Source organism: Equus przewalskii, chromosome 31 (genome assembly GCF_037783145.1).
Source record: "Equus przewalskii isolate Varuska chromosome 31, EquPr2, whole genome shotgun sequence".
Classification (NCBI taxonomy): domain Eukaryota; kingdom Metazoa; phylum Chordata; class Mammalia; order Perissodactyla; family Equidae; genus Equus; species Equus przewalskii.
This window is the reverse complement of record NC_091861.1, coordinates 3,060,391-4,158,548: the sequence shown is the minus strand read 5'-3', so window position 1 is coordinate 4,158,548 and position 1,098,158 is coordinate 3,060,391. Positions and strand designations below refer to the sequence as shown.

The window sequence follows — 1,098,158 nt, the reverse complement described above, 5'->3', positions numbered from 1 at the left end:
AGAAAAATGTTCAGTCCTCATGGAACTTACATTCCAGTGAGGGCAACAAACAAAAAATTATGTAAAATAGCGTCAGATGCTATGATATTTTAAGGAGGGTGACCAAAAATTTATTCTTCAAACCAGAATATCTTTCAGAGAGAAAGTATTATGCCAGGAAAACCTCCATAAGCCGGTATCATCCCCGTGCAAATGCTGCTCACCCTATGTACATGTGCTATGTAAGCTTTAGGTGCTATGATGAAAAAAAGACAGGGAGAAGACCATGATATTGACTAGGTTTAGACTTTGTTACAAAAAATATGAAATAAATATGTTAAAATTTTCGGGATATTCTTTAAAAGAATAGAAATAATTTAAAAAGAGGGAATTTTTAAAAAGGATCAATTCAACTAAAGGCCAGAAAGGTAAGAAAAAACAAAGTATGGTAAAAAGAGAAATGATTGTGGATGGTAGACAGGAGGACTTGGGGAAGGAATTGTTGCTAACAGGCTCTAGAAACCCTGTGCAACCATTGCTCGTGTTACGCCAGCTTGTCATTATCATTTCCACTTCCCAGCCAATTAGTAAACTCAGACCTTTGGAGGTTGTATTTTTTGGGATTTGTTTCCCATGAAATATGTCTTCAATTATATAATCAAAAGCAATAGGAGGAAGTTTAATGTTTTAAAATGGTGTGATAAAGGGAGCATTTACCCCTTCTCCTCTCAGAAATCATCCCCAAGCAAAAGGGAGCAAAAATGCAAACTACATCTTTGATTAAAATTAGAGGTATCGAAAACCCAAACCACAAAATATATGGAAGATCTTCCAACTGTGTGGGTGTGGGAGGAGGCTGAGAGAGGATGCTCGTCGAGGCACATCTCAGAAAAAGCCAGCAAAGTTCATTCACTTCACCAAGGTGAGGTCATAGCCTTAGTTGTGACCTCCCAAAGCCTGCGTTTGCAATAATGGACCTCGGTACACCAATTGGTATTAGCAGCTTCCCCCTATGTGGTTTATTTTTTTAGAAGCAGGGAAGAGGCCTAAATGAGAAATTGAACAGACAAGTTGGATTTGCAAAAAGACGTCTATCCTCCAACTGCTAAAAATTCATTCAAGCAATTCAGCATCATTTTTGATGGAAAAAGTCTGAATGACATGAGTAGGTCCTTAAATGATGAAATACCTCAAGGCAAAGTCAGCCTGGAGCATAATGGGAGCATTAGAAATGTTCCCATTAACAATAGGGACAAGAGGAGCCGACCTGGTGGTGCAGCAGTTAAGTTCACACGTTCTGCTTCTCGGCAGGCCAGGGTTCGCCAGTTCGGATCCCGGGTGTGGACATGGCACCCCTTGGCAAAAGCTATGCTGTGGTAGGTGTCCCATGTATAAAGTAGAAGAAGATGGGCGTGGATGTTAGCTCAGGGCCAGACTTCCTCAGCAAAAAGAGGAGGACTGGCAGTAGTTAGCTCAGGGCTAATCTTCCTCAAAAAAAAAAAAAATAGGGACAAGACCAGGATGTCTACTTTCACCTTTGCTATTTATCACTCTTCTGACAGTGAAAGAAAAAAACCTAAAGATATAAAATTGAAAGAGAGGAGGTAAAATAATTTTTATTTGCTGTTTATTAGATTATATACCTGGAAAATAATCAAAAAATCACTAGCCGTGATAACAGAATGTGGTAAATTAACTAGGCAAAAGATTAACATACAGAAATCAAGAAATTTGATATGTACAAACAGTGTCGAAACGATACCACTTTAGGTAGTAACCAAAAAAGATGAAGCTTGGAATGAATACAGTAGGAAATGTGTAAGATCTATGTGAAAATAAGTGAGACACAAAAAATAGGCATATCACCTACAATGTCAGTACTCCCTAAATGAGTCTATAAGTTTAATGCAACGCAGATAGAAATACCAACAGAATAGGTGTTTTGGGGGTGTGCAGGGTGTGAGAACTGCAGAAGCTGACTTTAAAGTTAAAACATAAAAATAAACGAACAAGAACAGCCATGAACAGTTTGGGGACAAAAAGGGCTGTGAAAAGAGAAACTGGCCCAACTGTGTTTTAAATGTATTAGAAAGTGACAATAAGTATTTGTAATAGCAAAATGTTGGAAACTTCTGAATAATAAGGTCATATGCAGGCTTTTAAAAAGAAAGAATGCACTTTTAAAAAAAGAAAGCACTTTATGTACTGAGATAGAAGATGTACAACATTTTAAGGGGAAAAATCCGTTTAAAAGCTTATATCTTTGTCATTTTTGTGCGAACAAAATCAGGAAGCAAAACAATGTGTATAAGGCACTCCCCTTTATGTAAGAATGAGGATGATGTGATTACTGAATCCAGAAATTAATGTGCCTAGAATATCCCGAGACATTCACAAGAAACTGCTAGTATTAGTTGCTTCTGGAGAAGAGAAACTGGTGGGCCACGGGGTAGGTGAAAGAGAGATCTTTTTCACTGTTTTTTCCTTTGTTTCTTTGGGAGTTTGCACAATGTGAAAAATAAGTCAATATAGAAATATGCTATAATTAGCTTTTTCGAATGTATCACATTTTAAATATCAAATGACACCTGTCTGGTCAGTTCTGTTGAATCAAGGAGACAATAAGCTCTGGGAAGTTTATGATGTTTGCACATGACTGTAGCAACTCTATCAGATATCCTCGCCAAAGAAGATCAGGAAAATTCTCACACTCGACCACTATGGAGATTCGTTAGGCTGGGGAATCAACCCTGTTTGTCTATTGCAGGAAGGAAAAAAAAGTCAGGGTGGTCTGTAGACCACTGGGCACATTTTCTCCTATGGTGGTCTGATTGTTACAGTAACACTGGGCTTTTGATTTCACAATGGCCCATTTTAGTAATTTTATGCAAAACCCCCTTTCACCTCAATTTTGGAGTTACTTCATATTGCCCTCGTTGACTTTACGTTAATGTTTCTAATTTATGTCTATAATCTTATCATATAATGTAAAGTTTTCCAGAGATTAATATCATTTTTTAATCCATGCAGTGGATCACAGGACCAACCCACACCTTACAGGCTAATCAACAATGAGATTATTCTGTTGGGTTTAGACTTTTGGAGTCAGAAACTGGCAATATGCTTCTACTATGTTATAGTAAACCATATTATAATGGGATTCAATTAATCTAAGTTGGGCCCCATAATACTTGATATTTCATATCCATATATTTCATGATATAAATACTGTCTGTAACTTGTCCACATATCCTTAACTTAGGGAGCTCATTTTTTCAAAGAATGAGAATCAAGAATTTTAATATTTAGCTTACAGAATTCCAGGACACATCCAGAAATAGACCTCATCAACAGAGTGCCTTCTAGTTCGTGGAAAAATAGACGTGTGGTGCCTATCGTAATACAAGTTGTATATTTTTTGGCTCCTCAAATAAAACAAAAATTTTAAAAAATATATACCACCACAAAAACAAAAACAGAAAGCAAGAAACTACAGATGTAAATATTTAGATAACTCTCAAACCTTTTTGCTAGACTTTCAAACATAAAATTTAAAGTTTCCAGCCTTGATTAGACACCCAATTCATAATTTGGTATCCAGTATCTCCTCCCCACACATTAACGATTTCATCCTCTTACAGAGCTATGGTCTTGTTAGATGAAGAATGTCCCGGCAGCAGAATTTTAAAGATGGAGGTGGGGGTTAGGAAGACATTCTGTGTGCCTGGTTAGTAAACACACTCTGCTTCCCTTCAGGAATTGGAACTGGAGGTGCAGTTCAGGCCATCCGTGCTTCATCAGAAGTGGCACTGCTCAAAGAGTAGAGAGGCGCAGGAGGAGGGAAGTGTTAGGGGTATAACCACGGGCCCACTAGGACCAGTTCAACTGACCCCATCTTATCAACAGAGTAATTAAGAGTGGTTTTTCAGGATCTGAGAGTCCCCCCCTTGTCCAGCTCAGGCTGGTTGAGACCACCAACCCATCAACTAGACCTGCGCAAATGGCTGATAAGTGACCCTTTTGACATCAAAGGGCTGAGAACTCAACTCTCAGTTCATGCTAACGCCACCATTTTGTGAACATGCGTCCTATGAAGAGCCAAGAAGCTTGACTACACATGCACAGATCATCAGTTACCTCACTTCTCCTTACCTCCAATCATCCATCGTGTCCACGCTTTAGACCACTCTGCCCCTTTGTCCTATAAATTTTGCCCCAAGCCCTACATCAAGGAGACAGATCTAAGAGCATATGCCTCCTGTCTCCTTGCAGATTGATCTCACAATAAAGCTCTTTTCTTTTCCCAAAAGCTGACGCCATAATAATTGGGGTTTTTTATGCACATTGAGTAGGAGGACCTCATCTTTGTGAGGTAACAGAGGCACTGTGTAGGACAAGAGGGATGTCAATGAGATGAAGGATAATAAGGCCCCACTTTTTATGTCAGGCAATGAGCAGACATAGCCTAAAGAATGTGACTCGTTTCCTCTTCTTTCTCTTCTTTTTAAGGAGTATCACCTAAGGTTACTTTGCCCTCCATTCCCTCACTCGCTCTCTCTTGTTAGAAGTCTCATCTGTGTTCGTGGATTTGGTCATGATCTTTTTGCTTCTCTGTCAGATTCTCCAGGTCTAGCTTCTCACCAAATTCCAGTCCTATTTCTTCAAAGGGGACAGTTTTATTTAGATTACTTAACTATAACTGCAGACCCATATCTATAAAAGTCTACATCGTCACCTTCTAGTACCAGATCCTCATTTCGTTGGGCTCCCCATCTCTTACACTAACATGCTCCTCTTTAGTCCCCATTTCTGCAAATATTTCACATATTTGTCTCTTCCTTTCAGATCCAATTCTGTTACCTTGTCTGGCCCTAATCTTCAATCTAGGTTCTTGCAAGAGCCACTGAAGATCAGGAAAATTCTCACACTAGACCACTGTGTGGATATGGATTCTGTTCTCTCCAATCATCTTGCATAATGTGACTAGAATAATCCTCCATCAAATTTGTCAGCGATTTTCTATTTCTTATAAATCAAGTGGCTCATCCTTTGCCTTTCTTTCAAGGTCACCTCTATTCTTTACTCTGTCTCCTCCCTCCTCCCACACTCCACTTCCCCAACCCCTAATACACATGATAAGGTGACTATTATAGTGCTCTGCCCAAATACCCTCTTCAGGGCCAATGCACCCATCTCAGCGCACCTCCTGACCCAGCTGAAAATATCAGTTGCTGATGGCTCACAGCTTGGCCCCTCAGCAAGAGTTTCCCTTAGTGGAGGAAAATGCATGCCCCCTCCTGGGGATGGCCTGAAGCCAGTGGCTGGCTGATGTGGGAGACAAAGGCCTGTCCTCCTTGCTTCAGTTTGGGACAACTCTCCTACATCATCCCAGCTCCAGAACTCCCCATAGGATCAGATGAGGCCTCAAGTGCAACAAGTTTGCTTTTTCTGCTGCACCATCCTGTTTTCCTCACTTTCTTAAAAGTCTGTGTTCTGAGGTCACTCCCCAATAAACCTTCTGCATATAAGTCTTCGTCTCAGAGTTTGGGAAACCAATCTAAGATACGCAGTTCCAGGAGTGGTCCAAGGAAGTATACTCTAAAACAGGACTTGGAGATGGATCACTCACCGGCCAGTTGCCAAGGATGGCCCGTGGCATGCTGGAACAGTGCCCTGCTGATATTTTTCCCAGGGATAAACTGAGATGGGATGCTGGCGGGGGGGACTCCTGGCTGGTGCGATTCTTTGGTGCCTAAGAGTTATGAGGGACCACGTGACTATAAGGGCTTGGGAATTGGGTACCAACTTCCAGGTGGCATTGATTTGTTAAAGAGATTAAAAAAAGACTCAGAGTGATTGATGACCAATTCAGTCAGAATATGAATACCATAGGGTCTCTGGCAGTATTTAATTAAGCCCTAGACTCCTGCAGTCAGGCAGACCTCAATCATAGTAGTGCTGTTTCAGAGAAATTTGAATTCTTAGCTCCAGCAAGTCTTCTGTGACATGGTTAAGGTCCTAATGGAGAAAGAGTGAAACCCCTAAAATTGATATGTGAATATCTGGGGAGATGTAGTTGAGAATCTCAAACTTCCCAATCTCCCTGAACCTGACAGGCCTGTTGTTAAGCGCCCACCCCTACTGGGGATGTGCTGGGCCAGCCAACGAAGGAGGGTGAAGTTGCTGCAGGAGCCAGGAAAGTCAGCATGGGATTATGTCCTGAGGGTGCTGGATCAAGGAGGGGGAGCACAACGCTAAGTTGGATCTCCCCATGGGAGCGCTCTCCCAGGATTCAGGATTTAACATTGTGGCAAATCCCCCAAGGATGGGATAATAAGGTGCTGGCACGATTTGTGGAGGATCACAAAAGCTCTGATCCATGGTCAATGAAATAGAAATGCAGGAACTTCCCTGGTGGATGGTGGAGGAAAGGATCCATGGGCTCAGAGAAGTGGTTCACCAGCCAACAATAATCCCAGGAAAGTCTCTGTTTACCAAAGCGATCATGCATGTGCTTGTGATGGGGCAGCAGCGGTACTCAGAAGCTCAGCCACGACCATTGTCTGTAGCCCAGGGCTAACAGTAGGAGGAGATGGTGTTGCAAAACTAGGCTCCCTGATGGACTGAGAATAGCAAGATCTCAAAATAAGATAAGCCCGGCGCCAGTGCTTAGCTTTCAGAAGCAACGTGGGCACAACTGTTGCAAGAAGTGATGGGATTGGAGTAGCATCCAGAGGGTCCCAACTTGGAGATGTTTAATAGAACATAGTGTTCCTGGAGGCAAGATGCATGGGTTGCCAATAAAGGTACTGCTTAATTTATATAGTCAAAAGAGATGAATGATGGATGATAAGAGGCATAGGGTAGTATCTCATTAAAAATCACAATCCCTTGCTTGGTTTCCAGATTAGACTTGGAACCCATTTGCTGAAGGAGATGCTGATTCTTTATGAGTAAAGACCCTGTGATATGAGGGCAGATATATTCATTTGTTATTCCCCTAGTACTTAATCAAGGAACTTATGACTATTTATTCAGGTAAATGTGCTGTGGAGAAAAGAAGAATACTCAGAATTTGAGGATTATTGCTTTGGGTCTGAATTGATGCTGATATCTGGAGACCCAATAAACCATCATGACTTCTATTAAAGTGGAGTTATATGAAAGCCACTAGAGTCCTAGCCAAGGTCTGGCTCTCACAGGGCCCACTGGTCCATGGACCAAGCTGGTGTTCCTTTCCCTCATCACCAAATGCATAATTGAAAGGGAGACTCTTAGTAGTTTGAAGAAGCCTCACATTGATTCCTTGACTTCTTGAGTAAGAGCTATTGTAGTGGGGAAGGACAAGTAGAAGTTTCGGAAGCTTCCTAGTCCAGCAAAAAGAGTAAATCAAAAACAATGCTGAATTCCAGAGGGAATGGGGAAATTAGTGAAAATTTCAAAGACTTTAATATTTAGTATCCTCATGTATTTCACCAGGCCAGCCCCTCAGAAATCAAATGGAACATGGCAGGCAGTAGGGCAGTAGCCCTGGTGGCAGCTCCTGTGCTCAGTGTGGTTTCTTTGTTAGAGCAGATTAAAACAGCCTGCAGCACTTGATCTAGCAAATGTCTTTTCTGCCATACCTATCGAGAAGGAGAACCAGATGCCATTGGCTTTCCCATGGGATGAACAACGGTTACGTTCATTTTTTGGCCTTGCTCCCAAATCTATGTACGTCCTTACACCCTTTGTCAAAATATAATCTGAAGTGAACTGGTTCTTATGGACATTCCATAAAACATCATAATGGTCCACTATATGATTGACCTCGTGTAATAGGACCATATCAGAGATACGGGGCAAGTATGTTGGAGGGCTTGATTGGTATGCCATATATATACCAAACTCTAAGATTATATACTAGCAAATAGGTGATAAACCTTACAAAGATTCAGAAGACTTCTGATTCCAGACAAGATGGATTAGACACATTCTCCCTGTTCCTTCCACTGATGACTCTGAAATATATATATATCTCAAACATAAAAAGGCTCTAAAAGGTGGAGAAAAGGCAGACCAGGTCAGAAAACTTCAGGATTCAAGTAACGATATGGCAGTGAGTTCCCTGGCATTTTTTTCTTCTTTCATGTATCCTAGACTGATTACTAGAGAAGCCAGCAACACAGAAATGCCAATGGATACAAACAGCAACAAAAACTGCACGATTCCCCATATTTCTCTTTTGATAAAGGGCATCAGCTGCCTGCTGTGTTTGAGAAGTAGTGGCAGTGGGATTGGGTGAAGACGGTGGCAGGATGGGGAGTTAAGAAGAACTCAGAAGACAACCTGATCATCAACAAATTTTAATTCTACTATTTACGATTTGGTCTTATTGGTTATCTCCCATGCAGATATTAATAATCAGTGGTGATAGGTCAACCACCAAACGAGCTTTCTAAACTCTAAGTTGTTCATTGAATAGCAAAAATTCATTTTCACTGACTTTATAAACTAAAAATCAATCAGTCAACTTCAGAAACAAGTGAATTGGAATATCTTGGTCTCATTTAAGGGCAGTATTTATCTGTCCCACTTAATAAACTAAAATGAATTATTTATTATTAAGTTTAATCTCTTGGAAATCCATACAGTGAATCAACCATACGCAATTTATTAAGTTTTTATTTTTTATTGGTAATTGAGTTTCTTGAATGATAGATAAGTCAATTAGTGGAAAAATGGAGACACTGTGAAACTAAGAAGTATTTAAATTAAGAAATGTTGAAACTCGTGAAAAGTGAATGTGAAAATGGACAAAACTCAGGACAAATTCTGGCTTGTAGGATCAAGTGATGTACTGGCTGCTCCAGGGAAGACGAGATCTACAGCAAACGTCTCTTTGCAGCATTTTCTCAAGGTTTCCTCGTTCGATATCTCTCATTCAGAGAGCACAGTAAGAACAGGTTCAGAATTCTGTCTTCAGCCGCTGGGGGATCTGTTAAGACACTTGGAAACTCCCCAAGACCAGGATTGAGAGCCATCCCCACCACCTCTGCTCCTTGCGTGCCTGATTCTGATTCTCTTTGAAGATGCCAGGCCCCAAAGGAGATGGTGCAATGTAGGCTAGGGGTTGAACTCACCATGGCTGGACAAAAGCACTCTGAACGCACAATGCTCCTTCACTGCCCTCTGAAACAAGTTCAGAATTCCATTTTCATGGCACATCACACCAGGATCGCATATAATCCTAGAGTATCTTTATTTGTTCTATAATTTAATAGTACACCTATAAAATAATTACATTATACTTATAGCTTTTCTTCATTTATAAACAACAAAAAACAATTAAATACAATTTGAGCCATTATAAGGTAAACTTTGTACATACAAGAACCCCCAGAAGGAGCTTCACACTGCAGCATATCATATTGCTTCCACTGCTAAATCCACAGTTGGGTTCAAAGAGTGTGCTCATGTCTGTATTCTGTGAGCTCATAGCTTATTGCTTGCCTTATCTGCTCGGGTTCTGTGTTAATAAAACGACAGTGGTTGGCTTTGTGGTCAGCCAGATTCTACCTCTCTCTCCCCTCCTACTCCACTCCATTAGCCTCCATCACAATCACATGGCCCTACATTCTTCACAGCTTTTCTGCTGCCTGTCTTTCTACTGAGTCTGCCTTGAGGTTTTCCACTAATGCGAAAATCAATTCTGAACTTGGACACCCTTCCTGGTCTTTCTCTCCATCCGCACGTTCAAGCCCGCAAGGCTGTCTGTTGAGTTCTGCCACCTGATTTAGGGCTGTATAAACCCATTTCTGAAGCCAAGACCCTCTTTACAATAGCATATGCTTGCTCAGGTCTCCTGGTGTTACAGAAGTAACAGAAATGAAACCAGCTGTGCATGGGCAGAAAACGGATTCACCCATGTGCCACACCCCTCCCAAATCCTTGATGTCAGGTGACGCCCCGCACGCTGTCTAAGGTCAGGAAGCCTCAGTTCCCAGAGCAGCTTGAAGAGGGTCTCTCACATAACTAGAAAGCAGGCCTTTCGGAGTCCCCTTGGCAGGAGCACTTGAGACTGAGTGCTGAGGAATTACCAGCGAAAGGTTTTCAAAGTATGCTGTTTCCCACCAATGGCATCTCATTCACATTTATCAGATTCCGGAAACATTACTCACAGGGAAGCTTTTAGTGGGCAATTTAGCAAAGGGACTCAAAGTAGGTATAACTTTGCAGGGAAATAAAGTATGTCAACCTTGTGTCAAGAGACCACAACACGAAAACCTCAACATTTCAAATAAAAAATGAAAGGTGACTTAATGTTTTCTCATCTTTTTGAAGTCCGTTCTTTGAAAAGGAAGCCAGTTGCTTTCTGCAGGACAGTTCAACTAGATTTCTATTCTCTAGATTTTAGCCTTTACTTCCTCCTATACCACAAAGTGACCCAGCTCCTTATAATTTTAAATATTTCTTTCTTTTAACAGGAAATATTTCTTGCTTAGAGTCATGGCAGTGAAATAGTATACTTCTCACTCCATATATGCATACTAAATATTCTAGGGACTTTTGAGTTTTGGGTAACAACTTCCCAGTGCATCCCCTCCCTACACCCATCCCTTACACCCCCATTCCTACGTATGCCACAATGCTTTCGTGTCTTCAGTGAAATATGAGTTCAATGCAAAAATCGCAACTCCTCCCATCTCCCTGCGCAGTCTAGGAATAGGTGCATGACAGTGAACTGCTGACCACGCATTACTTCTGAGTAAAACACCTTCTGGGCAGGTCACCCACCTGCTCTGGTCCTTACTCAGAATGCTGCTTGCAAAGCCAGAGTGAAAACACGTGAAACAATACATGGAGAGGTCTAAAATACTTTTTACCAGCTCTTTACAATATAGGTCAATTATGAAACCAGCGTTAATATGGAGACCTTTGTGTGTAACAATATTCTAATTGCAGCGATAATAGCATGCACACCAGAGTTCATCTTTAGTCCACCGATGGGGAAAGTGAGGAAAAAGAGGCGCCGGTGGCTGGGGGTGGGGGAGACAGTGGCCTGCTGTGAGCAAGGTCCCCAGGGAAGCCCACTTGGTGATCCAAGTGGCTCAAGTGGTCTTCTTGGCATCAGCTTCCTTAGGAGAACCTCCCAGCAAAGGGACATCTTCTTTACAGACCTTGTCCAAGCCGCATCACAGCAGCGCAGAGGGCAGCCCTCGAGCCCCCAGAGCGAACCCTCCCAGCCAGCGGGCCGGGGACCAGCAGAGGCTGGAGGGGCTGCTCTGCGGACTGACGCATCCTTCGGTGCACGGGGAAGGGGCGAGCTGGAGTGTAGGGTCAGGCCAAGGCAATATTCGCTTTTCCACATGGTGGAAACATCCATGCCGGACTGACAGCGCGTCACCTGAAAGATCCTCTCCGACTGCTGCGTGGTGGGCGGTGATTTTCCAGCATCTTCCTTCGGGCCTGGTACACAGCCTGGTTTGGGAGGCTCAGGTGAGGCCCGGGGTCGGTCAGAAACACATCAGCGAAGCTCCACTTGCGGTCCGCGCTCGTGACAAGGACACCGTCAGCCCCCGGAGACGTGCTGCTGCTGCGGGGACGCCGGCAGCGTGTGGGTGGCTCGGAGGACAGGGACGGAGGCGGCGGCGGCCGGGCGCGCAGGGCGGGCAGCGTCCCGCCGCGCTCACTGCTTGTCCGAGTCGCTCAGGTTCACGGACATGCACCGGCACTGCTTCACCTTCTGGATCTTTTTGAGTCGGAAGGGAGGGTCCAGGCCGGGGCAGTCGAGCTCCACGAGGACGGAGGTGACGCGCTGCGGTTTGCAGAAGGCGCAGGACTGGAAGGACTCCTCCTCCTTCTTCACGTGCCGCGGGATGTAGAAGGAGTTGCACTGGCCGTAGCAGAAGCGGTTGAGGATGGTGCGGCTGCGGCAGCCCTCCTCGCTCACCGTCTGCCGCAGCGGCTGCGTCTTGCACCAGTCACTCTTGAGGTACTTGCGCTCGGTGACCACCAGGGCCTCCTGGCTGGAGGCCAGCACCTCCTTGATCTGGTGCTGCCATCTCTCCGAGGTGTTGCTGCTGCCGTCCTTGTAAGGCGAGGGGATGGCTCCCGCGGGCCGGTTCTTCCGGGCCTCCGCCACCTTCACCAGCACGGCCACCAGGAACAAGGACAGGGAAAGCTTCCAGAGCATCCTGCAACGACGAAACGAGAAAAGCGTTAGAGGGTTTGTTTGGGGCGGGTAATCGCACGCGGCACCGGCTTCCCGTGATTGCTTTATGGTTTTATGAGGAGGAGTGCAGGCAGGTGGGGCGAGGCTGGCTGCTGGATGCCCGGGGGCAGCTGGAGGTGAGAAATGGTTAAAGGGTACACTTACAGACAGCAAGGAAGATGTCCTGAATACTGCCCCGAAGGCAAGGAGGTGGACAGAATGGTCACTGAGTGATAATACAGTTAGAAAACACAACCACAGAATTGCAAAGCAAAGTCTGTCAAAATAGCTGAAGCCAGGTGGCCCAAGTACCAATGATAGTTAGTGCCCAATGTCAGCTCATGGTAGGATGTGCCCAGCGTGTCCTAAGTGCTGCACATGGATGTCTCATTTGATGCTCAAACAGCCCTATGTTGGAGGTGGCGCCATTTATCATCCCTACTTCATGGTGAAGGAACTGAGAACCGCAGAGGTTGAGGAATCTGCCCAGGGTCACACAATCTCTAAGTAAAGGCCCGGGATCCGGAGCCAGAGGTCTGCCTCTGGAGCCCTGAAAATTAACCGCTAGACATGGTTATGCTCAGGGAAATTAATAAAAACAGAAGGAAAGGTGGGCACGGTTCACAAGTTTCTTAAAAATGAATATGAAAGTTAGGAATGGACACAGATTAGGAAAAGTAATATTTGCACTTTGCCTCTCTGCTAATTGTTACAAATAATAACATTTAACATCTGCACAGAGATATTCAAACAATTCAAATAAGAGTCATGAATTAGATTCTCATAGTGGAAACCGCTTCCTAGTCGTGAATTAAGAAATTTCCAAGTCTGTGTGAACACTGCCTTAGAACAATGCGGTGGTGACCCACATGAGTGGACTGTCTCTTCAGTCTGTGTATTAGGGGACCATGACACAAGTCCAGCAGGGGTGGGGACTAGAGAGAAATTGTTTTTACTCTAAACCAGGTCTTGTAGGAAGCAAACCAAAGTCTGACTGAAAGACTTCTTCAGAAATTAATTCACAGTTTTTATTGTTATATTTTCATGAATACCCTCAGGGACAGCAACATCCCTCAATAGAGATGATTCTTGTCCGCTTTTACAACTGTAACTCTCATCTTCATGCTTGTCCTCATCCTTACCACTATCTTTACATTTATTCACTCTCTTTTGGCATAGTTTACCACTCATGGATCTGCATGAAACGCTCATTCCTTTAATATGTACACCCCAAAAAGTGGCATGTAAAAATTATATGGAAAGAACGTTATATAGTTATATAATGTATGTTAATTACAATATTATATATAGCAGGCATAAGCATATATAATGACTAAAATTTATCATATGTTAAGCTCTTTGAATTATTACGAATGTCAAATATATTCATGCTAATAATAATATTTATTAGTGCTCAAAACACATAAGACACTCTTACAGTTTCATGTATAAACATAATGCTCACTATTCTATGCAATAGGTCTTATTGCCCCCATTATATGGATGAAGAAACAGAGGCACTGAGAGGCTGTGTAACTTTCAAAGATCACACAGCCAGTATATTTGAATCCACACATCCTGGCTCCAAGTGAGTTTAGCAGCCTCTTTGTTAAAAATATGTGTTAAAATATCTAAGCTAGATAGATAGCTTGATAGAGAGGTGGTCAAAAGGTACAAACTTTCAGTTATAAGATAAATAAATTCTGGGGATGTAATGTACGACATAAAAAAATGTAAGCTAAAACATTTCTCTGTGTCACTGTTATTAGTCTAAGTCACAAGAGGTTGTGCATATCACCGAGCAGAAGATTCCTTCATTCGTCAAGTATTTATTATTTGTTCTGGAGCAAACACTGTGATAAGCATTGTGATTTCCAGGACCTCCCTCGGAGACAAAGACAAAGTTGTTCAGCGTCTGATGAGCCCTGACGAGCTCTGCTCCCCGCGTCCTTATCTCATGGGTCCTCTTCGCCTGCTCTTTCCTCCTTGCTCACTCTGCTCCAGCCACACTGACCACCTTTTTGTTTCTAGAATGTGCTCAGCATTCTTCTGCTCTAGAGCCTTTCCCCCAGAATTGTACGACCCCCCCACCCCCCATTTATGGCTTTCTCCCACACAGTCTCCAAGTCTGCTCAATTGTCACCTCCCGGTGAGGCCTTCGTGGGAACTTCACCGCAACTCTGGCTTTCACTGTCTACTTCTCAGCTTCATTTTTCTCTGTGGCACTTACCATTTTATAGATAGTGGTTAATGATCTTATTTCTTTTTGTATTGTCTGACTTCCTCCACTGGAATGTAAGGTCCAAGAGAGAAGCTGATTCGTCCTTGACTGCCCTGCACTCAGAACACTGCCTGGTATATAGTTGGCACTCAGTAAACATGAGTTGAATGAACTATGAATACCGTGTGTCTCATTGCCTTCAACATGCTGGCAATTAAGAAGATAGAGAAAGGTGTGCAAACTACAGTGCAACAGTTTCATAGGAACGATGGCACAGGCGCTCCTGGTAGTGATCTTAGGACCAACAACATCTGGATCACCTGGGATGCTTTAGACTGTAGATTCCTGAGCCCCACCCCCAAACATTCTGAATCAGTAAAGCCGGGGTGGAGCTTGAGATCCGTATTTTAAAGAATTGCTGCTGGTGATTTCCATGGGCACCAGTGGCGCCAGGGGATAGTAAGGGCACAGGGAAAGAGCATCATCCATTCTTCCTGGAGAGGAAACAGAAGATGCCTAGGAAGTAACAGCTAAACGAGTCTGTCAAAATCTGAATGGGATTCTTCCAGGTGATGACACTGCCAGAAGTGCAGGAGTTGGGTAAACTTAGATGACATGGGGTGAGGGAAGTAAAAACTTGAGAGCAAAGAGGCAAAAAGGGGAGTTTTTTTTTCTTTGTAAAAACATTTTGTCCAAGACAATGACTGAAATTTTGAGGCTGAGTTTTTAAGAGACTTTTCCCATGCCTGCTTAGCTCCACACATGAAGTGTCATATGAAAATGGCCACACTTCCAGCAGGCTCATGGCAAGCTTTGAATATTGGACTCACTCAGCTTACAAAGCTTATTATATTTGCAGAATGATTTGCGATCTCAATAGTCTCTTAAAAAGAAAGTATGTTGGTTCCATTTTAATAATTTCCGAAATTATTAACATTCTGAGTAAACACAACCAAAAGTTTGCAAGTCCTAGCCAGGAAAGATTTACAGAGTCAGCCTGGTCCCCCACTGCTAGTTCCAGTAACAGCTTCACATGCATCTCTGATGGGCTCAAAAATGTGTGCTTTCACTCAACAGGTCCTAGCTGTTGTCAGGAAGAACAGAGCTAAAACATGTTCAGATCAATTTGGGGCAAAAACTCATAGAGTCAACAGTATTAGATATGGTGATTAACAACATACATTCTTTGAAGGCTTTAAAACATTTTCAGAACATCTGGCAATCACCCTTAGAAGTTATGTCTCACAAGAACCTAAGAAGAAAAGCAAACCTTCCATTTTCAGGATGGGGAAACGAGGCTCATGAAAGCTCAATTACTGGGGCCAAGCCGGGCTCTTCTTTTCTTCCCAACCACTCGTTTCTTTTCTCCTTCACACACAGCAACAGTAGGAGTGCCAAGGACCTGGCGTCTCAGTGTCAGGACAGCTGAATAGGCAAGAGGTATTTTGCTGCGGTGACTGTTAGGTTGTATCCTCTTGACTTCAAGGGCATTAAGACAGTTGAGTCAGCTGTTGCTCACGGCACATACTCCATCAGCCCTTAGCTGTGTGGGGTTCACGGCGGGGAGAGAATGAGCATGGTCTTTCTTCGCTTCACTGACCATCGGTGCACACACGTTAGTGGCCCCACCAGGACCTGAAGTTAGCGTGCCGGAGTCCTACTCTGCCCTGAATCTCTTTCCTCCTCAGAGAAATCGTTGGCATCCAATTAACCTCTCAGGAATGCTGCCACAACTGCCAGTCCCGACAGCACGAGGACACTGCATTTTACCCTCACAGCTTGTGTTTGGCTTGTATCAGAAGAAACTCATAAATACATCCTGTTGGTTTTATTAACCACCCTTGTGGCCTGACGATGTTGTCAATTTGCAGAGGGTGCCAAGACTGTAAATGTTGATGGGTTAAGCAGACTGGGTTGGCCAAAGTGGGCTGTGCACAGGAGGAGGTAGTGGAAGCACTTTCCTCTTAAGTGAACGCCCTGGGGCCTGGCCTTGGTAGATGCCAGAACATGGGCTGCACAGGCTGAAGTAGTAACCAGGCAGCTAAAGAATAACTTTCCCCTTTTATCGAACCTTCTTAGAGGTGTCAAGGGGTTCTAAATAGGAGCTTGAGCAATAAAGCTTTCTAATTTCTAGGAAAGAATGTAGCAGTGCGGAATCATCCTTGCCAAAAGGTGTATGTAGGTGACCGAAGGCCAAGGGAGCAGCTAAGCTGAGAACTCACTCCAGAGTGACCTTGCTGAGTCTTCGAGATCAGCTCGAGGCAGTACTGGGCTGTGCGGGAGTGGCGAATGAGATGGGGCTCAAACACTTTCTGTGGCTTGAGAATTCTAGGGCGTGCTTGGGAGGCTGAAGGGAAGCATCCAGGACTGAGTATCGGCAAGCACGTCTGGGACAAACTTGCTCCCACAGCCCCGTGAAAACAGATTCAAAACCAAACAGAAAACTCCAGAAGAAAATCCCCAGTGATGTTAGACTTCTGAGATTATTTTTATGAGTTTTATTCGTTCTATGAGTACCACAGGTACTTCATCCATGACTTGGATTCTTAGGCTGGGAGAGTGGTGGTCTGGTTCCCAACTAATGCCCTAACTCTAGAGGCAGAGGTGGCTGTCCCCTGGCCCGGGGATCTTCCTCTACATCACCCTCTTAGCCTAAGATTGCTTGTCTGCTGAAGCCTCTTACCTCCAGCAGCTGTTATCTGAGGCAAGCTATGGCCCATTGGCCAAACCCAAAGCTGAGGTCTGTTTTGGTAAACAAAGTTGCATTGAGCACGGCCACGCCCATTCATTTACATTTTCTCTATGGCTGTCTTTTGTGCTAAAAGGACAGAGTGAGTAGTGGGGACAGAGACCACAGAGCCCACCAAGTCAAAACCATTTAGTATAGGTCTTTTACAGAAAAACGTTGCCAAATTCTACTCCAAACTTTTCCTATCCAATCCAGACATGGCGTTCCCTTCACCTTTAGGCACTTTTGCTGGAAAAGTAGCTTTGAATCTTAAAATTTCTAACCATGAAACATTTCAAGACAGAACATATAACAAATCCTATGTACCCACTACCAAGATGAAAATGATATTAATGTCTCCCATCTTTATTTTGCAATCTCTTTCTATTTTGAAAGAAAAAGAACAACATAGGTCAAGCTTCAGTATCGTCCTCCCATCCTCTCCCACCCTCATGGAGAGGACCAGTGTCCCGACGTCGGTGTATGTCATTACTATTGACGCTTTTCCCTTTTTACTGCTTATGTTTTGTGTATGAGGGTGTGTCTCTGTGTGCATATGTGATATTCACGTAAATAGTACCACACTCTTCTTTTGCAACTTTTTAATTCAAAGATAGGTGTTTGAGATTTCACACATGTGGGTATTTTCAGAAGGGGTCTATTCATCTCGATTGTTCAATAATAAAGCACAGTATACCAAACCTGACCGAGGGACAGTTGGGTTGCTTCTACTTTTTTCGCTGTAGCCAACAGCGCAGCACTGAACATTTTTACATGTGTTTATTTATGCCCATCTGTTAGTGTTTTTCTGGAGGAGACACCGAGAAGTGGAATTGCTGGGTCACAGGATATGTACAACTTGAACTTGACTAAGTTTTGCCAAGTTACTTTCCAAGCGCTTGTAGCAGTTTTCTCTCCCCTGGGTAATGCACCAGTCTCTCTGCTGGACATACTTGCTAACACTTGGTGTTGCCAGATTTACTGCTTTTTTTCTATCTGAAAAATTTGAAATGCCATCTTATTTCATTTTAATTTGCATCTCTCTGATTACAATGGAGTTGATCTCCAAACTCAAATGCAGTAGTGGCATGCTGAGAAGGAATGATTGCAACTGCTTGTAAGTTAGAGAGAGAGATTAAAATATTAGGAAAGGAAAAATAAGAAGTACTAACTATAAATCTTCCAACCTGTCATGAGAAGAATAGGAAGTGACTTGCAATTTCAAAGCAGAATGATTAGGGCATCCCTCATGACTCAGAAGTTTGAAATCCAAATGGATTCATTTACTTTCCCAAGTGACATTGCCTGAGTGGAACACTGACTATGGTTTTGTTCCAGGAGAAGTTTAATTTCATCTGGAAAAGTTATACTATGTTTTCAAAAAGGTTTTCAAGCAAAGAAGAAGTGATCCTATCATTACTTACTTTGACTTCTGGATGGCAAGTGTATCATTTGGGAATTTGTAATCAGAGTTTTTAATCTGGGAAGACATTGTTGGGATGAGCTCAGTCTGGGAAATGTAACACTGAGGCAAGATGGCAGCAAAGCATTGAGTTAATGAGAAAATGGTTGGGAAAGCTCTGGAAATGCTGTGCACTTATCCACACGTAGTGGCTGTTCTCTCGAGCAGGGCCACTTGGGAACGGGAGTGAGAACGAGGTTTCTGGGCTCAGAGCAGCTCATTTCGTGACTCTATGTGACTCACTCCCAGGCTTCTCCAGGTTCCCCTCTGTAAAATGGCGTTAATGGCACTTGCCAGCCCCCCACCTCCACCCCAGCCCTGTTCCATGTTGCTGTTATGAAGAATGTAGCACTGGGATCAAGTCATGCTCCAAGAACTCTCTGAGCTAAAGGGCCCATGAGTTTTATTTGAAAGGAAGGAAGAAATTATGAGCCATCCATTAAGAATTTGATAGCCAGTGACATTGTTCTCTGCAGCCACTGGGCAGAATCTTTTTTTTTTTTCCAGATGAAGGTTTTAGGTTGTTGCTCCAGGGATCGGTCATACTGCGGTGATTCTGCCCTCCTCAACCCCTCCTCATCGCCTCCCAGGAGAGCCTGCGTGTTCAGAGCAAGCTTCTAGCACAGCAGGCTTCCGCTTCCCTGAGAGCAGGGTATAGATTTTCTGTCTGTGTAGACATAAAAATCAGAGAGGCTCTCAAACACTTGGAGCAAAATCAAAAGCCTCCTGCCATGGACTCCATCCACGTCCCCCGTGCACTCTCTCCATCAAGCTCCTTCGTTTCACTTGTTGGACAGTAGTGCACAGGGATGGTGACGGAGCACACGGCGGAGCCTGGCCAAACTGTGGACCCCCTTTTTATTTCCTCTGGAATTCATGACAAAAGTCTTTTTCCTTCTTTCTCTTCAGTCTTTCCATCTCTTTTCTGGCTTCCTCTAAAAGGTTGGTTGGTGTTCCCCAAGGATTTTTCCCTAACCCTGTTTTCTTATTCCTCACATTCCTATGAAGAATTTCGCTTGTGCCAATGACTTCAACCGCCAGCTCTCTGCTCATGACTCCCAGACTCGAGCCCAACTACCTACTAAACATTCCCCGGATGTCCTGTAGGCACCCGAAATTCTGCATGTTCCAAGTCTCATCCTATTTTCTCACTTCCTCTTCTGACAGTTCCTATCTCAATGAACAGCACAATATTTATCCTTTCACCCAAACCAGAGAGCTGAGCATTAGGACAGACCCTGATAAAAACCTTGGTAAAGGTGTTAATTTACCATGTGAGAGCCAAAGTCCCCATTCTTTCTTGCTAAGAGAAGCACAATTTTGTTTGAGTATTGGAGTCCAAGTTCTTCATGGGCCTTCCTACATGCCATGGAGTTGGACTGGAAAGTTGGTTGGCCCAAGACTACTGGTTACTCTCCCCTTCTTATAAGTGATTGATTTAGGTATGGGCAAGGATGCAACCATGCCTATTAAGATGCAAGGAACAGCCTCCCAGGAAAAAGACATGCCAGGAGAAATTATTGTCTTGGTTTTTGGTTGTGATTATGCAAAGATCTGATGACTAAGTCTATGGCCACCATCATGGGTACAAGCATGGGATGAAAGACGAATTTTCACAGTACAGAGCACAAAATGGAAAGCAAGTGAATGCTTACTTAATGTTGTTAGGACATTGAATTAACCATATATTGAGGAAATATGTTCACATAAATAGATTGTAATAGAAATTTGTTTTTAATAGCAAAGAATATCTCCATTTCTTAAAATTTTTCATTTACATGTGAAAAATCACATAGTGATCATCAAAAAATTATTTTTGGTGCTATATCAGCTGACAATTTAATTAGATCCTCCTTCAATTTTGACTTAAAGCAAAGTATTGGAAACAGCCTGACTTGAAAAAGGATTTATTAGTCATCTACTTTTTAGTGAGCGCACCAATACAGAATTGTCCCTTTATTTGGTGCCTACCTAGAGCTTTGTTATACCTCAGGCGATACACCCCCATACGAGCAGGGTGGATGAGAGCCATAGCTTTCTTTTGACAAGTGGAAGAAGGCCATCCTGAAATAGCAGAAAAAGAGAACTTGCCTGTCCGGTCGTAGACGCTTTCTCCAGCAGATCTCTTAGAAGAGAAGGAACAAATGGAGGTTTAGGATTTGAATACTGATTCCTCTAAAACTACCCTTGGTCACAAACCCCTTCGGAAAGTCTTTCTGTAACTCCCAGGAATGTTCAGATGCCAGTTTGAAGACCATTTACCAAGGAGAGTTGCTGGAGCAAAGAGATGACAAAGAACATACTTCCTTAGTATATATTATATGCATAATTAATCATACGCACATGCACAGAAAATGTCTGCCAAATCTTGTCTCTTCCTGGAAATAAGGATTATTCGTTCATGAAAACATATAAAACAACAAATTTCCATCTATGGAGCATCTCTTAAAGACAAGTAAATAATTGAAATTTACCTTTGTGTATTTAATAATTATTTACTGAATTTGTAACATATTTATACTATTTTGATCAAATACTGTTCTTTACTCTAATGAGTAATCAATCCACAGGGATAATTTAAATAGTTAAAGCTTTATGACAACAGAATTGAAATGAAAATTTACGTGCATACTTTTGAAAAGAATGACAGCGTGAAAAATAAAGACTTTCAAACACAAACATTTTATTTTAGGAAAAATTCTGTGGGGAGAACCAGAGTGAAATATGAGTTCAAGAGAAAAAATAATGTAAAATTTTGTTTAAAGAAGTATTTCTACATGTATTTTTAAAAATGTATAATAGTGGGCAAAAACTAGCTATAGGATTTAGCTATTATGGTATTTGGATTCTTCTAGAGACGTTAAGAAGATTATTGAAAACAATGTATTTTAAAACATCAACTTTGCAATATTCTTTAAATGACATCCACTGCAAATTTTAGATGTCAATAAAAAAGTTTGTGAGAGGTTATATAGATTTAGAACTACAAATGTTTACAGAATAGCACACTAAGGCATATTAAAGTAGATTATCATATTATAGTATTATTTCTAAGAGTGCAAATTGTGTAATGATACTGGGCAAGAAGAATAATTCAACCTTGAATTCTTTGATAGGCAAAAATGTTATGTCCACATGTAAATGTTATGAAGAAAGAGTTCAGGCTTTGTTACTCTCCTATTCACGCACTCGAGTCTCTTGAATTCTGCAACTTCTCTTTCCTGACAGTTTTTCAAAACATTCTGTTGGCTAATGGGTCCATAGAGGCCTGGAAAGTCCCATATTAAGTAATTTAATTGAAACAAGAAGTCTGGATCAGCTGGTGTTAAGTCTTACGCACCCTGCCTTTTTCAGGTTCGTTCCTATTGACAACCGATGCTGAACTCAGACAAATTAGAGGGCAAATTCAAGGCTCTTGACCAAAGAAAACAAACATAACCAGAGAAAACCGGGAGACTTAAAACATGCCAATGGACAAGGAGTCATGGAAAAACTTAAAAAATAAACGTGTCGAAAACTTAGTAAAAGTGAATACCAATACCAAAACCAGTCTCCATTTCTGAGCCTATAATAGGCAACACTTTTACTAATGATGTAAGCATTAATTAGTTCATTCATTCATTCTCTATGTTCCATGCACTTTCCTAAGGGTCGGGATACAGAGCTGAATAAGACATCAACTTCATGTCAGGAACGAGATAAATAAACAAAAAGTGACATTAACCCTGGAAGCAGGAGAATAGTTAATCGGCTATTTAAGTCATTCATGAAAGAAAGGATGTGAGACTGAACTAGAGGGACAATGGGGATAGAACAAAAGGAAACATTTTAGGTATTTGGGCTTTAACATGTTGAAGTGGTTGAATGGATGTGTGGGGAAATCTCGGTATCTATCCATTCCCATGATAGAGACCGTGGGAGGAAGAGCTGGTTGGCAGGGGAGTCTCTATGGCACAAGGAAAGAAAGATGTCTGGTAGAAGATGGTCGTCCGAGGGTGGATCTGAAGTGATGCCCATTATATAGGAGTAGTAAGATCACTCAGTGTTAGAGCTAAGAGAAGAAGTAGGCTGAGGGCAGAGCTCTGGCGGCACAAGCTTTTCAACGGAGCAAGGAAAGGAAACCTACAAAGGTGGCCGAGGAAGGGCTGGAACAGCCTCGGCTGTAAGGTCTGGCGGGCAGACTGAAACGCTAACTGCATTATGAGGGTAATCATGGCTGGAGGAGCTTCAGAGATGTGGTGGGGGTGGGAGCAAGATTGCAGGGGAAGAAGTGAAGATAATGTACAATGGATCTTGTTTATTACACTCTGAAATTTTGCTGATAAACCATAACTCGTCTAGCCTTCCAAATATTTAAGGATTCACTCTGAGTGAGGTAAATGGAATAACTGGAGAGGGTAGGAATTAATTTCTGAACCACAACATCAACAACCCAAGCAATATCCCCCTGAAAAGCTAAAGAACATGAGGCAAGTGCCCAGCTGATGCCCCAGATTGAAGTTCCCTATACTTCTTCTGAGATGTCTCTTGTTTTTCAAATAATTCATCTTCCCAAACACCTAACTTACCAGCTCCCTACATTGGAAAACTCCATCAGAGGACAGACCGAGTCTGTTTGATCACCACCAAATCCCTGGAACTTAGCACAGGTCCCCATGCACAGTATATGATCAACAAATATTTATTGAATAGATGCATGCATATCTAATATTTTAGAGAAATTACAGATGTTGTATTTGCCGGTATCCAAACAGCCAGAATACAACTGATATTTGAGAAGGGGAAAGCCTGGGATGTTAAGGGAATCATGCCTTTGCCTTTTTAGGGGGGAAATAAAGCAAATTTAAGTATACCATTCATGCAGCAAATATTTACTGAGTGCACATGTGCTCATGATATGTTTGGTGTCCATTCTGCTTTTTATAACTCTCTGTTTAGGTCTTTCCTTGGATCAGCCTAATTATAAATAATGTAAATAAAAAGGCCTTCTACTGAACTTTTGAAGTATTCGTAGGGAATGTTTCTTGTTAACATCAAACAGAACTAGTTGTACCTTAAGCCAAGCTTATCAAATATTTTCTAATATACCATTTCCAAACACAAGTATTGGCACAGTTTTCCATACAGCAAGTTCTATTAACAATATCTGTTATTGTATTCAAAACAAATTCAATACAGGACACTTTTTCTTTAATAAGTGGTCCTCAAACTTCATTATCAATAAGACACACGTGGGAATTTGTTAAAAATGCAGATCCCAGGCCCACCTATTGCAGGAATTCTGATTCTCAAGATTTGGGCTGGAACCTGAAAAATGGCACTTTTAATAAGCACTCCATATTCTGAAAAACACGGGCTAAATTATTTGTCTAAAATATAATGATCTGGGCTCTGGTCCACTGCCCAGGGCAAACTTCATTAATTATATCCTCATTAATAAGGCCAGAGACTAATCCAGTTATACACAAAAATCAGTGTTGAAGTTAATTGAAATTTACATCTACGATGTCTTCTTTCTTTGAGCAATTTCCCCGTGTTTAGAGTAGAGGACTTCTTTAATGGTTTGTGACAGGAAGATGTGAAGGAGATGATTTGCACATAATTGGGATGTATGTTTCCACTTAGGATGCCTCTCTTCTCAAGCCTGTGTGCTGCGAATTCTGCAGCTCCACGGAGAGCGGTGTTGGGAGAGATCCCTGCGCAGGGCCCCCGGGGAAGGTTCAAACCAGGGACGTGGCCCACAGCAGCTCAGACGCGGTGAGGGTTGGCAGTCACGTACATGCAGAGACTGCACAGGAGCCAGCTCGCTGGATTCTGATGACCTGCCTGTCTCTTACTCCTTCCACTTCTCCATGAAGTTGGGGTCTCTTTCAGACAACACATGTTGAGTGAGAACTTAAAACGCTAAAGAGAATCCATAAGCAGGTATCTACTATAGTGAAAGGGGCCATATAAGGAACCCTGTGTATTTAATATGAAGAAGGTCATAGGTATTTGATGGCGGCACTGGCGACGGTGGTGGTGGGTGTTGAGGGAGAGTAATCCCCGAGAGTTGCAGTTGAAGGGCTGTCACGCAGAAGTCACAATTAAGCCCCTCCTTGTTACTCTGGAGCAGGCTGGGGGCAGTGAGCAGGTCAACCAGGGTGAATTATCCTTATTCAATATACATGTTTTTAAAAATAACAATCGTAGCTCTTTAAAAAGTGAATGGCATCCAGAACATGTAAATCCAGAGAGAGAGAGCACAGATTGGTCGTTTCCAGAGGCTGCGAGTGGAGGGGCAATGAGGAGCTACTTAATAGTTACAAAATTTCCTTTCGGGGTAATGAAAATGTTTTGGAAGTACAGAGAGCTGGTGATTGCACAACATCGTGTATCTACTAAATGCCGCTGAACTGCGCACTTTAAAACGGTTAATTCTATGTAATGTAAATTTCATCTCAATTCAAAAAAACAAGCAGAGGAATTAATACAAAACTATCTTATGGACAAAACTCAGTTTTTGGTTAAAATCTAAATCAATAAAAATTAAACATTGTACCCCCAAGCGAAAAAAGTACGTAAATCTGAGAAAAAATGCAGGTGAAGGTTTTGTGATTATTTTTCAGGGATGTCGTAAAAGAGCTATCTGTCTTGGTGAAAAGCGGCACTATGTGTAATGTAAGTTAATTTGCTTTTCTTTTGAAAAACTTAATCCTTTTGTCCTTAAAGTAATTTAATTTGGGTTACAAAAATTCTGTTTGCTATTTGTAGAAAATTTGGGAATCCAGAAACATTAAAGAGAAATACAAATAATTTTCAACGGCTATCTAATCTTCTAACACATGCGTGTGTTCAGTGTACTCAATTATTCTTCTGTTTAGGTTGCGTCCAATTTTCAACTTTATAGGTAATTCTATGAACCCCTGTGTATGTTAATTTTGGAGTATCATGCTAATACAGATCTCTGGAAACAGCATTACTTTTCACTAAGAGAACTCCGCACTCTTAAGATTTGATGGGTTTGAGTATTTGTTTAGGAAATCAAGTGTCTTTGGTCCAGGGATCAATGGATGAGGTGGCTGCTGCAGCCCCCGCTAAGAATGAATCTTCTGAGTTCACCGTCAAACCATTTTCATCGTGACTTTTGTTTGCTTTGGCAAATAATTTTAAATATAATAAGAGTTTTTTTGAAGACTCAGTTACTATTGCAATGCAGAAGAATAGTGAGGGGCAAAAATTATTTGGAAGAGATTCTTCTCTAAATAAACACAGGAGAATTTGCTGGTGAAGAATAAAGGAGATCCGTGAATAAGGCATCCGTATGAAAATGTCCACGAGTGTGTCTAATAAACACCTGGTAATAAGGAGAAGTTTTGACATAAAATGGGACAATATCCTTCCATCTTAATAGAAAGCATAAAATAATAAAAGAAAAAGTGAGTTATCTGGGTAACTTAGTAACAGACGAGCACAATAATTCTGGAAGATACGGCTAAAATTTCCTTCTATGTTCTTACGATTGGGGCCCTTTTCCTCTTTTCACAATTAATTGCAAATAATTTTGAGAAAAGTTTCTTAAAGTATGGTTCCCTGACTAGCAGCATCAAGGTCACCTGGGAATTTACCAGAAATGCAAATTTTGGCCCCCCACCTCCAACCCCTAGAGCTACTGAATCAGAAACTCTGGGAAGGAGATGGGGTGCTTTTGGGCCTAGCAATCTGTTTTTTAACAGCCTTCCAGATGATTCTGGTTTTTGTACATGAGCTTTCTGTTACATAAATTGTAGGAGGAGGGCTTTAATGATAAGAATTTTTAATAATTGAATGCCATGCTCTGCTTCTTGCTAATTGTAATACATTTCTTACTTCCCTGACACATTGATTTAACAAACAATACATCTGAGATCCTATTTGTTTTAGGCACTGTACATAAAGAAATGTCTTAAGAATCATTCCTTATAAAGTTTTCATGTAAAATGCTCACATTAATAGTTCATTTTGTTGATAGAATTTATTATAAATTTCTAAATTATTATTTGAAAAGTTAAGACCCTGATAAGATATTAGTAGACATTGAATATTCTTTATAATGCCAATTACTGTTCCTGAGCTCTCCATCAAAGTGCTCCACATCAGCATTTTCATTTAAACAGAAATTCATTCATTCTCAACGAATGTTTACTGTGAACCTCCTGTGTGCCAGGTACTGTTGTTGGCACCAGGAACTAGGGAGATAGTTGACACAGTTCCTCTTTTCCTGGAAGTTACATTCTAATGAGGAAACACAGATAATTAATTAGTAAGTAATACAAAGTTAAGATATTTTCAGATAGCAGGAAGAGCTATGAGGAACATAGACCAGGATGACAGGAGAGAGAATGACTTGGGTTGGGGTGTCGTTAGATTGAGTGGATTTGGCCATGTTAAGTGAGAAGTCTATTAGATATCCAAGCGGAAAGGGTAAGTTAGTAACATGAGTGTAAAGGTGAGAGTGAAATGGACACATTGGGGGAAGATGGTGTTTAAATCCAGGGACACGGATGAGTGCATTTAGACAGACACGAGACAAGAACAAGAGTTAAGAACACAGCTCTGGGGCTCTCCAGCCTTCAAAAGTCTTGCAGAGAAGGAGGAACCAGCAAAGAAGACTAAGAAGGAACAGCCAGAGGTGAATAAGGTAAATGAGGAGTGAGTCGTGGCACGTAAGTGGGAGAAGAAGGTGCTTCAAGAAGCAGAGGTGAACTCATTGGAATGCTATTGAGATCAAGTAGGTGATGGGAAAAAAATGGCCCATGGATTTGGCAACATGGAGATGACAGTCAACTTAACAAGAGCAATTTCAATGGAGATGTTTAAAAAGGAAGTCACATTTAGTAGAGACAAGAAGAGAATGAGAGATGAGGGAGTAGAAACAGTAACTATAGGCAACACTTTTTGGAAATGTTGCTGTGCGTAAGCACACAGGAAGGAGACGGTAGCTGGAATGCGGAGGAGGTGGATTGTGAGGTTACGGAAGGGCCATGGATCATTTCAGTGCCATGTGCAATGGTGCCATTAAGCTTGTTCCTCATTGAAACAACAAATGATTCCAATGAATCCTATAAATCCTCGAGACTCTTACAAGTCCAATCAATTGAATTTTCACTTTTCCTCCACTCATCGTTTTGGTTATTTATTAAATGCTTTTTATTCAATGGACCTTTTAGTCCAACTCCTTTTTGCCTCACTTTCCCTATCTGTAATTTAAAATATTAATCTCTCTTACTTCCCACCCATTTAACAGGTCAAAACACATTAGAATATGATAATATCTCAGAAGCCCTTTAAGTCTCTTGGTGGTACTCTCTATCAGCAAGGCTTTTATTATTTTTCCTCATTTACTCATTTCCTTTCTCTCTCTGGGAGGGCACTTTTGAGATTACATGAGGTTGGAATTTATGAGTTAAACAACACAAATACTTAACAACACAAGTACTAGCACTTAAAGAAAAGGGGATAGGGGTCATTGCAAAATATTGTAAATTTTGGGACTAACCATTTTGTTCTGTGGGTTTTCTTCCTGAGGCTGTGTTCCAGAGAGAGCAATAGAGGGTAGAACTCATTAGTGCATCATTATCTTTTGTCTGAAGGAAACAATGTGTGGTTTCTGGGCAGCCCACTTGGTGTTTGCATTTGTCCTGGATGTATTTCAAACCAACTATATTGTTTGAACAATTCCCCCTCTCAAACATGAAAAGGACCACCACTACACCACAGAGTTGATGCTAAATTACTAGGTGATGACTCTTCTGGCTCCTAAAGGTTTCTAGATCTCAGTCACTGAAATCAGGGATCTTTCTTCTAATGACAAAGATCTAAGCCTTTATGGTAGACCTCCCATGCAGGCTCCCCTACCCCTGCCCCCAGGATGCTCCACGGACTTCTGAGAAGTTTGATTTGGAAGCAAGGTCACTGAGTTCTCTCCAACCCTGACTCATAATACAATTCTTTAGAAACTGCAAAGTATTCCCAGATTAAATCTGCAAATTCAAGTTAGCAACAACTGTATAATTAATTGATATGTCTGATAATGAAAATCCAGTCCTTTTTTTCTTCATCGAAATGAGACATTAAATGGATATCGGTGACTTTATTTTTATTTTGTTGTTCTCTAAGCTTATTTACCTTCCTTAGGGATTTCATTAGACTTTTCCCCCCTTTTTTTGAACAGTGATATCAGAACTTAAAAATACATTTGGGGTCATCTGGGAAGAAAATATCTTTCATAGGGATTTCCATTAAGTAAAGAACTATATACTGTGTCTGCAGAAGAATATTATTTGTTTTGTGTAATTGTATGTATGTCTAGATTTAAATAATAATAAAAGACATTATCTCCTGGTTTATATTTTTTCCCAGTTCTGAGAAAGTTTCAAGGTTTTAATGTCAGAGACCTAAAAAACTATTGCTGCCAAAAGAGTCGTCATATGGTAAGTGAGCCTCGATTCTGTGCCTGAGTTGTGGGTTTTATTTTTGTTATTATGATTATCAAGAGCCCAGTACGATCCAATGATGTAACAGATATGAGAAGATGGTGGTTGAGTGGTGATTTGAGTCTGGACCCCAGAACTAGACTGCCTGGGCTCCAGGCCCATCTCCACCACTTGTTCCTGTGAAAACTTGAGCGAGCTTGAACACCTCGTCGTGCCACAGTTTCCTCATCTATGAACTAGGGAAAGAATACTACCAGCTCATAATGTTATGTGAGGATTAAATTCTTTAATAGATATAAAGCTTCCAGAGTAAGCAGATTTCTCAATATCTGTGAAGGAAGTGAATTTCCATCTTCCAGATAAGAAAGCTGAGCTTCCATCATTATGAAGAATCAGGATTCAAATTTATGTCTTTCTGACAAAAAGTTCCTTGCTTTTTCCAATATATCACAATGACTCAAAAATGAAAATTCTCTTTACCTTCTTATAGTTTAATAATGTGTCTTTCTAATTACATCATTTTAAGTATCCAAAGAAAACTATAAAATAATATTTAAAAATGAATACAATCTATTGTTGTGCCATCTTGAAATTCTCGGTAAATTTTTGTACAAGGAGCCCCATATCTTTGTTTTTTTCTGGATGTTCACACTTGGAGGCAAAGAATTCAGGCTCTGTCTGCTCCAGGCCTCTCCTGGCCATTCGGAATTTCTGAGGGGATTATTTCTGCACATTTATAATCTACTGGAGCCATCCACGTGCCCTGGCACATTGGTTAGCAACTCTTCTTCAAGAGAAATTTCTTGATTTTTTAAAAATATTTATGAATTTGTTGAAAAATTTTAAAAAATTCTGAAACATGACGTTATAGCTAGGGACATTCATAGTGCCAGCAGAAAATCGGAGCCGTAAAACATAGACACATGATGTAATCCCCCACCTTTCAAAAACTCAAATCCTATGTGGCATCAATCAAAGGCACTTCAGAGATGCCAAGATAGTGAAGGTAGCACCTTACGAAGCAGCAGGTTTTGTCATCGATGTTATTTCTATTCACTTTCACAGTAAGAACAAAATTTCATAGCTCTTGCAAATCATGCCTGTTAAAGTCCTTTCATTGAAGCCAAATAATTGGTTTTCACGTATCTAAAGATGTCAGTTTTTCCCAATTAATCCTGGCTGTAATCGACCTGCCTGTGCTTTGCAAAGGAATATATGTTCTTGGAAGGGCAAGGGGATAGACAGATGCTGGTGCAGAAGCAAATACTGCAGTTTTAGAATATTATCATCTATCAAGTTCTGCCAGGAGTTGGAGAGACAGGGCGAATTAAGTCATTTATAAAAGGCAAAATCAATAATTTTCTTGCTATATACATCCTTTTTTTTAAAGGATGAACAAAAATTCTGCACAGCCAATATACCCTTAGTGTATATTATGTGGAGAGAAGTGTGTTCTCCCTTTTATCACTTTTTGGCTATTAATTCTTCCCATGTCTGAAGGTTAGAGTTGACAATTGAAGCTTAAGTGTTTCTGGATTCGCTGTCCAGATGGATTCATAAGAAAATCTAACTCCATTTGAAAATTATGTTTTAATCAAAGAATTATATCTCATTTGGAAACAGCCACTTTAACAAAAAGAAACGTCTTTCTCTGTGGCAACAAATTTCTGATCCTGCCCCAGAATTTGTGCTTTTGGTCAGAAGAGGCTTTGGATAGAAAATCGCATGCATGGCTTGGCATCACTGAGCACTAATTGGCAAACAAAACTCTCAAAGTACAGATTGACGTTACTATTTTTTGTTTCTATTTCTAGCTGAATTTATTTCTTGATAGAATATGAGTTAATTCTGAAGACCAGTGCTCCTGTGGGTTTTCAGACTGCATTAAACTGCTGTTGTTGACGATGTTGTGTTGCCTTTTCAAGTTTCCTGAGTTTGGGGGAGGAACAAAGTTGATTGTCAGCTTCAAGAGATAATAGTCTTGGTGGAAGCCAAATTTTAGGAATTGATTCATTTAAAATGTATTAGGTTAAAAGCTTGTAACTACAGAAAAGAATCTTATAATGGGTTCTTTTAAAAAGCTGACATTGTTGGAAGTTGCAGAATCACCCTTACGTTTTCCAAATGTACATTTCACACATTAGTTTAAGGAAAAGTAACGGTTAGTGATGTGTGTGGGGCCATTTGCTCGTGCACTGAATGCTGGGTTGGGGGTAGAGCTCGAATTAGCATTTTTTTCTCTCCCTGCCCGTAATAATGGTTCTTTGCTAGCGTCCCTCTTTGAATTGATTCTTCTATCACGACTTTCTTCTAGCTTCTTCATTATTTTCTTTTCCTGCCTTCTTTTTCTTAGTTACCATCTTTATTTTCTCACACTTATTATTTTTCCTGGTAACAGGACTAGTTTTTATGACCACCACTTTCCAAAAATTAAAAGTGCTTTATTCTCATTGGTGAACCAGCCAATCCTACTAAGTTTCTGTATTTAGTTTTGGACCCCAGGTCAGGGTAAGCTGGGTTTTAGCATATATAGCATTCACTTAACACTCACTTTTTTAAAATCTGAAGCCATATTTGGCCTGATAGAGATTAAGTGTTCTTTCTTTCTCCATCTTTTTATTTCTCACGGTCTCCTGAAATTAGCCCTTAGTGTTTTTCTAGTATGTTCGGGGAACAGAGGGACACAATTCTTGTTCTAGATGATACAATCAATTTATTTCCATTTTCTGCAAAAGAAATTCAGAGCAAAATGAAAAAGACTTAAAGATGGTGTATAAAAAGGTCATCAACTTGTAGTCAGAAATTGCTTTCCCCAGTTATAAAACCCAGCTCAAACTCAGTTACTTCAGAAAATATTTTTTGTGTATATCCCAAGCTCATAGTTCTTCCTCTCTCTCTTTGGGGGGCCACTCATCACTGTCTTTGCATTTTCCTTAGGCTCAATTTCCCTCCTTCGCTCTCAAAGGCTTTGAGTATAGGAGTCACATCTTAGAGTTGCGATGGGCCCTAGTGGTCCTGTTGTCCCTTCCCCTTCAAACACAGGAACCCAAACTGCAGAATACAATGGGACAAATACCACCTTGACCTCTACTCTGTTTTCCCAAAATGGTGACAGCAGGATAAGATTCGGGGCAGAGTGGAGCGCAGACTGCTTTCAGATCAGCTGCTCTGAGGAACAGCTATAAAGCAGATGTTTCATGAGACTGTTTTTCCCCATCTAGATTGTAAATTCATTGAGAGCAGGAATTATACTTTTTCATATATGTTTATCTTTTCAAAGGTTTTTTTGCATTAGTAGACACAACAAAAGTCTTTTTTTTTTTTTTTGGGCCGTTAGCTTAGAACCAACAATCTGGTTCAGTATCCTGTCCTTCATATTTTTTGGAAAGCAGAAAAAGTAGAATAAAGGAGCAAAGTAAACTCTTACTATAAGTGTAGTTTGGGTCAGTTTTGCTTTCGATCCCATTACAGTCCCTCTCTGAGGCCCTTACTCTTTCTAGTTCCTTTGCTCTAAGTTACAAAGGCATCATATTTTCCTACTTCTGTCTTGGGAGTGACGGAAGCAGCTTATAAACGTCCACACACGAAGACATGAGTGTGCTCTTGTCTGTAGTTTCTTATTTTTATACATTTTAAGCAGAAAACAGGAAAAGGCAGTAAGTATCCCAAGGGAAGCCCAAATGGTGGGGATTGTGCTTAATATGGCCAACGCTTTCTACCTGTAGGGCCACCTATATTTAATACACATTGATGTTCAGGTATGTGATGTATTTTCTTCTGATGTGTGTTCTTTAAATAGATTTTAAACCTAAAACAATAACTGAAATGTCACCAAAAATCTTGAAGTGGGAGAGAGAGACTGAGAGTTTTGAAACTACAATGAATGAAAGAGTAAATATAGAGCAGAGACTCTTAGGCCTTTGTGGGGAAAGCCATGAGGAATCCTCCGGGCAGAGCCTTACCTGGATCACAGTGAATTTGACTCTGGCACATTCAAGGCTCTGCTGAATGTTTTATGTTGATAAAGCAGCCTTGGAACAGTGGTCATTAAGAAGGAGTGTAGAGATTTAGTGGTAAATACAACTTTACCACCTTGCTGTCAACATCTAGCGGCAACATGGAGCACGAGTGACTAATAATGAAAATTTACAGTAAATTTATAAAATGATTCCAGAGAAATCTGTTGAGATCCTTGAGCCTCTGAAGTCACCATTGTCAGGAGTTCTAATCAAAAGTCACCTCTGCGCTATCAGCTCCCCTACCAGGAATGTTTGTCCCTGACCCTGAGAAAACATTCTCTTACACATTCGTAACTTCCAGTAACTTAGGTTACACTTTCCTCTGCTGTTTGCTAAGACCAAAGCCTGTTTGGTCAGATACAATACATCATAATTTCATTCTCCTATTTTACTCTATTGTTTGGAGAACCTTTCCAGCAGAGAACGCCCCACCTGCACTGAAATAATCAATCTATACTATGTCCTTGAGCTTTTCAAAGGGACAGGGGCCACAAGGAAAGAAACAAAACGAAGGAGCAAAATTAAAGATTTTTCTTTATACCCTCCAAAGATTTTTTTTGCCTTTTCCTTTTTTTTTTCCTTCCTGAGGAAGATTAGCCCTGAGCTAACATATGCTGCCGATCCTCCTCTTTTTGCTGAGGAAGACTGGCCCTGAGCTAACATCTGTGCCCATCCTCCTCTACTTTATATGTGGGACGCCTACCACAGCATGGCTTGATAAGCGGTGTCATATCCACACCCGGGATCTGAACTGATGAACCTCGGGCCGCTGAAGCAAAACATGCGAGCCCAACTGCTGTTCCACCAGGCCGGCCCCTAAAGATTTTTTTTAGAAGATTCAACAATGACTTTTTTTTTTTAAAGAAAGTAAGACTATTTATTTTTGAATGAATAGTACATGTACCAGTAGGTACGTAATTCAACAATTACAAAATGGAACACAGTGAAAAGTTCCTATCCATCCCTGTCCCTTAGCCCAAGAGACATGTCATGTAATCAGATTCTGACCATTCGTCTACCGCAGGGTTTCACAACCTTGGCACTACTGACATTTTAGACTGGATAATTCTATGCTGTGGGGCCGTCCTGTATATTGTAGGATTTTTAGTAGCTTCTCTGGCTTCTACCCACTGGATACCAGTAGTAACCCTTCTCTTCCTCCAAGACATGACACAAAAAAATGTCCCCCAGACATTCCTAACTGTTCTTTGGGGAGACGTATAACAGCATATCTAGGGAAAACAGTACATAAAGAGAATTCTCACTATTTTGAGGAGCCACATCATAATTCATTAAATGTACACATTGTGAGAATTTACTTAACTGGTAACACTGATCTTCTTTTAGATTTTTTTGTTTCTGTATTATTTGCAGTTACAAGCAGAGTGGCAATGAAAAATCTCACACGTGTCATTTCCATATATGTGATTTTGCCTTTGATATACATTCCTAGAAGTAAATTGCTGGCTCAAAGGTTGTGTGTGTTTGTAATTTTGATAGGTATTTCTAAACAGTGCACTTTAGAGGCTATACCAATTTATATTCTCAGTAACAATATATTCTTGCCAGCAAAGTATGTTATTAACATTTGGATTTTTGCCAATCTCATAGTTAAAAATGGTGGCTCACTGTTCTATTGATTTTCATGCCCACACTAAGAAAGAGGTTAAGTAACTTTTCATTTGTTTAAATCTATTTATATATCCCCTTTTATGAAATGTCTGTTCATATCCTTTACTCATTTAATTGATTTTTAGAAGCTCTTTACATATTATGCCTTTGTGATATGTGTTGCAATTATTTTTTTTATCCAGTTCACTGTTTGTCGTTTGGTTGGCTTATGGGACAGAATAGGGAGTTTTAAAAAAGACTCAGATATATATGGATATTAAGGAAGTATTGTGGTGGCATTTTGAGTAAGGGAGGAATTATAGGTTATACAATAAATAGTGCTTAGACAACTGAAAAGTCATCTATAAAATGTAGAGTTGAGTCAATGGCTCATATTACACCACTATAAATTCCCATGGATCTAAGATGTAACAGGAAGGGAAAAGTATCAGAAGAAGCCATAGAAGAAGTATTTTTTTAATAATCTAGGTGTAGAGAAGGCCTTCTCAAGTATGACAAAAAACCAAAACCCATACTAAATTGAAATATGTTTACTTTTTGATGACCTTTCTTTTTCACATTTTTCCCTACAGTGGTTTTCTGAACTAGTTCCAAGACCAAGCAGCAGGGCCTCAGCCCCTCTGGCACAAGCCCAAACTGACCTCGTGATAATGATGTTGAAGCAGTGGGAGGAAACAGCTAACCCAGGAGCGGCCCAGAGTCGGGCAGAGCCCGTGGGCTTTGGCGTCAGTTGGGCTGGGTCTCACCTTGTGTGCAGCTCCTGAGAGACTATGACCTTGGGCGATTCTCACAGCTGCTCTGAGTCTTGGTTTTCTCCACTCTCAGAACCTCAGCTAAATCAGATGCCAGAAGGCAGGTGAGCCCCTAGTGGGCGTAGGCTCTAAGTGACTGGTTCCCGCCCCTCTTCTCCCTTCTCCCTGCAAGGAAGGATTATGTGCAAGTTTCCTCCTACTTCCCACACTGTCTCCAACACACACTTATTGGGCAGGAAACATTCTCGTGATTTCTCACCTTAAGGCTGCTGAGCTGCACCCTGGTGCTCAGTCTCCTTTCAGGGATGCTGCTGCAGGTGGGACAAGGCTCCTTGTCTTCTCTCTGGAGTCCTTCCTTTGAGACATGAGCAAGCCCCAAGCATGGCTCTTAAGGATCTCCTGGCTCTCAGCCTGGGGCCAAGAGGGACTTTTCTAGAATGAAGGCCCAGGGCAAGGGCTCTGCCTCTGAAACCTGTAATCTTCCTGTAGTCATTTTCTATTGCTGTCATAGCAAACTACCACAAATTTAGTGACTTGAATCAATACAAATTTATCTAATGGTTCTGGGGAAGACTAACACAGGCTTCAGCGGGCTGATCAAGGTGTCCACAGGGCTGTGTTCCTTGCTGCAGGCTTCAGGAGGCAATCCCTTTCCTTGCCCTTTCCAGCTTCTAGAGGCTGCCCACATTCACTGACTCATGGCTCTCTTTCTCCATCTTGAAATCCAGCAATGTTGCATCTCTCTGCCCACTATTTTGTACTCACATCTCCCTCTGACCTCAGCCAGGAACGATTCTCCTCCTGAAAAGACCCATGTGTTCATATCGGGCCCACCTGGATTATCCAGGAGAATCTCCCCATCTCAAGACCATTAACTTAATCACCACCGCAAAGTCCCTTTTGCCATGTAAGGTAACAAATTCGCAGGTCCTGGGGGTTGAGATATAGACATCGTGGGGAAGACTTCAATTCGTCTACCACACCTCTCAAACGTTGATTCCAGGATCTGGGTGGTGGGCCAATCATCCTTGAGACATTAGGAGTCATATTTTATAATCGTGTCATCACAATAAATACATTGAACAGTGGTTTGGGGTGACTATTTTGTCAAAATTAAGGCCCTTCTTATAACCAGTACATGAGTATAATATGCTGGTTTCTGCAGAAATCAAAGCAACTCAATCTCCCCTCTGCCTTTATCACTAATCCAGCAGGCATTTAAACCCGTGTTCTCCTTGGCTTACTCGGCCATCCAGGAGAGCAGTCCAAAGGGCCCTGGGTGCAGCTGCCGGAGCTAGCATCAGTGCCACGGCCTGGATCAGGTTACTCCGGCCTTCTTCTCCAACTTGGCTCTCTCCCAGGAAGTGCTTTGATTTAAATATTCTATTACTGATCTACCGGGCACTCTCTGACCCCCATCCATCTTTGAGGCAATTCCAAATCTCTGTGCTTATGTGGACGTGCCTTTAAGAGCATCCAACGGATAGGTGCACATTGTTATTTTCACTGCTTCAAAAAAGTCTAGACTCTAGTGAAAGTCTCTCAAAATTGACACACAGCAAAAAAAAAAAAAAAAAAAAAAAAATGGATCTGGATGTTGCCAGGTTAAAAACTGCATTTCTAAACTGCTTTTCTGGGCCTGTGAAGACATGGCCTAAGTGCACTGGCTGGAGAGAAACTTGAGCCCCTAGAATGGGGTCAGTTATCTTGTTACCTTTTAACCCTATTAGCTGATGTTTCACTAGCTAAGCAATACTTACTAATAGCAATCGTCAAAGCCCGGACTGGGGAGATGGAGAGACGGTTGGGAAGTCAAGGGAAGGAGACAGAAAGGGAGCTGGTGAACAGGAAGAAGTCTGCTTTGGGGAAAGGGGGCATCTCCAGTGTCACTCATTTGTACCCATGACATGTTGGTTAATCTTGTTCTAAGTCTGTTGGCATTTTTTTCTACTTGTCTCAGTAGCCCAGATAGGAAATGCCATTAATTTTTATTAAAGAAAGGGAAATTTAATCTTGGTAGGTTTAACAAGATGCACAGTTGTTTATCTTCATATAGCACTCCCTATTTGTAACTTGAAACCATTTATAGGTTTCACTGAGAGTCTTTAAAATAATACTGCATGAAGATAATTAGGGCTTTAATTTTAATTTTATATCATTAAAGCAGATTAGTATTAATTTTAGTGTCTTTGCTTTTGGACCAATGTCTTGGGGTGTACTCAGATTTTACAGGACAATCAAAGAGAACAAGGGAGAAAATAAAAATATTTTATAATGCCATTTCTCCTGTTGACAGTAGAAAGTGTTTTGAATGCGTGTGTTGATGGGTTTGTACGAGCTGTTTAGAAGGGGAGAGAAAAAGGAGGAAGGTGCAGAGAGGAGGGAGGGAGGGAGGAACGCAACTACACCAAATTATCCTTATTTCATGTCTACTCTGTAGCTTGGATAAAATGTTCACGATTGCTCATTCTCACCAGAGTCACGCAACTGCGATACTGTGATCCTTACCTGTAGAAGAGCAAACCAAGGCTTTAATTGCTTGGCTAAGATCACACAGCCACTAAAATGTGGAGACAACAGTCAAACCCCAAAGGGTGTGAATTCTAAGTCTTTGCCTATTCTAACACGCGATACGCAAAATTACTGAAATCACCCTTGGACTTGTGCTGATTTCTTAGCACCAGAGAAATATGAAATGATAGAAACAAAAAAAGTTAATGCAGAAAAGCCCAAAAATAATTTTCAGGGAGATGCAGAAAATTTAGGTAAAGAAAATGCACTTCTAATCTGTGATGCTCTGTGCATGGTCCGGTGCTAGCGTCCTTCACACATCGCTCATTGAGTCCTTACAGGGATGTTTCGAAGCGTAGAAAGCTTCTCATTCCTTTGTTATATTTGAGGAAAGAGGCTCACACAAGTCTGAACTCTATTGAAATATCTGTCTGAATACCAAATCTTACTCAGAGGGATACAGTTGCCTTTTAAATAGTGAGACTTCTTATGGGATTTTAAAATTTCTGGGATTGGATTTTGCTAGGGGAATTTAGTGAAGTAGAGGCCCAATAATACTTGTTCAATTAGTTCATTCTAAACCCCAAATGATTCCCACTAGCCACTCACTCTTTCTTTATTCACCTGTCTCCAATCCCTAATATTTCAAAAATATTGCTTTGGCCACAAGGAGAAAGTTGTATCTGGATTGAAAAGAAAATATTCTAGGAATAGCATGCACTGTGTTCTCCAGATAAATCTAAGAGCCACAAAATGACCACATCAAGTTAATTAAATAAATTAATTAAGTGATTAGTAGCGAGCCAATTCTCGGTACGTTCGGTGAGTTGCTGAGACAAGTCCAACTTGAAAACAGGTCTCCCTGGCCCCCTCCGTGCGTGTCCAAGTGTTCTGGCTCCTCCGTTCCCGCAGTACCCAGGGCCTTGCCAGGGGAATGAGCAACAGCCTGCCTGTTGGCGTTTTATGACTTTCTAGCTTTAGAACAACCCTTCAGATCCAAGTAGGGCTTAGGAGTTAGCATAAAGCTTTGCCAAAGCCACATCAGGGAGAATCCTTGAACCTGAATTGGTTTCCATCGCTGTCTCCTCCTCCCCAGTGAAAGGGCTCTTGGGGCTTTCTCAAAGGGGGCATTTGATGAAGCCATGTGTTCAGCAGCCAAAGTTGCCCTAAAGTGAAACAGGATCAAAACTGTTTGGATTCAGTTTCCTGTAATATCTGACCACTTCTGATGAAGATACGGAAGTTTTAGCTTTAGTTCTGTAGATGTGTGTGGGTGCTGGGGAGGAATTTTTCTGCAGGACTTTCTGGTGAGGTGAGGGAAGTCAAACGGATGGGTTCTTACAAGTCGTGTCCAGCGATGTCATGGTAAACCATCTCGTCCCTTCTTGATGGGCACATTTGAACCACTGGATGGACTTCTCTTTTGAAAAACCGCCTATGACTATGGTTTTTCTTACAAAGTTTGTTAATCTGGTGGTGGCATATTTATATCAAAGAATTTAGGAAATGACAACAAGGCATGGAAAGTCAGAAGCAGAATGAACATAGAAAAATGACAGCTCATTTAACAAAATAGCAGATCTCTCCCATATTGCTGTTCTCATGGAACCGACTAAAGGACTGTCTCATCTTGAAAGGACTTCCCAGCAGACTAATGGATGTGAGCTTCTGCCCTACAGCAAGCTAGTCTCAATACCTGCCTGCTGTGTCTATTATCCAAACAGTTAGAGAATAAATATATCAGATGAATAAAAAGCAAAACAAAACAAAAAAATAGAAACAACTTACATCTGCTCAAAACTCTGTTAATCATTAAATTCCAGGATTATCAGAAAGGCCTACAAATATATAGTAAACGATTGAGAAAAATGGTAGTGCGGTGAGTATATGAGTTCTACAGATTTCCCTAAGCTCTCAGAGAGTAGAGGCTTTGGCAATGCAGCTCCCAAGTGACAATTCCCAGTGTAACTAGGAATTCCTCTTAGGTTTGTCTTCCCCAGGTTTATCTGCACACACGCCAGGACACTGACACTGCTGCTGCTGCTTGGATGAAGACGATTTATTTAAAAAGCAAACACAGAGCCAGCCCTTACATTCACTGCTCAACGACTTTGACCATGCATTCGTGGGACACGGGTTATCCCTAAATGCTAGATCATGTTTCAGTTCCAGTGTTCTAGTTTTAGATACTAACTGACCATTTGACAACCTCGTGGGGTCCCAAGTTTCTCAAGCAAAAGGAATAGCTCAGTGTTTCCTAAAACGTGAATCTCTGAATGTCAGATCCATGGAATAATAGTGTTCTGTGACCAAATAAATTATGACAACCAGGGTTAACATAGCTATAGAGCTTCCTTTTCTGGGAGACTTAAATGTGACTAATGTGATATGTGAGTCTCTAAAAGAGAGTTATAGTGTGCAGGATTTCCTGACTTCTTGGACGATGGAAACTCTGGAGAAGTATCTTGCTGGACTAGTGTTACAAGCAAGGGACACACTCTGGGACCTTCCGGACAAGATGATTTCTAAGAGTCTTTCCTGCCCTAAATTCTCTGATAATCTTTGGTTCACACGAAAAACCAAGCTATTCTCCAGATACTTCCTATACGCCTAACTCTCAACATTCCTTTCTAAAATACATGACTCCTTTACGAGCGTAAGGATCAACAGGACCACATGTGGCTTCCATGAAAAGAAAGGTATCTTGAAATCGTAGTGCATAAAACACACACAATTCAAGGGCAACGTTACGCACAGTTTTAAATAATAGTTCTCATCACTAACCACGTTGACATGGAACAATCCCAAATGAAATCACTCTTTTAAAAATGAAAAGATCAGGGGTGCATAAGGCAATGCAATGAGAAGCTCTATGGAGAGCAGCTACCACCAGAAAGCCCAGAGATTCTGTTTACAGCAGCCATGTCCAAAGGACTCCAAGTCAAATGTGGTTTTCTGTTGCATTTTTCCTTGAATATAAACGATAAAAACTGAGCCTCAGTTTGACAGAATCATTTTGTAGCAATCAAATGCTTGTGAACAACAGTACAAAATGAACGGATGAACTGAATGGAAAAATATGATGCTTTCTAGAGCTAACTTTTGCTGTTTTAAAGAGATTTCAGAGCGAAAATAGACAATCCTATAAACTTTGAAGTGATGACAGACATCTAGGAGCCCATGTTATTAAGGGCTTTATTTTATTCTATTTAAGTCTTCAATCAGATTTGGTGACAAATAATTGGGATAATTGAACTTATTACCAAGAAACTCATGGAATTAGGAAACTCCCTTAACCAAGGAAGGCTCACTCAGAAGCTTCCATTTGGATTCCCAAGAGGAAGAAATATTCTCAGCCATATAGCAATTTTTTCCCTTTCTGGCATAAACTGATATTTTTCTTTTCTGTTGTCTCAGCTGTCTCCATCTCTATTTATAGAGATGTTCTTTCTTTACCCTTCCCTTCTGGAGTACCTCAAATCAATGGGTGATATAATTAAAATTTTGATTTTTCTGGAAGATATCTTAATAGGGGAAAGGCAGTGCAGTTAAGGCTAGACAGAAACAGTGAGATTAAACATGGTCAGAGCTGCATACCAGCCCTGGGAAATGTGTCCATCTCAACTTAGGGTTTACAGTCACTGTAATTTTAATCAGATTTGTATGTAATAGTATTTCATAATTTTCCACAGAGTTCTGTTTCCTTTCTTTGGAAAAGAAAAGCCTCCCAAACAAAGGAAATAAAGAAACAGAATAGTCTCGTTGCTGTGTGGTTATGTGACAAGGCCACTCCTCCACCCATCTGGGTCTTCCTTCTCCCTGACATGGACTTAAGTCTCTGGCTGCTCTCATTTTTCTTAAAATCTAATAGTCATGTGAATTTCATCAATCCAAGCACCTGGAAATGAGAGGCATTGATGGGTAGTTTGGTTCTCGTCCTGGATCGTCACTAACTAATCTCTAACAAGCTATATCTTCATCTTTTTAGACTTAATCTTTTTTGAGTTTTGAACTAAATGACCTTTGTCCTCCTTTCCATCTCTACACATCTATGAGTCTTGAACTTAATGGTGATTTTCAAAAATTAACCAGGGTTATACAATTGATTTTTATTCTTACAAGTATTTCTAATGAAAAGGCTAATCAATTGAAAAGTACAATTTAACACAATCTCCCCGAGTCAAGGTAGTAAAAATGGTAAGTGAGGTTTACTGAGGACCCATCCTATGTCAAGTACTGTAATAACCATGTTATATAAGTTATGTTAATTAATAAGCTATATTATTCTTGTGAGAACCACCTCAGGTAATCATCACCATCATCATCATTATCATCATTACTGCTTTACGGATAAGGAAGAAACGCTTAGAGAAGTTAAGTACCTGTCTAAATGTAGATAGGTAGTTAACAGAATAGCCAAGGTAGAATTGAAACCCAGGTTCTTTATCTTCCAAAGTCATGCTCAGAACCAGTGCAGCTTACTCCTCTAGCATTCTGCCCTGAAGTGTACGCTGGTTCCTTCACACTTTCTAAGTCGTTTAACTTTCCTGAACTTTATTTGGATTCATTCACTCATTCAACCAGCAGCAATCAAAGGCTTATGTACAGCAGGTATTATAATTGGTATTAAGATACAAAGGTGATTGTGACATAGAATCTAGCACAAAGAACTCAGTTTTATTAAGGAGCTAGGCAAAAAAGGCAGCACTTAGCAATACAATATAGCAGGCATTCTGAGGTGTACGAGACAGGTATGCATGGTGCATGCAGAAAGGGGACCTGGCCATAGAGATCAGGGAAATAAAACTCAGTTCCTTGGAGAACAATAAGAAGTACAAGAATATCTGAATCGACACTTCAAGAACGAATAGAAATGAGCTAGCTGAAAAGGTTGGGAAAGGAAAAGGAATTCCAGGCAAAGAGAACTGGTGAGTTGAGGGGTCTGTGAGGGCGTTGCATTTTCTGAGAAGTGAGAGTCAATCTCCATCGCAGAGTACGGGGTGCCAGATAAATACTGGGAGATGAATCTGGGAAACTATGAAATTGGGAAGACCTTGGTATCTCAAGCTTAAAGGGGTGGAACTCTGTCCTGAAGACATTAGGGAGTTCCTTTAGAATTTTAATCATAATGTATTTATGTAATAGGGAAGCCCCTCTGGAAGCAGTGAGGAGGTGCCACTGGGGTGGGGGGCGTATGTGGCCCTATCTAGAGGCAGGAAGAAGAGATTAGAATCTACTGCAGTATTTGCAGCCTCCACCCCACCATCTCCAAAGTCAAAGAAAGAATTAACTATTGGGCTATAGAGAAGCAGTTAGATTTGAGAGAGGTTTGGGGGATGGGGGGACAGGATAGAAAGGATTTTGATGGTTGAACAGATATCGGAGGTAGGAGAGTAGGAGAAACTATTGGCTGTGCCTCCATAGTTTCTGGCTTGGCTGACAAGGTGGATGGTAACTGGGTCCATTTTTGGGAAACTAATCCAGAGAAGGATGAAAGACTTTTCAAGAGATGCTCAGTTCAGTCTAGAGCATGTCATTCTTGAATTGCCTGTGAAGTTTCATTCAGAAAGATAAATATTCCTACTACACGCGAAATAAGACATGGTGCAACCCTGCGGTAATATATATTTTCTGGAAAGACAGATTTGTAAACAGATGACTTGAATGAAATGTGGAAAAGCCACCAAAATAGTTATGCATGAGTTAGTCCAGAAACTACGAGAAGCTGCAATTAGCTCAACCTTGAGGTGTTGAGTGCACCTCGGGAAGCAGGAGCAAACCCAAGCAGGATCTTCGAGAATGCATAGATGGACGGCAATTCAGGCAGAGAGGAGTGCGGCAACTCAGGCAGGGGCACAGCAGGAGCCAAGAGACAGGGTACAAGGAGAAGAAAACAATCAGTTTTCACTGAGACATGAAAGTGGAGACAGGGGCTGGCCCTGGAGAGAGCTACATATGCCTTGCTCAAGAGCTCGGATTCTATGCAAATTACGAGAAGCCACGGAAGGGTTTTGCTCTGGGAAGTGAGAACAGTACATTTTCAGTTAAGAGAGGCAGCAGTTTGAAAGATGAACTGGAAGGGGAAAACTAAAACGAAGGGGACCAATTAGGAGTCTCTCATAATCACCCAGGTGAGAGAAAATGAAGGCCTGAACAGGGCATTGGTACGTGTGTGGGAAGAAGGGACAGAAATGTGTTTAGAAAAGCAGAACCTTTGGGTTTGGAAACTTGGTGAAGCCAGATACATAGTTATCAACTGAGAAATGGAATGCCACAGGATGAGCAGGTCTTGAGAGGAAGGGAGCAATGACATGTCTGCTTCCGTACACTGTGTCTTTGAGGCGTGTCTGAGTAGAGCATCCAAAACTAGGACATGACTGAATCTCAGGGCAGAGGGCTGAAGACAGATTTTGGAGTCCGTAATACATAGGTATTAGTTAAAACTAGTTACAACGGCAATAATCTAAATATAACTGTAATTTTAAGCACTGACTCTGTGCAGGCATTGAGTCCTGTGTACTTCACATTAATGTGTACACGGTCTCCATTAAGACCCTGTAACAGCCTGAATAGAAACATCTCCCTGTTGCAGAGGTAACCACCAGGGTTATGGTGTTAGCAAGTGTGAGAACTGAGACTCGAACTCAGGTCTTCAAAACCCTTTTTTGTCTGTTTGGTTTTGTTTTCTAATCACAACACTTCTTTGAGTTTGTAAAGAAGGAAGATTACAAAAAGGAGAGCTCATAAGAAGAACAAAGGGCCAAGAATGACAACCTCATGGAACCAACGTTTAAAGGACAAATGTGAAGAAGCAGCATTTGGATCAAAAGATAGAAAGCAAAGCTCAGCCAAGGCTTTCATGGAAACCAAGAGAAAAAAAATATCAAGAAGTAGGGAGCCATCTATAGTGTCAGCTGTGGCCAGGAGGAGTCAGCTAAGGACTCAAGCGAGTCCTTTGAATTTGGAAATATGCGAGATCTGGGTGATCTTTGGCAGAGCAATTTCACTGTGGCAGGTGTCACAGGGGTCAAATTGCACCAGGCTGAAGATTGACAAGGAGGTGAGAAGCTGGCACCACAGTGCAGGCTATTCTTTCAAGAAAATTGATTAAGAAGGGAAGATAAAAGATCGAAGCTCAATGAGGGTGGTTAAAGAAAAGGCAGCTCCAATGGAGATAATTTATTATTTACTCATTTGTTTATGTGAGTGGGATATATGTAAGTGTATGTTTAAAGCTGAGGGAGAAAACTAGCAGAAAGTCTGACATTTAAATCACACAAGAAATATAATAAATTCTGGAGCAAGGTCTGTAGTGAAATGGGAAGGAAGCGGCATGCAGCCAAGTGCACTGGTGGATGTGCTGGCCTTCAATTGGCCAATGGTTAATTTGCCTTTGAGCCTTGAGAAAATGTATAAGGATGGAAGAGCAAATTGGTACATTGGTATGAAAGGGGTGAGAGGTTGATGCTTGCACCTGAGCACTTCAATTTTCTCACTGCAGGAGGGGGTATGGTAACTTTTCCCAGAATAGGGAGTAAGACAGGTTGAAAATATGAGTTTGGAGTTTAAGAGAAAGTTCCAGCTGGGCTGTAGATCTGGAAGTCATCTGTACTTATGTGCAAGAGGATAAGATCTCCCAGGAGTAAGGTGAGATTTAAAAGAGACTAACGCTGAACTTTGGAGAGAACTGATATTTGGGATGAGCAGAGGATAAAATTCCTTCAAAGGAGATGGAGAAATTTGGAAGGAGAAGCATCCAGAATCCAAGCAAGGGAAGGGTACCGAGGAGCTGAGGGCCGAGCAAAGTCTAACGCCACAGCATGTCGGAGCAGATGGGCTGGAAATGACCAATCACTTCCTGACAAATTAGTACCTCAGTGAAAGCAGTTTGGGTTATGTTGTGGGAGAGAAAATAGATACAGACTTTTTTCTCCCCAGAAACTAGAACAGGCTTTAGAAATTACAGCCTGCCTCCCTCCCTCCCTCGCTCCCTCCCTCCTGCCCACCTTCCGCCCCTCCCTTCCTTCTTCCTTCTTCCTTTCTTCCCTCCCTCCTTCCTTCCCTCTTTTTCTTTCTTTATCTTTTTAAATATCAAATTTAAAATGGAAGCTATTTGAATATATTTACAATTGAAAGCCAAAAATAGGGAGCTTGTGAAAATAAAGGAAAGAAAGAGCATGCTGGACAAGATTAGATATCTCGTTCTCTGAGATGGAAGTAAGGAGAAAAGAATACTTAGTTGTGGAGAGACAGAAGTTTTAAAGATGAGGGAATTCATGCCTGGGAGCCTCTCTCGTCTCTGAAGCTGTCTACCGAGAGAACATGGGCATGGAAATGGGATGAGGGCTTAGGAAGCGTGGTAAACCCAGGAGACAGCACTGTAGGAAGGGAAAAGCGAGCTAATGCCCAAGGAAATAACAAAGTTCAGTAACCTCCACAAAAAGTGAGGATGTATTACTCTATTATACAAATGAAAAAGCACAATATAAATCCTGCAAGATACCCATGATTTATGCAATAATTTCCATAATGTTCTCAAGAACTTTGCTTTAGACATTGAACCTTGAAATGATTGACAGAATCCATCCCCCCAATAAAAAGACTGAGTCCTGCTTTATTAAAAGTACAGAAACATTAAATCTCAATAGATTTCATATGTTTGAAACAATAGAATGCAAAACTAATAAAAGTCAATATGTGGAGAGAGGAACAAGTTGAAGTAGGCTTGTCTAGAAAGTAAAATTTCTTGGCCACATTGGCCTTAAATTTTGTTTCTCTTATTCCTATAAACTAACCTAAAAAGTTTAGAGGTTCAGGCTGTGTGCCCCCAAATGCTAAGGTCTGTGGCTCTGTCTTGACTCTCTTTTTTTTCCTCTTGAGAATGCTCTTCTTGGCTCTTTCTTGGTTTATTATTCCCCTAACAATGTCAACCTGTCCAAGAAGCAGTAACATAAAGTAGCTTCTTTGCTTCAGTTACCTGGGGGAAGGTTTACAAAAGCATGGAATCATCCAATCCTTCCCCCCACCCACGTTTGTATTAAGGACATGGAAAGACTTTAGAGTGGCGTTTGGTAGACAGCAGGTATTCAATTAATATTACCTATTTACGAAACATTAAATTGAGTGAAACACTGTGTGTATGTGTCCCTCCCAAAATGAATCTTCAAGTTGGCACACTGGCTAAAAATTCTATGGAGCACCTCTCAAATGAACAATTTTTAGATATTGCTTTTTAGAAATGAAATAACAGCATCAGATAATTGGCAGCAAAGTCATTTTCCCAAGTACCGATGCCAAGCACATGGCAGGCATCCATTATGGGTTGATGTAGATCAAAAGGGGCTGAGACACCATCTCATGCCTATAGAATTTCAGAATTAGAGACATTTGGAAGAGGAAAGTTAGCATCATTTGCCATGTTAAAGCCAAGCCATGTGCACTGAGCTGCTTTTCCTTACTAGCCAAGCCCCAGTCATTCCATCCTTATTTACCACCCGCTCTGGATTTCTTATAATAGCCTGATCAACGCCAAACTGGTCAAACCGAAATGCCTCACTCCAGTTACAAAGACTGACTTAGGGTCTTCCTGTCGGTGATGAGGCTCCTTTGTATGTGTCTGACCAGCCAGGATTTTGTCCCCTTTTCCACATCCATTCTCTGAGCTTGAGCATGAGTGAACCATCTAAAACTACTTAGTAAAAAGAGAAACAGATTTACCTACTTCTTCTAGAGGAGAGATGAGCCAAATCTCTCTCTTCTTTCCTGGATCCCCATTCAAGGCTCTAATTTTCTTCTCTTATTAGATCTCACCACATTCTCTGAGGCTTTAGAACACCAGCATCCTTAACAAAATGAACTTATGAATTGATACGTGGTTTTCAAATATGTGTGAGCACTTCCAAGACTTTGAAAGACCTTCTTGAAATCGTGTATTCAGACTCTGGGACACATAATCCATCCACACATGGGGAAGAATTGATGTGGAGCTAACAGCAGGCTTTGGAGAGTGGAAAGAGGAACAGGGCAATTGACTTGTCATGTTAAACTCTGTGTAACACGGATGAAGTGGAGATTTGAAACTGCAATGTTATTGTAAATTTTCCAGTAATCTAGATCTCTGAATTGCAAATACTGGAAACCGATTCTGCCTTCCTGCTTCACACTGACGGCGACACTGTTTGCCCACATCTAAGATCTTGTGGCTTTTTATTCATTCTGTTGTTGATGCTTCCTCTTCTGTTTTCTCAAAATGTAAATATTTGTTCTGTCTGCATTCTAATTGCTGGTCTTGGTGTCTTACTGAGTACAAGGCCTGTGGTAATTCAGATGCCTCGGGATCCCTTGCTATGTGCTGGAATTTCATGTCTTATGACATTAGCTTGGCAGAGCCGTCAGCCACCCTGTTCTGTGCCCCTGACTAAATTGCAGTTATGTCTCTAATTGAAACCTAGTATTATTTTATTCCTCTCTACAGAGAGGAAACCCAGAAGTATCATTCTGTACACACACCAAACCACAGGAGCCTGGGTAAGGGTCTGTAATGACAGGGCCTCCTACACAGCGCATTTGCAAGCTTTCTACTAATGAGCTTAATTTTCTTTGTCTAGACTAACTTATTGCATTGAAGAGCTCCTTTTCTAAAAGGGGGGAGGGAGGGGCATCGCGAGTCCTTCAATTCCTGCCAAGTGAAGAGGAGAGAAAAACATGAATAAAACCAAGAAAATAAACAAAACAGAACCAGAAGATTTGCCCTTGAATGGGCTGTTTCCTAGAGCACATGCTGGTTTAAAATTGATCGGGGAGGTGGTGTGTTAGCAAGACTGGAAATCATTGCCATTAACAGCAGAGGACACATTAAACAACAGAGAAACCCAAAGAAGAAAGGTACTTCTCGAGACAGTTGCTAGGAGGAAAATAGCTTATTCCCTGTAATACTAGCAGTAATGAGAATTCTGTTTGGGTCTTCTGCTTTTGTGGCATCTTCCCAGTTTGTCTTTTCAGGTTGAAAAAAAAATGGGCTTGTGTGGAATATCCTGTCTTCTCTTTGGCTCTTATTTGTGGCGAACGCAAAGAGGAATTGAGTATCTCAGCTGCAAGCCTTTTTGAAAACCTTCCTGGGATAAGAGGGTGGGATCAGCTCGAGGAACAGCAGGTTCATTTTCGCCATTTGTAAAAGCCTGAGATGAAAATGAATGTTGATATTCCGGTAGTACGGCCTAAGGCTAAGGAGAAGACCCCTAAATGTGCCCATAGATTGCCATGCTGGATTGAGAGACCATAGGGCCAGGCTGGCCCCTCCTGGGCAGGAGCTGAGACTTTGGTTGCCAACATACCAAGGCCTCAGAAACACTGGTCCTGGCCGGGAGCCCAAGAAGCTCTTCTCCTGTGGGACATTCTCTCTAGCCAATGTCTCAAGCCCCTACGGGTTAACTCACTTCCCACTTCTCCTCTGTTCAGTCCATCATATTTTGTCCTCCACTTGCCATATTCAAAAACTTTTCAGTTTCCTAGGATATATGATGGGTTTCATCTTACTGCTGTCTTGTGTCTCAATTACATTTCCCTTGCTTGATCTACTTTTGAGTTTCGTTGAACTAACTCTCAGTGGGTCAAAAACTCAAAGGTGTTTTATTTTTATTTTTTGCCTCTTTATAAATTGTGCACGATAAGGATATTTTTCTGGAATAAATATACTGATAAATCCTCAAACTGGGTGTGAATTGAAGAACTGATGCTCTATTCTTTCTAGCAGGACAAGGAAATAACGGGTTTCTGTTTCTAAATCTGTGGGAACCATTGAGGCGAAGGTGGTGAAGAGCCCAGAGTGTGTTTTGTATCACTGGTCCTAAGCTGGGTGCAGATAATCGAGGCTGGCATGTGCTCACTGAGAAGTGAGCAGTGCTGCCACTGTCTTCATCTCTCATTTCTCTGTATTGCTGCTCTGGGTCCCATTTCTGGGAGAGGAAATTATGTATTGATTGGATCAGTGGTTTTCAGTGAAGCATGACTTTGTCCCCCAGGGGACGTGTTGATGTTTGGAGTCATTTTTGGTTGTCACTACTGGGGGGTGGAGTGCTAGTGAAATCTAGAAGGTAGAGGTCAAGGATGTTGCGAAACATCCTCTGATACACAGGACAGTCCTCCACAACAAAGAATTATCTCATCCCTGATGTCAAGAGTGTCAAGACTGAGAAACCACGAATTAGACTAACTGGTTTGTTCCTCAGTCACATCTCGCCATATGATGAATTCAGAGCTACCTCTAGAGCAATTGAATCAACATTTTAATTTCTCAGGAGCTGATGCATTTTTCTTATAATGCAGGATAACTCTGGATTTTTTCACTCAGTTTTGACAGAACCGGAGTCATCAGATACTCGGGCATGAGAAGATTATGAACCAAGCTAATCTGCCATAAAACTTTGCTTATGCTTCTGATCTGGGACAAAGACATAACTTTTTGTGCTTAGTAGGTTTTTATCTTTCAAAATATATTTAAGCCTTCTAGTAAATTGAAGATTCTTGCAAAATTAGTCACCATTTCTGAGGAAGAAAGAGCTCCCTCCACTCTTACAAATTCTACAAGATTCCACTCCAAAATTCACCTTCTTTGTGAAGCCTCCTGCTTTCCTTCTTATACATTCTCTAGATCCCACTAATATATCAATTCCTCTCTGAAGGATTCTCCCACAATGTCCTAGGCTGGCTTTCCTTCCTGGGTTGCAAGGGCATTTTCTAAATCAGTAGATCGTGACTATTTGGCTATAATTTTACCTCCCCCATCACACTGTGAATGATCTAAGGGGCCAGGCTGCTTCACGTTAAGACTGCTCTGCAGCCCAGGAGAGTTAGCAGAGAATGTGTGCTGTAAAACATGTTGGATAATGTGTCCACCAGTTATCACAAATCAGTCCTGTCAGTTTTAGGGACTAAGTGAACCTTTAAAAAAATATTGGACAAAGACGCAAAATATGTCATCAAGGGTAACTTGCTATAATGTTAAATCTACCTTGACATTGATCTTCCATAGCAATAGGTAAATGATTACATTTCAGTAGGGATTGATATATAGGCCTAGCACTATTTCTGAAACTTGATAGTTGAAGAGAAATATCACTGATAATGTGAGATTATTATAATTTATCAAGGATATTATATGCTCTTCTATGGAAACAAGAACAGAACAAAAGGTGGTTCATATATTCAAAATGTTCCAACTATGACTTGAAAAACTCTTTATATCAATAAGTGCTATGTGGTTTCTACTATTATAAGAAAAATGATTCCATTCTTATATTTTTAAACATTTTTCAGGTTCGTCTAGACCCATTTGCACATCTCTTTCACTTCATTTTTGTGATCTTTGGAGTTTAGAAATATGTGTTTTTAGTATCCCAAACGCACCTTTTCTGTTCATTTGTCCTATCTATCTCTCTAGTGTTTTATGTAGGATTCGTGCATGTGTTGTAAAGAACTAAACTGTCAGAACTCTCTGGATCTTCTCATTCTTTCAACCTACGAAAAGTTATACAGTTCTCAAAATTCAAAACTAACATTACCCACATCAATGCAATTCATAAAGAGAAAATTAGATTGAATGTTATATATCACTAAAATATAGTGCAGCCACATGACTGTTTTGCATAAAACTAAACAAAAAAAATTGACAAAGTTGTTTAATTAACCAAGTAAAACTTATTAGTTTTTATTTTAAGCCTCAATAAATGATGGTTAAAACAGAACTAATTAATTGACAACTGTTAATTTTCTCCCCAATCCCTCCACAGACATCTTAAATTTCTCTGAGAAGAATTTATCAGTTAATTACTGGTACTGCCTACTATGTGCGTTTCTCTCAGCACCACTCGCTGCCCGCTCTAGAGGGTAGAAACATATGTACATGTCTTTACGTGTACATGTAACTTCCCAAGGGGAAGACTTTATCATATTTACCTCTGCCTTTCCTACAGTATCTACCATAGAGTTTTGCACATAATAAGCAATCAATAAGTTATTGTTACATTGAACTAAATTCAGTAAAGGAATAGACTACAGAGAAGCTTGCAAATGATACTTCTTGTATCTGCGTTTCAAAGGTGTACATCCTTTTCATAGATTTTTAAAACATACTGCAATATGTTGGCACTGTCCATGGTATCTCTCGGGAATGAGACAGAAAATAATATTTTGATTTGATTAAAAGAAGTAGTTGTCAATACCTAAGTATTAAACATCCACCTTGTCTGCTTAATGTTTGTCAGTACTATTAGATGTTGGTAACACAAACTTGTCCTTCGTGGGCTTATAATACAGTAAGGAAGAGATGAACACATGTATAAAAATGCATAGCGACGGGGGATAGCGTGTGGAGATTGCCGATGGAAGGAAGGGAATAGGCGATTATTTCCACAGGAGTTCAGACAAGAGAGAAACCCCAAAGACTGAGGTCTTGCAGATGACCCAACGAGGGATGTGGAAATTGGTCTGCCCTGAAAAGGAAACAAGGGATTTAAAGGGGAGGCTATGATGAAAGATGTTCTTGGCACGAGGTGTGAAGGAGTCATTTGGAAGCTGGAATGCACATAGCATGGTTACAAAACAAGGAGGAGATAGGAGAAGAGTATTTTGATGTAAAAGATGTGAAAGAAGATTAGAAAGGTGCACCTGAGGAGGGGAAGGGGTGAAAGTGGAGAATTCAGACTTTTGAGAACCTCAAATGCCAAAGAAAGGAATTTAGAGCTCATCTTGATAAATGAAAAACTATTTAGCAAAGCAGTGATGTGCCTGAAGAGGTGTTTTAAGAGGGTTAATATGGTAGTTAAGGGGAAAATATGGGAACAGAGAGATCTTTGGGAGAAAATTGTAATTGTCTACGTATTATGTGGAAGAACTTGGGCACCAGTATAGTAAATGTTGACTGACCAGTTTTTGAATAAACAAATAAATGGATGAGAGAATAAGAAATATGTTATCTGATAGGAGAAGAAAGAGAAAAGAAGGTAAGAAAGTTAAATCATTGAAAAGAAGGACTCAAAAAGATTTGGTGATAAATACTTGCTTTTTTATTTATTTTATTATTATTATTAAATTTTTTTGGAGAGGAAGATTGGCCCTGAGCTAACATCTGTGCCAGTCTTTCTCTATTTTGTATGTGGGACGTGGCCACAGCATGGCTTGATGAGTGGTGTGTATGTCCATACCCAGGATCAGAATCTGCGAACCCTGGGCTACTGAAGCAGAGCACGTGAACATAACCAGTACGCCACAGGGTTGGTCCCTAAATACTTGCTTTTTTAAAAAAGGAAGAGATTATATATGAATTTTTGCTTATGTTTATGTAAAAGAAATATGACATACCAATAGGATCTTGGCCCCTCGATCTTATAAAACATTTAATATTTTCTTCTGAAACTTCCGATTCTTCCCCAATTGCTCAGATTTAATTTCTTATTCATATTCCTTAGAACTTTGCATGTAGTTCTCTTAAAGTTCTTATATTCTGGCCTATGTTGTATTATTTTTGTATATTATTCGAAGCTTTAGGTTTGACTTGATAGGAAAATAATGTTTTCAATAACATACGAATAAAGAATTAACTGGGTTTGGCAAAATAAAAATGTGAATCTAATTTAACATATTGACAATTTGAAGTATTTGTAGAACTTTTGGTAAGAGGTATCTAGTTGATAGACAAAGATGAAGAAAGAGTTCAAAATTGAAGAGCTGGGAAAGGTGTCCTTTTAAGCCATGAGAATGGATGAGATTCCCAAGAGAAAGCAAAAGTTTGTGAAAAATGAACGCCCATGTTCAAGGAAGGAATGTGGGGAAGAAGTGAAACTAATGACTTTCATTTAAAAAGAATTTCACAGGTAAAACAAGAACCAGGTCCATGTGGAATCATAGAAACTAAATAAGGAAAGGGATTTTAGAACTAGATACAGAGTAATCTAGGAGAATAATGAAGGAAAGAATGATGTTTGGATTTGGTATTTAAGAGGTCATTGGTAACCACTGAAAAAAGATCCTGTCAAGGAAGCAACCACAGTCAGATCAGACTGTTAGGAACCAAAGCAAGAAGTGGGCAGATAGAAAATGGACACAGGGTGAAGATACCATTTTAAGTACTCAGTGAAACTAACAAGAGATAAATTACAACTGGGTGAAGGAAAGAGTTTGGGGCAGTGTGTGTGTTTCAGATAGAGGATCTGAGCTGATTTACAAGCTAAAGAATCAGGAGAGAGTGAAAGATTAAAGACAGAACAAAAAGTGGTGAGCATCAGAACATCAAAGTGTAAAATTCAAGAGAATATGGGGATTTACAGGACTGAGATAACTAGAAAGGGGACTAGTCTTGTGAAAGAGGAGTTGCATCTCCTTCTTGAGATAAGATGGAAGAATGAGAGATCCAGGAAGCTATGAATATGCGCTTTGAGACGGTGAGAAAGAAGTGGCTCTGAGTCACACAGAGGCGGCAAGGAGTAAAGAGGAAGGTAGGGTTCCACTTAGGAAGAGAAGTCAGGTCATCAGATGCGGTAGAATTGTGAGAACAAACCGTAGGCAAGATAAAACATGATTAAGGAACAAATTAAAACCATGAGGACCCAGATGAGCTTAAGTTGTAAAGAGGTTCATTGCACAATTTCCTGCCTTTCCCCAGCAATGCTCAAGACTGAGTGAATGTGGGTGTGACACAGGACTGGGAAGAGCATAGCTAAAGACCAAAGGATGAGATTTGGCGTGTGGCGGGTGAGGAATTAACGAGGAAATGGGGTAAGACAAAACATAATGTCAACTCAAAAGCTGGAAAGGATTGCTCTCTGTTAAAAATGAAAGTTGGAAATAGAACTCTATTAAATATCTTCAATACTCAGCTTATACTCTTTGATTTTCTTGCTTTATGGTGGTATTTCTTTTTCCATATTTACATTAGAGAGTGATCGGTTAGGTCAGGCTGCAAAGATTTTCATGATAGTTTTGCTAAATGCTGACTAATTCAAAATGGCTTTCATTGCATGTTGCGATGTTCTGAATGATCAAAAATGAATATTGCAGTGACATATGCAATAAAGGTACATTTTCAAGCATTCGCAGCCTGTATTCTTTAAACTATGTCCTTCATAGAGTATTTGGGCATATTGCAATTACCATAGCAAGATCATGGAGATCAATCAGAATGGAAATTTAGAATTTAAAAGGAATAATAACTTTGAAAAAAAAATTCTTCCATGGCCAAAAGGACGTACTAAAAATGTTCTATAATGAGCTAAATATTTTGGGACGTTCTTTAATTGATTTATTCTGTTGTATTCTGAAATTGGGCTGGTTTCTCATCTTCTCCATGCTTTCAGTGGAGCTGATCCCAGCACAGAGTCTTCTTTAACTCTGGAAAAGACTTTGCATCTGGATCTCCTCCACAAGGGCTCAGAGTTAGAGGAAACATTGGTTTTTGGGGGAGGAAATGACTGTGGATCTTAAATCCCTGACATCTGAAAAAAATCTGGTTGATTTGTGTGGAAGTCTGAGTTCAGTGAAGAATACGTATGTTGAATATTGGGGTCTAATGGTTACTAAACTTACTTTTTAAATGAGCAATTGATCCAGATGCACTTAAAGTTTAAGCACAAATAAGAAAAAAAAAAAGAAATAAGATCTTCTGCTTCTATTTCTTTTTTCCCCCCTCCTTATGCAGAGTCTGGTGTTAGCTAAGGCTATTGAAGGCACATATTTGTTGAATTAATGGAGACAGGAGGAAGAATTGCTTCAAAAAATCAGAGCTTCTTAGAGCCAGAAGGAATCCTAGAGATTATGCCACTCTTCCTTATGTATTTTGTAGATCAGGAGCTGTGACTTCAAAAATAACATGGTGTATCTAGGTTTACATACTTATTTAGTGAATAAACCAGAACTGTCACTTTAGTCAGCACCCTCCCTTCCACCATGCTGCCTCTCAGAAGTTTCTCTTAACTCACATAATTCATTAACTGGATAACTTCCACAGAGAACACAGATTTTTCTCATAGCAATAGCATTAGAATCCTAGGGTATAAGTAACTGTGTGATACCTAATTTAATTCTCTGCCTTCAGCAATCAACTACATTTACAGTATTCAACTAAAGGAATTTCCAGTAGTTATCTTGGAAAGTGATTCCAGTTTTTAGTAGCCTTTCTTTTTTTGTTTGTTTTTTGGTGAGAAGATTGGCCGTGAGCTAACACCTGTCACCAATCTTCCTCTTTTTGCTTGAGGAAGATTGTCCCTGAGCTAACATCTGTTCCAGTATTCTGCTATTCTCTGTATGTGGGATGTGGCCACAGCATGGCTTGATGTGTGATGTGTAGGTCACACCCTGGATCTGAACCTGTGAACACTGGGCTGCTGAAGCAGAGTGCATGAACTTAGCTCCTACACCACCAGGCTGGGCCCAGCCTTCCTTTTTTTAAAGACTTTTCTTTTTAGAGCAGTTTTAGGTTTACGAAAAGAATTGAGAGGAAGGTAAAGAGATTTCTCATATACCTCCTGCTTCCACACATGTATAACCTTCCTCATTATCAACGTCACTCACCAGAATGGTACACTTTTTTTTAACTAGAGGTGAACATACATTGACATATCATAATCACCCAAAGTCCGTAGTTTACCGCAAAGTTCACTCTTGGTTTTGTACATTCTATTGGTTTGGACAAATGTATAGTGACATATATCCATCATTATAATATCATGCAGAGTATTTTCACTGCCCTAAAAATCCTCTGTGCTCTGCCTATCCTCCAACCCCTGCCGGCAACTGCAGATCTTTTTATTGTCTTCACAGTTTTGCCTTTTCCAGAATGTCACATAAGTTGGATCTACAGTGTGTATCCAGCCTTTTCAGATTGGCTTCTTTCACTTCATAATATGCACTTAAGATTCCTCCATGTCTTCATGGTTTGATAGCTCATTTCTTTTTAACACTGCATAATGTTCTATCGTCAGGATGTAGCACAGTTTATTTATCCATCCACCTGCTGAAGGACATCTTGGTTGCTTCCAAGCTTTGGCAGTTATGAATAAAGCAGCTATAAACATCCTTGTGCAGGCTTTTGTGTGGACATAAATTTTCAACTCTTTTGGGTAAATACCAAGAAGTGTGATTGCTGGATCCTATGGTGAGAGTATGTTAAGTTTTTTAAGAAACTGGCAAACTCTTCCACAGCGGCCGTACCATTTTGCCTTCCCACCAGCAGTGAATGAGAGTTCCTGTTGCTCCACATCCTTGTCAGCATTTGATATCGTCAGTGTTCCAGATTTTGGCCGTTCTGATAGGTATCTCGCTGTTTTAATTTGCATTTCCTTGATGACATATGATATGGAGCATCTTTCATATGCTTATCTGCCATCGGTATATCTTCTTGGTGGTAGCCTTCATATTTAAAAAAAATGTATTTCCCTAGGTGGAAAGGCAGTGTTTGGGGGGCTTGAAGAGCCACAGGACAGGTGGCAGCAGAGTCAGTCTTGTTATGGCTCTGCTGTCTACAGGCTGTGTGAAACAGGACCCTGTCTTCCCAGACGTCACATAACCGGCTGTAAATGTGCAATGATAAAGTTCTTCTAGTCTACTTTGATGTGGGGGTGCATCTTATGAGATGTTATATTTGAAAGCTCTTGAAAAATGCATATGTAAGCTGATATAACGCTAACTAAAAGATCCTTTCCGAATTACTAAGCTCTTCTCTTGTGTAGTGTTCCATGGATATCAAGAGTCCTTGGTGACCACATTCTAAATATTTGAAGATTCTTAAGCTCATTTTAAGCATTTCTCCTCTATTTTTTGCATTTCTTGCCTAAATACAGGAAAATAGCTTATAAGAAAGAAATTCAGTGGTATTCTTGCAAGAGACTCTGCATTGGTTGTTGTATATGGCAACCTGAGCTCCGAATGCTTTGATGCCGAGGAGCTTTGCAAGTCTATGAGGAATCACAAAGACTTTGAAGCGTCTGTATCCTGACCTGAGCCAAGTGACCCCTGAATCAAAACCCTGCCATTTGTGACAACATGGCTGGACCTTGAGGGCATTGTGCTAAGTGAAATAAGTCAGATAGGGAAAGACAAATACTGTACAACTTCACTTATTGTGGAATCCAAAAAAACCAAACGCACAGAAGCAGAGATCAGATCTGTGGTTGCCAGAGGCAGAGGATGCAGGCAGGAGAGGGGAGGATGCAGGAATTGGGTGAAGGCAGTCAAAAGGCACAAACTTCCAGTTATCAGATAATTAAGTTCTGGGAGGTGAGGTAAAACATGAGGCTATAGTTAGTAACACTGTATTGTATATTTTAAAGTTGCTAAGAGAGTAGATCTTAAAAGTTCTCATCACAAGGAAAAAAACTGTAACTATGTGAAGTGATGGCTGTTAGCTAAACTTATTGTGGTGATCATTTTGCAATATATACGTATCAAGTCATGTTGTACACCTCAAACTTATAAATGTTATGTTTATATCTCAGACCAACTGGAAAATAAATAAATAAATAATAATAATAATAAAACCAAAAGTGAGACAACTGGTCTTTTCAGGCATCAGGTAAAGCTAGACAGATGTAATGGGTCTCAGTCAGCGGACAGCACAAATAGAGGTGGAGGTACTGTCCAGCTCGACTGTGACATTGCTTGAAAGGGGAGGCTAGCCCGAGTGTGCAAGCCTGAGCTACTCAATTCCCTTGCAAGTGGGATGTGTGCAGCTTTCAAGACCACAGGGCAAATGACACACGCAACTTTTACTTCCATTTCCCTCCTCCGTAGGAGTTAAGTTATACGATTTTTCTCTTGATATCCTCACGAGGGCCCCCTAGATAGCTGCCAACACGCCAGGTGAGTCCAGATCTCCTCAATTCAACATGCAATATGGATGTTGACACGGTCTCACAGGGCTCCATGTTTAATTAGGCACAAGGTCCCAATTAGCAATCAAAAAGGGGCTCATGCCCCTTCCAGAGTCCACACTATGTGTTTAGCACAGTGTGAGCCCTCAGGCTTGCCGCCCTTTGTGTCCACAGTGGATGCTTTTGAGACCAGCTGAAAGGAAATGTATACGGAGAAACATGTAGGAATCCAGTGCACGTGTTTATAAATAATCTAAAGCAGAATTGATATTCCTCAATGGGTAACATCTGAACTCTTAATCTTTACAGAGTTTGGTTTTTTAAATTCTCCTCATAAATTCAGTGGAAAATACCCCACAGATTTATGGAGAATGTGAATCTGGTTTGGAATACCCTGACCTATAACCTTTTTACATCCCTGTATTTATTTTTCTATTTTCCTGTCTTTAGGCAAGAAATGCAAAAAATGGAAGAGAAATGCTTAAAATGAGCTCAAGAAACTTCAAATATTTAGAATGTGGTCACCAAGGACTCTTGATATCCATGGAACACTACACAAGAGAAGAGCTTAGTAATTTGGAAAGGATCTTTTAGTTAATGTTGTATCAGCTTACATACGCATTTTTCAAGAACTTTCAAATATAACATCTCATAAGATGCATCCCCACATCAAAAATGAACTTAGAAGAAAAGAGTGAACATGAAAACCACATTCCAGGTATGGACGGATGAGTCAGCCCTGACTGGAGAGGGGCTTGCCAGTCAGTGTCCCCTGAGTCCAGAAAGTCCTCAGTTTCTGGGGTCGCTTGAATCATCAACTCCAGACTTGGATGCCAAATGCATTAATGTCTTGTCTTCCTCTTTGCATCATTTCTTTTCTCTCGATCTTGGAAGGAAGCAGTGATCTTCCTGGAAGTCTAACATTTTTGGTTTTTTGGTCCAGTCTCTAGACTCAGCGCCTCTTCCTCAAATACCGCTATGACTCCAGAAGGAAGCAGATGTTCTTTGTAACGAGCTGGGAATAGCTTCCGGAGCAGAGGGCTATCACTTCCTTGCACAAATGGGACAACTTTGTACCTCACATCCCCCTGTCCACAAGTTCAGGGAAGCCACAGAAGACAACAAAATGGAGTTGTGAATTGGAAGTTTTAAAATTCATTTAGTCTGTTTCAAATTAAAGGGAGAAAAAAGGACTGAGGTCACCTGATCCTCATTTTGCAAATGAGGAAGGTAAAGAATTTTTTTTCTTTTTAAATTTCTGCGAAACTGAGTCTTCAAAGACGCTTGATACATAAGGCAAAGGGTTAGGAGTAAACACAGAAATACGGGAACCATCTAAGGTAAAGTTACATCTTAGAGAAGCTGTCTTTTAGGTGTTTTCCTGTTTTCTCTTGAAGTCCCTGTCTGGACTCCTCCTTTCCAAAAAGTGGAGCTTATTGGCCACCTGGCGTTGCCCTCTGTAGTAATCCTTCTTGGAGCTTAAACGTTTGAAAACCAAACCGAAAATAAACCACCTCCTGAATGCCCATCTGATTCTGCTCTCAGCTTCCCTTGTTCACATGAAAACGAGCCTGCCCAGGTCCTGTTGGGTTAGATCATCCCTCTCTGCCAAGATTGTCCATCGATGAGTGTATTTCTCTTTCCTGGTACATGTTTAGATTTTTAACAACAATTAAAAACAAAAAAAAAACCACTAAGGAGAATTGAGTGACTCTGAAAGAGCTGTGAGGACGATACAGAAGATTGATTGGATTAATGAAAGAATGAATGAATTGGTTCATTCAAAAATATTTATTGCTCACCTTCTATGTGCAAAAATGGTGCCAGGCATTGGAATTACTGAAAACAGCAAAACTTCTGTGGTTCGTGACTTCACAGCACACAGGCCACAGAGGACAAAAAATGCCAGGAGAGGCAGACAACTTCTCTCCCTGACTAGCCCAAAGAAACCGGCATCTCCAGTCCCACAGAGATTCTCACACTGGACATCTCATTTACTGAGTCCCGTTAATAAGGCTGATTATCTTGTGCCTTTCATTATAGTGATTTATAAACATGTTTTAGCCCTTCTCCACTTGATTTTTCTTCCATTTGATTTTGGGTTCTTTTTAGAGCAGAAACTGGATCTGATTTGTCTTTATATCTCATAATAACTATCAAAATGTATTACAAATGGCTCCACTGGATATTTTTTAAAATGTGATAGTTTTTTTCTCGTTCAGAAAAGTGATCAAGAAGAAATAGAGGCAGAAAGGTTTTTCTTTTCACCTTTTTTCTTTCTTCCTCCCCTCCTTCCTACCTTCCTTCCTCTTCTCTCTCTCTCTCTTCTTTTTTTGTGTGTGAAAACGTGTACACTCTACTTTATTAGCAAATTTCAATCATATGATACAGTATTATCAACTATAGTCAGCACGTTATACATTAAATCCTCACATCTTATTCATCTTATAACTGAGAGCTTGAACCCTTTTACCAACCTTGCCCCATTTCCCCACTTCCCAGCCCCTAGCAACCACCGTTCTACTCTCTGTTTCTATGGGTTTGAATTTGTTTTTAGATTTCACAAATAAGTGATAGCACACAATACTTGTCTTTCTTTGTCTCACATTTCACTTGGCATAATGCCCTCCAGGTTCATCCATGTTCTTACAAATGACAGGATTTCCTTCTTTTTTCAGGTTGAATAATATTCCATTTTGTGTATCCAGATTTATATCTCATATTTTCTTTATCTGTCAACCAACCCGTAGGTTGAGATGATCATATGATTTTAATCCTTCATTTTGGTTGATCTGGTGTATCACATTTATTGATTTGTGTATAGTGAACCATTCTTGCATTTCAGAAATAACTCCCACTTGATCATGGCATATGATCCTTTTAATGTACTGTTAAATTTTGTTTGCTAATATTTTGTTGAAGATTTCTGCATCTATGTTCATTAAGGATATTGGCCAGTAATTTCTAGAAAAAGCTTATTTTTAATTTGGAAGTTTCCAGCAGCTAAACTTAAAATTCAGATTTTTAAAATCCTCAGTTAATTTCAAAAGAAAAGTGAGACTATAGGTAATCTCTCAATAAACTACGAGTTTTCATGCTCTATAATTTTCAGATATTACATACTTCCTGAGTTTTACTTATTTAACTCTGAGAGTTTTTTTGGTATAATTGTAAGAATTTTCAGTCTTCAGCCCAGGAATCCTAGGCAGATAAGCTGGTAAACAGACAAATGTTGGCTTAGTTCAGAGTACTGAAATTTATTCCAGAATGGTACCTCCAGGGACATGGGCACAGTGTGACAGATTTTTTTCATGGAGACTACATTATTTGGTTGCAGTAGTGGTAGCTCCCAACTGCAGCTGAATGTACCCAAGTAAACAATGATTTTCATGAGTAAATGTTGACATGGACCAACACATTTGCATAGGCAGAATACCAACAATTATTAAATTGTTATAAAAATTTCAATTTTCACATTGTCGCAAAAAAACAAAACTGGGATTTAAGTTTCACAGTTTGCACAGTGGTTTTCATGTATTCTTAGCAGTTTTATCTCCTTCCAGCATCACAGCATGTTTTCCTTTTGGGATTTGACTTGGAATATCTTGTCCCCTTCCTTCCACTTCCCCCAATTAGTTATGCAAATGTTAAGAAGCAATCATAATTTAAGAATTATGACCATATACTGGGAGGCCATATTTTGCAGTGTTGAAGAATGCAGGATTTGGGGGCAGACGGAACTGGCCTCAATTCCTGTCCTCTCTGTGCCTTGGCGTCACATCTGTCATAAAGGATTGAATTGGAACTGAAAATAGTTAATATATGCAAAACACTTTTCTCAGGGCCTGGCACAAAGTGCAAGGCTACAAAGCATTGGAATTAGGTATGGTTATTGGCAATGTGAAAATGAGTAAGCGTTGGTTTCTAAAGTGGTGTAAATAACTTAAGTATTTGCAAAAAATAAAAATGTTTAGGACCTACATAAATCAGAGTTGAATCATATAAGACGAAACTGTAGCTGTTTGGTGTGGTTTCCTACTGCCTCTGAGGATGGAAATGAAAGTTGTGCATGAACTGGAATTGAACGTGTACACCTGGGAATGTTGATGTCACCCATAGTTTGGATGTAGATCATATATTTAGGACAAATTCATCAGCAGATCAAGAGGTAAGTGTAAAATAGGCCTTCAATGATTTGAGAGTTTAAAAACTTTGTACTGGGAAGACATTTGAAGTGTGTTATTCATTAACTGCTCACCCAGCTATCCTTGGAGAACAGCATGATTTGAAACAGATGCAAAAACTGCAGTTAATTCATAATTCCCACAGAGTAGATAGATTTTAATTGCCAGGATATTTTAGTCACCTTCAATTTAATAGCCCTTGGCTCTTCTTTTCCCTGTCAAATTTATTTTTCAAAAGTATGACAAAAATTAAGCTTTGTGACATCTCTTGCAGTTTATAAGAGTTTCCAGTAAAGCATATCCTAATAGTGTATGTTTAATAAACACTTGTTGCAAATGATGAGAAATTGCCTTTAGCCATCATTTGTTAATGAACTTCAGTTTTCCCTGTCATTAGATTCCAATACCCATAGGTGGCTTTATATCATATATTCATTTAAGTTATGTTTGATGTTTGAAAATTAAATCAATCTTCAGTTAATGTTATAAATCAAATTAAATTTTAATAAAATTTTTGAAAATTTCCTTATTCTTTGCAAATTCTGAAATATGAAATCTCTGACAATTTCTGGAAATTTTGTCAAATGAAAAGGAATAAAAACCCATGAGCCTTTATTTAAAGACAACAAATTGAACGTATACAAAAACTGCCTCCCAAAAAGCCACTTAAATGACAGCTAAGATATTAAGAAAAGGAAGGGGGGTATTAGATTAAAAAAAGAGAGAGATGAACCAAAATGGATATAGATCCAAATAGGAGAACAGGCAAAAGCAACAAAATTTTGGAGGCTGCAAGAATGGGGGTTGGTAATTCTTCAAGGACCATAAGCCAGCAGGAAAGCAGTCAAAAAGAAATTAGGTGCAGAATGTATCCTGCCAATGAAGGTGAATTTGGGGCTAAAAACAAGGAGTTTGGTTGAAGGTCTGTTTAGGAAGAAATCCGAGTTCTAGCACCCCTACGTCTCTATTTAGAGATTGTCCTACTCTAGAGTGTGATACATATTTATTTTCTGAATACACACATGCACACAAGTACATCTGTATATTCATTCTTCAGAGATGGTCAAAGCAGAAGTTCTATCGATTATAGGATACCAATCAAAAGGGAGAACATTTGCTAAAAAGAGAATGACTGAGCGAAAGTTTGAATGGAAATCCCCAGACTTCTTCAGCTCAGCTCCCAGGGCTCTGGCCGCCAGGCTTGTACCCCCCAGCCAGGATCGGAGGAGCCTTCCCCAGGAAATGCGCTAACCCAGTGGAGATATAAAAGGCTAAAGATACTGGCTTTGGGGTCTCTCCAAATAAAGAACTAAAGTAGATCACCTGGCAGTGCATCACACAGTCCGCAGGCCTACTCACTGGTATTGTGCTGCAGATCAGGTTTTAGTGCTCTGGTTTTTAAAAGAAGCACAAACTGCCCGTCCTCTGTCAGCAGACACCTGAGGAAAACCTCTAACATTCAAGACAAGGCCCGAAACAAGCCAACCAACGGGCAAAAGCAATTCAACAATTCAGAGGAAACAGAAAACTATTCAGGGAGAAGAAAGGTCCTCAGGTAAGAAGTGTTGCACCTATGGGAAAAAAGAAGACACTACCAAGAATAAAAGAGAGCTCCTGGAAGTTAAAAAATACTATAGCAAAAACGTGAAAAAAAAATAAATAAAAATGGGAGAATAAAGTTGAGGAAATCTCTACAAACCAAAAGCAAAACGACAAGAGTTGGAAAACAGGAGAGAGATGATAAAAAAGAATTAAAGGGCCAGTCCAAGAAGTCCAAAATCTGAATAAAGGAAATTGCAGAAAGAGCAGAAGAGAGGAGATTGTCAACAAAATAATTGAAGAAAACGTTCAGGCACAGAAGAATCCACCAGTATCTAGCACAATGAACGAAAAATACATCCCTGAAGCACATTGTTAAGAATTTTCAAAAATGAGGCCAGGTGAAGATCCCAAATTCTTCCAGAAAGTAAAAACAAACAAAAAACAAAAATAGTTTTTATGCAAAGAACCAAGGGTGAAAATAACATTGGACTTCTCAATAGTGAAAGCAGAAGACAATGGAGCAAGGGATCAAATTCTCAGGCAAAATGATTTTCAAGCTGAAGTTCTCTTTCAAGTTAATAAATTTATTTTTATTTATTAATTTATCATTTATTGATACATATATTTTCAGTCATGCATGTTCTAGGAAATTTAATCTTCTCTCTACCTTTTCTGGGGAAACTACCAGAGTGTGCTGCATCAAACTAAGGAGAAAGTAAGAAAGAGAGAGACTGGAGACCAGGAACAGAGACAGAGTTTGGGGAGCACGCTGGTGGGGAAGGGCCCAAGGTGGTGGCCACAGAGCTGGCCCAGAGAGCAGCCGCGCAGGCTGGAGCCGGTCAGAGGGCTCCTCAGGAAGATGAAAATCAGGAAATAGCTAATGTGATTAAACCATCAACAGGAGATTGTGCAACGAATGGAAAGTTTGGGGCTGGAAAAGGAGTAAATAGAAAGAAAATGAAAATAAAGATGGTTATTAACCCAGGGAAAAGAAACACTTATACAGGAAAGAGAAATTAATCCTAGCGCACTACATAGCTCTGTTGTGAATTGTGCATACATATGTATAATGATGTAAGAAGGCAACATTTTGTCTAATCAAAATTTTGGTATTAAGAGGATCGGGGCAGGAGGAGTGCGTGTGTTTGGGGAGGTGGTTTGGGAGGCATGAGGCGGCAGAGAGCTCAAGTCTTGTCTTCCACAGTGGGGAGTCAGTAGATATTGCTAACAACTGAAAAATTAAGATTTCATAATATAAGCATGTCATATGGAGAGATGGAGGTAAATATCAGAAGATTTTGCTGGAAAAACTGGGAATAATTGCCTTTCGGGAGCTGGAAACTTTGGGGATGGGCTGGCAGCTGAGGGACCTCGGATGTCTTTATCAAGCTTTGTAGAAAAATTTGCCTCAAAACTATGCAACTTTGATGAAACAAAAAATAAACTTAAAAAGATAAACCCTGAGAAGCATATATAACATTCAAATTACATAAATAAAACTCTAATAATGGAAAGGAAATGTATAACGTGTTAATACAGACTGAGGAAGCTTAGCAAGCGCTGAATGATAATTGCAACTGTGACAATTAGTGAACTACTCTGATTTCTTTTATTTCTATGCTGATTCCTCTTCATTAACTGGGCAGGGGGGCAACTGGGAAGTGGGAAGCCTTCCCCGGACACTCCACAGCTGGCCAGACCAACGGTTCTTGAACTTGATCTCAGAACCCACTTCACTCTTAGAAACTTATTAAGGACCATGAAGAGCTTTTGTTTCTGTGAGTTAGATCTATCATATTTCATATATTAGAAATTAAAACTGGAGAAATTGAAATATAAATGTATTAATTCATTTACAAATAATTATCAACTCATTGCACATTTTATGAAAAAACTCTATTCCTTAAAAAAGAGTGAAAAGAATGGCATTCTTTTACATCTTTTGCAAATCTCTTTAATATATGGCTTAACAGAAAACAACTGAATTCTCATATTTGCTTCTGCATTCAAAGTGTTATGTTGTTTTGGTTGAAGTATATGAAGAAAAATCTGGCCTTAAAAAGATATGCAATTATGTGGCCTTTCTAGATAATTATCGTGGACGTTCTTCAGTAGTGTACCAAAACAGGACACGAACTAGTTTCTTAAATATCAATGAACTTTTGGAACTCTGTTACATTAAAATTCATCAGTCTACTGTTCATTTTGAATGGATCTTTTACTCAAGCATGATTTTATCAACATCATGCATTGGCTCACTGAATTGCACAGATCTTCAAAATGTTGACACATTTATTATCCAATATGAAAAAAAGTCAGCTATTATATCACCACCAATCTCATTGGGAAAGCCTTTGACAAGCTGTCAAGCTACTGGTGGTAGATAAAGTTTTCCAAAATTCTAATAGTTGCTTGAAAGCTCAAATTTTTTTATTGGCAATAAATATTGTCAGTTGCTTTCCTTGTAGTGACAGGCTCATTTTGTTAAATTTTGAGAAATTTTCTCCCAAATACTCATGTTGAACTAACACTCGTTTTTCTGGCAGTCTGTTTTTTGTAAGTACAAGTGGTGTTCCACAGCACATGGTGGTGAACAGTGCTCGGTGGTGTTCAACTCAAAGGGTTGCACAAGCGTTTCCTGTGTGCTTCTCATTTGCCACATAGAATATTAAAAAGACATCTACTCAAGGGTTGAGACTTAATAACATTAAGAATTTTTATCACTGTATATGAAACCGGCAATTTTTTTTTCTGTGATTGCATGGCAAAATGTGACTACCGGTACAGATCGCAGCCACTGCCCCGACTGGTGCTGAGACACGAGCAGTTTTACCCAGCACTGCTTTTGTACCTTCACTGCCAATGTCAACACAGTTAAAAAGACGAATAACGTCTTAATATTATTATGACCTTTTAGACTGCCAGAAACCGTCTCTGGGATCCTTCTGGCCTAAATCATAAGCTCCTGGAGCGTGGGGATTGATTCTTTCTCTTCTTTGTTTCTCTAGGACTGTGTTTAGCACATAATAGGTGGTCAAAAAGCATAACGAATTGGACTAAACTGAATGAAGAGGATAGTTAAATGAATTAGTTATTTATGTGGAAAAACAGTGAGTGAATTAACAGGAGAACATGACAAGAGGTGGACCCTTGAAAAACAAATTAAAATTTCTATATGATATTATTGTGCTTACTCTTCTCTTTAAAACTCAGCTTCCACTCCATCCACCACGCCCAACTGCCCTCCAGTTGGCACTATATTGGCCCAGGGAACAAAATAGCGTAAAGCCACGCCTTGCATTCCAGCCTTCCCCATGTAGTTTTAAAGCAATGTCTTTATCCATGGCTTCTCCTCCCTGATCCCAAATTAATCATCTGGCTCCTTTCAAAAAGCCGATGATTCAGTCCCCCTGTGGGTAATATCCTTTCACTATTCCTTAACTTCTCTATTTTTTTCCTTGTCTTTAATATCCAGCTAAAATCTAAACATTTCCATGATGTAGTTCCTGGCATCTTGGCTCTAGGGATAGACCCCATCCTGGATAACTATTTAGGAAGGTTTAGGTCGCATGACTTAAGATTTTATACGTAGGCGATCATCAATTTCTTACTAATTGATTTGTATGTATTAATCTTATCTCCCTAGATTTCAAGTTCCTGGAGTGTGGAAATCACCTCTTTCGTGGGGAGAAAAGAAAGAAGGAGTCAAGTTCTATGTGTGGCTTGTGAACATATAATGACTACGTAATCTATTATCACTTATTTTTCTTGCAGACCCCATAGTGTTTACTATGGCCCACTGTAGGTCTTCAGTACACACTTTTGCATGAATTGAATGCAGAAAGCAAGGGCTGTTATTTAGGAGAAAGATTCCCCACGAGAGAGTTAAAACACTTGAAGGATTGTATGTGGTAAGTTTGAACAGAATGAAGCCAAGTAAAATTTGCAGAATTCCAGTTTTCCAATTGATTTTCATTACATTGTATTTGTCCCCGTAATAAGCCCAGGCAAGAGTGGATAGGGAGTATGCAGTGAAAACGAATAAGAACTTTTGGTCCCCAAAATAAACGATTTCACATTAAACAGCTCTTTTAATAATAATAAAATAAAATTTCTTAAGAATCAATCCCTGATAAAAGGTTTTCACTGAAAGAATTCTTTGAGACACTTGCTGAAAACTGGGAAGATTTTCTCATCAATCACACAAAATAATGTTGCACTTAAAAAAAAAACTGCCATAGGAACTGTGAAATGGAAATATTTACCATGTTTTTAGTATTTGTCAGATACATGGATGTCACTTATTTAGTCCTCCCAGCAAGTCTTCAAAATAGATATTATTACCCTCAATTAGAGAAAACGTCACTGATACTTAGAATGAATAAGAAACTTGCCCACAACCACAGAATGTCTAAGTTGTGGGTTCAGCGCTGGGAACTATTATTGTCTGAGCCCCAAAGTCATGCTCTTTCCTTTCCATCATGTAAAGCGATTTCTTGTTTTAACAAGATGTCACATAGATGAAAAATTGGCTCATTAAATATATGACAAACAATTCTGAATATTAAATGCAACACTACGCTTCTTCTTGTGAATTCAAAGACACGGTCAGAAAGGACAGAAATGAAACCTCTTTTGGAGGAGGTGTGTGTTGGGGTGATGGTGGTTATTCAGAGGGGAGGTGATGCAATCGCCTGCTGTTGCTGACTCAGATGTGTAGAGCGATGGTAAATATAAACAGACAGTCCCAAAGCTCCATTCCTTTTGTGAACTAGATGACCCAGCTCAAGAAATCTATAGTAGTGGCACTGGGTGCCCTTTTACTACAGTCCTTTTACCTTGTCAGCGGACGAAATGACTGAAATTGAAAAATGACAGGGACACTTGTCAACTTCAGAAGCAGCTCTGCCTCTGAGACCCCGCCATTTTGTGTTCCCGGGGATTGTGGTTCCTATGCTAACAGGTGGTGTCAGAAAGCAAAACCTAATCCTCCAGAGACTGCCTTGGTGTTCCGTTTCGCCTTTCACTGTAGGTGTAATCCATGCCATTAGTTTAATATTTCTCTGTGGGAAAGACACCAAGAGACAAGATCCTGGAGAATGTCCTGAGATTTCCAATATCTCTAGAGGGAATTATTTATGTCTGACATAGGCTTTCCCTTTAAGATTTACTATACGTAGACACTTGGAGAACTACAGGGTTGTAATGTGTGTATGTGTGTGCAGAAGCATATTTGTTTTTAATTTAACATCTCTTTACACATTCATTGCAGTGTGCTAAAAAACACAAAGACTTGTGACTGGAGAGCACAATGCTCTTTGGGCTAAACTCGCAGTGGATGGACTTCTGTCTATTTGTTACTGCATACTAAAGGGTAAGAAGTAGGTTAGCGAAAATTGCTGTAGGAATACGTTCTCCAACATAACAGCATAACAAATTGATTTAGACAAGAACAGAATAGCTGAGGATGGAAAAAATGTTCTGTACCCAGCTATTAATCCAAGTATGGGATAAGATTGCTACCTTTTGTCTGAGTTTCCCAGGATGTTAGTCAAGGGGACCCATGTGAACCTTGGGCAGTCTCCATAGCAACTGCTGGGGTACTTGGTGACTGAGAGTCGGTGGATGGAGCTAGCATGACCAGGTAGATCTGGAATCCCAGGTCATTTTGTAAATCTCTGTGCTGGCAGGACCACATGTCTGGATGGCCTTGCCTATCCCACCTACCCATCTCTCACCCACTTATTTCCTTTAGCCTTCCTTCGTTTTTATGTTCTTGGCTAAATAAAATATACAGGCAGACATGTTCCCAGTGGCCTTTAAACTTGCAGTGTTTAGGGATATATTAGAGGCAAGATCCCCATGAGCACCCAATGTCGAGGTTTCTAAAATTGCTCGTTTGGAGAAAGGAGGAAGTGTGACAATTTTAAGCCATATCAGTCTGTACTTCCACTGTGTCCCCCACCCTTCCTTCCCTCAGAGGTGGATAAAACTAATGCAGTCTCACCTCAGGGCTCCTTAAGGACTAGTGATGTATTCACATGTAATCTTTGTTACCTTTGTAACATTTGCAACGGTAAGGTATATTAGCTGCAGCGGAGTAACACTGAATATCTTTCCATTGCAACTTGCCCCCCTGCATACTTTCCCTTGTGGCAGGTATGGCCTGACTTGCACAGCCATATGCACTTTTCATCTCTAGGTGAAGTGGAGTTGGAGACACACTCAGTTTGGGTCTGGTAGGATGTATTTGTGTGGTTCGCAGTCACTCCTGTACTTGGAGAATGAGCCTCCAATAGTGGAACACCTTCCAAAAATACTGTGTTGACTTCCTCGTTGTCAGAGTTATATATTTGTAACTTTGGATTTTGTTCCTTAAAGAAGTTCCCCAAATTAAGTTTTAGGCCCCATCAAACCTGAGTCTGCCCCTGACTTTGTCTGATATGTTTCTTGGTGTTTGCTTTATGTTAATATCATTCTGCACGGGTAGAGGATATCCTCTTGTTGAATGGAGGATTGTGGGATCCATATTACGCTTTTGTTGTTGTTAGCTCAGGATAAAGTTCTATTCAGGAGTTATGCACAGTTTCTATAGATCCTATTGTCACTTACTTATGGAATGGCAGCATCAAGTGAGCAATACGAATCATTAACATTGAATGCACCTTCAATTTGCACAAATTTGACTGAAATATTCTTTCATTGTACTTTATAAATGCATGTGAGGAAGTCTTGAGATATGAGTAACATTTTACAGATGGTTTTGTGGGCTATGTTTTTACCATGCAGAAAAGTGTCATCAATTAAAGCAATGTTTTAGGGAGTTCATATCTATTATTTTACCTGTTGGGTACAATCACTTCAAATAAGTATACTAGGAAGTTAGTCCTATTTATTATTTCCTCTAGGAACTTAATGTTACTGAATTATTTTATAGTTTAAGGGGTAGTCATCCTTAGCTAAGAGAAGAGACCTCTGCATGCTCATGTAAGTTTTTTTTGCGGTAGTTTGCATCAAAGCCACAGATGGGTACTAAATCATTTAATCTCTTTGAGCTTTTGTGTTTTTCTTTGAAACCAGGGGAACTTTTGCCTTTGATATTTTAGCATCAAGCTTTAAATTATTGGTTAAAGATGCTGAGAAATATAAATACATAACATCTTTCAAAAGAAAATGTAGACTAATTTTATAAGAGGTTACAAATTAAATTGAGGACCTTTTCTTCTGGCCAAGATGGAAGAAAAGAGGACTGAATTTATGCTCCTGCCTGACTCAACCAAAACCAAAACCAAACTAAAACAAAACAGACAAAATATTTGAAACCATGATTTTCAAGACACTGAACACAAGGAAACAAAAGACAGTGATCCTTGAACTGGAAAACAAACAAGGAGAACCTTATGATTGCTCCAGATTACTGCTTTGAGAGAGTTTCTAGGTTGCACTGCAGGGAGAGGGAACACAGCAGGAGGCAACGGACTTTCTGAATTGAGGAGAGAAAGCTGAGCATCTGGGGAGATCGAGGCAGCTAGAGTTCTCAAAACAGAACCTATGAGAAGAGAGAGCAGCACAGAGAGAGAGCTCCAGACATCTTCTGAGGGTCCTCTTCTAGTGTTTAGCTGAGTACCAATCAGAGAATTCATGAGAGGAAACTACCCAGGGCCAGGAAAAAGTCATCCAGATGGATTAGAGACTCAAAAGGATCAAACTGCTTCCCTGTAACTTAACTGCTGCCCAGAACAAAACTCGAGAATACGTAAAGGATTACAAAATTATCCAGTGCCCAACAAGGTAAAGTTCACAATGTCTGAATACAATCAAAGATGACCAGGCATGCAAAGTAGGAAAATATAAACCAAAATGAAGAGAAAAAGCAGTTAATTGAAACTTACTAAGAACTGACATAAATGGTAAAATTAGCAGAGAACTACATTAAAAAGTTATCATAACTGTACTCTATATATTCAAGAAGTTAAATAGGGACATGAAAAATATAAAAAGACCCAAAACCAAGCTTCTAGAAATGAACACTACAATATCTGAGATTAAAATTACACTGGATAGGGATTAATGGAATATTATATATTGCAAAATAAAAGATTAATGAGCTTGAAGACATAGCAAGAGAAGCTATACAAAGTGAAACACACAGAGAAAAAAAGAATTTAAATAGTGAAAAGCGCATCAGTGAGATGTGTGATAATTTCAATTAGTCTAATATGTGTATAATTGGAATCCTCAAAGAAGGAGGTGGGGCAGGAAAATATTTAAAAAAATAATAGACTAAATTTCCCAAATTTGGTGAAAACTGTAAACCAATTGATCTGAGGATTTCAGTAAACCCCAAGCACAGAACTATGACAAAGATTACATCAAGAAACCTCAAAATTGAATTGTTCAAAAGCAGTGAAAAAGAAAAAATCAAGAAAGCAGCAAGGTAAAAAAGACTCATCAGGTACAGAGAAACAAAGGTAAAGATGAGAGCAGGTTTCTCTCTGGAAAGAAGGCAAGTGAGAAGACAGTGGAGCAACATCTTTAAAGGACTGAAAGAAAAAAATCTGTCAATAGAGAATTCTATACCCAGCAAAATGATCTTTCAGAAATAAGGTAAAATAAAGATGTTTTTAGAAATACAAATATATAGCTGGAAGAATTCATCACCAGTAAACCCAAACTATAAGAAATGTTAAAGGAAATTCTTCACGTAGAAGGGAAATGACCCTAGGTGGCAATATGCATCTATATAAAAATGTAGAGCATGAGAAATGGTCACTAACTAAATATATAAGACGTTTTTATTATTATTTGAACCATTTTAAGAAATAAGTGATGGTTGAAACAAAGATAATGTAGTGTTTATGACATATGTGTAAGTACAATATAAGATAGCAATAGCATACAGACCAGAAGAGGAGAAATGAGTATACTATTTCAAGGCTCTGTGCCATACATGAAACTGTATACTATCACTTGAAGATAGGCTGTGATAAGTTAAAAATGTACGTTAGACATCGTAAGGCAAATACTAAAATATCAACAAAGAATTACAGCTATAAACCAACCAAGGAGATAAACTGGATTCATAAAAAATACTCCATCCAAGAGAAGGCAGTAAAAGAAGGAAAGGGGAATAAAGAAGAGATGGGACAAATACAAAATAAATTGTGAGATGAAAGACTTAAACTTAACCATATCAATAACTGCATTAACTGTGAATGGCTTAAACAACCCATTAAAAGAAAGATATTGTCAAATTAGATGAAAAAGCAGCTATATGCTGTCTAGAATAAAGACACTTTAAATATAAACACACAAATAGGTTAAATGTAAATGGATGAAAAGTGATATACCATGCTAACACTAATTGAAAGAAAGTTAGAGAGGTATCAAGATTGAAAGGAAGAGGTAGTATTGTCTTTATCCTCAAACGATGTACCTGTCTATGAAAAAAATTTGACGGAATCTACAAAAAGGTACTAGAACTAACAAATGAGTTTAACAAGGTTATAAGATACAAGATTGACACATAAACATCAATTGTACTTTTATATACTAGGAGCAAACATTTGCAAATTGAAATGTAAAAAGCAGTATCACTTGCGATAACAACAAAAAAATGAAATACTTAGGAGTAAACTGACAAAAGATGTGCAAATATGTACACTGAAAACTACAGAACATTGTTGAGATAAATTAAAGACTTAAATAAATGGAGGAACATGTCTTGTTCATAAGTTGAAATAATATTGTTAAGATGCCATTTCTCCTTAAGAGGGTCTATTGATTCGACTCAATTTCAATAAAAACCCCAGCAAGTTATTGGCTTTTTTGTTGATATTGTCAAGCTCTCTTAAATTCATATGGAAATGAAAAGAGCCTAGAATAGCCAAAACAATTTTGAAAAAGAAGGACAAAGTTGATGGGTGAACACTCTCTGATTTCAAAACTTCTTATGCAGGCACTGTAATCAAGATTGTGTGGCATTAGCATCAAGACAGACAAATTAATCGAAGAACAACAATAGATTGTCCATAAATAGAACCACACATGTGCAAACAACTGATTTTTGACAAGGGTGTAAGGCAATTCAGTGGAGAAAGGAGAGATCATGCAACAAATGGTGCTGGATCCATGAAAAAATGACCTTTGATCCATACCTCATACTATATGCAGAAATTTACTCATGATGGATTGAACTTTATCAAACATTAAAATGCCTGCCCTTCAAAAGAAACCGTGAAAGATGTTGTTAAGAGAATGAAAAGACAAGCCACGGATTAGGAGGAAATATTTGTTGAGCACGTATCAGATAAGGGAGTTGTACCCAGACTATATCCTGAAGTCTCAAAATTCAATAAGAAAACAATCCAATACATGGGGAAAAGATTTGAATCACCACTTCACTAAAGAAGATATATAGATGGCAAAAAAAGCACATGAAAAGATACTCAACATCATTAGTCATTAAACAAATGCGCATCAAGATGACCATGCTACAACTACATACCTATTAGAATGGCTGAAATTGAAAAGGCTGACTACGTCAAGTATCAGCAAGTATGTAGAGAAACTGGAACTGCTATTCATTGCCGATGGATATGTACAGCCATTTTGGAAAACTGTTTGGCAGTTAAAAAAGAAAACCCCAAAAATAGTTAAACCTGCACCTACCATATGATCCAGTCACTCTAGTCGTCCCAGGCGTTTAACCAAGAGAAAAGAAAGTAGGTATTCCTCTATCTAGACTTGTACAAAAATGTTTGTAGCAATTTCCTTGGTAACAACACAAATGTCCATCAACAGGTGAATGGATAACCAAACTGTGGTAGAGCCAAATCATGAACTACTACTCGGGAAAACAAAAAGGATTGAAATATTAATACACACAACAACATGGGTGACTATCCAAATAATCACCTTGCATTAAAGAAACCAGACCTATGGGTAATTCCATTTATACAAAACTCTAGAAAATGCACCAAGTATGGTGGAGGGATTCCAAAAGGATAAGAGGAAATTTCTGTGGGTGATGGGTAGGCTCACTATCTTGATTGTGGTGATATATGTCACAATCATACATTTTTAACTAAGCATAGATTATTGTATGTCAATTATACCTCCCTAAAGCTTATACAAAATGCATTTGAAAACTTGTGTCAGTTCTTTATGGGGCTGTTGCCTCCTGCTGGCTTCCTGGCTGTTATGTTGACTTCTGATCCACTATGTTCTTAAATTTGGTCGGAAATAAATGTTGCACGCTTCAAGGTGCAGAGGTACAAATGGAGATGCTTATTTGATTTTCATGGGCATGACAATGCTTTTACTGGAAACGTTGGTGGTGTTAGGTCCATGATATCGTCTTTTTGAAACTAAATTAATTAGGATATAAAGGCTTTGTGAACAAGTTTCAGAAAGTTGAGGAAACTCTAGCAAAGGACAGATATACCTCGTTTTTATAAAAGGCCTTAGTGTCTGCAGACAGCAATACTCCCTCGATGGACTTGTGTTCTGTATGGGGGTCTTCCAAGTGTCCTCCTGAAGGAGATAATTTGGTGCAGACAATTCTGTTTTGTAGTTTCACTTCTTCACTTATTACCCCAATAAAGTCATTCTAAAAATGATGGTGTCAGGTGATCTAAGTAATCATGGATTTGTAGGTCATGTCAAACATCCTTTTTCTTTCTTTTTAGCTTTTGAGCTTTATTTTTTTAATGCATTTTACCTGTTTTGAATTGGATAAATTTGACATGCAAATTGTGTAAATTTAAGGTGAATAGTGCCAAACTTCCTTTTCGAATGCATACACTAGTAAAACATACATAGATGTAATCATATGCATCCAATACGATTTTAAATTCCTTCCTCTCTTTTGATATTATTCATCTCTGAGCTCAGTGCTCCATGCCCTTTGGGCATGCAGTTAACCAAGGCGACTCTGTGATTTAGGCAGGAAACTGTGTGTACGGGAGACAACTGGCGTATCCAGCTTTCAACACCTACATATTACCAATTTCAATCATATACTATTTCCACATTTGGAACACATTAAAATTATTACCATTGATAAGGATGATTTTCATATAGAACCAGTAAATCTATAACAGAGCCATCAGACTCTTTTTTAAATATAACTTATGTGAGTATTTTTTCTACTTTGTGTAAAAAAAAATTCCAATTCTATTCCATGATATTCTAACTATATTCAACTTAGCAAGTGGCATTCCTTCTATGTAGGCAGAATTAAGTAGTAGAAAGAACATTGGAGAAGGAAGTCCTTCAATCTGGGTTCATATTCTAAAAGATTGTGTGATCTTGAGCAGGTTTTATACTCTGTAAAATCAGAGCTGTTTGAACTGGCTGATTTCTAAGTTTCCTTCCAGTGCTAAAATGTCTGATTTGAACTAATCCATAGAGAAAGATTCAGGTCAATTTCTTGTCCGGCATACGCGGTTAATTCCAGCCCTGAGATAAACTTTTCAGGGGTGCTAAATGGAGCCTCTACCAATCACTTCTCAGTTTTCAAATTGAAGAATTTGGATTATTGATTTTGTTTGAGCACCAAGGAAATAATGAAGCCAAATGCAAGTGTAGGGTCCACCACCAATTCTCTAGTTTCCGAGACAGTCTGACGGCCAGGACCAGGCATGTACGTCAGCATCGCCACTCGGAATTGGCTGATTCCAGAAAGGAGTCTGATTACACTCTCAGGGCCCCGTGAGGATTTTGGCACCTTTTGATCCAAGATGTAATTGATCCTGAACTAATGATAAATAAGCTTATTCTTCCCTTTCTCCTGTTGTCCTCTTTAGTTTTAATTTTAGCTGGAATCTTTCAATAGATTTATTAGGATCAAAGGAAACCCAGTGTTATTTTTTAAATTAAAAAAAAGATGTGTTTGCATTCTGAGGTATTCAGACAAACCCTTCACATTGCACATAGTTTGCAGAAGAATTTCAAGCAGTCGCTAAAGAGGGAATCAGGTTATCTCGCTGGTGCGTTGCCCTCATTTTAACTGTCTATGAAGCGATCCTGTGAATCTGCAGTACTAGAAGAATAATGCGAGTTAAGTACTTTCATTATTGTTCACGCTACTTGACAGATAAGACCCAGAATGACTTTTCAAAGCCTTCTTTTTCTGCATTCTATGTAATTAGACACACCACTGGTAACTCAAATTACCTTAAAGAGTACAAAGTCTTCCCCATCAGCTGACAAATTTTGTCTCTATGTCAACAAAGGAGAAACATGGCTGACATCCAGTCCAAGTTCTCCCCTGCTGGACTTCACCTTTGAACTAATGATTACAGAGAGTTAAAAATCAAACTTTTCTTTCAGTTGTGACGTAGTCATCTCCTGTAATTCTTGTTCTTACAGATATGGCCCTGGTTTTTTAAGTGGATTGGTTGTGTGGAAACCATTGAAGACATTGACTGAATCACCTAAACATGTCAGGCGAGCAGTTGACTGAAGTGGTTGGTTGGATAGAGTCATTGAATTAAGCATTTGTTTTGCCCACGTATCTAGACTGGCCCCACACAGGGAGGTATACACAGGGAAACCCTCTGAAAAAGGATTATCATTGCGAACACATGGCTGAAACTCATTCTCAACTTGTTTTACTGGTAAAACAAAATGTTTTCTTTACCTGAATCATGAACTCTTTAATCTCATATTAGAATTAGTCACTGGCCTTTGGAAGTGAAGCCATCAAAACAGTGCGACAGACAGGGACAGCTAGGACTTGCAGGAGGCAAGTGGGGCACTGCCTTTGACTCAAACTTAACTGGGAGCAAAATCCAGTAATTAAGGTAAATAATACTTTAGTAAAATATTTAAAAAACCCCAAAAACCAAACGAAATACTAAATCAGTGCAAAAAAAATCCATGATGAATAAAGACAAAAATTTTAAATAAAAATAGGATCGGTATTACTTAACTGATTTTTTTCCTTTGTATGTATAGCTCCACACAGTATCATTGTTGACAACATCTTTATTTAAAATTTCTACATTTTTTTCATCATGGATTTTTTGGCATTAATTTAGATTCTTTAAAATATTGCATTACAATCTTATTTACCATCATGACTTAGGTTTTTGACACCCTCTTAGATGTTGTGCCAGAGGCATTCTCCTCTTGCCCCCCTCCCAGCCCGGGCTTTCTTCTATCTCCATGCTTAAGGTGAGGCATAAAATTCCAGGGTCACACAGCTAATAAGTGGTGAAGTCCGGATTGAACAGAAGCCTCACTAGGCCTTCCTTGGAGGACTTGCTTTTACGCTTCCTGAGGTGGGTGTGGAGTTGACGACGTCTGGAGGAACTAGCTTTGTTTATTTCTAGCCTGGAAACTTCCACAGTGTGAGTAGAAGGTGGGAGATGGTAAATCTTGGGCTAGCGATCTCAGAGCTGAGATTAAACTTCAACAGGGATCCAGGAATGAGTTAAGGGCCACACGAGGACGAATATTTTAAAAAGTTTTTGGTTAGATAAGATTCAATACTACAGAGACAGAAAAAAAAACAAACAAACCTGGTAACGCAAATCAGTATCATCTAAGGAGTAAGTTCTCAGAGAAGAACCTATGCTTGTCTAGCTGACCGAGAGACCACTGACTTCTTTTACGTGGCACTGGTGCTTTTCTTATATTACCTTATCTCATTTATTCATGTGATGCAATCAAGAGTTCTGGGACACCAGTGCAGCCCTTGGGAGAGGAAGTGGTGCTTTTTCTCTGAGATAGGACAGAAAGAATCAATGGATAAAAATCAGAGGAAATGTTTACTTGCGGAAGAAAAGGGGAATATCAGTTATTTGCAGGTAGGACTGGTAAAGTTAAAGGGGCTCATGCCAGTTAGCTTAGAACTCAGTGAAGTCAGACCCTGGCACTACTGGGGGTCAGTGGGGGTAGCGAGGGTGTGGAAGGAGAGAGCAAAGATGATTGCACGGTTTTGGAAGTCTTTGTGGTAAGTGTGTCCTACAGTCAACAAGATACGGACACAGGCAGGAGTTCTCTAAAATACAACAAGATCTGTCGATATGAGTCCAAAATTGAAGTTCAATTTGGTCATTATGCACCTATCCAACTCCCCAGTCTGTTCCCTGACCTGTCTTCTTTGTTTCATTTAATTATAGCAACGTTCTCCCCTTTGCCTTAGCTAGCAGTCTCAGGGGCTATGTTCGTTCTGCCTTCTCCTTTTATCTTCCACAGCTAAAACTCAGCCACAAGTTTGGTTGGTTTTGTTTCTAAAACAGGGCCTTCAAAGCCAAATAGTTCCCCACCATAAGGCAGGGAGAGCTAAGCAGGCTGGGGTTACTGCAATGAGCTGGAAATCTGCAGGCCTCATTAGAGCTGGCATCACCACTGACTTCCAGGAGATGGGGAAAAGAGGGTCTAATTTTTCCAGATCTGCTGTTGGGTGGGGAATATTTCTGCTGGCTAAAGTATAATACCCAGAACCTCCCATGTTTATTCTATTTTTTTTCCACAAAAACTAAGGTCAAACTCTAATGAGAACAAATCTGAGATTGCATAGTAAAAATGAATGTGAACCTAGGATTTACTTAATAGAAATTTAGTTTTCAATAACTTTTACTGGGAATTTTCTGAAAGGTAACTCTTCCCTCACATTTAGTGTGTTGTTGCCTTTACATTATTGATATGTAGTTCATTCCAAATACCATCATAGCAAGATTGTTAATTTCTTTTAAAAAGCATGCATAGAAGGAGAATCAATAACATGAGACCTTGGGTGGTATGTGTTATGTTAGGAAAAAAGGAGGAACGTACAAAATCTTTTCTGTAAAATTATGGAACATTACCAGTGGTGAAAACCCAAGATAGAAAAGATGGCTGCCCAAAGTAAGAATGTTGGTCTGGTGATTAAGATCCGGTGCTCTCACTGTGTGGCCTGGGGTTGTTCCTGTCAGGGAACCACACCACTCATCTGGCGGTTTTCCTACTTTGGTGGCTGTGTGTTGCTGTGATGCTGAAAGCTAGGCTACTGGGATTTCAAATACTAGTAGGGTTTTCCATGGTGCACAGGTTTCAGGGAAGCTTTCAGACTAAAGACAGACTAGGAAGAAGGACCTGGCCACCCACTTCTGAAAAAAAATTGGCCATGAAAACCCTATGAATAGCAGTGGAGCATTGTCTGATATTATGCTGGAAGGGGAGAGGACAGCATGAAAAGACCAGGTAGGGTTGTCACTAGGAGTCAGAATTGACTTGACAGCACCAACAACAATGTAAGAAGATGAATCAAATTGCTATGTGTCTCATGGAAGTAATTTTTAAAACATTTCTTCCAACTTCCTCTTGTGGCAAATAACCACACACCTTGTAGAAATGAATTCTCTGGAGATTATAGGCAACAAAGAAAACCTATGAGCTCAATGATGTACACCGGCTAATTCACCAAGGTAGTATGAAATCTTAACCAGAAATTAGAATTCATGGATAACTCAGTTTGATTCCCTGGGTCCAGCAACAGAATTGGCTATGTGCTCTTTGTACCTTGGTTTGCCCCTCCACCTCCTTCCTCCCAAATGTTGTCCTTTACTAATCTTGTAAATGGATCTGCCTTGTCTTTTTTGACTGAGCTTCTTGGTTCCATTTGGGGAGCATAACGACAGGTGGTCACGTGACCCAGATCACTAGTCCATATTTCCTGTTCAGATTTCAGGCAAGCCACAAACCCTGGAGTATCATAGCTTTGGTTTGGTTTGGTTACAAAACTTTTTTTTAAGAAGCCATGAAACCACACAATGAGTCCACAGACCCAAAGGCTGCCAAGCATCCTTGTTTGACCTAGTAAGTACTGTAGTGGAAAATGGGGGAAGGGGAAGTCACAGAGTCTAGTCCTAATTAAAATATTCAGAAGACTTTAAAAAATTTTAAACTTATCTTTTTGTTTGAAGTAAAAACAACTAAATAGTTGGATCTGATAGAGAATATATCAGAAATTAAAACAATTTCTTCTATAAATTTCAGATACCCCAATTGGAATTAAATTAAACTCAGTGCGTTTAAACTCTATGAACTGAGGTTAATTCAGCTCTGCCAGTTCTTTTTACATTAGTTTGCAATGTTTTATTTTTAAAACATGTAATCAATATTGCAGAAAGCAATACATGATAAGAATTTACTTGGAAAGATTTTTTATTCTGTTTCTGATGTATGTGTCTTAGTAGAGTGCCACGTGGTCCTCCTTGCTCAGTTTCAGCACTTATCTAATAAGCAGATAAATGAGATTCATATTTGAAACATTTATACTAGTTTTCCAAATGCATTTTTCTCTGTTTCTCTTTACAGCAGGCACCAAAATAAGTCTTTGGTTTAGAGTGGATCTTTCTTATTTTCCTTTACAGAGTCATGCAAAGCCAGCATCTCGTCTTTAACTGTGCTTTAAAAACATTCCTGGCAGTGTCAATATCAAAATAAATAGAAGTTCCATTCCTGAAAACTAACATGGAATTGAGTCGGCTATAAAAGTGATGTTGTCACAACTTATTTCAACAAAGAGAAGTTCTAAAATTAAAAACATGTTTTTTCTCGTCATGTGTCATACAAGAAAAAAAATTGAGAAAAAAGGGAAATCTTAGTGTGTTCCTAATTTAGATTCTTCTTCTTCACTGTAAACATAACTTTCTCCAACAACGACACACGAAAACATGTCGTGCTACTCTCGAGCACTGAAGATATTTCTTTTTTCACTTTTGGTTTCCATCATTTGGACATTGCATTTAGAAAATGAAGTTTATATATGCATATATATGAGCAATGATGGGAAGTGGGTCTAACATTTATGTGGATGTTTCTTGAACAAAGTTTTGGTCCTAACTTGAAAACCAGAGCATCAAAAAACATATTTCTTTGAGCAATCACGGTTTGGGACTTGAGTCTTAATGTCAAGTTTGTAGATGTTTTGATCAAATCACAAGCTATTAAATTGCCTAGTTAAAATATTAGCAATTTTTAAATCATAAACTTACGATTACCTATGTGTATATTCTGTATAAAATATTTTATAATTTTACCCAGTAGATTTATGGAAATTCACAATGAAAACGAGCCAGGCGCAGACTAAATCTATGTGAGCAAATCTACATTTTCAGAGTAATTGAACTAAGTAAATAACTTAACTTTCTAAAGCAAAATATCCAAGAATTCAAGGTCATCATTTCCTGAGAGCAGCTCATGGGTCTTCGCAGGTATGTGGCATTAAGTTTAAAGATCAGGAAACTGAAGGTGTGTGGTCTGAGGATTGTTGGATGTGGGAGAGACGCGCTTACTCTTTTCTTTATGACTTCTTCACTCCATGACCTTTGGCAAGGCAATTCTCTTTCTTTTAGTTTGCTGATCTAAAAAATGGGTATAAAAGCACTTGCTACTCCACTGTTTAGCCTCATAAACGCTTTCTGAATAATGCTTCTGGTTAGTATGTCATATTTCCCAGTCAATTATTTTGTTTTGATTTGTTCCAACCTGCCTCCACTTAGGCTCTGAGACCTCAATTTCACTGATGGTAAAATAAATTAAATTGGAATTCTTAACAGATGCTACACCATAAATGCTTATGGGCTCCAGCCAAACGCATGGCAAGCTTTAAGACTGCTTATGAAGGCTAATAAGATAATCATCTATAAAAGGATTTTGGGAGGAAACAGCGGGATTAGAATGATCACATAAACAGCCCACATGCCAGACGCACAGACTCATTGTTTCTCGAATTGTGATCTACTCATCATCTTTATTAGAATCACCTGTGAGGTTATCTAAAATGCAGATTTCAAGACTCTTCAGTAGGCCCTAATGAATCAGAAGCCTTAAGGCAGAGATTGGGAATCTGCATTTTTAAACAAGCTCAAGATGAAGAGTGGTGAATCTCATTTGAGAATTTTATATATTAGACTTCCCAAATATAATGGGGCATGGAGAACAAGCTTGAGCCAAGAGTTTCAGAGCTGAAATAGGGGGCTGCTCTCATCACTCTTGCCCCACAGCTAGTTTACAGTTCTCAGTTGAGATATCCAACTAAAATTATTTTTATGGGATGGTAGGCAATTGATTACTGGGGTGATGCTGTCCAGAATAAAATAAATAGCATACATTCAGGCCCATGAGAGGGACTGGTATTGGAGTGGAAAAATTTTCACACTCAGATGAGGATTCATCTGCTACTTGGCACTTTCCTGACTAGAAAATTCTTCTCCTTCCCTTTCACATATCTACTGTCAGGGTGTTCCTCTTAAACCTTCAGGGGAGGGGAGATGAGTTCCCCAGGCCACAGCTGTCAGATTCTACATGGCAATTGCATCCCATACCCATTGTCCCTGCCACTGCTGTCTGTGGAGGAGCCTGGAGATTTGTAGAGAAGTCTAGAAGGTCACGGAGAAGCAATGGAAGGCTGTAACGACAACTTTGCAGTACGATCCCCTACTATCCCTGGAATTGATTAATTCAGTTTTCTAATTTGTCCATTTGTTTGACAAATGTTTGAGGATAGATGTGCGTTGGAAGGAGCACGGATTTGGAGTCAGAGTGACATCAAGCAAAACACTTTCTCAATCTTACTCTCAAATTCTTCACGTGTACCAAAGGAGTAATAATTATACCTTCTTCGCAGGGTAGATGTGAGGATGAAACGAGATTCATAGTGAAAGCACCTCATAAACCATAATGGCTGAGCAGGCATTCTTATTGTCATGAGCAAGACGCTGTGGTAGGAATTATGGGAATGCAAAGATGTTTAAGACATAGTTTCTTCCCTCCAAGAAACTGCAGTGTCATAAGGGTGTTGACACCTAAATGAGTAACTATAATATGAATGTCATGTGAGTGGATGAAACGCCACGGGAGTTCCAAAGGATTTCATCCGGGTCATCAGGAAAGGTTTGGCGCAGAGCATGACGGCATATCATTTGGGCTTTGAAGTGTGGTTAGGATCTCAAATGACAAGTAAAGCTAAAGCAAAAGGGCATTTCTGGGGAAGGGAAGGACATGAGGAGTAACATAGAGCTTAAAGGATGGACAATGTGCTTGGGAAATGATACCTAAGTCCCTTTGCCCCCTAGTCCATTGCTACCTTGGGACCATACCCTCACATGTGGCAGTGTGAGGGAGCAGCTATAGAAGCAGAGTAGCTCATGTCAACAGTACATGCTTGTTTACCCTCCATGATACTCAAATCCAAAGCCAGCAAACCTCTAGAAATATGGAGTTCTCTCCAGAATGCTGAAATCAGGACTACTTTAAAACATTATAAAAAGTTCATCAGTGCTAAAATATTTCATGGAAATATGTATACAAGGATGAAACATGAATAGACAAATTAGGATTTTGTTAAATTTCTCTTCTTAGCCTATTGAAAATAAAAATGGTTTGAATTCTCACAGGCTTTTCTCTTCATACCAATTGTCCACTAATATTTTCACTTGTTGGCATGCCTAATCAAGATAAAAGTTCTTGTTTAAATAATTGATGACTTGCTTGACAAAAAGTGTATGGAGACACTTACATACATCACTTTCTATGCAAAATTTAGTTGTAAAATAGTCCACATATTGTCTATCTTATATAAACGTTTGTATTTTAAAAATTGGAATAATGGAGGGTAGAGCCTGTTGGTTAAGAACATGAGCCGTGGAGTCAGAAAGCCTGGGTTTGTAACCCAGCTCTGCCATTCAGTTGCTGTGTGATCTCAAGCCAGTTACTTAACTATTCTGTTTCAGTTACCATCTGCAAAGTACAGCTGATAGTACCAGTCTCATATGGCTTCTGCGAAGATTAGCAGGGCCTGATACATAGTAAACTGAGTAGACTCAGCTATTAAGTCCAAACGTTTTAAGTCAAATTGACACCTACTAAAGGTTTAAAGAGGGTTTATAGCTTCATAACAATGTTATTAAAAATATACGGAAATGAATAACTTTTTAATTAAACTAAGTTGTACAATTAATGAAAACTAATTAGTTATTAAATTAGCAAATATAAAATATTTAGTAATAAATATATAGTAATAAATTAATGTACTATAACGTATATAATTATAAATATAAAAACTATAAATGAATAGAATAATATTATAATATATTATATATTATAACAAATATAGATAAATAGAAATACTATACTATAAATAATACTATATATGTAAAATATATATTATTTATATAATTATATTAATAATATATAATAAGTATTGTATTATAATAAATAATATTTATGTAATAAATAATTTTATTTATTAATTTTTTATTAAAAACAAATTATTTGTCTGAATTTTGTTGCTTTAGAATTCAGGAAGAATTTTTTAGATGAAATATTGCTTTATCTAAGAATTAAACTTTCTCAGTTCTTGGAATCAAGCTTTTGTATGCCTGTCAATTTACATATATAAATAGCTGTTTTCTGAATATGGGTTCTGACATCAAATTTTCAATGCAGAGATTTCTGCCTTTTTAAAAGAGATGTTAATTACAGAATACACCTATAGGAACAGGTATTTGATTTTGGTGATTCTCAAAAATAAAATATTTACATTAATAATTTAGTAAACTCTTCAACAGATTTCTGTTTGGAACCTACAAGGAGATTCTGTAACACGTGGCTCTCTGACTTCAGAATCCACGAAGGCTCATTAAAGCATCGATTGCTGGGCTCCACCAAGAGTCTGATTCAGGAGCTCTGGGCTGGGGGCTGAGAATTTGCTTTCTAACAAATGTTCAGATGCTGCTGCTGCTACTGGTCAGGAACCCACACTTTCAAAACCACTGCTATAATTCATTACAAGAATTAACAATATTGGATTCTTATTGTCTGAGTTGGATAAAACTTTATTATGAAATCTGTTATACATTTTTCTTCTCTTTGATCTAAGGCCCCCAATTTATTTTTAAGTATATAGCTCTTGAATTCCAAAGGGCACATGAAATCTAAGAGAATCTATTTCTCAGAAACCATTTCTGGATTCCAGTACTGATTTTGTTTCCACTTTAGATTTGCTCTTCTCAAACCTCTTGTATTTATTTCTCTTCCTCACCACCCCTTCTTAGTTTGCAGGTGATGCCAATCTTCCTTTATGGGATTTTAAGATTTTGTTTCCCTGGGTGAGTCCTAAAAGAGTTATTTCCTGTATCTACCTGCATGTTGCCTTGTAATCTATAATTACAACTTTGAATCACCATTTGAAAGTACAATTTCTGGAAGGTGACACTTTGGAAATAATCTTTCATTGCAGAAAATGTTGCTTATCCAGCATAGTAGGCGTTAATCTCATGCAGGAAAAGGTGCAGAAGAGAATGAGAATGTGTTTAGCCTGAGTAAACATCAGAAGTATCCAACCACACAAACATTATTTAGGAAAAATGAAAAGATGTGGCAAATAGCTACTGAGAAATTGCCAATTTCCCTATCTAAGCAGACCTTGCTGTGAAGCGCTTTCCCTGCACGTGCATGGAAATCAAACAGACCCGGAATCGGTGTCTTTGTCGAGGCGAGGGTGCCATGCATCCAGCGAGGCTTGAATTGCTTTCTCTAATTTGCTCTGATGGCCAAATATGTTCTGTATCAATTCTGGTTTCTAACCTACCTTCTTCTGCTTTCTCCTTTCATCTTGCTCATCTCCATTTGATTGTGTCATCTATTTCTGAAGCTGCCCTCTGCCTTTCGAATCCTTTAGAGATGTGGCTATTTGCTTCCCCACATGAGGCTGGAACAGGAATCAGCGATAACCACGGTATGCTTTGTCACTACTGCCATCCTGTCTTTCTATCCCCTCTCATTTCGACAGTTTCCCTTCCATTTGGAAAAAAGAGCATGGTTTAGTAGAAAGAGTGTGGCATTAAAACGAAGCTCTAGGTTCCCATCCATTTATTGCCTGCACGATCTTCATCTGAAAATTTAGGTTCCTTATCAATTGAAAGAGTCATCGTAATTGCTTGATTACACAAGGTTGCAGTGAGAATCAAGTCAGACAATCCAGGTAAAAGTTCTGTAACCTACATGTCAGGGCTGGGACTGGGGTGAAGCAAGTTTAGGGTGCAAAGCGTCAGGAGGTGCTCAACCTCAGGGCCCTGGGGTGCAGGGCGTGAGGGCCGCCTTCAATTGTTCACCCTTAACTGTTGTTGTCATCTGCAACTCAGCTGTGACCAAAGGGTTAAAATCTTAGTGCAAGTGACTGGCAGTAAACAGGTGAAATACTCTCCTTTCACCCGATAGAAATGTACTTAACAAAGACTGTGGTTTTGAGATTAAGGAAAAAGAAGTAAAGTTCCTGGCTGGTGGAGGACCCCTCAGAGATTTGTGACGGATACGTGGTGACCTCCTCCACCCAAGGATGAGGCCGGTCCTTGGTATGAACATGGAGCTGAGAGCACTAGTCGGGGAGGAAGCTCACACACGTCAAACGAATTCACATCCAGTGAGTTCCTTCTCGGAACAGGGTTCCCACTTGGACCCTCAAAATAAAATTTAAAAGAACTTTACTATATTTAATTCAGAACCCACATTAAAAACAAAACAAAACAAAAAACAGAAACCACACACAATTAGAGCGGGAAAGCCCTCTCTTTGACTTACCCTGGAAACTGTTATGCTTCACAAGCAGATTTAAGGAACATTTCTCTCTGCCTCCGCATAACGCTAAGACAAAGATAACCACATAGTGACAAAGCTAAATCGTCTCGGGAGGGTAGAGTTCCTTGCTCACTAATGATTATCATCTGCCAAGAACTAGCATGCTATTAATACTTGTAAAGCTCGCTGGACTAGAAATCCATTACTAGCAAAAGTACAAGTCCATTTTTATTCTAGGTAATTAATCTAATTTGACTTTCTCCTGAGCACTGCTTAGCAGAAATGGATCCTGACTGTCTTCGCTGCAAGGAACAAGTAGATCTGTGGAGACTTCTCACCGGGGTGACCTCAAAGCACAGGGCTCCCTCTTAATTATGCGTTCAGTGAATTCTCCAAGAGCAAAGTTGTCTAGGACTGTGTTTATTAGCAGAGAAGATACCCATGCTGGAAGCAGCCATCAGCAAGCAGGTGTAAGGAAGGGGGTGTGTAGGGAAGGAGGTGGGCGTGGGGAGAAGGGCCGAGGAGACCCATGAACCGGGCTCCCAACTCCAAAAGAAAATAACAAATAACCAAACTCTGCACGTTCACGGTGACTTTCCAGAGAACACAGAGTTGGGGTCAGTCAGCTTTCCCCCTCATGCCTCTGTTGCTTCCTTCAAAGAGAGCCGAAAGAATATTTCTCTTGCTATAAATAAGGTGGCTCTTGAAGAATGAAGTTCAAAAGTGTTGATTTCAGTTCTTTACCCAATCTCTACTTAGGATGCCTGTGGCAAAGACACTACGTGTTTAAAAATGCCTTTGCCGAGCTCTCATCAGTCCTATTCTTCTACTGAAAGTGAATTAAAGTGGAAAAATCAGAGAGTCCAGCAAAATGAGGGAACGATTTAATCTATATCAATTACCAAAGCAATCAGGGGAGAATTCTGGAAATATGTATGGCATATATTATAGATATTTCTGGATGAAACTGATTTTACTCTCTAGTATGATTATTTGACTGATCTTACTCTTGGATCTGATTATTTTTTTTCTATTCTGAAGTTAAGTCTTTCTAAGCAATACAGATCAATTAGAGGAAAATGGGAAAATATAGATAAGCAGAAAATTACAACCACCGAGAAACCTACCACCCCAAGATAACCTCTGTTAAAATTTACACCGTGTATATAAATATTTCCTTCCAGAATTTTATGTGTACTTATATATATATATACACCTTCTTTTTCAAAATTTTTATAACTTGTGTTTCCAGTTTCATAAGCATCTTTCCATATAAATGAATAATCTTTAGTACTTTATTCTCATTGGCTGCATTACGTTGCATTGTGCAGGCATAATTTATAGATGCTAAGTTTAGATTAGATTGAAATATACTATAATGAACGTCATCTTTATTAGTTCAGATAGACTGCAAAATGCTTAACTTTCTTTTTCTTAATTGTGAAAAATACCCTATCTGTGCTGGATACGATCTTTATTTGGAAGAGATCATACTTAGGTAATACAACCTCTAATCTTTGGCCTGTATGGAGATCTACTGGAGTAGAAGATATCAGAACTCCGCCATGTTCCCCAATCTCCTTACCATTTCTGTGCACTCGGATCTGGGTCTCAAGAGCTAGCACCTTCCTCTTTGATGGAACACTGCTGTCAAGCTGCCACATGGACCTCACTCTGCCTGCAAGCACAGGGAGCTGGAAGCACCTGAGATTTCATGCCCTCCCAGGGTGGGCATCCTTAACCCATGATTGACAGATGTGGGAGTATTAATGTCTCAGCTCTTTCACCTCTAAGCAGGGATGATTCTGAGGTGTGTGGTTTATACTGTTTTTCAGTGTTGCCCCACTGGATTAAGAGCCATTTGCCCGCTATGGTTTCTGGTTTAAAATGCACCCTTTATTGATTGCCCTCCTTTACCTGATCACTTCTTCTGTCACTTAGTCTTGTTCTTTGCACTTCCCAATACACTGTTTACAGTTGCATCCTGGGCTCAGTGTCTGCTTCTGGGGAGACTCAGCGAAGACACTTGTTATGGTCGCTTCCACAGCAGAGATTCTGGAGGCCTGGGCTCCAGCTGTTGCAGAGGTAATGTGGGAATTCTAGTTGTCACGTGGGAGTAGTCTTCATACTTCAATCAGTGTAACGTTTGGTGCTTTCACAGAGAAGCAGAGCAGTGAAGCCCATCTTTATTTTTCTCGTGGAAAAACTGTTGACCCTCTGAGGTTATAAATTTTGTACGAGATCGTGCAGCTAATTAGAAGACGAGCCAGTGCCAGACGTATGTTTTCTTACTAAACGATTGTACTTCCACAAAATAATGCTCATGTGTCAAAAGTGAGATGCACCTGGCATGAATATGTTGCCTCAATTAATTTTAAGAAGCCTAAACTTTGAAATATGGCATATTTGAAGCATTTTAAAAGCGTAGTTATTTGTTTAATAATTATATTTCATTCTTAACCCTCGTCTCTACCTTTTTCCTCTTTATATCGCTTTCCCAGCATCTCTTTCACGTTCTTTGTTACCTAAGGGTGAATTGTCTGTACTAGGCACCATAAGGGGTCATAAACTTATGATTGCCACTTAGCCGAACTTTAGTAGGTTGGACTCATGGGGGAGAGTGGCGTGCATAAATAGTTATAGTTCAAGGCAGTGTGTGCTAAGCACGCTAAGAGAGGTGGAGGGTCCTTTGGGAAGACAGAGGAAGGAAAGATAAACTCTGGCAGAGGGTGAAGGGAAGGCTTGACGGAACAGGTGGCCTTTAAGCTGGATCTGGAAGGATGGGTAGGATTTCAACCAGCGGATGTCAGGGTGGGGGTGGGGCAAGGGAAAGGAGCAGCATGAGCAAAGAAAAATGCAATATGGTGCAGGGAACGTTGAGAGGAGAGGGGTAACTGGCTCACAGAGCACAGGTGGGAGACGGAAGAGATGTGTTTAAGGTTACATGGTGGACGACCCTCCCCTCGGGGAGTTTTGATTTTATTTGGTGAATAATGGATCTCTGAGCAGGAAAATGTCATAATTACATTTGTATTTTAAGAATATTTATCTGAAGCTAATTTCTTTATTATTAGATGCTCTTCGTTGTGCCGCACTCAGTCATTCTTTTAATATCAAATAGAATTCCCATAGAATAACATCAGAGCTCTTTACCATGGCTATGTCACTGTATAGTATCTGCCCCCTGCCAGCTTTTTGACCTCAAATTGTGCCACTGTCATTTTCACACTAAGCTCTGAGAGTAATTGCCTCTAGAAGTTCCTAGAAAACACCTGGTCCAGCTCCTTCCTGGCTGAGGGAATTTGTACTTGCTCTTCTCCCGGTCTCCATTTAACTGACTTCTTCTTAACTGACATTTCCTCAAAGGAAATTTTCCTGCCCACCCAGTCTTAAGCACCCCCAGTGCTATTTTCTCCATAACGATTTATTTTCTCTCTATTTTTCTCCCTCTGCCTCTGGATCCTACAGTCATTGTTTTTCAAGGTATCCCCAGAGCTTGGCAGAGTGACTAACACATAGAAGATGCTCAGAATTACTTACTGAGTGAATAAATTGAATGAAGTGGAATTAATGTTGCTAGAAAACTGGAAAGATGAGCCATTGCTTTGAGGTATACCTAAACAAATTATTCAGCATCTAATTATGGAGCTTTGCATGGAGGAGTCTGGAGCATACTGGCTCATGTGTGTAGAGTATCTGACAACTTTGGCCTTCCTTCCTTCCTCGTGTGAGTTGATGCATCATTTCTAGGTGGAATTTCCTCTCAGTACATTTGTTCCTGTTTCCTCACATCTCCCACCTCCAACATTTTCTGGCCATTATTTCAACTAAGTGCTAGGCTTGGTCATTTTCCTAATGATCTGGAAATGGATTACTCTTTTGCAGATGGCCATGGATTGAGTTGCCCAAGACCCGGTCGTAAGTCAGGACTTGCTGAAAAGACAGGGAGTTTTTTGAAGTGGAAGGGGCCTTTGGAGGTCATCCAGCAGCTTTTGAAACAGCTCCAGCAGCCAAACTAGTAGGCCCAGTACCTTCCCGGGCAATCTGGTTTCCTGATTTACTACGAGCTATGGAGCTGTTTATGATGCTTTTGATAGAAAATAAATGACTCTTAATTCTATCCTACGATGAAGTTCATATTTGAAATGTTTGAATAGGTTTTTCAGAGCACGGTTCTACAATCGGCTATAAAATTTTACAGTCTTGTTCCAAGGATAGAAACGTCTGTGATTGGAGCCTCCACTCCTGGCTACAACTGGAAGAATGATAAAGGGTGAGGCTACAGCTGAGAGACACTCCTTCCTGGCTTTGGAACCAAAAATGCTAAAGAATCAAAGTGAAAAAGGTATGTAGGTTTGATTTGAGACTACTTCTAAAATGAAGTTTCTCCTGGAGGGCGAATGAAGTAATACTAATGAACACATCCCGTGATTTCTAGAGTGAAAGACAGTCTGACCTGGAAGACACGGTCACTAAGCCGAATCCACGTGGAAGGGGATTATTTGCTGCATAACTGTTTTTATTGTGCCGGTGGACACGAGACACCACCGTAACAGGGGCATTTTGGATATTCCGGGGGAAGTTCTGCCTTTGTTTATCATGTTGAACTTCCTCATTCTCAAAAATATTATTCCTTCCCATAGCTCCATAACATAATCAAATTCATTCTCATCGCTTCAAAGTTAGAATAACCCAATGAACACTTTTTTTTTTTTTTGCTGTCACAGGATCTATTTGCTCTTTATACAGATTTTCAACAAGTCCTCTGTTTGTTTTCTTTTTACCTTTCGATGCCTCCCATGACCTATTTCTCCCACCTCCCACCCTTTGCCTCTGACAACCAACAACCTGTTCTCTGTGTCTGTGAGCTTGGTGGTTTTCTTTTTTTTAGATTCCACATATAGGTGAGATCATATGGCATTTGTCTTTCTCTGTCTGACTTAGTTCAATTGGCATAATGCCCTCAAGGTCCATCCATGTTGCTACAAATGGCAAGATTTCCTTCTTTATTATGGCAGAATGATCTCCCATTGCATATCTGTAACACAATTTCTTCATCAATTCACCCGTCGATGGACTCTTAGGTTGTCTGGGGTTGGCAGAAAGACAGCATCCATGGTTCCGAATTGAAGTTAAAAGTTTGTATTTCTTAGTCTTGTGCCATTAAAGTTGCTCCTCCCATATCCAATCATCATACCTGACATCTTTGAACTCAGGCAAGATCTGGAAACCACGCCAAAACGATCTTTAAATAACTAAAACAGGCAGAGCAAATTCCGCACACAAAATCTCACCCATTTTTCTAGAAGGCCATCCTCCCCACAAGGCTGTGTGCTTTTATTTCATACTTAATTTTAGTAAGCTTAGTCACTTGGTGTGCCGTTGCTAATACAGCACATTCACAGGGTGATTGTGAGGAGAGAGGACGCCAGCCCTGCGGGGAGGGACAGGCAGTGCTGTCACATGGTTCAGCACCGAGCATACAGAGGCGAGCGCTCTCCACCACACGCGGGTTACACGGCTCAACTGCAAGGCATTTACAATGGTGCCTGGTGCAGAGCAAGCATTCCACCGATGCTTATTAAGTAAACGTAAATAAATTTGTATCTCTACAAAAAATGAAGGCCTAAAGGAGGGTACCTGATGTCACCCTGCATTCTCTAGGATGGCAATGCCTCGATGAAGGACAATTTCATCACCCTTAGTACACCATGTTTAACAGGGCAGGGAAATAAGTACCACTTTTTGAAAATATTTCCATAAAAAAAAAATCTAAACCAAAAAATGAGCAGTTAGAATGGTACATTTTAGTTATTTTCAAAATTCACTTAGGTGAAACTCCAACCTTTGATATCATCTGATAAATAGAGTTTTGTTGTAGTCTTTCTGTTTGTCATTTATTCTTTGATTTCCTGGTTAACATAGAGAATCTATAAAAATTCTGCAATGTGATGGAAAGTACTTCCTAGGGACAGCATTGTGTGTGGAGTCCATTTGTCGTGGGAGAGCAAGCTCAGGGCAGAGTGGGGGCTGAGGCTCTCATCCAGCTCTGGCCTTAACAGCGACCCTGACCCTAAAGCAAGGCTCTGCATACCTCATATACTTAGGTGCCTCCAAAATGCTGTCAGCTTGGGGCCCTCTCCCGCTCCCCACTGCAGAGACAGGCAGCTTTCAAGACACAGAGGCCACTGCCGCCCTTTACACTTCGGTGTTACGGGGGAGCAGATTGTACCGCAGCGGGAGGCTCAGCACTTTGCCTGGAATGTCTCCACCCCACCCCTCTGCTCCCTGATGACATTCTGAGTGTTCGTCAAGGCCCATCTCAAATGTCTCCTCCATCGTGAGGCTTTCCCTCCTCTTGCGCTCCCCATGCACCACTGGAAAGGACAAGAGCCTTCTTTGTGGCCCGCTATCACTTGGCTCCGCTCTCTTCCATGACATATGTAGCAGTGTCCTCTACAAGGAGGCAGCAAAGCATGGCGGCTGTGAGCTCCGGCTTTGAAACCTCACACTCTGAGGCCTGAATGCTCTTTCCACCAGTTCTGTGTGGCAAGACCTTGGATGTGTTTACCTTGCTGAGTCTCACCATCCTGATTTGAAAACCCAGCATTATACTGCCTACTTCATAAGATTAGGTGAAGATTAAATGAGATAATGAACAAAACTCAATCAGCAGAGTGCGTGTCATATGGAAAGTTCTCAGTGAATGTTCGTTAGCATTGTTACTATTACTGATGTAAATTATGTATGTGTCTTTTTTTAACCAAACTGTGAGCATCACTGATGAATCCCTAATAGTGCCTAGCCTCGTCCTGGCACACAGTAGGTCCTCACTGTTTGTAAATGAATATATGTGATTGTTCTCAATGTCAGTTAGATGACAGATGTGATTTGCAAGGACTATGATATCTTTAAGAGCTTATACTACCTTAGTGACCAGACTTCACTCTTTTTTCCATGCCTTTGTTTGCCCTGCAATGGCCCAGCTTTTGCCTGTTGTCCCGGTGTAATTATGGATTGCATCCTCTTTCACTCTGAGAAGCGGTCTGGTTTGGACAATACATTTCACGGTCACCTCAGTTTAGAGAGGAGCCACATCAGCTGTGTTCCCAGACATTCAGTTCCTCACGCACCACATCTGGCATCATGGGGAGCAATCAGCGGCTGCAAGGAGTTGGAATCCTTCACACAGAGGAAAGCTCAATAAATAGCTGATAGAAAAGAATAAGTGGATGGAAATTGGGTCATTCTTTATTCTCTCATTTTCTGGAAATAAAATAGGGAAGAATATTGGATCTGAATCTAAGAGAGTAGGAAAATTCAACTGAGAAACTCTTGCTGCCATTTAGAAGGAGAGATAGGATAACTACATGGGTAGAACATTAAAGAATTTAATGCTAAGTCCAAAATAAGATATAAGGGGAAGACTGAAGAAAAACTCCATAAGCTTACATATTCTCTGTGGCCTCACATGTACTTATAAATAATATTTTCAGAGACTCCTACAGTGAAATTTAAAGAAAGAACTTAGTTAGAGTCTTCTTCTTTTTTTAAATACTAGGCAATGTGGTACACTGACCTGGCCCTTAGCAAAAGAGGTGAAGTAGATGTTTTCTTCACTAACTCTCAGCCTCCTTTTCTTAATTTCTTTTGCTCTCTCAGTGTTGTACCCCATTCCCTCCCCGTATACCCTCTTTCCTTATGGCCCCTCCCCCTGTGCACCTGTAAACCAGCCTGGGCAACCCAGGGCTCTTTCGGTCAATCTTCAAATATCCCAGCAGTACTTTTTTTCCAAGTCATACTCCAAACTATGGAATGGAAGGTGTTATTCCCTATTAAGGGAATTTCAGGCACTAAAAAACCCATTGGGAGGGCAATCTGGGGATGAGGATAGTGTTCTGGAACATGTCTGGAGGCAGCGTATTGAGTGCATGGAAAGCATGGGTTTTGGAGTAGGGCTGAGTTGGGTCTGAATTCTGGCTCCATTTTGTTGGCAGTGTGGCCTTGGGTCTTCATTTATATCAAAGGGAGAATAATAAGACTTGACTCTAAGGGTTGCTTTGAAAATGAAATATGATTGTTTGTAAACACCCGATAATGCGGCCAGGTCATAATCTAGCATGAAGGTTTTGTGTTAGAGCTTTGGCGGTAGACAGACAGAGGGCCTAATTTTTGCTTAAGGGGAAATAACCTGACTCTCAGGCTTCTGGAAAACAGGATAACAATGCTCTTCTCAGGATTGCTGTTAAGGCTTAAATGCATGTAAAAGACTTACTCCAGTCTTTGGATTACAAGAAGTCCTAAATAAAAGTTGTGGCTACTATAATAACAGCTATAATTAGGTTGTCCTGCTATTGTATGGGCTCAATGAATGATAGAATTATTTTTGTTGTCATTTTTATTGCGTCATTAGCATCCCTGAATTCATTTGGGAGGTGGATATCTTCCTGATTTAAACATAAGGTAGAATTCTGAATCTAATCAATCATTTCCTATAATATTTCTTATATTGGGAAAACTTAGCCAATATTTGAGAGATCCTTATATTTTTCCAGGAAGAAGCTAAGGAACTGCAAAACCCTAGAGAAATTACTTAACTTTTTCTGTCCCCAATTATTACTGACCGTGGTCATTCGTGTGAACCCACCCAATATAAGAGGGTGATGGAATCTAGTTTTAATGCCCTCTCGGGCCGTGGAGAGCAGTGCAGCACCCTCCAGGTAAACTTGGGTTATGAAACAGGATTCCAATTCAGCTGCCTCCTGTCACGTAGATGGACCCAAACTTAGCCTCTGATAGAAAAACAAACATTTGGTTATCTCTTTGTGCATACTTAGGGGAGAGGGGAAAAAAAGAAAAATAGAAAAGGATCTGACCTTTTGATATTTCCTTTCTCCATCCTGCGTTCTGGCCGGTGCACAAGTAAATAAAGGCTGGAAACGACCAGCCTGCTCTGCGGTTCTTCCTCACGAACTAAAATTTTATGATCGTGGTTCCAATCCTTCTAGAAAAAGCCAGAAATGAGACCACTGTCTCTGGTGTGCAGCAAAACCAAGAAGCCAGAGTGCTCAGAGGGCAGAGTGCAAGAGGCAACTCCTCGGCCAGAGGCAGGCAAACAAGCAGGATATTTTAGATGCCGCAAACTATATACGTTTACTCATCCTTCAAGGAGCTAGGTGAAGGTTGCACAGATGATCGATTGTCCTGTCACAAGGACAGCAAAAAGACGGAGCTGCTAAAGAAATGATGTGTGAGAGTTGTCAACTGCCGAGCACAACAAGCCATTATCCCTTCCAGTACAATCCCTACCAAGCAAAACTAGAGACGCACGTTTTCCTTTTTGCCCTGTTCCCACTGCACTTTGCTGGGAGGTAGCCCTTGCTATTGAACATTGCTGGTGTTTGTTCACTCCCAGTGGACTGGAAGCTGCTGGAGGGCAGAACTATATCTCAGTCTTTTTTATATTCTCAGTGCCTGGCATATTGTCACACTCAATAGATGCCTGTTAAATATATATAAATCAGAACTCTGACAAAATTGGGCTAAAGTTCTAAGGTGATGGCCAATTTGTTGGCATTCTCTGTGACTTTGTTATATGTACAGGATTACAGATGCTTACTTTCAAATCCACGTGCTCTAAGTTGTTCATTTTTTCATGCACCCCAAGCATTTTCAATGCACTTACTTTATGCCAGCTACTGAAAGGGTTCCACAGATGGGAAAAAACCTTTTGCCCTCCTTTAGTGAGATTATTGAGTCTGTGTCATGAATCTCAGTCTATATATTCAGAAGCCGCCCTAATAAATAGTTTTGGGTTTATTTAATAGTTCTGGCTGTCATTTGAAACAGAAAATCAGTTCAACACCACAGCAGTTAGTATTGACTAAATAGCTCGAAACCTCAATTGGCCAACGTTTTAATCATATGGAGACAATCTGAATTTTACTGCCATCAGGAAACAACAGGAATATCTAATGTGAGAATTAGGAATGCATATCAATTTTCACAGTGCAGTTTGGTAATTATGAAAGCACACTTTCTTGTCGTCATTAAAGGGGCTTTTTGGTAGCCAAACTATTGTTCTGGTGTGCAGTGAGTCCAAAGCTTCCACTGGCCTCTCTACCTTTGATCTTTTGAGTTTCTGAAGTTGTAGGATTTTGCATGCTACACTGATAATCTGGGAAAATGTACAATCACTATAAAAGGAAATTTTTCTATTAGTCCAAGAATAATCGTTTATAGCAAAACCACCTGACAGAAACATGTGGGTGCATATCACCCTTGTGAAGACCAAAGATATTTTTACAACTGAGGATTATTTTCTTCCCTTTGCACAAATCCATATGGTGCCTATTCAAACATCAGTCATCAGCAATGCTGTCTTATTCAACCCTAGGAAAAGAGTTCACAATTTTTGCTCCAAATTTGGGTAAAAAGGACTTTTTATTAGAAGTTAGTTGTTTTATCTTCCACAGCCCAATTACACGAGGTCAATGGCATGTAAATTCAACTGGCGTAGGATGGCAAACAAATGACGTAGCCATGGAATATGGCTTTTCTGCTTTGGCCATATTCTGCTTGCTCTCTGCCCTGCTCCCTGCTGCTTTCTCTCCTGGACTCAAAAGTCTGCTTTACTCTGCAAGGGATAGTACTGCCCCCACAGTGAACAGTCCGTCTGTTGCTGACCCATGTAGTCATCTGGGGGCACCATGGGTAAGGACTCCTGCACCTCATTCGTTCATTTATTCATTCATTGAATAGAGAATAATGAGGGAGGTGCCTATTATTTACTGGGGAGTCTGTCCCAGGTGGATGTCTGGTTCCAAAATAAAAGGAGAGAGTAGGCAGAAGGAGCACTGTGCCAATGTGACCAGGCTCAGGAAGAGAAGGATGTTTTCCTCCAGAGAGTGAGAAACAGAAGGGGGAAAGTTCTGGATAGACTCTGACCCAAATTTCTTTCTTTCCTGAATCCTGTCCAGAGGATGCATTTATTGGTTAAAATCATTCCAAGTATGACCAAATAAACCAGTCCAAATGGGGCATTTGGACTAGAGAAGACACTAGTGTTGGGGATGGGGAAAACTTGACTGCATATATCCCATCCTTGCTCCAAGCAGAGGGAAGGAGAGTCATGTCTAACACTTCAGTAGGCCCAGATGCACCATAGCACCTGGGAACCTGGGAAGGAGAATCGAAGGCTCCTCTACTCCTCCTCCTACTTGATTCCATTTTCCATTTGTTCATCACTTGAGCTGAAGGCATTTCTGGGCTTCTAGAGACATTTGGGACTCTTTCAATGGGCCTTGGAGAATTTAAGCTCTGGGATTATTTAGCATTGCAGAGAGCAGGAGAAGAAAATCACCCAAATTAAACAACAACATCAACAACAGCAAATTCTACTGCAGTTACTCAAAGTCCTTCTACTGTCCCCAAAGCAAAATGATTCCTCCTCCACTTTGGCACATAGCCTGCAGGCTGCACCTTGGACCTTTGTGAAATCTGTCTTACGACACGTCAGGTACTGTTGATTTAGGCTCAGCCTAATAGTGAGGGTTCACTGGGGCGCATGGTGTAGGAGAGAGGGCAGTAGACGGGGGATGGGGAGCCTGGGTTCCAGTTCTACTTCTACAACAAACTAGCTTGCAGCCTCAAAATGCACACAGCTTTCTGGGCCATCAGTTCCTTATCTGCAAAATGAGGAGATTAAATAAGTTGTTTCTTTATATCTCTAAAACTCTATGAGTTAGAAGGCATTAAACATGTAACAGGCGTCATAGGTGGAGAAAACAGAAAGGAAATTATGAAAGTGGCACTGTGTGATCTGCCCAGGCCTTACTGGAGCATCAAGAATTCTTCGTTGGAAGCAACACCTCAGTCTCTAAGACCCACGACACCTTCTTCGTCCACATCTTTACCAATTCTATCCAGTTTTCACCTTGTGCTCTTATAATTGACATGCGTGTCTTGTCTTCCCCATTAGCCATAAGCTCCTTGAAAATATGGCCCATCATTTGACATTCTGCCTTGTCTAGCTCTGGTTCCATAAATATTTGTCAAATAAATCAGTGGTTCTGTGAAGAGTGTTTAATTCACTCTTCTTCCAAATAATTATTATTTCCATTTAAAAGATAAACTTAAGACCCAAAGACTGTTATTTTTTTTAATCTCAGTTCACAAAATTGGATGTGAACTCCCAGTTCCAAAGTATTCACAGCAATGAGCTGGTCTTTTAGCAAACATTCCCAGTTACTCATTCTGAAGACCTTTGCTTCTCAGCCCCAATCCACTAACGTCAAAAACCTGCAAAAACCAAAAAATAATAATAGTTGCATTTTTGTGCCTGGGCTGAAAACATTATCCTATGTAATTCTTAAAACAATCCTATACCATTTTAGATGAGGATTATTGATACCAAGTGAGTCCCACACAGATAAGAAGGAGGCAGGTTTATCTGACTCCAAAGGTCGTGCCCCAAGAGCAGTGGCGCACACGCTCTCTGTGTTTGATTGTCTGCCCACACAGCCTACCTGCACTCTTCTCTCCGAGTCTCTAGCATGAACCTGAATCAAAGCAAGGCGACAGAGCCAAATTACTGAAGGAGACAGCGGTGTTTTAGAGCTTTGTTGTGGTGAAAAGGCAGTGAATCTTATTTGGAGTTCTTAAGCTCTTGGGTTGCTGCGTACTTAGTCACTTCATGGCTGTGTGAAGTTAGGAAATTCCCTGAAGGTCAATGAGACTCAGTACTTTCTTGGTAAAATGTGGACAATAGCACTTACCCCAAGAAGCTGTTATAAAAACTCAGTGAGATGCTGTATGTTCAAATACCTAGAACAATACTAGAATGCATAGTATGTGCTCAAGAAATCCTTCTCTCCCAGTTGTCCTCTCCAGCCCGAGCAACGCCTCCAAACAATGCCCGTGACCACAATGGAGGCAGGCCACACTGGCAGGGACACCTTGGCATCCTCTAATAAAGAGAACTCCTCTTGTCCTCAACTTAAGTAAGTCCCAAATAAAATACTTTACCTCCCTAGAAATTACCAGAACCTGCCAAGGCCCCAGCAATCCTGAAAGCTATTTGCTGTCAACACTTCCAGTGAGTTGAATAGGGAGACGTTGCTCATTTTACCATTAACGGGAGACTTTTCTGTGGTTTTTATTTGGGTCCTCAGTGGCCCAGAACTTAACAGTATGACGTAGGAGTAACGTTTTCCCTGAGCCCATCTTGTGATGATACTTACATTGGGTAAAATCAGAAGTATTCTTTTTCAGATTTGTCTTCCCTAATTTATTCTTTAAAAAAAGGGGCCACTGATTTTGCAACAGTAGTGACCTCTATAGGGGCATTTATTCATTCATTCAGTTGCCAAACATTAAGCATCTTGTACCAGAGACACAAAGATGAAAATAATCATGGCCCCTTAAATATCTCAGAGTACAGCAGAGGAGAAAAGATCCTGCATTCCAGTGCAGGATGGAGCTATGGAGAGGAGCCCACACCAATAGGCTCTGACTCTTCCAGGCACCAGCCAGCCCCGATCATCCACTGTGGCCCTCAGCCATCCAACTCACACATCCAAGTAACTACTGATGTTGAAACCAACCCCGTTACAAACACAAAGATTCGCGGCATGAGGTATGCCCTCGGGGCCTCTTCCCTCCTTACAGAAGCTGGTTAACTGGCTCAAAGTGGTGCAAATTCAAGTAGACGAAAGAGATAGACTTTTCCTTGTCGCCTTGTCTTGACCATGTAGAGCGTGAGTGCTGGGTGGCAGCATCAAGGCCCAACTCTATATTTGATGCACGACTCCCCTTGACTGAATTCCACCCAGCACGCACCCCAACCCCTGCCAACACAAGCTTCCTTGGTTCACATGCTGGCCCATTTCATTTGGAGCAACTTCAGGTGTTAGAAAATTTGTTATCTAATAAACCAAATTTACTACGCTATAGACTTTACATTTTTTTCCCCATGGACCCCTTTTGAGTCTGATGAAGCCTAAGATCTCCCTCTCAGAATAACGTTTCTAGGTTCAGAAATATATAATATTACATAAGAAACTATATATATGAAACTATATATATGTATGTATGTAGATACATATACATGTACATGTATATATATCATGTACATATATTTATCAATATATTTTAAAAACTAAAGTGTGATATAGATTTATATGGTCTTTTTTATAAGTGTACTAATAATAAGATCTAGAAGCAGGTATAATAACTACCATAATTTTGAAGTACTGATATATGTGAGCGATATTTTGAGACATCTGTATCAACTGTAATGTGATATGAACATAGCTCTGATTTCTACTGGTGACAAAGCCACGGTTCTGCTGTACTACTGTGGTTTCTTGCTCACATTCATAACTAAAGGGAATGTGAAATTTCAGTTACAGGGTAGTCAAAATAAAGATGCAATTTTTTCCCATTCAAATCCACTGATTCGCCTGAATCCTTATAGATTCCTCCAAGGCAAAGAACTCCTATTAAAGAGATTTTTAAAAATCTGCCCTGTGCAACCACATAGAGCAAATTAGTCCTCTTGACCTCATCTGCTTTTTTTCTAAATTAAGTCTTCCAATCCAAAAATGACATTGTTTCTAGAATCTTCAGTAACTTTATGACTTTACTCTGCATGAGCGAGAGTTTGTTAATTCCTAAATTAAAGCACTGAGCCCAGAAGGTCAGTGAGCATGCCAGTATGGTACGACCAGCCCATGTAACCCCAGAGGCATGATGGATAAATTTGCAGGAACACCTTGGCATCCTCTAATAATGAAGTTTTCTTTCAGTTGGGAGAATAAAAAGCTGTTAAAAAGGTTGATTTAGTATTTTAAAGTCAAAGCAGTAAGGTCTTTTTCTACAGGAGAATTAATTTTTTTTTCCTGAGGAAGATTTGCCCTGAGCTAACATCTGCTGCCAATCTTCCTCTTTTTTTATGTGGGCCACCATCACAGCATGGCCACTGACAGATGAGTGGTATGACTCTGTGCCCAACAACTGAACCCCGGCTGCCAAAGTGGAGCACACCGAACATTGACCACTAGGCCATCGGGGCTAGCCTGAGAATTAATTGATTTTTAATGACAGTTTGATTTTCTTACTGAAATGATCATTTTAAATAGGTGTGTGTGACACAAGGGGTGAAAAACACAAGGCAAAAAGAGAAATTTTTTTCCAGGACAAATGACTGTGTTTGTCCCTTGTGTAGCCTACGCGAGATGTGTTTGTGTAAAGCCTTTGGAAGACTGGGCCCGTCAGCGGATAAGCAGGAGTGTCTGTTCCCAGCTGTAAATGAGATGTACCTGTATCTCAATGGAGATACAATTCATTAAGCACCAATTCTGTGCTGGGAGATTAAAAAAAAAGTTAGAAATGGCCTCTGTCCTCAAGGGAACTTACACAAGGGAGACGAAAGTCATGCTACCTGGCGGAAGGTGGGGGGAGTGGCGGGGGAGGGGGAGGTGGTATACCTGAAATGATGTAAAGTAAAGATTTGAGCTATTATAATGAATAGGCGTATATTGTCAAATGGCTTTGTTAATAAGGCAAAAATAATACCATGGATTTTCAGAGCATCCTGTGTTATAATACTCAGGAAACACCATTAAATTAGTAGGTTACTCTTGGTCTTTCCCACTACTTTTGAGCTCTTCACTATTATACCCTATAACCTTGCACAGCGCCTTGCACATAGTATCTTCTCAATGTAGATTTATGAATAAGTGACTGAAGGCACAGCACACTCTGGGAAATGTTGCGGGGAGGGGAGGTTGGTTTGAAACTCAGTTCTGCAACTTGCTTAGCTGTGTGACTTTTTGAAAGCTCTTAATTTCTCTATGCTTTAGTTATCTTGTCTGTACAATGGGTATGAAAATAATAATATTAGTTAGGATTTTTGTAATGATTAGATGATATCAATAAAGTCTTTAGCAAATAATCTTCCTTCAAGAAATGTCAGCTATTATCACAGAAGGAAATGTGTAGACCTGATGTTGAGGGCTGGAATGAGATCTTCCTTGTGGAGAGTGAACTGGAGAGACTGTAGGCTTTCCCAAAGGTCACACCTCAAGTGAGGAAGACAGGAACAGGGCCAACCCAAGGCTCCTAAGTTTCTCTGGTCAATAAATCTTAATAGCAACCAGATAACACTCTTCTAGGTCAAAGGAGTCTTAACATCGTTTCCGTCCGAAACAAAGCGAAGTTTCTTGTCTGCTTCTTCCAAAGTTTATATTCTCTGAGTTCACAGAAATGAGATATCTTAAGTATTTGTTCCATATTGTTGGTCAGGTTGAAGTCTTGGAAATGTATGCCTGACGCTCCACATCTCTGAATTGCTCCAAATATTTCATAAGGAACAATGAGGGGTGGTCTTTGTGGGCTAAGGGATGTGGCCCAAGACATGAGCACACTCTTAGCCGAGGGGTTAAACCAACACACATCTATTTTTCTCTCAAGCTGTAGGCTTGAGGGTGAATATTTTCATCCGCTTATGCTTGATCAAATGAGACCCTCCTATAGAAATGAACCTAAATCAATCAAGATTATTGTCATTTACGTAATTTCAGTTATTTAGCTAGTGCTATGGAAAGATGTTTGCTGTTTTTGTTTTTGTACTTGTGAATAACAGGCTTACACAGGAAGCAAATGCAACAGTGTGTGTGAAAATATAAGGGGTCACCCTGGTGATAATACCCATAATATTTTATTATTGTTATTGTTGTTGCCGCTGCTGTTGCTATTATTACACAAAGAAGCAGCTCAGTAGATATCTGTTGAATGCATGCTTATGTGAATGGTTATGCTCTCAGCTATCAAATGTTTTGGTTACAACCAATCATCTTAATCAATAAAATTTGCAGAAAATAAACCCTCAGGGGTGTTGTGAAGATCAAACTAGATAATCTGCACAAATATGTCTAGTCTAATCTGGCATATGTTAATCATTCAACAAATGTTAGATGAATCTTAATTGGTAAAATGATTAATAAGGGAAAATTAAAGGTCACTTGAAAATTTGATGAAATTTATATTCCCAGCAAAAGCAATTGGCAGGGAAACCTCATTATAGAGCTGCCAAATTTTTATTAACTATAAAAGTACAACATCACACATCTATCAACTTTCCCCAAATGCTGCTACTATAATTAGAAAATATAATGCATTATCCAGGGTTCGTGTTATAATTGCATAAAAGCAGAGCGAGGCGGCTAGTTTTCCGCAGATAAGATTAGCTTCCTTCCAGGCGTTGGAAGCGCAGCTGCAGTGCCAGGTTGAATAATATTTTTAACGCAGATGCTGTTTGTACTGGACAAAGTCAACTGAGCATTTCACATGAGCTGGTCGAGTGTCCCCTGCTTGACGTGTTCTCTTTTTTTCCCTTCTCTCATTGTTTAAATAAATTATAGGAGAGGAGAATTTCAGCTTGGAACGGCTACTAATCCGTACCATGAAAGTCATGCTTGGGAATCTTTGTGTTCTTGGCGTCACGTCCTTCAAAAACTTTCCTTCAAGAGGATTTTTCCATAAGTCATGTATTTCCTTTGTTTCTAATCCCCTTGCATTCATAATTCAGAAATGTTTTCTTAGGGAACAGACCCTCAAGTCTGTCTTGTTAGGAAGGATATTGTATCCTCGAGAAGCTTATGATCTTACGTGCCCTGCTTTCCCTCTCAATCAGGTAGGTGTCTTCAAAAAGACTTCCCCTCCAGCCGGAGATTGCTTTACAGGAAAATAATCTAGAAAAGGGAGATGGAACCCAGAGTTTCTTGACTTAAAGGAGCTGGGAAGAGCTACATTAAAAACTGAGAAACAACAGTGGAGATTCTTGGTCTTAGACTTGGGGTGATAAATCCTGCCATCCTCCCCGACTCCTCCCACCCCAGATTTATTTCTCCCTGTCTTCCTCGCTAATACCTGACTATTACAGCATCGTGTTTGGTTCCATGGCGACTCTGGATGAATCTTCTCCTTTCATCCAAGCTTTCTCAGCATTGGGGCACCACGTAGTAGTTCCAGACAGTAAGTGGGAGTACAGCAGAGGCTAATCTGGTTCAAAATGGGGGAGACACACAGTGACCTCCCTTTCCTCCCAGACACCAAGGAATCTTTACTTTGTCCTTGAAAAAACCCTTTGCTTTGATTCAAGGGCACACACCTCCTAGCAGAGTACAGTGGCACCAGAGAGAAGTAGTGATCAGAGCTTCCAAGTCCTCATTCATGCACACAAGCTCCTGGGGGGCCGGTCCCCCAGGCCCCCCAGGATCACCCCTCCAGAAACCTCAGAATCAGTCTTTCTTGACATAGATGTCATGGCTTCCCTCACCCCAGTGCACCCAGCCCCAGCCCCACATCCCTTCTGCCTTCTCCTCTCTCAGGAGTAACCTCTGCTTTTTCACCTAGAAGGCTTTTGGCCTGGGCCTCTCAGACATTGTTTTATTGCATTGATTTTTTTTTTTTTTTTTGAGGGAGATTAGCCCTGAGCTCACATCCACTGCCAATCCTCCTCTTTTTGCTGAGGAAGACTGGCCCTGCGCTAACATGCATGCCCATCTTCCTCTATTTTATATGTGGGATGCCTACCACAGCATGGCTTGACAAGCGTGCTAGGTCCGTGCCTAGGATCTGAACTTGCCAACCCCAGGCTGCCAAAGCAGAGCACCCAAACAGTAGCCAGTTATGTGGTGGCTGAATCCAAGATGGCAAAGAGACAAGGGTGTTCCTAAAGCTAAAATCACCAACCTAGCTAAATTAGGATTAATCACATAGAGATGATCACTGCCAGTCACAGGTGGCCCACTTTAAGAGTGATTATTTCTCTCTTCTATGCACATTTATAGTTTGTCCTTAGAATATGACTGATTTATGAACAGCACAAGGAAACAGCTTTTAGCTGTGAGTTTTAAAAAGTTTGGATTAGGTTTCATATGGACTACATTTGACTTCTCTGAGCTTCTAAGAGGCAGACACATAATTTTTATTTTTTAACACGTATCTTAGACTCTGGATCCCACTAAGAGAAGCTATTCCAGCTCTTCCATTTTGAAACCAAATTTGCTCAGCTTCTGGAGGTACGACTGATTGTCAGCGTACAAAATGTATCCTTGTGGGCCCGGACTTACATTTGAGACTTGCTTAAGGCCGGGTCTACTGACAAAGCAGCTCGGACACAGCTCCCCTGCAGAACCAGCTCAAGAAACCCCATTCTTTCTTTTCCTCTTTCCTTTGTATTCTGCTTCCCTTTCTCCCACCCATCTCCCGACAGAGTAAAGATAAAGACCCAAGAGCTTCAAAGAGTGAAGCTAATTAAAAAGAAAGGGAAATTGAGTTCTCTGTTAAAACCACTGCTTTCCTTGTTTTGCCAGAAGGAGGCAAAGATAGCAGCAAACTTTTCTGAATGGTGTATCCCTTTTTAAGACTCTAGATGCTGCTTTCCTAAAGGAGGAGGGTACACAACGTTAGGGGGACATTTTTTAGCCATTTGGGGATTGGAGTCACCCCCTGGTCAAGAGAAGGCATCTCTTTTCAGAGTTTGCATGCTGCCCTCTCCTGGTCTATATGTACAGGAGTGTTAGCAGCAATCACATGTATTTATTCTCATCCCATACCTATGTGTGAGGTACATGTGTACGCATGAGAGTTTGTTTAGCATATTTAGGAAATCTCACCAAAAGAGTATACTTGGGGCTAATTTGAGAAAATAAACTTATTATTTCTTGGGCTCCTGGGTTTATATTCAAGGATGCCCATCTTTCTACCCTCTCATTTCATTCCGTGTTTGCTTCGACACTCTCCCTGTTCATCCTGTTCTCCCACATGGCTCTGGGACTCTGCTCTGCAAATCAGTGCTCCACCCCGGGCTGGCTCCTATGGATGCACTAGCCAAGCAAAGACCTCCTCCCAACCAGAGGTGGTGGCAATGGGAAATATTCTGAAGTGGTCTGCATTTAGATGAATAGTTTGAGGACCATATTTTACCCTGCTGTGTGATCAAAACTAATTCTACACGTTATTAGAAAAAGAAACCTGTGGTAGTTCCAATCGATAGAAAAAGAGAACTCTGTGGTAGGAAGAGAAGCAGCACAGCAAACGGAGAGGTAGACGGCACCGGAGCCCTCACTTATAATTGCATACTTTCCCCTTCAAAACAATTTGTCTTATGTATTGGTTCTTTGTGGGACTTGTTTCAAGCTCGATACTTGGAACATTTCCCCTGGTTGAAATAATTTGTTACTTTTCTCCTAAATACTTAAAGGACCCTGATACTAAGAAAATGCCTGCCACCTGGCGTGATTGCTGTAGCAGGTCTGGAGGACAAACGTGACTTGTCTAATCAGCTGTGTGCCTGCGTCTGTTGTCTCTCCGTGTTCGTCCTTGACCCAGGCCGGCCAGTCCTCTCCCTATCAATAAGAACTCGGCGCCCAAACTCAGTCTAACTCCTCGCCTTTGCTTTAGAAGAAGAGGAGGGCTAAGGAAGAGGTGTTTACTTTCAAGAGATTTAAAGGCATGTACCTTGTTTAAACTTTACCAAACTTATACCTTAAGGGTATCTAGAGCTCTGGCTGGCTAAGATGCACGTGAATGAACTTTTGATTCTCTCTCTCAATGAAGGATGATAGCACAAAACAATGGGTAATCAAAGTATGGTTTATATATATCTTTGAAAAGCCATCAGTGTCTCAGTCCATACAAAGTGCATGTATATATTCAGTCTCACATCTACTGTCACTACCAACATGTCCAACATTGCTTTAGAGTTTGAATGATGAGATGGAAATTTATTTCAGATATTATATTCACAGAAGATTGACAAATGTTCATAGTGATACAAAACTACCCTTTTAAGAAGAGAATTTAGTTAGATCAGTTAACTTGTATTTATTTGAATAGGTAAATTCTTTACAATCAGGTTCCTCTGTGATGTAAAAAGAGAAAAATATTCATCTATGAAATAGAAACATTCTCTCCTAAATATAATATTCACCTGCCATGTCTATTCTTTGACACAATTTCAAAATTACCCTCTTAAATCATTCAAATCTGGCAATGGGCAAAAATATGGACAGTTTGCATGACTCCAAATTTCTCTTAATGACAAAAGAATATGTTCATCTGATAAAAAACAAAGTCAATGTAAATCCTCTATGGTGATATGTAAACCACATGCCTCTCTCACAAATTCTTTATCTTCCTTGATCAGGCACACATGTTGGGATCAGCATTGCCCTGAACACCAGGCATGACTGAGTGGGGAATTGATTGTGAGTTATCAATGGATGGTTTGGATATGATCCACTAAGAATCCACTGAGAAGCGTGCTAGTTAGACTTGAGATAACATATTCGATTGCTCCTGCACCTGCTGCAGCCTCCTTCTCTTGTTGAGCTAGAATTCCGACCTGTGTATGTTCTCCACTGCAGGGCAAGCCCTTTTCATAGGGATTAGGAGCAGTTGCACACTGATACTTGAGGATCGCCCAAAGCAAGACTCATCTTTTCACTGAGCCTTCGTTCAGTCCCCTCTGACTTTTCCAGGGAAAGACCGAGATCATTAAGTCATGTTAATTTAATCACAAGTAATCAACAGGGAAAAAAAGTTATATAACCATTTTCAAAATTCAAAATCAAACATGGTTAAATCCCAGGAGACAGATTTTTTTTTTTTTTTTTTTTTTTTTACAAAACTCATGTCTCAAAATAAAAGGAATAAAGAAAGAAAAAGAAAAAAATGGCCAGAAGTCTACCAATGTTAGGATCAAATAAAATTAAACCAAAAATTGACATTTCCTTACAAGTATTATATTTATGACACAGTTCCAACTCATGACTTTTCAACGTAGTACCTGAGGTCCTGGAACTCATCCTGCCTGTGGGTGCAGAATACAAATGCATTTGCGACACATAAGACGGTGTAAAAATGAATCAGGTACACAAGAAGAGTCACTGACAACCACATTTAAAAATACCTCTCTCCCTTCTCTCTTTTTTCTCCTTCCACTATAGAATAGTGATACACTGATTTTTCACTCATGAGATTAGTCCTCCTTGGCCACACGCTTTAAAAATCAAAACCATGCCCAAGTCCACTCTGGTTCCTATTCCTCTGGGGAAGATATTAACCTGATAGGTAGATGGGAATGTTCCCACTTTCTAACAATCAGATGGTGACTGACTTGCTATACATCATAATTATAATAAAGATCGCCAAGACATACAAATGGGCTGCATGACAACATGCAGGTATTGAAGTTATTTTAAAAAAGAGCTCACGGTCAAGTTTGAAGGTCCTTGCTTTACACCCACGGATAACTGAATAGGTGAATAAACCTTGTGGCCCCGGAACGCAGCTAACAGCTTTAATTATCACCGGTGAATCAGGCGAGAGGTTCGTTCAGTGCTTTCTATTCTGACCGGCAAGGGAACAAACAATGTCAATTACTTTTAAGTGCCTTGTGAAGATAGAAATCAGAAACCGTGTCTGTGTCCGATTACTCGTGACAAGCTGCATACCTGCAATGACGTGATGGAAGCCTCCTCCTCGGGTCCCTTCTCTCTTTCTCTGCGTTATAGAGTCCACTGCGGGGTTTAAGTTTGGTCTCCCGCTGCCGCGCTCAGCTGGACCGCAGCCGGCCGCCAGCAGACGCCCATAAGCAGCGCGGGCCGAGTGTGCAGCCCGGGCTGGCAGCCCTGCAGATGTGGAAGGAGCCCGGGGCTTAGCTCTGACTCCTCTCGGCGCTGCATGGGGATATTATCACAGTCTGGGATTTCTATTGGCTCTGAACACCAAACAAATCACACCAGCCACCCCCCTTCTCGCTTTCACTCAGCGCTTGTTTCTCATCTAAGCCACAAACATTGCAGCCACACACACTTCAGTCGCTTGCAATGTTTCTCTTTTCCTCCTTCCAGTCTGTGGATTTACAACCTTGTGGTCAGCTGTAACATTTTTTTTAGCAGACTTCCAATCCAAACCTTCTTGTTTATGTAGAGAAATTCTCCATCCCCTAAATCCGCAAAAACCACTCACTCCCCTCAGATCTTCTTCCTCCTTTTGTTGATGGGTTTGCAATGTGAAGAATGTACAAAGCCTGTGTGTGATACATCCGCATGCACACACACACACACACACACGCACACGCACACACACCCCCAGGCTCCTTTTGTTTTGCATAACTGAGGCCTCTGAAATTAAAAGCAAGCTGAGCCCAATAAGCTAAGTGAGAGCTCAAGTAATAAAATCTTGAATGAATTCAATGGAAAACACTCATTGAGTTGTTTTCTGTTCCAAATAGCGCTTTGGTCATTATTATCCCTATTTTTGTTTATTGAATGCAGAGGTTTCTAATGCAAATCAGACTCTTCTGCATCCAGAGAACTTGGGACTATGACGCAGACCACTCCTCGCGCTGCGTGGGCTCGGTGAGTTCTGTCAGAAGGCTCTCACGACGCCTGCGCGCTTCCTCTTATTATTATTTTTTGGTTTTTTCTCCACTGACAGTCTCAAGACCGAGTCTCCTTTAAGGTGATTCGCTAGCCAAAGAAGACCCGTCAGACTCTGCTGATAAAGTTTCCCGGATTAAAAATTTTAATCTGCGTATATCAATAGAGATAAATCTTAGTCCCCTCAGTAGAGAAAGAGCCCAAGAAAAATCTTCTGGGATCTTACAAACTTGGATGGAAAAATTAGGAATAAAATAAAGTTTCCCTGTGTTTTATAAAACAGACCTGGCCTTAGTCTTTCCCCCAAAATCATTTTCACTGGTGCTGATGGAAATTTTAATGACAGTTATTCTTGACAAGAAGCCATTGCTTCTGAAATCACTGAGCTCTATTTTGATTTTTGACTTAATTTTTTCTAATGCTATCCCTTTGTATACTATTTGGTATTTGATATTCTGGTTCCAGCCCAGATCGTAACGTATCTTTTTGCAAAATCACAGGCAACAATAGTTAGTTCTTGAAATTTATTATCACCAAGTAGACTACCTGCTTGCTTTTCCTATTTGGGCCCATTCCAGGAATTCTGAAATGAAGCCTTATTTTCAGAATGGGTCAACCTGAAATCAGCTGAAATTGACAAAATAAATACACAACAAAACCACATTTGGTTTTTGGTTTCTCCCAACCACAGCCCAACCTCAAATGGCATATCCGTATTACTTTCACAGCTCCAATCCATTCCCTTTCCTGAGGTAGGGAGTTAAAAAAAAATAACACTATCACAAATCTTTGAATGTGTAGAGTGCATTTCCTTTAAAGGTCTCCACAGTCTCAGGAAGAAAAGAGTCGTGGGTAAGACTTCCCAGATTTTCCAGGTGGAGAAATAGAGTCGGAGAATGATAAAATGATTCGCTTTGGGTTCTGAAGGTAGACAGCTAGCAGAGCTGGAGATTGGGTGACCGCCCTCCTTCTTATCCTTTGGAGATTACTTTTCTATACAAATTGTTCAACTCAAAGGAAAGTGAAATGTTAACAGACAGATTGTGATTCCTGCCCGCCTTTGCACAGAAGCACCAACAGTTCAGGAAATCATCTGACCAACTTGGTACCTAGTTATTTTACACATTTATTCTAGGATAGATCATGATATGTTCAGATAAGTTGCCAATAACTTGTCCTTTCTCAGAATTGTCGGTTTAGAAAAAAAAAGTGACTGATAAAGACAAACAGATTGTTATATTTTCTGCTTGTTACTTTTGAGGCTCATTATAGCTCTTTATATCACTGGAAAGACATTGTAACTAAAAGCATGGGTGACTGAAAGTTACAGATAAATGTTATACTTCATTTTAGGTAATAATTCAAGCCCTCTTTCCTTGTTAAGGAAGAGCGAGGCTGGATGATCAGGGAGATGACTCTTCTACCCAATTAGTTGTGTGATTAGGAGAAAATAAATTGTTTGCATTTATTCTTCTACATTTATCCTTTTGATCATTTTGCTATTTTTAAAAGATTTTTTTTTAAAGACATTTCTCAAATGCTGCAGTTCAGTTAGCCCCTTATAAATGACCTAGATGGTAGCAATTATTAAAGCTCTCACATCTCAGCGTGCACAATAGTGGACTGCCAGGCAGATCAATGGCAGCACAATCCTATTTTATTTCCCACTCATTCAGCCGCATCAGGATCGCCCTGTTTCGTTCAGTGTGGCACTTTCTACGAGAGACATTCCCAAATTGGCATGTATCCAGAGGCGTCGATAAGACAATGATTCTAGATATTATAATTTATAAGAGATGATGGAGAGAATTGGACAATTTATCTTGGAGAAGGGACTTGGGATGAAGGGGATAACAATTTTCAAATAATAAATGGGGAAGAGGAAATACGTTTACTATTCATGTATGCTTTAAATGTATTGTCATTTTCACAAATATTTTCTTACTTGAATCTTCAAACAATCCTATGGGGAATATAGGGTAAATATTATTAGCCTAATTTCATAGATAAAGTTTGTATGGTAAGGTAATGCGATTCAGTTATGGTCATGGTACTAAAGGGTGGAAATAACTTGAAATGAATTTCAAGCCCAGCGATCTTCTGAGAAGAAGTTAAGGGAGGTGGACAAAATTCAGGATGGGGAAGGACTCCTCAAATTAGATTTCCTGGCAAATTGATGATTTCCCAGTCACTGAGGTGGACAAGGAAAGGGCTCTGATCATCTAAAGAGATTATAAAAGCATTGCTGAAAAAGGTCACGCTGGATGATCCAGGGTTTATTTAGTTTGACAGCATCTTTGATTTTCTTATGGACTTTTGAAATATTATAAAAGAATTTGTAGTTTCATTGATGGATCTTCATGATATGTTATTAAGTAAAAAAAGGTTATGATTGTGATCTAAGTCTATTTCTGGACTAAAGATGATTATAGATGGTCTTTTAACCATTTTTGGACATGTTCAATGATGAATATGTATCATTTTTAATAAAAATCTTTTTAAAAATAGAAGAAAAACAAAAGAGGTTGCATTCTTTCTCTACTGTTTAAAGATATGCGATTTCCACAAAACTAGTATACTAAAGACTGATGACATTTCTAGTGTTATAAGCATCACATTCTTGATCTTTTCTATATCTACTCATTTATTTTCTTTCCAAGCTAGGTTGGGTGCTGTTTTATTGCTGATATTTTTTCCCCAGTTATCTGCGTATTCATCTGACTAACTTTCTTTTAACCTATCAATTTGTTGATAAATTCATAAATACTGGTTTAGTCCTTTTATAGCTGTAATCATTTTCCTTAGATTATCACATTTAATTTTTAAATTATTAAAAGGATTGTGATCCATGAAAACATAAAATTCTTCAATTTAAATATGTATTCTCCCATCAGATGAAAGTCTTTGTTTTATAAAAAAACAGAAACTCTGTTTATTAATGCCGTATACTTACCTCAAAATCTCCAAATGAAATATTTATTTATGATTCACTGATATATATGAATCTATACTCTTACTGTCCACAAATTTCTATTGTTTACATGTATGGAGTAGCATTTATCTTTCTTGTGTCACAATATTCCTGCCCCAAATGCATGATTTATTTATAAGAGTTTTATAGCAAAAAATATAGCCCTGACTGTGTTGCAGAATCAACTCCTTGGGCATGAGAGCACCATCTGTCATGTTTGTGTCACCCCAGTGGAGCAGAGAGCACAACCCACAGAGGAGCTTGGGAAATTAATAGGAAAGGGAATGACCACATATTCAGCTCAAGCCCTATATTTTCCCTTAAGACCCAGGGAGCAGGTGGCTGTGGGTTTTTTGATTCATTAGTTCATGCTTATTAGATGTCAGCAAGGCCTCTGCACTGTACTCTTCGTTCTGAGATATGAATGGGAAGAGGTGAAGAGGGCAGAGTCAGAGTGAAGGGAAGACAGAACCACCTTTGACCTAATGTGCTTAGGACATAGGATAGACAGTGAATATAAAAGATGGCTAAAATAGAAGACAGCTGAGGTAGTAGCCAGGACAGTCCCATCATGGTGCCTGCCACTGCCACAGCTCCTGCCCCTGACCTCATAGACCAGCATAGGAAGCAGCCTTAGATAGTTCCATCGGTGGGCGTGGATGCATCATACTCACCTGCCCCTGTGACTACAGATACCAGACTAGACTGGACTCAGAGGCAGCCAATCTGCCACCCATGCAGAGATAATGGTGGTTGGTGGTCAATCAGGTTTCCTTTTCTAAGGATCTTAAACTAGGGCAGTCTATCTATCATCTGTCTATGTACGTATGAATGTATGTATGTATCAATCATCCATCTACCTACCTATCTGTCTGTCTATCTATCTAATCTATCCACCTACCTATCTATCTATCTGTCTATCTATCTAATCTATCTACCTACCTATCTATCTATCTATCCTCATCTATCTACAGTTGGCAGTTGATAGCAATAGTATAAGCTTAAATAGTCAGAAAATCAGAGAAAAGAGAATATTTTAGTTATGGTCATGCTTAAAGTGGTCATCTCTCAAGTTCTAATGTAAGACAAGATGAGGTTCAGTTGTTCAATCTTTCTTAGCTTCCATGGGCTCCACTTATATTTCCATTGTTTCTGTGCTCCTTCCTACACTAAATATCCTGGTGCTTGGGGTAAGTTGTGTGAATTTCTCCTCCTTGGAAAGCAGTCTATGTGAAGAAAAGATCCCAGCGGAATACGGGAGCAGCTCCCATAATCTGAGAAGTTAGAAGATTAACTTCAGGCTAAGTTTTAGATGATGAACGTTATTGCGCTGTTATTTGGTGCATGGACTTCAATGTCAACACTGGGTTTGAATCCTGAATCACTTACTGTTTGAGTATTTCTGCTTTTTTTCTTGGGTTTCAGTTTTCCTATATATGTAAAATAGGGTTAAAAATACATACAGTGTAGAGTTCCAGGAGGATTAAATTAGATTTTTCTTCAGAGGGTTTACTTAGTGCCTGGTCCACAGAAAATTCTTAATAAGATAAGGAGTCCAAGCTCAATAGAGCAGGCGAACCCAATGCTGTGGTTAGAGAGGCTCCGGAAGTTCATGAATCAGCCTTTGAATGAAGAGGGAGGAGTTGAAGCTGCTCAAGACAGACGGAGGAGTGTGTGCTCTGGGATTGCTTTCGGCACCTACGCTGGAGTCTACTGATTTGATTTTAGAAATAATCCCAAATCGTTCGGAGCCATGCCTTATGGGGAGAGACTAAGGTGGCTCTTTCCATTTTTGAACAGATTAAGGCCATGTGTGAATATGACAAGTCTCTGGGCTCCGTAAGGGCAGGGATTGTGTCTCATTTGACTTTCTGCATCCAGTACCTACCACTATGCCTGGTCCATTGCTCCACCCAGTAATGGGCAGTTGAATAACTTATTTTATAAATGAATTTATGAAAAAATTAACTGACTGAATAGTTTGTTAATGGAAAGGTGATGTCCTTATGTAGATTGTAAACTGGCTTGGAATATAATTCCAAACAAGGGATTCCAATCTGTTTTGTTTGATAGGAATACTGTTTAAATTAAGTGGTTGAAGGTGGTTATTTGTATTATTGTTCAAAATATTCACTTCCTGGCCCTGGAGGACCCATCCCGAAGAGAGGATTATATACTCCCCCTCTCTCCTGACCAAGGCTTGGCAATTTGTCTTACGCTGGCCATTAGAATATGTCCAAAAGTCACATGTGCACTTCCAAAACAAAGCTTTAAGAGCCTTGCACAGTCCAGCACTTCCTCTCTTTTCTCTTCCAGGAGACAAGCGAGGTCCTTGGGTCCCTGAATAAGGATGGCATGAAGCAGAGACACAGCTGCTCTGAGACAGACCTCAGGGTGAGAGAGAAACCTTAGTCATCATCAGCCACTGAGATGTTGCCACTGAGATGTTGTGGTCGTTTAGCGACTCCAGCATAACAGAAACCAAGCTGACTGATACTACACGTTTCTCAGGTCACTTTTGACAGACCAGAACTCTTTTGCATGGATGAGATCCAGCACGTTGTTAGTAGACAAACGTCAACTGATCTTACTTACACTGGATATTATACTATTGTGAGTGTGATGTAATGAAATTCCCATCAAAAAAGAATGTTTCCGGTTCCATGCTCAGTCCTCTCTTCCAAGCTCCATTTTTCTTCACTCTAGTGCCATGTTCTTTCTGGATCTAAGTTTCATATGCACCTGGGACTCACTTGGTGAATGTTGCTGAAGCTCATTTCCCATCGTGTGGCCATAGAGGACACATTGGGTTGACAAGCTGGGAGGTGTGGAGCAGTGGAAGGAGCCGAGGACTGACCGAACATTCAGACTTATGGACCCTCTGGGTCTGTCTTGCTTCCCCCCTTTCCTTCTTTATTCGGGTTCTCCAAATAGTCTTATGCCCCCTAAGAGGGACAAGAGCAAATCGAGGCTCTAATTCTTATCAGCCTTAATAACTTATCAGCTTTCTTCCATAAGTCAGTTTCCACATCTGTGAAATGGGAATACTAATCTTTACCATCTAACTTTGTGTAAGAACAAGTTGTAATATAAGCAAAACGTTGAGCAGTGGTACACACAGTTATGTATGCCTCCATAGTTTCCCACAGGCAATTGTTTTTTTCTGAAATACTTCTCCAGCTTGAAAATTTATGCCATTGCTTCTAGACTCAGCCTGATGCCACCTTCTCCTTCACTTTTTGCTGTCCATAGTGGATCAGGCATTCTCCCTTTCTACAGTCCTCACTATAGAAAGTCTCTCTTTATCTTGCTGTTCTCGGTAAACATATTCCCTTGCGCCCACTTGGTTGTAAGCTCCCTGGAAAACAGTGTTGGTACCACAATAGGAGATAGATTAGTTTCATAATTAAGGCAAAGGATTCTGGAATCAGATGGCTCAGGTTCAAACCTAGCTCCATCAGTGCTTAACCTCTTTCAGTCCCAGTTTCCTCATCTGTAAAATTGGGATAGCAATGACTCTTCCTCCTGCAGATGTTTGAACAGGGCATTTTTGAATGACACCCCTGTGGTACCCAGCAGAATTCTTTGTAGTGGATGTAAAACAAGCTTTCTTAAATGAACAAAAGGGTGCTAGTGCCATTGCAGTAAGGAACGCTGCTCCTCTCCATCTTCTAGTATATTCGGTTTAATAGACGTGTTGCCTGACTGCTGCAGAACGTCCGTTGATTGCATCTCAAAGCAGTTCCTGGAGAAGCAGGCAGAATTTAAATACTCTGAAGAGATTATTTCTACCAGCTGTGCTTATAAATAATAGGAGGTATTCATTTGTAATTAATTTCTGTTAAGAAGGGCAATATACAATGCTATTACTTCTTAAACTCTGGTCCAGGTTATTTGCAGAGGAGATGGGGTCACCCCTCTCCAGTTCAGAGCCAGAATGAAAATAGAACAGTCCTCACGTTGCTTCCGTTCCCCTCTGCACACGTTCCTGCACCTGGAAGGACCCGAAGCACACGCTCCTGATATATTGGGAAGGGAACAGAAGCACAGAACAGCATTTGACTCCCATCTTGTATTCATGTGAATCTTAGGCTGCCCTACACGAACTTCTGAAAGTGACATATTTCCCTGCAGGATCAGTGACAGGAAGACAGCTGGCCAGCCTCAGAGCAAGCTCAGCCCCAGAAGGACTGCAGGGCTGTCCCGGGAGAACAGCTAGGGCGAGGGCTCCTCCCCAGCTGGTGCCCTGCTAGGGACTTTCTCATCAAGGGTCATTACATAGCCAGGGTCGTGGAGTCACAGATCTACGGGGAATGGGTAACAATCGGGTTATGTGAATTCAGAAATTCATGAATATAGAAAAAATGCATGTGGCTCACCATAAGAAAATATTGATTAAAATTCTGTACCCCAGTGTCAGCATGCTAGCAGTTGATAAAGTGAATGAAATTGATAGGTAACATTGATTTCTAACTCAGGCAGCAGAATTAAACCCTGGGTGGGTGAAGAAATCAAAATGAATAGAAGCACTCTGTGTCCTTGCCACGAGCTCTTGAGTCAGAGTCCATTCTTTGCCTTCATATTATCAAGAAGATTCTTTAATTTGAGTTAATATTTATGCCTGGGTATATGTATGTGTGCATTGCAGTCACCCCTAGAGAGGCAGTAAGACAGAGCTCAGCTTAGTCTAAGACTCCAAGGCATTCATATAAATCCATTATGAGCCTGAGCACCTTGGTCCTCTGCTGTCTTCTTGAAGGGCTTCATTATCAAATAACTCCTCCTCGCATCTCCACTTGAATTGGGATAAATTAAAAGAACCAACATCTCTTAAGGGTCTATTGAAACTTACAATGCTCTAATTTAGATATCATTTTTCTCATTTTTCAGGTAAAGAAATAGATGGTTCTTCCACCAGTAAATCAAGGATCTAGAATATGAATTAGAATCCTCCATATTCCAGAATTCATGCTTTCTATTTTACAATAAACATTTTCACATAAGCAAGGTAATGGATTCTTACTGTAAAGCACTTTACAGTGTGGAAATATACAGTTAAAAGAATGGATATCTTTCATAATCTCACCCTAACTTTTTAGTATTCTCTTTTCTTCCTGCTCCTTTTTTGCTTAATTGAGATCATACTATATATTAAATTTCCATATTGCTTTTTAATTTAATATTATATCTGAACATTTTAATGAAATCAGATTATTTGTAAATCATTTAGGGGTTATATGACATTCTAGACTATAGATACATTTAATCAATTGTTCTTATTGTGTATTTAAATTATTTTCAGAGAATTGCTATTATAAATAAATTTCTAAAAATTTCACTATGTAAAAATATCTGTATATCCTGGATATTTTACAAGGTGAATTATGAGAAGTGATCCTGGATTTTTGTACATTCAACTTTTAAAGAACATTAACTTTGACTTGTTGACACCCTTAGCCACCTGCTACAAGCTAAATTTGGAGTTTCATACATCAACTACTTCAAGCTCTTCAGTTCTGGCAGTATCTTCTTTAATTTAACACTTATTTATTTGTTTGTACACTTATTTATTGGTAATCAATACCCCTCAGAGAGAATTCTAATCAGAGCTGAGCTCAGTGAGAAAGCCCAGGTTATTCGTATAAATCGCCTTATAAGCCTGAGTTCCTTGGTCCTCTCCCATCCTGAGGTTGCCCACTCTGCATCTTCTTTGCCCAGAAAGAAAATTCCAGCTATTTTCCAGTCCCCAGCACATTTCTGTTGAAACTTTCATTGTTTCTATGACAGGAAGTGTTTGCAAATAATTTAAATATTTTATACTACTTCTACTTATTTTTACAAGAGATGCATGGAAAATGAGAAAATGAATACTGATATGGGAGATAGAAAACGGAAATTTTTAGATAGAGCCAAAGTGACAAATTTTTGCCCTCATTTTGTGACCTCACCATCCTTCAGTTATTTGACTGTGTATTCAATAAGGAAAACAAAAAATTAAGACGTATAAAATGTTGAAAATAAATTGTAAAAGATAGTGTCTAAAGAGGGAGGTGAAATTAAGGATATTGCAATGGTTTTAGAAATTTGGTGATAGAAACTCCCCCTGAGAACTATTTCTTAATATGTGGCCTGTGAACTTTCTGCGTCAGAATAACCCAGGGTACTTTACAAGAGTATCAATTCCTCCGTCTCGACCAGGACCGAGAGCTCAAACTAGAAGTGACATTTAAATGAATTCCTCAGGAGAATCTTGGCCACTTGAAAATTGGGGAACAATTGTCTTTGAAACTTATTTTTCTGCTGGTCAGCTTTCCCATGTTTGGCGTTCAAGTGGGTTTTCAGCAGCATGTGATAAATTCAAGGAATGTCTGTAGTACACAATACTGTTAGAGGTGCTTCATACACGCCAAATTGCCTGAAAACTTCTTTCCTCACACTGTCATTCAATAATGTATGAGATGACCAGTTTCTTTTTAGCCGTGTCATTCACTGAAATAGTTTTTCTCATTTGTCCAAGTTGGAATTTGTTGTTTGTTTGTTTGTTATTGTTTCCTGTTTTTAATAGGAATGACAAGACAATGAAGTGGGCGTGTGTTCTAAATTATCAAAGTGTGTTACCAATTCATTTGCTTACAGTTACCTCTGCCATCCAAGAGGCAGTAGGGTATGGTGGCCAAGTGGGAGCGTGGGTGTGAGGTCAGACAGCCTGGGCTCAGAAGCACCCTCTGACGCCCACCAACGGGAAGACCCTGGGGAAGGCACCCCACTCGAGGTGCTGTTTTCACCAGCGTGGTAGGAGCCTTTTCTCTAGTGTGTGTTATAGCCATCTGTGTTTGCTGTTCTGTGAACTCTGCATTTGTATACACCCTATTCCTTTAACTTTTAAGATCTTGGTATTCTTCCTGAATCCATGCAGTAGCTCCTTACGTAGTAATGATATTCACCCTTTGCCAGGTTTATCATAAATGTTTTCCCAGTATATTGCCTCCCTGTACACTTACCTGCGCTGCTTTGGAAATATAGCATACAAGCTTTAAAGTGTATGTTGTCGATATATCAATATATTTCTCTGTTATTTCTTTCATTGTTTTGCAATTTGAAACCTATTTCCCATCCGGGCATGAAGTCAATTTTTGCCTATATTCTCTTCTATTTATTATTTGAGTTGTAAAATTTAGCACTTTAAGAATAATTTATTAATATATAATAATTTTAAGTAACATTCAGGGGCTGGCCCGGTGGCGCAGCGGTTAAGTTCGCATGTTCTGCATCTCAGCGGCCTGGGGTTCGCCGGTTTGGATCCCGTGTGCGGACATGGCACTGCTTGGCACGCCATGCTGTGGTAGGCGTCCCACATATAAAGTAGAGGAAGATGGGCATGGATGTGAGCTCAGGGCCAGGCTTCCTCAGCAAAAAGAGAAGGATTGGCAGTAGTTAGCTCAGGGCTAATCTTCCTCAAAAAAAAAAGAGAAAAAAAAGTAACATTCAGTACATTTAATTTGAGTGAAATGTATTTCTTTACAGCATGTAAGACTGATGATACTGTTAGTGAATAACTAATAATTCTACCTCTGATTTATATTAGACTAGCTTTTTGTTTATATGTTGGATTATATATGTTTTGTACATAAATTACATTTTAGATCACTGATTTCCCTATCTCCCTGCTTTAATCAACCTGAACTAACAGAATGCTGGTCCCTGATCCTATTGGCTGTGGGGCTTTCACAGTAGCACTGACGTTAGTCAACAGACTTGGTTATTTTCCTTCTGATTTTAGCGGTAATGAGTAGAAGTTCAGGTGTCTCCCCATTGAGTATAGAGTGGGCGATGGGTTTGATGTAGACGTTTGTTAATCGTGATAGTCGTTCTTCTGCGGTAAGAGAGTATTTTGAAAACGCAGCCAGGGGCTCTCCTCTGTACGCTCATTCTGCGTGAGCCACCATGCTTTCGAGCAGGGTTGTAACGGGAGGAAGACAGAAAGGATTTGTTCAATGCTCAGCCTTTGAGTTTCAAAACAGAACTTCAGTCTTCTAAACCGGGACACTTTGATTGTGGCAGGAGGCACTATTCACTACACTGGGACCACAGCTGTAAACCTGTACTGTCCTGCATAAACGGAGAGACTTAACAGTCATCCTAGCTGCAAACAATAGAATGGAATAACGCATGCAAACGTAAGAGGACGTTTTTCCTGCTGAAGAAGAGGAAAAGTCTGAGAGCTAGGGAGAGAGGGCGGTCAGAGGAGAAGCAGTGGGGTTAGGAGTTGTTCAATGTCTCTCAGAACGAATCCTGAGCAGATACCCCAACTCCCTTCCAGGCCCGAATCCTCTGATGAGTCCTCTGAATCCTCTAGGTCAGACCTTTTTTCTATAGTTTATGCACTTTTGAAATGATTTTCTTTCTGCCACTCCTCTCTCCCATTTCAGTAGTTCTTAATCTTCTGGTAGGCCGTGGGCCACTTTCAGAGTCAATTAAATTGTACAGACCTGCACTGTCCAGTATAATAGCCATTAGCCACGCGCGGCTATAGGGAGCTTGAACCGTGGCTAGTCCAAATCTAGATGTGCTGTAAGTGTAAGATACACACCTGATTTCAAAGATTTCATAGGAAAAAAAGATGTAAAATATATCATTAGTCATATTTTATATTGTTTAAGTGTTGAAATAATAATATTTTGGATATACTGGGTTAAATAAATTATTAAATTTTTTATTGAAATTAATTTCACTTCTTTCCTTTTTTTTTAATGTGGTCACCAGAAAATTTAAAATTACATATGTGGCTCACAGTACGTTTTTATTGGGCAGTGTCAGTATAGACACTTTCTTTGAAAAAATGCACGTAGTTACACGCATAATTTAAATCCATATTTAATTGTTGGTGTCCATGACCCTATTCAGGGTTGGTGGAATGCAGGTAGGAAAGCATAAATCCAGTCTGCTCTTCAGAATGCTCTCTGAGGGATCTTTCAAAAAACAAACATAAAAATGGCATGGCTGTGGCTTAAGATATTGAATAGATCCCTCATTGCCTATAAGGTGAGGTATGAATTTCTGCAATATTATACTCAAGGCTCTTCTCAAAATGCCCCGATTTTGCTTTTCCGGCCCTCTTTCTACATCCTGACCAAACACATGCATGCTCTCTTCCAGCTCCTCCCAGCAATTTGAGCTCCTCACAAGCAGGCATGCACACGGCTTCTGCCCTTCCCTCATCCTCTTTCCTCAGCCTATGTATGCCATCCTTCCAATTCTTCCCCTGTCTAAATCCTCCTCATTCAACAAGACCCGTTCAAGTATCACTTCCTCTGTTAATCCTTTTCTGTCATCAAAGTTTGAGTTAGTTACTGCTCTTAGAGTCTAACCCATTGCAGGGTGCTCACCTCACTGTTATGTCAATTTACTTCATGTTTCACATATACATATACACACAAATGAGGGCATTACACACAGATGCGCATATCTGTCTTTCTTACTGCAATACGAACTCTTTGTAGGCTATGACCTTATATAGTCAATTTTTTCTTCTCCAGTGCCTTGCATATGGTAGGCACACCATGAAAGTTTGCCCAATGAATGAAAACAGAATTCTAGAGGAAGAATAGCACATTAGGTTCTGGATAAGTTCATAAACATCTAAACCATGTCAATAGAATTGTAGAAATAGAAAAGAGGAGAAATAAAGGAGATCTATCTCATGGTTTGGATAGAGGAAATAAGAGACACAGGGGACCAAAGAGCATTTTGAGTGCACATGATGGCAACGAATGGTGATGCTATTACTGGAAATGGTTGAGGCGGAGCAGGGAAAAGCTGGGTGCTGAGTTCAGCTGAGTCTCAGGTGACAGCAGGGTGTATATGAGGAGGTTCCAGCAGTTACAAAACATTTGACTCTGGAGCTGGGGTGACACTTGAAAACTCTCTAGTTAAAAGTTATAGATGAAGCCATGGGAGAAAATGTGATCAAGGGAGAGTACGTGTGGAGAAAAAGAGAATCAAGGCCAGAGTCTTGGGTGATAACACTTAAGATTTGGAAGTAAAAAGTGAACCCAACAAATGAGATAAAGACAAAGAAATCAGAGACAGAGAAAGGAGCTGGGAGAATGTTGTGCCAGAAAAAAATGAAACAACATAAAATATACCAAAAACTGGGAAGAGTAAGTGCTAAGATGATGATGAGGTCATGTGTGCTAAAGGCTACAGAAATCAAGATGATGAGGACAGAGAAGAATATGCTGGATTCTCTGAGTAAGATTTCACTGCATGGAACAGAAATTGTTTAGGTATGTCAAGCAGAATTTATTCCAGGGGATTATGTGCTTGTGAAATTGTTGAGGGGGAAAGAAGAGTGAACATCAAGGGCTGGACCATTGGTTTCAAATTCACATGACCCTAGTGGACATCCAGTGGTGAGCACCATTCTGCTCCTATTCCTGCTGTTGCCACCACACCCCTCCACCCACAGAGCTGGACTGGAACTGCTTGCACCGCATTTGTCCGCTTCAGCAGGAAGATGGCAATCTGCCTCACCTCAGCCTTCTGAATCTTGCGACAGAGTATCTCACTGGCAGAACCTAAATCACACCTAGAACTCCTACTGCAATGGAGTCTGGGCATTGTAGTTTTTATCATTTCATCTCTTTGAGTACAGAGTTGGGGGGATGTAGAAGGGGGAAAAGAAGGGATACCAAACACCAATGGACCTTATCCAACATTTGGGATTAAGAGATGACGTTTGACCTTCCAGAGAGCATTTTAGTCAGGTGGTGAGATCCAGAAGCAGGTTGCATAGTTAAGAAATGAAGAATAAGGAGGGAGAGTCGTGGTGGAAGCAGACTGTCCTCTTGAGATGGTGGCGCTCCTTTCTTGTAGGTTCTAGAGGACCTCCTGTTGGCTGGGAGCGCAGCCTCTGGACTCAGATCCTGGTGAAACCGCTCTCTAGTTCTGAGACTCTGAGCAAGTGCCACAAGCTCTTTGATTATCTGTTTTCTTATTTGTACCATAACAAAGTACCACAGAATGGGTGGCTTAAACAAAAGAATTTCATTTTCTCACAGTTCTGGAGGTTGGAAGCCCAAGACGAAAGTGTCAGCAGGGTTGGTTTCTCCCAAGGCCTTTCTCCTTGGCTTGGAGATGGGCATTGTTTTGCTGTGTCTTCATGTGATTTTTCCTGGGTCTTAATCTCTTGTTTTAAGGACACCAGTCAGATTGAATTAGGTCCCGCCCTAATGACCTTATTTGATCTTAATAACCTCTTTAAAGACCCTATCTTAAATAAAGTCATTTTCTAAGTTACTAGGGGTTAAGACTTCAACATATGAATTTTTTTTTTTTTTTTTGCAGGGGGAAGGGAGACACAATTTAGCCCATAGTAGATATATTTGACTGAAAAACTGTTTATATTATATTCTTTACGGAGGCAAATTTTGAGTCATGTTAAAGGACTGAGTCAGAGAAAATGTCCTGTCAGAGGACGGCCTCAGAAACTCAGAGTCGAGAACTGGTTTGCTTGAGTTCACACGGCTAATGAGTGGAAAGAATTCCACCAGTTCTAACCCGATGTTCTTGTACGTTTGACCCTCCTCTCTTCCTCAGCGCCTCTTTACGTCTTCTAAGCCTGAATGCCTCTTTATACACAAGCCCAATTCTTACAGCTCCTGGTATTTGGATATTGGATTGAATCGTGCTGTTATTTCATTAGGGTAGAAAGGCAGACAAGTAGGTGGTTTTACAATAGAGATTGAATAATAAAAACGCAAAAGGACGGGGCTGTCCCAAGAGGACAACTTGCTACTGTGTGCCTGCATCAAATCTCCACCAACTCCTTGTAAAGCCTGGGGCTGGAATCTTCCGGCCTGGGCCCCGCCACTGCTATTATGGGCGCCTGCACCGCACACGTGCCTGACTGATGTGGCGAGGGGGCCATATGTGGCTTATTAATCAACTCTCTCTGTCTTGCAGATTGCCTAGAAGATGCCAGGTCTCTCCAAGTACTCTGCTCAACTCTCGCTCATCAAGTCTCGAGTAGCTGTTAATACAGCCAGCTCTGTCCTGCTCCTTAATGACCGGGGTGAAAGATTCCAGTGGTGTAATATACTCATTCTGAACAGGTGACCTGTTCCAGTCAGGGATTACATTAAACGGCGTAACACTTCTCTCATCACTGTCTTCTGTGAGGCAGGAGAGTTCGGAGGTTAAGGGAATAGACTTGACTTTGATTCCTGGCTCTATCTGTCCCTTATTGGGTTTGTAACTTGGTGCCAGTTGCCTAACCTTCTAACCCATTTTCCTTGTCTGTAGAGAGGGGATAGCAGCAGTATCTTCCCTTAAAGGTTGTTGTGCGGATTAAGTGAGAAAACGCAGGAAACAATAGTCTGTTGTATATAATATGTACTCAATAAATATTAGCTATTATTAACATTATAGTCTTGGAGGAGGATGACAATAAATGTGAGGAAAAGAGCTGAGGAATAAGCTTTTGGCTCACATAAAGCAACTGGGGTTTGAGTCTTAAGTTTTCAACTTTATACGTTGCATGTAAAATTCTTTTTCAGATGTCTCATCGCTCTTTCATAGCTCATTCTTATTATATAAATGTGTTTGATATTTCTTTCCCATTTTGGCCAATCATTTTTGGTTGTTAGGAAACAATTCTGGCATATGAAAAGTATGGCGAATAATACAATGAGTAAGCTTGTACCCACAACCCACGTGACCTCACACATTACAAAGCACCGTTAAAGCCCATTGTATATTTCTTTTTTTTTTTTTTTCATTTTTAGGGTCACATTGGTTTATCTGGATTTTTCTATATATAATCCTCTAAACTTCTCTCTCTCTCTCTCTCTCACTTAATCTAAAATCTATAATCCTATATACCTTTGTTCCACCTTAAAATGACAATTCTAGCTGGAGCTCACCATGTGGGCAAAACTTCCTTCAAATGATATTTCTGTCTGATAGCTAGTGAAGAAAGAAGTCAATGAACAGGAGACAGAAACTTTTACAGCTGGGCCCCAGACCCTGAAAACTGGGTGTTCTCAATTAGCATCAACCTATTCATTAGCACAGAGAGAAAACTGCTCTCACCGCATTTCTTGAGTCCGCTGTATTCAGAGCTAGGTTTTTCAAATTGTACACCTTGACTCGTTAGTGAGTCATGAATTCAATTTAGTGGGTTGTGACGAGCATGATTAAAAATGATGAAATAGGACAAATAGAAGAGAAAAGAGAATTGAAGAGAAAATAAAGCCTACGTAGTAACATTTTCTCACATGAAACTTTCGTTTCAGATTTGTATCTGATTAATAAAGTTATTCTGTAGTAGTTGTGTTGTGAAGCACTGAGCAGAATATATGTCCGTAATCTATATATTTCTCTCTCTCTATCCTTCTGTCTCCTATTTATATGTCTAGTTTGGTGCTTGGTATAGAATAGCCGCTCAAAAGTGTTTCCATTTATTAAATGTAATAATAATTTTGAATTAGTAGACATAAACTAGAGTAGTTTTAGTGTAAAAGCAGATCCTTTTGAACATAACATTTCATCAAATCAAAAGCTGTAATATTATTAGTTGAATGTATCTGCACATGTGGAATCTAGCTCTTTTGGCATAATCATGCAAAGAAAGAATGATAAGAGTGGTTTATATTTGTTGGCATTCCAGATAAAATATAGAATGCCCAATTACACTTGAATTTCAAATAAACAACAAAAATTTTGAGTATAAGTATGTCCCAAATATTGCATGAGACATACTTAGACTAAAAAAAATTATTTTCCTGCAATTCAAATATAACTGAGTATCCTATACTTTTTTTTTTTTTGCTATGTCTGATATCTTAATGTGGTAGGCAGAACTCTAAAAATGGTCCCACATCCTGATCTTTGGAACCTGTGGATATGATGAGCCCCCACTCCCATAATTATGGCATGTTATACACAGTTGTGTAGGACACAGCTGACCTTAAGATAGGAAGGGTTTCCAGTGGGCCTGATCTAAGCAAATCTGCCTTTAAAAGCAGAGAGCTTTCTCTGGCTGATAGCAGAAGAGGAAATGAGAGAGATTCCGGGTGGGAGGACTGACACTGCACAGCTGACTTTGAAGATGGAGGGGGCCACATGACAAGAAACGTGGGCAGCTTCGAAGAACTAAGGATGGTCCTTAGCTGACAGCCATCAAGGAAACAGGGACTTCTCCTTGAAAATTGCAAGGGCCTGATCTGCCAAAATCTGAATGAGCTTGGAAATGGATTCTTTCCCAGAACCTCCAGATAGGAACCCAGCCCAGCCTCCACCTTGATGTGGCCTCGTGACGTCAGCACACAGTACCTGGCTGAGCCCATCTGGACTGTGGACCTCAGAATGGTGAGCTAATGTTATGGGCGTTGTATTCAGCTGCTGCTTCTGGTACTTACGCAGCAGGAGAAAACAAATACACCTAGTATTTATATGCATTTTTTTTCAAAGCACTTCACATACATTTTTTTTACTTGATTTTCAAATGTGAGAGAGACAGGATGGGTCTTATGCAAATTTTCAGATATATCCATTGATATTCAGACAAATTAAATGATTTCTCTAAGGTCCCCTGGCTTTGGAACCACAAATAGAAACCAGGATGTCAGTAAGTTTTTGGTTTTTTTTTAAACAACGAATGCTGAAGTGAAATATCTGAAATGAGGCATGGATGTTCGTGAAAACCTAGCAGATTTTATTTTTGCTCTTTACTTCCTTGTCTCCACTCATTTTCTGGATGGGAAGCCATCCTTTTGGAGAGGGTTTCGCTTGCTTGGTCCCACGGAAGCGTTTTTAAAAGACGAGAGCTTTAACAGGGGATTGAAAACTACAAGGAGAGCCAGCGTGGAGGCTCAAAGTCGAAGCGGTCTAGGGGATTAAGGGTCTATGTGCAAGATACCAGGAGAATATTTCCAAAATCGTTCTGCCGCTTTCCTGATAGAGAGAATCCAAGGCTTTGTGTGTGTTCTGCAGAGCCTTCTAAGTATCAAGTTCAAAGGCAGCCTGCCCCCTTCTTCCCTCCACCTCTGTGCGCGGCTGAGGAAGAGGATTAGGAGGAGGTGAGCTGTGCCTAATGCCCTGGCCTGTGGGGCTTTGAGAACGTGATCCATGTTTCCACAAAGAAAAGACTGACAAAGAAGGCAGTGTGGAGCCGGCCTGCTCTGGCCTAAGGACTCAGCGCTGAAAGACGGGTGTCCTGAGCCACACCAGCTGCTTATCGTAAGGGCCACCCCAAGTGGCTCCTCAAAAGGGTGTTCCCACCATTTATGCTGTCCCAACTTCCTCTGCTTCTGTGAGCAAATCCCCCCTCACTTCCGTAATCCAGAGTCAATAGCTGCTTTTTCTCTGTGTTCCCTTTGACCTCGGAGTTACAATCATCAGCCCTACAAGCTGATCAACTTGGGCTCGAATCCTGGATCTAGAATGAACTGTCCCCGTGACTTTCAACAAGTTGATTAACTTTCCAACCCTCAGTTTCTGCCTCTGTGAATTTGGAATAGCAATGAGCAAACTCCCAGGGTGTTGTAAGGATTAAATAACGTATAAGTGAGTTTAGCACTATGCCTGGCTTGTGTTAGATTTTTAATAATTGCTACCCACTCTCTTTACTGATATTATTACTATTCTGTTGTATTGTAATTAACTGTTCATTTATGTCCCTTTTCTATCGGATTCTGAGCAAGTTTGGAGAGCGGAGGACATGTATCATTTCTACTAATTTCCCTGAGCGTGTACCATGCTGTCTGACAAATAATAGGTGCTCCATAAGTGTTTCGCTGAATGAACAGATTGATGAGTCAGCCACTACTTTAAAGTGTCCCTGTGGGAAGATGTGTTTGGCCACTTTTTAATAAAGGGAAAGTATGCGATGAGTTTGGGGTAGGGCCAGAGGTTTTTCTTTTATGCAGGTCTGGGACAACACATTTTCAGCATCCCTGTGACCTCGGAGAGAGAGACTTGGACAGCATACATTCCAGATATTAAGTGACAGAAGGCCAGCTATGCTCCAGTCTTATCCCCATGTCCTTTTTCTTATTGACCAGCTGTGGCGACTGCCCTATCCAATACCTTTCTTTCTCTCTGCCCCGGTCTGTTTTCCTAATTTTATCCCCACCATCTAAGCAAAAAAGTGCTCCCAAACTCATGGCCATGTGGACGTGCTATCATGGTATTAGCTCATACTTTGCCTGAGGTGTTAGAGCCACATGGATGCACTCGAACAACAGGAAAGCCAAGACAATTCCCAGAGGATTCCAGAAATTACTTTTGGAAGCACATTTAAAATTACCCAAATGGATATGCCTGGAGTAAGACAAGCCTGCAAGCATGTATGTCCACCTTCAATTGCATGCTTGTGGGTTTGTTGTCTCTAAGTGTCTGGTCAGATGCCCTAAACGATCACATAAATATGTGTATGATCACATATATCTATATGTTGAAGCGCAATTTTCTGTCTAAATATGTTTCACAATTTTTTCCGTGGAAATACTCTTCACTGGGTCAGCAACCTACATCATTATCCTTGGAAAGGAAGTATATTTGTGTGCCTGTGCACATGTGTGTATGCATGTGCGTGTGTGTGAGGTTGGGAAGGTAGGGCTTATGGTTGAATTTCCAAAAGATTTCACTGATTTTTTTTTCATTCCTACAAATAGGTCATTTTTCATAGGATATATTCATGCTGGAAAGATTCATTTGGTTCCGGAAAAGCCAATCTCTTATGCCTGTTGGGGTACTTGTGCAGCAAACATTCATTGAGCTGCAGTACACAGGATTCTGATAAGAATTCTGGAAAATGTAAAGGAATACAATGAAACTCTGGATAAATGAGAGTCCAGCTGTGTATAATTACCCAAAATGCAAGCAAAAGCAGAAATGATACAAGCTATGGGGTCCAACCAAGAGTGATTATTACTGGCTCATCAGGTGGAAAGGCTTTGGAGGAGGTGAACTTAATCTTGAAGTAGGGGCAGGATTTGGTCAGTGGCATAGAAGAGGTAAGATGGAAGAACATTCTCAGAAGGTAAGTCAACAGACAGGACTGGCAGACTGTAAGGAGGGCTCAAGGATCCATGCGGCGTGCTTATTCAGAGTAGAGCTTTGACGCTGGAAGGAACAGGAGGAGAATTTACAAAGTAGACATGGGTCACTACGAAAGGTCAAGGAAGGCAATTGTATTGATTAGGATTCGGTAGTTTGTAAGTGGAAATGTTAATTAATGACTTAGAACCTTTCAGGAAAACAAAAAACACAACAAAAACTCCAAGTTTCAGGAAAATAATGGGAAGGGGGATTCATTCAGCTTGGAAACACCTGTGGCACTTCAAAGACTCAAGAGGAGGGTGTATAACGAGGATTCAGTGGCTCTAGGACCCCAAATCCCCATCCCTTGTTTTCATTTTCTTCCCTTTCTTTAGTTGTATTCTCTTCTATTATGTGAGTCTTTGCAGATTAGAGTTGAAAACAATGGCGAACTGTAGCCCCAACTTCCTATTCCTCTATTATCGTGCTGTCCGAATCGAGGTTGCCTCTTCTCCAGCTCTAAATCCAGAAACAGAGGGACTGGGCTCTCATTTTCTTGGCTTCAGTCATGTGACCACCCTCTCCAATCACATGACAATGGGAGTAGGTGCTGTGATTGGCCAGGCCTGTGTCTCATGCCCACCCTGTCAGGCTGTGAGAAATGAGGAAGCTTTCTGGATGGACAAGTGCAACAACAGCCACAATTTGTCACACCAGGCTGAGTTTTAGTCTTTCATGAATTATTTCAGTTATTCATGTATTCATTTCTTTGATTTTCATCATTAGACAAGGAGAATCATTTAAGGCTTTTTATATAGTAAGTAATCCAGTCAAAGCAGAGATTGTTGTGCTCTCCGGGATGCACTGGAATGGAGAGGAGACAGCTACGTGACCATCATGCAGACAGTGACAAAGCCCGAGCCAAGGTGGGAGCATGTGAATGAGGGGAAAGGAAGCAACTAATTGGGTAATTAAGAGGTGGCTCATCATAGAAGGGCTAAGAAGACTGAGACTGAAAATATGAGGAATATGGGAGTCAAAGATGACTGTGCTTACCAGCCAGAGTAAGGGGAAGGTTAGGACAATAGTAACTGAAATTGGAAAGTCAGAATGAAAATTAGATGGGATGAAAAAATTATGTTGGAAGTGACAGTGAGTCATTTAGGTGATATTTCTTTCAGGCAATTTTGAAGTGCTCTGGAGGGAAGTTGAGCTGAAGGTTCACCTGGGCATCATCTGAATAAAGATTCAGTTGAGGTTATGGGAGGGGAACAAAATTCCAATAGAAAGAGAAAAACCAAGGAAGAACATAAGACAATGGGGCAGGAGGAAGAAATATTTAACCAGTGATGACCCTTGTTATGAGTTAAATCCTTTGCCCCGAAAAGATATTTTGAAGTTCTAAGCCTGGGTACCTGTGAATGTGATCTTATTTGGGAATAGGTGTTTTTGTTTGTTTTTCTTTTTTTTTTTTTTGGTGAGGAAGATTGGCCCTGAGCTAACATCTGTGCCAATCTTCTTCTATTTTTTGTACATGGGAAGGCTGGCACAGCATGGCTTAATGAGTGGTATGTAGGTCCATGCCCAGGATCTGAACCCATGACCCCTGGGCCTCCAAAGCGGAGCGCAGGAATTTAACCACTGCACCACCAGGCCAGCTCCATGGAAATAGGGTCTTTACAGCTGAAATCCAATTAAGATGAGGTCTTTAAGGTGGGACCTTAATCCAACATGACTAACGTCCTTATAAGAAGAGGGACATTTGGACACAGATATAGACACAGGGAATTCAGCTATGTGAAAATTAAGTCAGAGATTGAAGTTCTGCCACAAGCCAAGCAAGGCCTGGCACCACCAGAATCTGGAAAAGACAGAGAAGGAGCCCCCCGGGAGGCTTCCAAGGGAGCATGGCCCTGCCAACACCTAGACTTTGGACTTGTGTACTCCAGAACTGTGAGAGAATAAATTTCTGCTTTCAGCCACCTCATTTGTGGAATTCATTATGGCAGCCCTGGGAAACTATGCGATCTGTTTCCTAAAATGTTAGTCTATCTTCACCTTTCAAAGTTCTTCCTGTTCTTCAGAGAGGTAGAGGAGGAGAAAGAACTATCTCCAGAGAGTGAACCCTGCTCCTTGAGTCAACTTCTTGCCAGCACTAAGCAATCGGTTCCTGGAGCTGTAAAGAGGAGTCCGGATCTCTGCAGGTTTCTATTTTCCAACACAAAAGTTAAAGGTAAGAAATGCTTTCTGCTGCCCTTTCCCTTCCAGACTCAGAAATGGAGTTTCTGAGAACAACCTGTTTGTTCTGGAGATGTTCCTTATCTGCATAATATTATAAATTGTGTTACTTCCGTGCTAATGCGTGAAGTCCACATGATACTAGGCTTGAAGGCCCATTCACTCGAGATGGGCATGGTTACCAGCAGCAGCTTCGTTAACTCCTTTCACCTGGTACCAAATGCAAGTAAATTGGGGACTAATCTGGGTGCCTTCCCAGGCCCTCTCCACGTTTTGAAAACGGGCACACAGATCCTATTGTTGAGAGATTGGAACCCCCGAGTTCTGGAGTGAGTTTGCATCCACTCTATCCAAGAACGGTTTGTGCTGCAGACTCTTCTATAGCTGAGGCGGAAGGGGAGTCTTCAGGTTGGTGGGAAACATCACGGCACTGCCACGTATGCAGAGGTCGTTAAACTGCAAATGGAAGTGAAGGCCTGATTGAGGAGAATGTCCTGGTGTCCCATCTCTAGAGCCGTGAACACTACTGGCTAATCTCATAGGCAAAATCAGGGGAGGGAAGACATCTGAAACGAGAGGATGTGTGTTTGGGCCTTTGCAAAATACAAGTTTCCTAAATTTTATCATTATTTTGAAATTTCCTTTAGGCCCATGGGTTCTCCATATTTAAAAACTAGGGAATTGATGTAGCCACTGCCCCATCCAGTGGAGAGATTAACCCACATTCTTGTGAGAAGCTTGAACTAAGAGATCTGTCAGCTGCATAATGAGCTAGTCCTCTGACACGAGGGCCGTACGTAGTTTCACCAACATCTGTGTGTTCGTGAAATGACCCAACAGCTTTTTGGTCAGGGGAGACCCGAAGCATTGCTTCAATTACTGCAGACTTTCCCTGACTTCAAAAACTTGACCCCTGTACTAAGTTGTTTTAGGGCCCAAAATATTATATAGCAAGGAACCAATAGTGTTTTATAACAAATCGTTAAAAAAAATGTCTGTAAATGTCCAATGGACTGATACAGATGCAACAAATGTCAGACCTGTTAGCCGGAACACCCATCCCAGCTCCCTGTGCCAGGAACAGGCTCAGTCCTGCTTGGCACTGAGCTGAAATTCACCACCCTCAGGATGACCACCATTAGGGGTTTTACTTGAGATGAGGCCAATATGGTGGCTGAATCAGAAGGTTTCCTCTCAGATAGATGTGTTTCCTTTATGAATGAAGAAATTCTTCTATGGTTCAAGGCTTAGGAAGGTAGGTACTCTGCCTGTGAAGTGTTTTTCTTCAGTTTTTGTTCAAGTTGTTTAGGAACTTCATGATAGGGAAGTGAAAGCTTTCTCCTGAGTTTTCTGCAGGAAGGAAAGGTTTTGCTACCCTTTGGAATGAAAAGCATTCTTCTCATTTAGGAAATTTCGGTTAAAGTGCCCCTGAATATATTAGCTATGTGACTCTGGGCAAGTCACATTGCTATCCAGGCCACAAGTTCCTCATCTGCAAAATGAGGACTAGATAATTTCTGAGCAGGTTGATGGTACAATTTACTTTCTAGAGTGGAAGGGGGATGATGGCACCAGGACAACAGGCACAACTGGGACTGTCTTGGGGGAACTAGGACATATGGTCATCCCTCTCTAAGGAGTTTTGTAACTCGGTAACTGTATGGTGCTTAAGTTCACCGTCTGCACCCAAATCTAATCACTGGGATGGTCTTTATGTCATAAATTTCCCTCTGAGTGAGATATGTCCATGCTGCTTTGGAGAATGGCTCAGCTTAATGGAAGTGTTCATGTGTCTCTTTGGTGCAGCAGAAGTAAATGCTCAGACTTGGGTGGCTGCTGGAGAATAGTCAGCTCGGTTACCTCTTATCCGAGCAAACCCCAACTCCAGACATGCTCTTCTTCGACACGGGTTGATATCCAGGTCTCAAGAAAAAATGTTTTTTTCTTGTAACCTGAGATCTGGGTAACCAGGAGCCAGTTGTAGTACTTTGCTGTTCTGAAAGCGATGTTAAAAATCATTGCAGTGAAAAATCAAAACTATGCTAAGATAGCACCTTACACTCATTAGAATGACAAAAATAACCAAAACAAATAGTAACAAATGTTGGAGAGGTTGTGGAGAAAAAGGAACCCTCATGCACTGTTGGTGGGAATGCAAACTGGTGCAGCCACTGTGGAAAATAGTATGCAGATTCCTCAAAAAATTAAAAATAGAACTACCATATGATCCAGCTATCCCACTACTGGGTATCTATCCAAAGAGCTTGAAGTCAGCAATTCCAAAAGTCCCATGCACCCCAGTGTTCATTGCAGCATTATTTACAATAGCCAAGATGTGGAAGCAACCTAAGTGCCCATCAACTGATGATTGGGTAAAGAAGATGTGGTATATATACAAAATGGAATACTACTCAGCCATAAGAAAGAACAAAATCTTTCCATTTGCAACAACATGGATGGACCTTGAGAGAATTATGTTAAGTGAAATAAGCCAGATAGAGAAGGACAATCTCTGTATGACTCCACTCATTTGAGGAATTTAAAAATGCAGACAAAGAGAACAGATTAGTGGCTATGGGGGGAAAGGTGGGATGGGGGGTGGGCACAAAGGGTAAAGGGGTGCACCTACAACACGACTGACAAACAATAATGTACAACTGAAATTTCACAAGATTGTAACCTATCATTAACTCAAGAAAAATTTTTAAAAACTCATTGCAGTGAAGACTGTGTGCGTATATCATTGCCTTTTGCTTGTGGTGATAGCCATGATTCTTGATCTCGTGTGCTCCTCATGGAGGAAGCACTGGATCTAAAGGAATCTAGGAGCAGCTGCCTCTTGATCGCCTGCAGATTGGAGGCCAGAGTTGTAATTTTCAGTCTAGAGCAAACCTACTTCATCTACTTATTAATTCAATAATTCAGCAAATGCCTAATAATTACAACTATGAACCAAACATTGTATAGGAGACCCAGTATGGGCTGGGAAACAGACAAGGGAAATAAATGGTAAATTGACAATTACAATACAACATGGTAGTTGATGGGATAGAAGTCTCAACAAAACGTTAAACACCACAGTCTGTGAGGTGGTTCTTATTTCCATCCTTAACACGCTAATCCTATCTACATTATTTAGGTTACTTCAATTCACTAAAACTCAGGGATTTAGTTAACTCTCTTGTCATCCAGCTCTATTACCCTTCACAGCCCAGAGGAGTTATGTTGGATTAAGAATGACTTTCTTGTTGGCGGCATTGAACTGACATCCAATGTAGTTACACTAAAGTGACATCATATATATACAAATTCTCTCTTGCTGGAAAGAATCTCAATCTCATCCATATTTTTTCACTCCTCTCATTTTTTCTCATTTATTTTCCTTCTCTGTTCTTTCACGCAGACTCTTAGTTGTACATATGGTGCCTCTCTGTGACACGTACTCATCCTTGCCTTGTTCACTCTCACACGCTCACTGTCCTGGGCACACACACATCCCTATCACTCATCCTGTCAAAGTCTCTTACACACTGAGTTTCTCACTCTTAAATACACATGATCTCAAGTCTGTAATTTCCTACAGATGCTCTCTGTCCCTGGAGACACATTCTCTCTCCTTTGAGCGCACGGCGGTGTTTCTCCAACAGCCTTGCTCTCATACACACACAGCCACATCTGCAGGCACTCACGCTTTTGTCGCTGGCCACTCCCACACCTCAGGCTTCTCACTGGTGATCAGAGTAGGGACAAGAGACAGGAAGGGTGGAGGAGGTACGAGTAAGTCATCTGCTCTCCACTCACATTTTCTTTTTAATTTGTTTTCTTCAACTTTTTTCTTCCTTTCTGGTAGGCAGAGCGAGAGAACTTTCTGGGCACGTAGTACAGTGGGAGCTTTCCAAGCTTAGCTGTGGGGTTAAGGATGAATGAAGGTGAGAAGGCATTCAAAGGACCCTCGAGTGATGTCATTGAGGGCGACAGGGAAACATTTCACTGTCCCCGAGAGAAAGACATATCTCACTAAGCAGCTACTCTCCTAAGAATTCTTACCACTGGGAGTATTTCGCTGAACTAGGGCACTGTGTCTCTACAAAAAAAATTGGAATTCTAGGAGAGACAGCACACCAAATTATTAGAAGTCATTATGGGATATTGATCTATATCAATATTCCATATCTATATCAGGGATTGGTCAACTTTTTATGTAGTAAAGGGCCAGATGGTAAACATTTTAGGCTTTTAGGCTGCAACTATTCAACTTCGCCGTCACAGAGTGAAGGCAGCGATAGACGATAGGTAAGTGAATGTATGTGGCTGCGTTGCAATAAAACTTTATAAAAACAGGCAGTGGGCTGAATCTGAACCATTGTCCTTAGTTTGCAGACTCCTTATCTATATAAATAACATCATGTTTAGCTATATCTTTTTTTTTTCCTTTCTTCTTTTTCTTTTGGTTCCCATTTAACTTGAAAATGCCTAAATGAAATTTTTGACAAATTTGGAAGATTTATTTAGGATAGTCGGACATAAAAAATCAACTTTGTACTTTGTGAAAAATTCTCTTTTGGTGGCCCTAGAGTCATGCTAAAGAGATAAGAGATCATTTTCTAAAGTAGTGACTATAGATAACTGCTTCTTTTATAAAAAAATTATTTTCTTGAGCCCATATTGGCTTATAACATTGTGTAAATTTCAGGTTTACATTACTATATTTCAATTTCTGTATAGGCTGCATTGTGTTCACTGCTAATAGTCTAGTTTTTGTCAATCACCACACATATGTGCCCTTTTACCCCTTTTGCCCTTCCTCCACCCTCTTCCCCTCTGGTAACCACCGATCTATTCTCCTTATCTATGTATCTGTTTGCTTATCTTCGATACATGAGTGAGATCACACAGTATTTGCCTTTCTTTGTCTCACTTATTTTGCTTAGCATAATATGCTCAAGGTCCATCCATGTTGCCGTAAATGGCACGATTCTACCATGAGCCCCAGCTGGATTTTTATCAGAATCAGGCTGCTGCTTCTTACGTAGGCAGCTCCTGGTGTCTAAGGTGACAGTGTGCTGTGGAAGGAGCCCCAGGACAGAGAAGTTGGAACATTGGAAAAGGGCGAGACCTTGCTAGTGAGCACACCTAGGAGGGGCACACGCCCACAAGGGGAATTAGGGAATGAGGGCTGACATGAGGAACACAGTCCATCAGGGTGGGAGTGCAAAGAAAGGGGGCACCAAAAGCCAGATTGAGGCACACCTCGGGGACTAGTCGACTCCAGCGATTGGCAGTCCAATTAAGGTTTTTAATTTTTTTCTCCTCTAGTAAAATTTCTTCTGAAAGTTTCTGGTTCTTGAGCCAACCAACTATGGAGTAGATTCAGATCTGCATGCTCCACTCTTTATTAGTTTTCCTTTGCTCTTGAAATGCTATTTAAATTTGGCAACCTTTTATGGATAATGGAATACAAAGAATTTGGTAGAAATGTGTGTGTTGACATGTTTACACAATATCTTGTTATATGAAAGAAAAAAGCAGATTTCGAGGAAGACCTTGTAGGAAAATCTCATGTTTTGTGTGTGTGTGTGTATACATACATAGACACACACACGCTTGCCTAGAAAAAAGTTCATATAAACATGTACCAATTTTAAAGAGTGATCGTTTCTGAGCAGTATGGGACTACTAAGGTACCATACTTTGTCCTTACCCATTTCTGTCTCTTTTGGTCTCTGTTTTTTTCTCTGTCTCTATCTCTTCCTTTACATGACCAAGGATTAGACTCATAATTCAAGAGGGCAGTGAGGATATTTCCATTTAGAATATTTTTGAACAGTTTGATAGCCATGATGCAGTTCTTAAAGCAGGGCTTATTCATGTGTTAGACTAGGAGGGGAGACAGCCTTACCCTCACTGGCCCTGCCAGGCCTTCTCTGCCTTTTCCACACAGTTGTTGGAGCACAGCTCCCTGCAATCCTGATGCAAGGATGTGTTTTATCAAATGAAAGGATAACCTTGACCTTGAGATTAACATTTTCTATGGGTCAACAGCTGACTTGCTATATTAAGGGGAAAAAAAAGGATTTTGGAAGCAGTGTCTTTTACAATTTTAAGCAAATTACTTAACTTCTCCAAACGCTGCTTGCTCATTTCTACAGAAGGATTAATAACACGCACCTTACAAGTGGATGAGGATTAAATGACAATATCCGGAAAACGCCTAGTACAGCCCGACCTATGGTAAGTGCTAAAAAAAGTGTACATTCTTTCCCTTTCTCCTGTTTCCTTTCTCCTACAGCCACAGCTTTCCCAAATGAGAAGAGAAAGAACTGGGTTATACTGCCATCTTTAATAAGGCCCGCTGAATGGTCTTCCCCAAATCCCACGCCGTTTGCTTTCTTTCTCTCTCTGGGAAAGCAAATACCAAGCCGGCAAGAATACACTGGAGGAGGAAACAGACGGCAGTCCAGTCTGTGCTTTGAGTGGCCAATATAATTTTATTTTAAAATGAAACTCTAGAAACAACATTTGAAATAATCCAATTACTCCTGATAATATCATGTTTGAAAAATAAATGTGATTCAGGCAGGTTTTATTCTAAAGCAGAGATTTGGCTTCCTGCATGTAATGTCATTTGTCCCTTATTCCCCAGTTCCTCACTGAATCTCCAGTCCCTGGCCCTGCCTCCTTATGCCCAAAAGACTGCCAGGATTTACGTAAGGTCCAATTCTTCCTATTAATGGAAGATTGTCATTCCAATGTATGCATATTTCCTGATTTTCAGTGCTCCACACATCACTGCCTCACGGTGTGGACTGGTGTGTCATAGCTTTCCATTAAGAATGTTGGCATTTGGGGGCTGGCCCTGTGGCCGAGTAGTTAGGTTCGCACGCCACACTGCGGCAGCCCAGGGTTTTGCAGGTTCGGATCCTGGGCGTGGACATGGCACTGCTCGTCAGGTCATGCTGAGGTGGCGTCCCACGTAGCACAACTAGAAGGACCCACAACGAAAATGTATACAACTATGTACTGGGGGGATTTGGGGAGAAAAAGCAGAGGAAAAAGAAGAATGTTGGGATTTTAATTGTAGACAAAGGTATTGAGACTGCTTATGTATTTTTCTTGTAAAGGGGAAGCAGCTGCAACCTCAATGTATCCCAGGCTGAACCCATCAACTTCCCCTACAATCTTCTTCTGCTGCATGCATTTTCTCTTTTAGTGGCATTGCATTTCATCACATCACCCAGTTATGAGGGTGACATTGTCCTTTGCTCCTCTTTGCTTTTCTCCCAGCAATCACCCAGTCCGCCTCTCCATCCCTGCCACTAATGCTGAATTCAGACCCCCGTGAAGCCTTATCTGACAATGGCAAGACCAGCTTCCTAACTAGTGTACTTGCTCCCAACCCCTCTGTTGTCAAAACTATCCTCCAACTATACTGTTGCCAAATGTAAATGTGGTGGTGACTTTTGTCTACAAGTACTCATTGGTCCTCAAGACCTATGGGATAAACTCCACATTTTCTACTATAGCGTTCAGGACCCTTTGTAATCTTGTAATCCCTCACCAGATATATCTCTTGCCATTTTCTGCTTCCAATGTTCCATCCCGGTGGCATAAAACGGATTCCAATCCCTGCGTGCACCGTGCTATCTCATGAATTCTGCTTTTGGCTCAGGTCTGCTCCTTCCTTGGAATGCATTTTCTTTCAAGTGGAACAATTTTTACTTGTTCTTTAAGACACAATTCAAGTATCACAATTCTATGAAGCTTTACCAAACTCTCCCGGCTAATTAAGCCCCTCTTTTTGTGTGCATTCTCATGTAACTTTGTTGTTGCACTCATCAACTTGGATTAAATTAGTTGTGAATCTGCATTCCAAGTGATTCTGTTATCTCCTTGATGGCAGATACCCTGTTTTATTAGTCTCAAGTGCATATTTAGGAATTGAAAGACTGTAGATGTGTACAGATACCAGTTAATTAAATGAATTAATAGATGGGTAGTATATTGGTTATCTGTTGCTTCATAATGAATTACCTCAGGAGTTAAAGGCTTAAAACAACAAACATTTATTATCTCCTATCGATTCTGAGCCAGGAATCCAGGAGTGGCCCAGCTGTAACTTAGTAAAGGGCTCATTCTGTTCACTGCAACCTTGAAGCCAGTCAATTGAAAGATGAGTCAGTGGTTGAGAAAGGGATTTATTCGATTAGCCAGCAAAATCAGAAGATGGTAGACACATGTCCCAAAGACCATCTTAAACAAGCACATAATCTTGAGGTAGTTATACAGGGACCTGCGGGCTGTGAAGAAGGGTCTCAGGAATGTTGACCATCTGGCATCAGCGACTGGAGATGCCACACCGGGTCTTTCAGTTGTCATCAATGATAGATGCCAGCACAGATGTTCTTCTCTGAGGAGGTTATCATATTCCTAAGAAACTCAAGCGAACAAAGTTATCATCTATCACCATAGGGAGGTACATGCATCAGCCAAGATTATAAAATCGACAGAGCATGTATGTTTTCCAGAGGATAGCTATTTATCTCCTAGACTATGTGCAAGGTAAAAAACACATAGTGTGGGTGGGTTACTCAGCAGTCACTCTGAGTTACAATATGGCTTCCCTCATGTCAACCTTGTCCTAGGCTAGTGTTGGTAAACTGAGGGCTTGGAAGTGACCTCTTTCAAGGTCACTCATGTGGCTGTTGGCTAGAGGCCTTAGTTCCTCTCCACATGGTCCTCTCCAGAGGGGTCCTCATGACATGGCAGCTGGCTTCCCCCAGAGTGAGTGATCTGAGAGAGAAAGAGGGGGCACACTCTAGATGAAGTCATGGTGTGTCTTTTATAACTTAATTTTGGAAGTGCCATACCATTACTTCTGCTGTATTCTGTGGGACACACAGACCAACCTAGTACAACGGGGAAGGGTGTGGATATCAGGAGGCGGGATCATTGGTTCGTCTTGGAGGCTGGCTACCAGAGGCAGCAAGTATTTGCCGTGTTCCTAAAATCTCCTAAGAAGATATTCTCTCTTCTTCCTACTTATAAGGACATTTCTGGACACTGAAATCATTCAAAGAGTGAATCATACAGGATCTGGGTAAAGCCTTTGTAATTTCTGGAAACTGTTTATTTTGTAATTAATGAGAGAGAGATTCTTTTGGAAGAGATACAAATTTCTATTGATACTGATTCAGCAGCACTGGCCAAGTTCATTAGCTCAACAATAAGGTATTTATTATTACTAGTTCTAAAGATTCACTCGATGTTAATGTATTTTCCTCCAATTTATACTCACGAGACATATAATCCAAGGACAGACATTTAAGAAATGATGCACTGGAATTGGGTTGACTATGACAGGCAGGAGGCAGGACAAGCAACAGGAAGGAGAACAAAGCAACAATAGTCTAGTGGGCTCCTAAATAAATGATGCTCAGCTCAGGGCCAAAGGGGGGTCAGTCAAGAACACAGCCAGTGGAAGGCATTTTGTAACGTGCTCTCTAGACAATGGCTAACCAAGCTCTTTAGGACTTTTGTTTGCTTGTTTAAAATATGAATTTACCTAATTCATATATAACTGTAAGGCAGAAGGGAGGAGTGGTTCCCTAAGGAAAGACGTATTCACTCTGACAACTTTGTTTTGAAAAGGCAAAATGGCGTCGAGCCCTGCCCTGGAGAGTGTGGCTTCCTGTTTCAGGTCAGAGCCCGAGCCTTCCTTCCTCCCCTAACTGTCTTCCTCTAGTCTCACTTTCCCTTTCAGGCTTATCTTTATCTTTCCAATTCCTTCCTTAATAGCTCTCCATGCAATATTGTAGGAAGAGAGTAAATGCCTTCAGTTAGATATGGGTGCACATTCCCACATCTGAAAGTTTGTGTCTCAACTTGTCTTACTTTTCCTAACAATCTAGATTTGGAAGAAAAAGCTCACTTCATGCTGTCAAGCAGTTTCCCCTGAACTCAAAAACCTCTGTTATTTTGGAGAAAATGGAATTCACTTATTTGTCTAATTAATTTACATATTTAGTGACCTAGAGTTTTTTGATCCGTGTTATCTGATAACAACTCAAGAAAAATTTTAAAGAATATGTGATAATGGATGATTCTTTTTGGTAGACGTAAATAATTGCTTTATAAGTGCCTTGTTCTCTTCCTTCATACATTAATTTACAAACGGTATCTACCAAGACACTGTTTCAGGTAGGACCTAGGAAGCAGAGATAAATGAGGCATGATTTTTGTTTTTAATTATGTGAAATCTTTTTCCTTTTCTTTCTTTTTCCATGACCATTTAAATATGCATTTCTCATCATTCGCTCACAAGGCCTATCTGAAAAAAATGTACCAGAACAAATATCATTTAAGATAATTAGTTTTAAAATCTAACACATTTCTGATGCCCGGGATAGCCACAATCTTCCCTCTGCCCTCCACCAGGTTAATTCCTATATATCTTCCAGGGTCAGGCGGCTTCCTACCTGGCTGGATGCTCAGTTCCCATGCCTCCCATTTCTAACAAGGGGTAGAGCTCTCCCCTCCCAGGAGGGAATGGTGTTTTCCATGCAGTTGTCTTCCATATTCCTTATTAGCTTCCCTCCACTGGAGGAGTAACTTACCCGGCTGGAAACTTTGGGGAAAGGGTGACTGAACGAGCAGCTCTCTGTCTCGTTGGCTTTCTTTAGTATTTCTGACCACCCATTGACCACACCTGTTCTTCTCAATTTCTTCTTTCTTCAGGCAAAAAGGCCAGCACAGGGAGCACTAATTATTCAGCGTCTCTGTTTCCACCAAGTGGGTAAATGCAATTTGTGATGAGCAGCAGTTGGAAGTCCATTTTGCCTTTGGGTCCAAGCCACTGTCTCTGAGCCATCTTAACTAGCAATAGAGCTGATATGTTGGAACCTGTCTGGTTTCTATGTCTGTCCCTCACTTGGTTCCAACACTCTGGAGAAGCCCAGGTTCGGTTAGGTTTCCCATTTATCCACTCTCATCACACCCTAATTCTTCATGGCACACTCCACACTGCTCCTTCTTTTGCTATGTCTCTTTCCCTCTTTAGACAGACAGGTAGTGTACGATAGAGTTGTGAGAGAGAGCATGAGAGTCAGGCTTCTGGGTTTAAATTTCAGCTGTGCCATTTACTACCTATATGAACTTTGGCAAGTTACTTTACCCTTAAAAAAATTCATTTACAGAAAAATTGAACTGAAAATACATAGAGTTCCCATATACTCCTTGTCTCCGTTACCAGTTTCCCCTGTTCCTAACATCTTGCATTGGAGTGGCACATTTTTTTACAGTGATCATCCAATATCGATCCATTATTACTAACTAAAGTCCATAGTTTCATTTAGGGTTCACTCTTTGTGTTGCGCAGTCCTCTGGGTTTTGTCAAGTGCATTGTGTTGTGCATCCACCATTACAGTATCATATGGAATAGTTGCATTGCCCTAAAAAATCCCCTGTGTTCAACCTATTCATTCTCTCCTGCTCCCCTACCCCCATGAGATCAATTAAGAATAAGAAAAATAAAAGATTTGATTTTTCCTTCATTTATTCCTTTTCTAATGTTCTTTCTTTCATTATGTAGGTCCATGTTTCTGACATATATCAATTTCCTTCTCTCTGAAGAACTTTTAACACTTATGGCAAGGCAAGTCTACTGACAACACGTTTCCTCAATTTTTATTTGTCTAAGTGTTTATTTTTGCTTCATTTTTGCAGGATGATTTTACTGGGTACAGAATTCTATGTTGGTGATTTTTCCCCTCAATATCTTAAATATTTCACTCCACTCTCTTCTTGATTGCACGGTTTCTAAAGAGAAATCCAATGTACTTCTTATACTTATTTCTCTGTAAGTAAGGTGTTTATTTTCCTCTGGCTTCTTTCATGATTTCAATTTTTCTTTGATTTTCTGCAGTTTAGATATAATATAATCTGCCTATGTGTAGATTTTTAGGTATTTCACTTGCTTGGTGCTCTTTGAGCTAGTTGGATCTGTGAATTGATGTCTGTTATTAACTTAAAAAAATTCCCAGCCATTATTACTTCACATATTTCCTCTGATCCTTTCTCTTTTTCTTCTCCTGTATTCCCATTATGTGCATGTTGTATCTTTTGTAATTGTCCCATAGTTCTTCGATATTCTGTTCCTTTTTTTTTTTTTTAAAAGATTGGCACCTGAGCTAACATTTGTTGCCAATCTTCCTTTGTTTTGTTTTTCTACTTCTTCTCCCCAAAGCCCCCTAGTACATAGTTGTATATTCTAGTTATAGTTCCTTCTGGTTGTGCTATGTGGGACACCGCCTCAGCATGGCCTGATGAGTGGTGTCATATCCAGGCCCACGACGTAAACTGGCGAAACTCTGCGCCGCCAAAGTAGAGTGCACGAACTTTGCCACTCGGCCATGAGGCTGGCCCCCTGTTCTATTTTTAAAATTAATTTTCGTTTTTTTACATTACATCCCCAGGACTTATTTCTCTTATAATTGGACGCTTGTACCTTTTGACTACCTTCGCCCATTTTGCCCACCTCCGATCCTCTGCCTCTGGCAACCACCAATCTGTTCTCTATATCTATGAGTTTGATGTTTTTTAGACTCCATATATGAGATCATACAGTACTTGTCTTTCTCTGGCTGACTTATTTCACTTAGTTTAATTCCCTCAAGATCCATCCACATTGTTGCAAATGGCAGGATTTCCTTCTTTTTTATGGCTGAATGATATTCTATCGTGTGTGCGTGTGTGTGCACATAGATATATGCACCACATCTTCTTTATCCATCCATCCATCCATCCATCCATCAATGGACACATAAGTTGTTTCTATATTACAACTATAGTAAATACTGCTGCAATAAGCACAGGGGTGCATATATCTTTTTGAGTTAGTGATTTTTTTTTCCTTTGGATAAATACCCAGAAATGGAATGACTGGATTATATGGTAGTTTATTTTTAATTTTTTGAGGAACCTCTATACTGTTTTCTATAGTGGCTGCACCAATTTACATTGCCACCAACAATGCACAAGTGTTCCCCCGTTTTCTTCACAGCCTTGCCGAAATTTGTTATCTCTTGTCTTTTTGGTGATAACTATTCTAACAGATGCGAGGTGACAGCTCATTATGGTTTTGATTTGCATTTCCCTGATGGTTATTGGTGTTGAGCACCTCTTCACGTGCCCTTGGCATTTGTATATTTTCTTTGGAAAAATGTTTATTCAGATCCTCTGCCCATTTTTTAATTGGAGTATGTGGGGTTTTGTTGTTGTTGTTGTTATTGAGTTGTATGAGTTCTTTGGCTATCAGACATATGATTTGCAAATATATTCTCCTTTTCTGTAGGTTGCTTTTTCATTTTGTTGATGGTTTCCTTTGCTGTGCAGAAGCTTTTTAGTTTGATGTTGTCCCACTTGTTTATTTTTGCTTTTGTTGCCTTTGCTTTTGATGTCAAATCCAAAAAATCATTGCCAAGATCAATGTCAAGGAGCTTACTTCGTATGTTTTCTTCTATTTCCTCTGTTCCTTCTCTTTCTGGAATTCCCATCATGTGCATATTGTGTCTTTTGTAATTGTCCCATAGTTCTTGGATATTTTTTTCCATTATTTTTGTCTTTGCAATTTTTTGCACTTCATTTTTGGAAGTTCCTATTCACAAAGTTTTAAGCTCACTAATTTCTTTCTCATCTGCATCTAGTCTACTGACGAGCCCTCAAATACATTCTTCATCTCTTTTACAGGTTTTCGACTTCTAGCACATCTTTTTGATTCTTTGATAGAGTTTCCATCTCTCTGGTTACATTACACATCTGTTCTTGCATGTTGTCTATTTTTTCTATTAGAGCCTTTAACATATTAATCATAGTTGTTCTAAATTCCCAGCATGATAATTCTAAAATCTGTGCCATATCTAAGTTTGGCTCTGATGCTTGCTTTGTCTTTAGAGACTGCGTTTTTTGCTTTTTAGCATGCCTTGTAATTTTTTTGTTGAAAGCTGGATGTAATATGTCTGGTAAAAGGAACAGTGGTAGATAGGCCTTTAGTGTGAGGTTTTATGTTTTTCTGGCTAGGAGTTAGCCTGTGTTTGTTGTTTGCTGTAGCTCCAGTGTCAGAGGCTAAAATTTCTTCTACTGTCATTGTTTTTGTCCCCCATTGGCTATGGATATTCCTAGAGACTGTTTGAATAGGGTCTGACACTTGCAGTTGCTTTAGCTGTAATCCTCTGTTATTATACTGACGCCCTATTGAAGTGTGGGTAATACACATTGAAGTGTGGTGGAGGGAAAATGTTCTAGAGTCCTATAATTGTTTCCATCTTTTAGTGAGTCTAAATCGGCTATTTGTCCTCCCCCAAATGGAAGGCCAGAGGGGACTGGAGTTGGATATTTCCATTTTGCTAGATTGTTTAAGCTTTGGTAAGAACCCCAATTACTTAGGCTCTGGTAAAACAGCTTCCCTTGAGGGTAGCCTCTTTTTAAGGAGAACAGAGGACTCTGGTCATCTTTCGAAGTGGCTACTTGTCCTCTCCTGGAAGTAGAAGAGGATTTTTCTCAGATCTTCACAGTGAGAGCTTGGTGGGGCTCCTGGAGGTAAAACTCACAGAAGTGTGGGGGCCGCAAGCTTGGGCCCCCTGGTGTTTTATCCCTCGAGCTAGTCTACACTGAGCATTCAGCGAGTCGTCAATTACAGTTTTAGTGCTCCTCCTGATACCGGCTCCAGGCGGGGGGTTTTCCTCCTGGACTCCGCTCTTCTGGAGTTGTGCTTCTCTGTGCCTATCTATCTGTCTCTCCAGTTTTCAGGGCAGTAGTTTGCCCTGTTGCCTCAATTATCTGATGGATCTAAGACTAGATATCAATGCTTAGTTTGTTTAGCTTTGTTTTCTTGTTAGGAGGATGGGAGTGATGACGTCCAAGCTTCTTACATTTGGAACAGAAACTGGAACTCCTAATTGCTTTACTTTCTCCCTCTATAACATGAGGATAATAATGGCTATCTGATAGGATTGATGTGAGGTTTAAATGAATAAAGGGATAAATAGTGATTGGAACAAAGTCTGGCATATAATAAATTCGCAATAAGTATTATTATTAAAGGGCATGAAGACAGGGACCAGATCTGTCTTGTTCACTGCTGCTCCCCAGGGCTTGGCACATAGTAGGTCATAAATATTTGTTGACTAAATGACCTCAAAGCCTGACTAAAACATTAGTAATTTCTATCATATCATATATGTTCTCTAGGTTCTAGAATCACAGAACCACACTCATGTCTGTGGCTTTTTACTCTGGATCACAGCCAAGTGAGGCAGATGCCACATGAGATGGGGGAGGGCATTGTAGCTACTTCCCATATCCATTCATTAGAAATGAGGGACTAACAATGATGGAAGAGACTCACATTGTAATACCATTTTATATTTTTCACGAATCCAGTAGAGTATATGATACAGGTCTGAATCAATTGTCAACCACGGCATAGAATAATGGCTTCCATCATCATCTCTGTCACCAAATCCCTATGGCATCTTGAATTTGTCCTTTTATCTTGCTGAGTCCTTTCTGTCGCCTGTAAAACAGGGAACATCCCATCCTTCTTACACGAATGTCCTGTCAGTCTAGGAAATTATGAACCTGACGGAGAACACATCCAGAATTCTCAGCAGAATGAATTTCACCATGTCAGTGAGAGCACTTTATAGGTAATGGGATGTTCTCACCATTTCAATACCAAGCATATATTTTTGGCTTTACTCCATCTAGTGGTAAAAATCAGAAGTATTTCACTCGGGTGTTTTTCCTTTCTTGCTGCCCTATCTTGTTCTAATTCCTTTCAACATTTATTTTCTTTTAGTCTTTTTTTGTCCAGACTCTTCCATCCTTTCTGCCTTCTATAAATGGTAAGAGTTGTCTAAAGTTATAGATCTTTGATTTTTACAATTTTTGGCCTTTTGTTAGGGTGTTTTCAAAATGGCAGACATAAAATAAATGAACAAGTACAATTTATGATTTTTTTTTAAAGATAGATTTTGCTTCTGTCACTTTTCTTTTAAAAGTTCTATCCATTGAGGGGAGTAGGAAAAGTAGGCTAGAAGAAAAAGGAAGAAAAGCACCTATCCCCAGCATTTTGTTCCATCTCTTAATCATACTGTTATTTGTTCAAGAAAAGATTCAAGGTAGTTTACAAAGACGTATAAAGGTTGGGAATATTTCATGCAATAAATAGAGTAAAAAGAGGAAAAAGAAAATTGGCAAGGGTGTACCGCGGAAGCTCAGACAAAAGGATAATCAATAAAGACCCATGCACTTGCCATGAGGGCCACAAATTGCCTCTGAAGTTCTCAGTAGCAACTCCTGAAAGGGAAGCCTGGTTAGTCATAACCTTCATAATGATCTGTCATGGTAAAACAAACCAAATACTCTGACTAAGCACAATCGTTGCAAACATTCTTAAGAATGAAACATCTGCCCAGAATTAACATAAAGATTGTCCAGTGTGATACTGTGAATCATGCCTTCCACAGCATTCTTTTAACATCAATCCAATACTGCGGGCCACAGGGCTGTCTTTTATGACACACCTCACTCTCCTCAGTGGTATCACACAAAAATGAAATCCGGGAGGATGTGACAGGAGGTCAAGGTGATATAGTTCAGAATCACAGCTTCTGGCTGGTCTGCCTCCATAAAGGAGCAAATTTTATAGCAACCAGAGAAATGATTAAGTGTACTGTCTTAAAACCATCTATCTACCCTATAAATTGTCTCTACAGTTGTTCTCAATGTTGGGTGGCAATGAGCTCAAATCAGTGATGCAGTAGCTAATGATGGTGACAGTGTAGTGATTTCTGTATTCCTCTCTGCATGAGCACTTCCCTGACACCGTCCCAGTTCGGACCCGCCACTTCGCACCTATTCCATTCACATTGGCTTTCTTGTAGGTATCTCTGCCAACAACCTATCTCACATATTCCCCCAGGCTAATCTTTCAAAACTTGCCTCTCATCACACCACTCCCTGTTTATAAAGCTTGACTGGTTTCCCCATGGTTTGAATCCTAGAACTCAACTCTTATCTTAGTATTTAAGACCTCTCATAAGCTCGCCATTACAAACTGATCTGTCACCTCTCCCTGCACAAATGTTTGAATCATATGTGACCACAAGCCATTTTTGAAAGTTCTTTTGTCATTGCAGTCTTATTCGCAGCCTCTTACATCACCGTCAGGCCTACAGAAGATGTATCATTTCCTCAAACCTCATTTTGAACACCAGTTCCTCCACGATGTCCTCTAGCTCTTGCTTCCTTCTTCTTTCTCTGCGTTCTGGGGTTGTTTGCACCTCTCAGGGTGTGATCTGGCCTCCTTTCAAGCAACCTTCGCAGGCTCTTGGTGCTCCAGCAGCACTGGCTTCCCTTCAGGCTCCAGGGCCACCATGCTCTCTCCTGCCTCAGGGCCTTTGCCCATGCTCTCTTGTCCGCAGGGTGTGTGTGGTCATTGATACTTGCCATGGCGGAGCTGTCTCAATTCTTGGATATCTCTCCTATAGGTCTTCCTTAATCAAGCTCCTGTAAGTAGAGGTCTCTCTTTATTTTCCATTTTACCTATATGACACTTTTTCCAAGATGTAATTATAGCTGTATTTATTTGTTTGCCTATTAATTATCTGTCTTCCTCCACTAGATTGTGAATGTTGAATGGTAGGCTTGTCATGAAGTTTTGTTCAGTAAATGAATAACATATATCATGCATACTATTATATTGAAAGATTGAAATTTTGTTTTACTAAACATCACCACTCCTTTGTGCCTCGTACAGTATTGATAACAGAAGATGATTGATAAATAAAGATGATTGTTGCATTCAGTTGAAAGTATGGCTTATACTCACTCCTTCATGTTTTGTGAGACTTTTGAAGCCAGTGACGGCATTCCTATATAGCACCACTTCTCACAAAATATTACACATTACAGTGCTTATTATTTTTATTGAATCAATGGATAGAGCATTGGATTATGGAAAACACTTAGCTTTTATTTCTTCCAGGAAACTAGTATATTAAGTATGTGTAATTGAAATTAAGATATTTTAGGATAGATTGTCATAGTGACTCATTATTCTATCCACATAATCAAAGCAATAAATTATAATGCATGTACAAATAGCAGGCATGGTTATATAATACTGTACTTTTTTTTGGGCAATAACTTCATTTATGAAGTTGTCAGGCCACTCATCCTTGCTTTCTTCTAAAAGAAGCATGTTCTCATTTCTAGTCTCTCTTTTTCAGGACCAATGAGTATTACAATCACTGACTATAATCACTGACTATATGTATCTCACCTACAAAAGGTGTCTACACAAAAAAGGCATTATTTTATTATTTTCATTCTCACAAGGTCTAAATCTGAACATCAGCATGCTTAGTGGATTGGAAAAATAATGTAGTAGGAAGAGCTTTGGGTTTGAGCATATGTTTAAAGTAGTTTTAAATTGTGGCTCTACAATAGCCAAATTTGACCCCAAGAAAATCACCTGTCTCTTTCAACCATAGTTTCTTTCTCCCTCTTTCTGAGGCTTGTACGTGATAGGGCGTCTTGTATATTGCCTGACATGCAGTAAGTGTTCATTAAATATTATTTTCCTAATAATAAATAAATAGGAGAATTTCAAAATAAGAAAATAAATGATCATTTCCTAATAATTTTCCTAATAATCAGAAAATAGCCAATTTATGTGGCTCAAGAAATAACTACACTTTATGTATGTTGATTTCTTGCCTGAAGACATACTAATTATCTGGTTTGGGTTTTTCTCTCGAACTTTGTCTCTGGGAATATTCTTTAGCATAATTACTCTAATTTTAAAAGCAAATTGTTAGAGTATTAGATGTACATATACAAAAAGCCATCAACACCTCTGTTCTCATATCGAGTGGAATCCATTCTGAGCCCATCAGTTGCACATGGAGCAAGAGTTTGATCTGCAAACTGAAAAGTACACTTGATTTTCAAAAATAGCTCTTCCTGATGTGATCGATTATTCAGAATGGCCTGAAAATGTCAGATGTGTGGTCCCAGCTCTGGTCAAATGAAGGGAGTAATTTTCAGTCAGTTGTCCAGTGGTTGAGCCAAGCAAATAGTAAATATTTATAGACTTATCCTGGGGTGCTGGCTAAAAGTGCCTGGACTGCTGCTGAGAGCAAATAAACAAGAAGCCCTACAGTATTTCAACGTGTCCACTCTTTCTCAGCCAGCTTCTCTTCCCTCTTCACAGTGATTATGTACCACTTGTTTCCAACCACATTTGGATTGTCATGGTGCCGAGATGTGAGAAGTATTTTAGAGACGACAAGCGTTGTTTTCCTTTTCTTTGACCACATGTTTAGATTATATGAGCCATTGTGTTTACTCCATTTTTCACTCCTTAGTTGGCTTATCCCATCTCAATAGGCCACCACAATATTTGCTTTTGCTCACTAAGCTTTTTGAACATCACGCAAAGCATTACCACAGAAAAGTATTTAGAGTATATAAACTGATCAAGTAATTTCATCGAAAATCGAATGTCTAACTTTCAAGAGACTTGAAGTTGAGGAACAACTGATTTAATGAGATCCTGAGAATTTGCAGTTTAATTTCCTATTTAAATATTTCATTGATTATGTTAATAAAATCATATCTATTGCAAGGATTTTTCTAACCACGTGACTCTGTTATTCTTTCTTTTAAACTTTATATGTGAATCTTTGTGACTAGTCCTAGACTTTTACAGCTGAGAGTGATCTTAGAATTCATCCATTGAGTCCAAAGTCCTCATTTTACAAATAAGACAACTGACGTCCTGGGAGGTTATTAAGGGACTGTGGGGGACTGGAATTGGCCACGCCAAGATATGTCTCTTTGGCATGAGGATTATTTGGGGCTGGTTACTTTTAATAAACTGCAGACAGGAAAGGAGCTCTGAAAAGCAGAGTTGACTTACCCTTTGTTAAGAATCATTTACGTTGTAAGGGAAATCTCCATCTGCAAAGGTGTCTCCCTCTCTGTACCAGAAAGAAGGAGGATGACCTTATCTCTAGAAACTCTTAATCAATGCCAAACGCAAGGACTTAAATCTGCATTTGTTTACTGTACTTGTGTGGTAATTTCCCATGATTGACTCACCCTCCACCCGCAACATCTTCCTTTGTCGTTACCTGAAGATGATATTTAAGGTGGTGCCTTCAGCCATTTTGGCGAGTTGCTCAGGTTGCCTGAGCCTCTCCCATGTATACATGTTATAAAGCTTTGTTTAATTTTCTGCTGTTATTCTGTCTCATGTGAATTTAATTCCTTGTCTGGCCAGAAGAACCCATAGTGGGTAGAGGAAATGTCTTCCTCCCCTACAGGACACATCCCAGGACCCAGAGATTGTGAGTGATAATATGGTATGCTTTTCAAGCTGAGCTTCTTAGCCTTCCCAATAACATTTTAATTGTTATTTCATGAGCACCATGTTCATCATTTCAAAATAGGAAAAAATAAAACCCCAAAACACCGAAAAACCTTGCTATCAAAATATTTTTTTAAAAAGCCCCTAGAGATGTTTTTTAACCTTCTTTTGATCTGAAATCCCTTTGGGAATCTGCTGAAAACTCTAGGCCCTCTTGACAGGAAAACTCACACACACATAGAAATTCACATCCTGTTTCACGGAATCTTTAGATGCCTGGAACCTTAATTCTAGATTCACTTATTTATTTATTAACAAATATTTATCAGAACAAAGGTGGCCTAATTAGATTTCTACATTTGAATCAATTTAGATATTAAGTGCTATTTGAAGTAATATGATGGTTATTCATTAAGTGATAGTTATTATTACTAATAAAAGTAAAATTAATACACTCAACAAAAAAATGTTTTTGATTCACATGACCACACTGTCAAATAATCCAACTATTTCCTGTTAATTTCAACTCAAGCAAGTAAACAGGTTTTGTTTGACGTGATGCGATGCTTTATAGACAACACAGAATAAAGATTCTGGAGATTTCATGACACATGTCTAAGAGATATAAATAACAAATGCTGTTGATCCACATTTCGGAATGGGGAGGGACTGTACTCATAGCAATGTGTGTTATCTGGTATTCAACGGCCAGATTATGAGGAGATTTCTTTTGGCATGGGAGGCTGGCCTGAATCATTCATGGCAAGGCTGGTTACATCATCTCCATTTTGCATTGCTCAAAGATTCATGCTTCGGATCTCAGCCATGACATTGTCATGGCTATGAGGGAAGAGGTTCACACTTACAGACACGAAGAGGCCTTAGGTTACAAGGACACCCTGTTGGCAGCTTCCAATCCAGCCTCTCTTAAAGAACGTCTTACCAAGATACCAAAGAAGACAGGAAAATCAGCATATGAAAATCTATAAATAGGGATGGAATTTCCGCTACCTGAAAAGTCAACTAATTTCAATTAATTAAAAAATGCCTAATAATAAAAATGCAGGTACCAGTGTTATCCCACCGAACGAAGCAAGATTGCTTGCCTGAAATTAGATGGGGAAACGCTTCATCCTTCCCCCACTGTTTACCCCCTGATTCAAGTAAACAAATCTACACAGACTGGAAAACTAGACAACTGCCTGTATTTTGCAAAGGTGCTGTTCTTGAAGGCAGGGTCGTACTTTCCAGTGCCTTCTCTCAGTCCTTTTCCTGCACCCAATTAGATACTAACTCCAGAAATGGGGTGACTAGAAGAGAAAGGGAGAGGAGGCAGTCGTGTATTGTTTCCTTAGAGGGGAAATGCTCACAGAAAAGCTCAAAATGTGGATGGAGGAAAAGGCTGACAGACAGACACACTTGCTGAGAACTATGGCCGTCAAGAATATAGTTAACTCTCAAGTCACCAGGTAGTCAGATGGAAGATCTTGCCCAGTGTCACCTGAGTGATACTGGATGAAAGAAAGGCCTCCAGACTTTGGCATTGGTTGAGAAGCTTTGCACATCAACTCTCCTTCCCTCCATAAAAGGAAAAGTGGATTCAGCCCAAGGCAGCACGAATACAATGAGCCAAGAGTCACCCAGGCTGGCTGTTGATTGTGAGGTGGTAAGATCTTCTGTCACTCCAGGATGAAGAAAAAAAAGATGACTGTGATAACATACCTCAGGGCAAGGGAACAGAACTATCAGCATCTTAAAGAATTCCAATAAGAGCAGACTTCTGAATGTGACTTACTCCAGGTCCAGGAGAAGTTTCCAGAAAATAGCTGAACAGTTTGGCAAGAGGTGAGAAGGCACGGCCTGTAACAGGAGCAGAAAACCCTTGGAGAGAGTGTTTGGAAATGAACAGATGCTGGATAAGATTAAAAAGTAGGCCAGGTGAGGGAAGGGAGGCAAGAAACTAAAGATCCAATACTGGATTGATTACAACTCACATTGGAGATCTACAGATGGAAATAAGACTCCAGACAAATCAGTGACGTGGAGGACAACCTTTTCCCGTTCCAAGAGGCAGAGAAAAATAAAATATATTAAAACAATGAGTGAGAAGAGTGCTGAGGCAGAGAACAGGAGCATAATCTGGGATTGTGCATATCCCTGAGAAAAATGCCAAAAACGTTGTAAGCAATATGCAAAAACATACTTGAGGAAAACACCTGACCTGATTGAAAATCTGTATATGTAGACTGAAACACTGATAACATTTTTAGGAAAAAAAAAATAGATGATAAGAGAAACACACTAGACAAATTGAGGCAAATTGTTTGAAAACAATAATGATAAAGAAAAAATTTACGAGTATTTATGTAGAGAGAATAAAACATTTGCCTTGAAAGGTGCATGCATCAGACTGACCTCAATCTTCTCCATTCAGTAGGAGGGACTTATAAATGTTTGATTAAAAAATGCTATCATTTAGAATTTCTGTACAAACTAAACTGACTTTTATGAGGGAGTGAATCAAAAATATGGTCTCAAATATACTACGAGTATATTTGAAGAATACTTGACAACAATGAAGAAGTCAAAACATAGAAATATCATGGTTTGAAAGTTTTTGGACTATGTACTGAAAACAAATAAGTCTAAATGATTATTACTTATTATTATTGTATATTTACTTACAAAGTGAATTATAAGTATTTTTTAAAGAAAGTAGCTTGTTAAAATAATAATTTTAAAAATGATCTGCCCTCCGTGCCTTCAGGATTATTATGAATAGAATTTGTGGACAAGAGAAAACAAAAACCAAAAATGGTGTTTGTTGCAAAAGACACACAGATAAAGGAAACAACAGGAAAACAGTAAAAATGGCAAATATTGAATCACATATTAATGTGTTCATGATATGATGTTAAGTGTAAAAAGCTAGGCACAAATCCTTATATACATGAAGAATTCAATTTTATTTTAAAATTATATACACAGGTACATATCCAAATAAATACCCAGATACTTAGATGGTAAAATTACAGATTATTTTTAGTTTCATTATAGTTTTCTATATATTTTCCACAATAAACATGTATTGTTTTCATATCCAGAAGACAAAAAAAGTTTTTAGAAAATTAGTAAGAAAGAATATTAAGGAATTGACTGAGATGAAGAAATGTCATCTTCCGCCCTGTTTCAGATCTTCAGTCTAAAGACAAGGGTGAGAAGACTTCATCTTACAGTATTTGACATTTTACCTTTTATTGTAGTGTGTTTGGACCACAGGGCGAATATATTAGTGATTTATTTTTTCTGGGTTCTTAGTAATAACTGGTTAAAAATTCACTTTCAAATTACTATTCGTTATTTTATAACAAAAAGTTTTTAAACAAATTGATAATTTATTGAATGTGTTTAGCTATTTCCAACCAACCAACCAACAGTCCCACGTAGGCCTGTATTTTATCGTTTGAATGTTTTTCGTTAAGTCCGCTGCATTAGGATTCCCGTGGGCCTCTGTTTTGCATGTGAAACCCCGTGCTTTGGCAAAAGCATTAGATTCCTTTGAGGAATATTGAGGCTATTGTCAGCAATAATCTTTCTCAGAGATTCTGGGATCCGCACACTTTGCTTTTGAATGGAGATTGTTGTGGTATTTGTGGTACCATTCAGTCTTCCAATTCAAAGGACCTGCTAGTGATAATGTGACTTTTTTTTTTCACATAAACAGATCCATGTACCGTGGTTTCTTTGGCTTATAGGCAGTTTTGTATTTGCACTTATTAGAAACAATTGGATGTTTCAAGATAAGTCAGGCAATTCTCAGACACGATATAAGCCATGAGAATATATCCAGATTTCTGGTTTGCATTTTTGCAGACCCATGGGCTAAGGTTGGGCTTATGTTAACGTAACTAATCTCTATGCATGTGGAATAACAATTTTCATGCCATTTTAGAACAATAACTATTCTCATCAGATCTAAAAGTTAGCAACACTAAAGATCGTCTTGCTGGACTTGTCTCATTTATCTTCTAACTGTTGTTTAGGACTAACAAATCTTGTACATTGAACCCAACTCTCTCTCGTCACTGAGAAAAAAGTGATAAAACCATCTGTGTTAGCTTATATGTGGAATCTAAAAAAATTGAACTTGTAAAAACAGAGAGTAGAATGGTGGTCACCAGGGGCCGAGGGGAGGGGGAATTGGGGAGATAATATTTAAGAGTACAAACTTACAACTGGTAGACCTATAAGTTCCAGAGATCTACTGCTCAACATAGTGATTCTAGTCAACGATATTGCATTATAAAGTCCAAAACTGCCAAGGGACGAAAGCTTAACTGTCCTCAACGCAAAAAGGAAATGATAAATATGTGAGATGATAAAGGTGTCAGCTAACACAACTGTAGCAATCATATTGTAATATATAAATGTAGCAAACCAACACGTGGTACACTTTAAACTTACACAATATTATATGTCAATTACTTCTCAATTAAAAAAATACATCTGTGTTAGTATCTGTGTCTTTGGAATCCATGCTGCCAAAGAATAACTAATGCTTTCTAGTACTGAGAGGGAGAGAAAATTAAACTATGTATGGAGTTGTCAGACTTGCATGTACCTTGGTCCCACTGTCCCACTTTCAAGCGTGATAGCTTGTTCACAGGAAGCTGATTCTGCTATAGGTAGGAGGGAAGGAAATTATAAACTCCTTAAAGGAAAGTCACTATGTATCAGTTAGTATTTTGGTGTCACCAAAATAATGCTACATAACATGCATCCCCAAATCAATGTCTTAACAACCACGATAATTTATTCTCAAGGATATGCTCACTGGCTAGGATGGCTCTGCTGTTTGTAGCTGAGCTCATTGATGAGTCTGTGGGGTGGCTTGGATTTCTTGATCTAACTGAGGCACAGCTGGGCAGCTCTGCATTTAGCAGCAGGTGTGTGCGTTGGCCAGGAAGCTCAGCTCCACATGCTTCTCATCCTCCTTGGAGCAGCAGGCCAACTAGGCAATTCTTCTGATGGCATGGCAGAGGACTGCGAGGGCTTTCTGAGCCAAGCAAATACATCTAAAGCCTCTGTTTGCATCATGTCTGAATACCCAATAGGCAGAGAAAGTCACAAGGCCAAGTGGAAGGGAAGCATCCTTCTTCCAAAGTTGTTAGCAGGGAGAGTGGAAGTTTTTGAACAATAATTCAACCTATCACACTTTGGTGAGTTAAAATGCTGGTTGAAGAAACCTACTTCTGATCATGATGAAGTAGCTTCTATCAGACTAATTCTCTCACTGGGCACTACTATAAAAGCTGGATAAGATACAAAAGCAACTACTTGAAGACAGGAAGTAGCTAAGGTAGCCAGGACTTGAGAGGCTAAAATCCCAGAGACAAGAGAAGCACATTGGGCTGAGCACCACATTCGTCTTTCCCTTTTCTGTTTGGAGCATCTGTCCTTCTGTAGCACGTGAACCAGAGGCCAAATGCAGAGCAGTGTCTGGGGCTTGCCTCAGCCTCTCTGGGTTGGAGGGACGGAGATGAGAGATTAACACTTCCAAGGCATCCACTTCTTATGAAATCAGATCCCAGAGAGAAGGAAATGGAAACTTGGAGACTTGAGCCTAAAATTCTGTATGAACTGTTTTCTCAGGTTTTTTGTTGGTGTTTAGTATGTACATAGATGGACAAGAAGCTCCTGTGGGTTAAAGGGCTGGGTAGAGATGTTGGCTGTCTTGCAGCGCTGGAAAGATAGAGGTAGGCGTTTAGGGTGGCCAGGGAGGAGGAGCTTCAGTAAATACTCAAAGTCATGAGCTGATTCTTCTGTTAGAAAATCCATAAGGGTTTGACAGCAGGCAAGACATTTCTCAGTGACCCACAGGTTGATGATGATGTCAAAATAGGAATTAGAACATCAGTAAATAAGAAAATATTCCAAAATGAATGACAATGAAAAATAATATATAACTTGTGGAATTCTGCTAAAGCAGGGCCTAAGAGGGAACTGTAAATGCATGTGTTAGAATAGAAGAAATGCTAAAAAGAGTTCATTGAAGTATTCATCAAATAAGCGAGGAAAAGGATAGTGAATTAAACTCAAAGAAAGAGGAAGAAATGAAATAAAAAGACTATTGGCAGATATCAGTGAAACAGCAAACATAATTTAGAGAAAATCAATAAAGCCAAAAGTTAGTTCTTTGAAAAACTTAATAAGATAGACAAACTACTAGGAAGATAGAGATCATAAAAAGATAAAAACACGGATTGCCAGTACAACTGTAGATCCCACAGATATTAAAGAGGTTAATAAAAGGATATAATGATCAAGTTGTACCAAAATTTGGACAGTTATAGTCACTGGACAAAATTCTTCAAACAAAAAGGACAATTTATGAAAACCAAAATAACAAGAAATAGCAGTTCTGAATAGTCTATTACCTATTAAAAAATTGAATCTGTAATTATAAATCTTTCTATGACAAAAACCAAAACCCAAAATATTCCAGGCCCAGATGTCCTCATTGGTAAATTCTTCTAACATTTAAGGAAGAAATAATGTCAATGCCTCAAAAACTCTTCCAGAGCATTGAAAATGTGGGAACACTTCCAAACTCATTTTCGGAGACCAGCATAACCTTATCACCCAAACCTGAAAGGGATGTTTCAAGAAAAGAAAGTGAAAGCCAGTCTTTCCCATGAACAAGATGAAAACATCCTCAACGAAGCTGTAGTAAGTCCTTTCCAGAAGCCAATATTCAACTGGATAATAGTTTATGAGCAAGTTGAGTTATTCCAGGAGCGCAAGGTTACTAAATATTCAGAAAATAATGCAATTCACCTCATTAAAAGAAAAAAAGAGAGAAAAAAATACCATCATCTCAACAGATTCCATAAAGCATTTAGTAAATTTAACGTCTCTTAGCAAACCTGAAATAAAATGGAAGATAAATGAGTCTTCTTCATGAAAAATTATGAAACATTACTTAGAGAAATTTTAAAAGACCTAAGTAAATGGAGGGATAAATCATTTCTATGTTGCAAAGCTATAAATTGGCCCCAAATTGGTTTATAAACTGAATACAATTTACATAAGATTCCTGCACATTTGTTTTGCATGTACAAAAAATGACAAACTGACTTTAAATTTCATATTAAATGAAAAAGCCAAGGAAAAAGTCAGTTTTAAAGGAAAAATCCACAATCGAAGGACTTGTACCAACAGACGTCAAGAATTATTTCAAAACTATAGTAATGAAAACAGTGTGGTATTGAAGCTGGGAACCTGAGGGCTACTATAGATAATAAACCAATTTGCTGTTTTTCCTGTGTAACTGGAGGGGTGACTCAGGGGTCTTGAGGATTTGTGAGCCTGTTTTCCAGGGGATTTGTGAGCTTGTTTGGCAGCAGAAAGAATGCCTTCCAGGAGGCTGCGATCTGGCCCTCAGCAGCCCCTGAGCCCAGAAGTCAGATTGCCCAGGGGCTTATCAGGAGTGACCCCTGTGTTTCCCTGAAGCCTAGGCTCCTACCTACTCATTTTGGCCAACTCAAATAAACCTTTCTCCATCTCCAAGCACCAATGTCTCAGTGTTTGGCTTGCTGGGCATCAGGCACACGAACTTGAGATTGAGAGGTTCTGTGTCAGTATTGGTAGAAGTAGAGATAAGGAGACAGATGCCGCAGTATATAGAGCCCAGAAACAGATGTACTCATGTAAAGTCAGCTAATTTACAAAAACGGCTACCGCACAGCAGGAAGGAAGAATGGTCTTTTTAATACTTGCAGCTGGACAAATCAGATATCTGTTTTATGACTGTCTCACACAAGATAACAATCAAATCCAAGTGGATCAAAGACGTAAACTTTGGCAATAGACAAAGATTTGTTAAATATCAGTAATGATAAAAGAAAAGATTGATAGATTGGACTTTATTAAAATTAAAAACTTCTGTTCATCAACAGATATCATTGAGAAAGTCTAAAAGTAAAGCCACAGTATGGGAGAAGATATTTGTAATACATATAAAGGATTCATATACAGACTATATAATGAACTTTTACAAAGAAATAAGAAAAAGACAGACACTTCACCAAAGAGGATATCCATATAGGCAATTTTGAAAACGTTCTTTACATTATTACTCATCAGAGAAAGGCAAATGGAAGCCACAATTGTAATTCCACTACAGACCCACAACAATGGCTAAAATGAGAAGGCTGACACCACCCGTTGCCGGAATGTGGAGCAACTGGAAATGTCACGCCTGCCCCAGAGAATATGCATTGGTCTGGTCACTTCAGAAAATGCTTTGACAGTATCCACTAAGGCTGGACATATGTATATGCCATGACACAATAATTCCACTCATAGAAACAAAAATGTTCATTGTAAGTTTATTTTGAATTGTTTAAAACTAGAATGAAAACAAAGAACCTAGTGAAAGAGCTAAATAAATTGTGTTATACTCATACAATGAAATACAGTAATGAAAAAGAATGTATTACTTTCACACACAAGATTGTCAGATTTACAGTCATGAATATTAAGTGAAAGAACGAATCCACTTATATGAAGTTTTAAAACAGGCAAAACTAATCTATGAAGATAGGAATAAAATAGGTGTTCGCTTCTTCCGTTGGGTGATAATGATGGATGGTCCTGAGGGAAGTTTCTGGGCTGCTGGTAATATTGTCTCTTGATCTGGGTGGTAGTTTCACAAGTGTATTCACTTTGTAAAATTAATTGAGCTGTACACTTTACTTAACATCTGTGCACTTTGTGTGTCTTATATCTCTATAAAAACTTTCATCAAAATACGAGTCGTGTGGTGATAAAATTATATATGTATATAATTATATGTCAAATTGTATCACATATATAATTATATATATATATATGTAAAACTGTTCTTATGTGGAATAACGAGTGACATTTTCTCTCTTATGCTACTTCATATGGTGTGATTTTTATTCCTTAATATGACAGCACAGCTAATTAAAGGCCTATGCCTTAATTAAAAACACAATTGTGGGGTCGGTTCCATTGCTGAGTGGTTAAGTTTGTGTACTCTGCTTGGGCTGCCCCGGGTTCGCCGGTTCAGATCCTGGGCATGGACCTACACATCGCTCATCCAGCCACGCTCTGGTGGCGTCCCACATTGAAGAACTAGAAGGACTTGCAACTAGGATACACAATTATGTACTGGGGCTGTGGGGAGGGGGAAAAAAAAGCACAATTCTTCCTTTAACCATTACATAATATGATTAATACCATACCTTTATAGTATTCTCTAGAAATATTTCTTAATTATAGTCTGAATACTAAAATTTCATCCTATCTTCCTAGAGATAATTAAAATTGGTGATGACTGTGGGTGCTAATTTGCTCTCCTACGTAATCTCTCCTCACATGCAGATCAACTCGGGTGTTGGTAATGACTATGGTGTGGAAATGACGTCTGAGATAAGTGCCGGTAACAATGAATGCATGGCATTGTATCAAAAAACAAGTTGTTCATGCTTACAGCTTTACTAGAAGACAAAAGAATTTGAAGAATTGTCTTTTATCATTAAACATATCCCTCCCCTTTGAAATCAAGGGTAGGGGGCCGGCCCGGTGGTGCAGCGGTTAAGTTCGCATATTCTGCTTCGGCAGCCTGGGGTTTGCTGGTCTGGATCCCGGGTGCAGACATGGCTCTGCTTGGCAAGCCATGCTGTGGCAGGCATCCCACATATAAAGTAGAGGAAGATGGGCACGGATGTTAGCTCAGGGGCCACTCTTCCACAGCAAAAAGAGGAGGATTGGCAGCAGATGTTAGCTTAGGGCTAATCTTCCTCAAAAAAAAAAAAAACTGGAATAAAGGGCATTATTTGTTGATACCTGAATAGTTCATTCCCCTTTAAAAAAAAAGCAGGTCACATTTTCATTGCAGTTTTGACATGCAACTTGGGACACAGTTTCCTGAGAGCACGTGTGTGCTCTCTAGATAAGGCAGGGCAAGCAGGCCTCTCGAACACACGAAGGACCTTCAGGGCTAAAAGGATGCCCTTGTTAGACTGTGGAATGAAACAAGATGGAAAGAAGTCTCGGTTTGGTGGTACAGACATTTGGAATTCAGATCAAGTGCCTTGCCCTTGAGCCATTTATACCTCTTACAATAGATTGAATTCTTTACAACTTCCAATCTCTCATAATGTTTAGCTGGTGTGAGGAGGAATGACCGAGAACTACCTCGACTGGCAGGCGGAACAGGTATCTGACTTGATCTGAAGGCCAGGCTTTCTTTAACTTCCAGGCAAACAAAAGAGGGTTTTTTGTGGGTTTTTTTATTTTTTTTTTTGCAAGTCATATCACATATGAGCATCCAGACCCACCGTGCTGTCCTGTAATTAACTTCTGTTCTTGTTTTCAATTCGATAAAGTGTCAAGGAAACCGACACAACTCTTTTGGTCTTAGTTTCAACATGAAATCTGTGCCCACAAACATCCCATTCTCACTTAAATTTGTTCTGTTAGTTGTTCTGAGTCTATTCATCCACCTACAAATGGTATACCTTCAGACCTAGTTTCCTTTCTTGTGTCAAACAGCCGCATTTGGCCAGAGTGAGGAAGGGAGAGGGTAGGATCATGGAGCCGTGTTTCCACCTGACCTTGTTATGTAGCCATTTAGGGTAAAGAAACTTGGAGAATGGAACTGCTGATGTGAAATTGGCGAAGCAGGTCATCTTGGGGATTTCCCTCCGCTCTTCACTGAGGAGCCTGATCTGCCAGGAGGAAGTCTCTTACTAAGAGAGATGAGGCTTCAGCTTCTTTACGCTTTCAAGGCTTTGGAGGCTGATGTCAGTCCCCGCCAGGCCACTGCCTTTTTGTTCTGAGGTCTTGACTGAGGTATGTGTTCTAACTTTAAATGAGGTCATGTCCTAGCAGGAAACCAGAAGAGTGATGCTGAGCATGAAGTCAGTTACAAGCTAAGTGGTTCTTGGGTTTTTGCTGCATTGCCATGAAATTTGCATCTAGGAAAAACTGGATTTGTGCTCTAGGCACCACATATGGTTCATATTTGCCAAATAAAGTTTCTGAACTTTTGTCTCCTGTTCACCAATTTCCTGTCTGTGATGTGCATCTCTCCCTTTTTCTCTGAACAACAGTGGTAAGTCAGTGTGCTCCTTCCCTTCAGATTAGTCTTCGAATGGCTGGAGCTCACTGGCTTCGGAAGGGCTCTTTTTCTTTTCCTCCTGCCTCTGGAACATGATCAGACAACTAGACCCCTCCCACTGCAAACTGTGCTTGAGAAAATAATACCTCAGAGTCTGAGACACACTGTTTCATGCCATGGCAGGTGACTGTCTCAGGTAAAAGACACAAGAGTGACACAACCATGTAATGCCTTTCCAAGATCTTAAAGATTCCAACGAATGCTCCCAATATATAGAGACAGAAGAAAAATGCCCATGTGCTTAACTAAGTGCCAGGCCACACTGAAGAGCGTTTGGAATTCACAGCTTCTTGGTATGCCATTGGCTTCTCTGGTTTATTTCCTGAGTTTTCCTTTGAGTCAGGGTGTGAGGAAATGATCCACCACTGACATTTCTGTAGGACATGGCTCATCACTGTCCCTCACTGATGTTCTTGCCTCATTCTACCTTCTCAAGGATTTGCAAAACTCATTCCCAAAAAAGGACTCTGCTCTGAAGGAGTTATTAACCTGTTCATAGGCAAAAGAATTATATTGTCAGTGAAATTTCATGAACTGAATGCAAAATCATGTATAGATGCCTACGTTGATACTCCTGGAAGAGGATGAATCTCTTTCTTCAGACTCTCGGAGCAATCCCAGCTCCCAAAAGGTTAACAGCTGCTGTGATTGGAGTTGCTTCTTTCCTCATACACACTCAGTCTCTGGGTTTTATATAAAGTATTGAAGTTTTGGGCCTCTCCTACTTGCTTAAGCGACCATCATTTCATTTCTTTTTCCTGAATTATTCGGAGTAAAGGGGCCATATTGTTCTACATTTTTGTTTTTTAGTTTATTCTTGTCTATGTCTGGGTGACTTTCAGAAATGCAGAAATCTGTGTTTGCCTTCTCATCTTACCCTTTTAGAGCTGGCAGAACAGAGACTGCCCACCATAGTTGTTACAGGATTTTTTTCTTGTTATTGTTAAATTTTATCTGTTTCTGGGAAGCTTTTAAAATATTCATCTTTTCCTCTTTTCTCTCAAATATCTTCAGCTTCCCTAGCTCAGAGGAATTCATATAAATCGTATGTTCTCTACAGATTTTTATGCTGGTAGATTCTAGAAAGTCCTTCTCTGCTTTTATCCTTCCATTCTCATACACAATGATGGTTTCAGGCTTATCTTAAGGGATATTTTACTTCTATAATTCGCTTCAATGAAACTTCCAAATGTGTAGAGAATTTGCTCCCTGGCTCCAGAGAGGTGTTTAAGATGTCTGAAAGTGGAATTGCTATATTCCGTTTACCAGTTTACTAAAGAAAGATGTGGTCCCTTCATCTATCCCTCAACTCTGCTGACATCACAGACCGCAAAGCCAGCAGGGTAGCCTACAACCTGGCAATGGCCACCAAGTTCATACTTGATTCAGACAAAGATATCAGCCCAGGGCTTTCCCAGCAGGTCCCCTGGGGGAGATGACTTGTCAATAGTTGGGCCAGAGGACAATGGACTGGGATAAAATTCAAAGTCTGAAAGTCAGTGTCTTCAAAGTGCTTTTAAAACAGTTTGAAAGACTATTAGGGAACATCTCATTTTTTTTTTTCTTTTTTGTTAGTAGGGTCACGTGTTGGAACTGGCAAAATCGATATAATGAGTATTATTTCATAATTTGTGTATTAGGATAGAGGGAAGTCGATCGTTTGGCTAAGACTATTCACCTTCCTAATCAGTTAATGTTTACTGGAGGGAAACCAGACAGAGACTTAGCCAAACAGCTCATCCTGCTGATGAGGCAGGGCAGGAAGACTGCTTAGAGAAACTTCTCTCACTCCAGCTTTTGCTCAAACTTCAAGTGACTGTGAATGCCTTAACTTTGCTTTGCTTGAAAATGTCTTTGAGACTGTTGTCCTCAAAACCACTTATTCTCTATTCAGTGTTTCTTCCATGAGCACCATATTTGGAAATCGCAGGCTGGGTTTTTGACAAAATGGTTGCCTTGTCTCTGAGAAGGGTTGGCCAAGGATAGTCAAGGCTAATTGCATGCCGGAGTCTGAACTCCAAGTCAATGACCCAGCAAGAGGCAAGCCACGTTACAAATGCAGTTCAGTAATGAAGTTATTTTCAAAATCTTGAACTGGGGAAGTTAAAGTGTTGGACCCATAATCCTAATTTCTTACAGGGCTGATCTCACGAAAAAGTTCTCTTTAGAGAACACAACTCTGTAACAGCTGATCACAAAACTAATGATCAGGATAAGTACGTACTTGCTGGTTATGAAAAATAAACCAGGCTGTTACATTACGGAAAGCACAAAAGAACAAATTTACCTTCTAGATTTTAGTACAAAGAAGAAAGGATCCAAGTTATCTAGTAATCCCAAGGATAAGAGCAACTGTCTCATCTGGCACCCTGTGTTCCTGTTGGTCACTTGAGACCCAAAGCTGAGCAAGTCCCCAAATCCCAACATCACTGATGGGGCTTACAGCTGACTTCAACACGGATAAATGGCCCCGTTAATGTCAGGGCAGTTTTGTTGGTCTGTCTGAAGAATATACATCTGTATTTTAAATTGCATTATCCAGTTTATCCACGGGATAAGAGATGTTTACCTTCACAAATTCCAGGCTTCTGAGCTGAACCAAACAGGGCAAGTTTAAAGGCAAGGGCTTAGAGCAGTTCAGAGCCTTTTGACAGCTCTGCTGTGGTCTGCCAAGGCTGAATTAATAAAATCCAGGCTTATCTCTCGGCTTCTGGGCTGAGTGCAGTGGGCTCTCAGGTCTTTCCTGCTACCTGCAGCTCCAGCGAACTCCTTGCAAAGCTGCTAATTGCAAACCTGATGGAATAATGCTGCAAAGTATTGCTTCAAATGGAATTGGCATTCACAGATGTGGGTCCAAGGAATTGCACAACAGTCCATGGAGGCCAAGGGAGATCGGCCACGACATCAGTGCCACGCCTCGCTAGGTCACCTCAGGCTCAAGTCCAGTTCAGTCTGTACAGCCAAGCCCAAGCTTTTCTCTCATCCTCTTGTTGCTGTGCTTCTGTGAAATGAGGTACTTCTTTGTCACTGAGACAGGCAGAAAGGTGGAGCTGCGTAGGAGATGGTGAACACAGGACTCTAACAGATCAACGCCACTATTCAATCAGGCTTGCGCGGGCTTGGAAATGAATTGCTGCCCAAGGTTTGGAAAGTGCAGCAGCTACTTGCTGCCATCTGCTGTACTCACTGTTGCTAGCAAGCACCCGATCATGGAAGGAATGGAAAAAGTGGGAGAAGCAAGGGATGGAGAGCATCCTCACCACCCAAGAAATCCCCACAATCCTGTAGCTATGGGTTCATGTCACAAAAGCAGCCACCTTTTCCATTGCAGATGAACCACGGTGTTTTTTCAGGACTTAGAATATATTTTCCTTTACACTAAAATGTGGTTCTTTCTTCCATATTATGACTGTGGAGGAGAAAGAAAGTGTATGTGCAAATAAATATAGATTAGGTCCAATGGAATTTAAGATGTCTTATATTGTTTACAATAGAACCCATTGATCGTTATTAAAAGTCTGCCCACTTGAACTTCTTCTCAATAAACATTGAATTAAAATATAGGGTAAAGAGTTACTTGTGAGTAAGATTCTAGGAGTAAGTCTAGAAGATACATATCAAAAGATGATCAAGACTTTTCCTCCTGAAGAAGTCATTGCATCATTCTTCCTCCCTTCCAACAGCCCAATCTCTTGACTTTCTCTCTGAGCCAGACTCCTTAAACGATCCCATTTCCTTCTGTTGAACTACCTTCCAGATGCCCACTGCAACGTACCAGCTCCCAAGCAAAACACATAAAATGAAGTTTTATCTGAAGTCACGGGGGGTCTACCCAGTTCCTGATGCGGAAATGACTCTTCTTGGCTTACTCCAAATCCAGTTTCCTCAACATGGTTTGCTGCTGGTCTCTAGAAAATTCTGATTTCTCCCTTATTTCCTGTGATGACCTCTTCACTTCTTTTTTTCCACCGTCTACTAATTTTGGAAATTCAAAGGGAGCGCTAAATTTTGTGTACTCTAATTGTTGGCAATGGGAATGGATCTGAGCTTGGGCGTGAATAGGTTGCTTTTCCAACTCTGAACTTTTCTTTTTTCCATGCATTTATTGTTTCAATAATGATGAGCTTGTTAATGACATATAGAAAATCTCAATTTTGCCCTCCTCAGTGTTGGGTTTTTCATTTCCTAACACTATTCATGAGATAAAGAATAGTTTTGTCTCATAATGTTTATAGCACAAACCGTACAAATTCTATAATAAAGACCACAGAGTAAATTGAAGAGAGTAACAATGCAGTGGTAGCATTGGGCCCTTGAGAAATTATGATTCATACGATTTTTATTGTTGGGTTAATATCCTCTGACTATCCAGTATTTAGTGGTACACCTTCATGAAGTGTCATCACTCTTCACAGAATCACACCATCTCTACATATTTCATTGATAGCAAGGAAGATATTTTTCCATTCTCACTCACAGGGTGGTGAAAAATATTTCTTTCACTGCATGTTGCTAATAGAGATCTATCTTCTAAAAGTTTATTTGGTAGCTTGTCAATATTAAGCAAATTGAGGACAAGGTACCAGTGAGATGGTGAGCAATTGATCCCTTTGTGAAATCTAATACACAGTGTTACGGAGTGGAAATGAGAAACCGTGCTGTGATTGGCAGGTTCCTGTGATGTGTGTATCTACTGATGAGAAGGCTTGCGCATGTGCAATGAACCACATATCCAAATGTATCCAACAGTGTATATCTTTAAAGGCCATCTTTTGGAAGTGCCTATTGAGTGTTCACTTATATTAAAAGTGTCATTAAATGTTTTCACCATAAAGGAGAAATGGTAATTACATGATGTGATGGAGGTGTTAGCTATGGTGACAATCATTTTGCAATATACAATTTGTCAAATCAACACACTGTATACTTTAAACTTACACAATGTTATGTGTCAATTATATCTCAATAAAGCTGCGGAAAAAAGTGTCAAACACTGTAACAGGCACTGCTGTTGGAAAAGAATGATGAAATAAAAGAAATGTTTACCTCCTTTGTGAAACTTTTACTTACCACTGCCATCTTATAGTACAAACAGTCTCAGTCTTTTGTGCTTTGATTGTCCTCCCTGCAGACTTCTATTGTGAATCATAACCCTTGTTGAACTTTTTGTTTATTTCTGTCTCTCACAATTATACTGTAATCTTATGGAAAAGAGAGACTGTGCTTTAATTACCGTGAATTTCCAGGTTCTATTGCCTTGCACATAGTAGATGTTTAATAAGTATTTATTGAATAAATGAATGGAGTTTCTGATCTCAAACTAGACGGGCAGAAAAGATTCAAACACATGAATTGCAAAAGAGGACGGCAAAGGTCTGTGGCAAATCCTCATGCAGATGGTTCGTGTCAAGACTAGAACCTGAAAGCAATTACTACTGTATTTTTATCTTTTGTTTTAGAGTCACAGAATCTTTAAGTAAGAAAGAATAATGTGATCAAATATCTTTATTTTGCAGAGAGGGCAAGAAAGACTTATAAAGGTTAAAAGCCTTATCCAAGATAAACAGATGCTTCATCTGTTTAGAAATAGCACTAAAGTTTCCTCATGCCCAGAAATTCAATGTATTTTTCCTGTTGCTAGTTGTGTGTTTGCAATGTGATATTTATTATAGCTCTGTCTTGGTTTATCCTTTAAGTACGCACTTATGAGAAGTGCAAATGCATGTGATCATTCATTATAAATTATAGTTTTTATTGAATAAAATTGAATTAAAAGTAATAAAAATTATTACTATGTCATTCATTATCTATGAAAATGTAAAATTAATAATAATAGCAACTTATCTTTATTAAGGGCTTACGTATCACCGTGTGCCAAGCACTCTTTTAAGTGTTATACATATGTTATTTATTCATCCTTTTAACAACCACTCAGGTATATCCAGATGAGGCAGGAGGAACAGAGGTTATGGGCGTTGGCCAATATCTCAATCTAGTAAATGACAGAGAAAGATCTGAACCAAGCCTTATCCTAGAACCCCAAGAGTTGACTTCTGGGATATACTCTCCTTCAAATCAGACATCGTCCTCACCATCAAAATAGGTATGTAAACACGTGAACATAGCACAAGGCAACAAGCCCTAAAATTTAGATATTTGGGGATTCAGAAGAAGGAATGCACAGACAATATTCATTAGGCTTTTAAAGGTGGCCGTCAACCAGAATGGAGCTACAAAAACATTGCCATCTGTAAACCTCTTATAGTGATGGGACCCGTCACTTAACCCCTCTTACTGGAAGCCCACTCTGTCTCCCTCCATCTCCTCTTCTATTTCACCAGGCTTGGTGTTGAATAAATGTGTCACTGGATCCTGAGTGAAGTGTCACTCACGTGTGGATGCCTTTTACTAACTCTCTGACATGCAGAATCACGTTTGCCGGTGGGCAACGCTGGCTCTTGGAAACAAGTAAGAAGAAATTTGGCTAGTTCCATTTCTCCCTGGATGTCTCTATTTATGTGTTTCTTTATCCTTTATCTTGCGCTTTTCGAAGCTGCCAACATACTGTTTTTATTAAGAGGTCTTCTTGGCAGAAGATCAATCGATATTTATAAGATTTAGATTTAGTGTTTAGTGAGTTTATCATCCATGCTAATGTATTCAAACACATATCAGAATTGCTCTGTAATATAATTGAGGTCCTGGTGACATATTTACCATGAGGTCGCTTTGAAATGTGTCCCTGAATTCTCCCATCAGGTGATGTCAATTTCTCCTTCATTTAAATTTGCCCATTGGATATGATAATTCCCCTGAAATCTTAAAATACATTATTGACACTACTTTACATGACATACTTTTGTCTGTGTATAGTAAAGACAGAATATGGAAGAAAGCATTATTTACTTGCTTGTTTTTCTGCTGTTCTCTATCCATTCCTGAGTGGAACACTGCCAGTAACATAGTTGAGGTAAATGGACTGGGTTTGCAAAAGTTGGGTTAAGTGTGTTCTAGGTTAATGAACTAAACCAACAGGTGAAATGGATGAAAGAGATCAAGGCATCTCATGCAGACACAGTTTGCTGATTTTAAACAACATGGCGCTTAATTAAACAATCAGATGAATTGAATTTACACCTCTAATTTTGCATTTTATATTACTATAGCATGATGGAGACGGTGAAATGGCCATTTAAATCTTTCTTAGCTCTGCCACCAAGAGGCTATATGACTTTGAATACATTACTTAGCCTGATTGTACATTATTTTCTTTTCTGTCAACCCAGCGGGTTGGTAATAGATAATTTCTGAGGATTCTATTAACTCTAAGATTCTGTATCAAATGACATGGAGTATTTAACAAGGCTCTTAAGGTGTAAAAGTACTTTTCAAGAGTGCAACTTTGAGTCAAACAAATCTGAGATTAAGCCCAGCTTTGCCACTTCCTAACTATGTGATCTCGGGTAACTTCCTTAAAATTTCTGGGCTACAGATTCTTCATCTATAAATCAGAGTAAATCCCTTACTCAACTCTATTGCTGTGTATATTAAATAAGGAAATGTACATAATCTGATGTATAATCAATTCCAAATAAATGATGGTTTCTCCTTTCCCATAAGCCCTAAGACAGGTTATTCCTCTCAAAAATCTAGCCAATTATAGAGCCATATCAACCAAGAGTGAATACCATTAAGATTTATTTCTGTTGACTAGAAAATGTATTCTCAAGGTTTAGCCATCCATAACTTTTGGTTAAACAATTTCATGGCATCTGAACCAAGACATAATCAGCAGAGAACAGAAAACTGCTGCTGATAATCGAATGTATCACGTTGATTATTTTGACTAGAAGTTGATTTTTTATATTTTATTATAAAAAATTTAAATAGAGTTGTTCAAATGCTCGTATGACAAATACTCACGTACCCACCACCTATACGCCGCATGAAACATTTAAGGTATTAGCTTTATCTCATTTCTATATCCATTTCTCTCCTATCCACTTGATTGGGATTTATTGCTAAATTAAAGTAAGCTAACTTCATTAAAATCCTTAGAATAGGGGCCGGCCCAGTGGCATAGTGACTGGTTTGCATGCTCTGCTTTGGTGGCCTGAGGTTCGCGGGTTCAGATCCCAGGCGTGGACCTACACACTGCTCGTCAAGCTATGCTGCAGTAGTGTCCCACATATAAAATAGAGGAAGACTGGCACAGATGTTAGCTTGGCAACAATCTTTCTCAAGCAAAAAGAGGGAGATTGGCAACAGATGTTAGCTCAGGGCCAGTTGTCCTGACACACACACAAATCCTGAGAATAAAATGAAGAACTAGAAATATGCTTCTCCCTGGAACCAGACCAAAATAAATGGCAAGGTTTCAAACTCCTAAAAATAATGAAATGCTCCATGTTTCCTAAAATGAATAATCTAAAATTTTTCTTACCTCTTTGACAGGTACAATATTTATTAGAACTATCTTTAAAAGTGAGAATATTTAGAATTGTGGAACTGAATTATATTGCAAAATTAGCTTGTTTAGCCATCACAGCAGAAGACACATATGTGCCTTATTGCTCTAACTTGGGAATAAATCTAAGTTTTACATATTCTGTAAAATTTCTATAAAATTACCATTTCTATAAAAATTACCTCCAAAAAGTATTTTTGTATGAACTGAAAATATCATCTTCCAAATGACATGTTTTGACAGTTATGCAAGTCAAATATTGGGTGAACTGATCTGGCAGAGCCTTTCTCTGCCAAGTTCAAATCCAAAAGGAATCTTTCTGTTTAATTGTCCTGTTATAACACTTTGAAATGAGCTCTGTTAATGAAAATCCCAATGGCTACTCTAAGATGCACAGTTGACCATGGCACTCTCCACATTTCAGTTCGTTATATCAAAACGAACGTAGTATTGTGATACTCCCTTTGGAAAGCAAATATCCAAGGGCATTGTTCTATTAGTTAAAACCATCTTTGTGTACACACTATTTCTAAACAGTATTGCTATGCAAGCTCTGCCCATCTAAAGTAAAATACTCTTGGGTCTTATTTCTTTTTCCAGCCAGTCTCAATTTCATGGAACCCTTTTTTCTTTCCCTCATTGCAGCACCTCTGGGACCATTCCTTGCTTTCTTGCTACCTTGATCCCTCAGACAGCTCTATCATAGGAAAGAGCAGCCTGTGTTTCTCCATAAAATGCCCATCTGACGTTTTGTCTCTTGATTGTCTGCAGTGAGGAGATAGTCTGGTGCAGTGGAAATAGCACAGGCTCTTGAGTCAGTTCTTCTAAGAATATTCGCCATGTGCCTGCAGTGTAACAGCGCACCATTCAAGGTGCTGGAGTTACAGTGGAGGAAGATGTCTCTCCCCTGTGCTTATGGTGCTTACTTTCACTCAAATGAGAGAGACAAAAAGAGTGTAACAATGGCGAGGATAAGTTCCGGTCCTGGTGAGTGCTATGAAGAACATAAAGCAATGTGATGGTGGGTGACGGGGGAGCTCTTTACGGTAGCAAGAAGACCTCTCTGAGTAGCTAACATTTGAATTTTTAGCTAAGTGATGAGAAAAATATGGTTGTGGACACGTCTGAGAAAAGCACTTCTCCAGCAGTTGAGGAGGGGTAACTGGAGGCACACAGGCCTCAGGTGGCTGAGGAGGGAGCCAGGACTCAAGGGAGAGCTGCCTTAGGCACGAGCAGGGATGCTACTCCACTGAAACAGGAGGAAGGGTAGGGCACTGACTCTGGGGGGTGTGACGGGAAAGGAGTTCCGGATGAAACACGAGGTGCAGTCAACGTCTCATAGTAAGAGGAGTTGAGGTACTGGAGATTTGAGAAGACGGAGAAAGAGAAGTGACTGGGGCAGCTCAGAAGCACTGCAGGACTGTGTTGAATGCCTGTTTCCTATTTGTGGTCTTAAATTTGAGCTGTATCCAGTGTTCGTGGTTGTGTGGTTTTTTAAAGACTATTTCAGCTGTGCTGCAGGAGGTGATATGGAGTAAGTAGATGTTTGGAAATTCCAGGCAAATGTGATTGTGGAAAGAGGATGACAGAGAAAAGGATGTTTGTGAGGGAGTGGTTATTGAGTTGGACTATGGAAGCTGAGCTTAGTAAGGAGGGAGGAAGGGCATGCACGGAGCAATAAATAGTTGAAAATGGTAGAATGAATGAACCGGAGGCCTTAATGTGGGTGGAGATTTGTTATACGGTGAGAACTGGAGTAAGTTAGCTAAAATGAGTGGACAGTGATGTTCAGATACGGGATATTTCAAGTGGAGATGTTATAGGTGGTAACAATCATAATAATAGTCACTGTTATTGCTTGCTTACAATGTGCCAGGCAAAATACTAGGTGGTTTGTGGTCATGAGCTCATTCAAATTGCACAACAGTTCTCTGAGTGAGAAATCACAGATATACCCATTTTACAGAAGAAACTGCACAACACAACATTAAGTAACTTGTTCAGTTTACATAGGTAGAAAGCAGCTGGATTGTGTTAAAAAATGATAGCCCTGTCTAGGGTGTGACAATGTGAGTGGGTGGCTAAGGTGCAGTGAGAGAAAAGAATACTGGAGCAAAGGAGGATGTGGACAGAAAAACCAGGGTAGAAGATAAATCATCTGGACGGGCTTTAAAGACAACAAGAATTATGAGAGGTGGAAAGGAAGATAGTCACGTACTAAAATTCGTCAGTACTGAGGACAAGTAACCAAGAGATTGACAAATGGTGGCACCAAGAAGAGTAACGGGTGGAAACTTCTAATCACCTTTGTCTCTAGGCATCTGGAGGCTTTGAGGAATGAAAGAGAGATGGTTAGAAGCAACAATGAGGAGCAAGGAAAGCCGAGCGCCCTTCTAGGACTTGAAGTATTTGGGAGTGTGTATATTAACTATATTTTCTGTATTCTTTTTTTTTTTTGAGGCAATATCGGTTTATAACATTATACAAATTTCATGTGTACATCATTATAGTTTGACTTCTGTATATACTACATCATGTTCACCACCAAAAGTCTAGCCGCCATCCGTCACCGTGCAGAGGTCCCCCTTTACCCCTTTCACCCTCCTCTCACCCAATTCCCCTCTGGTAACCACCAACCTATTCTCTGTATCTATGTGTTTGTTTATTGTTGATGTTTTGTCTTCCACAAATGAGTGAAATCATATGGTATCTGGCTTCCTCTGTCTGACTTACTTTGCTTAACATAATACCCTCAAGGTCCATCCTTGTGCAAATGGCAAGATTTCACTTTTTCATGGCTGAGTAGTATTCCATTGTATACATATGCCGCGTCTTCTTTATCTGTTCATCCCCTAGTGGGCACTTAGGTTGCTTCCAAGTTTTGGCTATTGTGATTAATGCTGCAATGAACATAGGGGTATAAGCACCCCTATTTTCTGTATTTTTGGTGTGATTATTCAAACCAGCCAATCCTAAGCCTGCTTACCCTCCCTCGCTTGTTCTTTCATGTGGAAACCTCAATAAAGTCTCTTGCCATGTTTTCCTCCCACTTCCCTCTGCCTCCTGACTGATCCTGGTGTTTCTGAGTGTCCCCCCTCCCGGTAGTGTGGTGTGCCCCCTCCTTTTGGGAACTGTGAGTAACAAACTACCTTTCCAACGGCAGTCATATCCTGATCGGTTGGCCTCACCGTACTTGAATAATAACAAAACCTACCTTTTAAAACAGTGTGGGAGCAAAAACAGCTTTCTCTTGAAAAGGCCATGGAGGAAGCAGGGACCTCAGGGGACAGTAAGGTTTTGGTTAGTATAAGAAAGGGAAGAGAAGAGTTTGAGTTTGTAGAAGAATTTGAGAGTAGGAGAACAGGAATAGCGAGTGGAGTTCCTGTGAGAAGATAGTACGGCTGTTCTCAGGGGTGGGGAGCCCAGCAAATAGATCTAAGAAAGCCCTTAGTCCAGAATCAGAGGGAGCAATATCAAAAAGATAGAAGAAGCATGCATGCACCAAACGCGTGGCTTCTGGCACGTGATGCTGAAGCCATGATCAGCAGAGACGTTAAGAAAGAGCCGCCAGAACACCTGCAGCACTGAAAGGACGAGCTCTACTCACAGTGACTGTCGTCTCCCTGCTCCACGTCCCCTCTGACGAGCACGGAGGAGATGCAGGCACAGGTTGGCTTGAAAGGGGGCCCTCAGCCTTCTGCGCCGTTGTTCCTCTCCCACACGCACGCGCTTATGTTCATACCATCAATTATAAGTCAAAGAAGAAGCAATTTGCCTTCAAGAGGTTGTCGATACTGCTGTTAATATTTATTTAGTATTTTCACTTACGCAAAGCATTTCCTCATATATTACCCGGATAAGCATTAAGCACGAAGCTGATAACAGTAGAAGCAACAGTAACAGAGGTAGAAAGATACTTGGACTTAAGGGCAGAATCCCACAGTTTCGATTCTGGCTTTGCCACTTAGGAGAGTGTTGTTCTTGGGAACCTTCTTTAAACCCCCATGTGCTCCGGTTTCTGTGAGGAGGATGACTACATACTTCAAGGCCTGTTGTAAATATTAACAAAGATGACGGCTAAGAGGAAATCCATAAATATCCTAGCTGTTTGAGAGCGTTTATTATTTACGCGTGCGTAGATAGATGTATGACTGTATGTCATACTGAAACACAAATTGTTGAATGAGAAAATGAACCAGCGATCACTGGTCACTGAAGCTCAGTGACTTCTAGGCAGCCTTGAATGCTGTCAGAGTGGATATTTTCTCTTTCAGAGGTACAGCTCTCAGCTTATTTGAATATATAAAGTAATGTAGAGGACAGGGGTAAAAAAATGAGAAAACATATGTATGTGCCAAAAAAGCAAAAGCAAAAAAATAAGTCAGTATGAAAGATATGCAAATGGAGGTCTAAAAACCCAGAAAATAAAGAAAGAAAGAAATAGGGAAAAATCAGAGTCCTGGGAAAATTCATGAATAAAACCCCCAAATATTTATGGCAAAAGAAAGAAGGAAGGAAATGCACAGTGCAGAAGGGCAAGACCACAAAGCAGCTTGGCACTATGAGAGGAGGAAGCATGTCTAAGAGAAATGGAAAAAAGCCAGTGAAAATGGGACGCATGAAAGAAAATCTACTGGAATAGAATAACTGGGTAGGAATACAAAAACCAGTGAAAGCCAGTTTAGAAAAAGAATTAGAGGTAAAAACAATTTTTTTCACATTGGATATTAACATAATAAACTGCCTTAAAAGTGGAAATTAAAAGATTAAAAAAATCTTGGATTGTCAAATGCTCTCTCTTCCTTTTTTCGGAAATTATCTAGAGCCTCTAAGGTAACTGAATGTACCGAGATGAAAATTTGGGCATAGTGTTGTCATCAACAAACACTGTCACAGTTTGATGACTCTCTTGAGGTTAGAGTTTCATCAATTTTTAAATTTTAGTTTGATAATTTAGATGTAATTAGGGTACAGTGAATTCGTTTAGACAAAGTTTGCATGTCTGTTTTAAGCATGGTTGCCAATGACTTCAAAAGTCCTTGACTGCCAAGATGAGATGCCAGCACATTTTCCCTGGTTTGGCCTTTCCTGAATTTATCCATCTTTGTAGACATAAGGCTGGGATAGAGCCAAGCTTTTTAGATATTTGCATCCCTTTGCTCTCTCCATGCAATGTTTAATCACTGGACTTGGTTAAATCACTAGATGAACTTATTGTGGCCAAGATGCAGAGATGGATGGCTGCTCCAAAGGGAAATTCTTTGAAGCTGTTTCTTACGTGATGTCAGAAGATGGTTGACTAATTGTGTATTCTTAGGAGGTTGTTCATTCTGAACTCTTTATAGCTCTTTACCTTATTCTCGCTCATCTGTCAAGGCTAAGTATCACTCTATCCAGGATGGTCATAAGTTAAGACCACCCACTTCATGCTTCCTTAGCACCCTGATTCCTTAGGAATACGTATCATTTTTATAATGACTTCTACAGTGAAGAACTTCCAAGCCCAATTATAAGATTCTATGACTTGTTCGATGCTGAAACCCCAGCACCTCACACATCAGCCTGGACGATGGTCAGCCCTTCCTAAGCACTAGTTTAATGTATGAATTAGTAAATGAATGAGTAAGTAAAAGATAGAATCTGAAGAAAAAAATTGACAGTGGTATGAATCACAAGACAATTTTCCCATGTTCTTTAATCATTGCATGTGTCTAGCAGTGCTGTGAGGCCACGAGGCGGGCAATATTATGTCAATATTACACACAGGGACATGGTTAAGTCACCCCACTTCTATGTGATCAGACTTCCTACCTTTGTGACAAGGAAATTGTTTATCTCACGGAATTCTTTTGAGTTCACTTGAACATATTATGATTGTAAAGCTACCCACAGGCAACTTTACTTGACTTACAACCTAAGCAAATTTCTTATCAGCTCCTCATAATTGGTTTATCACTTTCTAAATTTAGCTTGAGGTCAGGTCTGGTATGTTGCCTTCCAACCAACACACTAAAGAAGAGAAGGTCGGACTTTCAGAAACTCTGAAGAATCCTGAGGAAATTTAACCTTGATACAAAGGACCAAGTTGGATAAAAACCAGAGTTTATTCAATGAAGCTTCTTTGAACTTGAATGGTGAAGAAAGTTGAAGGGATGGACAACAGCCGTTGTTACTAGTCAAAACAGGCAGCCCTTTGCATTGCCTGTAAATCTTGGCAGATGCTGGAATTTTCAGTCACAAAAAACCTTTGAATATCTGGTTGAAGTCATCTAATGGTTCCCTCACTGCTTGTGGAACAAAGTTCTCAGCACCATATACAAGGTCTTTCCCAGTCTCCCTGGAACTCCCCTTCCCATTCTCATAATCAGCCCATCCCTTCCCAGCTTCTGGCACTCTGATCTTGGCAGATCAAGATAACGTGCACTTCTCCATCCTGAGTCTTTGCAAGAGCTTTTCATGCTTCCTACAAGTTTCTTCTTGTAACACTGCTTTTACTAGTCTGCTCAGGCTGCCATACGGAATATCACAGATCGGGTGGCTTGAAAAACAGGAATCTATTTTCTCACACTTTTGGAGGCTAGAAATCCAAGATCAAGGTGCCGTCAGGGTTGGTTTCTGGTGAGACCTCTCCTCTCAGCCTGCAGAAGGAAACTTCTCTCTCTGTCTTCACAAGACTTTTTCTCTGTGCACGTGTGTAGGGAAAGAAATCTCTGGAATCCCTTCCTCTTGTAAGGACGCCAGTCCTGTCAGATTAGGTCCCCACCCTTTGACCTCATTTAACCTTAATTACCTCCCTAAAGACCCTACGCCCAACTACAGTCACATTGGGAGTTAGGGCTTTGACATAGGAATTTGGGGGTGGGGGGACACGATTCTGTCCATAACATTGCTCTCCAGAGAGACTCTCATTCATCCTTTAAGATAAAGGATGTGACACATTGTCTGAGAGAAGAGAAGGCACTTCAGAGGGATAATCAATAAAGCAATGAGACAAGTACCAATAAGTACCATGAAGGAAAAGGAGAGAGACTGTAGCAGAGGGGTAGCAGTTGAGGGAATGCTCAACTAAAGAGGCATTTTGGCTTATTAGCCAGAATTCTTAACAATCAGAGAAAATGTAAAAGACTAAACCCACCAGGGAATGACATATCCTAAATATAGACCTTTCTTGGCATCTGAGCATTGGTTAGCAAAGTCTTGAGGAACCTGACAGCACCAGAGCTGATGGACTTTCAGTGAAGAAAATCGCACCCTTATTCCCTAGAAAGTCAATTGCCACTTGGATGGCAATTGTCTAGGCAATTGTCTAGGATGGAGAAAATTACTAATAACACTAAATCACCAAGCACATACAAATTTCTGGATTTAAATCTAAAGATGCTAGATCACCTCTTGGAAATACATAGCATCAAGTTCCAAGAAGAGATGCGTGAGACCTACACACCCTACTCCCCTCTGCCTGGCCAGTTGCACAAAAATCCTATTTCATCTCCTTTGTGGATTCAGGAGTCCCGTTCAGGATCAGCCCTGTGGAGTGAAAGTCTTTGGTGAAAGCTCGACTGAAGGAAGTTGACATCTGGCATGGACCGTTAGTTGTCGTCTACCGAGCAGCAGACCCCCATCTCCAAGGCTAAAATGAATAAGATAATTCACGGGATTAGAAAAATCCTCTGAGTGAACTAGAAATTTCCAGAAGGAAGAAGTTACTTTGGAGAAGCTGTTTCTTCTTTTCTTGGAAGATTTTCTATCCCTAGAACAGACATAGAAGAAAAGTTTCCCTTGATGGTGACTTGAACAAAATGAACAAAAAGCAGAGATAACTTTTAAAGGCAAGATTTTCATTCCATTTCTTTCCAGACAGGCTTTTACTAAAAACATTGATCATGAAGGCACCAGCCTTAGTTTTCTAAACTTCAGGATTTCAAATAAACAGCTCTTAGTCTCTTCTCTGTCTCTGTTTTTACCCTTCCTACGGAGGAAAGTCAAATGGCACATTCTTTCCCACTAAACCAGAAGAAACATAACACAGAAATTTTACTGACAGTTTTAAAATGAATGACTGGATACAAAAATAACAATAATAGTCCCACCGTGTGGCCAACCAATCAGATGTTTTGCATGCTTAGAATTCAGGCACGGCCAAATCCCAGATTTAAAAGAAATAATATTTAGATGCTATTAGAATTTCCATTTTGTAAAGTCAATCCAGTGTGCTAGCTGCTATCTTCAGCAACTGAAGATTTCTCTACAGCTATTACTACACATTTGCATAATGCAGGGTCAGGCTCTCTTCATTTCGTGCCTAGATTGCTGACTTTTCATTCCATTCTGGAGTCTTGCCTCCCACCTTCCTTCGCTTCCAGTCTTAATCGGATTAATAATGCTGAACAATGGCATCAAGTCTGGCGGTAAAGACTCTTCATACTCCCCTTCCATGCCATCAGGCACCTTCACCCATGCTCTCCAGTCCCTCCACCAGGTCTTGCACATATCCAAGGCACACTCGCCTGCACACTCCTGTCCAGGCCTTTTCCTGAACCACAGCGCCGAAAGGCTCTGCTCAGCTCAGCTCTGCCCAGAAGCCCTGCCTAAGAAACAGAGCTGGTTCTGACGGCTTCTTTCTCTTACGTCCCCTGTGATTGCTGTTTATCCTATTCTCCTATATTTTACTCATTGTCAATACTTGTTTCTCTCTTCCAGTCATTTTATGCTTACATGTTTGTTATCCTTAGGTTTTAAGGGGCCTGTTGATTTCAAAATGTTTTTCTCTCCAGTACTAAATATGTAGTCTACATTGTAAATGTCACTTGGCTGATGGACTCTGGTTCAGCAGAGATCTCCACAGCCCTTGTTTTCCTCTATTCTCAAACTTCACTGAGCAATAGCAAATAATACAGACTAATCGAATTTTTCTCACCTCCCTTTTCCTATCTTTCTCCAGAACAAGTCTTAATAAGACAAATCAACTGAAAGGAAGGCACAAAAGTGCACAACAGGAACACTGAGGAGAAGATGAACCCTGCCTTCAATGTCCTGGGATAAATTAATTCGCGAGTGCCGAGACAGAGCCAGAGATCTTAGTCACCAGGGCTTTTTCCACACTGTCATCTTTTGGGGTAGACATCCCCCCTCCAACAGCTCTGAGGTGGTTTCTGTGATTACACCCCCTCGCGCCACCCTCTCTCCCTGCTGTGTTCCTTCCTCTCGCTTTCCACCCTGCACCCCTCCCTCCTGACCCCTGCTCTGTAGACTTCTGCCACACGTGATGCTCTTTGCTGCTTGTTCAGGGGCTCTGCATTCTGTGACCCCTCAGGGTCAGAGGAATCACAGAAATGTATCCTCACACAAAAGGTGGGCATAGGGGCTTTTGAGGGACTGTTTTCGCCGTAGGAAAAAGTCAAGCACGGTTGCCAACAGACACTGTGCTAAGTATCTCTACACAGACAACTTTGCTAATTTTGAGAAAGGGGAATCTGTTGGATCTAGATTTTCCAACCCAACTCTGGATAACTTGGATGACATCATAAAATTGTGTCAACATCAATTTGACTTTGGCTGAAGTCACAGCATTATCTTGTATACAGAGAGATTGTAGTCTAGCGTAAATGTCACTGCCCTTCTCCAAATCACATTAATTCATCAATCCATTTGCAGTCTATACTACTTAATCTATGTGCCAGTATCCTCTTGAAGTCATCATGATTTCCCACCCTTCCCACTAGCTTCTTACTTCTTCTGGAGAACTAAAGGAAGAGACAGCATCTTCCGTGAGAAAAGGCCTCTTTCACATACTCTCCCTGGGCCTCCAAAACCCCCGCTAGTGGCCTTCTGTACAAGCTGCACTGTAACCATGCTTCTCCCGTTCCAAGCTGACTTTATCTCTTCCTTTTATCTCCCAAACAGCTTCTGAATCCAAACCTTCTCCGGGAAATTTTCAGGTTAAATAAAGATAAGTGCTCACTTACTCTCGTGCAATCTGGTATGGACTGACTGTTTGGGTCCTCCGAGATGCGTGTGTTGAAACCGAACCCCCAATATGATGGCATTTGGAGGTGGGGCCTTTGGGAGGTGATTAGTTCATGAGGGCTGAGCCCTCATGAGTGTGATTAGTGTCCTTATAAAAGAAATTCCAGTAAGCTCCCTTGCCCTTTCTGCCGTGTGAGGACACAGAAAAGACAGCCATCTATGAACTAGGAAAGAGATCCTCACCAGACACTGAATCTGTTGGCTTCTTAATCTTGGACTTCCAAGCGTCCAGAACTGCGAGAAATAAATTTCTGTTGTTGAACCCCCCAGGCTGTGGCATCTGTTATAGCAGCCCAAATGGGCTAAGACACCGTCTCACTCTCCATGTTTGTTAGCCTTTCTTCTTTTTCTCTTTCCATAAAATGCTCTCTTACTTAGATTTAATTTCAGGGTAGCATTTATTTATTTTGCTTAGTGATCTGTTTGTAGAGCTTACAGAGATCTCCTTTGTGTCAATATCTGCGCCCTGTCTTAAGTTATTGCCAGCTCCATGGCACGAAGGGGTGCTGCAGCATATCTGGAAAACCCGAGTGCCAGGCGCCGTGCTAGCTGCTTCTACAGGCATTGTTACCTCGATCTCCACTGAATGGGACTCTATTCATTTCTCTTTACGCTGTACAATGTCCAGTAAATCACCATGGACAGACATGTACGCAGCCATCGCGTGGAGTGGAAAAGGATGAGGTAGTTGGGATGATGATACAATCGTTTATTAAGTCAAAACTACTAACGACAGCAGCCAAAACACAGAACAGATGAAATCACCTCTCTGGAAATATCCTGCCTCCTAGAATGGAGAAAGTGTCTTCCCAGAGGGAAAAAAAAAAAGCCTTTTTAACTAACTTAGGTCTGTGAATGTCCTCAGGGCACGTTGTTTCTTTGTGACACAATGCAGCTGACAGAAGCCCTGGGCCCTCACGGTGTTCTGGACTCCTCACCGCCTTGAGGGAAAGACTGGAGGGAGAATAAGCAGGGCAATAGGCCTTAACTGGAAGGCTCTGGGCACCCTCCGAGCCCCCTGCCAGTGTGTTTCAAGGTTAACGGAAAATACGTCCCCCCAGGGCCTTCCTAAACAGAGCTATTTCTGCCTTTTTCACCTTTCAATGTGTCTTTCTCCCCTTTGCCTCTGCCTCCTCCCCCACTCTCCTATTCACCCCTGGCTCTGGAGTTGGCTATAAAAGACTTTGCATCTCGGTTTAGGGTTGGAGTCACATCAATTCCAAACACAGCAGGCAGGCTCCAAGCCTGTCTATTTCCAAGGGGAGCCTGTCAGGAGCCAGGCTGCCTCTGTGTAGGAGACCAGTGCTCAAGGGGAAGCCACATATTTCAGACCCGGAGGGGGAAGAGAGCTGGCTCCACTGTGACGGATGACGAGATTCCACAGCCTGCTAAACAACCCGGAGCCGGGGGGGAGCTCGCACCCTGCTGCTTGGAGATGGCCCTTTGCACATGTTGGCTGGACTTTGGTTCTCCCCTTCTGTAGACACCAAAGCCAGTGATTAATGGTGGGCCCCAGGGATTTGAAAGTTGTGCAAGTGCTCTGTGGTCTCCAGGGAAACTGGTGCCGAGTCAGTGATTCAGCAAAAGCCATTACGTGATATTGAGCCTGTGTTAGGCACCTGTAACTGAGCTAGGTATTTTGGGAGAGAGAAAACAAAAGAAGCAAATGATGTCATCTCTAACTCTCAGGATTGCTGTGCATATTAGAGACAGTATATTTAAATTTCATGCTATGAAGCAGGCGCTCAGTAAAAGAGAGCTTTGAGAATCTGAATGGTATATAGACGTCAACTGGGCTTATTCACTCTAGGTACGGGTGGAAATATTGCCACATGCTCTGCAAAATGTGTAGGTAGAAAAAGAGATAAAGGGTAGGAAATAAGTTTCGCTTGGAAAGCATGGTGTGTGGGATCATATGTTCCTTTAAAAAAACCCTTATTCTAGATAACCCAGTGGGGTAGATAACAGACAGATTGGGTAGGAGGCATTATAGAATTGCTTGCAGCCAGCTGGAAGAGTTGGGATTCTCAGCTTGGAAATTAAACAGAACTTACTTCCGAACTGTGTCTAAGTTACATCTCTTCTCTGAGGCTCAGTTTCTTCATCTGTGAAGGAAGAAATAACAGTACCTCATAATGCTGTGACGAGAATCTAAATGAGAGGGAGGCTGCCGGGGTGGCACACTGTCTGCCTCGTGGAGATTCCTCTGGCACTAACAGCCCAAGGTCGAGCCAGGTGGGAGAGGAGAGGCCAGTTGAAGATGTAGTAAGTAGAGAAATATAGAGACCTGTGTTCAAGAGCTCAGTAGGCCACCAGTTCACTGGGTGACCTTGGACAGCTGACATCACGCCTCGGGGTGTCACTTTTTCCTTCTGAAAACATGGGATTAGACCAATGTTAGTGTCCCTTTCAGCTCCAGTATTCTGGGCTTCTTCGTGTTGTCATGTTCCCCAGAATTCTCCCCCCCGGCCAGGTGTAGATAGAGGTACTGGGAAATTAATCGGAAAGGTTCATCTTTCACTCATTTCTTGACTCTGATGAGGAGTTAGTCTGTTTTCCTGAGAGGAAGAAAAGGCTAGAATCTTTCCTAATCTCACATTCTGTTGTGTGACCAGGCATGTATTATTATTATTCTTTGCTGTCTCTGTTTGTTATTAAATAGATGCCAAATTCAACTTGGCATTTCAAAAGAGAGTTTCAGAAATGCAGACTGCTTTGGGATGTGAGATTTTTATGCAAATTTAAAACACTAATACATTTCAAAACTTAGAGCACTTCAGTCTCCAGGAGAGAAAGGAACTTATTTTTAGATGCTCAATTCAGCGCTTACTTACTAGGTATTTAATAGCTATGAGGCAAAATCTTTAACCCCTCCCTTTCTATGTAAGAGGAGGAAGCTAGGTACCAACTCTGAAACAGTCTTCCTGAGATCTGGGGCTGAATGAGGATAGAATTAGCTTTTCCACCACTTTGTTGAGGAGCGGGCTTCCATTTAATGGCCCCAAGGTAAAACCAATTATGAAGTGTGGACGACGAGGCCCCTAAGATCTGGGGTCTACCTGTTACCATGGTAACTATATATAGTCTTCTTTTCTTCTTCCTCATCAACTCTATGGAACAACTTTCTGATTTATGTCACCAAACTAACCCCCAGAAATGTAGCAATTTGCCTTCCCAAAGGTAGGCGAACACAGGGCCATAAACCTGAAGAAAATCATTTTTTCCCTTTTCCTTTTCCTCAAGGAAAAAGAAATCACTTTTTCCCTTGAGGTAGGGAGGAGGAATGGAGCAAAAATTAAATTGAGAGAAAATAGGAAATTTCTCATGCTCTCTGAGACACCTTCCCCCACCCCGCCAAAAGACTGATGCTCACCACTGATGCATGCAGCTTGACCCAGTGTGTGTGTGTGTGTGTACTTATACAGAGGTATGTGGGGAGGTTTGCATAAACTCTGAAAATTTACTTTGGCTTTAAATTAAGTTCAAATAAAAATGTACCTTGGAGGAACTGGTAATCAGGGATTGGTGTTCTCACGTAACACAGTTTACTTTTAAATAATGTTTATTAATATATTTAACTCCTTTAAATACTAATATGTATTCATTATAGAAAGTTTAGATAAAATAGAGAAGACAAAGACACCGAGCAACCCCATATCTTGAAATAACATTTTTTGTTGATGAACTTCTGATGTAATATATGCATATATTTCAGAATATAGTTAAATGGAATGCATATATTATATTTACATTTGCATTATACTTTTTCTATTTTGTATTCTGCTTTAACAAATTTAATAATAAATTACGAACATTTACCTGGCCACCCAATATTCTACCGTGCCATAGTCAGCAAACTTTTTCTGTGAATGCACACAGAGTAAATGTTTTTGTCTTTCTGAGCCACCAGGTCTCTGCCACAACTACTCAAGTCTGATGTTGAGAGAAAACGACCACAGACAGTATGCAAATGAGTGAGCTTGGCTGTGTTCCAATAAAACTTTATTTACCAAAACAGGCATCACGCTAGGTTGAACCCCTCTATTAGAACATCATTTTGAGTGACAGCATATTTTATTCTGTGGATGTGCTCAAATGAAAACAAAATACACAATTGCCTATTGTGGAGCGCTAGACTTACTCAGCATAGTGGCGATGTATATTTTTTTAAGTAAATATTTTCGTTTGTCCATAAGATTCTTTCCTTAGAAAGAGGTTTTTGGACAAGAGCTGTGTAAAATTCCCTGTGATACACGCTGATACAGCACTCTTCAGGAAGGTTATGACAATTTCTTATCAGAAGAGAGAACAAGCTGTGTAGATGTCCAGGAGTGACAGAGTGTGAAGCACTTTCGAGAAGAAAGAGCTTTACTATGTCTAGATCCCGGAGTTCAAGAAAGGAAATGGCAATGAAAGTCAACAGCTGTCATTTTTGCCGCAAATGTTTATTTTTGTTTTTTTTCCTACACAAGAAGCTTGAAAGTTTTATTTAGCTAAATCCATGAGTCTTTTCTTTCATTGATTCACGTTAAGAAAGTTTTTCAGCCCTCAATAAAAAAAAGATTCTTTAATTTTCATTTTTATATTGAAAACATTTATGCATTTGCAGTTTACTTCGTGGTTGGTGGTAAAGCCAACCTTTTTCTTTCTTCCTCTCTCCCTCTCTCTTTCATTTCTTCTTTCTTTCTTCCCTCTTCTTTCTCCCTCTTTTTCTTTCTTTCTCTCCTTCTCTCTTTCTTTCTTTTTGCTTGCTTTCTTCCTTCCTTCCAATAGTTAGCCAATAATTACACACTAATTATTGAGTAATCGATAATTTTTCTACTCACTAGAAATGTCATCTTTGCCATTTCACATAATGTTAAATATACATGGGCTTGTTTCTGAGATGTCCATGCTATTCCATTAATTTCTGCCTGTACCTGGATCAGTGCAATATTGAATACTGTTTGGATAATTATGGCTTTATTATGTCTCTTAATACACACCAATTTTCCTTTTTAAAATGGTCTTCATTCTCTTCAGTGATTTGTTCGTCTAGAGCTTTCTGAAAATTAAGTTTAAAAGATGATCAGAATTTTATAGTAATTGTGTGAATTTACAGATTGATTAGGGAAGAACCAACACATTTCCAGTGTGAATTCATCCCATCTAATGCATAGTGTGTTTCTTAATTTATTAGAATCATCTTTTAGTCCCATGGTAATGTTTTATATTTTATTTCTAAAAGTTGTATATATTTTTTATTAAATTTATTCAAAAGAATTTTGCATGTTTTGGTAGTGTTGTGAATTGCATTATCTTCTCTTATATATTCTATTTTTAAAATTGTAGCAGATATGAAGATAAGCATTGAGGTTTTTGTATATTTTTTGTAATTAGCCAGCTTACTGAACTCTCTCCTATTTGTTTTAATAGTTTTTCAACTGATTTTCTTGAGTGTTCTGTTACATTTCATCTCCTTTTATATATGAATATTTTCATTTTTTTCTCATTGTATTGTAGTGTGCTTTCAGAAAAATGTTAAAGTAGTAATAGCAAAAATTGTTATTTCCTTCCTTATATATTTAGATCAATTCTATTGTCTTTCACATTTAGTATGTGGAAGCATGTTAAATTAATTGCCTATTATTGGGTGCAGATATGCTCTATCATGTTAAGAGAATATCCTTCTGCTCATAGTTTATGGAGAAATATTTTTAAGTTATAAGGTGATGTTGAATTTTATCAAAAGAACTTTTGCCAACTTTCAAAGTGAACATATGGTTTGTCTGCTTTGATCTATTGAAGTGATGAAAAATAGTAATATATGAACTAATATTGAACCATCATTGCATTTTTTATTAAATTATACTTGCACTGTTCTTTTATTATAGTATTTAATTCAGATGTTTCCATCTATATTCATAAATAATGTATAATTCTTGAAAGCTGGAATGAAGTTAAAAAGTCTTTTGCTCCTGCTATATTAAGCGAAAGAAAAGCAAGTTACCCTATTTTCATTGTCAAAAAACTCTATGCATGAACAGATTTGCATAAATATAGAAAAAATGTGGAAGGATGCTTATGAAACCACCAGTTCTGCTTACTTGAGGGGTAAGAGAGAAGAATTAGGAATTAGAAAAGAGAGTCTCTTAGGGGTACTTTGTATACTTCTAGATGGTTTGAATTGAAATGAATATGTGACATTGTGTACTCCTTATGTAATAAGAGAGCACAATATATTTCTTTACGAAGGATAAAATTAAATAAAATCCTCATGACAGCTTCATTTCTCTCCAGTAAAGTCCCCCGAATCCATTATACTCAGGCTCTTCCTACCAAGTAAACATTTGAGATAGAACTCCTTTTCCTTTAATCCAAACCTCTGGGAAATGCAGTATTTTCTCCATTTTATAAGTGAAAAAAATGAATTGTGCCCTGTATCTCCACAAATAGGTGTGACTGCTGGCATTTGCATCCAGGGTTTTCCCACTCCAAACCTACTTTCTGCCATCTCACATCACCTAGATGCTTCTGCTGGGCTTCCCTCTGCCATGTGCAAGCCAGGTTGTCTTTTCAACCTTCTCTGTCTATTCTGGGTCCTCCTATTCTATATATCTCTACACAGTGGTCTGGTGGTTTTCAACCAAACCATCACATCAAGCACTACTTTATAGATAGGAGACTGAGAGTGGATCATCTTGCCTTCAGAACACATAGAGAAGGATATGTACCCACATAATAATAAAAAATTGTAAAAGTTTTTCATATTTCTTCTCCGTTAGCTATTCCTCTTTGCCAAGTCAAGACGCGTAACTCCCAAATATGAGGGATTCCCGTTCTTTGCCCTCCCCCCATGCTCTGCCCTGCCCCACGACGGGCAAGCCCTTCAGTGTGACCCTCATTAATTGTTCTGACCTCACAACAGCCCTCATTTTCCCCCAGAGGATAGCTTAGATCTGTAGATCACTTTGATTACTTCCACATCTGGGTTTCGTCACACGCTTGTGTTAACCATGACCATGTGCAGACTTACGCAGCAGGATTTAGGAGACACTCGGTCAGAAAAATCATCCCTACTAAGAACGACATCTGGAGAAAATTAAGAGAAGATATTTCCCATTGAGAATTCTTTGGAAATGTATTTATGATGTAGAGATAGACAGACACAAGCACACAGGCAGAAGCGGATGCTGCCCCTTCTCTCCTGAGGGCTAAGGAAGAGCGCTCCTTCTTCAGAAGATTCCCAAATTAACTGTGCATCATAAATGCAAATACATGGCAAGGTCACGAATAAACAAGGGATTTTCTCACAAAGTCTTGTTTAGAGCCAGGCGTCGTCTCCAATAGAAATGTCTCCATGGACTTTTCTGATACCATGTGTGTGAACAAATAAAGATCTTATAAAAGGGAGAGGGGAAGTGGGCCACATTTTCCTGAGTTGGATCATTGAACATCTCCAACTATTTTTCCAAAGCTTTGGGGTTGGCAAAAGCCAAAATTGGCTTTGCCGAGCATTTTTTCCTTAATTTTTAAATCCGTGTGCATTAAGGGAAATTTAATCCGTATGTTTCTGATTCATTTACACTTAACTCATCAAAATATTGTTTTGTAAGAATCATTTGGCCCTCAGCAGGACTTAGGAGCCCTCTTAGCAGGATACAAATACGCACTCACACACACTTGGGATCACGAGAGGACCCAAACACATATCCTTGGTTGTCTAGAACCAAGAGTCATTGTCTCTCCTTGAACCTCCATCCAAATGGCTTTGTCTGGGTAAATCATGGGCATTTAATTGTGTTTTAGGCTGCAGAAAGACCTACTTTCTACTCTTCTGAGTGTATGTGTGATGAACCAGTTCAGGAGTCCATAGGTGCTTATCTGGGCTCTGATGAGCGGCTCCTTTAAGGAGCAGTTAGGCAGTTTGGACTTTCCTATGTTCCTTCACTACAACACACAATAAAATGTTGCATTAATTTTTAAAAAGTGGCTTACAATCAGTTCAGAGGTGATCAGTGACGATGACGGAGATTTAGGGTAAGGTGGACATGAGCACCTCCGTGGAGATTGGGGATGAACAAAGCCAAGTAACTTACATAAAGGTGCAGAATTTGAGGAGACTGGGCTAAGGTTTTGTATTTGTCTTCCCAACGCCTGATCATGAAGAAACGATGTACTTGCCGTCCCGGATCATGGGAAACGTTTCAGAGCGTTCACGATGACCCAACAATATGGCTCAAAGCAGTAGGAAGAATTCCAGGACATGAAACCCTCACCTGAGATGTATTTTTAAGAAGCCCTATTCTCCTACAGGACAGATGGGGATTTGGGGTGGTAGTTAAGGAGGCAGAAGAGGGCTCAGCCGGTTTGCTGGGTGATGGAGTGACCTCTATTTCTTTTCCCAAGGTGACCGCTAGAGATTCGATGAGCTCAGTTGTCACGTTTTGCAAATCTACACTAGAAGAAACAGGCTATTTGCAAAAACATTTCTGTAGCTGGTGACAGCATCTTTTACAAAGGCATCTGTCTATCCTGTGTTAACATGACATCATTTGTTTTTCCTCACTTCTTCACAACTAAACTTTTTCTCTCCTCAGGGAAACATCTATTGTCTAATTGTCCTTTTCTGGTTTGACAGAAGGTAGCTCTTCTTCCTTCAGAACCTGCCGCCTTACGATGGGCAATTTTGTCAGACTGTAACAGATTTTACTTTTTTTGAATGTTTGTAAGTTTTCCTAAGTATTGATTTCCAAATGAAATTATGTTTGTTTAATTTTGCTTAGGATTAAATACTATGTATATTTCTCTTCCAAAGCTTTGAAACAGAGTACCACATAAAGGGTTTTATAAAAGGAATACCTTTAATAGCCAATTAGATGAACTATCAAATCTGTTTCAGGAAAAAAAAAAATCTGGTAATGGTTTGATTTCACCAAACTACTTTGTATATTCTTGTCTTCTAAAAAAATTCCTATTTCCTGAAGCTTAAGTTCTTCAAGTTTTTTTTCCTCACTTAATTGAAACCACGATTTTCAAGGGAAATGGAATTAAAGAAAGATATTTTCTCACTCAGTAGAAGCTTGTGTCATGTGAACAACACAGAGTCTTCACTGACATAATTTGACACTTATTTTGTGTGTGTGTGAATTGTTTTAACCATAGCATTCCAGAAATCCTACATTTCTTAAAGCAAAGACAATAAAAAATTCAAAACATTCAGGCTCTTTTCTGATCTCCTACTTTCACTCAGCCCCAAACCTGGGAGTTATTTTCCCTGTGTCTGTACACCCCACGTCTCCAGGCAGCGTGGTGAGCATCCTGAACCTGGACTGGTTTGAAAGGTCACACAACGTGTTCTTTTCTGACCTTTCGGAACAATTCACTTGTTCTCTGATCCTGAGCAACCATCACATTAGCGACCATTGACCGGGGCCTCGGCAGGTACCCGCTCTTTCTGTGGCTGATAAGGTTAGTGCTTACCCTCTAAGGGGCAAACCCTACATGTTTGTTGAATAAATTAAAAATAGAATTATTTGTGTCTGGGTCTGTTTACCTACCAAATGTTCATTGTGTTAAATATCAATATAAAAGTTACAGTAATGAAGCTGGAAGGATAATAACTTAGCTAAGTTATTAGCCAAAACTTAGCCAAGACCAGGGCAGGTTGATCCAACGTCACATATCTACAGTATAAATTCTATAAACATTCATTCTGCTGTGGTTTCAGTGAAGAAATGATTCACATTTTTCGTGGCTCAGCCAATCATTCAGTAACTATTAGTTGAGTATCTACTACGTGCCACTGTTTTGGGTCCTGGAGATACAGGAGAGAACAGAGCAGAAAAATTCTTTGGCCTCATGGGTCTTACATTCTATTGAAAGAGTCAGACAATAAATACTTAAACAATAAGTAAATCCTCCGTCAGATGATAGAGATCCTGTGGAGAAAAATAAGACAAAGGCAAAGCAATGCAAGGGGCCGCGGACAGGGGCTTGCTGTGGAGTGAAGAAGGAAGACCTGGCTGGCAGGGAGGTGTTTGAGCAGAAGCGGGAACGGAGTGGAGGGCTGGGCCGTGCTAGTGTCTGAGCGCGAGTGCTCCAGGCAGAGGGCACTGCAGCACAGCAGTTCTGAAGTGGAAACACCTGCTGAGGAGCAGGAAAAAGGGCGAGGAGCTAGAGACTGGAGTGTGGGGGGACTGGGGGAAGACGAGACCAGAGAAGACTGGGCCAAGGGAGACTCTTGGGTGCCGGGTGGGAAGGTGGAGGGTTCTGAACAGGGCAGAATGGCTCTGACTTACGTTTTAAGAGGAACATCCTAGCTGCTCTGTGGAGGAGACTGAAGAGGCACAGGGAGCAAACAGGCGGACCCCGCAGGAGGCCAGCGCAACAGTTGTGGTGAGAGGAGCTGATGCTGCACTGGTTGTGTTGGCGATGAGAAACGCTCAGGTGCTGGCTATGCTTTGCAATTTGAGCCGATAGAATCCAGGATATCTAGGAACGTGGAGTGCAAGAGAAAGAGAGGAAGCAAAGATGAGTCCAAACTTTTGGGCTTGGGAAACATGACTGTTGGTGCCGCAATTTCCTGAGGTAGAGAAGATTGATGAGGAAAGAAGCAGGTTGGGGTGGGGTGGGAATTGCCAAGGTCACAAAACACAAGCCAAGCCAGGGCCAAAGCTTTGATTCGACTGATCCTACTGGTAAAGACACACTTTTAAATTTTGACATTTTGTTAGTTACATAGGTAGTGAACAGAAGAGCAGGTCAAAGGGTCAGCTGCCTGTGATCCTTGTTCCACACAGCTAAATGATGCCTCGAAACAAAAGGGGCCAGAGGATTGTGCTTCAGTGTAGGACAGCTCATTGCTGAGGAGCCAAATCTTGACTGAAACAAAGTGGTTTGATAGTCTGCAGCTCTATTCTCAGGGTGGCTGGGCAGAAGACTCCTATCTCATCAGAACCCTGGAGGTGATGAGAAACTGTCTCATGGCAGCCTCCCAGGGGAGAGGGGGTGGCCTTGCAGCCGCAACTTATGGGCCTCCCAACCTCTTGTGTTCTAAGGGCATCATAAGGTGTTCTGCCAAGACTCAGATCAGCTGTGGTTCAAGCCTTTGCCTACATGGCCCATTTGGACACATACAAGGTTGCCATTGGGTCGTGGTACAGCCCTTGCTGTATGAGAATCAAGAGTTTGGGTTTTGGAAATGTTCGACATCTGCATGGATGTTTGAGACTGGGTTTTGGGGTGGTACGGGGGCCTGGGGGGCTAGAGTTTGGCTAGAAGATGATATATTTGGGTGGTGTTGGCATATACAACGGAGTGAATGAAAACCAGCCAACTTGATGAGATCATCTAGAAATGAAAGAAGGGACAAGGTGAAGTCTACATTCAGTATAAGCTTACTCACTAATTTGCATGGATTCAATTATGTATTTATTTTCCTTACCAAAGTGTATAAAACACTTAGAATTAAGATTCAAACTACCTCAATTCTCCATGTTTTAAACACGAAATAGCAAAAATAAGGAACTGAAAGAACTTAGAATTTATGAAAAGAACCACGATGAAAGAGAAATGAAGTGAAGAAGTAAGTGTTATGGCCCTTTGTCAACAGACAAGGAGGCTGGGCAGGAGCAGGGGGACAGCAGACAGCCGTCCGCAGAGACCCAGACATCTCATTTACAGCTTACTGTCAGCGTAAGCAAAATCCAGATTACAACGCAGACGAACTTTTCATTTTATCTTCTTTTTTCAACAGTTAGGGCACAGGCCAGGGTCAGAAGTGCCTACTTCAAGAATAAAGATAGAGCCCTGGTACTTTGAAAGAATAAAAACCAGTTTAAAAAATAACACCAAGGAAGACAAATACAGCTAGAGAAATATATTTTATATTTCTACCCTTAAAATTTATGTTATTAGAGTGAAAATCTTCAGGCCCTGGGGTTTAATTCCTACTGCTCCCCATGGTTGGAAGTTAAATGGTAATTGGAATTGAAGGCATCTTCTTAGTTGTAGCTCTTTTGAGTGAGAGCCTGAACCCAGAAAGCTCAGAGAAGTGGTACAGCAAAGCAATTGATGATTTTTAATGGGCACCCAGTGGAGTTCTAACTATAATCCTGCTTCACTTACTTTAGGCATAACATGAAGCTGCACCTATTTGTATATTCAAATTAAATGTATCTCAACTGCTATCCTGTTGTGAGAATGCCTTTCTTCCTCTTAAGAGCCCCACCTTGCTGTGATCATCAAAAGCCTCATGGATGTTTCTCACATCGAGGCGTCAGTCTTAGATATTACCCATTTCATCAGAACAATGTCAGCGTTTATTACTGTTGTAGCTGTTGCTGCCCCAGGGTCTTGCTATTGAAACCATCTCTGGCAGCCAGGTGCAGCCATTGTCCCCTGGGTTAGCCTGCCGGTGACCTAACCATAATGCCACCAAAATTTGGCATGGCAGCAGTGCAGAGGTCCCACCACAGCTGGAAGCAGTGGGTCTGGACCACGACTGATGGTCAGCAATCCTTTCTCAGCGTGTAGGGGGATCAAGACGCCCCGCCCCTTTGATATTAAACTTAGCCGTCGTTGCTCGCTGACCACGGGCTGGACTTCCACACTCGGAGCTTCTAGTTACACAGCTCTGTGAGCATCCAGCCTTCAGAGTCATTGTCCGCCAGGCACCACCTCAAGAATCAGGCTTTTTTTTTTCTTCAATTGGATTGTTTTTCTTTGATATTGAGTTGTATGCTTCTTTATGTATTTTGGATATTAACACCTTACAGGATATATGATTTGCAAATATCTTCTCCCATTTGTTAGGTTGTCTTTTTGTATTGTTGACGGTTTACTTCACTGTGCGAAAGCTTTTTAGTTTGATGTAGTCCCATCTGTTTAGTTGTGCTTTTGCTGCCCTTCCCCGAGGAGACAGATCCAAAAATGTATTCCTAAGACTGACGTCAAAGAGCTTACTGCCTGTGTTTTCTTGTAGGAGTTCTATGATTTCAGGTCTTACATTTAACTCTTTAATCCATTTTGAGTTTATTTTTGTATATGGTATAAGAAAGTGGCCCAGTGTCACTCTTTTGCACGTGGCTGTCCAGTTTTCCTAGCACCATTTATTGAAGAGACTTTTTCCCATTGTGTATTCTTGCCTCCTTTGTCGTAGATTAATTGACCATATAAGAGTGTATTTATTTCTGGGTTCTCTATTCTGTTCCATTGATCTATGTGGAATGTAAATTGGTGCGGTCATTATGGAAAACAGTATGGAGGTTCCTAAAGAAATTAAAAGTAGAACTACCATACAATTTAGCCATTCCACTTCTGAATATTTATCCAAAGAAAAAGGAAACACTAATTCAAAAAGATATATGCACACTGTGTTCATTACAGCATTATTTATAATAGCCACAACGTACACAAGTTATACGTACATACAATGGACTATTAGCCACAAAAAAGAATGAAATCTTGCCATTTGCAACAACATGAATGAATCTAGAGACTATTATGCTAAGTGAAATGTCAGACAGAGAAAGACAAATACTGTCTAATTTCTCTTACATGTAGAACCTAAAAAACAAAACGAATGAACACACAAAACAAAACAGAGACATACTCGTAGATACAGAGAACAAACTGGGGTTGCAAGAGAGAAGGGGGTTGAGGGGTAAGCCAGATAGGAGAGGGGATTAAGAGGTACAAACTTCCAGTTACAAAACAAATAAGCCATAAGGATGTCATGTACAGCATGGGGAATTCAGTCAGCAATCTTGTAATAACTTTGTATGATGCAGATGGCTACTGGTCGTATCAGGGGCATCACTTTGTAAAGTACATAAATGTCGAATCACTGTGTTGTACACCTGATGCTAACATAATATTGCACGTCAACTACACGTGAATTAAAAAAAAATTAACAATAAATAAAGCAGTGATTAAGGAAAAATAAAAAAAGAGTCAGGCAGCTGGCCACGCCCAGAGTCATCCTGTCTTGTGAAGCAACAACCTGGCCTGAGACAAGAGAGAAAATTTCTCCCTGTTCTGACCCTGGGCCTGCTGATTTCCTGCCCTGACACTTCTGTCCACTGCAGGCAGCTCATCCTTAGAGAACCAATGACTCGTAAACAGTGACGGTGCCACAGCTCAATGAGTTTCTGGGCGCCCACCCCTGGGACCCTCTTGCACATCACTTCCCACCCCTCCCTTGTATCACTCTTGTGAAAACGTTCTAGGTCTTTCTGGATCATGTTGGCCCTAGGAGCCTCACACCGACTCAGTTAGAGTAGGGATTTCTGACTCGGACAAGCGATCTGAGAGAACCCTGTCGGAGGTTCTCAGACGTTGTGAGGATTCAGAGCAGTTCTCCCAGAAATTATGAGCTACAAACAGACCGATATCATAGGTCTTTTAGAGTGACTCAAAATTCAGCCTGCAAAGCATTTTAAGGCCCAGTGTGCTTACTGCCTGGGCTCCATAATCTTTCAGCTTAAAATCTTAGAGAAGTCACCAGGCTTCCTGGGGCCTGGCCTTAGGTCACGAGAATGCCTGGAGCACCGGCCTGTGTGGCAACGGTCCAGCACAGCAAGCAGCCACCCACAGGCTCTAAGGAGGGAAGCGCCAATTGACAAGCAATCCCCGTCTTGCTGGAATTCGCTCTCTCGTCAGAAAAACGGGCATGTGGCGGGAGTAAGGATTTCTTTGATTGTCCTTTGTATTCTAGCATAGTGTCCAGCTGGAAATTATGAAATCCTAAAGGAAAAAACTAACAGGATAAAAGAGAGAGTCTAATATAATTCTCACATGTTTGTCAATTGAATAGCACATACAACCAAGAACTCCATTTTAAGGCAGAGATGTTTTTAATTTTCCTTTTAGCTGTCTTCAATTTACAGATAGATGATCCTGTAATAACTTATCAATTCAGAGGGGACAATTGCTCTCACTCCCTCCCTCTGCCCTTTGGGGCACGCTGCGCTAGCATTGCCCAGCTGGAAAGTACAGGATTTAGGAGGAGCCATTTGGCTCTACTAAATTTTGTTCTGAGAATTTGGGCAACTCAGCAAGTCACAGCCTCACAATTTCATCAGCTGTAGGTGTTATAATACTTATTTTTCAAGGTTGCTGGGAAGACGGTGATGTTCGATGCGTTTAGGATAGGACTTGTCATTAGTATCACGTAAAGTAGTTATTATTGTGGTGGTGATTATTAACAAACACACACTACCCTGTGCACATTCTCCTCTCTCTGTCCCTCTCTTGTGAAGTCACTGCCTGGGACTCATGTCTTTGAGTCCCCCATCACTCAGGTGATCTGATCATAGACAGATGTCACAAATATGTGGGTGGCTTTCATAATTTTCTGTGCTTCACCTTTTCACCAGTCGCATTGACTGTGTCCGTCAGAGCCACGCTCACAACATTCATCCAACACTTCCATCCAATGAACCGGAGCAGACCTGTCTCCTCTGCTACCTGAGAAATACCAGATGACCACTAGATGTCAGGCTTGTTAAGTAGTTAAGAAGACACTACGTTTTTCACCCCTGGGACTTGGAAATGATGCTTATCTTTTCCCCTTTTTAAGAAGGAATTTTCAGTGACTTTGACCACTGCTTCATGAGGGTGATGTTTCTACTGGCTTAGAATGTTCCAATATGTGGACCAATTTTATCTGAGTTTGTGAGTCTATGATTCACGCCAGTATAATTTGTTTTGTCCAAAGATGAAAACTTAAGGTCAGATTCCGTGTCTTTGCACCCCACGTGATGGAGCAACTGACACACACCCATCCATGGACCCAAGTTATATGGAGAAATAAAGACATCTGCAAAACCCTAAGGAAATCAAAGGGTGATGAAAGATCAGGCTCAAAGAGTGGTCTGATGACAGTGACAATCAGAGGCTCCACGTAAAAGAAAACATCTATCATGATAAAAAAAAGGAAAAGGTCACCAAACTCTATGTCTTAAACAACAAGGCTCTTGGGATAAAAAGTCTCTCCTTCTCCTTGAATTGCACTGGGGCCCTAAAGCTGGCCAGTGGGCATGTGGGCTTGGAATCATGAAGGGGCCGGTTAAAGAACCAGCTCGGAGAGAGCCTACATAAGTGCCTTTGCTTAGCAACTTTAGTGTCTGGTTCAAAAAGTCATCGAAATGTTGTCTGAACATAATGATGGAAATAAGCTAAAACAGGATCGAGGAAAGAGTAAAAGAAGAAGAATGAATGACAGCAGAGAGACCTCTGGGGCAAGAATAAAGCTGCCAAGGCACACAGGAAGAGGAACATTATGTTTTATAAATTATGTAGCTTCCTAGGGTCTAAAAGTGTGCATACCTAGAAAGCAAATAAATTTGATGAGAAAATTATTCATTTTACTTCATTTTTCTTCCTTACATACATTTATAAGCTGTGAATTAAAAATACACCTTACTCTGGTTTTTGGACAGTCATATGCAAACTCAGAGTGCATTTGAGAGTCCAGAGCTAACATCACACTGTGGAAGCGCACAGAGCACATTTCAATGCCCTTATAAGGTTGTCCCACAAAAGGCAGGATTGTTCTGATGGTTCTCTCTTTGTATTTCACCCTAGTTCTCAAAACTCCAGAAAGTCACCCTCGGAAACACTTTTTTGGTGTTTCTGATGTTCTTGTAGGGGAAGGAATCTTAGAGAGTATCTGTTCCAATTACCTACATATTCAGGAGAAGGAAATATATCCCTGGAGTTCATAAATTAACTGCTCCAGATGCTACTTCTAGAGATAATTTCTGGGATGCCTTTATGTCTTATAAACAATTTGATTAGTCATACAAGACAAGCACTTTTCAATGTTTTGCAGAGCCAACAGGAGAGGATGACTTCCCAGGTGTGATAGGGCCCGGTGACAGCGGCTGGGGGCACCGCATACTAGGAGTCCTCAGGATTTAGGAACAGTTAGCAGACTCAGTTCCTCAAGACCACGCACTCACTCAAAGGTTAATTCCTTTACTGGTGACATGGTGGGCGGTCTTAATTTTATAGCTGGAGAACCTTCTCAAAGTGACTCAAGCAGAACTTTGTAGGTTGTGGGGTGAACACAGGTGTAAAGGATCGAAGTGGGTGGGGCTTTCAGGGAAGCTGGGGGCCTCCCACTAAACACCTGTGGGCTGCCTCCAACCCCCACATGGCTCCCTCTAAAGGTCTGGGAGCCGCCCTCCTGTGGATGCCATCGTAATTCTTACTGGTCCCACTTCTATTCTTCCTTGGGGAGGCGGCAATATTAGGATTCCTATTTGGCATCTTCCTGATGTCAGTGATAGATTGCAGGGTCCTTTCCCTCCGCCCTCTCCTCCCCTTCTCTCCCCTGTCCTCTCCCCTCTGCCTTCTCCTCTTCACCTCTTTCCTTTCCTCTCTGGCTCTTCCCTTCCCTTCGCTCATCCCCTTTTCATTTTTTTCTTCTCTCTCTCTGTCTCTCTCTTTTAAAGTTTGATTTACTTATGACCGATGAAAATAGCAAACACTGGGGAAAGTTTACCGGATCAAAAGTCCTCAAATTAACTGTCCATGACTTCTTGAACTAGCTGTCCTGGTGATATATTGGACTATAAAGTGGGTTCATCCTCTTCCCCATCTCTTTGTAAAAGGCCCTTGGGAGATCTGTTTTGCCTATTGGTGGGTAAAAAGTTCATCTCCAAAATGCTTCAAACTGGTGTGAAATTGCATGGTTTACACAGATTTTTATTTTTTGTTCACTAAGCACTAGTTACTCAAAATCCACTAGATTTAGATAATCATATTGCTAGAGTTGAGAGGTTTTGCTGACACATAACGCCTGGCAATGTTGCAAACCTCCACTTCGCAATGCACCATTTCCTAGGTGATCCATGCAATGTTTAGGGCAGAGATACCATTATCAGTGTCCCAGACAGTTTTGGCTTATTAATTTTCATAAATTTTATGATTACTAATTTAATTTCATCATTATTAATTTAGTTTAGAATTTGTTTTATTAACCGTATGCATAATAATGCACATTTAGATCTATACAACATTTCTGGTCCCTACTGGTCTAATAAATAAACTTTAAACTGGTACGCACGGCAGTTCAAAAAGAAACTGTCCATAATATATCCAAATACTAGCCTGTTGAGATTCCCATCCCGCTCTTCATTTGCTTAAACAATAATCTTTTTTAAAATTGAAGTGTAATTGACACACAGTATTATACTAGTTTCAGGTGTACAACACAGTGATTTGACATTTATATACACTACAAAGTGATCACCATGATAAGACTAGTAGCCACCTGCCTCCATACAAAGTTATTACAATGTTATTGACTATATTCCCTATGCTGTACATTACATCACCATGACTTATTCATTTTATGACTGGAAGTTTATATGTCTTAATCCCCTTCACCTGTTTCGCCCAACCCGCTGCCCTCTGGTGACCACCAGTTTGTTCTCTGTATCTATGAGTCTGTTCCTGTTTTATTTGTTTGTTTATTTGTTTTGATTTTTAGATTCCACATATAAGTGAAATTGTACGGTATTTGTCTTTCTCTGTCTGTCTTATTTCACTTAGCATAACATCCTCTTGATCCATCCACGTTGTCCCGAATGGCAAGATTTTGTTCTTTTTACAGCTGAGTAATTGTCTATATTCTATGTGATATACACCTGTACCACGTCTTCTTTATCCGTTCATCTGTCGGCTGACATGTAGGTTGCTTCCATATCTTAGTTATGGTAAATAATGCTGCAATGAACATAGGGGTGCATATATATCTATTTGAATTAATGTTTTCGTTTTCTTAAGGTAAGTACCCAGAAGTGGAATTGCTGGATCATGTGGTAGTTCTATTTTTAATTTTTTGAGGAACCTCTAAACTGTTTCCATAGTGGCTGTGCCAATTTACATTCCCACCAAAAGTGCACTAGGGTTCCCTTTTCCCCACATCCTTACCAACGCTTGTTATTTTTTGTCTTTTTGATCATAGCCATTCTGACAGGTGTGAAGTGATACCTCACTGTGGTTTTGATTTGCATTTCCCTGATTTCATTATCAAAGTACATTTAAATTGTGCTTCCTCAGGTTAGAAAGCAAAAACCTAAAAAGTCTGTATCATCTTGTGAAGAGATGTACCGTTAACATGGACACGTACTGATAATAATATAATTACCCACTCCCTACAACACATTTTAACCAAAATATCCCGATATTCTGGCACGTGTTGTTGTTAGTACCATTGAATCGATTCTGACCCCTAGTGACCCTGTGGGCTGCAGAGCAGAACCCGCCTGGTCTTTCTGCACCATCCTCTCTCCTTCCAGCGCTCTATCAGACAATGCTCCCCTGCTATTCTTAGGGTTTTCATGGCCCGTTTTTTGAGAAGTGGGTGGCCAGGTCCTTCTTCCTAGTCTGTCTAGTCTGGAAGCTCCACTGAAATCTGTCCACCATAGGTGACCCTGCTGGCATTTGAAATCCTGGTGGCATAGCTTTCAGCATCACAGCAAACATTCCGCCACCACAGTATGACAACTGATAGATGAGTGGTGTGGTTCCCTGACCGGGAAATGAACCCACAGCAGCAAGAGGGCCAGATGTTAACCTTTAGGTCACCAGGGCTGACACTAGTCTAGTGTAAAAAGGGACAGAAAGCATTCCTACATTCTAACTTTTTAATATTTCGTAATGGACTGTATTCTAACATTCAAGTGGATGAGATTAGGATGTACTTTTAGAGATGGAACTATTTGTTCTAGTGCAATGTTCTGCTAAGATACTTTTTGAGTTCTTAGCTCTTTTTGGTTGGAAGAGTGACAAGGTGGGTCTCATCTCATGTATGCAAGTTCATTTCTCATGCCTGGGAGTCACATAGACAATCTTTGTAATGATGAGTAAAGCAATGCAGACCAACATAAAAGCATAGTAGTTCCTTCAAATATTATATTTTTGCCTAGTATGGTGATTTCAAAAGCGTTCACTCGATACGCATTGAATAACTCTACACGTAGAGTAAGATAAATGTTATCATTATTCTCCCTGTAATACAAATGAGGAAGCTCAGATTCAAAGATATGAATAATAATTATACCTAATATTTGCTGAACAACCACTGGGTGTCTGGAATTAATTTCTCAGAACAATATCTTCAATAACTATGTATTTCCACATGCTCACTTGACAGATGGGGAAATTGAATCTGCAGAACGTTCAATACTTTGCCCAAGCTTCCACAGCTAATGAGCCACAGGATCGGCATTCCAGTGTAGCTCTCTTCTCACTCCAAATCCTGGGCTCTAAACATTTTTCATCTGTTGCCCATGATGACACAAATAGCAAGTGGCAGACCAAAGGACTCTAAGATATACGTTTTCTTGCACATTTTACTTCTCTGAAGTTGGGATGTATCTTGCAATCAACAGCCTCTTGCAATCACTGTCTCATGTCTTAGCTGTCACTGCCGGTGTATGCAGCCTTTGGTTGCAATTCCTGGTGTAGGACTGGACAACCGCAGCCTTCAATGCTTCGGCCAACATACTGTTTAAAGATCACTTGAGGAAGGAATGAAAGACTTGGCTGTTGTCTGAAAAACCTTCCACTGCCACTCTCTGGTTAGATTAGGAAAAGGCCAGCATGGCTGTCAGTGCCCAGTGACACTACTGTGGCCCTCCCCTAAGAAGTGCCACACCACCACGTTCTTGATGACATAGATGAAAACGCCTTGTGGAACGATGAGGACATCAATGACTCCAGGTTGCAAAGCCATTCTGAAGAAGCAAATTCTGAATGAGAAGAAACTTTTGGAATCTTTTAACAATTTCTTTCTTTTTTCCTTTTTATGTATATACAAGAGGGATATATGACTGAATATTTATCTGACTAAGTTCTAGAAAAGCTCTTTCATTAAGTTTAAAATAAAATTTCTTAGTGATACAAAAGCATTGTGTTGGTTTAATTGACAGTGGTTTGTGGGCTACTTTTTCCCCTTTTATAGCAGTACGGAACATAATTGTTCATCTTACAGTTGATACATCTGTGAAACGAGATAAAATACAGCAGTGTTCCAACAAGTTGATCTACTTTTCACCATACCCAACTGCTGGGTACTATTTTTGTATATTTGTATTTTTTTGTTTTGTATTTTCTTTGCCTCGTAAGGAAGTTGGGGATTAGAATACAAGATCCAGATTAACATGTTAAACAAATGACTATTTAGAGTATATATTATGAACCCATGAACAAGTAATCTTAGACATTTAAATGCAGACCAAGATTGCTTAGAGTTTTTTCACTTGTTGGTTTCATTTAACATTGGATACTAACTGGTATATAATCATGAATATGTGTTAGATAGCACATAAGCATATTGTTTCCCTTAAATGTAAGCTGAGGCCAATTTATTAAGTCAGTTGTTCTCTAGACATCAATCAAAAGCTCAATCTGATTAATGTGAAGCTGCTGTTGATTTCATGAAGTTTAAATGCCTAGACAATGCTTTCTTTCCCATTTGATGCAGTTCTTGAAATTTTGGGTCTTCCGGGAAGTCTACACAATATTTTAAAAAAGTGATAATTCTCCAAGCCTGATCTGCCCTCTAGGATCTGATCGAGTTCCGAACATGCCTTTCCAAACTATGCTACTCTGGCATATTGGCTATTTTGAGCTAAAGGCACTGAAAAACAGCAAATACAAGAAAAACACTATGACCTTCCTTCTTTTGCTTAGAAGCAGGATATGAAATTCCCAGAATAAAGATGTCCTCCCTGTACCAGAAGAAAAGTAACACTTGACGTCAAGGACAAAGAAATTGAGATGGAGAGAACTCTACATAAACAGACCTTGTTAAAATAATTCCTCTCTTCCTTTACTGCCCCACGGAGTTCAGTCACTTTTCCACAATTGTCTCTCTTTGTTCAACCCCATATAAAAGCAACGAGGTTTCGCCATTTCTTTGGGTCTTCATTCCTTATGCAGGCTCCTGTGTCACGCAAAACTTGTACTAAATACACGTGTCTGCTTTTCTCCTGTTGATTTGTCTTAAGTCAATTTAATTCCCATGCCCAGTTAAAAAGAGCCCTAAGAGGGTAAGGGTAAAATTTTGCCTCCTCTATAGATCTGACTCCTGGAATGCCTCAATTTATTGTATTCTATACATTTTTCTTTCTGGACCAACAAGTGAAAGTTATCATCTGCCTCTATTTTCTCTCAATATTTATTATTTAATGATCTGTATAGTTTCTAGTGGTGCTGCTTTAGTCATATGCATACAATGAGTTCCGTCCTACTTAATCTGCTATCATTCTTGCAACAATTACCTATTCAGCATGTGCCATGGGCCAGGTATAGTGTTAAGTGCTATGTGAGGGGACCTGTCTGAACATGGTGAAGAACATGGGCTTCAGAGTCAGACACACTTGAGCTTGAATCCCAGCTTCCAGCTGTGAAGGTGGCTTTATCAAATAGTTAATAACGCTAATAGTATTTTCCCCAAATCTGTGACTTATCTTTCCATTTTCGTAACAGTCTCTTTTGAAGAGCAGAAGTTTTAAATTTTGATGAAAATTCAGTTTATTAATTTGTCCTTTTATGGATCATGCTTTTGTTGTCGTACATAAGAAATCTTTGACCAACCCAATGTCACAAAGAAATTCTCCTATGTTTAGTTATAGAAGTTTTATTGTCTTAGTTTTATATTTAGGTCTATGACTCACTTTTAGTCAATTTTTGTGTATGGATTGAAGTTCCATTTTTTTTGCATATGACTAATTGTTCCAGCATCATTTGTTGAAAAGACCATCCTTTCTCCACTGAATTGCCTTTGCACCTTTCAAAAGTCAATTGTCAATATATGTGAGTCTATTTTTTTCCAACCCATGAACAGAGTGTATCTCACCATTAAATTAGGTCTTCCTTAATCTCCTTCAGTAATGTTTGAAGTTTTCCACATACAAATCCTTCACATATTTTGTTAAACTTATTCCTAATTATTTCATATTTTTGATCTCATTGCAAATAACATTTTTTAAGTTTCAATTTCTAATTGTTGCTACTGTATAGAAATACAGTTGATGTTTTATTATAACTTTATTGAGATATAATTCACACATCATAACATTTATCCTTTTAAGTTGTATAATTTAGTGGTTTTTGAGTATAGTCAAGGTTGTACAACCATCACCACTATCTAATTTTTTTGTTGTTGTTGCTGAGGAAGATTTGCCCTGAGCTAGCTAACATCTGTGCCAATCTTCCTTTATTTTTTAGTATGTAGGCTGCCAGCACAGCCTGGCTGCTAACAGAGCGGTGTAGGTCCACGCCTGGGAACTGAACCCTGGCAGCCAAAGTGGAGTGTGCTGAACTTAACCACTAGGCTGTCGGGGCTGACTCTGACCGCTATCTAATTTTAAAATATTTTTTATCACCCGGAAGAGAAACTCACTACCAATCACTCAATATTCCTTCCTTTCCCAGCCCCTAGCAACCAATAATCTAATTTCTGTCTTTATGTATTTGCCTATTTTCGATATTTCATTCTCTGTTTGGTGAGATATTATTCTCATATTTTCCTTTAATTGTCTTGACACGGTTTCCTTTAGTTGTTGGCCATATTTATAACAGCTAATTTAAAATCTTATTTGGTAAGTTCAACATCTGGGCTTCTTCAGGGACGGTTTCTATTGATTGCTTTGTTCCCTTGTGTGTGGGCTGTACTTTCCTATCTGTGTGCATGTCTTGTAATTTTTGGTGAAAACTGCACATTTTAGATAATATAATATCACCACTTTGGAAATCAGATTTGCTGCCCCCCAGGGTTTGTTGTTGTTTGGTCTTGTCATTGTTTTTGCTGTTTGTTGGTTTTGTGATTTCTGGACTAATTCTGTCAAATCTGCATTCTTTGTCATGTGCAGCCACTTAAGTCTCTGCTCAGTCAGCTCAGTTAGTGAAAAATTGGATAAAGATCTCCTTAAATGCCTTGAATCAATAAATTTCCAAGCATTTTCTGAGAGGTTCTGTTTTTGTATTGGGCATGCTTTCAATGCTCCAGCAGGTGGTTTACCATCCTGCCTTAACCTTCCATTCCTGCTTTCACAGAGGCTCACGGTTAGTCAGAGGTAAGATTAGGGCCTTCTCAAGTTTTTCTGGGTCCCGTGTTGAGCTCTGCACCTGTGTGCGATCTTCTAGATTCCTACGGAGATGTCAAAGCTTTTCAGATTTCCTGATGGACATCTTGTTCTTCAGTTCTTCCTTTTATGTTTCTTGGTTAGCCTCCTCTGAGCCCCAATCAGTCTCATTGCCTCAGGCAGCTTTGATGTTAAGCAATTACCACGGATTGATTTTAGCCAACACCCTGGTGATAGGGCTGTTCTCAAAGAACAAGCTCTGAATCAAGTCAGATAAAGAGCAGCCCTGAAAATAGAGCCTTTCAGGGAGCTGCTGACAGGTCCAAAAGTGACAGATCTTTTGGGGTAGGGCCATTGAGGAGGTCCAAACTCATTCTTCCCCTTCCACTGACTATGAGGCTGCTGATTTCGCTGTAGATGTGAGGCTTTTGATTTTCAAGGTTACTGTGGAGCTGGGGAAAGGTGGATGGAAATAGGACAAGTTAAAACACCAAAAGCTCACTGTTCTTACCAAAATTCAACTGGCTTTCTCAAATAAATGTTCTTCCAATTGTTGCAACCCTTTGGTTAATTTCCAGAGTTCTGAAAAAATTGATTTTGATAATTTTTGCCAGAGTTCTCCTTGCTTTTATGGAGGGGTCAGACTTTCAGAGGTCTTTGCCAGTCTCAAAGTGCTTCCAATACAACTGGTCTTACATATACATCTCTCATCATACAATCTTGCCAAACTCATTTATTCATACCAGTACCTTTTTTATGGATTCAATTAGTCCAAAATGTGGACCAATGAATTTTGTCCTCTGACGGGTCTCGTTAGCCTCTTTTCATCCTCTGGGAAGACAAGAGTCAGAGTAAACAGAGAGACTGTAAGTCTTGGCAGAGGTTACATTGGCTCAAAAGCACGGACCAGGGCTCATCCTCTGCGTTCTGTCCATCTGTGATCAGCTCATATGGGCATAGCCTCCTCTCAGGGAACAAGAACTCCATCGTTTCTGTTTTATCTGCCTGTGGTTGTGGGACACAATCTGAGGTCTCAGAGCCTGACTAGAAAAGAAAACTCAGCGTCTGCCTCACAAACCCAAGTCTCTCTATAGACGTGTGAATTACGTAAGTCCAATGGTTTGTTTTGGACTTAGAATGTCCGCACACTAGCCTAGGAAATAGCCATTTTCTCCAATCTATTGTTCCTCTGAAACTCCTGATTCTAGAGAGTCAGTAGGGGCTCTTCCTGATTAATTTATTCGTCATTAATTTTTTAATAGAAAACATTTGCTTTCCACTTACATATATACGTTCTTTGCACTTATCTATTTCTTTTGTTTTTTTTTTTAAATTTCTTTGGAGGGGAGAATGAGTGAGTCTTGTGATGAGACTGCTGTGGGAGCTTTCCTAAGCTAAAAAAAAAAAAACCTGTTTACTAAAATTTCTTTGAGTCAATAGCGTAATTTTAACCCTACAATGACCTGAATGTCAGAGAGGCATGTGGTCAAGTTTTGAACTTATGATACCCTCATGTGTTATCACCGAAGAAAACTTCGGACCCAGCAGTTAAAAACAGAACTTTCACTTCACTTTTAAATCCTAGGGCCTTTGCAGTGGTACTTGCTTCACTTCAAAACCTCGAAAGAACCTATGTGATGAGAGCTGTTGGTGAGCTTGAGTCTGGAATAGGCGTCTCTGAGGACAGGTGAGAGAGACAAAGTAAGCCACAGACTCGTGAGTGGCCTTTACGGATGGCGCTGCTTGTCTCTCTCCTCGAGACGTCTTTGACAGAGGAGACGATGGATAAGGCTTCAAATCTTGAAGTGATTTTAAAAGCAGCAAACTGATGAAGCACCAAACTGATCTGTTTATGCACTGAACTTGCTACAATTCATGTGCATCAGGTCATTTAACGCTCCTGGTTTCCTGGCAAGATTAGAAAACTTGTTCTTCAAACAGATGGCGGGTATTGACGACACACAGAGGGTGAAAATGAAGTCTGTCTAAATACGATACAGAAAGAATACATATTTTTCTTCCCTATAGATTTCGTATTAGTAAGACCTGCCTGAGAAGCCCGTAAGGTCGATGCTCGCCAGCACGTATTCTCCCAACGAGTATCACATCTTCTAGTCTCTGCTCAATTTATTTGGTTGCCTGAATATCATACATCACAGTAAAGGCAAGTAAAAGTGTCAGATAATTTCCTCTCTTTACTTGGGGATCAAGACCCTTGGTTCATGACTGGTTTGTGGTCATGTAGTAAATGCTTCTCAGACACACTGGCCACAGGCGGTATTTTCAGTCCTTGGAGCCCAAGTCCTCACACGCAGCAGTGGGGCTTTACGTCTTTGGGATATTGTTTCCTGAGGGAACTCAGATTTCAAAGCTTTAGGCTTCAAATCTCAGCAAAAACTCTACAGACTGAAAAGGCTGTAGATTACTCTCAACAGCCATGATATCCTGGAAGCTAGTCCGCGCTTGGCTGCACCGAGCCCAGCAAAGCCTGTGAGGAACCTCTCTCTCCCCCTCCCCAGTCCTCCTGCAAATACCACACTTTCTTCTTGCAGAAGACGATGAATTACATTTATTAGTAATAACAAGAATTCTGTCTTTTCATTCTTATAACTCATCTGGAATGCCACATATTTGAGCACTTTAACACGCACGCTTAAATTGACTTCTTCAGTGGAAACATGCCAGGGAAGAAAGGTTCAAGGTAAATGGAACCTCTTGGTAATTCAGACTTTCTATTTAGGGCAGAACTTAGAGATTTTTTAATCTCTCAGGGCATGAAAGAATTTATAAAATTATTTGAAACCAATGAATAGTAGTAATTATGTATTTTCAAACTGAGCAAGTTCACTTTTCCTGGAATAGAAAAAAGAGAATACATGTTGAAGTCAGACAAGAAAACTCATTCACCCGCCCACAAGTGGGAATTAGCCAGTGTTAGCTTTTTGGTATATTTGCTTCTGGTCTTTTTTTCTCAAGTTTTAAAAAAGTACACAATGAACATATGATCATTTCTTTAAAAATTAGAACATTTAGAAACAAAATCCCATCTTGACCTTGACCTCTATCATGATCCATATTGACTCAACCTTCAAGCAGATGCAATCATCATTACGAGAGTTCTTTTATGTGCCCTTACACACACACACATAACACACACACACGGAAAACATTATTTTCCTGACTTTTTTAACATGAAATAGTTGTACACATTATTTAACAGCTTACTTTTTTATTCAACATTATTTTTGAGGACTATCTATATTAATAAATACAGACATAATTCATTCTCACAACAACTGAATAATAATCCTTGGTGTTTCCTTATTCTTCTATTGCATTGTGTGGTTACTATCTTTCATTTTCTTTTCTATGATAAAGCATGTGCAATACTCACCTTTGTATCTGTCTCCTTCTCCATATGTATTTTGTGTGTGTGTGTGTGTGTGTGAGAGACTAAGATCTGTGCCAATCTTCTTCTACTTTGCAAGTGAGATGCTGCCACAGCATGGCTTGACGAGCGGTGTGTAGGTCTGTGCCCGGGATCCGAACCTGTAAACCCTGGGTCAGAGCATGCAAACTTAACCACTACACCATTGGGGCAGCCCCCATAGTTAGTTGTTTTAACCCAGAGACTTGAAAGTAGAATTGCTGAGAAATCAGGTATGTACATTTAATAGATACAACCCAATTGTCTTCTAGAATGTTGTAATAATTTTTACTCCCACCAGTGATGTGTCTGAGAACTTGATTTTTTCATACCCTTATCAGTATTTAATACTGTTAGATCTTAAAATGTTGGCTTATGTGATGGATAAAAAATAGTATATCATTATTTTGATTTACACTTTCCTGGTTATAGGTGACTTTTATCATCTTTTCATGTGTTCATTGGCTTTTTGGATTCTGCGAATTGCCTGTTGATACGTTTTGCACAAGTTTTCTTTTGTTTGTCTTTGTCTTCTTGAATTTTGGGAGTTCTCTTGGTATCAAATCTTTAAAAATAATTCTTCGTTATATGTGTTCTTCTAGCTATCTATTGTTTGTCTTATCTTTGCATATGCTATTTCTGATTAAGTAGAACTTTTGAATTCTGATATAGCTACTTTTGTTAATGTTTTCTTCTTTTATTTTTCTTATTTTGGACTAATTTAAGTAATATATTTCTAAGCAAAGTTCATAAAGTTAGTCTTTTTTTGACTCAAATAGTTCATTTTTTTCATATTTATGTTTTTGATTCATCTGGACTTATTTTTTATTTCACGACTTAATTTTTCCATAGTGATAGCTAATTGTTTCAACAACGTATGTTTAATAGTCCAAATGCTCCCCCTGCCGACTCATAATGCTTCCCAATTGTGCATACATACTTCCGTCTATAAATCGCCTCTTTTCTGGTGCATTTATCTATTTATCCGTTCCTGGGACAATTTTGTTTCTCGAAAGTTCCTATAGCTTTATAAAGCTTTTTGCTAAATCATAGAATAAGTGGGCTTATCTTGTTTATTTCATTTTTTTGTCCAATTTATTCTTGTACATTTATGCTTCCACGTAAATTTAGAACCCATTTGAAAAGGTCCACAAATAATTTCATTTAGATTTTGATTGAGATTGCATTAGATTTATAAATTAGTTTGCAAAGGATTGATGTGAGTATAATATTGAAAATTCCCATTTACTGTTTATTTAGGTGTCTTATGTCCTTCAACAACATTTATTATTTTCTTAATGAGATTCATTCACTTTTGCTAATACTATTTTTAATTACTTTGTAATTTTAAAACTATTTTGAATGAAATATTTTACCTCTCTTTTTCTATTGAACACTGCTGTTATTTAATTCAGAGTTGAGTTTGAGTTCATATGTGGCTCCTTCATCAGCAATGTATCTGAGATATATGTGAGATACTTGCTGAACTCTCTTAGGAGTCCTAATAGTTTGTTCATTGGCTCTTTTGAATTCTTTTATGCTTATAGTCCTTCCCTATTTTGTGTTTCCATGTTTTTTTTCTCTGAGGATACTCTACCCTCTTGTAAACTCATTCATGCTTTTAAAATAATTTTTAAAAAATGTCACCAGCATTTCTAGATGTTCCACTCTAGGAGAGTTCAGATTTACGTGATCTACCTGAATGCTGTAAATTATGCTTTAGAAATTTATCCATTTCACCCAGGTATTGGAGTAAAGTTATTCAGGCACTCCCCTTATTTAAAAGAAAAACCAATCAAAAATAAAAAAACTCAAAATGTATTTATCCCTATTTGAAACGATTATATATGTTTTAAATTTTTATTTTTGAAACAGTTTCAAACTGTTGTAAGTAAGTACAAACAAATCTTTTGGGGGGGGGTGGTCGGGCCGTCCCTGTGGCCGAGTGGTTAAGTTCACGCACTCCGCTTCGCCACTGAAGCAGCCCAGGGTTTCGCAGGTTCAAATCCTGGGTGCAGACATGACACCACTCGTCAGGCCATGGTGAGGCGGCGTCCCACATGCTACAACTAGAAGGACCCACAGCTGAAATATACAACTATGTACCAGGGGCATTTGGGGAGAAAAAGAAAAAAAAAGAAGAAGATTGGCAACAGTTGTTAGCTCAGGAGCCAATCTTTAAAAAAAAAAAAAAGTTTTTTCCCTGAGAATCATTTGAGAGTAAGTTGCTGACATGTTGCCTCGTCATCCCCAAATATTTTGGTATATATTTCTTACAAACAAGAACACTTTTTTACAGACCAAAAATCCAATCTTCAACATTAGGAGATTATCATTGATTGTTTACTGTAGTCTATTCCACAAGGCCGGTTCAAGCTCTGCCAACTGCCTGTAAATGTGCTTTATAGCGGAAGGATCCGGTCCAGAACCATGCATTGCATTAAGCTGTATGGCTTCAGTCTCCTTCAATTTGGAATAGTTCCTCAGTATTTCCTTGATTTATTTGACCCTGACAACTTTGAGCATTACAAGCCAATAATTTGTAGCATGTCCCTCAATTAGAGTTTGATGATTGCACATGATTAGATTCAGGTTATGCATCTTTGGCAGGAATATCACTGAAGGGATGCTGTATCTTTCTCATTGCATCCTGGAAGGTGGGGACTTCATCTTGATTTGTCCTATTACTGGGACTTGATTAAAGCGGTATCTGCCAGGCTTCTCCATTACAAAGTTACTCATTTCCTTTTTTTGTAATTAACATGATTTTATGGGGAGTTATTCTGAAACTATGTAAATATGCCATCCTCATCAAACTTTCCATTCATTTATTTGTTCCTTTGTATCAACTTAGACTCAGTATTTTATTCACTAGATTACTGTTGATTCATTAGGTAATCTGTTATCATTACTTATTTTGAATCTCAAATTGGCCAGGTGGAACTCCTTCAAGCTGACTCGCACTTCCCTTTTGACATCTCTCCATCATTCTGTGCATTTCCTTACTTTCTGGTACCAACCAGATGGTCTATCCTCATCTTTCATTTTCCCTGCCCCAGCCCTGGAATTTTTTGTATTCTCCAAGAAGCCCTGGTGGCTTTTGGTGAGGAGCAGCACTTAGAAGGCATAATTTGGGAGCTTGGAGAGTTCATTGCCATTGGGATGGGCTGCTCTCAGGCTCTCTCAGTGGACATGGTTAGGGAATTTCTTTGACTTACGTGTATGTATGTACATATTATATCTATATTTATTTCTATGTCCATCTCTACATATTGAAAACAAGTTCATAGGATAGCTCTAATTCTAATCAAGTGTCCCAACGTTCTTTCTAATTCTCCCTCCTTTCATATTTTAAATCTCCTTTCTAACAGTGAGAAGGCTGGTTGCCATTACTCTTTACATATTTATTTATTTAATCCTGTATGAAACTCTCTTCACTGCCTTTGCTCCTCTGCCCTCTTCTCCTTCCCTCTGACCTGATACTGTGGAAGGATGCCTTCGTTGTTTTTTTTTTTTTTTTTGCTCCAACACCCCACGTATCCTTTCCTATCCCCATGAATGCCCTACTCACCCTCTTGGGCTGAGCTGTTCCTTGGATAGTAGCCCTCATCCCCCTGCTTGGACTCCCACGTCTCATACGAGTCCCCTCATTGAGTGGGCACTACTTTAACATCCTCAGGCCTCTAGAGACCATGCTGGGCCTTCCTCCTAGATAAACACCCTCCTCGATTTTCACTGCCTCTGACAGAGCACACCCTCCTTACTCTGCTTAGGCTCCAATATCCTTCTGTTGGCTGCTGCTGACGCTGTTCCCTTCCCACAAGAATTCCCTCTGCAGCCCATGGCGGCTCTAGCATCCCATGACTCTAGGCCAACTCCCTTCCACCCCCAGGTGGATGCCCTCTGACATCCTGTGGACTCTCCTCCAAGATGCCCCCTTGTATGGAGGCCCACTTTCCTCTGCTCAGTCTCCAAAAACCTATACCTAAGTCTCTGGTGACGCCCTCCCCACTCGACTTGATTTTTGACACCCTGGCTATGCCTGGGCTGTAGCTGCTGGTGCCCTCCTTGTGGAACTCTCTTTACCCTCTCCAGACTGCCAAGGCCATATCAGGCTGCCCTCTTGTGGGGACTTCCTTCTCACCTTCTTGGTCTCTGACACCTTATGCTGAGCCTCTGTGGCTCTGAGCCGACACCCACACTGCATACGCGCCCATTATGCCAAACCTCACCTAACGGTATGTGCCTTGAATTGTTGGAGAAGGAAAGGAAAAGGAGGAGGAAGAAGAAAAAAACAACAAAAAGTTCTTTAATTTGAATATTATTTTTTTGCTACATCTCTCGTTTTCATGACTAATCTTGAGATCTTATTTTGTCTTTTTAGAGTAACAGTTTTGGTTTGTTGATGAGATAACATGATGATAGATCTCAGTATGTTGATGAGATCCCAATATGATTATTTTGATTTCCATTTTGACCCATGAACAATTTGCTTTTCACATTCTACTTATGTTGGAGAAAGGTCACCTACTTATCTTTTTATTGCTTATTTCTATTTTTATTGTGTTTTGGCAAAAAAGATAATCTGTATGACATTGGTCTTCATAATTTATTGAGTCTATTTTACATACAGTATCTGGTCAGTATTTCTAAACGTTTGTCAGTGTTTGAAAACAAAGTCTATTCTTTCTCTGTTGTGTGTGTCTGTGTGTGCAAATGCATGTGTGTGTATACATATCTTGTTAATTGTGCTATGCAAAACTCTATATCTTTAATAAGCTTTGCTATTAGTTTTTGAAAGTGGTATTTCCGTTTCCCACTATAATTATGTATTTGTCAAATTTGGCAGCTTTCTTTATATTTTAAGGTTGTATTATTAGGTGAACATAGGTTTATGATTGTTTTAAATTCTTGATGGATTTCCGTCATTTTATCCATATAAATGTCTCTCTTGACTTCAGTTAATGTTTTTCATATTGAATTGTTTTTTTGGATAGATATGCAAACTTTATTTTGGTCAGTGTTTGTTTTTTGTATCTTTTCTTAAGTTTTTTAAGTTCCATTTTTTGGGGTGGTATTGTTTTAGGTGTCTCTTATAAAGTATATCCAGATGCGTTTTTAGTCTAATCTGAGAATTTTTTAAGAGGTGATTTAAAATTGTTACCTCTATTTTAATTCTAATATATTTGAATTTATTTCTTCCATATTATTTAATATTTTCCATTTAATACAATCTTTGTTTCCCTCTCCTTTCTTATTTCAATATTTATATTCTATATTGTATAAATATATAGCTAATGAAAATTTAAAATGTGCTTTTTCTCTAGTTAAATAGAAAGTTAATCTGTACTTCAACCAGCCCTAGAGGTCTGGTGGTTAAGATTTGGCCCTCTCACCTCCATGGCCCGTGTTCAGTTCCGGGTCGGAGAACCACACCGCCCATCTGTCAGTGTCATGCTGTGGGGCTGCATGTTGCTGTGGTGCTGAAAGCTATGCCACCAGAATTTCAAACACCAGCAGGGTCACTCGTAGTTTCAGTGGAGCTTCCAGACTAAGACAGACTAGGAAAAAGGACCTGGCCACCCACTTCCAAAAAAATTGGCCACCAAAACCCTGTGAATAGCAGCGGAGCATCATCTGATACAGCACCAGAAGGGGAGAGGATGGCACAGCAAGACCGGGCAGGGTTCCCTCAGCTGTCCACAGTCCACTCCATGGCGCTAACAACAGCAAAATACTTCAATTCTCCACACAGGTAAAACAAAAGAGTTGAAATAATTTATTTCCTTCTACTCTCTCATTCCTTCCAACTTCCAAGTTTATTTCCCAGCTTACAACTGAAAATAATATTTTGTAATTATTTTTTATAGAGAATACACATTTAGAAATTTTTTTTTTTTTTTACTGATTTCTTTGCTTATCATTAATTCTTCTGTCCTCACATAGTCTTTAGACTTCTCTTTTTTCTCTTGATAGAGTTCATTCTTTGCTGGTTCTGTCAATGAAAATCTGAGGCAAACTGTCTAAAATATGGCCTGTCTGAAGTTATTAGTAATTGCCACTTACACTTGGATGATTCTTTAGTTGGATATAGAATTCGAAAATCAGAGTTTCCCTCTATTGACTTCTGACATTCCACATTTGCAAAGATAAATATAATGTCAAGCAGACTTATGTTTCTTTTCTCTTGGTAACTTCTGGCATATTCTCTCTCTTCTCTATCATTAATGTTCTGAAGTTTCACTATGTACATGGAAGTGCAAATTTAAAAAAAATTGTCCTGCCTCTTGTTTCATGTTTACATACCTTATTGCTTTAAGGATTTAAAAATACTTACTTTGAGATACTTTTCAGATCGATCTTGTCTATTTCCTTTGGTGTAAACTCTTCCATTTGCTGTGTCATTCACAATGTTTATCTTCTTAAGCATTTTTAAGACTCTTGTTTGTAAGCTCACATTCCACAAATTTCTCCCATGTTTTTCTCTCATGGAAAACCACAGCCTGTTTCACAGCTCCAGGCCAGGATGTGTTTTATGCTGGAGGATGCTCCTGCACGAATGATACATTTCCTGCCCTGTACATGCTGATGGCATGACACTGAAACCGGCAAACAGCCATTGATGATTAAGTATCTAGGTACTAAAATTTTTTCCTTTTTGCAATTACTGATTACAGCTTTTAGCTGTTTAACCCACCCATTGTTAACCGTGCTGCTTAGGCAATATGCCAGCTGACTCCCACTAGGTTCCTACAGATAACACCTCCCGGAGCCTGGATCACTGTGGTAATGGGTGTGTGAGCTGTTTTTTGGGAATTAGAACTCTTTGTCCACTTCAGGCCGGTTGAGACGACCAACTCATCAACTGGGCCTGTGCAGATGTCCGATAGGCGACCTTTTGATGTCAAGAGGCTAAAAACTCCACCCTCAGATCATGCTAACACCACCATTTTGTGAACATGGGTCCTATGAAGAGGCATGAAGTCTGACCGCACTTGCGCAGATCAGCAATGACCTCACCTCTCCTCACCTCCAATCGCCTCTCTCCACATTTCAGACTACCTTGCCCCCATCCCATAAATATGCCTGAGTCCCTATTTTCGGGGAAGCGAATTTGAGGCTCGTGTTCTCGCTTCCTCACTCTGCTGCAATCTCGTCGTCTCAGTGTTTGGCTGTCTGGGCGGTGGACAAAAATGACCTGGTTCAGTAACAACACCACTCACCCTTCATGTATGAGGGATGATACTAGAAACCATGGTCACTGGGAAAGGCTTAGTTCTCTAGTAACCTTGGGAAGTGTGCAAGGCTGTCCCAATCTCTCTTCACGGGAGTGTTGTGTTTCACACTCTGAGCTCCTGAAGGGAGTGTTAATTTGGTCTTTAGCCTTGAAGGTCTGAGCGATCCTTGCTCCTGCTCCTGTCCTTTCTGCTTAAATCTATGCCCAGCTCTCCAGCACCAAGTGGCACCAAGCGGTTTTAGTCTCTGAAAATTACCAAATATTCCCTTCGGTTATTTTTGTGTAGTAAACGATTCCCTTTCTTGTTTTCATAAGTAGCTAGCTGTGTGTTAATTTTGACACTTTTAAGACCATTTCCATTTGGAGTGAGTGGAGATTTCAGAATGTGTTTAATCTGCCTTGATAAATATTAGCTCTTCCTTAGCCTGGAGGAAGCTAAGACACTTTCCAGTCAATCTCATGCTGGGCTGTTAAGGCTCACCATGAAAAAGAAGTAGAAAGAGGGCTTTTGGACCTGAACACTTGAAGAGAGTTGGGAAGGATAAAGGCTGGAAGACGTGTGGGGGAAAGGGATGGGGAATGAGCAGTGCAAGTTGCAGTATGTATCATCCCAAAGTTAGTCCCATAATATGTCTGCAGTCCAGAAAGTGCCAGGGTATACAGACGGGGATCAGATCTGCTACGAGGAAGGTATTTGTGTGCTTAGTTGCTGTGTCACCACACAGAGCCAGTTCAAATTCTGTGGCCTGTAGACGACTATTCTGGGTAAAATTCCCCTACCACAAACTGAACCTCCCTCAGCCTGTGTATTGCAATCTCACCTGCCAAATGCCCAGCTACTACCTGAGGGGGACTATCACTCAGCCTGGACTTGACTGCTCACCTGGCAAACACCCCAGCCACTGTATCACGGAATCAAGAGGTTACAGGGTCTCCAAGCTCTCCCGTGACAAATGATTCAGTCTTCCTACACTCAATACCGACCTCCCTGTGCTAGTCCAGGAGACCTCTGGAAATTTAGTGTGTGTGGGAGGAGTTCCCATACTTGTATTTGGGGGCCAGGTAAAGATACCTTTGGATACTCTGAACTGGGAAAGATGGGTGATTTCACCCTGCTACATTATTACTGCCATCTACTCTCCCCTTCACCTCCAGCTCCTATTGGATACGTTCCCACAAGAGTTTCTGACAGACATACAGGTGAGGCTACAGATGCTCTCTAAAAAGCCCTACTTCTATTTTCCAAAGCTGCAGTTTCCAGAATCCACTTGTTCAGGACACAGTCTCCTTGACTTAGCTCACTTTCACTTTTTGGTCAACCTTTAGGTCTTGATGCTTTATTGACTCTATCTGGTTGGTTCTAAACCTACCATCACAACTGACTGCTCTCCAGGTCTTTCTCCGTGTCTGGTACCCTGATCCCTCACTCTGCTTTGGCTTCCCGAACTTTGTTCCTGATTCCACCCCAGCTAGGAGGGGGGTTTAGACATGTTTTTTATCTTTTTACAAAGATAAGCTTTTGGAGGAAAGCAAAGGGAAGAGGGTCAGGTAAACATTATTTCTTGACTACCAATTATGTACCAACTACTGTGCTTGAAGATTTAGGTAAATTTTTTTAATCCTTTCAACCAATATTGGAGTCAGATGTTATTAACCTTTAAAAAGATATCAAACACACTCCAGTTTATTTGATTTCCAAACAAAGGTGAAATGATCAAGGTCCTATAACCTAATAAAGACATCAAGATTTATTAACCAATTTATGAACCCAAAGTACTCATGTCTAACCAGCATCTAATGACCTTTTTGAAAATGAATTTACAAATGCATCACATTTCAGCTCCAGGGAAGCTCCCCCAGGCCTTCAAAGGCGTATACAACCATTTCTGTTTCAATCTTATTTTTAAGTAACAATATCTTATGTTTTATATGTCATTCGGTGTCTTTTTAAAGGTTAATTTGGAGTACAAAATTCTCAAGAAAAAGATACAATTACACAGTCGTACAAGAAAATATACGAGACACCTGTGTGTGATACATGAGTTTAATTCTCTCTCCATCTTTTACGTTCATCAAATTCTTTACTACCTCCCACAGTTTCTTAAAATGGCTTAGAAGGTGGATTGGTACCTTTGGTTATGTCCTGTTGACATTTTAGAGGTGTTAGAATATGTAGAGATAGTCACGAGTAACAGCAAAACCATTGGATATTTCAATGTGCTCTTTCAAGCACGTATTTAAGGGCACAAAAATCCTATGTTAGAGATAATCAGTGCATGTAGCTGGACTAAATTCATGCTAGTAACCAAGACATACCTTTCCCTATAGACCAAAATTATTTATAAACCATCATATATCTATAAAGAGAAGTGAGCACCCAACCAGGAGAGTGGAGGACACATCTGGAGGTCCTGAGTAGCAAGATCAACCCACATGCTCGTCAGAATGAAGAGGGAGAGTTTCTGCCTTCATTTACTTTTCTGGCATCTGACAGGAGACGGCTTAGGTGAGGTTGCTGACTACATTTCTGTGACCCTGATTCAAGCAGAAAATCCTTTGTAGATCCACAGAAAACATTGCCGTAACTCCGCAAATGGAAGAAGTGGTCAATGCAATTTAGAGGATGAATTAAATGGCTTTGCAATGGAAGTGTAGAGACTCTGGGCCACTGCTTTCGTGGATAACTTTTAGATCGTTTCAAGGTAGAAAGACACTTCTTAAAAACCATTTTATCCATCAGAAGCGTGAGAGATTTTTATTCTATGCCTTATAGATCAAATTGTCCCGAGGTTGGGCAAGAGAGAGTTGCCGCATGCTTATTTAACTGCAAGAAACTCCAAAACTTTTCTGTGTGCTTCTCTTAAAACACCACTGTTCTATATCCTGAGTCTTGTCTAAACCACATCAAATGGAATCTTTAGGCCATTTAAAGCTTCTGTGGACTTGAACCCAGAAACGGACTAACGTTTTTACTAGGAGCTCCCAACTTGGGGATACTTGCCTGAGGGTTTCTCTTCTCTGCTTTCTGTCACCATTCTTATGCCTTTCATTTCTGTATAAGTCCGTGATTAGGAATTATCACTAAGGACTGACAATTTATGAAAGATAGCCTCCAAAATAACCAATCATATGTGTGCAAGGCTCATTGTTTATGCATTCTTCTAATAGGGTTATTGTTTTCTTTCAAATAACCTTTCTATTAACTAGGGTTTCAGTCTAGCTTCAGTGTCAGCTGCTCAAGGTTGCCTTGAATTAAGAATTTGACGGAAGAACATCTATCAACTTAAATTTATTTGCATTTTATGCATGCTTTAAAAAGACCATATAGGCATATAATTAAATCTTTCTTAAACTGTTTACAGTGTTTGGATTCTAGCCTATATACAAGTTTCTCCTAAAGTCTCTTCCATTTTGTGGTAGTTAGATAAACCAGCTAAGCCTCCACTGCTGATTTCTCACCAATATTGGTAAACTTTTTCAGAATTTAAATCCACCTAAAGTAATCAATAGACATTAATAACTATCCTTTCTTTTAAATACCAGGGTCTACAATGCCTTGGTGGATGCAAAAGCAGAGAGGTCAGATCCATCTCCTGGCTGGGCGACATTTTGCGTCACTGATCCAACCCTTAAAGGGAGCCAGCTGTCTTACCTGGGATCCATGGATGAGTTTCACAGGGTATTCTGTGAATGTCCTAAAATTCAGTGCAAGTGTTTCCTATGTGAGAGTGTATATGGATTTTCACTTAAATTTTACCAAAAGAAGTCCCTTGGGTTCTGCAGGCAGAGTGCTTGAATTTATATCCCAATTCACCACTTGGCTGCATGACTTTGAACAAATTACTTAACCTCTCTCAGCTTCAATATTCTCAAAATTGCAGGAATGATCTTACAGGGCTGCTGTGAAAATTAAACGTGAGGATTTTATGGGCATGTGAGGCGCCCTGTAATGCAGCGGCAGGCACTTAGTAAACACTTGCTAAATGTTAGTAATTACCATCATGTTCTCAAAGGAATTTGCAACCACCAAAATTTAAGAGCCACTGACCTAAGGCACTTTTAGAATTATACTTTAAAGAAAAAAAATCGGTTCTTGAGTTGAGAAGTCACACTCAAACCTAATTCTAACAGAATATCCATTAGCAAAACATAGAGCTGCATACTCATAATGAGGGAGATAGGCCTGGTAAATGGCTCTGAGAATGTGGAAGGCCAATTTGTGGTGTTCTTCCATGGGAGAAAAAGGATCTACCTTGTCCTGGGTTAGCCCCCAAATGAAACACTGTCAGTCTGCACTGGACTGCTGTACCATCCAAGTTCCTCTTGAAACTTTGAAACAAACTTTCAAGGCCAACAGCTTAAATTGCAACTCTGCATTTGCGGATGCTCTCTCTGCACTGTCTTCTTTAATTAGCGTGGAAGTCAAAGTTACAAAAGCATCGAGATTCTGCATATCTTTTAATGAAAGATAAAACAACAATATAAACATACACAAATTTACAGAGAAGGGATCAACTTTAATACATTTGGAGTAAAATGTGTTTCTTATTTAAATATGGTATAAAAATAAATGCAAGAAACATTAACCGAGAGTGTATAGACAGCAGAGAAAGACAGGAGGTTGTTTCTGACTGTGAATACATCGGTGAAATGAAAACTTCTCTGCTAATTTATCGTTTAATAAATGTGAAGCCATATGTATACTTATTGATATATGCTTTTTTCTTTTACACTTCTTCCAGGTTGTGACGGACTGAATTTTCAGTGCACAGTGTCTAGCAGAAGCTTTAAGAGAAAGAGAGAGGGGGTGGGGGTGGGGAAAGGTCTACTTCACTTGAACTTATTAAAAAGGAAAAGACACAGATCCAGCTTAGTACAAGGAGGAAGTAAGCAGACAACATTTTGAAATGGAGGCATTGAGATGGTAGAGTTCCTTGGAGATGACAATCCCTTAATGCACACAAAGAAAGAACAATTCAGGTCCTTTGCTCATGCAACATCTTGGTCTAATGTCCTTTGCTCCGGGTAACAACATAGAGCTACAAAGTATATGCAATGACTCCAGTCTGCTTCCATGCTACAAGATGATCCTTTTAGTAAGACTGAACAAGGCTTGTTAACCTCTTTGATGTGAGAGATTTCCCCTGAGGAAAAAATATAAAACAAGGAAAGAATAAAGAAAACAGAGTCTGATCACTGAAAACCTGCTTACAAGTAGCATCTATTTATTGCAGCGGATTTTTGCACAAGGGTCAACACAGAACCCTTTAGGTATACCTTAATTCAAACTTCATCACCAACTTCCCTCCCTCCCTCCGCCAACACATCAAACAAAATGATCCTCCCTCCTTCCACCCTCCCACCCATCCCACCCACTTCCTCCCCACTGCAAACAGACTGATGGGTTCACAGCACAGATTAGCAAATCATAAAACATGTCCATAAACGTTCCATCGAAGCTTAGCAAGGATGCAACACCTAGGTTCGTGACTGGTTATAAACATGTTACAACAAACCTTAGTAAACCGCTCTGAAAGGTAGCAATGTGAGTGCATTCTTGTTCAATTGCTGGAATTAGAGCTGCATTTATAAACAGCTAGGTATGCAGCGGGTATGATTTAATTAAGTAAAATGCATTTTGAAGGTGTGATTGGTGGAAACTCAAGACTGAGTTTTCACATCCCATATAATCATGGAGAAAAAGGCGCCAATTTTACATCTAGAGATAAAAGTCTCTTTGCTCCCTACTTCAAATTGTAGACATCTCTGTCCTTTCCCATCTGATTTCCTCCAACCCCAGCCCCAGAAAATCCTATATTTTCTGATTTTACAAATTGTATTAATACCTGGAGTACATATTCATTTTTTGGAAATCTTGAAAGCTAACACTGTCTCTATTAATACAAGTACCCTAGAGAGATAAGAACTTTTAAATTTCTTACAGGAATAGCAGATTGTCAATTGCTAATTTCTGTTTCATCTCTCATTTTATATGTTCTAGTATAAAAATAAGATAGTCTACTTATTGAATGAAATTTGTATTTCTCAGAGGATAAAATAATAAAGGAAAATCAAAAGATCTTTTGAGAAACACAATGTGTTAGTAATAAATTAATCACAGCAATAGTGTTGATTTGCTACCTGATGTGGCTCAGAGTTTGATGAAAGGGTGGTGTCCTGTGGGCCACACTAAGAATCATCATCTGTGGCCACACTTTGGGAAAAGGACAATATGTTTAAGATGTGATTAATAATTTCAAAATCAAGCTTTCTTTACACAGTGTACAGTAACTTACAAGGGCCCTTTTGCTGACCTGAATAGCAGCAATGAAAACCAAGCATCATTTCCCGTTAATTGCGGAAAAGCATTCAAGACTTAGCTCTCAGCAACTGACAGTAGAAGATGCAAAGTCTAGCAAAGGTCTTTCTCACTTGGCTATGCTTTGGTCACTTTATGGGAGGAAAAATAATAAAAGAAAAAGCAGTTTGTTAACAAGACACCCTACTTTACATTATATACAAAATATCTTTTGCTTCTTCTTGTCATCACTTCTGTGCCTGTTTCATAATCCATAAAATGAGGATAATAATAGTGCCACCTTTAAGAGGCTTTTCTGAAGAATAATGCAAGTACATTTCTTAAAACTACCCTTGGAACACTTGACGTATCCAGCGTATGTTGGCTATTACCTTACTATATTATTACCATTATTATTATTGTTATATGCTTTTATCAGGACACTGAGATTCAAAGTCACTATACTGACTGCGGAGGGCAGGAAATTGCTTATGAATTGGAAGCTGAAATTATACTGCTTTTCCACCGCAAACCTGGGCAATAGGTTGATCAAATAATGTTGGAATCAAAAAACTACTTTTCTATATTTGAAGACTATGCAATTTCCTATATTTATTACTGTGTTCTTGTGTGCTGTTAATGTAAATGTATATATGTGAGCACATATATTTCTTCCGAGGCTGAATAATGTATTTTTAAAAAGTGCGTACTGTTTTTAATGACATTTGTGGGACAGAGAGAACTACATATCGGCTGAGGCATAAGAGTAAGTTCTCATATAGTAGAGGAGGAGGGGAAAGATGCTAACATAAAACTATTTTTTTAACTACAGATTAATGTGATTTAGTAGAAACTATTGGGAAGGAGAACGAAATGGTTACATTGAAACAGGAAGCCGTTTGAAACTTAGATGTAATTACTTTTGTTTGGACTGTGAAACTGTCATCTTTGTAAATGCAATAAATAGCAACATGGTTCTCTTTCTACTTTTTTTTTTCTTCCAAATATCCTGGAAGCTCTCAGTACTTGGGCTTCATTAAAAACAGGGTGAGGGGGCCAGCCCAGAGGTGCAGCAGTTAGGTTCGCAGGTTCTGCTTCGGCCTCCCAGGGTACGCTGGTTCAGATCCCGGTTGTGGACTTAGGCACTGTTTGTCAAGCCATGCTGTGGCGGGCATCCCACATATGAAGTACAGGAAGATGGGCATGGATGTGAGCTCAGGGCCATTCTCTCTCAAAAAACAAAAACAAAACAAAATGGGGTGAGGTACAAGTTTAGCTTGACAGGCTGTTGTCCCAAGAGAGAATTCAAAAACACTCATTCATGGAAATCCCTAGAAAAACACAGGCCTACAGTAAACCTGTGGGTTTGTGATAATAGAAAAACAGATGAACAGAAATGGGAAAATGTATGCATACATCTTAATATAATCACACAATGAAACACTTTGTGTGATATAGACATCAAATACGTAACAGGAATACTCTGCGTATTGAGACAATGAAAAGGCTTTTTGGTTACAACTAACAGTAAGCAGAACTTAAGTGTCCCACTTTGGGGTCAAAGCAAACAGCACAGATGCCCAACCAGTCATCTAGATCTGAAGATCTAATCACTTGGATCATATCTGCAGATAGATCCTGTGCAAATGCTGCTTTGCTCATAAACCGGAAAGAAAAATACGTAGGATCTATTCTAGTGCACAAAGAAATATTGGTTGTTCCTTCTATTGGAAATTCCGAGATTAAAACGAACACTGATCTTTTCTCATCATAGGAAAGGACATATTTGTGTGTCAGTCATTTTGGAACCATCTCTCTCAGGGCAGCTCCTTGCAGGCTGTATGGGATCAGCCTCTGCCAATTATCTTTTCATAATTTTTCCAAGTTGAAGAATCTGAGATATTTTTATAGCTAAGTTGTAAAATCTTAATTCTGGAAACTAAAGGGCTCAAAAAAACACTTACCAATAGCAATTTTTACCAAAATGCTTACAATTGAATTCTGTATGAATGATACTTATTTTTAACCAAACAACTACATATGTGTTATGTGCTTTATATCCATTCTTGTCAGATTCTGAAAGGAAATAGATTACATTGGAAACAGGAAGCCGTAGAGAAAGGCAAAGACAGAAACTCAGAAGAAAATGAAACAAACTCAAGATCCTAAGAGATTTTATAGTATCTAGTTAACGGACAATACGCTAGAAAAAGAAGCACATAATCATTTTCAGGACAAAATAAACCTCAGACTTTAGCTGGTACCTAAGCAAACACAGAGCATCTACCTAATCTATAATATAGTTATCCTGTCAACAAGGAGAGCTTTCTAGTGTCTCACAACAAGACTTCTCCTCCGCCAAACTAGTTCCTTCCCGTCTTAAATGCTGTGAAGAGATTTTGCTATAATTAGGAAAATAAACCCCCCAAACAACCTAGTGTTTGTTCTTTGCTTTTCCAAGTTAACTGTCGATAGTTATGAATTTTGCCTGATTTTTAAAACCGTTCTTGGTCTTCAAGTCGTCACACGAAGTTGACAATAAGGAGCCGAGCGTCAGTGGAAATGGACAGGACGGCCAGGCTCTGGGCTCCAGTCTGAGCCCTGGGGCATTAGGGAGAGGGGCAAATTCCACATTCCTGCAGACACGAGTCTATAGAGGACAAGAGAGGAGCTATGCTCGCTTGGCTAAGCCCACTTGCTCTATTACTGCTGTAAAATCACGCAGCAGTCTTTCCCGTTCCATGGGACACTAAACAGACCGAGGAGAAATGAAGGGGTCGAATTTTAGAAGATAGGCATGAAAGAGCTTCAAGAGAAGAGTGGAGGGCTATCCACATTTTTAGACTCAAAAAAAAGAAGTTAACCTCTTAACTCTCGCTATTCCCTTACAGATCCTACTTGTCTGTTCCCTGTCGTTCCCTCCTAGTCTCTCCCAAAAGTCGCTGTAGACTCAGAAGTACATTCTAGAATGCTTCATAGGCTCCAGAGGCCATGGTGAGGGACTGGGAACAAGAAAGAGCAAATCTTGTCATTGCCTTTCCACTGGTGTGTGTGAACCAGTCGTCTGACCAGATGCCCAGCTCCACAGCTATGTAACTGCAAAGAGCTGACGGTGTGTGGTAATGAGATGCTGCTGGACCAGAGAGAGGGTATGCTCTTAGGAGAGGCTAAAGGCTAAAATGTCCCGATTTCATTTATAAATAAAAATACCCTTGCCAGGATTTCAAAATCCTTCATAACCTGGCTTCCCTGGCCTTTCAAAGTCCTCACTGTCTGGGGCCGGCCCTGTGGCCGAGTGGTCAGGTTTGTGTGCTCCACTTCTGGGCCCCAGGCTTCACTGGTTCTGACCCTGGGTGCGGACATAGCACCGCTCATCAGACGACGCTGAGGTGGCATCCCACATAGCACAATCAGAAGACACACAACTAAGATATACAACTATGTACTAGGGGGCTTTGGGGAGAAGAAGAAAAAAAAAAAAGAGGAAGATTGGCAACAAATGTTAGCTCAGGTGCCAATCTTTTAAAAAAAAAAAACCAAACAAAAAATCCCCACAAAGTGCCTACTGTCCTCCGCACCATGGTTCTTTGGCTGGCCTTTGCACCTGCGCTCTCAGTTTGGCTCACCCATCCAGGCATCTACGGTTGGATCCTACTCATTCTTCACAGATGAACTTCCCACCCACGTCATTGTTGAAACCTTCTAACTGCCCCCTAGACTCCGCTGCCGCTTCCCTCTCTGGATGCTGGGTGGAATCAGCACTCTCGCAGTGACGTGCCGTCTTGTGTTGCTCTCTCAGTCACCTGGCTTGGTGAAGCAATTGATAGCTGTTGAAACAACTTAATAACATAGAAGTCCCCAAACACACACTTGATTCTTTGCGTGAGTGGAATTCCTCGGCTGGAGATCACATTTTAACAATAAATTTCTAGAGATCAGGATAATAAGATTCGAATGTCTTGGGATAGGTAACTTTTACCTTGGGGGAGGGGAGGCACCTTGGGTGAGGAATGGGGACACGGGTCATACCCTAAATATTATCGAATTAACTGGCTGGAATCTGGGTCTTTTTACTTCTTATTTGGCCCCGGTTGTTTCTATCAAGAAAACTAACTGGGAAGGTGCTAAGAAGGTGCTAGGCTGAGTTTGGAAAACGAAGTCAGCTCTCTAGACAAACTTGCAGGTGAGTTTACTGAAACCCAGCGAATAATTTTAGCAAAATTGTGGAGAGTGTGAGTTTCTGGAAAGTTAACGATAAGCACAAATTGTTGGGATTTAAGTAAGAAACAATGAAAGAAAGAAGGAAGGAAGGAAGGCGGCTATGTAGCAGGTTTGGGAGCCAGTGTATTTAATGTTGAACACTGAAAAAAGTCTATTATTATGTACTAAAAAGAAATGGTTTACGATCATATTTAATTTAAGTACTCATTGCTAGCTTCCTGTGTGATTGAGAAAGAACAACTACAGCCAAATACTTTCAGTTTCTTAGTTAAAAATATTTTTCTAAAATAAAATTAGTGTATGTCCATTAGAGAAAATGAGGACAACATAGAAAAATGTAAAGAAATAAACATTACGTGCAATATAGTTATTTACATACTAATAAATCTTTCTACTTTTACTACAAATTATACTTTTTTAAATTTGATTTTTTTACAAAAAAATTTTACTGTGTATAATATTATAGCTTATTATGAGTAACATGTTTATTGAAATGATTATATACTGACCAATTACCCATGTTACGTACATTTCTTCTAATGTTTTGTTCAATTCATCACATTAGTGGGTAAGGAAATCAATTTAGAAAGACACTACTAACATTAAGAAAAAAATTAAATGTTATAGAACAGATCAGAACATATCAGAGTGTGTTGCACACACATAATAACAAAATGTATTTTTCTGAAGTGTAACTTTTTATAGAAAATAAAAATACACATATAAATATACAAGTATAGACAAGCACAGTTTACATAATCACATAACGTATACACATGCACACAAAAACATATGTATTACTGTGTCAAATGTGAGTGGCAATAAAAATAAAGATGAAAGCCACTGCTCTGTAATTTAATTTTTAATAGCTGCATAATATTCCATCAGGTAGATATACCTTGAGGTATTTAAGAAATTCACAAATGTACGTTCAGATTTCCTTATGTTTGGCAGTTATACGATGCAATGAATATTCTTGTATGTGTGTGAACATCTGGGTTCTCTTAGGATTAAGTTATTAGAAGCTCAACTACTGATTGGAAGTGAAAGAAGATTTTAAAGCTTTTGATACATTCTGTAAAGTTCTGAGAAAAGTGATTAGCAATTTATACTTCTTTAATGTATAGAATCACCAATTTTCTAATCCCTTTTCCAACACTAGATATTATCATTTAAAAAATTACCTAGCCTATTTGGAAGAAAAATGTATTTTGTTGCTTCCTGAATTATACTTGGTTATTAATAAAATAACTTTCTTTTTGTTTTCTCATATATTTATCGACTATTTGCATTTCGTCTGTCAGAATGGTTGGAGCTCATTTAAAAAATTTTCAAGTTAAAATCTTGCTTGTTTTTCTAATGGCTTACTGCTCTTCTGATTGTTTGCAAAGAACTCCTCGTATAAGCTATATAAGATCCTTGTCACGTGCATGCTCATTTACTCCCTTGTAAAAATTGTTTGCCAGACTTGAGGACGGGAGGTGCCTTAAACAAACGTTCTTGGACTAAGTAAGGGTCCAGCAGTCTTTCATAGTATCTCTGTGGACAAGACAGGGAACGGTGAGGCTGCTAACCAAATCAACAAGGATCTTCCAGGTGTGCTGATTATGAGAGCAGTGGAGCTCTTCTTCCCTGCTCTGTTTGATGTTTTAATCCATAATTTGCATGATTCAACTGAGGGAATTGTGATAAAATGCATGCCTGATGCAAATCTGATAATCTTGATAAAAGACTGGGTAACAAAGAGAGACTCTAAAAAATGATGTAAAGCTATAACTCACAAAATAAAACTCAATAGAAAGAAGGATAAAGAACCAAACTCACACTAAAATGAATAAACCAACAATAAACCAAAAGCCTAGCAGGAAAAGACAAGATGAGGGAGATGTAATCTGAGCTCATGAGAAAAAAAATCTAGTTTTTAAACAATTTTAAGCCCAAAATGACTCTCCATTTTGACATGGCTGCTGTGCTGGGAACTGGGATGGGGAAGCTGATGGAATTTTCAGGCTGGATTGCCAACGTTACATGATCTGTGCTTTCTTTCCTGTTGGGAAGATGCTATTCCCAATCCATGCTGGTTGGGTCACATCTCAAGTATTGCGTTCAGTTACCGTTATGGAGGACTATTCATGAACTGGAGCAAATACAGGCAGAGAGCAGCAAAAACAGTGAAAGAAGATGAGACTATTAAGTGAGAGAACATTACGTGCCCACTTTCCTAGTGTATATCTCACTCAGATTTAATTTGATAGCAATTTTTAAGACCTCTTTACTTTTTCAAGTCTTTTTAAGTGTTCAGCTTAATTTTCATAGACGCTTCTTTTTCTTTTCATATTCAAATTTCAGCAGCTTATATAATATTTAAACAAATGTGTAATTGCTATCAATTCAAATGTGATAAACAGCTATGAGAGCCAATGCAATTGACTCTTAACCATATAATTCAGCTGGTGGTTGCGAAACCTGTGGACATAACTGGAGAGTAGCTTTCAGCTGTGACATTCAGTGTGCCCTTGGCATCTATCCAGGGACAGAGTGGGGAGAATTGGTTAGTCTAGAGCAGTGGTTTGCAAGTTGCGGTCTCAAAGCCAGCAGCATCAGCATCACCTGAGAATTGGTTTAAAATAAAAATTCTCAGACCTTACCAGAAAATTACTTAATTAGACTTTCTGAGAGGTGAAGTCCAGCAATCTGTGTTATAAGGAGCCCTCCAGGTGATTCTGCGGCTAAAGTGAGAACCACTGATCTTTCGTAAGGAGGCTCAGGTAGGAACGCCTCTACCTGGATCATGGTTCTTAAACTCTGCTGTTCTGAGGTGCTTGTAACCAATGCAAGTGATGGGAGAGGGGCAGAGAGAATGATTCTAACTCAGTTTATCTGAGATGAGGTCATGGAATCTGCATTTTCCAAGTCCCTGGTGATTTTGAGATATGAGACATGGGTGGTTGAACCTCGCAGAAAAACAGTCAACTAGAAATTTTGACTAAAGGAAATAAAAAGAAAACATGAGAAGAGTTGATGTAATCACTCCAATTAATTCGATCTTGTCTCGATCTAAAGGAATGTTTGTGTTATTCTGCCTGGCTCCAGGAGGCAGGACTACGATCGATACTTGGAAGTTACAGAAAAGTAGATTATGCTGAAAATAAGGAATACATTTCTAAAAGATAGAATGGACTGGCTCTGCAGTCTAAGGGCACCAGATCTCTGAAACTTATGAGCCGGCAAATGCTGGATGCCCAGTTGTCTTTGAGTCTACAGGAGAGACTCATGCAATGAGGTGGAGACTAGACTGGGGGATTGAGGCCTCTGAGTTCCTTTTCAATTCTGAGGCTCCAAAAAATTCATCACTCTCAATATCACCCAGAAGTACCTTGAGGACTTAACTTTTAAAATTAGAAAAGATAAAGACTTCCCAATAGTCTTTTCTTTCAGGTATTAGAACTATGATCCTCCTAGATATTAATATGTATAGTTCTGTGAACAGTCTTGATATTACAATAACACTGCTTGTTACTCCCCTTGGTAACTCAGCCTTGTCTATTGAGTAATTTTTCTATTGCTGCTGAAGTACATGGGAAAAAAAGATGTTTAATATCAAAGTAAGTAAATCAGAATGATGTGACAAACTGAAAAACCAATAGCTGAGCTTTTCTTCTCCAGAAACTACAGTCAGTGCAGTTTAGAGATGGTGTTTGAAATTTCTCATAACTGCCACAAGCCTATTTTAATAACTCTCTACTAGTTGAAATTACAGGTATAATTATTATAGTTAAGATCGTCCGATGTTTGCTCCTGTTACCCTTAGATGCTGGCCATTGGAAAACAACAACGGCAGAAACAGCCATCAAAATATGATGCTCAAGGCGGGGATTTTGCCCAATCTGAGCCTGCTGCACGCTACCTGCCAAATGCCTAAGAAACGCAGCAAGGTGACTGTAGATACACACGTAACACATTTATGTCTATAAACATGTATGCTAAATTGCATCATCTAAATTGATGACGTCTACTGCCTAGCTATTTTAAATTGTCTATTTTAGTTTTACTGCCTCTAAGTACTTGCGTAAATTATGGAAAAGTAAAAATTGCCCTCATGGCTATCATCGGTATATAAATGGCTTTCTTTTCTGAAAAATGTTTCATAAAGGAAGGCTGATGAACACATATGATGTACATGTGGCTTCAGAATGGGTAAGAGAAAATGAGAAGTAGACGGTTCCGTGATAACATAGGGCTGCCTAGTAAGTGACCTCATATCTAGAAATAATTAACATATGAATTTACTTTTAGTGGAAATTAAATTTGGACATCATAATATAAGCCCAATCTTTATCAATTTAAGTTTCATTCATATTTTTCCTAGCAAAATGTAAAACAATTATAAAAGACTATGAAAATGTTTTGCCCTTAGACTGTTGATAAAATTCTATTTAACTCTAAATCTATTCAATCCTATTTAACTCAATGAGGTAATGAAGTAATTGCAATTGATGCTGAGACTAAGAGCTGACTGTTGGCAAGTTACTTTGCCAAACATTGTAGCGCGACATACATAAGCCCACACAGACATTTCCATACCTTCTTGCTTTACTCACCTACGAATTTGTACCCTGATACAAGATTCAGATCGTATTTGAGTAATACTTCAATTCACATATCTTCAAATAAAATCAAAGTGGTAGTGTACAATAGTGTATTAGCTATTATATAATGCCTACAATTCCTAACCGAGGCACTGGAAGTTTATTCTTCTATTATCAACTCTTCCAGCAAACTTGGTTCAAACTTGGCTCTAGCCTATATGTAAATTTGTTGTGTTGTGTCACTCTTCTTCACTTCCTCTATTTCACTGCCCAAGTTCTTGTCCTTATTATCTATCGTGAATCAATACAGTAGCCCCTGATCCTGGAAACATGTCTTTCTATCTCCAGGTTCTCCTAACTTGCCCTCCACCCTCATCTTGGGCATAGGTGATGAGAGCCTATTGTGTAAATCTAGAATACAAGCTATCTCCTTGATTACCTTCTTCTTCTTTTTTTTGGTGAGGAAGATTGGCCCTGAGCTAACATATGTTGCCAATCTTCCTCTTTTTTCTTGAGGAAGATTGTCGCTGAGCTAACATCTATGCCAATATTCCTCTATTTTTTATGTGGGACACTGCCACAGCATGGCTTGATAAGTGGTGTGTGGGTCTACACCTGGGATCTGAACCTGCAAACCCTGGGCCGCTGAAGTGGAGTGTGCGAACTTAACCACTACATCACCGGGCCGGCCCCTTGATGATCTTCTTCTGTACTACACGCCTCTAACCAGAAACCTCCATGGGACTCCCTGCCTGGAACACAACTGAATTTGTCAAACCCTCGGACCCTCTTTCTGGTTCTATCTTTGTTCTTTCTCTCTCTCAGGGCTGGGTGCCCCAGCTATTTAGTAGACAGGTCTTTTCCGTGGGCCCTAACTCTTCTCCCTGCCTACTCTGTGCTGCTTTTAGAAAAACCATCATGACTTACATGAAGTAAGCTGGTGGGAAGTAAGTTCTGTTCACTGAACAAGTAACTTTTATGAGAAGATTGAGCCAACTTAGATGCACACATTAGTGGCACCCCCAACGTAGTTATTTCCGGTTACCTCTGTCCTCTCATAAGCTATAAGCTTCCTAAGAGTAGAGGCTATGTCTTATGACCTACATATTCTCAGATAGGGAGCAAAGTGCCCAACCCATAGTAGGCACTCAATAACCATTTTTTCTTGCATAAAACAATCTGGCAGTGCTGGGATTCATAGGTACTATTGGGTTAGAAACTTGTTACATGGAGCCCGCAAGATGGTCTCCAGCTGCACAGTCATCCAGGGCCTCATAGCCACTGGTGTAAACCCAATGTCTCGGGTACATCAGAACAGTATTTTGGAAAATGCTGTTGAAACTTCCACCCCTGGCATATGTGTCGGCAAGGGGAAGTTTCCCCTGGGGGAGGTCCACTCAGCAACCTCAAAACCTTCCATAGGAGCCCCTGGGGTTGTACTGGATGCTCTCTGGCCAACAACAACTATACAGTTCACAGCTTAGAGAACTCAAGTGGCAACTTAAGAACTAATGATGCTACTAGGAGAAATAGAGATGTATTGTCCAAACTAAATAGACTACATGGTCTGATACATTTCACACCATCGATTTACATCATGCTGCAGGGAACCTAAAATTGCTTTCTCAGGCGAGTTATCCCCACAAGCAGTTTCAATAAAACAAGATGGATAGCCTTATACGCCAACAACAAAATGATAAATGAGATGAGTTTCAGGTCCAGAAGAGAAGAAAGAGGAGAAAATAGTTCATCCTTGACCAGACTCACTTTATGTGTTTACTGGTAATATCCATGGTGAGGAGACCCAATGGCCTCTTCTAACATAGTTTCTCCACATAAATATACCTGTAATCTCAAGCAGTAAAATTACAGTACTCAGCCAGAAAAGAGCACGCAGAGTTCTCCTTAAGGTAAATTCACAGGTGCACACATACAAAATCAAAACCTTCGAACAATCTAGGAACTAGTGAAAACAATGATAAAAATGTAGCATATGAGTGGATCCTAGATCGCCAGGTCAATTTTCTCTACTGGCAGTATTCATGGTGCACAAACCCAGTGGCCAGTTTGTCAATTTTCTTTTTAGGTGCTCCAGGATCCTTTGCAATATAGCTTGTCTATGCTAATGTGCCTGTAAGCCCAAACAGCACAGTTTAAAGTGCTCAGCTCAATCCTAAGGAGAAATGATGTCCGGCCCAAAGGGGCACTCGAGGGATCTGCGTGAGCAGAATTGACACCACACTGCCCTGCTCCCAGCGTTGCTCCATGGCGGGTCTGGGACTGTGCTTCCCAAATCTGGAATCTGTATTGCACACAGGGTTACACTGGGTGGAGAGGGTGGCCTCAGTGTACAATCTTGGTGGTTGTCAGGGTATGTAAAGGAAATTTCATGTTAGATTTCACATTTAATTAAAACCAAGCTAAAAAATCATTTGACCAGGGACTAGAAACAATCCATAGCATCTTTCACGCGTCTTAAAACAGCATAAGTCTCCAAAAAAGTAACTACAATTCTTTAAAGATTGAGGAGCACTTGGTAGAGGAGGCCCGCCAGTCACGTGTATCACAGTGGTTCTGCTAACCAGGAATCACAGTCTGATCCCCGCCGTCTGTGATGAGTTATCTTACACTCTAGAATATGCTTTTGTGTTAGGGAAAAAGTAAAGGTAAGAAAGAGAGAAATAGACACATGGACCCCTCTTCTTTCATAATATTGCATTCTGTTTAACCAAGCAATTCAATTTTTTATGAATATGTAGTGAGAAAAAAGTCAACATTTAATTTGAAGGATGTTTATCGCACTTTGATCTATAATGGCAATGAATGAATAAATAAATAAATAGGGGAAAACCTAAATGTCCATCAATAGAGGATTGGAAAAACACATTATGGGTGTATCCATTGAGAGGAATTTTGTGTAGTCAGTAAGTAAAATCATGCATTTAGAAGAATATGAAATGACCTGGAAGATATTTATGATGCCATTTAAGTACATCAAGCATGTTTGAAAAGCATGTTTAAGGTATAATCCCATTTTTAAAATATTTTATATATTTGTGCAAAGTGCTCATTGGAGCTACTTCTGGTTGAGATTATAGATGAAGAAACTGATGGTCAGTGGCTTAACTGATTTCTAAAAATTCAGATGGAAAGAAAGTGTGGGACTAGGTTTAAAATCTAAATATTAACATGCCAAGCTCCCAGGCCTGGGCTCTTTTTACCACATTTTGCTGCTTATGTAAAATCTGCATGAGATATATTAACTGGCAACATCATAATGGGCTTAGACAAAGAATTTAATTAGATTTAACCAAAAAGAACATTCTAAAAGAATTAAATATTGTATCTTTCTCATTTTTGACACTCAAATTATAGGATTTACATTTACCTTTGTTCTTACCAATATTTATTCTAATAAGTTACAGAGCTAACTACAAGATTGGTCAACTGATTTCAGAGCCAACACAGTCCTTCTGTTCAAATTTTCTCATAGAGTTTTCAAAACTTCTCCTGCAATTTGTTGCAGTTTCCAGAGCTTCCTCACAAGCCCAATGCACTAGCATAACTACCCCAGAGCAGAGGGGATGGGTCAGAGCAGAGGCGATGGGTCATCATATCATTTCTGTTGATTCTGTTAAAGCTCTGCAGAGAATTGTCTTCACCGAAATAGGGTAAACTTTTCTCCAAAGAAGTTAGATTAGGTGAGTTCCCGGGAGTTCAACATTAACATTTTCTAATTTTATTTCTGCGTTTCTAGCCCAGAGCCAGGCTGATTTAATTTCCATGACACACAAATTAAGGAGAGGAGGTGAGTAACGCAGATGGCACTTGATTTATGAATTTTGATGGAAGGCATGGATGATCAACCCTCCTACCCTGTTTTTCCCCTTATTTCCTATCTGTCCTTCCTTAAGGTTTGTGTGGCAGGCAGGCGCTATGATAATTTAATTGTTGGAGAAATGGTGTCAGATAGGTGTCCATGGTGAGGAAAACGACTGTCTCAATTAGTACGGCATATGAACTTTGTCAAACAAGAATGAAGTCAATAAGAATAACACTTACAGGTGTGAGAGGACATAGCAACCCTTGAAAGACCTTAGGAGACTTCTCTGATGGCAAGAAAAATAAAGTAACAAAAGAGGAAATCACAGGAAATGAGATTTCTTAAGACAACAAGCCAAGGTGAAGGTATTACACAAATGTGAGTTATTCTTATCCCTCCAATGTTGGGCGTGATGGAAAGAAAATGAGTAATCTATAGACTAATGAATTTAAAGTCAGAAGACTTGGCTTCCAGTCCTGGCTCTAACACTCAACAACTGATGACAGTGGTGAAGTGGACTTGCCTCACTGTTTCCTCAATTTGCTCACTCTTAAAAGGGGGGTAACACCTGCCCACCTGCCTCCCAAGATTGTGAAGTACGTAAAACAACAGAACAAAATAAACAGAAAAGAATGGGTGTTCTTGGAACACTGTACAATGCCATGCAACTGTTAGCTGTTTATTCTAATTATTCTCTGAAGGACCTGCAAGAGTTTATTTAGTCTCAGTAACCAATGGAAGTTCCAACAGTGTTGGGAAGAGCTGTCTGGCAAAACACGCTTGACTCTTGTGTGAAACAAAGCAGCAATGCCATTTTTATAAGCCAGGTTGTAAAACTAACTTTGCTGGGACATGTAAATAAACTTCCCCAAATAGACACTAATTGGAAATGGACTTAGACCCCAGAGGATGAGAGCATCCAGGGGCCAGGTTTATCTCGTACCAGTTGGAAGAATATCAAGAAGCAAGGTGATCAGTGGTGAGAGAAAGAACTTTTTGCGAACAAAATACATTTTGGGTTAGTGCCAGCTCCTTAACTAACTGTGTGACTCTAGGAAGATTATGTACACCCTCAGACCCTTCAGTTTTCTCACCTGTAAAATGGGTAAAATAATGGGTATAATAATACCACCTTGGAGGGGTGGCTTAAATTAACTTAGATAATATGAAGTGCCCAGTGCAGAGCCTGTACATGGCAGACACTCGATGAATGTGAGTCCTTATCATCTCACTTTTCCCAGTTCCTTTCCCAGTTTACATACTTGTTTACCTATATTTTTCCTCTTCCACTTTTTTCTTGAATACTCTCTTGTAGCCTCCCTATATTCACCAGAACAACCTGCACATAGGACTCCTTTAAAATGTTTATTTAAACTCCATCTTTTCTCCATTCTGTCTTTCTGCTTATAATAAAAGCATCCATTTTTTACCTTGTGTTAAAATTATTTTATTTATCCTGTAAAGATATCCCATAAAATTTATTATGTAAGTACTTAAAATGCCTAACACAACCACTGACCCTAAAAGTAACCGTGACCTGGAGAAAGGCTGAACCAAGGGGAAATAAAAAAGAAACGAGAAAAGAAAGTTGAAGGGAACTTTAAATAGAAACAAACCATCCTAAGATTTAATGATGTATGGTATATTAATTTTGATTTTTGTATATAAGTAAATTTCAGGGTGGAAATTTACTTCTCAGGACAAATAAATAAATGTATCACTTGTAATCTATTGAGCTCTCTGATCTCAATTTCCTTACTCCATTTCTTTACAGTACTATCAAAACAAAGCATTCAATGAAAAATATTGCTTTTCATTATCCTGGATGGGAAAGGATTAACCCTAACCAGTTGTGTCTGAAGGTTATCGGAAATATATTAGTATGTTGTGTGTATATATCTGTGCACGTATGAATGATACTCAGCTTCTTCAGTAACTCTAGGCTTTTTCCCCCTTCTCCTTAAAATGATGGTTGCCTTTCTTGGCCTAGAGTAATCCTATTTACCCAACTAAATGTAACTTCCTCTGGGAATTCTCACCTTACCCATGTGATAGGTATTCCTCTGGAAATTCTCACTTTACCCTCCCTACCCTAACACCAAGTAGAAATAGTTTATCCTTTTCCTGTGCATTATAACACTTTGTTGACACCATTAGGTACCTTAGCAATTAAGGTCTATACCTTCTACATGTTCCTGAGACATAGCGCGATCTCTGGAATATAGTTGGTACTTGAGGTACGAATTTTGATTGGAGGTACAGATGATTAATCCTCTCTTCCCCTTATTTCCTATTGATCTTTCCTTAAAGTTGACAGTGTGCGTCAACGTGGGGCTATTTTAAGAGTTGGGCAAGTTGGTCAGATTTGGGGATGGTGTTGGAGGAAAGACAATGATTTTGCTTCCCCTTTCCATCTTCCTTAAGTTGCATTATTATTTTTAACCATATCACAGAAGTTTCCACTCCAATTTCAAGAATAATATTTTGTCAGCATTGTGTTAGAAAGGGTTGAGTTTGAAACAATTCTTAAACAGTGCACAGAGCACTGTGCAATATCCTATGGCCATTTTCTCCAGTAAAATCTTGGAGCATTTCTTTGACATTGTCATGACCGTGGTGACTTATGAGGCATGTTTAGGAAAATTTCATATTAAAGTTCAGAGATTCCAATAGAGGCAGCCAAAATTTTGTGGAGTTTATAGTGTGATTAATTCCTGGAGTCTTTCATTTTCCAGCTCTTTAATTTGTGCAATCACATTGAACATTCAAAGTATATACTGCTTTTGAAAGTCTTTCAAATACTCTGCGCACAGTCACAACTGGCAATTCATAAATAGAACTGATTAACATTCCCCACCACAAGGATCCTTGAAGGAAACTAAAACCAAAAACCATATCTTCGTTGAATCCAATTTGCTTACATTTCAACACACATAACTCCACTTAACTGGCCATCACAGCAAAAGCCACAACATACACACACACACAGCAGCATGGAGCTAACCACACAACTCAACAGACAATGCAGACAAACTTGAGTATAAACCAAGATTTTTCTACCTCTTTTCATAACAGGTTAGTGCTGGCCCTCAGTGTTGGTGTACAGTTTTTATGGCATGGGAAAATAGGGATGTTTCTGCCCTATAAAATAAATGTGTTGAAGTCTTTAGTTTGAGCTTATGCAATGTCAGAAAGTTCCAAAGGCACTGCCACAATACAGAAAAATAAAAGAATTCCACAAACAGATATATCACCAAAATACATGGCAAGATACTAAGAAAACAGCGGTAGGTAAACTACTGTTTCCCCAGATGGGAATAGTTTTTCAACACCTTCCTGAAAAATAAAGAAGAGAGGCATGCTAGTGGGTCTGTGGTGGGGCACAGCTTCTCACCGACCACCATTCATACCAAGTCTTTGTCTTTAAACTGCTCAATAGGTCAGTGTCACCCTGCAGAAGCAGAAAGCACAGAACCCCCATTGTTCCGAATCTTCTAAGCCTTAGGAAGAGCTAAGGGAAAGAGCATAGAAACGCATGCACTATCTTTAATAAAGAAAGGGATACAGAGAATAAAAATGAAAATATAAAAAATAATTTCTTCATTTTATATATCGTAATATACACTTCTTTCCAAACTTTAGTTTGATACATGTAGTTTTTCACGTATAACATCTTTTTTATCTACTCTATAAAAGGCGGGGACAAAAAGATAAGTAGGAAGCACGAAGTTCTGAATTTGAATAAAGGCAGTACCTTCGCTGTTACGTCAAAGGATGCAAGGTGGGCTATGGGGCTAGAAACTGGGAAAATTTCCCAGTTGGACTTAATGATTCCTAATTCCTCAGAAAGTAAAACTTACCACATTCTGTGCAAATTTCTCAAGAGATGTTCTGCGATCCATTGAGTGTCCCGACTTACATGTGTGGGGTGGGGTCAGACAAAGGGAAATAGGGAACATTAAAAAAAAAAAAAAGAAAGCGAGGAAAACAGAGCAGAGAAAGAAAAAGACAGGATGATGAAATGATGCAACACAAATCCATGTTCTGCATCATGGGGACCACGAAGGCAGGAGAGTCCCAGGGAAGGCTCCTGGCACAGGACATGGGCTCTGTTTTCATTAGTGCTTTTATTTTTATTTTATTTTACTTTTTGAGGAAGATCAGCCCTGAGCTAACATCTGCTGCTAATTCTCCTCTTTTTGCTGAGGAAGACTGGCCCTGAGCTAACATCCGTGCCCATCTTCCTCTACTTTATATATGGGACACCTATTACAGCATGGCTTGTCAAACGGTGCCACGTCCACACCCAGGATCCGAACCGGTGAACCCTGGGCCGCCCAAGTGGAACTTGTGCACTTAACTGCTGCGCCACCGGGTCGGCCCCTAGTGCTTTTATTCTTAACACTAAAAACTCTCCTTGTGCAAACAAAATGATGTGATTTCAAGCAAAATCAAATTATACTAAAATGAAGTAGACGTGAAGTTTCATGCTGACATTTGCAATGGCTAAATATTTGAAAATCTAGTGGCAAATCTTCAGAATTTCCTCATAATTTTCTAGCAAGATTAGATTTCTGTTGATAACATCATTAATTCTGTAGAGCATTGCTGTCCAATAGAAGTTTCTGAAAGAATGGAAATTTCATTCCATGCTGTCTGATATTTCAGAAGCCTTTAGCTGTGGCAACTGAGCAGGTGAAATTTGGCTAGAATTTTATGTAATCTTAATGAATTTAAATTTAAACAACTCCGTGTGGCTAGTGGCTGCTGCGTTGGACTTTGCAACTGCAGAATAGCCGTTTCTGGTCGCAAAGGCAAAGAACTTTGAAAAATGCCAGTAGCCTAAAGGATGATCAGGAATTACAAAAAATTACAATTTCATCTCAGAATTTCAAGTAGCTATGGACTATTTTAGCATTAGAAAATAACGAATGATGTTGATGTTGATATCAAGATTTCCATACGGTTATATTGATTACATTGATGTTATTGATGGTGAGACTTTGATTATAAATATTAATTGAATAATGAGGTCTACTTTGACTCTTCCAAATGTGTTTGGCTGCCATCTTAGGTGCGTAAAATTCATTGTGGGGATACTCAGTGATGCAGGATAAATGCCAAATGAAAATATTCAGAAGAAAACATTGCTATATTTTGGCAACTTATCATTAAAAAAATGAGTCTATTTTTAGTTATGGGGTAGGTGGCGCAAATCATACATTCTAACTTCCTGGACAAAGCCAATCCCCATCAAGGTTTTGACCTAATGACATTTTCTTCTCCTTTTTTTATTGTAATTTTTGATTTCCTTAATCTAGGCATACAGAAGACTAACATGAAACATGAAAACAGCTTCTAGGAAACTTAGTAACCCATGAACATCTGCAGAAACAAACAAACAGAAAATAAGCAACCAACAAACAGAAACAAAAACAACTTAAATGGCCTTTATACAATGCGAAGGTTCAGGGGGAGGATCGTGGAGTGCGTTCACTTACCATTTGTCCAATACCCTGGGCCCAGCACAGGTAACTACTCCAAATAATTACAACTGAGAAGTAGGTGAAAAAAGGTATAAAGCACCAATACCTTTTTCTTTGCCTGTAGAAGCTCCTGATAGGCACTGGATCTTATAAAACGTGGGTATGAGTCACTTTTCATCAATTTGTAAATGTGCTCCTAAAAAGAAATAATGGTTGAGGTGCTTCTTTATTATTTCTCAGGAAAAATCAAATACTATGATGAGAATATAACACATCGTTCCAAAACAAATCTGGAAGCAGTAAAAAATAATAATGCTGATGGTAATGAGGATATGGTATGTTTACAGAACATTTAGCTCTCCAAATTTATTATTTCATTCATGGATCAATGTCTAAACTGGTTTGGGAACCATGGAGCATGGAAACCACATCTAGTCTTAAAAAAAAATGGGATTTGGTCGACAGCATGTCATGAGGGGATTTTAAATCAAGTTGTTGATTTATACAGATCATTTGAGAATATGAAAAATCTGCTATCTCTTAAAATTACTCCAGACCAAAAGTGAGTGATGTGACGTCAAGATTGAGTAATCATCCAGATACCTTTGGCATCTACATGTACTTGGAGGGTGCAGACTGCCCAGATGAGTCATCTCTTTGGTGCAAATTATATGGAAAATTGTCATCCACATCGCTTTGGGCCAGAGCACAAGCCCAAAATTAAATTTTGTGACATTTAATGGCTAACTCTCCCAAATTGTGTGCTTCTTTTTTTGACTCGTTCAGAGACAGAATAGGTAAATGCTTAACAATTCAATCCTAATCAGTCTGCAATGTTCTATTTTGATGATGAATATTGGTAGACAAAGAAGTAAAAAAAAAAAACCAAAGTATTCATCCAATTCAGTGCTGTTGACCCAATCCAGAGAGATTCTGCTCTGGCCTACTGCATCTCAAGGGAAAGGAAACACTCCTTGGTCTTTCTAGTCCAGTGAAATATAAGTTAAATGTAGAATTTTGAAGTATTTGAGAGTGTCCTGGATTTCCCAATCTGTTCTAGTTTGGAGAAAATATTTATTTTAAGAAATGACTCAGTTTCCCTGAGACTCTAAGAGTTCTTCTCGGTGCATCTCCAAGAGTACGGTGCCTCTGGAACTGTGTCAGAATTTGTGGGTGGGAAAGCAGAGCAATGTCTTGTTTTGGAATCAAGCATTTTGGGAATTCAGATCCAATCTTGCTCAAGATCTCCCACTTACAAACATGTAAATTTAGACCAGTTTATTCATCTCTCTGAGTCTAAATCTTCTCATCTATAAAAGAGAGTTGTTGTGAGGATTAAAGAAATGATAAATGTTCAGCAAAGTGCAGAGGTGTGCATAACAGGAGCTCAAACATACTTGAGTATATGCCAGGTACCCTTCGAAGTGCTTGCTTGTATTAGTTGATTTAAGCCTCCCCAAACCTCAACGAGGTTGGTGACCATTATTATATCCATTTTTAAATGAGAAGAAACTGAGGCACAGAGAAGTGAAGTACTTGCAAGAGGTCACAGAGCAGAGCTCAGACTAGAACCCAGGCCATCTGGCTCCAGAATCTGTTTTCTTTACCAATACATAACGTCTTTTCTCAGACAACGGCAGGAATTTCTATTCTTATATATATATATATATATATATATATTTTTTTTTTTTTTTTGAGGAAGATTAGCCCTGAGCTAACTACTGCCAGTCCTCCTCTTTTCTGCTGAGGAAGCCTGGCCCTGAGCTAACATCTATGCCCACCTTCCTCTACTTTATACGTGGGACGCCTTCCACAGCATGGCGTGCCACGTGGTGCCATGTCCACATCACACCCGGGATCTGAACCGGCGAACATCGGGCCGCTGAGAAGTGGAACTTGCGAACTTAAGCGCTGTGCCACTGGGCGGGCCCCTCTATTCTTATATTTTTGAAGACAGGGTTAAAAAACCTACAAAAAACTGGAGTTAAGTATCTGAGCTTAATTGAAAAAGAAACCTATGGTCAGGTGGTAATGTTTTCCATAGAATATTTTTCAGTGACATAGATAACAAGGAAATGTTCTTTTTGAGACTTCAGGAAGATCATTGAAAACATTTTACATTGCCAGCTCTAGAAACATGTTTGAAATTTTATCTTGAAATGAAAGACAGATAAATCAGCAGAGAAGTAAGGCATAGTGCCAGAATTTTCATACTGTCCTCTCTCATGTGCCCCACAGGATGTAAGTATTTCCACACGGAAGACCAGGGACGAGCCGGGGAGAAAGGGTATCTGTTAGCTGTTTTAAGCTGCGTTAGTTTTCTACACGGTGGCTCGTTTCTTCAAACCCAAACCAAGGAGGAATGTATTTTCCACCAAGAATGAAAATAAGGAAGGATGTTTGTGTACTTCATTCTTCATCTTCTATATTTTACTTTAGTAACCTTGTTATTTAAAAAACAAGATACTTTCTGGAACTAATATTTTTCTCTAAAAGAGATTTAAGAAATTATGAAGTATGCATGTTCTGATTTAAAAGCCAGTTTCAACACACCAGTAGGACATAATATCCTCTCATTGTAAGTTTATTTTTCTTCCTGAGCACAATATTTTTTTTTAGAGAAAGTGGAAATTCAAATTGTTTCTATGGAGGCAATTATGTCCAGTGTGAGGAAAACAGCACTTAAAAATTTGTCTTAGGAAGTTAGTATCTTAAGAATTTCCCTTTTTTTTCTTTTCGTAAACTAAAAAAGTAACCTGGAAAGCTAACAAATGCCTGAATCTACGATTTCATTTTATCCTCAGAGACAAAACTGGTTTCGATTGACATCACTTTAAACTAATCTAGTTTAGTTCTGACTATTTGTAATAACGAGTAATTTACTGTGTCAGAATCTTAGAATCTCCATATTGGAAGACACCTTAAAGGTTTCAAATATGTGTTACCGAGGTGAGGCCATCCTTGGATAAGTGTTTGCTCACATACTGGGTGACAAGCATAGTAGAAAATGAAGTAGAAGTTTTCAAATATTTCAAATATTCCCCTTCAAGAAATTTCCATGTAAAAACATTCAGATTTACACAACATTCCCATGCTTTCAACACTGCTCACTTTCAAGTGTCTCTGTTCTCTTCTAGGGCAGAGTTATTTTACATATGGTTACCTACACCGAAAACATTAGGCACAGCTGCAATTGCAATCAAAAGAAAACGAAAGCATCTCAAACGGCAACTTCCTAGGAGCACATTTGTGACAGTGCAAGGCCCACCTCTGTACCAACCTGCGCATCTTCGAATGTGTATCGTCCGGGCTCCTTCACATTCTGCGTGGTTTTGTCATAGCTCTTAGAATCCAAGTTAATGGCACTGGGGGCACCTGGCGCCAGAAATTCTTGCCATATTTCCTGAACTCGGGAGGGAACCTCTCTGATAGGTCTTTTCTTCAGGTCCTCCACTGCCAGCCAGAATCTATGCAAAACGTGACACCACGAGTTTACTCCGATGCCTCATAATCTGAAAATTCTTATAAGATTCACTGATTGTAAAACTCACGGTGATGAATGATAACAAACCCACTTTCTCTAAGGGCTTCCAAGACCAGGCCTTTGCTAATTTCTTCATTAGTTGTATTCAAAGATATAAAATCTTTCAGAAGGTAATATCAAAAACAGTCTCTTTTAAGTGGTTGCTGTTAAAAGCATATCTGCCAGAACCCCGATTCTATACAACCCTTATCTCTCCTGAAGCCAAGCAGAACTGCTGAAGAAGCGTCTCTCAGAAAAGACGTTTCAGGGCAATGAGGGTGAGTGACACAAAGCATCTGATCAGGGGGATAAAGGAGCACATTATACTGTATTCTTTCGATCTTTTGTCCATTTGAGCTATGAGTGTTAGTATGGAGAGGATTTTCTGCTCTCCCTGACAAGAGGATTACAGCGAAGCTTTACTGGAATGAAAGAGGCCTGGATACAAGATCAGAAAAGGCCTGAGCTGGAGAAATCAGGGCACGTAACTAATTTTAGGCTATTTAATTTGGTTATGGAATGACAGAAGCAGCAAGCTTTCACATGCAACTCTTTGAAAGGCTTAAATTTGCAGAGGCATCATAGAAATTCAGAAGCTCTGGAAAAAATACCCTGGCTTACTTCTAAATATATAAACATATTTTATACACTTCTGTATAGAGCATATATGCTAAGAGGAAGGAACACCAGAACCTGATACCAGCAAATAGCAAAGTCTAATCGTAAGGGGCCACGTAGCATTTATGGGTTTCATTTCTTTCAATCTCACTCTATTATACCTTTTTGGTTAGACCTAGAAATAATGTGGAAAAGATAAATATGTATATCATAATAGTTTGTTAAAACAAAAAATACTTTAAAAGGAACTACTGGGTCTACGTTGTCCTCATCAGGGACTGTTATCACTCTAATGGTAGATGTGACCAAGGAATGGAGAAGATGACCACAGAGACGAAGATGCTAGAGAGTCTTAAGAGATGTACAAGGTGATAAGCTGTACCTTCATAACTATTAAGCTCTAGCTTGGGCATTAATGACAGGTCAGAAATAAGTAATGAAGCATTTGAACTAGAATAAGAATATCAAACACAACTCAGTCTAGCGATTTCCCGGTTTCTAGATGTCATTCTCCTGTAGATATATGTAAGAGTGGATAATCCAATTTGGACAACGCTTTAAACATGAAATTACCATTATGGCTTTCAGAAGGGAAGGCTAAGACCATTTTCTCCTAAAATACAGATTTCAACACTGTGCAATCTAAAAGGAATGCCATGTGCAATCTGAGGGAGCCTAAGTGTTGTAATTAATGCTCATTCAATTTCATCCCAGTACGCTTCCACACTTCAATCAAAAGAATGGCTCTGCTCTCAAAGAACTGGTAGAAAAAGTGATACACCATTCAAATGGTCACAATACAAGGAAGCACGTGAGGGACTCAAGAAATAGCACAAACTGGACAGTCTGGAAATGCAGAGTAGGATAGAGCCCTTCTGCTGGGGCTCTGGGCTGGAAAAGGGAGTCTAGGAAAGCTGTTACAGATGCAGTGACATCTTAAGTGGACTTGGAAATACAGATAAAATATGAAAGGCTTGAGGAGGCCATAGTAACACCTACACTGATACGTAAGTGCAGGCACTGTTCTAAGCGATTTGTTTATATTAACTCACGGAGTCCCTTCAACTGTATAGAGTATGTGCTATTATTTCCTCCATTTTAGAGAAGAGGAGCCTGGGGATACGAAGATTAAGTTACTTAAGGTGGCCCACTATAAGTGGCAATACTGGGGTTTGCCCCGGATGATTTGCAGCAGACAACATGCTCATAACCACGCCCTCAAATGCCTCCCTAAGAGCATCGGTGCCTTTCTTAACCTCAGCATTGTAATAACCGTTGTAATAGCTTAGCAGAATGGAAAGGGCCACCCCACTTATTATGTGGGAATATATATTATATTATATTTGGAAGTGTCTTCATGTCTCTGAACCTCAATTTCTTCATCAGTAAAATGGGATGATAATGTCTATCTCACTGGGTTTCCATTAGACTAAATGAGATAAATTACGCAACGGGAACTTTGGAAGTGTCTGACATTTTTAGGCACTCAACCATAAAAATCATGTTATTACATTTACTTAGTCCTCACATTAAGCTATGTGCTTTACCTGAAAAAGGAGGGAGCAAAAACATAGCAATGGAGAGCGGGGGCTCTATTTGAGGCATAAATACTTTTCAATAGCAGTATTTCTTGACTTTTTTTCCTGTCTTAACACTTGAAGAAAATGCTCATGCGAGCGCGGCACTTCCATCAGCAGCAGGTGCTTAGAGGGCTGATGTTTAGACTAGATGTCTGGAGACTTACTTAAGAGCAGTTAGCTGTCAGCTAACTGGACCATCTTGTCTCCCTCAGTCTGTGTCACTAGGTACCTAGGCAGAAGCAGGCAGGCGCAGATTTGGGGAGGAGTGGACAGTAGCTTGGTATCGGTTTAATAGAAAGCCTAGGATGCTGATTATTACCAATCTGACTTGGACAAGATGCTTAATTTCTCCAAGACATATTTTGTTTCTCTGTAAAGTGGGGCAAGAATATTTACACATTTCTGTTGTGATAATTAGATGTGTGATAACCAGAAAAATGAATACAAAATATAACGCAGCATACTTACAAAAGTAGTGGATATAAAGCATATTATGGCATATAGTAGGTGTTCGAGAATTATATCTATATCTTTCTATCTATCTATCTATCTGTCTATCTATCTACCTGTCTATCTATCTGTCTATCTGTCTACCTATCATCTATCTATCTACCTATCTCTGTATCTATCTTTCTATCCTCTATGTACTATCTATCTATCTATCTATCTATCTTTTAGGGAAACATATAATAGGCATGTGGTAGATACTCAAGAACTGTATATATGTGTATATACATGAAATCTGTACTATTTATTATACGTAATTACTTAGCAGGGAAACTAGTGTGGCACAGCGTTATCGAGATAAGAAACGGCTGAGGCTTGATCTAGTAAGGCAGCAGTGATTCAATTTATTCATGAAACAGAGCTTGCACATGCTCTTCCCTCTGACCGGAAGCTTCTTCCCTCTTCCTTTTCCGCCTGTTGTCTCCTTGTCACCCAGGTCTCAGGCCAGAAGCCATTTCCCCCAGGATGCCTTTGCTGATCTCCAGCTCCGGGTTGGCCAACCCTCTGTACTTCTCTGATGCAAACACCCGTCATTTTGTGTTGTGATCTGTTTTCTTCTCTGTATTTACCACTAGACGTAATTTTAATGAGATGGGAACCATTTTTATTTGGTTGGGTGATACTGGTGAGGCTCATTACTTGTTTATTTCTTCATCATGATACCCATGATATTAGCATTTTTTCAAAAACTTAGAAAATTAGAGGGAACTCTACCTCTGCATCCACTAAAAGGCTAAAAAATCCTTTATCTCTGCTTTTAAAAATGCATTCTTGTACTCAATAACTGATGAGGGGTCCTCAATATAGGAAATGTTATTTAACAGGCCCAATAAAAATGTTTAGCAGCTGTGGATCTTGTGAAAGCCCTGTCGAGAAGGGTTCCCATAAGCTTGAGAGAATAGGGAGCTCCATCCCAATAAGCCATGATAAGCACACATAGATAATTCACTTCTTCCAGGTTCTGTCTGTGGTCATCTTGCTTAATCCATGGGACATCTGCCAAAGTTCTACATATTTCCAAATGGTTTGGTATGTGACACTACTTGGCACTGCTTAGTTCCAATGAAAATAAACGAATGCCGAGACCTTTCCGGAGATGAATTTCACAGGACTGCCTAAGTCTTGGGAAAGCAAATTAGGGTATCGTGTTTCAGAAGAATAATGAATGAAAGAGCTCATGGAAAAACAGTTTTATGTAGTGGAAAGTTATCACTCATTTCAATGATCTTAAATAGAGTCATTAAAATCTATTCCAGTGTCACACATTTAAAAATTCAATTTCCAGGTGCCTCAAGTTAGAAAAATTTCAAAAATATGTTAGGATGATGTTTACAACAGATGGGCAGACAGTGCACCCCTCCCTTACTAACAGCTCAATGCTGCGCTGCTCTCGGATGCCCTGAGGCTGCGTTTAAATGTGCAAAGTCAATGAGCTACTCCCATGGTTTTGTCCAAGTTATTTGACATGAGCATCCAATCTCTTTTTCTAGATCTTACTTGAGAAGTGATATGCAAAAACCAATATTGGTAAATAGGTGATATTTTAATTTAACTGCATAAACATAATTGGCTATTCCCACTCTGCCAAACCTGAGTCTAAGTATTACATTACACTTCTTTATGGAGTCCTTTTCAAATGCACCAAATTTATTTGGTTAAAAGATCAAGAGACAGTGTAAAAATATTCCCTTATAAGGAATTGATAATGTTGGACAGGCTTTGCCTCGGTTACCTTTCTCTCCTCCACCAAGTGGCAGAAATTCAGTGGGTTCAGATCATCATTGTGATGTTGGGGGAGAGTAATTGGTCTATTAAGTCCAAAGTAACCAGACACATCACAGGTAGGTCTCCTGGTTTACAGTGTAAGAGCTGAACAACACGTCTTACCTTAAGTTTTCTGAGCTGAATTCTGACTCTAGAAATTTAAGGAACTGTTCTCTCCCAACTGGGTCTTTCAATGCTTCATCCATGCCAAAACCCCATCGTTTTACCCTCTGCTGGCTTGGTTCTTTGCTATAGGAGATAGAACAAAGTCAGATACATTCCTTTCATTACAAGTCCCATTTTCTGCTATTACATTTCCCCTCAAAATTATATATGCCTTGAAATTCCCATCTTTAACTTATCTTTCAGGAAAAAAACCATTCTGATTAATGGCTTCACATGAAATTGTAGTAAGGTATAAGTTAGGCATTGATAATAAAGTGCAACGTTTCTTGAACATTAGGTGCTATGTGCTCTAGACGGGTTCGCACTTTTAGTTTTTTCTGCCACTTTATGAGATAGATGCTGTATAATTCTCATTTTATGGATGAAGAAATCAAGGTGTAAGGAAGGTTATAACTTGCCACTGTCAGACAGGTAATGAAGGGCAATGTTCCAGACATTCTGACCCCAGAACCCAATCTCTTAATCACCACACAATGCAATCTTGTGCTGTGTCATAGTGGGGGAAAACGCATTGGGAACCAAAAGGCCTAATCCTAGTTTATGACTCTGCCATTGATTAAATGTGTGACGTAATCCTGGCTGACTCACAACATTTGGGGGTTCCAGCTTCCTCATCTATAAAATCTAGAACTTAAGGATGAGCGGTTCTGCACTTGTCAAGCATTTACGAACCACTGGATGGATGTAAAAGAAAGAAAAGGTCACGAATGCAGTCTAGAGAAGGGCTAAAGAATACCAACCTCTCACTCTGTGAAGTGATATGCAGTGATCTTTTTATGAATCTGACAACGCTGATGATCTAATTTTTCACTTTTATAGCTCATGGAAGAAATCAGGGAGGCTTAAACTGTGCTTTGGTTTTCTTAAGAAGTCAGTCTCTTGTCTGTTTTTCTTAGGGTGTTTATAATAAGTCCACTCTGTTAAAATTGAGTTTATAAAGGCATACCTGTATTGGGCTTAAGTAAGTATGAATTTAGCATTCGTTTTACTTGAATACATGGATCTTTGTGGCTATTTGGATTTTCAAGGAAGCTAAAAACAATGAACTAAATTTCAAGAACTGAAGTTCTCAACTCCGATTAGTCTTCCAAGAAACATTTCACCTCCAATTTTGTGCCAGTCCTTCTGGAAATGCAAATCTTAATACAAATGCAAATACCTACATTTCAAAAACCATTACCCTGAGCAAGGAATTTATATCATGGGCTAATGTAGGTACAGAGTAAAATCACCTTTAAAATGACAATTAATCAGGTATAGGATTCTTCTTCTTTCACCTGGACTCTGAAATAGGTGAAATATTTGGAAGGAAAAGAAAATGTCACTTACCTTGCTTCAAGTTCCCAGAAGGTAGTATCATCGGACAGCCATGGGTTAGAAGGGTCAGGTGGCACAAGAAATGGGTCATATTCTAAATACTGTTCCGTGTAACTTAGCAGACTAGAGAGAAAAAACATTTTCATTTTCCTTAGTTTTCTGGCTGACGTTATACCCAGTCCAAGGTAGGGGACAGAATCTAAAAAGGTCTGGCCAAAGAGTGGTTTCTTGTTTATAGAATGAAATCCAATGGCAGCTTGCAAGTTTCAATAACTTACATGCATCAGCTTATTGTGTTTCTTGGCAGACAGATGTGGCTGAGGATTCCATCTCTCTCCATGCCTAAGCTATATGAGTCAATATCCCTCCGTTAAAATGAAGCAAAATGTAAGAGGTCAGTGTGTGAAGGGCAGTGCTAAGGGTCAGTTCCAATCCTTGGTCAACCTGTCCACCCACAGCTGAACTGATTTAAGCCAACTTGGAGAATAGATTAAAAGGGAACTTTTAACAAAAGTATTTACAGAAATAAGAGAAAAGAGGAATCACTGACAAAGGTTTTTGTTGTTGTTGTTAGGAAGATTGTCCCTGAGCTAAAATCTGTGTCAGTCTTCCTCTATTTTGTATGTGGGATGCTGCCACAGCATGGCTTGATGAACGGTGTGTAGATCCATGCCCAGGATGTGAACCCATAAACCCCGGGTGACTGAAGCGGAGCACACAAGCTTAACCACTACACCACTGGACCAGCCCTGACAAAAATATATATTTTTTAAAAAAAAGAGAGAGGAGAGGAAAGAAGTTGAGGGTTAGGATTTGGCAATGCCCCAAAGTGAAGAACAAGAATGCCATTAAGAACAGATTTAAATGAAGAAAAGGAAAATATGTAAAATCTCAATTTAATTCAAATTCTGAAGTCATGCAGTAGCTGAGTAATGTGAATGTTAAGATGAATTTGCAGAGGCTCTAAGTTGCCAAAAGGGAATCTGGTAAGCTAAAAGTTTCATTTCTCCCAGCAGGAGCGAAAAGATTCAACTCCTCAGAATGGTCTTCTGTATCTGATTCTGGTGGCACAAGGATTGGACCACTAGAGATTTAAGACAATAATGATCATTGTGTCATTTAAGCTACAACACAAGAGGTCTTTGAAAGTTTTCTATGTACAGAAAACAAAAACAAAATATTTCTTATGAGGTTCCAATTATTTATCTTAGCTCCCCTCCCAACAGGTCTCTTACCATTTTTAACACATTTGTCATAAAATATTTTTCATTTATATAGACATCTTGAAATACTTACCTATCAGCAACTTTTGACATTTTTAACCGATGTCTATCTAACTGTATTTGCCAATATTTTATCTGAAAAGAGAGGTAAAGAAGAAGTTACATAAGCAATGACATTCTCACAGTTTTCTACTCTAAATTCTGATAGACTGGGCAATTCTAAACAAGAATATGTTGTAAGTCAGTAAAATTCAAAAATTTCAAAATCTATAAAAAAATCAAACCAGAGGGATCTGAAAGAGTCAACAAAAAATTAAGATCTGTTTGAATGTAAACATAAGGAATATCACTTTAGAACAGCAATGAACTCGAACATTCTGTGTGGTTTAATAAAATGTAACTTTAAAGTATTATAGAGATTTTAAACATTTATTCATGGTGAATAACCAAATCAGAATCACATTTACCTCTCAAATATTGAATTCAGAAAATAAATTTATTCACTATTTGTTACCGTAATTTCAAAATAAACCCTGCTTCCTAATAATATCCCAACAAGGCATCAATGCTATATGTTTTGAGAATAATTTTATCAACATTTCAGGACAAATACTCACATGGACATAATCACAAATGGAAAACTTTAATTTAAAACTCTCTAACTACTTTTCCTTCATGGTGATTATAAGTATACTAGAAAAGTATGTATTACACTATCGATAAACTATTTTCCTATAAAATATTAGGGGAAAAGAATGGGAAAAGACTCATGACTGAACCAACCAAGATTTTTAACTATTATTTGATATGAGACTAGTGTTTTCTTTGAAATATTACTTGAAGACAAAACTATTGTTCAATTGGTGAAGAAAAGAAGTGATATCGATCAATTGGCGAAAAAAGAAGTAATATATACCATGACTGTATACCACTATTGATAACGGCAAACTTCGAGAGACTTCTAGAGATCAGTGCAGTCATACCTTGCTTAATGACGGGGATATGTTCTGAGAAATACATTGTTCGGTGCTTTTGCCCTTGTGAGAACATCATAGAGTGTACCGAAGGGGAACAAAATGTGCCACCCCAGAATGTGTCTCTTTAACATGAGGATTATTTTAGGCTGATTATTTTTAAGAAACCAAAGACCCGGAAAGTTTTTCTTGTTACCTCTTCCTTAACTGCCTAAAAGAATTCAGTTAAAAAAACCTGTCTGAGAAAGTGAGCTGTCGCATTAGCATAACATGAACTAGGTGGTGGACAGGGAGGAACCTAACATAGCCTGTGGGTTGGGCTCCTCTCTGTGTTCTTCTGTTTCTGTGGCCAAACACTTGTTTTCCAAACGTTTGCACCTTTTCACTTCCCTGTGAATTGCCTTCCTTCCCTTTGAAGTCCTTGACCCTCCCTACCACAAATATCTTTCATCTTTAGCTGAAGATGATATTTAAGGTGAAGGCTTTGGCCATTTTGGTGAGTTATGTGGTATTCCTGGATTTCTCCCACGTATATATGTTATTGAACTTTTGTTTATTTTTGTCTTGTTAATGTCTCATGTCACTTTAATTCTTGGACCAGCTGGAAGAACCTAGAAGGGTGGTGGAAAATTTCTTCCTCCCCTGCAGTACTTACAGAAACCTAGACAGTATAGCCTACGACACACCTAGGCTATATGCTACTAATCTTATGGCACCGCTGTCGTCCATGCGGTCCATTGTTAACAGAAACGTCATTATATGGCACATGACTGTACTATAGAAACAAGGATAAGAACTCTTTTGTGAAGATCACGTCAGATTGTTGGGTATGGAAAACATGTGACTCAATGTCACTGAGCTCTTGTCTTTTCATTTTTTAAGACAGAGTTCTGGTGTACAAAATAACTCTTGATATTGGAGGCATTTATAAATCAGTGTATGTGACTTTTAAAAATTGGTTAGGAGGAAAAGGATTGGAGGAATTAAAGAATGAAGAGTTTTGAAAACCATCTCCATATATTGATACATTTTCAAGTGACTACATATCTTAACATTAGACAATTACATTACCTTTTAATTGTAAATCTCCTATATGAGAAAGCCAACCATACAAATAATTTTTAAAAATACCTGCTATCAACATTCACCATCTGGTCTTCATCGCTACTTCTCTGCGAACCACTAACTGTTCATTTTATAGGTTGACCCACCTGTTGTTGTAACTCATCTTCTGTGGGAGCTTTAGTTTCTGGCGTGGGTGTGTGGGTAGGACTGTGACTTCTAATATCATTTTGTAAACCATAGACAGACTACAGAAAAATAAAAAAGAAATATGTTACAATGAACATCATATGCAGTCACAGACTTCCTAAAAGGTAATTTTGTGTTATATGGTCAATAAGGTAACTCAAAGCTTTGCGGCATATTTGATTAAGCTTCTTATCAAAATTCAAAAGGCACTGCTATCATAAATATCGTATGAATGTAAAATAGAAGCACTGCTCTTTGAAAAAAATATGTGGTTAGATTATTAATGTTGACAGAATCATTGATTATACGGAGAGAACACTGTAAGTGTGATAATAAAATCTGGGGATGGGCTGACCGTATGAAGCTGGGGAATGACAACACCAGTTGTCATCATTTAATGACATCACTTAAATCAACACTTAATGAGTATTGATTTCAGAATAAAAAGAGGTAGATACAGAATACAATAAAAACTTAATAAACTGAAAGAAGATAAAAGTAACCTGATCCTTACATAGGAAAGGAACGGAGTACTGAGGAGAGAGACTAGGTTAAGAATTCCATTGCTGTTTGGTCTCCGATGGTGTGACCAAGGACACCTCAGAGTGCTCCTACTTTCCCATCTCAGCGTGGTCTGTTTACCGCACAATACCAGCCTTGCTGTTGGTGCCATTCGCGAACATCAGCGAGCCCAAAGATTTCACGTATCTTTGGAATTCTTGATGCCCCATTGTTTCTTTACTATTTTGTCAAAAGATCAAACCTACTATTTAGGAACACTCTTTTTGAGAAGGCTCATTGCTTAGTAAGTATAAATAAAGATCTTGGAACTTAATGAGACAAAAAACCCATCCCCAACTGAGGCTGAGACATCCAACATGTCAACTCAGAGGAGAGGCCAAATTGCTTTCTCTTTAATATCAAAGTATTATTACTTTAAAATAAAGATTTTAACATGTGCTATTGAGCGCTTTTTCTTTGGACATGAGGATGAAGGATGAGGATGTAACAGAAGTGCATGAGCTCACAAAATTAAAGTTACCAGGTAGGTTTGGAAAGAAACTTTTGAAATCAGAAGAGGGGAGGTCCTGATGCTTAAAGGAGCCAAGTTTCAGGCCCATCACCAACCTTACCAGTATCTCTAAATTCAAACGTGTTTTGTTCCTGACCTATTTTCACTTGGGCCCTATCTCTGCTTAATGTCAACCTTTTGGCTCTATGCCTGGGCTCTTTGGACTCAGTTTTCCCCCCTCGAGTCTCCCCATTAATTGATTCTTAGCCTTTCCTTAACAGATTTTGACTTGGGTTTAACCTATCTGAACCATCCAATTCAGACTGTCTTTGGTAGGTCCTTCAATTTCCCCTCACTTGCCCCAGCTCCAACCTCTTGGAACTCAGTTCCCGTCACTGGGCTTCCATCTGACCCAGGAGTGGCACATACGCTATGCATTAATTATTAACAGGACTAAAATGAGGGGCTTGAACTTTCTCTTTTCTATCTTTCACAGATTCAACATGTATTGAACACCTACGATATGCTGGATATTGTGTTAAGAATTAGGGATACAGTAGTAAACAACGACAGACATGCTCCCCCTCCATTGGAACTCGCAACCTAGTGGAAGGGAAACACATTACACAAACAACCACACAAATAAATATGTGATTAAAACTGTCATAAATATTAGGAAAGAAAAAAATAGCAAGAGCAGAGGGCCTGGAGTATATAAATTAAGGAGACAATTTCCATTGAAGGAACAGAAATATCCTATATGGACTCCTACTCCTAACATTTGAACTTCATTAAATGAAATAACCTTCTGAACTGTGACATGCCAGTGGAGGTTGCTTTTCAAAAATTAGGCAAGTGAAATATGACCAATTACGCCCAAATTGTACTTTTCCATGTCTGCTATTTTTTCAGTTGTATCATACTAATTTTTGATAAAGAAAATAAAAAGACTCTAAAGCTCGAACTTTCCATTTACACTTACTTTTCTTTAAGTACTTAAAGTTCTTTAATAAGAATCTATAGTTCATGTAATAAATGCTTATAAGACAAGATAGATGACAGTTTTAACAGTAAGTCTTTTGGTTAAGATTAAAAAGAATTAACAAGATTGCTAGAAAAATACCACAGATTATGGTGTCATAGAGGTAAGATGATCCGTAAGTTACCGTCTATCTCTAGATTGCTAGATTGAACATTCGTGCATTCACATGGGCTTCAGGAAGTGCTATGTAAGTCCCAAATTCCTGGGGGCATCGTGTCAGGTGGCCTCCAGCAGCCTGGCTCTGGGCTCTGAGGGGGCTGTGGAGTTCCCATTTTTTGTCTTACACGCAAATAAACATCGGGAGTTCTCTCTTCCACCGGTCAGGAGCTGTGCATTTCCTGAGGACCGCTGATAGCTTTTAACTTTGATTCCTGGCTAGAGTGAAAATAGCCATGAATAATGCAATTTTATGTCCAGAGCTCATTTTATGGACAAAGCAGGTAAGGAAATCGAACCAATTTTGGCATACAAGTTATGAGGATGATTTGCAATGTAAAAAGCTTTGCAGTCTTTAGAAAAAGGAAATGTATTAAAATATTGGCACAAGGTGGGTGGAATAGAGCTGGCAACAGGGAGGACGAGAGAGGAAGAGGAATGAAATTATCTGAATGTCTTAAGATTTGCAGCTGGGGAAAAAATCAAGTTAACTAATTTGGATCCATTTTGAATTTTAATAACAAAACTAATTACTAAATCAAGATGCTGTGACTTGATTAATGCATTCTTTTATTCCCCATGGTGCCTAGATCAGCACTTTTCATACACAGTATCATCCAAACAAATACTGGACAGGCTACTCATTAAATAAAACGGACTTGACTTTCTACATAAATCTGTTACCGTGTGATTTTCCTTCATATTTTAGAAGTGATCTAAGGAAAATTCTCTCATATTTTGTTTTGGCAGGGGGAGGGGGCTTTAAAATGGAAACTTTCTATCTCTGGAATTTTTCTGACTGGGATGGTGGGGAATATTTCTCTTTCCTCTGGATCGCTCAGCTCAACCAGAGAATAGATTGTGACCGTGTCTGGTGCCACGTGGAGGAGCCAGTACAGAGAGAGACCACAGAGACTGGCGGGGGACTGACAGAGCTGCGACGGTGTTCAAGCCCCTGGCTGTAGTCAGACCCAGGGCCAGCTCTGCCCCTGCCTATTTCCAAGGTTTCACGATATTCTCCTGTTTATTCAATCTGGTTCGAGCAGAGTTCCTGTTGCCTGCGACTCTACTGTACTCCTTAGTTCAAACACTCATGTTACTCTAGCATATGAGTAGTTCACCCTGTTATGTAACACAATTAAAACTTAAATTTACACATTTTGCCTATGGAAATGCCAATCTTTTTATGTATAAACAGCTATAGCCACTGCATTACTACCAGGAAAAATAGCCATCTAATCATGAATTTGCCAACTGTTTTTCCAGGATAGGCACATTTGCTGCTTAAAATATTAAGTGCGATAGTGTGCACATGAAGGTGACAGAGGACAGAGAGAGAGACGGGAAACAGTCCACTGTCGTTCTGAAACAGGGGTTCTGAGGTGACAGGAAACAGTGCAAAGCAGGAGTTCAGTTGCATTTGCACATATGTGTTTGTCAGATTCCTCAGGTCTGCGTTGTGTTAGGATCCCCCCACTGTTCTCACGTAGAGGGGTCCAACCTGAGATCGTTAATTCTATGTGTCGACTTGGTTGGGCCACAGTGCTCAGATATTTGATGAAACATTATTCCGGGTGCTTCTATGAGGATGTTTTTGATGAGATTAACATGTAAATCAGTGGACTTTGAGTAAAGCAGATTGCTCTCCATAATGTGGGTGGGCCTCATCCAATCAGTTGAAGGTCTGAATGGAGCAAAAAGACAGACTTCCTCCAAGCAAGGGGGTATTCTGTCAGCAGATGGCAGTTAATCCCTGGGGCTCCAGCCTGCTGGCCTACCCCATCAGATTTTGGTCTTGCCAAGCCTCTGCAATCATGGGAGCCAATTCCTTAGAATAAATCTCTCTCTCTCTCTCCATCCTGTTGGCTCTGTTTCTCTACAGAACCCTGGATAGTACACGGCCTGACCCATTATGGTTAACATTTTGGAAACGGACTGAAGAAAGTAAGGCACTCAGTGTCCCTTACTTTTTGCCAAGATTCGGCCGATTTCTTTCTGGCTCTGTTACATTATCATCTCTCATAGGGACTGGAGGCAATACAGATTGCTTATTATTTTTTGTACTTTAGTAAAGACAGATTTTAAAAGATTTAAAAATTGACTCATCCAAAATTCTTAAAAATATTTCAAATCAGATAGACTTCTAAGCTTTCTCTTCACATATTTGGTAAACGTTTGAAATTCAACAATTAAATATAACATTCCAATGCCCGATATTCTTCAGGTATATATGCTTGTTTATTGAGTCAGGAGTTTAGTGGTCCGTTGTTCTTGTTATGATATAATATTACAAGAAATATCATTACTGCTGAATCCCAAAGAGATGAACAGCAGCTCTCTAGCTAAGGGCAGTATCTGTTTTCAAAGATGAAGCAGGGGCCAGGGGCTCTGCCCCCTTACCAGCAGCAGTGTAAGACAGAAGGGGATCACACAGCTAAGAGAAGGAGCAACGGGCGCGGCCCAGCTCACAGCAGAAGGCAAAGGCAGTTTCCAGAGGTGGTCGGCTGGCCTGGCCATTTTTGTCTGGGGCTTGCCATCCCACAGACTGCCTGTCCCACAGGGACAGAGCTGTGAAACTCAGAGAATGACAGAACAGTTTACCGCTTGTCGTCAAGGAATTCACTGAAACACGATGTGGCAATTTAGAAGCTCAAACCACTTAACGTCCCTTAAAAACATGTTATGAACCGAGTCGCGTTCCTTCAAAACTCGTGTGTTGAAGCTCTAACCTCCAGTGTGATGGCACTTGGAGATGGGGTCTAGAAAGAGGGAGTAAAGGTTAAGTGAGGTCATGGAGTGGGACCCTAATCCTATGGAGCGGGAAGTGACAGCAGAGCAAGCTCTGTGCCCTGTGAGGACACAAGAAGGTGGCAGCCTACAAGCCAGCAAGAGAGCTCCCCCCAGGAACTGAATTTGCCAGCACTTGGATCTTGGACTTCTAGTCTCCAGAGCTGTGAGAAAATAAATTCCTACTGCTTAACCCACCCAGTCTGTGGTATTTTGTTTTGGTAGCTGGAGCAGGCTAATATATAACACTTAACAAAATGAGGTAATTATTTATATGTGTGGATACTTGTTTGCGTGTTCAATGTGCGCATTCTCATTAGACCGTGAGTGTGGGAGCCAGTTCGCGCTTGTCCCACTTACTGCTGAAGACCTGAAGGCCAGGACATGCCTGGCGTGAAGCAGGGACTTGCTAAATCTGCTGATTGAACGGATCGTCCCAGTTCCTAACCAAATATGAGCCAAAGTAGCAGTGGAAATCATTCTAAAAGATAAGCCAGGATGTGGCTTAGAGTCCCATAACCTTCTATGTAAAATAATGTTAACTGTGATGATTCTAGCAAATTTAACACTTCTGACTATGAGAAGCTATATTTATCCACAGGTGAGAAAATCAGTGTTCTCCAATTCCTGAAAACAAGGGCCTGCAGGCTATGGCTGCGCGTTCTTCAGGACTCCCGCCGTTCTCTTCTTAGCGCTAAATAGCTCGGCTGTTAGACCCTGTGCTTCCACCACTATTGACTCCCAGGAAATTAGGGAGCAACCTAGACAGACAGAGCTCAGTGATGCCACCTCTCCACAGCTTTCACCTTCTATGCCTCACGTGTTCCCATCGTTAAATGAGGGCTCACGGTACGTGAAGAGCAACACTGCCAACTAACGCTCGTCAAACTCCTAATGAGAACAATGCCATGTGAAGCATGGGCAAGATATCAATCCTGAGCACAGTGTTAAAAAGAGAGTGTAAAGGACACTCTATCATCTTTAAGTTCTCTCTCGATAATTCATACTTTCTCTTCTGAATCGGAGCATATCTCAGTCGGTGTCTGCTGGGGAAACTTGACACAAATTAAGGTATTACGAAGAGTAATTATTCAAAATGCAGAAAGTATGAGAGGTGACAATGTACTTTTTGGACAGCTGACCGCATTTTTGAATCTTCTTCCAGAAAGCTAGGCCCTGGTGCGGTCAAGATGTGCCGCGTGAGCAGAGGATGAAGGGAACTGAGTAGGATCTGTCACTGGAGACAGGCTTGCTTTGGTCTGGCTGTGCCTCTTTCTCTCAGAGAGTTCCTGGGGACAGAAGCTTTCGAGCACTGCATCTGAGTGGGGTTTCTGGCACTTCTCCTGTGGTTTCTTTACCCTAACATCAAGGTAAACTGCCTTCAAAGAAAGAAAAGTTACTCAGACCATATTTGGGTCTTTGAACATGATGCTGATGTTTTCAGGACTGGAAGAAAAAGATAACAGAAAATAAGACTACAAAAAAATGTTTAGTGCCTACTACAGGGACACATACCCTGGAAAATGCTGTCACTACATGAAGAAAAAGGCATCGAATAGAAGATCTTGAACTTTGTGCAATGTTTTAATCCAGTGGTGCCAACCTTGGGCTGTGTCCTCAGAGGGGTGCTACAGGCCAGGAATTCTTATGTATATCAAGCATCTTTATGGAAAGAATAAAAATGCCTTTTTTGTGTACGTGCTACTTTAAAAAATATGTAGGTACTACTGCTAAATGTTTGCAAAAGATTATTTAAAATGCCACTGAATTCTGTATAGCTTTTTTGGGTTATGTATTCCCCCACATAACAGACACTGATCATAAACCCCTATCTTACGGTTGTGTCACAAAATTCTGATGTTAAAGGGGGTCCTTATACAATATCTGTAGTTAAACATCTTTACATTGTCCATTTTTCCTTAGACTTTTCTCTAAAAATGGCTTTCTCTCATCAGTATCACTTTTTCTCAGATATCTCCAACCACTGTTCCGCATCCTCTGGGCTCTGAAAGGGATGCCTTTCTCTGCTGATGACTCCTCTTCTCTCTGATGGAGAGAAGAGGAGTCCTCAGCATCCTCACCCCTCTCCTGTCAGAACTGGTCCGGTCACAGCTACCTGCGCGCCTTGGGACCTGGGCGTGCTGGAGGATCAGGATGGGACTATTTCCTCAGGAGAGAGGGACTGACAGGAGAGCAGAGCGTGATTTTCTTCCAGTCAAGTGACAAAGAGGAACAGGGAAGATACTAGAAGATACCCCATGAAACAGGAGAAAGTATTTCATGACTGACATCGTCTAAACAGTGCAAGTCGTTACCAAGATCAGCACAACAAACGTCAATGTTACCTTCCGTGTTTTGTGTGGGTTTCTCATTCTGGAGGACTTCTTAATGTCCACTTCAGTGGTATTTACACATCCAGGCTGGAAATGGAAAAAGAGAGAGACAGAGGAATCTTTGGGTGTGAAGTTTTGGATCAGTGCATTTTGCTCCCAGAACCTGAGCGTGTGCTGTGATTGCACAGGTCACTGAAAGCTCTTTCTAAATGGCCACAGCCACTCTCTCAGCAATAGCCAGTCATAAAATACATCACACTCTTCTTCTTCACACACGAAAGCCTTCACATACCATGCTCCAGTAACTTCCAGAGAAACGGGAAAAGAAATGCACGGGCTTCACATGTGAAAGTGAGTGTTGATATTATAGTGTGCAACTGGCCAGGGATCCAGACCTTGTTGCACGCCCTAGTAGTAAAGGGCACAGAGGTTCCCAGAAGATTAGTAGGTGGATGGGAGCTTGGGACAAAGGCCACAGTGTGCAGGGATTTTACGCTGGGAGCAAATGTCTAGAACACAAATGCCAGCAGTGAGTGCCCAGAAATTGTGTCGACCATTGAAGGCACAAAGCTGAAGGATTTTTTTCCCTCTCATAGGGATGTATCTGATTGCAGTCCCAAAGAGAATTAGAATTTTCACCCTCAAAGTTAAAAGAGTATGACTTTTTAATCTTCATTAATGAGCCATTAGCAGACATCTAAAGTTCTACTTAAACCAATTATTAACACTATTAATCAGCAAATTAATAAGAAGGTATTGATCCTAAAAGTAAACATTATTAGAGACTGAACCCTAAGACAATGTTCCATAACTCTGCTCCCATCCCAGGCAAATAAAATCGGCCAGTTCAAAATTTGTTCCTAACGGCTAAATGGTTAAATACTAAACTGGCCCTGGGATGCACGTCTCAGCAGCCTCCAGTTTCCTTTCATTTAAAAGAACCTCTTAGGACAGCTAATGGTTAAGCAGATCTCTGATAGCTAACTTAAAGGGCGAATTCTTTTTTTTTTTTTTTTTGAGGAAGATTAGCCCAGAGCTAATCTTCTGCCGCCAATCCTCCTCTTTTTGCTGAGGAAGGCTGGCCCTGAGCTCACATCCATGCCCATCTTTCTCTAGTTTATATGTGGGACACCTGCCACAGCATGGCTTGCCGAGCGGTGCCATGTCCACACCTGGAATCCGAACCAGCAAACCCCAGGCAGCCGAAGTGGAACGTGTGAATTTAACTGCTACACCACCAGGCAGGTCCGAAGAGTGGATTCTTGAAGATTAAAAAAGGTTAGATGTTGGGCCAGCCCTGGCGGCCTCATGGCTAAGTTCAGTGTGCTCCACTTCAGTGGCCCAGGTTCAGTTCCTGGGTGCAGACCTACAGCACTTGTCTGTTTGTGGCCATGCTGTGGTGGCGGCTCACATACAAAAAGAGGAGGATTGGCAGTGGACGTTAGCTCAGGGCAAGTCTTCCTTAGCAAAAAAAAAAAAAAAAAAAAGCTTAGATGCTCAAAGTTGTCTGCTATATTTCTGGATAATTAAAGTCGTGACCTAGTTTTTGATAACCCATGAAATAACTGTATTCAGAAATCAGGCACTGTGGTGAATGAAATACAGCAATACTTTTTCAAATTTTTTATTTATTTCTGCATCTAATTGTCAGATCTTGCAATAAATGGTGAGATACAGAAACAAAGGCATGATCCATACCTCAATGATCTCCTAATATACTCAGGATGACAGACATGTGAATCATCACCCTGTAGGAGCACAGGGCTGAGTAGAAGTTGGCACAGGGCGTTACACCGCAACAAAGCATTTCATACGTCCATTCTGATGTACATTCTGTTGGTTCTCACCAACACGGCAGATATTTAAAAAAAATTTTTTTAAGCAATTTTGATCTCAATAAGACCATCTTGTCCTTGGTTAGTTAAAGAAGTCAGTTATATTTTGAAACATGTATAATATGGACCACTAGCTGGCACCACATCCACGTGAAATATTAGGCATAAATTGGTTTTCTGTACTACCAAACATATCTTCCCAATAAGATATAATTAACGTTACCATTACCAAGTAGGCATTCAGTAAAAATGTTCAAATATGTGCTGTTTTCCAGGTATAATAAGTACTAAGTATTAGTGGATTTAAGGAATAATAAAGTGGTATTTACATTGGCCTAGAAAAGAATCATAAGTTATTTCTAGTGATTCAAAGTCGAATCTATGTTCAACAAAACTAAGCTGTGTTGTAACATTACCATCATACCATTTATTAAAAAGTAGAATTTAACGCCTTGAAATCCATTCTTGAAGGAGCAAAAGAAGCATAGGCTTGAGAAATATCACTGCCATAGTGTTCATCTAAGTGTCTTAATGAGTTGCAAAACTGGAGCTGAAATACTTGGTTTCATTATTGATATTTAAAAGAATTTAACGCCATTTAGTCCCTTGCATGGCACAATGCATTTTCATTAGTTGTAGCAGAAGGCACGCTTGTGCTCAGGACGACCTGGGAGAATGCAAGCGCTCTTGGGCCAGAGCGGCACTAGGACACGGTCATGGGCAACAGCTCCCTCTACACTCAGTCCCCACGGCTGGCGTGGAACCGGGCACAACAATCCCCGAGACGACGAACGAACGGAGATGTAGGAATGAGGTGGCACACAGAGCGCATGGGAAGAGAGATGCATACTCCTGGAAGATTTTATAAAAGACACGATTCTAGGAGAATCAAAGGTTTGAATATATGTAATTATTCGTTCAAATACAATTAAATTACTGGAAAAAACTTGTCCTCTTGTAACACAGTACAAGTTTTAAAAATTCAATTTGTAATATATTGTACCTCAATTAAAATGATTCCTTGCCCTTGCGTGAAGTGACTATAGATTTTAAAGTGTCCAATCTCAGGATATATTTTTTTAAAGATCCAATTAAAGCTTTCCTTTCCGTTCTTGGGCACTTGCCAATTGATTTAGCCTTGATCCTCTCAGCCCTGCTGACCCCTGCACTTACTAAGTGCTGCAAACTAAGGAAGCTGTCTGAGGCAATTACTCTGGAATTCTTCTCATTCACCCTTCTCCATAATATTCACTCATTCAGTCCTACTCAGTCTTATTTGCTGGCTACAGATCCTTGCCGGTTATGTAATCCTGCTTCAATGGATGCTATGAACGACTTCTGAACGTCAGGAGGCAGAAGGGAGGGCACTGCAGCAGAGGGGAGGGAAACGCCCTGTGACAGTTCAGAGCCACAGAAAATGGAAAGTGGTTAGGTTAGGTGGAAGTGGTGGACCCTGGTAAGGACTTTGGTTTCATTCTAAACATGAGTGGAAGTCACTGGAAGGCTTTAAACAGGGAAGTGACTTGGCATGATTTCTATTTTAAAAATTCACTATGCCCCTCACAAAAATTAACTCAAAATGGATCAGAGACCTAAACGTGAAATGCTAAACTATAAAACTCCTGGAAGATAGCATAGGAGAAAATCTAGGTGACTTTGAGTTTGCTGATGGCTTTTTCGATACAACACGAAAGGCATAATCTGTGAAAGAGACCATTGATAACTTGGACTTCATTAAAATTAAAAACTTCTGTTCTATGAAAGACACTGTGAAGAGATTGAGAAGACAAGCTATAGGCTGGGAAAAAACATTTGCAAAGGACATATCTGATAAGGACTGTTATCCAAAATATACAAAGAACTCTTAAAACTCAACAATAACAAAATAAACAACCCTATTAGAAAAGATGGGTAAAAGATCTGAATAGACACCTCACTGAAGAAGATCTACAGATGGCAAATGAGTATACGAAAAGATGTCTGCATCATATGTCATTAGAGAATTGCAAATTAAAATAACAATGAAATACACTACACACTTATTAGAATAGCCAAAATCTGGACCATTGACAACACCAGATGCTAGAGGGCATGTGGAGCGACAAGGACTCTCATTCATTGTTGGTAAGAATGCAAAATGGTACAGCCACTTTGGAAGACAGTTTGGCAGTTTCTTACAAAACTAAACATACTCTTAGCATGTGATCCAGCAATTGTACTCCTTAGTATTTATCCAGAAGAGTTGAAAGTTATGTCTTCAAAAAAACCTGCACATGGATATTTATTGCAGCTTTATTAAAACTGACAAAACTTCATGTTCTTCAGTAGGTAAATGGATAAATACACTGTGGAACATCAAGACAATGGAATATTATTCAGTACTAAAAAGAAATGAGCTATTAAGCTCATAGAGGAACCTTAAACACATATTGCTAAGTGAAAGAAGCCAACCTGAAAAGTCTACACATTGTAGGGTTCCAACTAGACAACGTTCTGGAAAAGGCAAAACTGTGGAGACAGTAAAAAGGTCAGTGGTTGCCAGGGGTTGGGGAGAGGGAGAGATGAATAGGTGGAGCCCAGAGGATTTTTAGGGCAGTGAAACTATTCAGGATGATACTATGATTGTAGATAGATGTTGTCATACATTTGTTCAAGCCTGTAGAATGTACACCACCAAGAGTGAACCCTAATGTAAACTATGGACTCAAGGTGACAATGATGTGTCAATGTAGGTTCATCAATTGCAACAAAGGCACCACTCTGGTGAGTGATGCTGATAGTGGGAGAGTCTGTGTGTGTCTGGAGGCAGGGGGTACATGGGAACTACGTGTACTTTCTGAGCAGTTTTGCTGTGAACCTAAAAGTGCTCTAAAAAATAAAGTCTATTGACAGAAAGCTCACTCAGGAGTATAAGTACCTTAGGAGTGAGTTATCACGGTGGGGTCAGGGCAAAGGCGGAAGCAAGGAGATCAGTTAGTAGGTTATTGCAATAATCTAGGCAAGAGATGATGGTGATGGAATCTGCATGTCGGCATTGGAGGTGGTGAGAAGTGTTGCATTGGGGATACATTTTGAAGCTAGAATCAATCAAACTTGCTGATGGATTGGGTCAAGGAGCATGCGGAGGGAAAGAGAATAGTCAACAATGACGTCTAGTTAGGGCAACAGGAGGAGGTGTGTCATTTACTGAGATGAGAAAGCCTGGGAGAGAAACAAACAAAAACAAAGAGAAGAATCAAAGATGGCTCCTGGACTGTATTTACATACAATTTTAGCATGTACTGAATTCTCCAACCAGAATGCAGCTCTTAACGCGGTGGCTGTCACGATTCATGACTCAGAAAATTTCCAACATAAATGCTTATACCATAATCTATCCCCGGCCCATTCTTTTGTGTCTTCGCCCTTTTGCATCATCATCGGCAATATGAGCATCTTACTGAATGTGCAACATTAATATCTGACGGTCAATTGCCGAGAACCTGGTGGAGTACCCTCCCGTTTCTCGGAGCCTCTGCTACACTTCCATAAATTCTTCCTCCCTGAGTCCCACCACATTCTCCTAATCTACTCGGGTTGAAGTCAGACCACTTCCACTTAACATCTAGGAACTGACTGGACATCCTTCCATGATATTCCACTTTTAGAGGCTAGCAGTTATCACGCAGGCACAAGTACAAACAGACCATCACAGTTCTCAACAAGCTCCCAAGGCGACGTTAACAAGTAAGTGTGCCTGTAGGCTCTTTGTGATCACTGGCATGGCTCGTGTTTCATGTTCAGCTTTAAAATACTTAAAATATTTCCAGCTATAGTTGCTTTGGAATAAAAAGAAAATCACTGGGTAGACGCTGCATTGTCATACTTACCTTGAGGATGAGACAAAGGCCTGGGGCAGATATGCGTGGACACTTCTCTAATACACCCGCCTGCCGTGCCCATGAGGGACTGACCTCCCTCTCTTTCTATGATTCCGTTTTTACTTTACAAAACGCTGGTTGCAATTTGAGGACATGCAAAGATTTTCAACCAGGGGATGAAAAAAACCCCTCTTAGATTTAACACACGTGCTCCAACTTGCCGTGCACGGGGGAGTCCTGGGTTGGCATTTGGGGCGCTTATCATGACCACTGGTGATGTGGCATTTTGGTTCACTTTATGTTGTTGTTCCTCTGGGTCTCATTCATGGGAGAGTGAGCAGCAACACAGAATTTTGGGATTCCTGGTCCATGGGCTTAATACCATGAAACACCTTAAAAATTTTGACTGTAATTCTGAAGGTGTTTGTCAAATGTAGGAATGAAGGAATAAAACCTAGACTAGGTTTCTGATGGCAATGCAGATTCCCCAGAATAAATGTTAAGAGTAAAAAAGCAGGAGAATGGATCAGTTACTGAATTGATGAAAACGATTTTCAATTTTGTAGATATTACTGTTGTTGGTACTGGTGATTTAATGATATGCTGTAAAGGATGAAGAGAACCAAACAAAATTCCTAATAGTATAAATAACTTACAGTAAGTTCAAACAGCTTACAGTAATTGTTATAATGGATAACAACAGGACAACTAGAAAATGACAAGTAAGGTCATGAAAATCATCGTATATTGGAATTGACCTTGAATTACAAAAATTGCAGCCTTGAATTCAACAGCCTTGAATTACAGAGGATGTGGAATTCTCCTGTCATATGTTCCCAAATGGAAAAGAATTGTACTGCCCTTTACAAGCCAGACAGAGAAAGGCTGCCTGTAAGACACACCTCAGCTTAGCAAGACCGCTATAAAGATGAATTTCACGGGGCCGGCCCTGTGGCCAAGTGGTTGGGTTCATGTGCTCCGTTTTGGCAGCCCAGGGTTTCGCCGGTTCGGATCCTGGGTGCGGAGGTAGCACCACTCATCAGGCCACTCTGAGGTGGCGCCCTACATGCCACATCGAGAAGGACCCACAACTAAAAATATACAACTATGTACCAGGGGGCTTTGGAGAGAAAAAGGAAAACTAAAATTAAAAAAAAAAAAGATGAATTTCAGAGACACACTCTGTTGCATTAAACAAAAAGTTAGAAAAAGTTAAGTATTTTAATTCTCCAGTGGTGTCAGAAAAGAGGGATTCACACAAAGTTATTTTCCAGATTACCTATTTATTGCTAAGAGCCAAAACTTTATTTTATTTTCACCACTAGGAAAAAGAGCTAAAATAATTCCCACACATCCCGGCATTCTCACACAGTTACATACAAAGCAATGCAATTTTTCCTGTTGATTCAAGGTCATTATTGGGAACAACACTCATTTTGCTGTTCTTAAGACTATAATGCCCATGAGGCTAGATGGCCCTCACTCTTACTTAATGATTTTTGAGCTTTTATATCATTTTATGCCATTTTTAGAGTGCCTTGCCTTCTCACTGTAAGTTGCCACTTTTTGCTGCTCTATCCTCCAATTTGTTACTTGGCTTCTGACAGCAGTCAGGAAACCACACAAAAATTACTTTCACACAGTGTCTTACATTTTAGCAAATGAACCCATCGAAGCATATAGAGTGTGGGAGTTTTAACGATTATTTGGTTAAGACTTTTGGAGTTTATTTCTTGGCTGAGTTTTGAATGGAATTATGTTTTCGGATATGGGAGGTAGGAAGTATGAAAACTGTGACACATGAAATGTAGACAAGTTGTCATGATACCTTTTGGAGAACTTATCAGGTCATAAATATTATACAAGCTAATTAAGTGGATCAGAGTAGATGACATCAAACCTTTATCTGGAGTTCTAAGACGGGATGACATAAAGAATGGGAGCTGGAAATTCATTCTGTGCTCTGTGGGCTGGGAAGCAAAGCTAACGGAAACGAGTGACTGGGCCGCATTTGAAGCAGTACCTCCCTCCAGTCCTGAAAGTGAATAATGATGTGCTCGCTCGACACCCAGCCTCTTGTGGAAAGCCTTCTGAGCCCAGGACCAGTTTTAGCTCAGTTTCGGAAAAAGAGTAAACAATGTCCACACCAGAACTCTTAATTTCTCTCACCTTCAAGCTACCCCTTTCTCAGTTGTCCTCCTTTCCGTAAATGCCATCACCATCCACCAAGATATTCAAGCCATGAGCTGGGAGTCCTCACTGACTCCTCTCTTTCCCTTACTTCCCACCTCTGATTCATCAGCAAGTCTTGGGAACTTTACCTCCAAAACACATCCTAACTTTATCTGCTTCTTTCCATCCTCACTGCTACCAGTCTGGTCCAAACTGCCATTATCTCCCACCTGGACGATCACAGCTGCCTGCTGATTTATCTTCATCATTCCTGCCTTGCTTTCCCCACTCTATCCCCAATTGATTCTCTGCACAGCAAACAGAGTGACCTTTCAAAACTATAGCCATAACATCACTCTCCTCTTCAAACCTCTGTACACTTCTTATCACACATGGGATAAAAGGCAAACCCTTTGCCATCTTCTACAAGGTGCGATGTAAACAACCTCTATCAGCCTTTCCAGCCCTACGTGGTACCTCTTGGCCCTTGGTCACCTCACTCCAACCCCACTGGCCTCTTTCTGTTCCTTGTATGTCCCAGCTTCTTTCCTTTGTATGAGCTGCCACCTCTTGCTCAGGAATGGTATAGCTGCCCCTTGCCATTCGGGTCTCAGCAATGCCTTACTTGACTACTTGGCCTAAAATAGCCCCCAGTCCCTTTCAATCATGTCGCCTTGTTTGCATTTTTATCATAGCACTTACCTCCACCTGGAATGTTCTTGCTATCATATTTGTTTGTTTACTCTGCCTTTCTCCACCAGGAGATAAGTTCCTCAAATATAGGGACTTTGCCTGTCCTGTTTAATATCTGTCGCCAGAGACTGAAATTTCCTGGTACTTAGTAGGTGCAAAACGAATGTTTACTGAATGAATAAATGAATGAATGAGACAAATCACACATTTTAGAAAACTATTTTTTTTTTTTCTGAACATGACTCATGTTAAAGATACAAAATGAGTGTTATTTACTGTTTTTTGGTATGTTGCTTGAGAATAGTGGTACCTATAACTTAACTTCCAGGCCAATTGGTTATCAGCTATCAATATTATCATACATTTATTAAACAGAAAATGCATGATCTAATTCTTCAGTTTGGCTTAAAAGACATTTCTGGTACAGGAAAGTTTAGTTCATATGTTTCCCCCCTTGCAATATAATTAGTCCATCGGTTGACAAGTATAAATGACTGGTAGCAGATTGCTTCTAGATTTTATAGGGGTTGAGTGCTTAAAAAGCAGGAGACTGGGAATTTGCAAAGGTCAACTTCAGAGAAGGCAAGATGAGGACAGAGCAAGCTCCTCCCACATGCATTTGTAATTTTGTTTCAAACTGTCTCCATTTTGACCTACAAACATCCAAGGACAAATGAAAGCTGTGCTCCTGTGCATTTTCCCCACCAGGATGTGCATGGGCACGCCAGAGTTAAGATCAAACAATGGAGCCATATGACACAACAGCGCATCTCATGAACCAGTTTTGGGTTTTCAAAAAACATATGGGTTTTAACAATCCTAAGTCATTCTATACATGAACATGGGATGTCTTTGCATTTGCTTGCGTCTTGTTTAATTTCTTTCATCAGTATTTTGTCATTTTTAATATACTAGTCTTTCATATTCCTAAGTATTTTGTTCTTTTCTTTGTGCTGTTGTAAATGCTATTGTTTTCCCACTTTCCTTTTCAGATAGTTCGTTGTTAGAGATTGGAACCCTTGCACGCTGTTGGTGGGAATGCAAAATGGTGCAGCCATTATGGAAAACAGTATGAAGGTTCCTCAAAAGATTGAAAATAGAACAAGCATAAGACCCAGCAATCCCACGTCTGGGTATTTCTCTAAAAGAACTGAAATCAGAATCTTGAAGAGATATTAGCATTCTCATGTTCACTGCAGCACCATTCACAGTAGTCAAGATGTGGAAAAAACCTAAATGTCCAGTGACAAAAGAATGGATAAAAAAATTGTGGTAAATAGATACAATGGAATACTATTCATCCTTACAAAAGAAGGAAATTTTGCAATATGTGACAATGTGGATGAACCTTGAGGACATTATGCTAAGTGAAATAAGCCAGTGACAGATAGACAAATACTTCATGATCCACTTTGATGAGGTATCTGAAATAGTCAAATTCACAGGATCAAAGAGTGGAATGGTGGTTGCCACGGGGTGGCGGGAAGGGGAAATAGGGAGTTGCTAGTCAGCGGACATAACATTTGAGTTAAGGAAGATGAACAAGCTCTAGAGATTTGATCTCATGTTAAGTATTCTTATGATAACAACAGCAAACAAACATATAGATGTCGAGATGAGATTGGTGGTTACCAGAGGGCAAGGGGGGAGGGAAGAGGGCAAAAGGGGTAAAAGATACATGTGTGTGGTGATGGATAATTAGACTTTGGGTGGTGAACATGATGTAGTCTACACAGAAACTGAAATATAATGATGTGCACCTGAACTCTATATAATGTTATAAACCAATGTTACCACCCCCAAATTAAATTAAACCAAAATGTGAGTTGTAGATATAGAATAAAAGAACTTAATTGCCAAAGGACTCATTGTGGTATCACTGTTCTCCATTGCTCTGTATGTGGAACTGAAGATTAACTCCCTATGAAAAAAATCTGCATTCAAGATGTAAAGCGATAAAAAATAAAGATGATAATAATAGCTCTTATATTGTGGAGTGCTTTGTTGTTTTCCAGCCACAGCCATTACCTAATTATATTTTCATAAACATTTTATCAACTCTACAGGTCAGCCACCATGAGCCTAGTTTTTAGTGAGGCGTGATATCAAAGACTTGCACCCTGGAAGAAGGCATCATCGGGTCAAACCGGGCAGCAATTCATGATTTCTTCTGACAACTTATATGACAAGAGTCATTCAACCTTAGCTTGAATGCATGGCACAATGGGCAGCACACTTTCCTTTGAAATAACTCCATCTGAGGCACATTTCGAATGTATAGAATCTTTGAATAAGTCACTTATTTAAAGGGTTATGCCACTTTAAAAAATGTTACTCAAATATAAAAGAACAAAACATCATGACTACAAAATAGTTAAGATGCTGGGCAGGACATTCTTGGAAAAGCGAAGGGAGCTTTCTAAGCCTCGGTGTCTCCTCCCACACAGTGAAGGTGGGAGTAATAGTACCAAACCCGTTGTTGGACGAAGCACTGTGCGTAGGGGTTAGCACCATTCCTGACATGCAGGGAACACTAAGCACAAGTCAGCTGCTCTCACTCCCAGGGGTATAACCTGAGGTAAAGAGGGATTGGCTCTCTCTTCCATGCTCTCAGATCATCAGGATTTGAGGAAGTTGCTAATTAAAAACAAACAAGTGGAATTATACTGAATAGAAGAAATGCAAAAAATAAGCAGATGTTAGCACCTTAAGGTCAGTTACCATAGCGAATAAATAAATGAGTAAGTACCCTTGTGGAACCAATTACACGAGGGAGGTGGAGGAAAGGGTGCAGAACTCAGCTCGGTTCAGAATTCTTCAGATGCGTCAGGTCAGGCACCACATGACTCTACCTGAGTGTCAGTCCTCAACGGCAGTTGCAGAGTTTCCCCTCTCAAAGGGCTAACTGCTGTCACTTGAAAATATGCAATGACTATTGTATATATTGTATATTGTATATTGTATTTTGTATATTGTATATTGTAGATGTCTATGCTGGAGTTTCTGATAATGAAATGTAATTTGTTCGGACAAATCCAGTTTTTGATTGGGAGGAGGTACATAAAATTGTTGAGAGTTGGGGCCAGCCTGGTGATGGTTAAGCCTGGTTAAGTCCCTTTACTCCATTTTGGCAGCCAGGGTTGGTGGGTTCGGATCCTGGGCGCGAACCTACACACTGCTCATCAAGCCATACTGTGACGGGCAACCCGCATACAAAATAGAGGAACCCTGGCACAGAGGTTAGCTCAGGGACAATCTTCCTCACCAAAGGAAAAAAAAAATTTTGCGAGCATAATAGCAGAGCAAAGAAGAAATTTTCTAGTGCTTTCTGGGTTTGAGGGATTTACTTTTTTTCTTATTAATTTAGATGGGTTTTAATTTCAATTTAATTATTTTTCTCACGAAGTTCATTTGGAACAGATAAGAGAACAAATCCTTCTTCTTTTTTTTCAATACGATTTGTGTATCTGGGGAAAAACAAATAATTCAAAAAACCCCAAAAAACCCAGAGCCCAAATAATAACTGCTCCCCATGAAATCAGAGTTCATGCTGGTCCTGTCAGAGGACTGGCAGATTGAGCCCATTTTTATTTGCTCAGTCACCCCCTTTCAGGCTATGTGCACTTGTGTGTGTGTTGTGTGTGTGTGTGTGTATGTGCGCACACATATTTTTAACTTTTTACTTTGATGCGATTTCAAACCTACAGAAAGAATTGCAAGAATGGTTCAAAGGTCTCCTACTCTCTTTTTCCAGGTTCTTCAATTGTCAACATTTTGCATCACTTACTCTCTTTCTCTGCCTGCATTTAAGAGATTATCTACTGACCCTTTCTCCTGGCAAGTAGAACTTCACTTCAGCTGCAGCAGGAAAGGTCTAAGAGGCTGGCTTCTCAGTAGCACATCGCAGCGCGAAGCCATCCTTCCCTCCTTGGCGCTCACCCAGTCCCCCGAGGTGGCTACAAGATACCATCAGACCCTGAGATCAACCCTCTCCTCTATCCACCTCCCTGAGAGCTGGCTGTTGGCCCTGGGGGCCTCACTCTCAGCATCAGCCCAACCACTACCCACATCCTCACGATTTTAATAGAAACAGGGCAGAAATCTGGGTGCATCATTTTGAAAAGCTGCCAACCCATAGGCCATAGAAGCACCAAGTTAATAATAGAGAAAGCAGTTTTTATTCTCACTCTCCCCGTGGCTGACATAAATAGCATCAGATATTACATAACAACAGGACACTGTATCTCTAAATCTTTTGTAAGATAGAAAGAGCAGACAGAGGATAAAAGATGCAGCCAGGGAGCGAAAAAGAACAGCTTTCCTCACAGAGGCTCCCGATAGCCACGTTGTCAAAATATTTTTCAACTCAAAGGAACAGATCAGAATAACAGACAGAAATGCTATTCTCTTTTCATAACACAAAAGAAAGATTTAAATTTGGATGAACACATTTTGGATGTTCTCAAACAGTTAAAGGGATGAGTAAGGAGATGATGGACCATTGATAGAGAAGGCAGCACTGCCAGCATGGGCAGATTTGACGGGAAGGACAGAAATATGCATCACTCCTAGTGACTTCAGCCTAATTAGCTTCTCCGGACACCACATAGCTGACAATGCCAAAAGGTACAACAGGAAGACCACTGAGCCCTTTCAAGGGAGATACTAGAAAATATATTCAAGTTCCGCTACTGTTGAAGTTCCAAATGAACACATAAAATTACGCATGCAAATTATACATGCAGGGCAAAATTAAAGGTCCCCCTACCCCCCATCTGAAGACTACTACGCCTGCTGGTTCAAGCCCAGAATCTGCCCTGGGGATTTCTAGGTTTTACCTGCTGCACTTACACAGCACATTCCACGCTGTGACTCTTTCTCAGTAGCCAAGCATGGCTGGTAATGTTTAGTCGCCTCTCAGAGATGCTGTGACAATGCACATATACTGTCTTTTGCCCCCGAATGTGTGAATCCGGCCCTGATGCAGTAATGTATCCTGATGTGCATTATGAACTGGCAAAGAAAGGTGGTGGACTATTTAATGAGAGCCGCATGGGATTGTGGTGCAAATGCCAGGCTTTCAGTCAAAAGTAAGGAAGTCTTAGCTACATGATAGTCAACCAAACTCAACTCCTCAGGCTTGCCTCTCTTGTTTGTAAACTGAGGACAATCATCCCTCCCACAAGGTCTCTGTAAAGAATAAGTGGCCTCATGACTGTAAAAAGCTTTCTAACCAGAAACTGCTATAAACGTTCTAACCAGTGCCCTTATTGTCATTGGTAGTAGTCCGCATATACTGCTGTTCTCCTGCGCTGTGTAGAGAGGAGTCCACGTGGCATGTGTTCCACGTGTCTTGCAGTGGAATAATGTCCATCTGAACAGAGGCACAGCAGGAACAGCTAAGTATCTGGAGTGCATGGACAATGCCAGAAATCAAGGAGTTTTGCAACAGCTGTTGCTTGGAGCTGGCCACTGATGCCCTGGTTGGTTCAAATATCAGAGCCCTGTGACAGAAACACTGGTGTGCTTTTTAGACTAAGTCACTGTATTTAGTGTCATCCAAAGGGGCTGTGTGCAGGGGAGGGGATAGCAGGTGTTAATTCACTCATGAATTCAAAATACATCCATCGAGCATCCACTGTGTGCCCGGCACTGGGTTGTGGAATCAGAGGACATGAGACATGGTCTCTGTCCTCTTACAGGGGACAGCTGCTATCTCACCCATGTCATCTCATTCCCAGTAATAAAAATCATTTCTATAAGGCACTCTCATCTTCAGCTTTAAAATTCTGCTTTGCACCATATTGTGAGAGGGATCATTAGCTTTGTTTTAAAAATGTGAGCGTTAAAGTTGAGAAAATTTAAATAACTTGTCTAAATGCTAATATGGGTAGTGAGAGTCATTCTCTCATTTAGGGATTAGTCCTTCATGTTCTTGCTCTGGGTTTTTGGCAAGGAAACCACCAGCACAGTTGGGAGAAGTGTGTAGGGTCAGGCCTCCCCCACTGACCTTGAGCTCTGTGTCTCTGCCTCCTGCTAAGCGGTTGCTGTCAGGTGGCCCCATCAGCATGTGCATGGTCTCCCATGGCAATGACAGAAATTTTATTCATGCTGAAGTCTGACCTGGTTTCTTCTTTTCCACCCAATTTCCAAATTCTTTCCATTGCCCCATTTCTACTGTGGTAGTCACCATCCATGGTCCTGAATGATCCCCTGCTGGTAGTCACACCCCTGTGTAGTCCCACACTGGGCCAGAGTTAGTCTATGTGAACAATAGACTATGACAGGAGTGATGGTATGACCCTTTTGAGATCCTTCTGCTGTGAAGGACTGCAGTTTCTGCCTTGGGCCCCTCTTTGATCTTGGAGTGTCACGGAGGAAGCCACGTCTTGAGCATCCTTATGTAGAGGTCTACGTGGTCAGGAACTGAAGCCTCCTCCCAACCGCTATGTGGGCGAAGTAGATTCTCCAGCCCCTTTGGATGACTGCATCCCGGGCCAACAGCTTGACTGCAGTCTCATAAGAGATCTTGAGCCAGAACCACCCAGGAAAGCAACTCCCAGATTCCTCACCCTCAGAAGCTGTGTAAAATAATAAACGTTTGTTGTTTTACGCTGCTAAATTTGGGGGTAATTTCTTATGGAGCAATAGTTACTATACATTTACTCAAGCTTCAGACTTCACACCTGGCTCTTCTGACTCCCAAATGTCTTCCTTGACTGTACCAGGTCAAAGCACTCTGCCAGCCTTTCTGCACTCCCTTGCCCCTGCATTCTTGTCTCCCTTCGAAAGCACGATTGCTAAAATAACTTTACCTATTATTGAGCAGTGACTATGTGCCAGGCACACCTAAGTGATTTCCATATGTTATCTCAATGGACCTATGAGGTGGGTGTTATTATGCACATTTAACAAATGGCAGGCCTGAGACTTCAGACATTTAGCAAAATCACACACCTTGGCAGTAAGCTGGTATTTGAGCCAAGTCTTTTTAGCTGAAGTTGCTCTCTTGATGCACCACTTCCAACTGTTCGCCCCCAGCCCTTAGCATTTCAGAGAGGAAAGCATAAATGGAAAGACGCCGCTGAGTGCGGAGCTGATGCCTGGCGAGAGGAGTGGGCATAGGAGTGAGAGGCACAATGTTCCCCTCTGTCAAGCTTTATGAAATCCATCATTTGGGCATTGAGCTCACGATGAATGTCGCTCTACCCTACCTCTCATCATATATTAGAGAAATAGCATAATTCTGCATGAAGCTTTCTGAATCATGGAAAAGTATGCCGCAAATTAATACCATTGCCATCCTTCACAACAAAGATTTTGTTACACAAATCGAAAGTAAATCCAGTACTAAGCAATCTTACATTTGAATATCCGTGCCAAGATACTCAATATATAAAAACAAACAAAATCCAATATCACATTAAGAAAACAACACATCATGACCAGGTGAGGCTTATTCTGGGATTTCAAGAATTATCCATCATTAGGAAGTTCATTAATAGAACCTATGTATTATTATTATCATCTTTATTTTATTTATTTATTTATTTTTGAGGAAGATTAGCCCTGAGCTAACTACTGCCAATCCTTCTCTTTTTGTTGACGAAGGCTGGCCCTGAGCTAACATCTATGCCCATGTTCCTCTATTTTATACGTGGGACGCCTATCACAGCATGGCTTGCCACGCGGTGCCATGTCTGTACCCGGGATCCGAACCAGTGAACCCTGGGCTGCTGAGAAGTGGAATGTGCGAACTCAACCACTGCGCCACGGGCTGGCCCCAAAGAATCTATGTATTATTAATAGATGTAAGGAGAAAAAGTGTAAAAGGCTTTGGAAAAAATTCATCAATCATTCCTACTTAAAACAAACAAACAAACAACAGCAACACTCTACGCTAGCAGTTCTCTTTCAAGGGTTCTGCAAGATCAAAATTATTTTTATTAAAGACAACAAAACTGTCTTTTTCACTGTCATTCTCAGCAGGGTTTCCCAGAGCTAGTATGACATGTGATATAGCAACGGACGGAGGGGAGAAGTCCACTTGAGAATGCAGATGTCTTCCGCTGAGCTCAAGATTAAAGTGACCTGCAAGAGTATAAGACAGAGCCATTCTTCTCACTAATTTTCATTTGGTATTCAAAATATGCCTATTTTTCCTTAAAATTGTACAAATTCATTTATTATGTAATTGGCCTCATTGTTATTTTAAATAAATCAAGAAATATTTTAAAAATCTATCAGTTTTAATTTTTAATAGGGTAAATGTCAATAGATAAAACTCATAAACAAAAACTCTTTGGGATACACAAGAATTTCTAGGAGTGAAAAGGAGTATTAAGACCAAAATGTTTGAAAGTTGAACCTATATAAGACATCAGTTATGTCCACTTGCTTAATTATACACAGTTTTTTTTTCAAAAGATACAATAGAAAAGAAACACTCATTTACAAGATTTTTTTTTAAAAAAGAAAAGAAACCTAACAAGAAGTGTGCAGAAGCTGCCTGAGGAAAATTTAAGATGCTCCTGAAAGACACAAAGTAGATGTGAACAGATGGATAGGATGATTCAACTTCATAGAGAAGTCAATTCTCTGAAGCTTTATACAAATTTAACAAATCCAATTAAAATGCCAGAAAGTGTGTTTTTTTCCTGATGCTGGACAATTGGTTCCAAAGTGCATATGGTGAAATAACTGGGAAAACCTAAAATGAAGAGCCATGAGTGAGACGTGAAGTGGGGTGAGGGAGTTTAGCCTTCTCAGACATGAAAACACACGAAAATCAGACATGGTGGTGCCGAAGGTGAGCCCTCCAACCTGGACGACGCCTTCGTCCCATTTTGTTACCTGTGTTCGATCATCATCCATTCCCTCACTGTGCCGAGACCCTCCAGGATCCAGTGATAATATCCTTGTTTTCTCTCTTTTCCTTCACCTTACATTTTTCCAGTATAATTTCTACTCTGTGGTGTGAAATTTCTAGCTGGCATATCTCTTAAAAAAGACTTATTCTATATGTTACCTTTAATTAAGCTTGTTTCTTTGAACAAGTCCTATCTTTCCTTTTCCGTGGTTGATTCCAAGTCCTTGCTCCGGCATCCTAATGCTCTCCTTCAGGAAATGTCATGCTAACCGCAGGGCCTGGCTTTGAGCGGCAGCTGAGTTAGGGAAGGGAGCACCGGGCTACAGTTCAGAAGATTAGGGCCCATTCTTGGCTCCTAAAGGAGGATGTCCTCGAGGAAAACAGAACAAAACTCAGCATCTCTGAACTTCAATTTCCTTACCCGTGGAATGGAGTAAAATTCACGCCACCCAACAGAGTGAAGCGTAGCAGAACGGGCCACCCCAAAACACTCGGCTTTGGTACATTGATAATTTTGAGCTGTAGGCACTTAAAAACCAGCTTCCTCTGGAACTCCCCTCACCTGCCTAAAGACAGATCCGCCAAAAGAAACTCAGCTGCCGTCAATCCCTCCCCGGGAGTGTCATCACCCAGGTAAGACGGACTCATCACAGGAGAGGGGACTAGAGTCGCCACACCCAGACCAGCGTCACAAACTATCACACCTCTCACCTATTCTTCCAAAGACCCATTCATCATTCCTAAAAATCATTTACTTGCTCCCAAGAAGCCTACATCCCTCTCCCCTTTCCCAATTAAGATGACATTTCGTTCCGAACTCTAAGCTGCCTCAGGGCGTTGCTCACTTTTTCCTGGGTATCTCTCATGTATGCATGAAGTGTAATGTTCATAGACTTCTGTTTCTTTTCTCTTGTTAATCTGTCCTTTATTACAGAGGTCTCAGCTCAGGACTCAGAATAGCAGAGGGAAAATCATTTTTCCTCCCCTACAAGAGTAACGTGAGAATTCAAAAGAAAATTTTAAGCCATCCCATTCCATGGCAATGCCAGCTTTATAGAGAGGCCTAGAGGTGTCATGAGGAGCCTGGGCCAGGACCAGACCACCTGTGTTCAATACCAGCTCCCCACTCCCCACTTGTGGGGCCTTGTGCAAATTAAGCGCCGTGTGCCTGAGATTCCTCATCTGTAAAGAGGAGAAGACAGCAGTACTGCCTAGGCTCGTTGTGAGGGCTGAGTGAGAGAATTTGTAGAAAGTGCTAAGAGCAGTGCCTGGCACCGGGCAGACCCTCACTCGGGAGCTGTACTTATCTACCGCTCATCTTCCTCCCCAGCGCTGGGAAGACAGAGGGGCTGGTCCTCCCACGGCTTCCTCTGCTCTGGGGGTGGGGGCTGAGGGGGCCCAGGGATGCACGACATCACTCTCCTGTCTCACAGTCAGAGGAAACTAAGAACCAACGAGACCGAAAGCAAACCATCATTACAAGCGTCACCCTTCCTGTCTCTAAGACCATAAACAGCCGTTCAGTCTCAGAGGTCCCTGGGGATTTTTGTTAAGTCCCACTTTTCAGAAACTTAAGATTTGAGGAAGGAAAAGACCAACTTTAGGTTATCTGGATTACAAGTACCATTATCTGTAATTCCCCTTGTCAATGTGGTGAAGTAATGTGTGTAGCATTAATGGGGTTGCTAAGGGTAACCACACAATCACATGAGTCTTTTTTAGCGCATTTTTAAGTATTTTTAAAACAAAGAGATAAAATGTAGGACATCACATGGATAAATAAGATAACTATTTGCAGGTTTCAAAAGGTTTCTAGACCTGGTTTTCTCAGAAAAAGACGCTAAATATATTTTCTCCTGAAGAAAATGTTACCTGTCTTGGAGAATGTACCCAAGTTGTGATCACTTCTCTTAAAGTAGTAAAGAAAGACTAGTCATCAGAAGTTACTATGGTGGAATAGAGATATTTATAGTGGAATGTTTTTTCCTCAAGATAAACATGTTATCAACATGAAATAATTACAACATAAGTTGTATTATCTTTATGATGATAACACTGTCTCAAACATAAGATTCAACTTCTTGGTACAGATTAACACAAAAATTGTCAACATTCCCAATATTTGAGTTAATGAAACCAAAGATGGGAATTGTTTGAAAGTTGGGCACCACTCCTCACAATTACACCAGCCAGAAAAACAGACAGGACAACTTGCAAAAATTGATTCCGTCTTTGGACTGATAAGAAAAGGGGGCAGTCATAACGTACACTAAATTTCAAAGCATGTTATCTATTTCAGAAATGGGGAATATGGGAAAATCCATGCTCATTGTGAAACATATTAAAAAGAATCGGTCATGTTCTCTGTGGGAATGCGTCTAGCCTTCTTTCTGGAGTTACTTCAGAGAAATGTCACGTCTCTGTCTTTCAGGCTGAATGGGACAGAGACAATTTAGATGATTGCTTTCACATGTGTGAAAATCATACCCTAGTCTTACGAAATACCACATCATTGGCTAAAAGAGAGTCAGATAGTAATTTCTCATGCAAAATAATAGTCTTTGGTCATGGGAAAAATGTGCAATCAAGGAGCAACCTTCACTGTTGACAATATAACAACAAGAATTAACACCTCAAATTCTTTTTTTTCTCTCTTGCTCCTTTATTCCTAGTGAGCTTGCTGTCATATATAATCTGTAATATACTGAATTTAAAATGTGAATTGGTAAAAAGGCATTATGTGTCATCTCTTTTGATTGAGTTGGTTGGACTATGATGCTCTCAAATGTCAGCCTGAAGTCCTTTAATCACTAACTCTCAAGCTGCACCTTCTCCCAGTGAGAAACACTGAATCTGAGCCTTGGAGAGAGGTCCAAGAAATGACCCAGGGGAGGCAACCCTTGGGCAGCAACCCCTGGGCTTTTCAGATGACAGAGATGTTCTGTGATGCCATCCACTGGATAATTAAGAGGACGAAAACATTCTTCATTCAGACAAAATCTGCCTCCTTGTATCCAAAGCAAAGAAGGACAATTCTATGCCTCTTTCCAACGACAGCTGCTCAAATATTTTAAAACAGATGAGTAATAGCCTCTAGCCTCTGTGTTTTAGCTTAGTTTCTCAGACTCCCTCACTTATTCTCTATATCTATCACTCCTCTCCACCCACCTACCCTTGCTATTCTGCTCACTCTGCTCAAAAGATGGCCAGCCTTTCTACATCTTACCCCCTGAGAATGCAGAGCATGGGATGGGAGGCCATGCTCCAGGGGTGTTCTGACCATTTCAGAGCATGGCAGAAACCTGCCTTGTCTTGGCCTGGATGTTATGGGTCCGTTAAATAGGTCCAAGAATATTTTATCATGCATAATTTTTCAGAGTGCAAATGTGACACATGCTCTTTGTAGAAAATTAAAATTACCTCTGATATCAAATACCCTAGAATAACTACAATCAACATTTGGCATCTTCTCTCCTAATTGTTTCTCTAGGCATCTTTCTTTTTTTCTTTTACCAAATTGGGATCATATTACATATAACTTTATAGGTACAGAATTTCATTTCATATTTCAGCATAGGTTTTCTCCACATCTTTAAAATTCTTGGGAATTCTCATTTTGAATGGTTATATAATATCTTGTGGGTATATTTTATTTAACCACCTGTTATTGCTGAATATTTATGCTAGTTCAGATTTTCAGCTACCCTTATATGTTGTTATCCACTCTACTTTCTTTGCATAGCTTTGGGTAAGGTAACTTACTCATGCACAAGATTCTATCTTTTTTTATTCATATTGTTGAATTATTTTTCAAAAGGGTAACACCAGTGCACACACCTACCTTAGCATTTAGGGGCACTCATCTTCCTGCTACTTTGCCAGGACTACATATGATTTATTTAAAATTTGTTAAGTGAAATAAATTGAAGGAAATTGGCATCTCTGTTTCAATTTGCTTTTTTATGACTAGAAAAGTTAAACATTTTTTTCTAATTTTTAACAGCCAATTATAGTTTTCTTTTATAAATAATCAGCTTAAGCCTTTTTTTCTGCTTTTTAAGATAATCACAATATTTTTCTTTCTGAATTGTGTAGTTATTTTATTTTATTTTTTCCTGAGGAAGATTCTCCCTGAGCTAACGTCTGTGCCAGTCTTCCTCTATTTTGTATGTGGGATGCTGCCACAGCATGGCTGATGAGTGGTGTATGTCCATGACCGGGATACAAACCTGCGAACCTGGGATACTGAACCCAACACTATGCCATGGGGCCGGCCCATGTACATTAAGAATACTTATAGTTATTTACCATACTTGCTCCAAATATTTTTCAAAGATTGCCCACTTTCCTTTGAATTATATTTTTAATCATAACCAATTTTTATGTTAAATTTATTTGCCACTTATCTTTGTGATTTCTTCTGCTGTCTTTATCCACTAAAAGCTTCCCCTATCCTAACAACAATAGCTAAACGTAAACTTCAATTTTTAAATAGAATTTTCTCCTTTTCTCTTTAGATTTCTTCTCTTTTTCTTCCTTCCTTCTTCTTTGTTTCTTTTTATTTCCTTTCTAAAAAAGATTTGCCTTTTTAACCAATTTTCAATGTGTTCTTATGTGGAGAATAAGATGAGAAATTATTTTCTCTTTCAAATGACTTCTTTTGAGAATATTGATTGACTAATTTATCTCGTCTTCATTAATGTATAATGTTTTATTACATACCAAGGGCTTCTATATACTTATGTTCACTTCAGAGTTACCTGTCCTACCACTATTAGAAGCTCCTATTTACTGTATATTTAAAATAAATATTTAAATTATTTCCATGTTTACCACCAATCTTTTGGATCATGACTTCCCTATATTTTAATTATTAATTGTGTTTACCTTTGGTCAGTTGGACTGTTTTCAAGTTAGGCGTTTTTTTCCCCCAAGAAAGTCACTTGGGTAATATAGTAATATAATTTCATTTATACCCAAGAATTTCTATATTTCCATTGTACAAGAAAGGCAAGTTGCCTAAGTATAATCTTTACTCCTGTGACTTATATACATGTTTCATTGTGTTGTGGCATAGATTAAATTTTGATTGCAAGTAGCAAACCATTTTTTTCCCTACCTGGATAGTACACATAATATAAAGCATTTTTTTTGCATTTATAGAATATAGCTATAGTTTATTTTTTTAATTTACAGAATTAACAAAAGCAACATTTTAACTTGATATAAATGAATAGATATGCTCCCAGTAACTTCCAAATGTAGCAGGAGTTTGAGAATGGAAGTTTCAGCTAAGGCTTAATTTAAGCAAAGTAGTAGAAAGTGTCAAATAGAAGGCCAAGGACCAGACAATCCTTAACTCTCTTGCTCATCTATATATGCGTTCAGCCAACATTGTACTTAATGGTGGAACAATAAACCCTTTTTCCCTAAGAACGCATAGAAGGCAAGAATGTCTGCCCTCATCAGTTCTATCAACATTGGAGGGCAGGTACTAAGTAGTGCAACAGACAATTCTTAAATCTCTATTAACTTTGGGGACGGGTGGGCAGAATGAATCGATCAGGAGGCAGAGATTAGGAGGAAATTCTAGGAAAGAGCTCTTCTGTAAGTCTGGCCTTGTCTCTGCCAAAACCAGGAGGAAAGGGCTTCAAGTGGACTCCTGCGAGACTTTAGCACGTATTCCCTATAGTGTGAGGGACACAGCAGATTGGTGATGGCACCATCTTGAGACAACTAGCCAAGAGGCTGCTGAATCTGCCACAAAACAGAGGGTTGAAGTTTGGGAAGTGAGTGCACTCTTAGGGTTTCACTGAGACAGAGAATGTGTCTTCCAGAGGGCCAGTTGTAGCCCAGATGAGAGAGAGCTGGCACGGGTTTTCTCAAGTTCCTGTCCAAGACGGTTTCCTGGAGGTGTGAAGAGACAGCAAAGAAAAGAGTAGATATTGCTGGATTCCTAGGGGCTGAGGAAGAATTATGTAACTAGACAATTCAGAGATCCTTTCTCTCTAATCTAAGACAGCTGCAAGAGAGGCATTCTCAGAGATGGGGGTGGGGCGGTCAGTAAAGAGTCTAGGAAAGCACCTGCAAGATAAAGGTGGCTTCACACACCTGCCAAACCCAGGGAATACCAAAGCTAAAGCATCATAGTAGTCAGGTCAGTTCAGAAGACTGCTGCTCCCAACTTCTCCAGCCCCTTCCACTCCATCCCTGGAGATGTCAGAAACCATGGTTAGTGAGATGGGAATAAGGAGTAAAGATGCTAGATGGGAAAGGACAGAAGAAACCAACAACTGGTCCTTCCCCACCTGTAGGACCCAGGGAAAAAGAAGCCTCAGTTTTAAATTAGGTCTGTGGTTTGATTATGTCTTGAAACTGTATATTTAATTACTACTACATTTGGGACTATGGAACATATCACCAGAGTGACCAGAGAAATCATGGGGCCCATACAAGTTTTTGACCAGCTCTAAGAGAACTAACATCACAGAGCATATTTAAAGGAGAAAGTGGGAGCCTAAAATAAAATGACTTTACCCTCACCGGCATATAGCATACCATTTTCATTCAGCATGTTTGAATCATACCCTCCCTATACTTGATAGCCTTTTGTATATAAGAAAAAGGTCTCTGTTCCCTTAAGAATTTTTTTCCTTCGGATAATAACCCATTATTTCAGTCATTTCTGTACTTTCCAGAGCACTATATTCACAGCTCTATTCTAGATCTCATCATAGCATTGGCATGATAATTATCTGTCTAAGTGTCCATCCCACTCAACCTGGGACTAGAATTTCTCAATCACAAGGACAGTGTCTATTCACCTTTGCATCTTTAGCCTGTAGTGCAGCAAGCTTTCTATAAATGTTGGTTGGAAGATAAGCTAAATGAGTCAATAAACGAACACATCAATTTTTTAGTGAAAATCAAAGAAATTTAATGCTTTGACTTTATTCCATTTTTTTTCTTGCCAAGCAATTCTCCTATTAATAGTATATTTAGAAAAGTGTATTCCACGGTGGCAATGACGTACTTGTTTATTTATGACGCACACAATATATGATCATGCCTGAAAATATCATGTGAGGTGTACACGTTATGTTGGTACCACTGATCTTTAAGAAACAGAATTTTGAATAGTTCTCATTATCTGAAGAGGTATTTTGAATGTATTTATTCGCATCTAAGAGAAACCACTGGCAGGATTTCCCCACACAATATTTATGGGGAGAAAAATATTTCTCCTGCAGAGCATTAGCTTGACCCTTCAAAGAGATTGAAAAAAGGCCGCAAGTCATTTCTGTGGGACTCTGCTTTTTACCTCTCCGATTGTATATGTCAAAATGCATCTACCATATAAGGCAAATAAAACCAAGCACACGGAATAAAACAGAAAACCAATAAATAGGCCTCATTATATCCTATTTCAAGGTCATGACTATACAGTGAAAAAAGACACACAATGAAAGAACCAGCAGATTTTCTGCAAGGGTGGACCGACATTATGCAGATAAAATTCATTTTTATCTGCTAATATCATATGATACTGGTGTGTCCTTGTAATCAGAGATTTTGTCAGGATCATTACTCCTATGACATGCCTTCTGTTTCACTTTAAAAAAAAATTTTTATCCAAGCTTTAAAAAAAAAATTTGCAGACTTTATTTTTTGAGCGGTTTTAAGTTTATAGAAAAATGTAGCAGAAAGTCCAAAGAATTCCCATATGCTCTCTGGCCCCAACCCCAGTTTTCCTGATATTAACATCTTACATTAGTGTAACCTTTGTTACGATTGACGAGCCAATATTGATAAATTATTAACTAAAGTTCATAGTTAACATTAGGGCTCATTCTTTGTGTTGTAATTTCTTTGAGTTTTGACAAGTGTATGGTGACGTGTATTGACCACTAGGGTATGCTACAGAATAGTTTCACTGCTTCCCAAATTTCCCATACTCCACCTATGCATCACTTCCTGCTTCTCCCTCAACCTCTAAAAATCACTGATATTTTTCCTCTCTCTATAGTTTTACCTAGTCCAGAAGGTCATAGAGTTGGAATCATACAGTCCACCACCTTCGCAGATTGGCGTCCTTTGCTTTGCGCTACGCATTTACTATTCCTCCACGTCTTTTTGTGGCTTGACAGCTCATTTCTTTTTATTGCTGAAAAATATTCCAATGTACCACAGTTTGCCGTTGAAAAACATCTTGATTGCTTATAAGTTTTGACAATTACTAATCAAGCTTTTATAAGCACTCATGTGCAGGTTTTTGTGTGGGCATAAGGTTATAACTCATTTGGGTAAATATCAAGGAGTGTGAATGCTGGATGATATGGTAAGAGTATGTTTAGTTTAGTAGGAAGCTGCCAAACTGTCTTCCAAAGTGCCTGTACCATTTTGCATTCCCACCAGCAATGAGTGAGACTTCCTGTTGCCCCACATTCTCACCAGCATTTGGTGTTGTCAGTGTTTTGGATTTTGGCCATTCTAATAGGTGTGTTGTGGTATCTCACTGTTTTACTTTGAAATGTCCTAACGACATATGATGTTGAGCATCTTTTCAAATACTTATCTGTGTAACTTCATCACCTTCTTTGGTGAGATGTCTCTTCAGAGTCTTTGGCCATTCTTAATTGGTTGTTGGTTTCTCCTTGTTGAGTTTTACAAGTTCTTTGTATATTTTGGATACCAGTCCCTTATCAGTTATTTGTTTTGATATTGTTCTCTCAGGCTGTGGTTTGTGTTCTTATTCTCTTAACAGTATTTTTCACAGAGAAAAAGGTTTTAATTTGAATAAACTAACACAAATTTTTTCTTTCATGGATTATGCTTTTGGTGTTGTACCTAAAGAGCTATCACTAAACCTCAGGTCATCTAGATTTTCTCCTATGTTATCTTCTAGGAGTTTTATAGTTTTGCCTTTTACACTTAGGCCAATGATCCATTTTGAGGTAACTTTTTAAAAAGGGTGTAAGGTCTGTGTCTAGATTCATTTTTTTTTTTTTGCATGTGAATGTCCAGTTGTTCCAGCATCATTTGTTGGAAAGACTACCCTTTCACCATTGAATTGACTTTGCTCCTTTGTCAAAGTTCAGCTAACTATATTTGTGTGTGCCCGTTTCTGGGCTCTCTATTCTATGCCATTGACGTATTTGTTTATTCTCTCAACAGTACTATACTGTCTTTATTACTGTAGTTTTATAGTAAGACTTAAAATCAGGTAGTGTTAGGGGCCAGCCCAGTGGCACAGTGGTTAAGTGCACACATTCTGCTTCTCGGTGGCCCGGGGGTTGCCAGTTCGGATCCTGGGTGCGGACATAGCACCGCTTGGCAAAAGCCATGCTGTGGTAGGCGTCCCACATATAAAGTAATGGAAGATGGGCATGGATGTTAGCTCAGGGCCAGTCTTCCTCAGCAAAAAGAGGAGGATTGGCAGTAGTTAGCTCATGGCTAATCTTCCTCAAAAAAAAAAAAAAATTTAAAAAAAATCAGTTAGTGTTAGTCCTCTGACTTTGTTCTTCTCTTTCAATATTGTGTTGGTTATTCTGTGTCTTTTGCTTTTCTACATAAACTTGAGAATCAGTTTGTCAATATCCACAAAATAATTTGTTGGAATTTTGATTAGGATTGTGTTAAATCTATACATCAAGTATCGAAGAACCAACATCTTGACAATATTTAGTCTTCATATCAACATACATGGACTATCTCTCTGTTTATTTAGATCTTTTATGATTTCTTTCAGCAGAGTTTTGTATTTTTCTTATGTAAATCTCATACATATTTTGTTAGATTATACCTAAATTTAATTTTTGGTGCTAGTGTAAGTCCTATTGTGTTTTTAATTTCAAGTTCTAACTGTTCATTTTTGCTACTATATAAGAAATAATTGACTTTTGTGTATTAACCTTATATCCTGTAACTTTGTTATAGTTGCTTATTAGCTCCAGGAGTTTTGTTGTTGTTGCCAATTCTTTGGGATTTTCTACATACACAACAATGTCATCTGCAAACAAAGATAGTTTTCCTCCTTCCAATCTGCCTAAGTTTAATTTCCTTTTCTTGTCTTATTGCATTAGCTAAGACTTTCAGTAAGATACTGAATAGGAGTGATAAGAGGGGACATCTTGCCTTGTTCCTGATCTTATAGCCTTTCACCATGAAGTATGATGTTAGATGTGAGCTTTTTGTAATTGCTGTTTATCAAGTTGAGGAAGTTCTTTATTCTTAGTTTGTTGAGAGTTTTTTTTTTTTTTTTAAAGATTTTATTTTTTCCTTTTTCTCCCCAAAGCCCCCCGGTACATAGTTGTGTATTCTTCATTGTGGGTTCTTCTAGTTGTGGCATGTGGGACGCTGCCTCAGTGTGGTCTGATGAGCAGTGCCATGTCCGCGCCCTGGATTCGAACTAACGAAACACTGGGCCGCCTGATACTGAGTGCGCGAACTTAACCACTCGGCCATGGGGCCAGCCCCTGTTGAGAGTTTTTATCTTCGAGTAGGTGTTAGATTTTGTCAAATGCTTTTCCTGCATCTATTGATATGAGCATATGATTTTTCTTTTTAGTCTGTTGATTTTGGAATTTTGAACTAGCCTTGCATACCTGGAATAAGTCCCACTTGGTTGTGGTGTTCAATTTTTTTCGCACATTTTTAATTGTGATCTGCTAATACTTTATTGAGAATTTGTGCATCTATGTTCATTAGAGATATTAGTCTGTAGTTTTGTCTTCTTGAAATGGCTTTGTCTGATTTGGTTATTAGGGTAATGCTGGCCTCATAGATTGAATTAGGAAGTAGTCTCTGGTTTCCCGGAAAAGACTGTAAAGAATTGGTATAATTTATCCTTTAAATGATGGCTAGAAGTCACCAGTGGCTGTTGCTTTCTATTTTGGAAAGTTATTAATTATAGATTCTATTTCTTTAATTGAATAGATTATTTAATCTTTAATAACAGATATAGGCCTATTCATTATTACATGCAGGTCTATTCATATTATCAATTTTCTTGATGAGTTTTGATAGATTGTGCCTTTCAAAAATTGGTCCATTTCAGGTAGGTTTTCATATTTGTGGGCATAGAGTTTTTTTTAGAATATTCCCTTCTTATCCTTTTAATGTTCATGGGATCAGTAGTGATGATCACTCTTTTATTTCTAATATTAGTAATTTATGTCTTCTCTATTTTTTCTTGGTTAACCTGGCTATAGGTCTATCAACTTTATTGATTTTTTCAAACAATGAGCTTTTGTTGTCATTGCATTTCTCTATTGGTTGTCTGTTTTCAATTTCGTTGATTTCTGCTCTAATTTTTATCATTTCTCTTCTGCTTACTTTGGATGTAATTTGCCCCTCTTTTTCCAGTTTCCTAATGTGAAAGTTTATATTGACTGATTTTAGATCTTTCTTTTTTCTGATATATGCATTCAGTTCTATAAATTTCCCTCTAAGCACAGCTTTCACTGCATCCACAAATTTTGATAATGTGTATTTTCATTTAGTTTGAAATATTTTTAAATTATCCTTGAGATTTCTTTAATCCATATGTTATTTAGAAGTGTGTTGCTTAACTCTAAGCATTTGCAGTTTTCCGTTTGTTTTTCTGTTATTGATTTCTAGTTTAATTCCATTGTGGTCTGGAAACATACTTTGTATGATTTCTATGAAAATTCTTTTAAATTTATTAAGGTGTTTTTTATGGCTCAGAATATGGTCTCGCTTGGTGAACGTTCCGTGAAACTTGAGAAGAATGTGTATTCTGCTGTTGTTGGAAGAAGTAGCTATGATGTCAATTACATCCAGTTGATTGATGGTGCTGTTTAGCTCAACTATGTCCTGACTGATTTTCCGCCTGCTGGATCTGCCAATTACTGACAGAGGACTGTTGGAGTCTCCAACTACAATAGTGTATTCATCTATTTCTCATTGCAGTTCTATCAGTTTTTGTCTCATATTTTGATGCTCTGTTGTGCATATACATTAAGGATTGTTATGTCTTCATGAATAATTGACCTCTTCATCATTATGTAATGTTTCTCTTTACTTCTGATAATTTTCCTTGCTCTGAAGTTGGCTTTCACTGAAATTAATATAGCTACTCCAGCTGTCTTTTGGCTAGTGTTAGCATCCCCTTACTTTCTCCATTCCTTTACTTTCAGTCTGTCTCTGTCTTGATACTTAAGGTGAGTTTCTTAATACAGTGGGGGTCTTGTTTTTTTATTCACTTCGACAATCTGTCTTTGGTTGGTGTATTTAGACCATTGGTGCTTAAAACAATTATTGATATAGTTGGATTAATATCTACTGTAGGGGTCAGCCTGGTGGTGCAGCAGTTAAGTGCACATGTTCTGCTTCGGCAGCCCAGGGTTCGCCAGTTCAGATCCCGGGTGTGGATGGCACCACTTGGCAAGCCATGCTGTGGTAGGCGTCCCACATATAAAGTAGAGGAAGATGGGCATGGATGTTAGCTCAGGGCCAGTCTTCCTGAGCAAAAAAAGAGGAGGATTGGTGGCAGATGTTAGGTCAGGACTAATCTTATTCAAAAAATAAAATAAAAAAAATCTACTGTATTTTTTTTTTTACTGTTTTCTATTTGTTGCCATTGTTATTTGTTTCTTTTACTTTTTTGTCTTCCACTCTTTTTCTGCTCTCTGATTCCAATTGAGAATTTTATGTGGTTCCATATTTTCCCCATCTCTTAGCATGTCAATTCTACTTCACTTAAGACTTCTTAGTGGTTGCCCTTGGGTTTGAAGTACACATTTACATCTAATACAAGTCCTCTTTCAAATAAGACTACACCGCAGGTAGTTCAAGTATCTTATAATAAGTTATTCCCAATTACTCTTTCCTTCTGTACATTATAACATTCATTCCACTTATCCTTAAGGTATAATCACAGAATATACTGTTGCTATTATAATTTTGAACAAAACATTATTCATTAAGAATATGAAAAATAAAATAGTCTACTTGACCTTCATTTATTCCTTTTCTAATGCTCTTCCTTTTCTTAAAATGTAGATCTGAGTTTCTGACCTATATCATTTTTCTTCTTTCTGAAGAATTTCTTGCAATAAAAGTCTACTAGTGACAAATAACCTCAATTTTTATTGGACTGAGAAAATTTTTATTTCTCTTTCACTTAAAAAGGATAATTTTGCTGGATACAGAATTCTAGGTTGGTGAGTTTTTTTCTTCTGATGAGTATGTTACTTCACTCTCTTGCTTGCTTAATTTCTGAAGAGAAGTCCAACGTAGTTGTTATTCTTGTTCCTCTATGGATAAGGTGTTTTTTTCCTCTGGATTATTTCAAGATTTTCTCTTTGTCTTGATTCTCTGCAGTTTGAATGTGATATGCCTCTGTTTAGACTTTTTGGTATTTACTCTGTCCGATGTTCTCTAAACTTCCCAGTTCTGTGGTTTGGTATTAAAATTTGGAAATTATCAGTCATTATTGCTTCAAATAATTCCTCTCTTCCTTTCTCTCTTCCTTCTTTTTCTGGTATTCTCATTACATGTATATTACACTTTTTAATAATTATTCCACAGTCTTGGATATTCTGTTCTTTTTTCTCCCCATTCTCTTTTTTTCTCTTTGCACTTCAGTTTTGGAGGTTTTTATTGACATTTCTTCAAGCTCACTGATTTTTCCCTTGGCCACATCTAGTCTATTGATGAGCCTATCAAACGCATTCTTCATTTCTGTTACATTATTTTTATTTTTTTTTTAAAGATTTTATTTTTTTCCTTTTTCTCCCCAAAGCCCCCCGCCATTACGTAGTTGTATATTCTTTGTTGTGGGTCCACCTAGTTGTGGCATGTGGGATGCTGCCTCAGCATGGTTTGATGAGCAGTGCCATGTCCGTGCCCAGGATTCGAACCAACGAAACACTGGGCCGCCTGCAGCGGAGTGCGTGAACTTAACCACTTGGCCACGGGGCCAGCCCTGTTACATTATTTTTTATCAAGTACTTCTTTTGATTCCTTATTAAAGTTTTCATATCTCTGCTTATATTATACCTCTGTTTTTTTTTATATTGTCCACTTTGCCCGTTAGAGCCTTAGCATATTGATCACACTTGTTTCAAATTCCTGGTCTGATAATTTCAACATCTCTGCCATATTTATGTCTGATTGTAATGCTTGATTTGTCTCTTCAAACTGTTTTTTAAAATCTTTTACCATATCTGAAATTTTTGTTGGAAACCTGACAGGATGTACTGGGAGAAAGGAACTGAGGTAAATAGGCATTTTTTGTGTGGTTTTATGTTTATCTGGATAGGGGCTAGACTGTGTTTACTGTTTTCTGTTGCTGTAATTATCAAAGGCTAAAATTTTCTCTAGCATCTTTGTTTTTATCTCCCCAGTTGTCTTTGGGTTTCCCTGAAGAGTCTTGAATAAGGCCTGAAATGCAGTTCTTTCCATTGTAATCCGCTATAGTTATTTAGGAGGCACACTGATGCAGTGGTGAGGTGTAGGGGGAGGAGAGCATCTTATAACCCTACGATTAGGTCTCAGTCTTTTAGTGTGTCTGCATCCCCTGTGCTGTAACCTTGACAAGTTTTTCTCAGTTATTTTATTTTCCCTCTCTTGGGTGAGACAGCAAGTCTAGAGGTATGCTGGAGTTGGGTATTTTCCCTTCCCTTGTATTGGTCAAGCTTGCGTGCAACTGCAACTGGTTTGGCTCTGTTGAAACAGTTTCTCTTGAAGGCAAGGCTGGTCATGAAGAAGAGAATGTTCTGGCCTTATTTCAAAATAGTTCCTTTTCCATTTCCCCTGCAAGACGGAGGAGGGGATTTTTCTCAGGTCTTCATTCTGTGACTCTGGTAGAGCTCCTGGAGGTAAAACTCTCAAAAGCGTGGGGCCTCTCCCTGAGACTGGGCTCCCATGAAGTTTTAATTCCCAAGTTTGTGTACACTGAGCCTCCAGCAATTTGTCAGTTACAGTGTAGGTTTTCTTACCCAAGCACTGGTTCCTGGGGAGGTTTCTGCTCCCGGGCTTCTGCTCTGGTAAGTTGTGCTTCCCTGTGTCCACCTGTCTGTCTCTCCAATTTTGGGGTTTGCCCTGAGACATCAGTCTTTGATGGATCTAAGAACAGCTTTTGATTTTCAGGGTTTTTCAGCTTTTTCTTCTTGTGAGAACAGGAGCGGCAGCTTCCAAACTCTTTATATGCTGGACTGGAAGTCTTGATTCACTTTTTAAAACTATTATTGATTTTTCTTACCACATATAAACATTCACTAATTTCTAATTTTAATACAGATGAGCAAAGGGATAATAAAGTTAAGAGAATTTCAATACTCAGAGAAAACTATTGCTAATATTTGTGTATATATACTTTAAGTCCTTTTCCCATGCTTGTCTGTCTGTCTGTCCCTCAGTCTTATCTATCTATCTATCCATCCATCTATCCAAATACCTAGCTACCTATTTACTTCCTCCTTCCGCAACAACCAAAGAACTAACCTTTGGACCTAAGATGGCAAGATTGTATATACATGTATGGTTATAGTATTACCTTTTAAAAAACCTTTGCAAACTTGGTAGGTAAAAATGTAAACATTTTCCATTATATATTTTTATTTCTTTGGCTTTTTCTCATTGATTTATGAGTTCTGTACATATTAAAAGGTTCCTCCTTTGCCATACATAATACCATATAAGAGAATATAATCTACCTTGTTTTTCGATTTTATTTGTGGTCTGCATCACTTGTGAATCTAAACATTAAAGAGATTGAGTTGATGGTTTTGTGCGATAAATAAAAGTCTGAAATAACTTAAGATGAATCATGAATATAACAAGTTAGTGAAAGTGATAAATTGAATATCAAAACTCTGCATGAGATAATGGAGAATTAACAATGTGGAGGGTAATTTAACATCAGTATATAATGAAGTCCCCTGCTTTCACATGATGGAATGCTATGGTGATGAGGATAAACAAATCACAACTACATGAAATAATATGAGAAAATCTCATAAGAAGATGTTGAATGCAAAAGAGTGCATATTGATGATTCCATTTGCATAAAGATTATAAGTAAACTTATCTATAATACAAGAAGTTACCACTGGCAAAGTGCCAGTGCCTGGAATGGTCACTAGTAGGGTTCTGGGATCCTGGTAATGTTCTACTTTTTTTTTTCTTTTAATCTGGATGTTTGTTTTTATCTGGATGTATATGTTCATTGTGAAATGAACTATGGTTGTGTCCAGTTTGTGAAAATTCATTGAGCACTTGAGCCTTATGCAATTTTCTGCATGCTTCTTACATTTTAATAAAAGTTTAAAATATACTTGTGCCTCGACCTCATGCCAGGTGCCCCCACTGCTTCCCCAGCAAAAATGTGCCAAGTTGGTGTCTCTGATAACACATCTGCAGAAATATTTGTATTGGGGTCTTGTGCTTTATAGTTTGTGGTACAAGTAATATTCCCCTATGGTGCTGTCTCAAAGTATAACCTTAGAGCTCCCACGAGGCCACTGTGGATTTTCAAGGAGCGTGGACAGGTGACTCATCGTATATGGTCAACTCCATCCCAGAGCACACATCTGAACGTGCTCAGAATTACATTGGCCTAGCCTCCTTACATCACAGCTCTTGGATTAACTCTCAAAGTCAGTGTTAATTAACTCAGTGGAGGATTGAATACGTCTATCAAATCATCATGTTGTACACTTTAAATATCTTACAATTTTTGTTGTCAATTATACCTCAATAAAGCTGAAAAATGTAAAAACAAATGAATAAAACAAAACCGAACAAAGACAAAGTCAGTGTCAAGGATATAAGCTGACTCCACAGTGGGGCTGTGGTGGGCCAGTTTGGTTGACTTTCACCTCTTGAACCCAGAAAATAAGCACCTTTCTATTTTGAAGAGCCATCCACTGGACTTGTTTTTTTCCTCCATGATGATTTTATTTCAAGAACCTCATTGATCCTTTCTATTATTGAGTCTTAGTTAGAATTACTCAGCTCCAACCCAGTAGGTCTTAGCAACTTTGAATCTTACAGAACTTCTTAAACTTCTTATGCAAATCTACCACCTCTTCCCCAGACACCTTTAAACTCAACATTTTAATTGAGTTTTACACCCACACACATACAAACACTTGCTTCACCAGACCACTCCATACTGATTTATTTGAAGAAAAAAAGATGTATAGGGTGTTTAAACAATTTTTCTGGAGTTATGAATTACATGCAAAGAAGAAGAGTGATAAGAGATCTTCCAAATGGAAAACCCATCCTCATTGATCCCCATACTGTCCTCTGACAAACTGATCCTGCTTCAGGGCTTCCATTGTCATCTTTAACTTAATGATTTCAAAATTAAAAATTCTAGGGTGAGCCCTGGTGGCCTAGTGGTTAAGTTCGGCGCACCCCACTTCAGTGCCCAGGTTCGGTTTCTGGGCATGGACCTACACCACCTGCCTGTCAGTGGCCATGCTGTGGTGGTGGCTCACATACAAAAAAAAAAAAAAAAGAGAAAGATTGGCAGCAGATGTTAACTCAGGGTGAATCTTCCTCAGAGGAAAAAAAAAATTCTATGGCCCCAAAACATCCCTCCAACTTTGGTCTCATATCTACAACTATTGACACAATTTCTATCTGGATGTCATGTTGTCATGCTCAGCATGCCTTAAAACAAACTCACTATTCCAAATCTGCAACTAGCTTGTAGCAAAAATATCTGCAAATTCTATATTTCCAGGACTTTCTCAAACTCAAAATTTTGCAGTAAGTTGTATCCCACAAAATGCTACACTTAGGATAGGGAATTTAAGACAGGCTCTCTGCTCTTCAAAAGTCCATGGTCTGATAAATATTAAAACAAGGCCTCTGAAGTTAGTGTCAATAAAGCCACTATAAAATGCTAATATATAACTGAAAGTCCTAGCCAGAGCGTCAGGCAGAAAAAAGAAATATAAGGCATCCAAATCAGGAAGGAAGACATAAAATTGTCTCTGTTTGCAGGTGACATAATTTTACTTATAGAAAATCACAAAGACTCCACCAAAAAACTGTTAGATCTAATCAACAAATTCAGTAAAGTTTTAGGATAAAAAATCAGCAGTGTTTCTATACGCTAAGAACAAATTATCTGGAAAAGAAATGAAAACAATTCCATTTACAATAGCATCAAAAACAATAAAATACTCAGGAATAAATTTGATCAAGGAGGTAAATGATATGTACATTGAAAACTATAAGATATTGATGAAAGAAACTGAAGAGGACACAAACAAATGGAGAGATTATCTCATATTCAGGGATTGGAAGAATTAATATTGTTAATGGTACATTCTACCCAAAGCCATCTATAGATTCAATGCAATCCGTATTGAGAGTCCAATGCCATTTTTTACAGAAATAGAAAAAACAATCTTAAAATTTGTATGGAACCACAAAAGACCCCAAATAACCAAAGCAATCTTGAGAAAAATCAAAGTTGGAGGCATAACACTCCTGATTTCATGCTATATTACAAAGCTATAGTAATCCAAACAGTATGGTACCAGAATAAAAACAGACACATAGATCAATGGAACAGAATCAAGAACCTAGAAATAAACCCATGCATAGATGGTCAACTAGTATTTGAAAAGGGAGCCAAGAATACTCAGTGGAGAAAAGACAGTCTTGTCAATAAACGGTGCTGGGATAATGGGATATTCATGTGCAAAAGAATGAAAGTAGACCTCTATCTTTTACAGCTCAAAAAAATTAACTCAAAATGAATTAAAGGCTTCAACATAAGACCATAAAACTCTTAGAAGAAAACACAGGGAAAAAGCTCCTTGACATTGATTTTGGCAATTAATTTTTGGATATGACACCTAAAGCACAAGCAACAAAAGCAAAAATAAACAAATAGAGCTACATCAAACTAAAAAGCTTCTGCACAGCAAAGGAAGCAATAACAAAATGAAGAGGCAACCTACAGAATGGGAGAAAATATTTGCAATCAGATATCTGAGAAGGGGTTAATATCCAAAATATATAAGGAACTTATACAACTCAATAGAAAAAAACAAGTAATCCAAATAAAAAATGGGCAAAGAACTTGAGTAGACATTTTTCTAAAGAAGATATTCATATGGCCAACAGGTATGTGAAAAGTTGCTCAACATCATTAATCATCAGGGAAATGCAAATCAAAACCACGATGAGATATCACCCCACACCTGTAAGGGTGGCTATTATCAAAAATGCAAGAGATAACAAATGCTGGTGAGCATGTGTAGAAAAGGGAACCTTTGTACACTGTTTGTGAGAGTGCAAACTGGTATAGCCAGTAGGAAAAACAGTATGGAGGTTTCCCAAGAAATTAAACACAGAACTACCATATGATCCCGCAATTCCACTTCTGGGTATTTATCCAAAGGAAATGAAATCGCTATCTCAAAGAGTGACCTGCCCCCTCATGTTCATTTGCAGCACCATTTACAATAGCCAAGACATGGAAACAACCAAAGAAAATGTATTCAACATATATTGGAATATTTATTCAATATATATTGGAATATTATTCAGCTATAAAAAGAAAGAAATCCTGCCATTTGTGACAACATATATGAAACTTGAAGGCATTATGCTAAGTGAAACAAGTCAGACAGAGAAAGGCTAATACTGCATTATTTTACTTATATGTGGAATCTAAAAAAACCGAAATCAGAAACAGAGAACAGATTGGTGGTTGCAAGAGGCAGGGGATGGACGAGGCGGGAAATGGGTGAAGGTGGTCAAAAGGTATGAACTTCCAGTGACAAGATGAATAAGTTCTGGGATGTAGTGTGCAGTATGGTGACTACAGATAACAGTTTGTTGTTAGTGCAGTTGAGTGGATTCTGACTCCTAGCAACCTTGAGTCCAGCAAAGCAGAATCCTGCCTGGTCTTTGTGTGCCATCCTCTCCCCTTCTGGTGCTCTATCAGACAATGCTCCGCTGCTATTCACAGGGTTTTCACGGCCAATTTTTTCAGAAGTGGGTGGCCACGTCCTCCTTCCTAGTCTGTCTTAATCTGGAAGCTCCACTGAAACCTGCCACCATGGGTGACCCTGTTGGTATTTGAAATCCTGGTGGCATAGCTTTCAGCATCATAGCAAACATTCCGCCATGACAGTATGACAACTGATAGATGAGTGGTGTGGTTCCCTCTCTGGGAAATGAACCTGGGCCACGGCTGTGAGAGCCATGCGGTTTTTGGATGGAATGCTCTGTATATATCTTAATCACCAGACCACCAGGGCTGACTGCATATTTAACAATACTGTATCGTATATTTGAAAGTTACTAAGACAGTAGATCTTAAAAGTTCTTGTTACAGAAAAAATCTGTGAAGTGATGGATGTTGACTAAGTGTGGTAATCATTTTGCAATATATACATATATCAAGTCATTGTGTTGTACATCTTAAATTTATACAATGTTATGTCAATTATATCTCAACAACCTGAAAAAATAATTTAAAAATGCTAATATAAATAATAATAAGGCATTCTAGGTGAAGATACAAGTAAATATTAACTACTAAAGTAAATCATAAGTATTTTCTCTATTTTGTGTTTAGGATTTGCTTAATTTGAAATAAGGAAGAATTCAAAGATGATTATTTTTATTTTGAACATTCTAACGAAGTACATTTCCATTTCTCTACTTAAGTATTTTCATTCATGAAGTCTTTGTTGAAATGCCTGGCATGTGTCAACCCTAAACTAACAAAGTTGGGCAGCAAAGAAGTTGATCTAATTCTTGTTGCTTCAGTGCCAGAAGGACCTCTAAAAATTACTAATCTCACTCTCTATCCAATGACCACCTTTCCTCCACCATGTTTCTGGCTAATGACTTCCAGTCCACACTTGAATTAACCATTTCATCATCTAAGGTTGGCAATGATCTTTGGATAGTTCTGAGTATTAGGTAGTTTTTATATTGAGATCAGACTTTCCGGTCATTTTCACCTTGGTCCTGCAGAATCCAACACGAGGAGGAAGAATGAGCTTCATTGCCACTCTACCTCATAACATTTCCAAAATATGGGGACGTCTCACTGGGTCCTCTCATTCTCAGGGTTACTAATCTCCTTAATAATTTCACAAATTGTTGCTGTTATTGTTGCTTTTTCTGGTGAGGAAGGTTGGCCCAGAGCTAACATCTGTGGCCAATCTTCTTCTTTTTGCTTGAGGAGGATTGTTGCTGAGCTAACATCTGTGCCAGTCTTCCTCTGTTTTATGTGGGATGCCGTCACAGCGTGGCTTGACTGGAGGTGCTAGGTCCACACCTGGGATCCAAACCTGCCAACCCCAGACCTTCAAAGCGGAGGTTGTGAACTTAACCACTACACCACTGGGCTGGTCCCCTGTTGTTCTTGTTTTTGACTTTGTCCCTTGACCATTTACCTCTTCACTCAAGTTCAGCCATATTTTTTAAAAGTATGGTTTCTAGAACTGAGCACAAAACTCCAAAATTGAGTCCTTTCAGCACTGTGATGAGCTGAATTTTTATTTCAATTTAATTAGTTGTTAAAATTCTATTAATACCAACTCAGAATGTGTTAGCCATTGAAGGGGCTTCACAAAAATATTTAAACATTAAATACTCAAATCAACCCAAATCCCAAATTACTTTAGACATTTACTACAATCTAGAGTATTTCTCTCACTATCTTCTCAAATAGTTAGTTTTTGGCAATTCTATCTGGAGTCCTTGACACCTAAGGAGTCCTTCTCAATGTCATAAGCTTTTTTTTCTGGAGTAAACATGGACATGCTTAGAGAAGTTAAATTTATTTCATGAAGGTATGAAATGCAATAGGATGATTCTACTGTGATAAGTGACTTCATGGTTTTTTAAGAAGTAAAATCATATTCAATATATTTTCTACATCTCTAAATATAAATTCATGTAACATAATATTTTACACTAATTTTTTTTAAAGTATACTTTAAAGATTCTGACCTGCTTTTCAAGCTTTCCTTTTCCCCACTACACTTCTGGCTAATGGCTTCCAACCCACTTTTGATTAAATAAATGCCAGAGTCAAACCAGATCAAATCAAAGCAAACCAAACAAAATGCAATGCAGCCATTCACCTTTCCTCGAATTAATAGAAGCTTTATAAGGATTAACTGTTCTCTGTGATATTTTTTATTGAAAGGTTTAATAATGGGATTGCGTAAGTGAAAATAAAATGAAAAAAATTTCAACAAATAATACTGTTAGGATAACTCCATTTCTGGCTTTTGAAAACAAAGATGCTTTATATATTGGTGAAGCTAAATTGATCCAGGAAAATATAATTACATAACTCAGAAGTCTTTCAATGAAATTGTGCTATAAATCTGAGTAGAGAGCTTTGCATGCTAATGGGAATATCCATCTCTAGACTTTTAAAACTTGCAGTGGTTAGTTCATATTTTTATAATTAGTCTTTTTCAAAAGGAAAATAAAAATAAGGGCATTCTTTGTGATCTCTTTCATGTACTAGATATATTTGTATCTTTATAAAAATTTTAGATCATTCATGAAATAAGGTAGTCTATGGGTTGCACAAGATTATTCTATCTAAATACAGGAGATAGTACTTATCGGGGCCACACTGTTGGCCGTGGCCCTTCAGTGTGCGTGCTGGCTAACCATCCTGAGAGGGGCTCTCTACACGGGATTTGGGTTCCCCTAGATCAGGGATGTGTGGCCTACAATGTCTAAAAGATGCCCTGAACTCTGAGCTATGGAAAACAGCAAAAGGAACGAAAAAAGAATATCCAAAAACCGAGAGTAGAATGTTCCTCTAACAAGTTTTCTATAAAGAGGGCTCTGTCACATGTGGAACATTGCTACCTACCTAGTCATCCTTTCTTTGTGCAGGATGGATGCATACAGTGAGGCCCTAACTCTCACTACAGCTGCTTCCTTGCACTGCAGCCTCCCCACTCGCCTTTGTTCCCTTCTTGTGTGAATCAGACTACGGAGTCAGAGATGCACTGGTTCTAGGCCTGGCTGTGTCACTACCAGCTGTGTGTACACGGCAAGTCACGTAAGTACCATGACCATCTGTGTTTCTCCCAGAAAACAAATGTGCCGCCTCACCTACCTTGTTGGATTAGTGACTACGTTCAGAAAATGCTTTCACTGGATGTGAGTTTCAGGAATCAAGGACTATATTTTAATCAACATTTTACGCTTGGCCCTAGTACAATATCTGGCACACATTGACACTGATTCAATGGTATTAGTACATGTTCTTGCACGTTGTAGCAAGAGTGACATGTTGAGGCATGCCCTGTTTCATGAGGTTCAGATATAGCTTTTGAAGGAAGCAGTGATTAGTCATTGTATTGGCAGATGGCTCTAGGACAAACAGACTTAAATAAAAATGTTGGGACAAAGGCTACTCCCCAGACAGTTCAAATAATTCCACGAGTGGGTAGGAAATAATTCCTTTGAAGAGGAGAATCAACACCATCAGCCTCATTCCAAGTACACTGGTGGATAAACACCAAGGAAGGTCACGTTGTGATAATTCTCATATTGTCTAGACCTAGGAGACAGAGTCCGAGCTCCAGAATAAAGGCCTAAATAAAAGGGAAAGTGTAGGGGAAACAAAGAGTTCAAAAATAAAAGAGAGACACCAAGAGACAGATCCTACAGGTTAGCTGCCTCAACATCAGCAACTGTTGTCAGGGATCAGCAGCCGCCATGTGGACCAGTGCTGAGGAAAATGCGCCCACTGCGGAAAGTGAGAAGCAGGCAAGGCCATGACAACAACCTCAGCATTACGTAAAGGTCTGTCCATCTCATGCAAGGTATATGCAAATGAATGATGAGGCCAAAGGGACAGGGAGACTACTGAGGGAGTGGTCTCAGAAATTGTTCTGGTTGGGGCCTTGGAAGTAAAAAGGAAGGCTCTGATTCTCCTTGATTGTATCCTGCTGGATGGGTAGACATTGGTGAAACCGACAATGTGTAGGTGTCACCCTCACATGACCTGTTGTTACGTTCAGTTTTGCCTGTGCTATCCTTTTTCATGTTCCTCTCTACCTCTCTCCACAAAGGAAATCGAACAATTATTGTTTCCAAATGCCCAGTGATATGCCAGCTGTCTTTACACCTATGATCTCATTCAATGTTCACATCAACACTGCCAGCTTGGCATATTTCCACTTTATAAATGGGGCTTCTAAGTCTCAGAAAGGGTAAATAATTGTCCTAGTAGATGATGGACTCTGGTCTGCCAGCCTCCAAAGCCCACGGTCTTCCCACTCTGCCACTCATCTCCCCGTTCCCTTTGGCCCCTGGTCACTGGCCGACATGACTAAAACTGGAAGAGTACATAATGGACAGTCTCCCAGATACTGAAATATCTTCTTGTGAGGTACCATGTGCAATGGGAGGCCCCGCACATCCCAGATAAACCTCTGGACTGTCAGAGATCTTGTCTGATATTCTCCTACGCTTATTGTTAAGAGTCTAGGTTACTCAGGTGAAAATAATTTGGCGCCCGTATGGAAAACCTGGCTTCACTGATTCCGTTCGGAAGACATTTAAACTTTACAAGGTGACACTCCCACAGAGGAGAAAGAGTCTTTCCTCACCACCACAGTCAGAACAGGCTGCAAAGCAGAAGCTCAGCCACAGAAATAGCTATTAAACTTTAAGTATGAGCTACAAGACTTCAGCTCTAAATATATTGATTTAGAGTTCATTACTCTAAATCAGCAGCTGCAGAATTAATTTCTAGGGCTAAGCACAGAAGCGTAGGCATCCTCAGAAACTATGACAACGTTGCTGCTTCTCTATATCACTTTTTTTTAAGGGATAGTTATCTTAGAAAACTTTCCTTGTCATTGCTTAGTTAACACTACAGCCAATGAGTAGAGATAGAGCTTATGTATTTGGCTGAGGAAACAACCATTAAAAGCTCCTGTGGGGGTATCTTGCTGCTTATGTCCCTGCCAGCATCATCTTTATCAATTAACCCTCCCTAAGGGCCCAGAACTCTAAACACAAGACAGAAGGCGGCAGATACAGCCTCCAGATGAGTGGCAGCACTTCACACACATCTGAAACCACTTCAACACATTTAAGTTTTTTTAAAAAAGGCCAATGAGACACGAAGTTGTACTGCAAGAAAAAGAAATAGTTGGAGGTAGAGCTGGATGAAGTGAGTGCCATTTGCAGAGGCACACAGATAACCTGAAGCTCTATTTTTTTTCCTCTAGAGAATAAGCAATGACCAAGTATTGCATAACATGCTCATTTCAAGCAATGTCAAGCCCCTCACAAGCATCCACAAGTTGAATACGGGAGGTGGAGCCAATGGCTCCAGGGTGGTTTCTGCCTCCAGATGTTCCTTGGGATGACTTTCTAGTCGGAAGCCTAGTGAGACGTGCAGCAGGGGGCCCCCCTGAGAATACTCATATGTGCTCCTCGCTGTGGGGAGACACAGAAGACCAGAGCCTGACTCACACTAGATAGAGCAAAAAACAACTGAGAACAGGTTCTGCCTCCAGCAGGGCACACAGAGGACAGGGGCCCGGCTGAGTAATTCTCAGGCGATGCAGCTGGGGAGTGTGTTGAGGTGGGATCAGTTTACACACTCTGACAGCATGAGCCTTTGCCATGGAATGGACATGGGCAGTGCAGGGGAGCCACGTGGAGGGAGTCCTTTTGGGTGGCCAAGAGGATGCAGACCATCCAAGCTGAAGGAGGCTGGAGATGGGTCACCAGACGTCCATGGGCATAAAGTGGATAAACACGGGAACATAATGTATTGACCAGCTTTGAGACATTGCTTAACACAAACAAACAAGCAAGCAAGCAAAAATCCTAATTCTTATCCTTGCAATACTTATGCACCTGACCTCATAATCCTTTTTCACCATGAGCAATAAAACTCAAGCTGAATTTTGAGTAGGAAAGCCAGTTAAGACTCAATTCTAATCTTTTGTGAATTCAAAAGAGTGAAAAATTCAATAAAGAATTGAACAATTGCATTGCTATCTGAAACTGAAATATACATATGTAAACGGACCTTTGGAAAACAGATCTATTTTGGTCTGATCCTGAAGGCAATGGAGAGGAAAATTTTAAGGTATTCTCATCAGTTTTGATTTGTCTCATGCTGTGAACCTATTTATTCTAATAATAGTTATGTGAATATTATTTCCTAATGCATTGTCTATATTTAAAGAAATACATAGAAGACAAACACAGCATCAAAATAGAAAGAAATAGACGAGATCAGACGTCTTTCCTTATAGATGCTCGTAATCATTGTTTAATTTCTTACCCAAACTTTTCTGGTATTAACCAAGGACATTCGTTATTTGTTACTGTGAGTCACATGATTTAACATTACGATGTAAGAAAACCAGCTAAGTCATTGTATGAGGATCCAATGACCAGTCACATCTTTAAAAGTATGAGCTGATTTGAATCTGAACCATCTAAAATGTTTGTCAGTGAAAGTTGACATCCAAAGCAGGTTATTAATAGGTTTTAAAAAAAATTAGGGGAAGAACAACATTATGACTTCCACTTTTACTATAAATCTGGAAAAAGGTAAATAGTAAGCCATGCAAAACTGCTTTGTCACCATCTTCTTTCTTCCAAGGGTAAAAAAGCATCAAGCACCTCAAACGCTGAGAGTGAGCAAGCAAGTGACATCATGGTGGAAAAATGCATAGTTTTTTTAATTAAATGTTACATTATGGAACTCTGGTCATCTTACACAAAGGGGCAATCTTTTCTTAACTAATTCACCAAGACTTTGGGAAAAGCAATGGGGTTCCCACGTTCTTCCCTCACTTTCTAGGGCGTCCCTCACCTTCCAAAGGCTGAGGTTATGAACTGGAGACAACGCTGGTTTGCTTACCACAGGTCTGTGCACGTCCCAGAATGCTCTCTCTTGGCTATCGAGGATCTTCCTTTCGATTTTGTCTCTCTTCTTGTCCACTCTGTCAACATCGTAACAATAAATAATAAGTAGCGCCTCTTACTATATAAGTACTAATTGTAGTCTCTGGACAAAAGGCCACAACTTGAGCAAATCTTCCAAAAGACTCACAAGGACTCACTTTGCTTGTGCTTCTGCTTGCATGAAAATGAACTCCCACTTCCGGGCGAAGGCCCTCTGCAGCCTGGCCAGGCTCTCCTGAAAAAGACACCCCAGCACAGGGGAAGGCTTTCCAGCGCGCATCCTCTCCGCTCCCTTCTAGTTTATCCACCGCACATACATACTCATCAAGAAAACAAGTATGAAATTCTAAAGCAGTAAGTAAACTCTGGTTCTGAATGATAAGTCGTGCTCACTGAATGCAGCTAATCCTCATATTAACAGTCATAGGGGAAACAGAGAAACCTATGATAAATATGAATTTTTATGAATAACTGACTTTAGAGAACACAACTAAAATTCCAAAGTACTAAGATTACCTTGCATAAAAAAAGGGCTCAAGACTAATCTGTTGGATTTTTCTGTGCTCATTTTACTGAGGAACAGGAAAGACATACCTTCTACTACTGATCCAGTCTATCCAGCTCTTGACGGTAATGTAAACTTTTGGCAGCCCACCCCCCATTTCTAGACAGTGCTTCAAATTGAGTCAATCATGGCAGCACAGCCATCTGAACAAACCACATCAAATTAATTCTATCTGCTGATGGTGACCAACCTGAGAGTTTTGCAAAAACCATTTTCCCAGTGTAAATGCTCTTTAATTCTCTACGTTTGGATATCTTCACTCTACATACTATAGATCTAAAGATTTTATACTTGTCAATTTTAGCAAATAAGGTATGTTTCCTCCTTCTACTCTGAGTTTGTGTGTTTAGAATTTCACCACGCTCAATGTGAGTGATTTGAGGAAGCAAGCAAGTCACACATTTATCAGGTCATTATGCTGCCTGATCCCTGGAAATCTGATCCTTAAAATCTATGAATGTAGAAAGTTAACAGGGTCCCCAGAAATGAGCACAGGTCTTATTCCTGCTCATTTTACGACTTTCTTTGCCAGAAAGGCAGTGGTACTCACAGCTTCGTAGTCTGCCAGCTCCAGCCGCGCCTTATTCTGCATTGTTCTCTTGCAGAGGTAAACCGCTGCAAGGAAAAATATCAATCATTTCTCACATGTTTGTTAACCCGAAGGCACTAAAAATAAAAATGTATTATTACAAATCAAGACATATTGGTCTTTGCCACTTTTTTCCCCGTTGTAATTTTCTATTTTTTTGACAAAAATAAATAATGTGTAATGTTATTACTGAAATTTAAACATAGTCATATTTATCGTGTTATAGGAAAATAGACATGTTTAGAAACTTGGTAATCATTTCTTTATTTTTATTAAATAGTTGTCATAATTTTATATATAATATATTTTCACTCCCTTCTGTCTTCCTAATTCTTTTAGTGACTAGAATTTATTGTATGCTCTTTTATAGTCTTAAAAAATTAATTAGTTTAAAAAATAAGGGCAAAAAATAAAAGCCTTTTAAATAAGACATCAAATGAGCTTAAAAATCTAGATATACAAATGACATCATTTTGTAAATAGGAAAGGAATTGCTTGAAAAGGGAATCATTATTGCCACATTCAATTATTCTTCTGTCAATGGAAAGATTCTCTTAACGTAAACTGAAGAATTTTTGGCACCTTCTTTGAGTCGTTTCACAAGGACCCATCATCAATCAACTATTTCTTACTAAGAGAGTCAAGAGTACAACATCTTACCTAACTGTAATAGGACTACCTTTTAATTCCATTTTCCCGAGGACTCAGTCTCCTTGGCTTCCAGGGAGAGTCCATCTGGGTGGCAGGTTTATGGGATGGGTGACAGAAGGAGAGAGGATGGCGACAGCAGCATTGCCATGTAGTCAAATTTCTTCAGTTATTTCAGGAATATAGCGAATATTATCTTACAATAATATCAAGACATTCAGAGCCCTCTCGTACAGTCTCAAATTCCAGAATATTTTTTGTCATTTTTCCATAATATATGATATTTGAGTCATAATATTAAAGATAAACTATATGTTCTAGATGCTGAATAAATCCACTGGATGAGGACTATCATATATTACTTTTTGTAAGGCCAGCTCTGGGAGATGCCTTATAAATTCCACCTTTGCCTTAAGCTGGACCACCCTCAGTTTTTGATAATGAAGTCTAGTTGGCATCACTGAGGAAATACCTTACACGGAAAATCTGAGACCACTGCCTCCACTGATGCTATTTATTCAATTTCTGCCTTCTAAGGTTTCCTGCATTGAAGGTCAAGGCAAAGGTGAGAGCTGACCGTGGGATGATGCTAACATTACTGCAAACTCTAAGGACCAAGAATATAATTTCACAACACATCTTTCTACAACCTGTGAGGGTGATTCTGTTTTTCTACTATATCAGTAATTTTCAAACTTAGCAATCTTCAAAATTACTGATTTTCCAAATTATTAAAAGTTAAACTTCCAAAACAAAAATGATGTGATGTGTTAATTTCCTAATTGGCTGTAGTTGGGCCTCGCTCCTGAAGAAACTCTACTCTAGAGGCCACTGGGTTTGTCACAAAATATCTAAAATGTACTCAGCAGTTGGTAAAAAGAGATCATAGTGTATGTGCAACACCCCTGAGGGTGTCTCTTCATGAAAGAAAGATCGAATCTTTTAAAAATATCTAATTAAAGGGGGCCGGCCCCGTGGCGCAGCGGTTAAGTGCGCGCATTCCGCTTCTCGGCGGCCCGGAGTTCACCGGTTCGGATCCCGGGTGCGGACATGGCACTGCTTGGCACGCCATGCTGTGGTAGGCGTCCCACATATAAAGTGGAGGAAGATGGGCACGGATGTTAGCTCAGGGCCAGGCTTCCTCAGCAAAAAAAAGAGGAGGACTGGCAGTAGTTAGCTCAGGGCTAATCTTCCTCAAAAAAAAAATCTAATTAAATAATTTCAGCTTTCCTGTAGAATTACTTTTAATCAAATTTCAAGCCCCAGCTAAGCACTCCATCAGTCGGTCCTCCTCCAAGTCCCCTCCTGCAGCAGCCTTTACTTGTGTCATTGATTCTGGTCATCTAATCTTTGTTCTTTTCAAAATCAGACCTCCTCTGGGAAACATGCTTCTAATCTCATTAGGTGAACTAAGGAATAAGCAGGAGCAGGGAGATTTGTTCTTAGATGGCCGTTCACTAGGAAGTTACACATCCTTTAACATAGGCATCCTAGAATGCCATTTCCTTTACTTCTTTAGGAAACAGAAATGAAGGTGTGGATAGGCAGCACCCGGTAGAGAGCAGCTGTTTCACAGGTATTTGTTGAATGAATGAAAGAATAAATGAATGAGTGAGATATTTTTAGAAGGAGCTATTTAAAAGTCAAATCAACTCAATGATTTCTCCTAGTCTCTTTGGTAAAAAGAAAGAAGACAAAACGCTGGGATAGCAGAGTAAAGAGCACTCTGGATCCTGCCGAAAGTAGAGCCAATATGGTCGTGCCTGGAAGGGCCTGACCGTCACCAGTGAAGTCTAGACGGTACAGTATGCTGACAGGTACAGAGGATACTTCCATTCTTTATCAGCACAGAGTATCAGCATTGGGCCGGATGTCGACGAGGAAGGAGGTTCAAGTAGATGAAAGAAGGTTTCAATTCCAAAAAGTTTCCCAATTTATCAAAGATTGAAAAACATGAGAGTAGTTAGGCAGAGTCAAAACTACTGCTCAGGCCAAGGGTCTCTGTGCCAATCCCTAAGGATTTAGGCACCAAAAGTGCTCTCTGGAGTGTTATGTATGGACCGAGGCCCAGGGACAAAGGGTCAGCTGCGTTTAACATGAACCTTGAATTTTTTCTGCACTCCCCACATTTTGGAAATATCAATTAAAAAAGCCATTTCTGGAGTTCCACTTAAGATGTTTTCCATGATCGAGGGTTTAATTTCAATTTCAAGTGCAATAGTAGTTTTGTGGGAGACCATAATGAGACAATTCTAAGGACGTAGAGGGTCACACAAAAACGAAACTTAACAGGCTGCCACACCACTGAGTGCAAGGAAGTTTGAGAAGGCCTAGCGCTGCTCCGGCTCAAAGAGCTGTGTTGTAAAGGCCTGGAATTTGGCCTGAACACAACTTAGAATTTAGATGGAAAAGTCAAAGCTTCTGGTTCACGTGACTAACTGAATAGAAAGTGAATGCTAGTATTTGTTGTTTCCATTTTATTTCTTCAAGCTCTGCAGGATGGGTTAGTCTGTTGGGCAAACACTCATGTCCATGACAAAACTGCACACAGTTGTACCACGGAGGTCAGCAAGAAGATCACTAAGGTCCCAATATCTGAATATCGATGTAAATGCAATTCCTAACGACTCGAGATACAACTGCCAAATAAATATTTGAAAAATATCCAATTTACAACCAAAGTAATACAAATTTAAGACAGATTGTCATGATGCAACCCTATTTTTTACCTTTCAAAGTTTACTTTGTGGGCCACTTCTTCCCCTGTCCTTGAGTAGAAACTCAAGCAGCTTCCACAGTCTTACTTGTCACTCTTGGGCAATTCAAAGAGTCCTAATTTATTAACCAGAATTTCCATCCCAAGTCATAGTTGAAACTCCAAGCTTGGTTTGAAGTCTTGAGCTCTTCCCCTTTTCCCCAGCTTCTGTGAGTGGCTTTGTTCTCTGCCTTGTTCTTCTGTGCCCCCCACCAAGTACTGCTAAACAAGGCTTCCAGTCCTTCTGGGGCTGGAGCATGGGGAGGAAGGAAAGAATAGGGGAGCGCTGCCGTTCTTACTTGACTGATCCCGCTGGGGTGAGGTAGCAGTGTTCTCTGGACTTGGCAGTGGCTTAAAGCTCACTGTGTTTCTCGTGGTATTTTGTGGATGCTTTGGAGAACCTCTCCCTCCCCATCGCTGGGGATCTCTTACCCGCAGAGCTGTCGTTGGGGCTGATCAATGCCATAGCCCTTGGGCCATACCTCTAGCCTCTCTCTATAACGCTGCTTGCCCCTCCAGGCTGCCTGCTAGGGCAGGACTGTGTCACACATGGCTCAGATCATGACTAATAGAAACATTCACGCACTCTCTGCCCTGAAAGAAGGCCACAGAACAAAGCCACCTGTCTTCAACTCCTCCCTCCTTACCTAGACAACCTGTCTCTTGCCCTTTGTAATTCTGAAGGCTGGAAGTTCATAGTCCTTTGTGTCTCTAGGCGTAGGTGACTCCTGTCAAGTGCTCTCAGAAGCCCCTTGAGGTCTCTCTCCAGCGGCTTGAGGTGAGGGGCGCCCCTGCTCTGCCCACTCCTCTCGCTCATGGCTGGTGGAGGTAATGACTCCCATCATCCTAACAGCTACAAAAGCAGTCTTCAAGCCGACATCTTACCCATTAATACCCTCAATGTGAGCTGATGGCAACTACTGTGATAATGTGCGTGTCAGTCTAGCACAGTACTTTCACACCTGGTTTTGACCCACTTAACACTTTGGCTGTATTTCCATTTTAACACCCAGTTACAAAAATTGCTTTCCACTCATCAAAACAGAAAAGATGTTATGGAGTAAGTGTAACCTATTTGGCAATAGAAGAGTAAACTAGCGCTGCTGATGGGCATGTAAACAGGGGCTATCTTCTGAGAAAGGGTTTGACAATGAGTAATAAAGCTTAAAACATTCATACCCATTGTTCCCGTCTTGTTTTTCTGAGACTATAACCCAAGGAAATAGTATGAAGGGCACAGAGGATTGGAATACAGGAACATGACAGTGACTACAGGAACCCAGTGGGGAATGGGAAAGAAATCACGAATGTTCGTTCAATGAGATAGTACATCGCCATTCAAAACGGTGAATACAAATTGTTCAACCTCAAAGTTGAAATAATTTAATTTTTAAAACCCTTAATCCTTCATTATAAAACTTCAGACAATACTGAAAAAATATGAATATTAAAGTAAAAAATTATTATAATCTTATTTCTGTCATTATTTTGGTGTGTATTCTGAATTTTTCCTTTCTGTATACATCTACTAACATCCACGTGAATATTTGCATTCTTTTTCTTTTTTGAGGAAATTTAGCCCTGAGCTGACATCTGCTACCAATCCTCCTCTTTTTGCTGAGGAAGATTGGCCCTGAGCTAACATCTGTGCCCATCTTCCTCTATTTTATGTGGGATGCCTGCCACAGCGTGGCTTGACAAGGGGTGCCATGTCCACATCCAGGATCCACCTGGCGAACCCTGGGTAACAGAACTGTAATGTGCAAACTTTGCTGCACCACCGGGCCAGAGCCTGAATACTTGTATTGTTATCAAAAAATCTATTTGCATACATTTCTTTAAAATATACTCAAACTGAGGTCCCCGTCGGTGGTGCAGCAGTTAAGTTCGCACCTTCTGCTTCAGCAGCCTGGGGTTTGCCAGTTTGAATCCTGGGTGCGGACCTATGCACTGCTCGTCAAGCCAGGCTGTGGTGGTGTCCCACATAGAAAGTAGAGGAAGATTGGCAGCAGATGTTAGCTGAGGGCTAATCTTCCTCAAAAATAAAGTACTCAAACTGTACCACATCTGCTGTCTTATAAACTTTTTTCTTTAATATTACATTGTGGCTAATTTTTCATATAAATCGGTGCTGTTCTGTAGTAATCAAAAATTATTTCATGATAATCTAGTGCCAAGATATATGGTAATTTATTTAAATAAGCCCTTATTGTGGGACACAGCTAAGTCCATTGTTTCAGTATTACATACTAATACTTCTTCAAACATAGGTGCATGTATGTACTCATGTATGTATGTATGTGTGTCTTTATTTTTTAGAAATTTTTTATTTCTGCAAAGTGCTATCGCTGAGTCAGAGAGTATGTACCTGTTAAGCCTTTGGATCCTTATAACCAAACTCCGTAAAGTTTAGATACTAGTGGTCCACTTCTGGAGGGTCTATTTTCAGCAAAGCAATGAGTTACTATGTTGAAACCTAGTAGGGTTTCGGAGGGTCACTGCATTCAGACTCTCCATTTTTCCCAACCGCTTCCTGTCTCCGCTCACTCTGGGTGAAAGCCGAGACTTCGTATCCCGGTGAGGGGCCGTCACCCTCCGACCTGTTTCCTACCCGGTTAAGACACACACCGGACGCCCGCACACCTCGGCTCCTCTCCCTCTTTCTGGAAAGCTCCGGCCCCGCTCCCCAGGCGGAATTAATATTCTCTCAGTGACGTCTCCCTCCCGCCCCCGGCAGCCTTTTCCCATTTTTGTTCGCGCCACTTTTTAGCTCCTAACATACAAGGTCCGTGTCCATTTCTGTGGTTAGCTGATCAGCTTCGTTTCTGCTCCCGCCCGCCCCGGCTACATCGTCAGCTCCGTAAGGGCGGGACGTTTGCCCATTTCCTTCACCCCTGTAGCCTCGTGCCTAGAAGACTATCTGCCACAGGGTAGATGCTCAAAACGTCTTTGTTGAGTGAAAACATCCATACCTGTTTATTTATCATTGGAATATTATTTTCTTCTGTGAATTAGCTACCCATGACTTAACTTTTCTACTGGGTGATTTGACTTTTTCTTATTAGACTTAAAACCTATTTATATATCAGAGATAGCTAATATTAGATATATATGTAGGAAGGCTTTTGGGGAGAAGCTTAATAAATGATCCAGATACATTGAGTAACTTCAGCAAACTTTGATTTAGTTTGAAATCATATATATACATAGTTACAGTTTCAAATTATTTATACACTTATTATATGTATATATGACATCCACACTACACATTCTGCAGCCTGCTTTTTCTACTCCACATAACATTGAGATTCAACCAGGCAGTTTTCTATAGTTTGTTTCTCTTAACTGCTGTAGTCTATCCTATGAATGAAGCACATATTGTCTAACCATACACTTATTATTAAACACTTAGGTTGTTTCTGGTTTTTTTTCTTTCTAGTTATATTGAGACATCATTGACACATAGCACTGTGTAAGTTTAAGGTGCACAGCATAATGACTTGACTTATATTTATTGTGAAATAATTCCAGGATAAGTTTAGTTAACATCCATCATCTCGCATAAATACAAAAAAAATTTTTTTTTCCATGTGATGAGAACTTTTAGGATTTACTCTCTTAGCAACTTTGAAATATACCACACAGCACACTAGAGTCACCATGTACATTACACCCCAGGACTTATTGATCTTATAACTGGAAGTTCCTACCTTTTGACCACTTTCCTCCAATTCCCCACCCCACCTCTGCCTCTGATCTCTTTTTCTATGAGTTTCTTTGTTTTTTTTAGATTTCGCATATAAGTGAGATCATATCTATATATTTTTTAGTCATTACAAATAATGATTCTGTGAAGGTTTCAGTTAACAAAGATTCTTGGAATTGGGGCTGGGGGTTTGTGTGACAGGCACAGTTTGAATTTTATATGACACTGCCAAATTTCTACCCAGCAATGTGTGAATATCCTCACCTTAATGCCAGACTAGGTCTTCTGCCACTCTGGCTGAGAGAGGTGTTTTAGTGTCCCAGTCTTTCATTCTGTTTCTGTTTTCTTCTATTTCCAACCATGTTCATATCACAGATTTGAATGTAAAAGATTTCTATGGAACGTCCGCTTCACTAATTTGGCTCCATTGAATACTCAGAACCTTGCATTAGTTTTCACTGGGTCTATACTGCACCCCCTGGTTTCATTTTCTGCTTGTTTGACCTGGTGTATCTTTGCGTCACCTTTCATTTTAACTGCAACAGTCAGTTGGTTTTACTTATCTTTCCTGCAGACAGATATTACTGGATTTTATTTATGACCTAACCAAAAGATACAAGTTCTTTTAATAGACAAACAAATATTTACATTCATTCTTATATCACTTATGTTTGTTATTACTTTTCTTATGTCCATCTCTCCCTCCCTCCTTCTCGTTCTCTCTGATCGTAATTTCTTTGTTTTCTACCTTTTGGTACATGGAGTGAGTTTTCTTTAATTCCTGCTTTAATAATTTAGAAGTAATAAAACTTTTTACTGTTTCATTAGTGAACATTCTTATATGTTTAAATAAATGTTTGAATATATATTTCTTAAATTGTAACCTCAGAAATTAACTGCTTCCCAATGCTTCCCTCCATAAATGAAGGATCTTCACTCCCTCCTGTCTTCCTATATTTTTAGCAACTAGAATTTATTATATGCTCTGTTATAGGTTTTTAAAATTAGTTATAGTATTCACATTTCATTTGGAAACTATTTCTGTCACAATAATTTACATCCTGGAGGGCATGTAGAGAAAGCTGTTGTCTTAGAAAATTAAAGTGAGAAAACCTTGTCTTTGCACAATTTTTTAAAATCTAAATTTGCTGAAACTTTGTTATCACAGCCCAGCTCCTCCAAAAAGGAGAGATAGCACCCTTTGTGGCTTCCCTTCTTATTGCTGCTTTCCTCTGCGTTTGCTCACTTGTTTTGGAGTGAGGCCACTGCATTGGGGAAGTTGAGCTAGAAAAAGATGCTGATAATCCTGGGTTTTCTGTTCCAGCTGTTGGCCTGCAGGAGCAACAATCCTTCAAGGAGACTCTGTTGTGCTTCTCCTATTTCTCTCCTCTGCTCTTAAGCTTGCTGGGCAAATATCTGAGACAGCCTGTGCTGCTCTGTGAACTCTAGCTGAGGGACCAAGCTTCAGGCGAGGCATGCGCCTATGTCTTCCCATGCTAGGTTTAAGCCCAAGAGGCCTGGAGGCAAGATGGGGCAAACCTTTCTCTGCCCTCCTGAGATTTACTCATATCTCCAGCCCTCATGTATTGATATGGGGGATCATTAATGGGGTTGATCAAATTTCATCCAATTCTGGAAAGCTATCCTAAGGCCTTGAGAAAAAAGTTATAAGTCCAATGTCACCATCTTTTCATTTGGCTAAATTGTATTGATTCCAGAAAAAATACATCTTTCAAGTCAGTGTTATGTAGCATTTCCGTACTGTCCTAATGATTCATTCTATTCTTTTTTTGGTGACGAAGATTGGCCCTGAGCTAACATCCTCTTTTTCTTGAGGAAGATTGTTGCTGAGCCAACATCTGTGCCAATCTTCCTCTATTTTACATGTGGGATGCCACCACAACATGGCTTGATGAGTGGTGTGTAGGTCTGTGCCCAGGATCTGAACCCATGAACCTCAGGCCGCTGAAGCAGAGCATGCAAACTTAACCACTATGCCACTGGGCTGGCCCCTGATGTCTTTTCTTTGTATTTCATGTAGGGGCAGGGGGAGCAATTTTGGAACATTTCCGGGAAGTAAGGTGTGTAAACCGGTTCTTGCTTCTTACATCTACCCCAAGATGCAAATATATTTTGTAACGATATGTATGCTAAATGGACATATATTTAGGACCTCAGTCGTTTTTGGATTTTTTAAAAAGCATAAACTGAAATTATCCTTTAGTTTCATTCTAAAGAAAAGAAGCTATTATCTTCTTTAAAAACAGAATTTCCAAAATAATTCTTTGAGGATATTTCAAATTTAATGTTAATACAGTACTATAAAATCTAATATTCATTTAATAATTTTGCCATTAGGAACCCATTTATAGGATTGAAAAAGTAAGGAATAACAATAATTTAAGGAATTTTACTTTTTAAAATTTATGACTCAGCAACTCAAACATTACTTAGCTTCAAGATAAGTTAACTCTTAGCAGAAAAATAACTATAGAATACATTATAAAAATGATTTTTAAATAATTTAATTTTCTGCTATGTGTTAATAATGAAGGCTGTGTTACTATAAAGTAGGAGTAGGAATTCATTATTGTGTGGGATCAAATACCTCATCAGAGATTTCTCAGGGTAAGAGAGACCTACTATGCTAATGGAACACCTGGGCTGTGCAAATCACTCTTCACACACGTGCCTCAAAGGCCTAGTATTAAGGAGAAAAACTTCCAGGCATCTCTGGAATAACAGGCAAGAAACTATAAGTATGAAAAGAATTAGGGCTGTGGATTCTGTCTCCTTCAGGAAAAGGAAATGTCACCTAATGATTCTACCATGAGCCCTGCTTCACCTTGATGTGTTTACATGAATTATGTTATCCGGACTTTTAAATCAACTACCTCAGAGAGAAGGTATTGTTATCTTTATTTAATTGATGGTAACAGTGACACCGGAGAACCTGAGTCCACTCCCAAGTGGGCGACCAGAGGGCTCACACAGCAGACGCTCATCACACACAGTGGCAGCGGCCACGGAGCGGGCTAAGGACTCAGGGTGGAAGAAGCCTTTGTTCTTTGTGTCTTGTTTCCTACCTGGATCCATTTTGCTTAATTTCTGAGAATGTTGCTCATTGTGAATCTTCACTTACTTTAAATTCAGGTCTCTGTGAATTTATCCATAAATTACATTACAGATTGTATATCTGTTACCCTTACTCCAACCACTTCAACTGCTGAAGAAATGAAACAGAGCCATTTAATCTATCTTCCTTTGTAAATATAGGACATGGCTCCTAGAAGGGTTTCTAAGGCTCATGAGTTTTGGCAATTTGTAATTCCTTATGTTGCTGTAGATTTTTTATTCTTCCCAAATTTACATTATCTCCCTTAAAAATTATGGTTAACCCTCATCATTTGCTGATTCCATTTCTGCAGATTTCCCTATTGCTGACATTTATTTGTAGCCCCCACATCAATACTCATGGCGCTTTCATGGTCATTCACAACCAGTGACAAGCGGCAAACATTTGAGTTGCCTCACACGATGGTTCACAGCTCAGGCAGAACGAGGCGACGCTCTGCCTTCCTATTTCAATCTCATACTGTGAACAATGCCTTTTTTGTTTTCTATTTATTACTGCAGTTTTTGTGTTTGTATGCTTTTATTTGATGGTTTTTCTGTTTAAAAATGCCCCGAGGCACAGTGCTGCAGTGCTGTTCAGGCCCCCCAAGTCCAGAAGGCTGTGATATGCCCATGTGCCTTTTGGAGAAGACACATGTATTAGATAAACTTCCTTCATGCACTACTTATGGTTTGAGTTCAGTGTTAATCAAAAATATATATGAAATAAATGTCTTTCAACAGAAACACACATAAAACAAGGATATGTGTTGATCAGTTGGCAAAAATGTTCTGACCAGAGGCTGGCAGGAACCTAATCTTCTATTTGCCCCAGGAGCAAGGGTTCAGTATTCACCAACTCAGTATTTGCGGCAACTTTCTAGAACATAACCGCCATGAACAACAGGGATCGACAGGTTGTGATTGCGTCTTACTCCGTCTGTTGGAGAGCCGTGATTAAAATGAGTGTTTTCTATGATAACTAAGATGCCTACAGAAGTCTCAGGGCTCTGCCCGTCATTTGCAGTCACTCCTGACTGTCCATTCTTTCATAGATAGCATGATTATCTCTTTTGCTTATAACATTTAGTAGATTTTAAAATCAATATATATCTATTTTTCAAATGTAGCACAACAAGAAACACCATACTTTAACTTTTATCATGACATTTCTGAACCACTGTTTTAATTAAAATATTAGCTTTCAAGTAAATTTCCCATAATACTGAGTCAAGAGTTCTTAATTTCTCCTTCTCCTATTTAAATTTATCAAGCAAAGCAATAGGTTCTGACAATCAGCACCTTTTCCAAGAGTACCTCAGTAAATCCTCCAGTAGGAATATGAAACCTAATAGATAATTCCAAAGGGCTGTGGAACTTTCCAATGAATGACTAATCCGTGGCCTTTGAATCTGGACTAAAATCATCATGAATGGTACTTTTGGATACCTGAACTCAATTCCTCTCCACTCTATTTTCTTGGTTTTTCTCAGATAAAAAGAGAGACATATAGGCAGAATATTATAAAATAATAGTATAGCCAGAAGGATGAGATTGACATCCTAAATTAGGAGCCGAACCTCTCAGGACATTAGACTCATGCTCTGCCCATTGTCTGATCCCCTGACCATCGATGTGGAAAGACCAATTCACAGAGGTCCTAGGAGAGGCCGGGGGTGTAGTAGGAAAAGCAATGGTGTATGAGTTCTGAGATCTGGGGCTGGCAGCCCTCGTTAACTGTGATTTTGGCCGAGTCACTTAACCTCCCTGAGACCTCAATTGCTCAGCTACATAATGACAATAGAAATACCTGGCGTGTCTATTCCACAGGTTAGGATGGTAGGAGATGATATACAGGAGAGTGCTGTGTTAACTACAAAGGGAGAGTAATGTATGGAATTACTCGATATATTGTCCTGTAAGTTCACTGGAAAAGTTTCCACTTAAAAGGAAATCATAGTGAGTACTTTTACAAGTGAAATCTCCTTTCAAAAGCCTTATTGGGTATGGATTTTTATATGAAGTTACTGTTCCTTTTCAAGTGAGACACTACAAAGAGGACCCTTGTTTGAGTTTTTTTAGTGTCTCATTTGTGAGGCCTCTCCTCTTCTAGAACTGTCATAAATTAGCACTAAGAAGAATTTTAAATAATAAAAATTAAGCACGTATGTCTTGTTGCATCTGGAGTACACGGCCCAATGACTTTGTAATCTTTTTCAAATTTTATCTAGAAATGTATCTCAATTTTAAACATGTGGCTAGTTTTGACAGACAACTTCATGATTAAATTATATTTTTACTTCTCAATTTTGTTTTCCACTCTTTTCATTCTCTCATTCTTTTTATGCTTATGATCTTTTATCATCGCAATACTGAAACCCTGTGTATAACTAAGCAAGTGATCAATATTCTCTATTGATAGCTGCCCCCAATTTTCTGGGCCATTTGGGAGAGAAAGAGACAGCCTTTCTTTTTTATTCATTTATTTATTCATTTAACAAATAGTTACTAAATGCCTACTGTGTACCAGGCTCTGATCTAGGTGATGCGGGTACAGCTGTGAACAAAACAGTCAGGAGCCCTGTCCTCAATGAGGTTACCCTCTAGGGAAATTCACAGCAGGGATGGCCCAGAGCCGGCACAGAAGACAGGGCTGCCACTGGCCCTGCACAGCGCACTGGGGGCGGAGCCTGGAGCTGGGCTGCTGTAATCCTGCACTCTACCGATAGAGGGCGACACCGTGCCAATTACTCTCTGGTCTCGTCCTGCGACACGAAAAGATGGTAGTTTTACAAGGGTTTTAGGAATCCTAAGGGGATGAGAGGGTCTATGCGGAGTAATTGCATGAAGCTCCAAATTATCTTTAGTTCTTGGAGAAGAACAGACTCTCTGCCTTTAAGAGGAAAAAACAGAAGAAGAAGGAAAAGTGAGACAGGTGTGTGGATCTCGGATGCATTCATTGGTTCGCCCAGCAAATGTTCATTGAGTGCTTACGGTGGGCCAGGCTTTTCCCATGTCCTGGGGACGCGGTGGTGGACCCAGAGGACCCTCACTGCTCTTAATTTACATAGTGCCGGTCCAGAGTGTGACAGACAATACGTAGTACTATAAATAACGTCGTAACAACGCCCGGTGTTTATCGAATCCTTTACATGTGCCAGGAATTAGAGGAGCCTTTCATGTACATTATGTTGTTTAAGTCTCATGGCCGCACTAACAAGCACGTGCTATTAATTTTCCCATTTCGCAGATGAGGCAGTGTAGGTAGGATGAGATCAAGTCATTCCTGGTTGAGGCAAGAGTCAGAGTCAGGCGTTGGACACCAGAACCCACACAGTTAATCACCAGGGAAGGTGGAGAGCATCGATCGGATAAGAGGGAGGTGGGGACAGGCAGAGAGGTTTTGGAAGGGGGATGGTAGGATCCGCAAAGGCCTCTCTGAGACGTATCGTTTGTGTTGTGACCTAAATTGGGAGAAGGAACCAGTTCTAGAAGGATCTGAGGGCAGAGGGCACCCGTCAGAGTACAGCAAGGAGCACGGCCAGGCGGTAGCACACAGGGTGTGTTCAAGGAAGAGGCCAGGGTGGGGAGCAGCAGGGTGCCTGGAGCCTGGAGGGGAGGGCAGTGCTGGTGGGGTGCGGGGCTGGACTGGGAGCTCCGCACCGGCTGAGGTGTGGGTCCCCGGGTAATGGGAACTCCTGGGGGTGGTAAGTGCAAGGAGCGATTCCACGTGACTCACATGTAAAAAATTCCTCAAGCTTATATGAAGCAAATGGACTGTAAAAGAAGGAGAGTGGATAGCACAATTTTTAGCAATAATAATAACAATAATGATGCAGTCGAAAAACAACACAACATAGTTGCTGTCTTAATGATGGTTGAAATACACTCTTGTTTTGTTCTATGATAACCCACCTGGTTTCTGTTATTTATCTAAATAGAGAGCAATCTCATATGACTCATGTGGTGATTTTGAAACTTGAGCACAGAACATCCCTAGACGATGGGAGATCTGAAAATAGCCCCGGGTGGTTTTATGGTAACCCCTCCCGACGTGCACTGGGGGTTGAGGGTGGCTCAGGGAAGCGGCCAATAGGGTAGAAAAAGCTGATTTTAAAAGCAGCTTGGCTAACCTCTGTGCAATTCCCTCTGGAAGTTTCCATCTCTTCTTTCTTCACTCCTCCTATTTGCCAAAACCAAAACTGGGTTGCAGAATCTTGGCTCCCCCGCCCCGCTGCGCTCCCTTCCTCCGTCCCGCGTAAGGTGTCCTTAACAAAACGGAGCAGTCTGTTTCCTGGCTGACAGAACGACCATGGCCTCTGAGCTCTCTTCTTTTCAGAAGAGAATGATAATACTAATAATAGCTTGAAGATAATAATAAGGATAATGCAAATGAGCATTATAATATAGTAGTTGCTATGTGGCGGCACTGTTTTAATGCTTTGTCAATGAACCAGTTAATCCTCGAAACAACCCCACCAAGTGCGAGTATTATTGTTACCTCTGTATTACAGATGAGGAAATGGAGGCACGGGGGGTTATATAGCTTATTCGAGGACACAGCTAGTAAGTGGCTGAGTTGGAATTTGAACCCAGTAGGAAAGGAGCATCCTCATTGAAGAAAAAAAATATTTAGGACAAACTCTGAGTGGAGGCTGAATCCTAAAATGTAAAGTAACTTGGAGAGCAGTTTCATACATTTTCCTGCTGAAATGAGGGCAGAGGATATTCCGGACAGTACAAGGAAAGCATGTTAAAGTAGCCTGATGATGCAGAAGAAAAGGATCAGGATGAGACAGAACTTTGCAAAACCATTTAAGGCCCTGTTGTGATAACTTTTAAGAAGTTGAACTTTAATTTTTACCCTTAAACGTTGTACCCATTTATTGTGTTCCTTTCCTTCTCTTTGGAACGTCTACTAGGCTCTTTCCATTGGAACTTCTCCAGAGGTGTCAAGCATGACTTCTCGATTGCTTAAAGGATATTAAGGAATGATTTGTGACCAGAGCAGCATTTCAGATCTGCAGATGGCTCAGAATTATTCTGGTTAAGATTACAAAGAAATAAGTGAACCAAATTTTTCCACAAACCCAAGAAAAACATACAATGGGTAAGAGCTTTCACAGAGGTACAGATAAGGAAGCATTTCCAAAAGTCAGTGAACTGATGCCTCTTCCTAGTTAGGTAACTTGAGAAAGTCATCTGTCCTCTCTGAGCTGGATTCCTGAGAAATGGGCGTTTTAATACATTTTTTTTTTTAACTTCACAGCGTGGTTGTAAAAATTGAAGGACATGATCAATGCAAAAGCCTTTGGACAACTTATAACGTCTGAAGCAAACGTAGGATGAAACGTATCTGCTGTGGAACTGATTATCAGCTCTTTAGTCAAGACTGATTATAATTCTAGGTGTCACTTCAGATTCAAAAGGACATATAATTTTTAGAAATAAACTGGAATTTGGCTTTATGACCTTAGCAATAACTTCATTTTTTATAATAATCAACAGTATATTTATATTCAGAATCTCCTCGTAATGCATACATTTCTTAAAGCTATGGTTAGTCAAAATATATTAAGAGATTAAAATGGATGCATTTTTTTCAAATGTATGATGTGATTTTCTATTAAATGTATTCATTTGTTCATTAATTCATTCAATGTACCAAGTAACATTCTAGGCATTAAATACAAAGATAAGTCAGTCAATATTCCTACTCTTCTAGGTTCTTATGTTAAACTGGGAGGAGATAAATACATAGGTAAACAATAATTATTTTTAATATTTTGCTATACATTTCATAGATAAGTGAATAACCACCATCACTCACCATGACAATTTATTGTACAAGTCCATTTCATATATGTTATCTCTTTTAAGCCTGACAGTAATGGTATGAGTTAAAAAAGCATGTTTATAATTTTTTAAATTAAATGTGAAGTATAAGGCTCAGAATGGAAAGGAGTTTGGCTAAAGTTCTCAGTCAGCCGCTGGAAGAGCTGGGGCACAGCCAGAGGCTTTGGAGCAAGAAGTTCCTGGAGCTTCTCGGAGGCTCCGAGAGAGTGGGAGGATGTTAGCATCATCCAGCAAGGCGATGCCCATGGTGGGGGGCGTGGTCTGTGGTAAAAATTTCTCATACTGCTTCCTCATCTAGTATTCACATAAGTTAATTAAATCAAAGTAGATATAATGCATCGTACTATTACATGTAAATGGTTCCCTTAGCAGATCTTATGTTTCTGTCACACACTTGGCTTCCATTCTATTTTGAGGCTCATAACAATTATATGTCCATTTAGAATATGAAATTAAAACCAAGTATTCTAAATCGCTTCATCATCTGACAAATTTTGATACATTTCTGACATCTTATAATTATGTCCCTTAAAATCTCTCTGGAAGTTCGAGGACAAGGGCTATTATGTGTCTGCTCAAATGTAATTTCAAACAGCAGCGGTAAGCGCTCAGTATTATTCTGCAAAGACAAGAGCCCCATAGCACAAGCGTGGAACTCCTTCTTAAAATTCAGAGACGGTCATCTCTAATGTTGCTGCTCTCAGACCTACGTTGTTGTCTTCCTACCAATTTGAGCACAGATAGTTGGTGTCTTTATAGCTAAGTACAATGCCATTGGACCACACGGTAAATTCTAAGAACACAGCCTCTTCATGTACTCATTCAGTCACTCAATAAATCTTTATTGAATGCCTACTGACATTCCAGATACTGTCCTAGGCACAGGAAATACAAAGTTATATAGGATTTAGCCTTTGAACTTTAAGTGGCTCTCAATCCGGTGAGAGACCGTTGACTTCGCACCGCAGGGCCACCTCTGATCTGGTGGAGTGGAGGTCCAGGAAGGCTTTCCTACCCTGGGGTGTGTTTGCTGGGTCTTAAAGGACCAGCAGTGTTAATCTAGCCATGAACTTTCTACATGACTCGGTCTTTCTTTGATTCTCTTGTTCTTTGCACTTATTCTATGCACTATTATTCTATGCATAAATCTGTTACGATAAATAGTTACACATAAAGAAATCCCTAAGGAAAAAAAATGCCAGCTTCTAGGTAAAACAGCAGATGGATTTTTATATATAGGAGCTTGGTAGGAATCAATTTCCTTTCTCTTCCTTTATTTATTTAGCTTATGTTAAAATCACGCATATTTCTCCCATTGTACTTGAAAACAAATGTTTAATCATACTTCTCCCGAAATTATTTTGAAATAGGTCTTAATAGCCTTCTATCTGAAATGTGTTATGTACAACCTTGCTGCAAGGATGCCCTCTACAAAGAGTGATCTCGAAATGCTTTTGCTCATGCACCCACTTCAGAAAAAATGATAGAAAAGCAGATTTTTTAATTTGACTTTAAAATTTTTCACCATAAATTTAAATATTTGCAAATTGTGCAATTCTGGGGGATGGTAAATATCCACATTTAAAAGTAAAACTATTAAACCTCTCTTTTAAATGCATCCAATGGGCTCTGAATATCAAAGAAAATATGTGAACAAGCTCCTCCGTGGGAGAAATTTGCATTATTCTTTATTCTTCTTCAACTCACGTATTAATTACACTGTCCCTACAGAATCCATCCAAAGGATGACCTACTAGTCTTCCCTGTAACAACAATATATTTATAAATTAATTTAAATTTTAAAATGTCCTAACATTATAAGGCTCCTATGAAAAATTCCTTCTGGCTTCAGTTACCTTGACAATGATTATTAATCCATAGTTTACACAAATAACATAAATATATTGCAAAATTTTCTAAATAATTACTTTAAAAAGTGAAATCTTATAGCAAAATTTTCTCTTAATATGAGAGTTTTTTCTTAAGAGGCAGATTTTCAGGATGCGTAGAAAGACGTTAAAAAAACCACAAAAAACTTGAGGAAATATAATCCCTTACACCTACAATTGCCCTGAACACCACGACAAGTAGGTGGATGTCTTCAGGGGAAGAAGTAACCCAGTCCTAACTGTTCTGTAATTTCCATTGTGAGTCCTCCCTGAGTATATTATTTTGAAGTATGTTTTTAAATTATCAAACATATGAGATATGGGAGTTTTTCATAACTGATATATTATTGTTGTCTGCCATTTTAATTCCATTTTGACTTAAACTTCAAAATTAATCATTTTAAAACAACCAGTGCTTATTTAGACATTTATCAATTTCTTTTCTCATCGTTGCTTCTTGCATTTCCTTCTTTTTCTCTTGGTCTAATTTCCAAGATGTAACATAGGCCGTTCCCTCTTTGCGGGAAGGGGGGAGTAGGTTGGAGAAGAGAATGGAATCCATTGAAGGTTTGTTGACAAAATAATTAATGCAGGAACTAAAGGTACACAGTGTACACCCTTCTCCCAGAAGAGAGCAAGTCTGTTAACAGTACAAAGCTTTGACATTCCTTAAAGCATGCTTTGCTGCATTTTTTGTGTGGCCCGCGAGTAATAGTTCCTCTTTGATACATAGACTTTTATCTGTATGTGAGGAGAGAGTATAAAATAAACTTATTTTCCTTTGTAATTTTAGAGCAAGTCTAATTATTTAGAACTATAATCTGAGTATTTCTTTTTTATTTGAGGAAGATTAGCCCTGAGCTAACCTCTGGTGCCAATCCTTCTCTTTCTGCTGAGGAAGACTGGCCCTGAGCTAACATCCGTGCCCATCTTCCTCCACTTTATATGTGGGATGCCTACCACAGCATGGCTTGCCAAGCAGTGCCGTGTCCGCACCCGGGATCCAAACCGGGGAACCCCGGGCTGCTGAAGCGGAACGTGCGCGCTTAACCACTGCGCCACCGGGCTGGCCCCTAATCTGAGTATTTTTATTGAAATATTGCTTGTAACCTGCAGTTTTACAAAAGAATAACAGTTTTTTCTCTCTCTTCTTCCTATTTCTGTCTCTCTCTAAATCTCTGTTGTTTTCAAGTTGCCCAGAGAGGTTAAGCAATAAGGATCCAAATTTAGGAAAACCGGCTTTAAAAGAGAACACTTTTTCTCTATTATGCATTAGTTGGGTAAATGAAATCGTTCTTTCTATGGGGTTGGGTAAAGAAGGTCTGGAAAAGTTTATGTGCGTTGCCTAACACTGAATATTGACCGTTAGTCAATGAAGCTAGATAATGTGGGATATTAGCCTCAGTCTAAAAAAAAAAAAACAAAAGACATATGGATATAAACATATTTTTTAAAAACTACTGAATAAAATGCAATTCATATTCTTTCCAGTTTCAGTGTATAATGCATATTATTTGAAATGTTTCACAAATTGCTAAATATAGAAACATCATAAATGATACTACAATATTGCCGTGTGCTTACTAGTAAAGATTACCAGTAGTTAATACTCCTACTGGTTCAGAGGACAAAGGAATTACAGACCACGAGGTGCTAAAATGATCCTTGTCACTCTGGGTATGAACCTCGAAACTTAGACTGTGCACCTTAAAATCTATTTAAAGTTTCCAAGGAAACCGATGAAGATATTTCAAGATGAGAATAATGTGATTTGCGAATCAAAATCCACTTAAGACTGTTGACACAGCATTATGTGTTAATTGGTGCTTGCCACCGTTTTTTAGAAAGCCAGAAAAAACATGTTACGTTCATGAATCTAGCAATAATTGAGACAGCAGCCCTCATTTTCTTCTCTGTCTGCTCTGTTAAGATATGTCAAATATAATGAAGAATATGTCAAAGAGTTCTTTGTTACAGACTATGATTTTGCAAAATTAAAAAAAAAGAGAGTCAGAGCATCAAAAAGAACCAGAAATCTATGGGAGTTGGCAGAAAGAGGAAGGAAGGGAAGTTTGGCTTGGTAACCATTTATGGTTGATGTTCCGCTGGGTATAAAATGGGATTTGATTTTGAAATCCCATTTTACGAAAGAGGAAACTGAAGCTCAAAAAAGTTAAGTCACTGACACAAGGTCACAGCTATTAAATGCCGAGTCAAGATACAAAGCAGTTTGTCTGATTCCCAAACTCATACTCTTCCCAGTGCATCGTGCAGAAAGAATGGCAAGTAAAATGCTGTGCATGCAGGTACTCGGTGGAAGTGCTGAGCTGGGAGTTCAAGTCCTGAGCTGACGTATGTTCTAGACAAAGAGCTGGAGGTCGGGGAAAGGTCATGCTGGAGGTATGTTGAAGCGTAAATTTGGGTTTTGGACCCTGCCTGTTGCCTCTCCTTGACTGTAAGTCAACGTGGACCAGGGACTACCTCTCATTTACCTCTGCTCCTGCCATTGCATGAACACACTGCCTTGCATTCTTAGATGCTGGGTAAGTACTGTTGAAGTGCTTTGACAGAATTGGTCATGTCAGGTATGAAATAAAATTAATCAGTGAAAACTGTCAGTTGGAGCTTTGAATCTTGAACTACCAATTTCCCGGTGTCCATCTGACACCTGGCACTGTCCCGCGACCCAGTATGGTGACACAGATTTCAGCAGGGAAGTCCACTGTGTTTGCGTTCACTACAGTGGCCTGAGGCATAGAAATGCTAACTGGGGACCAGGATCTTTAAGCAAATGTCTATAAAGGTCATCCTGAAGGCTGTGCTGGTCACTTTGGAAAGAGGCCGTAGAACTATTCACTGTGATCACGCCTCCTGATCTGTGCATCTATGCTGTGGACAGGCTGCCAGGTATCTCAGTGAATGCCCTCTTTAGGGTCCTGCACCAGCCTTTGGACAGGATTTAACCTCCAGAGTGTACTCAGCAATTGCTAATTAGTGTCCAGGTGGTTCCATCCCCAGAAGTCACTCTTGGCATATTTTAATGTCAGGATGTTTCATCTGGTGATTTGAACTGAGAACTCGAATAGTCAGCTGGGCAGAGGAATTCTAGGTCCTCCTATAGCCTCAGTAGAGACATTGTTCTTCCCCAGCTGGCAAGATATGTCTCAAACAGAAATATGTTTAAGAAGGCTTTGCAAACCATGCACTTGGCTTTCCCCTCCAGGGCATCAGCCTGAGGTGCAGCCCTGGAATGGACACACAGCACAGTAATCGGGGAGGACAATGTGTCATCACTGCTACTCTTATTACAACAGCTGGAAGCTTGCCAAAGCTTCACAAAGAAACCAGAAAGCAACAGCAGGAGCTGGGGCAGCCTTGTAAAAATATTTCTTGGCTTAAAGAAGAACTTCTTTAACAAGAACCTGACACCTCAAATTTAGCACAAAAGCATAGCCCAGGTCAATCACAGAAAACGCAGCTTGCCAGAATTGGTTCCATAACAATGAGAGAAACACAACAGCATAGCCCATTTGGTATACGTAATAGCCTAAGAAAAGTTGCAACCATTTAAGAATAAGCTATTGAAAATCTTTATGGAATACTCTGCTAAGTTGGGATCCAGGCATCTTCCTATTTGTCTGACTTTTTAGTGCGTTTTAAACTTGGCCAATAATGAGAGGTATGACCTTGGCTTGGCGAGTCCTGTTGCTCTCTGGGACTCAGCTGCTGCTTCTTTAGCTAAGATGGTCGAATTGGATAATCCCTCAGGTTCCCTCCAGCTCTGACATCCCATGACCGGAGGAAGTCATGGTTTAACACTGACACTGACATTCTGGGGCAAGGGAGAGCGTTAGTGCGTGCAATCGCCATGCCGACAGAAAATTAAAAATCTGGCCAGCGTCCTCAGGCTTACTTTCTTGGTTCACTTTCCTTTGAGGGTTTTTGTCTAGTGCGATTTAAAGCAAGATGAATCTCCCTTCTGTTAAGTGAATGTAGAAACAGAACACTAAAGTCCTGCCACCTCTTCTTTGCTGAAGGAAAATATGAAATAGATTTGCAAATTGCCCTTGATGTAGGTTTTAATTAAAAGACTTTTTTTTTTTTTTTGCAAATCATTTGGGCTTAGAAGTAGTTTTGTTTGAGCTCTACAGCACAAAAAGCTTCTGTTACCTACAAGAGAATCACACGATGTGGAATATTTACCACTCAGAATGTAAAGGCCCTGTGTCTATTTTCCCAGGTTGAGAAAGTTTCAAAGTACGACCAAACGCTAAATCTTGTCCTTTAATAAATCAGCAATAGTCTGTTCCCCCCTGCCACTCAATGTTAAAACAATGAAAAAAATAAGACCTCTCTTGTTGATACTTTTATTAACCAAAACTGTCTTAGTTTTAATGGCTAGACCTGGGAAGACCAAGTCTTCATGAAATAGTATCACCAATTCATAAAATACATGCCAATTTGGGTTTATTTAAATTATAAATGATCTCTCTAATGGTCTGTTAATATTTTAATTTTCCCTTTCATTCTTTGATCTTCAAAAAGTCTCCATAAGGAGTCAAAGCCCTCTTTGCTTTTTATCATGGCCACTGTGATTAGCTATTTGTCTGCTGTAAAACTTTAAATGAAATGAATGTCCTTCCTGTAGTTATTAAGCCTAAACACAAGGGGGAGTTTTGTTTGCACACCGTCAGAGCCCCCTACCTCCTTTCTACTCCATCACCATCAAGTAAAAGCTCTACCTCAGCCAGGATATTTCCATCCTGACCTAGGTCCCCAGTAACTTCTCCCTCACCAGTGGATTTGCACAATTACAATGTTCTAAGTGTTTCCATGGTGGTGTCAGTAGAAGAAAGGCACCCGATTATGTGAGTCAATCCATTCACAAGGAAGCTAGAAGGTTTACCCAAGGAATTGGGACTGGGAGAGTTTTTTAATCCAAACAAACCCCTACATCTACGATTCTCAAAGCAAAGCCTGCAGTCCACTGCTGCAAGGCTTCTCCTGAAGGGCTGTAAGATGACCGACACCGCAAGTGTTTCCTTTAGTTTGTGTAGGAAAATGGCAGGCACAAGGGTTATGCTAAAATTTGGAATGCATAAACTAAAATTAGCTGGTTAATAGAATGTACTGAGGCCTCTAGCTCAGACTTTGCTAAGAAATCTGACTGACACTTGGCAATGTTGCAAAGTTTTGAATGCATGTCCATGGATAACGGGGGTTCCAGTTACTTTCCAGGAGGATATTTGTTTATCAGTGCAACCTCAGTGTTGCTATGAGTTGGTTGTGATTTTCAGTGACTGATGTTCATGACCTTAAGTTGAAAATTAATGTTTATTTCATATCATCCTCATCAATTTAGTTTGTTATGAATTGCTTGGTTAACCCTATGGCGACTCATGGTGCATGTTTGCATCAGTGACATTCCTAGCTTATAAGCTTTTGATAAATTTACAAGTAAACAGCATGCACACATTACGGTCCACATATGAGTTATCCATACCCCCTTTTTTCTGAAACAGATAAATCCATTTCTCCTTTATATTCCCATTCTTATTCCACAGTATTTCCTCTACTGTGCCACTTTATTTTTATTTTTTCTACCTAAAACTTACTTAGGGCAAGATAATGGAGCTATAGAGTCTTTTACCCTACCTAAATGTGCCATAATTAGAGTGTTTGAAATTCAGCTCTAACTTACAGCATGGATGGATGGGAAAATATTCCAAACAGTATTGCCTGTTAAGAATCAGCATACTGTAGAAGGAGAAGTGCTAGATTCTGGACTGAGTTAGGAATCCTCTGCTCATTCCTACTCTATCCTGGGCAAGAAGCTAAACATATGTGACAGATGCATTGGTCTTCCTGCTTTCTCTAATCTCTCTTGTTTTATTAAAGCTTCCCCTTATTTTCAAAATAAATCCAACTCTCTTCCATATTGAATACCACGCCACTAATTCAGCATCATTTCCATCTAGTGAGCAGGCTCACTCTTTCCCTTTTCTCTCTCTCTCCTCCATCCATCCATCCACTCATCTATCCATCTATCCATCCATCCATCCATCCACCCATCCATACATTCATTTCTTTCTCACTTCATTGCCAAGTATTTGGGAATGCGGTCCAAGCTTATTTCTGCCTTTGCTTCCTCATTTCTCATCCCCTCACTGAAATCTGATCTCCCACATCTCTTTCTCATTCTCTTTTTCCTGGTACCTCTTCTGATAATTTCTTCTTAAATGTTGATATTCTCTAGGTTCCAACCTAGGCCCTCTCTTTATCTCACTCTACATGTCCTACCTGAATGATCTCATCCACAACCATGCCTTTAACTACCGTATAGACACTAATGACTCAAACATCTTCCTGTCAAACACCAACCCCTCTCCTTTACTCCAGAATTGCATGCTCCAGAGTAGCCAGCTGCATACTAGTCATGTGTAGCTAAACATCCAGCTAGCTATATGTCTTATAGACACCATCATGTGTGGAAATCTAATTGAGAAATACTCATGCCCAATGGATCAGGAACGAAAGGCAAGTCTGCTGGAATGGAAAAAGCATAAAATTCAGTCAGAAATCTTGGGCTCCGATCCTGGTTCTGTTGTTTTTTGTAACAGAGTAGGTCCTTCACTTCTCTGGCTCTTTGCTTTTATCATCTGTAGAGTGTGGCTAATAACACTTTGAAGATTTTCTGTGAGGGATTAAATCAGATAATATATAAAAAGATGTGATTTAAGCTGTTAAGGGTTATTCAAATTTCTGATATGCTATTTTTTAAAATGTAGTTGGACAAACAGGGATAACTATTCAAAAGAAGACAAAATGTAAAACAACCAGGAATACTTAACAACTTAAATATCAAGTGAATCTGATTTGTAAACTAAATAAATAATGACTGCTTGGTTTTCAAACTTTAGCGTAGAGATTGTTGATAATGTCAATAATAATGCCAGTTCTCGGGCTGAGGTCTCAGATCCAACTGGTTGGGAAAGAGGCCGGGAATCTGCATTTTAAAGTCGTCCCAGTGGATAGAGGCAAATCCGGCCCCACTTTGAGAAAGACTGAAATATAAGGCACTTGAGACACAGCTAGTCCTAAAAATCTCTATTTTAGTGACTTGTAGAGACATCAGAACTAGTTCCCTGCTGGGCAGCATGTTGGTCATTTTGCTTATTTCAAATTGCAATGGATTTCAGTGCTTCCAAATCTGGGCTTTCTACACACAGCAATAATCCCTCAGCCATCCCCAACACACACACAGAAATGTACACACCATATATTTACATGTGTGTATCATGGCCCAATTAATGGAAAAATTTTTCTGCTTAATATATGAATAAATAATAATATAAAGGCACCAAATAATGCAGATATTAATTAGGCAGTTAAGAGTTGAATATCCATTACTATAAAATATCAACTACTTTTCTCTTTCTCTTTCTGTGTCTTTGCTGGTAGGTGACATAAAGAAAAGACTGCAAGCCTGCAGACTCATAGGGAAATGTAAGGAGGGAGCCAAACCCGAAACCAGTAGGCAGCACAGGTCATTGGTATTAATCTTCTCAACAGGCTTGTTTCACCCCTTGGAGACACAAACAGCAAGATCCTTACAAGCTGGTGGCTCAGTTAATATGTGAAACTATTTTCAATACAACAGAGCATTTGTAGGGATTGAGATTATGAACTAGGGACAAAAAAAAAATAGGTTTCAAAAATATTGGCCAATCTTATTTTATATATACCATGTTTAAAAATATTTAAATTTTCCATGTAAATAAACATATGTTTATTGTATGCAGGCATGAGGCAAGTAAACATACAATACATTTATATGCACATACGATATTCATATACATATGTATATGTATACGTATATAACTACATGTCAATATTTGGGTAAGAAAGCAAATCAAGTGTTTAGTCTTTGCATCAGTTGAGTAAAAGCCAAAGTTTTTAATGGCTTACTCTTTTGATCAGGAAGTTTTGTGTCTTGAAAAGACAAAAGCTTGGGACATTTTATAAAGGAGAATGCTTTGTGTTATAATCTGTATTCTTAAGATGTCATAAATGCTTTAGTTCCTTTTATGAATAGTCCTAGACCATGAGTTAGTTCTCACTGTTATATTGGGTAAATGTGTTTTGTTTTGTTTTTAAGGACATAGTTTATTGGTATTGTTTTTGCTAAAACTAGTTCATGGTGAATATTTAATTTACAAAATAAATTATAATACCAATACTACCCTTTATAACTACAACAATAAAAATATAATAAGTATAGCTTTTCCTTTTTATTAAGAAAGATATATGGGGTGGTGGCCCGGTGGCGCAGTGGTTAAGTGCGCACGTTCTGCTTCAGCGGCCCGGGGATCGCCGGTTGGGATCCTGGGTGTGGATGTGGCACCACTTGGCACGCCATGCTGTGGTAGGCGTCCTAGATATAAAGTAGAGGAAGATGGGCATGGATGTTAGCTCAGGGCCAGTCTTCCTTAGAAAAAAGAGGAGGATTGGCAGATGTTGACTCAGGGCTAATCTTCCTCGAAGAAGAAAAAAAAAAAAAAGAAAGATATATGGGAGTCTATCATTTCCACAAATTAGGAGATTATACTTCTGCACTTTGGTTGAATCAGTGAAGACTTTTGTTTATTTTGTGTTTTAAAATTTTAATCGTCCCAGAGCATCTGTAATTCTGAATGGTGATGAGACATTCCTGGTAAGATATAATGCTTTATTTTTCTTCTTGGATCCACCTCTGATCTTGTTCCAGGGCAAATCTATTTAGAAATGACCATTGATCATGATAGCTTTGGGAGAAAAATGTTGGAACGTTAACATGTTAGAACATATTTAAAGTTCAAAAACATGCAAGGCTTATTAGAATTCTGCTTAAACACACTCTTATTTTGTTTCTCTGTCCTCATATCATGCTCTGTCAATTGAGGGTGCCGGATTCCTCTTCCTTTTCCATTCTAGGGCAGCTCCAAAGCTACAGGGAAATCAAGGGGAAAATAATGACCTCAAAGAGACATTTTCCCTGACACTGACGGATGGATTTCAGACGCTTTCCAAAGCCCAGTAGGAAAAGAGAACACACGGAGGAGAAACAACCGATTTTAAATTTCCGTAAACCATTGCTTGCATATGCTGCAATAAAAAAATGAACCATTTCTCGCAGATGTTGATTCAGAGAATGTCCCATGATGAAATACTGAAGAAAAAAAAAGACAGAAAAGCAGGAACAAAATAGACGAAAGCAACATGCCTCATCGTGATTTGTTCATCCGTCTGTACCCTGTATCTGCTCTCTGGTTTCTGGGCAGGCAAGGAAGGAGCTTGGAAGTCGCAAGCTCCCGTCCATCCTCAAAAAACACCAAACAAAGTAAAAACCAGAAATTCTTCTTGGATCCATCAGAGAATTGAGGTCAGAGGGCAAATCACAGCCCCCCAAACTGGAGAGACAGACAGGCGTATACAGAGAATCATGACTCACTGGAGCGGAAGCCCAGGAAGAAACACCTCCTTGGGAACCAGCGCTGGGCAGGAAAACTTAAAGTGTAACTGACTAGTGGTTGGAGGCTCAGTGTGGACAAGTTAGAGCGTTAAAACCCCAGGGGTAGGGGGACAGCCTTAGGGGGTTACCACGCATTTGTGAGCTTTACCTCTCGGAGCCCTACCAGGTTTTCACAGTGAGGATCTGGGAGAGAGTCCCTCAGGCTTCCAACAGAGGAGGCGAAGAGGAACCATTCTGAAGTACACCCAGAGTATTGGGTTCTTTTTAACAAGCTTGCCTCAGGGGAAACTAGGTTATCAGAGTCTAATAAACTGGGGTTGCTTCAGAGTCTAAACTACCTAGAGGAAAGGAAATACCCAACTCCAGCCCAGTTTAGTCTTCCACCTGGGGGAAGAGAAATAGCCAATTCAAGCCCCTTCTGTTCTTCCCATCTCATCTATGGGGGAAGAAATCTCCAACCACCCAAGGAGCCCTTGTGAAGATCACAAGGGCACAGGCTCACTAAAAGACTGAGACCTAATCATAGGACTATACAATGTCCCCTTACATACACAAAACTCACCACCACATCAGTAGGGCTCCTCTATAGTAATAGAAGGAGCAACTGAAAAAACTGCACGTCCCAGATCTTATGTTAGAAGAAGTGCCTAGGAAAACCCAAATGTGACAGAGGAGAGAAAAATAGGGACACCAGGGAAGTTCCAGCCTCTAAAACCTTTGGTGACAGCAAACAGTAAACACAGCCTAACTCTTCTAACTCCTAGCCAGATAAACACAAAACCTCGCATTAAAGCCCTATGCATCACAGGTTCTTTTATCCAGTGTATCGTGGCCTGCTTTCAGCAAAAGAACTAAACGGCAAAAAACACAGTTGGAAAAGACATGGCAAGCATGAGAATCTGACTCAGATATGGAAGAGATTTGGGAATTATCAGACATGGAATTAAAAATAACTATGATTAAAAATTTAACAGCTCTAATGGAAAAATGGACAACAAGCAAGAACAGACAAATGATGTAAGCAGAGAGATGGAAACTAAGAAAAAATCAAAAGGAAATGTGAGAAATCAAAACACTGTAACAGAAATGAGGAATGCGTTTGATGGGTTCCATAGACTGGACACAGCTGAGGAGAGATCAGTGAACTCGAAGATATGTTAATAGAAACTTCTAAAACTGAAATGCAAAAAGAGAAAAGAATGAAAAAGAGAGAACTGAATATTCAAGAACTGTGGGACAACTGCAAAAGGCATAACGTACATGAAATGGGAATACCACAAAGAGAACAAAGAGAGAAAAGAACTGAAGAAATATTTAAAGTAATAATTACCAAGAATTTCTCAAAATTAATGATAGTCACTGTTATGGATTGAATTGTGTGCCCTCAGAATTCATATGCTGAAGCACTACTCCCAGTGACTTCAGAATGTGACTGCATTTGGAGACAGGGCCTGTAAAGAGATAGTTAAGGTTAAATGATGTCATGAGGGTGAGGTCCTCATCCAATATGACTGGTGTCTTTATAAGAAGAAGAGACACCAGGGATTTGCAAGCACAGAGGAAAGGGCACATGAGGACACATGGAGAAGATAGCCTTCTGAAAGCCAAGGAGAAAGGCCTCAGGATAAACCAACCCCACCAGCACCTTGATCCTGGATTTCCAGTCTCCAGAACTGTGAAAAATAAATTTCTGCTGTTTAAGACACCCAGTCTGTAGTATTTTGTTGTGGAAGCCCTGGCAAACTAAGACAAATACTAACCCACAGATGCAGGGAGCTCAGAGAACACCAAGCATGATTAATATAAAAAATCTATAGCTAGATATATATTCTGCCAGCCCTGGTCATCTAGTGGTTAAGATTTGATACTTTCAGCACCACGGCCCAGGTTTGTTTCCCAGTCAGGGAACCATACTACCCATCTGTTGGTTTTCATACTATAGTGGCTGCATGTTGCTGTGATGCTGAAAGCTGTGCCACAGGTATTTCAAATGCCAGCAGGGTCAATCATGGTGGACAGATTTTAGCGGAGCTTCCAGGCTATACTGACTAGGAAAGAAGGACCTGGCTACCCACTTCTGAAAAATATGGTCATGAAAATCTTAGGAATAGCAGGGGAGTATTGTCTGATACAGCTGGAAGGTGAGAGGATGGTGCAAAAAGATCAGGCAGGGTTCTGCTCTGCTGTACATGGGCTTGCTAGAAGTCAGAACCAACTTGATGGCACTAACAAAGACATATTAGATTCTAAATGCAGAAAACCAAAGACAAAGAGAGAAACTTGAAAAAAGCTGGGGAGGGGGCATTGTGTAAGGAGGGAACACTTTACATATGGAGGACAAAGGATAAGAATTACATTGAACTTCTCATCAGAAACCATGCAAGCAGGAAGAGAGTGGAGTGAAATATTTAAGTGTAGAAAGAAAAGACTACCAACCTAGAATTCTGTATTTTGCAGAATCATCCTTCAAAAGTGAAGGATAAATAAAGACTTTCTCAAACAAAAATTGAGGGAATTTGTTGTCAGTAGACTTGCCTTGCAAGAAATGTTAAAAGAAGTTTCTCAGAGAAAAGGAAAGTGATATAGGGTGAAACTCAGATCTGCATAAAGAAAGGGAGACCTTTAGAGAAGGAATAAGTGCAGGTCAAATAAAATCTTTTATTTTTCTTATTCTTAATTGATCTAAGAGATAGATGTTTGTTCAAAATAGTAATAGCAACAATATATTCGGTGATAATAGTTTATAGCTAAGTGAAAGGAACGAAAACAGTGTTATAAGGGATGGGAGGGAGAAAGTGGAAATATTCCTCATGAAGTACTTGTATTATCTGTAAAGTGTATCGTGTTATCTAAAAGTGGATTTGGATTAGTCGTAAATGTATATTTAAAACTCTATGACAACCTTAAAACATTTAAAAAGAAGTATAACTGATACTAAGAGAGGAGAGAAAATGGAATCATATAAAATGTTCAGTTAAAACCACAGAAGGCAGAAAAAGGGTGGAAGCAAAAAATAAAAATACAAAGAGAGATAAAGAAAAGGGATATGAATAGAAGACAGTTATGAATATGATAGTTATAAATCCAACTATATTAATATCCACTTTACATGTGAATGATCTAAATATACCAATTAAAAGACAAAGACTGCCAGAGTGGACAAAAAACATGACCTAACTATATGCTGTCTACAAGAAACTTACTTTAAATATAAAGACACAGATAGACTACAAATAAAGGGGAGGAGAAAGACAAGCCATGTTAACACTAATATAAAGAAAACTGCAGTAGCTAAATTAATTTCAGACAAAGCAGAATTCAAAAAAGGAAAAATTTTTAGGAATAAACAAGAGCATTACATAATGACAAAGGGGTTAATTCTTCTTGAAGACATAAAAATCCTTAATGTTTATGCTCCGAACAACAGAACATCAAAATACCTGAGGCACAAACTGAGAGACTTCAAGGAGAAATAGACAATAGCAATTATAATCAGAGACTTCAACACACATCTATCTGTAGTTGACAAATCCAGTGTGCAGAAAAATCGGTCAAGACGTAGTTGAACAAAACAGGATGATCAATCAACTGGATCTATTTGACATTTACACAATACTTCATCCAACAACAGCAGAATATACAATATTCTTGAGTTCGCATGGAACATGGACCAAAACAAGACCACATTCTAAGTCATAAAACACACTTTAACAAATTTAAAAAAATAGAAATTATACAAAGACTATTCTCAGACAACAATGAAATTAAACCAGAAATAAATAACAGAAAGATAGCTAGAAAGCCATGAAATGCTTATAATTAAACAACACTTATAAATAACATATGGTCAAGGAAGAAGTCTCAAGAGAAATTAAAAAATAGTTTTGACTAAATGATATTAAAAATACAACTTATCAAACATCTATGATGCAGTGAAAGCTATGCTTAGAGGGAAATTCATAGCATTGAATAAATATATCGGAAAAGGATAAGAATCTAAAATCAATAAACTAAGCTTCCAACACATAAAACTAAAAAAAAAGAAGAGCAAATTAAATCCACAGTAAGCAGAAGAAAAGAAATACTAAAAAAATTAGAGCAGAAATCAATGAACTTCAAAACGGGAAACCAATAAAGAAATTCAACAAAACCAAAAGCTGCTTCTTCGAAGAGATTAATATTAATAAACTTCTAGGCAAGCTAACAAGAAAGCAAGAGAAGACATGAATTACTAATATGAGAAATGAAAGAGAGGCTGTCACTATTGATTCTATTGACTTAAAAAACGTAGTAAAGGAATATTATAACCAATGTAGTCCACCGATTTGATAACCTAGAGTAAACAGACCAACTTTTTGAAAGACACAATCTACCAAAACTCACACGAAGAGAAAAGGATAATCTGAATAGGCTTAAATCTATTAAATAAATAGAATTAATATTTGATAACCTGCCAAAACAGAAATCACCAAGCTAAGATGATTTCACTAGTAAAGTCTACCTAATATTTAAGGAAGAAATGATACCAATTCTCTACGATCTCTTCCAGAAAATAGATGCAGAGGAAATACTTCCTAATACTGTGAGGCCAGTGTTATTCTACTACCAAACCACAAAGAGACATTACAGGAATGGAAAACTAAATATCAATATTTTCATGAACATAAAGGCAAAGATCCCCAATAAAACATTAGCAAATCACATCCAACAATGTGTATAAAGAATTATACACCATAGCCAAGTGAGATTTAGTCTTGTTATGCAAGGTTGGCTGAGCATTTGAAAGTCAATTAATGTAACTCATCACATTAATAGACTAAAAAAAGAAGAACCATGTGATCATATGAACAAATGCAGAGAAAGCATTTGACAAAATATAGCATCCATTCATAAAAAAAAAATTAAAACCTTCAGCAAACTAGGAATAGAGAGAAATTTCCTCAAGTTGACAAAGAACATCTACAAAAAACTTACAGCTGACATTTAACTAAATGGTTAGAAACTAGATGCTTTCCTGTTAAAATCAGTAACAAAGCAAGGTTATCCCCTTGTACCACTCCTATTCAACATTCAACATCTTACTATAAGTCCTAGCTAATTCAGTAAGACAAGAAAAAGAAATGAAAGGTATATTGTTTGGAAAGGAAAAAAGAAAACTGTCTTCGTTCACAGATGAATGTTTGTTTATGTAGAGAATCCAAAGAAACAACATCAAAGAATTTTTAGAACTAAGTGATTATAGCAAGTTTGCATGATACAAACTTGTTTTTTTTAATATACCAGTAATGAACAATTGAAATTTGAAATTAAAAGTACAATACCATTTACATCATCACAGGAATGTAAATAGTGTGATAAAAAAATACTTAGATACGAATTTAAGAAAATGAGTTTTTTGTTGTTAGAGCCAGATCCAGTGGGCAGAAAGTCAATTCCAATTGAGTCAATTCTAACTCCTAGTTACCCTGTGTACAGCAGAGCGGAACCATGCCTGGTCTTTTGGGTAATGCTCTGCCTCTATTCATAGGGTTTTCATGGCCAATTTTTCAGAAGTGACCAGGTCCTTCTTCCTAGTCTTAGTCTGGAAACTCTGCTGAAACCTGTGACCCTGCTGGTATTTGAAATACCTGTGGCATAGCTTTCAGCATCACAGCAACATGCAGCCACTATAGTATGACAGCCAACAGATGGGTGGTGTGGTTCCCTGAATGGGACATGAACTTGGGTCATGGTGATGAGAGGGCCACATCTAAACCACTAGACCACCAGGGCTCGGTATATAATTCCTGGTTGTCAATTATACCTCAGTACAAAACGCTGATGAAAAATATCAAAGAAGAACTGGATGAATGGAGAGAGAGTCCGTGTTCATGGATAGGAAGACTTCATACCGTGAAGATGTCAGTTCTTCCCAACCTTATCTGCAATCCCAGTCAAATCCCAGCAGGTTATTTTGTGGGTAGTGAACAAATATTTCTAAAGCTTACATGGAAAGCAAAAGGCTCAATACTGAGGAAGTACAGATTTGGAGGATTGCCATTACCTAGTTTCAAGAGTCACTATAAAGCCACAGTAATCATGACAGTGTGGTATTGGTGAAAGAAGAGACAAACATATCAATGGAATGGAATAGAGAGCCCAGACACAGACCCACATAAATACAGTCTACTGATGTTCAACAAAGCAGCAAAAGTAATTCAAGGGAGAAAGAATAGTCTTTTCAATGGTGCTTTCAAATGGTGCTGGAACAACTGGACATTCACATAAAAAAAAAATAAAAGAATCTAGATTCAGACCTTACAACTTTCACAAATATTAACTCAAAATGAATCAAAAACCTAATTGTAAAACACAAAACTATAAAACTCCTTAAAGATAACAGGAGAAAATCTAGGTGACCTGGGGTTTGGTGATGATTTTTAGATATCATACCAAAAGCACAATTGATGAAAGAAAAAACTGATAAGTTGGACTTCATTACAATTTAAAACTTCTTATTTGTGAAAGACACTACTAACAGAATGAACACAGAAGCCACAGACTGGGAGAAAGTCTTTGCAAAAAACATCTGATAATGGACTGGCATCCATAATATATTAAGAAATCTTGAAACTCAACAATAAGGAAACAAAAACCAAGTTAAAGGGTGAGCAAAGATCTAAAAAGGCATCTCAACAAATAAAATATATAGTTGGCAAATATGCATATAAAAAATTCAATGTCACATGTTATTATGGAATTGCAAATTAAAACAACAAGATACCACATCTATTAGAATGGCTCAAATTCAAAACACTAGTAGCACCAAATGCTGCTGAGGATGTGGAGCGACAGGAACTCTCGTTCATTGCTGGTGCAAATGCAAAATGGTACAATCACTCTGGAAAATCATTTGGCTATTTCTTACAAAGCTAAACATAATCTTACCACACAGTCCAGTAATCACTCTCCTGGGTATTTTTCAAAATGAGCTGAAAACTAATATCCACACAAAAACCTGCACCCCAGTGTTTATAGCAGCTTTATTCATAATTGCCAATTGTGGAAGCAAACAAGATGTTCTTCAACTGGTAAATGGATAAACCAACTGTGGTATACTCATACAGTGAAATACCATTCCATGATAAAAAGGCAATGGGCTATGCTTTCATGTGAAGACACGGAGGAACTTTAAATGCATCTTTTTAAGTGAAAGAAGCCAGTCTGAAAAGGGTCCATGCTGTATGATTCCAACTAGATGACATTTTGGAAAAGGGAAAACTATGGAGTTTTCCCATAAACAATAAAAAGAGCCGTGGTTGCCAGGGGGTGCAGAAGGAGGAAGGAAGGGATGCATAGGTGGAGCACACGGAAGTTTCAGGGCAGTGAAACCATTGTGTAGGATCCAGTAATGGTGGCTACATGTGATCATACATTTGTTAAAACCCTCAGAATGTACAATTCAAAGAGCAAACTCTAATATAAAAGTATGGACTTTAGTTATTAATAATGTATGAACATTAGCTCATCATTGTAACTTATGTACTGCACTAATGCAAGATATTAATAATAGGGAGAGTGTGGATAGGATTGAGGTGGTTTACGGGAACTCTCTGTACATTCCGTTCAATCTTTTCGTACTCCAAAACTTTTTCAAAAAACAGAAATGAAAAAAAATCTATTCATTAAAACATGGTTTTAGGAGCCACTAATACCTGGCTTCAAAATTAGATATAGCAGGGATGGACACATCAAACGAGGATGACAAAGGCTTTGGAAGTTCTATGGAGGTTATGAAATAGAATTGTAGAGGCCCTTTTAAAGCTCTTATGAAATAAACAGCTTAAAAATTAAGTGCCAAAAGAAGGAAACTGGAACTGAACCCTCCCCACTATGGTATTAATGGGATGAATTCATTGGAAAGCGTTGCAATATTTAGGTCAAGAAATAAACAATATCTACTTTTAGAAAAGTAAAGATCTTCCATTTTCCGCAGCGTCTTGAATTCTCATTTTTCCTATATTATATATAATAGAATTATAACTGTATCAATATACAAAGATTTAAGGCACTGTTATTTTGTCACTTATTTAAGATTTAAGACACAGTTCTGAAGCTATATATGCTATTAATTTGATTTAGTTTATGCATTTATTTCAAGGTTCTTTAAAATTGGTTCATGGTGTATTTGATCTCTCTAATTAATCATAAGTTGCTTGTCACCCCCCTGCCCCAAACACAGAACTTTGGATACGGCCATCTTCCTACCAATGTTAACCGACCAACTTAAAATCTGTCCTTGAAGGAAAAATGACTGTTTATCTCAAAGCTGCCGTCATTATTCTATGTCAGCACACAATTGCTGTGACTAGTGAATTAGAACATTTTCTTTCTGCTGGCCTTTCATCATCATCTATGAAAAATGTATTAATTCTCTATATCCTTTTACTATTCCTTTAGCACGGTTTTGACAAGGGGAGCTCAGCGTGGTCTAGTTCCTCAGTGCCCACGAGCTACAACCTCCCTCCATCTCGTCGAAAGCCTCCCTAAGAGCCTGAGCGAGGACAGGCCTTTGGCTAATATTTTCTGAGGCACAAATCATCACCCACAAGAAGAAGCAAAGTTCTGGACAGTTTTCACTGCTCAAAGGTCTTCGTGTTGAGAACACACCTGTCTCTCTGTGCCTGTCACGTGTTGGTTTCCATTGCATTAACCTAGGATGAGGTGAGTAAGGCACTTGCCTAGAGGGCAAAAGTTGAGGGAGCGCCAAAAAAGCCACTAATCAAGAAAAACAATATTTCAATGTAATATTTTAAAAAAGTAAAATGAATCCAAAAAATCTATGATGAACAAACATCAAAATATTAAGTAAAGACAGGCTCCAACAGGGCAAGGATTTGGGGGAGGTGAGTGAGGTGAGACATGCAAGTGTGAGGTCGGCTCCTGCCTTTATTGGAAATTTTGATTTCTGGGCATTGAAGTCCTAGTTGGATTTTGGAGATTCAACTCTCAAAAGAGGCCAACCTGAAGTCATCGGTCAATGTGGGCTCATTTGTAGGAACCTCAGTGTGCAGTGTGTGTGCCCAGAGATGTCAGTAAGCATCCTGTCGCTGGCTTCTGTTTCACTTTGCTACCCTTGCTACTGTTTCCACTTACCACAGTTCTCAAAGCTTCCTCACGCCTTGGCCTCCAGCCCTCATGGCAAGCCCTTGGTGCTAGATCACTCTTGATGCAAATACACCTGTGGATGTCCATTCCTGACTCCATTGTAATTGGCTTGGACTGGAGTGTTTTTTGTACTTGAGTAAAAATATCAGAAATCTCACCCAGCTTGATTTTCAAAGAATGGTGTTCAGAGAAATGTAGCCCTGTAGTCCACATTGGCTTGTCCTAGTCATTAAACATGACCAACATATTCTATTTTTCTACAAGACCAAGTTAACCATGAAAAAGTGTTTCTCCAGATAAACTGATCTGTAGAGGTTATTTTCTGCAGAACCTACCTAGGAAGTTGGAATTGGTGGTGGAAACAGAAGCTGGGATGCTAATAAAGTGAAAGAAACAATCTTTAAGCCTGCTTTAAGCAATCAACTGCCCCAAAGTTGTCTTAGAAAAGACAGCCTAAGTAATCACTGTGCTCTGGGCCCCACAGCCCATCATACATCAATATCCTCTCTAGAGGAAGGAGTCCACGTTTTATAACAGTGCTCTTTAAACAAAGGCAGTAGGAAATTCAAAGTTGGATGATTCAGATTGCTGCTATGATTTATTTGCACCTAAAAAATCATAGAAGATGAAACATCATCGCCTACAGCAGTGGTACAGCGTCTGAGATGACTATCAATTCACTTCCTCTCATTTTCTTTCATAACCTCTTATTGAGTAATTATTTTATTCTTCACCTGTATATAATCCATGCAAGCTAGACAAAAATAGGTATACGTTTATTCAGGAGAGATTTTTTTGTATTACAATACAAATATGGTAATAAGACTATGTCTATAGTTAGTTAAATTGCAGACACTTCACTTTCGGGGAGAAAGTTTAGAAGATGAGTCCCTCTGAAATGGACATCAATAAGAGTTACTGTGAAACTGAATGACATTAGTCATTTTGAGATGACTGACTTTGAGAGATGTTCTGTAAATGATTTGTTGTGTAGGCCATGACATTTCCTCAGGCTTACCATTGAAACATCGGTCTACTGGGAGTCGAGGAAACATGAGCTGTAATTGTAAACACTAACATATTTATGAAAAACCCAAAAGATGGCTAGAGAAAATACTGAGAATAAGATTTTTTTTTTTTTCAGTGAGGAAGATTGGCCCTGAGCTAACATCTGTTGCTAATATACCTCTTTTTGCTGAGGGAGATTGGCCCTGAGCTAACATCTATGCCAAACTTCCTCTGTTTTGTATGTGGGACACTGCCGCAGCTGGATGGCTGGATGAGTGGTGTGTAGGTCCGTGCCCAGGATCTGAACCTGTGAACCATGGGTTGCTGAAGCTGGGCACACAAACTTAACCACTACGCCACTGGGCCAGGCCCCAAGAATAAGAATTTGCTTTTCTACAAGGAACAGAGACAGTGTGTCTGTCAGGCAATAATGATGATGAGCACAAAACAATTTCAATTTATTGAATATGAGAGAAGCAATACCAGTTTCCTAGGCGTATTGATTTGGATTATTTCAACAACTTTAGAAAGTCAGTATTATTATTTCTGCCTGAAAAGTGAGCAGACTGAGCCTCAGAGATGTTATACACCTCACCCAAGTCACACAGTTGGTGTGTGGTCGTGACAGTATTTGAGGTCAGGTCTGTCTGCCTCCAACACCTGGGTCTTTCTCCCTGAGCTCCTTCTCAGCTGTCCAACAGTTTCCTCCACTAGAGTTTCATGTTCTTTAGTGAGACAATCCCCAGGCAGCATCCCAGGTTGGACAAAACGCTCCACAAAGTTCTCCATCACAGGTCCCCAAATCAGCAGTTTTTTTTTTTTAGGAAGATTAGCCCTGAGCTAATGTCCATGCCCATCTTCCTCTACTTTATATGTGGGATGCATATCACAGCATGGCTTTTGCCAAGTGGTGCCACGTCCGCACCCGGGATCTGAACCGGCGAACCCCAGGCCACGGAGAAGCAGAACGTGTGCACTTAATCACTGTGCCACCGGGCCAGCCCCCAGCATTTGATTTTTAATAACCTCATTCTCCAAGCACCTTGGAGTTTTGAGGAATAGGCACCCTGGATGAAGAAATCAGCATTCCCAATACTGGAAAGGAATAATCTATACTCTCTATTAATTCATCAGTATTCTGATTTTTAGATTATTTTCCATGAGTTTTGTTAGTTTGAATCTTGGACTGACACCTGACCACTCTTGGATCAACTACTAAATTCATTTCTAAAACGACAAACATGAAGGACAGCACCATTGGTTTTCTATGGATTTTCCCCCAGTTTTCTTACAGACACGTCTTCCTAGGAGCGATACCAAAGAAAGTCAGGCTGCTGTGAAGCTTCTCGCTGCCTTTGCATATGCTGGCCCTCAACCTCAAATGCCTTCTCTTCTAAAAAATACCTCCTCCTCCTTTCAAATCCAGCTCAGGTGCTCTCAGTTCTTTTGTGAAATCACTCGGGAATCTCTCGAGTCAAGTCAATCTCTCATTCTTTAAAACTTCCATATAATTTTGCACACACCACCGTTACATTCACTCGGCACTCTACAGTAATTCCTTCTGTATATTTCTCTTTTCTCATCCAGCCTATGAGCTACCCAACAGAGCAGATGAAGTCAGAGTCACCTTGTTGTCCCAGCTCCTACTGAAGCACTTGCACACGAAAAAATCCTCAATGTTTGTAGAAATGACATTTAAAAACTGTGCAATCTTATCTTTGAAAGCTGTAGCCTTCAGAAAGGTGTAAGAAGATGAGTACTTACTACGGCGTATTTTCTCATTGAAGAGTTTAACTGAACTCATGGCTGTTGAACAGAGTTCATTCTAAGTTCACTGAACTTAATTCTTTACTACTAAGTTTCTCATTGTATCCTTTCTTTTGCTTGCAATTGGGCTCTCCATGTTTAACACAACCTTCTGCTTACAGAAGCACAGGATACTTCATATAATAGCGAGAAAAATGGAGGCTTACAAAGTCAAGGGATTTACCCCAAGTCACACAGCTAAGTGGGAGAGGTAAACTAGAACTCTGGTTCCCTGAGCCCCTTTGTTACTCTTTCCAGTAGACCAAGGTGCTATGGAAAGATAATAATAATCTTTTTAAGCTTGTTTATAGCTCTTTAACCTATTTAGAAGAAAACTTACTTTTCTTTAGTAGTCGCAGTCACTACACCATGGAAAAAGTTACCATCAGCTTTGGTAAGTTTCCAAACAAGGTCATTCATAAATTCTGTGTTCGAAATACTGGTCCGATACTGAGAATTGTGGCTTTCTTTTCTCAATGACAAAGCAATAAAATGCAAGCACATGTTCACCCAGACTGGCTGTCAATAATGAAATGAGGAGAAATTGCACTGACCGTAGTCTGTGTTTTCTGGCTCCCAACAATTTGATGGCCAAAAATAGGGTGTCTGTGAAAATCAAAGAAGTGGAACCCAGTTAGACACAAAGAATTAGTAGAGTTTCTGGTTTATGAGCTGTGTTTATCTTCAGCAATTATCTGGAACAGTTTGCTAATCAGGTATGCTTCATAATCCGGAAAAAGTACCCAGGGAGGCACTGTAAGGGTTTTCTCCTACATTTACTTTGCTGAGCAATTGTTCAGCCTCCAAGTACGTGCAGTACCAGCAGGTAAGTAAAATGTTGGACATTTGCTGCAATTTTATATCAACTGACATACAGGTAAAAGGTCTGATTGCATTATTCAAACAAAAAATGTTCATCTGCAAGACGGAAAACAGAGTGCTATATTCAGCGAGACTCAGGATGAAACATATTTAAATATAACAAATGGTTTTCTATGATACGTGTATCTCAACATTGCCTTCAGTAAATTCAAAGGCTCTGCCCTCAAAATCTTTCCCTAAGATCTGGCGATCATTTGCCTGGCTCCATTAATTATATAATGCGACTCTTTACATTATCCTACTAGAGGTAAACAACTTTTCTCCTCACTTCTAAAGACATTTATTCATGAAGAAAGTTATTCCTCTAATCTTTTAAACTGCATAAACCAGAGATCATTTTTTAAAAACGAATACTGTCTTAGTTCATTGAGGTGATTAACTATAGACAAAAATCTGATTCAGTGAAATTCTAGAAACTGATTGACAAAACTACAAAGAAGATGTCTGATCAGGAAAAACCATATTATTGTCATCGACATTTTATCATTTCTAAAGGGACTCTTCCTGCCTTGCTAGTGAGACATGCTTGGCTCCAGATCTTGAGGCAGCTCGGTGACCATTTGTCTTCTCTACCAAACTGTTTCCTCAGATGTCGATGGTGCTGGGGCTCCATGGGATGGTGACTGCTGACACCAGCTGTGTGGCTTAATTATACTTATTAGTCAGTTATATTAACTGTCCACATGTAACGAGCACAATTGGGGGTAATATCTGATTATGTGTTTGATAATTCTACCCTCCAGAAGAAGGATTCTCAAGGAAGGGGAAAAGAGAATTGGGGAGAACCTCTTGAATCTCCAGGCAGAGACTTTCCACACTGCCCGAGACTGCTGGGGGATTCTGATGGACCCTCTGCTCTTTCTTGAGAACTGATGCAATACAATAAAGAAGGCTACCAAGATGAGTTTTACACATATGTGAACAAAGTTACAGCAGGAATTTAGGGGAAAAAATGCTGAAACACTAGACAAAGAGGGGATATCAAGGCTTTATACAGGCCCCCCTTCTCACCCAAGACTCACTTGACTCTGGGAGTTGGAGCTTTGAAGATTTGGTTTCTTAGAAATTAAAATGGGGTCAGGATTCTGGAGGAACCATGGGAGGACAAAGTATTTAAAATCTTGCTTTCATGTGGGCTGCTAGTTTTTGAGATACTTCTCATAGAGTGCTTTATTCCCTTTGGGCTGCTTCTTTATTTTGGGAGGGGTGTGTGTGTGTGTGTGTGTGTGCATCTCTATCTAACTTTTAAAATATCTATTCTTGTCAGACACATACTTTTTTGCTCAAAACCACAAGGAATGTTCACAAAGGCATTCTTACAATTTTTCTTTATTCTTTTATCATTTACTTTAATGAGAATTTCCTGACTGTAAAAATAAAAGAATGAAGCTATTTTACCCTGTGATATTCTATAGAAATGCCATAAAACCAACATTCTTCACCAATATTGCAAGATTTTCCCTAGGAAACATGTTGATTTATAGTAGAAGACAATTTAAAGAATAACGAGTCTTTATAGTTAGTTGGAATCTAAAAATCTACTTTTACAATTCCACTAGACTTTAGGACATTTTAATGTATGAGTTTCTCTGCTTTTCAGTGTTGCTTCTTTAGCTGTGATAAAACTGATCCCAAGCTGTCCAGCCATTGCTCAGCAATCTTTGGTACATATACTAATATGATGAAAGTCATGAAAGGGTCTTGGAGAATCATGTCAGATCTCAAGTCCAATTAGCTAAGAGAAGATAATTAGACAATTGTGAGTTTACAGTAAATACAAAAATTACATGATTAAAAATGTACTGAAAAATTGAGACAAATTTACATACTGTCGCATGCCAATGAAATTAAATTAAGAGTTCTGTTTGTCTCAAACTCATGCCCTGAAGCTTCTTCAGATTCCTAATGATGGTTAGAATCGCAATCATTTTCTGAGGAATTGTAAACATGGTATTACATGTTTCCCATTTTAATTCATCATTTTTAAAATCCTTCTAAGGAGTTGCATTTCTGTTCCCTGTAACAAAGAACTTTCTATTGCTTGAAACTAACACAAAAATGGAAGTCAACACCTTAAACAATAATGTATTTTTTATTATTAGTGCTGTTCAAATATTGACTGATCAATGCCTTGGTAGACATTATAGGAGGAATTCAATTCTCTTGACTTTTCTGGTTTTTTGTTTGTTTTTATGATTATTATTTATTTAATTCATTTTTTATTGCAGTGACATTGGTTTGTAACCTTATATAAATTTCAGATGTACATCATTATATTTCAATTTCTGTGTAGATTACATCATGTTCACCACCCAAATGTTTGTTTTTTAAATCTTTGTTTTAAGATACTATGATTATTAGATTCACAAATGTCTTATTTAGATCCTATTTCAAATGTGAATGTATCATTAAAATATTTAACATTTAACATTAACTAATGCAGTTTAAGAGCTTTTCTATCTATTTGCCTGTCCATCCATCTATCTATCATCTGTCTAGGCCCATTGAACTTGGTCACCTTCTGCCTATACCTAGTAAAGATGTAATTCATTTTTCACTTGCACCCATTCCCTTGCTTTGTTCTTTAGCTCTTTAAAACAGTGTCTCTTTTTCTCCAGAATACAGGGTGGTCCATTCCCAGGTTTGCTCATCTTTGACCCATGAGCATGACTTACCACATTTAACCTTCTCCGCCTACTAATTTCAATATGAAAATGACAAAGCAGAGTTAAATGTTGCCAATTATGCTATTTCAAGCCAGCATCACTAACTTTGGGCCATGTCTGAGCTAGTTTGTTTTAAGGGAAATTTTTGAATTAGATAATTCTCAATGGACAAATAGACTATATTTAATGCTTGGTTTATATACATGTTCATTTATACATAGATGATTTTAGTTGTAATATGGATTGTGAAGATGGATAAAAGTTGATATTTTTGTCAAAAAAATCATTCATTCAGAATTTGTGAGAATTTTTTTTGGCCTAAAGTGTACTTATAGTCTCTATGTGAAAAATTTATAAGAAAATAAAATTATATGGGAAATGTAACCTTACAATAGAAAAGTAACCCCTTTAAAAATAAAAAAATGTTAGTAACACATAAACACTTTGCTAATTACCAATAATTTTTATTTGTTAAAATGGTAACCTTAGGACCACAAGTTATTCTAACTTAATGATAAGCTGTCTTAAGCTACCATTACTCTTGATTTAACTGTATAAAGGATAAAGCTCCATTATTTTAAAGCCTTTTAAAATTAAGTATTTAACTAATTTAAATTGCTTGAATACTTACATCAGTATCTCAATTTCAGGATGTTGCATTTTCTCCTAACTATTCAGTGCAGAAAGCCCTATGATCATTTGCCTTGGATAAAACGGTCCTAAAGCAGTGGCAGTGAGAGTGTTGTAGAGGACAATGACCTTTGAGAACAATTTTTTAAAACATATTCTCTCTTTGTTCTCAGTCTTCCCAAGCAAGTTCTTAGGCACCCAGATTACCATTTAGTCATTTATTTATATATAAAACATCTAACGATATTCAGAACAACTGAGTGGAATGCTCCAGTGTCTGAAAGTTGGACAATGGGGAGAATCCTCCAAAAATACCTGTAGAAATTAAGCTGGAGTTGGAACTCTGGCATGATATGTTCCCTAATTTTATAGGCTAGAATCCACTAGTCACTTATTAATGAGCTATAATGTCTAATGAAATGTAGAGTACACTTCGCATAAATCATTGTGAACTCAAGTGTCAGCTGCATGCTCAGTGACTGAAATTAGAGCTAACAATCATTTCCTGAAAGAACAATAGCATCTGTCTCATTTGAGAATGACCTAGAATGACTCTTCTCAGCTGGCAGGTTATCTAAGGTGTCCTCCCATCTCAGATAAGTATATGCACACGAAACATCATGCATGTCGGTCTTCACAGACTTGTAGAAGGGCCTCAGATACCTACATGTGGAGGGCTTGTATGATTAGTTAAATTCTACCCTGGAGCTTCAAGTGTTCCCACGAGAGTTTGCTTGGACTGAAGATGGTTCTGGATCACTGGTGGGGTTACAGAGTATAGCAAATTTAGTTACATCTCTCAACTTGCTTCCTAGTAGCTAAACGTACCTTACAGACGAAGAACTCTCCATATTTCTGAATTCCCTTAAGTCACTCTCTGAATTTTTCTCAAGCTTTTTATATAAAATATAACTTCAATAATCACACAATTTAGCTTTCACAAATCATCTTTAAGTACCTTCCATCTTTCTCTGTTTGTTGCTTTTTATGTCTTAAATTTAACATTAATTAGTTTCTAACTAGCCTAGTCAAAGTAAAATGTCATAATTTTAGAAATTTCTATAAAAACAATTAACATCAAAATACAGACTTCTATTTTACTATTAAAGAATACTTTCATTAAACTTACTTGAAACCGGTAAAAAGTACCATCATCCTTGAGTGTGAGGACGTGATCTGAGATCGGAAAGAAGTAGCCATGGGCAGCCATTAATGTTCCCAAATGGAGCGCCTCCACTGTTCCATGAAAACAAACAAACAAACAAAATATGAAGGCCTTTTTCTTAATTGTTGATTTACAAGAGTAGAATCTTGCCTTGTTCCCTTTTGATCACATTCTTGTATTCGAATTCTCAGCATCCTGAAAATCCTGGCTTTGTCATTTTCTTCTTCTTTCAGCTCTTTCACACCAGGTATATGATGGCTCTGGTTCCTGGCGCTTGCTGTGCAATGACCAACCTCCCCCGATGATGACCAGCCCACAAGGACATGAAGTTATGGAACGTTGAAACTGGCAGATTATTCTGAAATCACAGAATCTGGCTCCTTCATTTTATAGATGAGACATATTTTGCTATATGTTAATGTTCTTCCACAAACTATTCGATTTGGCATTTATATAGCATTTTAAACTTTTTAAAGTGTTCTTACTTTTAGATCCCCCATGGCCTGTATCCTTGAACTCTAATCCTATCAGCAATTTTTCTAATGACATGGATCATTACCATGTGATACTAAGGGAATGTTAAGGCATCTGGAACCACTTATGCTAAACTAAGTAAGCTTACAGTTTGTGATCATCCATACTGCTCTAGCATTTACTATTTTATATACATTATTCTAGATATGGACTATGAAGAGGTGTATTTGACAATGAAAACATTATATTTTCCCAATAGAGAGGGAAGTCATTGGAACATAATAGCGTAATGGTCATACTTCTCCTACAGCAACCAACAATTTCCTCCAACAAAAGGATTAATAAATTTTGGTTAATAGAGATTATTGCATTTATACAAGGACAACTTAAGTTTGCTAACTTAAAGTTTAGAAAATATGGAACTATGCAAAATAGTTTTTTAGTCCAACATAAGTATGTATGTATAAAGAAACTACAAAAAAGTCAGATTGATTTATGTCTGTATATCTTTATATACCATTTATTTATAGATTTATTTCTGTTTCTTAGACAGGTAGCTAAAATCGTTCTTTAACTGTGGGATTCTTACAGCAGCTTCAGGACCATGTGGATATATCTACATTTCCAGCCGTCCTTCATGGGGGGCTTTGACACTCCAGCCAGTGCTGAGTCACCAAACTGCTTGCTCTGGCACAGCTAAGCATAAGAGTCCCCTCTCTGCCCTCCCCCACACACCTATATTGGCTAATAATAAAATAATTGTTCAATTTAATCTGTCATGCGGTACTATGATGCCCTTTTTAATTGTTATTTAGCAACTTGCAAACATTTTAATTGGCAACCTCTTCTACCTCTGCCCTCTCACTGCCTTGTTCTTGTCAATAATAATGACTGCCAATCATCGTCTTTGCCATGTCCTTGGATGACTGCTATTAAGTGTCGCAGTCATCTTCTCTACACTCCCAATCAAGTCCCTCCATGCACAGAATGTTCTTTTCCTACAAAGGAGCAATTTTTTCATCAATAATATATATATATATATATATATTTTTTTTTCATCAATTCCATATCCTTTTACTTCAAAGTCAAGACTTTCTCAAAGTCTGTACTCCTACAGCTATATACCTACATATTCTGTGATTCTTGTTATAACTTTGGAACTAGTGTGATGTGGAAAGAACAAAACGTTTGGAGATACCCACTAGTTTTTGTTACCTAAATTCTCTGTGCCTCTCCAATTTATTAATAAAGGTACTAAGTCCACCTTGCAGGGTCGGCATGAAACTCACGTGTAAAGAAGCTGGAATAGTGTAGATACTCAATAGATGGGAGCCACTGTGTTTCATTTTTTCACCCTGAATGATTTTTACTTTTCTCCAAAGTACTCTCAGGAGATGCACTTTCATAAATTTGCCTTCAACTAGGCTGAGTGAGAAAAGCTGGCAGTCCTAAATAGCATCACCATTTATATCTCCTTTTTTTGTGGATTATTTATAAAGTTAAAATGGGAAGAGGATCTATGAGGATTCCTGGCCCACAACAATGAGCAGGTGCTTCCAGCCTCGCTCGTGTTCTGAGTCCCTGAATGCTCCTGTCAGGTGGCGGTGGGCAGAGCAATGTATTACATCCATTTCAGGATTTCAAGGTCAGGTGGCCCACCTATCTTGTTATAACCATCTTTATTCATTTTATTCCCAGCAGTCCGTGCCCCAGGAAAATAGTATTAACATGACTTTCCAGAAAGAGAAACTGAGCTGTGGAACATGAGGAAGTATGCAGAGTCTAGATACAACAGAGGAAAACAGAGATGCCCAGAAAGATAAATAGCACAGAGCTTCTGAGCTCTAAACATAGGGAAGTGTGACTAAACCAAAACAAAGAAACAAGAAAACACAGTTGGATGCTAAAGTATTGATGAAGATTAGAAAAATGTACTGAAAGTAAATATATTTGTCCCTCAGTATCCCTGAGGCATTGGGTCCAGGACCCCCATGGACACCAAAATCGTGGATGCTTAAGTCCCTTGTGTAAAATGATGGAGCATTTGCATAGAACCTACACACTTCCTTCTGTATACCTTAAATCATCTCTACATTACTTATAATACCTAATGTAATGTAAATGCTATGTAAATAGTTGCTATGCTGTATTGTTTAGGGAATAATGACAAGAAAAAATGCTTGTACATGTTCAGTACAGACGCAACATTGTTGGCCTTTTGATCTGTGGTTGGTTGAATCTGGAGCTGCAGAATGCATGCATCCAGAGGGCCGGCTGTATAGGAAGGCTCTAGAGCAGAAAATCAGAAGCAAATGAACATAAGTATGGTCTTACCTTCCTGCTTCCGCTAGATACTAACTCTATGATACATCATACATTTCTAGAGGGCAAGGTGTGTGTGTGCAGGCTTTCTTCATGTCTCACGACAACAACGAGCCCTGCAGAAATGCTTGCTGATGAGAGTAATAAAGTGAATTACCTCATCATCTTTACCTCATTTTTTGAGGCACAATACTCTACTTTTGTTTGATTTCATGATATATATTCTCATTTCACTACTCCTGCAAGAGATACTCACGCTTTATGACTTTATTAATAAGAAAAGTTGATTTTGATAAATTTTCAAAATGCCTTGAATTCAGTACATATATGCTTTTGGGGGTATCAATAAGACAAACATTTAGTTTCTCTCTGGTTCACACATACTTCAGATGTAGAGGTCAAATTAAACCATTTAAGTTCATATTTAAGAGAACTGAACTTCTAACAAAGCTCATAAAATGATTTCGAGGTCACTGGTTAAATAGTCACCTAGAGACATTTAGATTATAGAAGCTACATGCTCTGTCACAGGACCTCAGAGAACCCGGCCCCAGGACAGAGTAAATGCTTAGATGAAACCTCAGGGAGCTTGGGGATTTTCTGCTTCATTTCAGACTGTGAGCTTGGCGCTTAGAGTAGTAACAGCAAAAGTAGCTATGAAATCAATATGTGCTGAACGAGCGAATAAGTACATTTATGAATAAATGACACATAAAGAATATGAAAAACATAGCATTGCATGAAAAAATACTAAACTAGTTATTTTGTGTAGTGATAATGAGCAGCTTGTTCAGCTCTTCCAAGATCCTGTAGATGTTTATAATCTCTTCTCAAAATATTTTTATAAGCTTTTGAGGTGGGCTTTTGTTGGTATCTTATTATGGGAAAAGATAATAGTGGAATATGTGGCATAAATGCCTTTAAGGGATCTTAGAGTGGGCTTGGGCTAGTGTTCTTAGGTTGAATTGTTTATTGTTAGTGATAAATATGGAGCTACACTTCCCCATGGTCCCGCATCTCCTGATTCTCAGCACAGCCTTAATCTAATAAGAATCTGGAGGACCGCTGACAGTCTCGGAACAAAGTGTTGAAAGAGTTTAATGAGTAATCCATCAAGATTGCCCTCCCAATAATGGTACACCAGATGGCTCTGCAAAATTATGCTTCTCGGCAAAATAATCACTAATTAATCTTCTTGAACATGTGTTATTCGCGTCACCCACACAGCTAAATAAAGTTGAACAGCAAACCTGCCATAAGATTCCAGTTTATTTTTCGTTTGGATTTTCAAGGCACGAACAAACTGAGAAATAAAAATCCATCTCCAAATAACTGTTACTATGTGAACAGTCCTGGGTAGCTTTTGTTAAGCCTGATGTAGTCATCGCATTACTTCACCCCAAACCCTGAAGCAGTAGAATTATCAAAATCCTTTAAAAGCAAAAGGAATTCTACATAACATAATTTGCTTTTGAACTGCAACTACTTCAGAAAGTTAATAGGATGAAAAGCACGTTATATAAAAGCAGGTTATATAAAGACTGTGTCTTCAGTTCTATATTTCTATATACATAAATATATATTTTGATGTTCAGTTCTATATTTGCAACATATTTTCAAAACTCAGTAATGTTTTCCTTATCCAGACATCCCACTCCTGGCTCCTTCAGTCCCTTCGAAATACAGCCCATAATTTTGAAGTGATGGAAAAATGCCTCTGAGTTAAGAAAATACTAATTTAAAAATCTCACTAAATCCTATATTTTTATTCCTATCATGCATTACTTACCTTTATTTTATGCATCTCTATTAGATAATCTGATTGTTTCCTTATCAGCACACAAGATACTTGCTATAGCAAAAATGTGAGTGTCTGAGGAGAAATATTTTAGAAGGAAAGCCACTCAAGAGAAAAAATGACAGCTGATGATATGGTATCAAGGAAAGAGAACAGCTAAAAAGCAGACAGACTTAAGTTACTAAATAGCAAAATAACAGGCATTTATCATGATGATTCTGAGTCATAAAGGAAAGATTTTGTCAAACTTGTTATTCTCTGCTTAAGAAGCCGAGGAAGTGGTCACTTTAGAAATACTTGAAAATATACTTTTTTTTAGAATTGGCATATGAAAAGGTAAGATTAGTCATGTGGAAAAATCACAGATGCAGAACATTTTATTCTCTGACAAGGCCAAGTAAAAGTGAACTATTACTCTATTTAGGGATTTCTGAGGGAAGCCTATTTTCTCAATAGCAGGAGTCAGTGAAAAGTAATTATTTGGCTTTCTTCTTCTTTTTTTTAACATCATTTTCCACGTAGAGAAATCAAACGCTGCTTCCTTTTTAGTAATTAAAAATCAAATCAGGATATAGAAGTAAATAATGTGGTGACATAGAATAGATAAGATAGATTCTATTCGGGTGAAATAAAAAGAGAATCATAATTTGAGTCAACTTTGAGGAATGCACTAGGTAATTAATACAGGTAAACAATCTTTCCAAACAAGGGAGCAGAGGACAGAGGTGAAACAGCCAGGTTGTCCAAGCCCACTGCCCGGGTTCAAATTCCAACTCCCTCCTTTGCTAGCTGTGTGACTTGGGCGGGAGACTTACATTGTCTGGGCCTCAGGGTGCTCATCTGTAAAGTGAGGATAATGAGATACTGATGTCAAAGGTCTGTTGGGAGGATCAGTTGAGATGATATGTACAGTGTGCTTAACATAAGGCCTGCCATGAAAAAGAGCCCTGGAAGCGTGTTATTACCAGTGAGCTGATGTGGATGAGAGGCCCCGTCCAGTAGCGCCTGGTCCAGCACAGAAGGCAACGGGGAAACTAGCAGCTGGTGTTGATCCAGGCTTCCAGGTCATGTGAAATACTTCCAATTCAATGCTATTTAAAGTCCTCCAAGTGATCAAACTGGGGTCCTTTCAGTGCAGATGCTGAACCTGCTCTAGAATATACCTCTATTGTTTCCTAGATGCCAAAGAACACTATCTGAATCTCAGAGATGTGGTATCATAGTTATAGAGAAAGATTTCCAAAAGTAACATATTTTGCACACTGGGTTTACAGTCCAAAATCTGAAAATGCCAGATATCAAAGAGAAACCCTGCTGGTTGAGGACAAGAGTGGAGAGGACTGATTCGAGGACACACTGAGCCTGACAATGCTGAGAAATAACAGTGACAGAGAAAGCACAAGGACAGCAGTCCGAATGGAGATGAATTCTTCCAGAAGCATAACATTTGCCCAGGACTCAAAAAAAATCAACCCATTAAAAAAATTGGCACTGAGAATAACATGATCATAAATCAGTGGCCCTTGTCACACACATAGGGTAGAACAGTCTAGTTGCCTAATCTCAGCAGGTATGACACCTTAAGATATTGTTTAAATATGAAGGACAAAGCTGAAATAAAAAAAAGAGACCTATGTAATACTGATGTGGAGAACTGATTTAAGATCTGTGTTATATAATAACTATGTGAAATCAGGACGTTCATTTCACAGAAATAGTACATCCCTCCGTGTGACTGGTAGTTCCATTATTGTACAAAATGAGCTGCACTTTAACAAGATTCTGCTACATCTTTATGTGTGATAGGTGCATAGAATAGTATTCAGATGGGAGAAAAATCACACTGAGTTCATCCAAGAACAGTGTAAGGAAACTATAACAATGACAAGAGCCAAGGCAATAATAAATTACAGTAGAAAGCAGGATTCCCTCTAAAATTCCGCATACATTCTGCAAAATTTCCCCCAGCTAGTCTGACTGAATGAATTGGAAGGAAAGTGGGGCATAGAGCTAAGTTTAATAGACTGAGGATTTCTGTAGCATGTGTTGCTTCCAATCAGACAGCACAGGCAACTGAACAAATGCACGTGTGCATCACGGAAAAACATGCTTAACCGCAAGTCATGGAATCTGAATTCTGATCCTAGTTTAGTTCTGTAACTGCATATTTGAGTAAGTCATCTCGTTTCTGTGGACCTTAAACTCAGCATCCGTAAATCCAGAGGTGCATCATGAAACTCTTCAATTCCAATTCCACGGCATGGTGTGCAATCAACGCTCATGCTAGAAGTTGTGGCGGAGATGCTGCCATCTTTATTTTGTCTCTTCGTGTCAAAGGGAAATTGATTTTTTTCTTGCTTTATCAGATACTCTTGCCATTGTCCCTGCCCTAACACACCAACAATAAAGAAAAATGTACAATATGAAATATAATAGCGGACTTGACTCTCAGTTGCCTAAAACTCAGTCCTCACGATGATTGAGGGTTGCTATGGTAAAGAGTTTTGTGTGCATAGGGCAAATGTAATGCTTATTCCTAACAGATACGAACTGGACTGATGTGTGTGTTCTATTTACATATTTCCAAAAGCTAATTGTAAAAATGCACGCGTGATTTTAGACTAGCCAGTAGCTCATGCCAGGTGACAAAACGCCCTGAATGTATTTTGTTTGAAAATCAAATGTCATTCCTAAAGAATAAGCACTTTAGTCTCCTGATAATACCCGCTAATGGCGCCTCTTTTCAAAATCACTATTCCTTAATGATATTCAAGGCATGATGAAGTATAGGGCTAATTTCAAAGCCAGAGGCTTGATTATGGACACAGTATTACAAAATTTCTGAACAAAACCAGATGAAATTTCCCTTTATCTGTGTTTTGCAGAAATCAATGCTTCAACTGGGGGAGGAGTGTGGAACATCAGGACTGATGTCTGTAACTGCTTAAATCATCTTTACATATTATTTATAATGCCCTTTAAAAAAATCCTAGATGACATAAGCACATGTACTTATCAGTTTTCTTTTCTTGTCTCTGTGTTTATATGTTAGTTTTGTATGTGCTGGAAACCAATTAACCTGGAAATAAGTGACTTCTAAGGATACGTGGATTCTAATACACAATGCATTCCATTAAGCTAATCAATAAAGATGACCTTTTGCAAGGAACAAAATTTGGAAACTAGAGGGGGTAAGGTTAAATGACACATTAAATTTTTTTCTTTTTGCTCTTTTAAAATCAGCACAGCATTTCATCAGCCATTTGATTTTAATTTTAAATACTACAATTGAAATTATGACTATTGCATAACAAGAAGAATAAGGCAGGTTCAGAAACCATAACAAAGAAATACAGATGAACTAATGAAAGGATTAACACCCCTACAAAAAATTTTCCGTATTTTTGTACAATAAGCCAGAATTTAAACACCAGATGTTTTTAAAGGATTAAAATCAATTAGCCTCTAAAAACATATGGTTTCATAAGATCCTTCTGTGTAGAGCAGACAGCTCTATTGCCAGAATTCAAATCAAGAAATTCTAGATGCTGTATAGGATATGAATGATAAGAAATGACTTGACCCTCAGTGGGTTTGTAATCTTTGTCGACAACACTTGCATACTTGACCTATTGGAGTAAGCACAATGCTATATGGGGCAATGGTTATGAGCTCGGACTTTCAGCCAGATTGCCTGCCTCTGATGCATATTAGAAAGCCTCCAGTTATGGATATTTGAATTTTTAAAATTTTCACTCTGATAAACACCAATGTGGTAAACATTCTTATAACACGGTCATTGCACATATCTCCGGATGACTTCTCCTCTGAATTCCTATACTATATTTCCTGCAGCATACATGACATCCCCACTTGAATATCAAGTAAGCGTCTCAAATTTATCTTGTCAAAATTGAATTGTTGACTTTCATCTCAAATCTACTTTTCTTGTAGTTTTCCCCATCGCAGTTAATGTCAGTGATTTTCATTCAGCTTCTCAGGCCAAAAACCTTGAACTGTCTTTGAAGTCTGTCTTTCTCCCATTTATCACACCCAGTCCAGGAGCACATTCTGATGATTCTATCTTGCGAACCCGGAATCTACCTACTTAGCACCTGCTTCCACTGCCACCCCCACAATCCAAGCTTGTATCAGTTCTTGGCTGAATTGCTGCAACAATATTTGAACTCGTTTCCATTCAGGCCCTGCTCCTTGTCACAGTGGTTATTTTAAAATCTAAACTAGATCATGTCATTCTTATTATAATACTCCAGTAATTTTTCATATGTCTCAGAAGAGAATTCAAATTCCTTGCTTTGGCCTTGAAAGATCCTCCATGATCTGGCCCCTAGTTACTTACCTGTCTTCCTCTCTACGACCCTCCCCTTCACACATCCTGCTCTAGCTCACAGACCCCCTTGCTGTTTCTCAAACATAACAAGCATGTGCACGACTTGAGGCTTTGCACTTGCTTTTCTGTGCCTGCAATGCTCAGTGCTCTTCCTCCGGAGACCAGAACATCCCACTTCCTTCCTTCACTTGCTCTCTGGTCAAAGCCAACACATCAGAGATACCAACCCTGCCTCCTCAGTATAAAACAGAATTCAGTCTCTACATGCCCTTTTATTTTGCTTTAGTTCTCTTCGTAGCACTCATCACCCTAACCATGCTATATATTTATGTATTTATTATTTATTATGAATCTTTTCCAATGAAATTTAAGCTCTATGTGACTTGGAACTTTTTTTGTTCGTTTATTTATTTATTTTTTGTCTGCTCTCTTATCAGTGCCTTAACTTTCTGGGATATTACAAGCAACTAAAAAATATGTTAGGAAAAATGTGTAAACGAATCTTACGTTATTTCATAGAACAAATTCTTAGAAATAAAATAATGGACTCAAAAGTTACACACATTGTTAAAATGTTGCTATATACTGCCAAATTAATTTCTAGAAATGAGTATAATTTAACCAGGAGGTTAGAAATGTGTTGGTATCCCTGTCAACTTGTTAATCACTTGGCATTATGATTTATTTCTTCATTCTTCACATGCCGGAAAAAATGGTGTCTTGCTTTAATTTGAATTAAGTTGAGTTCTGCTACATTATATTGAATTTTAGCCAAAATGAATAGTCTTTTTATATACAGCATGAGAGAAAGAAAAAGACATCCGGAGTTGCCAGCGAAGGCTTTGAGAAAGGGTGGGTATAGAACGGGCATCAAAAAATACTAGACTGGTGGTGCGGAGTGAGCGCTCCTTCAATTTCTCTCCAATTCTCCTAAACAAACCTCTCCATTCTAATTCTCCTCATCTTTCACTTTTGACTTCTTCCCTAGGCTTATCTTATATAATTAATTAATAAAATTACATTCCCTTCTGTTTTCTCCCTAAGTTCTTTGCTCCATTATTGCTTCATACCAGGCTTTCACAATTTGTTTTATGAATCTTCATTTCTCCATCCATCCATCCATCCATCCTGCTATCCATATAACAGATAATTATTCACTGTCTGCTTGGTTTCACATACTTAACTGAAACTGATGGATACAACAGTGAACATGACATACTCTCTACCTCTGTATAGTGGAATATATTACATGGAATATACTATGCTTTAAAAAAATAAACAATGACCCTGGTTTCAAGTGAGACATGTGAAGAGCTTAGAAGTTGTCGCTCTCATCCTTACAACACGGAAGAGCTGAACAAGCTGAAAATCAACTACTTTTCCTGGACTAAGCAGAGAACTGAAGTTGTAGGACAAACTTCCACCCGCAAATGTGCAGAGACAGGCTCATCCAGATATACAGTCAAGATCTGCTTACTTGCAGCACAGTTGTTGGATCCTTAAACTAATAGGTACACTAAAATAGCAATTTGACAAAGAGCCTTCTCCATAACACAGTCCTATACTCTAAGGGAAAAGACTTTGCCAGACCTTATCCTCAGTGGGGAAAGGACATTCCTCCCACTCCAGCCCCCTCTGTACTTCCTATCTCACCTGAAGGAGGGAAAAATAAAAACATAGTTAACAGGAGAAGATCTTCAACAAAATAGTTTGGGAAAACTACAGCCAGGTAAGGAAGGTAGTGGTGGGAAGTCGAGAAATCTATACTGCTGGAGACTATTTGTGAAGATCACAGCTCCAAGAGACAGGCCTAGTAAAACACTGAGATTTATTTGGAAGATTATAGAATTCTCCTACTCCCCAATACCTTACGACCACACCTACAGGCTCCAGGATAGTAATGATAGATTACATCTCAAAGAGCTGTGATACATAGACACTCTCTGAGGTGGAGTATTTAGAGAGGTCAAAAGTCAAGGACTCAGGAGGAGGGACAAAAACAAAAGTACTAGAGGAATTTGAATCCTCTGTCATTGATAGCTACAGCAAATACTAAACACAACCCAACTACTTGCCGGATTATCATAAATCAGCACACCAAAGACCTCAGTTCTGATGACCTGATATAAGATGCCTAGCTTTCAACAAAAATTACAAGACATGTAAAAAGGCAAGAAAAAACACAATGTGTAGAGACAAAATAATCATCAGAACCAAACTCAGATATGACACAAAAGTTGGAATTATCAGACAAGTAATTTAAAATAACAATGATTATTATGTTAAGAGCTCTAATGAAAAAAAGTGGCAAGCATGCAAGAATACATGGGTAATATAAACAGAGAGATTCGAAGAAAGAATCAAAAGTTAGAAATCAAAAACATTGTAACAGAAATGAAGAATGCCTTAATGGGCTATTATTAGACTGCACAAGGCTAAGGAAAGAATCAGTGAGGTTGAACATAGGTCAGTAGAAACCTCCCAGGGGCTGGTCTCATGACCAAGTGGTTAAGTCTGCACACTCTGCTTTGGCAGTCTGGGGTTCACTGGTTCAGATCCTGGGTGTGGACCTGACAATGCTCATCAAGCCATGCTGTGATGATGTCCCACATAGAAGAACTAGAAGGACTTCCAACTAGGATATACAACTATGCACTGGGGCTTTGGGGAGAAAAAAAAGGGACGATTGGCAACAGATGTTAGATCAGGGCCAATCTTCCTCACACACACACACAAAAGAAGAGGTAAAACTCTATAATAGGTTGCCCTTAAAAAATGAAAAACAGAAGGACAAAAAGAAACCTCCCAAACTGAAATTCAAAGAGAAAAATAATGAAGAAGAAAGAAAAGAACAAAGAATCTAAAAACTGTGGGACAATATAAAAAGGTTTAGCATATGCATAATTGGCATACTAGGAGGAAAGGAAGGGGCACAGCAAAAGAATAGTGAAATAATAATGGCCAAGAGCTTTCCAAAATTAACAACAGACAGGAAACCAAAATCTGAAAAACTCAAAGAACACCAAGAAGGGTAAATACCAAAAAATCTAAACTTATGCATACCGTACTCTAATTACAGAAGACCAAAAAAAAAAAAAAAAATCGTGGAAGAAGCCAGAAAACAAAAATGAAAACAAAAACCCCAACTTATCTAGGGAGAAACAAGGCTATGAAAACAGTGGGCTTCTCATCAGAAACCATGCCGGCAAAAAGAGAATGGAGTGAAACACTTAAAGTGTTGAAATAAAAAAACCACCAATTTAGAATCCTGCATCCAGTGAAATTATCTTTTAGAAGTAAAGGAGAAATAAATGCTTTCTCAGACAAACAAAAACTGAGGGAATACATAGCCACTGGACCTGCCCTGAAAGAAATGTTAAAAAAAGTTCTTCAGGGAGAAAGAAAATAATATACGCCAGAAACTTAGATACACATAAAAAGGAAGAGCATCACGGAAGAAATAAATGATGGTGAAATAAAATCTTCATTTTTCTTATTCTTAATTTATCTAAAACGTAACGGTTAAAATTAATAACAGTTACAATGTATTAGGTGATTATGCTATACGAGTAAGTGAAATGAATGACAGCTATATTATACGGAAGGAAGAGATGAGTTGGGAACACTGTTCTGAGGCACCTGCAGGACATGTCAATCACTACAGTATTATTTTAAGATGGAATTAGATCAGTTGAAATGTATATTGTAAACTCTAGGTTAACTACTACAAAAAAATCTAAAAATAAGTACAATTGATATGCTAAGACAGGAGGTAGAATGGAATCATATAAAATGCTCATTTGAAATCAGAAATGGCAGAAAATAAGAGGAAAAAAGAAACAAAGAACAAGTGCAATTGATACAAAACAGATATAAACATGGTATATATTAATCCATATATATCAGTAATCACTTTAAGTAGCAATGGTCTAAATACAGCGGTTAAAAGAAAGAGATTGTCAGAGTGCATTAAGAAAAACAAGACCCATGCATGCATTATCGACAGGAAACACACTTTAAATATAAAGAGTCAAATATGTTAAAAATAGAGAAAAGGAGAAAGAAATAACGTGTTCATACTAATCAAAATCTTTTGATATAGTAATATTGTAGCTATGTTAATTTCAGGCAAGGCAAACTCCATAACAAGCAAGGTTATCAGGGATAACAGAGGGCAGTGAATAATCAAAGAGAGGTCAATTCTCCAAGACGATGTAACAGTCCTAGATGTGTATGTCCTTAAGAACAGAGTGTCAAAATACGTAAGGCAAACACTGATAGAACTGAGAGGAGAAATAGACAAACCTGTTATTACAGTTGACAGCTTCAACACCACTCTTTCAGTGAGTGACAGATTAAGCAGGCAGAAAACCAGTAAGAATTAAAGGTGACTTGAAGTACACTATCAATCTCTTGACCGAATTCACATTTATATAATACTCTATCCAACAAGAGTAGAACACACATTATTAAATATTCACCAAGACTGAGCACATTCTGGGCCATAAAACGCAAGTTAAGAAATTTAAAATGATAGAAATCATACAAAGTAGATTCTTATACTATGATGGAATTAAACTACAAATCAATAAAAGAAAGATAGCTGAAAAATACCCTAATATATTGAAATTAAACAACACACTTCTCAATAACCCACCAGTCAAAGAAAAGTCTGAAGAGAAATTAAAAATTATTTTTAACTAAAGGAATATATAATATATATGTAAATATAATTTGTCAAAACATATGGGCTACAGCAAAGGCAGTACTCAGAGGGAAATTTATAGTGCTAAATGCATATATTAGAAAAGAGAAAAATATAAGATCAGTAACCCAAGATTACACCTTAGTATCAAGGGAAACTAGAGAATAAACAGCAATTTAAATGTAAAGCAAGCAGAAAAGAAGAAATAATAAAATTGTAGCAGAAGTCAATGAAATTGAAAACAGGAAAACAACAGAGAAAATCAATAAAACCAAAATCTGGTTATTGGAAAAAATCAAGAAAATTGATAAACCTCTAGACAGGCTAACTAAGACAAAAAGAAACAAGATGCAAATTACCCATATTAGAAATGAGAGAGAGGTCATCACTACTGACCCACGGACATTAAAAAAAATAATAACGGGACACTGTAAACAACACTATGACCACAAATTTGATAACTTAGATAAAGTAGATCAATTACTTGAAAGATACAAACTATCAAAATTCATACAAGGAGAAATGGAGAAATGAGTAAATTGAATAACCCTATTTCTAATAAAGGGATTGAATTAATAACCAATACCCTTCCAAAAAAAAAAAAAGAAAGAAAGCAATGGGTCCAGATGGTTTTGCTGGTAAATTCTACCATATATTTAAGGAAGAAATGATATCATTTCTCTACAATCTCTTCTAGAAAATAGAAGCAGTGGCAATACTTCCTAACTCATTCTCTAAGGCCAGCATTACCTTACTCCTAAAAGCAGATAATGACATTACAAGGAAGGAAAAAGACCATTTTCATTGATTAACGTGGAAAAAGAAATCTTTAATAAAATATTACCAAATAGAATTAGCAATTTATGAAAAGGATTACACACCACAATCAAGTAGATTTATTCCAGATATGCAAGCCTGATTCAACATTTGAAAATCAATTAACATAATCCACTATATCAATAGGCTAAAAATGAAAAATCATGTAATCATATCAATTGGTGCCCAAAAAAGTCACTAGATGAAACCCAACACTCATTCGTGATAAAAAAAAAAATATTCTTAGCAAGCTAAGAAAAGAGGAGAACTTCCTCAACTTGATGAAAAACATTTGTAAAAACACTAAAATTAATATCCTTGCTAGTGGTAGAAAATGGACACTTTCTCTGTAACATTAGGAATAAGGCAAGGCTGTCTTCTCTCACAGTCTAATTCAACCTTGTACTGGAAGTCCTAGTTAGTGCTATAAGATAAGGGGAAGAATAAAAGGTATACAAACTAGAAATAAATAAAACTGTCTTTGTTTACAGATGATATAACTGTCTATGTAGAAAATCTTAAAGAGTCTACAAAAACACTCTTGAAATTAAAAGGCCAGCATAGCAAGGTGACAGGATACAAGATCAATATACAGAAGTTAACTGCTTTCCTTAATACCAGAAATTAATAGTTGGAGTTTTAATTTAAAAATACCATTTACAATAGCACCAAAAAATGAAATACTTCGTGAGAAACCTAATAGAACATATACAGGATCTGTATGGAAAAAACTGCAAAACACTGATGAAAGAAATCAAAGAAGATTTAAAAATGGAGATATATTTTCTGTTCCTGGATTGGAACACTCAATGTCTTTAAGATAACATTTCATTCCAGCTTGATCTATAAATTCATTGCAATATCAGTCAAAATCCCAGCAAGCTATTTTGTAGAAACCAACATAGTGATTCTAGAGTTCCTATGGAAGGGTAAAAGACCCAGAATAATCAACATAACACTGAAAGATGAAAACAAAGTTGGAGGATTCGCACTATATGATTTCAAGACTTACTTTACAGCTATAGCAAGACAGTATGATATTGGAGAAAGAATAGACAAAAAGATGAATGGAACAGAATGGAGAGCTGAGAAATAGAACCACACAAATACAGTCAGCTGATCTTAGTCAAAGGAGCAAAGCTATTCAATAGAAAAAGGATAGTCTTTTCCAGCATTATTTATTGTTTTACGTGATCAATTCTTCTGTAAAATAACAATGTACCTAGACACAGACCTTACACTTTTTACAAAAATTAACTCAAAATGGATCATAGACAGAAGTGTAAAATGCAAAACTAAAAAACTACTAGAAGAAAACAGAACATCTACATAATCTTATATTCTATGATAAGTTTTTAGATACAACACTAAAAGCACAATGCATGAAAAAAGACTTGATTAATTGGATTTTATTCAAATCAAAAACTTCTGCTCTGTGAAAGACACTGTTAACAGAATAAAAAGACAGGCCACAGTCTCAGACAAATATTTATAAAGCACATGCAATAGACTTGTATCCAAAATATGCAAAGAACTCTTAAAACTTAAACATCAAAAGAATCTAATTAAAAAATGGGCAAAAAAAATCTGAGCAGATACACTAAAGAAGATATACAAATGACAAACATATGGAAAGATGCTCAAAGCCATTAGTCATGAGGGAAATGCAAATTAAAACAACGAGACACTCGCCACTGCATACCTGTTAGAATGACTAAAATCCAAAAAACTGTCAATGCTTATTGATGGTGACGTTACAGACCATCAGAAATTCTCCTTCCTTGCTGTTGGGAATTCTAAATAGTACAGCCACGTTGGAAGACAATTCACTAGTTTTTTTATAAAAGTAAAAAGAGTCAACAGCTGATTCATCAATCATACTCCTAGATATTTTCCCAACTAATTAGAAAACTTAAGTTCACACAAAAACCAGCACATGAAAGTTTATAGTAGTTTTATTCATAATCACCAAAAACTGGAAGCGACCAAGATTGCCTTCAGTAGGTGAGTGGATAAACTGGTACCTCCACACAATGGAAGACAATTTAGCAATACAAAATTATGTTATCAAGTCTCCCAAAGAAATAGATGAATCTTAAATGCATTTTGCTAACTGAAATAAACTAGTCTGAAAAGCCTGTGTATTGTATTATTCCATTTATATGACATTCTGGAAAAGGCAAAACAATAGAGAGAATAAACAGATTAATGTTTGCCTGATGTAATGAAAAGGACATTTTATCTCTGCGGTCTTCCCAAAATCCACAACCCCAGTCTAACCATGAGAAAAATTATCAAACAAATCCCAATTCAGGGACATTTTACAAAATATCTGAGCAGCACTTCTCAAAACTGTCAAGGTCAACAAGGAAAATCTGAGAAACTCTCACAGTCTAGAGGAAGTGACTGAGATATGACAGCTAAATGTAATGTGGTGTTTTTGATGGGACTCTGGGACAGAAAAAGGACATTAGGTAAAAACGAAGACAATCTGAATGAAGTATGGACTCCAGTTAGTAATGTACCAATATTGGTTCATTAGATGTGACAAATGCATCATACTAACGCAAGACATTAATAAGAAGGGAAACTGAGGGTGGGAGAAAGTGAAGACAGCAATCGATGCAAATCTTCTTCAAGCACATGAGAGAGTTGAACTTGTTTTCAAGCACATAGAATAAGGCCAACAGAAGTGGAGAGATGAAAGATGCATCAGTCACCTCCCCAAAGGGCTTCCAGCCTGGCTGCTTTCTAATCTAGTCTCCGCAATACTGTTGTTTGATCTTTTAAAGAACAAACTCTAACCTTGTGTTTGTTGTAAGGATCAAAGGTAATGCAGCTAAAGGAGAACATAGTAGAAACTAACAAATGTGGGTATTATTCGGTTACTTTCCAAGTTAAACCCATTCAAAGGTTCCGCCTTCTCCTCATCACCCAACTCACCCCTTGAGGACGTCCCACAGGACAGCTTTCACCTCTCCCCACCAAGAAGCTGCCAATTAGAGCTCATCCAGCCCAAGCCCTGCCCTTTACCTTACATTTACTCCTTCGTTCTTCTGCTCTAACTGCGTCATTCAGTGACCTGGAGCAGGCTGGTTCTCTCCTCTGTGCCTTTACTTCAGCATTTGTTTATATCCAGAAAAGCCTCCTTTTTGCTTGTCTTCACCAGATGGAATTCTATGCTATCCTCTGGGTCCACTCAAATACAAGATACTGTATAAGATCAAATAATCAGATCCCTCATGATCTGATTCCCACAGGAGACAGCGCTCCTTCCAGGGGGCCTGCCTGATGTCTTCTACTGGAACCAATTGTGTTCTGGTATCAGTCTTTCCTATTATTTCATAAAGATCCTGAAAGACAGGAACTCTGATTAACTCTTTTTGTCTTCCAAGCCATGCGCTCTACACCTGGTACATGTGGAATGTATCATTTGTATTGAAAATAAAGTAAGGGAAAGTGAATTTAACTTTAAAAAAGGAAATATTTGTTTCTGAGTGTTTCTTTGATACTAACAATAAATGCCCACTTTGCTTTGATACCAGATATAACTAACACTTAGATTTGGGGGCTGGTTCATTACTTTCGACAGACTGAATTTAGAGTCAATGTCTTGACAGAAGCCCCACATCCAAGAGTAACTCCAAGAATAAATAAGAGGAAAATAGGTAATTTGTATGTAAAGATTTTAAATTTATTTTGTATCTAAAAATCACACTGTTGACCAAAAGAAGCCTTGGGAATTTATTAAATTTCTAAAACAATAGAACATAAAAAGCTTCAAATGTCATCCTCTCTGTTTTTAATTAACACCTAGTGTGAGCACAAAAATTATTTTAACTTGCCAGTCCATATTTTAAAATTCAAGTACATGCTTAGGTACATTTGGAATGGAAAATGGCTAAAACATCCATTTATTTGTCTTCTAGAAACTTTTGAACCCAATGTAAAAGAATCAAGTAAAAAGCCCATCAGACTAATGGCACTAGAGATGAGACTCATGGAAATTGAGCTCTTGCCCATCCTTCCATAGATGAGGTAAACTGAGCAATGCACACTGTTAATTTTGCCCATGAGAAGTGATGCTGCATTTCCTAATAATAAGTTGAAAGCACAGTTTTAGAAGAAACTAATTGAAACAAATTCTGAATGTGAAAACTTTATTTATAAAAGCAACAGAATGTAAGACCTAATGATGCTGAAAAAATGCAAATATCTTTTATTCACAAGAAAAAGTGTTACTAAAAATCTTCAGTTTAATTACAAAAATGTCTGACTGGAGTGGCATATGAAGTACAGTTATGAATAAAGATATGTTTGATGGTAGAATTCATTTTAATTATGTTAATACTTTAGCAGGTTCAGAGTTTGAATTTGAGTTTAAGAGAAATTTTGAAATTGGTATAAAAAGACAAAAGCTATGAATAACAAATGGCTGACTCTAGAAATTTGTATTCGAATAATTATTAACAATGAGTTACTTGAATCTTCTAGTTTGTATTGATCAAAATGGTAGTAGCAATAAAAGTGATCTGTAAAGTAGTGAATGTAAATGTAGCCAATTTGAACATAAAGAGAGCAGAATTGCTAGAAAAATACTGGTCTCAAGGAAGTTGAAAAACCACTCTTTCTTTGAGGTAACAACAGTGCAATGGTAGAGAAACATGCTGTATCAGAGAAACGAAAGTTTCGCAACGATATTTTGCTTCCCCTTTTAATCTCCTCTGCCACTGCCTCCTTTCTTCTAGACAGTACAACGGTGACATCAATACTTGAGCATGGATAAATAACATCATTTTGTATCTGCCATATAATAAAAAGAATCTATTATAAATCAAGCATTCATTTGATCTTTAAGTGGGGTCTTTAGAAATTGACTATTATTATTCTCATGCTTATTTTCACTCAATTCAAATGAAAACTGTTCAAACTATTAAGTGCCAAAACATTTTTTTTTTTTTGCTGCTTTCCCAAGCACTACCCTCTTACAATTTGCTCTCCTTCCCTAGGGGTCCCCCGTCAAGAAAGTGTGTTACTCAGGTGTGTCCCCTGCTTCCTACTCCCAACCCTTTCTTTAATTCCCTGTACTCTGTCTCCTGTATCCAAAAGTCTACTGAACATGCTCTCACAAAGGGATGCCAATGACTTCTTTGTACCAAAGTCCTACAGCTCCCCTCACTCCCTCAGTCCTCTTTCCTTAACAAGCTGCTCATGAGTCTCTCTTCCTGGAACCCCTGTGTGACTCCACCACACTCTATCAACACAGCTGTCTTTCCCTCTGGTGTCTCTGCCTTCTCCTCCCAATGGCTACTGTGAAGAAGTCCTTTGAAACCCGTCTTTCCTATGACTCTTGTTTTCCTTCACTCCTTCTATATTCTCTCTTCTTTGGCAAGCTCATATCATTTCAAAGCTTTAATTACCAAATGTATAGCTCATTCCTTCAATTATTCAGTACATTGGGAAAAGTACTAAACAAGATGCCAGCCCTGTCCTTAGGAAGTGTGTGGTCTATTTAATAGGTAAAACAGGCGAATACATGGTCACTCAAACACACGATGTACTAAGAATTTCAATGGAGTAAGTGCAGTGTGTTCTGGGAACAAAGTAAAAGGACATCCAATCTGATCTTGGGAATTCAGAACCTTTCCTGGAGAGTTGATATTTAATTCAAGTTCTAAGTAAAAAACAGGAGCTTTAGGCAAAGAAGAGTTCCTAGTAAAGAAAGCAGCACATGCAGATGCTTGTGATCAAGACCATAATGTCATTTAACAAACGGCCAGCAATTCAGTGGCTGGGAGGTACAGTGTGGGGCAAAGATTTGTGATCTGAGCAGATGCAGCGATAAATAAGACCACATCAAAAAGGATTTTATATTCGAGCTAAAAAGGATGGACTTTATCCTGAGGCAATGGGGAATCTATTAGAGTCGTTGATACTTACAAGAAACATGCTTAGACCTGAGCTTTGGGAAGATCATTTTAGACGTAGTGAAATGGATATGTGGTTGTGGGACAATGGAGGAAGGGTACAAGTTGGAAGATTTTGGTAGTTCTCAGAGAGATGTGACTGTGGCTGGAACTAAGAGAGAGGTAGATAAGTGGGCAGATCTGAGCGCATTTATGAGGAAAAGTCTTCACAGATTTGGGGATAAAATGAGGACAATTTTGGATTTGTTGAATATATGAGATTTCCATTAAAAATACAAGTGGGGATCTCTACTAGACAGTTTGATTTATAGGTCAGGAGCTCAGAAGGGACTCTAGATGTGTATTTATAAGCAGTTATCACACCAATAGTAAATAAAATGAAGTACATGGGATTTATAAGGCCAATAAATAAGAAAGTCCATGTTTGTGTCTCAAAAACCCTGAGTTGAGAGGCAAATAGAGGAATTTGTGAAGAAGACTAAGTTGGAGGGTGAGAAAATTATGTTGCAAACCAGAGGGGTAATGAAAACAACAAAGAATAAAAAATGCTGCCATGAGGTCAAATTAAGATCTGAGAAGCGAGCATTGAATTCAGCAACAAGAAGACTATTACTGACTACAGTGAATAAAGTTTCAGTTTGTAAGGGCGGGATACAAGCAAGATCCCAGTGAATTGAGAAGTAAATTAGAGGGAGAGAGGAATTAGAGACAGTAAAGTGCAACTGGATTTGTAAAAAGAGGAGAGATATATAGGAGAGTAGTCAGAGTGTACCATAGATCGATATAGGCGTGTTTTACAAAGGGAGAGAACTGTGGCAAATAAACTCATACACGTGTGGTAGTTTAGGATAGAAAAGACAAATATAAAGGATGCAACAAGAGCCCTGACGTGGTGTGAAAGGTTGGGATAACAAGCACAGGGAAGCCAAATGCAGATGGGAAAGGGGGCAAGAATGGGTATAGATAGGGTCATGTTTTTGTGGGGCAGAAGGAGTTAAAAGGTGAGAAATTTTCTCTTTGATTTATATTTTCTTTAAAAAGTTATGGTCTGATGCTGAAGAATATAGGGAATGAGCATGATAGGAGACAAAGAAAATGAAGAAGCCTTTAAATAATCTCTCCTGCTGAATAAGAGATATGATATGAATAGGAGAAAAATGCTGCCAGGAAATCCTGAAGGCCTGATTGCGGTTGGAAACCATGAGATCTTGGTAGCAATAATTTATGGCATTGAGTGATTTTTCAATAGCACATGCACAATTTCAGATAGAGACAGAAAAATAGTGAGACTGAACCAAGATTTGACACTCTCCTGGTGGATCCAGTGGATAGACAAGTTTAGGGGAAATTGAGAGCATCTGTGAGTCAAAGTGGTTGATTGCCTTGCTCTTGGTGTAACTATTTCTCCAATGGCTGTCTTGCCGATGAGAGGGGCAGCCATGACTCTACTGACCGCTGCCCCTCCACACAGGGATGGGCACAATTTGTGTTCGCATTAAAACTGACTATTTTATCAGCTCCTCACATCATAGGGATAGTTTTCAGATTGTTTACTCTGTGACAGACCAAAGAGAGCATTTTACCCATTGACTTTAAATAATTTTCCCTTTCAGACACTTACTGCATTGCCCTGTATCTCATGGCGGTCTAAAATCTGGTTGTGTCCTCTTCATGGAATGTCTCGTGGGTCACCATCAGATGAAACTCTTCAGAATTGAAAAGATTAATACATTAAACTGTCCTCTTCACCTCTGCATCTCCTATTTTAGCCCTATTTTATTATTCTCGTATGTTTATTTCCTAATTCTTTAATAACCTCTGTACTTTTCAGTGTACTCTCTCCCAGGCTTTACCATCCTCATCACTCAGAGTGTAACATTCCACAGAGGTCTTGTTTAAGATGATGAGAGAAGTTTGCATCATTTGTCTGATATAACCTAAGCAACAGCTTCATTTCTGTCCCGTTCTTTATTTTTAAGCTGTTCACATCTCTGTCAATTTGCTTGCACCTTTCTGTGACATGACTTCTTGAAATCGATTGTTTGCTAAAATGCCTTAGCTACCAGTTACAGAGGTGTTCCCAACCACACAGCCTTAGCTAACTTTTAGTGGCAGCCCCTGCAAGCCATGTCCCCAGGATTTTCTCAGAGTGAATGAACATGTAAAGTGAATGAGCATTTGACAGACTTGGCAGGAGGCACAGGTAGACAATGAGCACAAGCGTGAGAAACAGCTGCCATGAGCCCCTCCTTCCCACAGCACCAGTGAGGAGGGGCCCCCAGCTGCCAGGCACTTGTGGTCAACTGTTTGCCCCTATTTCTCTTGTAAAGGGCTTGGTGGAATGATGGGAGTATGATTCAAGGCAAGTTAAGGCATTGGATTAAAAAGTCTTTTATACTTTCGATAATTTGTTCCTGTATATGGCACTGTATCAGTGACCAAAAATTTGTTAGGCTACCATTGCACATCTGTTAGTAAATTAGGCATAATTACCAAATTTGGGGGCCCAGTTGGGAGCTGGAAAGCATTAATAATACTTAGGGTGCCTGTTTATAAAATGGCAAGGTCGTGGAAATTTACCATTGTAGAAGGATAAAACGTTCTCCTTCCCTAACGGCTACTCATTGCACACCAGACCCAGTAGAAACAGAAGAGCAATTCAGGGCTCTGCACGACCCAAAGAGCCAACATCTTCGTCTTCTCTCCTGCTCTTCACCAGCATAAGCCTGTCACTCCAGGAAAGCTGACCTGCTCACCACCCCATGAACTACAGGAGAAGAAAGGCTACAACTGCTGCTTTTCTAGGCTGGAAGCACATGGTCTGACCTTGAATCCTGGTGAAAAAGAGAATAGCTGCAGGGTGTCAGGACTTTCCAATGGCTTTAAAAATTTTTGAAAAACTCTCAGGAAAAAAATCAAAGCATAACCTCAAGCAGTTATTTCACTTAATATGCTATTTTAGGCCTCGAGATAAATTTCTAAAGGATGAATTTGTCTTTTTCTGGCATTTATGAGGTCCTCATTGTGCCCTTGCTATGCTTTGCTTGGGTTTTCCAGAGTGCTGAAAATCTCAACCAATAAATCATGCTTGTTTCTACCAGGGGCTTCTATTTGCTCGTAAAACTCATTTTTTCCGCAGAATTAAAGCAAATTCCTTAGGCTGTTTCAGAACCTTTAGAATATTTTCCTGTGATTGGATAACATCTATCCTTGCCTTTACTTAGAGAAAAGTAGGTTATTTGAAGCCTATGGATTGGTAAACCAGGAAGTTTCATTTTCTGTTCTATACCTAGATACTTTCCGTGCCACGGAAGGTCATGGCACCTAGGCTTTGCACTTTGAAGTAAATTTCCATCTAGAGTTTGAACCATGAATGAGGAAATGTAACTTAGATAGTGTTAAATGAAATACGAAAGATGAAAAAGAGCCTATTTTTATGTTAATATTTTCTTTAAGTATATTCAATTCAATAATATTCGTGGAACACCCACTATGTGCCAGGCACATTAAAGATGCCAGAAACACAGAGAAGGATGTAACAAAGTCCTTCTACTTACAAAGCTCACTATCTAATGAATATGTGCCCCTGACTTTGAGAACTATCCTGAAGTCACAGATGATCATGTGACAACTGAGGGACAGTCTACACACCTGTCAACAGGGGTGGTGTCAGGTCCACGTGTCCTTGGTAGAGGTCAATCCTAAAATACTCTTAGAAGAGGTCAATCCTGAGATGTCCTTGGAAGAAGTCAATCCTAGAGTCAGAAGCTGTGGCTAAGAGGAAGATGAAGGAAAGTTTGACCCTTTTCTTACAGACTAGAAGTCAATTTAGTCCAGACTCTGGGCCTGAATGTGCCTGGAAAATTTTCAGCATTGGAGATGTTGGCCACCGTCCCCAGACTTGGGGAGGGCAACAGAGAAATAGCTTCTAAAGGACTCAAGGACACAGCTGGACTGTGAATAATAGTAAAGCCAGTGAGAGCTCATGTCTTCAAAGACTGAACAAATGTGCCAGAATTTTAGCCATGGCTATTCCAGCTTTTTACGAGTGCTTTGTATTCTCCTCAGTATCTTTCTCATATTTCCGAAATTACCTATGGAGGATTTATATTGATTTTTTAATAATTCAAAATATTTTAGGAAAAATGTTTGCATTATAAAGTACTTCAAGTGACGTCTGGCATCTATCCCCAAGCAAGGTCTGTTGAACTCTCTACCAAGCAGTTATTAGCACTTGAGAAGAGACCCAAGGAAGATCTGGCAGATCATTTGGTGAAGGCCATGGCTTCACCAGCGGAGCTTCCAGGGTAGAAGAAAGAAGTGCTGTGCCCATCACTGCTCACACAGAAGCCCACAACTACCCAGACCACAGCCGTTTCCATGGATGCACCCAGCAGAGGCAGGATCAGACGTCAGGTCTGCTGAAATAAGTAATCCTTGACGGTGTGAGGCTGGCTCCCTCTTTCCATGGGCATTCAGTATGCTCAAAGTGCTAGTGAAACCTGGTAGATCCCCTTCCAAAAATATGGTTTAAATCAAAAGAGTGTTTATTTATAGAAAATTACACAGACCACCATCTGAGCATGTGTCTCATGTGAAATGTAGTTCACCAGAAATCTACATAGTGTACACAACATACTCCAATGGGCCTCAAAGCCCAGAACACAGAAGGAAGGAGGAATTCTGGGTAATTCGAGAGGCCCAATCACTGAATAATAATATAACTGTAAAGTTTAAAAAGCACTTTAGTTTTACTAGACATGAAGACTTTGTTTACAGGAGAATTTCCAAAATTTAAAAATCGTAACATTTGTTACATCGAGTTTCTTAGACTCATTATTTTCAAAAGGGTGATCTTTTTATTGTGAAAGTAGCAACCTTTATGTGTGGTTTGCAACCAAATGAAAAGTGAAAAGATGGGTACATTTGTGCCATAATAGGATCATATTAGGTTACAAAGCTTCTATCAGCATGCTTACCATGTTCTCTGTGCTGTTATAGCTAGCATTTCCTACCCTTCTTAGTTGTAATAAAAGAAAAAGCTTCATGAAATGTGACCTAGAAATAGAATAAATAGCATTGTTCTCAACTCAAATATAGAGGGAGAAAAACCTAACTCACTCTTTAGCTTGGAAGTAAAAAATACTGTTATCTTTTATAAAATATAAAAGGGCCTTTTCAGACAGCTCTTACACAATTGTCTACGGCTCCCTCTGGATAACAGATACAATCACGTACATTACCCTGTCCATTTCTGAGTGGCCGATCCTAGTGAATAGGCATATTTTCAGATGATAGCCTATGCTCCAGGCCTTATTAGCTTTACCAAATCCCTTCTACTTTTCTGTCCTTCCTTTCTTCTCTGTTGCTTTCCTTCCTTCTTTTTAGATGGTTGCCTATGCCCTATTTTTTTCCCCAAACAGACAAACAAAAAATTCAAGTTGGCTTATAAAAGGAACATGTATACACAAAAGGTTAATAAAATAGAAAATGAAGACCTACAAAGAAAAAGCAAATAGGTCAACCAGCTACTGGAAGAATCAGACAATGCCAATTGTGTTTAGAATTAGACAATCGTGCTTTTCCACTCGGTCTGTGCAGTAATGTTTATCTTTGGTTTTCCTAGTGGATGGCATAGAAATGCCAAGCTCTGCTGTGACAGCAAATGTTCCCAGGTGGAGTTAAACAACTATTTAAAAGTATATTGAACCCTGGCATCATTATGCTTGTTCAAGTTGTACAAGAGAAAAGACAGCAATTCTAATTAGATTCCCAGCTGCTTTTTAGGATTTTTCATAATAGTTGGTAAGTTTAATAAGTAATATATAGAAACTCAGCCAATTAGATAAAAATGAGACAGGGCACACAGCTCTGGGACTGGCGTTTACAGATGCATGTGCTGGCCAGTACAAACCAAACGAGGGAACTGGCATTGCCAGAGGGCACCAGCTGAGCCTCTAACAAAAGTGTTGAGTTGACGTCATGTCTGACACACCAGGTATGAATCTTAGCTCTGAGTCTCAGGGACTCAGTTGTAAAGTGAAATGGATATTCCTTGAATGGATTTGAAAGTGTTCCTGTTTTGATATCAAATGTGTCTGTGTTTGAATACTGGTTCCAGCTCTTAGTTGTTTCACGATCTGAGAGTTAGTTTTCTGATCTACCACTGACTTCATGAAGTTTCTCTCTTTTTTCTTTAAGATTGAATAGCATATATCAAATTTTCAACATGGTGCTTGGCACATAGTTGGTGTTCAGTCCATGTGAGCTCTCTTGCCTCCTTCTTATGTACAAGAGTTAAACAGGAAGAAGACATCCAGCATGGCACCTGTGGGCACCCAATTAATTAAAGTTAATTTATTACAGTTCTCTTCTATTGTTGCTGTTCTATAGGAATGGAGGTGGGAGATGAAGGCAGCCAGAAGCCAAAAGTAGAAAAAGCCTTTATCAACACGAAAGATGACCTGCCAGTGGCTGAAACCATGGCAGACAAGCTGGGAGTAATAACTCCCTTTCTGGCAATGAACACTTTGATTTATGGACTTCCTGAAGCCTTTTCAGTGCCTTCTGGGTTTTGAGTGTTGATTGTGTAGGGCAACTGCATAATTTCATTATTCAAATGACAAAAGCTGTCACTTGTTCCATTATGGAATATGGTATTCACATGCAAATGGAAAACATAAATAAATACCTGGAGTGGGGAGAGAAAGAAGCATGGCTAGATGATAAGTTAAATGAGGCAGGTGGTCCCAGCAGGCTGGATGCGATCAGGCTGCACTTTTGGTATTGATCTCTTTGAATGGAGATATCATGGAGTGAACATTTGCAGACATTTCCCTCTCTACTTTGCTAGAGTATTCCCCAGGGACAAAGGCCACCAAAAGAGAGGTTCCTAATGATATTAAATATACAAGATACCATGATTTTCTTTAAAAATGGGGTACTAATGGAATATATGCAAAAAGGAATTACTTCTCTCTTCTGAGGGGAAGTAAATAACACGCTGAAATGAATACACAAAGGAAACTATGGCTCTTGCTCATAAAATAATGAGAACAACATATAGTATTCCCTATGAAGCTCTGGCTGCAGTAGCAGGAACATGGATCGGGAGCAGGTGCCCAAAGATATGAGGAATTTGTTAGTTTTATTTGTCCTTAAGTATTATTTACAACAGAAAATGCACATTTGCAAGATGCATGCTTGAGTAATATCTATTATCTTGAACTAGGTCAAATTAATCAATCTTGTTAAAGATGTATATGATGGTTCTGATCTGTGCTTTCTTGTATATTATCATCAGAGTGTTTACTGTTGCCTTAGAAACCAAGAATGTTTTAATATAATGGCTTACCAGCATTGGAACCATAGACAATAAAAGGATCTCTTTTATTTATTTTATATTGACATGATAGCTTGCTGAATAGACAATAAAGTATGTATTTTTAAAGGCTCAGAAGGGTCTTAATTATTTGCAAGAAAATTTTCAATGCTTCTATCCTCCCTCCACCCAAGTAAGACTATTTTTTGAAACAATCAAGAACATACAGTAAAAATCTCTTTTTATTTTACCTGTAATACATATGAGTTGAAATATGTAGGAAATAGCTCTAACGAAAAAGATATGCCGAGGATGCAATAGATAAATATAACACCAAATCCAAGAAAATCAATTACTTCATTCTAAAAGACAACATGTAATGGACCATCTGGTCAAGGGGCTCCAGGCTCCTCTCACAGAAAAGCAAAATCTCGGTCTGAAATAATTGTGCAAAGAGGAGAAGACACACAGAATACAGATTGAGAGACCAAGATTCTATTTCTTTGAACAGGTGTTGGTGTGACTTTGGGCATTCATAGGTTTCTCTCAGTTGACTGTCCAATTGTAAAGTGAATGAAATGTCTGCCTGGCCACTTCACAATATGTTATGGTAATTAAATGAAATTGTATTTAAAAATGATTTGGAAAAGCATGAAATGCTTTGCAAGTACAAACATTACAAGGCCAACAAAACATTCTATACTTTCTCGATTCTGATAGATCCTCAAGTTCCTCAGGCCGTGATTTCACTGGCAGGCTAACCAAATCCTGGAATACAAAGGCATTTGTAGCAGAGTTTGATTATATTCATGAACAGAATTTAGATCACTTTGTCCAGAGGACTTGTGGCAGGATTGGGAGGCAGATGATACACTGTTTGTATAACGGTGAACATAATGGATTGATTTAATTAATTCAGTGACAATTAAGATATTTAATCCAGTTTGAGGATGTGTAAGCGAAACATCTGGTTGACTTGTCTGAATCTTAATTATCACAGATATTTCTAAAACACATAATACTTCTGGAGGAGGAAATTTTGCAACTATTAAAAATTAAGTATTTATTCTGGATAAATCCACGTTTATCCCTAACCTTATTATTCTATCAGCATTTTAAGCCGTTTATTTCACACTGGGTTTGGTTTAGATGAAGAACAATTCATTTTAAACTTTTTTCCTCCTCCCTCCTCCCCATCTGTTTAGGAGAGCACAAACTGAATCATGGTACCATAACCTTAATGTCACATAAGTGGCTTCCCATTAGTGAAAAAATCAAGTGCTTATTGAGAACTGATTGATCTCGGCACTTTGCTCTGTGGCTGGAGAGGACAAGTGGCCTGTGCCATTATGCTGTTTAGACTCGACTGAAGCGATATGACCAATGCATGTGAAATAAAAGCTAAAAGATGATAAAATTAAGCAGCAAATTGAGTAGTATCAAATGGAGATATTCTTGGTAAATATTCACGGTAAAGAAAAACTGATGGAAGCTAAATTATGGACATAAGGCTTCATGGAATGGGTTGTGTTTGAAGCCTTGTAAAAAAATTACCTGCGTTTTCAAAGAATTCAATTTACTTAAATGTGCTTGCAAATATTCAGTGTTTAAAAAGAATCTAGCCTATTTAAAAATAAAATCAAGATTTTGGCACACTTCAATGTTGGCTCATTTAAGCTTCACAAAACAGTATTAAAAGCATTTTACTGATGAAGAAAAAAAGAAGCAGAGAAATTAAGTAACCTGCCCAATGTCCCGTAGCCAGTAAGTACTTGAATCAGTACTTGAGCTCAAGTCTGTCTGCAAAGCCTATGATCCATGTTTAATACCAGGATACCTTTTGAGGAATATCGGGATCTTAAGAAGCATGGACTGATGGAGAGAAGGAGAAAGGTGGAGCAAGCAGGATGCAACTCAGGGAGTACAGAAATTTCTAATGTTCTTTGAGATCAGGGGTCATAATGAGACTCATTTCAAATCCTAGCTACTCATTGGACTGAGGGTCTTAAGGTACTGCTCACTTTAGTCAGCATCACTTCAAGAACTTGGCAAGGATGATCCTTCCAGTGAGGGGCAGCAAGGATTACAAATGAACAGGGTAGTGTCAAAAAGTTATTGATTTCTGTCAATCATTTTGTGAAATTTGCCCCAAATGTCCATAATTAATATGACATGATATTAGACACAAAGCATGTTTACTAAGAAAAAAAGAACAGGGTCTAAAGGATGGATTTTGCAAACCTAAGCCAAAAGATAGTGGAATATATCATAGCAGGGCAGATCTGAAAGGCAGAGGAAACAGATGTGGAAGATTGGTCTCAATTTGTCCTCACCCCTCCGCATCCATGCTCTTGAATAGCTCCTCCCTCCACTGCTTCTGGACTTGGCTATGGTACTTGCCTTAGCAGATGAAACAACAGTAAATGTGACACAAGCAGAAGCTTGTGTTGTGCTTGGAATCCTGAAAACACCATGGTAAGTAGCCAGTGCTAGCAGGCTGAAGGATGAGAGAAAGAGATGCTCCTAGCCGACAGCCTGCCATGTACCAAATATGCCAAAAATCCTAGCTTTCCACCCACCAGCTGGCTATGGTCCATCAGAAATCAACCAAGCAGACCCTGGCCAGAAGAGGTGACCACCCGATCTAGAGAATCATGAGTTAAATACAATGGTTGTTTATTTTAAGCAAGTTTTGGGGTGGTTTGTTAGACAGAAAAAGCTAATTGATATCATAGAATACTATTTCAAGCAATGGGAAAAACAAGCAAAAGGTATTATATCCAAGAGGAGAGACTATCTGTTCCTTGTTTCCCAAATAGAGACCTGGGGACCTGGAAGGATCATATGGCAAGGGCTATGTGGTATGTCCAGGCAGAGAAGGCCTTGGACAGTCTCAAAGAATCCTACACCTCAGAATGGTGAAAAAAGCAGCAGATCTACTCATGCAAGTGACAATAAAATAGAAAAACACCATACGGTCTTTGGAAGCACAACACACTTTCCCAGTTTGAGGCAAGATCACTTACTGTGCCCCCAAACTGAGTCTAGACAAAGCAAAGATTGTCAACAGACAATAAGAGGCCCTGTCAATAACAACAGGAAACAACATGGAAGCAACTGAATGGACCACTGAAGACATTGATGATGGACAACATGCTTCCCAATGGATGTCAATGTGGACAGATGTTCCCCAAGGGCTACATTCTTCCCCTCACTCCCCTGCCCCTATCCAACAAGTGACATGCATCAATTCTTCTCTCTATGAAATCAAAGTACCATTTTATTTAATCTATCAGCTAGGCTCTAACTCTAAGACTAGTGCAATTTATTCTGCGTTTTGCATTTGCATATTTGCATACATATATATTCTATATTCTTAGTGATATAGTTGAAAGGTATTAATAAAACTATTAACTTCTGAAACCATGGCAACATAGGCAAAGTTTATAACTATCACCTGAACAACAACAAGTAATCACACAGATAGAAAGCTGCATCAGCATTAAAAATTAGGGAAGGGTGCCAAGGCACATGCCCCCTAAATCTAACGATATCCTATATATTGAGCCCTCCTAAGAAAGCGCCACAGTACTATGTAGAGAAGACCTTGGAAGTCTTCGTAAAACCCCCAAATCTACAGGGGGAAGGTAGAACATAGAAGAGAAAGGAGCACACCACGTTGTATCCTGTTCATTGAAGCAAATTAACAATTCCCAAAAGCAGATGAAGTGGGGCTATAGCAACAGTAAAACCACAGGTGTGGACAGCTTCTCTCTACCTTGGTGGAGAGCAAAGACCACAGAAGTCTAGCATGGCCACAGCTTTCAGGCAGCTGGGCAATTGACAAAGCAGAATTTGGGTGAAAATGTGGCCAGTGAAGTGGGTTCATCACACTCAGACAGCATGATAACATAATGAAGTCCTGAGGTTGGGATTACCCACAGTCCCAGCTCACTCCCCACTATACTCTGTTTGTCAAAAAAAGGGGACCTATTAATGCAAATTAATATTACCAGCACTGCAGCTACAATAAAGGAAACTATGGCACTGAGTTATCTGAGGACAATCCGTCCACCATGTCAATAACAAAACATCAGACCTATGCAGAATCCTCTGTGTTTGAGAGAATAAATGGGAAAACAACTCACAAAACAAACCCACAAACATTTATAAGACAGAAATGATATAAAGTAAACTTATGACAATATCTTATATGTGCAATTCAAACATTAAAAGTGAATGACATTGATGTAATAAAACACAAAAAATGACAGAAGACAAGTGCTGTAATTAGAAAGGAATTTTCTAAACAGCAGGTAGAAATAGAGAACTTGAGAAGATAAGAAAAATTATGGAAGTTAAAAATGTAATAATAGATTTATTCTCTATTAGCAGCAATAAAAAGCTGAATTGCCAGTGAAGAAAATTAGAATAATGCTATAATGTACAAAGTTAATAAGTTTACCTAGATGAAGAAGGAAGGGAAAAAGCTAAGAAAAGAATGAAAAAGAAGAAAATCATAACTGGGGTGTAGAATGAAAGAAAACACGCTTGTAAATATTGTTTTAAAAGAATAAACCAGAACAAATAAATGGGAAAATAATTATATATAACAAAAAATGAATACAAAAATAACTATAATTGTCAATATTTTCTGAGCAATTACCACGTAATAGATGCAGTAACAGCTTTATAGATTAATTATTTAATTTTCAGGAAGGAATCAAGTGGTAGGCACAATTATTATACCTATTTTATAAATGAAGAAAATGAGGCTTAAATAATAGAATAAGAAGAAATTTTTTTCCAACTTAAGAAAACCCGAATGAACAGATTTAAATGATTCAGCAGATAATACAAATACACCAAAAAAAAAAAAAGTATAAACCTCTGGCAGTTGTATACTTATATTTTGAATTTAAAGAGAGGAAAGACACTACAGGAATCTAGGAATCTAGGTGAAAATATATATATGTGCATATATATATATATATATATATGAAAAGTCTCATATGTATGAGAAAAATTCATTTCCTTCAGATTTTACCACTATATTGAATGCATGAGAGCCATGAATCAATATCTACAGTGTTTTAAACAGGGAAGTTGATTTCATCTACTGTATGTCTAGCCAGGTCATCAACATACACACAGGCAATAGAAGTTACTGTCAGATATGCAAGGGCTCAGGAATTGAACTACCACAGACAATCCTGAAAAACTGCTGGAAGAAATATTCTAGATTTACAATAAATTAGCTAAAATACTAACAAGAATAAAATTTAGCAAAGTGGTGATGAATAAAATTAGCATATATAAATCAATAATTTTCATATGTACAAACAATAACCAGTTAGTACACATAATGGAAGAGAAAACCGATGTATAATAGTAACACAAATAAAATAATTAGGAATATGCTTAATAAGAAATATGCAAAACCCACAGGAGGAAATTTTAAAACACTCCTGAAAGACCGCAAAACAAACTTGAACAAACGAAAAGACACAGCATGTTCTTGGAGAGAAGACTCAATTTCCTAACTGATCTGGGGAAGATGGGAGGAGATGTGCGGGAGGAGGTAAACCAGGCTTCTGCTTTGGTCATGTTGAGTTTGACCCTTTGGGAGAGAGGAGGCATAGGCATCAGGTAGATGAGCATCAAGCACTATGGAGCGGTCAGCATGAAAGCTCTGAATTTGGGAGCCTTGGCACGTCACTTAGCCACAATGTGTATATGGAAAAAGAAAGGGACTTAGGATAGAAACCTGAACATTCTGACATTTATAGATCAGCTGGGGAATGGAGAGCCATCACAGAAGACCAAGGCCAAACTGTGTGGCCAGTGAAAAACAAGAAAAACTGTGAGTAAGATATCCTGGAAGCCAAAGACAACCAAGTCATTCAAGAAGGGAATGTTCATCCTGCGTTCCCAGTGTCTGGTCCATATTAAGAATTCAGAAAATATGTGTTAAATGAATGAAAGTGTGAATAAATCAATGAAGAAATACACTTTTCCTAGAGACATATAAATTGTGAAAATGGACTCAAGAAGTAGAAGAAAACAAAAATTTTAGACTAATCCTGTGTGTATATTACGTGGATATGTAAATGCATGTGTGTGTATGTAACACAATGGAAAATAATCCTGAATTAATTAATTAATTATACAATTAATTAATTAAAGGTTCAAATCCACTTTATTTTAAAAGAATAATACAATACGGCCAATTGTCTAATAGAACCAAAATCTCCAGTAAAATATTCAGCTAAACGTGCACTGAATTGCTATAACAGAAGTGGGAAGGTATTAAATATTCATCAATAAAATATTGAACACTAAGTGTACAAATAATATGGACTCATTGGTCTTGGATAAGACCCTGAAGATCAAGCAAACCTCTCCCCTAGTCTCCAAATGGGCCATCCTAATCTGCTCCCACAGCCAGGCATTAGTCTCTTCTTGCAACTTGCCACAAAATCCTCTTTCAACAAATTATTGACATCTAGAACTTCAAATGACTTGTAGAGGTCTTCAAACAGCCACTTGATGACCAGATAGTCACAAGATAGAAGCTTGGCATGGGTTTCTCTCTCATTTTTAAATATCTTCAGAGAATGTCTAGGGTTAAAATTAAACCTGGTATTACAATAACTACTTAGTCTTTCCTTAGGAGTAGTTCAAAAATGGTATGATTAATTTCATACAGCAGCCATCAAAGTAACTTTCTTGATGTCAGCTGTGTTCTTGACATATTTAATTAGAATCATGTTGCCCGATTGATTTATTTTCTGTGTGCAAAGTCTGTTATGTCTTCAGAACAATCATCAACATTCTTTAAGAACATTCTTACTCTTCTTAAAATCTAGAACAGAGCCTTTCACTATGTAGAGGGTGAGTTAGCTCATTCAAAACCACAAGCCAACCAACCAAAAATTAATTTTTCAACCTGTCATAAAAACAACTAAAGAACATGTATGTTCCTTCCAGGCTATGATTGGTTTTATCTTTTCATATACCTTCTAATGAAGCTTTACTTCCTTAAACTGTGGAGGAAGCAAATAAAATCAGTTTTCCTCCACATTATAGGTAAAATGATATCTTGTGTAAATTATAAATAATGATTGTTTCTTACTAGCTTATTATATCTGTATATTTTCCCTGCTTCTCAGACCATTACTGAAGTACACTTTCAGCCTTACATTACAAAAAAAATACTGTTTTGAATTCACTTCACCCTTTGTGCAATAATATTCTTTGCAAATCACTAAGTAGTCCCCTGATCATCAACGACTGTGCCAATATGTTCTTACCACTGGGGGCTTCTGTCTGGTGCTACAGCTTATAAAGTCAGGCATGCCACTGAGGTGGGGCTGAAATGTGAACTTGGTGAGACTGTGGCTTCCTTTCCCCATCTTTATCTCCTCTTCCACTTAGTAATAATATGATGCTGGTAATGGCTGCTTCATCTTTAGTTAACTGTTTTAATCTAATTTAACCTACTAGGATAAGTATTTGAAAAGTTCATGGAACAAATGAGCAGAGGACTTACATATGCGTTTATGTACAGAAATAGAGCTACATTTTCTGATGGCATGGCTTTATAAAGTTAGTTCAAAATGAGGAAAAATAAAAACTTTGCATCTCCATGTACTGTTATTTCTAGACCACTCTAAGGTGTAAGCACCAGAGGCAGGGGCAAAGCCGGGCCAGATTCTTTCCTAACCAAAGGGACAGTGTGTTGTGTAGTTAGTGTATTGCCATCTTTCTCTGCCGTGGCATTCTCAGTCTCTGTAATCCCCAATTTTTATTTTATTTTTTGTTGTCTCAGCATATTCTCTAAACGATATATATCTTAGCTTCATTTCAATGATGCGACTTGTTTGCCAGACGTGAAGGAACTTACAAGATATATTTTTTTGAGTCATCAACTGCCTTATAAATGTAGGAATATGTTCCAGACAATGCAAAATGTGGACTGGTAGAAACTGCCCCCAAACTCTGGAAACTAGTTTAGTGCTGCAGAATAGACATAATGTCCACCACAGTGAATAAGCCCGTGACTTAAATAAGAGCATTAAAAAAATCACATAGGTATAATAAAAAATTGGAATTATGAATAACATTGTTTTCAAACCTCATGAAAAAATGGAGTTAAGGAAAAATTAAAAGTTAAGGAGATTTACTTTTATGTGTTTTATGAAGAGAAATTTCATTAGTTCATAATCACTTGCTATAAACTCTATGTACAATTATTTATGGATTTATGGATATATATATACAGCTCATCCATTCTAACAACTGCTAGTCACCTGAATCAAATGTTATGAGACAGGGCATTAAATATGCAAACAATTGTAAAAGTGTACTAAATAAATTTAATTAAATATATGTTGACTACAATAAAATTTGTATAAATGCTAAAAGCATAGCTAAATGTAATTATAATTTTTCAGATTTGCTTGTTTGTCACATTGGATCTGAAAAAAACATATTTCTTAAAGCCACAAAGAAAACAATTCTATCAACGGGAAGATGATTTATTTACCTGGATCTTCTATAGTTAAGTTCTTTATTAACCATTGAACAATGTCTGACCCTAGAAAAAGAAAAAAGAAAAACACAAAGATATGTGAACATGTTTATATATGTTAACTTTAAGAACTCAACTTTTGGCACCCATATTAGTAGGAATGTTTCTAATTTTTATAGTAACAGATTAAAGATCAGCCACGTACGGAGTTCTGAAAACAGAGGGGGAATACATAGTTTTTCTTCACTGAGCCCAGGTACAAACTGGTAAATTATTAAGTATGAAATATTTATACATAAAGATGTAATATACTAGTAGGGGATAAAGTGATTCATTCATTTGTTCATCGAATAAATGTTCATTGAGTGCCCATTATGGTTCAAGCCCTATTCTTAGCATGGCACAACCAATACTTTATAAGACGGTCCCTGTCTCACTTCTGGTTGTCGCATCCCATCCTTGTATCTACTCTCAAGTCAAGCTAAATTTGTTGCCAGATTTTGAACACTCCTGTGTGTTTCAAGTCTCTGTGTCTTTATAATACTATTCTCTTTGACTGAAATATCTTTTCACTATTTTCAAGACATCCAAGATTCATTTACACAATAGAACTTTCCTTGACACCCCACCTCTGTCCACTGAGTTTACAACACCCTCCATGGAACCCCACTAATCTGTGTAGTCTTGTAGCGATGATCACACAACGTCACAGCTGTTTATTTGATTAGTACTAGGGGGAGTACTTTGAAGCAGGGTATCATATTCATCTTTGTGTATTTGGAGCATAGCAGGAGTTTAATAATATATGATGAATAAAAAACATGAGTGAACATATGGTTTCACTTCACACAGAAGAAATGAGAGAAAGTCTGCAGAAAATGTAATTGAACTAGATTTTGATATATGAAAAAGACAGAAACTTAATTGTTGAAGGGGCCTATATCAGAGTTAAAAAGCAGAGAAAAGTGAATAAAAACTATTTATTGCACACTTTCTATATACTAGGTGCTTGGAATAATAGGAACTTGAAACTAATAGAAGTGTTCACAACACATTCAGCAGGTCTTGAGTTCCAGACTAAAGAACTTGGATTTTTTTTCTGTAAGTCAGGCAGTGAAAGAGATGCAATATTTTTTAGCAGAAGAATGGCATTATCAAAGCAAGTTTAGGGAATTTGACTGGCAACGCATGTGAAGTGTCCTAGACCAGTCAGAAAGAAAGCAGGGCAGCCAACACTTCTCCTGGTCGTGATCCAGGATTGAAGGATAAGGTCCTGAACTAGTTCAGTTTACAGCAAATTAAGGCAAAATTAGTGACTTGTTTCAGGACTTGGAGACTATTTCGGCATGGGGATGGCCAGTGGGAGAAATAAAAGAGAACTCAAGGTCTCTAGTCCAGGAGCATGTGAATAAATAGAATGATGAAAATACAAGCAGAAATGGGAGATTCAGGAAGAGGCATTGATTTACCTGTTTTCAGCATAATTTACTTCTACATAAAATAGCAAAAAATATGTATTGAAATAGTTACGTATACCCAGTGAGCTACATCAGGCTGCATGAATGAAATTTTGTGTGAACTGAGATTCCATTTCCACCTCTTGGAGAGTGGCTGAAGTTGCAGCCTACTCACCTGAGATCTGGCAAATGAGTTACATTAACAAAAGCTAGATAATTGCTGCTTGAGGCAAAATAGTTCAGAACTAATTTCAAAAGAAACTTGATTATCAAGTTTGACAAGAATGTCCTAAAAGTTATGAAAGCATTAATACCCAACATTGATTTCAACACGCATGCATTTTCAAAATAACTTCAAGTGTTGAATCTAACTTGTATTCTTTTATAACTGTTCATTTTACAGCTGCCATTGGTTTAAAAGCGTTTGAGAAGATGGATTCATCTAGATCCTAGAGGAAGATCTGAGGGGAGGAAGGAAGGAAGGAAACCACTCACAGGAGTACGGGCATTACGAAGTGTTGTGTTCAACCTTATAGCCTGAGTTATCCTGAGGCAGGTCTTCTCTTTAAAAAGAGAAGGGGAACTCACTTTGTCAAATATGGATATGGTGATACTTGACCAGTGTTGAATTCCAGGTACCCAAATTTTATTCACCGCCTTTGGGCACTCTGCTCATTTTTCACATTTGAGCATCTATTTGGGGAACACATGTGAGCAGTCACTGAAAAATTTCCATTCTTTTGAAGAGTGTCAAACATTGGTTCCAGGATTCTAACTTTTTCTTAGTGTGAAAAATGATATAAAAATGCTCTTAGAGAAAGTTTAAAAAAAGTTTTTTTTCCTCTCTCTCTTTTTTTTTCTAGGCAGAAAGAAATACAAAGAAACCTAATTTGAAACTACATTTAATTCTGGAAACAGGAAACTTTCCTAGCCTAGTTTTGGGTACTTCTGTTACAGTCATATTTTCAGTTCATCTCTGAAAGAGTCAATTTGACCACTTGTCGATATCACTTAGCAAATGCTGCAGTAGCTTTATTTGTGTGAGCACCCCAATATACTTACGATTTTAAGTTAGAACAATATGAATTATTATTTTATGTTAAATGTATACTCAAAGTCACCATATTTACCTATTCTGCATCTATGATACCAAGACCTTAACTCCCAGTTAAGAGAGGTAGAGACAGAGAAAAAGAGAAAAATTCCAGCATCTTAATGGAACCAGAAGATTGAAAGAGAAATATGTCATCATAGTCATGTTGAGAACTATCATTCAAATTTAAAAGGGAGCATAATAGCCAGGAGGGGTCTAGGAAGGAATGGCATCTTTCTAGCAATTTGTCAGCCTTATGTTTAGTGAATAAATGAGCAGATCTGATAAAATTTTCATGTACAAATGTATATATCCAGAATTTTTGGGAGTTCCATTTATCGTTATTATTGAGGAGCTTTGAGTAACACGTAGGATATTTTGTTTTCTTTAAAAAAATTGTTGGCAAGAGAGCTATTGACTAGCTACAGTGTGAGACTAGCAAAGAAATGTCATGCTATGCTACACGCTAGGAGACAGAAGAAATAGCTCAGTGATTACAGCCTCTGGAAAGCTTAGACTCACACTAGGCTTTCCAGGACCCATACTCTAACAAGAGGATTGTCTCCTACTCCACGACTTTGCTAATGCTATTCCATCTCCACCTCTTTTCCCTTCAACTAATCCCAACTGACTCCATACAGTTCAGTTCATACATAACTACTCCAGGAAGCCTACTCTTCCCGTCCCACCTCACCTTCCCAGGTAAAGGGTTTCTCCTGTACGTCCTACTAATATCCTCATCATTCATTACACTTGTCAATGGTTTTAGCATCCTCTCTTAATTTTTTTCTGTCTTCCCCTTTGCATCATGAATTTCTTGAAGGCAGGCGTGTGTGCTATTCATCTTTGGATCCCAAACACCCAGACCAGGGCCTGACCCATAAAAGGTGATCAGTAAATGTTAAAAAAATGGATGAACAAACAGTAAGATTCCCCTCTCCATATCCTACTCTAAGAAAGTTTACAAAAGGATGGCATCGTCATACAAAAACTATTTGACAGGCATTTAATTTTCAGCTACCATAATCACCCTTGACAGTGATAATTCTCCCTTTTAAAAGCTATCACTTTACCATTCCATCCATAAATAAAGCAAAAAAATCAAAGACCTCTAGACATCAGGATTATTTCCTCTGCCATGCTATGGACCCCAGTGGTGAAGGAGCTTCCCCAGCCCTGCCCCACCACAGAGAGGCAGCCTGGACCAGGCTCTGTCCTGAACCTGCGTTATCCCGTTACAGCCCGCACTCCCTCCACAGATTACAGCACACCCTCAGCTACAGGCGTCCCTCAGCTACAGCTATCCACACCCTGAACCTGAGGTAGAAGTTCACTAAAAGGAAAATGTTGTGAAACCTTGATGAATGTGATAGATGAGGACTTTGTAAGCAACCAAAATGTTATAATTTTGATTTGCGTCCTTTACAAAAATAATCTCTTTTTGTAATTTCTGCTAAAGCCATTAATGAAAACTTTGGCTCTTAACCACAGTGGAAAGGGCCCAAATATTCCTGAGGCAAAGACATTGACCTTTCCAATATATCTCTTTCAGGAAAATGAATAGGCTTTTTGCATTGCCTAAATGCTGTTGATCAGTGCTCAGAACCACGCAGACACAGTGTTGGCAATATGAATATATTATATTTAATGGCTACCATAAATAATCCACATTTTTGATAGGATAACTGTTCTCAAGATCTCTTGCTAAAAATAACACATTCTATAGATCTGGAAAATATTTTTCCAACCTTATTCCTACTTCCTTGAAATAGGTGCAATGACTGTCTGCCATCATACTGACTAAGTAGTATATAACGAACACTGACTGAGTTTCAATGGCGGTCTGGCTGGAGACCCACAGTTTTAAGGACAAGAAGAAAAGAATGCAGAGTGAAGCAGATTCAGTCATCCGGGATTCCCTTGAGGAAAGAAACTGTCTTACTCATTACATTTCCCCCATTCTCTGTGTAGTGCTTTACCACAGATCGCCGTTAAATGTTTATGGAAGGCATGGCTCAATGTTTACGGCCGTATACTTTACGCACAAAGGAGCCAAAACGCTGAAAAATCAGCTCTAACGGTATTTCCCATTCAGCATTTTATAACACCCCAGTGTATGTCTAATCGTTATAATTTTAAAATTCTTCATGCAAAAACAATTTTTAACTCAGTTTAATTTTAAAAACTGCAGACTTTCTTTAAGGCTTGAAAAATAAAGGTATTTTTTTAAGCTAGCATATTACCCTTTTGTCAAGCTGAAAGAATGAACTAAATTTCTCCTTCATCTTTCAAACAAGTAACTGCTAATATCTAAGAACACCATTTTTTTCTCATGATTACTTGTGTCCGGCTTCCGATATATCCTGTCTAGTCTTAAATGTCACTGCACAACCATCATCAGTCTGAGGATTCAACAATTCCTCGGAAGTCCAAATCCTATAATAGAGTCTTTCTATCACTTTGTTACTAAGACACCCCAGGGTCCCCCATGGTGTGTGTTCTCCCTCACTGCAATGAGTCATAAACTCAACTTAATCATTGGTGTGTTACTAGTGGTCTTTGGCTGAATGGCATGGATACTTTTTTTGTTGTTGGGATATAATTGACATATTATATTAGTTTCAGGTGTACAACATAAAGATTTGATATTTGTATATATTGCAAAATGACCACCACAATAAGTCTAGCTAACATCTATCACCATAAACAGTTACAGATTTTTTTTCTTGTGATGAGAACTTTTTAAATTTATTCTCTTGGCAACTTTCAAATATACAATGCAGTATTGTTAACTATAGTTGCCATGCTGTAAATTACATCTCATGACTTATTTATTTTATAACTGGAAGTTTGTAGCTTTTGGCCACCTTCATTCATTTTGATCACCCCCCACCTCCCACTCTGGCAACCACCAATCTGTTCTCTGTATCTACAAGTTTGATTTTTTAAAAATATTCTACACATAAGTAAGATCATATGGTATTTGTTGTTCTCTGACTTATTTTCCTTAGCATAATGCCCTCAAGTTCCATCCACGTTGTCACAAAAGGCAAGATTTCATTTTTTTGTGACTGAATGATAGTCCATTGTATATATATACACCAGATCTTCTTTATCCATGCATCCATCTATGCACACTTAGGTTGTTGCCATGTCTTTGCTGTTGTAAATAATGCTGCAATGAACATGGGGATGCAGATATCTTTTTGAGTCAGCGTTTCCATTTCCTTTGAATAAATATCCAGAAGTGAAATTGCTGGATCATATGGTAGTTTTATTTTTAATTTTTTGAGGAACCTCCATTGACACTTTCAAATAAGAAGTTAATAATATCGAAGATTAATACAACAGTAACAGAAAAAAATTGAGTTCTTTCATTAGGGCACTTTTGATTAAAAAGAGGTACCTGTAACGAAATGGAAAGGATGCATTTGAGCCTCAAGGACAAATGGAAGCAGGGCTCTGATGATGTCAGAAACTTCTCTCTTGCTCTCATGTTGGTTCCTTTCTGGACATATTTCTCTAAAAAACAGCCTTTGCTGTTTCCCATCCACAAAGTGGTCATGACGGTCCACAGCTTTTGGGTTTATATCTCCTCCACAGAAGGCAGCAGGCAGTTTGAGGCTGAAATCTCATACTACAATTCCTAACTCCTGATGGATGGTCTCAGCCTGGGGAAGGTACCCAATTTGCCCATCAACCAACTGTGGCAAGAAAGGTGGGATCAGAGGGCAAAAACATGGCTGTGCTGGGTGGGAGGAAAGATGGAAGGCGTTTCCAGAAAGAATAGGTGCTTGGCAAACAAACAATAGAAGTAAGCTACAGCTTCCTTCCAGTTCTTCAGCTTTTATATTTCCATCAGGAAAAAAAGCAAAAAGAGACGGGAGATGGAGCTCAAAAGCATGTCAAGTTTTGAATGAAATGAACATTTTATTCTGTCTTGTTATGAATATAAATGTTTTCTATATGAAATTATTATATACCTGAAAAGCAGAGTGTAAATATATACATATATATATTTTGAGTGTGAATAAAGCCACACTTCATGTGCAAGTAAAAGAGCTATTCAAAAGAATTTCATGGTGTGTATGCGATTGTGTGTTTTGATAAGAGTATGTCTTTTTCAGTAAAGAATTTATTTTCTAAAATGAATAACTAACATACAATTAAGTATTGTTATGTTTGGATTTTTATATATCAGCTATATTTGGAGATTACCCAGCTTTCATAGAATTAAAATTAACTTCTTTTTTTTTTAAAGATTGGCCGTGAGCTGACATCTGTTGTCAATCTTCTTCTTCATCTTCTTCTTCTCCCCAAAGCGCCCCCCGTACATAGTTGCATATTCTAGGTGTAGGTCCCTCTGGTTGTGCTATGTGGGATGCCACCTCAGCATGGCCTGATGAGTGGTGCCATGTCCATGCCCAGGATCCAAACTAGCAAAACCCTGGGCCTCCTAAGTGAAGGATGCGACCTTAACCACTTGGCCACAGGGCTGGCCCCTAAAATTAACTTCTAATCACAGTTTGAAACTGGATCAAACTTGTAATATAAAAGCACATCTTCTAATCTTCCATAGCTAATAACAGCCCTGAAATCCAGAGACCAATGGGAAAGTAATAAGCAAACAGAGTATATTCCTTTCAGTAAATCTGAGACACATTTTAAGCATTGGTCAACAACACTTTAAAAATGCAGAAAAGAGGACATTTAAATGCATTTGTAGATATGATGGCAAAAAGCAAATCATCTGGTTGACTACATTTTCGTCCCAGGTTCTTGCTCTTCAGAGTTTTATGGTCCTTGTCCTGAAAGCAGAGTTACAGAAAATATTGGCCTTTGTAAATATAACCTGAATCTGCAAATCAAAGGAATGAAAGCCCAAATATTCATAGCAATTACTGCTAGTGTACTCTGAAGAATTATTTCTCTACCTTCTGGCAAAGCACAATGAAAACGAGTTAGAGTTATAGGGTAGAGCCGCTAGGTTATTTAATCAAGATGATGGGAATTTATCTGGATTTTTAAATTTTGTTGTGTAAATTCCATAAATCATAAAAAGACTTCTTCAGACATGAAGCAAGGATTTTGTGCTTCTTCAAAGCCTGTGAAGCTTTAGAGATGGGCAGCAAAACCAGCAAAGCAAGAAAGACGACAATAATGAGAGGATAAAGGATGTGGAGATGACTTGAAGGATTGTTTCTTACACTCTCCCAGAGCCCAAGATGATTACTGATCAACCAGAGCAGCTTTTTCCAAATCGTGTTCTGAGGAACACTTGTGTCTCTGAAATTCGATGATGAGAGTAAGTGTGAGAAATTCTACAAATCAGGGCAAGGAAGGGAAAAAATGGTTCCTTGACGTAGGCTTTCTTACGATAAAAAGCACTGTAAAAAATCAAGGGAAGTTTGGGTTGTTTCCTCAGGATGGGGATATAGGATCCCTTTAAAGGACCATTTTATTTTATTTATTTCTCTGGTTCTGTAGTTCTTTAGACTCACAAGAAATGAAATAAGTAATAAGTGCGTATGTACCTAACAAATTGTTGTTAGTGCTGTCAAGTTGATTCCGACTCCTAGCCACCCTGTGTACAACAGAGTGGAACCCCGCCCAGTCTTTTGTGCCATTCTCTCACCTTCTAGTGCTATATCAGACAATGCTCTGCTGCTATTCATATGGTTTTCATGGCCAATTTTTTTGGAAGTGGGTGGCCGGGTGCTTCATCCTAGTCTGTCTGAGTCGGGAAGCTCCGCTGAAACCTGTCCACCAGGGGTGACGCTGCTAGTTTTTGAAATCCCGGTGGCATAGCTTTCAGCATCACAGCAACATGCAACCACCACAGTATGACAACCGACAGATGGCTGGTGTGCTTTCTTGACCAGGAAATGACCCCAGGCAGCGGTGATAAGAGCAGCACGGAGTCTTAACCACCAGCCTGGCTTCTAAATATATACGTAACAAAAGAGGGGAAGTTTCAAATCAATAATCTGAACTCCCAACTCAAGAAAAAGAGAGTAAAATAAACCTAAAGCGAGTAGAAGGAAGGAAATAATAAAGATAAGAGCATAAATCAATGAAATTGATAACAGAAAAACAGTAAGAAAATCAATGAAAGAAAGATCTGGTTTTTTAAAAGATCAATAAAATTGACAAATCTGTAGCAAGACTGACAAAGAAAAAAGAAAGAAGACACAAATTACCATTTTCAGGAATAAAACTGGGGAAATCAGTACAGACTCTGCAGAATCAAAAGGATAAAATAATACTACAGACTGGTCAACACGTATGATTTGAAAACTCACACAAAATGGATCAATTCCTCAAAGAACACAAACTACAAAAACTCACTCAATAAGAAATGGATAATTTGACTGGCCTGATAACTATTAAGGAAATTAAATTCATAATACAAAAGTCCCTAAACAAGAAATCTCCAGGTCCACATGCCCTCACTGGAGCATTCTGCAAAATGTTTTAAAAAAGAATTAATGCCAACTCTACATAATCACTTCAAAAATAGAAGAGGACGAACTTCCTCCCCATTAATTTTATGAAGATACTATTACCCTTATACCAAAGCTGGAAAAAGAAAGTACAAAAAGAACACTACAGACCAATATCCCTCATGAATATGGATGTAAAAATCCTTAGCAAAATTTTAGCAAGTAGAATTCAGCAATATATAAAAGTAATTATACACCAGGACAAATTGGATTCATTTCAGTCATGCAGGCTGCTTAAATATTAAAAAATGAGTCAATGTAGTCCACCATTATAATAGGCTAAAACATCACCTGATCATAGCAATCAATACAGTAAAGTCTTTAGACAAAGTTCAGCACTCATTCATAAAAAGAAATAAACACAAAAGATAGAAATAAAAGAGAAGTCTCTCAACTTGATAAAGAGCATTTACAAAAGAACTGCAGCTTATATTGTACATAACAGTAAAAGACTGCAGGCTTTACCCTCAAGGTTTGGAATAAGGCAAGCATTTATCTAACAGAAGGCTGTAGATTCCAGCTGGGACAACAAAGCAAGAAAAGGAAATAAAAGACACACATATCAGAAGGGAAAAATAAAAATTTTCCCCTGTTTGCTGATGATATGATTTTCTACATAGAAAATCCCAAGGAATCTACAGATATAGGATATACAAAGAGTATGCAAAAGTCAATTGCATATAAAAAGTCAATTTCTATGTACCAACACTGAGCACGTGAATCTACACTTGTTTGTTACGTCTTCTTGGGGAATTAAGCTCTTTATTCAGTATCCCTCTTTATCCCTTATACTTTTCCTTGTAGTGAATTAAGCTTTGTGTGGAATTAATATACCTACTCCAGCTTTCCCTTAATTAAACTTTGCGTGATATATCTTCTATCCTTTCACTTTCAACCTGCTGATGCTGTTATATTTGAAGCGAGTTTCTTGTACGAAGCATGGAGTTGGGTCATGCTTTTTATCTACTGTGTCAGCCTCCCTTAACTTGTGTATTAGGCAATTTACATTTAATGTAACTATTGATATGTTAAGGCTTAAGTCTGACATTTTATTTTTCGTTTTCTGTTTTTTCTATATGGCTTTCTTGGCTCTGTGTTCTTTTTTTTGCCTTCCTGTGGGTTGTGTTAACATTTTTTTTAGAATTCATTTTGATTTATTTAAGTATTTTTGAGGGTATCACTTTGTATAGCTTCTTATAGTTGATGCTAAAATTACATCGTATATACATAACTTATCACAGCCTACCAGTTTGAGTGAAGGATAGAAATTTTACATTCTTTCATGTCCCTTTAATCTACAGTTTGTAATATCTTTTAAGTAATTATTCTACATATATTTAGAACCATATCAGACTTTGTTATATTTTTTCTTCAACAAACAATTTAGAAAACTAAAGAAAGGAAAATCTATTGTATTTGTCTATATATTTATTACCGTGTTTTTCTTCTTTTCTGGTGTTTCAAGTTTCCTTCTTTTATTGTGTCCTTTCAACTCAGAAGACTTCCTTTAGCCATTATTTTAGAGTAGGTCAGCTGGTGATAAATTCTTAGTTTTCCTTCATCTGAGGATGTTTTTATTTCCTCTTTATTTATCAAGAAAACATTTGGTGGGCATAGGATCCTGGGTTGACAATTATTTTCTTTTAGCATTTGAAAAGTTTTGTGCCATTTAATTCTGTCTTCCATAGTTTCTGATGATAAAATCTGTGATCATTCAACTTTTTTCCTTCCAGTTATGGTGTCATTTTTCTCTGGCAGCTTTCACAGTATTTGTTGTTGTTGTCTGTAGTTTTCAGAAGTTTAATAATGATGTGTCCTGGTGTGGATTTCATTGGCTTTATGTATTCTGTGTGGAGTTCTCTCAGCTTTTTGATACGTTTTGTCTTCTGCTATGTTTGGGAAATTTTCAGCCATTATTTCTTTGAGTACTTTTTTACCCTAATTTTGTTTTTCTTCTCCTTTCGGGACTCTGAAGGCACAAATGTTAGATCTTTTTCTATAGTCTCACAAGTCTCAGAGGCCGTGTTCATTTTTGTCAGTCTATTTTCTCTGTGTTGTTCAGGTTAGGTAATTTCTATTGTTCCACCTTCCATTTCATTGATTCTTTTCTCTGCCTTATCCATTTTGTTGTTAAGCCCATCCATTGAGCTTTTTTGTTTGGTTATTTATTTTTCAGTTTCAAAATTTCCACTTGGTGGTTCTTTACAGCTTATGTTTCTTTGCTGAAAATTTCTATTTCTTTTCTGAGGCTTTCTAGCTTTTTATTTGTTTAAGCTTACAATTGCTTGCTGAAGAATTTTTATCATAGCTGTTTCCAAGTCTTCGTAAGATAATCTAGCATCTCTGTCACCTTGGTGTTGGCATTATTAATTATTTTTCCATTAAGTTTGAGATATCCCTGGTTCTTGGTATGACGAGTGATTCTTGATTGAAACCTGAAATTTTTTATATTATGTTATAAGACCTTGGAACTGTGTGAACCATGCCTGGGATGGGGACCCAAACACGGGTGCCGGCCTCCTCTGGGTGTGGAGCATGCCCTCCTCCTCCTTGAGAGGGCTAAGCAGGAGCTAGGATGTGGCTTGGGCAGTGAATAGCCTTCAGCTAGAAGAATAAAAGGAAGCCAGTCAAGTTGACCACTATAAATGACTGGGTAGAGTTAGATGCCAAAACCTAGCGAGTGACAGAGTGCTCCTGTGCCTTGGCATATACACACCAAGGAGGCCTGACTCTGTGGCAGGTGGCGGGACAGCATTCACAGATTTGGGATCTGAAACGCAATGCTTCCGTGAAACCAACACCAGAACGTGACCATTGCATAAACATTTGATAAGTACTTCTTAAATGAATGATTAACAGAATGTTTCTCCTCCTAGGCATAGTTCTACACAATTTAAAAAATATTTTAATTTACTTTGATATTTGGTATTTTAATCACTCGGAAGTTTGGTTATCTGAGGCTGAAGTACGAAATTATCCGCTACATGAAGTCGTAGCTCCATGTTAAGGTTTTTTCCCCTCAAACCTGGTTTCTTCCCCTTCAAAATGAAGACATTCTTTATGCGATGTGTCCTTGCTCTTTTTATTGAGGTGTTCTCTCTATTGCATTTTTCTCTCTGTATATTAATAGTTTTAATTAGCAGATATACTTTAAGAAATAAGCAGATTTCTCTTTCTATGCTGGCGCACTTATTATACTAGTGAAAGGAAAATGTAGACTGTGGTACTTGCTCTGTCGCATGGTCTGATCACAGTGGTTCTCAACCCTTATTCCTCTCTATAATCACTTGCGGAAATTTGAAAACTAGATGTGCCTAGACACTACCCACAAATCTCCTGATTCAATATTCTGAAAAATCTTCCCAGTTGTTGTTAGTTTTGAAAACCAATGTTCTAATGCAAACATGTTTGCTAATTTTGATTAAATGGCCTCATAGAAGTTCTGTTTTTACTGATAAGAGGACAAAGGCAGCTTTACTTATAAAGAATTAATCTGGTAGACTGTTGTCAATTGAATCAACCAAGTGATCATAATTCAAATAGACTCTCACTTTGCTCTATTTACTTTTGAGAACCGTTTCACTAATTTTGTTCACAAGATCTTAAAGTCACTTTTAGAAAATTTATTTTGTTTTGTGTAAGGGAAAAATCTAGAAAAAATTGAAATGTTTGTTTTAATTATATTTTATATTTTAATTTGATAGAAGACAAGAATTTTAACTTATAAAATAAGTTAACAAAATAAATAAGTTATAAAATTATGCTGAATGAGAGAAGACAAATAAGAGTACACATTATATGATTATAATTGCATAAAATTATATGAAATGCAAATTAATCTAGATTGACAAGAAACAGATGGCTGGTGACTGGGTCTGGGGTGAGGTGAGAAGAACAAGGAGGGTGGGTTTCCAAGGGGCACAGGGAGACCTTTGGGGGTGATGCAAATGTTTACTATCTGGATTGTGGTGATGGTTTTAGGCATGCATTCATATGTTAATCCTATAAAATTTTACACTTTAAAACATTGCTATACATTAATTATACCTCAGTAGGTATGAAACAATAAAGCTGGAAAGAAAGAAAGGAAAAAAGGAAGGAAGGTAGGAAGGCAGCAAGGAAGAAAGGGAGAAAGACAGAAAAGAAAGAAAGGAAAAGAAAGAAAGAAAGAAAAAAAAAAGAAAGAAAGAAAGAAAGAAAAATTCCAAACCACCTTAGTCATGTCTTAATGAGAATCAAATGGTAAGATGAAAACTTTTTTTTCACCATCCAATGGTCCAGAACTCTGCAGTCCAATAAGTAGGCATATGTAGCTATGAAAATTCAGCTAAATTAGATTAATTAATTAGATTAATTAATTAGTTAATTAATTAAATTAGTTAATCAAGTGGGATTTATTTCAGGAATGCAAGAATGGTTTGACATCGACAAATCAATCAATGTGATCAATTAATTTAATTAACCATATTAATAAAATGAAGGGTAAAAATCATACGATCATCTCAACAGATGCAGATGAAATTATAATTTCAATTCCCCAGTCACACTAGCCACACATCAAGTGCTCAATATCCACATGTGGCTACTGGCTACTGTATTGGACAGTGCAAATATAGAACACTTGCATCACTGCAGAAAGTCTATTGGACAGAACTGGTCCACATATTACAGTGTTATAGAAATAATTCTCTGGATATCTGTGTGTGTATGTGTGTGTGAGAGTTTGTGTGTTTTCACAGGGTAATCCTTACTTTTTCAAAATGTGATTATGCATGTGAAAATAAATAGTACAGAACTTTACACAACACAGTCATACAACAGCAACAACAAAAATATGTTACTATCTCTCCCATTCAAGTTGGGAAGATCATTTCTGTGAAGTAAGTGTAAGAAGCAAATTGAGGGAATTAAAAAAAGTACCCCAAACCAAAAACAAGACATGGTTGTTTAAATTAGCTATAGAGGAGAAAAGAAAATTTAAAAAATAGAATAGTAATGATAAAAGTTTTCTAAACGAGATATAAAACCTCAAAGCTATAAAATAAATGACCAATAAATATGAATTAGTATAAATGAAGAAATTTCTAGAAACATACAACCTCACAAGAATGAATCATAAAAATAGAAAATCTGAATAGACCAATTACTAGTAAGGAGATTGAATCAGTAATCAAAAATCTCCCAAGAAACACAAGGCCAGGAGCAAACAACTTCACTGGTAACCTCTATCAAACATTCAAAGAAGAATTAATACCAATCCTTCCTGAACTCTTCCAAAAAAGTAGAAGAGAACACTTCCAAAATCATCTTACAAGGCCAGCATTACCCTGATATTCAAACAAGACTAGGACATCACCAGAAAAGAAAATTACAGGCCAATATCCCTGATGAACATAGATACAAAAATCTTCAACAAAATATTAGCAAACAAAATTCAACAATACATTAAAAGGATTATACACCATGATCAAGGGGGATTTATTTCAGGAATGCAAGGATGGTTCAACATCCACGAATCAATCAACGTGATACACCACATTAATAAAATGAAGGCTATAAGTCACATGATCATCTCAACAGAAGCAGAAAAAGTATTTGACAAAATTCAACATCCATTTATGATAAAAAAAAAAACTCACCAAGTGGGTATAGAGGGAACATACCTCAAAATAATAAAAGCCATAAATGATAAGCCCACAGCTAACATCATACTCAATGGTGAAAAGCTGAAAACTGTTCCTCTAAGATCAGGAACAAGACAAGGATGCCCATTCTCACCACTTTTATTCAACATAGTATTGGAAGTTCTAGCCAGAGCAATTAGTCAAGAAAAAGTAATAAAAGGCATTCAGATTGGAAAGGAAGAATTAAAACAGTCACTATTTACAAATGTCATGAAATTACATATAGAAAACCCTGAAGATGCCACCAAAAAACTGTTAGAACTAATAAATGAACTCAGTAAAGTTGCGGGATACAAAATCAATATACAGAAATCTGTTGTGTTTCTATACATTAATAACAAACTCTCAGAAAGAGAAATTAGACAACAATCCCATTCACAATAGCGTCAAAAAGAATAACATATCTAGGAATAAATTTAACCAAGGAGGTGAAAGACCTGTTCACTGAAAACTATAAGACATTGATGAAAGAAATGGAAGAAGCAGACACAAAGAAATGGAAAGATATTCTGTGCTCATGGATTGGAAGAATTAATATTATTTTATCAAAATGTCTACACTACCCAAAGCAATCTACAGATTTAATGCAATCTCTAGCAAAGTTCCAATGGCATTCTTCACAGAAATAGAACAAACAATCCTAAAATTTGTATGGAACCCCAAAAGACCATGAATAGCCAAAGCAATCTTGAGAAAGAAGAACAAAGCCAGAGGCATCACACTCCCTGATTTCAAACTATATTATGAAGCTCCAGTAATCAAAACAGCATGGTATTGGCATAAAAACAGACACATAGATCAATGGAACAGAACAGACCCCAGAAATGAATGCATGCATATATGCCCAATTAATTTTACACAAAGGAGCCAAGAATATACAATGAGGAAAGGACAATATCTTCAATAAATGGTGTTGGGAAAACTTGACAGCCACATGCAAAAAAATAAAACTCTACCACTATCTTACACCATACATAAAAATTAACTCAAAATGAATTAAAGACTTAAATATAAAACTTAAAATCACAAAACTCCTAGAAGAAAACATAGGTGGCAAGCTTCTTGACATTGGTCTTGGCAATGGTGTTTTGGATTTGACATCAAAAAGGCAACAGAGCAAAGGCAAGAAAATAAAAAACCAACAAAGTAAGAAGCTTCTGCGTAGCAAAGGAAACCATCAACAAAACGAAAAGGCAACTTACTGAATTGGAGAAAATATTTCCAAACAATATATCTGATAAGGTGTTAATATCTAAACTATATAAAGAACTAATATAACTTGATAGCAAGAAAAACGAAAGATCTGATTAAAAAATGGGTGGAGCATCTGAACAGATGTTTTTTCGAAGAAGACATACAGATGGTCAACAGATACAGGAAAAAGATTCTCAACACCACTAATCATCAGGGAAACGCAAACCTAAACCACAATGAGATATCACCTCACACCTGTTAGAATTGCTATTATCAAAAAAACAAGAAACAACACATATTGGCGAGGATGTGGAGGAAAGGGAACCCTTGTGCTCTGTTGCTGGGAATGTAAACTGGTGCAGCTACTATGGAAAACAGTATGAAGGTTACCCCCAAAATTAAAAATAGAACTACCATCTGATCCAGCAATACCACTTTTGGGTATTTATTTAAAAAAAACCAAAAACACTAATTTGATAACATATGTGCACCCCCACATTCATTGCAGCATTATTTATAATAGCCAAGCTATTGAAACAACCTAAGGGTCTATCAATGGATGAATGGACAAAGAAAATGCGTATAGATTCAACCATAAAAAAGAATGAAATCTTTCCATTTGTGACAACAAGGATGGACCTCGAGGGCATTATGCTAAGTGAAATAAGTCAGACAGAGAAAGACAAATACCATATGATCTCTTTTATACATGGAATCTGAAACAAAACAAAAAACCCCAGCAAGCTCATGGATACAGAGAACAGATTGGTGTTTGCCAGAGATGGGAGGTGGGGGGTGGGTCAAATAGGTGAAGGGGGCAAAAGGTACAAACTTTCAGTTCTAAAATAGTAAGTCACGGGGATGTAATGTACAACATGGTGACTATAGTTAACAATACTGTATTGCATAGTTGAAAGTTGTTCAGAGAGTAGATCTTAAAAGTTCTCAGCAGAAGAGAAAGAAATTCTGTAACTATGTAAGATGTTAACTAGATTTATTGTGGTGATCATTTAGCGATGTATACAAATATTGAATCATTATGTTGTACACATGAAACTAATATAAATGCTGTATGTCAGTTATAACTCAACGAAAAAATTTCAAAAATAATTTCTACACAGAGAAAAGGCATATAGACAAAGTAAAAATATAAAGAACAATTGTGAAGTTTTTGCGATCAACTTGAAAGAAGGAGGTATTTCCTCCAAGTTGTCTTCTCAGCACGCATCCTCTTGATGTTACATTTTATAGTTATTGACAGTAGATTTTTCAGGTGTTCTTTTTCATCTCCACTAGATTATAAGTTTCATGAAGGCAAGGATTTTATCTGCCTTGTTCATGGCTGAATCTTCAGTGCCTAAACTAGTATCTGTCATATGGTAAGAATTCAATAAATGGATGAATATAAATTTAAGACTTTGAGAAAATAGCAAAGACCAGCAGCCCAAGAGCAAAGCAGACATAAATATGAACGAGACATTCACTAAAAATTAATGGTCCATATTAAATGATGAACAATCTCACTCATACTTAAATTCTAATTAAAACAACATGTATAAACATTTTCACTCAACCCATTCCAAAATGAAAAAAGAAATTTCAGAATACACCATTTTGAGGAAGGAATAGGGAACCATAATTTTCATACACTTGTTAGTTCAGTCTCTTTGCAGGATTATTTTGTATTATTTATAATATTATCGCTATCACTTACCTTATAGGTCAGTAAATCCACTATTTAAAAATTTGCCCTATTGATATGCATGTGCATAAAGATATACACTCATACACACACACAAATATGCTCATTTCAGCATTGTTCATAAGAACCAAAAAAAAAAAGTGCCAATACAACCTGATATTCTGGTATTCTGAGCAAATGAGTGTACCTTCCTGAGTGCCAAGCTTACTCTTAGAAAAGGACTTGAGTGGAGAGGATAACAGAATCCCATAAACACTTTATGGGAATTGATTATTTTGTCCTAACTGGGGATTCTCAGTTTGCATTAGAACATAATTACTACAAAAAAATGAGCCAATTCTAAATCCTCATGAAGGAGCTCTCCCCCTCACACCTGCACCTGCCTCCAGAAAAGTGTTACGGGAATCCACTCACCTGATCATTAAACCAAATTCATTTAGCACTTTTCTGGGCAGCAGGAGAGACTAACACAAAAGAAGCATCCTTTCTACCTGGAAGAAGCTCACTGCCTAGTAAGGGCAGGGAGTTGTACAACGAGGAGAAAGTTGGACCATTCTAATCCTGTGCCTTTACTCCAATACAGGGCTGGAAATCCTCAAGAATCCACACAACTCACAGACTTCCATTACAAATTTATAGTCTTCCATCTCAGCCTTTTTTACTGATACTCAGTAATTCATTTTCCACCCATTCAATCGTTTATTTATTTGTTCACTCCTCAATCATGGGTACATACTATGCAATAATGGGGACACTGCCACCCTGGAGAGAAAAGGTGAAAAGCATATGATGCTAACTCTCAGAGAACTCATTCAATGGTAGTTGAAGCAAGGAAATAGATGAATATATTACAATGTGGTAAATGTTTTGATAGACCTAAGACCAGCCCTCTCTGGAGTAAGTACAGGGATATCTAACACGGATTAAGAGAGAAGGAAGGCGAGGAAACATCAGGAACTCATGGTCATGGTCAGCTCCTCTCCCATTCTCTATGGTGTCTGTTCCAGTCTTTCACTTCTAGCTCAAATTTCTCAACTACTTCTCTGAGGTTGCTGACAATGAAAGTGAACACAGAAGTTGAAATTGGCTAAAACTGATAGCCCTACTTTTACTGAGGTATAAGTTACATACACCAAAACACACAGATTTTAAGTATAAAATCTGATAAGTCCTGACAAATGTACACACCACCTCAACTAAGATACAGAACACTTCCATCATTGTAGTAATTTACATGATCCCTTCTAGTCAAGATGATCTCAGGCCCTGACAGAGAGAGTGAGTGTTCTTATTTCTGTCACTATGTTTCAGTTCTGCCTGTCCCAGAATTTCATAAAGCAAAATCTCACAGTATGTGCTTGCTTGGGCTTGGCTCCTCTTGCTCAACATACTGTTTTTGATAGTCATTCATATGATTGCATGGATCAGCGCTCCTTCTAACTGCTGCGTTGTCTCCATTGTATGAATATACTACAATTTGTTTATAGACTTTGGGGTTGTTTCAACTTTATGGTCATTGTAAATAAAACCAAACACTTATGTACATATCTTATTGGACAAATGTTTTGATTTTCTTTTCTTTTTTTGTAAATACCTTTCCCATGCTTTTGACAAACAGGGAATGTGGTATTTCTGAACCTTCAAAGTTAGAAGGTGGGAATAAAACCCCCAGTGTTGTCAGTGGGCCAATAAATATCAATCTGATACTCAAGTGGCCTGAATTATAACCTCCCCTTGCTTCTCATTTCAATTAAAAATGGAGTTTCACAAGTTTTAACTCCATCGACTTACTGTCTCCACACGTATAAATTTGTCTGTCTTTTGATCTCCCCTCTCCTATTTTCTCCCAGGTTCTGAGGAAGAGGGTTCCACTCTCCCATCCTAGGGGAATCCCTCTTTATCTTATTTTCTTCCATCTCCTCACAGGCTTGACTGTACTTTGCCCTCCAGTCTTTTTCATACTAAAAAAAATGAAGCTTGTTGGATAACAATAAGGCGCTCAGACTCTAGCAAGTGAGAAAACATTGTACAAATAATCCTACAATTCAACATATAACTGCAGAGGAAAATAATGTGAATGAAAACTAAAGGGGACAATAAAAGATTAAAACAAAAGATCCTGGTTTAGTCTGGGAGCCTGGGAGCCCCGTCTGAACACTTGCACAGAAAATGAGGAGCCCACATTTGAGAGGGAATGATGCATAAGGAAGGTCCTCCGAAGGGAGAGGACGGAATTAGAATCAAAGGACAAGGGATTTTATTTAGGCAGGAAATGAATCAAAACCCTTTTTCTGAGATGGAAAGAAAGATTGTGACTAGAAAGTGAAAGTGTGTTGGAAGTGTGGAAATTGGTATGTGTATGTCTCAGGTTTTCCTGTGAACCAGGAGGCACGGCAATTTTTTGAGGAGATTTGGAACTTGAAAAAAGAAACAAGGAATTGGAAGTGCCGCTATGAGAAGTGGGAGAGGTTGCTGACAGAAGATTAGTAGAAGGTTTGTTGTGTGGCCCCGACAGCCCAGGTGAGGTTGGGAAGTGGGTGATTTGGGCTCTGAGACCTCCACCAGCCACGCTTGCCATGCAGGCACAGCTCACAGAGAAAGCAGGAGGTTTTCAAGGAGTGTGTAGCACAAGGACAGCCCTGGAGGCCATTCAGGGGTCTAGAGAGTTGAGAAAAATTGTTGAAAGAATAAGAGGAGATTCAAAAGTCTTGAAGTGATAATAAAGTTAGGGAAATTTTCTCTCCTCCTACCCCATGTCAAACACACAAATACGTGACGTATGGGCAAATGGCCAATCTTTGCTGTATATGGCTGCAAAGAATGCAGTGTCCTTCAGGAAAGACCAACTTTCTGTTAAGGCCAGGCATCTAACAGAATTTTCTATAAAGAGACTGAAGCTGTAAGGCGGTTTCTGTATATAAGCAAGATTCAGTAACTGAGATCAAACTTTTTAGTTTTGTCTCCTCTTGAATGACGGAGATGCCAGAAAGTGACCTAGACCAAAACACTTCAAATTTTAATGTGCATATGAATTGCACTGTTAAAATTGTGTTAAAATGCAGATTCTGATTCAGTAAATCTATTTTGGGGCTGGAGATTCTGCATTTTTGATAAGCTCCCAGGTGATGTTGCTGCTGCTGGCCCTCGAGTAGTAAGGACCTGGATCACCTGAGGAGTGTAAATCAATTCTGAGTGACTTAATGTGGCTTTTGTGTTTGAGAATCTACGAAGGGAAGCTGCCAGATCTCAGAGAAAGAACAAAAGGAACACAGAAGGTCCTTTGGGTCTCTATGGTAAAGGAGTTTACACTGATCTGAATTTCAAGACTACTCAAGAGCTTTGGAGATTATAGTTCCAATCGGAGGTGCCACTCGCAAATTGCCCAGTCATTATTGAGTTGAGAACAACTGGCAGCATCAGCTGGTACTGTGGGGACAGACTGACATATGACTGACATATGACCCAGGGATGGGAAGTGGACACCACTGTCACCTTTACAATTGAACAGGCCTGTTGGAAGGCATACTATAAATGGTTGGGAGAAGTGCCAGCAATGGGGGATGAACTGGAAAGCAGAGGATTGGGTAGGATGAAAGTGCAAAACTCAAGAGTTAAGTAAATATTACGGGCTGAATTGTTTACCTCCAATTCCCGTGGGGAAGTCCTGACCCCCCAGTACCTCAGAATGTGACTGGAGAGGGGGCCTTTAAAGAGGTAATTAAGGTTAAACAAGGTCATTAGGGTGGGCCCTAATCCAATATGATTGGTGTCCCTATAAGAAGGGGACATTAAGACACATGTGCTCAGAGGCAAGACCATGTGAAGATAGGGAGAAGATGGCCATCAATAAGCCAGAGAGAGACCTCACCTGAAACCAACCCTGCTGACACCTTGATTTCAGACGGCCAGACCCAGAACTTGGAGACAACAAATTTCTAATGGCTAAGCCAGCCAGCCTGTGGAACTTTGTTACAGCAGCCCTAGCAAACTAATAGAGTAGATGAGATGGCATTTGAGTAGTGCCTAGAATAACGAGATAAGAGGCTTGGTGTGACTTTCTGGGCTTGAGTATCCGAAGAGAACTTTTCTCTGAAGGGATTACCCGTTGGTGCCGTGAATGGATATCTGATGATGACAGCAGTGCACAGTCTGCGTGCTTCTTAAAGAGCCAAAGGATTGGGACCCCTCTATGGATTAATATTTGCAACAAAATACAAACGTTTAAATAGATGTGAATGTTGTAGGCAAAACCATTTAGCAACCATGTTTTTGTGTTCCTAACTCAAACACATCAGAAGAAAGTCCCATATGGATTAAGAACTCTGCCTGTAATGAACTCTGTCTGGCAAGTTCGACACCAGAAAGGAACAGTGGATCATTTGTAATGGCAAGAATAAGCCTGCATTTTGGGCTATGTTATTCTCTCTCCTCCCTAGAGGAGAAGGGCAAGAAGCAGACATTAAATTAAAACCCATAGATCAAAAGCTTAACTTGTCTTCTAGAAATGCATCTGCACATTAGTTAACATTCATAAGACCGGCCCCTCTGTGGTTTTGTGGCTTTCAAGTTAATGTTTTTCTCTCCCAATGCTCCAGTTTCCTGCTGATCCTATCAATGGGTCTCATCTGGAATCTCAGATGTCATAACAGGAAAAACATGCATCTGGCTCCCGAGGAAGAAGTGATGAGTCCATCAGAGTCTTGATCCTCTCATCGGAAATGCTGCCACCATCTTTCTTCCCACATGGGTTTCTCTTCTGTTGACATGGGCCCTATGCCTGGTAAAGCTGTATAATGAGACAGTTTTCATAATTCATAAATAATCAGCACAGAGGTTGTTTTGGCCTCTACTGGAACTATATATGTTTTATTTTAACTAGAACTGAGTATATAACTCTAGCGATATAAAAGGGAAGTTTGTGTTGTCTCAACCAGAGAAAAGCCTGCAGAGGAGAGCTGAGGGAGCATGCCCCAGGGGAGAATTAATCCTTCTGAGTTAATCTAAGAAACATAAAAGGATTCTGCTTTTTTATTTTTATTTTTTGAGTTCTTGGATTGCAACATTCAGCAGAAAGTACTGGTTGACTGCCAAAGAAGAACAGAACTCATCATTGCAGAAGAATCCAGATAGGTTTGGGGATCTGAAGGCAGAATGATGCTTCCTAGTACCAGGGACGGGAACAGCCTCATGGAATGACCTACAGCAAAGTGGAGCAGCCTCAGTAGAGGAACAATGAAATCTGACCGTGTTTGCTCAAGGGGGACCTGTGATAGATGGAAGAGAGCTAAACAGGCCCTGGGGCCCTTGCACACCAGGCATGGAAGCCAGATGAGAATTAAGAATTCTTGTCTATTGGGGTTCTCTACAGTGCAGAATGAGGGACCTGTAGATGAGGGTGTCTAGTTAAAGATAACAGTGATGGGAGGGTAGGGGGAGCATGCCTTACATTGACCATGCCCAGAGGACACACCATGGGCCATGCCAATGCTGGAAAATTGTGGATGCAGCCAGGGAATAGGTCAAGACCCAAAGACACAGTAGGACAAGATACCTCAGTGAAGGCCAATGAGATCCCCAGGAGCACACAAGGACCAGAAGCCAGTGAGAGGTCTAAGGCCCATCCCACAAAGGTGCTATGTTATGTAACCTACCCCTCTGTGCCAGAATGCCATGCAAGGAAAGGAAAGGAGAAAGGAAGGGGCCTTGGAGGAAACTTTACCCAAATGACAGCATGACACCAGGAAGTGACAGGATAAACAGGAAGTGATTCAAGTTATATACAATGGGCAAGATTAAGCCACATTTCCAGTCTCTTACTTTGCCCCATCCTGACCCTTCATCCATGAATAGAAATAGGGTTCATCAGGAAGTTTAGGTCAGTAATACAGAAATAAAAAGATGTAGACTTGGCTCATCGTTGTCGTGTTGTGGTGGTTAATTTTGAAAAGCTGTGCCAGGGATCTGAAGGGGAAATTTCTTTCCATTTCGTAGCTCAGAAGGCTTGATATTGCCTCCTCCCTGCTGCTGAGGAGATCCACTGAAGAAATGAGCCTCTTCCCCTCAGAAGGAAGTGACCCTTGTCAATGGATTTAAGAAGCTGTTGCCTGAAAACAGAACAGTAGAGACATTACTTACATCCAGTTCCTCAGTGTTATGCTACATAATTAAAATGTCTCCACCATATCATATCAGTAAAAGACATAATGGCATAATGGCAGGACAAAGCAAAGTAATGTCACTTCTGAGAGTCAGCATATTAATGGGAACTTTCAGCCTGACAATGTGACTAACCTTGTTAAATCCTACTCTCAGTAAAATTCCAAGGAGAGACAGCTACAAAGAGGATATCCTGCTCAGGTAACCTCACCAGCACCAGCAAATTGACTTGAGAAATGGTGGTAACGGTCTGCTCCAGATGAAGGACTTTAAAACATCGTTTCTAAAAGCTCTAGCTGTCAGATATCAGATTCACTCGCTAAGCCTACATTTTCTCCTTGCTTCTTTTCTTTGTGAAATAATTTCCCTTTTCTTTCACAGTCTTCCATTTCTACATTTATCGAGTTTTAAGTCTTAAAACGCAAAGTCTAGATGGCACAACAGTACTAACATAGAAAGCCAAAATTATTTCCATCAGTGCACACTCTGTGTTTACATCCACCCCTCAGTCTATAAACCCTGGGTCTGTCCAGCAGTCAGATAGCGTTGTCTAGATGGTATCCATAGGGATTAATGATATTAGCCTTTTGTGCAATGCTATCCAAAGAGGAAATTTTAAAGATTAATGGGTCACATGGCACTTCATCAATTTTAAACCCAGTGGACAGATGCATTGTATGTTACTTGTTTACAGTTATCTACAGAATTAAACTTTTGCAAGCTATCTCCAGTCATTTTGGCTGTGTCCCAAATGACATTACAGGACTAAGACCGCAGAAATGATGGGGCCAACCACGTAACAGCCATTTCCCAAATATGAAAACTGCTCAATTCAGTCTTTTATTCATTAATGCTCTCTGAATATCTATTATGTTCCAGGAAGCACCGTGATGCTAAGATGCCTACAGTCACGTGAAGGAAGTAAAATATTCCCATAAAGAACTACGGTAGGAAAGTTTCCATAGGAGTGGTAGAAATAACTATGAAAATCCTGGGAAGAAATAAATCATTCTTGGCATTTCAGCTGGCCTTGAAGAATGGGTAGGTCTTCACCAGACTGACAGATGAGATCCCCACATGGAGCATAGTAGGCTCCACAAAAGACAAGGTTTTTAATAGAAATGACATATAGTCCAGTTCAGATGGGATATGTGTAAATAGTGTGACATAAAACTAAAAAACATTGCCAGATTTCAGAAGACCCCCTCATTCTCCTGTATGTTTATGATGAGCATTGAATAGTGAGTTTAGAAATTCTCCCATGTTCATAATTGATGACTAAGACACCTCTAAATCTAAAGATCCACCGCTTCAGAAAGCTTTGCATTTTTCATCTCCAGGCTCTCACAGAAAGTGCAAGATCTTCTAAAGCAATCTCTTGGAAGCTGAGAAAAAGCCATGACTTTTAATGATTCATTTTCATTTTAACTGAAATTTTGAGTTTCATTATGTTCATCTGCCCCATACTTTCTCAGCTCACTGCTCTGCTACAGCTTAGAAGATGAAACACAATGCAAAAATCATTTAATGAAACTTCTCATTCTCAGAGTTAGGGTTTTCACCACTTTTTCTTGGTTGCAAAGAGGTACAATGTATTCAATTTGCCTAATACTAACTTCACAATTTAAAAATCTAACACACAAAACTTTAACCTGTTGACCTGATTTCATGGAGACACTTACAAGCAAAGTACGTGTTTTGAGCTGAGTTTGCGTCCCAGAAGCTTATGGCCTTGTAAATTGTCAAGTAAATGATTGATCTTACACTGGTTTGCAGTACGGAATAAATGTCAACCTCCATTCTTTTCATGTTAGTTTCCTCAAAGTTTTGGTACATTATTTTACCATCACCATCAACTGAATTTATTTAAATTAAGTAAAGAAATGTCAATTATATATTTGGGATAATTTAATTTAGATATTTTATCCTTTTAAGATCAAGTATTTTCTTTCTTTCCAGTGCTCAATACTGGGATAATATCTGTTACGAGCACTGAGTGGATCAGAATAAGACATTGACTTGTTCTGATTCTCCGTGTTTTAGTTTTTCCTTCAAGTTGAAAAATAACCAACTTCTGTGCCTTGTAATATACTAAGATATCACCCATATAAACAAATTCATAGAATTTTAAGACCATTATGTAATTTCGTCAAGCCATTTGCTCAGTTCATAACTGGGTCTGGATTTATTGTTTAACTTATAAGATTACCAGAAAAACACTCATCTATAAATGATTCACCTGGAATTTGGCAGACCTACCTCATAAGACTACAGCAGAAATCACTTGTAGGCTATGAGGCAGGATGCGATAACATGGCGTATGGAAAATGATGAAGAGTTGGAGCCTACATCATATCAAACCAGGTTTAAATTCCTTAGCAAAAATTTTACATGAAAACTCCTACCATGAAAACAAATACACATAAGCAAATAAGGTCCAGAAAGTTTCAGGGACTGTGTAGTGTGCATCACTCTAGGGAGAGAATCAGGACCAGAATCTCTTCCTCTCTCCTGCTGTGGGGCATTTACCTGAGTCCTTATATTCCAAGTGGGTTTTTATAGACAGCATATTGTTGGGTCTAATTTTTTAATCCAATTATACAATCTCTGTCTTTACCTGGTATTTTTACGCTATTCACATTTAAAATGATTATTGACATATTTGTATTAAAATCTACCATCTTTGTACCTGTTATATACTCATTGTATTTGTTTTGTTCTTTTTCCCCTCTTTTACTGCCTTCTCTTGTTTTACTTGAGCATTTTATATGATTCTATTTTTATCTCCTCTCTTGGTGTGTATAATTTATGCTTATTTTTTATAATTTTTTTTACTGGTTCCCCTGGGATAGACAATATACATTTTTAGATAATCTAAATCCACTTTCAAATAACACTACGCCACTTCTTTAGAAGTGCAGGTACCTTATAACAGAGAATCCCTGATTCCCCCCACCGCTGTGACACAGCTGTCGCTTAATTCACTAATCACCCAACATATTGTTACTATTATTGCTTTTGAAAAGTTATATTTTATATCAATTAAGAATAAGAAAAATAAAAGGTTTTATTTTACCTTGATTTCTTTTTTTTCTGATACTCCCTCTTTCTCCGTGTACATGTAAGTTTCTGACCCATGTCTTTCTGCTTCTGCTTGGAGAACTTGTAATATTTCTTGCAGGGAAAGTCTGCTGGTGGTGAATTCCTTCCATTTTTGTTTTTCTGAGAAAGTCTTCATGTCTGTCACGTTTGAAGCATAAGTTAGCTAGACATGGAATTCTAGTGTGGCAGGTTTTTCTTTCAATACTTCTCCTTGATGACATACTTTCTGACAGAAATCTGCTGTAATTCCCAGCTCTTTTCTTATAGATACGTTGGATTCCCCGCCCCCCCCCCCCCCCCCCGCCTTCCTTCAAGATTTTCTCTTGTCTTTGGTTGACTGCAGTTTGAATATGATATGCCTAGATTTTGTTTTGTGGTGGTTTTTTGTTTTAAAAAAAGATCCTACTTCCCCTTCTGTTTTTTCATGTTGTCTATTTTTTCCCTCAGAGCCCTTAGCATATTAATCACAGTTCTGTTAAACTCCCTGTCTGATAATTCCAGTATCTTTGCTATATCTGTCTGGTTCTGATCACTGCTGTGTCTCTTTAGACTGTGTTTTTCTCACGTTTTTGCATACCTTCTCATTTTTTGTTGAAAGCCAGACAAGCCGTATCAGGTAACAGGGACTGGGGTGATAGGCTGTCATGTGAGGATTTCTATCAATATGGCAGGAGTTCAGCTGTGTTTCCCATTTGTGCAGCTGTAGGACCAGAGGCTGCAGCTTCCTTGCGTGTCCGTTTGCTTTGTTTTTGTTTGTGTCTTCCCTTGGCTTGAGGCCTCTCTTACTCCCATTCTCGAGGAAGGTCTGTGCCTGCAGGTCCTGCAGCTCCTTCAGCTGCAGTATGCTGTTCCTGTGCTGGAGGCTTCTTGGTGTGGTGGTAGGGCGGAGCACATGGGGGTCTTCTAGAACCTTCTGATTAAGTCTCAGCCACTTCATGGGACAGTTCCTTGGGCAGTGGTCTTCACATGTGTTTCTGTCCCTCCCTCCTCAAGGGATATAGGGTTGTTTTTTCCCACTGTCCTTGCTCCCTTCCCTGGCTCGAGTGTTTCCAACCTATTTCCTTGAAGTCCTGCCCCCGATAACTATGCTTTTTCTTTTTTCCCCTCAGGTTAGATAGTGTTGGAGTGGGGCATAATTCCCTTACCCTAGCTAGGATAACATTCCAAAATTGCTCTCTGGAAAATTTGGGAAAAAGTCTGGCACAGTTTCCTTTCCCTTGCCCCCCCCCCCCCCCCGCCAAGGCCATGAGGGGATTTTTCCGAGACCAGTCATGAGAAGCTGGTGTGATTCCTGAAGAAAAAGCCCAGAATGTGGGAGGGCCCTCCTGTGACCCCAGGACTCTCTCCCTCTTATGCTGGTCTGCCCTCAGTCCCCAGCAATTCATCACAGTGCTTGTGTTCCTACCAGGTTATTCTCGCTAGCATCTTCCGCCCCAGCTAAGCAGTTCTGCCCCCACCCCTGAGGCTGCATTTCCCCGGATGAACGTATCTCTACAAGTTTCAGGGTTGGCAGGTTGGCCTATGACCTCAGTTCTCAAACCGGTCTAAGGAAAGTCAGTGGTCTTCAGTTTGTCCAGGATTTTCCTATTGTAAGGATAGGAGTGATGAATTCCAAGTTCTTTATGTATTGGAGATGAAAGAGAAGTTGTACCTCTTCTTATCTGTGAGAATCTCGACAAGTCACCATAGCTCTTTTTGTATCAGGGTTTTTCATCTGAAAAAATGGGTATAGGGGCCGGCCCTGTGGCTTAGTGCTTCAGTGTGCTTCGCTTCAGCCTGGGTTCCAGTCCCTGGCACAGACCTACACCATTCGTCAGCCATGTTGTGGTGGCAACCCTCATACAAGATAGAGGAAGACGGGGGCTGCACTGTGGCCACCTGTTAAGTTCATGTGCTCTGCCTCAGTGGCCCATGGTTTGCCAGTTCAGATCCTGGGTGTGGACCTATACACCACTCATCAAGCCTTGCTGAGGCGGCATCCCACATAGAGGAACTAAAGTGACTTACAAGTAGGATATACAACTATGTACTGGGGCTTTGGGGAGGGAAAAAAAGGGGAGGATTGGCAACCGATGTTAGCTGGGGGACAATCTTCTTCAGCAAAAGAAGAAGAAGAAGGAGAAGAAAGAAAAAGTAGGTATAAAGTGACTTCCCTCAAGAAGTTCCTATGAAGGCATAACCTCTAAAGAAAATCCGCGACAAATCCTGGCCTGAAGCAGGGGCTTAATCAATGCTATCCCAACCCCCCATAAAATACATTAGTTAAATTAGCTATAGCACTGAACCAACCTATCAGTTTGGTCCAAGGATTAACCTGAAAGCTCTATGTAAAGTTCTAGATTGCCCTAGAACAGAGAGGGGTGTTTTTATTTCCTTGTGCAATATCATGAGCCATGACAAAATCATCATGGCTGGACCCTCAAGGAAACATGATCAATTCTATCAACTTACTGTTTTTCCCCAGAGTGGATCACAATATTTTATCTTCAGAGGCAATTTTGGATCATTCCTTTGAATAGAGAGGAAGCAAATAATACGGTTCTTATGTTGTAAATGGGAAATTAAGACAGAAGGGTAATCCAGTTAATGTTTACAGTTGTTTAGAAATGCTGACAGAAAGACTTGCAGTGTTGGTGGAGCTCCTTATTAGGGCTGTCAACATAACAGAACCTCCTCATCTCCTTATTTTCTTTCCCGAATTTCAATCTGGGCTCCAGAACTAAAGAAGTTCTGTTTTGCATGCATCAGTAACAATGAGCAACTCACACTTAGCTGTCCTCTGTAACACTATAGCAGCTGCTAGGCAGTCCTTATTCTGCTGTGACAAGCAGGTTTGCTGTTTTACTCCTCACTGGTTCAACGCACAGACCAGGGCAGGGTAAACAGGAGAGCAAGGAGACGATACCGTTCCATTTCTAAGTAAACAATAGAGGTTGTTTAAAATCCAGCTTCCTATCTTAATTTCCAAGGTCTGTAATTCACTTTCTAAACGTTTAGATATTCTCTTGGATATAATGCTTTGGCTTCACTCCTGAACATAAACATAGCATTTGGACAGCAAGCACACCTCTGATTGGTGCGAGCAATGCCAAATTGGAAAGATGGATGCACGAGAACATTCACCCAATTTCAGAAGGAAGACTGGGAATTAGCTGACTCAGTGACATGTGGACAGTTTTAGATTCTCTATCCATAACTGCTAAACCTATATGGGAAAACAGGAGGTGGAGGGTAGATTATTAACTGGGACCTAATGTCTTTTTCTGTGCCATTAAAAATCTACAGGGCAACATTCCTAATGGATATGGTAATATCCCAGTTTTGTACCTTGAGAAAGTTTATTTAGTTAGTTTCCGTTATTGGGTAAGCATTAATCACTTGGTGGCCTGCCTCCACAGCCCCAGTGGACTCTTCGATACACACGTGTGCTCTGTTCAACCTGAGAAAAATGATGGGAGAGGAGAAGCAGCTGAGCACCCAGCCTGCCTCCGGCGGGGGTGGGTGACAGTGATAAGGGTGACAGCCAGTTGCCTTGTAAGTTCCCTCTGATCACTGCGTGTCCCGCTGTGCTAAGGCAGCAGTTTTCCATGCAGAACAGGGATCTAAGAGAACAACATTAGCTGCTATTTCTTGAGAACCAATGATACGCAAGACCTTGTTAATCTTCACAGCAGCACGATCAGGCAGGTGTTTTCGTTCTCATACCGCATAAGATAAAATGAAGCTTGAAAAACTAAGTAACTTGCCCCTGGCCTCACTAAGCAGGAATTTATGGGCAGATCTGTTTGACTCCAACCCCCATGCTGTAAACCATGGATGCTCTACTTATCGTGAATAATTAGTAATACTTTTTTGTTTTTTTAGCACTTATGACATTGTTTTTAGCACTTTACATGGTTTTACCCATTTAATAATTATAACAACTATAGGGTGTAGGTGCTGACCAAGATGCCTGTAACATTCTCCTCAGCTTGACTAAAGCTTAGACAGGCTTCTTGCTGACTCTCGGTCCCCGGCCTCCCTGTTCTTAGAGTGTTTACTTTAGAAAACTTGTAATTGTAAATTCTTTCTCTGCCCTTTGGAGGTATAAATCTTTGTAAACACCTCTTGCCTGTTTCACAAGCTATGGCTGTTTCAAGGACCTGGGAGCCATCCCCCTTGAAATGTTATCATCAAGGAAGATGGAACCCCAAATCCAGTCTCTATGGGAGGCTAGGAGCCTCACCATGGTGGGCACCTTGCTCCAAGCTCTAAAACTACCTCCTGTCACCAAGATACAAGAAAGATGCCTTTCTCTTTGAGTAAGGCCAATTGGAAAACATGAATGGCCTAGGGTCTCTCCCACCCAGTTCTTAAAGACGTTTCCATCCTTCGTTCCAGTGGAGGTGAGTTCAGATTGGTCCTGGTTTTTTTCCGTATTGCCTTGAATACAGCCTTTCTTGCCTGTTTAAATTTGTCCAGCACAATTTTTGCCCTGACAGTGCTTTTTATTACCATTTTAAAGACGGGAACATGAAGCACAAAGAGGAAATAATTTACCCAAGATCCCACAGGTAGTAAAGCCAGGATTAGAATCCAGGCAGTCTGGTTTTAGAAGTCACGTCTGAATCGTTATATGCCAGAGGGAAATGGGACAGTCACAGTGTTATGGGGAGGCGTGTGAAGACCAGAACTTTCACATAATAAGTGCTCGAAAGCTGAAAGCTGTGCTTATGGAGAGGAAGAAGGAAAATATGACTCAGGTCAACCAGATCTGGTCTGCATCCAGGCAGTACCTCTTAGTAACCTTGCAGCTGTGGGGGATCACAGGAACAGTTCCTGAGGTTGTGCTCACTCTGTTTCCTTGGGGCTGAATGGAAGTACAGTGCTCTCATTGCCTGGACTGATTTCACTGCCACTCTTGAGCAGCCAAAAGGAAGCACAAACACCACTGAGGAGTGATGTGCTAGTGTGTCTGTGACACTTTTGAGTGATATCTCACTATATTACTATTGAGGTCAAGAAAGAAATGTGAATTGACCAATTCAAAGACAATCAAGGGCCAGCCCTGGTGACCTAGTGGTTAAGTTTGATGTGCTCTGCTTCAGCGGCCTGGGTTCAGTTCCTGGGCACGGATCTACATCACTTGTCTGTTAGTGGCCATGCTGTGGTGGTGGCTCACATACAAAAAGAGGAAGATTGGCAGCAGATGGTAGGTCAGGGCAAATCTTCCTCAGCAAAAAAAAAAAAAAGTCAATTAAATTGAATCTAAATGCCATTGGATACGTTTAAGGATGCCAAATGTAAGACCAAATTATAGAGTGCAAAGTCAAGTTTAGTCAGGAAACTAACAGTTGTGCACAGAGAACAAAGGAAATTGTGGCGAGACATGCATATTTATGTTCGAAAAGACCTGACAGCTCATTGGTTTGGAATGCTTCATATTAATTTCAATTGGGGATAATTTAGGCCAGCTTTGTTCTGTGCCCACATCAGAAAAGCAAATGTGATACTCCCATCCCTTTATCAAGAACCAGAGTAAGTCAAAGTGACTGCTGATTGCAAATTAAAATGCTAATTTCTACCCATTTTAATTTTTGATAAATTCCTATTGAGAGCTACCGACTTGAGAGACTTTCAAGAGCTGTAGTAGCTTCCACTCTCTCAGGGCCCCGGGAATTTGCCTCAGGGGCCAATCAGCTTCAGGCTTTGTTGTGAAGAGTCTAAAATGCTCTCTCGGGGGAGTAGATGCTACCCCGCGGTGGAGAAAACAGAGCTCAACTCAGGAAAGGCAAAGTATTTTAGGTCATGTAATGTGCCCACAAGTGCGCACAAAGAGTTGAAGATAGGCCAGTGGTTAGTAGGTGGGAGTAGCAACCGGCTAGCGCTGGCTAAGCTTTCCTGAAGTTTACTAAGTGCCCATGACTGATTCAAAGGATTTACGTGTGTTAGGCATTTTAATCCTCACAACAATCCTTTAGATGCTATTGTTATCTGCAGTTTACAGGCAAGAAAAGTAAAACAGAGAAGTTCAGTCATTTGCCCAAGGTCACACAGCTAGGAAGCTGAAATTCGAACCCACAGTCTGACACCAGGTTCCTGCTCTTGACCACTTGGAGTACTTAGGGCTCTTGGGGCTGTGGCAGGGAGCTGTTCATGCTCCGTATAGCTGAAAATCACTACAACCAAATTTGTGGGAGAGAGGATTGTATTTTTGCTTTATCTGTACTTGGAAAACCAGAGAGATGAAGCATGTATTTAAAGGGGAATTGTAAGAGCTTTTCCTTGAATGAAGGATACTACAGTCCTATCAAGAACATTGCTACCACGGAGATGGATCATTTCCAATGAATTCAGTTACCTGCTGGAACTAGTGGAGGGGAGCTCAGACCCAAATGCCAGAGGTCTACCAGCAAATTAACAAAATCAATGCTATAGATACAATTGATAGTGCTCTAACTTTCTGGAAGTGAGGGCAGGCTGGCGTTAAAACTGAATCACAACGGGATGACAAATCCCTCAGGTGGAATCCAGTCTAACTTCTTTATGCCGTTTGTTCAGCACATAGAATGAACAGCACGTGAAGCAGGCACACATTCCAAACGTAGCAGGACTGGACGGCTACTGGCAGGTTGTCTCTTTAACATAATATATTTTTTAACTTCTTCAAAGCACTCAGCAATTTGTAAATAATTAACTGAGCAATTATTTGTTTAGTTTCCGCCATTTGAATATTCAGCTCTGGATGGGCATGGGCAGCAACCACGTTTCTAACGGTGAACCACATGGGCAAGGTCACTTGCTGTGGCACTTACATTATAGTAAGGGAGACAGACAATTTTAATCTTGCATAAACGAAATTATTTCGGATATTAAGTACTGTGAAGAAAATAAAAAAGATACTCTCAGTGAGACAGACTGCTAGGTGAGGGGAATGTGTTAATCATCTTCCCTTTGACCAAGAAACCACCTTATTGGATTGAAACTGTCCACATTAAGTTTTCTGCTGGGATAGAGTTGAAAACTCAAATTCAGTTTGCAGAAATAAATGCACTTACAGTGTGTGCACACGCAAAGCTTTCCTGTTGCAATATTGTACTTGTTATCCAGCTGCAGATCATGCGTAGTTAGAAAACAGAAAAGGATAGTACATACACAGCCCTCCGCCACGATGCCATTAGATTTTGAGCCAGAAATGGAGACTGAGGATGGGATGGAAGAGAGCCAGGAGAGCGTCGTACCACAGAAGCCAACCAAAGAAAGTGTTTCAGCTAAGAGGTGCTGCTTAAGAGTCAAGCAAGATGAAAGCAAAGAATGTGGAGACCAGTGAGAAACTAGACAGGTATGGTTAGTTTCATTGAGGGTACAGAGACCTTCAGATAGGTAGAAAAGCAGAAAACAAGTAAAAAGGCACACAAAATAGACATTAAAGAGTCAACAACCGTATTCTTGTCTTTGATGGGCTCACAATGAGATGCATCATAAAAGACAGGGCGGTTACAGCCAAGTGCCATCTATGATCCAGAAGAGCCAAAGGGAGGGATGAGTTGGGACATCCAGGGAGAGCTTCGAAGGATAAAGACTTGATCTGTACTTTAAAGAAATTAGGAATTAGACGACTGGAGTGAGGGAGAAAAAATGATCAAGGCAAGGGTTTGAACAACCTGAGCAAGTGGGCGTATTCAGTTGATCCACTGGGCTGCAACAGAAGATTTTTCCTCAGAATAAAGGAGGATAAGATTGAAGAAGAAAAGTCAAGGGGTAAGGAGATTTCTTGAGGTAGCCCGGTAGAGTTGTCGGGTGAGGTTTGTGAAGTGAAAAAAAAAGCAGAAACAGACAAAGATGTTCTACAAACTGGCACAAATCCAACTGTTTTCTCACTGACACAAAAATTACCATGAATAAAAGTTAACAACCTAGCAAAGAAGTCTGCACCCAATTTCTTTTGGCTTCAGGCTGAGACACCAATACTTATTTTCAGTGTTCTGTTGTGAAATTTAGTAATCACATGGAATTCTATTCATTCATTTTAAACATAAACCCCTTCCCATAATCTAGCTTTTTAATTAAAAAAAAAAAAAGGCTGACATGGGTCTTGGGATTGTGGTTGAAGACTATTTGGGTAGCTAATCAGACACTCTGGACGTTGTCTCCACACATCTGCTGTAGGGCCTGTTGTTGGCATTTGAGCAGAACGTTTCTGGTGCAGTGGCGCGCGCAAAGCAAGAAATTTAATATTTCAACTTCAAGATGAATGTTGCAACGTCTGAACAAGAATAAACACTATGATTACTCAATTTCCTTGCATCCCTGGGTCTTATTTACCATCAGTTTTCCCAGCATGCTGCTCTATTTACTGCTAAATTGAATAATTCCCCAGAAAGGGGATAACATACTCTTACTGACAGCTTATCCCTAAACTCCCTGATTTCATAGCATCGATACACAAACATGCGGTATAGAAACAGTCGCTTATGTGCATCAGGTCCAATGTAAACTGCAGCTGCCAAAAAGTCTCCAGTAGCCTAATCTTATTTCATTTCTCTTTGGTGATATTCACCTTTTTAAATATAGTCGGTTGTGGCAATACGTGAAACGGAGAGGCACAAAGAACAGACACCATCATGCTGGCGATGGTTCTGCAGTTTTCTCCTGGAGGCTTTCTTCAATGACGCACAACACAACATTACAGCTTCGGTGTTTGTCCAAGAGCATTCGATTAAACCATTACGCTGAGAGTAAAGATGACTCTTTTTAGGCTGCCACTTTCTCACTGATGTTTGGCAATTTATTTAAAGAAATAAGCTTGATGGCGTGTTTTACTTCCTGCTCTATCAAGGTGATGGCAAGCCTGGATTGACTGTGAGGCTTAGAGGTGGCTTCTGTTTTCTTTTACATCAGGACAAGAGGTGTGTCTGACTGAGGAATAGATATGGGTTTCTCTTCTCCACCAGAGCACTGGAATAAATTTATTTAAGTTGTCTGGTTTTACCACAACTTATGCAATTTTTAAAAAATGCACATGCACGCGCACGACACACACACACACACACACACACACACACACACACACGCTGCTCAGTAGATGGCCCCACCTCCCATCCAGCTGCGTGAATCCAAGCCTAGAGTCTCCTTGATCTCTCTCGTTTTCTCACTGCCCGCATCATCATTAAGTTCTACTGGGTCTGTCAGTAAAAGAATTTCGAATCCTGACTCATTCTCTTCTCCTGTCAGCACTCTAGTCTAAGCCACTATCATCACTCCCTCAGTCTACACACAAGCCTCTAAATGGGTCTCCTGGCTTCCAATCTTCCTAAAGCTATTCTTCACATAGCAGCCAAAGTAATCTTTAAAAAATGCTCCAGTTTAGAAAATCCTCTCCACAGAGTAGCAAAGATGGAAGCGGACAGTCCAAGGTTGTGATGAGGGATGGTAGCCAGCCCAAGTTACGTCCCACTCCTTTGACCAAGGAGCACAGTGAGCTCCCTGACACCATCCCCAAACAAACCACACTGAATGAATTCTCCTTATAGGAAAGTGGGGGTTCTGATAGCAAGAGAAAGAGGAAAGAACGATCCATAGAAAAAAAATGGGTATGCCTTATATGCTCACGATAAAATTCTTATTGGTTCAAAATGAAATGAGAAAAATAAAAATGATACATTGAAAGTTTTATGAAGCTAAATATATTTAATTTTTAAAAGTTTATTTTTTACTGTCCTTTCTGAATTTATTTTGGTGATAAAATGCCCTTCCTTTTAATAAATTACGGTGAAAACAGATTGCAGTTTTCTTTTTATGTCTTTACTTGGCAAAATAAGGTTAGCAAGTCCATGACAGTCTCCTGATATATTGTTTAATTATGCTTGTTCATAATATCCAAACCTTTGGGAATCCTTAATTTAGAGCAGATATTTCCAAAGTGCATTCTAAACTTCAACTGAGGTTGCTGCAAAAAAAGGATGAGGGAAGTTCATTGTCAAATATGTTCAGAAATGCAGGGTTAAGAATATTACAAAAAGTATCCTTACTGCAGGACTTCTCAGAACCTTAAAAATGCTAAGGCACATTGCAAATTTCCAAAAAGAAGATACAGTATACAGCATATCCCACAGTTATTTGACAATGGAATTCTCTCCTGAAGAGTCCTTTTGAGAGACTTGTCCTGGAAACTGTTAATCTAGAGACTCATGAAACACTTCAGCACGTATTGGATGTTTGCTGATGAATATAAATGCATCATCACACTTTTTATAGAGATAGGAAACCAAGGGACACAAACGAAATTAAGATGTAAATTCAGACATTGTGTCGTGTCATCCGTGACTACAACCTTATATTTTCAAAATATTCTTTTCTTAGCTTAGTCTGCACATTTGTGAAAAATAATCCTCACTCACATGCTTATATTTTCCCAAATGACCTTGAAGTGTCAAACCCTTGTATGCATTCAAAACGGCATCTTTAGACCTTTACTGAAATTGTATTATTGTTGCCAGAGTAACTACCAATATCACCGGGTAGGGAAGACAGAAAAATCTTTCTTCAGGTATCGAGCACTGAAAAAAGCAAGAGGCTTGGAAATGTGTGATGGAACAGGATGTGACAAAGCTATTGTTCCTATAGCTGCAAGTTAGAGCTAACAGGTCCACTTGATGACAAAGAGTCATGAGACGGTTACACAGCTTCTCTCCAAAAGGAAACAATAAATACTTTAAAAACCACCAAGCAACATTATGCTTCTTGCTGTGAAATTATGCTGGTTACATAACTGAATGCAAGTAGTTTTATAATTAGTTCTTGTTTATAGATGTCTTATTCTGTGTCATGCATGGAGTGCAAAAGGGGTTCTGATTTATTCATTCAGATAGAATTTACTGAGGCCATATGGAGAAGTGAAGGAGCCAATATACTAATGTTAAATAGACAGAACAAGGGGCAAAGAAGAAAACCAGCATGATGATGGATCAGTTAATAAACATCTGTATTATTGATCAAAACTGATTTAGCGAGCGTCGAGCAATAGTCAGGAGGTTAAGGACATCCATCCTATTCTCTTCTAACCCTCTAACTCTTCTCATGCTTAATATTAATAGATACTCAGGGTAGAATGGGCCCTCTTTTGAGGGGGAAAGCACTGAACAGGAGGGTTGGTGTGTGTGTGGGAGGGTTGTGCTGTGAACTCAGGATGGTAGAGGGGCTGTACATCTCAGGACGCAATGAGGAAAGGTATCATTTCTTTTGGGGGTAGTGTTTGGGGGGAGGGATCTGGAACAGCAAGGCTAGGTCGCAGCACACAGGAATCAGAGAGTACACACTCATTACTTGCTCTGAAATCAAGTAGGGTGCTATAAAGGGATTGTCTAAGTGTCTAAGTTTACCCCTAGAATTTCCAAGCCAGACAGTTGATTAAAATATGGAAGAAAGCAGGGATGCAGAATTTCCCCAGGTATGCACACGGTGTATTTATCTTTAGCACTTGAGCACAGGGATAAGATAGAGGATATTAAAAAAAAAAGTACTCTAAGATCATTTCAAAGAAGGATCCAAAGAAATTCAGAAAGAGGAACATTATTTCTGGGTGGGATAATTATGAAAAACTTCAGTACTAGGGTATGGCTCAAAATATACTCAGTTATGTAGTCTGCTCTCTCAATGACATCGCTGTGACTGAAAGATCTAAGTGTGCACCAAAATCTTTTACTTAAAGCTACAGCCAAATCAACTCATACAATCACCAACACCACCACTACACCAGCATCAGCACCAGCAGCACCCACATCAACACCATCATCTGCACTTCCACACTCTTTACCACCACCGTCACCACCAACACCATTACCAGCAGCACCAGCACCACCACTGCCATCGTCATCATCAGTCATCATCATTATAGCTAATATTTATTGAATACTTACTGTGTGCCTATCCTTAATATTCTAAACTCTTTGCATGAATTAACTCTTTAAATGTAAACGTTCTTTAAAATTCCAGCTGAAATGCCATTTCCTCCTGATTTTTGCAAGTTCATTTTGTACCCTGCAACTTTGCTGTAGTTGTTGATTATTTCTAATAGTTTTCTGGTGGACTCTTTAGGGTTTTCTATATATAAAATCATGTTGTCTGCAAACAGTGAGAGTTTCACTTCTTCAATGCCTATTTGGATTCCTTTTATTTCTTTTTCCTGCCGAATTGCTCTGGCCAAAACCTCCAGTACTATGTTGAATAAGAGTGGCGAGAGTGGGCACCCTTGTTTTGTTCCTGTTCTCAGAGGGATGACTTTCAGTTTTTGCCCATTGAGTATGATGTTGGCTGTGGGTTTGTCATATATGGCCTTTATTATGTTGAGGTACTTTCCTTCTATACCTATTTTCTTGAGAGTTTTTATCAGAAATGGATGATGGATCTTGTCAAATGCTTCTCTGCATCTATTGACATGATCTCTTGGTTTTTATTCCTCACTTTGTTAATGTGGTGTATCACGTTGACTGATTTGTGGATGTTGAACCATCCCTGCATCCCTGGTATAAATCCCACTTGATCACGGTGTATGATTCTTTTAATGTATTGCTGTATTCGGTTGGCCAACATTTTTTTTGAGGATTTTTGCATCTGTGTTCATCAATGATATTGGCCTGTAATTTTCCATCTTCTTGTTGTCCTTGTCTGGCTTTGGGATAAGGGTGATACTGGCCTCACAGAATGAGTTAGGAAGTGCTCCATCTTCTTCAATTTTTTGGAATAGTTTGAGAAGGATTGGCATTAAATCTTCTTTGAATGTTTGGTAGAATTGTCCTGAGAAGTCCTTTGGGCCAGGACTTCTATTTTTGGAGAGGTTTTTGATTAGTGTTTGCCATTTTCTCCTGAATATGACCCTGATTATTCTGCTCTCTTTCCCTTCAATGAGATTTTCTCTTCCTCTGTAAACTCAGTTTTTAATTGAAAAGAACATTATGCTGCATTGTAATATAGACGTAAGTTACTTACAGACCTTGAAGGACATATTGTGTCTGAGGCCACTTTATGCTTCTCAAAGTACACAGCCCATTGTCGTACTAATTAATTGCCCAATAAACTTTCTTTTTTGGTAAATGAATGAATAAAAAGATAATGCTTAAAGTATAATATTTTTAAGATTGACTCTATTCTGGACTACAAACATGTCTTTGGATATATCATTCAAACAGTTCCTTCAATTACCTTCATCTATCTATGTCAAACCATGTGTCTTTAAAATTCCCAGAAAATATAGGACAAGTTACATATAAATCTTATGTTAGTTGTAATACCAAAGTAGGAGTTGATCATTAGCACGTCAAAAGAAACAAGTATGGAGAAGCGAGTACAGGGACATAACACATTTCAAGAAACACAGCATAATTGTGCTATTAGACATTTATACAATATATTCTTGATTTACAACAGATTTTTATTCATCAATCATGCCACTGAAGGTGTAAAGGGTAAAGAGCTGTTATCTAGATAATAGCCTTGCTGTAGTTGTTGGGTGCTTGCTGTGGTGGTGGTTGTTGCCTTTAGCAACATTTATTACACCAAAGATCTAACTCTAAAACCAATACTAACAAAGTTAGTATACTTCTCATTCCAAAAGTGGCTTTACCCAGTTCAATCTGAGCAACCAACAGAGTTTCCTTAAGAAGCTTGTTAAGTTACTTGAAAAGTGATTTGCTGTTCCATTTTACAAATATAGATAATTGGGAACAGCATCAAATAATTTGCCTAAGTACACTGTGGCTAACCAAATCATCCTGGCCACGTAGGCCACGTGGGCCCAGCTCCCCCTACCATCGTGGCCATGTGATTGAGTACTAGCCAATGTAAGCTGAGCAGAAATTTCCAGGCCTGGCCCATAAGAATCTCCCATGTATGAAGCTCCAGACATTTCCCATTTCAATTCATGGACAAGCATGGTGTTCATGGAACCATATACTTAAGTTGAAGAAAATCACAAGATGGAAGAAGCCTGAGTCCGTGTGTCACTATCTGAAAGAAAACTGAGTAGGGACAACTGTTTTGTATTTTATGTGGATAAGAAAAAAATTCTATTATAATCAATCAATTAATGAACTAAGATTTGAAGATCTGTCTATTAGAGCAGCTAAGGTGACCTTAAATAACACAGAAATTGGTATCTTGAAGTGGGATGCGGCAATAACAGAAGCCTTAAATTGGCTTAGTAGTCATGGGGTATATGGCTAGGAAATATGTATCAGAGGCTGGAAAGATGGCGCTCTACTACTTGGGGACAACATATTTTAGAAGTCTGTCATGTGCAACAACTTAGAAGACCAACTAAATGCTCAGTTAGCCTGTAGCTCCGAGAAAGTGGGAGGGCAAAGTTAGAATCTTAGTGTGTGTTTACTACTATTGACCACCAATGGCAAATTATCACCAAAAAAATAATGTGATCTCAGGCAAGAATTGGCTAGTTCTCAAGAAGAGTTAGATGAGACTAGAGATCAAGTGCCTTGGAGGGTTGGAAAATGCAGACCATTTATGTATACCAAATAGCAAAAGATAAGATGGAAAAATATCTTTGAGTAAAAAGATATTTCAGTTGAAAGGTATGACTCAGCCCTGCATCAAGGACCAGTTTAAAGATGTTCCCTTCCCACTCAAGCTTGCGCTTTCAGAAAGCCACAGCGTATTCACAGTTAAGTTGAAAAACGGGCACTAGGCAAAAAAGGCAAAGAAAGCAGATTTAACATGTATATTTAGTAAAAAGTTTGGGTATGATTGCTGGCGAGTGGAACTGACTAGAAGAACAAACATCAGAAACTCTCAAGTTCTTGAGGGAATTATGTTGCCAGAAAAAACCTGGAGCCTGAATTCTAAAGCATCTGACTTCTTGAACCCTAAGTTCAAGTTCCCCAAATCCGCGCCAGCAAGAAGTGGGCAATGAAAGGCAGGCAGCTTCTCACGAGAGAATATTCCACAATGTCCGCTTCTGATTGACCACAGCGGTTAGCAGATAAAGGAGTATTCTTGAAGATTAGGATCCAATCAGCAGGCTTCCCCTACTTCTAAGCCTGGGGCTCCCCACTACCTGCCCCACAAGAATAGAACGTGCTTTGGCACAGGAAATACTGCGTACCTCCTATTCTTCGCTTTTCCAAATGGAAGTTTGCAGCGTGCTTATCCTTTCTCTACTGCAGAACTGAACATGGGGAGTGAGGTGGTGGCCTGTGAGGAGGGGAAAGCTAACTGGTCTTTCTGTTCATACACAGACCGCAAAGAGCTGCATCTAGTTCTGATGGATGGCTACACATCACCGGAGAAAGCCTACTCTTTGAGTTAGACGTGATGGCAGAATGGGATTTGGGGTTATCTTTGCCAAGTGGATGGGTCATAAGTGTGTTCCACATGTAAGAAGAAAAATGAAACAGGCATCTGGAAATCAGAAAATAGACTGTGAAAGAGTTTGGCTAGCAGATCACTGAACTCATTTGATCTTTTTCCTTGGTGCGCAGCTAGACTAGACTTCTCATGATCCTTTGCAGTTAGTTGTGGTGTATAACTGAGTTCCGACCATTGGAAATGAGTGAAGTGATATGTGCTGCTAGCGAGGGCTGGCCCGTAAAATCTCTTGCACATGATACCCCATGTTCTTTCCTTTTTTAGCTTGATGCAAACAAGCCATAGACCCTGAAAGCCATCTGGTGACAACGGCAGAGCCATAAGATGGAAGAATGCTGGATCCACCCCTTGGAGGAGAGCTGACTGCTGCTCAAACACCTGCTTTGGAGTTTAAATGTACAATAGATAAACTTCTACTGTGATAAGACACAAGATTTAGCATGATTGCTATTACAGCTGACAGCATTACCCTAATGATATAGTCATACCTGTGTTGATAGAAAATTGAAAGTAAAACAATTTCCATTGTCCAACTGCTGCTTCTCTTAACGTGCTACCTAGATCTCACTATGATGATACACAAGGAAAGACAGATATTAGTCATCTGACTTTAAGACAACTTTTACCTGCAGAAAAACTATGAAGAATAACCCAAAGTGGCCACATCTCCTCTGGGCCACTCTTGGCCATTCATTGTTTGCTGTAAACAGAACCCATTCTTTAGAAAACCTCCAACTAAATCTTTGTGAGACAGAGACAGAGCCATCAGAAATATAGAAGAATCGTTTATGCCCAAATCACTAGACTGAGGTCCTTTTCCAAAGAGTTTTATTGATTTTGACAAATGTGCTTCTAAATCTATTTGACATGCATAGGCATGGTGTTTAATGAACAGCTTTTTCTGCTGAATGCCCTTTTCCCCAAGGTTCTCTTACAAGCAGCTTGATATGTGTAGATAATCATGGGAAAGGATGTAGACTCACATTTTTCCTTTTTTTTTTAACAACTTTGCCTATTCTCAGAAATCTTCTTGCCCTGGCTAATAGAAATCTTGGTTCTAAATAACCAACAGAATATAATACTCCTCCATAGGGAGATGTCTCTGCAACTCTTTCTAAAGTAAAAGTGTCATATTTATCCAGCAGATGTGCATGTTTGCATGCATAATCCAATTAACTATGTATTTCAGAAGCCAAAGTAGACACAAGACTGTGTAGGATTCATGGATTCAAAGTCTAAATTGTGAGACTCTCAGAAAATAGAACATCCTTTTAAAGTAATATTTTTATTGTGATTGTTACCTTTTGAAAGTAAACCAAAAGAAAAAAACTTAGGAAATATAGATACTTTTGAAATATTGACAAGGAGCTTATTACTTTTGTTGTCGCAAGTTTTCAGTTTTACGAATTCCTCTCATCTATAAAACATTACTGGGAACCAGGTTTTACTATAATGATCTGTCACTAAGGTCAAATTAATTCGAATCATTTCAAAATTCGGAGTTCTGCTTTCTTATCACCTCATTTCTTATATTATTAACTTGATATGCTGAGACCTGAAAAAAGTACCTGCACAAGTTATCTGACTCAGTGTCGCTGGGCCAATGTACAACCAATCTCTCTTATGAATATTGAACACAGGAATTACTCAGAGATGTTGCAGCCCTGCCCGCATCCTGAGATTAAGGCCAAATGCTGACATTTTCCGCAGTCAGAGTTCTTCCTGTCTAGTGGCAAAGGTGCCCCCATTCCTTACCTCCATAACTCCCACTTTCCCCAATCCTCCAACACACATTGCACTTGCAGAAACGAAGCCACCAGGTATCAGATCCAAACCAGGCCAATGTCACATCTACAAATTCTCTATCACAAACAGAGCAAAGAGGGACTTGAGGTTCAAGCTACTTACTACACTTAGGATTCACGGGCTCTGAGCACTCAGACTCGAGGTTCGAAAGCTCAGGACCCTGGCTTTGAACTAACTAACCTTTGGTGAAGGAGAGATGACATCCTTTGAGAACTAATTGTCCTGCTAGACTTTGAACTTCTTGGGGATTGGAAGCATATCTGATCCGTTGCGTCTCTAGAACCTATCAAGTGCTGACGCGTGGTGGGCTGTCGTAAATGTGTGCGGGCTGCCTTAGTACATAAGGAAGAAGTCAAGCCATCCTAGATCGACCGTCCTGACTAAGACGCTGCAATGGAACACCTGCTGTTGTAAGTTGACTTACAAGACATGACTCTCCATTATGATGCAGAGATACAAAACTCTTAGGAAGGAAAGGAAGGCTGCAGTTTCTTCCAAGTGAATCCTGTCATACGTATGTGAGGTGGGTAAGTGTATATCATCTACTAATTACAATCTATGCAATTAGTTTGTTTAACAAAGAGATTTCATGTTTGCTGTAAAAAATTCAGGTAATATGAAGACGATTAGGAAGAAGTAAAAATCCCTAAAAGTTCATCGCTTAAAACAAAAACTCCCACCAACATTTTGTAAACATCTTCCCAGATGGGTCCTTTTAGGTATGCCTGCGTCTATGCTTCCTCTAATATATTTAAATTTCGTTATTTCTGCATGGTTTGTACCTCTTTACCACTTATGAAATGAAAGGGGATCTGTCTCTTTTTAATGTAATTAGTGGTGACTTTTAGAACTTTAAATATAGCACATTTTAACAAAGTTCTTAACTTATTAAATTCAAATATAAAACAACACTTACTGAAAAAATATAAAAGACTAAGAGTAGTTTACCTATATTTCCTCTCTGTTTTATTGTAGCATGCTCCAAGATTTATATCCTGCCTTTAACCTAGAGAAATTATCATTAATTATTTTATGTAGTATAATGTTGTGTTCTTTTGCGTAGCCAGTATTTCCAATAGACATTGTGAAAAATTGTATGTTCAAATGATTTTAATGCTCATTACTAGTCCATTCATTCTACAAATTAGTTTCTAAAAATTATTATCCACTTTTAGTTCGCTAGATTATAACTTCTAGCCTATTTCCCGAGTTTTTGAAATGTTCCGAATCTGAATTGATGTATTTCTATTTTCTTTTTATGTGAACAACATACCTGGTTATAAAATACATTAAGTACACTATTTTGCCTCAAATTTTGTAGCTGCATTGTCTGTTGGGATACAGTATTGCAGAGGAAAAAGTATTAATTCAGGTTAGTTTTTTCCTTTATAATCTCTTTTGCATGCATGCTTGTAGAAATATTTATAGATCCTGGCGCCTCAATGACCTACCACAGTTGTCTTTTGTTTCTTTTCCCAGGTTTATTGTGGTATAATTCACAAATAAAATTGTATATATTTAAGGTGTAAAATGTGATAATTTGAAATATGCGTAAATTGTGAAATATTACCACAACCGAGTTATTTAACACACCTATTACTTCGCATAGTCACATTTTTCTGTGTGTGGTGAGATGCTTAAGATCTACTCTCTTAGCATATGTCAAATATACAACACAGTGTTATTAATTACACTCACCATGCTCTACATTAGATCCCCAGAACTCACTGAAAGTTTGTCCCCTTTGATCAACATCTTCCCGTTTCTCCCACCCCCAGCTCCTGGCAACCACCGTTCCACTCTATGTTTCTAAGAGTTTGACTTTTTTTCTACATTCCACACATAAGTGAGATCATGCAGTATTTGTCTTTCTCTGGCTTATTTCACTTATCATAATGTCCTCCAGCTTCACCCATGTTGTCGCAAATGGCAGGATTTCCTTCCTTCTTATGGTCGAATGATACTCCATTGCATGTGAGTGTGTATACATTCCATTCCATCACATTTTCTTTATTCATCCGTCTGCTGATGGACACTCAGTTTTCCATATCTTGGCTACTGTGAATAATTCTTCAATAACATGGGTGTGCAGATATCTCTCCAAGATACTGATTTCATTTCCTTTGTATATACCTGGAAGTGGGATTGCTGGATCATATAGTAGTTCTATTTTTGATTTTTCTGAGAAACCTCCATACTGTTTTCCATAGTGGCTGCACCAATTTCCATTCCCACCAATAGTGCACAAAGGTTTCCTTTTCTCCACATCCTCCCCAACACTTGCTATCTCTTGTCATTTTGGTGGTAGCTGTTCTAACAAGTGTGAAGTGATAGCTTTCTGTGTTTTTGATTTGCATTTCCCTGATGATTAGTGATATTGAGTATCTTTTCATATAGCTGTTGGCCCTTTGTGCATATTTTTCTTTTTTTTGAGGAAGATTAGCCCTGAGCTAACTGCTGCCAATCCTCCCATTTTTGCTGAGGAAGACTGGCCCTGAGCTAACATCCGTGCCCATCTTCCTCTACTTTATATGTGGGACGCCTGCCACAGCATGGCTTGACAAGTGGTGTGTTGGTTCACACCCGGGATCTGAACTGGCAACCCCCGGGCCCCCCAAAGTGGAACGTGAAAACTTAACCACTGCACCATCGGGCTAGCCCCCAATTTGTGCATCTTTTTGGCAAAAATATCTATTCAAGTCCTCTGCTGGTTTTATAATTGGACTTTTTTTTTTTTTTGCTGTTGAGTTGTATGAGTTCTTTATATATTTTGGATATTAGCCCCTTATCAGATATATAGTTTGCAAACATTTTCTCCTATTCCATAGGTTGACTTTTCATTTTGCTGATTGTTTCTGTTGCTGTGTGGAAGGTTTTTGATGTAGTCCCACTTGTTTATTTTCGCTTTTGTTGCCATATGAAAAAAAATCATTGCCAAGACCAATGTCAAGGAACTTCTCCCGTATGCTTTCTTCTAGGAGTTTTACCGTTTCATGTCTTACATTTAAGTCTTTAATCCATTTCAAGTTATTTTTTCTGTATGGTGTAAGCCAGAGGTCCAACTTCATTCTTTTGCGTTTCAATATCCAGTTTTCCCAGCACCATTTATTGAAGAGACTGTCCTTTCCCCATTGTGTGTTCTTGGCAACCCTGTCAAAGGTTAGTCAACTGTATACGTGTTGATTTATTTCTTGGCTCTCTATTTTGTTCCATTGGTCTGTATGTATGTTTTTATGCCAGTCCTATACTGTTGTGATTATCTTAGCTTTGTAACATAGTTTGGAATCAGGAAGCATGATGCCTCCACGTCTATTCTTCTTTCATAAGACTGCTTCGGCCGTTTGGGGTCTTTTGTAGTTCCATACAAACTTTAGGGTTGTTTTTCCTATTTCTGTGAAAAAATGCCATTGGAATTTTGATGGAGATTGCATTGAATCTGTAGATTGTTTTGGGTAGTATGGACATTTTAACAACATTAATTCCTCCAATCCATGAGGACAGAATATCTTTCCATTTATTTGTAGCTTCAGTTTTTTCCATCAGTGTCTTTTGGTTTTCAGAGTACAGGTCTTTCATCGCCTTGGTTAAATTTATTCCTAAATATCTTATTGTTTTTGATGCTATTGTAAATGGGATCATTTTCATAATTTCTCTTTCACATAATTCATTGTTAGTATATAGAAATGCAAATGACTTTTTATGTTGAGTTTTTATCCTGCAACTTTACTGAATTACTTTATTATTACTAACAGTTTTCTGGTAGATTCATTAGGGTTTTCTATGTATAATATCATGTCATCTGCAAACAGAGAATTTGACTTCTTCCTTTCTGATTTGAATGCTTTTTCTTTTTCTTGCCTAATTCCTCTGGCTAGGACTTCCAGTACTCTGTTTAATAGAAGTGGCAACAGTGGGCATCCTTGCCTTGTTCCTAACCTTACAGGAAAAGCGTTCAGTTGTTCACCATTGAGTATGATGTGAGCTGTGGCCTTGTCATATATGGACTTTATTATGTTGAGGTACCTTCCTTCTATACCTAATTTGTTGAGAAATTTTATCACGAAAGGATATTGAGTTTTGTCAAATGGTTTTTGAGCATCTATTGAGATGATCATGTGATTTTTATCCTTCACTCTTTTACTGTGGTGCATCACGTTTATTGATTTGTATATGTTGAACCATACTTATAACCCAAGAATAAATCCCACTTGAGCATCATTTATGATTCTTTTACTGTGTTGATGAATTCACTTTGCTTGCATTTGGTTGCATCTATGCATTTACGTTCATCAGATGCATTTAGTATTTTTATGCATCTATGTTCATCAGGGATATTGGTCTGTAATTTTCTTTTCTTGTAGTGTCATTGTCTGGCTTTGATATCAGGATAATGTCAACTTCATAAAAACAGTTCAAAAGTGTTCCCTCCCCTTCAATATTTTTGAAGAGTTTCAGAAGGATTGGTCTTAATTCTTCTCTACCTGTTTGGTGGTTATCACACTGATGAAGCCATATGGCCTTGGGCTTTCTTTTTTGGGAGATTTTTGATTACTGATTCAATTTCTTTACTCTTTATTATCTTATTATTTTGGCGTTTTGTAACAAACACCTTGCTTTGTAGTAAACGTGCCTGGAACATCTTGACTCATTTTGAACTACAGATTAGAGTCTGAATTAACTTCTCAAAAATGATTTCTGTTTTTCTGTTCTGATATTACCTTCAGGTACAACAGTAATCCGTAGGCTTGATGTTTATTTCTTGCCTCCATATCTATAATCCTCTCTCTAAGTAAATGTTAACACAAGAAAAGAATTTAGAGCAGTTCCTTACACAGAATAAATGCTCAAAATATTAATCATTAATGTAATTAATTGCTTTTACTTGTCCTTTTCCCCTAAATTGGGGTTGATTTTTCAGTTTTTGTCTCTGTACCACTGACTCAGCTCTGTAGTGTTGATTATTTACTTTGATTTTCTAATGAATTTTTTTTTTTTGTAAAGATTGGCACCTGAGCTAACTTCTGCTGCCAATCTCCTTCTTCTTTTTTTCCCTTCTCCCTAAAGCCCCCCAGTACACAGTTGTATATTCTAGTGGCAGGTTCTTCTGGTTGTGTTACGTGGGATGCAGCCTCAGCATAGCTTGATGAGAGGAGCCATGTCCATGCCCAGGATCTGAACCGTCGAAACTCTGGGCCACCAGAGTGGACAGCATGAACTTAACCACTCATCCAAGATGACTGCCCCTCTAATGAATTTTTAATTTCTGCAATGGCAATTAATTTCTCTTCAATTTCTTTAATATGGCTAGCTTCTTTTATATCTAATTCTGCTGTATTTTCATCTTATCTTTGTTTTTTTTTCATTCAGAACATTAGGTGACATGCTTTAAATTTTACTAAATGCCTTCAAGCTGTAAAACACTTGTCTAAAATTTTCTTCTAATTCCTTGGGTGTACTGTCCTTCAAAATGTGTTCTTAAATCAATGTTTTGCATACTAGACTCCTTTCTTTTATGTTTGGGCTACATCTCGCATAAATTTAATGTAGGTAAGTTATGTTATGTTTATATCTTTGACTAGTAAAGGCTATTCCATGCAGGCCTGCCTTTTGCCCATAACTAGAATGGATGGATTCTCCTTAAAACTCACCCTCGCTTTCCTGTATATTGTTTGAAAAAATGTCTTTAGAACATGAGCTCCGTGATTTCCACTCTTTTTCAAACGCTTCTAAGAAGGAGATTGTCAAGGAAGAAAAGGGACCTTTGGTAGCTAAAGTCAAGGGATTCCGTATTTTCTCTCTTCTCCATCAATTCGTTTGAATCCCCAGCAAGACAGGCCAATGCCACAAAATCAAGGGCACGCCCTGGTCTGTAGAAGGTACCTTTGGGATTTTGACTTCTTTCACTAGTTGGGATGGGGTGGTCAAACTTTTTGTGAGATCCTTATGGTTTACGAGTTCTGAATTTTTTGCATTCTCTCCAACCATTTCCTTTTTTGTTGACATTTGGGACAGACTCATTTGATTCTTAAAGATCTGTCTGTTTCTTTAGCTGGCCGAAGGGAAGAAGTAGTCAATTTTGTGTTGTCATTCAAAAAAAGGCCTTGAAAAACCATTTGTCCTTAACAGAGAGAAAGAACGTCCAGCAAGGTATTCCATATCTTCCTTAACTGCCTACCCCCTCAATCTTGATCCCTCAAAACAGTGACAGTTTTCAGAATTCTTTCCTGAAACTTCCCTGTCACTACAGTGACCTCTCAAATGCTCATGTCTTTCTTTTAGTTTGACACAAATTGTTCTATATCTTAGTGATACTGAAAGTATGTGATATGTTATTGAGAACTTTCTTTAGGGTGACTTCGCATTTTAAAACACGTATGACTTCTTTTTATTCTTTCATATCATAGTAAGAGGGGAGACCATGTGCTTAGGTATAAAATTGTCTTTTTTTTTCTGGACATTTTTCTGAGGCTTCTTAATAATCGGAAAGTGTTACAAATGAGAGGGAGACAACTGGCTAGATCAGAGGAAGATATTGAAACCTAAAGCTTTTAAGAAGATTGGCTCTCAGAGTTGTTGAAGAAGCTGAACTACTTCTAGAAGATTCTCTCCCCGGCTCCTAGCACTTGATGGACTTACTGCCTTTCCTCTCCTGAATTGTTTCGTCTGGCCTCAATAGTGCTAATAGACCTCTTTGCAAACTCGGAGTCGATCCTACAAAGGAGTAGCCTAAAACCTACAGCACTTCCCTTGAAAAATTCTTTCTCCCTGACCCTAACTCTTCCACGCGCCTGACCAGCTCCTAAGTTCACAGACTCACAGTCAGCACCTGAGGATTTTGGAATAACTACTGATCAAGATTACTAATGCCACATTTAAGCTGCTTTAAATCCTTTTGTGGACTGGTCTGAAACATTAATTCTATTAATGACACTGTCATTATGGAAAAATGCATTACATCCAACAGACTGACAAAATAACTTATGAAATAAAATCTATTCAAAATTGGGCACTTGTATGTATTACGCTATTTTTTCCTTAGGCTTTTTCTCTTCCTCTTTGTCCTCCTTTTAGTCTAGTTATTTCTGATTCCCTACAAAAGGGACGTGCAGTAGTCAGTAGTGTGGTTGCAATTCACGCGAGTTTAAATTTTGCTACCCCTAGATCCCCAAATGAGCTCAGAAGGAACAGGATGAAGGCAAATGTTCGTGTTCCTCCAATGCCTTGTCCTTCCAGCAGCAGCAAATTTTCTGAGCAGCCCACGGGCCCCAGTCTGAGAGTCAGTCTCAGATCTGCCTAGTTGCAGAGAGCTGCAGGAACTTAAGTCTGTATTTATGATCTTGATTACCTTTTGGTCAGGGCAAAGGGAGATGTTATAGGGAGAAGCAGTCACTCTGACGTTTGCACTGAGGTCACACCTCCCCTGGGCTGCTACCAATTTATGATTGAGAACAATGGGTTTACTAAAATGGGCCATTCCTGAGAGACACAGGGCACCCTGAGTGTGGTTTTAGCTTCAGAACTTTCAAACGGCCTTACTGGACTTTGCCTAGAACTGCACTGGAGTCTGAGACACTTTCATTGAACCCTCCTTCCTCCTTCCCTTCCCTCCCTTCTTCCCTCCTTCCCACCTGCTTTCCTCCCTTCCTTCCTTCCTCCCTTCCTTCCTTCCCTTCCTCTTTCACTTGGGGGCAGACCTGCATCACAGTCTGACAAGCATGCTTTCACAACAATACAATTCAAATACTTCCAATGTTTAAATTATATCCTTTATTATATTCTCTAATGTACTTCAAACAGGGAAATCTACACTCAAATGTCACTATTAATACTTATCACTTAATCGAAGAGAAGTACTCTCATATGAGCAAATTAACTCATTACACTTGAATATTCAAGCCACTAAAAAGCAAGCACCATTCAAATCTTCTCTGTCAAATAATTGTTTGCAGTTCTCAAGGGCCTGTGAATGGCCTCTACAAATTGTCACGGCAGTATGTTGTGTGTGTTGTGTGGGGTCACTACCAAGTGGGAGGGAAAGAGTCTGGAGGACATTCCATTGACTCAGGGCACAGTGTTGCTATGGTGTTACCATGTCTCTGCTTTTCGTCCATCTATGTTCATAAGCCCAGGACAGAGTTAATAATCTGGAAACCAAACTTAGACTCCTTCACATGTGAACTTACAGGAGCATAGAAACAAAATGTAAAAGTAAGTTCAATATCAACTCTTATACTCTCGTTAGAATTATTAAGGATGAAGAAAAGCTTTTAGAGAATTTTCTAAAGGAGCAAATGAATCTGCTTTCCTCTTACATCCCCCCACTCCAGTTGAGGCTTGCACAAATCTGAGGAGAGGAGCCCACCAGGTGGGCATGATCTCCCAGCCTCTCACTCACAGGTCATGGTGTCACTGTGACAGTATTATTATTAATAATACTATGTGGTGTCCTCTTTCTATTCAAACTCTCTGGAAGATATTACAGAAATCTGCTGCAAATTTATTTTCTAAATTTTTCAAATCATGCCAAATTGTTTATAACATCTTGGATGCAGCTAGAAAGTTTGCTACTAAATTTATGCCTCATTTTATTGGGAAAAAATTCACATCCACATCCAACAACATTTATCAAATCTCTGCACCTGCATGACTCTCTACCTGTCACTCAGGATTACTTAACAACATTTACTCAGTGGAGATGCCATCTGCTGAAGTGGAGAGAGTACACAACAGCTGAAGGTCAGACGCCTGAATTCCAGCATTCTGTTTGAAGCATCACGAGCTCATCACCTGGTGAGTCACCTACTCCCTGGGGCTACAGAGTGCTCACCAGTCAGTTAAGAAGTGTAGGGAAAGTATTGCTATTTTCCCTCTGAGGTAACATTCTATGCCTCCAAGAGGATGGCATGGGCAAAGTCCTCTGTTTCTCTTGTCTTTCCATCCCATTCTTAGGCACCGTACCAGCTTTCTAGGGAGGCCAGAACAAAGTGCCACAAACTAGGTGGCTTACCCTAAGAGAAACGCATTCTCTCACAGTTCTGGAGGCTGGAAGTCTGAAATCCAGGTGTCAGTGGAGTCATTCTCCCTCGGAAACCTGTGGAGGAGGTGACTCTTCCTAGCTTCTAGTGCTTTCCTGACCATCCTTTGCCTCCCTCTGCTTGCTGCTGCAGCACTTTGGTCTCTGCCTCCGTCAGCACGTGGCGGCCATCCTCTTGTGTCCGTGTCTGAGTCTCTTCTTCTCTTCATATAAGGACACCAGTCACTTTGCATTATGGCCCACCCCAACGATCTCATCTTACCTTGATTATACCAAGACTCTATTTCCAAATAAGGCCACATTCAGACGTCCTGGGATTTCAATCTTTAACATACCTTTTTGGGTGACACAACTCAATCCACAATAGTCACGAAGATTAGAAAACTGACATTATTCACTTAAACATATTTAAATGTGTGTCTCAATACCTGATTTTTGTGCCCTTTACAGTGAATTGGGCATTACTGATGGCTTCCTATACATGTCTTTCCAGAATTCTGAGCTATTCGTATAACTTCTCATTGACAACGTAGATGAATTAGAAGCAAAGAAATCTTTATTCAGTTGCAAATTTCTTTACCTTTACAGCACACTTGAACATAAATGGGCTATCCAGTCAGCTGGAATCTCAAGAGAGATTTTAGTCCTCACCTATTGAAGGGTCTCAAACATCTTGCTATACTAGTGGTCAGGAAAAAGGGCTTTTTCCCTCCTTTTAATCACAGTTTACTGTGGATAACTTTTGTAATAGGTTATATCCCAATGTTGTAGGAGTCTTCGCTTGACCATAAGTAAGATGATGTTCCATCTGGGTATACGTGGCAAACTGCCGGGCAGACCCACCAAGATCTTCCTGGAAGAAATTCTGGGGGAAAGATGAAGTTTGGTCCAACGAACTTATGCAGAAAGCAAGCATTAGTCATGCAAAAGCTGGAGAGTTGTTGAACACCTCAGTGGGTTCGAGTTGTTGAACATCTCAGTGGGTTCAATGCCTCTGGTTTGCCTCCAGGCCTTTGGGACTGAAGTATGAGATCTGTGGTAGTGGAGGTGGGTTACTTGGTATTAATTAAAACAGCTATTTTATGAACACCAAGAGATTCTCCATAAGACACTGAGGCATAGAAAGTAATTGTTACTTGGGTGCATCTAGTTCTTCCCTCAGACCTGGGCAAGAGGAGCCCAGCACCAGGCTCTATATTTTGGAGGACCCTCTCGGGACCCATCAGGCTACAGCCAGCCTCCTCCAATCCCCATGAGGTGATGGTTCCACACAGCTAAGGGGATAGGTCCACCTACTGCCTGTGCCCTCAGTTCTTGGCCACGCTCTTGGACCTTAGAAATTCTCTGCCCAAACAAAACTGATCCTGCTACCACAGCTTTCCAAGGTCCCTTCCCCAAGTTTTTCATCCTGATGGCAGATTATTCAGCCAGTATGCATTTACCAGGCTTGAGGGGTAGCCAAGGGGTGACTATTTTTGGAGGTGGTGTGGATAGAGCTTGAACACGCAGACTGGAGTGTCCACACATTTATCCATGAGGCTGCTTGACTTGTAGGAAAAAAACAGAGTTGGGAAGAGAAACAGGAGTAGGCTGCATGTGGGGAGTGGGGACTGAGGGCTGGCTACCCCAGTGCCCAGTCCATCCGTCATGGAACTCTGAGGAGCCTAAGAATTGCAAATATGAATCTGGTCTTCCTGGTCACTATCAAAATATACTCATCAAGATGGGAGGGTAGAACATACATTATTGAACATTTTCTAGCTTGATTTATAACTTTGAAATATTTAAGCCTATGTTATGAGGGTCTCTATTTCTGTTCTTGCCCTGAAAATGTTAGAGGTGAGATTAGGTGCCCCTCCATCAGAGTGTACCCCCAGAGACCAAGTGGGAGAGAGGCGGCAATTGTAGGACCACGGAAGACCAGAGAACAGCAGAATAGTAGCCATGAGGAGGAAAGGGAAGCTCAATGAAGTCAGGCCTCTAGTCCAGTGTCACATACCTGGTGAAGCATATAAATAGGATTCAAACCCAGATCCATTTCACTCCATTCCACAATGTTTCTTTGTACTGTGGAATCTGGAATTACTGGGGATTCTTTCTCCTCATTGTATTCATGGTGCGTCCTCATCCTCATGGTACTGCTACTCATCATTTCTATTAGAAAATCACTGCTGTCAATCGTGTTCACATCTCTATCTAACATCCCTCCTGTGGTGAGCGTTATTAAGTTACTTTCGAAGGATGATTTTCACTTCTGTAACCAGATTCTAGTAATTCACACAAGCCAATCAAATCACCACAGAGCTCCAGCTCTTCTTCTTTTCACTGACGCTCTTCTGACATTTTTGAGAAGATCTGCTAAGACCATTCAGAGACTGCCTCCCACCAGGCACCGTGAGCTCAGGACCTCCACAGGTGCCTCAGCCCCAGAGCAGCTTTACCCTCTCACAGCAACAAGAGCTCTTTCCAGCTATTGTTTTTATTAGAGCTTCTGCTTTGAACTTGAAATGGTTGGATCTTGAAGAAAACAGGCATTTTAAGAAAGACAAGAGTTGGTTTATTATTTGTCTTGGCAGGTTGTTTTCACTGAAATCCTCTATATTTATTTTTCTTATTTTTCATTTTGATGATACGTGGGTTGACTTTTTTTTGTAATGGTAACACAGTAAGATGAAAAGATTAAATGTTATTAATAAGATCCAAATTCATCTTGACTAGGATGATGCCCTTTTATGATGAGATGATGTAAATATCCCCAGCCAATGTTAACATTTGGACAAATTTGGCATTCATGAAAAATATAGAAATTTGGAAGTTTACTTTTAATTTAGAGTCTAGGAAGCACTGTTTAACTTTGAAACATTGGGAAAAACACAATAAGCCAAAGAAATGTGCTAATATTCAGATATTGGATATTTTTCGTCTATTATCAGATACTTGGGTATGTTTTACAAAAGATTTTTGGAATTAATTTAGCTAATTCATGTTCAAGTAAAGCTTCTAGTCCTCAACAATCAGGATTTTAAAATTATTATTCTTCATTGGGGAATGTGGCCCCTCTGCTAAAAGGGCTGGCATTGACAGATCCGCTGGTATTGACAGATCCACTGGCATCAACAGATCGAGCCACCATAGTGAGAGAGAAGGAAAACAGTGCATCTACTATGTGTCTGGTGAGTTCGTATTGTTTAATCCTCCCAGCAAGTTACATGTTGTTGTCTTCATTTCAGAGCTGAGGAAACGGAGATTCAGAAAGATTAATAATCTACTCCGGTTAAAAAGACTAGACAGTGACAGAGTCTATTCAAAGCCAGATCTTCTATTTGCACAGCTTAGCCTCTGCGCAATGGGTGGAAATGCCTCAGGGTGAGGGCACCCTGGCTGAGGCCGTGTTATTAGTTTCCTACTGTTGCTATCACAGATTACCGTAAACTCAGTGACTGAAAAACGTTTCTTCTATCACAGACCTGGAGGTCAGAAATCTGAAAGGGGTCTTATGAGGCTAAAACCAAGGTGCTGGCAGGGCTGCTTTCCTTCTGGAAGATCCAGAAAAGAACTTGTTTCCCTGGCTTTTCCAGCTTTTTGAGGCTGCCCGCATCCCTTTGCTTGTGGCTGCGTCACTCTGACTTCTGCTTCTATCATCCTATTCCAGGCAACAGCTTCTGTTGCCACACGGCCTTCTCTGACCCTTCTGCCTCCCTCTCATTAGGCCACTTGTGATCACATTGGGCCTTCCTGGATAATTCAGGATAATCTCCCCATCTCCAGGACAGCTGATTAGCAACCTTAATTCCCCCTTACCATGTAACCTAACATATTCACAGGTTCCAGGCATTAGGACACAGACATTTTGGGGAGCCATTGTTCTTCCTACACAGGCTGTGACCATCTGCAATTTAGTTATCAGCACTCCTGTAAGAGCTTCACCAGGTAGCACTGGAGTGAATTACACGCTGTAGTTACACCGAAAAGAATCTTTGGAGAAAGAAAGGGAGATCGAAGAAGCCCAGCAGACGACAGTGAAGCAAAGACTTCTTTTCCAGGTCTTTGCCCTTTGCTTCCTTACTTGGTCAAGTAAAGTGTCTCTCTGTCTGTCTCTCCTTTCCTCCTCCTTTCTTTCTCCTCTCCCTTGCCCTCTCTTGCTTAACTAGACAACCAAGTCAAACTGTTTAAATAGCTTCTGTAGATAGAGGGAACTTAAAATACAAAAGCTAAATTGGTTTTCTAAGTTACACAAAAAGTCAAACAGAACCAAACGCCAGCCCTTGCTTGTTGAATAACAGAGAACAGCTCACGTGTGTGAGCGTTTACTCTGACACCACCCTAAGCACTGTGCCCGTGTTATCTCTTTCATTCCTTATAATTTCCTCACTCAGTGGGTACGACTACTTCCAGCTCATTTCCCAGATCAGGAGGCTTGGAGAGGGTCAATAAATTGTCTGCAACCACACACATACTAAGTGGAGAAGTCAGTCCTCAAATTCAGCCTCTGGAGTCCCACACTGAGCCCCTGTGGCCACGCTCTGGGCCCACACTGTGTGGCTTCACTCTGATCTTATCTAGGAATCCTCACTAAGCTTCCCCAGGGATGTGAACACTCTCCATAAACATATAATGCACAGCGGGCATGGCCAGCTGCTGGTTCAAGTAAGATCAACATTTCCCAAGAGCCTAACACGTACCAGGCCCTGAATTAGATGCTGGGGATACAAATATGCATCAGACAATGTCCATGCCCTTGAAAATCTTACAGCTTCTTAGAGAAAATGGAAATACTATAAAATGTTAATGCAGCATGTTAAACGCTAGGATAGAGCTACGCATGGTGCATTACAGAAGCCCAATGGAAGGGCACTCAACCAACGTTGTTGAGAAGGAGAAAAGGAATGGGGTGAGGAAAGAGGGTTCAAGTTCCAGGTGAAGAAACACTCGAGAGGGATCTCGAAGGATGAACACAAATCAGCAGGTGAAGAAGAGGGGGAGGCGTTTCTAGTCAGAGATCACAGCAACATCAAAGCCCAACGACATGGGAAGCGTGGCCCACGCATGGGCCTACGTGCTTCTCACTCTACCCTACTCTGAATCCTTTGCCACACACACTCTGGAAAGCCACAGGTCTTAGCTTGACCTTCTCTGTTTAGACAAATGATGAAATCGTTCCTCCCTCTAATGCTGCATGTCAAGGGCGGAAAACCATCTACTTTATTTCAAAATGGGCCAAGTTGATCTAGCCTTAGGGATCCCACAATAAACCTGGTCTAATTCTTAGCAATTTCCAAGAGAAAGTGTTACATTAATAGCTCTCCCCTGATGCAAAGCAATTCTCTCAGGAGAATTGATCCTAAAAACTTGCATTTTAATGCATAGTGTGGATGCTTTTTCTTTTGATAGAACACTAATTTCTGAAAATGAGTAGAAAGCAGCTGTAAGCTGAGCTTAAACATAGCCTCATCATGTCATCAGTTTGCCAGAACAACGTAATTTTTTCACCCTAATTCTCACCATCCTTTGCTTGATTTGAAAGACACTTACATCTATTTCACTAAATTCCAGCTGTTTCAATATGTATACTGTCTCTTCCTAAAGGCATATGAATTTGGAAGAGAAATCCATTACATAAAGCAATAACACTGAAAATACCTCCTGACATATACTTAGACTTTAAGGAATAAAATGAAGATTGATGTCATACAGTCAAGGGGTTCACTAGAACTCAGTAAATGTTGGTGCCCAGTAAACGTCCTACTCAAAAATGAGTATCCCATCCTTCTCTTTTTCAGGCCTCCCTCATTTCTCAGCCACACAAAACAAAATCTCAACTTTTCTCTCAAATATCTATAGTGAGGTCATTCTGGACAGACATCCACACTATAGGACAAAGCCCTGCTTGGTTACCTGTGGGGTACTCCCCTTCATGGCTTTCTAGATCTCTGTTCAATTTGCTCTAGTGAATATCACCCACACCGACCCTAGAAAAAGTTGGAGACTTTGCTGAGGGTTTCCTCTGAGGAGAAGGAAAGTTATAAAGTTAATTTTGGCAATTTAATAACAAAATTTCCATCACTACCTATCAATAAAGAATATAGCAAATTCCAATTATATTACAATGCACGCTTTAGCCACTTATTATTTTTATATTGACTGTGAATATATTTAAATAATTCTACCTTCAGGATCCTACCTAGCGATAAGGCACTCACTGCCCACTATTGTCATCATGAGTTTTTTGACGCAAAAAGTATATATTAAGCATCTACTCCTCTGCGCTCAGAAATGTTCTCCTCCATATGGCTGTCATGCTCAATAAATATGTATTGAATCAATAAAACAGAAATAAAAGGTAAATCAGAAATAAAAGAAGGAGAAGAGAGTCCTTGATCTCATTAGACTTACAATAATGTTAGGAAGAGAATCTATCAAGCTGCAGGTTCATCAATGATCCCAGAACAATATAAAACGCAAGCAAGTGCTAAACTGGGCTTTGCTTGTGACAGTTCAGCAAAGGCGGAGAGCAGTGTGCAAAAGAAGAGTCGGTGGGAGTTATGTTAAGAAACAACTTGGTCTAAAATGCAAAGCTTCTAATGCAAAAGTGCCCAAACTCCTGTGCACTTCATTCCTCCTGTCTGACTCGGAAGGCTGGTGTCTCCCTGGGTTTATCTCTACCCACCTCCCCACCCCATCTCCATGTGTACTGTCTCTAGGGGAAAGCATCAGGTTCCACGGAGCACATGCGAGTGATTCCCGATTGAAGTCTCTGCTGCCAACCTCCCCATTGAGCACCTGATTTGAAGATTCAACCACCTACTTGACAGTGCCACTTCCAAGTCTAACAGGCAGTTCAAACGTATAATGTGTCCAAACAAAACTTTTAAACTCCACTCCCCGATCTGCGACTTCCCCAGTGTCCACAGATTATCAATTGAGGATGCTGACATCCAGCCAGCTGCTTGGACCAATATCTAGGAGTCATCCTTGATTCTTCTCTTTTTTTTTATTGCCTCTATCCAATTCATCAGCAGAGTCACTAGCACACATACCAAATTCATCCAGTCACTCCACTAGGCCCACTTTTGTCCAAGCCGACATCCTCTTTCTTTTAACTGGTCTCCTTGCTTCCACTTTTGCATGTCTACTGTCCAATAAGCAGAGTTATCTATTTAAAAACTTATATCTGTACCCTACCAAAACATTGCAATGGCTTTGCATTACTAATGAAACAAAATTTAAACTTTCTTACTATGCTCTACAAGACCCCACTCGAGTAAATCATGGATCATGAATCATATCAGTTTGGCAAATTATAACCTCCATAAAAAAATAGAGTGGAATGAAAAATACCACAGTGCATCATATGTAGTATGGGTAAGTGTGTTTGTTGCAATAACTTTTGGTTTTACATATGGAGGCTGTGTGTATATCTTTGCAACATAAAATATATTTCTTAATATGAGTTGTGTTTAACAACAACGTTTACAAGCCCTTGAACCATATGATATGGTTTATGCCCACCTTTCCAATCTTTTCTCATACCACACTCTACCTTGTTCACTGTAGCCTCACTGACCTTCATTCTAGCCCTTAATTAGGCAAGTTCATTCCTGCCTCAGGACCTTTGCACATACTATTCCCGTTGCTTGGAGTGATTTATCTTTAGATTTTTATGTGGCTGGTTCTTTCTTATTATTGACCTCAATTCAAGTGTCACCTCCTAACAGGCATCCTGTGTAAAGTAGTTACCTTTCTTCCTGCACCCCCTCTATGGCTGTCCCATCACCCTGTTTAAGCTTCCTTTCAGCACTATGGCCATTCTCATCTCACTCATTTACTTATTTGTCTGTGTCTTTATTTTCTGCATCTCTATATTAGAATGTAAACCTCCACGTGTTCAGGGATCACATCTGTCTGATTACTACTTTATCTTCAGCGTAAAAGATAGTGTTTATCACACAATAGGTGCTCAGTAAGGATTTGTTGAACAAATAAAGGAAATCGTAGACAGAATTCTCCTGTGTGGAGGCACAGCTGCATAGATCTGTGCTCTCCTGGGCTTCTCAGGGCTCCATTTAGAGAAGATAAAGCAGTGGGATTAGTATTCGAAACCCCTCCCTTTGGCTTTGTATTCAGTCCAAGAGGCCATTCATTTCAGCATGTTAAATTGTTAATTATGAAGCCCGGCTCTCCTTTCTTTATGTGGGAAGGATAAATAGTTATTATTAAGTGGTCATTTAATAGGCAGGGATTTCTTGGGCAGTCACTTTAAAATTGCACAAACATGTGCATAAATAAAGCCATTTATTTAAAACTAGGACAGGCTGACTTAGGAGATTCCATTCGTCTTTTCTTCACAATCGTGTGTCCCACCTGCTGACAATAAGGTGAGCCTTTCTTTGCTCTTCCTCCCAATGGGTTTCTTAGCTCACGCCAGCATGCACACCATTGCTATCATCAAAATAACTCTTTAATCTATTTATAGTAATTTCCTCCCAAGAGAATGAAGTTTTTCTGGCATTACCAATTTAGTTTACATTATTTTAGACTCTAAGTAACTTTTTTTAGCTCATCGTAGAGAATTAGCCAAATTGATAATTTTGTATAATATGTACTGTGTTTGTCGTCTCTGAATTTTCATTGGAAGTAGATGGGAACGTGGGATAAGTGAGTTCTTTGGTGCCCTGGTGCTGAACCTAATCTTAACCAGCTGAAGTATTTGGATAAGTGACTTAAATTTCTTGATCTTCAGTTTTCTCATTTGTAGAGTAAGAGAGCCAGTTTAGGGAAAAGCCCCTACTACTTATTGCAGCTCATTATACTCTGAGTGCTATTTTAAATTAATTCTCCCTTAATCCTCCCTGAAACCTTCTGGGTTTCTAGGTTGTATTATTTCTGCCATTTTGCATACCAGGAGAAGGAGGCAGAGAGAGAATAAGTAACACAGAGATTTAAGTGGTGGAGATTGTTTGAACCCAGGTAGTCTGATTCCAAAACTCACATCCTTACTCACCTATCTTAATACAGGTCTATGTTCTTGTCTATCTCTAAGCACTAAATTTACAAGTTTTGAATCCTTGCGTCTTGTGTTAGCTTCTCTCTATACTTAGCTCCTTCTTCCAGCAGACCGTCAGCTCCTTAAGTGTAAAGACTATGCTCATCTTTGAATAATCTGGGCCAATTAGCTTAGTGCCTTGTGTCTAGTAGGTATTCACTAGTTACTTCGAAAATTGGCAAGAGTGGAGATGGCTTCATGTGACAATTTTGAGACAACCTAGATAGAATCTAGGGTCCTTTCTGAGAGTCTATGATTTAGGCATTGAATACTCTTCTTGACGGAGTTGTCTATGTCTGCGTGAATTCATCTCTGGTTTATCCTTCAACCCACTGCTATCTGGTTTGCACTCCGTTGACTACCCCCTCTGTCTTAAAGCACTCACCTCCCTTGGATCTGGGGACTCAGCACTCTCCTTGCTTCTCTCCCACCTCTCAAGGTGCTACGCTTGGTCTTCGTTTCAGGAGCTGCTTTCCCTACCTATACCTACAATACTGGAATCTCCCAAGGTTCTGTCACAGGCCTTTCTCTACTCATTTTACACACTATCCTCTGATCATCCTATTGCTCCCTTGACTCTGCTCGACCATCTACACACTAATGATTTTTAAATCTCTGCCTCCAGCCCAGATCTCTCTCGTGAGCTTCAGACCTGGTATAATCGTGAGAAGTGACAACTTACTTTAATATAAATAGTGCAATGTATGGGTGGAGTGGGTTGGGTAGCATTTGAAGCATCCAAATAAGGAATCCATATTCCACGGGTGGATAGCTAACATTTGGAGCTAGTCAGTGATCTATATGTGCAGAGGTGGCTTCATAATTATTTCATATTACATTATCTCAGTGTCTCCCCAAGGGCTTCGTTAGATAGCAGTTTTAGAAACAAATTTTTGTTTATGAAACGAGTGATGCACAAACTTTATCTTGGCTCCCCAAAGGAAGTATAAAGATCTAGCAAGAGCAGCAGCCCATATATTTGAAGCGTCACTCAAGGATTATCCCTGATGGAACTGTATCTTCCCACTCCACAAAGAACTCTGTCATCTGACTCGACCCTACAGCCGACCAGACACAAAGTTTAAGATAAGTCTCTTGTGTCTTGAACACCTACTGGATAGTGCTTTGTATCTTAAGTTCAGCATGTCCAAAACTGAACTGATCATCTTTGCACAAACTTGCTCCTCCTTTTAAGGTTCTTTAATGTGCTCAGTGAGTGGATCCACATTCACTCAGTGGTCTAAGCCAGAAATTTGGACATTACTTTCAACTTCTCCCATTCCCTCATTTCCCACATTCAGTCAATTACTAAGCCCCATCAACCCTGTCACTTCAATAATTCTCAAATCCATCCGCTTCTCTCCATTTCCACTGGTACTTCTCAAATCTAGGCCGCCAGCTCCTCTGTCTCTTGGGTTACCACAAAGATTTTCTAACTGGTATTTCTGTCCCCAGTCTTGACCTTCTACTTCATTCTCTACACATTAGCCATAAAATGGAAATCTGTATTCTAATTCTATTGTATCTACTTATTGTAAAGTAAGGGTGACATTCAAAATATCTGACAAGTGTTTAACAGTATAAGCACCAACCAGTCAGAGCAAATGCCACCCCATTTACAATAAGAAACTGTTACAAACACCACTTTGAACAAGCTGGGTTATTTATGTGATTATATCTGCTACTAGTCTGTAAACTCTATTATGTTACAGATCGAGAACGTCAGTGTCAACCTTTGTATCTTCAGCACTTAGCTTGGTGAATAGTAGGCTGTTATCGGACACATGAAAAAGTATGAATGAGAAAATAATTCAATCGCTCAATCAGTAAGCCAATATTTTCAACCTGGTTTTAGCATCCTGGTTTCTAGAATCAATTCTTAACCTAAGTTGGGGATGGGGAGTGGCGTGAATCTAAGGAATAGTGATCCAATGCTTTTAGGCTCAGCATTGAATCACACTTGCTGTTTTTCTAGCCCTGATATTGAATCCCATATGCACGTCTTACTATCTGTCTCATTCTCTTGTCTTCAGGAAAGGGGGTGATTCCCTTTCTCACCCTCCCACCCCACCTCCACCCCCAGTTTCCTTCTTAAGGACTGGAGTAAGTGCCAAACCTAGAAACTGAGAAGTCTCCCTAACTCCTGTTGATTGATACCCTGGACTTAGGGCAACTGAATTCTCTCTTGTCTACCAAAGTTCAGTTACATCCAGCTCAACAGATGTTTATTGACAAACTCTCGGAATATGACAAATGAGTCACACTTTCTTTCCCTTTGAGGGCTCACTGTATATTGGTGAAAATAAACATGCAACTGAGTCATTTAAGTAAAAAAGGGTTACCTAACAGGAAGACTAAACTTATATATAAGATAGCAGCATAGCAGGGCACTAAGGATGTTGAGAAAAAATTTAGAAGTGTTTGATATAGTTGACATAAAAAAGAAACAAAACAAACACCAATGTACAAATTCAGAGCTTGTGGACTTCCTTAACCTTACATTACCATTTAATATTATTTTTATCACATGTAGAGTTATACAATAGTTTTGTCCTCCCAATACAAAGAGCCTCTGAAGGTCTTAATCTATCCCTAATAAGTGCTAAGATAGAGACATTAATATGATGCTATGGGAGTGTATAGGAAACAACTAAATGAGTTAAGGCAGGGAAGGGTAGGAGAGAGGAGAGGAGAAGGCATTTTAGAGGAAGTGATGCTTGAACGAAGTGTTCAGGGGCAAATTAACCAGGTGAAGCCTTGGGAAGCTGGGGAGAGAAGCCACCCCTTTGGTGGGATCCTTTCATCATCCTGTATCAGATATTCAATCCTTCCTGTCGGCCTAGACCACTGACTGTTGTCCCCCTTTTATCTATTCAATCTGCAACACTGAACCTTCACTCTCTGCCCAATGCTGTGTCTGTGCCACCTACGAAGTCTATCTGGCTTCAAGCCCCATGCTTGGCTATATCTCAGCATCCAAGAATCATAGACCATTTGTTCCATCCCAGTAAGGCTAGTGTGCCCACAGTTTCTATTTTTGCTTTGCCTTCGATGATCACCTGCATTTCTCTTAGTCATTAAACAAATGTCAGCTTGCGTCATTACCACCTTCCAAAACCTTATTCGAAGTTATCTTCTATATTTCACAATGAATGTACGTAAAGGGCTTCTTTCCTTCTAATGAAAAGTGATCAATGCATATTGTTTAGAATTGTGTATTCATAAATATATATCCAAAGAAAATAGATATCTGTATGGCTAACCATAACGAACGTCATTTAACCAGGACTATAAACTTCTCAGCCAAATGCATTGAATCTCTCATTGCTTCACATTGTCCTGACAGCATCTCAAATGCCTAGAAAAACAACGCCCACACTGTATAGTCACAAACATTCATCGATTCGTCACCTAGTTTTTCTTTAGCCTTATTCTCTCACAATTTCTTACCAACATTAGATGACGGGTGAAACTTTGACCAGAGTGAGTAAGGTAGGAGAGCCACAAACTACTTAAATCTCTTGATGGGATTTAACAGTTTTGAAGAATTAGAGCATTTCATATGGGAGCAATATCAAAATAGATGACCTGAAATTAAAGTTGCTTTGCCCAGAATCCACGGTTACTGACCTGTCTCCTGAGGCTGCTAATGTATTTTCAGTGCTTTCTGAAAAGAAAAATAAACAATTGAAGCCCAGTTTTCCCTCCATCACTCTTTGCTCCCCTATGAACACAAAAGCAATAGTTCATAAAGCACAGTCTTTAGACCACCGATCTTGTGACATGCTCTAGAAAAAATATATCTTTTGGAAATACCTGGGGAACACCGCGTTGTAAAGCCCTGGTTTGTTCACGATGAACACTGGGCTGTTAAAGACTGTAGCATTTCAGTAAATAGCCTAGTTCAACTTTGTTGAACCCTTCATTTCACAAGTGTATTTGAGCACAGAACACATCATCTCCCTCCGCAACAGCCTTATCAACACCATGGCAACATCCTTATCAATATCACGGCATAACGTTGCATTGGGAAATGCTACATTGTCCCCTCCATTGAATTCATGCACTCACAGATGAGTGCTGTGTGGTCTGAGGCATTCATTTCAACCTTATATAGGAATTTAAAGTAGCACATATCGTTTTGATATTTGTTGTGTCTCATTGCACTAAATAAGCACAGGCAGACAGGTCTTCAACTCTAGGTCTTGCCTTGTATAAATGTAGTGTGGTTTACCCGAACTTTTATAATTATAGCAGTTACTACTGGGATGCAAAAGAAGCAAAAATAAAAATAGAAATTGTAAGGAATGGAACATTAGCATTGAACCATAATGCTGCAATCTAAGCAGACATTCATTACTGGCTTGATGGTGACGGCAAAGTGGAGGTTTGATCACCACACACTAACTCTATGTTTTCCTGTAAAAAAAGGCAGTAAGAGTCTTGTTTCTGGCTTGGATTAGGGCCCGACCAACTGCCAGGAGAACTGCAGGCTTCCACAGAGAGATTCAGAGCAGAATTACAGCTTCTCAGCACGGGAATCCCAGGAGGCAGGTGATTTAGTCAATAGGCCCCAAAGCAGCTATTTTAAACATAGGACCTGTTCTCTTCAAAGGTACAGGATTTATTTATTTGATGGCCATTTACAACTTTCTACCTTCTCCTGACTTTCTTTTCTTTCGACGCCATCCTCTATTTCCAGAAGCTGCCTTGAAATAACAAATGGGTAGAGAACTAACAAGGATTTCAACATTAGTTTCTTCTGAGTTTCAGTGACACTGGCTAATCAATCACATTGCAAATTATTGCCAATATTCAAAATAAAATAACAATCACTAACAAGAAATCATAGGCATAAAAACTCAGATGGTGATCCATGACACCCTTTAGTTTTCATAACAGTGTTTCAGCACTCCAACTCAATTTAATATTCTTTTGCATTGGACCCATGTCTTATGTCTCTTCCTATTTTCCAAGATTGAGCAATTCCTTGCAATTACACTATTCATTCATTCATTCATCCGTTCATTTGGCAAATATTATTGACAGCCCTTTATGTGCCATGCACTGGTCTGGTTTTTATTACATTTACAAATGATGGTGTTGTTATAATAAATGAAATCAGCATTCGATTTTGCAATCCAAGTAAAATTTAGTGGTACTGAAGAATCTAGGAGGTCTTATCAAAAAACTGGGGCAACTGATACTTGAGGGGAATCAGATAAGGGGCAGGCTGTGCATTTTGTAGATCAGTGTTTTTCACAAGACATTTGTATTAGAATCACTCGAAGTGCATAGTTAAAATGCAGATTCATAGGCCCAAATCAGACTATCGGGGGTCAGGGCCCAAGAATCTGCATTTTAAACCAGTGTTCTGGTTGGTCCTTGTGCACCTAAAGTGCCGTGGGAATCCTACCGTTGAGGGAGGAGGGAAAGAGGCCTGCTGGCTGGAGATCTGCCCACTCTCCACTCAACAGGAACACCTCCACTTTTAAGTGTTTAATTTATTGGGGTTCCTGTATGAGGTCTTCAAAAAAAGATGAATTCCAGTGCTACAGCTTCTTTGAAAATCACTTCTTTTAAATGTAACATCATTAGAAAGTCATATATATGAGACTCTTGCTTGAGCCATCACTATAGTTTAAACATAGCATAGCGGAGAAATCATAGATTTTGGAATAAGAAAGATATACATTCACCACTCACACGCTGTGTAAGCTTAACAAGCTAGTTAATCACTGTGGGTCTTGGTTTTCTCATCGATAAAATTGAGGCAATAGCAGGGAATAATGACAAGGTGGTGGTTCAGATTAAAATATTTATAGATAAACACCTGGCAAAGGAGTTCGCTTGCATTGGGTTCTTTCCAGGTTTTAATTCTCACCCCTCCCCAATTTTTCCAACTTTTATAGATTAGCCATATAAAAACTTTTTCAGTGTTTTCTAAAATACTGTTCTTGAAGACATTGGCCTTTATATTGATGAAATGCCAAATGTTAAATTTCCTTTAGAAGGTACTACCAGGATCAAGTTCATTGTTTTGGTTAAAACGTTATGTTTCCATTTAATATCAATGGGAATTATTTAAACCACCATATTTTCTTTTACCTTAAGTTACCAGAAAATTTGGATACAAAATTAACGTTCAACAACAGAAAACATTCCTCTCTCACTCCAAATTGCTTATATTCATTTTTTAAGAACTATATCATTCGTTTATTCAACAAACCTCCCTTTGCTATCCAGTAGATTTACCAAGAGGGTGAAGAGAGGTGGGAGAGCCTGACGCTGACCACCTGTGTGTAAATAAACTCACTTATTAGCTGAGTGACGTTGGAAGAACTATTTCTTGGCCTCACACTCCTCAATTGTCAAATGAGGCTAAAAATGGTACCCCTCTCATAGCACTGTTGTGGGGATTAAATAAGATAAACCATATATGCCCTTTGAACAATATCTGGCATTTGGTATGCATTCTAGTGATGCTATTTAGTATTATTTACCATACAGAGAATAGTTACTGAACATCCCTGGTAAAAAGGGCATGTAAACTACCTCAAATCTTACATGGAAGTAAGTGTAGTATAAAACATATATCATACACAAATAATATAATAAATGATAATCTCATTTATTTCATGTATGCAGTAAAACTCAACTACCGCCTGTATGTAATTTTGATCTTGATATCACCTCTAACTCTAACCCATTACCCATGAAGGCATTCCTTGTTCACTCTAGAAATTGTCTATATGAATAAATGGATGAGCAGCCAGAAATGTATATGCACCAATACGTGCTAGAGTAGACCTCTGAAGCACACAGCCCATTCTAGGGTGTTTCCCCCTCAAATGGATCACAGTGAAGAAAAGGAGACACTTTCAGCTCCGGTTTGCTCTGGTCTCCCTCGCAGAAGCAACGCAAATGGAGACACAGGACTCCATGGTTAAACGGTTGTTTGAATGGCTCACTTCTGTTTCCTTCTCCCTACCATTCTCCAGGTTCGTTACTATTAAAAATCAAACAATGTGAGATCTTGATTTAACATTTACAATTAGTAACACTGTGCCATCAACACATGGTTCTTATAGCCTTCTTTCTTTTTTTCCTAAGGACCCTCATCTCTTTAGATGAGCCCTACTCTCTACTTCTCTTCTCTTGCTTCTCAGGTAATAATCACCATCACATCTAATACCCACTTAAAGACACTCACTGAAGCTTTTACATGAAGGTACTTGATTGACTTAGGAACAAGAACACCAAAACTGAAATCTCTTTAGAGGTATTGTGTAGACCGTTATTGCAAGACTTCCTGAATGTTAAGGTGAAACTAAACTGCTTGCCCCTTACCTTGTTGTGGGAAGAAATAAGAGAATTTTTAGACAAACTTGGTTGTTAAGGAGCTTCTGGGATCACTGAAACAAATAATCGTATGCAAGATTTCCATTCACAGTGGAAAGAGAAGAAAAGAAGTGTTTCCTTCCTGGACTGAAATACAGTGTGTCTTACTTTGCATAGTTTAGCATCAGGCGTTTCAGATTTTTCCAAAGAGCTTGACTGCTAATTAGCTGTGTGAAGTTGCCAGCTGAGTGTTGGTAAGCCTGAATGCTCCTGTTGCGGGTGAAGTACCACAGGAGTCAAATGATGCTAAAGAAGTGAGCTGTCTCATGTTGGGGCTTGACTTAGCTGTGTCCTTCTTCCTGTTTCTATTATAACATTTACGACACAGTGTTATGAAGATCATTGTGTATCTCTCTCTCCTCACCAGACTGGAAACTCCTGAAGTATAAGGATTTCACCTGATTTAACTCTGTATTCCAAGATCCTAGCTTGACGCTTAGTAGACTGTATTTGTGAAATAAATGGGGATCACCCAGGACCATTGAGAACTATCTTTCCAGGACTTTGAATACCTATACACCCAATTAGTGAACATTCACAAATAACCAGAAAGCTACGAGGAGTGAGAACTTTTTCTAAGAATAAGACATGCAAATGGTTAATAATTACAGATATCATTATAATCAGAACAATAAATGTTTATGTTTTCTATAACTAGTTTCTCGCCTAATAGCTAAGATGCACAGGTGATTTCTCCCATCTAAATGATCTGGACAGATGGTAGAATTGATGGGCTGAGTCAAGAAGATGGAATCACAAAAGGAGAGCCTTACCTTGAGGGTTTTTAAAAAGCAACGATATAGAATGGGCCAGACTTGACAGCAACTCACGAGTTTTGTTGTTGCTGACCACAAGCTGTCCAGCAGCCAACAGTAGGACAAAGCTAATAAAGAAACTAACACAATATTCACTGCATTAATTAAGTAGATCAGTATTTTGACCCGCGAAAGTAAAGTTTACTTTGAGTTTTGGGATTCTATCTGTATATTATATATATATTAGTTAAACACTAAATTTGTAAATCTAATAATTTTTTAAAGACCCATATTGTAACCAAAGCTAAAGAAATATAGACACTGTGGATTTCCTTTAGCTTTTCCTCTTTATTCTGCTGTATAATAGCGAATAACCGTAGCTGAAACTCCCTGAGGATTTACCATCAGCCGGATACTATAGCAATATATATATATATTAACTCATTTAATTCTGACAACAACTAGCCATCTCTTTTTGCAGTTGAAGAGGCAGAAGCACAGTAGGGTTGGACAACCTGTCCAGGGTCACCAAGTTCAAGAATGGAAGAGCTGGGTTTTACCCAGGGAGTGTGGCTTCAGAGTCTACACTCAGTCATCACCCCATAGCGCCTCTCCTCTGGACGGAGTTGGAAACAGAAAGTGGAGGAAAGTAGTATAGTCTTGGCACGGGAGAGAAAGATGTTTAAAAGTCAACAAGCACATTAGGTGTAGATATTTTTTCAACTTTGGTGTATACCATGTTCTTTACATTATCATATAGATGTTTTCAAAGTAGTAGTGTACTTTTGTAGAGGCAATGCCTTGATAACTCCCATCCCCCATACTCCATTTCTCCAGAGAGGCAGTGTGACCTATACCTAATTTAAAAGCATTAGCGTCTAGTATTGGGTGCCTTGAAATACTGCCAGATACCCCGGGGATGCTTTAATACCTCAGAGCAATAAAGAGTGACAGGTAAAAATTTGCCAATAGAAATTATAAGTGGAACCATTTAGGTCTTGATAAATTTTCCCTGTGTAAGTCAATAGGAGAAAAATAAAAGCATTGCATGAGTGAAAATCCTAATGAAGAGAATTATACAATGGCACCGGATCTCTTTGGGGAGAAAGGGCTAGCATAACACCTTTCCCATTTATTGCATTTTTCATATGCGGCTCTTTGTACTACGGAAATGCAAAACCATCCATGAGGACATGGCTGAAGAGGATGTTGGTGGATGTATAAAAATGCAAGGGAAACACACTTTAGTTTCTTGCTGACCTGTTTCTGAGATATCCAAAAATGTGCTAATGAAAAATACCCTTGATTCGCCATTGCTATTGGAGCTGTCAACACATGGAAATACTTCTCTCCAGGCTGCTGAATAGCTGCGGCCCAGGGAGCCTGCTCCACGTCCACACCCAGGCCACTCTACATCCGGCAGCTGAGCCTCAGAGAAGGCCAGCCTCTGGTGGGACTGTTAGATGTCTGTTAATACCAGTTTCTAAATACTTTGAATATCATCATGGGTGTAAACAATAAAAATGTATTATCAAGAGTAAACAATCTCAATTAAAAAAAATTATGGGCAATCAGTGAAAATGTGACAGATTCAGCAAGAATTAAAAGATGATTCTGAGGTAAGGTAATGGACACAGTGTCATAAGTGAACTGAATTCGCTACATCAATTCTGAGGTAAACTCGGGCAAAATAAGTTGAATCTAGAAGTGGGAAAAGTGCTGTAGAATGTCAGCAATATGGTTAACCCAGTAAAAATACAGCTTTGGAAAAAAAGTGTCCAGATAAGAACAGTATATTGGAAAACTACATTGAAACAAAAGTAAATGGTGGGAAAAAAAATCAAACAAATCTGCATTAGGAAGAATTTATGTATGATGAATACCTTATATTTACCGGGCACACAGATACATACTTATACACACAATATATCAGTTTTAGATAACATTTACATTTTATATCATGTTACATGTATTATACTTAAATATTTTTAGTCATTTAATGTTTCCAGCAATTTTATGAGATTGGTTTTATCGTCCTCAGTTCACTGGTGAGAAGATTGAGTCTCAGAAACGCTAAACACTTTGTCCAGTGGCACACACAAGTTGGGCAGGTTTCAAAGAGGCTCAGAGGACAAAACCTGTGTCTACGATACTACAGGCCCATCCAGAGAAGGGCAGTGTTCTCTGCTCACAGGGGGATGACCGGCACATCTGCTCCCTGCCCCCAGGGTGAGGGGAGCATTGCACAGAGCTGAGAGGGCACATGAAGGGGGACTGTGACGCCGGCAACGTGAGCAGGACAAGAAAGTTCACCAGGAGCAGCAGAAATGGCACTTCTATGAAAGAGAAACTGATCCGTTGCTTGTTGATAATTTGCAGTTCTATTCCAGACAGCCCAGTAATCCAAATAAACCTGTGGGATTCTCCGCATCTTGGGAGAGATGTGAAAAAGGCTCCAGCTGAGAAGTCATTAGAGTAGGCCAAACAGAATCAATTCATTTATGATCTGTCACATTGGTAAGCTGGGGAATTAGAGGTTTTCCAGTGTTAGTCAAGCAACTGTTTTCTAGTCTCTTTGCAAAACTGCTTTTTAAGTTCGCCTTGACCTAAAGATGACTTCACGAAATGCTTTACCAAGCTGAGAAAAATGTCATTTTCCACACAGCTGTGTGCACCATGAGAAGACGCCTCTTCAGGCCTTGACGAGGGCGGGTGGAGCTGGCAAAGGAGGATGGCCCCCTGCGGGCTGAGCTGCCCCACTGGGAAGCAGGCACAGGAACGAACCCAGAGGGTGTGCAGGTGGGCTGGGAACGGGCGATATTTGTATCCGACATAGGATTGGCAAGCCACTATGAGAAAATGTTATAAGAACAGCCCAACAGGAGGCCACGCTAGAGTAACTAGCCATTGAGTACAAGGTGGGACACTCACGTTTAGAAGAGAAACTACCATATTCACATGACTTAGAGGGATGAATAATAGAGATGGAAAAAATGCCCATTGCTTCTCAAAAAGTTTGCCAAGAACATTGGGTTACCATTGTGTGTACTTTTGGGAAAACTGAATTAAAAAAACTTGATTGTCCTCCTTTTTCTGATATTTACTAAATGTCTTCTCTGGCTATGTTGGTGGTGGGTGGCATTTTGTATAAAAACGGGGCATTCGTGGCTACTTAAATTTTCCCTATTTCTGTAGGAATTTCACCTTAGTTTACAGCTGGAGGAAAATACTCTGCAATTTTATATCTCTGCCTCCCTTTCTAAAGAGGAGGTTTTGGACTGGACTGACTACATCGTAGGTAACAGGGTGCTTCTCAGAGCCAGTGTGCCTTGCCAGATATTTTGAAACTATCACAAATATAAAAAGATACCCATTCACCTTTTTTTTTTTTTTTTTAAGATTGGCACCTGAGCTAACAACTGTGGCCAATATTTTTTTTTTTCCACTTTATCTCCCCAAATCACCCCTGGTACATAGTTGTATATCTTAGTTGCAGGTCCTTCTAGTTGTGGCATATGGGACGCCGCCTCAACAGGGCCTGACAAGCGGTGCCATGTCCGCGCCCAGGATCTGAACCAGCAAAACCCTGGGCTGCTGCAGTGGCGCGCAAACTTAACCACTTGGCCACGAGGCTGGCCCCCCATTCACCTTTGATAACATTAAGTTAGTAGACAATCTCCGGTGTCTGTTAGGAACTGGTCCTGAACAGAAGGCTGGTTTGGTCTAGGAAAAGATAGAACTTGGTTTAATTAATCGATTCCTCAGTTTCTGTTTTGTGCCTGTATTAGTGTGCTACAGCTGTCACAACAAAATACAACAGACTGGGTGACTTAACAAATTTATTTTCTCACGGTTCTGGAGGCTGGAAGTCCAAGCTCAAGCTACCGGAAGATTTGTGTTCTCCTTCAGATGGCCGCCTGTGTGTCCTTATCCCCTCTTTCTATGGGGACATCAGTCAGACTGGATTAGGGACCACCCTAATGCCTCATTTTAACCTAATCACCACTTTAAAAGCCATGTCCCCAAATACAGTCACATTCTGAGGTACCGAGGGCTAGGACTTCAACATAAAAATTTAGACGGGACACAATTCAGGCCATTACAGTGCCTTTGAGAACATGTATGAGATTAAAGATAATCATAACTAAGAAAAATATGCCAGGCCTGTGTTCAAGTCTTACTTCCATATTCATTAGCAGGGTGATTTTGGTCAAGACGCGTCTGCTCTCTGATCTTCAGTCTCTCTGCTATATAATGGGGTTGAATGGGCCGTGCTTACCCTGCGAATCCTTAGGTGCTGAATTAATTTTAGGGTATACTTTTAGGAAAAATATTATATTTTGAGAATGTATGAAAGCATGCTGTGCTACTTAAATTTCTATAGATTCCTTAATTCCCTTATCTGATTAAACTCACCAGACAAATGCAAAGAACAATTAATAATTAAAGTTCGGCTCAAGAATTCTAGGATGAACGTTCAAGTCTCCGCCTGACTCTCTAACGTTAATTAAGTCACATTTCCAAGCGCCTCCATCCACAGATGAAAACGGCGTACACCACCTACCCAATACAGACAAAAATGAAAAAGGGAGGGAAGGATGGATAGAGGGAGAAAAGAAGGAAGGAAGGAAGGAAGGAAATCTTGATTTTGAAAATGAAGAACTCTGTGATACATATCCTTAATTACTATTTCCTTTTACTGAAGAATTTCTTATCACTTTCAAATTACACAAAAAGAGTAAAAGTTGAAATTATTAGTTTAAGAAATGGATAGAACTAGGAGGTAGTATTTATGACATTGCTCAGTATAGATCCCAAATCCAGTAATCTAAGCGGTAAATACATCTGGAAAGCCATCTGATAAATGCACAGCACATCTGCTGAGTTAAGCTGCGTAGAGGGAAAACTCAAGCTTTTCTTAAAATATTGCAGTGCTAGAAATCCCCAGAAGGCCTTGAGAAGTGATAAATGTAGGAGATGGCTCTGCCAGAGTACCCTGTGACCTAACATGTCCTCACACAGACCCTGCAGGCAATGCTCAGTCCATAGTAGTCTGAGCCATGGATGCGCAGAGCACTGTCTGTGACCCTTCCTGGCACACAGAAGACGGGCAGGCTGTGAAGGAGCTGCTGCACAGCCCATCTTGCAGGAGGCTCTCCAGCCTGCAGAAGGCCGCCACGAGGCCGTTTCCCATCTACCTCCCTGGTTCCAGCGAAGCACAGAATTTTCCACCTCGTCCTTCTTTGGGCACAGCTGCAGACTATAAAACCACTTAGCTGCAGTGTGGAATTGACTTCTCAGCTACAGAGGGACCCACCACCTGTGTCGTGTATCCTCTGGTCCCTCTGGTTGGGTGATGTCCTGTGGGAACAGGGACATAGGGAGCTGACACCATGCTGATCTCGCTTTTGCTCTCTGTGTAAGTGAAGACTCTGAATACATTTGGGCTTGCTGTCTCCTTACCAGCCAAATCTTGGACATGGGGGCTACACAAGGGTTTTAAAATGCAACTGGGACTTGTTTTAATCAGGTATGGTAAGACATGCAGTCACGGCAATGACAGTCGTGAAGAAAAAGTGTTTACTCAGTTGTCTACAGCAGGAGTAATGCATGCCATGTAGGCCACACCGGGAAGCACCAGGGTCGGTCAGGAGGCAGACAGACTGATGGAAAGCATGGGCTTCATGGTGGCTTTCTTGGGAAAGGCACAGCAAGACAGGGTAAGCAGAATTAAGGTTGCCTACTCTGAATAATCTCAGGGAGCTCTGAGGAATAGGGGCTGTCCTGGGTTGTCTGATACTCAGCCCTGGGATGATTAAGATGGGGATGGTGGCCCAGGAGTGTAAGAGCTTGGTGACAGTCAGATAGAGGAGGTGGTTCGTGGTATGGGTTTGGACTGGCTGGTTTGCCTATGAAAGGTGCACTTGTAGCCGAGTCCTTTATTATCTCTAGAAATTGGCTGGCCTTGGGAATGGCAGTGTCTCCAGGTCAGCAAGGCCCCAAGATGTCAAAGCACCAGAAAATACAGCAAATAAGCCCATGATTAGTACACCAGGCTGGGAGCCGACCCTGTGCTGCTGTTTAGGGGCTGCATGACTGCTCAACTACAAATACACGGAAAAGACAGCGAGCATTGATCTAGCATGTCTGGGTGTGGGGACGTAGAAGCGGGTGAGATATAGTCTTGACCTCAAGGAGCTTTCAGACCAAAAGTAATGAGATAAGAATGGGATGCTGGACCAAAAAGAAAACAATCTTAGAAGAGGATGATCAGATGATCATAAATGTAAAAAGCTGACAGCGATTTTAAAAAATATTAAGAAAAATGTAATGCATAAAAAATGTTTTAGAGACAGGCAATGTTTGTTATCTTTGAATTATGTGAATCCAGAACCCTTTTTTTTCCAATAAAAACTTTACTGTCTGTAACTGAAAAGCCCAGAATAACGTTTAAAATTATTGGGAATACAGAGGTAAACAGATTTTAAGTTCCATTCTTTGCTTTCTCAATTCAAAACGAGAGTGTGCCTCTCCCTAGGCAGCCATGGAAACTCCCTTACCTGCTGATTCCACGGGGCCTGGGCTGTTGTCAACCCTGAAGAAATACGTGCTGAATTATGGAAGCTCAATCAATACTTCTCTCCAGGTATGCGTACGTGCGTACCTGTCTTCCTATAAAATGTCCTTCCTTTATACTTCCAGATCCCTTTAGGATGGAAACAAACCCCAGTACAGGAAGGCCATTGCTCTGGGGTCAGCGACTTTCTCCAGAGGGGAATTCCCTCAACTCCCAGCTAGACAGTGTGCACGCCATTATCAGCGCCCTGGGGGCAGGCTGGAGAAAGGAGGGCAAAGTCCTCGAGTTCAATAATACAGACTTAAACTCACGTGCCTTTTCCATTCCAGATGTCCCTATTCTCCCCGGGGTTCTCAAGTTAGAAGCTTCCCAGTACTTGCAGAGAATGAAACTCTGTAACTTGGTTGGGAGTTTACATGGAGTGGGGAAGGGACGTGGGGATCCAGCTTCTCAACATCCATTGTTTCAACAGATCCACCTCTTTCCAGCCCTTTTCCTAGCTAAGTCTTTCACGGTACTGAGTTCTGCGGGGCAAACGGGCTCCTTTCTCAGTGGTGTCCCCTGTTGGAAGTTGGGTTATAGCTCCGTCCGGTCTGCTAAGTGTGGATGCTTTCTTCTTTTCTGCCTGTTCTCCTCATCCTTGTAGGTTGACACCGTTTAAACTTTCCTTTGCTGACACTTCTGTGGGTTTGGGGAAGGAGATAAACTCTATTGTTCAGCCTTCCATATATGACGAGAAACCCCAGAATATGCCTCCTCATTTTCGTACTGTCGGTGCGTTTTACAGAACCTGACTTTAGCACGTGCTCAATGAAAAGTCATCTCGGAAGATGTCGTTAGGTAGGACAAACGTCCACTTTGACTACGAAGTTAGATATACTAGTTTGGTTCAAAGGAAATATTTTCTGAGCACATATTCCACACCAGGACCATTGATGGGATATGAGGGCAAATAAAACACAACTCTTACTTCTTGTGGTCCATCTTGTGGTGAAATTCCCTCAGAAAGAGGTGAATCTGCAAAATTGCCATGGGAATAAGAGAATGCATGACCCAGGTAGTGTTTCTGGCATCCGAGAAGAAGAAAAAGCCACAGAAACCTGATTACAGGCAGATAATTAAGAAGCTAATAGACAATACCCCGTGGAATTAATTCACCCCTTAACATCCTTTATAAATGTCATCTTCCTTCTTTGAATCTTTGCAACTGTGGTAAGTTAAGTCCAGGCCATAGACCTCAGAGATAAAAATAGGTGATTAACTGCCTTCGTATCTTAGCTTGTTTTAATTTGAAGGTGAAAAAAATGATACTCTATTTCAGTTTTGCAACCCAAAGAAATAAAAATGTGCAACTTTAAAAGGAAATTTTCACTCTAAGAAAAAAAATCAAAATACCAAGTTTGGTGTCAGATGCAAAGAATCTCTTGGAAACGGATAAGGATTAAGGATAATTAAGAGGAATGTATAATTCAGAATGCATTGCCAGAAGCCCAGGTTAAGCCAACTTAAGTAAAGTGGGAATTTATTGGCTTAGCAGCTGAACAGCTTCAGGTACAGCTGGCTGCAGGTTGTTCTCTACTCTATAGCTCTGATCTCTTCCTCACTGGTTTCACTCTCAGACAAATTTCACCCTCAGGTTTATACCTACCCGCTGAACGATATACAGAAAGAGAGTCTTTCCCCGATGGTTCTAGCAAAAGCACTGGCCATGAGTCTCTGATTTGCCAGGCCTGAGTCGCACTCCCTCCCTTCACCCGAGATCCAGAGGTTAGGTTCCTCCATGAAAACCACATGGACTAAGAGTAGAGTGAGGTGGTTACTCCCCAAAATTCAGGGAGATGGTGCCAGGAACAGGGGGCATGGCTTTTAAGCCAGCAAATAGGATAGCTACTAACTGGCGTAAAATAACACTGGCCTTGGAGTTTTGGCTGCATCACCATTTTCAAAAACTCTTTAAGTTCTGAAATGGGCCAGGCTGCTTAGCACCGAGAGGTGGTTTCGAATGTAGCTATTTTTGAATTATTTACCGATCCTCCATCGCATTTGCTCCCAGCAGCTGTTAACATCCATCTCTTGCTAAAAGGCCACCTGACCAGAAAGGTTAAGAGAAATATTCAATAACCTCTAGAGAAAGGGTGGAATACTTATTTTTAGCTTTCTGGTATTTGATCATAAACGCTCTCAATCTGGAATGACTTCAAGGCGATTTGTACATCTGAAGGCTGCCAAAAAGAGAAGGGGGGAAAAAGTCATATATTAAAGGAAACCTCCTCGCTCTCACCCGAAAGAGGAAGATTTTTTAAATTTTTAAAGAAAATGTTAGTTCTATTTTTAACTCCCCTTTGGGTTCTCTAAGGCTAAGAGGAGAAACAGGTCTGGTAGCAAGAAGATTTCAAACCAAAGATTTTACCCCTAGAACTCATTAACCCTGTATTACAAGTGTTTGACAAGGGGGAGAAGGAGACAGCAGGCCTTTTGCACGTGGTCCAGGCCTCAATAACCTCAGTACCTTTCACTGATGGTCTGGAAGGTTTCTAAGATGAAATTTATTCTGAGGGAGAAAGGTCACTGAAACCCAAGATCTCATGAAGACGTGTGGGCCAGGAAAACTGTCCTTCTACAACGAGATACCAAGTTCGCTGTGGCCGTAAGACACCACTCTCTGGGGGGCGAACGATGATTCTTTCCATCATTTACATCCAGCTTTTCTTTCCAAACACTCGAAATCCGCAGTGCAACTCCTTTGACTGCATCTTCCACCTTGACTCTTGGAATGAAACATCCATTACCAAACTCTGCTCCAAATTCATTTGAAGTTGGCAATTTTCAGGTTTCAACTTGTAGTGGCTTGAGACTCAAAGCCATCCTAGGATTATCCGAGCATAGGGCAGCCCACCTGAGGACCCCACAGAGCGTCATCTGTGTCTGCTCTGATGTGTGGAACCGATGATCCTGGTTGATTCAGGTGCTATGTCTCTCAGACTGAGCCTCTTCATCTGCCTCCACATCTCTCTGCTTTTCTGCGATGATTTCTTCCCTGGCCGTCCCACCTCTTCCAGGCGGCTTCCCGGCACCGTGAACGCCCACAGACACCAACAATTCAGCATTTAACAACACACTGTCTTCCATTCCTCCCTAACTATTTCAAACGGCAAAATTTTGCTGTCACAAAAATTTGGAATTTTAGTACGGCTATGATAAATACTTTCTGGTTTAATGCCTCCCTGAGCAATCTCTGAACAGACCATCTGAAGCTTGATGGCCAGGCGTTCTCAATAGAGGGTTAGGTCTGAGTGATTTGAATTCCCAATAGTATTATGAGGCAAAAATTTGTCTCTTAGACCAATAATAATTAGACCTAAAATCACATTAAAGTGATCTTTGGACTTAATGTAGTGTCTCTTCATTTAGATCCAGTCTGAGTGTATGGTTTCTGTTTAAAAGAAAAGCATTTTGGGGGGCCAGGGCTAGCCCGGTGGTGCAGCGGTTAAGTTCACACATTCCGTCTGCGGCCCAGGGTTGACAGGTTTGGATCCTGGGCGTGGACCTATGCATCGCTTGGCAAGCCATGCTGTGGCAGGCGTCCTACATAAAACAGAGGAAGATGGGTACAGATGTTAGGTCAGGGCCAGTCTTCCTCAGCAAAAAGAGGAGGACTGGCAGCAGTTAGCTCAGGGCTAATCTTCCTCAAAAAAAAATAAAAATAAAAATAAAAATAAAAATAAAAAATAAAGGAAAAGCATTCTGTCATTGAATTGTGCTGCACTTAATGGGCAACTGACTTTTATTTACATCCGGGTAGTTCTTTGCACATTAGGTTCTTTCCTGTGAGAATTAAGCACTCTTCAGTAAACACTGGGGAAAATTTTGCTCAGGGAGAAGCTCCAATGCAACCCAAAAAAAGGGATGTAGTTTTGAAAATTGTCATTTTTGTTCACATGGTAAAATCTGACCTTGTGTAAATAATTCCCCAAATCTCCAGCTAAACAGAGAGGTCATGGTCAGGTTCATTCCACATCACAGGCTAGAGAAAAAACTAGAAACCCAACTTCATAGCTTTCCTTTTCTGACTCTCCCTGGTCCTTAGAAACCCTCTTAAATCAACTGTTCTTTCTCAACAGAGTCCTGTGTACAGCGGAAAAAAGGATTGGCTCAGAAACATAATTTTGTACATGATTTCCACAAGAAAATGTTTCAAAGAAGAAATTTAAAAACAAACAACTACCCCAAATATTTCTTTGCAACACAATGTGAAAAAGGGGAGTTAGGACAATCTTATATTTACACAGAAAGTACCACTGTTTCCCTGGAGACAGAACTAAGCAGTGAAACAAATGAGATGAGTTAGCAGGAATCTGATCCAAAGAATAAACGCAAGAGACAAACATGGCTAACCACGATGCAAACGTGTTCTGCGGTGATCAATAATAAGAACAAATCTGAAAACTGTGTCATGCGATAATCCTGGTATTTGGAGGGAAGTGATGGCCTCGCTGAGTGGGATTCAGGATGTGGCGGGACCTGGCCCGCATTCTGGGCACGTGTGGTCTGCAGTTCCTGTGTCTGCAGCTCAGAGTCAGGGGAAGGGGAGGGGAGAAGGAAAAGGGAGGGGGTCCAGGGCCTTTGGGGCAGTGATGGGTCCCCAGGGATGTTTGCACAGGCACAGTTCCTTCTTTAGCCCTCTAGCCATTGGTCTCTGCTTTGTTCTGTTTCCTTCCACCACCCCGTTCTTCTTCAGTACAGCTCCACATGCAGTTTTTCTTCTCCTTCGTGGACTGTTCATATCTCCTTTCTCACTGGATAAGACGCCAATGTATTAAGATGAATAGATCAACGTTTATAAAGTAATCAAGTCTCAAAAAAAAGAAAGCCACTTGATTACTACCCATGTCTCCCTACGGTGAGAAGTCTCTTCCTGGACTGATTTCTCTGTAAAGAAAGGGGCATTTTCAAGCTAAAAGCAGAATGAAGTATGGAAGGATAAATAACGCAAATTATCTTATGGAATCAGATTATGATATATATTATATATAATATTTACCTATATGTTATATAATATGACATACTATCATAATATATAATTATGAGATGTATTATCATAATATGTATAAATATATATACATCAGATTAACCTAGATTCAAATGGCAGCTCTACTGCTTGCTAAGTGTGTGACCTGGGGCAAGTTATTTAACCTGATCTTTCTTTTACTTATCTTGTAAGGATGCTAATGTATAAAATACTACATCTAAAAAGTTAATATTTACTGAGTGCCGAGTACATTGTTAGCACTCACTGAATGCTCGCAGTTGCTGTGATACTTTTTACGGCCAAAACACATTCACATTCATATATGCGCGAGAGCCAGAGCTGTCATTTAATATACGATGTTCTCCTCGGCAACCTGAGAAATAGGACTTCAATCCAGGTCCCTTTACCACCAGTATAAACTCTTTCCTCTATTCCAGACAGGCTTTGAAGACTATTTACATTTCAATATGGAAATGTCCAATGTTCTCAAAATTCACTTTAAATCAAATAATAAAATTCAAATTGAAAGTGTTTTTGGGCTCTGGAGGAATTTGAAAATTGTGTTCAATTTCCTGATTCTCCATCCTGAAACCCATGGAAGCTTGTAACAGATAGCAAAGCAGAGCTGCCATCTTTCTAGTGCTCCCCACTGAGATAAAAGCATCGTGCAGCAGCAGACGCCAACAGAGCAAATAATTAGACTGAGTGCTGTGCTCACTGCCAAGGAAGCGAGAAGTGAAATTTGTTGTGTATGTACCTGAGTGTCTGGAGCATCAGCTGTCCTATGAGAAGTCATTAACATTTGCTGAGTGGCTACTATGTGCCAGACACTGAGGGCTATAAATTGAAATGAGAGATTATTCTTGTTCTCCAGGTGCTGACAGCCTCTAGTAGGGATCATATCACATGCCCGTAGAGGACAAAATGTCAGGTAAAATAAATTCCACGAGGAAGAACACAGTACTAGGAAAATCCAAAGATAGGAAGATTAATGCAGGCTGGCCTGGGGATGGAGATGACATGGGAGTAAAGACTGAATGGTTCTCTCTTCCAGAATTACTGGGAAGTGAAAATTTGGAGCCCTATTACCTATGTTCTGAGAGAAAGAGGTATGAAGAGAAAACCAGATGGTGTCATCAGAATAAAAAGGCAATATAAAATGTTAGATTACACACACACCTTGAAAGTGTTGTGCTCTAATTCATTATTTCACAAAAACACATCTAGACTAGCAATTCAGTCATCAAGAGCTATTCATTCTTGGGGATAATGAGGACTTCAGTGTCACCCTAATTAAATGTCAATCCCTAGGGTTAATTTTGATCTCCTCTCAAAAGAAAGCAATGTTAACGTATTAATTCAAAGAAGTAAAACTCCCCTTTAATAGGATTTTCTTTAGCAACCTATCATTTCCGAGGATTTTAGAAAAGAACTCTCCAATGAACAAAATTAAGCTTTGCAGGTCTGTTGCTTTAAAGAAAAGTTGACATTTGTGAGAAAGAATTTCCAGAGTAGATTACTACAAAATGAAAATTTAATAGGTCTGCATCAGTTAAATCTCCCAGGGTAAATTTGGAAGACGGCCTCCGACTTCCACTCTTTTATTCTTTCAGTAATTGTCCAGATGGCACAACCCACCGAGTACTGACATTGTAATAATATGGAAATTAGTTAAGAAAATCAAAATGTTATTTATTTCAGGAAAAAATCAATATCAATATAAAATGATCTTACGTTCAAATGATAAGATATGAAAAGAGCAGTTAACAAGACTTTATCTCCTTGGAAGATTTCAATTACATATACATAGTTATTTGTTGTGAGGAATAAGAGATAAGATGCATTAAAGAGGGTTAAAGGCTTTAAGGTACTTTGAGATGTGGGGAATGGTTATTATTTAACGAAAGTAACAGGAATTCAACAAGTACCTTTTGAGTACCTACAAAGAAAACCTTGTGCTAAATGCTACATAGCATCCAACAGAGGTAATCCCTTCGTTTTACAACAGGTTAATTATCTAGGAGAGAAAAGAAGGCCCAGATCTGAGTCTTATCTGAGCTTCTGAAGGTGGCAGTAAAAGTCATAATATTAACGGTAATAACTATAATCATGTTTCCATTTATTGCTCATTTTCTATGTGCCACACACAGATATATTGAATTGCCCAGTAACAACATCAAAAAATGACAATAAAGCCCAAATATCCCATCTTTTTCTTGTTCATCTCTTGTGCATGTACTATCTATAGTGATCAAACCCTTTTCAAAATATTTATATTTTTAACACATGACCAGTAGCAAGTTCTACTTTTTAATTACTCAAGCTGTATAAACCACTAATATCTCTTTTGTGTCCAAAAGCTGCCTTTTCAAGGGATGCCCCTTTATTGAATCTATTCAAACTCTGTTAAGTCGGCCTTGAGGTTGGATAGAAAATGGCATGAGATGGTTCTAATTCTGGAGAGCTCACATTCATTTGGTTTTGAACATGGGTAGGACAGGCTTTGATTTCTACTCAATTCCCTCCCATGTTATACTCAACACCTTACTGGAGACCTCGTGTGGTTTTGTTGATCAAAGGGGCACAATAGAGCAGTGACTTTAGAGACAAGACTCTTTGTGGCTTTCTGGTTCCTTTCATGGGCCTCCACTCTTAGTGTTGAACATGTCCTCCCCAAACTTGACTTTGTGGGTTTTTTGTAAGTGTATTACTTTCTACATGGCTAAATTTTATCTCTCTTGACAACTTCCTGGACCTTCATATATCCTGGTGTTCTCATCTTTGATTTTTTTTTCTTGGCTTGGCTTTTCACTTTTTAGTGCAATTAGACATCATCTGTAAATCTGAAGAGTCCAGACGCTTATAAAGATAATATTTAAAGGCTAAGGTAAAATTCAACACCAGTTGGGATTCCCCAGAATTCTAAAAAGTTGTTTGTTTATGACTATACTACATTTTCTGCCTTTTATATTGTTCCTTAACCATGCCAAAATAATCCCAACACTGCCATGTACAGTCTGTTTTTGTAGAAATGTAGTAATGGTGTTTGGAAACTCGAAATGAAGTCCATCAATTTGCCTTTTTCCCAAATTCCAAAAAAGAAGTTACAATATTAGTGAGGCTCAATATTTCTTCATAGAATCTTGGCTATAGGTTTGCCATTCACCCTGCATTTAACTATGGATCCTCTCAGATTCCCAGGTAGGGATGAGAGAACTAGAATTTCATCCACATGGTTCTTGAAGTCTTTTCCAGAGAGCTCCTTAAGGAGAGAAATTCAGTATTTTGTAGGCACAGTGATATTTGTCAGAGTAAGTTACATATTTTGGCCCATTGTTAATGATTTACTCTTGAGTTCGGTTCATAATCTTAAGTAGAACAATCCATCTTCAGAGGTTTATTTACAGCTGTTGGCCATACAGCAACCAAACGATTCAGTTGTGTTGGGAAGAGTCTTTCCTTTAGCAGTGACATCACAGGGAGAAGCCATGATGTTCTGAGTAGAAGACAGGGTCATAGAAATGTTGGTTCCAGAAATCCAACATGGGTGGTAGTCAGAGAGGACTCTTACTTGTAGACTTTGATAGACATATTTATGTGTTTGGACAGCATTTTTCCTCTCTGGAATGGGGTTATCTGAAGAACAAAATCAAGTCCAATCCCAATAAAATTCACTTAAAATACAAAATAGCAAATTCAAATGTTCAGAAAGTACTAGAGGGAAGTGAAGCCACCTCTACAGTTAGCCTGAAAAAGAAAACAGTTCCTGGGCCTTTACAGCCATAAAGAAAGCTGAGGCTAAAATCAAAGCATTTGCATATTCCTAAATTTGTACTGTTTCTTCCAGCATTCTGTTGAAAATAAGTAAGAGCTTGCTTTTCATCTTGGTCATATCAAATTGATTCAAATGCATTTTAAAATAACTCATTTCTGTACAAATAGAGTAAAAACCTAATAAATAGTTAATCTTGTCATTTCCCAGTACTATTTCGTTGTTAGAGAAAGAATTATCTAGAACACATGCCAGAGAGTCCAAGTGGCTGAGATTGGAATTCTTTACTATTTCTTAGCACTTCACTGTGCTATTTTACAATAAGGAAAGAGTGACACCCACGAGGGGGTGAAGAATCTTTCACAGCAAAGATCACTTAAATATGTATTTGATTATGTGACAGCTCAGCTTCTGCTCTTGTTCCCCAGCTTGGCCGACTGTGTAGTTACTACGTGCCAGTTGCTTTGTCTCTTTGTCAGAGAGGTGTGTCAAGAAGATGATAAAGAAAGGACTGGCTTTTTGCAAATATTCGTGTCTCTTGCAGATCTAGTTAACATTTCTTGTTTTCTCCAAGAATTATCTTTTCAGAACTGAACTTTAAGAGCTGCCAATATTTTTAGAATACTTTTTTCTTTCTTATTTACTGCTCATAAATTTCCCCTTTGCATTCTTGAATTTTCTTCGGGATATTATAAAAGTAAAATATTACAAACATAATTTCTGCCAACATATTTCAGAATTGTTTTCAAAAGCAATCTATTTCTCTCCGAATTTCTGTAGAACCCATGACAGCTGTTCCAATGGTGATGAAAAATACTTCACAGTAAGATGTCAGTTTAAGAAAGGAGCATCTTAGATTCTTGGAAGCATCTTAGAATTACCTAGTTTTTCAGTCTCCACAGAAAAGTATCCCACATTATTTCTTCTTATTGTCTTTAAGTTGACTCCAAATATAATCAAGTTTAAGTCAAACAAGGCAGCTTGAAAGCTGTTGTCAAAAACATTTAGACTAGACCTCCCTATTAATTTCTGACCATTTTCTTCCCTATTTTCAGCGCTTGATTCAGAGCAGGCACCTGCCTTTTGGGCTCCTGAGAATTTGTTCAGTAAGTTTAATCTTCAAACACCTTAAATAACCTGATTTAATAGGAACCTTTTTATTTGATAGCTGCCAACAGACAGCCCTGGAGACTTTTCTGATCTCAGTGGGCTGCCCCACAAGCATGGTCCAATTCAAGTTTAATGAAAAACTACACCATTTACAAAGAACTGAGAAGAGAATTCTGGTTTATTTCCTGCTGTGGCTTACATTGGAAACACAGTAATTTCCGTCATCCCACTGGAAGAAATAAAACTTATCCAATAGGTAAAGCCTTATTTCACCATGATCTAGAATAGTGGAAATACTGAATGTCCAGAATATAAGAACTTCGAAATGCCCTGAACAATCATGGAGGGTGACATCTGCAAACATGTTCCATTCTCAGCTAGGTTAATTTGCAGGGAGTGGGGTGGCAGTGGTGGATCTTTCTAGAGATATTAACTGAGGCTTGGCCGAGCATTGGTGTTAAGCTTATAAATCATGAACACAGTGATGGCTTCTCCCCTCACACTCTTCTACAATGGGCAGGTCATGAGCCTTTTTGAATAAAGAGGCTTAGAGAAGACTTTGAACTTCACGTGCTGACTAGTTCTCTTTGTTAAGACTCAGAGAAGCACTGGGCTCTTTATTCCCCAAGTGCTAGCTCTCCAGACCCAGCACAGTATGATTCCCAGTCACTTACACAAGGTCTTTATGGTTCATCTTGAGCCTGTCTCCCTTGCTTCTCCAAGTGGACTGTGCCCAACAATCCTGCTGGCCAGGATCTAAGAGCAAGCATGTACGAACCATGCATTCTGCTCATCCCTAAGTGCTTTTGTTCACAGAGGTCCATCTTTGGTCATCCAATTTTCTCATTCCACACACAGCTCCAAAAGAGAGCTCATCTACTCGACTTCTAACCAACAGTCCACCAACAGTAGATAGATCTCATCTACTTCTTGTGTTGCTTCATACCCACGAATTCCAGATCTGTACATCCAAGAGCTGAACTTTTCACTTGGTTGTTCTATGGGTATCTGAAATTCAACATGTTCGAAATTTATCATCCCTTCCTCATCATCTGTATGAACAGAGAGTGAGAATGAATATTTCCTGTGTTTCCCAGTTCATTTTCTGAAAGGCATCATTGTGGATTCATTCTCAAGGTCATACACATGGGTGCTGTTGTTGGCGGTGCCTTCTCCCTTAATTCATCTGCTCTCTCACTTCCCCTCTACCACTAACCTTGTCATTGAATGGGTAAGGAAGTCCTTATTCATCCTATTTTTTCTTAAATTCCCCTGGCCCTGTCTTGTTCCACGCTTTTATAATCTCTGGTCTAGGTCACAGTCACAGCTCCCATCCTTGTCTCCCTTCTCTACAAACTGATACTTAATCTCTATATTTGTCCAGAGAAATCTCCATTAGAAAATTAACAATGCCATTTTCTTGCTTAATATTAGTCATTTACTACTTTTTTCAGGATAAAATTCTAACTCCTGCCTTCAATTCTAATTTCTGTCTTCTGCTTTGCTCTCCACACTCACCTCTCTGCACTCAACACCTCATCCTTGCGTCAAGGTCACTCTGTAAGTTTTGGAGTGCCCTGAGTTTATCACGTCCTTTCAAACCTTTGAAGTTTTGCACAAGTGCTTCCCTTTTGTCTGGCTAACTCTGACTCATCCTTTACAGTGAATCTCAGACGTCACCTTTCCAAGGCATGTCTCTGACCCCAGGAACCTGGGTTAAATTCCACACCCTGCTGCTGCACTCTGGGTTCACCTCCATCATGGAAATTATCGCGCCTTATTCATTTGTCTATCTTCTCACTACAGAGTGATCTCCTCAAGGACAGAGACCACATCTTACTCCTCTGTGTCTCCAGGCCTGGCAAAATGCTCACAACACAGTAGGCTCCTGAGGCCTGTTTAATTTATTAACAAATAGGAATCTACAGAGCTTGGGGTACAGCCAGCTCCCGGTACCCACCTCAAAGAAACCAAGGAGTTAATGCGTATGCTCTTGCTCATGTGATTTATACTATGCATAAAGATAACTGCATAATTTTTTTTTCATTTGAACACCATTTAAAGGGCAAAAACAAATTGGCTGAAAGATCTTTAAAAATCCAAATAATCGACATATTTTGACAAAGCCTCGCAATCACAATATGTAACTACTTTCACAATCCACATGAATGCAAATATTTCTTCTAAAAGTTGCAATTATTATTCAGCCATTTAACAAATATTTAATGAACACCTCCTATGTTAGACATTGTTTTTGATGCTGGGGTTACAAAAGTGAGCAGACGGAACCTTCCTGTAGTTTACAGTATTGTCTGGAAGATAGATATTAATCAAATACCACCACTAATGAGTTTATAACTACAAAATAGAATAAAGTACTCTGAAAGAAAAGAATGTAGTTTTATGAGTGTATTTAAGAAAGGAAACTGGGGTAGACCTGAGATGAGTAGGTCTAAACTGAACAAAGGTGGGAAAAGGAAGGAGGCATCCCAAACAGAGGAAACAGCACCAGGGTGGAAATCGCCCGTGGAAAGAGGGGGCGCATGAAGTCTAGGAAGTGAAGCGCCCTCTGTGGCTAGAACGAGAGAGAAAGATGGATCGTGCTGTGAGACAGGTCTGACAGTCAGGGAGGGACTGAACTACGTTGCTGCTTAGGAGTCTTGTTAAAGCTTTTAGTCTTAATCCTAAAATGAGAGAAGGATTTCAATGGATCAGATTTGCAACTTGAAAACAGCAGTGTGGCTGCCCTTGGAGAGAGAGAGGATAAAGGGCAGAGTGCAGCTGGGAGTCAATGTGATAATTCAGGTGAGTGGAGATGGCAGTGCGGCTAGAGCAACACAAGAGTAGATGGCCAAAAGCCAATGGATTTGCTGGCTGCTTAGAGGAGAATATTGACAAGAGTTGATGAAATAGGCATGAGAAGAGAGCACCATAGAAAGAGAAGTCAAAGTGACTCCAGCATTTCTGGCATGTGCCATCTTCCCTGAGACAGAAAACAGGGAAGAGGCTGAGGAAAAGACTACAAATTTAATTCTGGACATGCTGAGCTTGAGGTTCTTTTGGGACATCCAAGTGGAAATGCCGCATAAGGAGTTGAATATATTACAGTTCAGAAAAAAGCTCTGGACTAGAGGTATGCATTTGGAAGGGTGCATAAAGCTTGTAATTAAAGCTATGGGCATGGATGACGTCGGCCAGGGAAAGAAAATGCAGTAAGATTTCCACTGGTGCTTTATCATTCCAGCTGTCTTGTGAATAGTCTAGTCTATTGTGTTCACCTCCAGCAATCCTCTTCCCACAATTTCCCTTCTCTGCCTTCTCTGAATTATAGAATTTACATGGAAAGGAAACTTAGAGATCATCAGGTCTAATCTCCAAATTTTAGACATGAAGAAACTGTAGCTGTTTTCTCAAGGTCATGCAAGTCCTCAGAGACAAAATGGAGTAAAAGCTCGGGTCTTTTTGACAAGTACTTCAAAGAGTTTCCATCTGGAGGGGGACATGTTGGGAGACAAATGTAGGGTCTCCAATACTTAGAATCCTATAGATGCTGAAATGTGCTCATTTGTCATGATGAAACAACACAGACCCATGCAAAGGACCACATTTGTGGGGGAACCCCTTGGTGGGGGTGAAAAGGGAATGGGATCTCGAATTGGATTGATCTTGGTTTGAATATTAGTAAACTGCAAAACTGGACCAAAAATTTGAACTCTCCATTTCCTTCTCTATGAAATAGAGATGAAAAATCACCTTGAAGTGTTGTAAGGAATAAAACTAATATATTAAAACCCACTAGCCACATAGCAGGCTCCCAAATTACTAATGATTTCCTCCAAAATAAAAAAAGAATCTCCTACATAATATAAAAGTAATTGTTATATATAATTTATAATTGTTATATATAATATATAATTCCTATTTTAAAATATAAAATCAAAATAACAAACCCTTATTTTTTAAAAAAAAATCTTTATTATTAAAAAGAAAATCCCAGTGGCTGATCCAATTTTTATTCAGTTATTATAATTATTATAATTATTCAATTATTATAATATTTTCTAGAAGTAAAGCACCAAAAACCTCCCTATTTCAACAACTTGTTGTAAGAAACTGAAAACCTATGTGGTCAGTTTTAATTTATTCAAATATGTGTGTAGCCAAGATAAATAGTATAGTTGTAAAATACCATCAAAGATGGAGCAGTGCTGTGAAAAATGTAACATTAATCATTTCCTCTTTTATTCACAAAGTTTTATGCTCCATCTGGACTTGGATCTCTACTCGGCTTTCATTCAGAGTTTAAATACAAAAGATTTTCAGCTGATATGAGTGTCATAGCTTGCTTTACCAAAGCTTTTCAGATGAGAGATGAATATACATTATAAGTTACAGGATATGAATTCTAGGGCAAGAGCTATGATGTAGGAATAAGACTTGTGGGGTTCATTCAGAGAAAATCCTCAGAAAAATCTGCAAATATTGTATTTTTAGCTTTATAGTTATTTTTTTCCGATTTGAAGATATAATTGTGTAAAAATTGCATGAGTTCTTTATGCAACTCTCATGCAATAATATTGGAAATGCGTCCTTCACTTTGTAATGTGATGGAGAGCCTCAATTTGGAGGCAAGCTGTAGCAGTAGACACCTCTCAGATACTTCTTCGGAACTTATTCCTTATCTACCTCCAAGCACGACTTGAAGCAATTTACAATTTTAATCTCCCCTCTCCCACCTCGTCTCTTTCACACACACACAGACACACACACCCCCACACACGCCAAATTAAAGCAACAGCAATAAAAGACAGGCGAAGAACCAATTAGAGGAAAAAGGAAAGTAGATGTGTTAGTGAAGAATCAGGTGAGAAAATACGAATGAAACATTAAATTTAGCAATGAACTTCCTGGAAACTAGAGAAATCAGGAAAAATGAAAATACAGGTTATACATTTCTCTTTGTTTTAAAAAGAGAAAAAGTTAAGATTATCTTCAAACATGAAATTTTAGTATCTTATTATAGAATAAATGTGTTTCATGGATTCTTCACAAGCAACTTAGAGAACATGAAGTAAATGTCTTTGATTATAACTTTGCAAAAGCTAACAAAATAGTATGTAAATGAGCACGTCTCTGCCCACTCTAAAGGCTTCTGTATCATTACACTCAAACCTCATAAAGCTCTTTCTTTTGGGAGTTAAAGACATGTAATTCAAGTTCTTGCTTAAAGATTCAATTATAAAGAGACAGCATTTATCAATGGAACAGAATAGAGAGTCCAGAAATAAGTCCACGCTTATATGGTCAATTAATCTATGACAAAAGAGGCAGGAATATACAATGGGGAAAAGACACTCTCTTCAATAAACCTTTCTGGGAAAACTGGACAGCTACATGCAAAAGAATGAAACGGGACCACTTTCTTACACCATACACAAAAGGAAACTCAAAAATGGATTAAAGACCTAAACCTAAGACCCGAAATCATAAAACTCCTGGAAGCAAACACAGGCAGTAAGCTCTCTGACATTGGTCTTAGCAGTATTTTTTTAGATATGTCTCCTCAGGCAAGGGCAACTAAAGAAAAAACAAATTAATGGGACTACATCAAACTAAAAAGCTTTTGCACATCGAAGAAAAGCATCAACAAAATGAAGGGCAACCCACTGAATGGGAGAAGATATTTGCAAATGATATATCTGATAAGGGGTTGATATCTAGAATAGGTAAAGAACTCATACAACTCAATATTGAAAAAACAAAAAGTCCAGTTAAAAAATGAGCAGAGGAACCTGAATAGACATTTTTCCAAAGAAGACATACAGATGGCCAACAGGCACATGAAAAGATGCTCAACATCTCTGATCATAAGGGAAATGCAAATCAAAACTACAATGAGATACTACCTCATTATGTCAGAATGGCTATATCAAAAAGACAAGAAATAACAAGTATTGGCAGGGATGTGGAGAAAAGGGAACCCTTGTGCACAATTGGGGAGAATGTAAATTGGTGCAGCCACTATGAAAAACAGTATGGAGTTTCCTCAAGAACTTAAAAATAGAACTACCATATGATCCAGCAATTCCATTTCTGGGCATTTATCTGAAGAAAACAGAAACACTAATTTGAAGAGATACACGCACCCCCATGTTCATTGAAGCATTATTTAGAATAACCAAGAAATAAAAGCAACATAAGTGTCCCTTCATAGATGAATGGATAAAGAAGATGTGGTATGCAGATACCATGAAATATTATTCAGCCATAAAAAAGAATTAAATCTTGCCATGGATGGACCTAGAGAGTGTTATGTTAAGTGAAATAAGTCAGACAGAAGAGGATAAATACCATATGATTTCACTTACATGTGGAATCTAAAAAACAAAACAAACGAACAGACAGAACAGAAACAAACTCATAGATTCAGAGAACAAACTGGTGCTTCCAGAGGGGAGGGAGGGTGAAGGAATGGGTGAAATAGGTCAAGGGGATCAAGAGGTAAAGATTTACATTTATAAAATAAATAAATCAAAGGGAAGTCATGTACAGCATAGGGAATATAATCTACAACGTTGTAATACTGTTACATGATGACAGACGGTAACTAGATCCTGTCATCATGTATAAAAATATTAAATCACTATGTTGTACACCTGTAACTAATATAATATTGAATGTCAATCACACTTGAAAAAAAATAAAATAGGAAGCTGGTCCTGTGGCCTAGAAGTTAAGCTCGGTGCACTCCTCTTCAGTGGCCCAGGTTCGGTTCCCGGGCGTAGACTTATACCATTCGGCAGTGGCCGTGCTGTGGCAGCGACCCACATACATAATAGAGGAAGATTGGCACAGAGGTTAGCTCAGGGTGAATCTTCCTCAGGAAAACTAAATAAATTAATTAATTAGATAAAATAAAGTGGAAATGTTTGAACAGTTCCCACAACTGACTTTTTAAACTCTGCAAACAGAAATCACCTCAGTTCATCACACCAGTTGAACATTTAGTGCCGACATATATGTGATCTGTCTATAACTCCACTAAAAGGAAAATATTAGCCCTCAAAACCCAGTATAGTAACTGGAACATAGTGGATATTTAATCAGTGTTTGTTGAACTGAAAAATCTAAAGGAAAATATAGTTAGCATGCCTCTAAGACTAGCAGGTGCATTTTTTTTTATCAGCTTAAAAGTACTAACACCCTGGTTGCATCTCAGTTCTAATGAATTAAAATATCTGCAGTTAGGGTTTGGAAATTTGCATTCCTATGGACCTCCCCACTGAATCTGCTGTAGATATAGGAAAAGTTTGAAGTAGAAAAGGGAAGTGGAGAATGTGGTAAAACCAAAGGCAGATGTCTTTGGACATCTGGAGGAGAGGAGGAATCCCAAAGGAAGTCTGTGCAGGTTGCAGCACTGGGTACCAGGAACCCAGGACTCTGCCGTATCGTCTCTGCTTCTCTTTCCTCATGTGTTTTCTTTTTCTCAGTCTGCAGCCAGGCTTCCTTCGCCTCCCTCCTCACATGGCTATTGTCCAGCCCCCAGGTCTACATCACCTCAGTGCCAGACACACACACACTTAACTGAAGTTTGGGAATGGGAAACAACAGAATCCCAGGAGAGAGAGAGCTGATGGGCTAGGCTTTGGTCAGCATCCACCACTGACCTCATCCCCTCAACTTGAGGGGGTGTGGTCGCAGACTACCAACGGAACTGTCTGAGCTACCTCTGCAATTGAGAAGGAAATTCTGGGCGAAAAACAATGCTGTGATTGGATCCACCCAAGGACATCTGCTATCCCATAGTTTAAGGGACAAGCATGGAGGGGTCATCCCAAGACGTTTCCTCTGATCCTGGAACCAAGGAAATCAGGATGCCTAAATTAACAATTCCAAAACCAAAATAATTAGAAAAGTCTTGGATGCTTAGCTGGAGGAAAAGCATCTATTAGGAGGGAGGAAAAACAAACAACCCTGAAGTCCAAACCATTGTTGGTAATATTATCTGTGTAATAGGATTCTTTGACATGATTCTGGGTCTGGATCTCAGATGTTGTGAGAGGATGGGGTTGCATAATCACTTTCTCAACACAGCTCTTTTCACCTGAGGTGGATGTGGGGATTACTTGGCTACCACGACATATGTATTCCTCAAGGATGTCCCCAGTGGAGTTGCATAGCACCCACCCCTCCACATAGCTGTAAACATTCATCTGGGGTGGGCTTGACTGAGGTCAGATTGCAGGGGAAAAGGTGACCAGAGCCCTTGAAAGGGAATAGAAAGATCTGCACAAGCAAGTTGGCCTGTGTACCCAGTGCCCTAGGTAAAGCCTACAGCCCAGTCCAGCCCTGCCTCCCTGCTTGAGGCAGTGCTTCCCGAACCTCAGTGTTAAAACTGGGGTTCTGATTTAGTGAGTCTGGGATGGGCGCACACCGTATTTCTAGTAAATTTCCAGGTGATGCTGATACTATTGGACCATGGGCCATGCTTTGAGCATCAAAGCTTTAGGGAGCATACGTGGGTAACCTGAAAGAGCTCAATTAACAATATTTGAGAACCTTTTCCCTGTGGAACAGACCCTAACAAGACAGACTCCTTTCCTCAACAATTGCACCAACCTCCTCTCACACATAACATCAATCATTCACCACAGCTGGTCTCTAGTTCTACTAAGGACAATAGCGTTAGTATACTCCTCTTTTCATTAGCGGCTCTGCAGTAGAACACGAGGCAGGCCTGGAGAGAGAAGGGAGAGGCAGAAAGAGGCAGGAGAGCAAGCAGCAGGCAGCAAGCTGGGCCACAAAAGAACACAGGAATTAACAATCTCAAGTCACCATAAGAAATATCAGGAGACAAAAATTGCTAAAAAAGACTGAAAAATGCTAGTAAAATGAATGGGACATGAGATCATTATAATTTGGGGATATTAATACAAAGAGGTTGGTAAATATGAGACATACCGATTAAATCTACAGCAAAGCATCTAATTAAACCTGTGAGCCAGAGAGCTCTGGAAAAATTTCTAGGAAACGTAGAATTATAATTGCAAACTAATTACATTAATATGAAAAATGACACTGATATTCTCTTTATTTAATAGCCACCATTGTTGTTTTATGTCACTGAACATTGCAGTAAGTATCCAGCACTTCATGGTTCCTTCTCAATCTATATGTCCAATATTACTTTTCAATTAAGATCTTAATATCGTCAATCAAGAGTTCTTCCAATAGGTTGCTGTATTGGAATTCTATGGAATTGTATTGGAATTGTATGACGTGTTGCTACTTGAAGAACTCAATCAAAAATTCTAGATTTACCGTTGGAGCAGATAACTCAAACTTGCAGCCCAGCTTAATCTGATGGGCAAAACTTTTTTGTTTATATATGTTGTCACAAAAATTCCTGAACAGGAATGCCTTTAGATAGGCCACGCACTGTAGAATTGACCACAGTTCACAGGTCAGATGGCAATTTAGTGCACTGACCTGCCTGGATTCTGAATATATTTCGGTTTGCAACCCCTGTATTCAGTATCTTAAGAAGATAAGTTCTCCTTCCCATTGGTCATGAAAACATGAGTAATTTTCATATTTGTGTTTAGATGTAAAGTTAATTCTCTGAGGGGTTGACTGCAAGGAGCTTAATATCTACAAGGGGATATAGGGCACAAATAAAAACAACCATCAGATACAGTGGAGCATAATAACCACTATCAGAGAGGCAATAAACAAGGTTTCTGAGAGCACAGAGAAAGCAAGCTCAGGACAGTTTTCTCCAAAGAGCTCTCTCGGCTGACTGTTGAAGAAGGGACAGAACTTCACAGTTAGAACGACCTGGAAGTCTGGGTGTGGGATGGTGGAGAGGGAAGAGATGGAGTAAAGTCCCAGATGTGGGAAAATACAGGGCATCATCGCGGAAGAGCAGGAAACTGGAACAAAGTGGGCATGAAAAACAGTAACAGGAAAAAAGAGGAGACATCTTGTTAGAGCAAAATGTCATTCTATTGCAGTTCTCATCGGCTCCATGCTCCCTCTCTCTTTCATCTGAGAGCAATGCAGCTATTAAACACCAACATCTGGGCCTGCTTATTTGTATTCTGGTCCTAATTATTACCCTCTCATCAAGGCTGAAGGCCTCCTGATCAGGGTCTTCTTTGGATCCTTGCTCTTGAGGAAGCGTCACACAACTCCTGTTAATCAATCCCACGAAGCCCCTCCCCTCCACGTGCTGGGCCCCAGCCTCCTCACTCGCTGCTCAGGCTTGAGTCTGTCTGGCTCTGCCTCTCCTCTAAGCTGTGCCAGCCCAGGCCCCAGCATGCCCAAGTCCCCACGGCGTGGGCATTCACTGTCTCGTGGAGCCAGGGCTCTGACTTCTAACTGATTACCATCCCTTTCCTCCAGCCACTTCCAATCAAACCTGTGGGGTTTTCCTATTTCTGATAATGATACCTTTATCTCACAGTCACCCAATTAAACAACAAAACCTAAAAACCACTGGGTCATGTCCTCTTTTATCCGCCAAATCCTCATGCTTTTTCCTCTCTATTCCTTCACTCCCCGGATGTCAGACCCTTGGCACCCAAAGACTCTCATATCTGACCCCACTCCACTGGTTCCTATCTCTCCATCCTGTCCTCAGCAGTGTGACCACTTCAAGTTCTGCACGCACATCTGGTGGTAGTAGTGTTCTTGAAGCTGAAATGGCTCCTCATTTTCCAAACTCAGTTCATCACTGCTCTTCAGGAACCTTCTCCTGACTCCTCATTGATTGTTTTCACCCTCCTAACTTCTATATGCAATCTACCTCACATTGTTTCATATGTCTTTATTTTCATACTCTTTTCTGTTATTTCACATTTGTTCATTATGTCTTTTCAATTAGAGTAGCGTCATGATTTTTGGTTTTTTGTTTTGTTTTACTACCATTTGAAGAGTCCAACATGATTTGGAATATGGCATAAGCATTTTGTAAATAGTTATTGAATAATGAATTAGAGAAAGAGTTTCAGTAGTGAACAGCTAGAAGAGATTGAAATAGTTAAGCGAAAGATGCCGGACAAAGTAGAGCCACAGTGCAAACTTACCAGAGAAGACGCTGGGTATCTTGGAAAGAAAGCTTTTGACAGTACGGATGGGAATTCCATTTTTTTCATCTTGCATGCGTGCTATGACGTCTTCCATCTAAATAACAATAATAACATAATTAAAACCTTTTATAAATTGAACTTTTGAGAAAAACCAATTATAACAATTTTGACACCAGTTTTTTCCAACTAAGAATAACGCCATCTAGATGCCTTTCTACACTTTGTCACATTAATATTTTTAGTTTGGTTAAAAGATAATAGAGAAAACAGCAAGAAAAGTGGCCATTTTAGAGTCCATTAAGCTGTTAAGGGGAATTTCGTGCTTTGAATATTGCCTCTCTCCTAGTTTCACACTTTTTGGTTACAAAGTTTGAGATAAATGAGTGTTTATTTTTGAAGTTGTCAGAAACCATTTTCACAGCAAAATTCATACTTCATTAATATTATCTCTACTGAACTCAGTGAGAAAGAAAATGGAAAACTTAAAAGCCTCTGCTTGGATTTCCTCTTCAAGCAAGAGAGTTTCAGTGTTTTGGTTTAGGTTAAACTTGTAAAACCTGCCTAGGAATCAAGACTGATTGCCACATTGCTGCTTCTCCTTCCCAGGCCTTTACTGAGGTATGATAGGAAATACGCATGCACACATACATGCATAATACAGTGAATAGCCCTCTGCCCATTTAGCGGATTCCACGGTATCTATCCTTCTCTCAATCTGGTTGATACACTTGCTTTTGCTTTTTGAAAAATTGTCACAGTTTTAAAGGGCTGTGCTTTCCAAAGTCTAATATGGAATTTAGTTCTGAATAACATTCATTGACATCATAGCCTCAGACTTTCCTTGTGTGCTTCTAAACCTGTGGTGCACATATATGCACAAACACACGCACATTTGTAGAATAGAACTCAACATCCATTCCTTATTTTTTCATTGCACAAACAGTTACTGATCACTGACTCTAGACCAGATTCATCACTGAGCATTATGACATGAAAATGAATACAATACAATTCCTGCCCTCAAAAAATCCACAGTTAATATTGAAAACAATGCTGAAATTTGAGTAAGATTTGTAGTTTAGTTAATAGCATGGTACCAATTTCATTTTCCTGATTAGGATAATTATGCTAGAAAAATATAAGAGGTTAACATTAGGGTATATGGGAATTCTCTGTACTATTTTTGCATTATTTCTGTGTCTCAAATTATTTCAAAATAAAAAGTTAAAAAATCACAGTCTAAACTTTATATTAATGACTTATCAAATTCTCATCAACACAGCTTCAGAATGCTTTTCAACTAAGAAACATATTTGCCTGGATAAGTATTATGTGATTTATTAGCATGAGAAATAACTGGGATGTGAGGAGAAAGAGTTTGAGAGTAAGATAGGTCTGCATCTGACCCTTGGCTCTTCTCCTTATCATCCATGTTACTTGGAGCAAGTTACGTGACCTCTCCGAGGCTTAGTTTTCTCATCTGTAAAATGTGATAATAGTATTTATAGTATCTCCTTCACAGTGTTCTTGGGGTTGGGTTGGGGCTGAGGTGGGATAAAGTATTTTAAGGTTAAATGATACAGCATACATAAAGCACAGAATGTAAATGGACAATCAACATTGGACGTTAAATGTCCATGCACACCCCTAATACTTGGGGATGCTTATCCTGCCTCCTTTATGTTTCCTTTTCATGTGGAGGGAACACCATTAGCCTAATCCTGCTGCCTCTTTCTGCCCCCTGACTCACTCCACTTCAAGGAGGGGGACTGACTTATCAGGTAGAAGAGTTAGGAATGAGGAATTGGCCTGTAGGGTCCATTCTTTTTCTTTTCTTTCTTTTAATTATTTTATTGAAGTCATATTGGCTTATAACATTGTGTAAATTTCAGGAGTACATCACTATATTTCAGTTTCTGTAAAGACTGTATCGTGTTCACCACTAACAGTCCAGTTTTTCTCTGTCACCATAGATATGTGACCCTTTACCCCTTTCGCCTTCCCCCATCCCCTTCCCTTCTGGGAGCCACTAATCTGTTCTCTTTATCCATGTGTTTGTTTATCTCTCACATATAAGTGAAATCATATGGTATTTGTCTTTCTCCATCTGACTTATTTCACTCAGCATAATACCCTCAAGGTTCATCCATGTTGCTGCAATTGGCACAGTTTTGGGTTTTTTTATGGCTGAGTAGTATTCCATTGTATATATACACCACATCTTCTTTATCCATTCATCCATTGATGGGCAGTGGGGTTGTTTCCAAGTCTCGGCCATTGTGAATAATGCTGTGATGAACTGTGCATATACCTTTGTGAATTATTGATTTCATGTTCTTTGGACAAATACCCGGTAGTGGAATTGCTGGATCACATGGCATTTCTGTTTTTAATATTTTGAGAAATCTCTCTACTGTTTTCCATAGTGGATACATCAGTTTGCCTGCCCACCAGCAGTGTATGAGGGTTCCTTTTTCTCCACACCCTCTCCAACACTTGTTATTTCTTGTCTTGTTAATTATAGCCATTCTGACAGATGTGAGGTGATATCTCACTGTAGTTTTGATTTACATTTCCCTAATAATTAGCCCATTCCTTTTCTATCCGGAAGCCCACTTCCAACTTTGCTGATCTGGAGAGGCCTGCCCAAGTGGGTGGGTGGGTCTGTTCAGATTGGGCGTCAGGACTAAAGCTGGCATGTGCACAAACTCTCTTCAATAATAGCTTTATCAGTGATCAAGGTGACCCTGTGAGCCCTCTGCCTTACTCTTCGGCTGTGTTTCTCGATTGGTTTCAAATTCAGGTAGAAAAGGAAGTTTTCTCTTTATCAGGCCCCCAAACACCCCCAAAATAACAAATTCCCCACTTCTTTTTATGTAATAAAGATATCTCATCTAAGTACAGAAACATGAAAATAGATACATTTTTGTGACTTTTTATTTTGTCACTATTTGCCCTTCACTCACCTGACACAATGTTCAGAAATGAAGAATAAGCTGCTTTGCCTTGCCTGGTATCAGCCTGTAAGCCCTTGTATTATCAGCTTAATGGTTTAAAGCAGGCCGGATCAGACAGACATGGAAACCTCTCTGACTCCCACTTTAATCACCTCAGCACCCCGGGGAGTGGCAACAATCACCTCTGGTTGGGGGCTGGATTAGGGGGCACCGCTACGCATTGAAGAGTTTCCTCTGCAAAGGCACCCACCTCTCAGTTCATTGAATCCAGAAGGAGCAAGATTAGGAATCTGGGAATTGAAAGAGACCTTTGTGGTTGTTTTTCAAATCTTCCATTTTTTCAGAGCTATAACTGCCACAACCGAAAAACATTTAAACTCCACGTAAAAATAGGATTTGTGTTCTAGACTGAAAATGTGATCCTAGAAATGTATTCAGCTGTTTTTATCTTTATTCAGATGTGATTTATCCGTGAACCTTACCATGGCCTAGAATGAGCAAAAAACAAACCAAAGAACAAAATAAAACAAAAATGAAAGCAAAGAAAAAAAAATGTGGTTTCTAAAAGCTCAAGTCAATCACAAAGTCCACATATAAACCATCCGCTTTATTTACTGACGCTCCCTTAAACATTCACTCAGACTCTATCGATTGTTATAGTAAGCATGGCTTTAACATACTTGATTATCTGCTTTCCCACTATTAGCAACAGCAAACTGGATGAGAAGGAGAACACTAAAAGCAGACCAACTAGTAGAGCGAGCTGGACAGAAATAGGGATGAGAGCCTATAAAAAGTAAGTCCAGTAAATGGTAAAATCTTTGGGACAATTTAATTTAAGGTCAAAAGATTCAGATATCTCAAGCATCCCTAAAGATGATGCACACACACACATCTATCTGTCAATTATCTATCTATTGTCATAAGGATGGCACTGAGCTGTAAAGGGTTAGAGTGTGTTTTCACTCTCATAAGGCTCTTTCTGAGGGTCAGGACACTCTGAGCATGGGATAACAGAACACGGGACTGTAGACAGGGCAGCTGGGCATGCCTAGAGTCACTGGGGCTCTCTCTGAGTCTTACTTTCTTCACCCTTAAAATAAGAGGTTAGAAGCAGGTGATCTGTAAGATTTCTTCTAGCTACAAAATTATTGATATCTGAAAATAATCATCAGTGTTCAGAACCAGGTAAATTTCCTTACTTAAGCCAAAGAGCCAATTCCCTCTCAGAGACAAACAGAAGAACCTGTTAAATTGAACAAGACTTTTACAAATACATTTGCTTCCAACTGTCAGCAGACTTTAATTTCAATGCAAAGAGTAGAATGATTAAAGCGTACGTTTAGGCCAGTCAGAGCTGAGTGTGAATCCTACTGTGCTACTTACAAGCTATATGAACAGGTATGTTACTTCATCAGTCTAAGACTCAATTTTCTCATCTGTAAGATGAAGATAATAATAATACTATATATCTTATCATGGGTGAGGATTAACGAAACAACGTTAATTAAATGTTTACCATGATACCGCCATCATCATCATCACCATCCTCTTCATCACCATCACCATCATCCTCATCAACATAAGTTTCTTCTCTCATCACCCTACTAGGAAGCCACAGATCCTTTCTTTCTTTTACAATCTAGCTGGCAAAGACAGCTGTGGTCACATGTCAAATATTTATTAGAAGCAACAAACTGTCGCTCATAAAGTAGACAGAGACACCCGTGGGCAAGTTCTCTCTTAGATTTCCTGTAGAAGACTGGTTTTATGTTATCCCCTGAAGATAGGGGATTTGATTAAAAGAAATGTCAAGAAGAATATTTTTGCATATAAGCAAGGACAATGTAAACTAAACAAAAATAGTATTTAGAAGAAAGGGGGAAATGAAATTGCATCCATTTTTGGCAAAATGAAAATGTCTCTGCTCTCATATTTTCTTGATGAATTTGCCCCTTGAAGTTCTTTAGAAGATCAAAAAATTGAATTGAGATTGAGTACTCTTTGCCAAAGTAATCTTTTTTCTATGAAAACTTATTCTCTATATGTGATAAAAGTGAAACAATTGTCTCTTGCAAAGTAGTTTTGAGAATATCTATGGCTCAATTTGTTCAAAACTTTTTTATACCTCTGTTACAGAACGCTTCACATTTTAGTTACTATTACTATCTTATAATCATCTGTTTTCCCTTAGATGTGAACTTTTTGAGGAAAGAAATCTCACCTTACCCATTTTTGTATTGCTAATATATAAAGTGCCTGGCCCATAAGAGAGGCTCAAGAAAAAGGGGGCGGTGGTGGGGGAGAATGTTGAATTTTTGTTTACTGCACGTATTCGATTTTCCTGAGAGACCCAAAGCATAAGTACCAGTTAAATTCATTTAAGATTTTATCTTGAGATGTTTGAAATGCTTTTTTTCTTTTGATCTAACATTTGGTGAAAAAATAGGCTGACTCAGAAATAGTGGAACAGACAGTCTCAATGTACTATAAGCTAACACATTCTTATTCTTTCTGTTCCATTCAATGCAGGGAGTTTATTAGAGCAATTTCTTATTTCAAAACATGAGAGTAGGAGCTGGCCCAATGGCATAGTGGTTAAGTATGTACACTCTGCTTTGGCGGCCTGAGGTTTGCAGGTTCAGATCCTGGGCATGCACCTACACGCCACTCATCAAGCCACGCTGTGGTGGCGTCCCACATAAAGCATAGGAAGATTGGCACAGATGTTAGCTCAGAAGCAATCTTCCTCAAGCAAAAAGAGGAAGATTGGTAACAGATGTTAGCTCAGGGACAATCTTCCTCACACAAAAAATAAACAAATAAACAAAAAACATGAGGATAAATCAGTGGCTGCTTATGAGGCTGTCTTTCTGCTTGTAGATATGACACTCAAGTTCACCGTCATGTGTAAGCTCTCAGGATGAACTATTGATGGAGCTATTGAACTCCAATACACTGCTCTTTTCTCAGGAATTCATAATTAGCTTTTCCTTTGGCATAGTTTAGATGTCACTTCAATGCTTGTGATGTATTTCAAACATCACTCCGGTTAAACAGTCCCCACCTGCACACTCAGAGGAATGAAAGCGAGAGCTCATGATGCAGGTGCATCTTTGAAGAGAGTTCTTAATTACTCAAGAGGGGCCCGCCAGACAGGGGACTCCCACATACTGATGAAAACAAAGTCACTGCCTTGACATCTTTCTAGTTCCCTAATGTTCTAAACAGTGATGGAAGTTTAATTAAATTTACTTGTAGCTGTATTTGCCAGAACTTTATCATAATATCAGTATTATTGATTTCATTAAGCCGATAGCTTTACAGAGACACCCTGATCGTAGGCGAAGCATTCATATAAAGTAGAGTGAAAACATTTTGTACTCTGCAGTTCTGAAAGAGAAATGAATCAATCAAAATTTCAAAGGAAGTTTTCCAACAGCCTATTGTAACCCACCACTAAGCGCAGGCATTTGGAAATATAAATGAGACTGAACAGACGAATTGAGTGGAATTTTTCCTATGTACACATACTTTCAAATTATTGTGTGCAACCATCATTTTAAATGCTAGCTGTGAAAATGGGAGGAATGATCACTAATTGCTGTCTGGATTTCTTAGGCAATTAGGTGGTGGCAGGTACTGCATAATTTAAATCTGCCTATAATTCTTCCTTCAGGAAGCCTTTCTAAGGCGGAACCTCATTTGCACTTCTGAATTCAGCGTGAGAGCAGAGTCGCCTCTAATAAAGGTTAAATAAGAATAATGAGATTAGAATTTGTGACCCAAACTGTTTTCTGCAGCAAAAATTCAGTTAAAGCTGTTTCTAATTGATGTGAAGTTCCCCCATGTTATAGATGATGATAGTCAGTATCTTCACTCAGAATTAATTACTATTTTCATACGAAAAAGCTACCATTTTCATGAATAATTATGACTAAAAAATATAAACTGGTAAAATCTAGTTACATGTAACTCTGTCCTCGTTCATCTTGAATATAGATTTATTTTTTCAAAAGCGATAACATCGAGATTTTATGCTTTTGTGATTTTCCAGAAGTAGAGGAAGATTTTTTTCTGATTCATGGATGTTTTTTGTTTGTTTTTAACTAAAGCATTTCTCTCATCCATCTCAAGGAATATGACTTTTACTCTAAATAATAAACTATGCTCATTGCATTTCTTAGGATTTTTTGGGTTACAAGTGACAGAATCATAACTTAAATTGGCACAAACGAGGACATGCGTTGTGAGCATCGTGGAATGTTTGTGTAACTCCAAGTTCAGAGTGTGAGTGGGTCTCAGGCATGGCTGAGGCAGACACTCCCTCTGTACTTCATTTTGGCTCCCCTTCTTGTGTCTGTCTCACTTTTCTCCTCAGCCCAGAAGCTTCTCTTAGTTCTCCAAAGCCCGGAGCAGGAAACATGTCTGCCCCTGCCTTCTGAGCTTTATAGTTTATAATCCGAGAACCCAGGGAGAAACTGCTCCTCCCTCTCATTCCCATACCCGAAATTTGAGCCAAAACTCTGCTTTATAGTGCTGCCGGAAGTGTGAAGGATGGAGTTGAAAGGGGTGCTTGGCAGACAAAACAATGGTGTTCACTCCAGCTTTATTCAAGATAGAAAATCTATTGAAAGGCAGAGGGATAGAATCGTATAGTAGGAAAAAAAATGTAAGCTGTCTGGTGGGGGGAGAGAGAGGCTGTTAATAACAAGAGAGAACCAAAGAAAGACAAAACTTGATGTGGAGAAGGACCATGGGAAAGACAAGCAAATAAACTGGAGGAGTTTTCACAGCTACAAAAGAGAAAGCGGGAAATAAGTGACCTGAGAAACTACTTGGCTAGTCTACATGGAGTCTTGGCCATGGTAGTATTTGCCCATGAAGCAGAAAACGCCAAGGGTGTTAAATACATATGATGGAGTAACTTAGGTTTGCAAAATTTATTTCTTTCCTGTGAGGTGTCACTTGTTTGACTTTCAAAAGGAGCCTGATGGCTAATCTCTACTGCAGTCAGAGTTCAAGTAGCACAGTTGTCAATGTCTCCTGAAATATCGGAGAAAGGCTTCATGGGAAAGATCAGACTAAGCTGAGCCTAGAGGGTAGGCAGATAAAGAGACGGAAAGACAAAGAGCATGCAGAACATGCGAATACCTTAATCAATTGCTTCATCCTCGCCTTCAGGATGGGAATGAGCAAGACTCTTGCTTAGGATGATGAACGGTATTGAAACACTTCCTCTCCTGCTGCCCTCCACCCAACTATTTTAACCTCTCTAAAAGGTGCCTTGTAAGTGACTCGCAAACCCATTTCCACCTTTGTCATCAACCTAGTTCATGAATAGCCTGTGATAAATAAATTAAAAGCAATAGGATACATTGGAGCATATGAGGAAGGAATTTGGTTTAAACCTAATTCGGCTTGACGTTGTTTTTCCAAAAGGGCCTGGCGTGGCCAGTTGGGCCTGCGTTGCACATCTGGTTTAAATATATACCACGCCCCAAACACAAGAATGATGCCCTCAAAGATAGGGATGTAGCTTCCCCCTATATCAGCATTTCTTGAAGGATAAGCATCCCTTCCTGAGAGCTAAGGATTAATTACCAACCTGCTGTACTCACCTTGTGACCACTGACCTGCTGACCACTGATCTGCTGTGCCAGCTAAGCATCTTGTTACAATTGTAAATGGGACATTCCTGTCATATATGATGTGTGCTCTTTGTTCCAAGATGGTATATAACCAGTCTGTACACCCCACCTCTTTGGTGCCCTTCCTTCCTTGGGGAAGGAAGGCCTGGGCTACTCCTCAGATCTGGCTCAGAATAAACTCACCCCAACTTTGAATTTCAGATTGGTTATGGATTATTTGCATCGACACCTGCTTGACATCCTCTCTGCAATGGACTCCTATTTGCACTCATATCAGTCCACTCGGTGGATGAATTCCAAAATTAATTCAGGAACAAGTCTGAAGATTTCATTTCTTGTTAAAAATTTTGATTGACCTGAAAATCCTATGAATTCTCTGTAAGCTAAATGACTATTCAAATTCCTCCATAGTAAGATCCGAAACGATCATACTACCTTATAAAGTCTCACTCTACCTCATGCTCCAAACGTGATCAGGCTCACCTTCTCACATCCTATTCCTTCTGTCAGTTATGTCCTCCTTCTTTTCCTGTCTCAGGCTGAGGAAATCCAATTATACGCCTAGGACCACTTCAAAGTTTCCTTTCTTACTGAAGTCTCCCCTAATCCTGTCTCCTACTCTCTCATCCCAAATGAATATAATCAAAGCTCCTTTTGAACTCACAGATAAACCTATGTGTAATTCTTTTTTGATATTTACTCCCACTTTACTTTATATGACTCACGTATAAGTTAACTCGATACCTATTTATCATTCCCTTTAGATTATAAATGTTTTCCTAATTTGCTATCTGGGGCATGGACCATGAGGATTTGGGAGTGGAGGTCCTCTATTTTTTACATTATATATTTCTGTGCTGTTTGTATGTTTTTTGTTTTTTTTTTAAGCCATGAGCATGTGTTACCTTTATAATTAATTCTTTTATTAAAATGTGGATTATTTGAGAATTCTCATTTTAATAGCATTAAAATATTGTACAAGTCCTTTATTCAAACATCCATTGTCACATATTTGGGGGTCAAATGTCCCCAACTGCCTCTTTCCTGTGTGTAAACCTTCTGTACAATTGCCAGTGGGCTTCAGCAAGTGAACTGGTCTACCTAGAAATTACCTTTATGTTCATCTTTTAAATTCAGAGCTAATGGACTAAATTGTTTACATTATTTTTAAATTAATCACACCTCATTATAGCCCCGGTAGACAGAATCAATAATCTGATCACCAGCCCTCTCTCAGGAGATACCAAACCCCTGATAAGTGAAAAGTCTTTTTATGAATGTTCTCATTGATGCAGGTGTCTGATTTTGGATGAACTCTTCTATTTTAGCTTCGGGAATTAACTTGAAATTCAGCAACCTTCAGGATTTAACAAAGATAGACCTGTCATTTTCTTAAAATAATATTGTCAATGAATACTTAGGAAAAAAATATCTAACGACAGTGTTGATTTGGGTGAGAGAAAAAGGCAGAAAATGCAGAATACGCCCGGGATAATAATCCTCTTAGGTCGGCAGGAAGGGCCAACGAGAGGTGCCAAGGGGCTCTCTACTGAGCATGCCGCTTTAACATAGTCTCACAAAAGGCCAGAGGCTGCGCAATACTGTCGCAAAGCACAGTAGTTTAACAATGGTTTTAGAATGTGAGAATTATCTAGTGTTTCAGTTCTTTGATTTAAATCTCAGCTCCTCTTCATAGCCATTTATGTCTTTGTTGTTCATAAATTCATCCAAATATTTTTGAAGACTTTAAATTTCCTAGGTCCTTGGTTAATAAATTCTGTATGTAAATTACCTGTTGCCTGAAGTCATAGTTCCTATGATTTAATATTTGCCCCACTCAAGTTTAAAAGAAGCCCCATCGTCTTGGAATTTCAGAATTTAGTGACTAATGCCTTCTTTATCATATCATTGTATATAAATCTATAAATTCTGATCCTCACTGCCTCATCTCTCTTTCCATGAGAAGTCGGCCCACCCTTTTGCATGGTTCTGTACGCAGTACTTCCCTCTGCAGTGCCCACCCTGCCTGATATTGATAAAGAAAAACCAGTCGATTGCTGACCATGGGGCACCACAGGCCGGTTTCCAGACACCTGCGAGATAAATTCTCTCTGTACCTCCCACCCCTTCACACTTGGCAGGATAGGAGTACACACTTCCTTCCTTCTCCCTCCTACCTTGAAAACCAGAGACTAAGAACGAACTTGTGCGATGGACTTACAGCATCTCTGTCATCCACATAAATTAATTGAGATCAGCAGACTTAACCATTGGTAGAAAGAAAGCTCTCTCATCATGGTGTTTTATGATTCAGAAAATGCCACATTTGCTGAAGGCCTAGAACACTCCCATGATTCTATAAATACCCTACAAAGTTGCAAATTTCGTTCCCGGGAACTTTTAAAACAAAGGGAGCTTCCATCAGATTTCCACGACATTGTCCTTCGTCCTTCTCCCTTTCGGCCAGTGATTCTCACCTGTCCTCACATGATCCTTTAGGAGAAATCTGGTCAGCTTTGTTTCCTAGGTACCTACACTCTCAGGGATCATTACGTTTTTAAATCTTCTATTATAGTTTAAGAACGTTCATATTTACCACTCAAAGAGTGAGTGTCACCTGTGAAATATTTTTGAGCTCTTAGAAAAAGAATTACGTCCAAATTACTAGTCATTAAAGTCATCACTTGATTACAGAAAATCTGAATGGTTTCGAAAAGATCTGGATGAATTTGTGAATGGCTACGAAGGAAAGAACGAATTTAAATCAGGAGACATTATATTCATTTCAGCTGTTACGTTAAAACATAAAAGTTGTTTAACTTATAATTTGGTTTCATCACAGAGTTACCTACAAACTGGAAAATGCACTTAAGTTGACCCATCTACATACTTATAAATACCCATATTTGTGACCAAGAACGTCATTGTACTCAAGTAGAACATTCGTGTTTAAGTAGCAGGAAAAACAATAAAAATCTGAATGTATTTTGCTCTCTCTTTTCTTCCTCTTAGCCTAATTAAAAAGTTCTCATATCATCAAGCCTACATCAGTCATATTTTTGGCTAGAGAATAAGGTGGGTAGCAGCATAGAAATCAACCTAAAAGTAAACACAAGAATATGGATGCCATGTTTTATCATTCAGTGAAAGATAATGTCGTGCATTCATTATTTCTACTTAAGAATCTACAGAGTTTCTCAGTAAACGATCTAAAAGTTTTTCTTACAAGGTCTCTCCTCCTTGCAAAATTTTCATACCAACGTTTGGCATAATGTGGAAACAATGTCAGGAGCACTGGAATAGAACAAGGGAGGCAGAAAGTCAGGCAAAGCTATCTATCACAATTAATTTGAACACATAAAGCTTCAAAGTTAGTAAAATGTCAAGAGACAATGGAAGACGCTATGCAGTCCAGGTCAAATGTGAAATAAGGAAATGAGGCTAAGTTTAAGACTCAGCTAGGTGGCATATTAGTTAAGTGATCTTGGGGAAGTCACCCATTTCAAGCCTCTGTGTCTTTAAATGGAGATAATGTTACTCACAGCTCATGTTCAATGTGGGTCAAACGGTATATATGTGTACAAGCCAGCCTGGTGGTTTAGTGGGTAAGATCTATATGTACATGACAGTGTTCCAAAAACTGTCAAATATTATTATGAATATTACCCTTAAGCCACTGTGTCCCAGAGTCTTCTTAAGGGGAACTGAATCCTGATTTCAGAAGATTAAGCAGTGAGTGGTAAAGTAATAAGTAGTTAAGAGAATAAGGAGCTGGTCCTTTTGATCTCATACGCACTTTTTTTATCCTTTCTATCCCCTTCGCCTGGTTAGGGCCGTAAACATGAGGTTAAGTTCTCTGAGTCCAATCACTGTCAGGGAGGCTTCAGAGACAGAAAACAGTCAGGAGGTTCAAGACCGGGAGGGAAGGCACATTCAGGAAGGAAATGTAAGAGACCAGTGTCCCCGCAGCACCGATCAAGGCAGGAATGCAGGGCAAGTCTTCCGAGTTGGGGAGAGCAGCCACCTGCGTTCACCCCACAGTGCTCTGCTTTTCCACCTGGAAACGCAAGACAGCTCTTTGCCCATTTGCTGCTTGAAGACTTTGAATCTGAACTTCCTTGCCAGGGCCCGGGAGACAGAGGTGTGAGGTCCTTTCCAGGACTGAGAACAGAGGCTTGTCCAGTGTTGTCATTCACATGCAGGTTCCCTTGGATTGGACTCCTCTTTTGCAAAAATGCAAATGACAATGCCAAATGCAGTCATGCCCTCTCCAGTCTCCTTTAGCAACAGGGATTCTAGGAGAGAATTAAGCCCTTCAGAATATGATGTGAGTGATTATCTTCTCAATTCCCTCCAGGTTGGTAGAGGACTAGCGACGTTCCAAATGCATAGGAGAGAAGTGAGTTTATCACCTTCAGTGGATCCCTCAGGGGTGAGGGCCTACTATTCTCAGCAAATTCTGGTCGAGAGCGCTGTGGTGGACAGGACCTGACTGCCAGTGCCCGCAGGGCTGTCTTTGGCGCCGCAGCAATAGCTGTGCTCTGCTTCCACGGACAGGAAATGTGAGGGCTCTGGATTGAGTGTGGGCAAAAGGGCCAAGAGTACATATTTTAATGATGTGATATCAAGACCTCTTCCTTAAGTCATTTGATTTTATGACAACTTCTTTTGTGAAATGGAGCCTCAGAGATGTCTCTGGGGTGGTTTCAGCATGGTTTTACCGGGAGGGATCAAAGAACGACCTGCAGTCGCAGCCACCATATATGAGCAGTGCTTGGCCTAGGTTCACCCAGCCCGCTTAGTCTAAGAATTAATACCCTGTCTGTGAGTCCCATTTAAAATTCTTTTTAAAAAAGGATTATAACCTGAAGGTAAGGGTAAAATGCTTTACAAGGGTAAAAGCATAATTATGCCAACGATGAAGGCTTATCTACTGCAGATGCACACACTAAAAATAAATATACGCATGGTGATTTGGCTATTTGCCTTACATTTCATGCTTTTCAAAGTGTTAAATTGGTTTTTGCTGCTGCCTGATCTTTTGCTCTGTGTGACATTCCCTGGTTTACTTATTTCATAGATTGATTTTTAAATTTCAATTTCCTAGAATTCTTTTGAGATCCATGAGTAAATTGTAGAAAGGCAAAAGGAAAAGAAAATTTCCCATTTAACTATACTTTTGCTAGTGCTGCCAATTCAAGGCACTACAGTTAAAATGGATTTTATTTTTCAGAAATATTTGAACAGCCATACTGATGTTTCCAACCCACTGAACAGTTAGCTGTAAAGAAGAGAAAATTCAATATGATTTTTCTGATTCCCCTTTTACATGTGGAAGGCTGGAGATGGGTATTTGACAAGATTCCCTCCTTCTTGCTGATCCCTCTATGAACGAAATCTCTCTGCACAGGGCTTAGTGCAACTATTCATTCATTCTCCTCTACTCTCAAGAGAGAAGCTAGGATGCACAGTAGACTGGTTTATGGAAGAGCCCTAAGCAAAGTAGGTCCTAGCCTAGACACGTAAACGTATAACTTCTAGTCCAATATCTGATTCTTTTCTATCCCTCATGATTTTGTTTTCCCCATGGGTGCCAAGGAAATCAGAACTCCTGGCTGCCTTCTTCCTGACAATTCTCAACAATTTTATGAAAAAAATGAAAGAAAAATAAGGAGCTCGCCTTGCTTATTCCTGGACAGCCTGTGTCTGTTATCTTATAGTTAGAACATGGACGTCAGAATGTCATGGCCGACCCAGCACCATGCTCTATGGCTGACTCCAGGCTGTTCCACCGCACTAGCCAGAAAGCCTCATTTGAAACCTAATTGTGTTCCGTTGTTTTCTGAAACACATGCACTGCCTTAAAAATAGTTCAAAATACAGTAGCGTTATAACAATATATTATTATATTATTTATACGTGTGTCTAACATAATTATGGGATGTAACCACTTGTTAATGCAGGTTTGAAGGAATAGTCCTTACATCAACTACACTTCCCCTCCAGACTTTTTAAAATGTATGAAGTTTACAACCGTTAGTTCTCAGGGGTCTAATTTGCCCTGCAAAATACACCCTTACATGCAAAAAAGAGCCACATTATATAGTGTCTCACAGGCAAAAACTGTCTATTTTCCATAATCCATAGTGTTTCTTTGAATGTTATGCATATGTATAAATAGCACCATTTGATGCTAAAAGCTAAGTTGCGTCCCTTGGGAAACATGAGAGGATTGACAATGCATGTTGGAAATTTGTAATTTGATGATTCCTTTTTTCCGTTCATGTCTATTAAGTTATCAGTACTTCAATTCTTAATTGTATTCCATTCAGTTCCTAAATGCATTCCATCTTCCAATGAATGCGACTAAAGCGTAGACATAAAATACTGAGGAAACAGACATAAACGCTAAAAGCATCCATTCACTTAAAAGACTGGGGAAGAGCTCAGTGTCCATTGTGCATAATTTAACCCTAGGCAGGATACATCGTTCACTGCATAGCGCCTTTCTCCTGGAAGCCAATATTCCTTATTGCAAAGCACAGTATCACATGCTGTGTAATGCGTGTGCTGCCGAGGCAACGATAGAGATACATGCCAAGCAGGGAAAATAGAAATTAACCTTGGAGAATTACCTAGCATTACAAAGAAGGCAGGTAAAATGTGACAGAGCATGACTTATGTAACACAGAGTTGTCTCAATGGAAAAGAGAATCCAGGGGAAGAGAATTGTAGTGGAGGTGCCATTTAGGGGAGAAAGAGGTAGCTGGGATGGACTGGCAAATATGGTTACACAGGAGAAAAAGGAATCTTACTCCACATTTTATATATATAGGAATTTGTATGGATCCTTTCTTGGACATGGGTGTTAATGGAATGCTCAGCACATTTTTAAAGGATAGGTGTGAAATAAGAGAAAATATATATTTTGGTCTCTGCTTTCAGTTCTTGGCACAGAGCTCCTAAAACCCTTGTAATTTCCTAAGTGATAAGAGTACCAGTAGCATCTCTTGTTCTAATATTTTGTCTTTGACCCTGGTTCCTGACACAGAGCTCCTGAATCTTTTGTAATTTCCTGGATGGTAGGAGTGTCTTTTGTTCTAATGGTGACACTTGGCGGGCTCCTGGATGGCGGCTGGCCAGCAGAAAGAGCAAGCGTGATTAGAACCTTGGAATTTGCGGAGAGGTGCTGGAAAAGGAGTTAATAATCGATCATGCCTGTGTGATGAAGCCTCCATAAAAATCCCAAGAGTACAGGGTTTAGGGAGCTTTTAGATTGGTGAACAGATGTACACGCTGAAAGGGTGGCACAATGCACCTCTATGAGGACAGAAGCTCCTGCTCTTAGGACCCTCCCAGACCTTGCCCTGTTCTGGCTGTTTGCTGTATCCTTTACTCTATAATAACTCAGTAAACACAACTAAGTGTTGCCCTGAGTTCTGTGAGCTGTTCTAGCAAATAATCGAATCCAAAGGAGGGCAGGGTCACGGGAACCTCTGATTTGTAGCCATACTGAACAGAAGTAATGGGTAACCTGGGCACCTACTGCTTGTGATTGGCATCTAAAGGGGGATCAGTCTTGTAGGACCGAGACCTTAACCTATGGGATCTGACACTATCTCCTGGTAGATAGTGTCAGAATTGAATTAAACTGTAGGACACTAAGCTGTTGTCACAGAGAATTACTTGGTGTGGGAAAAAAGCCACACATCTGGTGCCCAAAGTGTTGAGTGTGGTAGTCGTGTGAGAGTAAAGGAGAGACACAGGGGAGGAGTGTAGGTTTTCTTTACAATAGGCAACTCTACATTTCAGGGATGACTTAATGTGCCCTGTAACACACACGCACACGCACACGTGCATGCATGCATATATATGTACATTTATACACATATACATACATGTGCATCTGCATATATAATCACATCTGAAAAGCTTTTATTGGATATCTGCCCAAGTCATTAGATGTGCTGATTCCCTTGTGAGCAGAAGGCAATGGCTAACGAGAGCATGCAATATATTTAATGGGAGAACAAGGCCTTTAGAACCAGAAGACCTGGAATCAAGCTATGTGATCATGAGAAAAAAAATCATTCATCTGCAAAAAGAACAAATAATAATTGCCAGGGGGTTTGTAAATATCCAATGAGATAATGCACGTGGAAGCAGTTTGTAAACTCACAGAGTAGTGCTATTACTCTACTCACATTCTTTGCATATTTCATTAGTAGAAAGTCCTACAGTCATTTATTCTGAGAATTCACAAAGTTCATCTGATATTATGGCTGCTGTTTTTGAACAGGAATATTATAACTTAATATGATATAAGCCTACACACACACTAGCTAGCTAGATTCTCACAATGAAAATGCTATGGTATAAGTATCATTATTATTTCATAAGTGAAGAAACACACATAGGAAGTAAGAACCACATAGCTGGTAAGGGAGGGAAGTGTGATTCAAACTTAGGTTTAAGGAACGCTGTGATTACTGTAATGATACTGTTCACACACCTAAACAGACAAAAATATGAGACATTAGTGTGTAAACTGAAGAGCCTGGCTTCCAGTCTTTCTTTAGTGGGCAGGTGGTTAGTGATTTGGGGCGAGTGTTTGCACACTCCTTTTGTATGGAGATGGGTTGAAGAGTGATATATGAAGGGCCAAGAATTTCACTTTTGAGAGGAGAGGGCTCTATCTGTTCATATACTACAACAGGTATTTGGACAAAAACGTGAAGATTTTGAAAACCTTAATTTATCTCTTCGTCTCACCACGATCTCTTCTTGCTAACTTTCCTATTTTTGCGAATGTCTCCATTTTCCAAGTCACCTACGCTGGAATTTCAGTCATGTCGTGAATTTCTGAAAACCGCCTCCCACCTCAACATACACACATTTTTGCATCTGATGCTTCTCTCGTGCTGCTGCCCCTGCACATCCCTCCGCCGCCCATATGCAGCCACGGATCCTTGATTACTCTCCCACTTCTGGCCACTGCTTCCTCCAATCATTCCTTTCTGGATAAGCTGCCAGATCAACCTTTCTAAAGCACACGTCAAAGCAGTCAGCGCGTTCATTATACGTACCCCAACCCCACCCACGCAGATGCTAAAAGGCCTTTGTTGGCTCTGCATTGCTTTCTAAATTAAGTATGATATAAAATTTTTAAGTTTCTTACTCCCAGTGTTTGCTATTTGATATGCTATGTACGTGTGTGTGTGTATACACATACATACACATAGCATAGATATACATACACACATACATATATGTATACATGTATACACTTATGTGTGTCTCACACACTATTTCTGTTCAGTCTTTTCATTGTTTGACTAATCAAATTTGTATTGAATCAACAGTAAGATCCTTAATGAGAATTACACTAAGGGTGCTCCAACAAGAAACACTTATAAAGCATACTCAAAAACAACCTTTTTGTGGGGGCTGTAAGACTTATTGAACTAATCTTGAGTGTCAGGAGGCTCGAGAACGTTTAATCAAGCTTGAAAAAAGAAAAGGGGCAAAGAAATATTTATTGTGCACTAAATATGAGACTGGTACTCCACACACATTATTTCATTCAACCTTCATAACAACTGTGCAAATTAGGTGTTATCAAATATGCTTCACTGTAAGATGAGATTTCCCCCATAGTTATTTATCAGAAAAGATGGGGCCCCGGATCAAGTTCCCGATAACGTGGAGATAACACGTCCACCACGAAACCCTGTTACCTTGCACCCAGCTCAATCAGTGCTGCTTTAGGATATTTCTAAAGGTTACGAATGGAATCCATTTTAAAAAGAGGCAAACACACTTAATACACATTCAATAATTATTCACAACTTGAAATATTGGATAATCTTGTAAACAAGTTTTGAAAGAGTATATTTTTAACAAATACACTAAGCGGTAACATTTTGAAGGTGTTATTATTCACCAGAGGACAAATGTTGGGAGACAACTGTCCTACTTGAATTTGCCATGTGTCATGTTGTCTCCTACGCTGTTGATGAGAAAGAGAGGCTGAGTGGGCCAGGACTTGCCCAGCGTTCCATGGGTGCGAACCAGTCTGCAAATTTGTCCGGCCACATTAGATGAAACTGCAGTGATGCGGCATCATGGAAACTATTTCCCCTTCCAACAAGTCTAAGTCCCACAGAGACTCCCGGAGAGTTTGAAACATGCTCCATCGAGAGTCGCCCATTTCTGCATCTCTCTACCTGTCACCAGAAACTTGGGGAGCTGTACTTTCTGTAGCTGAAATACTGAAAACAATATCTTGGTTTTTTATTGTCTTAGAGAAACAATTAAAATATTAGATATTTTTGAAAACTGCACCTGCTTCCTCAACATTCTGATAGCCTCATGGGTATACAACTTTGGGAACAAGGAGTGGGAAGTATGTGACCTTTGTTGTCCAGCAGAACCAGGTGGAAACGTCAGCTCTGTCACTTGCTGAAAGATTTTTGGAAAGTAATTTAATCTCTCTGAGCCTTAGTCTCTTTCCCTGTAAAATGAGACTGCCACTTCCTTGACGGAACGTGTGCTTGTCAACATTTGTCCTCCTTCCTTCTTCCTGGGCAGACCCTGAGACGACACTCTTTCCGAAGTGGGACTGTCCTAGTTTCTGAGTGGCTATTACGACTTTCTTTGTTCCCTTCTTAGGATGCACTCTGTATTAAAGTATAGTCATCTGTGTGCATCTCTTATTTCTTCTGCTCTCTTTTACTGTAAGTTTCTTGAAGATAAATAAGGATTTAATTACATCTGTATCTGTATCCTGCACAGTACCTTTTGAGATGCTGAATACACAAAGAGACAACAGCCAGACCATTTATGACAGCAGGCCTCTGACCCACCACCGCTGCCACCAGCCCAGGAAGTCAAGTCACACGCTCTGCAGCCAGGAGCCCAGAAAAGTCAGGACCTGGACAATGACCGCCACTTCCCTGAGGTTTGCCCCTGCTTCCAACTTGGACAACCAGAAGCGAGCTAAACACGCTCCCCAAGCCGGTCACACCAGCGGCCCGTCTCCAGCTTCCCCAAGCCAGCAGCCTGCACTAGGGCGCAGCTGAAGATTCCCTGCTTTTGCTATAAAGCTTTCCCTCTCCCTGTCTGACTCTGAGTATCTGCCAAATGTGAGTGATGGTGGCTGATCCCCTTGCTAAGCAAGCTCTGAGTAAATATCCTTTATTTGCTCTCTTTTGGGTGGTCTTCATTTATGTCCACACTTAAAAAAAATTATCTATCTGTCTACCTATCTATCTACCTATCTATCTATCTATTTATATCATAGAATTCCAAAGAAGGATTTGGAGTAAATCCTTGTCTAAAACAACGCCCTTTATAGAACCAAAGTCCCTTTCCAGTTTTAACATTCTATGACTAATAGAGAGGTGTTAAGGTCAATTCAAACACTGATTTGGTAGGCAGTTGAGTAACTGATCAGAAATGCATTATTCTTATGTAAAAGAGTAAATTTCTTTGAATCTCAGGACAAGTTGTTGGTTTAAATTTTTATACCTTAGAAGTTCTAAAAGACCCCATCAAACCCCAACCACTCCAAACCCAACAATGCTGAACTGCTCAGTTGAGAGACGTGGGTATAAAGTTACATGATTTCTTCCAAGAGACATTTATCCTTCTATTAAATAAATATCAATTCACTTTTTCGAAAATCCACTTACCTACCCTTGAGGGCCCTGAATACTAAGAATTCTCAAATGGACAGTTATTAACAGGGTCACTGACGATGGAGTCGGGCCCCAGCAGCGGGGAGGGCGGGATGCGGGGCACGGAAACGCTTGTCTCCCCCCAGTGTCTTTGTATTGTGTGGCTTAGGCTGACTTCTCCTTTTCTGCTTGTCAGTCCTGATCATTGCTTTGGATCAGTTTCCCTTGGGGAGTATGAGCACTCTTTACCCTGCTTTCTACAGGGCCATCCAGTGTATTTCCAGTTGGTGTTAAGTATCAACTGATGGGAGACAATGAATATGTCCTGGCTGGGAAATCTGTGCTGCTAGAAAGTGGAGTCATATGAAACCACATCTTATGTGATCTATAGCTAGATGACTCTAAAATTTGCATTTTGGAATTTTTTAACTTTTATTGTAGAAAAATTTAAATAGACCCACAAATAGACAAAATACATTAGGCTCCCATGTACTCATCACTCAGCTGTAGAAATCACCAATTTATTATGCCAATTTATCTCTTAAAAGGAATGCAAGCTTCTTCTATAAAAGATATTATTTAGGAAAATGTATACTGATTTTTCAATTAGTGTGAATTTCTCATGTAAAAAGTGACTAGGCTCATCTAGCAGGCTTTGTCTGCTGGCCTCCTACCACTATGGATGCTTTTGGCACCAGATTTGATCTTATTTAATGAGCAAGAGAGAAATTCATATACAAATAAAGTAAAATTTGTACTCTACTTTTATATACATTCCTTAATTTGCTCCTAACAACCATGTATTAGATAATGTAATTATCATTAACTTCTTTTTGCAGATGACAGAACTAAGAGTCTGGAAGTTAAAATGATAGACTCGGGGTTACACAGTTGATAAGAAGTGGGCCCCTTAGTGAGCCCACTTGCAGAGCGTGGCAATGGAGAATGATATTTCAAAAACTATATGCTGTAAAAATCAACATCAATTTTCTCTTCAAATATGATACAAATATCTCTAGAACACAGTCTCCTCTCAGGGGAAATTTTGGAAAAAGCTTATATCACCCTGAAAAAATTCTCCGTTTGATTGCATACAATGATAATGATCCTTTACATTTCAACCAAGACTTTGAAATGCTCTCATTTCAATTTCTACTTGCCTTCAAGCATTCCCTGGAAGTGGCCGCTGGATTTATACTATTTTTGAAACTATACAGAACCTACATCATTCAATCTGTGTGTCAGTTGTTGAAACAAATGTTTAATAATTCTCTCTAAATGCCTCACTAAGGTAGCTGGTATTTATCTTGAATCTACCGTGTTGGAACGCTAAATACCTCTTGCGGTCTGTAGCATGTGACAGAAAAGGAGGTAGGAAATGACTTTCCAGAGGAGGGGTCCTTGAGTTGTGCTTTGAACACTGAGGTCAAATCAGATAAACTGAGTGGAGAGATGAAAGCAAACCACAGCAGTGAGAAAGCTTTGGCTTGACTGAACCAGAACAGATGGTTTGTGGAGCGGTGTCTGTAGGATCAAGTTGAAGAGTATTATTTACAGGCTTGAGTGAAACTAGGACCAGGGTAACAAAGAGGAAACAAGTATAGGAAAAAAAAAATGATGCTATATAATTCAAGATAGATTAATCTAAGGTTGTTATGGAGAAGCCAACAAGGACAAAATGGACCTGGGGTAAGAAGCCAGGGAATAGCTCTGGGAACAGGAGCCAGCACAGCATAGAATCGAGACAGCAGGAGGTCAGATCCAAGCAGAGGCTGGGCTAAGACACCACTTGTAAAAGGGGCATCAGATTCTTTCCTGCAAAGGCTTTCAAGCTTTTTACAGCAACCAACAGCAAGATAAACATTTTCCATTGTCACTCCGTAAAACAGGCATATTCCTACAGACACAGATTTAATTGAAACAAAAATTTTATGAAACAACACTTACCCTTACTATGGGTAGTGAAGTCTGGCATTTTCCATTCTATTCCAGTATTTTAAAATAAAAATACTAGTTACAATTTTCTTAATTGCTTTCACAGCCTACTAAGGGAACACAACTCAACTGGCAGTGCATAAAATATTACTCAATTGGGTGTATCCCATGAGGAAATAAAGACAGGCAAGTAGTTTCCATCCTTATGATCCACCCCATCAAACAGTTAATCTCCCTGTCCTCCTCTGGCCACCATCTTATTTCATTTCATTTAAAGCCAAACCTCTTGTCTTCTAGAAAGAATTGTCTAACCCAGTAGTCTTCAAACTTTCTCATCTCAGGACCCCCTCACACTTTTAAAAATTATTGAGAACCCTGAGGAATTTTTGATGAAATGGGTTATATCTATTAATATTTACCACTTTTGTTGAAATTAAAATTGAGCAATCTCAGGTAATGTCTGTATATGTATTTATCTCACTAAAATTATAATAATACATCCATTACATGTTAACATAAATGTTTGTCACAAAAATAACTATATTTCCCAAAACATATTTAGTGAGAGGAGTGGCATTATTTTACATTTTCGCAAATCTTTTCAAAGTTTGGCTTAGGAGAAGACAGGATTCTCCTATCAGGACATATTAGGACAGCTGGATTCTCATACTGATTCTGTATTCAATCTGTTGCAATGTTTTTTGGTTGAAGAAAATCTGGCCTCACACAGAAAATGCTTTGCAAAGGAAGGGACATTTTCATAGCCTTTTCAGACAGCTGAGGATACTCGTCTTTGATACCCCACCAAAACACCACGGGTAGTAGTTTCTTAATGGTTAGTTGAGCCAAAGAATCTGAAACCTGATGAATGAACTTCTCATTCTTTATTACATTAAAATCCATTGGTCTCTTTTGCACTTTAAATGGATCTTTTACCCAGGAATACAGTGCATTGGTTATTTAGAAAATATTGGTCCACCCAGATATGCAGATCTCTCAAATGCTGACACATTTCATTATAAACTACAATATCAAAAATTACATTTGTTACTACCACCAGCCATCTCATGAGGAACGTCTTTAGCTATCAGGGACACTGCCAGGTTCACCATGACAATTACAAGTTTTCCAAAATTCTAACTTTCACTTGAAAACCTGAACTTTGTTATCGATAACTAATACTGTCAGTTATTTTCCCCGAAGTGAAGGCCCATTTGGGTCATTTAAAAAAATAAATAAATAACTCTGCCAAATACCCATGTCTGAAACAACAGATTTTTGTCCTTCAGGCATTCTTTTAGGTAACAATGATGTTTCATGAAAAAGGAGACTCAGTTTGCAGCTCAAAGGCTCGCCTAGTGCTTTGCCTGGAGACAACTGTCACACTCTGGTGCCCAGTCTTGACCTCTTCAAAGCCATCCTCCACACTGTGGTCAGAGTGATGTTGAGAGAAAATCTGATCACTTTGTTCTCTTGTTGAAAATACTTCGGTGTTTCTCCTTTGTCTTCAGGATAAAGTTCAAGGTGGTTGGTGTTGTATCAGAAGGTCTCCCCAATCCGTAACACAGTCCTCATCCCCTCCTTTCCTTCCTAGACTGGAGTTTTCAGTCATTTCCCCACGGGAGCCTCCTCCTGCCTCTGAGCCTTGGCATACTGAGCCTGCCTATCTGGGGAAACTCTGCTTCTCCAGCAAGATTCTGTTCAAGAGTCCAGCACCGTGAGGTGCCTTCTCTCACACATCCTGCTCTCCTCGTACCTCTATCATAGTCCTTATCACCTGACACTCTATTTGCAGTTCATTTATCTGTCTCTTCCATTAGACTGTGAACATGTTATAGGGAGAAACTGTGTATTATATGGAAATCTTTTTACCCAGCACACACTTGTGGAATTAGTAAGTGAGTGGGCCAGAGATCCCCTGAGTTTCCTAGTGCTTCCTGTTCATGGACAGAGCTAGTCTCAGTCCTAGAAATGCCTGGGCCTGCAGATTGAGGCAAATAAGGACAGCTGACTGAGTGAGAAACGGGCTATACCTGATAGCATGGCAGCAGGCTACAGAGTTTGGGGTCTATAGTTTAGGAAATGGGGCATGAAGGAAAGAAGGTGGAAGTGCACAGGTAGGCACATTTTAAATAGATTAAGTAAGCCTGCTTCACGGCACGGTTTGGATTTTGGAGAAAGACAAGAGGCGAGGACTCTATATACATGCATAGACCCCAGGAGAAGGTTTTGATGCCAGGAAAATATGTCCCCATGAACACTGTTCTCTTGATTATCATCCCACTGTAGATAGCATCTCTTACTCCATTAAATACCCTTGCCTAGGCCCCATGTGTTTCTCTTGCCTCTGAAAGATGCCAAGATGGCAGACAACTACTAATTTGGATGGTTCATACATGATATCGAGAAAAGGGATTGATGGCCAAATTGTTTGTGAAATATTGGGTGGAAAAACGTTTTGAACAGATGTCCGGAAGCCACTATTCGGCTTCCAGGTCTGACTTCTGTAACTTGCACCAAAGATCTCTGAAAGAGAATGATGATATGTAGTGCTTCCAACACAGAAGAGCTACAGAACCTAATTTGTGGGAGAATTTCAAGGGCTGATGCTCGGTAGAAAACATTTGGAGGGACCCTGGGGTCTGGATGGGTCTCGTTAGGTAATGAAAGAAGAACAGAAGCAAAAGGAGCAAATCTAGTCAAGAAGCAGTGACAATAAAGCTGCCATTTGAAAATTTGTCTGAAAATAAATCCTATAATTGCTGCAGCATACACAATATAAGACGAACAATGGTTTGACTTCCCTGTATAAAAATCTGGAAGTTTCTAGGAGACCACAAGACTGTAAATTTCTAGTCATGATCAACTTGCAACTTTGAGGTCTAGCTAAGAAAGATTAAATGCTGGTTCCCCCTTGTTATAACTGCTAATTGTCTTTTAAAAGTAATAAGGTCTGTTCCAAGACTCCTTTATTGCATTTTAAAAATCACTTACAGCGTCGCTTTTGGCAAATTCTGTTATACAAATACAGTTGCCACCTTCAATGAAGTTGTTCAGTGGGTTCAACTTAAAGTAATTCAACCACTTGACATATCATGCGTCCTGTTGGTGAGTTGAACGAATAATGAAGAAGAAATTGAATGAATGTGTGGCCTTTAGTTAGTACTTGTACCTTCTATTCAGATCTCAGTGCTCTCCGCCATCCAAACACCTAGTGTCTATAGCACGCATTCGGTGCTCGAGAAATAATTGTTAAACGAATGGATAACTGAAGAAAGGCTCCTGCTTTTGTGAGATGACACAGGCCTCTGGACCTCAGGACGGCTCGTCTCAGGAGTACCCATGAACCCTCAAAGACACAAAAAAGGGTGGCCTCAATCAGGCCTCTGTGATGACTTACCCCATGGCCTCACCTGCGGTGAGCTCCAGGACCACAGCCTCAGCAACACTCTTGCCTCTGGGACCTGACATCCAGTCTGGCTGAACAGCTCTCTCTTCCTTACCATTCAGCCTCCAAATCTACTGACCCTACTTCATCAGTGCCTCTCAAAACCAGCTGCTCCTTTCTGGCTGTAAAACACCTGCCTGAGTTCGGACAGTTATGGCTGGAGTGAGCAGAGGGATGCCATGGTCTCTCCGTTCTAGTAATCCCCACTCCCTGGAGAGCACTCTCTCCCCCTAAAAAGATCGGCGGAGGCTTAGGAGCCAGATAAAAGAACACGGCTTTAGGGCTTGACACCAAATAGGCTTGATAATACTTCACCGCAGAAGGATGCAGATTATGCCCCAGTCATGGCAGCCCTGGCCTGGGTATGCCCCAGCCTCCCCCTCCATCCTCACCCCTGGAGAAGCACGGGAACTTGTGCTCCTTGTGGGAAGTAGCTTGACTCCAAGAGGATGAGTAAACGCGGAGCTGGACCCAGGATGCTCAGTTATTCTTTTGAAAGGTACCCACCAAATTAATCACATCAGTTTCCCAGGCCAAGAGTCAGTACAGGGGTGGTGGGGAAAAGCCGGGGCTGTGCTTAGACAATGTGCCTCCTTAATAAGAAGCAGAAGTGGAGAAAAGGCGCTTTCCACCACAAAGTCTTATAAAAACATTAGCCAACGTGAGAGAAGAGAGGTTTGAGGCAGCTGGTTCCACCTTTAGAATTTTGTCTCATTCCTATGGAAGGCTGAGGTAGGGGGTTAGAGGTGGCTCTCAGAGAAAAAACAAAATAATAAAAAGCTGTTCCACTCAAACCGTAACAGTGGGTGGGAACCAGCGTAATGCTCTGGAAGCAGTCTCAGCTCCCCGTAGTGTGGCGTCTGAGGACTGTGCAGCCCAGACTGTGGCAGGAGATGCCCAGTGGACAGAGCAGAGCCATTTGTCCCCAACTGAACCATGAAAGGCCCCCTGGGAGCCGACCTGGTCACGTGGACACCGCTTGGAGCCTCCCAGGAGGGCTTGGGAAAGACCTGATGGCAGACCTCAGGGAGCTGCAGGTGGAAGAGAAGGCCAGGGAACCATATCGTTACTGATCAGTTGAGCATCTCTGCCCCCTTGGACTGGTGAGGCCTGATGAGGCTTGTTACATAAAAATGTGGGAGCTCGCCTCCCAAGACATCAGGCAGAAAATGCCCCTTGGGATTTTGAATGTTTTTGGCATGCTCTTGTCTTTTCGCTTCATGAACTATCACCTGAATGTCAGCTGGGATTCTGTCCTCGAGGTTTCTGTAGGATTGCTTTGACCCTCCAAGTGGACAGTCTAAGTCTTAAGCTACCCTGAGATTTCTGCTGCTTCCTTTCCTGGCTCAGCTCGACGCAAACACAGGCTCCTTATTCGGTGTCCACATTATACTGAGCTCAGACTCAGCCCTTCCACAAGTCTCCACAAGAAGGCCACTCACTGCCAGAATTTTCTGAGTTTTCCAGGACTTCACTTACTGTGTGAGGGGCCAGGAGAGCGGGCTTCCTCCCACTGTGCTGTTCCGGTTTCTCCAGGTCTCTGCGCGCCTCCCCCGGTCATCCAGATCCCAGATAGGTACACACCCTCGCTGACCTCGTGCTCCCTTCCCCTGAGGAAACCCAGGGGGGTCCCTCCTCTGCTCTCCGGGAGAACAGCTTCCCCCACACCCAGCTTTCAGCTTCTATCCCAAGTATGCTCAGCAAGGAATTTTCCCAATGAGTGCAGTTCTCTAGTTAAGAAAACTTCTCATGCCAGCTGTTAAAAGGATAAAACCATCTCCCTATTTTTCCAAACTAAAGTAATTTAGACTCTTAGTAGGTGCTTAGAATATAATAGGTACACAAATATTTATTGCTCTGAGTAGGGTCTTCGTCACCGTGGCGGGCATGGAAGCAGGCCAGGACTGAGGGAGAGTGTTAGATTCTCGGTCTAATTTATAAAGGCTTATGACAGGCATACGTTAAATCCCCTTTGCTACGTACATCTTCTTCCCTCTTAGGAACCCAAAGCGCTTTCGGATGTTACTCACTGAGCCTCGCAGCTTCCCTTTAAGGCGAGGAGAAGTGCCCTCCTCTCCAATGTGCAGATGGAGCTGAGGGCCACACGTGGGTGAAATGACTCCCGAGCTCGCCTGCCTGGAGCATGGGCAGAGCCACGCCTGGGATCTGGGGTCTGGGAAACTCCGTTCCAGGGCTAGAAGACAATGTTGCCCACAAAGACCTTTCAGTGTTTGCTTCTTCTGCTCTCAAAAATGGTAACAACTGAGCTTTTCGCATTTGTACTTATTGAGCTCGTGAGCGTGGGGTTCAAGCCATGGGCTCCAGAGCAGCACTGGTGGGGAAGACATCGCAGCTCTGCTCCTCTCTAGCTTCTCATCTGGGGAAAGTTAGTCAACATTCCAGTGCCTCAAGCTCAGCCTCCGAAAAATAGGAATGATAAATAATAGTATCCACCTCACAAGGTTATTATGAGGATTAAATGAGTTTACACCTGCCCACACCCAGCCCCCCCATTCACCCACCATACAGCTTAGGAAAGCGCCCGGTACAGAGAAACATCACATAAGTGTTAGCTATAATTATTTCTTCTTTTCAGATTGTGCATTCTTTATTTAGCAACCCAAGTTGATTTTTTTGTCTGGGTGACAGCATTATCTAACTATAGAAACCAACCTTGCAGAATCCTAAGCATATGATTAAATCCAATATATTACTATTCTATTGTTCACTTCCCTCCTCCCTTCCTTCCAGAAATGTTTCCTGAGTGCCTACTATGTGATACGGTACAGAATTAGATTAGGTACAGAAGTAAAGATAAATTAGAAGGTAATTTTGACCTTAGGATCTTATGGTCTAAGGAAGCTGCACATTTAAATGTATAAACTTCAATTCTATATTAGAGTAATATTGTAGGGGAACCCAGATGAAAGAGCATCTAATTCTGTCTGAAGCTACCAGGAGGACCTTCCCCGAGGAGGTGACACCGTGGCTGAATCTTGAAGGATAAAGAGGGGTTTTCTCGGGGGCCAGCCTGGTGGTGCAGCGGTCAAGTTCGCATGTTCCGCTTCTCAGCGGCCTGGGGTTCACCGGTTCGGATCCCAGGTGTGAACATGGCACCGCTTGGCACACCATGCTGTGGTAGGTGTCCCACGTATAAATTAGAGGAAGATGGGCACGATGTTAGCTCAGGGCCAGGCTTCCTCAGCAAAAAGAGGAGGACTGGCAGTAGTTAGCTCCAGGCTAATCTTCCTCAAAAAAAAAAAAAAAGAGGGGTTTTCCAAATAAAGAATATTTGCAATATTTTGGGATTTTTTTTCCCAGAGTACACATATTTTTTAGGCTCACATGCAACAATGATTAAAAATGACCGTATACTAGAACATAAAGCTTGTCTCAACACATTTCAAGGATTGAAGGCATACAGAAAGCACAATTCTATTAAGCCAGAAATCAATTAATAAAACTTAACAATCCGCATTAGATGGCCATTCAAAAAATAATAAATTTCCTTTTTATTTTATCAATTAAAATAAAAATGGATAGAGGTAAATATTTAAATAGTGTAGACTACAAATGGTAGCACCAACATGTATAACATGTATCTAGGTGTATATAGTTAGTCGCAAAAACATAGTTTAGAGATTACTCTCTGCAAATGATTTAACAGACTTCATAAATAAAGGATGACAAATTTCAACTGAAAATAAAAAAAAACTGAGCTTTTAAAACTATACCTGAATAGATTTGAAGGGGAAATATGGAGAAATATGTTACAAAAAAAGATCATAAACGATTTCACAACATCAAAAAATATAAATTATGGAATACATGTATATATGTAAGTATATATGAATGATTTCCATCTCTATGAAATGTTTCAAAATTATTTTGTAAACAAATTTCTCAGAAACGGATTACTTAAATGCTATTTGAACATGCAGAATAATAAGCAAAAAGGCAGCTCTTCAGAGGAGTGAGTAGGGAAGTCTACATAAAGAGGTGACAACTCTTTTAAGCTTTTACAGGCTTGGATATAGTTGCCACTTTCCTCCCACGTGCATAGGCTCTTTGGGGGCCGGAAAGAAAGCAAGTTAAATTACAGCTAAACAAGTAAATAATTATATGGATGGTCCTACCAGAATTATTAGCAGAAGGACAGCTACTATTTATATGCCGATTAGCACTGGGGTAAACATAACTTTAAAGAATTTCACAAAATTATACTTTCCTAACATCTCGAAAAAGAATTTTCCAAACAGAAATATAAAAAAAGGTGAGTTTTTACCCTCAGTCTCCACCATTAAATTTAACACTCAAATCAACCATAAGATTTACTTGCAAAATGCCATCAATGACCTCCTGTGTTCAACTGTACCTTAGAGGCCATTGGTCACTAGAAACAAAAAAATAAATAAATAAACAAAAAGCGGAACTCAGAATGCTTTAAGCAGTAATAGGCTTTTTTGTTTGTTTTAAAATGCCACACAATGAGAAGTCCTGAGGTAGGGTGACTTCAGATTTGGTTAAACCAGGTTCTTGCCATATTTCTATTCTACATTATCAGTGTGGGACTTTCATGGTTACAAGATGGCTGCAGCAGCCCCAGGCATCACATGTCACATACCAATGTCCAAAGACAAAAAAGAGGGTCTATTTCTTACTTTTTCTTCCTTCAATAGCGAAAAAGCGGTCCCCGCAGCCCCACAGAAGAAATCCTTTTAGGTCAAATCAGTCAGAATTAGGTTATGTGTGCTTTGTAAGCTAATCAAGGGCAAAGAGAATGTAATAGAAACAATCAACCCCACAAAAAGAAGCAGTTCTCAAAACTGAGTGTGCACCAGACTGACTCGGAGAGCTTATTAACACATAGATTTCTAGGCTCCCCCCAGAAATCAGTAGGTCTAAGGCAGGGCCCATGAGTTTGCATTTCCAATAAGCTCCCAGGAGATGCTAGTCCTTCTAAGCACCCTTGCACTGCCCTGACACATGGGGTAGCATGAATGCCTTGGGAAAATTGGGGGTATGTTAGCAAAGGGGCAGGGGAATGACTCTTGCAAATTTACCAAAGTTCATCCTAGATCTCGTAATATTATTTTAAAACTGCTTTTCAAAAATTACTATCACATCCAATTAATGTTGTAACTGAGTTTCTCCTGGGCCCTTTATAATTTGTCATCACTGATCCATCTCTCTGAATCTAGGGCAAGAAGATAGTCAAAAAGTTGCTACCACTGCTTGGCAATTCCTGTCTTCACATTGTCAGTGTCATTGTAGACAGAGTTATTAAACTTCTATTTAGAATGAATATTGTTTGGCTGACTTTAAAAAGGAGGAAAGAAGGAGGTGGAGGTTAAAAATTTTCTAGCCCACAAGTACCCAGTTGGTAACTACTTTTATATAAAAAGTCCAAAATAATGCCCTTCACCAGATGTTCCTTTAATTTTCCAGGGATTAATCTGAGAGTTAATTACGCATTTTAAGTGATTAACAACCATAAGGAAAAAAAGCACTAAGTTCTGTATTGATGCTTTTAATTGTACGACAGACCATTGTTCATTTCTATTTTTAAGAACTAGGGTCATTTTGACATGCAAAAAGAAAAGATGGAATGAATCTGCTATTCTGCTTGGCAACATCTGAGCAAGTAATTACTTCTACAAATCCTGCAGGAAGCTTCCAATTGTTCACGTCTGTTAATAAGAAGGGAGAACGATGAGAAAAAGGCAAGTGAAATTCAGTAATGACTTCATGCCAAAAAATTTTTTAGTCGGTAACTCTAAAATCATCTTCCTAACTATGTAAAAGAATTGCTAAGAGCAGACAGTGGAAAACATGCTCAGCTAAACCACAAAAGATCCGAATTTTGCAAGTCACCTAACTTCCTTGACCAATGTTTCCTTACCTGAATCATTAAGGGTTTGGATCCAGCGTTTTCGTTTTTTAATATTCCTTCCAGATATAATCTAAAGGGGACAACTCCTTTCTCTGTCCCATCCATCTTTGGAGATGGGTGTTAACAGCAGTTAAATGTGAAATGATAAGAAAAAAAGATTTAATTACAAAGGGAAAGAAAACAGGAGGCCGGGATAATTCTGTTCTGAAAGGAGATTGTCTGTAACATGACAGTGATGGCAGCAATTTAGAAAGCAACATTCACTGAATCACCGAGATTTATTTAATGTCAGTTTGAAGAATGACATCTTTAGGCCAATGACAGGATTCATTTTTTTAAAAAAAATTGAGCAAAATATGTTTTTCTCCTTTAGACTTTACCCTCTGTACCTTACAAATAAAAACATCTTTCCAGAGTAACGCATGAGTCATACGGATTCTCGAATTAAACAAACGCTCACAGCACAGCACACAAGGAAAGAAGCCAAATGATTAAGTGGAAATGTAAGGGAATTCAAGGCTGCTCGTTCACTTGAATCTAATCACCAAAACGAGGGTGTTATTGCGCTCTTTCTAGAACAGTGATTCTCAAACCTGAGGCTGCATCAGAATCACCTGGAGCGCTGGTTAAAGCAGAGATGGCTGGTCCATCCCCGAGTTTCCAGTCAGGAGGTCTGGAGCAGGGCCTGAGAAGTCACATTTCCAACAATTTTGCAGTCTATGCCGGCTGACGTTGCTGGTCTGGGGACCACCCCTGGAGAACTGCCACTTTAGAAGATGGGTAAAAGTTGGTGAGAGCAAGGAAGAGACTGCCTTTTCAGATATATGCGTGGGAATTGAGGACAGAGTAGAAAAATATTTAAAAAGAAAAAATAAAAGACACCTAAACTATTACGGATCTACCAGAATTTTCTCTCATAATATCACAGCTCTCACTTAGTTTTTTTTTACTATTCCAAATCTAAGCAGCACAAATGTACAAGCTGGAGCTGCTTATGCCTGACATCCAATGTTATTTCACTGATTTTTTTCAAAGAAACAAAAAACTTTGGCTCCCTTTGCTAGCTGCCCTCTAACGAAAAGCAGGAGAAATATTTATTAACTAAGCAGAGAATGAAAGACATTTTGTTAATGGTCTGGCTCATTACATCAGCTTGAATCACATTACATATCCTGTTAAGAATAGATGCTGCTTAAAAATACGGCAAACTGAATGTGTCGTCATCATCCCTCCCTTTGAAAAATGTGATGGATTGCATTTAATGAGAGGAAGGAAAGGTGTGGCGGTCTGTCAGTGAAGTAGACCTCTTTAAGGACTGTCACGTTCACAAGCCAGGGATCTTCTTCCCTTTTTCATTAATAAGAAATGCCCATGAACACAATTTAAGCCGTCCTGAAAGCCTGAAGATAATAGACAGTATTATACTTGCTCTTTGGGGTCATACACAAAGATAATTAAAAGGTCGGAGAATTTGTGGGGACTGACATTTTTTCAGGCAGAAATGCATAGGAATTGTGTTAGACTGTCACGTGGACTTGACTGAATGGTTCCCCCATCTCCACATGCGGAGTGGAGCCCAGAGGAATGTTTCTGTGTGCACCTGCTCAGTAATCATTTCTGGAGCACCTGCACTGGGCCGGGTCTGTGCTTTGGGTGAGAAAAGAGCCCTGCCCTCGTGAGGTTTACAGCTTATCAGCTATTAACAAAACCACAACACCTGGCAAAGCAAAGTTTCAATCAATGTTTTTTAATCAAAGGAACAAATAATCCACAACTAAATAATAAAATTGTCATGAGTGCAGGACACTGTAGGAGCCCATGGCACAAATTTGTGAGAAGAGACACATGCAAGTTTTGGGGGGGTAATTACCCCAACCTTCTACAAAATACAAGCAATCTCAAAGTTAAAAATCAGCTTTATTGTTAAAATTTGTCAATAATTCAACTTATAAAAATGAATTTCTATAGAAAAACTCTGAAGAACATAGTGTAATACTGTAATTATATTATAATACATTAGAAATGCAATACGTTGTAAAAATTGTAATACAATCTGAAGTATTGTTTATTTACATTAGGAAAGAGTAAAAATTATAGACATGATAGTACTAATTAAATAAAAAAGAAAACCCTTTACTTTTACATCAAATTGAATATAAATGGAAATAAATCAGTGACTATATTTCAAATTGATAACCACATAGAACAAAGAACTATTTCAAATAAATTTTGAATATAGTTATGCATCCAGTTTTAGTGATATATGTCTTAGGGCAAAATAATGTATGAAAACATATCCTCCATTTTATTAGTGGGTTTATTGTTCATGGTAATGTTGGTATTCTAATTTTGAGACTGTTTGGTACATATTCTACAACAGAGAATCTAAGTAGATGTGTTGACATTAGCAGCCACGATGGTTACTCTAAAGGGAAGGAGATACAAGTAGAAAAGAGCAGAAAGCAAGACGAGAACACTCATAATATTTATTTTCTCCCATTCAGTATTTTTGTCGCATTAAATTTGAATTGGAAAAAAACCAGTGTGAACTAAAGAATATACGCATACTTTCCCCTAATGTTTCTTTCTATCGAAAAGGCATAGAAACATTGACATAGTAGCAATGAGCACATTTAGGTCCCTGGTCCTGGTTTGTGAACACACTCTCTACCAGATAAAGGACGAGTAGACTCCAAGTCCAGGTCTGGACAAGTGAGCTTGGGACGATTTGTTGGCCAAAAACTAATATAAATCAAACTCTATCAAAGAACTCAAACTAGCTTGAAAAAGCTTCCATGAGTTGACAGTAAGAGAGAGAGAAGAGGAATGAGAAGCAGGCAAGGAAAGCGAAGCAGTAAGAGGCCCCGAAATAATCTATGAAATATTCTTGCCAAAAACGTTTATCTTGAATCAAATCAAGCATCTCGTCCCACAGTATCCAATACAGTAGCCGCTAGCCACATGTAACCATTTAGGTTTAAGTTTAAGATTCTTTACGTTAAATAAATTAATAGTTGTGTTCCTCGGTCATCATGAGCTAACTCCCCTGAACTCCTCCTTCACTCTGTCAGGGTCACAGGACAAACGGATGTCTGCAGATGTAAGTAAGGCCAATAATCAGTGACCTCTAGAGAGGAAGTTATCTACGTAGTCACTCCAGCCTTTAAAAGCAGAGTTTTCGTCCACTGGTTACAGGAAAGGAAGTCAGAAATTTGAAGGTGAAGGGATTTGACTTGAGGATCCTGCTAACGGCAGTGATATTATGCGGGGGCCTACGAGAGGGCCCAGGGTGAAAAGTACACAGTCTCGAAATGCTGAGAGTCACACCCCGAGGGCCGGGACACAGGGACCTCAGCGCTCCGACCACGAGCACCTGAATTCCGCCTGCAACCTGAAGGAGCTTGGAAGCAAATTCTTCCCCAAAGTCTGCCGATGAGAGTCCAGCCCAGCAACACCTTGATCGGCCTTGAGAGGCCCTGAGCGAAGCACCCAGCGGAGCCCACCTGGACCTCTGACTCAGAGAACTGCGTTCACAAAGGGGTGTGCTTTACGCTGCTAGGACGTGGTGATTTGTTCCAGAGCCGAGGAAACTGACATGCAGAACCCTAACAAATGCTGACTCTAGACAGCAGGTGGATGTTTGCTGGATTATTCTCCCAACTTTTCTGAATGTTAGAAATTTTCGAAATAAAAGGTTAGAAAAATGTGTATGTTTTTCTCTGAGTAAAAATCCGAGAAAATGCAGATTGAATTGGGGGGGGAGGGGTGGACTCTAAATGGAATTTCTGGCTAGTTCAAGGGTCTTCTACATGAATCATGCTTTTATGATTGGTTTCACCACAAAAGCTCTTTTCCTCTTTCTAGATCACCAACAGGATCTACGTGGGAACCCTGATAATGATCTCCTCCTTTTATTCTCTTATTAATAGGAAAACAGTTCTGAAAGGATAGTGTGTGTGTGTGTGTGTGTGTCTGTGTAGTGGGGAGGTGGAGGTGTGTTAGGGAAAAACAAAAGGGTTATTTATTTCCGAGGGGAATTGACCAGAGCTGGGAAAGAAGGATGTTGAAGGTATCTCTACAGATGTTCTGGGATAGGGACAAAGGGATATGTTAACAGAGCAGTTTAGAAGTTAGATGGTGGGCTGGCCCTCACCCTCACTCATCCCCACACCTACTCCTCAGAAGCAGAAGTCATCGTCATGTTTATAAAGGCTTAGAGCAGAGAGCGTCCTAAATTTTCCCAGAGAGGGGAGGGACTGCTGGGAAGTGAATGAGAGAGAGTTGAAGCGTGATGCCCGGAGGAGAGAGAGAGTCACCAGAACTGGAAAAGGGAGGGAGGGTTACTCTATCCCCACCATTTCTGGGATGTCTCTCTCCATTTTTTGCAACACTCCTTTGAGAGATGAATGGCCCTGGGTTCACCTAGGGAGGAGGAAACCTATGCCCCAGGACTCCCAAGTGTGGCCAAGACTCTTGTGGACTGCTGAGTAATTCTTGGGAGGCGGTCACACAATCCCACTGATCAATTCCCAGGAGCCACCGTGGGAGCTGCCTGGAAGCTGAGCCGACACCTGCTGACTGACCACTGCAGTTTAAGTGGGGATTTGGGGTCACAGATGTGACCACCTGCATATTCCGTATGCAATGCCCACTGTGGACACCCCATTGCTCCTCAATGGTCTATGGAATTCATAAGCACCCCTCCCTGGACAAGAAGCAGGGTCCCAGAAAACCGCTAAGAGGACAGGGGGGAGTTGTCATCACCACGGAAGGAGACTGCACAGTGGTAAACATCCACGCATGCCATTCTGCTTCAGCTGGCTTTTTTTTTTTTTTTTTTTTTGAGGAAGATTAGCCCTGAGCTAACTACTGCCAGTCCTCCTCTTTTCGCTGAGGAAGACTGGCCCTGAGCTAACGTCCGTGCCCATCTTCCTCCACTTTATACGTGGGATGCCTACCACAGCATGGCATGCCAAGCGGTGCCATGTCTGCACCCGGGATCTAAACCGGCGAACCCCAGGCCACCAAGAAGCAGAACGTGCAAACTTAACCGCTGTGCCACCGGGCTGGCCCCTTCCACTGGCTTTTTAATAAAATTACATGTATGCATTGGTTTTCTCATGATAATGTTGAAAATTTATTTTTTAAAAAAGATGTATTTGAAAACTAAGAAACTTTACTGACTGTGGACGAGAAAAGACAGAGAAATAGAGTTATGAACATAATATATGAGTCTTGTAGAAGAGAAATAAAATCTGCCAAACAAGGTGTATCAGGTCCTCCAAATCCTTTCACTGCCCAGGCAATTCCGAGTGGTTGAGGGTTGACGGTGGAGGAAGGATAAAGAAGTTTTGTCCAGTTAAACAAATTGTTGATGGTTTGCAGGGTCGGACACTGTGCTAAGCTCTAAAAGGTGTGGATACAATCACTTCAGGAACTTGATGAAAATATAGGCTTCAAGGCTGTACTCCCAGAGAATCTGACTGAGCAAGTATGAGGGGGGACCAGCTCTCCTCCTTGTTCAACACGGAGCCCCACATCTCCACAGGTGCTTGTGGTGGAGGCTTTCCTTGGAGAGCCCCTTGTGAAGCCCGTTCTGGTGCTTTAGCGGTGAGTGGAGATGATCAGAGCATAAAGACGCGTGTCACCCCAGAGCACGTCCTGTCTCAGAGCCACCAGTCGACTTCACAGTGAGTGCCCATGGGGTGCACTGGACATCTGGAGATGAGCTTGGTCACAAAGGCTGTTAGGCAGCAACTGGGAAAGCTGGGGCGAAAAAGGAACAAAACCTCCTGATTACCTGAAATGGCTACACTCTCTATTTTTAAAGAACGGAAATATGTCTTTTTGTTTCCACCTTGTTTTCACTTTTAATTGGTTTGGGGGCTGCATTTGCAAATGCACTTGTTAAAACCCTACAAATGGGAATCATGCTTTTCTTACCCAGTTTTCACAATGTGCTGGCATCTAGACTACTTTCTCTTCTCTTTGCATGAAATATGAGTAATATTCCATATGTTAGAGCTGGAGGGCACCACGGTAGCCATGAAGACGAGCCTTCAGTTAATCTGTTGGTTTCCTGGACCATCTTGATGTCCATTAAAACAAATGTAAAATTCTACTATAAACCTAATTCTTCCAACAATGTCTATTATATTTAATTTCTTGGCCAGTTTAGCTGAGGAGGACAGTTTCTCAAGGATATGTGGTCCCGAGGGCTCCATTCCGGCATCGTCCCTTCCGGAAGCTTTTCCTTATCCTAGGCCCATCTCCTCCAGAGTCTGGGATAGATGTTCCACCAGCAGAGACTGGGTTTTATTGTCATTTCTTTTTACTTCTCTCTCTTTCCTACTGCGAGCTCCTTGGGAGTAATGTGCCCTTCACATTTCTAGGGCCTAAGTCAGAGTGGCACAGAGTCTGCAGTAAATAAATAACTAATGAATTATAGGTGAATCTAAAACACTGAGCCTATTTAATATATGTAGAGTGTTCTTGGTGTCTTCATTTATTGTGTTTCCTTTACTGTTGTCTCAGGGAATGGGAATATACAAAGGCCTATAAAGTGGTCTTTACGACTTTGCGCTCCCAAATTTCATCTTCATTGTAAGATTCTAAAACTTCAGCTGCCAGAACGTCCATCGCAGGCTGACTCAGACTGTCCAAGCGGGCTGCGGGCCGTCATTAGGCTCCACACTGGTGGCAGTGTGAGCTGGAGTCGGCACACGCCTGCTTCTAAGAGCTGATGGCTAAATTTTCAGGACTCGTGTAAGAGGCTGCTAAACAATCGATAGCCTGAAATTGGCCGAGGCAGGAGTATTTATACCGCACAAATTGGCAAAGGCTACAAATCAGGGCCTTTTTCTCCAGAGAGCTGGTTTACCAGCATGTCATTGTTTCCATGGGGCCGCAAATAAATGGGTTTATCCACTACCCTAGAGGAACTTGAATGCTGCCATTTGAAAAGATGGTACGAATCAACACAGAGCAATTAGAGAACAAAACAATAAAACATAACTGAGCCCTAAATTGGATATAATCAAGAGCCAAAGGTTATAACACAGATAAAAAATGATACACGTGTCCAAAAAGGGTGATGTCACAGTCAATTGAAAGCATGAGGAAGGCATAAGAAAGGAGGTAGAGAGAGAGTAGAAGGAAGAGAGGGAGGAGAGAGATTTAGGAAGACAGAACGGGCTGAGCATACTTGAGCAACTGGAACCGAACACGCCATGTGTCTCCATGAGGCCAGCACGCACACAGCGCGCCACCGCGAAGGAGAGCCCCAAGGCAGACACACCTGGCTTCCACAGAATCTGGTTATTAAAAGCACCCGTGTATTGTCTTGATCCAGTGATAGCAGAGTCACAGATGCTTAGAATCTGATAATTAACATAATTTCACCGGCTCTGCCTCTTCTTTATTTCACCTTTCTTGCTTATTGTTCATATCCCGCATTTTAAAAAGTCATCTCCAAAAAACAACTCATATTCGCACTTAACTGCTTGAAGTCCTCCTCTTAAATATTTCTCTTACATTTCTTTAAAAGGTTTGGGGGTTATTTCCATTTCTCTTAAACAGCTTTGTGGAGTTTTCCCTCCATAATATGCTTTTCCAAAAAATCACAAATCTTCATAATCCAGTGGAGGGCTAAATGTACTTGACTTTAAGCAAAGTACCAACTCCAGGCCTTGTCCTGTAACACACGATCCAAGATCATCAATGACACTCAACTTCAGCAGCAAAGAGGAGTAAAATATCATCAAAGATTAAAAATGCTCCAAAATTCTGTCTCCGTATAGATTTGCCCTTTCTGAACATTTCATATAAATGGAGTCATACTATATGTGTCTGACTTCTTTTACTTAGCATAACGTTTTTTAGGTTCAGCCATGTTGTTTCACATAGCAGCTTGTGTCCTTCTTTCCTTCCTTCCATCCTTCTTTCCCTCCCTCCTTCCTTTCTTTCTTTATTTTTTCCAGATAGCATGCCATTGTATGAATCTACCACATTTTGTTTATCCATTCACCTGTTGTGATGAACATTTGGGTTGTTTCCACTTTGTCGCTATTATGAATAATGCTGCAATCAACATTAATGTGCAACTCTTTAGATGGACATATGTTTTATTTCTCTTGGGTAGATAGTGGATATCTAGGAGTGGAACTGCTGGGTCAGATGGTAAGCTTATGTTTAGCTTTTTAAGAGACTGTCAGACTGTTTCCCAAAGTGGCTGTACCATTTTACCTTCCCATCAGCAAGTGTAAGGCTCCCATTTCTCCACATCCTGGCCAGCATTTGTTATCGTCTGTCTTGTTGATGACAGCCACTGAACTGGGTGTGTAGCTGTATCTCATTGTGGTTTGGATTTGCATTTCCCTAATGACTATTGATGTTCAGCATCTTTTCATGTGCTTATGCCATGCTTTCTAACAACGTGTTCACTTCAAAATACATTCACTTGACTATTCTCAACTAATCTTTTCTTGTCATTATAAATTCCCAACTTAGAAGAAACTCTCCTTATCTTAAGAGTTTCGCCTCGTCTAATATTCACAGTCACGGTCTTGGTGCCAGCCTGAGTAGTTTTTTTCAGAGAATCGTATCCAATAACCATCCTGTTCCTGAGTGCTGTTCCTTATGTGAACAACCCTGCAGACAGAGACCCTGCCAGATATTCCGGCCCTCCACATCTGCCCTGCTCTGTGCTCTGGAGGCTGGCCTCCCACAAGTTCCTTGTGTGCTGCTAAACAGGATTGGAGAACATTTCCCCTCTGCCCCCTCCCTGGGGGCTACAGTTTGGCAGCAGCTGCTGCCTTCCTCTCCCTAACAACAGTCCCGCCAGGCAGGCCCCTTCCTGTGGCTGGCCACTCTTGACAGCTTCCACCAAGACTTCCCTCCTCTTGCGCCTTCAGCCCCACGGATGGCAAGAGCTTCTTATGTTACTGGTCCCTTATTCTTCTCCACTCCCTGATGGTTCCTTAACCTGCCCACCCTCTAGACAGAACATCGTTTGCTCTCTTCAAATACCCCCCTTTCAAGTGTGTATTTTCCTTCCTTTGTCACGAAGATAAGCAAAACTACTTTTTAAAATCCAAGACCAGCTCTTATACGCACATAAACAAAAGGATAATACTAATAATTATCTTAAAGTAGTTGATTCAGGCATATTTGACAGAAGTTACCCATCAGTGTCTATTCTCCTCTGATCTCAGAGCATTTGGGGCTTCTCCTGAGGACGAGTCACTCCCTACCTTGCTTTGAAGTCACTTGCAGTAGAAGACAATCTCACCACCTCCACCCTGAACAGCATAACATTGGGAAAGCTACACTTCTTCAGTTTCCCTCAGGCCACGTGAACAGCTCTCTCTAACCCAAAGGAGTGTAATTTCCTTGAGAGCCAGTGTGCGTCTACAGCAGATGTTCTCTACCCAAACTGGAATGACAGATTGTTGATTGCGGAACTTCTCCACCGATGGAGAGTTAGGGCAAGAGAGGAGAAGAGCCCCAACCAAAGCCGCCAGGAGGGGCAGCCCAGGAAGGAGCAGCTATGAGGCTGTACAAATCTGCCTACTAGCCGAGCCCTGGATGAGTGGCTGAGAATCCCCAGTGCAGTAAACACTTCAAAAGCTCTATTGAAAATCAGGCCCCCAGCCTCCCGAGACTCACTGAGTTGAAATCTCGGGGCAAGACTGGAAATCTGCATTTTTGCCAGCCCTCAAGGAGATGGCTCTGCCCTCTAGAAGTGAGAACCACTGCACCCACACAGGCAGTTCTCCATGGAACCTTAAAGGCAAGCAAGGGAGGGGTGCATCTTCCACGGAATAAAATCACTTATTCAGCTGAAATACTGTGATGTTCAGATTTTACTGACTTTCCAAGTTTGTTCTTACAATGTAGAGAAAAATGGAAACATTTTTCAAATGGACTGCTTCTGGAAGGTGGAACACAGTACTTGCTGTTAAAAGATTCAAATTCTCATTCAAACTGGCATCCGTGTGCCGGTACATATACAATTTCTCTAGTCTTTATACCAACCCTCTCCTACACACATATGCACATGAGCACATGCACACAGCACACAACACCCTCTTATCAATTTCACAGCAATGTTTGGCAAAAGGCCTATTGGTGAGAACTTCTAGACACTATTACGACTTACTGAGGCACAGAGGATTAATCAAGGAGATAGCTTTGTGAACCTACATAAAACCTCACTTTTTTTGAGAAGCCATAAATGCAGTATTTCACTGATCCACACTGAGGAGGGTATTAACCCTTTGGGCGACTGCTTTCACAGAGCTGGCACCCCTCAGCAGAAACCTAATCATCTCTGCCATTGTGCTGTCCTGGGCCTTCCCTGATAAGTGCTGTTTATCTGGCTGTATTTGCAAGATCCCAGCGGAGGGGTGCTAAACTTGGTGCTTGAAATCTGCCATCCCTCATAGCAGCAATAAGCCTGCAGTGCAGCGCTGACATCCAGCCGGCCAACCCCAAAGCCGCCTGTGGGGCCAGGAGCCCTGGAACTAGGGGAGAGCACGAGGAGGATTATGACCATTTCTCCTCTTGCCCTGTCCCTCTTGCCTCCTTTTCTTCTCTGAAATCTTAGTCTCCCTGAGGGCCAGCTGACGTGAGTCAGGAGGGGTTGGCAGCACATGGGACGGAGAGGGTATTTGCCTTCCTTCCTTTCTGCTCCTGTTCTCCCACCTCAGGCTTTGGTGCCATTTATAAAATGTTTTATACACCTACGCACTCCAGACAGGTAGAAGCTCACAGCAATTAGAGCTCCATAGAAAGGGGGTGCGCTGACCTCAGAGGAAGCATGCCTGCCTCCACTGGACGTGCGCACGCGGAATTTCTGACACGGGTTCCACTTTGGGTTCAAGCTTGGATCAGATAGCTTCAGGTTCTCTGCTCTTTTAAAACTCTGTGATTCCACAGTTTAATTAGCAGTTCTAATGGCGATCTTAAAGCGAAATTTGCATTTTCCTTGAGTGTTTTCCTACCTTGCGTATTTCCTGATAGTCCTCTCTGTTTTGAGGAAGATACAAGTTACAAGATCTTTCTCATTGAAGTTCTCCTTGAAAGGGAAAAGTCCCAGTTTGGAAAGGATAACCCGTTTTTATCTGATGGCTGAAGATAGAGAGGTAACCACAGCTGTGCTGTGTCGGGGTGGGGGCGGAAGCTGCGGAAGGGAAACAAGCATGCCCTGGGCTGAAGGGCTTCTGGAAGCTGCTGATGTGGGAGCAGAATACTTACACAATTGCTCCCTTATCGTCACTGGGTAAAATGTCAGAATCCAGAGAAACATCTGGAAAACAGGATCCTGTCACAATAGCTGACCTCTGACCTTAAATAATTTAGGGACAAGACTCCCAACATACATTATATGCCAAGGCAAGAAAATAAATTCTCTTCTTTCTCCACAGAGGTCACTCATTGCCTTTCCCAAGAAGGTAATGCTTATTTTCTTCTGCTTCCTGGTGGCTAAGTTTTGCCATGCTGCTTGCACATTTATTTCATACAAAGCCTCCCTGGTGTTGACAGTCACCTCCTCCAGCCTGCCACATGGAACTAATGACACATACACAGAAGACTCCATTTTCCATCAAGGGCATCCTCCAGAAGGAAATTGCTCTTTGGCTAGGCAGAGAAAGGTCCAGGGATTATTATGAAACTCTGGAGAGGCAATGAATAATGCAGAGGAATTCTGTGTCCCCAGTTCTTTTCCTCCCCGCTCATTTGTATCCAATGTGATCATTCTTTATATGCCCAAACTGCGTGATCTAAGCTAATTTCAACCTGTTGTAAGATTAGACCACCATTACTACTGTTCGCTGAGCTAAGCAGACCTTAACCTATAAGTAGGATGATTTTCTCAGTTTTGGATGAATGTACTTGTTATACGACCTTGGGTAAGTCACTCACCTTTCTCTGTTTTGATCGTCTACCATCTGTAAAATATAATAAGTTTTCCCTTCTCCATATTTTACGATTAAGGAAAAACAGAAAAATATTGGGTAAAGATAGACACAAATGATTCAGACAATAGTGTCAATGCTACCAGTAAATCACACAGTTTCAACATGTAATTTCTATACAGGGTACTAGTAAAATACAGTTTTAAATCATTTTGAGAATCAGTCCCCACAGTAACAGAATTTTGATTAACTGCTTTTTTTGGCAGATTAAATATCCTTTCTAGAATAAGTTATATATGTAATCAATCAACACAATACCATATAGGGACTGAAAATATCTGCTGTTTTCTGACTCCTTCTTTACTTTCGTCTTATCATTCATTTGTTCATTCAACAAATATTAATTGAGTGACTACTGTTTTGCAGTAAGTATGTTAAGCCTCAAAGGCTGTAACTATACATGGCCTGGTGACAGGACAACTTTACTTGGACTATACAGTTATCTCAAATTTTCGATTGACTTTGCTTAAGATCTACTTTTTGACACTTAAGATCTACTCTTCTAGCAAATTTTTAAGTGTACAATGACGTTTCATTAACTATAGGCTCTGTGCTGTTCACTAGATCTCTCTAGGACTTGTTCATCTTGCGTAACTGAAGCTTTGTACCCTTTGACCAATACCTCCCCATTTCCACCTCCCTCCAGCCCCCGGCAACCAGCAGTTTACTCTCTGCTTCTGTGAGTCTGACCACTTTAGCTTCCTCACATAGGTGGTATCATGTAGCATTTATCCTCTGAGTCAGGCTTAATTCACTTAGCTTAACGCCCTCGAGCTTCATCCATGTTGCCACAAATGGCAGGATTTCCTTCTTCTTTAAGGATGAATAATATCTCATTGTACATATATCACATCTTCTTTATCCATTCATCTGTCCATGGACACTTAGGTTGCTTCCACGTCTTGGCTGTTGTGAATAGTGCTGCAGTGAACACGGGGGTGCAGAGATCTCTCTGAGATCCTGATTCCAATTCCTTTGGATAAATACCTAGCAGTAGTGGGATTGCTGGATCATAGAGTAGTTCTAATTTTAGTTCTTTGAGAAACCGCCATGCTGTTTGCCATAGTGGCTGCACCAATTTACATTCCTGCCAACTGTGCACAAGGGTTCCCTTTTCTCCACATCCTCGCCAACACTTTGTTTATACCTTTTTTTAAAAAATTGCCATCCTTTGGAGCCATTCTTTGCAGAAATGATTATTTACTTCCTTTGTCCATTTTTTAATCTAATTTTGTGTCACTATTGAGTTGTAGGAGTTTCTTATATATATTAGATATTAACCCTTTATCAGATCTATAGTTTGTAAATATTTTCTGCCCTTCTGTAGGTTGCTTTTTCATTCTGTTGATTATTTCCCTTACTGTGCAGAAGCTTTCCAGTTAGATATAATCCCACTTGTTTATTTTTGCTTTTGTTGCTCATACAAAAAGTACAGTCACAACAATTTTGACATTTTACATGGCCTTCATGCTCCAACAGGGCATCGCTGGATTAGAGGATCTTTAATGTCCCATCGAGCACAAATATCAATGGTTATAATTGAACAAAAAGCAGAAAGTACTCTTCAAATGCTTACTTTGGCTATAGATACAGCGAACAACCAAGTGAAAAGTGGAAAATGTAACCAATTAACTTCATAAGTAGATAATGTGAGCCTTTTCTTTTTTTCACTACAACTTCTGACAGGACTTGCTGTTTTGTCATGTCATCCCACGTATACTACACTGACATGGTCCTGTTCTCCAGAGTGAGTTCTGTAGACAGACAGAACGGCCAGACCATATCCTATTAACGAGCAGCGGTTGTTAACTCTGAGTTAATCATACCCATAGTGTAAAAGCAATAAATGTTTTTAGGGATGAACAAAGAGGCTGGTATGGATATCTGCTTCTGTTCAGTAGAGATTGACAGTGGGTGAGGAAATAATGGGCATGTCTTCTAAATCACTCTACTCCCCTTCCTGCACATGGGGAAAGCACAGACCAAGGGTACACGCTCACATGTTAAAAAGAGGCCCCCCTCCCTTGTCCTTGAATTACATACATATCAATATATATAAGCAAAGTCAATGACACTGCAGATGGGAGATGTCGAGTGAACAGAGGGATGGTGGACTAGGACCTCATTTAGGATGGACTCCAGGCTGCCAAAACTCTCGAGGTACATCCAATGGGATTACTCTATTTTCATTGGCTTGCTATTCTAGTTAGCGAGAAGATACACTATAATACAATACCTTCATTAGAAGAACCAGAAAAATATCAAGTAGAATTCCTCTTAAATTAATATTAATGAACTTTATCTCAGAGGGAGAAACACGTTTTCATATTGACATCTATAGGCATTGCAAATAGAATACAAACTCTTGATGCCATGTGTTGTCTCTAAAAACTTTTCCTCTGCCTTGGGCTGTGGACTGAGCCATCTTTGTAAACTATGCCAATGGTACATTCACTTCATCAATGAAGCTATTCCAGAACATTCCATTTACTTGCTTCTTATGTGCCTTTATAACCTAATGTTTGGCCCTATAATTAGCATTCTCATTGATTCCAATGAGAAATCTGGAAAGTGACTTAATGGAAAATGAGGAAGGAAGGTGCTAATGTCTCTACTCACTGAGAGTCAAGAAAAGGGGATTTTAGGACAGGCCAAAGTCCTCAAGAGAAAGGGAAATGAAGAGCTGGGTACCAGTCCCTGCATGTTTGATACATTTCCTGATGATTTAATTCTGGAACAAAAAAACCTCCTAGTTTAAAAATATCAGTGAAACATCTTATCATAAGATTACATAATTTGTGTTATTTAAAAACAGGAAAATACAGGTTCAAGGTAGTGTCTTTTTGTCTCACTGTTGAAAATGTTATTATTCACTGAAGATAGAGCAGTGGTACTCCAGCAGAGGCTCTTTCAAGTTATTCAGAAATACTAAGAACTTCACCAATAGCTATTTTTTGGCATTGAATGCAGCTCTTTCATTAAGCCTGTTGAATACTCCACATGCTTTTAGCCACAATATAATGTGCTTTAGTCTCTCTGACTCAGTGTAGCCAGGAATGTGGACATAGTCTCTAACGCTCCTCACCGAGGATGTCTGGCTCTCCACTCTGGGGAAATGTTAGGAGGACGTGAGCTGGACCCCTGTGTTGAGTGGAGCCATGTGGCTCCATTTTAAATAATACACATTGTAAGATATTACAGCCAATGAGTTGTGAGTGGGAGAGATGTGCCGCTTCTGCCAAGCATCTTATGTATGAACAAAATCCAGCTTTGGGTTTTTGTGTAAATCTCCAATAACTTTTCATTACCAGTTGAAAATGAATAGGGGGAAATATAACCAATTAACCAGTTGCGTTTACTAGTTAATGCATTTCATCAGGCTGATAAGTGAGAGTGGTGGCATGTGTTGTAGACTAGTGTCAGAAGTGTTGACAACCGCAAGGGCATACACTCCCGCAGGTACCAGGAGACCCAGCTCACTGCCTTCAAGTCTATGCAACTCAGCTCAATCCACTTTAAAAATAATCACTGAATGTTTACTGTGCAACACCTTACAACATGCATAATGAGGGACGGTACAACGTGGTGAAGAAGAAAGCTATACAAGTTACATATATAAGATCAGAAGATTTGAAAAAAAAAGTGGCTAGTTTCACAAAGGACTTAAAGGGAAAAATGCATTCAAAGGAATATTCACTGCGCCTCCCGGGGAAGCTTTCTGCAGCAGAGGAGGGGCCTGGCTCAGCCTAGTGCTGCCCATGGCCACACAGGTGTGTCTCCTTTGGGTGCTCAGCACTGGGTGGCACATTTGCCTGTAGATCTAAAGCCCATCCCCCACTGTAGCCTTTATCAGCAATAACAATGGTCATTTGATCTCCTTGACCTTTCTGCTCTGTCTTGTGTCTCCATTTGTCCCAGACCCAGGCAGGGAAGTGGGCACTGCTTCTTGGCTTCCTCAATTACAGCAACAGACTGGTCTAATGGAGAAGCCCAGTCTTAAGCTGACCTTGGCAGGAAGGAAGAAACATGGTTTGGAGCGAGGACAGTGGGAAGTATTCCAGAGTGCATACTGCTGCACAAAACCAGGGGCAGACATTCTGATCTGTATATATTCCTAATTCTCTAAAGGGCTTTCTCATGCATGATAAAATATGTAATTTCATTAAAACGTATCATTCCTCAGAGGGTCAGTGTAAACCTTTGCCCTCGTCTAGGGACGCAGGATAAACAGCAAAGGAGACAGACACAGGCCCTGTAATGGGGAAGACAGACAACTAGCAAGTGATAAGTCCAGAATATATTTTTCGACACTAGTGAATACATGCATCAACATGAAGAAGGGTGAGCCGATGGAGAAGGTGGGGCTGGCTAATTTGGACAGGTGGCAAGGGAAGCCGGGTCTGTGAAGAGGGTAGGGTATTGGAGCAGGGTCTTCAGTGCAGGGAGGGAAAGAGCCCGGGGAGATGTGGGGAGAGCAGCACCTGAGACAGCTGGACAGACCCCAAGGGAAAACCAGTTTGGCTCCCTAGGAGGCCAGCATGCCAAGTGGAAGAGAAGGGGCGAGCTCAGAGGGAAGTGGTAGCAGGCAGCCACCACAGGAGCGGGACCTTTTCTCAAGGCCTGCGACAGCCAGGGCAGCACCCAGAGAAGGGAAGTGATTAGAATATCTTGAAAATGAATCCGCTGCTGAGTGTAGGGTGTCACCACCAACACCCAGGAAAACTGACCAGGGGCCATTAAAATATCTCAGGTGCTGGGCCAGCCAGATGGCGTGGTACGCACTCTGCTTTGGCAGCCTGGGGTTCACAGGTTTGATTCTGGCACGGACCTCCCACTGCTCATCAAGCCAGGCTGTGACGGCGTCCCACATACAAAATAGAGGAAGATGGGCAGAGACGTTAGCTCAGGGACAATGTTCCTCACACACACACACACACAAAACTCAGGTGCAAGATAATTAGAACCTAGCCTTAGGCAGTTATTGCAGGTGCCAAAATCTGAAAACTCATCATATTGAGGTCAAGCCGGCAGAGCCTGGAAACATGTTGGATGGCAAGGAGAGAGAAATGACAGACAATTCAGGGTCACTGAACTGATTTCACTCAGTGATGGCAGAGACCCATGGGACACGAGGGCATCTAATAATCGTCATTCCTAGGGGAGATTAGTCAGCAATGATAGCAACTAGCGAAAATAAATATAAATTGTCCAAACAGTCATATTTTTTGAAGAAAAGAGTGTAGTTTATATAGGGAAAAAATAAAAATAAAGTCAATAAAAATAACTTTATCACAAAGTCATTAATCTCAAGATAAACTGCCAAAAGACAAATTTCATGCTTAGTAGTGAACACAAAATAAATACTTTTAACCAGCTGATGTTGCAATACAATCATTTTGATTATGTGCCCTCAAACAATAAAAATGGAGATTTGCATAGATTAATTTGTTAGAAAGAAGAAAGAAATATGGCATTTTTGTCTTTTTCAGGGCCCAATGAGAGGCCAAGAAATTTGAGAACTGTCAGAAAGCCCAGAGAAGCACATTGCCCAAAATTAATGTTCATTTGAAGAAAAAAATTGCAAATGGCCTGTGTTGCCCAGTCAGCTAAGAAAGCCAAACCCAAATCAAGTACTTTTAAAGTAAGATTGCTTAAAATAAGTATATTGAAAGTAAAATTGTTTCTTCTGTCTCAAAATGAGATTTCCAATAGACTTCTATTTTAAAAACTATTTAAAAACCACAAATGAAGGTACTTCATCTTACAGCTGAACACTGTTTCATGTAGAGTGATTCTTCAAATGTAATATTTAGGTATTGTCTGGTTTTTAGAAAAAGCCAAATGGATTACAGACTGAGAATCAGAAATCCTTCTTTTGAGTTCCCTCCTCTTCTCTAAGCCTCAATTACTTCCTAGTCTTTCCTATATGACTAAATAAAATTATGGGGATTATGATGCCTAGTCAGACATCAATCATAATTAATCCTTCCAGCAAATTATTTCAAGTGCTAGGCACTATCCTAGGATCTATAATACTAGAATTTCTAAATTTACACACACCCACTCTAGATTGATTGATCCTTGGATGGATGGATGGATGGATGGATGGATGGATGCATAGACAGACAGATAGATGAATAGATGGATAGATCCCTTCATTGAAGGACTTGTGGCTTAGTCTGAGAGAGCAGTCAGTAGACAGGCTTCAGCTGTCACTCACTTCATGGATTGCCCAAGCAGCAGAGAACTTCTCCACTCAAAGTCATAACCCTTCCTGGGTGGCTCACAATCTAATGACACAATCAATGTGAGAGCATAAAGACCTGCCCTTCTTGGCCCAACTTGGGACAACTCTGAAGGCCCTTCTAATTCCAGAGCTCCACATTAGGTCTCTGTCATTGGGCCTGCAGTGCAGCCCCAATTCTCCCTCTCCGCCCTCCTGCTTCCTTCTCCACGCTTCCAGATAATGGTCCCAAGGATACTTTTCAACTAGCATCTCATATTCCAAACTCTGACTACACTCTGCTTCCTGCACATGCATGCATATATACATCTATACATACACATGTGCGAGTGTACATATATATTTTAAAATCCTTACTGTGGGTAAGCATGCTGTCAGTGACTCAGCCATTAGGACCAGCACTTCCAGCAGTGCAGCTTGAATCCCTATGCTACTGGAAGTTCTTGGAGGAAAACGGAAAGACAGCCAAAAGGGAACCTGGAAACAAGCGCCACTCTGCTCCTGCTGAACATCCCTTTCTGTTGCTTCCGCCTAACTCCAGGAGCTCTGGCTGGCATCAGCTCCTGAAAAGTCTCATGCTCTAACATGAGTCTGTGCAGGGGGAGAGGAGTTGAGGCTAGGAAAGCTTTGGAGGTAGGCGAGGGAACTTCCCACACTGCCTTCCCCCGCGACTCACAGCATGTTCCTTGGTTGGCTCCACATGGAAAACCTATAAAATGTGGCTAGTAGCAGGTGTAAGAATCATCCTCATCAATACCTACGTAAACACTGTTTTCCAAGGAAGGGATACTTCTTACCCACGCAGCTTGGAGGTCGATCCATTAGGTGGATCCAGACGGCCATGCTAGATGCAGAGACGATCGTCTTTGTCTGGGATCAGCAAACACTGCCTCGTGGACTGCATCTGGCCTGCTGGCTGGTTTTGTATTGCTTATGAGCTAAGGATGTGGTTTAGGTTTTCTAATGGTTCAAAAGAATAAAAAGCATAATACTTCATGCTATGTGAAAATTATGTGAAATTTAAATTTCAGTATCCAGAAATAAAGTTTTATTTGCACACAGCCAAGCTCATGCACTTACATATTGTCTACGGCCACTTTTGCCCTACAATGGCAGAGGGGAGGAGTAGTGACAGATATCGTATGGCCCACAAAGCCAAATGAGTCTACTCTCCGTCCCTTTACAGAAAAATTTACCGACTCCTGAGCTACATGATTTAGGGTTCCATGGGCAAAATATCATACATCTGCTTATTGGTGAATGCCCTAATTTGGGTATTCGCATAGATATTCTTGCTACTTATACCTAGGTCTCTAAGTACCTAACCTCTCATAAAACGCTAAGCACCAGCCACAGAAGTGCACAAAGATTTATAGACCAAAGTTCAGACTCAAACCTAAAGTCTGTCTTTCTTCACACCTTTTTAGGTCAAAATATCTGCATTAAGTATGGAGCTGGGAAAATAATACTTGTCAAATAAATGAGAGCCATTTTAATGTTGAATAGACATATGAACAGATGCATCTTCTAACGTGCAAGCAGTAGGGAACGGTGCCAGCAACGATGACACCCATTCTCGAGTAAAGAGTATTTGAGATCTGTCTCCAAACTAGGGTAGAAAATGTTTCCCCTGGTCTTCTCTCTAACAGTTCCAGAATTAGAATTCATCCCCAGGAGTCAGTGGCTTCAACACAGTAGCACTTACTCTTCAGATGCCTGAAATTATATGGTCAAAAATATCAGAAGATTAGAAATGAGATTCGATCCCAAAGGCCACATTAAAGGTCAATTAAATATAAAAATGTCTGGGGTTTCCATATGCACTGCAAATCATAAAAATCAGTTTTGTGACAAATATAACCAGGAAGCCATCTGTCTGTCTCTCCGTCCATTAACTTATTTATGTGGTATTTCTCAAAAGGGCACCCAGGGGCTTATGCTTATTCTTATCGTTCAAAGTATATTGAACTTTATGGAGTCAGAGTTCACAAAGGGATGATAATATTTTTTATTTTTTACATTGTTTGTGAACACATAATCCATTTTTATTCCCTCAGTTGCTTATCTGAGAAGTCACAATGCTTTCTTTTCTGCTTATTCCAGCCCAGAAGCCTTTCCTGATGTCATCTCACCTGACCTGTCCAGCAGGATGTTCTGTTACCCACCCAACTGCACCTATCTCGCCCACTTGCCTCCCTATACACCGAAACAGTAACTGCTCCCCCGACTCGCCATGTATCTTCACTAACTCCATATCTTTGCATGCACTATTCTTTCTACCCCAAATCCCCTTTTCTTTCTTCCCTTATTGATGAACATAATCCCATCCTTCTAGAACAATCCAAATGTAGGGACTTTCCAACTGCCCCAGGCAGAAAGAAACATTCCTTCTATCCATTCATTCATTTATTCCTTATTGAAGGAACATTAGGCATCTACTATACACTCAAAAATCGACAAGAAAATGAGATATTTCTGCTTGGTTAATAGGATCATTGAGGTATGAGCAAAGCCTTATAAATCAAAGAAGAAAAACACAGAAGAAAGACAGTTAAGTCAGACAGGAAGTAGGCCAGAGTAGAAGTCATCTTTAAGAGAAGGTGATATGGAGTTAGGTGTGTGCAGGACAGGCAGCATGCAGCCAGATGGATGAAGGATGGGAAGGGGAGAAGGTGTTCTGGGTCAAAAGCACAGCAGGTGAAAAATGGGCTCCTCTGGAAAAGGTAAAGTCAATACGGCAGGAAGAAAATCTTTTCCTGGGGCCATTTTGTCACACTGCCGATAGAACACTTAGAACTTCATGTTATCATTAAGTCTGATGAATCTGAGATTCCTATTTTAGCTCTTCCTTTTATAACCTGCCAGATGCATGATTTCAATCTGGAAACATTTGGGGCTAGGCATTGTCCTGGAAGGGACTTTGGAAAAGCAATGTGTCATCATCCTTGCCTTATCATCTTGGGATGCAGACCGTGACTCAGCCCTCGAGAGTGACAAAATACTTTTCTGAACAGTCCGAAGAGCTCTGGGTAAGATCTCACCTTCTTTATAAAATTCATGTCAGACGTTAAATGATAGACATTACTCTGTTCATCTTCCAAGCAAGGGAGAGTGAGTGACTCATCACCCGAATGGTAGGTGGAACAGGTGAAGGGAGTAGCAATCAAGAATTGGGATGGGGAACAGGCGTTTGAATTCAGAGAACTGTTAAAACTTTCATGCTCACTAAATCCAACACACTGACTCTTTATACATGGTGTCAAGTATATTATCAAGTATATCTATAAAATAAGAGCTATTTCATAATAGCAACAAATCAATTCAAAATTAAAATGGTAATTAGTCAATTTGATATCTAAACTGTCCTGGGATTATGAAAGAGTTGTATATTTTATTGTGCAGTTCCAGTTTATTGACTGAAATTTGATTTCTCTTTTCCTGACTCTATCAAACCATCCAGGCCTTTCTTTCCACAGCAGGACTTTTCAAAGTGGACTCATAAGGTTTGACACATTTTGCTGCTTTGAAATCAGAAGGAATATGGTGAATGACACATTTTGAATTTGGTTAGACATGAATTAATGACACTTAAACAATCTGTAGAAATGATTAAGAAATCTTCATTAAATAAAACACCCTCTTTCAAGAGGAGTTCTGTTATCTCTGCATATGCAGATGTATCAGAATAACTGAAATATGATTTTTGATAGGACTTAGCCATGAGAAGGGACCATAGCTATCCATGTATCCATAAGTAGCAGTCAGAAGGATCCTGAATGTTCTGCTACTGACGCAGGAAGCTCATGGCACTGACACAACCAAAATCTCCATTCAGGTCTGCCCAGCCCACCTCACCTGAATGGTGTTTTTAAGACATGATTAAAAATGTTTACATAAATAGCATGGTCTATAATACTATTAAAATAATAACTAATGTTCAACTTAACGCTTATTTCAATAAATGCCAGGAAATTTGCTTGACATTTTGTGTATATCATCTCATTTAATCATAACTATCCTACTAGCATGAATTATTATTATTCTATTTTGCAGATGGGGAAACTGAGAATTAAAGCTTCAACCTTCTTTTTTTTTTTTAAAGATTTTTTAATTTTTTTTCCTTTTTCTCCCCAAAGCCTCCCGGCACATAGTTGTATATTCTTCATTGTGGGTCCTCCTAGCTGTGGCATGTGGGATGCTGCCTCAGCATGGTTTGATGAGCAGTGCCATGTCCACGCCCAGGATTCGAACCAACAAAACACTGGCCGCCTGCGGTGGAGCGCGCGAACTTAACCACTCGGCCACGGGGCCAGCCCCTCAACCTTCTTTGCCAAGTTTACACAGCCAGTAAATAGCAGAGCAGTTGTTTGAATTAGGGCAATCTGAAACTGCTTTTAAACCAATCCCCAGTCCTTTGATAATTACTGCCTTTGTTAAAACCTCTCCTATGTTTAGAATTCAGACCTGGAGTTGGCATGTTGGAAATGACCATGCTACATTCCAAAAACTTGTAAAACATAGGAGTTAGGTTGACTTGGGATCTACCACTATGAAACTATATGATTGGAACAGACATATGCAACATCTCCTTAAACAGAGACCAGCTCCTTGACCAGGAAAGCACAACCACTTGTGGTGTAACACTGCCTTTGGAGAAATAGGGGCTTATTCAGAGGAAGCCAGGAAAAAAGGGGCCTAAAGCAAGCCCTGGTAGTGACTTTCCAACTCTTCAACCCATTCAGTCCCTGGGCCAAACGTAGCTTTGTGGAGATAACTGCATTACACGTCTCTTTTCAGATATGTGGTCACCAACCAGCTTTCTACTCGTAATTTGGCTTCTTATCTATTTTGTCTGTAGAGAGTATTGGGTTGGACACAAGTTTGCCCACTCTTGCCAATTTCTGCCACAAATTAACAAATCCCGCTCTGCCCATGTACAGTTTTATGAGCTGGGATGACATGTATTTGCATGCTGAGTGCTGAGTTGATTCTCTGTCATACTAACCAAATCAGTCCCTGAGTCTGCAGGGCCAGGCCAGCCCCGGGAGCACGGTGGCTGACCTCCCTGAAATCTTGCTCAGGGACTTCTTCTGAACGGGATAAAGGCAGGCCCTGGCAACCCCAAGAGCTTCTCTTGTGCCTCCTATTCAAAACTCCTAAGGCCAAATCAAATCAAATTGGAACTTTTACCCCAACACACTAGAATTGTTATCTTGAAGGTCTACGATTTTCACCAACTGCTTTCCTATCGTCTTTCCAGACTTTTGCCTGAGGCTTACCACTCTTGAAACGAAATGCCATTTCCGTCAGGTATAAGTAACATGTAGACTGGCCAGCAGAAAGTCAAAGAATACTGGCTCTGTTGGAAATTTAAACATGGTGGTCAATTCTGGTCATAACAATCCTTCCTATGTGCGGCCCCGGGAGGCCAGGACCAGGAAAGGGAAAAGAATGAAAAACACAGCAGGGCTTTTAACAACACTCTCTATAGGATTTCCTTACCACATTAATAAGCCCCAAGTTCTCAGCGCAGCCAGACATACCACATGATGCTAACTTTTAAAGAAATATTTCACACCAAATGAATTCACGCTGCTCTGAACATATTAAGCACAAAATAATGCTTGGTGCTCTTCATGTTTCAAAAGCTTGACTTTCAAGAAATATTTGCCACACTTCTGCGAAATTTTAAGGATGGTCTTTATTTGGTTGCAATGACCCAATAATAATATACCTTTAATTCTTTTCTAGACTTTATCAGATTAATTCTTATCACCAATTTCTTACATAAGACACAAAAATGTTTACTATTATAGAGAAAAAAAGACATAAAGCAAAGATAACGTAAGCATCCTTGACCAGGAGAATACACCAGAAGAGAGTAGAAATACTGAGTAGAACCGCAGGAAGCAAAGAGAGAGTAGAGAGAGGCATTGGAGTAGAGGGTATGGGGCACACGGAGTCAAGAAGTGAGACTCCCACCAAGTCATATGGTTGGCACCGATAGTCACTTTAAGATCACCTTGAAATTTCTGGACCCAGTAATTACACTTAATATCTTTCTTGAATCTTTCTGAAAATTCTTTGTTGGTGGACCCCACTATAATGTTCAAGATAGTCTCATGTACAAAACTCCGTAGACTTTAAACCTGAGAACCTCTCCTCTCTAGATGGTCCTGGTGCTTCGTTCTTCTCCTATCAGTAATTAACACAGATAAGCAGGTGCATGTTCCTGACAGGTCATGAAAATTCCTTTTGGCAGAGGTCACACACAGAAAGGAGCATGAATGCCATCACAGATTACAGAGAGGCATTTCTGTAAGTGTTTCTATGCCAAATCCTACATAAAATAGTACTCTGTCATAATTACCCAGGCAACTATCAGGCTTCATACATTCAGGTTAAAAATGATGATTCCGATGAGAAGTAAAACAAGTTGTTGATGAAGAGGCTGGAGTCAGCTTAGACCCAAACAGTGTTAACCAAATGCAAAGCACATTGGTGGTGGTGGCTGCTGTGCTTTGTTTATTTGATTATTTTTACTATCATTGGTTTCTGGTGACACTGAAAAAGCGGCAATCTGAAATGAAATACTTTATCATGTGCTTGACAGCATGAAGAAAGAAAAGAGCAAAATCAATAGCCTTGTTATCATAGTGCTATCCTCGGTGGCAAAGATAAGAGGAGCACAAACTAAATGTTTTCAATAAACAAAACAGTTACATACAAAAAGGGAGGCAAGTGAAGGATAAGGCCAGCGGAAAGCACGCGCTTTGCTGAGAATCATTCTGCATTTTTTTTAATCCTACCCCACAGCTATGGCATTTCATCTGAGACACAACAGAAAAACCTTTGGATCCTTTTGTTTCTTTTCTCTCTTAATTCCTTGCAGTAATTAGCAGTAGCTGCTATAATACTTTATGCAAACCTCCATTGTAGCGCTTTTACCATTATAATTATTTGCTTCCTTGCCTGTCTCTCCCAATAGACCGTGTGCGCTTGGAGGGCTCCGGCTGTCTTACTCATCTCTTCATATCCCATTCCAGTGCCTCATACACAGCACATGTTCACTAACGTTTGTCAGGCAGCGTGACAGTACAAAAACTCAGGCGTTTACAGGAGGGCCAAGCAAGTAACGTAAATGAATGAAAGCCAGGTATGAGGTGACTGCCGGTCTGAGAAGCCCTTGGCCCACCTAAACGGGGCAGCTGCAAATTAGATCTGCCAGGCCACTGCTAAGCGCCCTTCTCAAGAAGTCAGATGCCTGCACATGTATGTGAGGTTCTCCACATTTAAGAAATACTGTGCAAGCCAAACAAACACAGCCACTGGGCAGATTTTGCCCATAGGCCACCAGCTCGCAATGGGCGTATACTAATATGTACTTGAAATCAATCAATTCTAATACTGAGAAAACTTTTTTTTTCTCAGTAGTCTGAATGTAAAGACTATTCTCAGAGTTGCCAGTAAAGTCTAACATAATCTGAGGATCGCTGGGACCATCTAACTCAAATGACCATGAGCATAACCATAATACTGAACTATGCCGTTCACAAGCAATCACATCATCAAATTCCTGTTCCATTCCAATCGTAGCTGCCTCTGTGTAAAGGGCTCACTCCTGTCTGTGAATTCTCATCTTTTTTTTTTTTTGCTTGAGGAAGTTTGTTGCTAAGCTAACATCTAGGCCAATCTTCCGCTATTTTGTACATGGGATGCCATCTCATCATGACTTAATGAGAAGTACGTAGGTCCATGCACAGGATCCGAACCCATGAACCCTGGGCCACTGAAGCAGAGCGTGTGAACTTAACCAATCTGCCATGAGGCTGGCCCCTGAATTCTCATCATTTGATGGACTTATATTGGTAAAGAGCTAGGAGACCCAGCTATTAACACCACAGCGGGAAGTAAGTACTAAATTTGTATACGACTTGATTCTTGGGCATAGCAGTTTATATTTTTAATCAGCACTCATTCTAGAAGTAGAATACATTGGATGAGTAACATACACAAATATGATTTTCTTAATCTACCAATTTAATATTTTACTCAACAAGTATTTAATGATGCACACCATGTGTCAGACTCCATACCAGGGGTTCAGCATACAATGTTGAAAAAGATAAATCTGGTCCCAACCCTCAAAAACTTAACCCTGAGATCAACAGTTCTCAAAGTTTGACTCCCCAATCCAGAAGCACGAGTGTCAGCTGAGAAATTGTTAGGAAGGCAAATTCGTAGGCCCCACCTTAGGTCCTCAGACCTACTGAATTTGAAGCCGTGGAGGTGGAGCCCAGCAATCGGTTCACCAAGCCTTCACAGAGACGCTGAGGCAGCCTCATATTTGACAAGCAACATTTTAGAAAATAGTCAGAAAAAAAATAAATAATAAGAAGGAAAGTATATGAGTTTCCTAGGGCTGTTGTAAGAAATTACTACAAATTTGGTAGCTTAAAACAACACAAGTTTATTCTCTCGCAGTCCAGAGTCCAGAGAGCTGAGATCAAGGTGTTGACAGGGCCATGCTCTCTTCAAAGGCCCTGGGGAAAATCCTTCTCTGTGTGTTCTAGCTCCTAGTGGGTTTTGCCATTCCTTGGCTTACGGCAGCATGGCCCCACTTCTGCCTCCATCCTCACATGGTCTTCTTCCCTATGTGTCTCTGTGTCCTCTCCTCTTCTTGTGAGGACACCAGTAACTAGCTCTTGGGCCTGCCCGAAATTCAGGGTGATTCTATCTCAAGATCCTTAGCTACATGTCTCCATGCTTCGCTTAAGGACAGGGATATGTTCTGAGAAACGTGGCATTAGGCAATTTTGTTGTTGTGTGAACATCACAGAACGCACGTACACAAACCTAGATGGTGTAGTCTACTACACACCTAGGCTATGTTGTGCTAATCTTAAGGGACCATGTGGTATACGTGATCTGTTGTTTACCAAAATGTCTTATGTGGCCCATGACTGTAATTACATCTGCAAAGATCCTATTTCCAAAATAAGGTCATAGCCTGAGGTTCTGGGTAGACACGAATTGAGAGGGGGACGCAACCCACCACAGAAAGCAAATTTAAAATAATCCACTGAGTAAACATTATGAGAAAACAGGAAGCCAAAATAGAGAATAAAAATGGGGGGGGGGGCGGCCTGGTGGCGCAGCGGTTAAGTGCACACGTTCCGCTTCTCGGTGGCCCAGGGTTCGCTGGTTCGGATCCCGGGTGCGGACATGGCACTGCTTGGCAAAAGCCATGCTACGGTAGGCATCCCACGTATAAAGTAGAGGAAGATGGGCATGGATGTTAGCTCAGGGCCAGTCTTCCTCAGCAAAAAGAGGAGGACTGGCAGTAGTTAGCTCGGGGCTAATCTTCCTCAAAAAAAAGGGGGGGGGAGACTTATTTACTACATAAGGGCCAGAAAAACCTCTCTTAATAAGTGACATTTGAACTCAGGAACTGAAGAATGAGGTGGAGTTAGTCACTGAAGGAGAGGGGAAGAAAAAGAGGATGAGTAGGGAAAACATTTCAAGGAGAAGCAGCATACGGCAATGACTCTGAGTACGGAGAGATGGCAGCACATCTGAAGAGCTGCAGACGACCCTCATGGTCAGAGTTAGCTTGGAGTTTCTATGATTTGCAGATATGCTAATACTAGCCAACTAAACTTTTGGCCATTTTATAAGTTTAGATTTTACTCTAAATGCGCTAACAACACATAAGAGGGTTTCAAGCATGGGTTACAGCAGGATCTACTTCACATTATATGTTCAACTCTAAGAGGAATGATGCGAAAGCAAGATGGGGACACAGTCCTTGGGGGAGACAGTAGCCTGCACAAAGAGGGTGTGGATGAAGGTGGAGAAAAGAGGACAAATTTATGATATATTTTAGAGATAAAATCCAGTACTTTTGATGAATTGGATGAGGAGAGTAAAGGAAAGGGAAAATAAAATATTGCCTGTGACTTATGGATAATACAAGTGATAATTTCCATAAAATTCACCAAAGGACTAAAATTTCTCTAGAGAATATATATATGGTAGACACACTCTAGGGTGGCTCCATGATTACCACCCCTAGCATCAATATCTTTGTGCAATCCCCTCCCTTGGAATGAGGGCTAGACCTGAGACCTCCTTCCACCTGAGAGAATACGGCAAATGTGATGGGCCATCCCTTGCATGCTTATGTCGCAGCACAAAGGTTGAGGGATTTTGCTGACGCAGTGAACGACGTTAATACAGAGGGAGATAATCCACTGTAGGCCTGACCTAATCAGACCCCTTTAAAGGCATCTAGAGGTCAGAGGCTTGCAGCAGCAATGCTCTCTCTCTGTTGCTGGCTTGGAAGAAGAAAACCACCATGAGTCCTACAGCCGAAAGGAAACGGATTGTGCCAATAACTGAGGGAGCCTGGAAGCAGAGCCTGCCCCAGTCAAGCTTCCAGATAAGAGCTCAGCCTTGTGAGCTCCTGAGCAGAGGACCCAGTTAAGCTGTCCCCAGACTCCTGACCTTCTGACCCGCAGAAACTGTGAGGCAATAAACAGGTGTTAAGTCACGAGGAAGTTAGTGGTGATTTGCTCTGTGGTGACCGTAAACTGTAGGTACGTCCACACATATGCAATATATATGTTATACATGTTCATATATAAATATATATAAAAACCATATATGTGTACATATGTATATGCTCCTTAAGCTTACCCTCCTTAAGAAAATCAAGAGACTTTTTTCATCTGAATGTGTACATGAATGTGACAATACATCTATGTGTGTATGTTTGTGTGTTTCTTTAGGCACTAACTGAAAACAACATATTGTTACTTGGAGCCCAGTATATATACTCCACTGATAGCTAATGCAAGATGATTTGATCAGTTAGTAAACGAGGAATTTACCTATTAAACAGAAGCAAATTTGGGTGTGATGTCTAGTAATTAACCACTCAGGCTTTTGCTTTCAATTTATTTCCAAAGATTTGAAATGATGAATAAACTTAACTTTCATTTATATTCCTTTCTCCTTTTCCTCTCTTTTTATTTATCAAATGGATAACTCTTAAAAAATGTCATTTTAGAAGTGAAACCTGAATGAGCCATCTCTGAATACCCTAAGCAGAAACAATTATCCTTTAGTAGGTTTCGATTCTAGACAACTTTGCAACCATCTGAGAAGATACCCATCAGCCCTACTTGGAGAGAGAGACAGAGACAGGGAGTCTGCAGATCTCTTATGCATTTATTTCTGCCAACACTTACTATGAACTTACTGTGTATGCAGGGCACAGTGGTGGGATGTACAAAGTTTACGATTTCTGCCCAAGTTTGCCATGTCATCAAGGAAGAGGTAGGCTGGCGGAGAGACTATGCAATTACAAATATGGGCCACGGTGCAAAGGGCAGGTGAAGGTCAGGGAGGACAGCAGAAAGTGGCTTTGCCTGTGCTGTGAGGAAGGTTTCGCTCTACTGTTGTAGCACAGACAGAACCGCTCCAGTTCCAGGAGTGAAAATTATTTACTTTGCATTTGAGGTAAACCCATATTACTGTAACAGGCTTGGATACCTGTTTCCTCCTGTAGATCTGCTCTCATCCAGGAGTACAGAGAACTAAAGATTAGAAGCAATTACGTCATCTTCTTAGGGTAGAGGGAGGTGACGGGGGTAGGAATAATATAATTACGCAAGCACTGCACTCTGGGGCCGTTGAATGTAGGAGCCATCAGTTCCACGAACTTTAATAACCATGAAAAAGTTATTGCTGTGCAGCCCACTTTGTAATAATAACCATGAGTCACCAAAGTGAGGTTAAATTATGCTCATTATGTTCTATTTAATAAAGGAAAGAAACATGTGCCATATTTTAGAAACATTTCTGTCAAATTAGCTATTTTTAATGCTACCTAAATAGGTGAATGCCTCGAGATTTCATTCATCAAACATGTCATTTTCTCAAAATATTGGAAAAATCAAATATTACCGTACTAAATAAAGCATCACATTACATTTCAATAGAGTTACTAGTGGTTTCCAAAGCTTTTTTCTCATTTCTCACCATAATCCCCTATGTCAGACATTATTCCCACTGAGACATAATTACATATCTTAGTCACTCAACGCCTCAGTTCTTTTAGTTCCTGCAATTGTTCTTTCATTTATCCATCTAGTCATTCACTCAACAAATATTTATTGCATTAATAAGAGCCACAGTTTCATGAAATAAAATGTCAGAAAGTTTCAATATGAATGTACATCTACAATCATAGTATAACATGATCCAAAAATCCCCTGGAGTTGGGTTTTAGGGTAGTGAGTTCTAGAGGTTTTGAAATCACTTTATAATACCTGTCATTGAGTTACACACAGGAATAACTTGGGTATTTTGAGAAATTGATTATTTTACACCAAATCCATGATGGACAAAGGTGCATGAAATGGAAGGGTTCCAGCTTTCTCTATACGCTCATCAGATAAGTAGCTAATCTAAACAACTTTGTCATGTTTATGAATCACTAAGCTCAGTAGGTGAAAAAAAATAAATCTGTCAAAGCTGATGTATCTGCAGACAAATGGACTGACTATGTTTCTTTTTCAATGCTTTTCTTGTGATATTATGTGATTTAGAGTCTGTGCTCTTAAAATATCCCAGTTAACAACCCAGAAAAAGGTGCATTGCCTTCACAATTTAATGAATAGAAAATTATGGGACAGAAAGGCTAACAGAACTGTTTATGCTCAGATGAGCCCTTAGCAAGCTAGGGTTTCTCTACCAGGACTCAGCGGTACTAGACGCTGCTTTTCCATTGTTCCATTGTTTATACAATCATGTCTGTGCTGTCAAGATACTTGGTTTGTCTTCTGTTTTCTTTCTTTTTTTTTTTTTGAGTAAGACTGGCCCTGAGCTAACATCCATGCCCATCTTCTTCTACTTTATATGTGGGATGCCTGCCACAGCATGGCTTGACACATGGTGCGTAACTCTGCCGCCAAAGCAGAATGTGTGAACCTAACCACCACACCACTGGGCCGGCCCCTGTCTTCTGTTTTCTGATTCTGCCAAGTTATAAAAAAAAAAAAGCACAGTTTACATAGCAGTCTAGTTTCCAGGGTCCTTCCTGGCATCACTGTTATGCTTTTGGATAAATGAACATACTGGCTCTGATAAGAAAAATACAAAATAAAAGGATTAAAATGGCAAAAGAAAAAGAGAGGTATTATGTTCAGAATTTGAAATGATTACATTCATTCACAGGAAAAATAGTATGTTAAAATCCAATACTTAACAAGGAGAGGAGAGCAAAGAACAGGATATGGTTATAGAAATTTTTACCTTTTTTTAACTCACTGACCAAAAGTAAGGTGTTACCCAAGTTTAATTCTATGTGGACAGCAAGTCGGACTCACATTAGACAGAATTAGCTGGGTTTTGAACTGACAACTCAAGGACACAGCAAGTCTGGTTGTGTGTCTAAACTCAGCTTTGATTTTGACATCAGTTAATTCGCTGGTGACTTTGAGAACTTTAAATCCTTGCCATCTTCAGACCTGGAGAAATCAGTCACCTGTTTCAGTCAAGTGGAAAAGGACAGAACCAGCAGGGAAGGACATTTCATTTTCAAAGTTCAGAGAATGCATAAATAGTGGAGATTTTTTACCCGTAACTGAGCAATTTTTTTTTCAAAATTTGCAATACTCCTTTAAAGAACGTAAAAGACTAGCCATGTTAAGGATACACGTAGCACTCAGGCCTTCTTCCTGTCAAATTTTTGCAATAAAAGGAAGCCAAGGAATTTGCTTGGCATGACTATTCGGTTGTGGAAAGGAACACATAAATAGGCTGTTGGAAAGTTTTTCCTTAGAGACCATGAGACCATCTGAGTATCTTAAATACAGCTTCCAGTTTTTGGTCCTTGTAGTAAATCATACATGATGACTATTACTATCTTCATCCTTCAGATGCATAAGCTGAGGCTCAGAGGTTTTATAGCCCTTGGAAAAGTCACCATTCACATGGGGCAAGTGTGAGACTTGAACCACCGCCTTTGGACTCCATATTCTGGCCTCTCTCTAGCTCACATCTTCCAGTGAATTGATACTTTGATTGCCTGACTCTTCCTTTCCTTTTCTGTACAAATTAATACAGATGCCTTCCTCACCTAGGTTATAGGGTTGTTATGAAGATCATACATCACAGGTTTACAATCATATTTTAGGAATTTAGTAGTAATTTTTTTATTTCAATGCATATAGAAAGTATGGTTGATTGTTCTGAGAGGAAAGTAGTTATTTGGCTTTAGATTAGTTACTTTTATGGTAATCTGAAAATTACCAATTTTTGTTTCCCAGACACCCCTTCTCCACCACCACCACCACCACTGCTCTCCCACCAGTCACATTGGAGAACCCGGTAGTTTTGTAGGAAGACATACAGCTGTGAGGCAGTACCAGGCCACAGGGGTCCACGTTCCCATCCTCCCCGAACACACTCAGCCCCAACACCTACTCATATTTATCCTGGAGGAAGGATGAGTGAGAAAATACTGCTCATGTTTCTGAGTCATTTTAACCAAACACCCACAGTATACAGGGAGCTTGACCATTTAAGGATGCAAATTATTCTCAAGTGCATTGACTTCAGATGTTCACTAGGAGTTATAGCACTTGCTACCCACCTCACGGTCTGCTGAAGGGAAAGCAAGGAAGAATATGAGCTCACAACCCTTGTTCATGAATATGTTGTGGACTTGCCCAATGTTTTTTTTTTCTCTCCCCGTCACCTCAGCTCATAGTTGTATATCCTAGTTGCAAGTCATTCCAGTTCTTCTATGTGGGATGCTGCCACAGCATGGCTTTATGAGCAGTGTGTAGGGCCATGCCCAGGATTGGAACCAGTAAAGCCCTGGCCGCCAAAGCAGAGTGCACAAACTTAACTGCTTGGCCATGGTGCCAGCCCTTCGACCAACATTTTTAATGATCTTAAGAAATTAACAAGACAGGACCCAATTTTTAGATAAGATGGTGATCTTGGGGCATTGCCTGCGGTACCATGTTGAGAAAATTGAAAATCTGATATAGAAGTGTTCCATCACTTCAACTGCGCTGCATAAAAGCAGTTGCTATGTGTTGTAATCAGAGTCAGAAAGAAGCAGCTTTAGGATAGCAAATCTTTATTTGGGCCAAAGTGCAAATTTGTCAGAGGCTTATTCTCCTGTTCCCAATGCCAGGTAAGAAATTGACTTTTTCAGCTGCACAGAATTAGAATGAGCCATTAATACTGATGAGAACTCAGTGTACTGCATGGCACACCCAAGGGACATTTTTATTTCTAAGATCTCTACTCACCCATCCTCTTCACGAGGCACTAGGCCGAGAGCTTTGTATGAAGTATTTTGATTAATCTTTAAAACTCTATTGAGGGGGTTATTACTAATTCCCACTTTACACATCAGAAAACAGCTAGTTAGTGTTGGATCCAAAGCTTGAACACATCACAATCGTGAACTACCTTCAAAAAGTAAGCAAGAAAGTAGTTATACTGGGGCAGCTCCTTCCATCTCCTCCATTCCTTTGTGGTCAATAGGAAGAGCGCACCTCGCAGGGGTGGCCTTGTGGTCATGTGAACACTGAGAAGGAAATTCTGGAGTCTTCTTGAGCGTGTTTGAAAGGGAAAATGTCTCCCATATGTTTCTAGACTCCAATTCACAGAAAATAGCAGAAGGAAGATACATGAGAAAAAGAAGGCATTCTTGCCTCCTGTTACACATTAACAGCTTGTAAGATTCTCTAGCATTTTTCTACCACCACTAAAAGCAAACTAGAGAAGAGAAGAGTGGGAGATGAGTCCGTGGTGACAGCAGAGTCACTTCAGTCATCACCAGTTTGGGGGGTACTCACAGGCTCTCTGAGTGTGTCAGCTTCCTCAGTCCCTGCTCCCTGCACAGCTGCCTAGGCCTCCACTCAGGTAGAAGAGGTCAACCTCTGCAGAGGGAAGACCAGGCTTTGGGCCAAGGCTTATGAGTTTTCACAGACCTCAAGGTGCAGGCAGACTAGGAAGGAAAGGGCATCAATTCTAGAACGCTGGCCAGAATGTGGTGAATGCCATAAGAGGGCAGTAGAGAAATATGAGAATCCAAAGAACGGAGTGTGCCAAGCCATGTGGTGGCAGAACTCCATGACAAAGGACGGAAAGGGGCCAGGGCTGTCCATAAAAGTTAAATATGGAAAAATCAGATGCCTAAGGAGGCTGGATTTTATTTAGTGATGGGAGCAATAGTTGAGGAAGAAAGAAAAGACATTGCAGGGAAAAAGAACAACCCTAAATAAACATATTGAAATAGGAATATATGGATCAAGTTCACAGACCCATTTAGCTAAGAAGAATAGTGGATGAGTAAGAACAAGCAGCTTTTAAAGAGGAGTGATTCTTCCTCAAAAAGAAAAAAAAAAGAGCAGTGATTCTTTACCAGGAATTATCGTAAGTGACTTACTGCCAGTATCGTATTTAGTCTGTGCTATGAAGAAGGTACTATCAGTATGAGGCAAGAACTCTCACTATAGCCGCTTTACACACAGCACCTTAGACTCATGGCAGTTAACTGGCCAAGGTGTCTACAAAGTGACAGAGCTGAGGCAGACCCCCAGGCAGCCTGACTTCAGCTCCCCTTTGTTATTCTGCCTTCCTTTGAGGTAAAGAGACAGAAGATAAGTTGTGAAGGAGGGTCCTGGGCTGAAATCAGGAGCTCTTGAATATGATCCTAAGATAGGATACGGAAGCGATAGAAAGGCTTGAAAGTTTTCATCAGGGGATAGGTGGTATCAGAGCTGAGCTTTGGAAAGACCAAAGCTGCCCAGGACACTATTTCAAAACCATAGTTATTAGTTTGTTTACTTATTTACAAACTCATCTCAAGGATGGAGGAAAAAGTGCTTAATTTCTGAATCAGTATGTTTCAAGTGCTCATGTCACCCTCCAGCACCTCCGGACTAACATTAGTCACATAGAAGAGTCAGATGAACATTTCTAACTGGCTGAGGACCCAAAACCCAGGAGTAGTAAGTGAGGGTCTGAGATTTGTGCTCAATCAATGGGACAGGAAAAAGAGAAGTGGGGCTTACGTTTTATATAAAGACACAAAGGAGCTACATTTAGGGTAGGCAAAGCTCACACACTGTGCGGTCTCCCCATTGTAGGGTATTGTGGGCCTTGAATATGGCTAACCATAATATTAACTTTTCGGAAATAAAAGAGACTCTACTTTGAAGCCTTATGACTTGAGGGAAGACCAGAAGAGGGAAGTCCCATGGCAGGCTCCTCTGGTAGCATATCGTGCTGATTCTCTCCTCTAAGAAATACTGAGATTGAGCATGAGGCATTCTCTAGCAAAAGCACTCTACACGGCTCTGCCTTTCAAGTTCTAAAATGGTGATGAGTATAGCTGACATGTCACCATTTCACCAAACTGAAAAGGACTGCTGAGACCACGCATGGAGCTAAGTGATTTGTGCAAAGAGTGTTTTCTGTCTGCTTAATGTGTGCTCTTACTGACTGGGAAGAGAACAGTGACCAACCTGGACAAGCACGTGGCCTCAAGGAGCTTCCAGTCTAGTGCAGGAAGAAAGACTCATGTAACAGTCAATGAAGAGATAATGAAGCAGGCTGTGAAAGAAATAAAATCAAATCATGTCATGAAGCAACCACGTGGAAGGATACTTCATAGGGCTGGGCAAAAAAGGTCTGTCTGTAAGCAGACAGCGGAGGACAGGAAGTCAAAAGGCCAGGCAAGGACATTCAACGCAGAAGCAGGAACAAATATAAATGTGTTTGGCATGTTCAAGGAAAACAAAGAATGCCAGTGAGCCCGAAGCATAGACAGGGATGGGGAACACAATGGAAAATGGGGTTGGGGAGTTTCATTCTGGCCAGACCATCGGTGGCCCTATTTATGAACTTGGGTTTTATTGTAAATGTATGAAGCCACTGGAGAGTTTTAAACAAGGGAATGTCTTGATGTGATTAATGGTATCAAAGTTATTAAAACAGCACTCTGAATACTGATGCAGAACGGATGGCAGGCAAGCAAACAGAGAGACAGAGAGAATAGTTTAGAGGCTACTGCAAAAATTCAGGTGAAAAATAAAGTTGGCTTGGACTGAGGGTGGCAGTGGGGAGGCAGAGGAGTGAACAGATGCAAGATACATTTTGGGGCTGCCCCATGGCAGAGTGGTTAAGTTTGCACACTCCACTTCGGCGGCCCGGAGTTTCACTGGTTTGGATCCTGGGTGTGGACCTAGCACCATTCATCAAGCAAGCATCCCACATAGCAGAACTAGAAGGACCTACAACTAGAATATACAACTATGTACTGGGGGGGCTTTGGGGAGAGAGAGAGAAAAAAAAAGAAGATTGGCAAAGGATGTTAGCTCAGGTGCCAATCTTAAAAAAAAAAAAAAGATATCTTTTGGAGATAGAGCCAACAAGACTTCCTGCTTCTCTGGAAAGGGGATGGGGATGGAAGGAAAGAGAGTAATCAAAGCTGACTGCTAGGTCTTATTCTTAAGCCTAAGCAGTCGAGTGCATGAAGTGTCATTTAGTGAGACTGGGGAGACTGAGGAGGACGTGAAGGGTCAGGGGAAAGCCAGAGGCTCAATTTAGTTGCATTGCATTTGACATGCCTCGTGGTAATAAGATGGAGCTGTGAAACAGGTAGTTGGGTATGTAAGTCAAGAGTCTAGGAGAAAGTTGAGAGTTAAGAGAGATAAATTTGGAATCATCAGCATTTAGATGCATTTAAAGTCATGGAAGTAGCTGTGACCACTTAAGGAGAGACTAAGCACAGAGAAGACAAGAGAGAAGAAGAGCCCAAGACCAAACCCTGGGAGGGCTTGGAGGCTCATAGAAGGTGAAGAGCCAGCCAGGGCCATGATGTAGCAGGCAAAGCGAAAGGGGATAAGGAACAGAAGCCAAGGAAAGAAAGTGTTTCATGAAGGAGGATGTGGTCAACAGCGTATAATGTGGCTGATATGTTGCATAAGATAAAAGTAGTTCAAACTCCCCCATTATAGCATATTCCTTTGTTGTGATATAGTTTCTAAAGACTACATCTCAGGTATTACTGATATAATACCAGGATCCAGTTAAAATTTAATCCATTTATTCACACTAGATGTTTAGATTCATAGAAACTTTTTATTAATTACCATTTCCATTTATAACTGGTGTATCAGCTATAGATTGTTCTGTAAGCTTGATATACAGCCAAACTGTGCTATCTCCCTTCAGAGCTCACTGGATAGAATTGTAAATGTGCCTCCTCTATTGTAGCTCAGCCTAAAGATGAGCTAATTACCTTCCATCGGGGTGCTTCACTGGCTGCATTCCTACTGAACTGAAGTTCCATGCAGGTGGGAACGTGCCTGATATGTTCAAAGACAAAGTCCTGGAATCTAAACAATGTCTAGCATTCTGTAGACTTTCAGAAACTTTGGTGGATGGGATGACTTAATCATCAATCAATTAATGTTATGATGCATTGCAGCACCAAATTAGGGCAAGTGAAAGGTGATTAGCACTGCCATTTGACATTCTGGAACAAGGCAGCCACAACTTCGTCAAGTCTCATAGACAGGTAAATCTCAGTCTATCTCCACAGGCCTTTCATTATTCATATTTTTTACTGTACATTAAATCTCCATGAGCATATGATCCACTACCACAATGATTCAGATGGACAACATGTGACCTACAGTTTCTCTCAACACAGTAATTAGAGAAAGTCTAAAGATTTGCAGTCAATCTAAAAAATATGTCAGTCCAATTCTCCATCAAGTCTTGGAAGACTTGAAGTCTTTTTACTTCCAAGAAGTAATCTGTCAAGAGTTTCTGCTAATACGGTGTGTTATTAGTACAATTCTATCTTAGTGATAGGCTAATTGGCAAATATATAGTAGATCATACTCATGTGAGGCACACTGATAGGCACTAGGGGGAATACGAAGGAATATAAGATACATTCTTTGCCCTTTGGGATTCCTAAACTCTAGTTGGGTAGATGCCTTTCATAATATGAAATGTTAAATAACAATCTAACATTGCAATAATAAGAAAATAACACAATTTTATGAGGTCCTATATAATTAACAGTCATCCATCATTTCGTGTGGTTCAGAGATAAGGTAGATAAGAATCTTTAGTGGAATTTTTGGTAAACACAGAAAGTGAAAGATAAGCCCAGTAGCATAAAGTGTATGTGTGTGTGTGTTTTGTTCTCTCTTAAAATAAATATTATCAATCCCAGAGCATCATACATTAGAAACCCACCTTGACACCCATTTCTTGTTGCACGGCAACCACAAGGAAGCATAACGCTGAGAAACAGATCTCTAGGGAACAGCTTGTATGTGGGACAATGTTTCCAAGTAGAGAATAAGGTTTCTATTCCCATAGTTACTCCTCTATTATAGTAACACCTCATTTGAGAAGCAGGATGGCCTTGTAGAAAGGGCAGATCAGGAGTCAAAGGGCTTGGAGGCTCCTGACTCTCCTACCAACTTGATGTGTGTCCTTTCCACATTCAGCATTCCAAAGGGGGCACAGGGAGAGGGGTAGCCAAGAGCTCTCTCCAGCTCTGGAGTCAGATACACCAGCCACTTTCTATTTGTGTGATCCTAGGCAACACATTCAGCTTTCTCAGACTGTATGTTTCCATCTATAAATCGGGAAGCACAGTACCTCTGGATCCTTAAATACATATCCCTGAGTGAAAGAAGCCAATCTGAAAAGGTTACATACTGTATGATTCCACCTCTATGACAGTCTGGAAAAGGCAAAACTATGGAGACAGGGAAAAGATTACGAGTTTCAGGGGCCAGTGGGGAGAGAGATGAATAGGCAAAGCACAGAGGATTTTTTAGAACAGTGAAACTACTCTATATGATACTCTAATGGTGGACACATGTCATTATACATTTGTCCAAACCCACAGAATGGACAAACACCAGGAGTGAACTCTAATGTAAACTATGGGCTTTGGGTGATAATGATGTGTCAGTATAGGTTCATCAACTGTAACAAATGCACCACTTTGGTGGGGGATGTTGATAATGGAGGAGTCTATGCATGTGTCGGGGCAGAGGGTATATGGGAAATCTCTGTATCTTCCTCTAAATTTTGCTGTGACTCTAAAACTCCTCTAAAAATAAAGTCTATTTAAAACAAACAAAGAATAAGACCTCTACTATAGAGCAGTAAGAATTAAATGAGATAAAACAAGTAAAGGACTTATTAGCACAGAGCCTACCAGATAGTCGAGGTTCAATAAATGCCAACTGTTACTGTGATCTTGTTTCTTAGCCTACAGCAGATCAAAAGCTGCTGATTGCTATGAAAAGTCAGAACTGCTAGAAGAAGCCATCCTGATGGTGGCAAGATGTTACAGGAGAATACGGAAGAATGATAGGAAGGGAGCATAAGAATTCTGAGAGTTTTCTTCTGAAACCATACAGTGGGGGAGCAAATAATGCTCTACATTGTAACAGACCAGAAAGGATCAGTCTATTACAGCATCACAACCAATAGCATTGTGATGTAAGAAAAGCAGGGTTGGAAATTCTCACTCTCCTTCAGCCCCATGATTGTTGGACCTTGACTTGATTTTCCTGAATTGGGTTCCCATCAGCAGCATCTGCAACAGGCTCAGCTCAGCTACTGTCTGCTCCATCTCAGCAGACAGGATTAAGACCTTTCTGGCCTGACCCATCCTTTGTAAATAACTAAGTAGTCTACACAGAAACCCAAAGAACATTGAATCATATTTCATTTGTCACAGCTGTGACTGATGAGAAGTTCCTTTAATCCTAAAAATGGAAACAATATGCACCTCACAGGGCAGTTGAGAGAATCGGATGAAATGATGCATACAAAGTATTTAGCACACACAACTCCCAGCACATAATAGGTGCTACATCAGTGTTAGAATGGATATGAATGCTTTCTAAATGATAGCTCACATTCTCGCGTGTCAGCATAGGGCTACACTTGCTGCTATTTTGACCTTGATATTGTGCCTCTGTTCTGAAAACTGAGTTCACGTCCCACTTTTGAGCCTTAGTTTTTCCGGGTCTTATGAACAAGCTTCTTTCTGAACACAGCAAAACTCAACAGGCCCTGTAGATACCCGAAGTACAATAAATCATGCTCCATTTATCACAGCTGTGATGACCCCTGGAATTCAGCAGTTTGGGTATGTCTGGCAGATTGGTGGGTCAGGCAGTCAAGAAGTTTATCTAAATATGGTATTGAAAAGTCTCCTGGGGAAAAAATCACTCTCAAGGAGGAAGGAGTCAAGCTGGGTCAAGTCAAAGCTTAAAATGTAGGGAAGAGGAATGATTCTCTGAGTTCAAGTCTGTCCTCCAACCCAGTCTTCCCGAATTCTAGGAAGGGAGTATGAAGAAAAAGTTGTATGTAGGCAAACATAGGAAAACATTTGAGAACCACATGGGAACCATGTGGAAAGTGGAACACTAATGAGAGAGGAGCATTCTCCCTCCTTTTGTATGGCCTTGGCGCACAAAAGACATTAGAGAACTTGACATCCCTTAGGCATCTTCAGACCAAAGCACCTTGGTGGCATCATTTTCCAGAAAGAGACAGCAGTAGCTATAAAAAGTGATGGTGTCACCTGGTAGAAGCAGATGGACAGAGAGGAAGATGGTGGGTGTAGAGAGCTACCCACTGAGAGCAGCTCACCTGTGGATACTCCAAGTAAGGATGAGGCAGCTCCCCACAACTTTGCATCAATCAACAGAGAAAGGGGGCTATGTTAGGAAAGGTGAAGGAATAGTGGACATCACTTAGTAGCTGACTGGATTATTTGTGCACTCAAAGATCATAAACAACTCTGGATAATTAATCAGCAACAAATGTATTGAGTGAAGTATTCTGCTAGGTATCATCATTCCATAATTATTAAATGAGGTCAAGAGCCAAGAAAAACATAAATTATCTAGTCACTTTGTTGAAGATAGCAAAAAAATTATACTCATTTGTTCACATATTTATTTTAAAACAACCCCTCAGGACCTAACCACATGTCAGCTTGCTATAACAAGCAATGGGGAAACAGATGGTTAAGTTATTCCTGGAGAGAAGCTCATAAATATATCAAATATAATAGAATTTCAGGTGCCATGATAGAGAGACATGACTGAAGAGCTACAGAAACTCAGATAAATCTACTAAGGAAAAAGGTAGTTCACAGAAGCTAGGTTGAGAAAGCAACCTTTGATTTGGATATTCCTGAGTGGAATAAAAAAGAAAGAAAATATTGTGAAGGTAGATTTTTGTAGGAGGTTGGGCTCTAAAGTAAGTAAATAAGAAAAAAATCAGATAGAGTTAAATTTATCTTTATGCATTCTTGAAATCATCCATGAAGTAAACATGGATTTGAGTACACAGCCTATAGAATTTTTAACTTTAAAGTCTGAGATCCAACAAGTTAGCTAAAGGACAGAACAAAAGAAACTATGCCTACATGGTCTATACATGAAGACAATCCTGCTTTCAAAGTAACATCTTGAATAATAAATAGAGAATTCTATTGTTTCTACCCGTCTGAAGGATTTATTCCATTCTCTTTTAATATGAAATTTCTATGATCACCTAAAAACAGAGCTTCAGAATTCATTAAGCAAAAACAGATAGAACTGAAAGGAGTAATAGAAAAATTCACAATTATAGTTGGAGATTTCAATACTTCTCTCTTTTTAACCAATAGAACAAATAGAAAATAAGTAAGGATACCAACCAACAGTACCAACAGTACCAATCAAAATCATCTAACTGATATTTATAGAACATTCCACCCAATAAAAGCAGAATACACATTTTTTCAAGTGCATTTTGGACATTCACCAAGCTGGACCATATTCTGAGTCATAAAACAAAACTTAATAAACCATAAAAATTAAAGCAATAAAAATCTCTGACCATAATAGAATTAAATGCAAGCTCAATAACTGAAAGATAGCTGGAAAAGCCCCAAATGTTTTGAAATTTAAAAACAAGCTTCTAAATAACCATGAACCAAAAAAGAAGTCACAAAGAAAATTAGAAAGTATTTTGAATTAAATTAAAATGAAAACACAACATATCAAACATTGTGGGAAGCATCCAAGAAACTACTTAGAGTAAAATTAATAGCATTAAACACCTAAATTAAAAAAGAATATCTAAGTTTACATCTCAAAAAATTAGGGAAAGAAGAGCAAATTAAACCCAAAACAAACAGAAGGAAGGAAATAACAGTTAAGAGAAGAAATCAATGAAATTGAAAGCAGGAAATCAAAACAGAAAATCAAAGGTTGGTTCTTGAAAAAAAAATCAGTAAAATTGATAAGCCTGCAGCCATTTTGATCAAGAGAAAAGGAGAAAAGATGCAAATTACCGACATCAGGGATGAAAAAGGGAGCATCATTATAGACCCTACAAAGATTTAGAGGATAATAAGCAAATGTTATGATCTAGATATTAAACAACTACCTACTCAAAAAATTTTATCCTCACCCAAAAACCTGTTCATGAAAGTTTATAGAGAATTTATTCATAATTTCAAAAGTCTGGAAATAACCCAAATACTCTTCATCTGGTGAGTAGATTAACAAATAGTGGTACATACACAAAATAGAATATGACTCAGCAACAAAAATGGGTAGAATACTGATCATGCAATGCCATGGATGAATTTCAGATGTGTTATATTAAGTGTAAGAAGCCAGATTCAAAAGGCTTCATAGTACACGACTCCATCTACAAGACACTCTGGAAAAGGCAAAAATATCAGGACAGAAAACAGATAAAAGATTTCCAGGGGCTAGAAGCAGGGAGAAGTACTGACTATCACAGGATAGTATGAGGGAATCTGGGGGGTGACAGAACAGTTCTATGTCTTGATAGCAGTGGTGGTTACATAACCAGCATGTGTTTCACAAAACACATAGAAGTGTAATGCAAAAAAATGAATTTTTCTTTTTGTAAAAAAAATGAATAGAACAATCTCTATGACCTTAATGCATGTTTTGTGATTTGTCTGTTGATTTGAGATTAAATAAAATGGTGGCGTTGCATCTTAGCAAGGGTCAGGTTCCAAAGTCAGTCATAAGTTACGTGTAGATGTTATGCAATTCTACTCTGTAAGGGAAAGGGAAGGTAATTAACAAAAAATAACCACGTGCACTTCAGGCAGATTCCATTAAGATTAACCAAAAAAAAATTTGACAACATACTTTTAAAAAATTTTGTTTCCTTGCAGTATAATTTAAAATTCACTCCATGCAGGTGTACAATTTAATTATTTTAGGAAAATAGATAGAGTTTGCAACCATCACCACAATGCAGTTTTAGAGTATTTCCATCATCCCAAAGGATTTTCTTGTTCTTGCTTGCAAGAGATCGCCACTCCCCACCCCCACGGAGTCCCAGGCAACTGCTGGTGTGATTTCTGTGCCTATATATTTGCCTTTTCTAGATATTTCAGACGGATGAAATCATACAAAATATGATCTGCTATGTTTGCCTTCCTTCAAATGCATAATTTTTCTAAGGTTCATCCAGTTGTAACATGTATCAGTAGATTGAATCCTTTCTCTTTTTCTTTTTATTAAATAGCATTCTATTGCATCAATATACCATATTTTGTTTATCCATTCACCAGCTGACAGACATTCAATTTTTTTCCAAGTTTTGGCTGTTATGAATAATGCTGCTATGAATATTCATGTATAATCTTGGTGTAGATATATTTTATTCATTTCTTTTCTCTTTGGTCGATACCTAGGAGTAAAATTGCTGCACCATATGGTTAGTTATGATGAACTTTTCTAAGAAATTGTCAAACTGTTTTCCAAAGTGTCTATATATTTTAGACTTCCACCAGCAAAGAAGGAAAGTTACAGTTTCTCCACGTTCTCATCAGCATTTTCTATTGTCGTTGTTTTTGTTTATAGCCATTCTAGTGTGCCTATAGTGGCATCTCATTGTACTTTTAATTACATCTCCCTAATGACTAATAATGTTAAACATCTTTTCAGGGGCTTCTTTGCTATTTGTACATCTTCTTTGTGGAAATGTCTACTCAACTTTTCCCCATTTTGTTGGGTTCTTTTTCCTTTTATTTATTAAGTTGTAGGAGTTTTTTTATATATTCTAGATACAAGTCCTTTATCGGATATAATGTTTTGCATGCATTTTCTCTCTGTCTGCAGCTTATCTTTTAATTTTCTTAATGATTTCTTTTGAAATGGAAAATACTTAATTTTGATTAAATCCAATTTATCAACTGATGCAAAAATCACAAGATCCATCATCTAAGACGGTTTTTCCTAGCATTTTTAGCTGATTGTTCTGGGTCTTCTTAAAGTTCCTTTCCCTCAAATTCTGTTTCCTAATCATGCTTCTTGTCTAGCATCAGCATATCACTGTGACAATGAACTCCACGCTGCATGAAACAGCAATGTGAATGGATGATGGATCTTTTGATGTTTTGTATCAACACCATTTGCCAAGTACCATGAATCACTCATATTAGCCTCATAAAAACTTAAGCTGCTTTAATATCAAATCCCACAGACTTCTCCAGAATGCTGAAGGAGAACAGTTACCTCGTTTAGAGATGAGAAAATTGTGACAAAGTTGTGTTTCAAGTAGAAAGGTTATGATACAGAGGAAAGAGCTCAGTATAAGTCTCTGTGACTGTTATTTTTTTTAATGAAGAAAAAATGGAAGGTAGATCTTATGAAGGAGTGAAGAAGGAAAAAATAAAGAAAGAAGAAATGGGAGAGTTTGTGGTATAACATAAGATCTTGATCTAGGTTCAACATCTATGGAGATTGTACTGGAAATCAGACACAGTACTATCACCTCATGTCATTCTCCTGACAATCCTGGGAGGTAGATAATAGCTAAGTTTGGAGTGACAAATGAGTTGTCCAAAGCTATATTGCTAGCAAGTGAAGGAGCTAAGATTCAAACTCAAAATTAGAGACTATATTTTTTCTCAAGTATCACTTTCAGGAGGAAAAAAAATCACTAAATACCAGTAAAATATTGTCATTTCAGGGGAGAGAGGATCTTTAGAGAGAGCATTTCAACTGCTTTGAATGACTGAAGGCTCTTTTCGGCCTCAGTTCTATATGTAGAACTGCTCAGTAAAGGTGGAATGCCAAAGATCATGTCTTTCGTGGTGGTTCATGGTGGTTCCCCCATTTCAGAGATGGAGAACGCCTTTATAAAGAAGTTAACATTAACTGCCATTTATCTATCTTGCCTTGTTTGTAAAAAAAGGAAAGCAAGAGTTACTCCCTGATAGCTATCTTCACCTATAAGTATCTGTTTCCCTTCATCTGGAAAAGGGTAAGTTTAGTTTAAATCCATTACTGAATTTAGTGTTAGATCCCAGGATACCAACTAACAAAGATCTACTGCACTGATTGCATTGCAACATTATCTAAAAATAAAAGTAGAGTTAGATTTTCATCAGACTTCCATTTATAGTCCTTTCATTTCACACTCACAAAAACACAGTCAGGCCTTAAACAATTATGCATGAAGCTATTCACAGGTGAATATGTCAATTATTTATATAACCAATCACTTTTTAATAGTTGAATACGTTTTCTGAAAAAAGTATTTAATTTTAATGAACTTGAAATGTGTACACGAATTAAAAGGGAACTTCAAGAATAACGATGTTTTTCTTTATAGCAGAGCATTATAACATGGTAATAAAAAATATGATTTTCAGCTTTTAATTCATGGAATTTTATTTAAGGAATCTAATGATCACAGCTTTATTAAAACCATGATCTTTTTTTTCCAAAGAAACCATGTTTAAGATTATAAATCAGTGACAGAAACAATAAGAATAACGTTGGTCTTGAAAAACAGGATGAACCCTAGGACTGACATTGACAGACATCAACACTCTGACAACGTTATTATGTGACGTTGGGTAGTAAATTAACCCCTCCATAAATTTGTTTACTTATTTAGAAAAAAAAAGTAATAAAAATCCCTTCCTATTAACTAGAAGGGCTCACTAATATGAAAACTTGGTCAGCTTTGTAACTTCCTCATTTTTTGGTCTTTGTTTCCACCCATCTACGGCCTGTGGTAATTAACAGTAAAAATCCTCCACCTTGAAAAAAAAAATCCCTTCCTATTATTACCTCAAAGAAATGTTATAAAAGTATATGAGAAAATTAAAAATACTTCAAATGTTTAGAAATTCAGCAAAAATTCAGACTATCAACCAAAAAAATACAAAATGTACGTGCTATACTAATTCTAATCCTTATCTATCTCTTATGTCTTCTTCAGGGTCAAGAAACAAAGCAAATACCCTCCTATTCTTCATTTTACATTTCCAATTCCATGTAGTAACAGGGTTTTGTGATTACGCGCTCTGTTTCAGTTATTTACCCAACCACCAAAACGTTGAAGGCCGTATCCACGTGCTCAGTATATTGCCAAGAAGTGTGCAGGATGTGGAAAAAAGGCATATAAAAGACAGACTCTCCATGCTCAAGTGGTCCACGGTCTTTCTGAGGAGGTTACAATAACATGCATGAAGAACAAGAAATGGTCTGTGATAACGAAGCAGAAATCATATGAAATCAAGGGAATTGATCAGCAAGGGGTTGTCTCAGTCAAGGTATTCATGGGTTCAATTTTTTCCTTATTACATTTTAATTAGAATGTTTATTTTGAGATAATTGTAGATTCATATGCAGCTGTAAGAAATGATACCCAAAGATCCCACGTGCCCTTTACTCAGTGGAAATATCTTGCAAAACTACAGTAGAACCTCATCACCAGGATGCTGACATTGATACAGTCAAGAGACAGAGCATTGCCATCACCACGAGGATCCTTGATGTTGTCTCTTTATAGCCACACTCACTTCCCCTCCCACCACATCCCCTCCTTGACTCCTGGCAACCGCTGATCTGTTCTTCATCTCTATAATTTTGTCATTTCAAGAATATTATGTAAATGCAGTCATATAGTATATAACCTTTTGGAATTGGTTTTTTCCTCTCAGCATAACCCTCCGAAAAGTCATACAGGTTGTAGCATGTATCAGTCATTTGTTTCATTTTATTGCTGAGTAGTATTCCGTGGTGTGGATATTCCACAGTTTGTCAACCAACTGCCCATTAAAAGACATCTGATTTCTTTCCCGTGTAGGTCACTACAATCCAAGCTTCTACAATATTCGTGTATAGTTTTTTGTGTGAACGTAAGTTATCATTTCTCTGGAATAAAATGTCCAGGAGTACAAGTATTGGGTGATATGGTGGTTGCACGTTTAGTTTTTAAGAAACTGCCAAACTGCTTTCAAAATGGCTAACCCATTTTACACTACCACAGACAATACACGAGTGTTCCAGTTCCTCCACATTCTCACCAGCAATTGGTGTCGTCACTATTTTTTATTTTACCATTCTGACAGGTATGTAGTGGCATAGCCTTGTGGTTTTAATTTGTATCTCCCTACTGGATAATAATGTCGAACATATTTTCATGTGTTTATTTGCCATCTTTACGTCTTTGGTAAAATGTCTCTTCATATCTTTGCCACGTTCTAATTGTATTGTTTGCTTTTTTTCACTGTTGAACTTTGGAAGTTCTTTATATAGTCTAGATACTAGGCCATTGCCTGATATGTGGTTTGCAATTATTTTCTCCCAGTCTGTAGCTTGTCTTTTCATCCTTTTAAAAGGGTCTTTCATAGAACTTTTTAATTTTGATGAAGTCCAACTTATTAACTTTTTCTTGTATAAATCATGCTTTTGGTATCAAGTCTCAGAGTTCTTTGCCTTGGTCAAGATAGAAGATTTTATTCTCTTTTTTTAAAAAAAGTATACTTTTAAATTTTATATTTAAGTTCATGATCCATTTTGAGTTAATATATTTGAGTTTGTGTAAGCTGTGAGACTTTGGTTGGGGTTCATTTTTTGGCATATGCATATCCAATTGCTCCAGCAGCACCTACTGAAAAGAGTATCTTTTCTCCACTGACTTGCTTTCAAAGCTTCGTCAAAAATCCACTGGTCATATCTGTATGGGTATATTTCCAGTTCTCCTATTCTATTCCATTGATCTGTGTGTGTATCACACTGTTAATTCCACACAGTCTTGATACTGTAGAAATACGTTAAGTCTTAAAATCAGGTAGACTGATTCTTCCCACTTAATTCTTCTTTTTCAAATTGTTTTAGCTATTCTAGTTCCTTTGAGTCCCATATGAATTTTAGAATAATCTTCTCTATATCTACAAAAATCTTTTTGGAATTTGGCTAGAAATTGTGTTAGATCTGTATGTCAGTTTGTAAGGAATTGACATCTTTATCATGTTGAGCCTTCCAATCCATGAAAAGATAATTAAAAATAAGGCAAATTGTCATAGACTGAATTGCGTCCCTCAAAAAGATACGTTGAAGTCCTAACCTTGGAACTTATGAATGTGACTTATTTGGGATATCTGGATTAGAGAGGGGGGTTCCCAATCCAATGACTAGTCAGATGTCTTCATAAAATAGAGACAATTTGGAGACAGACACACAAAACAGAGACACGCAGGGAGAACTCCATGTGACAACACAGGTATAGACTAAAGTGATAAGTCTACCAGCCAAGGACTGCTGCTGGTCAGGACCGGGAGTTAGGAAGATGGCCAGGAACAGACTCTCCCTCAGGACCTCCAAAAAGGAATCAATCCCATTGACGCCTTGATTTCAGATTCTAGCATCCAGAACTGTGAGAGAATAAATTTCTGTTATTTTAAGAAAAAAAGTTATCTCTCTCCATTTTTTAGATTTTCTCTGATTTCTTTGATCAGCATTGTGTGGCTTTTAGCATATAAGTCCTGTACATTTTTTTTTTTTATAATTTACACCTAATTCTTTATGTTTTTCATTTTGAGTGATTGTAAATGTCATTATCTTTTTAATTTTGTGTTCATTACTATGATACAGATATGCAATAGGTTTTTTTATGTTCTTCTTATAGCTTATGACCTTGCTGAACTCACTAATTGTTCTAGCAATTTCTTTGTAGATTCATCAGGATTTTCTATGTGGATAGTCATTCCATCTGAAAATAGTGGCAGTTTTATTTCTTCCTTCTTGGTCTGTATATCTTTTATTTCCTCTGATGGCTTATTGTTTTTGTAAGAACATCAGGCATGTGTTGAATGAAGGTGATGAGAACGAGCGTCCTCATCTTCTTTCTAACTGTAAGGAAAAAGTATTCTGTCTTTATCATTAAGTATAATGTCAATTGCACAGATTTTTTTTTAGTAGATGTTTTTTATCAGGTTGAGGAAATTCCCCTCTATTGCTATTTTATGAGAATTTTTATCATGAATGGGTATTCAATTTTTTAAATCTTCTTTTCTGAATCAATTGATATAATCATGTGATTATTCTCTTTTAGCCTGTTATATGGTGGAATACATTGATTGATTTTCAAATATTGAAGACTGCATTCTTGTAATAAATTCCACTTGATCATGGTGTATAAGTTTATAGATATTGTTGAATTACATTTGCTAAATATTTTATTAAGGGCATTTTCATCTATATTCATGCAGTATATTGGTCTGTAGTTTCAGTTGTTTCTTTTTTTTTCTTTTTGTATTGCCTTTGTCTGGTTTTGGAATCAAGGTAATACTAACTTTATAAAATTAATTGGGAAATGTTTCCTATTCTGCTTTCTAGAACAGATTGTATAGAATTGGTGTTAATTCTTCTTTAAATGTTGGGTGGAATTCTCCAGTGAAATCATCTGGCCACAGAGATTTCTTTATTGGGAGTTTTTAATTATAAATTTAAGTTCCTTAATAGTTATAGTGCTGTTCAAATCATCTATTTCATATTGGGTGAGTTGTGGCAGTTTTTGTGGGGAATTGGACCATTGCATCTAAGTTGCCAGATTTATGTGTGTGGAGTTGTTCATATGGTGGGGAGGGGTGCTTCACTACCAAACAGAACAGGGACATAAATTCAGGCTCCCAACTTGCCTTCTCTGTCACCACACTGGTGTGGGTGTTTGCTCACCTCATTACAGCCTCATAAGAGTGAATGTCTAGGTTCCCCACCCAGCTTTTGCTGACATGGGTAGGGGTGGGGCCCCGGTTTCCTGGGGTGTTTGGCTGGAGTAGACAGCTCATGTTCTACATGTTTTCTGTCTTGTGTGGCTACTTTTTCCTGTCCTTTGTCTACAGAAAGCAGGCTTTTCTTATGTTTTGTTTGTTTTGTTTTTGGGTTTTGTTTGTTTTGTGTTGTGGTCTGTGTCTGTGGGCATATCCAGGATGCCAGCTCCTAAGCTCACCACCATGCTGAGTCTCAGGTCCCAAAGAACCCACCAGTCTGCTTCTTTTCCTCATCTTTCAGAGTCTTCTTAAGTGTGCTTTATATGTAATATTCAGACTTTTTCGTTGTACTTAGTGGGATCAGTAGGGAAGAGCACACCTACTCCACCTCCTGGAAACAGAAGTAATCCAGGGTTTGGTTTTAAATAAATTGACAGAGAAAAACTTACAGTGCATTAGATAGTCTGATCAAAACATCAGTCTTTACCTATGAAACTAACTCTTTCCCCCTTGGTGGCCCAATCTGCTATGGCCCATCAGAAGAGAGCTCAGGTGAGGAAAGGAAAAAAATAGAAAAGATGAGAAAATGAGGATGAGTTTCTGTATCCCACTCCTCACTTCACTTCTGCCTCCCTCTCACGGCAAGTGCAGGACCCAAAAGAATCAACAGTTCAGATATATTCCAGGGCTGAATTCAACATCAATTTAGCCACTAGAGATATCAAAAAACATCACACACACATATATTGACTTGACAAATATGTTGAACACTTACTTTTTAGGTACTCTCATGATAAACACAATGGAGAAAATTATGGTACGAAAGCATAATCTCTCTCAGAATACAATAGAACTTGCAAAAAGAAAACTATAATAATAAGCAGGTTCCAATAAATGCATGGAATGGGCCACATTGCTAGGAGGATTTAAACATGTAATTTAAACATGACACAAAATGTTTGTATTTTGTGTTTGTATTGGGAACCATAAGTTTTTCTTTTTCTATGGCTCCCTTGTTCCTTATAGCCAAATCTACCATCTACAAGATCAGACTTAAGTCAGTTTTTAAACCAATTATGACTGAGGCTGGAAGAGTATCAATTGAGAAATAATTCATCCTCTTTAATCCCATAATCAGATGGCTAAGACAAGAATGCTAACCTCTTAAGCTTCCCTCAGAACCTCATTTATTGCTTGCTGCATCAGAGGATGGTCCTGGGTTACCTGTGGACCTGAGTCTCAGACTCTCTCTAACTTCTTTCTGTGTTGGCACAAGGGCTTGGCTCCTGCCGTATTTAGTCAGGTCTCCTACAATGATAACTCCTGACATCCTGGATCCTGAAAATTAGCTAATGGGATTTCCAGTTTTTGTGTCCTTGTAGCCAGTATTGTCAATGATTTCATTATAATGAAACCATTGGCTTTCGGAAAGTGGGTAATCTAACCAAATTTCAAAGAAAGGTTTTTGCTCTTTAAAAATGAAACAGACTTTTGTTTCTGGCAATAGCGATCACTTTGTTTCTCATCAATTTCCTGATGAAAAAAACTTTAAAAGCTGAACAAAACGTATAAAACCCATATGTTTGAAGTTATCAGAGACTCATCGAGATAAAGAGGAGCTGTAAGACCTAGAACCCGAGAGAAGGGAAGCCAAGAGAAGTTTACCCCTAAAACAGCCACTGAAAAGCTTAGAGCTTGAATGGAGTATTCAAAAGCTGCACAGGGGAGGGCAACAAAAATGGGAGTTCCAAGCCTTCCAGGGATGAAGAGCCTTGGGTAAAGATGTAGGATGACATTAGGGGCTGAAGAGGGCTGCAGTCTGGGAGTAAGTGTAAATAGAAAACAGACCAGCCCTCATCAGAATCTAAGAAAAACTCTAGGTCAGCTCAATGCCTTAAAGAATTAAGGTAATTGGCATCTCACCAAGTTGCTTGCCAGCAGCAAATCTAACTCCTACCCAGAAAAAGAACATTCATTTAAGCCTCAACATATCTTATACATTTTCATCTATAATATATGACACTCAGTAAAAAATAACCAGCATCTTAAAAAGATTCGACCAAATAACAAGAGGGGAATAAACAGACAATGCAAAAAGACCCATGAGAAATTCAGTTATTGTATTTATCAAAATATCTGTGATTAAAATATTTAAAAGATTAAATAATGTGATAAAATTCAACAAAGAGCTAAAAACTTTGAAAACAAAGAGAATGTAAATTCTAGAACTGAAATTAAGAACTTATGGATGGAAATAACAGTATGACATACACAACTGAAGAAAAAAATCAATGAATTGGAAGATGAGTCAAAAGTAACTATTCAGACAAAAAGGGGGAAAAATGATAGAAAAGAAAAGAGCATGCAAAATTTATGGGACATGCACAATGAAAAAAATCAATATACATAGGATTGAAATCCCAGTAGAAGAATGGAAAAGAAAATGGGGCCAAGCAATATTTGAAAAGATAATAACTAAGAATATCCAAAATCAATCAAATACAATAAGCCACTAACTGAAGAAATGCTGTGAACCTTAAGAAGAATCAATACAAGTGAAACCACACAACTAGGTACATTACAGTAAAATTGCTGAAGACCAAAGTCAAGATAAAATCTTAAAAGAAGATAGATGAAAAAATATATTAACTTCAATGAGGTAGGGGGGCTAGGGAGACAATAAGACTGACAGCTGAGAGCTGACTTCTTAATGGAGACAATGGAAGTCAGAAGACAATAGGAAGATATCCTTAAAAGACTAGGGGCTGGAAAAAGCTGCTAACCTGTAGTAAAGTATTCATTGGAAAGATATGTCAAAAAAGTGACAAAATAAAGGCATTTTTACACAAATAAAAAAACTGAATGTACCATAAACAGATGAACATTGGAGAAAATACTAAAGAGTGTTCTTCAAGAAGAAGAAAAATTATATGAGATGGCAGCTTGGATATGCAGAAAGGAATGGCAAGTAATGAAAAAGATAAATACGCAGATAAATCTAAATGAATATTGACTGTGTAAAACAATAATACTTGTGTTAACAATTATACTTGTGTTATTATGCCAATAACAACTTGTGGAGGGAAAAATATGTAGAAAATTACAATACAGGAGAACATAAATCAGAATGTGGGCAAGTGGAATTAAAGTGTACTATAGCTCTTGTGTTGAGTTGATAGTGGTAAAAATAATAAGTTATATTAGACTCGAATAATTCAAAGATGTATTTTATAAACTAGGGTAACTAATAATTCAATGGTAAAACAACGTGTGTCTAACCAGCTAAAATAGGGGAGAAATGGGAAAATAAATAATACTGAATCCATCTAAAGGAATGCAAGAAAAGAGAGGAAAACTATGGGACAGTGGGCTAACTAGAAAACAAAATGTTTTAAACCAAATGTGTCGATGATAAAATCAAATGTAAGTGGACTAAATACTCAAGTAACAAAAACTTTCAGGCTATATTCAAAAACAATCATATGCTGCTTACAAGAGACTCACCTTAAATATTAGACTACACAAAGGCTGATAGTAGTAGTAGGAAATACATATGTTAAAACACTCACAAAGTAAGTATATTAATCTCACAGTAGACTAGATGCAAGAACGATCAATAGAGATAAAGACAGCTTTTCACAATAATAAAAGAGTCAATCCACAGGGAAGATAAAATATTTTAAGGGCCAGCCCTGGTTGCCTAGTGGTTAAGTTCAGTGTGCTCCACTTCTGTGGCCTGGCTTCAGTTTCCCAGGCACGGACCTACACCACTCATCTATCAGTGGCTGTGCTGTGGTGGTGGCTCACATACAAAACAGAGGAAGACTGGAACAGATGTTAGCTCAGGCACATCTTCCTTAGCAAAAGAAAAATAAATAAAATATTTTAAAATGTGTGAAAAGTTAATAAACAGCCTCAAAATATATTTAAAAATTGTCAAAAGTAAAAGGAAATAGGTATAAATTCACTATTATAGTGAGATATTTCAATATCTATGTCTCAGTGACTGATAGACCAGGCAGACAAAAAAGAATCAGTGAAGAGGGAAAAGATAACAAAAAATATGATTACAAATTTGATCTAGTTGACATCTATAGAACATTGCAGTCAATAACTATATAGTAACATTCTTTCCAAGTACATAATTTACCAAAATTAAACATATAATAGGTCATATATCATTTCAAAGTTTTGAAATTATGGAGTATATTTTCTGACCCTAGTAGAATTAAGCTAGAAATGGGTAAGAAAAATAACTAAAAAACACCATGGATTTGGAAAACAGACTGTACTTTTTAATAACTCATAAGCCAAAAAAGAAATCACAAGGAGATTATGAAACAGTTTGAATGAAATAATAATGAAAATATTACATTTAAATACCTCAAGTGGGGATAACTGGCAACCCCACAAGAACCAAGTGGAATGATAGAGGGCTACTTTCCCGAAAGAAAATAGGGTGTTGTTTCCAGAAGAAAAGAGAAAGTATGCTGGAGATGAAATCAACAGCAGATGTCTGCTATATTTCTCTTGATGATTCCCAGTCCTCAAGCACCCACAATAAACAAAGCCATGCTATCTTTCACTGACAACTAGTCAATGTCAGAACTGGGTTCTGAACCTCAGTTGAGGAAAAGCATTGCTATCACATGGAATAGGTCAGGATTCAAGCTTTAGCTGTGTGACCTTGGCCAGGTCATGTAGCTTCCATTTCTTTATTCTGCAAAAGGTGCTGACAGAAAGGTGTCTTCTCATTTCATGAAGACTGAATAAAACTATATAATGTAAAAATCCTTAGCATGTAAGTGTTAAATAAATATTAGATGGATTCTTTGGGATTTATTGAGATTCGTAGCACCAACTCCAAAGCCTTGGTTCCTTCTCTTAAAGGAACCACTGAAGTCAATCTCCTGTGTGGATAAATTATACCCCAAATCTAGAACAAATCATTTCAAGAAACTTTCTCGAAAACCTTCTCTCTTTTTTATATTCTTTATTTTGATCACTGCTTCATGACTCAGGTAAGAAATCTTGCAATGATCAATTCTCCCTGGCTTACTTGCCAAGTCTTATTCATTCTACCACCACAATGTCCTTTTGGAACTAAAAATAACAAAAACTTAATGAGGCTCACGTTAATGAGTTACTCAGATACTACCCTTTCCACAAGGTGTTCTTTATTACTCCTTCCCCTGATTAAAAAAAAAAAAAAGCTTTATATTGATGCATATGAGCAGGAAAATATGTATGTTTTAAATGTCTAGCTCAACGGGTTTTCACAAACTAAACACATCCGTGTAAGCAACATCCAGATTGAGCTCTTTCCATGACTTCATCATTTGGAAAATCTTTCAGATTGACAAACTTGAGTTGGAGTCAAGCAACCAGATTCTAACCTTGGCTGTAATAGGGTTGCACTGTTTGACTTGAGGCCCTTCCTTACATGCTTTCTGTCATCATTCTCCTCATGTGGAGACTGAGAGCCACATATCCCCTACTGTGTCATAGCACAGTTCCAGGGCCATGCTGGAGACAACCAAATCCTTGTTTGTAACTCTACCTCTCCTTTGGTTTCCACGACCCTGAACCTACATGAATTTTAAATCACTCTGGATCATTGCTTGGTTTCTGCCCACACTTTGAATGCAGGCATTGCCTAAGCTTCCATCTTGACCTCAACTCTCCTCACTTTGCACTTTCTCTTTCAGTTCTCCTTCCCTGGTCAATTTCATCTGCTCATTTTAATGCCATGACTCTCAAGTGCACATCTCAACCCTGACTTTTCTCTCCATTTCTAGTCCAAGATTTTCAACTGCCTGTTGGATATTTCCATTTCAAGTCTTATTGACAAGTCAAACTTAATCCATGAATAAAGGAACTCATCTTTCCTCCCAAAACCTCCTCCCCTTTTAATATTCTTTATTTTGATTGCCACTTTGTAACTCAGGTAAGAAATCTTGGAATGATCTATTTTCCCTGGTTTACTTGCCAACTCTTGTTCATTCTACAACCAGAGCATCCTTTGAAAGACCCTTTCCCTCCCTGCCTCCCCCATTTCTTTAATTCAGTTCTTCATCTTCTGCCCGCTGTATTCCAAGAGTTTCCTGACTGGTCTGCTAGTCATTCATCTCACTTCCGGAATCCACCTCCCATTCGCTAATGGATTTATTTTCCTAAATGTACGTCAGATCGCGACAGTCACCTGCTTCAGTCATCTTACGTAAGAGGCAGAATAAAGACCAAACTCCTTAGCCTGGCAACCCAGTTCCTTTCCAAAATTGTCCACCACAAAACAGCTCCACACAAGCTGCCTTCAAGCCTAGAGCATTCATTGCTCCTGCACTTTGATGATACAATCTTCTGTTTCTAATTTTCTGCCTCTTCTCTACTCACTAAAACAGTGTGTATCCTTCAGGGCAAGCTGACATCCCTTTCCTGATTCTCACAGACAGAATAAATCACTCCTTCATTTCAGAACCCACAGCATTAAAAAAATACATACATTAGAACTCAAAAAGTAAAACTACTTTGTGTCTACTTTGTACCAGGCACTCTATTAGGCACTTTACACACTATAATTCGTTTAATCCTCATAGCAAGCCTATATTTTAGAGGTAAGAAACTTGGGATTATTAGGATTGAATGATTCACCCCAAATCTTACTGCAGCAGACAGAACAAATGAAGGAGTCAGAGTCAGAATTCAGGACTTTGTGACTCCAAACTCAGTTTTCTTTATACTTTGCAGAAAAATTTCTAAAATTGGTTGTTCAAACATATTTCCCTGAGAAGACCGAAAGCTGTTAGAGAGCTAAGAATGTGAATTATTCATTTTGATCCACTCTCTCAACTCTTAAACACACACACACACACACACACACACCACCTAGTTGGGTTTTTTCCATAACAATTTGACTCGTAAATGTAGAGTAGGTGAATGGATACATTATCAAGATTCATTCATAAATATCTAGTACGCAGTTCTTAGGATAGATATTAATGATAAAAGAAGTACGTCTGCCCCTGAGGAACTCACAAACACAGAAAACAACAACAATAAAATAACAACAGTTGGCATAGTTTATTAGTCTAGAAGTAGCGCACTTATGAGGCAAACATACTTTTTAATATATTTTCCCTTTCTTGTAATAAGAAAATAGGTCTCTCTGTAAGAATGAGGACAGCTAACTTGAGCTATAGCACCAAAAATAGAAGGAAGCTAGCAAAGAGAGGGATCCATCCTGAGAAGCTTTGTTCTGAACATTTAGCAAGCAATCTTGCTGTTGGCAGATCCTTTCTCTTTTACCTCTGATTTTTCTCATTCAAACTCAAGCCATGTTTCCATTCTGTGCCATTCTCCTCTCTCCAGAAGGGATCTGCATGTTTAGCTGCCATGACCATCTAGAAGTCCTGTGGTTTCTGCTTCGTTACAAGCTGGGTCCTCCAGTTTCCCCTTGATTCTGTGAGCACTGGATGCCCCAAACAATGTCTTTTCCAACACATTTGTTTCTGCTTAAACCAATCAAAGGAACGTTCTACAGCTTGAAATCTTGATATAATCCCAGTCTCTTGATTGACACATACAGAATAATCACTAAACAAGTACAGTAACTCTCTCAATTTTATTTTTTCTGTTAAAATATAACAAATTCCCTCTGTTTTTATTTGTTCACTCATTCACGGCAGGTATATTTCTAAATAATAAAGATACATCAGTGGCAGGATAAAAACAGTCCTAAGCCTCATGGAATTTACAATTCCTTTGATATTTCTCCTGTTGGCAACTGAAGGATATAACACATGCAGTCCAGATGAGGCCATTGTTCGAAAACAGAATTTATCTTCCTAAAGCCATAACCTGAGGATCAAACCTAATAGGAACTGCTGTTGCCCTTTCAAATGGCTGGCAATCTAGACATAGAGACTAAATGTCAAATATGACCAAAAGAATGCGCTGTATTCCCATTAAGCTACTATTTCTTTCCTTACTGATGCTTGGTACAAGTTATTTTATTTTTTTTAATAAATAAGGGTATTAAAATTGGGTGAAAGGGGTAAAAATTTACCAAAAGTACATATTATAGCAGTTAAAGGGGAAAGTTCAGTAGACCAGGGTTCAAGAAAAACTTTAGAAAGAGTGAAGCTGAAATGATGGGAAAACCTTAGACATGCGTGGACGGGGAGGAATAGAACTCATGTGGTGAGATTGTCTTAGAAACAACACAGAGAAGGGAGCTCAAGAATCAAGGTCAATACACAATGAAGAGGATAAATTGGTTGAAATGAAAAGGATCCCAGAGGAAGAGAAACTTAGACATCAAAAGGTCCAACTGTTGCGTTTGCCTGCCAAGCTCTGGAGTATTCTATCCCATAGGCCATGGGGAGAGGTTGGGAGCGGTGAGACGTGATGAGCAAGTTCTTAAAGTCTATAGCGCGTATCGCAAATGCGAGGTGGATATTGTACACTTTTCTTAAGGAATAAAGGAGAAATTCATTTGGCAAAAAAGTAAAATTCAGGTAACTATAGCATTCTTTTTCTTTCTCTCTGAAAAGCTAATAATTGTGGTGCCTGCCAATTTAGAATAGAAATGTTTAAAAACAAAAGAATCCAATTTAGAGAGCTCTCTTTAAAAGTCAGCTACATTTATCAACAAAAGAGAGGAGGCTATTGTCTCAACTGCCTTTTTGATTTGTCTTTTTTTTCGTCTTCCTATCCCCTCCAAGCAAAGAATGAATATATTAAAAGAAATGTTAATGGTGGAAAACTCTGGAGTATCCACTAATGTTTTACATTGGCATTTTATAGAGCAATAATTACATGAGCCATAAAATAGATAATATAGTTAAACTGTATCAATAACAAAATACCCTATTTGAGGGCTTTAAAATGCCTTACACTAAAATTTCATATTTGAACATCTTGCACTCAGAACTGTTGAGTTTAAAATTACATATATATATATATAATAGAATAGTATAGTATAGATATAATATAATAGTATATATATATAATATAATACTATAGTATAGAGTAGTATATATACACATAGGTACACAAAAGTAAAATTATTTATTAATAGATTCATCTCTTTTTACCTGTGGTCATGAAATTCAAGAATCAGTAATAAAATCCACAGATAGGCCCCTAAATTCATTTCAGTCATTATTTTTGAGCTTTTCTGCTAATTTATGAACTAATTAGCTAACAGGGAAAAAACAATTAGTATTTATAGAATCTCTTATCTTGAATATTTCCCTGACTCTAACTCTGAAGAAGCTCCTAAAATAAAAGTATTATAAGGTACCAGTAATAGGAAATAGAGGTGAAGGGGCTTGATAATTCACAGCCTGGATGAATGGAACCGTGGAGGATTTATCAACACAGCTGACTTCTCACAGTTTTGAATCTGGTTGCTCCAGCCAAAACTCTAGGCAGTAATGTCCCTTTTTTACATTCATGCCCCCATGTCTAATCCATTAGCAAATTCAGTTGACTCACCCTCCAAAACATGCCTGGAATACATCTATTTCTTCCCAGCATCACTACAACCACCCTGGTGCCCGCCCCATTACTCTGGCGTGAAGTAGTGCAAAAGCTTCTTAACTGGTCTCCTGCCGCTGCCACTCTGACCCGGTTACAATCCGAAGAGTGAACTTCTAAAAACCTAAACTCATGGTTTCACTCCTCTTCTAAAGACTTCTCATTGGCTTCTCATACTCTCAGCATAAATTAGAAACTTCTTACCTTGACTTACAAACCCGTGCTTCATGGAAGTCCGTCTACGAGCCCAACCTGACTCCTCATCACCATCTTTTTCACCCACCACACTCATCCCACTGGCCTTTGGTTCTTCAAATACACCGAGCCATTTCCCTCCTCTGGACCTTTGGACTACCTGTCACTCTACTTGGAACTCTCTTCTCGCTCACTTCTGCACGTCAATCTTTACTTAAATGTCACCCATTTCACATAATTCTCCAGTCACATTACATGACTCAATCTTAATTCTCCCCACAGCATTTAACTCTGTCTCAAATTACCTACTTCCTTCCTTTTTTCTTCCCTCCTTCCTTCCTTTTTTCCCCTCTTTTCTTTTCTTTTTGTTCCTTCTTTCGGTTATGGACTAAATGTTTGTGTGACCCCTCCCCAAATTCATATGTTGAAGGCTTAACCCTCATTGTGACAGTCCTTGGAGATGAGACCTTTGAGAAGCAATTAAGGTTAGATGAGGTCATGAGGATGAGGCCCTATGATGGGATTAGTGACCTTAGAAGAAAAGGAAGAGAGAGAGAGAGCTCTCTCCACATGCAAACACCAAGGGAAGCCGATGTGAGAACATAGTGAGAAGGCAGTTGTTTGTGAGCCAGGAAGAGAGGCCTCACCAGGAAACAAATTGGCTGGAACTTGATCTTGGACTTCCCGGCCTTCAGAACTGTGAGAAATAAACTTCTGCTGTTTTGGCCACTGTCTATGGTATTCTGTACCACAGGATTGAAATTCTGTACCAGGAGCCGGAGCTAAGACTGTTTCCTCCCTTCCTTCTAGTCTCCCTTCCTCCCTCTGTCCTTCCTTCCTTCTCTCCTCTCCCTGTCTTTCTTTCTTCCTTTATTTTTGGTTTTTCCTTTCTAATGATTAAGACATGTATTTGTTTTCACCAACTGTGCTGGGAACGGAGCATGCAGTTAAAAATATATGGGTATAGTTTACACGTTGATGTCATAGACATGGCTGAAAAATCTGATTGTTCATGCAATGAATATTTATTAAGCACCTACATATTACAAGCATTGGAATATGAGACAGACAAGGCCACTGTCTTCATGCAGTCCACATTTAGCTGGAGGAGACAGAGAGCAAACAAGCAAATAAACAAGCAAGAAAATTTCAGGCTGTGATAATTGCTGGGAATGAAATTTAAAAAGTAATAGCAAAATGAGTTATGAGGAACTTGTTCCAAAGAGTTCATTAAGCAAACCCACCAAAATAATCAAGAGCAATGTTCAAGGAAAATGTTTTACAGTGTTTTTACGTCTTAGTCTCTTAGATGTTCAACACAAACAGACACTACATAACTATGCTCAAATGGAAGGTTCCCTGAATTGCTACCACTGGGAAAAAAATAATGGCTCAGTGCTCAAGATTAAAGGGCAGACTGCTTCTTCCTGCTTTACTTGTTTGGAGGTTTTGAGTAGAAATCCTGGTACCTTTGCTTTCTGTTTTGTTTTTGGGTTTTTTTCTAAAATAAAAATAGTAGTAATTCTTGCAGTTGGCTTAGGACACAATCCTTTCTGATTGGGCCTTTGCCCCACACATGGATCTCACAGCTGTGTCTGAGCCAATCACTGATCACCAGAACGAGATTACTATGACAGGCTTAGTGGTGTCCACAAAGCAGGAGGCATTTCCAGACTCACACCAGGATTCGGTTGGTAGAAGACAGAAGGATGCTGATTCCGTCTGCTATGCTGTGTGTGTGTGTGTGTGTGTGTGTTTCTCCCAACAGATTGAATTTCCTCCCAACACCTGCCTCAGATTTGCCACCTCAGTGACAATGAGCACCTCGATGAGCTGGTCTAATTTTAATCCTCAGCTCTTCCCTGTTGGCCCTGTCCCTGTGCAGTTTACTCTGCCATGAAGGAGAGGAACATCCCAGGTGAAAAATATATTATAGTTTCCCTAGTCCCATCTGTCCTTTCCCAGCCCCATGCCAGAATCACAAACAAGATCCCAAGCATCCTCACAACACTGCAGGAGCTGTGTGTCCAACCAATACCCTTATTCTTTCCAGTCTACCCATGTGGTCTGGCAAACGAGGGGAGGAAAGCTTGAGAGATTAAAAACCACAGTTAACAGAGAGCTTATTCAGGCAAAGGAAGATGACTCTTGACTGTTTCAACTACATTATCAGGTACTGAAAAGATTGCCGAAGAGATTCCGGAGCAACAGTTGGGACTCTGTGAGCACTCAGGGGGCTCAGGGCTCCTTTGAAGACAGGGAGTCTGTCTTCATCACAACTCAGCTGTGTCTCTGGATGCAGAGTCTACTTCTCAAGGAATATAGGCTGAATGATAATAAATTCTGCTGGTCTTTTTACTGGCTGAGCATCTATCCTCAAAGAAAACTAATTATTAAATCAGTGTCGGCCTGGACCACTTTCCCTAGTGGTCCACTGCAGGGCGCTCTGAGAGATGCTGTACAATCCGACACTTTTAACAGTGACTTGATAGCCCAGGGCACACAGATGACACACTTACCCTATGTGAAATAACACACAGCCTCGAGGAACACAGCATGAATTCGATAAGAGCATCTTGATCCAGATAATGTGACATAATGGAATTTTAACAAGATGATCGTTAGTAAACTCAAAACTTACTCTAAAGATAAAAACAAAAACCTCACAAAAATGGATGGGGAGAATGTGATTGAACATCAATGCAATTAAGGCTTAGGAGTTTTAATTGACCATTAATAAGAGTAATAATGATAATGATAATAATACAGTAGCTAACGTATATTGAGGATTTACCATGTACTAGGCATTACTCTCATTATGTTAAATGTATTATTAACTCATTCAATCTGTACAAAACCCTTGAAGTAAATTATTGGCATCCCCATTCTACAGATAAGAAAGCTAAGGCACAAAGATATAAAATAACTTAAAATTGATCAATAATATAACACGATTGTCAAAAATATTAATCTGATCTTAAGTGTTATAGTGCCCAGACCAAGAGAATTAATAACGCTTCTCTGGTTTGGCCACATCAGACTGCACTTAAACTGTTGTATTCTGTTCTAGGCAAAATGGAGCCTCCAGGAGAGAGGATAGAGTGATGAGTAATACTACCATTTAAAAAAGGAATAGTAAGCAGAAAGTACTGGTGAATTCATACCAAATCATAGAAGGAAGGAGGAACATGACAGCTTGCAAGAGGTCCTCAACCACTTGGGGCTGCCCCCAAGAGTCGTGCTGTGCTGCCTCAGAGGTTGGTCATGGGACTAACAGCAAGCACATTCCACAGAATATTTACTCCAACTTTCCCAGATTATAAAGAGCAAGGATTAGATGTAAACGAGAATAACTATGGGCTCAATAAAAAGCTTTCCAGTGGAACTGCTTCGTAAGATGAGAATCATGCTTCGCTGAGGATGTACAAGCAGTGGACACCAGATGACAAGAGTCCAAGTGATTGCCAAGGATATTTACTCTGTGATTCTAAAAGGAATAAACTGCATGCACTATTTTGGTAACAGATCAACATAAGCAAATTCAAAGCTAAACTAAATCCTGTTAACCAAACTAAAAGTCCTCTGAGAAGGTCTCTACCTGTACCTCCACGTGTTTCAATTAAATTCAATAAACCGTTATTGACTCTTATATGCCAGCTACCCAGAGGCAGGGTTCATGCCTTATTTATAAGCTTACAGTTTATTTCCCCCTGATTAAAAATAACAATTTTAAAATAACTGTCACCTATTATTTTGGAACATGCTATTAATAGATATTTCAAGAGTGCATTGACATAAGGCAAAACTATAACCACCTGAATTTGAACTTGCCCACGAATCACATTAACCTTATTTGTTTTCAGTAATTTCTAAACCCATTTTGTATTTGTTTTAAATTGCTTTTCAGTATAATGCATGTTCTGCATGAATAAATAAATTGAATTAAAGATGGTACTTTTCATTTTCCTGTATAATCTGATTTGGCTAATTTTACTTTTCTGAAGTGTAGTTCAGGTATTTTTTGGTTTGATTTGGCTTTTTGCTTCTGTTTGCTTGTTGTTTGTGGTTGGTTCCCTTTTTATTGTCATTTTTCCCTAAATTCTGTTTTTCCTTCCATTGTTGCCATCTCACTATATCCTCGATTTGACTACTGTTTGCCTTAGTTCATTCCCCATTCCTGGGGTACACCACCAAGCTGCTAAGAAAATCACTCACAACATTTTTCTATTAACTCTTCACCCTACCTCCTAAAATAATTAACTATTATAATCTAATTTTTAGGGAGCAAACTGTGTGGTTTATATTTCTGTTAGTCAGCACAATAATCCCTTTTAGTTGGTACAAACATTTCTCAATATTTTAAAGTGACAGAGAGGTTGAGTAACTTGCCCAACTACATGGTTAGTAAGTGATGGTGCTGGAATTTGAACTCTGGACCCTGTGCATTAATCCACGAGGCTATCCTCCTCTACCCACCTAACCCCACCATGAAATCAAAGATAGGTATAGTATAGTACCAGGCTGACAATAGTTTCAATGTTATTTGGGAACCATGCCATCTCATTCTTGAAATAGCAACTTCATTGTGAGGTTTAGAAGCACCTGAACTTCATAACTAAAGACCTCATCACTCTGGCTCAAGTAACAAGAATATGTCAACTTACAAAGCAAATTTGCATGTTACTTTATCTCAAAATTAGTTTATTCAGGAATAGCCAAAAGAATTGCAACTCTGGATGTGCATGCTATGTTAAACCATAGGCAAGTCCAGAACAGAAAGGAGAGGAGCTGCTTTTATAGAGAAAAAGGGGTGTAGGGAGGGGTTGTTCTAAACAAAAATTCATTGGGGGAAAGTAACAGTTCAGGGCAATAACAGCTTCTCATTGGCTGGGCTGTGGTGATTCTCATTGGCTGAGCTCTGGCGTTTCTCATTGGCTGAACTGTGGCATTTCTCATTGGCTGGGCTGTTGCCGGGTAGGGAGAGAAGTCTTCCTTTAGTAGTAAAGTAGTCTTACTTCCTGTCTAAGATAGAAGCGTCCATCTCTTCCTGTTTGGTGTAACTGACTATGTGTGACAGAGCATGAGAGCTCCCCACACAGGCCTTCCTCACTCCAACTTAGTTAAGGTTTCTTTTATCAATTTCCACAAAACACAAAGCAGTGGGGACCAAAGTCATTCATGGGTAGATCTCCTCTGTACTCAACAAAAGGAGAAATCACAAAAGACCTGACAACCAATGCTAGTCTAGCATGTGGTTGGTGGACTCATAAAGGTTTGTTGAAGGGAGGCTAGCTTCTAGCTGCTGTACCAGTCCTGTTTATGCAAAATAGGCAAATTGGTCTTCCACGGGAATTGCATCTAGAGCAATTTGAACTTTCTAAATGGAAGTGTCCTTATGTTCCCTTAGCCTTAGTTCGGGGAGGTGATGTCATGGGGCATAGTAGTCTCACAGAAAGCATACTGGACAAAGAGTAAAAAATAAAAATGGGTTCAAATCATTGTTCTGTCTCAGTGCCTCAGTTTCTTAATCTGGAAAATAGTTGTATTTTTCACAAGATTCTAAAAATCCAATATAATGTGTTAGGTGAAAAGCATTCTGTGTATGGTGACAAGTTATACAAGTATAAAAAAATTAATATCACTGCAAAAGTCCTAGAAGAAGGGCTGGCCTGGTATTGTAGTGGTTAAGTTCACCCACTCCAATTCAGTGGCCAGGGTTCACAGGTTTGGATCCTGGGCACAGATCTGCATGCTGCTCATCAAGCCATGCTGTGGCAGCATTCCACATACAAAATAGAGGAAGATTGGCACGGATGTTAGCTCAAGAATAATCTTCCTCACCAAAAAAAAAAAAAAAAATGTCCTAGAAGATAACATAGGAGGAAATCTAGATGACCTTCAGTCTAGCAATGACATTTTAGATGTAACACCAAAGACACAGTCCATGGAAGAAAGACTTGATAAGCTGGACTTCATTAAAGTTAAAAATTTCTGGTCTGCAAAAGATACTGTCCTGAGAATGAAAAGATCAACCATAGACTGGACAAAACATTTGACAAAACTCAACATCCATTTATGATAGAAACTCTCAATAAAGTGGGTGTAGAAGGAATGCACATCAACATAATAAAGGCTATGTACGACCAGCCCACAGCTAACATCATACTCAATGGTGAAAACCTGAAATTTTTTCTCTAAGATAATGAACAAGACAAGGATGCCCACACTTTCCACTTTATTCAACAAAGTGCTGGAAGTCCCAGCCAAATGCTGGCAAGGATGTGGAGCAAAGGGACTCTCATTCATTGCTCATGGGAATGAAAAACGTACAACCACCTTGGTAGATAATTTGGTAGTTTCTTAAACATACTCTTACCATGTAATCCAGCAATCATGCTCTTTGGTATTTATTCAAAGGAGTTGAAAACTTATGTCCACACAAAAACCTGCACCCCGATGTGTATAGCAGCTTTATTCATAATTGTGGAAACTTGGAAGCAACCAAGATATCTTTCAGTAGGTGACTGGATAAATAAACTGTGGTATATCCAGACCATGGACTATTATTTAGTTCTAAAAAGAAAAGAGTTATCAAGCCACGACATGGAGGAGACTTAAATGCATATTATTAATTGAAAGAAGTCAGTCTGAAAGAGCTATATACTGTATGATTCCAACTATATGACCTTCTGGAAAAGGCAAAACTATGGAGACAATACAGAGATCAGTGCTTGCCAGGGATTAGGGGAAAGAGAAGGCCAAATATGTAAAGCGCCGAGGGTTTTTAGGGCAGCGAAACAACTCTGTGTGATACCGTAATGGTGGATACATGTCATATAAACTTGCCTACACTCATAGAATATGCAACACCGAGAGTGAACCCTAATGTAAACTATGGACTTTGGGTGATAATTGTGCATCATCAGCTGTAACAAAGTATCACTCTGGTGGCGGATGATCATGATGGAGAAGGTTCTGCATATGTGGGGTGGGAGTATATGAGAAATCTCTGTACTTCCACTCAATTTTGCTAGGTATCTAAAACTCAAAAAAATAAAGTCTATTAAAAAATCAATATCATTACTAGTAATTAAGTTAACTCAATCAATAAAAATTACAGTTAATCTTTATCATCATTTCTCTAACATGTCAGATATCAAATCTGTACTATGAGGAGACCAAGTATGTACAAATATGGTTTATAAATATTTCAACATAAAATATGTAATATTTGTCATTTGGGATCATCTGTATCCCTCAAGTGTTCATTTCTAAAGCCAGGGAACAAGGATGGCTTCATGGACACGTGACCTTGGCATTCACACAGGGCTCCATGCCAGAAGGGTCTTGTGCTTGGTTTAATGCCCTGCTGACTCCGTCTTGAAATTCTAATTAGGATTTGAAGAAGGGGTCTTGCATTTTTATTTTGACTACTCACAAATAATGTAACTGGTCCTGCCAGTGAGGATAGAAGCTGAGTCTGAAGCTACTGGAGTCGGGGGCCAGTTTGAAGAAAAGGTGGGCTCAGTGGAGGAAGCTCCTGGTTGACTGCGCAGGAAGAGGGGCCCGGCTGCATCTGACTGCAGCCCTGGATCAGAGTCTTATGGACCTCGGATATCATTCAGATCAGACCCAGCCTCTCATTTCAACTCAAGAAATGGAGGCCTCCAGAGTGTTGGCAACCCGCCCAGGGTCCACAGCTCATCAGCAGTGTGGTCTCTACATTCCGTCTAACCAATGACTTGCCCTGGAACATAAGCAGATGCTGTTGCAGGACTGGCTTTGTGTTCCAGGTCACAGATGTCCCTTTCATAATCAACGCCCCCTCCTACTGCTCCATGGGTCACAGCTCCATTTATTTGGTAACTCTTTTCACCTTTTCCCAAAGCCCCTTAAATCAGTCACTGAGAAAATGGGCTGATCCTTGCATTAATGAGTGTTACCAGTTTTCCTTTCCTAATTACTTTCAATTATTGCCAGCCTGCTGGTGAAATATACAGGAGAATAACCTTCAGACAAATGCTATGGCTCTGCACTGATGTCACTGATTTGGAACACATTTGGGGTGCTGTGTTATTTATTTATTAAAATGGAAGGATGAGGACTCATTGATAGATAATGTCTTGTTTACAAGCATGTCCTTGGGCATCAGATGCTGCAGTTTCATTACCGACTGTAAATCTCATTTGCAGTGGCAAAGCACTGAAAGCCTTCTGCTCCAATCATTACTTTGTGTTCATCGCATACAAATCAGAACGAATCCTGAATGCAAATCAAGTTATCTGATCCAGGCTGTTGGAACATGTGAAAATGAACCATGTGTACGACAGGAGGTGAAATTTAGCCATCAGCTCAGAAACAGGAAAACGCAGTTGAAGGCTGTGTAAGAAGGAGTCAACACCCACCGCCCCGCCCACAGTCAAGCTCTACACTGCTGCTGCGGTTTTTGGTACTCCTCTTCGCGCCAGTCTTCCAGTTGCTGCCATAGTCGATTGGGAGACGCATGCGTGACTTATCGTAGTTTACCATGAATTAATATTATACCACTTGATACATAATGTAAGGACCTCTCAACAATATAATTCCATTTAGAGACCTCCCAATCCCTTTCCTATTGTTTAAAATATACTTACCCATACCATAAACTCCACAATACACCGTCGTTAATCTAGCGTAAACACTCAGTGGACTTCAAATAATTTTAAAAAGAAACGAAAATAGTCATTATATTTATCTACTTATCAGCAATGCTCTTTTCTTTTGTTTCTTTCCTGTAGATCTGTTTCCACTTGGTATCATTTCCCTTCAGCCTGAAGAACTCTATTTCAGCATATCTAGTACTGTAGACTTGCCAGCAGCAGATTCTCTCAGTTTGTATTTATCTGAAAATGTCTTTAATGTGGCTTCATTTTTAAAAATATGATTTTGTTAAATATAGAATTTAGATTGGCAAGTCTGTTTTCTAGCATTTGAAAGATATTCCATTTCTGCCTGGCCTTAATTGTTTCCGATGGCATATCAGCTATCTTTAAAAAATTCTTATCATTCTTATCCTCTTTTTAATGTTTCTTGCTACTCTGGCTGACTTGAAGATTTTCTTTTGACCTCCGGACTTCAGCAGATGTGCCCACGTGTGGTTTTCTTCATGTTCATTGACTGAGATTCTTGGATCTGTGGATTACTGTTTTTGACAAAATTTGAAAAATTTTCAGCCAAAGTTTCTTCAACTATCTTTTCTTCTTCATTTTCTCTCTTCTCTCTGTCATGGGCTACAGTTAAAAGTGTGTTAGATGACTTGATATTGTCTCTCAAATCATTGAGAATTTGTTCATTTTTAAAAATCATTTTTCTCTTTGTGCCTCATTTTAGATGATTTCTATCATTTGTCACCAAATACATTGCTTCTTCTGTTGTGTCTCGTCTACTGTCAATCTCATCCTATGAATTTTTTTATTTAGCTTTCGTATTTTTCAGTTCTCGGATTTCTATTTGGGGTTTTTCTTTTCATTTTTCTTATTTTTCCTCAAATTTCCATTTCTTTATGATTATATCTCTCTTTTCCTGTAGACTCTCTATTTTCGATAGTTAATTTAAAGTACTTGTCTGCTAATTCCAATATCAGTATTATTTGTGGGTCTATTTTTATTATTTTTCCGGACTATGTCTAGTAATATTTTATTGTATAGTGATATTGTGGGTGTTTCATTGTAAAATTTTAGAATCCACTGTCTTCCTTTCAAGAGTATTGTGTTTTGTACTAGCAGGCAGTTAAATTACTGGTGAATCACCTTGGCCCCGGTGAGATTTGATTTCATGTTTCATGAGGATACACCTATTTTGCTTATGTCCTTAGCCTTAGGGCAAACATCTCAGTCTGGATGCATAGTACTTATTCCTAAGGGGTGGCCCTTATAGATTTTCAATGAAAAGGCCAACATTTTACCAACGTTCTCTTACTTGACGGGACTCAAATTTCAAACTCTCTCTCTTAGCAACAGGAAGCAGCTGAAAGCTCTGCTCAGCTAGTTCAGCCTCCAGCTGCTGTTCTCTCCCTGGGCTCTTTGGAGACTTTCCCAGCACGTGTGCAACACATGTGCAGTTCAGGGGTCAAGCAAGGATTTGGGGAGAGTTGACATCAAATTTTGCAGCTCTTCCTTCTGTGCCTCTTTTCTGGTATTTCTTCCCTCAATTTCCAGCTGCTCCAGCTATTCCAAACTCTTTTCATTTTTGTGACTCCTCAGGCTAATAGGACTTCAACTTTCTGCCTCAGTTCTGGCCACCCATGAGAGATGATTTGGGAAGCACTCTTGGGGGAGAAGACTTACAGATGTGAATCTTTGCCAGTGTGGTTCTCCTGTTGTAAGGGTAGGATGCTCTCTCACTTCTGTCTGCCTTGGTTGCTTTCCAGTGGCTTGAGAATTTTTAAAATTTTTTTCCAGATCATTGTTATCAGCATGAAGGTTTTATACAAGTTCTTCTGCCATTACCAAGAAAGAACAGAGCATCTCCAACAGTTGAGCTTTTAAACATGTGTTATATTATGTTGAGCAAAATTATTTTAAAATAAATAGATAAAAACAGGCCACACATCCATCTCTCCAAATAATAATAGTCAGTATTTACTCTGTACCCAGTTTCTTTTATAAATTTTAAACTTATATTAACTTCCTTAATTCTCATAACAGCCCTAGGAAGTGGATTCTATTATTTTTATTTTATAAATGAGGAAACTAAGGCCCAGAAATTTTAGGTAACTTGTATAAATTCACAGAGCTAGTAATTAACACAGTTACTTCAGTGATCATGATTTCGGCACTAGCTTCTCCTTTTTTTTCCAGAAAATTGGGTGGCTTTGAATTTCCGTTGAGTGGACTGTCTCCCAGATTGGATTGTAAACACCTTCATGGAGATACCTTACTTATGGCTTGTATTCACCAAAACACATCAGTATAGTTAGTCATAACCATTGTTATATCTTCCATATCAGTTGGTATCTATATGTGATAGATATATCTGAACTTTCAGTTATTTGAACATTTTAATTGCCCTTAAGACATTTTTAGTTGAGTTGTTGTTATAGACCGAATGTTTGCATCTGCCTCAAATTCATATATTGAAGTCCTAGCTCCCGGGGTAGCTGTATTTGGAAATGGGGCCTGTAAGGAAGTAATTAAGGTTAAATGAGGTCATAAAGGTGGGACTCTGATTTGGCAGGATTGGCATCCTTGAAAGAAGAGACATCAAAAAGCTCTCTCTCTCCCATCCGCGATCACATGCCAAGGAAAGGCCATGTGAGGACACAGAAGGCGGCCATCTACAGGCCAGGAAGGGTGTCCTCCCCAGAAACTGAATTTGCTGGGACCTTGATCCTGGACTTCTAGCCTCCAGAACTGTGAGAAAATGAATGTCTGTTGTTTAAGCCACCAAGTCTGTGGTATTTTGTCATGGGGGTCAGAGTGGACTAGGACAGTTGGAGTCACATGAAACTATGAGTCCTGTGGAATATAGGAAGTGAAGATCCAAAGGCAGATTTGTATTGCAACTCTATCATGCCAGTTCACTGCACTGACAAAACTTCCCTTCAGTTAAAACCCAAATGATTCCAAACAATCCATAACGGAATCAGCAAGAGACCCCACTGAGACTGAAAATCCTCTGTGCCAGCAAAAGCCTCTTAACTGCACTTTAAAAATTTCCCTTTTACCTTTCCAAGTGGTTCACTGGCACAACTCAAGGTTCCAATTAAACTTAAAGGACTTTCCAATCACACAATTGGCACCAATTATTCATTTAACTACATATGTGTTAAGCCTGGGCTAATTATATTCCTCTCAAACTGGAGCCATCTCAGATCAGACCATTCAAGGCTATTGCAACTTGACACAAGAGGATAATACTGAAAATGGTAATAAAGAATGCTCTACTGCAGGGTAAGCTTTCGGATGGTTTGCAATCAATTGTGCAAGTTCCAAAACTCAAAAGAGCAAAGCTAACCATTCAGCTGAGTGTTCCCTTCTATCTGTTGAGGTATTAATGAAAGGAAAGATGAATATGAGAATTAAATACTTGGTTAAATACATACATTTGTGTGTGTGTGTGTGTGTGTGTGTCCTTGAATGATGCTCTTCCTCACCCTCAAATCCTGATAGAATGTAACAAGGAAGGGCACGAGTGTGTTTCTGGCGCAAGAGTCTCAAATTTCTTTTTTCGCCTTCCCTCCCTACCCCTTGTCCAGATGAGAAGATTTTCTTTATGGGAAATGGAATTTAATAGGTCAAACTGAGTCTCAATGAATGTCACCACAAGTAGGAATTTTATCTCATAACACGATACATAAAATACACGCCAAACTAAGCCCTCAGTCAATGGTGGAACCATTTCAAACCCATTAGGAAGACAAGTGCATTTCCCTGAGAAATCTTTGAGTCTAGTTAACACACAACACCCATCAGTAGAAGATCACTGTTGTAGGTTCAACAAACACTCAGACTCGTAAGACTACCATAGGCTACACTTGTCATCAGGTTCACTGGGAGCCATGGTTCTCAAACTTGAGCATGTATCAGAATCACCTGGAGGGATTGGTAAGCCACGGATTGCTGCTCTCCATTCCTTCCCTTCCACCTGGGTTTCTGATTCAGTAGTCCAGAGGTGAGGTCCCCGAATTTGAATTTTTAACAAGTCTCCCAGGGATGATGATGATGCTAAACTTGGGGAACCACATTTTGAGAACCACTGACTAAGAAGCTATAGGACAGGAGATAAAACTTGCCAGGAGGAAAGCATCAAGTGTGCCTCTACCTGGGGAGTCCTTGTCATAGTTCCCCTAGTTGTCAGGAGCTGCGAGATTCACATCAGGCAGATGTGAGAGGCATCTTGGCTTAGAAAACACATGCCTCACATCTTTGTAAATAACTTCACAGATGCAACTTCCAGGAACCCCAAAAGGGACATGCTGGTTACTCAAATCACAATCTGGGACCAAAATTATGGTTTCCTATCAGGCATTTACAGGTCTCCCAGTCCAGGTGCAGCACCAATCAGGGGTCAATTTTACAACGCTGTCTTGTGACAAAGGTGACCCAACTCATCTTTATATGTTTCCAGGGAAATGGAGCTAGGAAGATAAACAAAGGCCAAATTTTCATGCTGAAGGGGAAAGGATTGTTTTGTTCACCCTTTTCCCAGTACATACATATCTTCATTCATATTATACTTCTATTTTCAAAGCTGAATAAAAATAAAAATTATATCAAAAACCTCCTTGATTTTTCATTCTTGGCTTAGTTGAATTTCAAAGCCAGTGGTTGGAATGCTCACGCCAACAAAGGAAGGAGGTGGCTTGCTTTGTGCTTCCTCATGAAATCACCTTGATTCTAAATCACCATTCATAGGACAATGCACATTTTTTATCTGTTGTATGTGATTGTCATAGGAAGCCTTTAAATTCTATACCAAGAATACTTGCTGATCTCTAACTTGATTTGTAAATAAGAAGTAAATATCTATTTCAGAGCTTCTGTCATCTAATTCTTTTTGCACCTGATTACTATATGGTCTGCTTCATTTTGTTCTGTTGCCTACTTGAAAGGACTGTTGTATATATATAACTTTATAGTATTTGATATTTAAATAAATATCCAAATTTGCAATTCCAGATTTTAACCTTGCCAATAAAAGGAATTTTGAAAAGAAATAACTTTTGCCCTAAAGATGTAATTCTTATCCCCGGTCACATCCACCTAGGGATCTTTTTAAAAATACCAGTGCCTGAGCCATACTGCAGACCCATTAAATTAAAATGTCTGCAGATAGGGTACAGACACAGAACGTTCTTAAAACTCCCCAGGTATTTCTAATGTGTAGCTAGGATTAAGAACCTTTAAAAGTCAAGTCTACACCTGAGAGAAAACTATTTTTCTTTCCTCTCACCCTCCCTCCCTCCTCCTTTTTCTTTTAAAGTAGGAAATGGGGCAAATGCCTCTCAAGTTAGGTCCAAAGAAAAGAAAATGCTGGGGAGAGATGTTCTAATCAGGTGGGGGAGTTCGAGTTTCCGATGAACACTTCTGGACTGTCAGAGACCCGTTCCAATCTGGGGGCAGGTGTGCTCTCCCTGTAGTGGCAGTGTGATTGTTAATGTTACTAATATTGTTAATACTCTTCACAGGTACATTAAGGATTAAGGTTCTATTGAAATATAAAGGAGAAATGGAGCAAAGCTAAAAAACATTATAGAGACAAAGATGACGTTCTGCACTTCAGTTAAAGAGGAAGAAACAAGAATATGACCCTCTGTTAGTTAACAGGAACTAAAATTTATTCCTCTGTCTTGTAAATGCAGATGTGGCATGGACCGGCTAGTTGCTCACCCATTTCCCCTCTTCCTGAGCACACACCTGAACTGTATTTCCCAGCCTCCTTGTCCTTGGCTAGAGTGATGAGATGGAGTTCTAGTCACTGGCATATGAGCAGATGTAGAAATGCCACACCCAGGCCTGGCTAATGAAAACTACTCATGCATGCATGGCTGTGACGGTTAATTTTATGTGTCAACTTGGCTGGGCCACGGTGCCCAGACATTTGGTCAAACATTATTCTGGATGTTTCTGTAAGGATGTTCTGGAAGAAATTTAAATTTAAATTGGTGCAGACTGAGCAAAGCAGATTACCCTCCATAATGTGGATAGGCCTTATCAAATCAGTTGAAGGTTTGAGTAGAACAAAAGAGTGGCACCTCACCACCCCACCTTCCCCACTGCCAAGCAAGAGAGAACTCTGCAGCAGATGGCCCTCAGACCTGAACTGCAACATTGGCTTGGCTCTGGGTCTCCAGCCTGGTGGCCCACTCAGAAGATTTTAGACTTGACAGCCTTCATAATTGTGTGAGCCAATTCCTCAAAATAAATCTTTTAATAAATACACATATGTGTTTATGTATATATACATATGTGTACGTGTGTGTATGTCTGTGTGCATCCCTTTGGTTGCTTCTCCGGAGAGGTCTGACTAATATAATGACTTTTTTAGGAAGAACTCCTACAATTAGAAGCGAACAGAGACATAAAGTAAAAGGAGCTTGGCTTCCTGTGTCAAAAGTCCTCCTGCCATCTAGAAACATTCACATAGGACATAGCCTAGTGAGAAATTAACTTTCATGGTGTTAAGCTACTGAGCTTGGTAAGTTTGTTACAGCTATTAGTGTTACTTGATCTAGCTAATAGAGCAAATATTGAATTAGATAGCACTTGATCTCCCGTTATTCACTAAAGTTTCTACAGCAGTGGTTCTTAGAGTTAGCTGTATATGAACATAATCTTAAAGCTTTAAAAAATACTGATGCTTGGTCTTTATTCCCAGAAAGTATTATTTAATTGGTTTCTGAAGTACAGCCTGGACACTGGAATTTCCAAATGCTCTCCAGATGATGATACTATTATGCAGGTAAGTTGGAGAGCCATTGGTCTATAGGATGGCAGAGACCAGGCTTGAAAGGTAATGTGCAAGAGAAACCAAGAGGGTTTCACAATGTGATATGCTTGCTGCAAATCAGAGTTCTTGAGCTATACTATTACTGTTGTTGTTATGAATAGTACTAAGAAGATTATCCAAGAAGATGCTATTAATAGAAAGAAGACTTTTCAATAATTAGAGCTATTCTTAAAAGAACAAACAGGATTGCTGGGTGAATTTAATGAGAAAATATGTTTTGTAAAAACTTATAAAATGCTGAGTATTTTTGTTTCTATTACCACATTTATGAGGTCCCATCCACTGAAATGTTCAAATAGATACTGGAATTAGGACTCCGCACCAGATGAGAATAAGATAGGAGGTAAGTAAGATCCATTCCAGTCCTAAGATTCTATCTTTACATATCTTGGATTCCCAAGAAAAGATGTTTTGTGAAAGGCCTTGGCCTAATGACTGGTTAACAAAACACACTCTATGTTTGTAATGGTATATGGCTTCCAAAGCCATCTAGAACGATATGCAGTCTCTTTCTTACCATCACTAAAGTTAGAGATAATTCGCAGCAATGATTTGGTCAGTTATAGCTTATGAAGACTTCTTATAAGGCTGACTGAAATATTCACCTCATTTGAATAGAAACACCACAAAATACATTCAGTGGATAAAATACTCACTGAGATAGAAGGGAGGCCCGTGTCGCTTCTCTTAAGCACCTACCACAGTCAATTATTCCATTTAGTTTCTTGAGTCTGTGCCTATGACAAGCTTTTCCAAACAGGCCACTACACCCTTGGGCCCCTCACAGTGTACAGCAGAGTGACTGCAGCATAAGATGTTGTCAACCAAAGTTTATGTGGAAACAGCCTACGCCACAAAAAGTTGGTGGTCCTGCACTCAGAGCATAGCGGAGAACTGAGGAGGATGTGCAATTTGAGAAAAATACATTTTAGATAGGCCCTTATAATTCAGGGAAAAGTAAAAGAATCAGGCTTAAATTACCTAATAGTTCACACAATTCTCCAAAAAACACACATGAAACAAATATACCAACTTCTTAAGATGTCGTATACCTGACTTCACTGCTGATAGCGTAGGAACTTTAGCAAATCTTCAAATTCTATGCTCAGCTTCCTCTCTCATAAAATGGGACAGGACACCTGAGGGCAGGGAAGGTGCCTCTTATGTTCACAGTTGTGTCCCCAGCACCAGCCACATAGCATCCGCTCCACAAATATTAGCTGGATGAGTGAGTGAATGAATGAATAAATGGATGGGCAGGCTTTCAATGTAAAATGTTTGATGTGCCTTTTAGAGAGAGATTACAGGCCTTTGAGTGACGATGATATTTCCACCAAGCTTCTCGTTGAGCATACGACTTATTTAGCATCTTAAAGTTCATGTTGACAGAGAAGGTGAAAGTACGAATACTTTCTTGAGCTCAGTTATTTCCGACTTGTTAGGTACAACTCTCAATAGTGGTAACAGTCCAGCCTGAGCTGGATATAAACAGGAGTTGTATGCCAACTTCCCGATTGCAGTTTCCATGTTAAGTTGGCTCTGTTTTGCTGCCACTGAGAAAAGAGTGCCATTTAGTGGTGGTGAGAGTAAGGAAAAGTTGATCCATTGGTACTAAACATTTGCAACAGCACTCAAAGCTGGGGCTGGGAGCCAGTAGAAAGTTGGACGTGATCAAGAGGGCGCTGTTTCACCCACAGGTGAGGTCCAAGGCTAGATTTCAAAGCCGGATTCATGGAGGCGAGAGAGAGAGAGAGAGAGAGAGAGAGAGAGCACCCCAAGTCCTTTAAAATTCCCTAATGTGCTCATTTGTAAAAGAAGAGAATGGCGTTAGCCAAATAAAGAAGTTCCCTCAGAAAAAGGAAGAGAGAACAAAGAAATCCATTTTATCCTCCAGGTGAGAGATGCAAATAAAATGTTTTGCAAGAATATTAAATGCTCCTCCCAAATATATGAAACAATAAGCTTCATACTGTCACTATCAACAGTGAATTATTCCATTACAATTGTGACAAGTGTTATCAAGAAGAAGAAGGTACCAGGAATTTATGTAGTAGGGAAATTTGACCTAGTTACTTCTATGAGGAGGTGACATTTGAGCTGAACCCTGAAGGAAAAGCAGTAACTGATGAGCGAAAGCCATCATTGCCCTTGATAGGAATAGCAAATCACTATTTTTTCAGACTCTTTACATTCACAATTTATTCTGCATGTAGTTTTTGTTTTCTTTTGTCTTACTTCTTTAAATTCTGAGGTTTGGAAAGTTTTAGAAACCACACTGCAGTTGAAAATAGCTTTTATTTGCCCAGGTGACCTCATCAGAAATCATCACGATCTTTTTCTGTTACTTATGTGGCCCTTCAAATGCATAAGAACGTGAGTGGCTTTTGCTTTCAGAAGGCAGACTGGGATCTGAGTGCAGGAACGACTAGGAGCTGACAATATAAAGATCGGCTCTGGGGAGGAGTTCCACGGCTGTTAAAATTCACTTATGTCAGCTGGGGAAAAGTTTGCTAAGGCAGGATCCTCCACAGCAAAATAAAACCCACGTAGAGGGATCTATCCATGTGCACATGTGCAATGAGAGAATAGGGAGCCTACTGGGGACCTAATAGGGGCCATCGCAGCCATTTGCCCTGAATTCCTCACACCTGCTCAGGGGACTGTTTGTAGTGTAGACTAGGAACTATAGCTTCTCGGAGTTATTTGACATCTTAGGGAGATACTAAGATGTGATCTAATTGCATAAACAATGAAGTGATTGAAGAAAGAAAGATAAGAGAGAGAGAATTTCTCCCAGAATATAAAGGAGTGAAAATAGGTGAGGATAGACAATGTTTGTATAATGAGCTACTTTACTTTATCTAGTACGGTTGGAGAACAGTGAATTCTAGTTAGGTATGATTCTGAAGGACAGATTTCCAGAGAAACCCAAGGACAACCACTTTTCAAGGAATCAGAATAAAACAAACCATATTTGACTCTAGGGCTTTATTAAACATAATTTAATTTTACTTCATTATTCAGGGAATGCTCAGGCAGTGTACAGGCCTTGGGGTCAATATCATTGCTCATTCAGAATACAGAATTGTAAGAGTCAAACTTTGTATTGTTTCCAGAAAAATGAATTTATGTGCCCCCAAATTAGATGTGTTTTCTCACTGCATAGACTCACATCCAGCAGGAATTTCCAAGATGATAAGGCAAAGGCTTCAGGTAGAAAGTCAGCCTACTATGAGAGAGCCAGTACAGAACCATAGAAAGAACCTTGAATACGGACGGATGGAGATTACTGGTATTGTGAACTGATGAAAACTAATCGCCTTGTAGCCGAAATTTCCGACTATGGAGCAACAGCCCTTCACACTGAACCACTGCGGTTGTCTGTTTCTTGTTATAGATCCACAACCATATATTTTGAAACAATTTCCATGATTTCAGGTAGGAGGCCAAGTCCATTACTATTCTACGTGTTCAGTATTTTTATCTTCATAGATAAGTTTTATGAATGTTCCCAGGATTTGAAGATTTGCATTTGCAAAACTATTTTAAAATGATTCCAATGAGTTCCCAGAAATTTCCCATTCTCTCTCCCCATGATGATGTGGCAGGGTTCCCGGACTAGTCAGGTTCAATCCTGATGATACACTGATAGGATGCATGTTTCCCTGAGGAGGAGGGAAGAAGGAAGTGGCCCGCTACACTGTTAGAATAAAGCTCTTTAAATATTTTATTAAATCATTTTGGGTGCAACACCATTTCTGTCTCTTCAAGTATTTAGAGCAGTGCAATTAGCTTAGGAAGGCAGTTTCTGAGAGCTTTCAGCTCGCTCACGGCCACAGACAGATGGCATCTGATGACTATAATGCGGAGGACGCCTCACCTCTCAGGGAGGGTGAGTAGATGTGGAAGCTGCCTGCATGAGGACTCTTGGCTAGAACACAGCTTGTGGCTGCCAGGAATTCAAAGGTCAGAGAAGAGGTTTAGAGATTTCACTACTGTGGGAAGTTTCCTGTCATCTGCTCCCTAAGTTAAAGGTTCTGGCTGCCGTGTGCTTGACTATAGATACAGTATGTGAGGACACTGCCTCGGGCAGCAAGGTCTGAACTAGGAGTCAGAAGACCATCTGTTCTGCCTTTATCAGCAAGTGGAGGTGGGGGTAGCAAAGGGAAATTGCATTTGAAGTCTTTCTGATTACCAAGCATGGCATTTTCCAAACACTGCCTTAAAAAACCTTACTAAGTAGGTATTGGTTTCCTTTTATTTGTTTTTTTAACTTTTTATTTATATTCAATTTTAGACTTACAGAAAAATTGCAAAAAGAGTGCAGAAAGTTCACACAGCTTCCCTTAATATCAGCATCTTATATAATTATAGCCGAATGATCAAAACCAGGAAATTAACATTAACTAATGTCAATTCTATTAAAGACCTCATTCAGATCACAATGTTTTTTCTACTATTGTCCTTTCTCTGTACTCTTCCTATTTTAAAAACAAGGACACTGAGGTACTAAGTAAACTTACCGAAGGATATAATTCCCAAACCTGTGATCTTTTTCCTATTTTCTGCTCTGTCAAATATTTTGGAAAGAGCTCTGGATTCTAGGAATCTTCAGGAAATCTAATTCTTTTCCTGGGTCTGCCTTTAACTGTGTATCTTGATCCAAGTCATTTTCCTCTGGGTCTCAGTGTCCTCAAATGAACTTTAGATGATCATTTGATTGCTATAATTGTATAATTCTGTTTACGATTCTATGATCTAATTGGCTTAATCTCTTTGCGCCTTGGGTTTCTCATCTGTTCAATAGGCTCAATGCCCATAATCACCTTTAGAGAAAAGAAAATAACATTTGTTCCAGTAATTTATTTCTGTGTAACAAACCCCTCCAAGCCCAGTGGCTTTGATTTATATTTTCTCCTACTTTATTATGCTCACGGTTTTGTGAGTCAGAAATTTAGACAGGACACAGTGGGGTGTTTTGGTTGTTTTTTTCCCCTGCTCCGTGATGTCTGGGGACTTAGGTGGAAAGACTCAAATGGCTCGGGGGGAATCACTTCTAAAATGGTTGGCATCCTGGCAGAGATGAAGGGAAGGCTAGGCTCCCTGGGACCACTGACTGGAGCATCAACATGTGGCCTTTCTGGTATGGCAGTCTCAGGGTAGTCAGACTGCTTCCATGGCAGACGGCTTCTCCAGAGCAAGTATCCCAAGAGAACCAGGCAGGAGCTCCATGGCCTTCCTGACATGGCCTGAGAAGTCACTCAGTGTCACTTCCACCACATTCACTTGGCTACTAGCAAGTCATAAAGCAGCCCAGACTCAAGCAGAGGCAAATTAGACTTCACGTCTTGATGGGGGAATGGCAAGGTCACATTGTAGAAGACCATGTGGAATGGGAGCTATCACAGGGAACATCTCAGAAAACCCATCTGCCACCACATTAAATAAAGTAAAGGTAACAAAGAGTTACAAGCCCAGTGGAAGATCCCCTCAGGGTACCTGGTTAATCAAATCACTTTTCCTTAGTGCTATTGAGTAGATTCCAACCCCTAGAGACCATGCGGGCAGCAGAGCAGAACCCCACCCAGTCTTTCTGGGCCATCCTCTCCCCTTCCCATGCTGTATCAAACAATCCTCTGCCGGGTTTTGCCCTCATCAGTTCTTGTCCCCAACTATCTCCCAGAGTCATTGTGAAGCAAAATGTGATTCTACTACTGGAGTTCTAGAAAATCATTAAGAAGAAGACTATCTATGTCTTCATATCTATAAAGATATTATGGTAATAGATGAATATTTTATTAGACCTAAAGGAGGTACTATTAATTTTCATCAAATAGCCTGTTGTGTTTTAAGTCCTTGAAAGGGATGAATAAATAGATGCTCTTTCGCTTTGTAAAATGCAAAAATCCTGGCAGAGTCTTCCCTGGCTGGCCTCAAGGGGTATTTATGTCATCTTCTTGCTCAGTCATACAGTTTATTTTATGAAAAAATTAATAAAATAGGAGCCATTTCAGATTTAGTTTCATCAAAGACAACTTGAGAAAGTTTGACCTAAGGAAAAAGACAAAGGTATAGAGAATTTACAGAGCTGTGACTTCTAGACTAGCCACAAGGAAACAGGAGAGGGTACTAAGGACGAGTACAAGTATGAAAGATCAGAGGTAAAATTTGAAAAGATGAGGACATAAGAATTCATTCAGCAGTAAGTTGCTTCTCCATGTCCACTGCCACGTCCCTCTCTGCAGACAAACTTGCTTTCTCTTCCTAGAGCACAGCCAGGTGACCAGGCTCAATGTGCGGACAGCTAAAGTGCCTGTTTCCACCCTAGACTACTGCCTCCTGCCCACCTACAAGCACACCTACCACCACATCCACACGAGCATCCCTCCTGTCACAGAGGGTGAGGTGTGCCCGGTCCCACCCTTCTGCCTGCCCACTTCTCTCCTTGTCATCTTGATCCCTTGTCCTATGGAAGGCCCCTTCTATCTTGTGGAGCCCGCATTAGCACTTTCACCTGATCATTCGAACCTACATTTCTGATCCTTACATATTTCCCAGGCTACTGCTAATCAACAACATCATCATCCTCATATCATTACAAATACTATGTAATACTATGTGCCAGGAGCTGTTCTAAGCACATTACATATGGAAACTCATTTAAGCCTCAAGATATACGTATAAACTCATTTAATCTTAACAGCAACTCTAGGAAGTAAGGTGTAGTGAAATGGGTCTATTATCTTCATTTTATAGATAAGGAAACAGGCACTTTAGCTTCCTCCAATTTGGATCCTTGTCATTTTTTCCCTGAACAAGCGCAATGAGCTCCTAACATGTCTCTGCCTTGCAGTCAAATCTTCATCAAATCCACCCTTCACGAAATTGCCATTGTTCTAGATCTCAGAGATAAACATGACCCTGGCCCTCTCCTGATGACAAGTCCCACGTGCCACGACTAGAAGGACCCACAACTAAAATATACAACTGTGTATTGGGCGGATTTGGGGAGAAAAAGCAGAAAAAAAAAAAGAAGATTGGCAACAGTTGTTAGCTCAGGTGCAAATCTTTAAAAAAAAGAAAAAGATTTTCTAACATTTTCTTTTAGAAGTTTTATAATTTTAGCACTTATGTTTAGGTCTATGATCCATTTTATGTTAATTTTATGTATGATGTAAGGTAAAGATTGAAATTCACTGCTTTACATGTGGATATCTTTCTTTTTTTATTTTTGAGGAAGATTAGCCCTGAGCTAACATCTGCCACCAATCCTCCTCTTTTTGCTGAGGAAGACTGGCTCTGAGCTAACATCCGTGCCCATCTTCCTCTACTTTATATGTGGGATGCCTTCCACAGCAGGGTTTGACAAGAGGCGCATGGTCTGCACCCAGGATCTGAACAGGCGAACCCCGGGATGCTGAAACAGAACATGCAAACTTAACCACTGTGCCACTGGGCTGGCCCCCACATACAGATACCTAAGACTGGTACTATTTGTTTAAAACAAAATTATCCTTATCACCATTTAATCATCTTGACATTTCTGTTGAAAAATCAACTGACCATAAATATAAGGGTTTCTTTTTGATTTTTTTTTTTTTTTTTTTTTGTGAGGAAGATTGGCCCTGAGCTAAGACCTGTGCCAATCTTCTTCTATTTTGTATGTGGGATGCTACCACAGTATGGCTTGATGAGTGGTGTGTGGGTCCACGCCTGGAATCCAAACCCACAAACTCTGGGCGCCCTATGTGGAGTGAGCGAAGTTAACCACTACACCACCAGAACAGCCCCTATTTTGGGGTCTCTTAATTTTCTCCCATTCATCTATATGTCTATTCTTAAACCAATACCCTACTGACTAATTAACATAAGTTCATAGTAACTTTTGAATTGAGTAGTGTAAGTCCTCTTTCTTCTTCTTTTTCAAAATCGCTTTGGATATTCTGGGTCCTTTACATTTCTATATACATTTCAGGCTTAGCTTGCCAATTTCTAAAAGAAAAAATAATCCTGTGGGGACTTCAGTAGAGATTGTGTTGAATCCATAGATAAATTGGAGAATTACCATTCTGACTATATTGAGTCTTCCAATGCATAAACATGTCATTTCTCTCCATTTATTTAGATCTTCTTTAATTTCTTTCACCCACGTTTCGTAGTTTTCAATGTACGCATTTTACACTTCCCTTATTACATGTACCCCTAAGTGTTTTGGGCTTTTAGACACTATTGTGAATGAAATCATGTTCTTATTTTCATTGTTGAATTGCTCATTGCTAGTACAGAAATACAATTAGTTTTGTAGACCACTGGTTTTTATGAAATAAAAATCTTACAATCTTTTTATAGAATTCATATGATGGCATGAAAATATTTCCATGACACAATCTCTGCCTGCTTCTTTAACTTCATTTCCCATCATTCATAACTCAGAGATTTTGTTCCCTTAGCACAGAACTTTTGGTAGTATCTTGCAACCCTATGATGTTTCTTGCTTAAATTTAACTAATATATCAAGTCTACTTTATGCATTACCCTGTCCTAGAAACCTTTCCTGATTTCTCTCTACCTGCCCTACCACTCGCCTTCCACTGTGAAGTGCATGCACACACACACACACACACACACACACGGAGTTCCTTATGTGCTCCCAACATTCTAAAAGTAGAGATCTATTATTGTTTTTTCTCTATTACATTTTAACTAAAAACTTATATGTGCATCTTGAGAAACTGAGTCACCATGTATGGCAAAGTCTGCTAGTTGTTCATCAATATTCACCACCTCCTTCCAAAGAAATGGAATCCCTGAGCTTCCACCAGGCACTTAGCAACAAACTAAAGCCCATCTCTCCCAGCCCCCTTGCGGTTAGGGGTAGCAGTGTCACTATGTTGGGGCCAGAGAGCAGCAGTTCACAGAGGCAGCCTCCGGAGGTCTTGCCTAGAACGCAGCCAGTGTGCATTCTTTCTCCTTTCCTTCTAGTCTTTCCCTTCTTTATCTCTTTCTCCTTCCTGCTAGCCAGAAGCAGACCTGATAGCTGGAGCTATCCTGGAGCAGTCATCCTGACCATGAGGTTACCCTGGGAATGGAAGGCCCACACTCAGCAAGGCAATAATATGGGAAAAGCCTGGGTCTCCATATACCACCCTGGATTGCCTCCATCTGGACCTTCCATGAGAAAGACATACAATTCTCCTGATCTAAGCGGTTGTTTCTCTGGGTCTCTGTTACTTATCGCCAAACTTAGTCCAAACAGATACACCACACCTTATTGCACCCTCAGTAACTGGTATAGCGCCTGTACCCTGTAGGTGCATAACTGACGTTTGCTGATGTGCTGCAAGGGAATAACAAAAGTGGAAAATAACACTTTGTGGGATATCAACTTCTAATTCCATGCAGCACCACACAGTCACCAAGTCTGTTTCCGGGGTACTCAAATCATAACATTTTAGGTAGACAATTTGGCCTTCAGAAGCCTCTCAGATTTTTAAATGTAATTTCTACTCGAATTTATGTATCATGATACCAATAAGCTGTTTGTTTTTTTGATGTAGCAGAAATAAAGCAAATTTATTCAATGATTCCATGGATACTCAAGAGACAGAAGGCCTGTAATTTAATATAATAATAGATCTCACAAAATCAGAACTGTTAGCGACAATAGCATGCAAGTCTTTAAACAATTTGATTCCATAGATGAAAAGCTGAGGTTCAGAGAGATAGTTTGACTAATTCCAGGTCACACAAACACCGAATGGAGGAGCTGATGTCACAACCCAGATAATCTGACTTCCAACTTGGTATTCTCTGAATCCGTTAGGGTTGCTTTGGCTGGAAAGAACAAACTGACCAGCCTAAGCAAAAAGGGAAATATTTTTTAAATCTGGGAATTTGCAAAACCAAAGACTTGGAACCGACAGGAAGCAGGCAGCTCTGTAAGGTTTCCATGGCAATATCAGCCACAGGGCTCGTGTCGATGTGGCCAACGGAATGAATGAATAAACTCCAGCAATATTTACTGTTCTTTTTGCATTCTGACTGTGAAAGATATTATTTTTGCCCTTACTGGCCCTTCCCCTCCCCCTTTCTTCCTTGTTGACTGAATCTGCTTCCTGGGATCGTGACTGAGAATGCCAGGTATCCATTTTCCCCGTTTCCCTTAACTCGGGTAAGAAAATGAGACATGAGAGGAAGTCTCTTGAAGACGCTCTGGGAAGTGTTTGTCTTCTGAGAGAGAGAGAGAGTTTCCTGGCTTACTGGCCCCCCTCATTTTCCGTTTTTATATGCTTCCATGTGCCTGTGTAAATATATACAGCCTGCAGTTAGGGACCATGAGATGACAAAGCAGAGAACAAAAAGCCAGCCCTGGAGGACGGTTGATGGGAAAGCAGTAAGGCGCCTGAGTCGTCTGTGGTATTACTGAGCCGAGGAGCCCTCTCCCGCTGGACTGTCTCCCTCCGGGTCTCTTATTACGTGGGATCATATATTTATTGCTTAAACCACAACAAGCTGGCTAATCTCTTGCTTTCAGCCACAAAGCATCCCAACTGGTAGATCCCTCAGGATTTTAAGTCCATGGACGAAGAGTCTGACTGGCCAATTTTGGATTTTTCTGCCTGCCTCCGAGGGGCAATGGGACAGGTAGAGGAACAAATCCAGCGGGAGGAGCCTCTGGGACCCTCCAGCTTTATCAGTATGGAGCCAAGCACTTTGACTTGCCTTCCCACTGAGATGCTGTGAGAGAGTGGAAAAGGAGGCAGAACAGCCCAAAACAACAAATGTTCCTAATATATACACATTCTATATTGCTGACATTTTAGAAACATAGTCGAACAACTGAATACATGACTACCAGAAAGGAAATTGGCTAGTGCATGAATGTACGCATTTAAATACTTAGAAAGACCCAGTGACCTTGTCTTTTCATCTGGAAACTAATGAAAAGTGAAACACATTCAGGAACATTATATTATATAATATGCAATTTCACGAACCAAGGCTTTTATTTTTCCTGAGTGTGCAGAGTTAGCCAGGAAGCAAATTTACAGATATCAAACAACACAGTTAAACCTCCCACAGACGCTAATTTCTCTTGTTAACACCTCATCCTTTGACCCTAAGTAAGGACTTCCGTATTTGATTTTATAATTCTAGTTTATAAACACCTTGGCTACAGACAAGGGAAGCCTCCTGTCTTATTAAATTGTGAGCATTATCTGTCACTAAGCCACAAGCTAAGTCAAACGTGTGTGGAGCACGATTTGATTTGACAGAATATGAAGAATCTAGGACTATGAAAACTTAAGTGGAAGTTTCCAGCATTATTTTTTATGCTCAAGTTACAGTCACTAAAGAAGCAATATGAGTTTAATCTGAATTTGCAGCCACACAGGTTAAAACTTGAACAGCGAGCTGAGCAAACAACCCACAGAAAAGAAACTTTCATAGATCAAGGGATCAACATAATTCTAGGATCTAAACAAACAACAAACAAAAAAGCTTCAATCTTCAATATATATAAATTCCAGGAGCAAAATCCATGCCTCACAAATGCTACAAAGAAAAATTCTCTTCTTTCTTCCCAAAACCTCCGCCTTGCCCATTTTCATTCATTATATATCCTTTCCCGTGGAAAGCAAGCCAAGAAAAACGTACATCAAGCACTTGTCAATGGTCTCTTGAGAAAGTGATTTAAGTACACAGAAAAGCGCTGGGTCAAAGTTGATTGTGCAAACCAGAAAGGAAAGGAAAGAAAAGAAATATGAAAAAAAAGTTAGCCAATAACCCAACTATAAGGACAACAGAATTGAAACAGAGACTTGTGCTACATTCCTAAAACATTCAAGAGCTAGCATTACTTCTGGATCACAGAATTCTTACTCTCATGTCAGAATATTTAATTAAAAATAATTTATATTCAGAGAGTATAATTTGGGAAAAAAGTAAACTTTAGAATCTCAGCTCATACGCACCCTTGCCCAGACTATTAAGAGAAGGACACAAAACAGGCCAAGGGACCCCAGTTCTGCCTGGCTGAGGGCCTGGGGCACATGGCCACGCATCAGCACATTTCAAACTCCACCCACGGGGGTGGTGTTTCCTTACGAGCCACCATCAGAATCTCTATTTCAGAATCTCTATTATCAGAAGCATATTTTATATACTTATATTTGCCTAATATAAACCAGAGAAACTGAGATTCCATCAAGCCTTCTTGGCAGGAGTGAGTATACAGAAGATAAATTAAGAAAGCTTTACTGAGAGACTTAAAACATTTTGTTTAACATTAAGAAATGCTCTCTTCCATATGGATGGAGGTTCCACCAGGAGAGGCAAAGGGGGGCATGGCCAGGCAACCAGAGCAGCTCCTCTTGGATCTGGTTTACATAATGTTTCTAAATATTTTCTCTGAGTAAAGAATAGTACAGAATAAAACCCACAGACATCAGTATTCAAGCACAATTTCAGCCAGGAAAGATGTCAACGTAGCTTTTTACTCTGTTCTAGAGCCCTCAGAGAAAGAAACTTTTCTTGGGTCCTCTGAGAATTCCCACCAGCTTGGGCAAGACCTGATGTATCAAGGGCCTTGCAGATATCCTGAAATAAACATTCTCTCTGCCGAGCCTCAAATTTCATCCACCAAGATAATCCCTGGACTGGCTTGGTAGCTGAGTGATAATTCGCTTCCTCTCTCATTAAGAGTTCCTTCCCTCGCGGTCCTCACGTGCACACAGAGAAAACGACAGTGCAGTATGGAAAGTGTTGTGACAGAAATGTAGGACACGGGGATGGGAGCCAGGAGATAGAGCACCCTGGGGCCAGCCAACCTAAACAATCTGTTACACTGTGTGTGTGTGCGCACGTGTGTGCATGTGCACATGCACATTTAGAGATCTGAGGAGGACAATAAGGAGGAAAAGGAAGCAGTAGTGGCTACAACTTCTGCCTGAAGATAATATGCTCTTGTGCAGGTTTTTGTGGATACCCATGGCTTTGCTTTCAACACACCATTTGGGACCAGCGACTTTGGGACCGGCTATTTTTTGCCATCAACACAGACCTCAACAACAGCTATACATTGCCCCCCACAAATTTTAATAAATACTGTTTCCCTTATGGCAACTTTACTAACCCTCTCTTTAACCCACTCCACTAAATCTATTGAACGGTCCAGGTAGAAACAGTACGAGAAAAGAAAATTAAGAATTTCATGAAGTGAATATATGTATAATGTCTAGAAATATTAAAGATGGAAAGATAAAGAGATAATGAGACACTAAAGAGCCTGATGAGTTTTTTGAGATTTGTTATAAAACATTTTTTACCCTGCCTTCCATATTTAATTGACCACTAAGTCTCCATGTAGCTCTTGGATCTCTCTCACGCGTAATCTTCATCACTACTTTACTGGTTCCATGTCGTTAGCCTCTCTTGTTCTGATTGAGATGACAGCATCAGCTGATCAGCCTCCTTGCTTCTGCTGCGGACTCCATCCAGGATGTTCTCCTCCCAGCAGGCAGAATGATCTTTGTAAATTACAGATCTAACCATGTCCCTCCTCCATCTAAAACCCTTCACTATCTTCTCCCAACAGCCTTTCAGGATAAAGCCCAAACTTGTTAGTATCTTTTCTTATAGGCCTCCATAACCTGACTCTTTTCTTGTTACTTACACATCTTTTGACTTACACTCCAGACAAATGAACTCTCTGTAATACGCCAAATATGCCAGTGTTGTGTTTCTCCGTCAACTTTTACTGGCCACGCCTCTTGCCAGGGACAAAGTGCCCCTATTCTCAGTCTAAATTGGTCATTTTCAGGGAGTATCAGACATATCAACAAGGGGAACTTGTAGGAAATGCAAAATATCAAGTCTTCTGATATTTTGAATATGAGAATATTTCTGAATCAGAAATCCTGGAAGTGGGGCCAGCCATCTGTAAATAAGTACCGTATATCTTACACCTCCATCCGTTGTGCCTGTATCAGAGAAGATAGAAAATGTGACAGTGTGCAAAGAACTAGCATGTCATCAATTACTACATTGTCTGCAATTTAACACACATGTGGCAGAAGTGAAGCCCACTGGGTCACTTGTTCAAGCTAAAACAGAAGCAGCACAAAGAAAGTAAACAGACAATGAGCAGGGGCCCCATGACTTGAGGAGTCAGACGAACATTAAAGAAACAGAGACCCTCAGCATCTCAAGAGTTCTAGGAGGTCAAATCATCCAATCTCATCATTTCACAGAGGATGAGCACAAGGCCCGGAAGGGTGAGATGGCTTATTCAGATCTGGACAGATGGTCAAGGGAAAACTGAAATGGAAGTGTTGCAGGAGGAAAAGGCTGCATGGCAAAATGGTTGCGTCATCTACTGGCCACTGACACAGATGGGTACCTGGGTGGACACCGGCAGAATGAGAGGCGTGATATGTGCTGCTCTTAATAATTCTGCAAGCTGATTCTGCAGGTTAGACACCTGCCACCAGCTAGACGTGATGCCCAGGCCAGGCTGATGCGATTCCCACCAGTATCGGACTCAGTAATAAAGAGATGAGCGCGATGGACCTAGAGAGTTCATTCTTTAAACATGGTCACAAATATTACACATGTAAATATGTGTGTGTGTGTGTGTGTGTGTAAACATTGCTTATAAGAGAAGGACACCTATTAGATTCAAACGAGGTTGCTGCTTCTAAGGTAGTGACCATGTAAAAGAAGAGATCTTGTAGAAACATGGGGGTGCGAGATGTGTGCTTTATTTATATATATATATGTAAATACAAATAAGTATGTATAATATATAGAGCTACATATTAATAGTTAATAATTATAAATATGTGGTTATATATAACATATTCTATATACATTACTGTTATATGTAGTTAGGAATTTTATATATACAATTAGGGATTAACTATAACACTAAAATATAGTGAAATTAAAACAGAATATTAATTATATCATTAAAGCATTACATTATAATGTTTTAATAACCTTATAATTTTAAATTATAGCATGAAAAATATGGAGAAATGCGATCGTTTGGGGGCAGTGATAAAGGACCAAAGCCCCGCCCGCTCCCTGGGCTGTTTCAGCTCCTATGAAGCATTCTCTGAGGACTCGCGCCGGCCTCCTGGGCTTCAGGAAACCTGACATCGAAATGTCCTTGGGCTCCTTCCAACAGATGCCACCGCTTCTTCATCTTCATCACAGGCAGTGCCTTCGCCCCCTCAGGAGGTCCGAGCTAATTAAGAGGACAGCCTCGGCTCCCCCTGCAGACTCCTGATTCACTAGGACAGTCTGTTGCTTCCTGCAGACCCTCTGCAGGAAGACCCCCTGCTTCTCTCCAGTCAGGGAGGAGGCCAGAGGCCTGGGGCCCCGGCACAGAGAAGAAACTTTCCCCTTGACGATCCAAGGACAGGAAACAGTCCTGCTCTGACCCCCTTCCCCACATCCGGCCTTCTGATCCTAAGTAAGAGTTGTTTTATTTTTCTACACATGCTATTAGCAATGCCTTAGTGAATAAATTTGGCTCCGTAATTCTTGAGGCATGGCTTCTTCAGAGCTGTTTTCTACTTTTATCTCAACATTCCATGGGCTTAACTGTCACAGAGCTGGGACAGCACATGTCCTTTCAAAGGGAGCTGCTTTGACCTTCACCCTCTGCTCCTGGGGGTGATTTGCAACCTCATGGAATAGCAACCAGAGCTGAGCCACACTTGGAAAAGTAACAGCGGGAATTTGGTGATCTCAAAGAACTCTCACATTTCAGGCATGCATGGGCCACATCAGGTCCCTGCACTCCCGACTCTACTCCGACCACCCAGACACTGGGGCTGGTGTGCACAGGTTCACGCACGTCAAAGGACCCCTACTGTCCTCGTCTCTGAAGCCTGCAGCCACCGAGGGTGAATCTAATCTATTTTGCTTTCTCACAAGTAGCGGTGCGTTTTTCACATTTCTTCTTTAAACATTTGTAATATCTTTTGCTACTCCTTCATTGTCCTTTGTGACTTTTGTTTATTCTTCTTTCACTTCCATGTCCCAACCCAGTCTTGATTTCTCTCTTCATCCTAGAGAAAGTGATTTAACCAGAAACCTGGCATTTGAACTGAAGAAGCAGAGTTGATGAGTGTCACCTCATCAACTGAATTATGTTGGACATGTCACTAATATAGCTTCATCTTGACACTCCCTCTCCCTTCCTAGCCAATAAGGCACCAGGAATCAAGGATTCTCGCCTCGTCGCATGGACTTCATAAGCCCCGGGAAGGAGTCTGAATGTTATTCCAAGTGCAGTGGGAAACTGTCGCTGAGGATTTAGCAGGGGAGAGACAGGATTTGGTTTTCCCTTTAAAAAGCTGCCTTGGGCTTCTAGCAAATACAAGAATGGAAGCAGAGACACCAGTCAGAGGGTTACTATAATGATCTCAGGGTCACTTGGCTAGAGGGGAGACAAATGGATGGATTTGGAATACATTTTATGTGGTGCCAACAAGACTATAGTTAATGGATTGGAAGGAAGAGAGACTGGGAGTAGTGAGAAAAAGGGATGAATCAATGCAGACACCCAGGTTTCTACTTGAGCAACCAAATTGTTGGGGCTGCCCTTTAATGAGAAGGGTACAGAGGGATAAGAGAAAATTGGAGGAGGGAAGGGAATTAAGAGTTCTGTTGGGCCACCTTATGTTCCAGATGTCTACCAAAGATGCAAGTAGAATTAAATGAAGACACACACCTCTTTCCTTTTTTTAAGATTAGCCCTGAGCTAACATATGTTGCCAATCTTCTTTTTTTCTTTTTCTTCTTCTTCTTCTTCTTCTCCCCAAAGCCCCCCAGTCCATAGTTGTATATTCTAGTTGTAGGTCCCTCTTGTTGTGCTATGTGGGACGCCACCTCAGCATGACCTGATGATGAATGGTGCCATGTCCGTGCCCAGGACCCAAACCTGTGAAACCCTGGGCTACAGAAGTGGAGCGCAACCTTAACCACTCAGCCAGGGGCCCAGCCCCCAGTCACTTCTTTTTATTGGGAAGGCAAGAACCTGAAAACACTCTGATACTGGAGCCTCCAGCAGAAGCATTTTCTGTCACAAGAAGTGAAGACTTGATCACGCCTTGGAAGCAGCCCATCTCATTACTCAGAGAACACTCTTTCAGAAGGACTATGAGATATGCAAAAGTAGAACAAAGATTTTTCTGGATGCAGAAGTGTTAGAAACCAAAAATAATAAGGCATAATGATGTAGAAGATCTCCTTTTGTGGGGAGCTGGCCTGGTGGTGTAGTGGTTAAGTTCATGTGCTCTGCTTCGGTGGCCTGGGGTTCAGGGGTTTGGATCTGGGCCCAGACCTACACACTGCCCATCAAGTCATGCTGTGCTGGTGTCCCATATACAAAATAGAGGAAGATGGGCAAAGATGTTAGCTCAGGGACAGTCTTCATCACCAAAAAAAAAAAAAAAAGATCTTCTTTGTGGCAGGCAGAGTTGAATGTCTGCAGATTATTTCCTTTAGAGCAAAATTTTTTTCCCAAATATGGATTTAGACTGACCTATAAAATGGTATATTATTATTTTCTTTAAAAATCTGTGAGTGTCTTTGGTAATGGCTTATGGATGAAGATCAGTGGGCTATCACAGAGGAGATCAGGAATTGATATCACAAAAATTAGCAGGAAGTATGTCTGGGCCACAGAATCTGTTTGAAAGTGAGACAGGACTATAAAAAGGAATGGAACCCAGCTTTATTAAATTTACCTACATTTTTCCACTTGTGTATTTCTAAACAATAACTCAGAGAAATATACTGGTGCTTCACTATTGTGGTCTAACATGACTGTGATTTTAATCCCAGACCAGACAATGTCCCTTTGGAAATAGAAAGTGAAATTTTTTCTGAAGGAAGTAGATATTTTCACTGTCCATGTTCCAATGGAGAGATTCATTCCAGACCAATACAAGATTTAGGAAGGCATGTGTTAAACTAGGAGAAATGGAGACGAGAAAACAAATATTCCTCTTGTTCAGAGACGTGGAAGAGGCATGGCTCTGGATTCTGAGTGAGTCATATCTGCATGTGAGCAGTCTGTTAGGGGCAGGTAAACTGGCTTCTGCAACGTGGTATAGGCTAGAATCTGAGAGGTTTGGATGCGTCTCCTTTAACAGCGGCCTTATCTAGTAGCCATTATAAAAAGTTCTCTTTGTTGGTCTGTTCTCCTGCTATATTCCTAAACATATTATAAACCTTATGAAATTAAGTGCCTGTGCTTGGATGAAGCATCTCAGGGGAGAGCCGCAGTGGCCCAAAGCAAGCCATTTCCAGGAAGTGGGGACATAGAAGGAAGCCAGCAACGGCACCCAGGCAGAACAGAGACGGCTGGCTGGCTGAGGAACATAGCTGCAACAAGAAGGAATTCATTTAATAGTAACCATCCCCTCAGGACTCCCAGAAATATGAGAAGAGAACTTGGCCAAAGACTAGAATTACTGCACTCAAGCAGGAGTGAGGCAGGAGGTATTGTACATTCGGTCTTTAAACAAGAATATGTCCTCATTTCATCTACAAAATGAGACACACCTGGAACATTTTACTGTATCCTTTTCTAGCCTGGTAGAAGGCATCGTAGGTCTCTTTCAAAACAAGGACCTACTAAAGTAAAGAAAGATTCAATAATTGTTTCTGAATAAAAGGCTGAAGATATCCTTGAATTAAACCTTTTAATTCAAACAGCTCAGTTCATTTTAAAGCACTACCGAATCATACGTCTCGAATTTGTATATCATGAATTCCATTGCTATTAGTATTATGAGGTAACTGCTTTTATATGGAGTTGTAACAGTAGGAAGAAAGGGTTCCACGTGCTTAAATCATTTGGTCGAAAGAGACGGCCAGATGCTGTTGCTCTTTACCGGCAGTGCCCGGAACAGCCAGCCAAGGAGGCCAAGAGGGTAAGTCTTTGTAATAGCTTTCTTTATACGATGCAATCATGTAAGTGGTATGTGTGGTGACCAAGAATGAGAATCACACTAGATTTAACTAAAGTAGCCCAGGGACTAACTGAAGTTCCTCTTCCCAACAAAAAAAATAGGGATAGTGATGCTAGACCTCTAATTACTTTTAGAAAGATTAACAGGAAAATAATTTTAAAACCTTTGGGAAGAGATAAAAAAAGCAATTAATGTCTTGTATCAATAGAGTAATTTTACACCCAATATATTGGCTTTTTAAAATAAATGTTCCAGGTACACTTGAATGTGTATTCTGCATCCGTTGGATTATTATTGTATAACTGTCAATATGGTCAAGATGATAAACAGTATTGATCAAGGCTTCTGGATCCTCACTTATTTTCCATCTACTTGTTCTATCAATTACTGATAGAGGAATGTTAAAATGTCCAAATATATTTCCCTCTTTATTTCTTACAATTTCTAATTTATGTATATTTAAGTTATGTTATTAGGTGCATAAAAACTTAGTATTGTTATGAATTCTTTATGAATTAACCTTTTTATCTCTCTTTTACCTTGTTTATCTCTGGTAATACATCTTGTCTTAAAATCTACTTTGATATTTATATAGCCAACAAAGCTTTCTTATACTTATACAATGATATATATTTTTCTACCCATTTACTTTCAATTGGTGTGTGTCTCTATATTTAAAGTATAGGTCTGTAGACATTATATGGTTGAGTTCTGAATTTTTTAATAGTCAAACAATCTCTGCCTTTTAGATAAAGTATTTAACCCATTTACATTTATTGTAAATAATGATATGATTGTGTTTCAGTTTACCAACTTGTTGTTTTTTTCTATTTGGTCCCTCTGACCTTTATTGCTTTGCCTCTCATTTCTACTCTTTTGGCTTAAGTGCTATTTTAAAAAATGTATTCCTATCTCCTCCATTGCCTTTTTTAAAGCTTTGTTATGATATAATTGACATATAACATAGTGTAATTTTAAGGTGTACAGTGTGATGATTTGACACATGTATATATTGTGAAATGATTGCCACAATAGGGTTAGTGAACACCTCCATCTCCACACATAATTACTTCTTTTGTTTGTTTTGAACATCTTCATCTCTTTTTTTTTGGTAATAATCAGTAGTTATGGCCTGCTGAGAAACAGCCATAATCAATATCATATCTGAGAATCTATAAAATATCCTCCTGGTTGACACACAATTTGTGGTGAAAACATTTAAGATCTATTCTCTTAGCAACTTTCAAGTACATAATAAAGTACTGTTAACTGTAGTCACCATGCTGTACATTGGATTCCCCAGAACTTATTCACTTTATAACTAGAAGTTTTAACCCTTGTGATGAACATTTCCCCACTTCCCGCATGCTTCAGCCCTTGGCAACCAGCATTCTGCTCTGTTTCTATGAGTTCAGCTTTTCTGGATTTCACATATAAGAGAGACCATACAGTGATTTGTCTTTCTCTGTCTCACTTCTTTCACTTAGCATAATGCCCTCCAGGTTCATCCATGTTGTCACAAATGGCAGATTCCCTTCCTTCTCATGGCTGAATGATACTTCATTGTACAAATATATATCACATCTTCTTTATCCATTGATCTGCATATGGACACTTAGGTTGTTTCAATATCTTGGCTATTGTGAATAATGTGGCAATGAACATGAGAGTGCAGATATCTCTTCAAGGCCCTAATCTTTCTTCCTTTGGACATATACCCAGAAGTGGAATTGCTGGATCATATAGTAGTTCTATTTTTAATTTTATGAGGGATCTCCAAACTTTTTTCAATACTGGCTGCACCACTGTACATTCCCGCCAACACTGCATAAGGGTTCCCTTTTCTCCACATCCTCACCCACGTTTACCCCTTGTCTTTTTTATAACAGTCATTCTAAAAGGTGTGAGGTGATATCTCATTGTGGTTTGATTTGGATTTCCCTGGCGATTAGTGATGTTGATCATTTCTTCACGTGCCTATTGACCATTTGTATGTCTTCTTTAAAAAGATGTTTATTCAGTTCCTTTGCTCATTTTTAAATTGGATTATGTGTTGTTTTGCTGTTGAGTTGTATGAGTTATGTATTTTGGATATTAACACCTTATCAGATATATAGTTTCCAAATATTTTCTCCCATTCCATGGGTTGACTTTTCATTCTGTTGATTGTTTCTTTTGCTGTGCAGAAGCTTTTCAGCTTCATGTAGTCTCATTTGTTTACTTTTGCTTTTGTTGCATTTGCTTTTGGTGTCATATCCAAAAAATCATTGCCAAGACCAATGTCAAGGAGACTTATCCCTATGCTTTCTTCTAGGAGTTTTATGGTTTCCAGTCTTACATTTAAGTTTTTAATCCATTTTGAGTTATTTATGTGAGTGGTGTAAGAAAAGCGTCTAGTTTAACTCTTTTGCATGTTACTAATCCCCAGCACCATTTATGAAGAGACTGTCTTCTCATGGAATATTCTTGGCTCCCTTGTTAAACATTAGTTAATCATATGTGCATAAGTTTATTTCTGGGCTCTCAATTCTGTTCTGTTGGCCCATGTGTCTGTTTTTATACCAGTCCCATACTGTTTTGATTATTAAAGCTTTGTAGTATAGTTTGAAATCAGGAAGTGTGATGCCTCCAGCTCTATTCTTCTTTCTCACTATTTCTTTGGCTATTTAGCATCTTTTGTGGTTCATACAAATTTAAAGATTGTTTTTCTATTTCTGTAAAAAATGCCATTGGAATCTTGAGAGAGATTGCATTTGATCTATAGATGACTTTGGATAGTATGAATTTTTAACAATATTAATTCTTCTGATCCATGAACACAAGATAGCTTTCTATTTGTTTGTGTCTGCTTCCATTTCTTTAATCAACATCATATAATTTTCAGTTACAGATCTTTCACTTCCTTGATTAAAATTGTTCCTAAGGATTTTATTCCTTTTGATGCTATTGTAAATGGATTGTTCCCTTTATTTCTTTTACAAGTAGTTTTTTATTAGTATATAGAAATGCAAATGATTTTCATATGTTGATTTTTTTATCCTGCAACTTTACTAATTTTGTTTATTAGGGTTTTTTTTTTTAAGATTTTATTTTTTTCCTTTTTATCCCCAAAGCCCCCTGGTACATAGCTGTATTTTCTTCGTTGTGGGTCCTTCTAGTTGTGGCATGTGGCATGCTGCCTCAGCATGGTTTGATGAGCAGTGCCCTGTCCACGCCCAGGATTCGAACCAACGAAACACTGGGCTGCCTGCAGCAGAGTGCACGAACTTAACCACTCAGCCACGGGGCCAGCCCCATTGTTTATTAGTTTTAATAGTTTCTTAGTAGAGTGCTTAAGATCATATCATCTGCAAACAGAGACAATTTTACTTCTTCCTTTCTGATTTGGATGCTTTTTATTTCTGTTTCTTGCCTGATTGGTCTGGCTAAGACTTCCAGTAATATGTTGCATAAGAGTGGTGAGAGTAGGCATTCTTGTCTTGTCCCTGATCTTAGAGAACAGCTTTCAAGTTTTCACCACTGAGTATGAAGTTAACTGTGGACTTGTTATATATGGCCTTTATTATGTTGAGGTATGTTTCTCCTATACCCCATTTGTTGACAACTGGAAAGTACTTGAAATCGTTTGCCAGTCTGTGTTATTAAATGGATTCTACTACAAAAGTTATTTCAAGACAATTTCTAAGTAGATTAGAAACTATTGTTTGTCATCTCTGCTCTAATCTCTGAGCTCATAAGAGGGATTTGATAAAACACACACCATTTTCAGAAATCCTGGTAACTCTGCTGAATTTAATTATGATCATTCATAGGGAGGTGAAAACTGAATAGAAAAAGCATGAAGGCAAAAGAAAGACTTGAAAATCCACAAGTTATCTTCAAAGTAACATTCCCAAGTGAAAGAAAGAGGAATTTCCTTAACAGAGTTCAATGTTTTAGATTATTCCAAGAGGTTTGTGCAAGAGCATCCATAGATACTGGAACATTTTCAATGTTGAATAACTGATTAAACATAAATAAAACTAGTCAGTTTCATTTCCCTAATGAAATAATCATGTGAAATTTAATCACATTGTATTAAAATAATCTTTTGGACTTTGTAAAAATAATACTTGGTTGTTGAGAAAGATCAAACAATATAAAAGAATTAAAAGAAGAAAATTAGAGTCACTAGAAATCTCACTACCCAGAGATGACCACCATGAACCTTCAAGTGACTGTACTCAAGACATCTCTTCATAGATGCAGACACTGATGTAACAGGTAGGTTTTACTTTAGCCATTTAGGGAATGAAAAGACATTGCATTTCTTTTAATATTGAAGTTAGGTATTCACTCTGAATCTAAGTCTCATTCTTCATAAAAGCTTTCATCTCTCCCCAGGTTCTTTCTTGGGAGAGAATATCATTGGAAGGAGGCTCAGTAAGTTCATAGGGTAGATGCAGACATTACCACAGGGAGTATAGTCTTCCTTGGGCCCTACCAAACATTCTCTCATGACTTAGAGCCACCATCTCATCATTGCCACTTGTCCAGGAACATTTTCTCAGCTTTTCCTAGACCCATCCCTCTCTCCTAAACCCCCCACCACCTCAATCAACACTTTTTCTCTTCACCGAAAATTCTCATTTCCTGCCTCAGACCATCTAACATTTAAGTCAGGAGTAGCTTCACCTAGTTACATACACACACACACACACACACACACATAAATGGATAGATGGATGGACAGATGGATGAAAATGGAAGAAACTGGTCAATCAAAATTTTTTATCACTACATATTCCACACTATGCATATATCATAATTTACCTAACTACTCCTCGGTTAATGGACACTGAAGTTGTTTTTAAAATTTTACTAATATAAACAATGTTATGGTAAATATATTTTAAAAGACATGCTAATTATTTTCAAAGTGAAATTGCCAGGTCCACAAGAACACAGTTGGGATATTCACACACATTTAGCAGACAGCCCTGCACAAAGGCCCTATAAATATACGCCATTGGAAGTACTTGAGATTGCCTGTTCCACTTTATACAGGATTTGCTGAGATTTTTTAATTTTTGAAAACATGTTGATGAAAAATATTGAGCTGCTTTTATTTTGCATCTTTTATTATTAATGGGATTAAATATATTAATGTTTTGCCTATTTCTATTTTTATTGCTGTTGTTAACTGCCTATTGACATACTATCCACATTTTTCTATCATGGTAATCGTTTTTCTTATTGATTTATAACCACTTTTTCTTTCAGGGATATTAAAATTGGCCTGCTAAAGCAGGACAAACATTTTGCTTTATTTTTAATTGGATTGTGTTGAGTTGTAAGAGTTCTTTATGTAGTCTAGGTACAAATACTTTGTTGGACATGTGTTTTGAAAAGATTTTCTCCAATCTGTAGCTTGTCTTTTCTTCCTTTTCACAGAGCAAACGTTTTTAACTTTTACGAAGTCTACTTTACTGACTTTTTTCTTTTATGCTTTGTGCTTTTTATATTTCACATAAGAAAACTTGGTCCAATCTGCAAACACTAAGATTTTCTTAAAGAAATTTCAGGTTTTGATTTTTTAGTATATGATTCATTTCAAGTCAATTTTTGTTCATGGTTCAAGGTAAGAGTCAAGGTTCATTTTTTAAATATGTCCATCTAACTGTTACAGCATAATTTGTTGAAAAGATTATTCTTTATCTATTGAATTTCCCTAGTATTTTTGTGAAAAAAATCCTTGACCATATGTGTGTGTTCTATTTCTAGACTCCTACTCTGTTCCATTGATTCAATTGCTTATCTTTATACCAATAGAACACTGCTTTGCTTACTTTATAATACGTCTTGAAATCAGTAGTGTAAATTCTTCCACTTTGCCCTCCTTTTCCCAGTTGTTTCAGCAATTCTCGACCTTTTACATTTCCATATAAATTTTAGGATCAATTTGTCAGTTTCTACCTAAAAACCTTGCTGGGATTTTGATTGAGATTGCATTAAATTATAGATCATTTGGGGGAGAACTGACTACCAATAATATTGTATCTTCTGAACATATGCATAACTTGTGACTCAGCAGCATCTTCCGAGGGTTATATCTTAGAAAGTCTTGAACAAGTGCACCAGGAGACATATGCAAGGATGCTCTGAGTACCACTGCTTGTAACAGAAAGATACTGGAAAATTTTCTTCACCTTTTGAGAGAATAAACATATGGTGGTGTCTTTGTACAATAAATTTTGGGATATTACATGGCAGTTAACAATAAATTGACTCAAACACACTGGTTAAATTTTTTAAAAAGAATATATAGAGTATAATTCTATTAATACTACACTGAGATATGCAAAGCCAACAACATTGTTTCAGAATGCAAATATATATGGTAAAACTGTAAAGAAGTGCTAGAGAATGATAAATACAAAATTCAAGCTAAGGGTAACTTCTCAGCGGAGGGCGAAAGTGATAAGCTTGGGAGAGCTTCAAAGTCTTTTTTCTTAATTTTGATGGCAAGTACGTAGGTGTTTATTGAAATGTTATTCTATACAGCATGCATATATTTAAACTATCCTTTTCTATTTCATATTTAATAAAAATTCATTTTTTAAAGGAAAAAGCAAACAATTTTGTTGGAGGGGGAAATAATGGTAAATTAAATCTTACACTAGTGAAATAGGCCAAAAGCAATGTCTTAGTTTGTTTGGGCTACTACAATGGATTTCCAAGACTTGGTAGCTTACAAACAATGGAAATTTATTTCTCATAGTTCTGGAGTCCGGAAGTCCAATACAAGGCACTGGCGTATTCAATGTCTCACGAGAGCCCTCATCCTGGTTTATAGATGGCCGTCTCCACCCTGCATCCTAGAGGGGAGCTCTCTGGGGTCTCTTTTATAAGGGCACTAATTCCATTCATGAGGGCTCCACCCTCATGACCTAATTACCTCCTAAAGGCTCCACCTCCCAATACCATCGCATTGGGGTTAAGATTTCAACATATGAATTTTGGGGACACAAACATTCAATCCATAACAAGTACTTACAGTTCTTTTTCTTCTAAAATTTTGTAATTGATTCTTTATTTGTACCTTTCTACTTTGACCTATGAACTCTAAAATAAGATCTTGAGACAGAATTCTACAGTGGTTATTTATTTTCTTCCTAGTCTGAGCCTCAAATCAGTATCTACCTATTCTTTGATCTATTGATAGAATTACTACTTCATGACTTTATGCTTACCATTGTGCCAGCTGTATACATGGGCCACAGAACACATTTCTCTCCCCCTACAGTTCTGATTGTTGGTACATGAGGATGAGAACAATATGAGGCATGTGGATGTTGGAAGGCTCCCCCAGGGCCTCTCATTCTGTGGTCTCCCTCTTCCCCAGGAGAAAACCAATGATTTAGAGGCTAAAAGTAGAGAAGGCAACTCTTCTTTCTATCAAAGAGACAGAAAAGAAGCAGTCAGAGATAGACCTGAGAAACCACAATTCCAGGAACAGGAATAACAAGGTCCCATGTGGTAAAGAAATTGAGAAGAAGAGAACTAAGCCAAGGCCATTGGTTTCAATGGTTGATGGACACCATTAAGAAATGAATGCTAACGCTGTGCTCTAAGGGGTAAGGACACGGGAGTAGTTCAAAGAGATGATAATAAGATCCTGTTTGTAGACAATGGAATCCAAAGAGAGGGAGAGATTTTCTTGAGATGGATCTTAGTCCTTCTGGGCTGCTTTTAACAGAATATCATAGACTGGGTGGCTTAGACAACAAAAATTTATTTCCCACTGTTCTGGTGGCTGGGAAATCTGGGTTTCCCAGCATGGTCAAGGTGTGATGAAGGCATTCTTCCTAGTTTGCAGACAGCCTTCTTGTTGTGCCCTCAAAAGGTGGAGAAAGAGCAAGAATTTGGGTCTATTCACCCCCTGATAAGGACACCAATTCCATCGTGAGGCTTCCACTCTCATGACTTCATCCAAACCCAATTATCCCCAAAAGGCTCCACCTCCAAATACCATCACACTGGGGGTTAGAGCTTCAACACATGAATTAGGGGAACACAAACATTAAGTCCATAGGAAGCTATGTTTTGAGGGTTTAGTGGTACAACTCTTATAAATTAATTACAAGATGCTGACTATTCTCAGAACAATATTGACTAATCTCAGAATATTCTCAGAATAATAACTGAATAAATTGCGAGCCAATAATGATATGCTAAAACCTATATTGTCTGGCATTTTACTACCCAGAAAGTACTAGAAGCCAATATTTCTGGTATTCTCCAAGAAATATTCCATTTAGTCCTGAGACTGATCCTAAAACTCGCCACTTCTTCAGTAAAACACCCACAATACGGCACCAAAGAATTTCAGAGCTGGTGGATCATCCTGTTCGACTATCCCGGCTTCATTCCTTTTAAAGACGGAGAAAGCAGGCTTCATGGAGGACAGAAGATGACTGTTGAGATCTTTTCTAACCCTGAGGATATATACTCTTAGGAACTAGTCTCCCAAAGTTCTCTATTCTTCTAAATAAGTGAACAATACCTTCTCTGATTCTGTTTACACAATTATTAGTCAGTCACTATTGTTTTCCGTTCATCTGGATGATCAACGTGGAACACAGCAAGCAGAATATCAACAGTTCTGAATCAGTCGTGTCCAATTTTATGAAGTACAAATAAATGTAGTTGGAGCTTAGCCTGGGAATAAGAATATGTCTCTGTTGATTCACTCCTGAAAACAGGTTTAGAAGAGAGAAACTGGCATTAATCCCCAGCCAAAATCCTTCCACTGTGTCATCGACAGGTGCGGTCAGTAATGCCCATGACTTGTACACAGTGTCGTCCAACCTGAACCAAACAGAATTCCAGGACTCACCTGCCTGTGACAGGAAACACCAACACGGAAGGCATTCTAAGAACAGACAGAAAAATGAGCAGGCTCTGAACTTGAGGGAAGAACAAAAATGACAATAAGCCCTATGTTTAAACTGGGTGAGGGAGGTAAAGAGAAATTACCAACAGCATTTAGGGGGCCCATTGTCCAAACGTGCGTGGATGGGGCTTGATTCCTGAGGCATCTGTGATGCGCTTTCTCCTTCAGATGGCCGTGGGTGGGAGGGGCTCTGAGTTTGAGTCTGACTGGAAGGAAGGTGTTCTCCACCTTCACTAAAGCTTTCAAGTGTGTGTTGATGACGTAAACACATTTGCAAAACAGTCCTTGGCTAATTCCATCACTGAAAGAAACCAGGAATTCTGACTGGGACTCCAAAATGTTTTCACAAAAATAATCTACCTTACATCTCTTGAAACTTTGAGATAGCAGAGGTGGAGAAAGAAATAGACTACATCCCTGAACAGCAACAGAAAGCAAAAAGAGGAGAGGTTGGAAGCAATAATCCAAGTAGACACGGATCAGGTAAAGTCTAAAGATCTTTGAAGATCTTCCCCAGTTGGGAACCCTATGGCCCCAGAAAACAAACAAAATCATTGCAGGAAGTCTGGGCCAGCAGACCATGGGATTCATGTAGGATGATTTAGGAAATCAAGGTGTTAAGATTTTAAAATGTATAAATCTCTAGAGGGACTCTGGGTGTTTGCAAACATTTATATTCATTCTCCAAAAACATAGACATTATTAAAAATGGTTTTATGCTCTGAACAAAATGTTTGTTCGATACCTGGTATGATTTCAAAAATCCCACCTGCACAGAGAAGTGTCAAACAACTGGGATCTGCTGAAACACACAGTGGCCAGTTGTTGAGGACTGACGCTGTGAAGGACTCTTGCTGGTCACTTATTTCCAATTTGCACTGTATTCTCTCAGAGGACAGTCTTAGTCAGTTTGGGCTGCTATAACAAAAATACCCATAGACTGGATGGCTTAAATGACAGAAACTTATTTCTCACAGTTATGGAAGATGACTTCCATAATATCTGAGACAAGATGCTGGCAGATCCAGTGTCTGATGAAACCGTGCTTCCCATTTTGCAAATGGGCATCTTCTTGTTGTATCTTCACACGGGGCAGGGCAGAGTAAGAGCAAGCTCTCTTGTCTCTCATTGGCATTAATCCCAGTCATGAAGGCTCCACTCTCAAGACCTAATTACCTCCCCAAAGCCCCACCTCCCAATACCATCACCCTGGGGGTTAGGATTTCAACATACGAATTTTGGGGAGACACAAACATTCAGACCACATAGGCCAAGACCCCAATTATTTTTAAACCTCTACTAGAATAACATATGTATACATTACTGTTCTAAGACTACTGCCTTCTGATGAAAACTTTAGAACACTTTCCAAACAAATGAAAATAACCAACTGAGATTATGCCAAAAATGCATAAATCTATTAAATAAAAATTTGCAATTTTTGAGGCTTCCCTGTACACTCTTAGGTAATATTGGAAGGTACAAGTTGCTGTTTTCAAAATTCTTATAATCTAATTTAAGGGAAATAACACATTTCCCTCTGGGGAATTAAAGTCTGTCCAAAGTGTGAGTAAACCATCAATTTTTAATTCAGTAGGCCAACAGGAAGGGGACTCTTTCCTCCCCTTCTTTTTCCCCACCCCTCATTCTCTTATTCCCCTTGCAGACACACACAAAGGAAAGAAAAAAAAGTTCTTGTGCCTTAGCTCACAGATAAGGAACCACAAGTGCCGAGAACTGGAATGCCTCGCCAGATTTCACGCAGAGAGCGTTTGTTAGAACAGAATTAGTGTTTACTCTACTAGACCAACTACTAAATAAGTAGAGAGGACCCAGTTCCTTTACTGTCATTGAAAATTAATAATCTATAATGCCATGCAGGTAGAAGGACTTTAATAACATATTAACGACATAGATCCCAACCTCCTAAAAATTTAGATCTCCTGAAAACCTCAGATACAATGAAAGAAAATTCTACTGACTATCTAATGAGACTATCTTTGATAATTCTTCTATACTGGGTTGGCAAGAGGTTTATTTCTCTTTTTCATTTCATCCCATTCATTTTGACTTATGGAAGCTGGAAAGACTTTCTTTTTCTTGTGGAAGTGGAATTAATTGTAGCACTTTAATAATCTCAGTAATGCCATTTCCCATTTGAAAATGAAAGGAAAGTCTTAGACACAAAGTAGATAAAACAAATTGACAGGGAATGTGGGTGGGAGGGAAATGAGAAAATCATTCTAGAGGTCTTCCTTGTTTCAGACATAAGAAGTAACAGAAGAATTTTAGAAGCAGAATTTAGTTTCATTGAATCTCATCATTTACAATGTTTAAAGCTTTTTGTGACCTTTCCTAAGGCAATTAATTTACTTAAATATTTAGTGAGAGCTACAGCAGGCCTTCAGTAATCTTGCACGTGTGCCTTGTCTTTTAAGAAACAGTTAAGCAGATAAAATGAGGAAATCATGAATGTGACACTCTTTAGGTCCTTCTCCATCCACGCCTACATTAGCAAGGACCAAGGTCGCGCAAGTCAGACCACTTACAGTGCTAACGAGGAACAGATGACCCTCCAGAGGTTCTCATTAAAACTCTGTGAACATCACTGAAGCCTGAATTTTAGCAAAAGAAAATTCACTGGGGTACTACTCAACTGATCTACGAGAGGCAAGATGGAAGGAAAATTTTCTATACCAATGAACTTTGTCTAGTAACATAGTAATTCACATTTCCATGGTGCTCTCCTATAGAACTCAAAGAAAACAGACAATTAGTCTAAATCTACACTATCATTCTTTTATTTCCACGTCTAAATAGAAATAATGTTTCTCCAAGACTGCAGGCAACGTCAATTGCAGGAGGGGACCCTGTTACACAGTAGGAAATCACAGAGACAGAGGAAGGAGCTCAATTCCTGTTTTTCTTTTTGTTTGGTCCCCAGAATCCAGACCATTTCCTTTTTTACCCACTCTCCCTCCTTTCAGCTTCTAGCATCAATTCTAAGAGCTACTGCAACTTCGCTCATATTACAGAAAGTTGAAAAGCACTTTAAATATTCTGTTTAATTCTAGCTGGCAAATAGTGATTGAGCAGCAACTATGCTGTGCCAGGGAAGTGTTACTTAGACACGGCCTTGTTTTCAAGGAGTTCACCAGGTAATGGACTTGCTGGGCTGGCATGCGAAGGTATGGTAAGTATAAGGACTAAAAAGAAACCACAAAGAATAAAGTCAGGAACAAAGTATATGCCACTAAAATACTAAGCTAATAGCAACAACAATTGCTTCTGATGCCCAAGAGTGAAAGGGTCCAGGACAAAGTGGCAGGACACTGGGTCCTTGTTTGATCCTCACATATCTGCATCATTGCACTTCATGCCATAGTGCCCCAGCCTCAACGGACATCACTCCACTTAATTGGCACAGTTTAAATTTGTAAAGCGTTAGCACTGGAAGAGACCTTAGAGAACATATAATCTTAATTCCCTCATTTTAGGGCTTCATCTAGAGATTAAAATAATGGTTCATGAGCCCAAACCAGTTTGTTGACTAGTGAAGACCAGAATAAATGCAAGTCATCCGACTGCCTAAGCTCTTTCAGCTACACGACACTGTCTCCCATCCACACGGGATTTGTGCTATACCCACCCACCGCTCAGTCCACTGAAAACTCCATTTTCACCCCGGAGCTCACTAACCACCAGGGCCCTATGGGTCTCGCTCTTCTTTGAGCCCCTCCAACACTCACAGGCTAAGGCACATAGCTGTCCTATCACTCTATTGTTTTTTGTAGGAAACTCACCAGTACACAGTAGGTGAGCGGAGGGTAAAGACCCATTACTTCTGTTTCCCTGCTTCTGGCTTCTGCTGGGCACAGACAAGGCAGCTCTAAATACTGCCTCCATGGTGGAGTCATCATCAAACGTAATCTGTTTCTGTCCACGTAGGTTGGGGGTATCAATCACCTGCTATTACCTAAAAAAGCCATACCTCTTTTTAAAGTGGCACTCCTGCTTTATCACAGGGCAGCCAACCCAAGCATCTGTGCATGAAATTTCAAGATATTCAGTTCAGGTTCCTATAAGGCAAAAGTGTAAAGTGTGATGCAGTTTATCTTGCACGGATTTGTGGGTTGTGCTCCATCTCTGTAGACCTTGGGTAAAGCACTTAACCTCTGTGAATCCTGGGCTCCTCACCTCTAATATGGGGACAATAACATCTACCTTATATGTAGACAACGTTATTGTGAAAAGTAAAGACAACTGTGACAGTCAATAACAAGCCGCTCTAACACCCATTTCTTCCATCCCACTTCTCCTTGTCCTCTAAAATCAGACCTATCCCTGTCTCCTTCTGCTGATTCCCTGTGCAGTTCTGGCATATATCTAAGGAGTTGGCTAAAACAGGTCTAAGTTGGGAATCCTCCCCAAGACATTCATGTTTCAACAGGAGAATTCTTCAAGCCTCAAAAGCTTGATGCTGTCTTGGATAACGGCAAGGCAATGGAGTAGGTCTTGGGGAAAGGGTACCCTCCTGGCACTCCTCAAGTCATGCCACATAAGCAGCAGCCTCAAGGTGCATAAAACTGGGACTAAAAACCTTACGTTCTAGCGTCAATTCTGCATGAGTTTCAGGTTACTTCTCTCAAAAATGAGGGCAATAATTGAGATAGTCACTAAAATCTTTTCCAGCTCTAGAATTCTATTCTACTTCTTTATACCTGGAAGACAGATGCTAAATAAGGACCAGTAGCCATGATGTTAATTGTAACCAAGGAGAAAAAAATATCCGCTTAGTTATACTAGATCTGTAGAAAATTATGATGGTTAGGAAAGCAAGAAATCAAAAACGCTATTTTCCCTGATTCTTTATGGTGTGTTTGCAAGTGGATGAATGAGAGTAATTTTCTGATTGAAATGAAAATAATAAACATGTATTGCATATATGCTGTGTGTTTTGGCCAGGGAAAATAGCAGTTATTTCCAAAGAACAGGTGGAAAAGGGATTCTCAACTGAAATAAAATTATCAACGTTAGGGCACATTTCACATATCCTCAAAGTCTGAATTCCAGACCCTCATCTGCAAGGTCGGAGCCCTCCGCCCAATCCCATTCTTCATTCCCCCTTGCAGTGTCTGGGTAACTCACCCTGTGCCTGGCAACAGAGAGGAAAGGAGCCTCTCTGGATGGGTACCAAGTACTTCAGAGGCGACAGGAGAGATGTGTGTGCCTATGACTAATGTCCTATTGTTATAATTCTTAAAATATTTAGCGTCCCTTTTCAGCTGTTGGGGACTCAGGCGTTCTATGGCTCCTGGATGGAAATTGCAAAGTATCTCACTGTCAATCAAATAAGTGGATATTTTATCTTGACAACGTCATACCCAGGGCAGCAATACCTTTCAACAAAAGGGCTGCCAAAAGTTCATGGGCACTAGCAATAGGCCTCATGAGAGAGGTCGCTTTACCTGTCCTTAATGCACAGCCCTGTGCAAACAGAGATTCCTGTGTGTGCTTTGAAACAAATACCACTAAGCAAAACAGAAAATGTGCTTAACCTCTAAATCAATAGTTCAGCATTGTGGCCATATTTTACATTGTTACGATGCTTAGTAACAATGTGATTATAAAATCATATTGTTTAATATTTGTGGGTGAGTTACTCCCAAATGATACCTCTCTGAGTCTGTCTTTGTCCCTAAACAGAGATGCTGCACTTCTTCAAGACAGTTGTGACTCCAGGCGGCCTCTGTTTTTGGTATTTCTATTCACATTTCATGAAGAAAACCAATGTATCACAGTCTTTATCTCATTTATTTAAAATATCAGCATCTTAGAATGTGCACACTTCCTGCAACTCCTCCACTCTGCTTTGAGTCAGCAGCCCTGTGTCTGGGAATCACGTAGTGACCAAACAGAATTCAGTATTTGCACTGAAATTATGGGTATAGCCAACTGGGTAAAACCACCAGAGCTAGTCCCTGCCACCTCTCTGTCCTATTTTGTCAGAACATACAGTAGAGTACCACTCTTCATCTGCCCATTCTTTCAAGTACACAATGGACAGAAGAGACCATATGATCTGAAGTAGGTGGGCTCGACATCCGTAGTCCAGGAGTTAACTTCTGGAAGCAGAAGGACTTGTGTAGAAACCACTCATTAATTCTTTCATTATTCAGCAGACATTCACAGGCTGCCTGGTATGTGCCAAGGTGCTGAGCATTCAGCAGAGAATAAAAGAGCCCCAAAAGCCTGCCATGGAGCTTACATTTCCCAAATCATTGCAAATCCTGACATTGCAAACTCTGGGGGTGAGAAAGAGGGAAACGGGTCTGGATGGTCTAATATCCACGGAAAATGCTGCAGGAACAAGTCAGAAGTCATGGGACCTCACATCAGGGATTCAAATAAATGCTGCATCTGTGGTTTCAAATGAGGGTAGTGCAGCCTCCACATGGCTCTCTGTGGTGCAGTGTTCTCCTCCCCCAGGCGGTGTGTGCGTACTTGATAAACTAGTTTGATCTCATCTGTCCAGGGTCAGGTACCATGTGTTTTGCCATCCCAAAATCCAAGGATGGGAATCCCTCTCTCACCAATGGGGCAAAGAGACAGCAAACAAAATAGGCCTGTTCATGGGCAAAGTTAAAGCATACAGTTGATTCTGAGTATCCAGAAGGTAGTGAGGCATAGGGCATCCAGGAAGGCAACAGAGGCCAAGAAGATGCATAGAGGTTTTCCATTGGCAGATAGAGAACAGCCATGGGAGGTGTATCCAGAGGCAGTGCTATGACAGCATCTATTCTTGGGGTACCAAGTCAGGATCAGAGGGTGGGAGTTGTGGACGGGGCTCCCAGAGGGGTTTGTATGGGTTGGACCAGCAAAAGAAAGAAAGGATGTGGACCAGGTGTAAGACCAGGACTGAGGCAGAGGGGAAGAAAATGTAAGTGAGTTAGTGGGATGGATACAGTTTCAAGAAAAAAACAGCACCTTGATTACTCAGATTGAACATTAGCATCCAGGTCACCTTGATCCCGAGTTACCTGAGTAGGAGACTAGAGCAATTTATGTTCCCCTCCCTCTGCTTCCTCCCTGCCTGTCAACGTATGAGACAGCCTGGCTTCCAGGGGCTGGAACGTCGTTGATCTGCAGAGGAAGCGTGTGGAGAGCTCAAGGGAAATTGTGTGCCATGACGAAATCCAGAATTCTCTCTTTGAGATTCAAGAGCCGTTTGCTGCTCTTCTGCCCTTATCTCATTTTGATCATGTTATTGTTCTGAGGATTAACACCAAACTTTCAAGACTTATTCACCTATTTTAAAAACTATTTTGCAGCTTCCTTGCCTGACTCTGGTTTCATGCCGGGTCTCCATGATTTTCAGAATAATTGGAAGTGCCTCATTAACTCTGTTAGCCAAACCCCTAGGACTGGGGAGTTGGGTGTTGTCAAGATCACGTGCTGACTCCGTTATCCGACTTTTGAAAGTGGCTTTTATCAGGATTATCTTGGCTCCATAACTGGCTAAATCTCTCCATTCCTTTTCCTTTGATTTAAAAACTCTATCCAGTTCCCAGTCACTGTTGAACACTCCTTTATTTCTTGAGCTTTCTCATTCAGCTCAGGCTTATTTCACCTGTGTGTTATCTTCCCTGAATATTTTTATTAAGGGCTTCTGTACAGTATTCTTCCACACTCTGTAGGACAAAAGTCCATGCTTGATGCATTCATTCATTCGTTCAACTAACATTTATTTATGGCACACCTAATATTTTCCAAGCATGGACAGAAACTTCAGGGACCATCAAAGAATACAGTTTTATTTAAGGCATATAAGCACGCCCTTTGGATATAAAATGTGACAACAAAACCAAGACAAATTCTCTTCCTTGCTTTCCCTAACCCTCCTCAGATCCTGGTTCTGGGATTGTACTTAACAAGAACAGTCCTGTAATTCAGACCTTTGCTCTATATGTGTGCCCTGGTTTCAAGAATCAAATCTGAGCCAGCCTGAGTTAAAACCTGTGCTCCATTAATCCAGCAAATCAGGAAGCCATTCTGTTTTATTTTTCTTCCCCTGGAGATCTCTGCCTTGGAGCCTCTGCTTTTGTCTCCAGGCTGGCCCGGGTGTTCACCGGGCCACCTGCACAGCAGACACTCCCTGATGTGGGGACCTTGCTTTCAGGATCCCCCATCCATCTCTCTCCCTTTCTCCCTTTTCCCAGTGTCTTCCTCAAAAAAGGATGCATACAAGGGAGATGTGGGGGCTCCTGCCTGTCTGAAAATGTCTTTACTCCTTCTCCACCTTTCCTGGAGGATCTGCCTAGTTAGACGACCCTGACCGGCCATTGTTCTTCAAGACTCGGATTTTCCATTTGCTTTGAGCAGATCAGGCTGCCACTAAGAAGCCTGATCCGATTCCTAGTCCTAGCCCTTTGTTGGAACTACTTTTTCTCTTTGGTGTTCTAGAAATTCACGATGATTTGACTTGATTTTTCTCTTTCAATTTTTGGTGCTGGCTACTGGGTGGGTCTTTCCCTCTGCAGACTCATATTCCTCGGTTTGGGGAATTATTCTCACATTACTGTTCTCACTCCTTTCTTTGCCCTATTTTCTTCCTTCTTTCTCTAGTGAACCAGTAGTCACACTTTAGAACACTGTTTCTGCATCTTTCCTCTCCCATTGTCAATTGCTTTGCCTCTTGTTTTACTTTCTAAGAGAGTTCTTCAACTTTATCATTTAACTCTTCTACATTTTTTTTAGCGCCACATATTTTTAATTTCAAAAAACTCTTTCCTGTTCTCGGATTCCTCTTTTGAGTTTAGAATATATCGTGTCTTCTATTCTCTCTCTGAGGATATTATGAGATTTTTCCAAGTGTTATTTTTTCTACACTTTTTAGGTTTCTTCTCTTTACACTTTTAAAAATTTTAATTTCAGTTCAAGTGTGCGCCTTTCTTTTTAGAAGGTGTTCTAAAATGTCTGATTCTGAAACACTTCTGAAATTCCTCCCTGTCATTCTTATTTAAAACTAAGATGTTAAAAGCTGATGAACCTTTGTGTGTGGGTTTGGTGTGGCCAGCTGGTGGGCCTCCGTGTGGGATGACGGGGCAGCAAGAGGCGTTTTTACTGGACGCCCCCAAAGTCAGTCCGGAGGCCTTTTCTTCTCTCATGTGGAAAAGAATCACCTGAGCGGCTAGTCGCCATCCGTTTGTCCTTGCAGGGGCAGCACAGGGGGGCTGGGCCTCCACCCTTCAACAGGCAGACTCCAGCTTCATTCCCGGCTTCAGCCCTGTGCCTCTCCTCGCCTCTGGGCAGGGTTCCTCAGCCTGGGCCCTAGTGACATCTAGCTCTAGGGCTGGACAACCCTTTGCTACAGGAGGACATCCTGTGCATTGTAGGACATTTAGCAGATCTCTCACTAAACACCAGAAACATCCTCAAGTTATAACAACTAAAAACGTCTCCACACAGGGGCCAGCCCCCTGGCCGAGTAGTTAAGTTCACGCGCTCCGCTGCAGGAGGCCCAGTGTTTCGTCGGTTGGTATTTTAGGCCCGGACATGGCATCGCTCATCAAGACATGCTGAGGCAGCATCCCACATGCTACAACTAAAAGGACCCATAACTAAGAATACACAACTATGTACCAGGGGGCTTTGGGGAGAAAAAGGAAAAAAATAAAATCTTTAAAGAAAAAAAATCTCCACACATTGACAAATATCCTCTGGGGTTGTAGTCAGTGCTGTCGAGTGGATTCTGACTCCCAGTGATCCTGTGTCTAGAACCCTGCCCAGTCTTTTTGTGCCATCCTCTCCCCTCCTGCCTATCAGACAATGCTCTACTGCCATTCACAGGGTTTTCATGGCCAAACGTTTTGGAAGTGGGTGGCCAGATCCTTCTTCCTAGTCTGTCTTAGTCTGGAATCTCCACTGAATCTCCACTGTTTACCATGGGTGATCCCGGTGGTATTTGAAATACCTGTGGCATAGTTTTCAGCATCACAGCAACACGCAGACCCACAGTATGACAACCAACAGAGGATGGTGTGGTTCCTTGGTTGAGAAATGAACCCAGCATGGCAGGGAGAATACTGAATCTTAACCTCTAGACCAGCAGGGCTGGCTTTGGTGGGGTGGGTAAAATAGTCCACGCTTGAAGTCCATGTAGTCCGTGGCCCTACATTGTGCCTGGGCTCCTGAGGCTAGAGTTTCTCCAGTTCTATTTCTCCAAAGAGTTCTAGGCTCCTAAGGAAGCAAGCGTAGGGATGGCTGCCTGGAGCTATGGGGTTTGGGAGGAAGAGTGGAAGTCTAACTGCTACATGTGTAGGTTTTCCTGTAATCTTGTCTCATGCTTTATCCTTCAGTCTGTGGTACCCGGAGCCTCCAACTGTGTGCCCATCTGGGAACCTTTAGAGTGTTGCTCGCTGATACCTGCGGGCAAAAGTCACAGCTCTCTCTCTGCTAAATCATCTCCACTCCTCCAGTCCTTTCATATTCCAACCCGTGTGGGCACCGCCAGTCCACTCCTGACTCCTCTTCTCTTCGCTATGGAACTTGCCTTTCACGCCTTTTACTGGCATTTACATGGCAGGGAGCTGAGATGAACCACGTGTTCAATGCTCCATGTGCAAGTAGGAACCTGTACCGTTATTTTACAAATTTGATTCTTTGTTTGTTTACATAAATATATAAGGAATTTCTTCAGTAGTTATTCTAGAGATTCTGACTAATTATATAGAGGGATACTGATCTTCCCTGGCTTTTTTTTCCTAACTCAAATCAACTCTCTCATGTTCCCAGGAGATTAGTTTTAATAGTTTATGGAAAATGGAAAAGTTGACAGGATCTTGGGGCTCTTTTTTCAGTAAATCTCTTTTGTAATCAGCCTAAAAGCCTTAGCTGAACACTGAAGGAGGACGGTGGAGGTGACATCCGAGTGCAAGGCTGCATTTTGTGGCTGTGTGGGTAGACACCTCCTGGTGGACACAGACAACAATGTCTGAGGACACTGGCAAGTAAAAATAAACCTCAAACAGGACTGGGTTCAACCACACGATCCATTCCAGGGCACCCTCCTGTTGAATCATGTATTTTTATCATGATGGATGCTACTAGACGGTAAGAGTGGAAATACAATCATCACATAATTTTCTGAAGCTTTTACCAAGAATAATTGCCAGGAACATGCATTCAGCTTGGCTGTCCGTATGCCTCTGGTCAGATTTAGAAAGCAAGGAAAAGGGAAGAGAAAAGATTGAGTCAGAAAGATCGAAAAAGAAAGAAAAATTGAAAGGGGAAGCCATTGAGAAAGAAAAATGATTCTGATGACAAGAGGGACATCTGCTACTCTTTGAACCATAAATACATTTCCGCCATCTAGGTGTATCCTAAGGATCCTGATTGGCCTGTCAGGTTTTCAAAACTTAATCTACACATTTTCCAGTGGAATTTCACACTATTGCCGGAACAATACTGGAGTGAATGCATCATTCTAGCCGTTTAGGACTGTGGACTCGAAATTGGTTGGCAAACTTAGGGCATTATGAAGCTGAGCTAAATATAGCTCATTCTTTCTGAACGTCACTCCTTTTGGCAGGGCATTTATCAGCAAGTGAAATGAGCTGGATAGCACACAGGAGCAAATATATGTTTTTTAAAATAAACTCAGGAACCCTGAGTATTACGAAATCTTAGTTAATTCATCTTGCTCCCTTCAAAACTGGATTAAGCCTCCCCGCTCTGGAAGGCCTGCTGTGCCAGCTCCACCTGACTCCACCACCTCCACTGATGAATCCCTTCCCCGGTCTTGCTGACCATTCCCACCATGCCAGCTTCACCCTGGCACTCCCTCTCCCACGGGGCCAGTTCCACCAAACTCCTCCACTTCCGTGGGCAGCGTACAGTGGAGCTAAGAACAGTCTATAGTGCAAGCAAGACCCTGCCCTTAGCCTGACCAGCACCGTATTTTAAATTGGACACATGGAACAGCAGAAACGCATTCCTTCCATTTATCTCGGGGTACCGAAATGCTCCTCTTTTAACAATCTTGGAGTCATTTTGGTTTGTGCATTGCAAATCCTACAAGGATAAAACTTCATCCTAAACCCACTTAAACTTCTTTTTTACCAAACAAAATTTAAGCCATATTGCCATGGTTTACTCAAAAACAGAACAATTTTCTCCACCCCGATGGCCTTAGAAAGTGTATTTATAAATAGACAGAGATAAAGTACTGTCTTAGTTTAAAGAAAACAAGCACAAACTGGAGCTTAGTGAGTCTGCTTTTTTCTCTTTAGGGCAGGTTATTGCCCTGGGCCATGAGAAATTCAGAAGACCTGACCTCCAGAATGACTGTGAAGTAACATTCATGGAAATAAAACTCCCTGCCCAGACACGTGACGTCCCTTTTGACTTCTGCATGGCTCCTATTGTAAATATCACTGCAACGGCTGAAATTCATCATCTTACTTCTGACCTATGTGGAAAGTGAACCTGTGTACTTCATCCTGGAGGGAACTTACCTGGCTAAAATGTCTCTTTTATAATGTGAATATAAAAGTCCAAAATTGTAAACAGATTTTATGACCTTTAAAAGTATTATGACCCTCACTCAAGGATGACCTCAGAGTTTCCTGATGTGCTTGACTAGAGAGACCAGTAAAGAATCTTTCCTGAATTAATATTTTTAGGTCTCAAAAGGGGGAAAAAGGCAATCAGATGTGAAAATCTGTCTTGGTGTTCCCATAGTCCAAACTGTTCCCACTAAATGCATTAAGACTCTCCAACATCTTCCCATAGCAGAATTTGCCCACTACTTCTCGCAGGGGCCTGCCCCATCACAAGGTCACACATGGTCTCACTCTTGCTGACCTCTACAAATTATTTCCAACAGCTTCCCCCTCACTGGCCTCTGCTGTCCTCAAACATACCAGGATTATCACCAATTTAGGGCTTTTGTACTTGTTTCTTCACCCCAGAATGCTCTCAGCTATATTTTACTGTGGCTTACTATTTCCACTCAAATTATGGGATCTCACTTAAGCATTCCTTCAACACCCAATCTGAAAAGAAGTTTGTAACTGCATCCATATCCAGCCTTTCTCTAGCTCTCTTTCCAAAGTTGAGGTCTTTAGACAATTTTGAAAAATTCCCAGCCACTCTCTCTTCAGATATTTCTTTCTCTCTCCTCTCCTTCCATGGGTTCTAATTACCTATGATTAGACCACTTGACATATTCCCCAGGTTTCAAGTAGCCTGTTTCATTTTTTCACTCTTTTTCTCTTTACTTTACAATTTGGGTCATTCATTCACGTGTTCACTAAGTTTACTGATCCTTTCCTTTGCTGTGTCATGTCTGTTATTAAGTTCATCAAATAAATTCTTTATTTTTGATTTTGTAGTTTTCATTTCTAGCATAGTCATTTGGTTTTTCTTTTATAGTTTCTATCTCTCTACCGAGATTTCCCATATGTTTGATTTATTGCCCACTTTTCCACTGATCTTTTAATGTATGTTTCACAGGCTGTTTAAAGTACATCCAATAATTCTATGATCCAGTCCATCCCTTGGTCTGCTTTTATTGACTATTTTCTCTCTCAACTTTGTGTCATATTCCTTGTTTCTTTGCGCAATTCATGAATTCTATTGTGGTTCAGACATTGTAGGTAAAATAATGCTAGAGACTAAAGTCAATAATAGTAATTCCGAGAAAAGGATACACTCCTTCTTCTGTCAGGGCTGAGTTAGGCTAATCTGTAGTTGAGATGAGTCTGAGCTTAGTCCAGCTTTGGTTAGATTCAGTTAACTACTGGCTTCAAAAGTTCAGTGAAATGATCAGGACTTTCTCTTCAGTAAGACTTGGCACCTGACCCTTGGCAAATCTCTGGACATACTATTCTGCTTTATAGCCCAGCCACCAAATTTCCAAGCTCTGAGAACTCTCTACTTTTCAGCCCATCTTTCAGCTTTTTTTTCAGTCTCTAGGGAGTTCTCTTGTTTCCCCCAGTCCCACTTCTGGCTTTGTGCTCCACAAGATATCTCTTAGCATTACTGCCTGACCCCCAGCCTTGGGAAGGCCTGTACAGGACATTTTGTGAAGTTCCTGATTACTCTAGTGGGATTACTCCCAGCTTTCCTGCCTCACTCCTAGCCTTCAGAGGGCTGTGTAGTGTACTTGATGAAGGTGTAACAGACTGACAGAGATTGGTCTCATTTCTCCTGTCCTACTCCTAAGCCTTCAGTGGCCTTCTACCTTGTATTTAAGACAAGCCTCTCATATCTCAGCAGTAAATTAGTTCAGCAAACCTGTTCTGACTCCATCATTTGGCATTGTACCTCTCTGCATTTGGTGAGGGTCCCAGGAAAGGAGTTGGTGGATGGGTGCAGATTTACTGGGTCTGGAGCTCATTGGGATTCTAATCCTTCACGCCAGCTCACATGCAACCGTCCAAAAGTGGGTTGGCTTTTCTTCATCCTTTTGTCCATGGTAGATTTTTCCTCTGCTACTGTTCACTCAGAATGAAAACAATAGTGAGTCTCTTCTCTCATGGAAATGGCTTGTCACTTTCTGGAATTTAGTTAATCTGGTTTTCTTTGCATACTCAGCTCTGGTGGGTTTGAAAGGTTATAGTGCTGTAGAGTATCTGGCTTGATGTGAAGATTAGAATGGGAGTGGGGCCAGCCCCGTGGCTGGGTGGTTAAGTTCATATGCTCTGCTTCAGCAGCCCAGGGTTTCACCCACTCAGATCCTGGGCTCAGACATGGCATCACTCATCAGGCTATGCTGAGGCAGCATCCCACATGCCAAAACTGGAAGAACCCACAACTAAAAAAATACAACTATGTACTGGGGGGCCTTGGGGAGAAGAAGAAGAGGGGAAAAAAAGATGATTGGCAACAGATGTTAACTCAAGTGCCAATCTTTAAAAAAAAAAAAAGATTGGAATGGGAGTAATAGTCTCTTGTAACTCCCTACATCTATCCAGAAGGGGAGGCACCCATCATGTCTCGTTCATCTTTATATTTTCAGCATGTGGACTGGTGCTGCTATTGGTAGCTGCTAAATAATTTTCTGTTAAATGCGTAAAAAGAGAAGGGTGGTATTAGACACCAAATTGCTTGTATTAACCAGACACCTAACTGGACAAAGATTAATTAAACTAAACTTGCCCTGGATTTGTTGAAGATGCAAAGACTACACATAGAACTAGTTAAATCATTTTCAGTAATGCTGCCATTTTAAGGCAACTTTGTACTCAGAACTAATATTATTTATTATGATTTTGTAACATGGATATCTGTATAGATTTTTGCATATGAAGAAAATCAAAGTAATCTACAGATATTATTACAACATTTACTGAGAAAGGAAAAGAAAACTCTAGTGATTTAAGTGGAAAACATAGAAATTAAGTTAGAAATTTTTTTAATGGAAAGTTTGAACTGGTTTATTACTCATGACTTTTCCAGGTTTAAAATGAATACAATTATATTACTAGTGAAACTTCATTAGTGCCTGCGGAAATGGCCAGTGGTTACATTTAGTATTTCCTCCCAGTCTCACGATTGACTACAGAAAATTGCAAGCTTAGGTTTCCTCTAGTTCATATTAAGCTGAGGAATTATACTGAATTATCTATATCATGCCCCTTCTAAACATGTGCTTCCAGATTATATGACAAACTGAGCATTAGGAAGACATTTCCTTACACAGGATGGATGGATGATTCAAGTTAACTTTGGCAGAGGGGACATGCTCCTATATTATCTGGATAGCTACTCGGTTTTACCAACAGAAACCAGAAGCAGGGTCAGAACAGCCAGTGAACTATGTGTGTCCTTAGAGGCATCAAATACCATTGGCAAGCCAGGGCTGGCTCAGTAGGACAATTTTTCAGACCATAGAGACTGAATATAGCTGACATCCATTCAACTCTAGTTAGGGGAACAGAGTGGATTATTAGGAAGACATTTCACATGTGGCCACAGCCATACATTAACAGCCACACTCTAGCAATAGTACTTTGACCAAGGACCGACAAGACATTGCTCAGTATCTGCTAATTCCAATTATGAGCCAAGAAAAATATTTTCTCAATCTAAGGAAAGGTAACATTTAGTAGGAACAGTTTGTGCAATGAATCATTGGCTTCTGTTAAAAAAATGTCATTACACACTCCTCACAGGTTACTTGTTTAGACATTCTTGGACTTGGTAGCCTCGGGAGTATGCTGGCTTCCTATTTGCATCCTATGGTAGTTTAAGATGTTGACTTGATTCTTTAAAACCCTTTGTGGTAGGAAACATTGACCACCCTTGAGAGCATCTTTCTCTCCCTGTAGCAATTAAGATCAGCTGGTAGATCTTTACTAATGGGCTGGGATGGAAAAACAGAGTTAAGAGCAGGCAGGGAATTTGTACACAGAAGCTTGTCAGGGAACCTCTTCCCATGATCTCACAGAGTCCTACCTGACAACACCTGGGAGAGAATCAAGCATGCACACTTGCCCCAAGCACTGCCATTCCAGATGCCATTTTAGCTGCTACTTTTCATTCGGCTCTAACTGTCACTTATATGCACACTTCTCAAAGAGTTACAATAGGAAACAAAATCAAATCAGTAAAAGAAAGACCTGTTCATTTAGTAGAGGTACCAATTGTCCAAATGGAGACGATCATTTGAAGCTTTTAATGAATCTAGGTAGGTGCCGTTTATAGGCTTGTGTGGTTTGAATCATGACCTAATGGCTGAGAAATAGTGACGTGGTTGTATGTAAGATACTGAGGGGATCCAATTATATTTATCATCCTCCCCCATTTAAAGCCTTTTTTCTGTCATAACTCTTGTTTTAGCAGTGGGAACACAGAAGTTACAGTCAGATTTGTGCTAAAGAACTTGGAAATGATTAAGTGACTTTAAGATCAGCTCAGAATGGACTAGAGCACAGAAGATTCTTGGGACCTCAAAAATATTCTATAAATAGTTTAACCCAAACACAATTAACTTGGGTCAACTCTTGCTATTAGTACATTTAGCTCTTGATAAAGCCTGAAAGGTTAATATGATTCTATTCACAGGCACAGATCTATCTTTCTGGCCATAGAGGGAAAATACAGTTTTTAAAGCAGAGTAAGAAATGACTTGGAAGTGCTAATTTTGTTTCCAGTTCTCAGTTCCCTGTTTCATTTGGCTAAACAGGTTTAAGGAGCAATGCTGACAATCTGGTAAGATTTGCGTACTCAAGCAACAATACGAATCATCTTAATCATCTTCTTTTCTTGCTTCATTTTAAAGTGAATGTCCAGACAATCATAGTTTATTGAGCATCTTCTCTGATAGACGTATTTTGACAAAAAACAAAAGAATTGTAGGGACTCACAATTTGCTATCTGGCCGATGAATATTTGCATTCTAAAATGGAAGCCAGTGAATAGAATTGAAGAGGTGACTCTAACGGTAAATTTTCAGGCTCTAGTAGAGAAGATATTTTGAAGAAACAAGTCCATTGGTTTTCTTTTTAGTTCTTTATCTTAATAGTGAGTTATGTGCACATAGTAAAAAGAGAGAGTAAAAGAGAGACAGAGAGAGAGGTAATCCTCCTACCTCTGCCCAGTGACAATCTCTATAATCAGTTTTTAAAAATATAGCCTAAAATACACATACAAAGTAGCATGTCAGTGTGTTTTTTTACTTGAAATGTATCTTGGAAACCATTCCATATCGTTACTGTTAGAATTGCTGTATTCTTTCAACAGCTATATGATCTTCCATTGTATGCATATGCTATAATTTAATCTTATAACTTATTTAAATAATTCCCTACTGATAGACATTTAGGTTGTTTTTATTCTTTTTCTATTAAAAATACTGCTGCAGTTGGCAAGGGGTATAGAGTATTGCTCCAATTCCTTGCATTTTTTCTCTAGATAACTTTGTGGAAAGGTCTAAGTCTGGGCAGAGCTTTTCCATCTTGTTATGCCCAAAGAGGTGTAGTATATTTACTGGGATATTTATCTATTTTGATTATTATGTGTCAACATTTCTTGGCATTTGAATCCTGGGTTCAAGGCTTCTTTTGGTTATGAAAAATTTTCTTGAACTCTGTCTTTAGACTTGTTTTTCCATTTTCTTATTTGATTCTCTTCTTTGGAAAGAGAAAATACGTGTATGTTGATTCACTTTGTCTTCCATATTTATCGTTTTTAAAAATCATTTTAACCTTTGCTCGTGTCGTCTTCACTCTGCTTGCTTTTCTCAATGCCGTCATATTTCTAACTATATATTTTTTTACACTGGGAAGTGATTGATTTGATTTATGTTTCTTTTTATTGAGATCATATTGACTTACTGTGTAATTTCAGGACTACATTATTGTATATCAGTTTCTGTTTAGACTGCACCATGCTCAGCCCCAATAGTCCAGCGTTTATCCATCACCACAGACATGCACCCCTTTACCACTTTTGCCCTCCTCCCACCACCCCCCTGGTAACCACTAATCTGTTCTCCTTATCTATGTGTTAGTTTCCCTTCCACACATAAGTGGAATCATACAGTGTTTGTCTTTCTCTGTCTGACTTATTTCACTTAGTATAATACCCTCAAAGTCCATCCATGTTGTCATAAGTAGCACAATTTTGTCTCTTTACAACTGAGCAGTATTCCATTGGATGTATATACCACGTCTTTATCTATTCATCCATTGATGGGCACTTGGTTTGCTTCCAAATCTTCGCTATTGTGAATAATGCTGTGATGAACACAGGGATGCATAAATCTCTTTGAATTGTTGATTTTATGTTCTTTGGATAAATCCAGTGGTGGGATAGCTGGATCACATGATATTTCTATTTTTAATTTTTTGAGAAATCTCCATACTGTTTTCCATAGTGGCTGCACCAGTTTGCACTCCCACCAGCAATGTATGAGGGTTCCTTTTTCTCCACATCCTCTCCAACATTTGTAATTTCTTGTTCTGTTAATTATAGCCATTCTGACAGGTGTGAGGTGATATCTCATGTAGTTTTGATTTGCATTTCCCTAATAATTACTGGCCTTGAACATCTTTTCATTTGCCTGTTGGTCATCCACATATCTTCTTTGGAAAAATGTCTGTTCATATCCTCTGCCCATTTTTTGATCAGATTGTTCATTTTTTTGTTGTTGAGTTGTATGAGTTCTTTATACATTTTGTAAATTAATCCCTTGTTGGATATATGATTTGCAAATATTTTTTCCCAGTTGGTGGGCTGTCTTTTCGTTTCGTTCATGATTTCCTTTGTCTTGCAGCAGCTTTGTAGTCTGATGTAATCTCATTTGTTTATTTTTTCTTTTGTTTCCCTTGCCTGAGTAGACATGGTAATTGAAAAGATACTGCTGAGATCAATATCAAAGAGTGTACTGCCTGTATTTTCTTCTGGGAGTTTTATGGTTTCAGGTCTTACATTCATGTCTTTAATCCATTTTGAGTTAATTTTTTTATACAGTGTAAGATAAGGGTCTACTTTCCTTCTTTTGCATGTGGCTGCCCAGTATTCCCAACACCATTTATTGAAGAGACTTTCTTTTCTCCATTGTATGTTCTTGGCTCCTTGTCGAAGATTAGCTGTCCATATTTTTTAAAACCAGTTTATTGAGGTATGATTACCATACAAAAAACTGTATACATTTAATGTATACAACTTGAGAGTTTGGAGATAAGTATACACTCATAAAGCCATCACCACAATCTATGCCCATAAACATATCCACCACCTCCAAAAGTTTCCTACTGCTCTGTTTATTTAATATTATTTTCTATGATAAAAACGCTTAAGAGATACCATCTCAGCAAAATTTTAAGTAAACAATACAGTAGTGTTGACTATAGGCACAATGCTGTACAGGAGATCTCTAGGACTTACTCTTCTTGTATAACCGAAACTTTGCATCGTTTGACTAATACTTCCCATTTCTCCTACCATATTTTCAATAAACTCTAATTTCTTTTGTGCTGCTTCCAAGCAGGACCTCATATTTGATGATTTTATTTTTCTCTCACTTCATTCCTGACCTTGACTAGCTCATATTTCACCTTCTTCCATTGCCTCACCACACCTTCCATGACCCCTTATATACATGGTATAAGTTTTTATTTTATGGAAGTTATTGCTTTCTTTAATCTTTTTCTTTTCTTTTTTTTTTTTTTTTTTTGGTGAAGAAGATTGACCCTGAACTAACATCTGTGCCAATCTTCCTCTGTTTTGTATGTGGGATGCCACCACAGCATGGCTTGATGAGCAGTATGTAGGTCCACGGCCAGGATCCAAACCCACGAATCCCAGGCCGCCAAAGTGGACCATGCAAACTTAACTACTACACCATCAGGCCAAACCCTAAAATTTTGTGTTACAAATACTAATATCATTCTGTTTAGGGAAGATTTTTTAGATGCACATTCTCCATCTGCCAATTGTATTTGTTTCTTTTCTAATCTTTTCTACATTACTTTTGTACAGAACCCATTCTTGGTTCTTCTCCTTACCCTCCCCCCACCCTGCCCATAATTTGTCACTTGTCTTTGATGTGACTCCTTCCTGGAGCAGGCATTGGCAAGTTGTTGCAGAGGTTCTCTGTGACACAGGGCTGGGTGAGGGTTCTTCTAGCAGCTGCAGGCTACCCACGGTGCACGGCCTCCCCTACCCTCCCTATTCATAACAATAGCACATCTGTGTCATTTCTCATTCTCCCACACCCACTACTCATCTTCCCCCACCAGCCCACACATCTCATTACTATTGGCAATAGTGGATGATTGTTTTTCCCCTCAAGTTGTGCCACCTACTTTGAAGATTTGTGCTCTGTTGGCTTTGTCTATAAACTGTCGCTTTGAACATCATGAGTCAATGTCTCTGCATACCTCTCCTAGAATTTTAACGCACTTGTCCATCCTTCCTCATACATTGTGGTTTGGAGTGGGAGAAGCCTTCTAATTTCATTGAAAATGGATCTTATGTTTCCTGTTTCCAATCTTCTTATTTTCTGAGAAAAAGTGGGAGCAGTACTCTCTTTATTCCACCATAAAAGGAACGTGTACCCACAACTATCGACCGGGGGGCATCCACCAACATATACATCTTCCCTATAGTGGAACAAGATTGGTGCACACTCTAGGTAATTCCTTCCCCAATGAGGTGCATGGAAAATTGTGGACAATACGGAAGACAGTGAGATCTCAGAACCTCTGTATAATATAACTGAGCACAGAAATACACTAGAGAACATGAAAGAGAATTAGGATGAACTTGTTACTTCCTTTAACATCTAAGAAAACTCAGAAAGCTCCATTTGGGGATCAAGAGAAAGGGTGGAGCTCAATCACCACAAAGAATGGGTGTTGGTTCCTATTGATTTTCTTACTATTTCTATGTTTGTTTATTGAGAGAAGGTAAAAAGCCAAATGTATTATGTGTAGACACACTCAGTACTGAAGTTACAGGGAAAAAACAGTCTTTTATCAAAGATAACAATAACTAACTGAGCACTTCATGCTAATTTACCCATTTACAGAGTAAATGCTCATTTACCCATTACAGAGTACAGTGCTCATTTACCGAGCACTTAGCTCTGTACCATGTACTTATGTCTTAGGTATTTTTGGTATTACAATTTCATTTTGAGATAATTGTGGATTGATATGTAGTTGTAAGAAATAATACAGAGTGAACTTTTGAATCCTTTAGACAATCTCTCTCAACAGAAACATCTTGCAAAAATATAGTACGATATCACAACCAGTGTTGTGACAATGTTGACATTGGTACAGCCAAAGCACAGAACCCTTCCCTACTACAGGGATCTCTCCTGCTGTCCTTCTGTAGTCACACCCACCTCCCTCTACTCTACGTCCTGCATCACTTCTGCAACCACTCGTCAGTATCCATTTCTGTCATTGTGTCATTTCAGGAATGGAATTACACCAAATGGAGCTATACCATAAGTAAACTTTGGGGATGGGCTTTCTTCACTCAGCATAATTTTCTAGATATTCATCCAGGTTGTTTCTTGGTCCCATTTTCAGTGCTGAGTTGTATTTTGTGGTATAATATATGACAGTTTAACTATTCATCAGTTAAAGGACATCTGGGTAGTTTCCAGTTTGGGACATGTATTGGTTGAATTGTGTTCCCAAAATTCATATGTTGAGATCTTAACCCCCAGGACCTCAAAATCTGATCTTATTTGGAAATAAGGTTGTTGCAGATATAATCAGTTGAGATGAGGCCATATTGGGGTAGGGTGGGCCCCTAATCCAATGTGACTTGTGACTGTATAAAAGGAGGAAATTTGTACACAGGCACAAACACAAGAATAACTCTATGTGATCATGAAGGCAGAGATCAGGGTGAAGCAGCGATGAGCCTAGGAACACCAGTGATTGCCAGAAAACCATCCGAAGTGAGGAGAGAAGCATGGAACAGATTCTCCCTCAGAGCCCTCATAAAGAACCAAGCCTGCCAATACCTTGATCTCAGACTTCCGGTCTTCAGAACTGTGAGGCAATCATTACCACTTGTTTAGGCCACTCAGTCTTCGTACTTTGTTACGACAGCCCTAGCAAATGAACACAGGGCTATTGCCAACAAAGCTGCTTCAAGCATTTGTATGAGTTTTTGTGTGAACATAAGTCTTAAGTTCTCTGGGATGAATGTCCAGGAGTGCAAATGCTGGGAAAGGAGAATGAGAGTTGCAAGTTTTCTTTTTAAGTACCTGCCAAACTACTTTCCAGAGGGTCTACACCACTTTACATTCCCACCAGCGATGTATGAGGGATGTAGTTTCTTTGCATTTTCCTCAGTATTTGCTGTTGTTGCTATTTTTTATTTTAGACATTCTGATAGCTATATGGTTATTTATTATTGTTGGTTTTAAATCTCATTTTCCTAATAGCTAATGATCTTGAATGTATTTTTCATACATTTATTTGTCATCTGTCCTCTTTGGTGAAATGTCTCTTTGTTCTTTTGTCATTTTGTTTTTTCTTTTTTGTTGTTGTTGCTGAGAAAGACTGGCCCTGAGCTAACATCTGTTGCCAATCCTCCTCTTTTTTCGCTTGGGGAAGTTTAGCTCTGAGCTAACATCTGTTCCAATCTTCCTCTATTTTGTATGTGGGTCACCATCACAGCATGGCTGATGAGTAGTGTATCTCCATGCCTGGGATCCAATCCTGCAAACTCCACGTCACTGACATGGAGCACGCTGAACTTTAACCACTGTGCCAGAGGGATGGCCCCTTTATTGCCATTTTTTAACTGCATTGTTAGGTTTCTTACAGTTGAGTCTTAAGAGCTCTTTTATATTCTAGATACTAGTCCTTTGTTGAACATGTGGTTTGTAAATATTCTTTCCCAGTCCAACACTTGTCTTTTCACCCTCTTAACAGGGTGTTTCAGAGAGCAAACATTTCCAATTTTGATGAAGTTCATTTTATTGTTTTTCCTTTTATGGATTGGGCTTTTGATATCAAACATTGAAACTCTTTCCCTAACTATATATCCCAAAGGCTTTCTCCTATGTTTTTCTTAATTATCCACTTTCAGTTAACTTTTGTATAAGATGTGAGACTCACAAGAGGATGTGGTTCATTTTTCCCAATGAGTGTCCAACTGCCTGATCACCATTTGTTGAAAATGTTATCTTTCTTCCATCAAATTGCTTCTGCAACTTTGTCAAAAATCAGTTGCTCATGGTTAGTGATGTTACCATCACAGCAGAGTGAGTTGGTCCCTTTGTCTCTCCCCTCTAACCTACAACTTAACAGACATTCACTAACCAATAGAAGATTCCATATACAGCACAACAGGATGCCTGAGAGATCCATGGAGCCATATACCCGAAGGTGGGTGGACAGGATCCTCAGGAAGCAGTAGAACTAAGTGAATGGAAACTTTGCTCTCCCCAATGGCAGCAATCCAGGTCACGGTTCCTCACGCAGCAGCTGGATGACTTTAAGAGGAGGCAGAGGAAGCTCAGCCTGCACATGAATGCTTTTGGAGTGTTAGCCTGGCCATGGGAGTGCCCATTGTGCTGTGGCAGCCCCGTCCATGTGAAAGCACCATGCTTAGTGATGGCAGCTCAGCCCCTACTAGGGAGCTCTGCCCACCAAGCACAGCAGCTCAGCTGAGCTTCCGGCAACTGCACAGCTGGTCTGTGTGTAAAAGAAAGTGCCCCTCCCCTCCCCTCTAGAGCAATAGCTCGTCCCGTCCCCTGCTGAGTGCAGCAGCCCCACTCACATGAAAGTGACCCACCAGCAGAGCATAGAGGCCCTATCTGCACAAGAATTTGTGACCCACCAACAGAGCAGCTCTACCAGAACAACTTCAAGCAGATGGGGCAGCAACAGAAACAACAGCTCCTGTCCACCCCCAGCAGTGGCAGGTGGAATCAGTGACCTGATACTACCACAAATGGGCCAGCAAAGGATCAATTCATCAAACACTATGAAAAACTACAGTAACACTTCAGAGCAGAGGGAAAATGACAAGTCTCTAGAAAACAATTCTGAAGTCACAGAAATTTAGAAATTAAATGACAGAGAATTCAAAATAGTTGCCATAAAGAAACTCAACAAGTTTCAAGAAAACTCAGAAATGCAGTTCAATGAGCTCAGGAATAAAATTAATGAGCAGAAGTAATGCTTCATCAAGGAGATTGAAGCGCTAAAAAAAGACCAAACAGAAATTCTGGATATGAAGAACACAATGAGATAAAAAATCATCTAGAAACCATAATAAACAGAGCTTATATTATGCAGGACAGAATTAGTGATTTAGAGGATAGAAACATAGAAATGCATCAAGTAGAGGAAGAGAGAGAACTAAGATTTTTAAAAAATGAAGAAATCCTTCGAGAAAAGTCTGACTCAATTAGGAAAAGCCATATAAGGATTATAGGTATTCCAGGGGGAAAAATGAGCAGAGAACTTGTTTAAAGAAATAATAGCTGGGAACTTCCCAAACCTGGAGAAAGAATTGGACTTACAAGTACCGGAAGCCAACAGAACTCCTAATTACGTCAATGCAAAGTGACTTTCTCCAAGGCATATACTACTAAAACTGGCAAAAGTTGATGACAAAGAAAAAATATTAAGGGCAGCAAGGCAGAAGAAAATAATCAACAAAGGAACCCCCAGCAGGCTTTCAGTGGATTTCTCAGCAGAAACCTTACAGGCTGGCTAGGAGAAATGAAATGATATATTCAAAATACTGAAAGACAAAAAACTTTCAGCCAAGAGTACTCTATCCAACAAAACTATTCTTCAGATACAATGGAGAAATTAAAACTTTCCCAGATAAACAAAAGCTGAAAGAGTTTACCACCTGCTTTACAAGATATATTGAAAGGAGCCCTCTCATTTGAAACTAAGAAGAAAGGTTTACAAAACCTTGAGCAAGCAGATAAACAGATAAATAGAATCAAAAACTTCAAGCTATCAGAACACGTTAGCAAAAACTTAATTATAACATAAAAGATAAATGGAAGGAAACCATCAAAAAATAACTATGAAACACTTCAATTCAGTCACGGACTGACAACACAAAAAAGAACAACTTGTGACAACAATAACTCATAAGAGGAAGAGGAAAGGGATAGAACCTACTTAGGCTGATGGAGATAAGAGAATATCAGAAAAGGGATTATATCATCTGTGAGATCTTTTATACAAACCTCATGGTAACCAATAAACCAACAATAAGAGCAGAGCCACAAATCATAAATAAAGAGAAAACCATTACAGAACACTGAAAACCATCACACCAAACTGAAATGGCAGTCAGAAATATAAAGGAAAAGAAACAATGGAAATATAGAACAACCAGAAAACAAGAGATTAAATGGCACTATTGAGCACTCATATACCAATAATCACTCTAAATGTAGATGGATTGAATTCTTCAACCAAAAGACAGAGTGGCAGGATAAATTAAAAAACAAGACCCAACAATTGCTGCTTCCAAGAAACACATCTCAGCTCTAAAGACAAGCACAGGCTCAAAGTGAAGGGATGGAAGATGATACTTCAAGCAAATGGCAAACAAAAGAAAGTAGGTTTTTCCATACTTACAACAGACAAAGTAGACTTCAAGATAAAAAATACAATGCAAATCAAAGAGGATCAGTATATAGTGATAAAAGGGGCTCTCCACCAAGAGGACATAACACTTGTGTTATACATAAACCTAACAGAGGAGCACTAAAGTATTTAAAGCAACTATTAACAGACCTAAAGCGAGAAATTAACAGAAACAAATAGTAAGGGACCTCAACACCCCACTTACATCAATGGATAGATCATCCAGACAGAAATTCAACAAGGAAACAGAGGCCTTAAATGAAATGCTAGACCAGATGGACTTAATACATATGTATAAAACATTCCATCCAAAAAACAACAGAATACACATTTTTCTCAAGTGAACATGGGACATTCTCAAAAATAGACCATACGTTGGGAAACAAGGCAAGCCTCAATAAATTCAAGAAGATTAAAATCACATTAAGCATCTTTTCCAACCATAATGCTATGAGACTAGAAATCAACTACAAGAAAAAGGCTAGGAAAGTCACAAATATGTGGAGACTACAAAACATACTACTGAAGAACCGTTGGCTCAATGAAGAAATCAAAGGAGAAATTAAAAAATACCTGGAGATGGGGCTGGCCTGGTGGTGTAGTGAAGTTTGCGTGCTCCACTTCAGGTGACTGGAGTTCATGGGTTCAGACTCTGGGTGTGGACCTACACACTGCTTATCAAGCCATGCTGTAGCAGCATCCCACATACAAAATAGAGGAAGACTGGCACAGATGTTAGCTCAGGGCCAGTCTTCCTCACACACACACACACACACACACACACACACACACACACAAACCTGGAGACCATGAAAATGAAAACACAAATACAAATTCTTAGGGGATGCAGCAAAAGTGGTACTAAGAGAAAAATTTATAGCAATACAGGCCTATGTCAACAAACAATAAAAATCTCAAGTAAGTAATCTTAAACTACATTTAACAGAACTAGAAAAAGAAGAACAGACAAAGCCCACAGTCCGCAGAAGGAGGGAAATAAAAATTAGAACAGAAATAATGAAATAAAGACTAAAAAATCAATAGAAAGGATCAATGAAACTAAGAGCTGGTCTTTTGAGAAGCTAAATAAAATTGACAAACCCTTAGCCGGACTTACTAATTAAAAAAGAGAGAAGGCTCAAATAAATAAAATTAAAAATGAGAGAGGAGAAATTAGAATGGATACCACAAAGGAATATAAGAGAATACTATGAAAAACTATATACCAACACACTGAATAGCCTAGAAGAAATGGATAAATTCTTAGATTCATACAACCTCCCAAAACGGAGTCAAGAAGAAATAGAGAATCTGAATAGACCAATCACAGGAAAAGAGATTGAAACAGTAAAAAAACCTCCCAAAAAACAAAAGTCTAGGACCAAATGGTTTCTCAGGAGAATTCCACCAAACATTCAAAGATTTTAATACCTACCCTTCTCAAACTACTCCAAAAAACTGAAGAAGATGGAATGCTTTCTAACTCATTCTATGAGGTCAACATTACCCTGATACCAAAACCAGACAAGGACAACACAAAGAAGGAAAATTACAGACCAATATCACTGATGAACAGAGATGCAAAAATCTTCAACAAAATATTGGCAAATTGAATACAGCAAAACATTAGCAGTGTACAGGAACAAGACAAGGCTGCCCACTCTCACCACTCCTATTCAACATAGTATTGGAGGTTTTGGCCAGAGTAACTAGGCAAGAAAAAGAAATAAAAGGTATCAAAATTGGAAAGGAAGAAATAAAACTCTTGCTGGTTTTGGTTGACATGATTCTATACACAGAACGCTCCAAAGAATCCACCAGAAAACTATTAGAAATAATCAACAACTACAGTAAAGTTGTAGGGTACAAAATCAACTTACAAAAATCAGTTCCATTTCTATACACCAATAACGAAATAGCAGAAAGAGAAGTCAAGAATACAATCCCATTTACAATCACAACAAAAAGAATAAAATATCAAGGAATAAACTTAGCCAAGGAGGCAAAAGACCTATACCCTGAAAACTATAAGACTTTATTGAAAGAAATCAAACAAGACATTAAAAAATGAAAAGATATTCCATATTCATGGATTGGAAGAATAAACATAGTTAAAATGTCCATATCACCTAGAGCAATCTACAGATTCAAGGCAATCTCAATCAGAATTCCAATGGTGGACATAGAACAAAGAATCCTAAAATTTACATGAAACAACATGAAGCCCAAGTAGCCAAAGCAATCCTGAGGGAAAAAACAAAGCTGGAGACATCAGAATCCCTGACTTGAAAATATACTACAAAGCTATGGTAATCAAAACAGCAAGGTACTGGTACAAAAACAGACGCACAGATCAATGGAACAGAATGAAAGCCCAGAAATAAACCCACACATCTGTGGACAGCTAATTTGCAACAAAGGAGCCAAGAACAAACAAAGGAGAAAGGAAAGTCTCTTCAATAAGTGATGTTGGGCAAACTGGACAGCCACATGCAAAAGAATGAAAGTAGATCATTATCTTACACCATACCCAAAAATTAACTCAAAATGGATTGAAGACTTGAATGTAAGACCTGAAACCATAAAACTCCTGGAAGAAAATATAGGCAGTACACTCTTTGACATCGGTCTCAGCAGCATCTTTTTGAATACCATGTCTACCTGGTCAAGGGAAACAAAAGAAAAAAATAAACAAATGGGACTACATCAGATTTAAAAGCTTCTGCAAGGCAAGGGAAATCATGAGCAAAACAAAAAGACCACCCACCAACTGGGAGAAGATATTTGCAAATCATATATCCAACAAGGAATTAATTTCCAAAATACATAAGGAACTCATACAACTCAACAACAAAAAAATGAACAACCTGATCAAAAAATGGGCAGAGGATATGAACAGACATTTTTCCAAAGAAGATATATGGATGACCAACAGGCAAATGAAAAGATATTCAAGGCCAGTAGTTATTAGGGAAATGCAAATCAAAACTACAACAAGATATCACCTCACACCTGTCAGAATGGCTATAATTAAGACAAAAAGTAACAAATGTTGGAGAGGATGTGGAGAAAAAGGAACCCTCATACATTGCTGGTGGGAGTGCAAACTGGTGCAGCCACTATGGAAAACAGTATGGAGATTTCTCAGAAAATTAAAAGTAGAAATATTGTATGATCCTGCTATCTGGGTATCTATCCAAAGAACTTGAAATCAACAATTCAAAGAGACTTATGCACCGCTATGTTCATTGCAGCATTATTCACAATAGCAAAGATGTGGAAGCAACACAAGTGGCCATCAACCATGAATGGATAAAGAAGATGTGGTTACTATATAAAAAGGAATACTACTCAGACACAAAAAACCCACAAAATTGTCCCATTTGTAACAACATGGGTAAACTTTGAAGGTATTATGTTAAGTGAAATAAACCAGACAGAGAAAGGCAAACTCCATATGATTTTACTCATATGTGGAAGATAAACAAACAGATGGATAAAGAGCACAGATTAGTGGTTACCAGAGGGAAAGAGGGTCATGAGGTAGGAGAAAAGGGTAAAGAGGCACGTGTGTATGGTGACATATAACAACTAGATTATTGGTGGTGAGCACGATGCAGTCTATACAGAAACTGATATATAATAATGTACATCTGAAATAACAGAATGCTATAAACCAATAGGACCTTAATAAGAATAAAAGATTAAGTTGGTCATATTAGGGTGGGTCCATTTCTGGTTACCGTATTCTGTTCCAGAGATCTATGCATACATCCTCCTGCCAATACCATACGGTCTCGATTACTGCAGTTAAACAATGTCTTGAAATTGAGAAGACTGATTCTTCCAAGTTTATTCTTCTTTTCTCAAATTGTTTTAGCTATTCTGGTTCCTCTGCCTTTCATTATAAATCTTAGAGTATTCTTGCCTATATCTACAAAAACTCTTGCTGGGATTTTGATAGAAACTGTGTTAAACCTATATATCAATTTGGGGAAGACTGAAGTCATTACCATGTTGAGTTTTCTAGTGAGTTCTCTACAGGTGACAAGGTAGCCAAGTGATTTGGAGAGTGTCATACCACTTCTTAGTGGTGAAACCAAGACTAGAACCCAGACTCTCCACTCAGCCCGCTTTCTACAATATCACACTGACTCCCTTCTTCAGCTCTAATAAAGAAGTATGAAATTGTTTCTTATTATTTCATACGCGAGTCACTTCCTTTCCTTCCATCCAAGCCTAACTCAGAAGCACCACCAGGAAGAAGTCTCCTTGTAATAAGAAAAGGGGGCTGGGTGGACACTGGTGTCACTCCATCAGCAAGCCTTATTGCACAGACGATCTGCTTGTTCAGGCACAAAGAGATTACATCAAATCTACCTCACCATGAGTCAGTCTGAAACAACATCTGAGCTTCTCCTTGTCTCCATCTAGCCCAAACTTGGATCTTTCTCTGAAGTCTGTCCAGCTTCCTGAATAAGAGCCAGCCCCCTGTGGCTTGCTGCTGCCAGCCTGACTATTGTAATTCTCCAGAAGTCTCTAGCTGTGCCACATTGCTCAAGGTAGAGCAACATCACTGAAGTGACTTCACAGTCCCATAAACATGCCCCTTGCAGCCCTCTTATTTTGTTTGGTGACCTACAACACCTATCACCATCAACAAGGGGCATGGAGATTTCAGTGCCGACTCCCTACAAAGAGTCCAACCATCCGAACACACTTTTGTGAAAGCCTGCACAGTATAGATTTGGGTACATCAGGATGAAATAAGCTGGCCTTAAAGATGAAAGTACAGGGGCCGGCCTGGTGGCTCAGCGGTTAAGTTCACACATCCTGCTTTGGCGGCCTGGGGATCGCCGGTTCGGATCCCAGGTGTGGACATGGCACTGCTTGGCACGCCATGCTGTGGCAGGCGTCCCGCATATAAAGTAAAGGAAGATGAGCATGGATGTGAGCTCAGGGCCAGTCTTCCTCAGCAAAAAGAGGAGGATTGGCAGCAGTTAGCTCAGGGCTAATCTTCTTCAAAAAAAAAGAAAAGAAAAAAGATCAAAGTACAGATAACTACAGTATTTTTAAAAGTCACTGGACCCTGACACATGTAGACATCGCAAAATTATTCTAAACTGATCAATGCTGAGAAAAGTCATGATGTGTCCAGCGGTCTTAGCACCAAAGGAGTGGTCTCTGCCCATTAACGTAAAGGATCTCTCAGGGCACAAAGGATACGTGGCAATGAGGTCACCAGTACAGTGTATGACCTGCGAGTCCCTGGCTCTAGTTTTCCCAATTTTATTGTTTTATAACCCAAGAAATGTTCTGCCTCATGTAATGATTGTAGGCAAAGGAAGATCCTTCTGGTTATCCACCTTTCCATAGAAACCTACTGTATACGCTTGACAGATAGACTTCTCCTGTATAAACATCATATGCATTGCCAGGAATCAGGTTCCTGCCCCATTCTAAAGGAAATAACTGTCGGGCTTGGACATCTCTGGTGGCCATATTACCTGATTGAAAATACCAAAATATCTGACAGCACAAATTATTTGAAGTGGAACTCTTCTAGAAAATTGGGGCCACCTAGTTGCAATCAATTTGTTTTATTTGATGCAGAAACTTATGAGAAATAAGGAAAGTTTCCACAACACAGAAATTGTGAAGTTTTGGCAATGGGAAAAAAATGAACATCAAAGAACATATGTATTATGTGGCCAAGCCCTTGATATTTTGTGACCCATGAAGTAGGTAGTGTCTCCATTTTACACATGTGAAAACTGGACTACGAGGTGAAGCAAGTTGCCTGAGACCGCATGGCCAGAGATGAGAGGATTCAGGATTTGACTCCGGGTCTCATGGGTCTAGATCAGTCTCCCTCATCACTGAGCAGCTGAGGAGACCAGTATGCCTGCGACGTTTCCTCAGAGAAGGGTTTCTGGAAGACGTGAGCATCATGAAGTGTTCTGTGGCTCCTCCTCCCGACTGTCTGAATCTGTGATGAACGTGCCGAAGCGCATGCGCGGCAGTGATACAAAGGAAGGGAACGTTCTCTCTGATCTCCAGACACCCTAGAGGAGCAGCTGCTTTGCTGTGGAGCTCAAGGTTATCTGTCAGCAAGCAAAGAGTAAGAGAAGTCAAAAGGTCTATCCCCGTTTTCAAACTGAGGGCTCCTCACAACTGTAAAATCTTGGAAAGGAATAAATCCACTTCTGAAAATTCTTTTCATTGTGCTCTGCCCAAAGCCTCTGGTCAAAAAGTTGAGGACTTGCAGGTTAGGACTCCTCCCCAACCTCTGGAACCTGTTCCACACTTGATTAGAGGTTCTGGCCTCAGGAGCCTCTCCATCCCCACCTTCCAGCTACCCAGCAAGAAATAAGCACAATTGCCACCACCATGAAGATGCCTCCCAGTGACTACATTCTTCCGACTCTAGACACCAGCGAAAACCAAAACCAAAGCAACCTGCCTGCTTATGAACTGTATAAGTCCATTCAGCTTCTGCAAGTGCCCAGAGCATTCTTTGTTGCTGTTTTGGCAGTACAAGGCTTAACACATAAAGTAGGTCATGACACCAATTCTTCCCTCTAGTGAGGGGTGCTGATCTCAGAGCAGCCCCCATAACTGGGACAATGCAAGTCAGCTTTTCCAGGGAAGCTTAGCACATAAGCCCTTCATGGTCTGGCTCCGGTCTCTCTATCAAGCCTTAGCATCTAACTCTTCTTCTTTACCAGTCAATTCCAACTAATTGTAGGTCCTTACACACATTTTCCTTTCCTGAACTCTGCACTTTTCTTAGCATAAGTTTTTCCCTCTTTCTGCCCTGTGGACCTTTTCTGCCTAGCAAATGCCCACTTGTATTTCAAAATTGAGTCTGATTGTCCAGTATCAGGAAACACTCTTATCTACAAGGTTGATTTAGTTGTCCTCTCTCTACATTCCCTTGCTAGCATGTCCACGCTTCTATCATAATACTCACCATTTTGAATAGTAACAACTAATGAATTTACCAACCCTCCCCAGCAGTTAGATTCTATGAAACTCGAGGAAGTTTTCTCACTCAATTTTATAGGTCCAGATTCTATAACATAGTAGTTGTTAAATAAATGCTTAATGAAAGGGCACAGCTAACTCACTCATTGATTGAACAAATACTTACGGAGTAACCGCAAAGTACATTTAGAAAACACCTGGGTTCCTGAGCATTGAGGATGCTTCGTTGGCTCACTTTCTCAGGCATACAAGAGATCAGACTCGCAAACAATCTGCTTCGGGGAGGTGGGGAATGGCAGGAGCGGGGCTGGGTGGAGGCATGACTGTGCCTGCTGCTACCTCAGTGCAGGGAGGAGCGATGGAGGGGAGGTTGAGCAGAGCGGCACTCTGCACAGCGCTGCCCAGTGTGCTCACATTAGAAGAGGAAGGTCCTGGCACCATCACTTATTCTAGCTAAGCGGGAATCCTCTGTCATGGAATGTCTTACTTCACCAGCGGAGACATCATTAGAACCCACAGAAAGCCCGAAGCAGCACTGCATTTTCTATCTCAGTATTTTCATATTCTAGTTAGTTGCATACATGTGTGCAAATCTCCATTTAAACTCGAATACCAGACTAGAAAGTAAGGTTCATGGGAACAGGTGTTTGTAAACGAGAAGTCTGTATTTGAGGGACCGCACACGTAATAATGTCTCACCCAGCACTGCTTTCAGCAAGATGATCAACAGGAAAAACAGCAGCAGCTGATGCCAAATGTGTGATTCAGATGATTGGAAAATGAAGTGGCATTCCAAAGGCCGTGTGTAAATTTCCCTCAGACATGGTCCAGCAGCCAACAGATTGAATTTTTAAGATATATGAATAACTTCTCCGACAAAAGCTTACCAAAATAAAGCACTGACTTAGGATATTTGCATGGTTATATGAGATCCAAATATCTCTCATCATCCCATTATCTCAGAGCGCAAAATAAAAAGCATTCGTTTCATTTATGCTAAGTAGGAAGGGAATTTTGGTCTATTTTCATTCCAAGTTAGGCTGCTTGATTGATTTAAAAAGAGAATAAACTCTCCTAGGATAATAAACACTGTACTCAATTGCATGTTAATTAAACACCTCAGCATAAACTTACAGAAAGGAGGGAGTGTGAGAGGGTGGCAAAGAGGCTTTACAATTGGTTTGATCTCGAGTCGCATACCCATCTTGTCACTTTCTAGCTGTGTGAGTCTGGATAAATTACATGAACTCTCCAAAGCTCAGTTTTCTCAGTTGTCAGTGGGGGTGACAGCAGACACCCCAAGGACTGGCTAGATGACTTATGAGCTTGTCATTTACAAGCACCTGTAGATGCAAATGCTACTTTTTAATGCGACATTAGAACTTAAAAGGGGATCTGCATGCATGCAATTAGCCAGAATATAATGGTGGCATAAAATGGCGCAGAGGATCGTGCATGTGACCTAGTGCAGAGCGAACACTCCTGTTTGGTTTCCACTCTCCACACCTCCTTACCAGACGCCTAGTGAACAAAATGGCAAGGCTAACAAGGCCCTGCCCTGTGCTTAAGGAACTTTGACTGGTAAAGGAAAAAGTGTACAAGGGTTAGGCCAAACACTTTGAGAGCACAGTAAACCCAAGTGCTCTGAGAGCACAAGGGAGAAAGAAGATCTCTTGACCTCAGGATGAGCTTCGTGAAGAGTCCACATCAGATGGGCCTCATAGAATTGGTGGGGACCTTCTTTATGCGAGGTTTAGAGTGCCTGAGTAAGCCTCACAACTGAAATAAACACGTTAACACAGAAAAAGATAGATGCTAAGACAGACAGCCCTCTGGTAAAGAACCCTGGAGGAATTTCTACCAGTCACCAACTTGTGGAGCTGAACTGAGGATCACCACTGGGCAGAACACAGTTTACTGCCTAAAATGGAGCAGTGCTGCCAAACTAAGGGAAGGTTGGGCAGGCCTCATTCTCCTTCTGGCCCCGAGAATTCCTAAAGTCCCAACCAAAGCACTAGGAGCTCTCCGTCTGTAGCGCAACCATCAAGAAAAAGTGTTCCTTGGCCTCTATTTTAATCCACGTTATTCTTTCCACAGCTTTCTACAGAAACGGACTCCTAAAAACAAAAAGGGAGGATGTAAAGGGGGTCATATAGGAAATAAAGTACTCCCTGGAAAGGGGTATAATTCCAAAAAGCAAACTGCGATCAGGCAGCTTGTGTAGTGGGGTCTGGAGGAGAGCCCTGGCAGCAAGGAGACACTGGGGCTCTGAGCGTTCATGTACTTCGTCCACTTAGTCCACCAGAGAGACAAACAGTGGGGACAGAAGGGGATCCTATTAATCCGACAGAACAGTGCAGCACATAGGTCGAGCAGCTGCTCACAGCAACGCCGGGCCAGGCTGTGGGTCCGAAAAGGCACTATCAGCACTCAAGCCGAGAATGGGCGGAGCCACGGACAAGTCATCCATGCTGCTATGGCTGAGCACCGAATCTACGTCCAACACCTCTGACCCCAAGGAAAATAAAGAGGCAACAGAAAGAAGGGAGGGAGGGAGGAAGGAGGGAAACCATGCGTCCTGAAAACAGTATAGGAATATTCATCCTAAAAATTCAGAGGAAAAAATATACCTCTTTAAAATTATTTACTACACAAACCAGAAGATTTTGAATAAATTACAGTATATCCATATGATATAATATTTTTCAAACCTTAACACACGTTCTCATGTAATATCTAATGCATCAGAAATGCTTACAATGTAATATTAAGTGAAAAGAGCTGACATAAAACCTGTAGCTACAGCATTTATCAATATGACAAAACTTTGCATGTGTGGTACATATATATCAATGAAAATAAACTTAAATGATATAATGATTCTTACATCTGAGTAATGTGATTACACAAGAATTTTAGTACCTTCCAAATATTTTTCTATTATCTTCCAAAATTTCTGTGAGAAGTTTACTTCATGATTTAAAACTTGTTCTATGTTAAAAAAAAAAAAAAAAAAAAAGATAAGTTTTCCCATTGAGGGAAAACGGTGGACACAATTCAAAGAGGCTAACACTGAGAAACGGCTGCTGAAAATGGCGATTAGGAGGTCAAGTGATATAAACACTTTCTAAGCTGAAAAATAAAATCGACTTATCTTACATAATAAAACAAACATCTCTCTGCAGGAACTGCCAGGTTAAAAACACACCTGGAGTCCCACAGCCTAAGCATCCCTTTGTTTCGGCCTCATCCCAGTGAGTTGGAGATTTCATCTCCAGAGTGCTACCAGACTGAGGCCGTCGCCACAGTAACCAACAGAACAACTGAGTACTTTAACTCTGCCCGTTGCTAACCACACCTCAGCCCGTGGCCTGCACTGTTCCTTCAGACATTGCCGTGTGGCACTCAGCCTGGTTGCAGGTCTCTGTAAGCACTGCCTGATTTAGGGTAGTTTCTATAATTACTGGAATGATGAAATCTGTCATGCAGTTAGGTAGCAGGCAAAAGAGACAAATTAATTTCTAGCTTCCTGGACTAAAAATATATATTTATCAAGTCCGACTGGTTGTTTTAATTAGTAGTTTTTTGGTCACAGTTTTAGCAATTCTTTCACTAAACTGACTTTTTGTTAATATTAAAAAAGAAATATTTTACACCTAAAATATCACTGCGAAAGCAAGCCTCTGGGTCTTGCTCATGTCTCGCCTTGCCCCCAAGAGCCATCTTGGGATGAGGACAAGAATCGCTGTTTGGTTTATTCTTTTTTTCACATACATTGATTCTCCTTTTATTCATTTCTATGCGCTGAAGTAGATAATATTTACAAATTATTTGAGTCTATGCTACGTATCTAATTAGTGTTAATAATAATATTAAAACTACAAACAAAAACTGCTTGAGAAGCAGTCCAAGGTAATTGTGAGGTCAAGATCCAGGTATTATGTTTCTTCCAGTTATTAGACAGATTCCTCAGAAATGTGCCGTTACTGCAGTGGAGGACTCTCATAAACCCCAATTGTCAGAATGTGCCATTGCTGCTTGCGAAATCTCCAGTCCTCAACACACACCAGGATAGACTGGACGACCCTTGAGCAGACATGTGGAAGAATATTTCCAGGTATCAACTAGACGGTTAGGGGAGAAATGTGTTTCTCAAACTTATATTTACGTCCCAACCTTCACAATTTTTGCTAAAACTGTGACCCACTTGTGCTATTATTTACTTAATTTTTCCTTAAATTGACGTTTTTTTTAGCTGAGCCTCTTTCAAAGTAATAACACATTTGACTTTATAATATAAAACAAGTAAACATAACCAGATAAAATGGAGTTTACCAAACCACTATCATGCTGATGCTGCTGAGAGTTCTGAACCTTGAAGCTGTATTCCATTTACAGCTTGAAAATGTTGCAGCACATTCTTTCTCTGCGATAATTCAAATAGCCTATGAGCCCATATCTCAATGAAGTCCTTTCCAATGAAGCCTGATCTCATTGTGAAACCCTTCTGAAAAGGAAGCCCTCTACAAAAGCAACACATCAAACCAGGCAGGCGAGGCCAGGAGGTTAGGGATGGCATAAGGGAATAAAGAAATAGAAAACCACAGAGCGATGGCTTGTAGCTTGAGATCTCAACACTGACATTAAAGAGGGAAACACATACAACACATCAGAACAGCTGCAACCAAAGTTCTTTATTTCATTCCTTATGAGATTCTATTACTTCAAAGGTAAATGCGAATTGTGATATAATTTATATTTTTCTTCAAGTCCCTGGTCCTTCAGAACTCTGTCCAAAATTCAAATGTTAAGAAGGTGACGCTGTTTCTACACATATCCTCTCCCCTCCTCCAGCCCTTTTGTTCAGGGCTGAATGAAACTCTGGCTGCTGGGAACCTGCCAGCTCCCTTCAGTGGGGAATGTGAGCGTGTGAGTGTGTGTGTGTGCACGCGTGTGTGTGTGTTTCAAGGAATGCCTGAGAACAGCCTTGGTTATTGACAAAGGGAGGAACAAAGAAGCCTTGTCTCAAACCTCGATCTTCTACCAAACCTGCCCTCCTCCGGCCTTCCCCATCTCTCTTAATAAGAACTTTATATTTCCAGTTCTTGGGCCAAAATACCTTGGGTCATCCTCGATGTTGCTTTCTTTCATATCCCACATCCAATCTATCAACCAATTCTATGAGATTTGCCTTACAAATATACCCAGAATCCTTCTCTTTCTCACCACCTCCATGGCCACCCCTCTGATCCAAAGCGCCACCATCTCCTGCGTGGATTATTAACAACCTTCTAACTGGTCTCCCTGCTTACAACTGTATCCCTTTCAGTCTATTTTCCACACAACAGCCAGAGTAAATCTGTCTGTGTGTAAATCAAGTCAGATCACGCCTCTCCTCAAAACTCCAGGAGCTTTCCATCTCCCTCACAGTAAAGGCCAAAATGTCCTTGAGGCAGCCCACACAGCCCTGCACGCCCTGTCCCCCTGTTGCATATTTGACCTTATCCTCTTTTCCTCTCCCTCTTGGTCCTTCTACTCCAGCCCCTCTGGTCTACTGGTTGTGTCCTGACCGTGCTAGGCATCTTCTCTCCTCTAGGCTTTTTCCTCTTTCTGCTCCTTCTGCTTGGCCTCTTCTCCATGATAGTGCCTTCTCGTTTCCTTTACATCTTTACTCAAAGGCTAATTTCTCAGCTTCTCTGGCCACCTGATTTAAAATTTCAATTTGCCCACCAACACTCTATTTCTTTTATTTTCTCCTATGGCATTCATCACCAACTAACGAGCTGTAGTCTTTTTTCTCCTATCCATTGTCTCATCCCTTTAGAATGTGAACTTCATCAGGAAAGTGGTTTTTGTGTCTTTAATTGACTGCTGTATCCCCAGAACCTAGATCAGTGTCTGGCCCATAAAACGCACTCAATAGATGCTTATGGAATTAATTTGTAGAAGGAGGGATGGAAAGGACAGATAAATTACGAGAATGCGTCCTCAGAAGGATAGCAGCACCATTTTAGAATGAGATTAAGGTGAACAGATTACATTCAGAGAGGATACAACAAGAATACCCTCCCAATGTAGGGAGAAGACATGAGTTGTACTGAGGTACAGGAATATCTCATCAATCAGCTCTCTTCATATGTGAGCTTAAACGTGGCTTTGATTATTCAGCACTACTGGGAGAGAAATCAATAACAAACTGTGATCCTAGAAACCTCGTTTCAGAAATTTAGGAATTTATTAGCAAATAATAGTAACTCTGTCACCAGGGGCATCACACCACCAGGTAAAATTCCAACAGTATAACTGGCCAGTATCAGGAAGAACTAAACGACAGAGCTTGAGCTTCTTCGAGGTTTATAAAATGTATGGCTGAATTCTTGATATGGAAATAATTACAGTTCTGAAACACAGATTAGCTTTTGACTTCATAAATCCTCAAGTCCCTCATCAATCTGGGCTGATTTAAAGAGTTATTAAAAGTGTCCTAATCCTGAGAGATAAGTGTACAAGGTAATGGAAATCCTTTTCTAAGGAACAATGTCAAAGAAAGTAAAATTAAAGTGCCTTGAAGTGGAATCTACTTCAGTCTGAAGGGGTCCAATGAAATGGTCAGGGAAGAACTCTAACACATTGCAAAGTTTAATTACTAGACCTGAATGAAATATTGAAACACAGGTGTGCTATTGCTATAAATGGCAAAGCAATATAATAAGACTTTTTGAAAAAGGTCAATCAGAAAACCACCAAAATCATTTATTAAAGCAAACTCAAGCAGCGTAGAAAAATTTTCAAGTTAAGACTCATTCATCTCCCATTGGATCTGCTACCAGTACATTAATTTGCTCCCCTCAAAGGAGAAGTTGGTTGGACAGCAACAACTGGGACATAGAAAAGAAATCACAAAATAACTCAAAATTCCTTAAATCCAAATGAGAAAGAAAAAAAAAATCTATCCCCCTGATAGTGGATTACTAGGGAAGACTGATATGAAATACATAATCACAAAAAGTATTAATTACAAACTAGGAGAGGACCAGCATCTCAAGCCAATGTGAGGCAGCCTGTGTGAAGATCTTGATAAGGGAGTTTGCATTATGTTTGAAAAGTTAAAATAAGGTCAGTTAATCCAAGTAAAGTTTGACTGATTGACACTTATTCATTCTTTTGGTTCCAGCTTAAATGTCACCACTTCAAGGAGACCTTCTCTATCTCAAGTCTCCAACTAAATCAGATTTTTCCATACATTTACTGATGGCACCTTCTACCGTTCCTTCACAGCACTCAGCACAGTCATCTATACCCTCATGTATTATTAAAGAGATGCTTAGCCTAAGTGGAAATCAAGACCCAGCTTTAGAGAAAATTCTGGAGCCTACAGAGAGTAGACCAGAAGAAGCATCTCACAAAGAATTCTCCCCAAACAAGGCTTATTCCTTTCTATGCGTGGTAAACATTAAGCAAACACTTAGGCAGCACCAGTCAACAGGGAAACCACGGTAAGTGGCAGTAGCAGTAGCAGTAAAGGTCAAGTTCATTCAAAGTCTCCAGGACTCTCATCATCTAATCTTCCAAGGAGATCACACAGTCATGGAGAAAGAGTCTAGTGTCCATTGTTTTGATTCCTCTAACAATATTCTTGGCGACCTTAGGATGATCTTCTAGAAAAGAAATACAAAAACAAATGTAATAAGGTCTACTGAGCTGTGCCCAAGTCTGGGGGCATATTTGCCATCACATAACTCAGTAGATAAAGAACAAAATGCTGCAAAATTGCATGACCGGGGGAGTCCAGTCCTGGTACAGTGATCTCTGCAGACATGATGATCACTTCCCACTTCACTTTCATTTTAATTCTATTGCATACAAGCTTAAACATAGGATCAGTCCCCGAGAAATAATAATATGTTTAAAGAGACGGAAGGGCTAACTAACCTGAGCTAATACAGTTCTGAAGATTCTTGAGCTCCCCTTTCTAGCCTCTGATACTCCTAGGCTTGTTGATAGTCTCCATATTTTTCAAGAAAGTCAGTGTTTCAATTTTTCAATTATTCTGTCCAGTTACCACACTGACCCTGTCAAGTATGTCACTTAGATGACATGTATACATTTTTAGCTCAAAAAATGCTATCTTAGTTGCTGGAATAAATGCAGCGAACTTTTTGCAAAGAAATGTTTGGAAGGTGAGCTATGAAAAAGCCAACTATCTTGAGCAACTCCAAAGACTTTTTTGGCAAATCTCTTTTCTGAGAGCTTTGTATATAAATTCCATCATCAGCTTTGGCTGCTATGGCAACTGGAATATTTCAGAAATGATTTGAAGTGAGTATCACTGCACATCCAGCATCTTTTGCATGAAACAGAAAAGACTATGAGATCTAATGCAAGCTAAATTTCAAAATACAGCTTCAACATTCATTCCTGACATCTATTTATGCTCATATTTGCAAATCAATGTATATCAACGTGGTACAATGACGTATTAGCCTGATGGAGACTTTCATTTGATTCCTGAACTTGTCACATTAAGGCATCACCTAGGTACTCTCTTCCCAGTTTTATTAGGCTTCTCTTTCTTTTTTTAATAGACTTTATTTTTTACAGCAGTTTTAGGTTCATAGCAAAACTGAGCTGAAAATACAGAGTTGCCATATCCCTCTGCCCCTCCCCCCCAACACACACACACAGTCTACCCCATTATCCATCCCCCGCCAGAGTGGTACATTTGTTACAACTGTTGAACCTACATCGACACATCATTATCACCCAAAGGCCATAGTTTATATTAGGGGTTCACTCTTGGTCTTATATGTTCTATGGGTTTGGACAAATATATAACAGCATGCATCCACTATTATAGTATCATTCAGAGTAGTTTCATTGCTCTAGAAATCCTCTGTGCTCTGTCTGTTCATCCCTTCCTCCCTGCTAACCCCTGGCAACCTCTGATCTTTTTACTGTCTCCGTAGTTTTGCCTTTTCCAGAATGTCATATAATTGGAACCATACAGTATCTAGCCTTTTCAGATTCACTTCTTTCACTTAGCAATATGCATTTAAGGTTCTTCCATATCTTTTCATTTAGTTTCATTAGTTTCACTTATTTCATTTCTTTTTAGTGCTGAATAATATTCCATTGTCTGGATATACCACAGTTTATTTATCCACTCACCTACGGAAGGACACCATGGTTGCTTCCAAGTTTTGGCAATTATGAATAAAGCTTCTATAAATATCTGTGCACAAGTTTTGGTGTGGACAGAAGTTTTCAGCTCATTTGGGTAAAAATAAGGAGCATGATTGCGGGAACACATGGTAAGAGTGTGTTTAGTTTTGTAAGAAACTGCCAAACTGTCTTCCAAGGTGGCTGTACCATTTTCCATTCCTGTCAGCAATGAGTGAGCATTCCTGTTGCTCCGCGTCCCCACCACCATTTATTGTTGTCCGTGTTTTGGATTCTGGTCATTCTAATCGGTGTGTAGTGGTATCTCACTGTTTGAATTTGCAGCGCCTTGATGATATAAGATGTTGAGCATCTTTTCACATGCTCATGTTCTAAGCCTTTCCTCTCACTCACTTCATATGCCAGGGCTGAGTGTCCCATTGAATGCTGTGCAACAGAATGAAAACAAGCCCTTCAGGGATCAATTGGCTGTGATTTAAGCAAAGAACCAACTATCGTTCTCACATTCTACCCTATGCCTAGGTCACTGAAATAGCTAATTTCGTTTGCTGGAGCCAAGAAAGCTGTGCCAAAATGAAAAGTAATGCAAGGACTGGACGATTTAATACAGCATTTAGGCACATGCACCCCAATTACGTGTATGAAAAAAACATCAAACAGGTTCTCAAATTCTCTGCTTTAGGCATGAGGAAGTTCACTTAGAATTATCAATGTTGGCTTGAAAGTCCAAAAAGTAAGGAGATTTATTCTTCCTTGAAGTTCTCATGGGGTGTTCCCCTGACTATTTAGGGATGATGGTTATGGAGTGTGAAGGTTAACCTGCCCAGATGAACTCAGAGAGAAAATAGCATGTTAAGTTACCTAAGTACGTGCTGCAGGATAATGGCAGGATTGGAGGGGCATTCTCATTTAAGCAAATATGCTAGAATCTAAAAGAATCAGCATCCTAACTAAAAACTGTCAATTCCTTAAAATAATGACCAAGATGTTTTGGAAGTAAACTAACCAAACTGTCATTTTTTAACTCTTACAGCTTATTGATTTAATTTTTAAGATACTTAGGATATTATATTATAGTCTCTTATAAGGTTTCTACCTCTGCATTTTTGGCATAGAAACAAGCTTATATTGACATTTTGAAGAGACTATAACACAGTTTGCACTATTTTTATCAATATCAAAAAGTGTTTTCAGCTGCTTAATCTTCCAAAAATATACTTTAAATATTGTAGTCAGTGCGAGTAATACATCAGAAGTGTCAAGCAAAGGAGAAGAAAAATTCTGTGACATTCACAGATGTCACCTCCATCCATTCATTCACTCAATAAAAAATTGTTTTGAGTAACCACTACATTCCAGGTGCTGTTCTAAGTACTTAAACATTTAAAGTTCACATTGACTTATATATGTAAGCAACATTCTAATGTTAGAAGATGATAAGTACTAGAAATCAGGAGTACTGGGCTGGGGCTGTGGGTAGAAGGGAACTTTAAATGGGGTCCTTATTAGGAAAATGGCATCCAAGCAAAGGCTTGAAGGAAATGAGAAAGTGAGCTCTGTGGACACCTGGAGGAAAGTACTCTGAGCAGACACAGCAGCCAGTACAAAGGCCCCAAGGAGGAGCAGGCCTGGCATGTTGAAAGACCAGCAAGGAGGCCAGAGTGAGTGGAGCAGAGTGAAGGGAGAGGCTCGGCTGTAGGCCTTATAGTCAGGACTTTGGCTTCGACTCAGACAGGAAGCCCCTGGAGGGTTTTCAGTTGAGCTACTTTTCAAAATATTTTCTATTTTAGAAAATTTAAAACATTTGCAAAATAGAGAAAAATGTATAAGAAACCCCGGTATATCTACGAGTCAGTCTAAAATACTGTTTCATTTATACTCCCTGCCCCACCTTCACCCCAGATCATTTTGAAGAAAATCTCAGACATCATGTCATTTCAACCATAAGAACTTTAGCAGGGATCTCCAAAATATGAGCATTCTTTTCTTCAACACCACTGCAATATACTTAGCACCCCCAGGGTGGACTAGAGCAGCTGGTATTGGCTCGGCCCATAGGCAGCAGTATGTGCATCTCTTTCCACTGAAGGATCCCAGACTGCAAGTTAGTAGCTTGAAATTGGCCATGGGGTGAGAGGGCATACACACCATGGAAACCAACAACACCAAGAGCAGGGTTTTTATGTCTGGAGATCCAACTGGTTAATATTTGCCATCACACCTCCGACTCACACTTGAAAAATTATCAATGCTTTATTAATATCATTAGATGTCCAGTCCACGGTCATAGTTCCTTGGTAAATTTATAATTTTTTTAGTTTATGTGTGTGAATAGGTATCAAAATAAGATCTACACTCTGTGATTGTTGATATCTCAAGTCTCTTTTAATTTATAGAGTCGCCAACATCTCTCTTTTATTTCTTGCATTTTTTTTTGTCATTATTGAAGAAGCTGGGTTGTTTGTCCTGTAGAGTTCCCATCAGTCTGGATTTTGCTGATTGCATGACCCTGGTTTCACTTAACACATTCCTCTGTCTCCTAGATCAAGTGGCTTGCTCAAATTCAGGGTCCATTTTGGGGACAAAACTCCTTCATAGACGGAGGAAGAGCACTTTCATCAGGAAGAACAGTAATGCAGGTTAAGTTTTATTTTGTGGTGGTAACAGCCTATTGACGATCATTTCGAAATAATAACATTTTGCATTCTATCACTTATCCTTCATTTATTATTTGGAATACATCCGTAGGAGAAATTTTGATTCATCCACTATTTGGAGAATTTACATTTTAACAGGATCACTCTGATTGCTGTGCAGGGAAATGATTGTAGAGGCAAGTGTGGAAGCAGAGAATGAGTTAGGTGTTTCGCTACCCAGCCGAGCCACAGCCACGGTGAGGAGAGATGTGACCCTGGGAGTGGCGAGAAGCATCAGAGCCTGGATCTGTCTGGAAGTACATCCAACAAGAGTTCTCCATGGTTTGGAGTTGTGGTTTTAGCTACATGAAAGTGGTCCAGGAGGTGCCTGATGGTTAAAAGTTTGTAACATGCCTGAGTCAGGAATTTGAATTCTGGGTGCTTCAAGCTGGGTATAAAAGCAAATTACTCAGCAGAAGGGTGAGGTGGGGCCAGGAGGGGAGTATGTGGAAACAGAGAAGAGCTGACCGGCCAGGTTTCCCATATTAACAAAGCTCTGGGTTGTACACTTACCACTAAATGTGCAGTTAGCTTAAAAATATGGTTGTTTACTTTTGAAAGAAAGATACTAGCAAACATTAAAGCATTAAAGATAGCTATGATGCCAGCTTGAAAATAAAGAAAAAGTTAAGAAGTCTAAGAAAATCATGTATTTGCAAATATGTGAGGTTTGAGGAGGTCTTGGGAATGTGGTGTCAAAGATTTACTTACTTAACTGCACAGTGTTATCAACACTCTTTATTATTACCTATATTTAGGTCTGGCATGAATTAACACACAATGAATAATTGTAGTAATTATACTCTGTTGTAATGCTCTTGACCTGTCAAAAAAAAGAGTTGTTCCTTTACCTAACAACAAATTTTACAATAAACAAATTTTACAATAAATTTCATCTGGTATATTACGTAAAGATTTTAAATTTTTCAGACGTTATGGCTTATGAGTGGTACAATTGCCTAATTTCTCTGAAAATATTTCATGTTTTCTCTGGTAGAGTCTTCAAGGAGTTTTTAACTGTTTTCACTTGCTAATTTCCTTTTCCAGGTTTTAATAAAATAATTTTTGAATGTATATATTCTTTCCAGCATTTCTAACCCCACTGACTTGTTTTCTCTAATTTATTAATTTAAAAAATGTAACTGGAGAAATAGGCATTAATATAAAACTGATGCCTACCCCACATCATTTTCAGTCTCAAATTTCTAGACTAAGTTCCACCTCTCAGTCACCATGCTCTCACAGCTCAGATACGGCCACTGTTGCTGGTGCGCGTGTCAGGACATTAGAGGATGTGTGTGAGAACACAGGGTCGACATTTTCCCCTGAGGCATTAATAAGACGAATAAAATAATCCTATGACTGGACAGACTTCAAAGGCCTTCTGACAAACTTCACTCTCCCCACCCTCTTTTTTTGTAGAAGGAGACAGATATAGAGAAGTGAAGCGACTTCCCCCAGGGTCCCTGTAACTAACCAGTGGTAATGAGGTTGGAAATGGCTTATGGGTCTTGGAGCATGGAGGTCAGATCACAATAAAGAGAAGATAAATTAATATATTCTCCAAGTAACTACAAGAAGAGATCCTATTCTCTCTCTCTCCCTCTCTCTCTCTCTCTTTATCTCTGTCTCATACACACACACACATACACACACATCTAGACACTTGGTTTGGAACAGAAGAGGTTAATAGGCAAAACAGATGTTCTATGACTACTTGTCCCAGTGTTTCCTTGAAAAGCACGCTAAACAAGATAATGAGATGGGTTGTAAGGGAGAAAGGCTGTAAAAGTGAAATCAAAGCCCTTGGCAGGCAAATCAGTATTTGTTCACCTGTTGAGTGTGTTTTGCTTGAATAGATTTTTATTGAAAGCTTCTATTGTGTTTCTCATGGTTTAGATATTATTTTTTCAGCTTTGTTATAAATGTGACCATAGAAAATGCTCTTGCTCCTGTCCAATCTCTATTTGCAATTTACTGAATAAGTCATTATAGAGGGGATCCTGAGAACACCCAAGATACTACGAGTGGGCACTGAAAGTGCTCCATCCTAATGAATTTAAAAGTGGTTAGAGGAAAAGTTACTAAATTCATTGACCTATTAATAATGCCACACTGAAGAAGATTCTAATGGAAATTCAGTGTAACCAACTGCCAAGGGAGATAAATAGCAAATGCATATTATATAAAAATGAACTTCAAGCTGTTTTGAGTGCATCAATTATCTTGGTACTTCCCATTGAGCAAAGGCCTTTCAAACACATTTCTATCAACTCACCAGTAGATCTCAACAAACTGCTAAAAGAGCTTTAGTTATTCACTCAAACCAACTGAAAAACATAGGCGTCCTTTAGGAAATTAAAATCTAAGCAAGACGAAGATAAGAAGAGGATGGAAGTCATTGATCACCCGTTATATGGCAGGCCTTTGGCTAGGCCCCATTCATGACTCATATCAAGACATGAATGTCTCTACACAGGAATAGAAATTCCATATGAGCAGGAGCCTTATTTATTTTGTGTCTCTGCTGTGTCTCCCAGCACCCCGGTGTCTGACACACATAGATGCTCAGTCAATATTTTTGAATTTTTGAATGAATGAATGGGATGTCTTCCCAGAGGAGTGGCTGATCTAAAGCTCCATAGCATTCACCAGGTGTCCTTGATCTTCCCTTAGCCTCAGGGTACAGATACAGGAGGCAATAAGAAAACGTGTCCAATGAGGATTTCATCTATATGTTGATAGTCAGCTTTTCGCCTCATCCTGACAACTGATTTCATTCTTACAATTTTATGCTTAAATGTGCATATGGATGCACACATCCTTACCTAGGGGAAATTAGAAATAACTTTGGACACAATGATCTTCATTCTTTTTCAAGAGCTGTTTCAGGCAATGATGCCACTTAGAAACAGTGCTGCTGCAGTTGCTAGGGAGATGAGGAGAAAGGGTGGGGAGGCATTGAGTGCTTTCTTTAGCCTGCAGCCCAGAGCACAGTGACCAGAATGGAGAAGCAAGACCAGTCTGGCCTCCCAATCAAACCCCTTAAGGTCCCTTGAGGATAGAAGTAGCTGTGATCCCATTTTGCTATTTAAAATAGGACCACCAAAATATCAGCTTAAAACTCAGCCATATTCTAATGTGAGGGCAAAAACAAAGCAGCTTTATGTTTTTACACTGATGCGGATTAAGTGCCTGGATAAAGTATCACACTTTTGCGTTTCCCCGGCAAGGTGACAGAGCAAACTATGTGTTTTACAGCATGCTTTGCAGGCCTGCTGCTGGTTCACACCACAAACACTTACAATGAGTCCACTGGGTGTGGGTCCTCTGAGCTTAATGCACAGAGAAAAATAGTCGGCAAGGGAAATAAAGGAAGATTTATTAGGGGAAAGCCAGCTAATGTAGATTTTTAGGCTTAAAAAGGTGTTTGAAGTTATTTAAATTGCATGGACTGGTTCCTATATGGCCGATCTCCTTTGTCCTTTCACTCTCCATCATCCTGTCTAAATTGAGGACGGCCATCACCTCCGTTGGAGTGGCGTTAATGAGTGAGTCCATGGACAAAAAAGGAGCTCAAAAACTGCTCATTTTATTTCATTTGCTTGTCTTTCAATAACCTCTCCCGTAGTATTCAAGGTATGTAAGCACTCGATAGAAAATGACAAAAATAAACAACCCAAGGAGTCTATAAGGAACAGACATCATCCAATTGCCTTGGTCATGTTTTAGGCTGCTGTAAAGAACGTTCATTAGTAAAAGAAATTATTTAAGTGCTACAGTGTCTGACATTAAAATTGTAGGCATCTGACAGTTGCCACTGGATATGAAGGATTTGAACAATAAACTCATCCCTTAAAGCATTACTAGAATGCTATATGTAGTAAAGTCAGTATAATACCAAAGATCTGAGGAACACTGTGCTATAATGTTACACTTCACAGTGCCTCTTCCTATAAAGGAGTACTGGTTCACTGGAACTTTAGGAAAAGGATGCAGATTGTGACATTTGATTCTCTGGCATAGGAGGCAAAGCAAAATGCAAATGTTAGAATTAATTTCAGATAACAACATTGCACTTAATGTGGGAATTGGAATAGCACAGATTCACAATCACCATGACTGCCTCAGTATAACAGCTCACCACACAGATTCTTATTAATTTAATTTAAAAGAACCCATTTGTCACACTGGCATAAATATCTTTAATAACTGTAGTGAGTGGGGTTGTAACACCATAGTCGATGTTACTCACAAAAATATGTTAAGCATTCCAGAGCAAAATAAGAGATGCATCAGCCCAAGTGTCATTAACGCTGCCTGTGAGTAATTCCATTATGAGTTAATAAGGCATATTGCCAAAGTAGACAACATATTTGCTTCTTTTGATGCCTAAAAGGTAGATTTTTTTTTCTGTCAAAGGATTGACTTTCGTTTTAAGGAGAACAAGAAACCAATGCCTGCAGTCATTCTTCTCTTTATGAAAAAATTCAAGAATTTGAGAAATTGATTCCTGGTAGCAAACCCATTTTCTAGTTTCATCAAGTCAACCATTTTCCATTAAATGTATTTATCTTAGGCAACAGTGTAAATTAAGACCTGGATGAAGAAGTGACATGTGTATGTGTATGCATGTGTGTACGTGTGTGTGTGTGTGTGTATATGTATGTATGATGAAAGAGAGAGAGAGACATACAACAGGGGAAGACAAGAGTGTGTTCTTTTTGCCAATATATCTTCCACTACAGACAAGAAGGTTACAGATGGTTACCAAAATCCAGGACAAAATCAAGGCACCATAAAATTCCCAGGGGGCCAATGACTATCCATGAAAAGGAGCTTATGAGAGTGACGGATGAGTGAATCATCCTTCCTTAACCTTTAAATGCTTCCCTCACCCAGCTCAGAATTGCTCTTTCCTGTTGAATCTGTTGTTACCTGCGATTTTAAAATCCTTAGTTTAATGTTCTTGTGTTGCTTTTTTAAATTCACTTCTCAAAAGTGTTCATTTATCTTTCAGAAATATTTTTCCCACAGAGAGATATGGAATGTGTATCTGCAAGACAGTCACCAAAGAAAAGAGCCAGCATCCTCTCCTCTCCGTCCTTGGAGTCAGTGAAGTGGAGACACTTGGAGACAGAGGTGAGGGTTTAACCATAGTTCTGACATTGGCTAATTTTTGACCCTTGACAAGGTTCTCATCCTCTCTCATGTTTTGATTCTTTACTTATAAAATATCTTCCTCAAAGAATCGTCATGAAAGTGAAAAATGAGATGACAAAAATGCGAACTATATATTGTAAAGCATAACACAATTATAAGGGCTTATTATTATTAGACATTTTGCTGGTTCCTTTTGAGAACATAGCTAGTTTTGCTATAATGCAACTTAGGTCTTCCTAAAAATCATGCACTATACAAAATTGTGCAATAAAAGTCACGGAGCTTATTGGGGGTAAAATGTAGTTAGGGGCACAACGCTCAAAAACTTCATCTGTGACACGTGGAAAACAAAGATACAAACCTAATAAAAATGGTAGTACAGTTTTTCACACACTAATTGGTTAAGAAATACATAAATGCTACAGTATTTATATATTACCAAGATAACACATAATCTCCATCTTGAAAGAGACCTGACTTTGGCTAGTGGAAGTGGGCGTGGCAAGACTTGTGAGTTATTATGAAGTGGTGGAAAGAGGATTGTCCAACACTGGAAAGTCAGAACACCACATGGAGGTGGGTGTGGCTCACAGCACTGGCCTGCACTGTGAGGCAGTTGGTAGATGCCTGAGAAATGTGCATTTTATGTATTTCTATATGGCTCAGTTCAGCTGGGTGCAGTTTTCTTCATTCATTCACAAACGAAATCATACATAAAGTAATGTGAAATTTACATTAGATGCAAATTGTTCCCTAATATATCAATTGTGTTGGAACAAATTTGTGATTTCAGATGAGTGTTATAGCAGAACTGTGCATCATGGAATGTGTCCCCAAAATGGTACATAAAATCCCAAAATGATGAACAGAAAATCAGCTGACTCTCTTTGACCTGCTGCTTAACAGGAGTACATACACAGCAGCACAACAGGGCGGTGCCCTGAGCCTCTCTCTCCTCAGCAGCAAACAGAGGAACATGTGACACTTCAAAAAGTTAAAGGTTTCAAGAGTGAACTTCACCACAACCAGGACTTCCTTAACATTAACTCTGAGCCTCACAAAGGATGTTTAATTAGGGAATTAAGATTACTAGATTACTACCCATAAGGAGCTTTTCCTTTCTTTCTCCAATCACTCAACAAATTTTCAGTCCTGACCCTGATTCCTTCAGTAACTATTTATTGAGCGCCTGCCGTGTGTCAGGCACTATTCTAGGCCCTAGGGATGCAACAGTGAGGAAAACAAAGACGCCTGCCCTCAAGGAGCCTACATTCTAGTGAGGGAAAGACTAGGAACAAAAGCATAATGTATGAATTACACACAATGTTAGAAGGTGAGGAATGCTCTGAACAGGAGTAGAGTAGATGGTAATGGGAATTAGGAATATCAGGGAAGGGGATGGGTGGAGCATTATTAAATTGGGTGGTCAGGGAAGTCTGCATTGAGAAGCAGACAATAAACACTAAAAACCATATGTAATATCATATCAAACAATGATTACTGCGGAGAAGAATAAAGCTGGGCGAAATCAGAGAGAGTAATGTGGGGAGCAGGGGAGCTGGCTGTCTTGAACAGAGGGCTCAGGAAAGTTGATATTTGAGCTGAGACGAACGTGAGTCATGTGAACATCTGGAAAAAGAGAATTTCAGACAGAACAGCAGGTGCGAATCACTTGAGGTGGGATGAGCTTGGTGCATTCTCACCCCATCCAGAGACCAGTGCCGCTGTAGCAAAGGGCCAGAGAGAGACCCCTGGAGGAGACTTGGTAAGAGAAGCAGTCACGAAATGGCCAGGCCCAGGCCCCAGAGAGCTTCAGAGGATGGCAAGGACCTAGAGTGCACTGAGGGTTTTGAGGACGCTGCGACATAATCTCAATGAAATATTTAGCAGGTCATCTTGGCTGTAGGATGGAGAATAAATGGGAAATAGTCTGTGAAAGAGATGATAGCGGTACCCGCAGAAATGGTTTAATGTGGATGGAGTTATGATATATTTTAAATGTAGAGCCAGGGGAACTTGTTGATGGATTGAATATAGGGTTAGAAAAAGGATAGAATCAAGAATAGCTTCAATATTTTTTATTTAAACAATGGAATGAGTGCTGGTACCATTCTGTGAGATGCAGGTGATGGCAGGAACAGCTTTGGGGCTCAAAAGTGGAGGGATGCCAGAAATCAAGATCCACTTAATAGTAGCCAAAGTCCAACCCAAGAATAACAAGAGAAGCCTCACACTGAATTATTTTAAATTGAATTGTGGTCATTCCTACAATCAACCACTTTATTCATTTACCAGGGGAATTTTAATGTTTTGACTTTATATCCTTTAAAAGAAAATTAACTTAAAGTGGTCCTCTCGAGTCCTGTATTTCTTCCAGCAAAGTTCTCCTGTTAACTGTCTGATGTCTGAAAGTATCCATCCCTTATTGCCTTGAAATCTCAGAATAGGAGAAAAATAAATTTAAAAGCTTAATCGTTAAAAAAATTAATAAGCAACAAAGCATCACTTTCTCTTGGTACAAAAGATGTAAATATATTCTCTTATATAATTTCTTTTTGATAATTTCAGCTAAAATACATTTCCAACAACACCAACAATTCCCACCTTATTGACGCTCCTGCTCCTGAGCTGTGGGATGTCACACACAAATACTTGACCAGAAAAGACCCTGATAAATAAACCAGACAAATTATTTAAGACCACTGTCTCACAAGGGACATGAAACTCTCCTGTGACAAGTATTCATAAATAATTTTAATTCTCAATTCCTTGCTGGCCTCGGACAAAATAATGAAGTGGGTAAAATTCATCCTTAATCTCTGACTCCCCATTCTGAGCTCTTTCAATATCCATAATATCTCTGGCTCCCTAATTAATGAAGCAATATAACAAATTCAAGCATATCACGATGAAAATGCCTAATAAGGAATAATGTGTCACTTCTCTCAGGAATGTTAACATTTTAGACAGGCAAGAAGCCTTAAGTCCAAGAAATAAATGTCTAATCATCAAGAGGGAGGAGAAGAAGGGGCTTTTCCACAGCCTCGTAATCACAATGTCATAAACAGCCACAAATTTCTAAAGTTAAGAAGTAGGTGACGTTGCCGTTGACTTCCAGTTTGGGAGTGGTGTGCTAACAAATGGTTAACAACTCGCCCTCCAAAAAAAAGTATGTGGGTATAAACATAAAAATTTATGTTCAATAAACATAATTTTATTATAAATTACACTAATATAAAGAATGGGTAGCATACAATTTACCCAGAATAACATATACAATCCATACTATAAATTCCATATAGCCAAATGATTATCACAGGATGCTTTCATTGGTCTCTGCGTGACTCTTGCATCCACAGCCAGCTATGTTTTCAATTCGACCACGATCTGACAATGCAGCTGCACCCCAGTCCATAACTCCTTCCCCAACAAGGTTAAAATTTAGTATGCAGCATGAACACTGGTTGACATTTTTGTTCATGTTAACAAGTAAGACAATGAAGATGAGTGTCAAAACTTTACTTGTTTATCAATAATGTGAACAATTTCCTTCTGTTGACTCAGGTGACAATTTTCAAATATCGGGAGAACATTTCCTCCTTTTTTTTGTTTTTGCTTTTCACAACAGTTACAGACACAATGAACTTTTAAGTTTATATCTGCATTGTTAATGTTTCATCCACCACTTTCTGAAGTCCAGAGAGTCAATAAAACAATCAAGCAAGCACTGACTTGGACTGTTTGCTGATTTCCGTCGTGTAAATATTCCCAATGTGGCTGATTTCAAGCTTCCAATGTATGATATGGAACGCAGAGTTGGGAAGAGACGAGCAGTTTACTTACAAGATGGAAGTAACCTTAAGAGCACAGATAAGAGTAAAATAATTAAGTGATGAATTTTGTGTATTTTTTACCTCCTTTTAATATAATTGATTGAATTGTAAGTTTATATTATTTAACACTTAATAATGTTTGTATTTGACAACCAAAACAGAGACTTCCTGAGAATTTAACAATTGGCTCTTGTAAAACAGCACAGGTCAGCTCCAGAACACCACTGCACTTGGCCTCCAGTAAGCAACTTGTTAGGATGACCTGGAGCCAAAAGTGGCGAAAGACAGGCCTCTTACTTTCTGCATTTGTCTTTTCTTGGGTCTCAATGTGCTTCAGGGAAGCTGGTATCAATCCTTCAGCTGAATCAAACCCTGGACCCGGAGCCGGGCTTCTTAAAGATCTCACCCAGAAACCCTCCACACTAAGGACCACACGCCCAGGAGTCTAATGATGGATTTAAGGAGGAGAGACCATCTGTGGCTATCCGCATACCAAACTAGGTACCCCTTATAAAACATCACGGAATAAACATCTCAGATGTTGACATTATAGATGTATCTCCTTAGATTATCAAGGTTTCAGACTTCTGCTTCTTTGCCACTCATCAGTTGCTCTTGTTGGCTATATTTTTAGGTTCTGAATATACCTTCCAAGGACAATAATATCATCATCTCTTTTCCCAAAGCAGAAGATAGCATTTGGCACTAAACAGTGAATGATATTCCACCCCAGTTCTTCTGAGATTCTCTACATAAACTAAATCCTTTCTTGTGCATTCCACACGAAGACCATCTCTTGCCATCTTGATGCTTCTGACTCACTTCACCTTCCCCACTGAGAGTTCAAGTTCAATGTTTATTCCTTGTATAATACATGTGTCTATGTATTACAGACATATCTCTTGTCACCCAGAAGTTTATAATCAAAAAGTAACCATTCTGACAGAAAACAGCAAATAAAGGCATGTATATAGAAAACAGGTTAAAATTATTAAGGTGCTACTGGAATCCAAACATCAAACACTAATGGAACTATCTCAGTTTTAAATAATAAAATTTTACACACCTATAACATTTCACATTAAACATAAAAGAAAACTTGGTTGAAATGTATCAAGCGGAGGACATCAAAGAGCTTTCCACTTTAAAAAGTCAGATCTTATATTTGACAGCATTTTAAAATACTCTATGCTGCATGTATGCACTTGCAGCCTACAAGTGCTTCAATCTCGATGACTTTCAACATGTGAGTTTGTTTTATACGCAGAAATAACCAACATTTGCATTATTTTTTCATCACTATAAAGTTCCTCAATTCTCTGCTTCATTTACAAAAGGCAGCATAGGCTTAATCCCTTAAAAGTGCATGGCATTTAACTTTTTTTTTTAACACAGAAGGTAGAAATAGATGATCAAATGAAGGGCAATGATCCATAAAGTACGCAAGTAAGAGATTTGGGTCATCTGTGATTTTTCAAATGATTCATCAGACTGTTCAAATGATTAAGTGGATGCCCTGAGCTGCAACATGAAATCCATGTAGACATGACAGCACTGCCTCTCCCTTCTGTATTCCAGTGCCTAACACAGAACCTGGCACTTACAATGCCATCAATGAATGTTTATGGAATAAATATGACTAATTAAATTAACGGATTGAGTTTACATAAGTAACTGTGACCACCTGCTTGGTTTAACCACTCTAGTCAAACAGCTAATCGCTTAAGTAAGAGGATGAACAAAGATCAACCATTTGTTTGTATTATGAAAATGTCAAAGTTGCCTGTCCATTCCTTCATCTCTTTATAAAGTAGAGGCTACGCTGAGTCACTTGGGAATAACACACTTTCTGCAGTTGTTACAGTGTGAGAAGTGCTCACTGTTGATGAATGCAGAGAGGGCTCTGTCCAAAGGATGAACATTTGTATTGCACTGGGGAGCCTGGAAAGGCTTCCTAGAGAAAGTGGTGCCGAGTATTGAAGGAAAGCTAGGAGTTAGTTGCTTGAAGAACATGGGGAAGGGTATTTAAGCCGTCAGGAACAGCATCTCCAAGGGCAGAATCAGAGTCAGCGTGATGCTTCAGTGAACTAGAAGTAGTTCAGTGAGGCTGGGAAAAAGGCTAGGAGAAGAGTTAGCTTCTTCGGACACTTAGAAACTTTTAAAAATAGGAGTTAAATTATAAAATATTTCTTAAAAACATTTAATAAGTTAGGTGAGATGTTATGTTCTCTCTTTTTCTTTCCATTTAGTCTTACTAAAAATAAAACTTTCTTTCTCAAGCCCAAGAGTAATCACTATGGTTACTTGGACACCACAGAAAAAATAAAATGAAACACTACTTATAATCTCTCCAATCTGAGACACACTACTGCCGTTAATGTTTTGGTATTTTTTAATACCAACATTTAACAGATACCATTAACGGTAATATTTTGATGTGTTCTTGTATGTTTTTTTCTTTTAATCAATATTTCGTATCTACATTCCATGGATGTACAACATGGAAAAAATTTGATTTTTTGCTGCAGAATAATAAAGTCACTTTTTGCCATCTCAATTTTGAACATTATCGCCCTATCTCCCAAAGAAATGAAGCTGTCTTTATGTTAAAAACCAGTAAGCATGCATAATCATTTTGTCTCCACATCTTTCTGCTTCTAAGCAACTCAGATTCCCCAGGGGGATTTGAACCCGGTCTCCCTTCCACCGCAGCCAGCTACTCTGCCTCCACGTCGTTCCACAAACGTGAAGGTGGGTGAACACGGCAGATTCACTTTCCAAAGGCATAAGGAAAGGTCTTCATCTCGATTCAGAACACAAGCTAGATTTTTAACCACTTCCACTTCAGACCCTTTCTAACTTTTCTTCCTAAAATTCTTACTTCAAACCATAGAATATTTCATTTGTACAGAACAACATGAAGATAGGAAGTTGCGGTTGCTTCCGTTCTGTCCATCAGTTACCACATATTTCATATACTTACTACCAACTCTAAAGACTAAAGTGTACCTAGAACTAATAACCATAATCCCAAATTAGCTTCTCTAGTATTTTTCACACATAGTAACCATATTAGACTTCTTAAAACATAGCTCAAAAATGTTTGATTGAAAGTGTATAATCCTTGCTCATTATTTGTGGAATAAAGTCCAAGTCCCTGGTCTGGAATTCGAGCTCTTTACAAGCTGGCCCCCAACCCCCTCCTTCACTGATTAGCCACATGTCTAGTGGAGTATGGCAAAAGCTATACTCCATCCTTGAAAGACCTGTGTTGTCCTCTGAGCCTTCGTAGAACTCTCCCACTTCCATGTCCGGTTTCTCACTGTTTTCTCAACTGGACTAACCTTCCTCCCCTTTCACCTATTCAAAACCCTCCTCTGTGGAGCCTGCCCAGATTACACCATCTGAGGGTAATGTCTCTCTCCTCTACACTCTCACTTTTCTGGTTTATATTGCTTTTGCCATCTCTACCATATCTTACTTATTTTTATAGCCTCCCACAGCAGTTAGCACCTAGTAGGTGTGCAGTTGCAGAACTATAAGTAAGTGACTGAATCTTTTGAAATAATTATTCAGAAGACATTCCAGGATTATTCTATTTCTCCACATAATCGCACATATCCACTACCATTATTTGATAGGTTCAGATCTTGTAAGATTTTGGTGGACTCTGTATTCACCCTATAACTGACATCAGAAGTCCTTAGTGAATATAGATAGCGACTTGTCCACCACTTGTTTATTTCTCATATGAAGAAAGATAAAAAAAATTGTGATGCTTGAATAGTCTGTATAAATTCAAGTTAAACAGTTTATTATCTGCCACCCTGAATTTAATTATCAGCTGCAAGCACTGCCCTTTATGGTCGATCTGAGCCTCAATGCTAAGTTAAACCCCTCAGTTAGTTTAAGTTCCAATCTCAGAAAACTTTAAGGCCCCGATGACATTAAATGATAAATACCAACATGACTACTATTGGAGATGCTAGGCTGTTAGATGGTAAAATAGCTAGGAATCAGTGATATATGGTCATACTGTCAATAGTCTCACCTTTTCCTAGCAAAATATTCTATAAAATGTAAGATAAAGATATCACAATTCATGAATTCCCATAAGAGGGACAAATAAAAATAGAAACACAAATATTTCTCAGACCTTGAATTTTCATGCTATAGTCTTAGAATACTCTGGAGGACAGAAATCAATTTGGTGGGGCTGGGAAATAAAATGGTCTCTAAATTTTTCTGACAGCAAGATACAGATATGTAAGTCTTGTCAAGGTAGAAAATAAAAACCAAGGGATTTTAATTATTTGATTTAATCATTTAAATAGCATATTTATTCTCAGACACTACAAACTCCCCAAACCGCTCTGATATTTTCATTTGGAAACAAAAAGAGACAAAAAGTGAAGCATCTGATTCTGTGACAATATAAAATTTCTTGATAGTATGTTTCTGTGGTTATATTAAGTGCCAATGAATACACTAAGTTCTGGCTAATACACAGTGTTTTAAATACCAGTAGACGTTGTGACAATTTCTCTCATTTAAATAATGATGCATTTACAAGACACACCGTCTACTTCCTCTGACCAGAGAGAGACCTGTCAACGCCTGCCCCGCGCACCCGCCTCGCTCAAGGGGCAGGCCTCGGGGAGCAGCTTTAGTGCCACAGTTTTCTTCCCCCGAGGTCCAGTTCAGGAATAAAAAGTGGGCCCTCTCTCAAGGACAGCCAACGCACAGACTAGGCAGTAACAAACCTATGCCCAACTATTAGAAGATAAACTAGGCAATCAGATTCCAATCTCAAAAATCTGGAATTAGAAACTCAGGAGAGTGAGCCAGCGTAATTTAATGTAATGAGGGAGCGCAAAAGGTGAAGCACAGGGGGAAGCCCGTCAGCAGGAAAAAAAGGCAAATGAGGATGCCGGACAGGAGCAGTGGACAACAGAGAGCAGGCCTGAGAGCTGTCCAAGGTCACCGCATCCGCAGCCTGATTCCAGTCAACCCGTGCGGCTACAACTGTCCTGAAACACAGCCCAAGCTCCAACACAACAGACTCATCATATGCCCAGATCATTTGGACAGATTTCGGAAGTTCATTATAATAGAATTTAACATGTTCTTGATAGACCCCTGTAGCAAAGAGACACAGCAAACGGTGTGACTTCAAAGCCCAAGCTGCCTGAGCCCAAAGCCCACCCGTGCTGTTTACACCTACGTGGCCTTTGGCAAGCTGTTCAATCTCTCTAAGTCTCACAGATCTCATGTGTAAAATGGGCACAGTAACAGTGCCTCGAAAGGTTCCTAGGAGCAATAAGGGTGATGATGAATGCACAGCGGTTAGCACAGATAGCCTTCAGCATTGTCAGAGGATGACCACAATCGTGACGATGATGATGACAGCGACAACAACAATTATGATGATTTTTTTTCACACTGGCACAATGGCACAATAGAGGAATAAATCAGCTTTAAATTTAAACTCTCTAGCTACTTGTCACTAGCTTGTTCACTTAAAATAGGTAAACTATTATGGTTAATATTTTAAACATAGGATATATTGTCTTGGAGATAATTTGGGATGGAGAAGAGTAGATATGGAAGCAGAAACCCAGAACACTTTTTCCTTACAATCTAGACTCTTCATTTGTCTTTCTATCACCACCCATTGATTCTAGATCTCATCTATAATCCACGCCCTTTGCTCCATTTTCTCTGCAAATGGTATAACTCGTGCACTCATTACCCTCAGGGGATCTTATGAGGGCCTTGTCATTGAACCTCCGCTTTCTCACATATGCAGCCTTTGCATTGCTTCAGAGCATCCTCCTCATTCAGTGTCTCCAGTTAGAACTCTTCTGTAGAGCATCATGGTCTGCCGAGTAAAGGCTAAACTCTGTTATGATGATCACTACGACCCTCCACCATCCTCCCCTACTGCTGCCCACCAACTTTCCCATATCTGTTCTGCAGCCCTGTCCCATATCTGTTCATTTCCCTGGCTATTTTTCCCTACCTAGAAGCCTCCCCTAACTTATACATCTAGGTCAAATCTGACCTATTTCACAAGGCTCAGCTCATTGCTCTTTCTTTATGAAATATATCTTATCCTTATATTCAGAATTCATAATCTTCTTTTCTGTCCTAACAGAGCAATCTCTATTTCTACTATAACATATCACATTCTTTGATAAAGCTATGGCTCTATCTTTTCTTAAAAAGCTATAGCTACATTTTAAATGAAGAGGAATTAAAAAAAGATTGCAAAATTCATAAACAAGGTAACTCTGATGTGGAAAAAATACTGGTAAACATATTTGAAACCATTCTGCGTTACATATTTTAATGTCCACACATCCCTATCAGCAGAGATTCTAGTAATTAAGAAAAAAGATCATTTACACAAGAAAGATTTTCTCTATTTCAACATGACAAACTTTCCTAACAAGTTTGTCATTTCTTCTCACTACAACGCCAGGCCTTCCTGTTGCCCTTGAGTGCAACAAAGTGAAACTAGATGTGAGGGGGCAATGAAGCTCCTTGCAATTGATTCTTGGGGAGTGACAGTGTCATCCAAACTAGCAGGGGCTCCTTGCACCTACCAACTACACAGAAGTCACACAATACTGAATGGACATTTTTCCAGAGAAGGTATTCAGGTGGCCTGCAGGTGCATGGAAGGGTGCTCGGCTGGTTATTAGGGAGGTGCAGATCAGGACTACAGTGCGGTGCCATCTCACACCTGTTGCCATGGCCGTCATCAGAGGCATGGGAAACAGCAGGTGCTATCAGGGAGAGGGGTTCTTGTGCACTGTTGGAAATGCGGGTTGGTGCAGCCACTATGGAAAACAGTATGGCGGTTCCTCACAGAATCAGGGATGGAGCTGCCATGTGGTCCAGCGCTTCCATTTCTGAATATGTGTCTGAAAGAAACAAGCTTACTGTCCTGAGGGGCTATCTGCACCCCCATGTTCACTGCGGTGTTGTCTATGGTAACCATGACACGGAGGCAGCCTGGGTGTCTGTCAGCAGACAGATGGATGGAGAGGATGTGGTGTGTGTATGTGGTGGAATACTGTTCCGTCAAAGAGGGAGGAAAGTCCTGCCATTTGGGATGACATAGATGTACCTCGAGGGCATTGTGCTGGGTGAAACGCATCAGACAGAGCAAGACAAATACTGTATGACCTCACTTATATGTGGAACCTAAAACAACCAAATGCATAGAAACAGAGAGCAGACTTGTGGTTGTCAGGGGCAGGGGGTAGCGAGTAGAAGAATGGATTGAAGGGGGTCAAAAGGAACAAACTTTTAGTTATAAGTAATTTCTGGGGATGTGACCTACAGCATGGCGATTATAGTAAACCACACTGTATCATATATTTGAAAGCTGGTAAGAGAGTAGACCTTAACAGTTCTCATCACAAGGAAAAGAATGTATAACTATATGAAGTGATGAATTAACTAAATTTATTGTGGTAATCATTTCACAATATACACCGATCAGATCATTATGCTAAACTTACACAATGTTGTATGTCAACTACATCTCAATAAAACTGGGGGAAGGTCATGCAATAAGCACTGTTTTGCTGATTAAAGTCCATTTCTCACCGTTACTCGCACAAAGCTGGAAACACAAAATTATGAAACGACCATAGGACAGTCAAGGGGTATTTATATCGTTAATATGAGAGTTGGAAGCAGGAGAAAATTAAGAGGATCTGAAGAGCTTCAAGACACCTTCCCTGTGCACGTAACCCACTGCCAGACACAGGCGCACGCACTTGAACCTGATTCCAAATAAACCTTTGTCGACATTCACTTCATTACTATAGGAAAATAACAACGTACGCCTGTCAGCAAGAGGTTCTCCCTCCACCCGGGTCACTGGCAACCTTTCTTTGGGGACAGTTGGCAGCCTCCAAGGCGTCTTGTATGGATTTTAGATCTGACACTTTGTGCATGTGCCTCTTGTGTTGTAAGACAACATTCTGCTCACAAGCTATTTTCATTTTTTTTTTCTGAAGTCAGCATCAAGTATTGAGACACACACAGAGAATATCTGTAAGGTGATTAGAAGAAAATGTAATTTTTCTCACTTCTCCAGGCAAACAGGATGACTTGGAACAACCATTACGTTTTTACTCATTTTTCACTATGTCCCCAGTATCACCTACCCTGCAGGCTGCACTGTTAAATAAACTAAAGGACAGCGTGACAACAAAGTAACCCTGTACCATCTCTGCCAGCAAACATCAGCTTCTGCAAGCCTGCTGGGTTCCTCAGGAAAATCATAAAACTGCTCGAAGCTCTGGTGACTTCAGTTTCCCCCCTTAGGATTCCTTCCTAGACAGAGGTGTCTCCAGGAACCTCATCTTCCAGCATCGCTGCTAATTGGAAAAGACTGAGGGGAAGAAGAAATCCCTCAGCCGCCTCCTCCTCGGCCCCCAGTTGTGTCATTACATCAACTCCAGAGCTAGGAGTGAAGAAACCCCACTTAGTCTAACTTCCTCTCAGGACCCTCCAGAAAGTATTGGAGAAGCGACATGCTGCCTCCTGGGCATATGTGGCCTCTTCCTGATTTTCACATCAACTTACTAAATGTTCAGACTCCTCAAGCTATCACCTTCTTTCTTCATTTCTCTACGAGAGTGTTTCTTCATGTATCTTTTGGAGAAGGTTATTGAGAGGATGTGACCACCAGCTGACCCACGAACTGGACCTGGGCAATCAGAGTCTCCTTATCCCTTCTCCTGTCCTTGGAATATATGTTCCGCCCACTGTTCCCACAGCGGGAGACGTTCTCAAGGACGCAGCCTTGAGAGAGCAGTACATTCATCCCTCGGTATCTGCAGGGGGATTGGGTCCAGGACTCCCTGCGGATACCAAAATCTGCAGATGCTCAAGTTCCTATATAAAATGGCATAGTATTTGCATATAAATTATGCACACCCTACCATATACTTTAAATCATCTCTAGATTACTTATAATGCCTAATACAATGTAAATGCTACGTAAATAGTTGTTATACTGTATTGTGTAGGGAATAATGACAAGAGAAAAAGCCTGTGCACATTCAATACAGATGCAACCATTATAGGCCTTTCGATCCACCACTGGTGGGATCCTGCAGATATGGAGGGCTGACTGTATGTTGTATTCAGCATACATGACTGAATCCAGTTAAGGCCTCTACATAAACTTCTAAGATTCTAGCGGGCAGGTGTGGAAATATACTCATCTTGCAGCCACACAAGACAAGCCTCATAAGTAAGTTCTTTTGCTTATTAAAATCGTCACCTACCAACCTGAAGCGGTCTTCAGTTTCTCTCTGCTCTCCGCGTATGGGGGCCACTTTAAGACTTCACCCAGGGAACCACCGAGGTTGCAAACCAATGGCATCAGTAGGTCCGCCCACAACTGCCCTACCAGATTTTGCATATATTTATTGTGTGTACTTCATATTGTTCTTTAAACATGTATTTGAAGTTTATCTAAATTATTATTAGGTCATGTTTTATTTTTAAAATATATATATAAGGTCAATTACAAAGATATATTAAATTTCCAGAATTTCAAAATCCCAGGGAAGCAAAACTAACAGTAGAAAAAGTAGGATCAGCCATCAGTATAGTTAGGTAATTATAACACCTGCTCGTCTTCCCTTACACTCTGCTCAAGGAAAAGCACAGACATGACCTCTGAACATCCCAGTATTGAAGGAAAAGGCAACTGATTATAGGACATAAGGTATCGTAAATAAGTTTCATAAGACTTAATCTGCTTGGTATGGGTATAATTGTATTAGAATGTTAAAGATGAACAAAACAGCCCAAACAGCAAAAATATATTTTATGGGATTCCTTATTCAATAACACACAATGAGCAAGAAGAAAGCACTATTAGCATAAGTTTTCATAATTGAACCAAGTATATGGACATCAATTGCTACACAAGTTCCATTATGCGAGTTGTTATTGTAATGACTGAACTAGCAGAACCAAGAACTGGATCTTCACATTACATCTGTCCCAGAGGCTGTGCCATTCAGTGTAGACGTAACAAGAATGTGCAAGAATGCTATGCTGATCACAGTGCTGGTGGTGGAAAGAAAAGAAAGGCCATTACTCTTGAGCAAAAGTTAGAACTAACCAAGAAGAAATTTGCTTGGATGTGTTTTGCTTTTATGGCTATACACTTATAGATATTTTTACAGTTCTTTTTATTGAACTTCCTCAGGAAAAATAACTCTGTAATTAGAGATCTGAAACCCTTTAATAACATTTTTCCCAAAGAAATAATTATTTTCATAACTCAGGTTTTTGATGGAAAAAGTTTTCTTCGGGTTCAACCATCACATTAGAGCACTGTAAAACTAAAGAGATCATATTTTTCTAAGTAAAAATAAGGACATATGACTTGAAAAATTATATTTGAACTTGGGAGTTTGTTTAAAAGATGACAATTTGTGTGCATACTAGGTTAAGTTTGGTATCACATTTAATGGCTTTTTTGAAAATTTTTATAAAGTCAGGACTGTCACAAAAAAATCTTGAGTGTTTGTTTGGCTAAAGATGGATCCACTTATGAGCTGTTAAAAAAAAATAGCCCACGGGCCGGCCCTGTGGCCTAGTGGTTAAGTTCAGCATGCTCGGCTTTGGCGGCTCGGGTTCGGTTCCTGGCCACAAACCTACACCTCTCAGCAGTGGCCATGCTGTGGCACTGACCCACATACAAAACAGAGGAAGATTGGCACAGATGTCGGTTCAGGGCAAATCTTCCTCAAGCAAAAAGAGGAAGATTGGCAATGGATGTTAACTTTGGGGCAAATCTTCCTCAGCAAAAACAAAAAAAAACCACCCAGTTTTTCACAGCAATCTATTCATGGTAACATATTTTGATACATGGTAGGTGGTTGTATTCAGAGTCAGCTTGGCAACTAGCTAGCAACCTTGGACAAATCACTTAGCTTCTAGAAAGTTTCATCTCCTCATATGTAAAGTAAAACTTTTGAACTACCTGGTCCATTGCTCCCCACAGCTTTTTGACCATCTAGGCTTTGGAAAAGACCACAACTCACTCACCAACTCCAAGCCAGGGTGAAGCTGCTTAACTATCAGAAGCTACAGGCCCGGATCCACATCTAATCTGGTATTAATATCTGTCCTGATAGTTTTCAAACCAAGTTCTTGTGCCAGTTTGAGCGCAAATGACCACACACTGTTGGCTAGTAGTTTAACTTAATTTTTAACACAGATTAGTTTAATCGGTCTGAATTTTGAACCTTTCACCTGCTCTTACCTCCAATTTTCATATGCCCCATAACCAACTTGTATCACGGCCATCTGTCCTGATCTCTGATAGCTGAGCGCCCCAGCAATCGTGTTCATCTCCTAGGCTTGCTAATGCCTGATATGCTTACTTTAATATCTTATGCTGTCTTCTTGTAACACTCAGTTTATTAAATCTTTGGTCTCCATATGAACATTTCAGAAAGAGCTATCTTATCTTTTGTTAACTGCCTGAAAATACATCTCCAGTGGAGTAATTTCTTTGTGGAAATGCCTTGGAAACACAGTTGATGCTCAGGAAACTTGTCTACCAGGGATATACAGATTTTTTTTCTTCTTCCAGAAAAACGTATGCACAGACTTGCATCTAAAAATCAACAACAAATATGAAATAGAAATCATTACCGTTTATCTTCAATACTTTCTCTCATTTCCCTCATGGACAGCGTAAAGAGATAAAAGGAACCACTTTTGTTATGTACTTGGTACACTTCCGTTTAATAAAACACCTTTCTGTAAAACGCCACTAGCCACCAGGCTGTCCTTCTTCACTGGCCAACTTTCAGGCTGCCGTTTATCCCCTAATGTTCTCAGGGGTTTGACTGAAACCTGTATCCACACCAAAATCTTCCATACCCACAGTCCACTAGTGAGTTACAAATGCAATCAATAGATTTCAAGGGAATTACAGAATCATTTCCAAATATACCTTGACAGGATACAAAGGTAATCATCAAAAAAGAGAGAAAAGCATGTTTAAGAGAGACAAAAAGCATTCTGTCAATGAAGATCAGAAGCTATGCAAATATGCAAAGTGCACTTGATTGCATGAGGGGTTTTAAATATCTAAATGCTTGAGAACCCAGTTACAGCTGCTTGGAGGTCTTCACAGACAGGGTGCCCATCACCAATGGTGACAGACCGGTCTCCTTCCAGCATCATCCTACAGCTAGTTCATGGGTGACTTAATGGCTGTGATAAGACAATGAAGAGCTCATCTTCCACACAGGGTTTGGTGATGTCAGAATACCATGTGTTCTCTTTAATGGTGTTCCATGATGAGCATAAGGTAGCTAAAAATCATCAATAACCACTTAAGGAGTAGGTCCCCATGGGTCCTTAATTGCGAGACAATGTGGTGCTGTCCTTGGTACTAGATAAAAAGACAATGTTCTTTAGCTCTGGGAATGTAAGTGAACTGGAAGACATTTGACAAAGTTTCTTGTGTGCTCCTGGTGGATATGTAGATACAAAAGACACATGATGTTTAAAAATTAGATTTTACAGCTGCACACCAGAAAACGCTGGAAAATAAGTCAATGAAAACTTGGTGACAAGTTTCTAACTAAAGCGAGGCCCCAGGGCTCTGTCCTCTGATGTAATCAGCTTTCAGTGGCACATTGTCATGCATCTGAGAGTAAAAGGGATATACCATATAATCTCAGGTAAAAAAAATCAACATGGTGGAGAGCTGAGTTGAATTTAATAAAACATAATTAAACTGATTTAAACATAAAGCCAGCGTTTGAGCTTAACTAATCAATCACCAAAGTAGAACTTAAAGAAGGACCTGCAGCATAAAGGTTTGATAAAACAAAAAGCTGCTGAAAACATTCATGCAATAACCAACTATAACGTCCCGAAAATGCATGGTAAGAGTTCCATTGTGCTCTCTACTAGTCAAGCCACCCTTGGGGGTGAATTTGCTTATAGAATTGAAAGGCATATTCTTCCACACAACAAAGCAAAATAACACCCTGTTTCTATTTCCATGCAGCAAACTTTTTTATTAGTCCATCAGTTCATCTCTGACTGTTCAGTTTGGCTTTTTCATAATTCCTATATGAAATGTGTATTTTTCTTTAGTGGTTTTTTCCTTCTTTTTTATTTTAATTATTTGCTCCAGCAGATGTCAAAAACCAAATAAAGAGGCATTTCAAATATGCATACGATTTTGCTGTCAGCTTCAGATCCTCTCTATCAAAAATGAGAGAAAGGGTCTACTTTAAGAAAGAGGTACTATCATAGGTGGAACATTCACTCACCCATCGTGTTCTTGTTTATTGAACTGAAAGTCATCACTAAGATGGCAAGACCTCTTAGCTTCCTTTTCAGGGAAAAAGAATTCCAATGAGACTTTATTGAGAACCTATTGAATTTATTGCCTTATAATATAATGGTTGAGAGAACGAGCTGGAAAAAAAATTAGCTCTGAACCTGGCTCTGCCACATGCTGTTTAGCCCTGGCACACTCCTTACCTTCAAATCTGCAACGAGTGTAAGGATTAAGTTATATAGCACATATAAGGTGCTGAGCACAAGGCCCCACATATGGTAAGGGAACAGTACATTCTAACTGTTATGTTCTTGTTATTGATTTTATTAATATCACTATTATTACTATTACTCACTTTTATATACTATGAGACTAAGTTTAGACCTGGAAACTAGCGATTGTTTTTGCTATTTTATTTCTGCATTTACTTACTAGTTTCACCTAACTACAGGCTTCCTAACAGGAGAGATGTAAGTAAACAACTACTCCTGGGTCGAGCTTGGGGTAGTTTTATTAGCCAGCTAGAAGTTTGACCAGCAGTGTTTTACAGAGAAGCAAAACGAGCAATATAGCTTAAACTCAGATATCCCAAGTTAGGGAGTCCTGGGGATTATTCATTCATTCACAGCACAAAGAGTTATGGTAATGCAGAGATGAAAAATGATCAGCGTCATAAGAGAGACATCAATAAAATGCTGGGGAGTTCAGCAGATGGCGGAGGAATTCTGTTGGCCCAGGAATGTTAAAACAGTTTAGCTTCTAACATTGCTCTGGTGTTACTTTCACACTGAATCTCCCTCCCACTCACTGTGCCCTCAGCCTCCACTCCAGTCCTTACCTTTTTATAGGACTGACTTTTAAATATTTACTCCAAAGAGTACCATGTAGTTTTAAAAAGTAACCATATGAGGCATAGTCATAAACATTGGAAGCACAGGACTAGAGTTAAGCTGAGCATCAGCCAGTTAGAGTCTATCCAGAGACGGCCAATACGGAGGGAATGGATCTGCAAACCACATCACAAGAGACATGGTTAAACGCACAGAAACATTAACCCTGGAAAAGAGAAGGCTTGGGGAAGCCATGACGGACATGCCTGTATAGATGAAGTACTCTTGTGTGAAGGAGAGGTTAGATACCTTATGTAAAACCAGAAATGTAAATTATAACTATGAGAAAGAGTGCCAGAAACATAGATTTATATTAATGTAGGGAACTAATTTGCAGTAGTTTGAGGTGTCTGACCATCACCTCCTCCTGAGGATGTGGACTCCTTTCTATTAAGAGAGGTCACACAGAGGGGAGAAAATTCTGGCACTGGCAGTGGAGGCAGGAGTGAATCAGACAACTTCCACAGCCTCTTCACACTTGCCTAGGAAGTATGTAAAACAATGAAACATTTCCCTTTGAGAGAAAACCTAACTGATGGTGCAAACTGCATTGGAAACTTGATTGTGGTGTATGTCTTCTATTTGCACAACGGTAAGCAAACCAGAAGCAGAAACTTCTTGGCAGCTTGAACTTAGTGGCGAGTTTAGTTGGAATGCCAAAAAAAATAAAGCCTCTGAATCCTCCCCGCAAATTGACAATAACAGGAGAAAGGGAAAAAAAATGAAAATGTCAACTTTAACCATATAGGAGCGTGTCTGCCATTACAGGAATGCTGTCGACAGACCCATTTCCCCACCAGTCTTTGTTTTCACCACCTCCGGCAAGGGATGGAGAGTTTTATTCCAAAATAGTAAACAAGGATGTTGGAGTTGCACCCTCCAGTCTGTGTCAACTCACCCCCTCCTGGTGGGGGGAAGGAAGACAAATAGAAGGTTTTCATATGCTGTCAAGAGTCTTTCGCAGAGAGAAAATTCAGGAGCTATAGTTTGGAAAGAACCTCCAAAGAGGATCAACAGAGAGGTAGACACATGCACTCCTTAAGGGCATCAACTACTATAATATTGTCATTTGTGTCCCTTGGCTGTCTCCACCACTCACCTCTGGAAGGCTGCCAGGCTACTGGATTTAACAGGAAAACATTCAGTGGGTGAGATGAGGTTACTGAGGTGAGAGTAACTTCACAAAATCTGTTTCTTCCCATGTGAAAATTTGCCATGGGTACTCTAGTGGTGACTGGATGTATCTTGTCTAGATCATTCTGATCTTACTTTGAGTCCATTACAACAAATATATTCAAAATGACAGCCAGATGGGAGAGGGATAAGAGACTCGGGTTGGGAGAATGAGAAATACTTTGCGAGTTAGAAAACCTGGATTTGCGTCCCCATATCTATCATCTCGGCTAAGTCTGAGAGTGAGGTTTCTCATCTACCACATACAATAAAGAAAATGATGCCCACAGGATAACTGTGAGGACTACAGAGAAACAATATCTGTAAAAGCACTTTGTAAGTTTGAAATACTGCTGAAATGTTAGGCTATGGTAACCCTTTACTACGCCTAGTAGTCATGATTTGACTCCTTAAATCTCAATAACTTAACAATGATTTAAAGGAATATGCTGTATTTTCTTATATTTTCTAAGAATATCAAAACTATTTACATAGGTGGTATGATCTATTAGCAAGATTATTAAAAGGCCATTTTGAGTTTTAGATTTACTAATACAAAAATTCTCCACTTATTTTGCATCCTAGTTTTTTCATCTCTTCAGTAGAAAAATTAGTCCTTGGTTTCTCCATTTTAATACATTTCTGTGAAAGTTCTACATAAATAGCAATTACAATATTACAGTTTTATGAACGTTGCTTTGTTCTATAATTTTTTTTTTGAGGAAGATTAGCCCTGAGCTAACATCCACTGTCAGTCCTCCTCTTTTTGCGGAGGAAGACTGGCCCTGAGCTAACATCTGTGCCCATCCTCCTCTACTTTACATGTGGGATGTCTGCAACAGCATGGCTTGATAAACAGTGTGTAGGTCCGCACCTGAGATCTGAACTGGTGAACCCCAGGCCGCAGAATCAAGCATGCAAAATTAACCACTATGCCACGAGGGCAGCCCCTTGGTTCTTTACAACTAGTAAGCAAAACAAAAGCCATAATCACAAAAGAACTCGCTCAGAAATCTGATATTGGTGGAATAAGTCGGTGAAATTCATTATATATATACACTCTTGAAAGTGTTTTACTTCCCTCCACAAACAACAAAAATAAGTAATGCAGAGATCAAATCTCTATCTAGAATAAGCAGATGATGGGTGAGAAAAGCAAAAGCTTTTGGAAATTCTCAGCTTCCCGACTGACATTATGAAGATAATGGTTGACTGAGATGGACATCTTTTGCCTTTAAAGAGCGATGAAAGTTTCCATGAATCACAAGGGCGAAGGTTGAAAGAGCAGGATTCATCCTCAGTCATGGGGTTGGCTGGGTCATAAAGATCATTGGAGACCGTGTAATGCTTTAATGATCTCCGTAACACTCCCGCGCCACCCAAATGGTCAGTCCCACTGACCTGGTGCACGTCCCGGAGAGGCAGCCTCCTGTCCTCCAGGGGCTCCCCCTATGCCTGGACGCCAGCGAAAGTTAGAAAGCGCTTTTGTACATTGCAGGGCAATAGGGCGGGGGAGGGGCAAGCTGAGCATTCCTCCCGAACAGCAGGACCCTCCCAACTGACGAAATTCTCCTCCACACCGTACTTTTTAAAGTAGCAAAAGAAAGTCCATGGATATTTCATTTTCCTTTGAATACTATGACCATTCTGTATTTTTATAAAAGACGAAATTGCAGTAAAAAAGGACATGTCTTGACAAGAGGCCCTACCAGTAGGTCTAGTTACAAAATCACTGCAAGAGTCAACAGTTGGGTTACACGAAGACTCTTTAATATAAGCAAATATAAAAGAAATCAAACATCTATTTTCCACAAGCGCTATTAAATTATGACATGTTAGGAGTCATTAAAAATCAGCAGGCAGGGGCGCTGGGCTCTGCCAGTCTAACGTTTCAAACAATCAAAAATATATCCATGGGGCAATTAATTTCATGCACATTGATTATTCCAATCTCCACACTAACAAGTAGGGCCAAACCAAATAAAATTAAACAGCGAGAAACTAAAGACTGAGCCCACTTGCAAGGTTGGGGGGCGCTGCGGGCTAGGGGCGAGGTCTGCAACCTTGGGAGGTGAATTACATCTCTCAGGTTCCTAGGGGAGAGGGGGAAGTTATTCTGGTACCCTGAATCATATTTTGAAAACAGCATTGCTTGGAAGTCGCCTGCATGGCATCTGTCAACTCTACCCCTCCCACACTCATGGACACACGCATCTTTCACAAATAGAGGAATTAAGACCCAGACAGAATGTCCAAGCCAACCAGCTACTAATGATGAGCAAGGTGAGGACCAGAGACTTCAGATTAGTCCAATGCATTTTCTACTGTGTGGAGGCTCAAATGGCCATTTAACGCTCCTGGGATCAGAGCAAACGCTGTCACTATAAATCCAACAAGTTACACAGCAAACTGCAAAACTGCCATTTTTGTCATGATTTGCAGAACTACTTATTAATAAAATATTAGTCAACAAACGTATTGAATTTGTTGTAAAAATTTTAACCACAATTCTAACCCTTCCTTCCTTCATACGGTCCTTAATCTGTCAGACATTTATTAAATATCCACTAAAAATCTGCCAAGTGATGTGTTCACTTCTATAAAGACAAAAAGGGAAATTGGACACAGACCCTGTTCTTAAAAAGCTCAAGAGATTAAAGAAAGATAAGCACACACACACACATACACACACAGATTGATGTGCTGGTAAACATTTAAGGAGGGGGAAGCGGGAGAAGGAGCCCTGATTTACAGCATTCGCCAATTCCCATGGTGTAAATGCTCCTACCTCGGCCGGCTTCAATCTGCCAACAGGCCCCACTGAACGTGGGTGGACTTGTGGAGAGACAGGCGAGCCTGCCTAACCTGGCCCCAGCGCGCCACTCCAATATTTATATTTGTATAAATTTACACGCTCACACACATATAGCTAATAGAACTACTCAGATATTTTATAGTTGTTATCTTAGAGCAGTGGGATTATAAGTGATTTTATTTCTTCTTTACACTTATTTTAGCACCCAAAATTTTTAAAAAGAATGTTTTTTAGATCAACACTAGCACAAGATCCTTAACACAGACCAGTTTTTCGAGGGTTGTCCCGGCACTGCTCGAATGATCTGAGGAGGAGAGAGACCAAAACACTTTGAGGGCGCATCAGGTGAGCTCTAGGGCCACTCGTCTGGGCAGAGCTAAGAAAGGACATGCTCCATGGCACACCTCGCCTGAGCCATCCCAAGACTGCCCTAAGCACTCTGCCTTCCTGAGCCCCGCCTCTAAGGCCATGGGACTCTCTATGAAATATAATGACAGAGCCTGCCCCCACCACGCATTCCGTGTCGTGCTTCAAACCTTTAGTCACACAATGTCTGTACCTGGAGGATGGGGAGAGAAGTGGGAGCAAGGGGAGAGATGATCTCTAAATACAGGAATCCAAACAACAACATCGCTCCTGCCAAACCCTCTAGACAGGACTCAATGACACGCCACCCGTTTGGTTTTGCAGATAATTTTCCTCAGTCTGCAGCTGGAGTCAATGCGTCCTCCTTCAGGTTTCTTAACATGCAGGTGCATTTTTCTTTGGAACCGAACAGCTTTGTCTCATCCCAGAACCCTCCTCTTTCTCTTTATTCACTTGTGACTATATAAACTATTAAGCCTGTACTCCGAAAACCGTTCGTGTTCACAATCATTTTAATGTAAAGAGCTGGAAACTTTGTGGAGGGAAAACAAAACGCCTTATTGTTGTATAATGTTTTAATATTTGCAAGGCGCTTCCACATGTGTTATCATATATAATTGTGACAATAGTCCTCTGAAGTGGCTATTCCCAGCACCTCTACATGTAAGGAAAAAGAGGCTCAGGGAGCTTTAAAGATTCTCTCAAGTTCACAAATCCACAGCAGGTAGCCCACTGCCTTCAATACATGGGCTTAGAGTCCATATTCCAATCTAGTAGGGAAGTCACCTGATACAGTTCGGAAAACATGGGATTTGGAGTTACACAGACATAATTTCAAATCCTGACACCACCATTTTCCATCTGTGTGATCTTGGGCAAAATCCTCACCCTCTCTGGGCCTCATCTTCCTCATTTGGAGAATGGGGGTCCTGTACTCATCGCATAGGACTGTTATGAAAATGAAACAAAATCAAGCTTGGCATATGGCGGGTTCTCAAAACATCCGCCTCCCCGTTTCTGCCTTCCTCTTCTCCGTTGTTCCTTTCCTCTGCCTCCTTTCCTTGTACCTTCCTTTTTCCAAACACACTTGTTTTGTTTCTCAGCCTGACTCTCAGGCCTCCCCAGTTCAAGAGTGAGAAGTTTCTTGGTTATTTGATGCACGTATATTTTATGTAGAGCGTATTTCTGCAACAAGAACTAGCTCAGTCACATTTGGTAAATCAGGGAATCCTATCAGTCCAACATGGAATTTGCACAACTTCATGTACAGCTTTTCTTAGCACGTTATATTTTGTGCCGCCACAACCCAGCAGCCAGACACAAAGCACCCACATGCAGGCGGGTGCAGCAAGGATGCAGGAACCTAACATTGCTCACGCAGCCCCTTCTTTCTCTTGGCTCAATCTGGCTAAACGCTAGGTTTCAAAAGAGCTTAGTGCACATTTCTGTCAGATATCTGTAAAAAACAACAAGCAAACACTAGAGAAGGAGCCAAAACCACTTCCTGCTAAGCCTGCTACTGCTCCTCTTCCTGCGAATTCTGGCATTCATGTCCCTCTGTCCCATTTTCATAATTCGGCAGACCCCAATACTTCCTTAAACGTTCCTCCATCATGCTACCTTCTTCTCTACTTTTCAAAGAGACAGTCTTGTATGACTCTGTTATTTCTTTATTTATAGGAAAGTTAGCATGTTTTTATAGCTGTGCTTGTACTTTTAATAAGATCGCTATTGTTTTGGTTAATGCTTAATTATAACATTAAATGTTTTGAGTGGTTAAAACGTTTTGAGTGATGTATTCCAATGCTATTTCCCTCAAAATGCCAGTTATTTTTAGTGTGTGATTTTGCAGAGTGTGGGGTTTTTTTTAAGGGAATGTACTCTGCTACAGCAGAAATGCCCATATTTTGCTTTGTTGGGTGGATATCTTTGATATGCTGAGGCATCGCAGATTGATGGAATAAATGGTTTAAATAAATTGTTTTCATGGCACTTGTTTGACTCTCTTTGTTAAAATTCAAGTCAACACCTCATCTCCATGGTTAAGAATGCACAATTTCCACCAAAGATGCTACCGAGGGGAGCAGTTCATACTACTTTACATAAATAAAATCAACACAACGCTTCTAAACATAAAATAAGGCTCAAATCCAGTGTTCAAGTGAATCCAGGCAGGACTGGCCGACCTCCACAACTTTACGCAGCACTTGTTTTGTTATGTAAAACGATTCATTCTTAAATCAGCTAGACTTCCAAGACAGCGAAGACGCTGCAAGAAGAGCAGCTTCCGCTACAGAGCCGATCGCACGAGCAACCAATTTCTAGGGTAAAAAAATAAGTTCAAATAATTTTTTCAAGTTTCCCCTCTTACCCCTAGCATATTTAATTGGCAGTAAAATTAATCAGATGGTTTTTATTTGAATTTATTTTTTAATATGGGCAAATAACCTTTCCTTATAGGAAAACAGGAATTTTTCAAAATTGCATAACCGCGCCATCAATTTTAGGAGATGGTGTGTGTAAACCTGTGGCTCCTCCAGTCTTGGGATTGCCAAGTGCTCTGATAAAGAACATACTGTTGTCATCACTGATTCTCTATCCCCCAACACTTCTAGTAGATTACTTTGCACATAAGAAGTGTTCAATAAATATTTGCTAAATTAAATTAAACCATATGCATAATTAATCTACATCAAAATTTCTAAATTAAGTTGTTGAAAAGAAGCTAGATTTATTTCTAGCCAGTAAATACGTTATTTTTAAAATAAAACAAGAAACATATTTCAAATAAAACGGGTCCTTTTACTATCTTAAAGACGAAAAATAAAAGGCACTGGACATAGTTGTCGAATTGGTTAGATCAGTTTGGTTGTGACAGAAAACCCAAATTACAGTATCTTAAAGAAGACATGAGTAAGGCAGTAAAAATACTCTGTATGATATTATAATGACGGATACATGTTATTATATACTTATACATAGAACGTACAACATCACGAGTGAATCTGAAGGTAAACTATGGACTTGAGTGATTATGATGTGTCAGTGTAGGTTCAACCTTGATTAAAAAAAAAAAAAAAAAATGGGGGCCGGCCCGGTGGCGCAGCGGTTAAGTTCGCACGTTCCGCTTCTCAGCGGCCTGGGGTTTGCTGGTTCGGATCCCGGGTGCCGACATGACACCACTTGGCACGCCATGCTGTGGTAGGCGTCCCACATATAAAGTAGAGGAAGATGGGCACAATGTTAGCTCAGGGCCAGGCTTCCTCAGCAAAAAAGAGGAGGACTGGCAGTAGTTAGCTCAGGGCTAATATTCCTAAAAAAAAAAAAATGTACCACTTCGATGAGTAATGTTGATAGTGGGAGAAGCCAGGTAGGAGTAGGGGGTACTATATGGGAGATCTCTGTACCTTCCTCTCAATTTTGTTGTAAACCTACCACTTCTCTACAAAAGTAAAATCTTTAAAACAAATAGGAAAAGAAGACATAAGTTAATTATTCTCTGACATAAAAGTTGATGTAGGCAGCTCAGGTTTGTAGGCTGACTCTACAATCACCAGGGACCCGGGTTTGTTCTCTTTTGTCGCCACCAACAACTCTCAGCTTCCACCTCCTGGCCAAGACGACTGCATTCCAGCCAGCAAGAATGAGAAAAAGGAAAAAAGGAAAGTGTGTCTCCTTTCTTTAAGGGCCCTTCCTAGATACTATACACACCTCTTCCGTTTACATCCCATTGGCCAGAACATACCACTTGGCCATCCCAGCAAGTTCTAAAATGTGTAAAAAAGAAAATTGCTAAAGGGAAGTGCTCCTTAGATGTCATCTCTTCCATTGATAGGAAAATCCACTTCCTTTTTTCTGAGATTTTATAGACAATAGTTAACATATACTGAATGTTTCCGACTTATCCAGGCTTTACCTGCACTATGTAATCCTCATAATAACCTATTATTATTCTTATCCCCATTGTCCAGATGAGGAAACTGAGACTCAAAGAGGCAAAGTGATTTGATTCAAGTTCACAAGGACTAAGTCAGTTTTAACCCAGGAGTCTGACTGCAAAGCCTTAAGCTTAACAAAGACAGTTCTCTAACTACAGGAGTATGTCGTTCCCCTTTCCTGCTAGCTAAGGACAGCCTCATCCATCCTGAGTTGTCAGAACTGACACACTGAGTTGTCACAATCAGTTGTCAGCCTGATTGTGAGCCTACGGAAGGAGACATTTGGGTTTCTAAGGGATAAGATCAACACCTTTGCCTCATCTGTCTCAGAAAGGCCCTGAGAATTTTCAACATTTGCTTAGCTCATTTTAGTTCATTTATTGAGCACTTACTAAGTGTCAGAGACCATAAGACCTTGGGCACCTTGCTAGGCACTCACAACTGATAGAAGACGTAGATCAACACAATATTTATTATAGAAACCAGATGACCCCAAAATAAATAAGTTTTCATGTCACTCAGTTCTTCCCTTTTCATGGCATTAATCAATCACTCCGTGATAAGTTGCCTGACATCTGTCTTCACCACTGCACAATAAGCTCAGTGTGGGCTCAGATCCTGTCTGTCTTATCCCACAGCCCAATTCCCAGTGCTCACTACAGTGATCGACCACAGCCAAGGCTCAGTGTGGATGTAGTGAGTGGAACTAAATTCTGAGTGGCCCGACCATTCACTGATTTAACTGGAAGCAGCACACTGAAGAGGCAAGATTAGGGTCTTTGGACCAAGGATTCATTCATTTGCTCATTCATTCAGTTATGCATTTATGCAAGCACTATTCAGGGACACCTACTACGTGCCATTTATCTAGGTGCTGGGAACACAGTAGTGACAGATAGACGTCTCCACCACCAAGGAGCTCACCAGCTCTGCCACTAATCCTTGTGTGATCTTGGGCGGTCACTCAGTCTGCAGTTATGGGTTTCAGCTTTATTAGAATAATAGGATACTAATAACAAACATGCAACATTATTTTAAGGAAAAGAGGTAATATACGTAAAGGAACTGACACAATCTAACACTTAATAAATGGCGGCTATTCCAATTAACAATAAACCACAAATCAGAACACAAAATACTAAGTATAAAACTTAAAGCAAGTGACAAATGGCATTAATTTCCAGAGGAAATGCATCTAGGAACGTTCAGCAAGAAAAATTTCGGTAATAACGTGTTCTCTCTATGTGGTACTTAATTTTCTTCAAAATGCTTTGGTCTACGTCATCTTAAATATTAAGGGTGAAAATTTTCCATGGATTTCTGTACTAGAGAAAACTTTCTAATGAGCCAGTTTGCCTGACATTCAAAAGCTTTATGTGGCCAAGGAAGGTCATGTAGATTTATACTGTTCCTGACATCTTCCAGCAATGACCAAACAGGGGAAATCATGTCAACTGGGCTTCTGAATGACCTACAGTCATAGAGACACTCAGCAAGTAGGGCAAGACTTGACAGGAAGCGTTTTGCAAAGTTTCTTCTTCTTCTTTTTTTCTTTTTAAGATTTTATTTTTTCCTTTTTTCTCCCCAAAGCCCCCCGGTACATAGTTGTGTATTCTTCGTTGTGGGTTCTTCTAGTTGTGGCATGTGGGACGCTGCCTCAGCATGGTCTGATGAGCAGTGCCATGTCCGTGCCCAGGATTCGAACTAACGAAACACTGGGCCGCCTGCAGCGGAGTGCGCGAACTTAACCACTCGGCCACGGGGCCAGCCCCGCAAAGTTTCTTCTTGCAAGAAGTTCCAGTAATTTCCACAATTCCCAAAAAGAGTCCATAGTATTATTTGTCAATCACTCTGAGTCAGACATTTTCACTTGTATTTCATTTCATCTTCTCAATAACTCTGTAGTCTCTGTTAATCTTATGAGGAAAATGAAACAGAGAAGTTAAGAAACTTGCCCAAGCTCACACAGCTGGCCAGGGGTGGAGTAGGAATCCACACCAAGCCCTTCCAACTCTGAGGCTGCACCTCCATCGCTATTATTTCCGCATGGGCTCTCTGCCTTCCTTTCAACATCCTGAGATGTAAGACAGAAGAGAGCTTAAAAACATCAGATTCCTTTATACTCCAACTTTAATTCTCAACAAGGATTCCAATCACTTTAAAACTCTCTTTTTTCCTTTTTTTTTTTTTTTTTTTTTGAGGAAGATTAGCCCTGAGCTAGGATCTGCTGCCAATCCTCCTCTTTTTTTGCTGAGGAAGATTGGCCCTAAGCAAACATCCATGCCCATCTTCCTCTACTTCATATGTGGGACGCCTGTCACAGCATGGCTTGCCAGGTGGTGCCATGTGCACACCAGGGATCCAAACCGGTGAACCCCGGGCCGCCAAAGCGTAACATGCGCACTTAACCGCTGTGCCCTCCTGCGGGCCCCTCTCCTCCCTTCTAATCAGGATGAAGAAGGGAGCTTAGAAGACCCTGAGAAAGGCCCCGGGAATCGATGTTAGCCAAGGCAAGGAAGGACAAAATAGAACACAGTGCGTTCACTGCGGGCTGTACCTGTAACGCCTCTTCCCTGAGAGCTGCTTCTGCACGAACCTTGTAGCTCATCAGAGCGAAAGAGCCAGCAGAGCTACCAGTGGGAGCAACTGGTTTTGGTAAACAATGAGACAACGTCTCCCTAATTATTGGCAGCAGATGTTAGCTCAGGGCTAATCTTCCTCAAAAAAAAAAAATACTCTTTTACTCAGAAGCTTCTAGTTTTTCTTCAGTCTTGTTGGGAATTGGAATGGCTATGATGCATCTCTGAGATGCCACAAGATAGAGATTTGTTGAAACATTTTCAGCTTCAGCCAATCATCTGAGGCCGTGCAAGTGCCCTTCCTGGTGCATTCATGGTAGCTGCAGGCTTTACTCTTCCTGAAAAACGACCTCTGTCATCTGACCTTAGCAGCACCATCCTCTTGCCTATGGATAGTTTCCATAGAATTTAAAAAAAAAAAAAAAACCCATAAACTGAGTAGACAGTTGATGTCATTTGTCATAATATCTACCATCTCCTTATCAGGCCATGGTCTTCCTTTAAAACCTTTCTTTTAAAAATTCATTTGTTGATTTGCTGTGAGCAACTTTGTTGATCTGTTATGGTACTTTGTTGCAAGCACTGTGCGTCAAGTGTCAAGCTAATAATAGCATATTCTTTCATTTCTTTTATCTATTTCCAAAGGTTTGTATTCCATGATCCCTGTGCTGTCAAATACAATACCCACTAGCCACAGGGGACTATTTAAATTTAAATTAATTAAAATCAAATATAACTTAAAGTTCTAGTCCTTGGAACACTAGCCGCATTTCAAGTCTTCAGTTGCTCCATGTGGCTAGTGGCTGCCATATTGGACAGTACACCAATAGAACATTTCCATCATGAGAGCTCTGTCAGACAGTGTTGCCACAGAGCATCACATTCTGGATTTTCATCGGCCTAGAACTTCCAGCTGGGATAAAATCAAGAACAGAACTACTATCAGAGTAGGTCAGACTAAGTTCCCAATCATCATTCCTGGGGCTCCAAGAGCTAAACTACAGTTGAAGGGAAAAAAGAAGCTAGTAATCTATTACAGTGGGTGAATAGACATCCTGGGATGCGCCATGGATGCCATTAAAATGATATTACCATAAAATTACCATATTTATTACCATATTACCATAAAAGTGATATCCTACAGAATCTGCCTTCTTAACTTCAAGGAAGATACGACTGAAAGTGGGGAAAATGTTCACCTTTTTCCTATTTCAAAAAATATAGCAATATATTAGATTCCGTGGCACATACAAGGTGTTTAATAATTTTCATTAAATTAATAGCAAAGTAATAGTAATCGTTATAGTATTTATTGAGGATCTAACATATGTTAGGTTCTATAAAGACACTTTCGCTAGGCTATCTCTTTTTATCATCAAAAAGCTCCATGAAGGAAACATTTTTATTTTTCATTTTATAGGTACGGAAAAGGGTTAGGTCACTAATCCACGGCCACACAGGTAAACAGTGGCAGGGCCAAGATTTAAAACCAAGACTGCCCAACTGCGGGCACATGCTTCGCCCACTTCAACACACGGACTCACTTACTAATCATCAGAAAGGACATAAAATAAGAAGGCTCTAAGGCTTATTTTTAAGAACCCAGCTAATGTCACAAAGCTGCCATTTTCCTATAGATTTTTCCAGAAGACAGAATAACAACTTATCTCTCTGGATGGACCCCTCAGTTAAAATATTTCCCAGCCTAGATCAGGTGGCAATTTTAATGGAACTGAATCAAGTTCATGATTGCCTATTAGAGTTCCAACATCTTGGGACCTTTGTTAATTGAATTAGACTCAAGACAAAGGGAATTAAAAAGAGGGTAAGTTAAATTTTTATATTGCCTTAGGCAAATGGCAGAGAGAAGCGGGCCTTTGTTCCTAAGGAACTGGGTACTCACTTTATCATTTACGATTATTTTATAATTAGATTGATATTTTGTAAGACAGAAGTCTCTGTCACCCTGACATTCAAACGCCTCCTCTTCACTGAGATGAAAGGGGGAGCAAAGGCCGCGGATTTGTGTTGCTCGTTTTCTGCAATTCTGTTTTCAAGGAGACAACATTTTTTAAGTCACTAAACTGTCCAAATCCAAAATGTTTCCATTTTCTCTGCAGTGATCACATTCCATCACCCACATCACCTAAAAATACCCTGCTTCCCACCACTCAGGAGAACCACAAAGGCTATCAGAAGGCATTAAACCCTAGACAGCTTCTCTGTTCTGCCTTTGTACTTTCCTCTGATCCATTAGATTCGGGGAAGCTGGAGGTGGGAAATGAAGGAAATAACAGCCCACAAATCCTTATCTTAATCCCACCAGATAGCACTGACAAGCAACAATTGGTGAGGAAAAAGCTCAACCACGGAAGGCTTTCCTGCTCTGAACTCAAGATAACTATTATCCAAAATTCATCATTAAATTATTACTCATAAAATGTCTCTGTCTACTTCTCAGTAGGAAGATCATGGATGACAGTCCTTTCCTGTCTCAGGGCACATGTCAGAATTTGTGTCACTGCAAACAGGGCTGCATTTGATTCAGACAGATTAAATTCATATTTATAGTAGACAACATCCCTCAGTCCAGAAAGGTGCTTCCAAGTAATCTAATTTCCAGGAGACATTCCATTTTGGAATTTTCCAGAAATGGCAAGACAGTTCTCCTGATACCTGCCTCCCATCTGAGCCCCTCACTTAGAAATCAGAGGGCTGAAAGCTCTGTGCCTTTTGTGGTTACCTATTTGCAAACATTCTTTCCTTTTCTAATGGGTCTTTCTCTTGTTATCACCTCATCCTTCACTCTACGAACAGGTAATAGCACCCTAAACCCAGAGAGATCAAGGTAACTAAGGTTAAAAAATATCAAAGGTTACTGTTCATAATGGCATTCCAGGAGGAGGAGTATTGACACCCTCAAGGTTGACTGAACGGGACAATCCTGAAGACACAGATGCACTGAGTCAGTTAATGCAGAAAACGTCAGCTAACTCACCACTAAGAGAATAGTAATGTCTGTGGCTTGGTCTCTTCCAAAGAAGAAACCAGTCACTCGTCTGTCTTGCACACATGTGAGCCCTCACAGGACACACTGGCTTCAGAAATGGCTGTAAAAGGCAACGTGGAGGTCAAGCCAATCAGCATGGGTGATCTTCCTACTGAGAGGACAGCTCCCACTGCGCCTTCACGTAAGAAAGGCCAGTGGTCCATCTTGCTCTTCAAGAATGGAGCAATCTTATCCTTAAAAAGACTAACTTTTTTGCCACCACCACATATGTAGCAACATATTGGACCCCATGGCACATAGGATACCAAGTTTACAACTTTGATACGGCACAAATGCTGTGCATCACAGACACTCAAACGAGGCTGATATCTGCTCTCTTCTACAAAAGACATCATTTTCTCTTTTACAACTAAAATGAGTAGCATCTTAGGGAAAATTATATCTTTACCCTTAGGTCTGTTTTGAAAAGAAAAAAACAAAAAGGAAGAAACAAATGGAAGGAGAGTGACTAGATGGAAGTTGAGGAGAGAATGGGTGAGGGGGGAGGGGAAGGGAGGGGGACGGAGAGGCATAGTGAGCTGCACAGGTTTGCTATTCCACTAAGATAGTGAATGAGGAAAACATTTTCGTTTGCTTTTCTGACAGCAGGAGCATAAACGGTTGCTGCAATAATATGAGAAATTATTGGTCATTTTGAGCATTCTTGCTAGTGAGAAGCCAGCATTCCAGCCAATTTGAAATATTGGCCCCAAGCTGCCCTAGATATTTTGTTTTTCAAATGTGGGAATGTCAGCTGCTGGACAAAAAGTGATGTATACTGTCTAGTGGGCAGTGTGCTGGCCAGACACCAAATTTGGAACATCTCCCTGTACCCTGGGCCCCAGCTCAGCCGTCCTTACAGCCAGTGCTGCCACAGAAGTGAGAGTTCTGCTCAAAGCAGACCAAGAGGTGGAGTAATGCTTGAGTCCCGTTAAGAAAAAACAAAACTGAGTTCTAAGCTGTCACCTCTACAAATGTTTCAAGAAGCTAGTCCGAATCCAAGATGAGTTGCAGCCAGATAGGTCTCTTTTCAAGGAAATCAAATACTTCTAATCCCATTCTAGTTATGGCCTGTCTGAAGGGAGCCTAGGAGGCCCCAGGAATAAAAGTGGTCAAGCCTCACATTTTATGTGCTTTTAAATAAGATGCTCTCAAATATGTAAAATGACATTATCACTCTAACTTACGGAAAAAAAAGCACCATTATAAATCAAAAAATCAGTAAGGGAAATATTTTGGCCATACGGATTTTTAAAATATACCTCTGACATCAAATTAAACCTATAGAGCTTCCTCATATTAATCCAAGAAGCTGCTGGCAAACATCCGAGACTGACTTGCGGGTACCAATCCTGATGGTGAGGCGGCGTTACTAACAGCCTGTAGCCTTCATTGTGGCGCATTCACTGGCCTGGAAGATCATAGTTTCACTCATTGTACATTTCTTCCACAGCATCACTATGGAATTCTCCATGGAAAGAAAATCTCTTGAACTTTCTCATTATTTGGAAGAACTCCTGTAGTCCGTATGAGGACAATTATAATGGAGAGAGACATCTAACGGACACAAGAAATTCACACATCCCAGCTCTTTTCTGTGTATTCCACTTTAATAACCACTCACTGCTTCCTACCCCTCACAGGAACATTCCTAGGTGTCCCTCACAGCTTACAAGATAAAGGGACACAGAACATCCCTACTGTGGTGTGTGTAAGTCACCAGAATCCTGCAGTAAGCAAGAGATGCCTTGCGGGGGAGGGAAAATGGTGACAACACCATCAACATTTCTGCTTCAGAACCCGCTCACAAGAACTGTGTTTCAACAGTGAAAGGGAAGCGGAAATGGGCATGAATCAATGAAACAGCAATTTCTCTATCCACGCTCTCTGATGTTATTGGGCAATGTACTGTGGGACTGAAGTTCTTTCTAAACCTTTGACTGACTTCATGATTACTAAGCATTTGTAGCATCGTGCTTATTCTTTTAAGCAAGTGAAGCAGTGGAAATATCCTAACACATACATCTATTTGAACCATATCCTCTCCAACTACTTTGCTGTTCTTCACATTAAAATTGGGCCTCTACTGAGACAATATTAAATGTCAAGCCCATGTAAGATACAAGAAACAGAGGCAAAACGGTCACATGAAATCCATGATGTCATATTGCATGTCAGGCACACAGACATGGACCATTTGACTTGCTAACTAGCAAATGATAACCAAGGACACTGTCTTTCTTTACACAAATTATCTGGTATTCATTTATATATCATTATTTACATCATAAGCAGAAACAAAAAATATATGCTCATAGAATAAAAAAATAGACAGGCAATCCATAGTTACGCATTATGAGTAAAATTTGCTGAACTGAGTTATTTTTTCCAATAGCAACTTATCAGGGAAATCTTTTCTAGAAATAAATTTTATGCGTCATTAATCCTAAACAAAGAGCTAATAAAGGAGGGCAGAATAAGTGGCACAAGCAGTTCCAGCTTAAGCCACAAAGTAATAACGCTTAGAAGAGTGAGGCATTCTATTCTCTCTTGGTCATTGTAGTCTGTTAAGTTACAAGCAACACTAATGGTAATTTGATGCTATGCAGTAAGTTACAGAGTAAATTCAAAGTTAGCAATACGGATCTCAGGTACACTAAACAATCTAGTACCTATTTCTAAAACTCCTAGCTTCATTTTTCATGTATTCTCATGATGATTGACTAAATGAGACACACGGATTAGTGCTATGTTAAGTTTATTTCTAATCAAGATAACTGGTAGATGTCTGATCAATTCAGCCCTTAATCTTTTATAGTGAAACAGAGAGAACATATAGCATTTGACCTAACAAAAATAGCTAACTACCATAATTTTACACCCAAAGTCCAATTCTCCACATTGCATACACCTATAAGACAGAATTTACAACTCTCACATCTTTCGTATTTCAATAGTCAAAGTCATACCAAATAATAAAAGACATTATAACTTAAAAACACATAATGTCCCTAAAAAATTCTTCTCAAAACTGACTTTATATAGAATGGGCAAATATTCAGTTATTTCAATCAGTGTAGGAATACAATACTAATAATTTAGGCTCAAGTGGATTCCTTTCCTCATTTACCCAGTTGGGATGCGTTAAGACTAAAATAGGTAACTATTCTCCAATTTTTCCTTCCTAGCATACTGTGTTGTCCCAGACATGTAAAACTGCATTCACAGGTACACGGTATAGTACTGTGTGGAAGGCTGGAGAAAAGACAGCTGGCACTGTGATGTCCATGCATCTTCACATTAAAGCAATAACCATCTTCCCCCGCACACACATTGATCACTTTTTAATGATCCTGGGCCACATAGAAGGAAAGTTTTGATTTAGTACAGGTCAAGGTAGCACATAGCTTTTCATTTTTATTCGTAACTGGTGCTGATCCTCTAGCTGAATGAACAAATGCAAACTCATCCTGCACTCTTCATTGAACTCATGCTAATCGAAACCTTTAACAATTTTCTTAGGTTCAAGGTATCATTTCCTAAAGAAATCTTGCTCAATAAGTACTACAGCTAATACGCTTTAAAAAAATGCAATAGAAACGATTGATACAGAAGTTAAATCAAGAATGCTGCTTCCTTAAATTCAGTAAGCTTGTTGATCATAACCAGAGTGAAGTTACCTAAGCAACCTCTCTGAATCGCCCATAATATTCGAATACATCTTTATTACGGTAGCTCGATGTCTAGAAGTTTGTTGCTGATAGCATTGTCATATAATGCATAAAGCTGTCAGATTGGTTGTGGCCAAAGAAAAAAAAGATACTCTGGAATATAGAAATTCATTTAATGAGCATATGGCACCAGAACATAAATACCCAAGAGCAAAATCATAAAAATAACACCAAGTAAAAAATAATTTAGGCTAAGACCAAAAAAAAAAAAAAAACTAGAATTGTTTAGTTAGGAGTAAAATCATTAAACCACTCATCCAGTCACAGACACATTCACCCTGGCTGCAGAGCTGCAAAGTGGTTCATTTTGATTTTAAAACGTTATACATTTATATAATCATTATAACCTAAATGCTTAGGGAGAGTATAAGAAAAAGCTTCTAAAGATTATTATGGATGCTATGTAATTATGGATCACAAATGAAATATGTGGGATGCCCAAACTTGCTGTTATTTCTGCCCACAGATTAATTTGTGTAAACTCGGCAGAGGTGGTGTGAGGACAGAGTACGACCAGCCTCACTGACCACACTGTGTCTGTACACATGTACACCACTTCAGAATGTCAGGTCATCTTCAAGTATAGCATGCAGTCACCGGTGATCTGGGAAATCTACAAAGCCACAGACTTGATATATACTCCGATCTGGGGGAAAAACCATCAAGGAAGCCAGAAGTTTCCCTTTTTCCAAGAAAGTGAAGAAATTCTTACCTTTCTGTACACCAGCATGTTGGGCGATTCATCTGCCACCCCGTTGCTGGTCTGCCCATAATTATTCCCCTGGGCCATGTCACCCCACACTTGCTCAGCTCCCAGATACAGGAATGAGTCTACCCTGCAAAGGGTTAGAGAGGTTTCAGTGAGGTCCTAGGGTAGTGCTACAGGGGTTGAGGCTCTGGATTCCTCCTCACCTCACCATCCACACACCCCGCCCGCCACAGAGCACCCTCACAGGCCGGGGCTGGCCGGAGGAAACGGCACTGGGATAGATTTTTTTTAAAGACAACTGAATTTACACTGACCGTACCCCAGGGGAATTGTAAGAAATGATAATATTTAGTTAAAATAGTTATTTGGCTATGGTTTTAAATGATTTGATTTTCTGGATACTCATTTTTGAAAGTGTTTGATGCTCACCTAAAAAACCCACGGTTCCCATTTCCACACTACAGAGTTTTCTCTCCAATACTCGCACCTCCACTTGATGAGGTTTTCCCAGCAGGGCGGAAAGACAACCCTCTGTGGCGGCACACTTTCTCCCAGGTGTCTGTCTAGCTGCCCCATGCAGGCGCTCAGAGAGGCCCATTCCTGCGCCTTCTCCAGCACGTGTGTTCCTCTGCATCCCTCTGGATCTCCCCCACACAGCCAGGGTAGCTTCGCCTACTTTCACCTGCCTGCTCTGTCAGCCACTGCTTCCTCTCCTCTCACCCCACTCCGCTTCGGAAGTCAGGATGTAATCCTTCCCAGTCTTTGCAAGCAGGCACCAGAATAGGTCCCAGCAACAAGAACTGTTGCGAGGTCAACCTCGGGCGATTACCTGGGCCACCATGGGTAGCAACCTAACTGCAGAAGCCTCAGAGGGAGCAGCCAAAGAGGAGCAAGCAAGCAAGCCCCAGCTCCCCTTGCTCGGCTCTCACGGCAGCGGCAAATGGCAGGCGAGCGCGCCCCGCGCCGCGGCGCCGCCGGAGCCGGGCGGCAGTTTCAGCACCGTGGACCGCGGCGAGCGCGCGGGGCGCGGGGCTCCCGGGGCGGCCGCGCAGGCTCGGCGCGGGCTGGGTGCGGGGCGGGGGCCGCAGGGCTCGGGGCGGCGCTGCCTCCTGCCCTTCCACCTCCCCGATTTACCTCCTGGGCCAAGGTCACGGCCCCGCGGCGCCTCCCTCGGCGGGCGGGCTGGGAGCAGGCGGTGTCAGCTGGCGGCAAGCGGAGCAGCGAGGCAGGGCAGCTTCATCACACTCGGCGGGTGCGGAATCCGCGCCGGCCCGGCTCCTGCTGCTCAGGCGACAGCCACCCTCGCCGCCGCCGTGCACAGGCGGCTCCGGCAGCCCGCCGCTCGCGCGCTCCCCGGGCCGCCTCGCTGGCTCGCTCCCTCCTCCGCTGCTCCTCCCGGGCACTGGGACCAACCGAGCGCGCGCGGGAGCCGAGACGCCCGGCCCGTGCGCGCGACTGGGAGGAGGGAGGAGGGGACAGTCACGTGGGACCCATGCGTCCAAAGGTGCTGGCTCGGATGGGCTCGGCTCGGCGCGGCCAGACTGCCTGGGCCTCCCCGGCTTCCCCGCCCTCTCGCCCCTCGGAAGGCGACAGTCCTGCCCTGGCGCGGTCAGTCTGCGCTCTCACACCCCGCCCGCCCGCCCGGGTGTACGCGCCAGGGAAGGCCTGGAGATTCGAGCTTAAAGCTGAGTGTAAGCTGGGAAGGCAGGAAGGGCGATGGATGGATGGATGGATGGATGGATGGAGCCCCGTGCAGCCGGCAGGTTTCATCACGTGCCTGAGGACTCCGCTGACAGGACCAGGGAAGCAGATGATTACTGTTATGCCTGAATAACAACATCCTAAGAGTGAAGGAAATGGCCAGGACCAAATGAGTCATTCAGCAAATTTGCCTGCGGCTTTCGCAGCTCCCTCCTAAGTTGGAGAAATGGGAAATGATTTGGAGGCTGCCAACTCGAGATGAAAATCTTGTCACCTGTGAAATTGAAGGACCATCCCCAGTGCCTGGTTTCTCCCTTTGACAGATGGTGCTCAGAGGAACTTTCCTCTCACCCACCACTCTCATCCTCTAGCAATTTTCAAAGACAGCCTGGGGTGCTGATCCCCCAGAATCATTCTTCAGGTTGCTGTCACTAATTCTTCCTTAAGGATTAGAATGACATGAAGGAGATAAATCACTTTTGCCCCGATTATAGTAAAGGCACTTGTCTCTGGTTTGGGGGAGCTGAGTTGGGAAGCTATAAATATCTCAAGTAGTTGTCCTTCCCCAGCTGGGCCAGGTGTGGGAGAGAGAGAGACAGAAGATAATCAAGCCAGCCTGTTCTTAATCCCCTAGGTCTAAATACAGCAGAACCTCCTCCTGGTCATAACAGCTCTTCCAGCCAAACAGGGGGCCACGCGGACCAATGCATTTCCCCAGCCCTACCCAGGCCTTGTCGGGTTTCACTCAAGGAACAAATGTTTATCCAACCCGTCCTCTGTACAGGGCAGAGATTACTATCCCAAACTACTTTCCATACACCCTATACTCACCCATCTGCCACTCTTCCCAACTCCCAAAATCTTTCCATTGTGTGCTCTGGAAATTATGGTCTTTTCCGGCAAAATTGCCATTTTTTAACATTTTTTCTATTTCCTTAACCTTCTTGCTCTAGCTGAAGCCTCTCTCTCTCCCTTCAGCCCCTCTGTCTTCCTGTTTGCTCTATCTACTCCTGGGAAGTTGGCATGAACTGGACTAACAAATTTGGAAAGAATAACTGGGCATGCTCCCTCACTTTGACCATTTTCCTCTTAACTGCCTGAAGGAAGCAGACTTTCTCCTTTGCATCTCTAGATAATGGTTCTATCCCCGGAGGGGGCCCTACCCACACTCAACGCTGATGGATGTTTCCCATCAATAAGCAAACTAACAGATAGAATAAAGCCAATTTTATATATTTTATGCATGGGGTATAAAATATACCCAGACTGCATGGGGTCCCATCCACCCATCCATCGTATGAATATAATATCTATGTCTCTGTATAGATATATATGTACATAAAATATCCCTTGTCACACTTCCCACTTATTACCGCCCTGCTTTTCTGCTTCCTTTTACAGCAAACACTTGCTCTCCTCTCATTCTTTCCTGAACCCCTTCCACTCTGGCGATGACCTCAGTGCGGCTAAACCAGCGTTCATTTCTCAATTATTGTATGAGTTGACTTCTCAGCAGAAGTTAAAGTTGCTTCCTCTCACCTTCTCAAAAACTGTCTACATTTGGCTATCAAAGCACCACTATTGTTTCTCCTCTACATAACTGGTGCTGTTTCTCAGCGTCATTGCTGTTTCCTCTTTTTCACCCCTAAATGTTGGAGTACCACAGCTCTCAATCTTTCAGCCTCTTCTCCTCTCTGTTTACCTGTACTCCCTAGGTGAGCGAATTCAGCATCATACCTTTAAAGACTACCTAGATACTAACAACTCCCACATGTGTACCTTTAATCTAGACCCATCCCCTGAAATTCAGTCTGTCAACTCCCTCCCTAACGTCTCTACTTGACCATCTCATTGGTGTCTGATTCAACTTCATGGTAACGGGCATGGTGTCTGCTTAGCTCGCTGCTCTGGGTCCCGGGCATAGGACTGTTCCCGGCCCACAGTAAATGCACGTTCAGTAAATGAATTGATGTATCTCAAAACAACAATCTGATAAGTAATTTTTATATTTAGGAATACATTGTTTACCTTATCATCTTATTTAATTCTTATGAAAATCCTGCCGAAGTAGTTACAATTGTTCTCTTTTACGTTGATATACCAATAGCGAAGGAGAGTATTAAAAAGGTTAAGTAAACTGCCTGATATAACGCATATAGCCAATAAGTTTGTTCTGTGTCGGCTTGATCATCTGGAACTACATTTCCCAGGATTCCTTTCCCTGCATGCAGGTGAGTAGAGTTAGTCAAAGGAGGAATTTGTGCAAGACTGGGAAAACAGAATGAGAGAGCACCTATTCCTCTCTGAAGATCTTTGTAGTTTGATGTGGTGACACACGCAGAGTCCTGGAGGGTTCTAGCATGCCGTTGCTCTCCCCAACTTCTCATCTAGATCTTCCGAATTCCCAGCGCTGCTGGGCAACAGTAGCCCAACAGTCATCACAAGAGCCTGAATGTGGACCTGAAGAAGCAGTGGCCTTGCATAAATCGCAGCTTCCCCTTGACTTTCTATCAGCTCCCCACCGTGGTCCCCTCCAGCACCTGGCTGTGCCTGCCTTCCCAGATCCTCCTTAAGCTTCAACTTGCCCACCCACACAAGGCCTCAGGGTGTCTGGTATTGACTGTAATCAGATCTTCCAATTCTCCCTTCTGGAAAATAACTTCCCCAGCTTCCCCCACAATTGGGTGAGCTCTTGTTCCTGTAATAACCCCTTATTCCATCGTGCTCATAGTGGTTCTTCTTCCCTGATGGAGTGGCTGGCAGGGCTCAAATCCAAGTCTTCCTGGTGCTTGTCACTATTCCACAAGAAATCCAAGTGAGAGAGATAAAACCTTGAAACCAATAACTGCAAGAAAGTGCGAAACTGAATGATAGAAAGTTGTGAGCTGACGGAAGGGAAGCGGTTGACATTCAAGCTGAGCTATTCAAGGACTCTCCAAGGACATCTCTATGTGGAGATGCTGAGGGAAAGAGTTTCTAGTAAGGGACGAAGGCAAGAAATTCCAAAACCAATTAGGAATATTACTAGTGATAAGATCACCATTTACTGGATTCCTGCTACCTCTAAACACATTAAAAATCATCTCACCATTTCTGACAAAATTTGATCTACAAGCTGTGTAACGAAACCAATGTTCAACTTAGGAAACTTGACCATGATCGTATTCCTTCTAACTCTGAGAGGCTGGAACACACCTCGGTGTGACTCCAAACCCCTATGAAAAGAATGTGCAAGTATGCCTCCCAGCAACACTACACGTTTAAAAAAATCCAGAGGCCCCCGCCGAGATGCATCCCATGCTGTCCTCTGGCTCGTCTCCCATCCCACCTGTCATCCCTCAACAGGCCTCACTCACACCTTTCTCTCCGGGCAGCTTCGACTCAAGATTGCTTATGGCTACTTATTGCTGCCCGGCAGCTATCGAGGAGGAAGATTCAAGGAAGTGCATATTTGACCATTTCTTCTCTTGCTGTTGTTAAGCCTCATTAGCCAACTCGTAATTTCTGTTACTGTATGTTGGAAACAAAATTCTGTCCATCATCTTAACGTTTCCGCGACTCACATTTTCCACATATAAAATGAGGGAATTAGACGAGGTCATCTCTCAAAATCCGTCTGGATCTTAGAACATAAGATTTTGGTCTGTTTGCTTTGGTATCTCCCTCCTACGTCATGGCCCTTCATGTTATAAACAGCAAAACAACGTGGATATTGTGGGATGTTTTTCAGTTTCTTTCTTTCCAAAACCATGTAAATATGTGCTTTTCAGCTACCATCATTTGAAATCATTTTTTATCACTTTCCTTGTGGACCCTACATTTTGTGATATTTTTGTCAAAGAAATTAAGTTGTAAAATGCAATAATGCACCTATTTTCCAGGCCAGATAGAATGCTGAGTAGCAGTTAAAAGCCTTGTTACTTCACCAAATAAATATGCTTCCACCCAAAACAATGATATTTAAGGTTTTTCTTGTTGTTTTTATTCTTAGCTTCAGTCTCATCTTGGAACAGGCTTTGATTTATATTTTTGAGATATTGGAAATCATTGCATTAGTTTCGTGTTATAATAAAGTGTCACAAACAGAGATTTATTTTCTCAGAGTTCTGGAGGCTGGAGTCCAAAATGAAGGTGTGGGAGGCCGGCTCCTTCCATGGGCTCTGAAGGAAGGCGCTGCTCCAGGCCTCTCTCCTTGGCTTGCACATGGCATTTCTCTGAGTCTCTTCATACTGTCTTCTGTGTTTCTCTCTGTGTGCAAATTTCCCCTTTGTGTGAGGACATCTGTTGTGTTGGATTTGGGCACACCCCAATGACCTCAGCCTGACACCATCTGATCTGACACCACGTTACCTCTTTGGCTCAATTTGGGCTACTCTTCTTCTTCACTTTGTTCCAGCAACTCTGGCTGTCTTGGTTCTTTAAACGCTCCAGGTGTGCTGCCCACCACAGGATATTTGCACTGGCTGTTCTGCCTTGAGTACTCTTCCCTCAGATAGTCTTCCTTTTCTTTCTTCAATTCTTTATTCAAATGGCACCCTCTCAGTGAAGCCTCCTCTCTATACCTCACTTAAAATCACATACCCTCCCAGCACTCCCCTTCCTTCTTGCACTGATTTGTTTCCTTTTCAGAGCATTTATCACCTTCTAACACACCGTACAATGTACTTATTGACTAAGTTTGTTGTCCATCTCTCCCTGGAAGAATTTAAGTTCTGTGAGGTCAGGGATTTTTCCTGTCCTCTTCACTGTTGTATCCCCAGCATCTAGAACAAGATCTGACATACTGCTGGCACCCAATAATTATTTGCTGATTTATCGCATGAATAAATCTATGAACGTGACTCTGTTTGAAAGTCTGGGTGGCCTAGAAGAACCTAGCCAACAGCTTTGAATGAAACTGACTTATGATCCAGTTCCACCGTGAATGGAAATGATCTGCTCTTCGAGCCTGTTTCCTATGTGTCATAAAAAGGAGGAACAATTCCTTTCCCCACCACACGCCCACTGCACAGAGGCGTGCATTGAGAATTAATTAAATGGTAATGTGGGGAAAGCACTTTGAATTTCTAGGAGAAAGCACTTTATTAATTTGAGGCTTTTATTGTGTGAAAGAATTGTAAGTGACACAGGGGCAAGTACGAAGACAAGAACACATTAGAGGGATATACTGTTCACAATACTACATTGGCACTTTATGGGATAATTGATTTGAGATTGATAGAAGCAAGGTGCAAATAGCAAAATGGGTTAAGAAATCTTACCCCAAATGACAGGTTTGTAAGAAACACCTTCTTCTTTGTAGTCAACCCTCAATTATTTATAGCACAATACCCTTATTAATGAACTATTCCCCACTTTTACCATCCTTTTGTCCATGTTATGGCGATTTTCCTAGTTAGAACTCCCAGACCAATGTTAGGGCTAGTAAAGAAAAAAAAAGTAAAAACTAAAATCTGTCCTTATCAGGAGTTTATTCCTCTCTCTTTCCTGTTGAAACGTTTAAATTCTGATTTAGATTACTTCCAAAATGACACAATTTTTAAAGGTTATACACTTTTCAATTAATTGGCATGTATTGTGCATGAGGTGCTGTGTAATGCTTGGGAAGGAATGCAGAAAGTGCTGAGACTGTGTTCCTGCCCTCTTGGAATGGTGGGACAGGACTAGAGAAGGCATCCTGAGTTTTGCCGTGACTTCACTGCATAAAATCTAGGTAACAGTGGGCAAGTGACTTGATGATTCCAAGCCTCAGTTTCCTTAACTATAAAACAAAACTCGTATTATCTGCTTTGTATTGCTCTGCTGTGCAAATCTTTTTATTCCAAGGCAAATGAAGTGTTTGGAACGACAGTCTGGTAGCAGTCATGTTGACCATATCAGGAGAAGCAATGACCAGAAATGGACCATCATTTCTGCTGAGGAGACACCAGGGGCGACTGTAGTTTCATTAATTAAAAACAGTCCACCAACAGGCAGCGTATGGTGTCTAGAATGTGGTGAAAGCCAGGTGACAGTATCAGAACAGCATTATGAGAGGGGAAGGGTGGTGCCCCTGCACGAGGGTGAGCAGGACGTAGCTGGAGCTCCCGGCAGGCAGCCGGGCTGGTGTCAGGATGCATGGGACCAGAGCTCCGGCAACTGATGGGGATAAATGGGGTCATGATCCGAGAAGGTAGGAAAACACAGAGCAACTTCTCCTCTATTAGGTATCCAAATTCTTAGCCAAGAACAGTCTTCAAATTGGAAATTATAGATAACACGAATAGAATAATAAAATAATAAAAACGGAAGGGATAACCTTCAAATAACAAATGAAGAAACTGGGCTTCCATGAAGTGAACATGCTTTCTCAAGGTCACGCAGCTCAGCAGAGTTAGATTCGCGACTTAAACCCAGTCTCTAAGGGGCAACTCAGACTCAAGATAAGGGAAGAAATAATAAAACGGCGCTGGATTGTTTCAAAGAGTTTCTCTCCAGAGTCAGAGCAGTTCCAGCCGTTGGCACTGAGAGAATTTGGAAATGAAATTCTCAGGAACTTTTAAAGCATGGCAGAAAAAAAGAAGATAGCAACATAGGGCCAATTTTCCTGAAATAAGGGAGAAGATGGATGCACAAACTGGATTGGTACCCAGAGCCTGTCCATAGGGAAGTTCTATGATAGAATTCAGCAGATGTTTATTGAGTTCCTACAACATACCAGGCATCACACTCGTCTCTGATGATAAATACACCTTTCCCAAAACAGAGTCCGGAAGAAGACAGATGGTATATCACTGTAGTTCATCGTGTTCAGTGAATTTGCGTACAAAGTGTAAGGCAAGCACAAAGAGTCAAGGACATTTTATCAAGGTATTTAAAGTTGATCAGGAATCTTCCAGTTGGACAAAAAGGAGGAATAACACAGCAGCATTTTAGGTGGGTGGAATAACATGTGCTGAATTACAGAAACATCAGTAAAGACGAATGTTTTATGAACAGGAAAAAATTTGGTATGGCTGATTTCAAAGAGAGGGAGGGACTTTGATGGAGACGAAGCTGGTATATATATTGGGGCCAGATTGTGAAGAACCTACAGCCCATGCTGGGACAATTCGGCTTTAAGCAATCAGAAAGTGGATGAGTTTTGAACCCTTAAAGAGAAAAGAAGTGATTGCAAAAAGCCAATGAGAGTGCACCAACCACATGTCATGCAGACTAGCCTCATTTCCTCTGTAAGCGTGGTCTTTAGACTGGCAAATGAGGTCTATAGAAAGACAGTATATTATGCAGCAAGGCACTTGACAGTTTATTTTGTGATAGCTTTGTAAACGTGACAGTAAAATAGAAGCTTGAGTAATAAGGTCATTGGATTTATAACAAGCTGAATAAGGTCAGCAAAAAGAGCACTGGTTAATTGACCAGGACATGCCAGAAAGAAGGACTTCATGGGGAAGACTCAATTTCTGACCTTAGAATTTTCCTCTTCTTACTGTGCTTGTGCACAGTGACTCAAGTAATGACGTAAACAGTCCAGTCCACTTAGCAAATTTATAAATGGCACAAAGCTATAAGAAATAGCTAATGCACTGAATAGTGGCAGTGGGGTCCAAGGAGATCAAGACAGGCTGAAAAGATGGACTAAACCAAGTAAAACAAAATTCAGCAAGAATAAACGTTAAGCCTTCTGCCTAGATGGGAGAGATTTGGATTAACACTAAGTACAGGATGGACAAGATACGACCGAGCAGCAGTTCAAATGAAACAGCAACTTTGTTTGTGTTTGTTTTGTCTGTAGTTGGAAGTAAACTCAATATTGTCGAAAAATAGCAACTTTGCCAAAAAAAAAGATAATGTAATCTCAAACTGCATTGCTAGAAATACAGTGATAGAGAAGTATAGGCCAAATGAATGAAGGTGTTAGAAACTGGACCCGTCATAGCACTGCTCTGTGCAGACACATCTAGAATGTTTTGGATGCCACATACCAAGAACACAGACCTCCAGAGTTGACCTTCCTTTCTGCTCTGCCTCCACCTCTGCGATTTAAGATTCATGAGCACAGAGAATTTGTCCTATTTTCACTACTCATTGCACCCTATTGTATACCTAGTGCCTAGGCTAACCAGGCACATAGCCTGAGGGCAATAGGTATTCTTTGAAGGAGTGACTGAGTGAATCTGGAAGAAAGCAGCAAGGATGGTGAAAGTGCTGGAAGCCACTCCAATGACTGGAAGAAATAGAGATATTTTGTCCATGGGAAAAAAGGGCTTGGGTGATTTGTGATAATTATCTTAAAACATTAAAGGGCTCTCATGTGGAAAAAGAATCAAACATATTCTTTCAAGCCCCAGAGGACAAATTTAAATTTAATAGGTAGAAGTTTCAGGCAGATAGATTTCAGCCCAATACGAGGAAGTGGTTTCTAACACTGAAGGCTCAATGAGGAGGTGAGTCACACGTCCCTGGAGGTGTCAGAGGGCATGCGGAATCACCCTGGTCTGGAAGGTCCTTAGAGAGATGATTGTTACGTTGAGGAGGCTGGCCTAGGTGACCACAGCAGTTACTTCTGATCCACATTGTCTGCCTACAACATGAGATGACACCGGAGTGAAAACTGAATGCTGCCATTTTCCTATGAGGACTTCAAATGGTTTTAATCTAAATTGAGACAAGATTGATGTGAAATACTAAAAATGACAGATGAATGATACCATTGACAAGTTCACTCGTAGAGTACATGCCGGGCTTCAGCCGTGCCAGGGAAGACCTCATGCAGAAGAGGGCACTTACTCAGCTTTGAAGGTTGAGTGGATATAAAGAGGGTGAGGTGGCTGTTGCTGAAGTGTGACTGTGAGAGAAGCTGCACCCCAGAAACATTTGTTATCTATTGTCATGAGATTGGTCTTCACCACATGGTTGTCTTAAAGGTATCTGCCAGTCAACAGCTTGTAGTTCCTCAGAAGATGCTAATTTTGTCACGTGTGGGGTCAAAGGACACCTGCTCAGCCCATGTCAAGATCTCACTTGTAATTCTCTTATTCTCCTTTGCTTTGTTTCTCCGTCATCTCTACTTATAACTGTTTCCTATTTCTTCCAACTAACCAAGCATTGGCTCTACTGAAGCTCTACAAACCCAACTTGCTTTTAATAAGAAATAGCAAAAGGAAAAAAAGATGAAGAAACTGAAAGGTTTACTTAAATTACTTAATACACTTCTGTAATTTATAGAAAATATTTAGGAACTAAGTCAGTTAGCCATGTCCATACTGTGAATATTGTAAGTTGAATATTATAAGAATAACCTGTAATTTAAAGATTATAAAGGAATCTACAGGAATGAGCTGAATGAAGTTCCTGTCTATGCTGTGTAGATTTTTCTCTCACGGTACTTTAACCACCTTCTCTGTGGCTTTCAATCTACCTGACATAGGGTGGTGTTTTCTAATTCTCCTTAAATATTAGAATCCTAGAAAGAATTATTTTTTTCTTATCATGGGTTATTCCAGAGATAATTTTTCAAGGTATGAAAATCAGTGTTGATTACCTTTGACTAGTAGAGCCCATTAACTAGATATTTGGAAAACAAGGTTTTTTCAAGTTTCTCAGTGTACCCTTTGGCCCCCCAAGAGCCAAACACTCCCTGAGAAGCGGGTCAGGGACCAGAGCCGTCTCATTTGGTCCTTTGGGCTGTTAAATACATGTCACTGAGCTCTCCAAACACTGTAGCTCTTAAATCCAGCATCTATCTATTCCTTGAGTGGCAAAAAAGTTTTTCATTTCGTTTTTGTTCAGATGCCTTGAGCTCTGTGTGTTGAGAAAGAGGTGAAAACACTTGAAGCGTCAGCAGAAAGAATTCTGTTACTGAAGAGCAACCCCCGCCCTGTGTGAGGGATGTGATATTCCAGGGTTTCGGACTGATCCTGGCTTAAGGTTCTCCCTCGCTCCTGGATCCCATACACAATATGTACCAGATTCAATTCAACCGTCGAAATACCCAATTCCTCATTCTAAAAAAGCATAAGGTGGACTCCCAAAACCAACTGACACAATTCTACTCTGACCTAAAGCAGAACACATATGCCAGGAGATCCTTGAGAGAGGACCCAAAGTTCCCCACTGAGCCACTGAAAGTGGAGGGAGGCCAAGGAAGCCACCTGCAAGAACTCCTGTGGATGTCCAAGCATCTATACTGGAAATAACAGTACTTTTTCTGCATTGTTCAGTCCTTTGTTCATTAAGCACCTACATCATGCCTGACAAGTTTCTGAATGAATGCCACAGCCCAAGTAGAAAGAGAATCATCCAGACCCAAAATAGGAATCCTAGAGAGCCCTGGAAGTTTCCTCTTCCCAGCTTAGCTTTGTTGCCTGCCCAAAATGCTCTCTCTGCCTTCTGGTGCTCTCATCCAGTCCAATGGCTTTAAACACCATTGATGTGTTGAAGACACCCCAATTTATATCACTAGTCCTGATTTTTCCCCCAGAGCTCTAAACTCACATTTCCAACTGTTTAATTTCCATCTTCACTGGGACACTTAATAGCCATTTCTATTTAAACTGGTCCAAGACAGGACTCCTAGCTTTGCAATCTACATCACAAATTACTCCTTTTCCAGAATTTCCCATACATGTAAGACATTGTTTTCCCCATTACACAAGCAAAAATCTAGGAATCATTTGAGTAAGCTGTAATCCCTCCCTTTTCCTCGTTCCTTTATACAATCCATTAACAATATGTATCCAAACAAATGTCATATCAAGATAACTCAATTCTCCCACCTCGTCTGCCACCTCCTAGTCAGCCACTGTCATCTCCTACATAGACTTCTTAAGTAGCCCCCTAACTAGTCTTTCTGTTTCCATTCTTAACCACCTTAACATATTCTCCAGATAACAGCCAGAGTGATATATTTTAAGTATGTAACACATCATGATGATGTTCAGCAGCTTAAATCTTTCAGTAACTTCCCAATTCCCTTAGAATAAAATCCTAATTCTTACTATGGCCTATAAGACTTTAAATCATTTGGCTCCTCTTCACCTCTCCAAGTTCATCTTATACTACATTCTCCTTTGCTCAAAACTCAAGGAATAATCATCTCTATCTTAAACAAACTGTTTCAGGGGATAGAAAAAGAGGAAAAGTCAGCCAATGTGTGAATCCAGTATAACCTAATATCAAAACTGGACAAGGGTAAGACAAGAAAAGTACATGATAGACCAACCTTACTCGTGATTCTACAGTCAAAAAATAGATAAAATAATAGTTTATTAAATGAAGTATACGTCAAATACATCGTGTCTATATACCCACATCATGATTTAGGGGTTACCTCAAGAATGCAAGCACAACTCAGCATCAGAAAATATTTTAATGTAACATACTAATAAATACATTAAGGGAGAAAAAATATGGATGACCATCTGAATAGATGTATACATCATTCAGGACAGGCAGGCTATGCTGTGACAATAGACAAACCCCAAAATCTCAGTGCTTTACAATAAGAAATGTTTATTTCTTACTCAAGAAAAGTCCAAGTTAGTAAATTAAATGTAGTGTATACAAAATGTCTCATATATCAGATTGAATATAGAAAAATTATAAGTTGTCTATTATTTCACAGCCTTGAATTAATTGTCGTGTTATGGAAGGGGCACTGGATTAGGGTTAGGAGACTTGAATTGTGTAACTTCGGGAAAATCACTTAATCTCCGTGGGGCTCAATTTTTCCACCTGAAAAATGGGTAGATTAGGCTAGATGATCTTTTCACTTCCTTTCAGCTCTGACAGGTCTCATGGGTCAGCCTTAGCACCATCAATGGAGCTGACATGATATGGTCATCAGTTTCCAGGTACACTTAGCTCTTTTATTTTTTCTATTTTGGTCTAAGCTACTTCCATATTCCTTTTCCTCCCATTTTTTGGCCATGCTTACGTAGCAGCAGAAAGCATATCCTCTCCACAAGTGAACATTCTAGTCTTGAATCTGTTGGTAAAGAGTGACACGACCCAGAAATGCCATCCATAAGCCATCCTTGATAAAGCTGAGTTGTAAGAGGAGCTTCTGTCACGCTTAGCTTCTTCTGAAAAAAGGCCTATTTTTAGAGGAACTTGGCTAGGAGGGTGAGACATAGCCCCTGTCCTAGAAAAGGACAAGGAATTGAAAAACATTTCTAAAACCTTATAGAGAAAAACACTTTGGAATATAATAGACATGTGATTATACAGAGCAGGAGACACTAGAGGTTCTCAGGCTGGGGAAGCCTGAGTCCGCTTCCTTTGTATTCTGAGTGCAGGTCCCTTGTGCAGCCTCCACGAGGGAGGGAGAATGAGTCAGAAAGAAGTTCAGGCTTTGGAGTTAGACCAGGACGCAGAACCCTCTTCTGCCTGTGTTAGAATCCTTAGTTTCCTCATCTGAAATACATAAAGATAATAAAACCTACCTCATGAGACTGCTGTGGGATCAAATATGATAACGTCGTGGTCATTTAGCATGGCTTCTGGCACAGAAGAGGACCTATATAGAGGTTAGTCCTTTTCTTTACTCAACTTCCTGATAAAATAGCTTTAGCCATATCTGAAGAAAATCTTGTCCTTTGAAACAACTAAATTGAAAAGGTCTGCAGAACATGGTTAATGAGAAATGGCAAATACCAGTGCTCTCTGCTAATACTAGTGCCATGAAAAGTCTTCTGAGTTTGGCACGACTTCCAAGCAACGCAAAGATGATCCACAGCCGCATTTACAAAGTTCTTTGACTTACTTAGGAGAAAGGTGTTAAATAAATACAAGCAGAACTCCATTCATATCATTCTTCAGTGGAAATGCCAGCTTAACCACATTCAAACGCTCTAACATATTTTTCTTTCTATGCCATGTCTCCAGGGGCCTATAGGTCAGTATTTAGAAAAGCTGTGTCTGTTACCAAAAATAAGGATGGGATACCATAAAGGACAACTTAAAATAAAGAGGTGAAAGAGACTGGACAGATGGAGAACATTAGCTGCTCCCAAGAACAAATTTGAAGACAGACAGCAGTGGGTTCTTAAAGAAAACTCGCTTAAAATGCGTATTCCTCTTACCTTGCTCAAGAGCTGAATTTAATTATGTTCTAATGCTGCTGCCTTATTCATTTCTCTAATGCATTATGAAGGGTGGTCAGAGCCATTTAGTAATCTGCAGAGCCTTTCAGTGATCTAGAATTGATTAATGCCCATTGGCATGAGAGCTGGTTTGGAGTGAATGAAAACGCACCCTTGCAACACTCCAGGGAAATAGAACAAGAGGTCTTCATATTTGAAGCAAAAGCTCTCAAAGGTTTGTGCTTATCATCTCATTTCTAGCATAGCTGAGAGAACAGCAAAACCACTGACCACTGACCTCGACCAGTGTGGAGGGTGATGCTCCCTCTCCTCTATCGTTGTGGCCTCACGATGACACTTGATTATCTGGTCCTGGCACATCTGGGACCTATTTGTTTCTCTAACCAAGATGTAGTTATATACCTAAGGCTTTTTCTTCCAGGAAGCATGATTGGGCGAAATTTAAGACCTATAAATTATAGTTAGAAAACTGGAAAATACAAGAGAAGCATAAATAATTGTTAGCCCATACTGAGTACGGGAAAAGGAAGAGAGATATCATATACACAAAAACCAAGGGGAAATTCCTTCAAAATAGAGAGAGGGCAAGAATTGTGCAAATCATCTGCATAGAGAAGAGAGAAATAAAACATCTGAAGAAAAAGAAACTGATAGAAAAATACACATTAAGAATAAATTGATGTGTCTTGTGAAATGACTTTCTTCCAAGTATGAGTTGTCTGGTTATTTTGATGAAAGTTATTTTGGAACATTTTTCAATCCATGAAAGTTATAATTAATAACATTTTGTCTTCTGAGGACAGGGAAAAAAAGAAGAGGTTTTTTTCTCGTTAATTTAAATGTGTGTCTAGTTGTTTTAATCAGAAACATCCTGTACCACAATACCAGTGCGCCCACTCCTTTTGAGGGGAGCATGGAGAAGAGTATATATGAGTCTATATTCAGTGTAGCTATGAAATATGCCCATCCTTCTAGTCTTGTTTTCAAACATAATTTGAGTGTTAAAAAAACAGAACTGGAACTAACACCCAACAAGCAAAGAGACAAAGATATAAGCTCTCAGTTCAGAAAAAGAAATACAAATGGGCTTAAGAATGTGAAAAATATGCCCTCCTAATTCCTAAGATAAATGCAATTTAAAACTACATTCACAATGGGTTCAATGCAATCCCTATCAAAATCTCATCTGCCTTTTGGGGAAATTCATAAGCTGATCCTAAAACTCATATTGAAATTCAAGGAGCCCAGAATATTCAAAGCAATCTTGAAAAAGGATAATAAAGTTGAAGGACTTATACTTCTCTATCTCAAAATTACTACAAAGGTATAGAAATTAAGACAATGTGTTACTGACATGGGGATAGATACATAGATCGAAGAAATAGAATTGAGAGTCCAAAATAAAGCCCACACATCTATGGCCAATTGACTTTTGACAAGGATGTCAAGACCATTCAATGGGGAAAGAACAGCTTCTTCAACAAATGGTGCTAGACAACTAGAACCCACACACAAAAGAATGAAGTTGGATCTCTACTCACACCATTTACAAAAAAGTAACTCAAAACGGATCATAGACCTAAATGTAAAACTCTAAGAAAAAACTTAAAAGTAAATTTTCATGACCTTGGGTTAGGGTACAATTTCAAATATGACTGCAAAAACACAAGAAATAAAAGAAAAAATAGATATATTAGGTTTCATGGAATATAAAAACCTTTTTGCTTCAAAGGACACCATCAAGAAAGTGACAAGATAAGCCACAGACTGGAAGAAAATATTTCCATATTATATATCTGTTATCCAGAATATATAAAACAACTCTTGCAATTTAACAATAAAAGATTTTGCCAAAGAAGATATCCCAGTGGCCAATAACCACATGGAAAGATGTTCAACATCACAAGCATTAGGGAAATGCAAATCAAAACCACAAGGAGATACAACTTCACATCCACTAGCACATCTGAAATAAAAAAGACAATAACAAGTGCTGGTGAAGGTGTGAAGAAATGTGAACTTTCATATATTGTTGAGGGATTGTAAAATTGTGTGTCCCCTTTGGAAAACAGTTTGGCAGTTCTTTGAATTCTTAAACGTAGAATTATCATATGACCCAGAAATTCTACACCTAGATATTTAGCCAAGAAAAATGAAAGCATATGTTCACAAAAAATTTGTATACAAATGTTCTTAGTAGCATTATTCATAGTAGCGAAAAAGCAAAAACAACCCGAATTTCCATCAGCTGATGAATGGATAAACAAAATGTGGTATATGCATATAACAGAAAATTACTGCGTAATAAAAAGGAATAAAGTACTGATACATACTATGCCAAGATTCATTGGGTGAACCTTGAAAGCAATATGCTAAATACAAAAACCTAGTCACAAAAGGGCCCTCATTATCTGATTTCATTTATATGGAATGTCCAGAATAGGCAAATCCATAGAGACAAAAAGTAGTTTAGTGGTTGCCAAGGCCTAGGGACAGGGAGAGTGAGGAATGACAGATATGGATGGGTACAGGGTTTCTTTTTGGGATGACAAAAATGTTCTAAAATTACATTGAAGAGATGTTTGCACAACTCTGTGAATATATTAAAACCCACTGAATTATATACTTTAAAATGGTGAATTTTATGGTATGCGAATTATAGCACAATATAGCTGTTATTAAAACAAAGCAACAACAACAACAAAACACTGAGTTGTTACTTTCCACCAGATTGAAAAAGATTCAAAAGCTTGGTAACACAGTGAGACGGTAAAAACGTGGGGAAACAGGTCCTTTCGCATCTTGCTAGTGGGTATGTGCATGGATACAATGTCTATGGAGGGGAAATTTACAATATTTACCAAATTAAATATCTGAATTTGGGCCCAAAAATTCAATTTCAAGGAATTTACCTTAAAGATAGAACTTGCACATACGCAAAATGATGTATCTCTGAGATTACTCATTGCTGTAATGTTTGTAACAGCGAAATGATGGAAATAATCAAAATGTCCATCAGTAGAGAACTGCTTAATTAAATTACAGATGTCCGTAAAATGGAATACTGTGTAGGTATTAAGAAATGGGGGAAAAACGTTTATGTACGAATATGAAAATCTCTCCTAGATGTAATAACTAAAAATACAGTGTATATAGCACGTAAGCCCATATTAGGTTAATAATTAGCATCATTAGTCATTAAATATTCATTCCTCCTACCACTCTGTGGGAAAAATATGCTTCCCAACACTGGGGACTCTGGACTGAGACATGTGGCTTGCTTTAACCAGCGGCGTACGAATAGAACTGAAAGAGTGCATTTGCAAGCAAAAGATTCAGAGGCGTCACATGTTTTAGCCAGGCTCTCTGGAGCTCCTGCCATCTGTCATGAGAAGAGGAAGCCCAAATAGCTGCTACTCCCTCAGCTTGGGGCACAGAGTGAGAGACACGTGGAGCAGACCTGGCAAAACACCAGCCAAGCTACAGCTAACCCACAGACTCATGAGCAAAAGTTCCTTGGTACAAGCCATTGATATTTTTGAGTTGCTAATTGTCACTGTAAAACTGCTAACAAAAAAGTTTATATATACACGGACACACAAAGTGTGTTTCCCTGAATATATGGAAAATATCTTTGCAAGGCTACACAAGAATCTAACAACAGAGATTGACCATGGAGAGGTGAATTGGGTGGCTGAGGGGCATGGAGGATTTCTACAGTATAGCAGTGCATCTATCTCTAATTGTAAACTGTGAGAGTCAATTATATATTCAGAATATTACACTAAAGAGTGTTTTCAGCAATTCTTCTAAATAAAATCGGTACAATCAATTTTAGTTACCCACGGCGCGTGGCAGAATTATTCCAAGTAGCTAACATCAAGAAAAAACAGGTGGTTAGTGTAAGAGGTGGAGCCTTACACAGCTACCTAAGGCACGGTGGCCCAGGCCAGGTGACGGGGTAGGAAGCTCCTGAGACAGCTCTCTTTTATTTCCAACCTCTCCACAAGCCAGCTGTGTATGTTTTGGTAAGCCATTTAACTGCTTTGGGACTAGTATCTTCATTTGTTAAATGAACAGGAGTTTTAGATGATCTCTAAGACAGTAATCAGCCAGGTTTTTAAAAAAAATTCTATTGATGACTAAATGATTGAAAAAAATTGCCATAAAATCCATTTTTTACTAAGGTATGTAGAGCTTATGCCAATCTGCAAAAACATTAAAACATTTATCCTGTTGTCTAGCTGTAGGAAGATGATTTCACTAACCTACTTTCACAGGATGAGAATGTCGAGTTATTTTCCTTAGAGTAGAAATGGTTTGTGTCACTTTTTTCCCTTCAAATTTCTTAGAAACTAATTACCACAAAATCATCAACAAAACCAATGGAAATTACGTATTTGATACTCTACGTTAACAGCTGGTAATGAATTCTATACATGCAGGTTGTTTCTAAGTAACTTTCAGCTTTAGACATTCAGCAACAAGAAAAGTTAAAATCCACAAACGGCCCTCGGTCATGCTGAGTTTTTCCTCGCTCTCCAGCAGCTCTCTCATTTACTCGTAGACTCCGATAACTCAAACGCCACAAATTCTTTTTCTCAAGGCAATAGTAGCACAATCAGACATTAACCTCAAGCCGAGAGCTGTTTCAGCTCCCTAGAACTACACTTTCTGCTTATAAAAGAAGCCAGGCAAGAATGTTTCCATTGGTTAAAAAGGTGGCATGGGAGTGGAAAAGAAGCAAGGGGCAATAAATTCACTTCTTTCTACCCAGGGCAAGTGAAACTAGGTGGCATGCAAGGCAGTGACTAGACCCAAATCTCCCCATGTGTAACCACAAACACAAATTTTCAAAACCGATGAGCAGAGCTAGCTAAACATATACTTAGAGAAATTTGAAGAACTGCAAAGTACTAGAAATTTCACCATTGCAGAGTTTTTCCTTGCATTGCTCACCATAAAATATCTTTCTAAGATAAATCCCCATCAGAGGAGTTACCTATGGAGAAAGAGGGAACCTCAGTGAGCCCTACAACAGAAGGCTTTTCCGGCTTGGCTCTTGCCACTTCTCTGAAGTCACGTCCTACTGCTACCTCCAGAGTCCCAAAGAATTCAGTACGATCGGGTGGTTGATCCTTTACATGTTATCTTGTGGTACCCATCCTAGATCTAGTGCAAGCAGCTCTATAGATATTCAAACAACAATTATTTCTACATTTCAAAGGTAGTTAATGAAACAAGCAAAAAGAATGGGGGTCTTATACCTTCTGCAGTCTAATGTCATTCATTTAGAATGATAAAATTTTAAGTTATTTTAATATCTGTCCCATGTTTTATGTATTTTATTCTCTTTGCATTCATGACACTTTTCCCTGGACTTAGAATCTGGGATCACTTTTCTTTCTTTTTAAGTCAACTATTTCAACATTCACGCACAGTTGAAATATCTCCTTGCTTTCTAGACCCTTAGGAAAAACAGAGATTTTCTTAAAGACATCCCAGATCAACATTTTCCACTTCAAGTAAGAGAAACTCGGATTTCTGTTGCCAGGTAGGATAGAGTAGCTTGCAGCAGACCCATAATACCTATGAGAATGACTAGAAAAATCCAATAAAAATTTTAAAATATTTGTTTAACAGCATCATACAGTTGCCATAGGAGAAAGGATTAAAGGAGCCAAGATTCTGGAGAGTGAAAAACTGCAGAAAGGTAATCTGATGTTAGGCAGCTACTTTGTCAATGAGGGCATTTGTCAATTCTAGTTATAAGCCAAGAGGCTGATAATTTGAACTTTTCCCAGGCAGGGGGCCACAGCTGGAGAACAGAAACCAGAAGAGACTGTATAAGTCTCACAGGACTAGAGAGACAGATTGGAAACTTGAGGAGGCAACATTTCAGTGAGTGGGGAACAGTGGAAACTGAATCTGGTGGAGACCCATTTTCCCCTCTGGGAATCTGCTTATTTTGAAGCTGAATGTATTGGGAGGTTATAAACCTGAGAAGAAGTCCCCTGAATTTCAGAGCAGTGCTTTTTGCAGTCTCATTGCAATAGTTATATAAGAATGAGAGTTGAGGATTTGTTAAGGAGAAGGCCCTCAGAGAACACACCAGGCTATCGAAAGAAAGCACTGAAAATCTACGTCCTAGGATTTGGCATGAACCAGAGGTAGGCAGAGCTTTTCCAAAAATAAAACATAGCCTTGACTCAGCACAGTCTCTGGAGTAAAGTTATCAGTTCCTTCTCCATATGCCCAGCAGAGGAAAAGGTACAGTACGTCTCTGGAGAAATATGAACTGAAACCCCTATAATTTTTTATATACAATGTCTACTTTTCAATTAAAAAATCACTAAGCATGCCAAGACACAAAAACATAGAACTGTAAGCCAAGATGGGGGAAAAGACAATAAACAGATCCAAAGGTGACCAAGATAGTAAATTGGCAATTAAGGATTTCAAAGTAACTATGATTAGCATGCTCAAAAATATAAAGGCAAAGGTGGAGAAAATAGATTAAAAGATGAAGACCTTCACTGGAGAGTTGTAATTTGTTTAAAAATTGAAATTCTATAACAGAAAAATATAACAACTGAAATTAAGAATCAAATGAGCATGTTAGCAGCATTTTTGACAAAGAGGAAGACAGAATTAATGAACAGGAAGACACGTAAACAGAAAATAATCAAACCAAAGCAATGAGATTAAAAATGAATAGGAAATAGAAAAGAACAGAATATTGTGGGGTAAAGTGCAGCATTGTAATGTACAGATAAAAGAAGGAAAGGAGGAGAAGCAATGTTTAGAGAAATATAGGTATGAGAATTTTCCACAATTAATCAAAGACATCAAACCACAGGTCAAGCAACAACCCACAATTCAGATCTAGCAAAATTATCCTTCAAAATAGAAAAGAAAATACTTTCCCAGATAAACAATGATTGGGAAAATTTCATACCAGTAGACCTGCCTTGCAAGAAATGTTAACAGAAGCACTCCAGAGAGAAGGGAAAGGATTTAGCAGCAGTACTGCAAACCATAAGCCAAATTAAATAAATCAAGTAAGATATGTAAGCACGCAATAGTAAAGCCTTTCAGAACCAAAGGAAAACTTTAAAATCAGCAAAATAAAAGTTCCATGTTACTTTAAAATGGCAACTTAATTCTCAACAGAAATGATGGAAGCCAGAAGATAGCAGAATGCTATTTTTAAAGCGCTAAAAATTCTGTCAACTTAGAATTCTATAGCCAGTGAAAGCATCCATTAAAAAAATGTTTTAAATACATTTACACACAACAAAAAAAACCCACCAAAGACTTTATTGCCGGGAAAGGTGGAAATGAAAAAAGAGATGAAGAGCACTAGAAAGGGCAAATATGTTTGTAAAAAATAAATAAGTACTGGCTGATAAAAATCAATATTTTGTGAGATCTAAAATAGATGTAGAGTTGAAATATGTGCCAAGAGTAACGAAACGTTGAGAAGGAATGAAATGGAGCTAAAGTGTTCTAAAGTTCTAACATTGTTGGGTAAGTGGTAAAAATAATCATTTTTATTGAATTATAATGTCAAGGGTACATGGTGCAATCTCTGGGGTAACCACTAAAAAAATAGCAAACAAATGGATTTATATCAAGTTAATAGAGAGATAAATGGAATAAGAAAAATATTTTATGAGGTATTAATGTTTTAATTAGTTAATAATAAAGGAAACAAGAAAGGAGTAAAAACAAAGGTACCACAGATAGGAAAAAATAGTTTAAAGTTAAAAATAAATCTATATACATCAGTAACAGGAAAACATAAATGGACTAAATACCAAGACTATGGTTATCTAACTGAATTTAAAAGAAAATAGCTTAACTGTATCTACTTAGATGAGACACACCTTAAATGTAAATGCATAAAAGCTTGAAAATAGAGGAGTGGAAAAGTATATACCAGCAACCCAATAAAAGATGGAAGAGCCATATTAATTCCAAAAATGTACACTTTAAACAAAAGGCATTACTAGAGATAAAGATAGACATTTCATGATAAATAGTAATATAAAAATTAATAAATAAATAAGATAATTATTTTGGACTTCTTTTTAGAAACCATGCAAACAACAACAGTTGAAAGAAAAAAAAACCAACCTAGAATTCTGTATGCAGCAAAATTATTCTTCAAATGTGCAGAGGAATACTTTCTAAGGTAAATAATAATTGAGAGAATTTACCATCAATAAATCTGGCTTGTAAGAAATGCTAAAAAATGTTCTTCAGCAAGAAGGAAAATGATATAAATCAGAAGCTCAGATTTACATGAGGAGTGTTAGAGAAGGAGTAAATCAAAACAAAATAAAATCTTTTGTTTTCTTATTCTTAACTAATCTAACAGGTAACAGTTTGTTCAAAAAATAATAGCAACAATGATGATTATAGCTTATAGATAAATGAAATGTATGACAGTAGTGTTATAAAGGATGAGAGGGAGAGATTGGGAATATTCTGTTATGTTACCTGCACTGCCCATAAGCAGTGTGACATTATTTGAAAGTGGACTGAGATAGTCGTAAACATGTTTTGCAAACTCTAGGCCAACCACTTAAAAAGTTTTTAGAAGAATTACAATTGATATGCTAAGAGAGGAGAGAAAATGGAATCCTATAAAATGCTCAATTAAAACCAGAGAAGTCAGAAAAGTGGAAGACAAATAAAAGGGACAAAGACAAGGGCAATGAAGAGGAAACAGTTACAAAGGTGGTGGATATTAATCTATATAAATCATCACTATAAATATAACTTGTCTAAATACACCAATTAAAAGACTATCACAGGGGATTAAAAAAACAATACCTAACTATACATTTTCTATAAAAATACAACTTTAAATTAAAAAAACATAAATAAATTAAAAATAAAGGGATGGAGAAAGATACTGTTGATGTTTATTGTTATGCTAACACTAATCAGAAGAAAACTAAGGGGCTGGCCCCATGGCAGGGTGGTTAAGTTCACGTGCTCCGGTGTGGTGATCCAGGGTTTGCTGGTTCGGATCCTGGGTGCACACCTACACACCACTCATCAAGCCATGCTGAGGCAGCACCCCACATAGAAGAACTAGAATGATTTACAACCAGAATATACAACTATGTACTGGGGCTGTGGGGAGAAAAAAAAAGAGGAAGATTGGCAACAGAGCTTAGCTCAGGGCCAATCTTCCTCACTAAAAAATGCATACCTTAAAAAAAAAACTAGAATCACTATGTTAATTTCAGACAAGAGATATCAGAGCAAGGAAAATTATCATAGATTAAGAGGACATTACATAATGACAAAAGGGTCAATTTTCCAAGAAGATATAACTATCCTTAATATGTATGCAGCTAGCACAAGAGTATCAAAATATGAGACAAACACTGATAGAACTGCGAGGAGAAATAGAATAATCCACTATAGCAGTTGGAGATTTCAACACCCCTCTATCAGTAATTAACAGATACAGCAGGAAAATAATTAGTAAGGATATAGTTGAACCAAATAGTACCATCAATCAACTGGATCTGATTGACATTTATAGAATATGCCCTCCAACAACAGTAAAATACACATTCTTTCGAGCTCATATGAAACATTCACCAAGATAGACCACAACCTGGACCACAAAACATACCTTAACAAATTTAAAAGAATAGAAATCATACAAAGCACGCTTTCAGGCTACAATGGAATAAAATAGAAAATCAATGACAGAAAGAAAGCTAGAAAATATCAAAATATTTGGAGATTAAATAACACACTTCTAAATAACTCATGGTCAAAGAATAAGTTTCAAGAGAAATTAAAAAGTATTTTGAAGTAATTGAAAGTGAAAATACAACTTATCCAAATTTGCGGAATGCCACAAAAGCAGTGCTTACAGAGAATTTATAATATTGAATGCATACACCAGGAAAAAAAGATCTAAAATCCATTACTCAAACAAAACAAGAGCAAATTAAATTCAAAGTAAGGAGAAGAAAAGAAATAATGAAAATTAGAGCAGAAATCAATGAAATTGAAAACAAGAAATTAATAGAGAAAAATCAACAAAACCAAAAGCTGGTTCTTTGAAAAGATCAATAAAATTGATAAACCTTTAGCCAGAATAATCAAGAAAACAGAGGGGATACAAATTACTAATATCAGAAATGAAAGAGACACCATCACTACTGACACCAGAGGCATTAAAAGGAAAAAAGGATAATTAAGCAAGTATTATGAACAAGTGTACGCCCCAAATTTACTAACTAAAGAAATGGACCAATTCATTGAAAGACACAATCTACCAAAACTCACACAAGAAGAAATAGATAATCTGAATAAGTTTGTGTCTATTGACAAAATTGAATAAACAGTTAATAATCCTCCAAAACAGGAAGCAGTGGGCCCAGATGACTTCACTGGTGAAGTCTATCAAACATTTAAAGAAGAAATAATATCAATCTCTTCCAAAAAAGCAGAAACGGAGGGAATACATCTAACTTGTTCTATAAGGCCAGCATTACCCCAATACTAAAACCAGATAAAGACATTAGAGGACAGGAAGATTAATATACGTTTATAAATCCTCAGCCAAATCGGGGGATTTTAACACACCTCTCTCAATAGCTGCTAGAACTAAGAGAGAAAATAATAGTAACGATCTAGAAAATGTGAACATTACATATTTCATATACAGATAATACTATGTTCAAGAATTTCAGAATGCACACAAGCATTTACCAAACTCTTCATATGCTGTATCAGAAAGTAAGCCTCAGTACAGTCAAATAATTGAAATAATTGAGTACATTCTTTAACTGTAGAGAAATTATGCTGAAAGTCACCAACAAAAAGGCAACCAGAAAATTTCCAAATGTTAAGAATGTTAATCAATAAGCTTCTAAATAACGTATAATGCAAAAAAGAAATTTAAATGAATGTCAGAAGACATTTTTAATTTAATTTCAATAAAAATATATCATGCAAAAATGCAAGATAAAGTAGGAATAGTGCCTGGGAAAGGATAGTTTATAGATTTAAATGCATATATTAGTAAAGAAGAAAGGCAGAAATTCAGCTAACATTTGATCACAATAAATAGAAAAATAACAACCAATCAGAGAAAATAAATATGAGCCAAAATCAATTAAATGAAATTAAACCTACAACATAAAAAGTTAAAAATTTGAAATCAAAGTCGACAAAATGAATAATGAAACTGAAGAGCCTCTAGCAAGACTGATCAAAAAAGAAAAAGAACGAAAGCATAAATTACCAATATCAGGAATGAAAAAGGAGACATCACTACAGACCCACAGAAAATAAAAAGTAGTCAATAATATATTATTAACAACTTAATGCAAATACATTTGACTAGGAATTAGAAATATCTCTTGGAAAAACAACTTAGCCATAAAACTATTACCAAAATTGTACTCATTATTAAAATTTTTGTCCTGAAGAAATGTCCAGATCCAGATGGTCTCATTGATGAATTGTTTCAAACACTTAAAGAAGAAATTATATCAATCTCACATAAACTCTTGCAGATTTTAGAAAAGAGGAAAAATTTACCAATTTGTTTTGAGGCCAGCATTAACAAAATACTGAAATCTGACAAAGACATTACTAGAAAGGCAAGTTAAGATCAATGCTTCTCGTAGATAGATGGCAAATCTTAAACCAAAAAGGTAAATAAGGCCCTGTGATAAAAAAACAAAAATACGTCACAAAAATATTAAGTTTATTCCAGGAATGTAAGAATGTTTTAACATTTAAGGAACAATCAAGATAATTCACCACATTAACAGAAAGAACAAAAATCATCTTGGTAAATTCAGAAAAATGATCAAAAATTTAACACCCATTACTAATAATGGTGATGACAATAAGGAGAGCTCTTAGCAAACTAAGAAGACAAAGGAATTTCCTTAACCCAGACAAAGATATCTATGAAAAAATCAACAGCAAACATCATACCTAATTATGAAACATTGAAATATTTTCCCCTGAGATTGAGAATGAGACAAAGATGATAGCATTGCAAGAAAGATTCAAGCCAAAGCAATAAGGCAACAAAAGGAAATAAAATAATAAGAACAGGAAAGGAAGGAATAGGACTCATTATGCACAGATGACATGATTATATATGTAAAAACACAAAAGAATCTGCAAACTGTTAAAATGAATAAATGCATTTAGCAATATATAACTAACGCATATCTCTACTTGGCTTCTCAGAGTTAAATGCCACACCCGGCCTCTCACTTTCCAGGACCCCCTCATTCCCATTGATAAAAGGGAGCCCCGTTCCATAGAAACATCTCTCACTATCACCTCTGGCCTACAGAAGACAATGCCACCAAGCTTCTCAAAGCTTCTGGTTCTTCCCCTCCTTCACAATGCAGTCTCAATTGCCTTGATGAAATGACCATCCTCTGACCACCTCTTGGAAACACTGCTAAGTGATGGGTTTTGGATTTTACATATAAATTCATCCTCACACTCTACATTCCTGAGCTTTCTGACACCTTCCTCAATCTTAGGCCAAGGGGATTCCGGCATCTCTATTTCATTTGCTCTAGGCCATTGTCTTGTCTAGGCTTCAAGGAGTCATCCCAAAAAAATATAACAACCAACTTTATGCAGGAGTTCTTGCTTAACTTTACCAAAACGCCAGCCAAATGAATTTTCATGTAGTGTATATCCCACACTTAGCACACATGTCATTCCAGGGCAGAACACTAAATCCCAAGTCATGAGTGAGTTCCCCCATGTCAATAAATTCTTCCTTATTCATCCTGCTCCAGCTTTCTCACCACCCCACTGTATACCCTAAAAATCCCCTTCACAAATATTCCCCCATTTCCTACTGGTACATATTAGTCACGCCCTACAATTCCTTTGACAAGTTTTGGCTGTTTTTCTGGAAATAGAGGTTGTGCTTCCCTGGTCAGGCTGTGCTGAGGTCTGATCCTGTGTATTGGCCTGAAGCCAATTAGGAGTTGAGAGGGTGGAACTTGAGACCTAACATTATATTGCAAGTCACCTCACTGAGATGAGGTTTGTACAGTTTCCAAACAAGGAAACTTACTCATGTTTGGCAAGGGAAAGAAGGATGCTGTACCTGCCAGAAGGGTTTAGGGGAGTTTATAAGTATAAGATGCTCAGGTTGGTCCACCCAAGTGTCTCCATCCAGAGCTCAAGGTCTACTGTTTCCCTGTGAGTGTCCTGACCTTGACATAGGAAGCTTGTCAAGGCCATGCGTCAGCCTCCTCTGCAACTCAGTCACACTTACAATCAGCCTCCAACCTGACGTTTCAGAAGAGCATGCTCTGAGGCTGCAGATGACCGTATTCTCCTTTTAAGCTGCCACAAAGGATCCCTAACACTCAGAGTACTTCTTAGGTTGGCGATTAACCATCCTGGACTTGTTGTTTATATCTTTTGCAAGATCTTCAGTGCTTTCAAAAGTATTCACCACATACCACAATTCTTACAATTATTCTTGCCCCGTCTCTATCTAGTGCAGCACCTACTTGATCTCTTGTCTCCTTCCGTTCCACCTGCACCTTGTCCCAATAAAATGCGTGTGAAAGCTTTAGTATTTGTTATGCTTAAATTGCCAGAGGGGTTTTGCCATCACACTTACTCTAACAACAGGCTTCTTATCAACTTCAGGAAGGTGGGAAAACCATGTCAAAACCCCATGCTGAGTGTCTGCTTTCCAGAAACACTCCTTGTACCAATTGTTACAACCCAAACTCCCTGAAAAACAGAGCTAAAGGCAAAGCTTATGAGCTAATGCATTATTCAGGTAGGAGGCACAATCCAGGAAATCACGAATGAGGGGGAAAGAAATCCAAAGAGGTACGTAGCCAAGTTGACACGGCCTCCACGAACGCACTGCTCTTTTGCTTGTTCACATAACATGTCTTCAGAGAAGATGTTGGAAATATTGTGCTGAGGAACAGTCAGTCATGGGGAAGAAGGAAAAATAATGTGTCTGCTGGCTCTCTTCATCTTTGCCTCTTAGTCAAATTTCACCTCTTGGGAAGTTTCCTCCCCTGTACTGCCAGGTTATGAGAAGCTGTTGTGGAAGCCAACTTCCCAGAGTAGCACTGAGTCCAGAAGTGGAGGAAGCTTCGCACCTCTAGATCCAGGCAGGCCGAGTTTGGAGGCCAAATCTGTAGTGACTCCCACTGTGCTGAGGACAATGGAGGCTGCCAGAGCCTGGTCCTCAGCGGTGATTGAGACAACCAGCAGTGCTGACGATCAAGGTGGCAGCAGTCTGGGTTTCCCATTAAGCAAGTGGCCAAGTGCTTGGGAAGCAGGAGAGGCCAAGCAAATCTGGGAAGATGTAAAAATTGGTACTAATATCCATATCATTTAGACGACTATCTACTGAACTTCTCCACAGGAATCGAGATACAACTGGAGTGATCTGTACTCAAGCTTATTTCTTATCCTCCTGTGCCTCCTACCTAAGTGAATACCAACACCATTTACTCACTTACCAAGATACAAACCTCGTATACCACAAGCCTCTCTCTCCTGCAAATCAACCCCCATATCTATTGAACTTCTACTCCTTAATATTGCAACCCACCCTCTCTACAGTACAAAAACTCCTACCTTAATTCAAGCGTGTGCCATTTCTTTACTGCAAAATTACAGCAGTCTCTTAGCTGGTCTCAGTGTCTTCATTCTTGCTTCCATCTAATCCGTTTATCCAATCACAGTATGGGGAAGCGGTAGAAGGAGGGTGAAGATTGAGAGCACACTCTGGAGTCAGACTGAGGGAAGTCTGAATGTAGTTCCTTTACTTGTTGGCTGGGTGGCCTTGGGCAAGTTAATTAACCTTTCTTTACTTCAATTTCCTGTTTTACTATTCAGCCATGGGCACGCAAACAGGACTCCAAAGTGAGGGATCCTGGTCCATGTCTAGATCTAGCTGTGGGATCACTGAGAAGCCAAGTGTTTAAGGGGTAGACAGCTACTTTTATATTGTTTTAGTTTGGCTGCCTCGATAATGAGGAGATGTTGGTCACAGTCTTGTCTCGCAAAAGTTTAAGGAAGACCATTCAAGTGGGCATTAACTGTACTGTAAAAAGTCCTAGATTTCATAGCCTTTAGCTTTTTTTAGGTTATTAATGTGATTGTTTATTTCTGAGAATCACGTTCTCTCTCAGGCTTTGACCTCACTGACATAGCCCATTGAAAAGTGGCAAATTCAGGCAAATCCGAATGCTTGTATCAACTTTTGTGCTGTAAGTGCCTCGCTTAGCAGGTAAGAGATGGAAAGAACAAATGAAGAGTATTTTTTAAATTGAAATCATTTTATATTGCATTTCATTTAAGAGATTTGTAGGAGAAAAGTCATTTAAAAAGGCATATTGAAGGAGCTGAGTAACTGTGCCTAGGTGCAGGATCTAATAAATGGGACATAAAATGGCTGACACAGGGATCATGTTGGGGACGGGCAGGATCATACACTGACAAAGATGGAGGGGAGCCTAGGGGTCGTTTAGACCAAACTCCTCATTTTGTAGAAGAACGAGACATGGGGGCCGATGGTTCCCAGTTTGGCCCTGTTTCTATTACACCATGTATCACTTTCCTAGGGCTGCCATGATAAATGACAAAAATTTGCTAGCTTACAACCACAGAAACTTATTCTCATGTAGTTCTGGAGCCTAGACGTCTGAAACAAAGTGTCAGCAGAGCCACCCATTCTCTGAAGACTTTCGGGAAGCATCCTTTCTTGCCTCCTCCAGCTTCTGGTGGCCTCAGGCATTCCTTGGCTTGTGGCGACATCAGCTCAATCTCTGCCTCTCTCTTCACATGGACTTTCCTTCTGTGTGTCTCTCTGTGTCCTCTACTCATTTTCTAGTGACACTAGTCATTGGATTTGGGGCCACCTTAAATTCAGGGTTATTTCATCTTGAGATCCTTAACTAATTATATTCACAAAGACCCTATTTCCAAATATCACATTCTGAAGTTTCTGGCAGACATGAATTTTGGTGGGGACACTATTCAACCCGCTACATACCACATGCTCCTCCTTGACAAAAGGGGTCACTTATGGACCTGAGGGAGCAGATAGTGGATCATGCACCTCTCCCAATGCCATAGGTCATAATTCCTACATAGATATTAGGAGTCAGACTGTCTAGATTCAAATCACATTGACCCTACACAAGTAAATTCTTTCTAAGCCTCGGTTTCCTCAGTTACTGGAGAAAACAATCTTCCCCTCTTCATGGGAGCCTCACAGGGTGGCAGTGGAGATAAATCGAGATAATCTACATGGAGCACTTAGGCCAGTATGTGACCCATAACTAGGGCTCAATAAATATTAGCTACCATAATCAAAGCCAGCCACCAATGCTTTGGAAGCGTTCACATGGTATACAGAATAAAACTCAGTCATCCACAAGGCTGTGTGGGGAGTGCCACCTGCCAGCTAGCTAGTTATTCCCAACCAGGTCACTCATTCTTCTGACTGAGTTGTAGGAAAAGGCACATACTTTCAGTGAGGCTTGTTTTGTTGACCCTACCTGATCTGTCTGGCTATTGGCAGTTTTTATTGACTGTCTGACTGGTGCCAGATTCACATTTGGAGATTAAGTTCTAGTATCTGGACTAAAGCATAGATGAGCAGAAATGAGCAAATACCCTCACGGTGAACAGTTCCAAGACCTGGACTTGAAAAGCTGGGGCTCTCAAGAAACTCTCAAAGGTATTCTGTGAATTGAGTGTGTGGGGGCCTGGAACTGACCACCCCAAGATATGTCTCTTTGGCATGATGATTATTTGTGGCTGATTCCTTTGCAGACAGGAAAGCAAGTGAAAAGCAGAATTTACTTAACCTTTGTAAGAGACATTTACGTTGTAAAGGAACTCTCCATCTGTAAAGATATCTCCCTCTCTACCAGGAAGAAGGGGAGATGACCTTATCTCTAGAAACTCTTAATCAATGGGGAAGGCAAGGACTTAAATCTGCATTTGTTTATTGTGCCTGTCTGGTAACCTCCTGTAACTGACTCCCCCCACCCCCAACATCCTCCTTTGTCTTCAGCTGGATATGCTGTTTCAGCTGTGGGGGTTTCGGCCATTTTGGCGAGTTGCTCAGCTTGCCTGAGCAGCTCCCAGGTATACATTGACAAATAGAAATGGCAAGCAATAGGATATATTGGAGTACATGAGGAAGCCATTTGGTTGTAAACCTAATTCAGCCTGACTTTGCTATTTTTTCCCAAAGGGCCTTACTGTGGCCATTGAGCACACATTGTATATCTGCTTTAAAACATTTACTATGGCAAGAACAAAGGCCCTTGAGATAAAGGTCCAACTGCCGTCCCCCTCCCAACGTTGGCATTTCCTTAAGGATTAAGCATCTTTCCTTAGGCTAGGAACTGATTGCTGCGCTCACCTGTGACCACCCAGCTTGAGACAATAGACTTGCCTCCTGCTACGCCCTCCGAGATAGCAGACCCACTACCTACTGTGTCCATCAAGCGCTGTGCCCACAGGGCAATCTTGTGACTATTGTGGGAGGGACAGTTCAATCATATGTGAAACATCCTGTTTGGGGGTATAAAACCACTCTGTGCACCCCACTTCTTCAGTGCCCTTTCTTCCTTCAGGAAGAAAGGTCCTAGGCCATGGTCCTCGTAAAGTTTTGTTTAATTTTCTCCTGCTATTCTGTCTCATGTGAATTTAATTCGTTCTCCAGCTGGACAAACCCAGAGAAGGTAGAGGAAATGTCTTCCTCCCCTACAAGTGGCTGGGTTTTGCCTGAAAGGCATGCTGTAACCTTAGGAAATGACTGTCAGGAAAGGAAACTTGGATGAGTACCAGGAAGACAGACGAACCCTAGAATGGACCCCAACTGTGGCAGCTTGATATCTGATTACAGTGTCTTAAGGGAAAGCACAGTGAGACTCTGGGAAGGGGACTCAAGGTGAGGAGGCATCTACTGAATCATGGAATTGTGGTTGTACCTACTCTAGTGGATACTGTCGGCTGCTCCCCAAGTCCCCCTTCACAATGGAAGCACTCATTCTCCCAGCCCTGGGAGTATTAGCTCTAGGGGAATCTGCTTAAGCTAAAGAGAGCCACCTAGCCCAAGGTCACACACCATCCCTGGAAACATCCCACATCCAATACCTGGTCCATGGAGAAGGGATATAAAGGCCTGGCCCTTTCCCTTGGGCAGGACAACTCTGGAGGGTCATCCTGGCTCCAGAGCTCCTACAGGATCAGCTGAGGTTTCCGTTGCAACTGCATAGCAGGTCAGCTTCTCGCTCAGCCCTAACTTGCTTCCTTCCCTCCCCATCAGGTGGTGATGCTGAGAACAGCCCAATAAAACTATTGCATGCAAATTACCATTTCATCATGTTTGCCAAGGAGCCAATCCCAGACACCTACCTTCCCCCAATCCCAGAAAGGCAGGCTCCTATCATTCTCATTTTACAGATGAGAAAGAAAATTGAGCCTGAGAGATCAAGCGACTTCCCCAAACACATACAGCCAGTAGTGGCAAAGTCTGGTATTAAACCTAAGTGTGTGCAGCCCCAAAGCTTGTGGTCCTTTCACTCCAATCTCTGCCTTCAGTGAGGCACCAGTAATAAAATGGAGATTAAATCTTCTCCGGATGGGCAATTGGGAAGCTATCCACACAGTTATATGGGTAGGATTCCCTTCACACTCGCCCTGGTTTGCCCAAAGCCCTATTATTATGGCTGCAGTTCTTTTTCTTGTTATCTCATTCAACGTTGGTTACTAAATGTTTGTTTTCTTTTATTAGCCCACTGTATGCTTAGGAGCAGGACCTGGTTTCCTAGTTGTGTTTGCCTAGTGCCTTATAAGCTAGAACCATCTGTTCCTCTCGAGGTGAATGACATTTTCCCCCAGAGATTTCCCTACTTTTTATTTCATAAGGGAAGCCAGACTAGATGATTCATTGTCATCATCCTCATCTTTATCCTCCCCTTCCTCCTCCTCGTCATCATCAATATGAAAGACTAAGAGGAAGCACGGTGGCCATCTCCATACAGTTGAAATTGTGTCACGTGATATCACCAGCAAATTTCTCAGGTTTGGATTCAGAACTACAATCAAAGTGAAGCAGTGGAACACTGCAATTCATCAAACAGATTTTTGAACCAAAAAGATCTAGGTTTGATTTTGTGTTTCAGCACATATTAGCTACACAATCTTGAGGAAATTGCTAAACTGCTATGTGCAATCTCATCATCTGTAAAATGGAGCTAATGAGGGTAATTATTAATGGGCATGTGAGGATGTGCTAATATGCATATAAAGGGATTAGCAGTGGTGTCAATATAGCAAATGCACACCCAAATTTACCTATTTATGTGCAGGGGTTAGAGGTGAATAAATGTGGGCTGTTCATTAAAATAATACTGTATGATATTTAGAGCAAATAAAAAAAGGGATAAGTTGAGTTCTTGGGGAAACAGCTCTAAGAAAGTCTTGGAAGAGTGATTTTGATTTTGGAGTTTAAGGATAAATTATTGAGTTGGCCTCTGATCTGGGCAACTGGTTGCTCAATTCCATGGGACTGGCTGAGCAAACAGATAGCATGCTTTCAGGATGTTTGACCAGTGTGAGATAAAGAGGGAAAACATTAATCCATCAACTCGTGTCTCCCAGGGGTCAAAATGTTACCCTAAAAGGTGGTAACTCCCTGCACTTCCAGGCTGCATATGTATGGACACATTGTGGCATCGAGATAGAAGTCCCAGGTCTGAATGCATACACAGAATGTATCAAGAACTCCTACAAATGAGTAAGCAAACATCAAACAACCCTACAGAAAATTGGGCAAGATGCTTGAACAGAAGGAGATATTTAAATGGCCAATAAACATATGACAAAGTGTTCATAATCGTTAGTCACCATAGAAATGGAAATTAAAAGCACAAAGAGATATGACTACACAACCCCCAGAATAACCAAAATTAAAAGGCTGAAAAAACCATGTTGGCATGGATTTGGAGCAACGGGGGCTCTCCCGAACCAGTGGTGGGAATGGAAATCGGTAAAATCCTTTGGAAAGATGTTTGGTCATATATTCTAAAGCTGAACATACGCCTGCTCTGTTACCCAGGAATTCCATTTCTAAGTATTTACCCGAGAGAAATGCATATGTATATTCACCAAAAGACACACACAACAGAGCTCATAGTTGCTTTGCTGTGATCATCCTAAACCGGGGTTTCCTGATCTCAGCACATTGACATATTGGATTGGGTAATTACTTATTGTGGAGGACTCTTCTGTGCTTTGGAGGATGGTTAGCAGCATCCCTGGACTCTACACACTATATTCCAGTAGCAACCCCTCCATCCCCATCATAACAACCAAAAACGTTTCCAGACATTGTCAAATGTGCCCTGGGGAGTAAAATCACCCGCAGTTGAAAGCCACTGCCCTAAAATGAAAACAATCCAAATACTCATCAACAGTAACAGGAATAAATAATTGGGTGCCTACTCATTCATTACAATATTACACATCAATGAAAATAAACTGTTATACTTAACAACATGGATAAATATCACAAAGAACGATGGACTAAAGAAGCCAGACACAGTGGTGCTCATACCATAACATTCTTAGTATGTGGAGTTCTAACAAAGATAAAACAAACCTACTATTCCAGAAATCAGAACAGTAGTGAAATTTGGAGGGAATAATAGCTCGAAAGAGGCACAAGACAGGGTTCTGGGATACTGGTGATGTTCTTGATCTCATTGGTATTATATTTAATATACCAACCATAAAAGTTTTAGAGCTTTAGATTTATGATATGTGTACTTTTCTGTATGTATATTATATTTCAATAAAAAATGTATCCTCCAAACAGATGTTTTATAGACTTTTGTTGGGTTTCTATCAGGAGATTTTTTTTTTAAGATATTTAATCTGTTACATTGCCCCATGGAAAACCTACAGACACCTTTCTTTATTGAAATATAAATTGCTTTTTCCACTCTCCAAAATATCATCTGCCTCTCTCACTGAATATGATCTCAATTTTAGGCCACTCTGTTCCTGATCACCAGACAACCTAAATGAGCCATTACGTACAGGGACTTAGGACATCATGACAGCCTACAGCGACCCCTCCCTATAGTTTTTTCTTCTGAAGAATACTACACTGTGCATATTCTTCAAGTTAAAATAAGTCTGTGAGAATGTCACATGCTCTTTCAGATAATTACTGCCTTCCTAGGTGGGCAGTCACTATACTAAAATAACTGATAGATTTTATCTCCATTAGGTCTGGCAACAGATGAATTGTGCTTGATGGTCTGGGACCTTATATAAATCTGTGTACCTAAGACATAATCCCCACAATTTAATCCACCTATATGTGGTTAGTTACAGATGTTGTGTGATTTCAGACCCGCTGAAAGCCTTGTTTTCTCAAAAACATATTCTTCACAAAGCATTGTTCTTGAAAATCAGGCTATTCAAGCTATTATTCTCAATTCTGAAAGCCCTCTTTAAAATGAAAATTTTTTTCAGAGAAACAATATTTTTGTCAGAGTTCAATGAATTAGTTAAAAATTGGTTAATTTACCATTAAGCAAGAATGGAGGACAAGGAAGATAAATTACAAATTGCCGATGAGGAGAGAAGGGGCGGGGGGGGCATGAAATTGAACGGAAAAGGTTAGGTGGCAATTTCAAAATTTGTCCACAAATTCATTGACGTTCCTCCCATCAAGAGGTAGGGTCTTTCTCTCCTCACCTTGAATCTGGGCTGGACTTAGTAACTAAGTTGTACCAATTAAAAGCTGCAGAAGTGACTTCCCAAGTTGTGTGACTTCCAGGGCTAGGTCAGAAAAGGCCGCACAGTTTCCACCTGGTTCTCTTGGGATGCTTGGTTGGAAGAAGTCAGCTGCCATGGATGACGTCTGACTACCCTGAGAGCACCAGACTGGAGAGGAGGCAGTCCAGTTGACAGTCCCAGCTGAGCTCCCATCCATCCAATAGCCAGCATCACTGCCAGACACCCGACAGAACCAGCTTGGATGGTCAGCCCAGTCAAGTCCTCAGATGACTGTAGCCAACATCTCGCTACAACTGCACAAGAGACCTCAAGTAAGAACAGCCCAGCCAAACTCTTCTAGCATGCTTGACCCATAACATCATAAGGAAAATAAAATGGTTATTTTAAGAGCCTATTTTGGAGGACAATTTGTTTTGCAGTAATTGTAATCATAACAGGAACAATAATGAGTTCCTTCTAAAGACAGCAGTTCCGTGCAGTTGAGCTCAACAAATGTATTGAATTCCTACTATGCGTCATGAACTCTACCAGGACATGGAGATTCCAAGACGGTAAAGTCACAGTCTGTGCCAAGCAGGCAGGTCAGCCCTGTTGTGAACAACTACAGAGCGGTGTGTGCAGGGACAGAGGTGCACTGATGAGGAAGTGGTGGCCACCTCTGGAGGCACCAGGCTGCAGAGCTCCGGAGTTGTTCAGCCAGGTTCAAATTCTAGTATTAATACCACGTAATGCTGTGATCTTCGACACATTACTTAATCTCTCTGAGCCTATTCTTTCCTTCCCTGTGGAAGGGGTTTCCTTGGTGTAACACTCTTTCCTCCCAGAAAAGGAGAAGTAATTGAATTGGTGAGTTCGGGAGATAAAGCTGGCATGTGTGCCAGACCCTTCCTTTTTCTTTTTCTTTGGGTCTGGCCGCCTGCAGACCCCAGGAATATGCTCTTCTCCCTGCCATATGGTGATGGAGCTTTCAGGTTCGAGGACAGGGACTGCAGTGAACCAGCACAGCTTACGTGTAATAGAGAACATGTGCTCCAGATGCCTGCTGTCTTCTAAATGATGGCTTCGTCCATAACAAAACAGCTGCGTGTTTCCTATAGCCCCTGTCTTATCAGGTTGGGCCGCTAGAAGAGAACTTCATACTCTAGGTGGCTTATGAACAGCAGAAAGTTATTTCTCACAGCTCTGAAGGCTGGGAACTCCAAGATGGAGGTGTGAGCAGAATTCAGTGTCTGGTGAGAGCCGCTTCCTGATTCACAGACGTGTGTCCTCACATGGTGGGAGGGGGGAGGATCTCTCTGGCAGCAATCCCATTCATGAGGGCTCCACCCTTGTGACCTACTCACCTCCTAAAGGCCCTGTCTTCTCATACCATCATACTGGGAATTAGGTTTCAACATCAGAATTTGGGGGAGACAAAAACATTCAGTCTAGAGCATGCCTGATTTTCTTCCTTTTCCTCAATTGGTTCAATATTTGGATGGGGGAAAATACCATGTGCAACATCTATTGTGTTGGGCCAGAAAACTGGGAAGTAGACCCAGATGACATGTGGTGAGATTTTAGCTGCCTCCAGGGCACGGGAACTTCAGCGTGGACTTCAGTGAGCACACAGCTTTGACCCTGGCACCGTAGAGAGGCCATCCAGAGCCGTGTGGCTGTTCCTTACAACCGTGCGTTTGTTTAGCTTTGAGCTCTTGTGACTGAGGTATGTGGCTTTAACCTCGAGGCCAGCCGTCTGGGATTTTTCCCCCTCGTGGGTCACATGAGCTTACCGCAACTTCGCCCACAGTGAGCTGCTGTTTCTGTAGAGACAAAGCTGCACAGCTAGAGCCTTGGAGACGGGCAAAAACCTCAGCAAAGAGCAGTGTGCTGGTCACCACAGCTGAACTAGAGAGAGAACTGTCCTAAGCAGTTGTAGCTGAGGTCAGGGTTCAACTTTAGGACAAAGAGAATCTCTCCACATGCAGGCCTTTCAGGCATTGTTGGGCACAAAAAGTAATTTTTGCTTTTAAATTTCAAGGCAGCTGCTGCTGAGGCAGAAAAATCTTCCTTCCACCCTTCCAGGTTCTTTGGCTGGTCTAGTAGTCAAACTAACATAAAATAGATGAACAGGAGAAAAACAAAGTTTAATTTCATGCGTACGGAGGTCCCATAGATACGAGACCTAAAGAAGTGACCATAGTAGCAGCTTTTATACCTTTTAGACAAAGAAACAATAAATTTATGAAGAATCGACCAGGCCAACTTAGGCTTGGGTACTAATTATTGAATGAATGAGGCTGAGTTTGTTCACACAGCCTTCTGGGCCTGAACTTGCTCTCTCTGGTGATAACGATGCCTCTCTACTTCCAGGTGCTAGGAGGGCGCCTTGCACAGCTGAGATGTATTTCTTGCTTTCAGGGGGAACAGAGAGGACAGTCAGAGTGTCCTCTTGCACCAATTGTTTCTCAAGTAACTTTAATTCAAAATAATTAACATGCTGCTTTGGCACACTTTGGGGCCGCCTACCCGGAGCTGCATCACTGCAGGCACGCGCAAGACCCTAGGGAGGATGGACCCCTAAATTATTAATGCCAAGCCCAGATGGAGAGTGCCAGATCCACTGCCCAAATTTCATTCTGTCAAGGAACAAGTGGTGGATGCATGTCGTTTGTCCAAGGGCTGAAAGCTTTTTAAATACTTCCAGGATAACTGAGTGGCCTTCAGGGCAGGCATCTCAGGGGCACTCAGGTGCTGTGTCTACTAAGAGGGGCCTGTGAGTTTTAGAGAAAGAAAAGGATGGACAAACGCAGTGTAAACCCAGCTGAGTGGTTCTGGAAAGAAGAGCAGCAGCAGAGCTGTATCCCAGGCCTGCAGAGAAGGGTGGAGCAGAAGGAAACGTACTTAGAGCCTGGGCTATTGGGGCAACGTGGCAGAAAACTGGATCCTCGCTGGGCTCCAAAGCTGCAAAACATCCACAGAAGGGGCTGAGTGGTTCCCCAGCTGAGACAAAAGTGGGGATGAGGAAAAACTGTTCCACGGGACGTGGGTCTCACATGTTTGACAATCCCATAGAAAGAGGAGTGGCAGCAGCCACGAGACATGTGACTGAGAGACCTCCGAAAGAAACGATGCAGGCCACTGGGCAGAGCCCACTCTCAGGTTAGCACTCTGTCCAGAGCGAGGGGCTTCCAAAAGGAAATTGAAATGAAGACTTATGGAGCACGCTGACCAGTAAATACAAGCACCTCAGCGCTGGTCACTTGGTGTCACCCTGGCAAATTGCTCGATTTTGCGTAAACAGAGCAATGCCTCCAACGCTACTCTCTCAGAAAGACGAGAATGGTGTGCCCCAACCCCAATCACGGTATGTACACTATGCACAATTAACCACTTCATTTCTCTCAGGTGAATTCAAGCTCACAAGTTTCGGACTCTAATAAACTGATATCTATAAAAAAGGATAAATCCAAAAATTTTCCTCCATGTACCTTCTTTCCCTTAGAAACCATTGTTTTTCTCCTGGTCTTTGGCAAAACTGAGAATGGGGTTGTCAGAAAATAGCTTTGCCTGGATTAACTCTTCTCAAAGCTGGGGGATTTGTTTCTCAATTTGGTAGGTGTTAGGCATAACAGTGAACTTTGGAGTAACGTGGGATGCGGCTGCCAGCAAGAACCATCCCTTCTCCTCTGTGTTCTGCCAGAAGGTGAAGGGGACCACTCTGGTAGTTCACCACTGCCTGTGACTGAGTGAGGAAGTCTGCTGGGGCCCCAGCCATGATGCCACATCGCAGGCAGGACTTGGGGGGCTGAAAGGGGGGGGTAAAAAGGGACCCAAGAAAGCCATGTGCCAACCAGCTCCTAAGGAGCTTTCCTGAAAGCACCCAGCTTCCCTGCCCTCTTGTTGACAACCCCTAGCTGAAAGGAAAAGTGGGAAATGTAGTCTTTTAGCTGAGCACAGAGACACCCCTAACGAAATTGGGTTCCATTATAGAGGAAGATGGGAGAATGAATGTCGGCTGACAGCTAGCCATCTCCACCAGGGAGTCCTTAGCAGAAGTCACTGAGGGAGATTTCAGGCAGCTTTTGCTTTCCCGGTAAAATAGACAAGTTGCAGCCCACACAGTCCCTTACCTTTCCCTCTTCTCCCAGCCTGGAGCATGTGCTGGTCCCAGAAGTGGAGTGCCCATCCTGCAACACAAGGCGATGAGGTGGGGTGAAATAACAAAGGGCAGTCCAACCAACCATGAGGTTTCTGGCCCCGCCACGGTCAATTCATCGAACCAACACTAACAGCTGCGTTCGTGGTCTTATCATGTGAAAAACTCCTATTGTTAAGTCACTGAAGTCACACTTTCTGCTATCTATAGACAAACATACTCATAACTGATAAAAATCCTAAATATTGGTCTTTTGGTTTTGAGTTTAGCTTCCTTTCTCCATATGCATGCTCGTGTGTGTGTGCGTGTGCGCGCACGTGTGTATGAATGTTGTTGAAGACAGAGTTCTGTCTTACTTTTTCCTCACAGAAATGATAGGAAGCTCATGAGCTATCTTCAGTAGGAAAGTTGTCCCAAGGATCAAATCGATCCCCAGAATTCATTTCTTCTACGTCTATGTCTATATTGTCTACATTTTCTAAAGAAAATTTCTTCTTTGAACATGTTTTCCATCATCTCAAAACCCATATATATGACCAGAGAGTTTTTCTTAGTATTTAGTTGGCATCTTGTTGAATTGTAAGTCACTTCCCCTTTGTCCTGGCCTCGGTGAGTATGATGAACAGATGTCCCAGCTCCTTGAACAAAGTCCCATCAACAACTGTAATTAGGCTCCTTTTCAGCCGTTTCTTCTGGCAAAAGTAATGCAAGTCTTTGAAAGCCTGGGCCCTAGATGACAAATACGTCAAGCTTTGTCATCTTTTTGTGCTCCTCTGGACCCCTTTCATGGCCTCCGTATCTTCCTTCTGTAACTTGTCAGAGGACCGAAAGAAATATGAAAATGAAGTCCTGACGAATGCCCAGGACCAGGGGAGGACCCTCCCCAGCTCTCTTTGTGCTGGTCTAGCCTTGGGAATATTCCTCACCCTTTAACGTCTCCAACAAGACCGGATGTGTCTTGTTTGTTTTAGGGAGTGCTGACTATATGCTGAAGTTATCTGGAAAGCTTTTAAAAAATACTCATGGGCCCACCCCGTTAAATTCTGACTTAACTGGTCAGAATAGGGTCTCAGCGTTGGCATGTTGTTGAAGTTCCCCAGGTTCACCTAATGCGCAGAAAGGCTCGGGATCTGGCGAGCTATTCTCTCTGGCTGTTCTTTAAATTTCATCGTCTGTCTCCAGTTTGTTCGTGCTCCATGAATGCTCTCACAGCCATTAGGAACTCACTCTCCGTGGTTGTACCTTCTCTGTATATAAACATAGTCAGTTCTTCCCCATCTGGAATAAAATAAACAACAAAGCAAATAAATAAACCAAAAGTTAGCATCCTGCCCTGAGAGTTCCTCTACCTAACACCCTTTTTTCCTTAATAGCCAAGCTTCCGGAAGAAGCAACCTACATCCACTATCTCTTCATCTCTCATTCATTTCTCAGCCCTCCTGTCTCTTTAAATTTACCTCCTCAGCTGTGTCCAGAACTATTACAGTCATCAAGTTGCCCAATCTGAAAACTGCTTGTTTTGATTTTCCATCACTTCTCTGCAACAGTTGGCATTACTATCCACACTCTTCTTTCTGAAACCATTCCTTTCCTTGTTTTTTAAAAAATCACACTCTTCTTACCTGTTACTCTCCTCCATAGGTTCTCTTTGCCCAACTGCATTCAAAATATTGGTGCACCCCAGGCACCATCCTCGCCTCCCTCTGAAATTTCTAAACACTCTCCCTCAGGAATCCTTACTTATTCCTCTCCCCAATCTCTGTGTTGATATGTTATAAATAAATATCTATATCCTAGTTCCAGTTTCCTGAGTTCCAGACCCATGCATCCGACTGCTTTCTGGCATGTATAATATCTGGCCACTACTTCAAATTTGATATCTCCAAAATGGAATTAATTACTTTCCCCGCCTCACACCATCCACCAATCATCTTCTGCTCCTGTTTGCCCTTGCCTTTATTAATGGCACCACTAATCACCCAGACACCCAAGGCCCAAGACCAAGAATCATCTTCAGCCTTCAGTGGTGGAAACTCCTCCCATATTTTAGACACAAAATCTCCCTAATTCTACTTCCAGAATATCTCTTGAAATTTCCCTCCACTGCTCATGCCTTAGTCCAAACTCTCAACTCAAAAATTAACATAGATAGCAGCCTCCTTCCTCCTATCTCAGCTTTCTCTAATCCATGTCCACATCAATTCTGGAATTATCTTCCTAAAATAAGAATTTGGTTACACTACTCCCCTAATTAAAGCACTTCAAATGCTCCTTATCTCTTATAATATACAACTCATTCATTCAGGGCTTTTCATGACTTGATCTCTTCCTGTCTCTTTATTTCCACCTCCTGCCCCTGTCCCAGGCAGATTGAACTTCCTGGAGTTCTCCGAACAAGTCATATCCCCATATCTTAGCAGAGACTATTATTCCACTGCTAGGAATGTCACTAAAAACCTTCCATCTGGCAAAGTCCTCCTCTTCTTTCAAGGACGGTCAGGTCTAAGAGGGCTTTTATGTCTCCGTTGAAACCCACCCTTCAGCATAGCATCTGGAACATGGTCGATGCTCGTGAGTATTCATTGGAGGCAACCTTCTCTGCCTCCTCTCCTCCCCACTTCAGGCAGAGTTAGCTCTGATAGCTGTGCTCTCCTAGCACCATGCACATACAGCTGAAATAATGTTCATCCCATTAGATTGTAATTATTTGTTTATCTGTCTGAATGCCCTAACAAACTATGAGCTCTTTGAAGGAAGAGAACACGTTGTGTTTGCTTTTGCATTCCTCTCACTCAGCAGTGTTTGACACATAGCAACTGTTGCTGATTTTTTGTTTATTGATTCATTCACAGAAGGGGTGAGATGGACGAACTGAATTAAAAACTTTAAAAAAATGAATGTGCAGCTTCAAAAAGAGAAGAGACACTCAAACATTAAAGTATGTTTGCATAGTTTAATGTATATTTGCCATCTCTATGCAGAGCTTGAGAATGAAACCAACATAAAGGAGATCAGATGAGAAATGCAAAGACTGTTTGCAGAGATGACTGCATTTACATGCCTGGGTCAAGCTGGACAGACAAATTTTCCCCTTGTCTTTTTAGCTATGTGAGTAAATAAATTCTTTTTGTTTAAGCCAGTGTGAATGAGACTCTTCTGTCACTTGTACTAAAGAGTCCTACCGATAGACAAGTTATGGGCATCTTTTGGGATTTAGCTAGAAAGAGCCAAGGGGTATTCTAGCTTACTATCCTTTAAATTCAGTGTAAAGCAGCTGAACCAGAGACTGATCAATCAGTTGAAATATAACATATGATACTTTAAGGTTTTTACTTGGTTTCCCTAAAAGTGAGATAGATGAAAATTTAGTGCATGGTGATTTAATTAAGTGATGGTCACACTTCCATTTCAAAAACTGTGAAGGAATTTTAAGAATTAAACATTTTCAATAATTAGAAAGATCTAGGCCATTGTAAAACACTGTTCAGCTAATTATCTAGACCTGAGGTTTAAGACGCATACGTCTGTAAAGGCCAGGACAGTAACATAAAAGAACAAAGTATGTCTGGAATCAAATAATAAATAGTTTTTGGGTGGTGAACATGATGTAGTCTACACAGAAACCAAAATAGAATGGTGTACACCTGAAATTATATAATGTCATAGATCAATGTTACCTCAATTTAAAAAATATTGAAAATAATAATAATAAGTGGGAGGGGCCTGTGGCAACCTGGAGATGAGATAGTCAATTAGTGTCATCTAATAAAAGACCAGTATTGCCAATATTTCAAATTTTTCCAAAAGAAGACAACATCAGATTTAGGCAAAAATCTTAATTTTCAAATCTTGATAATGAGAAAGTGAAAAATGGCCCTAGTGACAACCAGACCACAATATTCTCAAAAGATCCTAATGCTTAAAGCAAGACGTAGATAAGGCCACTCCATGACACAAAGATGACTAACCATCCCCTCTTCTGCCTGACATCGCCTATCTGTGAGTAGACAGGGCTTCTTTGGCAGTTAGACCTCCAGACCCGCTAGAATGCTCCCGCCTCCTAAATACAGATTATTAAGATGCCAATGTCTGAATTGTCCTAGCTTCTTGATAGCCTGAAATCCAGAACTGGTCTCTGCTTCCCGATTCCTCCTCAAAATTATCTAACACGAGCCCAATCTCTAAAAGAAGACCCACTCAACAACCCCTCATCAAGATGCTCTTGAGGTTTCCCCAGAATGAGATTATTCTTGGGGCAACAATATAAAGAAACCTAATGTCTTTAGCATAGACCTCTTCCTAACAGTCTCTCACCCATTGGCTTAACAACAAGTATTTAGAAAATCTTTTAAAACGCTAGGCTGAACGGAGCTGGTCTGTGAGGTAGGTATAGGCTGCAAACCAGCATGGCCTTCTAATCTCTGTTAAAGCTCGCAGCGAGGGAGGCAGTGGGAGACGTAGCAGGGATGGACAGATTTTCCTTTTTTGTGTCTTACATCATTTCTTCTTTTCGTTATCAGTAGATTAAAGGGTGATGGAGAATTACAAAATCTAGTATATGCTCCTTAAAGATTATGATCTTTTTTTTTTTTTTTTGAGGAAGATTAGCCCTGAGCTAACATCTGCCACCAATTCTGCTCTTTTTGCTGAGGAAGACTGAGTATGAGCTAACATCCGTGCCCATCGTCCTCTAGTTGATGTGGGATGCCTGCCACAGCATGGCTTGCCAAGCGGTGCACAGGTCCACACCCGGGATCCGAACCGGCGAACCCCAGGTCACTGAAGTGGAAAGTGCAAACTTAACCTCTGTGCCGCCAGGCAGCTCCAAGATTATGATTGCTTTCATTCACGCCGGGAGGGAGAACTTTATTCTGCCAGATCTGAGCACATCCATTACCAGTGTTTTCGATTTCAGCCCTTCCAAATTGAGGTCTACTCGGAGCTTAGATGACTATTGCATCTTAGAGGGCTTTTTCCTTTGTAATTTCTTAAAATGAAAGAACAGAAACCAGGGAAAATCAGAGAGACTAATGAAATGATTCAGATGTTTATACGGGTAACTAAGATGTGTTTGCTTTTCTAGAATTCAGAAATAATCTAGAATTCAGATGTAATCTCTGACTAGCATTCAGTTACATCTTCATTAGACAAGGAAACTATTCCTAATATCACATCTCATGCAATTAGTAGATAAAAAACATGTATGAAAGGCAAATAAATGTCTTCCCAAACTGAGAGTCAAGCAGGGTGAAGTGAGGGTGATTTGGGATGCCTGAATGGTGGTTCCCTCTGCCTCCCAAACCCCAGCTTGTCTCAGGTTTACCAGGTGCCAGAAAGTGGCACACCCAGACAACGCCCCTGAACAGCTAGTGCAAAACCTAAACCCTGAATGACTTCTCATGTTTGTTGCATTAAAACAGAAGAGCAGAAGACCCATGATACCACCAGCTGCATATCCCCGGAACAGGCCTCTACACGGACGTCAAGAAGACGGGGAGACGACGATCCTGCTGATTCTTCCAGCCCTGAGCCCCACCTGTACTAAGCGAAGCTTGCTAGAGTGTGCCTGAGCCAAGGCAGAGGATATCTTGCTTGACACAGGTCCTCGTCTGCCCCGAGGGTCTTTCACTGAAGAGAGAGCTGTTCCCGCTCCTTAGGCTTATCTGTCCCTTTGGCCCCGGCACAGTCACATTCTTCTGCCTTCTCAACTTACTTAGGCATCATCATGTATTTACTCAAAAACTCAACTTCAGGGAATTCAATGTGTAAGCATTTTTTTTTTACATAAGGAGGAATCTAGAAGTTGACAGTTCAAAGCTGGTGCAACCGCTCAAGGAAGTCCTCAGGAACCAGGTTCCTTCTGGCTACCTGCTCCTCTATCCTTAGCATGTGGCTTCCATCTTAACAATCTCAAGATGATGACTCTACCTCCAGGCATTGAGTCTTAATTGTGACCAAAATTAAAAGAAGAGAGGAAAGATGAGGGGCAAACAGCAAATGCTAAATGGTTCTATCCTTTTTAATCACAGAAACAAAACCCCTGGAGGCCTAGCCCATAGATTTCTACTTGCATCTCATTTGTCAGAGTGGGCCACATGGCCATTCCTGGCTGCAAGGAAGTCTGGGGAGGTGATAGGTAAGTGAGAGGCGGTTGGCAGATGGGTGAGTGGGAAGTGGGATTGTTTATTTGCCACTTCAAACAAAATTAGAGTTCCTTTAGAAAATAAAAAGGAGTGGCTATCTGGGAGACAATTAGCTCTATCTGTCACCGTCGACTCCTGTTGGTTGCCCAATGTTCACACACGCTTCTCTCCAAGCTAGAACATGCTTAGCTCTGCTCCCCAAAAGCAACAACCCCAAAGCCTGATTGATTTGTATCCTTCAGCTCTTCAGAGCTCTGGGTGAAACTCTCCCGTCAGACCTAGATGGGTTTCGCATAGTCTAGTGACCTATAAACTGAAAGCAAGCTGTCTTCCCCAAACACTCAATGTTTAATGACAAAAACGGAGCAAGTTAAGGGCAATGCTAACTCACATTTGGAAAACAGAACAATGGAAAGCACACAGCAGAGATGGAACGAGAGTGAATCCCAAACACTGCTGGGCAGAAAAGCTCAGAACTTCCGATTCTTTCATTGGGTTCCTTCATGGGTTCCCAACCCAGCATGCTCAGTTCTGCTCCCCAGCAGACCCTTTCTTGACCGTTGTCATCCAAGACCACACGTAAAGCAGGCGTTGCGGAGGATGACTTCCCTTTGGGGTCACAGATTTTTTTTTTTGCCTCACTCCTATTGGTTTGAATTTGGGGTACAGAAATAGACTCAGAGGTTAACAATTACAGCCTCTTATTGGTCTGTGGCAATATAGTCCCCTCAAAAATTTAGACAGAATCTACTTTCTCTTCTCAGTTAATTTCATGTGTGAATAATCACAGGCAAATATTTCATCTAGACCTGGTGTTTAGCCTGAAGATTCCTTTTCCTTACCTACTGATCTCTGGACTTTTTCCAGTTCTCTATTCTATAGCTTAATGGCCAGTGCCTTGAGGTCATTTAAAATAATAGGCATTAGTGGGGAGATACCAAGTGTAATATTCTCTTAGTTGATTGGCATTTGTCTGAAGAATTCTTAAGAGCCTGTGAATGAGAAAGTCCTAAGGTACAGATCTATTTGGTGGTCTAGTGGTTAAAATTTGGCTCTCACTGCCTCTCCCAGGTTCAAATCCCAGTCAGTGAACCACACCACCCTCTGTCGGTTGTCATATTCTAGCCGCTGCACATTGCTGTGATGCTGAAAGCTGTGCCACTGGAATTTCAAACACAGCAGGGTCACCCATGGCAGACAGGTTTCAGTGGAGCTTCCAGACTAAGACAGAGTAGGAAGGAGGACCTGGCCTCCCACTTCAGAAAAATTTGGCCATAAAAGCCCAGTGAATAGCAGTGAAGCATTGTCTGATACAGCCCTAGAAGGGGAAAGGATGGTGCAAAATGACCAGGCAGGATTTCTGCTCTGCTGTCCACAGGAGTGCTAGGAGTTGGAATCCACCAGACAGCACTAACAAACTGACCTCCTGAGTCTGCAGCCTGCACCATTCTCCAAGCCTGTCTCAGCTTGGTAAGAAACCATTTATTTTTAAAATTCTGCCTGTATCAAAAATGTAGGACTTTCAACCAATTCAAAATGCAGGCCATGGGTGTAGAATAACTATCCCATCTCTGCTTACAGATCGGCTAACTCTAGTGTGAGCACAGACCTCTCCTCAGAAAAAAAGGATCCGTACCCACATGCCAGTGATCTGAATTTTTCACACGCGGTCTGTATCCCAAAGAACAGCAGGTGACCATCTGACCAAATGTTTTGCCACCACTTGATAAGGGCCACCAGATTTGCAGCCTGAAATATCTGAGCCCCCACTGTCCAAAGCCCCACCTCCTTCACTCAGCCCAGTCCCACGTCTAGAATCTTAGGTGCAGCATCCTTTCCAGTTAGACAATTTCATATCAGGCAGAATGCATTCCTGCAGCCACTGAGTAACCCAGCAGGAACACAGCTGCCTACGGGCCAGCTCATAGGAAGGACTTCAGAGACAGATTTGGCACTGGGCATAACTAGTGTTTCTTGCACTTTCATCGTGCCAATTTCCCGGAAGAGTGGCTTAAGTACATTATCTAGTTTATTCCTCACAATAACCTTATGCAATGGGCGGTATGTTATTACGCCCATTTTACAGATGAGTAAACTGAGGCTCAGAGCCCAGACGACCTGCTCAGGTGCACCCCTTTGCTAAGTAGTAGAGCTGGGATTTGAACCCTGATGGCGCGATGCAAAAGCTGGCACTTTTTATCATCTAATCATTTTAATAATTTACTCTGTGTTTAGGATAAAACTGCATCACAGAGGGCCAAAAGGAGACCTGCAATGCAGGTTGGCGCGACGTGACACAGCGGTTACATTGTGGGAAAAAGGTGAGTCCTTCGCGTCCACGGAATGGAGCCAGCACCCCAGCGCTGAGCCACCGTCACACGCAGCACCGCTGCAGAACACATGGTATTTTTGATCTGAGTAGACAGCTCAGGATGTAAACGTTATCAGAAAATAATGACTCAAGCTTTCCCGAGCCATATGCTTCCTCCCTGAGCCAAGCGCGGGTATCGCTGCCAACCGCTTCTTCAGGCCGCTAGATCGCCACAGACCACGGCTTCAGGGCCTTGAATGGTGCCGGGGCACCTGAAAGAGATGTCTGCCTGAGGCTGTTTACAGACATCTTACAGATAAATTCTGGAAGTTTTTTCACTCTCCTTGCCCTTGGGGGCCCATCCAGCAATGCCCTCTTTGGGGGCCTGAGAGACAGGGTTCTCTCAAATAGCCATGCTGCTCCCTTTGGAAATGGGATACTCTCTTGGTTTGAATTTTTGTCATTGCTTCTCTCTTACAACTCTCTTGGATCAAAGGTGGTGCATGGTACACATTGGATAAATTAAATTGATACATTGTGGGCACTTCACGGCCTCGCACAACCTGGGCATCCTGGCAGGGGGGTTAGTGGTCCTCGGGGAAGGACATTCAGCTGTTGCCTGGAGCCCAGTGTGCTAAAGAGCCAGACCCGAGGGTCACCGGCCCTGAGACACCTGGGCCTGCCCACAGCTCTTTCAGAGGAGAGCTAGGGGGGTTGTTGTCCTTAGAATGAAGTGAAAACCTAAAAAAGAGAGAGAAATGTCCATATTTTATGCTACTGATCAAATTAGTTTGGGAGTGTGCTGCTCAGCTTGCATGGAAAGGATTTGCCAAGTCTTCTAGGCACCTACTCACCTGCCTGGCCTGGTCCTCTGCTGCCTGGGCAGAAACTGATCTACCTGACCCAGCTCTGTTGAGTGATCAGATCAGATGTTGGTTTCTCTCTTCAGCAGATGGTAAACTCTAGGAAGGCAAGGGCATGGAGGGGTGGGTGTGTGTGTGTGCGCACGTGTGTGCATGTGTTGGAGGGAGGTGGTTATTCCCCACGGCCTCTAATGTTGCAATGGCTGTTTTGCCATTTGATTGGTTGAAGTGGCCTCAAATGTGATGTATTAAAAAGAGGAAAAGACTCATAATCATCTCTCACTTTTGGAGTGATTTTTATGCATTATGACTCTAGATTCCAGACTAGGCTACAACTACAAATGGAGAGATTTTCATGTAAATGTAGCTATCTCAAACAGAGTTTTTATGCTGGATAGATAGGTAGATAGATAGATAGATAGATAGATAGATAGGTGACATATAGATAGAATAGAGAGCTAGAAGATAGTATATACTAGATAGTCATATTTACCAAAAACATATTTTATATAAAATACACATGTACGTATATATACACATGCACACAAACACAAACATTAACACAATCATAGAAAATAGAGAAGACATTTAAAGATTACAGTATCATCTAAAAGCTGCCCCTTTGGTAGGAGGGAAGTGAAAAAGTATAGCTCCTTTTTCTCCTTCCCCATGTGCCCTCGAGGAAACGGCAGAATGAATTCTTCCCTCCCTCCCTGTGGTGTAATGAACTGCCTTCAGTTTCCACGATACAGATTTGTATCTTCATAGAAGCCCCAGTTCCAGGAGTTATTACTGCAGGCCAGCTACAACTAGACCTCTCTCCATATAACACTTGCTCCCTAAAGAATAATATGTCACTTGTAAATATTTAATGGATGGGATCATATTTTCAAATGCATAAGAGGATCCTGCCTCTTAAAGAAATCGATTATGAGTCTTTTGGTAAAATGATTAATCAGTAATTTACTTATTATTGTTTAAATCTCCATCTGTATGTACTGAGTTTATTTATAAATCTTTCAAATATATACGACACTCCTGCAAATCTGAATCCCAACAGTGATTGTACAAGGTCAGAATGAGCAGAGGAAGTCACCGAAGTGCAAGGTGACTCCAGGCTATAATGTGGTTGGCGGGCATTTCCAGCATCTTGTCTGGCCCATTCCTTAATACCAGTGTGGGTGGGAGAGTTATTCAATGCCTGAGTCAGAATCAATTAATTCTGCATGGCCATGCAGACTAAAATTTTGGAGAATGCTCTTAACAATGGTAGCATACCAAAGTTCCCACTGGAGTGATAGCTGCCAGCTTTGAGCTCCTTGAGCTCAGAGGGTAGGCCAGCCCATGCTCATGCCTCAATTCCAAGCCTGGCGCTTTGAATTTAAAGGGTGCTCGGTAAATGTATTTTTAACTTGCGTGTAATATATATAAATATGATTCACGTTTTAGATGAGAGGGAAAGAGTATCAAAGCAATGCATATGGTTATTTGAGAATAGGAACATCTCTCATTTCACATTCTAAATTCTAAGTTGAAAGAGAGAGAACTGGGATAAACAAAAGTGGACAATAGAGAAGATTCTTGCATTTATTTGGAAAGCCATCCTATGCATCTTGTCTTGGATTCTTTAAAGTAAAACGAGATAGGCAAAAAACGAAAGAAAGCAGTGAATACAAGAGAATCAATCAGCAGGTGTTAAAAGAATTTCATGTAACTGCTGGCATATGCTCAAAAAATCTCAAAAAGATCTGAATTAGGCCCAAAGTCCCTTTTTGTCACTTACGTTGAAATTTCAAGTTTAATGTGTCACTGAAAATGGAATCTTTTAGGGCAAATTCAATTGCATAAACTGAAATCCTGCAACAAAATCGAGAAAAGAAAAATGCACTTCAAAGAAAAAGAACTTGGGAATAAGGCTGAGGTTATAAATCGAGATTCCTAAAGCAAAGGCTACACTTCCCTTTTGGAATTACTTCTCCGCCCCGTGTCTCTTACGTCTCATCACTATGCCAATTCTAGGCTGAACAGCCAGCTCTTCTCAGTGGCCAGTCTTGGTATAATGAGCTCTTGCCATGGTTTTGATTTTGTTAAATCAGATCTAACCTTAACCTAAGTGAGATATGGTGAAGGCACCATGATAGATTAGATGTTCAAACCACCTCAGTCTATTCTCGACAAAGCAGCCTTTTAAACTGAAGTCAATCACTCTTGCTCAAACATTCTCAATGCCTCTCTACTTCAGAAAAGTGCCTTCGTGTGCCTAGATCTCTGTACTACTCCCTTTTCCCCCCGCCCCCTCTCCCTCTCCCTGACGCTGCTCACTGTGCTGCATCCAGCATCCTTGGAAGGTCTCCCACCAGCCAGCTGCTCTCTTGACTCCTTCAAGTTTTTGCTCAAACAACATCATCTCAATCACCACTCCATTTTAAAATGTAACCACCCCCCGCCCCACAATCAGTACTGATCCCCTTATCTTGCCTTATTTCTTTTCTCCAATTGATTTATCACCTTTGAATATACTATACAATTTACTTACTTATTATTGTGTTTATTGCTTATTTTCTATCCCTCACCCACTAGAATGTGAACTGTACAAGAGCAGGGATTTTTGCCATTGTTTTTCATTGATGTATCTCAAATGCTTAGAATGGTGCCTGACATATAGTTAGAAGTCATCCAATAAATATTTATTGAATGAATGAAAGAATGTGTTCAATATTCATTATAATTTATTAAGTGGGATAGGAAAAATAATGTAAAACTCAAATTTAATTATATCTGATTCTCTAGACTTTGGGCCATACGTCCATAAATAGATGTTCAAGTGGGTCACTGAGGAAAGAAACACACTTAAGAATCACCTATAACTATGTTCAAATCAGAGTCCCGTCCCTTACTAGCTATGGAAAACTTAAGTAAATTTCTGTGAGCTTTAGTTTATCGCCTTCCTGAAGTGGCAGCAATGTAGATATTCAGTGAGCAACTAGCACAGTTCCTGGTGCAGTAGGCACATGATAAACATGAGTCTCTCCACTTTCTCTTCCTCTAGTCACTCAGCAGGTCCCCCATGGTAGGAGGCAAAAAAGAAAGTCGAGGGCACTTGCAGAGATCCAGTGTCCCCAAACCTCTCCACACAGGAAACTGTGCAGGAGCTTGGGTGAAAAGTGAAGAGCCACACACTGAATCTTTTCTAGCCCTTCTTCACTCGAGGGCCTGGCCAATGGGGGTACTGAGGATGAGGACAGACATCAAGAGCACATCTTACCCATGACTGTGGTGGAAGGAATTAGAGGCCAAGCATGGACAAGGTGATGGTGGAAAGTGCTGGATGGTCAGAGCCATAGAAACCTGACCAAACGTGTCATCATAGAAAGAACAGCCTGAACCCAGAGTCAGAGGCCAAATGCCAAATCAAACAATTAAATGGACAGACACATCAAGAATAAGACGGTTGAAAGTGGCTACAAGGAAAATGGGCTCAGTGACAGTCATTGAGAGTGGCCATGTCCTGAAGCTGGATTGAGAGGACTGCACGAATAAGGTACTCCTGGAAGTGAGGCAGCCAAAGTCTGTTAGAAAATCCCACATGTAATGAACAGCAAGCCCCAGGACCATGCCAGTCCCTTCTCTGACAGTCTAGGGACTTTTTTCTTTACTGATACTGTCCTGACGTTTCTAATGAAGTCTTTCAACTTAGGGAAACTGGAAAAAGAGGCAGGAATGGGGAATGTCATTTCTCTTCCTCAAATCAGAGGGAGTATTACTTGATACTCTGAAGCCAGAAGTGAAATTATGCTTTAAAAAAAAAACAGAGTAAATTTTAAGCAAGGCTCACGAGCACAGTGAACAATCAGCAGCATCAGTAACAACTATTTACTGAGTAAACGTCCTCGAGAGGAACAGCTATGCTCCACACCACCGATGCAGACACCACTTCCAGCTTCTGATTTCTCATGTCAACTTCCACATTAGGAGTGACTGAGAAAACCTCTCAATAAAATCAGTGTAATGTGTTGCTTGCTACTGATATTCTTGATCTTAGATATCAATATGAATGTGACATCTTTTCTATTTAATAAGTAGCTGACCAGTTAAATTCTATAAAATGCATTAACAAAATAATGAACTTGCTGCTACTAGAGGTAATAAAACCAGGTGCCAGTAGAGAGCTGAAAAGGCGGGCTCATAAGGCACCCACATCCTCTCCTGGAGCTATGGTGGCCTAGAGTCTGGCTTTCACTTACCAGGGTCAGAAACTTGATTTTATAGAGTCATCTGGGGATGATTGATGTCTACAAAAGAAATTCACAAAGCAGGCAAATTCAGATTTTCAGTCTTAGAAAGAATCTTAGTGGTCATCAAAGTCAGTAATCCCCAAAGAATGTTCCGTGAAGCATTAGTTCCTCAGGATGTTAATAATTTTCCCTTGGGGGAAAAAATTCATGGTCATATAAGTTTAGGAAATACTGAGATAAATAATGTTAAATATACTTTTTTAACATACAACTTCCCAGTCTTTCACACCTAAAATTCTACATGAATCACAAATAGGGTGGCAAGAAGGAACAACACTGCCGGGCCTCATAAGGCACCTCTTACATGAGGCCACCTCTCCAAGATCAGGGAACATAGCTGACCTACCTAATACACAGATATAAGCACAGAAAAAGAGGCAAAAAGAGGAGACAAAGGAACACATTCCAAGTGAGGGAACAGGGCAAACCCCAGAGAAAGAACTAAATGAAACAGAGATAAACAATCCATATGACAAAGAGTATAAACTAATAGTCATAAGGATGTTCGCTGCTCTTGGGAGAAGAATGGATGAACTCAGAGAGAAGTTCAACAAAGAATTGGAAAATATAAAAAAGAACCAATCAGAAATGAAGAACACAATAATGGAAATGAAAAATTCATTAGAGGGACTCAGTAGCAAAGTAGATGATACAGAAGAATGGATCAGTAAGCAGAACAAAAGACTAGAGGAAATCACCCAAGCTGAACAGATGAAAGAATTAAAAAGAATGAGGACAGTCTAAGAGACCTCCAGGACAACATCAAGTGCACTAACATCTGTGTTATAGGTGTCCCAGAAGGAGAAGAGAGAGACAAGGGGAAGAGAATCCATTTGAAGAAGTAATAGCTGAAAACTTTCCTAACCTAAGGAAGAAAATAGACATCCAGCTAGAGGAAGCACAGAGAGCACCAAAGAAGATGAACCCAAAGAGGCCCACACCAAGACACTTTATAACTAAAATGTCAAGAATTAAAGATAAAGAGAGAATCTTAAAAACTTTGAGAGAAAGGCAACAAGTTACATACAAAGGAAACCCCATAAGGCTATCAGCTGACTGGGCAAGAGAAACAATAGAAAAAGAAAGAAATGGGACTACATCAAACTAAAAACCTTCTGCACAGCAAAGGAAACCATCCCCAAAATGAAAAGACTACCTAACAATTGGGAGAAGATATTTGCCAACCATATATCTGATAAGGGGTTAACATGCAAAATATATAAAGAATTCATACATTTCAACAGCAAAAAAACAAACAACCCCCCCAAAAAAATGAGTAAGGGGGGCCAGCCCCATGGCCGAATGGTTGGGTTCCACCTTGGTGGCCCAGAGTTTCATGGGTTCGTATCCTGGGCATGGACATGGCACTGCTCATCAGGCCACATTGTGGCAGCATCCCACATAGCACAACAAGAAAGATTTGCAACTACAATATACAACTATGTACTGAGGGACTTTGGGAAGAAAGAAAGAAAGAAAGAAAGAAAGAAAGAGAGAGAGAGAGAGAGGGAGGGAGGGAGGGAGGGAGAGAGAGAGAGAGAGAAAGAAAGAAAGAGAGAGAGAGAGAGAGAGAGAGAGAAAGAAAGAAAGAAAGAAAGAAAGAAAGAAAGAAAGAAAGAAAGAGAGAGAGAGAGAGAAAGAAAGAAAGAAAGAAAGAAAGAAAGAAAGAAAGAAAGAAAGAAAGAAAGAAAGAAAGAAAGAAAGAAAGAAAGAAAGAAAGAAAGAAAGAAAGAAAGAAAGAAAGAAAGAAAGAAAGAAAGAAAGAAAGAAAGAAAGAAAGAAAGAAAGAAAGAAAGAAAGAAAAAGATTGGCAACAGTTGCTAACTCAGGTGGCAATCTTCAGAAAAAGAAATGAGCAAGAGATCTCAACAGATATTTTTCCAAAGAAGATATATAGATGGCCAACACAATGGAATACTACTCAGCCATAAAAAAGATGAAATCTAGCTATTTGCTAGAAAATGGATGGACGTTGAGGGTAATATGCTAAGCAAAGTGTCAGACTGAGAAAGCCAAATACTGAGTGATTTTACTCATACGTTGAAGATAAAAAACCGACAACTATGAACAAATAAATAGATAGAGAGATTAGATTGGTGGTTACCAGAGAGGAAGTGGGGAGTGAGGAAGGTGAAATGGGTAACTGGTTACACGTGTATGGTGATGGAAGGTGAACATGATGTAGTCTACACAGAAATCAAAATATAATGATGTACATCTGAAATTTATATAATGTTACCTCAATTTTTAAAAAGCATACACCCACAAAAAGATCTGCACGTAGATTTTTATAGGAGACATTATTCACACTAGCCCCAAACTGGAAACAAATCCAATGTACATTAATGGGTAAATAGATGAACAAAATGTAATATTTCCCTGCAATGGAAGATTATTTGGCAATGAGAAGAACGAACTCCTGATTCATGCTATAAAATGGATGATGCTTAAAAGCATCGTGCTAAGTGATAGAAGCCAGATGCAAAATACTACATATTCTATGATTCCATTTACATAAAATGTCCAGAAAAGGCAACTCTATGGAGACTGAAAGCAGACCAGTGGTTGCCTGAGTCTGGGGTTGCCAGGTAGACTGACTCCAAATGAACACAAGGAAACTTCTGGGAGGTGATAGAAGTGTTCCAAAACTAGATTTGTGTGATGGTGCACGACTTTATAAATGTACTAAAAATCATTGTAGTGCAGCACAATGGGTGAATTTTATGCTATGTAAATTATACCCCAATAAAGCTGTGAAAAATAATAAGTAGCAAGGGGTAGCGGGTGGGGAAGTAGAGATGAAGCGAGATTTATTACGTGTTTATAATTGCTGAAGCTGGCTGATTCGTCATGGCGGTTCATTACACTCTTTCTTCTACTTTAATGTATGGTAGAATATTTTTATAAGAGTATTTTAAAAGTCAATGTTAAAACAAAAGTCAATATTAAAATAAAGATAATAAAACATAAGCGTGGTTTTCCGCTCTCCTGGTGTCTAAACTACACCTACCTCTTTTAAACAGGGTGTCAGTCCTCAAGTGTCTCTTCGGATAATGCAACTGTGAAGTAACTCACGTCAATCCAATTTAACAAATTTTGATTGAACATGAACTCTGTGCGGGGTTTTCTCTTGATGCTCACTACATTCTCTCTTTTCCCCACTCCAGTTCCTGATTGGTTGAAGCAGGTAGTCATGTCATTGTTTTTAAATGTGGTGTTTTTTGTTCCTTTTCACTGAACTTTTTTTATTGTCAACGGTATAAACTTAAAAATCCTCTATTCTAGATGTCTCTTTCCCCATGTTTTATTTATAGATAATAGAGGTTTCTTACAGGCAAAGGAGTTTTTGCCCCCACCATTCAAAACATCTAATTGCTAAAGTAAAATACTTCGCAATGTGGGAAGATAATTAAGTTTTGGAAAAAGTAATTAGCCGCCTCCAGTGATGTCCAGCAGAGACGGTAATTCAATGCTATGTTCGGAGCAGCAACAAGGTGTCACTCTATAAAACTGATTTACTTTGTTTAGAGATGACGTGGGAGAATTCCTCCCGTCCAAGAGGAATTCACTCAATTGAAGTAGCCAGTCATAATTCCAGCTTTGCATCTTTGGAATTCTCAGAAGGAACAAAGAGCATGAGGAATGGTTTCAGAATGTTTTGCATTCTCTGCTTCCCATGAAGATAGGATCACTGATAAGGGGACATTGATATATTGCTCTCACAGACCTTATTAAGATATTTATTTTGGGGCAATGGTTAGAGCCAAAGGAAGATGGATTTCTTCCTCTTAACAGTCCCTAGGGATCTTCGGTCCCTGAACAGTCTTAACTTCTAGAATTTGGGTACAATGTCAGGAAAGTCAACATAAATTAAACAGAGTAACTCCCTGTAGTGGTAACCAAACACAGAGATAAGACTATGAAAGCTTTCAAGAGCTCAGCCGGGGCGTGGGAAAATCTCTGAAACATTCATCAAAAAGCCCAACAAAGCCCAGGTGGTTCTGAAATCACCCCTCTGACAGAGCCTGTCAAAGAGTTCGATGAAAAGGCATGGAACTGGATGTTCAGTTTATCAGCCTTAAAAGTGACTAATGTAAGATAAACTATAAACCTATTCATAACGTTATGCTTCAAGTAGTAACAGTATGTAAGAGTTGTGGTATATATAATCAAAGCCAGAGAAAATTAAAGAATATATAGATTTACACACACAGTCTTTACATATGCTTTTAAATTTTCTTTAATTACATGTGTGTATATATTCTGACTAAAGAAAAAAGACACCATCTCTGAGAGATATGAGAATTTATGTCCCTAAAAAATTAGACTACAGAGTAAAATAGGAAAAAAATATCCAGTTTACATGACCATCTAAATGAAACATTTGCTCTGTTTCATCAAACAACCATCTGATTATTTAATCTATATGTAAAACCTTCCAACTTGAAAGGCACCAGGTAATAGATGTAAACACATGGTCATGAAAAGACAGCTCCCACTGGAAATTCAAACAGAAATTCTGTTTTGTAAATCAGTGTTTAGTCTTAACTTAGCTAGTATTAAATTGTGTGACTTTGAGAAAATCAATTCACTTATCTGGATTTCAGTTTCTTGACTGGTACAATTACAACGTAAGATTAGGTCAGCATCTCCCCACTTGTCTCCCAGAGTCTTAGAAAAGTGCTCTATCTCCTAGAAGGGCTGGATATCTGCACGCAAAAAAAAGAGTGTAGACACAGACCTTATGCCTTTCACAAAAACTAACTCAAAATGGATCATAGACTTAAATATAAAACACACATGTAAAAATGATAAAACTCCTAGAAGATAACATAGGAGAAAAATCTAGGTGAATTTGGGTTTGACAATGACTTTTTAGATAAAACACCAAAAGTATGATCCATTAAAAACATTTGTAAGTTGGATTTCATTGAAATTAAAAACTTCTGCCCTGCAAACACTGTTCGGAGAATGAAACCAGCCACACACTGGGAGAAAATATTCGCAAACACATATCTGATAAAGGAGAAGTATTCAAAATATACAAATAACTCTCAAAACTCAACAATAAGAAAACAAACCAACCAATTAAAAAATAAGCAAAAGATCTGGACACCTCACGAAATAAGATACAGAGATGGCAAATAAACATACGAAAAGATGCTTATCTTACCTCTACGTTTATTCCACGTCATATGTCATTAGGGATTTGCAAATTAAAACAACAATGAGATACCACTACACACCTATTAGAATGGCCAAAATTCAAAACACTGACACACCAAACGCTGGTGAGGATGTGGGGCAACAGGAACTCTCAGTCGTGGTATAGGCACTTTTGGAAGACAGTTTGGCAGTTTCTTAGAAAACTAAGCTTACTTTTACTATACAATCCAACAGTTGCTCTCCTAGGTGTTTATACAAATTATCTGAAACCTTGTGTCCACACAAAAAACTGCACGTCAATGTTCATGGCAGTTTTATTCATAAATGCCAAAACTTGGAAGCAACCAAGATATCCTTTAATAGGACGCTAGATGGATAAATAAACTGCGGCACATCCAGACAACGGAATAGTATTCAGTGATAAAAAGCAATGAGCTATCAAGCCATGAAAAGGCATGGAGGAAACTTAAATGCATATTACTAAGAAAAAGAAGCCAATCTGAAAAGGCTAGATACTGTACGATTCCAACTATATGACATTCTGGAAAAAGCAAAACTATGGAGACAGTAAAAAGATCAGAGGTTGCCGGGGTTTGAGGAGAAGGAGAGACGATGACTGGGTGGAGCACAGGAGATTTTTAGGACATTGAAACTATTCTGTATGATACTCCAATGGTGGATACACGTCATTATACATTTGTCAAAACTCACAGAATGTGCGCCACCAAGATGTAAACTATGGGCTTTAGTTAAAAATACCGTATCAATGTTGGTTCATCAATTTTAACAAAGGTCCCCTGCCAATGCACTATGTTAGTAACAGGGAAACTAGGGTGAGGGAAGGGGTAAGAGGGTATATGGGAATTTCCTACTGCTTGAGATTCTCTTTGTGATTTATTTTTTTTATTTAATTTATTTTCTTTTGTTTGCGGTGACATTGGTTCATAACATTATATACATTTTGAGGGTACATTATTATATTTCCATTTCTGGGTAGATTACATCATGTCCACCACCCAAAGACTAATTACAGTCTATCACCATACACATGTGCCTAATCACCCCCTTTTTTTTTTTTAACTTTTTATTAAGATTGTGATAGTTTACAATCTTGTGAAATTTCAGTTGTACATTATTGTTAGTCATGTTGTGGGTACACCACTGCACTCTTTGTGCCCTCCCTCCACCCCCCCTTTCCCCTGGTAACCACCAATCAGTTCTCTTTGTCTACATGTTTGACTTCCACCTATGAGTGGAGTCATACAGAGTTCGTCTTTCTCTATCAGGCTTATTTCACTTAACATAATTCCCTCAAGGTCCATCCTTGTTGTTGTGAATGGGACGATTTTATCCTTTTTTATGACTGAGTAGTATTCCATTGTATTATATATATATGCCATATCTTCTTTATCCAATCATCAGTTGATGGGCACTTAGGTTGCTTCCATGTCTTGTCTATTGTAAATAATGGTGCTATGAACATAGGGGTGCATGGGACTTTTGGAATTGCTGATTTCAAGTTCTTTGGATAGATACCCAGTAGTGGGATGGCTGGGTCATATGGTATTTCTATTTTTAAGTTTTTGAGAAATCTCCATACTGTTTTCCATAGTGGCTGCACCAGTTTGCATTCCCACCAACAGTGTATGAGTGTTCCTTTTTCTCCACAACCTCTCCAACATTTGTCACTTTTTGTTTTGGATATTTTTGCCATTCTAACAGGTGTAAGGTGATATCTTAGTGTAGTTTTGATTTGCATTTCCCTGATGGTTAGTGATGATGAGCATCTTTTCATGTGTCTATTGGCCATCCATATATCTTCTTTGGAGAAATGTCTGTTCATGTCCCCTGCCCATTTTTTGATCGGGTTTTTTGATTTTTTGTTGTTGAGTTGTGTCAGTTCTTTATATATAATGGAGATTAACCCTTTATCAGATAAATAAATTTTAAATATTTTTTCCAAACTAGTGTGTTGTTTTTTTGTTTCAATCCTGTTTTCCCTTGCCTTGAAGAAGCTCTTTAGTCTGATGAAGTCTCATTTGATTACTCTTTCTATTGTTTCCCTCGTCTGAGGAGTTACGGATAATCACCCCTTTTTTTCTTTTCTTTTTTTAAAGTTATGCATTTTGGTGAGGAAGATTGGCCCTGAGCTAACATCTATTGCCAATCTTCCTCTTTTTTTCCTCCTCAAAGCCATAGTACATAGTTGTGTATCTAGTTGTAAGGCCTTCTGGTTCTTCTATGCGGGACGCTGCCACAGTGTGCTTTGATGAGTGGTGCAGACATCCGTACCCGGGATCTGAACTGGTGAACCCTGGGTCCCCAAAGTGGAGACCACAAACGTAACTACTACACCACTGGGCCAGCCCCCTAATCACTCCTTTCACCCTCTTCCCTTCCACTTTCTCCTCTGGTAACCACCAATCCAGTCTGTCTCCAATCTGTCTCTATGTGTTTGTTTGCTGTTGGTTTTATCTTCTATTTATGAGTGAGATCATAGGGTATTTGACTTTCTCCCTCTGACTTCTTTTGCTTAGCATAATATCCTCAAGGTCCACCCATGTTGCCACAAATGGCAATATTTCATCCTTTTTATATGTCTGAGTAACATTCCATGGTGTATATATACCACATCTTCTTTATCCATTCATCCCTCAATGGGCACCTAGGTTGCTTCCAAATATTGGCTATTGTGAATAATGCTGCAGTGAACATAGGGGTGCATATATCTTTATGCATTCGTGTTTTCATGTTCTTTGGATAAATACCCAGCAATGAAATAGCTGGATCATATGGTAGTTCTGTTATTAATATTTTGAGGAATCTCCATGCTGTTTTCCGTGGTGACTGCTCCAGTTTACATTCCCACCAGCAGTGTACGAGGGTTCCCTTCTCTCCATATCCTCTCCAACACTTGTTATTTCCTCTCTTGTTAATTATAGCCATTCTGATGGACATCAGGTGGTATCTCATTGTCGTTTTGATTTGCATTTCCCCAATAATTAGTGATGTTGAACATCTTTTCACGTGCCTGTGGCCATCTATATATCTTTCTTGAATAAATGTCTGTTCAGATCTGCTGCCCATTTTTTAACTGGGTTTTTAGCTTTTTTTGTTGTTGAGATGTATGACTTCTTTATATATTTTGCACGTTAACCCCTTATCAGATATATGGTTGGAAAATACCTTCTCCCAATTGTTAGGTAGTCTTTTCATTTTGCGGATGGTTTCCTTTGCTGTGCAGAAGGTTTTTAGTTTGATGTAGTCCAATTTCTTTCTTTTTCTATTGTTTCTCTTGCCCAGTCAGACAGGGTATTTGAAAATATGCTGCTAAGACTGAAGTTGAAGAGGTACTGCCTATGTTTTCTTCTAGAAGTTTCAAGGGTTCAGGTCTTATATTCAAATCTTTAATCCATTTTGAGTTGATTTTTGTGCATGGTGTAAGATAATGGTCTACTTTCATTCTTTTGCATGTGGCTATCCAGTTTTCCAAACACCATTTATTGAGGAGGCTTTCCTTTCTCCATTGTATGTTCTTGGCTCCCTTGTTGAAAATTAGCTGTCCGTAGATGTGTGGTTTTATTTCCAGGCTCTCAATTCTGTTCCATTGATCTGTGTGTCTGTTTTTGTGCCAGTACCATGCTGTTTTGATTACTGTAGCTGTGTAGTATATTTTGAAATCGGGGAGTGTGATACCTCCAGCTTTGTTCTTTTTTCTCAGGATTTCTTTAGTTATTAGGGGTTTTTTATTGTTCCATATGAATTTTAGGATTCTTTGCTTTATTTCTGTGAAAAATCTTGTTGGAACTTTGATAGGGATTGTATTGAATCTGTAGATTGCTTTAGGAAGTATGGACTTTTAACAATGTTAATTCTTGCAATCTAAGAGCACAGAATATCTTTCCATTTCCTTGTGTCTTCTTCAGTTTCTTTCAATAATGTTTTATAGTGTGCAGTGTATGTCTTTCACCTCTTTGGTTAAACCTATTCCTAGGTATTTTATTCTTTTTATGCAATTGTAAATGGGACTGTATTCTTAATTTCTCTTTCTGCTATTTCATTGTTAATGTATAGAAATGCAACTGATTTTTGTATGCTGATTTTGTATCCTACAACTTTACTGTATCCATTTTTATTTCTAACAGGTTTTTGGTGGATTTTTTAGGGTTTTCTATATATAAAATCATTTCATCTGCAAATAGTGACAGTTTCACTTCTTCCTTTCCAATTTGGATCCCTTTTATTTTGTTCTCTTGCCTGATTTCTCTGGCTAAGACTTCCAATACTGTGTTAAATAAGAGTGGTGAAAGTGGGCATCCTTGTCTGGTTCCTGTTCTTAGAGGGATATCTTTCAGTTTTTCTCCATTGAGAATGATATTAGCTTTGGGTTTGTCATATATGGCCTTTATTATGTTGAGGTACTTTCCTAGTATACTCGTTTTATTCAGAGTTTTTATCATAAATGGATGTTGTTCTTGTCGAATGCTTTCTCTGCATCTGTGCGTGTATGCTTTTGTTTCTCTTCTAGACATCTAGAATTGAATTACTGGGTCATATCAGAAGAATACATTAACTTTTTAAGAAATGGCAAAGCTGTTTTCCAGAGCAGTTGTTATCATTTTACAGTCACTCATAAAATTTCATATCCACTGTTTTTGTTTACATTTAATTTAAATATTTTCTAGTTCTCTTTGTGAATTCTTCTTTGACCAAATGTGTTACTTGGGTATTTAAAAATGTGGTTTTGTAATATCCAAATATCTGAGGATTTCCCAAGTTTCATTCTATTGTTAATTTCTAATTTACTCATAATTTGTATATTCCAATCCTTTTAATTCTATTGAACCTCGTTCTATGACCTGGCACATCATCTATTCTGAAGGATGCTCCATGTACTCCTGAAAAGTTTGTGTATTCTTCTATTGTTCAGCAGTGCATTCTATAAATATTGACTAGTGCAAGTTGTTGATAGTTTTGTTCAATTCTTATAAATTCTTGCTAACTTTCCGTATTGTTGCTATCAATTATTGAGAGTGAGTTATTGAAGTCTCCAGCTATTATTGCTGAATTGTCTACTTCCCCTCTTAATTCTGTAAATTTTTGCTTCATGGATTTTGGAATTCTATTGTTAATTGCATATACAGTTTTAGTTCTTATATCTTCTTGATGATTTGACCCCTTTATCATTATAAATGTCACTCTTTGTCTTAGTAATATGTCTTCTCTTAAAGTCAGTGATATCTATATTAATCTAGTATATATTAATATAGCCATTCCAACTCTGTTATGGTTACTATTTGCATGTTATATCTTTTTATCTGTTACTTTCATCTTATGTGTGTCTTTGAATTTATGTAAACAACATATAGCTGGATCTTGTTTTTATTTTTTAGATCCAATCTGACAATATCTGCCTTTTAAGTTTAGTTCATTCACATTTCATGTAATTTAATGTAAGACACTTAATGCCTTTTGATTGGAGTGTTTCATTAGTTCACATTTAATGTAATCACGCATAATATAATGTAGTAAAATGGTATTTGCATCTGCCATTTTATACTTGCTTTCTATTCGGCTCCTGTTTTCTTGTTCCTCTGTTCCTCTTTTACTGCCTACCATTTTTGTTAAATAAATATTTTTAGTATATCACTTAAATCCTCTTTAGTTATTTTACTATTATAATATACATTTTAAATTACTAGTCTATTTCAGATTAATATCAACAATTTTGGTAAAATATAAGAACTTGTCTCCAATATAGCTCTATTCTTTCTCTCTTTTGTACTATTATTGTCATAATTATATTATATATTTGTATATTATAAATGCAACAATACACTGTTATAATTATTGTTTTATGCAATCTTACATTTTTTAAAGAAGTTAGAAGCAAAAAAGAAAAAACACACATTTATATGGTATTTTATATTTACCCACACATTTACTCTTTCCAGTGCTCTTCACTTCTTGGTGTGATTTAAGTTACTATCTGATGTCATTTCCCTTTCTTTGCCTAGATGACATCCTTTAGAATTTCTTGTACGGATTGTCTGCAAGCACCAACTTTTCTCAGTCTTTATTTATCTCCATATTTCTTTATTCCCCTTTATTTTTGAAAGATAGTTTTGTTGGATAGAGAATTCTTGATTGACGTTTTTTTCTTTCCACACTTTGAAGGTTTCATTTCATTGCCTTCTGGGCTCCTCTTTTCTAAATGACAAGCAAAGTAGCTGCTGATCGCCTTGCTGCTCCCCTGTGTATGACGGGTCAGTTTTGTCCTGCTGTGTTCAAGATTTTCTCTTTCTCTTATCTTTCAACAGTTTGACTGTGATTTTCCAGTTGCAGCTCTTTTTGTGTTTATCCTATCTGGAGTCTGTCAAACTTCTCGGATCTGTAAATCAATATTTTTCACCAAATATGGGAATTTTTCAGCCACTATTCCTTCAAATGTCTTTTTTTTTTCTGCCCCCTCCTCTCTCTTACTACCTTCTGAAACTCCCATTATGCATATATTGGGACCTCAAGTTTGTCCCACAAGCCTCTGGAAGATCTATTCAGATTTTTCATGATTTTTTTTTTCTCTGCTTTTTCAGATTGGTGATTTCTATTGATCCATTTCAAATTCACTTATTCTTTCTTCTATCATCCCACATTGTCTGTTGAATCACAAGCTGGCAAGAGGATGGGAGCACTTCCAGGCAAGAATACCTCAGATCATTCTTACCCAAAGTTGAGTGGTTTTTCATGAATAACTGTTTCTCAAAGTTTATGACTTTATTGATTTCCAGAGCCACAAAATTGGTTTTTTACTCACTGCTTTTTAGGAAAAGGATTGTCAAATTTTTCACTCTGTTATACTGTCAGTCCTGCCCCTAGGTTCCTGGATTAGTCTCCTAGGTCTGCCATAACAAATTAGCATAAACATAGTGGCTTAAAAATCACAAAAATGAAAAAAAAATGCAACTAGAAGGACACACAACCAAAATATAAGACTATGTACTGGAGGGATTTGGGGAGAAAAAAAACAGAAAAAAAATCACAGAAATGTATTCTTGCATACTTCTGGAGGCTAGAAATCCGAAATCAAGGTGACAGCAGGGCTGCACTCCCTCTAAAGCCTCTGGGAGAGGACTGTTTCTTGTCTCTTTCAGCTTCTCATGGCTAAAAGTGTTCCTTGGCTTGTGGTAGCATAATTCCCATCTCTGCCTCCATCTTCATATGTCCGTCTTCTCTATGTGTTTCTCTCTGTGTCCTCTCCTCTCCTCTTAAGCACACAAGTCATTGGATTTGGTGAATGCTCTAATTCCAGGTTGATTCCATCTCAAGATCCTTAACTAATTACATCTCAAAGAGCTTATTTCCAAATATGGTCATATTCTGAGTTGTGAGTGGACATGGATTTTGGAGGGACACCATTCAACCCACTATAGTTTCCAAACTGACTTTTGAAGCTTGTACTTGTACTTGCATCCAGACAGAGTCGGCTTACTATTTGCATATACTTGGTTACCTCTGTTAACTTTCCCTCACAAATATACAACAATAATGCTTTGAATGTTCTCTTGCAATTTCTGTGCTCAGTTTTCTCATTTTTCAGTGAGATTTTGGGAGCTAACAAAAGTACCAACCTCACAGAGTTTTCGCAAGGATGAAGTGAAATATTTTCAATGTTCTAGTAAAAGCTTTTGTTGCATTAAAAAGGAGAACTGCCATGCAGATGTCTGTTTCATGACATTGCGTTGTTGTTTATTGGCAATTTGACAGGGGTTAAAAACAAATACAATGCACCAACTCCTTCCCAAAATGTTTAGAGAATATTTTCTTCCAGTATCAATCAAGATATGTCTACTGTATAGGAAATTAATCATTAGCTGTCATTCATACATTAGCAGTGACTGATGAGGCGCTTGGCTCCAAAATGAGAGAAGCCGCTGGAGATGCTCGCTATCACATCCTCCTAAAGTGTCAAAATATAACTCAAGACTAACTCCAACCTAACATACACCAAAGGTTTTTCCTGTTTCAGCATTTGTTGCTATAGTCTCTCACCTCTCACTTTCACAGCAGAGGAAATGTGCAGTTGTAGAACTGCATTGGGATTAAACATTTTCTTTTAAAGGGATCTTCTTTTGTTTATCCAATCCTATCAAGAGCCTGACCTTTGATCAAGCAAATTCATATTCTGACTGAAGTTACATATCTGATGCCCCAAAAACCAGTCACCTCAGTGACTAAAACTGAGTGAAATCCATCATTTAGAATACCATACACCAAAGTCCACTCTTCTCATTTTTTAGAAAGTCAGTTGCATTGGTCTCATGTAGGGATCTAGAAATTAACTTTAAAATACTGCAACAATTTACTGAAGAAAACTAAAAACTCTCTTTAGTGAAAGACATTTATTTACCCTCACAACTTTAAAGATAGGTAGAGCCAAGGATCTGTATCCCCTGACCATATAAGTCTATGAAAATTTTGTCTGAGACTTTAATGAAGAGGCAAGACATTTTCTCCAAATCTCTAGTATCTGGGGATTATCATTTCCTTTGTCTAGTGGTATTTTTTAATAATTTTATTGAGGAATAATTGACAAATATAATTGTATATATTTAAAGTGTATAACATGATGATTTGATATACATGTATACTGTCAAATGTTTACCAAGATCAAGTTAATTAACACATCCATCACCTCCCATAGTTAGCTCTTTATTTTTCTTGTATTGAGATTGCTTAATATCTACTCTCAGCAACTTTCAAGTATACAATACCATATTATTAACTAGAGTCACCATGCTGTACATTAGATCTTCAGAACTTATTCATATGACTTAAAATTTGTGCCCTGTGACCTACATCACTATTATGGAAAGCAGTATAGGGATTGCTCAAAAAATTGAAAATTAAACTACCATATGACCCAGCAATCCTGCTTGTGTGTACATATCTGAAGGAATTGAAATCAGTATCTTGAAGAGGTATCTACACACCCATGTTCATTGCAGCATTATTCATAATAGCCAAGATATGGAAACAACCTAAATGTCCTTCCATGGTTAAAGAGATAAAGAAAATGTGGTCCATACACACATGTGTGTGCACATGCACACACACACATACACACACACTGGAATATTATTCAGCCATGAAAAAGAAGGAAATCCTGTCATTTGCAACAACATGGATGAATCTGGAGAGCATTATGCTAAATAAAATAAGCCAGGTAGAGAAAGACAAATACTTACATGCGGAATTAAAAAAAAATCCAGTCTCTAGAAATATCATTAAGTTGTATCCCAAGTGCCCTTAACACAGCAAGCAGTTGTTGAAGTCTAACAAGCTTTAAGGCAGTTTTCCTCCATCTCAACACACTTCCAGAGCTAAAAATAATAGGAACAAAAAGGTATTTGGGTTCATTTTATCTGTTCTTAGGTATTTTTTTATGTAAAGCAGAGAGGACTTATCACTGTAAGATACACACATGAGCAAAAATACGTGTAGCCTATTTGTTGGATTACATTAATAACAGTTTATAGCTTTTTATACCTTAAGTGGCATTTTTACATTCTTTATTTCTTATTAAAAAAACTTTGAAGTCAGATGAGGAAGCATTATTATCTTCATTTTAAACATCAACAACTGAATGAAACTCAGAACAGTTAAACAAGACACCCAAGGTGAGATAGTAAGTGGCAGAATGGAAATCCGGGTTAAGGTCTCCTAATCATCACATAACTTTGAAAGTTGTTATTCTAATAAAAGACGCATATGATTTTCGATGTTTGACATTATTCACATTCGTTCCTAAAATATAGCTTCACTTTCGAATCCTAATAAAATATATCCTTTTTAGACCATTCATTAAAGACATTTCTAAGCCCTTCAAAGGAATCCTGAGTTCAAGTTCAAGGAGGAATGATCTAAGAGTAATGAGAGTCAAAGATTCAAGGAATGAACAGCTCTTACTGCCTTCGCCTGATTGGTGGGTAGAAGACAGGTTGGTTTTCTTGACAGAGTGATCGCAGTTTGCCCATTATCTCTAAACTGACCATTTCAGGTTATTAGGCATCAGTTTTCAGGGAGCTAGATACATTTCTTTCCACCCAGAGTACTATTTTTCTTCCTCATAAACATCAAATAAAATAAACTCCACTTAGACGACATTTTGTGATTGACACCAATAATTTGGCTCACATAGTTGTTAAGACAAAAATCATAAAAATAGAAGTCAAACACCCAGTTGGAAAAATAGAAAGGAACTAGAGATGGTAGGGTCATCAGTTGGGAAATAGGAAATCCCTGTTGAAATGCTCACAATGCAGATCTTGTCGATATGACCAGAACTGAGAACCATGTTCTTCCTGACTTTCTTTGAAATTGAAAATGTAGACAACCATTCAGCTGATATCTCAGTAAAACACAATGTTTTTTGTCCTTATTGCCTTGTTCCTGGAATTGTCTTCATAAAAAAGAAATGTGATGGGAATCTTCTGGTTCTTCCTCCAGTGACGTTAACTTAGCATTAACCTTGCTGGGAACCATCAGCAGGTCCTGTAATGTTAGAATAGAGTGTGAATCCCTAGGGCTGCAAGTTCAGTATATTTCTCAAGGTACTGAAGAACTTCACGGTCCATTTAACACAAGATTCTTGAGAACATGGAGCTTTTTCACTCCATATGCTGACTGATGAGTGTCTCACCGGGAAGCAGTGTTTGTTTAAGCCTGTTCTTCTGATTGCATAAAAATATCACTACCTCCTGCCGGTGAAGGTGTTCTTCAAACTCAGCTGCACGGGAAGAACCACTTTCAGGCACATAGGGATGATAAGAAAGGCCTCTTGAGGGGCATGAGATGTGTAACATGAAAATGATGGCTTTACGAGTAGAAGACTTTCACCCAGTCACCTTTCCTGCCACTTTCCTCTCACTAGAACTAGGAAGTCGGGGATGGCACCTGAATGGGAGGTGTATCAGAGATTCCAGAGGTGGAAAAGGCTAAGCTGATTTGGGAGGTGTTCTAGATCCAGCCACTCATCAGCTCCACAGAACGGCAAGGGAGCGGTTCTATCTTTGGCTCTAATGTGGTGCTTGCCAGTGTTTGCCTTGTATCTTGTTTTTGGTGATGTGTCTGGACTTCTTGTATAGTGCAAAAGAGTGTCTAATCAACCTCTGTATTGCCCAAACGTGTGGGACAGCAGCAGTATGGATTACACTCACGCCTGAAGAGATGGAAGAAAGCGGGGAGGGAGGGCAGGAGAAAAGGACTCTCCGGCTGGAAGAGTCTGACCATAGAGCTATAGTTCCCCTTTGGTGCCCAACAAACAAATATTGCATAGAATGTTTCCAATCTGTCATAGCTCTTAGCTTCATGACTAAGAAGTCCATATATTCTGATGTCCTGGGTTTTTCACTGCATTTGTACTACGTTTAATGGAGGGAAAGGGGAGGATGGAAAGCTACATTTTATTTCTACAAATACGTATTGAACAGCACTGAGTGCTGAAAAGGCTGTGCTGATAGTACAGAGATTCATTCAATTACAAATAAATCACCAGGTATTTGTGCACGTATGTGTGTGAGAGACTGCTCCTGGTGCAGGGAGCACAGCAGTTAGGAAAACAGAAGCCCTGCCCTCATTGTCAGGCTGTGCGGCTGGTCTCGCCGAGGCGGTATTTCTAGAAGAGATGCATGTTGAAGCAGCTAAGCGCAGAGGTGCGTTCTCACCCTGTCTTTTTTCCCTTCTGGACTTCTATGAGCCATCAGAGGCTGCGTGTTGAAGATGTCAGAGCCTCTGTCATCCTTGATCCTCGAATGACTTCAGGGACTGAGACCCATCCCACCATAGGAATACTTGTATTGGACTGTAATGTGAGCAAGAAATACACTTTTCTTATGTTAGGCCACTGAAATTTGAGGGTTTATTCATTACAGCAGTTACTGTCCCCTAACTAATCCCCCCCAGCCAGGCGAGCTTAGGCATTACCTCCTCCAGGAAACTTTTCCTGACCATTCCACCTGTCCACTCGCAGACTAGCTTAAGCGCTCTGTTTAACACTCCCGTATTTCATTTACTAGATTGTTCTATAATTATGTGTGTACTTTTTCCTTCGTTGAAATTTGAGCTTCTTGAGAGGATGGACTAGATTTTCCTCTTGCTCGACTCTCCAGAGCCTAGGACAAAGACTGGCACATAGAGGTGCATGATAAATATTTGCATTGAATATAAAATATAGATTGTGATTGAAGAGATATTTTAGACGGTAGATGACTGGAAGTGCGTATTCGAAACTTTAGAGCTACGTCTCCTACCCTGAAAACTGGGAAATGCTCTTCTAAACCGAAACATGGAAATGACAATTGCTTGAAAACTTCTTGCAGGCCTGAAGCTCCATGGAAGCCGGGGAGGCCCAGAGTGAAGGGGTATCAGACGGGAGCCCCATATTCACGCAGCTTTACCTCACTGTTATGAAAGACACACAGTGCAACGAGGAGGCCTGCCTTTTCAAATAACCGCTTCCAGAAAATTCCCAAGCTTGCAGGAGTTATCTGATTGATTATAGCATCTTTCAAATTAGGAAAACTAATCTTCAAATCTACCTACTGACCAAATCACCCTGGGCAAGTTACACTCTATCCAAGTGTTAATTTTTTCTCTTACAAAAATGGAAGCAGCACACTAACCGGTCACTGTGAGGGTGAGTGAGATGGCACACGTGAATGCTCCCGACACTCAGAAGGCACTCAATCAACGGAAGACTCATTTCCTTTGTTCTACCATTTAAATTGCTTACCCAGAATGTAGATTAGTGATAATTGCAACATTTACTTGGAAATTAAATTTCAAGGAAGCACATTGATTAAAAATGACATTTTTGTAATATACATGTATATTTATGTACTTATATTTTTATATGCATATATCATACTGTATCCATTTGTATGGCAGCAATTTGAGCCTAAAACAGCAAAAACTATATGAATGACTATGAGCCATCACATTTTATGATGCTGTATCACTTAGCATTTGTTATATAACAAACAAAATGTAGTGGTTTGAAACAATAAAGTTATTTAGCTCACGATTCTATGGTCAGCAATTTGGGTTCTTCTGCTGGTCTCAACTGGGATCACTCATGTGTCCAAGGCACATTCGGGTTAGCTAGACAGCTTTGCTTCTGGGGACAATGGGAGTAACTGGGGCTTATGCCTCTCATCGCCCAGTGGGTTAGCCTGGACTCACTCACATAGAAACCCCAGGATCCAAGAATAGCAAACGAACCCAATGTGCATGTACTTTTCAAGGCTTTGTGTTGATGGGGTTCAGGGCAGGTGGCCTCAAGATGCGCCACTCTGGTATGTGGATTATTTCGAGCTGAAGACAATAAAGGCTCAGAAGACTCAGGAAGAGGATCCAACCTTCCCCCCACAAACTGCCTAAAAAAATTTGACATAGAAGGTCTGTGCCAGGAAGGAGCTCATGCCATGTGATAGCTAGAGTATGATGGAAAACAGGTGTGATAGGACACGAACAAACCCACTTTCTGGCCCAGCAAAACCTGTTTAGCAAACATTTGCATTCCATCTCTATGTAAATTGTCTTCCTCCCCTTTGAAGCCCCAAATCGCTATCCCCAACGGCCTCCTTGTCTGTAGCCAAAGATATTTAAACAGGCGGCCTCGGCCAAATGGCTGAGTTACTTAGCTTCTCCTGGGTTTCTCCCATGTATATATGCCATTAAACTTTGTTTGATTTTCTCCTCCTAACCTGCCTCTAATTATTTGACCAGCCAGAAGAACCTTAAGAAAAAGGGGGGAAGGGGGTTTCTCCCACTTCCCCAACAGTGTCATGTTTGCTAGTATCCCGTTAAACAAAGGAAGTCTCATGGCCAATTCGGATTCAAGGAGTAGATAAAGCTGTTAGGCATTTCCAGGTGAGGCTGCCAACTCCAAGCTTGTGGGTTGAAGATGATGTTCTGTACAAGTGTGCAAATGTGCCCTGTTAGCATCTCAGTCCTCCTTGGTGTGGATTAAATGTTTGTGTGCCCGCCAAATTCATATGTTGAAATCCTCTCCACAATGTGATGGTGTTAGGACACGGGGCCTGTGGGAGATAATTAGGATTAGATGAGGTCATGAGGGTGGAATATTCATGAATGGGATTAGCGCCCTTATAAGACTCACCAGAGAGCTTGCTTCCTCTTTCCGTGCTCTGCCATGGGAGGATGCTTGTGAGGAGCAGTGAGCAGTCTGCAGCCCAGAAGAGGGCTCTCACCAGAGCCTGGCCATGCTGGCACCCTGATCTCAGACTCCCAGACCACAAGAAACAAATTTCTGTTCTTTATAAGCCACCTGATTTGTAATATTTTGTTATTGCAGCCTGAGCTGACTAAGACGCTCCCAGAACTTACAATGCGTGCATGCCTTTGCCTGAAAGACAGCCTTCACTGGGTTTTTCATCCCAAGACCCAGCCCTGGAAACCTTCAAATCCGACCCCTGACTGAGAAGTGGTCCTTATATAGAACTGTGTTTGCTACTCAGAACAGCTTTTATTTTTGCAAATATTTTTCTAATCTAGACAATAGATTTTCCAGTCTTTTATATTGGTTAGGATTTTTCTCATAGCTGCCTATTTTCTCCTTTTAAATTTAATAATGATTTATTACAAAAAGTTTAGCTTAGATTAATGTTATAAATATAAATTAGAAAACACACTTGATAGTGTAAGCTAAGGTGTGCTACAGGCGTTCTTTTGTATATGGAAACAAGTTTGCGGGGGAGAATATAAAGTAGAAGAGAGAAAAAAAGTGTGTGGAACCATGTCAAGGGTTTACTCCCTGTGTTTTCTTCTAGGAATTTTATGGTTTCAGGTCTTACATTCAAGTCTTTGATAATTTTGAGTTGATTTTTGCGCATGGTGTAAGGTAATGGTCTATTTTCATTCTTTTGCATGTGGCTGTCGGGTTTTCCCAACACCATTTATTGAAGAGACTTTCTTTTCTCCATTGTATGCTCTTGACTCCTTTGTCAAAGATTAGCTGTCCATAGATGTGTGGATTTATTTCTGGGCTCTCAGTTCTGCTCCATTGATCCGTGTATCTGTTATTGTGCCAGTACCATGCTGTTTTGGTTACTATAGCTTTGTGGTATATTTTGAAATCAGAGAGTGTGATGCCTCCACCTTCTTTTTGAATATGTCTCTTCAGGCAAGGGAAACAAAGGAAAAATACACAAATGGAACTACATCAAACTAAAAATCTTCTGAATGGCAAAAGAAACCATTAACAAAATGAAAAGACAACCCAGAAATTGGGAGAAGATATTTGCAAATCATATATCTGATGAAGGATTAATATCTAAAATGTGTAAAGAACTCATACATCTCAACAACAAAGAAATGAACAACCCATTTGAAAAATGGGCAGAGGCAAAGAAGAAGTATAGATGGCCAACAGGCAGATGAAAAGACGTTCAACATTACTCATAATTAGGGAAATGCAAATCAAAACCACAATGAGATATCGCCTCATGCCCATCAGGATGGCTATTATTAAAAAGACAAGAAATAACAGGTATTGCAGAGCGTGTGGAGACAAGGAAACCCTCATACATTCCTGGTGGAATGTAAACTGGTGCAGTCATTATGGAAAACAGTCTGGAGATTCCTCAAAAAATTAAGAATAGAGCTACCATATGATCCAGCTATTCCACTGCTGGGTATTTATCCAAAGGACATGAAAACAGTAATTCGAAAAGATACATGCACTCCTATGTTCATTGTAGTATTATTCACAATAGCCAGGACTTGGAAACAACCTAAGTGTCCATCAATGGATGAATGGATAAAGAATGTGTGGTGTAGAGAAACAATGGAATACTACTCAGCCATAAAAAATATGAAATCTAGCCATTTGCAACAGCATGGATGGACCTTAAAGGTATTATGCTAAGTGAAATAAGTCAGACAGAGAAAGCCAAATACTGCCTATTTCACTCATATATGGAATTAAAACAACAACAACAACAACAAACACATAGATATGGAGATTAGATTGGTGGTCACCAGAGGGGAAGGGAGGAAGGAGGAAGTTGAAAGGGGTCAAGGGGAACATATGTATGGTGTCAGATGGAAACTAGACTTTTGGTGGTGAACACGATGCAGTGTATACAGAAGTCGAAATATAATCACGTACACCTGAAATTCATATGTTATAAACCAATGTTACTTCAATTAAAAAAAATTTTTTAAAAACTGTGTGGAATTGATAGTCTAGAGTGACTAAGTGGGGAATTTATGATAAGGAGAGGGAGATTAAAAGAGAGAGATGTGGCCAACGCCAAGGGAGAGAAACTTTAGATAAAGACCAGAAGTGGAATATTTTGCACAATGACCTTCTTCAATTTCCTCCTTTGAATTTCAATAAAGCATACATACCCTGACTGCTTTGAGGATTAGATTGGGGCAAGGGGTGGGCGCAAGAGGTGGGCAGTCATGATGGACAAGTGCTAAAACGTCACCTAAGTCAGGTGCTGAGAAGAACAGGCGCAAGTGTAAATACAACGAGAGCCCGGAGTATTTGAGTTAATACACACAAGAAGAATCCCCAACGGCCCTCGCCATAGACTCAGAGCTCTCCACTCCCAGTCTGGTCTATTTGGTTCCCAATGCCTTCTGCTTTTAAACAGGAAATAAGAACTAGTGGCCCAAAGGGTCCTGATAGGAGAGTACACCACATCCTCAGAAAAAGAGTGTCATCCCTGTTTACTCCCATTAGTACTGCCAGCACCTCCTGAACCCCAAGACAGATTCCCTCAGCTGACTCTTGAAGAGCTCTTTACTCTAACTCAGTAGGTGGGACAGAGTGGCAGAGCCATAGTTAAGCCAGCTGAAAGAGCCACAAATCAAACCATCCTCACAGAAAGGTATAAGCTAACTAGTCCAAAAGAAAATGAGGTCCAGGGAATTATTTTAGGGGACAGGTGGTGGTGTTTTTGTTTGCTTTTTTAGGCCACTAAGTCACCTAAAGGAGCTACTTACACAGGGCTGCCATTTTGTACTCAGTACTCTCATAAAGAGATGTATAAACTACCCAAACGTGCCACATGCTCCTGGGCCACCATGTCACAGAGCATATTATTCATTTCCTGTCACTTCTTACTTGCCATCCTCCTGGGGAAACTTTCGGAGCAAATTAGTGTGGCCCTTGCTTTCAGACTTTAAAATCAACAGCTACCACTTGTGTGACAGGTCATGTTGGGCATTTGACACACATTCTCTCATTTAATCCTCACAACACCAGAAATCTCCTGAATCAATGCTCTCCCTGTACACAGATGAGTGGGTCCAAAGGCACCAGGGAGCAAGTGGTCAGTAGGATCCAGAGCCCACGCTCTTTCACTACTCCATGCTGAGCTAAGGAGAAGACTGTCTTGCCAATGCCCCTGACTCCACCCCTGGCCCGACTTTCCATGTGCACTATCCAGCCTTACCCAAGCACTCTATGCCCAGACATTCATTTTTTAGCCTTTGAATCAGGTTTCCAGACACTAGGGTCTTTCCTGGGCCTGCACTCTCATCAGGGATTTACCCCACAGATCATGGTCCCATCACGTCAGTCTCTGTTGGGTCCGTGTAGGCCTCTTCAGGTCCTTGAGATGAGCGGCAACACCCTAATTCATGCCATGGTGTTGATGCTCAGCATGGCTTGCCGTGTGACGCCTCCCAGATAATCTCTTCATATTCTGAGAGGAGCCATTACTAACATTCCAAAGAATGAGTTATGGAAGCATAGAATTGTCCAAAATTAATACACTACAAACCAGGGATGTGCTACAAATGCAGACGTTTCCACTTTCTCTAATTTCTCTCCTCCTAATCTGGAGGCCCTGCCCCTACAGATGGCAGATGGTGAGGAAGCCTGGAACTTGCCAAGATAAGGTAACTTTAATTTTTATGGTAAAAACTATTTCGTATCTAACAACTTAAAGTTCAATTCCCTCTCCACAGTGTTTCTTTCTTCCAAAATGTCTTTTCTTCCCCATCCTTCCCCATAGGTGTGAAAGCACATGGGAGTTGATAGAAAACCCTCAGCGTTGGCAGAGGAGCCTCTGTTCCATCTCTCTGGCTCCTGCTGTCCCCAGTTGGGGGTATAATTCCCGAGGGCTGAAGGTTCTGGGTTGCTAAGGGATGCAGGTACCATCCTAATCCTTGGGTCATCTCCCCCGACTCTCTTTTTCCCCTGCTCTGTGAGGAGCATCCCCAGTCACCTTCTTCTCTCCGCCCTGTGGCCTCGGGTTGACCGGCTGCCTGTCGCTAGGGCGATAAATCTCACTAATGTGCTTTAATGGTAGAAAAGGCTACAGAGGGGAAAAAGAGACAGAGAATGAGAAAGAAAGGGGAAAATATTGCATTAGAGAGGAGATGCATCCTGAGAAGTTTCGTTCTTTGTGTCTCTGATACGGGAGCAAAATTAGAGCTGAGGGGTTCATACTAGGTAGGGGAGGGGCTTTGTAAGATTTTTATCACCCCATGGACACAGCAAAGGGGTGGCTCAACTGCATTAATCTCATGAACTTAGTGTCATTTCAGCCTGATTTTCATCCCAGACCTAATCAGAGGCTAATTAGTACTAACCAGCTAAGCACAAAGAGCAAACATTTGGAGTCAGAGATGGACTCAAACCCACATCTCAGCGCTTCAATAGTGTAGCCTTTGAGCAAATTAATCAGTCTCTTTGGGGGTCAAATAACCTTTGTAAAATGGAATCTACATCATAAGCACATTGTCAGTATACAGTGAAGTATTTCACATGGAGCGCCTCACGTGGGGCCAGGAACAGTAAGTCTCAATATGTGTTTCCTTTCTCCACCATTTTCATTTACAGAGATGAAGTAAGAAATGATGTGCCCTCTGGGAAACGGCTGTCTGAAGAGCCTGGAGGCGTTCCACTTTCTGGATGTACTGCCTTATGCCTGGCAAACTGTACTGATTAAAAGTTCCAACAGAGGAAGAAAAAACTCATTTGGAAAGGGGTAATCAAGACTCCATAGTCCAAAAGTGATGATTTCCCTGCTGTGGAGAGAACCAATAAACCTCCATCCTGAAGACAAAAGTAATTTTATGAAACTGCATGAGGTCTCTCTGGAGAGGGAGATTTCACAGAGCCCAGTGGTCATAGCTGTGCAGTGGAGTTGAACAACCCTGAATCAGTGCCATCAAAGGAAAGAATGGCCAGATTTCCTGCTAAAGAAGTGTGATCCTACTTAAACTCTTACAATATGTGTGTACTAAGTACCCATAGTACTTAAAATCCCTGCAGGTGACTGACCCTGACGATGGCTCCTTCCTCCCATCGCATCATCTAAAAGTTAGGAACCTCGCCTTCTTCTGCTTTTGCTCATTTCTCTTCTGGATCTCATGTCCTCCTGTTTTGTCTTCATCTTGTAGTTGGTGTTTCCTCCCACTTTTAATTATTTTATCTACCTTTATCTACATCTTTTCTTTCCCTGTGAATATTATATTCAACATTCCCCTTTCCTATGAAAATCCAACTGTCATCACCGGAACAATGTTCTCCCTGAATAATTTGCCCAAATAGGCTTGTATTCAGCTCCCCGAGCTGGATTTCCTTCTCTGTGAGGAGCTGAGTAGCTTGTGGAAGGTTTAAATTGTAATTGCCAGTTTGAGAGTCTCAAGTGGTAAGCCAGTAGGCTTATGCACATGTCAGAAATATTTGCTTGGCCGCAGCCACAAGGAGAAGCCACCACAAGCACAGTCCCCCCACAGAGCAGAGCTCAGTGCAATGCATAGGACAGAAGATCCAGCCTCACCCCACTCACAGATTGAACCAGGGCGGGCACTTCACCCACTGGCAGCCAGTTCGTAGGCTGACCACCTTGTTCCAAAAGGAGAGCTGAGCAATGTTAGTCTTTCTCCAATGAATTTGAACGAGAAAAAGGAAAATCAGGCAGACAGTCATAGGAGACAAAAGGGAAAGGTGCTGGGGAAATATAAGTAAAAACAAAATCTTATCCCAACCCGGAAGTTCTCTTCACAAAGTTAGTAGAGAACAAAGACACTTTTGCTGTTGAATAAGCAGGAAACTGGAATGTGACGCGCATGATAGGTAATCCGCTCAGAGATTGCCAAAACAGAAGGAAATCGCAGTTTCATGTAGCTAAGTAGATACAGCCTGTTACATGCACATTCTCAAAGTAAACAATAACTAGTCCTCAGTATGAAGAGTTGACAGCACCAGTTGCCACTCATAGTTCATCCTATCTTTGCCTGGCACTTGGAGTGACGGTCTGTTAGCTAATTGGCTTTATCCAAAGAAAAAACAAGCTTCTCAAAGCTTTATGCCAGGAGGTAGTTGTGAAACTTGGAGCAAGGAACCCACTGAAGTTAAGCTTCTCCCATGCAGAAACTGGGAGAGAGGGGCACTCGCTCCTCTGATGTTCACATGCCAAAGAGATGGCTCCTTGGTCCTTGAGAAAGACATTCCTAGTCATAAAGCTGACATAAGCCCTATCTAGTCAGCAAAAGATTTACATACATTTCAAAGAAGAGAAAGTACTTATAATTGGAAGTTTTCTCAAGTAAACGCTCAAAGAAAAAGGAGGGGAGGAATATGTCTTTCCTTATTTTCAACAAGAAAAATTAAGCCTCGTATTTTAATTTGTATGTGTCCTTACAAAGATCCTAATGTAGAGAGAAGCTGGCAGCTGTGATGGACCAGCATGAGCTGAAGTGATGTGGCACCAGAAACGAGTAAGCAGATGCTGTGAGGTAGACAGAAGACATCCATCTCAATATCCACATGTCTATTGATATCTATCATTGAGAGGGGAGATAAGAGAAAGAAACAGATGTAGAGCATGTAGCTAGACTACCTGAGTAAATCCACCATTTTTTGCTGTTGTAGTTATTTTCCATCCAGAACCACCACTTTCCTAAGGCCTGATTTTCCACATTTTTCTAAGTTCCTCATTATATATGTTATTACAACATCTGCCACTCCCTCCTCCACACATATACCACTACTTGAAGTAGCATGAGGGACTCTTTATTTCTTGGCTTAAAAATGAATGCTTAAAGCACGATAGACTTTTTCCTGAGGGGCTGTCAGCGAAACCTGGGACCCTAGTGGCTGGAACACCCCATCATCTGGATAAAATTGCCTCCCCTTGGGAAGCCTTGACATCTAGAACTCGTAAAGATCATTCTATGAATTCTATGAATTCACAGTCACTCTGACAACTCTAGAAAGAGTCTACATGGTTTTGTGGGTGTGCAAATTAATGTCCTCAAGTGAATGAAGGCTCACAGATATAGGTGCTCTGGTTTGTGAAAGGCAGTCTTTGGTTTTCTTAAATATCACAGCTCCTCCTTGGTAAGAATCTAATAGAATTAGCCTATGTGCAAGGTAGTCATCTGTTTGTTCACTCCTTTGCTCAGTCATTCAACTAGTGGACAGTTTTTGGAGCAAGAAGTGTTCTGTGAACTGGGGACACAACAGTGGACAAGCCAGACCAGGGCCCTTCTGTTGAGGCAGTTACATCCTAGACGGGGAGGCAGACCACGAACGCAGAAGCCTATAAAGACATCATACATCAGGGGCACAGCTGAAGCAGGAGTAAAGTGCGGGAGGCTGGGTGCTGGTTTAGATAGGTGGTCAGAGGACCACACGGTTTTGTTTATTATTTCTCTGGTGAGAGTTAGGCCCACAGGATGGGCTAAAACATGGCAAATCACATTTCCCAAGGGTCAGTGAGGAAGAAAGCACTGTGGATGGCTGGGGTCAGACGCTCTACAGGAATAAATATGAAAATTCCCCTCTGGGCTTTGGAGGGGGGCCAGCTCTTTAGGGTCTCCTCTCTAGCTCCCCTGGGAGAGCACTTGAAGGAGCCATGTGAGGGATCTAGTCGCGGTCGTTGCTATTAGACTAAGGGACCCATCACTGAAGAACGATCTGTGAAGACTCATCGTTCATCAGTGATGCACTCATAAAGCTCTGCAGGAGGGCAGTGCTGCCACATGGAGAGGGACTCATCTGGTTACCCAGAGACCCCAGTCTATCGCAGAGCACCCACAGGAATTTATTCTCACTCTGGTATGAAGCATCTACCCCACTAAAGTCTCAGCGTCATAGAAATGGGTGAGATAAAGGGAGTTGAACAAACGCTGTGCTTCGTATGAACTTCCACACATCCTGGGAAACAATCCTGGGACATATTGTAATGAGCTGACCATGGGCACGCCTCTCTCCTTTCCCAGACCGTGAGCTCCTGAAGCACAAAGACCTTGTCTGTTTGATGTTTGACCCTCCAGCACACAGCATCATACGTGGCCTGTGGCGGGAACGTAACACACTTCTGTTGAATAAGTGAGACCAAATCAAGTCAAATTTGCAGCACCGACTTCATGTCCTTGATAAACTGCTCTTTGAAGCAAATGAAAAGTAGGAAATGACAATATTACTTCCGTTATTATCCGTCTTGTATTTTATTTGGTGAAAGTGAGTGTCTAGAGTGGGAAGTTTTTAAATGACTCTCAAAGGTAAAGGTTTGGAGTCCTCGGAATGAGAAGCTCTATAAAGCCCTTGCTCCCCTCGGTGGCTTTCCAGAGTCCTGGCCTTCAGGATGCAAATCACAGCTCATGTGCTAGGGCAGCAGCCCCTGGTGGACTCTTGTTGAGGATACTTGGTGATGAGACACAGCTTGTTCAGGCTCATCCTCCCTTACGGGAAAGAAACACCACCAACTTCCAACTCCGTCTCATCTCACACCCAGGGGCGCCTCCCCTCGGCCACCGTGCACTGAAGGCTCTGGCTGCAGGAAGTCTGGGTGCTCAGGACGCCTGCAGTGTTAAGCACAGCTGCCTTGTTCTGAATGTGTAAATGCCTGGAGAAACAGTCTGCCTTGCTCCTATTCATGTAAACTCACAGAATCATCGGAGAAAAAAAAAAACCTCAAGTAAAATGATGAATACTAAATTTGGGAGTGCTCAGCCCCCAACTAAGATAGAGTCAAATACGAACTCGACCTCCAAAATAAATCAATCTACGTAGAACTGTGCTAGACACGCAGCCCCCTGCAGCATCCATAGTGGAGAGAGGTTAGCAATTATCCAGTGAAAGCAGGAGATGTTCTCCGTCAAGAGGATCTGGGCTTAGAGAGGACGTTGGCCTGACTCATTCAAACAATTGCAATAGCTAGAGAACTAACGTCTCTTACTCTTCACAGAGCCTAGGAGGATGCTGCTCTGTGACGAGCAGGTCTTTATGTCCATGCTGGGGACTGTAGGCTTCCAGCCATCGCACGACAAGAATGTGGTGGTCAGAGGCAGGCCAAGAGGCAGTGGGATGGAATGGGAAAGGACCTGGAGTTGGAAGATGAGAGCTGGAGATTCCACTGAGTCTTGTCTTGATTGTGTGATCATGGGTAAGTCACCAAGACACAACGGGCTTGGTTTCCTCATGCCCACAGTCCGTACAGGGTAATCACCTCAAAGAGTGGACTGATGAAGTTTAAGTTCATGTGATATGCAAGGTCTTCTATTAGTGTGTGAGGAGAAACTATCGGAATTTCTATTTGCATTTACTTTTAGTGTATTCTCTCTTTAAATTTCTATTTTTGTGTATGTTTTTAATGCCTGTGGTGGAACAATAATAGCATGGACGTCAAAAGATGGTTGTGAGGATTAAGTGAGCGCTTAGCATGGCTCCTGGCAAGAAAGAAGTGTGAAATAGATAATAACTCATTACTCATCAGGAAAATGGAGATGATAATTTCTTTCTTGCCAAATTGTTGTGAAATTTAATGACATGGTATATTTAAAAGCAGCTTGTAAAGTATAAATTCCAGACAACTGTAAGGCTCTGTTTTTTACTGGTTGTTGAAAGACGTGCACAGTTCCTTTCAATTGCCAGAGGATGAGAGCCACCTGGCTTTCCTTCATATCCTAGAGTTATCATAGGCAGGCCTGGGGAGGTTGCTCAGAGGGCTAGTACTCTGAGATTTTCCTCCGTACAGAGAACCTGGACGTTCCCTGGAGGGCGGGGTGTGGTCCCCCTAAAGCCATTCTGCTACATCCACGCTTCAAATGTGAGCATTTTCTAGCTAAGACCAATATATTTGTAGTATTCCCCAAAGTTCTTACCCTTCAAATTTTAGGGTAAGAAATTGAGGTGGTTTGTTCATATAAAGCAGTGCTTTAGAAAACAAAAGATTTATGTATTTAATAAGATCTACAGAATCCTGGAAGTTGGTGCCAAACTAGGTTTAGGGAATAGGACTGGCTCCCTGAGCAAGCTATTTAAACGGAAGAAAACATAACCAACTTAATTCCAACTTTCTTTTGGGGAAGTAAATGATTTATAACTGAGATCATCCTCGGTTTAGCTCTAGTAATATCGCATCACACTGGTGAGCAGAGCAACGAATAAAATAAGAAATATGTATTCTGACTTCCTCCGTTGAATCACCTTTAATCCCTCTTTCAATGACCCAGAGGAAAGGTGGCAAAGTGGGAGTGGAGAGCGTGTGAGCCCGAGGGCAGACAGAGACCTGCTGGGACTCACTGTGGACGGCAAGGAGACAGGTGAGTAGATGTTAGGGAATGTCCTCTCCTTCAGCCTGTTAATGGCACCCCGTTGTGGAAGATGCAGCCAGCTCAGTGATGGTCCTACAGCTCTCATTCCAGTCATGAAGTGGGTATACAGCCTCACTGTGACCAAACCCCTGTGGGCCAACACTGTGGAACTTTACCTGAGCCCTGAGCTCATGGGAAACAGTAGCCCCACCCCTGTGTGCTCTGGAAAGTGGCTGGCTGCAGAGAACTCCCCTGCCCCATATGACCCAGAGATGATTCGTGGATGACCTCCTTGTGTACCTAAGACAAGGCCAGGCACAGACCCTCCAAATTCCCAGCCGTTGTCTCATAAATGATTAGCTGAGCCACTGGTGCCCATGACCAAGCTGGAAAATCGCCCACTAACTTGATTAAACTGTATCAGGCTTCTCTCCTTCCCCACCGGCCTCTGAACTTTGGCTCACCCCTAAGCAAACTTAAGAGCCCTGAAATCAGAGCATCCTCCCTTTAATGGCCCTTTCCTGTTGAAACTGTCTGTTCACTCCCACTGTTCTCTAGACTTCGTTACTCCCTCCGTAAAAGAAAAGCTCTTTGCCGCCTGACCCCAGAGACACTTGCAGATGTGATGGTAGGAGCACCCCCTCTGTTGCAATGGCTCCCTGATCTATATCGCAATGGTCCTTAGGAACACTGTTTCCCCTCACCTAAGTCCAGATTTGTTTTCTATTCAAAGAGGGAAAGCTATGCTGCTTTGTATTCTACTCCTAGTCTTTTCTCTTAAATGTACTCCTCCTTGTATCCATCTATTAAACAAATATGTACATATCAACACATATAGATATATACACATTTTTATATTTATCAATATATACATATTGATATATACTATATTCTTATTATATATATGTTGATATATACATATTAATATATAATGTATATTTAGGTAATTGACAAGTTGAATTTTCAACTATTTAATTATTTAGTGTATTTAAGCTAAATAAACTCATTTAGCTTTGTCTACTCAATCTGTCTACTGACATGCTAATTATGTTTTTGCCTTATATCAATTATTATACTTTTTGCTTTCTTTCTTTCTTTTTTTTAAGATATCCATACTCTTCTTGTGTTTTCATATTCTGCTATGTGAACTGTGTTTGGAAAACTACTTTCCCTCAGTGTTCTGTAGTTTTTCTAAATCTCACATCAGGATTGAAAGACTACCTCAATTTCTCCCCTCGATTATTTACAGTTACTAGTTAGTAACTTTTACTTTCTCTATGTCTTCACCAAACCACTTTTTGGTTTTTAATATTTATATTTTTCATCTCCATATAATCCTTCCTGTCCTAAAATTATCTTTACTTCATAAATACTTATCATAAAATCATATATGAAACGGACTCACAGTTTTGTTAGGAGTTAGAATTTCCTTCTCAATCAGGCAGAAAATCTATTTCAGAAGAAAGCAATAGACCTAATTATTTTTGAGTGGTCCATTTTATGTGAACTGCAGTATGTTTTTATGGATCCTACAATGTTTTAGTGTATTCATCTCACAGGGAGGTTTTGAGTCGAGCAAGAATTAGGATGAGTATTTTTGGTTCTAGGCCACAGCTTTTTAAAAAAAGTCTACAGATACAAAGCGTTTTCATGATCTAACAGCCTGGGGCATAAAGAGGGAACATAAATCATAGATTTTTCACTTAATGAACACTCCTCTGTGCCACCAATATTGTCAGCTCACTGGAGAGAAGTCCCCTGCCATTTTTCTCCTCATAGTCTTGCGAGTGTGAGGAGCAAATTTTAGCTGCGTCTAGTTCTCCACTTTCTGGACTGAAATAAGAATGAACATGGGGACCTACGAGTTTACTAGCGGAATCCATATTCTACTGGTAGGAAAAGACGAGAGGGAGTTAAAGTTCCAGAGCCTATTTTTGCCTCCATTTCTTGAACTTTGTAGCTTGTCAGAGGAACTCTTCTAGGGTCTCTTATTCACTTCCTCCAACTCTGATATTTCAAAAATAGACAACCATAGTAGCTTTCCTCCAAACCAAGATTTACAGTGTGTGGATGATATTCATCTCAAGTTTTTAGCTATTTAAAAAATATATTTGTTGGGCCGGCTCAGTGGTTAAGTTCACGCACTCCGCTTCAGTGGCCCATGATTTGTGGGTTTGGATCCTGGGCTTGGGCCTATGCAGCACTTATCAAGCCATGCTGTGGCAGTGTCCCCTATACAAAGTAGAGAAACATTGGCACAGATGTTAGCTCAGGGCCAATCTTCTTCACACATACACACAATATATATATATATTTGTATAGTTTACTGATCATTTAAATAGGAATTTGGGAGCAGGAATAAAAATGCCTTTCCCTCCTGCCACTATCTTGCTCATAAGTAATTTCTTTGTATTTTCCTCACTAGCAAGCACGTTACAAAAAAATCTGGGACACACTTCTGGTAACCAGCTTACTAGTTGGTGCTCAACTTATTTATTGAATGTTGTTATTGAATCAATTTTGGTTGCAAACTCATAAATATGATGACATATGTTTTACACTCTCTATAATTATTCAAATCTAAGGGAGTAATTATTCATATGGACCAGGGATGGAGAAGAAGGAAGGGAAATTATAGAAAAGTAAGTGATCATTTTCTTATTCAGTTCAAACTGGGAAGGACTGGGAGAGTGGGGGATCTGAAAGTAGAAATAATGGCTTTCCTCAATATCTATTATCCTCCAAAAACCAAGATACCAAGAAGCATGAGATTTATAAAAATAATAAATAATAATTTTACCTCCCAAGGGGGGCCGTCTGCCCACTGCAAGATAGGCCAATAGTTGAGAGGCAAGGGGGTAGGAGAGAAAGGACCATTTATTACAGCTTGCTAGCAAAGGGAAGATGGCCTACTAACATCTGAAAGAACAGTCTTACAGAACAAAGACTACAGGCCAGTTATATAGGGGGTTGGTCTCTAGGTGAGGCCTCCATCTGATCTCTGGGTGTGGGCAGACATCTTGTCTTATTTCCTGATAGTCTTTTCTTTTACTGGATATGCATCAGAGACCAGAGCAATGCCTTATACCATGATCTTTCAGTTGTCACCGATGATGGCTACCAGCATGGACTCTCTGCCTGGGGGTCATCACATTCCTAAGAAACTCAAAAGAACAAAGTTATTGACTTATAGCAGGTGGGAGGGGCCATAAAATCTACAGAGCATTGTTGGGTTAGTTAATCAGAGGTTATTCAAAGTGATAAGATGGTTTCTTTTCTGCAATAAGGCCTCCCTCATGTCAACCTTGTGTTGATCCAATATCAGGTCCCCCCTTTTGTTGTTAATCCCAAAATCTTGAGGGTTATCCTGTTGATGAGGGGCATAAGTTGTTCCATCTCATTAAGCCAGTCTTTTAGTAAGATGGTGATGCAGGTGGGCTCCCAAACTTAGGCAAGTGTAAGCAAGTAACCAGGTATTTAATAAGAAGTATTTCTGGAGAGACAAAAATAAAAACAAGGTTAATGGTGGGAGCAAATTATAAACCACTCTCTGAGTCCAGGGGCCAGCCAGTCAAAAAGACTTCTAGCTGTCAAAGTCAAAGCATCTTTTGCAGTTTGAAATGTCTCTGATGATGTCATCAGGTATTCAAGTATCTTTGTGAGTGACTTACATAGCACCAGACATGAATCTCTCTTAGGTTTGTATCAAGTCCACCAGCTTCAGTTTGCAAGGCTTCAGGAAAAAGGGCAGGTTCAGTTCTCAGTGATTCCAAAGGAAAGTCATGGAAAAAACTGTAAATGTTAGTTTGGAGATTTGTAGCCAGATATTTCAGGAGACTAGAAGAATTCAGGATCCTGTCAAGTTAACAGATATAGCAAAAACTTCAAAGGCAGTTAACAGAACTAGACTCTTATCCATGAATGTGTGCTATAGCTTCTGCTGAAACACAATTTTCCTCTCTAAAATCAACCTCATTTTTTTATAAAAGATAGCCAAATTAAGACTAATTGGTTTGCAAAGTAAGTCTAGTTTCAATAAAACTTGATCCAATTATTTACATAACTGCAGCAAGAATAGCTATTGATCATATAGGCTCTTTTAAATCTGCTTTTCTGGAACCTTTTATAAGGAATCTCAGATTGAACTTTAAAGGCCTCTTGAGGCCAAAGAAGCCAAGCCAAGGACTTGTCAGACTCCTTCTGCAATACCTACAGATCCTGGAGGTTCCTTGCACCTGCCAGAGGAGTGGCTTTCTTTACTCACCCAGTAAGGTAGCTGGGAACTCTATAAGCAAGGTACCAGGCCAATATTTCCAAGTGGCTTTATTCCAGAAAGTCAACTTTTATTCCTCAAAAGGTGTCTTGTCATATCTGAGTCTGTATGTTTCTCTCAAATATAACATTCTAGTCAAAACCTCGGTATTATAACCAATGTTCCCAATTATTGTGTCCTATTATAAGGAGAACAGATTCTTACTGAAATTATGCAAATAACTATATTGCCATGAAAATAACAATACTCACTAAGAGTTTCCAAATTCTGGAGGGATCAGGTAGGGAGAAAAAATAAATGTTTCAATTCTGCTTACAAAGGTATAATTTACCAAATTTTTATAAGTCATAATTAGCTTGAGAGAAAAGAGAAAAAGATTTCCTTAAATCTGAAAAAAGCAAAACATTAAAAAAATCAGCAATACTTCAAACAAAAATCATAAAAGTTATAATCATCCTCATCAGTTAATTCAGTCCTGTGTAATTGCTTCTTGATGTTAATTTTCTGTTAACAGTTTCATGAAGTCATCAGTTTCTCCATTAGAGTTCTATAATCTCTTACTCAGATCAGTTTTAAAATCTGAAAGTTTATTAGAAACCTGTATTCTAGAGTGTCAGAGTCCTTTCCATGAATTTCTCTGAAGATGAAACATATTTTGCAAAAGTATCAGAGTAAAACGATAACTGTCTGTAAATGACAAAAGACTTCAAAATGGCAACTGACAAAGAAATTTGGGAATTTTGTGACATACAACACTTTAAAATAATAAGCAGGATTATGACTGATAACCAGGACAGATCAGAATTTTAGTAATGTTATACAATTTTGAAACACCTCTATCAATAACATTCACCAAGACAATAACATAGGTCCCCTTGAAACAATGCTCACCTATCCATTGAACCATAGTGACAACCAGAGATCTTGAAGGCAAACAGAGAAAGCCAAATAGTTTTAAAAACTGAATAGAGAGGCCTCGATCTTTTTGAACATAGGAAATTATTTTAACAAAACATGGTTTTTCCGTCTTTTAGGTAGAAGATAAAAGGTAAACCTTTTATAGCCTGTTTATCAAGAGCAGTCCAAAAGTTCAAGAAAATTATCCCTTTAAGAGAAAGAAGACCAAATTCTAATTTTGCATCAGCTTACTTTTGACATTAAAACTCATTTACTTAACTAGATTTAATTTAATCTTAGCCAACGTGACCATGCATAAAACTCCTTAAGGTTTTACTTTCACAAACTTTTCACTTACCTTTTACATTCAGAATTTGTCCCGAGTTTTTTTCCTTTTTCTTTCCTAGTACTTTAGAACAAATTTATCTTTTTTTAAGAAAACAAACAAGAATATTTCCTTTCCATGTACCTTCTTTACAGAAAACATATATTCTTACTTTCTTTGAATACAAAGATATTTTCCTTATTAATTTTAGTAGCTTTAATTACATATATTAATTAAAAATTTTAACCCTTACAGAACCTATAAAAACTAAAAAGTAAGCAATTATGAGTTATCTTTTATATCAGCATTCTAAACACTTTTCATAATTTCTAGAAACATGTTGCCTCATACTAATAAAACACAAGGCATGTTTACTGATAGACACAAGCACTTTTTTTTTTTTAAAGATTGGCACCTGAGCTAACATCTGTTGCCAGTCTTCTTTTCTCCTTCTTCTTCTTCTTCTTCTTCTTCTTCTTCTTCTTCTTCTTCTTCTTCTTCTTCTTCTTCTCTCTTCTCCTCCTCCTCCTCCTCCTCCTCCTCCTCAAAGCCCCCCAGTACACAGTTGTATATTTTAGTTGAAGGTCCCCCTGGTTGTGCTATGTGGGATGACATCTCAGCATGGCCTTGATGAGCAATGCCATGTCTGCACCCAGGATCTGAACCGGTGAAACCCTGGGCTGCTGAAGTGGAGCATGCAAGCTTAATCACTTGGCCACATGGCCAGCCCCCCAAACTTTTTAGTTTCTCTGTAATAAGAAGCCAAGAGTAGATAAACTTAGATATGATTGGTAATAATGTTTCAGTATTTTGTCTTATGTGGAAATGACCTAGATACTCAATAAATTTTTATCATTTAACTTAGTTTAGCAAAACTCTAAAGTTTTAAGTTATCAAAAGACATTGGAGGTTGTTTTTTCAAGAATACAGACCATAAAGTGTAATTATTATACCCAAAAACTCTTATCCATTTTCATCTATCTAAATCATTTGTTTCCAAAAGTATGTTCAGATTACCCACAAAACTTCATGAAACAGACAAAATTCGCTATTATTTAAAGCTATTATTTTACTGATGAATTTGTAACAGGGATAACATGAGCTTATTTGACTAGTTAATCCAGGCTCCATGTCTGCATCTTATCCCAACACTAACAACCATTAGGACATGCTTATTTCAATCAAACGAACAAACTTAGACAGGCTTTCATTTACAAAAGATTAATTTATATCATGTTAACTTGAAAGACATTTGGGTTAATTTCTATTAGATTTAGAATTTATGTAAGCACTTAATTATGCAAATTTCAATAGAGTTCTTAATTTTGGCCGTATCCTCCAGAAGTAGAAAAATGCCTCACATTTACAACAAATACATATAGACACATACAGGTAGACACAGAGATCTTATCACTTCCATTAAATTTTTATGAATCAGGCACAATGCAAAACTCACTAGTTTATGAGAAACATTTGCATTCCAAACAATGGCTCTTAGGTCCTAGAAAAGATGGGAGCAGAAAATTTACATCATAAAGCATAGAGAAACCACTCAAGTTTTCTCCAAGATGGAGTTTCTGGGACTCAACCCATCCAATTGAAAGTGTTTCCAATTAGTTAAAATGCACCCAAGTGATGAGTCTCCAGGGATGCTTGGGGCATTCCCTATGGTGGTAATGCTGGTGTCCAATGATCAGCAGGCCTGGAAAAGGGTGCAGAACCAACTGCAGGAGTCAAAATAGCTATAAGATTTAGTCAAATCCCCTGCACCCCAGGCACTTAGTCCCTGAGCCAGCAGAAGACAACCCAGGGAGGCAAGAAGCAAAGGTTTGTAGTGGCCCAGGGGCCAGGGCTCCCAGTGCCAGTATTGAGAGTTAAGTCCCTGGCAAAAGGTTTTCAAGTCTCCTATTTCACAGAAGGTCCAGGTTCTGCTCCAGTCCAGCCCAAACTTAACCTTAACTTGGTGACAACAGAGGAGGTGACAAATGAGACAGACAACGAAGGGAAAGAGGTGATCAGGCCTTGCCTTCACAGCCTCTTCTCAAAGGTTATCAAGATAAGGGTCACACAAACAACAGTTCCCATGCCAGGGCACACAACCCCAAAAGGACAGTTTACAGAATAAATCACAGGTCTCCTTTCCCCATCGCTGACTCAGTAGGCACCTAAAATACTCAGCAGGTTCTTGACAGGAGTCAAAACAGGGTTCCAGATTGTCAGTCAGATAAGTGACCCAGGAACCAACCTGGAATCACTCCTGGTGCCACAAACCAGAAGAGAGCTCCCAGGGGTGTAGCGTGGACATTCCCAAACCAGAAACTACAGCCCTATCAGTCAAACGACTGACCCAGGGGCCAACTTGGAATCATTCCAGGTGCCCAAACAGATTAACAGAAACCAGAAACCAGAACCACCAATAGAGGGCACCCCACTTGGGGTCACTGGGGTGATCAGACCTGGAAATCAGAGGAGAGCTCCCAGGGGTGGAAGGTGGAAGCTAAAGATTTGTTTCTCACTTGAAAGCTCAAAAGGAGCCCAAAGTGGCAAACATAATTTTAAATTATTCCAGGTTATCTTGACAGCTGTTTACAGTTATCCCCATTTTACGGGGCATTTCCCAAGGTGGCCATAACAAACAAGGTACTTTCTAAAGAGAATTTATTATGATCACTGAGAAACTCAGTCCCCAAATAGCCAATTTTAAGCTATTTACCAACACAGACAAGGACAGAAAAACCAGACACCAGTGAACTACTTCCCAGATTTAGGGTAAAAAGTCCCAAAACTGTTCTCACTCTGAGTATACACCCATTTGGTCCTATTGGACTGCAGATGGCGCTGCCATAAGTGGAAGGACTGCAGATGGAGGGGAAGAGAGTTCTTGAGCATCCTTGAGGCAACTTATCCTATTCCAGATCGAGTCTGTTGACTCAACAGATGTAGCCATTTCTCTCCCTACCACAATCAGTGCTAGGAGGCAGTCAGCAGTTTGGGAAAGCAGGAAGGGTAATTCACCGAGATAAAGAGAGATTCAGCAGCCACTAGGGACTTACCAGACGGGTTGCCCATCCAAGGTCAACTGGCCATGAGAAGGACTTAAAGTCCCATCTGGGTCACCAAATTTGTCACTGCCTAAGGTGGGGTTGTCTGCCGGCCACAAGATGTGCCAATAGTCAGGAGGCAAGGTGGTAGGAGAGAAAGGACCTTTAATTACAGCTTGCTAGCAATGGGGAAGATGGCTGACTCATGTCCAAAAGAACCATCTTACAGAGCAAAGACTACAGGCCAGTTATATAGGGGGCTGGTCTCCAGGTGGTGGCAGACATTTGGTCTTAGTTCCTGATAGTCTTGTGTTTTACTGGATATGCATCAGAGACCAGAGCAATGCGCTATACCCTGATCTTTCAGTGTCACTGATAATGGCTACCAGCTTAGACTCTCTGCCTGGGGGCATCACATTCCTAAAGAACTCAAAAGAACTGAGAGAAGCTATAGCAGCTGGGAGGGGCCATAAAATACAGAGCATGTCTGGACTAGTTAATCAGAGGTTATTCAAAGTTATAATATAGTTTCTTTTCTACAATATGGCTTCCCTTATGTCAACCTTGTGTTAAGTCAGTATCAGTAACAAGCTGAAAAAGAAGGAAAATCTGTAAATCTATCCTCAAGTTCTGATGATAAAGCAAACTGTGGGGCTGACACATGGCTGAGTGGTTAACTTTGTACTCTCTGCTTCGGTGGCCCAGGATTTCACGGTCCAGATCCTGGGAGCGGACATGGCACTGCTCATCAAGCCATGCTGAGGCAGCATCTCACATAGCAAGCCAGAAGGACCTACAACTGGAGTATACAACTATGTACTGGGGGGCTTTGGGGAGAAGAAGAATTTGAAAAAAAAAAAGAAGAAGATTGGCAATAGATATTAGCTCAGGTCCCAATCTTTAAAAAAACAAAAAGCAAATGGTAGGCTTTCATGTCCCTAGTACTTAAAATCATGTGTTAATTTTTCTATCACACCATTCATGGGCAATTCAGCAAAACAGAAATGATTTAATTTAAATTGTCCTAAATTTCCCCTTCTGAAGCCTATTCATTGCATTACTCATCTTCGTTTCTGGCCAGAACTGCCAGGAGACAGATTCTCAAGGAAGTCATCAACAGTCCTGTGTCCTGTGGACGGCTGTTGGGTTTCACTGGTGGGTGAAGTGGTTGATTTACATAGATATCTCTGGTCATTTAATTAATAGATTTAGGCAAGACTAGAGGCCAGACTAATGCCTTTGTGGTGTTAATTTGAAAGAACAATAGTTCATTACCATAACAAAAGACATGATTATCATTAACAAATAAAATAATTATGTTATTAACAGCACGCTCAAACGGGCAGGTCGGGAAGATTAGCAGCCTTTCTGGGTTTGTTAATTTGCTCGCAAATCACAACTATAGAAAACATAAAATCCAAGGTTTCATAACTGGCCCTGAAGGAGGCTGCCTGGTGTGTGATCATAGCTAGACATTTGCAGCATTATTCACAGACTTGCTGGGGACTCTCAGAAGGATGGAGTTCTCTCTCCAAGGTGGCTTTAGGTGGTGAGGGCAGTTGGCAGCGTGTAGGCTGAGTGCAGAGACTGGAGCCTGCGGAGAGGCCTGGAGAAGGAGTGTGGGGACCCGTGGCCTGGTGGTGGGGCAGGAGGGCAGAAGGGGTTGGGAAGGTTCAGGGTGAGCGGGCAGATGGAGAGTTGGAGGCTGTCTTGAAGATTTAGCTAATTTCCCCTTACTTCTAAGTATAATTCAGAGGAAAATCTGAAACATTTTATTTTTGAAAACAAAGTCTTTCATTTCTATTCCTGTGAAAGTCTAAGGTGGCGCCAAATATACAAAATGTGTGGTCACAGATCAGAGTCCTGCCCTTCTGTGGCTGTTTCCTCCCTAAGCTGGGCTGGGACACTTCTTGCTTACAGTTACTGAGCTGCACTTTCTGTCTGGAAACAACCCAGGTGCTTCACAAGGAGAAAAGAGAGAGCAATTCAATTTCATTTGTGTTACTCTGACACCTTCACTGCCCTATTCTACCAGGTGGCCTAGATGCAACTGTTGAGCTAGCCAGAACCTCAAAGATGTTTTAACTTCTAGCAATTTACAGAAGATGAAAGCAGGGATTAGAAAAATTAATGGACGTGGCCCAAATCGACACCTAGTTAATGACAGAGCCAAAACCAGGCCCCTGGTCTCCTAGAGCCTTGAGCAGTTCTTTCTAAGTTGGGGGAGAAAGTCCTCTTGTAAGAGACTACAAAGAAGCAGCTACTATGTTTTACTGAATTTCAAGATAACATCAATTTTCTGTACCATTAAGAAAGATAAAGGTTGCCAATCATAAAATGCCATTAATTTTAAGACACCCAATGTTTGAGATGCTGATGTATATTTTGAAAAGTATCTTAGAATTGATAAAATACAGTAATAGAAATCCCCAGTCTTCCAAAATAAGTTGGAAGCTCACCCAGGTAGGATATCCCATTCTTGCTCTCAGGCAAAAACCAAACACAGTGCCACGCCCAATAGCTTTGACCATCTACTTTATTTTATTTTTTTGAGGAAGATTAGCCCTGAACTAACATCTGCTACCAATCCTCCTCTTCTTTTTTCTTTTTCCGCTGAGGAAGACTGACCCTGAACTAACATCTGTGCCCATCTTCCTCTACTTTATATGTGGGACACCTGCCACAGCATGGCTGGACAAGTGGTGCATAGGTCTGCACCCAGGATCCGAACCAGCGAACCCCAGGCAGCCAAAGCAGGACGTGGGAATTTAACCACGGTGCCACCAGGCCAGCCCCTTGACCATCTACTTCAGTTAGTTGTTCAGACTATGGCGTCTTTTATGGTACGCTTATTCTATAGTTGTTGATTCTGTAGTATTTGCTTTGTGAAACTTCATTCATATAATCCATTTCTATTCTGTACTTTTTTGCGTATTTAAATTTTTTTAATTAATAGACTTTTTTACAGAAGTTTTAGGTTTATAGGAAAGATTGAGCAAAACATACAGAGTTGTCCTACACCCCCTCTCTTCTGCCTGCAGCTTCTCCTATTATTAACATTAGGCATTGGTGTCGGGCATTTGTTATAACTGATGCACCAATATTGATACATTATTATTAACTAAAGTCCACAGTTTGCATAAGGGTTCATTCTTTGTGTTTTACAGTCTGTGGGTTTTGACAAATTCATTATGTCATGCACGCACCATTACAGTATCAAACAGAATAATTCCACTGCTCTAAAAATGCCTCCACTCCACCTACTCCTTCCTCCCTCCCTCTCTCCGAGTCCCTGGTAACCACTAATTGTTTTACTGTCTCCATAGTTGTGTCTTTTCCAGAATGTTGTAGAGCTGGATTCATACAGTATGTGGCCTTTTCAGACTGGCTTCTTTCATTTTCACGTAGCATCTTTCACACAATGTGCATTTAAGTTTCTTCCATGTCTGTTCATGGCTTGAGAGTTCATTTCCTTTTATTGCTGGACAATATTCCAGTGTCTGGATGTACCACAGTTTGTTTATCCATTCACCTACTGAAGGACATCTTGATTGTTCCTAATTTTGGAAAATTATGAGGAAAGCTGCTATAAACTTTGTGTGCAGGTTTTTATGTGGACATAGTTTTTGACTCATTTGTATAAATACCAAAGAGTGAAACTGCTGAATCTGATTATAAGAGTATGTTTAGTTTTGTAAGAAGCTGCCAAACTGTCTTTCAAAGTGGCTGTACCATTTTGCATTCCCACCAGCAACGAATGAGAGTTCCTGTTGCTCCACGTCCTCACCAGCATTCGGTGTTGTCTGAGTTTTGGATTTCCGCCATTCTGAAAGGTAGTACCGCATTGTATTAACTGCAATTCCTTAATGTTGCTGATGTGTGATGTTGAGCATATTTTCACACACTTATTTGCCATCTGTTTATCTTCCTCATTGAGGTGTCTGCTCAGATCTTTTGCCCACCTTTTAACTAGGTTGTTTGTTTATTGTTAAATTTTAAGAGTTCTAGGGGCTGGCCTTTGGTGTAGTGGTTAACTTTGCGTGTTCTGCTTTGCTGGCTCTGGGTTCACAGTTTCGGATCCAAGGCATGGACCTAGCACCACTCATCAAACCACAATGTGGCGGCATCCCACGTAAAATAGAGGGAGACTGGCACAGATGTTAGCCCAGGGACAATCTTCCTCACAACAAAGGAAAAAATTTGAGTTCTTTGTATATTTTACTTTTATAATTTTTCAAAATAAAAGTTTAAACAACTTCCAAATAAAATAATTTAGATAAATGCCAAAAAAATGTAAATAATTTTCATCAGAACCAGAAATTTGCATCAACAATAAAAATGAAAGTAACATCTGAATAGGAAAATGAATTTCAGTTTTCTCCATTGTAAAAGATGTTGGTTTAGATAAGATTTTTCTGAGCACCAGAAAACTTCTTATAACGTTAAATCACTAACCAGTCAAAGAATAATTTTCCTCCTTCTAACTTTGATTAATAGTAAAAAATTGACAATTAATAGTCAGAACCAAGTAAAATAATATTTGCTCATTAAATAATCAATTTACAGACAAAAAAAGGAAAGAATTTAGAGAAAAGCATACAGATAATCAGGTAGAAAGCCTTATCTTATCATCATGTTACAGCTATAAAAAGGCCAAAGCAATTGGCAGCTGCAGTCAATTTCTTGAAAAACGATTAAAACTGATTGCCAGAACTGACTAATTGTTTAACTAGATTAAATGGCCAGTTTCTTCTAGATCTCCTTGTTTGGGGGTCTTTTTCAATCTCTGTATATGCGATTTATGTAAAATGGAACTATTTTTTATAGAGCTTCTATGAGAATTTACTTTGTTTCTAAAGCTGTTTAGTAATTCAAAGCATTAGCTAATTACAATGAAATAGGAACACCTAGGGAAACACAGAGGCCATACTTCTCAATCCACTTAAAACTGAGATGTTGCAACAAAATAATACCTAAAATAAGATTATTTCAAAGCTCAAAATAATGTCCATGTAGACATCTGACCTGACCAATCTATAGCCATGAGAATGGGATAGAGAACCTTCTACTTCATGGAGAAAAGTGAAGCCATAAGGGACACACCTTCTCCTTCCCATCACCACCTGCGGATGCAGACAGAGGTCAGGGATGAGGGGAGAAACTAAAGGCATAGGATTTATTTCTCAGGCTGCTTCAAGTGTCCATGAATCAAAATGTTACCTGTCAAATATATGTATATGTTAGTAATTCTGTTGAGATAATAATAATAGTTTTTAATTAATAAATTATGATTTAGGTATATGAGAGGAAGTAAAAGAACCGAAATTATAGTAGATATTTTATTATTTAATCTTTTTTAATAGCCTTTATTTAGAGTAGTTTTCGATTCACAGCAAATAAGATTTTTGAGGTACAGAGATTTCCCATATGTGGCCTGTCCTCACTCATGCATAGCCTCCCCCATTACTAACAGCCCCCAGTAGAGTGGGACATTTTTATAACGGTGACTCTACACATATAATTATGTAAATTAACATATAATTATCACTGAAAGTCTATAGTTTACATTAGAGTTCACTGATCTTTTTTTTTAAGTGAAGTTCAAAAATATGGTGGCAGGGCCTGGCCCTGAGCCAACAGCAGTTGTCTCCGCTGCTCCCCTCTGCCCTCATGCTACATGTGTGACATGCTATTTGCTAGAGAGATTTTCCCATCACTATGTTTGTCTCCCAAGATGCCCTGAGCAATCCTCTATCCTTTAGGTTAAGACTGTCTTAATTATCTTCTAAACCTTAGCCCTAAAGAAGAGCCAAAGATACAGTATGTGTTGAACACTTTTTGTTGAAAGAATGCTTGTTAAAAAGCATAGATACTCCTCACCAGTTTCTTTGAGTTCTAACTTGTTTATTAATAAAAGAGACATGTTTATAGCATTTACCACTCAAGTCAACTTCCTGGGCCATTATCAAATCCTTGAGCACCCAGTTCTGACAAGGAGCGAAAACCAAAGTCAGTACTGCTAGATTTTCCACTTGTAATTCATTTTCCCACTGAAAAGCCAAAGTCCCAATATTTTGTTATATTTTGATGCATTATATCATGACAAGGGAAGCTGTCTTACTTCTTACAGAAGAACTCTTTGACCTATTTATCATGTTTGAAAACAGCTTTTCTGTTTAGATTTTTCAATAGTATGCAATGCTTTACTAACCCAAATACTTTACTAATCAACAAACATTTGGTGTTTGTCTCCTCCGTGGGAAAGTTTCTAAGAGCCTCGTTACTACGAGCTTTATATTTCAGTGAGAGGTTGAACCTGCTCGCCTTTAGATGTGCTCCAGCCTTATGCTTCTGTGGTGACATGAAGCTTACTTTCAATGACTACACTGAACCTTCCTGTAGGGTAATCCTCCAAACCCCATTCCTCATGCTGCTGAAAAGAATATTGAATTGTGAAGCTATAGCCTCCAAATTGCATATCCCCGAAACCCAAGACTTTGTGCCTCTGGGCACAGAATGATAATAGGGCAGCTGAGCAATTGGAGATTTGGAAATCTACCTTAAAATAAATTTGCTTTAAAAATGTAGGTAATAATTCCAACTTTAAGATTAAACCAGATTCTTCTCATTGTGTAGACTTCTTCCCATATCCTGCTCCCCGCCCCCTGCCACAGCAATGGTTTCGTGACTAAGACTGGTGTCACCGTAATGTTCCTGGGATGGAATGATAGTCCAATGACTCATCAGGCACTAAAAAAGGGAAAATATTCAAGAAATCTAACATCATTGGCATTTGACGTATTTCAATACTGTGAGTCTTCCTAAAAATAAGGAAAACTAAATAACTTTATTCACTGATAAAAGCCACAAATCAAAACAACCATGACAGGGTATAGAACAAATTATAATTACTTAAAGAATCATCTTGATTACTCATAAAAACCTTAACATTTGCCAACCAATTTTTCTTGTCAAAATACATTGTTTCTTCTGGGGTTCATACCCTCAATTTGCCTAATTACTCTTGATAAATGTTCTTTTTGGTGGTGGAGACACACAATAGTATTCAGATTCTAACGACTTCTTTCTGTAGGAAAAACATTGGAGAAGCAGATGAGTACCTTTCAAAGGCAGTCTGAGTGGCGATTGTGGCTGGGAATGATAGAAAAACCGTTATCTGAGGCCTCGGGCCTGTGCCAGGAAAGTGAGGTGTGGCATGAGGCTCCCAAATGCAGCTTGGGAAACAAACGGCATGCAGCTCTCAGGCCTGGTAGCATGCCATTTTTTCCTTTCTATTCCTCATTTTTCCCTGCTCCCCACTTTCTTCATTCAACCCATGTGTCTGTCACTTCTCTTCCCCTCCGCCCACTCCTCTGTCCTTTTCCTGTGCTTCTCTCTGTGCATATTGGCCTTCAGAGTTCTACACTTCGGAGATAACTGGGTTGTGGGATCTGCAAAAATGGATGTCTATTCCTTTCTGATTGCACCTCTAGGAAATACTAACCATGCTCAAGATACGATTAACTCCATAATATCGTGTCCCCAGTAAAATAGAGACTCAAACACATTAAAAGCTGCATAGGCACAGAATTCATCCCTGAGAAATGGTCCACATTTGCTTTAAGTGGCTGTTTTCATAAACCTTCCAAGCGTTCCTCTTCCAATGCATTTATCCTCCTCTGCTCCCTACTGGCTGCTCAGCAACTATCTGCCCCAACACCTTAGCCCTGCCTCCCTTAGTTGGCAGCATCCCATGCTCTTGACCTCCTTCCATCAAAACTATGTCCCATTCCCATAGGGTACTGCTATGTGGCTGAAGCTAATTTGACTGATTACTATAAGCCAACACATTAATGATTTAATAGAGATGTTTGCATTTATCAGGGACTGTTGCCTAGAATCAAGGTTTTCTCAAAAAAGGTGGTTCAAATACTATATTTGATCAACAAATATTTATGAATTACTTGCTATGTGCCAGGTACTGTGTAAGATGTTGAATATCCAGAGGTAGAAAAACTACACATGGTCCCTGTCTTCATGGAGCATTATAACGTAGTAGGTCTTCAGCTCAGCGTTGTAGAGTGACTGTTCCCTGCCTTTTGAATCACGTCAGGTAGGGTGACCACCTACTCTGTCACCACATGAACCACGGACAATTTTTAGAAGGTCATCCTTGGTAGTAATTCCTTTCTGGGACTTATTTCAGCACAAACAACAACTTATGAGTCAGAAAGTTCTACTCCCATTTTGCAAAGGAAACTGGCTTTACAAAGTTAAGTCCTCTACTTAGGGTCACGGGACAAGCAAGCCGCAGTGTCAGGATCTGAAGACTTTGGCCTCCAAGTCCAGCTCTGTCCACTCCACCATGTTTCATTTCAGATTCTCCCCAAGGCGCCCTCGGAAACATACACGAATTGCATGCCATCTTCAGCTTCTCATTGGATGTACACCATTTTCTCCCAGTTTAAACTGTTACTATTGCAGTAGCCCCATGCTAAAAGCATATCATTCTTATTGCATAAAATATGCTGGCTAGAGTCATCCACATAGCACCCTCATGGTCTTTCATCTCATTAATTTTTTTATAAGTATTAACTCACTCTATTCCTGTCTTCCCCTAAAGTGTCAGTATGGCATTGGGGATTGATTCCAACTGGTCTTTTTCTGTCTGGTACTTTATCTCTAGGCACGAATCTGTCATCCATTACTCATCTTATGTCAGCTATTGACAAGTTGCTTATCCCTCCAGCTCACCCTCAACAATCGTTCATTGTGTTAGTCACTCTGAGAGTTCATGTAGCATGAGGAGAGCACAGAACTAGTTTCTGTTCATTACATAAATGAACCAAAGATGGCTTCATGTGTTGGTCCGTGGGTTGTTTTTTTCTTCACTACAGGCAAACACCTGTTGGTTCAAAAGCCTGTCAGCACCAAACTCAAATTTTTACCCATAAAATTGCTTTAAACATAGTCCAAAAAAGCAGTTTTTAGCCATTTAGAGCTTGCCTGTCTGTGTACGCTGTGAAACTGTGCTCAACATCTGCCAGCACTAGATGAGATGAAGAGCTGAAGCTGCTGCTGCCCTTTGGAGCTCTCTGACACAGATTCCTGCTGTGCTGCCGAGTGGCTTCACCTGGACACATAAGCCCCTCTCCGAGTCCCCTCTCCCCTGGGAGTTCCCTTGCCCTCCTCCCCTTCTGGATGGTGGCCCCCTGAACCTTAGCCTCTGGAAGGCCTCACATTGTGAGCGACGTCCTGCTCCTGCCAATCTGTTAGTGACCCAACAAAGCTTGTGTGTGCTACCGCCACCTTGTGGTCATGTCTTTCCTTGACCAACCCACAAATCCCTTGAACCCCCTATAATAATCTGAAGTATTCTTGGGTTCATTTGGAAGCACATACACCATACACACAATCCCATAAGCTAGATGTGATTCCAGTTGTTATTTTTCATTTATGGGTGGCATTTGACAATATTCGTCTACCCACCAGTATTATGTGACTCTGGCTTCACTGAGGTGCAGGCAATTCTCACGTTACAATTGTGTTGGTTGTAACATAGAAGTGAACTAATTCACGGAGAAGATAATTAGCAGCCACGTTAACTCATCAATTTCCCACTTCAGAGTTAACACTTTGCCCTCATAGGATCGGCCTTAGCTCATCATAGAAATATTTGAAGATCATGTGGTAGAAAATGAAGAACATCTTGAGGTGCCAGAAAAGTAAGGAAACACCCCCCAAAAAATGGGAGCGTCTCATAAAAACACAAGGACCAAACCGAATGGCCGAATTTAGACCAAACCGAGTCACAAAATAAATATTAGGGATTTCAACACATAGAATAAAACAAATATTCATAATTCCATACTGTTATAAATAAATAATAAAATAACCAAATAAATGGGGGGAAAGAAACAACTTTTCTTTACAGTAGAATTCCAATTAATATACGTATGTATGAGGAAATATGTGTATATTAATGTATTAGGGAAGAAAAAATAGAGAATCACCATTAAGCAAATACCACGATAATAACTGTTGCAGATAAAACCCACCATGGAGGGAAAAATTAGTGAGTGAAAGTTTGAGAATAAGATTTGCAGAGTTTCAACATATCTCCCCAAGATACGTCCTAACTACAAGGGGAGAAAGAGTAAGTTCACAGCAGAGAAACCTGGCAGGCTCCAACTTAACCAAATGACCAAGGTGAACATCATTGCTAATAAGATAAAGACAGCATGAACCATCCTGGCGCACCGAAAAGAACTCCAGCTCATTTCTGTGCTGTTCATTCCAAAAATGCATAACTTCATTCCAACCATGAAAAAATATCAGAAGAATCCAATCGAGGAACACCCTGTACAATAACTGATCAATACTCTGTAAGAATATCAAGGTCATAAAAGCTAAGGAAGAATTGAGAAGCTGTTACAGACTAGAAGAGACTAGAGAGAGTTGACAACTAAATGCAATTTGGGACGTCAGATAGGATCCTGAAACAGCTGAAGGATAATAGTGGACAAAACAGTGAGATTTGAGATTTGAGAAAAAGACTTTAGTTAGTAATATTGTACCAATGTTAACTTCCTGTTCTTGATCATCGTACCATGGTTATATAAGATGTTAACATTAGGGGAAGCAGGGTAAGAGATATAATGAAATTTTTGTACTATTTTCCCAACTTTTCTGTGTCTAAAATAGTTCAAAATAGGGAGCCGGCCCCATGGCCGAGTGGTTAAGTTCGCATGCTCCACTTCTGCGGCCCAGGGTTTCCCTGGCCCACATCCTGGGCGCGCACACAGCACCACTCATCAGGCCACAGTGAGGCGGCGTCCCACATTCCACAACTAGAAGGACCTACAACTAAAGTATACAACTATATACTGGGGGGACATGGGGAGTAAAAAAGCAGGGGCAAAAAAAAAAAAAGATTGGCAACAGTTGTTAGTTCAGGTGCCAATCTTAAAAAAAAGTAAAAAAATAAAAAATAAAACAGTTCAAAATAAAAAGCTTAATAAAAATAGTGATGGTCAGTGAGGCAAACACTAGGATGCTGGTAAAATAGCTGGAAAAATGGACTGAAGTTAGATGAGAGGAAGACTTTGATCAATTTTTCAGTTCAAAAAATTGAGAAATAGAAAAGTTCCATGATTTAACCAAAGCAACCTAGACACAAATACCCTGGTTTTCAGCTCAGGTTTAACTACTATGATCCTGTGACAGGGAGAGTTATATAGAATGAGGAAATATTACATGATATATTTACTGTGGCTTAGTTTTTGTGCCTATAAAATTAGGATGATTTTCTGGAATACATGTTCATTTATGATTGGGGAGTGTTGAAAGGATAGTCAATATCAATAAAATTACATGTAACAATTATGAAAGTATGAAGTCAAACATTGCTAAAGTTACAATCAGAATACTCAAAGACAATAGTGTTAAGTGTATGTGGGGGGTGGGCTTTTTATTTGGGGAAAATATCACAAAATTCCCAGAAACTGGGATCTTACTATTCTCATCACAAGGTTGTAAGTAATACAGAAAAATTGCCTTTGGAAAGTGTTTGATCACTAAGAAGAGAAAACGGCAACAAAATTTTCTCCCTTAATAATCAAAGTCCTTTAAGACTTCAAGGAAATACAAAAGAAATAACTAGAGAATTTAAAAGAACAGAAGTGACTGATAATGTGGAATCTTGTCCAGATGATCTAGACAGCTTCATAACAAGAAAAATGCAATGTACTAGAAATTTAGACGTATTAAAAATGATTATCATTCTGTCTAGAATGTAGTGAATTACTCATTCATGTATTGAAAAATTACCATTGCATTACACAGATGGGTTGTCTCCAGTCCTGGCTACACATAAAAGTCACTTGGGAAGCTTTTTACAAAAAAATGCCACTGCCTGGTCCTTCCCTCAGAAATTCTGATTTAACTCAAGAAGGATGGAGTCAGACATTGATATATTTTAAAAGTTTCCAAAGAGATTCCAATGTGCTGCCCCTCTCCCCACCTGCCAGGGTGAGAATCACTGTTACACACTATTTCAGTTGCTTTTTGTTCAAATATATCTGTAATTTGATATACAAGATAAATATTGTAATCAAAAGCCACATTTTGGCAAGGTATACTGTAATTCAGTCCCTGAAGAATTATTCTTGGGCTTTAATAAAAAAGGATGCCAAAAAATATGCTAACTAAATTGAATCAAAATAATTATAAGTATAAACTTGACTGAAAGATGATTAAAATTAGAATTTAGTTTATCATAATCTCATCCCAGTAGAATGAAAGTTTATCCTATTTCATTTAAGATTATATTGGTATAAAAAGTGGTCAGTTTAAATATCCCCCCAAAAAAGAAGACTACAGAGTGTAAATCTAAACCTGTATTTTTATTTTGTGTCTACTCTTATATAAAACAGAACCTTATATAGTTACCTAATCCAAAATCAAGAGTTCATCAATTCTATCGGTAATTTTCTTGATTAATGCATCAATGATTAAAAAAACAAAGAAACAATTTTCTACTGAATTACTTGCTTATAAAGCACTTCTCACCTTGTAAAAATCGTGGAATGTGTTTGGAATGGCTTTAACTAGAATTAACACATCTGTAGCTACTGTTGTGAGAAAGTGACTATTTCCATCCTCCTTGCTGGTGGGTTTGATGATCGCAAGAACACACAAGTTCCCTTTAAAGAAGCCTTTTCCATCCTCCCTGTACACGGGATAGAATCTGGTTGATGGGATACATCAATCTGGCTTGATCCACAGAATTCTGGGTGGTGGTTTTCTCAGCACTTCAGTCTGCGATACAAAATTAAAGTCCTGTAAGCGAGTCTCTGACTGGGAAGGCAGCTGACTTTCTGCTACTGAGTAGGCACAGCCTAAATAGCAGCCTTTTCCTTTCATTCTTGGTTTCTGCAAAAAATTTTAGAGGATAGCAATTGAGATCAAGGCTCTTCATTTCGATGACCTAAAGACGTTGGATCTGTTGTACTGTTTAAATCAGCAAAATATTCTTTCAAATATGTACTTGGTAAGGCGTAGAACTCAAAGAAAGAAAAAGCTCATTGTATTCCAAAAAATGTGTTATACCTCAATAAGCTGAAATTAAAAGAAAAATGTGGTCTGACAATAGAGTCTTTGGTTACACACTATACACTCCAATCTTCAACTCCTGACAGTTGAGCGCCCATCAACCGCGTGCTCCAGGCTCTCTGAGGAACAGAAACTCCAGAACAGGTAAGACCCCTCTCCGTAGGTCACTTCACTGCTCCTCACTTCAGCACCCTCAGCTTAAAATACAATGTGCCCTATTTCTTGCCAAATCTAAACTCTGCATGACATTCATTCTTGCTTCTTCTGGGACGTTACTCCCTCCAGCACCCTTTCTCTTGTATCTGTGGTCTCTTTTCAAATCTATTTCTCTGTCAATAAAATGTTCAAGTTCTAACATCTTAAAAAAGAAGGGAAGGAAGGAGGGAGAAAGAAAGGGAGGAAGGAAGAAGGAATGAATGAGGGGGAGGGAGGGAAAAAGAGAGGGAGGGAAGAAGGGCAGGAGAGAGGAGGAAATGAAAATAAACGAATGAAACTTCCCTGGACTCGCTTTGTCTCTGACGATAGCCCTGCCTTTTTCCTTTGTTTCCAAATACTTGAAAGAGCCTAAGGGAAAAGCTGATAGATTTGACAACTCCATAAAAAATGAAAAATTCCTACATTCTGCAACCTAGCTACAATGCAAACAAAAAACTGGGAAAAAATATTTACATAAAATATGTCAAAGGGTAAATAAATTTGACATATACAAAGCTCATTCAAATTGATGGGAAAACACTAAACTCCGATAGAAAAATGAACAAAGTTCAGAAACAAAAAATTTATGGAAAAACAGATTAATAAATGCACAAAAAAATAGTACAGTAGCAATCAGAGAAATTCAAACTAAAACAATGAGGTAACTTTAAAAAAGAAACCTGTTAGTTCAGCAAGTTTTTGAAACAATGCTGTTTGCTGAAAGTATCCTCATGCAATTGCTACTAGGAGCATTAATCTGTACTTGTTGGAAAAGAGTTTTGTAATACAGCCAGTCCTCGTTATTTGCAGATTCTGTATTTGCTCATTCACGTACTGGCTAAAATGTATTTGTAATCCCAAAATCAACGCTTCCTGGTGCTTCCCCCGACCCCGTGTGTGGATATGGCACAAAGGTGAAAATCTTGGGTTGCTTGAGGCACGTTCCCTGCTGAGGTCAAACAAGGTGAGCTCTGCCTTCCTGTTTCAGCTCTCATTCTGTAAACAAGCGGCCTTTCCACGGTATAGGTAGTGCCACATTTGTCTTATTTTTGTGCCTATTGTTGGTGACTTCGCTGTTTAAACGGCCCCGGAATACAGGGCTGCAGCGCGGCCTGCTGTTCCTCAGCACAAGAAAGTTCTGCCAAAGTCCACGTGCTGGACAAGCTTTGTTCAGGGGTGAGCATACTGCTTTTGGCTGAGTTCAAAGTCAATGAATCGACAACATATATTAAACAAGGTGTTTTTAAACAGAAACACACACAAAAGGTTACAGGTTGATTAGTGGATGAAAATGTGATGTCTAGAGGCTAGCAAGATCCTAACCTTGTAGGATCTGCTCAGGGCCACGGATTCCCTCCGAGAGCCTCCGGAAGGACAAGTGACACTGATTTGGGACTCCTGACTTCCAGACTTGGGGAAGGATAACTTTGTGTGGTCTTAAGCCACTCAATTTGTGGTACTTTGTTACTGCTGCCATAGGAACCTAATCCAGGCATACGTAAAGGGCTAAGAAATGGAGACCAAGTCGCCTTGCTGTAGAGCATGCAGTGAAGATTTGGAAGATTGGCCCTGAGTGAACATCCATGCCCATCCTCTGTTTTTCAATATGTGGGACGCCTGCCCCAGCATGGCTTGATAAGCAGTGCGTATTTCTGCCCCTGGGATCCGAACCGGCGAACCACAGCCTGACGAAGCAGAAAGCGCGAACTTAACCACTACACCACTGGGCCAGCCCCCCAAAACATGCATTTTTAATAAAAAATTAAGTACTGACTTTCATTTATCAAGGAAGTTAAAGGATGAACATGCAACTTGCTGAAAATATTTGTTCACATTTCACGTACCCACCGGGGATATCACTGACTATGTGAAAACAGAAGGCACAAATCTGCTGGAGAAGCTTCAGCATCTATTTCAAAAACGAACAGTTACTTTAAGAGACAGTGCTGGAAGATGACAGGTTGAAATATGCAGCTACAGAAAGTGCATCTGCATTTCCATATCCCTCTGTGAAGCATGACTTTTTAATTTCGGTTCAATGCCTACTCTACTAAAAGAATTTCATTGTTTCTGCTTGCAAGTTTTCTTGAGTATGTACAAAAAGTGAAGCTACAACAGGTGTCATTATACATTTTTCTAAACTCGTAGAAGGTACACCACCAAGAGTGAACCCTAGTGTAAACTACGGCCTCTGAGTGATGATGATGTGTCAGTGTAGGATCATCGAATGTAACAAATGTACCATTTGGTGGGGATGTTATAATGGGGGAGAGTGGGGGAGTGGGGGGGCAGGGGATATATGGGAAATTTCTGTAACTCCCACTCAGTTTTCCTGTGAACCTAAAACTGCTCTAAAAAAGTGGTCTTTAAAAAAAAGTGAAGCCACAATGTTGGATTCATTAACAGAAGAAGAGTGAAATCTTTGTATCAGTCATCAAGATGTTTCAAATAGAAAATCAGTTTCCAATAATAATTGGAAGTTCCTTTTGTTGAGATTTGGAGGTAAAAGAGAATCACCAATACAATTGTAAATGCTACTGAAAAGTCCACCATTGAAGATAAAATTATTTGATCTTGAAGTAATATGGATACCTATTTTGGTGGAACACAGTGTTGTGGTTCTTATTTTCACTAAATTAAGAAGCCTGTGAAGGAAAAGTATACTTGAAACCGGTTGTGACCCAGACACAATTCAAACAAGCCGTGCTATTTTCTCAATTGAAATAGATGTCCTTGTCAAAATGCTTATTTTTATATACAACATCAGGGTAACAGAAAAAAAAATTTTGTGATTATCACATTGAAAAAAAGTTGGCACACACATTTGCTCAAGCTTTTAAAGAATTACTCCATACATCATCCTCTGTGTCCTACAGTGGAATTGAACTTTTCGTGAACACATCTTCGAAATTTTCATTGCATTTTGTTCACTATTATCTTGTGTAGTAGGCTCACTACTGGCTGCCAAAGATATCTAGGTCCTAATGCCTAGAACTTGTGAACGTTACTTTATACAGCAACAAAGGACTTTGCAGATCTGTTTAAATTGAGGATCTTGTTTTGGCCAGCTTGTCCTGGATTATCCAGTTGGGTCCTAAATGCAGTCACGTGTATCTTTGTTCTTCTAAGAGAGGCAGAGGGAAATTTGACACAGGCAGAAGAGGAAGAGGCATTGTGACCATGGGATTAGAGATGAGAGTGATGCAGCCAGAGGCCAAGGGTTGCTGGCAACCACCAGAAGCTGAAAGAGCGAGAAAAGATTCTGCCCTAGTCTCCAGAGGGGCATGGCAGAGGGGCATGGCCCTGTGGACACTTGACTTCGGCCCAGTGAAACAGATTTCAGACTTCTGGCCTCCAGAACTGCAGGAGAATAAATTCTGTGTTTTAAGCCACCAAATGTGCAGTAATTTGTTACAGCAGCCACAGGAAACTAGTACAGGTGGAAATCTTCAATCAGGTATTTGATGAATAGAGCACCAACGACTTCAAGACTTTAGCTTTTTCATCTGAATTGCAAGGATTGAAAACAAAGCTTGCAGACACTGAAATCTGTCCCAAGAAAACAGGAGAACTAAGCAAATTAAATGATGACAGCTCAAATTACGCATGATTTAACCTGGAGTATCTCAACTTTGGAGAAAAAATGCTTCGGTGAAATTCCTACTTAAATTTTAGCAAATTTAAAGTCTGCTTTGGAAGAAAATGAATTGAGAAATCCTATTATTTTGCAGCATTTAAATATGGAAACAAATCATGAATAAAAACAACCAAGTTGACAAGTTTTGTTTTTCAAAAATATTTGTCAAATGAAGTTAGCCTGAATGGAGGCAAAAGAGAGAGACTATTGGGTTAAAATATTTACATACGTCAATACAAAAAAAAATAGCATTGAAAGCATCTTTCATTTAGCAGAATTTGCTCTGAGCTCATGAAATACACCAGCAGCTGTAGAGACTAATCGCTCAACTAAAAATATTACCCAGTCATGCACTGCAGAGCAACATTTTAGTTAACAACAGACCGCAAGTATGACAGGGGTTCTGTAAGATTACCATCATCTAGCCAGACGTGTAGTATGCTATACCATCTAGGTTTGTCTAAGTACAACGTATGATATTCACACAATGATGAAATTGCCTAATGAAGCTTTTCTCAGAATGTAGCCCGTCACTAAGCAACACACAACTGTAGTCTACAGCGCGTCAACTGAAAATGTCAAAATTTCACATTTACTAACCATAAATGCAATTTTAAAGAAGATTACAGGCAACTTCATGGAAAAATTGAAAACAAGATCCTGTTGAAAAAAAAAATACATTCTTTAGAAAAATACAAGTGACACTTTATTACGGATAGATAATAATAAGAAACTGAACAAATTATCTGAACATGTCCCAAAAGTAATTATTCTGCTTCTGTTAATATTTATGTTCAATCAGTTTTAAAAATTTTCCTTTTTAATGTACACAGACATACTTAAGATTTCATTATTTTGGAGAAACTTCTGTGTGTGTGTGTGTGTGAGAGGAAGATTGGCCCTGAGCTAACATCTGTTGCCAACTCTCCTATTTTTGCTTGAGGAAGACTGTTACTGAGCTAACATCTGTGCCAGTCTTCCTCTATTTTACGTGGGACGCTGCCACAGCATGGCTTGACGAGTGGTGCTAGGTCCATACCCAGACCAGAACCAGCAAAAACCCTGGGCCGCCAAAGTGGAGCGCATGAAATTAACCATTACGCCACTGAGCTGGCCCCAGAGAAGATTCCATTTTTGAAATTAGCTTTTGAGTAGCACTACTTGTAGGTCCAACAATATAATAAAAACAATTTTTTGGTCAATAAACATTTCAAAAATCAAACAATTTTAACTATTTTAGCACCGTCTTTCATTCTACAAAGTGTTCCAGTTTGGGATGATAAATCACACCGATGAGATTTCCTTCAAGAAACTTGAAGGAAAGAACAGCCTAATCCAATTTACCTGAGTCTCATCGTTTTAAAATCTGTTCAGCATTTGGCCTTTTTGCCCATTCTCTTCAGGGAATGAAACTGAGACAGCTAACTGAGGCAGGCGCTGTGCTGGGTACTTCATATATACATGTGAATTTGGAATATAAGTCTGAAATATGTATCAGTTGCTCTACTTTAAGGATAAGGAATTGAGTTTAGACATACAGCAGTGGCCAGAAACGTAACTAGTAGGCAGCAGGGGCAGAATTGAACTCACCGGATCTACCAGCTTCTCCCTCTCCGCCCTTTGTGTCTAGAGCATGAGCCGCTCCAATTGAACCTCCATGACCACGTCTATCTCCTTCAGTGGTTACCTCTCATTTTCCTTCTGCCTCTTCCTTGGTCATTCTCTTTCACAGCTTCAAATCTCACCTCTGTTTAAGTGTCTTGACATGATGGATAGCCCTGAGTTACTGATGAAAACATGTAGCTCTCAAGAACTCTAAATTCTTTTACCCGATTGAGGCAAAATTAAGCACACTTGAAGACAGCTTCTTAAAGAGGAGGCTCATCTACTAGAGTGTAATGTTTGATACAGGAAATCTATTTCATTCCCCCTATCCCTTAATCCTAGGGACAGAGGGCTTCTCCTTCTCAGGTTTCAAGGCTTGAGTAGATGTTTGATGCTAACACGGCAGATGAATGAAATGAGCTCTTTTGGTATTCATCTTAGCATCCCCTAGGCTGGGATCCATCCCACAGTCTTCTGGGGAAAGCCCCAAAGAGCAGAGTGAAGTGTCAGCAGGCGTCTCCAGGACCATCAGAAGATACCCACACAGTGGCCTCAGATGCCTGGCTCCACACTGGTGTTTTGTGATCTCAATGCTCTGCTTCCTGACATCACAAACAGGGGACAATAATCAGCAGCTTCTTTCTCCTCACCCAGATGGCAGGTAGTAGCAGCTCCAGGTCAGTTGCTCAAAAGCCAGTTGCTAAATGGCCAATTTAAATGAATGTGCTTTAAAAAAAACCCAGACTAGTCATGTGCTGTGTAACGAAGTTTCCTTCAATGACAAACCACATATGACAGTGGTCCCATCAGAGTAATAACATACAGCCTAGGCGTGCAGTAGGCTATGCCATCTAGGTCTGTGTAAGCACACACTCTGATGTTTGCACGACAAAATCATCTAATAACTCATTTCTCAGAATGTATCCCTGTCGTTAAGTGACACATGACTGTAATTCGCTTTAGTTTACCAGTTTTAATCTTATCCTTATTTTTGGAAAACATTAAACTTGTCTCTTCCAGATTTCTTGCTGCCGTAGTTACAGACCAAAAGGACAGTGAAGAGAAAGGTATGGCATTGCCATATTCAACAGCATGATCTTTAAAATGTTTGAGTATGAAATATTCTCATAATTTTTATAAATAGATATTTTTTCCATCAACCAAACTAGACAGTTAAATGAGTAAATTTGACCTGTGGCTTTCTATGAATTTCCCTGCCGCTTCTGTGTGTCAAGCTGAGGGTAGTTTCAGACTTACATGAGTTCCTAAGTCCCATAACTTTCTTCCTCTGAAGTGTGTTGGCTCAAGAAAGCCTCTTGTCCTTCTACATGTTTGCTCACAGGGACTGAAGGATTGTTTTTGTGTCCATCTTAAACATATTTACCTGATGTTTTTCCAAGTCCTTGACTCTCTTCATGTTTATCCAGCACGAATCTTTGGATATATTGCTGAGAACAGGTCATTCCAAGGTATGAGCACTGTGATCAATCAATGTTTCATTAAAACTTCTCTGTTCATGCTCACATCTAAGACACCTTGTGGTTTCAATCAATAAAGTCACTGTAACTCCACGACACACACGCATACAAGCAGGTAGGAGCCTAACTAAATGGTGAGCATCTCCAGAGATAACACTTTCTGGGTTTAAGTTTCTCGATCTCGGCACTATTGACATCCTGGGCTGGAAAATTCTTTGTTGTGGGGGCTGTCCTGTGCATTACAGGATGCTTAGCAACATCTCTGGCCTCCACCCACTAGATGCTAATAGCACCCCTTCCCCAATTGTCATAATCAAAACTGTCTCTAGACATTGTCAAATGGCCCCTGGGAGACCAAAATGCCCCCAGTGTAAAAACATGGAAGCTGACTTTCAGGACAACCCTCCAATGGGAAATTCTCAAACCCTTATTTAGGATGACATCGTAAAGCGCCGTTTACTTCACCAACATCAGACAACTGTCAGCTCCAAGGACTCACTGACGGCTTTTAGCACGCCAGGACGCAGTCGACAGCTGCGCAGAGACCGGTGCAGGCGCGAACTTCATCTGCTGCTATCTTTATCACCTAAGCGGTGGCGTCTCCCATTGAGCCCTCCAATGACAGCCTGTTCAGGCTGAGGCTGCCTGCTAAGGCAAAACATCCAGCGGCATCAAGCTCCAGAACTACTGAAGTGGCCCAGTCGGTGGTTGTGTTCCTGGCAGTGCCAACCAATCTGATTTTATGATTTCTCCCAATAAAAATCTTTTTTTAAACAAAATAGGCTAAGGGAAAGCATGCTTTCTGGTAAAACAAATCGCACATACACCCCATCACCACCACAGGAAAAACACTAGCAAAAGCAATATTGCGAGGTCTACAGATGAGATCCTACAGGCTGCACAATTACCCCAAAAATGTTCGAAACTCTTTGTAAGTAAAAAAGAGTGCCCATTTAAGCTTAAGAGGTTAGTTATAAGAATAATTTCATCTTTCAGCGCAATGTTTCTAGAACTTTTGTTTTAACTATGCTGTTAAATGCTATATATGCTTGCTACCTTCCAAAGACCACAAGGAGTTGGTGTCAATGCGACATCTTCCAAGAGTAAATATCAGGGGTAAGCATCCCATTTTTTTAAACAAACTTGTAGGGCACTACTTCTAGAGGAGATGCTTTAGCAGTAGGAATCTCTCCATGGTTCTGTTATTTATTGTATATGTGGAAGGGGGAAAAAGAACAAACCGCATAGTCCCAACTCCTTACACAGTCGAAGCTGGTTCTACCTTAGCTTGGTTTGGATCAACCTAGCCTGGATATCCCCAGAACTGCGATTCAAATGCCCTGAGGTTGAGCGGAATGAATTCCCGCTGAAAAGCCCTGGCACTGGCGCACACAGAGATGACAAGCAAGGCTCACTTTCACGACACCCTTCCTTTCTCTCCAAGCTTCAGGCTCCCCTGGTCCTTTCCAATCCACGTCCTATATTCTTAACCAACCCAAAGTCTTTCCAGCCTTTCTACGATAATTGGAATAAGGTCAGGAGGTATGTGTGTAATCAGCACATAGAAATATCGGTCCTAATTTTTTCACCTATCCTATTTCCTACTGGATATATGTACATGTATATGCGTGCGCACATTGACATCCCCACTCAGAAGGGTGAGTGCTTGCTCAGCTTACTTTAGGAAAGTAAAACATATCTGATGACATGATTTGGGAATGAGATAAATACTTTTTTACTACAGGGAAATTTTTTAAAACACTACCGACCAAAAAAATTAAAAACTCTTGAAAAATTGATCTGGCTCTTTTATAAAACATATGAAGTGATGTACACAAAAACCAGAGAGTCAAGTGTAATACAAGTCAATTAGCATAAAAGAAAATGAGTCCATTTTCTTTTTGATTCTATACAATTTAATTATTTCATTGTACACTTTTTAAATTCCCTGGGCATCTAGCGCATCCTGGGTTTTATACACGGACAAAACTGCTCTGCTGGAGACAGTCAAGTTCAACAGTAGTTCCCTTTCAAACTAATCCATGATTGTTTAAGAACTGTAAGGAGTCTGTTTCATTTTTTATCTCATACATTATTTTTATTACAAATTCACTGACATCACTGTGGACCCAGCATGTCCTTGGGCTTTACCCACTCATCAAACTGCTCCGCCGTGAGATAGCCAAGCTCCACGGCAGTTGCCTTTAAGGTTGACCCATTCTTGTGTGCCGTCTTAGCAATCTTTGCTGCCTTGTCATACCCTGAAGAAAAAATCAAGAGGCAATTAAGAGTTAGGAGTGAAATTTGGTTTTTTAAAGCAAAAGGTATTGATATTGATACTCTTAAGTAACATTTTTTAATCTTAAAAATATTTAACAGTGATTATCTTGATAGTTGTCATTTCTTATATAGAATAAATCCTTTACTTTTCTTAAGTAATAAAGACTTAAACATACCTCACTTTCTACAAAAGATTCATTTCCAAACAGAAATTGCCTACTCACTCAGATATTTTCACAGGGGAAATAAAACGAAAACACTACAGCAGCAAGACATAAAAATATACATCTGAGTAATATAAATAAGTGTTGTTTCAGACAACATGTTTAACCAGAACCAATTCTCTTTCTAACAAAGCACTAAAAAGCTCAACGCTGCAGCACTACGGAAAACCGGCACTGCGTGCCAAGGACCAAGGAGGACGGCAGCCTTCTCCCGAGAGGGGGTCGGCGGGGCGCTGGGGGGAGCCACCTCCAGAGCCGCTGCTGACAGCTCCTCCCTGCTCAGCACTGCACACCCTGCTCTTCCCAGACACACAAGGATACAGGCGGGGAAGTTTCAGCATAAAGACATCCTTGTCCACCAGATCACAGCTGTACCATTTACTTTGGAGTTACATGCTTTTAGAATTAATAAAGGAGCAGGGAAGTTCTGCAAGTTGTCTTGATTTAATGTAATTTAAAAAAAAGTCAGAGTGGAATCACTGGATCATACGGCTAGTTCTATTTTTCATTCCTCAAGGAAACTCCATACTGTTTTCCACAGTGGCTACACCAATTTACACTCCCACAACAGTGCATTCTTTTCTCCACATCTGCGCCAACACTTCTTATTTCTTGTCTTTTTGATGACAGCCATTCTAACAGGTGTAAGGTGATGTCTCATTGTGGTTTTGATTTGCATTTCCTGATGATTAGTGATGTTGCAACCTAAGTGTCCATCAATAGATGAATGGATAAAGAAGATGTGGTGTATAGACATAAACAAGGAATATTACTCAGCCATAAAAAAGAATGAAAGCTTGCCATTTGTGACAACATGGATGGATCTAGAGGGCATTATGCTAAGTGAAAAAACTCAGACATACAAAGAATAATATTGTATGAAAAATCTAGTGAATAAACAAAACAAAACAGAAACAGACTCATCCATACAGAGAACAAATGGGGGGTTGCCAGAGGGGAGGGGGTTGCGGGGAAGGGTGAGATAGGTGAAGGGGATTAAGAGGTACGAACGTCCAGTCCTCAGTCAGTGAGTCGTGGGGATGTAACGCACAACATGGGGAATACAGTCAACAATATTGTAATAACTTTGTATGATGACAGATGGCTACCAGTCTTACCAGGGGGATCACTCTGTAACGTATGTAAATACTGAATCACTATGTTGTACACTTGAAACTAATAAAATATTGCATGTCAACTATACTTCAGCAATCAAAAAAAATATATGTCAGAAGGCAAAAGAAAGAACAGAAAAAGTGAAAATGAAACCAATGAAGGAGGAAGAAAAAAACACCCTAAGATCAGAAGACTGTGATGAGAGGGAAGAAGCCAGCTGAGGCACTGTGATCATCAACCAAGCAAGACACCATGTGTCAGAATGCAGTTATCAACCACCCACGAAACAAATTACGGGCATAGTCACTTTCATTACTTAACTGAATTTGTGAATTCCAAACATGCTGAAAAGGGCACTTACCGATCAGAGTAACTTTGAGAAAGAATTCTCACATTAAACCTTTGGGGTCAATATTAGATATTCCGTCATTTTTTGTTAAAGATGACAGGGAAGTCTGAGCATTATGCTGACCACCTTCAGTTCTCTTCTCCAATGACCAATCAGCCGGTTACACACGAGCACAAACAGGGCCCCGGCTGTGGCGTTGCGAGGCTCCTGCCGTCACTGTAAGGTGCCATGTGCCCGCTTGTCCCTGCAGGGCCTTTACCTCACGTTCAATTGATAAGACTTATCAATCCCTCAGTTTCAGGAGCACCTCTAATCTAAATGTTTTGGCAACAAGTTCTGAAGTACAGATGTGATGAAACATCCGTCACACGAGGTTTTGGGTTCCTCCAGCTGAATGCTGACGTACAATAATTTTAAAAGGATCAAAATACCATGACCAATCTCAATACTACACCAAAAAGCAGGTGTCACACTGGGCTCAGAGCCACCTGAAGGGGTCAAATGAGCTTCAACTTCATGAAACTGAAATTGAAGCAGATGTGAAGCCAAGAACATAAAATCTGCTTGAAAGTTCAGGATTACAGAAGCAAGAACGTTTTAAAGCAGTCACCAAATCACGCCAAATGGCTGCACCATGCCTTGTTCTAGCGTAGAAAATCGAAGAGCATGTTCACAGCCTCGACTGAGCAGTAAGGAGACGGTGGGAAAAGGCTGCTGACCAGCATAACATAATGCAGCGAACGCCTCCAAACAGTGTACTTAATAGCCACTAGGGCCCGTCTACAATCCAAGTCGATACGTTTGAATTTACATAATGAAATATTTACAATTCTAGAAAAGGCTTGCAATACAAAAGCCATGGTTTTAGATAAAATATTTGCATTGCCCCCCTTTCTCTACAAGCAATGAATATTTAACACTTTTTCCTTTGTTTTAATTGGTAACTTTCCATTTCTGAATTGAATGAAACAACAGAAACAAAGCGCAGCAGAGCATCTGGATAAGGCAGAAAGTGAATTCATTCCCACTGCTAACCACCCAGTGCCCCCTAGTGACATGACCAACGGGAGGACCTTTCCCAAGTATCTCCCTGAATACGAAGCATCTGGATTCCATTAAAATTAAAATAAATTTGAACTACTACTTCTGAATTTACCACATTTCTTATAAAATGAAACATAATCAATCTTTTGAAAGAACTATGACACCATAAAAGTTATACATATATACTCTTTTAACACAATTTCAAATATTTTAAACAGGTTTTACTGAAACAGTGTCCAAAAGGAATCTGTTGTTCACAAACACTGACCCAGTAGCCTCAAATGTTTTTCAGTTTTATTTTGTATTCAAAATAACTATTATTCCTAAAAACCCTTACCTATATGAGGATTAAGAGCTGTCACCAACATCAGGGATTCGCTCATGAGCTTGCTGATCCTCTCCGTGTTGGCCTGGATTCCCACCACGCAGTTTTCTGTGAAGGAAACTGCCGCATCCCCCAGCAGTCTGGCTGAGTGTAACACATTTTTAATCTATGGCAGAGACAAAGAGAATTATTAAGCCTAACATTTTTTTGTGTTCGATAACTTATATTATTTGCTGTTCATCAATGAACATATAACTTGATAAACACACAGTATTCCCACAACTTGTAAGGCACCATACCCAAGAAAACAAGCATGAAAAGAAATTATGAACATCTGAGGACACAGAAATCTAAGAGGTGAAAAGCCATAAATATAAATAACTAAAACACAATACGGCCTGTGGTGTTATAAAACACAGGTCCGAAATGTTAGAGAGCACAGAGACAGAGAAATTAACTCCAGGTGGGTGCACTGGTGAAGTTCCATTTGCTGGAGAGGACTTCAACAGCCGGAGATGGAAAAGGAATCCTCCGTGCAGAGGAAGGGAAGCAAAGACGCAGAGGTCAGAAAGCCCCGTGTGCGCAAGGCCATCAGCGAAGGCCGAGCTCCCAGCTCTTAACGATCACCACCGTTTTAGCCACGGTCACTTTAAAATAACAATATTTAAAACCAGTGTGAAATCAACTAGTTTACTCCAACATTTTTTTTCCTTTTGGTAACATTTCCACTATGTATAAAGATATATCCACAACCTAATCTCTTTTGGTCTAAAACTCCAGGGTCTGAAAACTATACTCCCAACAATGGACTCTAGTAGAAGGGACAGAACTTCAAGGTTTAATTTGATGCTAATGACTTTATCATAAGGCAAAGTGATTATCTTGATGTATTTTGTATTAAAGACAAAAAACAGATTTTTGTTTTTAAAAAAAAAAGATCACGAAGACATTTGTTATGCACCGTTATTTGCCAGGCAGCTGGTGTTCTCTGTCTGGAATCTGACCTGAAAGTGTCTTACGGGTCTGAGCTCTGCTTTGGTCTGTCTTCTGTTTTCCACTACAATGTACATTCCAGGAGGGCAAAAAGTCTGTCCTGTTTATTGTTCTATCATCAGCACTCAGTACAGTGTCTGATACAGACTAGCGCTCAATAAATATTTGACGAATACACTGAATGAACACACTTAACATCTGTCATTTGAGTGTTCTTATCAAATTAAAATCAGACTTTATACCAGATACAAACTGGAAGTAAGCCTCCAGCATATTTCAGATACAACACTTCACACAAATCAAGGACTCCAAATGCCGTCAGCTCCACTTTCTGAAGCTGGGAACCCTGGATGAAAGATGACGCCATCCTGGTCCATCTTCACAAAGGTGAAGGAACAAGAACAGTTTTAGAGGACACAATAACGTTTTCCAGGTATGCAGATGAGGTGAAACCAATGAAAACCCTGAGACGGGGAGAGACGAGAACTGCAGAGAAAGTGCGGAGGAAACCGAGGACGGAGAGCATCTCCGGAGCAGCGTCAGGTCAGACGTTGGTAGAGCCACGGCAGGTCTGCTGGACAGAGGAGGTCACAAGCACTGCGAGAGCGACTCAAGCGTGAGCGGAGGAGAGACTGCTGCGCGAGGGAAAGCGCATCTGGGCTATTCTTGCGCGAAGTCTGCCGCTGGAGGGAAGAAGGTGGCAGCAGCACAAGGGGACGGGGTTGAGGGAGGGCTTATTGTTTTAAACTGAGGAGACTTGAACTTATTTCTAGCCACTGGCATCCTCAGCGGCGAGGGACAAGGAAGGAACCCAGGCTCTACTTCCAGAATTTTTCTTCCTAATAAAAGAAAGGAAACTACCAAATTACTTCAGCTAAAAGTCACCTAATTAAATATCCAAGATAATCCTCTAACATTAATATATGCTTGACCTCCACTTGCTACTTATGTGTCACTCAAGTACCCAATGCGGAATCTCTAGAAACCTCTATGAAAGACAAAAACCAAGACAATTAGCCTTCAGTCAAAAACAATTAAAAATCAAACTTAAAGCTTACCATCATTGGCTTGAAAACATTCAACTCAAAATGTCCATTGCTGCCTCCAACGGTAACAGCGACGTGGTTCCCCATGACTTGGGCTGCAACCATGGTCATGGCTTCACACTGGGTAGGGTTCACCTTGCCTTCAAGAAAACCAACAGGGAAAGATCCCACATCAAACACTCATGGCTTCAAGGATCAGGTAAGATTAGGTTTTACGCCAAATAATCAAGAAAGGATGGAAAGCTAACCCCATTAAATAAAGTAAGACATAATAAAGCAAGGCCGAGCCACCAGTGCTGATTAACAAAACCAGCCAACCAAGGGAAGCGGGACGAGGAGCCACAAACTGAATCATCCAACGGCTAATGAGTACAGCTACACATTAAACACAGTGCTCTCCACCTTCATGGCTTTCACTAATTCTAGAAATACCTATGGAGCCAGGCACTGAATATACAACGTTGAGTGAGGAAGATGCAGACCCTGCCCTCGCAGAACCTGGAAGCTGAGGAGAGCTGCTCAATCACAACGGACAAGCAGTCAACACAGAGCCGTGCAGGTGGCCATGGGAGCACTCACAAGAGGCACCCACTGACGCCTGCAAGGCTTCTCAGGGGGGCTGACACGAAGCTGGAATTCTATTCATCATGAGTCTCCAGAACCCAGCACCCTGGGAACACTCCTCCGACAAGCTCAAGTTGGAACCAAACATCCCAGATTCTCTGTCAGCACAAGGCAACACACTGAGAAGATTATTTCCTTATCTGTGACGCTGCATTTCTCTTCTCCAGGCAATCACTCTGAATTTGCAATCAACTAAAATCACGTCATTTTTCAACATGAAGTACTTTAAAACAGATCTCTTCTTATTCTACACACACGCGGATTTAAAAGAATCTACAGTCAGATCTTTCTCTTTCACCATTGGAAGTCACCTCGTTAGTTTCAGTCCAACCTAGAGAGGGCTTCATGAATCTCGATTCTGTCTTCTCAGCTTCGTCATCCACCAGTATGATCAGCACGCATTCTCTGCCCTTAGCCTCAGTCAGCAGTAACATGGTGAAGGGACAGAGCCCTTCAGCTTGGACCAAGATAGGCTCCCGTCTGAAGTCACCACCTTAGTCACTCCTTGAACGGCACTGTTCACCCAGCCACATTCATCTGACAGCACTGCTCACACTTCTCCACTGGATTCAGTGAACATCGTGTGAGTCTGTAAATGACTTGCTAGGATCCAGACATCAAATGTCCGTGTCATTTCCCCCATCTCACAGGCCAAAACTCAAAGCAAAAAATGAAATAAGAGGCATTTGGTATAACTCGTTTTTTTGGGGGGGAAGATTAGCCCTGAGCTAACATCTGCTGCCAATCCTCCTCTTTCTGCTGTGGAAGATTGGCCCTGAGTTAACATCTGTGCCCATCTTCCTCTTCTATTTTATATGTAGGACACCTGCCACAGCATGGCTTGATGAGCAATGCTAGGGCCATGCCCAGGATCTGAACTGGTGAATCCCGGGGCTGCCAAAGGCAGAGCACGAACTTTACCACTATACCATCAGGCTGGCCTCAGCCATACTGATCTGTTTCCCCATCCCGAGGAACATTAGCCCTGAGCTAACAGCTGCTAATCTTCCTCTTTTTTCTGAAGAAGACTGGCCCTGAGCTAACATCCGTGCCCATCTTCCCCTACTTTATATGTGGGATGCCTGCCACAGGATGGCTTGCCAGGCGGTGCCATGTCCGCACCTGGGATCTGAACCAGCAAACCCCAGGCCGCCAAAGCGAAATGTGCACGCTTAACCGCTGCATTTTATGCAATCATTTTAATGGCCTGTTCTAGAACTCTTTTTGCTTTTGATTGTGAAAGGCAGAACTATTCCATATTTCCTAATGTGGAAATTAAAACACATGCTGCTAACTAAAATTCTTTTATCCTATATTAGTGGGTGATATTCCTAGAAGTTCTAATGAAAAGGGGCCCACAAAGACATTCTGGAATCCATGTGCTGCACCTGTCCCCATCATCTCTGGAGCACGTTAAACAAAAGGAGACATGCTCCATCAGTGAGAATGCCTGGGTTCTAGTCAGCCTCCTGTTCTCACATTGACCAGCTGTGTGATTACCTGGCATAATACTGCTTCCTGGTTCATTTTCAGGCAAGATCAGTTCTCCCAGACCGGAGCGAGGACCAGAACCCAGAAATCGAATATCATTTGCTATCTTCATCAGACTGCAAGCGGTAGTGTTCATGGCTCCACTGAGTTCAACCAAAGCATCATGAGCAGCCAGAGCTTCAAATTTATTCGGAGCTGTGACGAAGGGCAAGCCTGGGAAAAAAGATAACTTACAGGAGTTAATAGGTAAAAGTACATGTTTTCCTAGTATCAACGAGTTAAAAAGAAAGTTCCAGTATATGAAAAGCAAAAACAGAACAAAATAAAAATTTTACTTCAGGAAAAATGTGTAGGACTCAAGCTTTGTCTACATTTCTTTAAGAAGTCCTCAAGGAGCACAAAGAATCTGGTGATAGATACTAGCACATATAAAGGATGCAAAACTAAGTACCATAAATATGTTGAAAGAAAAAAACAGTAGCTGCCTGCAAACACACGTGTATGACACCAGACGGCTCCCGAGTGAAGATGAAGACCAGGTAAATCACTCCGCTTTACCCCACACTCCTTTCCCAGCGCAACTTTTCCCTCATCTTAGGCTGTTCCACTCTCTCCTCTGGCCGGGGGCCCACAAGATTCCGAGAGTGTAAGAGCCAAAATGAGTCGGACATTCTCAGCCAACCTCTCCCATGTTCAAAATTTTAAAGATCCACATATTCTAAATCCTATAATACAGTTCTTCTCGATTAAAATTTGATCAAAAAACAAATCGCTGCTAGTAAGCAGTAAGGAGCACTGTATAATTATCTCTCCAATCATCCTTTGCTAATATCTGCACCTTAATAAGAGTTTTCTGAAGATAACTTGTCTCTGATAATAGTTATCCTGATCGAGAGCATGTATTCTACTAAGGGAAAGACAGGATTCAAAAAGGTCACTAACTCAAAGAAATATCTCAGCATGCCACAGTAAAAAAAGAAATTAAGTCTGTCAGTATCTGTAACATATTTATCACTCAAAAGAATTTCCCAACCATCAGTTGATTCTGCCTGCTTTGAAAAGGAGCATCAGAGAGAAAAAGAGAAAACAACTGAATAGTACCAGATAATAAACAAAGCTAGCATTTGGTGATTTTAAACACAGGCTACATGAACTCACAGATGGAAAACTTTTAAAAAACACAAGGATAAAAATTACAACTTCTGAAATAGAAGCAAAACATGTTTGATGGGAAAATATTACTTTTAACTTTAAATTCACAAGAACTCAAAGCAGAAATACCTAGAAACTATATGGACTAGTATAACGAAAACGAGTAATAGTTCACATTATCACTGACCTGTGAGTGCAGCCACTTTGGCAGCAACCTTTTCTGCAAAGCCAATTCTAGTATTCAAACCAGTACCGACAGCAGTGCCTCCAGCTGCGAGCTCATAGATTCTCGGCATGGCAGCTTGTATTCTCGTCGTTGCATACTTCACTTGTTGAACATAACCGCTAAATTCCTGAAAAGAGAAGGAAATCAAGGTGAGAATATATAATTTCCCAATGGCTTACTAAACGCATTGACAGAAGTTTTTAAAAATATGTTTCAGGTACTAAATTATAAGCTATTCAAGTGTTATTTATACTATTCTAATTCATACGATAAGCAAAGTAGAATGAGCAAAGGGAAGAATGAGGATTTATAAACTTATAAGATGGGACAAGGCCATTGATGATAACATGCAGCCTGTTTACTATCTAGTCTTTTAATGGAAAGCAAAGAAAAACAACATAGGAAACACACTTTAAAAAAGAACAACTTTACTAGATTAAATTATTGGTTTAATTGCAAGTGATTTCTTATTTTCTGGTGTATCCCAGACAACTTTGAGAAAGAAAAATAACTGAATCTTCCCAAGAAAAACACAAACACAGAAATATTCTCCATACAATTTCAGTTTAAAAACCTGACAGGGAACATGAGGACATTTTACAAGGACTCAAGAAGTTAAATGAGTCACTGAACAGCACAAGAAGCTAGCAGCGTAGAAGACCACAGCTTCAAGACACATTTTAATTCTGTTATTAACATCATACTGCTTCCCAACATATGATGAACTTTAAATAAGGTAACCACAGAATATATGTTTTGAACATAGCAAGGGCCCTATTAAGAATTAATAGACAGGAGTGACATCAGCAACATGGCGGAGTGAGCTCCCCTGGCACTCTCTCCCCTCCAAATTACAACCAAAAGGAGCAACTGCATTCCAACCAAAAACATCCTAATAGCACAGAAATCATCAGAGACCCACAGCAGCCAAATGACGGAGGGCAGAGAGGCTGGAGCTGCCCTCAGAGGAGCTGGAACTGGGTAAGAGAGAACTTCACTCCCTCCCCTAGAGACTGGGATCGCTGCTGTGGGTGAGGGAAGCAGCAGGGTAGGGGCCACAGTCCAGGGTATCATCTATGACTCCCACCGCCCATGCAGTGGAAACTCTCTAATGGGGGAAAGCTTTCACATGCGGGGACCCCATCAAGCCAGGGCCCCAGGAAACCAGAGAGCGAGAGCTGATCCGAATCCAGGTTGGGGCATGATAGAAAGTGCCCCTCCTCCCCCAACCCACACTGCACACCGCCATTGGGCTTAAGGCAGACGGCTGAGAATGTGCTGCTCTCGACCCCCATCTAGTGGCGACAGGATGTAACTGCAATTGAATAATAGCATTATGCGCAAAAACCTCTCCTCTACTATCCAGCAATTTATAAAAGCTCCAGACCAAAAGGAAAACAATAAAAACACAGAATTACGTCCTGAGGACTTGGAAATAGGTAAACTAAGTGACAAGGAATTCAGAATAGCCATCATCAAAAAACTCAATGAGGTAAAGGGAAATATAGAGAAACAAGTCAACGAGTTCTGGAGTTACTTCACAAAAGAGACTGAAACTATAAAGAAGAATCAATCAGAAATACCAGAGATGAAAAATACAGTGGATCAGATAAAACAGAGCACGGACTCCCTGAATGCCCATGTAGACAGCAAGAGGAGCAAATTAGCATAATCAAAGATAGGGAGGTTGAATGGCTCCAGACAGAGGAAGAAAGAGAACTAAGAATTAAAAAAACGGAAGAAAACCTTAGAGAAATAGACGACTCAATGAGAAAATGCAATTTAGGAAACATCGGTGTTCCTGAGGGCGTGGAAAAGGAAAATGGAGCAGAAAGTGTGCTCAAGAACACAATAGCAGACAACTTTCCAAATCTAGGGATTGAGGAAGAAGTGTGTGTGGAGGAAGCTTTCAGATCTCCTAGATTTGTCAACGTAAAAAGACCTACTGCAAGGCATATAGCAGTAAAAATGGCAAAAATGAATGACAAAGAAAGAATACTCAGGGCAGCAAGGCAGAAGAAAATAACCTACAACGGAACCCCTATCAGACTTTCAGCAGATTTCTCTACAGAAAACTTACAAGCTAGGAGAGATTGGAGTGACATATTCAAAACTTTAAAGGATAAAAATCTTATGCCAAGAATACTCTATCCAGAAAAAATATCCTTCAGATATGAGGGAGAAATTAAATCTTTTCCAGACAAACAAAGGCTAAGGGACTTTTTAGCCACGAGACTCCCGCTACAAGAAATCCTCAAGAAGGTCCTCATACCTGAAAAAAGAAAAAAAGGCAGAAAGGGGTCACAAAACACAGAGTAAGGGGACAAATAGATAGAACCAGAATAGGATAGCAAATATTCAACTATAGCATTAGGATAAAGGGAAGGAAATCACCAAAGCAAAGACAATCTTATCACTCTCACCACAAACTCACAACACAAGTTGGAATAACAGATGAAAATAATAATTTAGGAGGGGAGAAGGAAAGGGACTGAATCAGTTTAGGCTAAGGAAGTAAGAGACCACCAGAAAATGGACTAGGTTATGCACGAGATTCTGAATACAAACTGCACAGTAGCCATTAAACTAAAAAACAGAACAGAGACACAAAACATAAATAAGGAAAAAGCTAAGAAACCCAGCGTAAGAAAATTCAGGAGTCAATGGGTAGGCTAAAACACACAGGACGGGAAACAAAGGAAACACAGGAAAATCAGAAAATGAGCAACAGAATGATGGCATTAAGCCCTCATGCATCAATAATCACCCTCAATGTAAACAGACTGAACTCTCCAATAAAAAGACACAGAGAGGCGGGGCTGGCCCCGTGGCCAAGTGGTTGAGTTCGTGCACTCCGCTGCAGGCGGCCCAGTGTTTCGTTGGTTCGAATCCTGGGTGCGGACATGGTACTGCTCGTCAAGCCACGCTGAGGCAGCATCCCACATGCCACAACTAGAAGGACCAACAACGTAGAATTTACAACTATGTACTGGGGGGCTTTGGGGAGAGAAATGAAAAAAAATAAAATAAAATCTTCAAAAAAAAAAAAGACAGACAGGCAAAATGGATTAAAGAATAAGATCCAACAATTTGTTGCCTCCAGGAAACACACCTCACCTCCAAGGACAAACACAGGCTCAGAGGGAAGGGGTGGAAGACAATACTCCAAGCTAAAAGCAAACAAAAGAAAGCAGGTGTCACAATACTTATATCAGGGAAAAGAGATTTCAAGATAAGGCAGGTGAAGAGAGACACAGAGGGCCAATATATAGTAATCAAAGGGACACTTCATCAAGAAGACATAACGCTTATAAATATCTACGCACCAGACACAGGAGCACCGAAGTTCATAAAGCAACTACTAACAAACCTAAAAGAAGATAACAAAAATAACACAATAATAGTAAGGGACCTCAATACCCTACTCACATCAATGGACAGATCATCCAGACAGAAAATCAACAAGGAAACAGTGGAGCTAAACGAAAAGCTAAAACAGTTGGACTCAATAGACATATATAGAACACTCCATCCAAAAACAGCAGAATACACATTCTTCTCAAGCATGCATGGAACATTCTCAAGGATAGACCATATGTTGGGAAACCAGGCAAGCCTCTACAAATTTTAAAAAATTGAAAAAATAACAAGCATCTTCTCCAATCATAATGCTATGAAGCTAGAAATTAATTGCAAGAAAAAAGCTGAGAAAGGCACAAGGATGTGGAGACTAAACAATATGCTATTGAACAAGCAATGGATCATTGAAGAAATAAAAGAAGAAATCAAAAAATACCTGGATACAAATGAAAATGAAAACATGCCATACCAACTCATACGGGATGCAGCAAAAGCTGTATTAAGAGGAAAATTCATCACAATACAGACACATCTTAACAAACAAAAAAAATCCCAAATCAGCAATCTTAAACTACACCTAACTGAATTAGAGAAAGCACAAACAAAGCCCAAAGTCAGCAGAAGGAAAGAAATAATAAAAATCAGCAGAAATAAATGCCATTGAAACAAAAAAGGCAGTGGAAAGGATCAATGAAACAAAGAGCTGATTCTTTGAGAAGATAGATAAAATTGATAAACCCCTAGCCAAAGAAAAAAAGAGAGAAAGCTCAAATTAACAGAATCAGAAATGAAAGAGGAGAAATAACAGACTCCACAAAAATACAATGGATTATGAAAGAATACTATGAAAAACTATATGCCAACAAAATGGATATCCTAGAGGAAATGGATAAATTCTTGGATTCCTACAATCTCCCAAAGCTTAGTCAAGAAGAAGCAATTTGAACAGACCAATCACAAGGAAAGAGATTGAAACAGCAATCAAAAGCATCCCAAAGAATAAAACCCCAGGACCAGATGGCTTTCCTGGGGAATTCTACCAAACTTTCAGAGAGGATTTAATAGCTATCCTTTTCAAGCTATTCCAAAAAATTAGGGAGGATGGAACACTTCCTAACACATTCAATGAGGCCAACATCACGCTGATACCAAAGCCTGACAAAGATAGCACAAAAAAGGAGAATTACAGGCCAATATCACTGATGAACATAGATGCAAAAACTCTCAACAAAATTTTGGCAACCCGAATCCAGCAATTCATCAAAAGGATCATACATCATGATCAGGTCGGATTCATATCAGGGACACAGGGATGGTTCAACATCCGCGAATCAAGCAACGTGATACACCACATCAACAAATTGAGGAATAAAAACAACATGATCATCTCAATAGTTGCAGATAACTATTTGACAAGATCCAACAGCCATTTATGATAAAAACTCTGAACAATATGGGGATAGAAGGGAACTACCTCAACATAATGAAGGCCATGTATGACAAACCCACAGCCAACATCATACTCAACGGGCAAAAACTGAGTGACATCCCCCTGAAAAGAGGAACGAGACAAGGATGCCCTCTATCACCACTCTTATTTAACATAGTACTGGAGGTTTGGGCCAAGAAATTAGGCCAGAGAAAGGAATGAAAGGAATCACATAGGGAGGGAAGAAGTGAAACTCTCACTGTTTGCAGACAACATGATCTTATATATAGAAAACTCCAAAGAATCCATTGGAAAACTTTTAGAAGTAATCAACAACTACAGCAAAGTTGCAGGGTATAAAATCAATTTACACAAATCAGTAGCATTTCTATACTCTAATAATGAACTAACAGAAAAAGAACTCAAGAACACAATACCATTCACAATCGCTACAAAAAGAATAAAATACCTCGGGGTGAATTTCACTAAGGAAGTGAAAGACTTATACAACGAAAACTACAAGACTTTTCTGAAAGAAATAGACGACGACATAAAGAGATGGAAAGACATTCCATGTACATGGATTGGAAGAATAAACATAGTTAAAAAAAGTCCATTCTACCTAAAGCAATCTACAGATTCAACGCAATCCCAATCAGAATCCCAATGACATTCTTTACAGAAATAGAACAAAGAATCCTAAAATTCATATGGGGCAACAAAAGACCCCGAATTGCTAAAGCAATCCTGAGAAAAAAGAACAAAGCTGGAGGCATCACAATCCCTGACTTCAAAACATACTACAAAGCTACAGTAATCAAAACAGCATGGGACTGGTATAAAAACAGGTGCGCAGATCAATGGAACAGAATTGAAAGCCCAGAAATAAAACCACACATCTATGGACAGCTAATCTTTGACAAAGGAGCTGAGGGCATACAATGGAGAAAAGAAAGTCTCTTCAACAAATGGTGCTGGGAAAACTGGAAAGCCACATGTAAAAGAATGAAAATTGACCATTCTTTTTCACCATTCACCAAAATAAACTCAAATTGGATCAAAGACCTAAAGCTGAGACCTGAAACCATAAGGCTTCTAGAAAAAAACATAGGCACTACACTCTTTGACATCAGTATTAAAAGGATCTTTTCAGACACCATGTCTTCTCAGACAAGGGAAACAATAGAAAGAATAAACAAATGGGACCTCATCAGACTAAAGAGCTTCTTCAAGGCAAATGAAAACAGGATTGAAACAAAAAAACAACCCACTAACTGGGAAAAAATATTTGCAAGTCATACATCTGACAAAGGCTTAATATCCATAATATATAAAGAACTCACACAACTCAACAACAAAAAGTCAAACAACCCGATCAAAAAATGGGCTGGAGACATGAACAGACATTTCTCCAAAGAAGATATACTGATGGCCAATAGGCACATGAAAAGATGCTCATCATCGCTGATCATCAGGGAAATGCAAATCAAAACTACACTAAGATATCACCTTACACCCGTTAGAATGACAAAAATATCTAAAACTAATAGCAACAAATGCTGGAGAGGTTGCAGAGAAAAAGGCACCCTCATACACTGCTGGTGGGAATGCAAACTGGTGCAGCCACTATGGAAAACAGTATGGAGATTCCTCAAAAAATTAAAAATAGAACTACCATACGATCCAGCCATCCCACTACTGGGTATTTATCCAAAGAGCTTGAAGTCAGCAATCCCAAAAGTCCTGTGCACCCCAATGTTTATTGCAGCACTGTTTACAATAGCCAAGACGTGGAAGCAACCTAAGTGTCCAGCAACAGACGAATGGATAAAGAAGATGTGGTACATATATACAATGGAATACTACTCAGCTGCAAAAGAGAACAAAATCATTCCATTTGCAATAACATGGATGGACCTTGAGGGAATTATGTTAAGTGAAATAAGCCAGCGAGAGAAAGATAATCTGTGTATGACTCCACTCATATGAGGAATTTAAAATTATGGACTAAGAACAGTTTAGTGGATACCAGGGGAAAGGTGGGGTGGGGGGTGAGCACAAAGGGTGAAGTGGTGCACCTACAACATGACTGACAAACATTAATGTACAACTGAAATTTCACAAGATTGTAACCTATCAATAACTCAATAAAAAAAATAAAAAAAAAAATGGGCAGGAGACATGAACAGACATTTGTCCAAAGAAGATATTTGGGTGGCCAACAGGCACATGAAAAGATGTTCATCATCGCTGATCATCAGGGAAATGCAAATCAAAACTACACTAAGATATCACCTTACACCCATTAGAATGATAAAAATAACCAAAACAAATAGTAACAAATGTTGGAGAGGTTGTGGAGAAAAAGGAACCCTCATACACTGCTGGTGGGAATGCAAACTGGTGCAGCCACTATGGAAAACAGTATGGAGATTCCTCAAAAAAATTAAAAATAGAACTACCATACGATCCAGCTATCCCACTACTGGGTATCTATCCAAAGAACCTGAAATCAGCAATTCCAAAAGTCCCATGCACCCCAGTGTTCACTGCAGCATTATTTACAATATGTGGAAGCAATCTAAGTGCCCATCAACTGATGACTGGATAAAGAAGATGTGGTATATATATACACAATGGAATACTACTCAGCCATAACAAAGAACAAAATCATCCGATTTGCAACAACATGGATGGACCTTGAGGGAATTATGTTAAGTGAAATAAGCCAGATAGAGAAGGACAATCTCTGTATAACTCCACTCCGATGAGGAATTTAAAACTGCAGACAAAGAGAACAAATTAGTGGCTACCGGGGGAAAGGTGAGGTGGGGGGTGGGCAGAAAGGGTGAAGGGGTGCACCTGCAACACGACTGACAAACAATGTACAACTGAAATTTCACAAGATTGTAACCTATCATTAACTCAATAAAAATTAAATTAAAAAAAGGATTAACAGACAAAAGGTATAAATTGGAACTTGACTGGGCAAGCCAGGATAAATGGTTATACTAAACCTATCTTTTTTCCCTGCCTAAACACACTGAAAAACCATGAATACTTTTGATTAGTATTAGGATTTCATACTGCTCTAAAGAAAACATATTAGAAGTTATAACTCCTTTCAAGTAGATCCGAACCATCTGATCTAATACCACTCATATATATACCAGGCTGGATTACTTAAGAAATATATTTTTATTGGGGTAAAAAGACTGCACAAACTCAGAAGACAATTCCAAGAAAAGCAAGTATAAATGCTTCTGAGAAGACCAAGTCAAACAGAAAAATATAACTTTCTGTCATAATAGGTAAAATGATGATTTTACACAGGAGGCTGAGTCATGGCCCAAATGGACTTCAGCACAGTGGTTTTCCAACACGTGACACACACAAAAAAGGAAAAAATTAGAAACCAGGGGGATACTCAAAAGTTTCAAAGATATATGCTGTATCTCCTTAGCAATTACACATGGTACTAATAAAAATAAGACACAGACTTTTGAGGCAACTTAATTTAGTGAGCTCAATTTAGTCATCTCATCTGTATTCCAACTAATCGAGTTTTCCTCATCCCTTCCATGATAAAATTAAGCTAAATGATCAAGCTTTTGCCAATGTCTGCTATCATCTGAACAAAACTACAAATGGACTCCTCCCAAGAAAGAAGCAGCCAAACTCTCACCCTCACCTCAATTTCTACAAAACCATTATCTGATCACCATCATTTGACCTGCATATATAACCATCTCTTGATCTATAATTTGTAGATGTCCTACCTTCCAAACCAAAGAGTTTACTAAAACAAAACCCGCTCCTTGTATTGCCTTACATTTCCTTTGCATGTCATTAGACGGTCTTTAAGGTACTGATAAAAAAAACATAAAAATGCTTTCTGCTATTTTGGAGAAGAGAATAACACCTTTTTCACACATGACTAAAACAATTTTAAAGAGTAAGATACGCCGCGTTTAATGACTTTAACTTTTAAAGAGCCTATTAATTCAGAGCGAGATGGAAGAAACTAACATATTATCACTGCTGAAGACAATGACAGTGAACACCAAGTGTACTTACTGTATGTCAGGAACAGTTCTAAGCACTCGACGTGAATCACTGTATATGAATCTATCCTATGAAAGAGACATTACTTTCCACATTTTACAGCTCAGCAAACTGAAGCATGGAAACACTAAACAATTTTCCTAAGGTTCAATAGCTTATTCGCAGCAAAGCTCAGATTTGAACCCAAGCAGACTGACTTGGAGTCTGGCTCATAACCAGTACATTCTGCTCCTCCCCTAAGCGGCCGTCAATCAAAACTATCTACTGGTTAATGCAGAACAATGTCCGTCACTGAACTGAATTGTCATACACTTGGCCTTTCAAACCAGTGTGATCTGGAGGGTACTATGTTAGCCATGTATACCAAGCCCTAAACTGAATCAAATCCAACCACACTGCTATACCTGCCCAAGCGTCAGCGGAACAGCATCCTGTGTGTGAGTGCGCCCAATTTTGATGATCTGGGCAAACTCTTTGGACTTGGCATCGAGGGCATCGTGTAGCTTCTGCAGTCCTGGGAGCAGCACTTCATGAACTTCTATTGCAGCAGCAATGTGCATTGCTGTGGGGAAAGTGTCATTTGAGCTCTGTTGGAAAATTTTCAAAAGAAAGATAAGACATTAAATCAGAGGCAACAAAAAACAAACTTGAACGCCCCAATTAAAAAAGCTCACTAAACTCACGGTATTTAGTACTCAATTACTTTTACATGTGGTAAGTCACAGGTCACTTAGGATCAAATGAGAAGCAACCTCATTTCCTTTATGGAATGTATTTAGGACTGTATTACCTACAATGAATGTACTATATATTACTATTATATCTGCCTGCTAATAAATGACAGCAAGATACAAAGAAGTCCAGTTAACAAGTGCGTATAAGAACAGCAATAATAAAGTATCTTATAGTTATACAGTGCATACAGCCTCTCAGAGACATTTCTTCAGGGGCCGGCCCTGTGGCCAAGTGGTTAAGTTCGCATGCTCTGCTTTGGTGGCCCAGGGTTTTGCTGGTTCAGATCCTGGGCGCAGACATGGCACCGCTCATTGGGCCATGCTGAGGCGATGTCCCACAGAGCACCACCAGAGGCACTCGCAACTAGAATACACAACTATGTACTGGGGGGCTTTGGGGAGAAGAAGGGGAAAAAAGAAGATTGGCAAACACTTGTTAGCTCAGGTGCCAATCTTTAAAAAAAAAATCAAACATTTTTTTCATTTATTATACTTGAGGAAAATTGTGTGAGGCAGGTAAACCACTTTAAAAGTAGGAAAGGCAAGCCGTCAAAGACATTATGTGACTTGCCAAAATATTTAGGACTGGCAGAAGTGGGACCTGACCAGGTCATCTAACTGTGCTCTTTCCTCAGCTATACCCCTATACTTCTAACTTACGATGCTATTCAAAAAGACAGATTCATTTTTTGTAACTTTTTATTATGGAAAATATCAAACTACTTACAAAAGTAGGATGAATGGTATAAGAACACTCATGGTACCTATCACCTAAATTCAAATGACTATCAGCATACAGCCAACGTTGCTCCACCTATAATACCACCTCATCTGTCCACCTGACCATACACACTGGACTACTCTGATGCGGATTTCAGACTTAGCATGTAGAAAAGATAAATTCGTATTTAAAGGCAAGCACTGAATTTGAAAAATCCTTTATACAATGAAAATCCTTTATACAGTGAAAAAAACCCTCCCCCTTAATAATTAAGATATATTAGATTATACCTAGTATCCAGATCTTGGTTTCTAAATATTATTTTCCAATAAAATGGAAGGTCCTCTAAAAGCTCCTGGGAAAAATGGGTGCTTACAAGGGCTAGGGCAGGAAAAAAAGAAGATGAGGATCCCGGAGCATCTCACAGTGCAAGAAAGTAAGTAGGCGCTTTAAAAAAAAAAGGATGTCCAAAGGACCCAGGAGCCAACGGAGAGGACTCCCGAAGCCAGAACAAGTTGAGCAACAATATAAATAAGAAAAGTACTGGATTATAACCCTAAGAAAAAATGTCCATGAATCCATACTGATACGCACAACGACTGAACAAATAAATAAATATGGGGGGAGAGAGAAGAGGACATCTTCTTTACAGAAAAATGTCAGTTAATGACTGTACAGGGAGGAGGGGAAGAGAAAACCACCACTAAACCCCACGGCAGTAAGGGCTGCAGGCAAGATCCACCGAGGGTGCTGAAATGCGTGGGCCAGAGTTTAAGGAGAAAGAGGATACCTGCACAGCCTCGAAGTTCTCTGTTGATTCTGTGGTGATTTTAACACATACAAAATTTCTTGACACTCCTCCCTTTAGGAAGTGAAGCCAAGTGTACTGCGCAGAGCACAGGACCGACTCAGTGACTCACTTCTAACCAAGAGAGGACGGAAGGTGGAGGAACCTGGCAGACGCCATCTTAACCCAGTGATTCAGGCTAACATCACCAGCACCAGGGCATGCTGCTGTCATGACCCCCCAAATGATGCAATGAGAAGGGCCCCCCCTTCTTTAACAGTCTTCCCAAAAATCCAGTCTCAGGCCAATTACGAGAAAAGATCAGACAAACCCAAACGGAAGGACATTCTACAAAATACCTAACCACTACGTTCAACAGTGACGACAAATTGCCACAGATGGAAGGAGGCTGGGGGGATGCGAGGACTAAACGCAGTGTGTGGCCTGACCTGAATCCTAGAAGAGAAAAAGGACAGTGGCAGAAAACTAAGGGAATCCTAACACAGTCTGTTTAGTTAAGAGTGTGCACCAATGCTAATTTCTCAGTGTGATAAATGCGCCAGGGGCATGTAAAACGTCTAACGTTAAAGGAAGCTGGTGAAGGGTATACAGGGACTCTTCGAAGTGTCTTTCAATTCTTTTACAAACCTAAAACTATTTCAAAATAGTTCTTAAAAAATAAACCAAACAATAAAATTATAATATATACTAAATTTAGGTGTCCTAAAAGTGATTTTTTTCCCTAAAAGTGATCTTTATGAAGTTTAAGACATAGACCCAAGATTCCTAAAAGAAATAAGAAGATATAAGAAGCCTTTTTCATTAAAGAATATAAGCATAATGAACCCTCCTTGTCAAAAAGCTAACGCTTGTTTTACAAGAAAAATCTCAGGAATTCTTTTCAATTTATAACAAAGAAAAGAAGAGACCATATACTGACCTGGCTTTTATTAACATGATCATTGGGGTGCACGGGCTTCTTGCTGCCAAGTTCACCTCCTAGCATTTCAATTGCTCTATTGCTAATGACTTCATTTACATTCATATTTGTCTGCGTTCCTGATCCAGTCTGCCACACCACGAGAGGAAAATGCTCATTTAATTTACCTTCAGCTACCTGTAGAACAAAATGATAAAAAATGAATTTTTGAAAAGAAGAAATATTCAATATCCACTTAGCTATTTTAATCAACTATGATTAAGCTGGCACCACTTACAGTACCAGTTTAAAGATGTTCCCCTTTTTCATATGCTAAACGATGTACTGATGGTGCCAGAGTTCGTGGCTGGCTATCACGTGTAAACTGCAGCACCGCTCACTCCAACCACGGCTACTTTAAAGGGGGAAAGATCATCTGCTGTTCATGGCACAGCAACTTCACCGATTCCAAAAGAAACCTGACTCAAAACCATCTCTCTTCTATTTCTCCAACTGCTTCCTCTAATAAGCCCCAGACAGGGCCCCTGTTAAGGCTGGCAAATGTGTTAATGTGTTAGATACATTTCCTCTTGGTGCTCAGCAGGAATATCCAGCAGATGTTAGAGCCAGAGTCAGCACGATAATGAACTACTGACTTGAGAGAGTGAGCTCACTAATAGCTACTTCATCGCACATATGTCCGGTGAGCAGCAACTGCCAAGTATAGAGACAAACACGGTCCAGATTTGTCCCTATTTTTCTCATATTTGTATACTTTAAGTTAATGTGTTAGTTTCTGAATTGTAAGCTTTCTAAGAGAGTCAGTGCTTAACTTCATTTTCTGGAATAATTTTAGCTTAAAAATATTAGCATGCACTTTAGAAATCTATTAACTTAAACAATTGGTTCACTTTAAAGTAAAACTTTTTCCTTTTCCTAGTTACATAAAAATAATGGGTGATCAGTATAGTAGTCATCATAGTTCTACCCCTCACATAATGACTCCCAGCCTTTTGGCATCTCCCTCCAGTCTCCACTCCAAGCAACGGGAGTGTATATGCATATACGGAAAAACGCATGTTTTCTGTTCATTTTTGCTAAACAAAATTAGGATCATAAAATACATACATTTTGCTACCTTTCCCCCTACTTCTCATATGGTAGGCTCTGTTATATGATATTCTTTAAAAAACTAATTTTCTATGACTGCACATTATAACTTATCTAATCAGCTGTTAGGGATGGATACTGTCTAATTTCTTATTATTATAAACAGTACTGCAATGAACATTATGTATAGAGTTTTTAAACTGTTATCTCTCATTGCCTTCTTAAGATTAGTGACATTACATTCTCCATACGTATTATCAAATAATCGACTAGTTTTAAAAGGAATCATTTATACATAAAATAAGAAATCAAATACATGTTTAAACAGCATCTCTTCAAAAATTTTTAACTATTCAAATTAAAAGAAAAAGTCAAGAGAATTAAAAAGAAAAGGTATAATATCATCCAGAAATTCTGCCACAATACAGTATTTTAAGCACCATATTAACACCCTCACCAAACAATAATGCTCCCACACTACCTTGAAATTCACTAACTCAAGAATTCACAGTGCCCCTTTCCTCCTGCCAAAGCTTATCATCATCTGGTGGATGATATGGGTCTGACGCCATTAAGTAAACACAGTTATCACCTCCTACCTCATCTGCTGCCTTCATTATTGCATTAGCAATCTTTGGATCAAGACCATAATCCTGGTTTACTTCAGCAGCCGCTCGCTTCAGGATGCCAAAAGCTTTAATAACTGGAATCTAAAATTGATCAAAAAAAAACTCAAATTTGCAACGTCAGTTAAGAATGAAAGTTTAAGATTTCTATTTTATGCAGGTGCAAAAACTGTACGCAAAACAATAACTTAAGTAATACTATGACTCGAATGTTTAGGATATAGAAAAAGATTACAGTTAGGTATATAATAAACTAAGAATCATCATGTATCTATTTGTTTAGGGAACCAAATAAAAGCAAATACATTGACTGTTCAAATAGATGTGTGTATGCCTCACAACACATATACATATATATACACACATATTCACACATATACAATGTATCATTCATCCTATTTTATAACACATTACAATGTATGTGTTCATTTCATATATGTAAAAACAAATGGTACTCAATCATTTCACCAGCAAGCACCATTATTTTCCCTCACTGAATCCCACGCTACATTATAAGTTTTACTTTTTCTCTTAAAAACAAAAAAGCAAATAAATGTAACAAAATGGTGTTGGGAAAACTAGACAGCCACACTCAAAAGAATGAAACTAAACTACTATCTTACCCAAAAATTAACTCAAAATGGATTAAAGACTTGATTGTAAGACCTGAAACCATAAAACTCCTAGAAGAAAACACAGGTGGTAAGCTTCTTGACACTGGCCTTGGCAATGATTTTTTGGATCTGACTCCAAAAGCAAAGGCAACAAAAGCAAAAGATCAACAAGTGGGACTACATCAAACTAAAAAGCTTCTGCTCAGCAAAGGAAGTCATCAACAAAACGAAAAGTCAACCTACTGAATAGGAAAAATATTTGCAAATCATATATCTGATAAGGGGTTAACATCCAAACAAATGCAGAACTTATACAACTCAATAACAACAACAAAAAACCCCATTCAATCCAATTAAAAAATGAGCAAAAGAGGGCCAGCCCAGTGGCACAGTGGTAAAGTTTGCACGTTCTGCTTTGGCAGCCCAGGGTTCACTGGTTCAGATCCCGGGCGCAGACCCACGCACTGCTTGTCAAGCCATGCTGTGGTAGGCATCACACATATAAAGTAGAGGAAGATGGGTAGGGATGTTAGCTCAGGGCCAGTCTTCCTCAGCAAAAAGAGGAGTATTGGTGGCAAATGTTATCTCAGGGCTAATCTTCCTCAAACAAACCAAAAAAAAGGGCAAAAGACAGGAAGAGACATTTTTCCAAAGAAGACATACAAATGTCTGAAAGTACATGAAACGGTGTTCAACATCACTAATCATCAAGGAAACGCAAATCAAAACCACAATGAGATATCACCTCACATCAGTGAGAATGGCTATTATCAAAAAGACAAGAAACACAAGTTTTGGTGAGGATGTGGAGAAAAGGGAACCCTTGTGCACTGCTGGTGGGAAAGTAAATTGGTGCAGCCACTATGGAAAACGGTATGAAAGTTCCCTGAAAAATTAAAAATAAAACTACTATGTGATCCAACAATTCCCCTTCTAAGTATCTATCTGAAGAAAATGAAAACACTAATTCAAATAGATATAAGCACCCCTACGTTCACTGCCGCATTACTTGCAATAGCCAAGATATGGAAACAACCTAAGTGTTCACTGATGGACAAAGAAGATGTGGCGTGTATATACATATATATACACATACACACACAATGGAACACTACTCAGCCATAAAGAAGAATGAAATCTTGTCATTTGCAACAACGTGGATGGACTTTGAGAGGATCATGCTAAACAAAGTCAGTCAGAGACAGAGAAAGACAAATACTGTATGATCTCACCTATATGTGGAATCAAAATAACAAAACAAACAAACAAAAAATCAAGGTCATAGATATGGATATAGAGAACAGACTGGTGGTTGCCAGGAGCAGGGGGCGGAGGGGTGCGTGAAATGGTGAAGGCAGTCAAAAGGCACAAACTTCCAGTTACAAAGTAAGTCATGCGGATGTAATGTATAGCGTGGTGACTACATATACAGCTAATAATACTACACTGCATATTTAAAAGTTGCTAAGGGAATAGAACAAAAAATCCTCATCACAAGAAAAAACTTTTCATAGCTGTGTATGGTGACAGATGTTAACTAGACTTATTGTGGTGATCATTCCATGGTGTATACAAATATCGAATTATTATGTTGTACTCCTGTAACTAACATAATGTCATATTTCAATTATACCTCAATAAATAAATAAATAAATGAGATAAAAATAACATATTTAACTGCCAATTTATATAAAATAACCAGTTACTGAATAGGTATAGCTCATCTCAAAGCCAAAAAGTATGATATTCTAGTTAGTCAGTGAAGCCTTACACTCAATAAATCAGTGGCAATTGCTCTCAGAAGAATTATTTTTAAACCCAGAGTTCTACAGACTGAAAGATGCTTGCTTCTGATATATATAACCATATTTCACACCCATTTAGTCTGCAGATCTCTTCACTTTCCACTCCAAATCACCTCACCAAATTTAAAGGGATAAACTGAGTTACTTTTGATGAATTTTACCTGATTTTAAGATAGGTAAATTATGTGTTCTCATCAAAATTAATAAGACAGACTGTGGTACAGAGCCCACTCCTGGTTTGAATGGGGAAAGGGCAGGCGGGAGAAAGGAAGGGTGAGGAAGAGCGATGAATTTATTAAGGCTACAGTCCTCAGAGCGAATCCAAGTGGAAAAACACAGAGAAGTAAGGAATAAGACACATCAAACCTGGGTGAAAGAGAGGATAAACTGACAGGCACACAGAAAAGGAAATAAAACCAGAACATTTTTATGTATTTATTTTTTCTGAGTAAGATTAGCCCTGAGCTAACATCTGTGCTAATCTGCCTCTATGTTTGTACGTGGGTTGCCATCACAGCATGGCTGATGAGTGGTGCGGTCTGCACCCGGGATCCGAACCTGCAAACCCAGGCTGCCGAAGTGGAGTGTGCTGAACTTAACCACTACGCCACAGGTCTGGCCCCCTATTTTGAATTTTAAGAAACTAAAATTAAAACATTTATAAGTTTTTTACCCAAAGGAATGGAGACAAATGGCACATAGGATTAGAAACTTAAAATTTTAAACATGAAAACACATGGGAATTCAAAAGTCTACAGGAAGCCTGAGTGTGGGTTAAACCACCACCCAAGTCATCAGCAAACGCCCACGGGAATGGAGTGACTGATCCCAGTGTTTGTGGACTCACAAACATGAAAACGGGTCACAGCAGAGAGACTCACTGAATACTATTAAAATAAAATGGTAAAATGCGTCCCTGGGGAGGAAAGAAGGGTTTCATTATTCTGAATTTCCTCACATCAGAAGCTCATAGTCTGTTTTGGTCTTGTTTTCCTTTGGGCCTCAGGTACAAAGGGTTGGGTTAATTACACTACTCAGTTCACGGCACTTCAGTCTGCTTTATATGTAACAAAGGTCAGGAAATTAATCCAGATGGATGCACGTTGACAAAATTGATAGCCCATGCGTCCATCTTTCACAGATGTGTGATCCAAACAGCTGCCCTGTCTCTGGAGCAGGAGCAGCAATCCTGCACCCCAGGACCACACACCTTGCTGGCTGAAGCAGGACAATCCAAACAGGAGCCACGCTGACTCCTATCAATATTGGTCAGGACTGACCTCTCTAATCCCAGGGGCTGAACAAGATGAGAATATTTTAGGATCAACTGCTACCCTTTGTCTCCCAACCATGTAGTCTGGTCTATGTTTACCTCCCCACCCAGCTTGCTGTAGGGAGCAATAACAGAGAGATTTTCTTCAAGAAGATTCAGCTGCCTGTTACAGAACTATATGAACCTGTCATGATTCAGTCTTGAAGGCTTAGGAATGAGCTAAAATACGGACGTTAAAATTATTCTAAGACACGAAGTATACTGAGACGACAACTGTTAATAGCTCCCTGGGTGAAGTCCAGCTACTTCTAGGCTTACTAGCCTATCCTGCACTCCGGCAGTAACTATTTTTCACGCTCCAGTTGGGCTCCCATAGGACATGTATTTCATCAACTCTTTTCACACTTCAACATCTCTGAAATCAGATGCATCCTACAATCAATGACATGTCACAACTTTAATTGGCAGCCTTTTCCTTTCTTAGTGGTACATATTGGTGCATCTTCCAATTGATGCCACCTTAGATTTAATAAAATATGGTAGAAAGTTTTCTAATCATTAAATCATTCATGTGCATTGAACAAATACTAATATATTATATCCCAGACATGGTGAAAAATAATATTTTTATGCATTTGTCTATACTTTTCTGAAACTGAAACCAAGCATAGTAAGAGGAAAACCTATTTTCTTTTAAATCAGTTTTTTTAAAAATCAGTTTTAAATCAGTAAAAAAATAAAATTAAATATTGAAATTAAAAATGCTTACAAACTGTAAAATCCTAGTAAAAATCTGAAAAATCCCGGCAAGAATGAAAAGACCAATCATTTAGTTCTATCAAATAAAAATCCAAAATACTCAAAGCCACAGCTCAAAATAACAGTATACTAAACTTCAAAAAGTTCTTTGACATTTTAATGAAAGAGGAACATCTTATTACTCACAATGCCAATTCTCCAATAACTTTACATTTTAACTGTAAAATATTTATTTATAAAGTAAAGTGACTCCTGTGAATAAAGCCTAGTTCACCCAAAGTCAGCCAACATTTCCATAAAAGCCACTTACGGGCATGCGCTCTGTCACACCTCCAATCTTAAAGTTCATGGTGGATCTCACGGTCTGGGCACCATAATACTTATCATTCGGGACCTTCAGTTCACCAAAGGTATCATATTCGATCCGAAAGGAATTTTGAGATGCCTAAAGATAAAGATAAGACACTGTTATAACTTGAAATGAAACTAAGTATCAAAATCAACAACATCCCATCAGCTGTAAGGGAAAAGAAACCTTAATAAGAACCCCTAAAGACAAAAAATCCCATTTGGGGCCTGGCCCCACGGCCAAGTGGTTAAAGTTCCATACACCCCACGTCAGCGGCCCGGATTCGTGCATTCGGATCCCAGGCATGGACCTACTCCACTCACTGGCCACGCTGTGGTGATGTCCCACATATAAAGCAGAGGAAGATGGGTACAGACGTTAGCTCAGGGCTAATCTTCCTTGAGCAAAAAAAGAGGAGGACTGGCAAAGGATGTTAGCTCAGGGCCAACCTTCCTCGGTGCAAAAAATAAATGAATAAATCAATCTCATTCTGATTCTCATTCTACTCCCCAGCTCCAGCTCTTTTCTTGAGAAATTTGTGTCACACAAATTTATTAATATAGACATTAAAGACAGACCGAAGAATTCACATACTACACAGATGATAAATACGAAGAAAGCCTTTGAAGTATTAATAGTAATCTTTTCCAATTCAAGAGTACGCCTATTTCTGGTCAAGTTTTGGCCAATTCAATGTACTCAGGTTAATGCTTATATTCTGGGAACTTTAGAAAACGGTCTAAGAATGGTAACTTACAATTTGTATATATTACATATTCAAACACAGCGTCACGTGGTCTCCGAATACTCTGCCTGAGAGCAAGCTGCGCGCAGAACCACAGTCCAGGCCCTGCAGTCGGACAGCCCAGCGCTCAGGAGCCGCGCCACCTGCAGCCAGTCAGCTCTTCTCACTCGTACAGTAAAGGAGACGTCCAGAAGGGCAGATGGGCTGGGGCGGTCCCTACCCTTCCCAGGGGGATGGAACCTGTGTGAACACGGGGCTAGCTAGGGATCCTCTCTCTACCAAAAGGAACATACTTACATGTATACAAAGTCCTACATGTGGTCTTAGGGAGCTTACATCTCGAAGCCAATCCACCATCCAGAATAAGAACCCACGACCCACATACCTTTTATGGCGAACCTAGGATGCTACCAAGTACATCAACTTACATTAATAAAAAAATTAGTAACTGCTCAACAAATATTTTATAAAACTGTAAAAAATTTATAGTAAAACAATAGAAATACGGAATTTACAGATGATACTTTATATTAAGGAGACTTCAGAGACTCAGAGCTTTAATTAATGTTCATCTTGCATTAATGATAAAATAAACATGGTCAGATGACTCAAAAAATTTAAAAATCCCTAGACAAGTAATTTTGTCTTAGTAAACAGTCCTGACAAGGAAAAATTTAATTTCTAGGCATCCCCTCGGACTAGAAAGATTTACAAAACCCTTTATATGCTATAAAACCTTTCAGACTGCATGAAAAGAAAAATACCACTGTATCCATGGACAAATACAGGAGTAGGACCAACGAGGTGCATTTCTTTTCTACGACTGGAAGTCTGCAGGGGACTGGCCTAGCCATCAGGAGAAACAACAAATAAAAATAATCACACTCTCACATTCACTGTGCTATGCAGTCAGCACTTTTCAAGAAGTACCTTATTCGACTTTCACAACTACCCTAGGAGATTTTACTGTTAGTACCCCCACCTTAAAGGAGACATGGAGGCTTGGAGAGACTACATAATCTCAGCAGATCACCCAGACAGCAAGGCGGAAGGCTGATACATTCAAACCCCAGACTGAGGGATTCCAAAAGCATCTGGTTTCCTTTTTATCAGTACTTCCATAAGCCAAGAAATGGAGGGAGGGACTCCAGACTGGCCCACTATAAGCCCGTGAGTGGGCAGCCTTGTACCCCTACCCTGCAGAATAAAAGCAGCTGAAGACATGCAGTTATATTTTTCTCTAACAGAGCTGGGTTACACAATAAAAATACTGTGCAATACGATCTTGTCTTGGGTATCCTAAGTAAATATCCTCGCATGCTAAAATATCCTCTGTTTCCATAAGATTAGCAATGACAGCAGCGGTACTGCACACACGAGCTAGTTCTTGCTCTCCATCACCTTGCTATGAGACAGCAACAAGATGCCGGCTCCAAAGAAGGGAGACTGGTTTCCATTTGGTCATTTGTGAAATCAAGTTCAATTCCTTAAATTTATATCACCATTTTTTGTGTTCAAAATTATTAAATTTTCATCATAAAACAGCAATAACTTTGTCCTCTAAGTAACAGGTTGCTATGATAAAACTCAGATCCATTCAAAGTTACTTGGAAAGATCTAGATGAATAAATTCAGCTATGTTCTTTTGCTTAAATCTTAAAGGAAACAACAGCCTCAATCAAATTCTACGATCTCAACACTGATCTTTTAAAAAGTGCAGAAGTCAATTGCGGCTGAAATATAATCTCAGCAAACACTTCAAAAAATACACTTCCTGGGCTGGCCTGGTGGCATAGTGGTTAAGTTCGCGTGCTCCACTTCAGTGGCCTGGGGTTCAAAGGTTTGGATCCCACATGTGGACCTACACACCACTCACCAAGCCACGCTGCGGTGGCATCCCACATACAAAACAACGAAGACTGGCAGAGATGCTAGCTCAGGGACAATCTTCCCCAAGCAAAAAGAGGATGATTGGCAACAGATGTTAGCTCAGGGCTAATCTTCCTCTCACACACACACACACAAAATATATATACATATTTCTTGTCCTTATAATAAAAATAAACATCGCAACTTCGAAACAACAAACACTGTTTGCATCAGCTTAGCTAATAATAAACTATTCCAAAACGCCAAAAAGTTATCTATTTATTTAACCCCAGGAAAGAGACAGGGTGTACAAATTCAGAGAAGAGAAGCTGGAGAAGTGCTGTAAAACACTCTGGAAGGCACCAGGAATGAGAAAAACGACCTGTCAGAGGAGGCTATGCCTATGCAGGGTTGGCACCTGCTACGTAAGAACATATATAAAATGGACAGAGAACAATGAACCAGATGATGTTGCCAAACCTCTTCAAACTCTCTTTACAGTGACCACAGAAGACAAACCTTTATACGGCGGCAATTGTGACACGTGCACACGTGACACACGAGACTGAAACAAAATTTCATCAGTGTATGTCACACACTCATATTTTCTATTCTATGCTATTCTATCAAAAATAATAACAAAAATGCTGGTTACTATACACTTCATTATTTCAGCAGTCACTAATGAGTCCACCTGAGGTTTCAACAACACTGGTGTGGTTTTCAAAACCTTCCCACATTATCATCCAGATTCTCTCCTCCCAGTGGCATGAGCAAGAAGAGGAGGCTGCTGACCTAAAGGAATGAGAAAATTAGTGCTTTTGATGAAAAATTCAGTGACGAATGGCATCTCTTAAATATAAACAAGTTTTTAATTCATATAATATATCCATTGTTACAAAAAAAGTCTTTTTGAAAACAATGTCTTCATATCCCATAATTCAGAGAGCAGAATTTCTGGGCGAAGCTTGGTTTGTCCTCTCAGGGATTAACGTCATGGTTTGAAGAGTTTAACCAGCCAGGCTCGGGCAGGCACAAAGGCGCAATTTCCCCACGGTGCCCGCGAGATGCGTGTTCACAGTCACTTCCCCTCCTGGAGAAGCACAAATAGGTGATGTGTCCAGTGTTCGCTGCGTGTGATTGCTATTAGGCTCTAGAAATACCAAGGACTGTTAGCACCTACTAACCTCAGGAACTGATGAGGCCGTCTCAAAATCTGCATGCCAGCCTAAACCAGAAAGGTCAGCCCAAAAATACAGGCCTCGGGCCTATAAAATGTCCCCATGCATGTGCACGTGTAAGACAACCAGTAACTAAACCATGGCACCTCCTAAAGAAGAGGTCAAACGCCTTTCAGATTCTCAGTCTAAGGTGGGTTAAAGAGTATTTCAGTGTTCAAGAAAATTCAAACCACTTCTTAGGCAAAAAGACGACCTCAAGGGATAAAAATCCAAAATTTGACTTCATTGCGTTTGTGTTTTCAGTTTCTTTCTGAAAAAGTCTGTCTGGTCTTAAAATACAGGGGGACCACCAAGTCTTGAAATATTGGCAAATGCACAACAAATGGTTTATTGATATTACACTGCCATACAGAAGACGATACTATCTCTGTTTCCAGACTTCATGGCCATTCTGAAGATCATTAAAGAAATAAAGAAAACAGACTTTAAAAACATATAGGGCTTCTCCTCCACCAGGCTGCCAGGCCAACGTCCCAGCTGGGCTGTTACATAGGTTCAATCGCACGGTACTTTCTCTCCTGAGTAGCATCTGTCACAGTGAATTAACTGTGCCTGATTTCTTTGTTTATTTAACCTCCACCGGTAGTCTCTAAACTCTATGTGCATAGCAACTGTCTTATTTATAGGGCCAACATATAGCAGGTATTCAATAAATACGTTAATTTCCTATTGGACAAACTTTTATGTGTTCTTTCCGATAAAAGGTAACTTAGGGCATTTGGGTTATGTGAATTTCTCAACACTAGCAACAAGAAAATCTCAACAAAATCAACACAGATTTTGGGGCTGAGAACAGAGGGCAAAAGGTGTATTAAGAATTATAGGGGAGGTGCTGGCCCTGTGGGGAAGTGGTTAAGTTAGCGCGCTGTGCTGCAGGCAGCCCAGTGTTTCGTTGGTTCGAATCCTGGGCGCCGACAGGGCACTGCTCATCAAACCATGCTGAGGCTGCATCCCACATGCCACAACTACAAGGACCCACAACTAAGAATATACAACTATGTACCGCGGGGCTTTGGGGAGAAAAAGGAAAAAAAAAAAAAAAAGAACTACAGGGGAAAAAATTAGCCTCATCTGATGCTAGCTAACATTACAACACTAAAAGGCAGTGCTATTTTTTGACATTTATAGGCAATATGTTCAGTTCTCCAGTGTCCTATTCCCTTTTACAATACACTAAATAAGTAAAAAATAAATAAAATTTTGAAAGGCTCTAAAATGCACTAAAATTATTCGAGCAAGAAGTTCCAGGAATGTAAAGAACTCTAGATTTTGTAGTTTCAGGTATAGTGAGGCCATCAAATTATTTTAAAGTTTACAGTCCAGAAAACATCGTGGGGCTTTGAAATATCCTAGATATAAGCATTTTTAATGATCACTCACTGCCTGCCAAGCTCGGTCAAAGTCCTTTCACACGGACAAGCTTGCTGAGTAGCTGTAATTATTTTCATTTTACAGGCAGAAACTGAGGCGCAGAGACCACTCGCCAAAGTCCAACTCTTGAGTTGGAGAAGAGGATCTCCTTTCTTTGATTGAGAGCTCCCACGACAGCACAGCGAACAGGGCAGCACTGCCACTCTTCCGAATAGATCATTCCTCTCCCAAACCTCTCCTGACCACGTACACCTGCACCCCGGCACGCGATGCTTGTCATAGCCGGTTGTGCCGGAGGAGGCACCCCGGCGAGCACAATGCACACTCAGGGCAGCGGCAGGGACACGGCCTCGGACCTTCCAGCTCCCGGGCTGCCTTTCCGAACGATCGCGCTCGTTCAGCCACAGGCGGGTCCTGCCCGCCTCCGCCGACACGCGCAGCGCACTCCGCCCACGTGCACAAACTCTCGGAGTTTACAAAGGGAAGCGGGCGGACCGCGCTCAGCCTAACAACTACACGGGCAGCTGCACGAGAAGTAAATGCGACGTTCGTACGACCCCTCAGCCCCACCTGGACCCGACAGCTCTGCACAGGGAGCCCGGGAAGCCACAGCGCACAGGCGGCGGGACCAGCGCCGGGCCGCCGAGGCCCTGCCACGAGGAGCGGGGGACGCGGGGCAGGCGGGCCCGCCCCCGACGGGGCCTCGGCGCGGGCAGGGGCGCGACCGGGCTGGGCCGGGCCCAGGGGCGCCCGCAGACCCCCAGCCGCCGGCCCCGGGGCGGAGGTTCCTCCCCCGCGCGCTGGGGGCGCCGGGAGCCCCTCGCCGGCCGGGCGCGGCGCGGGGGGGGCGGCGCTGGAGGAAGCCCTCCCGCCAGCCCGCGGGCACTCAGCCGGCGCGCCGGAGGGCTGAAGGTCACCGCGCGGAGGCCGGGACGGGGCCCGCGCTCACCATTCGCGCGGCGCTCGAGGGCCGGCAGGGGAGGGCCGCCGCGCCACAGGAGTCCGGAGCCGAGGCTGCGCCCGGAGCCCGGAAGAGGCGCCGTGGGCGCGCGACGAGCCGGAGCGCGCGGTACATGGTGCCGCGAGAGTCAGGGCAGAGTCCCCGGGCGCTGTGGCCACGCCTCCGCGCCGGCTGTCAGAACCCGCCCCGCCCACCGGGCTCCGCTCTTATCCAATCAACGGCCTCGAACCGAGCGGACGAGGCGGGACCAATCGTGAATGGCCAGTAAAGAGTGAGGGGGCGGGCTTAACTGCCTTGTTGTAGAACAGACATTTGAAGCCCTCGGATTCATGGGAAACTAGAGAAGGGGGTTATGGGAAAGGCGATGCCAGAGAGGGAGGGTACTAGCTAATGGATCGTCAGTTGCTGTTTGCTTGGTGGAGTAGCCTAGGAAGAAATATTTATTTATCATGTAACCGCTCATTACGTGTTCTTTCTGTTGGAACTTTTTTCCTTATTCCAGATTACAGTTTCAGGATGGAAATTTTGAAAAGCACAGCAAAGTATAGAGAATGAAATAATTATCCAAATGTCAACACTTAAAGATAATTACTCATTTCTTTTAACTTGTCATTTTGAGATCTCTACAATTTCCTTTCTCTCCTTAATGTGTACTCTCAGAACGCTCTTTTAAAATGTAGTGTGGAAGATGTCCATAATTATAGGCGATTTGGGAATTTTTACTGTTTGCATTTGTTTTACAAGTTTTTTGCGTTGATAAGATATACATTTTCAAATTAAAAGTATATTGTTTTAATGTAATAGGTGATGACCGAAAAGCAGGAGCTGAGACAAAATTGCACGTGAGCCGCAATTTTGTCTCTTCTCGTTTCTTCTCCTTTCTGTTGGTTGGCACCAGATGACAGTTGCTCAAGAAAGAGAACCCCTAGATGATGTCCAGAAGTCAAAAGTCGAGGACCGGCAAAGCCAAGCTTTTAAGAGTTGGTCTCTGTGAGACCTCTTGGTAACACCATTTTTGTTATTTTGTGGCTTATGAATTTGGCTCATATATATTTAAAGTATGAAAATTTAAATGAAATTTATGAAAATTTAAATGAAAGCATCTTAGTTGAACTACAATCAAAACACTTCAGGAAACCCACCTGAATTCTTTATATCTCAGTATCTCCTCCCTCTGTCAACTGATGATTCATAAATTACTAAAATATTTGATGAAAAAGTGAAACCAAGGATTATCTGGAAATTAGAAGGTCAGAATAAATGAAAAAAATTCAGAATAGAAAGATAATGCAGTGGTTTTAGAAAACAATAAGCCACCTATCCCATGTTTGCTCTTTCCACCACTAAAAGGCAGACAACACTAACATTAAACAAAGCTTAACGTGAAGATAGTATTGTTAGCATTGTCTTTGGTTTGAAAGAAAACTACAGAAACAAATGTTTACTAACAATTACCTAGGAAATGCTAACATTTTAACCAACTAGGTAGCAATTACCTAGTCATTTCCTAGGAAATGCTAACATTTTGAAGTATTTGCTTGATACTCTTCATGAAATAAAAGAAATAACAAATTACTAATAATAGAGTGGCATTTTCTTCCCAATCTTCCCAGCAACTATCATAATTTTGCTATGTCTCCTTTCAGCTCATCTGCGTATTTTTCGCTTTGCATGTTAGTGTGCAAACAATGGTTTTAAAAATTTAAAGTTTTACTGTTCAATAACTATATATTTTGAGGTCTGATATAATCTTTTTAACTTAACAGTATTCCATCACATGAATATAAAACATTTTACTTACCCAGTTTCCTAATGAAGGGTATTTTTTGCTATTACACACAATGCTTCAATGAACGTAAGTTTGTAATTTCTTTGTAGATGGTTTCTCTCTCTTCATTGGGTAACATCCCTCTTCACTCCTATTGTTCCTTGTTATTTTAAACTTTTTCTGTTATTGATATTTCTATGCCAGTATTGGTTGTCTTGGCCTGATGTATGTTTCTCATTTTATTTTAGACAATTTTGTTTCCTTTTAAATGTATCTTCTGTTTCCACCACACAGTTTAACCTTTTAAAATTCAAATTGATAGACTTTATAAATGGTCTATTTTCATCCTTTTTAATATCACCTATTGATACATGTTATGATCCAGACATTTTTCTAAGCACTTTACATGTATTAATTCTTTTGATACTCAAAACAACCCTACAAGGTAGGCCCTATCATTATTCCTGTTTAGAAATTGATGCCCAAGGGCATCCAGCTAGCCCAGGATCTTAAGTATTTTGAAGGCAATTGTGGCATTCATTTTCTGTATCATTATTAATATTTCCCAGGAAATGGTTCCTGGCACTGCAGAGTGATTAAAAATATTTTTCCGGTTTTACTGAGAAATAATTGATAGACATCACTGTGCAAGTTTAAGGTATACAGCATGCTGACTTGATTTACATATATTGGGAAATGATTATTGCAGTAGGTTCCGCTAATATCCATTGTCTCCTATAGATACAATAGAAAGAAAAGAAAGAAGAAAAGAAAAAAATTTTTCTCCTTGTGATGAGAACTTTTAGGATCTACTCTCTTAATAAATTTCCTGTGTATCATAAAACAGTGTTAACTATAGTCATCATGTTGTACGTTCCATCCCTAGTACTTGTTTATCTTATAACTGAAAATGTGCGCCTTTTGGCCACCTCCCTCCAATTCCCCCTCTCAACCCTCTTCCACCTCTGGTAGTCACATGTCTGATCTCTTTTTATATGAGTTTGGATTTTTTTAGATTCCACATGTGAGACAGTACAGTAAAAAGTAATTTTTAAAAATTAAATAAATGAGTTGTGGCAAAATTTATTCTCCATAGGGTGACAACATATCTCCCATCCCATATGCTCTTCCACAGTGTGACTTTGCCACAGGTGAGTCTAAATGTCCTCCCCCTTCGATTTGGGCTGGCCTTACGCCTCATTAATAATCAATAGAATCTGGGAAGAGTGACTGCTGAAGCTAGCTCAGAAAAGACCATGCCACTTCCCCATGCTTTTCTTGGGACCCTGCTCTCTGATAAGCCAGCCACCACGTAAAAAGTTCAACCACCCTGAGACAGTCGTGCTGGAGAGGCCACATGTATCTATTCCAGTCAACAGCCCTAGCCGAGCTCCCAGCTGACACCCAGCATGGATTCTCAGCCATGTGAGTGAGCCGTCTTGGATATCAGGCCCAGATAGACTCACGTGACTGGAAATCCACAGATGGGCTAGGTTCCAAACGAGACAATCTGATTGTTCTAGTTTTATTTCTCTTCTGTTCTCTTGGTTCTACCCTTTTCTTTGTGTAGGTTTCATCTTCAGGTGTGACAAGATGGGTGCAGCAATGCCAGAGCTCGCATCTGCATGTAATAACTTTCAATGAAAGAGAAAGAGGGTTCTCTGCAGAAATTCTCCCAGGAAAATGAGAAAGAACTTTCCCAGAAACCCTTAGCAAAACTCTCTTCAAGTCTCATTGATCCAAATTTCGCATTATATGATGCCTCCAAACCAATCAATAGCAAAGGGAAACAGGATAACCCAGATAAAATATTAAAATGCCATGTACTATTAATTATACTTAAAACATTAATTATATTAAAATATCTTTTCTTCATGAAAAAATTACTTTCAAATTTAGACATATTCGTGTACTGAATGTAACATAGAAATATAACTTTTATACTTGTCTTTCATATGAAAAGTTTTCATTTGCTCCTAACTGGACAGCATTGCTCACTGAAACTTGTAAAAAGTAGAGATAACTTATATGAATATAGTTACAAATAATCGTTCAATATATGTTTAAAAGTTCTTGCTTTCCCACATTTTTATAGCTTTTTCTTTTCTTTAGTATTCATTTTTGGCTTTCTGCAACAGAAATAGTAAATGCTGTAAAACTTATAAATTAAATCTTTTGCTCAACATGCATAACATTATACCCCATTTTCAGAATTTCAGCTGACTTTGAGTGCCACTCTCAAGGGACTTTCTTAGGGTTAGTTTCAGGCTGGACTCAAGGTTGCTGATGTGGCTCTGGTCATACTGTGTCACAAAGAGAGGAGCCCTCTCCATTTTATTCTTCATTTTCATTTCTATTCAAAGTCTCTGTCTACTTTGGTAAGGTGAAGAGCACTTGACAGGCACTCTTTGTATAACGAGTTGTGTGTGTAAGTCCCTGTTTACTGGTACCCAGTTTACTGTCTGCCTCTCCTGGGCCACCCATCTAGCTGACTTCTTTCTATGTCTCCAAACCAATGAGCCAGCTCTGCTTCTTTGCTCTTCCTCTTCATCCCTGGGAATATTGCACACTGGTTTTACAGAACTCATAACAGTAATTTTTAAAAAGTTACAACTGGTTGCTCTAGCCTTCTCAGACTTACCTTTATCGCCTTTTTGATTTCCTCTGACTTCTAGTGAGGTTATTTCTTAAAGTAGAGAAGACGAAGCCATTACTAGGAGTTTGTCAGGGGAGGAGCCCAGTTCATCTCACATCTTCCCACGACAATGTATATTTTCTAGAAATCAAATTATGGCTCCATATATCAACTCCTTTTTTCTGTTTTACTGAACGTGCTTTGTGATCATTAATTTCTTCCTATTTTCTCTTCGTTTATTTTGTATTTCTTTTTTTTCCCCCAACTTCCTGATGACTTGAAATCAGGACGATGTAACCAATGTAACTCAATATTGGTACCCAGACAATTGTAGGTGGCCCGGAATGCAACATTAAATGATATTGACCATTATCCCATTTTCAATTCTCTTCCAGCCCTTCCCATTTAGTAAGAAAGTCTTTTTTGGTGCGAGTGTATATTTTACATGTGTCTAACACTTGCTAATAGCCTCTTGCCAAAAGAGAAGGAAAGCCTTTGACTAAAGTTTTTCTACCAGTGTAGAATGCAGCTACAATTTAGTATTTATTTGTATGTTTCCCTTCTACTTATCAGTAAAACATTTTCCATCTGCAGCAACAATATAAAGTTCCATTTTTATTTAAATAAAGTGTACATCGATTTGAAACAAAACATTAAGTAGATTGTACAGGTGCTATACAAACGATTGAAATTTCAGAAACGTTTGCTTAGTTAATTTAGTTTCATTACTTAATAGTGAAAATGTAAGATAAATACCTTAATAATGAAGTAATTACTGTTGAAATTAATTTCTAGGCCCAAGATGGAGCAGCTCCTGCCCCGGGTGCTCCGTCAGTAAACGGAAACTCAGATCACTTCATGTCCCCGTGAATGCCCCGCTTGACCAGAGACACAGTGTAGCCAATCAGCCAGGCTCCAAATGCCAGGCCAACTCTGGGCCTTCTCACCCCCAACAAGGTGACCACATGGCCCCAGCCAATCAGATACTTTCTCTTTTTCTCTGTCTTGTTCTTTATCCTATAAAAGCTGCCTGCTTTCTGCCCCACCTTGTAATTCTCTGAAAGGAGACTATCCACCCGATGAAGTGTTAAATAAAGTTTCTATGTATCACCTAAATTGTCTTCTTTAATCATTTTTTAACATTACTTAATAGTGAAAATGTAATGTAAATGCTTTTAAATTAATGGTTGACACTATACACCTTCATTTAAGGATGTAACCTTTTATCTATGTAAAATAATGTTTTTATTTTGCTTAGAGGTCTGTGGGTTTTTGCCTTGAACTTTGTCTGATGACAATATTGACCTCTTTCTTCTTTTGACGTTTGTTTGTTTGTTTGGTTCATGTTTGTCTTTTACTTTGCTTTCTGTTCTAGTTATGGGACCGGATGTCCTGCCTTGAGGGCCAAATGAACAATGCAATGGTTTTCTCTTCCTTCTGGTCTAAATCCCAACACGTTGTTGACAAAATTGATAGTAAGTTCCAATTCTTATCAGTCAAAATATTCTCATTATTCTAAATAAAGATTTTGAAGATTTGAATTTAGGATATCTCCCAGCCTGGGAGATTACTGGAGGTTTCTTAGAGGAAACTTAGAATGTTTGGAAGATACGGCTGTACAGATCTCCCAGAGAGTAGAGCAAATGTTCAAAGAGAAGGAAAATAGGAGAGATAAGTTGGAAAAATTAGAGAAACAGTCCAGTATGTCCAATATCTGGGTAATGTTGGAAGACAAAGTGGAAAAAACCACTAAACAAATAAATTCAAGAAAATGTCTTAGAATTAACACATATGGGTTTTCAGAGTAAAAACTGTTGAAAAGATAAACTGAGACATCTTACAAATTTTATGAGTTCATTTGAGCAAAACTCAATTCGAATCAGGCAGTGCCAAACTGGAAGTGGTTAGGAGGGCTCCACGGAAAGGAGCCAGGGGAAAGACACTTAGAGAAGGTGCAGAAGCTAATAAAGGAAATCATTTGATTGGCTGGAGCTTAAAGCCTCATTGGCTGATTGTGATTGGTTGTCCTTGGATTTCGCTTTCTTAACCTTGAGGCATTGACAGCTTAGGTTTTGATTTGCTTACTAGACCAGGAAAGCTTTAGAGCCTCAGCCTGATGGCCTCCTTGTTTAATTAATCTAACAAAGCCCACAAAGTGGGCCAGAAAAATGGGCAACAGAGGCCAGCACAAGTCATGTCATCAAGAAATGTTAGAAATCTAGGATCAAAGGGAAGAGCTTCCAGAACAAAAACAGTCACAAACAAAAGATTGGGAATTTTTATGACTTCTCAACAGCAACACTGGAAGCTAGAGGACAATTGACTGATGTCTTCAAATTGCCCAAGGAAAATTATTTCCAACTTATTCCATATTTATTATACTACATTATATTTACTATGTTATATATCTATATGTATTATTTAATATTCTATATCTATACAGAATATATATTGAATTTATATAGAATATATATTGACTGACACCCAGTCAAATCAAATGTGAAGATACGATAAAAATATTTTCACATGGGCAAGATCTTGAAAAACTTACTTCCCATCTACCCTCTTTCAAAAAACCCCTAGAGAAAGTACTGCATCAAAACTAGGGAGTAAACCAAAACAGAGGAAGACGTGGGCTTCAGAAAATGGGGTCTCCAACAACAGGAGCTAGACGTTGAAAATTCCCCAGATGAGGGTATGACAGCTTGTACTTAGACAGCAACTATCCCAGAGTGAAGCCAATCAGAGCTTCTAGGAGCTATATTCAACAATATAAAATTTCTAAATCCTTGAATGTATTCATAAGAGATTTAGATGATTGGGAGAGAGTTTGCAGATTGAATTTTTGATGTCTTAGAAAATTCCGCAATGGAAAAAAATGACAGTTATTAAATTGAAAAATAAAAATAGTTGTATTTTGCAGGAAAAAGAATCATTAGTAAATTTGAATGGCCACAGTTATAATAAATCAAATATTGAATTTTGATCTAAGCGAAATTGTGATGTAATGATACTAAAAGAATGGGGAGATGAAAAAACATTAATCCTCATCTTCAGTGGTGGGAAGTCATGACATAAAATCACACACAAAAGAAGTAATAATATTGGCATGCTATTTAGAGATTATGGGCATACATCCCTTGGAGTTGCAAGTGATGGTTCTGGGCAGGGACAAATGGCAGAGAAGGAGACAGACAATTATTGTTTATGTTGAATGTCTTATAGAACTTTTTGATTCTTAAAACTATGTGCATGTACAATAAATTAAAAAAAAACCTAAAATTAACAACAAGAAAGCTAACCAAGTCTCTCTTCATTCTCCAAGAAAACCTTTTTCTCCTTTCAGACCCCTAGGAAACTGTTATAATGTGTTTATTTTGTATTATTTTGTTCATATGTATTCTTATAAAATATGTACTGTTGCTTTGTGCATTTAAATAATTTTATGGTATTGAAATACACATGCTCTTCTCTTTCCTAACCATTTTCTCAATCAGTCCTCTTTCACTAGGTGAGTTACCCATTCATATAGCTTCCAACACCATCTTTATGCTGATGTACTGGTGACTCTAAACTTATTTTTCTGGCCTTGACTCCTCCACTGTGTTCCAGATTCGTATATGCAACCATATACTTAATATCTCCATTTAGTTATCTAACTGAATACTCACATCTCAAACTTAATATACCCCAGAGGGTAAGTCTAAATCCCGCCCCCCATTCTTTTACACTCAGTAAATGGTACCTCCAGTTATTCAAGCTGGAAACCTGAAAGTCGTCCTTGATTCCAGAACTCTGCCCCTGTTCCCCAACATATTGTCGACGAAAATAATCCATAACCAATCTATAAATGAAAATTTGGGTGAGTTTATTCTGAGCTTAAATCTGAGGATTATAATCCGGGGCCTTTCTTCCCAAAGGAAGAAAGGGTACCAAAGAAGTGGGGTGCACAGACTGGTTATATACCCCCAGAGAGGAGTTTCACATAGGATTGAAATGTCCCTTTTACAATAGTCGCGAGACTGCTCTGTCGGCACAACGATTGATGGAAACAGCAGGTAGGTCTTCTGTCTCAGTGAACACAGCAGGGTGGCAGTCTGCTGTCTCCAGCTGAGTGTTCACAGGTGAGCTGGGTGGTCAAAGGTGAGTGCAGCAATCAGTTCCTAGCCTAAGGAAAAATGCTAATGTAGGGGGAAGTTGCACCTTTATCTCAAGGGCCTTTGTTCTGGCCATAGGAAATGTCTAAGCAGATATGCAATGCGTGCTCAATAGCCACAGTCAGGCCCTTTTGGAAAAAACAAAGTCAGGCCGAATTAGGTTTATACCAAATGGCTTCCTCATATACTCCAATATATCCTATTGCTTGCCATTTTTATTTGTCAATATGCATACACTATGTTCAATTTACCAAAAAATCCTGGCTATTTTACCTCAAAATTATATCTTGAATCCATCTACTTTCCTCCCTCTTCACTTTCACTAATATTTATTTGCTAATCAATTAAGTAGATAAATAAACCAGGTTTCATATAATAGTAAATGCAATAAAAGAAATAAACGGGAAGACGTTAGAGAATGATGGAGTGAGTACGTCTTTTAGAAAGAGTGATCAAACTCAGGATATTGTATTTGAGCTGAAAGCCAGTCATGCAAAGCTAAGAGGACAGCATTCCAGGCATGGTGCTGCACATGCAAAGGGCCTGGTGAAATGAGTAAACAATTACTGAGCAAGCTGATTCCTCGAAAAAAAAGTGAGACAATAGTCTGTCAACTTCAACAGTATGAGAATTAGAAAACAACAGAGCAAATATTGTATTAATTTCCACTAAATTTTAATTTTTTATAAACTTTTATTACTCCCAATAATGCTGATTTGTCAAATTTATAAACATAGGTAGAGAAAAGTAGAAATATTCAGGTTCTTCTGTAAAATAAATCATACTATAAAGTATGCTCCTCTTGGAGTCATTCTGTTGGAAAAGGGCCTGTTTTGGGGATTAACAAAGAACTGCATCCCAGTGAGCATGAACTGATCCAAGTTACCCCAAAGATCCCTAACTTGTCCCACAGCCTCAAGTTCTTCAGGCTCAGAGGATGGGGGAAAACCAATTTAATAACTTCTTCTCTCCCTCATAGAAGTCCTCCAGGGAAAGAAGATGTGATCTTGAATTTTCCTGAGGCCCCTCCAAGATAATTCTTTCTACTTGACTTTAGGAAGAACAGAGGGATAAGTAGCCATGGTCCAAATTGTAGTTAAAACTACATTTTAGTCATTAAACTTTGTTCAAGCTTTTGATGGCCTTTCTCTTAGCAGGCACCCAGGGCCCTCATGCTGTCCTTCAATTTCTGAAACTCATCAATTATGTCATTCTACCCAGATCTGTCTTCTCCTGCCCAACCTCACACGAAAAGTTAATTCTCTCTTCCTTCCTCTTATAACACAAAGAACATCAAATCCACATCATTCAGGTGTTGTTATAAAATGTAGCTGTTTATAAATTTCAGTTTCATTCAGATTTTGATTATCCAAAAAAAAGGCAAGATGAGACTTGAAAATTGTCACTTAAGAAACAGTCGTGAATACTTACTCTCCCTGTTACAGGGAGTGGGGAAATTCCTAGGAGATAATAGTATAAAATAATTTTATGTATTCTACTAAGAGTGAACTGAGAAAAGAGCTGGAACTTACTACCAAAGTAATAATAATCAGTACTTACCAGTCTGTCGGCACATTGTTTACAGGCTGCATAGAACCACATGACCATTATTAATCTCTTTTATCTCATCTACTTGCTTGATACATGTTTTTTTGGCATATAACTAGAAAGTTATTTGACTCACCTCATAAATCTAGAAATATCATAGAACAGCAGTTATCAGCATCCTTATAGTCAATGTCAATGTCATAAAACATTATTTTAACTACATCATTTGTGAGGTGGGTCAACAATGTCATACATAAGAGTTAAAGTATCAATATTTTAAAATTATTTTTTAAATAATTAAATTAGATGCAATGTTACTCAGATAATAATATACAATCAGATGTGCTTCTTTGAGTAGAAGAGAAAGGGTAAGTTTCCAGCTATTAAGTAGAGAGTTGTACACCAAAGACTCAAGTTGAAAGATAAAGATTGTAGATTCGATAGATTTTCGATTGTAGATTCAACTAAATGTTATTTACAAAGGCCACATTTAGAACATGAAAGTACGAGACAGTTGAAATCAAAAGGTTGGAAAAGATATAGTATGTAAATGCTAACCAAATATAGAAAGCAAATATTAATACCAGACAAACTTTAAGGCAAAAATTGTTTTTTGAAATAAAGTTGCTTCATAATCATGAGCTTTATTTCACCATAACTGTGGCCAATTTAAATGTGGATTGCTCCATATGGAGACAAACTCTGACGAAACAGACAAATACCAATCACAGTGTGAGATTTTGAAACACTCTTCTTTCGGTAATTGATAAACAAGCAGACTGAAAGTCAGTAAGAATGCAAACGTTTGGAACACATGATTAAGATATTTGACCTAATGGATATATATGGGAAAATGCACACAATAGCTGCAAATACACCTTTTTTTCAGGCACATGCAAAGCATTTACACAAATTTACCTTTTGCTGGCCATAAAGCAAGTCTCAGCCAATTTCAAATGTTTGAAGATCTATAGAGCATATTCTCTGACCACAACAAAATTTTTCTAGAAATCAATACCAATAAGAGAAATAGGAAGTTGCATCTATTTGGAACTTAAGAAATATATTTCCATTCCACACCCTACTGGAGGTGCTAGCCAGCACAGTAAGGCAATCATTCAGTCAATCAACAGGAAAGAAAGAAAGAAGCTATCATCATGGTTGTGGTGAAAAACCCAAAAGAATCTACAGACAAATTATTAGAATTAATGACCGTTTTACAACATTGCTGGATACAAACTCAACAAACAAAAATTAGTTATATTTCTACATACCATCAACAGCAGACAATAAAATTAAAGATATCATTTGCATTAAAATAAAAAATATTAATTACCTAGAATTAAATCCAACAAAAGAGGGGCAGACTTCAAGAAGGGAAAATATAAAACTTTGAGGAACCTTGGACAAGACCTAAACAAGTGGGGAGAGAAACCACATCTATGATGGAAAAACTCAACATTCTAAATATGTCATGCTTTCAAAGCAATCTCAACAAAAAGACCCAACAAGGTTTTGGGGGTTTTTCTTGGCAGAATTAACAACCTCTTTCTAAAACTTGGATGGAAATGCAAAGAACTAAGAATAGTCAAGATAACTATTGAAGAAGGACAAAGCAGGCGGAATTACTCAAGATATTAAGTTTTCTTTTAAAGTTACGGTTCTTGTCTATGGAATTGGCACTGGTATAGGCAAGTGAGGAACAGATGGAATGAGATAGAATAGAAATGTAGAACCAGACCCCCACATATCTGAACACTGGACCCGAGACAAAGGCAGTAAGTGGGAAAAGGAAAGTCTTTTTGCTTCGTAATACTGGGGAAAATTGGGTATTCATTTGGAAAAGAAAATGAAATTTCCTTTGGGCTCCTATACCACAACTTGCATAAAAATTAACTCCATGTTCATTATAGACCTAAAAGTGAAAAGTGAATTATAAATCTTTTGGAAGACAACATGGAGAACATCTTCATGACTTCACGACTATGAAAAAAATGTGTAAAACATGACATGAAAAGCGCCTATCACCAAGGAAAGGTTGATAAATTTGAATATGTTAAAATTAAGAATATCTGTTCATCAAAAGACACCACTAAGAAAACAAAAATGCAAGCCAAGCGTGGCAGAAGTTATTTGCAACATACATAAAGAACAAAACTCATATCCATTGTTTGTTGAAAAAAAAAGACTATCCGAAAGGAAAATAAGCGCTACACAAAAGAATAGCAAATTGTCAATGAACAGGTGAAGAGGGGCTTAACTTCATTAATGATCAAAGAATGCTTAAAATGACAATAAGATATAGTACACACCCCTCAGACCTGCAAAATCTAGAAATTCCAACAATGCACATGTTAATGAGAATGTGGCAGAAGAGAAACTTCTATACACTATGTCAAGTAAAAGTACAATACTTTGAAATATAACTTTGATTTATTTAGGAAGGTTAAAAATATTCATAGACGGCATGGAAATCCTAGAGATACTCATACATCTGTGCACATTGGATACACAAGATTGTTCATGGCAGCAGCATTATTCACAATATTAAAAAATTGGAAGCACCCAAATGAGCTTCAACAATGGAACGGATAAATAATACACAACAATGGAAATGAGAGAACCAGATCTACCTGCAACAACACAGATGGATATTAAGAGGCATGACGTTGAGAACAAGAAGCAAGTTGCAAAGAAAAAAAATATATGAATTCATTTACAGTGAAAGTTCAAAAAGAGGCAAAACTAAATAATTTTACAGATGCATGTATGGCAGTAAAATTATAAATAAAAGCAAGGAAGTGATAAGGTCAGGATGATGGTTACTTCTACAAAGGAGAGGTAACAGGCAAGGGACACGTGTAGACTTCTGGGATTCTGGCAATCTTCTTTTTCTGGGCCTGAGTGGTGGTTACATGGAGGCTTGTTTTAGAGTACGTTATTGGACTGTACACTTGCATTTTATTATTTTATTTTTGGAGATGTTATAGTCTATAATTTTAAAAAACAAATAAGAGAGCTCTTCATATATTGCTATTGAAGAATTCTAGAGCTATAAGTTGTAAAATGAAATAACAGTGTCTGGAAAAGTGTGGAAAATTTGCTACTATTTATGGAAAGGAAGCGAGGGAGGGTGAGCGAGAGAAAGAGATTGACACTTGAAGAATAGGGTAACCCAGACACCAAAACACTGGTTGCGTCTGGGCAGGAGAAATAAGTGGCCAAGGGACAGGGTTAGAAGAAGAATGACTATTCACTGTGTACCTTTTTATGTCTTTTGAATTTCATACCATGTGAGTGTATTCAAAATAAATAAATAAAAATACCTAATAATAGAAAAGTTTTCCAGCAACTCTAACCATATTTATCCACAAGGGGTCACTACTGAGTGACGTTTAACTCTAGCTCGTTACCAGGGAAAAACTGCTCTGAATTCTCCCTGGAAGTGAAGAAGGTCATCATTTACGTTCTTACTTTATTTTACACCACATCATGTTCCAGAAAAGAAATTTCCATTCACCAATACCCACAAGAAATAAATAATAGACATTTAAAATGGGGCAAAAGAAGACGAAGAAGTGGAGAGATCATATGAATCCAAGGGTGAGTTTATAAGAAGCATAGTATTAACACTCCTCCCTAACGGTAACACACAAATTAGATCCTAAGGTTTCCAGCAGCCAATGCAAAAACAACAAGAAGGAAGGTGGTCAGTTACACAATTCAAAATCTCGTTCAGGAGAACATTAAGACTAGGCAAAAAATTTTCCCAAGTAGTCTGTTAGAGACCATCTATCAGGACTCGTGAGGCAAAACTCCTGACTGGTCTTAATCACAAGCATAAACCAGGGATCAGCTGTGAAACTGAGCCGTCTTACTCTCTAAGAGAAGCAGAAGACCTTTTGGGACTTCAGACAGGGGAGGTTTCATTGATGGTTAATCATGAATGAAAATGAAACTAAGAATACATACTGTAGAAAAAGAAGTCGCCAGACTGGGCTTTAAAAAGTTTGGTGTCTTACACATTAGAGAGTGAGTGTCTTCACTCAGCTGGGTTTTTCAAAATTTGGTTATTGCAACGAATTCCCTTCTTTCATAAAGCTGAGCTGATTGTACTTTGGGCTACCAATGGGTTAAATACTATCCCCTCAGTCAGAGGGAAATTGGCCCTGACAAACACTGCTGCTGACTCGCAATGCAGGGCTTCGGGAGGTATAAAGACGGAGTTCAGGGCGGGGAAGACACAGCTTGCTCAGGGACGGAAGCCACAATGATTAGGGAAAACCCGTCGGCAGTTATGGATTCATCTGACAGTCAAAGGAAAAAGATAGCAGTCATTGGTGGTGGCTTGGTAAGAATCTATCTGGATATATTATTCCTGCTGGTATTATATTAATTACCATTACTCTTAATAATTCTTATTAATCACTTGGACGGATTGTTCATTTTCTTGTGAAAACTTTTCCGATATTTAAGTATACCTGTTCTAAGTGTGGTATTAGTTTTAACTTCCTCTTTTCTAGGAAAGGTATTTTATTTCCATTAAATACAAAGGTGTCTGTTTTCCCTCGTCATTCTGGTTTAGCATTTCTTAAAAACAGAAGAGAAAGACCATTGAGTTTGATTTATCTCCAAATTGGCTGTGTTTTTAGAAGCATGTTATTCTAAATAGTCATTTTAATCAAAACGTTTGCCCCAGTTTGGTTGATAACTCAGTTGATACTGTCTAATAAGGATAAAAGGATCAAGAAACATGAAACTAATGCAAAATTGTCATGTTGATGTTCACTAGTTATTTAAATGTTTGGGAATAATACCTTGTCTGTCGCCTGACTTATTTGGCTGACCGATGAAACACCTAAGATTGAAGTGCTGGGCTCTCCCTGAGCGGGTGAGGCGGGCAGGCCAGGACTCGCCCCACACCCAGCAGGATGTGCGAGGGGGTTTCTCCTTGCTTCCACTGCTATCCCACCAAAGCTGGTTCTGTTCAACGCTGGGCTCCTTCAAGTCAATGGTCTTTTTTCCCCACTCAGCAAAATTCCTATTTCAAAAGATAAAAATCCCCATTAGTTAAAGTTTAATCATTTTGTTTTCACCTTTGGTCTAGTCATTTGCAGGCTTTTAGCTCATAGTCATTCGTTCGTTTACTCAACAAAACTTCATTGAGGCCCTAATATGGGCCACTGTCATAGGCTGTATAGAGATTGGTGTATTTTATATCACACATATTGTTATATAGTATATACTAACTTTGTCTTTTGTTCTGCCTTCTTTACTGTCTTTTCCCCAAAGTGCTACGACAGTTCCTCTAACACTTCTGGTGCTAAATTTCAAAATGCAGAGGAATGTTACCACATGCTTTATTGGTCAATCTATGTGACATATGTTGTCATTTTTTCATCCCGGGCTTAAGTCCAATTCTTGCCTATAAAAATTTTGCATAAAATGGGAATTCACGTATTCAACAAAATCTTCTTGAGTGCCTGCTATGTCTCAACATTGTTTGGGGTATCAGGGATACAGTGGTAAGCAGAAGGAGGAGAAAGGCAATGGAGAAGAAAACAAGTCGTTTTGGTGAGTGATAAGTACTGGAAAGAAATGCAAACAGAGCAATGCTATAGAGAGTGTCTTCTGGGTATCTGTTTAGAGTGTCGTTGGGGACAGCCTCTCTGAGGAGGGGACATATGGCCAGAGACCTGAATAATGAGAAGGAAGCAGCTATGTGAAGAGCTACGGAGAGCATTTCAGGCAGAAGGAACGGCAAGAAGAGAAACCCTGAGGCGATAGAGAATTGGACACGTTCAAGGCGCAGACAGAAAGGCAGACAGAATGAGGCTGGAGGGACTGAGATAGCCAGATCTGCTAAGATCTTGAGGGGCCAGGCAAGAAGACTGGACTTTATTCTAAGCGCAATGGAAAGCCGTTGGAGGATTTTAGGCAGGGAAGTCAGTTGTGATTTCCACAGATTCCTCAGGCTGCTCTGTGGAGAAAGACTGGGAAGCTGTAAGAAGACAGGATAGGCCAGTTGGGAGGCTGTTGTGTTTGTCCGAGACTTGGATTAGGGTGACAGCAGTGACGTCTCTTCGAAATCCAAGGGGAGATAACAAATATGTGATGGGATATATGATTTTGGAAGGCATAAAAATGTGGTGTCATCCACGGATTTCTCCCCGAAGAACGCTTAACTCTTTATCATGTAACCACTCCATTATCGGGGCACACTTACATTTGCTGGAATATAGGAGACATAAATCAACACACATGCATCAAGAAGCAACTAAAATTCCTCTGCCTAGGAGTGCTCTCCACCTTATTGCTCAGGCCCATGCCTAGGCATCATGTGTGGTTCCATCTTTCATTTCATGCAAACCTCCAGTCCTCTTTTACTCCACCAGGAAGCTTAGCGGCTCTAGATCCAAAATAGATTTCAATTCTGGCCATGGCTAGCATCGTGTCCAGGCCACCACCATCCCTCATTCATACTCCTGCATCCACCTCCTAAGAGGACTCCCAGCTTCTGCTCCTGTCCAAGGACAGTCCATTCTCCACAAAGCAGCCAGAATCATCCTTTTAAAACATACTTCTGATAATTATCACTCTTTGCTTAAAACTTTCCAATGGTTTCTCGTGCAAATAAAATAAAATCCAGGGCCCAGTCCAGTGGCATAGTGGTTAAGTCCACACTCCACTTCGGCAGCTTGGGGCTCACAGGTTCGGACCGGCGTGCCGACCCACACACACTGCTCATCAAGCCATGCTGTGGCGGCATGCCACGTATAAAATAGAGGAAGATTGGCACAGGTGTTAGCTCAGGGACAATCTTCCTCAAGCCAAAAGAGGAAGATTGGCAACAGATGTTGGTTCAGGGCCAAGCTTCCTTTCAAAAAAATAAATAAAAATAAAAATAAATAAATTCCAAACTCTTCGCAAAAGGCTCTTGTGGGAACTGAGCCTGTCTGGCCTCACCCTTTCCCTGTTTTATGTTTGTTATATTATCTAAGAGTATCTGAAATTACACACTTTATTAGTTTTTGGTTTTTTATATCCAACCAGGATATAAACTCATATTTACCAATGTATTCTAGCAGTTGGAACTATGCCTAACATTGCTTAATGTTATTATTTAGTTAGTATTGGATGGATGAATAAATGAGAGTAATGGAAAAACTCTTCTTAAGGATATGAAGGTGAAGGAAATTTCCTAACAGATGAAAGCTTAAATATTGAGGCTTTTATAGAAAAAAAGCGTGGATTAAACAAAGCAATTGAAGGAGGTTAAGTTGAACATATAAAGGACAGCATTGTTTCCTCACCCATCTTCTTCCTTGTGTTTCTGTTCTCCTTTCCCGTTCTCTCCCTCCCTGTGGGCCGGGTCCTGGACAGTACATTGGCCAACACCTTAAAGGCTCTTCTCGGCCCCTAGGAGAAAACTGCAACAGAACTGAGAACCTTTACTCGGAAGTCAAAGAATACAGTGAACTTCCCTTCTTTCCAGTGGTAGCCCTGCCCAGGGAAAATTCACACTAAGAATGTGTCCTTGCTCTAATGTTGTGATTGGCTGATCCCGTGTTAAACCAATTGATTTCTGTTCTTTGAAGACACATCAGGGGCCGGCCTCATGGCCAAGTGGTTAAGTTTGCACGCTCCGCTTCAGCAGCCCAGGGTTTCGCCGGTTCGGATCCTGGGTGCGCACATGGCACCGCTCATCAGGCCACGCTGAGGCAGCGTCCCACATGCCACAACTAGAAGGGCCCACAACTAAAATATACAACTAAGTACTGGGGGGATTTGGGGAGAAAAAGGAGGAAAAAAAAAAGAAGATTGGCAACAGTGGTTAGCTCAGGTGCCAATCTTTAAAAAAAAAAGACGTGTCAAGTCAAAGGGGTGAGAAGGAATCAACAAGGAACTCTTACTGAGAAACCAAGGGTGAAAGACACTGTAAACCATGATCATAAACTGGTGAAAGTTTAACTATTGAAAAGTGGAAAAAGATGTTCAAACAGTATTTCAGAAACGTTAATCTGAATATTTAGAAAAATCACAGTATTAAGTTTAATATTTCCTTCTTGTGTGAAACACTATTCCCAGATACCGCCCCCCCCCCCCACCCCCCGCCCCGCCACCCGCCACCACTGGGATCCCCTCCTAGAAGCTGGAGGATCCACCTGGGAAGACCTCTCCCCCCGGAAAACGCCCACACAGTTTTGTTTGCCTTTATGACAGGCTGCATCCTATTAAAGTTGACAAGCGTAGTTTATTGCCCATAGAAGATTTTTAACTTCATGAGTCTAAAGATGGTTTTATCTCTGGGTCCTGCTCCCTTCTTTTTTATAAAGGTTACCCAGCGCCTTCTGCTCTCAAACACACTAAAACAGTTTATGTACTTGAGTTTGCTTTCAGAAACAAAGTCGATGGAATCATGCTCTTAGAAGTTACAGACAATTAAAAGAAAGACAATGTTTTTCACTAGAATGGTGTCATAGTGAATGTAATCTTTTGAAGGACTAACTTGAAACAGGATTTGAAAAACGATCTTTACTTTTCAGGCTGGAAGGATTTCTACAGGCGTAGCTTTCCAATTCTAACAAATTAACCTAGGGGAAAAAACTGCCACCAACATAAGCCACCTCCCTTTGTGTTACATGACACGCTTCTTTTCTTTACAAAGCGACCAGCCAGAGAAGTCAGACAAAAGGCTGTCTAACCTGTACATGGATCCTTAAGGACATAGTCAGGTCCTCGGTATTCAGAAATTCTGCTTCTGAAGACTCTTTTCAGTGTTTACAGATAGGACGGAAATGATCAGAGCCAAGGGGCACTCTTTCCGCGACAGTTAGAGCTACTTAAGCCCCCATTTTTTGGTTGAAGCCTAGAGCTCTGGCTGAAACGATTAGGAAGGATTGCAGGCCTAGCTGCCTCCTGCTGCTGCTCTGATCTAGCACACGCCCTGAAGATGCATTTAGGGTGTCATCGAAGCATTTCTTCTGTCTCCCCCGCTGACAAGCAGCTCCACTAACCAGTGTTTTGTGATCCATTCTCCCTACGTTTGACCAAGCAAAATTCTCCATTAATAGGTGATTAGACGGTAAAAGCTTGCAAACCATCAGGGTGAGGAGACTCGTGCGTTTTCTGACTTGCTGTCCATAATGGTGCCCTACCCCTGGTATTCAAGTCAAGTTAGTGGCCTCTGCTGATGAAACTGCCTTCGAAGCAGCTCGACCTGGCCTTTGTGAGCCTGCATCTCACAGCTGTGATGTTAGATTCTGCCAGGGATTTATAAGCTCGAAATGGTCTTGATGTCAAAGTGGCCCTAGATGGTGTCCCTGCCCTGTCTCCTTAGGCTCTTTGCACTTTGCCACTCACTGCACTCAGCTTAGTGGCACAGAGTCAGCTCTAGACGGTGAGGAGCCCTCGCGTCGGAGCGTCTGCCGTCAGCTAGAGGCTCAGGAAATCTTCCTCTCCCTGCCTCTCGCTTTCTTCATCTTGGGCTAAATCTAGGTCGCTATGTCTTTTAACTCTGAAACTCTGCTGCTGCTTTTTCACACTTCCTCATTCGCAGATCTCTGACTTTGTTCTCAATCTAGTCTTTATTTTTTTTTTATTTTTTTATTTTTTTAAAGATTTTATTTTTTCCTTTTTCTCCCCAAAGCCCCCCGGTACATAGTTGTGTATTCTTCGTTGTGGGTTCTTCTAGTTGTGGCATGTGGGACGCTGCCTCAGCGTGGTCTGATGAGCAGTGCCATGTCAGCGCCCAGGATTCGAACTAACGAAATACTGGGCCGCCTGCTGCGGAGTGCGCGAACTTAACCACTCGGCCACGGGGCCAGCCCCCTCAATCTAGTCTTTATAAAAGTAGAAATCAAATGTCACTCAGAATTTTCACTTTCTCCAAAGTCAATATCCTAGACACATATAAACAATCAAATGTTTGACAATCTTGAGTCAAGGTCTAGATATAACTTGGTTCAAATGTATGCTTTTCATTTTATGCAAATATTAATAAGTAAACCACATAAAGGACTTATTTACTATTGCTTACCTTTATTCTTATTTTATTACTATTAAATTAAACAAAACTCTATTCACTCCACTGTTGTTTTCTACTCCCCAGCTATTGAAATTTATGTATGAAAACCCCTCATTTCTGCCCCAATATCTAGTCCCTTCTACAAACAGAAGTGGAGTGATTTCATCGTGGCTGTAGAAGTCACCCTGAATTTGCTTAATGGCCGGGGGCAAGTTGTGACCTCACTGTGTTAGCTTTCCGTAGTCTCTTTTACGGTTTGTTTGTGCCCCAATTCTTCTCATCAAATAAGCTTCCTTTCAGCTGCCTCGCTTCTGTACCTATATTTTTCTATCATGCTTGACTAACATTTCACACCTTTTTTTGCTACCCTGGTGGACTTCTAAAGCCTCATGAATCCTGCTCTCACTACACGACACGGAGAACTCATCCCTCAGAGCTGACTTCATTTGCTACCTGGGGAGCAGGATCTGGGATGGAGCCTGCAACTTTAGACAGCTCGAAGCTCTGTGAACTGCCTGCAAAGATTGTGTTTTTCTTTCCTTCTCATTTGTCCCAAAATACTCAAACTGTTTTTCTATTTGTCCGTACACATCCATCCACCCACCTGTTTATCTAGCTGTACACTCAAAGAGAAAAGAACACACTCCTACACTGCTGATGATAATCTAAGTTGGTACCTTTTTCCGGAAGCCAATTTGAAAATATATATATTAATAGTCTTAAAAATCTGGGCAGATTGAAGAAAGCTGCTTCAGCTCTCTCTCTGTCGAAGTCAGCCTCGGCTAGGCATCGACTTTAGAGAAACAATTGTCCTTCTACCCGAGAGAGATTAAAACCAATTAGAATCTTCAATGTGGTTTCTCAAAAACACCAAATCTGAACTGTATTCAAAACCTGCAACGAAACCTTCTGAAAATAATCTTGCCCCACGCACTCTCAGTCTCTTTCACGCACTCTGCAGCTATTCCAAAAACAAAACCAGCGAAGATCAGGCTGCCTCCTCCTACACCCCACGCTGTCACCATCCTCTCCCCAGGTCGTTTCAGACTCTGCTTTCTCTTTTCTCTTTTCCGTCTCCTTTCTCACTATCCTCTTATTTTACCCCATTCTTCCTGACACTAAGGCCAAGGTGGCAGGTAGACAAGAGGGTGGGGATCTCAGAAGTTTCTGCAGGTTTTGCTCCTTTTACTAAAACTTGCCCTTCGGTGAGTGTTTCATTACTGGGATTTAATCAAAAGAAAGGAGTGTATGGCATACTTTATAATTTATATGTGTATAAATATATATGTAATTTATAATCCTAAAATATATATATTTAATTTACAATATCTAATTTATAATATTAATAGATAATTATATTATATAATTTGATAATATATAATTTATATATATATATAATTTATAATCCTAAAAAGTAAAATAATTTGAATGTCCAAATATAAGGGCATTGCAGACAACAAAATGTAATGCAATTACTAAATCTTTTGATTTAAAATATTTTCTGACATAGAATTATATTCACAATATACTATTCATTTTTTAAAGGAAATCATAAAATGCACAGCCTGCTAACGTTTTCAAAAGAAATGCCATGTGTTTTATATGCATAGAAAATGTTAACACTGGTTCTCCCTGCTGGTTAAATTGTGAGAGATTACTTTTTTCCTTCCTCTTTATCACGTTATCATGTATTTTCTAATTTTTTATTAAAAAACATGGAGCTCTTGGGGCTGGCCCCGTGGCCGAGTGGTTAAGTTCGCGCACTCCGCTGCAGGCGGCCCAGTGTTCCGTTAGTTCGAATCCTGGGCGCGGACATGGCACTGCTCGTCAGACCACGCTGAGGCAGCGTCCCACATGCCACAACTAGAAGAACCCACAACGAAGAATACACAACTATGTACCGGGGGGCTTTGGGGAGAAAAAGGAAAAAATAAAATCTTTAAAAAAAAAAAAAAAAAAACATGGAGCTCTTACTAAGTATCTGAAATAGAAAGATTGATAAAATACAAGCCATATAAATATCATTATTCCCTGGGCAGTCACAGTCTGATGAGGAAGTCAGAAAGGAATGCAAATAAATAATTCAATTTATTGCGAGAGACAGTTAAAATACTTATACATATAGACATCAGTGGAATTATAGAAGAAAAGATGAATAAGCCTTTCAGAGGAGGAGAGGTATCCAGGAAGAAGTGCGCTGAAGACATGAGTCTTAAAGGAAGGCTAAGCTTTTTCCAGACATTTAAAGCAGGAAAGAATGTTTCGGTCAAAGGGAACGTTATATTCAAAAGCATCTAAGTATAAAAATGCATGGTATTTTCAGGAAATATACAGTAACTTTGGTATGCCTCTTACAGATAGTGCGTGGGAATAGCAAAAAATAAGCTAGAGAGAAACTGGAGTCACATGTAAGAGTCTTTTATGTCATGTCAAAAATTTGGAACTTTTTCTGAAGACTTAGGAGGAGCTAAGAAAGGATTTTAAGACAGAAAAAGCATCATCCAATTTCTGGTTTAGCGGCTATCCAGCTCTGTGAGGAGTAGAGACTGGGGCGGAGGGTTCTAGGCAAACTTTCAGTGGCCCAGCTGAGGGTAATGAGGGCCCCGCCCCGTGTAGGGAGCCGGGAGGGTATCGGTAGGAGATCTATTTTGAGAGAGATTCAAAAGGAGCCATCAGTGGGACTTTTTGCCTAAACAAATGTTTATTGGTAGGTAGAGAGGGGCTTTAAATGTTCTCCGAGGTATCCTGGTTGGGTGAACTAGCGGGCAGAGTTGACATTCCCTGAGATACGGAATACAGCAGGAAGAGAATATTCTGAAGGTTCAGGGATGGGAAGTAGCTGAATCTGAGGTATGCTGAGATGGTGACGCCTCTAAGGCACCGGGGTAGAGAGGTTCATTAGCCGGAGCTGGTGCTCAGGAAAAGGATCTAGGTTGGGGAAAAAGTCATGAACAAGCTTGTCTAAGAGCCCCCACGAAAGTGAAAGTGTGTATGAGGTGTTCACCTCATCGTCATCAAAGGAGGGAATATCAAGACTACTGCTTGTTCTTAGAGGCCAAATTCAGATGATACAGGTCAGAGAGTCAGGGTAAGGATCAAATAATAAAACAATATTTGGCATAAAGGATGCAATTCTAGCAGATGTAATAGTTACAAAGTAGGAAGACATTTTTATGTGCTTATTTCATAGTAAGTGCAGTTAACAATCTGGTTCTTCTCATCACATTGATATGCTCAAAGATCAAAGTCTTGAGACACCAAACTCTAGTTCCATGAGTAGGAGATACAAATAGGCTTTTGAAAAGAGTGTTTGGTGGTTATGTTCGAATGCTTTAGCAGTCCGGGTTCGTGGATTTGGATCCCGGGCGTGGACCTACACTACTCATCAGCCACACTGTGCCAGCAACCCACATATAAAGTAGAGGAAGATTGGCACAAATGTTAGCTCAGGACTAATCTTCCTCAGCAGAAAAAAAAAAATTTGTTTTTGGTGACAAACTCAGATACGCCTATGATTCTGAGGGAGAGTTTTATCTGCTTCCTTAAGTCAAAAGTAGTTGACACACGCTTAACATTATCAGATTAATTTCAAACGTTAAAACAAAGAGGCATAAAATGCATGAAATTTTTATAACCATCATGCCCCTTCTTCTCAGGGTCAGCATTTATAAATCAAAAGGTATGGTTTCCTCATGATCATTGGACACCTGAACAATCGTTTCTGGAGAGGTCACACGGGAATTACCAGAAATTTAGTTAATCCTATTCCATAAAATCACACCCACTCAACACCTGAGAAGTATACCACAGTGTTTGCATAACAGAGATTCTCAAATGACCTTTTTAATTGGTAACTTAGGCATCAACATGAAGGGCCAGGGTGGGGTCAAAGCACATGACTGAAAAGAGGAAGTAAAAGGGGACAAAAAGACGGTGGGGAAACGGAACAATAAACTGGGTAAACCCATCATTACGTAATCAAGGAGTCTCCTCCGGGCTCTGCTTACGCACAAATGGGCTAGACCAGTTGTTAATAAAACATTTAATTTACAAATTACAATCAGAATAGCACTCTTGTGGACTTTCCATGCTTCGAGACAAAGATAAGGAAAGACTTTTCATAATTGTCCATGTCCTTAACAGAACCGTCCTGTTCTCCAAGGCTTAACTCCAAGAGCCAGCAGCACTCAAACTGTTGACGGCTCCCAGCTGCCTCACCTGCCCCATGTCTTCTCCCCGAGCCCCACTCTCCTCTCTATTCGCGCTCAGGAACCAGCTGTGTCTCAACCGAGAGTTTGTGGTGGGCTCAGAATGGAGTACACACGTCTTCCTTTCCATTTATATCTTTCCCTCTAGTAGCCTTTTTGCCCGCCTAACAGCTACAGAAGGCACTGACAGTTATTCCCGATTAAGCACATTTTACAGAAATGAGAAGGGGAAATAAAGTTTGAGTCTAAAAGTAGTTTATGAGCCCCATTACTAGTCCTTCTAGCTCAACTTCTGTAACGTCTACCAATATGCATTTTTCTTTTAGTTTATTTGAACTTCAGTTACCAGAATTGGAATTATCATAATCTTTGTTTCAGGACACATCACTATGACTGGGCTTGGAGAAGTCATTTTTATTTACCTTTTGGCTTGTTTGTTTATTAATAATAATAAGCAGCAGCTGTATCTTTGAACTCACCACTCGACACCAGAATTAATACATTGCCAATGACTCATATCAACCTCTGGCCTTCTCCCCAATCTGATCAAGCATTGCCCCAAATCTTGTGTTTATCCTTCCTTTGCTGTATATACACATATAAATGTTTTCTGTATATATGATATATATTTATCATATCTATACACACGTAAGTAATACATACACACTCCTAAAGTTATGTATCTACATAATTGAGTTTTAGTTGTCTTCATTTTATGAGTATCATGCACTATGAAATCATCTGGGATTTATTCTTTTCACTTATAGTATTACTAATATAGTCATATTGTTGCATTGCATTGTGTGAATATACCATAATTTATTTGTCCATTCCTCTGTGAAGGCTATTTGGGCTGTTTCCAGTATTTTTGTTTATCTGTTTTAGTTATGAAAAGTACTGCTCTGAACATTCTGGCACATGTCTTCTGGTGTATCTGTTGGCCTTGAAGAGGTTGGTCAAATATGTAAATGAACATTCAATTTGACAAGATATTGCAAGCATGGGAGATCCTGTTTGCCTTCATCCTCTCTAGCACTTGATATTTTCATGAACCAAGATTGTACTTAATTCTGTTGTGTCCATCCACCTGAGAATCCTTCTTGTCTCCTCCCCTGTGAGGAACCGTTTACACACACTCGATTGGCAAACACACAAGTGCTGGACAGGTAGGGATCAACACCTGCCAAGCTTAGAAAGGCCTGAAACAGAATCTCCACCCAAGTCAGCCTCCTCTCCTCAGAGCCTGGAATCAATTTTAGTCAAAGAAAAGGAAAATAACAAACCCGTGAAAGTAGACCACTGGCCCACCATTGGCTGGGAATGGAGCCCGTTCTGAACACCGTCACTCAGACCCTTGTTTGTTATGGCTCCTTTACTCCCCCATAGCCAACTTCCCAGGAAGTGGATGAATGGATTTCTTGCTTCTGAATCCCAGTCTCTCTACTCTTAGATCATTTCCTGCCGTCAGGTTTTCTCTGATGATTTGTGGTTTAGATCGCAGCTTGTGTGTCCTACTTGTCTTTCTACCTAGCCCGTTCTCCCAATATGAAAGGCCCATTTCTGAGTGACTTCCTCCAGCGTCGTTCCAGCTTCCCTGACCTGTTGGAGACCCGGTCGGTCAAGATCCAACCCCCATGGCGCTTTCCACCACCATGAAAGAAGCAGTTGTGATTATAACACTATGAGAGAAAGAGGAGTTTCCCAAACCTTTCCCTTTCCCTGCAGTGAAACTTACTCTATTTAACCTTTAACCCCTTCCTGTTTTTTCTCTTCTAAATGCTATAGAGCAATTCAGTCTTTGGAAGAAATGTATTTTATTGCATGAACTTCACTGGAAGCTTAGTTTTTCCTTTCCTTGATACAAACTTGTCACTTCCACAACCCTTACTAGATATTCTGTCACACATAAGTGAAAGGAAGATAGACGCACAACTTTTAATACGTTGGAAGAAAGTGAGGAAAGAGGAAAGAGATTTAAGAAGATGTTTAACAGAAGGAAGTCACCTCTGGCGAAATCAAAGGAGCTGACACTAGTGACACCTCGAAGAGGCCAGGGTCCTGCTGGAAGAGAGCGAAGAAAGTGTGAAAAAGATGTCAAGGCCCAGTTGTCTCTGCCAGGTACCCAGGGACACTGTTAGCTGAGACAGCTTCATCCCTGTGAGAAAGTGATGGTACGAGTACCATAGAAGACGAGGCACTTCAGACTAGGGATTAAGAAGGAAGCAATTGGCAATGATCTCTTCAGACACACCACGTGATAACAACTGACGTGCTCACAATTTCAGTAGTGACTCCACAGGACAAAGTGGTTGGTTGGTTGGTTGGTTTATTATGAGTTTATTTTTTTAGAGCAGTTTAAGTTTCACAGCAAAATTGAGGGGAAGATACACAGATTTCCCATATACCCCTAGCCCCATTATCAACCTCACCCATGAGAGTGGTACATTTGTTACAATCGATGATCCTACATTGACACATCATCACCCAGAGTCCATAGTTTACATTAGGGTTCGCTCTTGGTGTTGTACATTCTACGGGTTTGCACAAATGTATAACAACATGTATCGACCATTCTAGTATCATACAGAATATTTTCACTGCTCTAAAAATCTTCTGTGCTGCACCTATTTCCTGACTCCCCACCCCCCTACCCTGGCATATTTGTTTTAACGAAACAATTGACCATGGATTTTTTGGTTGGCCTTCCAGAATATTAAATATGTGAACTGCTTCGCAAAAAATAAATTTGAAAACTTTCCACACACTTAATGGTTTAAATAGGGACCAAGTTTTTAAAATAACCACCAGTGGCCTACAGAAATTGAGTAATAAGAGGAAAGTTAGGTAATGCAAGCTTTGAACAACAGGATTATTTACAAACAGGATATATACGCGCTGAGATGCTAAGGTGCCTTGGGGCAAAGGAGTAAAAACTCATGTGGAGTAAATAGTAGAAGAGGACTGGGGTCCCCTGGTGCCTGCACCTGGCCTGACTCACAGGCCCCTAAACACTGACCAGGTGCAAGGCCCTCTCCGTAACCCCCATATCTCAGAGCTCCTCCAGCCCAGCATCCTCTCCCAGATGTATCCTCATCCCGCTCTGAGATTCATCTCTCCCAACTCAGCTGCTCGTTGCCACCTTCCCTTCCAAAGCCCTCCACAGGGTCCTTTGGATCCCAGTTCTTCAGTAAGCAAAATTTCGTGTTTTCACTTGACTCGTTGAATCCCCTCTCAAATGCCTGGCCTTCACTGAGCCCTGAGGACAACAACTGCCATGCAGCCTTCTCCCTCAGCTCAAGTATCTTAAGACTGGAGGCTACCGTGGTATCCCACTCCACACGGCAAGTCCCAGCCCTGTAAGTCTCCATTGTTTTGTGCAAACCCTCTGAGGCTGTGTCACCTACTTATACCACCTTCTGTCCTCCTCACTGTTGTCATCAATCAACCTCTGGGCCACTTCCTCCAGTATCGAAGACTTCGGCACTTACAGTCTTTTTTCTATACCCCAGCCCTGCCATCACCCTGCGTGCCTATCAAAGTTCTCATTGTTGGCCCCTCCCCCTGACTAGCCCCTCACTTCCTTGAACTCCGTGCTTCCAATCTCTTCCACCTCCACTGTACTTCAGCCTCCAAGTCCCATGACCTCATCCTGGATCTGGACCTTGTCATCCCACGGGGCTGCCCCGTCTCAGATAATAGCATCAGACCTAGGACTCTGATTACAAACCTCCTAACTTTCTAGCTCTCTCATTCAGTTGTTTCTGCTACATTTGTTCTTCACAGGAACCTCCTACTTCTTTCTGTTCATCAGCCCGCCGCTGTCTTCCTTCCAGCCTCTTCAACTTAGTTATTACTGACTATTCATTCATTCAACAAATCTCTTCAATGCCTTTGCTTCCCATTCCGCCCATATGGCCAAATCCCACTCTGCTTGATTCCATCAGCTTCCTCTCCATAGAAATCCAGGCTGTTCGATGCTGCAAGAAAAGATGTAATAAACTTCACATCCTGGTGCCTCTATAAATTCACTGTCTCCATCCTCAACTCTATCTTCAATGCCGTTGAACCACACTTCTGTTTTATCGATTGAGAGCTCATTTTCAGGAACCAGATTGAAACATTTGAGTCTCAACACCAACTCCAGCACTTACCAGCTGTGTTACCTTAGGGGAGCCACTTAACTTCTCTGTGCTTCAATTTCCTTCCCTGAACAGGATAATAACGGTACCTATTACATAGGGCCACAGTGAAGATTAAATGAGTTAGAGCAGTGAAAGCACATAAAAACCACTTCATCGGTATTGTACATTATCATTATTGTTTCTTTAATCAGATGTCTCTGTTTCATTCTTTCTAGTAGTTATTTTTCACCTTTATCATGTGCTCCTTCTACTTAGAACCCTCTTGCCCCTGACCCATGCACCCTTGTTTGGCTGACTCCCACTCCTTCTTTCAGGCTCAGCTTAGATTTCATTTTGTTCCAAGAAGGCATATCCTATCTCACTGTACACCCTGCCGTGCGTTAAGGGTCCTTCCCCGACACTCTCATAGCTGTGCTTCCCATCATACTGTTTCTCACCCTGTGGTATAAAGGATTGTAATCTCCTGGAGAGGTCTGTGTGTATCTTCCCCTTTTTGGTTACAGTTAACCTGACATCTGTTTTAGCTTCACAATTGTGTGAGAACTACAAACATAAGAAGCTTATGTCTAGTTGCAAGTTTGCACATACTTAAGCAACATTACAATAAAAAAATGCAAGCCAGCGCTGGGGCCTGAGGGACGTTTTTCCTTCGAGAGGGGTGCACCCCTCACTCCCACTGTGAGGCCACTGGAAGCCTGGCTCTTGCTCTGCAGGAAGTCTGCCGTTCCCAGGGGGTCAGCAAGCTCCCAGGTGTGTGGGCTGGGCAGTGGAGCCGTGAAGGCCCCCCAAATTCCTCTAAGCTCCACACAAGGCCCCTAAACATCCTGAGATGCTCCAAGGTGGCAAACCCACACCTCTGGGGCCTGGCTGCCCACACGGGCACCGTGGAGGGGGCCCTGTGAGTGTGTCTTGCTCTCTGTTGTACCCCAGCACCTAGCACAGAGCTAGCACATAGAAAAAAAAATCCATAGATATGTGTTAAATAAATATATGAATAATATTTGAGAAAAAATGAAGATCCAGACCAGACTGTGAACTCCCTGAAGGCCGCCATTGTTTATTATCTTTGGATCAACCTTAACGCCTAGCAAGGAATCTTGTAATACTTAGAAATCAATACATATTTTTCAACCAACAATTTTTCCGTCTCTTGAAAGTTGTTTTTAGATTTCCAAAGAGATTCGTATTCTTTATCAACTTGCTTCTTCTCTGCATGTCACAATAGTCTCATCCTTCAGAGCTCAACTCATGAGTCATCTTCTCCATGAAGTTTCTGTCAATCCCTTTGTTCCAGTTTATCCATTGCTGGGTAACAAACCACCCCAAACTTAATGGCCTAAAACAACCCTCTGTTACTGTGTGGCACAGTTCTGTGGGTGATGGTCTGTTATGGGGGTGGGGCTGCAGATATCTGAAAGCTTGACCAGGCTGGGCATCCAAGATGGTGCGCTCGCATAGCTGACAGCTGGTGCTGGCTACTGGGGGGGTGAAGAGCTCAGCTGAGTCTCTTGACTGGAGCAATGGCACAGCCTGTCCACAGGGTTTGGGCTTCTCACACATGGCAGCCTCCAGATAGCTGTTCTTCTTACATGAAAAGGCAGGAAGCAGAAGGATCCAGGCTGGCTAGCTGAGGGCTATGCCTGGAAACAGCTCAAGTGTCACTTCTACTGCGTTTTATTGACAAAGGCTTCCTGGATTCAAGGAAGTGGAGAAATAAACTCCATCTCTGGATGAAGGAGTGTCAAGGTCACATTGTGGAAGAGAATGGGAAAGATTGTCGTGGCCATCTTTAAAAAATACAGTCTGCCACATCCCTCACGGTTAAATTAATCCCCTTCTTTCATGTTTTCTTGGACCCAGAATTATTTTGGACAGAAAGATCTCTCAGACTATGAATAACTCAAACAACCCATAGAAAAAGAGACAGCCAACCCAATAGAAAACGGGCAAGAGACTTAAACAGGCAGTTTACAAAAGAGGAGATCCAAATATCCAATCAACATAGGAAAAGTGTTCAACCTGTTCAGCAATCAGTCATATGCAAATTAAAACCACAGTCCTCCCATGTTGCTCTCCAGCCATTGTGTTTACAGTTTGCGAACACCAAGTGCTGACAAAGATGAACTCCCAGAAGCTGCTGGTGGGAAAACACATTAAGACAAAATTGTGGAACAGTTTGGCATACTAAAGGTGAAGATACGTACACCTTAACCAGGCATTCCACTTCCAAGTATAAAACCCTAGAGAAAATCATACACATATATACCAGGATACATGTACAAAAATGTTCTTTGCAATATTGTTAATAATATTTCCAGACCATCATTTCACAATACATACATATATCAAATCATTACGTTATATTCCTTAAATTTTACAAAATTATATGTAAATTCTATATCAATAAAACTGGAAAAAAATAATATTCTCAGACCAGATACAGCTCAAATGCCTTTCAACAGTAGAATAGCTAAGTAATCTGTAAGATTTCATATGATGAAGAATCATACTGTAACGAGAATGGATGACCTGCTGTTTACGTGCAAACATATGGATGAATCTCATAAGCATGGTGTTGAGTTAAAGAAGCAAGATGTAAAAAAATACACAAGGGTGATTCTAATTATGTGATCAAAAGCAGGCCAAATGAAACTATATTCCTTAGGGATATATTCCTAAGTGGGGAAACTATAAAGAAGCAAGGATGGGTTATCATGAAAGTCAGAGTGACGTTTACCTCTAGGTGAAAGGTTGGGCACTGTATTGGGGAGGAGGCAAGGGGGATCTTTACTTTTTGACCCAACGTGGGGGTCAAATGTTCTGGAGGTTGGCAGTGCTCTACTTTTTGACCCTAGTGGTGGTTATCCGAGTATTTGCTTCTAATTATGCTATAAACTAAATGTTTTATGGTCTTTCTGTATGAAAGTTTTATCTCACCATAAAAAAAAGAAAAACAAGGAAAAAACCCCAAACTACCTCTAAAATTATACCACTTAATCTTGAGTTAATCCCATTATTTTTGCAAATGGTGCTTTCCAGTAGTGACTGAGTCAAGGTGATAACCGAGGTTAGGAATAGTACACCTACATACAATGTAGCATTTTTCCAGTAAAAATTCCCTACATTGCAGAATCAGATAAAAATATGAAAACACTTGCTTTGATTCCTAGGTTGGATCATTAAATGCATGCTTCCTTGCAAAGAGGAATTTCCAAGTTGATGTATATGAAGCTAGGGAAGGTAAGACGATACTGAAAATGGTGAGATGTGTTTCTCATTCTTTGAATTCTTTCTCTTTAGATTTTAAAAATAATTTTTTCAAAAAAGCGGAATTGTTATATTTTTCTAAAAACCTTAATTATCTAAATTTAATTTAATACAAATTTACTACTCTTAATGTTTTCTTTAAAAGAGTTAACAAGGTCTTTTAATTTGGGCCTGATTGCACCAGTTGCTACATGCTCATAGTGTCCTAACATATACCAACGTGTAACATGCACTCTCCTTCCAACGTCTTAGATATCCGAGTGGCTGAATTTGCGCGCGGAAGAAGCATTAACTTGGCCCTTTCTTACAGAGGACGACAAGCCTTGAAAGCCATTGGCCTAGAAGACCAGGTACCTTGTTAATGCATTTTCCTTATGGAAGGTAATGCCTGCTGTCTGTCAACAATTGCATGGTCTTGATTTCATCCTGGCACCGTGTAATGCCAAGAACCTATGCAGGAAAATTCATTTTACAAAGGTTTCAAACTTCTAAATTTGGCAAGAGGGTGAATGTTTGACGCTTGAGGCCCCTGGGGGAGCATGGCACATGACGTGGGGCGGAGGTGCTGAAAGCCCACTTGATGACCCTGGGATCCCAACAGGACGGTAGGGCTCTACGTACAGAACGTGTGATCCGGGCCGGCATCAGGATGAGAGGAGGCAGGCAGACCCCGTTGCTTTGACTATACGGGTCCATAATCTCTCGTCCACAATTCCATACTCCAAAAAGCCCTGGAAATAGAAAGCTTTTTCATCACCCAATCAGTAGCAAACTTGACCTGATGCATGGATTTTTATGACCTTTTAAAGAAAATCTCACGTGGTGTGAATATCTTTTGCTACAGAAATATTGTGTTTGGTTATGGGATGGTGCCCCAGACTCCACTGGGTGCTACGTGATATCCACATATGCACTACACGACCTACCTAAAATTTGAAAACTTCTGAATTGTGAAACCAACGGGCCCCAAGAGTTTGGATAAGGATTGTGGGCCTGGAGTAGATTTTCCTCATGTGGGCTCAGTGTTGCTGAACTCACTGTGTATGATGTAGCTTGGAAATGTAAACAGAAATAGTACATTTTTCTTGAGAGTACTTTTGCTGACCACGTATCTTTGAAATGAGAATATAAGTCAATGTACATGCCACTGCATTTCCACAGCTTTCCTGGAGCTGTGTGTGGAGGGAAACACTTTGCACTGGGTTTCAGCAGTCCTGACTTTACTCCTCATGCATCTCTCTCTTTTGTGGTCATGAGAAAACCACTTAAGCTCTCTGACAGTGAACCACTTTCCTCAGTTGTAATATTTGATTTAGACCAGATACACTTTAAGTCAATTCCCAAATCTAAAGACTAAAAAAATGCAAAAACTAAAATTTACAGGAACACAATTTTCATTAATAAGGTTTTCACCATACTGTATTTTCATGTCCTTTACATTATTTTTAAATTTTTTGAAAAAATCACACTTTAAAGTCAATATCTATCTTATTTGCATGATGCCATGATGTAGAAGTTGAAATCAATCTTTCTGGTTTATTTCAGATTGTATCCCGAGGTGTTCCCATGAGGGCAAGAATGATTCACTCTCTTTCAGGAAAAAAGTCTGCCATTCCCTATGGAACAAAGTCCCAGGTAGGTTTGCCCTGGAGCTATGGGATTGGTTATAGTGGAGTCTGACGTCTGGAACTTGGCACTTGCTTGTCAGTGCCTCCTTTCCTCTCTAATCTTATCTTTGACATTGCCTGCCTCAGTCTGGAATTCAGGAACGTATACTAGTTAACATATTAATTCATAGGAGATGCTTAAAATAGGGTCGAGTTGCTAATAAACACTGGATAAGTGTTCATGATTATTGCCATCATTTTAGGCTGCTTTTGCCTCTATGCCTTGCTCACGCATTTCCTTCCCATCTCCTTTCAGTTCCATAGAGAAGAGTACCATGTACTCATTGTCAAGCAGAACATGGGAGTACAACTCTAAAGGGTTACCCGATGTCGTTGCCTTCCCGGACTCTCTTGCCCCAAATTTAATTATAATAGAACTTATAGAATGAATCAGAAATGCTTTCAGTATTGTATAATTCCTAAAACAAGAGGTCAGATGGTGATGTGGAGTTTATAAAAGAAAATCCACTATTCTGTTTTGTGTTTTTCTTCTTATCTTTTACGTAGTAATGTGCAGAGTTGGGCACAGTGTGTACTTTTATCTGGTTACACCTTCTAAGTTTGTTTCTTTGGGAGAGAATGCATGTACCAAACATCTATCAATGAGAGAAAAACTCCAGCATGCTTTGTGCAACAATGATTCATTTTATAAAGTGCAGAACCCAAGTGAGGTTCCCGTGCTTCTGAGTCTCTGACCTTCCGCAGAGCTCCATTGCAGGCAGAACAGTGCTTCTCAGACTCACCTGGTATCTTGTCAAAATGCGGTCTGACTCTAAAGGGCTGGGGTGGAGGCTGAGGTTCTGCATCCTAACACACCCAGGCGGTGTCCACGCTGCTGGTCCATGGACCACACTTTGGGTAACAAGAGATAAATCCCATATGCTCCTGGGAACAAGGTCTTTGTGGATCTTGTGACCATAAAAGCGGCTGAAGAGCCTCATTTCCACAAGGATGGCTACTATCAGAAACAAAAACAAAAACAGAAAATAACGTGTTGGAGAGGATGTGGAGAAATCGGAACCCTTGTGCACTTTTGGTGGGAATATGATGCAGCCACTGTGGAAAAGAATGTGGCGGTTCGTCAAAAGCTTACAAATAGAATTACCATGTGATCCAGCATTTCCACTTCTGAGCATATATCCAAAAGAACTGAAAACAGGGTCTCAAAGAGATATTTGAACACCCACGTTCATAGCAGCATTACTCACAATAGGCAAAAGATGAAAGCTATCCAAGTGTCCATGGATGGATGAATGGATAAACAAAATGTGGTATATACATATTTGAGATAATATAAAATAAATATATTGGTCTCTGCTCCTGGTTCCTGGCACAGAGTTCCTAAAACCCTTGTAATTTCCTGAGTGATAAGAGCAGTAGGAGAATCTTTTGTTCTGAAATTTGGTCTTTGACCCTGGTTCCTAACACAGAGTTCCTAAATCCTTTGTAATTTCCTGGGTGATAGCAGTGTGTTTTGTTCTAATGAGGTGACTCTTGAGGGGCTCCTGAATGGGGGCTGGTCACCAGAAAGACCAAGCTATCATTAGAAGCTTGGGAGTTTCAGCTCCACCTCCCATTCTGCAGAGAGGAGAGAGGGCCTGGAAATGGAGTTAATGATCAATCACACCTCTGTGAGGAAGTCTCCATAAAAATCCCAAAAGTATGGGATTCAGAGAACTTCCAGGTTGGTGACCATGTGCAGGTGCTGGGAGAGAGGTGCCCTGGAGAGAGCTCGGCATCTCCGCACCCCTTCCCACATGCCTTGCCCTATACATCTCTTCCATCTCGATGTTCACCTGTACCTTTTATCATAGCCTTTATAATAAACTGATAAAAGTGAACTGTTTTCCTGACTTCTGTGAGCCCTTCTAGCAAATTAATCAAATGCGAAGAGTGGGTCCAGTTTATAGCTGATCAGTCAGAAGCATAGGTGACAAACTGGACTTGCAACTGGCATCTGATGTGGTGGCAGTGAGGCAGTCTTGTGGGACTGAGCCCTTAACCTGTAGGATCTGTCACTATCTCTGGGTAGATAGTGTCAGAATTGAGTTGAATTGTAGGACCCCTAGCTGGTGTTGTAGAGAATTGCTTGGTGGGGGAAAACCCCCACACATCCGGGGTCAGAACTGTTGCGGGTGTGGTAGTAGTCTGAGAACAAAAGAGACACACGGGAGAAGTATAGTATATCTATACATACACAGCATAAAATGGAATACTACTCAGCCTTCAGAAGGAAGGGAATTCTGACACAGGCCACAACATGGATGAACCTTGAGGACTTCATACTAAGTGAAATAAGCCAGTCACTAAAGCAGAAATCCTGTATAATTACACTCGGATGAGGCACCTAGAGTAGTGAAATTCATAGAGGTGGAAAGGAGAAGGGTGGTTGTCAGGAGCTGGAGGACATGGAGGCTGGGAGTTGCTGTTTAATGGGGACAGAGTTTCAGTTTTACAAAATGAAGAGTTCTGTGGATGGATGGTGGCAATGGCAGCTCAACATTGGAAATATACTTACTGCCACTGAACTGTATATTTAAAAACGGTTAAAATGGTAAATTTTATACTAAGTGTATTTTACCACAATTAAAATTTGTTTAAAAAGGGGCCCCGTGGCCGAGTGGTTAAGTTCGCGCACTCCGCTACGGCGGCCCAGGGTTTCTCTGGTTCGGATCCTGGGTGAGGACATGGCACCACTCATCAGGCCACATTGAGGCGGCGTCCCAAGTACTACAACTAGAAGGACCCACAACTAAAATATACAACTATATGCTGGGGGGGTTTGGGGAGAAAAAGCAGAAAGAAAAAAAAAGAAGATTGGCAATAGTTGTTAGCTCAGGTGCCAATCTTTAAAAATAAAAACAAAAGGGGCTGAAAAGTAAAACATTCCAACAACTAAGGGCTTTGGGGGAGAGGTGGTGGGGAAGGATCAAAATTTTCTGTTTAATGACTTTTTAGAAATAATAATCTGCTTATTTTGACATTATAAAAACATAGGTACAGAGTTTGAATGCATGAGCCTGGCAGAGAAAAGAAGAGGAAGAAAGTCCACTGATCATCTGTAGGCAGAAAAATTTTTCAGATAATTAGTATGTCCCGTTTAATTAGCCCCAAATTGCTTGGTGCTATAGGAAAGAAAAGAATCGCCTCTTTTTTTTTTTTTTTTTTTTTTAAAGATTTTATTTTTTCCTTTTTCTCCCCAAAGCCCCCCGGTACATAGTTGTGTATTCTTCATTGTGGGTTCCTCTAGTTGTGGCATGTGGGACGCTGCCTCAGCGTGGTCTGACGAGCAGTGCCATGTCCGCGCCCAGGATTCGAACCGACGAAACACTAGGCCGCCTGCAGCAGAGCGCGTGAACTTAACCACTCGGCCACGGGGCCAGCCCCAAGAATCGCCTCTTCTTAATGGACAAGTGCTTAATAGACAAGCTCGTGAGATTTACAAGTGCCAGTAAAGTATAAGCTGTGCGTACTAAATGTATCTTTTCCATAAATAGCAATTGTCCTCCTAGGTGTCACGCCCTGGGCCAGTTGCTGACCGTGGGGAGAGGAGCTTATAACCTGGTAAAGGCAGACAGTAATTGAGTTCCCTGTGACAAGAACTCAGCTGAGTGATGGCAGGAGCGCTCAGCTGTGTGGTTCAGCCAGGGACGAAAGCTTTAGTTTTAGTTTAGGTTAGTTTTCAGAGAAGACTTCACAGAGAAAGAGTTGTAAGACAGACATGTTGCATAATTCTTCAATTGGCAGTGAAATAGCATTGTCCCGATCAAATGAGGATCTGTTTATGGAGGAAAGTTGAGTGACACCAGATTTCTAACAAAATGTAAATTTTCGAGCTGCAAGTGTGTATTGGATGAGCAAACTTGTAAATGCAGGTTCACATAACAGGATCTTACAGCCATTAGCAACCTGAGATTCATCGAATCCAATCATCTCGCTTTACAGAGGAAGAAACGGGTCGCACGATTACGTGAGGTCAACATGAAGGGAGAAACAGGGCAGGCTTGCTCACAGACGACGGCCAGTGGAGTGCGGTGTAGGAGGCCCTCACAGGAGCGCAGGGCAGCGCTGCCCCGATACACTATTTCTTTTTCTAAACTGAGAGTGACTCGTAATAATCACCTCACCTTTCTCTTGGATTAACGTGGAATGTGCTGAGAAAGGCCAATTCATCGAACCCATCCCTCCACAGAAATTGAACCAGTGAAGCATAAATAGACCGAGGGGTAAGATATGGTTCAAAATATCAGGAAAGCTGGATGAGGAGAGTGACTTGGACTTGAGACTAAAATCGGCTTCCTTACCCCAACCACTGAAGAGAGAAGCAGCTTCTTCAGCAATGATTCCCCAAGAGGGTGAAAGCGTTGGTGGGAATTCCCATTTGGGGCCTTTGATACACTAGAACAGGGAGGAAAAGATCCCTCCCCACCAAACCTGCCATTTCTCAATTCTGAAGAACTGAGTTAATGCTAAATTTACAGCCACCCCTCTTTCTTTGGTTTGCATCGCTACTTTTATATCTGAGTCAGATATGGGGGCCTCCTCGTCCTTTAAGAACCACATAAAATTGTTTTGAATCACTCAGTTCCACAGCCTACGGAAGTGCAAAGCCCTCCCCATGAGCCCAGGGCTCATTTCTGCAAGTCCCCAGGCAGCCTCCTCTCTTGGCTTCCACTGCCTCTTGGTGTCCATCCCCTCTCACCTGGCACTGGCTGTGTACCATGATGGTCCAGACGCGAAGTTCACCCCTTTCACCACTTTCCACAAACAATGCTCACTCAAAAGACACATGACTATGCTGAAGACGTGGGGGTCATGGAGGGCCTGCATTGAGCACTGCACAGCAAACAACTTAGAAATCCCTCATGGGCACAATTTGACCTCCAAAATCCTTTCTGAATCCCTTCTCTGAGGCCTCTCTCCTCCAGCTGTTGTTTCTCTGCCTTTTCTCCCTTGCAGTGTCCAGACACTTCCCTGTCTTGCTGGTTCTTTCCATCTCTCTCCCAAATTGCACTGGGAACTATCGAAATGGCCTCAAATATACACAGCGGGTCAGAGCTCCCCGATTTTTACTCCTGACTTCCTATGTCCAAAATGGAGAAATGGCAGCCCTTACTAGGAAGCATTCTCTTTTGAAGGCATTCGGGATATAGAATGTAAGCATTTTTTTCTAATATATGTGAAAAAGTCAGCACTTCAACTATTGTCTTACAAATCTCCAAAGGAGATTATCCAACGTCCTTTAGGTTTTGTTATTATTTTTGGTTGTTGAGGGTCACTTTATAGCTCTGATCCTTTTATTCATATTTATTCTTCATAAGAGCAGCCTTAGGGTAGGTACTGGGGAAGTGCCACTTGATGGGAGTGACTCTAAATTTCGGTTCTGATACAATGCCACCCATACACATGGGGGGCCCACCCAGGGGTGCTCCTGGCCCTCCCGCAGGGCCGATGCATCTCTCAGCTCCTAGGTGAGACAGATGCCAACTAATATGGAACTGATGATCAGTTATCATCAGTGATCAGTTATCATCAGTCATCGGATGATAACTGATACGGAAGGAAAATTTTCCCCATGCAAATGAGCCTTCGTAATGTGAATGTTTCCTCGTGTACTTTGAATAACAAGTGTGGTTTCCTTTGAAGTGCAGTGATTAATGACATAGAAGACCAGAAAACAGAACTTGGAACAGAGAATTAGGAGGTCCCTGTTCATTTTAATTTATAACAAAGACACAGGAAGCTCCTCCTCAGTCATTGCCTCTGTAGCATGACCAAGTTATTTTCACGCCAAGTATAGATTTAGCTGTTAATTTTAAATGTCTGCATTTGGATGAGGTGAAGATTCATAAATTAGCATATTTGTGTTAAATATCGTGATGTCCCGTAATTTGGAAAATTACGTGCTTTGAATTTTTAAACCAATAGCCTCGTGGTGAACTGCAGGGCTGCGTTATGACATTCACGGGCCCTGGGGAGGCCCTTTTGCCTTTGTGGGCCCCCTCTCTGTGCCACAAGAAAAATTAAAAATTAGATTTTATGAGCGCACTGGTATAAAGATTAATATAATCCAGGCTGTATTCATTTCTATACATCCATTACTTTTTTCTTCTGGTTTAAAAATAAACTAAAATTAAAACATTTTCAGGGACCCTGAAAAATATTGTGGGCCCAAGGGCCTGTGCCTGCTATACATCACAAACAGTTGGCCCTGCTGAACTGTCCTGTGACGTCAGAAACAGCCACACGTGTCCCAGCAAGCCTGTATCCTACTCCTCCCAACCCATCCTCCTCCTCGCCTCAACCACACACACACACACACACACGCACACGCACACGCACACGCACACACCACCTTTCACACCGAAATGACAGCCTCCAAGGAGTCTGCTTGGGAAATAGCACATTTATTCTAGCAATGCTGTCATTTCTGAAGTTTTTTCACCTTCAGCTCAATTTGGAGACCTAAGATGAAAATATGAGTTTTACAATTTGTTGTTAAAACAACAGTATTTCAGTGAAAATAATACTTTTGCTACACAAGAGAGTTTGATTTTTATAATATCAAACTTTGAAAAAAAATCTAAGTTCAAACTTAAGCATGTATTTGGTTAAAGTGTTTGTTTAAAAAAAAAGCCTGCTTAGCTAAATGCTCACAAAACTAAAGTTTCCAACCTCTGCTGAAGAATAAATAGTTCCTCTTGTTGAGTGAATAGCATAGAATCAATTTGTCCATTCTCCAGAAACAAACAGTGTCTACTGTGTTTTTCTTGCAGTACATTCTTTCTATAAGCAGAGAAAACCTGAACAAGGATCTGTTGACTGGTAAGTCCACTGTTTTATTCCCCAGTTGTCACTCTGAGTAAAGCACATGGGACTAATCTTGTCACCGGACTCACTGAGATTTGTTTTCTATTTCTTTTTATGGGTTATTAAGAGTAAGACAACGTACAAAGCAAAGTCCTTCTTGATACATCCTCCGGTTGCTCTTTCTCACCTTATCAATGATCTAAATAAAAATCACTTGTTCAACATGTATTGAATTCCTATAGTCTTCTAGGCACTGGAATGAACGAGTGTTCACTCCCTGATGAAGAACGCAAGTCTAGTGGAACAGCAGATATACACGAATGATTTGCAAAGTGACACGCGATTAGATTTGCATTTCAGAAAGATGAGAAGCGGCAGTGTAGAGGCAGATAGAGGCCCGCAGTCTTCAGAGGTTAGGATAAGCCCTGGGTATAAAACGATGCCCTGGACTCAAGCTGTGGCAACGTGGTTGGAGGAGACGGTATAGATTCATGACGTTTGCAGGAGACCAAATAGACAGAGGGTGTAGGAAGTTGAAAAAGAGGAAGGTGTGAAATAGAACTCTCACATTTCTAATCTGAATTGCTGAAAAGGTCTACCCATTAATGGAAAAGCCGCTGGATTGCTAATTAAGCCTGGAGCTTGCATAATTAATCCAATCACTTCCCATGTTGCCCTTGATCATAATGTTTTTTCCTCCTCTTCAGCGTTTGTACTAAACAGATTCACTCCCTGCAGAGCATGCTGCTTGGGTATTTCTACTATCTTTTGAATCAGTCCCTCTTGTCGCAGCCCCGCAGTCTCTGATCTTTGGAGAGCAGAGTTCCCACGTGGCTTTTCTGAGTTACTGCACAGTCCGCTCCCCAGAGCGAGTCTGCAGTACATCTGTTGAATTGAACTGAATTGAATGGGGAGAAGGAGTGATGGGGAAGCTCACTCTAGTTGATTCCCCAGGGACTTAGGAAACAGGGCTTAGTCTTCTTCTTAGATCCATTTCTTTGCTTGCATTTGTGAGACTGCCTTTTGGATGGGTAGATGGGTGGGGTGGGGCTAGGTCGCTACATATATTCACAATCTTAAGAAAATAAATAAGCCACAAAACAGCTTTTTAAGAAAAGTAGTATAGGGGCCGGCCCGGTGGCACAGTGATTAAGTTCGCACCTTCCGCTTCGGCGGCCCAGGCTTCGCCAGTTCGGATCCCAGGTGCGGACATCGTGCTGCTTGGCAAGCCATGCTGTGGTAGGCATCCCACATATAAAGCAGAGGAAGATGGGCACGGATGTTAGCTCAGGGCCAGCCTTCCTCAGCAAAAAAGAGGAGGATTGGCAGCAGATGTTACCTCAGGGCTAATCTTCCTCAAAAAAATAAAAATAAAAAAATAAATAAGTAAGTAGTATAGCTGACCTAGGACAATCCCTTTTCAGCATCCTCTGAATTTATTAAGATAAAAGTAAAAGTGAGCATTCACTGAGGCACCAGGCACTATGTGAAGTCCTTTACATACATCTGTTTGTGTAACCCTCCCAACAACTACATGAGGTGGAATTATTTTCATCTCAGTTGTACAGATGGTAAAGGAGGCCTAGGAACTTCCCAGTGTCATAGCTCACACTGTTAATAAGTGTAGAACCTGGATTGAACTTGAGTCCGTTATTCCGAAGTCCATGCTTTTAACTACTACAGTCATTGCCTCCAATATTATATATGAAACATCTGCGAATACTAAGGAGCTAAGACATGAGGGAGATCCAATCTTGGTGTACAGATCACAAGCTCCCCTAACTATTTTTCATGAGGAATGTGCTGTGCAGCATGCAACTGCATAAATGCTATGAATAAAATAAAATGAATGCTAATAAAATGTTAATAAAATGAATGCTAGATCTCTTGATTAGCATTAATGTTAATAAATGCTAGTTAATAAAATGAATGCTAGATCTCTTGACTCCTCAACTTTGTTTGGCATGTAAGGTTCTTTATTCCTTTACACAGCACCAAATGTGTGGGCTGCGCATTCACACATTCAACCAATTGTGAAAGCTCATTCCCTCTAACTGAGCAGCCCCCCCTCTGAAACGTTATCACTAAATCATTCCGCTGCGTCAGCATTTCACGTAGGATTGTTTCATGGTTCACTGTTCTGTGGGATGTTAATAATTGTTAAGCAAAACAAACAGAAAAAGGATACGTGGTTCAAGCAAGTTCGGTTAAGTCCTGCATCAAACAAATTTCAAGTCTTTTCTTACAGTACTTCTCAGGGCCTTTACTCTATTAATCTGCCTTACCCATCTATTGGCCAAAAGATTTCTTATACATAGATAAGTCTTTGGTTTGGGGCCTCTTGGATTTCAGTTTTCTAAAACTTCCAATCTCATATCCAAGAACCTTAAAATCTTCAAACCCCAAATCAAACTCAAGCAAAACAGAACAAAAGATGACAAAACCTGAGATGGAAAGGAGAGAGACGTACAGACAGAAGTACTGAGTTGGAAGTCAGAACCTCCGGCTTGTTTTTCCCTAATGTTTTACTCTCTGTGATCCCAGGCATTTTACCTTTTCTCCCAGGATCTTGTTACTCCATTCAGAAGATGAGATCATCTCTGAAGTCTGTTCCGGGTCTAACACGTACATTCTGATTTGTACCTTTAAAAAGCATAAATAGCCTGTGATTATAGACCTATCTGTGAGAATGAATAGAGACAAAAATCATATTTTACTACTCTGACAAGAACAAGAATAATAGTTCAGAAAATGAAATTCACTAAATTCTATAGATTGCTAGCAAGCAGAACAGAAAAGCACTAAAATAATCTGATTCTATTTATTGAAAAGTTTCAAATCTTCTTACTCAATTTTTTTGTGTTCCAGTGCTTGATTATAAAAAGAATTAGTCTCAGTAATCTATATTTGTGACAACTTGAATCAGAAGTCTAGAAGGCTTACTAAAAAGAGATCTAGAGTCAGGGAGAGTATGAGAAAAGAAATTTGGCTGAATATTTCCAATCGCAAATGAAGTCTTAAATTGGAGGCAGCTTTTAAAATAGGTGAGGCCTGCTTCTTTCCCAGGTGCTAACAATGATAGTGATGTAAGAATTTGCATAAGAATTGGTCGGATTCTTTTTTTTTGAGACGAGAATAGCTGATTTTCATTCAACTGTCTTACTATCAAATTACCCTGGAACATTTGCCAAATAGTTGTGAAATTTTACCGTTTTCACTAACTCATTTTTAGAATGTTAAGAAAATCATAGTGTTCTCAGAAAACAACTAATACTCCAGTTTAAGTGAAATAAGAGCTGGAATTTCATTTCTATTTGTTGCCTTTCTTTGTTTCCTCAGAGGTTGAGAAATACCCCAACGCAAAGGTGCACTTTGGCCACCGGATGTTGAAGTGTAACCCCGAGGAAGGGCGGCTCACCGTGCTTGGGTAACCACCCACCAGCCTTTTGACTTCAGAGGTGAAGGGGCGGAGTGGGGAATTTTATGTGTAAACTTTGCTCTTTGGCGCTTTTGAAAGAGTTAAATGGTTACTGAAAGGGTAATTCAAACGGTTGCTAGATTAAAAGAATTTTGTATTGAAAATAGGCCCTCGATGCCTTCTGAATCCCAACACCCCCGATTCTTCTCAATCCTCATGTCGCTCACCCTCCGAAGGTCGCCCTCCTGGCAACCACACTGCTTCAAACCGTCTCCTCCAGTGAAACAGAGGACCCTCCATGGCCCTGCTTCCTCTGTCCGCTTTCTAGATGCTATTTGTTTGCCTCTCCTTGGCTGACTCTATTTCCTCTCAAGTTCCAAGCCTCATGTCCCACGCTCGGGACATGTCATGGGTTCAGTCCATTCAACCGCCACTTGTGATTCCCATCTCTAAAATGAACCTCTTCGGACCAGGCCTCGACGTATCTTCATTCTCAGTTCTTATTTCAGTCCTAATCAATGTTCATTTCCCATTACGCACTTTCACAGGTACATCTTGCCGTGATCTCAAACACGTCTGAAACCTTGATCATCTATTTCTCTCCAAGCACGTCCCACTCCTGAGCTCCCTAGGGTTTTCCAAATAATTAGTCATTCTTGATGAGCTCCCTTCCCTATTTTCTCCCACTGAATCTATGCACACTCCCCAGTCTTTCTTACTTCCTGCGGGCCTCGGAGCCAATGCTTCCTTCTTCCTGAGCACGACAGCCCCTGGGCTCTCATCCCCGCACATGTAGGCTATGCAGTCACCTTGTTCCCCCTCCGTTCTGCGTTCTGCCTCCACTTCAATTCATCCACTTACCACTCTCCATACACCATCCCCCCAATGGAAAAAATTACTTTATCCCTTTTGCCAGAATAATATATTTAAACCTTTGTCTTAACATTCAAAATTCTCCTTTTCTCCTCCCTCAATTCCCTCCCTATTTTGCAGTCTTTTCTTAAGTTTATCTTGCGAGCCCCTTTGCTTGAACCAACTAGGTTGCTCCTAGATAATCTTGGTCACATCCCTGTGGTTGTTCACACATTCCCTCCACTTCCAACACTTTGCCTTCTTTCAAGATTCTCTTCCCTTGTGCGGGGAACTCAGCTCTTAGTTCCGCTTCTGTGGCCTGGCACGTCCTCGTTAATCAGTGTGGTTGTGTGTTATTCTCATCCTCGTAAGCAAACCCACAACTGGGATGAGTGTCATCTTCACTTTACAGCTATCAACTCAAAGCCATCTGTTGGAAAAGTGAGTGTAGATTGAGTTGCTACTTTTTATATCAAGTGGAGGTATATCACCATTTTCACCACTAGACTTTTTTTTGATGGTTCATTATATTTTTCAGATCTGACAAAGTTCCCAAAGATGTCACCTATGACCTCATTGTAGGGTGTGATGGAGCCTATTCAACTGTCAGAGCTCACCTCATGAAGAAACCCCGCTTTGATTATAGTCAGCAATACATTCCTCATGGGTACATGGAGTTGACTATTCCACCTAAGGATGGGGGCGTAAGTCCTTTCTCTTTCTCTTCCCCTTTCCACAACCCACCCCCACACTAGAGCAGAAGCATACTCTAGGGTGCTTGTTCTCAGTAGCCTGTCTCAGTCAGTTGTGACTTCTACCATGAGTACTTCATAATTCATAGTAAATTGGGGGTAATATGCCTTTCACACTTTACCTTTTTCTTTTTTTTTATTCTGGTGAGGAACATTGGCCCTGAGCTAACATCTGTTGTCAATCTTCCTCTTTTTGCTTGAGGCAGATTGTCACCGAGCTTACATCTGTGCCCATCTTCCGCTACTTTGTATGTAGGATGCTGCCACAGCATGGCTTGATCAGCAGTGTGTAGGTCTGTGCCTGGGATCCAAACCTACAAACCCTGGGCTGCTGAAGTGAGAGTGCGAACTTAACCACTATGCCACTGGGCCAGCCCCTCCCTTACCTTTTAATATGCTTTCCTGAGTAGGAAAGAAAGACAGGAATTCCAACTGCTCTACTGGAAACACACGGGGGATTTTGACATTTTTCTATTTTCTCCTGGGAGTTAAAAATGGTTTGGAAATCAGTTCTGTGGACTGACAATCAAGAGTTCTTATATTCATGATTAAATCAAATAATAGTTATTAAATAAAGTGAACAACAAGTTGTTGAAGAATTTCCGTTGAGTTTTTCTCATTCCCTGGTTCCCACGTTAAACCATATGTGGCCTGAGGGAAATACATGGTATACATATTTGATATTATCATAAGCAAAGAAATGGAGGAACTTACTAAGGAAAATTAAAATACCAACAGAAGGAATAAGGATGTTTGCTTATAAGTAAGAATAAGCAGACAGCATTAGTTAAACGCTTGACTTGATAGCAAACATCCATTTATAAGGTACTGCTTTAATCTATCTAACTGAAATTCAGATTGCTATAAAGTAGCTCATCAAATTGGGATAGTGGTATTACATCCCAACCTGTATGAGCCAGTCAAATATGTATTTTAACATTCCATTGTCTTTCTATTTCTTCTTCCTGGTCAGAAGTGTATTCACTAATTCTTCCGTGCTGAGTTTACGTTTTCAGGTGGGTTCTGTTCTCTTGGCCCAGTATCTGATAATTCTGGATTACACAATTCTATTGAAAAATTGTCCCAGACTTGAGCGGAATCATGCCTCCTAATGTAGATTTAAGACAGCCACTTATTTTCTAGGTATTCCTATTTAATAGTAATGATTAGCGGATTACGAGAAGTCTCTACTTTTTTAAGAAACACTGTTCTGACACAGCAATGTGACCCAGACATGGAAATATTCTGGCATGGCCCAAAAACAATCCTAGGAAAATTTCCTTCCCTTCCTTCCTCCCTTCCTTCCTCCCTTCTTCCCTTTCTCTCCCCTCCCTCCCTCCTTTAGCTTCCCTTCCTCTCCTCTCCCCTCCCTCTTTCCCTCCCTTCTTCTCCCTTCCCTCCCTCCCGCTCTCCCTCCCTCTCTTTCTCTTTAATGTAACAGAGCCGTCACTCCATCTTTGATGATTGGAGTGTGGGTGAGAGATGGGGTGAGCGACAGGATTGGGTGGATAGTAGAGGGTGCTTTGGGGAATTGTATGGGAGGCTCATCCTAAAGTTGCTTTTGCACAACAAGTAAACTGTGCTTAAACTTTATATTTGGAGGGACTTGTGGTGAGAGGACTAATGGGCGTTACAACGACCCTGACCTTGGGACAGCTGTTGGATAAAGATATCTGTTGGGAGCGTGACTCCGTAATAAAGAAGCTAAAAATACAAAGTGTTGTTTCCTAGGGTCATGAGGAGGGTATGAACACCAAAACGTTTTTGGCATCATGTTTGCTATGTCAAAACAATGCGTAAACCCTTATCTATGCCAACGGTAAAGACAGTAGGTATACACTATCTTCCAAATAGTTTTTAATCAGCAGTTTCAACCTTTACTATTACAGTAGATGATAAATTGGTGAGCTGTCATCTCTCCACTCCTCCTTATCTTTTAGAGCTCTAAAAGATTGTAGAAGTGATGAAAAGATAGCAAGAGGGAAAAGCAAGGACATTGGCCTCACCCAGGCTGGTCTCTTTACTCCCATCTAAAATATGGTGCTCATTTATGCTGCCCCCACTTTCTCAGCAAGTTTACCCCTACCCATGAGCCACTGTCCTTCATTTCTCATCTAATCTACGAGTCCCTTGCTTTAACCACTCCAGCCCCACAGATTTCTTACCTGCCCGGCTTTTATTTCCTATACTCCTAATTTGGCACCAAATCACTTATTGTCTCTCTACCTCCTGAATTGTTGTTAAAGAGGAGTTATTGGCTTTTCATATCTATGCATCCTGCCTATTCAACTGCATGGTAAGATCTTTCAGGTCAAAGAGTTATGCGCTTTTTCATTTCTATGTCTTTGTACTGGACTTTCTCTGGGGCTCTGGGGATAAAAACGTCAGGAAGGAAAAGTCTTTTCTCCTAAGACACAAATAGCTATAACGGTGTGAAAATGTGGGTAAGGAGACTGTGCTGTGCTTTCTGTGTTCTTCTTACCATGTAAGACATATATGTGGTAGGTGTTCTCTAACCATTTGTAAAAAGTAATACAAACTTGGGGCTGGCCTGGTGGCATAGTGGTTAAGTTCACATGCTCTGCTTTAGGGGCCTGGGATATGTAGATTCAGATCCCGGGCATGGACCTAGCACCGCTGGTCAAGCCACACTGTGCTGGCATCCCACATAAAATAGACAATGATTGGCACAGATGCTAGCTCAGTGACAATCTTCCTCAAGCAAAAAGAGGAAGATTGGCAACAGATGTTAGCTCAGGGCCAATCTTCCTCAAAAATATAAACTTGAAATAGTTGGAAAATCAATTGCATATTCTTATATATATAAAACCCCTGGGAACCTCAAGGGTTTGGGTCAACCGATTTGGGTCAATCGATCTGCCCAAGTGATCAATACTTCCTCGGGATGCCATTGCCTTGTAGTGGAGTCACTAAGAGAGAAGACTTCTCTCTACCATTTGTGTTGTAGGAAACAATTGACAAGAGGCTTGCGTGTAAAATTGTGTTTTACCCATGAAATTTAAACTTAGGACCTTTCTGTTCATATAAATAAGTCCCCAAATAAGGTGAAAAATAAAGTATGAAAATACTATATACACACATATATATATAAGCACACACATGCATAGTTTACATGTGTGTATATATTTTATATATTTATATCCATGTATGTGTGTGTGTGTGCATGGAAATAGAGAAAGGAGAGGCGGAACATCTTCTCATAGCATGTTCTCAAATCTTGAATTATATTTGGTATCAAAAACACACCTAAGGTTGAGTTTATACAGACAGAATACAGTCTTTTCTAAGACAACATCTGCTTTATGGAGCTATAGATGTGCATATCTGTGCATATGAGACTGATTTCGATTGCTGTGGAAACAATTATAACATAAGCGGAGTCGGTTTGATAGACGTGCTGTAGTAATACACTAACCCAACATATATATACTTTTTTTTCTTACAGTATGCCATGGAACCTAATTACCTGCATATCTGGCCTAGAAATACCTTTATGATGATTGCACTTCCTAACACGGTAGTATAGAATTTCGTATCAACTGTAATTTTGCATCTATAATTAATGTTTTTTCTTACTCACTTTTGTACTTAGTATGTGTATACCTAATGTCATTGTTTAGTCTAGTTCGTGATTGTAACTTTAGAACTTTGGGATTAGTGAGGAATAGCCTGAAGGAATGCCAAGGCTTTCCCGTGGGGAGATTTAACATACAGGAACGACTGTTGGAAGTTTATGGGGGTGGTGCCTGACTGTCATCTCCCCCCAGACAGTGTAGGAGGAAATGGTCTCCAAATAAAGCCAAAGAGATTGAGGATCTATAATAGGCGGCACTTCCAGTCTTTGAGGTCTAAGGGACATTGGCACATACATCATCACAAAACAGCACGGCTGTTCTCTTGTGAGACCCTAGAGACTCTTTTGCTGTATAAATACAGCTATCTGTTTTGCCAGTTGGTCTTTTTCTTTCTCTTGCTAGCAGTCCTGAGGTCCAATGCCTCTAAATACCATCTTAAAAGGAACAATAGAGAATAAAAGAGAGGAGAAATTCAATCCAACCAACCTATTAGAAATCTGAGGAGTGTAGTGTGGCTGAAGGTGACGGTGTACCAGGGAGTGCCCAGGGAGCGCCCCTGGGACTTGGCAGAACTTTTCTTTGGGAGAGAGGGAAGAAAGTGAGGGTGCCTTTCCTGTCTGCTTGGACCTTCCTCCCAGAGGCCCCTTGGCCTCACAGAAGGAACACTGCAAGCCCGGGATCCATCTTAGTGCCGCCATGCCTGACCCCCACTCTCTCACGCTGTCCTTCTTTCTCCCATAGAACAAATCTTTCACGTGCACTTTATTCATGCCCTTTGAAGAGTTCGAAAAGCTCCTAACTAGTAGTGATGTGCTGGATTTCTTCCAGAAGTACTTTCCGGATTCCATCCCTCTAATTGGAGAGTAAGTTTCAAGATGTGCACTTGTGCCTTTTGCTTCACTGGTTTGAGCTATTCAAAATTCAAATAAAGGGTATGCACCTTATTTCAGTTTCCGGTAAACGTAACAGATCTTGCAGTGACCTGCAGAGGAAGCCTATATTAGCAAAAGTCTAAGCAGATGTGCTGTGACCAGGAACTGTGGAAATCCCCAGGCCATGGCCAGTTTCCCTAGGAAGACAAGTCACCCATGTCTCCAGGCCTATAGGTATTCAGTGCAGGCTCTCGGGCCCCTCGGGGCTTGGTGTGCCACAGAGCCTGGCTCTGCTTCCTCCTGCTGGTGGATACACAAACCCCTGGCACAGCACATACAGCCGGCAGCCTCAAGTCTCAGGTCCGCCACTTCCTAGCTGTGTCAGCTTTCCTACAGCTCAGATTGCTCATAGTAAAATGGCAATAAATAATAGTTCCTGCCCCAAAGGGTTGTTGTGAGGACTAAAGGGGATTGTGCCTATAAATCATTCAGCACAGGGTCTGGCACATGTAAAGTTCCCCCAGACTGATAGCTAATTGTATTAGGTGTCTGGTTTATGACCCACGGCTCCTCTGGCCATGTCAGCACCACCCTCCGTATGGGGCTTGTCCTGTGGTCTCATTCAGTGCCTCTGCTCCCACTGTCCTTTCCTTCTGGAATCCACTTCACTTTCTACCTCCAACAACGTCTTTACAGAGGCAGCACAATGCTGCAGAAAAAAGAAAATTTTACTGTTGCTTCTGCCCCTTACTTCCTTAAGTCTCAGATTTTTCATCTTTAAAATGGGCATCATGATACCTCCCTTTTAGGGCAGTTGTGAAAACTAAATGAGCTCATTATGTAAAAGGGAGGGCCCACTGCCAGCCCATTGCCGTTCTTTGAAAAATTGTCGGTTCTCATCCTTTCCTGCAGACTAATTCCATTGTCTGCACTGATCTCTCCCTCCGCCACCTGGAAGGGAAATTTCTGCACACCAAAATGTAGCCCTTACGTACTTTAAAAACTTGTTCTGTGGCTATTTCTTGCCTCTCCAGGAAGATTTAATATCCTTGAGTGTAGATACTGTTTCTCTACTTATAGTTTCCGTAAAACCTCCATAGATGCCTGACAAACACTAGCTTGAACACGATTATCCATTTCCAAATACATAGAAATTCACATTCATTTTAATTGTGATTTGTTCTGGTGTAATCAAAGGCACAATAGCACCTCGATTTTTCCATGAAAACCCAAAACACACCAATGTATTTGAAAGTTGCATGACCCATGCCCGTGATAATGGAATTTTCATGACATATAGCACAGATGTAGTTCAAGTTATTCAAAGGTAGGCAAACTTGTTCTTTTTTGGATGTGATTAGCATTGTTGTAAACCAAGAAGGTATTTAGAACATGGACTTGGGGGGCTGGAAGATCTTCAGTTTCTCCCTTTCCTGTTTTCTTCCTGGCATTCTGGTGTGTTTGTCAATAAGATTCTATGGTAATAAAGTCAGCAAATCTGAAAGAATTGTGCAGTACTTAATACCCAATTTAATGTCTTCCCATTCTGATTATTTTCTTCTGAAGGCGAGCCCTGACACAAGATTTCTTTCTGCTGCCCGCCCAGCCCATGATATCTGTCAAGTGCTCTTCTTTCCACTTTAAATCACACTGTGTGCTGCTGGGAGATGCGGCCCACGCCATCGTGCCCTTCTTCGGGCAAGGAATGAATGCGGTAAGTTCTTGTTCAGCTAAGGCCCTGAACTTCTTCTGGGTCAGTCTCAACTAAAAAGTCTTAAATAAAAAACATGTCTAAAACTATCCCCACATAATCTCTGAGAAAACGATCAATTTAACAATCATACCAACTGTTGAACTAAATGGATCACTAACTATGGTCAAGTCTTAGATTACTTGATCTAGTAATTTAATGTAGAAAAAAGTAGAAAGCATAAGATAGTATTCTGTTCAGTTAGAAAATGTAACGATAGCTTGAAATTTGAAAACTAGGCTATCGGCAATTCCAGACAATTTTTTAAATAGATTTTTTCTAGAGTTTATGCATGAGTGTATATATTAGTATCAAAGAAAGAAAAAGATCCCAAATTATCTGTTTTTTTCCTCCGTTTTTCTTTCACAGAGGAAAGGAAAACACAATTGACAGGGCTAACTTAATCTATGAAAACAGATTAGACATCGAATCCTACCGCTTTCATGGAAATTTTACCATGTTAGTTAGAAAAATACTTCAGAAAAGAAATAGTGTTCAAACATTAAACATTAATTTCAAGGGGTCCTAAAATAATTGTCTAGACAGGCAATTATTTCATGTGCATTTGTTTGCTAACTGATAGCTTTATGGTCATTAGTCACCTGTTGTTTTGGTGATTGGGATATATTCCAAGTATAAATAGCTTGTGAATCTGATCAATTACATTTTCTACAAAGCAGTGGTAAACATTTTGTTTTGTGAAAACATAAGGACACATCAGTTTTAGCATGGCCGGGGAGTGCCTGGCCTCTGACGTGGGAAGGCCCAGGTTTAAACCCTGGTACAGGATTTGTTAAAATATTTTCTCGCACAACTAATTTAACTCGTCTTTACTTCCTTACCTACAAAACTTGGATTTTAACAGTGCTTACCTCATAGAGATTCTCGGGGACTAAATGAATTCATTAAATAAGGATTTAAAAGTGCTATTATCTCAGCCCTATATGGTATCTCTCCTCTCTAAATTTCTCTAGTATGAACAGTCATATATAATTGACAAATAAATTTATTTTTTTCAGGTGTAATCTCTATAATTGATGTGAAAAATATCTTACATTTAAAAATACATAACTTTTATGTATTTTTATACTGTCTTTAAAATTATAGTTTGAATTCCTAAAGAGCAGGAAAACTCGCGCTGATTTCCTTCTCCCCGACTGCATTTAGAATAGTACCCCACTCATTGTATGGACTTCTTCATATTGGAAATTTGCTTTAATTTTGGCTTATAGGAACTAAATTAATATGAGAGTTCTATCCAGTCATTAGATAGCTCTAAAGGTGAATCTTAAAGACCGGAACAGTTTAAATATAATTCCAAAATATAATTCCAAAATAATTCTACTATGTTGTTCATAGGAGAACAACATAATTATCCTGGCTTCTTGAAGAAGCAATGGAACGCATCAAAATTACAACGGTCATTTAAAATTTTGATCAAAATCCAAATCATTATAATCAATACATATGGAAATTGGGCAGAGACAAAATCATCCGGGACACAGTCTTTTATAATCATAATTCAATGCCCAGTGTGACTACTTGGTTGGTGTGTGCTTTGAGGTAAATATCCTATAAATTATACTCACCAATAGAAGATCGGCTCAAAGTTGCTGAGATTTTATTATTTGCAGTTTATTTTTTTCCCCCTTTTTTTACATTGCAGGGCTTTGAAGACTGCTTGGTATTTGATGAGTTAATGGATAAATTCAATAATGACCTTAGTAAGTACAATTTCTCAAATGAACATGGAGCAGCTGCTGATTAATCGTAGGCCTATGTCTGATCCTGGGTGACCACAAACCCACGATGCTTGTTTCCTGCCCAGGATTATAAATTTCTCTCTGAACAGCCTGTGCCACTGTTGTTGCCCATATCAGACAAGGAGAGCTCAGAGAGGGAAACCCGGTTTCTTTCAAGGTTTGTACACAGAGGTCTACGCGGTGATCCACACAAAGATGAAAGTCCCAAGGACCAAAGTTTGGCCAAGACATGTTTGTTTCTCTCCCTTTCAACCTAGGCATCACCCTGCCTGCACCCCATCCGGCAGGCCCTCAGAAACACCTTTAGGAGCGCCAGTGCTTTTTTGCTCTTTGCCTTATCAAAAGTTGCATCCTTCTTATCAAAAGATGCTTCCATTTTTCGCCTTTTGATTAAAATTGATTCTGCCAATATATTAGTTTTATAAATATTGAAGTTTGAAATATCTATGTGTAATTCTAAAATTAAATGCAATTAAGTGTACTCAATTTTCATCTGTAAAAGAAATGGCAAACAATGGCCTGAGAACCAGGTCACCGTGACTGCTCCCCGAGGCTGCCTCTGAGGTTAAACCTACTTCCGGGAAAGGAGAGACTCAGAACTGGCTTTAAACCTACACCCAGACTCCAGTCCCGACTCACCAACTTATTAGTTGTGTGACCTTGAGCAAGTCACTTCCTCTTTTTAAAGTCTCAGGTTTTGGGTTATTTTCCATTTATAAAGTGCGTGATAAATAACACCGACTTCAGAAGGCTGTGAAGATTAAATACAATGACTCGTGTGGAGCTTTTTTAAAAAAGCCTGGTGCAAAGTTCACACTGAACATTTGCTATGGTGTTAGAGGAAGTCACTGGACACCGCGGTGCCTGGATCTGCAGAGGTCACAGGGTCCAGGGCAAGTTTCTTCCAGTTGTCTTCCTTTCCTTCCCTGTCATCTCACTCAGATGCTCAGATCCAGAGGCGTTTTGCTGCTCCCTTCTTGGCCCTCTGTGATTGGCCTGCATGTGATAACGGTGATGGAGACTGATGGAGGGTTCATTATCAGAACATTCTGTCATACTAGTTTTGGTTACTAGAGAGCAAAGATAAAACAATAATAATTATGACGTAAATAACTACCATCACTGATCATTTCATGTGTTGGGTATCATACTATTTTTTCATGTATTTTTTCACTTGCTCCTCATCAAAAATATGGGGCATAGCTACTATTTTTGTCCCTATTTTACAACTGAGGAAATTTAAGCTTAGCAATGGTTCAATAACCTGCCCAGGGTCACGTAGTCAGGAAGTGGTGAAGTTGAGACTTGCAGCCAGGTTCCCTGACTTGAGAGATGGCAGCATAATGACTACAGTTGCTTGGCCATGTGAAAGTGATATTAGTCATTAATTTATCAAATATTTATTCAGTATTTACTATATACCAGGTTAGGATTTCAAACATGAGTAAAACATGGGGCATGCCTCTGGGAACTCACAGAATAACGGGGGGAGCTGATGTTTAAGCTAATAAGATGTCTTAGGTGCAATGAAACAAATGTGCATGCGCTGGGGAAGGGGGATAAAAAGGAGACTCACAAATTATAAGCAGGACCGGGGGTCATTTACAGTGATTTATAGGAACTGCTTTCCATTTGGAAATAAGGAAAATATTGATTTACTAATCAACAAATGCATATAATATTAACTTGATCATAAGTTTTATTTAATCATAACAGGAAATGCCTATGCGTTATTGCTCAGTGTTCACAGATTTTTGGTCATCCAGCCTGGTTACCCCTAGTTTTAAAAGGTTAGAGAACATTGGTAGAGACTACACCATTTAATTTGGCCCATGTAGAGTCCAGCACCTTTTTATAAACTGTTCTGGAAATGATGTGTTATTTAACTTGGTTTAAATTTAAATAATACATCCTAGGTATGTGTCTTCCTGAATTCTCAAGATTTAGAATTCCAGATGACCATGCAATTTCGGACCTATCCATGTACAATTACATAGAGGTGAGTGAGGAGTTTGGCTTATTCCATGAGATCCTTGACTGATATTCTAACAAACGTTCTTTAATTTTTCTTTGCTCCAGCCCCATCTCATGCATGCTGCATAAGTAGGTACAAAAAGAACACCCACATACAGTATTCCTTACACGTGGGTAGACTGTGACTATGTGGACGGTGACAATGGTGCACACACATCATCTCTATCCACATTTCAGGGACATTTAGGAGGAAACAAAGATGACACAACGTCTGGTTTCAATCTCTGATAATTCACAGGTTCAAACCTTAGATACTTAGTACAGCAGGTAATATGCTATTTTAATGAAAATATAACTTTGATATTTGTTGACATATTTGGAAACCTAAGAAACGTTAATGACCTTTCCATTCTTAACATTATAAGCTGCAGACTTAGAGCACCATTGACTATCTTTGGGGCCTTAAACACTGAAAAAAATATGTAATACCAAAGAAATTGATGGTCAGAAGATTAATGCTCAGAAGAAAAACACAATTCCATTTTGAGCCAGTCACATGAAGAGCTCACGGTAAATGGTTAAGGTTACAGTTTTTAAATACTCAAATTAAAAAATTTACAAGATAAACTTTTTAAGTTCTTTTTTAATTGCGTAACAGGGGTTTATAATGTTATATAAACATCAGGTGTACATCGTTATATATTTTGATTTCTGTGTAGATTACATCGTGTTCACCAGCCAAAGACTAATTAAAATCCATCACCACATATGTGTCTAATCATCCCTTTTGCCCTCCTCCCTCCCCACTTTTCCTCTGGTAACCACTAATCCAATCTCTCTTTCTACGTGTTTGTTTGTCATTGTTTTTATCTTCTACTTATGAGTGAAATCATACAGTATTTGACTTTCTTCCTCTGACTTATTTCACTTAGCATAACGCCCTCAAGTTCCAGCTATGTTAATAATTTCTTATGGCTGAGTAGTATTCCATTGTGTACATATACCACATCTTCTTTATCCATTCATCCCTTGATGAGCACCTAGGTTGCTTCCAAGTCTTGGCTATTGTGAATAATGTGCATATATCTTTACGCATTCACGTTTTCATGTTCTTTGGATACATACCCAGCAGCGGAACAGCTGGATCATATGGTAGATCTATTCTTAATTTTCTGAGGATACTCCATACTGTTTTCCATAGTGGCTCCATCAGCTTGTACTCCCACCAGCAGTGTACGAGGGTTCCCTTCTCTCCACATCCTCTCCAACACTTGTTGTTTCCCGTCTTGTTAATTATAGCCATTCTGATAAGAGTGAGGTGATATCTCATTGCAGATGTGATTTGCATTTCCCTGAAGTTAGTGATGCTGAACATCTTTTCATTTGCCTGTTGGTCATCTGTGTATCTTCTTTGGAAAAATATCTGTTCAGATCTTTTGCCCATTTTTTAATTGGGTTGTTAGTTTTATTGTTGTTGAGATGTATGAGTGCTTTATATATTTTGGATATTAACCCCTTATCAGATATATGGTTTGCAAATATCTTCTCCCAGTTGTTAGGCTGTCTTTTCATTTTGTTAATGGTTTCCTTTGCTGTGAAGAAGATTTTCAGTTTGATGTAGTCCCATTTGTTTATTTTTTCTATTGTCTCCCTTGCCTGGTCAGACATGCTACTCGAAAATATGCTGTTAAGACCAATGTTGAAGAGCATGCTGCCTATGTTTTCTTCTAGAAGTTTAATGGTTCCAGGTCTTACATTCAAGTCTTTAATCCATTTTGAATTAATCTTTGTGTATGGTGTAATATAATGGTCTAGTTTCATTCTTTTGCATGTGGCTGTCCAGCTTTGCCAACACCATTTATCGAAGAGACTTTCTTTTCTCCATTGTATGTTCTTGGCTCCCTTGTGGAAAATTAGCTGTCCATAGATGTGTGGGTTTATTTCTGGGCTCTCGATTCTCTTCCATTGATCTGTGTGTCTGTTTTTGTGCCAGTACCATGCCATTTTGGTTACTATAGCTTTGTAGTATATTTTGAAATCAGGGAGTGTCATACCTCCAGCTTTGTTCTTTTTTCTCAGGAATCCTTTGGCTATTTGGGGTCTTTTGTTGTTCCATATAAACTTTAGGATTCTTTGTTCTATTTCTGTGAAAAAATGTTGTTGGAACTTTGATAGGGATTGCATTGAATCTATAGATTGCTTTTGGAAGTATGGACACTCTAACTATGTTAATTCTTCCAATCAAAGAGCATGGAATATCTTTCCATTTCTTCGTATCTTCTTCAATTTCTTTCAATGATGTTTTATGGTTTTCAGCGTACAGATCTTTCACTTCTTTGGTTACGTTTATTCCTAGGTATTTTATTCTTTTTGTTGCAATTGTAAATGGGATTGTATTCTTAATTTCTCTTTCTGCTACTTCGCTGTTAGTGTATAGAAAAACAACCGATTTTTGTATCCTGCAACTTTACCATATTCATTTATTATTCCTAAAATTTTTTAGTGGATTCTTTAGGGCTTTTTATGTATAAAATCATGTCATCTGCAAATAGTGACAGTTTCACTTCTTCTTTTTCCATTTGGATCCCTTTTATTTTGTTTTCTTGCCTGATTTCTCTGGCTAAGACTTCCAATACTATGTTAAATAAGAGTGGTGAAAGTGGGCATCTTTATCTGGTTCCTGTTCTTAGGGGGATATCTTTCAGCTTTTCTCCATTGAGAATGATATTAGCTGTGGGTTTGTCATATATGGCCTTTATTATGTTAAGGTACTTTCCTTTCATATCCACTTTATTGAGAGTTTTTATCATAAATGGATGCTGTATCTTGTCAAATGCATTCCCTGCATCTATTGAGATGATCATGTGATTTTTAGTCTTCATTTTGTTGATGTGGTGTATCATGTTTATTTATTTGCCAATGTTTAACCATCCCTGCATCCCTGGAATAAATCCTACTTGATCATGGTGTATGATCTTTTAAATGTATTGTTGTATTCAATTTGCCAGTATTTTGTTGAGGATTTTTGCATTGATGTTCATCAGTGATATTGGCCTAATTGCCTTTTTTTGTGTTGTCCTTTTCTGGTTTGGTATCAGGGTAATGTTGGCTTTGTAGAATGAGTTAGGAAGCTTCCCATCCTCTTCAATTTTTTGGAAGAGTTTGAAAAGGATAGGTATTAAGCCTTCTTTGAATGTTTGGTAGAATTCACCAGGGAAGCCATCTGGTCCTGCACTTTTATTTTTTGGGAGGTTTTTGATTACTGTGATCTCCTTACTGGTGATTGGTCTATTTGAATTCTCTACTTCTTCTTGATTCAGTTTTGGAATGTTGTATGATTCTAAGAATTTATCCCTTCTAGATTATCCAATTTGTTGGCATATAGCTTTTCGTAGTTTTCTCTTATAATCTTTTGTATTTTGGAAGTGCCCGTTGTAATTTCTCTTCTTTCATCTCTGATTTTATTTATTTGAGCCTTTTCTGTTTTTTTCTTGGTGAGTCTAGCTAAAAGTTTGTCAATTTTATTTATCTTTCAAAGAACCAGCTCTTGGTTTCATTGATTTTTTTCTATTGTTTTTTCAGTCTCTATTTCATTTATTTCTGCTCCAATTTTTATTATTTCCTTCCTTCCACTGATTTTGGGCTTTGTTTGTTCTTCTTTTTCCAGTTCCTTTAGGTGCACTGTTAGATTGTTTATTTGGGATTTTTCTTGTTTGTTGAGGTAGGTCTGAATTGCTACAAACATCCCTCTTAGAACCATTTTTGCTGTATCCCATAGATTTTGCATGTCCTACTTTCATTTTCATTTGTCTCCGGATATTTTTTTATTTCTACTTTGATTTCTTCCTTGATGCACTTGTTGTTCAGCAGCATTTTGTTTAATCTACACATATTTGTGGCTTTTCTAATTTTCTTCCTGTAGTTGATTTCTAGTTTCATACTTTTCTGGTCAGAAAAGATGCTTGGTATTATTTCAATCTTCTTAAATTTATTGAGACTTGTTTTATGGCCTAATATGTGATCAATCCTGGAGAATGTTCCACGTGCATTTGAAAAGAATGTATATTCTGTGGTTTTTGGATAGAATGTTCTATATGTATCTACTAAGTCCATCTGTCTGTTCTAATGCATCATTTAAGGCCAATGTTTACTTATTGATCTTCTGTTTGGATGATCTATCCATTGGTGTAAGTGGAGTGTTAAAGACCTCTACTACTATTGTGTTACTGTTTCCCTTCTGTGTCTGTTAATAATTGCTTTATATATTTAGATGCTCCTATCTTGGGTGCATAGGTATGTACAAGTGTTATATCCTCTTGTTGGATTGTTCCCTTTATCATTATGTAGTGCCCTTCTTTGTCTCTTGTTACAGTTTTTGTTTTAAAGTCTATTTTGTCTGATATAAGTATTGCTATCCCAGCTTTCTTTCCTTTGCCATTTGCATGGAGTATCTTTTTCCATCCCTTCACTTTCAGTTTGTGAGTGTCTTTAGGTCTAAAGTGTGTCTCTTGTATGCAACATATATATAGGTCGTGTTTTTTTATCCAATTGGCCACCCTATGCCTTTTGAATGGAGCATGTATTCTGTTGACATTTAAAGTAGCTATTGATAAATATGTACTTATTGCCATATTGTTACTTTTTTCCTGGGTGTTTCAGTAGGTTTCCTCTGTTCCTTTCTTCTTCTCTTGCTCTCTTCCCTTGTGGTTTGATGGCTTTCCTTAATATTATGTTCGTGTTCCTTTCTCTTAATTTTTTGTGTATTTATTATAGGTTTCTGGGTTGTGATTACTGTGAGGTTCATACATAATAATTACATATATAGCAATCTATATTGAGTTTATGGTCTCTTTAGTTTGACCTCTTTCTAAAAGCTCTACTCTTTTACTCCTCACCTCCCACATTTTATGTTTTTGATATCATATCTAACCTCTTATTTTGTGTGTGTCTTTCCGTTACCCTCTTATCATTGAAATAGGTAATTTTAGTACTTTTGTCTTTTGACCTTCACAGTATCTTCATAGGTGGTGGATCTGCTACCTTTACTGTATTTTTGCTTTTACCAGTGATTTTATTGCTTTTCTTTCTTTCTTTTTGGTAATTTTCTTATTCCTATTTGTGGTCTTTTTCCCACTTAAAGAAGTCCCTTTAGCATTTCTTGTAAAACTGGTTTCTAGGTGATAAACTCCTTTAATTTTTTCTTATCTAGGAAACTCTCTCTTCCATTCTGAATGGTAGCCTTGCTAGGTAGAGTATTCTTGGCTATAGGTTTTTTCATTTCAGAACTTTAAATATATCATGCTACTCCTTTAGGTTGTAAGGTTTCTGCTGAGAAGCCAGCTGATAGCCTTATGGGGTTTCCCTAGTGTGTTACTTGTTGCCTTTCTCTTGTAGCTTTTAGGATTCTCTCTTTAATTTTGGGCATTTTAATTACAATGTGTCTTGGTGTGGGCCTCTTTGGGTTTATCTTGTTTGGTGCTCTCTGTGCTTCCTATTCTTGGATGTCTGTTTCCTTGCTTAGGTTAGGAAATTTTTCAGCTATCATTTCTTCAGATAGAATCTCTTCCCCTTTGTCTCTCTCTTCTCCTTCTGGGACATCTATAATACAGATGTTAGTGTGCTTGATGTTGTCCCAGAGGTCCCTTAGATGGTCCTCATTCTTTTAAATTCTTTTTTCTTTTATCTGTTCAGCTTGGGTGATTTCCTCTAGTCTTTTACCCAGTTCACTGATCCGTTCTTCTGTATCATCTATCTGCTATCAAGTCCCTCTAGTGAATGTTTCATTTCCAGTATTGTATTCTTCATTTCTGATTGGTTCTTTTTTATATTTTCCAATTCTCTGTTGACATTCTCACTGTGTTCATCCATTCATATCCCAAGATTGGTGAGCATCCTTATGACTTTTTGCTTGAACTCCTTGCCAGCTAGCTTGTTTATTTCTGTTTCATTTAGTTCTTTTTCTAGGGTTTTGTCTTGTTCCCTTGCTTGGAACATATTCTTTTGCCTCCTCATTTTGCCTCTTTCTCTGTGCTTATATCTATGTGATAGGTAGGTGAGCTACATCTCCCAATCTTGGATAGATATCCTCATGTAAAAGATGCCTTATGAGGCCCAGCAGTGTGCTTCCTTCTCATCACCAGTTCCAAGCATTCCAGGAGTGACCCCTTTGTGGGCTACATGTGTCCTTCTGTTGTGGCAGGGTTGCTCTTGCTGCAGGTTCCCAGGAAGTCTAGGCTTTCCCTCCCTGGCCAGCTGTTTATAGTGCTCAGCTGCTATGGACCCTTCAGTCAGTTTGTCAGGTTTGGGGAGCCCCTGCACAGTTGGCTGCAAGGTCTAGTAGCACATTCCTGTTGAACTTTTTCTGTTAAGTGAGTAGGTCCCCAGTATGGCTGGTTGCTAAGTTCAGGGGCTTAAAATTGCTGTAGGCCTCTGGCCTGCAAGGCTGTTGTCAGTTCTCTCAGGATTTCAGTTGAGTGGGGCTGGCCCCTGGGACAGGCATACCCAATTATTTCAGGCTTTGGAAGGTGAGGCTAATCCCCTATGTGGCTGTTTGAAAAGCACAGGCCTCTGCCACTGATAAGCCCCACAGCTCACAGGTCCACACCCACTGTCACCACAGTCCTGGCCCACGTACACTTCCTGATCTGCTGGAGTGGACCCAGTTGCCCCACTGCAGAGGCCCACACACACTACACCAATGTCCCACACTCTCCACCCACTCCTCACACACACCCTGCCCCACAGAGGGGGACCCACTCACCTGCCTGCAGAGGATCCAGTCACCCAGTCTATGCAGGCCAAAGAGTTGCTCAGTGGCTTTCTGTTTGGTGGGGCCAGTCCCTTGGGAGGGCTGCCTGCCTTGGCTGAGCTGAATTAAATTGGTGGTCTAGCAGATGGGGCAGACCCTTGGCTAACAGGCCAGGGGAAGACTTCCAATGGCATCTGTCACTGTCTGAGTCAGCACACCTGTACTAGGTCACAATAATGGCTGCCACCAATGTCTCAGTCCCTGGAGAGGTCTCACCTCTCACCAAGATGCACCCAGAGCCTACCAGGTGTGTCTCTGTTCACCAAAGGACTGTGCGCCTTTCTTTCTGGTGATTTTAGGTTGCTCTTCAAAATGGGTGAATTTATATGTAGGCCCTCTAAGAGCTGGCTTTTTTCTGCTTATGTCCCATATCTTTTCTGGGTGTATTCCCTGCTGTAGTTAAAACCAAGCAAAGCCAGCTATTATGAGACTTGTCTCAGTTGTGCTGAGTCCGAAGAATGCTTATAGTGGCAACACTCCCCTGCTCAGGTCCCCCACTCCTCCAGGTAAGGCTGGGTACCTTAGGGTAGCTCTTGGCCAGGCAGCTGTGAAGCTCCATGGCTTGCGAAGGTGGCTTTTTTCTCTCCAGACAGGAATTTCTGCCTCTTCCACCTCAGTCAAGACTGTCCTTTATTGTGGGGGTTCTTTTAATCCAGTTTTCAGTTATCTCTTAGGGGTAATTTTTCCAAAAATAGTTATAACTTTGTGTTTGTGGGAGGAGGTGAGTTCAGAAGCCACCTACACTGCCATCTTGACACCCTCTTCCTACAAGATAAATTTAAAGAAAGGAGTGTAGCTATTTTCCATCTCTCCTGAAGACAGAAAAAATAAAATGGACTTCAACTTGAGCAGATTTTTTCATAGGTGGTGAAGAAAGTTCTATAAGATACTGAAAAGCCTTCATTGATGTACCTTGCCTGTGTCTTTAAAAATAATATAGCTACAACACAATATTTGTCCTGAATATGAAGTAGGTCAAGAAAAACACAGCTTTAAACAGATTCCTCCTTGCGATAAACACAACCAGGAAGCAACAGCAATTAGTCAAATATTTGAGCTCACAGACTGCCTGCAGATCCAGCTAAACAAACCCTCTGCCTGAGCAAAACAGAATTCTCTAACAGGTTTTGTACGGTTATTCTTTCTTTTCAAGGTAATGTCCTATACCATTGACATTTACTAAAAAGGACTGGGAATGACTGCTAAGGAAATAAGAATTTATGTGACTACTTTGTGTCTGGCCTTGTAATGAATGGGAATGAAGAACAATAATAAGTTATAGTAAAGAAATAAAGGTACTTTGTTCAAGGTATTCTATAAGACTCTTACCTTTTTGCAGATGCGAGCACATGTCAACTCAAGGTGGTTCATCTTCCAAAAGAATATTGAGAGATTTCTTCATGCCATTATGCCATCAACGTTTATTCCTCTCTATACCATGGTAAGACATAGATGTAAGACTTTTCTTCACTTTAATCTTATGTTTAGTCACTAAAGAACACTTTTCAAATTTCCTTACAGGTCACCTTTTCCAGAATAAGATACCATGAGGCTGTGTTGCGCTGGCATTGGCAAAAAAAGGTTGGAACAGATTACACTTTTATTTTTAATCTGATGTCTTGAAGCTTATATTGTTATGGTCATGTTTACCTCAGGCAAACACAGACATGATGGGATTGACACCAAATGTTTGCCTGCAAATAAAAAATGCCTTGGGTGGGTAGAAGGCAGAGTGCCTGACAAACAAAATTACAAATAAGAGGCAGAGGGAGAGAGAGAGAGCTTTTGAAGGGAAGAAATTGAAAAAAGAAATTGATGGTAGTATTTCTAAACTTTTTATTTCAGCAATGTGACTTTTTACTTTTATTTAATGATGACTTTTGCCCCACGCAATACTCTTACGGGTTTAGTTTGTAAAACTAGACAGAATTCAATCACTTTTAAAACACAATGTAATGCCATGCCACAGTTATTTTGGGCAGCTGACCCAGAGATGACAGTAAGTGGACATTGAGATTCCTGATTTTCGACTTTGGAGTTTTTACGACTTCATTCATTCAACAAATAGTTTTATTTAGTGTGTAGACACTGAGCTGGACATGATGATGAATAAGAAGCAGTCCCTGACCTTCACACAGCTCAGAGACTAGTGGGGGAGATGGACAATTGCAGTGGAGAGGCACACACTGCCCTGGAGAGAACGGGGGTGGGCCAGGACAGGGGAGGCTGAAGAAACCTCTCCCATGTCCAGACTGGGAATGGCGAGTATTCTGATGGAGCTGGAAGGCAACAGGTCCATGTGAGAACGGCCACAGGTGGAGCTGGAATGGTAAGCAGGGCCTTAAAGATGTTTAATATTACCTTGAGGGAAACAGGGAGACTGAGGGAGGCTAATAGACTCAGGTGCGGATTTTGGAAAGATTACTTTGCTGTGTGGACAATGGATTGGAAGGAATCTAGACTTATTCATACAAAGATGAATAAAATAGGGTCCCTGACCTCAAGTAGCTAAAAGCCTGGCAGGGGAAACAGACAGTGACAGGCAGTTCGAATGCAGGCAGTAAGTTCAGTGACAGAAAGAGGCCACGATGATACAGGAGGGCACCTAATCCAGGCTAGAATGAGCCTCACCTCATGTTGTTGATATACTGCAGGTGGTGAAGATGCCATGTTTAAAGTCTTTGGGTGTGTATGTCATCTGAGTCACAGAGATCACCAGGCCCATCACTCTTCTCATGGGGACTTTGCATAGGGTTGCAGCAGAGACTGAACTGGCTGTGGCTTTAGCACAGGACTCTTCTAAGACAGAGTTCATGGCTCTTTTTTCTAAACTGTGGCGGGGGGGGGGCGGGTTGTATGTTGGTTTTTTACGGCTGTACAAAGGCTGACTGCTAAGAATTCCTTACATAGAACACAGATTCAGCTGTTTCTGGGAAGAGAGAGAGGAGGGAAGCGCCAACACTGCAGTACATGACCTAATGGTCATGCAATTACATTGCTGTTTCAGGTCAAAGAAGAAAGAGGAACTTGCTTACAACGTCTTTGAAGAATGAAGTCTGTTTCAAGACTTCAATCTCTGGACAAATAAAACGAGAGTTCTTGCTGTCTTTGCAGGTGATAAACAAAGGACTCTTTTTCTTCGGAACACTGATAGCCATCAGCAGTACCTACCTACTTACGCGCTGCATGTCACCGAGAACCCTGGACTACTTGAGAAGACCATGGGACTGGGTCACTTACTTCCAGAATACAGGATGAAGTCAATAGCAGGTGATATAAAGGTTTTGAAGTAGCAAATACTTGATTTCTCTGTAATCAAAACTAAGGATCAAAACCATGTTTCCATCACCATATTTAATTCACTAATGGAAGATATTTGTCAGCTTATAATTAAATTCAATGTAGAATTTCTCTGTGTGTTCATTGCAATTATTGGGGAAAAAACCCACCCACCACTTTAAGTTGCAACACGCAACTTCCCTACATCACTATGCTGAAGCCCGGTCATTCTAAATATAGTAACAGTGTAATGACCAAGATGTCTTTCACTTCTCAAAAAGTAAGGCCCCAGAAGCCTCAAAGAAGACACTGATCACAATTTTTCTTTAAAGGAAACAATAGAGGTCACGAAAGGATTGACTCAACACCCTGGACTAAAAATTACAATTTGCCTAATATGTAAACCACACTTTCATCACCTGGATGGAACTGACCTAAGCACAGGGCTCAGATTCACCTGATAAAACTAGAAATGTAAATGAGGAATTCGGGTGCTCTAGAGAGTACAAAATGAATGGATTTTATTTCCCAGTCTTCAAATGCCAGTATTACCTTCTGAAGATTGAAAACAGGCTATTAATGCCATACTAAGTGAAGGATAGGGAGGGTTTTAGTGATAAATTAAATATCTACTTAAACAAGAGAGTGGAGAGGAAACAAGGGGAGACAGTCTTTGCAGAACTATGAAGTCATATTTCATTCCATTTCAGACTCTCAGAAGCAATTTACCGACTTATGCTTGAGCTACAGGCTGTGGCAGAGCCAGCAATAAACTTGAGTTTTAAAAGTTCATGTAGTGAAAATGTTTTCTTTCACTCTTCCTTCTTCAATGGGCCGACTAAATCATGTAGAAGTCTTTCAAACATGATTAATTATGAAGACCAGTAGGACAGTCACCTAAGAAATAAAAATTAGGCAATAAAATGAAATGATTCAGTGTTTCTTTTCCATATTGTCAAAGAAATCCTTGAGCTCTGATAATCCATGTTTAGTCTAAACAACGACTCATGGAAAAATGGCCTCTTCACTAACACTGACCATTAATCACCCAATGAACTGACTGAAGAGCAAAGAAGATTAAATATCACATTTTATGACTACAGTTCTACACTTACTTTCATCTCCCTTCAAATGTAGGTTTGTTTGGTTTTTTGCTTGGAACTCCTTTTCTAAATGCAGAACGCTTGGCTAAATTGTGGGAAATTATTCAAAGGAGAGGGTAACCCTGCCATGGTCCTGTTTAAAATGAAATATATGCCTATCTGTCACCAACACCATCTTCTCCGTGTACATCCTCTACTAATGTATGATTACCTATACACCACGATTTTACCTTGAAATTCACCATCCTATTTTCTTTGCTGTGATACTTTCAGTAGTGTCTTCTAGAGCTTGCTCAGCAGCACATTCATCCGAAATTCCTCTTTATCATACTACACATACAGCAACAGTCTTTTGTTCCAGGTAAAGTTAGGAGATTTTCTTTTTCATCCTAGAATTGTCTCTTTCATAAATGTGATTGGCCAAACATTTGACGTGACACTAAATAGGACCCAACACTACGGGAAATTCAAGATTTTCTAGCTATTTCACACCTGTGTGCGAGACAAAGTTATTTTTACACCTAAATATCTGAGACAAATGTATTATGTGCCTTGGGAAATATGGTCATTTAAAAACTATATTTGAAATGAAAATTTCCAACATGTTAGAAATTGATGGTGCCAGACATCCATCTTGTGCCACAACTGGTTTGTCATTATGTAAAGCACCCATTGAATTAAAAGAATTTGTCTTGCTCGATTGCTACTGGAAGCCAGAGAGCACACGGGCAGTTCGGATTTCCTGCTGGGCCACCAAAGTTCTGTTGATATTACATAGATGGGGAGTGACTCCCAAATAGTCCTTGTAATGGAAATCTAAAAGCGGTGTCCGACATAAGGCCCCGTCTTTCATTATTATTAGCCATTCCTATAAAGGACGAACTTGTATTACTTCAACCTTTGACCCATTGATTTTGTCACTGTCGTGGACTGATAGTGATTCATCACTGGTGATGATAAAAATGATGGAAGAAGAGTTGAAAGTCACTTTTTTCTTTGGCCTGTCCCCGTCTTTCTGTGACATCACAATGGGTCTGATCTGCATTTCACTGCCAACTGGTGGTTGGTCTTTAGCAGGCCGCTGGCATCTCAGCAGTCGGAAACAGAGGAGCTGCGAAAGGGATCTTCGAAACTGGGCAGAGAGAGAATAAAGTTGAATATTAAGTAGAAGTTTGGCCCTTAATCTGGATTAACATTCAAGAAAATTAGTTGAATTTAATTGGGGTTTTAAAAAAAATTTGTCAGCTTATGTCGGTGTTGGTTAAGGTAGTAATGCTCAGATCTAGCTAAGCAACCCTGGAGTTTCTTTCACGTCTTTTATTTCTTATAATTCTTCTTAACCAGACCACATAGGAATATTTCAATACTTCATAATCTCCATAGATTCAAGTTGTGCGCACCTTTTAGGAGGGCAGCTAGATCTATGTCTCTGAGGGATATTCACAAATATTCAGTGAGCTCCTACTGGTGACAGCCACTGTGCTACAATCTGGGGATATTGTGGGCAGCAAAGACAGACAGGCCCTTCCTGGCATAGTTTACAGCCTAGTGAACTCACTTATGTTCCCTTAATTAGGTGAAGAATTTTTTTTTTTTCCATCAAGATTATGAATCAATTGGAGAAAAAAAGACTACAGCAGAGAGTGCTAGTGTTCACCAGCACCCATGACTCATCTCTGTGTCCCGGGTACAACACTGAACCATATTTCTCTGCCCCCTTTCAGGGGCTCCTCTGTGCTCTTCTCCTTCTACTAGAACCTTGGAGGTCAAGGTCTGAAGATGGTAACATCACAGCATGGAAGAAACCTAGATTCCTACGTGACTGCATGGAGCAGATCCCATCTCCACCAAATACCCTGGACCGTGGACTCTGATCTGAATGAGGAATAAACTCTTTCTTGTTAATCCATTGAAATGTTAGGGTTTTTTGTTACAATAGTTAGTCTATCATAACCAATAAAACATAAATACAAAGTTACTTAATTTAATTTTTATTCCCTTTGTTTAGAGCGAAATAAAATGGTAATACATGGGCTTTCCCAGATCAGGAAATGTCAATGAAAAATATAATAAATAGCTACGTTGATTTCTGTCTTCTTTGAACTCCATTTATATACGAGTTAGCATTTAGTTTATACTCACATTTAAAAATATTTGTGTGAGACTTCATTTATTCACCAAACTATTGTTTCGTATGTCAAGTGCTAAAGATTCATTATTCTAAGGATTAAATACAGTATGTATGTCAACAAATGTTTTCTCCTATAAATGGTAAACTCATTGAGGGTAAGGACCACTGTTTTACTTGTTTGTTTATTATGTTTTTTAGACTACATTAGAAATGCAGAATCTTGGGCACCCTGACCATGCTGAGTCAGAAATACACACTTTTTTTAACAAGATCTACAGTTGCAATGTATGCACATTTAAGTTTTAAAAACACTGGTTTATAGCCCATTGGCCCAGAGAAAGGACACAAAAAATAATTGTTAGTTATTATATTTAAAATGTACTTATTTGCCTGTTGAGGTGGCAATCCTTAAAATATGGAGATCTTATACTCCTTCAGAAAATTAAAGCTAGAATCCACCATCTCACTGGAAAAATTCACATGTGCATATTCTCAAGAAGTTTTATAGGAGCTGGCTTCATGGTGCAGCGGTGAAGTTCGCAAGTCCCACTTCAGCAGCCCAGGGTTCACAGGTTCTGATCCAGGGGTGCAGACCTATGCACTGCTTGGCAAGCCATGCTGTGGCAGGCATTCCACATATAAAGTAGAGGAAGATGGGCACAGATGTTAGCTGATGGCCAATCTTCCTCAGCAAAAAGAGGATTGGCAGCAGATGTTAGCTCAAGGCTAATCTTCCTCAACCAATAATGATAATAATAATAAAGATTTATAAACAATTTCAGGAGTTCCAATGGCTCTCCTGAGGCCAATTCAAGTGATTCTCAGAATCTAAGGATTCCAAGTTAAACATCTCTGGGTTCAAGGAAATAGACAAATGGGAGTCAACATGAAAGGGAGAGAAAGGCCATCAGTGAAAGGAAATTGAAGGCATATAAGAGTAAGCTCATGGAGAAGGTAAACCAACAACATTCAGGAGAAAGGAAAGGCATAAGAAGAAAGAGGAGATTTAGCACTGAACATTGGGAGGTTAAAAAGTGCCCTCTTCTTCCAAACGCTTCAGCAGTCAGAGTGGTTATTTTGCCTGTAACTAATATGACTTACTTTAAAATTCCAATATCATAATGAACCATTATTCATAACTTTTAAATTCTCTGATCTTTAAACTTTGTAAATTAGAGGCTCTGCTTCATATCAGTCATAATGAGGGCTCTTGTAGGCATGAGTGACAACCATCAAGTCAAAACCTTCCTACTACAGAAACAGATAATAAGCTTCCCAGCAGATCTAGAGGAAGTTTCTTGAGCCAAGTTAATTTTAGCTACACATTGGCCGTGGTGTGTGAATAACACCCCAACCAATGACTAACAGAACCCATAACCGCAAGTGAGGATTTTTGAGCATGGACTCTTGAGAGTCAAGCAAACCAGGTTCAAATTCAGGAACCAAAAACTCCTGTATCAGACGATTTATTTAACCTCTGAACCTGTTTCAAAATCCATAAATAAAATAAGGAATAATATTAGTGCCTATTTCATGATGTTTTGTAAAGATAAAGGGTGTAACCTGCAAAGTACAGTGAAGAATTTTACATGAATTATTAACTTTGATTGTGGCTGTTAGTATTACTAGATGTAAAATGTTTTCTGATGAATTAAATATTAATTTTAATAGAATTATACCTAACAAGTGTAAATTTCCATTGGCAAATCTTAGAATTGTTATTATTTTCTTTTGGAATATCCTATATTTCTTCCTGAACCCTTTACTTTCCTGTAAAATTCTTGATTTAGGTTTTTATCATTGAAGCTGCTCTGAATAATCTGTATAAAAGTATTATATTTTCAAACAATCCTACCCACATGGTGAAAACAATTAGTTAATTACAAAGCTTACCTTTCTGATCGTGAAGATATAAATAATCGGATTATATATAGTGCTTGATTTAGCAAAGAGATATGAAACAATAGATACTGTTGGAGTGACCAGGTGTCCATAACCATTAGCCACCAAGAAACAGATCACAATGTAAGGCATCCAAAAGATCAGGAAGGTGAATATCATAAAAAAGCACATTTTGGCCAGTTTCTTTTCATATCTTAAAATCTTCATCACTTGAATTGTCTGAAGATCTTCAACACAACGAAGCTACAGAAAAGACAATGAAAGGAAAGGGTTGAAAATGAAAGAGCCACTGTCTTTGTTGTTTTTCTGATAGATATTCAGACAACATTAACAGAAGCCCCACCTTAACAGAAAGAGAACTGAATAGGACCTTGGGGGCCTGACTTCTGATGCAGGCCCTACAGCCGGGCCCAGACCTTAACCCCTCTGGGTCTCAGCCTCCTCATCTCTGATGTAGTACATTGAGCCACATAGCCTCTTAGATCCTTTAAGGGGTTTTAATGTTTTCTAATTTATTTAGAGAACAATACCATGTATTATTTTGCCTTGATCTTCAAGTTGCTAAGAGACGGTTGAAAGAGTCATGATAAATTGGAAGCAATTTCTCCATGATTCTGGAAACTCGTTTATCCAGAGCATAATCCTCAAATTCTCAAACCAGGCAGCAAACCTGTGATGTCAGGAGTTCTGCATGGGTAAGTCTACAGCCAGTCTCGATGAGAACTTAATTCCCAAACGAATTCTTACTGGAGACTGCTGAGACTTCCAACTCACAGCTGACGACTGGAACGTGGGACGGGAGGAGGCCTTTGTTCCCAGGTGGTTTCCTCAGTGGCAGGAGAGAGCACTTGGTAAAACCCAGGGAGCCCCATTCCTCTAAAGTCAGCATACCCACTCCTGGTTTGTCCCCATTAAAGGTATTGAAGACTAACGGCCTACAGCCTGAAAGTTCTTCGAGTTTCTCAGATAAAAGCTCCTTTAGAAGTTCCTCCTATTATTGCTATAAATGTGCTATCTAGGTGAGGGGGAGAACATTCCTGTACACCAAAAGTACGTTCTTAAATTAAAGGGCTATTTCTGACCATCCTAAGAAGCTAATTTTGCTACAAAAATACAAATGGTTTACATACTGATAAAAAAAAAAAAAGCAATCTGGCATACTGTTTTGACTTAGTCTATCATTTTAACCTGCAAAATTTATTGCATTTCAACAAACTCTAAGTGTTCCTTCTATTTCTAGCATTATCATAAAAATTAAGGAAAAAAACTTCCATGTAAATCAGTTAGAACAGGTGTTTATAGTATTTGAAAGTAAATTTGAACTGATACATCTAAATTATTATCTAAAATTATATTTAAGAAACTATGTTCTTATTAGAATTGCACATTCATATTGACAAAGAATAGAAGAAGACGTGGATAATTAAAATGGCTAATTTTTCTTAGAGTGGAAAGAATGTGTGTGTGTGAGAGTGAGTGTTAAATGTCTGGTACTATTACTATCTATTTTAAAAGAAACTATTTTATGTAATGTGATAAAATATTATTCTATTTTCAGAACAGCATTTTTTAGGGGGTGGGAGGTTTTCCTTAGAGTTTTTCAGAAGGTTGTGGAGTTCTAGGAAAAGCTCCAGATTTGGAATTAGAAGATCGGGCGTTATATCCCAGATTCACCACTTCTGCTCCCTGGGTGACGCTGAGCAATTCAGTTGCCTTCTCTGAGAGTCAAGATTAAAGGAGGTTAAAACGGATAACCTACTAGAGTTAAGAGAAGTTGGGTCCCAGTTCCACACAAGACTTTGTGGAATTGTTTTTGAAATTAAATATTTATATTTGAATTATATTTGAAACTAACAAACATATCTTATGCATATGTATTTTTATGATACTACAGGATATTAGGAATCACGATTTTTGACTCCTCAGAGTTCCAATCAACTAGTAATAGAACCACATTTCAATGATCTGTCCCCCAGGGCCCCACTATCTGGGGCCCAACAGTTTTACTGGTACCATTTTATGGGCAAGCCAATCCCCATCCTCTCTTGCCATTTATCAAAGCGGAGCACTCATTTATCATCTTGGGATTACATGCATGCTACAGAAGTTAATTTATGAAAATATTGGCCTATATTTTCCCAGTTCCTCTTTGGTATAAGGAGAAGATCCTGACTAACGTTTCAGACTTTTTGGGTTTGTAAATGTGAAGTTTCCATGGTTATTTTTCATTTATCTCTCTTTGGCCTCTTTGTTTCATCATTCTCTATTCCTTCACTCAGCTCAGTCAATGTTTTCCAAACAGAGAGCTCTCCTCCATGTCTCCCCCATCTTTATTCATTTGAGGATATTTTTCAAAATTGCTAAGAATGAAGCAAAAGCTCATCCCGGTTCAATCTGTCCTACAGCATGAACTGCTTCAGACAAATTTTCCAGAATTCCCTCTAAGTGTTCTCTGCCCATAGAAACGCAGATGCTCAGTGCTCATTGATCCAGACACCTGTAGATTTTCAAAGACATCACTGAGTCCTCATTCTCAGGTGAGTAGCTATGTGTCCACTGCTGCTGGGGGTCACCCCTCTGGAGAAGAAAACAGAGGCAAATGCTGGCACCAAGTTCTGTGTTGAGGTTACTGCGCAGTCTAAAGTCAAGTCTCTTTGTGCTTCCACCACTTCCCCTTCCTGCGCCCTCTGCCTGTAACTCCTTCCAAAAATAGTCTCTGATCACCTATTGCATGCAGGTACTGTTCCAGCTGTAAGTGAAAAAATAAATAAGATGGGGTCTCTCTCTTGAAGAATTCACTATTTCATGAGGGGGACGTGCACACAAACATTCTGCTTTACAGGTGACACATGCCATGAGGGAGGTGACCAGGGAGAGCTTTGGGATACACAGGCTAAGAGCAAGAAGATCCTGAGCTCAGCCTTCTGAGGTGAGTTGGAGCTAGCCAAGTAAGGAGCAGAGACAGAATGTTCCAAAGGAAGTGCGTTAAGGCAAAGAAGTAAAGAACACATGCCAAGCTCCGGGAACAAGAAATACTGAAGCTGGCTGGATCCTCAGGTGGCAAGAGGGAGGGTGTGTCAAGAAATGAGACTGGACAGGCAGATAAGAGATGGCCATACAGGACCTGGTAGTCACACTCAGGGGCTTTATTTATTTATTTATTTATTTATTTATTTATTTATTTATTTTTGAGGAAGATTAGCCCTGAGCTAACTACTGCCAGTCCTTCTCTTTTTTGCTGAGGAAGCCTGGCCCTGAGCTAACATCCGTACCCATCTTCCTCTGCTTTATATGTGGGGTGCCTACCACAGCATGACGTGCCAAGCGGTGCCATGTCCGCACCCGGGATTTGAACCAGCGAACCCCAGGCCGCTGAGAAGCAGAATGTGCGAACTTAACCGCTGCACCACCAGGCTGGCCTCTATTTTTAATCTTGAAGGCAATGGAACCCCTAAAAGATTTTAAGCTGAGCAGGGACATGAGAAAATTTGCCTTTGAGAACACTTATTCTGGTGGCAGTATGGAAAAAAGGGATTAGAGGAAAATAAGAATACAGGAAGAAAAACTAAAGTCTTTTTGAATTGAGTCTGTGGCAGTGGGAGAGGAAAAAAAGGATATAAGGAAAAATATTCGAGGTCAAATAGATAAAAATTGATAATTGGTTGGATGCAGGGGAAGACATGAATAAGGAATAGTCAAAGATTACTGCCTGATTTCTGGCTTAGATAGCTAGGAATGAGGAACACTTACTGAGAATGGGAATGGAGGAGTAGCAGATTTGGGGAGAAAGATGACCAATTCATCTTCACACATGCTGAATTTGACAAGTCTGTGGACCAAAAGTGGAGGTGTTCAATAGCCAATTGACTGTGAAGATCTGACAGAGGTCAGAAGAACAACCTGATCAGAAATAGAGATTTCAAAGTCACCAAGCTATTGTTAGAAGGAGAGATCCTGGCGGTATGTGAGATGGCCCAAGGTTAGTGTGCAGTATGAGATGAAAGCTAAACAGAGAATGCTGGCGAGGCCCGAGGCAAAGAAGCCCTTGAAAGACTTAAGAATATGGGGCCAGAGAGTTAGCAGTAAAGATATGAGAGAATGGGGTACTAGAAACAACAGGAGGAGAAAATCACAGTTAAAGTGGAAGGTGTCAACAGCATCACAAGTCTCAAATGTCACAAATAAAAAAAAAGGAAACAGAAATGTGTCCATTGGATCTAACATTTGGGAGGTCATCAATGACCTTAATGAGGGCTGTCTCCGTGAGAGTGTGGTAGAGGAAAGGGGTGCCAATTTGCAATGAGTTGAGGGTAAATGCTAGGTGAACTCACTAAACTACACTCTTTGAGGCAGGGGCTCTATCTGATACATTGTTAGATCCTCAGAGCCTAGTAAACGTCTCAGTCAGCTTGGGCTTCCATAATAAAATACCATAGACTGAGTGGCTCACACAACAGAAATTTACTTCTCACGGATCTGGAGGCTGGGAAGTCTAAGATCAAGGTGCCAACAAGCTCGGCTTGGAGATGACTGCCTTCTCCTCTGCGTTCTCACATGGTGGAGAGAGAGGGAAAGAAAGAGCGCACTCCGGCCTCCCTGCCTCTTCTCATCAGGGCACTGGTCCCATCATGAAGGCCCACTCTCATGACATCATAGAACCCTATTACCTCCTAAAGGCCCACCTCCAGTACCATCAGTTGGGCATGTAGGCTTCCACATATGAATTTTGGGAGGACAAAAACATTCAGTCCATAACAGTAAGTAACAGGTACATTCTAGATACTCAGTAAATACTGGTCAAACGAATGCTTAATGAGTGATGATGCAGCACGAAAGCCACTAAGGATTCTGTGAGTTGGCAGTGACAAGGAGAGAAACAAAATGATAATTAGAGGGAGTTGAGAGTAGATTTTGCTTTTGAATTAAATTAGCATGGTTATATATTCAGAGGAAAGAGCGAGTAGTAAGGGAGAGATTGAACATATAAGTGAAAGAGAAGATTATTACTTGAGAGAGGTCCCTGGGGCAGAGAATGAGGTTGGGGGGAAAACCAGAATCTAGGATCAGCTTGGTCCCGAGAGATCTCTCCCATTACCCTGTAACTGAAGAAAGAGGTCGAAGGAGGAGTGTGAACACGGAGGCTTGCATAAACGGGGGCAGGGATTTGAGGAATTTCTCCATAACGGCTTTATTTTGCCAAAAAAATAAGCATGATTATTTGATAAGAATGAGGGGGCTAGTAGGGAAAGAATTTAAAATGAGAATGGAGGGTCTGTAGCAGCAATTGCGTAGAGAGAGTGCAACATCTAGAGATCCAAAGATTGCTAGACACGACCGAGAGGACACCTGAATATGGACACTGGGAACCCAGTGTGGGTTTTCTCCAGCTCCTCTTTGTGGTCAGACTACAGGCATGGAGAAGATAGACAGTTGGGTTGATATGGGAATTTTTTCTTTTTTACAAAATAGATGTGTATGAAGAAAGGTGGAACGTGGAAGTCGAGGGCAATAATCATGACTTCAAGTGACGCGCATGGCTAAGTTTGGTTAAAAAAAGAAAGAGGCGAAAGCTAGAGGGGTTTGGCAGAGAGAGCACGAGACTGGAGGGTTTTGATGAAGAAGATAACTGAGCAGGAAGAAGCAGCGAGGGAGGACGGGAAACATCCACGGATGAAGTTAGAGGCTGGGATGAGGCCTGTGCCCCAGCCTTGTTACTGCACACGTCCTCCTTGCTAGCACCCGCCGGGAAACCTGCTTGTGGTCACTTCTTGTCCTTTATGACTCCTGAGTGATTTCCAGACAAAATACCTGTACTGTTTTCTAGAGGTTTCTGTGACCTTTCAGTGAATAAAATCACGGGAAGTGTGGAATCCCCTTCGTTAGAGTTCTTCAATTCTAAGAATGCTGAAGAATGTAAGGGTTTGGTGGTTGTTGACCTTGTCTGTCCAAAACCCCTTTCCTTCCTTTTTCTGGTTAGAGAGCGGTGTAGAGAGAGTAAATGTTATTCCTCATTGAACTTTTCAGACAATGACTCATAGTGCAAAATCCCCTCAAACGGGAAGCTCCCTAGAGCTGCTCCTGCTGTGGGCAACTACTGATCAGGAAGGAAGGGTTTCATTCTCTTCCCCACAAAATTGTCTGCCATGGCCATGGTTTGGAGCGGGGCATTTGTAGTCTTCAACTCACCATTCGAATGGAATACAGGATATGGCCATAGCAATGGGCTATGACGCCCATGGGCACCACCAGGCAGCCAAGAAATAAGAAGAGCACAAAGGTGGAATCGTTGGCATCCTTGGATTTCCAGTCCACGGCGCAGCCCAGTCCATGTATGTCCAGGATGTACCTGTTCCAGCCCAGGAGAGGTGCTCCTGACCACGCCAGGGAGTACAGCCAGATGTAGGTAAGAGCCCTCCAGGCCCAGGAGAAATTGATCACTCTGGCGTGGACCACGCGGATATAACGCTCGTAGGCCAGCACAGTCAGGGTGGTTATGGAAACAATGCCTGCAGGAAGAGAAGGTGGACAGCACAGCATGGCGCAGGGCAGACACACACAACAGAGGCCACGCTTTCTCCACTGGAGGTACCTACAGAGCCTCTGCACCACGACAGTTCTAAAGGCTGAAATACCCGGGAGGAATAACACCTCGCAGTCCCCAGGAAATCGGCTGGAAACATTTACCCTCACAAGAAAATGGAGACTAGAAAATAGCATGTGGATTACAGCAGCACAAAAATAAAAGCCCTAAACCCAGCCTCGCCCCAGCGATGCAGCTATTGCCTTAAATTTTCTGCCAAAGACACTCTGGAGCAAGTTGGCGAGTCGCCAAGTGAGTGTCTCTTTTGGTTTTGCCTTCTCTCAGCTGTGTGTGACGCAGCCGTTAGAGATTAAGTCAGAGTGGGTTCCACCAGTGTGAACTGCTCAGTTACAGTAAGCTATGCAGAGGCTGCCCTACCCTACCTGCTAGCAGGGGACACTGTCTACATGCAAGGACTGCTGCCGAGGGAGCAAAGGCTTCCACGCACCCACAGTCTTCACTTACGCCTCTAGTCCACAACGAGTACACTTTAACAAGATTATTCATTCATTTCTCCGCCTTTCCCCAGAGACGGATTTATTCACTCAACAAGCTCCTATTGAGTACCTACCGTGTGGCAGGCACTGTGCCAACACCAGAACTTCAAAGACGATGGGGACCCAGAACTGCGTACTGGAGCAAGGGTGCCGTTAAAGGGTCTAAAAATGAGGAGGGGATTCAGAGATGCCAGGACTCAGAGGATGTGAAGGAGAGAGAAGTTTAGAAAGAGCAGATGAGGCGATACTGAGAAAGGTTTTTAAATTTTTGCTAAGGTTTTTTATTTGTCTCTTTTTTGTTTTTAAAAGCTTCTCCTGTATAAAATAGTAAATTATAAATCTGTTACCGTGTCATGCTTTTTAAGTATTAATGTGACAGCAGTACCTCCTTTTCCTCCTTCCTTTCTTCCTCTGAAAACACACTCATTCTAGCAGTAGTATAGAACTCGAAACACAGTCCAGTGCACAGAGCCCAGCTTGCAGGCTACTGCAATCATCCAGGCAAGATATGAGGGGTATGAACAGCAAAGCCTGGATTCCAGGGATATTTAGCAATTAACATCAATAGAGTCTGTCAGCTAAGCGAACATGAAGATGGAGGGAGAGAGAGGGGTCAAGAATTACTGGGACATTTCTAAACTGAGGATGAGGAGAAAGTGATCACATTAACACAGATAAAACTCACAAGGTGTGTGAGCAGATATGAGGAAGAAAACGAAATCGTCAGCTCCCTAGAACATACTGGAATAAATATTTGTTGAATGAGTGGATTGAGAGAGGTGTAGACAAAGTGGCTCTATGGAGAATGGAAGGCAGACTGGTTTTGTGAGGAGTTCGGGGTGTGGAGGGCAGGTTTTCACGAGGTCTGGACTGAGTCCCAGCTCTCTACGCGTCAGCTCTGTGACTTCAGCAACTCAAACAATCACTTCAGACTTTAGGTTTTGTTTTCATAAAACTGAAAATCCCCTCCCATTATAACATTTTCTGACTATAATTATAAAAGCGTGAAATGAAGAGGTCCTAGATACAGAAAGCAAGTGGCAGAACACAGCTAAATTCATTTACACCGTGACAGGTTTCTGGAGCGGGCATCATTCTCAGCGTCGGATCACGCGGCATTCAGTAAATGTTTGTTGAATAAATGAGTGAACGTTTAGTAAATACGTAAGTGACTGGAGGAAGATTGGGTTTTGGAGCACGGTAGAAGGAACTATTTCAGAAAGCAGTGATAGAACAGCAAACAATGGACTTAAATGCAGATTATATTGAGTAATTCAGGAGACAAGGAAAATAGCAAGCTAGGTGTGCTGTCTTTAGAACTAAGAACCTATTTTCACTTTATTAAATTTTTACCTAAGGAGCGATATTATCTTCTCTTTAACCGATTACATTCCTTGAAGAAAATCTAAAAACCTAAAGATAGTGACAAAATAAGTTGACTCTAATGAAATACTCTTGGTTTTATTCAGTTTACAAACTTTCTTATTAAACATAAAGTATTTAATTATACAGTTGCCTTGAAATGTTAAAATGTAGCTTGGGCTTCAACTTTTAGTTAATTTACCTTAAATCTGATTTAGTCCTACATGGGCAAGAAAACTTGCTGCAAATAATTGCACTATGTTGTAGATCCGCAAATGAGTTCTTCTGGCTAAAGCAACAAGCTGGTTAAGGCCAACCCTCGTTTACATATTTACCCAGCCATTCTTCATGAACTACTTTTGCTTACCCACACATCTCAATCGTGTGCTAGAAAACAGGTACAAGGAGGTGAGCGAAACAAGTGCCTTGTGGAACTTACGGACCAGCAGGTGGAGAGACAGTAATAAAAACATCAAGCAAGGCAGTTAGGGAAGTGCCATGAAGCAGAGCGAGCATCAGAGATGGAGAGAAACAGGCTGCAAGGTGTGAGAGTGTGAGGAGATGTGGTGGGGTTGACAGGGTGTCAGGAGAATCCCCCCTGCGCTCAGGGCTGAACTATGAAACCCCAGCTTTGTGACACGTCAGGGTGTGGAGCTCAGTGCATTTTTCCTTCTTGTTATTTAGGTGAAAGAGGAAAGAGATTCTAAAAGTCTAATATAGTTTTTGACCATGCCTGTGTCTTAGCAAGCACGAGGAGCCTCAGGCCCTGAATTCAGCTGCCAGTACAAAGTACCACAACCAGTTAGTACAGACCCGGGGACAGCAAACTGCATTTCTTGGCCCTCTGACTGCATGAGGACAGAGAGAGCAGGCTCAGTCAGACCGACTTATCCTCCAGGGGACACATTTGAATGGATCTAAACTACATCCCTTTCTTACAAACTATATATTAGCCTTTTTTTCTTTCTCAATAACACTTTACTTACTAATGAATTTTAGTCCTGAGTCAAAATTATTTGCTGTGTTCTAATTGATTCCTGGGACAAACGCCAGGAAGACAAGAATGAAGGGACTGTCTTACAACTACTTTACCCGTACATTTTGACTGATTGAGTGTCAGGCCCCATGATAATCACTCCACAGATGGTGTCCCTCTTTTCGGAAAAAGAAGTCTGTGGCTCAGAAGGGCTAAGGAACCAGTAGGTGGTGGAGACAGTGCTGAGAACCCACGACTGGCTCCAAAACCCATGATTTTGCCTTATACCACCTGTTGGCGCTGCAGGGCGACTTCTCCTCCCCACAAATCCTACTAGGGGAAGCGCGATGTCCCCACTCTCCCTGCAAAGCTGCAGACTGACCATGTATGGATTAAGTGCCTCTCGCTGTGCTGAGGTCTTATAGGAGAAACCAGAGACATGTGGTCCCTACCCTCGAGGGACTACAATAGTGTGTCTTCTTATAAAGCCAAGACCAACTATACACAACATTCCAGGGCAATGTAAGATGACAGGAAATCATATGTTAAGTGCAACAAAAAACCAGAAAAAGCAAAATCCCAGCAGATGGTGTTGGAGGATGGTTTCATGAAGAGGTGAAACAAGCTGGGTCTTAAAAGACGGAAAAGGTGTCAAGGAACGAGGAACAGAAAGGATCAGGGCGGGCATTTCTGGCTGGCAGAACTTCTACAAAGGCAAAGTGATCCTCCTCGAATTCTTGCCAGAGGGCTTTAGACCGCAGACGTGCGGGGAGGGGAAAGGGCGGCTCCATCAGGGCCGGTGCGGATCCCACCGCGCCTTTTGGGGCAGCCGTGGGCCACAGCAGGGATCGGCAATAGTTTTTCCAGGGTTTTCCCCAATAGAATTCTGGAAAACTGCATGCACTCTCATATATTTAAAAAGCTACATCTGCATTTTTGTCACTTTAAGGAGTTGTGTAAGGTAAATATAAACAGTTTAAAATAAAACTATTACCTTACTCTTTTAAATATTTCCAGTGATTCATAAACATGTTAGTGGTTCCATATACATATCTATGTCTATATCTTTGTGTATATATACACACAAACACATATATATCTATACAAACACACATATACGTATCTATACAAACACGGATATATAGGGAGAGCTACATAGCAATGATCAGTCACTTAAAACTACATTCCATTCCACTTTCCCCCGAAAAATTTTATTCCAGTGTAGTATACTGGTATGGCTGAAAGATTTTAAATTATTTGCCTTATTCTTTTCTGCAACAGAAATGTATTTAGAAATTGAAAATTTTAAATTTCCTGGACAGGAAGGCTCTAAGGTTAACAAATTGACTTTTGGATTGACTTATCAACACAATTTCTACTAGTACACAATTGACCAAAATATTTTGTTAAATATTAAAAATAAAAAATTTAATTAGATATAAATCTCTTAAAGTGATCAGTACAGCCTTCCTTCTCTGTGAAGAATCTATCTATCCATGGGTTCCTATTTTCAATGCTAGCATGAGGCAGGATAAATTCTCCTCCTATGTTTCCTGTTTTAAAGTTAAAGAGAGATTTCTGGATCACATATGAATCCAGACGGCAGTGGAAGGAGTTTTGTTGTAGTCAATACTTATTGATTTTAAGAACATTCCTTCTGAATTCAGTTACTTGAACTCTTCCAAATATGCCAAAAATCACAGAGCATTTATTGCCAAAATTCATTTTTAATGATCTACCAACAACTCAATTTTTTTTTCTGTAAAGATTGGCACCTGTGCTAACATCTGTTGCCAGTCATTTTTTTTTGCTTCTCCCCAAAGCTCCCCGGTACATAGTTGTATATCCTAGTTGTGAGTGTCTCTGGTTGTGTCATGTGGGACGCCGCCTCAGTATAGCCTGACGAGCGGTGCCATGTCCGCGCCCAGGATCCAAACCAGTGAAACCCTGGGCTGCCAAAGCGGAGCGCGCGAACTCAACCACGCGGCCACGGGGCCGGCCCCTCAGAAGTCAATTTTATGAAAAGTGAATAATTGGAAACCAGCTGAGTGGTCCCTCGCTTCCTCGAGATCTTCACCACTACTTTCTACTGCCCCTTTCTGGGCCGTCCTGGAGTCTCTCCCGTCTCCCCGCACGGGTGACTCTCCGCAGTAAGAATGTACCTGGGCAGGGGAGGGGTTTGCCTTGCTGGGTAGTGGGAGAACGGTGCCTGAGGAAGTGCCGGATAGCAGGTAGCTGATTTCCAGGAAGGAATACAAACGGAAGTTGAGGATTTAGAAATTGATTCTTGTAAAATTGTCCTTGCGTAGGCATTAGAAAGAGGTTACGTACCCTAGCAGTATGCATGCTCCAATTTGAAGACAGCAGTCGGTGAAATCTAATCTCAACGGCATACTATGCAGACTGCTTAATCTTGTTGCACTGCTTACATTAGGGTCAGACACCAGGCCTCAAACTGCCAGCCACATTCAAAGCTGGCTGCTTTCATACTGCGGTTCCCTCTGCCTGAAATGCTGGCTAAGACCTCACAGCCTGGAGGAGGAGACATGTAACATGTAAACAAATAATTACAGGAGTGTGATAAGTGCTAAAACAGAGCTGTGTCTGGGGAGCTAGAGAATGCAATAAAGGATGGACACACCTCTCCCCAGGGAAATCCCAAGGGCAGGTTTAAGAGAAAGCAATATTTGAATTGATGAATGGGAGGGAGTTATCAAGTTGACAAGAGTAAGGATATTGCAAGGCCAAGGATACTGTGTCGACAAAAGCATGGAAGTGAAAGAGATGTGCAAGCGTTAACTCCACGCCTTAATCTGAATCAAGTACAGTTGTTTGTGACATAACATGATGATTATGCATTTATTTTACAACATTTACCAAGAAGCATATATCATGCACATACAATATACCAGGCATTGAAGAATAAAGATGAATTATAATAAACAGAGAGGTAAATAATTATGAAACAATGTGATAAGTTCTCTAATAGAAGAATGTTTTTGAGGCCAAAGTTCTGGATTCAGTTTCAATTTCTATACATAATTACCATGACTCTTGGAAAATTAATTAACATCTCTGAACCTCAACTTGCTCACCAATAAAATAGGAATAACTGTACCAAAATGCTGTCTCATTCTGTGTGTATGTGTGTGTGGCGGGGGGGGGGGGGGGGGGGGCGGTGTATTAAATGAGAATATGAGTGTATTTAGTAAAATGGTAATATATAAGCCATTATTATTATTGAATAGTTGATTGTCTGGGAGCAAACTGCTTTAGGGGGTGGAAAGTTGGCAAACGGCACAAGAGTGGGTAGGACTCTGGAGTTTAAATATGGGAGTCTATATATATAACAAGTACAAATACTGAAGAAAGCCATTTTCCCCCTTTGGCCACTAGGTGTCCGCATTGAATAGCTTATTTATAGTTCAATGGTCTAGACTCTGGGTAAGCAAGTTTACACTAAATAGAATAAGGGCTTAGAACAGGTATAGCTCGGACCACAGCCCAGATCTGTTCATCCCTATGTGTCAGATAAAACAGTTAATATGACATGGTCCCTGCCTTCAAGGAGCTCACACTCCAGAGAGGGGGGTATAAGGAGAAACTCCAAGTCTGAAAGGAAGAGGAAATCCAATTCAGAAGCAGGCGTTCTCTGGGAAGCAAGCGCCACCTGAGTGAGTGAACATTAAGTACGTTTTAACCAGGCAAATAAGGAGGGGCTGGGGGAAAAGACTGTCACTGCTATCCCAGGGAGAGGGAACAGATTATGTGAACACATGGAGACCCAACAGAGCTTGCACCGTTTGGGTTCTTGCAAATAATTCAATATGATAGACGCCGAGTTCTAAAAAGACAGAAGACTAGGGTTCTCCCAGGAGACCCTTACATGCCAGGCGAGGAGTCTGGAATGTATTCCCAGAGCTCTGAGGAACCATTAACATGTTTTTGTTCTCTTGTATCGCTGTACAATTCTAGAGAATTTTCTTTCTTTTCTTTTGGTTTTGCTTTTGCAGGTTTTCCTTATGGAAAGCTCTCTCTGGCTGCATTATGGAAAAAGGATTGTGGGGAGGAACAAGTCTGGTAACTGACAAAGCTACTGGAGAAATGCAATTAGAGTAATGAGGAACAGAACTAATGCAGAGACAGTGGGGAAAGCGAGATGAGGACGGTGCAGTAAATTTCAGGGACGTGAATCTTTGCTGGATGTGGAAATGAATGAAGAAGAATCAAAGGGAATCTTGGGTTACTGGCTTGGGGAATGAATGGATTGTGCTGCACTGAGCTGGAAAGCATATGGAAGAGAAATAGTTTTGAGAGGGAAGGTCATTAGGGGATAATGAGCTTCGCTGTGATTCTCTAGGCGATTTTTAACAAATCACTCAATGGTCTGTGTTTCAAATTCTCTATCTATAAAATGAGGCAACTGTATAACCCAGCCCATGGCAGGCAAAACCTTACAGACCATACAGTAAAATCTCCAAACTAAGTGGGTATACTCAACTTTTTTTCAAGATGGAGACTTTTAAAGGAAATTAGAAATGACCATCTTCATTTGGATAATATTCCCAGCTACCGGAATGAGCAATTTCCATTTGATGAGTAAGAGCAGTTCTCTCAAACATCAAAATGGTGGTTGGTTTTTAGTATACATATTTTAGGCATTTACCAGATGGTTATTAGGCAGGAAATTAGTTCTAGTTAGTGATCCCTTCCTTCATATCTGCTTATCTCCTTTTATCAAATACCATTTTTCAATTATTTGCTCTAAAAACAAATTTAATATTTTTCATGTTTAGTATACCTAGACTCAGTTCCACAGGAAACCCAGTACAGCATGAAAACTCTCTCCGTGGATTAAAAAATTATGATTTTAGGTAAGCATCTTAAACAGAGATTTATTTTTTATGGCCATGTGGAAATGTAGCCATCAAGTGCTGTTGTGCATTAAGAACTGGGAGCTCCCTTAACAAAAATGCCAATGAATCCCCGGAAGAGAGGGAGTCAACATGGCGGTCCTCAGGATGTGGTCTGTGGGCTAGCTTCTCACAGTTTAAGATGTCCGTACCGTCATCTCATGGTATTTCATATATGTCAAAAAGGGAGTGTATTTTTTCCCCATTAAATCTAGTGACTTTGTAGAGGGGAGGCAGGGGCAAACTGTTGTTGATGCCGTTGGTAAGATACAGGAGACTCTGCTCTGTGCATCCCCTCCTCCAAGGTGACCTTGGGCATCTGCACAGTAGCTGGGAAGTCACTCCAGTCATCTCCCCTCTGTCACCTTTGATTCTTCCAATATCAGCGTCCCTTGGTCTCTGACTACTCTGGCTTCAGACTGGGCTCCTTGTTTTTTCACAGCCCCCTTTGGACAGATAACCCAATTTTAGACTGTTGCCTTCCCTCTGATTTAGGGTTTGTTTTTGTTTTTCTCTTGATAGTTGCTTAACTCCATGTAGCATAACCAGGGGAAAGCAGTGTCGTATCTCGGGACAGGGTCTCCTTGGAACTCACTCCACACTCACGTGCCTGCTTGTCAGGGGAGGATATGGAACAGGATAGTTAACAATGGGGAAAATACGGATAATTATTACACTAAGGGGCCCAAGAAATATCCACAGTGACTAGAGTCCACAGGTCTGGGGTGAAAGGACAGTATGAATACAAAATAACTTCTCTGTGGCATTACTTAAGGACCGAAGAGTGACAAACATAAGCACAGTGGGACCAAATTCTGGAAAACGGCCATATGGAAGCGCTTACCAGGAACTGAGATATGGTAAATTCTAATCCTACTTCATCTGTGCTCATACAGGAAAAATGGGAGGCACAGACTGCGTTTTCACCACTTAATCAAAACCATTTCTGAACACAGCACTCTAGATCTTCTGATCATTCACTGCAGTGGACTCCAGAAAACTGCGCCAGAGACGCTCTTCCAGCAGGACCTCCACCCGGATCCACTTTAGGAACATGTTTACTTTAATTTCCCCTCTCCTCTCTCTCCGTTATGCATTTTCATTTAAAGCCAGCAGAAGGCTTTTCTCTTCAAATATTTCTAAATTCATCTCTGTGCTTCACACCACTCCCATTATTCTAGCGCAGGCTCACATCCCACAGACGATTGCCCTGACCTACCCCTCATTGATTTTTTCATTGTCTGGCCTCTGCCATCCTCTTGTGCACCAAATACCTTTTTGAGACTGGACTCAGTTTAGGTGCCTTCCTAGATCTTCTCGGCCCAGCCCACAAGCCTCGCCTCCCAACCGTGGGCCTGGACCATTTGCCTTGCTTCCAGCAATGGCGGTTCCATGACTATAGCCACAAAGCTCCAGCTGCTGCCGCTGTAACCACCACAGACCTTCTCACAGTACCAGCCTGCACCTTCGCCCTCACTGGACTGGACCCCTGGAGGCTCTGGCCTCCTAGCTGCTGCCTGGACCTGGCTGACCCAACCCAGGAGCAAGGGGACATTAACACCTCGTAGCACAGACTTGGATCAATGTGAGTCAGGAGGCAGGAAGGAAACAGAGATTAAACTGCTTGCACTCCCCTCCCTCTCCACGGGGTGTTTCAAGATACACTAGTTTCACACAGCCTCTCTGAAGATGTCCGGCAGGAATAGAGCAATTGGCTGTGTTTTGTGAAGCTCTGGCCAGCTCAGTGGCGCATCATCTCATATTTGACTTCCTTTCTTCCCTGCCTCTTCCTCTACTCTCTCACTCCTGATTCCCTGGGAATATACTTCCCAATAAATCTTAAGTCCACATGCTTTGCCTTAGGCATTACTTGGGGTGGGGGACACTTGTGGTAAGATAATCATCTTATTACTTTCATGAGGTCCTCTCCAGCATAATGACCTGCAAAGCTCCCTTTGCTTATTACCATGTCTGCTTTCAATGAACTCTGCATATTACTTCCACTGCCTAGTTAACTTTCTCTTTCACCATTTCCAACTTCCTTAGAGCATGCCACACACTGCTCAGACAACACACACAGACTAAACCATCATAGCCACTGTTTACTACTTCCTATATTTGGACGCAATTCTATTACTCATGTCTTATGTCCCCAATTAAATTATAAACACCTAAGAGATAGGGCCCATGTCTTTTGTATCTTGGCATCCTCCTTGCACCTGGAATAGTTAGCGAGGGGTTTTTATATATTTGCTGATGATAAAAGTTATTTGCACATGACCATATTTCTTCTCAAATAAAGAGTAAAAATCCTGGAGTAAACTTGGTCATCCTTGTAATTAACCAAACACTAAGGCAAAATGATGCCTAGAAACAGTCACAGTCTGACTTCACTGAAAAGGAAAAACGTTCCTAATGGAAAGTAGCAATACATACAGGTTAGGAGAACATAAAACAAGCCAATTTCCCGCCCTTTTTCCTAAGGTGTCCCTTTTTCAACTCAAAACACTATTTGACAGTCATCACATGATAATTTTTGATGATTAATAAGACCCTATAAAACATTCATTTTTATGGATAATATGAAGTCAAATGGTATTCCTATTAATTTGTCACCCCTTGTTCTCCACTCACAATAAGAAGTCAGAATACCTTATTTCAAGTGGTATTTCAGAATTTTCAAAATGCTGCCCCCTGTGCTTTTCTCGTCAGCTCTTCACAGACACGTGAGGCAGGAGAGGCGCACTGTGCCCATCTAATAAGAGTGTGCGGAAAGGGGCCGAGGTTCATGATTGGAGGGCCACTCACATCTTCTCTCTGCTAGTCCAGCCTCTATCTGAACGCCCCCTGGGAAGATCTGATGAACTGAGTTGGTTGGGATCAATGAAGAAGCTTGAGGACTTTTTAATTCTATGAAAAAATCCAACACATGAATAAATTATGGGATAGCCATGTGACCCCACACCTGCGATGACAATTCTAGTTTCTAAGTGTTCCTTCCTGGATTTCCAACCTGGCACCAAGTGAAGAAAATCTGAGCTAGCCCGGAAGAGCAAATTAGAAACGCAAGGGAACCTCGGAGGTACCAAATTAGATTTTAATTTAGTCATTTATAATTTAGCAAGCTCTCAAAGGAGCTCAGGGTTTTGGCTTTACAGCAGCCGGTAACACACTGGTCCCATTTTAAATTACCTTCTATACCACGCTGCTGACTCAGGGGAGAGAAGTGAAATACAGCAAGAGGGCCCGTGCCACTTTTCTCTCAAGGAGTACAGTACACTCAGCTGTAATTCTGTGTGTGTGTAAGCACCCAGTCAATTAAAAAATGTGATACGAGATACCTCAGGGCCACAAAAAGAGAATGGGAAAGAAGATAAGCTCATCAGAATGCGTTAAAGAAAAACATACTTGCTACATCCTGGGCAGGGCAATCCTAGGACAAAATGCTTCAGGTTTAAAATATATGTTGGTGACGTGGTAGCACGTAAAGTAGCGCCCATTCTGGTGACTAGGGCGGGACAGTTTGGATAGGCAAGAAAAGATCATTTCCTTGAAAGTCTTAGTCATACTGAGCTGAGAATGCCAAACGGAGGAGAGCTGGAGGAAAGCTGGAGGTGGGGAAGGAAGCTTTACAAATAGAAAGTATTTTGCCCAAGGCCACAAAGCAAAGCCAGCAGGTGTCAGAGCAGGATGGACTTCCAGACCAATTTGTATGCCACTGTCTCGAGCTTCTCTCCCAGATTCCCAAACTGGGCTTCATATAGATTTGACTCTCACCCTTGATGTTCAGTTTAAAACCCGCTGGATCTGAGCAGCAAGTCTCTCTTCCCTGGTAGGAATAGTGATTCCAAATGCCAGCTCTTGAAACAGCTACAAATATATCTCCTGGGGCTATTGTATAAAATGCCGACTACAAGGCTCTCCCATTGAAGATTCTGCTTCAGCAGCTCTGGGGCGGAGCCTGAGGATCTGTTTGTTTAAGAGATTTCCCTGAAGATTCTGACTTTCAGAACGAATGGTCCGTCTAGATTAAACCCAAATCTCCTTTAATATCATCTCTCTGTGACTGTTTGCTCACTTCCCAGGTTTTCCTCCACAGACGCAGTCACCAATGGAGAACACAAGAAACTGGGATGTCTCTGAATCCTTCAGTTTAGTCTACCCCAGGAGATGCAGTGCGGATCTCTTCTGACGCTGGCCCCTGCGTCCATGGCAGTCAGCCTGGAGAGACGGCCCTTTCATCCCTCTGACACGGACCCCTCAGGCCGCCCACGCCTGTACCAGCCCCTGAAGTGTTTCCATCAAGCTCTCCAGCCTCCAGCAGAGCACCAGCATCACCAGCTGTGTCTGTGTGTCCAGGCAGGAGCACAGGATGCGAAATAAATTACAGACCTCTGTATTCCATGGAATGATTCTCTTTCATGAGAAAAGAATTTCTATATATCTTAGTTTCAGAGTTCAAGGTTTTCCTCTTTCTTTACACTATTTTGCTTACCTGCCTTTTGATTCACTTATTACTCTTTGGCATCCTTCATCCTGTCTAAGAATTCTTCTACATCTTTAGAAACAGAGAAGAAAGAGAGAGACCTCAAGCCCACAGCAGAGACCAGTTCTCTGTTTTCTCAGCTCTAATAGGTCCACCCCAGGCCAGGAAACAGCACACACCCAGCAAGCTGGGGCTCCTGTGCCTTTTGTTTGCACTCTTTTGTTCCTTAGACATCTTCTATCTCAACACTCCCACATCTCTTGGCGTTTGAAAACTTTCAGGAAAACTTTCCAGTAGCGTCATTCTGGGCTCTAAAACTTGCTTGCCTTTCTCCCTGCCTGCTGCTCAGGGGCCACACATTAGGGGTTTGTATATTGTCCCCTCAGGAGAGGACCTGGACAGAACCATTCATTTGAGTTAGCATTTCACAAAACAGAGCTCCTCAGGGACGCCAAACGCTGTGTCACACACCAAGCTCCAGCTCTGAGGAAGGGGGACCTTGTCTAGTTTATATGGACAGGTCTAATTTTCATAATATTGTACTCATCTCTAGCTTTTATTCCTCTCTACCTATTCCCTTGTATTTTTCAATTGTTGCTTCTTATATTCCAATAAGCCATCATAACGCCATGTTTTATAGAACCAGGTGCAACATATCAGGAGATGGCTGAAGGTGGTATCATTTGAAAAGGAGCTTTTATAAATCTAACAAAACGGCCTTGTACATGTGAAGCTCGCCCTGGCCTAGCCCATTGCGGAGACTGCAGAACCCAGTAGTACATGAGAAGCCTTGCTGGGAGACATCAGCCATTTCACCAAGAAAAGGGAGAGTGAAGGCTAATGTGACTTCCTCTGGAATTTCCTCGTATTGTGGAGAGCAGAGTGAAGCCTGGATGCATAAGAAACCGAAGGTATACTCAAGGTAAATAAGACAAAATTGTTCCAGAAGAAATCATAGCTTAGGAGCCGGCAGTCATCACGCCAGGAGTGTCTAAATCTTCCTTACGTGGTCAAGTGGCTCCAACACATATGCCCTGAGCTTAGTGGTGGGGCAGGAAAGTTGTAGGAGATGGTCCTTGATGCAAAGGGGAAAAGGCAACAGAGAAAGACAAGCTGAAATACAAAATTTGTATTTGAAATGCCAAACGAGACATATAGACCAAAGCTCTCTTGGGAACTCCGAGAGAGGAAGATGACAAGGACCGGGAACCGCGAGCGCCTTATACAAAGGAGAGGCACTGAGGATACTGAAAGACATCCATTTGAAGATTCACCCGACATACACCACAGCCACCAATTCCAGATTTACTTACACCCTAGAGCAGTCCGGGCCAGCAGAGAGAGGATATGAGCCACTTGTGTTAGCTAAATTTTTCTAGTAACTACATTTTAAAAAGTAAAAAGAAACAGATAAAATTGACTTTAATAACATTTTATCTAACCCAATATATTTAAAATACTATCATCTCAATTTGGAATCAACATAAAATTATTGAGATATTTTACACACTTTTTCTCATACTAAATCTTCAAAGTATGGTGTGTATTTCACGCTTACATCTCAATGTAGACTAGAAAGGGTGGTCACAAGTCAAGGGACATTTGGGAGTGTTGGCTAGACTGCACACTGACGGGAATTATCCGGGAGGGAGAGAGCAGACTGGATGAGAGCAGCAATGGCCAAGGAAGCACTCCATTCCCCGCCCATCTGTGGGATGTGAGTTCAATTTCGCATCTTCGCTGCGGGCGAGCCTTGCGGAGCTAAGGGTCTCCTAGGAGAATGAGAAGCAGCAGTGATACTCAGTGGGCAACCTACTCAACCTCCTGGCTGTGTACAGGTGTGCTGACAGTTTAGCTGAGCTACTCCACAGTATTGCTGCCTCGGCATCCATTTAGTTTGGCCCAGCAGCCTGCAGGACCTTAAACTGACACCAGACCCCATGCAAGCGCACACCCTAGCCAGCAGCCTCGAGTCACGGCAAATGTATGTTCCTGATGTGACTTCCACAACAGCCCTCGTGTCCACAGCTGCCCTGCCTCCCAGGGCCTTCCCCTTGCGCCCCATAGGTAGTGTACCAAGCCCCGCTCTTTGGGTTTGAATTGACCAATCAGCCTCAGCCCAGGAACCCCAAAGCACTCCAATTGTGGACCCTAATAAAGCCATGTGTCCTAGATCCTGCCTCTCTCTGTCTGTACTCTCCCTTGACCTCCCCGTGTGACCCCTCGAGGCATGCCAGGTACTTCCTCCAGAATCTGTGAGTAATAGACTCTATTTCAACTTCTTTTGTGATCTGTTGGTAAATTGGGATTCAGCATCCAGCACTCTGTGCTCCACTTAACAAACGTTAATCTAACAAAATCCTAACAGGGCATTAGGGGGAAATCAGCTTCTGCTTGGAGGTGGGAAATCAGGGTCCTTGGGGAGAGCCAGTAAGTACTTTTACTTACTAAGGAAAAGTGAGGAAGTAGAGGAACTGTTCAGAGAAGAAGTTGGAGATGGAGGGAGGCTCTGAGCACACACTGGGGGAGTTCAGGACGGGACCAGATCAAGAGATAGACTCAACCGTGGAGAGGTGGTCTGTCACGGCTGACTGGCGACGACTTCCCTTTCGGCAACAATTGACCCCGGCAGGGATGTGAGGTGGGATGGGATTTGCTCTGATTATCTTTTGAGGGGACAGGAGGAGGCAAAGAGTGTTTCCAGGGTCTGGGTCCTGATGGCTGCTTGGTGGAATGCTGATTTCTGGAAGAGGTGCTCTCAGATGGCACACTGCAGGTCTGTGGATTCCTTTTGATTTCTCACATTCTAACAGTGCCATGAGGAGAGACAGTGTGCCTAGCCATCAAGGGCACTAGGTTCAGTTCCGTAACCTCCACTTTTTATGTGACCTTCAACAAGCTAATCCTTTGGTGCTTTAATTTTCTTAACTGTAAAATGGGCCGACTAGTATCTAACTACCTCACAGAGTTGTGATGAAGATTAAGAGTAAATTAATGTGCATAAAGCAGTTGTGACAGCACCTGGCATATGGTACACACCTAATAAGTGTTAGCCACAAACACTGTAATCCATGAGCTATCTGTTTACATACGTCCATGATTACCTCCTTAGGATAAATTCTTGACAATATAATTGTTAGACAGGAAGGTTGTACAAAATTTTGACGCTTTCAATACAACTTGCCAAAATACTCACCAGAAGATAAATTAAATCGCCACCACCACATCACCACATACTTGTTTTACTCCCTTATTTATGTAACAATGCATGACAACTTACCACCTACCCAGTAGGAATTACAGTCGCCCTCTGGAATTTCTGCTCTAGAATTTCATCAATCGATAAATCAATCAATTCCTAAGACATTAGTTTACCTAACCTCTTTGCAATATCAACACTTCAGGCCAGGCTCTTTTTGAAATTCCCCTTGGACCTATAACGTCTCTCCTACCTCGTCTCCTATTTCTACACCAGCTTTTTTCTTTATGGAGAAAGGAAATGGATTATTTTATGTAACCGGCAAGTCCAAAGCGGCACTGGCTTCCAGCACAGTGTCCAACAGAAATATACTGTGAGCCACATAAGTGAGGGGTCTGAAAGAGCGTCAGCAGGGCTGTCTCTCCTCCCATCATTGGCTTGGGTGTTCTCTATTGGCGTAAGTCTCAGACACACTGGTAATCAAGGTACTGTCAGCTTCTGACTCATATCCTTGAGGCTTAACAAGCCCAGGAGAAAAGAAAGAGTGTATACCAAGGAATCCTAGAAAAGGAATTTTCCAAGTCCAGGAATAATCCAGGGGCAGGACCCACTACGTCAAACCCAGCAGGGCACATGTTTGCATTCCCAACAGGTCCATATCTGCCAGCTCTTTCTCAATTGTCTTCTGATTTCTCTTCCTTTCCTGCAGCACTCACACCCAATCAGTCACTGAGTCATGTTGATTTAATCTCCTCCGGAGTTCTCAAATCTGTCCTACTAAGGCCCCAGTTCAGACCCTCATTACCTCTCACCAAACTATTGTAATAGCCTCTTTTCTGGTCTCCTTTCTACATCCTTGCCTCCCTTGGATTCATCCTCTATACAGACGCCAGTTATATACCCAAGTGCAACCTATTTCCTTGTTTAATAACATTAAGTGTTGCTCCACTAAGACAAAGTCAAAACTCCTTAGCATACAAAGCCCTCCAAGACCTTCTAGAACCACCTCCTGGTTACCTTATATGACAAAACCAAACCCATTTGCTTTTCCCCAAAACCTGTTCCCAATCTCGGTTAAATGGATTACACTGATTCAAGTACCAAAGCTGAAATTTTAATCATTTTCAATTCTTTTCTCTATTTTATCCATAACATAGTCATTTCCAGGTCTATGTTTATATTTCCAAATTTTTCTCTGCCTGTTGCATTCCCATCACCCTGCCCTACCCAGGTCTTATCATATTTTCCCTCCTTACCATTCATCTGCACCCGATCTCTGCTCCTTCTTTCTAGCCTCCCTCCACACTAAACTTTGTAAACATAAGCCTTCAACAGCTCCTCATTATCCACTGAATAAAAGTGCCCTAGCATTCAAGACCACCGAGAGTTGGCATGGTCAAGACCGCTGATGCTCTGGACCTGTGGCACCCAACCCACCTCTCCACACCAGCTCAGTGCACACCACACTCTAGCCATGCACCGTCCTCAATGTCCCCATGCCTTCGTTTTTGCAGCTCTCCCTGCATGGAATGCTGTTCTTCATACCAGCCTACAAAAATCCTTCTCAACCTTCAGAGCCCAGCCTTTTCTTTCATGAAGCCTTCCCAGATTTCCCTAGTCAGACTTACAATAATTTCATTGTGCATCCATTAATCTATACCTAGATCATAGAAATGATCACAGCCTGATTAATACAGTGGCTAATTGTGCATCAATGTCAGCCCCAATGGACTGGGAGTTCCACTACTTACCAATTCTGTAACTTTCAGCATTACTGAGCCATATTTCTCATCTATACATGGGAACATTAACACCTACCTCACAGAGTTATTTTAAAAATTGAGAAATATATATAAAGAAATGAGAACAGTTCCTGGACTTAATCTGACAGCTCTCTGAAGACCACATCACATTGCAGTCCCTGCCTGTGGGTTATTTACAGAGTCACACTGCCCGGGTTTGAAGCCAGGTCCACCACTTCCCAACTGTGATCTCTCACTCAAGCTCTCTGTCTTTGCAGTGCCTGTTTCCCCATCTGCAAAATGGGGATGATAAGCGCACCTACCCAACTGGGCTGTTAGGAGAATTAAATAAGATAAACACAGCAAGCACTTAGAGCAGAGCTTGGCACACAGTAAGAGCTCAGTTAGTTATGGCTATTCTCTGTGTTTCTGGTCTAGACAGAAACCGGGCACAGTGCTCAGTAAATGTCGCACTGCGTTGGACCCTATGTTTCACGGTGCACGGTAACCTAGCTCAGGCTCTTCTCTGCATTAAGAATACTGACTCATTTCATCACAATTAGGTATTGTCTATAGTTAACCCCATCTACAAAAATGTCAAGCTGTTGCACTATCTCATCGCTTGGGGACCCATCAGTGAGTGTAAATGTGTCTACAATTCAATTAAAGACGGCTTGTTTACTCTTGTATTGGCTTTGCTGAAACTCACAAGATATTATTATATACATGTAATTGGACTAATTTGCCCATAGTGTGTCAAGTGAACAGCACGCCTCCAAATAGAAAGTTAGAATATTTTTACATTAATTTTGAGGCAGTTATTTGCAACGTATAGAAAGACATCATCTAAAAAGGTAATAAGGGAACATTACAAAAAACACAAAAACAAAAAAGACATCATCCTTTCATTTCTATAACTGCTTTGCAGTTTACTCTATTTCTGGATGAGATGAATGATTTAAAAAACCCCATAAAATCTCTAAACTGTATCCGACCATTGGGGCAGCATGAGAAATATTCCCTAATTCTCTGAATTTTGTTTTGGAGTTTGCCATAAACCTTCAGAAGGAAGCAATGTGGACCAGAGAGGGGCGGGAAGCGGGGAGCGCTGGGCACGGATGGAGGCAGTGGTTCCTGCCGAAGAGCAGATCTCGGGCTTTCAAACAGCACATTTCTTTCTGGAGCCTGTGCAGTGCAGGACGCCGTGGGGAGCACAGAGGGACAGCACACGGAGACTGTTTTAAAGGAGATTACAGTCTCATGACAAACCATTTCCAGAGCAGTTCTCATCCTTTGCTTTTTCTTTTTAATAAACACCTGGTTGGTATTTACGTTTCAACAACAGAGGGCATTACAGATAATGTTATGTCATCATAAATCGGGCCTGTTAGAGGAACAGGACACGCAGCTCGTTTCTCTATAATCCTTCACAGAAATCATATTAGGAAATTAACCTAATTAATTGCCTAAAAACAAGATTTCCTGCTCTTCCTCGGCAGTACGATCCCCAAAATTTCTTCTTTATAATGGACAATAAAAATACTGACATCGGCACAAGAACTTTTAACTATAAATTGAACTTACACATATATTAATGTACGATGATGTAAAAAATAATACTTCCCCATACTGGATTAGTAATATTTCTGTTCTGATTTTTGGATATAAGGGATGAATAAATAAAGGAACAAATAAAAGTCTCAAACAAACAGAAATGGGGTGCTTAAGGGCTCTAACTACACGACCTATAACAAAAAGAACTGGCATAAATCCCATTGCACTAACGTCCCCAAGGATTCCTCTTTCTTTAAAACTATAAAATGGATTTCTTCTGACTGAAGTAAAAACAGGGACTTTGTCAATCCTGCACCTCTGAATCCAAAGTCACTCCTTTTCCTCTGAGAATGTGTATCCCTTTACTCATATTAGTTGCTCAGAGTGTATTAAGCGTTAAACATATTTTTAGCAACAAGCAAATGTCAAAATTATAGGACATCAGCAGGAACCAATAAAGATAATGTATATAAAAAAATGAAGCTCTTGACATAAAGACCAGGATAAAGAAAGTTTGTTCTGACTTCAGGTGTGAGCTTAAATAATCAACTCTCTTCTCCCTCTTCCAACCCCAGAGGTTACCACTTTAACTACGCAGATTTTAATTTATAGGATGATTTTTGTTTATTTGTTGAAAAATAAATGTATTCTAAAATTCCAGAAGCCACCACTTTTAAAACAGTGATTTATGTGTTATGCACTCATGTGCAATAAATAACTCTCTTAAGATGGAGGCAAAGCAGAACAGCTACATTTCAATTTTAGTTAAGATCTGAATACTTACTAGGCGAGAGTCCAGGCAAGTCACTCAAGTCCTCCAAGTCTTATCTGTAAAATGGAGACAAATACCTGTCCTTTCTTACCTTACACGGTGGTCCTGAGGTTCACACGAGAACAGGGAGTTGTCAGGGGAAAAGCGGCCTTCCTACAAATGCTCTACAGATCTGCGGTCCTAACACTCACGTCAGGGTCAAATTCTTTCACGGGAATCACTCAGCCTCTTTGTTCGCGCCTTACAGAAAGCTGGAGGGACTGTGTCCCCTGCTGTTGACATGGGAATACATGTGGCTGTCGGTTACAAGGATAAGAACTCGATCGCCACTTGTGCGAATCCAAATCCATCCTTCCTTTTCCTAGGCTCCAAGACTCCCAAATGAAGTGTGTTCTTGGATTAGGGGCCATACTTTAATTAGTATGAAACGTCTTCATGCTGATGTCCTGGAACGCGTTAATACTACTTCTATGATTTCCACCTCTGGCTCTGAGGTTTCCACTTAAAAAAAAAAACTATTGTCACAGTACACCTTCGTATTTCTTAATACTGGGCAACCGAGATAAGATACAAAGTCCATCTTGACCAAGAATTCTTTTCCACCAAGAGCTGTAAAACTGTCTGTCCGTGTTTCTGGAGATTATCTTTTGACTCAACATCTAAAAACATATATATTTTTCCATTTAAAGGAGAATTTTACAAGTTTCCAAGAAATCAACAATTTTCTCATCAACTTAGTAAAACATTTTACCAATTAATCTTTTATTTTTTTATTGCACACATCAGTATTTTACAGAAAAAATTAAAGAACTCCTTAATGTGAAACTCCAATTAATTATGTTTTCTTCTGATTCTTTTCAATGTAGAGACCTAAATTTTTACACAAATATAATCAGTAAATACAATAATGTGTTCTAACACTTTTGAGTCTCATTTAAACATTTTTTCCATACGATTTGACATATATCCACATTCATGAGTAAATAAGTCTATGATAGCAATAGCAATACATCAAAATTTACTGATCCATTTCCTTATTATTGGGCTTTTTTAACTCAAATGAATGGAATTACTAGAAATATATTTGTACAAGTAGCTTTTTTTTCTCTTAAATACTTCCCTGGGCATATGGTACTCAAAGTGAGTTAGATCTATCAAAAGATAGATTGGTTAGAGAGTTCCTATTATATTCGTCTAAATAGTTCTTTACAAAACTACTAATATAACATTGCTACTATGAGGACACGTGATTTAAAAATCTTTTGCTAATATAATAGCATGAACAAGGTCAAAGTTGTTCACTTTGCATTTTTCATATTAGGAAATCTGAATATCATTCTAAGAATTGACTTCTATTTGTACCTTCTCATTTGTAGTCAATCCTTTTATAAATTTGCCTAGTAAAGAGCAGAAAGGTTTATGAATTTGCATGTACTTTTTACAAAATATTAAGCATTTTATCCATGTGTAATGCAAGTAGCTTTTTTTTACGCCATCTCTTCTGCTTCTTTTGTCTTCTTCCTATTTAGTACATACTTTCCATTTTTATTTTAGTTGATATCTACCTTTGTCAATAATGTTTTTCATTGCCATAAAGTTTCCTTTGTACCATTATTGGGATGAGAATTGTAGTCTTTTTATTTTCCTCTTTATACTTAACATTTTAGTTCATCTGGAATGAACTGTGTTATCATATGTAAAGTAGATCTAACTCCTTAGATGAAGTCAAGACTATAAAATTTTGGTTTTCAGACTCCTTATTTACTTCTTTTCCATTACACTAGGTTGTAGTTCCTTCAGCCTGCTTCTACATCAGCATCTTACTTAATTTATCTCAATATAGTTGTATAACTTTGGCTCGTATATATTAATATATATTTTTTAAATTGTAGTTTGTCACTGCTGGGACCTGAAAATGAGATTAACTTTTAAAATTTTTATATCCTGCAACTTTCTGAATTAGTCTTTCACAGTCAGTATGCTTACACACCATGGGTTTCGCTAGTTATAGAGCCACGTTAATAGAAAATATTTGTGCTGCTTTCTTTCCTTACCTTTCTCATTTTGTGAATGCTCATTAAAGTTTTATTACAATGACAAACTTCTTCAATTATATATAAATAATAGTGGTGCCAAGATTGTTCAATTTCTGCTTGAGAAATGTTTCTTATACGTTTTTCCAATAGGAACAATGTTTTCAGTAACTATCACACTATGAGAAATCAACAAAATCATTACAGAGATAATTAAATCAAAGATGCATAATGAATTTTACTGAGATTTTTAAGTCATATTTAGTTAATACTTGGGATTTTTACTTTTTTGTTCTGTTGATGTTGATTTAATAGTTATACTGCTGAACACCAGTTTCATAATCCTGAGTCATAGGAAATAATTATTATTATATGTTGTGTATTTTCTAATATTCTATTTTGAGTTTTGCATCTGATCAGAATGAGACCCTTTTCAAAACGCTTGACTTCTAATATCTAGGCCATTATTTGCCTCAAAATGCGAATATTAGCATGTCATCCTTCATGATAAATAAACAGATATTATTCTTTGACATAGATATTATTCATTTGAAAAAGTTCACCAATGAGGGTACAATTCCAACTCATCAGAAAACTATACTAGTCTATAACATCCCCTAATTTTTTTAATGCTTTTTATTGGTTATAACTTTTCTCATTTCCAATCTGCTGTTTTGCATTCAAGTAAGAAAGTAATATATTCATTTTGTTAGTTTTTAAAACCACCCTTATTTTGGACTGCTCTAACACTCTTCTCCTGTTTCCATCATGTTTGGCTCTACCATCTTTTGCAATTTCTCATTGTTCCTTTTCTCTAGTTTTTATGAATAAGAATATTCATGATACTGAAATTGAAATTGTTTTCAATAGGTCTGGATTACCTTCACTTCCATTTTACTTATCATCTTAAATTCTTTTTCTTTTTATTTCTTTTGTGAGGAAGATTGGCCCTGAGCTAACATCTGTTGCCAATCTTCCTCTTTTTGCTTGAGGAAGATTGTCACTGAACTAACATCCATGCCAGTCTTCCTCTCTTTTATGTGGGATGCCGCCACAGCGTGGCTTGACAAGCGGTGCTAGGTCTGCACCCAGGATCCTAACCTGCGAACCCCCAGCTGTGGAAACACAGCATACGAACGTAACCACTACGCCACCGGGCCAGCCCTCATCTTAAATTCTTTTCCATTTTAATTACTATTTTTTAGATCTATTTCAGGCATTTCAGTTGTTTTGATAGGTTTAAATCTTAGGATCCACCCAATACTACTACTTTGCTATAATGCAAAAAATGTATATAAATATTAATACAAACTCAAGACTTCTCTACTTTTGGTAAGCTGTGAATTACTTCAATCTTTCTTGTTTCATTTTCCTCACATACAGAAGAGCACAAAAGACCATTCAGAGCATATTCTGGCCTAGTAACATCTCTATCCCTTTATGAGATGTTCAGATCAAAAGACAGATTATTAAAAAGCATTATTTTGTTAAAACTTAGCCAAATTCTGCTTCAGTGAGATCAACAGCCCTAAACTATCTTTTTAGTTAATCTCAGTCTTCACACTTCTCTGATTCAGTACGCTGAAAGACCAACGTCTGTCCACTTTGCTTCACCAGCAGCACTACACTGATTCCCCGGGCGCCTCTCCTTCTCCTCCAGAACCTGCACTCTTCTAACAGTTTCTTAGTGGAAAGATTTTGAAATCACGCAAGTCTGGATTCCAGTCTTAGCTCTTCCACATACCAGACTCTGAGCACATTATCAATTCTTTATTTCCTCTGTGAAAATGTATTCAACAATATCTGCCTCGAGGGGTTGTTGAGAAAAACTGTAATGAGTAATTTACACAGTAAATGCTCTATTCCAGAACAAAAACTGCCATTGAAGGGCTCTCTTCCAATAGGATTATCATTCTCCATCTCAGGGGTGGAAACGGCACCAAAAGGGAAGGAAGTTTACCTCTCCCGGCAGCTCCACAGGCTTTCACCACTGCAGTACAACCAGCTTTACAACTTCTAGTGGTTCTGGGAACAAAAAATGTTTCTATCCTCTAGATTCCAGCCAAGAGGCCAAGTGATCATGAAGGCAGTCACCTGGACATGGCAAATCCTCTGAGGCCCCCCTATCGGCTGCATGAGTGTTGCTAACTGGAGGGGCAGATCTGGCCAACAAGGTGGACTACTTCACCCTCAGGAGAAACCTGGGGAAAGAAGGCCTGGGTGGGAAATGCCTCCCTCAGTTCCTCCTTAGGAATTGCAGAACTGCCATTCTGAAGGCCCTTTTCCGGCGGCAATTTTAATTTTTCTTTTGGCCTGAGTTACACGTTAAGTTCTTTTCTTTTAGGCGCCAGAGCAGGGCTCTGCAGAAATTTTCTGAAGTATTAAACCAGAACTAATCTTATCCCCTAGATCTTCGGAATGAGCTTCCCAAGAATGAGCTCTTTAACTACTGAGTGAACTCTCGGACTCTGGAATGCAGAAGACTGTGGTGGCGGCACTGCTCATGGGTTACAAGCATCAAGCAGGAGAATGAAGCTGCAAGATGTACTGTGAACATCAGACCTTCACAAATAAAGGATCAGGCAAAGCTAATCTTTCAACAATTCCAGACAAGTGCACTTTATTGTACTGACACTTGAGTCAGCTGCTGTTGCTCCCACCATGTCTATACGTTTATATTATATACAAAAGACCCACATAATTTACTCTGTGTGTGTGTCACCATTCGGAGGTGGTAGCAATTCTAAGAGCTGCAAAAGTAATTAAAATACTCCTTAGATATTATTGTTACTGTAGACAATAATTAAATCAGAAGACCATTAGCAGATGCAATATTACCTTCCTTTAAGCAGAGCTGCTAACATGGAACCCTCACACATATACCCAGCCCTAAAATAAAGCTAGTCCTGTTTAAGAGGCTGAATCATGGAGCCCATTCTGAAACAGAAAGAAGTCCAAAAACCAATAAATCAGTGACCAATAGGTTAACAAAGCATCCAATGACTGAATGTCTCAAAGACAATTAAGGACAATATTTGCATAGCATTCATCACATAACCACTTCTAATACTCATATTCTGATGCCATGGTGAAAGCCCAAAGTAACTTTTCCAGTTTGCTTTTTTCTAATTTTGAAGGTGGTTCTCATGGTTTTCTAGGTTTTTGCAATCCTCAGAAGATTCTAGTTTGGCAATTATTCTATTAGTGGTTCCAGGAACCTCTGGCTGCTTGTCATCACCGTCAAAGATAATGTCTTCTGGATTAGGAGGTGGAGGGCAGAATTCTTCAGTTGGAAAGATCTCCTGGAAAAGCGTTTGAGCTTGCCTGACTGCGTGCTCATTTCCTAGTCCACAGTCAGGCCCAGAGCAGACATAAACATTGGAAGGTAAGCCATTATAGGAGCTTCTGCTGATTTCTGAGGAATCCCTCATATTAAAATAAAGAGCCCACAAGAGTCTTGGCTTTCTAAGTCCTTCCCTGTCTGTTTCTGTTTCAGCATATGGAATGAATAATTTCCTCACCACTGATTCTAAGTCTTCTCTTGCTGTTTTAGAGGACGAACAGGTCAGATGTACCAGATAAGTGTCTTTCATGCATGTCATCGTTGAAGAACATAGTTCAGTGACCCGAACAGCACACATTCCTGGTTCCGCCGGAGGCACTATCAAAATGGAAATCTGCTGATCTGAATCTGTCTTTAGTACAGACTGATCCGTAATGAGCACTGCCCTGGAGATCTGTTTATACTGCACATTTGAGCACGTGTCCTCAGAAAGGTAACTGTCCTCCACAATAAAATATTTAGCATTTATTCTTTGGCCAAAGTGATCTATGATTGCTTGACATCTTCCGGATTCTTTGTCAACTACAAGGCATTGTATTTTATGGCGAAGACAATAGATTCCACCAAAAACTGCACACATCCTGCAGAAACACTGGGGAACTTCTCCTTGGCCATACAAGGGGAATAAAAAGGGGGTGTTGCCAAATCGGCCAAGACACTGAAGGAAGTTTTTTGTTGCTTTAAGGCCATCTATTGTAGTGCAAGACGACTCTGTCATTGCAATTGAGTGCAGTACAAAATGTTGGAGGTTGGGGGTTAATTTTTTAGTTTTTAAGTACTCTGAAAAAGAGCATTGCATGAAAGCTTGGTATTCCTCAGGATGTTGTTCATAGTCTAAACAAAATGTAAGAAATTTCATTAGCATCCTCTTTTCAACCATGGTGAGTGCTTTGCTGTTAAAGACATCTGCTCTGGAACAAGGCACCTGTTCTACTTTTCCTTCCCGAAATGCAAGAATCCTAGTGACATTTTTAAATTCTGCATAACGACTAACATTTGATTTGATTAAAAGGTCAATTAGCAATCCTTGAGAATATAGTAGCTTTGATACCAAATCAATATTAAACCTCCTGCCTTCTTTAACTATTTGAGAGTAAGTAATCCTATTTCTCTTTGGTTGATCAGTGCTATCTTCCACTATAGGTTTGTTTTCATCTTTAGCTCCATCTGAAACTGCGTGTGTACAAGTTTTATCTCCACGATTATTTTCTTTCGCCAGGGTTTCCTCTACATCTGTGACTTCTGGCGAAATCTCTCCATCGTTTTCTGGAGTGTCTTTGGCAGGCATCTCATGCCTTGTAACGCACAAAGAGGGTGTTTCTTCAGACAAGCATGCTGGAACCAGAGGGTTGGTGAGGGGAGTGGGTGCTACCCAGGAAGGAGTTCTCTGTAGGGCATCAGTCTCTTCAATATTGTCATCCACATCCTGACTGGCATAACAGAACACTTCTGTGTGCTGAATGGTTTTGTCCTTGCTGCAAAGGGTGATGGCTTCTTCTGTTTCATGGATCAGGTCCTGCCACGCAGCAGAACCTTCTTCCCCAGGGTCACTGTTTTGCTGACACTCCAACCAGGACAGCAATGCTGAAAAGCTGAAACTAGCCCAGTTTCCTCCATAGTAACTTCTTGAATCAAGATGCAAAACCCTCTGACCACTTCTTGAACATGCAGCTGCAAGGATGGATTCAGGCAAACCTGTCCCTATTACAATCACATCAAACTCTGTCGGGAGACTGTCCGCCATCCTGGGAGGTAGAGCATCTGGTGACAGCTGCCAATGAAGGAAATGTGTATGAATCTCAGCTGAGGGCTCAGATGAGGTGTGAATATGCTGTAATGAAACCTCTCCTTGTGATGTTCCAGTTCATCCCAGAAGTATCAAGATTGCAGGTCCTAGCTGTTTAACTCTTACCCTTTTTTAATATTTTTTTCTTATAGGTCAGTAGCATAAAAACACGACAAAGTACATCTAATCACATCTGAGAATACTAAAATGGATGTGTTGTTTTCATTTCTGCATTTCACCTTAGCAGTAAATGTCAAAATGCATCACACATGCATTTCTGACTGGAACTCTCCTCTGAAAGAAGAAAATTCAAGAAAGAATACAATTGTAAACGATTTAGGAGAAAAGTAATTTCATGCAACAGCAATCACAATCCACTGGAGCCTGGCTCGTTAGCAGGACAGAAGCCTCTACCAAAGCAAGTTATTCAGTGCTCTCTCACCTGTTGTCTGATTTCTTGAAAATGAACAATAGAGATATACTCCTCCAAATCAGGCAGTTCAATCATGAAGAATGGAAATAACGTTCCACAAAAATAAAGAAGAATGAACATAATACAATTCTCTAACTTTTGCTTTTAAGAAAATTAATATTTGAATGAAATTATACCGCGCTGTGAGCTTAGCCTATAAGAAATGTGTGGCTCCCCTGTGTTTATGGAAACAGACTACATACTATGTGCACAATATCATGAATAGGAATATTTCTGTGGCCAATACAGTCTGTGGGTGATCCTAGGACAGCTGACTTTCCCATGTCCCACCCACCCTTAGGATCTCACGGTATCAACATGAGACTATTTCAACTGAATTAACCAGTCAGATCATTACAAAAGGATTAATTCAGTAAAACAACTGTCATTTTAAAATACTTAAGTGCATGAAAAAATAGGTCTACTGAAGGGAAAATGTATTTATAACAAATCTTTGTACGAAAATACATATGCACATGTATATTTTTAGGTGTAAGTTAAAAAGGAAAATTCCCGGGTTCATATGTTAAAATATCTTAATATAATAACACCTACTTCTAACATTTGAATGGCATGGCTTGCATTTTGCCGGACTCTGGCTCTATGACCTTGAATCTCTGTCTCCCAAGAGAAAAGTCTATCTCAACACCCTCTGCCAAGCTTAACATGTTGTCTATTCTTGTTTTTGCAGGGGTAGGAGGCAGTAGTGAAGAAAGGCTCTCCTGTTAACCTTGGGCCTAACGCTGGCTATATTCCATGTGCAGAACATTGGTGTGGCACTGGGTGTGGCCAGAGATAGAAAAGCTAAGGGGGAAAAGGCACACTCAGCTGGAAGTCTTTAGGCTAAAGTGCTCCACACAGCATCTGCTAGGGGGCCGTTCTGTCATTCCTCATTGCGCAGGAAGGGTGCGAGTTCTCTGAGCTCTGATTTCCCTAACCATCAAACTTACCAAAATCAAGATCAGTATAAACCAGGCCCACCTAGGCTAAGATGATCAATTATCTTGGACATTTGTAAAACAAGCCATTCAAGAGTAAATTGACTAGTTCACTGAACTGACTGGTCAATTTAAGTGAAATGACAATCTTAATAGTTCTATCTAGTCAAAGCCTCTGCCTCCAGGATATCAGGGAGTCCTTGTTTTCAGCATTCCCTGAGAAATCAAGAATTGAGCACAGGATGAAGCGGCTGCCTGGCCTACTCATATATATATGTAAGTGTCTGAATGGCTTATTCTGCCTTCTTACAGTAGGGTTGCAGAGGATGGAACCCATGGGAGTATATGAAGAAGCGTAACCATAGGATGTGCTTATTCCTGGCTTAGAAGGGAACAGAGCTGAAGGTGGGAGTAAGAGGAGAGGATACAAGCCTAAGTGCTAAAACCAGGCACCTTCTAACTACAGATATCAAAGAAGTCCTCAAAATACTTCATAGCAAGCAGGACAAGACAAAATTAAAGAACATTTAGCTCCACTACCCCATAAAAGAGATAGGGAAACTGATGGCTGGAGAGGTTAAGCGACTGAGAAAGTCCACAAGATGGGTTAGCCAGAGAATTGAGAGTAGGACCCACTCTCATGCCATCAGGCCAGCAGTCTTTCCACCTGACAGGGCAGCCTCTCCAGAAGCCTCTGGAGCAAGCAGCCACTTCTGGCATTTTGTTATTTCCTCCCCTTCAATACTCCATGGTTGGTTCGTTCCTGCTCAGGGGTAACAAAGGGGGAAGCCCCTCCTTTTCATCTCTAACTCCTACCTGGAAGCACAATCCTTGGGATTTACCCCAGGCGAAAAAATTCTTAATCTTTGCTAAGAATTTTTAAGCTCCATCATAGCCCGCAATTGACTTGTCTCCCAGGGCTTAAACAAGTCTCTCAATCGCTTACTCCAGAGTTTCCACCCCTAATTGAAAGGCAGGGATAAAGTCATGGTTGAAAGCACTAAGTAAATGTCCAGAGAAACAGAGCAGTCATCAGGCAAAATACTGTGTGGTGAACGTTTCCGGCAGTCTTAGAAAACCCCTCTGACGGGGACTGGAGCCGAGCAGGGATGACGAAGGAGGGAAAAAGGATGGAAGTGACAGCAGACAGACACAGCAGGGTGGGGGCACAGAGGGAAGCCATGAGGAAGAGGGTGAACCCGGTACTAATAAAGAACTCAATATACCCTTGTTTTCAAACTCCAGGGCATAAGGTCGGGACAGAAACAGAATTTCCCAGCACAGAAAGAGCACTTCTCCTAAATAAGAACTTTCCTGCCTGTACCAAACCCCTCCCACCCATTTTAGGGAGCGTTAATGACGACACTTTAAGCTTGAGCTTGAATCACCTCTTTAAAGCTTAGCCCTGCCTAAAAAAATGCCTGACCAGGTATTTTAAGCTAATATGAAGAGTGTAATCACACAGGTATCTATATCCCCACTACATACACTTACAGACCCCTCCTAAGTTTCAAATCTTTGTACAAATGAAATTTCTGGAGCACACACAAAAAGATAATTTCTTCTCCACGCTGAGAAAACCACAACTTCGATGATACGCTGGGTGGATCATCCTTCAAAATGTCAAGGCTCAGCGAGACTTAAATGTCCCCTAAGGATTAACAGTATCGTTTCAATAACTCTTCAATTAACAATCCAGTTCTACTTTAGTGAAACCTTCTGGCTGCACAGGTAATTATTTGTTCATCTGAGTTGGGATTCCCTGAGCCATGTACAACCTCACCTTAGATTTTGGTGTGCTGGAACCTACAGGGAGGAAAATATAGTAAAAATAGTTTATGGGGCTCATGCCAATTTGCATTCTGAGGACCTGAATGAAAAGATCTCACTTCCCGGGAAGCATGCAAAGGTTTACAACAGCTAATGAGCAACATTTTTTTAAAAAAAATTACACATTGCTACTCTGTTAGGTTTCTATGTTTCATTTTAGGAAAGAAATAGTATATGAATTAAATCTCTTCTCATCACCCTCTCCAACTTTCGCGAGTTAATCACTTTTTCTTGAATCTCTTGACTCTAGGGTCCCTCGTTTCTTCCCACAAAGTGTAAAAGACGTTTCGTGCCCTGTTGAATTCTATGAGGAGGTGAACACAGAGACAGGAGATGAGCTGGAGCTAAAAGGGGAGCTGGGATGCAGCCCGGCTGCGTTAGGGTCGGCGGGGTGAGGAGCTGCAGGGAGGCGGCCGGAGCAGGGAGGGGGGCGCGGCCGGGGGGAAGCAGGGGGCGCGGCCCGGCGGGGAGCAGGGGGGCGCGGCCAGGTGGGGAGCAGAGGGGCGCGGCCGGGGGGGAAGCTGGGGGTCGCGTCCAGCCGGGAGCCGGGGAGCGCGGCCAGGAGGCGGGAGGGCGCGGGCGAGGCAGGGCCCGGAGTGTGCAGAGGAGCGCAGGAGGCCCGACTCACCGCAGAGGCTGCTGCTAAAGCCGTCCCACGCGCAGCCCACGGCGTCCCACACCCAGCCGTTCCGCAGGCAGGACACGAAGGTAAAGGTGACCCCGAAGAGGGCCACCAGCAGGTCGCTGAGGCTGATGTTGACCAGCAGGAGGTGGGTGGGCGTGCGGAGCCGCGGGAACTTGGAGTAGAGGACGAGCACCAGCAGGTTGTTGCCCACGCCCAGCAGCCCGAGGCAGCCGAGCAGCAGCGCCAGGCGCTCGTAGGTGCCCGGGCTGAAGACCGGCGCGGGGCTCAGCGGCCCCGCCGGCCCCGGGCCCTCAGCGCCCGCCGCCGCGCCGCCCTCCCAGGAGCCCTGGCCGCCGCTGCGGTTCCCCGCGTACATGGCCCGGCCAGGCGCTCAGCCACCCGCCCGGCCCGCGACGCGCTCTGCACTGGGTGGGGCGCGGGCTCGGCCGCCCGCTCGGGCCATTGTGCGCGCGGGCCTGCGCCGCCCGCCCCGCCTCCCCGCCGCCCGCCGCCCGCCGCCCGCCGCCCCGCCTCCTCCGCCGCCCGCCCGCCCCGCCTCCTCCGCCGCCCGCCCGCCCCGCCTCCTCGCGCCGCCCGCCCGCCCCGCCTCCCCGCCTCCCCGCCCCGCCGCCCGCCCCGCCTCCTCGCTGCCCCTGACTCCCGGGGCGCCCGCGCTGCCCGACCCTCCCGGTGTGCGCGCTCCCGCCGCTCCCCCAACCCAACCCCTGGCGGTGCTACTGCCTCCCCCAACAGCTCGCCAGGTCCCCCTACCGCTGCCCCATCGAGTGCCCGCGAGCGTGCACGCGCGTTGGGGCGAGCCGGGAGGGTAAGGCTCACTTAAGCCTTCGCTCCCTCCTGAAGGAGCCTGAGCGCCTGCGCCTGCCCTGTGCTGGCTGGAGGGTTGGGTGAGGGACTCCCGCCCTAGGCTTCTCCCCTTACCGGGAAGCTGTAACAACCCTCTGCTAGCCTACAGCGCCACCCTCATCTCGCACGCTTAATGTAAGCCCCGGGCTGGACCCCAAGGCCTGCCAATAGTGTCCTCTGTCCCGCTCTAAGTGGTAGGAGTATCCTGTTACTGAGGTACGCCAAGCCCTTCGCTGGCAGTGACTGTCCAAGCCGTGCCTTCAAGCTTCAACCTAAATCTAGCAGGTATAGAGACGTGGGTGCTTTATTTAGAACAGCACACATTTGCCACGTGGCCGTTTCCCCAGTAGCAATGAATATATAGTACAAGCCAAATATAGATTGTGAACGTGATCACGCTCTGCCAGGGCTCTGTCCCTCTGTCCCTGAAAAGTCCCTAAAAAGGCCCCACAGGAGGACCTGAGCCAGACCTGCAGGCTGTCCTGGGTACTGGTGGCCGGTGTTTGTGGAAGGGCAACTGTTTACCCCTCCCACCTCTGTTCAAAACACCAGTAAAGAATGAGTCGCTGCAATGAATCCCTCTTCCAGATTTCCCTGGAGACAGAATCTGGTAGGCAGGGCGGGGTCAGCTCTCCGCCCTGGTGCATTGAGCAATAGCCGAAGGGCAGAGTGCTCTGCCCTCAAAACCTTGGTTTGTCTTTCACGCTTCCAATCTGGACTTGACATCTCTGAGACTAACCTACCCACTCCTTTAAAAAACTCATTTAATTATATATTTTAGATTTATGCAACCATTTAACAAGTTCTGTATGTTTAATGTCCACCGTGTTTTCAGATAGTGCCTAGTATACAGTAAATGCTCAATAAATATTGGTTGAATGAATGAATAAAGAAGGAATCACTGATGTTTTTTCTGAAGTATTCATTCATTCTTTCTCTCTTTGGGGCTGAGTCCCTGCCCTCATAAAGCTCAAATTCTAGTGGTTTTGGGAGAGCAGATGATAAATAAGTACAAGCAGAGGGTGTCAGTTGCTGATAAGTGCCATAAAGAAGGATCAGGCAGAGAAAGGGTGTGCGGGAGGGAAGGCAGAGGATGCTATTTTGTACACGGTGGTCATGGACAGCATCACCGAGGACTGCAGGCATAGGACACATGTCCTGGGGTGGTTGTACCAATATGACTGGAGCAGAATGAGAATGAAGAAGTGAGGGCAGAGAGATGGGTGAGCAGTGACTGGCCAGATCATGCAGAAGCTTGGCTATTTTAGCAAAAGACCTTTGGCTTTTCCTCTATCAGAGTAAAGCCCAGCGCAACACCTATGCGAGAGGAATCCTAACAGTAAGGAAATAAAGGAATAAGAGGCTTTGAGCAAATTTTTAAGAATTTTGATAGAGTTATTTTTACAATACTATGAACTGTTAAGGATATTTATTATACTTGACAGAAACAGGCACTGATACCACAATATGATTTATTTTCCCAATAATGTGTGTTTCTGTTCATCTTCAGAATTACGTAATGATAGGATGATAGCAACATATCACAACTTAAACAGGAAATGCAGTCTTGGCATAAGGATAGACACATAGACCAATGGAATAGAAGACAGAGTCAAGATACAAACCGTCACACAGATGGTCAGTTGATTTTCAACAAGAGTGCCAAAACCATTCAATGGGGAAAGGACAGTCTTTTCAACAAATGGAGCTGGGAAAACTGGAATTCCACATGCAGAAGAACAAAATTGGACTCTTATTTTTACACCTTATAGAAAAATTAATGCAAAAAAGATCAAAGTTTGGGACTGGCCCTGTGGCAGAGTGGTTAAGTTCACCCGCTCTTCTTTGGTGGCCCAGGGTTTCACCAGTTCGGATCCTTGGCACGGACATGGCATCGCTCATCGCTGAGGAGGTGTCCCACATACCACAACTGGAAGAACTCACAACTAAAATATACAACAATGTGGCCGGGAGATTTGGGGAGAAAAAGCAGGAAAAAAAAGAAGATTGGCAACAATTGTTAGCTCAGGTGCCAATCTTTAAAAAAAAAAAAAATCAGAGCTAAACTTAAGCACTAAAACTATAGAACTCTTAGAAGAAAACATAGGGGAAAATCTTCATGACCCTGAATTTGGTAGTGATTTCTTAGATATGACACCAAAGGCATAGACAATAAAAATGAAAACGGATAGGGGCTGGCCCGGTGGCGTAGCAGTTAAGTACGCACATTCCGTTTCTCAGTGGCCCGGGGTTCACCGGTTCGGATCCTGGGTGCAGACATGGCACCGCTTGGCATGCCATGCTGTGGCAGGCGTCCCACTATAAAGCAGAGGAAGATGGGCATGGATGTTAGCTCAGGGCCAGTCTTCCTCAGCAAAAAGTGGAGGACTGGCAGCAGTTAGCTCAGGGCTAATCTTCCTCAAAAAAAAAATAATAATAAATAAAAATGGATAAATTGGACTTCATCAAAATTAAATTAAAAATTTTTGTGGATCAAAGGACACTTTCATGAGAATGAAAAGTGAAAGACAACACATAGAATAAATGAAAATATTTGCAAACCGTGTATCTGATAAAGGACTAATATCCAAAATATATAAAGAACTACTACAACTCAACAATAACAACAAAAAAACCCAAACAACCCAATTCAAAAATGGGCAAAGGACTTGAATAGACATTTCTACAAAGATACACAAATGGCCAATAAGCAAATGAAAAGATGCCCAACATCATTAGTCATTAGGGAAATGCGAATCAAAACCACAATGAAATACCACTTCATACCTACCAGGATTATCAAAAGATAAAAACAGAAACAAAAAATGAAAAATAAGTGTTGGCAAGAATCTGGAGAAATTAGAACCCTGGTGTACTGCTGGCAGGAATGTAAAATGGCGCAGCCACTATGGAAACAGTTTGGCAGTTCCTCAAAAAGTTAAACACAGAATTATCATTTGACCCAGTAATTCTGCTCTTAGGTATATACTCAAAGGAATTGAAAACAGGAACTGGAACAGGTATTTGTACACCAATGTTCAGAGCAGCGTTATTTATAATAACCAAAAGGTGGGAATAACCCAAATGTCCGTCCACAGATAAATGGATGAGCAAAATGTTTTGTACACATACAGCGGAATGTTCTTCAGTCATAGAAAGGAATGAAGGACTGATACACGCTACAACATGGCTGAGCCTTGAAAACATTATGCTAAGTGAAATAAGCCAGACACAAAAGGACAAATATTATATGATCCCAGTTATAGGAGGGACCTAGAATAAGCAAACTCATGGAGATAGAAAGTAGAATAGCCCTTACCAGGAGCTGGGGGGAGGGAAGAACGGGGAGTTTGTGGTTAATGGGTACAGAGCTTCAGCTGGGGTGATGCAAAAGTTCTGGAGATGGATAGTGGCGATGGGCGCACAACACTGTGAATGTACTTACTGTCACTGAATTGTACACTTAAAATGGTTAAGATGGTAAATTTTATGTTATGTATATTTTACCACAGTAAAAAAGCATATGCAAATTGTGCCTGTGTCTCAATCTCTCAGAGTAGAAGTCAACAGATGTGGCCAGTTTGTTGAGCAAGCTGGACTCACTATGGTGCAAGCAAAACGTAACTACAGTCTCTCCCCTACTCATTTCAAATGTCTCCTTTCCACCTGTTCTTTACTGTCCCTCGATGACATTTTCTTGGGTCCCAAAGCCTGTCTGGTCACTTTTGATTAATATAAGCTCCAGAAGATTGTAATATTGAAATGCTAAAACTCATGGAAAACTCACTTGTCTACCCTCCAAAATAGAGCCTACTTCAGGCCTGGAGAACTTCCATGGGGGAGATGTGGAGGCGGCAACAAGTTTAGCTTCTCCCATTTCCTTGATCCCCTACCTTTATATGCTGCTCTGGGATTTTGAGGAAAAATCTTCCTTGATTGGTAAAGTTGTCATCTGGTGTTGGTGCTCTCTGATTGCAGCAGATTTTAAATGCTGTGTTTTTCTGCTGAAGGGTGATTTGTTGCTTCTCTAGAGGACCTGAGGTCACTGGAGATCTTTCTCCCACAGCTCGCTTGACAGGGCAGTGCCTCTGTCCGCTGGCTGCTTAGGTCGCCCTGACAGACCCTGGTAGGGTCCTCTAGACCTGCAGATGTCTTCTCCAGCAGGGTCCCTCCCAAGATGACCTGGTTTGGCTCCTCTGCTCATAGTCTGGCCTCTTGGCCCTCTGCAAATACGTATGCATCCTTGCCCCACCAAGTTCTGGGTATGGCCTGCTATGGAGAACTGGCCAGCACCGTCTCGCCCCTTCAGTCCCCACAGAGTGGAAACAAGTGGGGAAAAGTCATGACCCCTTGACTACTCTGAGAATTCTTTGTAAGGAGGTGCTCATTAAGTGTCTCCTCAACATCCTAATGAACCTGCCTTCTCCCAAGTAGTTTGAAGGTGAGAACAGGCAGAACTGGTTTCCCAGTGCCGACACACATCCTCCTGCCTGGGCTGTGCAGCACTGCCCTTTAACATGGGGAGAGTGTTCAGGTCAGTCACATTGTGGAGCCTCACCCAAGACAGAAGGAAGTCCATTTCAATATCTTCCTACACTGGAGCATTAAAACATCACAATCCTATATTCCACAAAGTCCTTGTAAAGTATAAGGGGTGATAAGGGAGAATGGAGACAGGTTGTATCTGCCATCCTTGCTTGGCAGCACTGATAACCACCAGCCTCCTGTGCCTTGCATTAGCAGCTGAGAGGGAACTTCAGCCCTTAGTCTCGTCCAAGGGCTCGAACGCATGCTTCCTTGGCCTCTCTAACCTTGGTCCCTGGTGAGAAGCAGAAGAGCCATTTATATATCTGCATCTTTTCCTGCTTTAGGAAATGTAATTTAGTGAATATAATTGAACCTTTTAAAAAAGAATCTGGAATGCCTTCAGGTTCTGAATCTCGATTCTCCTTGTGCATACAGCTCCTCAGATGTGGGAGATGCAGGAATCAGCTTAATGTACAACTTGTGTACCTGTCCACATTCCTCTCCCCCAAAATACATCCATTGGTTTAAAAATGAAATCTCATTTATAACCTTGCTCTCAAAAGTAGAGTTTGGGTAACCAAGCAGTCAGGGAAGAATAAACATTCAATTTCTTAGAGGAACTGGTTAGTGAAGTTATGATTAGTATATGTGTGTGTATATATATATAATAGCCACATCAATATCCACTATAGTGAAATTTTGATATACTGTGGACAAAGAGAGCACTTATACGCTTCTTGAAGGGGAAAAAATAAAAAGTTATGTACAAAGGATCTGGAATCAGAATAGCTTACAATCAGCAACTTTTTGAAGCTGATCAAAATAGACTTCTTATAACAGCAACACTAGAAGCAAAAAGACAGTGGAATAATCCCTTCAAAATGTTGAAAGAAAACAATTTCTGACCTAGAATTCTATGCTCAACCAAATATCAATCAAATGCTAGAGAAGATTAAGGATATTTTCAGACATGCAAGGTATCAAAAATTTATCCTCCAGGTACTATTTCCAGATATGTGCCACCAAAATGAGGGAATAAACTATGGAAAAGAAAGACATAGAATAGAAGAGAGAGGATGAGGGAATTCCCAAAATGATGGCAAAGGGAGATAGCAGCCTGACAGCTATACCCTGGTATACATAAGGCATTGGGGCAGGCTGCAGGGATGTGACTTGAGACAGACGTGAGGAATGTTATCAAGATGCTTCTGCTCTTGCATCATCTTCTTATCCTGAAAATGCCTGGGTGAGCAGGGCCCAGATTCTTAGCAGCAGCCGGTTGGCCTGCATCATGCCCTTCGGACACCTGCCCTTCTCTCTGTGCTCTGCCACATGCGCCAGCTGAGAACCGTCATTTCACCCCAGAGGAGATCTCCACTGACGTATCCTGAGAACAAGAGCTGGCCATGTGAACTCAGAAGCAGAAAATGCAGAGCCACCTATTGCTCCTTACAGGATTTCTGCCCCATGGCAGGTGCCTGGGCCCTGTCACAGACCCACCGAGGACCTATCTTAGTCCTAATTATAGGCCCGTATCTATGAGCCTTGTGTTGTGGCCCTGGCCACTGACTTCCACACTTGGCCTCTGATAAGACTCGTAGATGCTGAAGATAAACTAACTCAAGGAAACCATTCCACCTGTCTCTTTTCCCACAGCCTTTCTCTAATAGTGGCAATATTATTTCTTTCCTTACATAGCTGGAATTGTGTTTGCTTCTGAATTTTTATATCAATCACTTTTCACAATCACTTATATATAAAAAGTAATTACTAAAATAAAATATTTGGTGAGAAAAATAGATGGAAAGGAAAAAAGAAAAATTGCACTTATGAAGGATATTAGACACATGGGGACTTTTATGAAATAATACATTCCTATTTAAACAATGTGCATAGTTCTATTGAAACTGCATAAAATTATCAAAGTATATGGCCTGGGCCTAGAAGAAAATCAACAGGTTTGTAAGAGTGATGGGAGCATGAGTGATTTCTTTTAATGTTCTTTAAATTGGTGGTTCTATCATTTTTGCAATTGCACAAATACAAGTACAAATGTATCCTGTAGCTCGACAAATGGCCGTCATAGCTGTGAATTGCTCCAGCACACACTTCTAAGATGTTCACAGAAGGTGCTGCTGTTAATATGTGTTTATACTGACTGTCTCCACATCCCCCTTCCCCTCCTGCCATTCACTGAGAGAGCTCCTCTCAAGGTCACCATAGTCCACCTTCCAATGGTTAACCCTTGCTCCTCACCTTGCGTAGCCTATCAGCAGTATTTGGCACAGTTTACTGTTCCTTTGTATTTTAATGCTTACCTGTAAATGTTTCCGTATGTAACTCTAAAATGTAACATCACATAAATAACAGTATAACATAAAATATAATGATCCTATCTAAAATATTGAACAGTAATTTCTCAATATCTTCAAATATCTAGTCAGTGTTCCAATTTCAAATTATCTCATAAATGTTGTAATTATTTTTCAGTTTGGTTGTTGAGTCAGGATCTAAACAGAGTACACACTCCATGATTGGTTGGTGTGTCTGTAAAGTTCCTTTTAATTATTGGTCTCCCCTCCTTCTTTTTTCTGTCTATGCAATTTCTTTATTGAATAAACTGGGTTTATTTCTTTCTTGAATAAAATGGATTGTCCCTCCAAAGCCTCCTTCCTTTTCAAAACACTTTCGTCTCTTGGCTTCTGAGATACTCCTTTCTGTTGGCTCTCCTCCTACCTCACTGGCCACTCCTAGGCAGAGACTAATCTCTGTCACTGGTTCTTCCTGATCACTCTGAGCTCTGAGCCTGGCATGCTCAGGGTTTGGTCCTCAGCTTTCTTTCTTCTCCGTCTATGTTGATCTCAGATGATCTCGTCCAGTCCAATGGCTTTAAATACCACCTAAAGCTGATGAGTCTCAAGCTCTCCCCCAAATCCTGGACTCTCACATCTGGTTATTCGACACCCACAATTCTTTATCTAATAGACATCTTTGCATGTCCCAAATTGAACTCTTAATTCTCCTTCCAAAATCTGTTCCTCCCACCGACTTCTTCCCAAGAAGTAAATGACAACTCTATCCTTTCAGCTTCTCGGGGCCAGAATCCAGGAGAGATCCTCAATCCTTGTTTTGCTCTCACACTCCATCTAATCCATTAGCAAATCCTGTCACATCTACCTTCCCCAATCTGACCACTTAGCCCTATCTTCATCACTGGTATCATAGTCTAGGCCACTCTCATCTCTTATGTGGATTATTGAAATTGCCCCCCAGTTAGTTTCCCTGCTTCTAACCTTTCTCTCCTTTGGTTTATCTCCATAAAGCAGTTGGAGGAAACTCTTTCAAATGTAAGTCAGAACATATCACTATTCTACTCACTTCCCATCTCACTCAGGGGAAAAGCTGAAGTCCTTACAACAACCTATAAGGTCCTACAGGATCTGGTCCCACCCCCCCTCCCCCCATGCTCTGACCTATCTTCCTACCTCTCTTTCCCCATCCCGCATCACCCCGGGCACGTGGCCTTTTTGTTCTTTCTCAGATATGTCAAGCACACTTTGATCTCAGGACTTCACGTCTGCTCTTCCCTGGAACACCCTTCCTCCTTTTATCCACGTGGCTTGCTACCTCACTTCCCTCTGCTCTGTGCCCACATGTCTTCCGATTAATGAGAACTTCTCTGAGCTCCCTAATCCCTTTACTTTGATTTATCCCTAGCACACAGCTTTTCCCTTTTTCTTCACAGCACTTAGCACCTTCTGATCTGTTATCTGCTTGTTTGCCTTCCTCCTTAGATTGAAAGCTCAAGAAGCTGTTTTGTTCATTGCCGTATCCTCAGTGCCTGAACCAGCAGCTGGCGGGAAGCAGACGCTCAATAAACATTTGCTGAATGAATGGATGGATGACTATAAGAATGTGCGCATTAGAATTGTGAAAGGTGGTCTTTCAGAGGTCGCTACTCAGTACCTTGAAAGTTTAAAGGGAAAAGAAAAGGAGTTAGTTAGGAGATTTTTTTCTATATGAAAACCTTACTTTGCTCTCCTCATAGTCATCAGCGGTGGACACCAAGGAGACAGTATCGGTTCTGGAGGTGCCCAGCAATGCCATCTACTTCTCCTCTGAATGCAAGCGTTTGCAGATGTCTTTAAAGATGGACCTCATCTGACTCACCTAAACCATTGGCAGTTAACGAATTGTTGATAAAACACGAGACAACCTCTCCTTCCCATAAAGAGCTGAATATTGGAAAATGTGATTCAATAGCAGTTGGGCTAAATGGGTTTGGAGCACTGGAGATTGCAATGAAGGGAAAGGAGGTGTGCAGACAAACCTCTTCTCGTTCAACTCATAACACGTGGAAGAACTGCCCTCTCAATCAGGAGCTACCCCTTCCCCATCCCCGGCTCATTTTATTATTTTAATTGAAGGACAACGCATAAAGGAAGAGGCATTTTTATTCTCTATGACCTCTAAAAATATCTTCATCTGTGGTAGAAGGGACAGATGCTGAAATACCTTTTCATCTTTAGAAGTTCACGTTTCCATATGCAGTACAGCTGCGAGAACGAATGTGAATTTTACTCTCCCCCGCATCCTGAGGAAGGCAAAAGGTTGAGGCGAGAGGAGTTGAAGGAGGGAGAAAGTAATGCCCAGTTTTCTCATTTGGTCTTTAGCCATTCTTTTTCCCTCTCTGGCAGTGTACACACACCCACACCCACCCACATACCTCCTACACACACACACAATTTGTAGGGAAAGAGATCTCAGTCCCCTCCTCATGAAGGAAGGAGGATGTTACAGAGATATTATGATGCAATGGGGACCATGTGAAGGACACTGCTAACATTATGAGGTCAGGATTTTTACTGAAATGTTTGCCCACATGCAATACTCTAGACATAAGTCAGCGTTCCTCCCTGCTACCATCCTAGTGGCAACTCCTACTCCTGTCTGCAATATGGGATTTTAACTCAACGGCATGAGACCCAGGGCAAAAACTGAGACAGCAAGGAGGCACCGTAACAACTAGAAGGTTTTCCAAGTTGGCAAATTTGTGCTATCATTTCTGTACAGAAATAAAAGATTCCCTCTGTCCCTATGGATAGCAGGGAGGAAAAGCATTTGAACATCGCACTTCAGATTAGCAGTTTCAGGGCAGCCTTGAAGGAGTTTGAAAAATTGGCTGAACGTGTAGCGGCCCAAAAAAGAGATGAAAGAGCAGGCTTGTTTATCCAAAAGGAAGGTAAGTTCAGTGATTACAGGGAAGTCCAGCTGGGTCTGATGGTTGGAACTGGGAAATGTTTTAAGCCATGAGAGAAGCAACAGAGCTTAATAGCAGAGATGCTGAATGAGGGCCTGAGTCCTCGATCTGACTCTGTCTTTACTCAGCCAAGTGGACTTGGAGAAGCTTCTTTCACTTTGCTGAACCACAGTTGTCTCAAATGTAAAATTAGAGGGTTGGATTAAATGATATCTAAGGGTTCTTCTGTGGGATATACCATGGGATGGCCCCCTGGTTGACCTGGGACTCTCAGTAGTGCATAGTGACCATTAACAAGCCACGTGAGCCAACTGCCATCTCTTAAGGGTATCATGAGACCATAAAGACTTTCATAAGCAGAGCAATATATGTATATATACACGTATACTATACTAAAGTGTAATATACTATAAAATATATATCTTGATATATCTATAAAATATATATATTCTCTGTTTCTGTCTCTGTCTCTCTGTGTATTTACATATTTGATAAAAACTGAGTACTGCTAGATAAGTTACCTTCTACAACAGAAGGACTGACCTAAAAGTCTGAGAAGGGGAAAATGCGATCTTAACTTTCAACAGACTGCTAATACTGGCATGCATTCATATTCATTCACAAATTCTGGAAAATAGGGTCTACTTGTCACCATAGGCAAGAAGCTAAGCACTAAAGAGAATGTTTCTAATGGACAGTTGTCTACCTCAAAAATGATATTAAGTACACTGCAGGAATTCATCTCTGCATTATTGCTCTGAAATCTTCTTGTCAATGACCTGATAGAATTAAATCATCCCGGGAAGGAGAGTCTTATCATCCTCACCCAGCAGCATTTAGAATGAGACACATGTCCTATACTGGTTGGTGTGAATTTAAAACACATAAGCTATTTGGAGATCTCAGAGAAGTTTCAAACTTAATGTGACCAATATGGAATACTTGATTTTCCCCAAGAATCATGGCCCTCCCTTGTTTTGGTAGATAGTACCAACATCTGCTGAGTTTGAAGACCAGAAACCTGAGTGTCATTCTAGAACAAGGTTTCTCAACTTTGGCACTACTGACATTTGGGGCTGAATAATTCTTTGTTCTGTATGTGTGTGTGTGTGTGTGTGTGTGTGTGTGTGTGTGTATGTGTGGAGGGCTATTCTGTGCATTATAGGATGTTCAGCAGCATCTCTGGCCTCTACCCACCAGAAGCCAGTAGCACTGCCTCCCCTAGTTATAACAATCATAAATGTCTGCAGACATTGCCAACTCTGTGGGAAAGGGAGGGCAAAATCTCCCCTGGATAAGAACCACTGCTCTAGAGTCCTGCCTGTCCTTCACTCACCACTTCTGCCCCAACCACTTCCAATCCGTTAGTGAGTCTTTGCAATTCTACTTCCAACCATATCTCACCATCTCAAGCGCTCTGTCTTGGCTGCCATATCACTTGTCATCCAACTGAGGACACTCAAGAGTGAAACGGGTTGTTATTAATAACTAAGCTGAGAAAATAGGCATAAATGAGACTTTCCTTGGCAGCCTAGGATGCACGACCACCCTCTGTATCACCCTGGCCCAAGCCTCCAGCATCTGAAACCTGGGCTAAGGCACTAGACCCTCACTGATATATAGTTTTCTCTCTTAAATCTCCTCACAGCAGCCAGTGTGCTTTCAAAAAATTTTTTAAGTCAACTCTTGTCATTTTCCTGCATAAAAGCCTCCAGCGATGGCTTAGCATCATGCTTAGAATACAAATTTCTGACTCTAGCTCAGCCTCCTTCACCTCTGATCTCACCTCACTGCATTCTCCCTGTCCTCTCTACACTCCATACTCACGGACCTTCCAGAACATGCCGTACTGTTTCCCGCCTCAGCGTCTTTTGGTTTGTCAGCCTCTGCCTAAAACACTCTTGTCTAGCTTTACACATGGCTGACTCCTTTTTGCTTATCAGGTCTCAACTTAATATTTTTACCCAGGTCCTTAGATAGAACTTCCCAGAGGTCCACCTCCACCCACCACCACCAGATGGTTCTGTCACGCCTCCCTATTGGTTTTCTTCCCAACACTTACCTCACTCTAGATTTAATGCTTTTTCTTTGTTACTAAGGTACGACATACATACAGTAAAGCCCATAAAGTGCACTAATCTTAAGTATATAGCTTGATAAATTTTGACCTTAGTAAACATACCTGGTAGCTCCCAACCAGATCAAGACAACATTTAGTGTCCCAGAAAGTCCCCCCATGCCCTTCTCACCTAATATGTCTCTAGGAACTAGTCTTGCGTGTCACAATCTGTAAATATTTCCTTTGTTTGCTCACTTGTTGATTTTCTGTTTTTCCCACTATTATGTAAATTCCCTGAAGGATGGATGTTGTCTATCTAGTTTTCCATTCCAAGTCCAGTGTCTAGCTCTGTTCTGAGACATAACAGATGCTCAATGCATTTTTGTGTCTAACTCCTTCTTGCCCTTGGTCATACTCCAGTGAATCACCAAATTTGGCAAAATTAATATTTATCAATGGTGTGTTTTTGCGTGTGTGTGTGTGTGTTTACATAATGTCGAAGAACCAATCGAGACTTGCTCTTTGTCACTTCTAAACTTCCACTCAAGGTGAACTCTGGCAGATACCCCTGATCAATAAAACTTTTCACAATAGGAAAGAGGTCATTCATTTTCTTATCTTTGTGTTCCTGAGCAAAACTCCTAAAATAGTGGAAACAAAAGCTATCGAGGAGGTACTAAACACCAAAGTAAAATACTTACTTTTGACTAAGTAATATTTAAGCCAAGGACCTAGTTATGTTTCCAGTGAAAAGATCTTTAAAATGCAAAAGAATCTGGTTTTTATAGGTTGAAACCATACAATAGACTAGCGAATAGAAAAAACAGCTGAAAAAAGACAATATAGTTCTTGGAATTTTATGACAACGTTCTTGTACTTTGTTACAATGCAGATGCAATTGATTATGACAAGTTTTATGCGACAGTACAGGAACTCTTCGGTCCAGAAGTGAAGAATCAAGATGCGAAATGCTTTTACAGGAAACTCTGCAACAACCTCGATGCCTCTATAGACTGGTGTGAGGTAGTCACTTTTCATGTTTATAATATGAAATCCATGCATTATTTTTCTTTATTTAGAATAAATAATTAAAGTGTTACGCCTACAGAGGTTAAACCCACAATATGGTGGCATGTTTAAATGCCTACACCCAGGAAGACATGGCCGCTGCCCATAGAATAAACCAAACGGATGTTTAACTGTATTATTAATGAGTAACTTTTAAATACGTTTAGACCAAGCCGCCAATTGGAAGAACTACACATGCCATTAACAACAACTAAGATATTAATGGCCTTCATTATATTCTCCATGAATTATTCCTTTTCAACAGTGTCAATATACACAAATTTCAGTGTATCCAAATTCTTAACAAAAGAGAAGAAAAAGGCTACAGCTGACTACCTCTTACATTTCCTGAGTCATTTTATGAATAGCACAGTATTGACTCCTTAGATATCATTCTGATGTTCTTGGAAGAACACATAGGAGTGTGTTTGTTTGTTCAGTGATCTGTGGACGACGGTAAAGTAGAGAGGAAGGGCTTTTATCCTACTTTAAACTCACAGAAGACCACACTCTAGATTTGTCAATAAACCAGATTGTTCCTATGCTAAAAGGACTTGAGGTAGCTTACAACTTAAAAAATTGCACACCTGCATGCAGGGTAATTAAAATGACTTAAAAGTTATCTGTTCCAAGGTGGGTTAAAATATAAGTTGCATACAGGTTTTTATTTTCTTTTACCAGCTCTTCATTCTCTCCAAATGTTCTGCCCTGAATGTGTGTTCCTTATGTAACCAGAAAAAAAAAATGAATCACGAAGTATGGAGCAAGTCCTTTAAATAAGATAGTTCAAAGAAAATTAGTATACTAATGCATCATTAATAGTCATAAAATACTCCAAGCATGTCATGCATATAATTACTAGACTGAAATTTAAACTGTTGAAAAAGAAATTTGAGATCCTTGAGGTTACAGCCTACCCTGGGGAAGGAGATATTTTCTTTAAAAACGTTATTTGATTGAAACATTTCCTTTTGAAATGTAAAACTTTGTCTCTTCTGAAGGAGTTTATCTGGTATATTATCTCTTAAATTATTCCTCAAGAAATTTCAGTAATTTGATGTTTTTAGTATCCTTTTGAAATTATTTACGGCAAGCATTGTAATATTGTGTTATTACGAGTAAAAACAGCAAAATTTCTCTTTCCATAAGAGCAGATGTTCTACATGATGGCACCTACCTCCGTGTAGAGTGACTCTAAAGTACATAACATGACTGATGGCTGACTGATACACTTATGTGCACGGCTGACGCGCTGTCTGGGCAGGCAGCAAAGATGTCTGGTGGACAATTTGAACTAACAAAGAGGATACCTGAGCTCTGTTTCCTGTATTGACCCTTGAAAAATTGAGAATTATATTTACTCAGATGTTGACATTGATTGAATTCCTACCTGGCACTTGGGGCAATCTACATACTTCCTAACCTTCCTAATTACTTAGTACTCTAACCATGCACTTCCTCATTTAATCCTCAGACCAAGGCATAGGGCTGGGGTTATTATTGATTATCCTTGTCTTGCAGATGAAACTAAGGAACTTGCCTGAGGTCCTATGAGTATTAGGCAGTAGAATGGGGATTTGGATCCATGCCCAAGTCTAAAGCACCCAATATTGCCTCGCATAGGACACTCCAGGATTTCTTCCCACATCTCTTCTCAGACACTTAACAAATACGCTGTCATTACCTCCATAAAACTTACACCAAAATTACAAATCAAGTTAAATGACTGTAAACTGCTTTTTGAATATGGGTATCATAGACACATAGGACATTATTTCAAATTCATATAGGACAACACACATGGTGGGGAGTTCTCCACCCCTAAGAAACAGCGGAATTGATTAGCACAGAAATGATCATCAGCCCCATACCATTTCACATTATTACCTGAAAACTACTTTTTCACACTATCATCTGAGGTTAAATTGGCTGCTAATATTCATCAGTTTTTGGTTGTATTTTGCACGAATAGTTGAAATTGTACTGAATTGCACTTATAAAATGAGGATGTGATAGGATTCTAAAGGTGTCCCCACTCCCGAGATTCCTGTGCCCTGGTTATTCAGTCAAGCACTAATGTAGGTCGTGCTGTGAAGGGACTTTGCAGATGCAATTGAGGTTACTAATCAACTGACCTTGAAATAAGGAGATTATCCCGGATTACCTGCACCCAGTGTATCACACGAGACCTTAAAAACAGAAAAGGAAGGCAGAAGAGAGATTCCAAGCATGAGGGGGGTTTGAAGCACCATTGCTGGTGCTGAGATGTACGGGCCCATGGACTAGGGCTGCAGAGAGGCCTCTGGAAGCTAAAGGCAGCCTCAGTGACAATCAGAACGAAACGGGGGCCTCAGGCCAACAACCTGAATGACTTGGAAGAAGATTCTTCCTCAAGTCTTCAGCAAAAACCACGTCTCTACTGACATTTTGATTTCAGCCCAATGAGACCCATTTTGGACTTCTAGCCTATGGGACTGTGAGCTAATAAATGGGTGTTAAGTCACTATGTTGTGATAATTTGTTTCAGTCACAATAGAAAACTAATACAGAGGGCATGGTGTCAAAGTTCAAAAAGTATGTGTCGGGCCGGCCCGGTGGCGCAGCGGTTAAGTTCGCAGGTTCCGCTTCTTGGCGGCCCGGGGTTCACTGGTTTGGATCCGGGGTGCGGACATGGCACCACTTGGCACGCCATGCTGTGGTAGGCGTCCAACGTATAAAGTAGAGGAAGATGGGCACGATGTTAGCTCAGGGCCAGGCTTCCTCAGCAAAAAGAGGAGGACTGGCAGTAGTTAGCTCAGGGCTAATCTTCCTCAAAAAAAAAAAAAAAGTATGTGTCTGCTGTTACAACCAACAAAAGCCAAAATGTGCCCATAAGAGGAATTCAAATTCAACAGCAATGGAAGGAGGTGCAACACTTAGAGGAGGAAACTGGAGAAGAGAGAGGCAAGAAAAGGACTAAGGATTGTTAGCTACAATCGACTTTGGAAGGACTAAGTATTATCATCTATAATCAACTTTGGAAGGTTTGCTGTATTTTTGTTTGTAAGATGGGAGAGATTTGGACACGCTGACAGGAAAGGTCAGTAGAAAGGGAGAGGTAGAGAGAAGACATGAGGGAAAAAGGAGACCATCTCGGAGGAGACAAAAGGAGACCGGACGCAGAGAACGGTGGAGGGATTGGTGTTGGAAAGGAGAAACGTGTCTTCCTTTGAAAGGGAAGGGTGGGAGGATGACTCCAAAACCCGGTTGGTTGAAAACAGGGTGGCAAGAAGAGCTGAGGAAGCTCTTGTCTGGTGGCTTCTACTATCATCTGAAGTAGGAGGTGAAGTCAGCTGCTGAGAGTGACAAGGACGTGGAAACACGTTTGATATGAGTGGAGAAGGTTTGACATTGCTCTGTGGCTAATGGACAAGATCATCTAGGGAGGCATGGGACAATGGCCGGGTGACACTGAAGCCCCAGGAGGCTGGAGCTAATGAAGATTGGTGGCCCCATCGAGGGGCTGGGAGATTTTCTCTGCGGCTCATCAGCCACAGCAGCATGGGTGCAAGGAGCACAGCAGTTGTATTTGCCCGGCAGGGGGGTTTCTTGCCAGGCTAATGCAGTGATATAAGGGGATGGCGGTATGGACATGTGTGACTGAGGTGACAGACCACGGATTCCAATCTGGGTAAGAAAAGAGGCGAGGGCCGCCGGGATCTGAGGGGTTGGGAGGTGTAAGGGGCTGAATTCCCCTCTCAGTTCTGATTGCCTGGGGAAGTTATGTAAGTCCTTCCCACTGAGGTTCCACACACCACCTGCGTATCACAGTGCCTACCTGACGAGTCTTTTCTATGAGAAGAACCAGTTCCATCCCCAAGTGGACTGATGGTTTTAAGTACTATCCCCAAAGAGAGCCTAATTTTCTCATTAGCGGTTGTGGTCTTGATATAATTTATGATATTTTTCCTCGCTTCCAGGTGGCCTTCTTAATCTAGCATTTCTAATGATAATCATAGCTAATATTTGTTTTAAACAATTACTATGTGCCAGACACAGTACAAAATGCTTCACATACATTATCTCACTTAAAACACCATTTTACAAAGTCAGAAGTTCGTCCTTTTATTCTCTGTTGAGGAAATTGAGACTTCGGGAGGTGAAGGTATTTGTCCAAGTTCTGAATGCTAATTAGTTGTACAGCCTGCACTCCAACGCTTGACCGTCTGATTCCATATTGTGGATTGAAATGCTACAGGGCTAAGGTGCACATTGATATATGATTGCTAACTGGGTAATGCACCAGTGAGTGATGGTGAGGAGATAGCAGTGACGGAAGGTTCCTGTCCACTTCAACTCAGATCTATTGAAAGCACTCCTCTTTCTCTTTTTTATTATTTATTTGTTTTTTGAGGAAGATTGGCCCTGAGCTAACATCCACTGCCAATCCTCCTCTTTTTGCTGAGGAGGATTGGCTCTGAGCTAACATCCGTGCCCATCTTCCTCTACTTTATGTGTGGGACGCCTGCCACAGCATGGCTTGATAAGCAGTCCTCGGTCTACACCAGGGATCAGAACTGGCAAACCCCGGGCTGCTGAAGCAGAGCGCACAAACTTAACCACTAAGCCACTGGACCAGCCCCCCACTTTCTCTTTTATCAGTCCTTCAGAGGGAATTTGAGGCTAAGTCCAGAGGGTTTGTGCTCATGAAAAACGAGCAGTGATTTCTAAAAAGATGAAAAATTACTTAAGCTTTCATTGAGTGCTGATTTTGCTGGGAGGAGGAAGGGAAAACAAGAGAGAATGTCTGATGATCTTGATCTTCCCGCAGAATGAAATCGAACTGTAGGAAATGATGGGGGCAGTCGTTGTGTGTTGGGAGGTTTGGATGAGGAGGAAGGTAAAGGAAGAGGTAGTAACATTTGAGGAACGACTCATGGAAGGACATACGTTAGCATATAATGCGAAGCCATCATGTAGCATCAAAATAAACAAATGTTATAAAACAACTGATATATAGTTGGGTTTGATTTATTTTCGATTGACTCATTTAGTCACTAGGTCCTTCAAACTTAAAGTGCAACCACTCACGGGGAGCCTGTTAGAAATGCAGACTCCCAGCTGCCACCCCAGACCTATTGACTCAGAATCTGCACTTTTACAGGACGCCCAGTGCGTCTTCCGTCCACTAATGTTTCAGAAGCACCCCACCATTCATTCCATCCACTCCTTAACAGACACCAACTAATCTCAAATTCACGCGAATAGCATCATTCATTTATAAGAATTTTATCTGCTTATTCATAAGACAATTGAAAAGCAGCTATCTTGTTTTTCAAATTCCTTGGAATTACACAATTTGGCAATTCACAGATAAAGAGCACTTTTCTTCTTTAGGATATTCTTTCATAGTAATTTATTTTCACGCAACACATAGAGAGTAAGATTTGGAACAGTTAAGTAGATAAACCACACAGTCTCTTCAATTCCAAAACTCCCTCTCAAAGCGATGAAAAGTCTTGCCCAGGAAGATTTGTGGAAAATGGGTAGGAATGATCATTTGAGAGTGGCCAAGCTCAACATCAAGGTTCTCAGCTGGGACCGTGTCTGATGACGGCTGATTTGATTTCCAGGTCAGTCCAGCTCCTAATAGATCCGTCAGTCTGAGCAAGGATACCAGCCTGGAAAGAAAAATTAGCGACTTCTCAAAAATCATGCACCCTCAGCATACGGTGTATTCAATACATTTAGCTACGTTCTCCTGCTATGGGGAACCCCCTGACATTTATAAATCAAGGTGTTAACCATTGACCCAAATTAGACTTTAAATTCAAGAAACATCAAATCTATTACTTTACTTCCATTTCTGAGATATTGTGCATGTTTGTTACCGAACCTGAAGTGAGTTCGCTCACCCGTTGCACAGCAAGCCAATCTCTGACACCGGGTGTGGTGGAAGAAAGTAGGAATTTTATTTTTGCACAGCGCTGAGCAAGGAGAGAGGGCAGCTAACGCTGAAATCCCAAACTCCCAGAAAAGCTAAAAGGAAGGGTTTTTATTTGGGGCTTTAGGTAGGGAAGGAGGAGCATATGGCCTTGCTGGTCGGAGCTTTCCCACCAGCCTGTCTTTGGCCTTGAGACTACTTGCAGACAGGAGGGAGCTCATGAACTTGCTGGTCAGCAGCTTTCTCACCAGCCCGTATCTCTTTGCGGGAGGAGATAGTCCAGGTGCTTGTCCTTGATGCTGTCTGTCTCCTGGAGGATAGTGGACTCTGGAGCCAGGAAGCCAGAGAGTAAGCAGGGAATGAGTGTTTTGGTTTTAACCCCATATATGCTGGGTTTAATGCAGAGAAACTGATATCAGGGTCGATACCATGTTCACATGTGTCGTTTGGGATTTTAGATTTTTGGATACTTCTCCTCTGAAGAAGATTCTCTTGCTTCCCAGATGGATGAAGAAAGTTTGGTTTTCCTTGTTTCTAGAAAACAGCGAATTACAATTTCAGGTGATATTTTCACTTTCCCTTCCAGATTAATATGGGTTTGAATATTTTCTCAAAAATAAATATTGGGAATATAACATTTCTGTAGAATCACTTTTTATTTTATTTCCTCACTTTATAACTGGGGGGCGGGGAGTGACACTTTTGCACGCAGTATTAGAAGAAACTGTATCTGCAGGTGAGTTTGAGTACTTTCATTGCTCTCAGGACATTAAGCAGGGAACGTGAGGGGAAAAAATTCATATTTTCCTGAAGAGGTTCAGACCTCAAGTTAAAGCTCTCTGCAATGGCATCTCAGTGATGCACGCTCCAGTACCCGATGGAATCACATTTCTTTCAAAATATTCTTATAATTGAATTTCCACTGATTAGAACTCCTCCCCACGCTCTCATCCCCGATTATCTTATGGAGGTTTAGTCTTCCATGCCTAAAACTGTGAATTTGGGCCAGTCACGGGGTGTTATCTCAGTTTAGGAAGTCTCCAGTTCACATAGGTCATTTATTTTTAAATTTGAGCCTGGGATCCAGAAACGCCCATCGCTCTCCACTTCAGGTGTTCTCTCCTTCCCTCTCTCCAGGGAGGGAGAAGTTCAGGAAGAGAGAAAGCTCCTTCCTCTGCTCCTGTTCTCCAGCATTTCATCCTAAATTCAGAGATGAAGTGTGTAGTCTAGGTCGAATCCGCTGTTGCTTAAAAAAGAGCCTGAACTTTCTCCAGTCCTTTGTGAAGCAAGCCCACCTTTGCCTTCAACCCTTCCTTAGCCCAACCATAGGCTTCACCAGGCCCAGCCTCTGGTCATCAAAGAGAGAGCCAGGGGGTGGTCCCTGGAGCCAACCTGCTGAGCTGAGGAGGGGCCAGCGAGCCACTGAAACCTGTTGCTGGCATCCTGAGGTAGAAATTGGAAAGCACGTTTCTAGATGGCAGTTGGGTTCTGTAATTCATTTGCTCACTCAACAAATATTTGCTAAAGTCTGCTACGTGGTCCAGGTAACTTTCTAAGTGCTGGGGACACAGTGGTAAACAAACAAACAGAGGTAGACAATAAGAAAATCAAACAAGCAAAATATGTTATATGTCAGAAGAGGTTGGTTTGGAGATGGGAGCGGGGTGTTGTGACTTTAAATAGACTGGTCAGGAAAGACACGGCTGAGAAGGTGAGGAAAGATCTGAAGCTTCCAGGGGGAGTGGAGTGGGTGGGGAGAGTGCTAGAACATGGGGTCAGAGAGGCAATGTGGGCGTGGCGCGAGGGCTAAAGGCTTCTGAGCTACAAGAGGACAGGCAAGATGTGAGGTACACTTGAAAGGTTTGTTCCGGCTTCTGTGCTGAAAATAGTCTGCAGTGGGGAAGGAGCAGAAGCAGAGAGAACGTGTGGTGGCTTGGAAGAGGATATGTGCTTAACCTATATCAAATTATTTTTTATTATATTTTTTAATTATAGGGGTCCCTAAGGAGTGTTTTAGACATTTTTTCTTATTTGTGCCCCTGCTCTCACTCCACGGAATTTTAATACCTCAGATGCACCGTGTATCTGTTTATGTATTATCTGTACGCCTGTGGTTTATACACACAACCCCCCAAGAACCAATTTGCACCCCCTTGGGCCCAATATTTTCTCAGTGGAGAATGCATGGTGTAGGGTGATAACACTAGAGTGTGAGATCCGTTCACTTGCTTTTCCTCTCTAAAAGTTAACGATTATAGACACTAAATCACCCCGGGAAGAGGTTAGATATTCATGGCTTCGTCATTCAGTACATAGGCATGGAAACAGGAAAGTGCCTAGTGCTTTTTTCAAAATGCACAAAGTAAAAACCAAAGCTTTAATAACAGTATTCAGGTAGTTTTCTTCTTTTATACTAGAAAGCCTGAGAGAGTATTAGGATTTTGTTCTGTGTAAACCATGATGGCGACGGTTCAAAGACAGGATTCCTAAGACATGAGCAAATCTCCAAATAGAAATGATTCCAAAAGATGTTTGGAAAACTCATTCTCTGTGAAATGTGCACGTGTGTGTGTACGCTTGTGTGTGTGTACATGTGGGGGAGTGGTGTGTATCTTACCTTTTCCCTGGGAATTTGTGCAGATTGGTATCTCCACGGATGATTGAAGAGCAACAGTTGCTGGGTTTTTACAATTTTCCTCTATTTTTTAAGGAAGTTGGGGCTTTCTAGCAAAAAGCTTTCTTTTTCTTTTCTTTTTTTTAAAAACAAACCTAACAAATGAGTTTTAAGATCTTTACTGCTGGAAATTGAAATGAATATTACGCTGTTGACAGGCAGTAGAAGACGGGATGTGATTAAGTGCATCGTCAAGATTCCTCAGTTGGATTTAATAATAACAGCTTCTCAGAAAGGATTAATAACAGTCTTCAACAGCCAGGTAATTTGAAAGCTTGGATTCTTTCTTTCCTCCCTCCCTCCCTCCTTCCCTCCTTGCCTTCTTTCCTTCCTTCCTTTTGTTTTATCTGTGCATTATGTGTATGTATCAGGTGCAGCAGAAACCATAAACCATATTTCAGAGTTATTCCAAAAAATAAAGCCAAATATTATGAAAATGATAAGATTGCTGAGCCCTGGATCAATTTTTCAGATTTCGGTAACTGCATTTGGCAATATTCCTTGGGGTGTTATGTTGAACCATGTGGCATCAGCACAATTAAATGATGATCCTGGATAATTTATCAGAGAAAATCAGAAAAACTCACAAGTCAGGTGATTTGGTCATAATTCTACCAAGTAGTAAAAGGTTCCAACAAGAACCTTGGAGTAAAAAAAAAGGCTCAAATTCCAGCCCTTCTATTTTACTAGCTATGATGTTAAGTAGGGAAGCTATGAGCCAATGTATACCTTTTCATGTCTCTTCTATCCATCTGCAAAATGAGGACACCAGGACCAGTCCTCTCTCCCTCAGAAAACTGTGGTGAAGGTCAAAAGAGATGATGAATCCAGAAGCATCTTATGAACAATAAATGCCCATATATATGTAAGGCATTGCTATTATTAACGCCATTTCTTTCTAAATTTGTAAATTTTGGACTTCCATTTTCAAAATACGAGCGATTATAATGGAATGTACGATGATACAGTCTATGTCATATGTCACTGTGAAAATTAAAGGTGAAGGTTTGGTGTTAAATATCAAAAAATAAATCCAATTATTAGCTTTATAAAGTAAAATATATTTGAAATAATCATCACGTGATCAAAATTTCAACAATAATTTCCAGCCCTTCAGTGATCTCCATCACAGGCAGCCAGATGCCATCAGAGGAGACGGCTGCCAGCCATGGGGTGGTGCAATGGGAGAGTCCCAGTGCCAGTGTGAGCCCAGCCTCCCTGCCCAGCCGTGCAGGTCACTTATCTCCACGCCTTGGTTCCTCCTGATCCAGAACCAAAGAACTTCCCTCCCTAGGTAGTTGTTCTGTTTAAATGAGTAAATACAAATAAAGTGCTTAGCGTCGTTATAAGCACTCAGTAAATGTTGGCAATTATGATTATGAACAAATGATGTGAAAACAAAAATGGACTTTCCTCATTTATATAGGAAAATCTTCCCTGGTCTCTTTTTTTCCTTCGTGCATTATTTCCCTTCTCATTTTCCACCTTTATTTCCTCAAAAATAGAACTAAGATTGTATCTAAAGAAAAATGTGAGGGGCTGGCCCCATGGCTGAGTGGTTAAGTTCACGCGCTCCGCTGCGGCGGCCCAGGGTATCTCTGGTTCGGATCCTGGGCGTGGACATGGCACTGCTCATCAGACCATGCTGAGGCGACGTCCCACATGCCACAACTAGAAGGACCCACAACTACAATATACAACTAAGTACTGGGGGGATTTGAGGAGAAAAAGCAGAAAGAAAAAAAGAAAAGAAGATTGGCAACAGTTGTTAGCTCAGGTGCCAATCTTAAAAAAAAAAAGTTAAAAAAAAAAGAAAAATGTGAGAAGGAAAATAATGATCTTCGTAATACAATAGTTCAGGATTATGTGAAACAAAATGAGGTGGCGTTCTCATATTTCCAGAGAGGCATCACACACATATGCACGCACGCTAGTCTATAGGTGCATGCATACATGCTCACAAACACACAGACACATCTCTTCCCTATAAGACAATGCAATGAGAGAGAAAAGATTGCTTAACAATTATTTTAAGATTTGATACACCAGGAATAAATGGTATTTTGAATGTTGCATGCCTTCCAAATAGGATGACACATTCTGTGAGAAAGTAATTTGGTAGAGTAGGTCACAGGAACCATTCATTAAAAGGTATCCATTAATAATGCAAAATATCTTATAAAATTGGCTCTATGTTTAGTAGAATAAACGTAGGTAAGGATGTTCGTGGTGCTTTCTGGAGGGCTTTGATATAGACTCTGACTGTTATTAATGAAAATTCCTGCAAAAAAAGCTAGATTTTAAAAATTCAAATCACACCTATAAGGACTATGAAACTTTGAAAGATGATAGGAGAACTTTAAATATGTGGCTTCTACCAAAGATGGAGGTGGGGAAATAGAGGAGGAAACCCCAGGTGTTGTGCTCTCTGCTCACCAGTTTGCTCAGAGCGCCTTCTGTTTCCCATGGAGAAAAGGTCCCCGGGCAGAAAAGGCGTCTCCAGATGAAAGACAGTCTGTGATGACCACAACTAACAGTTTTAGTTAAGGAGATCTATGACTTATTTTTCCTCCTGTTCACATAATCCATTCCTTCTGGGCAGCCTTTTTCTAGACTTTTCCCATGACCATTCGAGCATGCCAAATAAACCAGGTCATCAACACACTTGACTACTTCCCTTTACCTTGGGAACAATTAACATGCCTTAAGGTTAAGAGGCTGCTCATGTATGTACCAGGTGTGCATGGAATAAATCTATGATTCTCCAGCCACATAGAACCCAGGGCATGATATTCATTCAATAGATACTTACTGAATAAAAGCGGAAGCTCACTTGATACAATGTTCTTAAGTCTCTCAATAACTTGAGCAATAACTTCCAAATAAAACAGTGGGTTTTTTTCCTACATCAATTTTTATTCATATTGACCTATTTAGCATTCTTTCAACTACTCTTGCCATTGCTGTAAGTATTACTTTGCATTCACAATTTTTGATATCACATGTTGCTCTGAATAACTAAAGAATGTGAGGCAGTTCACAAATAGAAGGAACAAAATAATTAGGAAAGTCTAAGACTCTAAGAGCACAGTCCCAGGCTTAAAGACAAGCTGCAGAAGTGTAAACCTCGCCCGAAGCACACAGGGCACTATTCCCCAGGGCTGGGCTCCAGGGAAAGGAGAAACAGGCAGGCAACTCATGGAAGGCGGAAATGACAAGTGAGATCAAATCGAGGAGTTATTGAGTTGTTTTAGGGTCAATATTCTCATCTTTAATTGTCGTGCCAACTAGGTTTCATTATTGCCTTTCTTTGTTTATAGATGAGAGTTCAGACTAGCACCAATGTTACCGTAAGTACATTTTTTAAATTCCTAATTAAGTCAAACTTAGGGCTATGATCATGGTTCCTCCATAACTCATCACAATCGAATGAAGTGCCGGAATTGGCTCTGAGAATAAGATGTTTTCATAGGTTGTAAGCTTATGTTTATTGACTAGGATCAAAACTAAACTTTGAGCAACAGCAAAGAGGACCCTTTGCTTTCTGGAGTTAAACTGATTGCAGAGAATTGACTGGAAACTGATCACTCCTTGGAAGCTTCAATTTAAAAGTTTCGCCTGTTTTTCCAAGCACTCACTGTGGAGGGATGTGAAAAATGGACACAGCCTAAGTTGTGAGAACAACAAGGAAATAGCCAATGGAAATAATTGACAACATTTGATTTTAAACTTGAAAACGGCATAAAAAAATTTGAGTGCGATTTTTTAATTTGTTTAATCCATATCGCTAATTGGAAAAGTAATCTTGCCCCAATGTTGTGAAGCTGTGGTGACTTGCTGTCAGAATCCCACCGTGGCTTTATGAGACATGGGCAAGGCTGGACTCTTCACCCCCCCTTACATGCCCTGAACGCACTGAAGTACAAAGGAGGGTGCCAGGCGCCTGGCAGAGGAGGCCCGCTTCTCCCTAAGCCTGTTAGAATTCCTAACACGCTTTACAGAGGGTTCAAGGGCGTGACTGACATGACCTGAGGCAGGCACTCAGACGTGGGAGCTGCCGTTCTTGTTCAGTAGTGTGTGGTTGCTGATAAGAAAGATGCTGCCCACACCAACTTCTCCACTTTAGGCAAGACACAAGACAAACTCATTGGCCTCACCTTGACCATTGCCCCGAGGACCACTAAGATCTTTTCTAGCTAAAAGTTTTAAGCATGGGGATAACTTCAGAGAACTTGCTTAATCAGTGCCCTAAATCTAGTCTCCCCGTGTCCCTGTGAGGAAGTGTCCTCACAAAGGTGAATAGTGCAGAGATGACTGCTCTGCCGGCCACCCTGTGCTTCCAGGGAGCTGCTCCAGGCACTGGCTGCATCATTCTCCAGCTGATGGTGCTGAGACACTCAGGGTAAGGATGAAAGGGAAAAAGACGAGAGCCTCTCCTCCAACCTCAGAGAAGAGACATTGCGAGGCTCCTCTGCAAACAAGGAGGCCAAATGGGGCTTTTAACGTAGCGAACCTACTCTTTACTAACCATCGCCATGTGATGGAACAAAATACAATATTACACCCCCACCCCCATTCTATGCTTTTCTGTCAGGACACCTCCTGGATTACAGGATGTGATTATCTCTCACAGCTGAAACGAATTGTCGCCACTACAGAAAGGACCATTATCGTCTGGGATTACAAAGCTCAAGGGAGCAGCCAGGTACTGTGCTAAGAGAAATACTCGAAGAAACTCGATTGTCTTTTCCATACTGGTGGGATATGAGCAATCCACTTTCTCTACTGAATATCAGTTTCCTCATATGGAAAAAACTAATAATCAAGTCCAGCTTTAATATTGTGTAAGGCTAATTAAAAGAGAATGTTCTTTCCTTTTAGTGTATGTTTAATTTCGGGGTATTTGTTTTGTTTTGTTTTTGAGAGAGAGGGGCTAATTCCTTTCTTCTTTCATACCCTTCTCTGAATCCAAGTGCTATCTGTTTGATTGTGTTCATGTTATCAAGTTCAAAGCCTTTCTCTCCAACCCAGCTTGTTTGGTAAGAAAATTACTAAAATCAAATGCTTAATTCTGGCAAAAAATCTAATGGGGCAGATGTTAATGTTAATCTCTTTAGGAGCTGAGATGTGACCACTTAACCAATTTACAATGTTTATTTATTAACTTGTTTATCTGCAGACCTATAGAAGTAATGAACATGTTCCTTGCACTCAAGCAAAACTCAGTCTTGAAGAGTCTCATGAATAAACATAATATATAACATTCAGGTCCAGCAAATTCTACAGTAAAAAGAACAAGTGCAGTAGGGGCTTCGGGAGAGGTGAAATCACTGAGCATTGGGATTATATAAAAATGCCCTCGGGCTGGCCTTGTGGCGCAGCAGTTAAGTTCAAATGTTCCGCTTTGGTAGCCCGGGGTTCGCCAGTTCGGATCTTAGGTGTGGACATGGCACCGCTTGGCAAGCCATGCTGTGGCAGGCATTCCACATATAAAGTAGAGGAAGATGAGAACGGATGTTAGCTCAGGGCCAGTCTTCCTCAGCAAAAAGAGGAAGATTGGCAACAGATGTTAGCTCAGGGCTAATCTTCCTCAAAAAAAAAAAAAAAAGGAAAAAATGCCCTCAGAAAGAAGGCCGACTTTGAAGGACAGGGAGGATTAAGAAACTTTCCTCTGTGCCTTACTTGTGACTGGTCTCGGTGAAAAACTAAACTTCTCGTGCTTGTCCACAATGCTGTAACCGGGAGGTAGTGATGCCGGGATGGTTTCAAAGAAGGCAGCTGGTTGCTTAATGTACTTTACATGATGTGTGACTATCTCGTGTCATATAGTTTGACTGCAACTCTCCTCCCAGCTCTCTCCTGTTTTCACTCTTGCTTTTCAACCCCTGGAAGCCGCTGATTCCTTGAAAGTGTCTCCTTCCACTCTTCGGTTGCCCTCCCTCCGCTCTCCTTCCCTTCCCACCTGCACCGCTGGGTGGATCATCCGACCTGAAGTCATCCTCACCCTCCATTCTCTTAAATCTCTATCCTCAAAGCTCTAGTCCCGGAGAGATGCTGCAGCCTTTCTCTGCTCCTTTGCAGCGGCGAGCGCTGCTGGAAAAAACACAAAGCCGTGCTATTTGGCATCACTACAAATTCAGGGTCTGCAGACTCACTTGGGCGCGGGTGGCTTCCATCAATCTCTTTCTTATCTTTGCCAACTCGCCTTCCCATCGCCAGCAAGTATTCCAAAATTCCCTTCTTCTCCTCAGGCCCTCTCCCACTCAGCAGATGAACTGGCCCCTACTTTCCTGAAAACACTGAGTCTATAAGGCTTGTCCTCTTTCAAATTCTAGCCCTCTCACCTACAGCTGTAACGAGGGGTGCACTCCTCCTTCCCTCCTTTCTTACTTCCTCTTTCTGAAGACAAAATATCTTTGTGTCTGATGCTCCCCCCAACCCCCGCCTCATCCAGAACGAGGCTCCATAGCATCTTCTCTCTCTCTTTTTGACATGAATCTCCCCTTCTAGGATCCTTTCTCTCAACCTCCTCTGAATCTTCCTCTCAACCAATTCAGGTCTGAGATCTAAGGTCACCCTCCCTGACCGTGGAAACTAAAGTGGCCTCTTCAGTCACTCTTCATCACAGTACTCTAGTTTATTTCCTTAAGTGCACTTCTCATTATCTGGAGTTATCTGCTTTATTCATCCATCTTCCCCCAATAGAATGATAACTCCACAAAGTCAGAAACTTGTCTTGTTCATCACGATATGGCCCGTGCCCAGAATAGTCCTTGGCACATCATAGGTGTTCAGTAAACATTTGTTGAATGACTGAATGAACTTCTAAATATGTTCGAGTCTCACTCATTCTAAAGGAAAAAAATGAATTAAAATTTTTTTGCACATCTTTTTCTTCTATCTTAGGTAGAGACTGGATTCCAGGAGGGCAGTAGCCACATAGCTTAGTGAATCCAGTTCTGTAGCACAGAGTCAGCTCGACAAATGCTTGCTGAATGTTTCCGGATAAACTTAGATGTTAGGATAGTTTTCTCCTTGTAAAATAATTGGGACTTTAATACTTGATTTTCTTGTTTAACACCCAGTTTTATGTCATCAGTCTGGTAAGACTTGAACCTTTTTGTGCTTCCTGTTAATATTGCCTTACAAATTCAAGAGAGGGACATTCACAGGAACACATCAGAAATTCTCATTGCTTGTTGAGCCAGAGGTGGGTAACCCACCCTTTTCACCACAAAACACCCAAAAGCACAGTGGTGAGCTCAGAGTGAATGTTTATTAACTGTTCTTGGTTAACTTTGGTTTTTTTCAAGTTCCTTTAACACTGTAGAAGTATCTGGAAGGAGAAACATCAAAAAGTAAAACTTCTATCAAATAATAGGGGCAATATTTATATTTAGATATTTAGAGCAATGGAATAACTTACCAAAACGTTCTTCTGTTTCAGGAAAACTATTTTGTCATCAAGCCTATGGATCACTGCCTCCTCTGCGTGTGCACAGTGTCCCTGCCCGACCAACTCTGCCGAGACGACATCCTCTTAGGGGATGATGGAGGTTTCGTGAACAAATTCACAGTAAATAGTGATGACTTTGGACTGAAGCAGGCAAAATCCAAAAAAAAATTACAAACTCAGGTCCTGGACTCAAAGAACTTTAAAAGGTAAGGGTATTACATGCGTAGTCCAGTTGTTTAATACAGACATTGTTCCAGTGTTTGTATAGCGGAAGCAACGTGAGACCCCACGGTAGAGATCTGAAACACAGAGCTGAACAAGAAACACTTCTTGCCTCAAGGGACTTCCGGTACAATAGAGCAGACAGACAGGAAAGTCAGCAACCGACATGCCTATTCTGAGTGCTATTGACAATCAAAATCTTTAGGTACTTGAATGAATGAAAGAGTTAAATAAAAAATTAAATCATGAAAAAACTATAAAAGACATCTACGACTATTTACTAGCCCTTGAATATGGAAGAAGATTCTACAAATAAAAGCAATGGATACAAAATTCAAAGAAAAACTTTGATAGATGACTATACACGAAAGAAAACCTTCTGGACATCAAAAGATTTTTTAAAAGTAGGTAATGAATGGAACAAATATTGATAATAAATATTACAGACAATGAGTTTACTCTTTAATAGGTATTAGAACTCAATTAAAAAACAATAATTCCTCAAGAGAAAAACGGGCAAAGGCCCAGAACAGATAGTTCACACACATGCACATACAGTACAAGTAGACAATAAACATCTCAAAATGATCATCAGGCAAAAATGCTAACGAAAATTATCTCTAACTAATGAGATTATGGGTGATTTTTATTGTCTTCTTTATCATTGCAGTGTTTTTGAAGTTTTTAGAGTAAGGCATATATTACCTTTACTAGCAGAAAGACAAATTTTGTATTAAATATATCCCCTGCATTAATCAAAGAAGTAGAACTTAAAATCAGATACAATTTCTCACTTATACAATTGGAAAGTATTGAAAATGGCGAAGATGCTATGAGGTGGGCATTCTCACATACTGCTGGTGATGGAGGTATGAGTTGCATCCCTTTCTGAAAAGCAGTATGGGCAGACGCATAAGTGTCTAAATAAACATTTATGCATTGGGACCTGGGATCCCCACATGTTTAAAAATATAAGTATGGATGGGGCCAGCCCCATGGCCGAGTGCTTAAACTTGCATCCACTGCTTCGGGGGCCCGGGTTTGCAGATTCAGATGCCAGACACGGACCTATACTACTTGTCAGCCATACTGTGGTGGCAACCCACATACAAAACAGAGGAAGACAGATGTTAGCTCAGGGCTAGTCTTCCTCAAGTAAAAAAAAGGAAGATTGGCAATAGATGTTAGCTCAGGGCTAATCATCCTAAGGAAAAAAAAAATATATATATATATATGTCATGGTTATCACAACATATTATTTCTAATAATAAAATACATAGTATCTAACTATAGAAGGATTAATTTAAATGATCAATCATTTAAATAAATAATTCAGATATTATATAAATGTATAATATAATATTCTATAAATATATATTTACATATTTTATAAATATATCCATGCATATGTCACATATTTATATGTAAAATATATATTTTGCCAGACTCCTAAAAAATATTTAATGTATCAAGGATGTTTAATAAATCATAGTATAACCATATTAGGGAATGCCATGCACCCCCATTAAATTATGTTTTGAAAAATACTTAATATGGAAATATGAATGATATAATATTAAGTAAAAAAATATTTTTACTTTTCTATGTACATATAAATCTAGTTTTATAAAAAGATACATCTATGTGTATGTGCATCTGTGTCTGTGTATTTCTACACTTCTACTTATAAAAATATTGAGTGTAAATATCCCAAAATATTAATAATGATTACCTATGGGACTTCAGAGAGGTGATTTTTATTTTTTCTTTATAGTTTTCTACTTTCTAAATTTTGTACAATGAAAATTTTTCTTTTAGAATAAGAAAAATCCTTTTAAAAATACAGGATTATACTGTCATTATTGTGACAAACATTTTATCCCAGAGTTAGAATATGCAGTTAAAAGATCATTGCAACTGTCACTACAATGGAATTATTGCTGGAACCCTAAGAATGACACAGTAACGATCCATCTGGCTCCATTTTCCATTCCTCATACAAACAGTATCACTTAGTTCCACCAAGAGCTAGACTCTGATGAGGCAGTTTGTTAACACGTGATGTGCTGCTCTACAAACTAGCATGCATTTCATTCCAATGATGATAGGCTCTTAGGACAGATGCCGAGACATGAATCTTCTCTTTACTGAGATGTGTGTCACCTGTCAGGAAATTCCATGGCTTGTTTCCCTCCGTGTCCCCATTAGATAGATATGTTAGAAATGAGATTGTGGATCTGAGGAATTTGAGGAATCTGGGTACAGTTAAATGAATGCTAATTCACATTGGTTCTTTTGGGTGACTATTCACGTGTAGATGATTTAATCATGTAGATGATCGACATGTACACAATTTATTATTTGAGACTGAAGTATACGTGTAGGCTGCATGTTGAGGCATTTCCTTACCCCAAGAGATCTTCAAATTCAACAGAATGAAAAGTATTAAGGCTAAAGAGATAATTAAATTCTAGAGTCATCATGAAAGTTTTCCTGCAGTTGATATCCACACAATTCATTCATATTGAATGGGGGGGTAGCAAACACTGGTATGCAAAACATTGTACAAATTAAAGAAAGAAGTAGCCAGCATCCAGAGTTCAAAATTAAACACACTGTGGCATGCAAGGAGAAATCTCCCTCTCCGCTCTCTTCAATACCATATTGTTGAACTTGCCTGCCTTGAGTTATAAACGTGTATTCCTCAACTAGAATCTAAGGAACTTGGGGACAGGAATTTTACCTTAGGAGCTGGCCCGGTGGTGCAGTGGTTAAGTGTGCGTGTCCCACTTCGGCGGCCTGGGGTTCACCGGTTCCCATTCCAGGTGTGGACATGGCACTGCTTGGCAAGCCATGCTGTGGCAGGCGTCCCACGTATAAAGTAGAGGAAGATGGGCACGGATGTTAGCTCAGGGCCAGTCTTCCTCAGAAAAAAGAGGAGGATTGGCAGATTTTAGCTCAGGGCTAATCTTCCTCAGGAAGAAAAAAAAAATTTCCCTTAATCATCTTTATGTCCTTGGTACCTGGGATACAGTAGGTGCTCAATAAATGTTTGTGAATGAGGAAACAAATACTGTAACATAGGAGGAAATATAACACCATGAAGATGGCTTCTTCCAGTTAAGAGGAGAGTTTTATGGCAGAAGTTCACCCTCTGACACCTAGCTTCTCACTCAAATGTCCTGTGTACTGATGAGCGAGCCTGTGATGAGGATTCACCAGTGCTCTGGGATTATAAATTTCCCAATTCTTCAGTTTTGGAAATATTCATGGAAAATATGAAAGTGAGTTGACTCGTGTAAGATATAAAACAATATGAAACGCAGTCTTCCATTTGTATGATCAGAATTTTTTCAGTAAAGTACAGATAATAGTGCCAATATCGGACAGGGATTCTTCTAGATTATTCCTTTAATTCTGAATCTATAGCTCAAAATTTGATGATATTCTTTTATTTTTCCACTTTAACTATGCTACATTATCAAAATTTAACAGCAAACTGTTGTTAAACAGTTAAGTGTGGTATAATGCATAAGGTGGTGTTATACATGCAGGCTTTACCGCAGTTCAGAGGTGTGATCTGGCTAAAGTCACAGGGAAACGCCCAACAGAAACTCAACGTGATGTTTGTTTGTCTAAAACGACCTCTCGTTTTTTTCTTTTAATTCCAGCGTTAAGAGGAAGCTACATAATGACTGGGTTATGAAAATTAGATACATTTCAGCCCTAAATTGCTTTGGATCTTGCTCCTTAGACAGTGCTCATTCACTAGTTTTGGATTCCTTGAAGAGACTTGAGGATAATTTGTAAGTACAGTAGTTTATAGACAGCAACATTCTGTGACTTTCAGATTTTTCACAATTGATAAGCCCATGGCAGCCCTGGAACTTTCAAACTGGTTTTGAGAAAAATCAAGTATTAGTTATTCCATTTGTTTGACGAGATTAATTAGATTTTCAGGAGGAAGTTGAAGATATTCATGCAAATCTGAACATGACGTGACTTCACAGCAGTAATTTTGCTTGTTGGTTGTTTATCACTATAATCTTTTGGAATAAATCAATTCAGGTGTATCTGTAACTAGATTTTCCAAATATAGATCTACTAGTAAAACTTTATACTTTTAAGATCATTTTTACAGGTCAACTGGCTAGCCAATAGCCTGTGAGTGTCTGTAGCACGATCATCATGTTCCATTTGTAATAAATACACAAAATGGCTTTCTTATAGACAGGCGAATTTGAATAGTGCGTAGTCTTATTTTCTATCTGGTTAAATATTGGTTAATATATAATAACTATAAAACAGCTATTGTACTTTGTTTCAGTTTTAAAAAAATGCATTGAATTATATGCTACAACATGGATAAAGCTTAAAAACATTATGCTAAGTGACAGAGCCAGACACAAAAGACTGCATATTGAACGATTTTATTTATAAGAAAGGTGTAGAAAAGGCAAATTTATAGAGACGGAAAATAGATAAGCAGATGCCTAGGGGTGATGTGGGAGCAAGGATCCCAAGTGGACACAAGGGAACCTCTGATGAAAATGGTCTAAAATTTTTTTGTGGTGATTGTATACAATGCTATAAATTTACTAAAAATAATGAAATTGTACACTTATAAATGAGTGAATTTTATGGCATGTAAATTATACCTCAATAAAGCTGTCTTAAAAAAATGTGTGGAAACTTCTGGTTGCCAGTCTGACATGTAAGGAGTTTGAAAGTCATCACTCAGACCTAACATCAAGTGCAAAACTAAACAAACTGAAAAATCAATAACTCTTCTCAGATCCATCAAACAAGTGAGGTCACAAGTCAAACTGCTGCCCCCAAACTTGGAGCGACAGGCAGGCAAATACTGAGAATCCCAGCCTACAGGAGCAGAAATCCACAAGCAGAAACCTCCAGGGAAACCAGTACCAGGGTAGGGAGAGGAAACTGTAATTGACAAATTGCTGGGGGCTCAGGTAGACAAGACTGATAGTTAAAATCTCCAGAGACCCCGTCATGGGGGTCCCCACACTTTTGTGAGTTTCATCTCAACGAGCTTGACCAGTTTCTCACAGTGAATATTGGACAAAAATCTTCTCCTGCTTCTGCGGGAGGAAGGAGAAAATGAACCACCTTGAAATATACCAGAGCAGTCTTCTTAACAAGGCCTGATCTCCAGAGAAACTATCTTACCAGAGCCTAAACCATTAAGATTTTATCAGAGACTAACCCACTTGGGAGAAGGGAAATACTCAACTCTAGACAACTCTAGTCTTCCTGTCCCACTAAGAGAGGGAGGGAAGAGAAGCGCTGGTGAAGTTCCCGTTTCAGAGGAACAGGTTCAGCAGAAGGCTGAGACCCAAGCATAGGACTACAGACTGCTCCCCCCTTACCGCTACATTATTGAAAGCCTATTTACAGCAGTTCTTTTTACGTAGTCCATCAAGTCCCACTAGCAAGAAAAAGTTACACAGCATACTGAAAGCAAAAATGCAGTTTAAAGAGCGTCAGAACCAGACTCAGCTGGAGCAGGGATGTTGGAATTATCAGACTGGGAATGTAAAGTAACTATGACTAATGCACTAAGGGTTCTAACAGATAAAGTAGACAGCATGCAAAACAGATGAGTCATGTAAACAGAGAGGTGGACATTTTAATAAGGAATCAAAAAGAAATGCTAGAGATTAAAGAAAACTGTAATAGAAACAATGCCTTTGATTGGCTCAAGAGTAGACTGACATGGGTTAGGAAAGAATCTCTGAGCTTGAGGATATGTCAGTAGACACTCTAAAAATGGAAAAGCAAAGAGAAGAATGACTGAAAAAAATGGAATAGAATATCCAAGAACAGTGGAACAACTACAAAAGGCATAACATACGTGTAATGGGAATACCAGAAGGAAAGAGAGTAAGAGAAGAAATATTTGAAGCAATAATGACTGAGAACTGCCCCAAATTAATGTCAGATACCAAACCCCAGGTCTAAGAAGCTCAGAGAATAGCAAGCAGGATAAATGTCAATTTGATTTTATACTATGTTGGCATTTCATAATACATTCATAGCCATAAAGAAATATTGTGAAAATGTATGCAAATATAATATGCCCTTGTGGTCCTATAGAAAACATATATTCTACTTCAACATCCAGAGAGGGGGTTTTAATTTCCTAGCTATACAAATCTACAGCCATGATTTTAACAGCACAGATATCTCCAGTACACTTACCAGGGTAATTCTAGCAGTTAATACGGCAACCAGAAAGTTATACAGGTCATGTAGTTCAGCCTTTAATCCAGAAGTGTATCAATTATTCAATAAATATTTACTAAGTCACCATGTGTTAAGCACTGTGGACAATACAAATATGTTTAAGTCATGACCCCTGCCTTTAAATGCTTAAAATCTAAGTGGGAAGACAAGAAATATAGATATGAAATCAGTGGTATGTTGGAGCCAGCTCATATTGGCTAATGAGAGCTGATTGCTAAGATTTCAGGAATTTGACAAACTTATTGTTAAACACGGCCATCATTTAAAAATAAGCTCGCAATTCAATTATATTAAAAACAAAGGCAATAAATACTCAAAACTCATGACTTCCTATTTATTTTACTACATTTTACTATTGTTTATGCTTTTGAGGATTTTATGTCCTCGAGAACATAAAAGTACTATATAACGGTGTGAAACTGTATATCTTTTCTCAGCTCCATGTTCAGAGATATCACATTGCTAGTTTGAAATCTGCCATGATAGGAATATTTATACCATGGAGCACAGCAAATGTTGTAAACCAATGGCAAGAGTTGTGTTATAAACCAGTGGCACTCTCCCATCTCCTCTTCCCTGGCCCCAGCTGAATACGAAACATCTACCAGCACACCACTGCACAGGATAATTCACACTGCAAAGCAGAGCAGTTCAAGGCCAGTTGGATGGGGTAGGATTATAGGCATAATAGGAGTTCGGAAAAGGGAGTGATAAATGATAGTCCTCTAGCAAGCCCATAGAGATAAAAACAAGAAACCTTATATAGGGGACTATGTAAATACATTTGGTAGCGATTTCATTAAACAAGAAAGTATCCAGCAGCCACAATAAACATAACTAGTCAGCATTTGGACGAATGAAGTGACTTATTTCTTCCTTCTTAAAGAGTATCTGTACATTGGTGTGTTTAGTTGCCTATTGTCAAACTAACATTACAAAATAGAAATCAAAAGATTAGTCTGAACAATATTGACAGGCCCTAACTTCCAGCACGTAGAACTTTTCTCTTCAGAAACGCCAGGATCCCTCTCTCCGACCTCTGTGTCTTACCTTATCAACTCTTAAATGCTCTAACTCCCACTCCACCTGCTCAGTGCTTCGTCTCTCCATTAGGTCAAATTTTATCATCCCTCTCTTTGACTTTCTCCCCTCCCTACCCACCTGGACTCCAGATTAACCATCTGAGCTCATATCTCACCAGCATTCGTCTTTGCTTTACATCCCTATCTGTCCACTGCATCAATCAGCAAAATCCCTACCCTTCCACTCAGCAGAGACCTTGGCGCGGCCTCCCAATCCTTTTACACACCTTTGATATCCTCCCTGTCCTGTTCCCTAGTGACTATTCCAAACGTCAACTCCTTTCACTCTCCATGGATATCCTGTCCTCCTACAAGACCAAAAAACCCTGAGACCTCAGGAGTCATTCCCTAACACCCCAGATCTTGCAGATTTTCTATATCCACACCCATCCTTAAGTCTTTTCTTTTTGTTTCAGAAATGGAGGTATCAAACCCTCCATGGGTGACATTCCACTTAACTCCTTCTTCTGCAGGATCTTGCCGTTTCAGTTTCTCCCACTCTCTCACTTTCAACCTATAATGCTCAAGTCCCTTGTGATCTGAGTAATGCTTTCCTTGAGCTACAACCTCCTTTGATCTATCACACTACACTTCTTCTGGAAAGAGTAGTGTGCATTCACTATCTTTACTATCTTGCATTATTCATTCCCTCTATAACCCTCTCTAATATAGCCGCTCCCCCTTTTACTCTATGAAAAGGGCTCCCACATTGCCAATGATGTCTACATCAGCAAACCAGTGGAAACAATGTATCAGATAGTCTGGGGGCATTCAGCATTACTGATTTCACCCACCCAGAAACTCTATTCTCTTAACTTTTGGGAAGCCAGAGTTTTCTCCTAGTATTTTACTGTCTGTTCTTCTTCCTTGTGATTCCTCTTTTTGTGCCTGCTCTTAAATGGTGGTGTTCTCTAGAGTTCTGTCCTTAGTCAACTTTAATTTTCACTTTCTACTCAATCCTTGGGTGATGTTCCTCTTCAATGTACTAATACCTATAAGCTGATGAAACCCAAGCTATTGTGACTTTTGGACTTACATATATCTGTTCACCATCTCCACTTGGACATCTCATACCCCTAAACTCATATGTTCAAACCGAACTTCACTTCCCCCACCTCTTAATCTGTGCCTTTTATAGCATTTTCATTTTTTCTTGATGACACCATGATCCATCAAATCACCCTCGGCAGAAATCCAGCAATCCCACATGACTCCTTCCTTTCCCTCAACTCCCACAGTCATCAGTCACCAAATTCGCCCATATTGCCTTACAAATACCTGTTAAATCTGTCTTATCTTCTGTACCTCTCTCCCCTTAAGCTCTTATCTTCAACTAGCCTCTTGCCTCAATACTCTTCCAGAGCATTCTTATGAAGATGATAGCCAACCATCTCAATAGCTTTCACGCTTCTCCATCCTCTACCACAGCACTTCCATAACCTGTGAACCTCTCCACCTTGGCCCCTTTGCTGCTTTGCACTTAGGTTCCTGTAACTCTGCACTTCTTGCTGCTCCCTGGATACCGTATGCTGGGACTTGGCACGTGCTCAGTGCCTGAAATACTCTCCCCACTCTTCCCCTTACTTCTCTACCACAACCTGCATAACGGCCACCCCCCTTTTTTTGGGAAAAGAGCAAGTTTTTTATTTTTAAATTTTCTTACAGTTTTATGGAGGTGTATTTGACCCCATACTTTTTTAAGGATCAGATGATACCATCTCTAGGGAATTTTCCTGACCTTCTCCCAGCACCCCCTTTCCCAGCTGGGTTAGGTACACTTTACATACCTCAGTCGTTGTATTTATTGCATTTTAATTATGTTTACGAGTGTGTCTTTCCAAGACACTAAGCTTGTTGATTTTTTATCTATCCAACATTCTCTTTCTGATTGTCTTATAGTTTGAGCAAAGCTACATAGATGACTCAGAAGAAGCTTTAGAGCAGAAGTCTGAATATGTATTATTTTAGGAAATACTCTGATTGAGGCACTGTACTAGGTGCTGGGAATTTAAAGATGCATATAAGACTAGGTCCTTGTTCTCCTGTCTACTAAGGAAGAAAACAAATAGATTCCCATGGAGGGTGATAAGTTCCATGATACAGATTCAGGAGAGGTGTATGGGAGCAGAAGAGAGTTCTCAGAGCATCTTAAGATAGGATTGTGGGGAGAGAAAAATTGGGAAAGGCTTCACGAAGAAGGTGTCACACATGCTGAGTTTGAAGAACTGGTAAGAGTTAGCCAGGCAAAGCAATCAAGTGAGAGTGAAGTGATAAATAGCCATATTAAAGAAACGGCATTTACAAAGGTATAAAGTGAAATGGAAGGTGGTGAGTCCTGGAAAGTATAGGTGATTCAATATGATGGGAACACAGAGAGGAAGAGTTGGAAAAGCTGAGTCTGGACTGGCCAAACATGAAAAGACCTGCATACCATGCTAAAGAGTTGGAATTTTAACCTGAAAGCTACAGGAAGCCATTGAATGCTTTAGACAGGAGAGTGATAAAATATGTGTTTTGGACAGATCACTCTAGCAGCTTGGTGGAAAACAGACTGGGGAAAGGAAAGTTGAAAAGAGGGAGACCGTTGGGAAGACACGGTACTAATGTAGAAAAGAAATGAGAACATGAACATAATCAGTGGAAGGAAGGATGGAGAAAGAACAGATTGGTGTATAATTTACAAGAGTTGGTGACCTACTGGATGAGAGGAATAAAGGAAAGAGAAGAATCTAAGTTTCATTTTTTCATTCTCAGCAATATTTATTGCATGACTATTACAGACCAAAAACTGTTCCAAGAAGTGATATAATGGTCTACAAAAAAGACTAAGTCTCTTCTCTCCTGGAGTGCATGTTCTAGTGGGAGAAACATAGTAAACAAATAAATAAATAATACAAATTTACGTGAGCATGTTATGGAAATGAAGACGGGTGACAGGACAGAGAGTGATGGGAGGCGGTATTTTTGATGGGATGGTCAGGAGGGACGGCTCTGGGGAGATATCATTTGATCGCAGGTCTGTTGAAGTGAAGAGCAAATCATGCAGAGATCTTGAGGAAAGCGTTGGAGCAGCAGGTGACTGCCAGGCTTCTGGTTGGAGGACTGTTTGCATGGCTGTGCTATTTACTAAGACAGAGAGAATTTAAGTGGAGGAATAAGTTTGCAAGGGAGCAAATGAGTTCTAATGTCACTTCTGCCACTTATTTATTGGCCAGGTGGTCTTGGGCATGTTGCTTAACTTATTTGAACTTCAACAACCTCATTTATGAATGAGAATAATACTAACTTTCTACCTCACAGGATTTTTGTACTGCTCAAATAAACAGAGATGGATGGAGGTGCTTTGAAAACTGCAAAAGACTGTAACAGTTGAAAGTATTATTATTTGCTTATAGATGTTTAAGCTTTTTCATGAAGAATGGGTTTATAAAGAACACTTTGATTTCCACGTGCTGTCTAAATCTATGATAATAAATACTCCAACAGTGGAGGAAAGGAAAGGCGCTAATCTTTTCCTTTGAGAATAAGTTAGAATGGGGCCAGTATTCCCTTTTTCCAAGCGTCAGGATCTGTGAATCAAGTGGGGAATTCTGGTGTTAGGTTTTAATGAGATAGTGATCTTTTTGATCTCACTCAGATTGGATACCTCCTCTGTCGTCAGGGAAAATATGCCGTTCAACTAGCACGATTCTAGGCAAATCTAAGTCCTTCTTGTGCGTGTGGAGTAAGTTCAAGAAGAGAATTGAGTTAGTCACACTCTCAGACTCTCCGTCTCTTATTTTAGTCCTTTTTATCTTCATATCCCATTCCATTTTCACACATGTGCACAAGCGTGTGTGGACATAGACAAACAGAGGCAACCATTCTACTGGGCTTAATATATCTTTTTGTTTATGTGTTTCCTCAAAATGTATGTTCGCATGTATTTTTTATTCATGTAATGGTATTGTAGGGAATTTAAATTCCTACTCTCTACGGTGTTTCACAGATTCAGTACTTAGTAGTCATAAACACTTAGATTATCTAGAAAGTTTTCTTTTGCATACTAGCCAGAACTTTCTGGTCTTCGCTCTGAAAAGCATCTATTTTGCAATGCTAGGAGTTTGTCTTTGAGCTCAATTCTGGACTTCCTCATATTTACCATATCTCCTGGAATGTGGCTGATGATACATTCAGCCCAAGGGAGTCAGGAAACTGGGATAAAAATTCTCAGACAGCCTCAGCAAATGGTGAACATTGATCTATTCAGTCAGATTCTGGATGAGCTTTTCAATTACTTCCTTGGGCCACTCGACTTCTAAATCTAGAAGCCAAGAGATTTCTCAAGTGATGCAGTGTAATCATGCTTTCCTGAACTGCCAGTGTCATTGGAGAGTCATCTCCACAGACGGAGAGTTGGGTCCACTCCCTCCCTAGAGCCAACATAGTCCTATTTCTGCAATTTCCTATAATTAGTCTTAAGCTGAGCCAGATGAAACTGCATTTATACTAAGACATAATTGGCCAGCTGTTACAATGGGAGCCAGCACAGCTCCCAAAAAGGCAGGAAAAAATTCCTCTCAAAAAAATTTCCATTTCAAAAATGATCACCATTCTGGTTATAATTCTGGATGGCAATTTGACAAATGGAGCTTTGTACTGGCAAGAGAATGAACATCTGCAATTAATTATGCTGTGAAAGCACGGCGGCCTGTTGCACGATGCAAGCTGAACCTTTAACCCTTCGATAACTTGACAATTTCCAAGAGATGAGCAACTAACTGTTCGGCATTACCTTTATTAGTTGCCCAACTTGGAGGCACATGATTATATTGGAAAGTGGGTGGTGCTCCTCAGTAGGGCTGCTGTTGAGCCAGACAGAACTGGTTTCTGTCCTAGCACTCACTGGTTTGGTGACCATGGAACACATTACTTTTAGCTCTTCTTTGCCTCAGTTTTCCCATCTTTCAATGGGAATGAATATACCTAACCTTCTAGTCATAAAAATTACCTAAGTCTACTCATACAAAGTGTCTGGCTTAATGCCTTGTACATAGTTAGAAATCAATAAATGTTATTCCTCCTTTTGTTTCCCTAATGAAGACACTGAAAAGTATCAAAAAAAGAATCTGAATGCTGAGGAGAGCAGGTGGAGCTATTATAGACTTGTACTGTTTGGGCTTCATGGTCTTGCATCCAGAGCAGTGGTCAGAAAATACTGGGGGCCAATCCCGAGGGCCACCTGTGTCTTCACATCTGCAAACTAAGAATGGTTCTTACATTTTTAAATGGTTGAAAAAGTCAGGAGAAGAAGAATATTTTGTGACCCATGAAAATAATATGAAATTCACATTTCCTTGGTCATAGTGTTGTGTAGGGGCCGGCCCTGTGGCCGAATGGTTAAGTTTGCTCGCTCCACTTTGGCAGCCCAAGGTTTTACCAATTCGAATCCTGGGCATGGACATGGCTTCGCTCGTCAGGCCATGCTGAGGCGGCATCCCACATGCCACAACTGGAAGGACCCACAACTAAAATGTATACAACTATGTACTGGGGGGCTTTGTGGAGAAAAAGGAAAAATAAAATCTTAAAAAAACAATTAAAGTTGTATAGGAACATGGTTGTGCTTACTTGTGGATGTATTATTTATGCTTGTTTCTGTGCTACAAGGGCAGAGCTGAGTAGTTGTGATAACAGAAACTATTTGGCAAAGTCTAAAATATTTATCATTTGCTTCTTTAAAGGAAAGGTTTGCCAAGTCCTGATATAGAGTTTTCTATTGTACCCTACCTTGTCCCCTGGTAATGGGCACAATGTGGATCAATGACAGGTGATAATTCAAAGTGAGGACCACTTTAAAAAATAGCTTTACCTAGGGCACTCTGAAATTTCTTACTTCACACCATCAAGGAGAAAATAAAAATGCCTTCTTCTTGGTCCCCTGCCCTCACTCCCAACAACTATCCCCACTGCCAGGGCAGAAAAGAGAGAAGGACACACTGTTTGCTCAATGGATCTTCTTTAGCAATCACGTGATCCCCTTGGAATGCCTTCCTGTCTGGGCATCACCTTACATTCAGTAAAAACCCAATCATGTGACACGTGCCCCCGCGAGTCACCCTTTACCTTCTATCTGATCACCCCTCTTCCCGCCCCAGGTCAAAGCTGGAGAACTTTTCTAACAACAGCAGGAAAACTGAGCTGACTACGCTCTCATTCGGGCAGTCTTTTGACAGTTCAATGGGTTTTTTTTTTCCATTTTGAAGAAATGGTTAGAAAATGTTTCTCTTCCCGAAGTGCTGTTATCTCAAGAGTACCAGGGAAAAATTCAGAGGGAACATCCCAGAATCCATACATTTCTATCCTACGTGACTCTGGAAAGTGGTATCATCAGCCAGCTTTTTGTCCCTTAAGGGTTTCAAACAAATATTTATTGGGAGCCTTCTATGTTCAAAGTCCCATGGTATCAACACTTGATTTTGTTACAGAATGGACAATGAGAGTGTGAGTCTGGTGCCATCCTGCTGTGGGTGGCGTTTACAGGGGGCTCACTGAGGCACCCTGGCCAAGAGGGCACCCCCCTCACCCTTTCCACCCCATCCCTGAGGAGGGAGCAGAGTGTGGAGGACCTGGGCTCAAGTTCAAGCCCCAAACCAGATATCTCACCACACGGCAGGGTACATGTGAACACTCTTCACTCTTCAGATGTAAAAAGCTGTAGAAATGCTAGCTGAGCTCACTACAACAGGTTTCTCACAAAGTGTTTGTCTTTTGAACACTCTTGTGTGTTCTCTTTAGAGTAAGATACACCTAAAGCAACAATGAAAAAGCAATCTGTTTGAGAATACGCAGCTGAATATGTATATGAAATATCTGTGAAAAGCAGTTCATTTTTCAAGCTTTTTCCAGGTTGGCATCAATTATATGAGCCTTCCTAACTGAAACAGGTTTTATTTAAAGGCACATTTATTCATTTGTAGTACATTTGATTATGTGGGTCTGGAAAATAAAGACTGTATTTCTATCCACCAGGAGAAACAAACTTTCTCACTGGAAATTATGAGCCCTGTTGAGCTCCACCTGCCTGAGGTCAGGGCCGCGGAAGTCTGCCCTTCCCACTCCCCCTCTTGTGGGGGCTCCTGTGAAAAAGAATCAAAAAGAGCTCTCATAGTCTTTCTTGAAAGTGTATCAGGAGCCAGCCCATATCCTGTGAGGTCTCCAAAGCGGGGTGCATATACTCTAGGGGGGAATATAAGATGATCCATCAGAATGTGGGTAGAAAATTCTAGAAAATCTATTTCTTTTAAATATTAATCTCATTTTATTGTTTGTTTTATCATATATGTACTATATTAATTGAGTAATATATGTATATAATTTACAAGTAAATTTTGTAGAAGTATACATGAGAAAAAATTTGGGGAAAAATTTAGTATACACCTCTGAGCACCATCTTTGGAGATTCTGATCTATTACGTTAGAAGGAAGGACCAGGAACTTATTTTTTAACAACTAAAGTAATTCTGATGCTACAACCAGATTTAGGAACCACTGCTCTAAGGCCTTGAGAATTTCTGACCTAAGTAAAGAAGTTCATAAAGTTGACTTGTAAGTTAAGAGTTGATGAAGTTGGATGTGGGGGTCTAGGCAATGCTATTTACCTTAGGCTTAAGGAAGAATAAAGTAACTTTATTGGAAAAAGCTACATATGGCTCCTGGTTTCCAGTAAGGGACACTTATGTAAATACCTGAATTTAGTTGAGCAAATGTTTTCTTCACAATTTTTCTGACATTAAACAGAGATGCTTAAGCCAAATCATAAATCTGTATCCTTCCAAAGACGGCAGTTCAGACTTCATCTCCATGCTCTCTCGTTGGCTTTGTGACTGTGCTTTGAGGACTCCACAGCTTGTGTTTAATTCACGTCCATAGCTTTTATACCCTAAATCCAGAAGTAAGGTAGCTGTCGTGAAAATCCATTCATGCCTGAAGTCCAGGGTGATGCTTCCGGGTATTTCCCTTAGAGTCAATATCGCAAAGATAACCCCCCAAAATAAGCTACGTAATAGTTAGGTTTTATGAGGCCCAGTTTTTGTAAAGAGCTGCATTTAAAGAAGCGTAGTCCACTGGGCCAAAAAATTAAAAGGAGCTGCAGTATCTCTCAAAATTACAAGTACACGTCCCCTAGACTTGCAAGGCCATTGCTAGGAACTTGTCTTACAGAAATACATGCGTACGAAATGACACTTTCACAAGAAAGACTGTTCATGGCAGCGCTATTTGTAATCACAAAAGAGCTGAGACAAGCTTGACTCCCTCAGAAATTAGATAAATGATAGTTTAATCATACAGGGGAGTACTCTGTGGCAGTAAAAAAAGAATAAGAAAGTTTTTATGTACTGATTTGGAAAGATCTTAAAGATATATTATTAAGTGAAAAAACAGAGAACAGAATAGTGTATGCTAATATGTATTTAGGGAAAAAAAAAGAAAAAGGAACATACACATTTCAGACAAAGGTCAGGTGCTGTCTTTTCCACCCGCTCTGTCTTCAGTGCCTGCTGGTGGTCCCTCCTCACAATGACCCTGTTTCCTCCTGTTATCTCATCTGGTCACATGCAGTAACGGCTTGCAACTATTGCTGGTCTCTGAGGTCAGTATTATTATCATCTCATCGAATAAATGAGGAAACTGAGGCACAGTGGTGAAGCCAGGATTTAAGCTCACATATTCTCACTTAAGCTCAGCACAACACTACTCAGAGATATTAAATGATGCTCAAAACATACATACTAAAATTGTGTGATAGATGCTATATACTTTAAGGGAAAGTAACACGGTACTAGGAGAGAATAGCACGAAAGTCATTATTTAGTTGGTGGGGGCGGAGGGTGGAGTCCAGGCAACACCTTTCTGAGAAAGCAACATTGCAGCTGACACCCACAGAAGGACGGTTGTTAGCATGGCTAGCATCTGGGTGAAGAATATCTTCGGCCTCTGCAGAAGGCCTTGAGGAGGGAAAGAGCTCAGTGTGCCCAGAAAGGAGGCAGGCGAGGGCAGCGTGGCTGGATTATAGCGTGTGGGGAAGAAGAGGGCATAGGGTGAGCCTGGAAAGGTGACAGGGACCACCCAGGGCCAGGGGACCCAGGTGAAAGAATGTGGCTTTTAAGAGCATTGGGGAGCCACTGGAGAGAAGCCATGTGATCCAGTTCATGTTTTACAAAGACCCTTTTGGCTGCAACATGACAACAGGATTTGGGTGGGATTGGGGAAAAAGGAATGGGCCATGGTGGAAGCTGAGGAATGAGCAGTTTATTTCAGGAGTTCTGGTCAGAGAAGATGGGATTGAACCATGATGCTGCGGTGGGATGGGAAGAAGTGGTCAGATTCCAGGTATATTTCAGAGGTAAAATCAGTGGGACTTGACAGCAGGTTGGAGGTGGGTGGTGAGAGAGGAGGAAGTGTCCAAATGTGTCCCTGGCATTATGTGCTACCAAACGGGCTCAGTCAGCTGCCGAATGTGCTTTCTGGATTAAGACCTGCCATATCTCCACCATCCTTACCACCAGCGCAGCCCAGCCCCAGCGTGGAGGCTGTGTTTCTTCTTAGACAGAAATGATATGAAGTGCTGGGCTAATATCACCGCATTACGGAGCAAGTAGACTCTCTGGGTCAGTAAATATTATTTTAATATTTTCTGTGGGTAAATGGATTTACAAGCGACTAGAAATGAGCCTATTGACTGTATTTATAAGTTGGAATTAGCTTTTTTTTTTTTTTTTAAAGATTGGCACCTGAGCTAACAACCTGTTGCCAATCTTCTTTTTTTTCTGCTTTTTCTCCCCAAATCCCCCCAGTACATAGCTGTATATTTTGGGTCCTTCCTGTTGTGGCATGTGGGATGCCGCCTCAGCATGGCCTGACAAGCGGTGCCATGTCTGTGCCCAGGATCCAAAGCGGTGAAACCGTGGGCCGCCAAAGCAGAGCACGCAAACTTAACCACTCTGCCAAGGGGCCAGCCCCTTGCAATTTGTTTTATAAAGAAAATTATACAAGGTTGACATCTAATTTGTGTTTCCCAGGCCTGTCAGAGAGTTTGCCATGCCAAGAGGAGCCAACACTTTTTGTTACTGTATAAAAGCAAATGTGATTGTCACTGGAGGTAAGAGGACAGTTCATGTTGCACAGAGATTTTCTACTTTGCAAACAGTGCTCTCTTTAATTAACATAGTTATCAAATTTTCATAAAGTTATAGAATTTTACTGCTGGGAAAACCTTTTAGAAAATTTTAAAATTTGTATAAAGTCACATCTCAGTCTTTTTCTTTGTGGCTTTGGATTTGATGTCACTCAGCCTGAAAATATGTGAAACAAATTTTATTATACTATTTTCTCATTCTTTTGTTTATATTTTGCTTTTAGTTCTCTAACTTGTCTAGAACTTACTTCAGTGTGTGACAGCATGAGTTCCTAGCCCGGGGCCCAAGTGTGGGCTTGAAAGGAGCCTTGGAGCCCCCAAGGTAGAATGACACATGTGTGTCTGTGTGCATTTTCTGGAGAGAAAGTCAAAATGTTACCAAATATTCAAAGGGTTCATGACCAAAAAGGTCAGGAGCCAGCGTTCTAGAGTTAACAGACAAGAGGGCCAAGGATAGAGCCTTGAAACATACCAACAGTTAAGAGGTAATCGGAGTGGGGGATAAAAACAAGGCCTTCTGCTGAGATGGAGGAGAAGCTGACCATCTCAGAAGCCTGAGGGGGAGGTAGAAGACGGAAATAATCTCTGAGCCTCGGGCTCCTGATCTATGATCTTGGGCTTCCATCCCAGTGTGATGGCTTTGAGCCTGGGCTCTGGAGTCAGACAGTCCAGGTGCAAATCCTGGCTCTCTTACTAGCAAGCTGTGTGGCCTTGGGCAGGTCATTTCACTCCTCTAAGCTTCAATCTCATCTGTAAAGTGGAGCTGATAATAGTACCTACTCACAAGGCTATTATCAGAATTAAACAAATCCAAAAAAAGTACTGGGCACAGAGTCTTGCACTTAATAAATCAATACAAACTCAATACAAACTAGCTAAGAATAATGCTAACAGAAACAAAAACACCTACTTCATATGCTGATATGTAAGATTAATTGAGATAATGTATGCCTGGCACACAATAAGTTCTCAATAAATGTTAATTCGATCCATTTACAACACATTGAAATTAAGTACAAAGATAGCTGCATCTCACTTCATGACTGGGTAATCTCCCCTGAGGGTATAAAATTAATTCTTTTTCAAGTACACTTGCATTTGAGGTTTATATTTAAACCTGTGCTCAGCTTTGGGCCTTCCATAACACTCAGTTAAAATTAGCCTATGATTCAAATATTACTTTAAAAAATTGTATAGTAGTCTCCTAGAAAGCAAAACAATGAAGACAATGCACTAGAAGTTAGAAGAGTTGAGTTTAGTCATAAGCTGGCCGCTAACCAAGTATGTGATTTCCAACTATCACTTAATCTCTCCTTGTCGCTCATTTTCTTTATCTGATAAAATGAGGAAGTTGGACTACGTAAATTCCAAGATCCCTTTGACCTTAAAATACTCTGATTCCATTGATTAAAGAAATTCCTGTTCATAGGGAGATAAACTAAAATGTCTTTTGGAGAATTTGGAACTCAGTTTACCAATTAGACGTTATTTAATACATAGTCACAGCTTTGTATATTCAGAAAAGCAAAGCATTAATTGGTCACGAACTTCTAAATTTCAACTAAGGTCATGAAGAAAGGAAAAGAAGGCATATGGATAAGAAGTCTGCAAAGTAGTATGTGGGAGTAGTGGCTTGGACTGGGAGCAAGTTTCCAGAAGCTTGGTAGTGATGATTCTTAGAACAAACAGGAATCCAAGCCTGTAAGCTGTACTAATTAAGGTTATCATTCCAAGAGCTCCGTACTGAGGTCTACACACATAGGGAAACAAATACTAAATTTAGATGTTTTCAAAAAAAGAAATGGAATGTTTGTATCAGAATTTCTTGATCGCCATTGCCCCTTCTTGAGTTGATGACAGTCTTGGATTATTACTTGCAATGGAAATGGGCATGTTTCCTCGTCTAAACCACACATCAAAAGGTGGTGGTGGGCACTTCAAGAAATGAGGGAAGGAAAGTGCAGTAGTGGGGCACAAGGAAGCTGCAAAATTCCCTGGGAATCAAATTGCAATGGATGCTGCACCGACCACTGTGTATCTTCAGTTAGGTAAAAAGAATAGCCTTCTAGCCTACTTCAACTCAAACTCTGCACATGAAATCCTTTGAAAAAGCAATACTTAAATATGTGACTAAAATGAGATTTGACTTCTAAAATCTGATTTTTCTAAAAATATACACTGTCATATTAATCTGATCGCCCTCCTTTGGACAGCCCTTTGTTCTCACACAAAAGAATACAAAACATAAGAATTGACCAACTTTCATATACTTTGTAATCTTAAGTATTTTAATCATTTCTAGAAAACAAAATCTGTTTGGTAAAGTTCTGGGAGTGAAACTACTTAGTGTTTATGGATGAAGGTGTTTGACTCTCGTTAACCTCAGTGCTCGTTAGCAGTATGACTGACAAGCAACTAACACTTTTCACCATGCATAACTTACTGAATTGTCACAGCTATGGAGCCTCTATTAGCAGAAAATGCAATTCCTCAATAACTGAAAACACGTTTTTCTCAGGAGAATACTTTTGTTGATTAGTAACTCAGCCAAGCACAGTGCTAAATGTACTGCATGTACCAGCTGATGACTCAAAATACACCATCAGCTTTGCGAGGCATAGTTGAATGTGTTAAATGTGCGGGCACATTTGATGAGCTTGAAAAATCAGAAGCTCTTGGAGAAAAAAAAAAAAAAACCAAACTAGGACAAGGTATTTACAAAAAAAATTGAAAATTTCCTGAGCATTATTTTGGCGACTAACAAGAATTTTTTTACCCAATAGTTGTCTCTATTGGCCATTTTAAGACTTAAACTCCTAGTTTAGAAGGTCTAGTGTATAACAATAATTATCTGCCATCCAAGTCATCTCGGGGCTCTGCATGCATTTGTTCATATTTTATTCAACCGATATTTATTGAACAACCGCTATGGACCGGGCATTATGAACCTCATAATAATCAGGTTGTATTCTAACCTTCAAGAATTCAAAATCTAATGGTACAAATAAGACACGTTTATAGATAGCTATAATACAAAATGGAGCATCAGTCAACAAGTAAATAAGAATAATAATACAGATGAAATACTGTAGGTATTTAGAGCTTAGAATCATGTCCCTTTTTGCTCATTCTGGCTCCAAAAAAGCCACCACACAGACTATGTAAGGATTCCATTACTATCAACGAAAAGCAAGCAGAGCCAGAGGACCCTGGTGGTAGACAACAGGGAACATCTGGAAGGTTGGGTTTCCTTCACCATGCACAAGGGACAAAGCTCTTAGTTTAAGAGGGCTGGACATTTCTCAGGGGGCAATCTTCCACTGCATCCTTTTTCATTGACACAAGTCATAGATTTTCTTCTGGGGAGAGCCTGGCCTCATCCTCCAGGAGTGATAATGGCCATTTCAGGTGATACCCTGGCCAACATTGTCTAGGACTATCTGTGGGCCTGAGGCTCAGGGTTCTGAACCCACCTGAGTAATGTGATACTTCTTGGCCACTGCCAGTGAAAAGCGAATACAGGCAAGATAGGGCATTATTGAAATTATTCAGTTTGAAACATGTAACTGATCATCTGGGGTTTTTCTCATTACCTTTGAAAGTTCCAGATTGCCCTCTGCTCACTGTAGTACTCTCTCCCTCCAGAGCACACAGCCATAAAACTTTAGAGTTGGAAGGAATCATGCAGATCAAAATTGCACAGATAAGGAAATTGAGGCCCCAGAAAAGAGAATGATTTGCCACAACCCATGCAACACATTAGCTGGGAGAACCGAGCACCAGTCAGTCCTCTTTGCTCCCAGCCCCCATCCTTCTGGGCCACAGTATCTGGTTCACTACAGGTGCACCCTCCCTTGCTTTCCTCGATGAACTGAGCCAGCTCATCTCATCAAGAGTGACGCACTTGACCAAGTGACTCATGCACTGGGATAAGAGCTTGCTGAAAGAAAGAAAATCCTATCTTTTATGTGTGGCTTTATTGAAAATCCTAGATTAACAAAAAAAAGGAAAGAAAATAAGTGGAAAATAACACAGAAACAAGGAATTAACCCCCTGTGAACCATCATATATTATAGTATCAAGTCCTATCTTCAGATTTCATATTCTTTCTATGAATACTTATGTTCCCTCTATATCTTTCATGCTTGCCTTATTGCTCTATTATATTATAAACTCTCAGTAGCAGGGACCACATTTCATACATCTGCGTATCAATTCCTCTCTCTCTTCCTGAAAAATTTTGTACAATCCATTGTCCATGGCAGGGACTTAGAAGAAGAATAATAGTAGTAGTAATAACAGTCAGCTCCAGTCCAGGAACTGTTCAGATTAGACGTGGATGGTCCCATTTAATCTCCATGATAAAGCTATGACATAAGTTCCGTTTATCCCCATTGTATAGATAAGGAAACTTAGATACAGAGAGGCGAAATGACTTACTCGAAGTCATAAAGCCGGTAAGTGATAGAGCCAGGTTTCAAATTAAGGCAGACTTTCTCAAAATATGTATTCTTAACCCCTTCATGGGTGACTCTACTAGCCACCTCATTTACCTAGCAAATACGTATTAAGCACTTACTATTTGTCAAACACTGCTCTAAATGAGAGATGTAAGGCTCACCAGACAATGGGTGAACAGATGTGTAAAGAGACAATTTTAATTGAATAAGATTCATACTATAAAAGAAATCTGAAGAAAACACCCCAAGAACATGGAAGAAGTCTTAACTCCTTCTGAGGCTGGGCAAGGTGATCAGGGAAGGCATTAGGGAGGAAATGTTGGAATTAAGTCTAAAAGAGTATAAGGTTTGGTCTTCTGAAAAAGTGGATTCTGGGCAGGGTCAATACTAGAATTTCTTTGTATCCTCAACATCTAGAAAAATGCCAAGTGTACAGTAATTTCTCAAGAAATTTTCCCTCTTATTCTTAATTAGGGTAACATGAAAGTTTTAAATTTGAGAAAATATCCCACTTACCCATTGACAATAGTCCTTAAAATATCTTGATTACTGTCTTGGTCAGCTCAGACTATACTAACAAAATACCCTAGGCTCAGGGGCTTAAACAACAGAAATTAATTTTCTCATAGTTCTAGAGGTTAGAAGTCCAAGATCAAGGTACCAGTATGGTCGATTTCTAATGAAGACAATCTTCCCAGCTTGTAGATGGCCGTCTTCTCACTATATCCTCACAGGGCAGGTAGAGAGCAAGAAAGACCATGCTCTTTGACGTCTCTTCTCATTAGGGCACTACTCTCATCATTAGGGCCCCGCTCTTATGACCTCATCTAAATCTAATGACCTTCCAAAGGCCCCGTCTCCAAACACCATCACATTAGAGGTTAGGGCCTCAACGTATGAATTTACGGGAGATACAATTCAATCCACAGCAGTTGCCTGAAAATTGAACTAAGAGTCAGCTGTACCCTGAGTTTTTTCAGCCCACCTCTAAAAACGCTTCAGGATGTGAGAACCTCTAGAATAAAACAGCTGGCCTTATCAAAGGAGTCAGAGGAACATTCAACAAAGATCCACATTTTCCCAGTCTTTTGTCACTTAGTTAAACCTCTGAGCTAGAAGCCATAGTCCCAACACTGAAGTTATTGAAGCCATTCAATAAATACTTTTTGAACTCCTACTATAAACGTATACCATTTTTATGGTTTCACACTAGAGATGCCATAATAAACAAGAAAAATCCTGCCTTCAAGGTACTTGGAGTCTACTGGATGGCTCAGTCAAATAAATAATCAATTATAAAAGATGACAGGGGGAGAGGGCACATAGGCAGGGGCACTAAGTTTTGAAGAATGTGAAGACATCCTGGAATATTTTTGGAGGGAGAGCTATGCTAAGAGTTGAAGGATGGATTGAGATACTCAAAGGCGAGAAAGAAAAAGGTAGAGAAAATGCTATGTTTCTTTTTCATGGGGCCCAACAAAATAATCATAGAATTATGGAACCCTCTATATCTATCACATTTACCTGGCTTACAAATATCCAACCAGCAAATCATCTAATTCTTCTTACCCAACTGGTTCTTTCAGTTTGGATAAGTTTATTTACTAAAAAATCCCATATATATCAGCAAATTCATCCTGCGGGCGGCCACAGGCATGCTACCTGATTAATTAAAATGACCATTTTGAATTTTAGGTTTTTTATATAGAAATTGTGAATTATAACTTAGACTACATATAAATTATAACTTAGGTTATAATGCAATTATACAATTCTTTTTTTTCTAGTGCCGTAAAGATTCTTGGTAATAAGTAAGATACTTAACAATGCATCACAGTATTCCTAATTGTGACGTCATTTTCTGAAATGTGGTTCTGGACAAATAACATTTAAATAATTAAATTAAGTTAAATCGAATTGAATCATTTAATTAAAATTGTTAAATCTTTAAGAGTTAGTTTCTTTCTTTTATGATATAAGAGAGTTGAATGATATAACTTCTAGGGTGCCAACTTGAAATTCTTTGATTTTTTTTTTTAAAGATTTTATTTTTTTCCTTTTTCTCCCCAAAGCCCCCCCATACATAGTTGTATATTCTTTGTTGTGGGTCCCTCTAGTTGTGGCATGTGGGATGCCGCCTCAGCATGGTTTGATGAGCAGTGCCATGTCTGCACCCAGGATTCGAACTGACAAAACACTGGGCTGCCTGCAGCAGAGTGCGCGAACTTAACCACTCGACCATGGGGCCAGCCCCTAAATTCTTTGATATTTTTATGACTCAGCTTCCAGGATGACATTTAATTATTTGTGCAATAGAGAATCCAGTCTCTTAAAAATATCCTATATTTTGTAAACGATTATACATGGTTTAGATTACTTTTTTAAAGAGTACAATTAGGGGCCAGCCCAGTGGCACAGCAGTTAAGTGTGCACGTTCTGCTTCAGTGGCCTGGGGTTCACTGGTTCAGATCGCGGGTGTGGACGTGGCACGCTTAGCAAGCTACACTGTGGTAGGCATCCCACATATAAAGTAGAGGAAGATGAGCATGGATGTTAGCTCAGAGCTAGTCTTCCTCAGCAAAAAAAAAAAAAAAAAAGAGGAGGATTGGCAGCAGATGTAAGCTCAGGGGTAGTCTTCCTTAAAAAAAAATACAATTAGATTACAACTACACATTAGTTCAGGTAACACTAGCTGCTACAACAAATAAACCCCAAAATGTATGACTCAAACACAATGGAAATGTATTTCTTCTCAGTCTTGTAAAATCTAAAATCAACCCTCATAGTTCACTAGCTAAAAGTCAGTAAGGTGACCACACCTAACTGCAAGGGAGTCTGGGAAATGTAGTCTAGCTGTGTACCCAGTAAGAGACAATATGGGTTTGGTGAACAGTTAGCCAGTCTTTATCATAAAACTGGATGTGTGCATGTACATAATAAATTTTTAATTAAATTTTAATTTTTAATATCATCTAAATTCTGATAGATCATGGGTAAAGAATATGGTCAAACGACTCACAGAGGAAGGAGATATGATAAGCAGATATACATGGGAGATAATACTCAACAGTATTAGCTATCATATAAATTAAAACAAAGTATCCTTTTATACCTATTAAAATGGCAAACACTTAAAATCATGATAATGTCCCTGTGCTGGCCAGAGTCTGATGAAACTGGTGTCATCATGTAGAGCTGATGGCCTTTGGATTTGGTACGACCATTTTGGAAAGCAACCTAATAATATGTTTTAAAATCATAACAATTTTGATACACCTTAATGCCGTGATCCCACTTTTGGGAATTTATCCTCAGTATGTAATCCAAAATACAATAATTATTTATTGTTGTGTTGCTGAATAAACTGCAAAACTAGAATATTCAGAACCATTTATCAATAGACAAATAGACAAAAACTAAAATGACAATTATGAAGGCATGGACCTGTGGTCTTCCATAAATGAAAAAGAAATAGTGGGTAGAAAAATGTACCTAGAAATATATCTAACATTTTTCTAAAGTTACATTAAATATATTTATTTAATCATATTTTATTTTATAATATCAAATATTCATATTTTATATTAATTATATTTAATTATATTTAATATAAAATCTATATTTTAAAAAGGGTACCAATTTCCATCTATAAGATGAATAAGTTCTGGGGAGCTAATGTACAGTGTGGTGACTATAGTTAATAATACTGTATTGTAAAGTTGCAAAGAGAGTAGATCTTAAAAGTTCTCATGACACACCAAAAAAAGTTAACTATGTGAGGTGATAGATGTGTTACCTAACCTTATCGTGGTAATCATTTTGCAATATATACATAGATCAAATGATCACATGTACACCTTAAACTTACACAATATTATGTGTCAATTATATCTCAATAAAGCTAGAAAAAAAAAGGAAGTGACTTTCCCTTCAATCTACATATAATAACAAAATGATAAATCTATTCTACAAAATTTTAGTTTGAGCTGTCTTTATATGCATTCAGTATAGTATGCCATGATTTCTTTGTAAAAATGCATTTTAAAGCAGTGATTTTTGTATTTTGGCAACATTTATAATATATTTTTTATGTGTATATCAAAGGTAAAAATTAGGAATACTGATTTTTTGTTGTTGAGAAATGGTGATCTTCCTAAGTACTTCCTGAAAATAATCTGAAATATTTAGATATGAATGGAAAAGTGTTATTCTTAACTCTGAAAATAAAAAGTCTCTTTGAAAGAGATAAAAAAAAAAGTTAGCAGTGATTACCTATAGGGAGCGGAAGTAGGGATTATGAGGGGAAAAAAGACATTTTTTACAAAAATTATACCCTCCATACTGTTTAAATCTTTTATCTTGTGCTCATATGATTTTAACAATTAAAAAGATTGCGTCTATGCTATGATGGTGGCTACATACAAATTACCTGTGCTTGTGGATATGTGCTAGAAGGGAAGATGGAAAAACGAAAACACTTGATTTGTCATAATGGAAGAGGTTATGTGCAATTTTCCTCTTCCTTTGATTTCTTTTATTATTGTAATGTTTGCATAATTTAAGAACGTGAAAACAAAAGAACAGCTGCCTTAAATACTTTGTGGAAGTAAATAAAGTATAAATAATACATTAATGCATGAATGAGTAGGAAAGTATTGAATCAAGAAAAGGATTCGTAAAATATTTATAAGAATTCACATTTGTATGTGTAAATAAAATTACTACCAAACAGCCTCGACGAGAAGCAGCAGATCCAAAAACCAGGCTAGCCTCTTGGTAAGTCCATCATAGAATGCATCCTGGGAGAAACAGACTGTGTTGTGATATTAGAAGAAAGACAAGGATGCGATCGCGTGAGAGAGACTAAACTTTGACCACCGGTATCCCTGAGGAAATAATCTTCCCATGTCCTTCTTTTCAGGGGATGACAAGGTGCTGCGGTTGTGGCACCCCAGTATCAGCACCAAGCCAGTGGGGAAGCTTGTGGGGCACATGTTCAGCATCACCGAGATTGTGACAAATGAGAAAGATCAGCACGTCATTAGCCTTTCCTCTGCAAAGGTAACAAAAAGAAAACAACAAAAAGGAAGCAAAACAAACAATTTTCTCCCTGAAAATGAACTATTGGCAAATTTAGAACACATAGAATTTTTGAATGAAATAGCTGGTAGTCACTGAGAAAAATATTGTCAATGTGGAGAAGAAAATGATGAGCCACTCTTCTCTGTTTCTACTGATTATAGCATGTGAAAGAACATGTTTAAAGACAAAAGAGAAAGCATTGGGAAGAGAGCCAGTATTATCCTCAATAGTAAAACACAAGAGGCTTTCCCATTACAGACCGGAACATCACCATTAAAGACAGAAAAATAGAGATTTCTGTTATTATTGCTGTTATTAAACAGTGTTTTAAATGTTCTAACCAATGTAATAAAACAAGAAAAATGAGTTATGAATATTAGAAATAAGACTGAATTACAATATTTGCAAATAATGTAATTGCTTGAAAAATCAATAAAATCACCTTAAAATTTTTAGAAAAGATTAAGTTCAATAGGGTGACTGGTTATAATGATTTATAAAAGTAAATTTCTGTGTAAGAGCAATTACCAGTTAGAAAAAAAAAAATGGTCAAAGGGATAGCACCCATAAGACCAAAAGCTTTCGAAATACTTAGAAATAAGCTTACCAAGCAATATTCACTATTAATACTATTAAGGTAACTATGAACTTTTTCTGAGGTACTTTTATTTAAGAACATGAACAGAGGGACACCCTATGTTCTTGCATTGGAACATTAAACTGTAAAAGATATTCTCCATCAAATTAAGCTGTATCTTTAATGCTATTCAGAATTATTTAAATATCAGTTTGCTAAGTTTAAACTTAATGTAAAAGTATTGATATATAAGAATATCCTAGAAACTTTGGAAAATATAATTATAAGATGGCACATTTCCTGGGGCTGGCCCCGTGGCCGAGTGGTTAAGTTCGCGCGCTCCGCTGCAGGCGGCCCAGTGTTTCGTTGGTTCGAATCCTGGGCGCGGACATGGCACTGCTCATCAAACCACGCTGAGGCAGCGTCTCACATGCCACAACTAGAAGGACCCACAACGAAGAATATACAACTATGTACCGGGGGGCTTTGGGGAGAAAAAGGAAAAAGTAAAAATCTTTAAAATAAGATGGCACATTCCCTGTCAGACATTAAAACATATTGTAAAGCCACAATAAATAAAACAGCAGTAATCGATACAGGAATAGTTACACACATCCGTGAAACAAAAGAGAAAATGCAAGAATTAGTTCAAGTATGTTGGCAAATTTTGTACGTAATAAAAGCAGCATTTCAAATCTGTAGGCAAGGGATGAGTTGTTCATTAAATGTTGGGAAAACCAATTAACCATATAAGGAAAAGATATATAACAACATTATCACTCAATAACAAACAGCAAAATGCATTCCATATGGATTAAAGGTTTTAAACGTAAAGTACAAAACCAAAGAAATGCTAGAATTTTCCAGAAAATACAGGTGTATGTTCATATAGCCTCCGGGTATTACCTAAGCATAATACCTATGGCTAAAGGAAAATTAAATGTGACTACATAAACATTCAAATTCTGTAAATTATAATAATAGCTATCCTTTATCAAATGCTAACTATGTGCCAGGCACTGTGGTATATATTTTACACACACAACTCGGATGATGCTAATTACAACCCTATAAGGTAATTATCCCAATTTTGTACACACAAAGGAAAATGAGACCTAAATAAGTTGCACGAGGTCACATAGCTACCTAGTGGCTAAGTGTAGCTGCTCCTCTAGCTGTTCCGACCCGGGACAGCCTCCCTAGACACAGAAAAAAGGATAAAGACAGCTAGCAGAGGGGGCAAAAATGCAACAGAAATGACAGAAACCGGAATAACATCCATAGACAAAATTTTAACAAATCAGTAGGGAAACAAAAGCGGGGGCAGAGAAGACAGACATGCTCACATAGTGTTGTTGGGGTAAAGCTGGCATAAGCCTTTTGGGCATTTATTCTAATAAAGTAATCAGATAAGTGCCAAAGATCTATGCAAAAGGATGTTCATTGCGCTATTGCTTATATTGGTTTAAGAAATAAGAAATAAAAAGGAAAGGAAAGAAGAAAGGAAAAAAAAGAAAGAACGAGGGAAGGGAAGGAGAGTGAGGAATTCAATGTCTAAAAATAAGGCTTTGATTCAGTACTTATTTATTTTCCAGTTACATTGAGATATAATTGGGGTGCAGCACTGTGTAAGTTTAAGGGGGATGGCACCATGATTCGACTTACATAGATTGTGAAGTGATTACCAAAGTAAGTTTAGTTAACATCCATCACCTCAGATATGTACAAAAAAAAAGAAAGAAAAATCTGGTTTTTCCCTGTGATAGAACTCAGGATCTACTCTCTCTTAACAACTTTCTTACATATCAGACAACGGTGTTAACGGTCATCATGTTGTTCATTACATCCTAGTACTTATTTATCCTATAAGTGGACGTTTGTACCTTTTGACCTCCTTCCTTCAAGGACCCCTCGCCCCCCTTCAGTAGTTTATGATAGATACCTTTATATAGCAGGGATATCATATAGACTTTCAACATTATATAGATGAATATTGATAAGAAAATATCCAAACAATATATTATGTGAAACATAGCGAAACAATAGGAAAGAAATTAATCCATTTTAAAATATATCTTTGTCTATCATATGTTATCAGGTATGATTAACGGCAAGATCATAGTGATTACCTGGGTGGCAAGATTGTGGACTTTTAAATTTTTTTCTTTTTCACATTTTTTTCTTTCTTTTTCTGGGTTTCTCTTTTTTTCTTTTTTCTCTTTTTCTTTTTCTTTCTTTGCTTATCTATTTTTTACAGTAAATAAGCTTTGCTTTTGTAATAAGGAAACTATTTTTAATTTTAATTAAATTTAATTGAAATTTTCTTAATTTTTAAAAAGGTACTGGAAAGACAGTGAAGGTTTTGAGACACTAAACTAAAACCTGTGATGAATTCTCCTCTAGGGAGTTAAATATATATATATATATATATATAAAACTTTCTAGCGAAAGTTTAGGCCAACTTTCTACCAAAAGTTCATGCCCAGTGGTGAAGAGACAGAAGGGAGCAGCTTTCCAATTTCTTTTAAATGGAAGGAGTGTTAAGATGATGCTCGCTCAAGCATCCCAGCAGGTCCACTTGGGCAAACTACTTACTATCGTTCCACCCGGTCTCTTCTGTGTAAAACAGACTGGTATTTAGCCCACAGGGTTGTTATAAAGATTAAATGAGGTCATTTATTTACTTATTCAGCAGGCGTTTATTTCATGAGTGTCTACGGTGTGTTGAGGTACTGTTCTGGGTTCTGGAGAGAGAACATTGAACAAGGCAGACATGGCGCTTTTCGCAGGAAGCTCACATTCTAGGGGAAGAGAGAGACAAGCAAGCAAAGTAAGAAATTCGTAGGAAAACAGTATGATAAGTATTATAATGGACAGAAAACACAATAACGTGGTGTGATTGAAAATCACGTCTGAGGGGGTGACGTAAACGCCAAAGCCTGAATGACGGAGGAGGGGCCAGCCCCATGAAGAGCTGGGAAAAGAGCAATCTAGGCAGAAGGAACAGCAAACGAGGCACATACATGTTTTTGCTGAAGCTGTCATTATTATTGTCACTATCATTATTATTATTATTAATTACAGTACAAGTAACAGGTTTTACTCATCTAACATTCCTTCAAATTACTTCATATAAATTAGCTTTCATCACGTCAAGCTTTAATAAATCACTGGCTAGTCCTGTGCCTACTACACGCCTTTTCCCCAGGTTTTAAAACAGATTTTTATCCTTCCTCCTAGTTTTTGCAGCCTTTCCACCAGCATATTACTTTCTCCTGCAACTGTTAAAAATGTATTTCTCCTCCAACTGCTAAAATTGTATTTCTAGTCACAGAGCTCAAGTGTTTAACAGCTATGTCACAGCCACTGCTCCTGAAGAATTGACAAACATTGAAAACTGCAGAGAGAAATATAAACTTCACTTCCTTTCATTTCATTAACAAAACCAAGAAGAACAATGGTTGGCAACCATCTCAAGCACAACTCTGGCTAACAAGGGTTCTTTTTCTTTCTTTTTTTTTTTCCTATGAGGAGGAGAGATATACACGCTTTGATGATTTATAACAGATTGCAAATGGGTGTTTAAAAGTTGCTATTTTTCTTAAATTTTCACTTTGGAAGTGATATGAAGGAAGCCGAGAAAAGCCGAAGTTTGACTAGGCTGTGGGTGTGTCAGAGCAAGAAGCAACGTCCTGAAATGAGGTGCCAGGTGGAGAAGGTTAGAGTGAGCCAGACAGGTTGCCAGCCAGGCCTGCAGGTTGGCTGGACTTCATCTCACCCATGACCCTGTCTAAGACATTGTCCTAGGTGAAGAGTAGGCTATGGTCTCGCTTCCAGGCAGCGTGGCTAAGAGAATGGCCTCTAAAATTGGGTACATCTGCCCTGGCTCTGCCAATTGAAGGTTGGGACCTTGGGCAAGTCACTTGAGATAGTTGAGGAGGAGAATAGAGTCCTTCCCTCATAGGGTTGATGTGAGGGTTACATGGGACAATGCAGCAAGCATGTAACCCAGTCCTCAATAAACATCAGCAATTATCAGAAAGGCCTGTGCTCTCTTCGCTCCCCAGTGGGGATGGGACTCGTGTTGACCTACCCACGTTTGTTGTGAACCTCTTTTGTGACCGCACAGGTGTAGACTTTGGATGTGGTCTATAGCACAGAATAGGTGAGGCTTTCTAAAACACCCACACTTCAGATGCTGCTCAGTCACCTATATTCTCCTGCCGCTGAGTAAAAGTCTCCACGAGGGTTAAACAAATCTTCTCTACTCTCCCATTGCCCCGACGCCACTCTCACTCTCCGCAAGCTACCTCACCTTCTACTAAACTGAGAATTTTGAGGTCACTTTATTGATTTCCCTCATTTCTACCTCAAAATGTTTCTGTATTTTTTTTTTACCTACTTTCACTTCTTTTCCTCCTGCCAAAGAACAAGTGTTTCTCTTCCTACCTAAATCATCTTTCTCCTCTTATGCTCTTAATCAAAAACTGCACCAAGAAGAACATTGTTTCATCAGCCATGCTTTCTCTTCTTCTTATGCCCAATTTCCCTATCTTCGAGGTTCCTTTTCCTCAACTACAAACCATCCAGTTCTTTCTCTTTTTTTTGAGGAAATTAGCCCTGAGCTAACTACTGCCAGTCCTCCTCTTTTTGCTGAGGAAGACTGGCCCTGAGCTAACATCCGTGCCCATCTTCCTCTACTTTATATGTGGGATGCCCACCACAGCATGGCATGCCAAGCGGTGCCATGTCCGCACTCGGGATCCGAACCGGTGAACCCCAGGCCACTGAGAAGTGGAACGTGCGAACTGAACCGCTACACCACCAGGCTGGCCCCCATCTAGCTCTTATTTATCCTTTAAAACTTTCCTGCATATCTAAAACTGAATTTATTTTCCACTTCAGATCTTCCTTTCCTGACTTCTGATTTTCCTCTAGCTGTTAATGGTATCATTTGTTTCCTGGTGAACCATAACCAACTTCAATGTCACTTTCGAAACTTCTGCCTCCCTAACCCCTACCATAAGCCAGTCTTCAAGTCTCTGAAACGTTTCTTATATTGATCCCTCATTTTTCTTCCAGAGCCATGATCTTAGTGCAGCCCCACTGAGGGGCTCCCAGCTGAGGGAGCCGTATTAAAAGGGGCTGTCGTCCCCCCACGTCACAGTCATTTCCATCTGCAAACCATCCAAATGTTATTCTGTCATGTTATTCATCCCCTAACCTGTGGATAATCTCGTCCCTGTCTTCTTACATCTCTCCAAGGGCACGTCATGCCTTATAAGTAAAGTCCAAACTTTTTTTAGTTTTTAAGGTTCTCTGTTGTCTGGAACTAGAATTCCTTACCAGCTTTGTTTCTCCTTATTCACCTTCGGACATTCTAAGCTTCACCACACTCTTCCCCAAACACTGTGCTTCCCCACCTTTGTCTGAGACAACACTCCTCCCGCTCCCAGCTAGTCTGTCCATCCTTTAAAAGTTAGTGAAATACCATGTCCTCCATGAACCCTTCACTGAGAGGAACATGGGGTTTGTCTCTCTTTGGTGAGTGAGAAATGTGTGCTCTTGAAGTAGACCCAGGGATAGAAAGAAGTGCGACCCTCTAAAATATGTTGTCTTTAGTTGTGAAGCTCAGAAGTCTTTCCTGGCTTTTGCTCCTTGTGCCTTCTTTTTGTGCGGGATTATTGTAAATGAAGTAAGGTCAAGATGGTTGGCTTGTTTTACTTTTGGATAATTGGATGTGTCCGTGATTGAGAGCCTCGTTTCACCACTTCCAGAACTGTGCCACCTTCTGTCCTTGCTCTGCTGCTTGGGACATTCCTTTTTGGGTGAACTGTGATTTGCATCATTTTCGGGAGTAAATGTTATTTGTCTCAAAACTTTCCTCGGAGTGGCTGGAGGAAAATTTTCTGGGGAGGACACACACATATATACGTTAGGAAGCTTTCGCCAATAAAATCTCTGGCCATTTGGTAAGAAAAGGTACAAAGTAAGGAAAGGGAGTGAAGGCACATGCTTTGGGCTTCTGTACTCAACTTGCATTGCTCTTTGCTTATGAACAGGCTTTGCTGTTTTCCCTGAGTCTGTCACCCCAGGGCAGCTCACTGACAATCTTCAAAAGAAGACCCTGTTGATGGTTCTCAGCCATGGGGGCTATGTGCCTGCACAGACGAGGGGGATCTCGTCCTACCTGAAGCTTCCTTTCGTCTGTGCCTCTCGCTGTCTCTTCACGTAGCCGGGGCCACTGTGCTGTTACTGTGCATCTGATAAGCTTGCTGGGTTTGGTTTTTGCCCTTTAGACAATTTCCTTCGTGGTCCATATTGTGTTTCAGAGGGTCTTTATGAGACTACTGTATCCTCTAGACTTTCTCTCACCCTCCCACTCCTATAAGCTTTCAGAGCCCTCAGACCCCTTGCACATACACACAACCAGATTCACATGGATGTACATGCGCGCACACACACACATTCACTATGGCCCACCTAAAGTAACCATCTGGGTATTCTGTTAACGTTAACCTTCATCTCTTAGTAGATGTGGTTCCCAGAAAAGCCTGACGTTGTTCCTTGGCTGGTAAACGGGTTGTGGCTGAGGGCTACACCAGGAATCCTGACTTCGTACTGCGTGACTGGCTCCACATTTGAGCCTGAGGGCCTCACATTGTATCAGGGCTGTGCCTGCGCACCTTTTGATGTAATCTCTGCCCAAAGGAGCTGAAAATCTAGTTGAGTAAGTAAAGCAAAACTGCCAAAAATCACTGATGACAAAAGCTGGTGGTTATAAAAACATCCAGTTCAATTCTCCTAGGTATGGGACCTAATCATGAAAGCTGGTGTTACAACTTAAAATGTTAACACCCTTTGACACAAATGTTCTATTCCTAGGAATTTAGAAAACAGTTAAGTTTACACTACTCTACAAACTTACAAGTACACAGAGGCTCACTATTGCCTCACTAGGAGAAAATAAAGGAAATAGCCTAACGTGCAACAGTAAGCGGCTAATTAAAATAAAATATGAGGCACTCATCCAACGGAATACTATTCAGCTATTGAAAGAATGAGGTAAATCTAAGTAGTCAAATATGCCTTAGTATAGATGTAAGCCCTTTTTTTTTTTAAATACGGGACCTCATTTAACATCCATGATAACTCTATGAGATAGGTACTGGTATGATCTCCTTTACAAATGTGAAAACTAAGACTCAGAGAAGTTAAGTGATTTGCCCAGGGTCACACAGCTAGTAAGTGGTGAAGCAGGATTCAGCTGAGTAGTCTGCCTCCAGAGGCAGTGTCTTCCGACAATGATTAACCTAAGGAGTGGGCCGGGGAGCCCAGAAGGAATGGGGGGTGGGACGGGGGACTTTGGTTTTTGTACTGTTTGAAATTGTCTACTAGGCACATATAATAATTGGGTAATTAAAAAGCTAATTTTTAAAAGACACACTGGATGTCTTCATTTCATTTTTTATTTGCCAGTTATCACACAGGAAAAATGTGAGAAGATAACAAAATTAACAGTTTTAGTTCCACACAAGTAAAAAAAAACTTTTCTTCTTGTTAAGTTACTTGTAAGAACTTAATAAATACATTTTTGCATTGAGTTCCCTACGTAAATAATGTTGGATGCTTCCAACATAAATTTGTACCGCACTGTTGCCCGTACCCTGGTTTTTCAATATTCCATTCATCTGTAGTAATTATGTTTCCTTCAAAAGAGTTTCACAACCTCAGCTATTTTTAGGCTCTTCCAATGTAAAATCATGGAACGCTAATTTGATTCATTTGGGGACTAGAATCTTATTAACCGCTTGTAGCCTTTGGGTAAAATTAGGAAGAGAGACAAAATTCCCAGCTTCCCTTGATAAATCAGAAAATAGTGAACTCCTCATGTCCTTCCCTCTACCTAAATGATATTACAATTCTAAAGATTTCTGCCGTGCAATTTTTATCATGGCACGATGCTAAACTTCCGTTGGCGCATTTCTTACAATGCCTCGTAATGGTTTGTCTTCTGTCTAGTCTCCGGCTCAGACTGAGACCTGTCCAAGGACAGTGGTCGTGTCTCTGTTGGTCTTTTGCTTCTGTAGCACCTAGCCCAGAGCTCCATAACGATCTGATACATAACGAATTGTGTATGTCACGTTAGTTTTGCATCTTTTTATAACTCCTTTTTTGTGTAGCTACGAACAACTCCCAGACATCAGATATTCTGCTATAGTCACTCTATAATAAACACACATCAAGAAAAAAAAGGGCACCTTATTAATACCTTTGGCTAGTACTGACTGGCATCCAGTTTCCAAGAAGAAAAGCCAGGAAACACAGTTGAATGAGAACAATCCTCACGCCTGGCATGTACACATGCAGATTTTTTCAAATGTTTCTACTTCATCGTTATTTATTAATTATTCCTCACAAAAGGCTTCAGGAGACACCTTTCTATGGTCCTTTTCTTGGATATTTTGGGATTAGTAACTTCAGTTTCCATTTTATACTCAAAGCTTAATCGGCCTGTAGTTGAATTTTTCCCAGTGTAAAAAAAAAAACATGTCCGTAACTCCATTCCCAATTTTTTTGGAAATCATTATTATTCATACTGCTACTAGAAGGTGAGTATTTCTTGTAATTTCAGCTCTCTATACACGCATGCGACATTTAATTCATAATTTATAAGCACTCCATTCCGCCACCCCGGGGCTTCTTTAGTGGAAGGCGCCTGTCCTCTCAGATTTTCTCTCTACATGAACTCAGTCTCTGTCTGAAGTCTTCTGCCCTCCCAGAACCCCTCAGGGCTGACCTGGCGCCACTTCTCTTCTCTCAAGCTTGGAAGCACTAATACTGACCCCAGGCACACTGTCAACTCCTGGGAGCAGAGAGTGAGAGAGGACTGGACTCGGGAGAGCCTAATTAATATCGCTGCTCTCTTTTCCTCCAAAGTAACTAATACATTATGAGCACCTAAGGATAAAGTAGCCAGCCATAGTGGTCTAGTGGGTAAGATCCAGTGCTCTCACCACGTGGCCTGGACTCATTTCCCAGTCAGGGAACCACACCATCCATCTGTTGGTCATACTGTGGCAGCTGCTTGTTGCTGTGATGCCGAAAGTTATGCCACTGGGATTTCAAATCCAGCAGGGTCACCATGGTGGACAGGTTTCAGAGGAGCTTCCAGACTAAGACAGACTAGGAAGAGGGACCTGGGCGCCCACTTCCACAAAAGTTGGCCATGCAAATCCTGTGAATAGCAGCGAACATTGTCTGACACAGTGCTGGAAGGGGAGAGGATGGTGCAAAAAGACCAGACAGGGTTCCACTCTGCTGTACACAGGGGTGCTAGGAGTTAGAATCAATCCAACGGCACCAAGAAGAAGATATAAAGTAAATGAATTATGTTTTCTGAAGCCATCCCATTTATTAATTGATCTATTCAATTAAAAAAAGTATTGGGGCCAGCCCCAGTGGCCTAGTGGTTAAGTTTGGCATACTCCGCTTCGGTGGCCTTGGTTCAGTTCCTGGGCACAGACCTACAGCACTTGTCTGTCAGTAGCTATGCTGTGGCAGCAGCTCACATACAAAAAGACAAAGAGTGGCAACAGATGTTAGCTCAGGGTGAATCTTCCTCAGCAAAAAAACAAAAGTGTTGAATGTCCATGCAGTGCTGCACCATGGTAAATTCCTACTGGACCAAGGGGGGGAATAAGCAAGCAAATAGACCAAAACCAACTAACCAAGCAAACCAAGGAGAATACAGAAGACAGGGAAACGGAACCAAATCAGACATGGTTCCTCCCTCAAGGAAGCTACAGTGCAGTAGGGAAGGCCACTGAGTATGCCACCATGTTACAATTGCTAATTGCTACTAATGCAGACAGGTATCATGGGCATCTAGAGGAAGAGCATCAAAGTTGAAGGGGTGACCGGTGGAAGCAGTCCAAAGGAGATACATTTTTGCTGAGTTTTTGTTAACTTTGAACAAGTACCATGTTTTTATACCATTAGTACATATCTAAGTGTCCCTAAACAATATATAGTTTTATTTTGCATGTTTCAATGTTCTCTATGAATATAGTGAATGAATCCTACAGAAATTCCCTTTTTTCCCTTTAACGCTGTATTTTGAGATCTATCCGTGTTATTACATATAGCTCAAGTTCCTTTATTTTAACTGCTGCGTGCTATTCTGTTGTGTATGCTCCACATATGAGCCATCCAACTTGGCCAGTGAACATTTGAGTTTTTTCTATCTTTTGTGGCTTTGTGATTGTTACTTTGGTTGAACAGAGGTTTTTAATTTTAATTTAGTTAAATGTATCAGTCTTTTATGGCTCATGCTTTTTGTGCTTAAGAAATCCTTTTCAACTTGTTTATAGAGATATCATTCTCTACATTTTTGTAAAAATTATAGTTTCCTTTTAATATTTATATCTCTCTCTCTCTCACTTTCTTTGTGTGTGTGAGGAAGATTGGCCCTGAGCTAACATCTATGCCAATCTTCTTCTATTTTATGTGGGATGCCACCACAGCATGGCTTGACGAGCAGGGCTACGTCCATGCCCAGGATCCTAACCTGCAAACCCCAGGCCGCCAAAGTGGAGCGCACAAACTTAACCACTACGCCACCCAGCAGGCCCCTCTCTCTCTCATTTTGTGTGTACATGTGTGTGTGTGTGTGTCCATATGCTCACTCCTCCACATCGATGACTTTCCTCCACATGGCCCCTTTGCCCCAGGCTACTGACAGGTCTAGCCCCTGGGCCAGAGGTTGCCTTGGTTTAGCTCCTGGTCGGAAGGCAGTGTCCTCCCCTCTCACTAGTCCCATATAAGAAAAAAAGCTAGACCTCCAGATGAAAACAGAAAAGGAGAAAAGTCTCCTTTTTCTGACCTGGGAGAGCTGCTCCGGGCTCTGCCCTGGAGCTGTGAGTGAGCTTTTGGTCCTGCCTCCCCCACAGGAGCTGTTCTGCTGCCAGTGCCCGCTGCAGAGCCAGTGCCCAGGCCTCTGCTGCAGCCCAGGCATTGCTTTGTTTCTCTCTCTTATTTAGATCTATAGAGAGATATATATCTTATTGTGAAGACTTCCTGTTTCTTTTTGCTTTCTTGTTTTCATATTTTCTCTACTATTTATCTGTGTTTGGAGAAGAAACGCACATCAAGGCATAAACTTATTGTGCTATTCTGACCTGAAGTCTAGCTTTTTAATTCTCTTTATGACAGATTTAAAGACAGAGGATGAGTTAGCTGTAGATGATAGGAAGAGTAGGTGTGACTGCAGTGAGACCAGAAAGAGAAAGGGGCTTTTGGAAATAGGAAGCAGATGCTATGACAGTAACAAAAAGGGCACATGGGAAGAAGGCAGCAGGAAAGCCTAGAGGAGAGAGGCAGCACAATGAGGAAGATCTTTGTGCCTTCTGCCAGCCCAGCCATCATCGCTTCCTTAAAAACATACAAAAGACCCAAAGAACTGAACACTGAAAAGAGAAATAAAAAAGAAACAGAGTTACTCTATAGAGAACATCACAGATTTCAAAACACACTCACATCAATTCCACAAAGCGAAGGGTGCTGGTGTTTGTTCTAGAAATGACAAAACCGAGCTCAAGGAATTTAAACGATGGACTAGAACTGAAACCCAAATCTTCTTTCGCCTCGTCCCTTGTTCTTTCCACCAACCACAACTCAGGGTGCGTACACATGCGTAGACTGCCAACCGTGAACGCGTCCCAGCCAAAGCAATAAAATTGAGCCAACTCCAGCGGAGTTTATGATACAAAAGACTGATTAGGCTCAGTGTTCTAGCTACTCCCTCCAAATCTGCATTTTTACTAGAACAAAGGAAGTGACTTCCAACTGTACAAGTTCTGAGGAACACTGGCTACAGAGGGTGCACGTTTGCGCAAAGCCTCCTTAGCAGTTCCCTAAATCACGTGACTCAGACCCCTGCATCTCCTACACAGAAGGACCAACCTGCCTTGGCGGTAGTGAAGCGTTCAACTCTGTTAACTCAATATAAGCGTCTCAAGCTAGAAGTCAGTTTCTCTGTTAACAAAACTCCTTATTAGAGTTTTATATGTAGTTCCATAAAATGATCACTCATTTATTCAACAAACACTCCAATTTAATAGGTTAACAATAACTACTATAATACGAAAATGTTAATTAAGGCTGACGCACGCTAGGAAATGTAATCCTTGATCAAATCACACTTATTTCTGAAATTCAATCACACTGCAACTTGCTAAAAAAAGAGAATAATGAAGAAGACTAAGACCAGTTATTTCAAGTGACAAGGGTAAACTTGACCTAGTTTTGCTGAATTTGAACTTCATTGTTCTTTCTATTCTCGTCTATCAACCTAAGTTCTATTTGAGTAATTACATAGTTCTCTTTTTTCCCTCAAAGCAGAGCTCTCGTACCCTATTTCCCTATACTCTTTCTATATCTACATCATCTACATATCTACACACTTTCCATATCTACACCATAAAAACTGCTTTCCATAATTCTTCCCTGGGCAGGAAGAGGGGAAGCTCTTAGAAATCTCATTTAGAAAGGTGTTCCCACCTTCATAAGTCATGAAAGCAATTTGAAACTCTCCCCCTGAAATATAGTCTTCTGTTTTCTAAACCATCGTGTAAAGAGAAATGTGGCTTCAATTGCACTGTAAGTCATGAGCAGTCTTTATTATTCCTCCAAATTCTTCAAGAATAATAAATACTGTCTTTCCCCTCCCTTCTGTAATGATAGAAAAATCCAGTTCCTTTAAGCAACTTTTTAATCACTGCTGCTATTTTCCTCTGATATTAATGAACAATCATTGAACCAAGAACCAAACTGGAGTTTAGCAAAGGTGTGCTCATCATATAAATCATACTTTGCTGTGAGTATCTGGGAGCATATTCCAGACTCTGAAAATGCCTCCCATAAATAGCTTTGAGCAGGGAAGGTACAGTGTAAATGTGGTGAACTATGTTCCTTATTCCCCAGGTTTTCAGGGTGTGGGACATACAGACTCTGTCACTATTACAAGTCTTCCACGACAGCCAGGGAGGACCAGGAGACATGCAGATTTATTCCATGATATTTGATTCCAATCACGGCATGCTTGTTACAGGTAAGTGTACCCAATTAGTGGCAACCAAAACTCATATCTTGATTTTTAACCTTTTTTTTTTTTTGAGGAAGATTAGCCCTGAGCTAACATCCACCGCCAATCCTTCTCTTTTTGCTGAGGAAGATTGGTCCTGAGCTAACATCCATGCCCATCTCCCTCCACTTTATATGTGGGACGCCTGCCACAGCATGGCTTGCTAAGCAGTGTGTAGGTCCACACCCAGGATCCAAACCGGCAAACCCTGGGCTGCCGAAGTGGAATGCGTGAACTTAACCACTGAGCCACCAGGCAAGCCCCAATTTTTAACCTTTTTTAAACTAGCATTTGACACAAACTAGAAGGGGAATTTATAAACTGTAATTCATCACAGTATATATTTAATTCGATTCCCCTCCTTCCTATCGTTCCATGGCTGGGTGGATGAAATGTGTCGCTGTGCTGCTCTGAAAAGACCAGGTCAGTGCTCTCAGTTCTTGGATCTAGGAAGACATGGCATGGCTTAAGCAGAGAAGTGGGATGTAACCTGTTGCTACATAGGCAGCCAATCCAGCTGTGTTTTGACTCCTGGGAGCAGGAATATGCTTCATCTTAGAGTGGCTGCATCAGCATGCTGAGTCAAGGTCCCTTCTATTCATCAAGGCAATTTGGCCCCATGCACTCTGGTAATGAGATAGTTACTCAGGAAGAAGGGTGCTGGGACTGGCCTGGTGGCATAGTAGTTAAGTTTGCACACTCCACTTTGGCCACCCAGGGTTCACAAGTTTGGATCTCCAGGGTGCATCCACGCACCACTCATCAAGCCATGCTGTGGTGGCATCCCAAATACAAAATAGAGAAAGATTGGCACGATGTTAGCTCAGTGACAATCTTCCTCACCAAAAGAAAAAAAAAGAAAGAAGGACGGTGCTGACCCTCCCACCTGCCTTTGCTTCTAGACGAAGAACAGTAAAGAGAGAGGATAGAGACTCAGATGGCAGACAGATCCCCAGTGCTGATGCCAAAGGATTTGGTGCCTCCTTTTCTCATTGCCTCTTGGAAACACAAGCTTACTAAAGAGACAAAAGACTCTCCTAGGCATTTAGGTTTAACATTGTCCATATGCACAGCCTCAGGCTTGGGAAGAAAATGAACCATATTAACAGTACTTCCTTCTGGAACACCAACCCAAAATGCATTCCCTAAGCATTTTCCCTCTGACGGCCTGCTCTGTGCTCCTGTGGGATTCATTAGGGCAGGGAGGAGGTTGGTGCTATCTCTGCTGGTAGAGAATATGATTATCTGTAAGTTTGGGTTGTTTTTCTGGATTAGGAGTGAACTAGTACATCATGCTTGATAGGTAATCTTCCACCTTGTCAAACAGAACTTAATTCTAGTTGTAGGCATGCTCCTCTGTATTACCTCCTCTAAAAATAACATGCCGGTGGCTGCAAGCAAATTTTCTCCCTTAGTGCCCCAATTTGCATGCTTGATTACTGGGCTCAGAATTTCCATCCCATTTATCGTCAGAATAACTAAGGACTCAAGTAAGAAGACAAAAAAAAAAAGAAAATCAAAGTTTCTTCCCAATTTTTATGTAATTCTGATAGTACTTTGCTTACAAAAATATAGAGCTCTGCATATTGCTTAATCACTGAAAGCTAAAATTGAATGCGTTGACTGCAACTGTCATCCTGACATTAGAATTCCATGAAGCTTCTCTCTCAGATTGTACATCATGCTTGGATTCAAACGAAGCAGTCACACATAGCAATCCAGACTGCAGTGACAGCAGCACCACGTTCTGGAAGGGCTGTGTCGCATATGCTGTTGTTACTGTCACTGTTGGAGTTATTATCACTCAATTAAGACAACTACCATTTGTATAGTTCTTTTACAAAATGCTTCCATGTACTTAATTTCATTTGATCTGCACAACCACCGTGTGAGGTAGGAATTATTGTTTATCCTATTTTAGAAATGACAAAACTGAGTATCAAACAGTTCAACTGACTAGTAGAAGGACACAAGGTTGAAACATAGAGCTGGGATTCAGTCCCGAAGCTTCTGACTCCTGAATCCATATTCGTTCTCTGTACTACATGCTTTCCGTGGTAGCGGTATAACTAGCCAAAAATGTAGAGGATGGCCATTTGTCCATAAGTGTGTCTCGCTTTGTTGATGTCAGTCCTGGATGAAGTCAGTTACCGTCAGTACAGTGCTCAAGAGTCGCCCAAGAAGCTCCAAGAGTTGTCTGATTATCTGGCGACCACACTGCTCTGATATTTCCATATTGAGGTGCTTGAATTGGGAAATATCACCAGAATAGCCCTTCAGTCCCGCTTTACACGAGCGGATGTTATTTTAAATGCACACACCTTAGGAAAGTGGTTAGTAACTCCTGCTGAAACTTTTCCTAAAGCTGAGATTTCTTTGGAGAGACTTGAGAAGCTCAATGCAAAGGGTCAGCCTTGGGTAACTTAATTTCCACGTCAATATAATAAGAAAGAAGTTTCTTTTTGTTTGAGCCATGAAATGCTTTGAGATTCTTATTTATGTTTCTAGACATTACGCTAAAACAGAATACATAGTTAGTTGATTTTGAGAGGTCAACCATACTTGGAGTTTATAATATTATTGTAAAACCAAACACCTTTAGAAAAATACAAGTAAGGAGTACCAGCTCTCCGTCTACTTCACTATGGTGATTGGGAAATTAATCTTATTTACTATCGATGCTGCAAGCACTGGCTTCCAGTCATTCTCATTCTTTACATTTAATAAGACCGTGTTTACAGAGTGCTTCATCATCCGTTGGTTGAAAAGGGTTCTCTAACAATACGTTCCAATCACTTAAGGAAGCTTTCCTTCAGCAGAAGGCTGACCGTCACCGTCATTACTGTGCACCAGATGGAGAGGCGTGCAGCAGGCAGGAGGGAAAAAAGTAGACCATAAAAAACAGGGAAATAGGGGTTACTGAAAGAGGATATCAATGAAGTCCAAACCGTCTGCACTTGAAAATTAATGAAGCCCAATATGAAGGCATTTTTCTGGCTGAATCACATTTGCTTTATTTATGAAAAATGTTCTAGAGTAAATGAGTGTGTTTTCACCTCCTTAGATTGCTAGGCCTTGATATTACTAATCCCACTGATTGGCTGTTTCCAAACTTCTGATATTGTTTAGCTATGAGATTCTTATTTCTGTTCCAGGATCTAGTGTAGTGGACATGTATCCTTTGACTAGGATGATACAAGACACAAAACAGATTCCTCACACTCACGAACGAGAAATCAATGTCATGCTTTACAACAAATATTTTCACCAAGTGCTAACTATCTGCTCTGAATCCATAATTAAGGTGAGTATATATCGGCTCTTCAGAAAGAAAAAGGCAAAGCAGATAGAATTTTCTCTTCTTACAGGTAAGTCTTTGAGTGATTAAGTAAATGTAGTGGCACATATGATGAGACCCTACATTAGAGCCATTTTTAAGCTTTCATGAACACATGAAAACCAATAATTTAAGCCATCTCAGACTGCTTGCTCTTAAGCTGCATGCTCAATTAAATAAATGAAGCAAGTTTTTACTATCAAAATAGGAATTTTAAAGCAAATATATCAAGGAGAGAGAACTAGTATATATATAAAAATCACTGGTATATATATAAAATATATATAATATATATCTCGTCACGTGTGACTTTCAGAGAACTGCATCATTAGGCGATTTCGTCATTGTGTGAACGTCACAGGGTGCACTTATACAAACCTGGATGGTACAGCATACTACACACCTAGGCTATATGATACTAATCTTATGGGACCACCACTGTTTATGCGGTCCAGCATTGACCAAAACCAGCACTGACCAAATTGCGTTGTTATGCAGCTTATTACTGTATATATGTATATTTAACTGAGTTATGTGAGGAAGGTATGTTAAAAAGGAAGGGAAAAAAATTGGTAGCTGTTTACTGTAACCCCTGTAGGTGTGGGATATGTACCAACTGCCCTAAATTAATCATCTTATTTAATCCTCACAATAGTTCTCTGTGGATGTATAGAGCTCCATTTTAAAGATGAGGAAACTAGGACTCAGGGAGGTCAAGCAGCTCACACCAGGTCGTATGATGGTTAAACATGAGGGCTGCGATATGAAGGCAGGTTTGTCTGATCTGAACATCCAGGTCCTTTCCTCTGCCTTCCTCTGGCCCTATCAACACTGTGTTGCCTAGAAGCCAGGGTGCCTGGCCATCCCAACTGCATCTGTAATTACGACCACAGAAATCATCTAGCAGGGATGGCTCGAGGTGTTTGCTTCAAGTGTTCCCTTTAATTTCACGCATGCTCTCCCATAGGAGACGTGGAGCACGAGAGAGCATTCCTCTGGAGACCCTTCAAATCCCCTCTCAATCTTTGACCTTCTGTGCTCATCTGCTGGAGATTTTCTCAGACCCAAATCTCCTGAGCTCACTGAGTTATCACTTATTTCTGACAATGCCTACAGAATAAGTGAGGGAAACTAAAATTAAAACCTGTCCTGCTTTCACACAATACTGACATCTTAAGGGGAAAATGTCCCCCCTATTGGGGGGAAGAGGTGAGTTTCCATACTTGTTTGGTTGGAGAGGCTTCTTACTTCAGGCCTGGAAACGGGAGACCTCTGAGACTTATTCATGTAGTGACACCCATTCTTCTTCTCCCTTAAGGACCTGTCTATACCCAGGGGGACACAGAGCTGAAAAGCACAGGCTCTAGGCCACACTGGCTTCATTCAGGTCTAGGCTCTCTCACCTCCCCATGGGTAGCCCTTTGTTATGGCCTCCCACTGTTTCAGCAGCTCCATCTCTTCCCTCTCCCTCTTTCACTTTAGCTACAATCACTTTTTTCAGCTCCCTGGAGGAACAAGGCACCTTCTCATCCCTGGCCCTTTGCTTACGCGGCCCCCATCCGCACATGCCTTGAATGCAACCATTCGGTGTTGCCAGCTCAGTGTTACTACTCACTGGCAATCTAATTGACATGTGAACATAGCAGAGCCACGAAGCAGGAGAGATTCAGACCCAAGGAATCCAGGTCTAAAGCCTCTCCTGTGTTTCCAAAGAGAGACAATGAGGAGTCTGGACAAGTTTCTGGATTTTCTGACTACACCCAGCCTGACTACACGGACAGCCTTCTCTGAAATCTCAGCCCCTCTTCTCTCTCTCTCTCTCTCTCTCTCTCTCCCTAATCAGAACATTCCTTGGAAAGGTCAGGGAGCTCCTTCCTCAGGGTTCTCTCGGATTCCATGCTTTTAACCAGAGATTCTGGCCCATGACTCCTGGCTAATTTGGATGAGTGTCCAGAGGAAATAAATCCAGTTTGATTTTTTGACTACTGGACTTATAATTGTTACATTTCTGTCTTGCTGCCAATCTTGCTTCATGCTCACAGCAGCCATTGACTACTTCCTCCATAGCCAGGGTCTGCCTGGAATAGAGTCACTGCTTGTCTCAGCCACCCACATATGCAACTGACACACTCCAGGACAGTGCAGGAACTATGAGATTCTTAGAATCTCAGAATCTTAGAATCTCAGAATCTAAAGAACCGCTTCTTTTAGAACTTTCTTTGCTCAAATCAAAATTCACAGCAGATTGTTGCAAGAAGTGTTAGATGTGCATTGTACCAATTTTGAGGCTGTTTTGAATACGGTAAAACTTTTACAAAAACGGAAGGGCATATGGGTTATTTGACTTTTTTTGTCCTTTCCTACAGGTATGGGAACTTGAGACTGGCCTCCAAATATACCAGATTTTAGACCCTCATGGATTCAACGTTGAACTGACTTCTGCAGCTATTGATGAGACTGGATTTCTTTTTGCCACAGGAGCATATAATGGTCAGATGAACATCCCGAATATGGCCTCCCAGCTTTAGTGTCCTGAGAAGTCATGCTAGGAACTCATTAGTTGTTTGGGTTAGTGGGAGAGCGCGGATCAGGCTGGAATATGTGAGCATGCATGAGACGGCAGTGCCTGACTGAATGGTGAGGGCCTCTGCTCTGAGGGGCGTTAGTGTCCTGATGTTGATGTTCAAAACAATCAATACCTGACATTACACTTACATAGTTGTTCTACAGGTTGCAAAAGTCTTCCACACAAACCATCTCATTCCATCTTTGGTGGAACTCATCTATGTCGCACTGACTCGTTCTGTCCTTCTACTTTTGGGTACCATCAGCTAAGGGATAGACATTAGATACAGTGCTTGCTGATAATATTTTTACTGACAGTAGATTTGGGGACCAGACAAACATCCAGCCAACTTTGTTATATAACACCTAGAATTCCATGGTGGATTTGCCTAAGGTCCTTGAGGGCATGTGCCATATCACACTTGAGAGGCTGTCAGGCTCAGGCTATGCTGTGTCATTTGATGCTCCTCGAGCTGTGGATGATGCATAGAACTTCCTGGAACTAGAGAGCTGTGGCCTGCCTCACCTTTCACCTCACTTTGAACTGCCATGAAAGAATTGCTTTATCTAGACACTATGACCAACTACATGCACTACTCAGAATATATTTAATCTAGGGATGTATTGACCAAATATATTCTGGCTTGGGAGCCAATTAATGGATTAAGTGAACATCCTGATGTGGAAGTCTGATTTTTAAAGTGTGAGCAGATAATAATACACGTGAAGTAAACTCATGAATACTGAGTTGACGGGGTGTGAATACTGCAACCACTCTTCACGTGGGACAGCTCCTGAGAAGCAGTCCTCCTGCTCTGTAAGCACACGCTGCAAACATGAGACGGTTAGTTATAATAGAAAGTCTGAGCAACGTGCACAACCATGATCAGGCATAAGTGTTAAGCAATTCTTATATATCACTGAGATAGTATTATTTTCATGCAAGCAAGTCGTATTTCATTTTGTTAGTGCTAAAGTCTAGAATTCTTTTAAATATTGACAGTTTGTCCTCTCCAGAGACACGTATGTTAATTGACAAAGATCCTGGGTCTAGGACACCACAGAAAGTAAGAGTCTGTTACTCCCAGAGCAGCTCCGCCCACAAGCCAGCAGTCCCTCTCACTCCCAGCCACCCACCACCTAGAAAGAGCTAAGCAGTACCTTTCCCTGCCCTCTGCCCCACTAAATCTGACCGCCAATGTCCCGAGGGAGCAGGAAATCTGGGCCATGAGACTATGGTCCCCGTACCCAGGAATGAATGGGAGCATGATTGTTTCTTTTAATTGTTTGTGTGACTATTTTCCTACAAGACGATAACATCCTTGAGGGCAGGAACTACGCCTGTTCACCTTCCATCCCCGGCTCCTACCACAGTGCTGGGTAAATAGGGAGGGTTTAAGCGATGTTAAATGATGTTCTTAGTGAACAAACAAACAAATGATGGGGGTCATGAGTATTTCTGATGAAGAGAACTCTGGCATAAGGGAGGAAAACAGCACAGTGAACACATTCTGAATGTCCAGCAGCATTAGAGCTGGGATAGAAGCAGGAGGGCAGAGCTGAGTTTTGGGAGAGGACGAAAGTGCAGCGAGGGGCAGTCCACTGGATCCTAAACCTGAGGTGACTGTGGAAAAAACCCGTGTTTGAAGATAATTCTCTACACCGAGTAAGGACGTAGAAAGAGGCATTCAGCGTCTACCTAGATTAGCACCCCTCCTGGCCCTTTCATCAAGATCCCCTAAATCAAACAAACAAAGTTAACCATAAAGAAAGTATTATGTCAAATGTAGGGAGAAACTCGATACTCCTTTTGCATTTCCTTCCCATGTAGCCAACAAAACAACTCAAAGCTTGATGGTTTCCACCTGCCAGGATTCCCTTACACCTTTCATGACCCAGTGAGAGCTAACGGCCTAAAACATGCAGCACCTTAGGAAATGTGACATTATTGGAATGATCTTTTACTATTAATAATAATTGTGGCACAATATTCGATAGACAGAAATCGAGGGGTATTTAGCAAACTAAAGCATTGGGAGACTAAAGGCAGAAAAGATTCACTTAAGACAGAAAGCTCAGACAGGAGTCTGAGAGTTTCAAAGAAAACTGTCACAAGAGTCCAGTCATTGCCTGGTCCTGTGCTTTTGCATCAGCCTGTGACAAATCAAGGCACACAGAAATACACGTGCACAGCAAGGCCAGCGAGACTCACACATCAGTCTTAGGAGGAAATAAATAGAAGATAATTTGTCGGCAGCAAGCTTTCAATTAGATCCATTTTCTCTGAGATAAAAGCCAAGCCTTCCACACGTTATTTTTACCACACAGTCTTTTCTCTGTGTGCTCAGGAACAGTTAAAATCTGGGACTTCGGCAGCGGGCAAGAGATGAAAGTGTTGCCAGAAGGAAAGGACTGGAAGGAGGAGGAGCACTGGCTGCATCGCCTGGTTTTCCTGAAAGCTCAGGAGAAGCATCAGTATCTGATCCTCGCCCTGGAGCGCAACGGGAAGATCAAAATGCTCCAGGTTGGCAATCCCACATTCATACTTGTACCCTACATGCTCTTCTCGGGAAAGTCAACTGAGTCACTGGATAATCCCCATTTAACGCCCTTCCTGCCAGCCAGCTGAGGATAGCCGTCCCCCGCCACCCTTCCTGGGTGCTCCTAATTCACCTTGCCCAGGTACAAGCAAAGAGCAGGAAACAGTGGCTGCTCAGCCACAGCATCCCACTCATCCAGCGTTGGCTGAGGATTAGTCAGCATCCTCTAAGAAGGTATCAGAAAGGTTAAACGTACACACAGCTGCCACCTCCGACATTGCTTATACCCTCATCTGGGGGTAATTCCCTGGCAGAGCTGCTCCCCAGCAGGCACTGTGAAAGGGAGCCATGACTCCTCTCTGTCCCTTATCACCCATAACATGTTCAGGGATGCTCAAGTCACTTTCTCAGTTTGTCATCAAAATTGCTTTGTTTACCTAAGGTTAATGATGCAATCTGCTCAGAGCTGTTTTGGGAGGATTGAGGTAGGCTAATTTCTTTTTTCTGGAGTCTATTCCCAGCTAAGAATGCTAATACCTTCTTCATATTCAAAATGCAAGCTAGATCATTTATCCTGGCTATTGAGTGGATCTCTCCCTGCCGAGAACTCAAGGACTCATTGCCTTTATTAATTCTCTTCTGAAAGCTAAGATCAGGAAAAAAAAAGTCTCAAATCAGAGTGGTAATCATGAAGTACCAGCATTGATTAAGATGACTGAATGCCTTACTGTTGGAAAAAAGGAGTGAAAAACTTCCCTGATTCAATATGTCCTTTCCATGTTGTCCGAGGAATCCTAAAGGGCACTGGAGAAAGGAATTTCTTGGTAATGCACTCTAAAACACAGCAGGGTGTTGATTTCACTTCAAGTTACTGCAATTGACCATCTACATGCCCTTCCTAACATATAAGGTCTGTTGTTACAAACGCTCCTTTTATAAGATTTGCAAAAAGCAGTATGGTGCTGTTCCTACAAGAAAACTGTTTTAGTTTAACTGTGGAGTTTTGATTGATTATTCTGGTTCTCCCTGTCCCCAGAATCCATAGATTAAACTTAATGAGCACTGAAAACCTCGCATGCATATTTGTATTCTTGCTCTGTCCAGAGTAGGTGTTCATTAAGGATTGAGAGAATAAAGAAATACAGGAAAACTCTGGTAAGGTATACAACAGTAAATGTATGGGGTGTTTAGGGAATTTTTATTAATGTCAGAGGGGGGAACTTTACAACAAGGATAATGTTGAAAGCACACTTACTTTATTATTATTAACATATTATTATTTACTTATTACTTATTATTATTTGCCTTGTTAAAATAAAATATGGTTTTATTTACATAATTATTCTCTAGAATACTTTCATTCACTCATTTTTTTTCAGTGAGCATTTGCCAAAAGTTTACCATGGACCAGAAAGATATCTTCCTTTTCACCAAGGGACTTACAATTTAATAAGCAGGACTGGTACTGATCCACCAATTCCGGGTGTTATGAGTGCTGCACAAGGTGCCATAGAAGCTTGTGATGGTGGGTGGTGGCCGGCCTAATCTGGGAGTCAGGGAAGATTTCTCTTTCCACTGGTTTCCAGCTAAATTCAGCACAATTCAAGAAACATTTTGTGTACTCCAAATGTGCTAGATACTTGATATCTAGATATGAATAATAAGGTGTTCGTGAACTAGACTACTCAGACCAACCCTCCACTGAAAACAACTAAAAGTTCTGGCTGAAATATTTTCTAAGTCTCCTAATTAGCATTAAAGAGTTGACATCGCAGTTAGCAAATAGCAGACAAAAATTTGAGGGCAAATGGAGAATGAGAGAGGTAAATTAAGAACCAAAACGCCACTGTTGCTTTTGTCCTGAGGGCGTTTTCCTAAGCAAACTGGGTTCAATTTTGGAGACTCATCAGGTCAGAAGGGGCAAAGAAGTCAAGGCCCAGGACCCGTCTAAGGCAAGGAGGTTACTACCATGTCCACGATATGCTGGGACCCAAAATTTACCACATCAAGCTAAGGGTGAACCAGGAAGAAAGAAGCCAGTCTCCGGGGAGCAATGCAGGAAAGGCTGCCAAGGGAAGCAGGGGCACACTATCCCACGCAGGGAGGAAGCAAGGGGAAGACGAAAGCAAAACAAGACGAGACAAAACCCTGTCCCTGAGAAGCTGTGACTGCAGGGAGGAGCTCACATGCATTTGCAACCTAGATTGGCAGTGCTGAGGTGGTCAAGGAAATCTCAACCATGAACTTGGTTTAAGGTGGTCCCAAACTGGAAGTTCCACGAGGCACCCTGCAAAAACACATACAAATCCATCCTGAAGGAAGGCGACTTTGTCTCAGCCGGAGTCAGAATAATTAAGCCCATGAGGAAACGAGACAACGAGGTTTGGGCATAGGGAGCCATAGAATAAAAACAGGTCCAAACACAATAGAAGTGGCATAGCAGATTTGTGTGGCAAGAATATTCTTTCTAGCAAATAGATTTGGAGAACTACACAGTCATATGGAAAAAAACTCTAACTTTTGATCTCCTATCGAAAACTATTCTTTGTGGATTAATGACTTCAACACTTTAATTAAAAGACAAAACAATACAGTTTTTAGCAATTAATATAGGAGACAGTTTATGAACTCGTGATAAAGAAATCTCTTAAGACTCAAAATTCACTAATTATAATGAAAAAGATGGATATATTTGATTACACTAAACTAATAACAAGACAAGAGTAGAGCTAAAGAAGATGTTTGCAATATATAATAACTAACTGGATTAGTATCCAAAGTTTTTAGATAATAAATAAGGTAAACACTTCAACAGAAAAATTAAAACAGGCACTTCATAAAACAGAAAACCCAAATGGCCAAAAAACATGTGAAAAGTTGCTAAACTTTATTAGTACTCCGAGAAATTCAAATTAGAATTACAACAGATATAGTACACCCAATAGATTGATTTAAAAAATGTCTGATAATAAAGTTTTAGCAAGGCTGTAGAATAATAGGAGTGTTAATACACTGCTAATGTTGGTGTAAATTGGTACCGACTCTTGGGAAATATTTTGGCATTCTTGAGTTACAGGACTTTTTAATCAGAAGTCTATATGTCACTCAAGTCAGAGATGATGAAGTGATGACGTTGGCAATGAGCAACTGCTGGTCCGGTTCTTTTTCCTTTATAGGTAACCTATTCTTTCTCTCTGCAAACTTACAAGACATTATCTTTGTCCGTAAAGTTTAAAGTTTTACATTACGCCTATTTGTATATCTTTTCTCATCAATTCCACAGGAGACTTTGCAATCTGCAGTCCTAGGTATTTCTTCCAGCTCAGGAGTAATTTGTATTATCTTTTGTTTATTAGGTGTTTCTTCTGTATCTGTTTCTCTTTCTAATTCAGGAAGCCATACTATTTGTATATTGAGTCTTCTGAACCCAAATCTCTTATATTTTTCTTTATGTTGTCTAATTCTTTTTAGTTTTGTCGACTGTTTTGAAATATTTTCTCTTCTTCTAGGCTATTAGTTCAAGTCTCAAACAGGAACTGATTCTCCTTCAGCTCATCAACTAAATTCTTAAATTTGAAGATAATGTTTTGTTTTTGTCTCTGTCTTGAACTTCCCTGAGTACTCTGCAGATTTGCTCAAGTTATCACACTTCCCATCAGTTCTAGTTACTCTGGGATCTGTTCTGCTGTTCTGTCTGTTCTTTTTTCTGGATGCTAGGCCCCCTGAGCTATATTTCTTTTTCTGCTCCCTGGAGCTTGGTTACTAGAAAAACACAAGAGGTGGCAATCCTAAAAGGGTGGGATGCATAGCCATGTTCTTCCTGAGAGCTGGTGGTTTAGCTGTCCCCACAGCAGTTCATGTGGAGCCACCAAGGGTAAATGTCTCTGCTGCCCATTCTCTCCTCACTCTTCCAATTTCAAAAGTACAGAAGGCTTAGTCCACCTGTTCAGTTACTCCTCAACTCCTTGGAGGCAAGGAGCACCAGGCACATGTCAAGCCTCACATTGTCCCCTCCACCATTACCTCTGGGGATTTAAGCGTATTTGCAGATGAACCACCACGTGCAAATCTCAACTTTGGACTCTCTCCCACCCTGGTCCCCAGGCTTTTGCTCAGCCGAAAGAGGAATAAGATCCATAATAACTTTCTTTCCCCAAACCCCAAACCCCATTTCCCTGCTTGCCCCCAGAAACTGCTGGGGGCAGGAAGGTGGTTCCTTCCTAGAGTTGGAGTTGCCAAGGAAAGGAGGAAAGATGTACCAAACCGCTATCTCCCCAGACTCCAGGTGCACTGAAAAACAAACAAACAGAAAGTGCTTCAGTAGTCACACTCACTTATTCAGGCACCATTGCTAATGCATTACGAGCTAATGCAGAGTCCACATAAGTTTCATGTACTTCTTTTTAATGTCTTCAAACCAGTCCTTAATGGCTTGAAATGTAATGTCTCTCTTGCACTTATATTCTTGGCTTTATTTTCTCAAGTCTCAGAAAAATGCTTGTGCAACTGCCTGGTCTTCTCACAGATCCTCAGTGGACCAGCTCTCCTGGGCATGGTCTGCCAGCCGCGTAGTGGGAGGGCAGATTATAAACTGACTGGCCTGTGAAGACAACTTCATAGGCCACGAGAGAAGGAAACAATAACATTTTTCATGACCTCAGATTTAAGGAGGTAGAATTGCATTCTGCCTACATAAAATTTTTGATAAATTTGACCCTCCGCCCTCCCCCCACCGCCCAAACCCTTGTTGGTGAAAACCATAGGTTGGTGAGAGATCATTGTGCTAACATTATGAACAAAGCACTGTGGGAGTTCAGAGATTTTGATTAATTAACCGAAAAATAGTTCAAATGCTAATAGGCCCGCTTACTTCTCTTTATTTGCTTTCCTTCTGTCCACATCACTTCACGGGTCTACAAATATGGCCCTATTCATGAAAGCACACGATCTGTCTTTACGAAGCCATGAACGTGATCCATGCTCTCAGCGTTATGACAACTGCTGTTTTCCTAAGGCACCAATTCTTAAGGGCCTATCTGCCAATTCCACTCTGAGATCAAGGGTTTTACCACTTAGGGATGAAATGAAGAAAAGAAGGGTAATTTTTCATAAAGCTAATTTTACTTTTTAAATTTTAAGATTCTACCTTTCCTCCTTTTTTGTGTTGAAATACGGCCTTTCTTTTCACAAAGCGATGGGAGAGTTTCCAGTCCCCTTCTCTCCCCATGTCCTCTCTTGGTAAAATTAAATGTTAGTAAATCTAAGTCGATATTCCAAAATTCTGTTTTAAATTTTACTCCAAGAATTTGGCAAGTCTGAGAGCCAGTGTCTTAAGTGGTTCAATTGAAACCAGCTAAACCTATTCAAACCACTGTAGCCAACTCATAAGAACAAGGCGGCACATGAATCTGCCTTAGCTGGGACTCGATCTGTTATCTGATCACTGTCGGCACATTGCTGAGATGCCCTCTGTCCCACAACGGCACAAACTCTAACCAAAGAATCAACTAGTGGGTAGGAGGACCACGGGTCTATACTTTTAGATTAACATAGATATGAGATAACAGAGATCTTACATCATCTGCAAACACAAGCTTTAAAAAATGGAAGGACTTTTTTTTTTTTAAAGATTTTATTTTTTCCTTTTTCTCCCCAAAGCCCCCCGGTACATAGTTGTATATTCTTCGTTGTGGGTTCTTCTAGCTGTGGCATGTGGGACGCCGCCCCAGCGTGGTTTGATGAGCAGTGCCATGTCTGCGCCCAGGATTCGAACCAATGAAACACTGGGCTGCCTGCAGCGGAGCGCGCGAACTTAACCACTCGGCCACGGGGCCAGCCCCAAAATGGAAGGACTTTTATCCCTCAACTAGCCAAAGTCCTCACTTTACAAATAAGGAAAATAAGGTCCAAAGAAGATATGTACTATGCCCAAGCTCTCACTAGAACTAAGACTAGAAATCTGTTGTCTGCACGCAAGACCAATATTCTCTCCACTTTATCACAGCTGCTTTAAGCTAACAGATCTCTGCTCTGCTAGCAAAATAACCAACCTTAAGAATTTGGCTTTTATTCCCAAACCAAAATTCAAAATTCAAGAATTAACAGCCTCTCATCAATAATAACCAATTAGAAAACAGAATAAATTATTATATTACAATAGCAACAAAAGTATAAGGTACCTAAAATAAATTCAACAAAAACTATGCAAGAGTTTTGTGAAAAAATTTTTAAAGAATATAAAAAAATAACCTGAAAATATGGAGAGATATACCATATTCACAGATAGGATATCAAAAAGATATCTTTACTATATTCAAATTAAAAATAAACACTTGTCTTAAGAACAAATTGAAAAGAGAAGTCACAGACTATGAAAAGACTACTGTACCCCAGGTAACTGAGAAAGGATTAGAAACCAGAATAGCTAAAGGAATCCACAAATCTGGAAGAAAAACAAACAGCCCAAGAGGAAAATTGACAAAGGACAGGTAAGGAAACCCAGATGGCTCACAAACATATGAAAAAATGCTCAACTCACTAAATCAGGACAATGTGATTAATATAATTAATAAATCCTAAATTAAGTTTTAAATGTCCTATTTCAAACCCATCGGATAAGCAAAAAAAATCTTTTTAATCAAGTAAAACCAAGTGTTGGCAAGAACGTGAAGAAAGGAGAACTCTTATCTACTCCTGGTGGGAATGGAAATACTAACACTACTCTGGCCATTTGGCAATACCTGGTAAAGCTGATAATGCGCATCTCTTACAATTTGGTAATTCTACTTCAGGCATATGCTCTAAAAACTACGACACCTGGCCACAAAAACAAACAGTGGAAAATTGGCAACAACCTGAACATCCATCACTAGGAGAATAGATAAGTAGATTGTAGTATATTCGTACAATACTATAAAGCTGTTAAAAATAAATGAACTTGGGCCGGCCCGTTGGCACAGTGGTTAACTGCACATGTTCCACTTCGGCGGCCTGGGGTTTACCAGTTTGGATCCCGGGTGCAGACATGGCACCACTTGGCAAGCCATGCTGTGGTAGGCGTCCCACATATAAAGTAGAGGAAGATGGGCACGGATGTTAGCTCAGGGCCAGTCTTCCTCAGAAAAAAAGAGGAGGATTGGCAGATGTTAGCTCAGGGCTAATCTTCCTTACAATAAATAAATAAATAAATAAATAAAAATAAAAATAAATGAACTAGAGCTCCAGGTAAATAACTTGTATACATCTCAAAAATGTAATATTAAGTGAAACAAGGAAGTAGAAGAAGAATCCATAGAGTTTGACAATATTTATTAAAAGGTTAAAAGCCTGAAGGTAATATCTTTATATATATATGTACTTGTATATATGAATGTATAAAATGTAATATATGTATATGTAGTATATATGTATAAGTTTATGTGGACATATGAAAACTTTCATAGATAACAGCATATTCAGGTCACCTGTTACCTCTGGAGAGGGAAGAAGAAAGAGGAATCATAATACGGCTGGGGAGATGGGACTTAGGATTTGATAAAGCTGGGTGGTAGGTACATCACTGTATGCTCTGTTTTTCTTTGTCTTTAAAATAGCTCAGAATAAAATAACTGATTGAATTTTTCATGTACTCACTGGCTTTCTATTGCAGGGTAAGGAAGATGACGTTTGCCTTGTGGCGATCTGGGAGCTGCCGGATGTCGTGCCTGTCCTACAATCCGGGAGCCGCGTTGTGCATGTGAGGACATCTACTAAAGACAGGAGCATGGCTATTCCCTTTCCAGATGTCGAGCTGATGGTTGAGAAACACTCTTCTCAACATGTTACGGTAAATTTTATTTCTTGATTTTTTTTCCTTTTTATTATGGAAAATTACAAACATACCCGAAAGTAGAGAAAATAAGAAGTTCCACAATGCACTACTATGTACTAACACTCAGCTTGAAAAATGATCTATGTGTGGCCAAGCTTATTCCCCTTTATTCCTACCACTTCCTCACGACCACTAACAATGGATTATTTTGAAGCAAATCTCAGACATTGTGTCATTTCATTTCTAAAGATTTCAGTATGTATCTCTAAATGATAATGACTCAAAAAGATGATACCATCATTTTCTCAAATATTTTCTAAAATCACTTACAAGACGTCCTTAATATCATCGCATATTCATTTTGTTCAAATTTCCCAGATTTCCTCTTAATTTTTTTTAGTTTGTTTCAACTAGGATCCAAACAAGGTCCATTTGTTGCATTTGGTTGATAAATCTCTTGTCTTTTTTTAATCTATAGATATCTTTCCGTCTCTCTTTTTCTCCCTTGCAATTTATTGAAGATGCTGGACAGTTGGTGCTATAGTTTCACATTTTCTGGATTTTGTTGATTGCACCCTTGTGATGTAATTTAAGTTTTCCTGTACTTCTTTTAATCTGGTAATGTATCTAGTGGCTTAATTGTATACAGCTTTGATTCTTTTTATGACTCCATAGTACATGGAGGTCACCGTAGTACATGGTGTCATGTGGTTCCATCAAGATTCACATAATGACTGGTTGTCTTTTTTTGGACATCACAGCCATTGACGATGCCATGGTATTTGTCCTTTTGGGACTGGCTTGCTTCACTTAGCATAATGTCCTCAAGCTTCATTCATGTTGTAGCATATGCCAGAATTTTCTTCTTTTTTAGGGCTGAATAATATTCCATTGTATGTATATACCACATGTTGTTTATCTGTTCATCCATTGATGGACACTTGGGTTGCTTCCACCTTTTGCCTATTGCGGCTATGCCCCTGTTTGTATAGATATTTCATCTTTCTTTTTGAAAACTCCATAGTATTTCATTTGTATGGATGTACTATAGTTTATTCAATTAGCCCTCTGTGGGTGGACATTTGGGTAGTTTCCAATCTTTTCCAATTATAAATAGTGCTATAACAAATAGCCTTATGCACACGACATTTCAAATTTTTGAATCTATCTTTGAGATAGATTCCTAGAAGAGAGATTTCTAGGTCAAAAAGTAAACGCTAATGTAATCTTCCCAGGCATTGCCAAACTCTCCTCCACAGCAGTTACACAATTTTGCATTCTCACTAGTAATGTATGAAATTGCCTTCTTCCCCACAGCTTTGCCAACAGTGTACCTGTCAAACTTCTAGATTTGTTCAAATATGATAGACGAAAAATTGTAACTTGGCATATTTTATTTTCCATTTCTCTCTCTCTTTTTTTTAAGATTGGCATCTGAGCTAACAACTGTTGCCAATCTTCTCTTTTTTTCTTCTTCTTCTCCCCAAAGCCCCCCAGTACATAGTTGTATATTCTAGTTGTGAGTGCTTCTGGTTGTGCTATGTGGGACACTGCCTTAGCATGGCCAGATGAGCGGTGCCATGTCCACGCCCGGTATCTGAACTGGAGAAACCCTGGGCCACCGAAGCAGAGCGCACGAACTTAACCACTCGGCCACGGGGCCAGCCCCTCCATTTCTCCTGTATGAATGATTGTAACATCTTTTTATGTATACGGATCATTTGTCTATTGATATCTTTTGTCCATTTTTCTATCTAGCTTTTTTTCCTAATATTTTAAAAAGCTCTTAATATATTAGGAGTATAAGGAATACACACACACATACATACGTGTATAAATAATTAGGAATATATTTTAGGGATATTAGTCCTTTGTGATATAAGTTCCAAATATTTATTCCCAGTTTCTTCCTTGTGCTTTCATTTTGCATGTGGTCATTTTTGCCATGGTGATGCTCACTTCTGGGCAGTTAGTCAGATGAGTTTGCAGCAGTTTATCGGGAATTGGACATAATCACACATGTTCTCCAGGCTCCACTCAGGGATTCTATTAGCACTTCATATTCGCATCTAAAAATAGCTGGGTGCTTTACTTATCCTAGATTTTGAAAAAAAGGGTAAGTTTGGGGTCATCTCAAGAGGTCACAAAACAACATTCACTTTTTTCTGGCCAACTATTTTTCACGATTTTTACATTATACAATTTTAACTAGATTTTCCACTGTCAGTTAATAAAATTCCAGCTTTTTCTTTTCACAGGTTTCGTTTTTTTAAAGGTTCTTATCTTGCTCTGGTGACACCGCTTGGTTAATTTTTTTGTTGTTGCTGCTTCTATTGTTTTAAAATCTAAATAAGGAAAGTGTGTCAGCAGACTATTTTTCACAGAATATTCTCTGAATTCTAAAGTTGTAAGTAGACTGGAAGGAGTCGATTCTGTTTCCCACACACAGGAACAGAGAAGCATCTCGTGACAAGCACCTCACAGCGCCTCCTCAAAGCTGAAGAGTGAGAGTACACAGCGGGCTTCCGCAGCTCCAAAAGCCTCTGAAATTATGTCCAAAACTTCTTTTTCTGAGGATTGCAGGGTCCACAGCTTTTTCTTTTCCAACACTTTATTATGGAAATTTTCAAACATGTAGAACGCTTGACAGTACTGTACAATGAACACCCATACGTCCCTCCACTTAAATTTTACCCTTCACATTTTGCAGTATTTGCTTCATCACACACCTATTCACCCATCCATCCTCTACCCATCTTTCAATCCATCTTGTTTTTTAAATGTATTTCAAAATAAATTGAAGATACAATACATATCACCCCTAAACACTTCAGTGTATGAACCTTTAACTAGAGTTCACTGTTTGTTTATGGCATCGTTTTTTAGTGAAATTTACATAAGATAAAATGCACAAAAATTAAGTATGCTATTCAAGGAATTTGAACGGGAACACACACAATCCAAACTGCTATCAAGATTAAGAACAGGTGCTGGCCCAGTGGCATAGTGGTTAAGTTCACGCACTCCACTTCAGTGGCCGGGGGCTCGCAGGTTTGGATCTTGGGCCAAGACCTGTACACCGCTCATCAAGCCATGCTGTGGTGCCATCTCATATACAAAATAGAGGAAGACTAGCACAGATGTCAGCTCAGGGCCAAACTTGCTCACCAAGAAAAAAAAGATTAAGAACATTACCATCACTGCAGAAAGTTCCTCCATGCCTCTGCCTAGTCAATACTTACTGCTCACCCAAAGGCAACCACTATTCTAATTTTTTTACCATAGATTTGCTTTTCCCTGTTCTAGAATGTCATGTAAGTGGAATTATATACTATATACTTAAAGTCTCTCTAAATTAGTATAATGTTTTTGAGATTTGTGTATGTCACTGCATATATCCGTAGCTCATTCCTTTATGCCTGAGTAATATTCTAATATGGCTTTTTTTTTTTAAAGATTCTTAGAGGCGTTTGTGACCGAGAAAAGGTTAATAACTACTGACTAGAGTCTGAGCACATTTCAAAATATTTCAGAAATAGCTGTATATATTGAACCTAGATAAATTAGTTTAAAATCTCTTGAGAAAGCTATTCTTGTGAGGTTCTGACACCTGCTCAGTGTGGCAGGAGCGTGTGCACACCTGAGGGTGAAGTGTGCAGGGTGTATGTTTCAGGCTGAAGGACAGAGAAATGAGGAAGCTGTCCTCTTCTTATAAAAGTTCAGCCCAATTGGTCTCTTTTTTTAATGAGACCATCAACCTTCTTTGCTTACTCTAATACTAGCTCAAACTACTAATGCTTTTCAGCTTTTACAGGGATAAGTGATCAGACACTGAAGAGTGCAGGAAAACTGCAAGTCACAGAGGGAGCAATTGAAGAAAGCCTTAAATTTTTCACTGCTGTCATTAGCGAAACAACCATAATTTAATTTGAGAGAGAATAATATAGCTTGTTTCACAATACAAAATATTGTATTATTTTTCCTCAAATTGAAATAAATCACTTTAGCACTGCAATTCAGATTTCATTCAATGATGGTTTAAATCATAAGTCGGTTTTATTGTTTGCTAAAAGGATTTTGAAATCAAGATATAGAGTGACTATGTGATGATAACATTATCATGTAATATGCACAGAAGATAGAAGAACAAACTGTGTCTCCTCATGGAGTAGTTCTAGCCCACTTCTTCCAACTCTACATGCCACTGGAAACACTTACGGGTTCAGTCCTATGTTCCTTGCTTGGAGTCAATAAAAACAGAAAGAAGACGAATGTTCCGTGAGTCAGAACCAGTGAAGCTGGCAAGTTATCACATGGGTAACAAAAAAATGATTGCTTTGAAAAAACAGAAAAACTGTTGCAATAAATTATTGAATAAATTATTGAAGTACAATGGAAATGCCTTTTAGGATTTAAATGCAAATGTAAATTATCTCTGACTTTGAAACTTTATTATTTGTATTTATCATAATTAAGCATTTATAGCACTTCCTTTTTGCCACATACTTTAAATATTTCTATAGATAGAAAGTTTGCAAAAGTCACTTAGGAAAAATAATTGGATCGTGCATGGAAATTCTCTTTCCCTAAAACTCTTTCATTTATGAAGCCCTTTTTATTGAACATTTAATATGTATGATGCACTGTTCTTAGCACTGGGAATGCAGAGATTAATGAGGGGTGCTACCTGCACCCCTGCACTCTAGGAGACAGCAGAGAACTTGGCAGCTTGGGCTGGGGAGTGGTGGGATGTTGGAGAAGAGGAGGCCCTGATGAAGATAATTCCTGAATTAGGTCAAGAGTCAGCTTGGCTCAGATAGGGAGTTTCTAGGCGGAAATGAGAAAACAAAATGAATCCCAAGTGGAGGAGATAACTTGGGGAAAAAATCATGGAGGTAAGAACTTGCATGGTGTGCTAGGGATAACTACAAGTATCTCAGGATGGCTGAAGAAAAACTGAGAGTGGTAGAACATGGAGATGGTCAGATAGGTAGGGGCTGGATCATGCTCACCGTGTTAAGGAGCTTGAATATCCTATAAGAAGTGTAAAACCACTGATGGGCTTTAAACGAGACATGACATGATCAGATTTGTTGGTAGCATCTTTGATGCTATATTGACGACAGCTTCAAACGGAACAAGACTAAAGGCCGGAGATTCAGGCAATAGGCTACTGTTTTAGTTGAAAGATATAAGGCCATGATAGTGGGGATGGTGACAAAGGAGAGGTTTCCAAAAATATTTAGCTGATAAAAGTAGCAGAACTTGTGATTGATTAGTTAGTGACTGATGCCATGTAGTTGGGAGAGGAGGGTACTGAGAGAAGAGAAGAAATCAAGGACAGTGCCAAGATTTCTAACCTAACAAGGATGTGGTTTATGCAATTCTGATTGAATGTGGATGGGGATGTGGTGCTACCCAATGAGATATAGGATAAAGGAGCATGCTTGAAGGGGGTGCTGAGTTAGACATATTAACTTTGAGATAGCTGTAAAATTTCTAAGAAGTAATTAAATAAACCAGCCTGAAGCTGGTGGGAGGGGACTGGACTAGGTTACTAGGTCATTAATACTGGGATGAATATTAAAACATAAGGGGATGAGATTACCCAGAAAGAGTTGGAAAAAGGAAAAAGTAAATGGGCCAGAGGTAAACCCCAAGGATATTAATATTTAAAAGGTTGGTAGAGTAAGAGAGTACCAAGTAGGAAACAGAAAAGGAAGAGTCACACAGACACAAGCAAAACCAGGAGAGCCTGGTGTCAAGGGTGTCAAGGGAACAAGGAGTTTCAGGAAGGAAAGAGCAATTGAGAGTGACAAGAATAATAGACCTTTAGTCTTATTTAGATGTCACTCTTCTGTGTTGCTATAAAGTCTTGTGCATACCTCCAAGATAGCACTTTCAAAGTGTACAGTCATCAACACTTTACCTTAAAACTTTAATTATATTACATGTTTCTCCAGGTCATAGACTTCTATTTGACTTTGTATTCCGAGAACCTAACGTAGTATGTGTCCAACAAATGCTTGAGGCAAGACAACTGAAAAGTGTCAAGTAGCACTGGGATTGGAAGTGCTTGGTGATAATTAGAAAAAGTTTTCATAGAGTGACATGGAGCAGAAGGCAAACAATGAGTAAGAGAAAGTCATTAAGGGGAAACAGCTAATGTAGAATATTCAAGAAGTTTGAAGGGGAGAGAAAGATGGAAGGTAATCTAATGGTTGGCAGGTCTAGGAAGAATAAGTCAAGGCTAACCGGAAGGAGTCCGTGCAGAGGGAGAGTATATTCTGGTTGTTTTAGTGAATTCTACAAAGTAAAAAATTTTTAATGCCAAAAAGAAGAAATAGATTTTACTAAATTGCATGCTCTAGGGTTTTAAAAATATATAATAAGACGTTTTGTTTTAAGGTGATGACAGAATAGCAGTGTGCACATGTAGCATTTGTACTGTGGTTAGATGCTGTGTTCTTGATGGTTGGTGAGTCTTGTTTCCTTCCTTCTTCAGAATCCCGCCATCAGTGTAGAAGTGAACTGCATTGATTTACTACAAGTAGAAGGATATAATTTGATAGCTGCTGGAACCCTAAATGGCATGATCATCTTATGGAATTTTGTAACATCTACTGTCAAAGAAGTGTAAGTTGCATCTTTTCCTTAAACAATATGAAACTTGTATTGCAGAAGAGTCAAAGTAATATTCAATACTAAAAGAAAGCAGTAAATAAAAATGGTGATAACTCTCAAGAGGCTGTCCTGGAGGTTACGTTCATGAGGAGACTGTATTCTGTGTCTAAATCCCAGAATAATATGAATAAGGCGAGCGTGAAGTATTTGTATTCCCAAGGGCTCAGCTTTACTCTTCTCACTCTAGCACATGCTTTCTATATGTGATCTTGTTCAAACTCGTAACCTCTACAAACACTTAAAATACATAATAATTTCAAGCACTAATCTCCCCAGACCTTCAAAAATACATATCCAATTGCCTACTGGCAATTACCATCTGGCTTGCCATCAAGACCCTTAAAGGCCCACATACCCAAAAGTTCCTCCCAACCTACTCCCCGCCCCAAATATCTCCTCGTCCTATACTCCCAGTGACACCACCATCCACTCAGTCACCAAAGTCAAATGGTGACAGGCATTCTCAATGGGTTTTCCTCTTCATTCACCACCCCAACACATCCAGCTCATTATATGTCAGTGCTAACAAAGGCATGGTGCATGAAATTCTATATCTCAACCAATTAGATTCGCTCTGTACCACAGCCAAAAACTTTACCCTCCCCCTGCCATCCATTTCTAAATGTTATTACCATTGGTTGTAAAGGAAATAACGTAACCTTGTATTATTTGCAATGGATGGACTGTAAATAATAAATTCTTCACAGTTGTGTAATTGGGCTATAAGCAAGGGCCATGTGTAAACACCCTATGTCAAGCGAGTTTGTGAAATTTTACATTGAGGTACAAGATGGCCAAGAACCTTAACAGTGAATGAAAATAAGATCAAGTCTATCCAAGCATTTTGGGGAAGGGAAGAGATATAAAAGAGGTGAGGAGAGAGTCAAAGAGGACAATGGAAAAGAAGAGGAAAACGCAAAAGAAATGTCTGTCCTGTTGCAGTCTACTGTCTGTGCCTACACACTACTGGTCTACCTGGGTTCCGTGCAGCTTTCCGGTCGGAGTCTGAGTCTTTACTTTTACCCAGTTTTTGAGAGGAAATGTTCTTTTCTTGTTTGGACCCTGAATTTATTCTCCTTTGAACCTTTAGTTGAAGTAGCTGTTTCTGCAGACCCCGCCCTCTGTACCTCAGCCCATGTCCTCCCGGGCCTTACCCCTAGAACCGGTCATCCTTTTGTTCCTTTTCTTCAACCCTTGCCCTTAGGCTTTTCTCGCAGACTGTGCACTTGTCATTTGATACCTTCATCAATATGCACTGCAATTTGTACAATTTCTCACCCTCTTATTAACGCAGTTCTCACACTGCGAGTGTCAGCTTTTCATGACTCATTACTAAAGGAAAGCAGCTAGACTAAGAAGGCACAGACCACAGCTCTGACGCTGCAGCCTAAGGAGGGGGCAGCTCCCCTGAGAATAGTTCCAATTTAAAGGTGGAGAGCCTCCTTGTTAAAGTGCTGGACATTTTGCCAGGGGATGCATGCAAATCTAACACCAATCAGAGAAAAATAACTGACTATAGTGGGTCATACAGTGTCCCCCTCCTGTAAGAAGGTGATTATATAAAAAATAATTGATTTAGAATCACTGGACTATTTTGCAAAACATGTAATGTAGCACAAACCGTCTAAGGCAATTTAGTCTCAGCTTTCAAGGCTCTGAAGGTGAAAATGGTTTCCTTATTCATGGTGGACGCCATCTCTACCTCTGCTTTAAATTCTGCCTAAGAGCCCTCCGCCAGTCAGGAGAAATAGCCCTTCTCTTCCTGTTCAAAGCCCCATGCTTTTTTCGGCTCAAACTAGAAATTGTTCTTGCTAATTAATAACCCACTTCACCATTCAGCTCATCTGCAGAGCAGAAATATCGAAAAAGTTTGGGCTCAACAAGCCATCAAGCTTATAGGCTCCCCTTTTGAGCTTGGTTCACGCCCCAGAAGGTTCCTTCATCACACATCAGTCCAAATTAGCAGAGGCAATTTCCACTGAAGGAAAAGGAATATTTTGCTACAAGGTCTATTTGCTCTAAGGAGTGTTAGGTGTGGCTTTAAGAGCCAAGTGGAAGCGCCCAGTGCCGGCAGTTAGGGACTGTTGCTCTGCTCCCAGGAAACTGCCTAGGAAAATGTATGTTCTTAGGAAGCTGGGCCAACGGGAGGCTTGAGCGCCAAGAGCAGTGTAATCACTGAATTACCCGTTTGTCTTCTTCGCTCAGTTGTGAGTTCCTTGAGGGTAGTAACCATGGTTTATTCAAATTGTCTCTCCACTTTTTCAAAGAGTAGAATTTTGTTCTTTAAACTATGCAAAAGGGGCGACAGGGCACATGTGTGTGGTGACGGACTGTAATTAGTCTTTGGGTGGTGAACATGATGTAGTCTACACAGAAATCGGAATATAGTGATGTAGACCTGAAATTTATATAACCTTATAAACCAATGTGACCTCAATTAAAAAAAAAACAACAAAACAACAGTATGAAACCTCCAGGAGGTCATATAAGCCCAATCTGACCCATGGGTAAGACTAGACCAGCTAACTGAATTAAAAGATTTTTAACACTAAATGACCATGCTGTTCTATGGAGCCTTAGTAAGGAAGATACATTCAAACTCTACACCTCTGGGTTTTCTTTTCACGTTCAATGATATCAACATTTCGGGAGTCGATTAGTTCTGCGTGGGATGTATGATATAGGTAATGGCAGTTACCTAATTTGTAAATGCTTAGCACGTAAATGTATGCTTGTTTCCAGGTACAGGCCTGAAGACTGCTTCACTGTGGGTGCTGATTTGGATCCAAAACGCTTTAGAATTAATGACATCCTGTTCCTCTTTCGTAGCCCTGAATGTGCAAGGTAACTCAGTACTTACTGGTCGAGAAATACCATCTGGGACTTATGTGGGTGTCATATAGAGTTCTCCTCATTCCAGCCTTAAGGAAGGTACAGCTGAGGGAAGACACAAGTTGGGTTGATTCCTCGGCTTCAGCTCCCTTCCCTGTCACCGTCTTCTGGAGCTGGGTGGCCCCCAGGGATTGAATTTGCAGTGGGGGATCCATTTCCCTCACCACGTCAGCTCACAGCTCCCTTTACAGCAGTAGCAGAGATGGATAATGCTCACATCACCACACTTGTAGCCAACATCTAACTCTACGGGCACTGATGTGAAGTGGAAGGAAGGACCTGAGGGCAGATAGGAAAGATCCCAGGGCAGTGGGTTTCACGTGACATCCGCTACAGCTGAGCACTCTTCACCCATTGCTGAGAGAGTGGCGGATTGTTTTTAAAATATTTGAGAAAAGGTATTTTTTCTATTTATATTTGCTTGAGAGCTCTGATTTTCAGGCAATAGGCAATGGTAAATACCTCTCTGGACAGACAACAAAAGCTCCTGTGTCAGTTTGGGGTCACCCCGTGGTGAGCCAGAAATAACCCCTGTCCTACCCCTTGACTTGAAATTTCCTTATCGGAGAACATCTTGAGGGCTTGTTCTGTATGTGCCTCCACCAGCAGCCTAAGTTGCTTTCCAGCCCATTCCAGCAGAGCACTGCAGAGACAGGACCAGGCCAGAACTGGAAACAGTAGAGTAGAAGTTAACCAGGCTTGTCAGGCCACCACCGCCACCCCCAACCCCACCATTTCAGTATCGGAGCCTCTGGGACTAAATCCAGCCTTGGCAGTGAAACAGGGCGGATTTTTATTTCCCAGGCCCAGGCAGCAATAAATCTTAATTCCTGAGGCTCCCAACGGTCTCCACCAACATCAGACAGATGAACATTCGTTACACAAGATATAAGGTGTGATTTGTTTCATAAGTGAGTGGCTCAGGATCCACAGATGATGAAAGAAGCAATCAACTAAAATTAAAGCAGAGAAGAGCGCTCTTTGAGTGTGATAGAATATCTTAACTTTTCCTCCTTGGGCTTCTTCCCTCTCCTTGCAGAAGGTCAAGTCAGGATTCCATATGCTCTTCGTCCCACTGTGATTCCAGTCGGGGTCCACAGAGTAGTAAGGTAAGCAAAGAATGGGGAGAGGATGTCTTCCTATTACACCTAACGTTGGTTCAAAAATACTGACTTGTCCCATTTGAGCCCCTCCCTTGATAGAAGGTAAAGGTGGAAAGATTCTCTTCCTGTATGTAAAAACTTTATGGTTTTCCCTAAAAAGCAAAAGCTTTTTCAAAGCTTTCATATCTGCAAATAATCAATACAAAATCATGAATAAAATGAATTATATATGCTACTTTTACATTCATAAAATAATAAAGTAATTTTAGACTATCTCTTTTGCTAAAAAGTATTACAAAATTTCACAGGGGGAAGAGACAGCATGTAATTACATTACATCACAACACATAAGTTAATGCAGCGGTTTTCAAACTGTTCTCAGTTCCAATTTTATTTTTACACATTCCATTTCTAGTTAGGATTTTATTTGAAGGAAAGTGTTCACTGCAAAAATTGTTTTAAAACCACTAGCACGGGGGAAAGAGTGAACTTATAAGGACATAAGAGTCAGACTTGTACTTGACTCCAAGTGTTCCACTTATTATCTGATAATTAGCTTTACAGAGGTCACTTAATCTCTGAGTCTCCATTTCTTCATCAGTAAAAAGGGAATAATAAAGCCTACCTTGCGTGATTGTTAATAGAGTTAGAGGCAATATACACGAAGAGCATGCATGCATTAGGCATTTAATTTCTCTCATTATTAGGCTAGATCTGAGCCACTGGGAAAATACTCTGTTACAGATTCCTATTTATGGACACACAGTCTCTACAATACAGTTTTTCAAAGAACTAATTCAAAAATAACTTTAAAACTAAGGCTTAGAAATATAAATTCAACTGTCTAAAGAATCTACGCACCTAGTATATCTCATTTCCTTACAATATCGTGGAAATATTCTCTCTTTTTCTCCCCTAATTCAGGGAAGCAAACAGAGCATCCATGAGAGCGAGGTCAAAGGTCAGTAGGAATGGGTTCTCTTCCTTATGAGAAAACTATCACTTTGTGGTAGGGAGTCCAGGGGATAGAAACTCGTGAGGAATATATATTCTTTTTTGACTAAGTGTTGAGGTGCCATAGGACTCCGGAGTCTGAGAGGCAGAATTTCCATCATGATGGTGCCTTTTCAACTACTAATTCTAGATTTTAAAAATCCAAAATATTACTGAGCCCTCAGCCTCCAGCCCATTTTCCTAAAGCTTATTGCAGATTCCTAAGCCATTCTGTATGGGGAAGACTTACACTCGACGTCTATCTGGTTTTAGCTCTTATATACAGTGCAAAGGCTTCTGAAATAGGACCAAAAATAAACTCTTTAGGTTTTTCCAGGGATACAGTATTCCATTTGCTAAAGCTTTTTTGTCCTCTGCCCTGACTGAAGTTCTCTGAGGTTAAAAAAAAAAAAAAATTCTAGGGAAAAGAATGTATTGTTTTTGCTATTTTCCTACCTGCCTCCCCCTTTATGTTCTATAAAAAGTGGAATTCCAAGTATTGTAAACCCCATGGCAGCTCGTTAATTTCCCAATAGGTGAGCAAACAGATGTCACAGCGCGAGAGCAACACCCAGTGGACAAAAAACGGCCTGGGGGCACCAATCTAACAGATGCCCAGCCACCTATTCTTGTCACTGCGCATGAGGATGGACACCTCCGCCTGTGGACCATGGAGGTGATGGGGCCTATTTACCTGGACTAGCAAAGAATGGGAAAGATAAAAAGGATTACTGAATGAACCTTAGCCTTCTATGGTTCCATAAAGCATCCAATTTTAGTATTTTTCAACTTCCTAGCCAAATTGCTGGTTTTGCTGCTCACTGAAAATGCTACTCAAACTTTACAATAGGCCAGTTTTGTATTTTAAGAGATCAAATCATCAAAACTGCCAAGTTAACTATTTCAGATCTTTTCTTTTATTTAAATTGAGCTGAGTATATTCCGCTGACTATTTCATTGGATATTTAAATAACATTAGAAAACACTAATGATGTATTACAGTGAAAGGATATAAGAACCATGAAATTTTGAGTACACGTAAGTTTTTAGTTATCCAAACTATTGGAAGAAGTTATTTCATTGTACTGAGTGTCCTTGAACATATTACAGTGAAAAAACAGCTCTCCTTTCCTGGAAGATTTGAAATGATTTGGGGTGGATGGGGGCAGGATTTGAATTGGGAGGACAGAAGATGATGAAAGAAAAGATTTTGAGTAGACTGGTGACGTTGACAATGGAATCCTTAGAGAGACAAGGGAGGTGGCACCACTTCTGAGGCTTCTTTCTGGAGGGAAACCCAGAAAACAGCCATAGTTTGGCACGGCAGACAGTGGCATCCAACAACATAGAACAGATGGCTGTGTCTGCTGGATAAAAGCTCCATGTCTATCAGCAGATCCCAGCTTATTAGGGGGAAACTCTTGGTTTGAAAGTAAAAATATTGTAGCAATAAATTTCCCTGAGACAATCTTGGTATTGAAGCAATATCTTTTTCTTTTTCTGATAGAGAAAAGAGTGAGAGGAACGGGAGGAAAAAAGATGATATCCAAGTAAATCTCAGGAAATGAGTAGCAGATTCAAATTCTTTCTTTTCCAGCTTGAACATTTATTCTCTACAGAGAAGCAATGTGTGTGAAAGTCCTTCCTGGGGCTGACTTATACCAAGCACTGAAAAGCAATCTGCTGAATGTGAATCTCTTAGAATCTATTTTGCATCAATATTCAAAAATAGATATTTATGAAAAGGCAAATACAACATTCCTATTTAAAACAAGTGAGATATGCTTAAACCTGAAAAGAATGTTTGTTTAAAAGGACCTGGAAAAGGGGCTGGCCCCGTGGCGGAGTGGTTAAGTTCATACGCTCCACTGCAGGTGGCCCAGTGTTTCGTTGGTTCGAATCCTGGGCGCGGACATGGCACTGCTCATCAGACCATGCTGAGGCAGCATCCCACATGCCACGACTAGAAGGACCCACAACGAAGAATATACAACTATGTACCGGGGGGCTTTGGGGAGAAAAAGGAAAAATAAAATCTTTAAAAAAAAAAAAAAAGAAAAGGACCTGGAAAAGACCTCTGAGGAATTGCATGGAAAGGGTCATGAGAAGTACAAAAACAACCCCAAGTAGAGAGATGATCTGTAATAATCAGCATCTGGATGCTTATAATTAATAGTTGTCTATAGCTTTATGAATATTTAATTTCAAGGAATTAAATCCCTATGGATAGTGTCAATTATTTTTATTACAAAAAGAATCACGTTTTAGTAGCAGAGACAATTCTTTATATGGATTATTTATGGAGAAACAGCTCCAATATCAATATTTTATGGAATTTATGATCATATTTTATTCAGGGAAAACTACTGAAAGATATGCTTCCTTTCACAAAACATTCCGCCATTTCTCTGACATCACTGTACACTGATTCCTGTGCCAGGATACTCCTGACTGGAAATATGGGTAAGTCCTCCCTCTTATGTAGTCGGCCACAGGTATCTTCACAACCTACATGACATAAAAATATGCGACATATATATAGGTATAGGAAAATATGCGACATTTATTGAGACAAAAGAATGGTAAGAAGGATGCTCAAGCATGAGAGCCAGAGTGTTATGGACAGCTTGCTGAATAACTCGAAGAATGAACGAATGTCAGGAGAACCTACTTCATCCTAGCTCTTTACTTAGAGCAAGACTTTCTATTTCTTCCATCTTTAAACTGGGTATGACTACCAATCCCCTTACCTTACACATTGAGAAGAATGTAAAGGTTTCATTTTTAATCTTGAAAGTGGTATGCTGCCTTAATCTTCATTATTAAAGGGAGCAGAGGCGTGTATGAGAGAGGAAAGGGATTATTCGTTTTCAATAGCGGACTTTATTGTTATAGCTAATATAGTTGGTCTTAATTCTTTCATGTAACATTATTCTTTTTTTTAATTCTTCCTTTCTATTTCCTTTCTTCCATCTTAAATTAATCTTAAATTTCCTTTCCTTTCATCCCTCTCATACTTTGAAAGATTATGTGTGTGTAAATGCACAACCATGTATAAATACAGTTTTTAATTTTACTAATGTTTACCTTTACATTTTTCAGAAAATTTAACCATTTGTTAGCATTTAGATTGAAATAGCATCTTTTCAGCCAGACCGAAGGCTTAGCCCACTTGACCTGTCTCTTTTTTCCACACCCACGCCTTCACTTATCATTTGCCAATGTCAATCTTGAGATTAGCATCCAGATACTGCTAGTACATTACTATTTAAATTTTACATCTTCTCTTTTGAGAACATTTTTCTCATTTCAAAAGTTATTTTGTAAAAGTCACAACAAACCGTTTGTATCATCAATTATTTGAGTCTTCTGGAGATTACAGGAAATAATTGTTTATATTTGAAATCAGTATAGTATTATCAGGAGATTTCTAACATTTACTTAAAGTTATCTTTATTTTATCTGGTTTTATTGCTCACCATCAGTTCTGTTACACTGTAATATTCCTATTCTTGACTTCTTTTATTTATCTGTCAATCTCCATAGTTTCCATAAACATTGTTTTTGTTTACAGCAGAATAGTAGAGAAATCTAAGATCGGGCAAATTTTGTTCCTTTTTGAAAATAGCCTGCATATTTTTGGACTAACTTTACCTACTATGTGGCAAGCCTTTCCTAACAAAACACATACAAGTAAAATTTGAAACTATCGACAGAATTCTCAGAATGCACCTCTACAAGGCTTCTTTCTTTCTTTGCCTCTGCCCAGAGCACTTTCCTGTCATATAAACCATTTACTTCTTGAGATTTGTAGTTTTTGCTGTGATCTAGAAAACTAGAGTGGGGGTGTGTTTGGCATTCAATCCAGCCTCATCCATATTATAATTAAAGGAGATTTCCCTTAGATTCTGACCTTAGCTTCCTTCTTCTGTGCTACGGTAGATGTTAAAGGAACTTCTATGCAGGTTGCTATCTAGTCACTATTTTAAATCAAACATCCTCAGACATTTCCAGTTGTTGCTTTTTTGTTGTTAAATTATGCTTTATTTTTTGGATCAGTTTTAGGTTCACAGAAAAATTGAGTAGAAATTACAGAGTTCCTGTATACGCTCTGGCCCACCCCCACACACATAGCCTTCCTCACTTTTAACATCTTGCACCAGAGTGGTACATTTGTTGCAATGGATGAACCTCCATTGACACATAATCATCACCAAAGTCCATGGTTTACACTAGGGGCCACGCTTGGAGTTATACACTCTATGAGTTTGGACAAATGTATAAGACGATGTATCCATAATTATAGTATCATACAGGGTATTTTCACTGCCCTAAAAATCCCCTATGCTTCACCTATTCATCCCTCCCTCCTCTGGAACCCCTAGCAACCACTGATCATTTTACCGTCTCCATAGTTTTACCTTTCCCAGAATGTCCTATTGGAAATCATCCAGTATGTGGCCTTTCCAGATTGCCTTCTTTCACTTAGCATCCTAGGCTTATTTCACTTAGTAACACGCATTTAAGTTTCCTCCACATCTTTTCATGGCTTGATAGCTCATTTCTTTTTAGCACTGAATCATATTCCATTGTCTAGATGTACCTCAGTTTATTTATCCATTCACATACTGAAGGACATCTTGGTTGCTTTCAAGTTTTGGCAATAATGAATAAAGCCACTATAAACATCTGTGTGGATATGACTTTTCACCTCCTTTGAGTAAATGTCAAGAAGTTAATTTCTGTATCATATAGTAAGAGCATATTTAGTTTTACAAAAACCTGCCGAACTGTCTTCCAAAGTGGCTGCACCATTTTGCATTCCCAGCAGGAATGATTGAGAGTTCCTATTGCCCTATGATCTTGTCAGCATTTGATACTGTCAGTGTTTTGGATTTTGGCCGTTCTAATAGGCATGAAATAGTACCTCATTGTAGTTTTAATTTGCATTTCTCTAATGACATATGATGTGGACCATCTTTTCATATGCATTTTTGCCATCTGTGTGCCTTCTTGATGAGGTGTCTGTTCAGATCTTTTGCCTTTTTTAATCAGGCCATTTGGTTTTTGTAAATTCTTGAGCTTTAAGAGTTCTTTATATATTTTGGATAACAGTCCTCTGTTAATCCAACAATCCTCTGTAATGGAAGATAAGATATGTATTTTGAAAATATTTTCCTTTAGTGTATGGCTTGTCTTCTTGTTTTCTTGACAGTATCTTTTGCAGAGCAGAAGTTCTTAATTTTAATGAAGTCCAGTTTATCCATGATTTCTTTCACGGATTATGCATTTGGTGTTGTATCTGAAAAGTCATCACCAAACCCAGGGTCATATAGATTTTCTTCTAGGAGTTTTATAGTTTTCTGTGGTACATTTAAAGTTGTTTTGAGGCTTTTTTTTGGTGAAAAGTGTAAGGTCCGTGTCTAGATTGAGAGTTTTATCATAAATGGGTACTGGATTTTGTCAAGTGCTTTTTGTGTGTCTATTGATGTGATTATGTGATTTTTCTTCTTTAGCCTATTTATATGATGGATTACATTAATTGATTTTCAAATGTTGAACCAGCCTTGCATACCTGAGATAAATCTCATTTGGTCACGGTGTATAATTCTTTTTATACCTCTTGGGTTTAATTTGCTAATATTTTGTTGATGATTTTTGCATCTATGTTCATAAGAGACATTGGTCTGTAGTTTTCTTTTCTTGTAACGTCTTTGTCTGGTTTTGGTATTAGGGCAACGCTAACCTTATAGAATGAGTCAGGAAGTAGTCCCTCTGCTTCTATATTTTGGAAGAGATTGTAGAGAATTAGTATAATCTCTTCCTTAACTATGGTAGTAGAATGGTGGTAGAATTCACCATTAAGCCCATCTTGAACTAGTGCTTTTTGTTTGGGAAGCTTATTAATTACTGATTTAATTTCTTTAATAATATAGACCTTTCTATATTATTGTCTCTTTCTTCTTGTGTGAGTTTTGGCAGACTCTGTGTGTCTTTCAAAGAATTGGTCCATTTCATCTAGCTTATTAAATTTGTGGGCACAGAGATCATAGTATTCCTTTAGTACCCTTTTAATCCCCATGAGATCTTTTTTTCTTACTTATCCTGGCTAAAAGTTTATCCATTTTATTGATCTATTTAAAGAACCAACTTTTGGTTTTGTTGATTTTCTCTATTGATTTCCTAGTTTTAGTTTCACTGATTTCTGCTCTAAATTTTATTATTTCTCTTATTCTGCTTACTTTGGGTTTAACTTGCTCTTCTTTATCTAGTTCTAAGGTAGAAGCTTAAATTATTGATTTTAGATCTTTCTTTTTTTCTAATATATGCGTATAAATTTCCCTGTGAGCCCTGCTTTCACTGCTTCCCTCAAATTTTGGTATCATATTTTCATTTGGTGAAAAATATTTAAAAATTTCTCTTATTTATTCTTTGACCTGTTATTTAGAAGTATGTTGTTTAGTCTCCAATTGTTTTGGGATTTTCCAGCTCTCTTTTTGTTATTGATTTCTAATTTAATTTCATTGTGGTCGGAGAGCATACATTGTATAATTTCTATTCTTTTAAATTGCTTAAGGTGTGATTTATGGGCTGGAATGTGGTCTATCTTGATGAATGTTTCATGAGAGTTTGAAAAGAATGTGTATTCTACTATTGTTGGTTGCAGTTGTCTATAGATATCAATTATATACAGTTGATTGTTGGTGCTGTTGAGTTCAGCTATGTTCTTTCTGACTTTCTGCCTACTGGACCTATCCATTTCTGATAGAGTGATATTGAAGTCTCCAACTATAAAAGTAGATTCATCTATTTCTCCTTGCAGTTCTATTAATTTTTGCCCCACCTATTTTGACACTCCAATGTTAGGCACATACATGTTAAAGACTGTCATGTCTTCTTGGAAAATTGACCCCTTTACCATTATGTAATGCTCTTCTTTATCCCTGATAATTTTCCTTGCTCTGAAGTCTTCTCTGTTTGAAATTAACATAGTTACTCCTACTTTCTTTTGATTAGTGTTAGCATGGTGAATCTTTCCTTATCCCTTTACTTTTAATCTATATGTGTCTTTATATGTAAAGTGGATTTTATGTAGAAAACATATGGTTAGATGTTGTTTTTAATCCATGCTGATAATCTTTCTTTTAATTGGTTTATTTAGACTTTTGACATCTAAAGTGATTATTGATATAGTTGAATTAGTATCTACCATATTTCTTACTGTTTTCTATTTGTTGTCCTTGTTTATGTTCTTATTTTTGTCTTCCACTCTCTTTCTGCCTTTTGTGGTTTTAAGTGAGTGTTTTATATTATTCCATTTTCTTTCCTTTCTTAGTATATCAATTATACATCTTTTTTTTTTACTTTTTTTAGTGGTTAACCCAGAGTTTACAATATCCATTTAAAACTAATCCATGTCCACTTTCAAATAATACTACATCACTTCACAGGTCCTGCAAGTACCTTACAATAACAAAGTATTCCTAATTTCTCCCTCCCATCCCTTGTAACACTGCTGTCATTCATTTCAAGCATTCATAAGTTATAATCATCAGATTCATTAGTGTAGTTAGTATTTTGAATGAACTCATCTGTTAGGTTTTATTTTACTTTTATTTATTCTTTCTCTTATGCTCTTCCTTTCTTTATGTAAATCTGAGTTTCTGACTCACATCATTTTCCTTCTCTCTTAGGAACTTCTAACATTTCTTGCAAGGCAAGTCTACTAGCAATGCACTCTCTCAATTTTTGTTTGCCTGAGAAAGTCTTTATTTCATCTTCACTTTTGAAGAATAATTTCTCATGATACAGAATTATAGTTTGGTGGTTTTTCTCTTAACACTTCAAATATTTCACTCCACTCTCTTCTTGCTTGCATGGTTTCTGAGAAGTCAGATGTAATTCTTACCTTTGCTCCTCTATACATAAGGTGTTTTTTTCCTCTGGTTTCTTTCAAGATTTTTTCTTTATCTTTGATTTTCTACAGTTTGAATATGCCTAGGTGTAGTCCTTGTTGCTTTTTTAAATCTAGTTTTTATAACCATCATTTGGATTGTAGGATGACTATCTTTGTAACAGTTTGGACTCCGTTTGGTAGTGGTGTATCCATTTCAATCTCATCTACTTTGATGTCTAGAAGGACTTTGACTATGAATGTATAAGGCAACCTCATTATGACTCATTAAGCCAAACAAAAAAGAATTGCTACATATACAAATTGATATAAAATTTCTTCCTTCATTTCTAGTTTCTTAGATTCTATTTTATTTATCATTATAAATGCCCAAATCAAAATAACTTAGTAGTCTGGGTAGTATTCACTTAGACAACAAGATATCTAATTGAAGATTACAACCTTTAAATTTATACAGAAGGACATGTTATCCTGTGCGGTATTAGCTCCTTCCTGGATCCACCTCATGATGAAAAGGTAGGAACTTTACTTTTAGTTTAGTTCGTGAATCAGCACATAGTTATTGAGCATTTCTCCGTGCTAGATACCACAAAAGATAGAAATACAAGACAACACTCCTTACTCTCAAGTCATATATAATACTATTGAAACTTAAGCTACATGACAACCCACAATGGTCTACTGGTGAAAAGAGGGGATGAATGAGTGAGTGAGTGAACGAGCCAGCCACTGGTCACTATGCATCTTCTTTGTCTTTTGACTATTTGTGAGAATCTATATCGAATCCCAGAGCTTACAAGAGTTCATACATCATCTAGTCCTCCACAGTCAGTTTCTCTATCTTTCTATCTTATACATCTTCATAGAAGGAGATTCCATAACCTTTCCTTGCAAGGCTAGTCTCGTGCCCAACTATTATTATTTTCAAGAAACTCTTCCTCACATCTAGTCTAAATCCTCCTTATAATCCAAACATGTTATTCTATTTTTAGTGTTAATGCAATGTAAATGTCACTATCCTTATTTTATAACTTATAAATATGTATGTAGATATACAAATATATCTAAATATATTATAAAGACTCAACACTAATTAAAGAGCACAGCAAGAATGTGTTATTTTAGGATAGACTTATTTCTCTTTAAGTTAATACTTCAAATCCAAAAGCTAAATATTAGCTTAAATAGTAATGTTTTGGTTTTGGTTTATAGGTATTAACATAGGGCTGCATAGATTAGGATTGGATTGCTTGCAAAGTGTTTTTAAATGATTATTGTTTCAAACATTGTTTCATTTGATCCTTGGAGTTTCCTTTTTGTTTCCAAGAACCCATTGTAGTTTTTATAAAGTTCAGATATTTAACTTTAGAATGCTTATCTTCACTTTGCAGAGGAGAACTCAGAGAGTAGTGTGCCTAGGATCACACAGACAGTTAATGATGAAGTTAGGGCCAGAACCAGGGTTCTTGTCCTTTAATCCAGTGCTCTTTCCATATTCAACACTTACTGCCATCAAACAGAAAATCGTAGTTTCAATTTACAAAGCACAGTGTTTCAATTATCGGCAGGTATAAATGGCCTACCATCAAGGCATGCTGTGAGCTGAATGAAAACAATCATTTGCTTGAGCCATGAGTATGTGGAAGGTTATCTAATTGTTTTCTCCTACTTGCAATGATTATCAATATTCTATTATTAATTGCAACACATAAAAACATGATTCAAAACCTACATTTTTGCAAATGGGCTTTCTACAAACTGGCAAGCAAGACCTCTCAAAATTTAGGGGAAAATCTTTAAAATAAACAACTTTGTATTAATTCAATAATATTGAATTAGAATTATAGTGCAATTGATTTTAGAGCATTTTCACCATTTTAAAAGAAGAAAATCTATTTCAATAACTCATTTAAGTTCTTCCATATTCAACCTCATTTCAACCTTTGGACACTGTGATTTTCTAGTTTGTACATGGCTGCCTATTTATAAATATACAAGAGAATCTGGTTATAAGATGCCTCATTAGTACATAGACTAACATATACCATGCAATAAACAAGGTTCAGTTATAGGTTACAACTACAATAAAAACCTAATATATCAGTCTCCAAGTCAGAGGTTAATCTGATACTCTTGCAACATTACTGTTAAAAAGACACTCTATGGAATACAGATGTTCTAAGAGATGGAATAGTCAAAACCTGTCTACATAAAAAGAAATAATACATATGATCATATACACATGTCTATAGCAAGAAAAAAAAGTCTTAGAGTAGTGTTTACCTACTTACAGGTTGTAATCTACTAGGGGGTCATAAAATCCATTTAATGAGTGGCAACCAGTATTTTCAAAAAAATAGAAAAGAATGGAGCAGAATGAAATGCAATAGAATAGAATAGACAGTATCAGTGTGCCCTGCACATGGAAAAGTTAGGTATCCTTTTGTGAAAGATACTGAAACTTGTTTCAGATGCATGTAGAGGCATTGTATGTGTACATCGGGTCATGATGTAAAATGTATTTCTTACTATGTATATGCTCCATATTAGAGACACACTTTCCTTAGAGAATCCCATCCCACTGCAGAGAAAGAGCCCTTGGCTGAGCAGATGTTCTTCAACAGCTTTGAGACAATAAGAAGCAGGAGAATGCAGAAGATTTCACTTTGGCTCTCTAAGAACTAGAAGAAATTGAGTCAGAAGGCCAAGAAATTTAGGAGGAATTGTGCCTAACTTTTGTTAATGTCTAAATGAAAAGGAGACTCCTATGAGAACTTCAAGCTGCCCGAATTCTAGCCACACAAATGCTCCTAAGTAGATGACCCAGGAGGAAGGAAGGTCTGGGTTAATCAGGGATAGAAAGGGGATGCTACTGCAGAGCAAGCTCCCCAGTTGACAACTCTAGATCACACAATTTAGAAATGTCTGCTGAGGCTCATTTAGGCGCTCTAAACTTGAGGATAAGCCACATGCTGAAGGAACATACCAATCAAGCCTCAGGATGTCTCTGAAAGAATGAGCTGGGCCCACTTCTTTTGTTAATTTTTTGTGGTATATCGTTATCCTATATAACCCCCTCCCTCCACAAAAGAACAAAACAGCCAAGGCTATCTCTGGATGAAATTTGAAGATAGGGAAAGTCTTTCTGCCAATCTCCCCTTTGGTCTTCACCTTTTGACTCTCCTTCCTGCTGCTCCTGATATATTCACTCTTGGTCCCCCCACAATCCTCCTAAGGTTTCTCTCTCATCTAGTCATCGACTAATCCTCAAATAAATGAATTGTTAATCCTCAATTAAATGATAAATTGCTAAAGACACAAGATACTTGCTCTCCCAGGGATATGCACAGATGAACAAATATCTAAAAATGAAATTTTTGGTACCTCAACAAAAAAGAAAGATCTAATTAGGACAGGCACCTCATCATCTTGCACAGATGTCCACACCATTCACTCATAAGCTTGGCTTTTTAATGATTTATGGTTTTGCTCAAGATTGGATTTTGATCAGCACGTACTTATGACAAGGGATGTGCTTTATTGTTGCTGTCTAGAAATTCAAGCAGGTCCTCGCCTGGCGTGCTCATTCTCTGGAAATTATTCAAGTGATCTATGTAGAAGACAAACAAGTGGTGCTCACTGCCTCCATCGACGGCTCAGTAAGGTATGACCTTCACCTTGTGAATCAGGGCTTGGAGTATGAGATGTAAGCGATGTCAAGCTGGGAGCCAGCCCCATGGGCTAGTGGTTAAGTCCAGTGTGCTCTGCTTTGGCAGCCCAGGTTCGTGGGTTTGGATCCTGGGCGTGGACCTACACCACTCATCAGCCATGCTGTAGCTGCTGTGGTGGCAACCCACATAGAAACTAGAGGAAGACTGGCACAGACGTTAGCTCAGGGCTAACACTCCTCAACAAAAAAAAAAGATTTTAAGCTAAAGTTTAGTGCAATCTTGATTTGATGACTAACATAAGTAAATAAATAAGCAAACAAATAAAAGGTGGCACAAAAGGGCTTTGAGAAGATGGTCACTGATTCAGAATTCTTTTCTCTGCCCAAGGAACTGAGATGCCCTGCTCATCTATGTTAGAAGGTATAACAAATAGCTTAATAAAAGGTTGGTTTTTTGGGTAGATTATTTCAAAGAATTAAGCAAGATGGGTAGCTCAGAGAGACAGACCTAAGCCCAGGGAAGGTCATAGGAGACACAGGGTCAGAAGTCATAAAAAAGTCAGAGAAAAGAACAACTAATACCGAGAAAAGAGAAAAGTGAGCTAATTGTTTCACGGACAAAGTGACTGATTTTGCACAGCCTACTGGTTTTAATTGCCTAGATAATGCTAAATATACATATGCAAGATGCTAAAAACACATATACATAAAGAGAAAGGAAATGCCACAATGTTTTTTGAGACAAATTGCTGCGTATTAAAATGTCTTAAAATCATGGTAATGAATTATCGCCTGAAGAGAATAAAGTCAGGTGAGATCAAGAGGGGAAAGAGGCTTCAAAGTGTATCAGAGAATTGCAACATAATGAAGACAAAAAGGAAGCAATACTTTATGTTGCATAAAAGACCCTGGACTGAAATTCAACAGACCCTGGCCAGCTGGGTGAGCCTGAGCTGATCTGGATCTTCACCTTGAAAGAAACAGCCATCAAAGAATGTTAGGGCCAGCCCAGGTGGCCTAGTGGTTAAGTTCAGCACACTCTGCTTCAGCAGCCCGGGTTTGTTTCCTGGGTGTGGACCTACAGTGCTCATCTCAGTGGCTATGCTGTGGTGGCAGCTCACATACAAAATAGAAGAAGATTCGCAACAACAGTTAGCTCAGGACAAATTTTCCTCAGGAAAAAAAAAGGAAGAAGAAGAAGAAACAGAATTTTAAGTGGGCAACTAACATAATCTGATTTACATTAAAAACTAATAATAATGTGTGGGAAATAGATTTCAGAGCAGCAAAAGTGGGAGCAAAGAGAGTAGTTAGATTGTGGTGAATATGGTGGCTTGGACTATGGAAGTGGCAACAAAGCTGGAAATAAATATTTTGGATTTGAGAACAATCCAAGATGTAAAATCCAGAAGATGGGAACTTCAACTGAAAGAGGAGGTAAGCAATAGATGCCAAGAATGACCACTGGCACATACGACTAGGTGAATGTTGGGGCCATTCATTGAGAGAGGAAGCACTAAAAGAGGAAAATATTTAGAATGTGGAAGGATGAAGGAGAAGCGGTGATTTCAAGGTGAATCTGTAGGGGGCAAACAGTTAGGCTGCTTTCTCTGTCAGAAAGGGAGTCTGTTGTTTTATTCGTAGGAAAAATTTAGAAGATGACATTTCATTATTATAGATGTTTTTCACAAGTCTGTTCCTTGGGTCTCTGCTCCAGTATATTTTCAGCTACCTGTCAGCAGAAGTGTTAACTGGAGATTGTAATACACACACACACACACACACACACCCTCCACACGGCCCATGTGCACACACCTCTGTTGTCCTGAGCTTTCCCTGCTCAAACCAGTTACCCTTGGCATGCAGAAATTACTTTTATGATTACTCAAGTTAAAATCTCCCTAGATATTCAGTTCAAAAAACATAGCTCTATTAATAGCTGTCAGAATACAGTTCCCTAGGGAAACAAAAGAAAAAATGAACAAATGGGACTACATCAAACTAAAAACTTCTGCACAGCAAAGGAAACCATCAACAAAATGAAACGACAACCTAACAATTGGGAGAAGATATTTGCAAACCATATATCAGATAAGGGGTTAATATCCAAAATATACAAAGAACTCATACAGCTCAACAACAAAAAAACTAACAATCCAATTAAAAAATGGGCAAAAGATCTGAATAGAGATTTCTCCAAAGAAGATATATGGATGGCCAACAGGCACATGAAAAGATGCTCAACATCATTAGCTATCAGGGAAATGCAAAACAAAACTACAATGAGGTATCACCTCATTCCGGTCAGAATGGCTATAATTAACAAGACAGGAAACGACAAACGTTGGAGAGGGTGTGGAGAGAAGGGAACCCTTGTACACTGCTGGTGGGAGTGCAAACTGGTGCAGCCACTATGGAAAGCAGTATGGAGTATCCTCAGAAAATTAAGAATAGATCTACCATATGATCCAGCTATCCCACTGCTGGGTATTTATCCAAAGAACTTGAAAACACAAATGGATAAAGATACATGCACCCCTATGTTCATTGCAGCATTATTCACAATAGCCAAGCCTTGGAAGCAACCTAGGTGCCCATCAAGGGACAAATGGATAAAGAAGATGTGATATATATACATAATGGAATTCTACTCAGCCAGAAGAAATGATGAAATCCGGCCATTTGTGACAACATGGATGGACCTTGAGGGTATTATGCTGAGTGAAATAAGTCAGAGGGAGAAAGTCAAATACCATATGATCTCATTCGTAAGTAGAAGATAAAAAAAACAACAAAACAAACACATAGCAACAGAGATTGGATTGGTGGTTACCATAGGGGAAGGGGGGTGGGGGGAGGGCAAAAGTGGAGATTAGGCTCACATGTGTGGTGATGGACTATAATTAGTTTTTGGGTGGTGAACATGATGTAATATACATAGAAGTTGAAATATATTACAATGTACATCTGAAAGCTATATAATGTTATTTTCCATTTTTAGTGCAATAAAAAATAAAAATTAAAAATAATAATAATACAGTTCTCTTCATAACTGAACCACATTCTTTTGCTAAGACTAGCCGCCATTTTCTAAAGAAGTAGGAAACTTCAACACTAAGTATTGATTGTCAAAAAGATTGTGATTTTATAATAGGAAAAAGCATAGAAAGACTTAGCTCTGGGACAGAGCATAGAAGGGGCTACGGATCCACATTTAAGGCCCAGGAAACCAGGCTGAGAGGTAGGATCAGTCACCTGGGAGAATTCCTCATGGAGCAGGAAACACCACAAAGCAAGGAGACCAAAAGTTACTTGAGTCCTTGCCTACGATAGAATGAATTCAGAGTTGTCCTGAAATTGGTCCCTCACCCTTCTGACTTCTGTGGGGAAAAGGCTGGTCCATTTCACTCTGGCAAAGGCTCTGGCAAGGAGACCATGACATTTATGTAGTGCTGGGGAGTTAAAATACGTAAGGGGTACAGGAGGCCCATGTTCTCAGGACAGTCAGGTGTGAGGAGTCCCACTGGCTATCTCCGCCCCGCCTCCGCCTCGGTGTCTGCCTCTTTGATCTGGAACACTACTTGGACTTTATGGAATCTACTGTTAGTTCATTTAGCTTGTCCACCTTCTGGGTCACTGCAGTAGGCACATGATGATTGTTTCCATCATTTGTCACTCTGAGGTTGAAATCAAGACATAAAAGGAAGATCTTCCAAATATTATTTTATCTTTCCGTAAGACATAGGGCACACACTCTTGCTAATGACATTCTGTATTGCTTTAAACTACATGGGCTATTCAGAGGGACCTCATGGAGTGAACTGATGGTGAAATAATGAATATGGATAAAGAGCCACTACTTTTGCCATCCTATTTCAGAATTCAGTTGTAAAAATGAGTATGGTATTTCCACAATTCTAGGAGTTGTGGATGTAGGTTGAGAGGATTTTGGTAATAGTAAAAGCATCACTAGGTATCTCCTCCTACAAGTTATTTTGATGCTGATACGGAAAGTAGACAGCTGAGATACAGCCTAAGGCCTAATTCAACTAAAACACTGTCAGTCAATGTGGGTTCTATTAGCTTCAATAAGCAGAATTATTCTGGAAAAATCTGTTCCTTGTTTCCTGCCTTTAATGAATGGGTATCATAAGTACAAATTCAAATTGACATTTTCCAAAACCATTGTAGAGTAGCATTCTAACTGATAAAAATGTTTATGCTACGATTAGCTCCATATATTTAAGAGGAAGAGTCTTAGACTCAAGTTTAAAATCCCTGATGGACCACTGAAAATCTATATAAATGATCTAATGAACAGAATAACTTCCACTGGATTCCAGTTACTTTCTCCTCCCCACCTTTACTTTCCTCAGGCTCTGGCATGCACTCAATGGTCATTACTGTGGATATTTTGGACAGCGAAGAATGTTTGAAATATCACAGACAAGTGATTTCATTTTGCCTTGTGATGTTAATGAATATCCCATAGAAATAAAAGAAGAAAGCAAGTTCACAGAGAAGAAGCAAAAATATGAATATCCTCTGGTATTTGACAAGCAAAGGTGAGACCACTGGGTTTTCTTTAGATGGGCAGACAAGAATTAAACTACTGTCATAATGTGACACTGTGCTGGATGTGGAGAATTCAAAGGTGAAAAGCACAGAACTTTTCAATAATTTTGCAATCCATGGAAGGGAGACATATGTAAACAAAAAGCTACAACTCAGTATAATAGTACTGCTAGGAACATTTAACTCTGAAGATAATCACAGAAGGGTAAACAGCATTTACCCAAGTGAAGAAGACCAAGGAGGCAGTTGCCTAAGCAAAGGCACTAAATAATGAGACTATCATACAGTCTTTCCAGGCTTGGAGCCCAGGGAGCGAGTAGGGAGGACATGGTAGGAGATAAAGCAAGGAAAGTCTATAGGGGCCAAAGCACGGTGAACTTTTTTTATGGGCCAACCATAAGGATTTTAAACTTTACAGAAATCACTGTGACAAGATACACATGAGGAAAAGCAGGTCTGAAGAAAAGGACAGTGAGTTTGGTGTTGGACAGGTTTAAGTCCAAGAACAGTCATGTGGAGGTATTTACCGAGCACTGAGATGGACCTGCCTAGAGCTCCCCAAAGGGTCAGAGCTGAGACAGAGATGTGAGAGTCACTGGCATAGTAGTATTTTCACCAGGGATACGTCACTTAGGTCCTGTGTACAGAGTGAGAAAAACAGAAAACTAAGGAAGAAATCAAGAAACGATCATCTCTAAAGAGCAGGCCAAGTGAAAAAGGTTAAGAAAGAATAGCCAGGATGTTGAAAGGAAAACAACAAACAAGTGGTATGATGGAAATCAGAGGAGGAGAGAGTTGTAAGTAAATGGTAGAGAGGACACATTTTAGAACATGCAGTGAGATCACATAGGACAAAAGAAAAGTAAACATTGGATTTGGCATCTTTGTCAGCTGAAAAGTCACTGATGACTCTAGAGATGGTAATTTCAATGGAGTAATGGGGAAAAATCACATTGCAGTGGTTGAGAAATAAATAGGAGATGTGAGGTGACGATAGTATAGATTACTATACTATTAGATACTAATAGTATATAAAAATATATACTATTATTTTTAAGAAAGTTGAATAGCTCTAGGGTTGAAGAAGAATTTGTTTCATGTGTTTGCTTGTTTGTGGGGGAGACGTGAGCATGCTTAAAGGCTTATGAAAGGGAAGACAGTTCTCCAACAGAGAACAGAATGTTGATGAAAAGCTATTTTGTGCTTTTGCAAAGCTCAGTCTTGGTTTTGACTGTGGTCAGATCCTTGTCGTGATGGAAGAGATTGGTGCTCATCTGAGCTTTCAACATCAGTGAAGCCCAACCCTAGATGATGGATAGCTAAATGTATAACCCTCAAGGGACCAGACCTGCCTAGACTGGTAACATGCAGCAGACCAGAACTGGGTAAGCTGACTAGATGAGTCCAAAGTGGGAAGAATCAGAGAGAGTTGTCTAAGATAAAGTCCTTTAGGGAAATCCTAAGAGAGTCAAAGCTGGGGAGACCCAATGCCATTATCTAGTCCAAAGGTTGATAGAATGGCTGTAAATAGGACTTGAAGCTAAGAGAAGCTACATAGAATTTGGATCAAAACAAGAGCAACTTGAGAATAAAGAGCAAAGGTTCCAGGTAATGGCTAAAACCCTACTGAAGTGTTCAAGTCTTGCTTTGGCTAGACAGTAAGATCTGGTAAAGTTCACCAAGCAAAGTTGATCCATCTCTTTTGGGTAATTGCTGAGTCTTGAACATCCATATATCTTAGTGCTTAAAAGAATATATTCCAACTTGTTAACTTGCATCTCTTTCACTATTCTGTAATTTCCTTGAGGACTAGGACTGTGTCTTATACATCTTTATATCCCCAGTTCTTAGCTCAATGCTTAGTACACAGTAGGCACTCAAAAGGCATTTGTAGAACAAATAAAGAATGACTAATGGAGAACATCACCAGCAGAGGCAAAAGGTGTAAATGGTAGATGCAGAAGTGTGAAACAGCATGATAGCTCAAATGTGGGATATGTGTTCATATTATAAGTAAATAATTATGTCTTGTCTGTAGCAAAATGGACCTTCTTCTGCAAAAGTACTCCATCTTAGGACATTTATTTATTTATTTATTTATTTATTTATTTATTATCTTTAAAAATGTTTTTAATGCTTAGTTATGACTTTTTAAATATATGCATAAGTAAGTTTTAACTATAGAGAAAGCTACGCTGAGTCACACGAAGATCAAGCAGTGGTTTTGTAGCCAAGGTTTCCACATTCCTACTACACAGTTTTTTTCCAATGGCTGTTAATGAATTGAACTACATGGCACATTCAGCCTTAGGAGAAATCTCTGTGATTTCCCTGGAGGGAGATCCGGGACGTCACGTGGAATAAGCATTAGGTGCAGAGGTAGTATCATTAGGACCAGTGTCATGGGAGCCAGAGAATTTGGGGACCTAGAGAAAGAAGGATGTAATTGATAACTTGCTTAATAGGCAGAGAATAAAAGGTGTGGGTATGTACTTAACAGTTTTTCTTGTATCTTTTTACGCAGATGGAAAAAAATGAGCTCAATGTCTTTGCTTTTCAAACGTACACCTCCCAAGACCTTTGAAGTGGAACATGATTTTAAGTTTTTCAAGTCTCTTTCTTCTCCCAAGGTAGCTTTAAAACGAACAAACGAACAGAAAACACTTTGCTCTGGTTTTCCTGATTTTAGATATGCACAGTGTATTCGTTTTCTATTGCTGCCGTCACACATTACTGCAAACTTGGAGGCTTACACCATATAAATCAATTACCTTTCAGTTCTGTAGGTCAGAAGTCCAGTCTGGTCCTCGCTGGGCTGCAGTGAAGGTGCTGCCAGAGCTGTGCTCCTTTTCTGGAGGCTGTAAGGGAGAATCTCCTTCCTGAGGTTGTGGCCCTCTTCCTGCATCTTCACAGCCAGAAATGGGGCATCTCTCCGCCCATTCTTCTGTGGTCGCATGTCTCTCTGACACAGAGAGAAAGGTTCTCTGTGTTTAAGGATTCCTGTGATTAGATTGGGCCCACCTGGGCAATCCATCTCAAAGTTCTTAACCTTAATCACATCAGCAAAGTCCCTTTTGCCAAGTGAAGCAATATATTCACAGGGGGGCTGGAGGTGGGGGTTAGGGGGTGGGCATCTTTGGTTGTAAATATTCTGCCTATCACAGACAGACACACTTTGCTTCAGTGCAGAATAGGAGAGAAAAGTGTACTGCTATTCATTCTATTTGTATTTCAAACACTTCTAAGGACTAGGTACAGCATGAGTCCTTAGGCTAAGGTCTGGCATTAACTGATTAAATTGACTTCTTCAAGATCTTCCACAAAACAAACCAAACTTACCTCTCTAAACTTATCTCCCATTACTAACCTACAGTTGTTCTGCCCTCTACAAATCAGACTAGCTGTTGTTTCCCTGAGCATTCCTCTCAGTCTTCTGCCCCTACAGTTCACCTGGGCTCTCCTTGACATAGGCATGACCTCTCTCTATCTGCCAAAGTCCATCCTACCTTTATAACTACCTTCATAACTTATGAAGGATTAGTATCCAGAATAGGAAAAGAACTCCTGGGAATCAATAAGAAGAAAAGACGTCCAATTAAAAAAATGGTCAAATACTTGAATGGACACCTCACACATACACACACACAAACATTTAGCAATAAACAAATAAAAAGATGCTCAACCTCAATAGTAAACATGGAAATTCACATCAATAGTATTATGAGACACCATTTAACACCCACCAGATTGGCAAATATCAAAAAGTCTGACGATAGTCAGGGTCAGTGTGCATGTGGCACACTCAGAATGCTAATCTGCTGATGCAAGTAGTATCAGTTGTAGAACCACTTTGGAAAAAAAGGTGGCATTATCCAGTAAAGTTGAAAATAAGCATACCCTACCAAATATACACCCTGGGAAAACTCTTGAACAAGTGCTTACGAGGCAAGTACAAGAATGCTCAGATCAGTACTGGTTATAATAGCAAAAACCTGAAAGCAGCCTAAATGCTCATCATCAGTATAATTGGTAGATAAATTATGGCATATTTATAAACTGGAATACTACAGAGCAGTGAAAATAAATGAACTAAAATAACACTCACCTACATGAATGGATGAGAAGAGTTTTACATGAGAGTTGATACACTGTTATTTCATTTATATAAAAGTCAAGAAGAGACAAAACTAAATAAAATATTGTTTTGGCAAAAAGCATATAAGGTTAAACTATACGAATAAAAGGAAGAGAATTCAAAGCATAAAATTCAGGAGAGTCATTATGTCTGAGGACAGTGGAAAGGACTGTGTCGTGGGATGGCATACTGAGAACCTCAAAGTTGCGGGTATTGTTCCAATTTGTAAAACAGAGCAGTGGGTCCATGAATGTTCATTATGTCATTATTCTTTCATAGTATCAACTTTATATTTAACAAATATTTAAAACTTTCCACATGAAACAATTTTCGTCACTCATACCTTTCAGTCCAAATGGAACTCAGATAGCTTCTCCCGGAAGACAGGTGACAAGTGACAGGCAAGAGAGACATCGGATGTGGGGTGTGACAGACTCATGTTTAATCTTGGATAAGTTATTTTATCTCTTTCCTCATCTGAAAAGCCCTCAAAGAGTTGTTGTGAGAATTAAATGAGAAAGGGTATACCAGGTACATTGTAGATACTCAGTAAATGTTATTCCACTTTCCCTGAAGGCCCCGATCTCTCCCTGCTTCGTGCCTCCTTACATGTTAACTTACCACGTTCTGCACCAAATGAGAACTATTTGCGTATTTGCTTTTATTTCCTCCCCCTGCCCACCACCAAATCATAAGTTCTTTGGGCAAAGATATATGCATAGCATGTAACAGATACTCAATTTTGTCCAATAGGATTGAAATAGCACAACCTAAAAATAAAGATTGGTATTCACTTTTTAATATTCTCTTCCAGTTTGAAGACAAGAAATAATTTTTTTAAAAAATAATTTATCTGAAACATTAAATAAATTTGGGGAAATCTTTAGAAAGGTTTTACAGCTCTTCAAACAATTGAATGCTCAAGATGCTTACTCTCTTTTTCCACACCTCTGTCTTCTCAATTGCTTGGTAAAATAACAAAGATTTAATGCCAAAGCTAAGTTAAAATACCTTTCACTTAGGAATCTGTGATTTTTACCAGCAATCTTATTTTGCCCATTCCTTTTCATTCTCAATTGTGTAATATTTATCTATTCACTTCTTTCTGTTAATTTCTTTTTGACATATTTTCATCAGTAATAATAATACAATGGTACTAAATCTTACTTTTGGGTAGCACCTTACTATATACATTATCTCATTCGATTCTCGTAACTAGTCAACAGGGAAAGAACTTGCCTAAGATCATACAGCTAGCATGCGGCAGCGTCAGGATTTGAAGCCAGTAATTCTGCCACGGATGGAATGCACCCTTTCCATTAAACGTTCACTCCTGTTTTGCAGATTCAACGACGTGCTTTGGAAGGTTTCATGACTGAAAACAGGGAGGCAGGCATTGTTTTTGGTTCTCTGCCTATATACAAGGTGAGTTGGAGGTTTCTAGGACTAGCGTGGTTACAAAACAATGGGGAACCTGACATCTCACTCCTGACCCTGGGCTAGCAAGTAAGGTTGGAGAAAAGCACATAGCCAAGCCAACTGCTTCCATAAACACATTGTGTCCGATTCCAGAGAAGTCTTCAGTTGTGTGTGTCAATGGCCTTGATCACTTGTCTCTGCCATTCCACAGTGAACAACACTACAGGAAACTATTTCAAACTTTACCCTGGATCTTCATCACCTACAGGATAAGATCCAAATGATTTAGCCTGGCACACAAACTTTTCACGATCTGGCCTCTGCCTGAGCTGCATGACCTCATTTTCTACCACATTCTCCATGTACCCTCTACTCCACCTATGCCAAATTACTTGCCGTTCCTTAAGCATCACTGTTCTTTCTACTTCTGCAAATTTGCCTGTGCTGCCTCTCTGCCCAGAATTCACTCACCCCTTGTTTCCCTCTAAATCCTCACTCATCCTTCAAGTCTTCACTCCAGATACCCTCTATTAAATTAAAGAACAAATTAATTAATCAAGAATAATAAGCCAAAGATGAAATATTTCAACTTAATCTTATTGCTTCTTAAAACATTACTTCTCCTTCCCAAGAACATATCCACTGTAATAGGTTCAAACACTTAAGTCAGAAATGATGCTAAGGGGGAAGGATCAAGAATGAACAGTGGGTAACTGAGAAGGGAGGTGTATTTTAAAGCAGTTGGACATTCTCACTCCTTATCCCCCAGCCCTGAATTCACATGACAGAAATAATCACTTTAAATACGTCTTATTAACTCTTTATTTATGGTTTGTAGGTACCAAGCCCCACCAGTCTAAAATTCCTTCCACTCATCGAGTCAGAACCACAAAGGGAGTCTCCAGATGGCATTCCAGGAAAGAAGAAGGGAGGTCACGTTCAACATGAAAAAGTAAATTAGTACTTAGAATTCCAGAGTGTACCCCATTGCTGTTTGGATTATTAACTTTTCTCTGTTCCCAGAAACATTCTGGGCCTAAAATTATCCCAGTTCATACTCTTTTAATGAATATTCCAGAATGTATGTGTCTTAGCTCAATGAAATGGAAATCATTAATTTCCTAGATAGAAAAATCAAACAGGACCTGTAAGTGTGACGAATGAAATATTCTAGAGCTAATATAAGACTTAGGTTCAATGACTAGTTTTAAAAGCTAGACAGTATGACATAACATAACTGAGGGCTGTGTAGTTATGCTTTTAATCTGACTGTACCTACAGGACGGAGCCATGACATCAGTAAGTTTCTAGCTTACCGGCCAAGTCAAAGAGAACTGTTTCCATGTATATTGATAGGAATAACTAATATACAATGTTTTACAGTTTACATAGTGTTTTTAGAAATGATTCCTTTGATTTTCACAATAATTACAACAAAAATATTATATCCATCTTCGAATTGGAAAAAAAATATAGTCTAAAGGGAGGTTAAGTGACTTGCCAAAGATCAAATAGGAATGAAGCGATAAGCTGAGATCTACTTCTGCTCCAAATTTCATGCTCTTCTATTAAACTATACAGCCTAAAAAACCTCAAACCCTCACTCGTCTACTAGTTCTCGGAAGCTTGTATGGGCCTAATTTAACCTGTGCCCATTTATCCAGTCATTAAAATAGATCAAATAGATCTAACATACAGCAATTTTTATAAACCTCTATTCCATGAAGTCAGTCTAAAAACAGAAAGGAGATGATTCTTACTGTCTGCACCTAATTGAGTAACAGATAACAAACACAACTACAACAACAACAAAAAGCTGGGTTATGTAATTAATACAGAAAACTTGACCATAATTTTGTTAGCTTGCGCACTTAATGAGAATATGAATTATCCCTGTGAATCATCAACTCTACCAATTATTTAAGTCAGAATTTTGCGCAGTAAAAGAGTTTTCTATAAAAATAATATTTTTTACTTTTAATTGTTTTATGTAACAGATGAAACACAGTGGTATAAATAATCCAAAACTAACAGGTAATCAGAAGCGTATTTGTTTCAAGTGTTATAATTCATATATTTTATGCCCTGTGTTTGCATTCTATGTTTTGCCCCATCTGATATTAAACATGCTTCACATTTCTAAGTACAAACTAAGTAACAGAAAGAAGGTGGCCAGATATGTCTTAAATGCCAGAGGGAAGACAAAAATGGAATTAAAAATTAGTCACAGTCAACCTACATAGTGAATAACGTATACTCAGATAATCAGAAACTGATTCTACTATGATTAATTTTATTACAGATCATGAAATATGACAAGTTATTTGTCCAATCACAAAGGAACTTTTAATATGTCTGGTGTTTTAATAGAGGCTTTGTCTTCTCTTACCTGCCCTGATACGTCATTAACCACACAAGAAAGGCAAAGGAGCAGATGTCTCCATTTGCTTACAGAAAAGGAGCCACAAAAGCAGGACTAAAGATCCTCTTTCTGGTTTATTGAAGAAAAGAGCTCAGTGCGGTCAGGGGGTTAAAATTAGTTTCCAAAATAAAAGTAGCTCCTTTTCAGGAAATTGTGCATTTAGCAAGATGACAATAAAATCTGGAAACTGGAATGGATTAAAGCACCACCATGTTGATTGCCTGCAATTTTAGGAACCCAGATAGCATAAGTGGGAGATTAGTAGATGAAATCAAATCAATAAATACACATCAAATGCCTATTTTCATGAAAAAGCTCTTCCAGGAAGCTGGGTACAAAATTACCTCAGAAAGTTTAGTGTTCAGATTCCACTTTTGTGGAACAAATATTTATAAACTATCCTGAAATACCTGCTGTGTGCCCTGCACCGTGCTGGGCTCCAAGAGGCCATCAGAGATGAAGATGATCACAGTGCAGGGGGGAGGGAGTCCTCTGAGCAGAGCCCACGACAGGCGTTTTAATCTCTTTGATTATTATTTTCACATAATAGAAATGCTGGTTCTGAGTATTAATGTCTTTAAATTGTTTGCAAGTCTCTTTAGAATTCAATAACAAGTCACAAAATATTAACCATAGTACAGGAAAACATAAATCAGAACATAATGTTTACCATTCCTTTTCAGTCTAAATGTGGGAAGAAAGGGAGAGAATGTGAACTTTGTGACGTGTAATCCATTTTCCAAATTGTGGAAACATATCCAGTAATAGAAAAATGATTAAGTGAAAGATGATATGATAGCATACTCTATAGTTTTTCCAAAGAATATTTAAATAATTGAAAAGTTCTCACAATTTTATTTTGGGTGAAAAGGGTATCTATAACTATAACTGAGTGATAGTGCTAATGATAATGGCTAACATTTGGTTTAAAATTAGTGTACCAGGTACAACACTGACCATTTCATAGACACTCTTTCACTTAGCCTTTACAACACTTTGAGATGGTTACGATTTTCATCCGCATTTTATAGCTGAGAAAACTGAAGCACAGAGGATAAGTAATTGATCTAAGATCCCTAAAGAAATAGCAGAGCTGGGATTCAAACCCACAGCTTGACCTCAGAGCCGGGACCCTTAAGTACAATGCAGTGTCCTTCCGAGGCCGGCGAGCCGCTGGGCCTCCCCGGGCAGAATCACCTGCGAGTTTACCAATAAAGAACCCTGAGGAGCCTCCCCTCCCACGGCTCTCTATCCCTCCCCAGAATGTACTTTTCTTCACAGCTCCTGCCCCTACCTGACATTACATTGTATGAGAATTCATTTCTTTTTATTGATTCTGTCCCACTAGAATGTAAGATGCATGAAAGCAGGAACTTTGCCTCATTCTCTGCTGAAACTCCAGTGTTTAGAACAGACTGACATATAGTTGATGCTCGAAAACATTTGCTGAATGAAAGAATGAATGAGTTAGAAGGAGGAGGAGGAAGGGGAGGAGGAGGAGGAAGGGGAGGACAAGGAGGATAATAACAGAAAATTAAAGAGAGATAGGGCAGCTCGCAAGTGGCCTCAGGCGTTGAGCAGGCTGACACAGGGTCTCCCGTCTTGTCTCTGGGAGAAAGAGGTGAGCAGCGCGTGACCTAGGCATGTTCCAGCCTAAGGAGATTTAGGTGGTTGAGTTTTGAACTTGGGGCTCACTGTCTTTTATTCTTTACCTTATAACTCTCTACATCTCCTCTTCCCTTTGTCTTCTTTCTCTCTTCTTCCCCATAATAGACCATAAAATCAAATTGATGTGTACTATAAATATTGGCTGAATATTATTGACAAAATTAGACACTTTCAATCTGAATTTTTAAATCAAATGAGTTTAACTTTTTATATGTATGTCTTTCCAAAATATCCAATTCAAAGCTAACTTTCACTTCTCGTTCGTGGGATCATCACCTGATTTTATTTTCCTGTAAGTCAATAGACTTTGATGATATTAATATACAATATCTCTGTGCGTTACAAAACCTAGCAAACTTCTTTGTTTTGTTCTGTTTTAACCAACCCTTTATAGATTGGGCAGTTGAGTCCCAGAATGGATAACTGCCCAGTCAAGTAGTTCTAAAGCTTCTGCCCTTCAGTCATACTCTTCTGGAGCCCTGCCTCCTGTTTTTAACACGTTTTTACTGGAGGCACACAAGATAGTTAAGTAAACAACTATATTTTCTTTCTAGGAAGATTAAAACCTCCACAAAATTAGTGGTGCAACTTGACTTTAGAAAATTGCATTTGTCACATAATGCCAATTACTGACATGTTCTTTCTTTTGCAGTCACCACGGAGGAGAAGTCTGAAAAGAAATTTAATCCCGCAAATAAATCTGGCTTCTTCCTTCTTCCCAGCCATCCCCAGATGAAGAGAGAAAAGTCAGAAGTGGCTGCTGTGGCCTGAGCTACACATAAAATGGGAAGGTCTGAATGATACTCCAGTCTTTATTTCAGGATGAAACTGAGGGTCCACGAGACACTGTTATCCATACCTGTATCCTCAGACCGTTCTATCGATGGAGAAGATTGCTCAGGGAGCTCAGGTGGACACTAAGTTCTGAATACCAACCAAGCAACAAGCAGCCAGTTGGCCAACTTCTTTCACTATCAAAATCCACTTAACAAATAGGCAAATGTTTCTTGTTTACTGTCAGCAAAATGACACATAAGGAAACAAAGAAAATCAATAGCATAAGTAGATCTAAAGTAATGTGGTTATTAATGATCAGCTTTCCAACTCCCTCCACTGTTACCCTAATTCATAACCAGAATTATTATCAGCATGTATCAAGTAAGAGGCAAATTACTTGAGTGTCACACTATGTGGTGAACAAAGAGAATTATTAAAAAGAAAAACGTGCCAGTCAAGCCTCTAGCCATTTGTCTTCTTCATTTGGGGAAATGTCACATGGAAGAAAATGTTCAGATTCTTAGATAAAAGTCAGGAGTTATTTACATTTAGTCTAGAAATGACTCCAGATAAATAGAACTGGAATGGTTACTATCTGAATTTTCTAGGGTTCATCTTTTATTAATTCTTTTATTAATTTATTTTGGTATTTTGACCAAATGATTAATTTCACCAATGGATATTCATGTAATAAATGAAAGCATCTAAATTTGATCAGTAATAAATAAGATTTTAAATAAGTCAAAGGCATGAGGAAAGTATCAGAATTGAAGCTCAAAGACTGGCTAAGCCAGGCCTCTTTGGGAAACCTGGAGACGTGAGTGACAAAGCATTCCTGCGTCGGGTCAATCTGTCCCCCCAAAGCACAGGCCACTTGTTGGGAAAAAACTGCAGCCCCTTAACATTTGATTCTGCCTTTCCATCCTGGCAAGGGCTCTTTAATTCTTAAAATCCAAACAACTTTGGAAAACTAAGGAAATTTTTTATTCATAAAACTTTATTTACACATTTATTTTTATGTTTATTTCTAATCATGTACTAAATTTTGTTGCTAAGAGGAATGTGACCATTTCTCTTACTAATTTTCTTTTTCTTTTAACTTTTTTCTTCAAGTATTTTTAATTTCACAAGAAACTAAAGTTCCAAGAGAAAATATTGAACATTAAGGTATTTAAATTTTTTAAAATAGTTTCTATGATTTATTGAAATGAAAGAAGAGACTCAAGAAAAAACAGAGCATAGTTATGGAAAATTATCACCTACCAATACCTAAGTAAGCCAAAATATTCTCTTTTTTTTTAAATTGGGGTATAATTGACATACAACACTATATTACTTTCAGGTTTACAACATGATTCAATATTAATACATATTGTGAAATGATCACCACAATAAGTCTAGTTTACATGCGTCAGCACACATAGACATAGCTATAATTTTTTTTCTTGTGATGAGAACTTTCAAGATCTACTCTCTTAGCAACTTTCAAATATGTATTTAAGTATTGTTATCTATAGTCACCCTGCTGTACATTACTTCCTCATGACTTATTTATTTTATAACCGGAAGTTTATACCTTTTGACCCCCTTATTTTGCTGCAGAAGATTCTTTTTTAAAAGATTCTGAAAGGTCAAAAGAAAACTTCCAAAGATTTTATGAAAATGATTCTATTTCCTACCTTTTTCAATCTCAGTGTAAAAAAGGCTATTTTATCCGTAGGCTTAGATTTCCTAAAACAAGACAATATTGAATATCCTGCTATGTACTCACTCCCTTTAATATGAAATTCAAGGCCCAAAATTAGCATCCCCCTCCTTTTTTGACTGAGGAATTCTCTAAAATCTCTTTTAATAGAAATATACAATTTCTTGACCCTCTTAGGGTTTTAAAAAATATTTCAGCATTTTTGGTCATTATATCATAAGTGATTTTATTTTAGTCAATATACTGTTAAGAATGGCAGTATAACGAATTATGTAAGTATAATAAAACTTTTAATGATATACATAATATGTAGAAAAATGTTGTCTTTTCCCTCATTTATCAAGTAACAGGCTGATTAAATTAATCATTTAAGATAAAGCTTGACTTCTTGACAAATAAATTAAGAATACAGTCATGAACCACGTAATGACATTTTGGTCAATGATGGACCATATATATGAAGGCGGTCCCATAGATTAGTACCCTATAGCCTAGGTGTAGTAGGCTATACCATCCAGGTTTGTACAAGTGCACTCTATGATGTTCGCACAACAATGAAATCACCCAAGGACACATTTCTCAGAATGTATCCCCATCATTAAGGGATACATGACTGTATTCTATTGTATCATGTTTGGTGTGGGGTTAAAATGTTTGCTAAAATAGAGGGTAATGATTTCTGCTTCAGGTAATGGTAGACTAGGTAATGTAGCCCAATCACTCCCACTGAGGACAACTAGGAAACGTGGACAAAATACAGAAAAGATCTCTATGAAGGCATCTGAGCACAAACAAGATGGTAAAGCATGACAGTGCCGGATTCCAGGGGAGTACTGAGGCTCAGGTAGGTAAGCCCAACTTTTGAAGCCAATTTTCTCCTGCAAGTGTGTGCTCATTCCAGAAGGGAAGATTAAGAAGCTAAGAAGCTGAAGTGGTAATTAGGGCTAAGGGGACAGGGAATGGAATCCAGGCCTCGTCAAGGGGTAAGCCCCTCTCACTGTGGGTTGAGGCTCCAAAGAACTGCATCCTAGACAAATGGGTTAAACAAAGGTAGACAGGTCACTGGGGACTACAGTACAGCTTCTAACTATTCCAATCCCTGAAATCAGACTCAGGTAACCATGAATTGCCAGAGGCCCCACGATCCTGCAGAAGTCAGGATAAATACTGTGGATAAAGATGACATCATCCTAGGCCTTAAATTATGTCTTTATTGTTCCAAATGTATGTCTGACACACTATAAAAAAACAACCAGGTATATGAGGAGACAAGACAACAAGAATAAGAACTAACAGAAAAAAGTAGATAATAGAAACAAACCCCTGGGAGCTCCAGATATCAGACTTACCAGACATAGACTTTAAAATAACTGTGCTTGCTATAGTGAAGGAGATAAAACACAAGATTTAGAATTTCAGCAGAGAACTAGAAATTGTTGATAAGAACCAAATGGAAATTCTAAAACCAAAAAACTGACTGAGACATTGGTGGCAGCCATTATTGTGACCTAGTACAGGTGTGCTGACTCAGACCCTGACACACACCATTGGAGTTCCCCTGGCCACTTAGCCCAGGGGTCTGCCACACCCACTGAAGCACAGATTTAATCCAGCTCAGCCAGGGCAGGCAGCCCACACTGGGGACTGGCCCCACCCAACAGCAAGCCCTTGGGCAACTTGTGGGCCTGAATAGGTGAGGTGCCTGGAAACACTGCAGCCTAGCAGGTGGGTCCACCTCTGCAGGGCAGGGTGTGTGTGAGGCGTGGGTCTGCATTGGTGGAGTGTGTGGGGCCTCTACAGTGGGGCAACTGGATCCACTTCAGTGGGTCGGGGCATGTGCATGGGTCAGAACTGTGTTGATGGAATGTGTGGTCCTGTGGGTGGTGGGGCCTGACAGCTTCAGCAGAGTTGTGCTTCTCAGATAGCTACAAAGGGGATCAGTGCCACCTTCCAAAGCCTGAAACAGTTAAGTACGCCCATGCCTGGGGCTGGCCTCAGTCAGCTGCAATCCTGAGAGAGCTGACAACAGCCTTGCAGGCCAGAGGCCCACAGTGATTGTAAGCCCCTGAATTTAGCAACCAGCCACACTGCGGACCTACTGACTTACCAGAAAAATTGCAACAGGAATGTGCTATTAGACTTTGTGGCCAACTGTGCTGGGGCTCCCCATGCCTGATAAAATGACTGAAGGGTCCATAGCAGCCACAAGCAGCTGAGCATTACCACCAGCCAACCAGGGGAACAGTCTAGATTCTCTGAGCACCTGAAGCAAGAGCAACCCTGCCACAATAGAAGGACACATGTAACCCACACAGGGAACACCCCTGAAACATTTGGAACTGGTGACAAGAGGGAAGCACACTGCTGGGCCTCATAAGGCATCTCTTACATAAGGCCACCTCTCCAAAATCAGGAGACATAGCTGACCTACCTAATACATAGATATAAGCACAGAGAAAAAGGCAAAATGAGGAGATAAAGGAATACATTCCAAGTAAGGGAACAGAACAAAAACCCAGAAAAAGAACTAAATGAAACAGAAATAAAGAATCTACCTGACAAAGAATAGAAAGTAAGAATCATAAGGAAGCTCACTGATTTTGGGAGAAGAATGGATGAACTCAGTGAAAACTTCACACAAGAATTGGAAAATATAAAGAAGCCTCAATCAGAAACGAAGAATACAATCCTGGAAATGAAAAATTCACTAGAGGAACTCAAAGCAAAGTAGATGATACGGAAGAACGGATCAGCGAGCTGGATGAAAGACTCGAGGAAATCACCCAAGCTGAACAGATAAAAGAAAAAAGAATTAAAAAGAATGAGGACAGTCTAAGGAACTTCTGAGGCAACATCAAGCACACTAACATCCATATTATTGGTGTCCGAGAAGGAAAACAGAGAGACAAAGGGGCAGAGAATCTATTTGAAGAAATAATAGCTGAAAACTTTCCTAACCTAAGGAAGGAAACAGACAACCCCATACAGGAAGCATGGAGAGCACCAAACAAGATAAACCCACAGAGGTCCATGCCAAGATAAACCCACAGAGGTCCATGCCAAGAAACAATAGTTAAAATGTCAAGAATTAAAGATAAAGAACGAATCCTAAAAGTGGCAAGAGAAAGGCAATAAGTTCATGAAAAGGAAACCACATGAGGCTATCAGCTGACTTCTCAGCAGAAAACTTACAGGCTAGAAAGTAGTGGCACAGTATATTTAAAGTGATGAAAGGGAAAAAACCTACAGCCCAGAATACTCTACCTAGCCAAGTTATCATTCAGAATGGAAGGACAGATAAAGAGTTTCCCAGACAAGCAAAAACTAAAGGAGCTTATCACCAAGAAACCAGGCTTATGAGAAATGTTAAAGGGACTTATTTAAGTGGCAAAGAGAAGACCACAAGTAGGAATAAGAAAATTATCAAAAAATAAAAAACGTGCAATAAAATCACCGATAAAGGCAAATATACAGTAAAGGTAGCAGATCAGCCACCTATGAAGCTAATATGAAGGTCAAAAGACAAAAGTACCAAAATTATCTACTTCCATGATAAGAGGGTAATGGATACATATGAATAAAAAAAGAGGTTAGATACGATCTCAAAAACATGGAGCATTCTCCAGGATACATCACACATTAGTCCACAAAACAAGTCTCAATAAATTTAAGAAGATTGAAATAATACCAAGCATCTTTTCTGACTACAAAGGTATGAAACTAGAAATCAACTACAGGAAGAAAATCAGAAAAACCACAAATACATGGAGATTAAACAAAATACTACTAAACAATGACTGGGTCAATAGAAAAAATCAAAGGAGAAATCAAAATTACCTGGAGACAAATGAAAATGAAAATATGACATGCCAAAATGTATGGGATACAGCAAAAGTGGTTCTAAGAGGGAAGTTTATAGCAATACAGGCCTACCTCAACAAACAAGAAAAATCTCAAATAAACAATCTAACAGTACACCTAAAGGAAATGGAAAAAGAACAAACAAAGCCCAGTAGAAGGAAGGAAATAATAAAAATCAGAGCAGAAATAAATGAAATAAGGCTTAAGAAACAATAGAAAAAATCAATGAACCTAAGAGCTGATTATTTGAAAAGATAAACAAAATCGACAAACCTTTAGCTAGATTCACCAAGAAAAAAAGACAGAAGGCTCAAATAAATAAAATCAGAGTGAAAGAGGAGAAATTACAATGGACACCTCAGAAATACAAAAGATTATAAGAGAATACCACAAAAAGATATATGCTAACAAATTGGATAACCTAGAAGAAATGGATAAATTCTTAGAATCATACAACCTTCCAAAACTGAATCAAGAAGAAATAGAGAATTTGAATAGACCAATCACTAGTAAGGAGATCACAGTAATCAAAAACCTCCCAAAAAATAAAAGTCCAGGACCAGATGGCGTCCCTGGTGAATTTTACCAAACATTCAAAGATTTAATGCCTATCCTTCCAAAAAATTGAAGAGGAGGGGAAGCTTCCTAACTCATTCTATGAAGCCAACATTACCATGATATCAAAACCAGACAAAGAAAATTTTAAAAAAGAAAATTACAAACCAATATCACTGATGAACGTCAATGCAAAAATCCTTAAGAAAATACTAGTAAATCAAATATACAACAATACATTAAAAAGATCATACATCATGATCAAGTGGGATTTATGCAGGGATGGTTCAACATTCACAAATCAATCAATGGGATACACCACATTAACAAAATAAAGAATAAAAATCACATGATCATCTCAATAGATGCAGAGAAAGCATTTGACAAGATACAGCATTCATTTATCAAAAAACTCTGAACAAAATGGGTGTAGAAGGAAAGTACCTCAACATAATAAAGGCCACATAGGACAAACCCACAGCTAATATCATTGTCAGTAGAGAAAAATTGAAACGTATCCCTCAAAGAACAGGAACCAGACAAGGATGCCCACTGTCACCACTCTTATTTGACATAGTATTGGAAGTCCTAGCTAGAGCAATCAGGCAAGAAAAAGAAATAAAAGGGATCCAAATTGGAAAGGAAGAAGTGAAACTGTCACTATTTGCAGATAACATGATTTTATATGTAGAAAACCCTAAATAATCTATCAAAAAACTTTTAGAAATAATAAATGAATACAATGAAGTTGCAGGATACAAAATCAACGTGCAAAAATCAGTGTGTTTCTATACATTAACAACAAAGTAGCAGAAAGAGAAATTAAGAATACAATCCCATTTACAATTGCAACAAAAAGAATAAAATACTTAGGAATAAACTTAAGGAAAGAGGCGAAACACCTGTACACTGAAAACTCTAAAACATTGTTGAAAGAAACTGAAGAAGACACAGAAATGGAAAGATATTCCATGCACTTGGATTGGAAGAATTAACATAGTTAAAATGTCCATACTTCCTAAAGCAATCTACAGATTCAATGCAATCCCTATCAAAGTTCCAACAACATTTTTCACAGAGATAGAACAAAGAATCCTAAAATTTATATGGAACAACAAAAGACCCTGAATTGCCAAAAGCAATCCGGAGAAAAAAGAACAAAGCTGGAGGTATCACACTCCCTGACTTCAAAATATATTACAAAGCTATAGTAATCAAAACAGCATGGTACTGGCACAAAAACAGACACACAGATCAGTGGAACAGAATTGAGAGCCCAGAAATAAACCACACTTCAATGGATAGCTAATTTTCAACAAGGGAGCCAAGAACATACAATGGAGAGAAGAAAGTCTCTTCAATAAACAGTGTTGGGAAAACAGGACAGCCACATGCGAAAGAATGAATGTAGG

General features: G+C 39.9%; 7 protein-coding genes and 3 long non-coding RNA genes across 31 annotated transcripts; 2 read left to right on the top strand and 8 right to left on the bottom strand.

Moving 5' to 3' along the window:
- Window positions 1-8,630: 8,630 nt before the first annotated feature.
- GREM2 (gremlin 2, DAN family BMP antagonist) lies at window positions 8,631-111,475 on the bottom strand. 8 transcript variants are annotated; one of them, XM_008535059.2, is made up of 4 exons: window positions 110,633-110,882; window positions 110,393-110,528; window positions 20,675-20,857; window positions 8,631-12,155 (listed from the first exon to the last, which is right to left on the bottom strand). In XM_008535059.2, the coding sequence occupies exon 4, from the start codon at window positions 12,152-12,154 to the stop codon at window positions 11,648-11,650; it is 507 nt and encodes a 168-aa protein (XP_008533281.1). In that variant the 5' UTR covers window position 12,155; window positions 20,675-20,857; window positions 110,393-110,528; window positions 110,633-110,882; the 3' UTR covers window positions 8,631-11,647. The 8 variants fall into 8 exon arrangements, with proteins under 8 accessions (XP_008533281.1, XP_008533282.1, XP_008533286.1 ...); XM_008535060.2 differs by having other exon boundaries at window positions 110,393-110,523; window positions 110,633-110,843; XM_008535064.2 differs by lacking the exon at window positions 20,675-20,857.
- Window positions 111,476-223,141: 111,666 nt separating this feature from the next.
- Window positions 223,142-711,263, bottom strand: RGS7 (regulator of G protein signaling 7). 9 transcript variants are annotated; one of them, XM_070602542.1, is made up of 18 exons: window positions 710,574-711,263; window positions 709,443-709,566; window positions 487,794-487,890; window positions 389,947-389,997; window positions 353,649-353,755; window positions 348,896-348,947; window positions 308,863-308,927; window positions 307,906-307,982; window positions 307,704-307,785; window positions 263,403-263,477; window positions 256,021-256,119; window positions 253,909-253,970; window positions 252,625-252,735; window positions 251,233-251,358; window positions 246,398-246,584; window positions 243,224-243,313; window positions 240,692-240,772; window positions 223,142-223,844 (listed from the first exon to the last, which is right to left on the bottom strand). In XM_070602542.1, the coding sequence occupies exons 2-17, from the start codon at window positions 709,518-709,520 to the stop codon at window positions 240,698-240,700; spliced, it is 1,434 nt and encodes a 477-aa protein (XP_070458643.1). In that variant the 5' UTR covers window positions 709,521-709,566; window positions 710,574-711,263; the 3' UTR covers window positions 223,142-223,844; window positions 240,692-240,697. The 9 variants fall into 9 exon arrangements, with proteins under 9 accessions (XP_070458643.1, XP_070458650.1, XP_070458644.1 ...); XM_070602549.1 differs by having other exon boundaries at window positions 307,896-307,982; window positions 710,574-710,879; XM_070602543.1 differs by lacking the exon at window positions 710,574-711,263 and adding an exon at window positions 710,269-710,465.
- Window positions 711,264-814,494: 103,231 nt separating this feature from the next.
- Window positions 814,495-821,203, bottom strand: LOC139080645 (uncharacterized). The gene is made up of 2 exons (XR_011535318.1): window positions 820,641-821,203; window positions 814,495-815,038 (listed from the first exon to the last, which is right to left on the bottom strand). It is a non-coding gene; the product is annotated as an uncharacterized lncRNA (long non-coding RNA).
- Window positions 821,204-824,209: 3,006 nt separating this feature from the next.
- On the bottom strand, window positions 824,210-858,064 carry FH (fumarate hydratase). The gene is made up of 10 exons (XM_070602320.1): window positions 857,730-858,064; window positions 851,516-851,650; window positions 846,728-846,838; window positions 845,040-845,216; window positions 842,262-842,444; window positions 832,965-833,130; window positions 831,635-831,838; window positions 829,523-829,650; window positions 827,484-827,637; window positions 824,210-824,394 (listed from the first exon to the last, which is right to left on the bottom strand). The coding sequence occupies exons 1-10, from the start codon at window positions 857,853-857,855 to the stop codon at window positions 824,252-824,254; spliced, it is 1,527 nt and encodes a 508-aa protein (XP_070458421.1). The 5' UTR covers window positions 857,856-858,064; the 3' UTR covers window positions 824,210-824,251.
- A 7,925-nt stretch (window positions 858,065-865,989) lies between these two features.
- Window positions 865,990-875,366, bottom strand: LOC139080644 (uncharacterized). The gene is made up of 2 exons (XR_011535317.1): window positions 875,163-875,366; window positions 865,990-872,890 (listed from the first exon to the last, which is right to left on the bottom strand). It is a non-coding gene; the product is annotated as an uncharacterized lncRNA (long non-coding RNA).
- Window positions 871,816-926,046, top strand: KMO (kynurenine 3-monooxygenase). 3 transcript variants are annotated; one of them, XM_008532331.2, is made up of 16 exons: window positions 871,838-872,200; window positions 889,397-889,466; window positions 889,746-889,843; window positions 891,039-891,128; window positions 897,937-897,985; window positions 901,310-901,397; window positions 902,779-902,944; window positions 906,459-906,530; window positions 907,330-907,451; window positions 909,027-909,174; window positions 910,877-910,934; window positions 912,890-912,972; window positions 921,095-921,196; window positions 921,277-921,336; window positions 922,870-923,025; window positions 925,862-926,046. In XM_008532331.2, exons 1-15 carry the CDS (start codon window positions 872,045-872,047, stop codon window positions 923,011-923,013), a joined length of 1,506 nt encoding a protein of 501 aa, XP_008530553.1. In that variant the 5' UTR covers window positions 871,838-872,044; the 3' UTR covers window positions 923,014-923,025; window positions 925,862-926,046. The 3 variants fall into 3 exon arrangements, with proteins under 3 accessions (XP_008530554.1, XP_008530553.1, XP_008530552.1); XM_008532332.2 differs by lacking the exon at window positions 925,862-926,046 and having other exon boundaries at window positions 871,816-872,200; window positions 922,763-923,166; XM_008532330.2 differs by lacking the exon at window positions 925,862-926,046 and having other exon boundaries at window positions 922,870-923,166.
- On the bottom strand, window positions 910,815-919,867 carry LOC139080643 (uncharacterized). The gene is made up of 2 exons (XR_011535316.1): window positions 919,708-919,867; window positions 910,815-912,043 (listed from the first exon to the last, which is right to left on the bottom strand). It is a non-coding gene; the product is annotated as an uncharacterized lncRNA (long non-coding RNA).
- OPN3 (opsin 3) lies at window positions 923,539-965,654 on the bottom strand. Of its 3 annotated transcripts, XR_011535315.1 has the most exons (5): window positions 965,282-965,654; window positions 934,357-934,676; window positions 928,162-928,413; window positions 924,368-925,269; window positions 923,539-923,931 (listed from the first exon to the last, which is right to left on the bottom strand). XR_011535315.1 is itself a non-coding variant. In XM_070602321.1 (4 exons), the coding sequence occupies exons 1-4, from the start codon at window positions 965,652-965,654 to the stop codon at window positions 925,006-925,008; spliced, it is 1,209 nt and encodes a 402-aa protein (XP_070458422.1). In that variant the 3' UTR covers window positions 923,539-925,005. The 3 variants fall into 3 exon arrangements, 2 of the variants coding, with proteins under 2 accessions (XP_070458422.1, XP_070458423.1); XM_070602321.1 differs by having other exon boundaries at window positions 923,539-925,269; XM_070602322.1 differs by lacking the exons at window positions 923,539-923,931; window positions 924,368-925,269; window positions 928,162-928,413; window positions 934,357-934,676 and adding an exon at window positions 956,918-961,707.
- On the bottom strand, window positions 954,997-961,371 carry CHML (CHM like Rab escort protein). The gene has a single exon (XM_008532333.2). The coding sequence runs from the start codon at window positions 961,369-961,371 to the stop codon at window positions 959,410-959,412; it is 1,962 nt and encodes a 653-aa protein (XP_008530555.1). The 3' UTR covers window positions 954,997-959,409.
- Window positions 965,655-975,524: 9,870 nt separating the features above from the next.
- WDR64 (WD repeat domain 64) lies at window positions 975,525-1,091,091 on the top strand. 3 transcript variants are annotated; one of them, XM_070602317.1, is made up of 28 exons: window positions 975,525-975,911; window positions 978,881-979,011; window positions 985,438-985,540; window positions 987,812-987,915; window positions 990,974-991,003; window positions 992,248-992,358; window positions 995,101-995,315; window positions 999,003-999,137; window positions 1,012,742-1,012,821; window positions 1,022,239-1,022,378; window positions 1,035,961-1,036,087; window positions 1,039,276-1,039,424; window positions 1,041,824-1,041,947; window positions 1,044,371-1,044,546; window positions 1,052,211-1,052,387; window positions 1,058,878-1,059,008; window positions 1,061,799-1,061,900; window positions 1,062,988-1,063,057; window positions 1,063,976-1,064,012; window positions 1,064,581-1,064,720; window positions 1,066,402-1,066,507; window positions 1,072,417-1,072,475; window positions 1,075,514-1,075,623; window positions 1,080,006-1,080,194; window positions 1,082,729-1,082,834; window positions 1,085,684-1,085,764; window positions 1,086,597-1,086,710; window positions 1,090,501-1,091,091. In XM_070602317.1, exons 1-28 carry the CDS (start codon window positions 975,767-975,769, stop codon window positions 1,090,582-1,090,584), a joined length of 3,276 nt encoding a protein of 1,091 aa, XP_070458418.1. In that variant the 5' UTR covers window positions 975,525-975,766; the 3' UTR covers window positions 1,090,585-1,091,091. The 3 variants fall into 3 exon arrangements, 2 of the variants coding, with proteins under 2 accessions (XP_070458418.1, XP_070458420.1); XR_011535314.1 differs by lacking the exon at window positions 1,075,514-1,075,623 and having other exon boundaries at window positions 1,090,501-1,091,083; XM_070602319.1 differs by lacking the exon at window positions 999,003-999,137.
- The last annotated feature ends 7,067 nt before the right edge of the window (window positions 1,091,092-1,098,158 follow it).

What these genes read in the sequence shown, in the direction of transcription:
- RGS7 (XM_070602542.1), bottom strand. Translation starts at nt 709,520, where the DNA reads ATGGCCCAGGGGAATAATTATGGGCAGACCAGCAACGGGGTGGCAGAT. An exon ending in GGGACGTGCACAGACCTGTG is followed by an intron (nt 263,478 to 307,703) that starts GTAAGCAAACCA and finishes TTCCATTTCCAG; the next exon opens with CCTGGATGTGTAAATACCAC. An exon ending in TTCTACAGGCAAAGAAAAAG is followed by an intron (nt 240,773 to 243,223) that starts GTATTGGTGCTT and finishes TTTATTTTATAG; the next exon opens with GGCAGAAACATCCCTATTTT.
- FH (XM_070602320.1), bottom strand. Translation starts at nt 857,855, where the DNA reads ATGTACCGCGCGCTCCGGCTCGTCGCGCGCCCACGGCGCCTCTTCCGG. An exon ending in TAATGAAGGCAGCAGATGAG is followed by an intron (nt 845,217 to 846,727) that starts GTAGGAGGTGAT and finishes TTTGTTCTACAG; the next exon opens with GTAGCTGAAGGTAAATTAAA. An exon ending in ATGTTTTCAAGCCAATGATG is followed by an intron (nt 827,638 to 829,522) that starts GTAAGCTTTAAG and finishes TCTCTGCCATAG; the next exon opens with ATTAAAAATGTGTTACACTC.
- CHML (XM_008532333.2), bottom strand. Translation starts at nt 961,371, where the DNA reads ATGGCGGACAGTCTCCCGACAGAGTTTGATGTGATTGTAATAGGGACA.
- WDR64 (XM_070602317.1), top strand. Translation starts at nt 975,767, where the DNA reads ATGGATAGCAGGGAGGAAAAGCATTTGAACATCGCACTTCAGATTAGC. An exon ending in AAGAGACTTGAGGATAATTT is followed by an intron (nt 999,138 to 1,012,741) that starts GTAAGTACAGTA and finishes TGTGTTTCCCAG; the next exon opens with GCCTGTCAGAGAGTTTGCCA. An exon ending in CCATGAGAGCGAGGTCAAAG is followed by an intron (nt 1,064,013 to 1,064,580) that starts GTCAGTAGGAAT and finishes ATTTCCCAATAG; the next exon opens with GTGAGCAAACAGATGTCACA.
- GREM2 (XM_008535062.2), bottom strand. Translation starts at nt 12,154, where the DNA reads ATGCTCTGGAAGCTTTCCCTGTCCTTGTTCCTGGTGGCCGTGCTGGTG.
- KMO (XM_008532331.2), top strand. Translation starts at nt 872,045, where the DNA reads ATGCAGGGCTTCGGGAGGTATAAAGACGGAGTTCAGGGCGGGGAAGAC. An exon ending in CAGTCATTGGTGGTGGCTTG is followed by an intron (nt 872,201 to 889,396) that starts GTAAGAATCTAT and finishes TTTGATTCCTAG; the next exon opens with GTTGGATCATTAAATGCATG. An exon ending in CCATGTACAATTACATAGAG is followed by an intron (nt 912,973 to 921,094) that starts GTGAGTGAGGAG and finishes ACCTTTTTGCAG; the next exon opens with ATGCGAGCACATGTCAACTC.
- OPN3 (XM_070602321.1), bottom strand. Translation starts at nt 965,654, where the DNA reads ATGTACGCGGGGAACCGCAGCGGCGGCCAGGGCTCCTGGGAGGGCGGC. An exon ending in CTTTAGCAGCAGCCTCTGCG is followed by an intron (nt 934,677 to 965,281) that starts GTGAGTCGGGCC and finishes CTCTTCCTGCAG; the next exon opens with GCATTGTTTCCATAACCACC. An exon ending in ATATCTTCACGATCAGAAAG is followed by an intron (nt 925,270 to 928,161) that starts GTAAGCTTTGTA and finishes CTCTCTGCCCAG; the next exon opens with TTTCGAAGATCCCTTTCGCA.